Source organism: Erithacus rubecula (genome assembly GCF_903797595.1).
Source record: "Erithacus rubecula genome assembly, chromosome: 9".
Classification (NCBI taxonomy): domain Eukaryota; kingdom Metazoa; phylum Chordata; class Aves; order Passeriformes; family Muscicapidae; genus Erithacus; species Erithacus rubecula.
The window spans coordinates 7565860-8585064 of NC_136660.1; the positions used below are offsets into that span (position 1 = coordinate 7565860).

Consider the following 1019205-nt stretch of genomic DNA (forward strand, 5'->3'; position numbering starts at 1 on the left):
AACAGTGGCATATGCTGTGCTCACCATCAGGAAACTGCTGTAAGTCACACAAGTGGTTTGCTTTTGTTGTTACTTTGGAGTTTATTTATAGGATTTGTGGCTTGCTCTACAAGCAAGCTGTATTGTTTGAGCTACCAGTGGAGGAAATGAAGACCACTCAAAGGTGCACACTTAGTTCAAAAGGCTTTTTGCCACAGTGACCTTAAAAGTTGCATATGCCCTTCTTCAGTGTTGACAACATACAATTCAAGAGTTGGAAATGGAAACCTAACTGAAGATCTGTTCCTTTTGATATCTGTTCAGATTTCCACTGGTACCAAGTAAAACTGTATCTATCCTGTATTTAAAGCAGGGAGCACAGACTTACCAATAATTATACTTTTTATAAAGGGAGGCAAATTTCTGAAAAATTTGTGGGTTTTACCCCATTGTTTCTTTCTATATCTTTTGGCAAAGTGCACTTGATTCTTCATGAAACAAATTTTGCTTTCTTCATTAGTGCTCATGCTTGACTGGAAAAGCCATCACTGCCAGGTGTGTGATGATTAGCTGGAGGGTAATGAATCAGCTTGGGCTTTACATCAGTGGGATAAATCATGGGCTCCAGCTGAATGTAAATAGGGTAGTGTTGTTCTGTTTTATAGCATTCCACCAATACACTGTGCTTAGGAAAGAGATTTTAGTAGTCTCCAAAAAGCAGGGATGGATAAACTAAATGTTGCTTTGCTTTCAACAAAGTCTGAAAACTATTTTCACCAGGTAAGTTTTGTAAAACCCTTTCTTGGTTCATGATCTTTTTCACTTCTAAATATGAGTGCTATGTAAACCTTTTTTTTATATGGTGAGAAAGTATTTACTTTTTCTTCTAGGCTTCATAAGGGAATAGTGTAAAAACAAACCCAAGTCAAACCTTTATATTTTCATAAAAGCTAGATTAAATTAAAGCTTCAAAAGTTTCAAGTTCTGCTCAGAAATTATGATTTTTATTTGCATTGCCTCTTTGTCACCTTGGAAACACCACTCTATGCAGAACAGCACAGTGGAAATGTGGGTCCCAATTGCAGTTCTTAAATTTCTCCTTTGCACAGCATCTCTCAGAATCTGCAGATATAGAGGGAAACTTTACCTATGAGTGTTTCAGGTTTTTTCTTCAACTTTGGTGTTTTCATTTGTTAACATTTCTTGTTAACAAAAGGGAAAAAATGACCTTGAGATGGTCATGTATACATCTTGCTCCACACCTTCCTGCAATATAATAAAAACCTTTCCCCATAAGGCAACAAACTGCACTACATGAGCAATACAGGCTCTTGCTGCTGATGCTGAAGTATTAGGTCTTTCCCGAGACACTGATGTAAGAGAATAGAGAGAGAGACACATATTTCAGCAAAGCAATAATTCAGCCCAGAATTTTAATATAAAGAACACAAAGGCAGTATCCTGTTATCTGAATTTTAATGACTGTATCTTTTTTATCCTGTCAGTTGTAGCAAGGATGTGAGAGGTTTCATGAAACATTAATGGCTCTAACTACAGTCCTCTCCATTTCCTTTTTTCTCTCTTTTTTTGTTCTCCTGATGTGATGTAAAATTTGAATTTGTGCAGTGGAACTGCTTTCTGCACAGGGCTGTATTGCTTGCTTGATCTTTCAGCAGTGACTGTGGTTCCTATTTGGGCTGGGAGATTCCACACAGGCTGCCTAGGGAGAGGGAGAGGGCTGGAGGTTCGTGGAGAGGAAGATCTTGCTGGTGACAGATCATAAACAATTTTAAATACAGTCCATATTTTAGAGACTTTTAAATAAAGGGCCAGCTGGATGTTCTGCAGTAGCCTCAGTCTCATCTGTAGACTGATGGTTGCTGCTGGATGAACTGTTCAGAAGGCAAAAATCCACAGGGAATATCAGATCCTCTCTCCTCCTCAACCCCCAAGAAACAGGAGTGACAATGGGGTAGAGAGAGACTAAACCTGAGCAGATTTCAGGGCTCATCAGGTGCAAGGGCACAGCAAAGCCTGTGGACATTACTGTACATGCCATAGTGAATTCCTGCAACAGCCAGTCTCTCACACTTAAAACCCGTGCAAAGAGTTGCTGCCATCTGACTGAGTGCTCTCACACCACAACTTCCAGGGGAGTGTTGCAGGAAAATACACAGCTCCCAAGGCAAGTGAAGAAACCTAGAGGCAAACAAGCAAAGACAAACACACAGGCACAAAGGCCAAGTGTGCTTGGAATCCAGTATTTGAGGTGCTGCAAAAAACCAAATTCAGCACTCTGATCCACAAGATGCATAATACGAAATGTTCCTATTTATTCAGAGGAAGCCTGTTAAAAACACAAATATGCATTGTGTGGTGCCATAATATAGTGACTACAACGTGGCAATAGCAGGTGTAAGCCCTGATGTGTTTATTTTCATCCTAAGACAGCATGACACTGATGTGGTCAGTGAGAGGGTGTCACCACACCACTGTGACACGAGTGTGTCATGCTGTCTGCCATTCTCTGGGACTGGGATATTTGCTAGCAAGTGTTCTGCCTTCCATGAGCATCATCCTGAGAAACAAACCCACAGGCTTTGGGAGCAGGGAGACCAACAGAGGCTGTCAGTCTCTGTGCCTCCATTCTCTCCTTACCTCCCCATTCCTTAGGCAGCTCCATGAGTTGGGAATAGCCTGACCTCCAACAGTTTCTCTCTTGTTGTCTCTGGAAAATAGATGGCAAAAATATGGCTTACTCTTCCAGAAGCTGGAGAGCAGCTTTCCTCACTCTGTTGGAGTTTGTGTCTGTCTGGAGGCACTGGATGAATTGGGGATATCAGGGATATGTTGAATGTAGCTGAGGCCTTCTACTGTAAATATTAAAGCAAAGGTCTATGTGGAAAGGTGAACAGAGTAAGTATGAGCTGCTTTGTTTTGTGTTTCTATAAGCATTATTTCAGTTTTCTGTGATTGTCTGTTCTGGGAACTGTGAGGAAGGTTGGAAAGGTGCACTGGCTGCATCATGGTCTGTCTGCATCACGTGTATGATGACCTGTGAGAAGGAGCTTGGGATTCTGTACAGTAAATGAAGCAATATTTAGTAACAGCACTGAGTTTGGTTAGCATGGGTATGCTGAACAGCTGGAGAAACAAATGGTGTGGCAATGTAGAGTGTGCTGCTTGGCCATGGACCAGTGGAATCTGCTGCCATTCACAGAGGTGTTAACAGGTCTGGTGCAAATTTAGATTTCATCCATTAAAATCATCTATTTTGGAATAAGGTTGCAAATGAATAATCAAGTTACATTCTCTGTAGAAGAGACCTGGCTGCTAGTATACTGCAGAGCTTTGATAAAAAGAACTGCAGAAGAAGTAAGGCCCAAGGAGAGTCAATGAGAAATAAAATTCAGTTCACTGTGACTATGCTACTTAAGGGATCTTACACGTTTCACCATGATTAACTGAGACACAGTGGTAGAGCTCAATATATGTGGGAGTTCATTTAGTTGTCGTAGTTCTACCTTTTCATTTAATAAATGCTTCTTGATTTAAATGGAAATCTCTAATTGCAAAATGATCCCTGATGCAACATGTCACAACAAATACATGCATTCTGTTACAACAAGAAAACTTTACCTGTTTATATTATTTTCACTATTATCTCAGGCTTTCTTAATCTTCCACTTTCCTTCATTCAGCATAAAGTTCACAGTATGTCTGTCTGAAACAACAACAACAAAATGGGATGCCTATTATCAACGAATCAGTGGCATTTACAAGTGGGATTTAAACAAATCTGCTGCAATAATGGTGAATGGTTTGTTTGAAATCTGAGTTTCTTCCTGATAGAACTAGGAAAGGTTTTGATGGAAAACAAAAAAGGTGACATTTAGTGCTAGTTGACATCAATGTGTTTCCCTGGACTCTAGAGAGATTCTCCTTATTGCAGAACCAGGGCCAACATTAGGAGATTAAGGGTTTATATGACAGGCAATTAATAGAAGGATGTTTGTGGAAGGAATGTTTTTCTGTTTTTTCTAGGGGAAAAAAATGAGGGAGAATATGAAGGAAAGGAAGGATAAAACAGAAAAAGCCAGATAAAAGGGAAAAATCCCCAGAAATGGAGTAGGTCAGTCTGAGGATTCCCATGCCCTGCTGTTTTGAGGAGGAGACTGGGTTTGCATGCAGTGCAATGAACAGTAGAGGCATCCTGTGTCTAGCTTGGTCTGTCCCCATCAGTGCAGCAGCAGAAATCCCTGCCTTCAACATTAATCTGGATTCACTGAAAGCAGGGCACATAGGGGAAACACTTCTGCTGCTGTAATATCCTTTGGGAAAACAGGAAGCACTTGTAATGGAAAATGTGCAATATGAGTGATAAGCAGGGTCACCGAGGTTCAGACCTGCAAAAAAATGACCTTCATTTGTTTTTAAAGTATGAGGCAGAAGGGGGATAATATTTCCCCTGTGTCAAAGCTGATTGTTCTAGAAATAACATGGAAACCCTAAAGTTGGGGAAACACATTAAAAGGAAGCACATGGCAGCCAAAGAATAGAACATAGACTAAGACAATACTTCCTGTCCCATTTATTAAATGCTATTTATAGTTTCAGCTAAGAATATACAACCAGGACCTGATCATATATAGAAAATCACTGTACACTAAAAAAAAACAAACAAAAAAAAAAAAAACAAAAACAAAACCCAAAAAGTTTTCTGATTCTATATAGGACTTTATTAATAACTCTCAGCTTTTTCACAATATGCATTAATTACATACAGAACTACATTTGCATAACACCACAGCTGCCATTTAAAGCTAAAACACATTCAGATGTTTGGTAGACCTAAGCATTTTGTCTGGATTTCAGAAAATGTGCCTGTTAGAAGATTTAAACAGACCATGAAATAAGACAATTTCCCTGCTGTTTTTGCCCATGTAATTCATTCAGCACAGGTGATGAGGAGATACCAGGTACCAAAGGAGTTATATTCTTACTGCCCTGTGGTTGCTGGGCAGTCTGTTTTCTCCACTTGGCATTAAATTCACTGCAAAGGTACTACCCAATGCGGCATGTTCATAATGTTCAACCAATGCGGGGAATTTTGGGTTTCATTGGGGTTTTTTAAATTTTTTTTCCTTCTGCCAAATATCAAGTCCTCAAACAGGAAAATAATGACATATATATGCATATAAAATTCCTATTTCATAGTGATGAAAATTTCTTTGTCATTATTGCATAAACCTGTGAATTAATGTCCTGCCAGGTGTGTAATATTTCAAATAACAGCTGGCTGTGGAGTCAGGAGGTGTCATTTTCCTCAGGACAGAGAGACAGGGCAGAGCTCCAGGTCTGCCCACCATGAACCATTCCCAAACTCCTTTTAGATGCTGTGGGGTGCCACATCCTGCATCTGTCACACTGCTTGGCAGCTCTGCCAGTGAAGCCTGCCCATGAGGCAGGGCTTGCATCCTAGATCACTGTTATCACTTTGTGTCTGTGTGGTGGAGCTCCTACTTCTTCCTGAGTCAGTGTGCTGAAATGTTGACTTTTCAGAAATTCCTGGCATGTGAAAAAGTGTAAGAGTAGCAAGACAAAAAGCAAGTGTTGAATACATTCGTTGTTTCCAACTCATCTGCTGAGTATGCAATGCTGTTGTTTCTGACATACTGCTGTCTTGCATAAGACTTTTGGTTTTTTATTTTCTTTGCACTAAGTGCTTATGGAGTAACTGGAGCCTCATTCACCACTGCACAGAGCACTTGCCCCAGAGACTCTGAGCTGAGCATTAGGTTTCAGACAGGTTTTGAGTATGTTTGGGGATCTATCATCTTCATGCAGCTACTGTTCTCTGTAAGATTTTTGTGTTAAGTACTTGCCCTTAAGTGTTTCCACTGCTGGAGATACAGTTTCCAGAAAGTCATCAAGTTTTTTAGTCTCATATCCCTTGTTCAGTTTCCACTGAAAAACTAACTTTAGCTGAGTTGCTCCAGGTATAAATCAGTGTAATAGAAGACAAGATTTGTCCCTTTCCTTTTCAGCCAAATTGTATGCTTTCACTGTCTGGAAAATGACAATCTTCCCACTTTCTGACTTGTTTGATGCTTACCAGAATCCCCTGAAATCTACCACAGAGATTAAATAATCCACTTTACTTGCTGCCTAGGTGATGTAATACCACATCTTTAAATACTTGCACTGCTGTCCAGCTTGCTATTTCAACAATTTGCTGTTTAAATACTCCTGCAGGTGAAATATCTGTAAAACTGACACTTAAAAAACACATGTAGGGATAGGTACTCTCCTCAAAGACTGAACACCTTTGCTCCTGTTTGTCTCTTGCCTTTCATTTTTGCTTTCTAAGCAAGGTACTTTTCTGTCCAACCCTTGCACATTATTCATCCTTCTCACCTCATTTTCAAGACCTTCTCCTGAGCTTGGAAATCTCCCTTGGACCAGAACAGTCTGCCACCACTTTTTCCTCTAAGACAATCAGTATTTAGTGACTATGTTTCCACTGCTGATCAGGAATTCAAACTTTTTTGTGCAATTTGCCTATCTCATATTAACCCGAAAATCTAACTATTAAATGTCAGCTTCCTTTTGAGTCAGCTGGTAGAAACTGATTTAATAGGCTGGAACTGGGAAAGTATGGTGCCTGGTGGCCTGGGCACGTGCTTTGTATTCCTTTGTGCTAATCCAAATGAATATAGAGCTCCTGAAAGTGAGATATGATTTGGGTCCCAAGTAAAATGTGCTCCAGGTGTGTTCCACATCAGAATGTGGAATATTCCACACTCCACTCCCTGGGGCTGTCTGGCACTGTAAACAGGCAGCAGTTGTGTGTCTGATTTTATGCCAGAAGCAGGTTAACTGCAAGGAGAGATGAGATCAGTCCCAGCTAATCCCTGGCCCTGAAGCAGCAGCTCTTACTTTCTTAAAGTGAAAATTTGCTGTGCATAAGACACAATCTCTGTGCTAAAGATGGTATTTATGTTGAGTATAAGTGATGATAAGCCTTATGAATACATGCCAGGGTGACACCAGCCTGTTTTTGCTTTAGAATCAGGAGGGTTGGCAGAACATAGAGCAGGGCAGATATTTGCTCTTGTTGTGTGCACAAGAGCCACCCAATATTGTTCCACATATTCTCATTTATTAATGCCTTTCCTGCAGTGAATGGAAATGACTCTGCCTTTCTCACCAAGTAACCAGAATGCAAATGGGTCCCCAGACAAACCAAGCAAACAAAAATTAAAATCCTGATGGAATCGTGTAATGATGCAACATGGTCAATTAATGAAACCACATGGATTCTGGGGTTTGCCTAATACTCCCCCAACTTTCACAGATGTTTACAGCAGGAAAGTTACCTTGGGTTCAGATTAGGGTTTAGATTCATCCACCTTGTGAATTTTCTCATTTTAGAGAAAACTATTGGAGAAGATCAGGTATTTTTTAAATTCCTTTTTTACTAATGGTTTTGGGGTGCAGAAAAATAACCTGTAACCACTTCTGCCTACTTCTTTATTATTTCAGTCATTTAAGCAGCTATTCTTAGGTTCAAGCAAACAAAGCTTTCCTGTTTTCCATAGTTGCATAATTAATCTGTAAGAACTTTGACATTTCAAAGAATGCACTGTTCCTAGCCTTTGCTGCTATCTGCATATTTCTCTCTAGATTTCTGGCCTGATATTTACACTTAATGAATGAACATGAACTCAGGCTCTCGAGGTGTGATCAAGTTTTTTGTGACTGACTAAGCCACAGAAGACAAACTTTTAGGTATTGTTTCCTTTATTAATATCTAGTCTGCTCCAAATTGCAGTAGTGAAGAACTTGCTGGATCCCTTAGAAGCTGTGAACAGTAGTTCAGGATTTGGGCCTCTTGGCTGCAATAGCAGCAGGAAAATTTCCGTTCTGGTATTGTCTGCCATACTTCAAACTGGTGTAAATTGTGCTACAGCAAAAAACTTTGTAGCCTTGTGAGGACCATGGGTGAAAGAACAATGAGACAAAGCTGGGCATTTCTAGTCCCATACAATGAGTGAAACCACAGATAGACCACTAGCTGTTCATCTCACAATGTGTGGTTTATTGGCAGATGACTGAGAAATTGAGAAGTTTACTTTTGATGACCTCTCTTGTTTTTTTCAAGGTAGTGTGAAGACTGGTACTGCTAACCCAAGGCATGTGGTACAAAAATAATCACATTCCCCCAGTCTGTTGAAAGTGCATAGAAAAAAAAAATTAGTGTAGTATTTTCTTTCTTTCTCTCTCTCTCTCTTCCTTTCCCTTTTTTTTTTTTTTTTTTTTTTTTAATATTCTGGTATGCTAAAGGGAATTTTGCATATGTCTCTCTGAAGAGTAGTTGTTCAAGAACTCAAGAACACTGACCACTGGAAAACTGCAAAGAGTTGCCATGTGCCCCATGAAATTCAGTCCTCAGGTATCCACCAGTGAAGAAGATACTGTGTAAATCAGGGCAAGGATCCAATGAGACATCACCTGGGCTGCAAAACTTTGGGTAGTAATTTTATAAAATCCTGGGTATTAATAACATAAGATATTGGACTTCCTGGTTAAACTTGGGTTCAGTATGTGTAGCTGAAGAAGGTCAGATACCTCAGCATTTATTGATCTATTTATTTGGGCAGCACTGCTTCCCTCTTGGATCACCTCCTGGATCTCTGATATGGCTGTGTTTCACCTAGAATAGAAACAGCCTTGAGGCTGTTCCTGTAACTGTGGGTCTGCAAGCAACAGAGGCGATTGACATTAACTTCAGTGATATTTGGACCTAGCACAGGAAGAGCTGCAGGAAATCCCTGGAATGCCAGGCTTTAAAATGCTGGGTATTACTGGCTGATGATCAGCTAATGATGAGGTGCAGACTGTACTTGTTAAGGAAACATTTTTTTCATGGCAGAAAAATTCCCCTTGGACACTTTAGCAAATCATCCCCTTAGAGACTTCACTGCTACAAGTACCATCTCCTCCCATCTGGCCACCTGTGGGCTCTGCTCTGCCCTGCTGCATTCCTGAGGTTTTCTGTGGCACCACACCAGCTCAGCTGCTGGCATGAGCAGAAGGGAGCTGCTCAGCAGCAGCTGGCAAGGGCACCCAGCAGCCCAGATCTAACCTGCTACCAGACACAGAGCCCACTGATCCAGAAAGGGCTGCCATCTCAAGGTTAAGTGCACAATCTGGAGATGCTGTGTGGGAGGGCCATTCCTGTGTTCACAGACTGTGTGCCTGATATACTGCATGGATGGAGTGCTGAAAATGGTATTTATGGGTAAGAAACAGTGCATAAGTATTTGACAATAAGCCTCTGTGTGTGTGTAGATGCTGGTGTTGAATTATCAGTGAAAACAGTCCTTTAATAAATATGTGAGTGTATTTCATTGAGATCACTGTGATTTCATTGTGAAATTTCATTGAGATCATTGTGATTTCATACCCTGGTAGCTCCTCAAAAGGCAATGGGGTGGTGTCTGCTACTAGAATAAAACCAAAACATTAAACTTAATGTACTTATAAAATCAGGGAAAAAAATGCTTACTCGTTGTCTTTGGTCTCTGTCTGTCCTGTAAAGACATACACACAGACTCTTCCAAGGCAGAAAAACTGGAATTAAAAATGGGAAGAAACTATTGTTGAACACAAAACTGCCCATGTTGCATTTCTGAATATTTCTTAATCTTTGACTATCAGGGCAACTCTCAAGGGTGGTTCAGTTTTGGGTTTGTCAGTCTTCCGGGAAGAAATTGTCACCATCTGCAAAGGCAGCAAAAAGTCTTATAGAATATTTATAAGAGTATGTTTTTGTTTCACTGTATAACTCTGATAAAATCATGTTCTTATTAGCATACAACAGTTTTTGTAGGTAGGAGGTGACATCATAAAACCTTTTCATGAGAATTAGGTGAAGGTATTTGGTTGACTCAGTATTTCATTCTTAAATGCAAAAGAGAATTATTCACTTTTGATCATCCAACCAACAATCTGGTTTTCAGGGCTTTTTTTGAGTAAAGTAGATGAAATCTTACATCTGGATGTTTACAAAACATCATTAGATCTGCTTTTATTTTTTCCTTCTATCATAGAACACGCTTTAGGCCTAGCAGCACAGGCTAATCATGAACAAGATGCACACAAGAGATAAATTCAGTCAAAAAGGGTTATCAGCCGGTCACTGCTAAATTTGGATTGCACTAAAATGGAAATTCTTCAATTATATCATAATTTTGGAACAACTTCATAAAGCAGTGAAGTAGCAAAGTGTCCAGTGCAAAACCTTGCCTTACCCCTGCGCAACTGAGCTAAGAATTCTGAATAAAAACTCCTGTGCAGTTACACCAGCAACATTTTTCTCATGCTGAGGCAGAGCTCTAATACAATTATTATTAAACATGTCATAATATTTGCAACACAGACATTCATTTTTGTAGTCTTTTAGAGAGGTTATAAGAAGCACACTTAGAAAACTTCTTATTCTTTACTTTCTTTCTTAATCTATTTCAGGTAATGATTTTTCTCCCAACAATAGACTGTAATTTTGTTTTGGCTGCAGAAATTTCTGTATGAATGTGCTCACAGGAATAATTCTCTAATGGCATGATAGATCCATAATAGATTTAGTTAATCTTCTGTTGCATTGTCACTGAGCTGTGCTCATTAATTACAGTGAAACAGCACAGGATTATAGTCTTGCACTAAACTGCTGTTGCTGGGATCTGGCCTCATGTAGGGGCTGCCCCAGTGTCAGCTGAAGTCAAGCCACAGCTCCCATTAATGTCACTGCACAAAATCTGTGCTGAACAGCTGTTGATGTCATGGGGGCTTCAGAAGGTTGGGAAGGTTTGTGTTATGGCTTAGTGGGATAGAGGGGAATGATCCCTCAGGTCCCTGCCCCAAAGAACACACAGCATACAGAGCATGAGAAAATGGGGAGAAGCAGGATGGGAGGATCAGCATTGTGAGGGCAATTAGATTTCCTGACAAAAAATGCCAGTATTTCAGATTGTCCTTCAAATTTTAAAGGATTTCATTTGACTTAAAAGAAATTACTGAAAATTGCTAAGAAATGTGAAAAATTTTAATTTCTTAGCATTTTCAATGCAAAGAAACAATTTTAAAAATCTCAGTATCATAAATTAGGTTAGGCTGGGAATATGGTTTATGGAAATATTTCCAGTTCTCTTTGTTCAAAATCCCCCTGAGCATCAGCTCACTCTCAAGTATCAGCATTGCCATGTTTTAATACCCAATCTGCCTTTCTTGCTAAGATTTTTCAGACAACTTGCACATATAAATTCCAGTCAGCATTCTCTACAGGACTTTTAAAAAATACTACTGAGATCAATTTAAAACAACATTTCCAATGAAATGTTAAGCTTCCGACAATTATTTTCAAAAAGTACTTCTCATATACAATTATGTTATTAAATTGTTGTCCATATCACAAAAGGGAAGACAACAAAATTGCTGTTGAATGAAAATATAGAACAATTTTGCACTCATTTAAGAACAGGATTGCAGAAATGGGATCATGAAATGACACATCACTTTTAATTTCTACAGAAATGTACCTACTGTAAATTTTGGGTTGTGTGCTTCCTAAGCTTTGAAATTCTTCAGGCTGGCTTTGTGTCCAGAAATGCAGGAGTTAGGATCACTGAAATGGAAATGGGGAGAAGTGTGTGGGAAGCAGGTGGATGTAAAGAAGGGACACACCCTAACACCCCCCATCATAAATAGATCATTGGAAAGATTGATTACAAATTCCTTTGCTCCCCCTTTTTAGCTCCCTTTTTCTTATTTTGCTGCCATCCTCCATCGACCCCCCCAGCCCTCCAGCTGCCAGCCAGTTACACCAGAGATGAGGCTGGGGGTTTCTGAGCAGCTGACAGGAGCTTCCCAGAGGCAGAAAAGGATGGTGATGGGATTGCAGGGTTAATTAACCCCAGATAATGAGGTTAATTAACAGGGTAGCAGTTAGAAATAGAATATGACAGGATACTGATGGCTTACCACGATCTTGTATTGTGTCAGAGACAGCTCTGCATGTCAGGAGATGGGATTGCAAGCCAGTAACTCATTTAGGGTTCCCTCTCATCAGCAGGAAATAACTATTTGATTAGTTTGAGTGGTGAGGAATCATTTGGGTGACAGTGATCACAAGATGAGTAGGAAAGGAAGGAGTGAGAACAGCAGGATTAGAAGGAGTATACTAGTCGTATATTAAAATTGGCAAATCTAAACTAAACCAAGACAAGTCCTCACAAAAAAAAAAAAAAAAAAAAAGGAAAAAAAAAAAGAAAAAAATTAGGAAATGGTTAATAACTTGGATTTCTGAGGTCATTTTGGGTATTGAAGTGTACAAAATGCTAAACCAAACCAAACAAAAAGATCCCAGAAATTGTTCTGAGGGATTAGACTGGAGAAAAATCAGTGACTTCTCTGATGAAAAGGAGAGAAAAACTGAATAGTAAGAAGTACTATGAATCCATCAGGAGTTTAGAAAAAACTGAACAATCAAGCAAAAGAATAAACAAGGTAAAAATGAACCAAGTATAAATAAGACACTAGGTTAAGGATGATTGGCGTGGACATATTGAAAGAAAGCTGGAAAAGCTGAGCCCCAAAATTAATTACCAGAACATAAAAACCGAGTAGAGCGCTGGCACCCTCACAGAGGAGATCTCAGTGCAGGAACAGCAGCCAGCCCAGAGCAGGGAAGGACTGAGAAGAAGAACCTGTAGGATTGAAATGAGGATTTTCATCAGATTGAGGAAGGATTCCTTCTTGCCCCTTGCTGTAGTCAAATATTCCCACTGAAGAGAGCAAGCCCATGCCCTTGCTGGCCTGGAGATCCAGTCTGGCTCACTGGGTGCTACCAAGCAGGTCTGTGTGCAGTAGCCAAGTTCTCCCTGCCTTGGGCACTCTCCTCCAGCCAAACACCATTTTTCACAACAATGTGAAATGTTTGAGAGTTCTTTTTTTCAAAAACAATCTAAATTGTCTCCCAAGTTTAAAGGCTGTCTGCCAGCTGTTTTGCATAAGCATTATCTCTTTAGGATAAAAAAAAGAATTGGGAAAGTTATAGATCTTAGTTGTAAAAAAAAAAAAAAATACAAGAAAAGATAATGTAGTAAATTTCATAAATCCTCCACACCAGAAGAATGACTTGCTGAGAAGTCTGCACTAGTCTTCTATCTAATTGAAACACTACCTATATCAGCTATGATGTGTTTTCCAGATATCTTCACTTGAACTGTGGGAAAATCTGCAATAAACCCCAATTTGTGGTTTATTTTACCGAGAGACTCGTCCAGCAAAAAGTGATTTAAGTAAAAATGCAAATATGCAAACCAACCCTCAGGCTGAACAGGTTGCAGCACTTCCAGTGAAATCACCATGATTTCTAAAACCTGAAATTGCAATTCCTTGTTTGTGCCAAAGACATGGCTTTGTACAGTGTTCTCTGAGATCTTAGGAAGTCTCAAGTAGTGTTGTCCTGCTTGGCTGAGAGCATGAGGCCAGCACGTCTTCCTGGAGAGGTTTCAGCTTGGGGCTCGTGTTTTGTAGGGAGACAATTGTCACTTCTCAACTGCTGCTAATAGAAGTGTGTGATCTGAAAGAGACCCAGAGCTGCTAGTGCCCAGTAATATCATGCTTTTTTTCTCTGCTAGTAAAATCAGTTATTCACACAATAAGATGCAGTGCTTGCCAAAGGAATAAAAAATGGCAGTTTTTACCTTAATGGGAGCAATTTGAGAAACTGGAATCATTTTAGGAACACACTCCAACACGGCTGGAAATGCATTAAAGGTGTTGGTGTCTGACTTTGTTGAAAACGAGGGCTGGCAATAGCCAGAGCCAAGCTGAAAGGGAGTGCTGCACTTAAGGAGCTCCAGCACACCAGCACAACTTGAGCAGGGTCTGAACAGTTGCTACAGTGTGAGCAAGGAGACTTTAGGGCAGGGTTGCATTTGTCCTTTCTAAGCATTGATTTTTAATAAAAATGACTTCGCAGATTCGTTCATGTCGACTCATATGTGTGTCTTTGCCATTTCCTTCCAGCTCTGTCATTCCATGTTTAAGTAAATGTTGTTTGCAATGGTGCTTGTGTGACAGTCCTGGTGAGCCAATGGCAGCAAAGGCCTGGGACTGGGTTGATGTTTATCTGTGAATTACTGGAGTCATATCTGTCAGAAAATAACATTTTAGTGGTTGCAGAGAAGATGAGCTGGCGTCTTGGAGATATCACTGAGACTGCTGGGAATGCATTTATGGAGTATTAGTACACTTTCCCTACACAGAGAGTGTCTGGTACTGCACTAGGCTCAGCAACAGCACAAGGAGTGAATGGCACTTCTGGAAATGGTGGTTTCTTTGTCTCCAGCACAAGCACTTCCTAAGGAGTAGCTGAGAGTCCCTTTCCACTGTCCTTGTCAGGAAATGGAAACTGCCTTTTTCTGCCTTCTGCTCATTTGTTACCGTGCCAGGTGACACTCCCAATGTCTCTCCCTGTCCCACCCTTCCTGTGCCAGGATCAGCAGCACAGCCATGGCTATAGGGGGTGATCCTTACCTGTACAGATATGCTGAGCTCTATTCTGCTATTACAGAGTTATTATGAATAGTTAAGACAACGCATCATCTTTAAAGAACAAACCTGGTACATTTTAGAATCCATTAGCACTTTAAAAATAATTGGATATCTTCTCATCTTAGTTAATTTGCAGCCTTTGGTAATTCACACTAGGTGATCTAGTCATTAGTGCAAATTATATTTAAGAAGTAAAACTTAAATATATTCCATTCTAGAAAATCTTCCAAGTATGGTAGGAAAACAATTGTGCTGCCAGTTACTTGATTTGTGTGGTATTATATTAAAGAAACCCCAGTAGAATTTAATTAGGTGCTCTGGGTTTGTGGTGTATTACAGTCTATGTTATCATCAAAGAAGTAACATTTAATTATAACTGAAACACTAAAACAAATATTTTGGTTTTTAATATTGTATTAAAAACCCTATATATTTACTTATTTTCTTTTTCTCTTCCAATATCTTGTTAGAAAGAAGAAACCATTTCTCACTGATTTTTTCAGAGCGGAATAATAAACACAGACAGACTTGTTATTTAACAACACTATTGTTAAAGATTGTAGAATTATTGTCTCAAAGAGCTCCACAATTGCTACAGTAAAAAAAAATAATTCTTGCAGCTCTGGTGCCAGCATAATTCCTTTTTTGCCATACAAATAAACAGGATTTTAGCTACAGAGTACATGTAGTAAAGGTGTTGTCAGATCAGAAAAGAGGGGCTCTCATTAACTGATTCTGAAAATATAAGTTGATGTTTTCCAAATTGATGCAATCACAAGAATGCTTTTGCAGCTTTAAAAGTAAAAAGTGCTAATGGGGTGAAAGGATACAAGTTACAAAATAAGGTGAAGGAAAATAAGATATGAGAGAGTGTTCTTGTAGCTATAGGGCTGACATAAGGAAAAAAATGCATTCAGAGATCTTTACTTTTGTGCGTGGACCATTTAATACAGGATCTCAAACAAGGCTGGTGCAAATAAAAGTGTAAATTCATAATGTGTTTGTTCAAAGTAGCAGACTGAAAATGTCAGGAAAAACGCCAGCACTGTTTTTTCTAAATTTTTTGTCTGTTAATGTGTTTGAGTCTATAATCATGGGTCTCTCTGAATTCTTCAGAGGGAAATCAGAATGAAGGGATTGAATTAAAACCTTTGGATGGATTGAACTATGTTAAGCCACCCAGACATAAATGGGAGGTGTAAGTTCAAGATTTGGAATAAGTAAGAAAGTAAGTTTAGAATAAGCTTTAAGTGAGAAAAAGGTCTCAGATGCCAGAGTAGACATACAAATTCTGGTAAAGGTTGAAAAACACAGTCCTAGACACTAGTGTTTCCATGGACATTCCAGGAACATAGTTTCAGACATAATAAAACTATAGTAAGAATATTACTTCTATTTTTAAAATGGATTAAGATAGACCATATGTGTAGTTTATACATAACAGGCATGGAAAAAAACTAGAATTCTAAAAAGTTAAGAAGTAGTAGTCCAACTTTGTGTCTTACTTGATGGGAAGATTCCATATAAGAAAATGCATTGAGGAAGCTAGTTTGCAGAGAAAGAGGGAGAGATGCCTCCCTGATCACAATCACGGACACAACAGGCAGATCTTGGGGATAGTAATTGCATTTATCATCAACAAAATCAGAGCAGAATAACGGAAAGCAAAACTAATTCCAACAAGACTTCTATGCCCACACTAAGACCTGGCCACACAACCCAAATAAAAATGGGAATGGCTTCACAGTGACAGAGGGCAGGGTTAGATCGTGTGTTCGGGAGAAATCCTTCCCTGTGAGGGCACGGAGAACCATGGCACAGGATGCCCAGAGCAGCAGTGGCTGCCCCTGGATCCCTGGAATTGTCCAAGGCATGGCTGGACAGGCCTTGGAGCAACCTGGCATAGTGGAAGGGGTCTACTGCCCATGGCACTGGCTCATCCTTAAGGCCTCTTCCAGCCAATCCATTCCAAGATTCCGCAGATTTGTGGCTCTGAGGCAGAGTCATTTGGTGATGGCATCGCCCGAGCTCAGGTTTGCTGCAAGCTCTGAGACCAGCCAGGGCCACGGTGACACGAGCGTTGCTGCAGTGAGGTGAGAAGGACACTGTGACGTTGGCAGCACCACTGTGACGTTGGCAGCACGGCTGTGACACAGCGACTGCCACAGCTGCACCTCAGGGTGCGTCCCAGGCGACTGCAGCCAGTCTCACCTCGCCATGGACCTGGTGACACATGTGGTGCGTGCTCTGCTCCTGCTGGCCCTGCTGCTGGCAGTGCTCCCCTGCCCAGGAGTGGCCAAGGAGCTGTGCCCAGAGCCCTGCTACTGCCCACAGCATGGGCATCTGGACTGCCGGGACATGAGCCTGGCCACCGTGCCCCTGGCCAGCCACCACTGGCCCCTCACCATCCTGTGAGTCCCACCGCCCCACAGAGCCCTGCAGCTGCCCCTCCTTGGCTCCCTGCTGCTGCAAACCCCATGTGGAGCACCCAGGGGACTCCCTGGCCACAGACAGGGAGGGTTTGGGGGCCTGAGCTCAGCAGGAGGGTGAAGGCAGGCTGGGCATGCTGGGCCTTCTGCAGGCAAAGCTCGCTTCCAGCTCAGCAGCTGAGTGGCAGGGAAATGGGTTTTCCTGACAGGAGCTGGGGTCTTTGGTTTCTTTGCAGAGACTTCACTGGCAACTCCATTGCTGTGATCGGAAAACAAGCCTGGAAGGACTACCCGTGGACTGAGACCTTGTAAGTGCCCATTTCAAATGTCAGGTGTTTGGGTGTTTTCCCTCTTTTGCTCTGGGGTTGCAGCAGCAGCCTGGACACCAAAGTTTCCAGTGGAATTCAAAGCTCTGCTGCTCTGCAAGGGGGGTGTGAATCACCAGGGCTTCCCTGCATGGCAGGGAATGCCATGAGCTGTGTCTCTTGCAGCCCAGGGCTCTGCCCCTGTGTCTGTTTGCCCAGGGATCAAGCTGTGTCAGCTTCAGCCGGCCGGGAGCAAGTGCCTGCTCTGGCCAGGAGTGGGACCATGCCTGCAGTGACCCAAAGAGATGCTTCAACAAGCTGCTACAGGAGATTTTCCCATGACAATGCCATTTGCTGCTGGCCAGTGGCCGCTGTCACAATGTCCCTGTGTTCCCTTGCAGAGTGCTCAGGGACAATGAGCTGCAGGAAGTGAGGAGCCGTTCCCTGGAGGGGCTGTTCCTGCTGAAGAACCTGTAAGCACCGTGCCCTGCCCAGGGCCAGGGGCTCCTGCCTGCCCCTTCCTGGGTCCCTGATGCTCAGCCCAGCTGCAGCCTTGGGCTCGTGGCCTTTGTCCCTGCTGGGATCAAGGCTGCAGAGGCAAGTAAAAGCCACAGGGCAAGTGCAAGTGACATTTGGTGTTCTAACTGCAACAGGGATTTGTCCTGCAATTCGATCCTGTCCATTGAGGAACGGGCTTTTGATCCACTGCCTTTCCTGAAGTTTCTGTGAGTTCCTTTCTGGTGTTTTTAGTGCACTCTTTGTATTGGGCACAATTCCTGCGGTGGAAAACGCTGCAGTTCTTTTCTCACAGTCCCTAAATCTGCCCTGCTCAGAGCCCAGCTTAGCTGCAGAGGTCAGTGCTGATGGCTGGACAGCCATGCCAGGGGGACAGATCCCAGCGGGGTTATCCACACAGACAGCAGCCATCAGAGCAGCCACTTCTTGCAGCCTTGGCTGCATCCTGGGACAGAAATAGTGTCAGCAGCTGTGCCCTTTGCTTCCCCTCCTGGACAGGCTACAAACACTGAGAAAGCAGCAGTTTCCTCCCTCTTCCACCTTGGATTTGCACCTTTCCTACAAAGACATGGATGCTGCTCTCGCCCCTCTTCCCATAGGACACACCCGATTCCTTAGTGTGACCTCCTCTTTCCCCAGAAACCTCTCTGGGAATGGCCTCACACATATCCACAGCGGCACTTTCCAGGCCTGGCATGGGATGCAGTTTCTCCAGGAGCTGTAAGTGGCACCAGGGCTAAAGGCACGGCAGGGAGAGTCTCTGCAGGGTCTCTGCAGGGTCAGTAGGCAAGAGCAGCTTTGGCCTCTGCAAAGCCCTGATTGCACCTGTGGATGTCGGCCAGGGAGCAGCAGGAGCGTGCAGCTGGAGAGGCCCTTTCGCCTGCCCTGCTCATCTCTCCTGCAAGGCTTCCTTGAAAGCAGCCAGGCCATCCCCACATGCCCAGCACACCCAGCTCACATCCTTGCCAGCAGCCCTGACAGAGCTCTCTTGTTTCCCAGGATCCTCAGCCATAACCCACTGGCTGTCATTGCCGACGCTGCCTTCTTCAAGCTGCCCTCGGTGACCTCTCTGTAAGTATTGCCTCCTTTGGAGCACATCAACACAGCTCTGTGTCTCTCTTCAGTGCCCTGTTCTCAGGAAAGCAGCAGAGGTGCAGCAGCAAACCTTCCTCTTGCCCAGCCTGAGCCTGCTGGAGACACAGCTACCCCTGGCTCTGGCGTAGCAAGGCAAGGGCCAAGCATTGCTGGTGTGTCCCAAGATGCAAAGCAACCCAGGAACTGGGACACAAACTTTCAGGGAAGACAGCCCATCTAGGGCAGGGGACATGGAGTGCCTGCAGTGTTCTGGGAATAAACTGCACTCCTGCTGGAGCACTCGTGCCAGCAGCTCGAGGCTCCTGCCTCCTTCGGGGGCTGGAGCTGCCCTCAGTGGTAGGCAGCAGGAGGGTCAGGAGAGGGGCAAACCTTTCTGGTGGCATCTGCTGCCACGAGAGCTGCAGGATTGCCCTGCAGATTCTACGGGCCTGGTTCAGAGCAGGGCAAGGCAGAGAGAAGCTGGGTTTTGCAATGGCTTCCCTTTGATCAGACAGAAGTGGATGCCTCTGCCAACAGCCCCACAATCATCAGGGCCCTGGGCTTGCAGAGGTCTGGCAAGGTCCCTGGAGAATTTAACGAGGTCATTCCAATGCTTGCAGAGACCTGAGTGCCACCCTTGTGACACCGCAGACGCTGCTGCTGCTCCTGCAGACCACGTTGAGCTTGGAAACCCTGTGAGTGTGTGAGACAGAGCCCCAGCTGCCAGCAGGCCCCGAGTGCTGGGACAAGGGGCTGTGCTTGGGAAACAAATCCACATGCCACAAAGCCAGAACAAGCCCAGTAAGATCAGGAGTGGCCGCTTCCCTCTGGGAACCTGCAACAACTCAGCAGCTCAGAGGCGTAGTTTGACCTTTTGGGTGACTTGCTGCACATTTCTCAAAGGGGAGTTGGAACTGCAGGCGGGTGCATTTCTGTGTCACGAGGTGTTTTGGGAACAGTCCCACTTTGCAGGATACCATCCCCTGTTGAATGTTTTGCATTGGGAGTGAGGGGACTTTCCCATAGCTGTGGCACACAGTGAAGCACAGCCCCACGTCTGGTACATCCCTGTGTTCCCCGGGTTGGGCTCGGAGCCGTGGATCGCGTGGCCGGGTGTTCCTGCAGTAATGCCCTCTTGTCTCTAGCCAAGTGCCCAAGAAGGTGGCCTGCTGCCTGTGCCAGGAGAATCCCCTCCCCGAGAGCCCGTGCAGGAGCATCCAGTTCCTCTGCGAGAAGCTGTGCAGCGCCAGCGCCCCGCAGTGCGGTTGGTGTCCGGAGGGGCTGGGGGGAGCTCACATCTAACACTTCCCTTGAGCCTGGGGAGATGCTGCAGCACTGCCCTGTCCTGGGGGTCCTGATCTCCTCCTGGAGTAGAGGACTTGGACAAAACACCTTGGGTTGAAAAGTTCCTGCTGATTGTACTGATCCTGTGTGTCACACACTGTCTGGAGAAGGGAGAGCTCACTGGGATCTCCACCGGCCACGTGTAGCGAAAAGGGCAGGGCCCCGATGTGCTCTGCAGAGTGAACACCAAGCACCGTTAACCCCTCATTGGCCTGTGCAGGGAGAGCAAAGCACCATCCTACTCTAGCCAGGCACAGGGCAGAGAACATCAATCCACAGCAGGGCGAGGCTGCACTTCTGCAAACAGATACAGCCAGGTTTCCAAGATGCCCAGGAAGCTGGGTTCTCTCCCTGGCTCAGCCCCAGGTGTCCTGTAGCACATCCCAGAGCTCTGGTGCCCTTGAGGAAGTTTGTCATGGTGTAAAAGCTTGAGCAGCTGCTGCTGCTGGGAATAGCCCCGGAGCAAAGGAGTCCCTGGGCTTTTCTCCCCTGCAAGTCTGTGCCCCCACAGCAGTGCTGATCTTTCCTCTGGCATCTCTGGCTCCTCACTGGCTCCTGCAGAGCAACCCAAGCCTGGCTCATCTGGAGCTGTGGGAAACTCTGCGACAGCAATCCCTCTACCCAGGGATGTTACCATTCTACCCAAAGCCCCAGGAGACACCAGGAAAGAACCAGCTCTCTGCTCTGGCCCGCCCTGAGAGGATAATGGGATGAATTGAAGGGCTCTTCTCTCCACAACACATGCCCCACTCTGCTCTGGCACTGCCTGGCTTTGAGACGAGCTCCTGCTGCTCACGGTAGCCTCTGAGCCTGTGTTTGCACCAAGCCGCTGATCTGCTCTCTTGGTGTTCTCCAGATCACACAAGTCTGGAAGAGAAGTGGGGAGAAATAGTGGATATGGAACAATCCCCAGAAATGGACACCAGCCCAGTGTTGAACCTCAAGCCCAAGCATCCTTCCACGGGAGATCACGGAACTGCAATACTTGCGGTTGTCCTGACCCAGAGCCCTAAGGGTGATGTCAGCAGCCTGCACGATTCCAGAAGCAATTCATATCCCCCTCAGCATCACATGAGGCACAAAGGCAAAACAAGTGTGGATGACTTGATGACCAAGCTCAAGAAGATGCTGCTCAAGAAGAAGCAGCACAAGTCTAAAAGCACCAGGATTGCAAGAAGCGTTATCCCTTACCAGCCCCAGCTTGCCAGGCTGAAGCATGTGGTAGAAAAGGCACTCTCAAGCTGGGATCTAGAGGAGATGGAGTCACGTTCAAACTGGCACAGATTAAACCCCTCGGATCTAGCTGGTGGATTAAACAGTGCTTACCATGCCTCTAGCACTAGACAACATGGAGATGAGGAGGAAGATTCAGCTCCCAGGAAGAACTACATGAGGACACCCAAATGGCACAAGAAGGAGGGCAGTCACTATGGGGTTGGGCAATCCTCTCTAGGCAGGCACCCCCTGATCTTCCGTGACACCAGAGAGGAGGAAGACTCCACAATCCTCAACAAACCTTGGAGCCCCCGGAGTCCAGACCTTGCGCTGGTGCCAGGAGAACTCTTGGAAACCACCCTTGATGATCAGCTGCAGCTTCTGGAGCCAGACAAAGGCATGCAAAAGTTCACGGACCACGTGGAGCGGGCCCTGAGGATGGACTGCAACCTGCCTCAGCTGAAGGAGGCCTGTGCCAAGATGATTTCCAAAACCAGACAGCTTCTAAATGTGCTCAAGGAGATGCAAGAGAACCAGGGAGCCTCTGATAACAGGGACCACTGTCGTGTGCAGGAGAAAATGATCATTCAAATGGCCTTGGGGAAGGGCAAGAAATTCACAAGGAAGGTAGGAGAGCTGCTGGGCACTGCTGCCTGTGTCCTTCTGGGCAAAGGAGAATGGAAGGGTCAATCCTCTTACCACCGTGATCTTCCTTCCTTTCCTCACAACAGAAACTAGAGGTGGTGCTGTATGTGCTCACATCTGTGTTTTTGCTGGCTTTCTTCATCGTTGCTTTTCTGATACTGAAGTGTATCTCCCAGGTAAGCCAGTATCTTGTTTGACACACAGCTGTCTCTCGTAGCTGGAGTGCCCAGGTGATGAGCCCCAGCTGCCACTGCAGATGCCTGTGCGTGTGCCCAGTACCACAGGAAATGTTTTCCCAAGCCTGGAGCTTGTGGCAGCTTCCACAGTACTGGGCTCTGCAGGGTTCAGCCTGGCTGGGGGAAGCTGGTCCTGCCTTGTGTCCCCACTCTCCCCAGCTTTGCTTTGCTCTCCTGCCTTCAGCCACACAGCAATGAGAGCTTTCACCCTCTCCTCTTTGGCAGAAGAGTACAGCAAAATCAATGTTACAAATCTCCCATTTTCCATCCCCAGAAGCGCTCCCAGCCGTGTGACCCTGACTGCCAACCCTGCCACACCAGGATCATCTGCCTGGGAAGGTAACTGCTGGGTGCCCATGCCACTGCTGTGCCACCAAGCATCTTTGCTGAGCAGAGAAACTCCCCCTGGAGCCCTGCAGCCACACAGGTGCCGCTGCCCAGGGCTGCCCTGGCTGTGTTTCAAACACATCATGTTTGGGAGAGCCCTGGGAAAGGGGGTCCTGAGCTCCTGAGCCACGAGCTCCCAGCCAACCAGCCCTTCCCACGCCGGCGCTGGGATGGATGTCTTGGGCTCTTCTGCAGTCCCAAATTTATGTGCACGCAAGCAATATCTCTGTGTTCCCTGCATACTCTCATCTCCTGATGGCTCTGCCCTTTTTCTCCCCACTCCGTCCCCTCAGTGGTTAGTGAAGAACTCACTCCCACCCTCTCCAGTTACCTTTTGCATCCAGGCCTCATTGCCAGCTACTCCAGCCATTGCCATCCCTGCTGGTGCTCCCCATCTTCCTTAGGCTCTGCTGACACACCCCGCAAGCAGGGAGAGGTGCTGCCCCTGCTGCAGCCCTCCCTGGCCAAACCTCCCTGCTTACGGACCGGGAGCAGGTTCCCCTGTGGGTGTGATTCCCAGGAGCCTTTTTCTCCCCACTGACCTTGCACATTCCATTGGTCTGCAGCCCTGGAAATGCCACTTGCTGACCCCTGCAGCAGCTGCTTCCCAGACAGGGAAGAGCAGAGCACAGGCAGCCCTGGTGCCCACAGCCTCCATCACCAGCTGCCTTCTCTTTTAATCCCTATTTTCCCTTTCTGTGTTTTTTTTAGGTTCTGTGTAGGAGGGAGGAAAGATGAAAAGCAGCCACAGGATGTGGAGCAGAAATGGGCAGGAAGCTCTTCCCAGTGTTGCCGCTCTTCTGACACTGTTAATGGTCCCTGCCAGTGCTGTTCCCTGTTCAGAAAGTCTGAACTGCCAGGCATTCAACGCATCAGGACTGTCTATGAAGCTCCGAAATAAGCGTCCCAGGAAGAGACATAACGTGAAGGACTCAGGTGGAAGACTATCAAGAAGATGATAATGGGATGCCAAGATTTCTTCTCCTCCCAATTAATATAGGAATTGCTTAGGCTCTCACTGGATGCTGTTTCATTGGCTGTTGTCATTTCCTTAGATGCTTTTTGCTGGGCTGTAGTTTCCTTTCTGACTCTGCTGAGGGAAGGCCAAAGGGTGCTGCAGGCTTGAGGATGAGCTCAGGACATCCAGAGAAGTCATCATTACCTCAGCGTCTTCCTCATCCCTTGTGGCAATGTTTCTCCCTGCATGCATTCAATAAAAACCAAGATTGTCCTCGTTCCTCCTGGTGTTGCTCATGTATTTGTAGAAGCAGTTTCTCTTCTCCCTTATGGCATTGGACACATTCAGTTCCAGCTGGGCCTCTGCCTTTCTGCGTTTCTTCCTGCATGCCCCAAGCACATTGTTGCTGTCCTCCTGGAGTGCTGCCCTTCTTCCAAAGCTACAAATTCTGTTTTCCCTGAGTCTCAGCAAAAGCTTCCTGCTTAGGCACTCTACTTCCTCACCAGCTCGTCTTTGGGCACACAAGCGTGGCCTGTTCCTGCCTGCGCCTTCAGGGATTTCTCCTTGCAGAATGTCCAGCCTCCCTGGACTCCTCTGACCCCAGGACAGTGTCCCCAGGGAGCCTCTCAACCAGCGTGGCTGGACTGTCTCACCCTGGGCAGCCCCTCCATCCTGGATTGGCCTTTGGTCATTGTGCCAGCCCCAGAGGCACAGAGCCTCCACCGTGTTGTGTAGAGGGAGCTGGGAAGGTGAGATGAGCCAGGAGAGGATTCCCCTGGTGCCTCGAGCAGGGATCTCTTTCCATTTCTCTGTTACCTCTGCCAGCCCTGGTGCCACTGCCTGGCTCTGGCACTGCCAGCAGCTCAAGAACTGCACGAGCTCCCTCTGGTCACCATGTGCCATGTTCTGACTAGTGCTCACTGAAAAGTGGAAACCGCAGGTGGAGCCTTACTGGGGCAGCCGATAACGACAAAGCCAAAATCTCGGAGAAGGAACCTGTCTGCCCTCCTGCTTGATCCAGCTTGAAGATCTCTTCCTGCATCAATTCTTTGGGGTCTTCTCCAGATCCAGTAGTGCATTGCCACAGCTGTTTTTCCCCGTGGCATTGTCTGCCCCTTCTGTCTGCCTGTGCCCAGCAGCTGGCCTGGGCTGGTGCTGCAGGTACAACGAGAATCACCTCGCACCGTCAGTCACCTCCCTACTGCTCAGCGCTTGGGCTTCCCTTCCAGGCCCCTGCTTCACCAACGAGGCCTTCTTGGATATCTCTTTGGATATCAAAGTTAAGAGGCTTTGCAGTAGTTCTTCTAAAACCTCCCAAGGCCCCTGTAGCTTTCAAGGTCAAGGCTTTTGTGTTCCAAATGTCTGCTGCTGGCACAAGAGCCCTGGAGGGTTGGTGGGAAGGGGAATGACCAGTATACTCCTGCAGGGGCCATGGCACTGGTGTCCCCATGGTGCTGGCTTGGAGCTCCACAAGCAGCACTGTCCCCTCTGCACCCCTGAGCTTTCCACCTTGTTTAAAACAGGGCCAGGAGACAATTTCTTCTTTCTAAAGGCCTTTCTTAGACAGCCATGGGAGGGGAACTTGTGGGGCTGCGCACGCCGCCGCTGCTCCTGCCGGACACCGCCCAGGAGGAGATCCAAGGTGATCCTGCTGCTGGAGCTGCAGAGTCAGGGGTTCCGTCCTCCCGGGTGTTCCCAGAACTCGGTTTGGCTCGTGTGGTCTAGGGTGTCACTCGGCTGCAGTGCCCTTCACGTGACTGTGAGATGACCGTGGAAGGGTGGAGGTAGCCAAACGTTTTGCCAACTCATTGGTGTTTTTCCAGGATCTATATTCGGTAGCGACTTACAGCTTTTGGGTGCTCTTGTCATCGTCCACATTTCCGCCTCGGAACTGCGCATGATGGGAACTCGTTGATTTGCTTATTCTTGAGTGGAGTTAGCGGCTTGATGAGCAGGCGGGGAGCAGCAGCGGCCTTGCTGGGAGGCAAGGGGAAAGGGAAATGAGGATAGAGGGGTCGTGGGGAAGGGTTGAACGCATAACAACTAGAACTGGGAAGTACAACATTCAACTGGACCAACATCCAACTGGAGCCAACAGTAAGTAACCATACTTAACACTTTAACAATGCAGTTTAACAATGCAGTTCTTAACTGGGTAAGTGCCACAGATGGAGGTTTTTCCTAGGTTTATACATTTCACACCTGCTCCTCCTTCCCTTTGCCCTCCCTCACAGCTGCCTGGCTCCACTGCATGGAGTCCGATGCCTGCATTGCTGTACCTCCTGCTGACGGGCTGCTGTCATTGAGCAGAATCAGCTTCTCGAGGAGGTTTAGTGCACATGCATGAAACACACCTTTCTCTAATATGGTACAGCATAGCTTGGAAATAGCGTCAGGGTGTGGAAGACGAGAAACATCAGGGAGGAATTTCTTCATGGAAAGGGTGGTCAGGCCTTGGAAGGGGCTGCTGCCGGAGCTGGAGCTGCTCGTGCGACGGAGCGGCCGCGCTTCCCGCCTGGGCCCGGGCACCTCTCCGGGCGCTGCTGGTGGGACCGCGCCGCCTGGCCAGAGCTGCCTGCGGCCTCCTTCACAGCGGGGTCGCTGCCGGTGCCGCCGCGCTGAGGCAGAGCTGCCCCTCGCCCTCTGCCACGCTAATGTGGTGCCTCCAGAGCGCGGCTGCCGGAGCGCTTCGCCTCAGGGACTGGGCTGCAGCGGTGCTTCCCGTGGGCTCGTCCGGCCGCCGCTGCTCCCGGCGTGCTGAGGCGGAGATGAGACTCCTCAAGCTCCTGGCGCTTCCCGCCATCGGCACTGCGGCTCCCTCAGCCTCTCCTGGCGGACGTTCCCAGCTCGGCCCGGCTTTGGGAAGATCCCGTCGCTTTCCCAGCACCATGCACGGGTGTTTCGGTCCTTGCTGGGCACCCACCAACACCGCTGTAACCGCCAGTGCACAGCGCAAATACAGCGAAATGCTCATGAGGTTACAGAGAGGGAGGGAGAGATCCCTCCGTGATCACCGTCACGGACACAACAGGCAGAACTTGGGGATAATAATTGCATTTATTACCAACAAAATCAGAGCAGGATAACAGGAAGCAAAGCAAATTCCAACAAGACTTTTATGCCCATACTAAGACCTGGCTGAGGTAAATAAAAAGGTTCAGCAGTCATAAAATTAAGGGTTACAAATAGTTTTAAGAGCTGTCCCCTCTGTTAAAATGTTAAGCAAATTACTGTTCTTGATGTGCATGTTCTGTATCCCCAAGTTTGCCCTCTGTTTGTACTTTCCCAAACAATCCCAGTTCTAGTTCAATCACTTCCTACTTCCGTCCTGTCCCTCACTTCACTTCCGGCCGCCTGCTGCTGCTCTCTGTCAATCAAAAGACACCGCCCCATATGCAAAGTTTCCAGAACTCCCAAGAAACACCTCTTCAGTGGAAGTCCAAACTAACTAGCCGTGACCTAAGGGGCTGTTGAGAAGAGTGACACCCACAGACCAACGAGCCTCAACTGAGTTCATGACGTGTCCATGAGGCTGGAACTCCCATCCTTACCTTCAGTCGGGATTGCTGAAAACCTCCTCCCAGCTTCGCCTAGGCAAGCAGAAGCAGGTGTCGGCCCCTGATGACCCCCCCAATTTTTCAATAAAAGAGCTGCTATTTAATAAAGGCCTTGGCCCTGCTCCGTTTATTACAATTTGGGGGCTCATCCGGGATAGGCCACGCCCAGACAAGGACATTGGAGGGGAAGACGCCGCCCCAAAGAGACCCTCTGGGCCAGCTGGCTACCCCGGACTCGGAGCAGCGCGGGACCAGGACAACGTTGGGAGCGCCGGTAAGGAGAGCGGTGGTGGGCACGGGAGGCGAGCGAGTGTGGTGTGAATGAGACGGGGACTGGCAGCTCAGACCCTGAAGCGAGTGTGGACCCCTGACTACCGCGGTTCCGGACTCCCGCGAGGGGGCCGGCCGGGAAAAGGGGGAAGCGAGTGAGGTCTACTAAGGCTTAGAGTGTGAAGAGGCGCCTCCTTGGGGCCTAGGCCCAAAGCTGGGGAAGGGGGGAGACCCTCGCTAGGACTCAGCACTTTGTTGGGGAAGGGGGGGAGACCCTCGCTAGGACCCAGCACTCAGCTGGGGAAGGGGGGGGGGCCCTCGATAGGACTCGACATTGCGTAATTTTAAGAGGGGAGTTGCAGGAAGGGGCAGCCGGCGCCCCGCTGGGACTGAGCCCCCAGGGACAAGGGTTTAGGAAGGGGTATCCGGGCCCCGCTGGGACCTTACCCAACTCCCACTGACAACTGGGAAGAGTAGAGGGAGGGGGCGACCAGGGCCCGGCTAGAGACCGGCTCTATCCCAATTTAACCTTGTTAGGGAAGGGGACCACGATCCTCCCTAGGACCTAACTCACTCAGTTGGGGAACGGGACTGTGATCCTCACTAGGACCTAACTCATTCTATTCTGGTTGAGCGTGTGTGTAAATTCTCCATTTGTGTGAAAGTAAGCAAAGTGTGGGTGTACCAGTGTGTGTAAGTGAGCGAATTGTGTAGAGTGGGTGTAGCAGTCTTGTGTGTAAGCGAGCATACTGTTTTAGTAATCAATATGGGAGCTTGCATGAGCCGAAAGAGTAGAGCAAAAGAGAACAAAAATGTAAAGAACATCCCTCCTGACAGCCCTTTAGCGATAATGTTAAATTACTGGGATACTTGTGAAGCTACTAAAAAGTTAGATAAAATAAAAATGATCCACTATTGTGTTGAAGTATGGCCAAAGTTAAACCTACCAGAAACATGGCTGTGGTTCGGTACCCAAGATCCATGGATGTGTTCAACGCTAAATCAGTATTTAAAAACTTATGGGGAATCAAATGTGGAACAACTACAATACGCAGCTTGTTGGAGAGAAAATATAGCAGAAGAAAAACCAGTAAAGATATGTAAAGTAGCGGAGAAAAAGGGGCAAGGGAACAAAGAAGAGAAAAATGAAAGTAAATGGGACCCCCTTGATTATCTTCCCCCTCCACCCCCGCCTGTCAATGCCCTTGATCACCCGCTTCCTCCTCCTCCGGCTGTCAACCTCCTTCAACCCCTTCCTTCCCCTCCTCCTCCCACTACTTCCTTTGAACCCCCCCACCTACACCCCCAATTACCTTCCTTCTGCTCCATCTGTCACTTCCATTGAAACCCACCTCTCTCCTCCGTCCGCCAATGCCCAAGGTCCTCCTCTTCCCCCTCCGGCTGGCCACAACTCCCAACCCTCGTTTCTAAGTCCCACATCTCCTCAAGCATTTCCAGTTTCTTTTCCTCTTCAACCATCTAGCATAACTCTTTCGTCACCACCTTCCCTTAGTACCCCTATTCCAAACCAGTCTCTTTTACCTATGTCTCCACTTCCCGGCTTGCCTTCACCCCTGGTATCCCCACAAGCTCCAATTCCTTCTGCCTTGGTTCAGGCACCTCCACCAGTAGCCGTTCCTTCACCTCCCCCCAATTGGGAACTAAGTCTATCTCCATACAGCAGTAGTGCTTCCTCCAGTAATCTACAGAACCCTACACCAGCACAAGGTAGTAAGTTTACAGAGGAACCATATTATAATACGAGGTCAAGGGCAACAAAGGCAGAAAGGATGTTCCCACTCAGGGAAGTCCCTATGGGAAGAGAGAGGGCAGATTTGGATTTGTAGATGCACCATTAACGGCCTCAGAAGTGAAAGGATTTAAAAAGAGAAATCGGGAATTTAGTGGAAGATCCTGTAGGTATTGCAGAACAAGTAGATCAGTTCTTAGGACCTAGCATTTATACCTGGAGAGAAATGAATTCAGTTATAAATATATTATTTAACCCAGAAGAAGTTAGGATGATCAGGGAAGCCGGTCTACGCATATGGGAGAGGGAAAAAGGCAAGGACCACCAGGTGACCATAAACTACCTCTCGCAGACCCAGGATGGAATCCAAACCAAGAAGAGGGGAGGCAAAATATGACTGACTATCGAGCCCTAATAGTTAGGGGAATAAGAGAGTCTGTTCCTCGCCAAAGTAACACCAAATTGGCCTTTGGGGCAGTACAAGAGAAAGATGAGACTCCATCCGCGTGGTTGAATTGGTTAAGGAAAAATTTTCAGCTGTACTTTACTATAGATCCTGATAGTCCGGATGGCCAAGCAGTATTAAGAGTACATTTTGTCACCAAATCTTGGCCTGACATCCGAAGAAAATTAGAAAAGATGGAGGACTGGCAGGAGAAAGGAATAAATGATCTACTTAAAGAGGCTCTAAGAGTGTATTTGAGGAGAGAAGAGGAAAAAGCAAAGTTGAAAGCCCGAGTGATGGTAGCTGTGGCCAAAGAATGTATAAATGCAAGTAAAAATAAGCCAGGGAAGCCATGTGAATCAGGAGAAGAAGGGCCTAAGATTGCACCAGACGCAGGAGGTCCTGATGTCAACCCCTGGCAGAAGCCCGGGAAGTTTCAGGGCAGGTGTTATTACTGTGGTGAAATAGGTCATCTCAGGAGGTACTGCAAAAAGATTGCAATTGATGAAGCAATAGAAAGGGAACAAGAAAATTTGGAAAAAATTCTGAAAGGGGAAGATTAGGGGTGTCAGGGGCTCTATTCCTCAGGGGACGCAATGAAACATCTAGATGAGCCCTTGATAAACCTCAATATTGGTCCCCAGGATTTAAGTTTTGAATTCTTAGTTGACACTGGAGCTGATCGGTCCAGTTTGAAAGATCTTCCAATAGGAGTCCGTATTAGTAATCAAACATGTGAAGTAATAGGAGCCGAAGGGACGCCCTTTAAAGCACCAATAATTGAAGGAGTGGAATTGAAGGGAAACTTTAAACAGTGTGTGGCAGAAATGATTTATTTACCACATTTGGAAAAGAATTTGTTGGGGAGGGATTTGCAAGTTAAGTTAGGAATAGTAGTTATTCCAGAAAATGGGAAGATGGTTGTACGTATTATGAAATTGACTGAAGGAGATATGAGTGAAATCAATCTCCAAGTATGGGCAGAGGAAGGGAGAACTGGCTTTTTAAACATTACGCCAATAAAAGTACAAATGCAAGAAGGGACTACCCCAGTCAAGGTGAAGCAGTACCCAATATCAGAAAAAGGTAAAGAAGGACTAGCTCCAGTTATAGACCACCTTATCGCGGAAGGTATGCTAGAACCATGCATGTCCCCCCATAACACCCCAATTTTAGCAGTCAAAAAGGCAGAGGGAAAATATAGATTAGTCCAAGATCTAAGAGAAATTAATAAAAAGACCATCATTAGACACCCTGTAGTGTCTAACCCTTATACTCTGTTGAATAAAATTCCCAGGGAACATGCATGGTTCACCACCATAGACTTAAAAGATGCCTTTTGGGTGTGTCCACTAGTGAAGGAATGCCATGACTGGTTCGCATTCGAGTGGGAGTACCCAGAAGGGAAGAGAAAACAACAATTAAGATGGACCCGTCTACCTCAAGGATTTACAGAGTCCCCCAATCTTTTTGGACAGGCTCTAGAAGAACTATTAGACCAGTTCACCCCGAAAATGAGACACAAATCCTTCAATATGTAGACGATTTATTAATATCTGGGAAAGAACAACAGCCAGTCAGGACAACTAGTATCAAACTCCTTAACTTCCTGGGAGAAAAGGGCTGAAAATTATCCAGAAACAAATTGCAATTTGTTGAACCAGAAGTAACATACCTTGGTCATATAATTGGAAATGGATACAAGAAGTTATGCCCCGAAAGAATTTCAGGCATACTAGCCATTTGAACTCCAAAAACCAAACACGACATTCAGAAACTTTTAGGTCTGTTTGGGTACTGTAAATTATGGTTAGACAAGTATACTCAAAGTGTAAAATTTCTTCATGAAAAATTAGTAAACCCTGAACCTATAAATTGGACAGCACAAGACGAGAAACAATTAAAGGAATTAAAAGAGAAATTATGTTCAGCCCCAGTTCTGAATTTACCATATCTTAAAAAAGAGTTTGAACTATTTACCAACACCAAAGGGGGAGTAGTTTATGGTGTATTGACTCAAGAATGGGGGGGCTGTCGAAAGCCAATAGCATACCTCTCTAAATTATTAGCAAAAGGATAGCCACTATGTCTCCAGGCAATTGCTGCTGCAATTTTAATAGAAGACGCACAAAAACTAACATTGCAGGGAAAACTTAAAGTATATACACCACATGATATTAAAACTGTCCTCAGCCAAGGGGCCCAACAATGGCTAACAGAAGCCAGAATACTAAAATATGAAATCATATTAATGGATACAAGTAATTTAGAATTAGCCACCTCTAAAAGTATAAATCCAGCCCAATTCCTCTCAGGGAAACCCTTGCCAGAACTAGAACACAATTGCCTGGAGCTCATAGATTTCCAAACCAAAGTAAGAGAAGATCTAGAGAGTATACCACTGCCATATGGAGAGGTATTGTTTACTGACGGTTCATCTAGAGTAGTAGATGGAAAAAGAGCATCCGGGTATGCTGTAGTAAAAGGGGCAGAAGGAAAAGATCTAGAAGTAATAGAGAAAGGGAAGCTACCATCCAATTGGTCCGCACAATGTTGTGAAATCTATGAGTTAAAAAGAGGGCTAGACTCATTAGAAGGGAAGTCAGGAACCATTTACACTGATTCAAAATATGCATTTGGAATAGTCCACACATTTGGAAAAATCTGGGCGGAACGCGGGTATTTAAACTCAAAGGGGAAAGATTTGGTACATAAAACCTTAATAAAATCAGTATTAGAATCCTTGCTCCAACCAACAGAAATCGCAGTTGTGCACATAAGAGGGCACCAGAAGGGGAATACCTTAGAAGAAAGAGGAAATCGGTATGCTGACAAAATAGCAAAAGAAGTCTCATTAAGTTCTGAAGGGCCTATAAAATTCTTTAAATTAAATGAAACACCAGAGAAGTCAGAAATTACAAAGCCCACTTTTAGCAAAGAAGAGTTAAAAATGATAAAAAAGTTAGTAATACATCAAGGAGATCAAGGAGAGTGAGTAATGAAAGATGGGCGCAAATTTTTAAATAAAGCTCTAGCCAGAAAATTATTAGCAGAAATACATGAATTGACACACTGGGGTGTTCAAGGATTATGTGACCACTTCCTCAGAGAAAATTTTTGTATTGGGATATATAATCTAGCTAAATCAATAACTAAAGGGTGTCTAATTTGCCAAAAAGCTAATCAAAAAGTTATGCAAAAAATTGAATATGGAGGAAGAGAGTTAGCTTTAAGACCATTCCAAAGTGTTCAAATTGATTTTACAGAAATGCCCCCAGAGCAAAAATATAAACATCTATTAGTCATTGTGGACCATCTTACCCGTTGGGTAGAAGCCTTCCCCACCATTAAAGAAACCTCATAGGTAGTCATAAAAATAATCCTTAAACAAATTATCCCCAGATATGGATTACTTAACTGCATAGACTCCGATAGAGGCCCCCATTTTACGTCACAGATATTACATGGAGTCATCGGAGCACTAGGGATGAAATGGAGGTTGCACACTCCATGGCATCCTCAAAGCTCCGGCCGGGTAGAAAGAATGAATAAAACTTTAAAAAATGTATTAACAAAATTAATCAAAGAAACTCAAATGAATTGGCTCAAATGTCTACCTCTTGCCCTATTACGCATTAGGACCAGACCACACGCAGATATAGGGGTTTCACCCTATGAAATGATGTTTGGGCTTCCCTTTTTAATTACCCCCTATAGCTCTGCAAGTTATCTAGAAGGAGAAGCTGCCACCCAAGAGTAATTAACAGTTATTGGAAGAACAATAGAGCAACTAAAGAGAAAAGGATACCTTCCCCAAACTTCTCCGTTAGACTCAAACGCTCATCAAATCAACCCTGGGGACTGGGTTCTCATAAAATCCTTGAGTCGCACATCTCTATCTCCTAGGTACGAAGGCCCCTTCCAGGTCCTCCTAACTACACACACTGCTGTAAGAACAAAAGAAAGGGGTTGGACTCACATATCTCAAGTTAAAGGACCAATTCCACCTCCCTTTGGTGAATCAGACTCTACAGAATCTCAGCCAAAGGCACCTAAATGGACCATTACAAAAGGATCTACAGACCTCCGACTTACCTTTAAGCGAAAAGAAAAAGACAGCTAAAGGACTTGAACAGTTCCAGTTTAAAGATAAAGTGTCACTGTAATGCAGTTGATATCAATTCTAGTTGTTGTTATAACGTTGTTGTTACATAATTGTTGTAATTTGTTGAATTCCCACCAGTTCACTATAGTCCTTGTCGTTACAAAATTCAATTTTGTATCATACATCCTTCTCCAATTTTAAGTATCACGCAATTTTCCGTCTAAATCCTCAAATTAGAATTTGGCCGAAACATAAAAACTAATTTCCCTGCAGAACACTCTCCAAGGACACCTAAATTAATACATGAAAGGGATGAAAAAACTCTGGGAAAGTAAGATCTTACCTAAAAGAATACCCACTTCCAAGAGGCAAGCCCGGGTGAGACTGAAAGTAGTTCATACTGGACTCTTGAGAGGAGTGTTGCTGGCCTTGCTAACAAACAATCTAGTAAGCAGCGAAGAGGCTAAATGCAACAAGTGTTACCATCCGCTATATGATGGAGAAACCCAAAAGTCCCTAAAAAGAATTCACACTAATGTGAACCCCAGCTGTTTTGATCATTCCCAAATTTCCACCTGTCATGAAAGTGGAAAAAAATATTGGATTGCTAAAAATACTGCCACCTTTCGGCAGCGGTTACTTGGAGAGTGTCCTATAGGGGAAGCCTGGTTTTGCTTTGAACACGAAAATAATCATAATAGATTTGATCAAAGAAAAACAATTAGTGATAAATACCAAAAAAGAAAATAAATTGGAAGTACCTTTGGGAAAAAACTTATTCATAGATTTAGTTGAAAGAATTAGTAAAGAATTGAACATAACAAATTGCTGGGTATGCGGTAATACGCAAATGTCCAAAATTTAGCCATGGGAAGGAATCAGTTTAAGCCCCTTAGAAATTCTAAAATGGAACCAAACTAACCAAACATCTCCATTACCTGGGCAAAAGCGAAGAAAAGAACAATGGAACCTAAAATATAAAGTTATTGGAGAAGAATGTATCAAAAGAGTTGGGAGCCCATATAAAACATTTGTAGGAACTATGCCATGCAAAAGGTACTTAAACATAAAAAAAATCAATTATAAGGTGGATACCTAAAGAGCCAAACAAATATTGGACAATGCATAAAAAAGAAAAAGGATGTGTTTATCACGAAGGATATGATTTATATGAATGCGTTGAAAAGAAAATAAATCCCTTCTGGGAATTAAAAGAATTATCCAAATATTGGACATGTCCCACAGAAACTAACCAGACCTTTTGGACAGCACCTGACAATCTATTCTGGATATGCGGAGACACTGCATATACCAATCTTCCAGGAGATTGGGCTGGGAGCTGTACAATTGGGATTATAAAACCCGCATTTTTCTTACTTCCAAAGAATTTGGGTTCTAAATTAGGAATTCCCTTGTATGATGATTTGAAAAAAGCTAACCGAAAAAAAAAAAAAGGAGCATAATTAATCTAGGGAGTACCCAAAAGTGGAAAGAAGAAGTGTGGACCCCTGAACGCATCATACAAGTATATGGGCCAGCTACATAGGCACAAGATGGGTCATGGGGATACCGTACTCCCATTTATATGCTGAACTGAATCATCAGACTCCAAGCAGTATTAGAAATAATATCTAATCGAACAGCCCTCGCATTAGACCACATTACAGAACAGTTAACTCAAACCCGAGCAGTAGTCTATCAAATTCGGCTTGCAGTAGATTATTTATTGGCTGATGAAGGAGGAATTTGTGGAAAATTTAATACATCCGAGTGCTGCCTAGAAATTGACGATAAAAGCTAATTGATACGAAACATATCTAAAGAAATCCGAAAGGTAGCATACGTAGGAAACCAACAATGGACCCCTCTGATGGACACTAGCTGGTGGGATGACTTGTGGTCCCTAAAAACTAAATGGTGGAAAAAGGTAGCTTTTTTAGTTGCAAGTGCAGTCATAAGCTTCTTATTTTAACCATGCCTAATCCCATGTCTAATTAAAATTATAAATTCCACCATACAAACGAGCATAAAGAATATGACTAATCAAACAAAAGCCAAAATTTTGATGATAGAAACCCAAAACACAGAATATAATTCAGCTAAAGAAATCTTAAACCAATATCTAGAACTACAAAAGTTATACTCCCAAGAAGCCAAAAATTGTGACTTGATGAGGGTCAAAGACCCGATCAAAGAAAAATAGGAAGGATTGAGGTAAATAAAAAGGTTCAGCAGCCATAAAATTAAGGGTTACAAATAGTTTTAAGAGTTGTCCCCTCTGTTGAAATGTTAAGCAACTTACTGTTCTTGATGTGCGTGTTCTGTATCCCCAAGTTCCCACTTCCTACTTCCGCCCTGTCCCTCACTTCACTTCTGGCCGCCTGCTGCTGCTCCCTGTCAATCAAAAGACACCGCCCCATATGCAAAGTTTCCAGAACTCCCAAGAAACACCTCTTCAGTGGAAGTCCAAACTAACTACCGTGACCTAAGGGGCTGTTGAAAAGAGTGACACCCACAGACCAACGAGCCTCAACCGAGTTCATGACATGTCCACGAGGCTGGGACTCCCATCCTTACCTTCAGTCGGGATTGCTGAAAACCTCCTCCCAGCTTTGCCTAGGCAAGAAGCAGCAGGTGTCGGCCCCTGACGACCCCCCCAATTTTTCAATAAAAGAGCTGCTATTAAATAAAGGCCTTGGCCCTGCTCAGTTTATCACACTGGCCACACAACCCAAATAAAAATGGGAATGGCTTCACAGTGACAGAGGGCAGGATTAGATAATGTGTTCGGGAGAAATTCTTCCCTGTGAGGGCACAGAGAACCATGGCACAGGATGCCCAGAGCAGCAGTGGCTGCCCCTGGATCCCTGGAATTGTCCAAGGCATGGCTGGACAGGCCTTGGAGCAACCTGGCATAGTGGAAGGTGTCTACTGCCCATGGCACTGGCTCATCCTTAAGGCCCCTTCCAGCCAATCCATTCCAAGATTCCGCAGATTTGTGGCTCTGAGGCAGAGTCATTTGGTGATGGCATCGCCCGAGCTCCAGTTTGCTGCAAGCTCTGAGACCAGCCAGGGCCACAGTGACATGAGCGTTGCTGCAGTGAGGTGAGAAGGACACTGTGACATCGGCAGCACAACTGTGACGTTGGCAGCACGGCTGTGACACAGCAACTGCCACAGCTGCACCTCAGGGTGCGTCCCAGACGACTGCAGCCAGTCTCACCTCGCCATGGACCTGGTGGCACGTGTGGTGCGCGCTCTGCTCCTGCTGGCCCTGCTGCTGGCAGTGCTCCCCTGCCCAGGAGTGGCCAAGGAGCTGTGCCCAGAGCCCTGCTACTGCCCACAGCATGGGCATCTGGACTGCCGGGACATGAGCCTGGCCACCGTGCCCCTGGCCAGCCACCACTGGCCCCTCACCGTCCTGTGAGTCCCACCGCCCCACAGAGCCCTGCAGCTGCCCCTCCTTGGCTCCCTGCTGCTGCAAACCCCATGTGGAGCACCCAGGGGACTCCCTGGCCACAGACAGGGAGGGTTTGGGGGCCTGAGCTCAGCAGGAGGGTGAAGGCAGGCTGGGCATGCTGGGCCTTCTGCAGGCAAAGCTCGCTTCCAGCTCAGCAGCTGAGTGGCAGGGAAATGGGTTTTCCTGACAGGAGCTGGGGTCTTTGGTTTCTTTGCAGAGACTTCACTGGCAACTCCATTGCTGTGATTGGAAAACAAGCCTGGAAGGACTACCCGTGGACTGAGACCTTGTAAGTGCCCATTTCAAATGTCAGGTGTTTGGGTGTTTTCCCTCTTTTGCTGTGGAGTTGCAGCAGCGGCCTGGACACCAAAGTTTCCAGTGGAATTCAAAGCTCTGCTGCTCTGCAAGGGGGGTGTGAATCACCAGGGCTTCCCTGCATGGCAGGGAATGCCATGAGCTGTGTCTCTTGCAGCCCAGGGCTCTGCCCCTGTGTCTGTTTGCCCAGGGATCAAGCTGTGTCAGCTTCAGCTGGCCGGGAGCAAGTGCCTGCTCTGGCCAGGAGTGGGACCATGCCTGCAGTGACCCAAAGAGATGCTTCAGCAAGCTGCTGCAGGAGATTTTCCCATGACAATACCATTTGCTGCTGGCCAGTGGCCACTGTCACAATGTCCCTGTGTTCCCTTGCAGAGTGCTCAGGGACAATGAGCTGCAGGAAGTGAGGAGCCGTTCCCTGGAGGGGCTGTTCCTGCTGAAGAACCTGTAAGCACCGTGCCCTGCCCAGGGCCAGGGGCTCCTGCCTGCCCCTTCCTGGGTCCCTGATGCTCAGCCCAGCTGCAGCCTTGGGCTCGTGGCCTTTGTCCCTGCTGGGATCAAGGCTGCAGAGGCAAGTAAAAGCCACAGGGCAAGTGCAAGTGACATTTGGTGTTCTAACTGCAACAGGGATTTGTCCTGCAATTCGATCCTGTCCATTGAGGAACGGGCTTTTGATCCACTGCCTTTCCTGAAGTTTCTGTGAGTTCCTTTCTGGTGTTTTTAGTGCACTCTTTGTATTGGGCACAATTCCTGCGGTGGAAAACACTGCAGTTCTTTTCTCACAGTCCCTAAATCTGCCCTGCTCAGAGCCCAGCTTAGCTGCAGAGGTCAGTGCTGATGGCTGGACAGCCATGCCAGGGGGAAAGATCCCGGAGGGGTTATCCACACAGACAGCAGCCATCAGAGCAGCCACTTCTTGCAGCCTTGGCTGCATCCTGGGACAGAAATAGTGTCAGCACCTGTGCCCTTTGCTTCCCCTCCTGGACAGGCTACAAACACTGAGAAAGCAGCAGTTTCCTCCCTCTTCCACCTTGGATTTGCACCTTTCCTACAAAGACATGGATGCTGCTCTCGCCCCTCTTCCCATAGGACACACCCGATTCCTTAGTGTGACCTCCTCTTTCCCCAGAAACCTCTCTGGGAATGGCCTCACACATATCCGCAGCGGCACTTTCCAGGCCTGGCATGGGATGCAGTTTCTCCAGGAGCTGTAAGTGGCACCAGGGCTAAAGGCACTGCAGGGAGAGTCTCTGCAGGGTCTCTGCAGGGTCAGTAGGCAAGAGCAGCTTTGCCCTCTGCAAAGCCCTGATTGCGCCTGTGGATGTCAGCCAGGGAGCAGCAGGAGCGTGCAGCTGGAGAGGCCCTTTCGCCTGCCCTGCTCATCTCTCCTGCAAGGCTTCCTTGAAAGCAGCCAGGCCATCCCCACATGCCCAGCACACCCAGCTCACATCCTTGCCAGCAGCCCTGACAGAGCTCTCTTGTTTCCCAGGATCCTCAGCCATAACCCCCTGGCTGTCATTGCCGACGCCGCCTTCTTCAAGCTGCCCTCGGTGACCTCTCTGTAAGTATTGCCTCCTTTGGAGCACATCAACACAGCTCTGTGTCTCTCTTCAGTGCCCTGTTCTCAGGAAAGCAGCAGAGGTGCAGCAGCAAACCTTCCTCTTGCCCAGCCTGAGCCTGCTGGAGACACAGCTACCCCTGGCTCTGGCGTAGCAAGGCAAGGGCCAAGCATTGCTGGTGTGTCCCAAGATGCAAAGCAACCCAGGAACTGGGACACAAACTTTTAGGGATGACAGCCCATCTAGGGCAGGGGACATGGAGTGCCTGCAGTGTTCTGGGAATAAACTGCACTCCTGCTGGAGCACTCGTGCCAGCAGCTCGAGGCTCCTGCCTCCTTCAGGGGCTGGAGCTGCCCTCAGTGGTAGGCAGCAGGAGGGTCAGGAGAGGGGCAAACCTTTCTGGTGGCATCTGCTGCCACGAGAGCTGCAGGATTGCCCTGCAGATTCCACGGGCCTGGTTCAGAGCAGGGCAAGGCAGAGAGAAGCTGGGCACTGCAATGGCTTCCCTTTGATCAGACAGAAGTGGATGCCTCTGCCAACAGCCCCACAATCATCAGGGCCCTGGGCTTGCAGAGGTCTGGCAAGGTCCCTGGAGAATTTAACGAGGTCATCCCAATGCTTGCAGAGACCTGAGTGCCACCCTTGTGACACCGCAGACGCTGCTGCTGCTCCTGCAGACCACGTTGAGCTTGGAAACCCTGTGAGTGTGTGAGACAAAGCCCCAGCTGCCAGCAGGCCCCGAGTGCTGGGACAAGGGGCTGTGCTTGGGAAACAAATCCACATGCCACAAAGCCAGAACAAGCCCAGTAAGATCAGGAGTGGCCGCTTCCCTCTGGGAACCTGCAACAACTCAGCAGCTCAGAGGCGTAGTTTGACCTTTTGGGTGACTTGCTGCACGTTTCTCAAAGGGGAGTTGGAACTGCAGGCGGGTGCATTTCTGTGTCACGAGGTGTTTTGGGAACAGTCCCACTTTGCAGGATACCATCCCCTGTTGAATGTTTTGCATTGGGAGTGAGGGGACTTTCCCATAGCTGTGGCACACAGTGAAGCACAGCCCCACGTCTGGTACATCCCTGTGTTCCCTGGGTTGGGCTCGGAGCCGTGGATCGCGTGGCCGGGTGTTCCTGCAGTAATGCCCTCTTGTCTCTAGCCAAGTGCCCAAGAAGGTGGCCTGCTGCCTGTGCCAGGAGAATCCCCTCCCTGAGAGCCCGTGCAGGAGCATCCAGTTCCTCTGCGAGAAGCTGTGCAGCGCCAGCGCCCCGCAGTGCGGTTGGTGTCCGGAGGGGCTGGGGGGAGCTCACATCTAACACTTCCCTTGAGCCTGGGGAGATGCTGCAGCACTGCCCCGTCCTGGGGGTCCTGATCTCCTCCTGGAGTAGAGGACTTGGATAAAACACCTTGGGTTGAAAAGTTCCTGCTGATTGTACTGATCCTGTGTGTCACACACTGTCTGGAGAAGGGAGAGCTCACTGGGATCTCCACTGGCCACGTGTAGGGAAAAGGGCAGGGCCCCGATGTGCTCTGCAGAGTGAACACCAAGCACCGTTAACCCCTCATTGGCCTGTGCAGGGAGAGCAAAGCACCATCCTACTCTAGCCAGGCACAGGGCAGAGAACATCAATCCACAGCAGGGCGAGGCTGCACTTCTGCAAACAGATACAGCCAGGTTTCCAAGATGCCCAGGAAGCTGGGTTCTCTCCCTGGCTCAGCCCCAGGTGTCCTGTAGCACATCCCAGAGCTCTGGTGCCCTTGAGGAAATTTGTCATGGTGTAAAAGCTTGAGCAGCTGCTGCTGCTGGGAATAGCCCCGGAGCAAAGGAGTCCCTGGGCTTTTCTCCCCTGCAAGTCTGTGCCCCCACAGCAGTGCTGATCTTTCCTCTGGTGTCTCTGGCTCCTCACTGGCTCCTGCAGAGCAACCCAAGCCTGGCTCATCTGGAGCTGTGGGAAACTCTGCGACAGCAATCCCTCTACCCAGGGATGTTACCATTCTACCCAAAGCCCCAGGAGACACCAGGAAAGAACCATCTCTCTGCTCTGGCCCACCCTGAGAGGATAATGGGATGAATTGAAGGGCTCTTCTCTCCACAACACATGCCCCACTCTGCTCTGGCACTGCCTGGCTTTGAGACGAGCTCCTGCTGCTCACGGTAGCCTCTGAGCCTGTGTTTGCACCAAGCCGCTGATCTGCTCTCTTGGTGTTCTCCAGATCACACAAGTCTGGAACAGAAGTGGGGAGAAATAGTGGATATGGAACAATCCCCAGAAATGGACACCAGCCCAGTGTTGAACCTCAAGCCCAAGCATCCTTCCACGGGAGATCACGGAACTGCAATACTTGCAGGTTGTCCTGACCCAGAGCCCTAAGGGTGATGTCAGCAGCCTGCACGATTCCAGAAGCAATTCATATCCCCCTCAGCATCACATGAGGCACAAAGGCAAAACAAGTGTGGATGACTTGATGACCAAGCTCAAGAAGATGCTGCTCAAGAAGAAGCAGCACAAGTCTAAAAGCACCAGGATTGCAAGAAGCGTTATCCCTTACCAGCCCCAGCTTGCCAGGCTGAAGCATGTGGTAGAAAAGGCACTCTCAAGCTGGGATCTAGAGGAGATGGAGTCACGTTCAAACTGGCACAGATTAAACCCCTCGGATCTAGCTGGTGGATTAAACAGTGCTTACCATGCCTCTAGCACTAGACAACACGAAGATGAGGAGGAAGATTCAGCTCCCAGGAAGAACTACATGAGGACACCCAAATGGCACAAGAAGGAGGGCAGTCACTATGGGGTTGGGCAATCCTCTCTAGGTGGGCACCCCCTGATCTTCCGTGACACCAGAGAGGAGGAAGACTCCACAATCCTCAACAAACCTTGGAGCCCCCGGAGTCCAGACCTTGCGCTGGTGCCAGGAGAACTCTTGGAAACCACCCCTGATGATCAGCTGCAGCTTCTGGAGCCAGACAAAGGCATGCAAAAGTTCACGGACCACGTGGAGCGGGCCCTGAGGATGGACTGCAACCTGCCTCAGCTGAAGGAGGCCTGTGCCAAGATGATTTCCAAAACCAAACTGCTTCTAAGTGTGCTCAAGGAGATGCAAGAGAACCAGGGAGCCTCTGATAACAGGGACCACTGTCGTGTGCAGGAGAAAATGATCATTCAAATGGCCTTGGGGAAGGGCAAGAAATTCACAAGGAAGGTAGGAGAGCTGCTGGGCACTGCTGCCTGTGTCCTTCTGGGCAAAGGAGAATGGAAGGGTCAATCCTCTTACCACTGTGATCTTCCTTCCTTTCCTCACAACAGAAACTAGAGGTGGTGCTGTATGTGCTCACATCTGTGTTTTTGCTGGCTTTCTTCATCGTTGCTTTTCTGATACTGAAGTGTATCTCCCAGGTAAGCCAGTATCTTGTTTGACACACAGCTGTCTCTCGTAGCTGGAGTGCCCAGGTGATGAGCCCCAGCTGCCTCTGCAGATGCCTGTGCGTGTGCCCAGTACCACAGGAAATGTTTTCCCAAGCCTGGAGCTTGTGGCAGCTTCCACAGTACTGGGCTCTGCAGGGTTCAGCCTGGCTGGGGGAAGCTGGTCCTGCCTTGTGTCCCCACTCTCCCCAGCTTTGCTTTGCTCTCCTGCCTTCAGCCACACAGCAATGAGAGCTTTCGCCCTCTCCTCTTTGGCAGAAGAGTACAGCAAAACCAATGTTACAAATCTCCCATTTTCCATCCCCAGAAGCGCTCCCAGCCGTCTGACCCTGACTGCCAGCCCTGCCACACCAGGATCATCTGCCTGGGAAGGTAACTGCTGGGTGCCCATGCCACTGCTGTGCCACCAAGCATCTTTGCTGAGCAGAGAAACTCCCCCTGGAGCCCTGCAGCCGCACAGGTGCCGCTGCCCAGGGCTGCCCTGGCTGTGTTTCAAACACATCATGTTTGGGAGAGCCCTGGGAAAGGGGGTCCTGAGCTCCTGAGCCACGAGCTCCCAGCCCAACCAGCCCTTCCCACGCCGGCGCTGGGATGGATGTCTTGGGCTCTTCTGCAGTCCCAAATTTATGTGCACGCAAGCAATATCTCTGTGTTCCCTGAATACTCTCATCTCCTGATGGCTCTGCCCTTTTTCTCCCCACTCCGTCCCCTCAGTGGTTAGTGAAGAACTCACTCCCACCCTCTCCAGTTACCTTTTGCATCCAGGCCTCATTGCCAGCTACTCCAGCCATTGCCATCCCTGCTGGTGCTCCCCATCTTCCTTAGGCTCTGCTGACACACCCCCCAAGCAGGGAGAGGTGCTGCCCCTGCTGCAGCCCTCCCTGGCCAAACCTCCCTGCTTACGGACCGGGAGCAGGTTCCCCTGTGGGTGTGATTCCCAGAAGCCTTTTTCTCCCCACTGACCTTGCACATTCCATTGGTCTGCAGCCCTGGAAATGCCACTTGCTGACCCCTGCAGCAGCTGCTTCCCAGACAGGGAAGAGCAGAGCACAGGCAGCCCTGGTGCCCACAGCCTCCATCACCAGCTGCCTTCTCTTTTAATCCCTATTTTCCCTTTCTGTATTTTTTTAGGTTCTGTGTAGGAGGGAGGAAGGATAAAAAGCAGCCACAGGATGTGGAGCAGAAATGGGCAGGAAGCTCCTCCCAGTGTTGCCGCTCTTCTGACACTGTTAATGGTCCCTGCCAGTGCTGTTCCCTGTTCAGAAAGTCTGAACTGCCATGGATTGAACGCATGAAGAATGCCTATGAATCCCAGATATAAGCATCCCAGGAAGAAACATAAAGTGAAGAACTCAGGTGGAAGACTTGCAAGACGAAATTAATGGGATCCCAAGATTTCTTCTCCTCTCATTTAATAAAGGAATTGCTTAGGCTCTCACTGGATGCTGTTTCATTGGCTGTTGTCATTTGCTTAGATGCTTTTGCTGGGCTGTAGTTTCCTTTCTGACTCTGCTGAGGGAAGGCCAAAGGGTGCTGCAGGCTTGAGGATGAGCTCAGGACATCCAAAGAAGTCATCATTACCTCAGCGTCTTCCTCATCCCTTGTGGCAACGTTTCTCCCTGCATTCAACGAAAACCAAGATTGTCCTTGTTCCTCCTGGTGTTGCTCATGTATTTGTAGAAGCAGTTTCTCTTCTCCCTTATGGCATTGGAAACATTCAGTTCCAGCTGGGCCTCTGCCTTTCTGCGTTTCTTCCTGCATGCCCCAAGCACATTGTTGCTGTCCTCCTGGAGTGCTGCCCTTCTTCCAAAGCTGCAAATTCTGTTTTCCCTGAGTCTCAGCAAAAGCTTCCTGCTTAGGCGCTCTACTTCCTCACCAGCTCGTCTTTGGGCACACAAGCATGGCCTGTTCCTGCCTGCGCCTTCAGGGATTTCTCCTTGCAGAATGTCCAGCCTCCCTGGACTCCTCTGACCCCAGGACAGTGTCCCCAGGGAGCCTCTCAACCAGCGTGGCTGGACTGTCTCACCCTGGGCAGCCCCTCCATCCTGGATTGGCCTTTGGTCATTGTGCCAGCCCCAGAGGCGCAGAGCCTCCACCGTGTTGTGTAGAGGGAGCTGGGAAGGTGAGATGGGCCAGGAGAGGATTCCCCTGGTGCCTCGAGCAGGGATCTCTTTCCATTTCTCTGTTACCTCTGCCAGCCCTGGTGCCACTGCCTGGCTCTGGCACTGCCAGCAGCTCAAGAACTGCATGAGCTCTGTCGGGGTCACCCAGCCACCGTGCCCCAAGCCAGCCACCACTGGCCCCTTGATGTCCTATCAGTCCCATTGCCCCGCAGAGCTCTGCATCTGCCCCTCCTTGGCTCCCTGCTGCTGCAAACCCCATGTGGAGCACCCAGGGGACTCCCTGGCCACAGACAGGGGGGCTTTGGGGGCCTGAGCTCCGCAGGAGGGTGAAGGCAGGCTGGGCACACTGGGGAAATCTGTGCAGCAGATCCTCCATGCTTCCCCCCAGGCCAGGCGCCTCTCTGTGCCCTATGTGAGAGTCAGGGTGGGAAGGGAGACTAAAATTAAACCTGCAGCATTTAGGATGCAAATCTCAATTCTGTGTTCTGAATAATAATTATTTTTTTTTTTTTCCCCCACAACCTTTTTAAAATGTGGTATGGAGAATATAAGTCAGTTAAGACTTAGTCAGTTTTTTATTTCTGTATCATGGGTAAATAATTATTGATGTTGCTGGGTTTAATATTCAGCAGTGGTCCATATAGGTCACAGCATTTACTAGGTAAGGATGACACTCAGGACAGTAAATGTCACGTTTTTTTCACTTAGGATAAATGAAATAATTCACAAGGAGACCCATCACAAACTAACCGATGAATAGATGTATTTTGACCTCCTTTACCAGTTCTGAATTTGCCTCTCTGAGAGAGCAATATTTCCTCGGCTTACTTCAGTTTCTGCAGTGTAGAGTGTGAGGCTGCCCCTCACCACTGTTCCAAGAATTTACACAGCAAATGCTTTCTTTTCCTCTTAACTCAGCCTTCTGGTTAAGCAGGTATTGAGCCTTCTGAATCTGTGAAATGTCTTCCAGGATACTTCAGGGAATTTCACATAGTCACAGAATATCCTGAATTGGAAGGGGCCCACAAGAATCCATACAATCAGAGGAAGGTAACCCCTGTTTTTTTAATAGCAATAGTCAATTGGTAGATTAAATCTATAGCAGCTGTGGGAAGGAGGCTCTTATAAGGAGCATTTATAGCCCCGTTACCCTGTTCCAGAGGAAGCTCTGTGCTTACACAAGTGTGGTTGTTCTAATGGTATTACAAGTGTCTCTATAAAATAGGCAGGGATGTCAGTAAATAAGTGGGAACTATTGCAGGGACCATTTTGTGCTGGCCTCCCCTAAAGAGTTACCTTCAGAAAAGATTAAGTTTTGTCATATAGCCCAGAAAAAAAAAAAAAAAAATGGATGAATTTATCAAGTCAGAGACTGTCAGAGACAGAGAAACTCTGATATACTGGACAAAATAATACAGATTTATTCACACAGACATGGGGGAGCAAATCCCATGAGTTTATTTATCATCAGGTGGTATTTGACTATGTCTCTTAGCATATTTGTATTAGAAGGTTGTAGAGTTCAGCAGCTGATAGTTTGTACTAAATCTGCTTTTGCTAGCCATGGTAAGTCTGACATAATTTTGTCAGACAACAAGCTACCATTTTATGAGCATATGCTTAAGCCATTGCAATAAATTATGGCACAGCACATCCCCATTATTCTGAGTCTAACTCGTTGATTGAAAATAAAATAATAAAGTGTCTACTAAAATGGCAATGGGGGTCAGACCCTGACCCATATTTAATGTTGTCAAATTACCAAATGACATCAGTGGAGCGTGGGTTGTCATCTGCTGACATCTTGTTCAATAGTAAACTGAAAACAGGGTTGTCTGGGCTTCTAGAAGTGTATGTCAGAGTCAGTGGATCCTTGTAGACATGCAGAGTGATAGATAAGATTAAACAACAATACCCAGTGTGATTTAAGGGCCCAGAAGCTGCATCAGCCTCACAAAAATGAACCTGTGCATGTCTGTGCTGGGAAGCTGTGGCTGCACAGTTGTCAAAACATGTAGCCTAATCTAGCCACTTCTAAATGTGTGTGCCATCACTTAGGTGTGTGCTGGGGAGAATTAGGTGAGCTTCTTCCAATCCCAGCATGCAGGAGATACAATGAACCGGTGCCACAGAGTCAAAAACTCCAAGGGACTGCAATGAACAGGGTCTAGAACAGAAAAATACAGAACAGTCGAAATCAAAAAATAAAAAGGAAGTCATGATTTTTTCTCAGGGAGTCAATGCAGCCCCAGTCTGAAAGGGATGACTGTGTGGTCCTGTGACTGCACTCCTCTGGAAACAGCTCCATGTCACTCCAGAAGAACCATGCCCAGCTCCTATCAGGTGCATCCTCCCTCTGCCACGTCTTTTCATTACTGGGTGATGCTTAATCCTTACCTTTAGGGGATTTCTTTATTGTAATGGCTGTTTCAGCTCATAAGAAATGGCATTTTATTCCTCTTTCTGTGGAGTCTGCTTTGTGCAATGGAGAATCAAACATTGAATTTAATCATAATATATATTCTCTTGGAAACAGTGGCTAATCCATATATTGAATTATGGCACCGTTTCCTTTTCTGCTCCTCCATTCTCCCACAAAAAGGAAAGGAGATTCTCAGGCCTGTCATGGAGGTTGAATTGTCAGCTTGTGACCTCCTAAAGGTTACATTATTCTTTGGGTTAAATTCTTCTTCATAACCTCATACTTTGGAATAATATGTGTGTTGGTTTCACGTGGAAGGGGGAGTCCCCTGAGGGAAAGCACCAGGGGACCAGGGAGCAGGAGGGGCTGTCCCGTCTCTGGGCGCTTGCCCTGTGAGCTATGGGGACAATCAGAGAGCTGATTCACTAGTGGACAATTGAAAGTTATTTCACTTTAACAAGTCACATGGACACAGTTAACTAGCTCTTTTGGCTTCTGGCTCCGGGGAGGTGCGGTGGCCTCTGGCCAGGGCCCAGTCCCAGCTGCATGTCCCCGGCCCTGGCTTGGCTTGGCTTGGCTTGGCACTGTGGCTCAGCCTCAGCCCTGGCCCTGGTGGCTCCTGGCTCAGCTCAGCTTGGCTCCCCTCTCCACGTGGCATGGCCAAGCAAGGGAGGGATCAGAGAACCACCAAAGGCTCTCCCTTCCCTCCTCATGTCGCTTCTTCATGATCTGGATGCAATTTTAACTCTTTTTAATGCCTGGATAAGATTCTCGATCTCCTGAGCTCCCCTGAATGAGAAGAAATAAAGCATGGAATCTACAGAAATCAGCAGAATGAAGATAAAGTTCCTGATGGGAAGAGATTGTAAAGATGCAGCTGATGAGTAGCTGAGAACCATTTTTGTGGGCTAAGGGGATGGTGACTACACTAAAATTCCTTTAAGCTGTGAAATATACTTGGGGAGATTTGGGTGCTTGAGAAGAAGACTTTTTGCCTCAGGGAAATGGAGCTCTCTGTTTTGGGTCTGGAATATAGACAGAGACATTTGATAGAGAAGGAGATGAAGAGAATTTTGGTTTTTTTTCAGCAGCCTGCAATTAAAAGTAGCACCCCATGTGTGCATCATAACCCATAACACGGCTCTGGAAGGACTGAGGAAATGGGAGGAAATCATAGTTTGCAGGTCCAGGCAGATGCAAATTGTGAGAGTGGAAACATCCCCTAAGCCTAAAGCCAAATAAGGGACTTTTCTCTCTAGAGTGAACTGAAATTATTATTTAAGTAGATAACTGACTGAAGTGTTTTCTGTTGTTATTAAGAAATGTGAAATGAAGGGAGCAGGGAATAATCTAGAAATCTTATTCTGAATTCTTTTTGTATTATTAATAAATTTCTTCTTATACCCTTTTAAGTTTCAAGCCTGCCTTGTCTCTACTCCTGAATCCTATCTCTAAACTAAAATAAATATATTAAAATTGGCAAACCCAAGTCACACTGTGACAATATGCTATATAAAATTTGGGGACAAAATTGAACCTTTAGGATGCCGTGATCATTGGATATCAGATATTTCATTCCTTTCTCAAAGGCAAAGCCTTCAGCATATGCCTTGGGGCTTTTTGTTGTTTGTTTTGGGGCTAATTTTTTTGTTTGTTTGTTGGTTTGTTTTGGTTTTGTGTTTTTTGTTTTGTTTTGTTTTGTTTTTCCTGGGCAAATGTTAATTTTCAGTACCTGGAGATACAAAAAAGAGAAGGAAGGAAAGAAAGGAAATGGATGGGACAGATCCTAAGGCATACAAGCATGCAGCCCATGAGGTTAATGATGCACCATCATCCTGCCTAGCTGTGCTAGATCACTAACACTGTCTCGATGGTGCCATCTGAGAGTTCTGGGGCATCAGCTTCCTTTAAGAAATACCCCTACTCACCACTGACCTTATTTTTTGAACATAATATAGAGGATAACCTAGAGGATAGAAGGTAATGGATGAGAACCAATTTAATCTGAGCAGTTGTGAGTGTTGGGTGAAGCTGACTGCATGTTGACTTTCCAGGTAGTGTCAAGGTGCAAAGTTTTGTTCAGATTTCAAAACTGCCACCAGTTCAAATTGCTGTGACAACACATCGAGTCAAGTAAGGATGTTCCAAGCCTTTCCCTTAGCCATCCTGACACAGCTGCTATTTAGCATCTCCAAATGCTGGTGCTCATTTCTTGGTCAAATCAATCTGTGTTTCAGATGTGACAGAAATGCCATACAGGATACTAATATTTTTTGTTGCAGTTGGTTTTTCCTATTTCCCCTTCATATCATGACTTAGAAAATCTCTTTTAAAATGCAGCTGTATTCTACTTCATGCCATGCTGGTGTAGCTTCATTAATTTAATGTTGCTCATCCTTATTTCTGGGTTAGTATCAAAAGAATACAGCTAATTATTTTTGGAACACAGAAAAACAATTCTTAACAAGCCACACTTGCCTCTAGCATATACTCTCAAACTAAATATGTTTTGATATCTAAAAGAGTTATTAAGAAAAATCCCTTTGTTATATATCTCCATTTTATTGGTGTTTTAAAATGCTATCGGTGAAATATATCATAAAACAATAACTTAATTGTGCTTGGAGTCCAATGGAATATAAATAATGCAGGTTTTCTCTACAAAATTAAGTAGTTTATTAAAATATCAATGTATTAACCAGAGATCACTGAGTTGTTTAGTAGCTATTGTGAGAGAGAGCTGAGAGTTTATTGCTTAAATGATCAGCTTTTTCCTAGTGATGACTACTGCTCTTAGGAGGGAGAAGTAGCATTAGATAAAAATATATATTTTGTCTTTTATGTATAATTTTCCAATGTGTATAAATTGTTTTATAGCTCATAGTTATAAGTACTAGTGATTAAAAATAGTGGGCTATAAAGTCAGATTCTTTCAAAAGTAAGATACTTTTTGGGGTGGAAGCATATGTAAGCATATTTCAGAATATCTGAAAAAAGGTGAAAATTTGTGAAAATACAGATCTTAATTACTTGAATAATGTATTTTCATGTGCTTGTGATCTCTACTGCCAACTGCTTGACAAACCTCATGTCATATAGAAGATTCCATATGTAATATAATTGGTTTCAACTACAAACTGCCCACACAGTGAATGAAATGTGCTTGGTGCTCTTTTGGAAGAGGCCCCACATTACAGAGATGATGGTTTTGGTCCAACAATGCAATTTTTTCTCATGCCTTCAGCTCACGAGCAAACCCCTACTCACAGGTGTAACTTCATGTCAAATACTTGTTTTAGGTTTCTTGTCTTAGGACCTATTCCAAAAATACCTTCTAGCAACCACTAATTTGGGTCTCTCTCTTCAATCCAGTCCCCAGTTAATAAATCTCCAAGTAATTTTGGTTGCTTGCTTCTCTTTGAGACATGTCAAAATATTGTTAGGGAGAAAAGGTCCACACTGATAGGTTGTGTGGTCCTGTGAGCATCATTTCCCCAGAGCACTCCTGAGAGGTGCTTAGTGCTTCAATGTGTGACCATAGGTGACCACAGTGTTTCTCTGCCTCTCCTCCTCCTCAAAGATATTAAACTCTGCTTTTCTCTCTCCAGACTTTCAGTCCACATTTCTCTGGGTTCCTCTGCACTCTGTAAGGAGCAAAGTTGGCCAGGGACCTGGTGTTTTCCAAGCTGTCTTTCATCTGTTGCCAGATGGCATCCTATTGCTCACCTTCACTACAAAGTGACATTAGATGTCACCTCTTTGCTTATTACATGGTGACTAGGATGTGGAAATCACCCTCACACAGCATTTCAGGGAGTGAGAATTATGGAGAGCTTAATAGTCCTGATGTGGGATCCCATAAAGATAACACAAAAGAAAACAAAAAATTCCTGGGGCAATTTATGTAGTATGGTTTAGGGAATGGGAGAAGGCTCCAGGGCACAGAGGGGAAAACCATCAGGCTGGAAATAATGGGGTTACAAGAGTAAGAAAAGATGAGACTGATGTGACAGAGAAGATACGTCAGCTTTGACTGCTTGGACAAGCAGAAATTTGTAATAGCTTTTGGCTTTTGCCATTTGCAGGTTTTCAATGATGCACTCTGCATACAAGTGGTTAAACCAGCAATGCAATAAATACTTTTCAAGCTACAGATGAGAATCTTCACCTTTCCAGGACAGAGAGCCTCCTGCACTGAGTGGAACATGGGATCTAAAAATAACAAATGTTTTGTTCCCTGCTGTTCTTGGAGAGAGCCAACAAGGAAAAGCTCTTCTGCTTTGCCTAAAAATGGGTAGCAGGTCTCACAGTTGTCTAGGGAAAGGAGAAGGAAGAGAAAAAAAGATGGCATTTGCATTTTAACTGCAGACAGGGGAAACAGATGTTGGCAGAGTTGAGTACTCAGAAGTACAGGGGCTGTTCAGGCAAAGTTGTTGAGGTTTTCAGTCTTTTTTTTTTTTTTTTTTTTTTTTTTTCCCTTTCTTTCTTTTTCCAGAGAGGAAAGAAGGGCTCTTTGTTTTGTTTTTGTGTTTACTCAGGAGGGACAGCACTGGGGGGAGGGAGCGGGTGCGGGGAGAAGAGAGTGCTTTGAGATAGTACATGAAAAGGAACATGAAATGTGCCCTAGGCTTTGCTCTACCTCTTCACCAGCAAAAAATCATGCCTGGCTCAGGTTCTCCAGACTTTGTGTCTGAATACTTTCAGCAAGCTGAAAACAGCCTTGAGGGGTGTCAAGTGGGGCGGAGAGACTGTCACATAGAAACCACCATTTGATTAGTTTGGATACACAAGTGCCCTGAAACCTGCTGACTGTTAGCGAAGACATTAAAGTAAATTAAGATTTCTTCCCTGTTTAACTCTTGAAACCCGTAGCTTTCCCTTTCCACCCTTTAATTGGGAATAAACCATCACATCATTCTTTGAAATATCACTGCAATCAGCCCTCCTTTGTCCTCCTCTAGCCCTGTTTCTGGCTGGAATACAACCAGTGAAACTCCGTGGTACACCAAACAGCTGCCAGCTACATAGCAAATTACTTTCTTACAGACTTAGGGTAAACAGAAACATATTGTTTTATAAAAGTGAATAAAAGAGAAGGCAGAAGTAATGTAATGTACTGTACAAATTCCAAAGATTAAAGAAGTTCTTTTACAGTTAGGAAGCAGCAAAAAACTATTGGTGATAAAATTAGAAGAATGTTCATAGTACTACTTCTAATTAATGTGTGAAATATTCTGAAAAAAGCTTTTGAATTATGCATGATAGCTCATTGCTTAACTGGAGACAAAGAAACTTGGCTTTTTAATTCTGGCAAAGCCTTTATTATGCAGACTTTTGGTAAATCACTCCCTTTCACTTTACCCTTTAGTGTCAATGGGGAGCAGAGAAGACAAAATTCAGATGAAGCCCCAGTTCTTGGCAGGGAGGTTGGAATGAGCTGATCTTTCAGTTGCTTTTCAGCCCAAATGACCCAATTATGAGATGTGGCAGCACCCTGACACACATTTCTCTCCCAGGTAGCAAAATCACCTCCAAGTACCAGAGAGATGCTCAGGGCTGGCCCCTCACACTTCAAGCTTTCTCTGGCAGCAGAAGCTCCCAGGTACTCACTGGCCAGGAGCAGCTGAAAGCACAGTTAAGGAGTAAGGCTGGGGCAGCATTTTACCCATCCTGCAGACCTTGTGTTCCCTTCCCTGGCAGAACAGGCAGATCAGGGCATTCCCTGCTTGACTTTGCAGCAGATCTGTTGAGTCCTGCAGGCCTGCATCTGTCTGTTACCACATTTGTGCCACATACCAGACATGGCTAAAAAGATACCCTGTAAGGGAGGAAGCAGCCACTTGATACTCCAAAGTGTGTTCGTTTGTGTGAAGGGGCAGTGATCTGTTCTGTTCTTCTCATCTAAACATAAAAAATATACTTTGCTGATTTTGTCTGATGTTTTTTAAAAGGTGAAGGGTCACAAGACCCTGAGATACACATACACAGGCATTAATGAATAACATATTTCACAGTATTCCATCCAGGCAAAGTTTTCCCAGTGCTTTGGTTTTCTTTTCAGTCCTATTTTTATTTACACTACTTCTTAACTCCAGTGCTTCTGGGCTCCTGTTGGAACAGAAGGTGTGTTCATCACACTGGTGTTGGTCACCATAGTTACTGGCTGCTGCAGGGAGGAACTCTGCTCTGTCTCTGCAACTTTGAGGAAGTGAAATCAGACATTTTATAACCCGAAATAAATATACGAAAGTGAGACAATTGAGGTTATGTTGTGCTGGTTGGCAGTGGTGTGTCTTGAATTACAACCGTCTTGCGGGTGATTCATGCAGCGAACCATTACTTGAAAACAAGGTGTTGATGATTAACATTCATGGGCAGTAACAAAAGGCAGGGATGAGCGTGTGCTCGCTGGAACAGGATGAGCTCGATGCTCTGCAGCCCACACGGCACAGCCCCCGCAGCCAGCACAGGGACGATGTGCTCAGAGCAGGGATGATGTGCAGCACAGGGATGATGTGCAGCACAGGGATGATGTGCAGTGCAGGGATGATGTGCAGTGCAGGGATGATGTGCTCAGAGCAGGGATGATGTGCACCACAGGAATGATGTGCTCAAAGCAGGGATGATGTGCAGCACAGGGATGATGTGCAGCGCAGGGATGATGTGCAGTGCAGGGATGATGTGCAGCACAGGGATGATGTGCAGTGCAGGGATGATGTTCTCAGAGCAGGGATGATGTGCAGCACAGGGATGATGTGCTCAACTCACCCTGCTTAACTAGCCTGGGTTTAAAGGATTGTCATCCCATTAACCCAGTCTGCTGCTTTAGGGAGTGTTTTCCGTGCCACAGCAGGACAGGTGGGCAGAGGAGTGGGGCAGGCTGGGGAGAGGGAAGAGGGTACTGCTGTGGGCTGCCCAGAGGTGCTGACAAATGCAGGCAGCAATGCTGCCTCTCTTGACTAGAATGGAAATATTCACAAAACCTGATATTCAGTCTGTTTTGTTTTTTTTTCTCAGCATCATCTCCCTCCTCTGGAGCTGTGTGCTCTGAGCGAGGCTGGTGCCCAATCTCAGGGATCTACACAGAACTTTCATGTGCAAGTCACACACAGCACCAGCAAGGCCCTTTGCACTGCCTGCTGCTCTAATAACCCCTTCTTACTGCTCTGTGCTTTCCAGCCTAAACTCTGGCTGCTGCCTGCAGGGTTAATCATTGCCTGAGTTGTTCTACAGACAGGCAAGTGTGTGGCTGGCCAAGGTTCCCCAGCAGCCAGGCCATCACCAAGGGAATGACTTTGCCTTTGTGCAGCCTGTCGATGGCCACTGGCCAGGCATTGCCTCATATTCATTTGATCTTCCATGGGCAAGTCTCCTTGCTGATACCAGTGCTGAAGCAGAAGTGTATCTGCACTCCTTCTCTATTGATATTTTGATCTAACAATGCTGTCTTTCACTGTTTTAGGAGGGAAAATAATTTAACTTCTGCTCTTCTTACTCTGTCACTACACTTCTTCCAGCCTGGTAGCTGGTAGGCAGCTCAAGAGACATCTGAGCAGCCAGAGCCCACTTCAGTCTATGGAAAGGCAAGAGAAAGCCAACATGGCTTTCTGAAGTGGAACTTTTTAATAATTTGAACTTCATGTCTGAGTATCAGAAAAAAAAATTCTAAGTAGAATTAAAACTATGTCAGGATTGCCTATCTCCTGTGGATTTGGGAACACAGTGACTATGTTTTTCCCTGGTGAAGGAAATAATGACCACTTGCTTTAATTAACATCAGCTAAAAGATACTCTGACAGAGGATTTCTGTCTTTTGGAAGTAACAACCTTGAAGTCTTATCTGGTAAAATCTAGCAAAACTAGTTTGTTCTTGCTGCCTCTTTAGGGATAAAGGAATCTTTTTTGTGGTACAAATACTCAAGCTTGTATTAGAGCACAATAACAAGATGCTCCAGGGTATCAGACTCCTCTTTTGGTATTCCCCAGAGCATCTTATTGAGTCTGGGTCTGCCTCACTCCTATTGACAAACCACCTGCACTAAGCAACCAATTTCTCTCAGTACCTTGAGCAGAAATTTGAGAGGCTTTGCTGTACTGTACAACTGGAATGCTCTGTGTATATCACCAGATCTTTTTGGAATTAGTTTCAAATGAAATTACACACAAAATGATGAGCTCTTTTCTTCCCAAATTCAAACATTTTGAAAGCTAAGGTAAATAATTCTGGATAAAGAGAAGGATGATGAAACCTCCAGGGACACTGACACCAAGATTTATGGCTGAAAAAACAAGAAAAAAAGAAAATGCCTTGCTCCTGATGATGCAGAACATTGGGTTTTGCCTCAGTTGTCTTCATTATTGTGCTGACAGGAGGAGAAGTAACCAAAATTTCTTTTCTCTTACTTATTTTTTTTCACTAATAGAAAGGCTTTCTGAGGAAATAAAAATACATTTAGCAATATAATATTATCTAGAATTTTAAAAGGGTGATGTATTAGGTAATTCCCAAACTTGAAATCACATTTTGTCCTCTTTTCAGCTTCCAGCCTCTCCTTAGAAGTTTTGACTTTAGTCAAGTTCAAATACACATTAACCAAAAAGAAAGAATAAGCAGAATTTCAAACTTTAAAAGGTGAAATTATATTAAAAACCTAAGTATGAATAAAATAATTAATTCAAGAATGGATGCAACCTGTGCTGATTTTGCATTAATTTATTTTTTGGTAAGGAAGGGAAGGAATCAGTTATGGAAATAATTCCCTGTAAGGACCTTGACAGCTTCAGCTTCCTTTAGACTTGACAAAAACTAATCAGCAGCTGATTTTTAATATTGACACATTGTCACAGCAGTGAAAAAGTTAGACAAAAAACCCTGGGAATCCCTCTTTTGCTTCCAGCTTCTCAACAATAACTAGTCTGGCTGGGCCAGGTTCCTCCCCCAGTGGGGCTGAAATGCTGAATTTCACCAGAAACCTCCAGGCAAGGGGAGGGGAAGCCATTGGCCCATGGGTGCTGCCTCTGAGTTCTAGAGATCCTAGCCACCCCTCAGCACGGCCACCAAAATATTCCCCACCATAAACAGCTTCAGCCACCATCAGCAGGGAGGATATCACCATACCAACTCTTTCACTGCACACCTTCCATCCTCTCTTGAGTGAGAGAAAAGAACAGAGAAACAACATGGAGACATGGAGATTAGACAAGGAGAGTCAGGTCCCAGATGGGAGGGGATGCCCTAATTTGGACTGAAATTCTCCTGTAAGCTATGGTGATGGACTGTGATATATTGAATATCTCTATAAATCATGGAAAAAGCATGGGGTGGTTGAAGCATTCAAGTTGTAGAGATGAGCAAAATTTATGCTAAAATAAGTAGATGTTGAAGTAGTTGTAATCCCATGAGAAGCTTGAACAGAGAGAGAGAAGAGTGAAGACCCTTTGCCCCAGGGAAGAAAACCTCTGCTCCCAGAGATGAAGATGATCTCAGAGATAGATAAAGAGAACCTTTGCTTTTGAACAGCTCCTGCTTAAAAGTGTACTCCATCAGCTAAAGAGTGAGCCCTCAAAAACACTTGTGGGGGAAACTGTAAATCGAGGGGAGGGACTTCTACACAGTGATCAGATTGCCATTCTTGTGGGTGGCTTATTCGAAGCCATGAGAAAACTGTTTTCTTGGGGAGAAGGCTCCATAGGCTGATGAGAGAGACTCCTCTCCCGGAGTAAACTGGAGAGAAACTGTTCTAGAGGTGGTAAACTGACTGATTTGTTTCTGTGCCTTGTCAGTGTGAAATAAAAGAGGGTGTGGGGGAGAAGAAGTGTTCTGAAGGTTTTATTTTGATTTTTTTAAACTTATTTTAATAAAGTTTTCCTTTATACCCTTTAAATTTTGAGCCTGGTTTGCCTTCCTTTTAATCCTATCTCACAGCAGGAAATGAGTAAATAATTCTAGTGGGTGCACTGGCAACTTGGCCAGCACTAGACCCCCCCACACAACCTCTTGAGATTTTTTTGGAGAGCAGACTATAGTCTCAGTTGGGTCTCAAGGCAGTGCTGCACTGAGGTGGGGTGATGGAGGAACTGGTCCTATGATGCTGCTGAAGGCACTGGCAGCTGCTCTGCTCACAGAGAAGCCCAGAGCAGATGTGAGCAGACAGAGAGGTCACCCTTGGCATACAGTGTGAGACAAGCAAAGCAGCCTTAAATGCACTCCTTGCTGAAGCTGTGGCTCTGTAACTTCAGGAAAAGCTTCTGTGGGTTTGGCAGTGAAGATTATTTTCTGTACATGTATCTTTCTATTCTTTTTGGTTTTGGCATAAACTAGCAAAGAATGCTTGTTTTTTTTGCTGCTAAGCTATTGCAAATCATCTCCAAGAATTGGAAATTTACCAGAAACTTGTGTGCAGAACAGATTCTTGTTTCCCCCAAGACCTAAACAATTAAAGGCTCATCATTTTATTGCCAATTGTTCTAGAATCATTCCTGTGCACAGTTTTAAGACAGCTCTGAAACAATTTAAATAGTCATCATGTCCCCAGTGCAGAAAGCCACTGTGGCAGCTCCATCTTCAGCCTCAATGACTGGGACTCCTTCTACTGCTGCTACAGATCTGTCAAACATATCTCATCGATTTTTGTAGCTTAATGATATCAACTTGGTAGTGATTTATACTGTGCTTAATACTGCAGCACGGGATAAAACTGCAGGAAAACTTCAAACCCTTTAATTTCGGTAATGAAATTCCTAACCTGGAGCTGGGATTTTTTAAAATTCATATCTCTAATGTGTAGCAATGAACAGGAAAATTATACAGATGGCAAAAGATAGGCCAATGCAGCCATGCCTTTCAATGTAGAATTGATATCTGTCATTTTAATCAGTGTATGACATTGGTACAATAGAAATATCTGGAATATGAAATTTGTTCTTTTGCAGATTTTGTACATATTTTGGCAAGTGTCTTCTCTATCCCCAGTCCCTAGTGCAAGTGCTGCCTTGCAGGACCTTGTGCATTCAGTGCCTTCTGCTGCTCCTGCTTTCTCTTTCCTCTCCTCATTGTCTGACCACTTTAGTTTTCCACTTTGCTTATTCTTCCCCACCAGTAATTTGTACCTTCACCCAATCCAAATCAGTCTTGACAGTAGGAAAATAATGAAGCTGTTCCTATGACCCTGAGATGTCCTCCAGGACAGCTGTGTTCCCAGCCCTTTTGGGTGCTCTGCAGTGGCTTTTGGCTTGACTGTTTGGCTGTGAGCTCTTCAAAACTCACACCAGCTCTTATTCTGTGCTGCACAGTGATTTTTGCATAACAGAGCCCTAGACTCATCGTGTCCATGGGCATAACTGTAATGGATATAATAAACAAAATAACTTATCCACTATTCTTCCACTTGGCTAAGCTTTGTTTTTCACTGTCACTTCTGGATTCGTAATACATGAAGATAGGTCTGAGTGAAGAATGTGTTCTTTACTACCTTTAAATCCTTCTCTGTGGAAAAAAGAGCCAGATGGGATATTCCAAATGTACACAATAAACTGTGTTCAGAGGAGGCTTCACTGGGGCTGTTTCAAGCAGTATAATCCTCAATTCAGGGCTCTCCTTCTCTTCTCAGCACAAGTGATTGGAAGGGTAATTCTTTTTACCATGTCTCCAAATCCTAAACTTCTTATCCTTAATATGGCATCATTGCATCTCTCATGGATAAACATGTATCCTTTCAGTTCCTTAGTATGGGGAACACTGGGAATATGACCCCACTGTAGTATAAAACCAAGAACTGTGTCATAGAGGGATTCATCCTGCATTAGTGAGTCTAGTACAGCCCAGGGTCTAACTACATGCTGTAAGGAAGTAGCAGCCTTTGAAATTTATTGTCAGGGGGCCTGAAAATGGTCCCAGAGGCACTTTTCCTTTTTGATTTGTATGTCTTTCCTCCCTGTCAGCTGTGTTGGCCGCAGTTATTTACACATCTTTAGGGAGAAACAGATGTCAGCAATAAAGGCAATAATAGAGCTGATTCAGTTTTAGGTGTTAGCCAAGATCTGCAAACATATCTCTTGATGTTAGTCTGTATTTGCCATGATAAATGTGACAGCATTTAACCTGGAAAGCCTTCAAGACAATACAGCTATTTCCAGAGGGATTTAATGTAACTGGACCATAATCATCTTCACAATCATCTTGTTTTACCTCTGGCAAAGGTCCATCTTCACCTTTTGAACAATAAGTGGTATTGCCTAAGGACAGCCACATCCAGGAATCCTCCCTTGGAAATGTTGTCAGTGTGACTTCCAAGATTTTTTTCTCACTGTCTTAGAATTTTTACAAGGAGTGGAATTCCAGGGAGAAGAATTGGTTATACATACTCTGAATAATTAATTCTCATACAGGATACATACCAGTGCTGTATTGCATGGGTTAAACACCACAGGAGGTGGTGATCAGCACATGGAAATGTATTACTGGAAAGAAATTCAGCTTTAATACTCTGTTTATTCTCCTCTTGGGGCTCAAGTGCTCTGTGAAATGAAGTCTCTGAGCCAGCCCCAGCAGCCACCCAAAGCATTTACTGCTTGGGTTTCACAGTGAGTTAGGACAAGTGTGGGGCAGAGATGGGATGCAGAGCCAGGATGGGCACAGCTCTGCCAGCTGCCTGGGGAGGAGCTGGGGGAAATGCCCAGCCAAGCAGGAAAAGTCTAACTTCTCACCACTTCCATTGTTTTGGATATAAGAGGTGCTGCTGCTGATCCCTGCAAGGCAATAATCACATGCACTCCCAGCACAGAGCAAGGTAATCAACTAACAAAGTGAAATAATCTGAGAAACCATTAGCTTTCTAATGGCTCTTGGAAGTCTCATTAAAATTGGTCACTTACTGATTGTTCACATTGCTGGAAATTTGAGCAAAACATTTTGGGCTTTTTCCATGGCTGAAAAGTTAGGACAATTTTCTCTATTTTACAAACAAAATTAAAAATGAAGAATAATGCTTTTTTTCTCAAGAAGCTTTAAGAGCTCCATTTGTAACCACTTCCTGTATTATTATAAATCCCAGTACCAATATTAACTTTTCTCTCTCAGTTCCTCCATTCCAAAACATTTCCTCTTCAAATTCAATCATGTTTAAATGTAAAGTTTATTATCCATGCTTCTCTTGACCAAGGAACTTGACAGTTCCCTGAGTTTTCAATTCATGCTCCCTGACCAGAGTGTTTCCTGCTAATTACTTTTTCTGCCTAATCATCACTAGCCAGTTTTGCTGCCTGATATGAACTCTCTTAATGGATGGCAAATAATATGGGAAGTGAATAAGAGAGGGCTCATTCTTTTCAACAGGGCTCCATCAAGGAGAGAGAAAACCATTAGAGCAATACAGAGTTTACAAGTTTTGTGTTTTCCTCAGAACTTAGGCAATATCTACTACTATCTAACTACTATCTAATATCTACTAATATCTACTACTATCTACTGCTATCTATACTACTATCTAACTCCCTAATGGCTAGATTAGGATAAACTTTTTTGCAGACATTTTGGTCTCTCTATGCTCATGACTGCACCTCAAAACCTCTTTTCCCAGAGTGTAGGAGGAAGGTCCATGATATTACAAACTAGGGCAGTTTTAGCCCCACATGGAAGCTGAATGGTCCCAGAGGGAGTGACAGGGACCATCAGAAGAATCTACTTTGGTAGCTAGATAAACAAATTGACATATGTATTCCTAGGTAGCTGAAAAGACCTCTCAGTTTAATGCTTCAGTGCATTAACTGTCAATGCATCAATAATCATCTGAACAGGTGCATTTGTTATATTCTTAAAAATAATAGAGAGGTGCTTCTCAATTTTCACAATCATGTTTTTTATTTGCTTGATAATGGAGTGGAAAATTTTTGTGAGCCTGTAAAACTCACTGTAATTTGCTAGAAATACAGAAAATTACTTCTGTCCTTTAATACTGTGCAACACTGATGGATGGAGCAGTGGCATCCAGTGACTTCCCAGCTGTTAGATGAAATTTCACTTGCTCTGGCTTCTCTGTGTTGTCTGGCCTCAAGCAGTTCTGTGGTTTGTTTTTGATAGTGTCCATCAAACTGAATCCATACTCCCAGGCAGCAAATGAAGCTTGATTTGTGCCAAATTCATTGTACATTTACAGGTAGTGAGTGGCTGTCAATGCATGTTAATAACAGGGAATTGGTTGTTAGGGAGTAGGAATTTAATAATGCCTGGAAACTATCTGCTAGCAATAATGCTGGAAATAAATAACTACCTGAACTGCCTCTCCAGACAAGAACTGTCTGGCATGGTTTGCTAGAACTTTGCTACTGGGACTATAGAAATTGAAGTATGCTGTGTTTTGAGATGTATGCAGCCTGTCTGTGCATGTTATACCTGCTAGGGCCAGAGAACTACAATTCCTTCAATGTCTGTAGTACTGAAAATTGGTGTGTAACTATCTGCCCTCATGGATAAGTGCCACAGGATATGTGACTCAAAGCCCACTGCTGTGTGTCATCCACAGCCTGGCTCATCCACCATTCCCGTGACACACTCAGACTAACTCTGCTTTTTCTATTCACTCCAAGTTTGCTGAATTGTTCTTTGACAAACAGTGCTACTACAGCCTGTGCTGAGTGGTATTTCTTTGTCCACATGCTTCATTCCAGAAGGCTTATCTGAAGAGCAAAGCAGTGTAGTAAGTTTTGTTAATGCAACCTGAATCTTTAGACAGTCTGGAGGCTTTATATTAAAGCAGTCTTTTTTTACCACAGTAATGAAATGTAGTCACTGACTGTTTTATCTCTACATGTAGTGTCAAATTTAATAAAAATGCAATGATTTCAGACAGGCAGCTTCCCCAGAAATCTGATTCCATATTCAGATAATCATATCCTGTCGTGTTTCATTGTCAAGTGACAACTGAAATCCTTGGTCTGACTCCTAAACTACAAAAAGATACAGACTGGATTTGGGATTCCAGATAGCCAGGGAAGCACAGGTGTTGCCCTTGTTATGATGGACTAGCTGCTACTGTGCCCTCTTCAAAACAGCTACAAATAACTTTTGAGCATGTTTCTTGATAAGAGAGACTGGGAAAAACATGCACCAGGCAGGGAGTTAGAGAATCCTGTTTGGGGGTTTTGTTGTATTTCTGGAATAAGGATTCTTTCTAGCATTTTGTTTTGCTGTTCAAGGTACTCTGAGTGTTACATGAAAAAGAAATACAGACTTTCAGTGATAGAATGCAGCTGAATAATGTTTTCTTATACAGCTTGAGCTATCTCGGTCACTAAAAAACCACTGTGTGTAAGCATAGTTACCAAAGTGACTGGATATTTATTGATATTATTGATATTGATTTTATGGTGTAGCTTCCATTACCAGACTGAGAAAAAACTTCAGAAAATATTGTGGTATAAAGGTGGCCCTTGAATCTGAGCTCCTTAAGCAATTCAGAGCTTTGATCGATGGAGGATTTCCTTAAGCTGATAAGTTTAATGAAAGTTCAGACTAAGCTTCCTATGCTAAAACCCAGCCCTTTTAGTGCAAAAGAGAAATCCTACAGTAATTTCTACTGCTGGAGTTTGAGCAACGACTTTTCTTTCAAATGCATCAGTTTAGTAGCCCACTAACACTCTCCAATGTACTTTATCTGAATCCTATTACTTTTTCTTCTAAGAAAGGTCTTGTTCTAGTTGTTTTTGTTGGGGGTTTTGGTTTTTTTTCTTTTTGGTTGGTTGGTTGGGTTTTTTTGGGGTGTGTGTGTGTGTGTGTGTGTGTGTGTGTGTGTGGTTTTTTTGACTACATTTTGTGAAATTCTATTTGCTCAGTTTTCATTGATCCGAAGTATAAAAAAATCCTCTTTTTATTTCTTTTAAGAACTTTTTTCCCATTCTTTTAAAAAATCTTCAGGAGCTATGTATGCACCCAGATAACTCAGAAATAGTTTCTCTTAGAACTTCTGTCTTGCCATGAGCTTGCCCCTCAGTAGAGGAAAAGTGGCTTTGACTCAGCTGAAAAAAATGTCTCTCAGATGTTGCCAAGTCAGTGTTGAGCAGCTCATATTATGCGTGGGCAATAGATGATTTGCCACAAAAATAGGCTCCTGCAGTGTCCCTGCTGTGGAGGGAGTCCACCAGTGTGAGATAAAGAATTTTGGGGCCTTCTCTCTGAAGTACATGTAATCAACTCTAAGCCATAACTGAAACCTTTGGCCAAAATACAACAGAGTAATATCAGAATACTGGAGTTTGTTTTTCCTTTGGATGTGTATTGTGAATCTCAGATTCCCTTGGTACTTCTTATAACCCACTGCTGAAGGCAGGACCAAGACTTTCTTCTTCTGCAGCTGCTTGTTTCTATGTTGTGTGACTGTCTCTGCCTCTTTCTAAACTGCTGATCTAAAATGACAGTAATAAAATCATCTTACTGCAGAGTTTGTGGTAGATAGCATGTTCAAAATACACATAATAGGAACTGGAGAAAGGAGAAAAATAGAAAAGCATTGCCAGCTGGATTCTGAACTTCAAAGACAATTTAATTTAGGTGAGGACCCTAGTTGAAGGCTTTGGCATTATTTTGCCTTTTTGGAGTTGATATTTTGTCTCACTCTTGCATGCCTCACAATGCCATTTTACCTTTTAAGACATTTTAGAGGTATTCAGACATTTTCAGGTAGTAGAATATAGTACAGCCAGGAACAATACCAGTGTACATTCACTTTCAGAGTTCCATTTTTCCCTGGGATTTTAAGGCAATGTAGGATCTAAAAGTTGTTTGTTTATGTGCTGTGCAGACTATGGCCTTGACTTTCAAAAGCAGTTTTGAAAGCTTCTTTTCAGCAGCAGTTTTGAGGGCTGAGAGCATGTCAGTCAAACACACAAAGGCTGTACCTTGTCCTGATTGCTTCAGAGCACACCAGCCTTGCCTCTATGAGCCTGCAACTTGCCCTTCATGCATGAGCTTTTCATCAAAAAAGATGCATTTATCTGGAAGCTAATGCCAGATTTTATTTCAATATGTGTATGGTGGGGAGCTGAGGAGCTGTACCTTGATAGTGCCAGAGATTCAGAATAGAAACTACCTGAGGCTCTTTCATCTCCATCCCTGTGGACAGAGACCTTGGGGAGGGGAGCTGCAAGAGCAGCCACGATGACCATGGAGCCAGAGCCTGTGCCTCTGCCTGGGACTGTGTCTGCCCTGAGCTCTTGGCTCAGCCCTGGCTCTTCATTTTCCTGCATTTCAGACCTTTACTTTCCACTCAACACCTGGAAGTCGCTCAGCAACACTTCAAAGTGAAACTTCCCAATGGAACATATTATTAATTTAGTGCCCAATGCCAGAGTTGGTTGTCATTCCTCCAGCATCCTCCAACCATGAATCTTGCCATTGTACTTTTACAGAGTTGTTGTGGTTTGGCATTTCCACTCGTGTCCTGGTGGTACAGTATAGCAGAACAGAGATGAGATGTTTTCAAAAGCAAAGCCAGAGTTGTTAGCTGATAATGCTTTCCTTTGGCTTGATGGCATTGTAAAGAATTTGAGAGGAACTGGAGATTAATAATGAACAATATCTGTCCAACCTTGCCTTTTTTATGATGATGCTTCCAAATACAAGTGCATCCTTTCCAGTGGGCTCAACACAGCCATCATCTCAGTTCTGGCCTCTAGACAGATTACATTTCATAGAAAAATATTTTCTTTGATGCTCTTTATGTGTGTTCAGTCAATAAAAGTAGACATAAAATTGTATTATATTTCCTAGAATGTGAAGAATGGTAACAAGAATGAATGAATGTGGAAAATATACTAGACTGGTTTTAATATGAAATTAGCTTTTGCAACAACTAGGTAGCCCATAAAAACTGAAAGTGTGTGAGATTGCTGGGTAGAATAAATTCAGGTAGAGAAACACATATAAATTACTGGTTGTCAGGTAGAAACAGGCTGGGAATATCAGGATCAAAGGAATATTAACAATTTGATAAATTCCTAAGTTTTACCTGAGACCATCAAACAAAACAGTGGTGACAGACAACTAAAACTAATCAAAGATAATTTTAGAGGTGACTTTCAAATCAGTCTGTGCAGTCTGATGAACTGGGGAGTTTGACATGCTGACCCTAAAATGTGTTTCTGGCAAAATCTATTAACAGAAAGGTGACTTTTTAACAAGTGAAGAACATGAAAATGTGGGCCATGATGCATGTGAATGTTGGCACAAGGGTTGCCTCTCTATCCATTCAGGTCTCCTCTGTGCTTCCTAGGGATCCTTTCAACAGAGGTCTGATCAAGAAGTTGCAATAAGAAACATAAAAAGCCAGGACTTGGCTGATGAAAAGGAAATTCAGAGTTTATTATAGCAATTTTACCAAAAGAAATGAAAAGACAAAAAAATAAAATTAACAAGTTTTATACATTTTAAGGAACAGCAAATGCAGGATATTTCTTTTTTGATAAAATATCTGAAAAGAGATGAAGTTTATGAAGGAAATGGCAATTTCTCCCCCATATTATTTTATAGCCAGATTTGCAAAAGTTTATGCTTTTGATATAAGATGAAGTGTTATCAAATCACTGGATACTGAGAAAATTCCAAGTTTCTACAGTTGGTGAATAAGGCAAGATCACTGGCTTGACATTTTCTTCTGATCTGTTTACTTTGAACCACTTCAAGTTAAGAAGGAAAATTTACTGTTAGGTAAATGAAGAAATGTGGGAAATTAACTAAAAAATGTGCTATAAACTTTATATTAGTCAAATTCAGGAGGCAAGAAAGGACAGTGAAATGTGGCTAGCTGGGTCTCAGAACCCAAACATGTCTTTTGGGGGTGAAAGGAAGTGATAACTAGATATTATAAATCTATACATGTATGGAGGTGTGTGAACTTAAAATTCAGGAAGAATCTCCCTCCCCAAATTAAAATTGGACATGCTGGACAAGTTTGCAGTATTAAGGTATATGCAAAATATCAATAATATTGCTTCTAGGCCAACCTGCCTTCTCTTCTTGTGTCTAAAACATGGAGAGCTGTCAAGAAATGGTCAGAATCTTCATAAAGATTTTGTTTAATTTTAGTCCTGTAAATGAGTTCATTAACTGCAGTGTAGATTTCTATTGCTAGAGGTGAGGCATGTATTGATTAACCTAGTAAAGATATTATCCATTGTTCCATTTGTTATGAAGATATAGATCCAGAATGTGTAAAACTATGGATCTAGGCTTGTGAAAATGAAAGCCAAATATTTTCAAACCTTTTGACAGCTGCATTAGCATCAATCATTTAAGAAGCTTTACATGAGGAGCTAGCTAAAGAAGAACAATGCCACTGGAAAAAAATATATCCTAAGTAGGCAAAGTGGAGAAATAATTACTTGTATAGAAAAAAACCACAAAGACTGAATACTTTTTGAAGGATTGAATTAGTAGCAAACGTAAATACAGAAATATTTTTTAAAGTTGCTCAACAGGCTTAGGTGAAGTATGCTTTCCCAGGGAATTTTTACCATGGGGCCAGAAAAAAGAAGAAAAATTTCCTATGATAGAAGTAGTTTTTCTTTACATGCAAGGGGGCTCTTGTGAGTCTTCTGAGGTCAAAATTAGGAGGTATGGTAACTTCTTTTCTTTTGAGTCAGAAAGAAGATACGAGACAGTATATTGTAAGCATCATAATAGAGATATTAATAATAAATATGAAAAGCCAGCTTTGGCTTTTGACAAATCTTTTATCATCTGGCATGGGGGTTATTGTGAAACTTGGTGTGAAAAACTAATGTCCTTTCTCAAACCCAGACTTTCCCAGAAGTACTGAGAATATAAAAGCATTTATATTCTATTTATATATTTATAAATATTTTCTATATGTATATTGTTATATATTTTATATATTTATTATATTTATTTATAAATACATTTGACATTTATATTCTGATTTGTATTGCAAATGTGTTTGTTTCTTTAGTTTGACTGTGTTATTTTATGATTTTTCTCTTGTTATGTTTTCTCTTGTACAATTAAACTTCTCTCTGCCTTTTCTCCCTCTATACTTTCATTTTAATCTGTGGGTCTCACGGTGATTCTTTATTAATGTATCTTTATATGATCTTGAGTGGGTGAGCCATCCTGGTAGCCAATGGAGGGTTTTCTCCTTGAGGCAGATCTGCCTGGAGTTTTCAGAGCAGGTTCTTGGTCAGTTCTTTGACAGCATCTCTTGTAACCCGCTCCTCTCTGCGTGGCAGAAGTTGTCACACACAAAACCAGATTCTGTCCCCTTGCTGCTGCTCCAGGCTGAGGTGGCTGACTCTTCTCGGCTCCTCAACTGGCTTGGCTGCTCTCTGGTGCTGTGGATCTTGGAGCAGCAATGTTTCCTGCTTTGCTGCTCCGGGCTGGGACCCGGGGGCTCCAGCCTGGCGCAGGGACAGGAGGGTGATGGGCAGGTTTGGGTGTTCGAGACACAGCAGCTCGCCCCTGCTGCTGCCATTCTCCAGCCAAACCTAGAGGTGAGGTGAGGAGGGCAGACCTGTCGCAGCTGCTGAGCCCGGCACAGCGCAGTTTGCTGGGGCTCTGTTGAATTCCCGGGGGCACTGAAGCGCAGCCCTGGGGAATGGCGCTGATGCTGGCGCTGGGCTGCCCCGGGCCGGTCTCAGGGATCACACCGTATTTCAGCCATGAGGCACCGCAGTAAATTCCGCCGTGCCCAGGGCAGCCCGGGGAGGGTGCTCCGGGTCCCCAGCTTATCCCCGCAAGCAGCACGTTAATGCCATCAGCCAGCGAAAAGCAAATGTCGTGCTGGTGATTTACATGCTGTGAGAGGAGGTTTCCACAGGTTCCTTTTGCTTAGTCACCCGCAGGATGCTCATTTAAAAAGGAGCAAAGACGGAGCCCGATGATTACTGCAGGTAAAGCCTGTTCAGAAGGTGTTAGGTGCTAAAATCAAATGCACGTCTACAGAAGCCTCACACAGCACCAGCGGCCATCTTTTTACATGGATATATGAATCCCTTTTTTTTCCTGCATATAGAAAAATATTACATAAATTTGCTTCTCCTCTATTGGAGAACAACTAGGGATTTTTTAGTTCTTTTCAGCAAATAAAGCCACCATGATCACTCTCTTATTTGTACTATATCCAATTACAGTCCTGTGTCCATTTGCATACCAGAGATCTGTCTGTATTAAGTTTTTCAGCATTAACTCTCATATGTAAAGAGCTTGAGTGGCAAGTGTGGGAGTCAAAATGTATTAGAACATTTATAGTAAAGGCATCCCCTGTATTAAGGGAAAACCTTCAAACAATAAAGAAAACCTCAAAGCTTAACAAAGCCCCAAGAAACAACCTGGCAGGGATGGAGCAGCATGAGATCTGCCTGTTGAATACCTTGTCTGGAGGCAGAGGAGCAGCTGGTGACTGATTGCCCTGGGCTCCAGTCAGCCAGCAGCATTTGTAGGAAAATGGTCAGTGACAAAGAGATGTCCCTGGGAGGAACAAGAGTCACATATAACACACAAGTAACAAAGTCTCTGGTTTAGAAGATTATTTTATCTGCAGATTGGCCTCTTATAGATGGGAAACTCTTCAGCTGCTGAGGACTGATGGTGTGGTTACATTTATTCGATAGGACATAGAGCAATATTTGCCTTCATATTACCCCTTAATAACACAAAGGACAATAAAACCAGAGATGGGAAATGTGTGCAATGAAGACTGGCTGCATGCAAATTCATCCATATATTTCCACATCTCTCCTGGTTCTTTATTTCCTCACTTCTTTCTGGCCATGGAAAAACTCATTTGGGAAGGGCCTTGAAATTACTTAGCAAAATGGGATGGTCCCTTCAGTCATATTTACTGAATAAATGCTGCTTTCAGCCCTTAATGACATCAACTGTCCAAGTTCCCACCAACCAGCGTGAGTGCAGGCAGAGCTGGCAGAGGTATCCTGTCCCACTGAAGGATTAATGAGGGAATAAGGGCTGCTGTTGGAGCACTGGTGTGGAGCAGAAGGCTATTTCCACACCTGCATTAGAGCAGCAAGGATGGAGCTGCTCAACGCACACAACTGCTCTGCTCTCACACAAGAGGTGCAATTAATGCTTTTTAATGGAAATTAAATTCTATAGCAGCTGGTGATCCAAAATGTTGACCAAAAAAAATGGACCCTAATGAACTGTGCAATCCTCTTAATTCAGTTAGTTTACATAATTACATTTCTACCTCCTACTCAGCTCAGTAATTGCACCAATGTCCTATCTTGAAAACCCATCTTTTTGCCTTAATGGAAAGGTTTAAATTATGCTGACCCACTCTGCTAATAATAGTGATCAATAGCCCTGCTTCATCTCAGTTTGTTTTTAAAGAACTATCTATGTTGCTGTGTGGTTGTCACATTAATTGGGATTTGCAGTTACAATCAGCTCTTCCAGGTGTTGCAGAAGTGGGGAGGATTGTTTCTGTTCTGGCTGCTTGGGATAGTTAGAAGTTGGTTTTCTTCCTTTTTCCTTTTGCTTCCTCAATGTCTGAGAAACCAGTGAACAATCCACTGTTGTTCTGTAAACAGTTTATTGGGAGCAGCTTAAGTTTACAAAATAGAAGCTTGATACCAACCAGCTGGTGAGAGCAGCTCTTCTATGCCATGTGGTGACATGTGGAGTTAATGTCAGGTCACAGTTTAAACCAGCTGAGGGTCTGGCCTTACAAACCTCCTGATGCATCTGTGTGCCTGGGATTTCTCTCCTGATGTCAGGCTAACGACCAAAATCAGTGCACAGGAACAGACAATGGTTCTGAGAAGTGCAAGGTGACAAAGTTGTCCCTCCCATTCAAGAAAAAAAAATTTACTCCTGACCTTGAATATGTGTTTTTGTTGGGTTTTGGATTTTTTTCTTTTTTTCAGCCTGTTTCAAGATGAGTGATTAAAATATGGAATCTGAAAAGCATTTATGAACCTGCAGACCTAATGTGCTCTGCAGGAAGTGTTTATAATTGTGTGTCTTCTTGAGCCACTCTGCATATATTACTGTTCTTGCTGCCTTCACAAACACCACCAGCCCTTCTGCTCAAGCAGCACACACTCAGAAGTGGTGAGCTCATAGGCTGCAGCAGCTTTGTCTATTTATTTAATTTAAAAGTTAAACGGATTTTATTATTTATAATTTATATTTATTATTAATATTTCTTATTTTCAGTGTTGCAAGGCTTTGAAAAACTAGACAAACAATGGATGAGTTACCAAAAAAAAAAAAAAAACAACAAAAAAAGCTTTTGCTCTTAAACCCCAGAAGGTTTTTCCTTGGTGTCATTTTTCATTGTTATCCCTGGTCATCCTGCGCTTTTATTGGAGTTATCACTCTAAAGGAAGCCAGGGAAAATTCCTGCTAATGATAAATCAGTATGCCACAAATCCTGTCAAATCTCCTTCATATTAATGATACCTTTGCCACTGAAGCTTTGTTTTGCTGCTGGTGTTTGGCCACTGTCTCTGTCTTTCAGGGGTCATTTCAAGTCATTCCCTTTTGGCTTCTTTGCCATGCATGGTGAACCATGCAAAAGTATCTGCTAAAAATTCTATCAGCTTTCTTGTCAGATATATCTGCAGTTGTCTGTGCAGGCTTCAGACACAGTGGCTCAATCAGTTCACACTCCCTGTGTCTGAGATGTTTCAGGAGCACACAGAAATCTCATCAACCTAAAACATGGTTTTGTGGCACACAGTGAATACTCTGCAAAAATACTGCCACAGCAAACAGGTTGAGGTTTGGGTTTTGAGTTTCTCTTTCCTGGGACAAATCCAGAGGTCACTACTGGATTGCAGTGTAGTGATTCTGCAGTTCTTGTGTGGCCATGAGCTTCCATCAGTGGACACTTCACATGTTTTTGAATCATGGAGCTGGGCTATCAAACCCCACTGCAAATGGAACACTTCCAGTTTCAGGAGGAAAAACCTTTTCAGCAAGCTCTGGAACAGTCCAAGGTAGCTGCAGCAGGGGCAAATCACTTCTCTGGGAGAGGCAATCTACAATAGTATTTCAAGGCATGAGGAGCAGGCAGGGCTTCTAATTCAGAAAACAATTGCCTTGAGACATCCTCAGGAAAAACAACAGGTTTTTTTTTAGCATTTCAATGGATGGAGATGGGCATAAGTGAGTTTTCTGTGTCTTTGTTTGGTGTGAGCAGGCAGTGTGCAGGAGATGCTGACTTCTACATCAATGATAATTCCTTAGCTTTTGAGTATGAGCACCAGGAAGGCAGAATATCTCAGGGGCTCACTTTGTTGGTGTAAATGCCTAGAAACAGGCTTAGTAAAGGTTCTATGAACATGGCAAAACAAAGAAGCTCCAAAAGCAGCCCCACCTATGCCAGATCATCAGAAATATGCAAAGTATTTAATTTCAGGGGAAAAGAAAAAAACCTGTTATGTTCCCATTAGTAAGTGAAGCCCTGATGGTATGAAGAGGATTGTGTTGACTTTGTTTTATAGGAGGATTTAGTTTTGCAGTGTGTGTGCTTGGATGCTAAAAAAAGCAGCAGGTTTCTTCACAGAGTGCATAATTTTGCAAGTTTTATACTTACTTCAGGCTGATGATTTCCTGATTATACTGTGTCCTTTAGCTGCAGAAGCTGTTGATCTTTGCAGAAAAAAAAAAAAGAAAATAAGACAAGACTGAGATGTAGAAACTGTAGTGCTGTTATTTTGTGGTGACAGGAAAGATGCACCAGCATGCAGGTTTATTCTTATGTGACATATAATTGCTCAGAAACTATTTTTAAAACCAGGCTGAAAGAAATCACAGGGATGGCATAGATAAGCTGTCATTTGACAGACCTGCTTAGGTTGCATGCAGAGAAAATTTTGAGGGGTGTAGGGACCATGGCTGCAGCTACCAAGGAAGGAGGAGAGAGGGGAGCAGAGCATCCCTCTCCCTGCTCAGCTCATGTCAGTGACCACATCACCCAGCCTGTCATGTCCACTGCTTCCCCTCTGCAGCATGTGATGGGCTCTCCATCCCAGGGAAATTCTGCGTGAACAAAAGCTTTTTGGATGCTCTGCAGACCCATCTCATTTTTATCTAACTGCAGTTTGCTGGCACTATAAGCATTTATAAATCTCCATAATGCCAAACATTGCCTCCACTTACAAACCTTCCAGCATTAATGTTCTTAGACTGCAGCAACATTACCCCCACTGTATCTTTAGTTTTTGCAATGCTTTGTGCTAACAGGAAGTTTAGAATGCCCAACTCTCAGAAGAGCCAAGCATGCTTTCTTTTATGCTTAAGAAACACTTTTCAGCTTTTCATCTGAATCAAGCACCTGCTACACTGTGTTATTGTGTTCCCCATTTCCTGCAGAACCCTTGATGTGCAGCTCCAGGTATGCAGGATTCAAAGGCATTCTACATTATTTTTCAACCCCAACCCAGTCCCTCGTTCAGTGAGAATTGATAATATCTGAATAAGATTACTTCTGTGTCCTGTGTTCTGTGGGGATCTGGCATGACAGCCACTTTAGCCCTCAAGAGAGTGAAATATGTTCCCTCACCAAAAGAGGAACAAAGTTCAGCTGCAGCTGAATATTCAGGCTCGTGTCTGCTCAGGGTGAGAGTGAACAGCTCCAGCTCCAAGGGTTACCAGCCACACTGACAAGGATCTCCCCATGACAAAGCTCATTTTACTGAGTCTCTTGGTGCTGGCAAGAACAGAAGGATTTTGAATAAACTGTTGATATGGTATTTAAAAATAAAAGGTTTGGGGTTGCATTATGTCCAGCCTGGTACTCAAAGTCCCTTTAAGCAATCCTAGATTGTTTTAAACACTGAGAGTGCACCACTGCTTCTGTGCCATTCACAGAGTGACCCAGAGAGGCAAAAACCCAGCTTAGACTGAAAGCTGCAGGTCTTGAGCTGCAATATGAGACAAGAGACCTTTGCCAGAGATGTGACATTCCTGGGGGAAGGTCATTTCATGGGCCACCTAGGTAACCCTGCTGATTCCATAGACATAGCACAAACAGTGAGTCCTGTTTCAGAATGATAAGTACATAAAACACTGATTAGCCTTTATAAGAAGTAAAGATGCTGTCAGAAGGGCTGCCTTTTAGAGTATGTGCAGGCTGGCCATGCTCAGTCAGCCATGATAAACCATCCATCTTGGAGCTCATCTGGCAGCCAGCAAGCTGAACAAATATGTTTATACATAAGGCACAGAGCCTTGGTGATGTAACTAAGAAACTGAATTATTACTTCTGTCCCTGAAGGCTGACTGTTGTTTAAAATTCCAAGTTATTGGGTTTTATACACTTTGCAATGCAATTTATGCACTTATTCTCCTTGTAAATTTTCAAATACAAGTATCAGAACATGATCAAGGGTACTATGGAAACACACTGATTCAATTTAAAGAGCAAGCAACTAATCCTTATAGAGCTGTGCTTCTATAATTATGTACTTATAGTTTCAGAGAGTCACAAGTATACTTGAGGGAAATGTTCAGTTAATGTGAATTTATCATTAGCAGTAGTAGGACAATCCCTAGAAACTGTGAAGGATAGGTGGTAACTCAATGTGTCCTGCAGAAAATAGCAAGAGAATTCCCATCCAAAATATCTTCTCTTTACAGCCAGCACTAAAAGAAAAATGGATTAAAAACATTATCTACTTTCAAATATGCTACTGGGATGGAGAAATTGGCATGACTTGGCCAGAGACATTAAGAAAATCTGAGGAAGAAGTTTCTACTAAACCAAAGAAATCTTCTGAGAAATTTTCTATTGAAACTACCTTGTACTAGAAAATGTTGGGGGTTGTTGTTTGTATTTTTTACCCTTATAACAAGGGTTTCCTTTCCATATTATTTTTTTATGAATTAAAAATGGAAAAGCCTGGCATAATTAGTGTTCCAGCTAAAATAGTTCAGATGTCAGACACTCTTCTTGGGAAATTTACGGAAGAACTTATAAAAGCTTGTTTTATGTCATTGACATTCTCTAATAAATATTGTTTATTTTCAGTTAGCTCAGGTATTGAGGACCCAGCATTTCAGTAGTCACCAGGCTGTCTGTATGCTCCTTGAAAAGCAGCCACAATTGCTTCAACAACAGCATCCATCCAAAAGCAAGAATGACTCAAACTTAATTCCTGCCCCGTGTGTGTGATCTGTGAAAAAACAGAAAATGTTTGTGGAGTCCCTCCTGTGCAGTCTAAGAGAAATAACGAGCCTGAAGTTTATATAACTTTTTTTTTTTTTTAAATCTAGGTTGAACATCTGATTGTGGAATATGCAATCCACTAGGGAAGAGGAAAAAGAAAATCCTCCTTAACCTTATAATTAGCACAAATTACTACAGTGGCCTAGGGACAAAAACTCTGTTCCAAGGTCTTGTGCCAGTAAAGTTTCTGGCACAGGGACAGTTCCCCAAGAGAAGGCCACGTGAAAGAAAAATAACATTAAAGTATTTGTACCTCTTAGCCCAGTCCTTTCCTCATATAGCAGTTAGAATCCCTTGCAGAGTGCAGTTTTTTCCAGCATGCAGATGAGCTATTCCAAGTGCTGCTCCAGCCGAGCTGGGCATTCCCTGTGGCTCTGGACCACCAAGGACACAATGCTGGGCAGCTGTGCTGGCTCTGGGCTGCCCAGCACTTGACCCATTGCTGGAGGGATGCTGCAGGAGATGGGTCTCAGAGAAATGGGGCTGGACACAGCTGAGAACTGGGCCAACAGTGACCTGGAGCACATTCAGGCAGAAACTGTCGGGTCTTGTGCTTATATACAGCTGTTTCTTGTAGCTCTGGGAGCTAAAAAATGTACTCTGCTTTTGCTGTCAAAGACCCTAATTTAGAACTGTATTTTTTAGGAACTGGAGAAGATGAAAAAAAAAAAAAAAATCACCACCAAAAAAAACCCCAGACTAAGAGAAAGTAATTTGTGACCATGTGCATCTCTCATCAAGCTAATAATTCATTCTTGTAGTTCAAAAGGACATGGCATCTCAAAGATCATAGCAAATAAGGATTTAAATGGCTAGCTACAAGGGAGAGGGTTACACAGTGTAATGCAATAGTTCACATTTAATGGGCTCTAGAACATCTTTTTTTTCAGATTTGTAGGAATTTTCTGCATTCTTGAAGAGGCACAGGCAATGCCCCCATTTAAAAATAATGTAAAAGAAGAGAGGGTCTATGCTTTTTTAAAAAAATGCATTTTGCATGCACAAAATTATCAGTAAGTGATTTAGTTGTTTTAGTCAACTTATGCTCGCTGTAAGAATGCAGCCTGCCTTTGGGCTTGTCATCTAGGAATTTGTGACAGAATAAGATGCTAACACAAAAAGAGTCAGGAGGACAAAAACTCCAGCTTATATCAATTTCCATGCTGCTAACACACCAGAGGGTCAGCTCATTACTAGAAAAGGATAAGGGCTTGAGCAGAACAGAAACTTTTTTCTCAACCACCTCACTGGTGGGAGATGTGCTGCTTTTGTGCATTTTGAGGTAGCTTGGTAAAGAATTCTGTGTTTTTCTACTCCCAGCAGAATTGGGTCACTCTCCCATTTCTCTTCTCCAAGATGCATAACACAGGATTCTAGGGATTTTTTAAAAATATGTATTATTTTATTATTTACACCCTTGCTGCATGAAAACTTTCCAGTACCTGACTGATTGGATGGAATTATGAGACAAATCTGGAACCTCTTTTGACAGCACATAAAGTCCCATAAACAAAACTGGATGCTGGAGAGGAAACCTGTCCTCAGTGAGACTGCTGAGTTTGTTAATGCTCATTTAGCTTAAAATGATTGATGGCAAAACCAGTTTGGGCCAAAGAAGATGCTGATAAAGATTCACATACTTCATGTCTGAAGCTGGGTCTGGTGTTAAACCCTGCTAAGGCCACTCTGAGCTTAGAAAGTGAAGCTACATTTGGTGTCTCTGTTATTTCTATCAGCCACAAGCAAACAAAACCACCACTTTCCTTAAACATGAAATAACAGGAGACACAATTTTGATTCTTTAGCATGGCTTATCCAAGTCAGCTCTAAGTATCTTAAAAAGTGCTGCAACTTAGGTATTTGTGTTTTCACTGCTCACCTCAATTAACACAGGGATTGGCTGTAGAGAGCACCACAGCTGGCACAGCTTGAAGGAACATATGTTAAGGAAACATCAGTTTGACTGGAAGCTGGTTTTAATGGGCTAGTTTTGTGGCTGATAGCAAAGTGGGGAAATGAGTCAGAGCTATCCTTTTGGGGGGCTGTTTTTTGAATTGCAAAACAAGTTTCCTGTTTTATGCTTTATGAAAGGTGGATAGAAACCTGTGATAGTGGAGAGGAATATGCAATTTAACAAGATTACTTAATGTTCTCTGGTAAAGGAGAGCTTCTAGCAATTTTATTTTTGTCAGGGCTGTAAGGGAAGACTTAAGAGATGTGAGAGGAAAACCAAAAAGACCAGGCAACTATATAGGTAATCTATCTACCTACAAATAAAGAGAAGTGATCACTTATTCTCAGTGAAAGGGAAAGGGTGACAACTGAAGCCTTAGAGGTGATAGACTGAAGACACTCCAGCAAAATATTTGGAGAAAACATTGTTATTTAGAAGTGAAAAGACCTTCTGGCAATGTCATTTATCAGCAATTTGTGGAACAGGTGGATCATTTTTGTCTGCTGTAAGCTAACCCTTGCTGAGGTACTTTGTCTTTCTGAGAAAGTGTGGGTTGAATCTGTAGTGCCATGGAGTTAGAGGGAAGCACCAGCCCTTACTGAGAAATGTGTTTCTGGCTCAGAAATGTTTCAGAATTTGAGATTTTTTGGGTTAGTCTTTCTACTGCTTTTTTTTTTTTTTTTTTCTCTGTATCCTGCTTTTGAACATCCTAATGAAAATGTGCTTAGTCCTTCTCAAGTAGCTTTACCATTGCTGCCCCAAGATTGCTGCTGGGTAGGATAACAGGATAGCAAGGACAGGTCTCTCACTGTCTTCACTAGCCCACTCCCCTCTGCAGCTGTAAAACCTGCCATTCTGTTTAAAAGGACAAAAGATACTTCATCAATTACTAGCTAGCACCAAGTACTTGTGCAACAATGAGTGCCAGAATTAGGGAACTAGTTACAAAAATTCTGTCCTTTTAATTCCAGAGTTTGAGTCTAGTTTTTTAGCTAGACATTAAACCCTCTTTCAGCTTGGCAAATGATTGAAAAAGTACCTTCCTGAACAAAAGTGATTCAAGGATATGAAATGTTTCCAGATACGTTTAGGACATTTGGAGATTATCATTAAGTAAGAAAGCTGAGCAGAATGTGTGAATAGCCCTGGTTTGCAGTCACTTGTGCAGTGTGAGAGAGGGAATACTCTGTCCCTCTGCTTCATTTAGTTTCTAGAAGGATCCTGGGATCTCAGAAGTGTTTGCTGAGCCTACTGGCAGTGAAAACAGAAATAGGCAGTGACTGATTTAATTAAATGATTAAAATCTATCACCACCCTGTCAGAAAAACGTGCTGAGGGTAAAGAGCCTGCTGAGAAAGAGGCAGATGGACAGCTGTCATTTCTGCCCTTGACAGGGCCCCCTGGGCTCACCCTGGGGCTGAGGGAAGGAAACTCAGGGGGTGGCACCATGAAGGGGAGAGTGATTCATTCTTCTTGCTCTGAAGGATTTTTCTTGTGTGAAAACTGACCCTCACAGGGACAATGAATGGAGGGAGGTCACCAGCACTGAGCTGCAAGGACACTTCTTCATACCTCAGGGCTATGGCAGAGCTCTTACTTTCAGACAGGAAAGAGAAAAATAGTCCTGACAAACCTAGGGTAAGCCTAAGGTTGTTGGTAGGCAAAACAGAACACTGAAAGTACCTTGGTCCAGGGCTTCAGACAAGCAGGAGAGCAGGGGGATTCCCAAAGCTGAATGAAAAAGCCTCCACTGATCTATGAGGTGTCTCTAACCCTGGTACCAGATGAGGTGATGGAGACTGAGCTGCCCTGTTGCTGATGTGAGGACCTCATGCTCAGGCAGTGGGGTCCATTACCATGGTAATCACACAGAAAAAGAAAATAATAAAAAAAAAACTGGTAAAGCAGCAGGACTTTTCAATATCTCATGAAGGTAGTCAATTGCATGAACATATTTAATGATTGGAGTGAAAATTGCCACTTGCTGCAATCTAATATTATCCCTTTAAAATATTTTTGTGGAAGGGCAGTGTTGTAGTTAATTTTAGCTGTTTATTTTAACTTTTCCTCCTGAATGAATTTGACAGCGCACACTTTTATTTTTCCATTTTAGAAGTAGAATTTATTTATTTTCTTCCCCTGAAAAAAAGAAAAGAAATATGATTGCTGCAGTAAAATTTCATTATTGGGAAAGGTATGTCTTGACAGGAGACTTTTGAGTTTATCAGAAGGTCTTGAACAACTTAATCCCCTTCCATCCCACTGCTTTTAGAACTTCCATTTTAATATGAACTTAGATTGATTTGATATGCATATTATATATACATACATATGCATATACCTAGCCCAGAAACCTGGAGTATCTTTTGGAATTATTTTTCCAAAGGTGACACTCTCAGGGTGTTTGTGGGATTTTATTTTAGCTGCAAAACAGTTAAGAAAGGTTGGGCTGTGAAGAAATTAACAAGTAGAGTAAAGCAGTGTGAGATTTTACACCAGCTGAAGTGAAAGTTGACCCTTTGGGAGAATTTAGCAGAGCCAGAGAGTTCTCTTTTCACTGAGCCTGTGTGTGGAGAAACAGCAGTGATGAGCTCCAGCTGTCTCTCTCACTAGAGGCAATTACAGGTGTACTTCCCCACACTTGACATCTCATTTTCTGGATCTGTTCAGCTAGGATAGCACTTAGTTCATTAGCTCCCAGTGGTAGTGTATATATAATTTTTTAGGTTTTAATGAAAGCTAACCATAAAGCCATAATACATTTTGAGCTTCTCCAGTGCAAGGAAAGAGGAATTGCTTTTGACAGATCTCATGCATGTTAGATTTTAATATACTGGGGTAAACACTGCTGTAGCCTATATGAGCACTAAGAGGGGAAAAAAATGGTAGCTCTGTGGGAAAGTATAGGATAATTTGGCTTTATAAGTTTATGATAGTCATTCATGAAGGAAGCTGTCAGGATTGCTGTCTTGTTGTGTTAGACATGATATGCAAAGAATATCAAGAAGGAGGAATGTCTTGGTGAGAAGTGATCATCCTGCCTGGGTCACAGTGGCAAGAAGGAGGAGACAAAAAAGACAATTCCCTTGGTGCATCTATTCAGTCTTTCCATCCCAATTCCCCCCCCCCCCCCCCCCCACCTTTTATTAAGTCTCCTCCATCCTGTTAAACAGTGGTTTTCCCCAAAGAGTAACAAAAATATGACACACTCACTCATTCTCTTCCTGGAAAGGTTGCAATATTATCCACAATATATGGAAAAAAAATCTGAACAATGTTATTTTCTTATTTTCTTTAATATCCTCAATCTGTTTTGTTGTTGCTGTTGTTTTGTTTCTTGGGGTTTTGTTTTGTTTTGTTTGTTTCTTCTGCAAATTCAAAAAATTGATTAAAATCAAATCATAATTTAAGTATCCCTTTCTACAAGACTCACCTAGTCCTGGAAGAAGGCTTGGGAAAAGGGACATATAGGAACACAAGGTAGAAAAGTAGACTAAAACTCAGAATAAAGAAAAGCAACTTAAATACAGTTGGGACCTTCTTGGAACTTCTTTCAAACAGAATTTTTTCACTGGATTACAAAAAAGTTCAGTTCAGTTTGGTAAGGATTTTAAAGCTTCTTTTGTGAAAAGTGATTTGTGGATGTCAAGGTTTCTTCCCGGTCAGAGGAATTGCAAATATGTTAATAGCACCAATTTAATCTCACACAGTTCAAATTGCCTCCAAAATTAGTAGTTAATTTTCACATATGTTAAATAAGTCCTCTGTATCATGATGAACTTTTTATCAACCAGAAATGTTAAATTGTAAAAACGGTGGGAAATTAGAATACAATAACAGAGCTGAGACTAAGGAAACATGTTCTTCAATTAGTGTACTCATGCATGTCCTGCTTTTCTACTAAAATGCCATTGATTGAAAAATACTCTGCTCTGGAGGTTATTCTACACCTCAGTGAAGTTGTTCATGAGTCAGAGATTAAAACCTTAAAGGATGAGAGAGCAGCACAGCTCAAACACTGCTGATGGCTAGATCAGTCACTGGGAATGCAGTCTGGTCACTATCAATAACATCACTTTAAGTAATGTGAAAATTGCATGTTATCCCAGTAGGCACAGGTGAAACAAACAACTTCAATGAATGTATGACTGGGTTTCTTTGCTGAAAAACATGGAAGAGATTACACAGCAAAAAATGTAACATCCTCCTGCAATTCCAGCAGCACTGCCTGCTGGCTCTAGTTGTGCTGTACCAGGAGTGGGTTTAGTGCAGGCAGTAGATCAATACCATTGAATATTAGCATGGATGTCAGCAACCAGAGCTAGGATGTCTGTGCCTTGGTCACACAGGCCAGGCAAATGTTTGGTATGGACTGTGCTCTGCACAGAGCTGTTTGGCACTAAACAGCACACCAAGCCTGGAAATGGCACGTACCTTTCTTTAGATCTTCATGTCTTCTCAGTGCTTGGCACTCAATGTCCCATCCTGGCTTTATTCTCCAGCTGACATTTTGAGTTTTCACATCCCACACCCTCCACCCTGGCTTTGGTGCTGGCCAGGGACTTTGATCTGTGTGGGAGGTGTTTGTTCTGTGTCTCCTGAAGAAATCTAGTTCCTTCACTAGACAGTCATAACCCCTTCACAGGACATTTTCTCCCCGTAACTGAGAAAGGCATGTGTAATTTCTACAGTCATAGAAGTGCCCCAGACCCCCACATCCCAGAACTTCTCCAGATAGGTGAGGAAGAACAGTTTTCCAAACATTTAGAAAGTTCTTTTAGAAAGTGTGCAGATCTCACTGTGCTACGTGCCATGATACCTGACAAAGTTCACACAGCGACTGCCTGAACATTCCTAAAATTTTTATTTTATCTACAGCTGAGAACTCGCTTGTATTGATTTTTGGGTCTCATCTTCACAACCTGAAGGTCTGGATGTACCTGTTAAATTCAGAGAGCTGGGAGTGTGCTCTGTGGTGTGTGCCTGGCTGGCCAGCAGGTGGGAACCAGCAGCTGCTCTTCCCAGAGCAGACACCTTTGTCTCCAAGGGAGGAACTGTGAGCCACTGATAGTCACTGGGAAGCGGGAGCATGGAAATCAGTAATACTGAAAAGAAGATCTAGAAATAACCAGCAGTAAATTAGATCTGATTTTGTTAGATGGTATGTTAGGGGGGGAAAAGCCCAGCAGGATTTTAGGCTTCTCAACACACAGCTGTGACATACTTACTCCTCTTGCTCTGGCTCTAGGGGTGACACTATGATCCAAGAATGGAATATAAATACACCCCCAAAGGAAAAAAAAGAGTCCTAAAGAGATCATGGACAAGTGTATAGCTCAGATAATCTGCAAACAAAAGGCTAACAGAAGCCCATGAATTTGTAGTTGAATTATGTGTGGACAGCAAAAGGCTGAGAAATGAAAATGTAAAATTATGTCAGAAAGGTGTGAACAAGCCTAATAAGGAAAATGAGTTGAATAAAGTTGTTAGTCAAACTGATAAGATCTTCTCAAAGTGAGAAGTCAGCAGTCCCTAAGTGGAATTATTGGAAGTCTCCAACACATTAAGCCATTACAAAAATCTTTAGTGCAGAGAAATACAGAGATGGAAAAACTACCAGAAACTCAGGCAAAGGAGAGCTGAAGGTATGATGTCCAGTTCCTTTGTTTGCCTTTGTCTGGTAAAGCAGCAAGATGCAGCAATGCTTTGCTTTTCACACATATTCTGGGGATGTAATGTGATGATGCAGTGCAGTAGCTCAGACCTCCGTGCCCAAGTTCAGAAACAACTGTGCCTGACTCCTGAAATTGCCAAATAAGCTAATTTTCTCCTAAAACATCAAAATCTTTATAGCTGAGACTTAATAGTCCAGGAGCTACCAGTAAAAGAACTGTGAGATATTCTTGGGGTTTAATCATCCAAGTAATCATTGCAAAGATGGCATTGCCCTGTCTGTACACAGACATGGCTCTCTTCTTTTGTGAATGTTTAAATCACCAAGTTAAGGATGATGCCTGTTAAATGTCATCAAATGGAACTATTTAAAGGCAAACAGAATAATTGAATAATTTAGATTGAATAGGATTTCAGAAGAGTATCTTTCTATTTCCTTTCTTGAGCTATGGTCAATATTAAATTCAGATCATAACAAGTTGGTTTTTTTCCTACAAATGCTTAAGTATAAAGTATCCACATTACCAAGCACAAGTACTTTTGTAAACAATTAAGCAGCAAGTCTCTCTAAAACACACTGAGAAATCTGATCTTAATAAAAACATTCTCCTAAACTAGCAATTATTTTATTTTAAATAAAAAGAGAAAACATTTCTGGAAACTGTTAGCACTCACCTTCCCCTTCTGCTGAAAGTGCATTTTTTCCTAAACCAGCACTGTTGGATACTATGCCTAGGTAAGAGGTTCCTTCAGTATCCCCTGTGTGCAGACACATCCTTTTTCCTGAGATGGGCGAATTTTGGCCCCAGTTAAACACGGCAAGGACTGTCCCTGATCCCTCAGGAAGAGGGTACAAAACCACAGTTCAAGTTGTTCATACAGGAGTTTGCAAACCCCAGAGTTTGTAGAGACAGAATCCAGGGAGTTTGTGGTTTGCCTGGTGTCTCTGCAGCATTAACCTGCCCTTCAATGTGTTCCCCCTATAATGCTTTAGGATCTTCTCCTGTGTCCCCAGCTGCACTCTTTTTGGGTTTTGTATTGTTTGCCTTTTCTCTACCAGTTTTCTTCTTTCACTTTTCTTCTTGTCTTCTTACCCCTTTTGTCCCTCAAGGCACAGCGTTGCAGCCGCCAGCAGAGCCTGATTTAAGGCTACCATAGTACAGTGAACTGTTTAATTCTCCTAGACATTTCCCTATGGCAACTATCCATAAAAATTTGTTTTGCTGAGGGCAATTCATGTCATCTAATATAGAACCAAAACAGGAAATCTTATTTAAGGTAAGAAGGCTGTGCACTTCCCATATCATAAGCATGATGCTAAACTCATTTTGACTATCACAGATTTTCAGTTTTCCTCTGTGATTATTTCTCCTTCTTATTTGAACAGAAATAGCTTCTCGTATTCTCCCACCCATGAAGTGAGGCAGTCAGTTCAAAGGAACCTTTATTCCTCCTGAGTGATGCTCAACATTGATGTTCCTCTCCTCCTTGAACTGGACCCATCAGGAAAACAGCTTGGACAATATCCTCTGAGACAGCTGTCTCAGTAAGAGAGAGCAGAGCAAGGGCTTGCATTAATGTGGGAATGGATCTCAGAAATCTTCCAGAATAAGGAAATCTAGTGTTAATGAATTTGCAAGGCCAGTGAAATCAGGCTCCATTTACAACTGATCAAGCCACAGAAAAACCATTCCCAAATTTCCTGCATGTGAATTTTTGCTTTTGTTTGTTTTTTTTTTCCTCTTGGAATACCCAGTAATTCCCAGGGGTATTGTCTGCAAAAAGCAAGGGTCACTGTGCTATTTACTACCATAACTCCATGCACCTTCTGTGTACCTCACCTAGCCATCCAGACTTTTATTTATAGGTATTGAAAATCAACATTTCAAGGTATAATGTTGCCCCTTCTGTACAGAGAGCTTTATCTTTAGCTTTAGTTTTTAATCTGCTCTTAAGGGACACTCTTTGCTCAGGAGGTGTCATCTTATCTCAGAAGCACACACCCACCCACCCATACCAATGTCCCTGTGAATCCTGCCCTGTGCAACTTAAAGCTGGTAATTTCCTGCAGGCTTAGGCTAACAAAAAGCAGGCCATGAATTGTTTTTAAAATCTCACTTCTATTTCATTTCTTCAGTCACATGATGAGTGCCAGTGTGGTGTAATGCTGAATTTTATGCATTTCAGTGCCTCTCAGAGGTTTGTGAAGGACTGCTAGGTTTGTGCACTTAAAAAATCATTGCACTGGACAGGTGGCTCTTTTCAGTTTGTTTTTGTAAAAAATTAACCCACGAGTTGAGATACCTCAGGAATAAATGCTACAGTGTTCATTGCATAACAAATTCATCTTCTTTACAAGACAATATTCCTTTACAGATTACAGGCATTTTTCTTCAGCTGGGAAAGAGGAACAAAAATGCAAAGCAGTTTCTTTCCTTCTTGCAAGAGAATAATCTTGAAACAAATCTGATATCATAGGAAGTATGGTTGTCCCTCAAACACATTATAAAAACCTCATGGTCCTTTCTTAGGTTTTTTGGAGAATTGGACCAGAAAGTCAGGAATGAATGATTCTACCACTTCTAGTCTATACATAAAATATATCTCAGCTGGCACAGCTTCCCTTGCCTGCAGCCTAAGCTTTTGAAATCGGGTGGTTATTGTTAACTCTGTGTCTGTTTATTTTTATTTAAGAAACACCCCCTGATCCTTCATACATGTTACTCTAACTTTTGCAAGTTTAAAGAAAGGCTTGGAAATATAAACCAGGCAGAGTGGAAAGCAGCTGCCTGAGCTTGCAGATGACAGAAATGCAGGTTTGGAATATACAGCAAGCAAGACAACCAGGGCAGTAGTGCTTGGGAGTACAGCATGCTCAGAAGAAGTCCAGGACTATATCTTGAAATGTATGGCCCTACTGTCCTCAAGAAGTCCCTAAAATCAGACATTTTGTTCACCACAGCACACTCTGCTAGATTGCTGAGGCAACAGCTTCATGACCAGTGTGAAAATGTGGGAATTATTCAAACTGAGTACATTTTTCCAATAGATAATGGATTTGATTAATGTAGACTCTTCATCTTCAAATTGAATGTAATGTCCATCTGCAGATCACTGTCTGATTGAGTTAAGTTCTTGCATTACTACCTATCACACAGCACATATACACATCATTTTCTCAATACTAAAATTTACTTGGCAATTTCTGTTAATATATTTTTCCATTTCCTTTGGCCTCATTATGAAGGAGTCATTGACTATACACAGCTTGTCTAGCCATGAGGTCTATCAGAAGCTACTGAAGCTTTTTCAGAGAAGATTTATAACCAAACATAATAACACATTCTTAAAAAATGTCTTCTTTTTATTCCTATCCTCATGTATCTTGCAAAATACTGACCTGCATCTATATTGCAGCAATGTTAAGTTTATACATACATATTTAAATTGTCCTTGATTGATTAGGTTTTTGATTGCTTTAATGACATATTGTTCAAGAATTTAACACAAAGTTTAGTAAAAATATCCTTTTAAATTAAACTGGCATCAAGCAGTGTCAAATATACCATCACTTTCATTGCTCTGAAATAGCTGTAAACATTAAGCACTCCAACAATACTATGAATCTACCAGCACTCCAAAACACCTTTATCAGAGTGTTGCTGCGTTTGCCCAAGTGGATGGGTATTTAGAAAGGCACAAAGAAATAACCCAAATGGTGATATTAGGTGTTACAGAACTGTTATATGTAACACATCATCCTGCTCTGAAAAGCAAAGCTCTGTCTCTTTTTGTCATGCTTGATATTTCATTTACAACTGACTTTCTGAAAACGCTTCCATCAACAGTTTTGGAATTTTCTCTCTGCTGATAATCATGCAGTAGATAAATCAGGTGTGTTTCCTGCAGAGCCAGTGGGGATAGAGGGCACACATAGCAGAATATAATTATGCTACCCTGTGCAGAGGCATTCCCCAAGAGCTGGTCACCTGGCACAGAGAGCCTGGCAGTGTCTGCTCAGTTGTGTTCACTACAACAAACCTCCAATTTGTTTTTTGGTTGGTTAACAAACCTCTGTTATAATCTCCTGTATCTTAAGAGCTCCTTTCCAGGTGCCAACTCCTGTTTATGACCCCTTACCTATGTAATTTATGTATTTTAAGCAGAGAGCAGTGTGACTTCACTAACTTTTGCATGAGGCAGATGCATATATTCCATTAGATTTCCCATTAATCCATCTCTCCTGTGATTAGGCATGAAGTGACAACCTTATTTCTGTCCTAATATTTAAGATGTTTTGTGTCTCTCTGTGTCTCCCAGTGTTGACTGGAAGGTGAAGGGTGTTATCTGTGTGCTTTTCCTTTAATCTGGAAGGTAACATTAATAATCCCTTGTGCTCTGTGACATCCTTAGAGTTCTCCATTTGTACAAGGTGGGGGGCATGAATAACTTGGGATACAATGCAAATGGTTCCATTGTTTTTAATGGTCTCTTTCAAAAGGGAAATGATGGTCCCAATCAGATTCCCTTTAAATGCTAAAACTTCTCAGATTACAATTTCTTTCACAATGGTGTGCACTATTAATGCCTTGCACTTAATGATATATATAGGTAAATTAAAAAAAAAGTTTAAATTTAATCAATTTTTGGAAAATATTTAAGTATCAGAGAAAGTATCCACTTCTGAAGAAATACAGTTTACATAATGAGTCCTCAAAAAGGTTTGTTGGAACTTTTCCAGAGGGGCAAAAGTGCATTTTTAATGACACAATAAGAAAGTGAGCGAATATTGCATTAAAAAATTTAAATTCCCCTTTTCTTCTCTACCTTTCTTGACCTACAAGTCAGCAACTTGTCTTCTCAAGAAATATCTGAAAGCACTATGCAGTCAAAATAACACTCAATAAATAGGTCTTGATAGTCACTGTTCTCGCTTTGTTGAATATATAGCACAAATTCTTAGGAAATCTTGCATTAGTTAAACAAAGAAAAATTGTAAGTGATTTTATGCAATGCTACAGGACCATTAAAATGTTCATATATTGGCTCATATGCATGACACAGTAAATCCACTGGTGTTCCTCTTAATTCTTCTCCTTCCATCTCCCCTGCTTTTTGTCTAATTTAAATCTAAATGTAACAACATGGCGTTTACATATCTGTCCTTCAGGCAGAAGCTGCATAAACATTGTCCTTGCTCCTTTTCCAGGAAGGATTTCTCAGTCTCTGGGGTATGATTACACTCTGCAGCGTGTGTCAGTTGAATTTGTCAGATCTCCAGAACAATGCCAGCATCCCTGTCCGTGTCTCCTTGCAAATCCTGGGTGGAAATGAGCAGTTTCTGCAGCCTAGCTCGCAGGAATCAGCCACGTGCCCTGCCACTCTGAGGCTGTCCCAGTGAAATCATGAGTGATACCTTCAGCAGCTGTGACTGCACCCTTGCTGTGTGCTGGGGAGCTCTGTTGGCTGCAGGGCTGGAGCAGAGCACAGCCTCAAGCCTTGCTTTGGGCACTGAGGATGCACCAGGGGAAGGGAGCAGCCCCTCCCAAGAGCATCCCAGGGCCTGTGCTCCCAGCTCCAGCTCCTCTGGGTCATTTCCAAGCAGCTCCATCCCTGTGCTGGCAGCAGCTGGAGCCTGCAGTGCTCAGTGCCCCGAGCAGTGCCTCGCTCTACAGGCAGAGCAAACCCCTCTCACCCACCACTTGCTTCTCTCACAGCATATGCTGCTGGCTTTCCTCTCCCACAGCTGATGGAAACAGCTATCTGAAGGTTTCTTACTTAGATCACTACAGCAATGGCTTTAACCAACACTTTTTAAGTCCATCACTAACAAAGGGTTTACAAAGACCTCCATCTTTCCAAAAAACTTCCTGCCCCCAGGCTGCTAAACATGCTGTCATCTGCCAATAAATTCAGTTCTCTACATTTTCATTATTCTCTGCTGTTGTTTTGGAGACATTTAAAGACATTTAAAACACTCCTCCAGTGGGAGTGTTTCTTTGTATTTTTAGTTTTTTGTGTTTTGTTTTAGTTAAAAGGCCTGATAGCTTTAAGGCAGATGTCTTCTGTATTTTTCATTAAAAATGTGACTCCTACCTAGCTTGTGCTATTTTTTTCCCCTACTTGACTCAGTTACTGCAAAGATCACATACTGAACCTAAAGAAAGCTGCCCAAGATGTGTTACCTGTTAATTTTACCTGTTAACTAAATAGCCATAACAATCCTGAGACTTTACTATGGAAGTGTTTCTACTACAGAACCCAAACAGAATTTAGTTTGTCAGGGATCCAAACATACTTTTTTCCCCCTTGTTTTGTTTTAAACAGTTAATATTTTTCTTGTCCCCTATGGTCTTTAATTCAAACTGGGATTGGAAGCAGAACTGCTGTGATGCACAGAATGTCATATAAATCCTGGAGTTTCAGGTGGTCATATTTAACTCTTGGAGCCATCACCATGAGTGATGGTATTTTTGAACTGAGTCTCTTGGCCTGCAGAGCTCGTGACCTGCTGCAGTAGGTACCACAGGGAGTGAGCAGCCTCCCTCTGCCCCACTGAAAAAGCACCTGCAAACCAGCCAGTGCTACTCCCAATCCTCCTAGCTGGGCACAAATGATTAAGAAGAGCCAAATGTCTGCAGAAAATAATTTCTTTGTGTTATGTAAAAGAACTTCTGGAAAAGAAATAGAAGCAGAGGACAAACCCCTCAAAAACCTGTTCATTCAACCCCTGCCTTGTCTCTGTCATGCTGCTTTTTACAATTTTATTTAGTCAAAGTATGTTCAGACACTTGAAAGCTAATTTTTTTGGTGTCTGAGAGCTGAATGTGCATCTTTTCAGGCCTGAGCTAAGCAGCTCAGAAAATGTTCAGCATCCCAGCTCCTCATGTCTGAGGGATCTGAGGTCAGAAGGAAACAGCTTGGTGAGTTTTGTTCTTACAGAGTTCAGTAGTTCTGGGGTAGATGTTTTGGAATCTCTTTCTGGGTTGTGCATTGAAAGTCCTCAGCTGTTATTCATTTGTGTGTCAATGCTTCTTTTTGAATCCCTGAGCCACATCTGGGAACTCGGGCAGAAGCTGCACTGATTGGAATAAATACTTGGCAGTAAGTTAGCACTTTCTATGCAAGAATATTCTTGAGCTTTGCAAACATTAATTGCATTTTACAGACCCTCTGAGGGAAGATGGAAAGCTAACTCTGTTTCTGGAAGACATGCTGATTTTGTTGATTGACTGTATGCTGAAAGAAATGTAAAATCAACCTTTATGTTGCCCAAATATATAACCGATGTAAAGTTAAAAGAAAAAGCAGCAAGATTCCAAACCCTGCTGCTCCAGTGCCAGAGAGGAAGAAATGAAAATCAGTTTGGGACTAGAAAGGAGTACTTTGATAATTGGGGATATCACTTTACATATGCTACCTGATGGATCTCATATATATGACACTGTTGTGTCTAATTATCGCTGACATTTCTTTTGAGTTTTATTTTTGTTTTGTATATACATATAGAAGAAGAAAGGTCTGCCAGTCCCTGGGAATCATGTATAATTCAGAATAACTATTAGCCCTTTGATGGATAGAAAGCATATTTAAAACATAGGTACAGAGCAGCAAGCAAAGTAGGAAAGGGGGAAAAAAGAAAACCAATGAATGTGCTCAGCATGTCAAATACAGATCCATGTTCTCATGTTCAATAATTGTCTGAAAGCATTAAACACTGCACTGGGGTGTTGGCCAGCATGAAGGCAAAGAGGAACTCATAGGAATCCCTTCAGGGAAGTGTGAGATACCACAGCATCATGTCCAAACCCATTCTCACAGCCACCCTCCGTTCAGTTCATGGGGTGGGGGTGGTCAGGGGGCTCCTGAAACTCTTCCCTGCAAGCCTCAGCCTGGATCAGCTCATGCCCTGCGTGTTGTCATGGTCCCCCTTCCAGCCTGCCCCAGCCAGAGACACTTTGATCTTTGCTTTCCAAGCACAGCAGAGGAATTGGCAGATGTTATGAAGGCAGAATAGCTTTGAAATTACGCATCTGTTTAGTCGTTCTGTTACTACAGTCCCTTTTGTAACACATTGTTCTCTTATTATAGCTTAGACATTTCTTCTAATGATAATAGAATCCTTTTGGGCATTCAGCACCTGTGCAAAGGATGTGGCAACTAATTTGGAATAAGAGTCAAGCTGCTGGAAAACATCTCACTTGAGGTTAGATCCATGTTGTGTTTTAACAGGAAGAAACAGCCCTTGGTGCTTTTATGTTTTTTACTCACAGGAAAAAGATATTACAGAGCTAATGTACTATGATTTTACCCATTTAATTAGAGATGGAATAGTGCATTGGACCAACTAAAATGGATAAACTCCGAATTAGTGAAACAGGTACTTTGGATGGTACAAGCATTAGTGCAACACAATACATGATCAGTCTAAATGGGGAGCCTGCCAAACAACATCATATTTGAATTGGTTGTGGAATGAGAAGGTTTTAAGAGAAATGGTATTTTTGCTCAGTTTGTGGCCATATTTTTTGGTGCAAGGAAGGATGATTGAGTTTTGGTTGGGCCAATAATGTATGTGTGGCACAGGGCAGCAATATGTGGGGGCATTTTCTTTGTACTAGGGAAAATTACAGTGGCCATAACTGACAAATGTATTGATGTTGGCCTGATTCCTCACAATTCCTGCATAGCACTCAGAGAGACTTTGGCATTAACAGCCTTAGCAAGCACTAGCATCATAGCATTTGAAGCACTTGAAGTAATTCTTTGTGAAATGCAAGGGTGTATAATAATATATGATAAATTATTGCATCCTTGGGAATTTAAGAATTTCTAAGTTGTTAAATTGCAATGAGTTCCTGTGTTGCTGTGTTTGTAAGCACAGCCTGAATTTGTGAGTTCTTGGCCCTTCAGACTGGGCTTGTGATCTTCTCATCCCCTGCCAGCACTGTTGAGTTCCATGCAGGTTTTATTGTGCCTTTAGGTAGGTCCCAGAAGGAAGGGGAAACATCTTGACAAATTAAGGCTGAAGTAGTGAGTTGTTGCTGTTTTATAAGGAGCAGGCTGAGTTCATGCAGTGTCTGAACACGACTGTGCAGCCTTGGTGTTTTGCTGTGGGCTTAGCTGTCCTGTCACCAGCTTTGTGAATCCTCATCCCATGGCCTCCACTTGCACTGCTGCTCACAGGACCTAGAGTTCTTGATACCCTCTGAAGTAAGAGAACTCTGATTGCACCTGCTGGTGAGTTTGGAGTGTTTGTGAACCATGGAATGGAGTGGTTGGGAGGCTGAGAGTGCAAACCATGGGTTCTTCCAACTGTAATCTCTATTTTTGAAGCACATAACTCAGCCATGGTTCTCTCAAAGTCAAGGCAGGTGGGGGATAGCTGCATGTTCTACAGAACAGCAGTCTCTCCCAATTTATTTGCAAGGCTTGAGATGATAATTAATGAAGAGAGTAACACTGAATTTTAATTGGGCTGTAATTATTATACAGCAATTTATAAAGTGAGACTTTCAAGACTGTTCATCCCCTACAGCATTTTTTTCCTCAGCTAAATCAAACTATAAAAGTTAGAGGGAGATAAATAATTGGTCCTGAAATATACTTATCACAAGTGGGTCAAGTATATTTGTGTTCATGGGCACCATTTATTATGATTTACGTGGAGGAATCACCTCCATGGCAGATCTGATAGCCTGAAGACCAGCATTTGTTAACAACAGTCAGAGCTGGCACTGGAGCAGCACTGAATATATCAGAAATCAGGGGACTTCCAGCTGGATCCAGTCCATGCCCTGAGACTCAGGGAGAATCTCAAATATGACCCCCAGAATTGCCAAGAATATGAGTGGGATAGATGGAGGGATTTCCTTCCTCAGATTGTTACAAACTCTGACTAAAACTCAATCCAGGTTTAGTGCACCCAAACCTGGATTGGCCAAAGAGAAAACAATGAACCTGATGTAGTTCTACAGATAGTAAAACTTAATTGGGCTTTAGATGTCAAGGAACTGCAGATCAAATCTCTCCCCCTTATTTGGATTTTTGTGTTAGCAGCATGAGCAGTGGTGGCTTTTGCTGCTGCAAAAAGGTGTCAGAATTTATGAAAGGGAATAACTCAAGAAAAGTTCACTGCTGGGCTGGCTCAAGAGATATTTATTTCAAATACCCAACAATTTGAAGATCTTGATCTCAGCTTCTCCTGTGAGATCTCTAATTTTTTTTGCATCCAACTGGGCTAGAAATGTTAGAAGGGTGGATTTTCCTGTGGTGTGGAAGAAAGATGCAAGAATGGTGCTATTACTTGCCTCTGTCCTTATTTGTAAAATTCCACCTGCAAATGCTGCTTTTCCTCAAGTAAAGGCAGTCTCTAGGAGAAAAAGATGGAAAGATGGCCAGCTGGTCACAGTAGGGGTCAGCATTAAGGATTCCTGCAGGAGAAAGGTAAAAACAATTATTTGTGCTCAGCTAGGAAATATCCCAAGAAAAATAGTGATAGCAAAGTCCATAATCCAAGTTGAATTATGAAACAGGTCAGGTCTAGAAGGCTGTAAAGACCCCTGCCTTCAGCTAACTCATTAACAAGCCTCCCATCTCCCACAGGAAATTTCTCTTGTTTACTGAGTTTTCAACCCTGAGATTACAAATAATGGAGAAAAGTAAATACCTAAGCATGTTGGAGCAGACTTTCAAACCTGAGCTTGTAAAGGCAAGTTGAGGAGCTGGAATCTCACCACTGCAGATCCTCAGGAGAAGTTTTGAAAATGATCTGGAATGGAGTAGCAGATATCCCATGAGAGATACCTAAAGTAGCTAAATTACAAAGGACTTTGACAGACCTAGTTTTCTGTGATTTGTGGTTAACCAAAATTTTGCATTTCTTGGGCTATATTTTAAGATGTAAGCATAATTTTCCAGCAGCTGATAATGAAGGGATTTCCTACTGAGATTTTCTGGAAACCACTGTGGTCCAATTTTGGTGATTTCTCTAAAAGAGTAAGGAGAGAAAAGAGTTATCTACAAATGCCTCAAGTTGAATTAAAAAAATGTCATTTTAAATTGTTGTCCTAATAGAAATACAAGAGACCTTCATGAAAGACCTCCCTCTCTCTTTACTCACACATACACACACAAACTTTCACCACTAGTTCTGGGTTAGCATTTCTGTTGCACACAAGGAAATATCCCACTGGGAATCTTTGCATATACCAAAAGATAAAGCTCTGTATACACGGAAATATGGGTGATTATTGTAACTGTTATTTTGTATGGTTGCATTTTTTTTTTGTTATTCCCATAGAAATTAATCATTTCAGTATAATATGGAGTCAGAAGCATATTTTCTGTGCAGGAATTCAGAGTATCTGAAGTGACTGACATTTGGTGGAAGGAAAAAAGAACAGAATATAAATCTCTCAGAGCTGAAGCCTTCTACTCAATAAAGTAAACAGTTCTTAGGAAAGAAAAACATGTTTCTTTGGAGATGCCTGATTATGATTTCTTTTATTGTCAGCTGGCAGAGGGGGTTTGATGTGTATTGTTTCGTCTGAGAAGAAGTTCTGCCTCTTCTGTACCCCCAACAACAAAATTGAGAATTATCTCAATTTTCCATGGAGACCTTAATGAATTCAGACAGCACTAATGTGTCATTTCCAGCAAGGACTTGTGTTTATTTGCTTGGTTCATGGTGTCATGAAGCTGTGTCTGTTCTGGAAACTATCAAGGCTATTCAATTTGGCTGCTGATAGAAAAATTTCCTTCTGTTATGTTTTCTTTCTCTCATGTAGAATCATTTAAACTTATTGAAATTAGTAAAAATGCTTTGGTTTGTTTCTTCAGATGTGTCAGCAACAACTCAATTTGCAGCTGCCACTCATGTTTAACCAAGCAAGTGAGCCAAGAAAACAAAATTGTGTGTGCTGACTGGTTAAAATTTGTGTTCTTCGTACAGTTCCCATTCTTTCAGCTCCCACAGGAATTAATCGGGCATGGGCACTCTGACATCTAGATGGGTTTTCCACCAAGAGGAAAAGCTTAATTAGGCTGCAAGTAGCAGCAGAATGTATTCCACAGTGTTCCAGAGTGGGTGACACTGTGTCCTGAGTGACTCTGAGGCACTGGGTGAAAACTGGGACAAAGTTGAGCTGTCTTTTGGGGTAACTGTCAGTAATTAACAAGAGCACACTGAACACATCCAGGTTCTCACATCCTGCCTTACCGAGGCTTCCAGTGATGATGTCCAAGGATTGGACTAGGTTGGACAGTCTGGTCTCAGGCAGTGCAGGGGAAAGGATTAGCTCACTGAGACTCCCCAGGACAGGCTCTCTGCCTGTGTGCAGCCAGGCTCAGGGTGCTCTGTGAGTCTGCAGCCATGAAGACCAAAGCCTTGATTAGCATGGCACAACAAGATTACAGCACTGCCAGCAGATATTACTCAGAAATCCAAAAATACTGCTTGCAGGTGGTTCAAAAGCAAGCTTCAGAAAATGTTGGACTATGCTTAAATGACTGGTGAGGACAAAGACCCTTTGTAGGGAGGGAAAGCTAGGACAGGAAAGATTTGGAGTTGAAGAATAGATATCTGATATCAGACCACAGCTAATAGCCTTGGTCTTTCTGCTCTCCATATCTCCCTGCTCTTGATAACCTCTAGCATAAAAAGGCTAAAATGTTGCTCTATTAAAGTCTGCAGCACCTATAAACAAGGAGAAACCATTACTTGTAAGCAATAATAATTTTGGCTATTGCAGAATAATACAGAACACCTTCCAAAATGCATATACACATAAATCTGGCGTGCATATGCATATTTGAAACGGCTGCTAATCAGCTTTAATTGCTCAGGTCTGTGCTTTTAGGATGTTTCTTAATGTTGCTTCTTATTCTTTAAAATTCTACAACGATTTGTTGGGATATTATTGTCATCTTTGACTAGTTTAATGAACACAGCCCATATGGAGAATCGAAAATGCTGCACATTCATGCAGGAGATGAAAGCCAGCAGTAAAACCCAACACCATGGCAACTTTTTAGCAGCAGAATATCAGCAAGAATTTTCCTGGATTTTCTAGGACTCCAAAATGGTTAGTTAAGGAAAAATCTCCTCATGACAGAGATAATTTTTTCTGTTTGTTTCCCACAGATGTAATTTCTTTCTAAATTATTGTGGTTTTTTTCTGAAAGGATTTTTTTTTTTATTTGACAACAAGGCTATGAGAAAGTGATAACATACCTATTCTTACTAAAACAATATGGGATACTGGATTTATTCTAGCATGCGAACTAAAATAAAATGAAATTAATCTCTCGAGTTTTAGTTACAATATTTTAAATATCTTTCTTTTTTTTTTTTTTTTTTCTGTTATTTTCCCAGACTATATTGTAGTGCCAATTTATTTAGGGCTTTGACATCTTCAGGAGAAGTTCTTGTAAAAATGCAAGTAAGGAAGTTTTAGACATAGGAATTGGTTTATAACAGATTATATGTTAGCACAATGAAGCTATTCTATAACTAAAGGATTGCAATGGTCCTGTTAATTTAGAAATTTTAAAAGTTTCCTATTTTTTTTTAATTGTTCAGATTGCTACCATGAGGTTTTTGTGTTTGTGTTTGTTTTTATTTCATTTATTTTTTTTAGTTTCTCTTGGTTTTGTAATGAAGTGAGAGATTAATTACTTGACAGTAGTAATAAGTGCTGATATTGGTTTGCTACAGATGCAAAGGAAGGATTTGTGTTTCTAGAATTGGAAACCTTAATATGCAGATCACATACAAGCTTGGAAGTTCTTGAGAATGGAAATAATCATGTAAAACTGAAGTTAGAAAAGAAAAGATACAAAGACATGCACGAGAAAAACAAATTTTAAAGCTTTCCTCAGAGCAGTGTTTTTGTCAGAAGACTTCCTTGCTGTGCCAGGTCATGCTAAAAGTAAAGAAGAATTTGTGTCAAAACCGTGATGGAAAAATGCTTTGATAATAGAAGATTAGCTTTGTCTTGTTCTTTTGCTGAAGAAGGGCCAGAATGATTTGTAATAATTTGAAGGGCAGGTCAGAATCAAAGTTGGCAAAAGGATCAGGGGCCATGTGAGTCACAGTCTGTGAGGCTCTTGAGGATTCCAGGTCTGGCTGTGGGGCTCTGTGTCACTGGAACTTGGGGAGCTTAAGCCTCTTGGATGCTGCTGTTTCACTGGGCTGGCTGATACAGTCTGCAAATTAATTAAGGGTAAAACCGAATTGGCACTGAGTTTGCATCTTCACAGGAACACAGTCAGCTTCCAAACAGATTGCTTCTGCCCTCAGAAGCTTTGTTTCCAGGTACAGCCCAGAAATCAGCATATTTGCTTAGGAAATGTTTTTGTTTTTGAGAAGTTGTCACAAGGAGCTTGCTATAAAATTCCGCTGTGAGTTAATATTCTTGGAATTTAGTTTAAAACGCTGGTCTTGGCAGAAACTTGTTATGCAAATAATATCCTCCAGATGTGAAGTGTATTATGGAAAATACTAAAGAATGCATCTCTATAGTGCAGCAAGAATGTACAAAGTAATCTACGCAATGTCTTTTTATGACAAGAAACATAAAATAGAAATGCACATTGAAACCCATAGATGTACATTATATACGCCTAACAAAGCTTTGACCTTGCCCAAATTTTGAATGGGTATTTTTCCTGATACTTTTCCTGGAATCAGTTCCTTATAAAACAATGTAAATTGCTCAGGGATGCATTCACCTATAGAATCCATACTCTTACTGGGTGGGCACAAGAAATGAGGAAAGGCATACCTGGATATTAAAGAGCTCAGAATGTACACTTGGCTTGGTATTAGCCTATGGTGAGCCAGAGAGGTGGGAAAGTGTAGAAAATAGCAATGAGATCTTCTCTATTTCAAGATAATTTTTATATAATTTGGGAACTGAAAAATGAAACTCGGATTATTTATTTATACTGAAAGAGCAGTGGCAGGTTTTGTCTTGAAACAGAGCAGCAAGGACACTGAAAATATGTCCATCATAGAAATCAGCTTTGAAATCTTCAGAGCTCCTGTTGCAACATGTGAAGCTTTGATCACTTTTTGAGGCAATTATAACACTTTAGGAAAACAAAAAAGCAACAACAACAACAAAAAGTAGCTCTACACTGTAAGAGGGCTTAAGGCTCAATCATGCTTCAGAAATTTTGGTGATTTCCACCCTCTGCTGTGCCACAAAGCCCCATCCTTAGTCAGGATATAATTGTTAGGTAAGAGAGATGAATAAGGCAGCAGAAGTGCAATGAAGAGTTCAGTGAGGGATGCTCAGCCCCAGATCTCAGCTTTCTTAATCAACACCAGCTCTGCCATGCTCAGGGCTGCCCCAGCAGGGGGGGATCCTCCCCACCTCTGCAGCCTCAGCTTCAAAGGACATGCCTGAGAAATCTTTCTAAGAAGGCTGATGAGATGGTGTCAGAAATAGTCCAAACCCAAAATTTATCAGCAATATTTTGCAGTTTTCTCAGGTCCTTCAATGGATCTCTAAATTGGTCCAACAGTCAACCAAAAGAACTCATGATGCACTTTATACAAAATTCTGGATCCTGGCAAAACCTGCTCATAAGACACTACCTGGAATATTCCCTTGTCTTCTACCTTTAAGAGGCTTTTGTTCCTCTTCACATCACAATTGTAAGCATCTTAATTTGTTTCAGCCTGCTTTTTAATTTTATTTTATTTTTTATTTTAGCACAAAAAGGAAGGTAGTTGTAACTCAGTAAACACATTTTTATGTAAAGCTTTTTTATCTATCCTATAAAGCTCCTGTTTGTTTCTTTCTTCTGGAGGCATAAAAGCTTGTTTATTAAATATAATAATAATCATAAAGTAGAAATAAGCTCTTTCTTAGCTGGCATCACTTCGGATTCCAGTGTATTTTTCCCCAGCCTCATTATAGCTCTATTTCCTAGTGCATAACCAGCATGTGTCACACGGAATGAAGGCTGGCTCCAGAATAACATATCTGTAAGATGATTGCTCTTGGAAAACACAGTGACCTTACTCTATAATTAAATGCAAAACCTGTGTGGAAAAATTGATGTTAAAAGTCTTAACTTATGCTCACCAGAGACTGGTGGTGCAGAGACAAGTGCTGTCATATTAACCTCAGTTGTTTAGTTTTGGCACCAGAGGACTCCTGCCAGGGGGTGGATCCTGTGCAACAGAATATGTAATGGATAGAGCTTTATTAAAAAAAAAAATGTAATTTAATTTCCACAAAGGATATCAAACCCTCAGATTCCTAGAATGGCATTTTGAGATGAATTCATTGGGAGGAAGTTTTCTTGAGATAAAAAGGGAGGGGACTGTGCCAGGATTTCTGGGTGCCAGTGCACATCTGTAACTCTTTCATAATTAATTTCAAGCATGATAGAAGATACCTTAACAGAATCAGTACAATTTAAAGCTAAATGCAGAATATATTGCAATATTCCCCAGAAGTAAAATGTGTTTTAAGAAAGTTTGGAATTTTTCATAATTTCTTTATATTCACTTGAAAAAGTCTGAAATTAAGTAAATAATTTTAAATACTAGTTTCTAACACAACTTTTTCAGTCAGTACATCATGGACATTTAAATAAGTGAACTGGCTTTTCACATGGGGAACAGAATGAAATTATTTTTAAAACCATTAAAAATGTATCATGTTTTTCAATTTCCCTTCACTGTCTTCTGACCTTCTTAGCAGGAGTGTATAAAGTTTATATTAATCCTGTACAGCTTGTAGACTTCCAGAGCTGAAGTTTCTGCCTTTCTTACCCTATAATGATCTATTTTTTTTTCATGTAAGGTTACTTTCATCCCTACCAGCCCTTCCATTTGCTCAGTTCTCATCAGTCATAGCCACATCACCCTTCAGATGAGCCCATCATTTCAAGGCTGTGAGGAGCAAACTCCTGAGACATCTGAGAGGATCTGTTTGTCTGATGCCCTCTGTGTCCTCTCTGGAACTTCACACTTCCACTGTGGGAATTCTACCATATTTTAGCTCTGCCTCCCAAGACAAGACATTCACTTTTGATCTCATCTGTGTCTTCTTTCACACACAGCTTTGGGGTTTCAGGAAGGCCATCTCAGCCACTCTTTCCCTCTTGACCTACCTTTAGAGTTGTACAGTAAAATAGCAAGCAGCAAAAGGAGTCACCTCAGTGACCAACTCAGTCAAGAACAAGGCTCTCTGAGATGTTCAGTGGGAGTTGCTGGGTTTCTCTCCCTTTTAAGATCTTTAATTTCTGTTCTTAGACAGTTTTAAGTTGAGGAAGCCTAGTTTTGTAGCAGGTTCAGCTTGGAATGCTGTGTATTGCTGAAGCACTCGGTAGGAAGTGAATGGCTTTTGTCAACAGGTATTTTTGTGCTATGAAAATAACCATGAAAAAAGAAGTGTGAATCGTGGCTGAGCATCACTGCTATCAGAGTTCATTTTGGTTTTGACATCAAAATGCTCTAAATGACCAAGAAAATGATCTGAGAGTCACCAAGAGAATGCTATGAAATTTTCTGTGACCTTGCAATCTCCTTTCACTCCCTTCCCTCCCAACTCTGCAGAAATCTGAAGTTGTATCAACAGATGAACTCTGAGAGTCCTCTGGGGCAGGTTAGGTAAACCTTGAGGGTCAGATTTTGACTGGTCCTTAAACTGCCTCTCACCAGTAGCAAACACTCCATTGTTAGCCTTTTAAAACCCTAGCAAAGTTTGTAGTTGTTTTATGTTTTCCTGCCCTTCCAGCCATCAGCCAGGGTCTCCTTGCCCTCCCTGCAGGAGGCTGGCTGACCAGGGGAGGTCACCTGGAGGGAGGGCACTGCTGTCACCCTGCCTTGCTCTGTGATTCCTTTGAATCCTCAGGTGCTAAAACCACCTGGTGCAGACCATATTCCAGAAAGTTTTCACTGGGTTTGCAGTAAGGGCATGCAGCCCTGCCCTGGAAGTTGGCTGGCTGCTGCTGTGTGATCAAACCTCCCAGGAATGGGTTTCTCAGCTTGCAGGGAGAGCCAGACTTTGATAAACCACATGAAGTTTCCTTGGGGAAAAACTTTGCCTCTCCCTATCCAGCCAGCAGCCAGTAGAGAGCAATATTGCACACACATGAGAAATTAGTTCACTAAACTGTATTAGTCTAAGGGGAATTAGCCACTATAATTATTGTTTTCCTTCTCAGTACTGCTGTAATAACTAAGCTATACATAAAGGAGTTTAAGCTTTGCTAATTTTTTCATTCTTCTCAATACTTACTTTTTATCCTGTGTGTAGTCAATGGCTTGTCAAACCTGAAGCTGAACTTGTTTGGTATTACATATTTGAAATGATTTATTCACTAAGAACCCACTAATGGGATGTAACACATAAAAATTAGATTAAAGAAAAAATCCTTTAATCATCCAGTTGAATAAAGCTTTCTGCTTCTATGATGAATTTATATCCGCTCCCTATTTTGTATAAACTAATATTATTTTCAGAATTCAATTTGAATTAGATTACCACAAAGGATTGACAAAATTGCAATGTATGTACATATTATATTAGTACATTGGTATAAGATCTTCTTCAACTCGTATTTTGTCATCTCCTTTGTGAAATTCAGTCCAATTTTTTCCCTGACATAATATTTATTATATAAATATACGTATGTAATATATATATGCACATATAAAAAAAAAAATATATATATATAAATACCTATATAAAAATGCACAAGGTGACTCAACTTCTGAAATAAAATAAATTATACCTTAATACCTGTCCATAATCACAGTTTTTAATCTGGAGTCTTTCAAGTAAAGAATGGATGATCAAACTTTAATAATTTATCCAATATGTCCCAAAGTCTCTGAAGACAGTGAAGGAAAAAAAAAAGGATCTGGATGCACACTAAAGATATCTATATATTTTTATAACAGACCCTCTGTGTGAGTGATCCTTAATAAAAAATAAGAATTGCAGACCATAAACCACCAACGGCCTTTCACACTTTTATTCTGCAGCAGGAATGATTGTGAACCTGGAATGCCAGCATCTCTCCTAGTTTGGGTCCAGGCTGTGAGGATGCCCTCTGTCTCCCTGATAACTTTTTCAGTCTTGCTCTAGGGTGTGAGCATCTGCTCCCAGAACTGAAAACCCATCCCTTGCCTGACAGGAATATGCTTAATGAAATAAAAGAGCAGTAAGATCAGCTACATTACTCAAGATTATTACTTTCTGCCACATTGTGTATTCATGCTATAATTTACCACCACAGGAGATCCTAGGAACAAACTCAGGGTTCCACAAAGGCCTTTGTGGTGTTGTGGCTGAAATAGGAGGCAGCTACACCATAATGAGGGCAATCAAATCCCACACTCCAGCTCTCCTGGAGCCTGCAGAGGGGACTGGGGGGACTTCCCTCCTCTTCCCCACCCTCCCACCCAGGAGGCTGTGCACAGCTGGTTGGCAGTTACATGGATTTAGGATTTTTTATCACATGTCAAGGGTCAGGGGCTCCTGAAGGGTAAGGAAAAGATGAATGGGATAAATATCCATGAAATCCATGACAAAATGTCCTTTGCTTTGGATATTCCTCACAAATGGCTGAAGATCTATTGATTTAACTGATCATATACCAGAGAAAACATAGAAGTGGCCTTTGAAGCAGAGAGAGATACTGCAAAAGGGGAAAAGAAAATAGCAAGTATATGTCAACAGAAATAGACATTACCATGATTTTTGCTCTTCCTATGGAAATCTTTCACTGACTTCCAAGGCATGGTGTTTTTTATCTCCAGATTTCAGGTGATTCCTTTCACCTTGCACAAGTTGACTCTTATGCTGGTGCACAGAGCTGCCATCAGCTTTGGGATATCAGCATAAAGCTCACATATCCAAGAACATCTGGCTTGCTGGGAGTGGAGGAAGACATTTGTTTTCTATAGATTCAGTCCAGCTTTGCCAAAGACTTGCAGGGCCATAGATGTGCACAACTGGCTGAAAAGAGTGGGATGTCTTTGTGTGAATCCTCAGAGCTGGGCAGCAAAGCTCAGCTCACTGCAGTGACTTCCCCTGCTGCCCCACTGGGTAGCACATCTGGTGGCTGGCCTCTGTTCCTTCCATATGGTCAGCAATCTGAACCATATTCTATGATATTCCTGAATAAAGGCAGCCCAGTATTTCACTCTATTTGTTCTTTTATTCAGGGTTTTCTTTTTTAGGCACTGATCTTTATTAATTTTTAATCTTCCAAGACGTGATTGATACAATGACTGGAGAAAATAAAAGAAGGCTGCAGAGCTTCCTCCTTAGGTCAAAAAGCTGTGACAGGATGGCTTGGTAAAAGAAACAGAGCTAACAAATCTGACTCACTCATTTCTCCTTCACTCTGATGAAATTCTTTCAAAAGCTCATTAGCTAAGCCCAGATTCTTAGAGTCTTCTCTTAGAGACTTCTTCTAAGTCTTTAGAGACTTAGAGTCTAAGTAAAGGCCAGGAAGGACCCAGGAGGGCACGTTGGACCCCAGAATTTGAGTTTCAGGTCAGCTGGAATGAGACTCTGCCATCTGCTAACGTTTGTGGCAGCAGCATTTTCCAGGAGGATGTGGGAGCTGGGAGCTGTCTGTGCAGTGCCTACAAGGGGAAAAAAAGAAACCTGAAGTCTCTGCAGATTTTTATTCTCAAAGTGCACCTTTTTGTAATGAGGGGTCCTGGCTTCTGCCTCTTTCTCAACATTTCCTTCTATCAAAAAGAAAGAAATATAGCAGAGAAGTATTTTCAATATGTAGCAAGACAAATGTGAATAGGAAAAGGAATAAAGGGGCATCTGGCCAACTTCTCTCCTACTCCCACTGCAGAATTCTGGCTTTTCTCTCTTTTTAAAATGGTTTCACTATATTGTTCAGGAGAGGGATGATGAACCACTGAAAAGAATTTAGGATGACTTTCTAATAAATCAGATTTATGAAGAGATCTAAGAGTAGATTAGGATGAATTTTTCAGGGAAAATTAATCTTTAAAAAAACTATGGAAAAATGTACCTTTCAGAACTTTTTGAGATTTTCTTCCAGTGACAACCTTTTGCTTGTCCTAGGTTCCATGCAGACCATTAGTTAACTTTAAAAATAAGCATCTTAAAAAAGTCCTACAGCCAAACCTGATTTGATCTATTCATATGGAGATCCTTTTATTTCAGGAAAGGCCAGGTCCTGTGTGCTTTGACTCCCAGTTCAAACTTCTTTCAAAGGAAGTGAAGGGTTCTGAGAACTCAAAAATGCCACCAGCACTTTCAGGAACCTTCCTTCCATTTACCATCCCCTTGTGGTATTAGCATGGCCCCAGCTTGCAGCCTGGAGACTCCATTCACTACTGCACCCTGACTGTTTTCAAACAGCAGTTTGCTTTCAGTCTGAATTTGTTGGGGCTCCAGATGACACCCCTGTGGCTGAGAGTGTGATGCCCACGATGAATTCATTGAAGAGGAGATGGATGTTCCCATGGCAGGCCAGCATCAGCTCTGTTTTCCTGGCCTGCTTGGGATGCCTCCCATGTCGTGGATGTCTCCCAGCAAACCTTCCCACCCACTCTGTGCTGCTCAGGCACATTGTGATGGCTGTGTGCATCCATAAATGCACAGAATTAGCTCACAAGGCTCAATTCAAAATAAATTGCTGTGCAAAAAGTCAGTCAGGCTCTGACCAGAATCCAGGACCAGCTTTGACAAGGCAGCAAAGCAAGCAGCAGAAATACACTTGTTTCCTTCATGTTCTTGGGTTCTTTTTCCTTTGTATGGTTTTTGAATTGTGTTTAACAGTAGAACTGCATCATGATACAGCTTCTCCTTCTCTCTGAGGAAAGCTCCAGAGGTTTTATCTAGACAAAAGCAGAAGATTTGTACTATGTAGGTCTAGGGAGGGATTCAGAGGACTGAAGTTGACACTAAGCACCTACAGAGGTGAGAGAAACAAAGCTTGAGAGGCAGGAAACATCCTCAGCATAAAAAGAATGAGGAAAAAAGAGAGAGAGATTGTCCCCAGTAGGAATGATACAGGAATCTGCTGGGCCAGGTAAAAGGCAATTCTGAGCAAATTTCTCCTTTTAGCTCATGGTACTATAAAAGGTTTTTTGAATTGTTATTTCTGACTTAGGGTAGTTAATCTAACCAAATTGGTTGAAAAAACAGAACTGTGCTGCTGTCATCTACTGAACTAAAAATTCTTCCCCGTTTACTGTGGTGATCACCTCCATACTGGTGTGAGTAATAATCCCTCACAATTAAAACCATAAACCCTGTACCTAATCTGTGTTAACTGTCATTTATTTTTCTCGTGCTGCCCAGGCTGGGACAAGGCTGTGTGTCTGTGAGAGTCCCAGAGCACAGACTGGCAGGGCTGTGCCTGGCAGTGCAGCCCAGCTCTGTCCCTGTGCTCTCCCTGCTGTCAATGTGGGGCACTGGTTTCCCTGCCTCCTGCATTGTTATTCCCAGGCTGCCACAGTGATCCCATAATGTCAGCTCAGAGCCTTAATGCAATGAGAAGAGAAAGAAAAATAGATATTGCTGCTGTCTGAAAGTTCAGAACAGACACGTTATTTTAGCTTAGTAGCACTGTGATGTCAGAAGCCACTGGGATTGCCAAACAATCTATGGGCTGGTACTTCATGCACAGCCTTTATGCCTGGCACAGAGACATTATAAAATGACAAAATAGTTCGACACAGTGAATAGGCAAATGGTGTAGAGGAATTTCACATCGATTCAATTCCATTTACAGCTCATAAATTCACTTAACATTTCTGCACACTTCTGACTTTGCCAATGCAGGGCACCAATGTTCTGATTCTGGGGAGATACTCACACACTCTCCCCTCAGCCTGCATTTGTGGATGGGAATATGCAAAAGGTTTTGTTGCCTCCTTTTTGGTCAGCAGAGCACAGAGCTCAGGCAGGGAGCATCCCAGGGACAAAGCCACGGGATGGGTGCAGGCAGCATCCTGTGTCATCCCTGTGTCTGTGCAAACATGGGGCTGCAGTGATGTTCTCCTTCCCTGTGAACAGGCAGTGCCTCCTGCTGACATGTACCTGCCAGGGGTGGAGTGCAGCCTGGCCATGCCAGGAGAGCCCTGCCCTCCTGTGAGCCATCTGCTGCCCTGTGACACCCTGTGCTGGCCTGTGACACTCTGTGCTGTCCTTTGACACTGTGCTGTCCTGTGACACCCTGTGCTGTCCTGTGACACTCTGTGCTGGCCTGTGATACCCTGTGCTGGCCTGTGACACCCTGTGCTGTCCTTTGACACTCTGTGCTGTCCTGTGACACCCTGTGCTGCTCTGTGACACCCTGTGCTGCTCAGGGACACTCTGTGCTGCCCTGGGACACCCTGTGCTGCTCTGTGACACCCTGTGCTGTCCTTTGACACTCTGTGCTGTCCTGTGACACCCTGTGCTGCTTTGTGACACTCTATGCTGCCCTGGGACACTCTATGCTATCCTTTGACACTCTGTGCTGCCCTGGGACACTCTGAGCTGCCAGGTCCTGGTGAAGTGCTGTGCCTGCCAGCCCCCTTCCCCAGGAATGCCACAATCATTATCAGTGCTCTGGAACTGTGCATGTGTACAGCCAGCACAGGGGCAGACAAAGCAAAGGTTAATTGGATAAAGCTGTTAGTGGTGGCTGTGCCAGGCAGACAGGAATGTCAGATTGCTGTGTATGTGCATGTTCCCCTCAGCTGAGCAAAGGCTGCTCCTACCACTTCTGGCTAATAGCTCATCTGGTTTCTTGTAGGAAGCATAACCCTGCCTTCATTTAACAGCAAGGATGGAAGCTGCTAGAGAGAGAGAATAAAACAACATTATTTTGATGTTTTCTGTAGGAGCAAAGTATAATTGTGTGAACACACTAATTTATATAGAATTCTGTGTGCAAGGACAGTAGCAAAAATAAGATACATTTTCCTAAAACTCTGTTGATTTACTATGGAATAGCCCATAGAATAATCTGTGAAAACTATTTGTGTTTATTTCAAATGTCTCTTGCTTGGTATATAAAATAAAAATACATCCTATACCACAATGTGAATGATATATATATCAGTATATTTTAATTAGAAAGGTTTACTTTAGGAAAAAAATAGTTTGATGAAATAAACATATATGATGGTTTTACATTGCAAATATATTTTGCTGTTTTATTAGGCCTGTAAATTCATCTCAGCAGCGGCTAAAACAAACAACAGAGAAAAGTTACATGTTTATAGCTGCCAGAGAATTATTTAGAATAAGAAGGTTTTAAGCTCCTTATGTGGTTGTAGTGAAGGCCATGATATTTCAAGGTGATTTTGAGGGCAAACACTTTCATAAAGATCTTGAAATGCCTTGATAGGCTAATTGAGCTCATGGGTGTTGCACAGCAAAAATAATCCCTTTCCTTGGAGTTGTGTTCCTCCCACAGTTGACATCCTTGCTGCACCTTCCTGCTGGGTCACTTTTGCAAAGAACAGATGTGGAGATAAAACTTTTTCACCTTCCCAGCTGTCTCTTACAGGTCAAAGCTAAAAGATTTTAATGAAATGTTATAATGAAAAACATGTTAAAATGAAAAACTACATGCTATGTATATTCTTAGGTGTGGATAAGCAGAGGTTATCACCAGCTACTGCTGTGAATATGGCACCTTTTAAAGGAATACTTCTCTTTTAAAAGAAAAAGCAAGAAAAAGTTAATTCTGTCCTGTATATTGCACTGGGAGTGATATATGAGTCTTATTAGTATATCCAGATTTATGAGACCACACAGCCCCTGAGAAGAAAAATCTCTCAAATTATTGTGTTTTACCTCTCTAACCTTTGCTTTTATGGAAGGTTAGACTGCATATTTAAAATGCATACTTGTCACATGCTTTCTTTAAAGATTAAGACTGCTGAAGACTGGGCTGAATTTGCCACACTAAGTGCCCTCAACACTGAAAGCAGCATGAAGGGTTTGTCAGGTCATGATTCCAATTTGCCTGAGAGACAAGAAATGATTGCATTTTCTGGTACTCACATCCCCATTCAGGCAAGGAGAAAATTTTCCAGAGATGTTATTTAAAACAAGCAAACCTTTCTTAACCATTTAGTGCTTCTCTCTTGGTGAGACCAACTAACTATGCATAGAAGGAGCAAAGAAATTGCTAAATAGTTGTTTATTTATTTATTTTATTTATTGTTTATTACTGGTGGAAGAAGAAATTAAATGTAGAAAGGAGAAGAAAAAAAGAAAGAAAGAAAGAAAAAGAAAGAAAGAAAGAAAGAAAGAAAGAAAGAAAGAAAGAAAGAAAGAAAGACAGAAAGAAGAAAGAAAGAAAGAAAGAAAGAAAGAAAGAAAGAAGAAGAAAGAAAGAAAGAAAGAAAGAAAGAAAGAAAGAAAGAAAGAAAGAAAGAAAGAAAGAAAGAAAGAAAGAAAGAAGAAAGAGAAAGAAGAAGAAAGAAAGAAAGAAAGAAAGAAAGAAAGAAGAAAGAAAGAAGAAGAAAGAAAGAAAGAAAGAAAGAAAGAAAGAAAGAAAGAAAGAAAGAAAGAAAGAAAGAAAGAAAGAAAGAAAGAAAGAAAGAAAGAAAGAAAAGGAGACAGTGGAGGCAAAAGGGAAAGGTAGAAGGCAAGAGGAATGGAACTGAATTTATTATTTTCCTCTCAGTAATTTGTGTGTTGTAGTTGTCCATTTCAGCATAAAATTTTGCAGCATATTGAAAGTCATCAGCTGTGGGTGTGAGGAGATTCAATAAAACTAATTTCTTATTGGCAGATAAAAAAAACTTTCTGAATCTAGAAAGGTTGTTAGAGGTGTGTGTCAAAAGACAAAGTTTATCCAAAGCCTGATCATGAACAAATGTAGGCAACTGGAGGTTTAATGAACAGGACTGCTTTTAAAATTTAGCTTTTCGTAATAATTTTCATGAAGAAATGCCCAAGCATCCACCTCAGCAGTGAAATAAATGTTTCCCATCCAGTCACAGGAATACCAGCAGTGCTGCTGGCTCCTGAGCCAGGCTGTGCAGGGCTCACTGCCCACAGAAGATGTTTGGTAAGAAACCAAGCCCAGAGGAATTAGTGATTTAGCAGAGATGACTCCATGACAATTCTTAGGAAACAGAAACTCATTTTAAGGGGTTCAAATGAAGAAAGCTATTTTTTATAAGATTGGCTAGTGCTTCTCTTTAATGATCTGGATAATCAATTCATACTAGGGTTAGAACTAGATGGGAGGAAATTCAAGCTTAATCTCATTTTGACACAGAGTAATTAGGCATTTCCCAAGAGCAGATGGTTTTGTACTTTAATTATAGTGCCCCCAAATGATCACTAAAACAATACTCACAATTCCTCTGCGAAGTGTTTTGACAGATTCATAGATTGAAGAACTTTCCTAGGTCACTTACTTTCTCTGTATTTTTAAGTTTCATTTAGAAAATTCACTTGTGTGTGTGTGTTAATGATTTCTCCTGCTTGAATTCAGTTACTAGAAGTGCTCTGCAAGAGTAAAATCTTTGATTTGTCCTGTGTGCAGGCACCTGGGACCTGGTTTTGCACATGAGGTATGGAGGGGATTGTGCACAGGACAGAGTGAACTGGTTTCCAAGGAGATTTGCACATCATGCTTGGGGTGACAGACACCTTGGGAGAGTGACAGTGGGTGGAACAGCCTCTGGTTGTGTTTCCTTACTGGCTGGGAACACAAAGCCAGAGCCTGGTACCTTTCTGTGCCTGTGCCTGGCAGGCATGGACTGCTGTTCACATCCAAGATATTTCCATGGAAGAGACACGTGGGGCCCCTGTATTGATAGCCATGGAGGTGTTTGTCAGCAGGAGCACAGTGATTTGGGGCTGTTTCCCCTCTCTGCTGGCCCCTGTGGCTGGCCAGTGATGGGGCTGTGCTGGCAGGCACACGCTGCTCCTTGCTGCTGTGCCACCCCTGCTTCCAGGCTGGAATACTCTCCAACAGGACACAGCAGGGCTCAGACCACTGGGACAGGGCTGGCTGTGCCATCCAGAGTCACAAAACACCCCAGGGTGCACACCGCCTTTGGAGCAGCCACAGCTCGTGGGGAAAATCCCCTGGATCAGTGCTGGGAGTGGACTTAGAATTATCTCTCTGAAAATTAAATAGAAGTGCTGTCTAGACACCTTGTTCTGAAATAATCTTTTGTTCTGTGGACAATTTAAGTGGATTTTCTAGTCAAATTGCATTAAGCCTGCGTTTAACTGTGTGCCTGTGAACATACACATGAAATAAGGCGCCGGGCTGGAAAAATCGGTGTTTCAAATTGTATCCAGCAGAGATAAAGTGTAACAACCCAATGTCCTAATGGCTTCAGAGGCAAGCCCCACCAGGGCTTTGCGGAAGTTTTTTTATTCCTCCTCAAAAAGTGAAGTTATTTGTAGGTTATTTTGGCAGGTGCTCGGAATGGAGTGCACAAAACTGCAGTGATGTAGCTGACAGGTAATAGGAGGCAGATATGGACTATAAAAGCAATCACATTCCCATCACAAGGTAGGTTGTAAAATCTGGATTTTTCCTTACTCTGTGAATTCAAGCAGTAGCACCCTCTGGAGCAGATCAGATAGTAGCTGTAAAATACACATTCATTATCGGTGCTGCCTTTAATTCCTTTGATGTAGGATGTCTCTCAGCTTATCTATTCTTGTTGCCCTTCAGAATCCAGCTGAAGATAATGTGGATAGTCACATCGTTTTTTGCTATTATCTGTCGATAGCAATGTATTTATTAAATTACTTATAAGAAGCCAGAATGCATTGTTTTAGTAGAGAAGGTGAGCATAATAACTCAGTTTCTTATATGTGCCCAGGTGACAGTGCTGTGAATTCTCTTCTCTCTCAGCTTAATTCAGAGATAATTTTCACAGCTTGATTTAGTCTGTACCTTCTCCAGATGTGTTCTTTGAGGTAAGAGATGGGCAAAGAAAAACAAATCAATGCTCACATCATAGTACATGCTATATTTGGCTCAGGCTAAATTATGTGTAGTATTCTCAGTACATCTTTCTCACACTGAAGAAAAATAAGTGGGAAAGACAACCCTTTTGGGGTTCAATAATTGCATAGAGCATTTTCTGTAGGATTCTGCAGCTTCTTTTAAAGTTCCACAGAAAATGATGTAGAGGAAAATCTACACATAGAACAAGAGTGTGAAAGAGTGAGTGCAAGGGAATGAAAGACTTCTAAGAAAGCAAGACCTAATTAATCAGGGCTTATGGCTGAATTTTGGTGAGATGTGTTCAGATGGCCCTCAGTACACCAAGCACACCTGTCTGCAGCAGGGATGTCAGCAGGCAGCCCTACTGCAGTTTGTGGGCTGATGTTCTGCCAAGAACACCCAGCCCTATGGTGAATGTAGAGCCATTTCCAATGTAGAGAGCACCACTGAGCTGGGTAAATGTCCTTTCCAGACCCCATCAGAGCAATGCACGAGGGGAGGAGTGTGAGCAGGGCAGAGGTGAATGTCCTCATGGGCACAGAGAGGAGCAAAGGGAACCTTCTGAAGGAAGCACACCAGAGCAGGATTTTATTTCACAGAGCTCCTGCTCCTTTTGTAAACACAGAGACAGCTGAGCACAGTCTGAAACCCCATACCAGTTATTATTATGTGTTTTACAAACCTGCTGATTTGGAATGCATATGGTCATTTCAAAACCATGGCTTTGGCAGAGCACTGTGACCACAGGAGGATGATCATTATTACATTTATTGTTGTTACCATGCCAATGTGGGACTGTATGAGACAGAAATCCCAATGCAAGTCTTTCATAGCCATGGTTGAACAGTTAAATGAAAGGATTATTTGAACATACTGAACATTACTATTCCAAGGTATTCTGATGGAAAATGTCTTCTGACCACATGAAACATATCATGACTACAGGTTGAGTTTCTCAGAATTTCATAGAGAAAAAAGGTAAAATTCCTGTAAGCCTGCAAAGCAAACAACTTCAAATATAATTTAAAATGGGATAAAAATGAAATTTTTATAGCAGGGAGGGCAAGAGGGAATATCAGAAGGAAAAGCAAAATGGGATGATTGGAAGAGCTGCAAACATTCCCCCATCAGTGCCTTTGCTCCCTTCATTGGGAAACATCCTCATTTCTGACCTGATTTTAGAAGAGAATGAGATGTTACATCTTCTAGAAAAAAAACAAATGAAAAACAAACAAATAAAACCAAAAAAACCCCCACATTTTTACCTTCAACAAGATGATATTGCTTTCAGTGTTTTTGGAATTGATGTCACTAGTCTAATCTATGAAGATGGTTTATAGTGGTTTTATAACAGGATTACTAGCTGTGTTTGCTTCTAATCTCCTCCTCACAGGGTGAAGGTAAGCAATGAGGATCAGGTGATGGGCATTTGGCTCCAGCTGGGTATTTAACCTTCCAAGGTAGCTGTGCATGGAGAGTATGATTTCCTGGCAGCAAGGCTTTGAACCAGTATTGGATACCAGGATTGCAGGACCAGGTGTCCTGCAGTGCAAAACCTGGGAGGGTGGCAGGATCAGGGACAGTCCCCTGTCATCCCTTGAGCCAGGGCAGGACCAGGAGGGCACAGGGTACAGGGCACAGGCACAGGAAAAGGGCACAGGGCACAGGGCAGCCTTTCACAGAGAGCACTGTCTGTACTGCATCCCTGGGCTCTTAGAAACATCCCCCTTGTGTAGAGTTAATCAAGTTTTGGCCTAATTAAACCACAGTGCTGCTGTTATATCTTTCTTCCCATGGTGTTCAAGACAATAAGCTGCAATAGAGGGGGCCTGGCTGTGTGGTTTTATGCATCTCCTAGCAGGTCAAATAACTGTGGCATACAAGTGCTGATCCTGCAGAGAGACAAAAGGCTAAGATTTGTTAACTTCATCCCTCCTGCCAAGTTAAATTTGGTACATGTTTGACAGTGGTAATTAAACCATATTTCATTATTTTCCATTCCCCACTAGATAAATACTTACAAACCGAACTATTGAACAGCTGAATCCTATTTAAAATTACTTCTTTGTCATATATAAAATTTTATGATGTGTAAAATACTGTAAAGTCAAAAGAAATGTTTATCTTCTAAAGAGACTAGAATGTATTTGTGCTGTCAGTCTCTCTGAGATCTCTAATGATCACCTAAACACACTGAGCATCACTAAACTAGGATTTATTTGTAATTCTGGCTTTGTGGAGAAATTCAGCACTGTTCAACAACACATGTAAAATTTTCCCTCGACGCCTTTCATAGTACTGTAGAAATAATTGTACTAAGCTGTAAACAAGAACTATAACAACATGAAAACATTTAAGAAGGTGATGTAGTTTTGTACAAACACAGAACTCACAGACAGAAATAATTATTAAACAATACTTAATTCCTAGTTAATTGCTATTGAAATAAAACTCAGATCTTAATTTTTTTCTGTATTATGAGACAGTGAAAGGGTGTAATGTATATTTTTTTGTGAGTTTTCCATACCTGCTATTTTTGTAAGTTCAGCATTCATCCAGAACCCCAGTTTGGCTTTCTCTTTGGGTTTTTTGGTTTTTTTTATGGTGTTCTTGTTTTGTTTTATTTGTTTCTATTTTTTGTTTGTTAGGTTTTTGGGGGTTTGGGGTTTGTTTTGTTTTGTTTTTCCAGGCAAGTTTTTGGCTTGCTAAAGGAAAGAGCTTGTAAACCAATTCCAATAACTCAAAAGCTATTAAACTAAAGAATTAAAAGACTTTGAATTACAATCACTTTTTAGTACTGTGATCTCATGCTTTACATATAGTCTTGTTAATGAATTGTCACTATTTACATTTACCATTGTAACTTATTAATTGCAAGGCTAGAATTTTTTTTTTCCACTGGTGGCAGACAAACCCTCTGCCTGGAATACTTTTTCAGTTTTGCACCTAAAATCATCTTGGATAAAAATAGAAACACTTTTAAAAATTGACTAACTTATGGTCTTGTAATAAAGCAATTCAGGTACAATTAGTCTAAAAGCAAGAGAACTAAAATTTTATTAGTTCTTATGAGATTATAATGTGGCTCTTTGTTTTTATTCTGCCTGTGGTATGCATAGTAAGTAATTCCTTATTTCTGTAGTGTATTTTTTTAGTAACCACTGTTACCTCTATCAAACACCAGAATATCTGCTTACTAAAATCATTGTGATTTTATACATAAGCTGCTCTCCCCTTTCTTAGGAAAGAAATACAAAAAAAAAAACCCCAAAACAGAACTGAACAACCTAATTTATTTTATCTAAAGCTGATGAGAATTTATATTTGTTCTGATTAGTTGCTCAAGAAGCAGTGAGCCCCTTTAAATTCTCTTATTTCTGGAGCCAGAGAACAGAACCAGCTTCCATCACAGAGGGGCAGGAGATCTCTGGTTGCTTCCACTTTGGGCTACTGAGCACTGGAGGATCCTGAAGGCTTTGTCTTTCACAGCTGCTTAATTACTTTGAGTGCCTGAAACTACCTACAAAGAATCTGAAAATAGGTACCTTCTGAGAAATGGGAACCCCAAACTGAAGGCTACCTAAATCAAGAGTCCCTTTTCCACAGCTCAGAATCCATTCAGCTACTTTAAACCTTTTGCCCTGCCAAGTCCATCTTAATTTGTTCATAAATTTAGAAATGCTATGCTTATGTGAGAGTCTCTTGCAGGGTCGCCATAACTGAAAACTGATTTTCACTGATGACAACAGTGAAAACTCCTGATGGGAGGATTCAGATTGGCTCCTCCTGAGCAGTTTGGACACAGGGAATGTCTAGAATCTCTTTCTTAGTTCTACAGTATCCTCCTGAACTTGTGTTGTAAAAATGCTGCTCTCCATATCTCAATATTAACCTGCTCTGGAACGCAGGACCTGAAGCACAGCAAGTACCCAGATGAAGGAGGGCTGAAAAAGAGATGGAATTTTGTCAATAACCATATGGATTCCCATTAAAAAATCCCCTTTCATGTTTGTTGAAACTACTGGAAGAATATTGTTTTCTAATGAAAACGATTTGATTGATTAAACAGAGAATAGTTGGAATATTTTTTGGCCTTTTACTATCAATACTTTTACTATCAATACCCACAAAAACATGTGCCCAAACAATTTCCCAATTAATTTTACGCTCAAATAGAGGGAAGTGGAATATCAGTTCAACCCTGCTGGGAGAGTCCAGAGTATCAGCTCTTGAGAAACCTGTGGAAAGGTAGCCTGTGTAAATGCTGCTAATTGTGCTAAACCTGCCTTTTTCTTGTCCAGTTTGCTACCATTGATTAGCAGAAATGCATTCATCTCAGACTTGGGTGTTTTGATCAGAAAGGGGAAGGTTGCTGCATGGAAGGAAAATCTGAATCAACTGACCCCTCTGCTATTTGGGTTATGGCATCAAGAGGTTTCCAAGGCTCAGCACGTTTGCCACGCCAGCTGTAGGCACATTTTGATCAGATTGGTGGCTATCCTGACAAGTCATGCAAACCTTGAAATGACACAAGGGACAGGATATGTGTTGTCAGATGCTATTTTATGTTCTATTTCTCCCCTCTTACTCTGGTCCCTTCTCTCGCTTCCAGGATTTTACAACATCTGAAATGACAATGTCAGAAATTACACAAAACTACATCACACAGGATGCTGCCACCCCAGGAAAAGATGACTGAGGCAAGCTCAGGCTGTCTTAGCAGCTACAAGAGCACTGTCATGTCTCATTCATTCCCTGATCACAGCTGCAGGACCAACGATTTTTCCTAGCACTGTGCTTTATTTCTTGAGAGGAGGCTTATTTGAATGAAAATACTAATACAAGCAAATTAGTTTTTGACATGCTGAACTGAGGTAGAACCATTTGGCTTTCAGATTTATTTTCTGTTCAGTAATTCAGGAGATATATATGCATTCTGTTTCTGAGTGATTTTCCTTCTGATGGGACTCACAGAAGTGTGCATTTAGAGTGGGTAGGCTCCTGCAGCCCTGAAGCTCAGTTTATCTCACCAGGGTGCTGGTATACTGAAACCAGACACAATGAGGTTCCTCTGCTCCCTCCTTTCCTCTGCTGGGTCTCTGCTATGGGCCAGAGAGCCAGGAATCATCTTTCTGACCATGCAGGCTGACCTCAGGCATCCAACAAAGCTCCTGCCTTCCCACAGTAACTCATTCTTTCTCTCCCATAAGCTGTATTTGTTTCATTCTCTTTATTCTCTAACACATTTCCTCTCTGTTCTTTATCACCTGTTGTTTTGGCCTTTCATGGGCCACAGGAAAAAGAACATAATAGATGCCAAGAGAGATGTCATGGAGCTCCACACTTTTATTCACATTTTGAGCAAGAGGGGGGGAAAGGGTCCTGATCTCTATAGAAAATGCATATGGCAGGGAATATCACTGTAGCTGCCAAATTCAACAGCATTCACTCAGGGAACACTTATGAATCAAGAGAACCACTGCATGCAGTCTATAAGGATACACATCTCAGGGGTGAAAGGAAAACTGCAGTTAGGGTTATTGTGCTGGTTTCCTTATCAAGAAAAGAGGTAGCAAGTGTACAGTGTTGAAAGAGGCAGAGGAAGTCCAGTAAATGTGGAATAACAGTCTTGAAGTATTAAATCAAGTTAACCCACTGGACAAGTTCTATAGATTTGTTTCTTATTCTTTGAGTTTACTGCTTCTGAAAATAGTTCAAGTCCTGTATTACACAAAGCCATAGGCTGCTATCATCCTAAATAGCCTGAGGAAACGTGAGAATTACAAAAATAAATATTAAATTAGAAAAACCAAGTAAGACAAGCTTGCATTCAGATTGGGGGTCTTTGCTTCCCTCTTGCTCTGACTGAGGAGTAGCTCCAAGTGAAGCCATGATGTTGATAAAATTAAAGCAAGAAAAGGAGAACAAGTAATTTGATTTCATTTCCTAACTAAATCTGTCCTTGTTTGAAGATAAAATATGTTAGTGGCTAAAGGAACAACAGGAAAACTAGCCCTGGGGTTTTAGAAAGGTGTTGAAGACCATGCCCTGATCCCAGCCAGCCTGGACAGTGGGTGACAAGGTCAGCAGCCAGCTGTAGGAACTGGACATGGGAGCTCCTCCTGCTCCTCACTGCTCCCAAAGATGAAATCAGAGCCAGGTTCTGGCCCACATTTGTCTACCAGTGCTTCTCTCTCTTCCTCCTTTCAGCAGCCTTCATCTGGTGAAGTTTCCATGGTTTCATTGTTGAAGGCTGAGGGCTGCTATATGGCTGGCATAAATAATAAAAAAATGTGTTTACAGTGCTGCAGAAGTTTTGGTGGGTGCTTCTGCAGACAGGACTCCAGGAAAAATAAATTACATAACATCTAAAAATGGTTGTATAAAAAGACTTGGATAAAAAATTTTAAACAATGATCCTTAAAAGACATTCTATAATCTAGTGGCATATGGTTTCCTGTGCACTCATACCTGTTGTGCTTCTAATCCTAATTTGTGTTCTCTCCTTTCTTTTTTAGCTCATGTCCCCATCGGCTCCTGGAGGGATATTGTGAGATTTCCTGGCTTGTTCCCAACTCCTTCAGGATAAATCTACACTGAGTTGTAGATTACGATTACTTCCCTCCAGAAAATAAGTTGGTTTTTTTTTTTTATTTGACACAGTTGCTAACTAACGTTTTTAGGGACTATAGGGAAATTTAGGTATATATTTGAAAGTTACCTGTTGAATTTGAATTTGAAATTGCCCAGTTGTCAGAAATTGTTAGTGGATGGGCTGGAACAGACACACAGAGATCAACACTGCAAGTCCTGGTTTAGCTGGAAACCAGAATGCAAATGAGGCAAAAAAGATATCACTTCAAAGAAGGGTCATCTTGGGAACTGCTGGCTGTCTTTTCCCATGTGCTGCAAGTCAGGGTTTGCTTGTCCAAAACAGAGAGACAGGTTACTAAGGAGCTTGCTTTATCTTGCCCATCACATAGCTGCTGTGCTTAGGGGTTCAGATGAGATGTTTGAGGCACCAGGCAAGCAGGAAGCTCTGCAGGGGCTGCTCCCAGCAGATCCAGCCTGCTGGCAGCACAGGGGACAGATCTGAGATCCAGAGACTGTGCCAGAGGCTGCAGGACACACTGCTGCCTCCCAAAGGGCTGCAGAGACTGCTCAAGGTGTGCTCATGGCTGTGCTGTCCCTCTCCCTAAATAATAAATGTGATCACTGTTTTTCCTGGCCCACCTGGCTGGGAGTGCTGGGCTTTCATGTGAGTTGGGGTTTTGAGCAGGCTGAGCTGGGCTCAGTTGCAGTGAGAGATTTGTGATCACCTGCCATGCTTGTTCATGGGATCTGACATCATCCCAGGCCTGTCTTTTAAATAAAATCATGATACACATTTTATCCTTAATGAAAAAAATATATGCTTTCATGAATAACTTTTTAAAATCAAATTTATAATTTATTTCCTTTTTGTTGCCAATCATGTATAATTAGTTTAGAATGAATGTAATATGGTTATTCCAACTGTTCATTGAGTCACTTCCATGAATAATTCTTGGCTTAGGGCTTGTTTCTTTTGTGAAATTCAAACAGACCAGGTAACTGTCTGTTCTCTCTCCAGGTGAACTCTTTAGAATGATCCTCCTGGTATATCCAGGAAAAAGTTCAAATACCACTCTCTTTGAACTCATGATGAATTTAATTCACTAAGAAAAAATACACAAGTTCACACAGGAGAGCTAAACACACTCAGTAGAAATAAACTAAAATCTTAGTGCCATTGGCAACTATTAGGATATAAATGGTTAAAATAGTCAAATCAATGACTGGATGGTTTGGGGGAGATATTGCTGAGCTAAATATGAGGTACTGGGCTCTCCAGAAGATTAACTAGGCTAAATTAGGTCAGATCATTAGCTGATCTAGTGGAGTCTCTTTATTTAAAATCTCTTGATATAGCTGTGGCACAGGAATGATATACACCTGTATATCTGAGCTGTGTCTTGCACTTCCCAATGGTACTTTAGCATTAAGAGGAAAAAGCAGCTACATTTTAAAATTGTTTCTACTACTAGGAGTGGCAATATCTATGCAGACTTGCAGGATGTCTATGTAGTACCTGTACCTAGTATGTACAAAAATTCCTTATGTGTTGAAGGTAAGAGAATAATTTAATGGCCTGCCATGATAAGGAAAAAAACTGTAATTTGAAGATACTTCAAGATATGGAGCATCAGCTTTCGTCCTGGGAGAGAAGGATTGCAATAAGGCAATTAGAGATGCATACTAAATTAATTAATCCCACAGCTTTATCACACAGCTGATATTTTTGAGAAATAATTTGCAGGAAAATGCTTCCTCATGTTCATCCACATATGGGATTTTCTGTTCAGCAGTGGTCAATACCATGAGAGGTATGTATCAGAGATGGAAAGCCACATGAAAAGCAATGTATTCTACAATTCCATGCTATGTTTTGCTTAATGTCATGGATACAGTAGATCAAATTCTGGGGTAAAAAATTATCTATTTCTATACTTTAGCTTTTACTATATTTTGTAACTATAAATTACAAAAGTCAATTTTTTTTTTTTTTAATGGACTTAATACTTTCTTCTTTTAGCACAGAAAATAGACTTTAAAACTGACAGTTCTCTCTCTATAAAACTAGCATGTTTAGATATATTTGTGGGTTTTTGTTGTGGAGTTATACAAAACTTCAACTCAAATGACATTAGGCATTCAAATAGCAAGCATTTAATCCAGCCATGGGTAAGATGTGTAAATCACAGTTAGCTGCCTAGGAGGGAGGTGGGAATGGCCCCAACATTCCCTGTTTTCCACACAGGGAGATGAGCCCCTTCTGTAATATTTGTGGTCTTCACTGGCTTGGAGAGAAGCCTAGAGAAACTCCCTCAGGTACAAATCTGCCCTAGCTGAGGGAAAAGGAAAATTCACATTAAGGCTTCTAACTCCCTGCCACCAGAGAGACAAAGAAAAGCCCAGGATCATTTATGAGCCCTGTATATGTATATTTGCAGAGAGGCACACACATGCCTCTGATGTTTGCCAGCTCTGAACCAATTTGCAGTAATTGTACTTCACAGGGTGGAAGGGCTGGGCTGGTACTTGGTGTTGTGGCATGCTGGAATTTCTCCCAGCCTGTCAACACGTACAATTGAATCTTATTTTTCATTCCTGCTCCTGCTGTGAAAAATAAGCCTTTAAAGCATTTATTGAAGTGCAGAGTGATGCAGCAGTGTCCGCCCACATTTGCAGCCAGAGCCAGAGCCAGTGAGAGATGTGAGCTGGCCCTTCCATTTCCACACTCATTCTGGGGGTTGTATGGCAGCAATATAGGAGTCAGTATTAACTGCTACTTTGCAAAAGAGTGGGGAGGAATCCCATCAGGAAGATTTACACCTCTGTCTCTGAGTGGCCCTTCATTGCCATGCAGATGGAGCTGGGTAACAGCACATCTCCCTCTCCTGAAGTCATAAATAGCATCCCTGCATGCGGGTGCATATCCCACTCATCTTACACTTAATTTTTAGGCTACAAATAGATGTAAAGCCAAGGTTTCTGTTTAGTTACACTGTTAATGTTATTTTTGCACCTGTGTAGCATGGACAACGTTTTTACTACCTTTTGTGCTAGTTTTTCCTGTAGGAAAAAATCTATCTTTACTGTATTCTGAATTAAACTTTCATGCCTTTTCAGCCTGCATACATTTTTTTAGTCAAGGATGATACTGGAAATATTAAGGAGTTATTAAAAATTATGATTAATCAATTTTATTACAATAGCACTTAGAAGTCCCTGCTGAGACAGGAGACCTATTGCACTGAGCACTGTAGGGACACATAAAAGACTGAGTTTCTGCTTCAAAGAGCTGAAAATTGAACCAGAAAAGACATGTTTCTCTTGGCTTCAAGGGAAACTGAATAAGGGCCTTTGCAATATTCTTGAGCAAGCTGGAAGCCCCATGTTTCATTCAAGCCTTTTCTTTTTAATTCCTCTGTTTCATAAAAAATATATAATGAATGAAGCTGTATTGAATTTTCAGTTAAAAGAATCTCAGTCTATCTCTGCTCTGTCTCCCCACAGCCTGCTCCTTTTGCTCTCCTCATTCTTCCTGTGCTGGAGCTGTACAACAGCCCTGTGTTCACTGTGCAGCAAACCTTTTCAAACAGCTGCATTTGTGTCTTCTCATCACATCTCTAATATTGAATTTTCACATTTCAAAGGCCATTTTACTTCTCATTTTTGTTAGCTCTGTAGTTATGTGAAAACACTCAAAACTTTCAAAGTAGCGAAGAAAAGGAGCAAGAAGGGAATGGCCTCCCCTCTGTTGTTCTCTATCAGCTCTGTTGGCAGAGGAGTTATCAAAATGCTGCATGAGAACTGTAATGGTTAAAGACTGTGCTCTCTCTTACACTAACCTTGAGTCAGTTTTTCTTCATTGTGCAACAAGAGGAGAAGAAAGGAAGGGAGCAGAGCTGAGGGTTATTGCCTCTGTTGATGCAAAGGCAGAGAGAAATCTGCCCTGGGAGACAAAGTGGAATAGGAAGCTACCAAGTTCACAAAGTAAATCTTCCTTTGTGCTTGGGTTTAGCCTCATGCTTCTGAGGGTCCTGCTCTGCATCTGGTGAGTTGTTCTCCCTCCCACCAGTCCCAGCAGTTGGGAAGAAGCTGAAATGAGAAGGTAAGGAGAGACTGTATGTGGGGGACAGCCCCAGAGGGTGCCAGGCAAACTTTGAAGTGACTGATTAGTGCAGACAGTGACAGAGCAAGTTCCAGCCAAGCATGATTGCTGCTAAGAAGAAACAGCCTTGTTTTAACTTGACTATTGTTCCCTGATAATCTGTGAAACTGGAGTGGAATTCAAAGCAGCATTGGTCTGAGCATTAATCTGAGCACAGTGGTTCCTTACAACTTGCTCTGATATCCAATGCCTTTAATCTTGCAGTAAATTTTGATTTGATTTCTTGCTATGATATACCTCCCCATGGAGACAGACAAGGGAGAGCTGAGGGAAACTGCCCAGGCCAGTTAAGTATTGGAAAACCTGCTTGAAGCCATGGTGAAGAAAAAAAAACAGCTTCTCAGGCTCTGTAATATGTTTTCTCTTATGAATAATAGGCTGATGGTTTTAAATTGAGTAAAACAAGTGGCTAAATCACTGAACAGGAACACAATCTCTCCCATGAATTTCTGTAGACAACAACCAAGCTCCCTGCAGACCCTCTCTGACACAAAAACCTGTTATTTAGTTTTCTGTGGAGTCTGGTGCATTATATTAGCTGACTCAGAATCCAGCAGGATTCCTTCTGCTCCAAGGATCTGGCTGCCAGGCTGTGCCAGTTTTTCCCCCTCTCAGCATGAGGTGTCACAGTCCCAGACTCCTGATGCTCTCTCAGGCCAACCAGGGCTGGGTGGTCCAGACCCAGGCAGCAGCACTGGGAGCCAGCTCCTTCCCCACATTCCTTGCTGTCAACATTTTCTGCTTCTCCTGGGGGAGGAAAGCTGCAGCCTTCCACATGCAGCTGTGCCAGGCTCTGGCAGAACTTTGCTCTAGGAGGGGCTGCCCCAAATTCCCCTCTGGGAAATGCTGCCCAGTGGCAGAAATGGGGTTATGCCCCTCTTCCCTCTGATTTAGCACATGCTGTTAACAGCCTTGTCTTTTACTCAGTCTAGTGAAAACTTGGGTTCAATTGGGTTCTGCCACTTCAGTGCTTTCTTGGGAAATACCACCAGACAGCCTCTTGCCAGCTGCTCCACTATGGAGCCAAATGGAGCCTCTGAAAATATTTTAGACTGTGTACATTTCTTCCCCATCCACAAATACTAGGAAGGTAAAAAAAAAAAAAAAAATTAAAAACCTTAGTAAATTGAATTATGCTGCTGTGATAAATTCGTAAACTTCTCATTCTGTACAATTTCAAAACACTGAGCAATTCTTTAATGGAAAAATTAATTGGAGTCTTTCAACACTTTTAAAATGCTTTCACTGTTTTTCTTCCTCTTGTATCAGGAATTTTATTACAATTGATATTTCTCACTTGTGTTGGGTGAATTTACATCTCCTTTTCAAAAACAAAACCAAAAAAAAGAAGTGGGAATATTACTGATAATCATTCCTGGGGTGAACTTGTTACTATTATGCTTATAGATTATTTAGGATCTAGCACAGCAGGAAGGTGGACTGCTTTTAGCCATTTAGTCAAACTGGCAGCAGCTGAAGCTTCAGAGCAGCCCTTGGGTCCAGGGTCCTGGGCAGGGCTGGAGAGGCATTTCTGTGCCCTGAGCACCTGCTGCAGCTCTGCTCTCCTGTCCTGAGGCCTCACCAAGGCACTCCAGGCAGCTGAACTGCCAGTAGTGGTATATTCAGCAGCAGGTTTTAATAAACAGGCTAGCTCAAGGCACCTGGATTAAACCTGAAGCCAAGGTGAAAGCAGGAGGTGTCTTTCAGGCACAGGTGCAGAAGATTTAGAGAGGAAGAAAGGACATAAGCATAATAGGAGAAGTGGATTATTTTGTTCATTTCTGTGCTGCCTCAGAGTCTCTGTGTTCTGCAGTTTGCAGGTTCTTGGTGCTTGCCTCCAGTTAAATTTTCATGGTGCTCCTCTCCCTGCTTAGCCCCTGCTGTGTCACCGTGCCTTGTAGCACCAGGCAACAAAACTTAATAATGGAGCAAACACAGCAATCACTTTAAACTAATGCTGCCCCTCTTTCATTATTTAGTGAGTTACATCCTGGGCTGCTGACAAAGGTGATCTTGGAAGCAAATTAAAATGCATATTTACGTAAAATACACAGTCTGTGTGTGTATGTAAGTCAGTCATTTCAGTGTGTTTCTTCTGTGCACTCAGTTCTCCTCTTAGGACAAAAAGTTCTCATTCAGTGAGGACATGAATAAAAAGAAGACGGAACAGGCACAAACATGAATTCTTGAAGAAGAACTTTATATATATAGAATTACATCTTTAAACTCAGCTTCTTGCATTTTTGGAAGGTTTGCATCAGTCTTATGCTTAATATTGCCTTAATTTACAATGGCATTTTGTAATATCATCCTACCTTCAAAAACAAAGTATCTTGAGGCTGAGTTAAATCAAGGTATTATTGTTTGGTGACATATTTATAATTAGTTACTGTCATGACTTAAGAAAATAGCAAGACAATCCTAGTGGTTTTTTCTTTCTTCACACAAATGCTGGGAGAATGAGTGTGAATGGCAGAATTGGCAAAATATTGAGCTTTCAAATGAACACAGTAAGGAAATAAACAGGCAAGCTGATCACAGTATGAAGACATACTGATCACTCCCTTGGCATGTGTGGATTTAGTACTAATTATTTATGATACTTCATGCTGTGATAATGAATGTTCTTTGGTATGCTTTGGAAAGCTAATGAAGTTCCACTGCCAGACTCTGACACCTTTCTTTTTAATTATCTAGCAGTTGTCATATGCATGGCCTCCATGATTTAAGAAGGAGTACCATGTCTATCAACATGGAAAAAAGGAACAGACTTTGGCTGTTCAAAAACTTGGACAAATACATGACATGGGACAATCTGGTTCAAAGAAAGGGTTTGTACTGATGTTCTATGAAAGAAAGAAATAGATCTATTTTGATTCAAGAGAAGCCTTGCTGGAAGAGTTAATCAAAAAGAGCTCCAGCAGAGGACACAAAAGCATTTAGAGGAGGCACAATGAATTTTGACTGCCTTTGAATCTATTTATCAAAGCCATAGCTGTTTCCATTCCAATGCAGGTGGAACAATCATAAATATCCAACAAAGCAACTCCATCTGTATTCAGAGCATTTCAATACATGGAAAGTTAACTGCAAAAGGAAAGCAAGCTTGCAGTCAGACCTATTGACTCCTGCTACTTCTATTCCTTATTGAAAATGAGTGGTGAATGGCACACAAAGATCTGCAAGATATTTACATTATTGCCATTAACATATAACAAGAAGTGCATTCAGCAATGTGATTTTATTATTTAACAGAATCAATAATCTTCTACATCATAGGAAGCTAATTCAGCTGTAAACCTTGTCACTTTCTTTCATTTTAAGTGACTAACTTTACATGTCAAATTTCAGGCTCAGTAGGGCCATGTTATTTTCCTACCTGCCACTTATCCCTCTAGGAGGGACTTTCTTGCCATGAACCCTTTATGATTAGGAACTGCTTCTTCTGTGGAGAACAGGCAGCAGGAAGACTCCAATTTCAAGTGGAGAGTTCTGGATGACACAGGTACCATCCCCTGTGAGCCAGCAAGTGTGGCACCAGTGACTCTTTCTGGCAGTCCTGGCTCACAGTCTTTTCAAGATCACAGTGTCTGCACACCCTTCCTCCCTTGGATTTGTCTCCCATTGTCACTATAGTAGATACTCATAGAAAATCACTGGAGAGAATTCCACCTGCCTCAGGGAGGGCACAGCTGAGGATGATTCCTGGCAAACATTCAGCAGAGACTATCCCAAAGAGAGTCCCTGGGGTCTGCATAATCCCTGCTTCAGCCACAAAACCAAAGCAGGTCCTTGATGACATAAAGAGAAAATAAATGAACAAAACCTGGGTATATTGGGTCATTATAAAATGCAGTTAAACACCTAAAGGACATAATCAGATCACTGACAAAAATAACTAATGTTCAGCAGTTCACTGCTACTGCTGTCTGGACCAAAACCAAACCACAACTGCTCTCGCCCCACCCCTCAAAAACAAACAAACAAACAAAAAAAACAAAAACAAAAACAAACCAAAATGCACTTCCTCCCCCTGAAGACAACTTAATCCAAAATTGTACTGTAGATCTGGCCAGATCTAAAGTGCTCTGAGACCGATGGCAGAAATTGCATTGTCTTCAATGCCTCCTCTGGCTTTTGGGTCAAGTCAGCCAGTCTAAATGAGTCTTTTATCTCCATGATTAGTGCCTTGCAGCAGATGATAAAAAATTCAGTCTCTCTCTTTTGTCTTGAAATTTCCAAGGCTTTTGGGTTTTATCTGATTTCGCCTGAGTATTCAGCAAACAGCTTGGCACATCCCTGTTTGCTTTTGGTGATTTGATCTGTCCTTTGGGCAGCCATTCAGGTGTTTTTTTCATTTGAGATGTCCTCATTCACAGTACACTGCAGCACTTCCTCAAAGCTGGTTTAGACCCTGAGAGCAAAGCAAAGCAGTGGATTTTAATTTTGAGTTGCAGCTGTTGTTGTCAAAGTTCAGTGCATTAAGCATGGATTTCATTTTTACTGCTCTGTCACAACACCAGGAACTACATTAACCACAAAACACATGCACTCAAAGTGAGTAAAGTAATGGAGAAATATATTGTTCTCGTTATTTGAAATGTCGCACAAGATCTTGGGCTCACTTCAGCAGCACAGTGAAACCTGGCTGCAGTTCCCACAAAGGCATAGTTAGGGATGCTTAAAGTGAATAGATTAAATGTCCTTTTGTTTTCTTTTGCTGTTGCTTCACAGCAGCATAGCAAATTAGTAGTTATGAAGTTATGAAGCATTTTTCTCACTGCCTTTCATTTTGGGGAGTTCAGGTAAGAAGATTTGACGATCCCCTGCCTCTTTTGCAGCCATATCCCTTCTATTCAAATTGACCAGCTCTGTATCATCTTTCACTTATCTATTTTCTCAACTCAAAAGCCATTACACTGCAACTAACTACCATATTATACTGTAACTAAGTTCCCTAGAAAAAAATCAAAACATTACAGAATAGTAACATAACTAAAGCTCATCCTGTATATCTGATTGCTCTATTCCACAGACATACTCAGTACATCTTTCTGTGGCCATCTCTGCAATCAGAGTTGTAATACAAATCAAAAGTTGTTCAGCTCCACCCATCTCTAAGCATGATATTTAAGAATATTATGGAAACCATTTTCAAGTTTAAAGTGTCATCCTGAGCATTTCAGCCCTGGGATCTCATGTGATATACTTATCTAAATCTTGTCAGTTGTGGATTCCTATGTTGCGAAAAAAAAAAGCCACCCAAACCCAAACAAACACTATTTGAACTGCTGGCTACAAATGATGAATTGATATTACCACATTACCAAGCAGAGATATGTAATACAATGATTCTTTTTACAGCTTGCTAAAGAGGATTTTAAGGCATCAAAACAGTTCCCAATAAGCAGATGTTCACAATAAAAAGGAGAAAACATTTTTGTTCTTGTCACCCTTAGTCTCAGTCCAAAAGACAAGGGGTGAATACAGAAGGCAGAACCACACAAGTGGAACTGTGGCACTCACTAATTCCTCCCCCATTTCTGAAGTGTTTTCAGCCTTGGCTGCCTCTGCAAGAATTTTTCTGGGTTGTAGTGGAGGCTTCACCACTGTGCCCCGTGCAGCTCATGCTCAGGACTTAGGCACAGAGTGCAGCCAAACAGGAAACAAACAGGTGTGAATGGCCACTCACAAATCAAGTGGGTCATTGATAAATTAAATAAGATGTAAAGGTTGGCCAAATATGAAACAGTTCCCACTTAAAGAGACTTCTCATCTCCACTTATTGACCTGATTGCTGAAGTACAGAAAGCATCCTTCAGATTTCAGGGAACTGGAGAGAAGAGTTCCTTCCTTGTGGAAGATTTTGAAAACCCTTGCCACAGGCTTGAGCTCTTGACATTTTCATGGACATCTCTTTCAAATATGAAGGTTTATTCTCTCCTTAAGGGTTGGAAAGCTTTGTTTTATTTTGTTTTGAAAACCTCTGTTTTCATATCTTTGTTTAGCTTTTTATTTCTGAAGCTCTTCAGAAGAACCATAAACCAAAAAGCACTTGAAGGGCATAATTGCCTCCAAACTACAACCTCCCCTCAGCAGTGCATGGACTCCCCATGAGCTGACTGCAGGAGAGCTCTCAATGAGTAATATCACCACCCTTCACTAGCCTTTACATATTTTTCCAGAGATGGAATTCTGAATGCTATTCTTTTAATCTGTTCCTGTTATTTCCTTTAATTCTGTTTGTGTACACCCCGTGGGAGTCTGTCAGGGTGCAGAAGTTTTTCACTCTCCTGCCACCTATCACAGATAATTCCAACTGGAAACTCATTTAGGTGACTTGAAACTGCAGAGATGTGAGTAAAAACTGAGATTTGTCCCATATTTGCTGTGACCTGGTCTGGCTGAAATGCAGATGCAAGCAAATAGAAAAATAAATACAGGCTTAGCATCCTGCTTTGCTGAGTTACAGAGCACAGACAGACACATATGAAATATGAAGGATGTCTCTTTGCCAGCTTCTGAATAAATTATTAGTTTCTCATCTGAGTGATTGGTTTGATGCAGTTTTGGATTAGTGTCTCATGACATGTTAGGTCAAAACTGAAAATCTGATGCCCTGAAGTCCTGATGTTCAGGTTTTCAATACAGCCCAAGGCAGAACCTGAAATTTGGTACCTTGGGATCAGGAGTTTTATTTTATACAAGATAGACTCTGGAAGCCTGAATTCACAGATAATGAGATATGCAGAAAATGCCAGGGAATTAAACTATTCCAGAGTAAGTTTTCCATACAATTAATAGCAGAAAATCACATTTGTGGTATGATGCAATTGTCTCAACTAGAATCCCTCAGTGTGAGACAGATGATGCATGGAGAGAGTTGGGAACTGCATAATGCATGAGTTGAGAAAGAATAGTTTTTTGCTGAAATGTAAGGTTGAGAAAAACGACACAAAATTTAGGAGAGAATGAAACAAGCCAAAGCTGTTTTATAAGGCTTCACTTTTTAGATATTTCCTAACCAAATTAATACACAGACACAAATGAAGATGATGCAACATAAGCCACTGTGTATTATGAAGCCTGGCAAAAATGATGGCAATTTGTCACTTCATGCTTCATGGCATTTCCCAGCTCAGACTGACATTTCACATCACTGATAGAAACTGCTGTGCTCTCTGCCTGGAAAATCTAGAACACTGTCCTCATAGATGAGGAAGGACTTTTGCTTCAGCTGCACACATAACATGAACATGCAGAGTCAACTTGTGCCTACCAAGTGACATTTATATGTCATGGAAAGATAATCCAGGCCATGCAATGAAGTATAAGCATTGCTCTTTTTTTGATTTGTTTTTTCCCCTCACATTTAGGGTCATTGCCATATTACTGAATTTTTCTTTTTCACTGTGATAAATAATATCACTAGTAACAAGCTGAATGTGCAGCTGTTATCATAAATGGGTCACTATATTGCTACTAGGAAAACATGACAGACTTAAAAGCTGAGGGTGGGGAAATACAAAATAAAACCTCAGATGATTCCAAAGGCTTTTGCAATGTTGGCCACTCTTTCAAACACCATATGTTCAATATCATCTGTACCCACAAAAATTTCTGATATTTCAAAAGCTGTCTGCAAGCTTTGCAGCACAGATGCTGTACTTTCCCTTGGTATTGCCATGGAAATGGAAAAGTTTGCAGGCAGAGTAGCAGCTCAAAATCTCAGCAAACTTGGATAGCCTTTTCCCTTCCCCTTCTTTCTCTTTCCCAGTCAAGAACTGGAATTTGTTCTCCTGCTGCTGAACCTATAGCAAAGGAAACCTTAGATGGAGACCAGAAGGATGTGTCACCTTGACAAGGACAAAGATAGACCTGGTCATACTGCCCATAAAATCTCAAAAAACCTCATGAGTTAATCATATAACTGTCATGAAATATTTAACTTGCAGTCCACAGAGCTTATTCATTATCCCAGAAATAGTCAGACAAAGAGGTTACCATTCATGTGTTTGAATTTTGTGACAGTCCTGTGCTGTTATAATTTATTTTGACCTGGTAAGTCAGTGCTGCACAATGATGGCAAATAGGGAGTGGCAACTTTGTGGTAGCACAATTTATAGAAGCACATCTTCCAATAGTAATGGTGTGCATGCATGTATGCAGAAAGAAACTTTGGGGTGAAGGGAAGATGTCAGGGAGTTAATGAACACTTTTCCAATGCAAGTAAAAAGACAGTAATTCTAGACAAGGATGATAAACAGGTTTCCACAGCAATAAGTAAAGTTATCCCCCTCTTACTCTTTCATCACCTGAACTCTGCAAAACTGCAAGTGGCACAGGAGGTTTATATGGTAATATATGTGAAAAAAATCCTGACTGAGCAATCTGCCCTGAGTGGAGCCATAAATGTTCTGTTGCTGTGTAGTCTGCCATAATAATTCAACCTTTTTCTTCACAGTTATGACTGTTCCTTTAGCAATGCAATAATTTTTTATTCCATCATAAATGCAGTTTTGATAAGGCAGAATACTGAAAGTGTATTCGTATTTATTCTATGTTTCACAAGCTCTATTGGAATTCTTTTGGTTTTAGATTTGTCTCTTGCTCATGTGTCCCAGAGCTTTCTTTATAGCACCAAACTTAGAACAGAAAACAAAGACGAAATATTAACCCTGTGGTCACAGAGTGAATGACAGAGTTTGGAATAAAACTATAATTTTTCAAACCAGCAAAAAGACTTAATGAGTTCAGGGCAGTGCTGTGTAGACATAACCATTGTGCTGGAGCTGGCATGGGCACTTCTGGCAGGGCAGGTTTTCATCAGCACTAGATCTCCTCTCTAATGCACAATCTGTGTGTTTGACAACACTACATGAGCTACAAACATTGCTCATCTCCCATGCCTTGCCCACTTGTATGAATTTTACAAAAAATGCTTATACTGTGATTAATATTTGCAGAGCTGGTTACAGAATAGGCAAGCATTAAAATATGCTAGGTAAAACAGAGGGATAAATGTGGGGGTGAAAAGGAAAGAAAATTGAATGATTAGGAGAAAGTTATTCTTTAGAAAGAAATTTGGATGTTTTACTTACATTTGTTATTGTTAGACTGTTATTTATTGTGTCACAGCCAGTCTTGGCCAGCATAGATATCTATACATACTTCATGTCTAAAAATGAGAACAGCAGTGCCCCTCTCTGTGATGATTTAAGATCTGCCAATGTTTGCCTTCATGCATGAACTTTCTTATCAAAAATGGGCTGTCTGGAAGGGGATGTTTACTCTCTCTTGAGATACCTTTGGGAAAGTAGAAAAAAGAGTCACATCTGACAGGGACATGGAAGAAAATAATGGAGAATATCTTTATTCAGGACTTTCTCACAAAGGCATATATTAAAAACTAATGTAATAATAACAAAAAGAGAGAGGAGATTGGTCCAAAACAAGAGGGAGCAATAGAAGAGGAAATAGTGCAGTGCTTTGCACTTGAATCCTGCGATGGTCAGGACTCATAAGAAGTATATCCTTGGTCATTAACTTTTATGAAGTGCTGATTTCCCTTTTGGCTTTCCATCAGCCTTGCAGCCATTCTCACACAGCTGAGCCAGGCAATTGCTCCATGTGATCCTCCAGCACAGCATTTCCTCACACCAACCTCTCCCCACCCACCTAATGGCTGTGACACAGCCCTGCTGCTCTGACTGGATGGACACTAATGGCACAACTGCTCTTAGGAAGACATGGCAGGCTTTTGTGCCAAGACTTTAAATGCTGCTGTTGTGTTGAACACTCGTTGGGAATGCAGTGCAAAGCCAGCACAGAGCAGCACAAAGAGCCAAAGTGCTCTCCAAGACAGCTCCTTTCCCTTCCTTGTGTGTGCAGCTTCTTTACTTGCTATAAATCACCTGAGGCTGGTGTATACAGCACTCTGAAAAGTGCAAGTCAGGCACATTTAGAGCAGCTATTTTGTTGGTTTTCAGTAAACAAAACAGGTCTGGGATGAGAAAACTTTGACCATCCCATGTTAGGTGTTTTCTGCTTTTCACAGAAGAGCACAGGTCGGTCCGAAGCCTAAGTTGTAGCTGTATAAATCAAAATTTCCTTCATAGCCTCACAATTTTTCCACAATTCACACAATTTAAAGTATTAGACCGAAAGAGCTTCATACTGTGTGCTTTGTAAACATTCAGGGAAAGAAAAAGATATCCCTGTAAACTGTATTCTATACAAAAGGGGTTTTGACACTCCTCCTAAATGACTAAGGAACAGGGAAACAAAATTACATGTTAGTAGTAGTCAAGGGATTGTATTAAAATAAAACAAAACAAAACAAAACAAAACAAAACAAAACAAAAATCCCCAGAAAATGACAGCCATCTGATGAATGGTGGAGGGAATGTGGATCCATGTGTGGGACCTTGTTACCACAAACTGGTCATGCAAGGGAGCATCCAAGGAAAGCAGACATTCCTAGAAAGGAAGTCTGGATTTGTTCAAAGTACCTGCATATCCTTAAATGACTCTTAGACAGTCACCAGACCTTTTATTGTCTCTGCTTTTGTCACACCAGGAGGTTTAAAACCACACTTGCGTGGCATCCAGAACGATAATGGGTAGAAGCAGAATGGGAGCTGGAAATAAGGCAGCCATCCTTAATGGCCAGGGTGCACAGAAATGCTGCCAGTATCCAGCAACTGAAAATGGAACTTTGAACAATTTCCTCTCAGGAAAACAGTCAGTAGGTTTTCATCAAATGTAAAGAAACACAGATTAAAAAATAGGTTGAGCAAATAGATAGTTTTATATAAAGGAATTTTTACTTAAGTGTCTGCCCCTAGAATAAACTGGGAGAAACAAGAGGAGGATATATTTTCATACTACAGAAATCAAATTAAACCCATGGAATAGATCAGGTTTCTAAAGATTTAAATACATGTCATCTCTCATGCAGTTTTCTCTCAAAAAACCCAAAGAAAACACTTTAATTAGGTATTCTTTTTCAGATTCTCCTTCTTAAATAAGAAAGTCTCCCTTTTTTGACAGAACTATTTTTACATCTTAAGTGATAGATTGGCTTCTGTAGCCTGAATTCTAAATCTTGGAAAATCCAGATTTGTTTTGGGGTTTATGAATTCAAGAATGAAGTAATGAAAAAAGTAATGAAAAAAGTAGTGCATTAAGACTTGAATAAATGAAATGCTTTTCCCAGCAATACTTTACATGGAGCCATTTGCAATACTTAAGACATAATAAGAGCCAATTATACTCATTCTGCACCTTTTGAGTGTGTCATTTCTGGGTCACTTCATTGCTAGATGTCACTGTATATGACCATCACTTCATCCTCACTTTTCCCCTTTAACAGTGCTGTGCCTCTGTGTTTGTACACAGCAGCACAGTGTATGAAATGCAGCAGTAAATATGCCTTTCTTTCTAAGAATATATCTCTCCAGGCTGCACCAGAATGATTCTTAGAAAGGAAATAATTAATCTTGTGCTTCTGAAGACCTCAGTGGCCCCGTGTGGAAAAGGGGGTTCTTCTGACACCCACCTCATCAGGAAACTCAGCACCTCCATTTTTTCCTCTTTGCAGGACTGCTCTTACACAAAGGATAAACTTCCCAGACACTCACTGTCAAGGAGCAGCAACCACACAAGTCCTTCCCTGAGAAACTGGCAATAGATTGTTGGAACAGAGAAGGAAGTCAGTGATGCTGCTAATCCTCCTGCAGCAGGCAGAAGCTGATATTTTAATAAAAATTGCTTTTTAATACGAACCTTTTCCCTCTTATATTAAGAGAATTGTTTATATTCAATAAGGGAAAAAATTCCAATTCCCATGTCTCAAAAAAAAAAAAGAAAAATCCTTCTGTGGGTCATCAGAGCTGAAAATCAACCAAGCTGGTTGCCTCTGGGGATTTATTGAACTTCAAGTGTCCATGACTCATTCTGGGATTACAAAAAGGAGAATAACTTTCAAATCTGCTACATGAGAGATTGAAACAAGGTGCTCAATGCTGTTGCATGCTGGTGAGAGGAAAAATGGAAAGACCATATCAACTCTAGTACAAAATATGGCTCTGTTTTACATCCCTAGCTTGCAGTGCCCACTGGAACCAGTGGAAAAAGGCTTTTAAAAAACTATATCTGATTGAAAGAGGAGGACATTCCTACATGGAATGCAAATGGTGTCTTTGTAAGCTGGGGCTGTGCTTGGTTAGTGTTTGTCACAGCTCTTCATCCTTAGGGCCTACACAAATATCTCTTTTATTTGTTGCAGTCAGTAAAGTCTGGATCTCTGCTCCTGACTAAGGACTTGTTGTGACAAGAAAAACACATATTATAGGTTTGGCTTTTGCAAATGTTGAAGTGGATGCTATGTGCTGTGCATTATAATGTAATGTTAACTTCTGCACACATAGCTATAGCTGTGAAATACTAACTAATGCTTTTATTTATGTAGCTAACTGGCAATAATTAAAATAACTGATGTATTTGTAAAGTAGCTGATATTGATTTAGAGTACTTGTGGTTAACTTGCAATAAGTGAAATAACTAAACCATCAGATAAATTTGAGGAATGGGCATGATGAGGACCCCTGCTACTGACATTTGGGCAATCAACAGCTGTGACCTGCTGGCACCACAGAACAGGGTCCCTTGTGGAGTCTGACACACGACCCTCAAAACACAGCCAAGATTGCTGCACAGGCTCTGAGACACAGATCAGAGGAGGGACCATGCTAAACATGTAAACTGGTTCAAAAAAATGCTTGAATATGTATAGCTATTTATGAATATTTATTTGACCAGTGCAATAGAAAGGGTACATACAAAGGGTTGCTATAGTTTCCCTTATTGTTATAGTTTTACCTCTGGCTACAGCTGCTGTCTCTGTTGCTTTATTGATTTTACCCCCTATTGTCCTTTATTAAATATTTAAAAATTCAGCTGAGGAGTGGGCTTCATTTCTGACATCTGATGGTGGCCTTCAGCTGCTTGGAAGCTGCAGGTGAATTCTGTAAGTGCCTTCTAACTGTTCATAACTCTGCAAGCCATAGATGGAACACTACACCTCATTTACACCCCAGACCCTGGAAATTTGGGGTACATCTACAAGAGAGTGAGAGAGTGCTGCAGCTTGAAAATGGGGTGAATCAGGGAAGAAGAGCAATGTGTTTGTCTGTGGGGCAGCCCATACTCCTCAGCAGGGAGAGGTCTGATGGCCAAGACTTGCAGCTCCTCTTATGAATATATCTGTAGTTGCTTACACATGAGATGGTTCCTGCATAAATTTCAAAGTCTCAAAATCACTGCACTGGTAAAAGGATAATACAGTCTAAGGCTGCTTACTTCCAGTCCTTGTTCCACCAGTCTTATTTCATTCATTGCAGCAGGAGGCATGTTACTGAAAAAGCTGAGGGAGTTAAGTGGAAAAAATTTGCGAGAATCAGACTTGAAGAAAAAGAATAGCTGATATTTTATACACTTTTTATTCATTTTTATCTTTCTGGGAGAATCATGCAGACTGATTACTCAACAATCAGCTCTTAAGGGACTGAATAAGTAAGTAGTAGCACGATGCCCATCTGTTTCTGTGTTTGATGCCACAGTGCCAGCCTCTGCAGTGGTGCCCTACAATCCACAAGGGTGAATTTGGGGGTGCTGGCCCTGGAGAAGCAGAGTGGGTCAGTGGGGAAGGTGCTGATAATGTCCCTGGCCTGGTCAGGTGTGAGAGCTCGTGGGTGGCTGCAGCTCAGTAACTGGCTTAGGGAGCACAGGTGAATCTGGCTCCCTTTGAAAGAGGCTCAAGTGACTTCTGTAAAGTGATTTGGCTTCCCTGTGCAGCCCTGGGCTTGTTCAAAGAAAATAGAGAGGACAATGAAACATTTACAGAGTAGGACAAGAGGCTAGTGGTAATGGTCTGAGTTTCTTTTTCCTTTTGTTCTTGATTGCCAAACTGTTGTGCTTGATGGAGGGAGAGGCAGAATTTGCTTTCTGCTAGAAAGAATTTAGGGGAATGGAAAAGGAGTCAGGAGCAAATCTTGTGTCTAGTGAAAGTGGTAGTGTCCACAACTGTGGATATCATCTATCAAAGGCTGTCCAAAGAAGATGAAAAGGACTGAAATAAAAGGAAGAGATGTTAGAACTGAAGTGTCCTCTTTCTCACTTCAACTCACTGAATCCACAGAAAATCTGACTTTTAACTTTACCTTCTCTTCTGTGTCTTGATTTTGAAAACCTCACCTCTAACAGACGATGTGATAGTTTGCTGATGGTTGATCCAATGGGATTGCTCCTTCATGGAGTCAGATCTCACACATGCCACTGCACCGAACACAGCAACTCTGGGAAGAGCATTCCCCAAAAAGCAGCCTGGCTTTCATCTGGAGACATTAGGAGTTGTCTACTCATTCTCTGAGTAATCTCATTTCTAACCCAAGTAAGATCTGTAGAATTGGCTATGTGAGATACTGTGCATCTGGTGTTAGTAAGAAATCCCAGTTTCTGTACAATTTCAGAGTCAAATTCAAAGTACTGAATGTGAAAAGTAGACTGAAAAAAAATAATTAAATGAAATTAAGATTCAAGTCTAGCTTTTTCCACACTTATTTCAATGTCTGTTGTCATAGCTACTGTAGCATAAGGTTGACTTAGTTTGTTCACTTTTTCTTTAAAGACATGTTCACCTTTTTAAGAAAATTGAAGAAACTAAGCAAATACCTGGAGAGAAAAAATCAAAGTTGTCCTTTGCGCAACCATAATTTTATCATGATTTATTATTTGGATCAGGGGTATTCAGCCTTTATCAGCCAGGAGCCCTTTGTTCCTCAGGCCATAAAATCAGAAAATAGTTCAATGGATATTAAAGTACACTATAGTTGCAAACTTCAAAAGGGTAAAAATTCAGCATGGCACTGTCCCCTCAATCTCACTTGTTAACATAACTTATCAAATTATATTATTATGGCCTCAAACTTTTGGCTTCTAGGAACAAAATAACATTTCAATTTCTGGACTCAGGAGGCACCCAAGGTTTAGACATATCTGAAAACATTAACCTTTTAAATTTGGCTTAAGCTATGGCAGATACATGGTATTACTTAGCTCTTTATTTATATTGCTCATCTTATATCAATCTTTTATTCTAGAATTAGTTTTTACATCCCATTATTGGACAATTAAGATGAAGCATTTTGCTTAGGTAAAAATGTGATCTGTAGATTGGACTGGAAGTTGGAAGTTAATGATTATTTTATTGCAGGTCAAGTATAATTTATGTCACCTGCCTGAGTCAGCTTGTGAGCTGCTCTGTACCCTCTGCCTCTCTTGTGTCCTGCCCCTGTGCATGACTCATTTCTTGAGTGAGTTTACTTACAGCTCAGGGCACTTCAGCCCCCAGCTGAGCTGGATCCCAGTTCACCACATTTGGGGAATTCTCTCTGGCCAAGAATATATGCAATATGTCAAATAATAGAGGTCTTATGTATCATTGCTGTAATGATCTGACAGATGGGTGTCTTATCTCAAGAAAAGATGAAGAAAGGAATGTCTTGCTGTGCAGATAGGAAATATCTCCTAACCCTGTGTGTCAGCCACAACTTGATAGCACACCTTGTTTCTGCTTTGCCCTGTGGCAAGTAGTTTCTTCCTTGCCCAGTGTTTTTGAACTATCATGTGAATAATTTGAATCATAATTTACTCAGATTTTTAAATGTTCCTTAATCTATAATTTCGTATATGTTTCCTAAAGTCTGTAGTGCCAATTGCTGTTTTATTCCTTTTCAAGGAAACTTTTTTCTATAAAAGTGAGTGAGAAATTAGTAGGAATGAATTGGGGAGTTAATCAGCTTCAAGACAATTTTCTACAACTTTCAACTAGGCAATTTGCTGACAAGAGGCAAAGCAATGATTGTGCAAAATGCTTGAGCTTGCAGATAAGCCTGAACCTATGAGATATCATTTGTAAAAACTGAAGTCCATACCATATATAGCTTTCTGCTCTCTTTAAACATGTTTATTTTAACTTGTTTGCTGTCCATGGGCTCTCTTTCTGGCTTAGAGATATGTATATACTTCACTGGATCTGGACCTAATTAAGCAAATTCCATCTGGTTTTGCCCCTGGCTTTTCTGGCTGATAGTGATGCAGTAATTCATGGGGACTGTATTTTCCCAGCTTTTACTCAGTTCTAAAAAATGAGATCATTAACTGTGTTTTCTTGTGCACTCTTTCAAAGCATGCAGGGCAGCTCTTCATACAGTATACAGAGAAACAAATTAATGTTCAATGCAGTATTTTACATGTGGCAATAGTTATATGCTATATATGAAGTTACTGTCTACAAGTAAAAGTTCATTAATTTTCTTAATTATAATGTTCTGTTCTGGAACTTGGCTGTCCTTAGGCACAATCCTAGAAACAAACACATTGTTGGTTAACTGGCTAGGCTGTCCTCCTGATATTTTGGGTTTTTTTGTCCAGTATGAAGCTGAATATGGTCTGTTGCTCAATATTTTATGTTTAAAAAATAAATATTCCTGTGGCAATAACAATAAGCATGGGTGAGTTGGTGTGTTTTGGTGTAAGGGTTGGTTGCTGAATGCTTAGTTGTTAAGTTTTAAGAGAATTGTGTGCTGTGCTGTGGCTAGGAGGGGAAATATGCAGATGCAGGTAAGCAAGCATGCAATTACTCACTGATGTCAAAGTAAAATTTTGTAGAAAAATCAGAGTTTTTGTTGAACAATCACTTTTTAAAGAAACTAATTGAGCCATGCTTTGATATAAAACTAAAAATACTGAGTGTTCACCTGTTCTTTCTTCCTCCTAGACACTTTTTGTGCCTGGCATAGCACGGATGGATTGGTTTCCCTTACACCTGGCTGCTCAAGGCATGGGCAGGGAGATGGATTAGCAGCTCTATCCCCATCACCCCTTCACGTTATCCAACATCTCTTTAGTATTTAAAGAGCTGTTTCAGCTTTTCCTGAGCTCCCTTTGGCTGGTGGCAGGCTCTCAGTTGCAGTGTGACTGGGAGGACAAGCCAGAGGGCAGCTGGATGTAAACCACTTGTACAGCACAAAATGCTTTCACCTCCCCTGCACTGGGGGCTGTGGGACACTGGTGCAGGTGACACTGGGAACAAAGACAACTGTCCACCAGGGCCCCCAAGGCACAGCACAAGCCACCTTCTCTCTGCCAACAGGCAGGGCCAGGCCATAGTCAGCAAGAGTGGTGCATTACAAGGGTCTTAATTCAGCATGCCATGCCAACTTGCACTTCACAAAAACTGTGATTCCACTGAAAATGCTCTGGAGTCAACTGTAAGGAGAAATTTTGCTTCTCAGCTGTCTTTGTGCTACTATGATTATTAGTATAGCCACACTTCTAGGCAGCTGATAGATTTGAAAAGACAAATTTTGGATCTGTCTCCCTCTTCTTTTTCTAAGGAGTCAGTGTCCTCCATTGCTGCTCCAAAAAGGCTCCTAGAAACATCTCCTCCAGCAGATTGATCCATAAGATGGAGAAATCCCTCTTGAGAGTGGAGATCTTACTGGTGATATGACACCAGGATAGATTTCTCCTACCTTATCTTTTCCCTCTTCGACATAATGAGAAGACCAGAGAAAATTTGGGCTGCAGCACCATGGCCAATATTTTGCTCAAGCTGTCCTTTAGGCCAAATAGAATAGATGGAATAGCTTCTGTGTCCTGTCTGAGTTAGTAGAACTAAAACTGCTTGGTTTTATGAGAATAAATGAGCAATCTGGAGTAGATTTGGAAGCAGCAAGACAATGCTCTCTGGTAGTAAGAGAACTGGATGAAATATGCTGTATTTGAACTTTCAGGTGATTCCTGGAGTCCTGGCAACACCACTTCAGGCAGCTGAACTGTGTTGTTTCGGTCAGATCTGTAGATATTGAAAGCTTAATACTCCATATGCTCATTTAGCTTTAAAAATGAACATGACTTTTCTTTGGTAGCAAAAAAATCTAGCTGCATTCTCCTCACTTTGAAAGCTCAGTCATGGTCTACCATTTCTGAGGAAAATTCTTGGTTGGCCCTGTTAGGATGGGTGCTCTAAAAAAATATATAAAATACCAAGAAGGAAGAACAAGGAAATTTTAAACTAATTTTTTAATATTCAATTAAAAATAGAAAAATCATAAGTTCAGAGTCTTAAACTGAGATAATATTTCTGTTTTGGAACTTTTATTAAGGTGTTGAAAACAAAATATCTTCATGTGACTAGGTGTAACTGGTTTTTGTAAGCTGCTGTGCCCTCTTGGAGGGGGAAAATTGTGAGAAATTTAGTTAGACATATAAATATGATATATGCCTATAAATCATATGTATTATTCATATAGATAAATCTACCAGACATTTAATGGTATCAGTCATCATGAAGGTGGTAAATGATGAACTTTTACAAGATAAAACTCAAACTTTCTGGTTATTCGGTGAAAAACTCAGCTTTTATCTGAGGTGTTCTGAATCACCACTTGGCAATCATCCCTGAGAGCACAGAGTGCAGACTGGTAGTTTAGGTGCATAAGTTAAACAGCAACAGCTCTGCAAGTGCTCCTTGAGTTTTTGCAGCAATAAAATATTTGGATGGTTTTATGTTGGATATTTTTTAAATAAAGTGATTTGTTCTGTCACAGAAATATCCCAGTAGTTGCTCATCAATTTTAAGAGATATTTCTAACTTTATTAATATTTTGTGTGGTTGCTCCCTATAAATTCAAATTCTTTTTCTAAATGGCATGTCTCATCTTCTTCATTTTTAATCCTTTAATATTTTGTCAAGGCATTGTGTTTTGACCTTGTGCCCCCATTAAACACTGAGATCAATTATCACATGTGGGAATCCTCACCTCCTGTGATCCCTGAGCAGGGTAAAGCAGTTGTTCAGGATCATTGCTCATGTCTCTATTTCATTTGCATGTGTAAGTACACCTACTTTTTCTTTTTTAACTAGAGCAATAATGCTCCATCTGTAACTCAGCCAAGACCATCTCTCTGCATCCCCAAGCTGATTTCTCTTCAGCAGTTCCCACCTGGAGGTGCCCAAGGATGGGGACTGCAGGCAGTCCAATCAACCATCCCAATGACATAAATTCAATATCACATTACTCAGATGTGTGTCAGCCCCTGCACAGGTATTTTGCTTCTTTAACAGATTAAAAGTTTGCACAGCTTGGGCACTCTCTAGGTGGGCAGTGAGCAGTATAGATGACACAGAATTCTTTAAGAAGGTTTTAATGAGAGCTTAGATCATCTTATCCTCTGTTAATTTCTGGCACTGGCAGCTATCTGAATGCAAAGTGTGGTATGAGAAGGAAAAGGAGACTGTGGCATTCATGCAAATAAGGCAAAGAAGGGCAGGCTGTGGATGTTTGACCAAAAGCACTGCAGAGAACAGAGCTATGCAGTAGGTCCCATCCTGAGGCAGCTGGGCAGGCTCCTGAAGAAATCTGCTCAGTTTCTAAATTAATTGGAAAGAGGAAAAGGGTAGATACAGAACATGGGTACTTTGTGGCAGTCTCATGTGAACAGGAGAAATCCAGATAAGTTGTTGATTACTTGAGCTTATTTTTTCTTTCTAAAGAATAATAGCTTCACAAAAAATCAATTTTCCCAAGGAAGCAGCCAAGGGATATCCAAGGCAACAAATAAGTGTATAGCCATAAAAAATGTGTTTTGCAGGTAGAATTAGTACACCAGGGGATGGGATCTTAATGGGAAATTTAACATTAGAAAAAACCCATCAGAATAGCTGGAGAAAATATGTGAAGAAAGCAGCTATAAAGTAATTCTATAAAGAGTTTGGACATACATGGTAATCCCAAAGACCTGCAAATAGGAAACCAGCCAAACTCAGTGCACTCCACTGCTGCTGGGTGCCAGGAAAGCCAGGTGTGTTGTTCAGTAAGCTCAAAGAGATAAAAAATAAAAACAAACTTCTAACTGGTCTATAAGATCCTCAGCTAATGTCGAGGCAAAAGTAAACTGCATGGCAGAGGTGAAAGAGAGGGAAAATTCAGCCTGTAGCATAAATATCTGTTTGAGATATGGTAGAGAAGCTGTTTCCTCTTCACAGCAGGGAACAGCACTGACATGAACAAGAGAAAATGTTACCAGCTAGGGGATCTATGGCACATGCACTGCAAAAAAAAGACAGGGGGGGAAAAAAAGTGATTTTTCTAGATGTGTGCTTACATAGGGTAGTCTGCTTGCCCATTGCAAAAACTTCAAGCTGACTCTCATGAGGAGTAATACCAAAAGTGATGGACAGTAACAAAATGAAGGAATTTTTTGCAAGCTGATGTGTGGCAGTTTTAAGAAATGATAGATGTGACCGAGACATTAAAATTCTCAAAAGGAAGATGCAGAAATGAACAAACTTATAAAAAATTGGAAACACTTTTGTGGTGGCTTTGGATGGGATGGAGTTTTTCCTTCACTGTAGCCAGAACAAAACTGTGGTTCAGATTTATGCTGGAAACAGTGTTGATAAAATAAAACAATTTCATTAATCCTGGTTAGCATTTACAGCCAGGGTTTTTTTGCTCTTCTCCCCACCAGTGAGGGCTGGGGGTGCACAGGGAGCTGGGAGGGGACACATCCAGGACAGCTGACACCAAGTGACCCAAAGGATATCTTATATGCCCTGTGGCATCCTGCTCAGCACATGAAGTTGGAGGAATAAGAAGGAATGGGGGAGGGATATTTGGAGTGATGGGACTTGTCTTTTCCAGTGACCATTGTGCATGATGGAGCCCTGCTTTCCTGGGGATGGCTGAATCTCTACCTGCCCGTGGGAAGTGGGGAATGAATTCCTTGTTTTCCTTTGCTTGCATGAATGGCTTTTGCTTGCCCTGTTAAATTGTCTTTAACTCAACTCTTGTGTTTTCTCCCTCTTATCCTTTGGATTCCCTTCCCCATCCCATCCAGGATAAGTGAATGAGTGGCTGAGTCATGCTTAGTTTCTGGCTTGGATTAAAACATGACATTTGGACAAAACTGTAAAAATATGTTTATTCCAGACTTGGTTAGAAAACTGGGATTCTATTATTTCATTTGGTTCAGCTGGGCAAAAAATAAGAAAGATAATTTATTGCTTTCAAAACTCCATTTCAAGGACTGTCTGTTCAGCACGAGAGAGATTGCAGAGATGATACTATGTAGGTTTTGCAAATGGCAGGATCTGAGAGAAGCACAGGATAAAACTACTTCATACTCAAATGCTGAAAGTGATTAGAACAAGTGTTCTTTCTGCCTCTTCTTTCTGACCTTTGGAAATCAGGTTAGGAGTGATTAGACACCACTGCTGTCACTCTAGCTCAGTAGAAAACAAAGCACTTCTGTAACACATTAGGGACACATTGGGTGTATCTTTAAGGAGCAACTGAGACAGAGAAGATTTTCTGAAGATAACTAAGCTTAGAAAACAGAATGCTAAAAATCAGGTGGTACAGCTGGAGAAGTTATGGTTGCACAAAACCCCTCTGGTGGGATTTGGCTCCTGAGTGGAGAGGTGTGCTCTGGCATCCTCAGCTCCTGTCTCTGGGCAAAATAAACATATCAGGGTGCTGCAGGAGGAGTGTGCATTGTGGAGCTGTATGGTTCAAGTATATAGCAACACACAAAGAGGTGTTCTCAGCATAGCAGCAGCTTTTGCATTGCTGAGGTTGCTATGCTTGATCTTGAGCCCACAAAAGTGAAGCCTGAGGTGCAATCTTGTTCTGGAAAGAATTTCCGATGGCCAATCAGTTCCTGCACTGTTTCAGAGGAATTGAAATAAACCCAACAAGAACAAAAGATAAAATGTGGAAGGCTCAAAGGAACAAATGAATGAAATACAGTAACTGTTATTGTATAAAGTCATCAAAAATTAAAAACAAAAACAAAAATGGGGTGAGCGTTTATGTAACTGTCCTGAAAGCAGCAGTGCAGGCAAGATTTCCTGTAATGAATTCAGGGCAAGGTAATATCCACCTGATGCCATGCCATCTTCACTGTGATTAGTGGATCTGCATGTGGTCCTGAAAAATTTCAGTGGTTTTCAGTACATCTTTTATGGGCAGTCAGAAAAATAATTCCATGGCATTAAAAAATGTAAAGCAAGCGAGCAAGGCTGGAGGAGAGGCTCAAAACTTTTTGCAGAGCACTCAAATGTCACCTTTGTGGCCAGAGTTTCACCCATCCAATTTGACATCCTGAGCATAATGCTGTAGTCAATAACACCTCCAAGCATCTCTCCTGATCCCCAGCATTAGTAATCATGGCAAAAGGAAAGATGCTTGTATGGAGGAAGGCAGTAAAGATCCTGGTATAATAAAATGCCATAGGCTGGGAGTCTCTGAAAATAAACTTCATAGCAGGAATGGGAAGCTGATGTATCTGGAGTTCAGTAGCAAAGCAACTGAGTCCATGTGAATTTGGGGAATAAACACCTGTCTGAGTGACAGGTCAGACACCTGAGGGTTGCTCTTGCTAGTGCAGCCACACCTGATGATGAAAATACCAGCCTGAGGTGCTGAAGCAGCTGGTGAGGATCCTTGCTGGGATCCTGAGAAACCATTAACAAGCACCCAGGGCACAGAGAGGACACTGCAGGCACAGCTGCCACCACACTGTCCCTGGATGCTGCTCATGGCAGTGTGCTCCCTGCACAGACCTGAGTGAAAGCCTCATGATGCTCCCACACAAGATTAACACAGACCTTTGTAGTAATGTTAGTAATAACACCTCCTCCCTGCCTGTGTGTCTATACTGTACTTGTGCCCACAGTGCCCAAATTAATGTAATCAGCTCCTTGTCTTTCTGTCCCTGCTTTAGATCAGAGTACTGCATTCAGTACTCTGACACCAGCTCACTAACAATGCTTAAGGATCCTATGAGTTCCCACACAGCTATTAAAAATAAAAATAAAATAAAAACAAAATAAAAATATCAAAGTTAATCCTTACCTGCAGATGGCAACAGTTGTTTCCATGGGAGGAAGGCAATCTATGGCTCAGGCAATGATCAAAACATCTGCAGGACATTGCAAACAGGCTCTGTGCACTAAGTGTCCTTTCCAGTCATTTGTAAATTCCTGGATAGCATTTCTGCAATGCTTTCAACTCAGTCAAAATTTGCAGGGCATATTTGCTAAAATGGGAAGACAGTGGAAATAACAATGAAGAGAGCATAGCAATCTGAATAGTGAAAATGCTGCTATTGAAAAGAATAAGAAAATACAATTTTTTTTTTTAAAGTTGAAGAAATTTCATTCAAAAGGTGGTTGCATATACTAATGTTTGCTTGATATTTCACAGGACATGTAATTTATTTTTTCAGTAGTGATGGCCAGGAAAGCAAATGCTGTCATTAGGGATGGTTTAAACAAGTAAAGGGTGAAGAATTGATTAAAATATTGAATTAAGACAATTTAGAATTTTTGAAGATCTCAGGGATTAAGTTAATAGGTTCATGAATATTTTTTCATAATCTAATATATAAAATTAACACATAGCTGCTATGCTATGGGAAATATAAAGATTCTCCTCCTTCTTTCTTTCAGTTCACATTGATTACATGTCCTGATTACATGCATGGCTGATTATGCACCCCATAAATAAGCAAGTAAAGAACAGGGCTTTCCAATAAACAGGGGGGGTGGGGTGTTGGTAGAAGTACCTGTGTGCAAAGGGGAAAGGACACTTTGGAGACAAAAGCACCTTCTCCAAGCCTGAGTGCAGGGAGAGAGGACCTAAAAGTGCTCCTTCCCCCTTGCTCAGCCAGCTGCTGCTGAGAAGTTCCAAAACAAGGTTGAAAGGGGGTGGGAATGTCCAGAAGTCAGTGGGTAAGTGGCTTAGAGTGGCTGAGGGGTGCCAGCTGGACCCAGATGAGGGAGATCAGCCCCAGCTGTTTTGCCTGCAGATTTCGGGACTCTGTGCACTGTGGTCAATATTTCCCTCTGTTCCCAATGATCTGTCCTGCTGAGACATGTCAGGCTCACACTGTCCTTCTCCTTGCCTGCCTTTGAAGAGAGTCCCCATCACCTACTAAAATACCTCTAGACAGAGAAACCCCTATTTTCAAGCTAGTGCCTACAAAATTTTCCAGACTGTGTTCTCTGTAAACAGCAAGGTGATTTGGGGATGGAAATTAAGGAATCTCTATTACACACAGGAGTGGATTGCAGTTCTGACTTGGAGTGTTATAACTTGATTTTGTCTTTTCTCTGTACCTAAAGTAGTTGTTTCATACTCACATTTATTTCACCCTCTCAATTTTCCTGCTAGAACATAATTTATTGTCTCAGTTGCAGTTCTGTAATTCCTCAAAGCCAAGGAATTTTTCTTCCTTCAGTGCCTGCTTCTATCTAACCCATGTGCATCTGAGCTATTGAATTGCACAGAAGCTGAGATAACTGCTTTGTGTCACTTTATTTAAGCTCTAATACACAAACTGAGTATGATATTAGGAGCAATGAACCTGAAGATAATACCTGTAGTTTCACATAAGCACCTTGCTAAGAGTTTGTGGCAGAGTCCTGGTACTTGTGTTCTGAGACCAGGACAGGGGAGCCTTTGGGCAATAATAGTATTGTTAATAAATGATTGTCTTGGTTTCAATTCTGTCATTTCTCAGGGCTCAGTTGTCCTAGTTTTGTGGCTGGTTTCTTTGTTTTTTTTTTCTTTCTCTTTTTTTGTTTGTTTGGTTTTGGTTTGGTTTTCTTCCTAGCTAGTCTTTCCCAGTTCATCACCTGCCTCCCTTTCAAAACGTGAGATAGCAATGGCAGAACTCTCATCTGATGTTATAAGTACTTTCAACCATTTTTCCCCCTTAGCATCCACCATAGAATCCTTTTCATTGAGTCTCTGGGCTGGTGGTCTTGTTCACTACACAGGCTACTGCCATTTGCGCACATCTTTACTCTGAGCTTCATAAGTGACTTCTGAAATCTCTTTGTAAAGACATAAGATGGTTTTCTGAACTCTAAATCAATCATATGTTTCAAAACCCCCAAAATAATCAAACATTTACCCTTTTCCCCCCCAAGAAACAAACCACCCCCCACCTTGTCTCCTTTGCATACACAGTATGGTGGACAATGTGTTAGGTTCCTAAACACTCTAAGAAGACACATCCTTTAATGTACATGAAATTCATTTTCTCTGCCATGAAGTCTGCACTTCAGGCCTTGTTAGAGGACTTCAACCTTCTCTACTCATGGTTCATGGTCCTTATGATGAAAATATTGTCTTTTTTTTTTTTTTTTTTGGTGTTCCTTCCTCTCTTTTTTAGCCTTGAGGGAGTCAGGGGAGCTGGGAGCTTTTACACAGAGGAGCACCAGTTTTACTTGGAAACTCTGGAGCTGACAGATTCCATGGGAAGCCTCTGGGCCCTGCAGCAGTTAGTGGCCATACAGATTCACTTTTTTTGTGACTTGAAGCCATTTATCAGCTTAGCATTTCTTTGCAGCCTTTTCAGGCTGACAGTGATTTAGCTTGATAACTAAAATTAGCCACTGTCACTGTCACAAATGTCCTGATCCTTGCAGCCTAGCAGAATTCAAAAAGACACCTTTCCTCTCCTGTTAGGAAGGCCATATCCAAATGGACTCCTGAGTTTCTGAGAAGCAGGATCCCAGGCCTGAAGCCAAAGCAGCCAATTATATCTCAGGTGACCAGAACTACTTAGGTGCCTTCTCTAAAGGTGCCCTTGTCTTTTGATTTTGAGTACAAGTCTCAGACCTAGACCCAAAGTACTGAAAACAACTTGCTTTATGATGTAAAATTTAAAAAAAAATATATCAGTACCTTTAGCCAAAGGGCCAAGGATTGAATTACCATCAATATGATTTGCCTTCCAGAGAAGGGCTGAGGCACACTGGCAAGAGACTGTGCAGAGACCTGGCTTGCAGTCACAGCTTGGCTTGTGCAGTGCTGGAAGTATATGCCCACTCCACATTTAGCGTTCTCTCAGCTGCCAAATGCTGCTATTAGATTTTTTCTTCACTTTTTTTTTTTTTTTTCTTTTAAAGCTGTTATCAGTTTATATATTCCAATCTGCAGCCTGAACATTATTTGATCACACTACAAATTACCTCTTGTTGACAGTATCTATTGTACCTTTCCTAACTCACAACCTGGAAAGGGCTGGAACTAGCACCCTCAGGCCAACTGTTTGCAATAGAATTTTAACTGGACTCTTCTGACAAAAAGTGCTTTTATTACCACAAGGATCCCTTAGTTAGTGCTCAAAGTTTTATTCCGTCTCTTTGCATTTTTTGGTTTCACTTTGATGGAAGAAAAGGAAATGCATGTTTTCATTGTTGGGAAATGAGAAGTGACAAACATTAAAAAATTATGTTACTCTATAACATCTTAAAATATTTGATATTTAACAATGCTTACAGAGAATAATATTACCAACTACATATTTTTGAAGAGCATAATTACTTGTGCATGTTTGATAAAAAATCAAACAGCAATATATAGTTATTTCACCAAATAAGCATTCAAGCATATTTGGATTATATGCATATTGGATGCATATAGAATTAATAATAACATAGAAAATTATTTCCCCTAGGGAAAGCATGGAAAGCTGAGGCATTGCTTCCTCTTCTATTTTTACTTCCTGAAACACTAAATTCCTCCAGTTCTGCTTTGCAAGAGGACACATTACACTTGGAATATGCATACAGTCAGAGGGAAAACCCTGATGGGAGACAAGTACTTGCCATAAATTAGCAGCTTTATGAATATTTGAGTTGGTTGCACTCCCGGAGCATCCTAGTGGCTCAGCTCTGCTGTGGCTGCACAAATGTGCTTCTCTGTGGTGTGCAAGTGCTGTGAGAAATGGACCCAGGCTGGCTGGAGGCAGCTCTACACTGATTAACATCTGAGCATGGTGTAGGGGAAGATTAAAATGAGGATAAGGAGTATTTTCTGTTAAATTATAAAAGAAGAACATGCTATATAGATTGCTCTCCTGTAATTTTCACTGTGTATGTATGTAATGAGATAATGCATATTAATCCTCATGAATCAACCAGGAATATGTTAAAAAAAGTTTAACTAATTTCTTCCCCTTGTGGGTGGCATTTGTTGAGATTCCAAATACTCTGGACATACTCCTTCAAAGTAAGATTTGTAAGGGTAACAGCTGTGAACTCAACACTGTATTTCACCTTGGTAGCTCTGAGTAATTTACAAGCAGCCTATTCCTAAGGCATGAAAGTGTTACTACATCACCTAAAATTAAATGAGGAGCCAGCAAGGCACCCTGATCACTATCTAATATTTTGTTTTGTTTTGTTTCCTATTGTGTAGACAAATTTTTGAAATGAGAGAAATGACCTAAGAAAGCCAGTGTCAAGTTCTAGGGACAAAAGGGTAATCAACAGAAGATTAATTAAGTAACAATGGGCTAAAGTTCTGTGCAAAGGGCTCTGGAAGACACCGTGAACTTCAAATGCAGAACAGCAGAGGCTCTTTGATTTTTCTAGATTGCAAGAGCCCTGAAACACAATTTTCCTTTTTCTGAACATTGACTTTTACTAATAAGGTATTAAGAGTGTGTAGGCAGCCTATTGCTGTCTCCATTGTTGTGCTGTGCTGAAAATACAGCAAGTCTCAGGACTGATGTGAAAGGAACTGTTGTGAGAGAATTGTGTGTCTTTTGGTCCCACTTCTAACAAAATAGCTGCTACCTTTATAAGTCTTTTCAGTCTGGCAGATGTTTTTTACCCTTCCTCCTTAGAGTTACTTACATTGCATCCTCTTCATTATTTAGAGACATATATAATTCAAACGACTTAATTAGAAAATTGAATATAAACCCTTTGTGATAACAGTATTATGAATGCTGGGATTGTTATTGTAGCTACATGGAGCTGCATTCAGTCTGCTTTACAAGGTTACTGGTTGAAACAAGAGAAATGGGCTGCCTGACTTTTAAAAAATGGTAGGTCTGGGACTTCACATGGCATCAACCTGAGGGCAGCATTATAGCCTACTTCTGGCAGACCTTCCAGGCTACTTTCTAAGGAGGGAGGAAAAAAAGTCAAAATACATAGAATTGCTAATGTGATTTGTCTTAAAAGGAAGCATGTGTGTGCAAATTTATGAAGCACACAGGTATTTGCTTTGTGGAAGAGGTTTTCTTGTTAGACACTCTTCCCACCCTTTAAAGCTCTCAGAATAATCCTGATGCAAAATAGGACAACCTATTAATTATCAAAAAACCCCTTCACAGGATGGAAAACTCATTTTGCATAAATCCTTATTAGCTGTATCTTCTCAGTGTAGCAGAACTTTACTTTTCATGTCTCTTGACAGCTCCCAGTTTGACAAAGGAAGCTTAGCTTCACTAAGAAAAGCAAATCCATTTTTTTTGGGATTCCAATTAACACGTTGACATTGTCTTATAGAGCTGGAGGTGTATGAAATTATTCCCTAGGAGTTTGCCACCACTGGGAAAGGTGATTGATTCTGCTACCTGGAGAAAGTAATAGATAATGTATTAAGTAACACAGGGATGGTTTGTTTTGTTCCCCCTAAGCAAAAGACAAATTCCATCTTCATTTTAATTTTTACATGAGAGGCAGCACCACACAGAGGCACAGCTGCAAAGCTCAAACTTCTGCTGCTCCATATTGGGACCCCAGTGAAGCAGAACATTAATCTGTACAGCAAACAAATGACTATCATTTACATAATTACATTTAGTCACAATTTATAACATATTCATAAGTGCATGAGTGAGAATGATGCATTTGCTGTGCAAGGGATAGAAATTGTGGATCAGCCTGGGCTTTGCCAGGACAGGAGGAGTAACAAGAAGTGATTTTCCAGTGTGTTAGAAAATTTACACGTGTGATTTTGAGTCCAGCTGTCCTTACCTGTCCTTTCTGGCCTTTTTGTACTAATGGGTTTTATTTCTCTGAGTGACTGTGGGCTGAGGCTCTTTTGTGTAAACCTATAGCAATTCTTATAGTGATCCTTGAGAAAAAGGGCAAAAATGTGTCTTTCTCCAGAACTGTTTCCATTAACAACTCATGATTTGTTTGAAAATGAAAGAGTGTGTAGAAATCACAGGGATTTCCAATAAATATCTTTTATCTTTAACTGCGCCTCTTATGATTGCCAAAGTTGCACTACACAAGAGATTAAATAGCAGAGAGTAAAACTTTCATAACATTTAAGTAAGTCCTCTTTCCCCAGAAGAGTATCAAATAATAATCTTAGGCATCACTTTTATCCCTACCCATGTTTGCTTTCTCTGCTCTTACTTTTTTCTTATTTTTCTTGGTTTTACCTCTTTTTTAAAATATGCTTTACTGTTTTTTTTCCCCCTGTGATTTTTTACAATCAAAAGGGAAGTAATCGTATCACCAAATGATAGAACTGGTGGAAATCCTGTAACAGTTGTTTCTGTCTCAGTCTCCATATTTCACATGTTTTTTCTGTAATTCTGCCACTTTTTGAGCAATTGGACAGCTATTTCCGAGATTTTTTTGTTTTTAACTTCAATTATTTCTCTGAGCTTTAGAGTTCTCACATAAATATGTCACTCTGTAATTCTGAAGAACATGCAAGTACAACTCAGATTTTTGAGGAATCAGAAAATTAGATGACATAAAAAGCATCTCATCTGATACAACCAATTAAAACAAAAAGACAACATTCTACTAAAACCAGTCTTTTGCTTTCTCCTGTGAATTGAAGCCCTATCAGATAACTCTCTGCCCAGAAAAAATCAGTCTTCTAAAATCAGTATTTTCATGTGTTTGTGGTGGTGTTTTGTTTGGTTATTGGTTTGGTTTGGTTTGGTTATTGGTTTGGATTAGTTTGGTTTGGTTTGGTTTGGTTTGGTTATTGGTTTGGTTTGGATTAGTTTGGTTTGGTTTGGTTTGGTTTGGATTGGTTTGGTTTGGTTTGGTTTGGTTTGGTTTGGTTTGGTTTGGTTTGGTTTGGTTTGGTTTGGTTTGGTTTGGTTTGGTTTGGATTGGTTTGGTTTGGTTTGGATTAGTTTGGTTTGGTTTGGTTTGGTTTGGTTTGGTTTGGTTTGGTTTGGTTTGGTTTGGTTTGGTTTGGTTTTTTCCCACCCAGCAGCTTGCTGGGGGATTATCACCCACTCAGAGTGGGTCAATAGCACAGCCAGGAGTAGCAGGTTGGAGATTTTGCTCCCTTTTTCTGGCTTTGCCAGGACACTTGGCTGACAAGGTGCTCAGAGTTTGCATGTCCAGCTCTGGGGATCTGAAAGGTTCAGAGACAAAGAAAAGGATGAAGCCACAAAGAGGTAACCCTTTAGTGAGTGGAACTGCTTAGAAGGCTCTGGGATGAAGAAAAATGTCTTGTTTTAGGCTGTACATGGTTTCACTCCTCCACTTTGCCAGCCAGCAAAGAGCCCTAGATGCTAATCTATCCCCAGTGAGTAGTGCTGCACTTCAACAAGAGGTGAGCAAGAAGGCTGACAGTCTTCCTTTTGAATCAAAACCTTAGTCTAAATTCAGCTTTGGGAAGGTTGCCTGCCAGGAGTGCTAATATTCCTACAACCACGAGTTACTCATATCTTTTCAGACTGTTGTGCTCAGAAGAGACACAGCCAAAGAAATCCCAGAGATAGTTTTTAAATGCAATAACAATGTTCATTTCTAACTCCTACACATTTTATAAAAAATTAAATGTAATAGTTTCTAGAGTAATTCTCATGCAAATCTATTGCATTCTTCATAAAATCCTAATAGATGCATTCCAGCTGCACTTCACATGACCTCTCTGTTTTCAGAGATTTAAAATCCCAAAATCCCATAACTCGTCATGCATTCTGAAGCACTGGGTTTGGGTGGGGCTTTTTTTTTTTGTTGGGGAGGGGGTTGTTGATTTGTGGAGTTTTTTTCTTTTTCTTTTTTTTTTTTCTTTTTTTTTTTTTCTGGTAAAAAAAGGTACATTGTGAGAAGAAAAACTGCTCCAAAATATTTTTTAATTTTTTTTTTTTTTTTTTTTTTTTTTTTATCTTGGAAAGTAAACTTAGTACATTAAAAAGACACATAGTGGAAATGAACTAATGAATTTGCAGTTGGTGTACAATTCAGGCTACTGATACTGTGTGTCTCTTTCCTTCTAATCCAAGTAGTCAATCTGTGGGGGAGCATGAGAAAAGTTCTGTGACCTCTGGACTACTTCTGGCTTCAGCCCTATTGTTCAAATAAATGTTTTGCCTTTGTGCAACTCTTATTAACTCTCTGGTAGTTCCCATGATATAATGTCTCTTTATGCAAAGCAGGACATTATTTTTCCTTTCAGTGAGATATCTTGTATGGGTTTCTCTTGTGGTTAATCTCTGGCCAAAGACAGGGAAGGAGGTGGTTCCACATTGAGTTACTGCAGTGTGCTGCTCATGGGGTTCCATTGAAGGATTTGCTACTTGCCTCTGGACTTCTGTTAGGGTGCTCCTGATTTATCCTTTTGTTTCCTTCTGATCTTCGGAGCTGCAGGTATTCATTTTGACTGGCCACCTGGCTGTGTGATGGACCAGGACAGCTGAAATTTGAACTGTCAGAGAATAATGAAGGTCATGAAAATTCAGACCAAGATTTGAAGACATGTTTTCCTTAATTTAATTCTCAATGAGAAGTCAGATGACTCCTGGCTTTCCTTTTTTGAATATTGTCCCAAAAAACCTCAGGCAAACATTTCTAGAAGCCCAAACTTTGTTTAAACATATAAAGAAATGCATTGCAAAACATCTATTCTCTCTGGATGCAGTCCTTTTGGTCATATGTGACTCATATGATACTTGATACAAAGGAAATAAATATTACAGAGATATCGGGGGCACCAATGGAAAATGTCATAATTTAGAAAGCAACACTCAAAAAAGTGAAGAGGATGAAAATGAGGTATTGAAGGGTAAAAAAAGACAAAGAAGAAAGCTGAAGGAGTGGGGAAGACATAACATCAAAAATATATAAAAGGCTTCTCAATACAGAGAAAAAAATCTATGGAGAGAAGACTTATATTGTTGAAATTGTTGTCTGAAGGAAATGGTAGAAGTTTCATCACTGGAAATCCTTCCAGGGAGGGTTAGGTCAGTGTCGAGATTTTTATGGCTTTAAGTCTTCAAAGAGGCAAGAACAGTTGTTGGTTGCTGTAAAATTGCTATTGAAGAAGCACATCAATCTCAGAGACAAAGAGTCTCAAGCCTAAACTCTGAGCTAAAACCTTTCTGGCACAGAGTCCCAAATAGAAGCAGCTCCCTGGTATAAACTCCTGAGCAGAGGCAGGAACAGGAGCTCCCTGATACTTTTCTTCTTCTTCTTCTTTTTCTTCTTCTTTTTCTTCTTTTTCTTTTTCTTCTTCTTTTTTTTTTTTTTTTTTTTTTTTTTTTTCTTCTCCTTCTCCTTCTCCTTCTCCTTCTCCTTCTCCTTCTCCTTCTCCTTCTCCTTCTCCCTCTCCCTCTCCCTCTCCCTCTCCTTCTCCTTCTCCTTCTCCTTCTCCTTCTCCTTCTCCTTCTCCTTCTCCTTCTCCTTCTCCTTCTCCTTCTCCCTCTCCCTCTCCCTCTCCCTCTCCTTCTCCTTCTCCTTCTCCTTCTCCTTCTCCTTCTCCTTCTCCTTCTCCTTCTCCCTCTCCCTCTCCCTCTCCCTCTCCCTCTCCCTCTCCTCTCCTTCTCCTTCTCCTTCTCCTTCTCCTTCTCCTTCTCCTTCTCCTCTCCTTCTCCTTCTCCTTCTCCTTCTCCCTCTCCCTCTCCCTCTCCCTCTCCTTCTCCCTCTCCCTCTCCCTCTCCCTCTCCCTCTCCCTCTCCCTCTCCCTCTCCCTCTCCCTCTCCCTCTCCCTCTCCTTCTCCTTCTCCTTCTCCTTCTCCTTCTCCTTCTCCTTCTCCTTCTCCTTCTCCTTCTCCTTCTCCTTCTCCTTCTCCTTCTCCTTCTCCTCCTCCCATGTGGTGGAGGAAGAGAGAGGGAGAGCTCTCACCCCAATGCATGGATTTTTATTTGTTAATTGCCCAATGAGCTAAAAACACAAGCCTAAAACGTTTCTTCAAAACCTATTAGAATTCTAGTTGTACAGTACGAGAGTGGTGCTAATCCTTACACACAACTTGTGCATCTATCTCCGTGTATTCATGCAAATAGTTCTATTTGTTCTTTCTTTAAAATGTAAGCAATGTTCTTACTATGTTTTCATTGTGGAGCTACATTTCTGAAACTTTTACAGAGGCTTACACTTTGTACTAGATTCTAAGGCTTTTGCTCTTTTAAGGCACTGAAAACATATTTTTACTTACTTAAAAATTCTACTTCATATCGGTGTGACTTAATAATATTTCTACTCACTTAAAACTAAAGATTACACTTCTGTTTCATGTCTGTGGGGCTTAATATACTTTAATTTCTCCAAAGATTTCAATTCCATCCCTACATTCTGAGGGACTCAGAGAGAGCTCTGTTTTACACAGTCCAACAGGTCAGCAAGTAACCAGATTTTGAAGTGGCATTCCTACAGTTCGGTCTGTTATGGATCCCTTTACCCCTTGACAGCAATTTCTTTTCTTTTGTCCTTGAATCAGGTGCTGTATCTCTGTCTGAGCTGTGCTTGGTCTCAGAAGTGTGGTGCAAATAAGACACATCATTATGAATGGAAGAGAGATTATTTGTGGATTCCATAAGCAATGGGAACTGATCTAATGGGAATTATTAAAATTTGTTTGTCTAAAATACCATTAAAGTTCCCATCAGTACAGTCCTATTGTGAAATGTTTCTTTCAGAAAATCTTATAACCATACATTAAATAATTATATATAATTTTTGCTCTAAGTTTAAGTAAAATTCAAAAAATAGGTAAATAATTTTTTGGTGGGAGTAGTAGAAATTATATATAAGAGAGGCATATTCCAAATGATCAGTAACGTTATAGCTTAATACTGGGAAGTGAGTTGTTTTACTATGTGTAGTAATGTGTTATTGGAAAATAGAGATGCCTTTCAGCATATGCTTGTGTCAATGAAATTGTATCAAGAAGATCCCTAATGCCAATAAACCTAATCATTTAGTGCTAATAAAAAGCTATGTTCTCGTTTTTATTCACTCTGCAATTACTGAACTGTATTTCAATGGGAAGCTGACAAGCCCCTTGGAAGCAATAAAATAGACAGGTTCTTGGAGATCATGTTCCTACCCAGCCTTCTATGTCTCTACAACCTTTAACAGGTTTTGGAACCCATGGGAGTTCTAACTTATTCTTGTAAAAATGATCCACATTTGGCAGGATTAAATACCACTAAGGAAGAAACCTGTTCTCAATCCAAAAATGACCAGATCTGGAATGGTGATGATATCTGTCAAAGAAACAAGAGGAAAAAAATGTAATGAAAACTTCTTTTCTAGCCATTATGAAGGGGATTTCCATGCTGGAGAGACAGCATCTGTGCTGCACAAGAGAAATCCAGACACATAATTTCCTTGTGTATATCAGTATGCTCCAGCTCTGCCAAGAGCCCTGTTGTGGCACTTTGGGAGGATAAGAGTGAGAGCAGGAAGGAGAACGTAATTTTAAAGACTGCTTAAGAGGATTTAATCTTAATTTCCTGATGACAAGATAAATATTGTCTTGGGCAATTCCTAAAATCTAAAGTTTCTTAAAGTATCCCAGCACCCTGATGGCCAAATCACAGCTGTAACAAATACTGTGGGATGGCTTTTGGTTTTGTTTGTAGAATTTGGGACGTGGCAAAAATTAATTAAAACCCCCAAACATTAAAATGACCAGGAAAGGCTTACAGCTTCCTGTAAAGCTACTGTGGTAGGTGTAGGGGAGCAGAGAAAAAGAATGAATTTATAACACAGCAGAGTGATTAATAATATCATGAGTGAGTCATAATTTATGCAAGTGCTGTGGCAACTCCTTGCCTCTGAGATTTGTGAACCCAGCCCAAGTTCTGCAAGGGATGTGAGCTGCTCATCAGTCAAAGCAGTGAGTGTTAGCTTTATCAAATCTCTGGGAGCCACTTGGCAATTTTATAATCCAACCCAATGCATGATGGTATCCAAGAGGCATTCTAGGAGGTTGCCTAGGTCTCCCTTTCTTGTAACTTTGAGGAAGAATAATTTTGTTTTTCAGATTTCTCTCTGCAGAGTTGCAGTTTGTGGTTATGGTGCCCATCTCAAAATCCAGGGTTCTTTTTCTCCAATTTGCACAAGTGGTTCAGATCAAGCTTACTTTATATCAGCCCTTGCTGTTTCCTTACTCCTATTCCATAGTTATATTGCAGCAAATAGAGGGCTATGGAAAATGAGTAGAACTTCAAAATTTACCCTGATATTCAAGTGCTGTCTATCTGCCCTACAATGACTCATGAAGAGAATAGTGCCTGATGGCTGCTCATTTTAAAGTAACACAGCTCAGAGCACATCTGCTTCCCCTCAGAATGAAGTTACAATGTGATTATTGTGCTTGATAGCAATCTAAAATTCATCTATAAGAAATTCTAACTTGATGTGCTGTGCAGCTTCAGCTGAGCCCTGGCCTGGCAGAACTCAGGCCTCTGACCTGTTTCTGTTTGTCCACCCAGTCTGTGCCCACCTCAGATAAAAATAAACACAAAAAAAAAGAAAAAAAAAGAAAAAAAAATCACAAAAATAAACAGCCTCAGGATCAGTTTCCCTTTGTAGTCTTTTGACTTCAGACTCTGCCCATATCTTGCTCTCTATCTTGAAATATTTCCACTTCAGATCCTAGTACGGAGAAGGCACATGAATTATTCAAGGAACAGGAGTATGCAGTTGGAGTAATCACAAAACTCTTCAGAACTGGAATACCTTTTTTACTTCTTTGAGTTTCAGTAAAATCTAAAAAAGATCTTTTCTAACAAGCTGGCAAAAATGTGTGCATCATTGAAAGAAAGCAGTAATTCAGCAACAGTATGATAATACAAAATAGAAGTTATCTTTCATAGAGCATTATGAACTTTTGTAATTACAAATTTCATATTGAATTATGAACTTTAAAGGCCACATGACAGACTGATGGAAGATGATATAGTATATTAAGGAAATGTTTACTGCTCTGGAGGCCTGCATCTCTTCTCATCTCTGAGGCTTTCTTCAGCCCCAACACACAGTAATTACCATTTTCACAAAGTCCAGCTTATTAGAGTATCTGAATGTGTCAGGGCCATGGAGGGCACATTGCAGCTGAAAGATCAGTGAGAAAACAGCTTCCCAGGAAAAGTACCCTGTAATTGAAAAGAATGACTAGTTATAAATTAATAATTTGCCTTCCCTGGAAATTACTGGGTGTGATTACACTTCAGGCCTATAGTCATTCCACTTGCTGTTGGCTAACATTTAATGTTTGCACACCATGATCCCATTAAACCAGAAAAAACCTGACAGCAGACTCCTGTGATGCTACTTGCTGTGCTTTTCAGAAAGGGGATGGCCAGGTTCATATGGAAATCAGTTTTGAATGTTGGAAAAAAAATTGGTCTTTGCATGGCTCACTACCTTTTTTTTTGCACGTGGACAATAAATTAAATCAGTGAAAAACAAACCTGAGCCAGTTTGCACATCCAAGTGTCAGGATAAGCTGAGCACATTATAGTTTCTCTTGAGTTCCACAGAAGTGGTAAAGTGGGTAAATTTCCTTGGGACATTGCCTGGAGATTATCAGTGGAAGTTTTGCCAAGTCTCCACAGCACTGGGCAGTTTGAGGTGCTGTCTTTAAGGCACTCTTTGACTCTTTTGCATTCTGAGGCTTGATATCCATCTAGTTTTTGTTGCTGGAGGATTGGAGACAGACATGGTGCAGTAACTTTTCAGCCTTGAAGGTGTTAACCCAAGCCCTTCCCCCCATTCCCAGCCCCTCAGTGCCTTTTGTAAGACACCACTATGAGCTACAATAAAAATGCTCCACTGTTCAGCAGACTTGGGGAAAACTCAGCAGTGAAGGTGTGGTGTGCCTGTCCTTGAAGCAGGTGCTGCCTTTAGTATGGAAAGGATAGGGAAGCTTCAATTAGATATTTGCTTCCTTGCTTTTTCCATAGGGCACCAAACCCCTGCCAGCACAAGGGAGTTAGAAATAGAGAAGATGGATTAAAGACTTCTATACACATGCTGCAGGAACTTCTTCAGGACTTAGTCTGCACCAATGGAAATCCCAGAAGTCCAGTGACAGTCCAGTGTGGTTGCATACTTTAATGACATTAACAACTCTCAATAAAAGAGATTTTTATGACCAAGAACTGTAATCACATTTAAATTTGCTAAGGCACATTAGGTTGTAAACCCACTGTTTTAAACTTCAGGGCCTGCAAGCTGAAACAAAATTCAAAGTAGAAGCAATTTCAGCTGAAAGGGCATTTTTCTTGGGAGCCAATTCACCCAGGAGAAGGTAGCAATACTCCCTCCTAAAGGCTTCTGAACAAGAGAAAAAGGGATGCTTTGGCTGATTAGAGGCCATCCTGCTCTCTGTGGGAGGGAAGTGTGTGCCTCAGACTGATGTTTAGTTGCATGAGCAGTGTGACCCAGTCTAATCTCAAGTCTATACACTTTTATCTGTACAGGAACACTTGGTGCTGAATCATAGAAAAAGAGAATAGTTTGGGCAGGAAGGGAACCTAAAGATCATCTGATTCCTACCCTGGTTTCCTACCATGGGCAGGAAACCTTCCACAAGCTTCACTGCCAAGGGAGGAAAGGAATGCACAAAGAATTGACCAAGCAATGCAGAAGGTGTAGGGCCAGGGAACCCTCATTTGCCAAGTGAGCTTTCATTGACTAGCAGAGTCCAGATTCCCTCAAGGAATTTTGTCAACAGTGCTTGAAAACATGTCTCCAAATTCAGCCATGTGTTTCCTCCAGAGCTGAGTGCAGAGTCTTTGCCACTGTTCCTCTTCTGTGCTGGGAGCACGGCCAGCAAGACAGGGAGGCATTTAGTTTAAATATTTCTCTGCAAACTGGATTCATTAAAAATGCTTCTCAGAGCACCTTCCCTGACTGTCTTGCTGTAGCTGAAACTGTGAAACTGCTGCATCAAGCCTGTGTCACAGCCAAGACTCTCATTCTAAGCTCTGTTGGCCTGGCACAGAGCATGGCTTTCTATTGCTACCTACCCAGTGGTGCTGCTTTACATCCCACCTGTTCCCAGAAGGACTTTCAATGAACTCATCACCACCCTCCTGCAGGCAACAGCACAGAAACAGCCTCTGATTTTCCTCAGATTTATATTTTGGATGAATAAGAGGTGAATATTGCAATGTGGCTTGGGTACCAGGGCAGCCAACAGTGCTTCTCACCCCTGTGAAGTAGGGGAAGGTGTATACCCAGGTGGATGCTGCCTGTCTGCTCATCTGCTGCTGGAAATCTGGATAAAAACTCTTGGCTGTGACTTGGAGCACATCAGTAAGTCAGAGTGAGGTTTCCCTCGACAGCCTCACCCTTTGCACACTCAGCTGTACATGAAATTCATAGATATTTTAGCACTGTAACCAGCTGCTGTCCCCATCCCAAAGAAAGGCTTTTGTTTAAGGAACTTTCTGTTTCTCTTTCTTCCACTACAAGCAAGGCTCAAGGATATGCAGTAAGGGGAAATCTATCTGCAGTAATAGCAGGAACCTCTATTGAAGCTGGTCCTTTCCTTCATTACCTTCTGCTGAAGCTGTGATGAATAAGATTTAACTATCAAACTCTATCAAAGTTCTGTATTTTTTCCTTTTTCCCCCACTCCTCAGTTATCTATCACACAGTGAACTGGAGCTTTGCTGAAGGTTATTTTGGGGGAAAAGTGTTTAATATTTCTTAATTTGCACTAGATATATAGGGATTCAAAAGGTTGACAAAATAGTTTATTACTTTCGATTATTCCTGTTCCTAATGGTTTTCTTTTTGTTCCCAGCATCCCAAATTCTATTGCTTAAAAAGGTCTTTGACTAGATATCCAATTGTATTATGTTTTATAGTACATCAATTTCTCATTTTTAACCAGTAACTTGCTAATTAAGAAAATACATCTCATAAAAAGCATAGAAATGTGTCTGGTATAAAACTGGAAAACAGGCCTATTCTATTGGGCAGCACCCAATCCCTGTGTTCACTATCCTTTCTTGCAGACCTGGGCAAACTTTAAGGCTTTGAACCTGTACTGGGATGCAGACTTCTAGTATCTTTTTGTGCTTTTAAGATAATTCTTTCTTCTTGAAAGCCTTTCCCTACTTATCCATTGACTTTTTTTTTTTTTTTAATATTGTATATATTTAATTGCCAAGCCATATTTATACTTTCGCTCCTGTTTTCATTATTTACTACATTAGCAAATTCTTGGTTAAAATTTTCCCACACATCAAAGTGCAAGTCAAAATATTCAAGTGAAAATGCAGCTCAGATTTTTTTCTATTTATGTTATGAAGAATTAAGCCTTGAAGGCAGGAGGTAAATTATTTGAGTAGATTACTTAATCATTGCCTCTTAAATATAATTAACACACTGTAGTTAAATTCTATGGTCAATTTTCAGTGCTAGAAGATCAGTTTTAGCAAAACTGGAGATTTCTCTCTCAAAATCTCTTCCCAATTACTCTGTCACAACTCTGGTTGCATCATCCCACTGCTCTCATGCTCAAGAAATCAAGTTTGAGCCAGATCACCAGATAAAATAATACAGATTCCTAACTGGACACCTAAGAAAGATATAGTGGGTGATTACAAATATTTATTCCTGAAATTTCTCCTGACCTTCTGTTGATCACTCTCTCCAATCATTCCAACACAGATAAAATCTCTATTGTCCATGTGCTATTTGAGTGATAAATCAGACTCCCCTTGGCTGCAGGGCACACTGTGGATAAAATTTCTGGGATTTCTTTCTAATCACATTTTAGTTTTCTTTCACACCCTTAGCTTGCATTGTATTAAACTTTACTGAGAAATTCTTTAAAAAAACAAAATTGTTCTGCCTTTCTTTCACACACATACAAAAAATGTATATCTATATGCATATACATATTTTCACAGATGGTTTTTTCTCTCTTTTTGTGGGATCATGGGGCAGCAGCTTTGGGAGGAGAGTGCTCACATAGGAGACTTCAGTGCTTTCAGTCTCTGGGAGGGCTAAGGCAGGAAAATCACTCATTCTGTGTGGTTACACATTTTTATAGAGCATTATAGGTCTTCTGTTAATACAATTTAAAAGCTCAGTGGTTTGGTTTTTGAAATAAGCACTTTGGATAAACACTTCTCACCCTTGTAAGTTTTCCATTCCTTTGGCACATCAGAAACAATGAATAGGAGGGATTTTTTTTTCTGTGAGTGAAGGGAAAAAAATACATTTCATACAGTTTTTAAAATCAGCAGAAAGGAAATTGTCAAAACAATAGAACAATTTTTATTTTTTTCATGAAAAAAAAAAATGAAAAAAGCCCAAACCTCTATACTCTGCAGTTTTATATATAAACAAATCATTAATTCTGTGCAAAAATGACAATTTTTTCATACACTTGTCCCTTCAGTTATGGAGTTTGCCTTATGATTGCACAAAGTGATAGCCTTCTTCCCTGCATTTGCATCAATTTATTTTCACATGTTCTCAGGTATGTGAAACTTCTCTTATTTTTTTACTTAGTTAGCAAATAAAATGCTCTAGAATTAAAATAAGTAACACCTCTCCTCCAACAGCTTCCCAGTCCACTGCAGATACCCACCACTGCAAAAATGAGAGCACAAGGGGTTGGCTGGTTGTTTGCTTTTATGTAAATATTCACAGGATATATACAGAAAGCAAGAGTTCTATGTATATACCCTGTGTATAACCCTGCCAGTTAGAAACAACAACAACCTGGTTTGCATTTGCTATTTGTTTGCTTCCTCCAGAAAGTGGATAATGCTGAAATAGTGGCCTCTTGCCCCAGGTCAGGAAGGTGGATGCTGCATTTGAGGCTATAGGAGAGTGGCAAAAGGGATAATGCAACACAGTTCCTCCTGTAATGGAGGAGCAGAAACAGAGAGAGCTTTGTTTAAAGAAACACTGCACTTATATAGTGCAAAACAGAATAGGAAAGATTCATTGGTCCAAGAAGGCAACACCTCTTTGAAAACATGCTTTCTGCAAAGCATCACGAGACACTGACATGGCTCTGACCCACCCTGCAGGTATTTAATCATTGCTACAATTTCTTGTCCTTGCACAGCCTGAGAAACCCAAGGCTTCAAGGCTGCTTTTTCCCTGGTATCCAGCAGTATCCAATGACAGGTGGTGACCCTTTTCTGTGCCCTGTCATTGGAAAAAAGACATGTTTTTGCTTGCCACTTTGTTAACCTCAGAGCACATGGGATTTGGGCAGAAGGTTGGCATGTGTCACTTGTTCCTTCCTAAATGAAGTCTAAGAGGTGGCAAAGGTTTGAGTAAGGTGACACAGGAGTAAAATCCATATAAAAACAGGCCCCAGGTACCCACTGATTGGGGAGTAATGCAATTCCCCCACCAGAGTCAATGTTTGGGCACTGCAGCACACAAACACTTTTTGTGTGTTGTCTCTGAGTGACTCGTAAATTGAGAAGTTCTGTAAATGTTCAGTGGTCAGGGTTGAAAAGGAAAAAAGGGATTATGTATCTGCCACACTCCTGGAATGGAGCCTTGTGTCTGTTTCCCATAGTTTTTCTCTGGACTGCAATGGGACAGGGTGAGTGAAATCTGCACTGCTTTTGCTCATCTGGTTCAGGGGGGGCTGCAAAATACCAAAAGTGTGGGGTTAGGAGCTGCTCCCTCACTAAATTCACCTCTTTATTGTCCAGATATGCAACACCATTGAACAAGAGACAGCTGGAAGGTTGCTTTTTCCCCCATTTTGTACATAGAGGTATGTGGAGAGAGAGAGAGAAGAAAAAATTTCAAAGAAAAAAATGGATAGGGCACTGTTTCTCACCTTGGTGAAATTCACACATATACACACAGATCTGTACATGCACAAGACATTTCATACTTTCCACTTCTTTGTGGCACAACCCTGCATGACCTGAGCCCCTATAAAATATTTTTTATTACATTAAATTTGTTAAAGAGCTTTTTCATTCACTAGGGGAAATGAGGATCAAAACACTGAGGGCCATAGATCTCCTATAGAATTAAGACAATCCTGTTACCCTGTTTTCATGTACTTTGGTTTTAGCAGCAATTTCTTGGGCTTAAGGGGAGGTAGATGTTGACTTTTTTGTTTGGCACTTTTTTAAATCATAGAAAGGAGTTTAATTTTCAGAGTTTGAAATCAAGAGTTTAAACTCCATGCACATTTGCACTTTAAAGATCTATCTGCAGCTGTAAAACTAATTCTGCAATAAAAGGTGGGGTTTGGTGCATCTCTTATGTTATCCCTTTCTGAAATTTAATGTCTCAGTTTATGGAACCCTAAGGGAGGTGGAGGTGTGTAAGGCAGTGTGAGAGGATAGCTGGCCAGGGTGGAATTCATTCTGGGTTTATATCCTTTCTCCATCTATGTAGCCCCTTTGATTGCAGCAGTCATGGCAGCATGTGATTAGAGGAACATGTTTGTATAAATTGGATTATGTAAAGTAAGAATTCTGGGGCATTTGTATGGATTATTGCCAGAGTGAGATCAAGAACTCCCACTCTTGTACCTCCCTCTCTTCTTATAGAAAGTGCAATTTTGGCAGTATTGGATATATAGGATAACAGAAAATGCATATTTTTATAAAAGCGCTGTACATTCTTTCAGGTTCAGCCTGTTGTATGCCCTGGCAAATGGATTTGTTTCAGATTTGCTCTGGCAGGTCTGTTGCTGGGAGAGGGCTCAGCAGTGTGGTGTTGGCCCATTTGTCACAGCTCCTCAGGATAAGTGACTGCCAGCCTCTCATAGACACCTGCCTGTGCTCCTGGCCAAGGTCATTCCATGTGTCATTCCAAATGAACCTTTCCTGTGATACTGTCACAAGAGAGGGGATGGCACCTTGGACAGGCACTCACATCTGGGATGGAGCCCAGAATCTGTGGTTTAAATGCATTCACAGGACACTGGGTGACTCTGAACTGTGCTAAATTTCTATTCTATTTTGTTATCTATTCACAGCCTACATAAACTCATGGAAAAAATAGATTTTTTATTTAACAAAGTGGGAGGTTTGCTTTTTTCATTCCATACAGAAGTAGGCGTGGGCATATTTCAATCCGTGGGCAGTTTTCAAGAGTAATAGAGGCACAAGAACTGAACCAGGGAAGGCAAGGACACCACCAGCCCAGGCTCATCCAAATTGTGCCCATATCCTGGTGGCCAGAGCCCCTGGATTGGAGTAGAGGGCAGTGACCTCCTTGTTTCATCACACTGCTAATCATACCTTATAATTACTGTGCCAGCTTCAGAACCTGATGGATATCAAACTTCTCACTTACAACCATGTTAGATCACCCTGAATTATATTCTATCATAGCCCTGGGGAAAATTAATCACCATTTTATTACATTTGTCTGAAGAAGCTCAAATACATTACTGTAATTTTCAGCTGAATATTATGGAGCAACAATGAGATTGAACTAACATATACTTACTAATTAGCACTAATGGTAATTAGGGGGAGAGAAAAAAATTGCCAGTAATAGATTTTCCCATATGATTCTGAACAGGGCAGCATACAGCCATCTGAACTACCTTACTTTGAATACTTTCTAAAAATCATTGCTCAGCATTTCAGAAGTGCAAGTTCTTTCCTTGTGAAATACAGGTCAGATTGTATTAGACTGGGATCTAATTTAATGTAGCTCCTACTACTCCCTTAATTTCCCAAAGCACTTTACAAAGCAATAACAGGAACTAGTAGTGTGATACAGAAGAGGGTAAATCTATAACTTATTTGCAGTGGGCCAGTTCCAGGCTTGTTTTTAGCTTGTGTAGCTCCACTACCTGTGGTGTGAGACTGATTTACTAGTTAGGATTTGGTCCAAAGCCAAAGGTGTGTACATAAAATGGCAAAGCATATGAAATGCTATTTTAAAGAAAAATGAATGATCAGCCAGGAGAACCCATTTATTCCTATTACTTTTTAGAGCCTTGTGATCCAACACCCACAGAATTTAATAAGAGGTTTTGGCTCAAGTCCCATGTGAGCAATAAGATCCTAAATTTTTCTCTGAAGGACACAAGCAAAGGAGATTTCATTAAATGTCCCATCCACTACAAGCCACTTTTATAAGTGAAGGTGTGCTGCAGGTATAGAAAAGCCTGTGGAAGAACATGTGTCATTATGTGCTCTGAAGAGAAAGAGGAAAACAGAGTTTTGTTTCTAAAATGATTTATTGTTTGTCACTGGCACTTTACACTCTAAGGGAGAGGCAAATTTGAGGACAAGAAGTTGATCTACTTGCCTGAAGTACTTGCAGAGTACCTGTGGTCTCACTGTCTTTGCAGACTCTCCCTTGATAGAGATCAAGGAATGAGTGAGGAGTTGTTCTTGACACCCAATTTATTTTATTTTTTTGCCTCTCTCTTTTTCAAACATCTTTACCCACACAGGCAGCAGCTGCACATCTTTGCATCAGGTACCATGGATGGATAAAATCCCAGGGTTCCATTTTTTTTTTTTTTAAGATTCTCTTACCTTTTTCACTGAATGAAAGTCTCACAGATCACAACTCAGCCTTCTAACATTAAAGCAAATCCAGTGGCCACTGCAGGTACTCTGGAGTTAACAAATTACTTGTACATTCTTTTGCTCATTAGATATGTCAGGTCTGTTTGTTAGCACCTTCTGAAAATGTTGTCCTTTACCCCTGATGCTCTTGACACCTGAATCAAATGCCTTCCTTTTAATGCTTGCACATTTTATTTCCTGATGGGCCAGCATGGCTCTAAGTGTACCACAGGAAGGAATTGTGAGCCTTGTTTAGGGATTATGCATGAAGATTGTTTTGTCATGGATTTCTTCAGTATTATGGGTACATAACAATCTCCCTTTAACTGTACTTCAGTTTGAAATTTTTGGTTTGAATATAAGGTTGATGTTATTTCATTTTATACTTTATATTTTGCTTTTTCATGTTCTAAACTTCTTGGAAAGAGGAATTGCTCTTTCTGGTGTTTTTTTCCTGATAGTGTTCATTTTCTATACTAAAGCATTGATTAAAAAACATTTTTCTTTTTAGAAGAACTAATCTTTCCAATACTTTTCCCTTTCATATATGCAAAATCTGCTTAATAATACTTTGCCCATCTTTCCAAGAGTGTTCTCTTAGCACCTATCTTTAGCAAATTGGAAAAGCTAACTGACTCTTTCAGCATTTCAGCTGGAGGCTTTGGAGGCTTTGGAAATACTGATTATTTCAGCCTCAGCTTTATCAAAATGCCTATACATTCAGCCAAAAAATATGCAGCACTAGGATATACAGCACTGTTAGATCTCCAGAGAAATGGGAAGGGAAAGAATCTCCTGTGGGAATTCTTCATGAACAGACAACAGCAGCATATCAGCTATTTTAGCTACTTCTCTGCAGACTGTTTGACAATCTGTTGCAAGTTATACCCCAAAATGCAGTCTTCCTTCTCTGCTTTTCTTCAAGTGATGATGTCTCCAGGTATCTAGCTCCGAAAAATATTCCCCTTCGATCCACTTCAAATGACACTTTTTGTGTGATGAGCTTTCTGCAGATGCCCACTGATCAGCAGGATGGCTCCAAATCCTATTATAATCTGCCAGGTAGAAATAGATAAATCTATTAGTCCAGACTGGGCTTGTTTCATCATTGTGACAGCTTCCCATGAGCCTGCATTCATCAGATTCCCTCAAAACAGCCACTTCCACATCATCTGACAGTTACCTTTCCATGACTGGACTCTAAGTTCCTACATTTTTAATTTGCATTTAATTAGTTATTAATAATCCAGGTACTCATCCAACCCCGCCCCCCCTTTTTTTTTTTCTTCTTTTTTTTTTTTTTCCTTTATATATTCATTAGCGGATACCAAACTAATGGCTAAAATTGCTGCCATTAATTGTTTCATATGAACTTCCTGAAAATTTCGTCAGTTAAAATAAAACAAGTAGTTGAATATCTTTTGTTGCTTACCAAAAGATCCAGTTAAACATCAGGTTTCTGTTTAACAGAGGAGGCAGGAAGGTTGCCATGCTGCTGTACCTGCTGCCACAGCCATTCTGGAGATCACATCAAACACATGGATAAGCACTCTCCCTGCAGACTTACTGCAATTTTGTCTCTCTATGCCTCCTGTGTTAAAAGAAAGAAAAATAAAAAGTTCAAAAAATGAGGGGAAAAAATACTACTTATAACTGAATAACGACATGTTGTCAGAATTTTTCTTTGTGAAAGACACAAATTACATGTATCCAATGTGTTGTGTATGGGACATAAAACTTTTGATTCAGTCACGTGAGAGCACAAGTGACACAAATCAGGTTTCTGCATGGCACCCATGAGAGCTTTCCTGGCACCCAGCACTTGCAGCCTGTCCTGTGGATTCTGCTGAGATGTGTAGCAGCTTTAACCCAGGCCAATTCCTTATTAGTCCTTCAGAGCTTTCTGTCTCTACCCAAGGCAGAGTCATGAGCCATTTTCTACCTCCTCTTCTACATCCAGATCACTGGGATTCATTTTCTACCTTCAAATCACTTTGTTGAATAATTACAAAAGCTAAAATAAAAGGAATGCCTTTAGATCTTTACAGATGGAGAAATGAGAGGCACTGGTGACCAGAGCAATGCTGTGGGTCTTGTGTGTGCTCAGTAGAGAGGCTTTAATCCCACAGCCAACAATGCTCACAGTGGGTTTGGTTACAGCAAAACACCCACAGTTGTGTGTCAGCATTGCAGCTCTCTGTGGCTGCAAATCTGTTAATAATGGCAGGAGATGATTGCATCAGGCCAGCTTGAAAGTATATCAAGGCAAGAAATTTTACCTCCTACAAAAGAAAGAAGTAGATATCTGAGTCGTATTTCCAAGCTATGCTTTCCAAAACTCCTCTGAGTTGTAGCTTAAATCTTGAGATGTGCAAAGTGCCTGCGTGGAGAAGAATCTCTGTGGGATTTTTTTTCAGTATGTTAGTCCCAGAACTCACATAAACTTTTAGCATCTCCAGCATCCTGTGGTAATGAGCTCCACAGTTTTAATTGTGTTTTGTGTGAAGTTTTTTATATGCTTTCTAAAATCTGTGATCTGTTCATTTAACTCCCCTTAATCCTTGCATTAGAAGAAAAGTGAATAATTGTCTTCTGTGCACTTTTCCATTGCTCGATTAATTTTATAGATCTCTGTCATTTCCTCCTTACTTATCTGTACTCCAAATTGAAAAGTTTTAATCTGCTTAGCCCTTCCTCATTTAGGAGAGCTGTTCCTTACCCTGGTAAGATCACCATCTTAGCTAGTTATATAAAAATAGGCATTACAGTAAGTCCAAACCATTGAAAGTTGGTTTGTTTTTTGTTTTGTTTTGGTTTTTTTTTCTGTGCTGGCTGTAAAGTTATGCATGAGGTAACAGCTCAGTGTTGAATATTTGTCTTGAAAGATTTTTTAGTAATCAATGCCTCTTAAATTTTCTGCATGGTGAGGGGAAGTAGTGCTCCTAGTCTCCAGCTGTTGCATAAATATTTTTCAGCCCCAGGATCCTGAACTGATTGAAGGTATATACAGTGCCTGTTGCTCTCTATATTAATCCACACATCTCATCAGCTACCACAGTCCTCAGGCAGGAGACTCCCATGGAAGGCAGAGGATGTGGAAGAAGCATTGTAGATAATTAGCTAAATGACAAGAATATCAATTACTTCATTATTAAAGCCCACTGTTTCTTCATAGTTGCAGAGGGAACTGCCTCATGAGCAGCCAAATCTGATTCATGGTTGCTGTTGCTCACAGTGAGCCTCTGGCCCTTGCCTGTTTCTGGTCAATGTGCCATTTGTCCCATCTCAGAGCTTCCTCTGACCTTCTACCCTCCCAGTTGCAGATCCTCCAGCTGTGCTTGCTCTCCTCAGGGCAGCTTCTCAAGTGAAGTTCATCCCCTCCACAAGTCTCCAGAAATTAGTCTGTTCCTTTCAAGCCACACTGTTTCTAAATCAAGTCTACATACCTTCTAAAATGCACACTTGGCTCTTTCAGAGGTCTGTTCCAAAGGAGGGTGTGATACTAACACTTTCTTCAGCATTCCTCACACTTGTAGCCCACCATAAACATGGGGCAATAATTGTGGGGTTTGAACCCAGACTCACAGGCCCATGTGGGAGTCCATCTACTGTACCAGCTTTCTAGGCAGTCACCACACTGCAAAATTTTTGGAAATCTTCAATCAGATTCCACCTCAGGAAGGCACTGTGTGGAAGCAAGCACACCACCAAAACTATGGCTCTACAGGAAGGTGCCAAACAATCCTCTCCAGCATGGAGCTCCTGGGCTGGGCATCCTCTCAGCAACACTACTCCCAGGGACAGGAGTTTTCCCCATATATTCATGTATTTCCAAGTGTTGGACACACAGGCATCAATCTGTTAAAGCACAGGGTGCTCTCTGATTTGTATTTCTCGAGGAAACTGCCAGTGATCCACATTTCCTGTGTTTCCATCTGAGGACATTCTGGAGCAGAGAGGGGCAGGGATGAGCAGTGCGGCAGGGAAAGGGCACGTGCAGTAAGTCACACTCAGGGTGTAACATATGACAGCTTGCAAGTGCATCAACAGAAACTGATAAAAAAAAAACCAGTTAGCTTTTTCTATTGATCTGAGTTGCAGAAGGAGTCTCTCCAATATCTTCACAGGACATTTTTTTTCCTCTTAGTTTGAGGGATTGAGTTCTCATTAAAATAAAAGATAGCTGAAGAGAAAAAAAGCAAACCAATAAAAAACCCAAACACCAATCAAACAAGACAAACATGAAATTGTTTGTTTTGGACTTTGAAAAATTTAAAAAGAAAAAAAGAAAAGAGGAAGGATTCATATCCTAGCAGTGGAGGCAGAACTGTGGCTGTACCTTTGAGATATGCTGTCCATATTTGACAACCTTGCCTTCAACTTCTCCTTTGGGGCTCCCTAGGTGTCCACCAGAACACTCCAGGGCTGCTATGAAATGCCAAAGAAGACTGAGTCCTGAGTCCTCCCTTCCACTGATCATACTTTTGGTGAGGAGTACATTTAGTGATTAAAGTGTCTGCACTCATTTTCACTTGTGACTCAAGCTGGAATATTCAATTTAAATCTTTAAAATCTGGCAGTTAAAAGCTGTCAGTAATTGATTCAGTACTCAGAATGGTTTCCCTTTAATTTCCAAGCAAGAGTTCAGATTGATTTTTATTTTTAAATCCACATCACCGTGTCTACCAATATGAATTGCAAAGAACCTCCTTGTCTGGTTTCAATCCATTCTAATCTGTCACTTTTAGGAAGAGACTACAACTACACACACTTGAAATTAGGTTAATTTCTACTAAGGAGAAAAAAATTACTGTTTTATTGTTCATATCTGTGCCAGAACTTGGCTTTTTGAGTGCCACTGGGTGATGGAGTTACAACTCTCAAACCTCTGGGCCAACACTTGCCATCAGAGCCACAAATTTACTCCACCTCAGGTCATATCTGACTAACAGCAGGGTTGGATCAATGCATTGTACATTGTGGCTAATGACTGTGTCAATATTTGACCAGTTTTCATCTCCTGACCATGGCACAAGCAGCAGTGCAGCTGCCTGGGGTCTCTGTGGGATTGGGGTTTGTGCTCCCAGCCCTTCCCTGAGAACACTCACTGCCAGCCATCCCTGTCCCCTCATGGCTTATGTGGGGTGTGACCCTGAAAGTCCTTTCCTTTCCACACCCATGGTTTGTGGTGGGATGTATGGCTCTGCTCTGGACACCTAAATCACACAGTTTGTGCTCCTTCTTATGCTGCCTGCTAAATCTCTCAGTGTTAAATCTATGACTGCTCAATCAAGGGAACAAAGGAGAAAATGCTGACTGCATTGTAAAACTCTCTGGGCTGTGAGGCTCATAGATCAGCTTTATTTGAGCAGTAACACTTTTTGGAAAAGCTACTGGCAGTTTGTCCCTGGGATAGATGCGTGTTGAATGTGTAATTTCCTTTCTACCTCTTCCAAAAGGATGCAGATAGAATAGCAACCCAACACTGCTAATAAGCCCTTTCTTCTGTAAAGACAAGTTGTTCTCTTCCTCATGCTGGAGAGTGACTTTTTTATATTGGTGTCCCTTTCAGTTTCAAGAGGATTTCTGGGAGTGACAGGCACAAATATGTAGTACAACACAAATTATCATAGAGATGGCAAAGGTTATATACCTGGTCAGAGGCCAAATTAATTATCTTCATATTTCACATTTCACTAGCTTTTCTGCTCATCTTCACGTTAAGCCGGCATGGATGTTAAAAAAAAAAAAAAAAAAAAAAAAGAAAAAAAGAAAAAGAAAAGCAGAAAATAAGACTACAGCATGAAGTTGTGTGCAAACTCAATCATTTGCCTCTGTAGGAGATTCCCACACCTGCCTGATGACAGGCAGCGATCAGAAAGAAAATCAATATACCTGAATCTATTTTTTTCATATGACTGGACCTGTGCAATACAGGAAGGAAAGCTGAGCAGAAAGGTGGCAAACCAAACTAAATTATTTCTGGATGAAAAGCATTTTTTCTGTGAACAAATGAAAATAATCCCTTTATCACTTTCTCACTGGAAATGGTGGTCATTCAGGTTAAAGTACTGTTGTAAATTTGGGCTCCACTGAATTGTAAGGTAGTAGGAACTAAGAGCCACTGGACCAGTATACATAACCTTGAAAAAAATTGTTCTATCTACATAAGACTTTTGCTTCTATTAAACTTAATTCCAATACCAAAATGAAGTAGATTTCATATAGTGGGAGAAAGTCTTAGGAAAATTTTAATGGCGTCTGCTTATGTTTCACTCCTGTTAGACATTTCATAGCCATAAAAAACATTATGCAGTGTTCTTTCCATGTTCTAGGAGAAAAAAAAATCTCTGCTATCCGTTAGGTAGTTGTTTCTCTGCATGGCACATTTGAGAAATATGAGCTAATCATTAAGGAGCAAAAAGTTTTTACAAGCATTTTATTACTTTACTTTATTGCTGAATTTCACTGCTGCATCCAAGTAGCCCATTTAATAAATATTTACTGAACAGTAAAGTATTCAGAGTGAGTTCCAAATAAGGAACTGCATGGAAATCTGAAGGAGATGAACATGCTAAGGGTTGATCCAATCCTGCATCTGTATGAGAGTCCTTTGTTTAAGCACAGCAGAAGAGAATTTGCATCAGTGAAATGCAAAGTATAGAAATTAATCAGGAAACGTATTTTCTGAATAATGTTCCACCAGCTCAACTTATGATGGATTTGGTGTTGACAATAATGTAAGATTAGCATAGGCAACAATTCTACCTCCCTGTGACAGATCCATGAAGGGTTTGAGCAGGAGCATCTGGCAGGGAAGAGTCTGTAGCAAATCAGAAGGGTACAATTACTGGGAAGCTGTTTGAGTAGAGGTGGACTTCAAACATGCACATCAATCAGGGAACTCTGGGGATGAAAACAGTCTTGGGAAAAGCCTGAGTGAATCTCAGTCAACATATTGGATAAAGATGGATTCATAATTTCAGGGCTTTACATCTCCGTGAGTTTTATTTCTGTGATACTCACAGAACACAATGAAAAGTTTAACTCAAAATAGTTTTTTTTTTAACACACTGTTATCAAAAGATCCCTGCTACTCTTCTTTCCTGGACAACCCAATTTCTCTCTCCAGATATTTGGCCTTGTAACGCTTTCTTCTTGTTAGACAAAAGTGCCATGCTGAAAATAAACAAATAAACAGCTCTCATTGCTACCTGAAGGTTGAAACACTTTCTAATTATCATTCCTTTTAAATTGGTGACATCACTCCATATTTTACTACCTCCACCTGTGGATCAAATTCTGATTTTGACTTCCTTTGCCCAGCAATGCTGCAGCTCATGTCCTGCACTCTACTCTCACCAAGTGGAACATTTAGGGAAAGGGAAAAAAAAAAAAATCCATGAATCCATGATAATAAATTTCCAAAGAGAGCCCAGGAAAGTGTTCTGGCCAGAGAAAGTACAACAGAAGGATCAGAATGTGTATGAGCAAGGCTGAATTTTTCCACGGACATCTTGTGCTCTATTTTCCTTGCTGGTGTTGCACTTTGGCCATATTTGACCTGCTATATTTTAAAATTTTGAATATTAGTTATTTATTTTTCAGATAAGCACCAAAAATACCAGCTCAGGGTACTATTGCCAGGTTATACATGTGGTGGTCAGCAGTGGGGAAACGCATTGTCCATCTTTAGCTGTATGGACATCTAAGTCACCTCACCCAAAACAAGTGTTACCCTTCTCCTGAGCTATTCCTGTGGTCAGTGGCACAAGGGAGGTTCCCAGAAGGGAGTTTCATACCCCCAGGGAGTGTGTGTGACAGCAGGAACTTACTTCAAATAGACATTTATCTTTTCAATAGGTGAGATTAACCCTTCTTCAGCTATGCAAGGGCTGGCACACAGCCTAACAGGCTGTTCCAGAGTATTTTCATCCAATTGAGGGGAGACATAAGACCCTCAAATCCTACAGCAGAAAGAGCTCTTGTTAGAAAGCAGCACTAACAGCTGCTGTAATCTTTTCCTTGTGAAATTAATCCCCACAAAGAACTCCAACAAAGCTCTATCCACAACCTGTATTTTTCTCACATCCTCTCAACAGGATTGAGCAGCCATTGAGTGGTGCTCTCTCTAGCATCCTTGGCATGGAAATAATTTCATTAGTAAATTGAGGGATCTTGTGATTTCTTTAGAATCCATAGCACTAGGAGCACTGGAGAGCTGGGACTGCTAATCAGAAAGAATCTGTGATAAGGAAGGAGCTGTTAGTGGTCTGCAGGGTGAAGGCAGAATTTTTTCCTTCTTTCTTTCTCTTTGCCTTCCTGCTATATTTTTTCAGCTACTCTGATCTCCTACTGTCAGACCTCATACAAGAGAGGCAGTGGACATGATAGGGATAAATGAAGCCAATAATTCCAGAGAAAGGAAAACAACTCCACACACAACAGTCATATGTTCCAAAGCAGCAAAGAATTTACTGCAGTAAGACAAAGAGACAATCTAAGATTTATAAGTCATAAGTTATAAATAGAATGCAAACAGCCAGTTTAAAGATAAAAATATCTGGAGTGTGTTGATTGAGATGTGTGCATTTTTAGACTTTTTTGGGCAAAAAAAAATAAATACAATTCAGAATTCTATAAAATATAAAGTAGCCTTCCTACTTTGTCTTACAAAAGTCATTATTTCAACTCTCTGGTTCATAAATGGAGACAAAAATATGCACTAAAGATAAAGCAAGACAAAGTGAGCCTACAATCCATGATGTGCAGTTTCACCCATGACACCAAGGTGTCCAGATAAAAATATCATCACTTCCTCTGATGCTCCTGGATTTTCTTCAGCATTTCTGTGAATGCAGTGGATATTTCAGATGATGAGGTATTCTTCACATGATATAAGTTGAAGGCTGCAGTAAGATGACTTTCTAACCAAAATCATCTGACTGGAAGGTCAAAGCATAGGCTGCAAAACATTACTTGCTCAACTTGCTACCTAAAGGGCTAAAAAAAAAGGTCAGAGACAGTTCAGGTACATATAGAGAAGGTGCATGCCCCAGGCAGCAGCAGAATGTTCTATTTTTCATGAAAAAAGAATTACATTATATATATAATTTTTCCCATTTAACCAGTTGGGAGGGTGGGGGTGGGTTCTGTTTCTTTTTCTTTTCTATACCTTTAGAAAGTCAATTAAGCAATAAAATGCATTTAAAAGTACAAGTGACCCCCTAATAGCCAGACATTTTCTAATAAGAACCAAATTATCTCCTACTGGGTATCACACCAATACACCTGCTTTGCCTGGGAAAATTTACATTACTATGGATAATTTTATCTTGACTTGATGCAAAAAATGAAATAATATTTTCAACTACTGATAATTATCTTTTTCAAATTATAATAGGTAGGAAAGTGGAAGGTGTAGTTATAAATTCTTATCCAAAATGAAAAATAGATGAGACTGCACTGAAATTTGAAACACTGAAATCTACATGAAGAAAATTATCATAGACTATTGAAATCATAATAAAACTTGGATTTTAAGTGCAAATACTGGTCATTTCAATGCAGAAATATTAATATTTAATTCCCAACTGGTGTTAATATTGTCTAAAATGGAATATTCAGAGATTACACAAGCAGAATCTAAGGTATTTTTCCTCTCTCTAGGGACACTAGAGATTTAACTGAACAGAGACATGTTTTATTTGCAACAAAGTAATGAGGAGTGCCTTGGTTTTCATTTTATAACCCAGTTATTCTTTCTGTTCTTTCTCTTATAAAGCCACCCAAAATGTAATTCCGAATTCCTCAAAGGACATTCATAAAGGTTGCCCAGAGAAGCTGTGAATGCCCCATCCCTGGGGGGATTCAAGGACAGGCTGGGTGGGGATCTGAGCAGCCTGGGATAGTGGAAGGTGTCCCTGCCCATGGCAGGGGTTTGAACTAAAGGATCTTTAATGTCCCTTCCAACCCAAACATTTCTATAATTCTATGATATCACCATTGTCCCTTCATGTTCAATTGGAGTGCAATACATCCAGTCTTAAAAAGAAGGAACAACACAAAATTAAAATGGAGGGTGCAATTTTAAAAGGGTTGGTTTGTGGCTCGTGAAATTCATGGTACACAGAGTGTGTGTGCAGAGATTTTCAGCTGTGAGACACCTGTATCTCACCTCTGTGGGGTTTCTGGGACATCACTGAAGTTCTTCCTTCCCTTTTACTGTACTGCAAAAGTGGGCAGTGACAGTGACACAAACAAAATTCACACTTTTTACTTTACTAACCCTTGTGTAGTGACTGTCCTGCTGCAGTTCAGGGAAATCCTGGTTCTCTAATTACTGATGTTAGTCTTTTGTCAGAAAATTGTGGCTTTCCCTTTAAAAATTCATCAAGATACAGCATTGTAAAAATGTTGAAAAAGCATAGTTTTGAAAACAAGTGGCTATGGTGGTTTTTTACAGACTGTTCAATAGTTTATATAGCTCTAAACCATAAAAATAACATTATTTTATGTGAAGAACTGACTAACAATATGGCAACAGAAGTTCTGAAAGGGTCTGGGGAAGGGGGAGAGAAGAAATGTGTACTGAATGACAGGAAGCTGCATATTTTTAATGCTTCCTAACAGCTACCTTCTGTGGCTGTGCAGCACTCAAGTTAGAAGTTCAAAGATTGATTAATCATCCACTCAGATGCACCATAAAGTTTTAGAGTTTTTCCCTTGGTAGATGTCTGGAACAAGTGGGGAAAAAAAAGAAAAAAATAAAGAAGTAGGCAATTTACAAACAAGGACAAGGAAACCTGAATAGCTGTTATGATTTAAAACCAAGCATTTACTGATAAAAGCTGCCTACTCACTTTCAAGTACTTTGATCACAGAGAATTGAGGGAGTTGACTGCAGTATGTCCTGCCTTACTGAAGACTTTTCTAAACTGGGGCATGCCAGTTCTGTGAGCCATTAAGTGTTTCTTGGCATGATGTGCAATTTCAGAATGTGTTGGTTTAGTAAATGATGCACTTTCAAATTCAAGACTGCTTCTGAAAGGCTAAAAAAAATAAATTGAAAAAAAGGCACAAAAGGGAGGAATTAGATCTATGCTAATTCAGACTAAAGCAACACAGCTGAAAAGCTGCAGGAAAGTATTTTGAGGAAGTTATATCCTATTGTTGTGCTGTCAATAAGGACAATTTTCAGGTGTCAGTGAAGAACTGAAATAGATCTGTGCTCTTGAGTCCAAGACATCACTGCCCTGAAGGGCAGCACCTGGACATTGGTCATAATCATCCTTCTGCATCCCCTTGTTCACTGGGACTCTTGCATGGGAAATCTAATTTTAAGTGCATCCTTGACATTTTCTCCCTCCACAATAATTTGACATTTTCCACATCTTATTACCTACAAAACCTGACATCATGTCAGTCTTCTGGCATGAACCTTCTGCCACTGCAGTTCTCCTCCTACTTAATTACAGCCATGATTGAAGGAAAACAGTTAGCTTCTCTTGTACAACATGCACACTTATGGGTAGATGAAGACATTTCCAGATCATTCTTCTAAATTTATTTGCATATTAATACAATAATGAAAATATATGGATATATTTTTATGTATGTTTGGCTATGCATCCATGCACGTTTAGCTAAGTGTTTTGCAGCATATGCATCTTTGACAGTGAAAAACTGTTCTATTTTCTTTTCACCCTTGTTAAGGTAAACACTTCCAAGCCATGTACATCAGCACTTTGCAAATACCTCTGGTGTTCAGCTCCCACAGGTTACCTGTGGCTTGGTTACCCCCTTGCAGGCAAAGATTTACCCAACAGAAAACTCTGCCCTAAATAGAAGTGAAAGCAGTGTGCCTAATTTATGAGAGATCCTTTTAACTATTGTGCTTTGATACAGCACTATCAGAAAGACACAAAAACCTCTCTCTTGTGGCTGTATGATATCTAGAATTTCAGTCTTTGCACCTGCAGCTTTTGGTATGGCTTGTGGCTGTTTGGAAAGCATTAAGGAGTAATGAATTTAAAGACGTGTTTTCTGACTTGTTTTTACATGAAGCAGAACTTACATAAACGTTCTGATAGCAAGGCAGTGATAAGAGAAATGTATTAAGTGAAAGTTCCTAGTGCTTCTCTGTAGAAAAAGCCAGGAAATCTTTGGAGTTTCCAGGGAAAGATGTCTGTGGCCAGAGACACCCTGATGGGCCGTGGTGGCTGAGCCCCACTGAAGGCAGGGATAGCAAATCCTGTCCTCACTCTGCTGAGTCCTGGATGAGATCCCAGAGGCTTTGGGACACCTTGGCTGAGCTTCCAAGCATGGCTGGAAAAGCAGCAGTTGTGTCAGTCTCACTTTGTGCCCCTTTCCCTTGCTCCAAAGCTCCTGCTGCTTCCTCACAATGGTGTGAGCCCTCTGGCAGATCACAGGTAGCACATAACCCTGCATGTAGCTTATTCTCCTATTTTACTTTCCCAGAAAATCCAAACCTGGTGGGTTTACCTCCTAGAAGAGATATTTTATTCTGCTGACTGAGGAATTCTAAGTTTATCCATGCTCCATTTCAGGGAGTGACACATCCCCACTAGCCAGAGGTGAAACAATGCATGCTGCTCAAGCCTTTTGGGATGGGGAGCTGGCAAGGGAGTCCCAAACTTCAGGGACAGGCTGTTTGGCTGGCATGGCTGTGCTGTTACCCATCTGCTGAAGTGGCAGAGTGCCTGCTTAAAAATTACTCAGCACTGCAAAAGTGGGTTGTGCACAGTAGGTGAAAATGGCAACTCAAACATTCCTATTTGTCTTGTGACAAACAGGTGCTTTGCAGGAATTTTTGGCTGAATTCCTTTATCTGTATGTGATGTGTGAGTGTTGATATATATATTTATGCTACACTTATTATATGAGTGTGCATTTGTACACACAGAGATATATGTCTCTTGTTTCTTCTAAGGAGAGAATTTTCCCAACATTTATCTCCTTAAAATTTTAGATCCTTATTTCTCTGCCCTTCACATGTAGCTCAGTGCAGTGAGGACTGCTCCATTCCACAGGCTCCCACCTCAACTGGGAAAGACACCTCCCCCCTTTCCTTCTTTCTTCCAACTGGCTACTGAAATCTATACTGGACTGTTGCTGCAGTGAGAAAAACAAATTATTTGAAGCTGTTGAGCTCCAGAATCCTGCTTTCATATGGACATGGTAATTGAGAAGTTTGGGGTTTTCATGCTGGCTGTTCTGCTCTCTCTGGTGACTGAACAGAAGCAGCTGAGACTGATTTGTTTCCCTTACTACCATCACTCACTTTTCATCTAAAAATGTCAGCTAAGTTTCAGGGTGAAGTCTGGATTCATCTGGTCAAATTAACCTTCTCAATAGTCTTAAAGGGAGAGCTGACCTTTGCTGAGGTATAGCTTACATCAAATGCTTTAAGGAAATCTTTAAAGCTCACAGATGGTTCTGTGAGTGAGCTACTGTCTTGAAATTGGAACACTATTTGCTATAGACAGAAATTTTGTCAAAATAAAACACAAAAACCCTCTAGTATTTTTCTTTGCATCTGAAACAGAACCTTTAAATGGAACCTCAGCTTCCACTGTAACAAACATGTTGCACACATTTTTGTGTAATAAATAAACATTGTAACAAAAAAATTCAAACCTTGAACCTGTTTTTCGTCTTATAAGATTGATATATTATGCAGTAGATTTTAATTTGAAGCATATAATTTTAACATTTGTCTATTATGAATTTATCTTGAGTATGATCTTATTTCTTGACTCAGCATTTTGGGAGGAAAAGGAAAGCTGAGAGTAATCTTTGTGTGTCCCAGAACAAGGAAAGGACAAAATCTATTACTGACATTCATGGCTTTTGCAAGTTCACTGTTGGATTGTATTTTATATAGCAAAAGAAAATGGGGGAAAATACTGGTGGAAATGATAGAAAAGCTAAATTTGATAAAACTGTGTCAGGGTTTTAGATCTGGGGTGTTTTCCTAGTTGTTACAATACTCAGGACAGGATGCTATGTGTCCCAAGTCGCTACTTGTTAATGACAATTTGCTGCTCTGCTCTTTTTGGTTTGGAATCTAAATGTTGACTCTTGATTTACCTTGATCTTGATTTACCCTATATTATAGGGGGGTGTCAGGAAAACATACCCAGGGTCAGCTGCAAGAATTCATTCAGATTAAAACTTGCAGAGGACACTTTTGTTTTTTACAAGTATGAATTGCAGGAGTTGCAGATTCTCTGCTATTCACAAACATCTGTCCCACTTTTCCTCCCAGACTATAAGGAATTGCTTAGAAAGGTCCAGGAACACAGAAGTGTATCTCTGAGCTCAAAAGTATTCATGGCTTTTTCCTTTTACTGCAAATCTTGAATAGATGTTTATTCCATAAGTTAAAACCAGGGGTCTGATGCTGAAGTTTAACTGTCCCTACAAAAGTCTCAGCTGGGAGTAATGTCACAAAGCAGACATAGAAAACAATCTGAGAAAGCTAGAAGAATGTATTCCATGCACTAATCAAAGAAACTTTACTCCAAGTGCAAAACAGCCTTGGGAAGTGGATGGTGGCAAGAAGGAGTTATCGGTAGCAGGTTTTAGTATCAGCTTGAAATTTAGATTCCACAAAGATGGACTGAGAATCACAAAGAAATGAGCATCTGTTCAGCTTCCAGTGATGCTAAGCAATCTTATTCCTCTGGCACAGATTTAGTTGTATGGAGAGAAGCACTGAAACAAAATGTTGGCTTAGCCTCAATCTGGTTTTTATTTTTATTTTTTTTTCAATCCAGTGTCATGAAAACCATTTTGCTTTGCTGCAATTGAAAGTTATGTTTCCATTTTCATTTTTGGCATTGTGGAAAATTGTTCACGCCAGGTAAATATTGACAATTTTAAAAGGCTCACGTGGAAAGTGAATTGAAATTGTGTGGAAATTCAGGGGTTGTCCTTAATTTACAAACTTTTCCTGCCACTATCCTCTAGGAAAATAATGTGGAGCTACACTTGCATTTTCAAGTGCTTCTGTATGTGAACTCAAAAGCCCTAGGTATATTTCAAATGCATAGTTTTTGGTCAACTTAGAATTGAAAAGCAGCTGTGTTTCATATCAAATAAGACCCCCAAGGTAAAATACTTGGTTTAAAAGTAGGTGGTTTTGGATCTGCCTATAGCCCAAGGATTTCAACAGAAAGATTCAAAGATCTTAATGAAAATTTGATCATTATCTCTGGAGAGAGGAGGGTTTTGTGTGAGAATTCAGCCTGTCTGCTTGGGTTGGAACAACCCTTACAGCTGCATTTCAGCACCTAGCCAGAACAAAAATGAACACATAATTTACTTTTTCTGCAGCCTCATTAAAATTGAACTAATTTTTGAGAACATTATGCCGTAGTTCCATACTTCATAATAAACTGTTTATTTTTTTCCCATATAAATGAGTGTGAACCATTAAGCTTTCAACAACAGCACCTAAATAATGAGGAGGAACACATTTTTATAATGAGGATAATTGTAATTGCAGAACTTTCCAAGTGATGCAGTAAATTTTGTCTCAGCTGTAAGATTGGCCTTTCTGTAAAATAAATGCTTTAGTTTATCTTTAAGTTATTAAGCTCATTACAGAAGCAACTGTATAGAGTTTGCTGGCCTAAATTTTCTAGAACAAACTGACTAAAGTTTATCCTGTGCTTAAAATCTTTGAGTCTTTGAAAGTATCATTTACCTCATCACTGAAATCCAATACATTTTTGCCATTTTCATCACACAGATTTTTCTCTGTTAGCTGCCACATTATTGCTAATTAATATACATTAAGATTATTTATAATGATAAACAAAATCAACATTTTCTGCACAGGAAAACAGCCACTGGTGTCCAGGAAACACTAATCCACTCTCAATATCTGCTGTCCTCATCAGAGATTCCCTATTGCCAGACACAGCAAATGTTAAAACTCAGGTTTCTCTGGGGTTTAGGATAAAAGTCACATAACTGCAATTGAATCATTACTTGGAATCACATTTTCTTTCCTGCTTTTTTTACACAGTAGCCACAGGGTTAGAGGTAGCCAACGAGACAGGGTCTGCCCTGGTTCTTCATGGAGAGGGGAAGACAATTACTAAGAACACCTTCCTCCTGCCACACAGGCTGTCACATCCACTCCTTCCCTTAGGCTGAGAACAGCTCCAGTTCTCCTTCAGTTTCCCATTGTCCTGTAAGTTAATCAGCAAAGCTCCACACGTGCGAGAGAATATGTGAATATGTGGGTGGTTATCCTCAGAGGTGCAATGAAAGTGTCTTCTTTTATTTATTTCTAAGGATATATTTGATTTCCCTTTTGAGGTCAAGGCACATAAGTGGTCACACAGCATTTGGTTCTTCCAATTAGTAGCCTTTCTGGTCCAAAATCCAATATCAAAACCTAATGAATGGCCCTTCAGGGTTTAACTGAATTGCCAGAAAAAAAGAAACAAATCTTCCCACACTTTACGAGGCATTTATTTTCTGTCCTCTTCTTTTTTTTCTCAGCTTTCAGGAACACAGATGCATAGGGCTTAGCTGCTCAGAGTAGCAGACAGATTGATTTGTTCATGTGCCAACTTAACAAAACAAACAGAATGGACATCTAGAGAAGAAATATCAGAGGGAGCTGAAGAGATGATGAAAAACGCTAAGAGATGATGCACAAAATGATGTGATCATTTATGTGAGAGCTTCCAACCCCCACACCCACTGCAGTTCAAACAGGTTTTTCCTTTGAATCAGTTCATCTTATAAAATATGAATCAGGATCCAGCGAAACGTTTATTTAATTAACTGTCACCAGGCTGAGACAAAAGAAAAAGTCTATCCTATCAAAATATGCTAAAAATAAGGATGGCAGCACAACAAAGCAATGGTGTCAAGGATCTGAGCGTTTGTTCAGAGCTCTCCTGAACATTGGTTCTCTTTTTCTGTTTGTGCTGTGCTAGTGTTGAGCAGTGAGATGCAGCCCCATGGCCTGGGGCGAGGGATGTTCATTCTCAGCAGACACCCAGCCCAGCCCTGTGATTAGCACCTCAGACTGAGGATTTAGCAATTGGGACTGCTAACACCCTTTGGGGCTGCCACTTCTGATACGGGCATTGTCCCTTTAATGCCGTTTTTAAATGTTTAATAGTCTGATTGTGATAAATGGTCTGGATATTTATCTCCTTCCTCTCAGAGAGGGATCCCATTAGTGAATTCAATAATTTCAAGAGGGTCAGGCTTGCTTGCCAGAGGCTCAGGTTGAATTTAGCACAGGATTCATTTCTTTCCAATGCACTATGCTCCTACCAGAGGTATCATAAGGGTCCATTTTTCCACCATAAAACAGAGTGCAAGCTGCCAAATGTGGGTGTAAAAACCAGTCCTGCTGAAAGGATGCCCAGCAACCCTGAGGCCCTTCAGCCCAGCTAACCCTTTGTTTCCCTGGAACTCTGGATGTTTGAACATTCATTTACTAGTTCCTGGCTAGGAGACAAATGCACCTTTTCCTTCAGAAGGACACCTATTTCTGCTTGTCTCATGGAAGAGAAATTCCATTTATGTCAACATAGAGATTTCAAGTACACCAGAATACAGCTAGTAAACTTTTCTTGTAAGGTGACTATGGTAGTTTGTAAAGATTTCCTGAATTTTTTAAGACCTGGGCTTAAACTTTAAAGTTTAAGCCTGTTTTACTTTCCTCCTAATTCTATCTCCCAGCAAAAAATAAGTAAATAGTTCTAGTAAATATACTAACAATTTAGTCAATGCTATCCCATTATACAAATTATTAGCATTGGCTGAAAAATCTCAAATTAACAAACCAAAACCACTACAAGTACCACTGCAAAACCCAAAAAAAACCCCTTTGTTAGTTATGTAAATAATGTTAAATTACTGTTGTACTATGTGATTCTTTCTTCTTGCCATTCAACCATTTGTCCCAAAAATAAAATTTGGCACATGTTTAGATTACAATTAAATAGCTCTCAGTTATTTATTGCTCATGCCAAAGTAGTAGCTCTAGGTTTGAAAAAATTATCTGAAGTAGGCAAGTTTTGAAAGTCCCTCCTGAGACTGCCAGCACACACTTCACTGAATCACATTGATTTAGCCTTAAGAAATTCCCATTTGCAGGTGGTTTGGGGCACACTGGCCTCCTCCAAGTGCTGTTTTAATGAGTTACTTGGATTTGATAATGGTGACTCAGAGATCATTAAGAGGGTGAGAAATTGCCAGCCATGTCCTGGACCAAAACTAAGAGATCATGAGGACTCTGCATCCCAGGCTTGTTGTGAGGTCTGTCTGCTGCTGTCAGTTTTCTTGTAGTGCTGAATTAGCCTTGTGATACTGATCTGTCTTGCAGATTTTAGTCAGCTGATTTAAGTTTAATATCACTGACTTTTAACTAGGGGTTTTTTTTATTCTTTTGCACACAATTCATAAAGGGAATTCCTTCTGGAACACTGGTTCATGTCCTATAATTCCCCCTCTGCTGATTATAAGAAAGTATGAATGGTCCCCATAATTTTTCTTTTCATGGACAGGAATGGTATTAAAATGTAATGTACAAAATGATAGACAAAGCAGGAGTAATGGATGACAGTTTTTCTCTGCTCTGAGATTTACCATGTGGTTATAAACCCATCAATGTATCACAGACGAATCTTTTGTCCCATGTGCACACACGTTCACTTTATTTATTTATTTATTTAGCCTGGTGCCTGTCATGAGGAACAGCTGTAAAATTCCCAGGGAGAGAGAGACCCTGTGAGGAATGAAATCAGATGTTTAATGCAGTACCCTGGGCTTCTCTCCTAAATAGGAAAAGCCTTGCAGAAGATACTGAGCATGGTACCTAGTAAAGACAAAACTCACACAGAGGAAAAGCCAGTAGAAGAAGATAGGTTTCTTTGTGCCAATGAGTGTTTTCACAGGGCAGATGCCTCATTCACATTCATAGAAACACAAGGAAAAGCCCAGCCTTCCTAATTTGTAAGGTTAAAAACATGAACTTGGACAAAAAGAGCAAGGCAGATCTTTCCAGCTGCATCTCCAAACCACTTCCCTCTGGCAATCTGCTCAGTGCCTGAAAACCAGCACTGCTGATGCCTCTCTCCAGAAGCACATCATTGGTGCTCAGTGCCAGAGGCAGGGAACACTGAAAAAAATTGAGTTCTGCTGCCTCCTTCCCTGGGCAGAGTGGGCACCACCTTCCCTGCCCTGCCCTCCTGCCAGAGCTCCTGCCATGCACAGGGCACAAAGCACAGGCACAGGGCACAGGGCAGAGGGCACAGGGCACAGGCACAGGCACAGGGCACAGGGCACTGGGCACTGGGAACAGGGCACAGGCACAGGCACAGGCACAGGCACAGGGCACAGGCACAGGCACAGGGCACAGAGCACAGGGCACAGGCACAGGCACAGGGCACAGGGCACTGGGAACAGGGCACAGGGCACAGGGCACAGGCACAGGGCACAGGGCACTGGGCACAGGACACAGGCACAGGGTACAGGCACAGGGCACTGGGCACTGGGCACTGGGCACAGAGCACAGGGAACAGGGCACAGGCACAGGCACAGGGCACAGAGCACAGGGAACAGGGCACAGGCACAGGCACAGGCACAGGGCACAGGCACAGGCACAGGCACAGGGCACAGAGCACAGGGAACAGGGCACAGGCACAGGCACAGGCACAAGGCACAGGCACAGGCACAGGCACAGGGCACAGGCACAGGCACAGGGCACAGAGCACAGGGCACAGGCACAGGCACAGGGCACAGGGCAGAGTCCCTGCTGCAAACAGCAGAGCTGCTCACTTGGCTCCCTGCAGCCCCAGCCAGAGCCTGCCAGTGGGACTAGCATTTCAGAAACCACTCTTGGAGAGCACAGACAGCCAGGCAGGGAATCAAGATAGACAACATTAGACACAACTTAATTTCCCTAGGATATTCAGAGTACAAGTTGGATTTACAGAGGCTTTTTTTAGCTATAACCATCTTTCTATGCTGAAAGTTGCCTCGTTCTTTTTCCTTTCTTTATTTTTTTTTCTTTTTTCCTACCCTGCAGATAGACACAGGTTCAAAGACATTTGCAAAACACATCTGAACTATTGTAATGCTTATTATTATGGACAAGTACAGCCTTACATCTGGGAAGTGTTTAGCCCGAAGGACTTGCATTATCCCTCTGCTTTTCCTGAAACATAAACAGCAATGCAAGTGATCTTTCACCAGCGTGAAAATTCTGACTCCATTTCAGCTCAAAGTCTGAGAGCTGCTGAAAGCACTCAGTGAGCCCTGTTACTGGAATACATCGTGCCTATCTTGTAGCATTTGTTGAGTTGTCTGATAGCTTGGAATCTTCCTCTGGGTGGTGGGTCTTTGCTAGAAGAGTCACCTTAGTTTCTGTTCCCAGCTTTTCCTTCGCTCTTGTCATGGAACTGAATGATTAAGTGACTCATCTTAGAAGAAACCCAGGCCTTTTTGCATGTTTATTTTTAAATGGTGGATGGAGATTTGCACCATCTTGGAGTGTTTTGTTGTTTTCCTAGTTTGTGTGCTGCCAGCATCTGTGCTTCTATCTGATTTGAGTTTTTATGTGGCTGTGACCACCCTTGTTTTCTGCTTTCCTATCAGAAAATGACTGAGCCTTTAAGAAGCTTGTGCTAATCAGTCACTCCAAATGCTCTCAGTTGATCAGTTGTTTCCTGTTAGAAAATGTTAGCAACTCCTGCAGTGGAGTTTCTTTAAAAAAACAAAAAATAAACATTTAATGTTTTACTCAGCTCTAAGTTATCATCATCTTCAACACTACATGTCCCACATGTACCAAGAAAGTGATGGAGGTGCCTTATATAAAGAAAATATTTCAGAGGTGAAGGGATGATTTGATGTCAGGGAAGCATTTTCCAGTTCCAATTTTAGTTAAAATGGAATGAGCATCCTTTATAACCTATTGCTAACTGAAGCAGCTGCAGAATACCTTTTTTAGTTAAACCAACCTGTATTTTTTTCATGGGGAGGCAATATGGGGTGCAGATATGGATCTTGGTATCACTACACTCAAATTGTCCTGGTTTAGGGAAAAACCATTAAACAAAAATGAATTAACAGAAGAGCACAGGCAGGTTCAAGGGTGGGAAGAGGAGGTGAAGGGTCCCTCAAAAGCCCCTGCAGCTGTGCTGGGGTGCATCCCTTTGGAGAAGAAACAGTGGCAGGGAATGGGTGCAAATATTCTGTGTGTCAAATGATGATGGTTTGAGTCAAAAGCACATTTCGTTCATTAATCCACATTTTGTCTTTCTTAAACAAGTACAAGTGACACTGCCATTCATTTTTTAAACAAAAATATAGCCAGGTAATTCCTCAGAAATGGAAACATTTGTGTTAGATAGGTGTATTCATGAACACATAGGAAGTTACCATAAGCCCAGAGAAGTCATTGCCATTGCATGTCAATCTTATGTAGGTTTTATAAGTCTGTTTAACTCTCCTGTTTCCCCCAAATGACTGTTACCTTAGCAACTGCCAAGTTGCATACACACACTGGTCCCAGAAGCAGAGCTTAACAAAGTACAGTATCAGTGTTTAAGGAGTCACCAGGAACACAGTGTTTGTGGTGAGGCTTTTAACTCTCATATATACTCACCTATATAGAGGGTGCATTCTTTCATTTCAAGACTTTCTTTCAAAACTTGAAATAAAAAAAATTAAAAGAAAAAACCAAAACCACCTCCCAAACCTTTTATCACTTAATCAGCCATAGCATCAATTTTGTCTTTTCCTCCTCTTCCATCTCCCAAACTCTTTTCAAAAACTAATATTTCATTCATAATATTTCATTCATTCATATTTCATTCATAGGGTGATCAAGCCTGCAGGGTCAGTGATGTGTGTGAACTGGGTTAGGATTGAGCTGAATTGGATAAAACAAGGCAAGGCTTCGTGTGCCAGGTGATTCATATTGACTTCTTGTGTCCATCTGATGCATATTTTGATCCACAGACTATGACACTTAACACAGAGGAACATGTTTGGATAGATTCAAATTAATTTTGAACTTTTTACTAACCACTTTAATCTAGCTATTATTTTGTAGGATTTGGGAAAAAAAAAAAAAAGTTAGAAAACCATCTTTTGCTGTCTTATCCTCTGTACTGTTTAATTTAAATGTGCAGGAACTTCAGCCTTTAATGCAGTAAATGTTACAGGTGGTTTTACATCTGTCATGTTGGGTTATTCTTCCCCTTCCCCCCCAAGGTGCCCATTGGGCAATCCTCATCTGGAGAGGTACATGTCAGCTAGGGCTGTCACAGGAGCACATCTCAGTTTGTTCCAAGCTGCTTGTCAGGGGGGCCAGGCTTTCATGCTCCTTTTCCAGCTGATTTCCTGAGATGTGACCAGACAGGGGATTTATCTAAGGTTGTACACCAAGTCACTGGCTAAGATCCTAGGATGCTCCCCTATCACATACTTTTGTTTTCTTTACTTCTGCACAACACTCCACTACTGTGCTGAAGTCCCAAGGCAGTGATCTTACAATAGAATATTATTAATATCAAGGAAATTTTTTCTGCCCAGAGTCATCAGGGTTGTTTTTTGTTTGTTTGTTTATTTGGTTGGTTGTTTTACAGCAATTGTCTTCCTAGATTTGCTTTTAACTCAACACTTGACTGGAAAAAATCAATTTATTCAATTTAAATATCCTGCTGAATGCACAGTTTGGAAGGTATTTCTTACTTCATCCTGTTCTGAAATCACTAGAGGCCACTTCTGTGGGACATAATACCTGTAATACAAAGTATGAGCTACTAAGAAGAAATAGACATCAGGAAATTACACCAAGTGTAATGAGTTTAATTTGAAATCTATTTCAAATTGGTTTTCCTATACAATAATTGAAGAACATCAGTTCAAATCAGTTTTCTGGAGGAGTCACATAGCCACACCATTGGTATTCTCAGAGAACCTGTTCTTGGGACTATTGAGGCTTTATGTATAGAATTACATGTGTAAATAAAGAAGCAGGCAATGCTTTTAATTTTGTACAAGCCTTTTAATTCAGTATGTGCTTGAGTCACAGTCATCCAATTCTATGTTAGCCAAGGGAGGAGTGAAAAACCTGAAGGGAAAAGAAGAGCAAAACAAAAATTAAATTAAAATTCAAAGCTTCACTCCCTGTTACTTTCTCTTACAGATTGCCCTGTCATAGGCAAAAAGTCAAAATCAGCACTTTAATGAAGTGCATTAGAAAGAATTTGTTTCCCTTTCCTGCAGGTGAAACAGAATTGAATTCTCCATTTATCACAGCACCTCAGCATTCCAATATGGTGTTCAACCAAAGTTTTATTTTATTGAAACATAGTTTTAAAGTTAAGGCATTTTTTCTTTATGATGTTTACTTTCAGTCTTCTAGCTCTGGTCTTTTGCAAATATTTATATCAAAATATTTTGTATGGTTGAACATGTTAATCATGTTTCTTGGCCCTGTGTGCTTTTTTCTGAGCAGGTTGTTAAGGGAATGTAGGACCTCAGAGCTCAACATTGAAATGGATTAGGTGGAATACAGTCATTCTCTTTAACAAAAGAAAAAAAAGTTAAGAAAAATTAGATTTAAGTCTGATACCAGTGATGGTTTGTATTGTATTCAGCTGTCATAGGTCTGTTTGGGGTGTCAGGGGGTGAAGTACCTGTGCAAAGATGGCACAGAACTAAAGCCAGAGGAGAATATAACAGCAAAGAATTTTCTATTTCCATTAAATGTGAGGAAAGAAGTAAAAAAGGCCTCACTTGACAGCTTGCAACTGAAAATATCACCAGATAGTGAGCAGAGAGCAATGACCTGCAGCTGGAGTTGGTGTAAAACAAGATGTACAGCCATGTTGTTTCAAGGAAAATTTAATTGAAAAATGATGGGGGTTTTCCAGCTACCAAAACACGGCAGCATAAACCATTCTTTGGAAATTTTCTTTTGTTTCCCTCTTCCTTATTCCTGAAAAGACCATTAACATGACTAAATACATGAAACAACATTGTATATTCTTTTTCAGTCTCCCCCAATGGTCTCTAAAATGCAAGTTATAAAGGTGAGGTCAAAGGTGAAAGCTGTATATTAATATAAAAAAAAAATTAAAATCCCCAGGTAACTGAGTTGATTTCCTTGGGTGGATAAGAGCAGAGGCTTGGGTACTGCACTGATGCAATGATGAATCTCACTAATGAACTAATTAGCCAGCCTACGCACACTGTGTTGTTCCTCAGTGCTGTATCTGATAAAGACATTTGAAAATAAAATTATTGTCATGGGACAGAAGAGCACCAATCCTCTGTTGCTTGCCAAGCTCCAGTTTAGCAATAGTTTGCCTCACTTAGATTTTCCTTTCATTCTTTTATTCTGCCATACATAAACAACATTGGTTTGTAATTACTACCATCAGTTTTTCATCGCCTCTTGAAAGTCAAGAAAATATAATGGTTATCAGGAAGGACAATAAGCTAGAAAGTATCAGATATCTCAGTGAGAAACTTGTGAAGAAATTACTATATTTGGAATTTGCACTCTTCACAGGTATGATAACATTTTCCAGACTTGGAGTTGTGTAAGGGTTAAAACTTGCCAATCTTTTAAAAATACTTAAATACAGACTGTGCTGAAGCTGAAGAGTAATATTTTTATTGTTATTAATGTAAATAATGGATGGACTAACCACTGTGACAGTAGCTCTGTGTTAGCAAAATTTGAATACATATGAGTGGAATATATATTTACTTAAAGTACATTTAAATAGTAGCTGATAGCTTATGAGATGAGAGGTGCTAGTCATAAATTAATAATCTCAGCACTGAAAAACTTCTTTTAGCATACTTTTCTTCTGGAAGGAGTACACAGAAACTTAATGGTTTAATTCATAAAGAAGGGGCTACATTAGATTGAATCCAGAAAAGCTCAGTTCTCTCCTCTTCATATGTGCTTCACTGCTAAATCTATTAAAAATTCTGGCAAAATGTAGCAGCTATCATTTGGGATGGTTCTCCATGGAAAGGGACTTGCAGAAAGTGTCTTGGATTTCAAGCATCTATTTCAATGATTCTTCCTGAAGAAAGGAACTAGATCTTCTGAAGTGCCATAAGTGATCTTCCTGTCTCATGTCTTTGGGGTCATTATAGTTTATGTGGAAGAAAAGAGATGGAACTAGAACAAGATTTTAGCCCAAGCCCACAGCAAAGTTCAATTCAGATCCAGTTGTCATATATGAAGCTTTTTTTTTTGAGGTTGGGGTAAACCACACATTTCTTTGGTTCCACTGCCAAATCACTGAAGATTTGAGGTGTAAAAGAACTATCTTCAACCCAACTTCACTCCCATTGCCACCCCAACCTTCCCCATTTTTGTGCTCTGGGACACCAGTGCCCAAAGGTGTAGATTAACAGCTATCTGCCATTTCACAGAGTTGGTGCTACTTTTGAACTGCAATCCTTTGTGCAGCCAAAATGCAACAAAACAATCATCCCAAACAGTGAAAAGGCAGTGGGGAAATTTGGCTTTCTTTTTCTGAAGTGTCAAAAGAGCTGAAGGGTAATAGAGGTTCTTTGAAGAGCAAAGCATCTTTAAATTCATTGGTCCCTTTTCAGTCAAAGGCACACAAGCTGAGCAGAAACCACACTATCTCAGACAGGAGAAATCTGCCAATCAATCATTCAATAATACTGAGTTCAGTGCCAGCAGAACATTTTGTCAGATCAGTGCTAAACCAAGTAGAGATTAAAAAAAGGTAAAAGTAATATTGGGCTTGAGGGCTTTTTCCAGAGCCCACTGTTTCAAGGGAAAGACAGGTTTAAGCTGACTTCAGGATAGTGATGATTTCATACCTCATGTCAGATGTGACTTTGGTATCTGATTTTTTTATACTGTGCTTTTAAAAAGGTTGTTGGCTTGTTGTTTGGTTTTTTTTGTTTTGTTTTTTTGTTTTTTCACTTTCTGGTACCATACTGAAAGGGAAAAACCCAAGCAATATATAAGTAAGGAAGGGGAAAAGTAAGGAGTATGATTCAAAGCAAAGAGGGCTATGATGTCAAAATGGGATTCATTGACTGAGTCAGCTGATGGTGGTTTTCTCTTCCTTCTTAAAGCCTTGACTAAAGATATTAAGTAAAGACAACTCAAATGATCTTCCCAGCATTTTCCTGAGGAAGGTGCAAGATTTGAGGTATAAAGTTACAGAACAGTGTGAAACACGAGTCAATGAGACTTCCCCACAAAATGGGGCAGAACCAACAAGTTCTGCCTCTCCAGAGTTCCTGTGGTTCCCAAATCCCTCCCTCTGCTCTCCAACATCTTCTCTGGGCAGTGGAGAGATGGACTAAGCAGCTTCTGAGACAGAGCCAGAGCAGTGCAACAGCCAAATGGAGGTGATGTTGGCAATTCCGAGCATTTCCTTCATTGCTAAAAGCTGGAACAATGGGTTTCAAAAGGAAAGGGGGCAGAGAAAGGAACACAGTAATTATCCCCACCAATGACTACTGCAGGGATAGAAACAAGCAGAAATTAACACCTAAGCTGCCACTGTGTACCAATACGGACAAGAATACAGCATGTAAGGCTAAAACAAAGCTATGTAAAATGAGGGAAATCCATATGATGAGCTCCATGGGGAGGTCAGAAAATCCAGAAGAAATTTCTACTGTGCAAATGGCTGGAAAAACTTGTGGCAGTTGGGAGGAGTGAGGATTACTGCTGCTGCTTTACTTAGAAATCCTCTGTCTGCACCACATTTTAACAATGAAAAGTGAACAAGATCACTTCTTAGCCAAGGGTTTATTTTGTACATACACATCCATGCACTGCAATCTTCTAAACATCTCAGTTTTTGCTCCTCTTTCTAAATCTTCCAGGTTATAGTGTGGTTGTGATATGACAGGCAAGGTATGATTATTTCATTTTTCCTCTGTTGCCTTCTCTCAAAAACCCTCTGAAATGAAACATTACATAGATAAGGTATCTGCATGCTCGATGATTTCACTCTATAAATGGAAAAAGGAAAATAAAGCAGAGGAAGTTGTGATTCATGGAATGACTTTGTTCCACTGGTCTTCTCATTCCTTGAGTAGTTCTTCTCTCTGATCAAGGGAAAAATCACTCCTCATTCCTTTTCTTCAAGAATGCAGCTATTTCACTGTAGGAGTGAGACATCACTTGGAAGCTGGGGATTTCTCCAGCTCCCAAATCTAGTCTTGAGCACTGCTGTTAGTGTCTGAGCAATTCTCAAGAACTCCACCACCTCTCTTCACAATTATTTGAGGTTTTTTTTCCCTAATCTGCTTCTATTTGATCATCAGGGTTGTAGTGGAGAAGAGGAGCAGATGATGTGCCTGGAGGGAGGGGTTGGATTGGGTTGCCTGAAGCAGAATTGTGGAAATGGAGCAGCCATGGACCCAACCTCAAGTTTTTCTCTTTCCAAATGTTTTCCATGGTAAGTTTTCTGCCAGGTATATCCAAGAATTGCTACTAAGCTAAGAAACACTGCAGTAAACACCTTTTTTACAAAAACAATATTGATATTTATATTCTACCTTATAATGAAAACTTCTTTCAAAATTCATACTCTTTCCCTTTCTTTTTTTTTTTCCCTGTTGTTCTGGTAATTATTACTTATAATCAGTACTTGTATCTCTCTGAATTATGTTTCATTTCTGTTCAAGCATTTTATTATTGAGACACCTGAAGCTAGAAATCACCTACACCAAGCTTCTGTGGCAGGTGAGAGTGTGATGCCAGGCCTTTGCCCACTTGCAAATTTACATTTGTTGTCAAAGGCAAGATCCCACCCAGGTCAATGTGTGATAATCCAGCACTCAAGGGCTCACAATTTCTTCTCATGAGAACATTCTCTAAATACCATCCAAACATGAACCCATTTAGCAATAAATTTAAGTTAAGAGATGCAATAAAGTTAAGTAATGAGAGCCCTTTTTTCCTTTGAGGGTGAATCCTTTTGTCCTTTGAGCCTGAGAACTATCATTTCTGCTTTATTCTTAAGCAGAATGGGAAACCTTATTTCCTAGGAGCTGCTGGAAGTGTGGAGTGATGCTGTGGGTTTTTGTGTGGGGTTATTCTTACATCAATCACAGTTTCTCTAGACAAGGCAAGGCCAGTCCTGTCAAGTATTTCTGCCTGGAAAAGGCACTGTTCCCTCCTTAGGTTTGCTCAGCCTTTTGTTGAATTGAGTAACCAGCTCATTGCTCATAAGACTGAACAAAACTACTCCAGCATTTGCAATACAATAGGATTGAACAGTGGGTAATGGAAAGTCACCTCTATCTTTTCTTGCACTGTAAAATAGAATCTGCCTTACTTTTATTTTCTGCCTTTTCATCTGTTTAAATCTACATATCTCTAAACAGAGTTTATTCAGGTGTTTCATAAAACTATGTTTATTAAGTTTAGGGGAAAAACTCCCCAAGCATTTCTATAAACAGGTAGGATGCTGATAGATATCTGGAGTACCTGACAATTTATGGATGTTTAAGGGAACTCAATTACATCATACAGGGCAAAATGAACAGTACTCATAACCAAAATATTAATCATTAGAGCATTGAAATACTTCCTTGGTCTAGCAGATAATGGTGGGTGTTGCAATGACAAAGCATGACTGGTTCTGAGCATTTCAAAGTGGCAGACCAAGCAGCTGCAGTATTTCCTATTTTGGAGGATGATAAACAGAGCAGTGTTATGAACCCTTCTTCTTCTGATGGAAAAGAATTTGTTTCTACTAAGGCTGCTGCCTCTATCAACTGAGTAGGAAAAAAATAAAAATAAATGTTCTCAGTTAATCCAGTAGCCTTTCAAGATGAAAGTCAGCAAGATGAATGAGCACAGAAAAACCACCATAATATGTGGGCTTACTTTTTCCATACTCTGAAATGGAAATTAATCCCTGCCCTGAGTATTGGGAGATGACCATGTAAAGGGTGAAAGAGAGGTTAGAAATGTGGGATTTTTGAAAACTTTGTTTATATCTGAATTATTCAGATAACCTTTTTCATAACAGGAGACTGGTGGAAGAGTAACTGCAGGTTTTTGTTGAGAACTTGTTTTTTCTCAGATACATGTATTTTCCTGAAGAACAAATTCTGAACAAATTCAGCAACAAATTCTGAAATGCAGAGTCCCTCCCTATGACACCTCGTGTTTGCTTTATTGCCAGACCTTATAGATATCTCATAAGTATCATCTCTGGGAGTAGATCAGGTGGTTTAAAAAAACCCAAAAATGTTAGTATGAGGAAAAGATTACCATGAATAAGAGGAACAAGGAGAGACCCAAAAGGCTGCTGTGATATATAGCCCAAAACTCAGGGTGGAGGACACTTTGCCATTGAAATGAGACGACTAAAGAGGAAAGTTAGAAAGAGAAAGCTAACACCTGGAAAATACCAGAGGATGTTTGGGAAATTGTACTAATACATATGAAAAAAGAAGTGTGAAGAAACAATTGTCTGTATTATTGAGGTTTAATTTGGTCTTGAGCAAGGTTTCAAAGAAGGGAAAGGGATAAAAATGGGAGGTGAGAAGGCATCAGTCTTGGAGTACCTGGCTGTTGTTCTAGAAGTGGGAACAGTGGGAATACCATGAGCTGGAAGAATGGATCTCCTCTATCTAGTTGAGATAGTCTGGAAGCTTAACCTTCAGAAACTTGATATGGATCACAAATTGGTCTCTTTAGGACAAAATCACTGCTACAGATCTGCAGGGATATGTTCCATGGGTTAGGAGGAAAATGACAAGATATAAATCTCTTGAAGACAACCATTAGAGATAATTGAGAAATGGATGATACAAGGAATGATGAACTCACAAGCTAATACTGAATTCACATTCATCTGTTTCATCAAGATCTATAATTATACAAAATTACAAATTAAGTGTACTTTCATTAGGCTCACACGTAAAAGGAAATGGCTTTTCTAATGATACGAGTAAATCTGCACTGGGGGCCCCTCAGTGCCAGAGCCAAATCTTTTCTGGCAGCTTAGAAGGGCCCCATTACCTTTTTAAGGTGAACTGAAAGAGCTGAACCCCACACTAAATTTGGAAGTACATTAAGCATAACTAATGACACTGAAACCTCCCCTCAGCCTATCTCCTGTTTGTCTCTGCTGCAGGGGCTCTTGAGTCTCATTTATGAAGTAAATTAAGACCATTGTTCTGAGACCACTTGTTTCACCTCTTGAGTTCAGTCTTGTGTAAAAACACTGAAGACCAAAATTTAAATAAATAAATGGAATTGTTTTGTCTCTGTTTTTGCATAATAATATTGTAATTCCCTGTGAAACATTTATTCTCCTATACCCACAGTCTCATATTGCTTAGCCAAACAGTATAAAGTACATTTGGAGAAGAGAAAGGAGAGAAAGGCAAGTATTCCTCTGAGTTACCTGGATCCTTTGTGTGAAATAGGTGCAAGATCTTTGTCTTGTTGCAAACCCTGGGGCCAAATCTACCAATTAACATTTACCACACAGCTAATTGCAGTCAGTCTGAGTTCCTGTTCAGTAGCTGCAGTCAGTAGAAGCAGACACACTTAGTGGGAAATCCTTTGGAAATGAATCCCTTACCTGCTGTCTGAAAAGGCACCAGAGCTGAGCTTGGCTGGATTGGCACGGATGTGTTGGAATGGGTGGAGCTAGGTAGCCTTCAACTACTCTAAAAACAGTTTTCCTTTGATTTTGATGTAAATCTATGGCAACTTTAGGAAAACGTCCATGTTGCAGAATTTGAATCCAAAGAAGTGACCAAGTCAACCAAGGCAACATGAGCTTCATGGCCTTGGCAGGTGCCTTGTCAGAATCCTGGCCCTGTGTGTCCCCACAAACTGCAGTCACGGGGACCTGTCCAGCAGGACAAGCCCTTCATGGGGAGATATCCAGTGGGACAGCAAAATTCATCTTTCAGCTGTGTGCAGAGCAGGAGGAAAGCTGAGAAAAAATGCCCAAGCAAGTGCTGAGATTATTAAATTATTCCTGAGAGAGATGAGAAATCAAGGGATTCTAATTTTCTGTCTTCACCAGAGTCAAGATCTCAACCAAGATACCTAAGTCAATTTAAATACAACTGGAGTCTATAGTGAATTAAAATAATTATATTAAAACATAAATTATGCCAATGAAATTACTGTAGATTTAAAAGAAACATAAATTCTCATAAAATATATGAATCTTGTGTGTAAGAGAAAGTTCAGCACTTCCTTAGATATTGCAACTGTAGGCTGCAATGATGAGTAAAAAGAAAAAAAAAAACAGAAAGGGGATATTTATAAAGCCTTATGATCAGTATTTTCTGATTTCTTGACATCTTTTCACAGCTTTAAAATATCCTACTTTCCCATGGAATTTACCCTGAAATAAAACAAATGTCATAGCTGCAGCATCCTTTACAGCACAGAGTTATCATAGGCAGGCAAGGGTCTCTAAAAGGTTGCTGAAATCAAATATGTATCAGACATCTCTCTAATCCCATTAAAATAGAGCTTTAGAAAAGATGACTTTAAAATAATCCCTTTGCATCAATTTGCCAGTAAGTCCCTTTTTGCCACACCCTCCACAGGTTGCATTACACAGCTCATTTTCTTCCTGTAATCCTACCAGCCTCTTGTGCACTGCAGATCAAACAAAATGGAGAATTAGGAAAGCAAGGAGATAAAACTAAATAGACAATTTGCAAATGTGTACTAAATCAGGGATGGCATATTGCTTCAGCTTGCTTCTTAAATGGACAGAAGCATAGTGAAGAAAAGCAAAATTGAAGTAGGAAAGGATAAAGGGAGAATAAAGAATGTGTCCCCATTCAGAATATAAGAAATACTGTCAATACATAAGGAATACTGTCAATATTTAAACCTCCTTTTTCTTATTGCTAGGAATGGAGTGCTATCAGCAGCTGATCTGGAAATAAAGCAATTCATTTTGCAGTAAAAACACAAATTTTCCCTTTCCCAAGTGCCAGAGAAGGTCTGGGCAAATATGCTTTGCTCTCAGCAGGGCTGATGGGCAGCAGGCAGCTCCTTGTCTGTGTGTCCTGTGTCTCACAAGCCATCATTTATCAACAGCTCTGTAGACAGACTCACCTGGAGCCCCTGACTGCCCCCAAATGCCTTAAATCCAGATTTTCCAATGATGCCTACAATTAGAGAACCAAGTTTGGATTCTGGCCTTTTTCTAAGGATTCCTGTTTAGGGCTCACATTTTTGGAGCTTCTCCACAGCAGAATGAGTTTTCTTTTTTCCTCCAGAGGGAAAAAGATGTATTTTCTCCTGCCTGAGGAAAGATCAGGACATTTTATCAGCAGAGAGCACCTTCCTCTTCTCAGGGCTGGAGCAGCAGGGGGTGGATAAGGGTGCAGTGGTCACTTTTTTTTTTTGTGAGGGACTACCATTCTGCCTCTGCTGACAGAGATCAGAGATTCTGGGTGGTAGAAAGAAGAAAGCCCACCTTACTGCTTCTGTTGGAAATTAAGAGAGAGGTAAATTGTGGGAGAGCTTCTCCAGAATTATTTGAAGAATTTAGGGGTGTAGATTTCATCAGATGAAGTATATTCAAGGCCAAAACATTCTAAAATAATTTTAAATTTACATTCAAGTTCATAACATAGAGGAGGCTGATGAGTAATAGCTTTTATATAGTTAGAAAACCTAACAATAGGTTTCAACAGGCACATATGTTTTAATTGCTCACACTTCTGTCGGAAAAGAATGTTTAATAAATTTTCTTTTCACCTGTCTGCCAGTGGGTTTGCCCTACCTGGATATCAACAACAGATCAGTCTCAAAAGAATCTGACAACTTTTTCCTTTCCTTTTTTTCTATAACTGAACTATATACATTATAACCAGTGGTTTTAGTAATCTTTTTATCATGCCAGAAAAATGGTAACACAGTTTTATAACTACACATCTTTATTTAAAGGCTGGCAAAGGCTCTTTTCACATCTATATGATGTTGGAGTCACCACTTGTGTGACTGATCCTTCATTACCCAGTCTGCTTTTTGTTGCCTTGATATCATCACATTTATAAACAGAAATGGCACCCCCATATATGAAATATTATAGAAACGATTACAAAATTAATAAACTTTCCATACTTTAGTGTCTTCTATGTGTTCCCTTGAGTTTGGGTTTACTCACATCTAGATAGAACCGATTATTGAAAAGTGAATATGCAAAAGTTTGTTTTACATGAGCATTTTTTCTTTGAAATCAAGCTCAGACTTCCAGAAGGATTGAATTCTGCTGCCAATTAATTTTCAAATAGTCTATATTGAATAACACTAAAGGCAAAAAGAAGAACTAAGTCCTGGCCATCCTAAGTCAATGAGAAACTGATTTTTCAGTTCTTCTCTCCTGCTGATTCATCCAATAGCTATTGAGATTTATATGGTATTGGAGAGAGACAGGAGAGAGCATTGATCCACGTGTATGTGCATCAGACATTGCTGCCAACTGCAGCTAACTCCTTCACTCTGTTTTTAAAGCCTTAACCTCATTCATGGCAGTCCTCACATGGTTAAATGCACTCACTCTATGGATTTCAATCAAACTGAGCAGCAGGCAAAGTTCCAGTTGTATTCCTTCAGCCAACTAATATCACATTCCATTATCTCTTCTGGAACTGATGCTTCTCACTGATGATACTCTGCTCCCATAGTCCATTCTTACTACTGTCAGGAAGCAGTATCTCCTCTGTTATCCAAAATCTACATTGAACTCTGGGGTTTTATAATCCAGTGTATCACCAGCACTTGTGCATTGAACTTAACATTATACATCTGCAAAGCATGGTTGGGCTATCTCACATTTAATTTTTTCTTTTTGTCTTCATCTCCTTGTCATGCTTTTTTAGCTGTGCATTAAAATAAATCAATATCCTGTTTCACAGGAACCATCACAAAATGCAAATAAACTGCAGGGAAAGGATTCAGGAGGAGAATTAAGATGAGATAAACACTCAGGTTATAAGAACATCTTATTTTTATCACAGTTCCTATAAAAAAAATCATTAATGTTCCTGTGGCTGTGGGGAAACTTGCACTTGACTTGTCTGTGAGGATTTCACTGAGATTGTTCCTATCAGGCACATAAATTTCTACTGAGAAAGTTGTGTGGCTTCTGTCCTTTGTCACCAGCTTCTCAACCACCTCTTAATTTTCATATGATGCCTCAGTTGTTTTTAAAGCTATCCTTCCTGCTGGAAAAACTGGCTACTTTGCCCTGCCCAAAATAGAAGGACAAGGAACAATTCACATATGCTCCTCCTTTGTGTTGGCCAGTAAATGAAGTACTTGCTGGGCACAGAATTGTCTTGGGCAGAGTTTTTGTTTCTGGTTTTCTCTGATACTGGACTTCTGCTGTAAACTGAGAATATTGCAAAGGGATTACTCTGCTGGTAGAGCTGGCAGGGTTTAAATTCCTGAGTAACTCAGAGCAGTGGGCTTTGCTGAGGTGGGGTTCCTCAGCAGTTCCTCCAGCCAGCAGTGCCAGCTGCTCACACCCAGCTGTTTGCATGTTCCATAAACAGAGATGTGTTTGGTGGGTGTCCCCAGAGCTCAGTGCCATGCTGATAACAGCCTGTGAGCACAGGAGGGTGTTACACAGCTCCAATGTGCTCTCAGTCACACTATGGACTTTGGAGAGCAATGCTTCCACCTCCCCTAGGTTTTCCTCACCAAAAAAGAGTTGAATGAAGACACAAGAAACATGGTAAAATTCTTTCAGGTGAAGCCAAGCATGTGCTTTCTGTGCTTATGGCAATTGCAACTGTCTCTAGAAATATGAAAGGCAAAAGTATTTAAATTAATATTTATGAAGAAGTCTAAATTAAATTTTGGCTTTCCTTTTCAATGCTTTATTATTACATACAGCTAATGCGCAGTATATAAAGATACATTGAGAATTATTATCAAACTATGGATTCTTGAGAATCATTAAAATAATCTTTAGAGAAAATGTCAAGATACAGAAGCTGTATGGTGGCAGTTGGAAAACTAAGGAACTTTTAGACTGTGGTTAAAAGGAAATCCAAGAAATCAATCACAATTGTTAAAAGTTGTTGCAAGAAAGCACAGCATATGACAAAAGAAAGGGCACACTCAGAATGCATCAAAGGAAAAAAAAGCATGATCAAGACATCTTAGAGAGGATGTGATGTCCTCTAATTCTTACTCTACTGCAGAGCAGAAATAAAGAAATTACAAATAGGGAGCATTTAGTTCACCTCAAGAATGCACAAAACAATTTAAAAAGAGAAAATTAAAAAATTAAATATGATCCATATCACAATTAGAGCTGAACAAATGACAAAATAACGTTACACATCATAGTAGTAAAATGCTTTTTGTGACGGTGTGACCCTTAGGGATAAAATTGAAATGTTCTAGATATTTCACTGTTTTCTGACCTGCCAGTAATGATGAAGAAAATCACTCCCATGAGAAAAAATAAGGAAAAAATAAATGGGAAGGAGAAAATAGAAGGGAGAAATTAAATTTAATCTTTCTCATGAAAGGCTTTTTATGCTTAGATGTACGCCTTGGCCACACTTAAAATCTCCCCTTTGTAGTTCTGACTCCTTCTCTGCTAAATGGAGCTCTGTACTTCCCCAGCTGGATTTCTGCAGAGAAGAAATGACATCCAGTGACTTTCCATGTGTTTGATCTGTGTAGACAGCCCACCTGTTGCTGCTTTTCAGGAGCAGTCCCTTTTCTCACAGCTGAGTTTCCTCATCCCAGACAAATGTCATAAATACATTGATGTATCCCTGGCTTTGATACATCTGTCTCCTCTCCCTTCTGCAATAGTTTTGCTCCTTTTAATTCCTCCTGTTCAGATGCAAGCCATTGTCCACATGGCTTTTCAGGACTGTGTGCATTAACTATTCAATTTTACACTGGCTGTTTGGAATGACATAATTGCTGCCACGTGCTGCAAGGGTGACAGTGGCAGAGCCCTCCCCCAGACATACAAATTGATTTGCTTTATGCTAGGAACAATTCTGAGAATTCAAGGGGGATCTCACAGAGCTGAGGTGATTAGAGGAGATGATGCAGACGTCAATAAAAATGCAACAGGAACTGTAGAGAAATGAGTAATGTGAAGGAAGTCCTGTTACTGTGAGTGACTCAGCAAAGGTGTCAGCTCTGTGCACCGAGGGGAATGGAGCAGAACCATCATGATTATTGACAATACATGCTTGTCTGTTCCCGTGAAGGATGCTCCTGTGAACAAAACAAATTCAACTCTAATGTTCTCCCCACAGAAAACCATATGGCAGCAGAGCTAGAGAGCCTTGAGGAATGATTACTGGATTAGTACAGGTACTTGTAGAGACAAATTCATTGGACCTTGTCTCTAAAATGTCTCTGAACAAGTTCTGTTTGCTTTAGTGAGAGCTATGCATGTGAAGTGTTTTAAAAAACAGTTATATGGGTTGGTAAACATGGATTTATTCTTATTAAAAACATGATGCATATTTGGACAGTTGGGTGAGTGCTCTCATCTAAACTTCTTCATTTAATCTTACTGTCTTTATCAAGAAGACTTATGGTGGAAAAAAATTAATAGAAGCTGTCTCACAACCTACAAAGCAGAGGGTATTCAGGCATTTGATCTTTAAATAAAGATTACATATATTTCTTTCAACTTCAGGCAAATGACACTGAACTATAGAATTTCAGTCAGAAGTTTCTGTGTGTAAGTTGACTGTGACAGCTATGAAGTTTTCAGAAGTACATTTACAAGAGGTACTGACTAATAATAAGAAACTGAATTAATATAGATGCTGGAGCACACAGCTGTATATATGGGGTTTTTACCCTAGTGCAGAACTGATATGGGCATTAAAACAAATCAACAAATTAAACTTAACTCATCTTAATGCATTCTATTCCTTGCCTGGAGGCATTAATAAGGCAAGCAGTGAAGTTTTCTTAAAAATACTAGATATGTATCTGAATAAGAAAAAAGAGCAGTCTGGCTCTGTTGTGCTCAGATGATATTCTTTAAGTTTCTTAACTTTAAGAAAATTTCACAGCAACTTAATCATATCTCAAGGCAGTAATGAATGCCTTGATTCAAGTCAAGTTGAATTCAATGATAAAGTCAATTAAATCAGTTGAAGTCCAGTGAAAATTCAGTTAGGTCCAAAATTCTGGCAGGTAATTGCTCCTGTACAAACTGCTGGATTATGTCATGCTTATACTGATTTACTTCATCAGAATCAAGCCCCACATACTGAAATGCACCTAGAAGGCTGCAGTTTTAATTCAATCTAAACTACTTGGACTGAAAGGAGGGAAAGACTTTTCAAAACTCATGCTTCCCTTGACCACACTTAGTCACCAGAATAATCATCTCTCTCACAATCATATTGACTCAGTTATTTATAAACAATCTTCCTGTCTTTCTGAGTGGGGTATGCTCATGTGAAAACTAGCTAGCATGGAACAAAAACATTTTCAGAAGATTATTTGTACTTCATGAATTTTGACCAAAGATTTAGTGCTTCAGCCCATGTGAAAGATAACTCCATCAGGTAAGTAAGATTTCTTTCAGGGTGAAAGTGTTGCAGATTTACTTTTGGAATTTTGTTCCATTTATTTAAAGTAGCACATGCCTAAGAAATTAAATGACACAGTGTGTAGTGCATAGTTGAGAGCACTTCTTTGTGCAGCAGTGGGATACAAGAGAAGAACTCTCTGAGTATCTCTGAAAGCAAAACAAAGAAAATTTTAAAAGGAGGGAAGAAAGATTAGAATCATAACACTACACTTGTACAATTTCTTGTTCCTTCAAAATTAGCAGAAGCCAGAGTAAAAGATAAATTATCATGTTACAATTATATCTTTCAACTATTACAACTCACTAGGATAATGAATGAAAGCAGCTTAGCTGGGTAGATATTTCCACACTGGCTTTGTAGATTGAAAGTGGTTTTTTTGCTGTTGTTTGTGACATTACCAGGGACATAAGGGATTAAGTCAGAGTTTCAGTGGAGATTCTGAAGGAACCTAGAAGTTCACTGGAGAGTGGTTGCATCTATGCCAGCAGGAATTCAGTTTCAGAGGAGTTGGGTTGGGTGACCAAAACAACTCATGCAGAGTTGCTATCTGCTGATATTTTGCATTTCTTGGGGGTTACACCAGATGAGAGATAATTGGTCCTGGAGCATACTTGCCTAGGGTTTGTGGTTTGAAGCTTTGTGCAAGAGAGAAGCATTAGGGCTGTGCTGAGATAGCCTTGGTGAGCTGACAGGACTCCCTGGGCATGCTTGTGGCATGGAGCCACCACTCTTCCTTCTGGGAGGAATCTGGGAGCATCAGGGCACTCCAAGAACTGAACCATAGGCTTGTCAGGGGTTTCACTTGACAGCTGCCCCACTGGTTTTCAGCAAACCACTTGTTTGAATGCAGCCAGACATCCCCCTTCCATCTTGGGACGCCGTAATTTTCCATAAATAATGGCACAATAAGGCATTTCGATGAAAATTAGTTTTGAGCATCTCTGCAGAACAGTGATAAAAGGAAAAAAAGAACTAAACCAACTGATTGGGAAATAACAGGGAATCTGTCTAGAAATGGCACTAAGAGGTTTCACGTTATTAAATAGGACTGGAGTTACCAGTGAGATAACACAGAAAGAGCCAGCACTAAAATTCCCTGCATGTCACACCTCAAAGCAATGCAAACAGGAATGCTCACAGTAGCTCTGTGTTCCAGTTCCTTATTTTTATCTCATTTATCCCAATGGAACAGCATGGAGCTGAGTTGTAGGAATCCTTATTTCCACCAGCATTAGTAAGATCAAGACCTTGTTTGCAAATGAGGGAAATCTGACATTTGGAGTTCTGCAAAGAGCAGTCAGTTGGCTTGTGCTTTCTGTCAGCTTTTATATATGCACCTAATGAAGAGTAGAAAATGATTACAGTGGAGGCATAGAAGTGAGCATGGGTGCTATAGCAATAAATATGAGCTGATATAAATCAGTGGCATTTTATTGACTTCAGTTCTGCTGGTCTGATTTAAATCAAGAATGAATTTGGCCCTAGGGCCTTGCAGAGAAACTCTGGGACTGAATCCTGCTGTCTTGGCTCCGATAATTTTTTTCCTAAATTTCAGTGAGAGTCATGGTTGAACAAGGATCTCGGGATTCTGCTGTCACATAACACAAAAAACAGCTCTCATCAGCAGCTCATTTAGATTTGAAATGTATCTAAATGTTTTATGGAAATTATAAGCTTTAAAATCATTCCCATTGTGTTTTTAATGCTGAAGCATTTCCACTCTTCATATGTTCAGAAATATAAGTCACATTCTCCAGTTTAAAAAAATCAGAAGCATTTATAAAAAAATCCTCCAAACAAAATAAATTACTTTTTTGTATATGTATGTTATCTAAAATGTAGAAGTTGCATATTGAATAGAAAAAAGTAAAATACCAGTGGATTCATAAGCACACTGCACTGTAGGTGGGGAAGCCAAGTAATTTGAGGTTTCTTCATTTTCCTTTCTTGTTGCTTTTCTTTTGGTGTTTTCAATGAACACTCATCAACTTTACAGGAGTGTCAGACTCTGAACAGAACCACATGTTAAGATAATGACTAATTATGGAAAAGGAAAAAGGCATGAAAACAACATGAATTTTTTAAAATAGCTGGTCATCCCCAGGTTTTCTACTTCCCAAGGAAAGGTAATTGCATTGCTTTTGAAATCACAAACTAAGACTGAATGTAATTCCATATTGCTGTAAGTGCTAAAGCAGATCTACATTTTTATGACCTTCAGCCTCATTTTCAGGAGGCCACCCCTGTCTATGAGTAAGAGAAACTCAAAACTTGCTCTGAGAGGGGAACATCCATAACCCTGCATCCAGCATGGGAGCATCCCAGCTGTTCCCTGGGATGGCAGCAGCTGCCAGGGCTCAGAGCTGCCCTTGCACCTGGGCATTGTGAGCCTCAGTTAGGCATTGAGGGTGATGGGATTGGGCTGTTTTTGTCAAATAACAACATGGTTTAGGTTAAATAGGGATGAAATTTCTCTTTGTTTTATTTTTTTGGGGGGGTATAGAGAAACATGAGAACAACAACCACTGTAAGTAACTAGTCAGTTTAATATAATCCCCAAATAAGTGTTTCATTTTCTGTGGGGAGCAGGAGATTGTGTTGAAAAATAAACTTGTATGAATTCCATAACAAAAAATGTTACTTCCCTAAAACAAAAGGAGAAATTTTATTTTTAAGCTGTTGCCTTGATTGTTTTTGTTTCCTTGTTGTTTCCATCTGTTAAAATTGCTTGACCAGTTATTGTAAAGTCACATATTGGTTCAGGCAAATTCATGTGAGAGGTCTTTTTAATGCAAAGAAAGTAGTATTTTCCTATTTCTTCTTCAAATCATGCATAAAAAAATTTCAATTTGGTCTTTGACTGGATACAGGGCTCTGAAGAGGTCTGAGTGTCCAGTTTCCACTGATGCCATGCTCAGTATTCTGAGAGCATATAGCATTTCCCAGCATTTGTTACCAGCTCCTGCTGAAAGTCCTGTATGTGTATATGTATATATATGTCCTATAACTGCATGGCTCTGACATGTCTGTCCCACTCAAGAGTGTGCTGTTTCCATGTGTGTGAGCAAATTATCTGGTTTTATATTGCAGTATCTATAGGCAGTGCTTTTTTTCCCAGCAGCTAGCCTTGTAGCTGGGGTTAGGGTTGAGTAGCTCAAGTAAAATGGTGAAAATAGTTAAGCTTTATTTCTTAAAGATGCTGTGAAGGGGTATCTCTCAGTCAGAAATATGGCCTTTTGTGAGTGGTTATGTGCTGTCCTCACCCAAGCTTTTCCTGGGAAATCTTGTGTATCTTTTGAGATGTGACTATTCAGAATTTGCTAGAAAGAGAAAACTCTTGTTTAATGTACTTTAAATGTGATAGAAAACCATGAAGACTTATCCATGTTTCAGATGGTTTGCTGCTGTTGGTTGGTCGATGTGTTTAGAAAGACAAGTTGCATTATTTTTCTTTATAAGTTAAAAATAAGAAATAATTAATGGAGGATGGGAAGTGACTACTGAAGTCAAAGATAAATGTATGGTAATTGGTTTGTTTTCTTCAATTCCATTGGAACTTTTGTGTAATATCCTTGGAGTTTCAGAGTGCCCTTTATCTGCCAGATAAAACTCTCCTTGGCTATTAGCATTTGCTTAGCCCTCGAGTAAAAACATGTTGAAGAGATGAGCAAAAGTCAATGACATTTATCAGAGTGGAATGATTAATCCTGAGTTATGTGGCTTAGGCATGGATATACATGGTTAATGTTTCAGCTGAGTGAGAGAAGGGCCAGGCTAGTCTTACACTGCTCAGGAGAAGCAGTAGGCTGTACAGTGAGGGGATAGTTTGGCCAAGTTGGGTAAAGCAGCTTTGGGAACAAACATGAGAGCAGAAGAGGATTCTGCAAAACCAACTGGTAAAATAAAGAGCTTACACATGTAAAGAAATACCATGTGATGGTCTTCTCTATTTCTTTCAGCTTTGAAACAAACAGATTTGGTTCCTGCAGTGACTGGGTGAAGGTGGGGTGTTGTGCATATGATCTCAGCCCAGTTTTTGCTGATGAGGCAAGTGCATGTTTCCCTGTGTATGGATGATTGACTGAAAACTTTTTTTGTAGCAAACTTCAGACTCTGCTGGGGCTGATACATGTGCTAAGCCTGAGAGGCCCCAGGATGTCAATTCTGGTGACATTTCACTTCTGTAACAAATCTTTGGATTATACATTGCTCCTGATTTATAGCCACATACCTCTATTATCAGGCCATACAATATTCATCAATAATATCTCTAAAACCCCAACTGTAGAAGCTTCTAATGTCATTGTGGGTAGTTAGGAAAATGCTGAAAATCTGGGTATTTTAAGACTTAGTACACAACTGCATTTTGGTGTTCTTTGAACCACTCTTTCTGTATTCTCTAAGGGAAAACATGCAGTGATTTGTGGACAGCATATGAGTCTCTTGAAGAATATTTACATATTTTTAGTGACAGGAATAGTGAGGGACTGTTCTTGCTGAAAAATTTGTCCATGCTTTGAGGACAGAACCCTCCTGACACCCTGCAGCTCCCTGGGGTGGAGAGGTGGGGTAATGCCTTAGGGCACAGCAGGCTCCTGAGAAATGCTTGGCAGTCCCACACAAGGCAGAAGGATGTTCTGGATTGCAATGGGATGGGAAATACCTAATTGCAGACAAGCACAGAGGATACTGAGAAAATGTGGAGCATGAGACACCAGATCAATGTCCCAGGCCTGGGTTGATTAAATATCTTAAAGACAGGCTCTAACAGTAAAGTGATAGTGAGGAAGAAGACATCCGTCCCTTCGTAAGCAGAATTTAGTCCAAAGTCACAGCCATGTTCAGAGTGTGCTCCAAGCACAGGATCATGCCAGTTCTGGTGACAGCAGCCACCTGGCTGCAGCAAGGTGACACAGGGACACCAGCTTGACAATGCTTTTGATTTTATTGCCTTGATTCTTTTGGATAGGTCAGGTCTGCTTTTTGTAAGGGCCATAATCTTCTGTTAAGGTGGAAACACTTATTTACTATATTTTTTTCTGCAGTAGGACTGTTGCCAGATGTGTGTGGCACTTTACATTTAGATCTGTAAAGTTCTAGTGTCACAGGTTCGTTAATCTATGTGCACGTGGCATAACTGCATCTGAGCTTGGGGAAACTCCACTCAGCAACTGAACTGTATTATATTGTTCTGAAAGCTCACTGATGGGTTTGGAATGATTTTGTAATTATCAGTCTCAGCCATGATTTATTGCAAATACTTTGCTGTTAATGTCTGTTTTCTGGGATGTGCAGGTTCTGGAAAATGAAGAGTTAAAAAAGCTGCATTTATCACTTAGCGTTTTTGACAGTTCATAAAGCTCTGAAGTATCTAAAAATTGTTCTCAGTTTCAGTTCCAAGCAGCCCTAGAAGACCTCAGACAATAGGTTTTAAAGAAAACACTGAGAAATTTAGCAATCCCTCTGTTTTATGCTAAAACCACAAACACACAGAATATTTAAAATGTTCTTACTGTAGGTTTAGCTACCAATATGAGGAAGAAGATGAAGAAATGTCCCTGAAAGAGCAGTCTGAGTATTTTTCCTTTAGCAAGCCACAGTTTGAATGTTTTCCAGGCTGCCTCCAGCTGAAGTGTTCCACTGCTGTTGTACAGGGGATGAAATACAGAAGAAAAAAAAAAAAAATACCTACAAGAAATCCTGTGACTTACAACACTTACATATGCAGGGTTTTCATTCACTTTCTTTTCACCACAGTTGGTTTGTTAGTTTACAAATTGATGGGAGATTGCAAATTGTGTTAGTTTTGTCTTGTTGGACTAATGCTCCTTGTATTTTTTTAATTTCAGCTGAAAAAACTCAAAGCAAATTAAGACTTAAAGAAAATACCACTTAAAAATTGTATTTAGTGATTAGTATTAAGAAAGATAATTGTGGAAATAACAAGAAGATACTGATGCTAATGTCTGAGCCTTTGTTCAACATGCCTCAAGAGAATAAATTTTCTGCTTAAATTGATATCAGAAGAGATATAGTAATTAAATAACAGTATTTAGAAATTAGGCTGAGGATATTTCATGGATTTAGTTGGTTTAAAGTTAATGCTATTTGAATATGGTTATTATTAATTAAATGTAATTTCTGATGCTGAGTAAGCTAGAACATCTGAATACATCCTTTTGCATCACAGCTCTGTCTTTTAAACCCTCTACCTTATCCTACATAAGATTTAAACAGTGGGAGTTTAACATCCTGTATTTCTGCTTTTGCACCAGCTGAAAGGCACAGATCAGTGTTACAAAGCCTCATGGAAAATCCCATCAGTCCTCCCTACAGATTTTGTATTCTCTGCAGAGCCTCATGGTGTGAGAAGAGGTGAGGAATAATCATATCCAGCAGCTGGTGGGAGCTTCCCCTGAGCTGGGCAGGGACAGGTTCTCAAAGGTGATTGTTTCCACAGCAGGGTGCTGGGCTGCTGCCAGATTTAGCAGGTTAAGTGATGTCTGGGGTGGGTGTAGCATCTCTGTTATCCCTGGTGTCCAGCTGGCCCTCCAGAGCCAGGCAGGAGGCTGGGTTCTCCCTTGCCAGCTCCACAGTGTGCACCTGCCTTGCAGCTTCCTAGAGCACAGCCCAGGGGCCTTCACCCATCCTGTTCCTCACAGCACCCTCCATCCACCCCCACCTGCCCCTGTGCAGCAGAGAAATTCCCTGCCTTGTTCTCCTCAGGGATGTTCTCCCAGATGTGAGCAATCCCAAATGCAAGATGTGGCCCTTAATGTTACATCTTCCCTGCTTTTACTTCTTTGGATGTGCTGTTAAAATACTAGCCTATTCTGGGGACTTGTGAGAAGTGTCTAAAGGTAATTTTGGTAATTTAATTGATATTTTCACTGCCTCATGAGCTGGTTATGGTGAGAATGGAAGCACCTAAGATTGTTAGCACAGAGAGTGACTTCAGCTATTCCAGAGCTAAGTCAGCTCTTTCATGTAGCCAGTGGGAGGTTACATTTAAAACTCATGAAGATAACCCTGAAAAGACTAGATTAGTTTGGATGTGTTATTCCAGCCTTTACCCATTACACAAGCAGCAGATGGTTCATCATGTTATATTTTATTGACCTACAGGAAGTGAGAGAAGGGGTGTTTTTGTCACTCCTACTTGCTACAAAGCCTACAAAAGTTCCTTTTAGCTGTTAACCAGTGACTTCAAATTGGGAACCTGTCTTGTTTAATGAGGAGAGGAAAAGAGTAAAAAAAAAATAAAAAAATCAATGAAAGTAGGGTTTGTAAATATATTATCTGAATCCCCTGGGCTTATTAGGTAGGATAGTCTTATAGACAGCAAGATCCATATGGAAATCCTTGAGGTAATTTCATGCAGTGTTGTTCCAGACTTGTAATTCTTTGGCTGTGCAGATGATTTCCTATCTGACCAGACTAAGTAAGTTGGGTGAGTCACCCATTAAGAGGATTAAATGCTTCTGGCTGGAAGAAAGAAGAGACCAAGCTTTCATGTGTGGCGTGGAATTGAGCTGGTGTGATAAAAGGAATGCAAAAAACAATCTAATTTTCATTTCTGACATGCTTAGATAACAGAAGAATTTGTAGCTGCTCTATTTTAAATGGGAAACATAAATGGCTTACAAAGGACCATTCAGGGGTAAATCAAGTTCAGAATATAAACTAGATGGCTAAAAGCAACCTTTGTAACTTTTTTTTTGAGTTATTCTCCTGTAACAAATGACAGTCTGGAGCTGTCAGTCTCTTGAATGTTTTATAGCCTTAAAAAGTCATGTCAAAAATCTGTGCTTTGACAAAATTCTGACCTAAGGGCATAGGAACTCCACTTTTTTTAACTTGTACAGAGAAGTAATTCTGGACAAGCCAAATTTGGACAGATGGAGACTGGGAAATGTGGCTGCATTTCCTGAAAGTGTAGACAAAACCCATCAGATGGGTTTTCAAGTGTTCAGAAAAGTCTACAGATCATCCATGAAGCTGGAAGGAATCTATGGACATATTCATTTCAACCAGCAGGGCACAGGTGCAATTTACATGTCAAGAATTGAAGCCACAGGGATGAACAGACAGAAGAGTGGACTCTAACAAATGGTAACAATCCTGATTCATATCCAGCTTTGATCCAGCTTTGATGCCTGGAACCTTCAGTGGGAAGTTGCATATATTTAATTAAATAATTTCTGAGTGATGGAGACTCACGGAGTGGCTCTACTCTGCAGATTGCTTGAGAGGTTATATCCCCAAGGAAAATTTTGGAAAGTGAAGAGCTCTAAGGTATTGAATTTTGGGGTGGGTTTTGAGAGCCTGTCTTGAAGCAATGACTCTCCAGCTTCACTGTTCCTGGAGATGTACCTTGAATGGGCCACCTCTGTGTGCCTCCTGCCTCAAATCTCACAGTTTGCAGAGGATTGCCATCATTTCACACACAGAAAAAAGATAAGAGCACACTTCAACAACCCAGAAAAGACAGTTCATTTGAAAATCCTCTTGAATTATGGTTGGTACTTAGGGCAAAGTGCCTAAAAAGCAGGCAAGTGTAGTTTGAGGCCAAGGCAAACGTGGGCCTGTGCCTCAGTCCATCCTCTCCACTGGGAAAGGCAATGATGAAATAAACTTGCTCAGTGAGTTTTGGCTGGCACTCAGTGTGTTTTTCAGCTGGGAAGTTTCTTGTCAGCTCTGTAGCAGCTTTCCTTGACTAAGTCCAACCCAGTTAAAGACAATGAAGCAAAAAATAATTGACATAGAGTAATGCCCGTGTCTTGTGAAAGCCTGCTGTAATAAAGAGTAGAGCAAATCTGCTTAAATATTTTTCCTACTTAAGTGCATTTGGAGTTGTTGAAGAAATGTAAGCAAATAGCAATAAATCAGGAACTGAATGAAATGTGCATTTGAGACAATTTTCCTGTGCATTCCTGCAGCTTTACTAAAACAGTTTGGCAACTATCTCTTTCATCCAATAAAGATTTGCCTTCTATCTTAAAAAAACAAAAAAAAAAAAAAACCAATTAAATTAAATCACTCAACTTCAAGATTTTTCTTTAGCCAATCCAGTTGGTCTGTTAAAAAAGCATCTTGTTGTACATCCATGAAGCTTGATGCAGGCTTGGATGGGGAGCAGAATGAAGCCCTCCTCTGCTGTTGTGGCACCTTTGTGCTCCCCTTTGCCCAGAGAAACTGTGCAAGCCCCATCCCTGGAAGTGTTCAGGGCCAGGCTGGATGTGGTTTTCACAACCTGATCAAGTGAGTGGCAAATGACTGAACAAAATGACAAAATTTGGTGGCCAGAGACCAAATTGCAGTTTCTTGGGGAAGGCATTTATTCATGCGAGGAAATCCAGCCTGCTTGGGCTGTATTTCTTCTCAGGCACTGCAGCCACATCTTAGAGCCCTTGAAATGGATCCCCTTGCACCTAGCTCCTTTTCCATCTGCCTTGCCTGTAGGAATGGGATGGTGCCCAGTCCATTGGAGTCCAGGCTCTCATGTGTTGTGTGCTGTGAGTTATTCTCAGCCTCACTGGACTCAATATAGGAATGGAGAGATTCCCGCCCAGAAAGTGTCCATAAATGTGTTAGCTCTGTAGAATGCTTGGACACAAAATGCAATAGTGGGGAGAAAAATACCTATAATTTACTCACTGAAGGTCAGAAAGGGGGAGCAAATAGTGAAAATAGCAGAGTGGTGGCTATAGGACGTACTTTATCTGATATTCTTAGAGAAAAGCCCTGCAGAGCTGTGGGTATGTTGAGTTAAAGCCAGTAATTTTTTTTTTTTTTTTTCTAACTGTGAGGTTAACTGGAGAGCTGTGTGAAGTCACCCTGCACTCACAAGCAGTGGCTTGAGGCCTGAGAGCTCAGGGCCTGGCTGGCTGGTGCCAGGCTCCCTCCAAACTGTCCTGCTTCATTTTAATTTCTCAGCAGGCAGGTCTCTGCCACCTGATTCCCTGAATGGCAGCTTGGGACAAACCATGGTCATTTTCTATATGAGCATTTATTTAAGCAGCTTGTGGTTGCCCTGAAAAATGCCTGCATTTCCCAAGTATTTTTCCTAAATTGTAAGCATGCAGTCATATTGGGAGCATATTTCCTATTTGAAGTCTGGATATGCACAGGTGGTTTGGCAAAAGTGTTCTGAATAATTAACAAACAGTTGGATGACCCAGAGTACATTGGCCACACACACAGAGCACAGGTATAGTATGTGAGCTGTGTTATCTTTTACAGATATTTCAAGAGGATCTAATATACTTTTTTTTCTTGTCTTGAATGAGACCATGGAATATGTTCTATGGTGTATTTGTTTGATTTCTTCTCTCACTGAATGGGACTTACATTTGAAAGTTATCTGCTGCAGATAAGCTTCCTGAAGATGACCCATTCCCTTATGTCAACCTGCCATTATTTTTCTCTCTCTTTATGGTATCCTGCTTTTCCCCCCCAGCCTTCAGAGAGTAGAATAGTATTTCAAAATTCCCAAGCTACCACACATTACCCCAGGAGCATCTTGCAGCCAGAGCTCTTCAAGGTGAGGCATCCAGGGGAATCCCCACTGCTGTTGAAGCACAACAGTTAAAAAAGCTGCTGTGTTTATTTTAAACATCTGTGTTTTCTCTCTACTAAAGTTAATAGACATGTGCAGGACCAACTTCAGTGAAAAAGTGGTTTCTTCACTCTACTGTTGCTAAAAAGTGTTATTCTTTTCTCTTTTTAAATTAATGGCTTTAAATCCTTTTCCTCCCATGATATGATTGCCATGATAGTTGATAATCTGGGGATTTGCCAGGTGGTGCATGAAGCAGAGTGTGTGGGAATGCTGGAATGGATCCAGAGCTGAGCAGAGCTGTGCCCATTGCCTGTCCTGCCTTTGGAGGAGAAGGCAAACCAGCCACCCTGGCTTGGAAACAACAGAGCCACCCCGAGCTCCTTCCAGAGGGATAACACTTCTCTGCCCCCTCACCTTCCCCCAGGTGTTTGGGGCTGTTACCCCTGTGAGGTATTTGAATTAGATGATTCTTATGTTCATTCTTTTGGGTGCTTTCTCTCCCCCCCCCCCTTTGTTTTCGGTGAGGCTTTCTCAACATGATATTTGAAATTATATCTTGAGGTACTTCAATATTGAGTACTTTCCTTGCAGCAAACCTTGGCAAGGCATAGGCACAAATATACTCATTTTCTATTTTGATGTTGTGTGCAGTAAGTGATATCTATGCTTCCTCATTGCTTATTTTTATCTGCTTACCCATTTTCATCCTCTGTTGCTACATTGCAGCTTTCCTAGCCCTTCTCCCTTTCTGTAGAAAAATAAAAGACATTCAGATGAAGAGATCTTTTTCAGCTTTTGGAAAGTTTGCATTTTTTGGTTGCCTTTTCAAAAGTGAGATTACAAAAGGTAAAAAGTGAAAGAAAAAAGCATGAATGATTCTATTAAATGCAGTAAAAACTTTAAAGCGTGGGGGTTTTTTAAAGCTCTCTGCTCTGGGATTTTCTGGTGGGGGGAGTGGGAGGGGAGTGTATTAAAAAAAACATTGAAGAAATGAGCATTTGCTGTTGAAGGCATAACTGAGAATTCAGTGTTCCCCAGCACCAGCACTTGGCTGATTAGCAAGGAAACAGTTGGAGTATTCTTGTGAATATCATAAAGGTGATCAGGCAGAATTTGGCTTATAGCAGCTTCTGGAAGATATTAAATTCTACTCCTATTCCAGAGATTGCATGAGTGTACCTTGAGGTCAAAGGTTACCAGTAATCCAGAACAATCAGCAGACTGGGATTCTTGCTTTCCAGAGCTGTTTTTTACCTTGGGCAGGCATTAATTTATCATATTGTTAGACAGGAGACATTTAATTGTTTGGTGAATCATTCAGTAGCTGAAGGTCTGAGCCAAGTGTGCTCATCACCCATCAGCCACCAAGGAAAAGAGGATTCAGCTCTCCAAGAGCCCTGTGACTGTCTGGGGCAAGGAAGGCTTGTGTTCCTGGTGGAACTGGTGAAGTTTGGCTTTGGAGGAGCCAGTGAGGTTGCTGAGGAATGGTTTGCTCCTCCAAAGGCAGTGCAGTTTTGTGGGATGGAGTGAAGCTCATAACACTGTAGGATTTTTACATCCCAGCATACAGGTCTGTGCCTGTGTCTCTGTCTGCTCCCTTTTCCAGACTGAGCCAGCAATGTGAAACAATGCAGCATTTTCATTTCTTGCTGTCGGGCTTGAGAAATTCATGACCAGTTACTGATGCTTATTTATATTTGGATGTAAACACTATATCAAATGTGTTTTTATTACTATTTGCTCCAATAAAAAGGTAAAAATACATAATCTAAATGTAAATTTGTCAGTGAATAAAAGCAGGCCACAAAAAATAGCTAGAAAGTTATCAGTCTTGCTGAACATGAAATAATATGGAAAAATACCATAAATGCATACAGAAGGAGAAATGGAAGAAAATAAATTTATCTGGAAAAAAAATGCAAAGAAGGAGACAATTGTACTCCATTCTGTCAGAACATATAATAAGCCCTCTTGATTCTTCAGGGAAGCCTTTCAAGCTAGTTTTCTGTAGCTTTTAAAACAGTAAACAATAAAAAACTAAGAATGAAGCATGGATTGCTCCTCTCAGGAGCGTCTGCAGCTTTCGGCTTTCTCAAACCCCTTGTCAGCAGGATCTCTTGGTCATTATGTTAGGAACAAGAAACCTGTATTTGCCATTAAGATCATCTTCAGAAGAGCAAAGCAAGGCACTAAGTAGATACTTGAAATGACAGGTAGCTTTTCAGCAGCATAGAGCATTCTAGCGTGCTGCTTCTAAGAGTCTGCATGGCTGGAGTGCAGAGCAGATCTTAACAAAATGTAACTTCATCCAGAACTTCAAAAACAGCCCCACAACATCTTTGTGTTGAAGGTGTGTCCTTTGCTGTGCTTATACAGGCTGGATATGCTGCAGGGCAATGCACTTTCTGTTCCCCTCCATGTGCTGGAGACCCTGGGTAATTCCAGAGGAATGGGTCTCCCTGGTCCCACAGGGAACTCCTGAGCAAGCACAACTAATGAAATCACTTTCTTCTTGACTTGGGTCACTTGGGTCAATTCATTTTTAAACTCAGTTATAGATGGAGTGTTTTGCTGACTCTGCACACACCAAAATGATTTCTCTGCTTTTCCTTCTTGGTGCCTTTCCCCTTTTCCCACACTGAGTATTGGGCAGGATTCACCTGCAGAAAACAGCTGCAGCCCCCATCATCTGGGGTTTGTAAAGGGCCAGCCTTTGTTCTTTAACTCCCTGTTTCTGTAAAACTCCCAGGAAATTCCTGACCTTTGAGAGTCAGGAAAAACATGGGCATGGTTCATGTAGCATTGTTGTGTGGTTCCTGTAACAACAAAATCCTTACTTTTTTCGTGCTCCTGCATGGACAGCAAGTGAGCTCAGTAGTAAATTGAGGATTTGCAGTTTGTATCTGAGTGTCCTGTGTGCCAGGTGAACTGCTTCTCAGGAATAAACTCAGGGAACCTGTGCAGGGCCCTGGTACCTTGTCAGCCCCAGGCCAGCACTTTACAAAAGCACATGCCTTTGTCTCTTATGGACCTTAAACTATTTTTCAACTTTGAAATACTGTTTGAAATCATTAATAATTGAGAGTTACAGGATGCTTCAAGACCTGCTTTCTAGAAGCTTTCATGAATCTGGAAATACACCTTTATATTTAAGCCCTGTGTAAGGGGACAAACCAGGCTCAATTCAGGGTTTTTTACATGCAGTAGTATTAATTTTGGAGGCTGAAAGTCCTCACAATCTAATCTGAAGATGAAGAATTATTTATCCTATCTGATTGGATTTCAGAGTGGATTTGGGTTCTTTTCTTAGCACATGGTGTTAGTGGTGCTGCTCCAATGTAAGTTAGGACATTGTGCTCAGATGAAAAGGTTCTGAGCTGTTTGATGGTGCAGGTTAAAATAAAGACAAATTATTTTACCTAGAATGATACTGGAACAGTAGATCAGAGCAATATTTTAATACTAATTTGATTATAAAGTAATGACTTTTATTACTTGTAAAAATAATCAGAGGATGCACCAAAGATTTTAAAACAGAACAAATATCAAAGCAAAAAGGGAGTTCTAGCTAATAGAATTAGTGCTACATTTGAATAAAAATCCTTTGGTTTACACCACTTTTTCATATTCTTGGTCTTACATTGCAAGTCTTGTGTATGGATAGGGGCCTTTCCTTGAAGTTCATAAAACTTTTTTTTTTAGTTCTCCTTTTTCTGTCTGCAGAGCAAGGTGACTTAAGGTCCTGCCATGCCAGAGGCAGAGGTTTTAAGGATTTGCCACTGTGGACATGGCTGTTGCACTGCCAGGCCCTCTGCCTCTCTTCTGAAACACCAAACATTTGCTTGAATTGTGAGGGTGGCATTGAGACAATCAGAAGGGGTCAGACCAGGAATGCTGAACATTATTGTCCCTTTTCTGTTGGCTGCTCTCCCTTCTTTTTCTGGGAAGATACTTACAGTGTCTTTCCTTCAAGGAGAGCATTTAATTTTGATTTGTGTGGAACAGCATGGAAATGGGATTGAAGGGATCAGCTACTGAGTTGAGTGTCCTTTACCTTTTATTAGAGGTGTTAGTTCACATCTTGATGAAGGATGTATTATGTGATCACAGAAATAGAATAGATTTAACTCTTTTTAAATGCCTTTTATCAATTTCCTCTTGCCATAAAGTGTGAATTATTGACAAACCCCAGGCCCTCTGTCACACCTCCTCCTCCTCTGGTTTAACAGCCTCTCCTACATGCCCTTGTTGCTATGGTGCTCCATTTCACAGCTACACTGCCTTATATTATTGTAATAAGTGACATATGCTCAAGGCAGCCCAAAAAAGTCAGCACGCTGGCAATTGATAACTTTGAATTCTTTACTTAAACAAAAAAAATTTGAGGGTATAAGGCAACCCAAGGATTGACAGTACTGGCAAAAGTGCTCAGGAGATGATTATTCCTATGCTGCCTTTCTCTTGGAAATGCACTATGGGATGAGAGATTGGCCTAGAAATGAGTAAAAACACAGTTTTCTCAGATACAGATTATCATATTTTATTGATGTTTTTAGTTAAAAGGAAATAAACCTATTTCCTATGCTGGTTCCTTCTGTTTTCTAACTAAATATTGGCAGGAAGAGTAATGATGTCTTTAATGTGAGATTGAATGTTTTTGTGCAACAATTTGAATGAGAAAATCTGGAATTTTTCAAATAGGAAAAAACCCTAATAAACTTTCCATTGCCTCTTTTCTTACAATAACAACTTGTGTTCTGCACCTTATTTTGCATAGAACTCCCAGGATAATTTTAAAAAGAAGGGGGGAAAAAAGGAAAGCAAAACATCTGTCTTGGGAATTGGATCTTCAGTGTTCTGGGGAAGTTTTTGAGATGGCACTATTGTTTCAAAAGCACGGGCTGCTGTCCATTAGGACAGCTGTCCATCTAAAAAATGTCTTCAATTGCAGTTATAGGAACATGCGTATTCATTGTAGTGCTAATGAAAAATTTAGTAAAGCCACATTTATTCACTGAATACTAAAGTTGTTAATAACAAAGCATACATTATTAATGCAGAATAAAGTGAAATAATATAAACTTATAAAGTAGTATTTGACAGGAACTGCTAGAAGGTGTCAAAGAGAAATGAGTCCAGGTGTAAATCAATTCTTGCTATGTTAAAACACAGCTTTGAGGGGTCTTTCCAGATGAGTATTAATGCTAACACCACACTGAAGCAAATATATTGCCCAAATTTTTTTCTTTTTTTTCTTTTTTTTACTTCGAAATATGGACAATAAAATTGGGCAATAAGCATGATCTTCAAGATCCTGTTCTCACAAATTAAAGGAACTGAAGCACAGGCCAGCAGTTCTCCTGATGGGAGAACTGTGATGGGCTGCCCACCCTGCTGGCACCTGAATGGGAACATGGGGCCAAGGGCTGCCCAAGGCACACTTTAGAGAAAGTGTTGAATGTCCAGTCTTGGTGGACGTTGAATTTTCTGGCAGTGGTGACTCCCCTGGAGGGCATAACCCACTTAGGATATCCTCCAGAAAAAGGATATTTTGTCACAGTTGCTAAGTCACCTCATCACTGATTTTCAAGGATTAATTGGCCAGCCCTTTTCTGGCTGCCTGGTGCTTTGCTGAGCTGGTTCCCAGCTGTGCCAGCCCCACTGGCAGGCAGGTGTGCTGTGGCTGCACCTCTGGCTGGCAGGCAGGGCAGGCAGGTGGTGGCACCGTGACTCCCCAGGGTGACACTGCTGCTCCCACTGTCCCAGCCACGAGCCATCTCCTGCTGCCAGCACAGAAGGAAGCAGACATCCATGTCTCCTGTGCTTTTTCCCTTGTGTCAGCTTGTGATGTTTATCTGGTGAGCAGGAGTAACCTTAAAAATAACTCTCGGGAAGAATTCTAACTTGGGCTTTGTTCTGTCTTTAACCTCAGGCAGACTGTGTCAGCAAGAGACTTTGAAATGATTTTTTCTCTCATAGCAGCTTTTTTCTAACAGATAGCACTGTGCTGAGACCCAAAGACACAGACAGTATTCCCAGCTCTGATGTTTTTGGTAACTCTCTTTATCCCTTTCCAAACCTTCCACCGTGTTTCTGGCTTGTCATACACCACCCCTCTTGGGCATCAATTCTCTGCTCTTTGCTGCACCATTTTACACCACTTGCCAAGTCTCTACTGGGGTCTTCTGGTTGCATGCAAAAGGCAAATAACAAAACTAAAGGGAAATTGCTAACAGGACCAATCTTAATATTTTTTTTCAAAATATCATACCAAAAAGCCTTAATAAAAGGCAAGAGTCAAAGTGATGTGTGCATGCACAGCAGCTGCTAAGCAAAACTTAACTCCATGGAAATTTCTGATCTTTTGATCTTTTTAACCCAAAATGGACAAAAGCTGCAGTGTGAGAACCTTTGAACCGAAATGTTTCTAGTTTCTGATATGCCAGATCATTTTTCAGAGTACACAAGATAATTCCTTGCAGGGAAACAAAACAGAAATCTTTTTCAAATAGGGTCAAGGCTCTATGATACAAACATCAACTAACATCCATTATTAAGCAGGCTGTATAAATAACAATTGCTACTAAGTTCTCTCACTCATTAACTCATTGAATACTTTAGGTCAGAAGGGGCTGCTGGGAGGGTTGAACACTCAGCCTGCTGAGGGGCTCACACAGCCCTGCCCACCTTTGTGATGGAGACTCCACTGACATTTTGGACAACCTATGTAGTGCTTAACCTTTTCATGCTGTTCTGTTTGGCTTTTTTTCCCCTCTCACCTTATACCCAGCTGTGATTTATGAACATTTCTTCAATCTTTCACTGACCACTGCTGAGAAAGGTCAGGCTCCATCTTTTCTGGATCTCTCTCCAGGTGGTTGAAGGCTGTGGCACTTCCCCATTTCTCCTTGCTGAGAAAGCCCAGCTCTCCAGGTCCCTCCTGAGCTGTGTGCTCCATTCCCCCTCCATGGGAATATCAGTACCCCTCTCCTAGGGAGGGACAGGATTTTGGACACTGAACCTTCCTGATGCACACTGGTAGGAAATAATTAATTTCCAACCTGCTGGTTGCTCCCTTGCTAAAACTGCCCAGGATGATGGTGCAGGTCTTGAATTTGCCTCAAGCCTCCCCTGGGTTTTTTTTCCCAGCTGTTTGGCCCCTGTATTTTTTCCTCAGGATGCCACTGGTTTGAACCACTGCCCACCAAACACTTCAGCCCTGTTCAGGCTTGTACTCATACCTGAAGACAATCATTATGGTGATTATAAGAATTATTCTTTCTAATTTAATTAAAAGTGAAGGCAAACAGAATAGAAATGGGAACACTGGCATGTTTTGCAGAATTGAAATGGTGTTTCAGCATGCTTTAAGCCTGGTGTAATTTTTTTTATATAGTTATCTTTCCTGTCTCTGTTTTTCATTTAAAATTCAGAGATTGCTAGAATCAACTTCTGAATTATTGAATTTTTAAACAAAATTAAGCAGGCACTGTCTTTGTTGTTCTGAAAGTAATATTAAGACATAGGCATGATCCTTTGAATTTTTAAAGGAGAATTTCAATATACATATATATATTAATTCTTTTGTTAAAGGAAAAAGATATGGTTGCCAGCCTGGATCTGCAATTATGAACTCCAAGGAATGATAATACACTGTTGCTCAGTTTCCTGCTTTTTTTGGCTTGCTTGAGTGTTATGGGTGCTGTAGAGTACCAGTTCTGCTGAGAAGGAGTTTGACAGCAGCCAGACAGGTTCCCTCTGCAGAACCAGCACATCGGAGCTGCTGCTGCTCGGAATTCCACAGGGCAGTTCTCCAAAGCTGCTCCAAAGGTTGTGATGTCCAAGATTTATCTTGGTAATTTTAGTGCTGGCCCATTGGAAGTGTTTTTTAGCCTTCAGGCACGCTGCTGGTCAAAGCTTTCCAATGGGATGTGAGCCACAGACTTTCTCAGTCGTCATAGCTGAGTTATTTTGCTACTCAGCTATGCAGAAGCAGCAGGCCTTTAGGCTAATTAATAAATCATCAACGCATTTGTGGTGTGAAAAATGAAATATTTATGCTTGCCAGAGTAATGTTTCTGTCTTGCAGCCCCATGCTCTGTTGATGCCTGATGGAGGATGAAGTAAATACCAGCTGGTGTAGAATGAACAGAATATAATTACTTTCTACAAAGTTAACTGAATATTAAAAATAGAATTCACAGAAGCTGGCAAAAAGGGAAAAATATATAGATACATGCCTGTAAGGCAGGACATAGCCAATGCATGAAGGGAACACTTGCCTAACTGGTGGCGTGGGGCTGGGAAACCTGCAGGATCCATATTGTGTACAAATGTGTCACACAGAGCCCTTTTCAGAGAGCAGTTAGTGGCCAGCTGGAGTAGTTAGAGGGCCTGAAGGGAAGCCAAGGATGCTCTACTTTTCTGGTCAGTCATCGTTAGGGGACCAGTGAAGGACTTAAAGCATCAGCTGTTGTTACTTTTCAAAAATGTGTCTGCTAATAAAAAAAAAAAAAAAAAAAAAAAAAAAAAAAAGAAAATATTACTTCTAGGTTTTAAGGCAACCAGGAGCTAGTTTTGTTCTTTGTGTTCTGACACAATAGTAGATTTACTGGGGCTGTGCTGGGTGTCGTTTTTGCAATCACTGCCCCAGTCGTTCTCTACAGAATGAATGTCTGAGCACCAGGCCAATCAAACCCCTTGAAGAAAAACATTATCATGTAACAGAAGAGGATTTAACCCCTTATTTGAAGTGGAGCCTCTTTAAAATAATCAGCTAAAAGTGATTTGCACAAGTGGCTGATTTTACGTGCTGGCAGTTGCAATCAGAGGGATTGAAAGGGTGAGCCATAAAAAGGCTTTTCAGACAGGTGAAGGGGAGGCATTGTGCAGGTCAGGCATCAGCCTTCCCCCATCTCCCTGTTCTAATTTCAGGGGGGTTTTTTTGTTGGTTTTTTTTTTCCTAGGCAATTTAGTCTGACTTTGTCCCCTTTGTTTTATGTGAGGCTGCAATGAAATCCCAGTGTTCAAAATCCAGGAAGAACTTTCCATTCCTGTGATGGTTTTCATTTACTTTTACAGCCCTTTAGCATACTTTGTTCAGGGGTTCAAGTCAGGAGCTTCTGAGCCTGTCCAGGCCAAACTCAATGCCAAACCCTTCAGACTGGCAACACCACCTGTTGTATATGTTCGAGTCTGATGATTAGCTGAATAAATATGGAAGGATGGGCTTCTAATGGGGATTATTGGTCTAGTTAGTGAATCATTTATTTTAAAATAGAAAAGAAACATGCTTTTCCCTTTTGGTTATGACATTTCTGAAATCAGGCAATGGCCTGAGGTGGGCATACAAGACAGTGGAGAGCTCATCAAGCTGTTCCTCTTAAGGGGAGTGATTGGCATCAGCAGGAAGAAAAAAGGTTTGTAATTTGTGGGGTTTGGTCTGGTGCTTGGTTTTTTTTTTTTTTCCTGTTAAAGATTTGTGGTAGAAAATTCTTACAGCATTACTGCAGTTGTTTAACAGTTGCCTCTGATGTCTCCTAAGGCTGAGTTCTGATCAACTCCCATGGGATAAAACTTTACCAAGGTGCTGCTCCCTGCCCTCAAGCAGCTTGCTGGAGGAAGCTGGAGGTTTTGTCCCTTTTCTGCCCATCACTGAGAATGTGTGAGCACCATGGCAGAGAGGGAAAGTGACACACAGGAAGCTGGAAGTCCTATTCCTGTGTGGCAGCAACAAAGAAGATGCAGCCAGGTCCCCCCCATCACCACCAAAGTGCCTGCTAATTAGGATTTGAATGAGCCAGTGGTACAGGAACAGAGAGGGATGAATGGACCCTTTTGCACTTGTCTGACAGAATAAAATCAACTGCATTCAAGGAATTTGAGAAATAGATATAAATATTTCAGGAAGTGGTAAATTTAAGATCTTCAAATGCTGCTTTAAGAGGATGCTGGACCATTTGAGAATGCTCATTTTAAATAGAAGAATTACAGAAGCAGCAAATTATCTCTATTTGCAACAGGGATTAGAACTAAATGTCATATTTTAGGTCCGTGCTTCATGTTTGCTTCTACAAGAACAGACAATTTAAATGTCAGTTATTATAGCTTGTCAATAAATTTCAGAATCTAAGCAGATCTGGAAAACATGACTGACAGCTACAAATTAATTTATCTGTTAAATAACCAGCCAGCACTTCACTGCTATTGCTGACATGCATCCGAGTATAACACTACTAATTCAGAGTGTGAGCTGTTGTTTTGTCATGAAATACAAATTATGCAGATTCTACTCATCTCCTAGATAGAGAGAAATCTCTGAAGTTGTGATGCCCTTTAGGAGAAGTAATCAGTTATCCCAAAAGTTCTGTGGTTTTATACTCACAGAGCAGAGGTATAGTTTAAAACAAAGCAGGCTCTCATCAATGCATGAAATTATAACTACTAGTGTGGATGGTAAAAATTAGTATTTGCTGCTTAGAAAGAAAAGAAAGAGTGTGGGAATAAAGGCCTTCACAAAGTTAGAAGTGAGTTAAAAGCCAGCATGAGCTACTACTAGGTAATCAGAACTGCTGAATATGAAGCCATTAATTTAAGCACTTAAATAAAGACACAGCAGACTAAATACAGGGGTGTGTGTGTGAAACAACAGGTTCTATCCACACTGGGGTGTTGTACCTGAAAATAATACTAAGATTAATGCCAGTTGTTGGGGTTAGAATTGCTGGATGCTTTTGTTGCAGATAATACCATAAACAGTTTCCTTGACAGCAGTCTTATAAAAAAGAAGAGAAACTGTGTAGGAAGATGTTTTTTTTCAGAGCAGGTAGCCAAAAGGGGTGATCTAGAAATTCCCAAGTTGCTTCAGAGAGTCTTAGGATGGTTGGGGTTGGAAGGAACCTTAAAGACCATCTAGATCCACCCTCTGCCATGGGCAGGGACACCCTTCTCTGGACTGGGATGCTCAGAGCTCCATCCAGCCTGGCCTCGAGCACTTCCAGGGATGGAGAATCCATGACCTCTCTGTACTGGAGCACCTTCTGGTGAAGACTGAGGCAAAAAAGTCATTGAGTACATTGAGTACCTCAGCTCTCTCTATATGCCACTGTGTGTATGCTGCTCAAATTCTCTACAAATATTTGACTTCTTTGGTTTTCTTGAACATTTTTCCTATGTTTAGTTGAGTGGGCTTTTTCACAGTTTTTCACTGTTTAGCAAAATTTTATGAAGAAGGAAAATAAATTGGTTCTGTTTATCATAAGGCTACTTCTCCACCTGCAGAGGGATTCAGCCTGATGTGTCCTCCCCTTTAGAGAGTCTTAAGTCATCAATCTACACACATTACAAAAATGCTCAGTTATCTCAGCCAGCTCTTAATCCTGAGGTTTAATGATGATGGTGCAAATTTTTTGTAATTATTTCATAGAGATGTCTAGAAATGTTTCTGTGATTTGAAGCCTTTTAAGAGGCCAATCAACAAAAGTTAATTTTAGGGCTCTAAAGTTAGATTTTTGTACTACAGTAGAAAGCCTGAGGAAAGCAGAAAGGTGTGATTTGCAGAGCTCAGAGAAGAAATAAAGATATTCTAGAAGACTGGATAATTTTAATGGTCAATTTTATTTCAAAGATTCCACCACAGTATGACTGCTGTATTCTGTAACTTATTTGGACTTTGAGAGGTGTTGTGAGACCAGGTTTGAAAGCCCTCGAGCAATGTTCTGAGGGGAGAACATGGCAAAGTGGATACAGTTTGTCTCTGCTCTAGCAGCCACCATGTAATTTAGCAGTCATCTTGCAATTTAAAGTAACCCTTTCTCATTATTTGCCTTTTATCTGGCTCAGCATCCTTCAGTCTGATTACCATGGGGCTGTGGTGCCCTTTGGATCCACTTGGTGCTGAGCATTTTGAAACTGCAGCTGCTTCTTGAGGGCCCAAAACGAGCAGTGTCTTTGTTTTGATGAAGACTGCCAGGTGCCACTCCTAGGTGGCAGCCTAGGCTGTGACATCCTTGATGTCAGGCAGTGTTTTTAATGTTTCAGTGCTTGCTTAGGCCATTTTCCCTGGCTGCAGTCTTATGAACTGAAGTTTCTATTAATGTCAGTCTTTTCAAGCTACAAGCATCCCTGTGATGTCTTTGCTTTCCACCTCTGGAGCTTTACCTCCTAGTGCATTAAATGAATGTGTTATGAGAAATAATGCAATATTTAACACTGTTAACCTGTTGGGTTGGGAGGTTCAGAGCTTTGTCTCCTCTGTCCAAGAGTCACAGCTCATTTGATAATCACTGTAGTTAGCTGATCAAATTTGCATGCCATGAACATGTCAGATTTGGGTGGGGATTTTTTGGTTTGGCTTTTTTTGCTCTCCTGTCAGTCGATGGAGGGGGAAAAAAAGGTGATATAAATAGAACATGTAATGAAATCAGTCTGAGTAGGAAACTCATCAATCTAGAACTCACAGGTGCTGCAAGCCCAACAGGTAATAGATAAAAGGTCAGCCTATTTCATGGACATTGCTTTAGATAAAATACCTGTTGGAGTTAATAATTTTCACAATAAATCTTGCTAACATAAAGAGCTCAGTTATACAACTGTAGTTATTTTTACATCAATGAATGTAATATGAATTAATTAATATGATCTGTTCACTGTACCAGATCTTGCTCTATCAACTGAGCTTGGAGGTCCCCAAAATGACCACTAGGGAGTCTGTATTATTGCAATATTTAATTTGTACCTAGTACCTTAGTATCTAAGTGTTCCTTTAATATACAGTGAGCCATATCAGATGGATCAGCAACTAGGTTTAGCATCAAACACAACATTGGCAAGGAGCCATATAATGCACAATCACTTTGGAGTCACAGAATGGTTTGTACTTCACCTGACCTCAAAAAGAGGTTTTGGACATGAAACAGGACCTCTGTAGGTTTTTCTGTGCTTTTAGATGATATGAGTTGGCCTAACGAGAGCTACCACCTCCCACTATGAACCTGGCTTCTGTATATCATGCCCATACAAGTTAAATTCATTAGTTAAGCATAAAATTAGGCTTAGCACTTCTCTGGTTAACCCTTCATAGGGGTCATGTTTATTCTGCCTGTACTACTAGAGATTTTGGGTCAAATGTGGCCTTTTCTCTCTCTCAAGCCATATAGCCAGACCATGAGCAAGAGGGTAGCAAAGAGATGAGGTGGTCAATGCTTAGTTTGAATTTAAGTGGCTCTGGTACTCTGTTGTTTGTCAGCAAAATGTGGAAATACAGAATGCTATTCTGATTTATGGAAAGCTTGCTTTATTTCTACTCTGTCTTGTGAAAGAGCTGAAAGTTTTCTGCTTTTGTGGAGGAAGACTGAGAAGCACCCTGGGGGGCCAGGGTCTGAGTGCTGGTATTTTATCTTAGCCTGCCTCCAAAATGAGCTTGCTGGAACTAAACACTAATATAAAGCCTTTCTCCTGCAAAAATTATCCACCTCTTCTTTTCCTGAAAACAAAAACCGGGGAATTACAGGGAAGATTTCAGGTAATCTACTTGCTGTGACCTCATTCTGGTATTTCACTTGTGTTTTCTGTACAGAGACAAACCTCCCCTCTTTGGTCACCAGCCTCTGTCACAGCATCAGACACATCCTGCTCTGGGTGCCACAGCAGGTGCTTGTTCCAGGGCTGGCAAACAATTCTGCTGCTGTGTTTGTGAGACAGAGGCAGATTTGGAATTAGTTTTTGAGGCTCCAGGACTTAGATTAATTGGTCAAGAGGTCTGATTCAAACTGCTGGAATTGTGCAGCCAGCAAGTGCCCACTGCATGTGTTTATTCTTTCCTACTTTCAGCCAGAGGGCTGACATCAAGTTTCTCAATTAGTTTCTGAAAACAGGAAGAAAATGTTGGTCCATCACTTCCTACAGAAATGAGGCACATTGCATATGAAACAGGACAAAGGCACAAAAGTTGCCTATGATGTGGTGTTGGTCAGTAGGTGTGCTGTCAGCAATGGCTTATGTGTGTGTAAATCAAATTCTATTTCTCAAGAGGTAAATTAAGTTCTGTTTCTGAGACTCTATGACTCTATAATTTCTATGCTTTTGTTTTGTTTTGTTTTGTTTTGTTCCAAGACAATTTTTGCTTTCTGAGTAAAAAAGTAAGAAGGAAAAAGGATTACACTACATGACAGTAGGTTGCTTATGTGCAAAGTACCTAAGAAGACTTTGGAATGAAAAGCAAATGAAAAATAACTTAGAAACCATTCTTCACTAGCATATGAGATTTTGTGGTGTTTAGTTAAAGACAGAATTATGTAAATGGTTATGCTTTATTAAGTGACATTAGTAGAAAAGGAACTATGGGAAGTACGAGCAAAGAAGTTGTAAGAAGCTAATAGTTACTTTCAAATTTAACAAGGAACATTTCAAGTTTTCTGAAGTAGAGATAATCAGACCGTGCTAATCTATTTTGCAAATTCTCATCACGAAAGGGTGATTATATTAAAATTACTTCTTGGTATAAAATCAGGATTCACTACCCATACTAATATCACAGATCTCTCACACTGTTTTCTTCAATGAGTGTTCTTTTAGTATGGTTCAAGTCATTCCCAGAGCTGGCAGTGAACTGGTAAAGGTGCCTTTGAATACTTTAATCATGCATGGCCATCTTTACCCTCTTTAGACTGAGACTTATCTAGATTACATGATTGGTTAGCCTCTCAGAATAAGTTGACCCTTAAATTAAAATGTTGCCTCTTTGAAGATTACCAATCAAATTAAAACAACCAGTCACACTTTAAGCTCTAAAATAAATTGAGTTTTTTTAAGTGTTCTTTTTTAATGATCAGTTCCTATAAAATAATTTATAATTGTCAGTGCTTCACACTGCAGAAATTCAAGCTGATTTGAAGAGTAGGACTGCAATGGGCCCTTCATCAAGCACTTTCTCATCTTAGTTTTGGTAAGATCAGAGAAAAAATTAGAATAACACCACTCTCTATATTGGGTTCATGGTTGAGATGAACTAAATAGGATACCTGAAAACCAGTTCTCTTCTGACCACCATGGGAAGAATTCTGACTGCAGAGTCAAGAGCTCTTCCTCCAGCACATTTAGGGGAATTTCCTAGTCCAAAGCCTTTTCAAAAGTTTCTGCTTTTTCACCATGTCTCTGAAGCTGGCTTTGTCCCAGTGCTGGCAAGCTCCTCTCCTCCTTTTAGGTGTTTTTCAGGTTTTTTCCACCCACAATGGAGGAGGGTCCCCAAGCCCTGGTGTGTTCTGTGACTCCAGAGACCAATGTTTCTTCCTCCTGCTCTTTGCAAATTCATTAAGAGATAGCAGATAAAACAAAGAGAGTATACTTTCTTTTCTTTTATTTTAATTTTATCTTTCTATAAAATCCCTTAAAGTTTTTTGTGAAGTACTCTTACAGTACAGCTACAGTGAGCTAGAAACAGCTATTTTGTATTTTTTTAGTGTTTCACATGAACTTCTCAAAAATACTTAACTGTAAGAGAAGTTCATGTCTCTATTGACAAAACTGGTAATTAAGAGCTGATGTAAAATTCTTGCATAAAGCTTCCACATCACTCCTTCAGTGTTATGATAATAATGATTATTACTCATATTGATTTAAGCCTCACCATTGACAATCTGAGTTTGCATCCAAAAAATGTGATGTTTGATTTAAACCAGTGTTTTTCAAGTATGCCTGCAGAAGTTATTAACTTGGGGGATATGCTGGGTACTCCTATAAAACATCTAATTCAAGTTGTTGGGTTTTTTTTACAAAGCGAATAGTATCTTTAAAATAATGCAATATTTCAAAATAACTTTAAGCTGAAAATGTTTTTTTCACAATAAAATGTCTGTGTGTCATGATGCCATATGTGAGATGGGGGGTCTGCTGGATCTTCATTCTGGTTTCTTTTCTCTTTTTTTTCAGGAAGAAAACTGTCACTTTGTCATTCTCCCAGATATTTTATTGCATGCATTGTGCATATGACCTTATGCCTACTCTAGTCTGCATCATCTATATCATTCCATCAATGGTCACATAACTGGCATAATATTATATAATATATAAAGAACTATTTGAATCATTCCATCATACAGAGTCATAGATCCGATCGTGTTCCTGGGAATAGTAATTATTTTAACTCAGAGTGAGATTATGTCTTGGGATTGAGCACAATAAACAGAGACCTCATGAACAAGCCTTTGTGCAAAAGCTGAAAGCACAAGCATGCCCTGGTGGGTGTGGCTCTACTGAATTTCAAATAAACTTAGCTGAGGCTCTGTTTTAGATGTTTAGCAAAACCTAATCAATGTGTGTTCATCTGGGTGTATTTCTTCCTAGTGAAAGCAGGAGAAAACAGTACATGAGAGAACAGAGCATCAGTACATACAGAAACAAAAAAATAAATCAATAATTATAAATAATAGAAGGTACTGTAGCAATGAAATAGCCTCTAATGCCAGTTCTCTATCCATTTCTATAAACTGCTGAGAAGGTTTTTTAACTGCTGCTTTCTTTGCCATCTCCCACACCACATGTGGGGTTATACACAGGTTTTTATTAATGGGCCCAAAAAGCCAGTAATACAGTGTGCTGAGTACAGAAATGTAGTCAGAAAGGCTTTTCCTTCCCACTTGACAGAGATTCAGAGGCTCTGCTGTCTAGCCCAGTGTATTGATCTCTGCTTCTTACATGTTGAATAGGAAATTCTCTCCAGAGATTATTTGTACTGGCTTTTTGTTTCTCTGAGGTTTCAGTAAATAACAGTATTTCACCAAGGAGTTTTTTCTTTGTAAAAATATTCCTTTTGAAGAAACCAAATAAACAACTAACAGGTGAAAAGGTGTCTATTGCTTTGCAGTTGCATGTTTTCACAGATCTTCCCCCCTTTTTTTTTTCGTATTTTAGACTTGGAGCTCTGGAGGCAATTCAGAATAAGACTGAGTAGAAAGTTTATGTAAGTGAGCATGTATTTTCATCTCTTTTCTAGTGCATCTTTCCACAATATTCTTCCCCTTTCTCTCCCAGATCATCAAAAAAGTCACAATTATGTCGTTCTCTGAAGGTTCCCTTGTGATCTGTGATTTTGTGGACTCTGCAAGTTTTTGTGGTCTAAACTGAAATTGCTTTCAAAAGGTTTTAATTGGTTTGTCCTGACTTGGCATATGAATTGTATTTTTGCATGTTTTATTTGTTTGTTTGCCCAGTCTTCCCACAACTGTCTGGTTGGTCTAGGACACTTTAGATCAAGTATTGCACAAATGACATGGTACATTCTGTGCCTCTTTGTTTGAGTTAAAAATCTTCTGTCTGGAGTCCCCTGAGGATCACAATCCAGCCACTTCAAAAAGAAGATCTTGTGATTTAATCTCTGGATTCTGGTCTATAGGTAGATGTGTGTCTTCTCTGGCTCATGGCAAATAATTTACAGTACTTTGAGGAGAAAAATATAGGAATGTGCATACACACATACAAAAACCCCCAATAATATTACAGGTGCTTTGATTTTTCTACCATTTTTACTTGACTGTTTGGGTATACAAGCAGAATAAAAATTAAAATGCTGTTGCATTACAGTAGTGTTGACAACAAAGCAACTGCTTTCAGAGCATCATTCTTCTGGGCAATATTCATACATAATTATTTGCAAAATGGTTTGATTTTGTGATGACCTTTTCTCCTTTATTTGAGGCTTACCCAAATGTATATAATTAATTTTCTTTTTGTTCTTTATGCTGTAATGTGTTGAGGGAGTTCTTCAGAGACTTTTTTTTTTTTTTTTTTTTTTTAATGTAGCCTACAGCCTTTGCAGTATGGAACCTTTGAACAGGGGGCTTCAAATGTGCATTGAAATTATTTGACCTGGTCAGAAGAAAGTTTTGACTGACTGTACAGAAAATTTCTCATACAGATTCCTGTTCATAAGGATTATTGCTGTTGGTTCCAATGCACATGGAAACCTCACCTTCTTCAAAAAACAGCAATTTTAGGGACAAGCTTGAAGTGTTCTTTCCTGCTGGTAAACAGTCCAGCCATATGTTTGGGGAAAATGGGAATGCCACCTGGGAAGATCAATCCTTGGCACACAACCCTGAAAGCAGCCAAATATGGGAGAGATTATGACTGAAATTTGTCTTGATTCAAGTTTCTCTGAAGAGCAGAACTAACCTTGATAATGCATGGAGAACATAGGGGAGCTTTACAATCCAGTGGGTAATGCCTCTATCAGGAACAGCCTATCTGTTTGTGTTTATGCAGTTTTAATGCAATGGCCTGAAAAAAATAGTTTTAAAACACCCCCTCCCAAGCTATATCACAGCACAGTAAATGAGAAAATAGATTTCAAGTGTGTTTCTTGCATGATAAAAGGTGTTTTAGGAAAGCAGTTTCACAAACACGTTTCAAGGAATTAGACATCTTCTCCTATTCTTCATTAAAGTCACAGGCACTGCAGGGAATCTCAGAAATTATGTTTGGGGGGATTTTTTCACTTCATTCTGGAGAAGCCAACATTAGGAAGTAGTTAATTTTGTAGGCACTTCGGAAAAAATCTTCTAATTATGTGTAAATACCCTGTTGAGTATAAGGTTAAGAACATTTGCCATTATCCTTTAGGGAGAAGTTGTTAGAGCTGAGGTTCTAATCTCTTGCCTGGTTTCCCTCTATATCATGTTGAATTTTATTCACAACAGAAGCTGAAAAGTGACAAAGTATAATTTCTCCATCTACTGCAGAAAATTGCTCATAATTTTTTGATAGCCATTTACTCTTGATAAGGTCACATCTTCCAGCTAAGCTAGGCTTAGATGTATTTATTTCTTTGTATTTAAGGCTGGTAGCACACAATATTTAAACTTTAACAGGTATTTATAGCCCAGAGTCTGCACTGCATTTGCCACCAGGGCTGTGGCTGATGGCTGGAAGGTGTGAGCTCACCTGCAGTAAGGAATAGACTGCAGGATGATCCCTTTGCTGAGGGAATATGGGTCCATGTACTCAGATCAAAAACTGTTAGCAGCTACTCAGGTGTGCACTGAAGAGTTTGGTGGACTGTGTTTAATTGGTGGCTTGAGATATTGTATAAAATGGAATTGAAAACACAACCACCGCTGAGAAACACAAGCTCCAGTCAGTAATAGGTGATCTTTTACATTTGACATCTTTGAGGGGAAAAAAAGTACAGCACATTACAGAATTATTTTATTGAAGGGTGTAATAGATTTCACATTTCAAAAGCTTCCAAGTATGAGCAGAGAGCACCAGGCTGGTGCAGGAGGGGTGCAGCCCCAGCAGGCAGGGAAACCCAGCTTGGGACACATCTGGGGAGCCCCAGAGGGGCCTCCTGTGAGTCTGACAGCTTATGGCAAGGTGAGGAATAAGAACCAGCAGAGATGCTAGAGGTCTGTTTCCCTAGTCAAACAGACACAAATTAAGTGAAGGAGATTAGGACTGCCAACAACATTTTGACTATTGAAAGTTAGTGTGTTTAGCATATAAAATCAAATGTATGCAAGAATGTTAGATTAATGTAGGGCTTTGCCTCACTGTTGTTGTGACATTTGATCTGAAAGCCAATATTTCAAATGAGGGCACAAAAGCTTTCCTTCAGGCCTGCAGATAGCTCAAGTGACAGCTCTGTCTAAACTTCATACCAGAGGTTCAAAATTCTGTGCAGCCAATGTAACCTGGGGTGTTTTGCTTCACAAAAGCTAAGGGATCATGGTCCTAAATGTTATTAACCTACCTGATAGTAGTTATTTGAGAAATAATAAATAGGCACATTGAAATAATAAATATATATAAGTAGTTTATGTTAATGTAATACTTCTAAACTGACAGTGTTCATACCAAATCCATTTGTTGACTGCTAATTATTTGAGTCTGAGTGTATTTTTGTGTGTGTGGGTGTGGGGAGAAGTGACTTTAGCTGACATGTGCAGGTGCTCCTGTAATGGATGTGCACAGTGATGTCAGACAGAATGAAATCCTTCTGGTATTGTGGGCTTGTCTCAGTGTTCCTTTGAATTTAATTATTTAAATGACCTACTATTGTTCCTAAATTAAATATTTAGGCTTTCTAAATGGCTGCCATCCTGGTTTAGTTGTCAATGTAAAGTTGATTGGTGGTGACAGAAGAACTGAGTTGGATGCTGGTATTGGGGGAATCTCAGCTTCTCACTGTTTTCTTAGTGCTGCCACCTGCAAGTGCAGTGCTGCTGCAAGGCCAGCCCAGCACCCCAGTGCTGCACAGGCAAGGAATTTCCACAGAGATTTGTTTGCAGTGTGCTGTTTCTGGAGCTGGCTGCCACCTCTGGAAGTACCATAAAAATGAAAATGCTTCCTACTTTACCTGAGATTTCTCAGAACCTGTCTTTTGCTTCTCTAATGTTTAATGAGATAATGAAGGAAAGTCACTAGGGGAAGAGAGTCAACCTGGTAATGCATCCTTTCTTTGATTTGCATGGAACTAGGTGTGAATCTTATGCATCTATCTGTTCTCCTAATTATAAGGAGGGGTTGTGTAGGTAATTTCAAAGTCCTAAGGCACTAGGGTACTCTGCATACAAGAACTTAAATTTTAAATGAGGAACTAATAAAATTATGTAGCAGTTTAATGCTACCATGGTGCTGAACAGAAAGGGCTGGGAATGTCCAATTCATCTTTGTTGCAAGTCTTTAGCTTTTTAAAAGATAGGTGCTTAACTTCTAGATAATGTTTCTGATTTTGTTTTTTTGGTGTGTCTCTTGCATGCACCTTAAAACTTCTGAGAGCATGTAGAAAAAAATAATGATTTTTAAAGTAATTTATAAAAAATAAAGACCGAGGGACAGTCACATTTTCTTGATTATAACATGAGAGATTCTAATACGTTAAATTATTCAAAAAAGCCTAAATAATTAGTCACTGTAGTTTTCAAGAAGACAAAGAAGCAATATATACTGCATAACTAAGGTTAGAAACCTGCTTTAGGTGTTAAGTAGCATGAGCACATTTATTAAATGTTTTTTAAGAAGTCCACTTTGTGCTTTTAATAGCACAGACATCATGTATTTATTTTCAAATCTTGTATCATCAAGCACAGATTTCATGCTAGCAGACTTTATTAGTTAGAGCAACCTGAATATTTTTAAGCCCTTTCTTTTACTGACCAGGCTGCATTAGCCCATGTTCCTCATCAGACCTCCAGCAGACTCCTGAGCATGATCTTAGGAACAAGGCAAGGGCAGACTGATGTCCCCAGAATACTCTACCATCCATAAAGGATTTATGGCAGCTCATTTCTGAGCCACACATCCCATCTTTTGGCTTCTATGTCCTCCATGGTTTTTGGTTTTCTCCATGGCTGTGTCTTGTTTGCTTTTGATTCTCTGTAGCCTTTCAACTGCAGCCATTCAAAACCAGAGCTTTTTCTCAGTGCAAATTCACCACACCAAGAGAAGAAATACTTACTTTTGTTTGTTTTGAAACTAGCAACCATTTGCTTTTATCTTTCTGTTGTTCCTAATTACTTCTTGAGAGACAGTGATGGCTGATCCTGACACACACCCTTGCCCAAGGCCCAGATTTTATCATCCTTTTCCAAGTCCTGTTGAGCCACACTAGTGGTCTTGTTAGCTCAGTCCATCAAGGAGAAGCTGGTTGATATCTGATCATCCTTTGAACCATTTTTGTTTCTCTACACCTTTTTATGAGATGGTAAAGAAGGAGGAAAGCAGCACAGCAAGCAGCAATCTTGATGTAAGTGAAGCAGAGATTTATGTATTGCCTAATGATGGCTTGTCTTTGTGCTCTGTGCCCAGCATAGGGTTGCTCATATCAGTTTTCCTTTATTCTGTTTTGTTTGACTGTTAGCACTGTGCTGAAGCTGTCCTAAAGCTGGCTCAGAGGCATGGCTTTTCTTGGGCATTAGAGAGGTTATAGAGGCAGTCTTTTCATATGAAAAGCTGTCTAGGGCTGAGGGTAAAGGTTTTCTATGTTTATTTCAGTCACTGAATTTCCTCAGCCATTTAAAAAAAAATCTTAAAAATAATTGTCTTTTAATCACTTGGGAGTCACTAAGTCTGTGGTCCTTTTTGTGGTCCTGAATTTGTGCTCCTCACCTTTCAGAACAGCTTTTAATGTCATGAGCAGTTGTCAACCCCTGTTAAGCCCCTCAAGGATGTTTTTCAAGAACTTGCCTGGAGTTGTGTCTTGGTTTAAAAGGTAGATGTTTGTTAAGAAAGGCAGGATCTTCTCTTGACGTGGACAATGTAAACCCCCTCCCTCCAAATTATTATAATTTTGAAATTAAGGAGTTTTTAAGCAAAGATATGGGAATAGTCATAACAGTAATTTATTAGGAAAATTGAAATAGAAATACATTATTACAAAGAACAAACCCAAAACTCTGACAGAGTCAGAATACAGCCTGACACCCGTCAGTCAGTCAGGGTGTTGGCACAGTCCCATTCAATGGTGGCTGCATCCTCCTGCAGTGGCAGATGTGGTTCAGCTCGAGCAGTGCTCCTGTAGAAAGGTGCAGTTTTTCCCTGAAGGTCCAGGGATGATGTAGAAGGGTTTAGTTTTCTTCTGGAATCCAGTGGAAAAGGCTGCTCTGATGTTCCAAATATCATTTTTTATCTAGGTAGGAAAGGCTTGGATCCTCCCCCTGGCTGGAGCATCTCCCAGTGGGATGATGGAATTTTATCAGTCATGTGGCCCTTTAACAGAAAATATCTCCCTGAAGGAAAGATGGGTTGTGGAAAAGATAAAGCTGACTGCCCCACTTGCTTTTAACAGATGGCCCATTAGCAGAAGATTTCATCCCCAGAGATAAAGATCACTCACTGCCTTCCTTGGTTTCAACAGATGGTGATAGAATACATACTTTTGGTTGCATTCTGCGTTGCAAGCCAAGACAAACTGGTAAAAATTCATCCTGACACAGAGCTTGGCACTTTCCAGTTTCTATTTCCTGGGCAGTGTTGGAGCTGTGGATTGCACATGGCAGGCAGGTGTTCTGATACTCCCCTACTGTGGTGGGTGACACCCTGAGCCACCTGCCCTGCCTGTGTTGGTGCCTGGCACAGAGCAGGGTTTGGGGCAGGGGGCTGCCAGGCCCTTTCCTGCTGGGATTCTTGGGGCTGTGACTTGCTCTGAGCGATTGGAATTGCTCAGACTCCAATCTCACAATGCTTCTACTGCTCACAGCTGTGACACTGTCCTTGTCATTTCCCTAATCCCCACCCCAGGTAAGTGTTTCCAGCACAGGACCTCATTAACATTCTCTCACATCACCTGAGATACCAGGTAAGGATTTATTTTTCTGGTGGGAAGTCAAATATGCGCTAAAAAGAAATGAGAACCAACTGTGAGTATTTTAAATCAGCAACCTGCTAGAAATAGCATGGTAGTATCCTGTTGCCCACTTTTATGGGAATTAAATATGACTCCTGACTTGTAGATACTAGTAGAGTATTTTCCTCTGCAATATGCTTGGCAATGCAACCAGGACTGGAGCTCAAATACTTTTTCACAGGTAAAGATTTTAGGGGAATTTTCTCTGGGAAGAAAAAAATTGAGGCACTGGAGAGCAAAGCAGCCTATAAACCATGCAGAGACACAGCTCAAAAGTGACCAGTTTTGAAATAAAGGACTTGCTTATTTTCGTGAAACTCAATTGTATTTATTTGAAATCTGAGAACTGCAGACACATGTGTGACAAATGAATGGCTTAGCAGTTTTGAACAGGGAAATGGACAAGGTCTTATCTTTTTTGCATCAAAGTCCTAAAATCTGTAGAATTTAATCAAACTAGAAGTGCTCACCAAACTATATAATTGTGGCACAATAATGCCTTCTTTTTTCCTTAATAAACCTGACATCTATCAGCATTGTTAACACTTGGCCTTTGATTTATTCAAAATTATTTTAAATGTCACATACTCTCAGTACAGAAGGAATGATTTCTAGTAAGACAACAGGATTGAATCACTCTGTAATTATAATAATTGTATTTACAGAAGAGGCACAAGCTTCTCTCGTAGTGAGAATATTTTAATTTGTTCTGCTGTTTGTGACGTCTCCTTTTTTTTTGTTTTTTTTTTTTTTTTTTTTTTTCTCTTTTTTTGTTCTTAGTGAGTAGGTTAAAAAGTAAAAAGACAGAATTTTCCCCAGGAGACTGATTCTCCCCAGGCAGAATACATATTTTAAAATTACTACCATCAATGTGATGTAGTAATAGACCTTCATCCCTAATGCAAGCACTGGCAACAACTGAGGCATCTGAGGCATCATTTACTAGAATATATCTGAGGATGACTTTTTGTGGCTTTTTGTAGCAATCTGACTTCAATTCAAACCATAATCAGCTAATCACTGGCAATTTTCAGATATGAGTCAAGCTAATTTCAAGACAATCTGCCTTAGTTTCATTGAACAGCCCTGGAGATGATGTTTATGTTGATGTCCATTAGTATTCCAACTGATAGTAATGTAATCTCTGAAAAAAGAAGAAGAAAAAAAAAACCACAAAAAAGGTCTCTCTAAAATAAGCCATAACAAAAAGTCTGCCAGCCTGAATTTCAGAAAATAGAAGTTTATTTTTTGCCACCTGTGTTCCCCCAGCAGGTGACATGAATCTGGATGGAGCTGTGCAAAGAAGCAATGGGTCATTTAGAGTACTTACCCTGACTGGAAGGGGTACCTTACCTTCTCTTCAGCAGTGAATATCAAAACGTTTGCTGTGCCTAAAATCATTGAAACTAAGAGTGGGGTTTGAATCAGGCCTTAAAATGTGCCTGTGACTTTTGAAAGATCTCTTGTCTTCAAACCACAGGTAACTCCCCTGCTATGCAACACTGAGTCTATGAGTCTGGAACTTCCTTGATTGATTGATTGAGGGGTCTTTTTCCCTGTTTGTTGCCTCTAAACATTTCTTGATATTTTTTTCTCTCTTTGCAGCATATAGATTTAGATATACACAACACCCTATTTGAATTGAAATAACCCCCATAATGCGGAGGGATGACTCTTTGAGTCATGCAGCCAAAAGTGAGGTGCTGTGAGACTGGAGTGGGCAACTTAACCAAATGAGTGTTTTCTTTTATGAAAACACTCTGTAAGTCCATTAGTTTATGAACAGGATGGGTAAAACCTGTCCCTGGCACTGCTAAACATGGAGGAAAGGGGATTTGACATCTATTGCAGGGCAGGAAAACTTGGCACCTCACTGTAGCAAGGCATTTTCACCCAAACCCTGATGGAGAATCCACAGAGAGAGGGACAGGAATATCTTATTGAAGCTACTGGTATCTGATTAAGTTTGAAAACAGCATATCCCACAAAAACCCATGAAGTATGCAACACTAAAAAAAAAAAAATCTATTTCAAATCAATCACCACTTAAGTAGACTGAAATGAGCAGTAAAAAATACAACCCCAGTGTGTTGGGCAATCAGATATTCAGTGCTTCATCCTGAGCAACACCAGCCAGGAAACACTTCTGTGGCCATCTCCTGTTTGTATCTCAATCAACTGTGAACACTGAGGAAGTGGACCTGGAGTCATAAACAATTTTACTCAGTGTACAAGGGTGGTGGGATGGCAACCAGAGCAATAACATAGCTAGAAAGGGAATACAGATTAATAGAAAAAGTTCAGAATGTCATTTCAGAAATCAGTGGTCCTTCACCCTCAATAGTGTCTTCTGCTGGCTGCATTTAAAAATATGAAGAGCAGAAACAGGTCCACAGAAATAAAATTTGTTTTGTAGGGGAACTTTCATAAGGAGAGAATGTGAAATGATAGTACCTGCTTATCATGGATGAGAGAGATCAGACAGAACAAGCTCCTGCTAGACAAAGTAATTAACAGCATACTTGTTCTGAGAAAGGTCTTCTTTAACGAGGTCTTAAAAAATAAAACATGATTTAATTATGGTAATAACAGCAGTTGTGAAGCTTGCACTGATCATATATGATGAACATATTACAGGATGTGTGTTACAGGTCACATGCTACACACTATAACATAACTTACAGAATGTTACTTATCATAGATGTTATGTAACATATGGCATAAAATATTCTGGTGTATGGTATTGGACCACGTTTACTTATAGCAAAATTACATTGTGATACATTATAAATATATATACCCACATTACAGTACATTATGTATGATAAGTACAATGTATGCACATATGCTATAGGTACATCTATATATGAAACAAAATTGTAAATGTAATGGAATGCAGACTTAATATATTAACACCAGATTTCTTTGTGGTCACAAGTAACAAAGGTATAGGAGAGAAATAAAAGAAAGTAATTTGAGGTGAATGAGAAGAAACTCTGTAGGTATATTAGCTATAATTATGTCATCTCTATAAGATTTTAGATTATGTGACTGTATATTTTTATGGAGTGCAGATGCTGAATTATATGTCTAAAATGCATATTTAAAAATATATATACAAATAAAGCATGTATTAAGTATTTTTGCATTTATAAAATATACAAATCCTACCCACATACAGATTCTTATATATGTGATATATATAGAAGAGATGCCACCATGCTCTGCAGATACACAGATTGATATAAAAAACAATTTTTCCCACACAGGTCATTCCATAATTGCCCATTAGGAAGGAGGTTTCCTGAATAACAAGGACTGAGTAGCAGCAGGAAAATAATTAGTGTGGATTACTGAACATAACTTTTTCTGTGTGTCAATCTGAGCCACAGCTGAGATCATTTTACATTGCCACTGTCTGAAAGCAGTTACAGACAAAAGCTTCTAATGCCCTTCTTGAGGCAGCTGCCACCACACCCTGCTCCCCAGACATGCCTGATTGCAATGGTTCTGAATGTCATTCCTCTGTCATTGCATGGTGATGCTGTAGCCAGTGGAGTTGTTAAGAACACTTATGTGCATTTGACAGGAAACTTCTGCTGCCCAAGGAGGCTCCCAGCTCCCCAGTGAGCTGTGGTGTCCTCACAAGGCAGCTCATGCCCCTTTAGCCTGATGTAGTGCCAGTGAGACTGGCCCAGACAGTGATTTAAAATACCTGCCATGCAGATTTTGCACAGCAGCAGTGCCAGCTCCATAAATATTCATAGGAAGCAAATACAAGAGGAATTTGTGCAAAATGAATACATTTTAAAAGGGTTGCATAAAATTTTCAGAGGAAATATGTCCAGCATGAAGTAGAGGACCAAATCTGGGAGTTAGTGACACATTCCCTCAGCACTAAGCACCTGATTGCAGCTCCTGGGATTTCTGAGACTGGCCTAGGTCTTCAGCAGAACAAGTAACCATAGTTCAGTGCTTTGTGGATTACAGCCCTACCAGATTCCTTGGACCAGAGATATTCTGCTGGAAGCTCTTACAGTGCTCTCTGACTTTTGGTACTGCTGTAGGACAAAGTCAGATATTCAATGAGACAAATGAGGAACTCCCCCAATCAGGTAGAACAAATGGAAGAATATGAAGACAGTTTTGCTATTAAAATGAGAATTCTGTTCCACGTTTAAGTAATTTTTTGTTAAAAACACAACCCAAGTACTAGATTCAATGGTAAAAGAGAATGGTAATGTCATTTTTGGTTGCAGGAATGCTAAACTGTATTTATCTGGTTTCCTCTCAGAACTATCTTTTAGCAGGATTAAGATTTATTGACCCTTGTTTGTTTCAGATGAGCAATAGCTTCCTTTTCATAGCTTTTTGCTGGGGCGGAGGCATTCATTCCAAAGGTGAAGAAATGAATCAATATCCCTTCCATTGGATGTTGATTTATCTCCATTTTGAACTCTTCCTTCCTTGAAAAATGATGAAATATTTTCATCATTTGTGTGTGTGGAATACACCCAGTTAAGCCTCCAAGAGGATTCCCATTATTAGTGGGTTGCTTTGAGCCATGGCAGACACAGAGGTCACAGAGCTCACCTTGGTCTGGGTGCTGTGTGGAGTATCAGGGACAATACCTGGGCACTGCACCTGGAAGGCTCTGAGGATCAAAAAGCTTCAGCCCAGTACCCAGTGCAGGTGTGGGCACAGCCACCAAGAGACTGAAGTGGGAATCAAACAGCAGCAAGGGCCAGTGCAGGCAGAGCCAGCCCAGCAACAGGAGGGGACAGGGACAGAGGGTCCCAGCCTTTCCCATGCTGTGGCTTGCCAGGGTGCAATTCCAGCCAGCAGCCCAGTCTCATCACTGTGCATGGGCTGTGTGACCCAAACAGGATGAGGGCTGAGTGCAGGCAGACCTCCTTACCCCCAGTGACAATCCCAGATCCAAAGCCTACAGGTGCTCTGCATGATCAACTGCATCACAAAGCATCCTGGCAATGCATCTTCCTGAAAAACACAGGCTGGGAATTATCCCAATATTCATTAATTTATTAATGTGTCAGGTGGCCATGCAAACACCAGGGCTGAAACCAGGAAAAGTCTTGAGCAAACTTCAGTTGCCTCCAGGCTGAAGTCTCAACTTGGAGTGCTCCTGGGGTGTCTGGGAAGGGGGTACACAGAGACACAGTTGTCTCACATGTGCTCTTATTAGCACCCACTCCTCTACTGCCATATGGCACCTTATGTTGAGATATGCTGTAAACAAAATTGCAGAAGTCTAAATAATATTTAAGTACAAGCAGCACAGCCCCAAGTGTTTCATGGTACAGCTGAGAGTTGTAATCATTCCTTTTCATCACTACAACTAAGTCTGCTCAGCTGCCCTTACAGTCAGTTTCATCTCTGTCTAATTCCTTTCTGAAGTTAGAAGTGAAAGTTCATTTGATAATAATCAATGAATCACACTATTGGCACTGGGATGGCAGCTCAGGTGCCCTTCTATTGTAGTAAAGAGATTGAATTTTCAGTAAAACTGGCATCCTTGTAGGGCCCACAGTGAATTACAGCACCTGTGGGAACTCAGCCTTTCCTGGCAAGGAAAAATGAAGTGAAAAGCAATTTTCAGTTAAGAATTTACTTTCTTCAATACCTGATGAATTCTGGAGCAAGTCTTCAAGTTTCTGTGCTAGACACCCACAAACACAGGGCTGCACAGCTGCAACCCTTCCTGGAGAAACAGGTCAGCACAGCAGAGAGAGACAAGATGATGAAAGTAGCAGTGGTTACAAATATTATTCACAGTATCACAGGATATTCTGATTGCAAAGGACCCATAAGGACCTTCAAGTCCAGCTCTAAAGTGAGTGACCCATAGAGGGATTGAATCCACAACCTTGGCATTAATAGCACCAGGCTCCAACCAACTGAGCTAATCTCAGGGTCAATTCAAGCCACATTTCAAGGAGACTTTTTTTCCTTATTTAGAGACCTGTGAAACAGGACACATATGTAGCACTTCTAGACAAAAACTAGCCAGCTTCAGCATTTGTTTAACACTGGTAAATCACCAGCTCCTGTGGATTCCATCAGACACTTCTATTGATTCCTGTCATGCTCACACTAAACCTACCATTTTCCTGCCTCTTCCCATAGCTCTTTCCACTGGTAACATTAACCACAACAAAGGACTCCAGGGTAATCACTATAACTAAGTGTTACAGCTGTGTTTAACCTGAAAGAAGAAACAGTCTAGAAGAAAATAAAAGAAAATCTGGCTCTAGGTTGGGACATATCTTTTTCTAAAAAATGTTAATTAAACTGTGTGAAGTTAATTACCAATAATTTTTTTTCTCCTGCTTCATCCCTGTAAGGATGCTTTTCTACTTTTCCCTGCAATTGACCTAAGCATGCCATGTTTATGCAGTGTATGTGTCAATCAGCTGCACTGGCATACATTTACTCACAAGTAATTTTGTTTGGCCAGATAAAATTGTACAATTAAACTTAATTATCACCAGATGTGTTTCAATATAGCCTTTCAACCTCTGAATTACCCAATACACTCTCACTCACACTTTTACTTTACCTCATTAATTGAGTCAGTAAGTAATCCCAGACAACTGTCTGTACTGTAACCATAATGAGAGTGGTACTAAGATGCAGGACTGCAGGCTGGGCTGTGGCTTTGCCTGACAGCCTCAGGAGCCTGAAAGCCTGGCTTTTGAAAGGGCAGGCTTATGGTCCCCAGTTACTCCAGTGCCTCAGGTGTGACCTGCTCCCCCCCAGGCACAGCTGCATTGGAATGTGGAGGTGGATTTGTTTGCAACCCGTCCATGAGTCAGAGGAAGCTGGGGACAGGAGACAAGAGCTGAATACACTCCCATGCACCTGGGTAAAGAGAAGGCAGGGGAAGAGCTTTGCCTCACAGCTGGGCTTTTGATCCCCAGGGCAGTCCCAAGGACACCTGTCTTTGTGGAATCCATGGACCATTGCTGGTTCTGGGGATGCAAGGAGCAGGAAGATCCTTTGAAAAGAGAGCAGCCAGGCCACTGAGACCTTCCCTCTCTCAATGCAATTAAGTTCTAGCCTTTTTTTCCTGTATCTTCCAACCACTTCTTTTCTAAATTTGCACTTGTATCCCACTGGGGGGAAAAAACAGGGAAAACTTTTACTCTTTACCTTGGAATCTTTGCTGAATTGATTAAAGATATGGTGAAATACTTTACCCAAGGACCCATTGCCATGATTTATTTAATATGGCTGTATAAAAATAGATATTCCAACACCAAGTGCTATGCAGAAGAAATAATTCAGAAGGCATATATTTTGTATATTAAAAAGATAATAAAATGAAGGCAACAAATTTTCATAATTCAAAGTATACTAATGGTCAGATTCTATGATCAATAGTGAGTTCTCTCTTCATTTTGTATGCCAAAGAAATTATTCCTAGATAGGATTACTACAGTAAATTCATATAGGACACTTCTTTCATCTCCATACCAAGAACAATGTAAAAATGAAGTCATGAAAATTTCCTGCCTTAGAGAAAACCTAAAATTATGAAGGTAACACATTTTTGAAGAGTGTTGGCCCAAAAGGCCTGAGAGAACAAGGTTTAAACTGAAGAGGTGGAAGAATGGTTGGAGGAGGGGTGTGGAAAGATATTGTCAATTAAACCCTGGGTGAGGGAATGAAAAATGACATCACCTGCATATTTCTGACACCCACACCAACACACAGGGCTGATAAACACTGCAAACCCCAGCCTGGTGAAGTGGGACATTTAAGAGTAGATTTAAAGGGACAGTTTCTCAAACATGCTATTTTAGAGGGAGGGGGAAATCAACAATAAAACATCTTGTCTGTGTTGTATGTTTGATGCTCTTCCAGAATGATTTTACCTGGTTCCTGAGATTTTAAGCTGCTTGCCTTAGAGGTGATCATTCTCTCCATCATCTGCTTATTACTTTCTTTCCCTCCCACAATATGAAGTTCCTAGAAGAAAAAGTACAGCAAAATTCACCACTTTGAACGAGTTACCTCATCTTCAAGAGACTTTTATAAATGGAAGGATTAGAGGTACAAAGAGAAATTAAGGACAGGAAGGAGAGGAGGACAGGCGTTTATTTTATTCTGCATGTGCCATGTCACATAAACTGTCAGGTGAGCTCAAACTTGTGTTGTGCTCTGTGGTCACTGCCACTGAGGAGCAGCAGGGAGCAGGGAGGGCCAATGCAATGCACAGGCTCTTGAAAATCTCAGTCCTTAGTTTTAGAGAGAAGGAAAGACACCTAATAATTATTACAGATAAAATGTGGTTTGTTCAGGAGATGCTGGCTTCCAAAATTAGAACAGGTTCCTTCTACTCCAGCAAAAGCCCACTACAATAATAAAAATTTAAAATTCCCTGTCTCTGCTCAGAGCAGTGGTGAGTTTGTGCAAACTTCCCAAGCCCTGGCTCAGGGATCTGTCCTGCAGCCTGGCTGGGAGCAGCCAGGGACATCCCTCCCCTGAGTGCCTGCCCAAGGCTCACCATGTGCCCACCACCCCAGGGCTCACTGCTGCCCACTGTCCCCAGCCCCTTGTGATGACAGCTAACACAAAGGGCATTTTCAGCACATATCCATGATTGTAGCCAAAGAAAAGCAATTTTCCCCTCAGGAGGTGAGTCCTCTGAGCTCTTTTGCACAGCAACCTCATTGAGCAACTCCAGAAGCACAAGGTTACTGCACTTACTTAATATGCAACCCAGCACTGTGTATTTTCATACTTAATATGCAGATCTAATTGCTTGCCTGCATTTTGATTACCTTCTCTTCCTGGAATTTGCTCTTGTGTGGCTAATCCTAGTGAACTTCAAAGCATGAACTCGGTGGCTTTTATTTTTTTTATTTCTGTAGTTTGTGTCTGAGGCCAATGTCAAAACTCTTTGTAAGGACCATGACTTATTTTTTTTTAGGAAAAAAAAATAAAGTCTCTTGGAAGTCAGTTGTCCTCTTTTTTTAACCTCAGGACCTTTACTGCTACTGACCTGGAAGGTTACCCATTTGGTCTGGCCTTAATTAGCACTTCCACATAGTCTGTTACCAGCAGCATCCTCAGTCCTGCCTACCTAATACCAGCTTCAAGAATGGCTCATATGTAATTGCTTTTAAGAGAAAGGCTATTCTTCATTTCTGAGTGTAAATGCAAAGCAATTTGTCTAAGTACTTCTCTGTCTCAAACTGCTAAACCCAACCCACACAAATGTATTTCCCTGTAAGTGCCCCCACTTCCCACACTCTCCCTCACTTTTCACATCTTTTCCCATTATCCACCTCACCAGCAATAAAATGCAATAAATTTGTTTGCCTCTTTTGATGTGATGAGTGTCTACTTTAAATGCCACCTTGTTAAAAGATTTAAAAAAAAAAAAAAAGAAAGAAAAATAGCCACAGAACAAACTAATCTCCCTTTCCAAATATAAAATAAAAGCTGTCTTATTTTTAGGCTTTGCAGCAGCTCATGTGTCATTTTCTTCATTTCTTTCTCTCTCGATGACTGAGAAGCAGTGAGAGGAGGCGAGAAAAACTTTTTTATTTTGTTCCCACTGGAAAATACATATTCAGAGCTTTCCCTAACCTGATTTCCTTCTGTATTAAATCATCCATAGCCAAAGTTAAAATAAACCTCAATAACCTGACATATTTGTCAACATTTTGTAAAATGTGTATGGGTGATTAGACTAATATAGGAGCACCAGCAATGTGAATCATGGAAGCTGTAATTTTTACTGTTGTAAATCATTAGATTTGCAGCACATGGCAGCAAACTAAGGGAAGCAGGGTTTGCAGGGATGGTTGAGAGCAGGCTGTAAGGTAATTTGGACAGAAGTGAACCATCCCTTTGTCCCAAGAGCAAAGGGAAGCAGAGGTGCAGGAATCAGTTTTAGGCAATCCTGTGCCATTCATTATCTTGCATGAGTCACACAGGCCCTGACTCCTGCTCTGTGGGACCAACAAAGAGTTGTTCCAGCAATTCTAAGAAGATCCAGCCATTAACTTTTTCAATTGCTTGGATCCCTCATGAATTAAGTGATTTTTTTCCCCCTTTTGTTTTTTTTTTTTCCAATACCCTTCAACAGGGCAATACCAACACCAGAGGAGCTTTGAACTCCTGCTCTTGAGGCTTAATTTCTCCAGAATGACAACTAACACCCTTACAGATAGCAGCATTTCTGGCAGGTATCAGCTCAGTGACCACAAGTGGTAATTAATTCTGATGTCTGGGTGTCTCTTCACATGAGGTTTTGGTAGCCAGTGTGCTGTGCTGGTAGAAACATCTAGCTGGGCTGCACAATTACAAATACAATATTCTATGCCTTAAATCTTTGACTTTTAGCTTAAACTGCCAGGAAAAAGTGAATGCTTAGTTCATAGTACCACAGCTGCTTTGCATCAAAAAACCTTTCTGGTGTGTAAATACTGATTTTTTCTATATGTAGTGACTACCCTAGGAGCAGAAAGCAGGAATATGTCCCATAAATACCCTTGAAATCCATTCTTCTGTCCTCTCAGCTGTGGTGAAGGTGGTTTTTGGGGAATCTGCCAGCTGATGCACATTACAGTGGTGTTGTTTGTCTTTTGGGACCTTTGGCTGTTGAGCAGAAGTTCCAGGTGCAAGGAGTGAGGGCAGCTGCAGCAGGGCTGGCTGTGCTGTGCCCTGGGTTTGTCACTGAGCTCCTGGACAGCAGCTCAGGCTCTGGCACCACACACTGCTGTGAAAGGTGCTGCTGCTTTGCCCTGAGCTCTGTCATCTCCCCTTTCAGCCCTACCATCAAGCCTTTGCTTGCCATGGTAGTGAACCTGGCTATTTGCTACCTAATGCACAGCACCAACTCCTGCTTATGCCTCAATTTTACTCCCCAAAATGCAGTCTGAGCTGTCCCCAGGCTTCTTGCAGGAACCTTTGTCCCAGCTTGCCATCAGCCACACACAGCCCTGGTCCCTCTGTGCTGGTTAGGCACCACCTTCCATCACAATCCTTAAAACACTTAAAATAGAACCACTCCTTTCTCTCTCAAAGACTGCCAATGTCTCTAATGGAGAAGCTGGAATAAATACTTACTCTTTCAGCACAAACCTATCAATTAGAACTGGTGCTTCATTTAATGTTTCAAAGTCTGATAGATCTATTAATAGTAAAGAGTCAAGGCACCTAATTTCTGGGTACTCTAAAATTCAATTTCAAGTCTGACTGTCCCGGATTTCTCTGGAAAATTATCAGGAATAAGTTTCTGCTCAGCTGTGTTTCTTTATCCTGGTGTTATGAAGTTTGGTACTTATTTGTTCAATGGATAATGTGGATTGTGCAGCAGACTGTCCTCATGACTGATGCAAGATCCAGAAGGATTGAGGAAAATGTCACTTCACCAACATGAAACCACTGAACCCCACAACAATCTCTGGAGATTAAAAAAAAAAAAAAAAAAGAAATCCTGATGATCTTTTGCAGGACTCTAGCACTGATACTTAGGAGTCACAATTTTCCTTTAAGGACTCCAATTAGCCTCCAACCTTGTCTGCTGTTGTAAGGGTTTTACTCTGCCCTGGTCATCAGCCACAGCTGGCTGAAGTCCTGAAGAACAGGGCAGCACAGAATCTACATTTAGCTGGTTTTAACTCACAGCAAGAGCATTAGGAGAGGAATAGGTGCCCTACAGATCCTTTCTTCATATATTGAAGGAGGTAGTTTTTCTTTCATTTGAGAATGTGGCTGGATAAATGAGGATGTCTAATAACACACCCAGTTATAATAGGAGCCAGTCCCTTTAGGAGACTTCAGGGGCAACACAACATTGCCTCTCAGCTGTATTTCCCTTTAATATTCACTATTTACCCATCCTCCTACAGAAAGTCTCATCACAATTAGAAATTTCACTTCTCATTCATTAGTACTTAAAACAGCATAATGCTAATGGTAATTGGACACAGCAAACAGACATCCTGCTTTTAGAATGGTAATTCCTTCTGTGTGCATTGCCATTCTTCTCATAAGTACAATATGGATCATATGCATTGTATCTTGGAAAAAAAAAAAAAAGAGAAAAAATAGAGAAAATGCTGTTTCTGAAAGCTAGAATAAAGATTTAACACAATATCTTAAGAAATATAGCATTGAAAGTGAGAAATGCTGAGAGTGAACAAATTATTTTGTAAATTTTTGAATTCATGAGTGGTGGAATTCACTCAGTCAGCATAGACCAGATTTGTTCCTCTGTTTTGCACTGTTCTGGATATGGTGCTACAGAAACTGATAAAGATAAATGGTGATAAAGAAGCAGGAGCAAAGATAGAGAAACTATGAAAGATGAGGGTTTTATATCCAAAATAGGGACCTGACTTTTAAAGATAATGACACCAAGTATAGATCAATAAAGGAGTAAATTAGACTTGAATTGGGTCCTGCAATGAATCTGTGGGACTTTGGTCTTATTTAGCTAATCCCAGCCAGCCAGAGGAAGCCAGAACAGGGGTTTGTGTGCACAAGAATCTCCAATCACACAAGGGCACAGCTGCATGTTTGTTAGCCACAAAACCAGTGCACAGGAAAAATGTGCATTGGATCCTCTGGAAAAGAGAAATCCAGATGAACCACAGGGGCTGTGGGACCAGAACCAGCTGGAGGAGATGCTGAAATGTGGAATGATCTCCCCCAGGACAAGATCTCTGCAAGAAAACAGCCAGGGCTGTGTCAGGACTAAACCCAACTGCTTGTTCAAACACTATAGAAAAGTCCTTTGTTATAACTCTGAAAGTCCAAATTGCTCTATTTTAGTGTATAAACTCATTTTTTTTCTTTCAGATGTTACTCAGGAACTATACACCCCTGAAATGGATTAGGATATTTCATTCATCCTGAAACTTCTCCACACTCAGCTCTCCCTTGTAAATAATAGCTTGTTCCTCTGATCAAACACTGCCATTTGGAGCACATCCAGAACTGTGAATCCAAATCCACACCTCTTGAGCAGCAAATCCTGTCTTGGGAACTCTCCTACCCATGAAAAGAAACCATTCAGAAGCATAGCTGTCTAAACAAACAGCCTAAATAGATTTTTTTTTTTTTTGTGTAGTTTGCAGCTCATGTATTTAGTCATTTTTCAAGTAAAATCTCTCTTTTTCTCTACAATAAGTAAATATCAGTAATTCCAGGTGTATATGAGGAACAGTGGAAAGTTTGGTGTTTGATTTTGATTGAGGATTAATGTGACAAATATCATACATTTACTGTAGAGAGTTCAAAGAACAGCATGTATATTGGTGTCACATGGAAAGAAAAGTAAAAAGAGGGAAGATTAGGGAGAGGTAGATTTCTCAGCTTGTTCAAAGATAGAATTTTTAAATTGGATAATTTTAAAGCTTTTCTCTTTTCAAAGACAAAAATCCATTATATTAATACTCCCCATCTAAGGTGCTTGTTTAAATACTTTGTCTATATCACAATTTTCACAAACAACAACAACAACTAAAAAGAGTAACATAAAAGGCATTATTCTCCAGAATAAAACATTTCTATAAATTTTAGATATTTTCCACCCTGGACTTCTATTTCTCTCATGCAGTCCACATTCTCTTGATATGGAAAGATGGAAGGAAAAATAACATTTCTTAAAAATACTCTTTGTTACAGTTTCAAATCAAATTTGGTTTGGAGTTAGACAGGGCTTTCAACAAGAAGGTTCAAAAGCAGATATTAGTCACAAATACCCCAGAGGACTGCTGTATTTTTAGTATCTACAGAGGCATCTCCAGGGCAGGAGCTCTTCATTCTTTTTCTCTCAGTTTCCTGACCTCTTGATTGGGAGAGTAATTTCTACCCATCAGGATGTTTTTAATGAGAAACATTAAAAACATCATTACTGTGATAAAAATTGGGGTTTTTTTGAAAAACACACAGTGATATTGTATTTCAAAATAAGTCTTTAAAAAGACTCTGTTCTTCCAATTCATTAGACATCTCTATTCACAAGACCTAAAAAAATGATAATTACTCCTGACAAAAAATTTGAGTTGAAAATTGAAATATAAGCTTTTAATTAAGAATACGGTACAGGAAAGGTTCAGTAATAAACAGAAAGTTTATTAAATAAAAAAGTCTTTACAATAAAAGTTATAGAAGAAATTTTAAAAATTCACCAGAATTTTTAATAGCATTTTTTTACAAAGTTTTCTGTAAACAATCTGCACCAAATTTTATCTCCAAAGACCAGTAGTGTTAACCACTGATTGAGTCTTTATATCAATTATATCCAAATTTCCCAGGTTGCCATAAAAATATCAGTCATTAAACTTGATGTCAGCTAATCTAATTAAATCCACAGAAACAGAGTTTTCTATTTATTTCTTTTCCCTTTTTTATCTCCATTTTTATCCCTCTTAGCCAGCAGTTTGGGTCCAGAAAGGATAAGGACTCTCTCTGAAAACTGTACATGTAATTTCTCAGCTCTAAAGGGCAAGATATACTCACAGTACACATGACTGCATTTTTTCTCCCCTCTTTGGAGAGTTTGGACCCCATTTGAAACACTTTTTCTCCAAAACCTTCCTACCTTTTCCTCCTGGTAGACATTAACAAACAGACTGAGATGCCATTGTTCCACAGTGACTGAGTGTGCAGTTCATTGACCCAAGTCAGTTAATTGTTAATTTTTGAGGGCAAATTGCACACCAAGTCTCCTGGCGTTCCATGAGGGTGCAACTGTTTTATTGTTTTTTAACCTGCCAAAAATATTATTTCTATTTTTTAATGACTTTCAGCATAGTCTGTTTAACTTATTGAAGAGCAATGACAAAATTACTATACTGCTGCCCAGTATGTCTCATGCCAGAGCAGTTAAATTAACATTTTTGGAAGTATTAAATGCACCCATGGGTACAGTTGTACCCATTCATAAAAGTTATTAACATAAATAAGAAAGAAATTATTGTAACAGTTGAGCTGACCTATGATCAAATTATCTGCTGGCAAGTCCTACCATATATCAAATAACTTGCTTTTATTCTTTAGCAAAAGTGAGGCTTGACAGAGGAGCAGTGGCTAAAATATTGGAAGATAAGTAACCAAAAATTCTCTGGCTTTACAAAATGTAAAAATTGTGCTATTTCACAAAAATAGATTAAAAACTTATAGCCTGGGAGAAAAAAAAACAACCCAAAACCACTATGATCTTGATATATACCAGTTAAAATTCATCTGATTCCCCCCACTTTCCCTCATAAATCAAAACTGAATACACAGATCCCAGGGATGAGGAGCAGGTGGTAAAACAGCATAAAAATCTCTTTTCTATACTTTCAGAGAGAAGTAATTTCATGTTGGAAAGAATGGGTCATTTTTACTGCTAGTTTAGCCACATGGCTCCCAGGTACCAATTTGGTGAAGCATTATCCATTTTTACTGAGGGTCATTTGTTTCCTCTGCAGATCTCCTTGAGACTGACAGAACCGACACGCTGCATTTTTCCAGTTATGCTTTTGAGTGTATAATGATGATTGGGCAGGTTATCTTCCCTTTAATCTGCACAAGGCATGACAGAGAATGCAGGAATTTTATCCTCTCTAACATAAAATGCTTCTCCCAGCACCTGAAAGAGACACAGGCACGATACCCTGTAAATTGCCCATGTCCTACATTCCTCTAGGCCAGCTGTAGCTGCTCAAAACAAACCTACCAGGCACAGGGATCTCAGAAACAGATGCACACAGCTAGAGATTTGCTATAGAAAAGCTTGGATTCACTTGGGAATAAGAGCCTTGTGCTGGAACAGGAAGCCTCTTTCCCTTATTGACCTCCATACTTCTCCAGTTCTGCCCCAAGTACATAAAATCATCTGATTTTCTTAATGTTTTAGTATATGCTCTAAATCTTGAGGCACGTGTCCCAAGTCAAAACTTAATGATATTAAGACTAGCAAGTCATGTACCCCTGAGAGGCAAGAGATGGAACTTTGGTGTCACTGAGAGCCTGGATTAAGTAGCAGCACAAGAGCCCTTGTGCCACTGCCACAGAAGGGCCCTGGAGACAGTCCAAAACAGAGATCTCAGCTGCACTAAGACTCACAGGTCTTCTGCCTTTCTATTTATGTGTGTAGAGAGAGCATGGGATGGCTGCTGAGCTGTTTGCTGGGGCAGGGCTGTGCAGATCTGGGACCAAGGGCAAGTCTCAGAGTTAAATTCTTCTTGCTCAGGGAAGGTAATGTTCAACCCACAAACATAGGCAAGGGAAAAACACCACAACAAAACACCCCAAAAGAGAGAAAAGCAGTGCAAGGCTGAGCAAGCATTCTGTTTCCATGATCAGTGTGTTCAATCACACAGCACTGGAGAATTAAATGGTATTCAGAAGGCTGAGTGCACCAAATAGAAATTCATATCAAGTTCATTCTACAGTATCAGACATGGTTTGTCACCATGCAAGGAAATGTATTTGAGCTACATGAAGGCTGATGCCTTATGTTTTTTAATAAAGTTGAGGATAGATTACAAACCTTTGCCTTCAGCCCCAGCAGTGGATAGAAGCTATTTCCTTTGACATACTGAATAACTTGCCTTTTTTTGAATTTACAATAAGATAATGTAAAAAGCTTTGAATACCACATAATGTGAAGTGGTAAGGTGTTAAACTACAGCATCTGAAAGAAAATACTGTTGGGTGTAAAAGAAATAGGACAGTAAAGCAAAATAGACCAGCAAAATTAAATAAAAAATGACCCTGTAGTACCATGCTAAAGGGAAGAGTAGACTGATGTTTGCTCCTTTCTAGGATTTCTTGGGAAGTTCTAACATTTTAATACTGAGCTCCTGGTTCCTGTCTACATGCTAGGAAAAAATACAACAAAAAAGCAAACCCTTCCAGAGCTGCTAAACCAAGACTTGCTTTCTCCTGGCCATGTTCCTGAGCCACCAGGTCTCTTCCCTTCAGTGATGGCCCAGCCTAAGGCCAGGCTGGCCAAGGCACAGTGACACATCTCCCTCCTCTCTCAAGTGCAGCCAGCACTTGAGGGATGCTGCAGGGGCTCAGCTGCACATCCTGGGCAGCATCCTTCAGGAAATCCACTCTGGAGCACCCTCCCTCCAAGCAGAAGACATGGAAGACAAGTGAGGATAGGCATCAGGAACCCAGCTACTGGCCCAGTGAAGGGAGTGAAAGATTTTTGTCTCCAGGAAGTTCAGAAGCTCACATTGGTGTGGAGATAAAGGCAGGAAGGTTGTAGGTGTCACAGGAACTATATGACATAGTCACTGACATAAGTCTACTAATTCCTTGAGGCACCAAGTACTTTGAGACCTTTGGTATGAGTTATATCCTATGAATATGTCTAAAACTCACAAAGCTTAGAGGCACAGCTTCCTTATGGGGCATCAATTTTGTTTGGGGTTTTTCCTTTTTACTATTGCAAACACTTTAATTAAATTTCTTAATTTCAGCCAGTGTTGATCCTCTTTTAAGAGAGCTTTGGAATACTGCAAAGAAAGATTTTGCAGAGGCAGCTTTCAGAAAGCCATTTAAAGATCTTTATCTATCTCAGTGGCCCTGGCATCCTCCCACCACAAAGCTTTCCAAACACAACACGTGCATTTTTATGGTGTCTCAGAAGAGGCATGTCAGCCTTCAGGGCTGGTTCCTCATAGCACTGGGGAGGCTGTAGAGCAGATGTAGGGAACTAAATCAAGCCAGTTGATTCCTGTGCAGTGTCATAGCTGTAAAATCCTCCATGAGGAACAATGTGGAAAGCAGTTGTATTTGTGCATTCATCATGCATGCCATGACAAATGACAGTTTTATGGTTAAATGCACTTGAATGGAAGGTTAAGGTTCATCTCTCTCCTCTGCTCTGGACTTCATATATCACCTCAGGTAACACTAGGAGTCAAATAATACCTTAAACAGCAGATTTACTTTCCCCTGCCTTGTATTTCAAGCATGTGGTAGCAATTCTTCACAACCTTGTCTCTCCAGATTAGGGGCTTGGGGCTTGGAGCAAGGGGAAGCCTCAGCTCAGATGGAACCCTGGGACTGCAGTGAAAGCAAAGCCAAGAGTACATAAACAGGCAGCACCTGAGCTGGGGCCAGCTCCAGGGGAGACTGTTGTGTTGTCCCTTTCTGGTACTGGCACTTCCCTGGGTCAGCTCTCAGCTGCAGGGAGCTCCTGCAAGAAACCAGGCTCTCACTGCTTCAGAGCTGTATCACAGCTAAAATGAAATTAAGGCACTGACTGCTCCTGTGGCATTAGACAGATAACAGACAGATTTTATATTCTTGTTTAAATGTGTGAGTTTCAAAATACTTATAAATCTGTGAGAAGTGAGTACACATATTCTGGGCATGCAGTGAGGAATCCAATGGACAATAAATTTGTTAAAGCTGAATTAACTGGAACAGAAAAATCATTACGTCAAAATGTTTCTATCATTCTTGTAAACCCAAATGTAAGATCCTTTTATGAAACTTAATATGAACTTCTATGAAAACCAGAAATCAGTGGAAAAATGGGGATTTTTGCCAGCTGGCCATTGAGCATTTTGAGAAGCTGTGTCTCCTCTCCATTATCTTTGCATGTTATGAACAGATGTATTTCTTAGGTGCAGAGGTTCATCAGTTCCTTATCCAGTCATGTTTATATAGCCCTCAAAAAACTGAAGAACTGTGCATGTTAAGTACGTGAAGATTTCTAGGAAGAGTGACATTTCATGGAGCTGCTCATTCCTCTATGGATAAAAGAAATTCTGAATTTCTATTTTTTCCAGCATGGTGAAGATAAGGTGGTTGCTGAATAATGATTACACAGAGCTGGATTCCAATAGCACTGTGGGCCTGATGGAAGCTGTAGAATGAAGATAGTGCACTGATTTGTAGGTTGTGAAAAGAGAATTTTGTGGAGTTTTGTGCATTTTGCCCAGTGTACTAAAAGAAATTATTTATTTAATAGGCTGATGGGTATTCTTTAAATGGATAGCATTGTACCTTAAAAGTAGTATCTACTTAAACAAATTGAAACTGTTCTTCCTTTCTTGTAGCTCCCATCCCAGAGAGATTTTTTAGGGGTCTTGTGTTCATTCTGTATGCATGACTGTCAGGCAGATTTTGCTGCTTTACTTCCAACAGTGAACCAAAAGCCACATTTCTCCCCTAGTAATAGCAGCTACAGTTTGGCATATTGAATAGGAATCAGAGAGAGACAAAAATCACACTCTGGGAAAGCACAACATTGTCTTCAACTAACAGTACTGACCACAATAATAATAGAACATGTGTTAAATGGAGGTATAATTTAAGCAAAAGAAAAATGCATTGGTTAGAAAAGATTGTAAGAAACAATCTGGGCATTGATTATCTGTAGCACAAACAGCTTAGAGGAGGAAAGAGTCCTGAGTCAGTATTGCAGTATTTCCCATGTTTATCTCTCTGCTGAATTCCCTTAGAATGTAATAGAAAATTCCTGGGTGGCTCATACTCTTCCTCAGCACATGTTTTCATTTTTCCTTTTTTTTTTTTTTTTTTTGTTTGTTTTTTCTTTTTGGTTTTTTTGAGTTTGGTTATTATTTTATTTTGTTTTCTTTTGATTTGTGGTTTTCCCCCCTCTAATTTTTTTCTTTATTCTTTATATCTGTTTTTATCTTCTCTCCTTTTTCCTTTTGCCTTCATTCCTTTTTCTCCATCTCCTCTCTTGTACATTTATTTTTTTGTTGGCAGTTCTCTCACTTCCTTTCCTAATGTATTTATTTTTTAAGGTATTTTCCTCTCTCCTGTTTTTTTTTTTCAGAGGTGATGGAGATGTAGACAGTGCTGCTAAAGCTCTGGGCTGAGCTGCTCCTTGCTAGGAGCAGGTGAAAAAAGGCTGAAAAGAGCAGGGACAGCTGCCTGAATTCTGAGCCTCTCACCTGCTCCTTGTCAGCTTCTGCAAGAGATTGCCCTGGGGTGAGGAGGAGTGCCCAGACCCAAAAACTTTTCACAGACATAAATGATGAACTATCCAGGAGTGGTCTCCTGCTAGAAGGAGGCAGTTGTTGCCAGGTTTGGGAATTTGGTGCGTTTTGAGCATTCTTCCAGAAATGCTGCTCTTCAGGCTAATTATTTCACATTTTTCATCCAGAGATGAAGGTCATTTAATGCACTGAGATCTCAACCATGGGCCTGGGGACTTTGGAGTGACAATGGCCCATTATGAACATCAGCTGTGGTTCTTCCCAATTACTACAAGAGATGTCAAGCCCTAAGAGAGACCTAAAGAAACAAAACTCACCAGATTGTAGGGGATTGTATCATTCAGGAGCTCTGATGGTCACCAGCTGGATCAGCCATCATGCAGTGAATCTCCCAGGATCCAGGATTAATCAGCCAGAACTCAGCCCCTAGAAAACCCCTGCAAAGCAGAATGTGCCAACCAACACCCCCTTCTGCCCATCAATATCTCTGAGGCTTTAAGAGTTATCCTGCTTTAATAAAAGTGCAAAGCTATTAATAGAAATCTCCACATGGATATTCTTTGTGCTGATTCCATTTCCTAATCCAATAGCTGAGAAAAACAGGTATATCTTGATCAAAATCTTGCAGTTTTCAGAATGGAAAAAATGCAAAATGTAGCAAGATATTTGTCCATTAAGGCTAATAAAAGAGCCAAAAAAATTAGTATTTCATTGGCCTACAAGGCTTTTGGAAAAGCCATTCCTGTGGCCAGAGACAAGCAGTGTGAATGTTACTGTGTATTTACCCAGCTTCTGGTGTTAAAAAACACCAAAAGCTCAAGGTGGCCCTCAGAACAGAAAATCCCTCCGTCATCATCCACTGGCTGATGACAACTCTGTGGTGACAGACTGTTACAGCAATGGGGGAAGAAAAATATTCAGTACATGGTTTACTGTTCTGCAGTGAAATGGTTAATTTTTGTGAGTTTTACTGCACATTCATTACAAGGCAATATGACTGAAAATTTAATAGGATTATTTTTGACTGCTGAGGTTAATGGTATTACCTGTTTGGCTTTTATAAAATCTCCATAATTTAGCAATATTTATCTAAGTCACCATAAAAGTATAGAAATTGATAGTAAAATTACAGACAGCTGGGTACAGGAGGAAATGAAACAAATTAAACCAAACCCATGCTCTTAGGAAAACACAAATGCCAAATTAAGTATGTTAGGCTAACATTTAAATAATCCAATTTAACGCTAATAAAGGTACTTTAGACCCAAGTTCTGCTTGATTTTCTATATGAGTGTGCAGAGGAAAATATCAGTGGAGAGGCAGAGAGTCTGGGCCCAACAGGGATATTGAGGGAATGGGCAGCCTGGACACCTGCAACTTTCCATATTCATTCATATATTCCTAATAGTATTTTCACTAAAGTATAGAGGTTTTTCCTGGAGAATTGCTAAGGGACAGCATTTATAATGGGAAAGTATATACAACAAATGGTGTTGGTGTTTTTAAGGCTTTGTTTGATTATTATAATATTTTTTAATTGGTTTCTGGTTTATACATAGAGTTAGAGGCTATTTAACTCAGAGGTTTGCACCCCTTTCTCATGGCTGCATCTCTTTTTGAAAGTCATGATTCAGAACATTCTATTTCATTACAAAGTTGTTATTTAGATGGAGCCTCCAGCTAAAGTTTTTCCCTTTTATTTGTTCCTTCATTTTCTTCAGATATGGGCAAACCAATTGAATAGAATACTTACAGTTTTTACAAAGTGGCACTACTTGGTTTATTTTATTCAATGACTGTTCAGACAATGTGCAATGCATATAAATCTTCCATTCCCACAAGCAGAATTCAAAGAAAAGGAAATTTTTTTTCAAGGTTTGAGAGCTTTGTTTCACTGTACAGTGCACATGTACGGTATATGGCCAGGAAATAAAAGTCAAAATATAAGATAATACAAAATATAAAAGGGAATTTTTACATGGCGTACATCAAAAGATGTCAACAGCTGTTCCAAAAAGGAAAATGACTGAATCTGACTATCACTCAAAAGGATGATGATGCTGTAACTTTCATGTAAGATGCAATTCCCCAATATCCTAGACTCTTCTTGTTGCATGTAAATGTTTTCTGCCTTTTCCTGTATTTTCATGTAGCTATGACACTCTTCATCTCTTGCTGTTTACATCTCAAATGGGTACCTGAGATTTTATAAATGTAAAAGATGCATTTGGATCAGTGCTAGAAGAATGCCCTCACAGGAAGGCCTGCAAGAAAAGGAAGTTAAGAGAAAAGGTTCTTCATACAGACAATGACTGACAATTTGTGAAACCATTCCAATACTCCCCTTTGTACATAAAACTCCACAGACATCAGTAGAGCAGGTCACTAAAGCTGTGTTCATGGAGAAGCTTTTACTGTAAGCACCTTTGATTCAGAGCCTCCTGAGTCCAGGTCTCCTGAGGACTTCTGGCAGATTCACAACTGAGAAAAGTCATATGTGTTGGCTTGGTGGGGAAAAAAACCCAACAAACCCATAAGTGTTAATAAAAATATGTTCAATTCTAGAGCTATGACACTTGGAGAATTCCTAGAGTGCAACAGCACAAGTAAAAGAGTAGTGCTACTTAATTGTAGGGACATTTGTTATTTCCTATCACTGTACATCCAGGGCTCATTCTGGCCAACTCCTAGAGACAAAGATGAGCTTTCCCTTATTTAAGTTAAACTGAAAAAAAAGCATTTCAAAATCAGGCTAAATTTAAGATTAAGATTAAATTTATTCCTTATAACTGGGTTTTTTTCAAGTAATTCTGTAGCAAGAGATTTCATACACTTCATGATCTTGAAGAAGGAATAGCAATACAGTCCTGTGCCTAGATTGTGCCTGGGAAAATATTACCTATGTGCTGGCAAGTGCTCCAGAGCTGGGTCTGAGGGACTCTCCTGGCTAGTGCCAAGCTGGGAGAGCATCTTCTCCTCTTCTCTTCCTGCTGGAATTCAACCAGCCAGAAGAAGGAAGGGTAAGACAGGAAAATTAATGTCTGGAAGGGAGACACCCATTAAGTTCAAATGGCTCCTGGGAGATACAGAAAGTGTTCCTTGACCAGACAATGAGACAATGGAAAGTAAATGCAAAGCCAGGAAAGAGGAAGCCTGTGTTAATGTTCCAGGTCACTGCAAATCCCTGAGGTTTGGTTTCCAGCAGGGAGCAGGACACACAGACTGGGCCCCTTTCAGATGAAGTTAAACTGAAAGCTGTGCTCTGCTTGCTCCCCACAGGAGCAGCCTAGAAGCTGCCCAAAGCAAAATCTCCTAAAATGTGCACTGGGTGGATTTCAACCACCAGCTGCATGCCAGCTCCTGTCATCTCCAGACCTGCCCCTTTGGGCTGCACTCGTTTGCTAACATCAGCACAGTCCCAGACACCAGGACTTCTTGGGATACAGGAATGGGAGGATGCTCAAGGTCGACAACCTGGGACTTTGCTGACTAAGAAACTTGGAAGGGCAATGTCTGGTGAAGCATTAAAATAACAACACAAAAGTTTGATCCCTCTTCAGCCAGTGGAAAAGAATAAAATGTAGTAGAGGAACTGGAGTGAAAGGAAAGAGCTGATGACCTGGCACAAAGGTGAAGGGAGAGATGGTGGGGAAGGCTGAAACATAAAATAACTCAGACATTGTAGCTTGAAACTGTGCTTATGTTTTGCATCACAGTAAATGTTTTATCAAATATTTCCTTTGATGCCAAAGCAAAATATCATCTCTCTCCAAAAGCTCTTGCCCTATAATGGAGTCTGTTTAAAGTGTTTTTGAAATAATGCTGAAAATGCTTGAGGTTTCCCTGTGATCAAATTAAAGTGTAGGGAGTTAGATTCATGATCTATTAGAATTCTGGTTAGCATGCACATTTTATCTCAGATGTTTTAATAAAACATCTCTGTGTGATGTCATTACTAATGACAAGTCTAATGACTTGCTATTTCAATCATGATAGGTCCCATGCTCCTGAGAGTTAAACATAAAATAAATATTCCACTTCTTACCTGCTGCCCTTCCAATTTGAGTTGGAAGCAGTAAATAGTCTCATGGATGTACTTGATGATTTGATTTGCATTGCTGAGGAAGTAATCTTACAAGAGAGAAAACTAAGCAAAAAAGATGTGCTACTTTCTTTTCCTTCAGTCAATGTTATTCCATGTTGGATGAGAATATACTGTGCCATATCTTCAATTTTACTGCATTCCTTGGTTTCTCTACTCCCAGATATTTTCATCCAAGTTCCTAAAAGTGGTTACAAGTCTGCAATATAATGCCAGAATATTGCTTGACCGAGCTGCAGGATAACAGGGCACTTCCCCCACGTCTTGGAATGAGCAAGGAAACCAATTAGCTGTGGACATTAGCTCACAAACATCAGCTAAGAAAAAAAAGAGCAAGTTGGACAGCACCCAAGCAGAGATGCACAGGAGGAGGAGGTGCAGCACCAAGCACCTCAGGAGGACAGCAGTGCTTGAGATAAATCAAAGGTTTCAGGACACTGGATGGAGATAAACTGAGACTGATTCTTCTATGTTCAGCACCCAGTGATGCTGGAGAGCTGCTTTGGTCTTTGGTGACTCCAGGAGAGCCCTAACTCAGGCCATGGCCTCCTGACAAGGCAGAGCTCAGCCTGCTGGCCCCAGGGGGCTGTGGCTGAGCCCAGACAGCAGAGCTATGCTGCTGCTGGGTAACTGAGGGATTTGGCACACATCAGGACCCCAAGGAGTAACACCCCCATGGTTTACTGTCAGATGACAGCTCCATCCATCACATCCCATCAGACTGTTATTGCCTGGAGGTCTTGACTCAATAAAGGCAGTAAAGAAAAAAGCCACGGTTCCTTAGTCTCTGCACTACTGCTGGTAGTGGTGCAAATGGAAAGGATTTCTTTACATAATTAGTATATTTTCTGAAAAGTTCCCAAAAATTGAGAGCTCTGCATACAAGGGGAACTGAACTCACATATAGCTCCCATGGCCAATCTTTACAGACTCCCAGAGGGGCAGATTTCTAGCAAGGACTGGATAAGAATTTACATAGCCAGATTTCAAACATTTTTTTAAGTACTTTGACGCCAGCCATCAGGGACTGGTTTCCCTCTCCTTTCCCCACAGAAATATGGCTTTGCAGCTCCCAGTCCCAGCTGCTGTGCTCAAGACCTTGCACTCTGCCCAGTTCCTGCCTGGTGCCAGTTCAGGAATCAGAGGCACTGCTCTGCTGAGCTGCAGTGAGGAAAGCTCTGCTCCCAGGAGGATTCATGGTGGGATACCCTCACTCCAGGACATCTGAATATATCTGCACCCCTGCCAAAACCCAGGCTAAGTCACTGTTAGGTTGCAATACTGTAACTTGTGAAAAGAAATAACATATAAAATATTATACAAGCAAAACAAAGAAAAAGAGAAACTTACCAAAAATACGGAGGCAATATTTATGTGACTCATCATCCCAAAACTGGATGAATGTTGTGCCCACCAGAACCCTAGAAAAACCAAGAAAAATAATATAATTTGTGTTTGCTTACCAAACTGTTTAAATTTATCCAGTTACAGTGATTTTTTCCTTTTTCATAAAGAGCATATTAAGTAAAGGAGGAGCACACTCACAGTGTGCTGTTACAACATCCACCCTAATAGGGCAAAGGAAGCTACAGCAAATTGATTAGGGAATTCAGCATTCAGTGCTTCCCTCAAGTGTTGCATCCATCTTTTACTGATTAATAATGAAGCATTAATGAAAATGTTTCTGTGTCTCCATGCTCCCACCAATTAAATATGGTGCAGAGAAAACCATACAGCCTTTGGAAATTTTTATTTATCTCACTTGCCAGACAAGCAGTAGAGTAATTCTTTGCTGGGAATATTGGTAAAACAAGATTTGCATTTAGGGGTTTCAGACTGGTAAAGATGGATTCTTAAGCTGACATTTAAGAATCACTGACTCTCAAATACCACATTAGCAATCAAGAAATCAACAATGTTTAGAAGAAATGTAATTAGCTCAGCATGCTCTGCATGAAACCAACACTGTAGCTATCAGCTACACCAAGTACCAGGAGAAAAGAAATGGGAAATTTGTTTTCCATTGAAATACATTATATTTTACTTTATTAAGGCCATGAGAGCTTGAGACATTAATATTTCTGAGAAACTGCTGGAGCCAGCTTAGATCAGGGTGGATTTTTCTCCATTAACTGAGCAAATTCTGGGAATGCAATCTGTCTTTCTCTTGCTTGGTCTGTACTAAATGCATTGCCATGACACTGGGCGAGACAGCCAGGCAGGATGTATGCGAGGTTATTAATGTGTTTTCATTTCATTTATGTACAGAAGTTACTGAGATTGTGTTTGGGACATAATTGCATTAGGCTTTATCTAAATTGACCTTCTTATTCTAGACTTAAGTGGGTAGGATGTCAAGCAAACAGGCAATGAAAGCCAGTGCTTCTGACTACAGAAGGCAAAGCTTACAGGTAGGGAGAGAGGGGTAATTGGAATCAAAGTAGTAAATATTTACTCAAAGCCAGTCAGTACTGGTAGGGCTTTAATGTGACCACTGCTTCGAAATTTTTTTGAGTGTATGGTGGTCTCAGATCACTGCAGGATTGGAAGCTGCCACCCTTCCTGGATTTCTTAGCAAAGAAGGTGTGGAATAAATCCTAAATGTGTTTGGGAATTGAACTGGACACACAAAGCTGATTGCTCCAGTATATAATGTAGGATGCCCATTAGCTCCTGCTGCACCTCTTCTCCAAGTAAAAAGGGGCTTTAAGTTGCTCACTGTCTACCACTTTAGCAGTTCTCACAAGTATCTTTAGTGCATTTGGAATTGGAGAGAGCTGAGGCATGAAATCACACTTCCTTAACTTACTCAGTGCCAGCACCACACTTTTCTCAGTAGGGAATAAGAAGGAAGTAACACCCTTCATACCCTTGGACCTCCCCAGCACTAAAGGCTCTGTCCCTGCACAAACTACCCAGGGGAACAGGTCAGCTGTCACTTGCTGACAAAGCCCCAACAGGTACCAAGAGAGTGAGAAGGCTCTTGATAAAAATTTCATGTGACCAGAGACTGACAAAGAGTTTTCTAAAATAGGCAAGAAATATGAAGGCACTGGGTTGGAGAAGAGTGACAGAAACAGGAAATGTGCATTTTTAGGAGGAGGGCAGGGACAGAAGTTGAAGTGAGTGCTGTGGTGCTCAGACTGAGAGCCAGTGTTCCTAGGTGCCCTGGTCAGATAAATAGCAGTGCATTAGTTTTAAAACTCTGCTCTGAAATGTCACCTTCATCTCCATTGATCTCTATTACCAAACAGGTCCTTCACTGTCACTTGTGACAAAAGGCATTAGTCAATGAAAAGCTCTAAATAACTTGAGGAAGACAAGAAAGCTCTTGTCTCTTAGCCACACAAAATAACATTAGAAAAAAAGGCTAAGAAAGTAGGGCACTGAAAAAAAGCATCTTGTACTGAAACTAAAAATTGAAATATTCTATTCTAATCCTGTCACATTTATCAAAAATATTTGGCGGTAGGGTTATTTTTTTCTCCTCTGGAAAGGAAATTTCTGTCAATGAGGAAATAGCCTAGTGAAATGTTCTTAATATTTAATCCCCACACTACACCAACTGCTACACCAGCCAGGACAACTGGTACCACAAATCTACTGCAAGACTGAAAGTTATCCAGGATGTCCCAAGACTGAAGGTGCACTGGAACCACTGAACCACCTCCACTGAAGCACTGAGGAAGAGTTGGTGCCTGACAGACAGTGACAATCCAGGTGACTTCAGCAGTGCCTGCACACTGCATCCTCTGTCCCCTCTTCCTGAAACACAAGTACCACACTCCCTGGCATCTCTGCTGTGCAGGACAAGATATTCCCCCAGCATGTGACCAGCAGGATGTGCTGCTCCTCTGTGTGCCTATGAGCACACCCTTGATTTTAGGGTAAGCAGCTCTTTGGCTTGTGCCTCAAGCTGTATGTGCTTCCCCACCTCAAACCCAAGCATGCATGCACCATTCATGGAACAGACAAAAACTGTATTTTGGGTGAGACCAGGTGAAGGGTTTGCTCACAAATCACACCCTGGAGCTCTGAGCTTGAGAAATGTATCAGTGGTGTTAAAGCACAGCTGCTTACAGTGGCCAAGGGCACTGTTTAAATTTATCCAAATTGCAAAGTTAGTGCTCTGTTTTCCTGGCCTACTAGTCTGTTGCAATATTTGTTCTCTGAGCAACAGATTTGTGCTTGGTGTTCAGTCCAGCAAACACTGTCAGCAGAAGCAGGGTGAATCAGGTGTAATGTCCAAGCACTTCTGTCCATCTGCCTGCAGCCATCTCCCCCAGGCTCTGCTCCTCCAGCCACGTTAGCTGTGGACTGCCTGTCTGCCATTGAGCAGACCATGCCACCAGTTGGTTTTAGCAGAGCAGCTGTCCATGAGGACAGGGAGGTGGGTTTAGGCAATTATTTGGAAAGCTGGTTGCAGCAATTCCTGTGATAATTTTGGACAGGCACAGCTACATTGGGAAAAAACAAAACAAAAAACCCACAAAAAATAAAACAACAATCAAACAAAAAAACAACAACAACAACAAAAAAAATAACAAAAAAAACCCCCAAAATTAATACAATCAATTTAGAAGATATTTTTGTCATTGCTTTATGTTTGTGTGATAAGCTGAGAGCACATGCCCTGCTGTAACCACTAACATATCCAAGAACTGCCATCACATCCATCTGTCAGAGCTTGGTGTTTCAGAAGCTGTCACCAGAGAGGAGTTTCCAGGGAAATGATGTTGTTCTGTTCTTCCCTTAAATCTTAAACTGAAGGCAGACAAAGGTGGCTGTAAATCCCCCTGGTGCTGTCCTCTCAGAGGGACATCTCCACAGACTGAAGGCTGAGGCACAGTCCAAAGCAATCCTTTCTGGGACACAGCCCCGAGACTGATTTCTCTGCTGACACATCCTTCACAGCAAAGAGGAGAAATTAAAGCAAAAAGATGTTCAGAGGAAGGATGTGCATGTGCAGGCTCACATCACCCAGTGGGATGCAAAGGGAAGGTCTGGGCTCCCTGAGGCCTCCCCAGAGTCACCACTCTGCCCTACAGCTTTTCTTAGATCACTCCTGTGCCCTTATATACCAGCATAAGTGTTCAACTACAGCTTTTGTTCCTTGTTTTCCATAAATATTGCAGTAATTAGCTGAATTTAAATACAGTTATCATGAAATAACAAGCATTAATCAGATTCTAGTAGCAGCTGTATTTTGCTCTTTTGAAAGCAAGAAACTATTTTAAAACTATTACATTAAAAGCATAAAATGATTTTAAAATCAAAGCAAAAAGCATTCTATATATAGAGTGGCATTATTCCAGTGCACACATACACCTCAAAATAAGAATAAAAAGGCTATCTTGCTGGGATGAAGAACATCTTACAGGGACAAAATCTAAAGAAACATTTAGCTGGACAGTGCACTGGACCAAAAAGGGACACGGAGAGAATAACATAAAATGCAGCAGTTTTCTCATCTCTTCTATTTAGGCTGCTGGGATGTACTTTCTGTAGAGATGCCCATCTAATTACAGCATCATAAAGTTCTTTAAATGTCCATAAATTGTTCTAATTCACACATCAGCTCCTCCTTTGCATTGCAAGAAACATGTCAGTGCAATGTGGATCAAGCCCTTTATAGGCAAAAAGCAGTTTGCTTTTGAGATCCTCTGCTCATTAGCTTTCCATTTTCCCTCCTCCTCGTGTAACGTGGGATCCATCTGGGATCAGACATGAAAGGCAGAAGTGCTGTGGGAGGCTCCCACCTGCAGACCCCTGAGGAGGGTGGGCAGGACAAGGTGTCTCCAGGGGCTTTCAGGGAAGTGCTGCACATGATCACACTCAGCGTGGTTTGTTGCCTGTCTCCTGCACAGCTTTGGGGTTCCGCACCCGTGGGATTCTCCTGGGAGGTTTTTGTATGCATAAAATTACAGATGTGTGAATGAGTCCTGATTTGGGCTCAAAATTAAGATACTGCAAACTTCACAGTATGTGAAGCATCAGCTATTCATTGTTATTCACAAGAATTAGAATTTAGATCCCATTTTTGCCTTCTGAAACTGATTATCTCATCTTGAACAAGCACCCCTTCCAAGCTGAAGGTACCATTGTTATGACAGAGCTATTTCTACATCCCCACTGAGCACAGCAGCCCCCAGGATTTCTCTCTGCACTCACAGGACAGCCCACCCCTCTGCTTGTCCACAGGATTGCAGAAGCATTTTAACAACTCCCCACAAGCTGAAGTGTCCTATAAAATCTGTCAAGGCAGGGTTGCAGTGCTTTACAGACAGGCAGTCTGGGGCACAGGGCCAAGGGAAGTTATGGCTTTGCACAACTCTGGAGCTGTAAAACAGCTTACACAGATTGCTGTTTTAACACTGGTACTTCTGACTCTGTCCTGCCTTTGAAAGTAATCCTGCTGCTTTTTCCAGGGCTTCTCAGGAGAAACATCCCAAGTTGTAACATATTTCATAAGTGCAGATTTATTAAAATGTGAAGTATCAAGTCCCTTCTTATCCCAGGTGAAGAAACTTCCTGTGATTCTTCACTACAATGACACAGAAAGAGAAATACTTGTCATTAGTAGATGAATACCTTGAAGCAACATAAGCAATATAAACTCTTCTCCCCTTTCCAAGTTAGAAGTTAAAGTTTAAATCATACTTTAGGAGCTCATATAATATATTTATTCCTCCAGGCCACACACTTGCATTAATAGTTTTCCATCTCTAACTCCTGACAGACTGTGGAGAGCACTTTGCACTGGTTATTTCCTCCCTATGTTGATAAATGAGCCCACCCCGTAAAGATAAGTTTGAGACACGGTCCTGTTTTCCCAAAATCCAGTTATTAGCTTCTATATATATTTCTTAGAGACAACTAAATATCACAAATTCTTGCTGGGGACACAGGTGGCTTAGGCAAGTAACAGAAAGCACATGCAACAAAACCTACACAGATCTGGGGGTTGGGACTAGATGATCTTTAGGGCCCCTTCCACCCCAAGACATTCTGTGATTCCAGGATTCCATTCTGTGATTCCACAGGATGCCAGAGAACCTGCCTGCACTGAATCACATTTACATAGGGAAAGGAAAGGGGGCATTAAATATCTCTGTCTCCAAAGGCAAGAAGGAGAGGGTGCATTCACTCCCTTATATATACACACACATATACATGTATATATTCATATATATATATATCCATCCTATATACACACACCAACAGCCTCCTCCACACTGTGCTCCCCTCTCTGCCACAAACAGACCTCTGCTTTCCCTCACTTCCACCACAGAAAGCTTGATCCAGGGCCCAGCCCAAAGTCTTCAGAGCCTGAAAAGTTCACACAAGTGTAATGGTGAGGGCGAGATGCTAAAGGAGAACTACCCAAAAATACACCTGCCTTCTGATGCAAGTCCCACTGCCTCCTGTTTTTCTTGGATGACTCCCCATGCAAATTCGCACGAGCAAAGCCTTATTTAGCAATTAGATAAATCCCAATTGTCACTGCAGGAAAACAAAATGGTTGATTGAAGTAACTCCTCTGAATTAAAAAAAAAAAAATGTGCTTGGGACTTAGATTTTAAAATGTCCTGTGGTGGGTAAACAGAGAGATGGAATAGGTTCTTGGATGAATGAGTGCTGACAGCCTTCAAAAAAAAAAAAAAAAAGTCAAAATCAAGCTTTGGTTTTTGAGCCTGCTGTGCATCAGAACATTAACCTACTTTGAGCAAAGTTTGCTAAGCAAACAGCAGAGATAGCAAGCAGGGCAAGCTAAAGGGAGCTGCATGTAACTCCTTTCTCATTCCTTCAGAGCTACAAGGCCTGAACACAAGGAGGAAAACCCAGCTGAAAATCTGGCTGCCATGCAAAACTTTAAAGCCTTTGAAAGAACCCTGTGGTGAAAATGAAGGTACTTAACATTTTGGTATTTCCCCATCTGTTTGGAAAAAAGGAAAAGGCTGACTTTAATTACATTTAGTGGTCAAAAATTGAACATTTTATGTGTGTGTGAATTTTGGTATTGGTGACTGTAAAAATCTCCCCAGGGTTATTTGCAGGGACTTACATAGCAGTTTGTCTCTGTGATGAGGTATCAAAAATTACTACATATTCAAATGTGTAGTCACTGCTGAGAATGGCACTCCTGACATTTCCGTCTCCTTCTGAGTACTACTGACATTTCCTAACTATTGGAAGGGATAAATAAGTATGGACCACAAAAGATGCTGAGCATTTTTATCATGACAAAAGGAAAGCATTGGACTGTAAAGTGGGAAACCGTTTTTAAGACATAATTTTCCAGGAAAAATTGCTTTCTTTTATGGATTATTTTTTACAACTCTGTTATAAACGCTTCAAAAAAGTACTTTCCAATTGCATCTGAAAAAACCTTATATGCCCCTTTAGAACAACTCCAGTGACTTTTCATTTGTAGTTTTCCTCTTCATGCTAATTATCATGTGCCCTTTAATTATGGGAACAAATTCTTGCAGGGGATGCAATTAAAGATGTAAAAGATACTTCCACCTAGGTTTCCTTTTTTCCTCATGGAGTTTCTAAGTTCCTGGCATTTGATTTTTAAGAAAGCTTTTAAGTCTGGCTGTGTGGCATCATAATTTACAGAGCAGGAATCTCTCTATATCCCAAATAGCAGCTGATGAATTTCAAAGGCTTCCTTCTGAATAAACATCTAAAACTCTGGATAGTTACTGGGCTCACACAGCCTCCCTGTCTCTGGAAAGCAGAGAGCTGTGTGTGCAGACTCAAATTGTGTCACAATCTGTCCAGCAGCTGAATTTCAGGCTGCTGATTTTAGGTGAGAATTCATGTCAGGAATTTTGATATTTCTATTTCAGAAAACTTAGATGTGTGCAGGACCAGAGAACACAGAATACCTTTTGGCTTTTACCTAATAACTCTGAAGCTGCTGAAAGGCTTGTTTTTGGTTAGGAGCAGTAGACAGATATAGATGCTGATGCTTTTTATTTAGCCCACTCAACTGAAAGCAAGCCCAAATATTCTGCACTAAGCTTTGTCTCTGCTTGAAGCCTAGAAGATGACATTTCTATTTAGTGCATACACAATTTAAAGAAGTGCAGTGATGAAAAGGAACAAAGCAAAACTCAGAACTGCAGTGTTCTTTGTAAAAACTTTATCCTTATAATTTCAGACTAAGCTTTAAGAAGGAGTATATTAAGGGTTGAGGAGGAACAATAGACTATAAATTATTCTGAAGTTTGGGGGGAGGACATCAGTGTCATTGGCTGGGCAGAGGCTGAAATAAATGAAAAGGGAGATGCCTGGATTCATGTACAAAGCACAGTGCAGATGCTGAGTTCTGCATCCTGTCCCCAGCAGTCCCTGCTTGGCTGTGGGGGAATACACACACTGAGTTATCTCGCCATCTGCAAGAGAGGGATTTTCTTTTCCCTTTTTTGCTTCCCTCTGACATCTGTGGACATTAAATCTCAAACACCTTGGGCTTCTTTGGGAGCCAAAAAAATAAGTGCACATTGGATGTGCAGGATGCCGCTGCAGTGCGCAGTGCCCAACATTTGACACATTTGGTGGGAGGATGTGAGAAAAGGTGACTTGGTTCTTAGCTGTTACCTGGGGTTAAACCACAACAATAGTGGACTCTCATTTTTCTGTTTATAATGCAATTGACATACCAGAAGTGTTTTCAGATTATCTGCTGGAAAGGTGCTTTTTGGAGATGGATTTCCATCCTGCTTTGCATAGCACTCAGTAAAAAGTTCCCCAGCCCCTCACTGCAATGACTGGATGTTTGACAGGAAAAGGGGTTCTTAGAGAGAAAAAACCCAACATCCTAATGAATGTTGAATGAGCAACACTGTGGTGACTTTAGCAAAAAGCCATACAATCACTGTGAAAAACAATCCAGAATAATGGTGTTTGTGAAATCACTTGTCCCATAGAATGGGAAATTACTCAGAGTCAGACTTTCCCTTAGAAATAAGCTTAATTCCACTTAAAGTTTCCATCTTTAATTGCTACCTCTGGGGTAAAGGTTGTCCTGACCTGGGAGAGAAATGCAGGCACCAAAAGCAGATCTGAACAGAATTTTTTTTCTTTTTTCAGAATGGACCTCCCTTTTTGAATCTGAATATCTTTCTGGGAGTAAAGAAAATTAAAACATTAATTTGTGATGATTCTCAGACAATAATGTTTAACAAAAAAAAAATTAAAAATGAGGGGAGAAGATGGGAAGGCACTTGGAATGTTTAAGGAAGACCCTTTTTCAAACAAAACTGAATAGGAAGAGAAACAATAGGGAAAGATAAAGACAAAAGCCCTGGTCTGTACAATTTTTGTGCAAGGTTGTAATTATTCTGTTGTCTATGGAGAGAACAATGGGACATGGAGAAACCTCAGAGATAAGTCCTGGAACTTTCCTGTGAGCAGGGAGAAGCTGCTGCAGCCAGGCTGGGCTGCTGGGGAGCCCATTTGCAAGGGGGCACAAATTTCTCACCCCAGCCTTCCTAGAAGCCTGTCACCAAGGGACAAAGAAGAAATTGCTCCCTGCTGGAATGTCCCTAAGGAAGGGTGTTCAGGGCTTGCAGGGCAGGTCAGGAGAAGATGTGCTGCAGCACAGGTGCACTCCTCAGAGCTCAGGGGCCAAGGGTGCAGCTGGGCTCTAACCCATCACTCCCATTTTCAGCTGATCTCTAGCTGATATTCTAAAAGGAAATTACTTCTGGCCTTGCCAAGAGAGAATTCAAATTCAAATCACACAAAGGTCACCCATTAAGGGCATACAGATCTGAAATTTTTCCTTCCTTGGCCTTGAAAATTAATCTGACTTCTCTCTGCTCAGCCTCCTGAAAATACCTCACGCTCACCATGCTATGCACAGAGGCTTCATGCAAGATCAGGACTGAATCCAGCAATTTCTCTCTAAGCAGCACTCCACCAGGCTTTGCAAATCACCTCCAGAGGATGTTTTCCTGTCTGAATTCCAGGGCCCAGAGCAGCAGCAGCAATTAAGTTGCTGCTGTGCTCACCAAGGACTTGCTGTCCAGGGGACAGTGATCATCACCCTTGAGCTGCTGCTCAACACATTTTGGGTTTTTCATATGTGTGTCCATCCTTCCTGCTGAGCTAGGATGTGAAGGTCCAAACCACAGCTTGTATGGAGGTGCCAGGAATGGGATTCCTTCCCCAGGGCTTGGGGAAAGACTGAGCTGCAGTGCTGGCTCACTCACTGAGTTATCTGGGGAAGACAGGACACTCTTAATGAGGCAATCAAGGAAGTTACTTTTATTCTTTATGATCTTTATTTAATGATTTAACTTCAGAGTAATGGAAGATGGGTGGCTTGGGAAGGTAAATTGTGGCTCAGAAAGACACAGAAAAGGAAACAAATATACTGTAGGTAGCAAAAAATCCCTGAACTAATTAGACCAATAAAGGCATGGTACAAGCTAGTTTAGGCTTCATGAAATGGAAAACCAAAAGAAAAACCAATCAACCAAAAAAAAAAAAAAAAAAAAAATCAAAGTTTTCTTGAATTTAATTCATTCCTTCTCTTAGAATTTTTTTGGGGAAAAAAATTAATTGACAGAAAACCATTCAATTAGAAATAGATAGAAAATTACCATCTTGAGTGATTATGAAAAGGTTCGCAAGTTATGCAAATTTTGGTTAAGTCATTGCTTTAAAATACCTTTCTAAACTGCAAAAAATTATCTGGATTCTTTCCAGTGTAACCTTTACTGCTAGGGTTCATCTAGAAATACATGCTTTAGTATTTCCAGTTGAATGAAAACCTGTATGGGAGAAATCTGGGAGGTGAAGGAGGGGTTATTGCAGATAATTCTGGGGTAAAGACTGGCAGGTGTTACAGCTCTCCCATGTGGTTTATATGCTATTTTCTGGATCAGAAGCAACAGTCAAAAAAACCACCAGCACAGTATCTTTTAATTATAACAGAAAAAATATAATTCTTCTCCTTTTGTAAACAGCATATTGGGTTCCTTTCCACCATTTAATTTTATCTAAGAAGACTCAGAAAACAGAAGCACAGTATCTTCAGATGTCTACACGCATGTCAACATTTCAGAAGTTCTTTTGATTTCTGATAAAGTGGATAGATTTTATTTTCAAATATTACTGTTCCAATAACAATGCTTTTTTACAAAAACAGGCTCAATTGTGCTTTCACAGCGGGAGTGAACAGAAATGACCTTTAGAAGAAGAAGGGAATGGGTCAAGTTTCAGTCTGAGGATATAACCATCCTCATTTCTCCTCTCTCCCCTGAGACCAAGTCCCACCCTACAAAGCATGGTCAAGTGTGTTTAACCCTGGTAAAGAGAGGATACAGAAGACTAAAACACTAATAGGGGTGGGTTTATAGCTTCTGGAGTTCATGTCAGACTAATGACAGCCTGTGATTGATTTCTGGGGTCCTTTTACCACAGGGGACAGCAATTGTAACTCATGCCACACCTGTGCTCATGACAACAACTGGCAATGAATATTATTTATTTTACATACCCAAGCACCACCAGATAATGGCTGGCTCTTCGATTGCACAGCCACATTAAACAAATGCTTTAGCATGAATTACACAACAAAACCACCCACAGGTGATTTTGCAATGCAATACAGTGAACCTGGGAAATTCATACCTGTAGCTGTTTGAAAGCTGACATGGTTGAAATAGCACATTTTTAACTAGAAGGTTGAATCTACTTTCAGTTTGGGAAAGGGGGTATTTGTGGGTTTTTTTCCCAAAAAAAATTCTCAAAAGTAGGAAGCCACAAAATGACCAGTGAAGGTGTCAAGGCCTGTTGCAGCACATTTATTGATCACCCTGCTGCACACACTTTTTGTTTGGATTCTGTCCATGCACAGGGTTCACAGTGTTACTCATTTCCATACAAGTTTCTGTGGCTGTGGGGCTTTATGGGGCAAACTGACAGCTCCTGCTGATTCCAGTGCCACTGGCCCAGCCTCTCCAGGGTCCCCACAACCAGTGGAGTTCACAGCTCACCTTGAACACCTCTGGCAAAAATCCCAGTGCATTTCCCATCCTCGTCCACTCATCTCCACAGCAGCAACATCACAGCAGGAGTTGACTCTGTTACACAGCTTCTTGAGTTTCAGCAACAAATCATAAGCTGCTGTAGGTATTACTATAGTGCATGAATAGAATGGAAATATTAGATTTTGTCATTAATCACCCTGTTTATATGTTGATGTTGGGGAACAAAACAACATACTTATTGCTCAGTAACAAGCATCACTGAATCATAATGTTACTGATACCTAATGTTTAATTTGCTCCTTTCAAAGGCTGTTTGTTTAAAGTCTTTGTGCATCCACAACTGTTTATGCTTAAGGATATGAAAGTGACAAATTATGGCAGAATGAGTGCTAGAAATCCACTGGGATAATAATGAATGATCAATTACTATGTGGTTGTGAGGAATTTGTTGAACTCTTCTACTACTCCGAGGCATGCACCACTCAATTTACATTCACTTAAGTACAATGAATATTAAATTTTCCTGTACAGAATCTCCCTCTTCTTCCTTTTCAGGATGTAAATGAATGTGCACTCCTCTCTGAATAGAAGTTTTTACCTAAAATAGTTTTCACGGTAGTGACCAAGCTGAGCTACAAGTTAATGTACAACCTACTGTTCTGGAGCAATCCAGATCTTTCTCTGAATTTAAAACAAATTTTGCCTCATAAATTACATGAAAGATAGCATTTCTACAGGGTAACATAATGAAAGTAGACTTAATGTACTGTTCAAGAAAGTTACAGCAGTGGCTATACAGGCCTGAACATTGGAGCACAGGAGTTTCATGGGGCAGAGAATGCCCAACTCTAACAAGGTCTCCCTGGCTGTGATTTTTGCAGCTGGGAAGCTGGAAGAGTCACAAAACACCACAGAATAGGTTACATTGGAAGGAGCCTTCAAAGCTCAGCATCTGCTGATAGAATGCAGGTCAGGATCTGCTGAATCAGGATGTCAGAGGTTGCTGTGTCCTAACAGCAGGCAAATTTTTAAGATGGTCAAGGATGCATAATCAGAAGACATGAAATATCCATATTGTGCTAAATAAATGAATTGTGATGGAATTTATTACAGCAAACAGCAAATTATTTAATAATAGAGGTGCCTGAAATGCAGCAATGTGTTACTGAGCTGGAGAGCCTTTCACTGGAGGGAGCAGTTAATGGAAAAGCCATGTAATGGTAGAAAGAACTTAGTTACAGGCTACAGTCATGGCTGGTCTCTGATGATAATAAGATTAAGTGTCAGAATCCTACAACTAAGATTGATTTTTTTTTTCCCCCTACAACAGAAAGAAGGTGGAAAAATGCAGTTTCTCATCACTTTTCCAGGCTGGTCCATTACACCAAGAGGAAAGCAAGCTTGCATGTCAAGGGCAAGGGTCAGCTGGCAGGAGCAGCAGCAAGCAGCAGTGGCAGTGCTCTCACCACGCCTGACTCATGCAGCAATGAATGTGGTGTGTCACTTTTGGGGACTGCACAGTTGACAACCCTGCCTGCAGCTCTGGCTGCTCCTCAGAGCACAGCGAAGGTCACAGTCAGCGACTTCCCAATTCCAGGTCACTGTTGCACAGAAAGCTCCCCTCCAGCAGTATATGCATTTCACACCTAGCTGCTCCTTTTGTCAAGCTGTCATATTTAATTAAAATGCTGACAGCCTTTAAGGATCTCTACAATGTGCAAAAAATACATAAGATCAACACTTCACACTTCTACCAGCAACTATTCTTTTCCAACAGTAATTTAATTTGCTACCTCAAGAACTAGAGGTTTTTAAATTATTGTTTTCCTTTTGCTGTTCTTCATGAAAAGCTGAGGAAGAGCCTTCTAATCAGTGCCTTGAACTCCTTTGTACTGGTCTGCTCTCAGCCAGGACATTCTCCACCCAGAGAAACTCTCCTGCTGTGAAGAGCTTGGGGTGATGAGAATTCTCACTGTGCACTCTCTCTCCAGTTCCCTGATCTGAAAAAGATTCTTTTTTAAACCCACAAGTTCTTTACTTGGCATTAAATCCATAGGTGGTTAATCTATCTGACTCTTTATCTGACTCTCTTTGAGATCACCAAAAGCCTTAATCCACTTCTGTGATATTAATTCAAGTGCTTGGTTTCCTGATGTTGTTCTTTGGGCCAAGCCATGAGATGATGAATTCACCTCTGTGTGTAACCACAGACATATCCTTTCACATCTCTGTCCTCCAGGCACCACAGAACCTCAAACTTACAATCTCTTTTATATTACATTGCATAGCAAATAATTACCATCTCTCTTCCCCCTCCCCCCCCCCCCACACTTATATACAGCAATAAGAGGTGTGTGTAATTACAAATAATTTACAAGAGCTAGAATTTCTCTTTGCTTTCAAGGAGATCTGTGAGATATTAATCTCTACCTGTACAGGCCTATCAGCACTATAATCCTGTGTGTGTCCTGCCCCTGTATTACCTTGTGCTTTGTTTTGGACATTCATACATAGCTGTGGGGACTAATGACACCTTGTGATATTGGGTCCCAGTGGCACCAGATGCTCTACCTCAGTAATTTCTATTACAGTGCACCTCTGGTAAACTTATCCCCAAAAATATGACAGAAAGCCTCTAAACTAAAGACAATTCAGGCAGAAAGCACTGATAAATAGGAATATTCAGTCCCAGCATCCACCTCCCTGAGGAAATTAATAGGAAATCACTCCCTATGCCGTTTTTTCCACTTACAGGAGAATAAGTATTGTTACAGCAAAAGCCTTCCTCACACAATTTGGGAGCCCATTTGGAGTGGGTCAGTGCCCAGCTGTGGGATGGGATGGTGTCTTGGCTTGCAACACAGGATGTGACCAAAAATATGTGTTCTATCACCATCTGCTGAAACCAGGTGAGGCAGTGATCCTTATCTCCATGGGAGATATCCTCTGCTAATGGGCCGTCTTTAAAAACAGGTGGGGCAGTCATCTTTTCTACAATCCATCTTCCCTCCAGGAGGATATCATCTGCTGCTGGGCCATTCAGTCCCACTGTATGACTGATAAAATTACACCATCCTACTGGGAGATGCTCCAGCCAGGGGAGGAGCCAAACCTTTCCCACCTAGATAAAAACTGAGATTTTGGACACCAAGGGACCTTCTTTCCACTGGATTCCAGAGGAAAGCCAGACCTTTCCACATCATCCATGGACCTTCAGAGGAAAATTGCACTTTCTGCAGGAGCACTGCTCGAGCTGAACCACATCTGCCACTGCAGGAGGATGCAGCCACCATTGAATGGGACTGCTGCCAACACCCTGACTGACTGTGTCAGCTTGGATTCTGACTCTGTCAGTGCTTTTTGGGATTGTTCTTTGTAATACTGTATTTCTATTTTAATTTTCCTAGTAAAGGACTGTTATTCCTAATTCTCGTATCTTTGTCTGAGAGCCCCTTAATTTCAAAATTATAGTAATTTGGAGGGAGGGAGGTTACATTCTCCATTTCAAACAGAGGCTCCCACATCTCTTAGTAGACACCTGTCCTCCAAACCAGGACGGATGGGATGGGATGGGATGGGATGGGATGGGATGGGATGGGATGGGATGGGATGGGATGGGATGGGATGGGATGGGATGGGATGGGATGGGATGGGATGGGATGGGATGGGATGGCCCTCTCCTCCCACCTGATCACCTCCCATTCCTTCAATTCAGACAAGCAACACCTATCCCCAGGCCCAGCTCTTTTGATCCACTGCAAATCAAGTGCAAATAATTTCTAAAGCTGTTCAAGGGAGACATCTAAAAATGGCAAACATACTCAAAAATAGTATATTTCAGCAATTCATCTCTATAAAATATGCTCAAGGGAGCATTATGGTGGAAAATGGATTTTGCTTTGCAAATGTAATGATTCATATCATGATTATCTGTGCATTCATCCAGTCACAGCAGAAGAACAATGTCATATTACACATCTGACCAAACACAACTAATCAATATTGATTGAATAAAAATTGAGATACTCACAGAGGGGTTTTGTTGTTCTTTTCTTTTTTTTCTTCCAACTCAATCTGTAGAGTTACAGAAAAGAAGTATGAGACACTGACCTGGTAAAGAAAATTATAATTTTCTAATGAAGTTTAAAGTAGAAAATCTGTATAAATTACTCAGGTGTAAGAGCTACTTATTCTATAAATACATCTAATATCTATATAGATTTCTATAGACTAAGTCAGTAAAATAAAACTGGCTAAAAGGTCTAAAACTCAGGAGGATATACTTAAGAAATTATTTACATCTGCTAATTTAGAACATAAAGTGTTATTCCAAAATTCAAATTGAACTGAAATTCCTTAGTATACCTGAAGATTGTTTAAAGCTCCAATTGCTGATTTCAATGGCCAGTTTTTGTGAAGATACACATGGAAAACTGGGTGCAAATACATTCACATTCATGAAAGAGAAGTTATCAGGAGGCTATTTAAAAGGTCATTGCATGGGACCTGAATACAAAGGAATGTGCTTCAGCCCAGTCTGCCTGGAAATACCTCCCTATGGGGAATGTTTCAGGGGGCTCATGCCTGCACAGCTCTGACTCCTGACTGTTCCCACACACAGAGTACTGAGAATGTGGGGTGCTTCACCAGCAGCATGTCTGCTTAAAGCTGGCTGAGGGACACCCAAAGGAGGAGGTGCATCCTTGCAGCCTCTGGTCAGAAGCAGCAGAATACACTGCATTCCTTACTCACAAAATATTCAGCTCTGCAAAGGCCCAGATCCAGCTCTCACTAATGGCTTAAACTGATTGTGTCACTGCTGAAGTTCTACACATGTTGGGAATTGGAAACACGAGGCTGCCAAGCCCTTTGGTGGCTTGTCATGCTCCAGGGTGCTCAGTGCACAGGCACTGGAACAGGCAGGTGTTCCAGATGGCATCTGGGCACCCTCCTCATGGCTGCTCACTGGAGGGAGTCACACACAAAGGCTGCTCCCAGCTGGGGACCTGCAGATCCTGATCCTGCCACTTAGACAGAGGCTCAGTGAAGTGCTTCAGGTTTCCTAGGAAGGACATTTTTTCCCACACCTCCTGTTCTACATAGCTTCAGAGCTGGTGCCTGTTCCCTGCTGATTAGGGGTGGTGAGTCTGGCTGAACCTCTGGCCAGCTGCAGGCTGGAGGAGCCCAGAGTCCTGTGCTGTGCTTGTCACATCTGCTTCCCAATATACCCAGGAGTCGGCAGGTGATGAAGAGCAGGGTGTTCTCACTCCTCACAGATTTCTGGCTGACATCACAGGGCTTTGCTGCCTGGCAGAGCTCCTGGCATTGCTGTGGGAGTGAGCTGGTGAGTGACCCACAGTGTCCCTGCTCCAGGGGCTGCATTGTCACCCTCCCCACACCTGCCAGCGATGCCCCAGGCAGAGAGACCCAGCCCTTCCTGTTCCAAGCAGAAACCCGGGGCAGTGACAGCTCTGCCTGTAGCATCATTTCCTCAGCCTGGACTGCTCACAGGGATTACTGCTCCAGAAAATGCCCTTAAGCCTCACAGGAATGTCTTTGGCCTGTACTCCTGGATGGGGGCTTCTGGCCAAGGAATAATTAAGGATATTCAAGATCTTGAAAAGGGGAGGAAAAGAGACCTCTAAGTCATTTTATACACTGTCAGAAACTGGATTTCTGTATGGCTCCATTGTTTCCTCAGGTGTTTTTTTTCATTTGTTTTGGGTCTTTTTAATCATTAAAGAGTATCATAACATTGTCAAGGACCTCAAAACACAAAGAACTGTACTTTGGCATGATTCAAGCATGTGCTCTTAAGAATGATTACATAAAATACACATCAAAAAGAACAATTTTCATGAATATGCCTTTTCTTCCCCTTCATTTTCCATTTTTCCCTTGAATATACTGATGTCTGTTCTCAGAATTATTCAGTTATTGAGAATCCCAGTGATGTGACAGAAGGAATTGAAAGTGATTCCTACCTAGAATGTGTCAGGTCATTGTCAGCTACCTGGTCTTCAGCTGAGCACATGTTACTCCAATTTCTCTGTCAAGCCCTGTTTTTTTATCTGCACATCTCAGCAAAAGCTTCTCTTTCCCCTTCTCTCCCACACTGTAGTTCCATCATAAATTTCAGCATACAATGAAGTGTCACTGTGTTTATCCAGAACAAGGAAGGCAGGAATATATCACAGCATGCAGAACAGGCTCTTAACTCTTCACTTGTTTATTAAACTGCTTGAAATGCACAGGGAGAACACGTCAATACTGCTAAGGTTAATGACATTGATTCATTGCAAGAGGGAACCAGGGTTTACAGTCAAATGATCCTTAGTAATTGTTGTGATAAAGTCTGCAGATGAGTCTCAAGGCACAGGGGTATGTACAGTGTCTCTGTTCAGCTCAGCTCAGAGCAGGGACATCACCTGAGGTCCTCCTAGAGGAGTGGCAGGTGCTGGAGGGGGTAGAGATGTCCAGAATTGTTACCAGCCTAAGCCATCCTCTCTCCTGTGACACCAGGCAAGGGAAAGCCCAATACCCTTCCCAACAACTCTCTGATAAAGAGATTAGTTCTTGTGCCTCCCACACTACAAGAGATGAAGCTGAGGACCAGTGCTCCCTCGTCTGTGTGGTTTATAATAGAGATATATGGTGAGGCAAAGAAAAGCTGGTTCCACAGAAACAAGGAAAAGAAATTCTTTAGAACAGATTTGTGTCATCAAGCAGCATGTGGGAATTAAGAGCACTTGCTGTCACTGTTCGGATAATAATGCTGTCCCTTTCTGTAAAAGAATATTCTAGCTATGTAGTTTGTGTCAAAAGAATGAGATTTGCTGGAGAAATGATTTTTAACCTGCAGCTTCAAATGCAATGCAGACAAAATTATCACAATCCCCACCACTGAATGAATGACATCACAGGAGTTGTGTGAGGACAGGTCAGGTACAGGTGAAAGAAGCAGAAGCAGCTTCTCATCTGATGGTTTAAAGTCAACAGGAGGCTACATTCAACAGTGGAAATGTTTTAAAATAACAACACCTAAAAACCTGGGCTTTTGGTGTCCCTAGCTTTCCTCTGCAGAAATACTCACTGAATCACAAGCTGCTTCTGCCACAAACTAAACAAGCCAGGTGAACTCTTCCTGTCTCAAAGATCATTGCCTTATTTTAGCTGAAATAACAGCTCCGAGTCAGAGATGAGATTCAAATCTCTTTTGCAGATTCCTTTAAGCTCTGGACTATTAAGTGAAGGGAGAGCAGCTCGGGGCTGCTCTGTGTGATGAGAGCATGCTGTGCTGGCCTGCCCCAGAAAATGCCACCTTCACTGCTGAGACAGCTCTGCCACAGCACACAAGAGTGTAGCCCAGTACTCAGGCAATTGTGTGTGATGAAACAGAGATTGAGGCACTTGCTTTTCTGCCAGCAAACTTCCTAAGTGCCTTTAGAGCAGATGTGAGGCACGGGAGAGCACCACACTGCCAGCAAGTGCGTGCCAGCCTCAGTGAAGGGTTCATTGCAAACCAAGGGCAGAACTTTGTGACAGGGTGGGGACAAACTCTCAAACTCTGACTGCTCTTTGGATCCTGAAAGTTCTGTGGTTTGCTGGGGGTTGTTTTCGTGCTTTCCAATCCATCTCCAGATGAGAGAGACAGTGGTAATACAAGGCTGCAGTGCACCCTCTGTGTTGGCTACAGGCACGTGTTTAGGCAAGGTAACCATGGACTGGTTGACATTTCATTTAGTTGGTCTTACTAATTCAACACCAGTTATGCTGGAGTCACTTTATATAAATAAATTCCATCTTTTAGTGTTTTAAAGTTACATTTTTCAACAGTTTCCACACATAAACACATAGAAATGCATAGAAAATATCATAATTTTGCATAGGACACATGGTGACCTTCACTGACATCAAGTCAGAGGCACTGTTCTCAGAAATACAATCTCCCTCAGAATATGTATTTGGAAGAGATATCAGTGTCACCATGATCTGCTCAAAGCCCTAGAAGAAACTGTGCTAAAAGAAAGCCTTAATCCCATTTTAGGCTTTAAAGTGGGATTTTTTTTTACAGGCATCCTCTCTGCCTCTGAAAACATGAGGAACATCCTTCCTGTGCCTTCCTGAATGAGCCAGTCTGGTTGTGAAGAACAAGCAGAAATTGCTGTTAAATTTCAAGGACAGAAAAGGGAATGGGATTTGGACTTCATTTAACCTGCATCCACACACTGTGCTAAAAGAAGATTTGAGCTCTGGCTGAAAGGGAATAATTAGCAATAATTAATTTCTGCTGCAGATCATTAGCAATTTACAACTCCTACGAGCAAATGAAAGGAAAACCATGGTTCATCAAACTCCTAAAATTAGCCCTAACCAAGTCTCTAACACCAAGGATGGCAGCTCTTCCTGAAGGGCTGCAAGGCACAAGAGCCTGTCCAGCAGCTGCTGCAGCCCAGCACACCCATGACACTGGATCCCTGGCACTCAGCTGGGAGTCAGGGAGGCTCTGAGGCCTTCAGATACTCAGTTTTCAAACCTGTAACTTTAAACACCATCAATTGCATTCCTGGTGGTTCTCCTTTCTCTCATTAGCAATTTTTCAAAGTTAGAAACCAACTCACTACTCCAATGGATTATGTTAAAGCCCTCCAGATTTAGAGCTTTATTTGGGAAAATTAGCTGAAACAAGAGTTTCTGTTCAGCAGGTCTGTAGGAGATATGACCTCAGCTATTTTCTACCTGGTTTAAGGGACTTGAGAGTTTTCTTTCAGACTGCAGAAATGTGATAATTGATACAATTTATTTCCCTGCATATTCTAACTTCTCTTGGCAGATACCTCAATTGTAATAATAATTTCCTTCATATGTTACTTGGGGAAAACCCACAAGGAAAAAGATAACTACTTATAAGCATGAAATATGTTGTATTATTTTAAATTAGGTACTGCCAGGATGCTAGAAACTTCAGCAGAGGGCTTTACTGCAGCTCTCATTTTGCATGATGCCAAGATTCTCTTCAATTAGGAATTCATTAACTGAAACCTGGAGCAGGTCTTTAACAGCCTTGCCCTGCCAACAAAACAAACAGTCCACATTTGAAATCCCTTGAAGAAAATTTTTAAGCCAGAAGTTCACTTTCCTCTTCCCACAGAAACACGCACATCTCCACCTGAGTCATACCTGGAACTTATTACTCATACTGATTACACTGAAACTCTTACTGAGGATCTATTAAAATGGATGGGTATTGTTTAACCAGCTCAGCTCTAAGCAAGACACTGTACAAAACAGACTGAGATCCAAGTTTTCTACAGCACTGTACAACTGTACAACAACAACTACTACAAGTTTTCTTCACTAAAGGTGTTGCTCTGGTTAGGCTGAAACCCAGGCACTGGAATTAGGTAGGAAAAGTATTATTTGTCTTTAACTGAAATCCTCAGAGAAGCAGAGCTTCCCATCCCCATCCTGTGCAGGTTTCTGGCCCAGCAATGACCCAAGGGGTGCAGGGATGGCCAAAGCAGCCCAAAGCTGCTGGAAGCAGAGAACAGCCCCCTGGGACCCCCTCACTGCTGAACGGGGTGGAATGCTCAGGACAGAGACTCCCCTGCTTCCCTGCAGCCCCTCACCCAAGCAGGATGCATCCTGGAGCCAGGATCTCCAATTAATAAAAACAACAGCAGCATCTCAAAACAAAATTTTCCAGCTGTTACCCTTTCAAATGCATTCAGGATAGTCTGTGTACTGTGCATATCTCTTAAGAGTTTGAAAGACTGCTAAATTAAGAAATGTAATCTATTTCTGCAGGGCTCAGGTTTTAGCTTCAGGTAGGACATATTCATGAGTATAGCTCTCTACCCAGGAAAGATAACTTGAACTTTCAGCTTGCACTTTAATATTTGTGAAATGCCAGAAAGCACATTTTAGATTCTAGACTTGCAGATTAAAACACTGTAATCTCTTTACTCCAGCTACAGCATTGTTTTATTGCTACTTATGTATATATGCACAGATACTCAGTATCAATACCTGTGTGAACTGTTAAAATAACTGATTGTTTATGGATACAGTCTGCAATCTGAGGTATTTTTGGCTGAATTCCCAGTCTGCTGTATGGAATACTTCAAGAACCATGGAAAAAAAAATAATTATTCAATTTCAGGTTTCCCATCGGAAACAAGAGTGAGAAAACAATAGAGATAATGCCTCTTTAGACATTTTTTGTCTCACAGAATTATATATAATAAGAGTAACCTCTTTGAGAATAAAGCACTTTTTACAGTCTAAGTTTGTGCAGAACTAGCAGCCTTGGGGGATCAAGGATAATACTGCAATATAAATGATAATTAATTTATATTTTACTGGGAAATCTTTACTATAAATATATCCAGAACAGCAGTCAATGGGAGATCATGCTATGAATCCCCAAACCAGGTGCAGATCAGCTAATGTAAGAAGAAGTACATTTCTAAATACAAGAAAGCAGCAAATTTGCATTGCCCATAGTTTGGGTTAGCCAACACAGGCCTGCATCTCCAACACAGAGCTGTGTGTGCAGAGCCCCTGCTGGGCACTGGGGATGGGGCTGGTGTAGGACAGGGCTCCCCAGCTCTCAGGGATCCCCAGCCACCTGCAGCCCTGCCCCAGCTCTGCTGAACATGCCCTGGAATCACAAGTTCCACCTGCACAGGGCACAGCTTCCCAAAAGCTGTGTGAGAATCACAGCATCAGCTGAGCTGGAAGCAGCTCACCAGGATCATCCATTCCAGCTCCTGACCCCACACAGCCCCATCCCCAAGAGTCACACCACGTGCCCAAGGGCATTGTGCAAAATGTTCTTGCACTCAACCAGCCCTGGGGCTGTGACACTGCCCTAGGAGCTGTTCCAGTGCCCAAACACCCTCTGGGGAAAGAATCTTTTCCTGATATCCAACCTCAGCCTCCCCTGACACAACTTCAGGCCATTCCCCTGGGTCCTGTCCCTGTCACCACAGAGCAGAGATCAGTGCCTGCCCCTCCTCTCCCCCTCACCAGGGAGCTGTGACTGCACTGAGGTCTCTGCTCAGTCTCCTCCTCTCCAGCCTGAACAGACCAGGGACCTCAGTCACTCCTCATCTGGCTCCCCTCAAGGCCCTTCACCATCTTTGTTCCCTCTTTTGGACACTCTCTAACACCTTTATACCCTTCTCAAATTGTGGCAGCCAAAACTGCCCCCAGCTCTCGAGGTGGGGCTGCCCCAGTGCAGGACAATCCCTCCCTTGCCCAGATGGAAATGCTGTATCTGATGCACCCAGGACATATTGCACTAAAATTCTGCTTTAAAGTCCAATCCTTTGCAAGAGCAGTTCTGATCTGCCTCTTGTGTCAGCTGCACCTGGCATAGCATTCTCTCCTTTGGGGAGTTTTTCCTTTCTCCTTTTTGCCAGCTTTTCAGATGGTGTCCTCCCCATATCCTCCATAAGAGCTAGTGAAAGGAGCCTCAGCACTGTCCAAGGACTTTCCATGGGCTGTGAGAACACATGGACACATTTGTCACCACTCCTAAAGCCTTTGGAGCATGCTCCATGCTTTCAGTGGCAGATCTGCTTTATCATTTTTTCTTTCTCTTTCTTTCTAGGGGAAATAAATGAATAGGGAATCTTTAGAAGGACAGCAGCTCCAATGAGCTGCAAGGCAGGGAGCACAGACTTACTGACACTGTGCAAAATGCTTAGAAAACCAACATTAATGTGATTACTGTGGGCAAAGTCAGCAGTCCAAACACTTCTAATTGCTCCTGTGCTCAGAACCAGCCCTGGCACCTGCAGCACTTCAGGACCACAGTCAGGACACACACCTGACTACCAACAGCTTTTACACCTGGAGAGGTTTTTGTGAGGTGTTATCCACGTGTTCTACATAGTCTCAGGCATGGTAGTGCTCTCCTTTCAGCATGTTCCACAGAGACTTAATTTTTTTTACTTTCATTACTTATTACTTTTATGTTGGCTCCTAGAGCAATGAAAGTAATTTGGCAGAGTCTGTAGGCACTTACAAAACCCAAAAGCAACTATACCACAGTGAAAGAAAATGGTCTTTGTATCATGCCAAATTAATCACTGAAAAAAAAGCATTATATCATACCAACATTTTTTCTACTGTATTATTATTTTACTTCTCATATTTTAAAATATTACTAAAACAATTTTCTAATTTAAAGTCATATAAACTCTGTAAGTCAATACATTCTTTTAAATGCTGACACTAGGGTTTTGAATCTTTCAAAAATAGAAAAACAAAGTTACTGATGTCAGAAAGTACTAGCAAAACATTCTATTGTTGTCAAGGTTGCATATTTTGTGGAAAAGTTTCACGTACAAAGTTTCACCCAGCCCTCTACCTCCATGAATTTTCCCTTTACAGTGTTAGATGTATATCATCCTTCATGTTATCCTCCTACAAAGTGTCTGTTAATGGGTCACTGCCACAGCTGAGAAAGACAAAATTAGATCTGTCTCAAAATTAAATATTTCATTCTTTTTGTTTATCTCCATCAGCCCTATGCAAACATTTCTATTCTGCATCCACAAACTCTTCTGAATTCCTTTTCCTGATTTGTATCCATTTCACTCTCCTAGGGCAAGGATACTGTCTTTCCTCAAATATTACCTCTGCTAACACATCCTAAAGGAACTATTTGAACAGTGTCTAGGTTGTATAGAAATAAGAAATGATGAGCTAAGTCTCCAAGGAGTGCCTGGAGCTACAGAGCCCAAGGCAGAGTCTTTTGGGCAAAATTTCCTCTCAGAGGGGAATGGAAGCAAGGAAGCTCACTTGGATCACCACCCTCATTTTTGCTACATCCTTTCTTTAGCCTCATCAGTAGCTAAAGCACCACCTCTTGTGCTGAGCTCAGGCCATCAGAGGCTTGTTGGTGTTCTGAAGGCTGATGATGCAGTGGCCCACGTGACATTTGAAATCACATAATTTGTCTCAATTGCCTTACGAAACAACACGAGCCAAAACTGATTTTAGAATTTTGAAATCAGATTCTTCATAATAATTGTTTGATGAACAACATGAAGCAAAGTTGATTGTTCAGTGTCAGAGACTGATCTATCCATCAGTGCATAAGTCATCACCCAGTGCCTGCAGCCTGCAGTTAACTGGCACTTTTCAATGTCCTTTCCAAGCCCTTCTTGCATCCACTTGAATGTGATTACAAGTGCTACGTATAAATCAATTTGCTTAATTATGATCAAAGGTTTTGAAAGAAACCCTTATGAAGTGACTAAATCCATCTAAGTGAGAGGAGAAAGAGCAGCAGAAGAGTTAAAGTAGCAGCAAAAACGTTCCCATCAGCACAGATACTGCTCTGTAATAAATAGGGACAATCAAGGATTTCCTGTTGGAGTCTGACAAAGCAGATTTTTCTCCATTCATATCCCCTTTTGCACAACTTGCTTTTCAGAGCAGGACTCCTGGCCTGGAGACACAGGGAACATTTTGGATGTCCATCTGAGCCCCATGTCACTCATAGGTTTTCTTGCCATTAATTACAAAGGTTGTCAGCATGGAGCAGCTTCTTTGGTGCAACACACTGGAAATGCTACAACAGCATTTCTGTCCAAGCCAATGCAACTTCAGAGATATTCACCTTCATTATACCACGAAAGCATTAAAAAATTCATTTAAATATCTGTTACTCTGCTTTTTCATACTGTTTTAAATTAGGTGACTTTTATCAAGTTGTATCAGATTTGCAGCACGCTAATTATTAGTAATAAGAGTATTATCATAACGTTTTGGTAAGTCCTAAATAACCCCTTTGTTTTCCGCATATACTAATTTTAAAATTCTGATTTAAATATATAAATAACACCAGAAAGCAATCAAGATTTCTTCACTGCATGCTTCTCACAGGATAATTTCCTCATGCATATGCATTAAGACCAAAAGATGTGTTCTGCATACTGACAGTAGCTACACAGCTTGGTGTTCTGGGGTGCTGTGATAGGTCAACATTTTTCATACTGAAAAAATGAGCACTTTTTTTTAATATTAAAAAATACTACTTCCTATGGTAAGTTCACTTTCTTATCAAAATTAGAAACAGCAAAGTATCTCTACGTAAAAAAAAAAAAATCACCAAAACTTCACAGAAAATGAATGTGTTTCCCTCCTCTCTCTTCTTTATCTGCCATTAAATTACATTCACACTTCTAGCACCACACTCCCCTAAGCCCCATCACAAGAGAAAAATCATGATGCATTATTGAATATAGAATCTGAGGATGGCACAGACAAACACAAGGTACTTAAATCATCTCCCCAGAGGAAACACAGTGGTAATTCAGAATTAGAATATTTTTTTCATTTGCTGCTGGAATAGATCAGGTTCTGATTTGCAGCTGAAAACAGAATATATTTTCAGCTGAAGTTTTTACAGAAAGTTCCACAATTTCCAGTAGTCACTTCTATTGATGATATAAATACCAGCTGAGAAGTATTTGTAACAGCTGAAGGATATGCACAAACTTGCAGTATTTCTGGAAAAGAAACTTACATTCCAGAAGATGTTACTAAAAAACTGTATTATTACCCCATCCATGCTTCATGGTATGCAGACTACAGCCAGAGCCATGTAGGTAAGGGGAGAGGACAGTTCTGTTCACAGATGTGATTGTTAATAAGTAGTGGTTTGTATCAAACACTGAAAGAACTGGTCCCCTTGCACCACTGAAGTATTCTCAACAACTTACTGAGACTGACAATAAAAATGATCTTGTTATTTTTTCCAGTATCTTAAAGTTCACCTCAGGGCATTTCTTTCATGAAGTTGTGTTTTAAAAGCAAGTACTCCTTGTCAGCAATGACTTAGTGAGCTAGGCCTGATTTCCAGAAAGGACCAGGCATTCTTCAGTGAACTGGGACATTGTTTTGAAAAGCAATTTAGTAATACCAAATTTCACTGAACATTAGTGTTTGTGGGTGTGGAAATGTCCTACCCTGCATTTTCTGCCAGCAGATTAACTACTCACTGATGCACTCACCCAACACACATGACATGTGCTACCATCACACAAAATAGAGCAGCTGCAGCAGACAAATTTGGGCAGGTTTCAGCACACAATTTTTAGAGCTGGTCAGTAGGAGAGTTCACACAGGGGCAGCAGCCCAGATTGCCCCTGACAGAGGAGGGAGGGCTCTGCAAGGAGGTCTCTCACTGCACAGAGGTCCCTCATTCCATATAGGATCTGGCCCTGTGAACACAGCTTGGGATTTCTCAGAGCAGGAACTGAAGGAGAAGTAAGGACTTTTGTGGGGTTTGTAGGTCCTGATAGTCCTTAGGCTCCAGCTGCCCAGCCTATGGGGTTTTTGTAGGTGTACTCTGATGAAAAACTGTATATAATAAGGGAATTTTGCTAAGAGAACCACAACCAGCAGCACAATTAAAAGTAGTCCACAGTTCCTTTATGTCTTGGGCTCTGTCTCATAGAAAGCATTAGAGACAAGATATTTTCTCCCTGTGGATCTAATCTTTGCATTATTTAGAGAAGTGTTTTGCTGTCAATAAAGAGGCAAGAGGAGTGGAAAATAAAGGCTGAGGTTTGCTTGGAGGTAAACCTGTTTATGATATCTGCCCAGTATAGCAGCAGGAGATTCCAGGAAAACTCACTTACCCCATCCTTCATTCCCAGAGAGCAACAAATTACAAATAGTAATTTCCCTCAATCATTTATAAAAATTTTAAATATTCAGAGGAGCAAACAAAAAAAACCCACACAAAATGAACAAAATTAATGGGACAGCCACTTTGCTACTGCAACTAGTACCCTCATTACTTACCTTCAGAAGAGGTAGGCAGGGAAGGTAAGGAGGTGAAAATTAATAACCCTTCCAGCAGACAGCAAGGAGCTGTCATGAGTTATGCAACCTAGGAATTTTTATCCACTCCCTCCACCTTCCAGAAAGGCAAAATTAATTTACAGTCATTTTAACCTGCAAATGACACTTGTACAGTTGGAGGACTGACAATCAACTTCCCAGACTGGCAGAGGGGTGCAGAAGTCTGACTGTTGCAGCATTCCTGTGGATATATTGAAAAATATAATTGATGGGACCTCCTACCTTGTTAAGTGCAGTAGCTGTAACTCCACACAAGGCATGAGGGATACTCACATTTATTTGGCAGAGAGTTTTCAAAATTTTCAAAAGAATTTTTCTAAAGAAAATAAATTAAACAGTCCTTTAAAATACTGCCTTAAGGGAGATCAAACATAATACTTGCATCTCTGTGTTTTTACTCATAGGATGTGGTGGTGTGGACATACATAAACCAACTGCTGCATAATTTTATCTACTTCAGATTGCAGTAAAACTGGGACATGATGTACACAGTTTCTGCTAGAACCACTGTAAATTACAAAGGTTAATGATAGTTCTGTGAGGGTAAAAAAAAATACTAGGAACAGTAGATATGTGTATATATTTGTATAATAATTCAAGGAACCACAGGCGACAAGGTCTCCTTTGCTGAAAAATTGTTCGAATAAAATGAGCCCACTTTAACAAGATTGTAAATAGCAGACACCACTTTCAACACCTAGAATACCCAGAAAACAGCCCTAAACTTAGAAACCTCTCCATCTCTCGTCACAAGTGCACTCAGGGCTCTATGGACAACACTTATGAGTTGGAACTGCCAGTCTGAAGAGTGGGAGAGCCTTACAAAGGCTTAGGCTGATGCTATGGAGCCTGACATTTTTGGTAATCCTCCTGGGTTACTGAAAGTAGCATTTAAGCATTTTAATTGACAAATATCCTTAGTGTTTTTGTTAATGGAGGGCATATTCACCACAAGGTTTGTCTTCAATCAGAATGTTGTCAAGTAACCCCACATAATTACCAGGAATTTTGTGACACAATTCTGTGAATTCCTTACAGCTGCACATTTCCATCCCCTTACCCCACTCCTTTTTATCTCTTTTACAGCCTGGCCTTGCCTCCAGAATCCCAGGATGGTGAAAACCAGGCACTTGCACTTCAAGAGAACAGCCTCCAGGTCAGGTTTTGCACAATAGCAAATAAAAAGAGGCAGCTCCATTCAGCTCCTTAAGCAAAAGTACCCAAGCTGAAAAGATTCCTTTATTTACTGGGCAAGGAAGACATTTAGTACTTTGCAAAAGCACACGTGCAACCAGCCTTCTTTCTGCCAGTTCTGCCAAAGGGTCCCTTCCTCTTCACACCCTGTCCCACTTTTATGTAGGACTCAGCAGTACCATGGTGCTAGAGGAACAATATTCTCTTTATAAAAGCACCTGGTGCATGATTGTCCTCTCCATGTCAAAGGCAGAGCCTCTGCCTAAGAAATGTCTGGGAGTGGCAGCAGGAGAGCCACCCACCCTGCTCTAGTTTGGAGAATATGCACAGGAGATGTTTTTTTCATAAAAGGTTAGAGAAGCAAGCTTAGGCATGATAAATATCTGGTTTAAAGTTGTAGAGATATGAAATAAGTGGTAATCAATTTGTTACTTCCAAGCTCGGGTACTTAAAAAGTTTTCTTGGTTGTAAAATGTGAAGTTAGTCAGGAATTCATGTTATTCCTTGAGCAGCATAGTAAATATGAGCCTGCCTTCTGGGTGTGGGAGCTCTCCTCTTTTAGGGAGCAGCAGATGCCCTCAGGGCACTTGGTCATGTGGAACTGTACCACAGAGCTAAAAATAGGGAATTGTGTCAAACTAGATTTATAAGAGATCACTTTCTCTGTATGCAGACAGCTGGAATTTGGAATTATTTAGTTGCTTCAACTGCATAGAAGTGTTCCCTCCTGAACACCTTCAGAGGCCATAAAAAAAAGTCCAGTCTAATGCAACTGTAGTGATAGAACTGCCCCACTGCCACCCACTAGGACTAAGAAAGAAAACAAAAGAAGAAACCTCCTAACAAACAAAAAACCTAAAGGGAGAAGGAGGGTAGAACATGCAGCAAATGTCACAAGCACCACTTTCTGATCCAAAACTACATTTCAAAATGTCATAGCAATTCTATCAGGTCAAAAATGGAGCATGCTTTGGTCTTGGGGTTTTTTAATCAGCCCCTCTTCAGCTAATCACTTTTCTTTTAATCACAGCTGAATTTAGTCTCTATTTGAATTCTTCCCTTAGAGGCTCTACAAAGTATTTTCTGCTATGTTCCTGTTTATCTCTCCACTCCAAGAGCAGAAGACATGACAGTGTGGTATAAAAGTTTATTGGCCTGTATTTTGGCTGACCAAATTACTCATGAGCAGTGAACTCATGAATAAGTTATGAAAGTCATTACTACAAGTGCCAATAAAACCTTTTTTATATGGGATTGCTGTATATTCTACATATGCAACTTATTTTACAGGACAGGCAAAACTCTGTATAAGACACTTTTTAGAGAGTCTTAAAAAGTTTTATGGGGATCATTTCTTCTCTCCTTGCAACTGCAAACCAGGCTTTAATTAAAATAAGCCATGCTGTACTGTGCTCAGAGGTACAGAAAATTTAAAACCTCTCTCAAACTTACTGCTGTCAGCTTTTACTTTCTCAGAACTCACAACCTACCAGAATCTGAAGGAAGTGCTGTCACCCTGGAAAATCATAGTTTTCCTTTTCCTACAGGTGAAAAACTTCTGGATACAATTCTGGATGGTCATGTAGTTAGAAACTTTATGTTTATCAAAAATCAAGGATCAAATGTGGTATATTCTGAACATTAATCATTACAGTTTTCTAATGGAGGGGAAATTCCAAAAAGAAGGGTGTAAACATGTTAGGCTAAACTAGTTTTATCAGAAAAATTCCAACTTTCTGATAACACTTAAAAAGAAAATAATCATATCCTAAGATTAGTCAGGAGAGTGTTGAGGATATCTATCCTGCTCCATTTTTGTTTACCCCACAACTACAGTACAACAAGAGGGGAAGAAGGATGAGTGTGTACAGGTACTTTTTCCCCCAAGATTTACAAACCAGTCTATTTTTAGTCAACAAAGTTGTGATAGAAAAGATGCTTCTTGATACATGAACCTGCTCAGCATTCTTCTCAAAGTTAAATGTTTGCAAGCATTTTTTTCTTGCTGAAATGTCACACAAAGGCTCAAATCCCCAGGAGTTGGTAATTGGCATTGTTTTCAGGGAAGCTGCGGGCACACAGGGTGCAATTAAATATAAATATAGACAAATACAGGTTTTTCCACCTGAATGGGTCATCTACATTTTTTTGTCACTAAGGAATAAAACTAAGAATTTATCAGCACCCAAGATAGACCAGTCTGAAGTAAACAATTGGAGTTCTGAAAGTGCTTTCTTTCCCTCCACAGTGCTCCACCACCTTTTTGTCATTTGCAGGCAGACAGAGGTGAATCCAGCCCACAGACACTAATCCTGGCTCTCAACTTCTCCACCAGTTTGCACCACACACCACCATTTACACACATGTAAAATTAGGCATCAAAGGCCTCTTAAACTCAATAACATTATTTATTGAGATTCTGCCAGATCTGTGACTGCAGAGCACACATCAGCAGCTAATTTGTGTGTGATTTTCTTTCGTGCAAGATTGGCACTCATTTAGTGACAGGGCTTCTGCTGATGCAGGATCTGCAGTGTGGAGCACATTTTGACATATTTGCCAGTTATGTAAAGATATTTCCTGGTGACTTTTTTATCAGTTATCAGTTGCAGTACTGTAATACCCTTTGCTTGCCTATGTTGATTTCTGAAGTGATTTGCCACTTCTGTCAAAACACCAGCATATCAAAGAGCAAGAGTGTAGACATCAGCAATCCTTGATGATTGCTCATCCTGTGTCCCCAGTGTAATTCTTTCCCAAGAAGTTTACAGGCACAATTTACTTATGCTATTAGTACTCCTGTTTTGTCTTACTACCTTTCAAACTCTGAGATGTCAGCTGGACTCTTGTGCTCTTGCCCAGGGACTTTCAAGGTGCGATGTGAGCCACACAAAAAGCAAAGAAATGCCAGACATGGGCCATGCTCCTACTGTTCTCCTGCCTGCTGTATGGAGCAAAACCTCATTCCTCCTGCCAGAGATCCCAGGGTTCTACTGCAGAAAGGGCTCCTCATCAAGCAGGACAGGGAAGATGTGACAGGAATAAAGGAATGGCACAATGGATCCAACAGCTGAATGAATGGAAGCTCTGGCAAAGCACCCCCTGTGCCCAGGCAGCCAAGACAGCCCTAGAAAAATTGGGCTGCTGCCTCAAGAGCCAGCAGTGCCATCTTCCTCAAACTGATGGAAATGCTCAGTCCACAGCACGGGTCAGCAGAGACACCTGGGGAGGGGACATTTTACAGTGGGATTTACTCTGCTGTGAAGAGCTAATGGGGCTGAACTGTGCCTTACTGGCACAGACTGAAACCTGCTGGACAGTCATGCATACACTTTGATGGATCTAGACTGACCCTCATGTAAATTCAGTGTGTGTCCTTTATGTTTGCAATAGGAGGCAGTTTGGGATTCATGGGCCAGGGCAACACAGCATCCAAGCTGTGGGCACATGGAGCAATTGAGATTATTTTCATAATGGCTGTTCTCACCAGACTCCTCTGAAAATGTGATCTCCAGTCCTGATTTGTTTTTCTAACCTTCCATCTTCTAACCTGTGCTTTGCCTCTTGATCTTCATCATGTGTCAGTGGAGATGGCCTGACTTCACCCCACAAGCAAGCAGGTTGACTGCTTTAGGAATTTCCTTTTATTTCCAGTTAAAGTGAAATGACAGGGAACTGCACAACAAGGGAACAGAGCAGAGCATTGATGGTGCTGAACTGCAAAAGCTGGAAGCACTTGGGAAGAGGGCTCCTTCAAGCATCTGTCACAGCAAGCTCTTATCATCCACGACTTAGGTACTTACATCTAAACTTGGCAAAGCAGGGGAAGGAAAGCAACATGAAACATCTGAGTTACAGAGCTTTTGCAGAATTTAAAGGAGAAGGTAGAAAAACTGTTAGTGGGAAGGGAAGAACAGTAGGGAATTGGAGAACTGTAGAAAAGAGCATTAACGCTTGCTAAGAAACAAATCAAAAAGGCTTGTTTTCAAAATGCACCAAAAGTAAAAAAAAAAAAAAAAAAAAAAAAAAAAAAAAAAAAAAAAAAAAACCAAAACACCAAAAAAACCCAAAAAACAACTGCAAAAAGAACCCCAAAAGCACAAAACAAAGCACCCCTCAAAAAACAACAAAACAGCAAGCTATGCTTGAGAAAAGTAATATTTAGAATGAATGTGACTTATGCCACTTAGGACATCCTAAATATTAGGCATTTTCTCCAAAACCTAACTGATATTTGGGATGGTGTCTTGCTCTCTAAAGTCCTGAGCCCACTCTCTGCAACAACACAATAAAACAGATGTGCAAGACAGACAACTTTCTCCTTTTATGTACTTTGTTCTGCAGCCTCATCCATGCCTGCTGTTTGTTTTGTTCTGCTCAGGTGCAGTTGTACCTGCAGCAAAGTTTAGCCAAGCCCAGCCTGGCCCAGCAGATCCAGTGCAAAGCCAAGCAGTAATCCAGACACCAAAGCAAGAAGCTCAGCACCAATTAACTCACCCTGGGCCCAAAGTTCAAAGCCAAGCTACACAGTAACCTGTGCCCCACACATTGCCATTGTGTTTTGCAGTCCTAAAATGCTGTTTTCTGTTTTTTCCCTCTCAGTTTTACTCACACTGATCTGACATGGATCCATAAAGATGGGAAATGAGTTGGAGGATGCAGAAAGAATGTTAACGTTTTACTTATGCCGTTTTATTTATGTATGATGACCCAAAATAACTTCTGCATATAGATGTGGCTGTAAACATTTGCTATATTTAAGCCAATTATTCTGACTTGATTTTTTTTAAGGTAATTATTCATGAGTTTAACACTTCCCTGAACTTTTCTAAAATCCAAGAAAGTCTTGCCTGTCAACAGGGGCAGCCACTATTTTGCTTGAAAGGAAAAGATACTGAGGGACCAGGACTTAAGTTACAAAAGTGAAAGTTGTAACAGTAAAGGAGAATCAATATCAGACAGATAAACCTGATCCAGCTTGTGATCATAGTCTGTGGTCAGTCTTAAGCAATGCATTTTGGCAACAGTCCTTCAGAGATCTCAGCATTCTTTATTGAAACATAAGCACCTCAGGAAAACACCAATCATTCTCCCAGGAGACACCTGTGATCCACTCCCTATGTGGGACAGCACTTTTAGACTCCACAAAGGTTTTTTCCAGCCCCTGGGGCTGAGACAGGCATGGTAGAGGCAGCAGCTATTCCTGACGTTTCTTCAGAAAAGCAACCAGCCTCTGCTTGCTTCTGCTCTAAATCTGGGGCACTTTATTCATTCCTCCCAACTGAATGCAAATCCCTGCCCAGAAAACCAGCCATACATGAGCCACACTCAGCCATGGCCCTCAAGGCAGCTCATTTGTGACAGAGCACATACACATACACACAGCAGAAGCTAATCTCAGTTAAGTCGAGGGTTTGCCTCAAGTCTGGAAAGGCCAAGGAGTTGTTCCAGATAAGGCACGTTATCTGTGATAGCCTGTGGAAAGCAGACACAGGCCTGCTGATGCAAAGCTGCATCCATTGATCCCTCACCCCAGCTCTGCTGACCCCCAGCCCTGCTCAGGGCTGTGCTCCCGAGCTCAGCACCAGGCTGGCACCCAGAGCCCTGAATCCCAACCACCATCCCCTGATCCATATGTGCCCAAGCAGCATCCCAGACTGCACAACAGATGGCTGGGAACAGCTGCCCGTGAAACACTCTGAGAAACATGAACCAGCACCAGAAGGAGCACAGAGATTCCCAGGGAATGCTTCCTCAGCAAAGGGGTAAGGTACTGCTCCATCTTCCAAGAACCAGAAAGAGAGCAAGCTCTTCTGCTCTCCCACAGAAGCTCCTTGAAAAGCCATCAGTGTTACAAAGCTATAAAAGTAGTGAGCAGACAGTGCAAAGTGCATTCAAAAGAAAATGCAAACAGCAAAAAAAGGTAATTTAAAGCCACCACTTTTATTCCACTCAGAATATGATTTCAATTCAAAACTGGCTCATAGTCCAGTACAAGGTGACATAAACCTTGAAAGCCTGAAACATCACCCTGAAGAATATTTTCACTGACTTCCTCAGCAGAAATATCTTTTATCAAACATTGTATCAACAAAACTAGATACATTTACAAGATTAAACTCAAAGGAGAACTATTGATTTTGAATCACCTTCTCAAAAGACAAAAAGAAAGATGAAATGAGAAGAGAAACAGCTAAAATACGCCTGTGATAGAAACCCTGAACTTTTTTTAAGGGGGTTAGGTATGTTATGTATAACTGCACAGGGCTGTCACAGGGGACAGCTGAGGCAAGAACACTTTCACAAAGCTTCTGCAACTCTCAGGATCTCAGCAGAGGCAAATTCAGCTGGGGTGGGGTGGCAGAATTGCTGGCAATAGCAGCCTGCTTGGAGCAGGAGAGGAGCCTGCCCAGCAGTGGGGCTCTCCCAGCCTCAGGAGGTCAGACCTCTCTGCAAGGCCCTTAGGCAGGCACAGCTGGGGGAAGAACCCCAGGCCAAAAGCCCAGGCTGGTGTGGCTTGGGTGCATGAAATCTGCTCACCTAATATAGAATCATAAATGCTGGGAAATAATTCTCAGGTCTCTGGTCTAACTGTTAACCCTGGACAGACAAGTTGACCATTAAACCATGTCCCAGGTGCCACATCCATGAGTAGGGGATGTGATGTCACCACTTCCCTGAGCGACCTGTTTCAATGCTTGACCACCTTTGCACAGAATAAATTTTCCCTAATTTACAATCTAAACATCCCCTGGCACAACTTGAGGCCATTTCCTCCCCTCCTGTCACTTGTTACTGACACTGACCTCGACCTCTGGTAGTCCTAGAGAGCAGTAAGGTCCCACTAAGGTCTCCTCCAGGCAGGAGAAAAGGAGGCACAAAAGGAGCAAATGGAGGCATTTCCTGGATTTTAGTTCATTTCTTTCTTTGCCACTCTGCCTTTCTTCCTCTAACTCTTCAATTAATGAATGTGGAGTAAACAAGTCCTGTATGTTGCTATTTGTGGCCACTTGTAATTATGGCTAGTGCTAACTTGCAGTTGTGTTGTCTGTTTTCAACAGAAGTCCCTAGAAATGGAATCTCACTCATGTTACAGACAGTCAATTCCCAGCAAGTTGACAGACAATAAATGCTTTCTCATCTATTAAAAAATATACATTTAGCCAGCTAGCATACAAACCCAGCAGCCACTACATTGAGTACCTGGTGAGTGCACCTTACACCTGTGAAGAGATTTGCTGATAAATAGCAATGCACCAAGAGTTTCTGTGGTGTGCTTTTCAATACAATTTTAAGTGGCAGACTGGGATGTTTTGCTCCTAAACAAGGCTTGGATACCTCTCCAGCAGAAAGACCACAGAGAGCTGAGAAAGCAAAGGGTCAGGCTGTTTAGCTTTGAACAACCTCCTTGAAAGCTCTTGAAATTTCATTTGCTTTCAAGGAGAACATTCAGTGGGAAAGAGATTGACTTTTCTGACCAGCTCTGCCACAGACCCTGTTGTGAGACCTTCTGCAAGGCTTTGTTTCCCTGTGTCCTCTCTGACTCTTCACAAGTTTTTCTTATTTAGAAACAAATTCTTTAGGAGGCTTTTTCTCACCACACCTTTTTGCAAGTCTTGGCACAACTCATCCTGAATCTCCAGATGATGTCCAATAACACAGCTGTGACCCTGCATGAGAGCAGGACCCAGGCAAGGTGCATCTGCCAGAAACTCCCACCAGCAGCACCTCCACTGCTGGGGCTGGGCCAGGTCCCAGCACAGCCCTTCCCTGTGCCTGGAGAGCCCATGCTCTGCAGACACTGACCAAACACACTCCTGGGTGGTGTCAGCATTTAACCAAACTGCACAAGAGAGGATTGGCTGCCAGACAGTCTTCCAAGCTTCCAAGCAAAGCACCTCAGAGACAAGTCCTTCTCTTCAGCTTCCCATGGTTGCACTTGTTAATTATCCCATTTATTTCTGTGGAGGGTACACCAGTAACCTGTGCAATTACATGAATGTGGTTGGTTTTATACTAACAGCTCTTTTCCAGAAATTTGTACATGGCTGACAAAAAAAAATCCCAACAAACAACAAAAACAACAAAGTCAAAACTATTGATCTGAGTTACATCTAAAACTGGATGCAGAAAAGCACAGTGGACCTAATTTGGCTTCATTTAGTGCATGATCAGGCTGCCTTAATTCTGGCAGAAATTAGCCCAGTGCTGGGATTGCTGGAGCCTGTCACTGTGCATAAACATCCATGAGCAAGAGCCTGAGACCAACACTGCACTTCTGCACCTGACAAAGGCAGCAGGAACTCATGCTCTGCTTCCTCACAAAAGGCACACAAAAAGACATAGCTCTATTTAAAGGAAAATTAATGGCACCTTTTAACCCCACCACCAGTTCTGTGGTGACTTGAGAGCAGATGGCAGTGCTGCAGCAGCTCTGCTCCTAGCCAGGGCCTTTGGAAACATGTGGCAGGGAATGCCTGCAAGGGTAGGTAGACAGCTCTCCTTTAGTGCCATGGGATTCCTGCTCTCCTTTAGTGCCATGGGATTCCTGTTCTCCTTTGTCCTGCCCAGAGCAGCCCGTTCCCCACACACCTATTTGACAGAAAAGCAATGAGGTCTTATGCAAACACAGTTAAGCAACATTTTTACCCTTTTTTTTTTTTTTTTTACTTAATAAGACTTTTAGAAGAACCATTCATTCAGAAAAAGTGCTACTTCAGTAATAAGGACACATGAAAAATATTTCTTTAACCACCCTTATCTCTGCTAATAACGCTGGTGCAAGATTGCTGTGCCTTCAAATAGCCCTCCCTGAATCAGAAGGAAAGAAAACAAACTAATTTCCATTAGAAGTGCTTTCCATTTCAATTTTTTCTAAACTCAAAATGCAACCTAAATAGTTCATGCAGTTCTTCTGAGAAAGAAAACATGTTAGCAATGCCTTTCATGTTACAAAGGTGACTAAGGCAGGAAATGTTGGATAACTTACTTATAATCCAACAAGAAACACGTTATACTGCAAAAATAGCTTATTGCAGTCCTTGTAGATAGTCCTTGTATTCTCTTAGATCTAAAAATGCCAAAAGCAGCCTGTTCTACAACTCTCAGGTCCCTCTTTTCTTCATTCTCTGAGCAAAAGCTAGGAAATCTTCACCTGGACATTTTCTTTCCCCCCTCATAATTTATGTGACTCGGTGAGCATCTTCCAGAATTCATGGAATTAATATAAAGAAAGGTCTGACTAGACAAGTTCAAACTATTTGAACACGTGTCTCAGACAGAAATGTTTAAAATTTGCTCTTGCAGCATTTCTCTAGGCAATTCTTCCTTTGCCCTCAGTTGCACTCACTCATCTATCATCAAATATTTTCACTGTGTGATCAACAAGCTATGAATGAGGTGACTTGTTCTGCCTGCTTACCCCCCTGCTGTATTTTAACAAAAGCAGAGATTTTCAAAGGCAACCCACAGTGCTAAATGTCCTTACTTCTTTCAGCTTTCCATCTTGTAAAGGATCTAAGCCAGACATCATGGAAATGTATATTACCATCTATCCTATATGCATGTTCTGAGGTGTAGTTGATTGCCAAGATCACTGGGTTATTTGCCATCTTCTGATTGCTGCTTATCTGCTGTCTTTGACCACTCATTGTGAAGCCCTTCCAGGGATTTCTGCAAGGCTGCTTCATTAGTCCTTTCACAGGAATACTTTTTCTGCTGGATGCTTTCCTCTAAGTTCTTAATTATACACATTCCATATTCTGCTAATTTATGACTGAAATCCTGGAGGAAACACATACAATTTAACAGAGACCTAAGCCCCCTTGATTTTTAACTTTTGGGTGGTCCTTGACACCAACACCAACCAGCATCTCTGACATTGGCTGGGAACTCAGCATAGCCACTCTGGTAGTAAATGTTCTCTTACCACTACATTAAACTTACTGAAAGTAAACTCACTTACATCATAAGAAACAAATGAGCTTGGTCTCAGCTAGGGACCTAGCTGGTGATCTGCAAGATGAGCAAGCAGCATGGCAACCTCTTTTCCAATGTATTCCAAGTACAGAACACCTACAGGGTTGAAATGGCAATCTGAAGCCTTTGGTTTTTTTCCCATCACTGCAAATTTCCCCATGACTTCTTTTAAATACATTCCTTACTATAGCAACAATTATTTCTTATGCTTTTCACAATAACTGAGAAAATCACTGCCATTCATTCCCTTTGTGGGAGCTGCACAAGTGGGAAATATTGATTTCTTCACATATTGTTCTGCTTGGTATTACAGCTTGGCATGTTTCTGCTTTCATCTCTCATCCCCACTGTACTCTACATTTCTAGTAGTTGAGCACTACTGAGCATTGTCATAGCTACATAATCACATTTAGCTCCAAATAAACTTTTAGGGCATCTGGAAAGAGTGACTGCATTTAGTAATGAATGTGCTTACCACAACCCTGAGTTGGCTGAAAATATCAAATGTATAGGATTATAAACACCTTTTGCTGAGATTTGGAGAGAGAGAAAAAAAAATAAAAGAAGCTGAAATTGTCTAAAATTATTAACTTCTGACACATATACAACTCAGAGTAAGGTAGAGAAATAAACTACTAAAACTCTGACCAGCTGTCCTCCCACTTGCTTTGTCTTTTCAGGCAGATTCATTGCAGAGTTTTATTTGCTCAATAACATTCAGAATCACTAGGCACAATGCAGTGCACTTTGGACCCTAATAAAGCTCTGCTGTCACCTCTGAAGCCAATGTCCTGGCTGCCCTCTCCCCCTCACTGAAATTATCTCCAGTAAAAGTTTATCTATCCACCTCTGCACCATGTTCCTCACATCCTCATGGACTTCTCTCCCTCCCTGCAGGTGCAGAAGATTCCTGGATGCCTGTGGTGAGCAGGAGCCCCCCATGCCACAGATCACCCTGATGCGTGTGCAAGAGATGACAGCAGAAAGGTGCCAACAAAACTGTTTCAGCCTTGGTGAGGATGTACTTATCACAAGGAATAACATAGCCTCAGGCTCCTTGTCAAGAAAAAGGAAATACAGCCCACAATGAGCTTGAAAACCTTATAAAAATTAAATGCAACCAGGAAATAACAGTCTGTTCAAACTAGAAAGAAAGAAATCTCCCTTTGCACCTCTGCACAGGCCACCCTGCCTGTGCCTTGCCATCTGCACAGTAATGAGGAAGGGTTTGTTCCTCTGCTGCAGGTGCCCCACAGCATTGTGGTGTCTGAGAAACACTCATCTATTAGCCAAGACATGAGTAACATCCACAAGATGTAGCCTGAGAGGCTGAGAAGGTTTATTGTTGATATTACCTGTCAGTGTGAGGCCTTGCTTCCCAAAAATAGAATGGGGAAGATCAAAGCTCCTTCCAGTGCAGACAACATCTGGAGCCACTTGCACCTATTAATTTTGGAGCAGAGTCAGGAAGAAAGAACAGGTTTTTCAACTCTCAAGGCAAATATTTATTTACCTGGACTCTGAATGACTGGTAACTTCAACAACTCCCACCTCAGTCAAAGGTGGAAAAACTGGGTCACACCCAATGCAAGCAGCTGCCTGGGTCAACTGATGGATTTTCTACACCTCTCACAATCACAAAATTCTATCTAGCCTGGGATGAGACTCTTTAGTTGCCATTCTCAAGTATATATTCCTGCCTACCATTTAGATAGTTTTTAAGCTGTTGAGCCACACCTGTGCTGGATGCAGCCCATGCAGAAGGACTCTGCTTTGCCCTGGCACCTCTGCCCAGCCCTGAGCTACCATCCCTGCACAGGTCAGTGCCAGTGTGCAGGCTCATCAGGAGCTCTGCCATGGCACCAGAACAACTACTAATAGGCACTTTGACAAGTTCAGCAAATGTAATTGTCCTTGTTTTGCCTTGTACTTTACTGTACACTGATTTCCCTCCTTTATTTTAGCAGTTCCAGCTAAGCTTTGACTTCCCCAGATTTTTGCTTCCTTTGAACCACACTGCTCCAATTATTGCCAGAGTCAGTGATGCTTTTAGTGTTTATTTTGCATCCTTCTATGAGTATGTCTTGGGTATACAGTGCTCTTGATTATAAAAGACAGCATTTAATTTGAGAAATGTTTGTGGTTTAGCTTTTATCTTTAGATTGCTCTGGTTTTCTACATCTGTTAAAATAGCTGAAGAAATGTATTACTATTTCTATACTTTTATTTAGATTTGGGGCATTTCTATACAGATTGTGTAGCTGCTGTTGGGGTTTTTCCTTCATTTTTCCTTAACCCACCCTCCCAAAAACTTTCACTTGCAGTTCAAAACACTGTTTAAACATTTTCCTCATTTCCTTGGCCTTCTCCATAATTTTTAAGATCAGTGAAGGACTTACAACTCAAAACTCAAGCAGACTCCACAACAGCATCATAAAAGAAAGAAAGAAAAAAAAAAAGAACAGAGTCACAGAGATGGAAAAGTTCTCCCTGAGTGGGAGGCTCACTAAACCAATGTAATCTGCACTCTCTCCCCAGGCACTGCAATTCTTTGCTTCTCCCACTAACAAAGTTGAAATACAAATAAAAAACAAATAAATATCATTAATAACAAGAAATAACCACAACTTCACTCTACCTAACTTTGAAAGCAGGACCCTAGTATAAATGAGAGTGACCAATATCAGTCCACCATATCACACAGCAGCAGTGCTGAAGTGTAGCTCAGGTTTCTTCACTCTGCCAGAGTCAACATCCATTGCACAGTTCCAAAAGCAGGTAACAAATTTCCCATGCAGCCAGGGGAGGTACATGGGTACAGAGATTATTCAGGGAACCACAGTTCAATGATGACAAGATAAACCCACACATTTTATGATGCCATCTAAAGTTGTCATGTCAGTGTCTGCCCTCTAAAAAGCCCTCAAGAGAATGCTCTTCTGCTCTTCACTTACATGAGACATGTTACTGCAAAGCACTGGAATGTACCTCCTGCTTCTAGTGCAGCTGGCCCTGTCAGAAAACCATGGAAGTAAGATACTGTTCCTTATTAAAACAAAGAAGTTCCCAGATGTTAAGCCTGGTGTTAAAATTTCCCATGTATGGAATTCTCCCATGTTATTCCATGGCTGAGGAAATCCTTCTGTGCAATCCACCAGGTACCAAGACTGCTGGCCCTGGGTCAGAGATGGGAGGAAGAGGAAGATGTGCCTTGCCCAGCTCAGACCACAGCATGTGGACTTGGCAGCTTCTGTGTGCCTTCTGCAGGGCACCTTTCCCCTCAGTTTATTTCACACCTGCACCTGTGCCAAGGGGCTTTTTAAATTCTGCATTGGTCCTAAGTTCTGGTTCAACGACTGTCTAAGCTAAAATAATTTATTTATCCAGAGAGCAGCTCTTTCTGCCCTGTTGAAAACATCCAGTTCCTACCTGGCCTTATCCTGTGATAGGGAAGAAAGGACAATTTATCTCTTGATTCATTAGTCATAGATCTCTAATGAGACTCCCGCTGAAACAGCCAATCTACATGAGGTGAGAAAATCACTGCTGCCAGGAGAGGACCCTTGTGAGCCCAGGGGTTCATTTCACACAGTGCTCAGTGCTCAGCTTGTGGCTACAGCAGCACTAGAAGCTGAATTCACACTGAAGATGGTGGAAGTTAATTCAGCTCTGGGGGCTTCTAAAGAAGAAAGAGGAAAAAGCTGAAACCAAAAGAGCCTGAAATTAATTTTCTAAATATATCTGTGAGCTGTGCAGAGAATGATAATTCCCAGAGAGCTGGGGAAGTTCAGTATTTTGCTTTATTCTAGTTTGGAAATATTGGGAACCTTCAATGCTTTAGGACCCCAGATCACCAGACACCTTTTTCAGAGTTTTTGGATTTTTGTCTCCCCTTCAACACACTGATGGAGCAAAAAGACCCAGACAGACAGCTGACCTGGAAATCTTGGAGCTGCCACCTTCAAGGAGATCATAATTTTGAGGTCATACACAGCAAAGCCAACTGGTAAGGGGCCAGAGAGGACTCAGACAGTCTCTCAATAATCAAAATAGTCCCCAAGGACAATTATATCCCTAAGAATCTGCATGCACTGACAAACCTCTGCTGCACAGGGGGACATTGTACTGGGTCTAATGATGCTCAGGTATCAAAAGCACTGACCCACTGTCACCAACATCTGCAAAAGCTGCTACCTCCAGAGTGTTTCTTCAAAGAGAAAAACATCAAGGAAATATTTCCAGTCCCTGCATAGGCATACAGAAACCTTCCTTGCAGTGTCAATGCATCTGCTTGGTTTAGGTTTCACTATCAGGATCACTTTAAACAGAGAAACAAAACTTTGAACAGCAAGGAAAGCTCCTGAATCTTTCTCACTAACTATCCTCTGAGGTCAGAGTGGAAGGGCCCCTGGAGCACCTCAGCTGGAGTCTCATTTCCCCATGTCCAAACTGAGCCCTTTGGAGCTGCCTCCCTTGCTGCCATTCCATCCCATTCGAGAGACTCTGACCCTCAGTGCCACGAGCCCCTCTGGAACCCCTGGCTGCTCCTGACAGCATCACCAAATGTAACTGATGAAAGCTTTCCCAGTAAACACAGCCACCTGTCACTGCTCTCCCTCCTATCACCATCAGCCACAGCAGCAAGTATTTTGCTTTTGTTCTTCCCTTTCAAAGAGAAGTTGCGAGCAAAAGTAAAAAAAAAAAATCTTAACTGGGTTAATCAGGTCAAGAAAAGCAGAAACAACCATGACAGAGCAGAAATGGCAGGTTTGTTTGCTATGGCCAAAGGGTAAGAGCAAGGCTCAGTGACCCCCTAAGGCAGAAGGGGGACAGGGAAGGATGAGCTCAGACCGTGCTTTCAGTGCAGGGGAGGCACCTGGCTGAGCTTGGTCTGCTTTGCCTCTATGGTCTAAAACCTGACAGGCAGTGACTGTCTCTGGTGAGCACTTGGCTCCTGTGCACCCAGAGAGAAATACAGTCAGTGCCCACTTCCATGTAATTCACCATTGTCTGCTGTGCCCAGGAACTGGTTCTGAGAAGGGTCAGAGCAAGGCAGGTCAAACAGGGCCTAGAGCCCTTCTCTGGATTTACAGGGAAATCTCTCACACTCATGAAAACCTCTACAGAGTCACTCTTCAACATGGTTTTTCCTTCAGAAATTTCCTTTGTTCTTTTTCCCTCAGAAATTAGCATGCATCAAGTGACTAAGTCTATTAGAGAAAATTGACCTTGGAGTCATTTAGCTAAGGATTTGCCAAATCCCAAAGGTATTTATTATTCTTATAAGCAATGAGGCATATGGTTGACTTTTCCAAAGGCCATTTCAGAAAGAAAAGTAAATGACCATCCCTTGAAATGGAAACAAGAGATATTTAAGAACCTTGAGTCCAGATCTGGGCAGGAAGATTTCATCACAAGGCTATGCAAAAATGCATAAAATGTGGAAAATTAGCACTTGAGAGACCCCATGGTGTGGTTCTCAGAGGATGCTACCACTCCACTCATACTGCTAAAGTACTGGAAGGTCAGTGTCAACAGATGGGCAAGTGTCTGTCAAGTGGCTTTCATGCCTCCAAAAGTTAAATGGAGATGGTCCAGCAGAAATAGAGAAGGTTCCTTTTATTTAAGAGGGGCCCAAGGTCTAACACAAAAGCCTGGACAAATTTCAGTTTGAATGGAGTGAAGTCTGTAACTCAGATTTGAATCTGTAGGAGGTCAGATTAGATAATGGGTTCTGAATTTTCACTTTTTATTTTTCTTTACCAAAGATCAAATGCTGTCTGTAAAATGCTAAGACAGCGCCTTGGCAAAAGCACAAGCAAAAAAAAAAATATCATTGACAGAAATTTAGCTGAAGCCAAACATCATTTTTTACCAAATAGCAAAAGAGTGAGCAAGGAAGATAAAAGATTCCATACCCTCAGCCTCAAACTTGAGCAATATCTCTGTATTTGACAATCTTCTACTCTTAGTCAAGAATGTCAGAGCACAAGAAAAAGGTAACTAAGTATGTCAGGTTTAAAGGAAAAAAAGTAAAGAAAAAACTTGTTTTTTCAGCAGTACTTTGATTACTTTTCTCTGTTTCAGAAGTCAAGGAAGGCCAAACTTGCCTTAAAGAGAGAGAATAATAGACTTAAATAGTAAAATGCAACATCTGTGTTTGAAAATAAAATTCAGTATATTTAATGGACAAACTCATTTAACAATTTCATGAGCATGGGCATCAGTGAATTTTTTTTTATTAGTAGAATAAAAAAAAAATAGAATAAGTCATAAGTCTCCAAAAAATCCAGCACTAGATTTTTCCATAGACATAGAATAATAGATGTTCTTCAGATGTGCTACACTCAGCTGACTGTGGCAGGTTGGTGCTGCCAAATATAAAGGCAACTTTCCCAGAATTGAAACAGCCCTGGTTAAATAAAGTGGGGCAGTAATATCCAGACTAGAGAAGTGCACAGAAGAACAAAGCATAAAACAATGCAAAGAATCCCTCTGCTCAGGGGAAATCAGGGCCCCATTTCTCCACATAAAGATGTTCTGTGTACTGACACTGCGTATTTCGTGGGGACACCAAAAGCATATTTGTACTTTTTTTGCCTCATACAAAGACTTCTATAAACAGGTTTAGCAAGCTGCTTGGCCAACCAGTAGTCCTTAAAGCTCAGAGCCCAGCTGCTGATGTCTTTTCTAACAAGAATAAACTGTGCTGCTCTTGTGTTTCCAGTGCTACAGCCAGTCACCATCAGTCGCCAGATCAGCTTCACATCAACCCACCCTGGAAAGCAGAAAAACCTCCTGAGCTTCAAACTACAAAGAATTATGTTTTGTCATGCACTCAACAGGAAAGAATACTAAAATACAAGAAGAAAAACACAAGCATTGTGGTTCTACACAACAGAAACATTCACATGCCATGCAATATTCCAGGCATGACCGCTTCAACACACATTTTGCTTCACTGAAAGGATTAAAAATGCACTGGGATGCCAAAACAAAATGCACCAGTTCCTATGTAACATCATTTGCTGCTTTCACAGAGACATTTCTTCACCAGAAAATAACACACTGTTAAGGCTTAGCTACTTGTGGAAAGAGAGTCATTAACAGCAAGTTTTATTTGCTAGGTTTTTAAAAATATTTAAGTTGAAAGAGTGGAATATTATGACCCTGCTAAACAGAGCTTCTTTTGATGAAGGAGAACATATTAATTTTTTTCCCCCCTCAGAAGATAGGTTAAATTAGAGTTAAAGAAACTAGAAACTATGTGCTGGAAATGAATTTGATTTATGTATATGTTGGGCATCTTGAGCTCCTGAAAGTGTCCAAGACAGGCTGTTCATGCTAATCTGAGATCCAGAACTAAAACCTTCTCATTTAAAACATTGTTTTGCATTACAGATCCATTTCAGCAACCAGTTCTGTTGAAAACAGAACCAGGTCAATTTGTTGACCTGAGGAGCAATTCTCATGCACAAGATTCTGCATGGCAAACTAAACTCATTTCATCCTATTTCCTCTGGAGCAATCACGTGGGAATTTTAGGAGTCACTTCTCCTGCTCTGAGTTCATGATGCAGAGTCACTTGTGAGTAACTCAGGATTAACTTTCTTTGACTCAAGAAGCTCGTTAGGTGCTGGCACTACAGATTTCTTTGAGCTGCTAATCTAGTGATGCTAATTAAGGCTTCCAAAGACTGTTGCAATATTCTAATTACAGCAGCTACACGTCCTTTAAATCCATTTACTGTATTACAAAGTGGGGTGTAGGATCTGTGTTTCTTGGCACTAGGCTCACAGCAGTATGCTATCCCTTCCCCATGTCAGGATTATTTTAAAATTCCAACCATTAGACAGACTAAAGAGGATGAATTGAAGAGGGCAGTAGATACTGAATATCAGGATTATTTTAACTATCCCTGCTCCTGGAAAATGCATTCTTGCAGCTATGCATCAAGCCACTGTTCCCATTACAGGCACTCCTGAACCCCTGGTGCTCCTGGGATGACAGAATATGTTCCTCCCATCTACATCCTCCTGCTCTAGACCCAGCTCCAGAATTCCTCTTGGTCCCTGGGTTATTACTCATGGCAAGAATGAATTGGTCTTTCCTGGGTCTCTCCAGCAGTTCAAAGTCACATCTCCATCACAAAAATTTGCAATACAGAGTCAGTGCTCTGCCCCTGGTTTCATGTACATTTCCTAGGAGATACAGCTTTGAGGAACAAAGTGGTCTTTCTTTTCTGATATTTTATTAAAACATTTCATTTTGCAATTTCTAGTTAAACTTAATGCTCCCAATCTAATATATTCCAAAGCCTCTGGTTTTCTTGCCCACAGTGCTGAAAAGTGGCAGGTTCTTAGTTAATAGTATGTGATTTGGTTTCAGCTCATGGACTTTTAACCATCTCCTTCGTACATTTTGCAATAATTTCTAATCTGTCAGAATTCAGACTGTTTCATGTTCACTTTACCTATTTCTGCCAAATAGGCCTTGCTCTCAGCACTGAGCAGCAGAATGCAGTCAGGACAGGGAACTTCACTCCCCTATTTCCATCACTGTAAGCCTACATGACCCACTTCAGCTCACAGACCTACAGAACAATTCTGCAGTTTTTACCACTACCAACTGGGTTAAAAAAGAAATCTCTCAGAGAAGCCAACTGAAAATCTGAAGAAAAAACCCCACACATTCAGTACATTCAAAACAAATTGTTTTTATTTTAGCTTCCCAATCACAAATTCACTTTTATTTCAAACTGGAAAGCTCTCTTGAGGTCCAGAAGCTTCCTTTCCATATGTGCTAGAACTAAAATAAAATCCACTACAGTGTGAAAAGGAAAATGAAATGCAGTGCAAAGTGTATGATGGTGACACACCAAAGGGCTGGGAACCAGCATTTGAAAAGTTTTTTAGCAGTGCTGAAAAGGGGAGGCAAGGTAAGTTTGTGGAGCATCAAAACTTTTCACTCACTACCAAATAAAATTATTATCTGGCACACAGCTGTGAATAAAGGATCAGGTGAAGTTGTAGGAAGGTATTCCTTTAACAGAGCTATGAACTCATCTCATTAACTAATAGCAGGACAAAAGGTAAATTGTTTCTAATCCTCTGATGTAGTGCTGTCACAGGGGGAAAAAGGTGTAAAACTCAGTGTTGGTAATGAGGCCCCCCACACTCCTCAGCACAGAACAAGGGACTCACATGGAGCACTCCTGTATGTCAGAGCTATTAAAATACTATATAACCAACCTGGCTTTCTTCATGCTTAGTCAGGTGGCCACTTAATGAATCTAATGACACTTGTCTTTTAATATTTCTCTTACTTCTCTCATTTACAGTGTTTTCAGCCATGCTATTTGGAGAAAGATGAGAAAGAATAAAGAAAGGGGAAAACCATGCAAAACAAGAAAGTCCTCAGCACTATTTCTATCTCACAATTAATATTGATTGCTTTCTGATTTTCATAGGAATTTGTCAGATTCCTAGCAGTGCAAGATTGATTTCTGTACTTCTGGGAATGGTAGATTATCAATATAATTGCTACCATCAGTGCTTTTTCACAATCCTTCCTGACATTTCTGCTCCAGGACCAAATTAGTTCCATGTTGACTATTTCCTTACCTGAAACAGCTACCAATGCATTGGGATTTTATTTTTATTTCCCCCCCCACCCCCACCAACAATGAAGGTAACACCTACTCCAATCCCAAAGTACCATTTTTCTATTGTTACTGAGCACTAGAGAAGCATTAGGCAAAAGCCTAAAAACCCAAATATCTTCCTGCCACTTTTTTCTGCAGGTGGGTATTTTTCCAGATAGCAACTCAATATGCAGAAAATTTGCACCCTTGCAATTTTTGCACCTCTTTTGGGAGCACAGGGAATTTAGGGAATTTTAAAGCTTTATGCTGCATTACTGCCCTTCACAGGTAAATAACAAAGCAGCCAGTCAGACTGGCTGATGGTGCTGATGAGCCAAGCACGTGTTGCAATCAAACCCTGGAGGTGCTGAGCAGCTCCAGGCCAAAAGGAGATTTTAGATGCTCACCACCTTTCTGCATGAACCTACCAAAATGTGCTAAATGCCCTATCAGCTCACACTGTGAGCAGGGATCAGGAGATCCTCATCACTGCCCTTTCATACCCGTGGCACTCAGATTTTCATCATCCTCAGTGCATTGAGAGAGGAGAAGGCATTCTGCAGGAGCAAGAGCACTCATCCACACACGAGCCAAATCCAAAGCAGCTTCCTAAGGCCAAGCCAAGTTATTTATGACCCTTTCTCCAACTCCCCACCAAGAGCAAAGCACACCACAAGGGTTTTTTGAAGACACTGGGCTTTGGAGAAGACCTTTAACTCCAACCATCACAGCTTACACGTGGCTTCCAGAGAGCTGCCTTGGAAACATCACATCCCACAGCAGCAAAAGCCTCAGACTCTCACTTCAATTGAGCTTTGAGTCACCTCTCAAGTGTTAAAGGATTTAGGATCTCCATTGAGATGTAATAGCAGGAGTTTTACCTCTATGGTATCCAAGCCTTCGTAGTAGTACATCCTCTGAAATACAGCAGGTCAAAAACCTTCCACAAAAAAAACCCAAAAAGGAGTTACTGTTCTTTCACTTGTCAATCTGAGAATTTAATAAAGCAGAAGCTTTCTGTGAGAAAATATCAACTGGAGAACAAAGCATTACTCAGGCCTGAGTATTTTTCAGCATTCTAAATGGAGACCAGCATTTAAGCCCCCCTAAAAAAGTCAGGGCATACAGCTGACATTAAACCCCAGCCTGTTTGCCAAAAAGGCACCTGCCAGTCGTGTGGCATGTGTATCCTTGGGGTGCTCTAAACTCCAGCACTGTTTCTGGAGACCATCCTCAGAACTTTGAACATTCACTTTGAACATTCATTAAACTCAGTTACAGAGAATTTAAACAAATCAGCGGTGAAAAGTCTGTCTTTCTGTTGGTTCAGTGTGAGTTTGTTTTGAAGCCAAGTCTAGCTCTATAATTCTGACATTTCTCTGCTTTCCTCAGAGGCTTCCAGGCTCCTCCAGCAGCCCTGTCCATGTGCAGCTGCAGCCTGGGGAAGGTTGGGAATTCATGGGATGATAACAGGACTGGCAGCAGCAATGCCTTCACTGTGGTGAGCAGGAGATTACAAAGTCTCTGATGGAATCCTGATAATTCTGTGAGGCACAGGTTTGCTGCAAATCTCTGTAACAGGTACAGAAGTGGCTGAGCTGAGGCTGGACATAACACCAAGCCACCATCCCAAGGTGCACATCATCCCCAAAGCTTTTCTGTCAACATGCAACCACAGATAATTAATTCACCCTGAGTTAAGCACAGAGATGCTGTTTGCAAGGAGGAGGCTCATTTGGGTGTTAGCAGGGCTGGGGAGCAGCACTCCCAGCAGCATTTCAGCCCACAGAGACCTCTGCACCTGAGAACTGATTTGGCAGCAGCTGTGGCATTGCCTGGTCAGACACAAATTCTCTTTCACTGAACCCCTGGCCCATCAAACATATATTTACAATGGATAAATATGTGCAGTACAAACAAGTTGGAGGGATTTCCAGGATTAGCCACAGCCTCTTCTGCTGCTGCCAACATTTCAGGGAATCCCTCATATACAGCAAAGGCAGCACATCACAAATGCATGGTGCCTATAAAACACTCATCAGCCACTTGATGAACTGTTGTAATCCAATGAACCAATGCACTCAGTGTGAAATGTCAAAGATATATGTAAAAAAGGCTTTGATACCTGCTCCTTGCCAAAAAGAAAGTATTGGAAACAGTACATGCCTATGAGCAGCATCACAAGGTCAGGCACTGCCAGGTCCAGCTCCCTGCTGGAGATGACAAACCATTTCCAGCATGTGAATCTCTTTCAAGGGAAGCCTTGAACATGTTAAGTCATTCTTGTTGGTTCTCCAAAACACCAGAGGCCCATTCACTTTGGAAAGGCTTACAGAACCAGCTAGTTATTAAATGTAATTTCTGCTGTCTGGAGGACACTGAGGGGAGCCCTGTGTCACTGGCAGCTGATGTTCCACACCCCAAACCAGAGCATCCCTCTCTAAGATGGAGAGGAAAAACCAGAGGCTGCTACCAGCACTGGAGGTTAGCTTCAAAGCAGTTTTGGGGTTTTTTTTGGTTTGGGATTTTTGCCTTGGTTTTTGGGGGGTGGGAGGGGGTATTTTTGGTTTGAGGTTTTTTTGACTTTGAGAACTTGCCAAGTCTTGCTCCAGTCCATTACAATGTAAACATATAACTCAGGTAAGCATCTCACAGTATATGGGGTGACTTTGGGTATTTCTGTAACAATTGACTGTGATCAATAAGAAAGAGGCCCTGTTCCTAAAAACTAGAGGGGTTTATCTTCCATAAAATAAAATAAATGCTCTTCTATAATATATAGGCATGGACACACACATCCACACCCACCCACCATATATTTAACAAATAATGCCTCATTTATTAATACTCTACTGTAGTCAGGCTTGTCTAGTGAAGCATTAACATAGCATTTCTCAAACAAAGTTCTTGTTCTGCTTGATCTATTTGGGAAATGTTTGGTAATCTATCTTGATACACTCCTGTCTGTCAGGGGCTGATGCCTCATTCCTGCTTTTGCTAGACAAGGCAGGCAGCAGCACTGGGAGGTACCATCCTAGGACACAGTAGCCCTTCTTCCTTAATTCTACATGAGAACAGTTTCATTGATTTCAAAACTGATGTGAAATAGGAACAATTAGAACTAAACTGAAGCATTTATGGTCAGCATTTAACGGTATGTAAAGAAATAGTGATGCATATCATAACTAGAAATATAGCCAGTCTTGATTCCTAATCTAAGGATGAGTAGAAGGTTTTTACCAAAGATTTGATACTGTAAAATCACAGGATAACTTGCATGGAAACATATGGCTTAATTTTTGAAATTTATTTCTGCTGTAGGTACCTCTTGGGATCAAATTTTTGAGTATTTTCTTCTCCTAATAATTTTGGATTTTACAGTCTAGGTTAATTTTATATCTTCATCCATCTTACTAGAAATGAATAATAACTAATTTGATAGACATTTGATAATATGATTCACCAAGGATCCTTTCAAAGAAAAGATTTTATTAGATTCCCTCAGTGGGGTTCACTGTGCATTTTCCAACATGTTGGCTGTTAATTTTGTCCTCTTGAGAAAATGACAAGAAACTGTTGCCTTTTTTTTTTCTATGAAAACCACAAAAAGGCTCTAAATCAACAACCTCTACTTCACTATTGCAAGACTATAGCCAAAAGCAATTCACAAGGACTACCTGTGTAGTCACATACACAGAGGTCCTGACACAACACCCCATTCAAAACCAGCAGCTGACATAATATTAATGGTTTTTTGGGAAGCTTCTGAAGTAGATATTCCTTCTAATAAGTGGTTTCTAGTACACCAACTGTGCAACTGATGCCATCCACTCTGATATCAAAGGCCTTTGTTCCTAACCAGGCAAATCACTTTCAACTAAAGGAGCAATGCCCAAGGCAAAGCATAATAACTACAGAAAGATATCAGCACCTATGGTGGTAGATTTGGGCAGTGGTCAGGGCACAGACAACTCTCACAGTGTCCCTTGTCACTGAATGCTTGTCAACAACAGGCTAAAGCTCCTCAGAAGCACCCAAGTTCCTCTGAGCAGCCTTGAAATACAAATCCAGGCACTTCGACACACTGGAGTTTAGGGTGGATTAAAAAAGCAAGAGGCAGAAAGATAATTTATCTCACGTTTTTCATGCTGTAACTTCAACCAAGACCAAATATTAGAGAACAGGAACTACTGGGACTGGCTCTCTTGGACAAGCAGAGCTGTCCCTGCATAGGGAGGGTGGCAGGACAGGGCACAGCCATGAGCACCTCAGGCTGGCACAGGGAAGAACAGCTCCAGGCAGGACCACTGGGTGTTCCCCCAAATAGCATCTGCACACGGAGGGAGCACTGCTGAACAGCCATGAGAACCTGGGAAAGGTGAAACTGAGGTACCAGCAACACTGCAAAAGAAGGGGAGGATCTGGATGGGGAAATTACATTAGCTTTGACACCAATGCACAAGTGTCACACTTTCCCCAGCCTCAGTCCTCTCTCCAAAGGGCAAGGCACTGCTTAGCTACTACACCTGGACTTTGTATCTCCTAATACCCCACTGCCATCCCTGCTACTGGAATTTCAGTGTAAGAGTTCCTATATTGCCTCCAAGGGCTGCAAATGCTATCTTCTCCATGCAACTTATTAGCACAATCTCTTAAAAACCAAACTACACTTGATAACAAAGTTTGCATGTTTTGACAGCAAAGTGAAACTAAGATATGAAGCCAGGGCTTGTGGATTTAAGAGATAGGATTTGTGGTACACAAGAGCTAGGATTGTGCCTGGTATGCTGCTGAGCATGGCCTGCATGGAGCACATTCTCTGTTTGGTTTATTTCCCTGCCCAGATAGGGCACAGTCATTGAGTCCCTCCTTTTTGAGGAGAACAGTACAGTTTCTTTGGATTCTTAAACAGCTTGCCCTTCAGAGACACAAGTGCTCCTACACAAGAAAATAGGGATGATTTTTCAGAGGAGTTTTAGAGCTGTAGACAATTAGCCTCTCTTTCAGAGGAAAGACAAGTCTCCTGGCTGGAAGCCAAGGTCATTTCTAATCAAAAAATGTGACACAATGTTTGGAGAGGAGCCAATTTTCAGGGAGTCAACACCTCTTGGCATATGGAAATAAATAGGGACTTCCTCTGACATCCCCACCTTTTAGTGAGGAGAAAAAGGGACCCTTTCCCTGTAAGAGGCAATAGATGCCCAATACCTTCTTCCTCTGTGCAAGACAGTGCCAGGTGAGTTGTTTTGCTGCACAGGGATGCAGGTGGGGATGCATTCTGGAGATCACTGTTCCCCAGCACATTTCCACACAGGAAATGTAATTGCTGGTTAACCTCAGACCATGGGGGAAGCATCCCCCTGCCCAGCACTTACACCGTGTTCCCCCACATTTTAAATAAACTGAGTGTGTGCAGTCACATCACAGGGGAAAGACAGGCTCTGCTTGCTGGCTGCTTTAGGGAAAAGAGGTTCCCCATGAGCTCAATATAAAACTGTCCCATGTTTTCCATCCAGAGGCATCCACATAATATTAATAAGCACTGGAAAAGTAGAGCAGAAGAGGTGGATAGCCTTTAAGATTTTGGGAAAGCTTGAAGAGTAGGGTTCTTTGTCAGTGAAATAAGATCAGGGTTTGGAAGGGACAACTTCAGATCTCAAGCCTGGGCACCTTGAAACAAGAGCAGCGCTTCTCATTTCTGTTTAACCTTGAGATCATAATTGTTTCTGTTGGTAATTGGCAGCTGAAGATTAAGCCAGCATGAAGACTGAATTACTGCTCAAGTTTTATTATAAATTGGAAAAAACCAGCTAACTAGCCTATATTACTGTATAAGAACTAGAGGTTAAAAATGGCAACTTCTGCTCTTTGGGTTCATAAGTTACCTGATGCACTGAAAATAGGATCAGTGTTGACTTTAACATGATACAGCCTATAGCAAAGACAGAGAAGACTTTTCCCAGCTACCCTAATAAAGGAGCTCTGACTTTTTTTCCCTGTATTTTAAGCATTGCATAAAATATGCAGTGCATAGTGAAAGGGTGCTAGGAGATTTTGCATTGAGTTCCTTGCTAATTCTGCAATTTTCTAAGAAATATTTCACAGCAGTGGAAACAGAAGTTTTTGTAGTTATATAACTGCAGGAGTAGAAGGCCCAAGACAATGGGATATATTTTGTGAAATTGAAGAGTGCCTCAGACACTGTTTTCCTCTCTCATGGAGTTAAGCCAGCAGTCACCATTGTAAAACCAAGAAGGCTGCTTGAGCAAGGCTAAAAGGAGAACCAATGGACTTCATCAGCTCCCTACTCAAATGTGCTTGTAGTTGCAAGCTGTAATCTACCACAAATAGCCACACTTAGAGAATGCAATTACATGGAACAAAGCTGATGACTCTTTCAGTGCACAGAGATCATTAGAAAATGGTAACCAGTTGCAACCTATTATTTCTTTGCACCAGAGAAATAAATTGATTATGAGTCACCTGATTTTCTGTCACACATAAGTGGAGGTGTGCTTACAAAAACTACTCAAGCCTGCCAGCTCTAGCCCTGATGTTCACAGGGCAGGCATTCAGAGGGAAGATAAGTTGTTTTGAGGATGCCAAGGAACCCACAAGAACTCCATTTGCTACTGCAGACACAAATACCCAGCACAGGTGAATACAAATCACAGCATCACTGGAGCTGCACCAGCTTGCCCCAGAAAACAGATTACTGTCCAGAGTTAGAGCTGACAAATGTTTTAACATGTTATTTGTGTATCAAGGCCTAGTAAGACAGTTTATAAATGAGGCTAAGCTTTGTATACCTTCACTTTTTGTCATCCTTTTTCAGCAAAAATGACTATGGTTAACAGCAAAGGATCTTCTGGCCATTTTTTGGGCAGTTGGTGTCTCACTGCTAAGTGAGGTGGTCAGAGTTTACAACAAATGCTGTCCATCAGGTGGCTCTCCAGACCTTCTCCTTTTTAATAATTAACCTGAAATGTTCATTATGCATTCATCTCACCCGAGAGGGGAGAACCTAAAGAAGCTTGGACTGGCTTCAGAGTGCTTTCTGTGCAAAGGTTGGTGACATCACTGTGGGTTTCCAGGGTAACCAGAAAAAAGTTTAGGCTCCAAGTTTTACAGCATCCCAAAAGAGTGTGCTCAGGTGATTCCCAAACCATAAGCTGCAGTAACTAAATTCTGAGGTATTTGCTGCCATTGTTCAAGCATCTGTTCCATTTCCCAGGAAGCAGATATTGAATATATTGCAGCCAAAAATTACTCCACTGTCTTTTGTCACTTAGTTCAGCTGTCCTAAGTGATGAAGAGCTTTTGTCATTCAGAAGGAAGGTTCATTGAAAACAAAGATTTTGCTGCAGAAAATATTTCAGCAAAGTTTCTTTTATATCAGTTCTATTGTTAATTCTCAGTACAGGAATAAACTAAATTTCTTTGTAAAATTTTCCCAAATATTCCCAATGTTATTCCAAATAATTTTCATTCTAAAGAAACTAGATTTGCTCCCCATTTTAACTGGAGGTCAGGAGAGAAGTCTTCCAGAAGTGATAAAACTCACAACTTATCCCCAGACAAATTCCACAGAGGCACAATTTATTTTAAAAATAATTTAAAAATTTTTCACTGAACTTGTAAAATTTTAAATAGAAAAATTTTTCACCATGAATTGAAATATCAAGGTGCTCACGTAGAGCAGAAACAAACAAACCAGCGCAAGGAAATCAAATCACCCTCAGAATCTCACTTGAAAAATAAAATAAAAAAAAACCCCAAACTCACAGCAAAAAAAAAGAAGTCAAAATTTTGCTTTTAAAATAGAATAAATATTGTGTTATCTCACACAAAGCCACAGTGCTGGAGTGTCCTGATCCCCAGGAGGCTCCATCCCTGCCCCTGCTCCTCTGCCAGGATATCCTGGGCACTGCTCCCCCTGCCAGGCAGCTGCTGCTTGGCTCTGGTGCAGGGCTCTGCCCAGAGCCACGACCTCGAAAAGCAATTCTGCTGATCACTGTCTGTCAGGGGTCTATCTTAGATTAAGGGAGAGCACGTGCTGGTGGGGAGACTGCAGAAATCATGATGGGCATTTCAGAGACACCAAGGAAACCTCCTGCTAGCCTCACCCACCCCCAGAGAAGGGATTGTAACTTAGGAATCTGCAGATTATTCCATTCTTTCCTTTACCTTCTTACTTGCAATAAAGGGTTAAACACAGTCTCTTTTGGAGCAAACACTAAATTCCCCTTTGGATTCACAGAAAAACTTCTGGAAAGCAATTTCAAGCTTTTCAGACAAATGAGTTATAACCAGAGGAAATTTTGCAGCAAGTAAAACCTTGGGAAAAATAAAAAAAAGTGCTACTTTCTAAAAAAATATTTTAAATAAATACTTTATATAAAAAGCTCTCAAGGAACAAAAACAAATAAAAACACTAGAGAAATTTATTTTCCAGATATCATGGTGGCATGGTCACAGCTTCATTACTGTCAAAGAAACCTTAATTGCTATAGACTTTTCCCAGCTCCATCTATCTCTCACTTCCCATACAGACAGCAGTATTAAACATAAAATAGAATGGCTTCTCTTCAGGAAGTGTAATTAAATAAAATTGAGAATATAACTAAGGAAATGAGCCCTTTAAGATTCATTTAAGGAACAGCACACTGGTGCTGGGAACCTAGCAAGGACTGTAAATCCTGGCTGAAGAACAGGCACAGGGACTTCCAGAGATATGGTTGGGAGTCTTCCAGAGGCAATAATGATTGATAAATCATTATTGAAAATGTTACACCAGTGGAGACTCAAAAACAGAATTTGCTCAGGGAATATAAACCCAAAGATGGCAGGTGAACTCACACAGTGCCAGCAGTTGTTGGATGGCCAGAGAAGGGAGGCCTCACAAGTGGTGGCCCAGAGTCCCACCTAGTCACCAAAACATTAAGGAGACCTCCCAGAGTGACCATTCCCAGGACTCCCTGGCAGTCACACTCCCAAATCCAAGATTGTCACCCCTGGAGCTGAAGCTCCTTCATGTCAGGCAGCTCCAGTGACTGGGCAGGTCCATCCCACAGCCAGACCAGCTTTCCTCACCAGCTCAGCTTCAGCTTTTTTAATCCCAAATCACTCAAGCAATATCATAATAAGAGTATCTAAGAATATAGGTAGAGTATTAGGAATTAATTACTTTTTTCTCCAGGAAAAAATCTTGCAAAGTGATAGTGCCTTCCAGAAATACCAGGCTAAATTAGAGATGTTGATGCCAAAGCTTTCCCTACTCTTAAAAGGCCTCAGGTTCAATTGGCCATTGGCCTTACTACAGATAGAAGAATAAGGGAATCCATGCCATATGTGAACAGAAGGTGCCTCTGGTATATCCTCACTCTTTCACCTTCTGAACCAAGAGTCTGAACCTCTATTTGTGTAATTCTCCAGGCCATCTTTCCTCATTCTACACAGAAATTGTTGGGTGCTTTTTTCCACCACATTTAAGAGCCATGATAACACCTAATACTGTTTCTCTGTATGCTAGGAATGGCTGTATTTTCTTACCATTCCTGGCCTGTTGAAGTACCCTGACTGGGGCTCTGAATCCTATAAAAATTCAGATTTCATAGGCAGCATAGAAATCCTTTCAGCAAGATCACTCCGAAAATACATTTATATACATCTCTCTATTGAGAATCAGCTCCCACAGTGACTAAGCAGTGGCAGGAGGGTCACCTTTGCAGTACTTTAATTGTGACACCCATAATGATTATTGGGATTGCAAAAACCACAGTGACAGTGACTGACCTCTCATCTCAAACAGGGAAAGGGTTTCCTGCTTTGAGATGCATCCGAGTGGTTTGTACCAGACAGCCTCAGCTTTTAGAGGGCTGCCCTGGGAAATAGAAGGCAACAGCTGTAAACTGTTTCTAGCTGGAAGAAATCTGAGCCAAACCAAGTGACAGATGAGGCAATGATTCTTTATCCTGGCCAGAACAGGCAAATTACAGCAGTTAACAAGCTACAAAAATGGCATTTTGGTTTTTCATCCTGAGCAGTAGGTGGTCCCCAGGCCCAGCTCCTCCATAATTAACCTTTACAGCAGGATAGGCCTTTGCCTCAAAATAAAACATCTGGTGACTTTGGTAGGTAAGAAAGGAAATGCTGCAGAGGATAAACTGATATTCTAGAATGGATTTGTCATTACATTGGGCTAAAAATATTTAATCTTCCACCCATGAGGATCACTGTTTCTCACACAGGGAGTCTTCAGCAATAGGTGTCATTAAAGAGGCTTCAGTCCCCTAATTAGCTACTGGTAGAGATAAAAATATATTGAATAGGAACTGGAGAGTTTATCCTGGATACACAAATCTTAATATTTGAGTTTACCAAAGAAAGCATTGAAAGGATGTAGACATATAGTTGGTGACAATAGCTGAAAAGATAGCAAGGTGGGAAGGGGAAGAAGCTTGGAATCCAAGCAGACTAAAAGGGCAACAAAACCACTTTCTAGCTTGCTCAGATTTTTACCAGCATCTGGCACATAAACATTCCACAAGATGACCAGCAAGGGACGTATATAAGCTTCTTGCCATTTTCCCTGCCTCAGTACCCTTGGTCACTCTTGGCTCAGGAGCACAAAGGGAGCTGTGGGTCAGATTCCAGCTGGAAACACAAGATCATTACCCTGCACACTCCTGAGGGGAACCTCCACCTAGCAGCAAGGCAGCAAGTTCCTCACTGCTGCACCCCACTTCATTTTTGAAAGCACAGAGAGAACCATCAAGATAACTGGCACTGAAGTCAGGTGAAACAATCCAATTTCTCCCCAGCTGTACAGGCTGGGCATAGCTGAAAAAAAGCTTCCAGTCCTTGGACTTTAAATATGGGACTGGGGGGAGCACACAACTGGTGATCCCTTGGGCTCTATCCTTAGCACACATTATTGCCCTGGGCATGGGAGCTCCCAAATCTGCCTGTAGGGGTTTGAACTGTGCTGGCACTTCCCTGTGGGTGTTTGAAATAAAAACACCAACACCACCACAAACCCATATGATTCTGGCTGGACAAATAAGTTACTGCATGTCAGTGTTTGCTTAAAAGTTATATCATGAACTTTACTTTAAAAAAAATAATAGTCAGTGCATCACTCAAGAAGTGTGGTGAAATATCATTACTCTCTCCAACACACTGAGCAGCTCTGAGTGACAGGGAATTATTACATCCCTCCAGACAAGAATACAAAGACAGGCAGCTTCTTTATGAAAACTCACAGAGGCACTGGCTCAGCTCTGAGCCAAGAAGCATTTTGGACCAGAAATTTCCAAAGGAAACACTAACAAGGTCCAGAGGATGGGAACTCACCTGGGCAGAAGCTTCATGGGGTGGGAGATGTCTACAGCCAGGAAAAGCAGAAGTTAAAGGGATGTACAGCTGCATCAAGTAATGAGAATCCCATCCAGTACTGTTTGCTACACATTCACCCCTCACCAAAAAAATTCTGCATCAACTTCATGCCCACCACTTGTGTTCCACTGCCCCAGACAGCCCAGCACCACAGCAGAGGGGAACAGGAGCAGAGCCAGGAGCACCTGCACACCCTCAGCTCCACTGCAGGGAACCCACCAGGAGCAGGAAGCACTCAGCTCTGGCTCTTTTCCTGGTCCCATCCCCTGGAATTGCCAGCACAGCCCATGCAGCAAGGTCTGTGCAGGAACAAGTGTGCAAGGCAGGACAAAAACCCACACTGGCTTTCAGGAGGAAAAGCTGCACTTCTTACACCTCATGCCCTTTGGAAAGGGTCACAAAGGATGAGCCAGTTGACATAATAAAGGTGCATTTAAAAAAAAAAAAAATCTGAAGCTGTTTCTTGAAAGTGCTTCTTAGTGTAAAACTCAGTTGTTAAGAGATAGAAAAAGATCTTTTCTTGGAGGAGAAAGGATTATTCTTTCAGCAACTTATCTCTTTACAAGACTAAAAAATATAGGAATAAGGATAAACCAGTAGTCAATTTTCAAAGGCAGCACATTCCAAGAAAAATATTTCCTAGGTTTCTGGACAAAAATTGTCCTCATTCCAGCTTCATACTTCAAAAACATGAATATCAATTCTGAAGGTCTAAAGGAAAATAATAGCTTTACTTATATATAAAAAAGGCTCAAAGGTACATCTCAAATAGAGGTAAAATGTTAATCCATTTTTGGCAAAGGTAGGTATTTTTTAATATACCACAACATCTTTTTTTTTTTTTTCTTTATTATTTGGAAGGGAAAGAAGAAAGGCCTGTACTGCTGTATAAGAGTAAATATTTCAATTAAACTCCACTGGGATGTGTCAGAACAATTCCAAACACATCTATATTTTAATAACGTATCAGCGAGATATCAATTATTACGTACCAATAATCCAATTAAAAATGCACTCTGAATAAACAGCCTGGCCCAAATCCAAATCTCCAGACTATTTAAACAAGCTAATGGAAACATTAGGTGTCAGGCTGCATATTTTGTTTTCTAATTAAGGTAGCTTTTGGCTGACATAGAACCAATTTACATGTAAAAGCCAAACAATTAAAAAGGTCACACAGCTAAAACTTCGACATTTCACACATGCAAATGGAACGACCCAGCAGAAAACAAATCCACAGAGACAAACAGGGATGAGTTACACTGCACATGTAAGTTCAGAAAAGAGCCACAGAGACCTACACCCAGCCTGTGATTCCATCAATGTCTGCAATAGTCTGCGATAAAATCTAAAAGGAAAAAATTCTTCATGGTAGATGAAGATTCCAGCCAGCCTTCTCTGCCCAGAAGCTGATTGCCTGTCCTCTGGGTCAGGCTGACCCCTGGCACATTCACAGCTGGGATCACTCCTGGGTGCCCCACTCAGGTGAGAGCCCTTCAGGCCATGCTCTGGTACAGCAGCAGCTTTGTACAAAAACAGCCTCAAGGAGAAGCACAGGCCAGGCTGAGAAATCCTCTTGCTTACAATGATGATTATTTTAATGCAAAACTAATACATCATACTCACGGGACAAAGTTGCAAATCTTAACTGGCTAAGCAGAAATACCCATAGACACTGAAATTAAGATTTTGAAGTTATTTTGCTATTCATTTTCTTCTGAATTGCCCCACACACATCCCTCATCATTTTTCCACTCCATCAGCAGCATATCAGCCAGCAAGAAGATAGGCATTGCTAAATCCCCAAATTACTCTGTGAAAAAATAAGTGACTCCATAACAAGTGGAAGAAATATTGTTTATAGGAGCCATGTCACATATACAGCAGATCACTCCTACAGGAGGGAAAAGGATTTTCATGCAGGCAAATCCCAAAAAGAGCAGCTGGAAAGCACGAATAAACTCTCCTGGATAACCACAACTGGGATTGCTGAAGTACATGGGAAGGAGAAAACAAAAAGCCCAGTTAGAAATCTCATCTTCCTAGGCAACAAGGCAGATCTCCAGCTAACCTTGCTGGCAGATAAGCCATTGTCACCTGCAGCCCCAGTGAGGGGCCACACCTGATGTGCAGCACAGGACAGCAGCACTGGGAGGAGTGGGATGCTTCTCTTTCCCACTGCTTTGCTTTTCCTTCCATTATAACCAGACAAGGGCTTATTCTGGCTGGAACATCTGAGAAAATTGCCAACTGTGCCTGTGACAGTGCAGAGGGGTCAAGCCTGAAGGTGAAATAATTAGACACTGTGTGATAGATCACAATCCACAGAAAATTATCCTCATTTACACCAGGCATAGCAAGACATCAAAGCTTTTAGTTCTCTGGGAAGTTGACTAAGAACTGATTATGAGTGACTCACAGAGAAGACAGATCCTGCTAGACAGAAAATAATTCCCTGCCCTTAATGCTGAGACCTGGTGGCCATTTTCTTCACAAAAATAGGAACATTTATACAACCAACAAACAAATATTTCAACCTTATAATCCCCCAAAATTTTCACATGCCACATGTAGCGCAGCAATCTTAAAAATAAACACACAAAGGAAAGCCAGGGAAACACTGCACATCTTGTCTCTTCCATCCAAGATTTAAAAAAAAAAAAAAAAAAAAAAAAAAAAAAAAAAAAAAAAAAAAAAAAAATCAAACACTTGACAGGGAAATTTAAAAATCTACCTAAATAAGAAAATATTTTAATTTCAATGTTTTCCGAAAGGCAGAAGGACCCATTACTCAAAAGTGCTTTTGCTTTTTCAGCCAAACTGATTCACTTACACAAGACAATTCTTTGTGGTCTTAAAATTAGTGCACTTTGAACAATAGCTGCAATAAAGCAACACAGGTAAAAAATAAAAATTAAAAAAAAAATCCTTCCTTCTCCCTTTGAGAGAGGTAACATCACCTTTGTGTTTATATATACACTAATATTGAAAAAATCTATTCCATCAGAAGCTGCAGAAATTGAACTAAATTTACTAAAGAGGACTGAAATGTACAAACAACATTAGCATTAATAGAATATAAGCAATATTTGCTGCAGTTTGTTTAATGGCCTCTGCATTAATAGTCCTTGAAACTCACTTTCTCTATACACAGCATTAGGAGTGAAGTAATAGCTGTTTACAGTGCTGCAAGTCCTCTGCACTGCTTTTATTTTTGAACAGTTGGGTTTTTCCATGGAATTTAAGGTCTCTATGGCCCACAAGGGCAGACTATACAGGATATCTAATAGAAGACATAATCAAACATTAAGCATTTAAAGATCCAATCAATTTGAAATATTTGACATTATCAGAACTCACAAATGCACAATATTGTGTATTGCACCACAAAAGAGACCAAAGACCCCATGGTATGAGCTTGTACCCAGACAGAATAAAGCTGAAAGTACTTCAAGTGTTTTGGATATAATTGCAATTTAAAGCCCTCTTTTCTGCATTCTCTCCTTAAGGGTGGATGCAAAACTTATCTGAAGTTTTCCAGTTACTAAGATAAAAATGTATTCAAAATAATGGGACTTATGGAAGTATAAAAACAAAACGAAAAAACACCACCTTACACAGATATTAGTGTGGAGGTTTGAATCATTCATCCAAAATAGTGAAACAGCTTGCAAGTTTCAATCCATTTATCTGATGTGATAAGTGCAAGATAATGTTGAACTGACTTCTTTGATCAGGGACTATCAAAGGGGCTCTGTGGAGTTAAGCTTATAAGTCCCATTGAAATTTAATAGTTGGGAGATTTTAAATGTCTTTGACTCCATCATAACACTTTTACCTTTTTTTCTTGGCTGTCAGAAGACTGGAGCTATTTCTTTCTAGTGCTTTAAAAAAAAAAGGCAAGTGACATCTAAACATAATCAACATGTGCCAGCATTCAATCTCTCAATAACAACTTAATAAACCCATCATAACTGAAGTCAGGTGAGTAATTTAATGCTAATTATTTCCAATTAACTGGCTCTTTTAAAAACAAAAGCAATGTGAAACTTTAATATTTCTTTATCAACTACAAATACTTCTAATTTGCCACTCACAGAGTAATCATTTCAACTTTCACTGGTGTTTTTATAATATTGGCCAGCTAATTTAAAGACAAAAATCCTATACAATTCCCAACTAGATGAATTACAGAACCTCAGTTCCATTGTAACCTTTGAGCATATCTCAACTTTAGAGAAATTCAAACAATATACTCAAAAAAAAAAAAAAAAAAAAAAAAAAAAAAATCCAGAAGCACAGGAGCTGCAGAGGAGGAATTTCTTTTCCTGTTTTTTTAAATACATTGTTATCTTTTCATCAAATCCCACATATCCAAGAGCTTTTGTCTTTGAGAAAATAAGCACTTCATTGGTGAGGAAAATAATTCTCCCTCAAACTTTATGAATTATTTTTTAAAAATGTCTTAATGCTCATTTGAGTGAACTCATTGCCTGAGTGTCAGTGCTGAGCCTGTTCCTGCCAAAGGCACCAGTGCACCCTGACAGGCACTGCTGACTCAGAATGTCTGAGCAGAGCAAATTCCCATTTCCCACCCTCAGCAAAAATAAACCCCCAAGACCCCAGCCCATGGAATTCCAGCTGCTGGCACTGTGCCTCACACCTTGCTCCTCTCCGTGGAAAGGGAACTCCAGGCTCACTGCTGGCCAGGCTTGTCTGTTCCACCAGAGCTGTATCAGCCCTGCCTGTGTTACAGCATTCCCCAGTTCCCCTCCTTCCTTCTCCCCTGCAGGACCTCTGCAATTCTTCCCTGAAAAGCAGAGAAGGGTTTGCCTTTAACAATCCACACAGGTAAAGGGATTACCTGATAAAGAGTAATTAAATTGACAGTCTAATTTAACACTTTGCATTTTGTGTGCTTTCACTGGGTGCTGTTTGAGTTCTTAATAAGAGGTTTAATACACTTTTCATGGCACTTAATGCTGTGGAACTAAGCAGCTTTATAACTAGAGGTCTGGGACTTGCCCAACCATTTAATATCCAGGCTGACACTTTAGGATGCTTCTTTTGCAACCTCGTGGCTTTTCACGGCAAGAAATGCCCTGGTGGAAGCTTTGCTCTGGGGCCAAGCAAGCTGTTAACCTGTCCCACACTCTGGGACCAGCTCTCCCTGTTGTGAGATCTTTCTCCCATCCTGCCTTACACCACCATATCCTGGATGTGATTTTCCAGCCCTTAGAGGTACCTCAATGCCCAAATTTCACCAGGCAGGACACGGGAGCCCTCAGCTTCTGTGCTCTTACAGAATGTGGCCAGACACTCCCTCCAATCCAAACCCCTCTTTCTGTCCTCAGGCAGGTGGTTTCTCTCTGAAACTCTGGAAGTTGTTTAGGCATTGTCTCACAATATTGACTGCACCAGCCTTCAGAGCAGCCCAGGGATGATCAGCAGCTGCATTGAGCTGTCAGGAGCCAAAAGTGGCATGTCTGTGGATTAATGGTCTGGCCTGTCAGGATGGCATGTATTTGCTGTGTGCAGAAGATGAAACATCTACTTTCCAAAAAGCAGGATTTGCTTTACAATAGACCTCTACATTGCCCAGAGCAGTGATATTTTTCTGTCACTGAATGTCAACAAGCTACAGTCTGGAGTAAAATATGGTTTAGTAAGCCATTGAATTGATAGAGCTTCATATTCCTCTGTGGTAGATGTTACAAATATGCAGACAGACAGTCCTTATTGATCCAAATGGTCTGCACAAACTCCATTTGAAAGCATATGTTTGTCTGCTTGACATTTTGACATGAACGACAAGACAAAGCTAGGAATGCAAATGCACAAGAAGAAACTGTTCTTGTGTTGTAAGAGAACATTCCCCCTGCCAAAGAGCTGGTGAATGTTGCACAACTAATCACAGCCCAAAAGGACATGTGAGCTGACCTACAGACACAGAACAGGAGGGGAAATCTGACAGCAAAGACTCAAAACAGCTTGATAAGATCTGCACAGCCCAATGCAACCACACTTGTTCTCTCCCTGTGCCAGGACCAGTCTAACAGCAAGTCCCACCGTGTAGAATCACATGAATTTCAGGAAACCCTTATATAAACAATGACAGCAGCATCCAGCAACTCAAGTGTTCCCCAGTCCATAGGCCAGGGCACATTCATACTCCAAATAGAACATTTTCACCATTTCATTTTAATTTCATTTTATAGCCTTCTTCATGGGCTACACCCTCAGCCCTCCTCTCTGGACACCTGCAGCCCCCCAGCTCCTCCCCCTGCTCTCCAGGGTTGCCTCCAATTCCCTTTCCCCAGCAGCTCCCCATCCATGGTGTTCCCTGCCCTCCCTGCTCCCACAGCAGGAGGCAGGGGCTCTTTGGGAAGCTTGCAGCAAGCACTGCCTTTAAATGCCACCTCACTCCACTGTGAGTAGAGCTGGGGGCTCTACTACCACTTTAGTGTCTGCTAGACTGGAAGCTGAAAGCTTTCATGACCAAAGCACCCTCCCAAAACATTCTCACCATCATCCAAGCTGGCTTTAGAATCAAGCAAAGCATTGCAATATATTCATTCTCCTGGCCAGCCCTTAAATGGCAGCTGAAATGAAGGAACTATTAAATTTTAACAGCCTGTAAATGCTCTACCTACCCACACCCAGCACTTGTCAGGAGTTTCTCCTGTCTGCAGCAGCACCATTGCAAAGCAGCTTCTCATGCATGGGCAAAACCCACAGCACATGTGGGCACATCCTCAGCCCCAGCAGGACACCCCATCCCTGCTTCTGAGGACACTGGGCAGCAACCAGGACCAAGCCCACTGGAATCCCCAGTAATGCCCCAGATGAAAAAGGGTCAGCAGCCTGTAACCACAGCCACTACAGCAGACTGAACATTGAAACATCTCAGTGTCTGCTTAGATTTACTTGCAATTCTGCATTTCAGCACTTTGGTGGGCTGGCATATTTTGTTTCTGGTAAGTATTAAATTTAACAGAATTGCTTCGATACAAGTCATACAAAACCACATTAAATGAAAGTAAATTTCCTGTCTGCTGATACACAGAAAGAGCCATACAAATCTGGGATCTCCTTCACAATTGCCATGGGGTGTAGACTTGCAGCTCAGTGTAGACCTTGGTGCAGAAGAGCACTCAAGACTTAAGGTTAACTTAAACTGAATAGTCCCAGGGAGTTTATTGAGCTCACTCACCTGATTAAAATTAGGCACATATTTAATTTGAATCAGTTATTTTAACTCCATCATGAATCCCATTTATTCTTTTAGCTGCAATTGTCACCCAAAGTGTAGGATTCTATTGTGTTCTACTCTACTTTGGAGATAATGCTATCAGGAAACAAATACACACATTTTATGCAACGAAAAGAATTTTAGAAAAATACTGAAACACAGAAAAATTTCCAAGATGCTTCCTTTCATGACTGACTTTTCAGAATCAGTCTACAAGCAGACTAATCATTACCTACATCTGTAGGTAATAAACCCTCAGGTTCCATCCCCCCTCCCATACAATGTCCCTTATGGCACTGTAACAAAACAGTTAAAAACTTAAACAAAATTCTTCATCTTGAAAACAACATGGGGCAGAATGAGCTCACTTGGGGAATTTTGACCTAGAAATGTTTCAGATGGTGCCTACACTACAGTCACACGTAGCATTATTCAGAAAACAAAGTCTGTCCCAGACACTCATCCAAGCATTTGAAACTTCAGCAATATGAGCAGAGATTTTTCTTTTAAATTTTTTTGTTCAAACTCTTTCCTTACCTTTGTGTATTTCTGATTCTGAAGACTTCTCCTCCTCTTTACATGATATAGAGGCCAAACAGACCTCCTCAAAACTACAGAGCTTTATAACTGCAACAGCAGAATTAGTTACTAAAAGATATGACATCTTTCAAAGAAACCTATAAATTTAAAAAGGCAAACAACTCTCTCATAATTGTGCTGTACTACAACACAATGTGAAGATTCTGCCTACATCAATTGATTTCAAAGAAAGTTATAAATTTCATTAAGGACATAAGAAAATAATTTAGGGAGTTCACCTGAAATCACACAATTACAAAAAAATACCTACTATGACTGACAGCAAATTTAGAAGAAAACAAAACTCAGTTAAAAAACTAAAGTTTTATGCACCACTTGCTTCTCTTACTGGCTACTTTGCAAGCTCACAGAATCCACATTTCTGTTCTACTTCCCTCCAACACAGAAAAAAGCAGCATCCATCTCCAGGATCCAGAGACACGTGCAGCACAAAGCCCAAACTCTTCCCAGAGCCAGGGAAGTGAGAGCTTTATGGGGAGCTGATTGGAGCTGATTGAGGCTGATTTGTCCCAGCTGCAGACCTAAACAGCCCTTGGGAGTGTCTCCCAGCAAACAGCCCACAGCTGCTTTGGGTGAAATCACTCATCAAAACTGATTCTCCCCAGCTGAGCAACAATCAAGCCAAAAAACAGGCACCGCCACACAAATAATTTCAACTCTTAAATAATATAACAAGTGTTTCTGGTAGAACAAATGCTGTTTTTATTTGTTTTCCTAAAAATTGAGAAAAATAATAATTAGCTGAGGCAACTGCTTGTATGATGGAATTGAGGCTTCTCATACAAGTAATACAGCTTTACTAAATATGAGTTATAACCATCCTTTTCTCCCTCCCCCTTCACCATATGTCAGTTTTTACCTTTAAATTTACTTTTCTTCAGTTTTCTTCTGACTTTCTCCTTGCCTTTCCCAGGATGGTGCCAAAGGAGGTGGTTTCTCTGAGAAATTTCCAACAGGGCTCCCAAATGTGTTGTGTTTAGATTTAGGTCACTCTTTAGCTACTCACAATGTAAGTTCAAGTCAGTAAAGCAAAATAAAATAAATAATAAGGTCTGAACGCTGTGGTTGCTGTGCCATCCCACTAACATGACTTCCTCTGAATGCTTCCCTTGTCACCAAGCCAACAGCTTTAAACTTATCTCAGAAGAGAGCTATTCTGAAATTTAAACAGATTTTAGGAAGAATTTTCTTTCTTTAAAGCAATCTCAGCATAAAGTTTAAAACTGTAATCCATGTTACAAGCTCAAAATTTTAATAAAGTTCCTCTTTCAGGTTAATTTTTTAGACATTTTCCTTTCCAGAGCTACCTCTGAATACCAGTTTATGGAAAGCAGTGTTCTTGAGCCCAGTATTAAGAGCTAAACCTTCACCTGCTGAAATTCAGTATGCTTGGCCCATTTCCTGGAGGGAAGCTGATTTACACAGGTGAGAACCCAGGTTTAAGTGGTTTATTCTATCAGCAGACTAAGAAAAAGTGAGCTGCTTTGCTGAGACTTCACCTACAATGCAGCAATGGCTATCAAAGCAAGGCAGATATTGGGAATTTCACTTTGCAAGACAAGTATTGCACATATGTAGTTGTAACTCAGCATAAAAAACATTCTATCAAGTTTCAACTCTGAAATTAAAAAGCACAATTACTCTATTTTTTCCATTGCAATTGTAAAACATGACATACTAGGAAATAAGAGCAATGCATTCTTCAGATTGAAAGCAGATTGCCCGTGGCTTACAAGCAAATAGAATAAACTGAGTCACATTTTTGTAAGAAAATAATTTCTAAACTAATGGGTTGATAGAACAAGACAGGCTAGAAGTGCTGTGCCACAGATGTCACTTCTGTGAAAGCTCATCATCAAAAGACCACAATAAGAGGAAGGTACATTTCATGTACAACCACCTTTGCCATGTAAACATTCCAGAGGAGTTGGAATATTTGGGATCATACATTAATCCCTATTTTAAGTATGCTCGGGGAAGTTCCAGTTGAAAAACCAGAGCACAGTTTGATCTTCAAAGTTTTCAAAAACTTTTGCAGTTTTTCTATTTTAACTTTCCAGATATTAAAGATGAAGGGTCAAATCTGCAGGTGGTGTAAATAAGCATAGCTCTGTGAGAGCTTTCACCTTATGCTCGTTTACATCACATGGAAATTATATTTCTCACTTCTTCTGTGAGTAATTGCTAATGTATATATAAATATATGCATGTGTGTGATGAATACATATCATATAGAAGGTGAATGTTTTGATCTGTCAAAAGGAAGATACAAATATAAAACAGGAGACAGGATATGAAAATCATACATTCTGCATTTACTTTGAAAACTGAAAGTTATGGGGAAAGAAACATTATTTATGTTCAAGGAGAACCTGGTGATTTGCTTAAATAATCTAAAACCAAACCACTAGCACATGAAGGATTTAACAGCTTCCTGTCAGTGCTGACAGGCTCAAGCTATGCCTTGCTAACTTTTATATAAACAAATAATTACTAGACAGTGAGAGATCCATTGCAGATTCCTAGTTTTGCAGTGTAGACCCTGGTGCAGCAAAGCACTCAAAACTTAAGGTTAACTTAAAGCAGCTGAGTAGCCTCAGGGAGTTTGGCCAGCTCACTCACCTGCTTAAAATTAGGCACATATTTAATTTGAGATGTGCAGTTTTAACTCCACCATCAATCAGCAATGCACTTCACCTGTGCAGAATAGGGCTCATATATGCTAAGATACTCTTCTGAAAGAGGGCTGCATGGTTTGATTCTTCATGATCCTGCTTATCTTAGATGTAGTCCTGCAAAGCATTCACACAGGTGAGTCATATTCTGTGCATGAGAGTAAAGGAGCTCTAATATCACTATGAGTTAAACCACACTTCCAAACTTTACAGCACATAGCAAGAGTAAGCCAGGAGGAGGACACTGAATATGAAGAATGCTAAAGTTAATCCCCAAAATATTTTGTATTCACAATTTATTCCACAAATGCAGGTCAGTTAAAATTACAGTGTTGTAGTCTATAACAGGAAAAAGATCCAACGTGAAAGAAAAGATGTGTCAGTAAAAGAGGGTTCCAAGCCCCTGCTCTGGGCTTTGCTGCAGTGAGTCAGCAGCAGGTTTTGTGAGTTAACAGCAGGGCAGCAGCTCAGGAAACCTCCAGCAGGCTTGTGAGCCACAACAGATTGCACCCTAATAGCCACTCAAGCACCTCCTCGCACATCTTCTGCAGCACATTCCTCTGCTGCTGCCAGAATCTGCAATCGGTCATGAAACCAGGGATTTTTCCAATGCACATCCTCACACTCTTTCTCCAAAGCATCTTTACAGGTTCCTTTGTGTGCATAGTCTTTTAGTGCAGCTATTTCTGCCAGAACTAATTAGTGTATTTATGGATTATTTTTTTCCTGTGGCCATAGTTTTAAGACAACAAACAGAAAAAATATGATAAAAGAAGAAAAAAAAAATTCAAAGATTTTGTGGACCAAACCTCTAAATAGCATAAATCTAGTCAACTTTATTATTAATTTATAATTTGTGTGAAGCAAATAGTGCAATTTGTGCCAAGCTACAAAATTGCACCATCTTCATAAAGAACCAGATTGACAACAAACTAATTATCTCCAAGAGTACTCCTTCTCTAAGCCCACCATCAATATTTCTCATTTAAAAAGTGGTATCCTCTTCCATAAGGCAGGTTTTATATCACAGTTTGACTTTTCCTCCCTACTGCTTAAAGTAGAAATGTAAAAATGTGGGGACTTTAATCACCCCGTAAATATACATGTTGTGTAATTATGCAAATCAAATTAGTATCAGTGGATGGAATGTTTATTTACCCAGACACCTGACCCAGATTGCCTGCTGACTTTCCTGGGATGTGAATGCATTTTTACCTCTTTCAAACAGAATTTTTCACTGTAATGTAGACAATGATCTTGCTGCACCAGGATCTACAGCCTTTTCCAAATAGCAGTGTTCTAATAAAGTGAAGAAATCCAGCTACAAAGGGAAATTACAACCTAGTATTAGGGATACATTTGAGAAGACACTAAACTGTCCCAATTTTGAAAGAGAGTGATGGTCCATGAAGTGTAGGAGGGACAGGGATCCATTATGTTTGGCATTCAAAGTTCTTTTTGGGAAGGAAACAATGTCTTGGATTTTGGTTTGTTTTTTTCTTGCCATACGACATTGCACTGGTAATATTTGCATGACAAGACATCAAATAAGCTATTTGTGTTGCTTTATCTTTTTCCTCTGTGTTGCACAGACAAAAAAAAAAAAAAGAAAGTTTTGTACAGCCATTTCTAGCACAATTATAGACATGGCCATTAAAATGTCTCTCTTTACAAAATCAATGAAAAAAAAGCTGAGCTGTGCTTATACTCATCATTCAGGGACACGATTTCAACAGGGAGCATTGCATCCATTATGCAAGAAATTCAGTAAAATCTTAAAGAAAGAGATGGCACCAGGGGACACAGTCACTGCAGTGCCATTATCTCCTGCCTTTACTGTTCCTCCTTGCCTCACTCCATTGGTTCCTCCCCAGTTTCAGTCATGTATGCAAGAAATGAAAAAGGACTGAGCAGTTTTTCTTAAAAGCTTCCCCCAACCTAAAACCTGTTCATCAAAGCATTTATATATATAATATATATGTCATGATATATATAATATATATTATATATATAAGTAAAACAGAACACAGAAAGTCAAATAAAAAGAGCCACACAGCACAGCAGACACGTAAAAACACAATCCAATAATCCTGTGCTTAAATTTAGAAACTGTGTGGAAGTTTAAATTCTTTTTAGAAGGAAAATGTTCTCTGTTCATTGTTTGTTGGATTTGAGTTATAATTCACCTTTAAAGCATTTTTTACTGCTATGCTAATACCAGCTGCTAAGTTTTCTGAGTGAATTGTTGTCTTGGCTATAAAACAGGGCTCTGGGAAAAGGAGAGATCTGAGCATGGTGAATTTTCCAGCAAGAAACTGATAATTTTTTTGCTCTTAAAAAAAAAAAACATTTTCTGTAAGGGAAAAAGTGCTGAAACCCATGGGGAAAAAAAAAGAAAAGTATGGCCCTCAGTCCCAGTAACAGGTCTTCTTTGGCACTTGAGAACGACCACGAATAGTTTGCCTTTTTATTCATATAGAACAAAATTTACAAAGTCATTCATACATTTTTGTTTGTTTTTTGTTTTGTTTTTTACTTACTTCGAAAATTGGGAATATTCAAAATACACTTTTACCCCACTTCATTCTTTCATTATTTACAAGTATATACAAGAAAAATGTAAGAGTTCCTTTTCTTTTCCTTTTTTTTTTTTTTTCTTTTCTTTTAAATTTTGTATTAAAAATCTCTGCTGGTTGTTTGTACTGTTTGTTTTTGTCATATGGATGTTCCGTGCGAGGGCTCCATCGCTTCTGGAATGACTCCCCCCGGCACGGACTGGAATGACATTGGGATGGGGGTTTTGACGGGGCTCTGCCGGAATAGTCCTCCGTTGGGTGACCTGTGTTTGCACTGTATGGAGGGCATGGTGGCCGAGCTGCTCAGGGGCAGCGGCAGGGTGCTGCCCGAGGCAGCTGTCAGTGTCCTGCTGGCCCCATGGGTGCTCTGTTCTGGTAAAAAGGTGCTGACTGAAAGTTGAGTGTTCTGGTACTCGCGCACCGGCTCCAGGGTCTGGGCTGGCTGCATGCCGCCGATCTCCAGCGCCGAGATCTCGATGGACGCGGGGGAGATCTGCTTGTGGGCAATGTCTTCATCAATTAAACTGTTCATGCGTCTGTGGACCTGCTCCAGGTTCACTTCTTTGTCCTAGTGAGGAAGAAACCAGAACAATCAGTCCAAACACAGTCTCCAACCCCATCCGGACCCCCCTCCTCTCCTCCGTGTGACCCGAGTTGCTGATCACTCATTACATCACTTGAATTGCAACTGTGCCTGTGCAAAACCTCACGATCTGGCGACATCTCCAGATGAAAAACCTGCTGAAGAAAATGCTGAAGAAAACACCAGTTCAATCTCAGCCTGCTGGAGCTCCTGATGTGGTCAATCCCATCCTCCTGAGGTAAACTTGATGGCCGTGCTTCAACTAACAGGGGCTGACATCAGGGACCAGCACATCCCTCGTGCCCCTGGCTCACCTTGCACAAGCTCAGAAAACAGCCTATAGCATGCAAACAAATGACCTGGGTCTCCAAATTCCATTGGGCAGCTCAGCCCTCTGCCACCACATGACAGCTCACCACTGTCTCATCTATCTGCAGAGCATTTTCTAAAGAACAAATCAGTAAAAAACTCCTGACTTCAGGGTAGTTGCTTCATGTGTCAAAACCTAGTGCCCAGGGGTTGTGGTGATGAATTCTTGCCTTCCCATCAGGAAGCCCTGGGTCACCTGTGTGGCACAGAAGATAAACCTACAGGAACAGCATTGAGAGGGACCTGCTCTGGGAGCCCTGGGGAGGGGACCACACACTTGTGTTTGGAACAGCTGCACGACAGACCATAAGCTGTCTGTCACCTTGGCATGTCATCAGCAAAAGTCTGTCTGCGACCAGAGCTCAGGAAAACGGTGCTGGTCTTTAGAAAAATGCATCACCATCTTCTGAGAATGCATTTCCCAAGGTTCCTGGAGTGGTCTCTCCAACTGACTGTCAGAACCACTCACACAACACATTTAGCTTCCCCGAGGAAATACAACAAAAGGAGTTGTGTTTAAATCCTGAAGTAGCAAAGATCTACAGTGGGCTGTTTATCACCTCAGCACTGCATTCAAATGCTCAAATTGGGAAGCAACAAAACTGGCAGGGTGAAGTCAACCACCTGGGATGCTGTCTGACTGAATTTTAACAGCTTGCCTTGTACTGCCAATAAAAAGGTATTACATTATATAATTTCTCTACATTTCATAAAGCACTGCTATGATTGCAGTTGTAGTTATTTGATTCAAGTGTAACACACAGCACAATAGTAGCAAAGCATAACAGCCAACTCCCTGGAACTGGAGAAATTCTCTGATCCAACAGAAACCTGTAATTACTCAGACAGCAAGACTCCAACCTAGGGAGCAGGACTATCCAAAACTTTTGTGTTCCAGTAATCCCTGACTGCCCAAGGTCAAGCTGTGCTTAAATGTTGGTTTAACCCAACATCGGCAGCCTTACTGATTCATAGCAAGATCCAGGCTCAGGGAATGAAGAAGCACAAAGTGTCACAGTCACTCACTCCTCTTAATCTTTCACTAGCAGTGTTCAGGTGGAGGACAGAGAATTACAATCTTATTCCAGTGATATCCTCTGCTATGCAACTTTGCTTTCCCCTGTAAATTGACAAGCCAACTCCAAAGTCCTTGATTCCAGTCAATGTCAACTAGAGATTCAATTCTAACCTTGTGATTTAACACCCCTTCTACATTACTCAAGAACCGTTGAATTTGCTGATCCCTGCATGGGTTTGGAAATGAATTAGTGTTACATGATGTACAGTCCAAACCTGTGTCCTTAGCTTAGGCTAAATCCATATTGATTTCAACTGGAATACAATTGCTTCACAATTACAGGGCTGAGATGCATGTTGCAAATTCTTTGCTAATCAGTGGAAAATGAATTCCTATTTAATTTATGTAATAAATTCACCAAAATCCCAATGCAGCTCCCAGAAACCTGGGGGATATACTCTTCCTCACCAAAGAAACAAATAACTTTAAAAATCCTGCTTTTTCAGCCAAATCCTCTAATCAGATAATTCTGAGTTAGAGAAAAATCAATGGGCAATAAAATAAAAAATAAACTTTTTTGACATGAAGTGATCACACAACACTTGATTAGATAACTCCTGCAGCTATATTAAGTCCTTCCTGACAAAGAACACACCTGAGCTGTCAGGCCCTTCATCCAATACATTAGACAATGCCCTAAGCTGATGATAACTTAGAGGATCTTTCCTAAATTCTGTAGCTAGGAAACTTAAGGATTTATGGTGCACTGGCCAGAGGATTACATGGATTTAATTCATACTTTCCTCAGTTCCTTTTCTTGAAGTAAAATTGTAGACCAGGAGCAAACATGAGAAAAGTTCTTACATTATTCCCCAATGGGAGTAAGAGCTCGACCTCTCTGGGTGGGTTCTTTTGGAACAGATGTCCAACCACTCACTGCTGCATTTTCCTCACCTGTTTGCCAGCAAAAGTTTGTTGCAAAATCCTGCTTGTCCACAAACTTCAGCTAGCACCATGTGTGATGATATTGTGTCTAAGGAGCTAACTCCCAGAAGCCCATTGTGCAATGCCTCTTTAGGTAACCTGCACTATTTCTTTTCTAAACCATGCTGCCTGTTGGGATGTAGACTCCCAGCTGGCATTCTGGGTATCTGGGCCTCATATTCTTGTCAAGCCTCCACTACAAAATAAGAGAACAAAAGAGAACTCAGGTTAGAAGTGAGCAAATATTCCTAAATGAGGCTTTGGCGAAATGCTTATGACTCAATTACATTTTTCTGAGCTTTTGCCAAATACTAATGCCTTTCTTCAGGTAATTTCAAGGGGAAATATACATCAATGTTTTATTTATATTTTAATTTTTTTTTATTGCAAATATATCCTAAGTGTATTCGTCCTGCTTTGCAAGTGGAATAAGTAAAATGTGATTTGGATAAAGCCAAGCCAGAGGGGAAGCTAAGGTTTCAATAATTGCAACAAACAGTCATTAATTGTTTGCAGAGCAAAAATAAATTCATGAAAAAAAGCAGCATCTTCATTTGGAGCATCTGGGCACAGAAGGTCATAAAATTCAAAGCATGAATTAATCCTGGTTACATATTTAGCTGAGCCCTTTTAAGATGTAAACATGAGGAGCCACAGCTGGGATGTTCTTAATACACATCTCCGGGTCCAGACCATAGGGATTATTAAGGATTAATTATTATTGCATCTTTTGGAATATTCCTTTATCCTGGCCTAACAGGCCTTCTGCTATGCACAGTCCACCCTGGGACAGCATTCCCCAGGAAACAGTGGATTTGCAGTTGCTTATATTTCACAATACAAACTCATGTTTCACTGTGCTAAAATTTTCATTCTCAATAAAGATTAAAACCAGTTCCTGCACACAGACATCACATTCTATCTACATCAGAACACTTTATGAACTACATAGAGAAGTAGATGTTTGGGATCTCTTTAAGAAGCAGGGGTGATAACTTCTTTTGCCTACTTCTTTTTCTTCAGCATTAAGGACAACTTGTTTGCTTTATTAAGATCAGGGAAAACTTTCTAAAGGCTTTCAACAGACCAGGAATTCACAATATTCGTTCTTTTCACTGTCAAAATAAAATGTTTGCAAAGGTTGTGGGAAAAAACTTGTCTCTGAGGAATTCTAAAACCACATTTTTAAAGGTTCTTCCGTTTTTCTTTGTCTTATTAGACAAAGAGCAGCTAAATAACTAAATGTCAAGGTTTGTATGAGACTGTCTTAATGGTGAATGAATGATTCTTCAAATACTTTATGAAAAAAACCCCTAAGATAAAATTGAGAAACCTTGAAAATATTAGTTTGTCATTGTACACCATAAAACTGCTTTGAATCCCATGATTTCTAGAAGTGAAGGTTTTGGGATAGCTTTATGTGACAAGTCAACCCTTCAGAATGGGTAAATTCTGTGAACCTAATCTTTTTTTTTCTTTCTTTCTTTCATTGTTCTTCTGGGAAATCAGTAACATAGCATAGATATATGTTACTGAAAACTAACAAGCTAAATGGAGAAAGGTTTAAATGGCAATAAAGCCAGAAAAAGAAATCTTAAAAGTTATTATGTTTTGCTCCATTGTCAGCTCCATGCTCTCCTTTATTTTTAGTTCTATGTTTCTCATTAAATATCAAGTAATTTGTTAAAATTTCTTTTTTGCACTTCATATATAAAATTTAGTTAATATTATAAATATGTCACATCTCAGAATTTCATGCCAATTCAACTTCACTTCTCATTTATGGCTGTGTTGGACACAAGTATATGTTTGTGCTGCCAGAAGAAGATAAATATTTTTCCTTTGCTGGCTTCATAATTCTATTTTCAATATTAATGTTGTACTCCAAATAGATCAGTTGAAGAAATTAATCAGTGAAGGAAAGAAACATCTAAGGAAAATTGATTATACACCCAGGCTTATCCTCTGCAGGCTCAAGGAGAACAGCTAACCAAACATTGCTCCACGTCAGGGAATTCTCTTATTCATAAATACCAAGTGAGTCCCCCAGTGAGTTTGAGCTCTGGAGGGTGTTTGAAGGGCAGGTTTCTGATATGCAAGCACTTGACCATGAGCAACAGGTTCAATGGCCTATGACAGACAGCAGGAGCACACCCTGGCTTGGAGGGGATATGGAGGATGCTCACCAGAAATATCTGGGAATGACCACACCTGCAAAAACTATGACTCCCTTTCAGGACTAGCCAAGTCTGGCTTTCTCAGAGTAAAATTATGGAAAGATATAAAATGCAGGTAGCATGATTTACAGGGTAATTAATACTTTTTTTCTAGTTTATTTTCTGTGACTCTTGACAGTGGGTTGTAATAAAAGCCTGTGGGCAGTCATATTGAAAGAATATGCTAACTGGGAGGTTTGGAGGCAGTTAACATGATCAAATTCAAGTGTTGGAAAGGAGCTAGTGGCTGATGTTTTTAAGAAATTGCCTACATCACTCTAAACACAATTAATTAACAGGTAATACAGCTCAGCTGATTGGCTTGCAACACTTGGGATTTTCCAAGGCAAATTTTTTTTTTTTTGAGAAAAATATATTAATTAAAGACACCATTGTGGTGTCTGGTTTTTTACTTTGATTTCTGTGAGTTCAAGAAAAGCCACTTCAAGACATTAATATCCTACAAGATGAGGAAGCAGTTCCAGTAAGGCAAAAAAGGAAGACAAATGCCCAAACAGGAAAGTCTAATATCTGCAGAAATGTGATGCTAAAACTATGCCAAAGCTGTGATAAGTTGCATAGGCATCTAACACATGCAAATAAAAGCACACTAGACTGGAGAAGAAAAAGATTGATGGCCCTGACCCCAGAAAGACTAAAATTTCAGAAACATAGCCAATATGTGCAGACAGGCTCATACAGGGAGGGAATACCTTGCATATGTCAATACCTCCCAGTCAGGTGCTGGTAACTGTGCCAAGAATTAAAAGCCTGTTAAAGCAGTTAATAAGACTCAGGAGATAGGCAGAAAACAAATGCTTTTAAGGTAATATTATGGCCTTAATCATCAATCAGGGCACATTTCTGGTTTGGTTTTTTGTTTCCTGCCCTGGGTGACAATATGAAGGATTATATTTTGGTGAGAAAAAGAAACCAAGATATAAATGCTAATATTAAGTTTTCATTATGTGCAAGAACTATTTTTAAAAAAATTAAGTAATTTTGTGATTAGGACTGGGTTTCAAAATTTGACACAAACCCCAGTGTTAGACAGACACTTCCTCTTCTGCCCTTGACCAAGAAACATGCTGTTCTCTCTCCCACCCATATAAAAGTCCTCTTGACTCATACATGTGTGTTCATAATGACAGGTGTCAGAGGTAATGAGGCACAGGTGCTGGAAGGCACACCTCTACCCAGTTAGAAAGGAACACTCTGAAGCATTTCCAAGCACAGAAAGCCACATTGCAAAAACTGAAAAAGGAGGCAGAGAAAAAATAGCAAAGTTTCCATGCTCAGGTATCAACAAACTATTCTCTTCTTACTCAGCATCAAATTCCACAGCTCTACCCAGCAACCAGCTTCAGTCTGTGGAGTTTCAGACATCATGGGCTCAAACATTTAGCTTGTTAAAGAAACAGTAACTCTGCATATGTACAATTGTTTAGGATTATTTTGAAATCCTGTATTCAAGCAGGGTCATTATCATTACTTTCACTTATAGGTACTGTATATGCAAAGCTGTAATTTTAATTTATTCCAGTAGGCTCTGACAGACTGGCAAAACCAGGCATAATTGGCTCGCTCAAGAAGCAAAAGCAGTGATGATATATGTAATAGATGTGTTGCAGAACAATGACAACACAGAATGGAGTTACATTAATACAAATAAGCCCTTTTTGACACGACTCACTGTGTGCCTCTCATTACTCCGGAGATCCCGCGGCCGACAATGCGGTGAAATGCAGAGACGTGCAAGCAGATGCAGGAGATGTATGTCTGCTGGCATCAATTCAGCACAGGCAACTGACCCAGTCCAATTGCACTTAATGTTACATAAAATTTGCTGAGTGCTTTCTGAGTGTGCTCTGCTCAAAGCTGGTTTGACCATAATAGAACCTTATTAGAAATACCAGGGATGCACATCAAGAGCCTACTTGAAAAACCTGCTTTTAGAAATAGGCCAAATCCTGCAATCAGGCTTCTGCTCTCACAAGTGGAAGCTCCACCATGTATTTTAAATTAGCAATTAGCTAAATTATCATCCATAAACCAGCTGTTAGAAGAAGGCACTGAGACTGACATCAGGTGAGGTCCAGTTGGCTGTTACCTAATTGAAAGAATAAAATAAATGAAAGTTTTGCAGCATGTTAATTTCATTCAACGTGGAAGCATCTGCAAAGAAACAAAACTTCATAAAAATTATGTACAAGAGGCCATCTTATTCACTAGGTGATGCTCTCCTTCACCATAGAGCAGAAATTCCTTTATGAAGAGACAGAAACATTTTCCTTCTGAGTAAACCTGAAAAAAGGGAGATTTTACAGAATACTGCAGATTTTATGTTAATGCCATAGAAAATTGTTTCAAATACATTGCTAAAGTTTATTTCCAGCTACCCTCAGCCAGAAAATAGGTGTAAATAAATTCTTACCAAAAAGCCTAGACATCCAACAAGTAACAGTGATTTGCTACAGTGCTGGTGCAAGTAGCAAGAACCTTCATGAAGCAATTCACATCTTCCCACACTTCTCTTCACACCTTACCCAGGCTGGATCTATCTAACCTGAAATCACACCTAACCAGGGGTCTAATTCAGGTCCTGCCTGTGAGCCTTGCCAGGAATACCCCAGACAGTGATCTCTCCAGCAGGCCACTGAAGCTGACAATGCACACCACTTTAAACCAGCTAAACCTCTCTCTCTTTGCCTCATTAATCTCTTCAGCTGCATCCCTGTCTCTGTGAATAAATGCACAGGACACAGTCCTGATGGGGGAAGAGCAGGTTGCCCCACAGTATCTTGCAGTGATCTGCTCCCACATTCACCACCATCCATTCACTAAGTGCAATCCCAGAGAGCACAGTCTAGACCTCACAACTCCCAACAGACCCAAACCAGCCAGAGAAGAAGCTGTGACAGCATTTTCATTTGTTATTCAATATAAAAGGGGACATTCAGCCTCATGCTGAGATATTCAAGCTTTAAAATCCTTACCAACCTTGGCACACCAGCTGGTAACCCAACGACAAAGAGAATGAGTGAGTGGTTCACATGGTACAGATGTTTCCACAGTTTTCATGACATTAAAAATAAACAGGACAATAAGAAAATGCAAAGAAATATTTCTCAACACAAGCAGCAAAATGCAGTACAGAATGAGTGCTGGTTGATGAGCATGCCAATGTCTCTGCAAAGGAACTTGGGAGCAAGGAGAAACCTCTACTGTGCACACACCAGAGACCGCAGTTACAGGCATTTCCAACACCACGGGCAGGACCACGGAGAGCTCCGGGGGAAGGTAAAGGTGAGAGGGAAACAGACAGGGATTCGTCTGTGCAGGCATTTTCAACAAGAAACCAATCATCTCTAGGTTTATTATAAATTCTCACCATGCTCCTGAGGCCCAGCCTCACATCATTGGCCATCTCCAGATGGAAAGGGAAAGGAAGATGTGGGGAGAAAAAAAAAAAAAAAAAGGATCAAGATAGTGAGGCTAATAATGTAATTAATATTTCACTCTTTTCAGCAAACATATACTAATCATTTCTTATACTTCTGGTCTGAAAAAGCATTACAACAAGAGAGGATGGCCCTCAAGAGGGTGGTGTTTTCAGAATTTGACATCACCTAAAATTACACTGTGAGGTGACAGATTACTCTTTTATGAAGGAAAAATTAAATTCATGAAGGTTCTGTTCCAAAACTCACTAAAACTTAATGGTTTCTTTACACTGCTTTACACATTTTTTAAATCCTAAATTAAAATCTAGTCCATAAGGGATGCAGCTTCTTACTCTAGTGAGCCCAAATCAAAGCAATGTTATCTTTTAACATACTGAATTACTCTACTGGAGCATCAGGCGTAACAGATTGCTCCACACACTCCTTCTTCATCATTCCTGTCTAGTCACATCCAAATCTCAGAAGTTCCCATTTTTTCCTATTATGCCAGGAGTAGAACAGAGAGTTGGCACAGGAGACAAAGAATTGCTTCTACAACCTGTTTGATGCCCAGTGCTAGCTGACTTACAAAGACTCATCTCCACTCCAGCTACATGAAAGCCCTATGAAATCCTTACTCCTGACTATTAGCCACAATTTTTGCAATTAAAAACCGAATTTTGAAAAGGTTTCTGCGTCCCCATTCAGGGCTGCATTTTGGAAACTGCCCAAGCTCCTATTTTGACATAAGACAAGAAATAACCAGCCAAATCATTAAAATAGCTCGGCATAACAAAAATCTGGACACCAGTTTCCCAAAAGATAACTCTTGCATACTGAATAATTCTGAAGAAATATTTTATGTTGAGTGAGTTTGTGTGGCTGTTTTTTATATATGTGCCTATAAATATGAGTCTGGACTTAAGGAAAATCATAACCAAGCCATTGATTAATTAAAAAAAAATATTTTCCACAGTATTGGCATCTGTGATAGCTTAATACTTTAGTAATATTGACCACAGGTTGTTTCAGGTATGATTAAAATAATTTTAATTCAATTGATAAATAAGCTTATAAATTGCATGTTAATCTCATTGCATGGTAAGGTCAACCTTCACCAAAGAACTTCAATGCACATGTAATCCCAATTTCTGCTTCATACATGGTGGTTTGAAAGCAACTGAAGTTTGATCCTATGCGACTAAAAGGAATGGAAATGTTTTGGTCTCTGGGTGAAATTAGAATACAGCTCTTATTTAATTTTATGTACGTGCTTAAATTCTTAGTCAGATCAACACCTAAGGCATTTTACAAACCACAAAAATGCAAAAGAAATTTGAGAAAAAGTCACATTTTATGCTTTTTTTATTTTAAACTTTTACTGATTTTGTTATTTTACACCCCCTTCAAAAAGTCAACTTTAAAATACCGCCATAGGCTGAGATAAGACATACAAAAATTAGCTGTGTAAACATTGTGTGAAGAATCTAAAAGAATCTGACACATTAAGGCTCCAATTCAGTAAAATACATAAGCTCATGCCAAGCTCATGAGTAGCCACAGAAGTTCTCTGGGATAGGCAATGTAATGCAAATTAAGCAAGTACTTACACTCATCACCAAACTGAAACTTTAAACAGGTTATTTCTTTTTTATTTTCCTGCATGGCAACACTCATTTTTTAAGCTTATTTCTGTTGAATAATTTTCTTACCCCCTAAGGTTCATGCCAGGTAAATCCAGATAATATCCCTAAGGATCCCATTAGCAGGGTTTTCTTACATGACAGAGAAAAATTAAACCAAACACAAAAATCCCTTCCTTGCAGTTAGGGAAATATGCTGGTACAAAATTCAATTGCTTCACCACTGCTTTGGGTAGCAGAAGCCTGGGCCCAGTGCCATAAATCACGGATATGACATGTCACTGTTAAATCCATTACAGCCTTGACCAAAATCTATGGTGATCAGTAGCAGGAGTTGAGTGATTTCATTGGGTTCTGGATGTGCACCCTGCCTGGGACCAGGAATTACAGAGTATCTGCTTCTCTATAGGCACCTCTGAAGAGAAAATTTTGTTTCTTCACCCACATAAAAAGCCAGCATGGAGTTAGTTAAGATGCCTTTCCAGCTATTACTTGTTTCTGTACAAGATAATTTATATATTATATATTATATTTATTATATTGGCCTCTTTTTTTCCTTTTTTTCTTTTTCCTGGTTCTTCCAGCTTATACTTTATCATCAAACAACAGTGAACTTTGCATCCTGAGTTGACTGATCCCTAACACTGCTTTGCTGATTTAAAAATGCTAGTTAAATGAAGTTCCTCAGCTTATTACATTCAAAGCTGGTTTGAAACTGAATTTCTAGATGGCATTAAAATGCATTATTTTGCCAATGTTTGCATGATTTATTTTCCCCAAATAAGCCTTTATTTGTTCTTAGAAAAGTAGAATACAATACAGTAGTACAAACAAATGATAATTTATATGCAACTGAGCAAAAAATGTACAAAGATTTCAGACATGTCATTAAAATACAGAAAAAATAATTTAAAATAAAAACAAGATAAAATATAGAGAACATGCAATGAAGGGAAAATAAAATATCGGTTTGATGATCTTGTGTTTCCTTTCACTCTCAAAAGGAACCATCCTGGGGCAAATCAAATTATCACATAAAAAGATAACACCACAAAGGGGACAAGGTAAATGAAGTGACAAGGAAAAAGACAAGGAAAGTGAAAATAATGGTGAAAGCAAGAGACTTTAATAATCAAAACCAACACTGCTGACACCATGCTGAAGATACAGAAGCCTCAGTTGCCATGGAATAGTATCTGGCTGGAGAACTACAGAGAGATGAAAACAGTACAAATCACAGTTCTTAGTAGTGACAAATTTGGATCCATTGGACTCGTGTCTGCCAGCTCCTATTTTCATTGGAAAGGTACACTGGGATTCCTGCTCTTCTAATATCAGATGAGAGTCTTAGTGGGTAATTTTCATGACTGCTAAAGCTGGAAGAATGGATTTCTGAGGTAGGCTGGGATTTGCACATCAGTGGACATGGAAACAAGGGAGTTTAAGGCAGAGGCTGCCCTGGCCAGAGACACAGGGTTTTTTTTCCTTTCACCTTGTGTACTGCCAAAATACTTGTGACAATTTTTAAAATCATTTTGCTACCTCCCATTGTCTCATAGAGCTCACAGAGTCGAGACTTTTTGAGATTCAAGACATTATTAAGGTTGGAATAGCAGGAAATAAGAATTATAAGGTGCTGTTACTAGTACACAAGACCATTCCCACTCTGAACAGTACCTGAAATGCAGCCCTTTTTTCATAATTTAAAAATAAAAAGGACAGAAAAGTCAATAAAATGATTTTGCAGAAGCAAAGGAAAGGAAAGAAATCACAAACTAAGCTGTGAAGACTGTGGTTGTTAATGAATTATATATTTGACACAAGTTATGAGACAATGACTAGAAGCAACTCAGGAGGTGGAAAACTGTTCTATGCCTTAACTAATAAAACCCTCAAATCTTCTTGCACTACAGATTCCCAAACACACTGGGCCCAGTTTCTGACACACCCACATTGCTAAGAATAGCACAGCTGGTTTGGAAAAGTACATTTTTGATTAATCATATATATTATCTGTGCAAAGAATCAAAGCAATAATTCACTGGGGTCATTCTAACATTGTGTTTCAAGAGCTATATCAAATGTAAGTGATTCAGTATCACCTCTTATAAGAGATGCAATAAGTATCAGATCCCAGAAAACAAAAAATCATCCTGTACAAGTGACTAATTTTGTTTAACATGGGGTTGTCTGTTAATTTTTTTAGTGAATAATCTCATGCCCAGTGAAAAATACGAGAATTTAACTTTCTTTCCACGAATAGTAGGATATTTTATCTTTGCATATAAGTTTCCATAGTTTTGTAGTATATGAACTTGGAATGCTTTCTTCATAGTTCTGAGGAGATCTCAGAAGTAATGATCTTCAGAGGAGTAGCACATCACACAAAGACACAGCTAATAAAGCACAGAGGATGCTGGGGAGCCCATTGCAGGAAGCAGCCACACTGGATCACAGCGACAGCAAAGATGTGAAAAAGATGTGAAAACTGCCTTTCATTCCTTCAAGGGGATAAAAAATACCTACAATCTGATGATGTGGCAAAGCCCTTGGCTGTTAAATGATCCAAATTACATTATTGCTTACTGATACTGTGACATAAATGCATAGGAATTACAACAAAAAGTTAAATCCAGAAGCAATTGTCAAAAGTTCGACATTTATATAGTACCAGCTTTTAATAACTTTATCTGACTGCTCAGCCATTTAAAAGGGATATAAAGTGACTGAACAAAGACTCCAGAATAAATATTAATTTTTCACAACTCCCTAATTTTCTGAAGCTTATCAAAGTCAAAGATTAGGTATCAGTATTTCAGGCTGAGTAGCAGCTGTGTAAATTCAAGATTTTAACACAGAGAGATAGATGTATGAGCTGACTAAATTTCACTGTGGGTATTGGATGGCTGGGTACTAACAAGGAGGAGAGGGTGATTATAAATTCCAGAATATCTTTTTGGAAAAAGATGACCTAGTGCAAATTTTTCTGAAATAAGGCAATTTCAATGTTATCAGATATTTTCCAGCTTGAAAAGATTGCAAATTTGAGCCCTAATAGAAGAATGTGCAATGATGTTGCAGTAGTACATTTTTTTCCTGATGCTGGAGCTAATCTTTCTTTTGTTAATCTGATCTGATAGGATTAAATAGGGATAGCATTAAGATTCATACACCAGAACTCATTAGAAACACTTTTTAAAAAAATCTCCTTCAAGTAGAATAAAAACATCTTGTACTAACATCCTGAATAATATCAACCCAGCCTTTGCTCTTCCAGCAAGGAATTTCACTATTCCTTGAAAGATACTATTGTGAACCAATGGCAACATGGAAAAATAAAGGGAATTCATCTTTGCTGGAAATTTGTCTTCATGAATTGACTTAGTGCTTAGGAACAATACTATTTTTAAAAAAAAATTTGTGGGTTGAGTTTTTTCATATGGGAAAAATGTAAAAAAATATTCTAATTGGAAGCAGTGTCCTCTTGACATAACTCTTCCTATGAAGTCTACAAAAGTAGATCAGGTTAATATCAGCATCCAAGTTATGTTGTCAGGTTTCAAAAGACAGGCTTCTGTTCATCTCATAGTTAATGCTACATTCTTCACACTCAGTGTAATTAAGAGCTGTGATTTATACCCTGCAGACATCTGAGCCCTTGGACATCGGTGTATTGGCTCAGCCTAACTTCCACAAAAGCCTAAGGAATACAAAGTGGAAAAAGACAACAACTCTCTCTCCAGCAAGCTGCCCACCCCCCAACCCTGTGATAGATCTGCCACAATAGTTGTACATTCATTGTCCCAACATTTATTTTCCTTGAGTTGGCAATTGTTGAAATGATACAACCAACCAAGTGGGTCATGCTGAGTGAGAATGCTACACAAGGACTTCATGAGTCAGCACAACTCTTCATTCAATTCTGATTCTACTGTAATTTTTTCCAGAGGATTTCTAAAGCTCCTAACAGGGTAAGAGTCACAGAAGCCAACTGCTGCCACCTTCTCTTTGCCCCACAGGCAACACCAAAGTCTAATCTCAGACTTTGAGAAAATCTGCCTTTTCTGTGACCCTCCACAAGCTCTGTTACACAGAAGAAAGTGGCTGGGAGACATCCCAGTTCACACAATTTTTAGGTGATATCACAACACTTGTGTTTTGCCAAAGCATTCCCAAAAGCAGAAGAAAATCAGCAGCATGACTTGAGTTTGCAGCTCTTACTGAACTAATTACTTGGCTGGAGCACCAGATGCAGCTAAGAGGCAGATTTTAATGTTCTGTGTATGCTACTCATGCTGCAGCTCTGTCATTATAGCTCTTGTAGAGATGCTGGTTAACAGTGCTAGAAATGAGCTATCCTGAGCACACTCCTCCTGGAGATCAAACTCTCCTTGTGCTTTTGGTCCCCTATGCCAGGCTCAGCCACTGCTCCTGGCTCAAGCAGAGGAGCACCCAGGACTCCACACCCCCCTCAGCCCTGGATCCTGTCTTTACCATAGTTTTCAAACTTGGCTCTTCTAAAGAGAGAAGAAACCTTCAACCTATATTCACCGTCACTTTTGAGACTTAGTTTCCTACCTTAATTGCAGTAGGTATGAGGTGTCCCACTTCAATCCCTCCTCACTGGAGTACATAAATAAAATATATTCCACTAATCTGCCTGGAAGTATGCTACATTCATTTGCTAATTTAGTTGGGTGGATGTTGTGGCCAGTGTGACAAAAGCCTCCAGCCCCTGGTGTGCAGCAGGGCCAGAGCAATGTGGCCATGTGGCACATGTGGCCATTAGTCATTCTTTCCTGAGGATCCTGCCTGTCCCTGGCTCTGGGCAGCTGTCACCCTTCCCTCCAGCTGCTCTGATGGTCCCAAAGGTGCCTCTAGCCGCCTGCCTGTCATTGCACCCAGCTGTCCCTCTCATGGGACCCTCATTCCACCCCAGCCTGCCTGCCATACCCTCCCCACTCCCTCCTCCAGCCGGCTCAGCCCGGCGCTGTGCCCCTCCCTGGGAACGTGCACCTCCTCCTTCAGCCTTTACACCTGCACTGCCAGGGCTCACCCTGCTCCCCCTCTCCTGGCAGCAACCCCATCACTGATCTTTCTGGAACCTGCCCATGCTCTGTTTAAGTTTAATTTGCCTCTAACCCAGCCTAGCTGTGCTCCAAGGGCAGGCCAAGCCTCACAGACAGCGACCTCCCCAAGCACAGCTCTACCATGGGAGTAACTTCAGTTTACTTTAAAACACAGAGGGTTAAAAGTATCCTATGCTTGACAAAGGAACTGCCAAAGAGCACTACAGACCAACCTTGATCAAATACATACTGAAGGGAAAGGGGAGGACAAGGATGGGAAAGGGAGAAAAGATGGGAGGGGGTAGGCACAGATATGCAACAATCCTTCTTAGCGTTACTAGAAAAAGAAACAAGGGGATGAGTGAAAAAGAAAATATTTAGACTTGGGAAGACAGTTCCTTTTTCAACAATGGAAACTGAGTATTCAAAACTCCTTGCAATAAAAGAGCAAATTGTTTCACCTCAGCTATATGAAACTGCCTTAGGTCATATTCTCATCTCACCCTACAAAGATACACAACTGCAAGTCCCTGAGCGTAGAGGGGGGAACACACACATAGCATGGCCAGATAGGTGCTTGTGCACACAGCATGAGGACACCTTGGAAAGCATCCCTGCCTTGCCCTGCAGGATTTCACAGAGTGCAGGGGGACACCTGCTGCTGGGCTGTAGGCCTTCACAGCACTAGCCTGGGGGCACCTTTGGAGTTACAGCAGGAGCAACATCTATAAGGCAGCAGGGACAGGATATGGAACAGGGACAGGGTATGTTTGGGTTGGAAGGGACCTTAAAGATCCCCAATTCCAACCCCTCTGCCAAAGGCAGAGATGCCATTTATTAGACTAGGTTGCCAGTTTGCCAAAATTGCTTACAGGTGGCAGGTATGCCAATTAGTCTACAGCTCCTGCAGCTTGAGAAAGAGAGATTAGAATTGGTGGCCTATGTACTATTTTCCAGCTGTAGTGCAGTATAGCAGATAATAGCTCACTGCTATTATTTGCTTGAAACAAACATCTGTTCCAAGATAAAAGCACCTACAAATGCCTCAGTGTCTCCAGAATTGCAAGAGGTTAGTTTGTTAAACATTTAATCTATGTAAACAAATACAGCCTTCATACAAGACAGATCTGAGAATAGACTGATTATTCTACCTTAGCATTGCTAACTACTACAGGCTGCTGTGCATGGAAACTTCAAACCCAAGAACTTCTCAGATATAATTTCCTAGATAAAACATGTTATATGAAGGTCAGCTTCCTCAGAGGCTCCTACTTTTAGAAATAAAACTGACTTCAAAAGAAAGGATGCATTTAAACAGTGTCACGGCAGTATGGCTTATTCAATTATTAACTAGCTGATTCATTTTTAATTGCTCGTGTACCTCTTCAAACTCAGCCTAGGTCAGCCATGAAGGAGAGCAGCTACCAGACATCTGGCAGCTGCAGAGGCTGTGCAGGATGGACATGGATCTCCCAGGCAGTGGCTGGGGGCTGAGATCAGAGAAAGCATCACCGCAGATGGCACAGCCTGTGCCTGTGCCTGGCCTCCCCCACTCACAGCAGAGTGGCCGAGGCGTGTGTCTGAACCACTCTCTTACCCCTAAAGGTGGTCTCTCCAGGTCAGGACTGAGGCACATTGGTGGGGCAATGAGGGGAAGTTTGCACTGCTGCTGCCCATGCTGTATCTGCTCTACAAATAAATAGAGGACTTTAGTCTCCAGGGCTGTCAGTTTGGCACCTTCCACGTGCACAAAAGACACTTTTGTTTGTTTGTTTTTATTTTCTTAGAAACAACCACCCAAAAAGTTATATGCAAAGCTTAGTATGGCAAATCAAAATAAACCAAATTTATTGCATGAGAGCACCTAAAATCCCGAAATTTCCACTTGCTCTCTCTTTCTTTTGTGTTTTCTACTTTTAATTGTGATAAGAATAAAAGTTATGGACCTCTTTCGGTGTTTCTTGATGACAACGGTTGCTGTTCCACCACAACTCCAATGCTGCCACCAAGCAAGCAAGAAGAAGGCCTATTGCTAAAATGCAGAAAACTCCTGCAAAACTGTGCAGCTTGAGTGCCTTCCCATCTGTCTGTGCATTGGTATGGCTATTCAGGTCACAACGTCCCATCCGTGGCCACCACTTCTGTTTAAGAACATCCAAATCTCCACTTTCTTGCAACTCTAGGATCCTGCAGAAATTTCAAAAGACAAGTATTATTTGCAATGATACTTTTTCACAGTTTTTTTTCAATCTTTTCCTTACGCTGCACAGCTCTTAAATCTACCATCACACAATGCAAAACTCCACCCTCCCCCCACCAGAGTGTTGTATTCTTCATCTGAAACTCCCTTATACCAAGATTTCTTTCTACTCACAGCAGCAGGCAAACTCCACCGGGTAACTTTAGGAAAAAAAGAGACTGTCAAAAATTCCACTTCAATGCAAACAGCATTTCCAAGGGAAATCACCACTGTTAGTTATGCCTGGTCTGGCTACATTCAGCTGCAGCAGCTGGTCCCACTAGTGAAATGCTCAACCCACTCCACTGCTACTCTCCTACAGTAATTCCAAAAATATGTGAGGGTAAACATGCTACTGTCTGTGCACCACTTAGTACAAATCTGTTTAAGCATCGACCAACCCATTTACTTTAGCAGATGCAGTTTATTCAAAAAGATTTTACTTCAATGCTGTTACTTAATGCCTGAATTACTGTGTTAACAGTTGCTAATTAATCATTGTTTTGTCTCTTGTGAAGTGTCCCTTCTCTGCATGAATGATTCATTTTGGATTTGGTTTGATAAGTGTTTTAGCTGTTTACTAACAATCTTTTCTCTTGAGGCAGCTTTGTCTCTAGTTATGCAGCTGGAGTTTTTCTCCCTTTTATAAAGGAGGAGCAAGATGAGGCAATCCTGCTTCAGTTCCCTCCTGCCTGGAGCAGAGCACCCGCTCACCTTCTGCTAAGGCCACACATGCCTGCAAAACAGTGTGTCTTTGTCTCAGGGTACACATTTACACGGACAAGAGACGCCCAGATGATAGCTCAGAGATCATAGTTTATAGTCTCCTGGTCTGGTCAGACCCATGCAACTCCCTGCAATTCTTGTTTCCCTGCACCACTGTGAGTCTTTGACCTGTCCCTCCACCCTAAAGAGCAATGCAGGGTGCAGGAGCAACACACTGCTTCAGAGCCTGCAGAGTGAGGCATGGGCTCAAGACCTCTCTCCAATCTCTGCTGCACCTCACAGGAGCTCTGAGGACATCAGTCCTCTCTGCCAGAGGCAGTGCTGGCTGAAGGTGTGAGGCCACTGTCACCCTCGGTCCCTCCTCCCAAACCACATGCACATGGAGCAGAAGGAGCTGCAGCTTTGTTGGAGCCTGAACTCATAACCTCTCTGCTGTCATGTATTCATTGCTCTTTATTAATTAAATGCCAAAATTAATGTGAATGGTTCCTGGCTGCAGAGAGAGATCCTGTAAAGCAAGCTCTGCTTCAGTTTACCTCTGGGAGAAAAGATCTCTGTAGGGACTTCCATGCTGGAGTGCTATCCCATATCCTTTGCTGCTGATGCTGTTTCCAATGACTGTCACAGAGCATTCATCATCTGTCAGTGCAGCATATTCCACCACTGTCACATCCCACAGGAAAGCATAATTTCCTTTCTTTGCCTGTAAATGCAACACAAACACAACAGTCTAAACTAACCTCCATTTCTAGGTAGGACAAAACCTGAGCCAGGAAACAAATCCAGATCTTGTCACTATTCCTTGCTGGTATTTCATCAGGTCACAGTTTATATGCAAACCTTCAATATCTTAATACATTTCTAACAGCCTTCTCTTCTAGCAGGATCTCACCTACTTCAAACCTTGCCAAAATATCTTCCTTTTTTTTAGTATGCACATATATGCAGCCAACTATAACTGCAGGTGAGGCTTATGTAAGAGGTTATTAATTATAAATGAAAGCTATTGCTTTAGATGATGAAATATGATGCATGTTTTGTATCACATTTTGGAAGGTGACTGGTTCCATGCATTACATGACAAGACTGGCATAGTACGAGCATTAAGTGATGAGCATCATAGGCACCAAAATAGTAATTTTGCAGCTTTGCTCATACAAACATGTAAATAAACCAATTTCCCTTGCAAGTAAACACAGCTCTTCTGTGAGCTATGTTAGTTCCTGTAACAAAAGGCATGCATTGAGCTGAAAGAGTTCCCTCTTTTCTTCACAGGTAAGAAGATTCACAAGCATCTACTACTATCTCAATTTTGGTATGAATATTGTTTTATTTTAACACACATCCATGCAGATATCTTTAAATATGACTTTTAATTGGGACTGAAACTAAGGCCTGGACACAGTGTATACAATGAACATAAATCACCCTACTTAACACAAGATGTAAAAAACATATTTGGATAGGGATTCAGTAAAGTAAAATATCATTTTTTTGGTTAAGGTAACCATTGGTTGCCTAATATATTTAGGTAACTGAAGTCCTGAGTATATTTCTTTATGGGAGCTGATTCACAAAGCTCCCCTAGCAAATGGCTACAGCTCTGGTACAGAACTAGCTCATCCTTCTGCATAATTTCAATTCTTTTCTAAGCTCAGTTTTGAATTCATCTGCAAGTCTGTAAGACTCCATCAGTTATTTTATTACCCTGGATTCCTCAGTTGAGCAAATAAGATAATTTACTTCACCATAGTTTGACATAAACCATACTTTTCTGGAGTCCCTTACAGTTGCTTACACATGACAATAAATCAAATGGGTGAAGTATCTTCTAGGAGGCAGAATTCAGGGAAAGAAAGATTAAAATTATGTTGCCCAGACTTCTTGTAAGACACTTGCTGCAACCCACCTATTTTCCCTGATTCCCTTTTACTTGCATTGAGGCAATCAAAGATCCACAAACTCATTTGCTTCTAGGTTAAAAGAGAGTAGAAATGCTATATCCTTTCTCTTTGGTAAGATGTGAAAGAGTCTGTACATTGAAACTTTGGAAAATATTCTTTTTATTACTCAGCCACCTTGTGTTCCATGGTAAATAATAATACTCAGGATTTTGCTACCTATGATAGGAAACTGTCAGCATTAAAAATATGTTCTGAGTGGATAAAACCCAGCAGCACTTGTTACTGTATACAGAATTTATTCAAAATCCATTCTATTAGATAACAAAAGTCCTGCCTGATGAATATAGAGAAATCAGACACCCCAGAAAGATTTGGCCTAAGTCACTATGGTAAAATGGGTTTTGCATTTCTGTGGGTATTTTGGTTGGTTTGTTGGTTGAATTTTTGTCTTCTTTTTTTTATTGTTGTTTTGTTTGGTTTGGGTTGGTTTTGTTTTTGGTTTTTTTTTGGTTGGTTGGTTGGTTGGTTGGTTTGGGGTCTTTGGGGTTTTTTTTTTATGTTTTGTTCAGTTTAAAGAGCTGTATTTATCTTCCGTTCTTTCAGAATTGGTCAGAAAATCATCTTTTCAAATTTACAATTTAGAAAAGATCACTGACAACACAATACATTCCTTATCTATCTCTTAGTAATACTTGGGGAACACAATATTCCTCAAATATTTGGCTTCTATTACAATACACTGGCTAAAGAAAAAAACATTATTGATTCTACTTTTCAATCCTCAGATTTCTGTATGTTATCCTATATACAAGTCCCTTGCACACTGACTTTTAATGCTGGGCAGCAGATCTTATGTAAAGGTCTACTTCTCTTGTGTTTGTAGTGTTGCTATCCTAAATCACATCCTGCAACTGTAAATGGCCAATAAACCAAGTCAGCCAGGTCTCTTCACACCTATTTTACATATTTTTAATGACATAAATCAGTCTATCCAATGTCATCACATCTGCAGAGACAGCCTGATCATTTTAGCATAATCAGGAATCTGAATTTAAACTCTTGGTTGTGTGTATATCTCAACTCAGAAATCCTGGGCACAAGGCTGTGTCCCCTCCCTCTCTGACTGCCAAAACCAGAATCTCCAAAGATCCTTTTTTCCTAAGAGAAGACTTAGTTCTTTCCAAACTTCTTCCACTTGTGAAATTTTCCTCCTGGAAGAGTGAAGACCTCATACTATTAGTGTGTTCACTGTGTGGAAAGTTTTCTCATAACAAAATGTTTATTTCCTGTCTAAATTCGGCATCCTTCACTTCCCTGTTAATATCTGTTGTGACAGCTAAGCAGTATCATTTGTTCAATTTAAGGAAAAGCTGTCAAACTTTGAAAAACATATGTACAAGATATATAAGTGCACACATACATGTGTGTTTGAAGTAGGCTTTTTATATACCTTCACTAGGCAAGCAGTAAAAGCCAAATAAAATCAAACTGACATTTATTTTCAATGAAAAATCAACCTCAAATTTTAAATGTAGTTTAAACTTTTTCTTTTTTCTTTCTTTTCTTATTTTGTTATTAATGAAAGACTCCATGTGTGCACATGTGCCTGCCCCTTAATTTCCAGGCCATGAATATAGGAAGATTGGCAAAAAGGCTTGTGACAAATGCCAGCTGAGAATAGGTGAGATAGCTTGAATAAAAAATGACTGAAATAAACTGAGAATAATGAGCTCAAATTTACACTTCAGTCTTCTAATTGTACTTCATATTTTGCTCCTTTGCTATGGCCTTACTGTGACTCTCAGCATGCAAGCATGCTGCACAACAATATAAAAAGCTCTGCATGCTGCACAAATTTTCAAAAACCTCTTTATCAGAAAGTCAGCTAAAGCAGCACTCATTTATTCCACCCCAGCAGAACAAGTACTTTGGCTTATACCAAGGACACTAGATTTATCTTAGGTTTAAGAGATTTAAGAAAACAGATTTAAGAAAGAAGAACCCCCTGGGCAAAACTTACATTAAAAAATATTTCTTCTTCGCAAACCTAAAAAAATTAAAAGGCCAGAGAAGATTGCTTCCTAGACAAGACAAGGACCACAAAGAAAATAATACTCCAGGAAAGCAGTAAACAACCCCATAATGTCACTCTTCAGCATGGATGGAGATAGAGGAATGTTGTTCAAAGGGTCCTGGCTCACTGATGGTTAAACAATGTTGCTTCAAAGAAAGCATGATAAGAAATAATAATAACATGAAAAAAGATTGATTCTAGATTAATCACTGATATATCTGTGATTTATCTGGAACATATGAAGAAGCTACCATACTTAAGGCAGAAGTGCCAGAATAATGAAAAATTCATCATTAATTTACTGCCAGAACAAAGTGTCAGTGTAGCTGATCCCCTTTTATGGCTGGTACCACAGAAATATCAAAAGGTGACCTTTACATTGGCATTAGTGGAGTAGTTCAAAAACATGGTTGGATAACATTTATTATCTATAAAAAGTGCTTTAAGAGAAGCAACACAGTTCTAACAAAAAGAAAAACATGCCATTTAATCCTGTTGAAATGTTTTAAGCATTAAGATAATTAAGGAACCACTACAGAATGAAATATATTAAGGTTGAAGGAAGCATTTCCTATTGTTTCAAAGGCTGATGGACCAAGAAATGGAAGAATTTTTGAAGCTCTATGAGAGCAATAACAATTCACAATATAAAATTCATTGTGGACAAAGTTTTAAAAAAAATCTTATTAAATGAACTTTTAAATTACTTCTACTCTCAATATTAGAATGAAGAGAGAAGATCGCTGTGATTTAATGCTCAGTGATCATTAAGGAAGCAAAAAAGAGAAGGAATAAATTCTTACTGTGCCATTGCCTAAATCAATGATGCATTCTCATTTTGTGCTCTACTTGGTTTTGATCGCTTTTGTTTAAAAGTGATACACAGGAAGAAAAGAAACAATTCAGAGAAATTTTGGCACCAAATTGATTGGACAGGGGAACAAACAATCTCAACCAAAGCAAGGCATTATAAAATGCAATAATGACTTTAATTCTCCTATCTGTATATATAGCAGATGCAGGATTGCATGGGGATCATATAATTTCATTCTTTCAAAGCAAAAATGGGAGCTCCGAAAGAAAATAAAAAACATACATTATGTACGTTGGTGCAATCAATAATTACCCTGATTGCCAGTGCATGTAAAGCAAACAGTTCACTGAGATCTGGCTGCAGAAACTTTTCTGATACAGCATTAGTCAATCCTCATCTGTGATAGTCCCAGATAGCTCAAAGTGACAAAACAGCATTTTGTATGAACTGGTGGTTTCTGCTCCTGTGCAGTGCAGAGGTGCTGCTGAATAGGAGGAGGTTTTCCATCTTCAGTGACCACTTTCAACTACCTTGGAAATACAGCAAAGCAATCTTCCCTTCACCACCCTTGGCTCTCAGGAGTTCTCCTGTCACTTCTGTGACACTGAAGTGCATTCCTGGCTTTCTGTGGCTCTGCCAGTGCTGCAAAAGCTGTGTCTTGCCCATGGGAGATGGTCACTGTGGCTGCAGGGACCTGCTGTGTCTGAGACATCTCTGCTGTGGCAGCCAAATGCCATGAAAGCTCACATTACTTTTTTCCACTGCCATCCCTTTGTTTTCAGACAGTCAGAGGAAGAAGGAAAATCTCCGTGAAATGGAGAAAGATAAATGGAATAGGGACAAACACCTGAAATACCTGTCTGGGGCATAAATAACCAGCACTCCCTGTTTTGCACTGAAGTGGCATTGCTTTGTTTGTAACTGCAGCTGAACTGTGATACTGTCTGAAGAAAATGGAAAGGAGAAGGAGGAAAGAAAGAATAGTAGTGATTTTTTTTCTTTTTTTTTTGCATTGTGTCAGGCAAGTCCTCATTCAGAAAAAATGCTTTATGAATCTTTTTATGCTGGAGAGATTTAGAGTCCCCATTTCCTACGAAACACATTTGTAAGGCACATTTACATCTCTTTCATGCAGCAGTATGTGTTTATGGATGGAAACTCTCATTTCCTTGGCAGACATCTATTCTCCTTTAAAAAAAAATCCAGAATTTCTAGCCATAATACTTGACATAGATAAGTTGTCTGTTTATTCAGAGAGTTCAATGAGCTAGGAAGAGCAACACTTAAACGATGAACACAATGGTTTAGTTGACAATGTTATTAAATATTAATGCCAATTTTTGTAGGTGTCTAATCAAACATCTGCCTCGGTCATCTTTGGGGACTGAAGTAAAATTTAGCTGTTGTTGACATTAATTGAATGAGCTGATCTAGTTATAAAAAAATCACCCTACAACACTGAAATCAAACTTAGTATGAAAAGTTATTATCACATAGATAGGATGGAGCTGCCAGCTCCATACAGACAATATAATTGGTATTCTCAACTGCCTGCCAATCTACAGTTACATTTCTAGCTTAGCAAATGTAGCTATCATAAATGGCAGCATGCACTAGGCTTACAGAATAAAAGTATTTACAATTTCATGGATAAAGAGCATCCACTGCCATAAGAATGTTAGTAAAAAGAAAAGTAAAATACGATCTATTTTTCTAAGGTAAACTGTTTTATTATTGGCTTAAATGCTAGGGTGCATAGAAAAGTATTTAATGTCTCTATTTCTCCTCTAAATGCTACCAAAACATCTCAAAAGAGGCCTCATTTTCATAAAGTGCTGAGCAGATTAAGAAAAAAAAAAACAACTGCTGCAGACTTTGCTATTGCCAGAGCCCTACCTTGTCCCCAGGGAAGGGAGGATTATTGAGCTGAGGGCAGAGGACCTTGGGGAAACTCATCTGAGGGATGGGCAGGGTAAACCCAAACTTTTGACTGAATACTCTTATGCTAAGACATGAGAGTGTCCATATAAAGATTTTGTCCAAAAGTCAAGCAAAGAGCTGGGAATCTTTTGCTAAAGGAATTTGAATTGGGAAATGGGATGGCTTGCATTACTTGTATTCACCCTCTTCATGGCACTGTAAAAACAGAAGATTTTGGATACCATCCCTCTGACTGTTCAGAAAAGGTTTTGAAAATTCAAAATAGAAAAAGGAAATGCAAGCCAAAACCATTTGATTATGTCCCATGTACAAAAGCATAAAGAACTAGTAAACCAATGTTTCACTGACAAGAGTATCTCTGATCAAACATTCATTATGGTAATAAAAACTGTTAACTTGTTTTAGGGAAAAAATCAATTGAGAGATGAAGAGAACACTCTTCACTAAAGGAACAGCACATCAAGGCTTTCAGCATGTCTGCATCCCTTCATGTAATGTACTCCTGGACTTGTGTTTGATGTAAGGTACAGCCTGTTTTTGTTGAGATTCAAGATGGGGAGCAGAGGGGAGAGGCAGGCTATGAGAGAGAGGGTATTTGTAATGGCCAAAACTCTTTATTGCAGGATTCAGAACAAAGATGAAGCAACCTAAGCTGTTATACATCAGTCCTTGAATTCCACATTAATTCTCTGTTTCACAAAAAAAGGTGTAGTTTCATCTGAGAGAAATAACATTTTGGTAAAACACAGTGTCATGTGAATGCATTTTTCAAAATCTGGAATAAACAAAGAAAAATCCTGCATTAAATTTCTGTTTTAAGAGAAATGAGTATGTGTTCTGGGGATCCCTTAATTGTTACTCATGTTTCCAATCATGAACTCAGAAGAAGAAAACAAACTCACATGAGCAAAGGACAGGAGTCACTACTGGATAATGTAAAGAATTACATCCAAAAAGGCATTATCAAAGCTCCCATGAAACTGAGAAACCTTATGACCTGATCAAAGGACTTACATACTGAACACTTGGGCAGAGTTAAAGTGCTTACACTCAGAACAATGACACCAAAACACGATTCTTATCAGCTATTAAGGCACTAAAAGTAACTTTATATAGGAATTTAGGGGGGTTTTAAATGACTGTAATTTCCTCCCTGTGACTTAACATTAACTCCACAGAAACAACATTGATACAGAAATTAAATTAAAACCTCTGTGATCCAGTCTTACCTTTCTGATGCCTTCAGAAGGGTTTGATACGCAATTATCTGCCCCGTTATTCTTACTGATAGTTCTCCACAGTTCAGCAAATGTGTTATCCTGCTCCAAAGGGTTGGTCCCTTTTGCTTTAAAGTATTCATACACTGCTGAATCCCTGACTGTACCGTAAGATATATCCATTTGTTTGGACAGATCCTGAAATGTTCTGAAATTCAAGCGATATTGAGAAATTAGTATTATGCAGTATATTAGCAAGATTTCATTAATTAAATGGTTTCTTTCTATATCTGTCATTCATCAGGAAGCACTTACCCTCACCAAGTAACACTCCCATATTTCATTCCTCATCGTAAAGGAAAGCCAAGTAGTTACTTAATTGTACTGAGATCATATGATTTTAACTGCACCCAAGCTGTGTTTCACCCCAGTGTGAAGTTTTTGGGGTTTTTTTGACAGAAAACATTCATGTTAAATATGCCACCAAGATTACACAAGAATATAATGTGATAAAGACTTACCTGAACACAGGAAAAACTCAGATTATAAATATAAATTTCCAGCCCCATCAAGTTCACCAGAAATACCGCACAGAATTCAGTGGAATTAGTTTGCAGTTATACCAATGCTCCATCTGACTCCAAATCAATAGGACTGTTTTGAACAAACAAATAAAATCTTGCTTCCAATTTCCACTAAGTCTCTCTTGCTCTCTCTTTTCACAGCCTCTGGTAAAATAGGCATTTTTCATTCACACAGAAGCCTAACTTTCATTTACTCATCATATACCACTCTGGAAGTGTAAATGGGCCTCACCCTGAGTGGCTGTGAATGCACAATTTATTTTCACATTGTACAGAATGTAATTCACTCCTGTTTTACAGCCTGTTCTGCACTGGAAGGTGTAAATCACTGCCTGCATCAATGAAAACCAGCCCAAGCCTCCAAACATTTATGGTGGCATCACTGCCATCAGCAGCAGTGTCCTGGCTGTTTTCCCTCTCTCAGAGGCTCATTCCCATTCCTGTGCCTTCCTCCTTTGCCATCAAGTGCCACCATTTTTTCATCTGAGCATACAAATATACAACACACATTCGACCAGTGACAGCCACACACAGCAGCAGGGACCAAACTGAATCTCATAAATAATGGCTTCTTTTCATTAAAACACTTTATAAATGTGTGACTTCACATATTAACAACATGATTCTGATGCAACCAACTAACATTGCTTGACAACAGTTAAACTAAAGTAACCCTCCCTGCCTCACCCCATTTCTTTTTCCCAAAAACAATTTTTCAGAAAAAAAACTTCTTGATCAATAGTTCAAAAAAGGCCCATTCTTACCACCTCCCCCACACCTCCAGCTCCTGGAACCACAAAAGCAGAACATTTTGGCTTGCAGCTTGAGCAGATTTCTTCACAATGCTCCTGAGGAGCCTTCCCTTGGCCCATGAGTCAAAGCTGTTTTCCACAGCTGAAGACTTGTCATATACAATATTTTTCTGCCACCCCTTTCCCTGTTCCACTGGGGAGATGCCCTGCTGACACATCACATGCCTATAAGGTTTCCTGCTAGACTATTTCAAGCAAAGCAATCTGGGCATATACTCAATGCCACACAAAAATACATAGAAAGCTCTTCCCTCTTCTTCCTCACAGCACCCCCAGGCCTCCCAAGTTTAGAAGGTGCCCTTCTGTGGGACTCTGGTGTGGAGCCCTGTCCCCAGGCTGCAGCTACTCTCAGCACATCCCCCTGCCCCAAACTCTTTGAACTCACAAGCTGCTCCACACAGTCTAAGTGGTTTAAGTTCTTAAATTGTGTTAAGGACTTTTCATCATTTTAAGCTGTTAAGCAGCTTTAAGTAAGACTGTGTCAACAGTTTCTCTCTATATGCATTGCACACTTGTGGCTTTGGGCTAAGTCTAGGAGTTCCACCAAACCCCAAAACTCCTGTTATTTCCCAAGCTCTGTATATGGCAACTAATAAAGTACAAAACAAGCATCCTGGAGGTTGCTGGAAATTCAAAATGCTAATGAAAAATGGCAGAATTTGTTCAGATTTTCTTTCTTTCTTTAACCTTCCTGAAAGATCTATTCTGCTCCCCTAAATATTTCCTGCATATTCTATGGAACCATTTTTCATCCAGTCTTGATCTACATGATTATACGCTGCATTTAGTTCTGTCTTTAGTTTTTTCCCACAACTTTGCAAATGTCTACTGCTGATACCACTATTCTGTTTGAAAGTTTGAACATAGGGGTTTGGATAGTTAAAAAAATAATTAAACTTGCAATTTTAATATTATTAGTATTTTCTCTTTTCCTTTATTGCCATGGAAGCTTTTACGCAGAAATGTGCATTTTGTTTTAGCTAAATTGCACTTTATTGACGATCAGTACTTTTATTTTAGCTAAATTACATTTTATTGACAATCAGTACTGCACAAAAGCACAGTACATGTTGCTTTATGAGCAGCACAGTTTGTTCAGTTCTCTAAGCATCACAGGGCAGAGAGAGCAAATCTGGGCTTAAATCAAGGCTTGCAATAAACAGACAAGCACACAGGTGGCAGGGAGGGAAGCACAGCCTTAGCCTGGGTGTGGGAGTAAGAAGACCCCTTTAGCTGGCAGCATTTCCTTGCAATAGAAAATGTGGAGTATTGTGTGTCCTAAGGATTTCTTGCAGAGCACTTTCATATTTTGGGCTATTTAGCCAAAAACCTATCCCCAAAATAATCCTGACAGGGAGTGTGCTCAGCCACAGTTCTTACTCTGTATAAAAAATATCTCTGCTGCATTTCTGCACTGAAAGTGGAGGTGATGCTCAGCACCTCCATGGCTAGAGAGGTGGTCAAAGGATTTGGGCAGGGTGGGCATGGGCACATAAGTAAGTGATACTGGGGGGAGATGAATTATCTCCTACTTTTTGTGGGGTGAAGTAAGATAATCACAAGGGTAGGTTTTAAACACTGTTATTTCAACTCCCTCAAATTTGCCTTTGCCAGACAAAATCACTCACCACTACATTTCAGATAGTGGCTGTATCTTACAGTTGTGTCATTCACTAAAGGTGGCTGCTGTCACTGCTCTTAAGCTTTATTTGTGCAACCAGCTGCTAGCTGGACCCATCTCCTTTAGCCACTCAAATTCTTGTTTCACTTTCCTATAGCAAAGATTTCATGCATTTAATATTCAAAATTATTTGCAACAAAAATGTGCAGCACAACAAGATGCCCCATTAACCTTACCACTCCAGTTAGTGGATCTCACAAGCCATTAAAATCTCTTTGTAATTGTGATTAAAGATAAAGCGAGTAAAGCAGAAAAAGCCAATGGCCCTCAATTCCAGTTACAGGAGTGCAACTGCAATTTGTTAATACATCCATGGTGTGACTGCTGTAATTGACAAGCACATGTAAACCAATTGATTTAAGTAAATGTATCTGCAGTCAATCTAAAGAAAAATGTTGTCTTTTAAATCTACATTTCCAGCCAAAATATTTAATGCCCATATTTATGCCTGTTGGATGAACTCAACAACTGATACATATTCCAAGTGGAATTACAATTACTTCATGTAGAGTCAGCTGAAGACTGGGCTTTCTGCTTGTTTTCTTTGTCAGAAACTTATTGACATAAAACAAAGGCTGCAGAAGATACAGACAGGCTATAGCAGTATTAGCATTTATAATTAGAACACTAGAAGTAATTGCCAGATTAAAAATACTGGTTAAGGTACATTTTTTGGAGATGTTTTTTTACTTATAATAGCCTTGTGTAGCTGTAGATACACGGACTAAAAATATGCTGCCAGTATGGATTTATTTTACTCTGTTGCTGCTATATACCCAAGATTTCTGGATGAGTAATAAGTGACAGACTAAACTTGACACTAGGTGCTTTGAGGTAACTGCTGATCAATTAACTCAGCTGGAGGCACCTGGATCATCAGATGGGATCAAAGTGTTTTTCAAAAGAAAAACATGATCCTGTCATTAAAAAAAAAAAGTGGACTTTTTTTGGAGTAACCCTGAGATTTTTGCTCAATGTGTTAGAATATTCTAGGTGATGGATGCCAACAAGATGAAGTGTCCCAGAGATGATGAGACATTTAAGCTTCTCTGCCTAAATGAAGTCTTAAAAATGCATATATAAAATGTATAGTACAACTCCTAAATCTATCTTTAAATGCCTTGAGACTAATTTATTTTCTCTTAAACATTTTTTCCTCCAAAAGTTTGGAATTCATTACATCTACAGAATTAAATATAAGTGCAGTTCCTAACAAGAACTGTTTTCTCCACACAATTATGTGAGAGGGAAATATGTGTTTTATGCACTGGGAAAACAGTAAACCCAGTAAACTTCAAAGTAAAAATAGAAGTATCTGAACTGATTTGACAAGTATACCACCATTCAAAGCCTAAGAAACACCTATGAGCTGAAACCTAGAACATAAAAGCCTATTTGAAAGATTTGTTGGATAAAGTTATAGCCAGTGGAAAGCAATGAGTTGAAAGCGAATTCTGCCTACTGTGAACTGCAGAAAAGTGCAGAATTCTGAGACCTAAAATTGCTGAGAACTCTCCCCTCCAAGGAAGAATTTTCTGTGACAATGAGGACAAATAAGAAAATGGTATTAGTTGTTGTTGACCTCATCAATCCACCCACTGAGAGATGAACTTGGAAGCCAAGCAAGCATTGCCAGATCAGATTCTCATCTGTCCCTCAAGAGAAAAGTCTGTGAAGCTGAATCAAGGCTGAAGTGGTACAGACAGTGTCTACATGAGCAGATCTTACCATTCAGAACTTCAGTCCTGATCTGAGTCCTGATTAATTTTTATATCCATTTATGAATGTGCAAGGCAAAGGATTTAAGCCTTAGTCCACTGTTCACAAATGAACAATCTTTGAAATTCCAGTTTTAAGTAAAATGTATAAGTGGGTAGGGTAAAGCTTGTCTTCAGACATCCAAAACTGAGTTCAAACTTTCACAAAAAGACATTCTGTAGAGATGGTCTATCCAAGTTGAACAATTTAACTGGCTGAAGAGTTGAAAAAATATATAAAAATTCCCTCTGTTATGGATATAAAATACCACTAGGGGATGATAGTCTCATTGACTCATAGACTTACATGAAGAGTTTCACTGTGCTGCTAAATGCAAGTTTGAAAAGCAAAAGCCCACTTAAAAATGGAAGAGAATAGCAGTTAGTGTCTCTAAGCATTATTGCATTACTGATACTTCACGAGCCTTCAGCTGTACAAGAAAGGGGGATATATTGGCAGAACAATGAAGTAACATTAGAATTGACCTATCTTTAGCACCTACAAGTCTAAAAAGTAAGTATAGTTTTAAAAACCCCAAACATATGATGACATATTTTTGGTAGATTTGCAATGTTTGTTCCAGGTACATATAGGAATGTTATTAGTGTGTGTTAAACTGGACATACAAAAACTAAAAGATGGGCTACTTTAAAGGTTATTCTTAGTGGGGACAATAAAAGTGTGCAAGGTATTCTTAGAATGGCAGTACCTTTAATACAGAGAATTAAAATGAAAACAAGTTTATCTCAACTTCTTACAGCCTTAGGCTTCAGAAGAACTGGGTCCATGATTTTAATTTGGGCATCTCAGGTTTTCTTTGAAACTATGAATAATTTAACCAAGCTCTTAGATCAATCCTTAAATTGTCAACTTCTCTACAGTGGTGTGATCAAATTCTGCATTGTTCCATTTCACTGCAAGTCACTTTAAATGCTCTTAATTCTGTCTCAGTGCAGTGATATGCAGAGCAACAGGTTTCTTCATCAAATACTCTAAGCAAAATTTTAACTTTAGCAACAGAGGTAGTCCAGTAGAGATCTGCAGCAGTACTTGCATGCTTAGGATACACTCTTCTGGGTCAAGTCCTTCATCAGCAATCATGCACTGCTTTATAATTCATCTAAAATTCATTTTATCTGCTCTCCATGAAAAATGCCATCCACTTTAAACAAAAGCCTTAACAGAAAAAAACCTCATGGGAGTTTCTACAAGGGAAGCTGTAAGTATTGACAGATTAAACTATACAGAATCAGTGGAGCTGCAGCCTTTCACACCAGGACTGAAGCTTTCCAAATCACAGCAGAAGACAAACAGTGCAGACAGTCAGGGCTGTGTCTGCTCTTGTCCTCACCAGTGGGGCAGGAACAGCTGCTACACAGGATTTCAAAGAAGCAGGGACTTTCCTCCAGTGGCAAAACCAATCAATTGACATGTGTCACAGAACACGTTGCCATGCCAACCACCTACTCTTCCTATAGTTAAAACAAACAGTGATGGAACTCCTCAGCAGGTAATGGCACTGCAGCAGCTTTTTTCATTATTATAATGGTCACTGCTGCCAGTGTGGTGGCATCTCTGAGACTCTGATTGGACTGGGAGTCACTGCCCTAAGTAAAATGTAACATTCCATTCTAGGGAGAGGATGCTAAAGCCAGCTTCATTTCTGTCCCAGGATGAAGGGGTTTGCTACACATCCTGCATGCCATGTGGGATGGCAACAGTTCTGTCACCCACCCAGTGCAGCATCAGGACCCTCTCTTCTACTGCCCCCAAAGAAGCTTCTTTCACAGGTTACCTAGCAGACACAATAGGTAGAGCAGTACTGTTGAGATCAGTGAAACTAGTTATGCACACAAAAGCACATGCCCAAGGTTCTCAGGATTGGAGACAAAAATACAAACAGTAAGAAAAATTAAAAACAAAATAGCCAAATAATAGATATGCAAAGCACTAGAAGCACTAAACTTGTACGTCCTCCAAACTGATTTAATTTCTTTCAAAAAGCTTCCAGTAGCCTCTGTTGCTACACGTAAAGACAAGTAAACTAAACTGTTTTCTTAACTCCTGATGTAGCACTGGCTTCCCTGCAGACTGTTTTCACTGGGGCTCTGTGAAAAGAAGGCACTGTATACCTCCTGAAATCCAAAAGCAGTCAAGCCACTAATAAATCATGTTTATGATTTTAGTAGCAATTAATTGCTAACTACTCACACCGTATTGGCAAAACATTTGGAGGCTTTGTGTACTTTCTAAGAGTCTGAGATGCAGCAGAAATACATTCTATTAACAGCACTTGAAATTCCACTTTTGCTTTACCAGTCTCAGAACAATCTGCAGCACTTTTGCTGAACTCAAAGTGTGGAGGATGTAGGACAAAACCCCTACAAGTAGGTTGTGTCCCACTGCTCACAGAAGTTCTTAGTATCTTCCAGCAGTTTATTTAGGAAACATGCCCATTTTCAAAAAAAAGACTTCACATTATTTCTGGCTACAAGACTCAAATTTGGATCCAAAAATCAAACTGGATTCTCATCATAATCAGTAAAACAGGTTCTTCTGTAAACAAAATTAAACCTCTGGGTATTCCGATCCATTGCTATTTCTAAATTATGCCCTCTGGACCACCTCAGCAACTCCAATCATCTGCAATGATCTGTGTGAGTGTGACTTGACTTGTCACTGGATCCTAAAAGTTCATTTTGCCTAGAGCTGACATTGGCTCGACTCCACATAAATCTGTTAAACAGTTAGAAATAAGCTAAACAGCTCCTGATTGCCAGTCCAGTGTTTCTAACTATACTTCCAGCCCTTCTCCTCTGCAAACCTCCTCCAGGCAATAAAAATATAAATCACTTAGACTGCTGATTTTTAACTCATTAATTTATTTGTAATTTTTTTTTCCCTCAATGTCCCATGTTTTCTGAATTTAGAATTTGTAAAGAAACTGTGATGGTCCTTAGAGTAGAAGACATAATTGATTGTTTTTGCTTGAAATGTTTTCAAAAAATGAAAGACAGCAGAATAAACTACTCCATTAATAGTGATAGAAATGGAAACTAATTTCTGAGCATTTGCACCTCAAAGCTGTATCCACTGGGGCCACATAGTTGGTGATCCCTGGAAGAAGTTTCTCTCATGGCTAAGCACTTATGATTGCATATGAACTCATCTGATATCTAACTAAGGGAGTGAAGTCAGAGGGCAATCTTTCCTCTATATGTATTTACAAGGGCTGTTTACAGAACCCCTCTTTGCCACCCCATTTTTCCATATTTTTAAAAACTTAATAGCTGTGAGATATTACCCAGTTTGCCCAACATGCTTCCAATTTAACAATGAAAAGTATCTGACAAAGAGACATTCAGAGCATCTAACACATTAGAGTCTCTTTTAAGATGCAGGCCTAGGTTTTCAAAGTCTGGAGCTTTAATTTGTATGCTCAGATCCACATTTAAACTGCTACATGACTGGGCAGATTTTCAGAACAAATCAAGGAAAGATCTGGCACAATATCACATCTGTACAACATTGGCAGATTCAGTTAAAAGTCTGGACAGGGATTCAGAGCAACTATGAGTAGTTGCTGTTCACCCTGCAGAATAATCAATTCTGCTAAAAAAATCTGGGTAATCCTGGATCCTTTATCCATACTCCATATTCCATTCAAGAGTGAGAAGGAAATTAAAATGCAAAGAAAAGGTGAAAACATCTCAAGAACATGTTTGGAGGAAAAAATACTCCTGTTGGGACTTCCTTTGAGTATTTTCTTGCTTTATTTTTAAATCACTTTGCCATTGTGGCCTTCCTCTGAGTAGCTCAAAGGGTTAACGTGTTAATTAAAGCAAGGTATTCTACTCCTTAAATTATTAATTAAAATAAAAACTGCAGCTGGTGTTTTACAGCACCTTGGTCCCAACAGCAGATTTTAGTCACTTCACCTAAATCAAACATATCATAAAATTGGCATGAAAATCATATTGTCTGAATCAAACACATCTGGCAACTGACACATGCTTTTACCTATAATGAAAATAACAAACTGCCTATTGTATATGCAGATGCACTTTAAATTGTTTGCTATGCTGATGTCTTCTACCGCTCACATTCAGAAGCTGAAAATCCTAATGAAGATTAATGATTAAGATCAAGAGGGAAGAAATTGCTTTCTTCCTTTTCCACTGCTGTTCTAAGTACTGATAACACAGCCGTGCTGTTCTGCACTCAGATGACAAAGAGCAGCTTTTTATTAAATAGAGTGGGCAACAGATAAACTTGGTTTCTAAAGCCTTTACTCAAGGTTAGTGGTACTTTCTACAGTGACTGTTAGGGTATCATTAAAGTCCATGAAACCCCAGTGTGGAGTAAGGTCCTACACAACTCTTTATTAAGTTTTGATTTATCAGGAGCCCTGCCTGTCAGTAGTCTCATTGCTGGGGTAGAGGGGCTGGATGAATACAGATCTGTCAAATGTGCATTGTGGTGCTGGAAAACAGCTTCACACCCTTCCCTTACCACAGGGAGCAAAGCAGAATTACTGTTGACAGAAAGAAGAGAAGAAAGCAGAGGGGCTCTGAAGAGGCACCTTGATTGCTGGAGCATGTGCTGCATACTCCTGGGAAATCAAAGTATAGGGCTCTTCATTAATTCTGAAAGCACATATAGCATTCATCACTTATTATTGATGTCTAAAGTGCATGCATTACACATGCATATTTTAAAGTCTGGAGGCCCACATGCCTACTTCTCAGAGGACCCAGACTGAGCACACAGAGTATGGTGCACTTCCCATCTCATCCTGATGTGCAGGAAGGTAACCAGGAAGAGAGACCTTACCCTTTGTCCTCTCTTACTCCTCAGCCTGAACACAAGTCTCTGAATACTGAACCTCATACTAGAAAGCACCCAAAAAGCACATCAAAAACAACTGGCTGCTTGTTATATTGAGATTAATTAGTTTATTTGGTAGCCTCATTATATACCTTGAAATATGAGTTTGGAAATTGCATTATTGCCATATGTAAGAAACACAGTATTTAACATCCACCCCTTTCTGACTGATGGTTTTCTATTCTTTTGTAGATAGACATGACTATCCATAAATCAATTAAATTAAATCAGTGGCACATTCTCTCAGGCTGGTTTTAATGGTTTAGAAGGCAAACAACTTCAATGCTTATGATTACGTTTCTTGTAATGCAACAAACTTTGTCAGCTGTACCAAAACAGCTTTTCTGAGGCAATGCCATTCTCTCCCTCATCTCCAGATGAGTCTGGAAACATTCCTGCAGTATATCATAAAGGGGGCACACGTGCAGAAGAAGAGAACATTGCTCAGTAAGGCAGATGAGCCCAGTAAATGGAAGGAACACATGCAGTCCTTCTCTTCAGCATCACAGTACTATTTAATAAAAATTTTCTTTCTCTCCAGAAAATATTTTGCTGTGTAGGAACCGAGAGGATAGCACTCATGGTAATAAACAGTAGTATCTTAGTTCTCAAGGAAAATAAGTTCCTTTCTTCCCTAAACATCCATAACCTGCATTGATTAAAAATGTTTGCAGGGCTTTTTTTTCGGTTTGGTTTCGGGGTTTGTTTTTTTTTACATCAACAGGAACAGTTTCCAAACCTCTTTATAAAGATACTCAATTTTAAAAGCCTTTCTTTAAATGGCAAGTTTACAGATTTCTACTTCATGCCACAAGATGGTTGATAAATATTTTAGAATGTATTGGAACAACTTTTTTTTCAGCAGATGAAATATCATCCTATATATCAGTTAAGGTGTTAAGAGTGTCTGGTGTGAGAATGAATGCTCTTCAGTCATGGAGACATTTATGTGGGGAGTGGCTATTTTAGATCTGATAGATTTAAATGGAAATGTCAAAGAGAAAAATATCCAGATTAAAATTGTTCACAAGATCTTGGAGTTTAATATCCTGAGGCAGAAGAAAAACCCAAACAAGATTAACAACAACATAATAGTACATTTCAAAAGACCAGTCTCAACAAACACTAGAACTGGAGAAGAAAGTCTCCTGGGGTGTTGCTTTAAAGGATAAAAGATAGAGAAGGGCTGGCAATTCCTGAAAGATACCATATCAAAGACACAGATGCAAACTATCTTAACATGAGGAACTATTAAAAGAAATTACAAGAAGCTGCAAGAGCTTCTGCAAGAGCACTTTGAGGACCTAGAAAACCAAAATCCTTCTCTTTAAATTTTGAAGAGTAGTGCAGCTATTGGACTAGCTAACCGTGCATACTATAAATGTCTGGGAATTGTGCAAATGTACGAGGTAAAAAGAATCAAGAAGCAAACAAAAATCCTCCTCACAACACCAATAAACTTAGTTTGCATGATTTGTCACTGCAAAAAGTCATTTGTGTCATCCCATGATTGAGTGTCCAGGGCAGAAGATGGGAAAATTACCTTTGCTGTTAGGTGGGTGAGAAAACCTAATGCTGAACAATCATGGCACAGAAATGACAGAACCACTGCTCATGTGGGAATGTTGGTGAGAAAATGCACGAGGTGAAGAGAGTTTTCTTACATGAACAAATGAAGCAGCTCCTAAAGTATTTAAAGAGATTAGCAGAGTTGGAGGTCTATGTATGCCCTGTCTGAAGTGACAGTAAATAAAAAAACAGGTACAACTTCTTATAAGTGAGAACAGTGACTTTGAACTTCATCTCATGGTTTTGCAGGAATGAACTTACTGTGATTGAGTGTTTGCTAACTATTGGCAGTTTTGTGAATACAATTTACTTATTCTGGCTTCAGGAATGCTCTCAGAGAGACCCTCTGGCAATTTGGAAACCTATGCCATAATATTCACTATACTACCCTGTAACAGAACCTGCATGACTTTTACAATAGGGCCACTGTTACACTAATGGCTCTGACCAGTACAGATAAATGGTACAAAATACATGTTATTTTACAGGGGGTTTGGTTTGGTTTGGTTTGCAGGCAGCTGCTTTACTTCACAATGTCATTAAGATATATGCCTGAAAATGTGGGAAAAAAACCCCCAGTGGCCAACCTCTTTAATGGTTCAGACACAGAATTATTTCCAAAAAAGAATTCTCTATGGATTTTTATTTCTTCCTCCTGTTTTTTTTTGTTTTTAGAAATGATAGATTGAGCCGTTAGGAGATGTCTGAAGCTTTAAGGCCACTTCTGTTTGATTTGCTATAGTAATAGTTATTTTGCTTTTTTAATATCCTGCTATATTAGATAGTATTATCACTTCATAGAAGACATTAAATCAACTTCTTTAGAGAAAAAATACTAGAAATCTAAGTATCCTATTGAGCAAAAATCTTCTTTTACTTTGTTATGTACTGTTTATCCCTTAGGAGTCAAACAGAAAATCTAACCTGACAAAATAAGTCATAGGTGGTATCCATGTAATAAAAAGAAACCTCATCCTGCTACAAGGAAGGTGTAAGTCAGGGGCCAGTGGGATTTAATGCATGCAGAAAGCATACAGCTACTTTGTGGACAGCCAAGGAATACAACCTATATTAATATGAGACAACCTGACCCAAAAGGTGACTCTGTCTGTGCCAAGGAGAGTCTGCTTATCAAATATCACATTTAAACCAATCCTTGTACATTTGATGGGCTGTCCTGAGGGCTGCTACTCTTGCTAGATTTTTGTCCTTCCAAAGCAAAAGCAAAAAAAAAAAAAAAGATTTTATTATCTGCACAGATGGTAGATTTTGATAATGTTATATCCAAATCATTTTCTTCTCTAAACTGTGCATGCATCTGAATTTTAATGCCTCAACCCACCTCAGTCACAGAACTTCTCAGTAACCAGAACAAAGGAAGAGATGCTATGATACAGGTCTCTCAAAAGTCAAGCTGGAGAGGTGTGGAATCACAAATCTCTTGATTTGCCACTCCAATCTACGCCACATTTTTTAATGGCAACTGGAGAGATGGAATGCAAGCTCGATTTTCAACTGTGCATTCTCATTTTTCTCAGAAAAATGTCCCTGGGAAATATTTGCACTTAGATGCTTGCCTGCTTGTTCAATCAGAGGAGTAATTAGGATCCATTTTAAACAGTGCTTGAACAGCATATGCCAACATTCAGAAAGCTTTTCAAAAGGCTCCAGACTCTGTGGCTCTCCTGGCAGCACCCACTGGGCAGCACCATCAATAGGAGTGAAATGAAAAGACAAACAATGGGGAGCTGGAGCACTGGCAGCAGCCCAGTGCCTTGTCCTGAACAGAGCCTGAAGGCAAATGCTGGCAAGCTCTGCCCCTGAGCACTGAGCACTTCCCAGGAAACTTCAGCCCATGCTCCAGAGAGGGAATGTTCTGGAAAGGAAATAAAATTTTGAGTTGTTACATCTTTCTTGCACTCTTTTTTTAGCCTTTGTGTTTATGGAGGGACTTAATCTTGTTATTTAATGATTGAAGCTTTTGCTCACAGGCCTTTAATAATAATCACACTAATTTTTATTTATCATGTTCATTCATACATGCCTCCTGCCAACATGCCAGAGGTGCTGCAGAGACACTGCAAAACATAATACAAATTAAACATAACGAAAGAAAATCCAATGAAATATTTAAAAAGACACATCTGATATTAACAAGAGAAAGGCTGTTTTCAAACATGAGGAATTTCAAGACAAAATTGCTGTGAATACAGAGGGATTCCAGTGAGGTTCTTGCCACCAACCCTATCAAATCCACTTAACTACAGCAGATGAAATGTTTGTTCATTTCCCTCTGGCTGGCATCTTCCAAGTACTTTTTCATTTTATTTTAAAATATTTTGAGATTGCTTCTCTTTTGTATACAACCCAGAAAATCTATCTTTTTTTGATACCTGCAGTGCTACTATAATATGGTCATTTATGGCATGATCTTTAAAGCAGCTAAACTGACAATATGCCATATAAGAAAATATTTTTACTGTGTTATACAGAAAGAGAATGAAGACAGACAGGAGGCTAAGCTTGCCAAGATCAAACAAAAGCTTGTGGTAGAAAAAGAATTTGCACCCAAGTGCCAGCCTATCACCCCAACTAAGCTGCTCTGCATCTCCAGCTGTCACCAAAACACAAGAAACTGGGGGCTTAAAATACAAATAAGGAAATCTGAAATCATGAAACGACAGCTGATACATCATGCATTAAAGCAGATATATCATGCATTTGTATGCAGTCCATGAATGTATGTAATACAGATGCCTTTCAAGGCATCATAGCATGTACAAATGTTAAGGATCAATTTGATAAAATCTAAAATTTAAACTCTTTTGAATTTGCAAATTGAATACCTTTTTATGTCCTATATTTCTTGCATGATTCTTAACCTCTTGTCAGACGAGCTCTCCTAAACCTGAGTTTCAGAATATCTGTGCAACTATTGAACTGCATGTAGTCTGCTTGTTAACAAGAAATGAAGCTGGAATGTAAGCCACTGCTAATTAAACTCATAATTACAAATGGAAGGTTAGACAGCAGATCCAAGAGCCGTTTGAAAATGCAGTAAGACAAAAGAAGGAACAAGCTCACATCTAATAATTCTGCCTTACTTGGCAGACTGACCCATTAGGAGACTCCTCAGCTGCACACAGCACCAAAGGCATATATTACAATAGTAGATGAAAATCATTTGGGCTTAAATGAGTTTGTTGAAGATTAGCATAGGCTCTAAACACTACCTAGATTTCTTATTTAAAAAAAAAAAATATATATTGAGAATTGATTACTTACAAAGTTAGAACATGGATCACAGGTTCCTAACCTGAGCTCCAAAGTAGTTGCCACCAGTAGTTGCCTTCCCTTTTTCATACTGAATAATGCCCATAAAGGGCCAGGAAATGTTGAATTTGTCACTGCCCTGCCTGTGGCCTCCACAAACACAGAACTACTGAGATAACCATGACATTGCCTTTGTTCCCTGGCTGGGAAGTGGGGCACAGAGAAGATGAGAAGTGCAGGAGGTAATTTGGACAAAGGGATTTAGAAGCAGCATTAAAAGATCAGTGGGGAGCAGAGAATCAGCCACTAGCAACTGAAACACTAAGGGCAGCCAAGGAAGGCACACCATATTTCCTGTCAGCTTTGATTTCCTGAGGGGATAGAGGTTTCCATGTGAGTCTCAAACCCCAGGTTTGGACCCATCTCACCACCATGTGACACCAGGATGAATGATGGACACGCAGGACACATGAGGAGCAAGGAAGCATGAGCTGTCATGCCAGACCAGAAATCCAGTGCCTCTTCTTGTTGGCACACTTGAGATGAAGCCCTTGATGTTTTGGGAAAATCCAAGGATAATAACAGTTTTTCTTTCCAAGTTAAGCATGTTTCTTACTTGGGATCTAGGCGCCTGGACAAAAAAATTCTGTTTGGGATTTACAATGTATCTCTCAGGAAAGAAATACAGGTGTCAGATCAGAGCTGCTTTCTGCCATTCCTCCTACTCTGGGTATTCCACCTTTCTGTGAGCCACAGGAAGCCTCTGAAATTCCCAGCAGGGTGGAATAGCCTTGTGAGACTTGCCGATGGCAGATTTAAAAAGCTAAAAAAAACATTCCCTTATCAGCAGGCTTTCATCTGACACGATAATTCCAAAAATCTGCCTTCCAACAGTTCAACTTCAGTGAATGTCTCACCAAGCCCCTTCTAATAAACATCGTTTATGATTTCTATGACACACTTGTTTTGCAGTGAAATTGTGGAGGCAGTGATCACTGGGTTGATTGACACCTAGTTATTCAATCAAAAATACTTCTATTTCACTAGTCACAGACCACACATGCCAAATTTTATACTGAAACAACTTCTATTAGGCATTTTGGAGAGGGTTTGGAAAGAAAATCAGTCTTGTAATGAAAATCTTAACTATGCTGCAGCTACTGCAGCACATAATACTTATTTCTCTCCTGCTGGCAATTTGGAGGCAGCAGCACTGAACACCAGAGGACTTCTCAATGGAGGGAGAGATAACAGCAGACATTTACTGAAAGGATGGGGGTTGTTTTCTCTTAACAATGGAAGTGTACTAAGATGGATCTGGTAGTTCTCAGCTGGTGAGCAAATATTCAGCTCTAGTTCATTGTGGCTCTTTGGGTGGGAAAAATAGATTTCACACAAGTATTCCTTTCTGGGTTCATGAAAGACAGAATGCAGGCAAGCTGAGTGGCAGAGTTAGACAAAAACAGCTACTGCACATCATATTATATGAAGCCAGTTAGAACAGGGAGCAGAGGCACAAGGCCACGATTAATTCATGAAAGGCAGTAATTTACTTTCTCAGGAAAACAATACTTGTTCTAAATCTGACAAATCATTTTATAAGCTGTTTTGCCTAAAAACCGGGGACATGAAAATCATAGCTCAGAGATGGATAAAGGTTCAACAAGAGCTTCTAGAGAAACTATTTCTTTACCCCACCTCCTCTCTCCAAAGCACGTCAGGAGTGATTTGGGAGCCTAAGCCACAGCATCCAGGACCAACTTTGACATCTCAGGCAATATGAACAATCCACATTGTGGCTGACAACACCCACTAGAACCACTAGCCACTTACAGCCAAGTAAGGCAGTTTCATATAGACACTGAAACTTCTAGCCACTTAAATTTCTTTTGGCATTTATATTCTGACACCAGAATTACTCTCCTGATATTTTCTTACTTCTATATCCTCATCTTTTATAAGGGGATGTGATAAAGGAACCTGGGAAGTGGCTGCTACCATTAGGTATAGAGAGGCACCTAATTACTATTCTCCTGCTGCCACCTCTAGCAGCAGAAAGGTGCCTGAGTTCTGTATTGTGAAAAAATTCCGAGCAGTTCCTTTACTTAAATAACTTCTCTCCTCCTCAAGATTCTTAACAATGTTCTTTCATTTTAATAAGAAGGGGATTTAAAATCCCTTGTAAATGTTGTAACAGCTCAGACTCAAAGGCCTTCTCTAAAAATCCATAGTTCTGCTCTTAAGCCACTTTTTTGGAGATTACTCATGCAATTACACTCCAACTTTTGTCCTCCTCTGAACTTTGCTGAGTTTTGGAAAGAGCTGATTAGACCAAACAGAAAATTTCTTCTGCAGTGAAAGAAATAGAACCTTCAGAAATTTTTAAGAATATCATTAGTCAAGCTTTCTGGATAGCTATTTGTGTCTTGCTTTTCAAGAGCAATTTATTCACTGAGCTTAACCTTATTCCCAATACATCCTGGCATCACACACAGATAGTTTTATTCTACATAGTTTCTCATGTTGTTTCCAGAAATTACTTGGAGTACTTATTTCTGTTACTGTTAAGACAAAAACAGAAAGAGAATTTAAAACCAAAGCCTATTACGGTTTTGGCCTGGTTTGATGATGATGATGATGATGATGATGACGATGATATATCCACACAAAGCATTACATTATCTGCAAGTACACATTGGCAAGCTAAAAATTGGAAATTGTGTTGAACTCATGTTTAGAAGAAATGGATTTACGTCCTTCTGTGCAGAAACCACTGAGACAGCAGAAGCCGTTTTTTACATGCCAGCCTCACCTCAGCGACAATTCTTCTGTTTCAGGAAGTGAACACAAACATTCAGTGCCAGTCTACCCAATGCCATCCTAAATGAGAGCAGCAGCTTAACTGTTCACCCTCTAACACCCGAAATCCTTGGCTCAGCACTTTCTAGAAGAAGAACCTGTGCTGCACTGCTACTGCTCCACTCCATAACTACCACATCAAACATGAGATATCAGGCTCTGACAAGGCTCTAACCTTGAAATTTCAATGGCCCTCTCAGCAGTCCACACCAGTGTGAAGGTGGAAATTTTGTCCACATATTGTAAGAAAAAAAAAACCCAAAACCTTTAGCCTTTAAATTTGCAGAAAAAAAACCCCAAGTTATATACACATGCACAAACTGCAACCAAATAACCAGAAGGACATGAAAGACCTCTCTTCTGGAAAAAAAAAAGAATTAAAGTGCCATTGTCCCCTCCATCATAACTGCTTGAGATCTATTACACTGAAGGTGAAGAGGAGGAGAGGAGAGAAAAACAGCCACTGCAAATAAGCAGAGTATTTTATTAGAGAGTTATCTCTTTCTTGCAAGAATGAGTGCTCAAATGGATAATACCTTCCTGTGAAATCTAGGTTTCCAGCTTCGTGTTAAGAAGAGGCTCTTACCTTATGGGATTATCCATCCTTGATACTGTGAGAAATGCTGCTAAATTCGCTGTGTAGGAGGAACACACAATAAGGGTGAAGAGCCACCAGCTTCCCATCACAATGCGCATGGCCACGGAATTGACAGTGGATTCACCCCCTGCAAACAAACAGAGAAATGGAGGGTCTCTCAGCAGCTTCCATTTCATCACCCTCTGTGTGCCCTGGTATGTTAAACTTTGTTGGAGTTCCTCTCTGCTTCCCCTCCAGTCTGCCCTTTCACTGTGGGAAAAGCATTGCCTCTGTTAAGGCTGATAATTCACAAGTATTTTCTCCAGTCAACCTCTTGCCCTAGACAGTGCTCTAGAAAAACATCTTTCAAAATATTTCCCTTGAGAATTATTGAGGATCAAGTCTAAAGAACATGAAAAATGTTCCAAATAAAGTTGAATGGCGAAGTACAACTAATATGCAGGAATTAAATCATTACAGTGTTCAGAATATAATAATATTCTGTTTTCAATTACCCTTTCAGCATTGGGAAAAAAGCCCCACAGAACTGCCTAATGGTTTGTGTGCTGTATTTAAATCTGCAAAGACTGAAGCATTAGTGTCATTACTTGTTACCCTTTACAAGATTTCAAACCATGTGAAGATTTCTTTCCAGCACTCTTCAAGCACAGTTATGCTTGAGCATCATTGGAGACTAAACCTTACCATAGAGCTGGTTCCACTTACTTCAGCATATGTTTGTGCTGATTATACTTTACTGCACTTAAACCCATCAAGGCTGTCACCTTAATGAGATGAGGGACCAAGTTTCATGGCCATAGGATGGATTTTCTAGCTGAAGGTTTAGAAGCTTGCAATCACAATGAAAAAATGTAGAAAGAAGTTAACAACTTCACCCGTATGTCAGCATTCAATAAAACCTGCCTTCCAAGAATACAACTAACATTATAGATACAGCACAAAAACCGTGTGAGCAGATTTTGTAAACAATTAGTTACAAAAATAACTTTGGCAGCTGTTCCACTGAACTCAGTAGGATTAGTCCTGTGCCTAGAAATTCCTGAGTGTAAAGTTAGTTACATACTTGGTTCAAACAACCAAGAGATGAACCATCTCACATGAGCTCAAAAACATATATGTTTCTATTTCTATCTCTATATTAAACAATTAAAAAGGTGCTCGTTTCAGAGCTGGAGAAGTGTTGCAATTCTGCTCCAAGCAGCTCTATAGCATAAAAATTTTCCCAAAGAGGACAAGCCTGATAATGCTTTTTCTGGACTTAGCAAGAGACAGAAGAGACATAAAAAAAGACATAAAGCCCCAACCTTGCCTACCTTTCCCACTTTTGCTCAGCTTGGCTAATAAAACATAACACTTCCTGACGGCTGTGGCAATGAAGAGATGGGATCTTCATGCAGCCGTTTATTGATACAAAAAGTTTATATACTGTTTAAACTATTGCTGAAAATAGCACACCAATCATATTGGCGTTACCAAACTATATTGCTCACTCGTAACTAAATAACATTGCTCAGTCTATGCCTCGTTTAAGATCACCAGGTACATGTATTTCACATAAACCCCCCGTACCAAGCACTTTGCTATCTCTTCCATTCCTTCTTCACAATCCCGCTTACTCTTGCCCAGTTGTGGCCCGCTATGGCTAACACATGTCGGCTGTGACAAGCTGAGCAGCCCTGCTCTCCAGCTGCATTCCCAGTTTCCCTACAGGCATCTCTCCCACGCTAGCCGCCTTGGGCAGGGCAGGTGAGTACCTTGCTGGACGAAGGCTCCGTACACCACCCAGATGGCGCTGTGCAGCGTGGAGGAGACGGAGGCGCCAGGCTGCGCCGCGCCCTGCGCCCGCACCGCCTGCATGCGGCTCAGCACGAAGATCAGCACGCCCACGATGGGGATGGCGGCGGCGATGCACGCCCACACCGCCACGTCGAACGGAGCGAACAGAGAGAAGATGTTGATCTTCTCCTCGGGCTTCTTGATCAAGATCCCCACGGAATAGTCCATGTAGCGCTTGCTGAAGTCCACCACGCTCTCCCGCTCGGGGGGTGATCGTGATGGCTGAGATGGCCAGGTCCGCTCTCTGCAAGACAAACGCCGCGCATCGCACCGCACCGCTCCCTGCCACCGGCCAGAGTGAGCCTTAAGGAGAAGCTTTCCAAGAACCAAGGGACTCCGTGCCTTTCCTTCTATAACTTAGATATTTATAGCATTTATATAAACTCTCTAAAAATAAAATCAGAATCACTTTCACCTTTTAAACATTAGCTAATTGCACCGGTCTAAAGAAGAGTAATGAAAAATAATCTGTCAAGGTACTCTTGAACAGAGAGCACAACCCTGAGTTCCCTCTGGAAGAAGGGTGGCTTATCTAACCTTTATCCCTCACTTGTTCTCCAATGGAGGCCTAAACTCCAAACCATATTAACCCAGCGCACTGTAAGCAATAAAAAGAGAAACACCATTTATTTAGCTTGTGCATTTGATAGCAGGGTGGGAGAGCTAATGTTTGTTTTTCTCCCTGCAGAATTGCCAACTTTCCATATTCATGAAGAGATTTCATAGGACAACTGGGGAGAAGATTTTGTTTGTTTTTTAAAATGAATAAATTGATGGAAAAAGCTTGTAACAGGAAGAATGCACAAAGGCAACTTTGTTGCTGAAACTGCTTTGACTTCAATATTTAAAACAAGTGGGTTTTGCATGCAGATAATCCTTAAAGAGTATGCACACTTGATGAAGTGTAAGATAGGAGTTAATAAATAAGATTCCCAAAGCTTTTGAAGAGCTTCAATTAGATTTTCAATATTTTCTGTCTTAATAAAAAAGAGTTCTCTTCAAAAAACAGAATATACATTTGGTTTCCTATCTCTAATTGTGTTGGGAATGTAAAGCAAATATTTGATGAGGGAGGTTTGCTTTGAAACCCTTTGGAGTCTGTGAAACAAATGGTAGCAGAAATATAATTTAAAAAATACCATAATAGGTATTTTATTGCTTCAAAGAAAGCAATTTCCAAAGAAATTTAACAGGAGTTCTTGCCATATCCCTGAAATTCAAACAGTTTATGTCAATGCAAAATAAATTAAAAATTCTTTATGCTCCCTAGCATCTACCAAAAACATCCCATTATCACACATGTTTGCTATTGCTTTAATTGCTTCTATTTCTTCCTAAACATCTCCTTACAAATACTAGCCAACTATTTACAAGATAATAAGAAAGGTTTCACTTTCAGTAATAACCTCCACTGCAGAAGAGCAAACTTTTCTATAAAAAGCAGCAACATGGAATATAAATTCCTTTGATTCTTCTTCTTGATTAACACTTGTCCCATGTCAGGTTATACAAAATATACTCATTTCATTCTCTGGGAGATTCTAACCTACAAACTCCATAACTACAACAATTAATTGGCTCCTGGATTTACAATACTGGAATTAAGACATTTGGTCTTCTCAGTTTCAAATGAATGAATAATCATGAGATCAGTTTAAATTCTGATCCCGTATTACCGGGGCTACTTATCCTGTTTGGGACAGAAATAAAGTCCCATCTACAGACAACCTTCAAAGATAAAATGACAAAGAATAAAACACTAGTAGTTAATATTTTATGGGAAACACCTTATTTTTTCCCTATTTTCTGTAGTCATTCCCTCACACCCACAAACATGACCTTTATTCTTATAGCAATGTAAACACATAGATTTACACCGATATAATTTATGTTGAGAGCAGCTGGAAGTGAATAAAACAAGAGACTCTCTAGTTCTTATCCTGTATAGAGAGTCTTAAATTGCAGTTTATATCACACTCAAACCATCCATAGCTCAGAGGCATTCTGCACTGGTGCCTTCATCCTACCTAATTCATTCTCCTGTAATTTTTTAAAATGCAGGTTCTTCCCTGTGTACCTTGTTAATGAGTTCTCCAATCATGCCATTCCAGGAGCTGTTTTGGAGCTGGTGTCCATACTTGCCATCAGGAGCTTGATATATCTCATACTTGAAGCCCAGATTCTTGGCCAGTGCATCCAGGACATCAATGGAAAATCCTTTATATCGTTTTGGCTGCCCAAGGATGTTCTCAGCCACCATCACAAAAGGCTCTTCCTAGAAAACAAAACAGTTTCTTAACTGACACCTGAAATGAGACTTTTAGTTTGCTTCTCTGAGCAAAAGGGTGTTTTCTGAGTTAATTCTGGACAATTTGGCACAGATTTTGAGACACCTGTAACCTTCTGAGGCAAAAATTGTAGGTCACATGGGATACTGTGAAGTTTCCCAACTAGACACCACTACCTCAGCATTATACTATCCATAGTCTTGTTTTTTTCCATAGTTCTTCAAAAGAATTAGAAACTCCAGAAGAAATTCAACCCCAGATTTAGAAAGCCATCTTTTATATACAAGGCCTCATCTTTTATCCGGGACACACACTAAAACACGAGCTAAAAACACTACAATTTTGTGAGCATTTAAAATTTTGAAAATTTGAAGAATTGCTGGTTTCTGGAGTATTTTAATTTAAGAAGTCTATTTTGGGACCAAGGAAATGCAGCATTTTATGGTTTCCAGTTGGGGATGGGTGTCCTGCTCTCCTGCAGGGGAATCTCAGGGATGTTGGTGGCATGGCCACTGCAGCTGGCTGCCTTTGTAGCCTGGTACTGTCACAAAAGGGATCTCCTCACCTCTCACACCAGCTCCAGCATAAATTGAGGAAAGAAAATTGAGGGCCAGAGGGAAGGCCTCCATGTATATATGTACTTTTAGGTACTGCCTATTTGTACAATGATTCCAAAAACAAAAACCCCTCATCATATTCTGCAATCTGCAGACTACAGTATCTTAGCCAGGAATGAATGCAAGCCCTAATTTGCCCCTAATGTAGCACTTGGCTGACAGGAGCTCTTTACCACTCCAGACAGTAGTCCCAAAAGTGTAATGATTTTTTTGGAAAGATGACACCTTTCTAAAAGATATAGTTTATCTCAATGGGAATTTATAAGCTTGATACAGGAAACACTTGATTAAATTTTACAGCCTGCAGTGTACAAGAGCCAAGATTAGATTATCATAATTGGCCCATCTGATCTTAAAATCCATGAAATGCTGAAAACTGCCTATCCAAGCTGGAGGATGGTATCCGGAATGCACCCCTGTACACTCAGGCCCTGTGCTGCTTCTATGCCTGGTAGGAATTACAAAGCAGAAAAACAGCATCAGCAAACAAACGAATGCCCTGTATCACTGACATAAAATAATAAAAGGCCATCATCTCTCTTCCTTGCTTATATAACTGATCATCCAAAAATACTGAACTGAGAATGATAGGGGAAAACAATGCAGGAAGCGCCCAAAATGCTCCATTAGATGCTTTCAGTTTTTCAATTTCAATGCTGCATCCTGAGCTCAGGAAGGCCCATACCAAGACAGTCACCACTTTGAGGGTCACTCCCTGCAGGTCGTTGCCCAGGCGCCGCTCCTGCAGGCTCCCGTTCAGCCCCTTCTCCGAGTCCCACGTCGCCAGCTGCAACACAGAGCACCACAGGCTGAAGCACTGCCAGGCCATCCTGCAGCCTTCCCAAAGGGTCAACAGCAGCTTGACCAAACCCACAACTGGTGGAGAGAGGCTGGGAGCTGTGTGGCTTTTTTTAATGTAGAATCAGAATTAGGGTGATTCAGAGGACAGACATAAACAAGTACCTTGCCCGAATGTATGTTCACTGATGTGTGCAATATAAATGCTCTGTTCTCTGTAGAATTTTTATATAATTTTACTTAGTTCACACTGGCATTCCATTTTATCTATGTAAGTTTATATTGCCTGAGAGTCCCCACAATTACCTGTGGTTGCACTATCCCAGATTTCCTTCTCTGCTCAGACCCTATCTACAAATACCCTATGTTTATCAAAGACTGACCTCTTTTCCCACAGTGTTTTAACTCACCTACAGTCATAACTTCTTGACACAGGTTCTACAGTGTCAAATGCTCTCAACTTGCATTTTATTCGACTCCTATCTTAAGGCCTGTTTTCTCTGTTCTTGCCCTACTTCTACCTGATCTCTAAAACAATTACTGCCTCTTGAGCTCCCAGGCTCCTGATGAACAGTATCTCATATCTACCAGATGTAGCACCTGCATGTTTTCAGGATATCTCCCTGGAACATTACATCTAAATATTTTATTTTTCAATTAAATGTACCATTTTAAAAAAATCATTTTAATGCATTTTCTGAAGAGAATTACAGTCTAATTCAATAGAACAGGTTCAATAGAAAAGTCAATCTTAAGTGACCTTTGGATTATTCAAACTAAATATGCTCCTGAGCAGCAGTCAGACACTCCTTCTGCCTTCAAACAGAATCCACAGTGTCATTTTGTTAAGAATAGACATAAATAGTATCGAATAGAAACAGTTTTCTTCTTTTTTTCTTCAGCTGTATGCTTAAACACCAATACTATGCTCACATATTTGGAAGCAGTGTTGTTAGCTGAAGGCATGCCCTGTAGAAATTAAACACAGTCCAAGATCTGTGAAATATGGATTCCTCCTGCCAGAAGCTAATTTTCATGTAACAAGTCAAAATCTTCTTGGAAAGAACTTATTTCACTGAAAATGCCTATGGCTAGATGTCTTACATGATTTATTTCTACGACTTCAGTTTTATCCTAAAGCCTCACAAATAAAATGTGATGGAAGAGATCTGTATAGTTTTATTTCTGTTTTGTTGCATTCAACTGATAAACAGGGAACTAGAAAAGAACGAGACATTCCGTGAATATTCAGCAACTATCACAACTGATGAAAATTATTCCACAGTCACTAAACCTTGAAAGCTGAGACACAGGAGAGCAAAGACTTAAGGTACACCTCCCTTTATCCAGCTGACCTGGAGGATGGAGGAGGAGAATGTATGAATAATTTCCAGCTTTCTAATGACACTCCTGAAGGCTAAAATATCTCAGATTGAACACTCTCCTCCTGTGATGGCAGTTTGGAGTGACAGAGGAGTGTCTGCACATCAAGTGTCTGCAGCAACACAGGCAGATAAATACCTGTAGCCATGGTATCTTTTGAATTTGAATTTAGATGCTTGCACTAAAACATTTCCTGATGTTTCTCAACTCTTGTTACTGCCAAACCAAGTGGACATCTCTTTCCTTTGACATAAATCAACATGGTTCAACAGACTTCAAAGATCAATATAGGTGTGTATGACATCTATTGTGTCTCAAACATGTAAAGAAAGCTTACTGTTTAAACCTTCTCTTGTCCTAGGCTTATGATGAAGATTTTTGCCAAAATGGCTTGCAAAATCTACAGGTGATGATTAAATAGTCACAAAAATGGGAAATGTAACACATTCAAACAAGTAAACAAGTTATTACTTCATCATTGGTGCACTGACACATCAATTTTTTCTCCTACACATGCACCTTTCAAAATCTGATTTCATATAAGGGCTTTCTTGAGTACTTTAAATTTCATATTCTGCACTATTTAAAGTTACAAAAATTACCAGAGACAAGACAGCGTAAATCCATGAATTTATCCTTTTTTTTTTTCAAAAGAAGAAGACAAACATTCTTCTTCTGTGCAGCAGGGGTAAGTGCAAAAACAAGGAGTATATTTTGCTTCAGAACATTACTCCAGAGTAAAAACTTTTCAGCCTCTTAAAAGCAAACTATAGAGATAAAAATCGTAAATGGAACATAAGGAAAACCTGTGCATCCTTGTGCTTTGGAATACTTCATTTGTTAAGAACTGTGCCAATTTTATCTTCCACTTCTTGCAGACAGACTTTTGTTTATAGAAATGATACATTTACAGATATGCATATCAATTTCTGACAGCTGACCTGTCAAGATCAGTGCCTCAGAAACTAATTTCCAGCCCAGTTACATACCATGAGTACTTTTGTTAAGGCCATTAGTTTCATTCTTTGTAGAAATATTTACAAATTTCCTATCACAAGTCTGGAGCCAAAGGTTAAATCACAGCCATCAGCTGATAGGAGATAAAGGGCTTTTAGATCTGATTACAAGAAACAAGTGCTTGCAGAATCAGCACTTGCAGGATGTGTTTAAAAAAAAAAATAAAAAAAAAATCAATGGTCTCTAGAACATGTGTTTAATGGCAGTCTGGGTGGGACTTTTTGATTCTCAAGTTACCTGGTTATGTGAGTTCAAGTTTTGGAATCGGATACTTTATGAGAGATTTTCAACTAAAAGCTTCCTAGCTTCTCTTCCTGAAACAGCCTTTTTGCTGGGAATCCTCCAGTTCTAGCCATACAGCAGAAGCTAAACTATCCAGTAAAGACTATTCAGAGGAAACAAATGTGGAATTCAGACAAAATGGTAATTTTGGAAAATTCTGACTCAAAACATGCTTCCAATTTTAGTCAATATTTACTGCATTTTCAACTAGAACTGCAAGGAAAGGCTTGGAGAGAGAAAATGACAATTTTAACATTGTTTTCACCCTCCACAAGCAAGGCAGAATGAAACAAAGACACTTATTCAAAACACAAGCAAAACAAATGTCTGTTACAGGCCCAACCAAATGGAGATGTAGATTATCCCAAACTACTAGTAGATTCAGTTGAAAACAGACATTAGCAAATAAAGTGTTCAATGTTTCTATCACAGTACTGACTGTGATTATCAACACTACTTCAGTTTATGATGCAGTAATTACTGTACAAATAATGCATGTCACTGCTATCTAACACAATTTTAAGTATGACACCACCCTAAATGTGATAAACTTTTTAAGAAAAACATGATTCACATAAGAAATAAAATAGATAATTCTCAGCAGATGCATATTAATGTTTGAAATGGTTACAATCTATCTAGAGTATATATCTTCTATTTTACCAAAACCTAAAAACTTTGACTGGGTGACTTTGTTGGAGCTAAGGTTACCCTATCCAAAGAAAGTAAACTTGGGAAACATTTACTTGAAATCTGAAAAAGATCTAAGAGACAGGAAAGTGAAAAGAGTGCAAGGCAGTCAGTTCTCACACCATGAGACAGAGACACTCATATCAACCAGAGCACATTTTCTGTGAATACAAAAGTTGTTCTGTCCATGGAGTTAAATAAATTAATCTATGCCACTCACAGTCAAAAAATGCTTTCAGATTAAAGTTAGACTCAAACAGATTTAACTTCAATGAGAACTTGTTTCTTAACCTTGAAGCCAATAGAGTTTATGTCAAGTATGATGGCCTTGTACCATGTATGTGTAATTTTTCACATTGGTGTTTCATTCCCTTTGTAAGCCTTGCAATACAGCTAAAAGCAGATTTTAAGTGAACTAGACAATCAAAAAACATAAACAAGAGAAGTAATGTTTACAGGAGACAAATATGAAATAAGGGAGTAGGCCATTAAATAAACTGAGTATATTAGACACTTTTCTGTTACAGTTCTAAGGAATAAAAGGAATTTCATTTAAATCCTAAAACAAATTTAAGTCCACTGAAAATATTTAAGTCCACAATTCCTCTTCAAATTAAGTATAACAGTAATCTACAGAATTTTCTGTCATTCAAAACAAGGTAGTAGTAGGACTCACAGTTTGAATTAGTTATAGCAGTAGTAGTAGTTAAAACTTTCGTATTCATGTAACCCACAATAATATGAAACAGCATTCAGAAAATGAAAAGGTATCAAATCTTTTACTTCCAAGCAAATCCAAACACTTATACAATTTATTTCCATCGGAGCTACATAATTATTATGAATATTCTAGCATTTCTACTCTAAAACAAGCTTATAGTCAATACAGTGATAAGATACTGTGTAAGATCACCAGATGAACTAATTTAAGATACATTCTGTCATCCAGCATAACTCAACCCTGTTTGCAGAGAAATAACAACAAGTCATCCACATCAGGACATTCTGGTCTGGTATTATACATTTATTTGTATTAAAAAACATATCTTGCTTCCAAACATTTGCTGTGTGGCTGGAGTACCTGTGCACCCACAGCCACAGAGAGCTCCAGGACACATTTAAACTATGAAGCAGATGATTGAGAACCAAGTCCCAAACAGTACATAAACTCTCAGTATTTGGGTGAAAATGTTATGGCTGCTCAATGCCCAAGAGGCTCAGTTTGCCATCAAGGTGCACCATAAGGATTGCATCTGCTTGATAAAAGGTCAGAGAATGGCAGGGAGACCATGGAGAGCTGCATAACGTTAGAAAAAGGACACAGAGGGAAAGGCTGCCTCGCCTGGGGCTGCTTTGCTGCTGCTGCTTCTACAGGGAGACCCTGGTCTTGTGTCCAGGACAGCAAAGGACATACATGTGGCTGTTGGTGCTTTAATGGGCCTTTAAGAATTCAAGACTTTCAGGGAGAAGAATTCCATTTATTCCAATTTCAGTGCAGGATTTTTTTAGGAAATTTATGGAGCTATATCGATGATAATAAAATTTCTGCAGAGAATCACAGGAAAATGAGCATGAGGCAGTATGACCTAAAAATTACCAAGAAACTCTGGAAAAACTTGACTGCTTTTTCAATAGCACTGCAGAAATAATAGGTAGCTGAAATGAAGAGGACAATGTGCTTGCATATGAACCTTCACCTAGGGCAATTTATTTCCTAAAAAAAGACAATATCACATGATTTACAGATTAGCTTCTACAAAACAATGAAGAATGATGTATCAAGATGAGAAGAAAAGTTCTGAATAGGTCAGAGCAAGTCAATATTAAGATCTTGACTTAATAGCTGTTTTACTGTTTTGGAACAGGAAATAGGAAATTGCTAATATTAAAATATCTGAAATGCAAAGATATCCCAAAACTGGGGAGTGCTGAAAATATATCAGTCTAGTACAGTGAGAAAAATAAATAGGATTGGTAAGAACTCTGACAAAAAACAATAATATGCATTTTGCATAAGTAGAAGTGAACACTTGTGGAACAGAAAAATGGGAAATAGGCATACTTCAACTGAAGAAACAAACACAGAAATTAATGAAAAAGTTGTGCAGGGTGACAGTGAGATGCAAATAATGATGAGTTTGTAAAACAATACTGCTGCACAAGTACCAATGTGGTCCTGGACTCCACATCTCATGGCACAGGCTGAACAGAGAAGCCACAACACATCTGAGAAGAGTCTTAACACTGTGGTCAGCATCTGTCTGAACAAGAGTTAGACAGGCTGGAAGAATATCAAGGGAGAACAGGACAACTGCTACTGTGATGGAGGACTCAGTTCATACAAAAAGGATGAAAGATGCAATTGTGCATATTTAAGATAATGATAACTAAGAAATGGGAAAATTGGAAACAAAAATAGGTATAAGGCAACAGTACCACTGCTGCTAATTTTTTTGTAATCCACAGAGACCCTTGCAGAGGAAATAAAATTGTTTCTAGATTCATTCTCAGTGCAGACTGTTAAATGAGAAACAGATAAAAGGGCAGGGATTTTTTCAGTATTTCTAAGTGAAACAACATTTCATGGGTAAAGCTTGGCACATCCAGGACATGAGGAAGTACATAGATAAAGGATATCAAAGAACCCTCTAGTGGTTCTTGAATTCACCAGAGATACCAGATCCAAACAAGTGCTTCACATAATGCTGGATCCCAGCCAAAGGTGATTAGGATGGCTTTTTCTCATGTGAAACAATTTAATTAGAGTCTCAGAGTGCAAGGTTTAACCTTTGGTCTCCTCAGGTTGCCATTTCCCAGGTGATGGATTGATTGCCATCCTTAAGGCTGATATAGGGGCATACTACCCACAAAGTTAAAATATAGTTTTTATATAGGCATAGTTTTTTCAAAGAACATCATAATTCCAGAATACTTGAAAAACCTGCTTTCATCTCCAAAACAAAATATCACTCTCTACTGCTGAAACAAAACCATTCCTAGAACTCTGCCAGGGAGAAATTCTGTCAAAAGTGCACAGGAGCAATTTGAGGTTCCAGCCTACAACCATTAACTTTGCAAGCCTACGTTAACACCACTGAGTCCCGAGAGCCACACTTATATAAAGTTAATTGAGCATAGACCTAGAATAGAAAATAGAGAAAGTTCAAGAACACTGAAGGAGGGATTTGAGTAGGAAAGAGCAATTGACCTGAACTGACATATCTAAGGAAACAGATATACACCACTGCTTGCCTGAGCAGCCAGTGAGACAAATGGCAAATGTCTAGGACTGAGATGCCACATGAAGTCTGCCCTTGAAGCAGCACAATGCCCTTCAAAACTGTGAGGAATGGGCTCACAATTAACAAAGAAAAGCTGCACTAACACCATCACCACCACACAGATAGTCCCATGAAACTCTGATTCAGAATTTAAGAAAACGAATCTCCAACTGTGCCAACAAAATGTAATTTGTCAAGAAGTTGGATAGTAACAAGCAGAGAATTTACACAAATTGGAATAAATTTTTTTAATTAATTCAAACAGCTCAAAACTAAACCAAAACAGTAAAAATTATACTGCATTGAAACAAAGTGCAAATTAGCATCAGAAGTACATTTTTGCCAGGTAAGATCAATGACAGTACTTACCTGCCATTATCTAGAGAGTAACTAAGTAAGGATATGGAGTTTCTCTCTCCATGTCATTTACAATAATTCCTACATAATAAATAGGGAAGATCTAGATGGGAAAAGCTACATGAGTTAACCCAAAACTGTGGGGATAGTTTAGGACAGAGGACTACCAGCAGAGGCTTTGGTACAGGTATTTCAGCATTAATATTCTTATTCTCTAGAAACCTGTGTATTTCCTCAGGTCTTGCTCTTCAGATTCTGCCATTCACTGCAGCTAACAATTTTGACCCTATCTATCATAACTCAGCAGTACCTTGCTCCACTACTTTTATGGTCCTTCATTGTAGAGAATATCAAATATTTTGATGTGAGACAAAATGTTTTCCCTTACGCTTTTCATTAGCCAAAGAGCAATTCAATTAAATGCAATGACCATACTATTAAAAGCCAACTACTTTACATATAATAGAGCTCTACAACATAAATGAAGATTAGACACATTATGCCTTATACTATTAAGATTAGGGAAGCCAAGGTATTCTCATGCACTGCTTTCTACAGAATTGTGACCGAGGAGTTTCATGCAGAATTGAAGCAATAGTTTTCTTTAACCCCATAGGTTTTATTAACACAGTGTCAGACTTCTTATACCCTTTGGGAGTAGATCAGCACCATATACTTTATATTGCATATACATCACATTTAATATTGGGCTGAAGGACATAAACTGTGAAAATTATCTTTTTTGCTGAAATAAGATACTGCTCCATTATGGGGCAGAGTGTGACATTATTTTGCTAGCAGGTAATGAAGCAGCAGGGATACCAATTCAGGGTTGCTCCTCTTTCCATATTGGGATAGCTGGTGAATATCTCTGACCTCCTATGCAACACAAAAAACCACCTCTGTTCTACTGTGCTGAGCCTGGGCAATGTTTGTTTGGGGCAGTAAATCCACACTTGGCAGAAAAAGGAGCTGAAAGGACATGACAAGATAAATGTATTCTGTAATTCATTATATAAAAGTATAAATAGGCCATCTTCAGCTCTGCTAGAATAAATTGCTTCAATTAATACTAGTCTTTGAAGGAGCAGTGACTGCAACATGCTGATTTTATTAGTATAGCAACACAGGCACTGAGAAAGATGTAGTACTAAATGAAGCAATCATGAGAGTGATGAAAACAATATGAGCAAGAATCTTATCCTCTGATGGCTCCTTTATGAAGTGCAGGGAAGTATTGCACCATCCCAAAATTTTTGTATTTCATTTCCCTGACATAAAATCAAAATTTTATGGTGAAGAAGGTGTTGAAAATAAATTGGAGGTATTTTCTACTAGACTCTCACAGGCTTCTCTCTTGAAAAGCAGGCAAGAAACCTCCACCCCTGTCCTCCTGCATTTTTGCCACTTTTCAAGGCTCTAAGTCACAAATAATGTGCCAGAGTGTAGAAACACTGCTGTTGAATCAGATAGCAGCACTGTCATAGGAAAAGATCTGTGTGCAGCACTACAACTCTTCTAAGGGTCAAATAAATTAACTGTGAGTACCCAAGATACTGCTGAATCAGGCACTTCCCAGGGGCATTGTAAATTACCCTTTGATATGAGCAACCAGATCTCTAAGCATAAAATTAAAACTAATAAGTAACCATAATAGTTGAACCAATCCAGGTATAAAGTCCTCAACAGCTGTCACAAGTAGCTGGCTAAAAACACACTGCACTGGGTTACCTATTTGAAAGGCAAACAAGCCCCTCTTCTATTTCCTGCAGTTTAAAAGACAAAGTCGTTGTCCAGAGAAATCCAACATGTCCTGGACTCCAAGGACACTCTGAATGATATGGCCAATTACTGAAAATCAGGCAGCTCAGGAAAAGCTGCTTGTGGACAAAACTGAACCAATTCCCTTTACTACTACCCATTATGCGTAGGTAAAGTGGAAACAAATCCGTTTCACACAGAGAGCAGATTGTTTTCAAAGCTTCCAAATGCTTTTTGGTACCAAATTACTAGCTTTTGAGAGCAGAACTATCCTTGTTATTTATGCCACAGTGACCTCAGCAGACTGTTTGCAAACAAAAACCCCCATCATCAAAAAGTTGGATCTAACAAGTACAAATTTATGTTGATTTCCTATAGGTTTTTGTGCTGTACAGAGTGTAGTAACCAAATAACTCCCTGCTGTGCTGTTCTAAGAATTTTACTGGGGAGGGAGAGCAAGAGAGGCTTGTGCAGCTGTCAGGACCTATTCTTTCCAGTCCTTCTATGCAAGAGCTCTCTCTGCATGTAGGAATTAACAGGCCTGCTACAACAGGCTATGTCAAAACTGCTCTTTTTTTTTTTTTTGCAATTCCTTACTGGGTTTCTTGGATATTATCTGAGCTGAATGCTTTTGATGTCTCACATTCAAGAATTCCATCCATGTTTTTGCAGTTCTAACACCACAACTTTTCCTAGCCTGGTCCCTGAGGTACAGACCACTGTGTGATTTCACCAGCTGTGATTTTCACCTTCTGAAGGCTGGCCAGCAGGAATTCACCTTCTGATTAAGTTAAAGACACAGAGTCATCTCAGAATGAAAGCCAAGCTCAGCCCACACTCTGGTATCACCTATCAAGCCATTTCTCAATGCTGTATTGAAAACTGCTCTTCTCTCAAACTTCAGACACCTATGGAAAGCTCCACAACACCAAGTAATTTTTTGCAGAAACTTATTTAAAAATAAGTAATGGCATTATCTAATTACCTCATGATATTTTGATGTCTTGATATAACAAGGACAGTGTTTTAGAGAAAGATAGACACTTTGCATCTTAGTTCAAAAGGTATGGATTCATAAATGTAATTTATAAACCAAATTGAAAATTTAAACACAAAAAAGGTCAAAGTCTTGGATGAAATGTTGATACTTAAAAATGACAATTAATAAACTCCAATAATATTTTATCAGATTTGCTGTTTCACTTCCTCTTGATATCAGTAAAAACCCTAAGTGCCAAAGCTTCCTTGCTGAAGATTTTAAGTGAATTTTGACCAGCTGTGGTTATCAGCACTGCAATCTACATCCACATCCATGGAACGCTGAAAATTCTTGTAATAAATTTTAAAGTTCCATTTTTACTGAACTTTCCCTTATTTTGATCTTTACAATATGACTTCATCTTTATCCTCACTTCTCACAGAAAGTGACACAAAATGGCTTAAACATTTTGCAGTTTTTTTTTCCTCTACCACAAAAGCCAATGAGTGAAAAAAAACCCCATAACTTGGTGTTTGGTAATGGATAATTGCTTCTCCAAGAAACAGAAGAACAGTAGATAGTATTAAGGAAAACATTAATTTTCTTCTCTGTAATGATGGGCATTTAATGGTTTTAATTAACAAAAGCTATATTGAGACAGCTTTCAAAAATATATTTATCCCTTGGGCTTTGTTACATACATAGAACAGGTTTTGTAAGGCAAATAAAATCAGCTTGCTCACAAAGCCAATTAGCAGAGAATATATAAACACCAGATCCACAGATAATATAGTTTATATAAACTATGTACCAGTTGCTAAGTATTCACAGGGAACATAACAATACACTTAGCTAATCTTTGCATTGTCTTCATACAGAAACTGTGGTAAGCATGAAAAATACTTTTCCATGTTACTGTTTACAAACCTTGTGCTTACAGCCTATTGCCCTCCTTCGTTTTTCCTTGCTCCAAATCAACATTCAGGAGAATTCTTAGCTTTAAAAAAAAAAAAAATACTGGACAATGAGAACTTCTGAGCAATTTTGCACAGTGACAGACAGTGCACACAGGGTAGATAAGAAAGATTACAGTAATAAATACTTTCTCCCAGCTCCACAAACTGCCATATACCAGCAGAACTCCATCACTAGAAAGGATGGGGTAATTTCAGCAAAGTAGTCCAAGGTAAGAAATAAAAGCAGGTAAGAAATACAGCTTGTACTATGTGTAATGCTTAAAGGCTCTCCTTTCAGATTCTTTGCTGCAGACTTAAAAATAAACCCTGATCTCCAGGAAGCTTTATTAGAGTCCCCTACATCATTTGTTTAGGAGGATTCAATAATTTAGTAGGTTTATGCAATTACTACAGAGCTTATTTAATATTGCACCTGATGCGTTGCTGTTTTCCAAGTCTTAAGAAAAGCTTCTAGAAAGGTCAAAGCTGATCAAATTAGAAAACAAGACATGATTTATGCATGGTCCAAACTTCTCAGTGGAGGGAGAGAAACAATTTGGGCCCGTGGAGGGGCACAGAGAAGCAGCAGAACCTCTGCTGAGGGAAAGGCAGCAGCTCTCTGGGAATGACCCAGTGGTCACACCTCATTTGAAGATCACCCTACCTTAAAACATTACAAAACTTATTTCTACACTCTAAATGGCCCTTGGTCACTGCAGGGCAGGTGGTTTTTTAACAGTGAAGAGCAGAGCATTTGTACATGGAATTAGGGCTAAAATGGGCAATGCCCTCAGAGAAATCTGGATACAGAAATACGGCAAAGAATTACTACAAACATATCCGAGGAGGAAAAAACCATACACGTTACATTCATTAAATCCCTTTCTTACTGCCTTAACCTGATATTCATTCTGTTGCTATGGTGATTGTTATCCAGCCATTTATACATTTAAAGAAAAAATCAGTATTCCCTCTCATGAAATTCAAAGTGTGAGAAGTATCTCCTTAATGCAATATAAAGACTATTTCCTCAGTGGACCCATCAGGCATTCATTTTCTTAAGGTCTTCTAGTCCATTCAAACTTCTCTCTTCCACACATGGTGTGGCAATGAATTTCAAAATATAAGCAGGCAGTTTCTGAAAATGTACTTCCTCATATAGGTTGTAAGCTGCCTACCAGTTCATTTTATTAAGTATCATCTAGGTTTCCATTATGAGAAAAAATGAATTATTCCTCCCATTTCATCTTTTAATCTCTTTATTTCCTAAGCACCTAGATGCACTCCCTCCTTTTGTCTGCTTACTGAGCTGAAAAATTGTAGCCTGTATGTCTCTTCATATAGAAGCAATCTGATATCTCTAGTCATCCTTCTCCCTCTTACATGATTTCTAGTTCCTCCAAATATTTTTTGAAAGGGGAAAAGAAATAAAAATCACAAAAAACCCCATCTCAATCCAAATTATAGCTACTGGCCAAAAATCAGCCCACAGAAAACTGGGAAACTGACTTAAGAAAGCCAACTTTTGAGTGCATTATTAAGGCTATATTTTAAAATTGTCTTGGAAGACTTGCCTTTGAAATCTTCAATACTGCATTTCAGCATTAAAATGCAGAAACAGCTGAACAAGAAAAGTAGAAAGCAAATGTCACCAATAGAAATTCTATATATTTAGATAATATATACTTAGAAAATAGAAAATAAATTCTTACCTACTACATGAACAGTAAAATGCAGAATTATTTAATGTTTCTTGGGAGAAAAAAGCCCTTTCATTTATTAGAAAAAAATGCCAACACCCTTCATTGTATTTGTTGGGAACTTTTCCTAAATCCCTTCCCTTGCATAAGCAGAGGGTGGTACATACTAAGTAGAAAGCTACGAGCCTGCAGTAATCCCTCTCCTCTCACTAGGTCTACAGTAAAATAATTTGTTGGTAATTACTGCCCACAACTTTTCATAAAGTAAGGGGAATTTGCAGCAACTGAATTTCCTGTATTTGTTTTTCATAAAGTACATCAGGCCTCTACAAGTGGTCTAGCCACTGTGAAAATGCGAATTTTTTTTGTAACTCACAGAATTGCCTTATAGATCCCAGAATGTCTGAAGGCTACAGAATTTACTCACAAATCCAATTAATTAAAGGAAACAAAATTAACAGTGTGTTAATAATTATGTGAGTTTGTCCATACCTCCATGGCAAAATATTCCCAGCTGCTTTGGAGCAAGCTTGGGACAAGCCCTGATGGCTGAAAGGCCCCACAATCTGCTGGCTGCCCATCAACTCAGCAGCTTGTGATACTTGAGTGAAAACTTGGCCATTTCTGAACTCTCAGGGCCTGCATTAGAGACTGACAAGCAGCTTCACTGCAGACTTCAAACTGCAGCAGCTGCAGGGAGGGGTGAATGAATGGGTGACAAATACAATCATCACATCAGCCCAGGAGATGCTACTAAAATGTGCCTTATTAGCACTGCCAAGGTGACAGCTGAGAATCTGAGCTCTGATGGACCTACCAAATTGACACAGGGCAGGACTGGGAAGAAACTCCAATAGCTGAGGACCCTGCAGAGCTGGCAGCTCCAGCCATACAAAGCTCATTGCTCACATGCAGAAGAAGGCCTCCTACACTGAGGGCTGTCAGGCTGGTAGCAGCACAAGTATACAATAACTTTTAAGAATTCCAGGAAGGGAAAAAGATTTGACTGTTTCTCATCCAAAATATATTGAAAAGCCTGAAGGCCAGAAAGATGGGTACCCAGGCCACAGACCCTGAATTCCAAGAGAGACGAGATACAACTCTTCAGGAGGTCCCTAAAAAGGCAGATTAGAGACAGCTCCCCCAGTGGGTGGATTTTCCTTCACCTACTGAGTAACATAGGCTAAATCTAAGATCATAAATGAATTAGCTAAAATGTATTCCTGTAAAAATATACCCCTTCCCACATTCACCTAAAGCTGTCATAAAAATGACATTTCTTAGGAAACACACAGTTGTCATTAAATATATATATATATGATATACATGATATATGTAGACAGATATATATGTATATATGTATGCATAAAGAAGCCTGTGCAGTTATCTCTCATAAGAATCTGTCTGAGTTTAAATTGCCTTTCAGTACTAAATGTCACAGTCACTATAGAGAGCTACAATTTAAAAAAACTTATAGGATTGGAAATATTTTTCTCAATACTCCTAACTAGTTTTCTTAAGTTTTCTTAACCTAGTTACTTGTCCTTTTGGGATGCTTCCATCTCCTTATGCCAAATCTCCTGGTCTTGAATCGGTACTGCATCAGTTAGGAGAAAGAATATCAGATCTCTCCAAAGCAGGAGTTGGCTGTTAATGTGAATAAATTTCATGTTAATGACTTTCATCAAGACTTCAGTCTCTGTTAGTCTGGCAAAATTACAGAGGCTGCATGTGCACACAGAAAATCAAAGAGAACCAAGGTTTAATTGTATAATGGGTTGCATAGCAATATGTCAGAACCTTTTGGTTAAGGAGTCTCACAAGACTAAGAGACCAGCAATCCCATCAAACAATGACAGCCACCAGCACATCAGCCCTATCCCCCCACAGCCCACCATATCAACACAGATCTCTTTACAGGCACGTTAAAGGTCACCTCGTGGCTGCTGGACAAAGCTGACACTGCAGCTCACGCAAGATTTCACATTCAATATTCTTCAATGAAATAAACTGACACTCTTCCCATCTCTGGCAGATACGGCTTAGGATCTGATAATCATTTCAATGATGGTGAAAATTACCACAGCAGACTCTATTAACATGTTCCAGGCTATCACACTAAGCCAAATAGATGTAAAAAGACTTACGCCAGACTCATATTTTGACCATATTTTGATTTCTTATGTTAACAAAGCAGTTGCATAAGAAAGACATAAGGTAAAAAGGAAAAGAAAAAGGCATATTATACTGACTTTCTTGCTCTTCACAGCTTTTCTATTTTTAACTTTTTCCACTGAAGTGCAAAACTAAATTGAAGCTTGCTGTGAATACATTCAGGAGCTCCAACAGCTCTGTACTCATTTTGTTTGGGCTGACCTGTGCTCCTAACCCTTTTTGTTGCTTTATAATAAACACCTTATATGTTGTGACACAAACCAAAGGCATCTACCTCTCACTGCCACCATTTCTGTGTCTTAATTCATGATATCCATGCTCCAGATCTTGTTATCTTTCTCCCAGGATATTTGCCCTAACATAACATGAGCAGGAATCTTCTCAGGCTAACTGCACACCATGCCATTCCAGCTGTGGAACTGCCTCCCAAGGATGGGCACTCATTTCATTTGTTTATGTATGACTTAAACAACTTTTGTCATGAACAAAAAAAATTCTGGCTAACCATCTTAACATCACTAAATTTGGACTAGTTCTGTTAAGGCTGTGATCCAGGTAGCTCCCTCAGTTTAGGGAGCACCTTAGGCTCCAGCCTGCTACCAGGGTGGAACTGGAAACAGGAGCAGTGCTTAATTTTCTAGTTCAAGGGGCAATGATATTTCATAACCAGTCCAAATCCAACATGAAGATGGATGCATAAGTGAGGAGACTGAAACAGGGAACTAGGAGCCTTAGGTTTTCATGAGAAGATTATTATGAAATATCATCAGTGTATTATATATTGATGTGATATGTGCAGTTCCTGCAACTGAAATATCAGAACAAGACACAGTTGTTCTTCCACTACCATAAACATTTGATTTCTCCTGATTCCAACATGACAGTGATACTGAAATTGATTTGAGTGTATTAATGCCACTGGAAGTTATAAGGGCTTTTGGCAGAACCTATAAAATGGGAAGAGTTCATTTGTTTCATTATGCTGATGATGTTGAACAGCAAAGCGTGTCAGCTAGAACCCACCCCACACAACCCCAAACCTTTAATTAAGAAAGCCTGATATTAAATTGTACTCAATTACATCATCTGTAATTTGCCACTCTGCTCCCAGAGCTAGTCCATATGCTTGTGAGGCACCTTTTCAAACCCTCTTTTGGGCACACTACAACTATCATACAATGCACTTGTATTATAATTAAATTTAGTATAATTACTTTACAGAGTGATCAGTGACAGTCTATTGTTCAGGAAGAATTAATCCTTTGAGCCTTCCAACATCATTTTAGTTCCTGGCTCTAAATGAGATTTCAAAGAATGTAATTTATAGTAACCAAAATCCCCAATGTATACTTTCATATAGCCTTCCTTTGTTACAGCAGCTCACCAGTAAAATGCTTCTGAGTTCCTGGTGTACTGATTTACCTAGGCTGGATTTACAGCACCACTCAAATGGGGAGGAAAACAAGCAGGAATGCTTAACTGATCACCTTGACGCCTTCTCTTTTTTCCTCCTTCCCAAAATATGGGTGCTTTAGAACTCTTTCAGAGCCAATTCAATTATTAAAATAGAATCCTTCCCTAGGAGAATGCTTGCCTTTCCAGAAGCAGCCCAAGAAATCCTCCCATCTGAAACATGACACTAATTCACAAATATATTTAAAGGAGGTGTGATGGTTGGACTTGAGAAAAGCTAGAACTGCTACCATACAAGAAACCAGGAAGGTTGATTTCTTCCTGAAATGAGATGCTTTTCCACTGAGAGGAATCTAAGTTGGGCAATGCCAAAACATTTTGTTTAGACTTTTTTAATTCAAGTAAAATGTTTTGACAAGTGGAATCCTTGGAAAAATCCTTTGCAGATCTTATCCATTTCAGTATTGAAACCTATTTCCCTGTTTTGTATCCATTGCAATCAGAGTTCTCAGTTTCTCTGGTTCAGTTGCTAAGCATATTGCATACCCCACTGATTAAATTCCTTCAGTTGCACTCCAGTCCCTCAGGAGCACCATGCACAGGAAATATTTGAGAGAACCTGGCTCACAATACAAGGCAGAAGATATTAAAACAGGTCAGTATTGTGGTGGTTTTTTTAATTATCTTGTCAAAATTAAACCCTGCAGGCCAGTTAAAAAATTCTAAATTTCAATTTAATATCTTTTTACCAAAATAAAAGCTTTTTCTTGTGAAACTTTATCCACCAGAATATCTTTTCAATGAAAAATTGCCAACTGCCAACTGTAGCTATCACTACAGCTGAATTTCTTGATGTGATTTTTTCTAAATACCATGTTGAAAAGCCCTCTTTCATTCTACTTGACTAATTAATATTTCTCAGCTATTAAGGCTCAGTCCTTTTTACTGTCAGCAACGTTTGTTTGTGCAATCAAAGATGCTGGCCACAGATCTTCTGGAGATGACATTCCAGGAAAATGTCACTGTTAGGATGATCAGCACTCAATAATATGTGGGTATTGAAACTGCATCAAAAGACACAGCAGAACACATTTTGTGCAAAGTCTTGAGAAAATCTGCATATTTCACACTTCTGCCACCTAACAGATAAACAAAAATTTTCTCAGAAAGCATATAAATTCTTTTTTTTATTGGCTGAAGTAATTTAGCAAAATAGGAGAATCACTGGCAGTCTGCTCCTGCCTCATGCATGAGGTTAGCTGGTTTATGAGTTACTTTGTGAACCCCAACTGCAATGTCACTAGCAAGTGAGAGTAAAAGCTTTGGGGTCTCCAGATCCCAGAGTAATATGATTACAATGCCATCATATCTCTAATTTTAAAGAGATAAGTCAAAAATCCTTTAAAATTATCTTCCTATCTTTCTTTCTTTCTGCATGGAAATACGAATGGAAATGTTTGCTGGAAAACATAAGAGCTGTCAAATGGATTTTCTAGGAGAAACAGAAAGTTGTAGATACTGACACTTAAAACATGATTGTTCAGAGTTCAGCTTACCCTCTTCCCTATGGCATAGTATTCAATAATGAAGACAGAGGCATAAGCAAAGTTAGAGGAGGAAATAGAAGTGCCAGTGGTAGCTGACTGAGGTCCTACATAACCAGCTGCAGGTCCTATCTGATTGTTCCTGAGCCTAAACAGTAATATAATGAGATTTATCAGCTTTCCCTTTCATAAAGATCTGTCCACTGCTATCCATGCACCAAAAAAACTTCCAGCACACAAGAATAAATGCAGAAAATGAAAAAATGTGGAACCTTCAGCTGGAACAAAAGCCATCAACTCTGCAGGTTAAATTTCAGTTGCACATTATGTGCCTTCCTCCTGTATCTTCCCTGTCAACTCTCCATGATAATTTTAAAGTTTCATATTAAAATATTAATTTTGAATATTCTTCACAATTAAGTCATGCACTGTGTAAATTTTCAAATATATGTTCATCTATAAAATAGTATCAGAGGCATTCTTCTAAGATGGTGTAGCTCACTAGACTTGGATCTTCCCTGAAGTGGGGATCAAGCATTCTTCATCAAGAAAATTGAGATGTAAGACAAGTTTCCCAGGTGAGGAGTAAAATAAAGTAAACGAACATTAAAAAAAAAAACCAAACAAAACCCCAAACAAAAAAATAAACACACCACTTCCTTTGAAAAGTATACTGACAAACTTAATACAAATTTACTATAGAAACAACACTAAAAATGACACGGTTTTTAAAAGAAAAATAGCTAAAAAAGAAAAGGTGACAGAAGGTTTGTGGGGACCTGATACACCTGATGATACTATGTAGTGGATGGACATAAAAGAGAAAACATGAATGTTTGTATGGACACAGATTAAATCCCACAGAGCAGTGGCACAGAGGGTTGAGAAGAAGAGGGAATGGCCAGGAAAAACTAAGCAAGAAGGCAGGAGATGGAAGGAAGATGCACAGAGGGAGACAAAAGGAGAGGCACTAAGGGCTGACTAGACAGAATAGCACAGCACAGGAGGGATGGCAGGCAAGCAGGGACACGCAGCTCATTTTCCCTGATGGCAGTCAGCAGAGGCATCACTTACTGCTGCTGCACCTGACAGGCAGACCAGCTCAGTAACCAAATAGCATCCTTTAGAAAGAGAGGATTATTTGTTTGTTCCTCCCAGAGCACCCTCTGGATGTCATGGGAAAATATTATTAGTTGTGTCTCTGATTAGATTTCTAATACAGACATCTTCAAGGTTTTTCTTTCCAACTTTATGTCACAAACTTCAAATTACTTGGTAAAGATGCCATATTTTAACAATAAAATTTCTCAAAAGTAGAGAAAGCAGAACTCTAAAATATAAAATCTCAAGCATTAACATCTGACTTGTATTAGACAATATCAGTTTACTATTGCAGAATAAATATGCAAAGGAAAATGGACACAATTAGACACATTACAATTATACTGCTTCTGTTCATTTTCTCCCTTCTTTTCTTAGAAAATGGAGATGTTAGACAGTTTTGAAAATGTCTACCTTATGAACTATAACAGTTCATAATATCACTGACATTACAAGTTCAGCCATGGCACAATAAACAAGTTCAGTAACTTCTCCCACATTCATAAAACAATAGTATTATCTTTTGATATCAAGAAATGCTAATACATTGTGCAGAGAGCTTGCAAAGTAATTACATTGTAGATTGACACAATCATCACATTCACTCCAGATTTTCTCTGTGGGCTGGAATTTAGGCATTAGCAGCCATCTGCCCTAGGGGACAAACATGAGGCTCTCACTGGAGTCCCCAAGAACTGAGGATGTTAACAATGGGCCAAGTTTCAGTCCCAACTCAGAAAAGAAATTAAGCACTCCAACAGTCACTGAATCTTTAGGTTAGATTCAGGTTAAAGACCTTGCTGAATCAGGACGCCTTCCTTCAAGTGTTAAACATCATAAGAAATAAATATAATTATTAACATTTTTTATAAGCTGCCTAGGTAAGTCCTCTGGTGTTCAAAGAAATCTGACAAGAACAAAACCCACAAAACAAACCTTGGTTTGCATAGTCAGATTCTTATGAGCAATACAAAATCACCTGGATAAAAACATCTCAGCCCTCACTTTGAATTTGGTGTGCTACTGCTTTCTATCCTTACTGACTCAGCATGACTGAGGTGAAATGTGAACACAACAGGCCTAAAATAAAGCCAGATCAGAATTCTAGTCTTCAAACTCCCCACAGTCTTGAGTCCACCATAAGAGGTGTAAAACAGACAAATCCCACAGCTCCAGGTTTTTCAAAGGGAACATAATGTGCTTAAGACAATGAAATATTGTGATAGAATACTGATATTCTCCTACTTAACCCCCACTTATTAGCATAATGCCAAAAGGAACATAAAATTTCATTAACATGAGCAGTTAATATAGCAGTCCTGTTTACAATAACTACATTTTATCTACTGCATCCACATAAACTGTACTTGTTAGGTTTTTAGCAGGAACATAAGTGGATTTTGCAGTCTTTGTATTAATTTCATGTTGTTGTGGAAATATGACTACCAATGCCTGAGCTAATTTAAAGCTAGATTAGATATGGTTAGGTGAACTGTTATTACACAGCCTGCAGAGCGAATAGAAGCTGCAATTCTCCTGGGAAAACATTCCAGGCAAGATCCTTAATTGGCAAAATCTGATCAATATCCCTTGCCTTGACTGCTCTTCCATGACTGTACAAAAACTGAGGTTCCAGCTCACTCTTTACCAGTGATGTCTTTGCTAAGTGCTCCAAGTGAATTTCTGTATGTGTTAACAGGAACATTTCAGGAACTGGCCCTTAAATCATTGCTACAATATTTTGGACATCCATGTCATAGATTACATTACCAAAGTATCATAGTGAAATCTCTGTGAAACTGGTGTCTCAGAGATTATTTATCTTATTTACAGCTTTCTTTCTTTTGAAAGCATTTTATTGGCCTCATTTGGTCATTCTTAAATTACCACTAATACAAGTGAGCTGTAAACCAAACTCTCTACACCTTCTAAAGTACAGTAGGAGACCTAAATTGTTTTAATGTAATGAAAGTTGTCAACATGACATTCCATTTATAGGAAAAGGACAGTTTGGAACTATAGAAAAAAATAAAACTGCATTTAACTTTACAAATCTAGAGACTTTTCCAAAGATTTCTATATGAAAGGAAAAATAATTTTTACAAATATAGTCTTAAATGTAATGTTTACCCAGCTCTGTATATTGCTCAATACATACCACAGGCTCACAGGAAAATAATATCAGTGGTCTTTTTTATTTGTTATTTTATGTTGTTCTCCTCAATTCTGCTCTCAATTCATTAAAAAATGTTAAATATAGAAAAAGCATCCAAACACCTGACAGTGTTACCCACTACACCAGCAGAAATATGACAAGGTTAATCATCCAGTTTAAAGGAGTCTGACTTCCCCTTGCAGGAGATTGCTGCTATCAGTTTTCTTATGGAAGAACAGTCAATAATGTCTTCTAATCTCTAATAACAGACACGGGACAAACATTCCATTACAACCTAAATAAATAAGACAAACTTTAATTTTAGACCTGTCTATCAAAGGGCTATTTCAGTAATTATTACTGCTATGCTTGGCATCTTTTTTTTCTTTTCCAGGTTAATGATTTTTAGATACTGCTTCAATTAAATGTCATTATGGTTACAAACAATAAGATTAAATTATATTTTGGTTTAAAAATACAATTATTTGCCACTTATCCTCTCTTTTCTAACTTTAATTTTTTCCAACTCTGTTCTTCCTTTTTCATTTATGTATCTTCCCCCAAACTGCTCTCTACTTATTCCCCAAGTCAATTTATGGGGTCCTTGTTCTCACAAAAAAGGGGGGGGCTGGTGGGGAATGTGAAGCTCCAGGGCAGCCTTGGCTGGAGTGACCATGATGTGATGGAATGTTAAAGTGTTGGGATAGTGAGGAGGGTGCACAGCCAAATCACTGCCCCGGGCTTGAGGAAAGCAGACTTTGGCCCCTTCAGGGATCTGCTTGGTACATGGGATAAGGTCCTGGAGGGAAGAGGGTTCCAAGAAAAATGGTTTGTATTCAAGGATCACCTCCAGGCTCAGGAGTGGTGCATCCAAAAAGAGGAAGCCAGGCAAAGCACCAGCAGGCCTGCATGGAGGAGCAGCTGGACAAACTCAGACACTACAAGGAAGACACAGAGGGGTGGGAGGAAGGACAGGAAGCCTGTCCTGTATCCAGGGAGGGATACAGAGAAATTGTCTGAGCAGCCAGGACCAGGCTAGGAAAGCTGGAGCCCTGGCAGAATTCAGTCTCATCAGGGACATCAACTTCTGTTGTACTGCTGTAGTGAAATAAGTTGTTTCTGAATTTCTGAACAGTCACATATAAATGGAGTACCACCACCTCACTTTACATGTGTTACAAAATAAGAAATACAGGGCAGATAAAGATATCCAGACAGAAAAATAACTGTACCTCAAAATACATAAAACAATCAAAATTGTCAAAGAGGATATAAAACACCACCAAGGTAATGCACCAGCTTTTCACTTCCTGCATTTTGATATTAAATATACGTTCTGCAACATGAAATTAAGACACATAGATCAAGTCCAAGGGAAGAAGTCAACAAACCCATATTTTGTTTCCACTATTTATGTCCAGATATTAGGCACTGTCACTATTGTGCTTCAGACTTTTCTGTCACAATAAAAAGGAACAAAGTGAAATGAATAGATTCCAAAAATCAGAATTAAAAACAAAAATTTACAAATTTCTACTAAAAGAAAGCTCGAAGTATTTCTAGTCTCACACTAGGACAAAGAATACCTATTTTTGAAACAAAGTTTTCTATTTAGTAAGGAAAAAATATCAGAAAAATAAATACATTTGGATATTAAGGGGTATTTCCATGAACTTGTAGGTTTGAACCTGATTCTGAGATGAAAATCCCAAAGAAGCTAAAGTGGAGACAGCTGAAACCCAAAACATGGGGCTTTTTCCCCATAAGGGAGACCAGCCATGGAAGACAGCTCCATTACCAGATTTTAGAGATGTTAAACTTGATTTTAAGACCAGAAGAGGTCACTATAATGACTCCACTTTGGATTCCTCTACTACAAGGTTTGAAGATAAACACTTAGGCCTGTAGTCTCTATGAAAATAATACAATGTCTTTGAGACATCTAACTTTGACCTGATAAATGAACTCATGGAAATTTCTTGTCTGTAAATAGGTTACCCTACCATTAATTTTCCTCATGTAGAAAACTGGAAAGGAAATTTATGCCCTTTTCTCTGTATTACAAATAGGGAAAAAGACACAAATTTGAAAGTCCCACTGCTCTGCAATCTTTGTCCAATGTGAATTCTAGAATACAGAATAATTATTATGACTGTGGTGTTGATAACATTGATCAAACTACCCTGAGCATTAACAAAACACTGCATTTTCTGGTTATGAAACTGACCCCATGACATCTTTTCACTGCCATTGAAGTAAAAGGTGACAAGAGAACAGTGGTGAGAGAACACAGATCCTTTGCTTTTAACTACAAATCTCCCAACAGTACAAATGGCACCTATTGTTGTATAGTGAAAAAAGCTCTCTTATTAATAATTTCACTCTTTTCATCTTCAACCTACTAATTTTCATGTTTCCTAGAATTTATTTTGCCTTTATTACAGTTCTTGATTCAACTCAAAGTTAGTATCTTGTTTCAAAGATGCTGGTTCATTCTACCTCATACTGGCAGAAAGCTTTTAAACAATCATGAATTCAGTATTGCATCTACTGTGCTATTAGCATGGAAATATCTTACTGTTCAAGAATATTTCCTCTGGGTCATAATTATAATAAGAATAGATTCCTTAGGGCATAATCTAACAAAGTACTGAAGTTGAAAGATTGTTTAAAGCCTTATTGAGGTAGATGTCTACCATTTTCTTTCAAAAAACAACATCAGAGGTTTGTAACACATCTGAAAGTTTTAATGTTTTTATTTTTTCTTGTTTTGAAGAAAAAAGAACCACATGCAGTTGAGAATTTCATCAGTTGGCATAATCACTCTAGTATAGAAATTTTCACCCTAAAAGGCTCTTTATCCTTTTTTAGCATATGTATTCAGTAATTTTTGCAATGGAAAGTCACAATGTCAACATTTTGAGACGTGACAGGTAAATCATTTCAAAGTACACAATAGTTGGAGAAGGGGAAAGTCAAGGGAGTTTTCAGGAAGATGGGAACTAGCAGCTTACATTTATCTCAATACAAGTCAATTTGCATCACAAATTAACTAATAGAGCTAAGAATCTGCTTCAAACTCAGAGAAACAACACAACTGAGAATAAACTTCAAGAAGAAACTAGCTAGGCACAAATGGGCTAATTTGCACTGCAATACAAGCAAAAAAGTTAAACAAGAGATCATGGCCAGTATTATGCACCTAAAGGAAACACAAGCTAGGCTGGCAGAGGCACAGAGCCAGACTGTGATCAGATCCAAATCAATTTGCACTTCATTACAGGACTTTGGCCACCTTAAAGGCACCTAATTTTCACAAGAAGCCAGGCAGCTGCTCTTCCCAGATGTCCTTTCTCTGCACTCCATATTCTCCAGATAAATCCTTTAGAACATGTATAAAAAAACCAACCTACACTACTAATGTAGTTCGAAGTATTTTTGCAAATAATGTGGTTTCTCTATACTTGTATCCTGGTCCCCTATATTTAATTAATTATTTAGGTTATATAAGTGGGTCCCTTGCAACTCAAGATAGTCTGTGATTCAATATAAATCACTATCTTCCAAACACTTCTATTAAGAGAATTAGAAATCATCTAGCTGGGAGATGCCCAGGTAAAGCACATCATCTGTCTTTGCAAATAAACAGGTTTGGGTTCTTTTAAGCAGATTACTACAAAATAGTAACAGAAAATATTTATAAAAAGCTATTAAATGATACAGAGTGAAGCAATGCCACATTTGGAGCAAGAGGGAATTTAAAAATCCATTCAAAACCCATTTCCAAGACAGCCTCATTCTCTACTAAGGAAGAATAAAGATCTGCAGATGTACAAAGGTCTTCATATTAAGGTAACTTTAGGGAGACCATATTTCTCTGAATACAAAAGGCAGCAGTAGGAAGAAAGACATCAAAGTCCAGCCAGCTAGAATTCCAGCTAGCTAGAATTCAATATTTTAGTCTTTGCAAAAGAAAAATTTAAAGGAAAAAAAAGTTTGTGCATTTTTCTTCTAGATAATTAAAAGAAATGCCAAGTAAGAGTAAGTTTTAATAAAAAAGACTTCATAAATTGGAATCAGAGACACATTCATGAACAGAAAATACCTGGTTTTAATAAACTCTCAGCTGAGGCATCTATATAGATGCCTGGTAATGATGCACAGCCAATCAAAGGTGTCTGAAATGGCTGCAAAAAGAAACAACAGGCAGAGAAATAAAGGACTGCTGTATGTTTGGTGTGTTTATAACCTTACATGTGCTGCCTTTCTGAACAGAGAACCCCCATTTGCACTGGTTGTAGTCACTGCCTGCCAGTTACAGGGGAAAGAATTATTGTTTGCTTTTGGTGAAACTAGGGTAAAATTTAGTTAGATTTTTACATAACAGCCTGATATTTACATGAAAGAAGCTAAATATGTATATATACACATAGAAAAAATTGCCTATATGAAATTAGTTCCTGAAACTGGAAACCACATAGATAAATATGATGGCCAAAACATTTCATGGCTTTCTGAAAATGAAGAAAAAAGTTGATCTAGAAGATTTATTTTATATAGAACTATTTATCATGCCTATGAAAAAACCTATTTTTTTTTAAATGACATCTGATTTAAATAAATACTTGCACAGGCACTAGGCTAGCCTGCATTTTCTTTATATCCAAATTTACCCAATCTTTCATTCTAAACTATTACTAGACAACCTGTTGCCATTTTTTTGAGAATTGTCCAAAAATATCTATCAAATCCTCTTCAGCTGATAGGTGATACAGGAACATACCAATTTCCTGTACTGCAGGCAACTGAAGCATCCCAAATATCCCCAGCTTTGCAGTTTTCTGCACTCCCTGGGCAGTGACCAGCCCAGGAGTGCCCAGGGCTGTCACCCTGAGGTGAGCTCAGATCCTCTGCTGAGGGGAAGGGTGAGAGCTGAGCCCTGCCCATGCTCCAGCCAGGCAGCTGGGCCAGCCCAGAGAATGGTGAGAGACACTGCAGGACTGTCTGCAGAATACTGTGCAGAGATAATACTGAAAAACTCTTCCTCACAGCAATATTAAGTTCTCTAATATAATGTACAGTCTGGAAAGCAGCTGTATTTCTAGCTTGTAATCAGCTAAAGGAAGCACTGATATTGTCTGTCAGGTTTATTGATGACTAGTATCCAGAAATTCTTTCTGGTTTTCTCATATCCTTGCATTTCCACTGGGCATGTCTTGTTTCTCAACACTGAATTTTTGACAGCATTAGCGAACGTACAAAAGTAAAATAATGAATCCTACTGCTGTGCTTTTTCCATCCTAAAAATGTATCCATATAAAGCCTTTAAAATGCTCCCAGAATAATTGCTTTTTGTTGATTTGTAATTTTTTAAGCAACTGACATGAAAATCAGATTCTAATATGCCACAGAAAGATTAAGAGACAGTGAAATCTGTAGATGCAGTATACATCTGTAAGAGTTTGCATGCTTTACAGTCTTGCCCAAAATTTAAAGATTCAGAATGTTTATGCAAATGGTTAACAGCAACAAAAATAGGGAGACAATTTGGATTTACAATCAAGTACATTGTGACATAGAAAAGTCTGAGACAGCCAAGACCAGACATCCTTCAGTACAAATATATCAGGAAGGCAACAGAACGAGTTCCTGAAGTGGATTTCAGCAGAGATGCTGTCAGTCAAACAAGTATTTAAATTAACAGACTCTGTCAGTTTGCTTAAGTTGCAGGCCAGCTGGAGGTCCCTTCCCCACGAATCACTGCATCCCCAGGTTTCTGGGATGGCTCAAGTTAACAGCCTGTACTCCTGGTGCTCTGTGCAGCTGCCTGGCTGACCTCTGACAGTGACAGGAGCCGAGGGAATGGCCTGAAGTTGTGCTGGGGAAGGCTTAGGATGGTTACTAGGAAAAGGCTTTTCACCCAGAGGGTGGCTGGGCACTGAACAGGCTCCCTGGGGCAGTGGTCACAGCACCAAGAAGTGTTTGGGCAGCTCTCTCAGTCCATGGTGTGATCTTGGGGCTGGTCCTGTGCAGGGCCAGGAGTTGGACTTCATGATCCTTATAAATCCCTTCCAACTCAGCTCATTCTGTGATTCTGTAGTTTTGAGATGCCAGCAGAAAGGTAAAGAAATTCTGGAACTAAGATAGATCAACACCATTCCAATTTCTATGCTGTAAGACATTGTTAATGCCTTTTTTTTTGTGACAGGGAGCATGGGGAACAGGGAAGGATCTGAAGCAATGATAGGGCAGGATCATGGCTGTACACAAATGACTTTGGGTTTAAGGTGTGTTTACTTCTAATGGAAAAGGAGGAGAAAAAAATCCCTTCCTTTCCTCACTGATATGGAGCAGTATTAATCCATACACTGTTTTTCTGGACTGGACCATGAAATATCTACTGAAGAAAGTAAGAGCTACAGAAGGGAGATATTCTAGAGTGGTGTTTCATAATCAGAATTAAAACTGCTCACTTTAACTAGAAAGTCAGGCTCTACAGAGCCTTGCTGCTAGGCTGATCCTCAACTTTTAAGTCAGGAAATGCCCATAGTTATTATGAATTCAGAATAGACAGCACATCTGAAATAATTACATCCAGAGAGGTAGTAGGTACACTGATGTGACTATTTTATACCACCTACATCTAGAAAGTTAATTCAGCTACAGGAAAGGTTATTTAATCTTTGCTTTGGCCTGATTGCTGTGGAGCAATGGAGATTTTTAAGGTGGGCAGGCTGAGTTGGGAGACACAGGAGGAAGGAAGCTGAAGAGATCCTTGCTGCTCTAATTCTTCTCATCCTTCTAGGGGATCCTGCTAACTCTATTTCTTTGCCAAAAAAAGTGCAGCTTATCTTCAAAATCCAATATCAATACTCAAAAGACCTTCCAGAAATCCTCCTGTACCGACACAAGCAAAATGAGCACAGGTTCTTAAAGAATATTTTGCTCAAGTTCAGTGAGAATAGAGAAAGATAATCTGGCAGGTAGCAGGAGCAGCGGGCAGGTGAAGTTCCTCTCTGAAGTGCTGTATATTTTGAAGAACAGACTGTACTGTACCTGTTCTTGGCAACTGATGTATTTTAAGCAGGAACATTTTTTTTCTGATAATACTAGGATCCAGCTCTGGGGTCCCCAACTTAAAACAAGGATATGGATATGCTGCTGCAAGTCCAGAGGAGGCCAAGAGGATGACCAGAGGGCTGGAGCACCTCTCCTAGGAAGACAGGAGAGAGCTGAGGTTATCCAGCCTGGACTAGAGAAGACCTCAGGGAGATGTTATAGCACCTTCCACTGCCTAAAGGTGGCTACAAGAAAGCTGAAGGGGGTCTTTTTATCCTCATGGAGTGACAGGACAAAGAGGAACAATCCTTTCCAATCCAAACTATTCTGTGTTTTGCCTGCAGTGTGCTTGTTGAAACAGTCGCAACTCTCTCTTAGGAGCTTGAAAAATCATAATAAATGATACAAAAAACCCCTATTGCAATTGCAATAATTGTTCTAAAGGCAAAAACCACTTACTGCCTTAAAATTTTGATTAGTTCTGAAAAATGCCCTTCTAGTGTAATCTGAGCTCCTTTCCTTATCTGACCCTCAGTGAAAAAGAAAAGAATAAAATAACAAAAGGCCAAAAAGACCATTCAATCTGTATTTCCCATTTGGTCTTCTCTACTGGCTACAATAAATGACTGTTTCACACTGCAACTCAGGAGTGGAAGAAATAGAAAAGGACCATGGCATGTGGATAATTAAAAAGATTCAACAGGAGTCATCATGGATAAAGTGCTGTGATGGTGTTAAGTCCTGTCTGACATAGCAGAATTGATAATAAAGTCTTGTAGTAACACCCATAGGAAAAATATACAGAAGCACACTACATAAAGAATGAAAACATATTATGAAAGTTTCTCCCTTTCCTCTTCTGAGATTTATTACTAGACATTTTATGTTTTTCCTTACTTTTCTAATAAATCAAACCATAGTTAGCTAGAAAGCTTTGAACAATTTATCCATCATTCAAAATAGAAACAGGAAGGAAACATTTATAGATTTGGAGAATGGATGGAATCAGTTTAATCTCTCAGTTCAAGTATGACAATATGTTGAGTTCTGTTAAAAAGCTGTAGTTGGGCAGCAGAGGCACAGAGGCAGGTACCAGTCTTTCAGAGCCAGTCTGCACACAGAGTGACTGGATTTCTTGCCAAAATTCGGGGCATTGTGGCTTCTCTCATCAACAGAGAGCAGTTTATGGGGCACACAACACAATACAGAAGTGAGAACCATCAGCTGGGTCTGAAACTGGGGGATGCATGAGAGGAAGAGCAGCAAACCCAGAGAGCATGCCCTGACATAAGAGACCCTTCTTGAGATTCCAGCAAAACTAGACATTTTGTTTTAATTAAAAAAGGAACTGAAATATGCTGTAATAGGAGCCACACTAGAGTAGCAGAGTCTGTGGGCTGTACTCTAGATTCAGATTAGTTTTTTCATCATAAACCAGCTCAGCCAGTAAATCTGTGTTTTTCACTTCACTGGTTACTGTGTTCCTATTTGTGTTCAAAAAAAGAAGAAAGCCCTGAATGCTGAATGGTCTTTCAGTGAGTCCATCGAGGAACAGTCCTCTACTGAACACTCAGAAACCAATCTGAGTTAATGAAAAAAAACAACAAAATCTCAGTGCACTTCCCTCATGCTCATAAAGTAAATGCTTTGTGTTCTCTTTTGCTCTCTCTTGCCCTAGAAAGAAAACCCAAAATCCATGGAGTAATAACACTTGTTTCTCCAGTGCAATTACCTTGTAGTATTACTAAGAAAGTTTGGAAAGCCTACTATGAAATACTTCACTCTCTATTATTTTAAAATTTAGGAGAAAAGAAAGAAAAAAGCAGACACAGCTTCAGATTCTATTCCTGAAGGGAGCTGCTTTCTCTGCAAGTTTGAGCCATGAGCAGCACTGTTGGCTATACCTACCCTGATGCAGAGAATTATTCATCCCTGTCTTGGCAAATGCCCTGGAGAAGTCCCAATACTGAATGTTCCCCAAACTTAGATTATGACAGGATTTTCCTGTCAGAATGGCAAAACAGCAGAGGCAGATTTCTGAGCACACAACCACATGGTTTACATGTTACTCAATAATTATACATTAAATGACCTGGACATCTCTTGGTATAACAAAACCACAATCTCCAGGTGCTGCTGAAATGTAAATAGCTACAGTGGCCTTGTAGTTTGGTATTGAACAGCATCTTGAGAGCATGAGCTCAGTTCAGATTCAATACAGCTCAGACAGCAATCTTGCAATGCAAACTTGAGCCTTATTGTATTATTAATCTTATGGCAGAATAAATGGCACATAAGGCTTTAAGAAAATTAAAGAAGTGCCAGACTACCCAAACAGATATATTCTCATACAATTGAATATCACCCATGCTCCTAGTTACTAAATATTAGCTTTTTTTCTCCCATGTAAGCAACTGCTGATTGCTCTACTTGTCCAGGACTACTTTCTGGTGAGGTTGCAGGAACTAGTCACCTCCCTGGCCAACCACAGTGTTTGGAAAGCTTTAGATTGATTTGTAAAAGTGCACCTGGTTTTGAATTTTTCCAATCTCATGTATACTTAGCTAACAATCCTTACTTAGAAACAACCAAGACATGCCCAATAACTGGTATGAGCCAGATACCATCCCTAAATTTTGCTATTTCACCTACTTTAAAACATACCCACTTCTCTTGGTGCATTGTAACAAAATATTACCAATAAAACTTGAAAAATTTAAGGTTTTACAACGAAAAGTGCAGGGAGATATTGTGGGCAACCTACTGAAACCAGCAATTCCCTCAAGAGGCTGGTGCAACCACCAGTCTCTTAGCCACCTAATACAAAATGTCATTGCCACTTTTACCCCTGACCAGTATCCCAGCATGTAGGAGAATTTTACTCCCCATTTTTTCTTCTCAAAGTCCTGTGGTGGTGGGAGAAAGGGCAGGACCAGAAGACAGCACAAGAATTTTGGACACAGTGAGAACAAGTGCAAGTGTTGTCCCAAGTAAACCACATCCTTTTGGGATCTTTGGTGGTATTCCAATTGAGAGGAATTTACTGCCTCTCAATAGGCAAGCAAGCTCTCCTTCTCATTCTGCTCATATTCAGGGAAATTGATCTTGGCATGTAAAATAAAAGCAAATAACTGGTGTCAGATTAAACTATTTTTATGCTGTTTCTTTTCCTAAAAGAAAACCTGTATCTGGCTACCTGCTTTGGTCAATATTGAACACCAGGATATTTCCCTAACTGATTCACTATAACAGAGAATCCCTGGATTATTTTCCCTTTACTCCTCATTTCATCTGCTTTCCAACAAAGCCCAATATTCTCAAGTTCTTCAGGCCTCACCACTAAAGTCTGTGGGAGTCTGCAATTTAACTTTTCATAGGAAAGATACTGTTGTGAGTTAAGTAGATCTTTGTGCATCACACTCATTAACATATTAAAAGTACAGACATACTATGGCATGCTCAGAAAGAATATTCCATTGTAGTAGTTATGTAGGCCTGTCTTCATTCCAGTAAAATGATGGCTCAAAATTCAAAACAAGTTTTATTACATGTCATCTACATACTTTACCCAAATACATAAACTAAACTCATCTACTCCTACTGCAAGACACATTGTGGTACTGGACCAGGTATATTTTGGAATCCTTTCCTTGACACAGGCTCACACTGCTCATAGATTTTACCTATTTTAGGGTAAGACTCAGTGTTTCCTGTGTAGTTTGAAAACAGGAGGTCCTCAGTTTAAATGCAGTTCTGTGAGGAACTGGAACAGCAGCAGAAAACCTCTGCCAAGTACTGTAAATGCAGTGAATTAGCCAATAAAAACAAAGCAGTTTAATCAACACTCTCATCCCCTTTTGAAAGTATCTTTCCAAAAAGGTAAATTCAGGAATTAGGATTATTCTTTTTATAAGCATAATGAAATTCAGGAACCAAGTCAAAGCAAGCCAGATAGTTCTTGCCACTTGGTAACACAGAAGTTCCTACTGTCCCACATGTGGACTGATCACAAAGTAATCTTGTCATTAAACCTTTCTTTTGAAAACCATGTAAAAGTAGCTATTCAAACACAGAGATGTAATCTGGCATGAAATGGCAGAAATAAAAACATAAATAGAAGAGGAAATTTAGATAACTTCTATTTATGTTGTTTATTTTAATAAGACTAAAGAGAAACCATAAAGTTCTTTCATTTTTCTTAACTATGAGAAAGCATGACCAAATAGATTAACTACCTATATTTAAAGATCCACTTTTAGACATATTGAATATATCAGAGCAATACACACAGGCAGGCACCAGATTTTAATACCCTCGATTTTAATATTACTGCTGAAATAAATTACTTCATAAATTATGCTTGGCCTACATGTGTTTGCAGTTTATCAAATGATACAAGGCAGCAACCATTAGAAGAATTAAATACATTTTTCAAATACTGCAGAGAAGACACTGTGCATGGTCTCCCTCAATAGACAGTCCTTGTAACTGTCCCTGACACTGAGACCATGCTGTAAATGAAGAGATGTTACATCACCTTAGTTCATGTCCCTGTAAAAGCCAAGATGACATCTACTCCATCTGACAGTTAAGATAACAGTAGTTTGGCATTACTATTATAAATATTATTACTGTTTTCTTTGCTAAACAGAGATTATACTAAAAAACATTATTCTGATATTTAACAGAAAGTTCTGGAATAGGTATGAATTTTAAATAGCAATCATGGATCAAAGATAATTTAAGGCAGGAAATTAAAAAAGACAGACTGTTCCTTTTCCTGGAGTAGAGAGTTTGGTGCCTTTGTTCAAGATTGATACCATGAAAAAGAAAATTGCAAATAATTTCCATTTCTGGATTTCCAAAAAGCTAAAAAGAATTTGTGTAGTTTTTTTCCAAAGACTTCTCTTTTTTCCTTTGTTAAGCTAGTAAATGTTGACCTGTTGCTGTAAGAAAATATTTTTTTTTTTCATAGTGTCCACACTTAAGAACATATTCTTCATGAGCTGAGCTACAGAAAGAGGCTTTCCTTGACCTAGAATACCTAGGAGGGAATACCCTCCTAGGATTCATCAGTAAATTACAGGAGCTTTGGTGAAAACTAAAGAGGCAACTGTTTTTACAAGGATGATTTTAGCACTCCTATTATCCCAATTTTATGCACTACAACATGTGTGATAAAAGGACAATGTTATGAAATTAAACAGAATTAAACCTATGAAATTAAACAGAATTTCTAAACATACAGGTAGTGGCTCATATGGCTGTGGAAACTTCTGCAGCACCCTAACTGTCCTGGCTCCACTCTTACCTCAGATAAGGCTGCTTTGTAAAATCCACCCTCGAGCTTCACACTGTGGAAATGTCATATAAACAGTCTTCCAAAGAGGAAGAACAGCACAACCTTATGCTTGGAGAAATTCCAACTTAAATTTGCAAGACATCCCTTTTACTGGGTGTTGACACTGGCACAATTTGCAAATACAAGGAACAGTTTATACACAAGCATAGGTTCCATTAGCAATGCTTTCCAAAAACATAATTTAGAATTTTTTAAAAATTCAAACTTGCAAAGAACAATGTATCATATCTGCAACAGAAAATACATTTTTAAAATTGCTTACCCAATTCTTCAGTGAAATAATTCAACTAGAATTTTACAATGAATGCATGCACAACATTAAGTATACTTCAATTAAAAAAAAAAAAAAGACCAATTTGCAGAACTTGGGCAAGCAGTGACCCCACTTTATTTCAGGGTAAAAACAAACCAAAATGTGTTCAAGCTTATTATGTTTCTTCTATGATTTAAAAATTAATCATAACCATTTCCTATATGTTAAGCTGTATTTTTACCACGAATAATTCAACTTATGGAATATGCAAGGAATGCATTTACTTTTATTCCTCATATACATCATGCACAGAAAATCAGAAATAAAAATTCAAGGGGGTTTGTTATTTTGAGTAAAACAATTATTTTGAGGGTTTTTTTCAGTTTGATACAATGTGGTTATAGGATGAATCACAATGCTCTTTTTCCAAATTTTTCCACCACTCAATCAGCTCAAGCAGAAAGAGAAAGTTTAACCAAATGTAAATATGTGGAAACTGCATTCTATCAAGGGGGAGAGGACTGCTCACCCTTCCCTTTGCAATGTAACAGAGGGACCTTACTGATCAAAAGTTGACACAGGTTCAGTCTTAGATTTCTGCTGAAATCAAAATCTTGGCCAAACAGGTAAAAATGAAATACTAAACCCAAGTGCCTACTTGTGAAGTGCTAAAAAAGGAGGCAGGAATCTGTTTTACAGCTAAAGCCATGGCATTTAATTTATGCACTTTCCCATGTAAATAAAACTGATTCAATTATGGTAGAAAACACATAATTCTTTTGGAGTAAATATCACTTTCAGCAGCATATGATGGGATTAAAAAATACTCTTGGAGGTGAAAGTACTTGATACTGCAGATGTCTAAAAACACCATTCATTTTTGAAATTAATAAGAAGCATAGGATTTGTCTTTGTGATAATAATGAGATTTTTTTCTAAAAGTAAAAATCCCAACTAAACCATGGTATCAGAATTCAAAAATCTGGTTCCAACAACTGTGAAACATATCACAAAAACTACTTACAGTGATTTTTGCAGTCTGCCTCAGAAGTGCTGTACAAAACAACTATAACTGTTTACAAAACTGATGAATTTTCAAGAAAATCTAATTAAAAAAACCCAAAACATACCAACTGACAGAAATGAATAACCAATCACAGATATTATCATTTTGAACAGAATGCTTCTTATGAAATACAAAATGTGTGCAAACCATTAATTCTGCCTTCATTACAGCCAGCTTGGGAAAGAAATGCAGATTGCTTTACAAAAATATGTTCCCTGTCATAAAGTAAACTGAATACCCACATCATTTCACACTTAAAGAAGATCTTCCTGCCAGAGATGAAGATGAAGACTATCATAAAGCTCCTTAGAGGCACCATCTCACTTAGCCTAATCACATCCCTGCAAGGTGTGCTAGCTGTCACAGTGCTCTCTGCACACATGGTCAGACAAGAACAAAGAGGTTTGCACCTTGAGAGCTCACAATGACACGGTGACTTGCTGGGAAAGCCACCCTGGAGCTCCAACTCCCTTCATTTTGCCCTCACAGCTGGATCATCCAGCTCTTATGCTGTGTAGAATCCACCCAAGTGCAGGAATATAACAAATATAAAGCAGTCCAGATATTCTGAAAGTTCTGTCAAGGCTTTGATTAATATGAGCTAATATTATGAACAGTCACTAAGAAGTGAATTAATGTAGTCCTGCCTTCCTTTCCCCTTCCACAACCATTGGACTGTGAAAGTAGGACATCAGCTTTATTTTTGCTTTTTTCTTTTTGATCTATTCTGTTCCCTTATCATTTTACATCCAATTATTTTTCTTACTTTTTAAAATATACAGATACTCTGGTTGCTATTTCTGAAGGTGTTTGTAGACACTAGGAACATAAATCATAGTAGTAATCATCAAGCAGTAGACATTTAAGCCTTTTCAGTTTCTCTAGAAGTCTTTAACTTTCAAATGCTCCAATAAGCCACGACATAAATCTCTATTTTAAGCATGAATACATGATACTTTCTAAACTTTTACATGTACACAGTGAATAGAAGGCAATTACCAGAACCTTTTGTAAAACAAGGTGATACACCTTAGGGGACATACCCTGTTCTTTTATGTTTAAACCAAAGAAATTAGAGCATTTTCTGAAGTTTCACTAAAGCACACCTAAAGGAAAAACAAACAATAACACACAAAATACACAAAAGCCTCTGTGAGCCTTTACCAAAACCACATGGTGTTAGACTTGAGTAAGAAAGGAAAAGATAAAGTGACTTGTGGAATAAAGAAGCCTGAGCAATGAAATACATATATTTAGGTGCAATCATAACTAAATCACAGCTAGCAGAAGGAAAAATGGTCTGTGCAAAGACCAGATCTCAGGACAACTGGAGAGTCAAGATGCCTCTGCAAAACAGCTCTGAAAATTCCTGCAGATTTGAGTTACAACTTGGACAACCTCCCAGGTCCCCAAGAAACTTTGCAAGGGATGCTGAGTATTAGAAGTCAAATTAAAAGCTCTTGACTGGATTCCCTCTAAGGTTCAACATTCAACATAGTCTTTTGCCCTACCCTGTCACTGATCCTAAGTGCAGAGATTTCTTGTAGGGTCTGGAACAGAGATGAATAACTACAGATGCTCTCCATACATAAATAAAATCATGCAGAAGGAACTCAATGTTTTCTATCCAAAATATGTGCTTATGCAGCTAAACCTGACCAAAAGCTGAAATGGAAACAATTGACAATAAATTAGAAACTGGTCTCTCACTCAAGTAATGTAAATAAGACAAGCATGACTTTCTGAGCTTTTAAAAGTACTTCTAAGCTTTAACATATTTTTGCTGCAATAATAAAAAGTCAGGCTGCCTAAATAATTGAATTCCAATAGTTCCATGGTAATTTTGCTCTAAGTATCATCTTCAAGTTCTTCTCCAAACTTCTGTAGCATATTGCTGACTTTTTTACTCTCTCTATATATTTGACTGAAAGGATGATTTCCAGAACTTCATTTTAGCTTAGAGCAGTATTCCACAGCCATTAGCTTTTTACCCATTTAGAATTATACTCCCTTTCAATTTTTGGGAACTCTATAGTATTCTGTATTTAACACCCAAAGAGCCTTCATATATTAACCACCTAGCAGCACAACCTCAAAGTAGCACACTAGGGATCAAAAGTAATCAGTATTATACAGGTCAGCCATTTTAGTAATTTCCCATTCAGTCATTTTCTATTTCTTTGCCTTGTGGTTGCTTTTGAGTGATATTTCAGTTATCTTCACCTCACACCTTTGGATTATGTGTCAATTTGGTCAGTGGGCTGCACATACCAAAGTGAGAGCATTTGTATCTGTGGTGCCATATTTGAAAAGCACATTACAAAACACCTAATACTGTATACCCACACATCCCAGTTTGCCTGTAGGGCTCAAACCTGTGCTCTGTGGTGTTAATGCCAGTTTTACTGGAAGGTAAATATTGAAGCATCAAGCAATTATGTGACTTAAGAAAAGTCACTTGGGAATTCTGTAACAAAATGGGACCAAACTTAAATGCCCCATGGCATCCATGTGCTAGGGACAACACAGCACTGACAGGACACTCAGGCTTTTCTGGGCTGGCAGCTGGAAACAGTGGGGTAGTCCACAGCATCTCACATGGCATCAGATCCTTCTATTTTGCATACTTGTGCATAAAGTGAGGAGCATACTGCTGTCTGAGAAACAGGACTGATTCCTACACCTCCTAAACTAACCTTGTTTTATTTAACAGGCCATACTTTTTCCAAAATTAAGACAATAAAATGATCTTTTATAATTCATACATAGTGTTTGAAACTTAAGACTTCCTCATTTTCAATCTTCTAGAAATGAAAGTGGACTGAGAAATAGCCTTTTCTCATCACCACAACATAAGAGCCAAACTGAAGTGTTCAGAGGCATACTTTTGGCAACAGAAAATTTTCAATTATATCTCCTGGAACTCTGTGCATTTCAAATACTTGTCTCCCTTCTGTTGAATTTTTAATAGATATTGCACAACTTTGGCTCCATGTCCAGAATCCTCGTGCCAAATTAGACTCTGAAAGAATCTCATGTTTAGCTGATAAAGATGATTATGTAAACACAAGTTCTTTGCTTGTTTTTCCACTTACACTTCTGTATTCAGACAAATCAAAGCAAACCACAGAAACCAATGGTCAAATGAAAATAAGAATTCACATATATTTTAATTATTTGTGAAATCCTCTTTAGTCAGCTCTGTTTAATGTAGGACCCATTGATCATACCATGGTAATGTCAGTATTTCAATCATCTGAGCAGTTTAGAAACTATTTATAGCATGGGTTCCAATCAGAACCTCACTGTTCAACTGAGAGTTTCATGTATTTTTGGAGCATCCCCTCTGTCTGAGTGTGTTCAAGGTAGCCTTCATATAACAAGACAATTTATGTCAATAATCCATGGAACCATTTTAACTGCCTCCTAATCCTTGGCAGACCTTGTTCCACCAGCTACCACTGATAGCTCAGTCTTTACTTTTCATGACAGTGCATCTTTCACTTTGGAAGTTATCTTCTCTAGAATATTTTATTTATTTATCTCAAATTCTTGCAGCAGTTATACTTAAAACATCCTAGTGTGTTTATGTAATTTACATGCTCAGCTAGCTTCCTTAGTAAGACAAGTGCCAATTGTGTTGTAACTTCCATATTTATATTATAGCAATCCTATCTTAATTAACAATAAAACACATAAGCTAAATTGTGCAGTCTCCATTATTATATTCACAAGATGCTCATGGCATGGCATCGTTACTGCACACGAGAAATAACTTGCAGGATTCCTGCCTACCAATATAAAACTGGTTTTCAAGATTTAAGAGTGTAATAAATTAGAAAATATTTCTCATAGAGTAAATGTCTTCTGCAGCACAGTGTTCTTGAAGAATAACATTTTCTCCTGTGAGGTAGGATGTATATAATTCAGAGGAAAACAAAAGAGAGAAGGAAGCAGCATATCCTTACCCTCCGCACGTCTTTGCCGAATGTTTCGCTGTAGCTGGTGCCCAATATTTCAAATTGGACATAAGGGTTGGCTCCATCTTCTCTGAACTCCATAACACCAGTTAGCCCAGTTATATGACCCTAAGGAAGTAAGTTTGAGAAATTTCAGAAAAGAAAACATTCACCTTCATAAACACTCTTCTGCATAAAATGTGTGCCAAACATGCTTTAGTCATGTTTACAGTGAACTTACATGTAGCCATCACAAGTTCTTCAGCAGCTCAAACCCAGAACTAGACAAAATACTTAGGTTTTTAATTTTTTCAGAAAATTACTTTAGCATTAACACACAGTATTTAAGGCCATCAGGTCATCACTGTCCACAGAAACAGACCTCAAAGCAAAAAAGGGCCTTAGTGGACTCTGAGACAAAAGCGCTCCTGGTGTAACTGAGGGCAGTGGGCTTGGTTCTTAGGTTGAGTACCAAGGCATGAACTCCCAGCCAAAACAAAGGATATGAGAAGCATGAATGAAAGATAAAATTGCATCTCTGTGAAACTATGTCAGAGTTTGATTCTGGCTTTGTAGCAAAGAAGCTTGAAGTGACACCAAAGTTCTAATTAATTTAGCAACAAAGGATGGCATCATTAGGACTTGTCAGAATGCTCAAATTGCATCATTTTACTAGAGGAAAATTATTTCATCAATTTATATTTGGGAACAGGGGCTTTCTTCTGAAAAATTGCTAAAGTTAGTATAGCAAACTTATGGTTTTTTCTACTATTACTTGTGATCAAGTAACTTATATACAAGAAGTTGTTAGGTGTCTGCAAAGTCACAGTTCTGTCCATATTTGAATATTTCAGAATGGTGCAAGACAGTGTAACTGTTAGTGACAGCTTAGCCAAATCAGATCATTTTTGCTCTGCTGGGCTACAGCACACAAATAGATCCATACCGAAGCTGAGCTAACTTACAAAGCCATCTGAGCTGCAGAAAATGGAACCTGTCTTAAATCTCATCATTGATTCGCCCTCCTGTCCCCACAAGCTCCTTAAGTTATTCTCTTGCAAAAATGCATGAATCAATTCCCATGACTTCTCCTGATCCTACTTCCTCCACAGACGGCAGCTATGAGAACAGAAGTAGCAACACACCACTGGACCCCACTGCACTGTGTGCAACTTGTTTATCATGAATCATTTGCCTCTTTAATAGCTGTGGACTGTCCTTGGTCACTGTAGATCACTTGCTTGTAATACATCAAAGAAAAGTCAAATAGAAGTCAAAACCATCTTCAAATGGTTGAACAGATATGAAACAACTGTTTCAATTGCTCACACAATTGTGGTTTGTCTTTTCTCACCTTCTTGATAGTCTCTAGCATGGACCTTCCTCCATTCCAAGGTTTGGTGGACTTCCTCATGCAGTTCAGACTTGCCATGCTGTGCCATTTCCTGTCCTCCAGTTTTCTGTGGAAAGCATTGGCCAGCATGAGCACACTGTCATACAGGTACAGGTTGGAAACCTGCAAACAATAATAAGAATAAGCCTCTTTTTTTTTTGTGAGCACCTTCCAAAGAAACTATAAAAACCAGCAAAGAAAACAAAAGAAGGCATAAGTAAGAACTAAAAACTGGGTATGTTTGACATGTTCAACAGTCAAAGCATTTGAGACAAATGCCTGTGCTCCTGGATCCCTCTGTCCAAGGGATTCTAGCACACTGTCACTGCCTGAGCATTACTGCAATGCAGTGCTGTAAAGAGAGATCACACTCCACATAAAAACTCAAACTACAGAGGGAGTACAGCTATCTATCAATGATATACAAGGATTGCTACTTTGTCAGTCCTTTCACCAAGGAGGGAAAGATAAAATGGAATTAAGTTCTTGGGAGTTTTATTCATTTGAGCAACTGGTAATTTCTGGCACAGCAAAATCCAATTTACACACAACTCTTTAGAAGGAGGAAAAATGACAGTATTATTTTGGTCTCAGTATCTCTTTCCACCAAATATACATGAGACTGGTTATGAAGCACCTTTTTCTGGAGCTACTGAATTTAGCCTCCATATTCTTCAATTTACATGAGAGATACAGAAATAAACAATTGATAACAAAGACCCCAGTCAGAACACCACACTAGCAACGCTGAGCTATGTATTTAATTTTTCAAACCAAGACATCTCTAGCAGTACATTATTAGATCTTTGACATGCAGTGGTATCTACCTCAAATGGTAAAACTTTAGCAGTGGAAGTTGGCTGAGACAAGTGATTTAAAAAAATTATTAGACACTCTTCACCTGTTCACATGCACTCTTCATCAAATGTATGCACAGGGGTTTAGACTTACTAAACTCAAATATTCACTTTATATTATTGGCCAGATGCACCTTTTTCTATTAATACAACAACAATAATCATCATAATGATAAATAAGAATAAGAATGAATAAGAATAAGAATAAGAATAAGAATAAGAATAAGAATAAGAATAAGAATAAGAATAAGAATAAGAATAAGAATAAGAATAAGAATAAGAATAAGAATAAGAATAAGAATAAGAATAAGAATAAGAATCAGATTGATAGTAGCAATAACATTTCTTCTACCTGTAGGCTTTAATCATGGTCATCCCTGACTGCCTTTTATCTCCTGGATTTTTCTAGTTCACCTTAGAAAGTAATGCCTAGAGACCAGGAAATGGTTGTAGTTGGAAGCTAATTCAGCTGCATACTTCCCATAAATGTCATTCACTTGGTGTCCCAATAAAAGTGTCACTCTGTGAAAGCTTAAACATATATTACTGTTGAATCACTGGCTGCAAGTAAACTTCTGATGCCTGTAAGATGCTAATCTTCAGAAACAAAACATTTCATGTTCCATAATCTGGAGTTTGACATAAACTGAAAACTTAGGCACTTTGAAATATCTTCTAGCATAAGTACATCTGAACAAAAGATATATAAGCAAAAACTAATTTTGAAAGAATCAAAATACAAAAATAAATGTTGCAAATACACACTTATTTAAGTGACTAAGATAAAAAGGCATCTTAACATGAAAACAATGCAAAACCTATGAGATACTATCAGAGAGAATCTCTCTCATCTGACATTGCCATGTCTTACCCCTTCTTTTCTTTCCAGACTTGTCAAACAAGCTCTCTACATTTCCTGTATTTCCTATTTTATCCAGTTAAACCTTTTCTTTTTAGAATATTTTCTGAAGTAGCTATATGTCATACTTCCTCTGGTTTTAAGAAAAGTAGTTAAAGAGTTAATAAGAGTCCCAGTAACCAAGCTTCTCCTACTCAATTTCATTTGTTTCCCTCTTCTGCAGATATCTCCAAACAACTTTCAAATAAAGCAACCAAGCAGATCCTTATTATTCAATATTATTCAAGAGGGCACTTCTGGGTTAAACAACTCTTCAAAGAAAAAAATCAAAACAAACCTCAGATCCCAGAAGATACACCACCCCAAACCACATACCACAAAATCCACTTTCTTAGAAATAGGTTTTACATACATAAGGAAAAATGCCATTTCTTATAAGCCTTCATGATCCTCTTTGCTCCCAACTGAATTTTACACACTCACTTTTAACTGACAATAATTGTCTGTTGCCTTGGAACTCCCACAGATCAGAAATGCTTTGTGTTTTCTCCGTTTGGCACTGTTCTTTTGTAGTTCTGGGAAACTGCAGCCTCATTCCCAAAAACAGTGCTTGGCTTCCTAGCAGAGAGCTCTAAGGCAAAATATAACATGCACTTGGGTACAGTGTTTTCTGCTTTTCATGTGCTTGGAAAAGACACCATTCTGCACATGTGACTGACAGAGCTTGGGAGAATTGCACTGAGGATCTCAGCCTGCACCTCCTGCTGCAGAGCAAAACAGAACAATCCTGTGTTTACCAACCTAATCCTCATAGTTCAGCTAGACCTTCAATGGACTTTGCATCACTATTGTTCCATTAATTTCTTTTGAAAGAACGCTATAAACTGAGAGATAACAAGAGAGGGTCTGCACAAGAGGAGTCTCCACTGCATTTGTACTTATTCTACATCTGGAGATCTGTACCAAGGCAGAAGAAAATGTTTTAGAGAATACACCAAGGTACTTTTTGCCATGGAGAGAATATTCTGCATATTCTCTTGTACTATTCATTGGTATTTTGCCACTCTGGTTCTCTTCTGCTGAAAGCCTCATCCCAAACATGAGTAAATGGTGCTTTTAAATCAGCAAAATTCCTTCCTTCATAATTATACTCTATTTACACCAGTAAAAATGACATGCATGCATAACTACATTTTACTCATTACTCACTGAAGAGTGAATATCCTATGGAAGAGTAAATTGCATCTTACTCACACAATCAACACTTCTATTTTAGAACAGAAACATGCAAGCTGGGAAAAAACAGCATCAAAATTTCCACAACTAAGGCTGGATCTGTAATAAGAAGAAGAAGAAAAAAAAAAAAGACACACACATTCTGGGCTGGTCTCACAGTATATTCAGGGCTATAATAATTTTTTAAATTACATTTAAATGCAGCAAAATCTCTGCATATATCCTAAATAATATTTGCAACATGAGTTTGCTGTAATCTCCAGAATAGTGACACTGTGAAAAGAAAAAGGTTTCAGCAGACATGGCTTGTATGTCCTTGCTATTGCACCTGCACACATATTTTAATATTCAGTGACCTGTCAAATTCCCTATGAATATGGACATGACCACTGAAAGGGAACTTTTGAGATACCCAAGGATTCAGCTGTACTCTGATTCTGCCAGTACTGTCAGAGGCATGAGAAAATAATTAATTTAAAAAATTTATCTTCAGGTAGCATTCAGAATTGGTAGTAAAGTAAGAGAGAAGCAAAACAAGGCAACATACTTGGCTACTTTGAGTTTTCAAAGCTCTAAAGCATTTTTTAATTCCCCTATTTGGATATTCACAGGGAAACAGAGGAGGAAAGTACATATATCTGTATGAAGACATTCCCCTTAAAAGAATAAAGATACCTAGACTAGAAGAAAGTATTTCATTTTGGTCATATTTGGAGGAAGTGACAGTAATTTTTAGTTCTTTCTCTCCACTGTTGGCAGTGAAAGCTGGAGGAACTGAAATGGTTTTTGATCTGCTGTAAGAATGATGGTGACTGCTTCACTAATATGTTAAAGAATATATATACTCTTGTACATGAATAATTTTAGGCATGTTCTGGTTTATCTTCTGGAAATTATTCCAGACTTTATGAAACTCTTTTTTGCAATGAAGAAATAAATCCATCATAACTAGTTGAGCACAGCAGAAATTTTCAAGAATGGAAATCTATCACAGTATTAAATGTCATTTCACAGAAATTTCTATGTGAACTTCATGCGATTTTTCCAGAATGATTTTACTTTTAAAGTTATGTATGAAGAAAGCTCTTAGCTCCTTCAGAGGGACTAATCACAGACAAGTGCTCTTCTGAGAAGGCCAGCAAGCCACAAAGACTGACCCCAGCTCCTGAGTAGCCAGCAGAGCCAGGAGTCCAGCCAGAGAATGCTGAAGAGATCAGCTGGAACACAAGATGACACTGAGATGCCACCACTTCAAAAACTCATTCCCAAGCTGGGCATCTGTACCCTGCTGCTGCCAAAACTGCTCTGTGAGTGGCCACAGCAGTGAGTTCCAAGGATGAAGCAGATGGAAGAGGAGTTCAGAGCATCCTGCCAGAAACTCCTGCTGCCTGAGGGGTGAGAACACGGTGGCTGCTATTCACACCCCAGCATTCCCTAAACCTGGGAGTCAACTTTAGAGCTCAGGTACTGCCCAGTGCTGCTGCACATTTGTATCTCTAATAACAGAGTCTTAGCAGGAGCAGAAAAGATTGATGGTTTATTTATGCTATAATGTTGTGGTGACAAGGATATTGTTAGAGCAGAGGGACTGAAAATTTGACCTCTTCCATTTCCTTAAATATGTTGCAAAGAATGGCAGAATTTCTTGGGTTGGAAGGGACCTTTAAGATCATCTAATTCCAACCCCGCTGCTGTGGGCAGGAATGCCATTCACTAGACCAGGCTGCTCAAAGCCCTGTCCATCCTGGCCTTGGACACTGCCAGGGAGGGGGCATTCACAACTTGTGAATGGAGCACCTGCCAGTGAGGACTGAGGCAAACAAATCATTGAGCATCTCAGCCTTCTCCTTATCCTGAGTAACCAAGTCTCCTATTTCCACCAGAAAGGGTTCATATTTCCCTCATTTTCCTTTTATCACCAACAGTACATACAGAAGATTTTGGGTTTTCCCTTGACATTCATGGCCAGACTTAATTCTATCAGGGCTTTAGTTTTCCAAATCTGATCCCTGACTGCTCAGACAATTTCTCACCAGTTTCCTGTCCCAGATGCCAGTCTCTGTAGACTTTCTTTTAGTGTTTTGAGTTTGTCCAGGAACTACTTGTTCATCCATGCAGGCCTCGTGGCATTTTTGACTGACTTCCTTCTGGATCCTCCTCAGAGCCATTCTGTCTGTATCACTGCCACTGATCACATGGATCAACAGCAGCAGAAATGGTCAGGGGACTGTGTGAGGCCTGGCAGTCTCTCTGTCACATCCCTGTACACAATGCTGTATCAGAACCATGTGTCTCTGTGTTTCTCAGGAGAAGGTCACTGCTACTCTCACCTGCTGCCTTTTCCTAGTTGAGCCAATAGTTACACAGGGGCAGATGAGGCTGCCCTACTCAGCTGAGCCTCTCCCCTGATGTGATGAGTCTTCTCAGCCTGCAGAGTGGTAAAGTGGCTCTGCAGGGGCAATTCAGCCTCTGGGGAAAGTCTCTTCCTCCTGCAGGTCCTTGCTTTTGCAGGTTTTCACTCTCCTCATCACTGCTCCCCCTCCTTCCCTCCCTTCTGGGTGTGTCAGTGGGAGATTTTGGGTCTGTTTAGCTGAGGGTCCACTGCACACTGTGCTTGCAGCCAGATCTCCAGCTCCTTCCCAGCCTCCCTGATGTTCCTGCCCTTTCCATGGCTTCCTGCAGCTCAGCCAGGCGTGTCTGGAGGTTCTGTGTCTGGACACACCTTTCACTGCAGGCACCAGCACCAGGAGATGGGGTCTGAACATTCCTGGAGACTGAGCTCTGACACAAAGTGCCACAGCCCATCCCTGTGCTGGTCACCACTGTCCCCAAGGTGCCCCTGGAGCCTGGGCTGGCTCTGATTGTCCTGGTCCTGCCACACCCACCAGCCTCTCCCTTGGGCAGTGCACAGTGCCTGGCTTATTATAAATACACACTTGCTGCTCAGGGGCAGCAAAATCACAGCCAGCAGCCCAGGATTAATGAGAAACACAGTCAAAAAACAAACGTTCATTAAAGACTCAAATGTCAGCATCAAACTTCCAAAGGGCTTTTTATTTACTATCCCTAAGGCAAATTAAATAAAATTACTAAAATTCTCCTACAACCATTAAAAAACAGGCCTCAGCTGTATAGTTTTAAGCTTTCTGACAGTAAGGAATGCAACTACTGTATTATTTAGTGTTTTGCCAATTCTAGTTTAAGTACCTCAATGAGCTTTCCAAAGAGTTCTTTGTAAGACTGCGCTCTCAGAATCTTTTTAATTGATAAGCAGCTCTTCTTTCCTTTTTCATTTTATCCTGTTTTTACAAGTTACACATATCACAACACTCTTCCCTTCTTTCAGGTTCTATTCTCTGAATGCTCACTGTCCTTCAGCTATTCATTACAGGCATTTAATATCATTATGAGTATTTTCTTTGCCAGTATGTTTTGTAACAACATGTCAACAATAATACAAGGCCTGGATTACCCTGTAATGCTCAAGTTTGTTAGCTGGAGGCATTGGCTTCACCCACTAAACATCTCAGGAATTTGGCACAGCTAACACTAACTATGCAAAGGAAAGTCTAGTAGGAGTGCCTTGATAAAGAAAACTAAACACAACCAAGAGTCAAGCAGAAGGACAAGAGGTAAATGCTGGAATTATAAAACAGCATACAAAATTATCATTTTATCCTACCTCATTTATAAATAAATATGGGTACAAATTAGGTTTCAGAGGCAATAACAAATGAAAAATGGAAGTACTGATGTTTTCCTTAAGCCAATATTATCTGCTTCTTGATTGAGAGTGAACAAAAATTCAATGAAATAATTATGCAAATAGAGAAATCCAGCAGTCAAAAGAGGCAGAGAGGCAAAGCAGAGCCCACCTGGGGTTTTAGCCTCCAGGGTGATCACAAAATCCCCCATGGCCACAGGACACTCACAGTGCTTTGGGGTTTTTAATTAATTCTTCTGCTAACACACCTTGCAGAAAACACACATCACTGGGCTTCAGGGAGAGATTTGTGCTGTGCAATGGGCAGTAAAGTCAGTTAAAGGATACTTTACATTCTCATTGTACTCAGAAACGATTTCACTGTGACTGAACATCTGGCCAAAAATCCAAATTAAACTTTGCTAAAGAGACTAGAAAATACAGGTTTGCATTGAAAGAAAAGTAAAAATGTGGTTCATCAATCTTTCATGGGAGAAAGTGAATGCTTTAATAGTGTTTAATAAATATTTACTGCCCCTCAGTAGAACTCTACAGTTGTGCAATAACAGCAGTGTTAACAAGCCAAATGAGAATAAGGCCATTTAGTAGGACAAAATTTCAGGATCAGGACCTTAAGTTTAGGCACTCATATCCTAAAAAAATAACTTCACTTACAGTAGTTAAATTGCAGTGACTCCTGAACAGAAAATAGGTGGGAAATAAAAACCCAGCTTTGCAGAAACAACTGCTAAGAGATGCCCACAAAGCTATCTGATGGACACATCATTGAAAAATGGAATTTTTACTCAAGGACAACATCAGCTCTTTCAATGAATACCCTCCCACACTTCTCAACATCATCTCAAATATGTCCAAGCAATGTCTGGAATAGTTCTTCAGTGGAGAGGCTGGACTCTCAATCAGGAATAGCCTCATTAATTTTGTGACACAGTATGCTGGGGTTTTCTTTTTGCCTTTTCAATCCTGCTATGTATTTTGAGTCATGCTAAATGATTTCAGATACACTGTGTCCCTATAATATATTTTAATATCTTCAGAATCTTATGTGGATTGAACTCATCAACTACATAAATGGTAAGCAAGAAATAAACTAATGGGAATTACATTTCTAAAGAGAAACGTTTCTTTAAAAAACATTTTTAAAAAATCTTATTTTTAATTTATGAATGCATTGTGGCTAAACTGATGAAAGAAAAAAATACCTTCATTAAAAATTAAGTTTGTAGAATGCAGTCAAAAGTAATACATAATGGGAAATATTTTGGGAAAAAGCAATTATACAGCCTAAGTTTTTCAAATTGAGTCTGTAAGAAATAATCTAAAAAGTTTAATAGCAATTATATCAATATATGCTACCCAAATACCATGTGAGGATACATACCAGGTCTGGCTAGGACTAACTAGATTTAGCTATAAATCCTGAAGTAATTCAGTGCTTTCTCTCCAGATGAGGAAACACTGATGGCCCAAAACACAGGATAGCAACAGCCAATGGAAGAAAGCAAGTTCTAAACTGTCTTTTCCTTTTACCTAAAGTAAATGAGATGGACACAAAAAATCCTACCTCAAGAATAAGACAGAGAGAAATGCAGTCCTCTAAAGTCAAATAAAATGATCAAGACAGGAAACTTTATAAGGCTTTTTCTCCACTTGAAGCAGAAACCCAGCTGAGTACATAATACGTGCAAGAAATAAGGGCAGGAGCAAAATTTTGACAAGTGGGTTGATGGAATAAGATTGGATTTCCACAAAGCATTCAGAACAGATGAGTTTTTGGATGAGCTTGCAGAACAGCCTGATCTTTAAAAGGCTTGTCAGAATGCCAAACTGGGATGATCACCCACTGAAAAACAACCTTCCAGGATATGGTACTAAAGACACAGAGAACAAAATCGTTCCAAAGAGATTTTCATTAATTCAGCCAGAAGAAAGTTAATAATCCATGACGTAAATGTTTCTTTCTTCACTAGCTTGTTAAAAGTGCTAAATTCTCCCCTAGAAAAACACTACAGCTAGAGGTTGACAGAGATTAGCTTATTCTTCTTCAAAGTCATTAAATAAATAATTAACCAACAATAGCTGGTAAGTTACCTTGACAACAAACAATTATTAATATGAGACTGCCCAAGGGAGAATGAGGCAGGGATTTCCAAACTCTGGTGTTAATCAAAGTACTTCAAAGCAACACAAAGACTCGGGGCTGGCAGGCGCTCGCTGCCTCTGGTGGATTCATGTAGCCTGACATGGAGCTTGGAGCTCCTGCAGCCTCTGGCAACAGGGGTAATTCAGTGATGTGCTTCTGTACAGCAAAAGGTCACCACTATTTTTTTAAAGAAGGAAAAACGAAACAGAAAATTGCAAGTACCTGAATTACAGGACGATTAATAACATGTCGGTCACACTCAAATTAATATGAGCAGTATGTCCACAAGGTGTTACATAAGAGATTTTGGCAAAACCTATGAAAAGTAAATGCAGCTAGGGAACACTTCAGGTGTAACTGCACAGGATAAAAGCATCCAGTATTCAATCTATAGATACTTAAAAATTTACTGGGACAACTAATTTGGAGAGCTCTCACATCTCTGTGCCCTCTGTCTTTCATGCCAATGCAATTGTACACGAAAGTTGTGGAATCAGCTGCCAAAACCATTTTATCTCTGCACTTCTTTATCTCTCTTGTTTTTAAGTTCATAGAGAAGGAACATTATCACACCATTCTCTCAAAGACAGTTTCTAAGGTGGTAAAATATTTCTAGAAGATAGAAACTGAGAGTGTTTTGTTTCCCAAAGTCCGTATCTGGAAATCAACAGGAAGAGTGTCCTTATCTAAAGGTCCTTATCAATGAAATTTAGTAATAGAACATGAGTCTGCTGGTGCTAGCAAACCAGTTACCAGTAACCAGTTTGCAAATTTGCAAATTAGAATTTGCTGACAGGCCTGTTGGAGCCCTTCAGATGAGCCTCTGAATTAGATTATGCATAAAGCAGCATAAGCAGCAATACTCAAAATCCTGCTGTAATGGAAGATTATTCCCCAATGAGTGATTTGTTGGTGCAGCATAGATAATTTTTCATCATACTGGAAATTGCTTTGATCCTGTGAAATGAGCGGCCTTTGTTCTCATTACAGCATACCTCAGAGTTACTAACAAAGATCAAAAGTGTCTTTTCTTTCTGAGCCAAGGCAGAAAAACTTGCCCCTGTGCAAGTTATACAGCCACACTTAGAACTACAGGCGTTGTGTTTGGCTTTCCCCAAACTTTGCAATGGCTAGGACAGAATCTGAGCCTGCAGAGCTTCTCTTCAAGGAACTGCTCATATCTGTCCCTTAAAGGACATCAGTCTCTGCAGCTATTTTTAGTAGGGTGCAATTAAGTAAAATTAACACCCCTACCCCTATCTGAGAAATCTTATTCTACTTCCCTTCTTGATAACCTCCCTGCCTCTCCTGGTCTGAAACTCTTCCAAGCCTGGGCAGGAGCTCCACCTTGCAGGAGCTCTGAGCCCATCCCACCCTCCTGAGCAGGCTGCAGCAGCCCAGGCTGGTGACAGCCCCTCCCCAAGCCTCGCCAAGCCCCTTCTCATCACTCCACCACACACACACACACTGGACAGCCCACAGGCCCAAACACTGTGTTTAAGACTAAGCTTGCAATTAAATGGTTTTAAGCAATTTTATATTCTAAATCCCATTATAGTTTATATTTATATGCAACACCTTCAACTGTAATACAAATGGAATTTATAACTGTGTCTAAAGTAAACCAAAATACACAAGTCCCATTGGAAATCCAAGGCCTTTGTTTCTGAATTACTGCACTATCATTGGAAATAGCACATATTAAATTATATCTAAATTACTGCAAGAAAAATTCTGATATCTGGGACAAATTGCCAAGAAATGTCAAGATGTTGCTAACACCAGAGTCAAATGTGTTACCAAAACCTGAAACTTGAAGTAGCAGTGCATATTTTACACACTCAGATAATTATCAGCTGCAGGAGACTTCTGAGCTATTGAAAAGGGACAGACTGAATACATCAGCTTGATTCAGACCATTACCTAAATATAAAATGTTCTGCAACCCAATACCTGTCAGAGTTACCCATTTCAAAACAGGTGTCTAATAAGCATAAATACAATAAGCAAGCAGTAACACCACAGGACTATGATGGCACAACAACAATTTTCAAATATAAAATATTTTTAAGAGAATGAAATATGCAAAATCAGCTGATACCTCATGGACATAACATCACACCTAAAACACTCAGCACTGGGAAAAAAAAAAAATAAAGTCAAGAAAAGTTGACAAAAGGTTACATGCTCAGATTTATCTGTACTCATTTCCTTCCCTCTCTGAGTTAATACAGCCATGGCAAATTTCTAAGCTGGACATTTTGCTGCTGTGCACAGCTACTGACCTGCAGCATCTGAAGATATCCTTCCTGTGGATCACACAGCAGGGATGATATCCGGTGGTTGTTCCTCATGCACCTCTGGTTGTTGTCCCTTGACAGAGGGAAAATTTGCCGGATAACTGTCATCCTCCCCAGAGCACTATGCACCAGCTCTAGGATTTCATTGTCAGTGATCTCCTGTGAACAGGGAGACAGTCATTTAAAAACATGTATTTGTCCAGACATTTTATGTATCTCTTTCATTACTGGTTAAATGTTTTTTAAAAGACAGTAGAAGAAAAATTTTACAGATGCTTAGCCTAGGCCAATGTTATTTTGTGTTTAATGACAACTATGCTATTTTTTAATACATCATCTGAAACAAAAAAGAAAACAGCCTAATACAGTACCATCTATCTTGACTATGCTAAAATTTTGCAGATGTAGTTCCTCAAAGGAAAACACCAAAATGGTACCAATAGGTTTCTTTAAAAAAGCCTTGCAATGAAATTTATGTAGGAAGACCTTTTGTTTGACAGACTAGAACCTCACTATATCCTCAGGACAAAATAACAACTGAAAAACATAACAGTCTTCAGGAAATATGGCTCTTTCACCTGTGAACAACATTACAAGAAAGCACTTTTCCCATAAGTGCAGTAGATCATTTCTGCAGACTAATCTTGGTAATGACTCAAGTCTTTTGAGGTTATCTGTATTAGGAAATAAAAAATAGGAGAAACTTTATGGAGGGGTCTGACACATTTAGAGCATCAGTTTGTGCACACAGAATAATTTTGGAGAAGATATAAGGAGACCTCAAGGACAGGTTGCTTTTCTTTCCAGGCTTCACAACTTCTAAAGCTTCTCTGCAGACCATCACACACCCCAACCTCCTAATCCATCCTGGGACAGAGCCTCTGTCTACTGCTCTTATAGTGAGACTGAAGCCAGCTCAACTCCATGCTTTACACATTTTATGTTTAAAGAAAGACAGAAAACCAAAACCTCTTTTTTTTTTACCCCAGTTTGAAAATCACAGGCTAAGCATATCCTGAAATCATAATAAAAGTGCAGCTTGTGATGATTTCATCCTGGCAGGAGGCACTGCTGCCTGGACTCACCCCCCAGGCACCTGCTGTACATCCCAGCTCCTCACCAGGGCCACCAGCAGCATCTGCCAACCACATCAGCCCATCCCCAGCACAGCTGGACTGCCCTGGCTGCACAGCTGGGCCAGCCCAGTGCCCAGCCTGCACAGGAATCTCTCAGCCCCTTGCAGCTCAGGGGGCTGCAAATTACTCATGTTGCTGCAGGTACTTGGTCAACAGGGCCCACCTGCTGATGCATCATCAGCAGAAGTGAACTTGGCCCTGGATATTTAGCATTCAAGAAAAACATAATATTTTGTTTTGCTTGCCATTTCCTCTGTCAAGCTGTGAGTGAAATGACCATGGGGTTATAATAATTACTTGTTATGGTTGACTAGTACTGTACCTTTGCTCAATTTAGTTCTTCTTTGCCAATTTCCCTTTTTTTTTTTTTTTTAGGAACATGAATTTTTAACTTTGCAGAAGGTGAAATTCATTTCATTAATGACAGACCAACTAGTGTGGCATGAAAACAGTAAAATCAGAAAACAAACATATTCTTATAGAATACAAAGATTTTGAGGCTTAATAGAAAACACTGGGCAGCATTTTCTAACCTTGCAAGGAGAGTGTAGCAGACCCCCAAGCTCTACAGACCCTTCCAGATTCCCCCTCTGTGGTCCTGAGGGATGCTAAAACCACACACCCTGTCTAAGCTGAAGTCTGAGGGAGAGACAATTTTATGGCATAGCTTTAACTCATAAACTCCTTGGCTGCATCCCTTGGTAGGCACACTCTGACCAAATGGCTGAAAACCGAATAAAAAGAATCACAAATCATCCAAACCTTCACTTCAGCTCTCACCACACACATTTTGTGTCCCTTCTGAGTGATACACAGCCTTTCAAAGGTGTCTCAGAAACACAAATATTGGTCATTTGTGGAACTGGTTTATCTGTTTATTTGTCTGCACACACAGAGCCTCAGTTAGTTTGCAATAGCACGTCACATTGCTCAGGGGAATGCTTCAATCCGTGTTCCCTGTGCTCAACTATCATAACACAAATCACAAAATGACACAATTATGTTCCACATTGCAATCTCTATTTTCCTAGAGGTAATGACAGAAAATTATAAATTTTAATGGCATTAATAATTTACAGAACCAAAACATATTTCCAGAGAATATATCCCTGAGAAACCTGGAGGATTAGACAGAACAGCAGTGAGACTAAGGATACTCATGGATTCAAGCTAGAAATTTATTTGGATTATTTTCAGGAGTATCAATCCTGTTTGGTGGGTTATTCTAACTTCCCCAATGCACTATTTACATCTATAAATGAACACTCCTTGAAAATCCAGAAAATATCATTCAGTTAGCTGTTTTTCTACATGGTTCACCACAGTTTACCCTATAGATAGATTTATTCAATATTTACATATTGCTGGCTTCTCTGCATCCCACATGGCATGCACAGGTATACACACACACACATATGTAAATAAAAAAATTAATCCTTTAAAGAAGGGACACCACTTTTCTTACCCAGGAAATGTTCTAATACAAGTTCTAACTCCCATCCTCATGTCCTCCCACACATCCAGTACTACACCTCACTTTTTTCTACACAATGCTCCTAGAAGTCTCTACAGGGATGTGGTCATAATTAAATTTTATTAGCTCTATTTGTAGATATAAGGACTCTGCACTGGGTGTCCAGATGTCTTTCTCAGATCATAGTGAGTGCCTATACAGTAAAAGATCCTTTGATTTAACATAATATTATTCCATACTAAAAATTCTCTTGGAGGGTAGGGGAAGCACACAAAATGATAGTTAGTAAAAGCTGGACAAAACAAACAAAATCCCCACTATTCATATTACTGTGGATGAAATATTATTATTCACTGATAAAAAAACTCATCAAAGCTCATCTATGACCTGGCTCCTAGCTGACTGAGACTCTTCTTTTGTAATCCCACAGCATTAGAGTCAGGGCAGTTCTGAACCCTACAAATTTCTTTGGGCAGGATAACATAACCAGCTTCAAGTCTATGTATAACTTTCAAGCAGTTATCAGGAAAAGAAAATCCACAGATTTTTGTTAGAATAAATAAATAAATATAAATGCTGTGGTATTAAAGACTGCAGCCAAAAGGAGAGAAGTGAGATTTCCTTAGGCAAGTAATAAATATAGAGTACCTGGAATACAATTAGAATAAATTGTAATTGCAAATTGCTATATTTTGCATTGAAATGTGTCATTTCCTAAATCTTACCAAATTTCCACACCGTGTTTCTTGTATTTCTATTCAATTTTTAAACTTTTTCACTCTGTACTTTTTGTATAATTTGAGAATATCTCAGAATGCTTGCCCCACTTGCATTCATAAATGATCATTAAAAGGTCTGAATTTTTCCAATACAAAGTAAGATATAGAGAAGTGTTAAAGATTGCTAACTTCAGATTATGAAAGTAAACACAAATATCATATAAGAGATTGGTGCTTTAAAATGAAACAAACAAAGAAAATAATCTTAGGCACTTTCATATGAAGAGAAAAAGTGAGCAGAATCCCATTTACAAACAAAAATTAGGCTACAATAATTTGCACGGGGACTAACTGTTGATCACCCAAAAATGCATATAACACAGGCATTTCTGGAAAAATATTCTCCAAAAAAGTGAAGAATAACCACTGCATTCATAAGGTTTTATTTCTCCCAAAGAGAACTTTCCCAATATTGCTCTACAGGCATGTGCTAAGAAAACTCTGTTCATCATTCATTATCTTACACCTTCCTACATGCTGCCCTTGGCAAAAAAAAGTATCTTGCTGAGATAGAGACTTTATCTGATAATTACTGTTCCATTTTCTGCTCATTTTTCTCAACTTTCAAAAAATATTTCATAAAAGAAAATAATAAAGAAGTGCCAAGATGACAGCTGAGAAGCCATTTGATTCTCAAATCAAGAGCTCCAGTACCTACAGGTATACTGAGTACATCAGATGTGGTGAAAGGAATGAAAATAAATATTGGCAGAGGCAACGGAAGTGCAGGATGAAAATGGAAAATAAGATATACATCACACCAGGGGGTTCATGAGACACACTCTTGTCCCTCATATAGAAAACTGCCTCCTATAGACAGCAGTGGTGAAGAGAGACCTATGAAAACAGCAGAAAAAATAATTGAGCTTGAGTCCAGAGAAGGATTAGCAGAAAGATGCTTTGGGTGAATGTTCTGAGAGGGAAAAGGAAAAGCATCAATTGCCATTTTTCTGCACTGTGCTCTGACTGATCACCTGGGCTGAGCTTGGGAAAGTTTTATCTGTCCACTGAAGATCTATAAATTAATCTGCTGGCAGCACCACCAGCATCATTTGGAACGTGTCATCTGTCCAAAAAGGAAGAATAAGGTCAACTGCTGTCTAAAATTTTTGACTGGTATTCAAGTGATGAGGACAATGTCATCTCCACATGGCCAGAGTTCCCCAAGTCCCTTAGCACTCTAGCTTCCTGTCTAAGGCTTCTCTGATGAATTGTCTACTCTTGCTGTATTTCCAAAATTTTTTATTACTTTTCCTGCAAAAAAAATTCCAAGAATTTTTCTTCTCACTTCACTTTTCCCTTCTCTTTCTCAGCTAAGAAGGTTTTTCTGACAAATATCATCATAGTTGGGAAGAATTCAACCAAATACATTAGAGATACATTTGCTTTAGTACTTTCTCTGTGTTTATTGACTCAATTTTTTTTCAAGTCAGGATCTTTGAGGACAGAAAATATTAAAAAGCAACTTTTTTGGGGTGTTAATCAGTTTAATTTTATTTTTTAATTAAAGCTTGCAAGAATTTCAGGGTTTTTTTACTACTGAGTGCTTTGCTTTCCTATGGACTTTGAATATATCTAATACTCTATTTCTACATTTATTTGTTTCAGATTTTTTATTGAAAACACATTTCTACCAGTAACAGACTGGTCCCTGACTTTTTTTCATTTTAAGCATCTTTGTGCTTAGCACTGTAAAACTATTGATGATTTTTCAAAAGCCCCAGTTATTAAGCTCAGATTAGTACATGATGATCAACTCGTTTTCCACATTATATTAAAAAAAAGTAAAAAAAAAAGCTTATTTTTGTGGCAACTATTACAAATACATTACAAATACAACTTACCTTTCTGCTATCCACCCCACAATGTTGCATTGTAAGCTGCTTGATTTTTGTTTGCTTGCTTTTAAATGGGAGAAATAACAGCACAACTTTTTCTAAGAGATAAAGAAATGAGCCCTTTTCAACCTTAGATTCAAGTTACTCTGCATAGCATTAAACTGTATGTTGAAATACAGGAATACAGAAATTCAGTCACCCATTGATTAGTCCCTGCAAACACCTCCCACTTCTTAAACCATTGTGCCATGAGAAATACCCACAGGGGTTGGCACTTAACCTACAAGGACATTTTTACCCCATGGTGCATTCCTTTCTAGTAACTACCTGATCTTCTAGACAGTAAAACACTAAAACATTGAAATTTTTACCAGTTTACTCCACTATTGTTGTGGTTGCAGTTTGAGAATTTAGAAGTTAATATTGGATTTCAGCATTTGTTAGTCCATATGGCACAGAATGTGGTGATTCTAAAAAAGAAGTTATTTTGTGTTAATGACAAAAGCTCCTTTGTATCTGCTCTGATGTAGATTGATCCAAATCAATGAGAATCAATATAATGTAAAATAAATAAATGAAAATTGTAGTCAAGAGGGAGCTCTGATCTTTACCTTTCAAACTTATTTTTTACACCTTACAATTAAATCTATTTTTAAAACACTAAAAGTGCTAGTAATTCCCTACTAGGCATTCTTCTATCCAAACCAAACACAATTACAACATAATCCTCCATTACAAATGGCTGATATCAGGAAACACGGTGCTCAGTTCATCCCTGGCTAAGTTAAATCACTGAGGTGGCCCCAAGGGTGGATTTGGCTGACAGAATCTAATCAAACACAGTCATTCCAGCTTATTCACCAGACAGAGAAGGATGGCTGGCAATCAACCATGAGTCACAGATCCCATACATTCATGTTTACCACTGAAAATACTGGATAAATGGTTCAGTAACAGGTATATGCAGTGACTCTTTGCATAAACTGTCACTGCCATAACCATATTGAAAAAAGATATGTGGACACACCTAGAGCAGGAGATGCAGATCAAAAAATACAAAACACAGTTGTATCCATGCTGACACTGAACTTATTTAGCTGACTTACCTAATATGAGTAGGATGCTGAAAAATGAAGAATAAAAAACAAGAGCAGAACCAAGTGTGAAAAGAGACAGATAATGGGATGGAAGAAGGTAACCAAGGAAGTTGTTCCTATACACTCTTATACTTAGATCATAAACCATTTTCCAATACTAGATCTAATTTCCACTGCAGAAGATTAAATTGTATTTCCCTTATATTTCCAGATTGAAGATGTGATCATATTCTTCTTTTATTTGTTCTCAAGTTTTGCAGCCTTTACACATGGGTCATATATTACCAAGCTTTCATCACACTAAGTGCTTTCCTCTACATTTTCAACATTGTTCTGCATGTCTTGCTTAAAGTGTTTTGCCTAAAACTTGCAATACTGTTCCAACAAAGCCAAGCTGATGTCAAACAGAGTGAAATAATTGCCTCCCTTATCTTACAAAGGATTTTTCTGGTATCGTATCTGAGGACTACATTTGCTAACTCAGCAGGACCACAACAACACTGATTCTCATTCTGGTTTTTATCCACAAGGATTCTAAGCTCCTCCTGCAGATGCTCACCACCTATACCTCATTTTATAGCCACAAGCAAAACTACTTCTCTGTAAAACTGCTTCCTAGGGGAGTACTTCAAATTCATCTAAAACAACTGGAACTACAATATATTTTTAACAGTCTTATCATAATTAATAGTTTTTATAAAGTCAGAATCAGGGAACTGAGTAAAAGTATTAAACCTCCATTTTTCAAGTAATTACCTCTCAGTTTTCTTCATCTTCTGCTATATATAAATTTTCTCTTATTACTTTCCATGATCCCTGGTATGAGTCATTTTGCAACACAGCCTTATTTTATAATCCCTTACTTTGTTATACCTTTACACTCTTCCCCAGCCCTTTTCTTCAACCACTTTTCCTTTAGAATTCATCTCTGATTTCAGGTTCTGTGAAGATAACTCACTGTCACCATAAGGAGACTTTGTTATGCTTTCATCCTCAGAGAACCCCACAGTTTCTTTAGTCACCCTTTACTGACTGAGTTATCTTTCCAAAATCATTCCTAGTTTCCCAAAGCTGTGAAGCGGGACAATCTTTTGATGTCCATTACTCCATGGTCCTTTTCCCACCCCCTCTTCTCCAAAGAGTGCATGTTACCATGGCATGATCACTTTCACACCAACTATTTTCTGGCTTTCTTAGCCCATTCTACCTTGACCATAATGAAATCTGAACTGATGGCTGCCTTAACAGTTTAAATAAACATGGTCAGATAATGCAAATCAAAGGAAATTTATGAAGCTCTCTCTGCATCCCAGCCCTACTTTTTCCACTGCCAGGGAGATCTTCCTATATTTTAATTTCTTGTATTTGGGGCATTTCTGTAAAAAAAAAAAAAAAATGCACTTTCAAAAACAGTCTTCCTCAATGTCTCCTGCATATTTCCAGTCAAAGGTTAGCACCTCTCCTCAGCTTCAGAGCAGGGACAGATGGTTTTGTTTGACATGTAACACTACACTGCATTTTTTTCATCCCTACCTGCCCTTCACAAAAGGTGTTCTCCTTTATCAGTGAGTAGTCCTGTGCTTTGCCTGACCACATCTTACAGCTTTCAATTAAACTACTGAATAAAAAAAAAGTTAAGAAAGAAATTAAAGAAATTATGTCATAATAGTGCAACAACTAATTTGAAGTATCTGTCGAATTCTGTACCATTCCACTTCCAGGAAGAGTAGTTTATTGCTTTTTGTACTGATTTACATGAAAAAAGAGTGAATGCTTAGTAATTTGGAATTAGAATTAAATATATTGATATGAGGGAATAAAATACTGTGTTTGATTTGATTATATTTTTGTTCCATGTTCAAGTTTTTGAGAATAATTTATCTTTTCTTTACCTTTGGAATGGAGACAATTTTAAAACCATGAAATGGCCACAAAAAGGTAAATATGTTTTCTAATTCTTTTTATACTCACAGACCTACTGCTGCTGCTAATAAAGAAGGAGACACAGGTTCCTGGAGCACTGCTCCTGGTTACAACCACATCCAAATTCAGTTTCAAGTATTGCTCTTGTAGCTCTCCCACAGACACATGCCCTGGGCAAGGCACAGCATTTTCTCAGAAAAGGCAGGAAAAGAGAAAGGGAGAACAAAAAATGTCATGAGGAGCCAACAGAGATGCTTAATGCAGGTATGAAAGAGAAAGAAAAGTAAGAGAAAAAAAAATAATAAAGAAAACTAGGGGGAGAAAAAACAGGAAGATCCAAAAAACAAAAAAAACCCCTGTAACTGTGCCAGTGTTGCCAAAAGAAGCAGAAGGACACGTCAAAAAAAAAAAAAAAAATCAAAGCTGGTGGGTCACTTCAACCATCAAAGGTATAACAGCAAAGGTTGAAACAGAACACCAGATATGTGCTAACAGATCTCCCAAAACTGCAAACCATTGCCAGCTCCCCACACAGTCAATGATAATAGTTTTTTGGGCTATTTTGGAGACACTGCTAAGCACGTAGTAGTCATTATTTGGAAGAGTTTTCTTTTACACAGGTTTATACAGGAATCACAAGTGGTCTTGCTTTTAAAATGCCACCTGGCATGTTTAACCGGAATTTAGGTAGAATCGCTACCTAAATGAAAGCAAGGAATGATTTAGCATTTCTAGATGAATAAAAACAAAATGTGCAGATGATGAAATATAAATAAAAAAGGGAATGGGTAGTTAGAAATACATTCCTTTTTTCCCCTTCTAACCTCCACTACTTTTGACAGCTACAGTAATATTGAAACATAACCTGTTTGAAACTAGAAAAATGGACACACAAATACATGTATTTTTAAGCAGTAGGTTTTTAATGACTTTGGCTGCAAAGAGAATATATGAGGGCATGATACTGCCTGAAAAAACCCATCTCTCTTACCCTAGAAAACCTGCTGGGTAATGTTTCAGCCTTCCAACTCCACACAATAAATTTAACTCCCAATTAACCAGCCGCCTTCTAAAGAGGACCAAGTCCTTTCTCACCACCAGTGGCATCCAACTGAACATTTACTTTAGCACAGACCTGGGTTGTTGAAAACTAGCAAATGGATTTTGTCAGTGCAGCTGTTTGTTCATTTGCTGTGTAATTACCAGCCATATGGATTTATAGTTAACTCATCCAAAGCTTGGTGGTCTTGCTTACCTAACAAAATTTAAGTGATAAAATTTTTTCTGTCTCTAAAACTTAACTCTATTCCAACACATGGGAAGGCAACCCAGGGGAAAAAAATAACCTAACACAAAATTTTATTGGATTATCAGTGCAGAGAGAGTAAAGTAGATTTAATTAAAGTAAGAAGATAATAAACCCTCTTATTGAAACAATACCATGCTATGTAGCCATTCTTACTATAGCAAGGTAACTCCAAATTTCAGGTCCTCATTAGCTTGATGAGAGGTGGGAGACAGAGCACACTTAAGGTGCTCTGGGTTAGCAGATCTCAGGAACCCAAGCTGTCCAAAGCCCTTCATAGGCTCCCTGAAGTGCAAAAGGCCTGAAAAGCCTGTTTCCAACCCAGTGCTCCTCATATCAGGAACCTCCACGGAAAAAATTGTCCCTGTGTTCTCTTCCTGCTTCTGCCCATTCAGTCAGCCAGCCCTACATCTCTTTCCTTGCAATAGGATCATTAGGTCACAGGATGAACAGGGAAGTGTAGGGTCCTCAATCTGCCCTGGACAAAAAGTGGATTGGCTAAGGTTTTGGTCCATTTGCATAATGGACTTTTACTCTCACAGAAACACATCAAAAGAGCTGATTTGACTGCAGGGAATTAAAAGTTAATTCCATCCTGCAAATCACAGAAGAATCAGCATCATCTTTTCTATCAAATATTCATGCAGTTCCCACTACCACTAATTGGAAACATGTACATGGAAAGCTTAATCAGTCTATTCTCTTAGCATGGGGGGATGCACACTTAAGAAGCAAGCCCTAAGGAACCTCCACCTTTCTATAGATGCATCCATGGAGATGCTCAATGCACTTTCTCACAGTAGCTTTAAGCACATAGACAAATTCCAACACTTCTCTTAAAGAAAGGACAGCCAAGACATTTCCTCTTCCTTTTGCCTGCAAAGCCTTCTCCAAAGAGTTTTGAGTATGAAAAGCTTCTCTAATTGTCTGACTTAATAGGATTTTGAGATATTTATAAATTATGTGCACTGATATTTTTCACTAGAAATTTGTACTCTAAATTCACATGCTGCTCTCATAGCTTTCTTACCCAGTCTTTAGCCAAAAAGGAGAAAAAACAAAAGCTTCCAAAAGAGAAGCAGAACTGACACCCTGTATGATTTGTTTGTGTGTGTACCAGTGTGCACGCTAGTGCTGAAGGCTTTTATCACAATGTTACAGATTCAGGCTTCGTGAAGTGAATTTTAACATGTGAACAGTAACAGCAGCAGTAAAAAATTCACAAACACTCCCTCTCTATAAATGTTTAGGGAAATATGCACAGTATTATCTTTATGTGAATATAAACACTGACTCTCTGGGCATCTTGCTGATGTTTTGTAGTGGGTCATTACAGCAGCTGACAAGCCAGGAGGTACTTAAATGTAACAAGGACTAGAAAGAATTTATAAAGCCTGTACAAGCAGGGATTTCACTTGCTTTCCCTAACCCCTATTTAATTACAGAGCCTGTCTAGTGCCACACAATACAATTTATAGTTACTATTAAAAGTTGCCTATCCAAAATTATTAGCGAGGTGCAAAGAAAGGAGTGAGAAATTAAGAAAGAAATTGGCTATTAAATTAGAGGCTATGCATTTATAATATAAAAATAAGACAGTGAGCACTGTTCTTCTTAAATTAGGTATTTTGCTATCTTTAAATAAATCATTATTAAAACAAGGAATTTATAAAATACTGCCATTTATCAGTGATTTTTAAGTTACTATATATTGTACAACATTTTTTTTTTAAATAGAAATCTGAACAGATTCCCATTAGGGCATCCTGGCACTAAGGTAAAATGAATAATCATTTTAGCAGGACAGGATCCCATTTGCTGCAGAGAGGAAACATTACACTTTGAATTTAAGCTATTCTGGGTCTTGGCCAACACACCAATACAGTTCTGCACTAAAGAAAGCCTGTGGATGATGTAAATACATATTTGAATGGACTAAACTTGCCAGCACTCTTCCCTCTCTTGGCATCTGTGTGCAGCCTTTCACAGCAATGCAGGGTGAGCTTCTGCCAGAGATGCCTGTATTTGAGATTTCTTTTGATATATTCTCTTCTTCCTAAATAGCTAATGAAATAGTGTCAGCAGGATGGTAAAAATAAGTCTCCCAGCTGCTCTGAGGTACATTGGGAAGCTTTATCTTGACCTCTGGTGTGCAACCTCTGCCAATTCAACTAAGACAGACAAGCAATGACACCACAGAATTTGAACCTTGTGCCATTCAAAAAGCAAGAATGTTACATGTATGCTCTGTTTGGTATGTCAAAACATATGAAACAAAAGATGGTGATGCGTGAAGGTAGCAAGCTGTGTTTTCTCTTTTGACTTTCTTACCTCATTTACATAGACCCAGTGACTATCCTTTGATGCAAGGTTGGTTTCCACAGCCTACAAAAATAAAAAGAAACATAATAATAAAAATAAATAAAACATGGAAAATATATTCCAGAAAGAACTTATATAAAAATGTACTATTAAGCTCATTTTGACTGTTTTCATTGCTACTGATATTGTTTCAGTATAGTTCATCTTTTCTCTGCTGCTTCATGGAACAGTAACTAACTGGTGGGAGCCACCTTTGTCTGAGGTCAATTCTTAAATCAAAGTACCCTGACTGTGTCCATGTAACACAAAAGCACACTGGGGCAGGGTGGTACTTTAGCATAAGAGATCCTGTGATGGATAACTGCACAGAACATGCAGTTCAGAAGATCTAACTGCTCTATGATATGTCTAATGTGTCCTACTCAGCTGGGTTTCTTTTCAATATGCCTCCCAAAATATACTGTCTCTGGTCCATTACACCTCTGATAGTTTACCTGTTTACTAACCTAGTTAATTAAAAACATGGCAGTGAGATACTCAAGTGAAGTTCCCACATTTATATGAGAGTTCATCCTCTCTTCATATCTACATAAGGCTCAAGACAAAGTTATGATTTGCATGGTCACTTTTTTTGTCTTCCAGATATGAACTTGGATAATCACTGCATATTATAAAGAAACATCCTGTCTCAGCAATTTGCATATTTATCTATACATGTATAACCCACTGAGAAGCTAAAATTGGGGAAGATTGCACTACTAGTACTGAGAGAGAATCTCAGTTGCAGGATCTCACAATATACATAGAAGTTCCTAAGTTTCCCTTTGTTTGACATAGATAAGTTCACTTCAAGACATTTAATAGTCTAATAAAGTAATAGCAAGCATGGAGAGATGTACACTACTGATATTGTTAATGTCCTGCTTAATACATGGTTAAGCAATTACTAGAGTGTGTTCATCTCTCCTAATAAAACAGTGCACACAAGTATTTCAGGAGGCAGTTCATTACATGGTCTTGAATGTTCCTACCTTCAAACACTTCTTTTCTCTGTGCCAGTATGACCCCATTTATTGAACAGATATTCTTATCTCTCCGTTATAAATGGCCCTATGAATCACTGAAATGAACCCAGTTTAAAAAAAAAAAAACAAAAAAAAAGGAAACAAATGCAAATGAACAAAATACTTCCAGTTACTGATTTTTAACCTGGATAATTTCCACAGTATTTTAAAAATGAGTGCAATGGCACTGAGAGGCTCTGTAGACTACAGAGCACTGGGCTGAGCAGGAACATCATCAACCACCTTCCTCTTCAGAACACATTTGCATAATAAGCCTCTCAGATATTTAGTGTCAGATGGGATGAATCACCTTCTCTTATGACACTGACTACAGATGACTGGCTTAGAATAAACGCCCACGACTTCTAAGGCTGCAGTGGAATAACAACAGTTCCATCCTTAATATAGGCTAAGGGATATCTGATTCCTAAAAAAATACAAAGTAAACTTTCACTAATTAGCAACACCTCCATCTTTGACATTAATCTCAGTTTATGCTGTGTCCTTAAAAAAGGTATAAATTACTTACCTAAGTAACTGTGTTTTAAAATTTTGCTCATTTGGGTAGCCCACACAACCACAAGAAAAAATTGTGGGCAACACAAATACCTCCACCTATTTCTCACATCCACAACCTGAAATACTCCTTTAAAAAAACAAAAATCCCAAGAGAAACTGCCAACTCATCAAAAGAGGAGAATCAACACAGACAGAACACAGTGATTCTCTTCATCATGAAGAGCATTATAGGAAGTAACAAAACCTGGTGTCAAACCAGATGAGAACCACTAGAGAGAACACTTCTAGCAACATAATCCCCTCCTAAACATGTAGTAAAAAACTGTCCCCTTGGTAACTGCCCTCTTTGCAGTTCTTCTAAGCTGGGAGGAGCATTAAGCTGACCACCTGAGGAAGATCAGCTCTTAGGAAAGATAGCAGTGATGAACAGGAGGGCAAAAATGTGTGCATTTTCTCCCTTTTCACCTCTCAAATATATCCAGACAAAGCCAAAATAGCCAGGTGCTGTAATATACAGAGAAAGAGCAAAGTGCTGCTAGCATTAGCAGAGCAGAATTAAATAATGCTCAGGTGCAGAGTTATTGCACTGGCTATATTTAGTGATTCATCTGCAACAGTGAGCAATTTGTATGAATAAATGCTCAGTCTGGGGAGACGCAGGAGCCGAGGAATTTGAAATGAATTATCGTATCTCATTCTTCTGGGTTCACATATCTGGGCCAAAGTTTTGAAAATGAGGTGCCTAAATTTAGGCTGCTAGGAGTTTATCTTTAGTCATCAGAGTGCCAGACCATTCAGCACTCCTCCTACAGAGCCAGTGGCTCTGCATTCTAATAGCTTGAAATGTATTTAGAAACATCACTGTAGGTAGTCAAGTCTAAATGGCTCTAAATATCTTCTGTTCAGAACTGCACACATAGAATGAACCATTACTCAAAATGAAAACATGCTGGGAGGGAGCTGAAACTTCTTGCACTTTGTGCTTCAAATTTTGTACCATATATACAGATTTGCAATCCAAAAAAATATTTTTAAAAACTCCATTGAAAAACAGCTCTCAGTTTTCAACTTTCTGGTATCACCAGAGGCTCATGAAAGTTAAGCAGTGTGAAAAGCAAGGTCCTGGAGACCTCTGTTATCATAAGGAAGCTTATTATTGAGAATTCTCAAAGTAAGAAAGAATTTCATGTTTATAACTTAGTGAGGCTTTTTACTTTAAAGAGGAAAAAGATGCCAACACTTGGGAGATTATGGTCACCCATTTTTAATTATTCATGCTGTTCAGGATCTTGCCAATTGCTTGTGTCCATCCATTTAAAAAGAAAACAAATTGTCTATGAAACATCCTTGAAAGACCTATTCCATCCTACTTGATAAATGTACCCTCTATAAAGAAAGTAGGCTATGAATTTGTGAGATCACTGTGCCTGAGTAAAAGCATTGCCACCTACTGGGGAAGGATTTATAGGTTAAAATATGCTACAGTTTTCTATGGAAAAATTATTAATATAGGTGCAAAAACCACTGGAAATTAAAAAGCATCCATGTTTCATTAGTTTTATCTCAGAGTAGCAAACAAATTCCACTAATTTAAAAAAAAAAAAAAAATTGTTATTTGAGACTGAACCCTTCTTCCTCCCCAACTACTTTTCAAGAGCCAAATGTAAAATGCAGAACCCAAACAAGAGAATTGTAATTCACTCAGTGGACCACTACAAGTGCCAACATATAAATGATATAAATGATACTATCAGAATTGGACCAGAACTGGAAGATGAGAAGGGGAGCAGTAAATGCAGGAAACGGTTTAATTTCTCAGTAGAAAACATTTGCAATAGAAATGAAAAAGGAAGAAACAGAGAATCAAAATACAAGCATTAAGATTTCGGATCTCATAGCAACACTGATAAAAGAGTAAGAAGCTTCATGAAAAATAATCAAGGATAGTTTCACGTATACAGTTTTGTTTACTTTTAAATATATGACTTAAAATAATTTACTGCCAATAACCCATGACAACATTATTTTATTGGAATACAGTGGAAAGCAAATATTTACGTTGCCTTTATGAATAAGTAACTCGGTTCATTATTTTATCTAATGGCAGTTGGCAGGATTAAAAGAAATTACGAAAATAAGTAGTAAATACTGCTATGTTCAGAAATAATTCTGCAGAGGGGAAAAAAAAGAAATAGAAAAAAATACTTTCTCGACCTTCTCAGAAAATCTGAAACTGAAAACCTCTCCAAGCATATAATGGCTGGCCAGTAATAGGGAAGGTCTTTTCCACAATTCCTGGCTGCTTTGCCAGGGTGAGCACCTTGCTGTACAGCAAAAGGCAGGCTGCATAAGAAGGGATGCAGGGATGAGTGGCCAGACACAACTGAGAGGAGATGCTGTGGGTGCTCAAACAGACCTGGCAGGCTGTGTTCCAGTGACAGCAGGATGTGCTGAAGAGTTCAGAATTACATGCAGCAGTGTTATAGCTACAAACCTGTTGTTTCCTCCCTGTGCATCCAGGGGAACAGGCAGTAGGAATGTCTGCAAGCCCTGTAACCAACCCTGGAATCCTAAAAGAAAATGTCTTGCAGATGGCAAACACAGATGTTCCTGTTGTGTCTCAATTTTTGGAAACAAAGGTTGCCACCCTGAAATCCATGATATAAAAGGACCACCAGGGAGTGGTGTTTTGCTAGGAGGGATACCAAAGTAGCAAAAGTTATTACTTGTACATCCTTTAACTTAATGGTGAGGATAAAGAGCATCACAGCTTTCCAAGATGAAAAAACAAAGCAGAGGGAAAACTGGGGACTTCAAAGAAAACAATTTGAAAAGGATGTCCTAAGAGACACTGGAAGAGCTCAAAACCAAATCTCTTGTGCACTGCAATGGTTTAACCCCAGCCAGTAACTAAATACCATGCAGCAACTTGCTCACCTCCCTGACCTCTCCCAGTGGAACAGGGAGTAGAATCAGGAAAAAAAAATGGTAAAACCTGTGGGTTGAGACAAGAACAGTTTAATAACAACAACAACAGTAAAGTATTTGAAAAATAACTGTAAAGAAAAAGCACAGGATGAAAAGACAGAGAAAAATAAACCCAAGAATGACAATGATGCAGAATACACTATTTCCCACCTGCTGATCAATGACCCGCAGTGCAGAGCCCCCAGTACACACTGACACACCATGGCCATCCCAGGGCCCCTGTGTGCAGGAAATTCCCTGTCCCAGCACCCAGACCCCGTGTGTGGCTGTCACACTCACAGCCCCAGAGTGACAGAGGCCCCTCCACGCCTGCACTGCCCACACCCCTGAGCTTTATCCCCTCACAGGGTAAAGAAGGGCATATCTGGGGGTCATTAGCTTCTGCCACGTCCTCAGTGTCCCTCAGCTGGCCAGGCCATGTCCCTGGCCCCTTGTCATGCCAAGGGCTGTCACTTCAGTGCCTCAGTCTCAGGCTCCCTCCCAGATCCCCTGCACCAAGTGTCTCCCTCAGCAGAGAGCAAAGCCCAGGCACAGAACTGCTGGCCATGGAGCACCTGAGGAACCAGCCTGCAGAAGAGCCGAGTTCTTCCCAGAGAACAGTAAGACAGTGATAGATAAACCCATTCTTTACCTTTTAAAACTCTTTTTTACTTATTATTCATAAAGAAGGTGTGAAGGAGGGCTTGGGGAAGTAGTCATGTCTAAATGTCAGGTTTTTACAAATCTCCCTATTTTGTTTCCTGCTCTAGCAGCCCCCTTAAATACTTCTTGAGAGACCTGACCCTCCTTCCAAAGATCCTCTTTTTATTCCTAAGTTCCTCCAAAACCTCCTTGCCCATCCAGGCTGGAGGTTTGCCTCATTGACTCACCTTTCAGCACACAGGGACAGGCTGCTCCTGTGCCCTCAAGATCTCTGTTTTGAAGCACACTCACCTTTCCTGAACTCCTTTGTTTTTAAGGGCTGCTTCCCAAGGAACTCTCTGAATAAGTTTCCTAAATAGGCCAAAGTCTGCCCTCCAGAAGTCCAGTGTAGAAGTTCCCCCTCATATCACCAAATATCAAGAACTCCGTAATTTCATGATCACTGTGCCCCAAGCAACCTCCAACCACCACATCTCCCAAAACTTTTTTGAACCAGTTTGAAATCTATTACAGTAAAACTGCAGTAGGGAAAAAAAAAAATTAAAATCTTCTGTATAACATTTTGTAGTCTGAGTCAAACTTAGGTCCAGCTGACAGGTTTCATTGCAAGAGACAGATTTGGATTTTTAAAAATAACTTTGTTCTTGATTTAAATGTTCAGGAAGACATCCTAAGAATCAGGAAACTGGTTTTGATCCCAAAGAAGAGCTACAGACCAAGTTTCCACTGCAGTACAACTGACAGTAATTAATTGGACAATATCAAAGTGCACCTGTTTATCTGAGAAGCTTTGTATATGTCTTGGATACAAATAAGTTAAGATAGCAGATATGAAAAAGTCAATTTTGGTAGAACAGATGGGTTCATTTTATGTCCCCTAGATACCAAACTTATATTTAGAAATCTCTTCAATTATAATAGTGCAGTTCTTGTCCAGGTGTGAATTGCATAGGTAATAACATTTCACAAAAAAGCAGCTTCTCTGTACCAGTAACTGAGATTTTTTTACTTCCCTAGAACCTTCTTTCCTTTGTATTTTAAATAAATACCTCTTGACTCAGTATCTCCAGAGGAGCATTACTAGATTAAAAATAAAGTAAGCACTACTAGCTGCAATAAATAAATTATTTATATAAATATTATAATTCTTATAGCATACTAAAGAGTACTTTAAACTGATACCATTTCTAAAGTTTAATAGTTAATGGTACCATTAGAAGAGAAGCTAAAACAAAAATTTCCAGTACAGCATCCCAATTTTAGATAAAACTAATATAATTCAGATTAAGAATCTTGAAGATAAACACTCAGTTGCAGTAAACTAGATCAAGCCTGTAGGTTTATTCTTATTATTTAATAGAGGCTAACTAAAATGCCTAAATATAATTTCAAAGTGAAATATGAAATTTTTTCTTCTCTAAATGGTAAAATGGGAATTTTAAGTGTTTCCATGACATATTTTTGCAGATAGAAAATTCACTGAAACTGTCCCTTTCTAAGTGAACCTCATTTTCCAACAATTTGAACTTTTACTAAAAAAGTGTTGCCAGAAATTCCATATTCTTCCTTCTTTCTGGACCTATTCCCAGAACATGTTACATGTACATGCTTTTACAAAAGCACCTAGTGAGCTCACCTGTTTCCCTGATCACCACACCTCATGCCAATAATGGAATTCATTTTACTACACTTACACCAGAAGCTGTCCCTTCTGAATCCTGAAGCATCCATAGAAGTTTCCTACAAGCCATTAATAAACCACAAGCATAGGATGCCTTTAGCATCCACATTTTTTGGTATTTCTCTGTGTGCATGACTTCATTCTTGGCCTACACTCTATAAACACGTTACTGATGGCCCTCTCTCAGCAGGGACCTTTTTTCAAGTTATGCACTGTTACATTAAAATATAAAGCCTGATCCTTTCTGCAGAACTGTGCTGCTGAGAAAAGCTGTTCTTCCCTCTGTGGTCCTGATGAAGCACAAGTAATAACTGAAGGGCTATCACAAGGTCTGATGGCATTTTAACCATTCCAGGCTCCTCCATTAATACAAGCCCATAAACCTGGCATGTTCAGCCTGAATCCCCCCACAAAAGAGAGGCCAAATCAGTCATGGAGATCTCTGTACCCTCATTAGTCTGAGTCAGCTCTCCAGGGTTCTTGCTCCCCATAAACTCTGTAATATTTCATTTATGTTCTGTCCAAACAATATGTGATAGTCCTGTCTTGACCTCTATCTCAGTTCCTTCACAAGATAAACAACTCAGCCTAATGGGGTGGTGAAGAAGAATTAAGAAGGGTGGGAAGAAAGAAGAAGAAAAAAGGAAAAAAAAAAATACATCCCTGAGCAAATTCCCAAATACCACCCACAACTGAATCCCATTTTTGGTTGCTAACAAGAGATTTCACACAAAGAGGAGTAAATATGACAAAAACCTCCACTCACTTTTAGCACAGGCCCCTGGAACTGATGAATGATAGTTAGCAGGCGTACCTGAAATTTTGCATTTATCAATATCATTTGGTGACAGCTGAAACCACAATATACAATTTAATGTTTGTACTGCACTAGTTACCTGTTACTTAGGTCATAGTTCATCAGAAAAAAAATTCACCAAAGGCAAACTATATTAAAGGTAAATGTTAATCAAGAGAAATACTGCAGATGAAGAAAACTACAGGAAGATTGTGGGAGGACTGCTGAAACTTCCTCTAGCTATACAGCTGTATTGTTCCTGAGTAACTACTGTAATATATGTGGCACTGCCTATCGTTTTAACCTTAATCATGTTGATGTAATGCACTGGGATTTCTGTTTAATCTGATTCCCATTTCATACGTAATGCTTATTACAGTCAATCTCCGCTGCCATTCCATTTAGTGCTCGTTCCTGCACTGCACGATGCATGAAAATACCACACATGGAACTCTTCCAAAAGCATTCAGTAAGAGCCTACTCCTCAAATGTCACACAGTGTTTGTAAACATGGTAACTGCTGACCATTTAACTACATGGCACAGTACTGACACCGGGTAATTGCACAGCTGTCAGAAAGCAACATTTCCATAAAGACATGAATCTAATGTTAACTAAAGAACAAAACCTCCCAGAAATATGGTACTTAAAATTTTACCACAACCACATGCCAGGTTGAATTTGAAGACCCAATGAATCCTTTTAAAAGAATAACTAAATTTTGCTCACTTTGACACTGCTTTTTCTTTTTGAAAATAACAGGTTTGTATATTTATATTTGATTTAAAAGCCTCTGCTTTTTAGAGACATTTACAAAGAATTTTATAATGATTTTCTACCTGAGTCACATTTCAAAGAAATTCCAAACCAATATTCATCAGAATTCATCAGCATACAGAGGTTGGCTTTTTTGTTGCTGTCGTTTGTTTTATTTGATTCTCCACCTACCTTTCAATAAGAGAAGAAATTCCCATTGAAACAATATAGCAGTTTAAGGCTTCTGTTTGGAATTCCTACAGGGGATTGACTGGACATTGGTCTGAAGGTTGAAAATGCTTTTACAGGCACACACCCTGGGCAAAGAAACCTATTTCCAGCATGGAGGATTGCTCTCCATCCTTGCTATGAGCACCATTCCACAGGGTACAACAGTTTCAGTGCATACCATCAGTCCCATTCACTGTGCTTTCCTAGCTCTGCTCAGAGCAGCAGCTCAAACTCCAGCTCCAGCTTGCATTGCAAGTTCAACTATGTGGAGTTTGCACAGAGGTTTCCAGAGCTTGATCTTTTTGCAGGTATAAACAGCAGATGGTAACTGTTCCATTAAAGATGCAAATTTCTTACCTCTCTCACATGCACCCAGCACCAAACAGTGAAAGCACAACTTACACATCCCTAATTCCCCTCTTCAAAAGGCTCATACTTTGTCCAGATAGCATGAAAGCTGAAGCTCTGAGAGTCATGTACCACAAACTTGGAAATGAAAGAACCAGCTTTAGCATGAAGAGATCACTTTGATTTTCAGGAATTTATAGTTTAATACTGATTTACTGCCTCCAGCACAAAGCTGCCAATCACACTGCAAAGCTGTTATTTAATGCAGGTTCTAGGTTTTTAAACTCTGTGAACTTGAAAAGGTTTATCAATATCAAAGGTTACCCTGTCCAATATCCATATTTTCATCCATTCACATGCATTCTATCTCTTCTCTTAATTTTTTTTAAAATCATGTCTGGTTTTAAAGAAAGATAGCAATAGTCAGCCTGAAACATAATCCTTTTCAAAACAGTCCATTTCTGCCTACAGCCCTCTTCTGCTTTAAATTGCAAAATAAATACATAAATAAAGCAAAGTCCTTACAGGTCTGAGGACCTTCTTGTCAGTCACAGGATACTTTACATGCACAAACAGTGCCACAGGCTGTGTGAGTATTAAAGAACACCTTAAAGATCACCTTAACCAGCTCAAACCACAAGACTTTTGCTAACCAGCCCTGCCAGGAGAAATGAATATTTGCTGTTCTTTACACTGCCTGAGGATATAGGCCTGCTGTGCATTTGCCAAGTGAGCATCTCAGGATGCTGGAGGAGGAGGGAAACCCTTGGGGAGCAGCAATGGTGGTGTGGAAGGGCTCCTTCTCCCTCAGTATACCCACAGTCTCAAAGACTTTATGCAAAGCCTTATGAGCTTATGGAGGGCACACAAAGGCAGCAGTCACCCAGCATGGTGTGCATGTACAGCTCATGCCAACAGAAAACAGACACAAATAAATTCACTTTTTGCTCACAGATTTTTCTTTCAAGCAGATGTTCAAATATTCACCACTTGGGTCCAATCCCATGATGTGCTGTACCTACACTTTCTCAAAGCTTGCAGAGATACACTGGAAGCCCCACAGTGATCTAATTACTGCCAGTCTGTATCAGCTTTATCTTTGGCAGCAAGAATGGTATTAAAAATATACATTACAGTAATGGGGCATGAGCAGATTTCACTGGAAAACATAATTACTTTTCCTAAAGCCTTGCACACAGTTATTCAGAAGCGTATGGCAAAGTTACTAATTAAAAAAAAAAAAAATTTAAAAAATCCAAAACATATTTCATCCTTGGAAAAAACTTCTGCTTCTTCTAACTAACACAAGCTCACAGAGTGTTTGCAAAGTTACAGACAAATGGAGTTTTGAGATGGAACCCTTCCATACTGTCTGGAGCAACAGCTTATCTTCTGACTCAAGGGGCACCTGCATACATTACAGACTATACCTTGATTCTACTCTTAAAATAAAGTCATTTTTAGCATTTTAACTAGTATCGTTTTCCCCCCATTGTTTTTGAGGCAGAATTTAAAGAAAACACAATTATTTATTAAAATTTTCATGTACCTGAGTTTCCCTACAAATCCAGAGGGAAAAAAGAGAAACTAATAAGTTTCTAATTTTAAAATATGAGCTGGTTTGACTTGTGATATACTACCCTTAGCACTGATTTCTATAATTCCATCCATGCAGGTATGAAAGGATGCACCAAGGAAATTTCTATTATGTTTAATTAAAGCACCCTGCACCTCACTGACAAAAAAAATGGCCTCTATATGGTACATCATTTATGCAAGACAATTTATGTAGAAGACTAACAGTCTATGTTTTAAACCTTTGCTTAGAGAGAAGAAAACCAGTTCCCAAATATTATGGAATGCATAGAAGTTTAATTTAACAATTTTGTTTGTGGCAAGCTATGACTAGAAAACAAAAAATTGTTTCAGTGTATATCCCATTAAAATAGACTCAAATTTCAGGCTTATATATGGAAGTATCCATCAAGTGTTAATTTATTTTTCTGAAGATGAAGTGACAGCAACCTGTTGTGTAACAATACAACAAACAGTGCTGAACAAGAAATTTGGCATGAAATCTATCCTCCTTGAGGGAAAATCTGTAGGAGATGGAAACAAGAACCAAGCCTGTTAGTTGATGATAGCTCTATCCATAAGGTTTGTGCTGTGGACAAATTTCTGTGTTTGCAGAATCTACTTAGGCACACCAAACTTTTGAGTAAGGCCACACATTTGACCACATACTGCAGGTACCTTCAGCTGCAACTGATGCTCCTCTCTGCAAAGAGAAACAGAGATGCTGCAGGGAGCAAACAGACAAGCAAATAAAGAGACCAGAAAAACTCAGCAAACACAGAGAAATATAAAATCCAAGGACTGAGACCTATGAGTGGTGAGGACAACACACAGAAGATTAAAAAACATAAATGAAGAAGAGAGAAAAGAGGACAGGGGAGGTGGGAAGCAAGCACAAACCACATGAAGAAAAAATAAATTTGAGAAGATTGGAGATTCACACAATCCCAGGAACTGTTGAATTGCATGAGGGACAAAATGAGTGGCCTGCCATCAGAGAGCACAGAGGGAAGAGGTCAGCTGGTTAGGAAAGGAAATATGATCTTGAGACAGAAAAGAAATAATAAAGAAAGAGAAAAAATAGCCTTTCTTCACTTAGGTCAGGTGTCACTGTAAAGTTACTTCTGGATAAAGCAAGAGTTATATATGGGTGAGAAAGATGTGCAGTGCAAATTGAAGCAGGATGCAGCTAATGAAGAGGAACAGACAGATAAGACTTGTGATAGAAAGAAATGGTCAGCAAATGCAATCACTGGGAACTATTTTCATTAAGTGAACATTTCTTAGCTGATTCTTTTAGATAATACTTCAGTGTTGGGCTAGAGGGACTAAGTGTGAGACTAATAGAAGAAAATTAAATATTAAAAAGCATACAGGGCTTGCAGTCTCTAAAACTACTTTTAATTTGTAAGACTATAAAAAAAATTTAATGAGGATATACTAACAGCCATTTACAAAAAGGGCAGTGCAAGATATAAAAACAGCAATAAGAATACAATTGTGGTGACATTTTATTTAGAAAGACAATGATACTTACATAGTAAGATAACAGATCACAAAAAAATGAACAGGGATATCATTGAATCTATGTGAGGGAAGTAAAGAAAGATGTCTTGGGACAGCAGGCCTACAAAAAAAGCTGAACATAGAAGAATAATCCTTACTTATTAAAATGCAAGGATGGTGTGCATTTAATAAAACTTAAATTCTTGAAGTCAGAGCAAAATAATAACAATAATAACAATAATAGTAATAATAATAGCAATAATAAATAAATCTTGTAAGAAAGTGCAATCATTAGTTAAATGAAGCTAAGTACAGTCAAGGTTGCTAGCTTCACAACAGAGACCTTAAGAAATTCCAAATTTCCTCTGCCATCCTTAGATTTTGAAGTTTTCACCTATCCAATTTACTCAGCATGTAGTCCTTTGGAATCTGAGAGCTTTAGTTGCTTATTGAACATTATCAGCAATGAATCTGACAAATACTATCAAAGGAATTAACTACAATAGAAAACAGGAAGTATGGTAAATGCACAAATATTTAGAGAGCATTTAAAAAGTGATGATTTCTGAAGCCAGATAATGTAATTACACTGAAATTCACTACTACAAAAAATAAGGTCATGCACTCAGATAACAAAGAAAACTCTATTATTAGTAACTTCATCAGTTTGAGAAACACCAAGGGTGTTATTACAGGTTCATTATCTGTGGTCCAGCAATCTGTACACCCATGAACAACTAGACCTTAAAATAGATATAGCTGGATAGACACATGTAGATAGATATATATGTATGAGATGAAATGTCATCAATAGAGTAAAAGGATGCATACCAACAAAGAGAGATTCCTGCAGTCACTGGTAAGTTGAGAGTAGAGTTTAAGTTTGGACAGTTGAGTAACAGAATCATAACACAGTATGTTTCCTGTACTTTAAGTATTACCTTAAGGACTCCAAAAGTATAAAAAGAAAGCATCCCACCTGCAAAACTCACATGGTCATGCGAGCAGAAAGACATATGGACACGAGTATTATCATAGATATATTCTGGTCAAGAATAAAAAGGTTTCTCCTAAGTCTTATGTGGAAATTCTCTATTCACCTCATGGTGAATAGTAGAGAGGTGAAACAGCAGTGGCAGGCCAAAACACACAGCTTCATTTCAGGAGCATGACCAGATTATGGAAGTGATCATGGAATACATATTTATGTATTTATGGCCTCTCTTCTCAGGAGACAGAAGCATGCAAGCCAGAAGTTCACTTCTTATCTTGTACTGCTGAGACAGTACAGAAACCCAGCAGCAGCCTCTTGGTTTTGTGAGAAAGACACAAATATATGCACTTTATTTGTCATATACTACAGCAAAGAGTTAATACTGAGACCCTGTTTCTATTAGGAACTCAGGTATTCAAGGTTTAATATCTCAGATGTTGTAAATTGCATCTCTTGGAATTTGGCAAGCATCTTGTCAGCTTCAATGTAATTTGTTTTTCCAAACCCAAATTGTTTTTAAAAGATTAAGGTGTTCTAATTTTTTAAAGCATTAAGTACTAAAGCAGTAATCCTTTACCGTTGTGATAAGGATTGTCTACCATAATGTTTATTATTTACTAAAGCTTGACTGCCAAAGAAAAGGAACTCATTTTTCAAAGTCCATTTTTTTATGCAGCTGAATTGCTATATTCTGAATTTGGGGCTGAGAAAAGAAGACTGATTACTTCAGTTCTGAAGTACTTGCACAAAAATAAATACAATTCGAGAATTTATAAAATAATATGGAATGAATATTAGCTCTTTTCAAGTCAAAGGGGACAATATTTCATCCTCAGAAGTCTTTTGGCTCTCAAATATCACTTTCAATTGTAGAGAACTGATGGATTTAGAAGACTATTAAGACCCAGTTTACCCAGATGTTTTGATAAATAAATTGGCTAATAGGTCTTTATAAAATACTATCTATTACCAAAATGAAAAAAACCAAACCAAAACAAAACAAAAAATGGAAATAAAAAATTAAAAAAACACACCAAAGCTGAGTAAAGAAATCTGTGATTCTGTTTGCTTGATTAAAGTAGGTATGGCAGAGTTCTGGGGAGGGGGAAAACCCACCCATCACGATATTCAAATGAGGCTGATAACACTCCCTCTGGAGAAAATCAAGATGATGGAGTTTTCAATGGAAAAGAGTAGGAAAAAAACCATAAATACAGCATGATGAGACCTTTGCTTGCAGTTGGAAATTAGGGCAGAGAGATAAAGTGCATGATAAAGATCACCCACATGACAGTAAATGGAGCTCAAATCACTCATCCTTGTTCAAGACCTTCAACAGTATCCTTGCTTTAAAAATCTGGAATTTTTCTTGCCTTCAGTAGAAGAGTTTGTCATAGCAAAGGATGTGCTGAACCTGCTGCTTTCTTCCCCAGAAGAAGCAAAAGAGAGCACACTCCTGGAGATACACTGCCAGTGTCCCAGAGGCCCTGACCAGAAATACATCCTTGCTGTTGGCTCATTTGGTATCTCTGCTTGAAAAGAGCTTTAGAAATGTGTTCTCCTGGCAACTCACATTTATCTGTGCCTTTTACCACTTTCTCCATAGCAGCATTCAAACTGAAAACTAAAGCTTATAAGAATATCACTGCAAGTTTGTACTTGCAAATTCTACCCTTCTGCATCACTCCTGCAGCTGCTCCTCAGTCAGGGGCTAGATTGTTAATTGAACTCTGGAAGGTAGCAGAAGGATTGTTCCTTCCTGAATCTGAAGCTCATAGCCAGAACTGTCATTCCATAACCCCTATCTTCCCCTTCCCTGGGTAAATACACATTAGTGTATGTACACATTTCTGTGGCTATGCTCCCACAAATGCATATACTACCCACACATCTGTCTGAGGACAGGCATATAAAATAAAAAAGGAAAATGGAGGGAAGAAAATCAGGTCAGCAGTGACATCCAAAGCATAAAAGGGTATTTTAAAAAAGTCATGCTCTCACCACACTGAATGGAGACTCAAAAATTTGCTCTGGGATTTAATATACAATTCCTGGGAAAACATGAGCAAATTTTCTCAAGTTTGGTGTAATTTGATGATACACATATGAATTTTGATAGATACACATATACTCATGCATGAAATATTACAAATCTAGGACTGACACAGACAGGAAAACTACTGTTGCAACTTCTCAGGGATCATACAGAACAGCAGGATTGCATTAATAGGTGTGCTAATAAGTAAAAAATGTTTGCACATATCTTGGCCACTAATTTGAAGTTTGGCTATATCTAAGTAGGATTTATTGGTCAAAGTATGCACTTACCTGGAAATCCAATGTAAATTACTAGGGGAAACTGTTTCTGTTCTACGTATGTGTCATGCATTCATTCTCCTCTATGGCTTTAGGAAAAGGAAAACAGAGGAGGACAGTCCTTTTGAAATGGTTTGAATAAGTACATTTTTATGTTACCTTTTGTTGCCTTCTGGGAGAGAGATGCCTCTCCTATCCAGGGTAACACTCCTGGGACAAGTGGCAAGGAGCCATTTCCCCCTCTAGATTTCCTGGTGCCTTGCCTTGGAGAGCACATTTCAGCACTTCACTTGGCTGTGTCAGATGAGATAGCACATGGCTGAGCTCTGTGCAAATTGCCTCTCACAGCAGCCTCGTACCATGCTCAAACATCACCTCCCTCACCTCCCATTGTTCCCTGTTTCTTTTCATTAAGTCTATTCAGCAATTCTCCCTAAAATCTGTGTCTTGGCTGGCTGTCTGTCAGCTGATTCCTTCCTGTCCCTCTCAACAAGCACAAGACATTACTCACCTGTCTGTGCTGCACAGCTGAAACAGAAAAACTATCAGTCAAGTGAGAAGACTGCAGCACACTCCTATGCCATTATTTTGCTTTCTCTTAGCTACCCTGTACTCCTATTCCACAGGAAGATTTATTTCCCAAATTAATTAAAAGTACACAGCCTGTCTTCATTCTGAAACTCTCACCAGCTATTTACTCCATTCCAAACCCAGGGACAGATGGAGCTGTTTGCCCCCAGCTGTAGATAAATCTCTACAAATATAAAACTCTTCCTCTCCCTCTACAGCATCTCTGGCCCTATGTGTCCCCACACAGATTGAAGAGTCTACTGCAGCTGTGTGAAAACTCTAGACCATTGGTTCTCCTGCTCTTTGTAAAATGAAAGGCCACCTGGAATTTTGAGCCACATCTCTTGTTCTCTGGGTCTTCCCTAAACACAACATACTAGGCTCAGCAAGGTGTACTCAAAAAGTGAATTTGTAACATAAACTTTCATTTACTCAGTTTTGGTTACTTCAACACCTGCTCTCCTTCTACTCAAGCCTTCTTGCCCAGAGACTTCTGTCACTTTTCTTGAGATGGAGTCAAGACAGGATTCCCCACTCCTCACACTTTTATCCAGAGATGTGACCTCACACCACCTGAAATTGCACTGTGAGAAATGAACAAGCAGAACAAGTCTTCATCAGCTTCCAAAAACCAAACAAAATTATTTTCTACTCCACCTACGTTCCTAGTTAAAAAATGGGGAGGACATTTTTTTCCTTGGGTTCAGTAAACAGTAATTAATAGCCAGTGCAGTTTGCAATTCTCATTTAGCACAATTACAGATACTTAGACTCAGCTGAGGAAAAGCTATGTCAATATGGGTTCATACTCTGCCAAATACCCTGTGCAACAGGGTCCACCTTCCAGCCAAGCCAAGTGCCAGAAACTTGCCAGAAAAACCCTACTTGTTCAAAAAACAGTAAAAACAACCAAAACTACTCTATGGCACTGTTTCACAATTCTCATTTGAAATTTCACTGCTAAAACCAGTGGTAGACTAAGAGTGATTACAAAAAAAAAAAAAAAAAAAAACAGTCTTGGGATGGATTTTTGACTGGTATATTCCTGTAATTTAAAAACAACTATGGCATGTGACTTTTACAACCTTCACAAGGACCTGAATCCTTCTCTCCAACTACTGAGCATTATTAACAAAATTTGAACTTTCATTTATTAACTGACTATGAACTGCTCAATGTAGTGATGCTTCTCAAGTTCTGCTTTTGAACTCCATGGCTGTGTAGCTTGGGAAACCCCTACATGAAATCTTGAGCTTTCCTATTCCATCCTATTTGCCAAGGAAGAGTCAAAACCTGTCGCAGATGAATAATTGTAGTAATAACTGAAATAAACTGAAATGTCTTGTTTTTATCACTGCTTGAATTACTACCACAGAAAATGAGGAGCCTTGGGGAAAAAAATATGTTAGAAGGATCTGTCTGATGCAAAAATCAAAGTTCCTTCGACGTTTTAAGTAAAGTGACAGCAACTCAAAAATTGCTATAAATGTTCAGTGCCATACTTTTAAAATCAATAGGATTTAAAATGTGTGACTAATTGGGCTGATACAAATTCCCCTTTTGAATTTAAATATGTAAATGTTTGCAGAATTATCCAAGTAATTATGCCACCTTTAGCTACATGATATACATCATATACGGTCTGGATAAGATGGAAACATTGATAAATTAGTGATCAATCTTTACAACAAGCTTTTCTTTCCAAGTAATCCTATGACAAGCATGGGTACAAGGAGAAAATCAGAACACAGCACCACACTCCTTCCATCTGAGTGTGTCAAAGGCACAGAGTGAATAAATACCATGTGGTATTTTCAGAGCAAGGCAAGACCTGCCAGCTTTCCCTCAACCTCCGCTCTCTGACAGAGCTGACAATGTGTTGCCACCACCAAAGTGCTTTCAGAAGACCCATCATCTTCCCTCTCTCTCCCAGACAGGACTGCAACACTGAAAGCCTTTGTGCCACATACAACTCCAGGCTGAGGAGACAGACTTGATATCAGGAGCTGTGTTTGATGCAGAAAGAGCAATTAATTGAAATGTTCACCCTTGTTTAAACACAGAGCAGTGGGGATGGCTGAGAAGAGAGCAGCAGGAATTCCCTTCCCTGCCCTGTGTAAGGTTTCAGAGGAAATGCTGCAGGAATATTCCAACAGCTCTGGGGTCCTGCTAACTTGTTTGTCCCTCCCTGCAGCTGCTCTACCCTAAATTCAGCCTCTCTGACCATGTAGTTTTCAGGTTGCTCCTCACAGGGCAGTTTTACAGCCCTTTCTGAAACACCTGCACTCAGGATGCTTTTCAATCCATCTTTGTTCTTTCTATGCAGTATAAGGGGAGTTAGATACTACAAAAATTACTCCCCTCAGCTTTGTTGAGATATTAGTGCTTTCATCAGAGATCTACTGAAATTAATGAGTGTCTTTTCAGTTGTTTTCAACAAACATGGGGCCAGGCTTGGAAAAAAAGGATATGAAAAAAGTATGAGTTAGCTTTTTTCATTAGACCCCATCATAATCATCTTGGCAGAAGAAATAATCATTTACATGAGAGGACAAATTAATATCTAAATAATAAACTCTCCATGCTCTGGAGTCATTGCTTCACAACTGAGCCCTCTATGCATAATGTAAGACTGCTGAGTCGATGACTTTGAATAATCACAAGTGACCTGAAATAACAGCAAAGTAACACAGAGAACTGAATCTTTACAGTTGTCTCCCACAGGGACTAGAATCCATTGTTCCACGCTGTAAAATGTTGTTTGTGTAGATAATAATTTTATCTTGTCTAACTTTAAAGTTCACGTTCATAGGCTTTTTTTGATTAATCAAATGACTCTGACAGCCAGAAGCTTCTTTCCAATATTAGACAAAAAGTGGTGGGTTCCAATTTATGATTATTCAAACCACTAATCTCCTGTGTCTCTGGCTGCTATTATTCCCTTGCCTGTGACCCAACCACTTAATGAAGTGAAATTAATTTACAGTAATAGGAAATTCTCAGAACTACATGGAAGCACAAGCTTTAATATGAGAAGAACAAATGGCTATTTCATGCAAGGCTGACCACAAGCATTGTAAAGAAATTTGAAAGGACTTTATACCTTTTTAAATAGGTATGGTATTAGCTGGAACAATATACTGTAGTAAATATGATAAATCAAACGCCTCTTCAAATCAGAAAGCACCAACACAATTTTCTCCTTTTGTCACATAGCAGAATTTTCTCATTTGCATATAAATGTATGGCACACATATATTTTATAAAGGTAAAAGCAAGATCTTATCATCCTTCAAATCCCTTTTAACTCTTCTATCATAATACCAATGACAAACTCCCAACAGTAAAGCAGTAACAGGGATGTTGACATTTATTTGCTTACTCGTCCTTTACAAATATATGTATGGGTGTGCATTAGCACTGAAATAAATATGGGTTTATCTTAAATGGCAAAATAAAGCTCCCATTTTTGTCCAAAGATATTGTTTATCTACAAAATTCTACAAAAGAATGAAACTGTAACTCATATCTCTCACATTCTTTTATTTCCTTTCATGCAGGAAAGTATCACTTTCAGATTATTTGTTAACTAGGTCTAATATTTGTTTTGTTATCCTTCATATACTCTGCATTCTTACACTAATTTGTCAAGCTTTCTTAGGTCCCCTGGGGGAAGGAATGGTTTTCCATGCAGCAGTCAACACAGTGATCCTTCAGGGTGGCTGGAGGCACCCCTCCAGTGTTCCTGTATTCACATGCTCCCATTGCACACATATGGTGGGGAAGCAACACACTGAGAACATCCTTTGACATTTCTCATCACCCTCTTCCCCATACTGACTAAGACCATCTGATTCCTAGTATGTTGTCACAAGCTCCAGCTCCTCCCCTTTCTGTTTTGCTTTTCCCTCATCCCAGAGCTTGGGAGAACAGGATAAATATTTTCCCTTCAAAAAATCTCAAGTGGCAACAAGATGCTGTGGTGACACTTCTGCTTCAAGTGGCAGCTTTTTTATTTTGCCCGAAGTTTCAGATTATCTCCAGCTGAAATCAACCTATCACTGCACAAGTCTTGGCTTTACAATTACCAAGGTTGGCAGACAAGCTGTTTACCACTGTTAGCAAAAATCTGTGCCCTTTGCTAACCCTGGATAGATCTCTTTTTTCCCCAAGATACTGTTAATTTATAGATATTTCATGGGAACAAGGCTTATTCCTACCAGACCTGGAGGTCTTTATGGCAGCTACCCAAGGAGTTATCAGCTGATGTAACAGGTCCAAGCCTTCTGTATTTATCCTTACGAGCACACTTGTGTTCAGGGAAGTATCCAACCTACACTGATAAGTGAAGGGCAGTCATACTCCTGGGCAAACACAATGCAAACTCCAGCCTCTTCCAAGTCCTTAAACAAACTGACTCTGATTGACAGAAGCCACAGAGAGATACATGAAGAAAAGGCTTTACAAGACAGAAAATGATTCATATCTAATGATAATTCACAGATTTCTCTTTCTCCCCCTCTATTCATTTACTTGTTCAAATAAACTGAAAAGCTGCTCCATCTCCTTGATATTACAAATTCATCCTTTCAAAAACTGCTTTTCAAAACTGCTGTTTAATTTCTTTTCTGGCAGTGCATCTAAATCTTCTGTAACCCAAACACAGTATACACACATTACCTCACTAAAGCGGAATTGGATGTGTTAGTTTGGCTATGTGTTCAAAGCAATCCTTCCTCAGGAATCTTAGTAGATAAAAATGAAGAATCTTCAACTGTTAGACAATGGAAGCTCAGAAAATATATGCAATAAAATATATTTCAGTATTACAAATAAATTAAAAAATACAAAATGGAATCTTAAAGGAGTTAACTGACAGGCAGCTTAAACCAGTAATTTCAGTGTTTAATAAATCTGAAAAAGCCCAAAAAAGCCCGAAGTATTAACAGCTCTAAAACATGTAAATATAAAACAATTAAAGGATGTAGAGAATTATATACCATGGATCAAGATGTTCATGTCTGGTAAAAAAATAAGTTGTCAATGATTGGTCAACCAATAATTAGATATTTAAGAGTATCTATATAGAGGCACTTTTTTCCTTTAACAGAGTTACTGGTAAGATTCAGAAAAATAATTTACTGATACAAGTTCTTCAACTATATACAACATTTATTCTTTTAAGAGAGATTTTACATGGATTTAGGAGAACAAACAGTGGAAGGATTAGTGATTGATAAACTCCCCTTGCCCTACCACTGTGCTAATTCTGATTAAAAGTGTGAAATAATTTAGACACCCTGCAACAGCCATAAAGGCTAGATTATCTTTTTATACTCTTCAGTATTATATGTTGTGAAGTCATAAAATATTAAGACAAAGTCAGAGATAGCTAGAAATGCTTTAACCCAGACATTTGCCTGTCCAGCATAAAGGTGTAACTGGATTCACAGCAACTCCAGGAAATAATTACAGCAGCATTTACAAAGGTACTTTTTGCCACTTGCACTTAGAAAGAACATGTGGTTCGTTCAACAAACAATCCATGTTTCTGACACATGAAGACTACAGATTACAGGGAACAAATTCAGTTGAATTATTACACTTGAGAGGAAAAGCAAATTTTAGGCACATTCATAAATGTGCCTAAAAATGCTAATTGCAAATTGAAGCTCCATTCCAAAGAACAGTGCATTCAAGGAAAAAAATTAAATCTAAACTGGTAGTCTTCAATTTACCTTCTACATTCAGTGTATCAGAAAGCATCTTCCACAACAACAAACAACCAAAAAAAACCCAAAAAAACAAAAAAACAAAACCCCCCCCCCCAAAAAAAAATCCCAAAAAACCCACAAAAAAACCTGTAGAGGCAGTATATCTTGGAGTAGTTTTACTGCAATTTTTTGTCTATTTAAGAAAAATATAACCGTATAAAAAAATAAGTAACTGTCCTGAGATTAATACAGATTATTTTAAAACCCTTGACCTTCATAGATCTCATTTGGAACCCTGAAGAGGTGATTCAATATGCAAATACTTTGTTGGCTAGAGCAAAAGAACATAGAAATGCTTACTTAGATCATAAGGTGCTGTGTGAGTAAAATTTATTTTTTCTAAGGGGTCAGAACCTGTAAGTGCAAAATCTCAGAAAGTACACGAGGCATAGATGCGTTCTACAAAGTTCTCATTTCAAATGTAAATATAAAATCAAACTTAACATTAAAAAAAATAAATCTTCAGCTGTAGCAACTGATGCGGCCTGGAAATTTGTACACATAAAAGTTAAAAATATCTAAGTACTGTTATGATTTGCCTTATAAATTCCCCATATAATTGTATCTCAACATCTGAAGGTTGATCAGAAGAATCATGAGACATAGAAGACTGGAAAGCCTTGGAAAAGCCAAGGTCTTTTCTGAACAGCATGCAAAAAACAAGACTGGACTGAAGAAAAGATAATCCCAAATCATGAAAATACATGAAACTCAACTGCCTGTGCACACAGCTCCTCTGCAGGCTGTTGCACATGATTTCTAAAGTGTAATGTACTTAGAAACCCATCTGTAATTTGGGGGGTTAATGGTTTAAATCTTCCTGCAAAATTCAGGCACTGCCTGAATACCAGTGAGGCTGGACCTTAGTAATACCCTGAGACTGTGACTTGGCTGTGAGAGAAATGGTAACTCAGATCCTGCACCAGGAACAGCAGTGTCAGGGTGTGAACCTCCAAGCAGCAAGTCTAGGTAAGGTGTGCCCCTTAAGTCTGCTGCCTTGGACACACACAGGCTGGGTGTTAATACTTTTTTTTAAAATAACTTGCTTTTAACAAGTAACTAACTCAATCCATGACGTGCAACAATTAGTAAGAAGAGGAGAAAAACCTATTGGGGGATGGAATTATTATTTCTCTACCCTCTTCCTCCCTCTTTCCTCTCCTCAGCATTTACCCAGCTGCTTTAAAATGGTTGAAGTTGGAAAAGGCCTCTAAGATCATCGAGTCCAAATAATTAATTTTTAAAAGGGCTAAACTATGGAGCAGATGAACAATTTCTATGAGCTCCTTCAGCTACAAAGTTTGAATTCAGACATGAGTTTGCAGTCTCCTCTTCAGTGGGATTTGGGTGTTTTCTGCTCTGGGTGTTCCTATAGCAGCTCCCTCAAGGGCATTAATCTAAAGCTGTGTATGTGCAAAGAGATAATCAGAAGAATGTGCAATAAAGAATCTTTATGTGTATTCAGATTCACAGCTAAAATATTATTCTCATGAAAATGTTTCTCAGAAGGATTACTGAAAAGAAAGGCTTCAGAGAAAAATCAAGAGCACCTGAAAAATCATCTGGAAGCGGACTTTTACACATTTCAACACAATCCAAACAAGCCTTCCTTTGCCAAAAGGAATGCACAAATTCCCTGAGAATTTACTCATGGCAGGAAATGAAAACAGACCTTTTGTGTTCCCCTGCAGACTTGGCAGCAGAGACTCACAGCCAATTCACACTTGAATGACTCCAGAGCTGATCCAAAGCTTGCAGTCCCTCCAGCACTTCCAATGTGCTCTAAAGAAAAGCTGAGCATCCCATAATAAAGTAAATACACAAAGGTAATGTCTAATATCTAAAAGTGACAGGATGGGCAGGATCTGTAGATACAGGACATAATGGCAGAACTTATTAGGATCATTAACTGCTTAATTTCGGAAAATATGTAAAAAAAGAACCAACAACCTGCAAAATTTTTTTGTTTGGATGAATCATCTGGAAGTGCAAAAAACTATGTGACATTTTCTTGGATAAAGTAACCACTCAGACTTGTTAGTCTACAACTTTTGAATAGGTCTATGAATGTTGATACATTATGAGACAGTTAAGATTTACCACCTGTATGCTTTCCTACTCTGAAACTGATGCATTATAGCAATTGCAAGACCATGGTAAATTTAGAGTTTGATTAAAAGTGAATATAGAAATTACATATACATATTATTGATTTTTATATAAAAACACTCCTCTAAGCGTGAGTTTTTGCCTTTCTCCAAATTTCTGTATTTATCAACTAAAGAAATCATCTTTATGACTTCAATATTTTAACAAAACATGACTTCATTCCATAGAAAAACAGCATTGACCTCTACACATCTGACTGATCAAAATCAGTCTTAGTCAATACTGATCACTGACCACATGTCTAGCAATATTAAGATCTTTGCTGGCTAAAGTTATATCAAGTCATTTGCTGTGAATAAGTATCTACACTTTAAGACATTTTTAAATCACACAAGGAGAAACGACATAGAGTCTGGGTATGATGTTTTCTTGGTAGAACCTGCAGATTGTCTTACACACAACAATGAAATTAATTCAATAATCATCTTTGTACAGTATTTCTTGTGACCCCCTAGCACTGTATGTCAGTGCTCTGGCTCTTGGGACATTTACAACATAAATAGAGCTGGACCAAGCTCATTGATTCCAAAAGGCATGAGGTATATTTAAATTTCCTCAAACACATCCCAGTTATTCTACTCTGTTCCGTTGTTGCTGAGGCTGTAAAAGGCAATGTCCAAAACTGAGTAACCTTCTGGTTCCATTGCCATGGTGCTGCTGAATGCCATCTCCTATTAATGCCATCATATTTGGGAGCACCAACCTCTACTGTTATTGGCACAGGATTTTGGGAAGCAAATTGAAGTCTTTGAGAAAGGACAGGCATTTCTGCTACTGGGTAGCACAGATTCCAAAATCCTGTGCTATCCCTTTATGAGGTAATGCCAGCAGTTTCCTGGTAAACTCTATATACAGACTTTTGTGGGCATCCTGGAATGGTTCCACCCTTCCACAGTGTGTTGTGGAAATTCAAAGTAGAACAGTGGAGCAGGGCATGGGCAAAGACAGGAAGATGGAGTGTTTTCCAAGGTCAGGGATAGTCAGTGTTGGACGTATGAAGAATGATAGTTATATCTACTAATGGAGTGGTTTACATTTTCTGTTTGTTCTGGTTTTTTATGTTATTTCCTTTTCTTTATGGTTTCACCAGTCCATCCAAAAAGCCCTAAGAGTAGTTACATTTAAGTGCCGATTTCTGACCCATAAACGTTTGTTTAAAATAACAAATGACACTCAGTTTGAATGACACCATAAATGCCTTTTGGTCTTAACTGCCCACTTCTTTAGTTCACAGGAAAATAACGTCCTTTCACTTGAACAGAAAGGGGGAAGTTTTCAAAAGACTGCTCAGGAAAATATCAGTAATGACTCATAATATTAAACCTCTTTTAAAGCCAGGGATATTTCCTAGATGCGCAATTAGGTTTTTTTTATGTTTCATGCAGTCCTATTTAGTGTCTGAGATACTATGACTCCAATACTTTGCTTTTTGTAAGCAATTTTCATGAAATTATCATTACTGTAAGCCTGAATATCCCATGTCACTAGATGTCTAAGCCCCAGGTCCTTACAGAGATCAGTACAGCACCCAGCACCACCTAATGACATTTCATTCAGGTAAGAAAGCTAAATGGGGTAATGAGCAACATTTTACTGCCAGCAACAATTTTTCCCAGCATTAGAAATGTTAGTCTTTCCTTCTTGTGCAGTTCTAAGAGATTCATCTCAGCTAACTCCAGGTAAGTAAAATTAGGTTCCTTACCCAAGCAGCTCACTAAGTCAATAGGTCCAGACTGACTTATCCTATTAAAGACAGGCCCTAATGAATCATCCTTTGAAAGTGTCTATCTCTTGATTACAGAAGAAACTTTGCTGATAAGTTTAGAGAAGACCAGACTACTTTACATTTCCTTAGTTTGTCCATCCCTTGTGTTTTATAGCTCCAACAAAGACTGTCAAGGCACCACAGCATGGCCAGTAGAAGCAGTAAGTACAGCTCTCCCAAACTCTTCTCCATTATGGCTCTTCTCATTTTCCACTTTTAATGACAGGACCTCTGGCTCTGCTTTCCAGCCCCTAAGGTTCAGACCCAGTGAAGACCAAGGGAGCAGTGCTAACAGAAGGCAACAAGAAACCAACCACCAGAGATTTCCAGAGGAACTTGTAATGCAAGGGTCAAAAGGTCTCTCATAATTAGCATAAAATGTGAAGACCATTTAGAAGAGATATTTGCATATTTATGCAATGCACAGTAGAGAAATCTGTGAGCATTCTTCAAAGGTTGAGTTGTTTAGTGAAGTTTAGATACAATAAAAAAAGGAAAAAAATAAACTGAAGTAAAAAAAGCTGTCCAGTTTGTAATTTCACCAAGTGGACAGCTTTTCATTACACAATGTTTTCATGGGTGTGAATCACACTTTTAAGGAACAACTGTAGTATGAGTCATACAATAAAACTCTCACTGTAACTCATTTCTTGTGACCGCCTGCACTACGAAGGATACAGAAGAAATGTATTCCTGCCTGAACCACCCCAGAACTGCCAGCCATGCCCTTGATCCAGAAATTAACCATGTTTACTTCTGAGTTATCTCCCAGTCCTGTTTCTGAAGATATCTCTCTGTTTATATTCAGTTAAATGCACACTTTGGTACTTTCCTGAACAAGAATTCACTTTATAACTGAAATTCCTGGGTTTACATTTTTATATGTTAGTACAATAGAAAAATGCAAAAAATGCATATGATATGAAAACCTAAATCATAAACATTTTAAAACATAAATTCCATATTAAATACTCATTTAAATGTAAAAGTGCCATATTGTAAAATCCAAAGGCTCTATATTTGCTAACATAAAATACATCCACTTAAGAATGTAACATTATTAAAAATGCAACAGTCTCATGGAAAACAAATAAACCTATTGTTGTAAATCATGCAAAATATATACTAATCCAAACTAAGGAACAAAAGTTTTAGAGTTAAAATTCTAAAATTAAGGAGCCTTAAAAAAGGCTTCAGCATTAAAACTCCACTAAAAAGAGCAATACAAGAAGATTTATGAAGAAAGCTGTGAAACTTTATTTCTTTTTGTGTCCCTCAAGATATGTCCCTCTCTTACACTTTGTAAGCCTTTCTGCAGTTTCTCTCCTTTCCTTGACCATCTCTGTAAAGGCAGGAGGATTTCCAAACAGATGCCTTCACAAAGCTCTACTTGGATTAGAGTGCTATTTTATTAAATCCTATTACAGAACAAATAAAAGTGAATCATATACATAGATAATAGTGCTATTAACATTTAAAGTCTACCAGGTAATACAATGCCATGTAAGCCTCAGAAGAAAATATCATCTTGCAGAACTGGATTTGAGATGCTCTATGACAGTGCAATTTATCTAATACCATTAACAGCTTGTGCACTATCTCCTCCTGCCAGCAAGAAGGCAAATATTTGAGCATTTCATAACATCTATGCTATAATTTTGAGAGCAACTTGGACCATTTGAAAACTATGTATTTAATACAACAGTTTTCTCATGTAATAGGTCCACAAATAATTGGCTAATACACCAATTAAATATATTGATGTTTCCACTCCAGGAGACTTAGAGTAGAAATTTTAATGAGTAATGAATCACTCATATGAAAACTCAGGTTTTGTTTCTTTGTGTTCAAAATTTTTTATTACTCTTTTATTTCAAGAGTAATGGCAAAAGAAAGAAAAGCATCCCTATTTATGCCTAGTATCATTTAACAATAGGATTCTCCCTTCACAGCAATTAAAGAACACCTTTCAGAAAAGATATTGCTGAGGAAGAAAGAGGGGGGTTATGTTATATATGATTAGGACTTCAAATATTTTACTTATGTGACACTTGAAAATGTTTTGTTATTTCATGAAAAGGCACTTTTTGTGATTGATGCAAAATCTGTTTTTTATACTGATTATAAATAAACAGATATGCCTTATCAACAAGGAAAGTTGCACACTGCTGTAATTTCTATGTTTAAACACCTTTACTCAGAGCTCTGTTAATAATGGTGGGGGTTTTGTTTGGTTTGCTGGCAGACAATTTTAAAATGCATAAAACTGTTTCAACTTAATTGAAACGATATTTTCTTTAAAAAAGTTTTTCTGAAAAAACTTTTTAAAAATAATGAGAAATTCAATTGTAGGTCAACTGACAAAAGTCATTCAAACCAAGAGATTTGTTTGTGTCCTAAAATGTCCCTGCTTTTCTCCTTTTGACAGAAAGTTCTTTTGAAATGAGAGAGAAGTCAAAATACTGCATTTACAAAACATCAAAGCATTTTCTTTTCTCTGAAATACTCTTTTATTCTGAAATGACCAATAATGCCTGTATTTTATGCAGAGGGATTGACTGTAAAGTGGTTGGAGGTGGTGCTTCAGTACAGTTCTTACTTTTACTTAGCTACAAAAAATGCATAAATTAAAATAACAATAAAAGTCCACCAAGCAGCTCACAACAGGGCTTTGGAAAGTGAAATAAATCCCTTCTATTCCTTTCCCATCTCTGTTTGTGCAGAGCGGAGACATCAGAATAATTATCAGAGAATCATGGAATATCCTGAGTTGGAAGGGACCCACAGGACAGGTTTTGCCCTCCTGGCTGCCAGAATCCATCAGATACTGTGAGAAAAGCTTTTAAAAAGTACCCTGTACTGAGCTTTATCCATTGATGAATGCATGTCATGACAAATCAGCGAAAATTCTCTATAAGAAACTTTTAGACTTGATATGAGTTGCAAAATCAAATCAATATTAATTCAAAAGGCTGAAAGATAAAAATTTGGTAACTGAGGATATAACAACCACAAGGTAAGACTGAGCCAGGCCACAGCATTTTAAAGAGTGTCAGTAAAACCTCCATAGAAAACTTGAAATGGGTCAGTATTTCACACCCTTGTTCTTTTTGCAATGATATTCCAGTAATTCACTTTGGCACAAATTATTATTAATTTTCTTTCCTTTATGAAAAAAAATTACTAAAGGCTTCAAAAGAGTTTAGCAAAAATGTAGCTATTTAAAATGTCCTCTTTTTCATCTTCTCATTGTGCATTTGTTTATTTAGCATCTCTTGCCAGATTTGGATTTTCGCTGTTGATATCTCATTAGGCTGTAAGGATTTCAATGAGAAAAAAAAATTGCAGCATAAAAAAGTTATAGTTTTTTGACCCATATTTACAACTGAAAACTGCAATAACGTATCATCAATTCTAGAGAGAGGAAAGAGGTTTCACAACTGTTGACTCTGTAGTAAAAGTCAGTGTTTCTTTTGGGGAACTCCTCTGTATTACTCTATAGATCATTACTCCTATACAACTCCCTAATGAAACTACAACATAATGTACAGTTTTTAAACTCCTCATAAGGTGTTTTCACCTGCTGGGTTTCAATTAAGAGCCCTCAAGTAATTGATGATGGGAAAGTAAGTGCTTGCTCTGGACAGTTTTGCCTTATATTTTGTTAGTGCTTACATAATTTCCAGGGATAAAATTTCACCATGCAATACCACTTTGTAAACCAAGAACTTCAAGAAGCCCCACACTACAAAAAACAACCTCTTAATTTGTTTATTCAAATGAGGCTTTAAACTGCTGTGAAACATTTCCTTCCCAAGGACTAGCACAAATTCTGCCTCAAACATGTAGGAAACAAAACCAAACCTTTCAAAATGTAATTATTCTAAAGAGAAAATTTCACATTTTGCCTAGCAATAAACAAAATCCCTTGTCTGTCAGTGACAGGAAGAAATATTTTGTTGTATCTATTAGCATATACAGATTTAGAATTAATATTTAGCACTTTTATTGCACCTGCAATGTGAAGCTCAGAAAAATTTACACAGCCTCATGACTAAAGTTAAAGCTATGACTTTTTAATGTATGTTACAAAAATTATTTACTTTGATATCTTCCTTTCCTTCCTGTGATGTATTGGTGGCTTCATGCCAGCAACAAGGGAAACTCAAACATTACCAACACTGGAAGTTTTCCTTTCCTGCAGAGACATGGCTAATTCCAGAACAGGCTGATCACTAGTATTCAGTATTTCAGATGTCTTTGCTCAAAGATACAATAACCAAAACAAGAGCTGGGGAAAAGTAAGAGAAAGCAAGCAGAATAAAGGATACAACAAAAGAGAAAGGCAAAGATTCTTTCCACTTTATTGAGCTTTAGGATGCTCCCACACTTATAAAAATCAGGGGTATTTAAAAAGCATATCTTGTCCTATAGAGGTCACATAGAGCACCAGCAGAGATAGGAGAGGTGCTCTTTAGCTTCAAGCTAAGCTTTCCTACCTCTGCTGGAAGTTCAGATTTACTGCTTTTACTACTGAAGGGTCTCTATTAGTAGTCAAGCAAAGATTCCTACTGATATATAACTGCCAGCAAGATTTTACTACCCATATTTCCCACCAAATGCTCAAAAAGTTGTATTTATGTAAAATTATCCTTCACATAGTTGAATGATAGATCTTAATGCTTTACTACTTTACTGCAGTAAATATTAAATAAGTGAAGGAATTTAACATTATTCATTGAGTAATTTTTAAGAGGGCTGTTACTGTGCATACTACATAGGCTTGAATTTGTAGTTTCTTTCTGCTTAAGTACTGATCAGAAAATGACATTTGTTTTTTACTATAAAACAATAAATAAAACTTTTCTGTTTACAAAATACATATTCCAGACACTACTTTGAAATCACAAGGAATTGGCTCTTTTCCAAATCCATGAATGATATGTACAAATGAATAATAATGTTATTATGAGAGGGCTCCTGAAAGATTAAAATAATAAAGAGAAGTTAGAGATGCTGGGAGCAAAGCTTTTGTTGGGAGTACATTGTATTCCTACCCCATATAGCTTTAATTCACTTTCTTGGTGCTGTGCATATCCTAGAGTCTTGATTAAATTACTTTATTATCTCACATGAAAATTTAATTTCAACTTTACATTCCCTCCTTTCTAAAGTTTGTAAAAATAATATTTTTCTAAAAATGTAACAACTAATTTTAAATACAAGGCTTGATTTAGCAAATGTTAAAACAACTTGTTTGAGTGCTTTTCCAGCATGACATTCTAAAAAAAAAAAAAAAAAAAAAAAAAAAAGACCCTGACAAATATTTTAAGCTTTAATTTAATGACACAGCTTGATGAAAAAGTTAACATCAGAATATTGCTCTACATCTCTAGTGCTGCACAAAAAGCTGTTAATCCCTACTAGGTTGGTCTTGAAAGTTTTTAATGCCTTGAGATGTTTTGCTGAAAACCTCAGTGCAAGTGCCAAGTGCATTATCTTGAGTGCAGTGTGTGACAAACTCAGCAATCATGCAAACACAGACATTCAATGCAAGGCAGGGGTGCCCCTGCCCCCAGGACACACAGACCAAAAGAGTTCTGTCCCAAGGAGAGGATTCATTCAGAGCTCCAAGGCCTGATTTGTGATAAGGACAGACAGACACTCAGGTTGTCTGGTTTACCCCAAATCCTCTGCCAAGCACCTCTGAGTTCTCAGTAGCTAGAAGCCAATCCTCTGGTAAGAAAAAGTCTTAAGTACCAGAATTTGCATCTTACCACTTCTTCAGAAGACTTTTAACTCCAGCCATCCAAATGTTTGTCCAGTCACAATCTGAATTAGATAAGGCTTTGGGAACAAACTGATCACAAAAGTCATAACTACTAACTCCCACGAGAACAAAACAAATACCAAAAATAAAGTATATGTATTCTTACTAAGTCTGGAGAGATTAAAGCACTGCATTGTCAGTAGTGATAAAGGTTCTGATGAAGAGGCATTTCCTGTTCTGTCAGAGGAGCTTTCTTTTGTTGCTCATTACTGTGAAATACTACTACACATTCCCAAATAAAAAGTCAGATCATCTCCTGAGCTCAACCTTAACAACAGGTGCAGTTCATAGGAAGACAATTCTGATTTCTGAAAACAGAAAGAAAAAATTAAAGGCAGCTTTTTTTGAAAGGGGATTATTTAGTCTGCACATCACCTATATGTGTACCTGTAGTTTGGGATGTTTCTCATCACACACCTTCCTGGACTGCAAGGGGAGTGAGGCAACAATTAAAATTCCTCTCTGAGAATACATGTTTCCACTTGACTCTCAATATTTGAAATTGAGAAATCCACACTGTCAGGAGCAGCATCACACAAAAAACTGGCGTGAACTGGATGTCCAGAGAATAAAAACCAACACCACCACCTAGTAATTCTTTGCCTACCCCAACCCATACTAATTTGAGATTCTTCTAGGGTTATACAACAAATATGGCAAGGCAGGGATCTAGCAGTTTTAGGAGTAATTTGAAGAAGCTAGTTCCTGCTAAAATTGAAATAATTCTTCAACACTATTTGCTAATATTGCAGTTACAGATAAAAATGGATTATTAAAATGCTGCCTGGCTGATGCCCCTGCTAGCACAGCATCTGAAATTCGGACAAAACCAGTCAGCTGCATCCTCACAGCTACCACAGAAAAACACCCTAATATGGTAAGAACACATTCAGGAAAGAAAATGGCTACAAAGAGGATGCAAATATGTCCTTGGTAAATGGAAATGTAATGGACCTTTATTGTGCAGAGGGTAGACTGCTTTCTTTTTTTTTTTTTTTTTTTTTTCATTGAGTTTATTGAAATGAAATAGGACAGCCATTCACTCAAATTCTGCAAAATGTCTATTCTAGTGAAGAGCACAATCTTATAAATGTTTTCAAGTGCTTTTGGTAAGGAAATGTTAAATAACACCTACTGTACTTTGGAGACTTGTGACTCATACTCCAGCTCCAACAATCCTTGGTTTCTGTTATAATTAGGAAATACTATTTGTTTTCATGGTAGTGCCTAGAGACCCTATTGCCTGGCACAAGGCACCACAGGAATATGTAGGTGACCTTTTTAGTGCAAGCTCACCAAAAGTACTCTAAAAATAGAAACAGCAATATTTCTGTCTACCACTTTGCAGAGGGAACATAAGTAGCACAAGAGTCTCTGCACATATTAACGATTTTATAAAGATCCTCAGTGCTGAAGATGCTGAGCACTTCAGTGCAGGAAGACCTCCACAGCATATGGCAGTCTGTAAAAATCCTGTTTATAGTGACCACAAGTTCCTTTGTGCTGGGAGCAAATGCTGGTCTGGGATTGAAAAGGCAGCCTGAATCCATAAACTACAGCTGTGCTCTGCATGATTCATTTGGCCTGAGTCATTTGCTGTCTCTGTCCCCTACCTCCCCACTGAAGAGGCAGGAATCTGTCAGGCAGTGAATTCAGGACATTAAGAGTAATTTGGATCTCTCAGAGGAGGTGGGGTGTGAGAAGTGTGTGCACAGAATTATCTTAATGGGCAGATGATCTGAGCAGAGAACACAGAATTCTTTAACAGTTCTCCATGCTGTGCTCTTTGCTTCTAGGCCTTTTCCACTGTGCAAAATCTCCTGTTTTAAAGGGAAAAAAATAACAGTTTCTCTGTGCTTTTTAGGCAACTTTGATCCTTGCAAAAAACCAGTCCAGGACAGCTTTCAAGTCACCCATAGCAATGGGAAGTTAGATCTCACCAGGCAGCTGCCAGTCTCCCACAAGCAACAGAGGGGATGGCAGTGGATCAGGGTGATGGGAGAGCCATGGCAACAAGTGATCTTAGCTGGAACATGACCCCCCTGCCATTGCCAACCTTAATTACAACACAGACAGCACTTTAAAGAGAAAAATCTCTGACCTGATACATTTGTTTGTATCTCCTGCTTTAGAGTTTTCTGGGAAAAACTTCTAAACACTTTTATATTCTTACAAGTCAGATTCACAAAGGGGAAAAAGAGAAAGGGAAAAATAGAATACAGAATAAATATAGTTTTAAAAAGAAAAACAACCCAAACTAAAAAACCTAGAGAATAACACTCTGGCTCAGTAAAATATTCTTATTGTTGATTTCTAAGAAGCTGCAAGGTTTTGTTTAAGTGAACAAAAGCAGCATATCCCCATCACTACTATCTAAGTCTTTTATAACTCTATATTATGCCCAAAGCCTAAGCAGGTGATCATGTTATGTAAGTTTTACATCATTTTTCTCTCAACTCCTGACAACTGAGTTTTCTAAAAAAACAAGTAAAGGCTTTCTGAGATTTTGCATAAATAGTTCTTATCCACTGACTTTACAGCCATTATGCAGAACCATGGTTTCAAGTCAACCAAAAATTCAGAGAGCCAAATCTGCCCACCAGCCAAAACTGTCAGCACAAAACTGGAGTAAGAATATCCTCACACTAGCAGCCCAGTATAAAAATCATATGGCAGACAGAACTTAAAGTTTCTTATGGACAATGCTAAAAGACAAAGATCCAAATCATTAAGGGACAAAAAAAATTTGCACATTTTCACATGTTCATTAGCCAGAGAATTTCCCTTTTTCCATTTTTATCCTACAGAGTCAAAATAAAATGATGACTTGCAACCTTAGAAGCAATGGGAGGTATAAATATACTCAGAGCTCATATCAATTTTAATAAAAATAATTTTCTGTGGAAATTACATACTGAACAAATAAAGATAAGAATTAATGGGTTCTTTCTAATATTACAAGAACTATTTTCTGAACATTCTGTTTTCTCATAAAGTGTGTTAATAAAAGAGAACTAAAACTACACGTTGTGAACACTCCTGAAAGTGAAAACTTTTTAGATGTGAGAGTACAATATTTCACCTATGCAGATAATTTACAAATGTCTTGGACATATATTTAGGTTTATTTTAAACTGAATGCTTTCTCCATAAGATTTCATCTCCTCCTTCTACTTATCCCCTTGAAATTTGTGCTCCTACTATAATGGGATCTAGTAGCACAAGTGGGTTAAATTCTTATGAAATAAAATCCCATTTCATGGAAATTTTTCTGATAATTAAAGCAAGGACAAGGATAAATACAGAAAATGCATTGTTTGTAGCATGCAAAGAAAATTTGTCTGCCTGGAACATTATACAATCTCAACAGCTCTAATGTAATTCTGAGACTGAAGAATTGAGGGAAACAAGAGAATAAACAAGCCATAAATTCTCACAGCCTAATGCAAAAATAATAATGAAAAAGTAAATTTGATTCTTTGATTTCCACTGAATTTAAAAGAATGGTGACATTTAAAAGTCACACAGTGAGGAAATAAATGCAATTCTATGAACTACTGTTAGTTTAACTTGTATCTTGTTCTTGTATCTGGCCAAGAAAATGAATCATATTAGGCATGTTTATATTCTGTTTGGTTTTTCTCTAATGCTGTGCTGGATGGCAAAAAATTCAGGCATATTGATTTGTTTTAAAACAAACTGTTCCATTTAAAATTAAAAAAAAAAAAAAAAAAAGAGCACAAAACATTTCTATCCATGGTGGATTTTTTTTTCCCAAAAAGTTTGAGCCAACCATTGCATACACTTTCAGACACACATCTTGACACATTATTAGTTATTATGACTGTCTCCAGTTTTATTAGTCAAAAAGTACATCCTGCATTTACAGAAAACCCACTGCCTGGAGAATAACATCACATTCAATGGAAAAAAGCCTGCTTATTCTTCAGCACTACAGTGATGGCAGGTCCTATCCTACCTCTGTGTCATTAAAAATAAAACCTTCAAACAACTGGCAGCCTGCTTGACTGAATATTTTGTGTAAATGCTGCATAATCAAAATCTCTGGGCTTTGTCAATTTTGTGCTACACAGACTTAAATACTGAACAATCAACTGTCTCTGCAGTATTAGAAAAGTGCCAGCACATCACCATTCATGGCACAAATTAGGAGTGAAAAAGTCAACTGATTAAATATTAGACATGATACATGCAGAACAAAAATACCATAGGTAAAGCAATATAATTGTTTCTAGGTAAACAGCTAAGTTTCTAGGTAAAAAGCTAAAATAGGAACAATGCCAGAATGATGGACTTGGACACTATATTTTAGTCAAAGGAAAATATTGATATTCCTCCAAGGAAAACAAACCAAAGAGATCTAGAACAGCCAAACTTCAATATGTCTATTAGGTTCAACTTTTACATCCCCTTAAGTCCACTGCCATAAAATTATTGTTTATTTATTTATTTACTGTTTATTTATTGCATACTGAGAGGGAAATAATCTCTCCAGCATCAAACTTCAGGGCAAAATAGATGCAATGTCTGTCTCATCAGACATCAGAGAGATTCATTACCCCAGTACATATGGCAAAAAAAAATCCCCACACTAAAATCTCTGATGCTTCGTCGTTTGCATCTGTTGTTTTGCAGGGGACTTCTGTTCTATAAACTAACTTTCATTCTCTTAAAAAAAAAATTTTTGAAGTTAATTAATTCAAGAAACTCCCTTGTCCAAGTTTTCACCACTTAACTGACAGCAGAGGCAATTTATCAAAATAGGAGGAAAAGAAAAAGTAGGTTATATAAGCTCCCAAGTAGCATTTAGTCCAAGTGTTTCAAATACAGCTGGTCCTTTTGATACCAGGGTTCTGGCATTTTTATAAACCATTATTAACCATGTGCATTTAGTATCAGTAGAATTTCTGCTTCCAAATGAACACAAACAACAGCCATTCTGCATAGAAATCCTGTTTTACAAGACACTTAGGAGCTATGTGAGACCAGACCATAAAAATTATTAACCAGAAATCATGTTCAATTTAGTGTTTTTCCAATTAGCAATTTAGATTGTATTGCAGTTATTCATATTCAACATTGTAACAGAACTGTATTTGTTTTAACTGAGGAGCAGTAGCAAACTCAGTCCTCAGAGGATGAATCTTTTATCAGCATAGAAGCTGCACTTTGGACCCTGTGTCTCCTGTAGGAAATATGGGTCTAAGGACTTCTCCCACATGGGATGCTGTGAAAATCCAGCTTCTAAAAAACCAAAAGGTGATAATAAAGTTAATTCCTTCTACTCTGTTCTCAGCCCAGACAGGAAAGCACTTGACTTGGTATCTTACTGCCTTCAAAAAATTGTAAGGGGGCGGGGGGGGTGGGGGGGGGACACAAAAGGACACACCAAATCCAAAATACATGGTAGCAGACAAAGCAAGCTTGTCCCTCTGAAAGCTTCAAAGCCAGTTCTGCTGGAGAAACAAGGAATCAGCTTCTGCAGGGGTGATCAGCTCTAACTGAGCATGGCAAAAGACATTGAGCTATCCCATTGTAACAGAAAAGGAGCATAAAACCTCTTGGGTCTTTAGCTCAGGAAAGAAATTACAGCTGGGTTTCCCTTTCCTTCTTTATTACCAGAGGAAAATGCAGACAAGAGGAGCTCTGTGGCTACTATGCCTTAAAAGTTGTCAAAAAATTTTCTCCAAGTGAGATAGTAAAAACAGAGCAGAAATTAACCTACCTGAAGGTCGTTGTTGAGAAGAGTCATGAAATAGATCTGAAAGCATCTATAAGCTTAGATATATGACAACTGTGCTGCTGCTCTTCAGATTTAAAGTAATGGTGCTGAATTGTCCAAGTATTAAAATAAGAAGTGTACATTAAAGTTTAAAAATAGTAAACAAATCTAAAGTAGCTCATTGTGCACTGATGTTTATAAATGCAATTCAAAAACCACAGACTGTAAAACCATTATTCAAGCAAGAAAACATAACTTTCTTTTTAAACATCAAAATCGGGAAAAAAAAAAAAAAAAAAACAAAAAAAAAAAAACCAAACAAACCCAAAAGACAGCATATAACCAGTGGGCCAGTTCATGAGAAAGCTGATCCATCTTTCAAGTGCAGAGCTGGCTTCTAAGTCAAGCCTGTTCTGAGACTGGAATTGGACCAGAGTAGAACCACTAAAACAACAATTCTTTTCTCACCCATAATAGATAATTGATGTTTTAGTGGTCCTTTTCTGGTAGATTATAGAAAACATTAACTTTGCTTCATCCATAAGGAATTCACTATAAAATTGGTGCTATTTAGCTTCAATTTAAACTATTCTGCTTCAACCTGCAGCAAGAACTTCTGCTAAATGTCAGTAAGTGTTAGATGAATCTGCAGAAGGAAGGAGCAGGGCTGATAGAGTAGATATCCTCACAGTGAATGACTGTACATAAGACTTCCTTTTGAATTACTGTAATGGGACTGTCTTTGGATTTGGGGATTTCTTGTGGGAGAGAGATAGGGGAAAGCAGCAATTTAGGATTGTAGACCATTTATGCAGCCTTTTTGTTGGTAGAGTAAAATAATTTAAGTAATTTCAAATTCAACCTGCTACTTACTAAATTTCTAATGGCCAAAAATAGTTCCAGTATGATAACTTCTCAGTGAAGAAAGCTGAAAGAAGTCAGCTGTGTCAGTCAATTGACTCCTCCACATGAGAAGAGGCTAAATAGAATGTAGCTTTTCAGCTGGAAAATATATGAGTAAGGGGATGTAGAATAACTGCTCTAAAATTTTAAACAGCCTGGAAAAGGTTATAGGAAATTATTATTTACAATTCAAGAACCAGACAGAGCCAAAGAAAAAAACAACCAAAACATTTCTCCACAAAAGCACATTAGTAACTCACCTCCAAGGAATGAATAGAGATCAAAAGATTGCTGGCAAGTCTGGAGGAGGCACGTTCACAACAGTGCTACCTCCACCATCCAGACAGATTTTACCCAGCAGAGTCACCTGTTTGAGCCATGAGCAGCCAGTTTCTCCAGGAGAATGTTGCAGGAAACAGTCTCAATGACTGCAGATGTCCAGGCAGACAACATCTACAGCTTTTCCCTCATCAACAAAGCCCCAAGGAAGGAGGTCAGGTTGGCCAGGCTGGACCTGCCTCTGCTGGCTGGGCCCCATTCCCTAGCTGCCCTGCAGTGACTCTAAGGAAACCTGTCCTTCTGCTGCTTGAAATAAACCCATAATGAGGGTGAAGAGAGCAGCAGCATCCCGAGGCTGTGGATGAGAGTCCCTGTGTGCCAGTCCCCAGGTGCAGGGAACAGAGCGCGCAGCCGCAGCAGCTCCGCCAGCAGAACGGACCGCAGCCCTCGTCTGCACCTCGGCAAGATGCACGGCCACAGTCTTCCATGATAAACCATCAGAAAGATGCAACAAGCTCTCTAATTGGGAGAAGGGAAGGGGAAAAGAATGCCATGCTTGGCCTCCCTTTTCCTGACAGCCTGAATGACATGCTAATGATAGTTATTTAACAGGATGGTTACTTCCAGCATGTGGCTGCTGGTGGCTGGAAGCTGGGGAAGGATCCGAGAACACTCCCTGAATACAGAGCACCCCAGAGAGAGGAGAGACCCCAGTGCAGCCTGACTCTGGCCATGGGGCAGCCCACTCAGCAGCCACACTCCCCAGCCTTCGCACTTCTCCTCACCTTAAAATTTTGCATCTGCTCAGGACAATTTTGATGAACCATTCCTGCCCCGGCTAAATCCAGATCCTGGAACCAGTTTGGCTGCATGAAACTGCCAGACCCTGCTCAACAGAGCTCAAAAGGAATTTCCAGCCAGTGCCATGGCCATACTTGACTGTGTGTCAATGCCTGGTCACATCATTCCTCTCCTTTTCTCTTACACCTTTTCTCTGTGGGAGGCATTCAGGTGCTCAGAAGAACTTCAGCAGGAAAGATTCACCACACTCAGCAATGAAAGTCTGCCTCTAAGCCTCTCTCTAGGTGTGTGTTTCTAATTCTAGCCTAAATTCAAACTGCAGGCTTCATTTGAGTTTTTCTCCTGTTTTTAAACATATGCTTAAAGTACAAATGGAAATGTGATAAGAAAAGTTCTGAAAGTCTCTTAAGTATATCAGTCATGGGGATATATGAAGATGAGAAATCTTAAGTTTCAAGAATGAGAAGAATTTTTAATTACTTGTATTTGAAAAGCTCACTAGTAAAGATCTCAGGTATTGGCAAAGAGCATAAATCAATCTATATGCACAGGAAATACATTGTACAGAAAATGTATATAAAATGTAAAGACAATGTATATAAAAGACCTGTACAGACAATAAATATAAAAGACCTATGACATTATATACATCAGGCATCTTTTATTTATTATGTATGTGATATGACAGTTGATTCTAAAAAGTGTTAGAAACCTACTATTTTTGCAACTATCAATGATGTTGTGGTACTACTTCATGAATTTAGCAAAGTTTCCTTAGAAATTAGATTCCAAAGTCTCCTGATGGATGCAGAAATAAAGGACTAATACAATAGGTAGTGTAATTATCTTGTACTCAAGAGATTTAATTTCACTACTTCTAACTGATAAACACTTATTTTTAGAAAAATTTCCTTCATTTCCTTTTTGCCTTATTTTCCTCACTGTAAAATACACAGGACACATGTTAACTATGCATAAAACAAATAATTGCATAGTAAGTTCTTTAACCTGTCATCTTAACTCACCTGACATGGTAACAATGCTTAGATAATTTGCATGATGTTATATTCTAATTGTGTATTTCTGCCTTTTCCTAACTAACACCCACCCTGCATTTTAATACAGGCAAGTTTAGCATAATAAGTCTCATGCCCTTCATTATTGAGTAGTAAGAGATGCAATTGTCTTTTATTTTAATGCAAATAAAGCATACAAAAAATAGCATGTGCAAAGACACCATATCTGTGAAAAGTGTATGCCTACAAAATAGTTACAGATGAGATGAAAACTGCAGACATTTTCCTAGTCCAAATCTCACATAGTTCAACTTCTTAAGCAAGAAATATTTACTTTTATCCAGAATCCCAGTATATCTAGCACTTCTGGAGACTGTGGTTTGTGTTCTGGGTCACCAGCACCACTCCATATTTTCAGCTGCTGAAAGAAGCAAAGGCTACTAGATGAGTTTCCCCTCCTGATATTCTAATGCTGTCTTTGTCAGGGGAACTAAATGTTTATTGCAAAAGAGGATATAAACTGCCTACCCTCCCTGACATTTATTGAACCAATATTCAACATTAAATTTCCTCTCTGGCATCTTAGAGTAAGATAAATAGGGATTAAAATGGCAGCAGAGCAGCAGAGGAACAGTGGATTTTTATTTATGCATTCATTCTCCCAGAACTAAGAATAAAGATGTACCAGAAAACAACATGCACAATAAAAAGTTAACATTGCCATCAAACTACAGGATTTCTAAAAGAAAAGGGATAAATCAGGCTTGATAATCCCTAATACAAGTTGTCCAATACAGAGCTGCTAAGGGAGTTTTATACAACAAATGAACTTGAGCGTGTGGATTTCTTTTCTCCACAGAAACCAAGTGGCCTCAGGAGTTTCTACCTCTTATAAGAGAAATGCTCCCTAGATCTGTGTCTTCCTATAGTCCCAGACAACATTTCCCTTTTTTCTGCCATGCAATAATTAGATAGATTTTTTTCCCCTGTTGTGTAATGGAGTTATGTTGAACTTAGCTATTTCCAGAAAATTCAAAATGTTACCAAAGACTTGTTAAAATGGGTTTAAAGAGTAAGGAAAATCAATCAAGATGTGGAGGCAATATTCAATTAACAATAACACATACTGCACAATGGGGAAACATAGACATAACTAAAGCACTTGCTGGAATAGATTGCTTGTTCTGAATCATTTACAACAAGAACTAACTGAGCAACTAAAAAGATATTTCTTTCTGATGAGTACTTGAATTCAAGATATGAATATTTTTAATCTACCTGCCACATATACTGAAAGATTAGCTCTCTGGTTTTGCATCCCAAGGAAACAAGGATTTTATGATTGCTTTTTATTTATAACTTTGCCAAAAGATACTTCTCTTTAAGCTTCTGACACAAATATGTGATGATAGGTATGTTTCTCCAATCAGTAGGTTGACTGCTAGAAAATATGCAGTTGTAGGAAAAATAATGTGTTTTAAGAGTCACTGTTATCCTAAGAATCTTCATCAGAATTTATCATCTTATAGATTTTTTTCTTAGCCTTAAGTCTTTAGGAAAAGACAAAGATATGGGTGATTATTATATTTTCATCTAGAAACCCCATGAGATTTTGAAGTGCTGCAGTCAACTTCATCCTCAGCCTTCAGCTCCATCATTTCTGGATAAAGTGGCTCCACAGAGGACAACTCATAAGTCCACTGTCCACCTAGATAAAGAGAATCCTTCCAATGGAATTGGTGTGTAGGTGGGAATTACATCTACAAATGGTGTTATAAATGTGAGAGGATGCTGACACACCTCAAATGATTGTTTTCATTTGGGTTTTGTTTGTTCAGGTCACTGTCCCCCCGAACACAAGTACTGCAATCACAACTTTACTGACCTGGAAGCACATGAGGCCATGAAAGGAAAGATTCTCCTTTCCCCAACCATCTTTAAATCCAGTAAGTGAAGGCCATCACACTCCCATTGGGATTTCTGCCTCAGAGATCCCATTACTGACAGGATTCCCACTTTTCTTTGACTTCAACGTAACTGGTTCTGAACTTGCAGTTTTGTCATGTCCAGCCTAACATAGATCTGAAATCAGAACTGTGATTTCACTTACACATAACTGTACTAATTCCACTGCATGCTTACTTCAATCTTCATTGCTTCCAAATGTCATTGTCTAAGAAAATTTGAATTAAAAGGAAATAAAAGCACAAAATACCTTACTCTGTTTAAAAAGCATTACCCACCAGAATATGGTTAAATTCAAGTCAGACCTTCTAGAATAACTAAACATTTCTGAGTTGCTGATATATATTAAACTAATAGGGGTCCATGCTTACTTCAGCTGGTGACTGTATAATTTTTTCCTTCAAATAACTTGAAAGAATTGCTGACACACACAATAATTCTCATGCTCTGTACTCTTTTATAGATTATGCTCATTTAAAAAGTATTTCATAACATCATAAGCATTATACAGGTTCTTTTCTATGGATCCTGCCTTCCCCAGTGAAGAGCAGTGGTCAATAATCAACTCAGAACACTGCTACTGTAAATTCTTTTTGACTGTAAAAAATTCATCCCATACAAAGAAGTTGCTAAGTGCTCTTTTTAGTGAGCAAAGCTTTTAACTCTCTACTGGTGAATAATGGAGAAAAATAGAGGGCAAAAAAAATCACTGCAGAGATTTTGTTACTATTATTATTGTATTACCGGTCATTTAAAGATAAAATCTAATTTTAAAACTCCAGTTCTAAGCGTAGCCCTAAGTGGCCCATATATTAATAGCCATAAAGGGGCAGCTCTGCCTGCTGCAGGCTGGCATGAGCCACTGCCCTTTCCTGCCTTGCCCAGAGCCCCAGGACAAGGAAAGGCTCCTGGATCAGCCTCCCTCTGCAGAGCTGCTCCATTCCAGGCACAGCAGCACTGCTGCACTCTCAAAACACAATCAGGTCACAACCCAGCTCAGAATCTTGGTATAATGAGATATCTGTCTTAAGTTTCTGTATATTCTGCACCTGAACTAAACCTTGTTAAAGCCAGCAGAAAAGTCCATTCTGTTGCCATTAATGAGTTTGTATCATGTGCTTTGAAAAGTCTGCAGATACAGCCTACCACAAATAAAACCAGATGATAATGTTTCTCAAGTGAAACTGAATCTGGATGAAAATTAAAGAAATAGCAACATTTGTATAGATAAATGAGGATTGCTCAGATTTTGACACATTATATATTTTCATCATGCTGTACTAATCAATAGCAGCTAATTAGTAAAATGAAAAGAGCCAAGTCTACCTAAGGAGAAACAATTCTTGCGCTACCATTTATTTCAAAAGTCAGCCTGGAAAAAAACCAACTGCTTTGAGCTTTATAAATATTGAGATGGAATTGAAAAAGCACAGATATTATTTTTATTCCATATACGATAATGAATGAAGCTATCAGAGATGTTTTTGTCTAAATATAAGCAGCTAACCAATGGCAATTGAACTTATTACTCATAACACAAGCAAACAATTTCTATTTTCCACAACCCATAATAAACAGAATCCACATAACTTTTCTTTGTAATTATGGTTGTTACTTCTCCAAATGCCTTTTGCATTTGGAAAAATATTTCTGTGTGGAAAAAAAACCAACCAAACAAGTACCAGAAACAAAGCAAAACACTGTTCCTCAGCTAAGACTAGGTCTCCTAAAGAGCCTAAAAAATGGAAGTATTTTCATCAAAATGAAAAGGCAAAGACAAGTCTAACTAGTTTATTTCTGTGCCTGTAAATATTTTTCACCAGAAAGGGTTTGAAGTCAGAACAAATCTCATATGAAACAGAAAAACAAAACAAAACAAAACAAAAAAAAAAAAGAAAAAAGTAAAAAGAAGAGCTTCACACTTAGCAATATAGGATTAGATTCAAAATTAAAACATGAAAATAAGAGGCCTTACATGCCTCTCTCAGTCAGCAAGTTAATAGGATGGGTAGTTCTACATTGAGATCAATTTCATATATTTATAATCTCCATAATGAAATAATGTGAGCAGGTATAGAATGAAAAAGAAGCAACCTGTTAAAAAAATATGGTGCATGCAACAGGACTCTGTCAGCCAGTGCTTAAAGTGTGAGCAGATAGGGGAATCAGCCACATTTTCTGCAGTGTGTTAAAAATAACCAGGTAGAACATCAGATTTTTAATACACACTTTCTCATATGATGCATGTTCCTCAGCAGTCACTGCAAGCCACCCTACACTAGATATTTACAACAATGTTGATTTTCTCCAGGGCTTTTCTGTTATTAATAATCCTCACTCCCCAGAAGAAAACCAAAACCAAATGAAGGGTTACAAAATGAAGAGACAGGCAATCACAGCACTGCATTATGCTGCTCAGGCTCCCAGTGAAAAGTCCAGGAAATTTACTATGAAAACTGTTTTTCCAGACTTCCAATCATTTAAAAGCTTCATATATTACTCTGGAGTTACTTCCAAAATTATTTTTATAATTTCCTTTATTTCCTTACAGCATAACTCTTTGTTTATCTCTTGGTGTATAAATCCAACTTTATTTACATATGTATATACTGCATCTATTACTGGCTGCCATGCTGCAGGCATTACTGTGCTGCACTTTAAAATTCAATCAAGGCAATGCATTTAGGTACACAGCCATGTTCTCTGTAATTGGAATTAATCTATGGGAAAAGCTACTTCCCATAGATACATTGTGCTATCATGCATCAGCCAAATACCAGTAGACATTACCTTCAAACATAAACAATTTTTATGCATTTATTTTTAAGCCCTACTATTTCTGTGATATAAATCTTCAGGTGTGAGTCAAATTTTCCCGCATGTGAGACATTTTTGTAGATTTATAATAGAAACTATGTAAATATTGATCTCTTTAAAGTCTTTCCCAGTAAATTCCTTCTACTTTAGCTTCCCTCTAATGTATTTCTTCACCTTTCAGCTTATTTCTTCTCCAAGCTATTATGAATTCCTGCAGCAATTAAAATTATGAAAAGAAAAAAATACCAAATCATTGGCCACAAGATCTACATACATTTAGACACAGTCCAAGCATGCATAACTTTCCAAAATGCTTGCACATAAATTACATTTCTGAAGGTACAGTTTTATACATGGTAGTGGAATTTAAAAGGTGTCCTGCCTCTTTTAAGCCAAAATTGGCATTTTCCCACCGCTGCTGCAACTACACTGACCATTTAATAGTGTGCTAGTTTTTAAAATCTCCATCATTGAATGTACTTTCATTAAAATGCAGGCAATTGTAACAGTTTAGTGGAGAAAGCTATTGTATATCTCAGTGGGAAGCTGCTTATTTTTCACATTTGTTTATTCTGCAGAAATTAAAAACTCAGTGCTGGAATCAGAAGGTGACTTGGAGACCTAAACATGCCTTTAGCTACTGAGGTCTGATGTCTCATGAAACTGATGTCCACAAACCTCTGCCACCAAAAAGCTCAGGAGACCTTCCTTGATTACAGAAGATGGAAATTTAAGCCTCTAGAGAAACTTCCAGTTAAGCACCACACTATTTTCACATTATTAGCCTTATTTGCTATTACAGAAAAATAGCCTGCTTCCTGACCATACAGAAACTACAGCAATTTAACACTGCCAGCAGCAGAGCTGTTCAAAGACAGAATTGATACCCAACAATCGAAGAGGTTAAACAAGCAAGGGTGGCAGAAATGCCCTGAGTAGGATTCTCTCCATCAGGAAATAAACAGACCAGCAAGAAAAGAAGAAGGTCACCAGAAAAAGAAAAAGAACCCTAAAACTCAGCATTAATTATTTCAGCAGAGTCTCAGGTCATCAAAAACAAAGAAAATCCTATATGTTACTGAATTTATGCTGTAGGAGAGGCAGGACACAGAGCAGGATGCAGTCAGTACCTACAGTACCTCCCAATAAATAAAGTATTACTTGAGGAAATGTCACCCAGCTTGGCTCACAGGATCTTTTAAATGTCTTGATCCATGTTTAATAGCTGATAGCAAACAGTCACTGTCCTCTTTTTAACCAGTTGGTGATTGCAGATGGCACATTTTAAACTGCTGCTTTCAGAAGCTGGGGACAGATGCAATATTAGTTTTGCTGTCCAGATCTACAAATATTCTAATTTTTATCTACAGGATACTCATTCTCAAAAGTTATTGGTATGTGACAGGGCCTTATGTAACTGAATAAATAAGTCTGAAAGATTTCAACTTCCACAACTTTCACATCAACAACATTATTCATCAATGTGCTTTAAGAAGAATAGTGACAATAAACTACAAAGAAATCTCAACTTATCTCTTTGTTTCATGGTAGTTTTAACTTCTGTGGAACTACATAAGCATTTTAACAGAAGAAAAATCTTGCAATTTCAAAATATTCTGGACAAACGTTCTAGGTGTGATTGAGGTAAGGGCAATATTTAAAACATTTGTATCTGACAGCCTAATGTTCAAAGCCATCAATTTTGCATTATAACTGTAAGATTTAGAGCCCCTGATAGTGAAAAGATCAATATGAAATTACAAATACTCACTACTTGCATGTGTGCACACCCCCCTGCACGGAAACCACTAATCTGACAAGAGCAGCGTGGCCCTTTCACAAATCATTTCCCATTAAACACGAGGCTTGCCAGGCACAATTAGTTCAGCACAGCATTCAGGAAAGGAAATCATATTTTTAGACCTACTCTTTTCTACCTAAATGCATGTACCAAATTACATGTTATAATTAGTCACTAATTGATGAGGTAATTCACAGTATTATGCAGTGACATTTGAGAAAAAGTATCTACAACATATTGGTTTGGGGGAATGTTTTCCTGTGACAAGCACCTAAAAAGTAAACCAAACAAGGGCTGTACAATACAATTCAGGGCTTTGCTGCTGTGAGCCCAGAATCCCTCAGACAAAACTTGTGAAGAACATAAAGAATGAAAATTACTGCAGAATATTATGGCAAGATTTGAGCACACAAAAGTTGGTACAGTGGTAGCAAGAGCTCCTGGCCATTCACATGAAGCACAGACATTGTGGTTTCAGGAAAGACCAAATAACAATTCAGATACCAAAACACTGTTTTGTCTTTCCAACTGTGAAAACTGTCGGCATCAACATTCTCTGGAAACTTTTGACTGAACATATGGGTCTTGGGAATTTTTGCTTGCAAAAGCTACTGATCTTTTACAGTGAACTTCAAGTCCTCCTTTAAATTCTACTAGCTAATAAAAAGTGAAAATTTTCCAAAGCATATTTGGGGAAGGGAAAACTACATTGACCTGACAGACCATTCGTGGTTACATCCTCTTGAGAAGTTTTAACAAAGACATGCTAACATGCCAAAGGGAGCTTTCTTCAAACCTCTCCAGGTTTTGAAAAGCATTCCCAAATATGAGATTCAATCCTGCTTCACTGGACAACCAGGCTGCATTCAAATGCAATTTCCATGATATTAAGCAGAAAATTTTCCAGTATCATGGGAGATTTTCATTGCCATGTAGGATTTCAAATCCAGACTTCAGCCCTGATTTAATTTCTAATCCAGTAAATAAAATACTGGATTCTGAAAACGCCTACTTTTCCAATATGGAGTTGGATGTCTCAGAGAAAAATATTGCAAATTTATCCACCATCCATTCAGTTTTGATTCAACCAGCACCTCTACTAGTTGAAATCCCACTGATTTTTAATGGAGAAGCACTTTCAGGTTGCAAGTTTACTAAGTTATCCAAGTATCAGCAGAATAAAATTGTCTTGGGCTTTAGTACTATTTCTGGATTTGTAGTATCAGAACTTGACCCCATATCTCAATCAGATAAAACCAAGTGCAGCAAGTTCTGCACAAGAAAAGTCTATAGGGATCAAAAGAAAATATAAGTAGAGCAAATAGGCAAATGAGTCCATTCTTAGTAATTTTTAACTTAAGGCAAAATTTCATGGCTTTTGTACTAAAATAGCACCAGCACAAAAATATTCAAAATTAGGTTTCCATTAAAGACTGAAGCACAAGTTACCAGAGACCTTTCAGGACACTTATTTTAAAGCCCTTTAATCGAAATTATGTTTATATTACACATTCAGTTTGCCTCAAATGCCTTAACAGGATTTATATCACAATATCACAACACTTAGATTAAGGGTTTATATCACAATATCACAACACTTAGATTAAGGGAAATTCACAATTTCCACAACTGCTTCCTAAAGTTTTTTGTGCAAATTTAGCAACAAGGCTGTCAAATTCCTGCCGACAGCAATGACTTTTGATCACTGTTGCAGTGGCTCTGGAGACCTGCAACTGGGAGTTTCTGAGCAATCCAAATTTCTTCTTTTTCTTAAAAATCCCAAGCAAACAAAAAGCCAACACCTAAAACCACAGAAATAATTTGAGGAATTTTTAAACTCATGAAGAAAAAAAATCAATTACTGTGCTTCTTATTTTTGCCAGCAGATGAAACAAATATAGAAAATTCTTTTGGCCAAATATTTCTAGGGAATATCAACAAGCTGATGGCATAACTTGGAATTGTTAATGGAAATACTATAAAAATGTATTGTTCATTAAGATTGAGTCATTCCAGCTATCAAAAATGAACAGGTTTTCATACTTGGACATAAAAGTAGAGTTCAAGAAAAAGAACTGCAACAGGCAGCTTAATGGCACTGCAAAAGGTAAAAACCAAACAAGCATAAAATCCCCCAATAAACCCTGGCAGTCTATCAATACCAGGACTGTTTCAAGAATGCTTTCATTAACACACCACCACATGCTGCAAATGGAGTAGGCTACCATGACCCAAACTATTTCTTTCAAGCCAGCTATTGAGGGAGAACAGGAAAAGCAAGTCAGATATGCAGTGTCTAAATGGGTCAATTTTCAGATAGTGCTGATAACACGGGAAATCAGAAGTATATATACCACAGATGTGATTCATCTCACTACCCCAAAATCATTGAGTTTCAAGATTGAAAAGCTCTATATTCCCATTTCAACTGATGCTCTGCACTGCACGAGTTTTACTCTACAGACCATTTTCTAGTGTTTTGTCAATTCCAGTTATAAAAGTCTCAGGTGAATTGGTTTATAATATTTCCCTAAGATGACTCTCACATCCTAATGTATCTCTGCCATAAAGTGTTTTCTGCCACACAGTTAAATTTCTCCCTTGCTTGCTTTTGTCCTGTGGGAATAGTTCTCTGACCTGAACATAGCTCTGCACATGCTTACATTCAAACATGACATTAAGATGCTGGCAGAAAGCACCTTCATATATGCAACAAAATGAGGTAATGGAACAAAGCTGGCTGGGAGGGAGAATAAAAAAGATTGCATTATTAAAGAGCAATTCACCAGCACGATAAAGTTCAAGTATATAAGGAGAAAAATGCTGCTCTATTTAGCCTGGAACAGAGAAATCCATATTTTACACCTAAAGACAGCAATGAATTTACTTAATTCCACCAGTACAAGCAAATTCATATAAAACATCAGGAAAAATGATTTAACTTCTGCTTCGGTTTGCTTTGTAAAAGGGAGACAATGCTTCCTGAACCACAGATTGCTATCAGCTTAAGATTCAATGGCTATCCATGAGGATAAAAATTATACAAAGAAATAACATAACTCCATTTCTTTGAGGAGTTGCAGAGAATATTCTTATTCACACTTATTTATAAATTCATACAAAATACAAGACTGCAATTTTGCAATTCTGTTCCACGCTTATGCACAGATAAATAGTGTTCACATAAAACCATGCCATTAGCTATTTCATTATTCATTTAGTCATTTTTATTAAAAAATTGGTCTAGCTTTCAATTTTAATTATTTTTCATGCATTTTAGTAGGACTTGCTAAATAATTTGATTACAGCAAAGAGAGTGTTGCCATTTAATCAATATTGAAAGTTGAGCAGCAGATGTGAACGAAGAAAAGATGACATTAGAGGAAGCCATAACAGTAAAAAACTTCATTTCAGACTTTCATAAACACATTGCAGGGAGGGAATCTCTACAACACTCAAATTGCATTTGCTCATGTGCTTAGATACAACAGGCTGTTTAATTAACATTTTTAACATATTTTTAGATATGGATAATCATAAACAAGTTATTGCAAAAAAGTCTACAAAGCTTCTCTTTGGGTGTTTAGAACTTCTTTTCTGTTTCTGGAAAAACAGTACAAATATTTGTCTGAAAAGAAATTAGTCACAATTGTTCCAAAATTTGGACTGAATATTGGAGCTATGAGTAATGCTCTTGGTGCTTGACCAACCATTCTTAAGATAACATTAACTGAGATTTAAAAGCCAAATTTTTCAACTTCAGAACAAGTGATCAACTGTAGCTATTTTTCTCAGCATCAGCTTTGCTTTGTGGAATACACAGGAACGTTTTCTACTGGAGCAAAAACATGCAAAATGTCTTTAACACTTAAACAATTTCCTGGGTGCAGATAAGCTCTGGAGAAGGGCTCAGTGCCATCCCTGGTACACACAGACCTGGGCACGTGGAAACTACAAAATCTAAATTAACGTGCAGATATACTAATGTACAAACATACAGGGACAAGTGAAGTGGAAGGTTCATATTCAGGGAGCTGAGCACAGATCATAAAAACACAAGCCTGGAATCACTTATGCTGCATTATTGTGATTGATGATTTTGGCCCTTTGCTTCAGTATTGCAGCAACTCTGACAAAGATGCAATTACCTCTTTTGAAGAATGAAGTTGAAAAGACTTGCTCCTAAAGGGCAGTGTACACAGTCTGGTGCTTAATTAAGACTCTTAGTGAATGTTTTCATTACCTTTCTAAACACCATTCTTAGTCCCACTAATTTTCCAATATTTCCATTGTTACAGAGTAAATTGCAATTAATAAATTGACTAGCCCACATTAATTAAAGATTGTTTAATGACATGAAGTCTTTCAACCACCTCAAACCAACCCTCTGGATCTTCAAACATCCAAAACTTAAAAACATTAAAATTAGATAGGAAAGACTGGGGGGGTCTCTTAATTCTCCCTTTGACAGTCATTACAGTTTTTCCCATCGTCCCTGGCAGGACCATCATAATTTATTTTTAGCCTAACAGTCTTAACTCTTTATTCTACAGCCTCCTATCTCTCACTATTCAAAGGTTTCCCCTATACCTTTCCTTCTATCTACCAAACACAAATCTGCGGAAAGTCTCAGAGCAAAAAAAATTAAATTGTATTTCAAATTCAAAGTCTGTAGTTTACGTAAGTGAATACAAGTAATTCTAAAAGCCCAGTCTAGTAAGGAAAAAAGATGTCTTCTAAATCATCTCACATCTAAAATATTTACTAATTTAATAACCACTAGTGATCTATACAGACAATCCTGTTAACCATCAGCTTTTTATAGCTTAGCTATGTGCACCAAGAATTCATATAAGTAGTGTGTTAAATATTATGCATTTGCACCAATCAGACCCATAAGAAGGAAGGTTGGGTCAATTGTTATTTGTGAACAGCAGCACTGCATTCAGTCACTGCCTCAGTGCCTCTCAAGAAAGAGCAGGGTGGGTGAAGGCACAACAGCAGGTCTAGGAAAGCACTTGAGCTCAGTGTGGGAGAAGGCAGAGGAAAGCACTCAAAGCTGACAATATCACAGAATTTTCCTCCCTCTCTTTTTTTTTTTTCAGAACTATCTCCACAGGACACCAGACTTTTTGCATTCTGTGAGTGGCGTTAAATGTACATAATACACACCTGAATTTGTATTATTAACAAGCTAAATGATCTTTTCCTTCTTTTTTTTTTTTTTGTAAGACATAAGCATACATACAAATGTTTAAAAACAATAATATGCAAAAGGCTACTTAAAGTCAAAAGCATTTAGTAGCCATGTTAAAGGAAAACCCCCAAACCCAGCTAAAACCTTCTAATTTTACTGAACTTCTCAAAGTTAATCAAACCATTAGGCTCTTAATCAAACCTCTTGGAAAGCAATTTTCATCAGAAAAAAGCTTATGTCTTAAAACTTATTACAGCATTGGATTCCCAGACAGAATTTATACTGTATATCTTTTTGCTTCATTACCTAGCTTGTTTATAGATAAAATTTTCTTACAAATGTGCAGAAAATCCATTCAGTCACAATCACCAAAGCAGGTAAAAATTTTGCTTTTACTTCAGATGAAAAAAGAATAGAGAAGGGAAGAAGAGATGAATTTTCTTCCATTCTTGCCAGAATGATTTACACTAATATAATGGGAGAGTAAAAAACAAAGAGAATCCCCCAAATACTGAAACCCAGCAATTCCCAAGAGATTATAGAACAATGAGCAAGCCAGGCTGAAAGGCATCAGTGGAAGGGAGCATATCCCTAACTGCACAGTGCAGCTAACATCAGTTTCATGATACTACACAAGAGTGATGGAGTGGACACACTTTGGGGAATTTCGTGGCAGATCAGAAGTTGTATTTTCCCTCTGACACTGCTGAATTTGCATGTCCAATCTGGTGAGAGCTCATCAAGAGTTCAGAGAGAGAGGCAGCTACTTCAGCTATCCCAAAAAAACAGACATTGAGGTTGACAACTGGAAGACAATTCATCCCAAGAAAATTCCAGTGATTAAGTTAATTTGATTTACTCTAGTTCAGTCAAGCCTGTCCAATATTCTAGAAACCTTCTCCAAATGTTACCGAACTAGGAGAGACTGTTCAAAAACTGTATGCAAGACTTGAGTTCTGATTAATGAAATTCAATCCAAACAATATAATTTTGTTTCCTTAGCTCAGATTCCTCTCCTTCTGGAGAAGTAATGTAGATTTTTCTTCAACAATGCTTTCAACTGACAACATTTTATGATTGACAGAATATTTTGAAAAGATAGTTTAAAACATTTTAAAACCATGAAATTGTGCAATTCTTGAAATAAAACTTCAGTTTTATTTACTGTAGAAAGTATTAATTCACATAGGAAAATTTTAACATTCCATTGTGTTGGGTTATACAAGTGTTAAACTGGTCAGTCCTCACTAACAATCTTTTCCATGAGAAGACACTGTTGTAAAGGAAATGTTCAAATTTTAATGGTTAGTTAAAAGTTATTAGGTTCCCTTGCCCACAATTTCTCATATAAGTAAGACTATCTACCTAAAAAGGAAGAGATGTTTTTTGTATTCCACTTCATTTAAGTCAATGCACTTGGTCAAATTTAATGTCAAGTTTCACTCTCAAAACATGATTTTAGAAAAGTATAGTACTTTGAAATAAAATGGTAGAAGACTGGAAGGCAAAGAGTAATTCTGATGTGATTATCAGCTGCTGTAGCTAATATCAATACTTCAAAATTACTGACTTAACCTCTTCCTACTGGTTTAATAATCAAAAAAATGTCTTGAAATTCATCTCAACTGGCTGTAGATATGCTGTCACTGGAGCATTCAGATCAGGTGGATATCTGTTCTTAGCTTCAGCTTTAATGCACAGACCCACTGCTGGCCAAGGCTGAGCCCACTAGCAATGGTGGTGACACTACTGGAATAACTCATTTAGTAAGAAAAGAAAAACTGCACAATTGCAGTCCAAGACAGGACTGGGATTATGTGAGAAAACAACTGCAGACACCAGTGTTGGTGGAGAAGGAAGGGGAGAAGCAATCCATAAAGGACTAACAAATATTTGAAAAAGCAGTTGTGGAGAAAAAGATGTGCAGATGATATTGAATGATGCCATGAAGTGCTGTTTTAAAGAAGTCATAATTGGTTGCTCTGGACTTGGACATCTGTGTCGTGGGCAGCACTGGGCACCAGACACCCACAGTGGAATCCCACTGCCCTGAGAAATGAACCTTTCCTGGCAAAACCAGCATTGGACTGATCCTGGTCTCTGGGCAGGATTGCCTAATCCCATTTCCCAAGAAGGATGAACATTGCAAAGCAGCCAACAGTGGCTGGGGGCAGCAGGGGGCACTCTGCAATGTGAAAAATGCCCACAGCTCAGGCCAGTGGCTGCTCAGGAAGGACAGGCATTAGAGGAAACAGCCAATATAAGGAACCCTTTTATTAGGGCAAATTGACTGAATTGATTTCTTTGTAGCAGATGAAAATCACGGGCAAGTTTCTGTGACGTGTTTCAATACTGAGTGAACTGAGAGCCCTGCCTTGCAAACAGGGAATCCAGGGCCGTGCTGCAGTGGACAGCACAGCAGGGAGATCCAAGCTAATGCAGATGGAAACATAAACTCAGTAACATGTGAATAATTCCACATGGAAGACACAATTCCAGTGTCCCTTGGGACCATCTACAGTGCTTTCCACTCCACAGTAGGAACATGACACAGCTTGCTCCCAGGTCAAGCTGGAGAGACTGTATTATGTGCTCAAAATGACTCAAATATACTAGAGAAATTAATCTCCCAGCAATGTAGGTGTGTCAGTAGGAAAGAAAAGGTCCAGTCTGCACTGGGATTTAATCTGAAAACAAAACATTAGAACTGATGAGGTCCAATGTGATCCAAACCCACATCTGCTCTATCCACTCTCCCCAGAAATTTCACAGCCTGTGCTATATAAAGGCCATGGTCACTTTCTGAGAAGTGGGTATTCCCATTAGAAACACACTCATCCAGTAGAGCCCAAGAAGGTAACACAAGACAATACTGTCTCATAGCCTTAATTAATTTGGTTTTTGTCTATAGGTACCAGAATTCTTCTACCAATAGAAATTGTCATAAATTCTATGAGATTTTACCTGTTACCACCATAACTGGTTTTAGCTACATTAGGCTATGTCTGCTGAGGTCTTTTAAGAGCCAGATTTAAACAGTGGTTTAGGTATTATACAGTCTCAATTATTACTACAAAGTAATGCATGGCATTTTGTTTTTCACAGCTTGAATTAATGGAGAAAAATATAGTCCCTTAGCTTACTGTCTTGGTGTAATTTAGGTTTCCCATTTTTAATATACTCAATTTCTCTTTGAAATAGAATTTAGGAGCAAAAACAAGGTGGGTCTAAAACTTAAAATGGTATCAAGAAGAAATTTATTAATAACACAGAGAAAATAAGAAATTTTGAATAATATTTTCAGATCACTCCCTCCTCCCCCCCCACCTTCCATATTTCTTATTAACAACATACAGAGATACTTTAGTCAGTCATTCACTTAAATAATCATTTCAGTTCACTTTACAGCAAGAAGTTCCTTCTTGCTTTGGCTTTAGGGCTCTTTTCCAAGAGAAGAATTAAGTTCTCTTGTGTCTTCACTTTCACAATTTGCATCTGCCCAGGAAAAATCTGCAAATTGTGGAACTCCTCCCATCTTCACAGTCTTTCTAGAGCTGTGTTATGGGCCATGTCAAACTCATGGGGTGTTATCTTTAAGGGCAAGCTGTTCAAAGACAAAAGTTCTCTTAAAAAGTTTTCATTTTTACCGATGTGATTCATGGAGGTGAAGTAACTTTTTAATTGGTTTCCCAGGCTGTCAGTTATAACCCATGTGTGTCTGAACTCCTCCTCCTTGGTGACTTCCATGCAAAACCAGCACACTTACCCACAGTAACACCCTTTACCCAAGGCAATAAATATGGATTCCCTCTGATTCTGCATCCATTCCTTACTGCAGTCACACAATTAAAACCAAATCTCATGGTTTTTTAACATTGCATGTTGTTGATTTGTCTGACCAATATCTCCCCGACAAAGCTCTGAGGAGCTAATGAGCCACAGAGAACACCTTAGCTTAGGCTGTTTTCAAATTTCATTAAGTGAGATAGAGCACAGGAAGAGTACAGTGTGCTGAGCCTTCCAAAGTTCTGATAAGGCATTAATAAACTTTATCAAATACTGATTATGGTTGTCTCATTGTGGATATTGTTACACTTTCTACAGATAGCACCACTGGTAAATTAAATGCCAGAAGTTCAATGTTTGAGTCTGCTCACCTGAGCGAGCAATGATAAGTAACAAAAGGCAACAGGCACAATCTCCTTATTTTTCCAGTGTTCACTGGACCAAAGCAAATTTGTAGACGTTTAAGTTCTCTATTTGTTTCTAACAAGTACTTGTCACTTTTTAGGATGCAAAAGTGCACAAAATGCAGCATTTTATTATCTAAATTCTTCAAGCACTTCACCTGAAAGCCCAAGTGCCAGCTCTAATCATAAAACAGCATACACTAAGCAAATCCTTTTGCCAAAATCTCTTATATTCTTTATTATTACATCGTATTAGGAAACTGCTGATTCAACAGCAGCTATTTTCCTGCAGAATGGATAAATTCTTAAGTAGGCACAGATGTGTCATGCAGAAAATATTAGTAAAATACTTTACTATTATGATATACATGCAAAGATAGAAGGAAATGCATTCTTATTAAGTAGTCTTGTGCATCCTAGGGAGCAGAAGCTGTGTCAAACATTAGGTACCTGCCTGTACACAGACATTTTCATAGGCAGGCCAAGCCATGTGATTGCTTCCAGCGTTTTATTCTGCTGTTAATTTGGCTGTGTGACCCTGGGAAGTCAGCCTGTGTTCTCTGCACTGCTGTAATGACACTGAGAGACAGTGATGGGAACTGTTAAATGACTCTAGATCTACAGATTAAAGAGCTCCACACACACACCAAAAAAAAAAAAAAAAAAAAAGGTATTTTTAGCTCTTTCTGCACATGAGTGGAATGGCTGTTGACAGCAGTGTGGCAGAGCCAAGAGAAGTGGATCTTCACTGATGAGTGAGAAGTGGCATTGTAGTGACTGACAGAGGTATGTGGGACATACCAGAACTACCAGAGAAGTTAACACAGATATCTTGCAGAACAAATACAGTGGCCTGTAAAGCAGCAAGGAAGAAAACAATGAAAAATAAACTTAAGCAAACTTATCTGTGTTCCCAATAAAAAAAAACACTAAGGCTGCAGCAAAATGGGCTGGAGAGAAAATGCTAAAAAGAAAATATTGTATTTCTAACATCACATAAAAGAGAAAGTAGGAGAAACAGAGCCGAGACCTCATGGATCTATAAAAGGAACCTACCAGCCTGGATTTCTCCTTTGCCTAAAAGCTCATTAGCTTTCACAGAGTCATTAAAAAGATACAAAATGAACATGTATACATATATAAAATAGATTTTTTCTTTAAGTAGTAAGAAGTGTTTCATGAACCACTATGAAAAAAGATAAAAAAGCCATATTTTATTATAGCTGATGTCTCTCCCAAAAAACCCAAAACAAAACAAAAAAGGAACAACAAAAAACAAACAAAAAAACTCACTGGGTGCTCTTTTGCTTTCTTCCACAGCAATTTAGATTTATTTTTTTTTAGTGAGAGAGTTCTCAGGTATGTCCAGCTACTGCTGCCCCAATTTTAGCACCTCCAACACTTACTGGTAATACTTAGGTTTAATTAAATCATGAGGCTTAATGAATGTTTAGGGGAATGTAATACTTAAATAGTGTCATTCAAGGACAACTTTGTTTTCCAAGGTGGCAATCAGTCTTACTCCAATCAAAATAAAATCAATAAAGTGGAACTTAGCAAATCAGACACAGCATTAATAATTACAACAGTAGTCATCATGTGGTAATAATGAAAAAGAGCTAGCAATGGTCAACTATGTGAGTGAATCTGAATAAAACTTTTTATGCCATCCCTATATAGAAAATTATTGCTTGCTACACTTCTGGCACATAAGGAGCACGTTCACTTACCCTTTGTTCCAAAGAGTGCAAGAACACACCAACTCCCCACACTTTTATCTCTTCTTGATTTGCAATGACAATTCCCTGCAGAAGGGGACAGAGACCTGCCAATACTTCTTGGGGAGATGCCTGGGGGGGCTGTGAGCATTTTTTTTTCTTTTCATTATATCAGCAAACAGATATTACCTCATTCACTGGCCTGCTCCAGTTTGGTAGTACTCAAAGCTCTTGCCTCTGTAGGTGATGTGATGGCTGCAGAATGTGGCAGAGGAATCTGACCTGAATCCTAAGCAGGACAGGGCTGTTGCTAAAGCTGATGAGCAATGTGGGTGCTGAGCAGAATATCAGTAGCACATACACAGCTGTCCAGTAGACCACATACCCCATCCCCCCTTTTTTTATAAGACACTGATTTTTAATTGTTTTATTACTGCAGAAATATTGGGAGAATTACTCCACCTAAGCTTCCTACCACTGGCTTTCTATTCAACACACTTTCCTCCTCAACTTTATTCATGATGTTCTAGTTAAATCTCTGACATTTCTTGCACAAGCTTTTTTATTAAGGACTTATAACAATCATGAAAATCTGCTCTGGGCAGAAACTCAGCATATAAAGGCTCAGTGAGAGAATACTCACACCATTTAAAGTGAATTTAGTATTTATAAAGGCATAGTAAATGAAAGAATCCTCAATACCTTCAGTAATTTTACAGTTCAAATGATAACACTAATACAAAATGTCTCCTCTCACTTTTCCCTCTCCTCCTTCCCTTTTTACTTCCCTCTCAGTACTCTTGATAATTCAAAATAATGGGCAGTTCATCACTCAGGCTTTCTGCTTGTCTTGGGTTGCAATATAGGATGTGGCCAGAAATGTGTATTCTGTCACCATCTGTTGAAGCTGGGTGGGGTAGTGATTCCTTATCTCTGTGGTACATACTATCTGCTAATGGGCCCTCTTTAAACCAGCTGGGGCAATCATCTTTATTCTTCCCACAACCCATCCTCCCTCCTGGAGGATATCATCTACTGCTGGCCCATTCAGTCCTACTGTATGACTGATAAAATTACATCATCCCACTGGGAGATGCTCCAGCCAGGGGAGGAGCCAAGCATTTCAACCTAGATAAAAACTGAGATTTGGGCCAGCAAGTTATCCATCTTTCCCCTGGATTCCAGAGGAAAGCAGAACCTTTCCACATCATCCCTGGACCTTCAGAGGAAAACTGCACCTTCCACAGCAGCACTGCTCCAGCTGAACCACATCTGCCACTGCAGGAGGATGCAGCCACCATTGAATGGGACTGCTGCAAACACCCTGACTGACTGACGGGTGTCAGCTTAGATTCTGACTCTTGGCAGTGTTTTGGGATTGTTCATTGTAATACTGTATTTCTATTTTAATTTTCCTAGTAAAGAACTGTTATTCCTAATTCCCATATCTTTGCTTGAGAGCCCCTTAATTTCAAAATGATAATAATAATTTGGAGGAAGGGGGTTTACAGTCGCCATTTCAAAGAGAAGATTCTGCCTTTATTGGCAGACACCTGTCCTTCACACCAGGACACTGCTGAACCTATCATTGAGGAAGGATCCTTCTCCATCCAAAGAAGACTCAGCCATGGGGAGCAGAGGGAAGTGCATCAGCTCACCTGTGTGAAGCCTCTCAGAGGCTGTACCTACTGCTCTGATTTCACAAGCAATGGAGAGTCTTCTGATGCAAGAAGCAAAGTGACTGTGAAGAAAAAGGCCCAGTCAGGACCCTGAACAGGTCTCTGGGCTCCTCTTATATCCTGTAATCCTAATAATTACTGTTTACATGGTTTACCTCCTCTCTACATCCTGTCACAAGCCTTTCTCAACTGTTTTATCCTTAAAAAAAACCCCAGAAAACACAAAAACATTAAAAAATCCACACCCTGACAGTAATATCAAGCAAGAAGTAAAACATTCCTGAGTCATGAATCTCATGCAGGTCATTAGAACACTTTTTTCAAATTTCTGCCAAAAGTTTGATTAATCCATTTGTTCATTAAAAAAAAAAATAAAAAGGAGAAACCCTTAGAAGGATGGCACTCAGAATATATTTGGTATGTGTCCAACCAGAAACACAATTCCCAGGACTAAGAATTTCCAACCAAATTGTGAGCATACATGGGAAATGTATTGGATTATAAAGATTAGATTAATTTGACTGTTCTTTCAGAAGTCAAAGTCAGGACATTGTAATTAGACAAGCAAATGGTCCTCAGCACCTTCTACCAGGTTTGACTGCATGAAACAAACTGGAAAAAAATGCTTAAAAATCCAGTTTAGAAACCCTGATTGGGACTGAAGGACATGTTTTGCTGAGTATATAATTTTTAAAATTACCTTACACAAAGTATGTTTTAAAATTTCATCTTTTATAGGCTAAAAGAATTACTAGAAAATCAACCCTTTTTTTTTTCCATTTATTCAGCTCCAGTTAATGGCATTTAATAATAATTATATAAACTTACTATATCTAGCCACATGCCATCCAGAAGTGTGAGGAATAACTGATTTTAAAAGTCTTAGAGTGTGAATATTATTAATTGATCACTTAAAGATTATTAGTAGTGGTTCCTTTCTAAAGAGTCCAGTACTGATTAATGGGGAAAAATCTCTATTTTAATGCAGACTATTAAATAAACTAAGAATATTATGATTTCTATGGTTAAATGAAAAGTGAAGAAATACAAATATTTTGGCTGCCATAATTTATTGCATTATTTTAATCTATTATATTCATTGCAGTGCATGAAAAATGGTGACTTTGAAGAATTAAGCATTTTTGTTGTTCTGCATCCCAACTTTATTATCCTCTCTTAGCCCTAAAAGAAGATAACCAGGATCAGACAACAGATTATACATAAACAGAAGTAAACAACAAATGGGTATAAATCAGATTATTGGGATGCAAATCAAGGGAGTGATTCATAGCATAAACCTTAGAAATAAAGAACTATTTTATGCCTTCAAGGCATTCTACTTATTTCCATTATATTTTACAGAATATTTTATAAAGAAAAGCTTTGATATATCTCTGTCAGCAAAATTACTGTAGGGAGAGCAGGTCACATCCAGCATCACTCAGTTTTCATTATAATGCTAAAACACTTCATTCCTTTTGCTACACCCCATCAGACCCAGGGAGGGAACTGGTGACACCACCAGGAATGATTCCTATGGACTCTCCATGCCCACAAACATCTTCACACAATCCCAAACTTGTGTGGATGTGTTCAGAGCCCAACACCTCACCTGCTATTAACAATTCCTCCTGTTTGCTGTCAGCAACTGGTGAGCAGCTCATCCCTGTAAACCCCTGGTGTGCTCTAGGACAGCCTCTGTTGTGTCCTCAAGTGAGCCAGGACTCCCTGTTCCCTCTGCTCTTTGGGTATTGCTACTGCACCTGACTACCAAACAGCTGCCTCCAGATGTTCTTATTGGGGTCAATTTACTGCACAGGAAAATGGCAGAAACTGAGACAGAAAACTCTCCAATTCTGCCACAAAAAGCTGTCAAAGGAGGTACAAGCATGAAGCAAATGAAAAATGCAAAAGCCAGAGAGGGCCATGAAGACTTTATGTTGCTTTATATAGATGCAGCTCAGCTTCTTTGCAAGCACCTTTTTCCAGGCTGCAAAGCCCAACACAAGCAGTGGCTGCTGCAACAACTCCCCAGCCCAACCTGTGTCCCTGTGCAGTCTGCAGCTCCCCCTGCCAGTCATGCCAACCCTCTGAAAGCCCCAGCAGCCTGGAAACACACTGAAAAAGTTGGTAACATCTCAGCTCCTGACTTTATGTCCAGAAATCAGAAGGGCAAAGAGATACCATCATCACACCTCTCTGCTCCTGGAAAAGGTGTCCTTAATGACAGTGGGGGATATTCTGACTCCCTGCGCCAGAGAGATTCTCAAATTACCATTGTAAGCTACAAAAAGCACAAGACTCACAGTTTTCAGCTGACACCGACAAGCCCTTTCCTTGCATCCCTTGACAGACACCCTCTAGTCCATGACAAAGAGCAGTGCTGGCAGTGTGGACTGAGGCACACATTTATCCCAAAAGGTTTGAAAATGTATCACAGAAAGCTCCCAGGTCTCCAGGAGACAAATGAGATTCCATTAAAATCAGGAAGGGAGAAGGATCACTGTTGAGGACCATCTTTAGAGGATGTCTTTGTACAGAGAAAGATGCCATGTAGGGATGCTCAAGACAGCCAAGGAAAAGCAAGGTTTTCCTTAGAAGCACTAAGCACAGGCAGCTCCTGACACCTGAACCACAAACACACAGCACTGTGGATGTCCCAGCCAGAAGAGACTGCTGGGCCTGTCCACCACAGGGAAAAGTGCACGTGAGAGCAGCAGATGCCTTCAGGAGAAAAGATGGATGCTGTCAAAAGGACAGAGAGCATCACCTAATGTGGGATTGCAAGTGACTTTCTCTCATTTTTCTCCTGAAGGGTCCAACCCACAGCAGATGCCATTAGTACAATATTGTTATGCATTTCATGTTTGAGTACATGCACTTTTAAATCTTTGAAGATCTTCATTTTTCTTCCAAAAAAAAAGAGCAAACAATACCTTCTGATTAGCTGCTACAGAGAAAATAATGAAGTGCCCAGGTTTGCACTGCTGAATACTTTGTTGAGATAAATTTTTTGTCAGAGCTCAAGAAAGAAAGTACAATCAATTTAATCACAGGCTAATAGTGGGACTGGAGAAGGAAATACAAATGATGGGGAAAACCATTGTAAGAAGCAAAACAATAATCATAAATTAATGAATCAGGGGAGTATTTTGTACTGGCAGCTGTTTTCTACACATTTGTTGTAGAAATTGTACAAGATACAATTTTGCATTTGCAAAATACCGGTTAATAGAAGCAGTCTTATAGTTACAGAGGACTCCTCCCTCACCCTAACAATACTTTGTGAGATCTCCTGAAATAGAAGGAATACTTATAGTATGTTCCACAACTGACCAGAAAACTTCCAAGTCTTTTTTTAACCTGTTTCTCTGCAACTAAAAACCTATAAATGCGAGGCTGACAGTACTGGGGGGTTTTACAACACATACATAAATACATTTTTGTTTCTAAGAGGGTGGAAGAGACTTCCAAAGGCACAGAACTTTCTAATTGCCCATGAAGCTCATTAGCAGCCAGCAAAGAGTCAGAAAAGCACAATCAATAATAAACACTCCCAAGATTTAACACACAGGGGAAAACCACTTCTATGTAGCACCCACAGTGACAAGATGTGATGTTTAGACTGAAAGCAGTGTTCTGACACCAAGCATTTTATCTGGTGCTCCTGGGTTTAGCACCTACAGTGCTGAGCTCACGGATCTCACACCACACAGTGACATGGAAAGCTGGCACATACACCTGCAGGCTAAATGCTGACAGGTGCTGCTCTGCTGGGACACCTCCCTGTGTTTTGCATTTCCTCATATATTCACATAAACAGCACATTTTGAAGTTCAGCTCTGTTTTAAATCAGACTATTAAAGAGGTTCATCCCTCAGTTCTTATGTAATACTATTGTGATACATCAGAACAAAGTAAGAGTTGTAAATGAACTTTACTTGCAGAGAACACAAGAAAATAATAGAGAATTGAATTTTCTCACCATCTTTGAAGTCCAAATTATAGAATAATTTTTGCTGTCTCAGGCACAGCTAGCAAGTTTTTAAGTACATCATAAAGAGAATAAAAAGGAGGGTCACTATGATTCAGTGACTGAATTAGAAGCTCACTGAAAAGGCCAGTTGTGTAGTTTGGTGCCCAACGTGCTCAGTAATTAGATATCAAGTGTTTGAGGCCAAACAGAAAGAGGAAAAAAGTGCAGCTACCTCACCCACCTATGGTTTTTTCAGAGACACTGCTTAACACCGACCTTCTGGGCCAGTCTCTGCTGTGCTGCCCTGTGATGGATGTGCACAATTTACAAAAAGGCACAAGAGCAAGGGATCTTCTAGGGACAGGGACATGTGAGCCACGAGCAGCCAAATGCTCAAGGTGAACCCTGCAGGACAGAGGAAAATATGGAGGGAGGCATAAAACAAGATAACAGGGGAAACACAACAAAGAAACAGGAAACCACATGCTGCATCACAGAGCAGATCTGTCACACATCAGAGATCCAACACCACTGTCCCCTACAACAGCAGTCTGCCCTTTCCCTGACAGGGATGCCCCTCCAACATCCTGTAGAGAGAATGTTCAGACTGTTATGTGATCTCTGTTTCTCATTCTCCCTTTAATCACTGATTCTGCACTGATGCTTCACTTCCCACTGCTATCAGCCAACCCTCTCTCAAATTTCTTTAAACATCCCTCAGCAGGACCTACTGTGCCCCTTCCTCTCAATTGTACAGGATCCTATGTGAGCTTGTGGTTCTCCCTCCTTAACCATCTAATGATGCTGAACTCTTCCTTCAAGAGGTTTTTGCATGTGTGCACATCTTCCTTGTGCCACCCCTTCCCTTCCAAACCTTGTTGATGAGTGTGAGTCTCAGTGTGCTCTGGCAGCCAGGAGGGCCAGCCCTGCCCTGGGGGGCATCAGCATTGCCAGCTGGGCAAGGGAGGGATTGTCCTGCTCTGCTCTGCACTGGGGCAGCCCCACCTCGAGAGCTGGGGGCAGCTTGGGGCACCAAAATATAAAAGAGATACAAAGCTTTTAGAGAGTGTCCAAAGGAGGGCAAAGAAAATGATGAAGGATCTCGAGGGAAGACTACATGAGGAATGGCTGATGTCATCTGGCTTGTTCAGGCTGGAGAGGAGGAGACTGAGCAGAGACCTCAGTGCAGTCACAGCTCCCTGGTGAGGGGGAGAGGAGGGGCAGGCACTGATCTCTGCTCTGTGGTGACAGGGACAGGACCCAGGGGAATGGCCTGAAGTTGTGTCAGGGGAGGTTGAGGTTGCACATTAGAAAAAGTTCTTTATCCAGAGGGTGTTTGGGCACTGGAACAGGCTCCCAGGGCAGTGTCACAGCCCCAAGGATGACAGAGAGCAAAAAGTATTTGATAGTGCTCTCAGGTACATGGAGTGAGCCTTGGGGTGTTCCTGTGTGGGGTCAGGAGTTGGACTCAATGATCCTTGTGGATCCCTTCCAACACAGAATATTCTGTGATCACTTCTCTGCTTCCTTTCTCTTCCATGCACTCCCTTCCACACTTCAGTCACCCCTATGCACTATGGACCAGGCAGAAACTGTGCCCTTCACCCTGCTGCTCCATAAAGGGCTCCATCCCCCAGGGAGACCTGCACCAGGCATCTCCCCCAGTGGTACACCTGCACTGTACATTTGTTTCACTTCTGGCTTCCACTTATGGCATGAACTAAAGCAGAAGTAGTGAAAAACATTACTTCCTGCCACAAAAAAAAAAAAAAAAACAAAAACAAAAAAAATTAAAAAAAAAACCCTAACAAATGTCAGGATGTTCAAACTCTGCTATAAGGTGGGATACCTGTTTTCCCTGGGCTGATGTTGTGATGTTTTCCCAAAGCAAAATAAATACTCTGTCAGAGGTGCTAACATCTTCTGGTGTTAGAGAAGTGATCAGTGCAGCCTTCAAGGGCAGCACTTATAGACAGACAAATTAGGTCCTGCAGTAAGTTTTCAGACTAGGGGAGAAAGCTCACAGGTGAAGTGATAAAAGAAAATAATTAAGAGATGCAGAGAAGTGAGCTCTTACCTCCATACCCATAATACCAAGGCAAATGGATTTTAACCCTCAGCTTTTCTAAATGATGCTTTTCATAGGCGGAGGGAAATATAAGCCAGATGCCACAATCCTTACTAGAACTGAAGCTTTGCTGACAAGTTTGGGCACAAATATTGGAATTTAAAAAGTAATCTACTAAAATTATTGAGGCTGATCTAAATTTTACTAAAATCCTACCAAAGTCTATTGCTCCGATAAAGAGAAGGGTATTAAACAAATCATACCACAAACATTTGATAAACAAGACTTGCAAAACTTCAATAAAGTCCAAAAGGTAAACTATGTATACTGTCAGTGTAACGCTGGGCAGAAGTTTCAAAGTTTGGTCCCACATCGGGTAGAGAAGTCTTTAGAGGCTCCTGATTATTTGCTAAAAGTAGAAAAATAAAAATTATGCTAAATACTAGCATTCTCTAGTTTTCATCTCTGCTACAAATGTTCTCCTGAAGTTCATTCCTCAATTCAAGGTACACAAAACTACAACTCTCCTATTCATCCTCTGCAGTATCTTCCCACTCGCACAAAAGTTATTACCATTTATATTATGCAGAATTGATAAAGGCTCACCTCAATTAAAAAGTTCTTTTTCTGAAGAGCTGGCATTTCTTTTTTTCTTTAGTCTTCTATTATTTTGGGGTTGACATAATAACATTTCTAGTCAGCAATTAGCAAAGAAAGTCTTTGCCAAAGACCAGGCCTAAAACTTCCCCAGAGCTAAAGTTAAAATGTATATAATTACTCAGCTAATGGTTTGAGATATGATTGTCTATATATTAAATTGTTCTTACAAAAGGGATAGTCTGTTAGGAAGCAACATAATTAAAATATAAACAATAAACTAAACAGGTAATAAAGCATCAATTGGTTCTTCATTTAGGAGCACCTACTTTTTACCTGGTATGTTTTATATATTTTGTTCCAGTTATGTTTTTTAATAAAGGAAATTAATTCATTCCTTTAACAAGGCTTGAAAGAACATTATTTGCATTTTTATGGAGTACTGGTAGGGTAATTTTGTTGTGTTTTTTTTTAAACTAACACCACAAAAAATCTTTTCAAATCTTTTATAAAAGCAACCCTTTTTCCATTTATAAATACAGCAGTCACCACTTCAAGGTCAGCTTCAGTTTTCTAATACTTATGCAAAATGATCAGAGCTTACAAGGGAATTATCTGCACATAAGTTGAAACTCTATATTATAATGGAGAGGCAACAGGGGATAAAAGTTGGCTTTTCAAAGAAAAATATATTTTGTGGTTCTTCTTTAAATAAATCAATCAGCCATTCAACAGAGTAATAGAATTTCTTGTTACAGAGCTTGCTCCTGAATGAAAATGTACAGATAAAAAGATCTTGTAAAAGCACCTATCCATGATAAATATGAGTCTTCAGCTGGATGGATGAGTGCATGGAAAATTACTACAGAAGGCTAATGGGCTTCATGTGTCCACACATGACAAGAAACATGCCAGAATGAAGCAAAGGAGGAAACACTGCTTAGAGCCACCCATCCGGGCAGCACAGCAGGGGTGGCACAGCAGGGTCCCTGTTGGGACATGGGGCAGAGCCCGTGTCCCCAGGAGCCTGCAGCAGCCTGGCACAGCTGTCCCAGGCTGCAGGGAGCCTGGAGTGGCTGGGGCTGTGCCCCAATGGAGGACAGAGAACACTCTGGGATGGCAGGGACACAGCAAACGTGGCTGTGGCTCCATGGAGGGCAGAGAACACCCTGGGATGGCAGGGACACAGCAAACGTGGCTGTGGCTCCATGGAGGGCAGAGAACACTCTGGGATGGCAGGGACACAGCAAACGTGGCTGTGCCCCAGTCTGAGCCCAGCTTTGTGGGTCAGGGGCCTCCCCTCCTATTTCCTGGCAGTCTTGTGAGGCTTTTCTCTGTTTACCCTTAACACATACAAACACCCAACACAAAATACAGTCAGGCTTGGAATGAGACCTGCTCTGTGCTCTGATCCTCCTGCCTCTGTGCTGTTTGATACACAAAGCCTTGTTAGGGGTGAACATTTCTCCTGCACAAGGCCCAGCAGCACTGAACAATTTTACACCATTCTCATTGGCATCAGGGCCAAGGTGCTGAGATAGGTGACACAGCAAACAAAGCTCATTTCTTTTACATCCCCTGCACATCTGCCTCCGATCCCCAGCTTGGACTGGCCCCATGCTGTCAGCCATTCACACCAGCCCATGTTCTACCCTTTCCCCATTGCCTGCTCCTCACCCAAAGCTTGTAGGGATGAGAATGGCTCACAAATGAAAGCAAAATACAGATAAACATTAATTAAAATAAGAGAAGGAGCTCTTGAGAAAGAAAGAGCTGCTATACCAAGCAGGAGTTCTTAAAATAAATAATGAGTCAGGAGAAACAAAATATGTTCAGTTACCAAAATCATTTGTATATAGACTGCTGTAAAACTTCCCATATGGGATAAACAGATGTTAGCACATACTAGGCAACAACAGATACCCCTTGCCTGACATCTTGCACATTATTTTATTGGATTATATTTTTATCAGATAAAAATAGTGCTTGCTAATATAATGTGGAGGAGGAGGGTCTATACATTCAAGGAACCAGCTTCTTATATATTTGTAACTATTTAGAGCATACTACATTATCTTGGGTATTTCACATTTTTTGTGCTCACATGCATTTTTAGGCTCAGAATGGTCATTTTTCCCTCACACCTTTCTTGGTAAGCACAAAAAAAACCTTTTTTACAATTGCTTTTTTACACCAACTCACAAGTGCCTCTAACATCCAAAGCCTCCACTCCAAAGTGCCCTGTAACCCATTTAATCCTGTATTTCAATCATTTATTGCAATATTTAATACAATTTTTTAAATAAATACCCAGAGCTAAGTGTCAGATGCCTTTGCAACAAACTGATGTTAAAATCAGATAGAAAGTTTGAACTGACAGCTGCTCTTGCCCTCCTTAACCAACTGAAGAGTAAAGAGAAAGCTGAATGAAAATCTAATCAATATTCTCCATGAACACTTATTCCTAAGCTTCTCTGAACACATCAGAGGATGAAGAACATAACAGACTTCTTAATTTTTGAACAGAGCAATGATTAAATTTCACTGTTGACCAGTAGCTTCATGATTCCCTCCCGGGAATACACAAAGAAATTAGGCTCAATTATTTTACTCTACCATCATTAATTTCTTTCTTAAATTTTCAGGTCTTCATCACATTGTCAAAACACCAAATTAGGAAAGATGTGAAACAGGGATTGGTTTATGCCTTTTGACTGTGCTTGCCCTGGTGGGCCCTTGCTCCCTCATTGCTCCCTGCAGCATTAACCCACCACTTTGTGGGGAGCTCCCCCAGGAAGGTCATGTCAGACATTTCCCAAAACATTTCAACAGGAAAGCTTCACTTCAAAGAGGTGCAATGACAGCAGCTGTGATGGATTACAGTCAGACATACACTGTGCCTGAAATACTCGTGCCCCCACAGGAGAGGAGAGCAGAAGGAAAGTATGTAAAGATGTGTCAATCCTTTCCCCCCCTTATTCCCGAGTGACCCCAAATATTGGCTTCACTGGGAACTTCCCAGAGCCCCTGCAGGACTGTCTCCACTGACCTGAAGGCAGGCTCTCCAAAACATCACTTCAGTGACTGACTGAGGACACAGGAGAAAATGAAGGAGACCTTATTTTCTACATCACAGCAGGTGAAGTACTGCTTCATTGTACTGATAGAATACAAAGGAGTTTGTGGCAGTAATTGGAAAAAGTGTTTAAAAATCTGACTGACTGTCAGGCATTGTGGGAGAAACAATTAGCAACGTGGTTTTAAAATGCACCAGAGACTGTTTTGAGTGAACCTCAAAAGAAAAGAAATCCTTTTAAGTTTCAAAATATTTGGATCCCAAGTGAGTTCATCCCAACTTTTCTTCTTTTGCAACAGCTTCATCCCTTTCTTTGTTTGAAGTGGATTCTGTCCTCTTTCCCATCCTCATACTACTAGAGTTAATTACCAAAATAATTCAAAAAACTTTTGTTCTTTTTTCCCAATTATGATTCTCCCCTGACTCATTTTTTTTTACTCAATGATGACTGTCTGCACACCATAAAAAGAAGTTACACCTAGCATTATGTCTCATGACATCAGTAACTAAGAATAACCTAGCATCAGTATTATATTTAACAGGTAATAACACCCTATAAATACAACTGCATGCATCATTTTGCTCTAGGTGTTGTTTAATACTGCCACTTGATCTTAACAAATAAGCCTATGGAAAACTGGATACTTTGCTTCCAGAAATGGGTACCATATAATACAAAATATCTTCCATTATACTCTTATTTCTCAAAATTACATTTTTCTATTCTGCAAAATTTTGTAATCTTTGCAATCTCCAAAAGAATTGCTGCTGCACTTCTCTCTACAACTTCCATTTCTGTTGCACTTGTGTTGACATCTGCTACATCTGCTTCCTAAGACTCACTCCATTGACTTCTGAGGTTTGCTGAAAGTGAAAAATGGTGTATTTACCCTTTTTAATTCAAAAATATTTGGACCCACAGATCTAAATACTCATTTTTGAGTTTCACATTTTCTCCTTGAAAATTATGTCCACACACACAGAGTTGTTCTATTATTAGGCAAATCAGGGGAAAATGCAGCTGCTGTTTACAAGCAGAGAAGCAGCAGCATCCACAGTTAGGATCCCAACATGGGCAACCTTTGCTTCATTTGAAAGGAATTTGTTGGGATACCACAGCACATATCATACACTAAGAAGCTACAGCACACCAGTGTGAAAACCCAGCAAGCTCTTAGGAGCAGCAGCACCCTTCCACAACAAGTGCCAAAACAAGCATTCAAGGAAGCTGGACTGAGGAATGTGTCTCACACACAGGGACATGCACTGTGTACTTCATGAGTACATTAAAATAACCTTTTTCTATTTACATAATCACTTACATAAGAGGCAAATGTCAGGAAGTCACTTAAAACTCAAATATGTCTGTTCCTGAGCAGCTTAACTGACATGCTGTTGCTATTCCCAGAGTCTGAATTCCTGGAAACCAGGAGGTTGACACAAATGAACAATTTACATTTTTAAGCCAATGTAATTGGATTAATCCGAGATAAAGATTTTGATTAATTGTATTCATCTCTGCTTAGAGGAAGTGCATTAGGTCACCGTAGCCTCAGCCCTGGATTGATTCACTCTAAAAGGCAAATACTGTCTTTTTAAGCGATACATTTGTTCTGGCTTTAACTTTGGAAGTGAAGGACCAGGTCTAGAAACACTGCTGTGCCCTGTTCCCACCGAGAAAACATGTCTGAAAGCAGCAACTCTCATGTTTCTGCTTCTACCTCAAATCTGGCTAAAATAGGGGAACAAGTTCAATTTTCTAGACTGACACGTCCCACATGCTTTCATTACATAGTCATGCTTCCTTCTGATTGTTTACCATCTTAAAAATTGTGTCTGTGTTTGTGTGGGAAGGGAGGGGATACTGTTTAAAAGGACAAATAGAAGTGTGGAATTATGTTAGATGAAAACACTTTATTTTGGGCAAAACACAATAATTTATGTGGACTGGTTTTGTTTGTTTGTTTGTTTGTTTTTAAGGAAATTTTTAAAAGATTCTTTTATTCAGTTTGAAGTGATCCTGTATCTGACTTTCAGGCTACAGATCAGGAGATCCCCTGTCAGATAGTCAACACTGTATTGAATTTGAAATAAAGCTGTAAACAGCCGGGTTTTAGGTGAGGTTTGGCATTTTTTAAAAATCTACTCATGAGAATATTTTGTCAAGAATAAGAAAAAAGACGTAGTATGCTTTAGCTGTGTTATCCTCTTCAACAGTTATGAGCAGTCTTTTTAATGCTAGAAGGGTCTGAGTTCCTTCTCCATCAGTGTTTATTTCAATGTCATCCAGAGTTTTCACACCTGCCACCCTGGATATTCAGTTTGGCTGTCTACTTTAAGATGGGTGTTTTGGGTAAGGGAGAGCATAAGGGAAAGCCAGGAAGAGAAGCAAAGAAAAACAGCAATGAAGCAGTTGTCCTCCTCAATAGGTAACAGCTTTCTGACAAATAAGGTATCAACCCATACTCACACAGTTCATGTTGAGATTCATTTACCTGACAAATTACTCCCCCAAACTTCTAGCTTCATTATTTCCTTAGATAATTATGCCTGCATTTTTTATTTCTGGAGTGATTTGTGGTAGAAGTGAGCATCTGGCATTGTGTTATACACAATTTTCTCTCCAATTAATGTGAGGAAACAAATGTCATTTTAGGGATGTTTTGTTTTCCATAAAGGTTATGTCCTAGGTAAGCTTCAAGTATAAATATAACACACACACATACTTTTTCAAGCACTCAGATCCAGCCCAGTGAATGTAAAATCAGTTGCATAACAGAATATGTGTAACCTTTTCACCTCTCTATGACTATTACAAACATGGCACGAGCTCTTCAGAAAGAGCAGTAGGAAAACATTCTTCAGAGAGACTCCCTTTTGATAAAAGCCAACAGGCACTAAGCCCTGCACCTACCTCTACCTGAGCACCTCCCTGCATTCCAGGGCATTGCTCTGGAAGCATTTATTGCCTTTTCAATGCATCTCTCTTTTTGTCTTTTTTTCTCCTCACTAATTTCAGTCCTCTGGTAGAGATTTTATCCCATTCCTAGTTCCCAGTCTGAAGATGTAAAACATTAAAATGTCTATGGAGATATCTATTATATAGAGAGATAATTATGTCCCAGAAATAGCTGGGTGTGTGCTGAAGGGTATCAAATTCAGGTATATCCTCAGTGCAGATACTCTCTGCACCCAAGTAAAGGTATCTAAACTAACTGAGCCAGCTGAGGAAAAGAAGCAAGGATGTCTTTGAATCCTTCAAATCCTGTATTGAGATTCATATCTCTTGTTCATCATAGAACTACATGGACTAAGCAGGCAGTTTAGCCAAATTTCTCTTGACAGTTCACAGTTGCAATGAGCCCCTTCTTTGTCTCTTGGAACAGTATTTGACAGGTGGCTTCTCCTTCCTGTACATTTTGTCTCAGTTTAAGATGCATCCACCTTTCATTTACTTTTTGTTTTGTGGGGGTGGTGGGGTGTTTGTTTCAGCTCATTGTTCAGACTGTGTTCAAAATTGCTTCCTGCCACCACTCCTGTATTTCTACTGCTGTTTCCCAAGATAAAAATGTCATCTGTTTAGACCACATGCATTTTGTGACTTTATCAAAAACTTGTACACTAACTGTATCTCACAAGGAAAGAGAAAAACAATTCCAGACCATCAAGGAAATTAGTGTCTCTTTGGGGGTCTTACCTACTCCCTCACAGGTTTGTTCTACCACCCCCTGAATATCCACTGGATATCCATCCCCTGAGCTGGCTCAGCAACATAACCACTACCCGGAGCTGATTATTTTTCAAGCATCAACTTTGAAATTAACCCAAAAAATCCCAAAATTTTGAGGACACAGGAGCAAAGAGCTTTACCTTGGATGTGAATCTCTCTTTATGAACACATCAGCCCTTTTGGGCACCTCAGCTATGCCAGGCCACACAATATTGAGGCTACATCCCCTGCCCTTCTCTGGCACACACAAGGGCCAGCCCAGGTATAACTGGCGGCTGCAGCACCACAGGGCACTGTGACAGCCCCTCTTTGGGACAGGAGCATTCACAAAGATCAGATTGATAAATCATTCTTCTGACAGAGGAATTCATATTCTCTGGAGCTTTTGTATTCCAGGAGATCTTTACACATCTGAACAACTGCTGAAGAGAGAAGCCTGATAAAAACAAATTTTGAATTAACTCTGTAAAAGTGTTAGTTAACTCTGTGTTAGTGCTAAGGCTGAAGTGTCTCTGATCAAAATTAAGCTAATGTATCTAGGTCTGAACTCTTAACATTTGTAGGAAATGCCACCTAGGAAAGCTCATATCATCTACCAGACACACCAGTGCAGCAAGTCTCCTTTCAGTCCCAGTTGAATACATCTACCTGACAGTATCTGAGTTCTCCCTGGTGAAGTTCCATCCAAATAAATATCCAAATTCAGTGTGTAAGGGTTGTCTACAGACTAATTCCTCATTAAAGTACAACCTGAGCACTGGGGCCAGTCAGTTTCCACATCACTGCTTGTGACTGATGTAGCTGTGGCATCAAAATAATTTTACTGCATCACCACAACCCCAACTGAACATAACAGGAAGAAACTCATCTGTAAAGATGAAAGGTGCACTTTAAAGAAATATATAATTTAAAAGGTGAGGATAACAAATTGGTCACTGAAAAGAAGTATCTTGACCTAAAGTCTGCTGTAAACCAACCTTTGCAATGATGAGCACTGCACACACAAGCTTGCAAATAGCAATAAACTCAACTGAATCCCAGCTCAAAGAAACTACAGGGAGGTTTTAAGTAAACTCGACAGCTGTTCATCCAATGTCTTGTTCCTGACAGACTCAATCAGGTACTGTCTGAGCTCCTAAAGATGTCCAGATCTGAAGCTATCATGTTTATTCTCTATTTTCAGGTTTCCAAAATACAACTCATGAGTGCTGCAAGACAGGGCTGTCAATCTCTAAATATACCAGGGGATTCATACCCTGTTGTCCACTAGTTTCTGCTTTTCTGCTTACAAATCCATGATATAAATTAAATGCCATGAAACTGCTTATTATCTTTTTGTTTTCCATTCAGATCCTCTGGATGTGTTATTCACAGCTAATTTTATTTTCCCCAGTATTGTCTGAAAGGAGGGAGGCAATTACAGGTACATTAACTAAAACTAGGTATCCTTTTCAATTACACTCATCCTGAGCATTTAAAGTTGAAAGTTTGCTCTTTATTATAGGAAAATAATTTTTACAAGGATATATTTAAATGGAATGAGTATTTGGGGGAGAGGAGGGAGGGCTTTTGCTGCTTGTGGCTACCTCATTATGTGGCTGAAATTGCAACTATTTGTAATGCTGTCTTTGTACAACACACTGCACCAGTCTCAGCACTGCTCAACATGCTTCAACACAGATTTATTGCCCAGAAAACTTTAATAGTGGTAAATGTTTAATTTATAGCTTCATTTAAAAATATTAATCTAATAGCAAGGCAGATGGATGGAAACTAGTTTCTATTTCCTCTTGCAGGGCTTTATGTGATACTGTGAACATGGCTGTCTTCACTGGGAATACTGGTATACTCAGGTTAATACAAAATGCAAATCCACTTCAATGATAAAAACATCACTTCTTAAAATCTGTGATGTCCCCAAACCTTTCAAGACAGTTTATTAATGTCAGTTGATGAAGCCCCATAAAGCTGCTGCTTCTTGTAAAGAACAGACTAAACTAAGGTGGAAGAGTCAAGAGTTCACGGAAAGAAGAAAGAAATGCAAATATGTTCAGCTTTCTTGTGTGGTTGTTCTTATTAGACTAATGACCACATGCAGAAATACAACATGAAATTCAATAGAAACATAATGACCTTAAATGGGATTTTGTCCATCTTTTAACAACCAAATTTTTTCCACCCATGAAGAAGCATCAAGGGTCACAGCAGACACAGTTACTGCTGAACATCAAAGGCAATCTCTCAAAAGCTCAGTGTGCATCAAACAAATAATTGATGCAAAAAACGAGGACCGACTCATCATATTTTGTTGGAGGAAAGGGCATTCAACTGAATCCCTGGAGAAATTTTACACTGCAAAAACAGAACTATATTCATTATTCTCCCCATTTACTCAGTTCAGTCTTTCAACAAACTCCATGACAGCTTAAACCTTTCAATAAAGCCAAAGTGAACATAAACAACTGAGTGAGTTTCCATAGTGAGAACACCCACACATCCATTGCATGGTAAGACAGTGCCCTGTCACAGTCAAATATCACAGAAGTCCCTCTGCCTGTGCAGAGCCTGCAGGAAAGGATGGCATTAAACTACTTCAGTGCTCCTCTAGCACACAAACTTCAATCTTAAATGACCTGAAATGACTGAAGTATTTAACATTTTTTTAGGTTTCCATATCTGGAACTCCTGCATGCATGTTTTGTTTCCCTTGCAACAGGAAAATGTAGAATTGCATTGACAAGAGTGCCGTGGGAACCAGATAGTTTTTTAGAGGATGGTTATAACAGAGATGATTATTCAGTTGTCAGCATCAAAAACAGGACTTAAAAGAATAGACATTGGTGCCTGCAGAATACTATCTCAGTAGCAGCTTTCATGATCTGTCAGGAAAAGAAACATACCCACTGAAAGCCATGGAAACCACTTCTAGGAAAGAGTCAACAAATCCTTTCTGTAAAGTCCTTGAAGTCTACCAAGAGCTCTAATATAATTAGCAAAGGTTTCTTTGAGAAGGCAAGGCAATCTAGGAGTCACTGCTTTGGGCTGAGATGAAACAGTTGAGAGCTGATTCTGTGCCTGCCTCTGGTCCAGTGAACAATTCTGGGCAACGCCGTGTGCTCTCCATTAATTTCACTGGAATCAAGGGAATAAAGCCAATTGTGACAGTTTTGAGAAACATGGTGTGTCTGCCCATGAGTGTCTGTGGTTTTTGAACAGCATGTATCCTCACATCCTTGCAGACAAAGTTAAACTAACATTCTGGATCAGAAACACATCACAACACAAGGGAAAAAGCTTAGAAAACTAAAACATAGTCATTGTGAGGCTGTTGACATCAAACAGTCTTCCAAAAGAAGGCATAAGCAAGAAGGAAACATTGGTCATGATCACCTAAAATATCAGTATACAGATATGCATTATATATGCATTATATAGCTGTATTATTATTATTATATATATGTATTTCTGTCCATATACATGACCTTCTCTAATACTTTTATCCTCCTCACACCCCCAAAAAAAACAAACTTAACTGAGTATTTTGCAGGCCCAGTTAAAACCAATACCGTCAACTTGGCTATGAGCTGCACCCCATTTATAAGCAGCTGAACTGAACCCCAGCAGTGCTGTGTCAGTGCTACAAACCCAGATTTGAAATGCCTTTGTAAGACTCACAACCCAACAAGTACATTTTGTGTACTGCATTCTCCCCTATATCTGTGCAGAGCAGTTCACAGTTTTTCATGACACTTGGGATGCAACAAAAGCCCAAGTGGTTCTTTTTCACACTGTTCAGTGCAGAGCCTGCAACTGAAATACAGAAATACCAATAAGGAGGTTTACTGCCTGAAAAATAATGTGTCTTTTTGTTTCATTGTTGCTGTGGATGAACTCCTAAACAATGTTCCTTTATTGACAGAGAACCCCATTGTTGCGTCCCTACAATAAATTAACCCATCACAGTACTTCAGTGAATGGTCAGTCCCTTTACAACCACATTTATTCTGCAAAAAGCTAAAATAAGCAATATGCTTGTACATTTGGAAGGGCTCTAGACACTGGATACCATCCATGTGATATATTTTCAGCAGCATTTCTCACAGAATAACCAGGGGAACAGAGAAAAGCGCTTAACTCCATTTATCTGCTACAGGATATAATTGTACCTCTCTACCTCATCTTTACTACACCACAGCACTTAGAAGTAGCCCAAGAGAATAAATATTTTGTCCATTATTTAGACAGAGGATAGACATATTCAAGTTTTTCTTTCCCTTGCAGCCAGTCCTACTTTAGTTATGTAAAAACACTTTACAGTCCAAGGAGTTAAATACTGGCAGACAAGCAGCTATAGCTGAAACACAGCTGGGGCAGCCAGACCTCAATCTTTCAATGTATTTATCTGCAAAAAGTGAGAACGTTATCACCCACTGTCAGTTTCATTGTTCTAATTTCCTAATTTGGATGGAGAGAGCATGATATTATAAGCAAGCAGATTTGGAGGGGGAAAAAACCACATTTCTTAATTCTAGGCATTGGGTATGAGAAAAAATGGCAATTAGAACAAATTATCTAAATGCCTCACTAGTGTAGGGAGGTGCATTTTAATATAATCAAATTATTGCCCTAATTTCAAAAGATAAATTTATTCTTTATCACTTCACATTAATTTGGTCAAGTATTACTTCCAATTTAAAGCTGAATTTAAAACATTTGTGGTTTTCTTCTAAAATCTTCAAATGAACATCTGTTCTCCTCAAAGCCTGCTAACAGCAATTGAAGGAGTCTCCAGGTATATTCCCTTTGTTCTCCTTTTTTTCTTCACAAGGGTTTTGCTATCCCAATTAACTCAAATGCATCATACTATTTTACAAGAACGACAGGCTTCAAAAGCATCAGCACTTGAAAAACTATAACCACCAAGAGCTAAACTGCACAAAAGGACCACCATGAAAAGGTTAGGAAAGACAAATCAAAGAATGCCTTACAGTTTACTCATGGGAGGAGCTTGAGCTGTACAATAAGGATATTTACTTTTGCAATGTTACAAAAGAACTGCACACTGCAAATTCCTACATCCTAAGAACTGCCTTTAAAAAAAAAAAAAAAAAAGCAAAGCTGAATGAGAGCTAAGGGTAATTCTGGGAAATACACTTGTATTCTATAAATCAATGAAAAAGTTGTTTTGAGGTTGGCCAGGTAACCAATGATCAAGGTGGGACACTATTTTCTAAAAGAGTTTTGCTAATTGACTTGGATGGGGATAACAACCTGCAGCTTAATTAATCAAAGAAAAATTGGCATCTCAAAATCTTCCCACAGATACCAGAATCCCAAAAGCCTTTACCCATCAGCCTCTTTACCTTTCCTCAAGTTGAGTTAGCCACAAACTTTCAAAAATGGCAGCTGAGCACAAATGGACAGCAGCATGTGATGTAGTCTTCACAAAGCACGTGGCCAAATTTATTCCAAATTACAAACAAATTCATTTACATTTTTGCAGCTGAATATTGTTCAGTATTTGGCAGAAAACTGATGAAATCCATTCTGTGTCCACATCATTAACTTGTGCTGGGGTTCTATTCTTCACTTTCTGAATCCACTTATTCCCAAAACCAAGAAGATTTTGACTCTGCAGGCTGACACCAGCTTTAATATTTCTATTTTGTTTGTGTCCAGAAACACTGACTGAGGTCCTTCTGCTAGGTGTCATCTGGTCCATCAGGATCAGCTAAGGTCACACACCCATAAATTTTTAACTTATCTTTCCTTACCTTAGGGGCTTTACAATTTGGGTCACAAACTAGAATTTGTTACTAGGGGAGTTTGTGGAGGCAAACATTTCCAATGGGCTCAAATTAATAAATAAAAGGCTAAAATAAAATAAAAAAATAATAGAGAGAGAGAGAGAGAGAGAGAAAGAGTGAGGGTATTCTTGCCTTTTCTCTTTAATGTTCCCAATCCAACAGATGGATGCTGAGATATTGAGCAATAGAGGATGGTCAGGTTTGCCTATTGTCCCAGTTGCATTTTTTATTTAATTCAGTAAAAATATATGGGAGAATACACTTTATTTATGTACATGTACCCTACAGAATGTTTAATACATGCATAATGCTTATTTAATATGAAAATAATACCTCTAAGAATATAATGCATTTTAAAATATTCTTCCATGCATATACCACAGTTTATGCATATATCAAGAGATATCAAATATCTCCGTGAAATGATGAATGATATCCAAATGTATTAAGCACATTATTGCTTCAGATAAACAACCCTTAAATTATTCTGATTTATTTTTCAATTTTGCTAGAAAGCATATTTACAAAAATAAGATAGGGTTTTAAGACATGAAACTGGATATAAATCATCAACCAGACAGCTACACTTTTCTCACTCTGAAACTATTGAACTAGAAATATTAATGATGGCTTAGAAGTATAACTAATGGTGAATTTTGAAACTTACCATTACAAAGTGGCAAAAGAAATAGAGAAGTGTGGTATAGAAGCTCATTTATGCACTAAGATTTAATATTTGTACATTACTCTGGTATAACAGAAACCCTTATTGAAGCCTCCCCAAATATTGACAACTTTAGGCCATTTAGGGCACAACGTTGAAAACAGAGCACAAATAAATTCTATCTCTTGTACAGTGTTTTTTTTGTTCTTTTTATTATAGGTTTAAAACCACTTGAAAAAGAAGGTGATGATCCCTATTTGGCAGATGGGAACAGAAGAAACAGAAGTAAGATGAAATATTTTCCTGATGTTAGACCTTCTGCCACAGCCTGGGACAGAAAACTCTGTTTCTGTGCCAGTGATCAACCAGAAATTTCTGATGAATTGTATGGTCTCCTTTAAACAGAGGTGCAAAGAGCAGCCATTGCTTATGGCTGTCCACAGGAACAGGTTTGATCTTCTGTACATTTTAAGGAGCTGGTCAGCATCACTAGGTGAACTCTTACAAAGGGGAAGCTAAGGCACATGGCACAGGGATGGCCTGCCAGGCACCACTGGGTCAGCCAGCAAGTGAGCCTCAGGGCTGGGAGCTGAAAGCAAGGCAGTCAGTCCAGCACAGTGCCAAACAGCTCAGGAACACTTACCAAGGGCACACAGTGCTGAAATAAAATTCCAGATCGGTTATGTACGTCCTGCTCATATTTTGGGTTTTTTTAATAATGTAGTAATTTATTTTTCAAGTCTTTATATTTAAGAGACAGAAGTATTTCTTCTCACCCCCCTCAAAAATATACAAGAAGGGATCTCTATGTAACCAGATAGAGAATTCACAAAAAAGTCCTAAACTGCAAATAAATTATCAGTTTTAAGTATCTGAAATTCATGTACTATGGTTGTATTATCTATTACAGTGTAATATATTATTCATCTTAATTGCAAGTATCTAATTTCCAATGTAATGCCAATATTCCCATAAGCATGAAATATCCTTCCCTTGATTACAGATTTTAAAATATATATTTTATTTGGTTAACTGATGTCTACTCATCAATTACTCATTCAAATGTGCTGAATAACCTTGCTCTTCTACACTTCTGTTTAGGTCTAACTGGCAGATAATATGGAAAGGAAGATCAATGATGGACAGAAGTGAACTGTTCCATACCACAAGTAGCCCACGTCTTTAATCATCACTGTTGTCAAAGACAATGTAACTAAGAAAATCTTTAATCATTATTAGTAAACTTGATGAGTATAGAAAAAAACTAAACTGTAACAGGCAGAACTTGAATGATGGCAACTATCATTCATTAATGTTTCAAACTGAAAGGCATTTTCCATGTATCATATATTAAACCAAATTAAATACGTGTCAGCCAGTCAAATAAAGGACATTGATTCATTGATAGAAGCCCCAAAGACAAATAGTACATCTGAATGAGTCCATCAGTCTTTACAGAGTTATTTAAAGCACAGTCACAGTATTTAATGAAAGGTTGAATTTGTCTTTGGCTGGTTATGCATGCTGTTCCCAGTTCAAATCAGATGAGAGTTTAAGAAAGTTATCTGAGGTCATTTCTGCACTACACCACTTTCTGGTCATTTCCATCCAGTAATATTCTCTTGCATTGTTGCTCACTTTTCTTCATCACCTTATGGTTAGATATGTTGCAGACAAACTTTATCCTCTCTTTATTCAATTTCTTGGTATATTTGAAAAATAAATGTCTTTTCTAGAGCTCCCCAATGGAGCCAGTTTGCAGAACAACAAAGCCACAGTACTTCTACATTAAGTAAAAGAACTTGAACTCCAAATGAAAGAAATTCTCAAAAGTCAAGGAAAACTAGTAGAAAGAACTTAAATTGTGGAATCACATTCAGCAATATGATCAGTAAAAGGGGATGTAATAGAAATACTCTGAGCATCAAAGAATCTAGAGACAGCAGCCTTTCAACTTTTTTTTTGCCTCATAGAATAATAATAGAACATTTTTTTCACATGACATTAGGTAAACTAAACTTTTATTATAGAAATCATCAAGATCAAGAATTTCGTGAGATAGAAAAGAAAAATAACTAACTCTGACAAAATATATGCAGAATTAAAAAAATTAATTTTAGTAAGTATTTTGGGAGTGATTGCAAATCTAATGTTGCAGGTCCTCTCTCAAAGTGTATCCGTAACTTTAGAATGTGGGTTTACCTCCAAAGTGCTCCTGATTTCCTTTGGCCCATGTGGTGCTGGGCACCAGCAAAGCTTCATTTCATTTTGTTTCATTTCCCAGCTGGTACATCTCTGGGATCAGGTGTGGCCAGGCCATGGCCACAGTGCAAGAACTTCAGAGCACCAAGCATCAATTCACCCATCTCAGGTATCTGAGGCCATCAGGAAAGGAGAACTGAGATCACAATAACTCACATCCTGGGTTTTAGCAATTGCTTTATGCACTCCAGGGAATGCAGGGGTAATTTCAGATGTATGAGCAGCCTGCCACAATGACCATCTCTCAGGAGGTAATTACTTTTGGTCAAGGCCAACTTATTTGCTGCAGTCTGGTAAGTGTTTGCCTAAAAACAACACACTGACAAAAAGCAATGACCTTATTTGCCCATTGTTGGGGAAGGAACATTGTCCCCACTACAACACTGCTGGGAATTTGCTTTCTGGGGGTTCTGAGAGCACTAGCAAGGAAGCCTAGGGGCAGTCATGAGAAAAGAGTTAAGAGGATTTTCAAGGCCTCTAATTTGAACTCCATTTTTAGGACTGAAAACTTAGCCCTGGAAAATGAATGCAGCCTGGTCTAGCAAAAGGTACAGAGTCTCTCTCAGATTTAAGTTAATGCAGATGTCAGCATACTGACCTAAGACTGGAGGAGCAGAATTTCCTGTGGCCCTCCTAATTTTTTAAATGTCCAGGGTCTGAGGGACAAAGGGAATCCAACCCTGTGCTACAGTTGCAGTGAATTTTTATTCCTCCCACTTGCAACAAAAACCCCAATCTTTCAGTAGGTGACACAAGGGTAAGAAATGTTCCAGCACTTCCCTGAGCCTGCAGTCAGCACAGAAGAGTAAAGTGGCACTGGGAAATCCCCTGGGAAATTCATATTTCTGAATATGCATTTTTAGAACCTACAGCCCTGGATACACCAGTAGCAGCACAGGAAAAACTTGATCACAGAAATTAGGAGTGTTACCTAAGAACGACAGGTTCGGTTCTAGAACCAAGGGCTGGGAGTTCATCCATCAACACCCTCATAAACCATTACTTTTTTTCTACACATGACAAAAAAAGATCTTTGTGATGTAGCTCTGCTGTGTAAGGTCTTGGAGTCATCATCTCATCTGAATTTTCTCTCCTCTAAGATTACTTTAGGGTTTTCTTCCAATGGCATTTATCTCTGATTGACAAACTGAGTTGATTTTAAGTGTCAGGGAGTCAGATTTAACCAATTTTCCAATTGATATATGATCTAAGCTTTTGCTATAATGCTCTAAAAACCAAGTCCTCACAACAAAGTAAGCTGCAGCAATGGAATTATAGTGTTCTGCTTTATTAATAGAAGGCTCCATTTCACCTAAATTCTCTTACACAATAACCACATGGTTCAGCATCACAAAACAAACCCTTGCTAAGCTGGCTTAAGTCCAGTTTCTTGATTTCTTAGGATCACCAAACAAAAAAAAAACCAAAACAGTGCTAAGCCTGTGACATTCACTGACAAAGAGATAAAGCATCTGAATTGCACTTTATTGTTGAAAGAGCATGAAATAATGATAGCCCTAGTATAGATGAAGCAATGGAAAGGCCTGCAAGGATGTTCCAAACTGCACGTGTGAGACAGCTGCATCTGTAAATGATCCTGCATCCAGGCATTCCCTATTGATCTGCTTCTCCTGCCACCTGGCTGAGCTACTGTGGGCAGGCAGGACAACTAATGGGCCATGGAACAAGCTGAAATAACAACCCACAAGGTTAAATCAGAGATTAGTTCAGTTTAGTATAACCTAGATACCAACTTTCTCACTAGGACAATACACTCTGTGGTAAAACTGTGAAGTAAGAGAGTAAAATAAAAACTGCAATGACTTTGGTGCTCTGCACACATTCTGTAGGTACCCTGATACAGATATAACAAGATTTTGTTGGCTGCTTGGTTTCTTTGACATCTAAAGGCAGAAAGTGTGATCTGATCCTAAGTATGACTTAAATCATTCATAAATTAATATCAAAATCTTATTATCAATTTTCACTGAGAGAGGCATGCCATTAAGTAGAGCTCTCAGCATTTTCAATCATCTAATTTTCTCAAAAGGACCATTTTTATGGCTAAAACTGGCTCTGGTCCTATAAATAAGGATCATCCATCCAATTTTGAGATCCAGTCAGACAATGGAAATGAGGAAGTTCTGTTATACTTTGTTAATGAACTATTCCAAAGCAAGTATTGAGAACTGCAGAGTCAGGGAAACAAGGATGAACACTGGGATCTCTTCAGAGAGGGAATAATTGTAGACCAAACAAGGTAAAGCAGAACCCAAATTTCAGAGGAAAATAGAATCTCGCCCTTACTAAAACTCATAGATTTTATTGGACAGACACCTTACTGGCTGCATTTATTAATTTCTCTATCAAATCCCTAAATTAAAATATTTGCCTACAGTCTTTCTTATAGTCTATGCATATAACTTCATACTCATACTATTTAACTACAATCAAAGTCAAATGCATTAGTTTTATTATATCTAGGGATAGAAAATACACAAAACCAAAAGTTCAGCTCTACACAAACATGTTTAAAAAACTTGCTTGCCAATTTGAAGAAGCTCATTTGTAACCTTAGCAATATAGCTAATGAACCAGATTCCTATTGGTAGTATTTTTAATAGCTTATATCATACTTCATTTGCTAATCTTGAAGGGAATTTACTATTCACTGGCAGAACTAGCAGCTAACTCAAACCCTTCTCATTGAATTACATTTAAAATTCACTATTTGCTTATAAATATTTAAATTAAATACAAACAGGATTCTTGCAAGGCCAACCAAAAACCACTCCCAAAGAACAACTACAAATCTCTGCTTGCTCTCTCCAAATTTATCATTTGCTTTCCACCATAAGTTTGCCTTCCCAATGTTGCAGAGTTACAAAGCAGAAATCAAGATGAAATAGAAGAACAACAGTTCCAGCAATATTCAAATTATGAGAAGCAGAAGATTCAAATGTTTGCTGAATCCCTTCCCTCCATGACACACTTGCTCTTAGACATCAATGGATGCCTCCAAAATATTCATGTCACTCTATTAGTCTTAATGTCTTCTACACAAAACAAGTAGCCCTCAATTTTCAGTCTCTGCAGTTTCAGATTTCTATTGATCCCTGAGGGCTTAAGGGTGAAATTCATCCTTGTTTAGACAGCCTCCACTTAATCCCGCTGACCTACTCAAGAAATAAGATATAATGGTAATATTAACATTATGAATCTGCAGATGGCATTTCCCCTAATTCTATCAAAATTCTGTGACTCTGCAGCCCCTCTTGATGCTCTTTAGCCTGTTATGAACTTATTTTTAAGCACCATCAAGAGTCCTCAGCATCACAATCTGATATCTCCTCTTTATTCTATACTTTCTCTTTTGCTACTGTCCCATGGAGTCTGATTTTGTCTTTGATGCACAGTCAATTTTTTCCAAATATTTCCTCCCAAAATATTTAGAAGACTTTCAAGGGAACAAGAGAAAAAAATCAGCTCTTTTCTTTCTCTCAGAAAAAAAAATCTGCCCTTGTTTTGAAGAAAACTGCAATAAATACACAAGCAGAAGGCTGTTCACATAGATGTCTTAAGAGTCTCCTTTGACTAGACACTCCTAATTTGAGCAGGAAAAGACAGATGGTCCTCACCTGTGCCTACAGAGCTCTTGTTTTAGCATCAAATAAAAGGGCTGCCCTCACAGCAATGGAGAGCACTTCAAAAGCCCAGCACAGGGTGCAGAAGTGGCAATTTGCACTTTCCATGGATCCACTGAGAAATTTGCTGCCATTCTACACCTTGTTCAGCCTAACTGTGGTCCTTGACACCAGGAGCCCGGTGACATGCCCTGGTGGAGCTAAAGAGACTGAGCAGGGACACAGGGCAACAGGGAGCATCTGTTTCATCACAAGGTTTGGAGGCCTCTCAAACCAAGAACATTTTGAGTGTCAGAACAGAGAAGTTTTACATCAAACACCAAGAGGAAAGCAAGGTCAAACTCAAATGAGGGGACTGGCACCAAGACTCTGGCTACCTTTGGTGCCAGAATTCTGGATGAATTGCCTCTACTTTAACCTTTCCAGAAGCCATACTGCCAATAAACAGCAGCAGGAAATGCACAAACCAGCCATTCTGATACAGTTCCCTTGCATATTAGAGAACTTCATGTACTCTTGTCAAGAGCAACAAAGAGCTGGAGGGGTTTGCACAGCATAATTTTCTTCAACGACATTTTGACATCCTTTAGGAGATTCAGCTGATGAGTGGAAATTCCCTACTTGAATAAGGGCAAGACGTGCAGTACTCCACTACTCCATTCCATTTTCTCTTGTCTCACATGCTTATGATGCTAGTTTACCCAGATTTACAAAGAGAAACCCCATTCCCTTACCTTCATTTTTGTGCAGGACCAAGGGAAAACAGCATAAGAGGGACAACATGCACAACAAACATGCAGGCTCAGGGGAAGGGCAGGGCATCAGAATCACCAATTTTCATCCCAGCATTAACAAACTGTATGAAAACTGGTTATTCTAGATAAATTAAGAATTTGTTGATTAACAAAGAGGGATTTCAAAGTTTTCTCAAACCCATGACACTGACACAAACATCTGACTTGCCCAGTCACCTAAACTACCCCATCCACTTAGCTTGCCTTGTTCTCACTACTTTACTCTCTGATTTCTCAAGAATATCACTGGATTTTATCCTCACACTTTTCCTGTGATAGGAAGAAGTTATGCCTGAAATGTTCATATAATTATATATCTACTGCTAACAGATTCTCCAGATCCCAAGTCTTGTTCTAGATTCGCAATTGTTTTAGGACTTCTTATATTACTGAGTAGATAATGAGCATTAGCAAAAGCACACATGCTCTGATTTCCCATAATTCTTTGTCCTTAATAAAGGAATTGAAACATTGCTGTATTCTTATTCTTCAAATTTCATTTAGTCTTTTTTAAAACTCGAGTATCAAAGTACTTTTCCAGCTCACAATTTTTTGTTCTTTGTTTGATGGGTTTCTCTTTTCTTATTTCAAGTCTCCATTGCTCCTGATCCTTCCACAAGCAATTGACATTGACAAACAATGAAATCCAGAGCCCTTGCTGTTCTTGGCTAGAACATTTTCCAGAGTAGTGGTGATTCCAATAAACAAACAGGCATATTCATTTGCAAATCAATACCAGAGTGGGAAATTGAGAGATTCCATTATGCTCTAGAGCCATTTGTCTCTTGATTTAACTGTTTGCTGACAAGCATAGAGGGTGTTCTCAGCTCCAGTGCTGTGGTAAAACACAGTTCACAGTGTTCACTTTTAATTACAGCAGCATGAAAGCTTCAGTGGTTTAGTGAGGTCTTGTGGGTTTCTGTGGTTTTGGAGAGGTTTCCTTTTAATAAATTTTTGGTCAAAGTGACAAGAATTTACTTGGACTTTATACATAAGCAAAGCTCCTGGACACAGCATAACTGGGTCATTACCTCTTTGTAAAGATTTATATGTATTCTTAATTCAAACTTTAGATTATAAATTACAACAACGAAAACATATCTCATTAAATGCCTGTGTAAATAATTTTAACATCAGCAGCACTATTATTTACTGTAAGGATCTCTGAAACTCTTTTTTACCACAAGTAATGAGTTAAATCTATCACAAAGAGAAACTCTGGAAAGAGGAGTGAAATAAAAGGAACAACAGAAAGACATAAGTTCTCTGGCTAGCAAAGCTGAATTTCATTTTTCAAAGTAGCAAAAACCACACCAGAGATAAGGATTATGCACACTACGCTGTGTCCATGTCAGTGTCACTGCTATACCCCTGACATATGAGGCAGCTGCTATCTGCAACACAAGCACCAGTACAGCCAGGTTGATTTAAACACATTCATAGATTTTCTACTTAAAAGACTACAGAGCTCAACACTCCCTCTTACCTCCTCAGTAACTTCCAATTCCATGTAGCCAGCCAGGCTTTCCCCTGCAGGAGGGCCAGCCTTGAAATGCCAAAATTGACTATTCAGCCTCAGGTTACTCACAAATTTGTTGATGCTTTGACACTGCCACTGAGTCATTTCATTCAGGATTGCTTTCCTTATCATCTGGGACTGCAGCATTCCACAAATTTCATTTGGAAATCACAAACAGCAGTTTCTGCTCAAGTCACCATTGAAGTGGAGAGTTTTGGGACCAAAGCCTGGATGATGTTATCACTCACACTGAAGCATTCCTCATGTTCCTAGGAGACCTCTACGCTTTGCCAGGATACAGATTTTCCCTGCTCACTCACAGTAAGGGTTTGACCTTTTTTTTTATTTTACTTTTTGTGTCTTCATCACCCACAGGAAACTCAGGGCTGATGAGCCTCAGTGAGGTAGTTTTTCTACACTGTTCCTGTTCCATTTGGTCAGCATTGCAAATCCCCTGCATGAATAATGCTCAATCCCAAAAGGCTTTTAAAGAGACAGTTCCTCACCCAGTTTATGCTGAAAGGTGCCAACATTATTTGCAAATATCAGTAGAGCACATCAGAAATGTGAATGTTCTTAATGAACTGAAACAGAAAAACCCTGAAGAGCTTGCACTCTTTGGTTCATTTATGCTCCAGTATCTTTATTCTCCTTTTCAGGTGCACAGAACACAAATGTTTACTCTCTGTTCTTCTGTATTTCTAGACATACAAATTCCTTCTTAACTGACTGACCTGGGCATGGTATAATCTGCAAGTTGTGTATATGTGTATATATATGTGTGTATATATATATATGTGTGTATATATATATATAAAACATATACAGTACATGCATATTTTTATATTTATATATATTTATATTAAATAAACACATATATTTTACCCAAATACGCTTGGAAGTAAACACAATAGCTCTTAACTGGTTCTATTAAGTAATTAATCATTAATTAATTTTATGGAGTTTTAGGGCCCTCCTTTTATTACTATTTTGTCTTCTTGGTAATATTTTAGCACTTCTGCATGCCACAGATTTTTTCAAATTGGACAGTTCCAGTGCTTATTTGCCCTGGATGCTGCAACCACCTTATTTACACAGGGGCATTTCCAGTGCTAGGGTGCCTCCTGTTTATGGGAGCCATCAGGGATGAGTCTGACTTGAACTGCACACTGTTATTAAGAATCCATAACTGAATCCAGGCTGAAATGCTCTATTTGGTAGGTGGCTGTTACTCTCAATTGAGATGCATTCAGAACTGACATTGATTTTTAAAATACCTTGAATGCTAGTATAGCTCAGAAAATGAACACTGTGGTTTTGTTTGGAGGACTTTTTAATGTGTTGACGTACATCTCAAAAAAATCTCTATACTCTTTAATAAAATTATGGAAAAACTTATTAAGAAACTTGTAGCATTTTCAAGTCAATATACTTCTATTAAACACACAAAGTCATTGTCATAGGCCAAGGCTTAAGTTTTTTCCCTTTACAGTATTATCTAAAAATAATTTTAATGTGATTTTTCCTTTGGAAAGCTGGAAGCAAAATATGAATTATATATCAAGACCAATCACTCAAGGTGCTTTCCTAAAGAGTGTCCTTGGAACCCAGTTGCTATTTGCACACACATTAATAAAGTGCAAAGCTTTTAAATCTGATTGCTTCAACTTAAATGGATGGGTCAGTGCCAAACAAATTGATCTCATTCACAGTGCAGGGTCTATAGCAAACTATAACTCCATAATAATAAAAGGACTGAATTCAATAAATAAAATACAGCTTTTTAAAGTTACCTGAGCACCCCTTTAAATGCTCTGTATGACTGTATGAGCAAACTGTACTGTTTACCTGAAACTAAAGCCAACACACACTATTCAAAGAGAGTTTTAATATTTGACACAGCCTGTAGGGGTTAAAGGCTGCATGTCTGAAGAAAGGATCACTGGAGTGACAGGACAATCAGTTCTCTCAAATGAAACAACCAGGGGTCAGTGGTGGCAAAGACATACCTGGCAGTATCAAATGAAAAGATGACCTTTTGGGCAACTTCTTGGTTTGACATTTAGAACTTCAATTCCTGTTTCAGGAGAACTCAGTAAATTGCCTACTTTCTGTGTAACCCCATGCCCCAGCTGGTAAAAAAGGGACTACTGACCCTCTACCTCCATATTTAATGTTCTGTAACAATAATCATTAGGTACCTGTCTCAACAGAAAGGGATCAACCTTGGAAATTGATCTTGGAATAAAAGCTATGAAAACATATCTTGACAAAACCCTGAACAAGCAGCGAACAAAAAAAAAAAAAAAAAAAAAAAAAAGCAAATCACTGTCCAGAACCAGAAATCTGATTATACTTTCTTCACTGCAAATTTCAGCATGAAGAATTATTCAGTAAAAAGGTATTACTGAAAATGAAAACTATCAGAAATATCCTTAGGACACAAAGTCCTTCCCCACAGAGGATACTGTCAAAGCCACTTTTATTCTCTTAGCCCTTACACTGCAAAGGAAATGCTCCAAGACCTGAAAAACTTTCTTCTCTCCCTTGAGAAATTTTGCACATAGCAGAACAACCAGCAACAAAAACTTGTAATTTCTACTACAGCTTTGACTGGAGGACAGCAGCTGCACATCTGGTAAGAGCTGCAAAGACAAACAGAGCTCACTCCTAATTTGTCACCCTGCAGCTCACACAGTGCTCACCCAAAAAGGTGATGTAAATCCCAGCCCACACACAGTGCTCCCACCCAGCCTGTCCCTTCATTCCACATGTCCAATGCCCTCCAGCACTTGGAACCTTTTAACACATCTTCCAAACAGCTGCCATCACAAGAACTAGAACACCTCACCACACACCTTTAAAGTAGTTTCTTCTTACTCTGTTTCTCTTCCTAGAAAGTGTTTTAGACCTGTTCTTTCTTCTCTCATCAAGTCCCTATACCCATCACCCCATTCTTCTTCTCCCTTCCACCTGCTGACCCTTTAACACATGTTAAACTGTTCCTACTGACATTCGCATTTTCAGCCACAGTCTAAAATTGTTACTGTCTCCTGTAGGACTTTCCAAATGCTTTTAATAGAGATGATCACATTTTTTTCTGATAAACCTCCTCTTCCTAGCACCTCTCTACTGATTTTCCTCTTCAGACACTCCAGCTTAGTCTTTCCAGGGAATACTTTCTGTGAAATTCTCAATGTTCCCAAGGACGGTCCCACATCCATTCACTCTGTAATCTTCTTTCTTTAAATTAATTCCATCCAGCAAGCAAATTAGCAAAAAAAAATCTGTGTGCCATTCATATGCAGATGAGTCTGGATCAACTTCTCTGTGAGACATTTTTCACATTCTGGTCAGTCTAAACTGACTGCTTTCAGGATATCCCTACAAGCTTCATGTGGACAAGAAGATTTCTCCTTTCAAACAGCCTCCCTTCAAAAGGCAAAGAAAATCCTTTCTTTTTCAGTAAAAATGGACAGCCAGAATATCAGACCTGCCAATTTAGACTACAACATGTGACATCTTTGATTCTTACTTCTCATCCAGGATAAGCTCAAAATCTCAGAGATTCTTTAGACATAGTCTTTCTAATAATCAGGTTTTTTAACCCATCTGTAATGCAGAAATTCCTTTCCCAGCTCTGATGATATTACATATTGATTACTTCCAAGTTCATCTTTCTGACCTTAAGAATCACAAGCCCCTCTCATATCTCAGTGAAACTTCTGCTGCAAAGAGGATCTCTAACCCCTGTCTTTGATCATTTCACCCAACTCTTCATATTGCTTCAATAGCTCCCTTGTCACCTGTCACATCAAAGATATGCTAATCATCTTTACTTCCAACACCACACACTTTTTATTCCAGTCTTTCAGGTTATCTCTAACTCTAACTCATCCTGAAGATTCTGGCCTTAGTGTCAACATCCTTCACCTACCCCTATTCATAAAAACATTTCCACAAATATTTTACAATCCTTAGTCTAGTTTACTTAATTTCTTTTCTTTTCAAAAGGCTCATTTCTAAGACTGTGGAACAATGACATGTTTGTGCTGCATAACAACATTCATCATCAATCCCTTTCACTCCACAGATGTCTCTATCTGTCATTTCTTGCACACTGCAAATTCTTCAGAGACACAAATTCATACAGCACCCAGCACAAGCATAAGCACACCAGTTCCAATAGCACCAGGAAAAATAATTATTAGCACAGGCCTACACCCCTCTTCCAAGACAGCCCTTAAACCCTTGGCTAGCTTTGCAGTATTTGCCACCCTCCAAGGTACAAGGTAAATGAAGTGACACCTGGCACTTTGAGCTGACGACCCTCCACGTTATTCCTCTGACACAGAACACTCTCTGCCTCAGGAAAAGGCAAGCTCTTTGCACAGTTACCACACTGTCTCCAGTTATAAGCTTAATTTAATCAGACCTAACCACTTGTCCTTGATGAACAAGGCTCCCAAACATTTCTCCCTTTGCCTTTTGCAGAGTGCTCCCCTGACCCTGTGTTTTCAATTTTTTAGGAACTCTACCCTGTGAACTGTGAAGGAACAGATGTAGCACTCAGTGGTGTCTCCTACACAGGGGCTGAGCCCCAGTACATCTCACCCTCACACCTACCCTGGGTGCTCCCTGCCTGGCACACAACTGCAGGAGGAACACAGCTCTAGGATGCCTTCCTTGGGATTAATCTTAAACCCACATAAATCTCACCTGAGCTCTTCTCTCACACAGGCCACTAAACTGTGTGCTGCCAGCAATTAGTAAAGGCTTAAATAGATTTTTTAATTAGTTTGAAACTAAAAATAAGTCTTGGGTAAATATAATTTTATTTCACCGGCTAAACTTGCTAAAAACCTCCTGTGAAAAGATGCCAAGCAGGTGCAAATTATTATCACTAATTATTACTCATCCCTTCCAAGGATAATGGCCTTATGTGACTTTTGGGACAACACACAAAATGGATCAGTGATTTTCTCAATCCAGCACACAGGTCTAGAAGTGCATTTTAGGGAAGAGATGATTGTGCAGAACCCTGTACTCCCAAGTCAGTCCCTGTGCTTAAAAAGATGGAAAAAGTCAACCTGTACCTATGGTGTGTACACACTGGTGTTGTAAGTTCAAAAATTTCATATTGAATAATTACAGTATGTATTTTCTAATCCTCAAAGCCAAGCTTTCCCAGATCAGTCAACTAAACAATTTACTAAACATATATGAAAAAGTAAAACTGGAAGATGGCAAATAGCTTTTTTATAGCCATTACTACTTCTGATTTTTGTAAGGCAAACTTATTTTCTTATGTACCTGTGCTGCTTCTGCCAGTGCCTTACAATAGGCACACTGGTATAATGATGAAATGTAACTGCAGGAGCCTATTTTAAAATTAATCATCCATAATTAACTAGTAATATCTCCTTTCTGGTAAATTATACTTAAATTGCAGAAAATTATCCTTGCTGAGAATGATAAAGTCATCTACAGCTCTGCAGTATTTCAGAGAAACATTTTGCATATATTTATGTATTGTAATGACCACAGATATGTCAGAGTATTCAATTCTGCTTTGCACTATGCTAAAAATACAAATGCATAGGAACTTTATCTTTAAATTACACAGTATTCAGTGGGTCACCCAAACAACCTGAAGTGAAATAATTTGGAAAACACACCTATGAAGGGTAGGTGGAAAGGGAGTTTTTGATAGCCTTGGTTTTTTTGTGCCCACTAGAATTGTCCTTCTCAACTCTTGCAAAAGCCAGCACTGAGTGCTTTAAAGGCACTACTAAAGAAAGTGGATTGGCTGTGTCTAAGTACAACACATGTCTGTTTCCAAATTGTTAATAGATCCTGTTCCTTCAAAAAAACCCCAAACATAAATATAGCCTCTCCTGACAGTAAGAACCTTCCCTATCTTGGGGTAAAATCTCTTCAGAGTTCTAGATCAGCAAATGAAAAATAACAAAAAATGTTGAAAAGAATGGTTTGTTAAAAAAAATTAGTGAAGCTCACAACATGAATGTTAGCTCAAGATATTTTAACAATTTTTTCAGCTAGATTTTTGGCACAGTTTCCTTTGGACTTGACATCCTTATGTGTGGACAGCAGCAAATTTTGAAATCACTCACGTTCTAGCAGCTCAACACCTGCAATGAAACAAGGACCCAAGAGTGCACTGAGGATGAAGCATTTGGAGCAGGAGGAATGCCTGGTTCTTGTACATACAGATTTAATGACATTTAAAAATACATGATCCTCTGTGTATCTGCACCCAATCACCAGATTCAGAACATGAGCTGAGGAATCAGGTTCCTTCAGACCAGACATCACTGCTGACACTGAGACTTGGTAAAACTGCCAGTAAAGCAGTATTTAGACTCAGAAGGCTTTCTGTACCTCTGGCCAGTGTATCCAATTTCTGTATTTTTTTCTCAGTTGACCCAGAAAGCCTCACTGCTATCAGTAATTGTTAGACATATAAAACTGGGTGCAAGCCTCCTGTCTCTCATGATTTCAACATTTAGGTTCAAAATCTCATGCAACATTCGAGTATAGTAAGAAAAACAATTTAAAATTATTGCCACTTCTATCTGCAATAGTAAAAGGAATGTCATTTAAATGAAGCTAAATAAGAATTTCATAAAGTCATTTGTTCATTCCCCCCCCCCTCCCCTTCACAGTGTCTACAAATCCATGTAATTGAGTGTTCCAAACACATTTGATTTGGATCCCTGTGAGAATAACCCCATCCCTTGGATTAGCCATAGTGGAGCAAAATGTAGGAGGGGTTGTGTTTTGGGAGGTTTTTTGGCCCAGTGGAAAGTAACTTGCTTCAAAGCCAATTTATCCCAGAATGGGAGGGCTTTGTTTTCACTTAGGTTTTAGCAATTCAATGAGGTTTGTTTGGGCTTTAATTATAATTATTATTCTCTTTAAGCACAAAGACTCTTAACATATTGAAAATGTCAACAATAGCAGACAAGATTTTAGCTCTAAGGAAGAAATAGAATACCAGAGGAGGATTTAGAAGAAATAAGGCGGGTATAATTTAACTTGAACTATTGAAAGAAGAATGTATTATTTCTGTAGTTCTGTTACCAGCACTCACAAATCACTAGCAGCTCTTTAAACATAGAAATTGCCTTCTAAAACAGAAGAGGCATAATATTTTTTCCCAAAATTCTTCAACAATATTTCGAGATGTTTATATACTGCATATAAAACAGAGATATGGACTAATATGCTGAATGTTTGCAACATAAATTAAAAAAAAAAAAAAGAAAAGGAAAGGAAAAAAGAGAGAGAGAGATGAAGTGCTAAGTGCCAGAAAATTAATATTGAATTTTTTTCCTGTTAAATTCTGAGAAGTGAATGTCCCTGGAAAACCATTTCATACAATTGCTTTGTGGGTGCAAATTGTTCAAGATGCCATAAATAATTCATTCAGCTCCAGTCAAGTAATAGCATGCCACCAACTGCAGAAGAGAAAAGAGAAGGCTGGAGCACTGCTCCCTAACAAGTGCCAACTAAGAGTGCTCTGGGAGGAAGGAGATCAGCATCTTCAGTGACCAGGACTGAAGGAAGGCCACAAATCACTGTGAAATGATCCCTAAAGCCCAAACCAAAAGCAAGATATCTCTATTTATTTTAAAGACTCACTCAGAACATTTAGCAGGAACTAGAGTGAAAGAGAAACAGAAGAGTTTTGCTTTCCAATGAGGACACTGAGGTGATTATAGAAGCAGGCCAGAGATAAATTACAGCTGTTCTACAGAGTGTTATACTGGAAATTTTAGCTTCAACTCAAATTGGAATTGCTGTGATTCACATAACCCTGCCACATTGATACAGCAGTTTTGTATTAATTTTTAAAGGAATTAATCTGCTCTCTTTTATTATAGTCTTCTTTTTTTAAACTTGCTTACTACCCTGCATGCAAATAGTTCTGCTTTAGGCTGCTGTGCTGCAGGGATATGCATTTAACCTTCCTGCAGTCAGCTCACCAGTTTACAGGCAAGGCAGGCTCACAAAAACTACAGCACTTTAAGAGATCCACCTCAACAAAAAACATTTTTCACCTCAGTGAAGCTGCCAAAAATACAAGTAATGCTGAGTTAAAGGTTTTGTAAAGCTGATAATGCCTTCTTTTTTCAAGTCAGTAACTGCATGCAACTGGGTTACAGCCTCCATTTCACTGGTGTTCCAAAGCAAAGGCTGTATATAAATACTGCAAAGAAGGAAAAGTCTATGAAGCAATTGATATCCCCTACAATTATAAAGATAAGTCCTATTAAAATATGTATCCCAAATAAACTATGTGTTCTGTGAAGAATTAAGAAACCATGCCCTCCACAGAGGTCAGGAACTGCACATCTGCCACAGGAAACTGGAGAAGCACTGAACCACAAGATCTTTTCCTCCTCTTCAGATAGGTTGTATATAAAAAATACAAAGTCTAAACTTATTCACACAACAAGTGCTTCCTGGCAGGCCTTCAGAAGGGCCCCTGGGTCACCTGGAACATCCTGCACACCAGTTCAGGACAAACTGCTAGCCTGATTTACCATGTGTTTTAGCTAGTGAACTCCTGAACACCCTGCAGAATGGTGTCTCCCTGAACTCCCCTCCCAACACTCCCATTGTCCCACTGGCCTCCATTAGAAAACATTCCCTGCTCAGCTTTGGGTCATTACTTCCTGTTAGACAGCCCATGATCACCTCCAGTAATTCCTCCTCCTCTGCCCATGTTTCCTCTCCAGTACCTGTATAGAGCATGTTCCCAAAGCATCTGCTCAGAGGTCATGCTCTCCCATCATTTCATCACTTCTGTCACCTCTTTGAATATTTCCCTATTTATTAATTTCCCTGTACAGCCCTTAATGATTAAAGCAATCCATACAAATAATATCTCTACTTGCAATTGAAAAAACATATCCATTGCTAAGTGAAAGAGGCAGGTGAATCCTCACTGTCTCAGGGAGAGCATTTTGAATCTCAGATTGCTGTGTCTGGACCAAAGAAACTAACAGAAAACATAAAAGTGCTAAATCTTCCTGTTTCTAAATTACTTGTTTTTCCTACTGCCTTGCAAAAGGATCATATGGTTTTCAAAATATAAAATCGTTTTCCTGCCACACATACACCTCTTCTAATTGAGACAAACATATCTGGGATTTTGCAGATGGAGAAATGAATATTTTTCTCAACTGTTTAAGGAGGGACACTCTCTAGATTAGGTTTGCTTCAGTCCCTAAATACCCTTTTAATGCATGATCTAAGATATCTAATATTTTATAAATGCATTTACCATCCCTGTTCTGAATAAAGGCTGATTCCAGGTTTATAGCAATATCATCAAAAAGATTTTTTTCTTTCTCCTCTCCATTACAGTCAAAGCAGTTTTATAGCAAAATACTAAATCTTGAAAACTTACAAAAGGTCAATAATTTCTCCTGCAGTAACCTTGACACGTGACAGAACCAGGCACTGATAAATGTTAAGAGAGTTAAATGAACCATGCCTAAATAAAAATTAGAGAACAGGAATTATTCCACGATTCAAAAGTTTTTCACACATGAGATGACAGAGTCCCCTAACAAAATCAGGTGAGATCTCTCTGGCCCACCCAAGAGATGATGAGACTGAAACCCACATCTGTACTTTTAGGAAGAAAAATGTATCATTTGCAGCATCAAACTAGGCAAAATAGATCCTGTACCAGCTTCCAATGGCTGATATCTATGATTTGTGCTAAGGAAAATCTGCTAAATCTATTTCAGGTTTCATAATCCAAACACTGTTTTTATTTTTCTTCTGCATTTCACCAGAGGATTGGTGTTCAGCACCCAGTTTTCATGAAGACACGCTGCTAGGCAATACATTTTAACAAAAATCTGGTTGAAGTTTGTCAGACATTTTTCTCCTACTACAAAATATCAACCCAGCAAGACTGAAAATCTTAGTAAGGAGCCTTTTTTCACATGAAATTTTCCATTTCCAGAAACAGAGCTTTAAAATCTCTTTGTTCTTCAATTATTTTTTTTTTTCTAACTGGAGTTAAAGAAAAATGAAAAATATGTGCAAAATTTACAAATAAAATATTTACATTTTCTTCTAGTGTTGCTACTTAGATTTTTTCAGAGGGCTTTTTTACCCCAAAAACTGAAAAAAAAACCCCACCTCAAATGATTTCCATGATGCAGAGTGAGATTGGTAACAGCAGCAGTGAGTACAGAGCTAAATGGTACCTATAGTACAAAATACCAACTGTGGAATTGAGTAAACCCATCAAAGGCACTTACTGCCACACATTGAGAATGATGTGATTCAGTAAAACACATAAAAATGTGGATTCCATTTAAGCTGCAGGTTGTTGTTTTAAAGTCCCTGAAAATATGCTGTAGATAATTAGTTGCACTTATTGATTAAGATATTGAAGAACTGCAGCCATTGTAACTCTTCACACAATATAAGTCCAGCCTCTGTCTGGGAAAGATTCTCCCCTACACTCTGCACCTCATATCTCAAGCCTTTTGAGAATTCCTTTCTAAGATTTAAATTTTCTCTTATAAAGCTTTTCTGAATCAATCAAGATTCGATGCAGGAAGATTGCCAAATAAATTACTTTTCATTTCTGCCCACTGTTAAACTCCTGCAGGGAGCTGGAAATATATCAGGGTCATTAGTCTTAATGCCTATAATACACAGTGCTTTAAGGTGAAGTGAATAGTAAAAGAGTTTAATACAGATTAGTACTGGCCCTACCCTGGAGACACCTCAAGGTTCTGACAGAGCACTCACCTGACCCCCAAACAATCCCAGAGCCCTGAGCCCCCAAGGGGGCACAACTCCCACCCTGCTGGGGTCTGAACAAAACATTTCCTTTCTACCTGCTTTGGATTCTTTGTTAGAAAGCCAAGCAAAATGCATTTTTGCTGGAGGTCTCCTAAGAAAACAACTGACTGAGCTGTGGAGAGCTGCAAACACTTCTTGACTCCCTCCTTCTTCTACTGGAAATACCTTTGTGTGTGCACAAAGCTGAGGAGAATTTATCACCGTGCTTAATCTTTTCCAAACTACCTATCTGCCTCATTTATTTAGGATAAAATTTACCCTGTTATTTAAAAAATCACTGATGAGCACAACTGTGGATTATTTACTAAGGCTGTTATGATAAAAAGAAAACCCTGATGAGCTAATTTGAGTTCTTTTTTTTTTTTTTAATTTAACAGGGTTTGATGCAACAAAACTGATAACTGGAAACAGGTCCATCTACATTTTAGTTTCTTGGTTCAGTCATATCCCTGGTTAGTTAAAAAAAATTTCAAACCCCTACTTTATTGCCAAAATCTTCACTAATGAATACACAAACTTAAACTCAGGCTCAAACTCTCATTCTCAACTCTGACATATAAAGCACTGTAAAATAATTCATTATTTAATATTAAGAAATCTGGATAAAACTAATTAATGCCAAAAGTTAGCCCACAGCAAATTAATTAAAAGTTTGCCCAACAGCTACCTCCCTGTCCTAATTAGCATCACTGATTTCAAGAAACCACTAAGAAAAGAAGACAAACATAGAATTCCAACTATTTCATAAAAAATCTCTTTGATTCAGCTTCCAAACATCAATAATGTGTCCCTTTAATACAGAATTTGGAGACTTCCACAGCAAAGACAGCTCTCTCACGCACATTATGTTTCATTTCTAATAGATTATTGCAGATTTTCTGGTCACCTGTTAACAGTGGCTGAAATCCAGGAAAAAAAATAGCGATGCGGAAGACAACCAGACAAAAATAATTACCCCCCCACAAAGTTGTATATTAATTATACGTTATGTTATGTTATGTTATGTTATGTTATGTTATGTTATGTTATGTTATGTTATGTTATGTTATGTTAATCTGGCCCATGTTGCCCCATCTGCATTAGCCACAAAGCAAGCACTCCCCGGAGCACGTGATATTTCAATTACCTGGCACTGGGTTTGACATTAAACAACCAGCACTGTCAAAAGGGCAAAACATGGGTGACAACACGTGTTTCTGAATGCTGATGATAAAAACACCTGTGCACTGACCTCATTAATGAAAGTCTGGGCTCCCCGGGGGCTCAGCAGTAGGATTGCTCTTCGCAGGGTGTCCCGGTAGCGATTCAGCTCCTCCGTTTTCATGGTGGTGAAAAGGTTGGAAAATACTCTGCTGATGTTCCTGTCCACTTTTTGTAAGGATACATCAAGTCCCAGTCTGGAGGCCTGATCGAGAAATCCCTGCAGTCCACGTATATCTGTAACACAGGAGGAGGGGAAAATTTAAAAAAAAGAAAATAATAATAATAATAATTTTTAAAAATTTAAAAAATAAAATAAAAAGCCATTGTATCAATCTCCTCCAGCTAGGCAAGCAGCACTAATTAGGTAGAAAATACTTTTTTAACATATTTTCCTGCAGTGCTTTCTGAATGGGAGCATTCCACACAGCCATTTTCCATAGCTCCCTTCAATAGTGAGTGCCAACAGGGAAACTCCATCAATTGCCTTTCCCCGAGATCTGAGAAGAACCCTCAGGAAGAGCCACTTCATGCATTGGGTGGCTCTGCAAACCTCCCCAGAGGCTCAAGGATACAGGGTTTAACACCACACAAACAACAAAGCCCCACCCCAACAGCACCACAGTTCAAACATGAAAACAGGAGCAGATAAATAAGAAGAGGATAAATCACTCATGCCTAAACTTCTCATTCCTGTAACTTCACACACCTGCTTTTCCCAAGGAAAAAATACAATATTCAGAACATACAGTCTTGCTTTTGACTTATTCTTTTATCCCTGTCCTGGAAATAACCCACCTGACCCAAGGTCCACCATTTATCCATAAACTCATGAAAGAATACACAAAGCTCCAGTATAATTATAATATATTTAAGTGTCTAAAAAAAAAACTTTTAAAAAAATAAAAAGTGGTTCAAAGAAGAGAAATCATGCAAACAAGCCCCTTCAAAACATGCTCCTTTGAGCTCTGTGCCCCAACTTCCTGATGATTTGAAAAAGTATATTTCCTTTACCACATTTTTGGGCATTAACATGAAGGAATACATTTCATATGTTCATGGTGAAATCTGCTTGTTCAAAGTGTACTCTGTCTTCATGACTCTCAGCATTTGTCTGCAATAAATGTCTGAGGTTTTATTTTGTAGTGAAATTTAGAACAAGAAAAATGTCAAAGCTTATATTGAACCAGGTTGCTCTCAAAATTAGCAGTGACTCAATCACAGCTGTACCACGTCCTCAGAAACCCTTAATTTTATGGCAAAAATGTCTAACCTGTAATGAATAAGAAAGTATTGAAGTCTCTCACATTCATTTCTCACACTTTTGTCATTAAATTTCAGCTCATGGGTGAAGCCTAATGGTGAAGTCAGAGCACACTTTCTGATCCCATAGTGAAACCTCCTCTTCAGAAAATGTAACTGCAACTAGCAATCTCTACAAACTGCATTGCAACAGCTGGTGGATAGTTTGGGGGGTTTAAATCCAGTAGTAACCACCTTGTGACCCTGCTAAGGTCAGAGGACAGAACCCAGCACACCTGCAGCCAGGGGCACTCCCTGCTGCCACACCTGGGTGGGCTCTTAGACCATCCCTAAACACAGTGCTTCATGGCCACAGAATACACATGAAAAGTCATTTTTATCTCCCTTAAAAATGGCATGTGAAACCCGATATAAATTTAGGTCACGTACAAGTGCAATATATTAGGGTCAACTAGCAAATACCAGGTCCAAAAGACAAACAAGCTGCCTTGAGTAGCTTCACACCTCTATCCAAACATGAGAATTCTTGTTAATGTGATTGATTCAGCTTCAAAAGTCAGCTGAATTGCAGAAGGACATCAGAAATAGTACAAACTAAGCTTGGGTTGGGCCAACCACAGCAGACTCCTTAATTTTGGTTTAGCTGATGTGATCATCCAGCCAGCAGCCACACCACCAGGAAAGCTGCACTCACGAGGGCTGTGCTGATCTTTCCCTGCTCAGCTTAGGCAAGTCTACAGCAGCTTTGTGACACTGTCATAAAGGTTAGACCTGCTCACCATCCAAAATCCTCAGTCAGAGGGGGAAGGAAGGAGTTTATTGTTATGCAGGTATTTCTGGAAACAACAGAGGAATTCACCATGTGTTTAACTGCTAAATATTGCAGGTGTGCTGAAATAATGACAGTGACAAGCAACTATCATTTACAGGTCAAAGCATTTCACTAAATTTGCCAAAGCAAGTTTGGATTTTGTGAATTTAAATTCATTAGACAGCATTCATTACTGTACCCATGCAAACTATGGAAATACGTGACACAAAATACAAAGATTTTTTCTTTCAATGATGTTTAGTCCTTCAAAATTACTGCAGCATTTGACAAGCAGTAAGAAAATTCCCTTTCTCATGGTTCAGTAATGACTTCTCTTTTTGTGCAAGCCTCCAAAGGAAAGCTGTTTACAAAAGATTAACTGTGCTGATATTGCTCTGGGGGTTTTGTGCCTCACGTTTTCAACTGACCTGATGAACTACCAGCCACAAATATTCTTGTAGGCAAGTACAAAATACTCGATGCACTTGGTGAGACTATCTGGACTTGGAAGGACATTTTATATTCCCTTACAAACTTTTCCCCCATGGAAAACTCACTATTTTCCAGTTTGAGAAATAGAAAGGATTCTGAGTTTTTCCAGCTTGGTGAGAAAGCAAAATTTGAGATGGATGAGATTGTCCAAGCTCAACAGTGCAAGCACAGTCTGTGAGTTTTTCACAGATATAAGTGGATGTGAATTTATTCGGTGTTGGCAATTAGGAAGAACTGTGTGATGGTTTCTTCCTGAATGCTAACATGCCTGCTCCTGCTTGACACCAGGAAAAAGAAGGAGGCTTGGTGGGAACTCAAAGGTAGAAGTGGGAACTGAAGAGAATTGTTTGAAGAGGTGACTAACAGATTTAGGTACCTACACTATGGAATCTTTTTTTCACAAATAATTATTCACAACAATTACCAAGAGGGCAATCATTTCTTAAAATGTATCAGTACACAAATACATAAACACATGCCCATATGCAGGAGCATCTGTTTATAAGACATAATAAATTAGGCTCAGTCTTATTTTATCTGATATCACACAAGAAAGTGAGTGCCCTCATTTTTTTTTCCTCCATTTAGAACATCACAACTCCATGCAACATTAAAGAAAAATTGAGCTTTGCTCCACAGCAGCTAAACAGAAATATTCACAGGTACAGTTACAAATTTCTTTCCACTTCTCATAATCTAGGACAACTAATCCTTCATTTTTTTTTAACACTAAAAGGAGTCTGATAATATTCACATAAAATTTGATTAAAATATTCTATAAACAGTTTTGTCTGTTAAAATACAATTGTTTCCTGTCTCTTGTAGTCTTAACAGTGATTTTTATTGAAAAGGTTGAATTCTAACATTAGAGAGTTATCCTGGCCCATTACTAAGGAAATAATTCCTCATGCCCATTAATTTCACACTTTGAAGGCAAAGTAAAACAATCCAAATTCTCACTTCTGTCTAGAAGAACGGACAAACCAGTTTGTTGGAGGTACACAACCTACAGCTGCCTCTGCCTTCAGTCTTAAAATTTTTGGTTTTCTCAGGTTGAAGCCTACACTTGGCCTTAGAAATCACATAATCACATTTTAATTTTCTAATTGCCCCTCTGATTTGTGCATGTTCAACACAAGGACTTTCAGAGGCAATATTTGAACATTTCCTCTCAGAGAACATGGCCTCCTTGAAGAGGATGAAACATTTCAGAAGGAAAAACTGTGCCAGAGAAATTGCACCTCTCATAAAAGGGATCCATAACACCCTACAGTAATTGGGTATGTTTATAATACTCTAGTGTCAACCACAATCATGGAATCAGCAGGTTGGAACTTGAACTAGAAAAAGGCTAGAAGAAAAAAAGAAGGCAAATTTCTTATGAACTTTGTGCGTCTTCTGTTACATCTGGCCAGAGAGAATAGAATCTGTGTCTGAGAGCCTTCTTCCTAGTGCTGACAGATAAACCACATGTACAGGTCTGATGACAGAAGGACAGGACAATTTCAGGGATAACCATCACAAGGAGGGAAGGAAAGTCTTGATACACTGCTAAGATATGAATTCTGTCACTGTGACTACAAAACCAATGCTTGCCATAAATAAAAGGCTTTATTGTACTGTAAGGAATAATGGAATATGTAATTTCCTGCTGGAGGTTAGGTTGGGTATTGTGCTGGCTGATTGGAATACAAACATAAAAGAACAGTACTAAATGTGGCATTAGCTACCTGTAAAGCTTATTGTCACCTACAAAGCACTTCCTTTTTTATTACATTATTTATAATTTTTTTAATACAAAAAAGGTTCCTAGAGTTTAGTGTAGCATTCATCTTTCATGAATTTAAGAATCTGATTCTTGGACTTGACAAAAGAGCTTGAAGCTATTATTTCTGTGTGAAACAGCTGTGTGGCTGGGCACAGCTGGCCTTTTAGGATGGCTCACTGCAGAAAAGAATTTCCAGGAGGTAAAGAGCACTATATCATCTTTTCAACACCAGTTCCTAACCCCACTTGACAGAAACAGAGGCAGCACATGGCCAGGAAACATTTTACTTTGGGTGGAAAACAGCTGGAAGCGAACTGCAGCACCAAGCTGGAGCTGAAAGCAGGGCTAAAGAAGCACCAGGATATAATTTCACACCCTGTCATCCTCATCCAAGCAGATTCTGGGAGGACCAAGTGTCGTCACCAAGTTCTGTTTTCAGACAACCTACGCAAATCCTTTCACTGATACATCTGCAAAAGGGAAAAATAAGTGAGTGTGAAAAACAATGAGATCAGGCAGGAGATGGTGAAGTTCAGAGTTTTCTCATTTGCAGTTTGCAGGCTCTACACTTCACACCTTTTTTTTTCCCCAGTGTCAGTTTTATTTGAGCGTTATTTTGACAATATTTAAAGTGAGAAGACTATCAAGGAGCCTTGGATAGTTTCATTATTTTAGCATTTATATACTTATAAAACTAAGTTTACCTTTTTCAAGAATTGAGGAAGGGTATTAAAGGCATTGTTCTTTATAGGTAAACTCCAGGAGAAGAAAAAAAATACTGTTTATTCTTCCTCAGTGAAAGATATGCTTTTGTGTCATTTTGATTCTCTTCAAATTGGACAATTATTTCATTTCTTGGCACAGAATAAAACACACATTTCTAGTCTTCATTGATTTGAAAGATAACACATAAGCACTCAAACATGTTTCCTAAACCACTTGAGTTTCGTGAGTTTCATTCTTTTTATTTTACATTGGCTATTGTCCCTAATTCTCACAACTGCAAATTGTCTGCATTAGAAATAAGGGATAATATGCCTGGTGTTAGAAACAGAGACACATATCCTGATGATTAGACTCCTGCTGTATTGTCAGCTTTCTGAATAAATTATTCTGAATACCATCTTTGTGTCCTTGCTGCAGATAATAACCTACTTGAAGGATTTGAACATATTCTAGAATTTTAGAAAACTGGAAGTGGACACCCTTCTTCAGTCAATAAATAATAAAATTTTATTTCTCTGAACACTAGAAAGAAGACTACTATAAATGTTTCCAAAAGGGAATTATTTTGTCCAAATCATCTAGAAGAATCAGACTTTGAGCAAGCACGGAAACTTGCAATCTAAAATACTCAGAGAATTATCTAAAATCTTCAAATAGAGTGATGAGACCAGAAAGTACAATGACATAGTCTGTTACAACAGATATGGCTGCCTTAATATTAGAGCATAAATACTTATTGGAGCCAAGTACAGATGTAAAATGATATTAATACAATATATTTTCTACTTTTTTTTCTCTGCTTCTTACAATGTCTCTCCAAGCTTGTATTTCTCATTTCATCTACATCATTTCCCCAGGTGCTTTGCCTTCCATATTCCCACAACCAGTGCTAAGATAATTTTTTTCTACAAACATTAGAACTCACAGTTTCAAACTATGTCTAATTTAGTTACCTCACTCCTAATTAAGCTTCAGTTCAAGAACTTTCCACTAAAAAAAACCCCTTGGCTTCTTGCATGTTTTTAGATATGCCAGAGTTCACAGCACACCTCTGCAATTATAACCCAATTTCTTTGCTTTTTTTTTTAATAAAGAAATGAAGTCAGTAACTAAGCAGTCATTATTATAGCAAGTAGGTATAATATCAAGTACAATAAATCCATTAATTAAATTGGATACTTTTGATTACTCGGCTAAGCTAAGAACAGCTGGACCAAATGAGAATAGACAGGAAGTTCTGCTGAGCTCCATGACCTGTCTCTGACACACAGAGTGAAAACCAAGAGGAATTGTGGATACTTCCCTGGAATATCCTCCCAGCAATTCCATTTGCAGTGCAAGGAATGCCTAGACAGGTGTGGTTTCTCTGTATTTCTATGCACTAAAGGTCCATGTAACCCTCCATATCTTTCTCCTACACAGTTCAGCTCAGGTTCCTTTAAGCAAATGTAAACATTGAGCATCCAAACCAGCTGACAACCAGCAGAAAAACTTGGGAATGTTCAAAATCCCACTGGATCTGCCCTTTCCCGATTTCACCCTTTTCTCGTGGACAGGCCTACTGACAGGGATCAAACACAAAGCAACATGCCAGCACCTGCACTGCCTGACCAAACAGATCTAGAAACTGCATAATCCCTTCTCAAAGACATGAGAGGAAAGCAAGAAATGAGATATGTCAGGAAAAAAAATAAAGCAGGCTATCAGAAACTTAAACTTTGAAAAACACATAAACTATTGATTCACCATTTAAATTGAGATCACAGACTGACATTTGACCAGCCCTCCATAGAAACAGAAAGTCCTACCACGTGTGTTTCGATCCAAGCACCAGGATTAAGCAAATGCAAGCCTCTACTCTGAGCTCCTTGTAATATCAAAGGTTGAAGTTTCTATAATGGCTGCAGAAATTTTTGATACTGCCCACATCTATATTGTTTTCATACTTTCAAAGATAAAAACTACTTTGAATAGAGTCAAAATACAGGTTATTTTTGCTCCCAAACAGATGGAAAAGGGACAGAATGCACCACAAAGCCAGATGTGTTGCATGCATAAACAGATGCTTCCAGACTCATCATAAAAGGTTAAAAATATTTAAGTTACTCTGCACAACTGATGTTTCACACCTGAAACAGCTGATCCAATCTGAAGGTAACTGGAGCTTCTCAGGAGGCCCAGAAGGACAAAAGCCTTTTAAAGGCTACAACAGCCCTTTCACATTTAGCATGAAAGGTCAACTACAGGTCTCTCCTGCTGGATTTTAACACTTAGCATTCAAAAGCACAAGGGAAAGCACCTCAGGAAATTCATTACTCTTGGAAAAAATGTGAACATATGCTGCAATTGATGTAAAAATGGGAATTTGCTGAAGAACTAGCATTTCTATTCAAATCACCCATTTGATTCGTCCAAGTGCAATAATTGCCAACTGTTTGCCCAATGGTAAACCAGCTGAAATGAGCTGTAATAGCTTCTCACTCCACTACTGCTCTTTATACATTAAAATACCTTTCTAGACACTACATAGTGCAACTGCTGTATCTACTTGTAAGACAAAAATAGCTGTATTGGCAGAAAATATGCTTTTGCTGATGTATAGCCTCAGTTGAAATGAAACATTTTTTCACATAAACTAATTTTAATCATTGTATTAAATTGCTGAGTTTAATATTTGCTATGACTGAATACCAGGAATCTAAACATCGATCCACCAGAACCTTAAGAAAATATATATATTTTTTCACTTAAATGTACCTGTTACTGTATAGTAACTTTGGGTATTGTATTTTGACATTTGAAAACCACCATTCAGAAATAAGACCAGGAACCTTAAACTAGGGACAAGCAAATGCAAGTAAAAGCACCCCAAAAAAAGCACCTATCTGAAATACAAAGGTTCTCTTTTCTCATGCAGAGAAAATCAGAAGTCACCTGAAAATCTGAGAGATTTGTTTGGTGTGTGTATAGCTAAGTGTCCAGCAGAGGAGTCAGAAGCTCATCCCTTTGGATTTAATGGATTGCAGAGTGAGTCTCTCTTGTTTAAGTCAGCTTTAAACACCACATATTCTGATCTCAAGAGAGATGGCAATGAAATTACTGCAGATAAAGAAATTAAAACATCCCTTGAGGAAAGACTACTGGCAGGAAGACCTTATTCTTTCACATGTGACAATAATTATTGCTTGTGTTCTTACAACACCTTTCAGCCAAGGATCTCAGCATATTTTATAAACAACTGGACAGTATAAAAAGGTACAAATTCATATCACAGGAGCTAGTTGCTCTTGTCTACTTAACTACATGTCAGGAAATAATAAATTGGTACAGCCTCACTTTGAATATTGTCTGCAGTTTTGGGCACCAAAATACAAGATAAAGAGCTATCAGAGAGTGTCCAAAGGAGGCCATGAGGATGGTGAAGGGCCTTGAGGGGAGCCAGATGAGGAGTGACTGAGGTCCCTTGGTCTGTTCAGGCTGGAGAGGAGGAGACTGAGCAGAGACCTCAGTGCAGTCACAGCTCCCTGGTGAGGGGGAGAGGAGGGGCAGGCACTGATCTCTGCTCTGTGGTGACAGGGACAGGACCCAGGGGAATGGCCTGAAGTTGTGTCAGGGGAGGCTGAGGTTGGATATCAGGAAAAGATTCTTCACCCAGAGGGTGTTTGGGCACTGGAACAGGCTCCCCAGTGCACTGGCCACAGCCCCAAGACTGGCTGAGTTCACTAACCTTTTGGCCAATGCCCTTGGGCACATGGTGTGACTCTTGGGGATGGGGCTGTGTGGGGTCAGGAGTTGGACTCAGTGATCCTTGTGGGTCCCTTTCAACTCAGCTTATTCTATAATTCTGTGATTGGAGAAACTTTCTCTCATTTCTGTAGGTTCAAGTAAAATTCATGTGTCTGGGCACAGGCAGCAGAGAGGCCACCAGAGCTGACAGCTCTAATGCTGTTGGCACACTCCATCCCTCCAGAGATGGAGTCTTCACTAAGGAAACATTCTGTGTAAGGTTACTATTTCTGTGCCAGTCACAGATTTTTCATAACCAAGTCCTCAATGATGTTAATTTTGTACTATCTCCAACCTCCTGCACTGCCACTTGGGCAGGTGCCACAGCTTCTCTCCAATGCTCACTTTCCAGAGCACTCAGTACAAGGTGGTTCAGGGGCACTGAGCCCAGCCCTTGTCTGGAGCCTGGTGCCCAGGAGCCCTCCCTGGCTGGGTGGGCACCTGGCTGCAGTTATGACTAAGGCTCTGTGTCACCAACCACAGGCACCAGATGGACAGAGCTCACCAGGAGCTCACAGCCCTGCCAAGCCCATCCTGAACTTGGCCAACATTTGCTCACGTGCTGGCAAGGCAAGGACCACGGTGGGAATATTTTTAGCTCAGAAGCAGGGAAGAAGGACCCTCTGGACAGTCTTTATTTTATTTACATGATGTCCATCAGGCTGTAATGAGTATGGTAGTATTTAATTTCCTACCTTTTTCAAAAGTTCATTTTTTGCAATATAGTTTCCATAAAGCTCTGCAGAAAAATGCAAAAAGATAAAAAATCAATTGTAGACTCTTCTTTTTTCCAGCATTTTCTGACGAAAGCAAGATGAAAAGGATCCCTACTGAGATAACAAATCTCTTGGCAGCAGAAAGAAGGAGTTGAAAATAAAAACTAAGTTCATGTCACATATAATAGCAATTACTCCTTCTCATAGGAATCTGCCAGTAACAAAGAGAAAAAAATCAATTGCCAATGATTCATTTGCATTATGACAACTACTGTAGTACAATGGCAAATATAAGTACTCCATTCTCTAACAACAGAACTCTGAACCTGGCGGGGGGGGAGAACACATAATCAACATGCTAGAGAACAAAAACATAGATCATCTTGGTTTTCTTCATCAGCTAAAACCTCCTCAGGCATCCTTCTCTTAGCTCCATACTTTCAGCAATGATTAATGATTACTGAAAGGCCAACTGGTCACTCTGAGGTGGAACACTGCAGCAGGACTGTCAGAAGATTCTCCACTCATCATACTGCAAACAAAATAAGCATATTTTTACAAACTGAAAAATAAGATGTTGCAGGCCCTAGTCCCACAAATATTCAAGTCTGTATTTTGCTCAGTGTGAGGAAACTCAATGCCAAGTCTCCTTCCACATACAAGATCTCTCAACATAAGAATATAGTGCATAATTACTACACACAGCAATTTATTCCTTGGATGATGATGATAATCGGGAAAAAAATACTGAAAACACACAGGACATGCACCTTTCTGCATGTGCAGCCATTCTTTTCCAAAACAGCAGTAAAAAAGCAAAAAAAGCTTCTCAGCTTTTTAATCACTGGTCCTGTGCAACTCTTCTCTCCAAACTACAGTCCTGATAGCTCAACAGCTTAAGCTCATGATGGAATATCTGGCCTTTGTGAAGACACTGTAAACTTTGTTTTTTGCTTTGTTCGTACAGAGCAACAGTAAAGAAAAATATTTACAGGCTTAGAACAACAGTGTTTCCTCACTAAATACAAAGCTGCAGAAAAGGATAATGGCAAACAGACGCCAGAGGAGTCAGCTCTCCACATCCAAAAGCACGACATATTTGGGGTTCTCAGTCTACTTCACTGGCAGCATGGGAAGTCTATTTGCATGTTTATGAAATTAGGCCTTCCCATAGCATCTCCTTTATGGGTATTTATGAGTAAATGAATTGAGAGATCTATCTGCCTCAGTAAATTTAAATTTGATTGTAAGACTCAGAGATGAAGCAACTCCCCTAAAATCTGACAAGCTTTTATCCACTTATCACAGCCATCAATCTGAAGGCCATTTAGGAAGTTCAATACACCCTAAGGTTAATATTTCAAGAGGTCTTAGTTTTTTTCCTCTAATTAACTTGATTCTTTAGCTAATGTCTTCTAATTTATTGGAAAGGAGTCAGGCAACTCCAGAAGTCACCAGAGGAAATTTCATAAATAGAAAAGGATGTGAAGGACAATTCTGGCTGAGCAGCACCACACAGGTGCTGCTACCTTTGGAGGGTGCTGGCAAATCCACACATCTGAACACAGCTCCCAGGAGCAGACACTGTGCTAATTTCAGTTGCTTTAAATAAAGCAATGGCTTGGAAGAGGACAAGATGTCGTGCCAGAAAGGATAGGATAATATGTTACTGCCAGACATCTCAAATTCCATCAATCAGGTACAGACAAGACTAACGTAATTACTGACTTCTCTTTTTTTCTATTTTTGTGGAGAAGCAAGAAAGGGGAAAGCAGAAACCCCTCCTTAAGAAAATATTACAGCTGCTACAATGCAGTGAAAGGAAAACAAAAAATATTAAAACTATCGCTAATAAATTCACATTACTTTCACATATTCCATTTTCTGAGGGAAAAAAAAAAATCTAAATCTGCTGAGTTCACAGGAACAATTCAACTATGTGATGTTTTATGAAGACATGGAATGTCTATTTGAACTCTAGATGAACCATACAGCCTTTTTATTTTTATTTTTACCTTTTATTTTGCTCTTCGCTCCAGGCAGAATCAATCTCGGGTTTTTATTCTGGGGACACAACACATCAAGCTTTGCCTCTTCATAGCTTTAAGATAACTTCCACATACTTTAATTAATCATAAAAGAAGCAGATGAGAACTAACAGTTCTCATTCTGCTAACTCATCCATCAAGTATAGGTAGGTAAAGCCTCTTGCAGTTGTCTTAGGGTTTCAGTTTATTGATCATGCCAATCATAGTACTTTGTTCCTACATAATATATTCAAGCACTTCTGCATCTGATAAATATTTGGTTAATATAACTAATAACTTGGGGCTGGAAGAAGCAGGGTTAGAGGCTTCTTGTCAGGAGAATATGGCCCAGATCTCTGAAAAGCAATTTAAGAATGCCAGCTAAAAATCTTTGGAAGGCAAAATAACACTGAGTGTTTGGGGTTTTTTGCTTAGATTTCCTCATCAATTTCTCTTCATTCACTCATATAATATTTTTTCTCACTATCAAGAGGTTGCTCTTGGTACATGAACAGATTTCATCTGCACCATCTCACCCTAAACATCCCTGTATGGGCTGTTCACTTGAGATGCTTGTGGGTCCCTCCCAACTCCGAATACTCTGTGATTTATTTAGATGCATTTCCTGCCACAGCACTACACTGACTCGCACAGCAGCAGAGACAATACAGCTGTAAACTTCAGGGACTGAGACAGCCATGTAAACTGCTGGAAACACCCTGAATTCAAAACCTTCCAGCAAGAGGTTGCAGATACAGTTTCACACTTCATTTCTTCCGACATGTCCCCAGAAACACCGCTGTGCATATCCAGTGACAGGACCGGAAAACACACGCCCCAGCCACCTCCGAGCTTTATTGCACTAGCTACTGTTTCCACGAAAAAAAACATTTTTTTTTTCCCCTGGAAGCAAGTGCTCAGTGTTTGTTTGAACAGAGGTCTTTTGCTCAAGAGAGTGGAATGAATGATCAGCATAATGTGCTTTAACACCGGAAAAAGAGAGAGCTGGAAGTTGAGCTCTTGAGATTTATAAGGTCACTGATTGCATTCTTTAGACAGCAGGACTATTTTTTTTCCTTTCTTTATTTTTTTTAATGTAGAAAGAGTGTAATATTAAAAAGTCCGGTTATCAGTTTCTGGTTAAATGATGGCAAATCATAATTTTTCTGATTTATACTCCAATGATTGAAACATACAATTTTAATTGACCTTTAAAGAGTGAAATAGACCCCTATTCTCCTCTTACAGAGACCCCACTCATCTCTAGACAAAGTGATCAATGATCAATGCTGAGAGATTTACTCACATATACAGAATGTATGTAATATGTAAATATGTAGGTATATATACATACAGTGAATTTATAAATACACATACATTGAATGTGGGTGTGTATACATATTTTCAAGGAATCTTTCCCAGCCCCACAAGGATATGTTTGACCAAAACCATAAAAATCTGCTAAAATCTGTTAGCACAAGAGGCAGAAGGGGATAATAGGATTCCATTGCTATTGCAATAAATAGCAAGCAATAAAAACATTTCCCTTGAGCAGCCATGATACAGTTTAAGTGCAAAAGCTGAAAGAGGAATATTAGAATGAATATAAACTAGTTAATTGAGGATAAACATAGCAAGGAAAAAAAAGGGACTTCTTGAACTTTGCAGTATGCAGATGACAATTTGAAGAGACAGTGAGTAAAAAAACTACTTATAAAAGAAGGGAATGAATCATGTGAAATTTGCAGAGGATTTAGTCAAGTGTATAGTCCCATGGGCTAAAGAGATGTGAAGAGAGATAGCAAGGTTGACTGTGAAAATGAAAGAACTGGACACTGAAGTGTGCCATGGGAATATTGAGGCAAATTCTTCCAGCAACTACTAAAGAACAGAAAGGAAAGAACCAACACAAAGTGAAGTGTATCCTCAAGCCTGCTACTTCATTTCCATTTCTGACCTGGTTCTGAAGAAAGAAAACAAACAAATGAACAAACAAAATCCAAAACCACCCACAAACCAAAAAGGAGTTGAGAATAATCAAAACAAACTGTTCAAAAACTTTTTATTTTTTCTGATTTAATAATTCACTCCTGCAAATTATTTTTGGTGATGTTTATCTGACAGTGCCTTTGATGCTTTGTATCTTAATTTCTGTTCTTCCTTTTTTTATCCGACCTATCCCTTATTCCCATTGCAATAAATAGTCACTTTGATTTATAATTCCCTTCAGCCAACTGAGCAGTATTATCTATATATATACACACACATTAAAAAAAAAAAAAAAAAACAAAATGAAAGTTCATATTTCATAAGGTACCTTATTTAAGACAAGAGTTTGAACTTTTTTCAATTTCTAATTGTATTTACAATTTTAGCGTGACACTGTCAGTGGAAAGATTAAAATAAGCTTCAAATACAGCCTTTAAAGATACAAGCAGCTGTTTGTTGCATTTTCTACATAAATAATATGACTGAGAGTAAAAAGATTGGGGTATACTAAGGAGACTTAAAACTCAAGGTTGAATATAATTTTGTTTTCAGACAGATACTACTATCTTCTCCATATTAAAGACTTTCCAAAGGTCTGCAAACACACTCAGACTCATCAGATGTCTGATGTCTATTTTTGTTACAGCCTGCACTTCAACTAATTTGAATGTCTCATATTAGTGCTCTAATTATAGATTTCATATAATCTGATTACTGCTATAAACATAAGGGTCAAGCTCCTCTTAAAGTTGCCTGGTTTCTTTTCAGCTCTACTGAAAGTAGCTGAAAGTGATGTTACAATGAAAGTTATGGTATCCTGCAGGTTTATTAAATGGATCTGATACAATTTTTATGGATTACGTGGCATGGAAATAATTTTGTTTTCAATGAGCATATATAACTAATAACATATAACTAATGGTAACTTAGAGTTTTTCCTTTTTCTTCACAGATGCAGTTGTCAAATTTTAATGGGTTTATTTTTTGGTGCAGTTGTCTGGATTCAACTGCCCCCATCTACTCACATGTACCCCAGAGCATCCTCATTCTTGTTCTTCACTCACATTTCAGTCATTCCCTCCCATGAAATCGTTAATGGTCTACCACTTTCTCCCCTCCCCCCCAGAAAAGACTCTGCTCCACTCTGCAGTGTCTCTGAAACAGAGCATGGTCCCCTCGGGGTCAGTGGAACAGCAGGCAGAGCTGTCCCGAGCACTGCAAGCCAGCCAGGATGGCCATGACCTGTGAAGAACTTGGCCAGGCAGGGAGAGCCCCTAAAGCCCTTCCTAACTCCCAGGGTCTCACTCCTGCAGTCACCTTACCCCAAATGTGCCCCTGCTACAGGTGACTCTGGTATTCATAATCAGTGGTGCCAGATTCCCATCCTGTGTCCCTGAAGGTCTCTGCAGTTCCTCTCAACTGCACATGAGCTTTGCTTTTCCCACACCTCCCAGCACTGCTGCAGCAGGGGATGGCAGGGTGCAGGAGAAGGAGACAGGGCTGTGAGAGCAGGGAAGCAGAAGAAGCAGGGCAGTTCATTCTGCAAGGGCATTCCCTGGACTGGAGAACCATTGTCTCCTAGGATGGAACCTGGCTGTAACTTGGAACACAAACAATCAGCTCCTGAGGGTGCAGTGTTCCACTTCAGCAGCACCAAACTCATGCAAGGGGTTAATAACTCACCATAACCAGGCCAGGATTATTCCCTGCAAGAACAAATACATTCAGAAGAGGTGTTTTTCCAGGCTGCAGAATTAGGAAGGTAAGACTGCATAGCACACCTCCAAAGCCCCATCACTTTGGGTGGCATGGTACCCTGCCCTTCAGTGTACCCCCTCAGTCCCCTCAGGGACCCTTTGCAAGGCTCACTTTGCAAGATCTCAGCTCCACGTCCCCCTCAGCCACCTCTCCATTTGCCTGACAGAGGCTAAGATCAGAAAAGACAGCTTGGGCTGACGTTTCCAGATGGAGAAGGAAGCAGGCAAAGCCAGTCCATTTGAATAGAGGTGGGATGGCCAGCTCACAGAGAGAAAATGCCAGCTCTCCACACAGGAGCAGATGATTTTTTTTCATGGCTCCCTGCTGTCCTGATCCTGAATAATCTGTAGCTAACTGTGTTCATCAGCCTGTGCTTGTCAGGCTGACATGCCCTTCCCTGCAGGTGGCCATCCCAGAAAGCATCATCCAACTATTTTGCAAAGCAATAATATTAAGAAAGCAATGGCAAGGAACCTTTAGGTACTAGCACACTTTGATCATGATAATGCTTATTAAATCTGATGAACACACACTGTTTTATTATTCAGCTAAGGAATTGTATTAACATGCATATAAATAGTCACGTTCTGATAATAACCTTAAACAAGTTCCTGGGCCATGGTGAAAGAAATAAAAAAGACATAAGGAAAATGCTGTCAAGTGAATAGACCCATGATTTAAGTGATAAGAATACTCAGTCTTTTCATTACATACAGATAGGGAACAGTTGGAGAGAGTTGAGTATTCTGACCACCAGTAATAACCTGCCTGGAAATGCAAAAATTGAACTTGTGATTAAAATGTGATTTGTATCACTGACAGGGATAAGTCTTAATCAGTTTAAATAGCTGCAACATTACAAAGTTAAATTCTGTATGTTTATTACATGTGAATATTAATTAAAAAAAAAAAAAATCCTGAAAGGCGTGAGCCAGAAAACAAGAGGGAATACTTCCAGACTCCATTTTTGCTCTTAACAATGCCTAAATGATGCAAAGTAATAGCTGTAACTGTGATTTTAGATATGTAATTCTCAACTACTACTGGGAGAAAAACAAATATTTTCAATATTCTAGAATTTAGTTTTATATTGAAAAAAAATTATAATATCCACACAAATTTGTACAAATAACTTGCCAATGCTCTTCACGCATTGTTTTTTTTCATTATCAAGTTATCATGAATTTACTTCTTTGTGGCAGCCTAACTTGCATGTCATCCACCCAGTGATAGGTCTTGTCAGCAGTTCATGAGAGAAGATTCATTCTCAGAGGAATTGCATATCCAGACCAAAAGGAAAAATGAGAAAAGAAGAAAACTAGAAGTAAACCAGAGGAGATCTTAGAGCCTCCTACACTTAAGCTATTCATCTCTGGCTTCTGGCAAGTCTCACAGGATCATATTCATTGACATACTTAGAGGTCTGATGTTGTAAAGAGGTGACACTTGTGATAATTTCAGAACTTTCCAGTCTATTCCCCAATAAAACTGTTAACCTGCTGGATGCTTTTAATACTATTCTAAAACAAAAACCTAATTATTTCTGGATGTCTCTGCCTCCACTCCCCACCTAAATAATTTAAAGCATTATTTTACATGGTTATTGCAGGGACAAAATGCTTTAATGTGAGTAAATTATCCAGATTCTACATTAACAGCAGTAATATTCACTTAATTTAAATAGATCATTAAGAAACACATCCAAAGGCTAAGAAATCCCTTGCATTTTATCTTCATTAACATCCAAGCATCTGTGGACCTGGCAGAGTTTGGTTAATGGTCAAACTTGATGATCTTACAGGTCTTTTCCAACCTTAATGATTCCATTGAAAGCCAAAACCACATTAGAGGCAAGGCATTCACACATTAACAGTTTTGTCTTCTCTGCCTTGTCCACCCACTGTATCTCTGCATTACCCTGTTAAAAGCTGAATACAGCTTCTCCTTTTGTACTACAGTGCATTTTTCAATAATATTTCAGCAGCTAGTCCTGGAGCAGGGCAATGTGCTGCACTGTACTCAGATATTTTAAAAGTAAGTGAATTTACCTCAACTTGCCTATTTCAGATCTGCCCTGGAACATCTGCAAGTGTTGCTATAAGCTACCATAAAGCAGTGCATGGACTGAAGAAAGCTGACTGCATCCCAGACAGACTTCCACACAAGTCATCCACTGCATTTTGCTTTTGGCAACATTTGTTGCTATTCCACTCCCTGTTCTGCCTCAGAATAGCCCCAGAATTTAACCAAAGGAATGAATTTTCAACCCCACAATACTGAGAGACAATCAAAACAGCACCATCAACTACATTTTAAAATCAAATACTATCCTGGTTTCAGTTATTAAGACAGAATTAAGGAATATAAAAATCTTTAACATCCACAGACTGATAGATTAAAACCATTTATACCCTGTGACAAAATCTATTTCCTTACATTGTTTACTGCCAGAATGAAGGAACTTAGTCTTTAGAATGACTTATTAGAAATATTACCAGTGATTGCATTCAAAAATCAATTCTTGCTGAAAATATCAAAAAAACCCCACTAATTAAAAAGCTATATTGGCAAAATAAAGCTGGCCTAATAGGATCCTGGAAGAATCAATCACTATAATCATCTGCTGCCATAAACTCTATGGGAAGATTACAAATGTGATGCTTCAAAGGAGGGGAAAATTCTTTTAAAATATAATTTGAACTTTACTCCTGAAATACCATGACCATCATGATCCATCACCCACAGTCACTGCCCAGACCCACAATAAATCAAAGTTGTGATTCAATGGTTACAATCAATCTCTTGGGAGCAAACGCTGCTGCCGTGTCCAGTGCATGCATTTCAGGTTATTCATGATGAAGGTGTGTTAGCAAACAGCAAACAGAAAGCTGAGAGGGAACACACAGGACTAATAAAACCTTACACAACAACCAATTAAAGCAAACTGGAAAAGGCACAGAAGCAGCACAGAGATGCAGGTGAAGCAAAACTGCACAGCCAAAGGTGTGGGGAGAGTGTGATAGCTCAGACACTGGGAATTAAAAGCTTACTCAGAAGAGATGTTATATACCACTCCATCAGAGGAAGCAAATGACCTTGGAAGAAGTTCTAACTGTGAAAGAGTTATTCAGGTAGAAAAAATGACCAATTACCAGAATATAATTGGTGGCTGTTCCACAGGAACTCAAAAACTGAAGGTCCTGGGAATGGATTCTATACAGGAACCAAGTTATTTGCCCATTTTTCAGCTTGAGAAAGGTCCATTTCAGGCTACTCATACTTACAAACAAGAATTCAGTTTAAAAAATCAAACCCAGTTAGGCCTATAATACAGTTTAAGTCTAAAGTAAACCTATAGCAAAAGAAAATCTCACTATGTATGTAAAAAAAAACCCCACAAGTAACATCACATTAGATAATCAGCCAAGCTAATTCCAGAGACTTTTTAATCTGCATTTTTATATCTACAACCATGTGTCTTGCTCCTAGAAAGCATTTTCACAGTCTTAGTTGCTGTGTTAAAGAACTACCCTAGAAAAGGTGCTTTAAACAAATACCTGATGCAAAGACAAGATAGATGATTCTATACTTGCATTTTCAAAAAGTAAATCTAAATTCAATAATTGGAATAAATCTTCTTCAGGATGTGCTCATATAGTTCAAGCAATCTATTTGAAGTCTTTCACTTCCATGCAATAAATTGTGAGAGGCAAATCATGAAGCATCATTTCAAAGCAGTCTAACCTGCATTCACCACAGAGGCTGAACTTTCAATAGAGGAATTGCTATCATTTCCTGTGAGGAATTAGAATGGCTTTTCTCCAGTAAACTGTAGACATCTATTAAACAAAGTTATGGTGGGAAACAGAAGACGAACATATAAATTCGATGTCAAGAGTTTTCACTTCAATTAAAGCAATTTCCAGTTTAAAGGAAATGAATATCCAAGAAAGCATTTAAAATTAATCCTTCCCTTCAGAATTAGCACTAAAATTCAGTTAGGAGTGAAATATGATTATTTTACTTCAAAACTTGTAATCTAGAATAAAAAACATTCCATTGTGTATTTATTTGGCAATAGCTCACCAGAGTAAGGCATCAAAGTCCTTAACAGAGTTCTAAAATTCCAATTTTAGCTTTGCTGCTTTCCCTCATAAACTATAGATCAGTGAAATTATGGTGCCAACCTAGTTGTACATCTACTTTCTTCAAATTCCAAGTATAAATACCAATGAGGAGTACCACTATATTTTAAGGTGGGAAGAAACTGCAAACCCTCTGTCTGCATAAAGGTCATCTTACCTCTTCCTTTTCTAATTCAAAATGAGACATTTGAGAACAGACAAAATACACATTCCAAACATAATAAGAGGGCTAAATGCCATTTCAACTCTGTCTCCAATTACTGCACACAATAAGCATTAATATTAATAGGAGTTTAGGGAATCCAACCAAACAACAAGCTGAGTGTGAAGCTCTCATCATCTTTGGAAAGGCTGTCATGGAAAATTCTCCTTGTCATTTTGACTACAATAAGAGTGTAAGAGAATTTGCTACCAAAAGTGATACATGCTCATAAATTTAAGCAAATTGGCATGTTCTAATAAGACATTTTTCTATAGACAAGCCTTAACATTTCTGACCTGCACAAATGCTAACCTGTCTTCCAGTATCCTTCCCATGTGGTATTTCTTTCACCCCCTTCTCTCTGGCTGAACTGCAGAAGCAGTTTTTCTCTATTCTCTTTCCTGGAGACTTCAATGTTTGTACAGTGGGTCAGCCAAGAAGTAGCTGCTCCTTTCTTTGTGATATTTTTACTGACCCCTATCAACACTGTGATTTATTCTCCTGTTTTTTTGATGTTGGCTATGTTACTCTTTTGAGCTTTTCTAACAGCCACTCCACTTTTTCCAGTCCACACAAAAATACTGCTTATTTTTCTGCTAAACTCTATCACCCCTGTGAGAAAACTTTCAGCAGCACAAGTGATAGTCTGTTAGTTCAAGCTTGGAGCAGTGTCCTTCTTCATGCTGCTCCCTCTCAGTTTCCCACTCTACTCTTTTGCAGTGTTATCCTGACTGTGCTACACCAAAACCTTTCATCTGCCAGTGTGCAAGTTGCTGACATCTATCCACCTGTACATTTTGTTGCACTTTCAGGAACTTCTAAAATTAGAAATTTCTAAAACTAGAATTTTATCCTCTCAGACCACAACACTTTCTTTACACGAGTTTTGCTTACAGAAAAGCCAGAAATCTCTGAGAATTACCATCATTAGTTACATGCAGATGAAAAAAGAAAATTAATTCACTCCCATGTATTTAATTTATACACATCTCTACACACACAGGCACTCCCTCAACGTGTTTCTGTGTTACTTTAAAAAGTTCAAAAGAAAGTCTGGTAAGAATTATTTAATGTCTGGGAACTCAACAGTGACTTGAGATGAATAAAAGCTACTGCCACCCCCAATGCAGGATGAGTGAGATTTCAGCTGGTACCACTGCATGGCCCACCTGGAGCACTGAGCAGAAAGGCACCTGAACTGTCTGGGATATGCTCCAGTGTACACCCTTTAGCTTCTGCCACTCTTGCAGTGCAAAGTTCACAATAGTTTTGCACTGCAGTGTTTAGACCTGTCCTCAGCAAGGTGGAAACTCAGTAAAGATGCACCAGGAGAGCATCCAAAGCTACAGCTCAGAGAAGTTTGTAGAAAGGTAGCACAAAGCCTATTTGACTAATCAAATTGCATTAAATGCACCAAATAAAGGGGATTTTGTGAGATCCTAACTTTTCAAAAGTTATACCTATCCACTTTGAAAAATAACATAGCAATAAGAGCAATAAAGTCCTCATTTTGAAAACTACACTGTATAGAATCAAAAAGATCTCTCTGCTAAGGAGAAAACCTGTCAAGGCCTTTAATGTCCCTTCAATCATATATCATGACTCTTTCATTATTTTTTTTATTTTAGATGGAACAGGAAAAATAAAGGGTAAACTGGACCACTTGAAAGACCTATTATCTGCTTATTATCTTACTGACTTTGGCTCAGCGTGCAATTTCTAGTGGATTTTTTCCTGAAAATAGCCCTGCATTGACAAACTCCTGGAAGAAAATATTACCCTCAAGAGCAGCAGCAGTATTAGTGAGACATGACTAACACTGAGCTGCTCTGTTCCTTGCAGGCAGCCACAGCCCATCACAGCCTCAACCTCTCTGAGTAACAAACTCCCTTCCTTCAGGACCAGATATGAATCTATCAGCAATCCTGGCCCAGGAAAGTTGTTGCTGAGACACCCTGTTCCATGTTCCATTTATACATTTAATCATTTAAGAAAAAAATTATGAGTTAATACACAGAGCTCACCACTAACTTGAACCTTTTTAATAAGGCTCCTTAACAGTTGCTTTTTAGACTATTTCTCCTTTAAAGTTTTATTTATTTGGAAAAGCCTTGCACACTCCAGGAATTCTGCAACTAACAAATGATCTGAAATGAAACATTTATGCTATCCCTGTCACCATGGTACCCAACACATCCCAATCATCAATTTCATGATTCCTTCCTGTTTACCTATTTCAAGCATGCTGGTCCAGCATTCATGAAGCAAATTCTTTTTGCTGGCTTAAACCAATAATCCTGGAGATTTCAACACTAGCTCACAAACACCTACCTCTACAGTTTCCACTGATTTGTACATTTAAAAATGAAGGCAGAGTTTTGAAAATGTGAGGCTAATATCACTTTTCTGGCCACATCAACAGCCTCTGAGCATACAACCACTTTCCAGTAGTGCTAGAAAAACACCCTTTATAGTACATTCTCCTGAAGATAAATAGGGCCACACCAAATGATTCAGTAAACAAGTAACACAGATAAAATTAGATTAACCTCTCAGTGCAATATGTTGCATCGGCCTTCTAAACAAATTGTTTTACAGTCTCCATCCCCTCCCCCCCATCACTCCACCAACTCAGGCTTCAGATTCTTCAGCCTCTACCACCCCACAGGTGCAGACTAATGCTCCCTCAGCATATGGCAGACACACAGAGACTAAATCAATCTCCTTTTACTCCCTGTCTCTTTCCCCAAAATGAGGTCAGACTTAACAGAAAAATACCCATTTTTTATTACAGTACTGACCCATGCAGTGCCTCAGACAGGACAACATAATTTCAAGAGCAGGGAAGCAGGGCTGTGCAGTCACCTGTCCCAGCACATAACTGCTCACACCCACTCCTTTCTCCATGCACTCCATTCCCTGTGTGGGACTGCCATGCTCCCTATGTGCAGCATGCACAACAGCAGCTCAGGATTCCTTCATCTTTCATATTTTTATACCCTGTCATAGTAATCATGGAAGGCAGGAACTCAGGATAAAGTGAAAAAGGCAATACGTGCAACTTCTGCCAGATTTCTTTCTTTTCAGGCTGGTGGAGAATTAAAAAAAAAAAATTTTGAAAAGCATGATTCACTTCCTATTATTCACTGTGAGATCCATTCAATTACTGTCCAACAGTACATCAGAGCAAGGATAGCTCAGACACAGGGGAAGGTCAGTCTGACCTCTGCTTCTACAGTCTGCCTAACACTCGCTTCCAGATCATTCTCTTCCAAATGCAATGGCAGGAAATGCACACACAAATGCAGAATGCAGCTCTGCAGCTGAGGACCCACTCACTCCATGCAAGAGAGGAGCTGTGAATAAAAACAAAAGGAAATTACAGAGGATATTTGCATGATATTTCCTATTGGAAATAAACTTGATTTGAGGAGTTTGTCTCAATACAAAACAACCTTTACCATTTTCCTAGATTGCTTAAATGCAGTTTACTGTAGTCTCCAGTATCCAACTAATTATTTCTATGCTTAAGCATTAGCTCCAAGATAATCCAATGGGTCTTGCAGCACAAAGAACTCACAGAAAAAAAAAATAGTAAGATGTGCTGGGAAAGGGGAAAACCAAACCCCCAGCTGTATTTTCTAGTTCCCTGAGTCCTAGAAGGAACACACCTTGTGGTGGATCTTCTCAGGCTGGGAAGATGCCAGGGGGAGAATGTGTCTTGCCTTCCACATAGAACAGTTTAGGTCACAGACTTAGGGGTCAATTTCTGAACAAACTGGGACAGATAAAAATGTCAATGGAGAACTATAAGGATGACCTCTCCGAGGGAGTCAGAGAACAGATGCACCAAAGCACCAAAAAACATATTTGCAATTTTGCAGTTGTCTCATAAGTGCTCATATCTTCCTGTCTTGGGGCAGAGGGGTTGGCTACAAAAATAAGGGTTAAGTTTTTCCTTTTCAGTGGTGAACTAGCATAGAAATCTGAGGATAAAGACTGAACAATTGAGACAACCATTTCATCTTGTGGATTTCAGTTTCTGGAGCCTTCTCCAGCCCCCATCAGCATAGTTCCCTCTCTCTTTACTGAATCCCATTCTCACCATGCTTCCCTGTCCTTCCAAAGATTCCTGGCCTCCCAGTCTTGCCTCCTGGTCCTGCTCTATCTGTATCTTCACTTCCATTCAGGTCCCAAACCACCTCTGTCCCATGGCCCACTGAGACTCTCAAGCCAAAATACAGAACTAAAATTGGTACTGTTAACTCAGTGTAAGACAAACCTGCTTCTCAAGGGAAGAAACTTGCCGTGTTAGCATGATAGATCATATTCTTCAATTCTCTGACAGCGTTCAGATTTTGGGCAGGACAGATGCAAGAGCAATGCTGGCTTTAAACAGAAAAAGAAGACAAGCACATACCATTTGACAGCTACAAATGATAGACATAGTTTTGTAAGCTCTGCCCTGATCTGTTTTCATGCACATGTGCTAATTCTCCTTTTGGAGTTAGCAGGCAGCCCCCATAAGAAGAATAATAATACACTTGAGGCAATCAGAGAAGAGGCTCCTCTGTTTTGACAAGACTGTGTGTCTATGTTGTCTTTTGTAAAATGTCTTCACAGTTGGATTCAAATTGCATTGCCTATAAGGCACCACCTTCCCAAGCACACAAAGTATTTTTCAGTGTGCACCTGGATTAAAACAAAAATTGAAAAGTCATTTTTGCACTGCACGAAATGGGAGGCTCTGCTAGCAGGAGCAGCTCTCCAGCTCAGAGGCTGGCAGGCCATGATTGACCAGATGTCTATAAGGAAATGGCATTTGTCTGTCTACCCTGCCCACTCTGAAGGCTGCAGCACAATGCAGCCAAAACTCTCTCCTTCAAAGACAAAATCCATCAATTTCATTCCACAGCATCCTCCTCCAGCTCAAAAGACCAAAGTCACATTGAGTTTATCAAAATGCCTCTTCTGTTTGGCAGGTTGGTATACAAACCAGCACACATATATTAGAGACTAATGACAGTTCAAGGGAAACATAAATAACAATTTCACCTTAAAGGGTACTTAAGGGTTCTAGTATTCCCCAAGCATTTAACCATAGTTTGGCTCTTAAATTATTAATATTGCATAGGACATTTGTAAAACAATTGTATCTGATTTAGGAGGCAAGCTGCAATCTGCTGCTGCTGATTCCCTCCCCTGTAGTTACACTCCTGTATTTTGACACAGTCATTATTTTAGCTCTAACCAATGATACGACTAAGTGACATCTATGACTTCAGGTGAGGAATTTATAACAGCAACCACTCATTACAGCAGCAAAAACTTTGGAAAACAGTGAGAGGGATTTTTTCTCCCCACATTTCAACCTATTTTAATGCTTCAACCCACTTAGTCCTATCTTGATCCTGAATTTCACATTAACCCACAGTGTCAAAGTGCAACTGCTGCACTGTGCCAGGCTGCAGCACAAGATTAGAAGCAGCTACTGAGTTTCCAGTGACTGTTTTAAAAGTCATGACTTCGATCAGTGCTCCTCAAATCTCAGCTAGGAAAAACCAAAACGACTTTAATTCAAAGATTAAAGATTTCCACTTACGCCATGAAAAAATACAGCATAAAATGCTCTAGCACAAGCTGCTACTGTGCTGTTCTCCATGCCTCTGTTTTGATCCACAAGGATCCTTTTGCACAAAATTCATTTATTCAGCTCAGTTAAGGGTTCAACATATATTCAGTTCCAGATTAATTTCTACTAAGAGATTTTTTACTAAAAGCAAAACTCACAGAGATGATTAAATCTGTGTTCACATAATTCTAATATTTGTGTTTACCACCGCCTTGTAAGGACAAGAAGCTATCCAGTTGATAATAGAATGTTCAGTGCTGCAAATGAAAATTTAAAAGCATTCATACATCAAAGAGTTGTATCTTATTTCTAAAATAACAGAAGTACTTAGACCACATACGTGTATATTTGAAGAATATGTAATCTTCTAATTCACACCAGTTGTTTAAAGTAGTCAGAGTTAGCAGAGCCAGCAATCCACCTCAGTAGTAAAAACTGCTATAGAAATCTTTACAAGCTGTTACAAACCAGCCTAATTATCAGAAGATTCCTGTATACTAATTGGATGAATCAAAGATAGATAAATGTTTAACCCAAGGCTTTCATAGGGCAGTAAAGCACTATTTATCAACAAGTTGGATGTAAATGACTCCCAAAAAATCAGGAAAAGGAAGGAAAAAAATCCAAACACTTAGAAAAAGTGCAGGAAGAAACTCAAAGGCAACTGTATGTATTTACAGATTCTCAGGTCTTTTTAATATTAAAACCAAACAGAGATGAAAGTAAATTGAAAAGATCTTAACTTCTTAGACACTAGCAAAATATACTAAGACTTTATTGCATTACTTACACAGCACTGCCTCATGGAGCAGATCCCTACATGTCACTGTTTTTTCAGTTTAATAGCTTCAAAGCCAAACCAGTGGTGAGAATTTCAGTTTGGCTCTGAGGGCCAAACCCACAGCTGAACAAGCAGAGAACTGAAACAAAAGCAAATAAAATCACCTTCTGTGTCTGGAACTACCTCACAAAATGAAACAAGACTCTCCTTGGTAGATGCATACATTTCACATCAAATTAGATCTCTACACAGTCTGTCTGATTCCATGTTTTAGTATTTAGGATAGCAGTATATAAATATTTAGCACATTTGAAAAACATACGTCAAATTTTGTGAAATGTGTTTAGAGAGCTTAAACAAACAATACTGGTCATAAAGTTTGGTTTGCTTTATTCAAGCCAACGTGTTCCTCTCCACACCCTACCAATTATACATCATCCAGATTGCTTGTGTTTGCTCACACACATTTCTGCACATGTATATGCAAATGCCTAAATGGAAGTTTGTGCTATATTCAATGGGTTTGTGATTTTGTGACAACTGCTTCTAATCACAGTTATTACCATTATTTATTACTCAGTTCATACCCCAGGTGTGCATGGTGCCTTACAGGCAAACAAGACAGATGTCAGAGCTAGACAGCTGCCTGCACCAGCCTTCACAGTGCAGAGGAAACAGCAAGCACTGAGACACTGACAGGACTGACAGTGTGAGGAGCTCTGGAGTGAGCATAAAGATATGTACATAAAACTAAATGCAATTTTAACAAACTAACCTTGTTCCACAAGCCACTTTACCTGTCCAGTTACTACAGCGAATACTTGCAATGTTCTGAAGAGCAGGTGGTGGTGGCTCATTCAGGTAGGACTTTCACTTTCCACACCCCACCCTGTAACTCAGAATTCCAGTTTTTCAGTCACAGAAGTTCCTAGTGATGTAACTGTGATGGAGCCATGCAAATTGTGGTCAGACCAAAAAACCAGAGGAATACTCACTGGTTTGTTTGTCCTTTAGTGGTGTCAAAATTGGACATCTGGTTTAACAGGTGCAGTAAGATTTGTTAAATGTCTTTTACTAAGGAGAAGGCCTTGGCAGAAAGCACTGTCTTCATATGACACCTGACTTTGGAAGCATCCCTGGTGCCCTGTAAGAAGGATGTGTATCTTCTCCTCCTATCCATTCAGCCTCAAAGAGAGGGAACAGACTCCCACATTATCTGAAAACACCCCAGAACTCTGGAAAACAGTGGCTGTGGTTTGACTTATGGCTCTTCCCAGAGTCAAGCAGCCAAGAGCAAGAGCTTAGAGTGAAGACTGAGTTGCCCTGTAGAAAATGCACAACACACTCACTTGCCTCACTGTGGGCAGAGCAGCACCACGCCTTCCTCAGACACCTGCAGGGAACAGACATCTCCAAAGGCCTTTGCTTTCAGCATCTCTTCAGAAAATAAACAAAGAGCAAAGAGCAAAGTAGTTCATCTTGCCAAACAGGCAAGCATATGCCACTTTTCAATGCAATAATTTCTATTCTTGTCCACGTTATCACTAACGTAATGATGACAACACAAAGCTCTAACATAGTCTACTCTCACTATTAAATGACATACAGAATATTATCAACCATATATTTCTAAAAAAAACAAAACAATAGAGTACATCTCACCCTCCTTTTAATTTAACACGTGATCAAAAAAAACTGTGGGAATGGGGTTTTTTTTTGGTGTATTTTCTTTCTTTTGTTTTCTTCAGTGTGAATCTAGCAGTGTACTTTCTTACTTCCACAGGTTGTCCTTCTATTGTGGTTATTAGAAAACCAGTGTTTGGTAGGTTATCTCTTCTTCCTTTGTTTAATACCTTACAATGTTGTTTCCAATAAGAATTCAAAATAAAAATAAAATTTTATTGGACTGTAATATAAAAATCTTCCAATAAAGTGTCCTTGCCTGAGGCTAAGCATTTACCCTGGCTTTTATTCCCCTCCAGATTTTTACAAGAAACCTATTCAGCCTCTGTCAAAATCACACCAGTGAATGCACAACAGCTGATGGCCAAGACTAATTCCTTTGTTTCTAGTAGATGGACAACACTTGGATTTAAATGGGTTGTGGTGTGCAAGTGATCTATAAAATTACTTTGTAGCAGTATTATTAAGTTGGAAAAGTTTCAAATGTCAATGCCCTCTTCTGTATTCTTTCCTAGTTGGAACTGTTATTTCCAAACATATCTTTCCTTTTTGGAATGATGAGCAGGTCAGATTTGGAAGGATGCATTCTTTTTATTTCTTTCCCTGAGACTGAACAAGGTAGTAAGCCAGCCAGCATCCTTATGCATTGTGTCTTCTGAACAGAACACACACCAGTGCAAGGATGTAGCATCCCCCTGAAGAACAGGAGAGAAAGACAAAGGAAATAAAAAATCTAATGTTAGGTTTGTCATGTTTGCTGTTTTCTAACTTGAATGGCTATTATAAACCTCTTGCTATTTAACATTCTACAGCTGGAAATATTTGACACTTGTCCCTTATTGTTTGAAAGAATCCCCTTATATTCTGTTGTTTCTGTCTATGGTCCATGCAATTAAATTTCCAGTGGAAGTTACTTTGAGAACTGGAAGAATTTGCTTTTACTTATGGCCTTCAACTTCTCTGCATGTCCCAGTACAGTGGCCAGACCTACATGAACTCCATGCCCTTCCCTACCTACCCATGGTGTAGAGACTCATGAAAAGTTCTGTGGAGACAGACCAGCACCACATCATGCTGCCCAAGGTGAACACAGCAGTTCTATTGCACACAATGGCAGGACTGTTTATTTATTTCCACTTGCACAGCTTCAACAGAAGAGGCACAGAAAAACTCTTGGTTTGCACCTTTGAAACATTACTACCAATTTTATCAAGAGTGATGACAAAAAAAAAGCCTGGAGTTGCTCAGAGTCCAAAATTCAAGCCATTTTCTGAAGATACTTGGACATTCATTGAAATATGGGAAAATCCAGAGCACCTCAAAGAATTAAGAAATTATGCAGTCATATCTAAGAACTAAATAGTGTTATTACTTGGAAATTTTGCTTGTGGATCTCATTCAGCATTTTCTGTAGTCTCTAAAATTAATTTCCACACAAAAGAAAAATCAAAACAACAACAAAAAAAGTCAACAGAAAAATAAAAGCTAATTAACTATCCCCATCTGTTCCCCATCTTTAACTGAAGCTTTTGATTGCCAGACCCTTTAGAAGCAATTCAAACATCTGCAAATTGGTGTCTCACAACATTTGAGATATATACAGGGTCTGCAAGTGGCCCCTGCCTGTTTTGTGGTGACCTAATGGAAAATGGGGTAGGTGGCCACTGTAGACACTCCAGATATCTAAAACCAGCTATTTTTAAGTACAGAAGAACTATCTCCATATCTTCACAGGTTATACAAAACCAGTTCAACACAACCTCAGTTTACAGAGCCATAAATGACAAAACTCTACTCTATGTGTCACAGCTTGATTAAACAGTGGTATTAATCATGCACTCAAAGCACTCTCAAATTTAAGGGTCCATGGAAATCCAAATTAAGATGGTGATGGGAAAACATTCTGTCATTAATAATGTAAAGTAAGGGATAATTAGTGCAATCCAATTACTTTCAGAATAACATAATTTTTTCTATACTTAGAAAATTAATTATTGGGAATGTATGAATTTACTTGTTTTGGTCTCAAAACGAACTAACTTTATGCAAAATTTGTAAGTTACACAGAGTCAATCCCCACTTGCTGCCTCTCTGGGAAAAACAAATTTGTCAAATGTTCAAACTTTCAGGGTTTCATCAGATTCTGAAACAGAAAAATTCTCCTATCACAGAGGGATGTGCAGCAAAGTTGCCATTCTATGATTCATTGCTCTTTAACAGCAGAAAAAGTACTGGAAAATGAAGAAAAGTTGTAAAACAAGTCCAAGTACAGTAACTACCACATGGTTTCTACCTCTACAGATACATCTCTCCTCTCATTTTTTCCCTATATGATGCAGACCTAAAGAATATTTCTTTCTAAAGAAAGAATATGTTCAGTTCAGTGAAGAGGAAAGGAGGGAATTCTAGACTGGCTGATAGCCCAGCTAGCAGAAAGAAAACAAAATGCCAGATTGTCTTGAAGCCATGCATTCCTGAACACCCAGAGTCTGAACATTCAGGACCTATTCCATCACTATCTTCAGTTCTTTGCTAATCATTTCATTTCATTGAAAAAACCTCTTGGAACCAAAAATTAAGGGTTTTCTCTCCAACAGAGTCATTTTTCATTTGTATACTTTGATGACTACTTGCTTAATGAATCAAATCTGGCTTAAAAAGAACAACTGTTGTTCTGTTCACTTTTTTTCTGGTACCTCTGTAGCCCTCACTCCTGACAGAAAGGTAACTACAACCTCTTCATCTGTACATATGCACAACATTAGGGCAGAAATGTATAGCCCTGAGTCTGGAAGTTTAATCCTACTGGTCAGAGAGCAAAATAATCAAGCTTTTTGATAGTCTGAGCAGACACTTGAAAGTAATTCAAAATCACCAAGATTTTGGCATTATTCATGTTTTACTATTTTCAGCTGGGTCACTTTCATAATCTAATCAGCTAAACTTTGTCTTCTGAAATAGTTTTCAGAATAAGAGCTACATAATTCTGTATATTCATTCCACAAGACAAGCCATGTGTGAGCTCAGAGTATCTGTGGCTAACAGGGGATAAATTGCTGCCAGGCTGAAGGCAGAGCTGCCCTGTGTGGCAGTGTCAGAATGGTCTGAAGGACAGCACATGGAAGAGAGGCCCCCTCACAGCTGGGCTGGCTCATCTAAAGGGTCTTTCACAGCATAAAGGACTCTACAGTACTAATATTGCTAACATTCTCTAACTCTGACCTCAAAAACTCTGGCATGCCAGGCTCCTAATTCTCTTGGAGTGACTTTCATGCAAATTTGTGATGACTTTTAAGCCAGTTTGGGATAGATGAAAGATGTTTGATTGACAGTGATGTCAATGCTTTACAGCAGACCTGCAGGGGACACTGGCAGGGGAATTGTAGCTGGAGCAGCATGAAGACTGTCTCGTTTGTTCAGATAAGCTTATTTCTGGGACAAAAGATTAGTTCCCTCTAATGCCCCATACTGGTTTCTCTAAACCAGGATTTGGGAGGTATTAGCCACTATGTAAATAGCCCAGCAGATTTTAACTCAACATGTGAGTGGATGTAGAAGACACACTGCCCTACCTACACTGAAAAAGGCAAAGTGAGAGTAATTCACATTAACCTGTCTCTTCCAAATCCTAGACAAACTAATCCAGAGTTTTCATGATAATGGCTGGGCAGAGAGCTGTCCACCAGAAAGGTAACTTTCCATCCAGTCATCTTGCATTTTTACAGCAACAATTGCTACCACCACATTTCAGCATGAAAAAAATGAGTACATAAAGAAAAACCCTCCTCAGTTTGCAATTCAAAAAGTATATATTGTGAGTACATAAAAATGTATTAACACAGATCAAATCATGCAGACTAAAGCATTATTAATAATGGCAGCATATTTTCTGGTGATTTTTGTGGTTTAAAATTCACAACGCTGTTCAACCTGCTCATCTCCAAAGTCAATATAACTGAATTTTGTCTCCATATACTTCTTCCTTTCATTCCTTTCCTTCTTCCTTTCATTCTAATGAAAAAACCTGGTAGATGCCTTTCAAAAACTAGTAGATGTCCTTAAAAACTGTAGATGCCTTTCAGCAAATGCACTAATAGTAGAATATGCTTCTTAAAGCATGAGTTTCAGTTTAGTGGGGTTCTTTTACCACTGATTTTTATCCTTTAAAATGCATTGATTTCTTTTTTTTTGCTGACCTTTACAGTATAAATGTCACAGTCAGATAAAATAATTGAACCCAGTAATCTATGCACAGACTGGAAAAAACCTATTACTGATTTCAACATGATACATCACAGTCTAATAAGAATCCAGCTGTATTTCTTTGACAGACAGGTTCCTTTCCCTTAGTCTGATTCAGGTGGTATACAAAACACAAAGTTTATAGTGGGGAAATATTCTGAGAGTGACACTGGTTGCTAGTTGCCATGGAAATAATAAATTATGAACATGGCAGACAGTGCCCTCTCTTCAGTGCACAGGTAACTTCATGCAGCACACCATTCCCACCACAATACAGCACCAAGGGAAGGGACCAGCATCTGATTTTTCATGAGACAAACACTAAACAAACTGAAGCCCACATTGCCACCAGTCAGACAAACAAAAAGCTGTTATTACTTTCTGTAGGCATCTAAATTTAATGCCTGTGCAATTCCATTCCTCTAACCCACCTCATTAGCACATAACATGGATGAAGCCATGAGATCTCTCTCCTGCCATGCATTTACCTGGTAATGTCTTATTTCCCTCAATAGCTATCAGATCAGGCCTTTAAATAATTAGATTTTTGAGCACAAGCCCTAGTTTTGGTATGCTGTCTGCAAAGGGCTTAATGGAAATAATAAGTTTGTCTATTCACTGTACAGTCACTGAAACATCTACACATCTCAGCAGGGGTGAAAGCAATTTCTCAGCCTGCTTGCACCCTTGTCAAGCTTCATTTTTATTGCTTTGGGTCCATCCCCTCCCCATCCCCTCTGCCAAGGGTGCTCCACTGCAGTGAAAAGTAGGCAGGATACCTCGACCCAAAGAGAGAAAGCACAAACAGTCATTTCAACCCATCAGGAGGCAAAGCTCCAGTCTGAAAAAAGGGACAAGTGATTACAAGTACCAAGCCCGCAGTTTCCTCTTTGCCAGGGTGTGACAGCAGCCCCAGGCCTGCAGCCACAGGTGTGTGCCCTGATCCTTTGGGCAATGGGGAACAATCCAGTGCCCCAAGTCACAGCACTGGCTGGCACTGCCAGCAAGGCAGCAGTGAGGCTGTGCCTCTCAGAAAGCACAAGTTTGGGACCCCAAAACAAGCCTAAGCTGACGTGCCCAAATTCACAGTTCTGTGAAGAAAGGGACATTCTGGGCATGTGCTAGAAGGGAACATTTTGTGCCTGGGAAACTGGTGAAAACATTGAGAGTTTTCAGTGTGTATTCCTGATACAGCAGCTATTCTACCTGTGTTGACTCCATCCAGTCAAGAGATTCCTACTCAGGCTTTAAAAACATTCAAAAACCATTGGGGTTAAGGCTGTAACCTTATTTATCTGCTTCATTGGCTTGGTTATGAGCTTAACTGGAGCTTTATGAATGATGTCAGTCCTTCCTGGAGAAGGCAGAGAGGTTGTACAGGGTGTTCAGTTGGAGCAGCTGCTTTTTCAATCAAGAGATAGTTAATTAAGCAGAGACGAGAAATGAAGAATACATGATGTGCTGAAACAGGCTAGCTAAGGGTTTTAGCCAGGCATGGGGAAAATTAAAAAAAATGAGCTTGCAAGAAAAATACACCCACCTATCTTTTGTCTTAAGCTGGTTTCTAACAGAAACCTGTGAGTGCTGTGAAGCAAGCTAGAAGTACAACAATCAAGAAATAAGGAAAAACACTTCTGGGAAAAGCAGTCTAGTGCATTGTGATCAGGAATGTCTGCTCCATGAAATTTCAGGACAACAATTAATGTTTACTTCCACAAATATACAGCTCTTTAAAGCAAATGAAGCATGAAGGAAACCCAATTGCACTAAGCACAGGAATGATCTGAACATACAACAAAAGTCAGTGAACTTGCTGTGTGATAGTGTCATGCTCTGTACCTCCTACCAAATTATGAGTTTGTTTAAATCTATTATCAATTTTTAAACACCCTTTTCCACGTTTAATTCCATTGATACATGAGGAGAACTCTCCTCTCATTCTTAATGAATTCAGCAGTTTTACTGTTGCTGATGACATGTCTGCAGACTCCCAGAGCCCAGGCAGGCAAGAAATCAAATGATCACAGTAGGTGCAGCAGGCTCTCATCTGCCTCTGGGCATTCACAAGCCTCTTATCACTGGAAATGCCTGCTTGAGGTCGCACCAGAGTAAAGTTAAATCCTGCATTTTCATCACAAACTCACCTAATCTGGGCTCACACATGGCATGCAGTTCCTCCTCTGTCATGGTGGCTTAGGTGTGCTTTTGGGACATTAGCAGGGGCTGTGACATGTGAACTGAAAACACAGGTGGCGATTATGGCTCATCCCCACAAACTGCTCAGATTTGTTTATACGGATGGGGTGCTCAGCTTCATTTACATTTTAGTACCTGAGTCCCCTAAGCTAAAAAAAAAAAGCAACTCTAGCTACACTGTAACCTACATTGCAATCATTCCACAAAAAGAAATAGAGCAATTCCTGCAGCTTTAGTCTCCCATACAGGAAAACAGGCATAACCAAGAAAAGAGAACTTTCAAAAAGGGTGAACCTGTAAGTAAATTGACATAGGAAAATATTTAAAACTATACCACACCATTATTGCCATGACCTTTCTGTATCTTCAACGTAAAAGAACGTTTTAAAGTAGACTATCTGCTGCTTTACAGAGCTGACATAAAAAGCCTGTCGGTGGCTTTTAAAAATGTTTTATACATGATAGACTTAAACCATATTACCACTGTTTCCAGACAAATTAATATCTGGACTGCCTCTGCCTGCATAGCAATCATTCACTAATGCACAGTTGCTAAAATTTCTTTTTCTACTGTAAAAACGAGAGGAAAAAAATAAACCTCAAGGAGAATAGATACATTACTTGTTTCAATTCTTAATATCTGCTCCAAAATCACCAGCAAAGTAATCATGATCCTGACTGTTTTGACAACGTCAAAATCCCAAGTTTACCACCTCAAGATTGTCTACACACATTCAGCTCATATGCACCTCTCAAAACTGACTGCTCTTGAAGAATTTCAGGTATTTCTAAGTCTATTCCACATCTCACAGTCCTCTCATAGATGAGATTCTCTCAGTTTCAGTGCCAATCAATGGCTTTAATTGTTCAGACTATGAAGAGAACCATAAAATTAACATGAACAGCTGAGAAGCCATGGAACTGATAAAATCACTTTGCTGTAATGGTGAGTAACCATTGCTGAACCTCTCCACAGGAACTGGGCAGGGAGGGATGGGTTAATCACGCGTAATTCCACTGAGTATTACAGATGAAATACCTGTCAGCCTTAGCAAGCAGCAGCTTCCCGTGTAGTGAGTTCCTTGAAGGAATTGCAAAGGCATACAGAGGTCCCAGTGCTTTGCTGCCTCTCTCCCCCAGCCAGCATCTCAGAGCCCGTCTGGATGCTGCTGAAAGGAGCCTGGGCTCTAATGTGCCCTTCCCTAAGCAGGTATGAACACCTGCCTAGTGCAAGGTGCATCACTGGCTTTGCCTGCAGGTTACTGCCCACAGGCTGGGTCACCCTGAGCCATAAACAAAGGATGAGCACCAGAAACCCCAAGAAAACACAGGGAGGTTTGTACATTCATCAGAAAAGTAGGAGCTAATAGCAACAGGCTAAATGATGGGCTAAGTGAAGCCTAAGTGAGTTCTGCCATCTTTCCCCCACAGCTGTGAATGCATTTCTGATATGGCCTATACCACCACCTGTGTTTCAGAGCTTCTCAAAGGGACTGGCTGCAGAGATGCCCAATGGGTTTTACAGAACCAGAGGGGTACATTGGGTGCTGACAAGCAGAAAGGCTGCAATCAATATTCACTGTAAGGAACATTTCTCCAAGCATACACCTAATAAAAATACAGAGACCTACAGAAAGACTGCACAGCTATCTGAAATTTCCCTGGTTCTCTGGCATGGTCCTGCCTCACTGTTTTTAGCCATGGATGCAGCAAAAACCTACATCACACCACCCTCTGGTTACTCACTGGCAGGGGACATCCCCGAGGTATTTTTTCTTTCTGTGTTTCCTAATATCAGTATTTTCCTTCTTAGCTTTGTGACTTTGTGCACTCTGTATTTCTAGTCTCAGCCATCTAAGAATAAGGACTCCAAAATCCATAGTGCTTATTGGAAAAGCACATATAGTTGTGGGAGACATGCAAAATTATTTCTACTCTTAGCTTATCTCAAAGATAGATTTCCTAGCATTGAGGTTATTCACTTCCCTAAAAATCATATCTCACATGAGATATTCATGTTAGATAAACAAGCAAATAAGAGTTACAGCAATCACATTCTGCTATAACTCCTGGAGTTGGAATGGAAAGAGAAGGAACCAAATAGCACAATACCCTTGATGAATTCACAGAGCTTGACAATACACTGCTGACAAGACAGGAGACTTTGAAAAGACCAAAACAATTCCTCTGATGATAACAACCTGGATTTTACTGAATCCTCAACACTCCATCCCAAATGGTCGCTTTTAAAATGCATTAAAATTTATTGCAATAATGCCTTGCTGCCCATTCCTGTACTAATAAAGCACAGAGCAGTCATCTAAATCTCCCATGATAACATCTTCAAGACAGAAGCTTATCAGCAGTACAGAGAAGGAAAAATCCCGTGGGTTGGGATTACACTTCTGATTATAAATTTCCTGAGAGAAAAATGTCATCAATCTACATTCTTTATGAACTCTACCACATGAAAGTACTCTTTCATTCTAATAATAGCTATCAGGTTTTGTACAAGCAGCACCTGCAACTACTCTCCCACGTGGAAAAGAAAGAGTTTTTACATACAACCCCACAGAAGAAAATCAGTCAGCATTACTTTTTTGTCATGAAGCTGGTTTATTTTTATCTTTCCATTGTCATCAGCATACCAGCTGTTGCACATCCCTTTAAGGAAGATTAGAGATTAATAGCCCTGTTTTCAAAATATATTGGAGTACTTACTTCCTTACTCTCTAATATATATATCCTAACACAGGAAAAAGAGGAAGGCCTATTTCTAGACATCTCACAAAACAGGTGATGGAAAAAGTTCATCAGGATCTTCCCAGGCACTTTTGTTAGAAATATGTCAGTTCCACATTTTCCATCCTGGCTCCCATTCAGCTCTTCTGTAGAGAGCAAAGGTCACCATAAAAATGACAAGTGACTCAGAGCAGGAGAAAGCTCAGGAGCCCCTAGGAGGAGGCCAGCTGCCTGTTTCAGAGGCTGGGCAGGTGCTTCAGCCTGGTTTTTGAGGCAGGAATGGGTAGTGCACACAGTGAGGGCTGCTCAGATACCCACTAACTCCCAAAATTCTGCGTTATAAAAGCACATCCTGCTTCCCCTCATGATAAAGTCAGTAAAGAAAGTAAGACTGGTTCCAGAAAGACCCCTCAGCCCTCGGACCCATGCATTATCACTTTCAGCACAACAGGTTACCCCTTCCTCTCGAGCCACTGATGCCATTCCTGTATCAGCCCCCTTCAAAACCAACAATTTTCCACATGACATTGCACAGAAAACTCTGCCAAAACACAGACATGTAAGAACCACTGCATTTCTTGTAACAAAGCTATTAGTGGGCTTACCAAGGAAAGATCCCAAGCTAGTACACAATGCCTTCAGAAATGTGATTATAAATTTCTTTTTTTTTTAATATACATAAAAATGTGTGTAGAACCATTTAAATAAGTATGCTCCCTGCCTTCAAATTCTCTCTTTTTGATGTAGAATTATAAAGTCTGCCCTTCTCTGGATTACTATTTCCCTCTTTCCTCTGCCTCTCCACCACAAACATCTAAAGCAATTATTCATCCAGGTTAATGTGTGTGTGTACTGTTGCCTTAAAGAACACTCATACTTTGTCCATGGTAAAGTGCTTGAGCTGTTTAGTTCAGCAGCATTTCAGAATTACAGCCTTCACTTTCTCAGAATTACACCTTCAGTTATTATTATTATTATTATTTTTGCTTGCTGTCCAAGCTTCTTTCTTTGCCTAATTCCTTTGTAATATATTTACTATTGCCAGAAGAAATTCTGAAGTACTTTGATGGCCCAGTGCACATGTAAGTAATGTCACCATATGGTTGTGTCTACTGACTTCCAGTTTGGGTGGACCTCAGAGACCCAAACACCCTACCTGCTTGACCTTGATATGGCAAAGAAAAAGTGAGAAATATGAACAGACAGGAGAATGAGACCATGTCTTGTTTTAAACTAAGAAAATATGAAGATCAGAGAAAACTTTGGGAGGAGATTGGTGATTGTGTAAGCTCTGGGCTCAGGGCCAACCACCAGTTAAATCTGTGCCCTGGGCTTCAGCTGGCCAGGCCAGAAATAGTGATGCTATTCTTGGGAAGGTGCAGCTGGCTGCTCTTCTGTGACTCTGGTCACTAGCAGATTGCATGAGGGGACTCACACAATCAGCACAATAGGCTGGGCAAGGATGCTCAGCACAAGAATACCTCACTTTGTGCACTTGAACAGCAAACCTCAGGCTTCAGTTTCCTTCCAGTAATCTCCAGGTAGTGACACTCCCAGTGGTACTTCAAAAAAGTTTTGTGCTGAATCAACACAAGGTCAAAGCCAGTTTTCATTTCTTTCTTTGATACTTTGATTATATGCAATCATGTTTTAAAAGAGATTGAACTACAGGACTCTCTGCTGTCCTTCAGAAAAATTCAGTTACTTCTTTCTGTCAGGATCTTTGCAAAATGCTTTCAAAACAAATCTACACTTTCCATTAATGCTGCTTATTAAATTAGGCTATAAAGAAATATGTTATAGTAGATATTCTAGTATTTTACAAAATAACTCTTAACAAAAAGTATCAGAGGGGTTTTTAGTGTTCACTCAAAGTGTCACCTGACAAGTCAGATGATTCTCAAACATGAGGAAGATAAAACTCTCCCCTTCCTCCACCATGAGAATAAACTCAGTGCTTCTCCTGTAACTTCTACTGTATTTGCTTCTAAATGAATGTTTACTTAGTTTTTCTACTGCCTTGAGTTATGAAATCTGCATGAAATCACTCTGAAATAATTAATTAAACAATCATCAAGAAAGTTCTGTACCTGTATAAGTCTGTATTCAAAGCTACAGGTGAAAAACAGTAATCTAATCCATACTCACTCTTTTTAGAAGTTGAAGCACTTTCTGAAAAAGCAGTATCTGGACATGGCAGGGGAATGCTTAATATCCAACCGAACTATTCTTGACTCATGCTTTACTGTGTGCAGATATAAGTGATAAGATACTTGGGAAAAAAGTAATAGCCATTTATCCTTTCAAAAGCACAGTTCCTTCATTCTGTGCAGTTCAGTGCACAGCAACATAACTCACAAGTACAACACTTACCTTGATCTCAGCTAGATCAGTACATCAGCAGCCCAGGAGATCAACAGACAGTTATCAGGCATCTACATGATGATCATATTTCACAGAGGTGCTCACAAATTATCCCACACATTCTCAACTCCACTCATATTTTCGAGCATGTAGACAGAAATAGCATCATTTCTCTACCTGTACTGCTTTTAGCAAGCTAGCAAGACTTTCAAAGTTGAAATCAAATAATTTGAAGGAGGTCCTAGGACATAAAACACCATTTGCCAAATACTAGGAGCATTACTGCAACAAAGTGAAATGCTGTCACAGGAAAACTCTAACACAGCAGATCTGATGCAGCAATCAGCTGAGAGTCTACTGTAGCACTGCAGTGTGCATTTTACAGGTCTGTCTAAACCAAGACACCTTGAAAAAAATAATGTGTTTAGTGAAAAAGCAGCTTCTGGTATCCTGGACTGCAGTTTTGTTCTCAAGCAGCAATGCAGCAGCATTTTCTCAAAAGGTCACACACATACACCAGATCAGCCTTCCACACACAGTGCTTTGGAAGACCAGCAAGGGTGTATAGCAGGGGGAGAAGTGATACTGAGAGAAAGAAGCAATTTCTGTAAGAAGTCAGCTGTGGACCAGCTGGAGCAAGTCCTACACTACAACACTTGTGTATACAACTGTGGCTCCTGCAGCAATTCCTCAGCAGCTGCTGTATCTGACCTGATGCAGGAAAAGAGGAAAGTGAAATCAGGACAATTAAAACAAAACAAAACAAAACAAGCCAAAAAATAAACAGTAATAGAAAAATGACAATGTTAAAGAACATATAAAAAGGAACAGGAGAAATATCACACCAATTTTTTTCCCATGCAGTAAGTCTCTTAATTTTGGCATGATAGTGGCTACACTAACTCACAGTTTACATATACAAATTGCATATTTATACATTTTAGCCTTGGGTATTCTCCAGTGCACCTCTATTGGAAGTTTGCTGAATATTTACAAATAGTAATCCAACCACCCCACACCCTTTCCTGACACCTTGCTTTTGTTCCTATTTTTCCTCATAAGTACTTTTCTTCACTACAATGAAGGTATCAGTTAAGAGACTCTGCTAATAAATCTTTGTGCACAAGATCACTTCTCAGTATAGTTTGTGCAAACTGGGAAAGGACATTTCCATAGTTTCATAGAACTTATGTCATTGTAAAAAAGCCATGAAAGGAACACAAGACAACCACCTGAGCACAATGATTCATGACAGTGTACAAATTCCAAAGACCATGATGAAAACAACTCCATGGATTTTCAGCAATAATGTTGACAATAAGCTTAAGAAACAAAAATGCTCTTTTGTGACCTTTGCACGACTCATTTGCTTTTACACACAGTAAAAGAATCACAATTAGTGGCTCCTGTATAAGATTTCCACTTTTTTCTTTGAAGCCTCTCACATTAGGATGAGTTTTATGACAATGTTTCTGCCAATGTCTCTTTCATTTCATTAAAGCTACAAGATCCTGCCACAGTAGCCTGTTTCTCCTTGTGCCATGCTCCCAGATTCAAATGAAAACAGATGAACACAGAAACAATTCAATGAAAACACCATTTTTAACAATGCTTTCCAGGAATCTTTAAAAGGAGTGCAGCTGCCCTGCCTTGACCAACATGCAGACCCAAACATCAAAGAACAAGAGCAGACAGAAAGAAAAGGTCCAAAAAGCAGCAATGTCTATCAATTCCTCTTCCTTACTGGAACAAGGAAGATAAAAGATGCATTCAGTAAACATGAGAGTTGTGTAGAAGGGTTAACAGAAAAAGGCAGAGAGAAGGAATTAAACAGGTGAGAAACAAGACATCACTATTTTGGTTTCATTGCCTTTTTTCTTTTCAGGAGAGAACCAAGTGCAAAGCCTAAAAAGGTTAGACAAAAAAGCAAGAAAAGGAAGTGAGAATCTGACTGGTGACACCATGAGAACCATCTCCCTGAGGCAAATGGCAGCTTCTCCTTCATTTGAGACCCTTTGTTTAGGGTGAGTAACTCTCCAAGCAATCTGCTAGAACTCAGTCTGTTACCTAAGTGATATTCAAGATAGATCAAATCAAATAATCCTCTCTGGCCTTAAAATACATGAAGTTATAAAAGGTCCAGATAAGGAAGGAAGTGAGCAGAGGTTACAGAACAGGAAGGGTAAAACTTATAGAATGACATAATATATTGCAAAAAGGGTAAGAAATAAATTCTCACTCTTTTAAAGCTTCAAAACAAATGTGCAACCATTCCAGGAATTTTAAGTGCCTAATTCTTGTCTTCGTATATATCTGTACTCTCCAATATAATTCTCTTCCCAACACCTCAAATAAATGCCACTAGCTGTATTATTTTAGCTTAAAAAATCAAATCTAAAATGCAGCTTTCCATGACACTCTTCACCTCTTAAAGAAGATATAAAATAGTACCTGGAAGTTTTCAGAGTTTTCCAAATATTTCCTATTTACAATTAATCATTTCCTAAAGCTCAAGAATATTCCTCCATAGAGAGGACAAACAACTCTGAACAAACACAAGATCTCAGAAAACAGATTTAGGCCTTTGTATTTGCAAATTTAACAGGTATTTTTATGACAGTGGATTTTTCCAGTCCAAGTTTGCAATTACACAGCTATTTTGCCTGAGAATCCATTGCACACACGATTACAATTTTCATGACAGAAAATTTATATTTAATATAAAAAGACATAACCCAGTGGCAGAGACTTCAAGCACACAAAATAGCAATAAAGTAGCTATTACTAGAACTGAAAGTTGCCTCAGAACATTTCATGTTTCACAGTTAATGTGAGTTTAAATTTATGCTTGAATATTTATCTCTTGCAAAGTTACACTACAGCTACTGTATGAGTCAATGTTCATTTTTCTACCATCTTTTTACACTGTGTCTCCTTGTGTGATGTTTTGTCTAGCAAAGTAAAGCAACAAAACAATGCTGGAAAAAAGATGCACTGGTAGAAATACAAACACTGAATGTGCAACTGAGATTTGCAGAACTGCACATTTAGTTAGACATGCAGCAGCCTGTTACTCAAACATAAGACAAAGATCAAAACATTAGAATAAAGTAGTTGGCACACAATAATATTCTAATATTTTAGAAGCACAACTGCATCATTTGAGTTCACTTCAACTCAGAACTCCCAAGACAGCCATTGATGTTGCTATTCCATATGTTACCACTGCTACTTGTATTTGAAGTTCCTCAGCCCAATATTGGCACGTTGAAAATTAGGCACTAAGCAATGAAACAACATTCTAATGTTCAAATCACCTTATTCACAAAAACTACTTTTCTTTGTTAAGTATCACTGCCATAGTGTGATAGAAATTCTTTAAATGTATTACTTAAATTGTTGAAAGGCTTAGTAAAGAGTTTAAGGAAATATCACCTGGAGTCTAGGAAAGTATGTCCAATAAAGCAAAACCTCAATATAAATGCATTTCCTCTCAAAGTCATTATGTTAGCACAGAACAAATGATGGTGAAACAAGTAGTACCAAACTTAAATACAATAATTTTCTAAAGAATTTACCATAATGACAAGAGCACCATACAAGAAAAACACTAGCTCAGTAAATAATATATTTCAAATGACATGAAATATATTTAGAACCTGCCTCAGCAGCAGATTAAAGCCCCTTGCAGAAGCTTTACCCGAGTTCTTTTAGCACTGTTCTGTACCAGAGACCTTTTCTCAATCCCATCCCAAAGGTGAGAATTGCTGAGAAAGCAGCTTGTTTTCAAAAACTGTGCCACCTACTAGAATAGGAGGGCATTCAGACACTGAGCACTTGGAAGATGGGCCACTGCCTCAAGGCAGGCTGTATCCAGCCAACTTCTGCCACCTCCCAGATCTCAGCAGCTGCCCAAATTCTCTGACTGTCCACAGTTCCAAATACCAGCACTCACAGAGTAAGAAACCAGACTGCTGTAAGGGTTAGGTGGGAGCAGATTGCCAGAGAAAGCAGGGATGATGGAAACAACATTTAAGATTTTCTGCCTACCTTCTTGGGTTCCATCACAGAACACCTCAATTATTTCCTAGCTAACAATGCTCTCCCCACATTATTGAAAGCCTCATTATTGAGGAGACAGACTGTGAGAGTGCTCTGAATAAGGTCATGTCATTGGAGCAGCACCACGTGAGTTAAAACTAGAACTGAAATGTATTTGGTGAAAAGCTCACCAGATCAGCTCCCATCTGAGCATGCCAAAAAATCCCCATGTCAGATTTCACTGCAAATACTCACTGTGAGTTAAAAGCCTCAAATTTAAGGCACTTTGTATTCTATTTGGGGTAGCTCAGCTCTCTGTTGCATTGCCCAAACTGGAAAAAGTCATTAACTTAATTTGCATCATCAAACTAAATTACCAACAAATCCGATGGGGAATTTGATGCCAACATGTTATCTTTAAAAATCCCTCCTTGCAGTGTTCAGATGCAGCTACCTGAGCATCTTATTCTTTTGTCTCCTCTTTTCACTGCTAAGATACTCCTTTTAATCTATCAGTACCTAATATTCCTCTCATATTGCCAGAGAAAAATAATTTACTTGAAGACAGAAAAAAAAGGTTAAGCAAACATGCACAAATGAATTGTGGGGAATGGAGCAAAGTAGACTCATAAAAAATGAATGCTGATAAAATTATTAAAAGCCCAACAAGTACTACCAGTAAGATGGTAACTTCACCTTAAGAATTCAGTCTCAGCCCTTGAAGGAGCAGTGTTGCTTTCACACACAGAAAAAAAAGAGGCAGGAAAAAAATCCCAAGGAATATGGCTTTTCTAAGACTATTCAAAACCCAGCTCAAGGGCCAAGCAATAAACAGTGTACTATTTTAAAGGCCACCCAACACACATTGCAAATACTAAAGACATCACATGCAGTCAGCAAAATGTTGAGTGCCCTCTTCAAATTGCAAGATCAAGCTGAAAATATGAAAAGCTAACGTGATATGCTTAATACATGCAACAGCTTTAAGGGCACAGTGGAAGATACTGAAATTTGTGTATGCTGAAAATCATCTCCAATTTCCAGATTCACACTTTCTCTGCTGAGCTGAGCAAGGTTTGATATTGTTTTAGTTTATTGAAAAATGAACCCACAAGGACATATCTTTTGCTTAATATATCTGCACATATAAGAGCATATTTATACCTTAAGCACACATAATTGTTTTATCCTGAATTTAATAATGAGGGGGGTAGAGGTTACTGAAGCACTTCAGAAGTATTTTCATGTTTATGTAGAAAAAAGCCACACTTTGTTCAAACTGATATAGTTTCATACTACCATTATGAGTTATATGCTCTCTGAAATCTTATCTAAAGAAGTTATAAACATCTGAGAGAAGAATGATGCCTTAGAAAATGAACTCCTGCTTTATCTACACCACCTGATGATGGCAGTTTTGTGTGAACAAATACTGATTATATTTACTCAACCTCTTTCCTGACAATGGTAAAAATACCAGTGAGATTTAGAGGAAAGGCTGATTTTTTTGGTCTCCTTAGGTTTTGCTTTTGTTTAATTTACAAGTGATTCATCTGCAGTGCTACATTCATGAAGGAATTGTGCAATCTGGATCAGAATTCAGTCTTGCTGCAGCAACAGACTTTGTTGTAGTCAATCTCAATATAGGTGGCAAATTATCTGGATTTCAAGCTGTTACTGTCACTAAAGCCCAGGTATCTAAATCATGTGCATTCCAGTAAATTAAATTTTTTTTAAAAAAAGCTGTTATTTCCATGCTTAAGCAAAACACCCATATCGAAAGTCATAAATTCTTTCACAAGAAGGAAAACAGAAAAAGAAAGGTGGAAGCAGGACACTGAAGTATTTTATCTGCTTTCAAATTGTATATTCACTTTCTTTTAAAATAAACAACATGAAAGTAACAGAGATCTCAGACATTAAATGCAAATTAACCGATTACAAAAGATTTTCTATTTCTCAACGCTGACATAAAGCGCCTACTCAACAGACCCCAGAGCACCTGAAAGAAAAATAAAGTCCCAGTTTTCAGGCAAAAAAGTCAAGGCATGACAAGACAGAGAGAGGTTCACAACAGGCCAACAGAGGACCCAAGAATAAAATCCAAACCATTGCTTTATTAAATTACTTCCAGAAAAATATTTTTAACCTGGTGTCTTTTATCAACACAGTATTACAAAGCATTCATTCTACTTTCTTTTATAATCAAAGTGAAAAATATGTCTGACATGCAGGGTTTTTCTTAAATTGTAGTTAATCACAGTGGATGAGAAGAGGGGAAAAAGTCCCACAAATATTTTCAGCACTGTGTTTGCAAATCCATGCATGAAAGGACATTATATACACTTGTACATACCACCCTTCAAAGTTTGTGTTAAAGTGTCTTTTCTAATCAGTTATAAAAGAGGAGAAAAGTATTAAAAATGGTGAAGGAGGGACTTTCAGTGACAGCTCTGCCTGTGGAGGTGAGCGAGTGGCAGCAGCAGCAGCTTGTGCTCATTCCTGGATGCAGGAATGAACAGAGAATGAAGGTTTGCCATGACAGGCATTTTTGGCTTATGGTCCATGGTATTATCTACCCTACTCAAGTAATGAACACATGGGATTACAACAGATGATTTACAATTCCTTAAACACCTGTAGACCAAAAGACCCTGCTGCTGTGGAAAGCTCAGTGACTTGGGCTGATCCCTGCCCAGAATACTCCAGATTGCTTCTGCAGCTCCCCACTGCAGCCATCCCAACCCCAAAGGAATTGATGCAAACTCTTATATCAGAAGTAGAAAGGAATGGGATGGGTTTAACCTATTCTCTATTTCTACAGATAAAAAGTACTCTGCTTATTTTCAAAGAATCCTAATGTAAAAATATGAGAGAAGTTGGTCAAACATACAAAAAATTCCCTAGTTCCTAACTTCAATAAACACTAATTTCAATGTTAACACATTTCACAAATGTGCAAAATCCTTCAAATTATATTAGATTGTAATCTTATGTTGGTAATCACTGAGGCTGAAAAAAAATTACAGGCACTAAAAGAAGACTAAAACTCCTTGGCATTTCTCAGTGATTTTGCATGTCTGTAATATATCGTAATTGTATCACAGTTATGCCAATGACACTCAAGCCTGCTTTTCTATTTATGACAATATATCTTGCAAGACAGAATGCAAACTACCATTTTTTGGCTCCAAAGTTGCAATTGTCAAATAATTTTTTATACCTGACACTGACACCCTTGGAATATGCCTTCCTGCTCGAGTTACTTGAGTTTGTTTTCTGATTGTTTGAGCCACCATTATCCTCAGTTTGGAACAACAGTTAGATTTACCACTGGCTTTAAAAAAAAAAACAAAACAAAAACATAGAAATAATTAGTCCATGAACTCTCTTTTTATGCCATCAGAGAGTATGTCTTCTCCATCCACCCCATCATATATACTTGCAAAAAAAATAAAATATGGGTAATTAACCATTGCAAAAAGCAGAAAGCGAAAACTGGAATAATAACTGGTTTAGGTACAAAGACACTAGGGAAAAACTTGTCAAAAAAAGATAATTATTTGCTCTTTTCCATCACCTTAATCTCAGGGACAATAAATAGCAACCATCCATGTCCCTAAAAAAAAGCGTAAGATTTCAAACACTGAAACAGCATATTAAATTCAAAGTTCATTTCCAAGGTAAACACCCCGAACACCAAAGAAATAACTGGGTCATCTTCTGGTAAGATTGAAGTACTACTTCATTTAATGATAAAAATACAAGTTGTTTGTTTTTTTTTTTTTAAAGCATTTACATATAAGGAATATTTAAAGGTTAATCCCACTCCCATGAAAGTATGTATTTGCAAACTTCTCTACCATCCTCCTTTAGAATTTCCCAAGGTATGCACCAAAAAGGAACCAAAAGACTTATTCACTGCAGTCTTTTATTGACAAGACCTTTCTTTCTTTGCACTAAACCTCTGCCATGCTGCTTAATTTGTCTTCCAATAGCACTCCTTCATTTGGTCTTTTTACTTAAACTATAGCAAAAGAAAACATAATTTTTCATTTATTTTCAAATTTTACAGGGGTACAGACTCTCTTTCAGAGTGCTTTATGGGGTTTGGAAGACAGTAGTTCTATTCTCTCCTGAAGACCAGGTTACTAAACTAAAAATTTTTAAATCTAGATTAAGAATATCTTAATAAGATTTGAAAATAGAAACATATTGCTTTGTCTCTGTCAGTCAATGGAAGATACTTTCTTTGCATATGGGCTAAAAACTAGCAGAGCTAAACTTAAAAATATTTAAGATAAAAATTAAGCCCTTTGATACTATTACAAATAGTGAAAAAAATTTATCAAATCCTTTGTGGCAAAAACTCCTGTAGAGTAAAGAGTGCAAGATGCTGAGTTCACCAGTATGACATCATTTAAACAATTTATGGCAGAACATGAGGAGACCAGGTTATCACCAGCAATCAGGCTATAGGCTGCTACCTCTTGTTTCTAAAGCAAAGTAACAACAAAAGCTGAGACAAAGTCAGAAAAAAAACAGTGAAACAGTGCCATGGTGTTATAAAATATAGAAAAAAGAAGGAAAAAGAAGGAAAGGAGCACTGTGAGATACCAACCATTTGTGGTTGTTATGGTGTTCTGGGTTTGTAGCTTGTTTTTGTTTTAAATTAAGTCAGTAGGAGTTTTGCTTCCTAACAGCGGCAGAGTAGAATCAGTTTGTTAGCTTGCTGTATATCCTCTCACCAGGAGAGAACAGACCTGACTCTTTGCTGGAACTGTGCTCAGAAGAGAACATTGATAAGTTGTGGGAGAAAACAAAGCACAATGCAGGCGCCTGTCATGTCCAGAAAAATTTCTTGCTTTCACCATGGGATTCTTTGTACTCCCAATGAGTGAAGGTTTGCTTTGCCTGTAAGTCCAACACTGTTCCTTGTCAAACTATCACCTGTAGAAGGAGGATCAGAGATGGAAACCCCAGTAGAGTACCATTGCTGTATTCCCAACTAGAATTAAAAGCAGCAGAATATTGTAAAGTTTCTGAGTATCTGCTCTAGCACTCCTGGGAAGCAAAACAGTGAAAAAACTCACTTTGCTCTAAAAGTCACAGCACAAAAATATTTCTATCAACTTGCAGAATAGTATGAAGGAAGACACTGAAAAATTTCTCCATCACCTTTGGAATTAATTCTGTCCTGCTTCACTCAGCCTGCCCCTTTCTCTCAGTACACTTGGACCAAAACACTGTTTGTCTCCTCGTGGGCAGAAGCACAATGTCAATCTCAAGTCAGCTGTGTGAGTCTACCTGTGCAAGACATTTCCATTTTACAGCAATCTAATTAGGACTTGATCTTCTACCTGCAATTTCTTGAAAGTCTTTTTGTCAGAGACAGCCTAAAAACCTCTTGATATCTAAATCAGCTCCCTACAAATACAGAAAAGAATAAACCAAATCCAAATTACACCAACAAATAAAGAAAAGAAGAACATATGGGGAAAGAGAGAAGCCACTTTTAGAAGATTACAATCTACATCATACAAAACAAACCAAACTAAACAAACAAAAGAGAAAAGAAAATAAGCAACAGTTGAAACAACGTCTTCAATAAACAAAGATGGCTTAGCAACTGACTGTTCAGAACGATCTCTCTTAATTTCCACCTCATTACCCAGGAGAGGTAACAGAGAAGTTTGACACATATTAATGGTCCTCAGTACATTTGAACTCTCTTGCATTCAATTACAAAGCATCCTGCCTGAAGCTATTACATCGGCTCTTTGTCACAGACACCTAAAAGCCCTCCCACTCTACACGAATTCCAACATGCTACTGTAGGATAATTATCCATTCCGTGGGAAGTCAATGTTAATCTTCCCAAGGACACTTCAAGAACTACCTGTGACAACAACCGGCCACATAAGAAACACAAATAAAACAGAAAACTCGGTCTTTGCATCTTCTTCTTAAACTGGTGAACAGTTCCAGAGAGTTTTGCTGAAGACAATGAAATATCCAGGCTTTTGGGGTGGGGGATGTGTATCTATCCTAGTCATATTAAGGAGTCTTCACAGTTTTTAGTGTGTTTAATCAAAGTTATTTTTTCATGCAATGCACTGAAAGTTACTTCATCTAGTTTTCTCCACAGTTTGACTCTCTTACTGTGTTTTGATTACATTGCCAATGGCTCCAGAGGTTATCAATAATTAAAATCAGAATTGTTCTCATTGCACATTCTATATTTTTAAAGCAAAATAAAAATAGTCTTTCATAGAGAGAATGATATGGATTATCAAAGGATTGATCAGAAAGATTTCTTTTTTTTTTTTAATAACAGAAGCACTCTATAGCTAGAGAGATTGCAGGTCAGCAACATCCACACGGAAGTTACATTCCTGCATTCACCTGTGAAACATCTCCAGCTGGCTGAATACAGAAAGGTGCTCCCACTGCATGAACAGAGGGGACAAGGAAAATAATGTGTTTCATGGATATTTAGCTATCACATAGATTCATACAGCACATGAACCAAAACAGGCAGTGAGGGCAAGCTACATCTGAACATGTTTTGGAAAACAAAGAGGGAGAAATTCATGAGAAAATCAGAGGGAAATATGACATTCTAAGGTCCACTACTCCTCCAGTGGACTATAAGACTCTTCAGAGAGCTTCTAGAACTGCTGATTAGCATTCTGTCCAAGTTATCCCAACTGTAAAACCTGACACCTAACCTTTGAAGATGAAAATACAGATCTAAATGTCTGCAGATCAAAGTGTGCAATAAATGTAGCCAATAATCTTTTCCCTTAATGTGACAGTTAATATGAAAACATAGAACATAGCTGATGTAGAAATTCAGACTTTGCAACCTTCACAACTGAAGGTACACTGGGCTTGTGGGCATTGCAAGGCTTTGCTTAAGAGGACATGGCCAAATGTACATTTTATTCACCATTCTTCTGAAAAGTAAAACCAGAAAACATTACAGGACTTCTTCTTGCAAGTCTTCACCAGCCAGACATCTGTTGCAATAAAAGGGGCTCTCATTCCTGACTTGTGCAAGCAACCAAAAACAACACAAAACAATGAACCAACAGACTGATCCAGACTTTTAACCTTCTTCAAACCATTGTGACAGAGATTGGTCCAGGATCATCATCTTTTTTTTTTTTTCTCTGATAAGAATTGCTCCCATACTCTTCTGCCTCCAAAAATAACAATTCACACTTCTGCACATTCAAACATGAGGGAGCACCCAGACAGAAATGGAATGGACAACCAAGATTCAACAAAGAACCAAAGCCCAGACATATTTCAGACTTAAGCTGCTGAGCAAGGCATATTGTTGCTCTTCTGTTCTTTTGGTTTCTTACAGAGAGCTCAAGGAAAGGCAATACCTCTTCCTCCAGCTCAACAGAGGGAGAAAAGCTTAATCAATTTTTAAAAAAGGCACCAATGTCTGTTCCTGAGCATTAATTTCCACACTGGCAGAACACCATTCTTGGATCACAAACACTTTTCCTTTTAACATTTGATTCTTTGACTCCCTCTCCTTCTTTGTGAAAATATTTTTAGTGACATTAATGCACACAGTCCAGAGTCAAGAGCAGAGGTTCCAAGTCTGGACTGTGACTGTACTGGAGTATCTCTAACCCCTGTAGACACTGCAAGTTCATGACATTTCTCTCTTACTCACTCCAGTCACAGGATCTGTACGTTCTTGACTGTTTTGATAATGCCTGAAGCTTCCTGTAACACAAGCCATTATCCCCAACCAGCCAAATTTAGTAAACAAAATATTAAGAATTAACAATGAGAGCCCTAAAAAAGAGACAATTGTTCCATTCTATCCTGACACTTTTGCTGCTGTTGGGAATCAATTTAATCTATGAAAGCAGAATTTAATCAGTTGCATCACTTGTCCTAACTGATGGCCACTCAATACTGCCATACCCAACCTCAAACCAACTTCTAAAAATTACACGTATGTATCAATACATTATATTTTTTGGTTTTGCCTATAATTTCTTGAAGTGACCTAGGTAAAAAGCTGCTTTCCTCACATACAATAGGATTAAGTCTCACTAACACAAGTTAAATTCTGGTTCTGAACTGGGGGGAGAAGGGGGGAACAGGTTGAGAATTGAAATAAATGGCTTCTTTTACTCAACAATGCCAGCTGAAACAAAATTCATCTATCAAACATTAAGAAAAATTTACATATAAACTTCAGGAATAGTATTTCCCACTGAAACCTTTGAGGCTCCACTCAATTCTTAAATAATGGAGAGGTGAAGTTCATTCATTGAGATGATCTGCTCATCTATCTCTCCCCAAACTTGTCCAATTAGAGACTATCTTATGTAGCAGCTTTGAGATTTCAAGTGAAATTCTGAGAAATATCTCCTAGCATGAGAAACTTCTGTGCCTTGAACTTCGCTTCCACAAATAAATGATTATCCAAGCCATGCATGGGACCAACTTATCTCTTTTACATTTCAAGCACATTCTGGGTGTTGGTTGGAACTCCTAAAGTGAGTCAGTGAGAACACTTTGGGGAAACTTGTTTCTCACACAAGTAAAGCAAGTGACAGAGAACAATTCAAGGAGCTGGAAAGTGGTGAGAGCAAACCTGGCAGGTCAAATTTACCCCAGAGAAATGCTGTATAATAGCAGCTGGATCTGTAGTGATTGTGTTTAGTTTGCTTGTATTGCAGTTAAAGGAGTGGCTGTAGCTCTCAGCCATATGTGAACCAGCTTTCAAGTGAAAAACCCAAATACCCATTATGCTGTGACCAAGACAGACCAGCTGGAGAAAGCCATGCTAAAGAAGCAGGGCACACAGACCTCATAAAGCTTGTGCTGTTCTTGGTATCTGAGCTAATCACATAAAAAATGGGATGTGCCTTCAAAAGCTGCGGTACCAAAAATCCTACTCCAAAGAGCATTTCTAGAAATGTAGAGCATTTCCCAGCCATTCAAAAATCGTATTACAATTAACTTACCAAATCAAACAAGTTCATCTAGTGGGGCTTAAAATATATATAGAATCATTAGAACCACCTGAGCATTAACTGATTTTAATGCTGTCTCGTTTCTGAGAATGGAGGCAGAGGGGGAATTGTCAGGAGTAGCTCCTCACAGCAGGCTCTCCTCCTGCTGCCTTCCAGGCTGACAGTTCCTTGGCTCCTGGCTCCTTAACCCACAATTGTACCTGTTATTGTGTAAAAGTTTTCTCTATTTCTGGTGATTGCATGGGTGGATGACAACTTTTTCCTTCTGAGTCATTTATTTCTCCTTGGGCCTTTAAACTGCTCCTTTACAGTATAATCAGTCTCAGCAAATGACTAGTAATTACCATGCTAAAACACACTTTTCCTGATGAAATAATTCTTGAGTATAGGCTGTCCAAAAACTAACTTTGCATAAAACCCCAAGCTCCCTTCTGTACTCTGAGTGGAAAAAAGGGACAAACTTATTTTTATATTTTCTTTCACTATGTCTTTACCCTAATTAGAGGAGATTTCCCCCTTTCTACCCCTCACTCTGGGCTCTGGTCTGAAAGGCCAAGGTGCTTCAGTGACATCAAGCTCCCTCAGATTGGAAATAAGAAATTACATCCTTCCTGGAAGAAAATCAGTGAAAATATTCTTCAGGGGGAACTGGCTCCACTGGATGGGGTCCTGAGTGGAAGGTGTCCCTGCTCATGACAGGTGGCTGGAACCAGATATTCTTCAAAGTCCCTTCCCAAACCCAAACCATTCTGCAACTCCATATCTTCCCTCAAAACCTACTGATGTGTAGGCAAGAAATTAAAGGATGGTACTGCTGTCGTAGGATGGTGATCCTGTTGTATCACTTCAAAAATAATAGCACTTCAGCATTGTACCTCAGTATTCAGGTCCAGAGTCTTACTTGAAAATAAATATATTTATACACACAGAGACTGGGATCTTGGGATTTCCTGAGGCTTCTGTCAGATTGTGTGACTCACAAAGCACCTCACTACCTCAGTGGAGAAATCATAATACACATAGAGGCTCCACAGAATTATTAAAAGTATTTGTACTGTGCATTATTGCTAGAAATCTCAACACTGATTTGACTCATTTTTTACAGTACCAGCAAACTAGTTTTGACTGTGAATGTCAATACTCAGAAGCAGATAGGTAATATACACAAATTGTAAAAGACAACACAAGAAGTGGCAGAGCCAAAAACCAATACATTTACAAGGATTCTTCTAATATTATATTCTACAGACTAAGTTCTCTCTTTTGTGTTTTCTATTTTCATTTTTTTAATAAAGGCTTCCCTCAGCTAACTAGTAATTAGCAAAGAACTTACTTCCAAACAGTTTTAAGGAATTAAATTCTTTAAAGGGCACAGCCCTGTTGATATGGCAATAATAATTTCATCTCATAGTGCAGGCAACATCCACAAGCAGCACTTTGAGACAACCTTTTCAACAGATACTTACCTTTCTATTTTATGTTTACCATGTTTGGAGGGTTTGACTTTTTATGACTAAGGTGATCAAATTAAAGGGATTGGGCACTATTGCAGTTTAATATACCAATACTTGATCACCTTCACAGAGTTTTGAGGAGAAAGTTTACAATGTTTTCAAATCCAGCAGGTGAAAAACAACCACGAATATCTGGTCTGAGCTGATGTGGCACACCAGCTACAGGCATGAAACACAGAGGTTTCTAAAGGAAATGCAGAGCACTCTGGCCCCCTAGAGAGAGAAAACATTAGGTAATCTTTCATTCTCTGGCAATGCATTTTGTCTCTTTGCACAGTAATTTGAGAACTGTCAAGGAATCCACCACTGAATGATCTCATTGACAACAGGTTAACAGCAAAGACTGATGGGCAGGTGCTAAACAGCCTCAATAAAGTGTTCTGCCACAGGCAGAAGCACACGAGTCAACAGATTCAGTCTAAACTTTGGATTCTGTATTGAGAATAAACAATTATCTTCTAGCTCTTCAGAATACCTTTGAATCTGCTTCTATTCACAGTAATTATTGATTTCCAAAGACCAAACTTAACCCTTACCAAAAAATAAGGTACCACCCAAGCTTTTCCTAATAAAGATTTATAGTTTCTGAAAAACACAAAAGTATGAGAGAGTTTAACAAACACGTCAAATCATATCACTTATAAATACATTCATATGCATATGCAGGTTCACATACATAACCAAAAAATACCTCATACTTTTAGAAAATATCTATGTGGCTACCCAAATTCAACAGAATTTAAAATAACAAAAAATTGAAGATCAAATGAACTGGTTCTATAAGGGTATGGATAAACGGAAATATTTCTGAACAAAAGCAATTTTAAAGTGTTTTTTTAGAAATTGTAACACAAAAGGCATAAAATAAATAATCCTTTGTAGTCAATGTTTTCTGTTAACATTCAGTCAATATTAATTAGAGATTCAAATAATTTAAACCAGAATGTTCAAACTGAAAACAAAAACTTGATCTCAAACAGAGAAAACACATTTTCTTCTGGGTTTTTTTTTGTTTATTTTGGGTTTTTTAAAGTAGCAAATATTCCAAACTGGGTATAAACACATTGACAAGCCTGTAGAAAAGGAAGCATGCCAAGGTTTAATGCCATCTTTCATAGATACCTCACATTATACTCCTGTAAACCAATCTGAAGAGTAATTTTTTTCATTTAAAACAGAGTAAAAAAATGAGCTCCTGATGTACAAGCCTAGCTGAACCAAGAACCCAAACAGTGTTGCTTTTCTAAGGTTAAAGACTATTACCATTTTATTAGTAAAGATAATAAGGTCTTGATACGTGGAATGGGCTTTTATATAAATACAAGTGTTAATAGGAAACAAGGAAGGACAATTATGTCAAAATGCTGGTAAAGTGTGCACAAAGTGAGTATAAAGATCAGTGTGCTGACTGGAGCTGTGCAGGACTGAAACACAAAGTGCCTGCCTGTCAGCAAACAGAAAACTACTCAGAAATAGTTACAGAGATAAAAGTAAACACTTTCCATTTATGTTTCAATTTAACATTTCAAAAATACAAACTAGAGATAAAGCAAGATGTCTGCCTTCAAAATACCACTAACCACTACTGCTGTTCTGGGAAGGTCAACATCAAAAAAAAAAAAAAAAAGCATCTGCATATTAAATTTATTTTGCCTTTTTTCCCCCAAGTGTTTTCAGAAAGAGAGCATGCATCAGAAATAACGTTTACCTCTAAAGATGAAAACTGCATCTATTGAAACACTTTATTGCATACAGCAAATCAAATGACCCAAAATAAATCAAAAATTAAGTAAAATACAAGTATTGTTATATTTTGAACCCATGATCAAGGTATTCAATTCTTTTCTTTGTGGACCAAATAGGCCAAACTGCCCCAAGTATTTATCAGCAGCAGGTTGACATTGTCACAATAAAACCAGCATTTCTGGAGTGACATCTCCTTGTTAATGTCTGAAAATACCAGTGTCCCTCCATTTCTCATGGACAAAGTTACTATGAAGATCTATTTATCACTTTTGTGAATATTAACAATTTTCAAGACATTTTGCAGCATAGAAATTACCTAGATCTCAATAATTCTGCAATACATTGTAGCTGTTTTCTCACCAGCCCTAACTTGCAAGAAACATGACTGGATGGAGAGACCTGTCCTGCAGAAATCTCCCCAGCCACGGTTACCACTGGAGAGCAGAACACACCATTTGTGCTGGCCACTTGCATTGAATCCATGTAACTCCTAAAAATCCATGACAGAGGAGAGAAGAGCTATGGGAACGGGACCATTTGTAACCAAGATGCAAGGCCATTTTTCCATAACCTGGTCCCTGTTATTTGGGTCTCCCAACACTCCAAACCTGTCCCAGTGCCAAACCCCTTCCCCAGCACTGCAGTGTGATGCAGAGTGATGTCAGCAGTAGCATCCCAACTTTCATTCCCAAGGCACCACAGCATCCCTCACTGTCCAGGGATAATGCTGTTCAGAAAATCCTAATAAACAAACCATCCTCCCTAATGCTATGAAACAATTCCAATCCCCAATACACTCTTAAAATCAACACACACAAAAATAACAATCCTACTCTACTGCTGTCCCTTCTTCTCCCCTTTCAGTAAAAAAAATAAATCTTTAATCATGAGAAGAAAATGGGAAGATAAATTCAACACTTACTACCTATACATATCCCACTCCAAAAAGACAACTACCACTTTCATGCAAGAATCCTCTAGATATAAACATATTAAACTTTCAATCATCAGTATACAAGGACATTAGAGAAAAAGAGCATTACCTGCGGCAGAATTACCTTCCAGTCATAATGTTTGCCATATAAGCATCTGGGTACAATGAAACAGAGACCAATACAATGGGAACTCAAAATTAATATGGCATGATAGGACTGAGATCCTGCAATTACTACCATTTTAATACATACTGGAAAGCAGAAACAAGCTCTCAGTTATCAAAATGTCTCAGGGAGTGAGAAAGCCTGACTGCTGTATTACACTTACATCTCTTCAGGCCTGTATACCTTTTGTCCCTTGCCTTAATAGCAATATCAAACACTACATACGACAGAAATAAAATTGTGGAGGGCTTTATTATCAATCATTTTAAGCTTCCAACAGTAAACAAGAGTGTTTAAACAGGAAGGCCAGTGCAGCAAAGCAAATGTCTCTCCATGGTCTCCCGAGTGCTCATTCTTCTAACATATGGAGATTGAGGTTGAAGTCCTTCGAAATGTGATTAAATTCACATTAAAATATTTTATGCTCTCAATTTTGAACATCTTAACACCACATCTGATTTTTATATTTTAATTTAACTTAGGAGATATGTCAATCCTTAAAAAGAAGTAGAATTTGTCCTTGAGACAAGTCCTTCAGGTAATTTTACTTCGGTATCATGTAAGTTAGAACATATTTTACCTTGACTATCATCAGGATTTACAGCCAACCATCTCCAATATTTATCAGCTTGTCTGACTTTAATTATAATATGCATAGAGCTAATGGAGCTAACTTCCAACACCACATCTATCAGACTCAGTTCTCAGAAGCAAAGCCAAAGCACAAATGCTAACTCAGGCAACATGGATTTCCTTGCACTTCCCAATTTGCATCATCCACTAATAACAGAGTGTTGACTGAACAAGGAGATGGCAGGGACAAGACACTTCATATATCCAGCCTGTGGTGAAGGCAGCATTACCTCAGGAAGCCCCTGACAACAGACTGCCTGGCACACACTGTGGGATGTGATGGAAATCTTACACTCTCCATCTGATAAACCAGAGAAAGAGAAGGAGAAGCAAAAAGAGATTAAATACTAAGAGGTAGTCAGCTCAGAGCACTCAAACACATGAATTCCTCTGGGTTTGCCACATACTTGGTGTTACAAATCAACATCACATTAACTACACAACCTCACCTTGCCAAAACCACTCACTCTTCAGGACAGACCAAACACAACAAATTAAATCTGAAAAGCAAAATGGTAAACAAAGCTAACAGGGTTACCTGGAAACCAAAAAAACCTTTATAGCTCTAACAATGGCAGGCAGGACTCATTACCAGTGTTGGTTCTTTAACATGTGCACTTGCAAAGATGATACACACACCTCACATTTGTGCTGTGTGCACAGAAAAGAAGCAGCACAAGGAAGAGTGCAGTTTTGATGAAGGTATGTTCCTACAAAGACTGAGTGCTGTGTTCCTACCCTTCAACTTCATAAAACTCACTTGCCTGAGAGCCTGAAAAGCTAGATGTTGATTTGCAAAAAAATCTGAACAACACAAAACAAAGAAACAAAATAATCAAAACAAAGAAAAAAAAAATCCCAAGAATTTGTATGTTTTCTCCAGAAAAATAAACCAACCAAACCTTTTTCATTTGTCTAAATGGTACCAAACAAACTCCTATTTCCATAATTTCTTTTTTTTTTTTTTTTTTTTTTTTTTGCATTTATGCTACCTCTGTATTTAAAGCTCAATTTCTAATCATGGGTTCCAGGTAAGTGACATTCATGAAGACAAGCAAAAACTGTTTTTGCTCTTCATTTACACACAGATGTACATATTTGTACATATACATGCACACATGTAGAGCAATAAGTGACAACACTTGGTGTCAGCATGAGGACATGAATACAAACACAAAAAATGCCTCCCTGAAACAGTCTTTGCACGTATGTTCATGTGTGTTTCATGTGTTTTTCTCCCATCCTTTACACTGTCAATCAGACTCAGCAGCAATTGGGCAGCTGTGAGAACAGACACAAAAATCAACAGAGCTCTCCCAAAGAGCTGACTCTGCTGTATTAGTGCTTTATTAGCTGCTGTGCCACCATACAGCAGCTGTTTTTTGTGTCCCTAAGTGTGAAGACTGCAGGGAAGGAAGACAACCAGCTCCTGATTAGCTCCCAATTAATGTTGCCCACAGGACTCCACAGCTCTGCCCATCATAAGGGAAAGCTCACATGAGAAGGACAGAATAATAACCCAGTCCTCACAACTTGCATTCCAGTGCAGCCTCAGAAGCAGAGTGTGATCACAAAGGCTCTGACTTGCAGCCTCAGCAAGTAAAGTGAGATTTAAGCCTTAGTGCATAGTATGGCAGTAGTTATGGCTTTTTACCAATTACCTCTAATAGGGATGGTGCCATTTCCCCATTGCTGTGTGAAGCAGCAGACAGACAAAGCCTGTATCTTTAATAGAAACACTAACTGCAAAGTGCATGGCTGTCAGATGGACCACAAATGAACACAGAAGCCACTTTGGACTTACTAAGTACTGATCTAACTTCCTCACTGCAATACAAGGAGAACCAAACTGCCTGCAAGAGCAGTGAGGCTCCTCCTGAAACTTGCAGTTCAGAAAAAAATCCCCACTGGTTCAATAATCTCTTGCCTAATTAAGCCCTTTGGGTCAAGGTGTCAAAGAGAGGAGGAATTGCCTTCTCCAACAGGAATGCTAACAAATACAACCCCTATTATGAATCAATGATCAGAGTTTCTTTTCAGAACTGACAAAGTGGGGCACACCACCTTTTCTTGGAAAGGATTCACATGAAAGGTGTGAACGACTAGATTTTAGGTTGGCTTCTTTTACTGACATTTTTGTAAGAAACATTAGGGGCTGGACTTCAGCCACAGCCATTAACCTCCTTTGTGATAAATGCCTATCACTTTTAAGATAGCAAACAAATCTAAACCACACACACAGCCTGTCCCCTGGACATTTTGAACAGAAAAGCTGTGGAAAAGCCATAGGGATGTGAACACTGCTCGTGAACACCATGTGGTGACCAGAAGGTTATGGGCCACGAGTGCAAACCTGACAGATGAAGGCCAAGTGCAAGTTACTCTGATTGATAAGAACAAGATGCATTAAAGTCTGATCAACACATGGGATCAGGCTTATGATTGATGAGGACATGTACATTCAATTGTGCTTGGAAGGAGTATTTATAAATCCTTCTCCATGAGGGCCTGCAGTCTCTGGACAGGTTAAACTGATATATGGAAGATTCCCTTAAATTTCAGTAAAATTAAGTCTTGCCACGTTTTTCAAAAAGGTCTTGGTAAAAATGTACTCAGAAGGCAAAATAATCTGTAGACCAAGCTCTGAGATTGCTTTAAAAGCCAATGAAAATTGGTCATCTCCTGAAACTCCAACTACTTCCCCTTGGCAATTTAAGTTCAAAGCATAGAGATGAAGCACCTTGCTAGCTTCTGTGGTCTTCAAGCTGAATGACTTCAAACTGAGTATTTGGGCTTAATTTTATTTCATACATATGATATTTTTTCATCAGTAAGTCAAATTCTGTAAGAGACACCCCACCAAGAGACAGGCTGTGGGCAGAGTCTTGTGTCTGACAACATGGCTACATCCTACACAAGATTTTCTAATGAAACACTCGCTTGTGTTTGAAACATGAACATGTTTCAAATAAATAAACTAGGAATTAACATCACACATTACCCCTTCTATACAATTACACAGTAATTAACAGCAATAAACATTAAATGTTTAAAATACTTCTTTCAGATCACTATCAGAGTCTTTGGTTTTTCCTTTAAATAAAGAAAGATATTTTCCCCTAACACCACATCTCTTTAACACATAAAGAATTAGTTAAGTAGAAAGCAGCCATCCTCCCACCCAAGACATATGGGAAAACAAAGCTATTTGCATATATCCCCACAGGTCTCCTTTTGCTTGCCAATTTCCAGTCTTTAAAATCATTATTAAGGGAAAAAAGCATTAAGCTGCTTAGTTTGGTTAGTGTGTTCTGCTAAAGAGAATACTCAAATAATTTTATTTTTTTTAGATTGGTAATACAAAGTAGCATTCAGGAGCATGTTGATCTAAACATCTCCAAAATCACTCCACTTACATGCAAAAACCATAGGTATCCTTACCTCCTCATTTTCTAATCAATCCATGACAAAAAACATGTCTCTACAGATGTCTGCAGAAGCAATACTTGAAAAACAACAGTGACCACAACTTGGGGGAAATTCAACTAGGCTTTTTGTTTTCTAAACAATCATTCAGAATCCTCAAATGATTGTCTAACACTAACTTTCATAATTATTAAAAACCAAATATCTAATCAGCATTTGTTTTGCTAGACAGCAAGGGTAATCCTTCTTCATATATTAATATTAAAAACCTGATATGAAAATGCAGTTCTCTCCTGCAAAGGGTCAGAGCTCCTCAAGCACTCCCCCCTGCCTGAGGTGATTATTAGTTTTGTAAGGATGTTCCTTTCCCTCAGGTGGCACTGCCAGCCCCTCTGCAGCAGAAAGGTCTCAAATTTGTTTGGTTTTATTATAAAGTGATTAAAAAATTTCATTAAGTCCCAAGCAAAAGAAAAGTCAAGTTTCAGAGGAATTTAAAAATGTGAACAAGAGAAAGCTAGATCTTGCATTAACCACGATTAAATTCAATATTTTAGCAGATCCTAAACCAGCACAATAACTACTGTAGACTCAGGTTTTTGGAACTCTTGTAGAGGTGGCTTATTCCATTCCAATCCATAATACAATATAAAGATAACAAGGAATCTTCCTGACATCAAACGAGGAAGATGAAACACAGAAGGTTAATGTTCTGGTTTGAAGGACAAATATCTACCAATAAAGGGAGAAGCTTCTTTTTGAAATGGAGAATGTAAACCCCTTCCCATCCAAATTATTATAAATTTGAAATTAAGGGGCTTTCAGGCAAAGATACAGAAATTAGGAATTTCTCTGACTCCTAATTCGTTAACTTTCTATCCAAACCAGATCCAAAGGGACCTGGCTAAATAATAGGAATCCAAACAGGAAGATGATGATCTGAGGTTCCCCCCAAAGCAGTTCCAACTCTAGTGTCATCACTGCCATTACACCAATGTCACATCTCCCTGAAGCCAGTATCTGGTTACTGGGGGTTGCTGAACTTGCCAAACTCACTTGTCTCTGGGCTTGCAGGCACTTCTTCTATCATTTGGACTTATCTTTCTTTCCTATGATTTAATTAGGATTTGAGAGAAAGAAAACTTAAATACACCTGTCATAAGCACTCAGTCAAACCCACTAATTGGCCAACAATCCAGCATTTTAAATGTTCCTCTTTCCTTGCCTCCCACCCTTCCCACTTCAAGGCTGCCCTTGTTATTCCTATTTTAGTACCGTAATATATTGTTTCACTTAATTACAGCTTGTCCAGACTTATATGGCTGCACAAGATGGGAGAGAATAAAAGATATACAGCACCACAAAGGACTCCCACAGACACTTCTTTATACAGCAAAGCCACAGTATGTCACCAAATGCTCCTTGCTAAATAGGGATAGTGCACTTTGGGTGGTCCAAAATACTTTTAAATAATTTGATGAACTCATATATACTTCTATACATAAGATAATCATTACAAAGCATCCTTAATGCAGAGTAACAGGAAAAATCTTCACTGAAAATAAAAGCAGAGTGCTGTTCCTTCAGCCAAGATTTCTATTGCACCACAAGGGCCTGGTGGGGTGTCCAGTTAGGTGTTGGTGCTCAGACTGTGCTGACTCATGAATACAATGCCAGAATTTGACCTTTAATTATTCTTCCACAGCAGGAGGGATTATTATCCCTATGACAAAAATAAATGACAGTTCCTTCCTGTAAAGATTCCGTCATTTGAAGGAGAAAGGTGATTACAGAGAAATGTTGGTTCTAGTTAATGGGTTATTCCTTTTTTAACATAGCTCCCTTGACGTTATTATACGGCTTTTGGAAGATGAGATATGTCTTAATTCCTGTTAATGGCAATGTCAAATATTAATACAAGGGGGCCAAAGCAAAATGACTTTGAGAATTACTGAGGAACTGCATTAGGACAAGTGAGATCAGTGGGTTATGGCTTGTTATGCAAGGAAGGCATTTTATACTTCAGGCACTGGATATTGCTTGGTCTATTGGTATAAACATAACAACCATTCTTCTGTTGCACAGTTTCTTTATTTTCCTGACTCCCCATGCATGCTCTGCTAGAAGATACTTTGCTGTTGATATAAGCAAACAGTGGCTAGAAGCAGAGCAGCGGAAATCACTCCGACTTTGGAAATGAAATTCAAGCCAGCCATAACACACACCAGCACTGAATCACTCTCCTGAATTCCCTTTCTCATCTGCTATGCAACAGCTGAAGATTTATCCACCCAAAGGTTTGATTGCTGCTGATGGATGAGGCAGGGTGCTGGGAAGGTGCCAGGGAAGGCCATGGAGCAGGTGCCATGAGTGACAGTGTGCAGTGCTTACAGGACTCTGCAGCTGCGAGGAGCCTGGAGCACACAGGCTATGAGGAGAACCAGAGGGAGCTCAGGGAGACCTCCTCTCTCCCTACAGGTACCTGAAAGGAGGTTGTAGCCAGGTGGGGTCCATCTCTTCTACCAAGTGATAGCACAAGGGGAAGTGGCCTCAATCGAGTTGGATGAGGGGAGGTTTAGATTGGATATTGGGAAAAACCTCTTCACTGGAAGGGTCATCAAGCTCCAGAACAGGCTGCCCAGAGAAGCAGTGGAGCTGGTGGAGTCACCATCCCTGGAGGCATCTGAAATACCTGTAGACATGGCACTCAGGGACATGGTTAATATCTGGACTTTATGATTTTAAAGGTCTTTTCCAATCTAAATGATTCAAAGAAGTGGGGACTGACAATAGTTTCTGACCCCACAAGACATTCCAAATTGATGAACTCAACTTCTGTCTCCAAATAGTGTGACAGTAGCTATTGCCATTTAGTGCTCTCCCATCACAGGAAAAATCAATGAAATTATTGCAAGGGATGTCCCAGCTCTATTTTTGTCTCTTTCTTGAAGCCCTCTGCAATTCTCCTGTATGGCTTTTTAAGAAACAGTATATTTGACTCTTGGCTGCTAAACCAAGAGACACTAAAACAAAATATACAGTACTAAAAAAGGATCTCTATAGGACTCAATGTTCCCCAGTAGTGAGACTAATCCTATTTACTCAATATGAACACAAAAAATAATGCATTATTTCCACTTAAACAAATGCTATAAGATTACGAATATTAAATCACTCTCCAGTACAACTCAGACATTCAGATTACATTGGTAATGGGGTCTGACTCTGAAAAATCCAAACTTTGAAGCATTTTTTCCTCTGCTTTTTATTTAATTTTTACAGTCTAATGATGCATTTACTCCTAAAATGATTGAAATTGCTCTTAAAATAACTCCCAGAGCACCAGAACCAAACATTAAATACATGAGAAGGTAAATGCAGAAGGCATAGAAGGCCCACACAGCACAATTCAGTGAAGAGTGAAACTCTGCCCCCTCTGCACGTCTCTGGCTTGGAGGTGAAATTTATGCATCTGTGGACAGCTAGATAGACATTAAAATTTATTTGGACAGGGTACTGAAGAAAGCCAGCAAACCCACAAAAAGGTTTAGACACAAGAAAAATAAATAAATAAAACAAGGGATCTAAATACAAGAAATGTGAGAAGGAGAAGGAATGGGATTTCTGTCTCAATAAGGAAAACAGAAGTGGTGGGAAGCCACATCAACTCTTAACTGGTAAAACAAACCAGAAATAGTGTCCAAATAGGAAAGAACCTGAAGAAGACTTGCCCATAGTGGCATCAGAAAGATTATTGGGGGGACTGGGCAAAGGCACAAAAGGAGCAGAGGAAATAGGTTTCCTTGATTCTATATATGGACTCATATACACATTTACACTCAGGTGTACACACATACCTGTATATAAATACACACACTCCTTTACTATTTTTCTTGAAATTCATACATAAATATCTAATTATATATATATTTCTGTATCTATATCTATTTATATATGTGTGTGTGTGTGTGTACATTCACATAGATATATATATATATACACACACAGATGCTTTAATGAAAGCCAGTAGAGATTGGGAACTTATTCAAAGCTCATTGCAAATTGAGATCTCTGAATATATTTTCTCAAAATAATGTTCCTGACTGAAGCCCTCCACAGATCCTCCAGGACAAACTTCTACCTTTCTGTTCAATTTCCAGCTGTGCTTTTATCGAACAATTTCTAAGTGGACGTGTAAACATTCAGTCTCTAACAAATCTGAACTAAAGAGACTCCTCTGGAATGGGGTCCTCAGATTCCCTGCTCAAGTACACCAAATCATCCTTACACTTCTCCTTGTCCTTTTCACACACCTGAACAAACTGTTTAGCTTCATGCCACGGGTCTAAACTCAAGATCAGCAGTCAGGGAAATAAAGTCAAGAACTTCTACAGATGACATCTACACTTTTCAAAGACCTCTCTCTTCAAAATGAATTAATTTGCTTCCTCTGGTTCCATGCTGCTGAAGTCTGCCCTTTCTCTAGACAGTGTGTGCTGTATTATTCTGTTCCAGAATATAAAGGGGTGGAGGGAACAGAATCACCAGTAGCCCCCAGTTTCTACACTAAAATTAAACATAGTGTTGAAAAAGAGACAGTAAAGAATAAACAGTGAAAGCTTTCAAGACTAGATTAATAATCACTTTTGACCAGATGACTGAGCTGAAAAACTGATGGAAAACTGCTTCTAATAATGCTTTTCATTTCCCTTTATCATCAGCATCCACCTAGATAGAGACTTCTGAAGTCATTCAAGATATCAGGTGATTTTAAAAATATCTATTTTGAATACAGAGTGCAAACCTTCTGTCCTGAAAGTGTTAGTACAGGGAATTTTGAATTTTTCAAAAGATCTTGTATCATGTCTTTGCAAAACATCTTTCAAATTATTTAAAAGCTCAGAATTATTTCCTGAACTTGCCTTGAATTTATGAGTGAGACAACACACCTGAAACTGCTCAAACTCTTAGTCCAGAGATTGCTGGTTTTTGCTACCACTGAACTTTACAGGAGAATAAAGGCTGTACCATAACTTCAACATCACTTGAATACCACACCAGGCATTGCCCTGTAAGCATTTACTAGCCTTTATGGAAAATGCTGTTTCCGTGCTCATGCTCCCATACCTTGATAGGAATTATGGGGGGCTAGAGAGGGGGAAATCTTACTGCTGCTATTAGCACTCACACTCACATACCTTAAAAAACAAAATACTAAAAGTAATGTATAAGTAATAATTTGAAGTGAAATCGACTTTCTTTAATTACATTTGGTGTTATATATTGTGATGCATTACTACATAAAAAGAAATACCATCACAAATGACAAAAATCCACGCTTAATTTAAGCAGACCAATTACTTTAAGTGCTGCTACAGTCAGAAAAGTGATTCAAGGATAAGTATGGGAACACAGTGCCATTTCTTCAATAGCTTCCAGATCAAATTCAATGTAAAAGTCAAAAGGTCAATTTTTTTTTTCCACTCCACGGTATCACAAACTCCCCGTTGGACTTGGAGAACCTGGCTGATCTTTCTTTCCTGGCACTCTCTGCAGCTGCATGAACATCATACATTAAAAGACACAAGCTTTTTACAGGAAAGTCTTCATTTTTCCAGGTGGATTTTATATTAGCCTGGAAACTAGACATCCAGTATGCAGTTATGCCTGAATAACTAGGTAATGCAGAAATCGCATTACCTAGTAGAATAAACTAGTAGTAGAATAAACACTCAGATGATTCTGTTCCTTGTTGGGTGAAAAGGTGCTTAGCCCCAGTCCATCCCTCCTCTTTATCACCTCATACAGCAGCATCAATGCAGAGGTGTCTGAGGATTCCCTCCCTCAGTGATTGCTGCTGCAGGCTGAAGAGCATAAAGAAGTTACATTTCACTGCAGCAGGCTGCTTAAAATCTATGTATCTTACTATGAAAACAGCAATCTCAATTCAAGCTTCTCCACAACAGTTCCAGATGGGATGCACCAAGCAATTGGAAAAAAACCCAGGTATTTTTAATAACACATGCAAACTCTATCAACACAGCTCATGCAGGAAAAGTCAGACACTTCCTGGTAGTGTCAGATTTGCTGAACAGGCACCTCCCAGCACATGTGCAGTTGGCTCAACACCTCAGGTGTCAGATTGCCTGTATTTACATTAAGCAAGGCATGCTCACTGGAAATATGGCAGCCCCAGTGATGCAGAAGTGGTTGTCTGACAGCTGAAATCATGACACAGAAAGCAGAAGATAACTTATGTTATAAACAGACAAAGAAAACGTAAAGAAAGTGAGGTGAAAGCAGTTCATATATAAATGCTCTGCATTCCTTCTTTGTTGTGACAGTCAATGTTTCACATCACAAGTGATTTGCAGAGTTCCACATGGACTGTGCAAAAGCATGCATTTCTCAATTTTCATTACAATACTCCTCTGCAAATTAAATTAATGCAAGGGTAGCAGCCTGCACAAAGGGATCTTGACAAAAGACAGACCATTCCAGGACCAATATCTTGTAAAATTAGCACAATTCCTGTAATTTACAATCATGGCTGAGACCCTTGACAGGCAGGACTCAGAAATGAAACTGCCACATAATTGCTGTGGGAAACACAACTTCCCACAAAATCAGTCATATCGAAAATTAATTTCTTTCCATATGACAAGATTGATCAAGCAGCATTCAAAGTTAATGCAGCATCCATGTAAAAGAATAGACCTCTAATCGTGGGGGAAAAAAAATTTTAGAAATCAATAACTGTGCCCTTGGGGTTTTTACCCCTGCAGCAACCAAGCTTCATATATGAGTTTGGAAGATCAAATATTCTTCAAAGTTTCTTCTATAAAGCTTTTATACAAACTTTTCTTTGGCAGACAACACTCGCTTAGTGACACCAAAACTTAACAATATTACAGCTACTTTTCACAGGTCTAATACCATTTTTGTTGACAAAGTGGACTCATAAAACACCCCTATTTTATTTATTTTACCTCACATTTTGTAACATAGCCATGCAGACATGCATGAAGGAAAGCAGAGTCCTAATCTAACTACTGAGATAAAAAGTGCTTTTCAGTAGTAAGGTTAATCTAGTGAAAATACAACTATTACTCACATTTCTCTTCAGAAATATGACTTAATATTCCTCATTGTTTTGATTTTCATATCCAGCCTCCAAAATCCTCCTCAAATCTAACCACACATCTGTTTATTTGCTCACCCTAGAAGCAGTTTCAACTGTTTATTTCCCAACCTCATCTTCTGGTGGGTGGCACCCACTGCTTTTAACTGACAGTCATTTTACAGCTTGGTAAGATTCTTTATGAAATTTGCCCCACCACCAATTTTTCTGTCAGAAAATTTGATTACTGATGCTTCTTCATCCAGAAGGTCAGCAAAATAAAATATTCCCAGCAGGCCTGTGCACATTGTTGCAATAGATACAGAAGCACAAAAGATGGTCTTGTAATGGAAAATTCAAAACGCATCAGCACAGCTGAAGCCTCTTAGGATGATACAACAGATCAGAATTCTGTTGCAAGTTCTTTTAGAGCTGGGTAGACCTGGTTCCACAGAGCCCCATCAGAGAGCCATTGGCAAACTTAGGGGCAGCTGGTTTCTTTCATTAAAATATGAATGTCAGTCTCAGCAACAGCAACCTCCCAGCATGATCAATGGGGAGCAGGTTTCTGTGCATCTTCTGAAACCACACACAAACCATAAATGAGAGAAGTGGAAAAACAAGGGCTAAATCATGAAGATGCAATACCTGTATCAACACACATCTTTTCTTATATAAGTACAGGGGAACTGAATGGATAATTATCAACCAGCCTTCCCCCTGTTGGTGCAACTCAGTTGGAGTCTCTCGATTTCTTGTTGTAGACTTTAAGGTATTTTGCTGCAAAAGACCATATCTTTTCACTGAAGTCATGCATACATTTTTATCTGTCATTTCAGTGTAAAACAAGGCATATTTTATTGTAGCCACAAGAACATTAGGGGCTTGTTAGGCTGTTCAGAAACTACTCTGTGTTTCTAATAGCCAAGCTTGTTACACAGAAATTATAATTCAAAATGTGTGTCAGAGAAGGGACAAGTAACAACTTTAATAAATAATTTTTAGCTTCAATGCAACACAGCAATAACAATGCAACATAGCTATAAGCGTGGGACTTTTAGTGCAATGCTATTTTGTCTTCAGAAAATCTGACAGTTTCCACAAGGAGGACACCAAGGGCTTTTAGAGATCAGCAAATGAACAAATTAAAACACTACTCAGAGGAATGGTACAACTTTCAGAGACCATGTAGAGAAGGACCACTTACTATAAAAAACGACAAAAGCCCATGCTGGAAACTCTCTGTAGTCACAAATTCACCCCCTGCCTCATCATGGCCAGCAGTGAACTCCTGCCATTGGGCAGGCAGGTGCTGCTGGAGAAGCAGAGGTAGGGCTCTGTGGAAGCTCAGTGCTGAGGAAAGGGCCATGCCCTGGGAGCCAGCCATCTGTTTAGGAGATCAGCATGCAATATCCTGGGAATTGGGTTATTTATCCTCTATTCACCAATCCACACCCAGATCTAGCAAGGTTCAGTTGGCTTCTTTATGGAAACATCTCCCACCAAATTCTTATGAAAAAAAGTTATTCTAGTGGAATTAGCATAAGATGGATGTTGCATCCATGAGAAGAAGGAGAGGAAAGAGCACATGGGTAGCTGCAATGCACACCATACTACCCACTGGAAGGAGCAGAATGCTTCTGGCAATCTTCCATAACTTTAATGTCTTACTGATACAGACTATGTCAAATGGAAAAGATAAATTTGACCATAACTGAATTTAGAGGTGAATTAAGGGTTTCAGGATTTGCTACTGAGATGTTAAGTCTTTGCAAATTAAAAAAACAAAAAAACACCCAAAAAAAACCCCAAAATAAAAGTCAAAGAAACACAGATGTGTCACTGGAATAAGGGATACCATAGTTTAGTCAGCAGGCTGGCTAGTAGGAGAAATGGCAATCACAGTTTGCACATTGAACATCTAGGCTATTTCTAACACATTCTTGTAAAAAATAATCCAGATTATTTTTCCCCCCCTTCATTCTTGAAATAACTGTTAAAATAATTTTGACTCTTTAAATGCAATCCCCTGCTAATGAGCAACCTTCTCATCACTACCACAAGGCCACCAAAAGAACACCTACCATGTACCTTGTGACTTCTGCTTTCAAAGTATTCACTGTTTAAGTATTACAGAGGACAGTAATTACAGGACAGTTTATTTGCTGGGTTACTAAATTTTTGAGTCTACAGATTAGCTCTACAAGCATCATGGAACTCTTCTCATGCTTGAAACAATTCCATATCATTAAAAGGATGTTACAGTCTCAGTTGATTTCCTACTTAAAACCATCCTCATCATTGTAAATGTTCCTGTTAAAGAAACATCAAGCAACTATATAGCAATTGAGAAATCTGCCCCAAAGACTTTCAGAACTCTTTTAAATTCAGGATTGTTGTTTTTTCCTTTGTTCAGTTGTTGGATTTTGGGGATTTTTAAACCAGGACTGAACAAACTTCAAAATCAAAGATGCTATTTCCCTCTGAAAATCTGATAGTATTTAGGGAGAATGCAAATAAAGATTTACATTGCAATGGTAGAAGACACATAAAATCTAAACTGCATGCATAGACATACATAAGATTATTTTTCCTGCTGCGATTTAACCTTAAGGTTTCTTTTTATATTCTGTTCATGGTAAATCACCACATCAAAAGATTATGCATCACTTTTTAAAGCAGAAGTGTTAGCAGGGTTTTAAAACATACCATAGGAAATTTATTTTACCCATTACAGATCCTATATCCTACGACAGGAGTGTTGAATATACCACGAGTTAAACATAGGGACCAGTGTTCATATCAGTTGAGCAGGGGTGGGGGGATATAAAAAAGAAGTAAACACAGTTCACTTTTCCTCTGAGAGCCTGGTACAATGAGGGATTTGGGGTTTTCTTATTCTTTATGCCTATCATAAGGTACCTGGGCAGAGATTCCTTCTCCTCAAGTTTCAGCTCAAAGCAAGAATTTTGCTGAAGGAAATTCATGAGATTTAGTGAAAATGCTAACTCTACTTTTCAGCTTAATGCCAAGAATATCACTGTGAAATTTAGTCCAGATACAGAATAGTGTGAGGAAGCATGTGAAAAAGTAATAGTTATTGTGAAAATTACTTTTTAAAGAGAATGGAATTCAGCTTTGATATAAAGTGTTTTCTGGAGCAGGTAGAGACCATGCTGAACTTTCTTGCACACCTATGTGACCCCTATCGATCGATGTCAACCCCGGATTAATATTTTACTGAAAAAGTGTGAGATGATTCAAACTTTGTCTGGCTGAGTAGGTGTTGCTAAGCAACTTTTCTCCTTGTCTGAGAACTAGCCTTCATGGCAACCTTTCCTTCAAGACAAAGACCTGCATCCACTTGAAACACTTTCTTCCTCTGCCAGTGAAAAACTCAGCAAGTCATATTCCACCCTTCCCTCTACGTTTTGCTCCTCACCTCCCAGTGATGAACGTGTCATTAGGATGCTGCTGAGAGCCAAGAAAGCAGCCCTTTCCCAGGCTGCCCAAGGACAACAAATTGTAACAATGATTAAACACCTGCTGGAGACGTGATGCTTTGCAGAAAGCGTGTTTTCAAAGAGGTGTCGCCTTCTTGGACCAGTCTTGGACCTTCACGAGTCTTTCCTATTCTGTTTTGCACTATATAAGTACAGTGGTTCTTTAAACAAAGCTCTCTCTGTTTCTACTCCTCCATTACACCAGGAACTATGTTGCATTGCCCTTTTCTCCGCTCTCCTATAGCCTCAAATGCAACAGGAGCATAACAGAGAAATGAAGGTAACGAAGACGCCCTTCCTTACCGTAGTCGCTGTCGTAGAAGACGATGAACTTCTGCCAGCGCAGCTCGGTGACCAGCCTGAGCATGACGTCGTTGAGGCGCACGGGCGGGCGCGCGGCCAGCGTGTACTCCTCGTCCTCCAGGCTGGGGTTGAGCTGGCAGGCCGTGCGCGGGGAGCCGCCCGTGCTGCGCTGCACGAACAGGTGCGGGATGTGCATGGCGTCCGTCAGCGACTGCAGCGCGCTGGCCGAGGCGCAGCCCGTCGAGGTCACCAGCGCCAGGATCCCCAGCGTCATCAGGTCGCAGGCTGCGGGAGACAAGAGGAAAAGCAGAGTTGGAGCGAGCTCGGCGAGTCCTTCGGCAAACCCAGATGCTAAGAAGGGAACGAGGAAGGTTTTGCCCTTGCTGTCAACGCGGGGCTGCAATGATTTATATTACGCTATCAGCTGAAGCCTTTCGGAGGTGGGTCCTGTACCTTTACAGTAGGAGATGGTGTCTGCAATCTGTCCTGATATGCCAAAGATGAGGACAGATAACATAACTGCTGTCAGTCCTTGAGACAGCAGCTGATGTGGATGGAGATTATGGCCCTTGCTTCAGGTCAGTCCTAGTGCATGCAGGAATGAATTCCCATATTTTTAAACTCGCATCACTGTTTTAACCCCTTAATCCTTGTTGGGTACATTGGATGAAGATTTCAGACAATAAAGAGCAATTTCTATTCCAAGCATTTCCCTCATACAGCAGAGTTTTGAAGGATTTTTTTTAATTGATAAAAAACATTCACTGTGTGTCTCAGAGCAATGAAGAAACAACAAAGGTATTCTTTAGAACCAAGACAACTCATGAATGACTAAACAATTATTAGCAATGCTGTAGCTATCCTTAAAAAGATCTGGAAAAGCACGTATCATTTAAAAATGCAGCATATACATTTGACCCCATCCGTTTTTGAGAATGAAGCATTGTTCTCAAACTGAATTTGAAACAGAGACCATGCAGAGGCTTGGGCAGTGTGCTAGGCTGCTCAAGACACCCCACGTCATGTTATTCCCAGGATTTCTCCAGATAAGGCAATCTGATTGATCTTCAGCTGCAGTTAGAAAATATTTCCAGCCAGGGCCCTCAGCAGCTATTCAGTCGGCAGTGCTGAGAAGACTGTGTAAGACCATAAGGCAGCCACTGATACCAGTTTTTACTAACCCAGTGAAAATGTGGCAGCCAAGTTGGCCTGGGAGCTCAGCACAGGAGACCCACATGGGATAGGCTGGCACCAGCCCTGGGTTTCCCCCAGGGGCACTAGGAACTGCCTGCTCCACCTTCAAAGAGGGCTGGGGGCAGGCTCAGGGGTTCAGTAGCTAATTCAGACCCCAATAAGCACCTGCCCAAGCACAGCCTGCCCACAGGAAACCCCTGCTCTGCTCCCCCAGCACAGCAAAGCCAGACAGGAGGGGACAGCAGATGCTCCACAGCCCTGTGCAATCCACATGAGCTCCTCAACAGTGCACGAACCAAGAGCCTCTGGGGTGCAACTCAGAGCCCCCTGGGACACACAGAGAGCTGAGCAGGAAATTCAGCTTCCAGCTGGAGAGGGGAGGCTGCCTGTGATGGTGCTTCCCCCACAAGGACAGCACACAGGCAGGGGGACTGCCAGCTCCACATCAGGGCTAGTGGCAGCAGGTGACCTGCAGCCACACTGCCACTGACCTGCTGCCTCAGCTCCAGTGGAAAGGCAGAAAAGAGAACATAATCCATTAAAAGCATTTATTTATCCTTCTCCAAACACTTTTAAGTATATCACCACTATCGAGGCTAGAAAGTCAAAGGAAGTAGGTTACGAATAATTAATAGTAATTAACAGCTAAGTATCAATTAATGTTAATTACATAAAGCCTCCATAATTAAATACATAACTGTTTCTCACACAAGCAATGAACCACTCCACCAAAAATCTTCTTAGACCAGACAGAAAATAGATATATTTCACTTTGATATGGGATAACAGAAAGAAAATGTTTGATCTTCTCTGTGCACAGAATGTTCAACATGTATCCTGATGCAACAAAGATGAAGAGCTTTTAAAATTATTTCCTTGATGGTCTTTACAATAAACATATGTCTGCTGCATTATCTAAATTTACTCTGTGTTGATTATAGCTATATGAAATCGTTCTTTGTTTTTCTTGAGAGCTGACCTGATTTAGCAGCAGGGAGGCATTGTATTTGCCAAATGGAAGACCTAGGTTTGGGAACAGATTTGATTTCCCAGGCTTCTTGCCAGAGAAAACTGAACATGTCATACAGGTAATTTATTTAGTCACAGTAGGGGAGGGAACAGAGAAGTGAGAACAGAGGGAGAGAACAGCAGAGCTGAGCCATAAACCCCTGCAGAGATCACCAGCCAGCAAGCTTTGCTGTCACCAAGGGTGAGAGCAGGAAGCCACACGGGGCTGTGGCAGAACAATTTACTTGCAAACCAGACAGAAGGAGACAAAAAACAAAGCTCTTTCTGACAGGAGGCTGCATTCAGAGAGTCACTTATTTGTGCAATTCAGAGCTGATCACCAGTTGTATAACAAGAAAAATCTTCATTCAGTGACTGGCACTAATCAAAAGCTGCTGCTTATGAGCAGCAGAAAGACCAGAGAAGCGACAGATCACTGCAAATGGGTCCCCTTATCTCTCAGCACAGCCCACCAAACACAGCTGAAATAACTCAGCAAAGACCATTTCAGCTGAGGCATTCTCCCAGTGTTTTGTTGTTTGTGTCCATGGGTTAGATTGAAGAATTAGTCAATGTGATTCCACATTCTGATATTTTTGTCGATTGATTATGTTCTGCCTGAAAGCATATGCTACTTAGTAAGTGAGTGCTCTTCTTGCCTCTCTGCTTTGAGATAGCAGACAATAAAAACTGGAATGACTAAAGAAAAAAAAAAAAAATCATGTTTTCTGAATTGCTTTCTTTAGTCAAATTACAGAATGTGAAATAGAACATGTCATTTCTAATAGAAGACTTCCATTACACAAAAATACAATGGATTCCAAGAAGTTCAACCTCTCCACAATTATTGCACTGAAGGGTGAGAATAAGCTTTGAGCACATAAAGTAAAGTATTACTTTCTACATGAGTAACACAATAGAGAACAACAACATAACAGACTCCATTAAAAAACTCATTAGCTCTTAAGGCATCTCAAAATTCCTTAGCAAGGGAACGTTCAAGGATTATACAATCTTGGAAGAAAACTCTGGTGGACCACTTTTTTGGTTTTTTAGGATTCCCCCCACATTCCTACAATTTCTTGCACAGAAAACTAACATTAGAAAATAAAAGAATTTTCTGTTTAACTTCACAATTGCTATAGATTTGCAGCAACAACCAAATAACCTTGACTCCAGGACTGAGTAAATGGCTAATTCTGTCTATCAGTTGCAGTTCCACAAGCATTCAAAAGAGCGTGCAATTTTTACATAAAAAATTCATTGCCCCGATTTTGATTTTCTTATGAGCTGAATACATTAGATTTGAAATGCTTTGGTCCACATCAAACTACCAACAACATAAGGAAAGGGAATCAAAACACCTTGAGAACTTCAGTGAACTTCAGTTACTATAGTTATGGTAGCATACATTTAATATTCTTATAAATAAAATGTTTCCATATTCATTTATGTTGCAGATATCTTTATTTAGATTAGTTTTAAGAAATAAGGCTTTTAAAGTATTTGTTTCACAGATGAAAAGACACAAATGTTCTGGTAATCCTGTCCCAGATTGTACTACTATTTAAACAGAAACAGATACTAGTTTACTGTGCTGAGCATTACTTCATCACCATCCAACTTCATTTTAAGAAGATACCAACGTCATGCAAACCATACAGTATGAAATGTGCAGTCTAACATGATGAAAACATGAACACCATCATACCTAAAGAATAAATCCTCATTAATCTATTTGAGCCAATTAAACAATCTCATGGTACTTGTTCAGTGTTGGCCTCCACCAAGAGACCATCTCTCAACCTTATTCTTGGATTTCACAGACGTTTCCCAAATTATTGATTAACCCTGTTTGTAATTGTTCTGGTGAAGTATCTCTCCTAACCTATTCTTTTGAAGTCTGTTTTCAGAGACGCCCTTTTACACATCTGCTTGCTATTTTACATCTTGAACTGTCATTTCCACCAGTGTTTCACAAGACACTGCTTACTACTCCATCTATTGCCTCTAATTTTACTCTCACATCAGCAATATATACAAAACTTTCTGATTCTGTGACTCACATCTCTAACTCCAGACACATTCCATTAAGAGCACACTTAAGCCTGAAAAATAAGCAATTAATTTTCAGACTTTGCCTTATCCACATGATCCTCCTCATCAGTGGGACTCCTCATGGCACACGAGACAATGCAAGACTTCTACTTTTACTTCATCCTTCACATCTTGCATTTCTACCACTGCTTCCTGTACTTCCTCATTCTGAAGACAGGTGTAGATGGCACAATTCTGATTTGGCACCAGCCTCGTGGGGATATTTGCATTGAGGGCTTTATCTCAGATCTCTGTAATGAAATCCCTCTCTCTCCAAACCACTGGGGATTAAAATACTCCAAGAGAAACTGTTATCTTGCTCCTGGCAATGTGACAACATAAGTCTCTCTTTCAGTGATTTCCTATTATCAGAAAAGGGTAGAAACTTGTCCCTTTGTTTCTTCCATTATCTGTAGAGTAGCTGCCAGTGTAATTTCAGCTCTAACAATATATCCACCTACTGGCATTCACACTGCCTCTTCAGACTTCAATATCTTTCTGTCTCTCACTTCTGGGCATCACCATCCTGCCCACCCTTTCATATTTAATAAATCCTCTTCAAGTTTTTCGTTGAATTTTTTTCCTTCTCTTTTAGTTTGACTAACCCTAAGAAACTCCTTACTGCACTGCAAATAGAGAATCATCCAAATCACAAATAACTTGCATTTTTAAAAAATCACTGTCTGAAAATTGAGAGGCTGTTGCCTTTCTGCTTGGAAAGATTTTCAAAGGAAGGAAGATAACTTCAGACACGCTGTGTAACTCTGCAATGAAGTGATTAACTAAGTTGGCACTTAAGTGTCTGTGATTAGGTTTGAAAGCCACCTTCCTGCTGAGACAAGGGACTTCATGCTTGCCTCAGTACTACTTCCTCTGTCAATCTGGCAGAAAACTAATTTTTCACATTATTTATCTTTGAAAACCAGTAGGAAAAATGCTGTCACTAAAACAAAGTCTAGAGAGCACAGCAGATTCTGGGGAAAAAAACTCTGGTTTTGGGAGCCTAAATCCTAATATTCCATGAGATTATCAAGGCCTCTTATATCTACTGAAAGTGCATAGTTAGCAGATCTACCAACAGAACAAGCAAGCAGATGCAGAATGTCATGTGCTATATATAAATGAATTATTGTATTATTTATGGGTAGAAAATTTAATTAGCAGTTTAGTTCATTAGTCAATTTATAGATAAACAGAGACATGTAAAATTTTGGGTTGAAACACTAGAACAACCAAGAGTCCAGAGATAAAAATGTATCAGTTTGGAAAATTGTGCTTGAATCAAGATGTAAGGTCTGTGGGAAGCACACCCACAGAGGTATTCTCAAATTGAATTTAAAAAGCCCTTCTGGGAGGTTTGTTGGAGCACTGAAATGAGATAGAAAAGACAATGATGCAAGGAGAAAGACTGTATCCACCAAGCAATATTATAAACTCAAGAGGATGCTGATACAATTCTTCCAGGTAAAGCCAAAATAGCACAAACCACAGAAGTGTTTTCACACATGTCTAAGCAAAACCTGAACGTTCCTGCTGTAGTACATGAGAAACCTTCCATGAAGTTCAGGCACAGGCCCACAGATAATTCAGTCATCAGAAAAATGGCAAAAGACTATTAGCTATCTACATTTTACTCCTCTTTGGGCCTCAAAAGGCCTTTAATGCTTTTGTGCAAAACCAGGTGATTAGGTAGAAAAAATTATAAAATAATCTCATCTGTATAACTGAGAATGCTTCTATTAAAATACTGATTTATACAAAGATTCTCCTATTATTAGTGCATTAAGAACAACATTAAAATTAGTTATCTACGCACTCACTGAACCTCATACTTCACTAATTGGGGTTGCCTGAAGAGTAATTTATTTCTTGCTTCACATTTTATGACATTTCTTACTCTTCAGCTTCTTTCCATAACTGAGAAAGGCAATTCATAATGAGTTTGCATCATTTGCACTTAATGACATGCTATGCAGTTGTTCTCTTTGGATACTCAGCAATAAACATATTTTTCTTTGTTTCATTTCTGTAGGCTTTTATCAACCATTATGTTCTATACTTACACTATGCTTCTACAAATAACAAAGAATTTATTATTTTTATTATGAAATCTACACAAAGCTATAGTCGTCACATAATGACTAATACAAAGAAAAGATAAAGGTAGACAGCAAAAACCTTTTATGTAGCACTTTTATTGCTGTATCACTTTATATGTAGTGAAGATGGATATTTCCTACTCCATTAGCAAAACAAAAGACATCTTAGAACAAGAAAGAAAATTCACAATTTCACCTCTGTGGTTTTGATTTAAAAAAAAAAAAAAAAAAAAAAAAATCAAGTCAACCAAAGCCCCAAAATACCTCATCTGACAAAGCAGCATCTGAAAAACATCTCAAAAGCAAGAAAAGCATTAAGATTTAAAATGCTTATAAAAAAAAAAATTGGAAAGCTTGCTTCTAAAGTTCATCCCCAGATTTTTGGGCAGTGTTTCTATTGTTTTTCCATTATTGAAGGAGGAGGAGTAAGAGAAGAAGTTGCTGGGGTCAGCAGCTGGCTCCATCCCTCCAGGCTCAGGGGCTGACAGGGGCCTCGTCACTGCTCAGTGACACTGCTCAAGACAAGCAGCTCTTACATCTTCAGCTGCCTTTCAACTCTATGATTTACAGCCTGGTGTCTTGTGGGCCAATTCTCAGCATGTATAAACTCTCAGAGCTCCCCTGGCATTACCAGAAGTGTCCTTTACATCTAAATAATTGCCACTGTGCCTTGTTTGCTCCATTACCCCCTTGGCTCAGCATTTTCAGTACACTGTCATTGCTGGCTGGCACACACACACAGAGCTTTTGGTATGAAGGCTGCAAAATGCTTTCATTTTATAGGACTTATGGTGAACACCAAATCATAAATCATTTCCCTAACATCCACATTAACTGCAACAATTGGAGATTTAAAGCAATATCATTGGAAAGACAAACCAAAAAGCCAGTTTCTGTGCAGGACAACGTTCCTTGTGTCAGTGCTAAACCACTAACCACTATCCTTGAAAAATTAACCAGGAGCATCAAGAGGAGCAGTCTAGACCACTCTTCTGTTTGCATTTATGCAGACAAAGACATTATTCCAAAATGGTAAGTAATATACAACAGAGAATAAAAACTAGAATTGTGGCTTTCATTTAATTTATGGGAGTGTATTAATAACTCCCTTCACTCTTTGATGGTCAAAATAAAACACCAAGCACAAATAACACACTGCTCTACTGACAACTTTAGTTTCTGTACAACTGAGTGATGCCATCAAGTGGTCAACAAATGCACCAGTTGTTTTCCAAGTAAGGTTTTTGGGTTAATCTTCCCTGAACATGCTGCATTTTGCATGGAAAAGCTACAGCCATGAAATTGGCAAAAAGCACACTCTACTGATAAAAGTGCATTAATTGAGAGCACTAGTGACAGATAAGAGATGGCCTTGTTTTGCCAAAAGACAGCTCTGACACTGCTCTCTAGCTCCTCCTAAGAAGGTAAGAGTCTCTGAGAGCACAAACAGCCTTCAAATTGCTTTAGAGTTGATTTCTACTCTTGGTTTTGCAGTTGGATGGATCTAGAAGACTACACCAGGAAAGACTGCATAATGTAGGTATTAAAAGTATTTAAATTAAAAAAAAAAAGAGCATTGTGAGTGGTTAAGAATGTGCAACATCGCAGAATTTATACCTTTTCTAGTTTTCTCAATTAATAATAAAAAGGTCTTTAAATTAGCTAAATAGAAATTTGATGGTGCAGAAATTCTGCAGAATAACTGTACTTCTGTTTTCTCAACAAAATATAGCTCCATTAGTGAAGACTTTCTCTTGAAATTGTAGTTTGGCATGATTAAAAATGTGAATAAGCACTTCTGGTAATTTTGAATAGTGCATGGTTCTACAAAACTACACATTAATCACAATGGCATCAATACTATTTTAAGGGACTAGGTGGAACCGAATCAGCTTTGACTTTTTTTTTCTTTTTCCCCTTCAACACTAGTTCTGAGGTAGAATTAACTGCAAACCCTCTCAATTATTCACAGGACATAACTGCTTTTCTGAACATTGCATATTTGATCTCTGTTCTTTGCAAGTTCTTCAATAATTATGTTTTCTTTTGCCCTTCAACACAGAATGAGCTGCACTTTTTCACCCTCTGCTTTTTTCACCAGCCTTTCATGACAAGCCAATGACATAGGAGTATTTTTTACATCCTTGTTAGCATTCTGCAGGGATGCCTGACTTTGTTGCCTCCTTTGGGACTATTATACTTGTACATGCTGAGTATTATTTTAATGTCAGTGTAGCTCAGGCTCAGTTTGAGCATGCACAAAAGGAAAACACACTCCTGCCATCTACAAAAAGCAGTCAAACATGGAGATTCCAGATAAGCTGATCAAACCTCCCATTCTTTGGTACTGAGGAACACACTTGGATTTGGAGCAGGATTGACAACCAAGGAACACATTACCCTGCTTGCCTATCTAAAGATATCCATGCACAAATAGGGCCAACAGAAATTTCCATTTGGGAGGAGGCTTAAACTCTTCACCTTTGCATCACACCTTAAGCTGAAAGCAGGAGGCATGAGCATCAGCCTAAGCCTCCTCAACTCCCTCTGCACTACTTACAAAAGATTGCTGTTGTTTCCCCAGCACATTAGGAGCACGTGCCACTCTCTGCACATCCCACTCACACAGACATTTTAAGCAAACCAAAGCACTGATGCATGATCTTCCCAAACTGCCATTGTACTCACTAAAGTGCCTGTTTGAAGACAACCAAGTCAAATAACCCCAAACACCACTCCAAAGCAGCACCTTACATCCTCACACTTTAGGGAAGACTCTGGGGCACACGTAATGCTATTGAGGGTACTGCAATACCAGAAACAAAAAGATATGAGGCTCAAGGTAAGCTCCCAAAGGCTACCATTGTCTCATGCACAGACAGCAAGTTCCATACTCCAACAAGCAGCTCCAGAAATGCACACCCCTAAAACTTATCCTTATTGTCCTATCTATAACCTTCCCCCTCCCACAGCTGTTACTTCTAGCAGCAAAGAGGACAGTGGTATTACATAATGCAGAGGAGACACCAGAAATCATCACAGGGAAGCACAGCCGTGGTGAAGGAGCCCACTTATCCAAACAGCATTCATCTATTTATGCCAACTGCTGAAAGACTTGCAGTGTTTATGAATCTAGTTGTGACTCAGGATGTATTTATAGTGTATTTATCGACAAGCTTTAGGGGTTGATCTATTGAAAGATCTCTGCAATGTATCACACACTTACAACTGCATCCAAAGATTATGCAAATATCCCAAGCCTAGCAACAGTCTAAAGCTGCTATGTCATTTTCTAAAATCAACTTTAAAAGGAACACTTTCTCCTTTCCTCACTCACGAAAGACATAACAAATGCCAAAATTATTTTTGCTCATTACTAAGGAAAGGTTCCTGTCCTCACTCAGCACTGTATTCGTGATATAAAAACCACTTTGCTTGCAAATCTCAAATCCCCCATGGCCATCCAGTGCTATAAACTGGGTAGCATTAAAACACTGCAAATATGCATTCTCCAGTTTTCCTTTTAGCAGTTGCCACTAAATAACATCAGACACCACACAAAACTTTTTTAACACCTACTAAACAACTTTAAATTATTAAAGTATTATTCTGAATTTCTCTCTCTCCTTCCGCCCTGCATGAGACAAATCAGGGGAAAACACCAAATTCACAAATTGTCAAGAGTTCTCATCTTAATACAAGAAATTAGCCAGTTGTTCAAATGTGTTTAACACCTGGTAGCACCCACTGTGAACCTGAGGGCAGATTTTCAAAAAGTCTCAACATTTACACACTTCCTTACCAGAGGCTGCTGCAAGACCAGGCCTCTTGTTTTGATGTTTAAATGAGACCTGACCTCTTTAAAGTTTTTCCCATTTTCAAATAGACCCCTTTTTAAAAAAAAAGAAAACTATGTCAGCCTCTGTCTCTGAGGATAAACAGGCATTATACTGGGCATAACCAGGCTTGCCTCAAACCAACAGAAACACAGACTATTTCTTTAATATCAAATTATTAAAAATTGTTTGAAAATAAGCCTAATTACAACAAAGGTTTCTCTCCACATGGAAGCCACTCTATGGTAGACACCAATTCAGACTCATCTAGAAGAAGTCACATAGAAAAGACCTGCTTTTAAAAACACCTCACATTCCACAGGAAGATACTGCTTCCCTTAAAGGCTCTACTTTCAGGTGCTGTACAATTCCTTCAACTACATCTGATTTCAGCAAGTAGTAACTACATTGTATATATACACAACATATATATATTAGCAGAGTGGATAGATAATACAGAATAACTCAAGCCCTGGGATATGATCTATACAGAAATATCATATTACATTCTTATTAGGTCCTACTTCGGCTTCATTACTGAGAACACTTAACTGGATGTTATGTTTTATGTTTGCATTCATATAATCTCATAACATAACACCTTCAGGTAGCTTTCTTTCATCACACACTAAAACCAAAACAATTTTGCCCCTGCCCTCTTACTACTGCATTTGAATGTATTCTACACAAGAGCAAGAGAACCACTGTGGCACTGTGGTCCGAGGCACAGGCAGTTACTGAAACATTATCACCTGGGGACAAATAAGGAATTCAATATTGCTCCTCTCTGAATCTGTTTCTATAGGGCTTTGTAACATCAATAACCAGTGCTCGTGCAGAGAGTTAAACACAGATGGAAGGAAAATGCTTAAACTAACAAGATAAACCTCATAATGGAGAAGCCAGTGCCTAATTTCAAGCTGGGAAAACAGAGATTGGTTTAAGGAAAAGATGCACCTCAAATATAGAAGCAGAAAGAGCAGGTCAGAAAAGGTTCCTGCTTTCAAATATAATTTTTTTTTACTGGTTAAAAAATTATGTAACTTGTTAGAAGAAGGAATTTCTAATGAAAAGTACAAATGAGGAATTTTTGTTTGTTTGTTCATAGGTCACCAGCTTCTCACTCAAGACATTCATTATTGGATCATACAGATTTTCTGAAACTATCTATTATGGTTGTATGCTCAAGTCATAAACCATGTTAAAAAAAAAAAATCAAACATTAGAAAGCCACAACATCTAGAGCCTCCTGCAAGCCTCACATTGTCCCAAGCATCAGGAAATTTTACTGCAAGAGACACTCCATTTCTAGACTGATAAAAATCAAGTTACAGCAGGATGCCACAGCACAGTGGCAGCTTGAGAGCCTGGACATCCTGACAAGAGCCATGGTATTCCCTGCAGGCTGAGGTGGGCTTGCTTCAGTCATCATTGTATGATTGTTATACTCTGATTTATTTCCTTTTTACTGCACAACCACTGTCCCATCCAGAACATGTGCCATATACACCACCTAAATTGTCCCACTCTTCACAGCATCTATTCTTTTCTCATAATCACTGAATTGTTTTCTTAAAGCAATCTGACTGTAAGGTAAGGGGCTGCAGGGAATCACTGCCCAGGCCTGGCAGTACAGCACCCTCTGTCTGACAGATAACAACCTGCACAATTGACACTGTGGGCTTTTAAAGTTTCCCAAATCTCTCCAAAAGTGTGGTATTGCCTTCTGAGGTTAAATCCCTAGACACATCATGAAGGTACAGCCTCAGAGCTCTAACACTCAGGTTCATGGTTACTGTTAGCTCTCCAACCTTCCCAATTTACTTCAAACAACCATTTCCCAAGGATCCAATTTCATGAGCATTAGGCCAGAAGACATTTGTTCATTCAAGAATCTCTGTCTAAATACATGTAGAAAACACCTTGCCCCTCTCTCACATCACCTAAGGTGAGTTCCACACAGCTCTTGAGCATTTTCTATAGCATTAATTATACATGCAGTACTATGAACCACTTGTATTTTGGACCTGGGATTCATCCCAGTAACTAACTACTATGAAATCCAGTTAATTTATTTCCTCACAGGCTGAAACTATTTTGTGCAACCAGGAAAACCACTTCCTGGATAGACATGTCAGCTGATTTCTCAGTGGGGCTTTTGTCACAGAGGCTCTTCATTTTCACATGCTAAGAATATTTTGGCGTAGTCCAAATCCACATCTTGAGACTGTCTGTCAGACAATGACCTTGCACATTTACTAGTCTTGGAAACTCTATGGAGACCACTCTTATTTTATATATATATTTAGACTGACAACCATTTCTCAGTTCTACAAGAGAGAAGTGATTTCTTTTTTTTTTTTCTTTGGTTACTACAACAACAGGTTTCCTTAGCTGCAGAACCCAAGGCACAATATATTATCCCTAGCCACAGCACCAACAGAAGGTATTAATGAAGCCCAAGACTGAAGCAGAGGTAAAGTTTGGGGGAAGTCTGGCTCCTTGTTGTACACTTTACACAATTATATCTAGGTGTAACAAAGGCACATATCAGATGCTCTCTCCTAGTGCAGGGTGGCTGCACATACCAGACACAGGCTGGAAGCCTGGAGACCAAGGGCAGCATCCACTACAGGGACAAATTGCTTCCTCTGTTCCCTGAGCTACAAAAAAGCACAGCAAGGTGTTAAAGTGAGCTGCAGGATGGGACCCTGCTGAGCAGGGCAGTCATTGCTCTGAACATTTAGGGCTCCACCACACAGAACCTGGGCAGTCAGAGAAAAACACATTTTCTCACTTCTCTGCCAAGTCCCTTTCCAGTCTAAAAGACATTTCTGTGCAATGTAACAAAAGGGAACATCTCACTTAAGACTTTCCCAATTTCCTTGGTCCTCTGTGCATGCAGGAGACTGCACTGTACATTTGCTTCTGTTAGAAAAAGGGGGCTCTGAACAGCAAAAGTGCCTATCATATTTTCCCCAATTTAATGATTGATTTGATTAACTGCACTGAGCACAGCTAATCAGGTAACTCACAGGACTCCAGTGCCTTTGAACATCAAAACTGAATGAAAAGGTCATTGTGAGCAACAACCAAATACATCAGCTAAATTATCAGAAAGACTACAAAACAGAAAGATAGATAATGGTCAATTTATAGACTAATTGTAGAACACAGAAATGCATAATGAAAAGAAAGACAGTGTCTTCTATGCTCTCAATAGACTTTTCTGTTTTGCATTAACTGTAAGACAATTTTCATATTTTGTGAATATACCCTTCTACTATTCAGCACAAGACATTCAGAGTCCAATCAGCTGAACTGCACCAAGGCCCTGGAGCAGGCACAGACTCCTCATCAGGGACCTGGGTGCACACAGAGTCCCATGAGACAAGCAGCTGAAACATCCTTGTACCCCACAATGTGCCTGAAGCACTAGGAATCAAATGTGATCCAAAAAGGGCAGGTAATTTCAAGTGACAAATTAATAATTAAACCTTGACATTTCAATTCAGGTAATGACTTTTTGGAAAAAAAAATTAAAATTACAATCTAAATATTTTGGGGGGGAGGAGGGACGGGAGGGCTGGAAGAAATAAAAATGCATTTCCTTTAATACAAAAACTGAAACCCAGCTGAAGTTCAATGCACCAGCCACTCCTCTCCCCACCATCTCCCATTCCTGCCTCTCCACTTCCCTCACGACAGGACTCAGGTTGAGCCCTGAGGTTTTGATCCACACTTATCACCCTGAGCAGGAGATCCCAGGACTCAGCTGCAGTGAAATAGCCAATGCCCTCACCTGACACTTCTTAAGCACATGTGCAACTTCATCCCACATGACAGTCACATTTCCCAAGGGTCTGACAGCCAAAAATATTTGGCAACTGATTGGTCTCTATAAGCTCCACTTTGGGTGAGCATCAGCTGGAAACTTCTTGCTTCAGTTCTTTGCTATGAAAAGTCTGAGCTCTCAAGTGCAAGTCCTACAAAGCCTCCAGCATAAAGCTCTCCTGTACACCTTGGGTACATGCCAGCTGAGATGGAGACTGAATCTGTCGAACACAATCCCCAATTTCCATCACTCAGAAACCCTAACCAAGAGTGATAGGCTTCCTCCTTCACCAAGAATGCCAGTGCTTATTTATAGTGGAGTGACTGCCACAATAAGCGCAACACTTTATGCCACTTACACAAATTAGGAGACACTAAACTTTTATCTTCAGGTCAATTTGATTTAGCTGGGAAACTCAATTTCTGATCTCTGCACATTTGACAGCAGGCAAGGAGTCACATGGATGATTTATGCAGATAAATTAATGACAGCAAGGTCCAATTTAATTTGTGTGGTCATTTGCTTATTTCTTTTATTTGTGTTCTTCCTGAAGTACTTGCATGATGCATGCAATTGCATTCTGTTGGAGTGGTTAATACAGCATGAAGAGAAATACATACTTGTCATCTCATTTCAGGCCCTGCATAACAGAATCACATGTTAAATTATTTTTGGCTACTAAAAGTAAAACAGGGCAGATGCTATAAAAAGTAAATGACCAGAAATCTGAATTCCTATAAACTATTTTTAATGTAAATAACTGTCCATGTATTCCTTTACAGTCCAGGATCATCTCTCTTCTATTACAAAGTATGACTCAATATGGATTTGCAGCCATCTGTCACAGTTCCACTGAAAGGCTAGGGTGAAGGATTTTGAGACAAAATTTTGGGTTCATTTTTTTGAAGACTTGTTATCCCCTAACTGCTTCTTTATCAGAGGTCAACGTTGTACAATGTGTAAGCAACACCTTCGTTGAATTCACAATATTGAATCTACCATATTAGCTAGCTTGGCTTGTCTAGGCCAGTGTATTTTCCATATCTGTCACTGACACCACACCAATCTCTCTAAGGCTTTTAAAATCTTTTGCAGACATACACAAAACCAAATTCCTATAAGAGAATATTGTTCACAATATTGTCATATTCATTGGCTTTTGTGCTGAAGCATGAGGATTTAAATTCTTTATAATTTCTTAATCCTATCAAGTATACTTGTGCATTTTCTAATTATCTGTATAGAGTCTAATCCTTACCAAAAAAATGAGAAATAAAAAAATCCTACTAAGATTCTAAGCACTCAATACATTAACTCTGAGTTCACAAAGTTCTTGCTGATTTTAAGCCTTGAAACTGCCTCCTACAGAGCTGAAATAAAGTCCCACTTGCTCTCTCTTTGCATCACCATTTCCCCTCCACCAATTATGTTTTGGTTTTTTAATAGCTCCAAGTCTCTGCTCTTTTCCACATCTTTAATCAGCTTTTGCTTCCCTGTAAATACTTAAGCATATGTTACATGTATCTTCACAAAACAGTCACCAGAAAGGAAAAAGGAAAACTATGGCATTCCTAACACATTCCCACTGATCCATCTCCAGTGACATTTTGGCCCTCTCTTCCATAAGCCCTGATACAGCTGTGAAATTCCTTATTTTGCCATGAGCACACCTTTGCCAGTCTCAGCTGCCATTACAGCACCCACTGACCTACTCCTCTTGGAGTCACTGAGTTACTGCCTTCCCTAGCCTAGATGGGTGCCACCCACACATAATTGTTCTTCCCAAATCCAGATGAAGGATGAGAACATAAACACTATTTCTAGTACAGAACTTGCTCATTTTTCTTGTGCTAACCATTTGTGCTCACCTACTTTCATAGAGCCCTTGAGTTACAATAGCTTCTCACTTCCACTCTATCCAGAACTGCTTAGATATTCTGCTGGCTTCTGCAAGCATTTGTCACAGCATGATTTTTCCATATGGTAACCCATTGACCTACAATAGTTTTGTCTGAACATTATGGAAAAAAATTATACCTTAGAGCAAGTATTTCCATCTTTGATGAAGACCACATTGTCTTATGTTTAATGTTTACCCATGTCTACCATGCAAACTCTATGTTTAAGTGGGTATTGCTTTGAGAAATCATGCTGCAGCTTCAGCAAAAGCCACAAGCAGTCTCATAGGATCTGAAAGGTATCGTAATGTCCTATTTTAATGAAATTGCACTTGCAGTGCTGCAGCAAAACATCTCATACATCTCATTCCAGTCCCTTGAAGAGATAATAAAACCAAAGAACAGTGAGCTGTCATAAAGCTACCACTGCTTTTTTTTTTTAAGATTTACTAGTACCAAATCTTGCTGTCTCTGGAAAGACATGGAAAGCCAAACCAACATAATCTACAAATGGACATTTTGTCTACACTGTGCAGTTCACAGCTGCACAAGCTACTGGTACATGAGCTAGGTCATTTTGAAGTCACACAGAAGGTTTTTCTGTGCTACAGTGCACTGAGCAGTGCAGAGAAGCTCCTAAGTGGCACATCTCACAACTGCAAAGCAGGACAGAAGGTCTGGCATTGTGGGCACATGTTCCTGACACACTCAGTGCAATTGTTATACTACAGTGGTTTCCTTCATCAGAAATTCTTGCAAAATATGATTGAATTAATACTAAATTTTGAATATAAAAAAAATGAAAAAATTAAACAGGGAACCTACTTTAGAAGCCTACACCATTTCCTGAGGAAATGAGACCACAGAAAAGGAATGACTCAGTGTTGAATTGGATCTACTTCGAGGTTACTCTTGCTCTAGAATTCACAGGCTAAACACATGAGCTAAAAATTCCTCTAAAATATTTCAAAATCCTGTACAGAACTTTTCAACAAGGTTTTCACCCCATTATATGGCTGAGAAGACAGGCAATGTTATTGACTCCAGTACAAATTTCCTTTATGCAAATCACTCAGGATTTACTACTCAGAAGTGGAAATGAAGGTTCTTTCTCCTGTCTGAGGTGGAAGAAATTACCATGTGCTGCTTATTGTCAGCAGCAGAATTCTTATGACTCATTTCTTTGTCCTCATAAGACATTTAAATGGAAATAAAATTTCAGGATGTACGGATAACCCTTTTAACAGGGTGAATGATTTATTTCACCGCCATGAATATTTACAGTGCTGTCATTGGGTTTAGAGAAAGCTTTATCTTATATCTCACTTGGATCATGTACCAAACCATCACTGTATCAAATTTTTGATTTGGAATATTTGTTGTAGCTCAGTTAAACATGTGCAGACATATGCATGTCACATACCTTAGTATTCTACCTCAACACACTACCGAAGAACACTAATTCCCTAAACTGCCCTTTTAAGAATAAACTTCATGGAGATTAAAAATAAAAAAATCCCTTTTTCTTTTTTTCTGAACCAAAGAGCAGAAAGCAGAATCATGGTAAGAGTTTTCATTTACTGCTTCCACAAGCATCAATTAAAATCACTTAGTTCACATACACCATCAGATAAAATAACAAGCAAATAATGGATAGACAGCCTTGCTACAGCATCAAGTGTTCCTTTGAAGAGAAGCCTCAGAGTTTGCAGTGCTGATTCTGCTCTGTTTGATCTACCACATACTAGCTTGCACAAAAGTATTCGCTTACCCCTGACAAAACACTCTTCTGTTTGCATTACCTTTGCTGGACTATCATAATGCCCTCTCCACTTTGGAACCTCTGAGAGCACAGAGCACAAACTCAGACTCAGTTTATCTTACAGCACTGGAGACAGGTCTCAGATTCAGAGCTGGAATAAGAGATACCACACTGGAACAAAATCAGGATTTTGGATTAAAATATTTATATATGTATGTTTGCACGTGCATGTACATTTTCAAGTCAACTGACTTGCACAGTGCTCTTCTGTGGCCCCTAATAATTGGCTTTTTCTTTGTGGGCTGTGCACTCAGCCACAATCTGGCTATGAACACCCAAGAGAAACAATAGCACTGTCAACAATAACAAAAAAAGAAATCAAACTAATTCCAACAAACCCTGCTAATCCCTCTTGGACACAGAGGAAATATCATGGCTAAACTGTGCCACTTTTTTTTTTTTTTTTAATTAGAAAAATTATAACAGTAACTGCCTCTTAGGTCTTACACTATCAAATAGCCACAACCACTGATTACAGAAATGACTAGGCTAAAAGGGAGTAAGAAACCACCTATCCCAATATACCTTCCCTTAGTGAATTAACAACATGAAGCAGAGCATGTATTGTCTGACCCTCCTGCCTGTACACTGACTGTGGTTCCAACAGCTTAACAGAATTAACCTGAGTTAGAGTTGACTTCCAATCCCTTCTTTGGATTGGATGTAGCCTACAAAAAAAATTTTTGATGAAAATACCTGAATCTTAATTCCTGTATAATTTTTTGTCCTTCATACTCTGTGGTAGCAAGCTCTGCAATTTAATTGTGGTTTCCATGAAAAAGGACTTATTTTAAAACATCTGTTTTTGTTGGGCACCCCTTAGATCCCATATTACAACATGCAGATAATTCTCACTCTCTACCTTTACTTCTCTTCTATCCACATCTTTACATTCTACTGTTATACTATTATAATCTTTTCATGCAGCAATCCTAATCTATTGTGTTTCTCCTCCTGTACAGGCAGCTCCACACTTTTAACCATCCTTCTTGTCCTTCTTCTAGATTTTATCAGTTTTACTGTGACCTTTAAGAGACAGGATCATCAGATCTGCACACAGAAACTGAGATACAGAAGTACACTTAAAAAATGAGGTTGATTTGTTCTCCATTCCTTTTCTTAAAATCCCTAAGATTTATTTGTCATTTCTTACTGTCACCAAGCATTCAAGTAGTGGTTTTTGAGAAATATCCACAATAGACACAAGATCTCTTTCCTGAATGGTAATAACAGTTTTCAAATTTACTACTGTGTACGTGAACACATATATATTCTGTGTGGAAACACACACAACATATTGCAGCAGAAAATGCTTCTTGACAGCCTCACAATGCTAAGAAAACAAAATGCCCAGGAAAAAAACAAAAAACAATCTGTCATACCAGATCAAAATAATTACTGAACAATATGCATCTTCCCATCCCTATATCCACTTCCCCAAAAATTATTATTAGATAGAAAAACAGGCTGCCTGAAAAACAGGAGGACGCACATTTGGTATTTGGCCAGTGTCCAGACTGAAGTCAAGCACAGGTATGTCCCCACTAGCCCCACATACTCTTCCCACCACGTGTTGCAGGGAGTTGTCACACAGCCAGGAATGTGTCACTGCTCTCAGACTGCTCAAACAGAAACAGCCCCTGAGCTCAGGGGCACAGAGCTGCTCTGCTGGCTGATGAAGGCTGCCCAGCACAGGGGCTGCAGGAATACTGCCCAGCCTGATCCAGGGTACCCCAAGCCCCCTGGAAGTGGCAGCACAGCAGAGGAGATTCTGACCTTGAGGTCACTGCAGGGCAGTGTGGGGAGCAGCTGGGCGTGGGTGGCCACACAGACCTGCTGGCAGTGCCTACAGGGCAGTGTGGGGGTGTGCCCACAGCCACACTCTCACCTGTCTGCAGGATTCTCTTCTGCCAGCTTCACACGCACCTTTAATACACCCACCTGTACCAGGGAGAAAACTGCAGCACACAGGACAACAGGGATGAACACATCTAGTAACAACTAGACAGATACACCACAGAGAGCAGGTAGGAATACTGCATTTGTTAGGAAAGAAAAACATATATCCTGTAGAAACACAGAACAGTCAAATTCTCTCAATCGCTAGTAACTGCAAATAAATGTGACCGTGTTCTTCTGAGAAGTCTTTCTGCACTAAATGTAAATTCATATTTTTCAGAAAATATTGAAAACATTTTTACCTGCCTCAGTGAAATCAAATAGCATATTTTGAAGCACCAGAAGGTATTTTCTTACCAGCTTCTCTATTTGTGTTTTCTGATTGTCTGGGTGTTTTTTTCATTTGCACCCAACTGAGCACTGCTACATCACTAGATCCTTTGTTCTGGCTTGCTCATATGCTGCAATAACTTTTCTGTTTTCCAGGTGGTAATTCCATCTTCTAGCATATATCATCCTGCTTGGCTACTTTCTTCAATTTTATGAAGTTGCCACTGCAAATTATTTGCACGAATGGAGAGTTATTTCTATTTACATTAGGTCTCCCCTGCTCCAGACTTGCTCCAGCAGTGTATTTGGTCATGCTGGAGTAAATGGTGGAAAAGAATGGCACAACCACAAACCAGAACAACTGAACTCAAGTGCTCAAGGAGAATCACCCAGTGGCAAAAGCACATTCATTTTATCCAGCACAGAAAACCAAGATAGCTTATCTTAATTCTACTCATCTTGGAAAAATATTTCCTTAAACTATTTTATGATCTGTACATGCAGCATAAATCCTCCATTTTCCACAGTTAATTTAAACGAGAGGAAAGAATAGTGAGGCACTTCATGTTGTTTCAAATAAATGAAAAACTACACTGCAGTAGCAAATAACAACAGAGGCTGTTCTTAATATCACAAAGATGCACAATCCTAACAGGATCTGCAGAATGGGCTATATGTAATCTTCTTGTCTTCAATTTCTGCTCATCAAATGAAACACTCCTACTAAATGGCCTTTATATGCTCCCTAATTCAAAAAATGCCAAGAAGTTAATTTAATCCTCAAAGCAGATACTATCAGATGTGTGCCTGGTGCTGTAAACAGATAATAGGAAAAGCATCTTAAATTCACAAATTTCAGAGTTCCATAACATTAACTTCCTACACTTGCCTACATCTCTTTGGCACCTTACACACTTTCCAAGCACAAAAATTCATACTGTAGCATGTCTAGAAGCCCAGAAGATAAAAGGTATCCCCAGTCAATGTTTTAACCTTAACCACGTATCACCCTTGTCTGGAGGAGTTTAAAATACTTTGCTTATTGAAATAGTTCTTCATTTGTTTCAGAAGTCTGAATTGCTCCACATTAAAAATTTTAGGAAAGTTCAATTCTTCCTCTGAGCACCACAATCTGTATATATGCTTATTTTTCCCTATTGAAATAGCATCTCCAGAGCACTTGGCTCAACTCACTTGTTGCCCATCAGGGTCAGCCTGATTTGTATCACAAACTGATGATATCTCTGTACTTACTTCAATGCTCTTTCAAACAGGGTAGGATTACCAGAGAATGAAAACTCTTTCAGGGAGCTTCACTGGTCAGAGATATCTTACCAACAGCTGAGGCTTTATTGCTCTATTGCTCACAGGAGACACCTGTAACCAGAGGGTTACAACAGAAGGAATTACAGGAAAAAGCAGGACAGCAGGACCTGGAGGAGCAGCAGGTAATAGAGCCTGGCTGAAGGATGGCTCCTGTGCAGGGAAGGATGGAGACTGCATAGGTGATGCCCAAAGGACACAGGGGTCACACAGGCTCCAGATGCTGTGCAATAAAACACACAGCTGTGCAGGGCCTCACTCAAGAAAACACACAGCTACATTTTAACTGATTGTGCATCTTTGGACACATCTAGCAAACTGTCTCATACCAATATTTAGAAAATTTATTCACAAAACCATTCATTTTTGCATCCTGATGATGTTGATCCTAGTCAGTGGTTTCCCATCTTTTCAGGAAGGCCTTCCAGTGGAGGGATGGGAGACTGGAAATCCCACAGATGCAGCACAGCAAGGGTCACCACCTCCTTTCTCCCCCTCTCTAAAAGGCTGAGCAGTCCTTGAGGGCTCTGCAAGAGCCTGGGGGACAGTTAACTAAAAGTTAGTCATGAAAGATTTTTTTTTTCCTAATCCATGGAAATACTATGGAAGTGACAGCAACAATTAAAAGATGAATGCACTGTTAAGTGGTCTAGAGTGAACAGCAGTGGAATCATGGAATAAATTAGAACAGTATTACAAGAAACACTTTAAAAACCAGATTAAATTAGTTTGGCTTGGAAAACCTTTTCAGTATTTGAAAGTTTTTAATATCTGGAATAAGTCTTGCATGAATAATATTTAAAATATTTAATCATTTTTATGATTACACATAATGAACAATATTTGATAATGCTTACATATCACATACTTTAAATTAATATTTTAAAATAAATAAATAAATAAATAATAAAGTCGGGGGTGTTGAGTTTTTCCCCCACATAGAAAACCCATTATCCTTCTGCTACTGGGCACTTAAGATCAAAAAAAACTAAAATGGGAGTGTAATATATCTTGAGGAATCACTCTTCTTGATTCTCAGTCATTCCCATTGCAAGACTCCACTGCCTGCTGCAGAGGATCAAATTATTATTATTATTATGATCAAATCCATTAATGTATACCCGTGCAACTAAAAATTTACAGCAACATCTCCCAAAATGTGTAATTTTAGGTGTGCAATTAGATCTACCATATAAAGCAGGTGATATTCAGGCAGGAGGTAATCTGTATGTTTTTAAAAAGAGATTTTTGTACACAACCTCTGAAAGCAATAGTCTAAGAGGCAGGTGCACTAAAATGCTCTGGAGATATTCCCAGCTCACAAGTGTCCCCAGAGGGGACAGCAGCAGCTACCCCAGGGCACCATGTGCCATCCCAGGGTTAGACTGTCATCAGTGCAGAGCTGGCACAAGCACACCCACTTCCTGTGCTCTCCACAGAGATGGCACACTTCAGCCCACCATTTCCAACCAAAAATGCAAGCTTTAGCTGAGATAACAGGTTACATTTGAGTATATCTGGGAAAGGGCACATGCTATTGTTCTCAGCCTTTAAAAACACCTGATAGAATTTTTTTTTTTAATTACACTTGGGTGGGAGACATGAATCTCTGGCTGTGGTAGGCAGCTGGTCAGAGGAGATGGCCAGTGAGACACGGATGATATTATTACAAGACTGTGGTATGCCCTTCCAGACTTCACAACAGCAATTGTGAACTCAATAATATCTATATATGCCAAAATAAGCTCCATTAAATTTACCACCATGTCAATATGGCAGTTGTCACTGATCACTTGGAAAAATCTAATAGAGACAATAATAATATAAAAACAATGATAACAATACTTCACCCTCCAAACCTGATATCTTCATTTCACTAGCTTGAAATTACAACAATAAATATAAAGTTCCATATTTTTAAGGCCAGTAGATTTCATTATAGCCATTAAGTCTGAGGTTCTGTACCATATAGCTATGAAATCTTATCAAATGACACATCAAGTCTAGAGCTTCTTCAATTCACCACATGCTCAGCTTCAGTGATCCAGCATTTTATCACCATAACTGTTTCAGAATGTGTGGTTTGCTCCAGCCTCAGTTTTTCCCAACTTCAGTTTCTCTATTTTGCAAAGACTTTCTACATGAGCAACTTGCTACCAGAAATAATGTCTCAAAGTCATTACAGAAAAATTGCCAAACTTGCTTTTTCTGAACTAGGCAAACCTTTTTTAAGTTCTTAGAGCACTAGACACAGATGTCAGATCAGCCATGCAGCTCTCAGCAGTGACTTTCCCATATCCTCCATAAAGCCCACACAACTGAGAAAAGCTGTATTTTAAGACTGCTTACTGTAACAGTGATACTACTGCCATTAATCAATATTCTGCACTCATATCTGCCACAAATCCTTAAAAGCTTGTGTTTAAAGATAATGACTCATATTGTTTACCAAGTCAAAATATACCTCTGTGTTATGTAAGTATGACACACATACCCTTGCATTCTTAGAAACACGAGCTTACAGCACTTAATATGACTACAAGACAGAAATGCTCTTTGCAATAACTGTAAATAATTAAATACCAGCCCAAATTACAAGTCTTTAGTTGGCATAGCTGTAGACATTTCCCATGTAATTTACCTGAAAACTGACTTGGTTACTCCTTAATGATTCCTCCTCCTCCTCTTTAATGAGGTACTAAATGTTACTCATGTTCAAAGAAACTACAGTTGGTTGGTACCCTCAGATGACAAAAAGCTTAAGCAGAGTGTTAGGTTCAGATAGACATCTGAATTATTGAAAACATAAGTCACTATTTTCCCACTCTGTGCCAGAATTTGTGTATACCCAGCCTGCAAATACTGATTCCCTCCTCTTTACAGGAACAGCAGCATCCACCAGTTAGAGGGAAACCTGGGGAAAGAAACACGAAGCTCAATTTGGCCACAGTTCAGAAGGGATGTGAATAGAAATTCTAATCCACAGGATGATCAAAGACCTCCAAAACCTCAGAGGTGAGGTTACATGTTCTCCAAATCACTGCTCAGCAGGTCTGCCTACACTAATTAGGATACAACACCAGAAAAGGTCAACTTCATAAAATACCCAGAGAATTAATACACAGTGACCTTGCCATTTCCTTTAATGTGATTACATACACACTGCCAGAGGAAGGCTTCATGGGTTGCATTTTATTCGTACCCACTTTTGTCAAACAGCTCTTGTAAAAAAAGTTTTAATCTCAAGATGCATCTATTCAGACAAAAACTTGAAAATTAACTTGAGTTACTGACAACAGGGTTTTCTATTTTGTTTTATTAATAGTTTTCTTGCTTCTATTTTTTTTCCACTCACATGCTTCATAGTAACAATCTGGTTAAGGGGATTTAAAAAAGTAAGTTTTACAAATAGCATTTTAGTCTTTGAGGTCACTTTTATGGGTAGCATTATTTTCTTCCAAACAACAGTCTGCTAGGTGATAAATCCTGCAAGAACTCTTGAGCAGAGTCTTTGGAAGAGCCTAACTACACCTCTGTGGGTTTTTGTGCCTTTTTACTGAACAAAGAGAAGCCCAAAAGAAAAGTTCTTTCAACTGTCAATTAATCTGAGTTAACTAGAAAAGGAAAAATCTATTTCCTGAGGTTCACTGTTTTGTTCTGAATTTTGTTATGCATTATTCTTCCCTTCAGCCATGATTCAGATTGTGTTTTTCAACATTCCTCTTCCTATTTTTCATTCTCATTTCTAATAACTTTCAATAGTTTTTTATGTTATCTAAGTATTTTCCTCTATATTGGAGATATTCATGGTTCACTACCTCCACAGAATTTAGTTTATATACTTCATTTTCTGTGCTACTAACAAAGATATTAAACATTAGAACACATATAAGCATTATTCCCCAGGCTTTTTCAAAGGCTCCAGCTTCATCTATTTAAGATTATTCTTCATTTACACTTGCCCTGCCAACTCTTAGATCATATGGCAGTATCTCCATCACAGTAAATTTGAATCAATATTTTCAAGTAAGATTTCATGAAGCAGATTATCATGAAGCATTATTAATGCTTTACTTAAGTCCAAATCCATTACATTTCCTGAATTCCCTTCATTCACCAGATCTGTAACTCTATGAGAAAGGTAATCAAGTTTGATATGCCTTTCACATCATACTTTTAACTTTGCCATTTTCTAGCCAAAACATATTCATTACACTGTACTTGCAAAATACAGAATGGCCATACATGCAAAGCTGAAAAGAAATAATTTCGTGGGTTTAAACTTTGCCATGTGAACAGAGGCTGCATTTGTTAAAATTTCATCTCCCATGTAAGAAAACTGACCTCTCATTATGATTCAGCACAAACACAAATAAATCTAGGGCAATTAAGTTGCCTTTGAGATAATTTGTGCAATTGTATGTAGCTCCAAAATCCAAATCAGAGTTGTATGCAATCAGCATCAATACCCACTTGGCTCTGCATTCTGTTAATTCTAGACAACAAACATATCCTTAAATCAACAAACACACAGAATGTAGAGGTTTTTCCTTCCAAAGCCAAGCATAATGGCTGCTTCTGAGGTCAAGCTGTGAAAACTGTGGAAGCAAGACAAATTATGGATGGCTGTTCTCATCTGCTCACTTTCCTCATTCTTGGCTCTGAAATGCATGTTATAATGGCTAGGGAATCACCCTCACTCAGCTTGCACCTGGAGGCTCCTGCATCCATTCAAATACAGAAATATATAAAACTACTTTTCAGCATGTATTTTCCACTGTAAAAGCAACAGGCTGGCTGCTGCCATGCAGGACTTTCATCAATATACCACCCACTTCCCTTCTCAGTCACACCAGTAGGGACTGCCTTGTTTTAAAAAAATTGAAGAGTAGCTGCATAAAGAACACAAGGCAAATATAATTGTTTCCTGAAAGCAACCAGCCTTTCCATATAAGTAAGTGGGCTTCAAGTTCCACTAAGTGGATCCCTGGACAGGCAGATTACAAGGAACAAATTACTGGCTCATTGTGCCAATAAAAATTTAAAAGGAAAATTTTCTATGAGAATACAGTAGCCTTTGTCCAGAGCATCTGGGTTCTCTGCCCATTCTGCCCTAGCTGCTTTTTTTTGATCTTTATATTCAGATGCCCTTAGCAAGAGAACTATCTCAGATCCACCAGTAGGACATCACTCCCTTGTGAGAAGTTCACGCTCAGAGAAATGCAAAGCACATTGTGATGTCCCAGCTCCTTCCTGCAGCACAGTCAGATTTGCACAAAAATAAAAACAACATTCTCACTGACATTTGAAACAGATTTCTTCTAAACCAAGGACAACATGCCTTGCCCAACCACAACACAACCTGACCAAGATAATAACCTGCTATAGGATTTTCTTTTGCTTTTACTGCTGTGAATTCTTTGGAAATTTGTCCTGTCATGCATCCTGGTGGGAGTCACTCCACCCAACCAAGGCATCCTGGGCAGCACACTCCACTCACTGCCAACATCCCTGCACTCAGATCCCATCCCACTAGAGCAGAGGGGCCAGGATCCAAAGCAGGATGTTTGGCTTCCTTCATCTTCACCAGCAACAGGCTAAAATTTACATCACCACCAGCGTTTTTCTCTGACAACACATGAACTCTGCAACACTCATGCACCAAAGGTGCAGCACAAGGTTCCTGGCATTCAGAAGGGCCTTTCATTGGCTACTTCAAATTAAATATCCAAAGCTCTTTTCAAACTAGAAACACTCAGATCAGTCTCAAGGCTACAATTCCATTTCTCTGCTTTTAAAACACTCATCAACAATACCTTTTATGTTTTCAAAGTCCAGATGATTGAGGAAGGAAACAACAAAATGTATTTCATATACTTGGCATCGGCATGCAGATTGACATGCAGAGAGGTAGATCTAGCAGCAAAAAAGTCTTTGCAAACATACTGCCAGCCATGAAAATGAAAAGATTTTTAAATGATGCACTGGCTGTATTCAGCCAGATCAGTAATATTACAATTAAAGGACTTACTACTAATGCAGTTTAAGTAACAATAAGAACCCCTACCAAATGAATACTCAAAACAATTATTTTCAAAAGCTTTAGAATCAGCAGCTGCACTGGGCAATCCATGTCAGCTGGCTATCACCAGGCACTTCTGAAAGGTTCAGTACTCAACCAAGGACAAGCTGAATGTAGCTCGATTCAGAACCATCAGTGGCTACAGAGAGAAACAGGCTATATCAAAAATGAACTTGTCTAGCTAACTCATATACAAAAGTTGTATTTTAAAAACCAAAACAAGGAAAAGCAAGATTTATCCATTGAAAAGCTCTCATTTCCCACAGAGATACAGCACAGATAGTTAAAAAGACAAAAACCAACGGGATGCTGATCAATGCTGCGGTGCCCAGTGGAGCAGCAGCAAAGCACAAACCTCCATCATTTCAGTTTAATCACAGTTTGGTACAAGTTGGACTGAGCCAGCCTTACACCTCCTCACTGGCACGCGGCCACTTCTGTGAATGGAGCTGTTGATCTCATTACAGTTTCTAGTAAATTATAGTAGACACATCGATAGCTATCAGCACTACTGTGACATTCTGAAAAGAAGTTAAGGGTTGGGAAGCTCTGCCCCCAAGCAGCCCTTTTTCCCCCAGAAGAGATCCTCATCACATCAAAGTTGGTAAATACTGCTGGATGGGGTAACAGCAACAGGCGCTGACAGATTCAATTCTGTTTTGATGGCAATCCAAAATCTCTATCAGGAAATTAATTCATGCTAAAGAAAGAAATCTACTCTCTTTAAGAGGTCACTTTATAATTAATTATACTCCAGCTTTTAAAGCATTGCGCAGACTGCAGTTCTCTCTAACATAATTATCTCATGGGCTGCATTTTATGGCAAATCTGAATTGAGAAGTCTAGTCTGGAATGCCAGGAGTTAGATTACTTTAATATGAAGCTTCAGTAGGTGTTTATAACAAGTATTGGAAAAGCAGGTAATAAAATATTACACAGCCTTGAGACAAAAGTTAATGAGACAATAAACAGCAAGAAATTAGGAAGCTGGCATGTATTTTGTTCCAGAAGCAGAAATGACACAATCAGTTGTCTCTGAACACTACCTTTCATACTGACTGTAATGTTCCAGACCTTGTTCAGACATCAGAATTATCACACCTGGCTTCCCACAGCAGAGCTCCTCAGTGCCCATTCCATGGCCCTCTCCAGCCCAGGCACAGCCCAACAGCACTATGTCCTTGCATGGGCAGCTCCCTGCCCCCAGTGCAGCCCCTTGTGCCTCCAGCACCACCCCAACAACCCCAGGTGACACACCCACCACTGCCACTGTCTTCCAGGGAGGGCACTGCCCATCTCCTAGGAGGATACAGGGGCATTTCCCCTTGCAGAGAGCTCTGCACAGCTCACGCAGAGATTTATGCACACCTGAGCCCTACTCAGGACTGGGCATGGGAGCATGGGGGACTGGTAGCAGCTCACCTTGGAAGGGGGTTAAAAACCAAAAGCAAAAGGTCTTTCCACAGCACGCTGGGCAATCCTCCCATCAGAGACATTCTCACTCCTCTCCCTCATCCCTTCTTTTGTCATCACCTCTGCAACCTGGGTTTTTGGTAATCTTTTTTTCACCCACTCTCTCCTTCAGTATTTGCTCTCTAACTCATTCCTCTTGGCCAGATTCTCACTTTTTCCTCTCCTTAAAAAAGTGTTTTGCTCCACCTTCCCCTGGAATAATCTGAAATGTTCCTTTTTCTCAGAGGCGTGCAGCTCAAAGCAATTAGCAATCACTCAAAACTCAAAGAAGAGCTCGACTTAAATTTTTGAGAAATTCAAGACAGATTGTCTTTCACTGGAATTCCATTTCTCCTTCACATTATGTTAAAAGGTCCTCCCCTGTTTTGTAGGTACAAGTAAATTGGAAATAACAAGACCAAAAATATATTTTTCATTCTATATGAAATCCTGCCATTTCAAATCATTTCTCCTTAATCAGTACAAAAGACTAAAGGTCTAAGACTGCTAAATCATATTCATTTCACAGCATTACACAATGGTAGAGTAAAAGAGTAAATCAAAATCTCAAACATGAAATATTAGATACATTATTTCAAAAACATGCATGTCATAATAAAAAGAAGCATTACAGTGTAACAAATCATACTAATGTCATTATCAGAAACAAAACTGAAAGGTTTTTTTCATCACAATACAAACATTCTGATTACAGATTTTTAGTAAAACTGCATTTATCTTCCAGCCTAGTTTTAGAGGCCAAAAGCACTGCACAGTTTTGAAAAGCTTTGTGGGTCTATCCAGATTTCAGGGTACTCTAATGTACCCACAGCATTACAGTCACTACACACAGAAAATGAGTGTCCTCCACCCCAGCCAAATCAGATCTTTTCACCACAGACCTCACCCAGCAGGGCTCTGCATGTCCCAACACTGATTTTCTGGATTTGAATTCAACATCCATTGCAGATGTGAATGGGTTGCAAGCCATATTACAGATTTAATAAAAGATTAGAAGAAAGCTTTGTAAGTTATCTCTATAGACAATGGAAAATTCTTCAGTGATAGCAGTAGCCAGATAAACAAGAACATCTTGGCAGTGCCCAACCCACACTCAAACACCATTTTTTAATACAGAAATTACTAAGTCCCATTTGTTTGGTGTTAGTTCACACTGAACTACTGTCACCTGTATGGCACAATAAAGCAACAAGCACGAATCCTATAACCACACAGACCAATCTCTGGGATGGCATGCTGTCCTTGGCCAGGTCAGAGCTCTGATTCCAGCAGCCTGTCTTGCAGCAGTGATGCTTTTCCACTGGAGATACAGAGTCCATGTGCTGGCAGTGTACAGGATCAGACCACCCAGAACCTATTTCTGTGAGTAGTATTTAACCCACCCTTACCTAACCATTTAGATAAATATAGCAGCCAGGTTTTAAATGGTCAACCACAAGGCTACATCATTTTAAAAAGGCAATTTAGAACAACTTATATTATTATTAGAAATTCCAGTGATTCTGAAAAAAACCCAACAGCTGCAGTACAGAATCCATGGTTTCAAAATGCAATTTCAGAAAAATACTAACTACGATCCGAATCTAATTTTATTTCCTATATTCAAATTTGGATGAATAGATGCTATGAGTATTGTCTATTAAAAAGCCCATACAACAGTTTTCTATATATCTCATTTGCAATTCTTCTCTCATTGAAAATTTCTAGCACTGCAGCTGCAAAGGCTGCTATATCTGCCTGGCTTTCTGACCATTTCCAGTTACACACAAATATGTATGCTGCTCAATTCTTTCACTTACATTTCTGCTACATTACAGAAACTTGTGTTCCTGTACATTACAGAAACTTGTGTTCCTGTACATTACAGAAACTTGTGTTCCTGTACATTACAGAAACTTGTGTTCAGTCCCCCACTCCCTTTCTCACTGTTGGGGCATAAGGTCATGTCATAGTCTGTGACAGAACACAGTAATATGAAATATAACCAGACACAAAAGAAAAAAGAGATCTTATAAGTTTCTAGTGGTGCAAAGGATATTCTCTGGATGATGTTTGTTCTGTCATCATGTGTCCATGGGTTGCAATACATTTGATAAAAACACACAGAAATGTCTTAAAAGATGTTTCACTAACACAACTATAATCTCTTCTGCTCTGATTCTTTAATCCCTGAAGATCTTTTTTAATAAGCCACTCCACAGAAACTGATTAAAATCCACATCTTTCATATCTTCTGAATACAAGAAATAACTCAAAGAGTAGTTCATATCTAGTGTTAGCAATTATGCTGAAAGTGCACTTTAACAGACTGTTTCTTTTGATTTATTTATTTCTGGATATCCATGAATGAGCATAGTAGGCCATTAAATGACAATATTTCAGCATCAACAGGAAATCACAGGTATATAATGTACTGGATGACAATTCTAGTATGGGAAAGAAATAAGAAATCAGCTATATTGGTGTTATTAATTACAAAGGAAATTACTTTGGTACAATCTGAAATTCACTTAAAAGCATGAATATTTGCTGCTTACGGTAGGAACAGCCATAAATCCAATTTCAGGTCTTAAGACAAAAAAATTACAATTCCATAATAAATTTAACATGAATCATCTGCATTTAAGAGCAGAATAAACGTCTCCACGATGGGCCATCTTACCTTGCTGTTAAAGCACCTGCAAATTCTAACTTGGTTCTTTTGCCTGAAATCAGTCATTAGAAATTAGGTTTTAACTATATTCTTTGCAGTCCTTTCTTCAGTTAAGCAAACTCCCACAATGGGGCTGGCAGCAGAATGGGAACAGCAGAGGCAGCAGCACAGCCAGAGGGAGAAGAAAGGGGCTTCTCCTGTGCTCTGAGATTTGGAGGAGACTATCTATGAATTAAAATGACAAGGAATGAGCCCTTGAAACAAGGAGTGATAACAAAGAAAGACCCTGCCCTTTGCTACATCTATTACTTCCCAAGGCCACCTGAAATTACAATCTCCAAATAGGAGCTCCAGCTATAGGAAAAAGTTGCCAAAGCCCAGAGTTACAAATCCTCCTGAAGGGCAGAACCAGTGCCTTGCTCCGGAGGAAGATGAATATCCCAGCTGACACTTAGACCTGAACATCCGTGCTGCTGAAGCATCAGGGAGATGTGGCACACAGCAGTGAAAACATTCACTCAAAATGCATCATTTACTGCACAACTCCTCTGTATTTATTGCTATGGAAAAACTGTAAGGGAACAAGTTACCAGCAGCAGCTTTCCCTGCTCTGGAATTCCCCTTTGTTCTGTGAGCAGGCCAATTCAGCTTCTCCCAGCACTCCAGAGAAATGTCACCTTGAAGGGCATCTTTAGAAGACCTTATTTCTTGTCCAGCCAAACAAGCCTCATCAAACAGGTACAATTTAACATCAAACTGAAAAAGACTGAAAACTGAAAAATTTAAGTACATACAGAGTAAAATAAGATCATAATGCAATCTAGGGACTGTTCACTCACACTTCCTTGGTTAAACAGCTCAAAAGGATGAATCTCACAATGAATCCACTGCTAATCATCTGAAACCGAACAGAAGCTTAATATGGTCCAGGCTGCTCTAACTTCCACCATTCCATGTCTTGCTAGGATTGCATGGGCTCTAGCATAAATTGCTCTAATCCAAACACTTAGCAGAATGGGGACTTCCTTTCCCTTCTCTGGGCCCAAGGTAAGTCCTTCAACATCACTGGATGAGCAGAAGGGAGAAGTATTAACATAATTACACACACAATCTAGAGTTATCTGCAAAACCCCCAAACCTTAGCAAATCAATTAAAGTTTTAGATATCTGCAGGTAATCTTGAGAGAAGCCCATCACACAAACACTTCACCAATAGCTTCCCAATCTCTGACCCTCATCCCCAGCTCCCTCACCCCAAGAGTGAATCTGTTGTTTTCTCTCTGTGCAGCTTATTTGGTCACATCAAATAACCGACTCCTAAAGATGCTGAATTAATGCACATGAAAATCTCTCTTCTTTCCACGGTTTACAGCTCAATTTTTGATGGAAGAATAGGATTTTGAATAATTCTAACAACTCTAAATCTATACATGAATAACTCATGGATGGGACTGCCTGACCAGCCTGCCTGTCTCCAAAGAGGATCTTTGCAGTACCCTGCTGAAGTGATGGTAACCATATCTTACAGCACAACCAGCAAAAAGGGTTGGTGGCCTTGTCTGACAATTAACAGAAGGGTAAATTCCATTTGGTTTACTCCTGGTAAACCTTTGGAAGAAACATCACAAGACTAAACTTCAGGTGGCCTGAAATTGTAGGCATATGTAAATATAATGTTATTTTCATGCTTAATCAAGACTAACAAATTTTGGGTGAATTCACTTGCAAACAGCTGATTTCGAAATTATAAGTTTATGTCTTCATTCACAAAGTGAGATGATAAATATCTGTGCTTTCTTATGGATTGTTGACCTATTATACACAGTATTTCTTCATAGTCATCCATTTGATTGTTCCCATTTAATACTTGACTTCACTTCTGAGACTACCACTGAAGCTGTCAGGGTCACAAGGTTTTTACAGATGTCCTGTAAAGACTAACAAGCAGAATGAAACACCTACCACTTTTCTTACAAGCCACCTAACAGCTTTATAGTGTGGTTAAAATTTGCCTGATGTGATCAAATTGAAACCTCTGACCTAGTGCAGAGGAGGTTCTCATTCTTATTAACAGTCCCCAGGCAAACTCTTTACTACAAAAACAATTTGGTCAGTGCCCTGTTTCTCAAACAGCTTTGTCACTGAGTACGATATTTGCACCAATATTACATAATGCTGAAATAACTCAGTGAGGGAGAAACCCAGAAGAAAATAAAGCCAGACTCAATGGGCCCTGTAAAACAGGCTGCAACTTATAAATAAAATTATTCACTAACAAATTTCTAAGTCTCTATAAAAACCCAGTATTTGGCAAAAAGCACTCCATTTCCCATTTTTAAATCCTCTGGCATAAACTGTCATGCTTTAATTAAACACAGAATGCAAATCACATCCCCAGGAGATAATGCCTCTAGCCACTTCTCTTTAAATAAGTGTGGAAATCAACTATGGCAGTAAAGGACTGCAGAGAGCAGGGCAACTGTGCAGCGCCCCTGGGGCTGAGCTGCCCAAATGCCACTGCAAGGGGCAACTCCTGAAGAATTCCTGGAAACACTGCATCCAGAGAGGCTTCCTGCTGGCAAGCAGCAAGCTGTCCATCTCTGCTGCTGCCCTCCTGCCTGACAGGCTGCACTGCTGCCAAGCATGACACTCAGACAGGCTCATCTCATACATTCTGCTGCCTTCAGCTGCAAGCAGGAAAGTCTCCACTCCAAGGCCTTGTCCACACTGCAGCTCCCACTGAGAAAGCCCCTGCCAGTGCTGGAAAATTAGTAGAGCTATCTTACCCAGAGCAAAGAGCAGACACTTGGTGCACCTGCCATTTAAAACCACTCATTGGAGACAGCACCACGCCAGAATGGCACTCCTGCCAAAAACCCTTCTGGTCCAGTCACTGACTACCTGTTTATTGGGTAACTAAAAAAAAAATACACACACAACATGGAAACTGGAATCATACTGGCAGAGAAATACTGTGTTTCCAAGTATCATACCAGGACATTCCATATGTATTCATTTTCTCTCCCCCTCATATCTACCATCTCAGGAAAGTCAGACATGTTTTCATAATAAATGAAACTTGGGGATGGGAACAGAACCAAATTGTGTTTAGCTTATCACACATGGAACAAGCCACAGTTCTTCCAAGGCAGCTTTTAAAAATAAATGATAAATAAATACAGCTTCCACAGAGACAAGATTTGTTATGTACATGCTAGGGAACTATCTAACAACAGCTAATTCAAGTACCAGGGTGTAAGTATATAACATTATTCTCAATACTGGGAATCCACTGGCAAGGAGTCCTCAGAGTTCAAACATGATATAAAAGACTTAGGAACTCTCTACTATAGCAGGGAAACACTCGAGAGTCTTTCTAATGAAAAGAGTTTGTCCAAGCTGAGTGACTGAAGTGAAAAAAGTCCAGCTCATCCTACAGCCTACATCAGGGGAAAGAGCCAAACACGGGGTATGGATACATTTTAAAATACACAGAGCACTGCATTCTAGAATGCATTTACTATCTGAACAAAAAATGAAGCAAGGAAAATCCAGTCCACTCCCATGTCTTTCTAGACTGATTGATACTCAGAGTCAGCCTATCCTCTGCTATAGAGCTGCAACATGCCTAACTCCCTCATCATCATGATGAATTATTTTTAAACCTATATTCTGTAATTAGTGTCCCACATGAAGTACTTGAATGCACAAAACCTCAACCTTCTGCAATGTGCCTTTAGATCCCTCAGAGTGGCCAGAACCACGAGGTAATTTGGTGTCTAACTCCTGCAGCCATTCAGACCTAGTTAAAGCTGTTGGTTAACTTGGTCTTTGTACTGAAATATTTCACTAATGCTGTCAGCACCACCTTGGCTGAGACAGACATGCAGTACCACAGCAAGTAAATGGAGACTGAGGGAAAAACAAGCTCAGGAAGAAGCATCAATTTCACAGGAAAAATAAACTGATTCCTCTAACAGAGATAAAAAGATGTGAAATGTTAGATGTCTTTCATCCTGAATGGGAGAAATAAAGACATTTTCAATTAGTTGTTGCACAAGGTTCAAAAGTTGAGGAAATGTCACAAGTTCAATCTTTAATAAAAAAATCATGAACATTTATTATTGATGATCCGTAGTGGTAAATATCTTAATCTAAAATTCTTAACTGATAGGGACTTTTCAGAAATTTGTCACGGGCAGTAAGAGGAATTTCACTCGAGCATCTGTGGCTGTGTGTACCTTTCTCCTCACTAGGGAAAAGATTAAACAGTTAAAGTAAAATACAAAAACAAGACTCTATGTTTAGGCAGGCATGTCTGTGAATACTACACATGGGGATGCTCTGAAGCTGGTGAAGTTCTTGGAATTTCCACACTGGCCATACAGCAGAATATCAGCCCAATATTAATAAGTCAGAATAAGACTGGAGCACCCATGTGCCAGAGTTTTCTTTAATGACTCAGCTATAGAACTGTTCTTCAGGCCCAGATTATTTTCAGGCTAAGAATCAGCAAAACGTGAATTTCTAAAAGCATTAAGTTTTTTATTGTATTTGTGGTTTTTTTGGTGACCCAAATGACACACTATGATTGGTACATCCAGGATGTGAACTGCTGTGATTCTAAGCAAAATATTGCAGTTTAAATCACATTGCAGTTAGCAATACTGGAAAATACACAAATTTACCTTTCTGCATGTGATTTTGGGGGACGCTGAGCCTAAAAACTTGTTGAGGATTTCAGCAAAGTTCCAGATATTTTGCTCTTTGAGGCAGGGGGACAACAGGATAGGACACACAACAACCACCCCATCTAGAGACAATAAATTTCAGGTGCTCTCCACGAATCTTTGGCCTTGTATACTAACAATGGTGTATGTATTTCTTGGTTTTTGGTTTTTTTTTTTTCTTTCACCTTCATTAAGGTCTTTTTTCCCTGGAAAGCAAAAGAACCACCAATCACTGCAAACCAAAATATTTGCAAATGCTAACATTCAGTTACTCCACGAGAACAAACAAGGATGAATCTTCTCCAAGCACATCCAAAATCCCTTTTGGGTGATTAGCAACACAACTTTGCTGGAGTGAGTCATCAAAAGAGACCAATTTCATTTGCAAAACACAAATGCTGATCCCAAACTGCCACTGCTACACATGTAGCCAACTTTGGGCAAATAAATGCTATTGTAATATTTATTTTATTGTAAGATTATATGCTTCTTCTTACAAGTTTTGATCTACTTCAGAATTTTCCTAGCTAAAACAAAAGATATTTTGAACATGCGCATGCACTTTTTTCACAAATGCAATTTAAAAAAAATTTGTAATTACTATACTGTAATAAAATACCCAGACTTTTTCTCTTCAAGTATTTGACACAATTTGAAAGAAAACTAGAAAGTGAATTAGTGTTAAGTCAGGTTGTAGGACTCTGCTTTATGCAATCCCTAGCTAAAATGCAAAAGAAAAAGATGGCATGCTGTTTATTAAAGCCATTTACTCTTGAATCCATTTTCTCTTTATTTGCTCACGTTGTGCCATCACATTAGAGAGACCTTGCTAGACAATCACTTAAATTTATCTCAGAACAAAGTAAAAATAAAAATTCATAGTTTACTTTGTTTTTATTAATAGATACGTCCCAAAGCACTAAAAATATTAAAAATTGAAGAAATAGAAAGTATTTTCCCCTCTCAAATTTGGCTTTTTTTCCTACTTGCTTGCTATTGCAAAATACTTAGCTTCTAATCAAAATTAGAAGGGCTTCTGTGCTCAGAGGTTTTCATTTGAATAAGCAAAGCAATTTCCATTTCAAATATATGTTCTGCCATGCTTTCACAAAACAATAAAGTGTCATTTCTCATTTAATGCAGATGCCAGGTTATTGAGGTTCTTACACCCCTCCAGAAAAACATAAAACCATCTCAGTTTGCCCACTGCTCAGCACAGCAAGATTCTGCATCTAGTCTGACGTTTGCCTGCAAAGTTTAAATGTAAAGCCTACCCAAGTCCTGGTTTCTATTCTTAAGTCTGACTTGGCATAGGAATTTTCTAAAGTTGCTGCATCTCAGTTTCTCCTCTTATTTATTTCCTCACTCACTCAGGGGTATTTATGACCTCAGGTTGGACAGAGACTTTGATATACCCAGATAAAAGATGTCGAGTCCTGTTCTTACAGAATCAAGCTATGCACCAGCCAGCACTGTCAGTCATGCAAGGTCTTCTCCACCAGCTCATCTTGTTGGAAGAAATAATGCAGACATTAAAGTTAAGCTACAGATCAAAATTTCATGCTGAAGTTCATTTTAAGAAAAAATCTCCTAAGAAAATAACTTCTTTAAACAGCAGAAGCAACTTAGCAAAAAGTGATTGATAAGTCGCTTTGTTTCATAGTGTAAATCTTTAATTTCATTTGCTGCCCTTGTTACTCTGACCCTAGCAATAGTCCATAAATATTTAGGTAGCTTTCGACCAACATGCTTTCAGCTTTTGAATACTAATGCTAGCTGCAGTGAAGAAGAAAAGGAATTGCTATAATGGACCAGGGAACTAGCTGTGAATATCTAACCTGCTGTTTGTAAGGCACTCTGTTTGCTGGAATTAAAGCAGTCATTACCAGTACACAGGAGCCCATCACATTCTTAATGAATGGTGAGGCTGTCTTGGGAAAATAACAAATATCTTTACCTGAATAAGCATTAATGTTGTAACAACCAGAAAAAAAAAAAAATCAATATCTGTATAAAGCCCAAGGCTAAGAACAGAAAAACAAGACCAACATGCATACAGATAACCTTACCAGTGAAGAAATCAAAGAGATTCTGGTTTACTCTGCATCTCATCATGCTGCCTGACAGATTATCAACAACTTTAAAAGTACCCTTTGATATAAGTACAGTCAAGGCCCAGGGACATGACCTTCTACCAACCATATTCCCCCATTCCACAACACCCCAAGCTTATTAGACTTCAAAGAAAGGCTTTGGCAAGACCACTGTTGGCAAAGAGTGGAGAGCAATAATGAGGTGAGCCTTCCCCCTGCTCCAGCCAGAACTGCAAGAGTCACAGAAATCCCCCAGTCAGCAGATTCAGCACCCACCTTCAGTCTCTGAGGGGACAGCTCATTCAGTCCATCAGGAGGTACTTGCCTGCCAGCTGGCCAGGTCTCTCTCAGACACCAAATGCAGAAGCAATCATTTGCCATTCCCAGCAAAAAGGGGTGCTGAGCATAAGTAACCATTACTGCTGAAAGAGCAACCGTGGAAAAGTTGCCAAAATTCATCTCTACCTTCTCCCAGCTTCTGCCAGAAGCCTCTTCTAGGCTTTAATTCCTTCTTGTCTTGTACTGAAATTGCCTTAAAAATTACCTTGTTACACTGCTATGCTTTCAGAGCTGCAGAAGGGAATTGAGAACACTGCAGCACAGCTCTGCGTGCTCTGGAAAGCTCTTATCACTTCCTCATGAAAGTAAAAACTCCCCTCCTAAGTTTTAGATGCCATCCTTGTATCTTTTTCTGTGCCTGCAGACCTTGCTCCTTAAATTCTCCTTTCTTATGCTCTGCTTCTTTCCATAGGGACTATCCAGAATGAAGAATCAAGTACCAAGGACTTCCCAGTCTTTGACAGCCACTTGAATTCTGTGATAGTGAAATCTCACCTTTTCCTTTTTAATAATCCTAAAGCTAAATGGAGCCAAGAATTGGGCTCTGCCTTACACAATAGCTAAAGGGGAGCAGAGTCCAACATTTGCCTTTAAGAGTCACTGGAGCAAACTACATTAGTGCTCCCAAATCCTGCATATGCTTTTTCCCTGGACTGAAAACTCAAAGCTGGCTGCTAAAACTGCATGAGCAATGACAAAGCAACAAGTCTGACTCTAAATTAATGTGTAAAATGAAACTATTTTCTTCACATCACATTAGGAAGCATTTGCATATGTGGAAATTACTCAGCAAACAACATTAGTACTGAGATCATATCTGGCCTGTTTTAAAAGGCTCAAAAGTGACCTGGCTTGACAAACCCACATCCTACCACAGCTCCCCAGCACATTCCTTTTCTCAAAAAACAGATGTATTTGTTTGCAGCTTAAGAAAAGGCATGCAAATCTTCAAATACCCTTTACAATTCCTCCTCCAAATTGAGTTAGCAGGTTTCTGCAATATAGGAGATAGGACTGTAGTTACTAGCAAGATAATGATTCCCTAAACACTTAAGAATTACTACTTTTGCTCACTTCATACATCTGTTTCCTGATTAGGCTGCATTGTACACAACTCTCCCAAGCTCACTACCAGCTGCCCAGCATGCCATAGTGGGGCACCATTTCATCCTTTGAGTTCTGCTGCATGAAAGGGAGCAAAGGATTCAGTAGAGCTCACAATAAAGAAAAGTAGGTTATCTTTACCATAAATTTCAGACACCACTGAGATAACAAGGACACACTGAGAGGGGCAAAGAGCACATTAGTATGTTGGAAGTTTCATTTTCTTGTTCAAGTGTAGGAGCTCTGTTGTTACTGCAGCTGGTGTGCAAGTTCTCTTTTAGAGACAGTTTAATAGTAAAGGTGAACAGCTTTTATTTGCTAGAGTTGCTATTAAAAGGATTTTCATTAAAAGATTTCTTTCCTTGTAAAATGAAAAATCATTTAGGTACTATTTCTCAGAACACACTGATCCAGCACAGCACAGGTTCTAAATAGACCAGAGCTGCAGAATCCTAACATATCTTTTCAGAACATAAGCCTATAATATTTGAGCACAAAATCGCCTTTAGTGATACATCTTTCTTACAGTATTTACACCTGAAATCAGGGTCTCACACCCACTGTTGTCAGAAAAAAAATTCTTTCCAATATTAACACTGCCACAAGGCTCCAGGGTCTCTTTAAGGTGGAAATTATCAATGGAGAATGAGACTAACATGTAAATATATGCAACCTCTAAAGAAATTGATAAAGTAATCAATAATTACTGGCCACAAGCCAATTTCTTTAAATACCACCCATTTAACCAATTTTCAAGGAGATTTAGTGACACACTAGAAGAGTTAATAGTGAGAATTTTTTCGCCTTGAACTCCCTAAGAAGCCAGAAGACAATAACAGTGTCAAACCATTAATAATGTGATATTCAAAAGCACTCAGCCCAACTGTTTTCAATCCTTGCTTTCAGAAGTAACCAAGTCATTATCAGGCTCAGGCAAAGTTTCCAGCAAAGTATCTATAATATAATATAATATAAAACATATCTCCATCCAAAGCAGTGCAATGTTACTGACTCAGGTGCTTGAACCTACTCCACAAAGCAAATATCCAACAAGTGGGTACACATACACACACCCCCCACCCACATATGCCATTTTTAAAAGCCAAGTTTGGTCACTCAGTATTCAACCCTTTGTGTTCTGAGCACACATTTCTGTTTTACACTTGTGCCAAACCAACAATGTTTGAACCCCACCACTATGCTGTCATTTCTCTTATATAAAGATTTTGGTGGCTTGCTGTTGCTAATGCAGACTGAACATCCTTTCAGTGCCATATTCTGAGCACTGAGTTGGCAGAGTGAACTGTAAGCCAAGCCTGCAAGTACCATTATCTAAAAAACTGTACATGTGATACAGTTTATCAGAGGAAGACTGTCTTTCAAACCAGTTGCCTTTTACCCACAGTTCTTCAAGTTTAGGAACCCAGCAGCACCAGCAGTGTGGGTACAGAATGTATTAAGCACTTAATCAACAACATCAGCTCAGAGGAGTCAGAAGTCTGGATGAACTAGAAGGGAATCATGTGGAAATCCTCACAAAAACCTGCACTTAAAGTACTCCTGCTGGTGCACTACACAGCATGGGGAAGTTGCACAGCTTAGAAGTGCTGCCTTTCAGGTAAGTACTTATAAAGTCTCTTTTGCTTACCTCTAGAGACTTTTCAAGAGAAATTAAGGACTCTAGGACTCTTATAAATGTGTAGAGGGAGTTGATCATTATGTACTAGCCAACACAGGCTCTTTCAATAAAATGATACCATTAGCCACAGCTTTAGGTATTGCTAACCCTCTAATAGCTGCTGGGATTTGGCATGATCAGTGCAATGCTACTACTTAGCTTTTCATTTTGGACAGAGCTTTAGGACACTTTGGGGACCTCTTGGTTAGCACCTGTAAACTAGAAAGGGAAAATGCTGGCTGGTAGCTGTGATACCTGCACTGCTTACAGCCTCCCTGCCCTCCATGCTGCATTCCATGGGCAGTTCACTTTCCTCTGCTGACCAGCACACAGCTAACACTGGCACCTGTGCTGTTTACACCTAGAAGTAAACAAACTGACATTTTTTCAGAGACTTCTGAGCAAGTCCTGGGAACACGCCAGAACTTACTCATGGTTCATGGTAAGGAACAAATTAATGTACCAGGAAAGACACGGTCTTGTGTCACTTGCTCTGCCAGACTATCCTGGAGCTGGAGTTAAATAACTGATTCACCAAAAAATAATCTCAATCCACATACTTCTCACAAAAACAAGGTGTTTATGGAATTCACTCTTTTGATAAAAGCCTGATTAGATATTACATTCAGGGAGGCAATCTTCAAGGATGTTCTCTATGATAACTTGGAAAAGAAGTTCCTTTGCCAGCATGAACTTTTAATGAAAGTAAATCAAATTTCCCTCAGACCTCTAAGTATCTGAACTGCCAGTGATCGTCTCAAAATGTTCAGTTCCTCAACCAGCATTCTTAAAAAGAGGAAGCTATTTTCCTAGCTTATCATTGCTAACCTACACTCTACTGCCAAAACTGTCCTGGGAGAACTAGGTTTACTTTTTCTTTATACTCATCAGCTGCATTTCCAAGCTCTCTTTAGCTGCTCTGTTAGGTTTGCACAGCCACAGACAGCATCATCTTCTTTCTTCACCAACAGCCTGTGCTCCTTGCCTGCTTGGGGATTTGATCACTGGTCTGCAGCCAACTATGACTCTTAATAAGGCAAAGAGGGTTTAGATTCAGGCTGCTACATACCAGCAGTTGTGACCAGATTCTGTATACAATACCTCATTAAAAGCAAACAATAGAACAACACGCCCAGCAGATTTGTCCTGTGCTTAAATCAGGCCAGGCAAACTAACCCCAAGTGTGTAATCCCCCAAATGTGGGATTAGGGTCACTATCAATTCAGTAAACTACTGTCTTCTAAATTCAGAGACTTAAGTTTATTCTACCATACTATTTTTCCCCCAGAAGACCTGTAAAACCTTAGATGTCAAATACAGTTTTAGTATAAGTGCTGTAAAAGTCACTTGTGTCAGTAAAGTAACATTGCAATATAAAGTCAATTAAATACTTGCTAGTATGTTTATAAACTTCTCATCTTTTTTTTTGCCAGAAGCTCCCTGACTCCACACAGAAAACAACATGACAGTCAGATCAGACACATAACCAACATTCATAATAAAGGCACCTTCCAGCTGCTTTACATTGATACAATACTCCTGGAATGGTGTAGTAAGTGACCCTCTCAGTTACCTTTCAGATCTGATTTTGTACATGCAGCTGCTCTAGTCCCTCAAAGGTGTTTTTTCCACTGTGCTTGTCCTTTGTGGTTTTGCACAGCTGCATCACATGGAACAGATACTGTGATCTGCATCTGTGCTCTGCTAGATATGAGACAAGAGGCACTACAATTCTATTAAACTGATCTTTTATCTACAAGTTTCCAAACACATGGTGCTAGAAGATTGCATTTAAATTCAGCACTTAATTCCCTTAAGTCAGTGATTAAATTCTTCAAGGTGTGAATGAGGTGTTAACTCCATTGCTGAATTGTTCCATATGATAGAAATATATTTTTGGAATAACTGAATTTCATAATAGGCTAATTCTTGGGGACTAAGAATCCAGTTAACCTGAAATATGCTCGAATTACTAGATTTCAAAGCAGCTATACCTAAAAGCAAGCATGACACACAAAGTAAAAGAAAAGTATACTGTCAAGGTATTTTACTAAATAAAAGCTGTAAATTATAGATTAAGTAACTACCTTAAGACTCTACAGAAACAAGTATGCAACCAAAAAGTGAACCCATATCTTTAGGATACAGATTTGTTTTCAAGCTGAAAAATAATTAAAATTGAAGAATAATTATTTTCTTTGTTTCAAACCAGGCATAATTCAGGCTGACTTCAAAGCTTGAATTGTTTTGGTTTTTTTTTCCCGGATGATTATTCTTATTAATATTTCCCCATTGCTTTTGCTGAATTTGTTCTATACTGAATTCACCCCTGAAAAACAAATTTAATTATTTTGTGCTCACTTTAACCAAGTTGAGAAATCATTTTGTAAGTTTAATGTAATATATTCACACATGCCTTTATTGGGTGGCTGCATGCAGAAAAGTGCTCAGGTCTCAGGAGAAACTGCAGCAGGTAAGATGATGTAGCCACAGAGGCAGAGAGAAGGCTGTCACCTCAACACAAAAATTAGTAGCAGTCTCACAAGGGTAAAAAGAATTTCACTCGTGCTTTAAAACCCACTTCACATGACATAATGGTTAAACCTCCCAGTTCCAAGGGTTCATGCCTTACACTCATCTGTCTTTTACTAAAGTTAAGCTTGTACAAGATTTGGCACAAGTCTTGAAGGAAAGGCCGTCCTATGGCACATCTTGATGTTGAGCATAAAACTCTCCAGTTAAAATTTCTGAATATTAAAATGAAAAATGATAATTTACTTTCCACCTTCCTGGTGTTTATATTCAGCTACATGGCCTGGTTTTCACTGTCTTTATTTCTAACCTATCTGTACAAATACAGCTTTTTTGCAGTTCCTGCATAAGAATTTCTGAATAAAGAAAGAAGTTGACAGTGATGTTCTTAGATCATGAAAATATTCAAATTGACATCCAGCTACATTTTTCAAAACAGATCTGTAGCTGTACCAATGCAAATCACTTCTGAACCCAATTGGTCTATTATCATATTCATACAAGTTATTTGTTTTATAGACTTGAAATCCCTCTGTGGTGGAATTTTATTATTTGTTCATTCTTACATTAGCACTATTCTGCCCTTGGAAATACCCATGGCATTAGATGCTGAATCTTTTTCATGTTATCTATTTCAACAAGAAAACACATAGTTTTTCCTGTACCTCTTGAAAATAGCAATAATATATTACAGGAAAATGATTTATACATAACAAGGTGAAGGGGAGAAGGAAAAACTGAACATTCAGAATAAGAGGTTTGAATAAATGACTGAACTTCATGGTTTTAATAAGCATATAATGGAAGGCAGAATTCAGATTTAGATCTAGATTTAGAATGAGTTTCAACTAGCAACAAAGGGATGTTGTGTTCTGCCATGAAATTTACCTCTCCCATAATTTAAACCAAGATACATTTCAGTGGTTTTGTAGTGAATAGCTGATAGAGAACAGGCACATAGATCACCTTGATGGAGATACGTGATTTTGGTCCAGCAGTAAGTAACAAAACTTGAGACACGACAAATCCTATTATTTTCATGTAAATATGAGAAATTTTAGAATTTGCTACAAGCTCTCAAACAAAATATTATTCTTAAAAATTTAGAGCAGCTCCTTATGATAATAAAGGATGTTACAATAAAGGGCTGTTAAGCTGAAAGCATCATGTGAAGCTCCCTTAAGACAGTCAATGGTAAACCCATCTCCATTTTTAAAATTTAGTAAAGATCCTAATAATTATAGAGAAAAAAAGTTGTAGCTATTTTTCTACAATCCTCCCTTTAAGAAGCTACTAGAAATCTTCACATCACACAGACTGATTTAAACACTTCAGCAAGCATTTTCTAGAAACCTTAAACCATGCAAAAAGATTACTGAATTCAGCTAAATACATGGGTTTTGTTTTCATGTACAGTTTTATTTTTTAAGCATGATGAAGTCCAGCATTAAAGAAGTGATTCATTTCAGAGTTCCTTGGTACCTACTCTCAAGAACACAGACTCCTCTAAGGTTAATTTAAAGCACAGAAGCAGTCACCTCTATTAAATTCATGTTGTTAATCAAAAGACAGATTTGACCCCACAAAATTTCACGGCCATCCTAAACAGAAGGCAGATCAATTCACCTCTTAGAACTGTGAAAGAAAGATTATGGGCAAAATCCAATCCTCTCAAGTTATCCTTTAGGGCAAGTTCCAGCCAATTCCAGGGAGTGACACAGTGGCTGAGGCTGGAAGTCCACCCACACACAAACTCAAGAGGATCAGCAACTGCAGATTGCTCAGGACCATTAGAGTGGAAAATCTGAGAGAATCACTCTTCAGGAAAAAGGACCTCAAGTTTTTTAGGAAAAAAAAAAAAACACTTGTTTTTTTCTTTATTAAGATTTTTCAGAGGAAATTCTGTACTGTGTTGCTGCTTTCATTCCCACTAAATTCTTAGACTCCTCTTCTTAGATACTCTACAAAATAAACATAATATTTTTATTTAAAAGTACATTTCTCAGTAGCAGTCAGCTCACACAGATTGTTACACAAATAAAATCCAGAGAGATTTGGTTTTCTTAATCATTTAACAATCCCATTTTCAAAACACACCAGACCTGTTAATTCTTATGTACCTCATGTTTTACATGTGCAGAGGTCAGAGTCAGCTGAAACACTGTGCACTATTTTCCCTCTTGGTGGAACCATGGAAAGGATAGTGATGATACTGGAAACTCAAGTAAATGAAAATCTCTCTCAGTTATCACAGACAAGACTATATCCAACGATTTCATCCATGTTCCCAACTATCCAAATGATGCTATATAGAATCAAATGACCAATTAAACACACTAAAACAAAACATTTAAGATGAAATTGGAAAAAAATTGTAAAGCTGCTTACTGCTATTTGGTGACTACTAACATGCAGAACTCTGGTTGGGCAACATTTCGTTCTTGGAAATATAGCTCACTGTTTCCCAGTGGGCAATAGCAAATTGATTTATTTTAATAATCAGGTCTCTCAAATCAATTAAATTTAAAAATTGGAAATCCATTCACATTTTATAACAAAATCAACTAGAATATGCAAGTCAAATAAGGAATGAGAGACATGGAAAAAAAGTCAACTGCATAAATACAAGCTACAATTGAAGGTCCACATGCTTAGCTCAAAAAGGTCACGTGGCTATTTATTAGTCTAGAAGTGGCTTGAGAAGCAGCAAACCATATGTCAGGGGACATGAGTCAGTAGAAGAGTAATTGTCTGTTGAGAGTAAGAATGATGGAGACATTTTATCCATGACTTCTCCAATGTAGATTAAATGAGATAGATACTATGAACAAGAAATTGTACTTTCTGTAGCCTAAAATTCACATACATACTTTGCTGTTATACTGACCAAGACCATATTACCATGGTTTAATCTAACCTCGATCATAAATCTTCATCTTTGGCAGAATTTAAAACTGAAGATTAGACTTAATATGCATATCCTTAGCTAGGATACAAGGAGATTTTTTCAAGGGCATTTCCCAGAATGAATCATCATCAGAGAGGAGAAGCTCTTTTCACTTACTGCACTAGTAAAGATATTTGCAATTTAAACATACTGTCATTCAGAAGATAATTGTCAGATAACGTATTGAGATAGTGCTTATCACTGTTCTAAGTAACATGGGTTGAGCTAATCAAATCTGTGCATGTACATTTTACTGCTGAATCCAGTTTTAACTCATTTCATAGCATGTTGAGTGGCTCTACCTTCTTATTTGCAGAGATGTTCCACGTCCAGTTCAAGAACATATTTAAGTTTCTAGATTTCAGAGAAATGGTAGTGCTGAAAACTGCAAGTTTGATTCCTTGGGTAAGTCTGAATTTGTTTCAAAATGTTCATCTCATTGATTCAATTCAACATAGAAACTGTATACATGGCTCCTGTATGATATTCACAGAAACTGCTCTGAACTCTTTAGCATCTCCTAACCCAGACCACACATACATTTCAATAATTAGAGAGTATATTTAGAAGAATGCAACTTTAAATACATCTTTTATGGCAACAAATTAGTTTCACAGCACAGGTCCCAAGTTACTGCTGTTACACGTGATTTCAAAATATCACGACAGGCTCATCTGTTGCTCCAATTACTGTTTCCAGGGTAACCCACATTCTGCTCAAGGCCATACAGAGCATCTACTGTCATGAGAGACCTCATACCTGTACCTCAAACAGATGAACATTTAATGTACTAAAGACTAGCTCCAATTCACAGTTTTTGGGGATTTTGTTAAAAAAAAATCCCAAAACTTAAACACAATGAAAACCACCAGCTTCTACAACCTGTAGGATTCGTGTCAGAATTTCACAAGAAAAGTCAAGAATTATCTCTTTTGCCCTTACAATCTTTTTTCTTCTTCCCCCCTTCCTCAGCTTCTCACTCATTAAAAAAAAAAAAAAAAAAAAAAGTGCATGTTTACCTTGATCAAATATCTGGATGCTGCTTCTCACCAGGAGAGGAGGATGTGGGTTTCAACTCAAATAAATTAAGGCAAAAAATCAATTTATAAGCTTGCACTTATCTGTGCCTCACCTCAGTTAGGTGCTGTGAGCATAGACAACACATACATCAAGAAGTCTGGTTCTAAAGGGTTCATGGTCTGGTTAACACAAGCACCAGCTCTCATGGAAAAAATAAATAAATAAATAAAAGAGAAAAAAAAGAAAACAAACACCTTCAAGTCAGAGATCACTTAGTTGTCAGCTCTTTGAAACACCAAGCTGCATTAGCCACTACAGAAAACAAACCCATTTGATCTCCCAACAAACAAGATGAAACTGAGCTCAGCCAGAAGCACAAAGATTTCATACGTCATTATTCAACCCAAATGCACTGCTTTGCAAGACCATGTTCAAGGCATGGCCACATCAGTAGATCTTTCCAGATTGCTCAAGATGAGCATATTTTGGGAAGTAAGTTTATCTCACGGCTAGGAATAGCATGAAAAGCTAGCAAATTCCCCACAGAAAAAATAGGGTTAAAAAGAGAATATGCCAATGAAACAGCATTTCTAGGCAATAAAACAAAGGAAAAGCAGGCCACTTCCCCCCATAAGCAGCAACAGATTTTGTAAAATACTTCCGTGCTCTCCAAAATACTCCTGAAGCAAACATGAAGTCACTGTGCATGAGAAGAGTTCAGAGAAAACATCATCAGCAACTCAAAAAGTGAATGAAGATGTTGAAAGCTCCTAGTCTGCAGCTGGCTCCTCTGCTCATTGTTCACCCAAGTTACACAGCCAGCAGGGTAGCAAATCCTCCAAACCAAATTAGAACATTTGCTTTGCACAATACCACAGGGAAAATGAAAAAAAAATATAGATTAAATACAACACCACTGACCTACTGAGAGTAAGGCAATGCCCAACTGCTGCTGATGGAGTACAAGGAACAGCCAAGGCAGGGAGTTTTGCTCCATTTCAAATAGCTGCTTATTAAACACAAATCTAATGTCTTTCAAGAAATTGTTTTAGCTTTATAGAAAAAGCTTGGGTTTTTTTCTGAGGTCTGGTTTTCCATGATAGCTGTAGCACTAAGATAGCCTTTATTAAAACTGTTCTGCATTATTCTTTCATTTGCAAGAAAGCAGCAGCCATGAACACCTAGAAATCACAAATCACTTCTGCAAGAATTAGGATCCTATAAGGCGAGTTCTTTGGCTTATCATCCAAATGCAGTGTGCCAACACGTATGTATATATTCTTATATTTAAAACCATAGCCAAGGCTAGACATAGTTAGAAGACAAAAAAGAACAAATCTGCTGGTAATTATTTAGCAGAGGCTTAGTTACTATGGTGATGAGTTTTCTATAAGTACCACAGTCAGAGACAGCACCAAACATTTTTGACACCGTATTCTTATTTTTTCCATTATGTTTAGAAATATCTTTGTCCTATCCTAATGCTTTTATAACTGGCCAAAGTATAAAAGGCACTTTGAGAGACAGATTTGACAAGTGGGAAGTGCTCAGTGGAAAGAGGTAGTAAAGAAAAAAGATTTTTGATTATTCAAATGTTTTAACAAGGGAATATTAAGCAAATACACTACTGAATTAAGCATCAACACTGATCTATTTATTAGAAGAAAATATCAACTGAAATGAAACATGGGCAAGAGAGAGTAGATTTTAATATTGACTAAAATGAGAACTCATGCTCTTTACAATCATATGCATTAAATTTTATTACCAATACTTATTATGACATAGGCACAATTGTGGCTTTAAGCTCAAGTCCAATAGGCAGGCCTGCACTGAGGAAGAGTTTTAGACTAGATTAGTGCTCAAAATCTCTAAAGGTTAGGGAATTTTATTTGCAACTGGTGGTTTGAAAAACATACATGACACCATGGGGAGATATTTCCAGCTGGCCCAAAGGTGGCAGCATCAGCTCTGAACAGTTCTCCTGTCAGTCATACCCACTTTCCCATTTTAAAGTGATCTGAGCTGGGTTTTCCTGAAGTTTTGGGTGGGATAGAGATATCTGACTGCTAGTTATGCAGGCAAACTCCCTTCCTAAAAAATAAAGCAAGCTAGAGCCTGGAAGTAACACTTCTCACCTGCAAACCTATCCCCCAACATTTCAATGATGCTACTTGTGCAACTTCATCTTCAGAAGTCCCTGATCTTGGTATTCAAATTCAGACATGGCCAGGTAAGTTAAGTCTGGGGGCAGAATTTTCTTTGTTTTTTTAATGGTATTACCTTCATCACTTGCAAACTTTCTACATAGGATGATAATAGATAGGGCTGTCTTCAAGCTAGAAGTGCCTTTATTCAGATAAACAAAAGCTCAACACAGCACTTGTTCACTAGACCATATTGCAACTGTATTTTGTGAGAGGAGTAGCTGTTCTTTACTCATACTTCCTAGAGAAATAAATGAAATAATTAGAAGCAGGGCAAGCTGTTTGCAGAGAGCCCAGAGGTGCTGAGCAGGCTGAGCTGCAGCTGGCGTGGCGGGGCCAGCAGGATCCGGCCCCACGTTCTAATATTAGAATGGATTACACTCGCTGCACCGACACTCTGCTTCACTCATCTCATTGAGACAGACACTTGGCATCAGAAGCAGCATACTAGCTCAAGCATGTGCACATCACCATAACAAACTGGCATATGGCTATTTGCAGAAAATCTGCATTTGGCACACGAGGTGAATAATGTTTCTGGATTCTAGCATGTGACCTTTCTGACACTGGAACAAGGGAACTTTGTCCTAGCCCTCCTACTGGGAACTGACTATAACCACCTGGAACAGTTAAAGGTTGAAAATACTGTAACAAATGAGGCCCATTCTCTCCCACTCCCTCAGCATCTTGCTAAATTCAAAAGCAATGTGTAAAAAATACATGGTCCTGTTCTTGCTGCCTGCAATGAGCATCTCCATGCATCCTCCTTAGAACAGCGAGGAACCCTTGCATACATATTTTTCTAAATAAAGATGAATAATTATTTACTGCTTTGAATTGTTCACATGTGTACATTTTTATATCCTTTTAATATGAGATTATTCTGTTATAATGTGAAAGGTAAAACTACACATAAAGAAAACAAAAAAAGCAGTGGACACAGCAACTGTTTTTGCATTCTGTTGTTATCTCCCAGCTGTGGGAGTGGAAGGCACTAAATGCAACTGACCCATTTAACATCACCTACTTACAACCTCTGTCCTCTGAACCTCACTTACCTAAATCCTCAATGACAAGATGGTGTTACTGTTACTGACCAATATCACTGCAGTTTTACTAAAGATTCTCAAATGTCAGACTGCTGATATGTTACTAATTAATGCTCTTTGCAGATCATTTTAGAAAAGCCAAGCACTCAGCTGATCCAGCTTAGCTCCTATTACAGCTGGCTTTTCCAGGCAAGCTTGACATCGCCTGGTACTGGAACCTTTAAACCATTTCTGGCTGCTTGGTACATGGGGAACTGTATTTGCCAGGACTCATTTCACTGTTAATTAGAGAGCATGATATCTTTTTCTGCATATTGATGTAACTCAGAGCAGGAATGGAAGATTTTGAATCCAAGCTATGAAAATATCCAACATGACCAAGGCACTGGGAGCATTGCACTTCTTCTTTCCCCAAACCACAGTGACTCTGGGTTTGATTCTAGCAAAGGATCAATTTTAGCTGGAATTTACTCTTCTCTCAAGCTCAGAAGGAAAAACAGATCCTTTCTCTGAAGGGAGGCTTCTCAGGTTCACAGCCAGCTCAGTAAGATGTGCCAGTGAGCACTGGAATTGGGAGCATCCAGACATGAACCTGAAGTGAGGGAGAGGAGAACAGCTCATCTTTTTCTCATCTAATTAAGAACAGAAAGCATAGCCCCAAGGAGAAGGGCCAGCAATAACAAGGAGCACAGCTTGGTGAAAGCATTATTGAGCTGCCAACTCAGGAAATGGCTATGGTTTGGAAGCCAGTCTTACTCATCTGGACCAAACTGCCTCCACAACACAGACCAACATGTATTCCTGTCAAAGACATGCACGAGCTAGTTTAACATCAAGACATAATTTTTCTTGATCATCAATTATCATAATTTTTCATTTTGTAATAAGCAACACATTTTTCCAGATACTTTATGTCCAGGTTATTTGGCCTGTCCCATGCTTTGCATTTCAAATCAATTCTCAACACTATACTTGTTACTGGTCACAGAAAAGATACCATCCCTTCTAAAACCATATAGGCAGTGTGCACTGGCATTTGTAAAACTAATTTCCTTACTTATCAAATGCCTCTCTACCAACTCTTCTAAAGTATTTCCTATCACTGGTTGTCATTTGTCATTCCTACAACACAAAAATGACACCCTCATATAAAACAGTCTTTTGCCTGTCTCAGAAATATGAAAGAACTTTGCCCAAGATTTATCCTTTTATTTGATGCACTGTAACAAAATTATTTCAAGGGTTGTTTTTCAGTTGAAAGGTTATTTTGCAGAAGTTAAATCAGATCATGTAATTGCAATCTAATTACATTGCTCTTATCAGTCTTAAAGAAAATTCTACTGATTCAACTTTATCAAAAAACACAAGAAAAAAAACACCAAAAAAGCACGGATTTTTTTCAGCTTACATAGAAGTATCTTTCAGTTCTTAAAAAAACAAAACAAAAAAAATAAAAGGAAAACATTCCACTGTCACCAGCCAGTTCTTGGCTGCTACAAACATAGCCAGGCAATGGTGACACCAGGGCTTGGGAACAGCTTTGGCTCTGCCATTGTTTCTTGGCTGCACAATCATCACAGACCAATTTCAGGGATCTCTAGCACTCTAAATTCCAGAAGAGTGCTAATTATTAGCAGTAGGTGAAGGACAGAAAGGCACAGATAAGGAAAGAAATCCAGAAGATAAACGAGAGAACTATGGAAAGCACCCCCACAGGAAAGGCGTGGCTGGCAAAGTTAAAACATAGAGGGTATGAGAATGAACAAATGTCTGGCCCAGCTTTTTGAAACAGAATTAAAATTGCAAAAGGTGCTATGTTCGCCCCTGGAAAACATCTCTGCTTCCCTAGTGCTCATGAAACCTCCACTATTTAATCTGCTTATCACATCCATTTAATACAAAATGGTATGAGCACAATATTGGTTCCCACAGGACCCAAGAGAAAAAGTTGTTCTAATTTTTGTACAATTGTCATTTTATCTTTAATTTTCCATTTATATTCTTTATTGGTGTTGCCAAGGAGTAATGAGAATTGAGAAAAAGACAACTGAAAGTGCTAACCTGATTAATTTTAAATCACTGAAACAGCTGTCACAAAATACTGAAATATCTTTCTTTTCTTTCACTCGGTCTACAACTTACATAATGCAAAAGGAGGACTACACAGGACAACCAGTGGAGTTTAAAACAGTAGCATAGGTGATACTCAAGATTTTACAATCTGGTTTTGAGTGGTATTGTTAATTACATTAGACTTTGTGCAGGCTTTAAAAAGACTTCTTCCATTTACAACTCTTATACTGTATTCACTTCACTTCCTGCACTGTCTTAATATTGAAATGGAAAACTTGAACTAGCTTTCAAAGTGATTTATTGTGAAGAAACAAACACATGCTAAGCAACCATAAGATTAACTATGTGAATACAAGACAAATTCAGCTTCTCTCTCTCTTCACATTTTACTTAGAAGAACTGTCATTAAAACAATGTGAAAGAGGCAAGTAGTATAGCTTAAGTATTCAACAAAACCTGAAGAGATGACAGATCTTCATCAACACGTAAGGGCAATATTGAATCTCCTGATGAACTTAATTAAATAACCTCCTAAGTGCACAACTGACATCCAAATATTTTTAACCCTGCGTTCTGCATTTCTAAGTGTTTTCTAAACAATCTACATTGCAATCAACAATAAAACCACAGCAAGTACAGCAGCTGCCTCCTGTGCAAAGCAGATGCCTGGCACACACAAATCACTATTGCTACCATGTAAAATAAATGCATGTTTTATTTCACATATATAATTCAGCTGAGTAAGCTGCAGCAGGACACTGGAACCCACTCAGCTTTGTCTTTCCTTTTCACCCCCAGCAGGCCATCAGTGCTCCAAACACCAAGTACCACAGAAAGAATTAATAATTCTGGCCAGTCCTGAAGAATAACTTCATCTCACAGCCACGTCCCCCTCAGTGCTCACCCCAGCAAACAGCAGCTGGCAGGGAGGGAGCCACACACAGCTGCAGGAGAAGGGCTGAGCATGGGGCAGGAGGTTCCCATCACAGATTACATTCCTCCTGAGTGCAGTAGCTGGGTTTCTTGTCCATGCCCTCCATCCACACAGAACGTATAAATTCCCATATCCCATGCACACATGTAGGCAAGTCTGTTTTCCTGTCAAATCATTTTTTAAATTGTGCACTCGCTAAGCAAACCTGTGTAAACAATCAAATCCCTAAGTGCCAGAAGAGGAAACACCACCCATGTACCAAATGGAGGGGAACTGGGATCCTGCCTGGAATAAGCCCAAACCTCCTTCTTCCTTTTCTATATTTATACCGGGTGCTATGTGTAAGAAAAGGAATTAACAATCTGTCAGCTTGCTTCTACGCCTTTTGATGCTCAAAGAACTTCACACAAAACTCAAGTAACCACTGCCCATGGAGTGCATCAACCCTTTAATTTTCTTGCTTTTCCCCACCATGAATGAGATGGTCATGTACCAACTCTTAATTATGCTAGAGAAAACCACAAAGTCAGCATGAGGAACTTTCCTGGCGTAGCTGCTCTCATATTAGCTAGCTGCCAGCTATAGAAAAAAAGTAAATTGACAGGGAACTGCTAAGCCACATTCACTGGTAACTCCATCATGTGAGTCAGGAGGAACCACTGTCAGGTTCTGCATGTCAAACTGTCCTGGAATGCTCCTGTCTTCCAGCTTTACAACGTATGGGATGCAGGTCTTGTGACTGCCCAAAATACAATTCAGCAAAACATGGCAGAGAAAGCTGGCCATGATCAGCCCATGCAATTCACTGACACTGTCCCTCCACTCATTTTAAATAGTTTAGACCATGTTGCATACTGCCCCAGTTAGGCTCAGTAATATCACACATGATGTTTCAAAATCTGTCAAACGACAACTAGAACAAAACCAGCAAATATCAGACAAGTATAACTACTGACATGGACAAAGATGGTAACAGACTAAAATTTCAACTAGCAAGCTCATAAACTTGTCTTTGTAAGCAGTTTAATTCACAAGAGAAAGTCAGCCTTTAACTATCTCACCAAAACCAGAAAATGCATTCAAGACAGTCACCAACAATATGTCTATGCTAGACTGAAATCCATTTTCTTTTGATTTACTGTATGAAGAACCAAACAGACACACACACCCAAAAACACATGCACACCTAGCCACAAAGTGTATTTTTTAATATATATGTGTATACATACATATAAAGTAAATATCTGGAGATGTATTTTATGCACACAAAAACCAAGTTCACTCAAACCAACTGGTTCTTCTGGAGAGACAGTGGCAGCCTGCATAAGCTTTTTATTCTGTCTCTTGTCCTCTCTGAGCATTTGGTGCTCCAGAAAACTTCCTATAGACTAGCAAATGAGTTTTTATTGCTTTTTGTATCTATTCAAATTGTAAACAATATACAGTGTATAATCAAAGACAAGAAGTTTAGGACAAACAAAAAGGCCATCCTCAAGCAGGTCACTTCTGATTCTAGTATTTGCTTCAGTTTAAAATACTGAAATGTTAATTTACCCATTATTTTGAAATCTCTGACATGGTGATAATTTGAACCTGTGTGTAGTCACAAAGGGCAAAAGTTACTCTCTTCATTTTAGTGCAGTCAAAATACACAGAGGTCTTTAGAGCAAACAACCAAGGTTGTACAATTTTCTAGGCTGATTTTCACTTTTCTATTATAAATCCAGTTATTTAGGTTCTGCTACAGTGTCCTTCATCAGTTCGGAAAAAACTACTTCATGCATATCCCTTAAATGCCTCATATTCCACAATTGAAAAGTTTGTTCAGCCTGAATTGTGCTTTACATTTTATCACTTTTCATCAAAAACCTTTCCCAAAAGAGAAAAGACTCCTTCCTCCCACAGAATAATTATGAGGCAGTAGCTGAAAACCTGGTTGTAATGGTCTAAAGAGAAATAAATCCACTTTACCTGTTTTCTTTTTTGTTGTTTTAGAAATTACATGGTCTAGCTTAGCCATGCATGGCAAGTCTGTATTTGCATAGTTCCTAATCCCACAGATAATGTTATGGTCTCTGGGGTGTCTCTGGTTTAATGCAAGTCATTGGAGAATGGCATGAATTATCTCTGCAGTGATTTCACACTAAATTTGCAGTGGTATGTAGCAAGCAGAAAAAAAGAAAATGGACAGACACACACAATATTTTATCTTCCTTCCAGAAAACAAATGGCAATTAGATTTGAAATATGCTCACAGACAGAACCCCAAGCTTAAAAGAGAAGTCTTACAACAAAGTACCTAAGATGGAAAATAGTATAGCTTGTACTGAAATCAAAATGAGCATTTTGTCCCAGACAGCCAAAAAAAAAGCCAACAAAAAAACCCACAAATGCTATTGGTTGCATAAAGTTACAATGAAATCTGAAAATTATATTCTTTAGTAACTAAGTATATGTACCTTAGCCATAAAAACAACCAACATCAAGTTCTTTGTATATGATGATTCTGTGCAGATACAAAATACTATTGTGTTTAGCTAATATAGGAAAGAGAATGATAGTCAGTGTTTTAGAAACTTGTTTGTGTCTCATTTATAATCAATTTTTCTCTGAAAAGAGAAATATGAGTCTTTTTTTATGCTTCCTCTCCTGTTCTTGTTTCACTCCTCCTTCCATTTATACTTTTTTATTTAATCTTTTGTTTGGGATGTTTGCTTTATGAGGCAGAAGAGATGGCAAGGGAAAAAGACACATACAATGCAATGAGCTGTTCCATTGTTTTCATTATTTCATGTGCAATAGAGTCAGTGCTCTCGAAAATTATTTGCAAAATAAACTAGTTTTGGCAACAACCTAATCTGAGGGAGGGGAAAACAAAGAAAATTGTGTAATACATTTTTTAAAATTAATTAAGTTAGCCTAGGAACACAACATAGTAATACCATCAACAAAAACCTACCACAGAATTCCAGGGGTTCTGACTGAGAATTAACTGAGTACACATTCACTTTTCTAAGTGAGCATCTTTGGAGCACCTTGGACATCTTTAGAGCATAGCCTTATCCATTCTGCTTTTGGTCATTTTCCACTTACACTGCTTCACTTAAACTCTAGTAACCCAAAACCAGGCCACAATTCTACCTGAATTGTGGTATTTTTATCTGGGTATGACAGAAATACAAGTTAGTTGGTATATCATGCTACCATGTGCATAGCAACTCAGACAAGAATTTCTAAGGACTTAGTAACAGTTTGTCCTTATTGCCTGACATTAACACAAATTAAGATTACAGCCTAGTAAATGATGCAAAACTGTTAGCAACCCTCTTTAGACATTCTTCTCCACAGCATGAAGTCATACATGCCTCAGAAATTACAGATGCCCAAAAGAATCTGTACTTGGAGATTGCTGGAGTTGTCAAGATAACCAACTCCAAAGATCATGTTCTCCTAAAATATTAGTGTTTCAACATTTCACATCAGCTTCCAACAAAGAAATGATATTTTGCAAATCAACAAGTGGAGCTTACAGAAAAAAAAAAAAAAATTACTTAATCCATCAAGTATTTCTCAGAAATTCACTGAAAAGTCACTGATAGCAGCTTTGAATCACTTCTCAGGTTAAAGCTGTGAGACAATTTCATTAATTCACACAAGAGACAGGTCTCTATGGGAATGCACTATCCAAATCTACTGTCTGGAAAGGCCCTTGCTCCACACAGTAGTTAAGTTCTGATGATGCTTTTCACCCATCAAAATTGGGCTACAGGATGAACAAGACAGCTGGCTGCAGGAGGAAAAGAGAGGTGATGACATGAAGCAAGAGAGGAGGAGTATGTTCTCCTTGAGCTTTCCCAACTCCAGAAAGCAGGAGTACCACAACATTCTCCAGATCTAAAACAGAGGATCTCTGTTAGAAGTATTACAGAAAATCTGAACATAAAAAACATGGACACTTGGAGTATTCTGAGAAATAAGCATCCCACTATATCATTTAACTGTGATTTGAAACACCAGCAAAGGCCCCTGCTGATGCCAATAATGAGCTTTAGGCAGAGCAGAGCCCAGCAATTCACTTCCCTGTGCATGAGTGTATATCTTACTTTAGTGTTGCTTATGTAAAATTTTGGCAAATCCTAGTATTTCTACGAAGAGTTGACTTTAATAATTTAGAAAACATTTTTAAATCTTCTAATTTATGATTTTAATGTTTATCTGGTATATCTAAGCTAAATTACCTAAGATGTTATAAGCAGCTCATATAGAAATGACCTCTCAACTTCCAATTCATCAAGTTTGTAATATGTTTACTTTTTACTATGTATCTGTAAAGCACAGAAGAAATTTAGGATCTGAAGAAAAGTCAACTTCTATTACCAGCCTATACTAAAAGAAACCTCCATATTAAAATGAAGATTTCTCTCCATTAGACTTATTTGATTATTACTTCAGTCAGACAAGTTTTTGGGAAGAGAAATCTAGTTTTTCTGATGAAGCAATAAAGCTGAGATGATCTGAGAAGTGACAAATCTGTAATGTTCAAATTCAGATTATGCCATTTTTTAAAATCACAAATTTGGAAAACAGCTACTATCACAGAACCAGCACAAACTAACATCGCTTTGTGGTTTTGTTGGGTATTTCTTTTCTCTAATTAAATTAAATTTGGACTGCTGACTACGGAAGCAAGTCAAGACAAACATCCACACAAACCTTCCTTTCAGCTAGGAAGAGGAATAAAAATCCTCAGGAGCCAAAAACTTCCTTGTTAATGAAGTACACACATGCAATTCACTGAAGTGCACAGTGACAATAAAAATACATGTATAACCTGTAATATTGCTTGGGAAAATTACAAATTAATTTCTTTTTAACACACACACTCCCACCTGCAGCACAAAATATCACAGGGAAAAAAGGTGAAAAAAGAAGCAAAAAAGTGTTATTAAAAAGGCTTATTGTTATTAAAAAGACTCTGAGGCCTTTCCTGATGGTTACATAAGTACTGTAAAAGCAAGATGTTCTTGGCAATCAGCAGAGCTTCACTGTGCTTGCTACACTGGTTTCATTAACTATTACATCACACTTAATTTCCATAATTGGCTTCAACTTCACTTTATAAGCTAGTCTAATTTAGTTTTTATGCATATTTTAATTTAATACAGTTTGTTCTTGACTGTAAACCCTTCATGGGCCACATATTCATCCTGTACTACCTCATTTAGAGCTTTCCCTAAGAGCAAAACTAAAAGGACAAAGACCACAGTGTCTAGGAAGTGACCTCTGACAGTTGGAACTCTCATCCAGGCTCCCATCACACAGATATTTGACTAGCAAAACCTTCTCATTTTTTGCACTCAAGACAAAAAGACATGCTCCCCCCAGAAAAAAAAAATAACAAAAAAACAAAAAAAACCCCCAAAACAATTACTAGGAGTTGTATTACTCTTATCTATTCTTCCACAAATCTAGGTCTCTGTATTAATTCTCTTTTCCATGAGACAGTTTGGCTTTTTAGCCTTAACCTTCTTGACTTCCCTGTATATCTCAGTACATTTTCACTCTTTCATCCAGATCCATAGTTAAATATGATCAAATATTCAGGGACTTGGGCTTTGGCACATCAGACTCCACAGAGCACCCGCTTCTCCCATAAAAAACCCTCCACTGCTTGTCCTCAGTTTCACTCTTCAGCTACCCTCAAGATACCCATCTGCTCTGCTCTCCTGATTCACATCTCCTCCAGATCTGCTTTCATGCTGACAGCTGTAATGATGAGCTAACAAAGGTCATTCATTCTTTTATGCACTTCTCTTTCTACGTGCTCCACTTTTACTGAGTAAATTCAGAATGTTTACTGATCTAATACATCCAGTTCTCACCTTCTTTCCCCATCTCCACTTCTGTTATACCCTGTTTCAAATCTCTAAAATTAGAGTGATATCTCCTGAGGGAAGAGCACACACTTTGTTAGCTGAAGCCTGACAACTTTGGTAGCACAGCTTTTGCAGATCCAACATCATCCACCATGCTCTAACATATAGAATGAGTGAAAACGTGACACTAACATAATACAGAGCCCAACAGATCTCACAGCCACTGACTCCCAAAACCCAAGTGCACACTGAGGAAAGCACTGACCTAGAAAAGGAGGAATTATTTGGATGGCTTTGTTATCTATCCACTAGGTATCAAACCTTATTCACCTAAGAGACACAGATGCAATCTGTGCTGGGGAAATGGTTACTTTACTAACATGATTAAGCTCAGTAGTTACTCAGATGTAAGTTCTTTGCATAACTAGGCCTCCAGCTGTTACTTGCATTAATATTATGGGTATTTGCCCCCTTCTCCAGTGACCTAATGAAAGCACAGTGGAAGAAATTGCCACGTTAAGAAGCAATTCCTATGCACCTCTCTCCATTTGAGTGATGCACAATCTGATAATGCTCACCAGATCGGGAACAAAAGTTTTGGTCTTTAATAGGAATTAGATTTTCATGAACCTTTGGACCTTTGAATTGGAGGCTGAAATATTCAGTAGCTTATTGGCTTCTACAAAGAAGCCAAATATTAAAAAATATACAAAAAAGAGAAGGTTGTGATGACTAAGAATAAAATTACATTATGTATCAACTTTCAGGAAAAAAAAAATCTTTATTCTTGGACTGAATGTGATCCAGCCACAACAATTTAATATTTCCCAGTAATCCTCTAAATCTTAGATTTGTACATCACGCAACCCACAGCACTTCCCAAATCGTTCTGAAAATAAATAGGTCAGCAGTCATATTTATCTGTTAATATAATATTATAGGGCTCAGATTATGACAGGGACACTGGGAAACTGGCCACAGAGTCACTCTGCCATAAGCCAATAACCCATCAGCAGTGACACACGCAGCTGACTGAGCTGGTTTTGGGAGCAGAGTTGTGGCAGGTCTCTGAGCACTCAGAGACCATCCTGGTCTGTCAGCAGAACCTCATAATGATGGAAGATTCAGGGATGTTCTACACACTGTCCCACTGTCCAACTATTTTTTGGAACTAAGAGGGAAAATTATTATACAGTTTGATAACTGAGATCCCACATAAGATTTCTACTTTACCAATTTTAGTTCTGATAAAACATGTTTTAAAGGGGTAATTTTGAGCAGGTATGAGCCACACAGTATGGGTCCAGATCTGGAAAAAAACCTTTACTTGCATAAACTCTATCTATACCCTCCTGGAATAATTACAGTAAATTTACTCACTAGCTTTAGTGGCTTTAGGATTAGGCGCCTGATTTACAAGTGGTCAAGAACACAGAGTTACTGAGCTTTTATAGCAGTCCTAAATTATTTCCCATTACAAGATAATTTCTTCTTCCCTGTCTCCTCCCCTCCCTCAAGTACTTATTAGCCAAAGGTTTGAAGCTGAAGATAAGCCATCAAGTAATAGAACCTTAAAGCAGTTCTTTTTTTATCTCACTTTTTCTCACTACATTTTCACAATGCCTAAAGCCCTTCACAAGTCAGTATTATTCTGTTGCATTTGTCTCAGATGTAAGGGTCCCTAGAGGGAATGGCAGACAACTCTGGAGCAAGAAATACATTAAATCACAACAAAAATCATCAAAATACCTTAGACAGACTTGCAGGCTATTTCTATAGCATCATAGAAGCACATCCTATTCCCAGCACCAAAGCCCACATCAAAAGGGGTTTTCCCCCTCAAAAATTTAAAAGCCTTTAAGTGATTTATGGGTACAAAGACTTTTGCCTGGATCCAGTTCAGCAGAGCAGCAATTCCTCAATCTGAGTTAAGTGGGCTCCTTTCTCATCACCAGCAGCAGACTCTGCTCACTGTGGCTTCTGCACAGCAGTAGCTTCCTGTCCTAGATCTTGGCAGAGGGAGCTGCATTCTGGCAGGACTGATGCCACTTCTGCAGGACTTGACTTTCAGCCATTGCAGCACTTCAGATACCAAACAGAGCCCTTAGACAAGAAACTTAGAAGCTCCAAGAAGCTTTTGTGCCAGAGTCAGGTACTTCATTCTAGTGCATGCTTTAGTTTCTTTCTAAATCACAACTATCCTCTGGGCAATACAGGACACTTTATCCACCATCAGTTTTTCAGTGCTTCTAAAAACAGAGATACACTTTATGAGCCAGTTATTTCTTGGGCACAGTACATAAGTGGTTAGAGCATACAGCACCCTGGGAGACCAGCAGCTGTGGGATTTTGTGATTTGCAGAAGGAGACAGTCAGGTGCCAGCCTTCCAAACCTGAGGCAGCCAAACAGGACCGAGCTGTGAAGTAGGCTAAGGCACAACCTGAAAACAATTCCACTGTCACACAGTGAAACCAAGCACAAGCACCTAATGGGGAAAGGCTGCTGTGCACACTTACACAGCTGCCAAGGGCCTATCAACCCTCAGACTTTTTTATCAAAGGCAAGAGTAGATTCTCCACAACTTTTAAGTCTCAGAACAGCTTTTTTTTATCTCCTCCCCCCACAGTAGCTGCCTACTTCAAGAGGACACAAAGTTGAGGCTGGGCTAGATCTTCCAGTTCAGGCCGTCCTTTTAATTCACAAAATGAAAAGAATGTAGGAGCAACAGCAGGATTTCGTAATATGGTGATAAATGAAGTTTTTAAGATTTGCCTTTGTAACATCAAACTATCTGCACTTTTTTAAGGCAGAGTATTGCTGACGCTTCTAGCAAAACATTTCAATTTTTAAGTCGTTTTCAGTCCTTTACATTGATTTTTTTACCCTTTTATTGATTTGAAGCCCTACATTTCACTTATTTTAAAACAATAAAAGTCCCAGTTACAATGTATTACATCTCTTGACATAGGTTTAATACATTAATATCATGAAACCATTACTTAGGCTAAGCAAATGTTTCACTCAACCCTAAAGAATTTTTCTCCTGTTTAAAATCATTAAAGAAATATTTCATGTTTTGTCAATGCATGTTTTCTTCTTCCATTTTAAGAATTGCTAAAGTAAGCTAATAATAAATTTAAAAGAAGTGCAACAGTAGTATATTCTGTATACTAATATGCTTTTGAAAAAGATTGACTTCTGCATAAACTTTCCAGCCTTCTAAAGCAATGTGTGGTTAGAGATTTTTGTTCCTATATAAATATCTCCCAGTCTAACTGTGCTTGAGGGAAACCAGAATTATAGATGACAAAGCAAGGTGGTGAGTGGATTCATTTACATACTAGGATATCCCTACAGGTCTGTTAGCACCCTATCCTTCTTTTTATCATCAATGACTTCAAGAAATTAAAATTTAACTTCTAAAACAAAGCATTTTGAGCTTAACACTTTATAAAATAATATACAATTTTAAAAATATGCAATTGTAAGTATTATATATCTTACATAATTTAATATTATATATTGAAATATGTGCATTAAGTTAATTGTACAAATATATTATAGAAAACTATAAAATACAGCACTCAAACCACTTTACCTAGAAATTACAGGAAAGCTCTTGCAAAGATCATGGCCTAAAACAGCAGAAGACCACTTGGTAACTATTTGGATTTACTGCCTTGGGAGTTATGGCTATGAGTCAAGAACTGAGGGAATTTCTCCATGTAGAAGCTTACCTTGTGTCACTAAATGCCCTTTGGAAAAAATGTGGAATTGACTCCTATTTATTGAACAATATTCACTTATAAAATCACCATATGGTTTAATTAATGTTTATAAGCTATCCACTATTTTTGCTTTCCACACATCTTCACAGACACCCCTGCAAAGAAAAGTTACTTACACAGCACAGATTGCCTAACCAGGCTTGGTTCAGTGTTTGCATTGTTACATAATCAGTAATTCTCTGATCCCACTTCCCCCCCACAAGCCTTCCCTTGCCATCCAAGTCACTGAGGAGAAAGAGAACTCACTAAGCAGACTGAATAAAAAGAAAAATATTTTCTACTACTTCTTTTCCACTTTTACCTTCCAAAACAGATGTTTACCAGGATTTTTCTTTGCTGTTGGGTTTTTTTAGTATTCGGATGCTTAATAAAATTGTCACTCATTGCATCAGTTCTGCACACAGAATGGTGAGCATACAAACATACAAAACATTGGAAAAAACATTCAAAAGCAGTCAAATCAGCCCAGATTACCTGTATGTACAATACTCAGTTTAATATATGTAATACTCAGTATTATATATATACATATATACATATATTACTAGGCTATGGCATAGCCTAGCTCAGCTCCCAACCATATTTCTCACATCTGTTGATCACGATCATCAGTTTTGCAAAGCAAATAAGGCATCATGACAAGTCAGATGAAATCACCAACTTGTAGAAAGTTTGGCTTAGAGAATTTTCTTAACATTTCACTGTAGTTTTCCTACAAATACACTAAAAGGGCTTCACAGTTTTGTCTTTTTTAAACTTCAATACAAATCGTTCAAATTCAAGGGCTCCCCAGAGATTTATGTCATTCAGTGTTCAGGGTTGAGTTTTTCTAGTTTGCTTTTTTGAGGAGATTTTTCTGTTAGTTTTCTGGTTGCCATTTTTTTAAGATTTTTCTCTTTCTGGGCTTTTCCCCTCTTTGGAGGGGAAGAGTTGGTTTTGCTGTTTTTTCTTTTCTCCATTCTGAAGAAGCTAAGAGCTCTTTTAAGCTTTGAAAGAGCAACAAAATTGAGATCTCTTATCTTGGATCTAAGTCAAGAAGCTTGTAGATACCAGAAGAGTGATATCGTCCGAGGTTATCATCCAGAGCAATCATGCCTTGGCAGCCAATACAGAGCTTGCCCTGAATCCATGGAATCCAGCTCCTACCTGATTATTACATATTAGAGCAACTCATTTTGGCTGCTGGCACAAGAAGGTCACCAGAAGGTGACTCCAGCTCTGGTGCTCTCCCACTCCACAGATCCACAAGCCACCTTCAGCATGCTGGCACATCCAAGGAGCTGCCAGCACACAGCTGATGCTCTTTTCAATAAGCAGTCCGAATCTCCCTTCAACACATTCCCCTTCACACATGCCTCACAGAAGGAGATAAAGATACACAGACAGAAGCCAATTACTTCAGATCAAAACCAGAAATTAACAAAAGAACAAACGGCAGTTAAGATGCTCAAAGGCAGTGAGAACTGGGCACCTGATTCCCATTTGGCACCTCCCTGTCACAGCTCAATCACTTGCCAAAAGTTTTCTTTCAGAAAAAAAATCTGTATTCTGATACTCACATTCTACAGTTTCAACTTAGAAAAAGAGGGAAAAAAAAGTTATGAGACAAACGTTGTTATAGAAGAATTTTTCACCCAAAAAATCTTCCTGAACAAGCCTTTCTCCAAAGGAGGAAATTACTTTCCATCTGAGAGAACAAACTAACTGTAAAAATCCATTTTTTACTGGGTTGTATTTAATGTTTGTTTCTGAAATTTAAACCAAACACTTTAGATACGCCCAACGACTTTCATAACCGGCTCCACTTCGAACTCATTCACTGGCATTAGTTCAAATGTGCTTAATACTATAGACACACATTCTTAAGTGATTACACTTTATGGTGCTTTAGTCTTTGAGGATTGCTAATGGGATACAAACTTTTCCACTTCATTTGAGTAATTATAAACCACTTTCCCCTATGTCCAGGCTAAGGCAATGGTCAAATCCTATCTGCTTCCTGGCAAATAACAAATGAACTGTACAGGATAAAAGGACCACGCAAAATAAATGGGATTTATCTTTCCTTTAAAGAGGGGGAAGCATGCAGTAAGGTCACTTCCCACAGAGAAATTGAAAATCATCACCCTTTCAGTTGATACTATTTTTTCTTGACAAGTAAGTAAGTTTTAAATGTTTTCAAATTGACACTGTATATTTTTTTAAAAGCTAGCATGGAACTGCAGCTGCACATTACAGTTTCTTGGTTTTTTGAGCATCAGTTTTCTTCTTGCTTCAGAAAAATTCCATTACCTACCATCAACATCTTCATCTCATTAAAAGCCATACATAATTAGTCCCCATGGGTTATTCAAAGCACTCATATAAGCTTGCTTTCTGTTTACTCTGCTCCTTCCATGCCCCCACCCTCTATCCATGGCTCTGGCCACCAACATATTTGGCCATAAGAAAAGGGGCACTTGTCATCTGCAGAAGAAACAGCCCAGGTTCATGAAGCCTTGCCAAAGTAGGCTCTCTCAGAAACACCTGTAAGGAAAAAATCTTGCTTTCCTAAGTCACTGCAGGGCCTGACTGAGAAAAAAACCTCATGGTTTTCTAGTCTTTAAAAAAAAAAAAAAAAACAAAAAAAGTCCTTCAGGAAGACATTCCTTTTCATTTACACCAACTCATTAGCTGCCAAAATTGACCTCTGTTTTAAAACCACATATCTCCCTTCCAAATGGCATTTTCATTAAGATGAAATGCCTCTTCAAGCCTTTGGAGAATTTGCATTTGGTAGACACAGCACACCGTCATCAAATTGTACACAATTAACCTGAAATTAGAATGAACTACAGAAAAGCAATTAAAGTAAGCTATCAAAGAAATGGGGGGGGAAAAATGGTAACTATTCAGTGAACATTTTTTTGGAACAGAGATGGGCTTGCAACAGGTCTATTCAAGAAAGGTCCAAGACACACCATAGAGCACAGTGTAAATCTGTCATTCAAAAACATGCCAAGTAAGTATGTCCTGCCACATCAGATTTTGATCAAGTTTTTCTCTGATGTTCTCTTCAGCATCTATCATCAACACTTGAACTGGATGTAACTGCATTCTTCTTGCCTATGGACCCTCACTGCCTAATGTAAGAATGGACATAACCAGACAATGCATTCTCTGGGGTTTGGTTGGCAAGGTGGTTTTTGTTGTCGTTTTGGTTTTTAAAGAAAGCAGAAAGCAACTAAGTAGCCAAGTCAGAACAAGTCACCATGCAGTTCTGGGGGAGGAGTGTCAGTAACAAAGCTTACAGGCTCCTCAGCTCAGCAGCTTGATGAAAAGTCCTGACAAGCCAGTGGGGTCTTGGCATTTACCTCACTGTGTTTTGGATTAACTCCTACAGAGCAGCAGAATTCAAAGACCAGACTCATATCATTACACACTTCATGGAAACCTATTTTCCATTCCAGACCTACGAAGCACCCGATGATGTTCTCAGTGAGTCACAGCCCTAAAGCAGCAAACAATTGTTCTCTATACCAAACAAGAAACACTCAAGGTCTTCTTCAGGCAAACTTCCTTCCTGGAGCTGATCTCAAAATTGCCATGAGTAAAGGCACTGGCGTCAGACTGGTTGTTAAAGAGCGTGACAAAGGCAAGAGACAAGATGATGCCGTGACTTTTCCTTCTCTCAGGATTACTCTTCCGTTTCTGCATCTTGTTTGCATGAGCCAAACAAGCTCCCACTTAACCGTGCTGAGTCCCATTTCAATACCAAGTCCCTTTTCCACATTCTAACAGCCTTCCCTATTGCCACAGCAGCACTTCACCTTAGTTCTTGAGCCTGAAGCAATAGCCCTGGCCATAATGGATCAGCACTGGGGATGGAGGGAAGCAATAGAAAAGCTCCCTCTCAGAACAATTGGATTGCTGCTGCATTCTGAGGACAGCAAGCACAAAAGAAACCAAGACCTGTTGCTTTGCAAGAGTAGTTCAGTCCTAAGTTCCACACACCTCAGGGTACGGAGCAAACTGAGCACGACGATGATCTCTATGGTAACCAAATTGCTTTTATTCTTTTTTTTACCCAGGAGACTCCTTTTAAAATATAGATGCTTAAAGCACATTTCACAGTCTGGTTTTGAAAATGCGGATGGAAATAGAAGAGCTTTACTTAGCACTATTTAAATAACAACAAAAAAATCCTTACAGCATAAGCATGACGACGTGTCCCTTGCCCACTCTCCAAAAATAGCACAACAATCAAATGTCAACAAGTCACAACAATCTGAAAAACTAACCAAGAGTCATGTATTTTACAGCAATCCTGGGGGCATATTATGCCTGGAAGGCAACTCTCCTGACTAATTCTGTAGCTTTTATAAATAATCCTAAAAATTCATACCTCAAAAAAAACACTGACTACCCTTCTTGAGCTTCCCATTAACAGGGAATAAATTGGTTTCTTCTCTCTCACCTTTAGGTTAACTTCAGAGAACACAGCTGAAATGCTAACAGAAATTTTAAGAGTGGCAGGTTTTTTCAGGCTGCCATTACCACAAACAAATGCAAGTTTCATAGTTAGAGGAAATATGTAGTTCACTGAAGGTTGTCACCACACCACTTTCCTGCAGGTCATCTCTACACTGCAGCTGTACCCCTTGGAAAATGATAAGCTTCAACCATTTTTAAGGGAACATTGTTCCATGTCCTGCCCGACTACAATAATCTCACCAATCCATCAACATTTCTTGAGAGATTTGGAAAGCACAGCCCATAATATTTCTACTCTGGCCTCTCCTAATTTTACCTGAATCCAAAAGTTTTGAGATATTTTGTGGGATTTGCACATTTTCTCCACTTGAATGATAATGTATCTACCACCTTGCTGTGCTTAAGCAATACCATGGATGTTTTTGAATTCTTTAATGTAGCACCTGATCACATATATATGTCAGCATTGCTGTCTTGTACTACATAATGCTATAAAGCAAGCAGAAGCTCAGTTAAAATAAGCTACAAATGCCACCTTTTTTTTTTTTTAATGCCTCTGCAAAAATTTCTAACTAAACCTGTGGGGTTTTTTAAATGGTTTGGATTATCTCATTTCTGCTTTGTATGTTAGAAACTCCAAGCCCACGCATTTTAATCCAGACCCCAAACTGAAAAAAAAAGAGCAAAAACACCAGAACAATTTTCACAAGGCACTCTTTAATTTATTTGCACCTCATATTCAGAATGACTGGGGAACACCTACAACACATGGATTCTAATTTCAAATCATTCTCGTCCAAACAGTTGGAAAAATTCACCTCCTCACACCACCTGCTCAACACAAGTCTCTTTTTCTATCCCAGAGTTGTATTCTGCTTCGAGGCCACACAGCTACTGCAGGTGCTGCATTCTGGACTCACGAGCAGGATCCTGAGATTTCTAACTGTTGACCTTCCAGTGTTTTCTTAAAAGCCTCCAAAATAATAACCACAGTAACAGATGCTGGGCAGAATATGCAATGTCCAAAAGGTTCGTTGTGCCATTTACAACCCAGAATGACAACCACAGTGCAGCATTTCTATTGGATTTTTCTTTTTAGGTACTTTTAGGTAGCAGTTTCCAAATCAAAAGATTCAACCTGTTCTGACACCAACTAGTTCACATGACCCTCCACTGCCAGATGGAGCTAAATTACATCCAAGTCAAACCTGAGGGGGTTGGCTTGTGGTTTAGAGTAGGGGAGAAAGAGGGAAGGTGTCAGGGGGGTGTTTTGGCTTTTTAAATTATACACGGGTCTATTTTTTCTGCACCTGTAGGCAAAGCATTCGGCTGGTCTCAGTTACATTTTTGTTGCAGGTATAGTGGAGCATAGCAACAGTAATGGAAAAACATCACGTGAGCTCTACAGATCACTGCAGGCTGATCCCAGTTTTCAAAGGGACAGTCTGTTCATACTTTATGATCCAGGCAATCAGCACACAGTTATTTCACCATCCTGCCTCCTGGAGCAAAGACCCAAAGACCACCTCACAGCTAAACAAGGATGCTGCACCTGGAAATTAAAAGGAGGGAGGAATGATTGTGTTGTGTTTGAGAGGTTTGAGCCACTACATTCTCCTGTTCCCATGGCCAACAAAAGCAAAAGGTATAGATTCAAACAATAAATGAGGCATCAAAAATATCCACTTCTTTCTACTCAAAATATCATGTTTTGTAAGGACTTGGTATACTGCTTCAACACTGTCTCCCATAATACTTTCATTTAATTCTGGTTGGCTTACCCAGTCACTTGGTAACCTAATACTACTATTTATGTTGTATCATCTAATTGATTTTTTTACTATCTATGCCTGTAATTTGGTATTAATTGTTATATTTTGATTATAAATTTGTGATAGAAGGAGCAGAATTGACGACTGCAATTCACAGACCAGTAATAAACCAGTAAATTAACCCATGTAAACACTGAATTTCTGCCAACAGCTCTCAACCTCTCAAATTATTAAGTGTGAATTACAATAACAAATAGATGAGGCAGGAAGGAAATAATTTTAATAATTAGTGAATTATGCATATTAAGATAAGACTTAGAATCTTAATTAAACCCTAGTCTTTGCTTTAGCACTTTATAGGCAACTAAACAAAAGCATTAGTCACCACAGACAAAATAAAATGGGTGAGTATTGATAACTGTAGGCAGTTCCTAAGCAGACTTCTTCCCTGGACTATGCATAAAATTTAAAAAAAAAACTAATTGAAATGTTCTATGTGAAAGATAGAAATAGTAAAAATATTGCTAATACTTTGATGCAGTAAGAACAACATAATATATTTTCAATGTTTCCATGCATCTTGTAATTATGCCATAATGCTTGTTTATATGCAGAACCCTGCTTGGCAGGGCATACAAATACAACAAGGAACAATTTTTCTTTCCCAGTTTGCTATCCCTACTTCTTCCTCAGTACAAGGACCATGTGAGGCACAGAATTTATTTACAAAGCAGTTTCTATGCCGCAGTTGTTCTGCATGCAGTGCCACAGGTGCCCTTGGTGTTTTGCAGGCAGAGCAGCAAGTCTATAGAATGCAGACACTGGGAAGTACCTGCTGCCTTGTTCCTGAAGTCTGGAAACACACCTGCAAGTCTGGTTTCTATGATGTACAGCAAATGAAAACTGCACGATTTACTCATGCCCACAAACCAGCAGTGTTTATCCCCAACACCGGCACACGACCCCGGAAAAAATTTACACGTGGGAAAACACATGGATGCCAGGTCCTAAGGGATCAGAGACAAAATGCCTTCTTACAGTGTACTGCTGGGACCGCTGATAATCAGGAGAAGCCTTCTCTGCTCCTGATTCCCCCAAGTGAGGATACAAACTGCTGCTGTGTCTACCCAGGATTGAAGGAAACACCCAGCCACACCTATCACCTCAATGCTGTTGATCCACTGAGACTTTTCCTAAGTTTAGTGCTTATGAATCTTGTAAGACAATCCTTTTGACATAAGATTAATTCTATTCATTCATTCTCTATTTCAAATACACCTTTGAAAAATAGTTCTATTTTACATTGCTGGTTATAAAGATTTAATGTTCTGGAGTTGGTCACAAAAACCCACAGACAAAACCACATAAAATAAAAATAGGCAACTGACCAGATCAAATCTCATGGTCACCAGTATAAATCAGATAGCACAGCATCAGCCAGACTTCATGTGCATTTGCAAAAACATTTAGGGGTTTTCATTTTATTCATTACTCACTGGCATGAAGCCACAGGTAAACTGCCTCTGACAGCAAAACAACCAAACAAAAAAAAAAAAGGGGTAGGTGGTAAGAGATGAACACAGAAGGGAGAAAGAGGGAATAGGTGATGGAAACAGGTACAGAAAATATTTATCCCTTCTTTTATAGGCTACTTCTTATATAAAGCAACAGCTACCACACAGTTTCAACTTCCTGAGCTAGGAGGACTTGCCTAATAGAGAGATCAGAGTTACAGGACAGACCTGGGTGCAATAGATAAATAAATAAAGCCACATCCCAAATATACTACAGGCTGGCCCAGTAACTGAGTAGAACTCTTTGAAACATTACACCTTTGCCAAAGGTATGCTTGTTCAGACTTGCTGCCCAAAAAAAAAAGGAAGATGAGACAGGACAGCATTTGAACTTTTTTCTACTTCCACATATATTTCTGTGCAAACACTACAAGAAAAAAAAAAATAGTATTTGTGTATGTACTGCATCCTGCTTGCAGGAATTTTATTACACATCCCCACTGGCACCCTAAGTCCACCTGAACAGTAAATGAGGATGTTTCACACTCTCACATGATGCTCATACAGTGCATTTTTTTTCTGCTTCTTACCAGAACAAGAGAGACTAAAAAACTCTGGAATTTTTATTTGTAAACAGACCTGATCTTCAGCCTCTCACCTACAGTTCCCACATTACAGCATACATGATACAAACAATATACAAGAATTAGACTCTGTTCTAGTAAATTCTATCACCCAAGATGGGGTTCTGAACTACTTGGGGCTGGGCTGATTTTAGAGGGCATTGAAGGGCTGCTAAAACTCAAGGGGATTGGCAGTTAAAGCAAGAATTCTTATATTATTACAATTCTGTTCCAGCATCATTCAGAGGTATTTTCATCATCATGACTAGATCTTACTTCAAAAAGTAAAAGAGTTTGCTTGAAAGAAGTTATCTTGTTTATGAAATAAAGATAAAATTGTGTAAGCTGTGTGTACACATTGAAAAATAGGACACTTAGAGTACAATTCCTACCATGAAAACATCTTTCAAATCATTAAGAAGCCAGCTACTTGACAGGGTACTGGTAGCCCTAAAGTAGATGCACAGCTGGACAAGCATAAATCCCCTGTTTTAAATTGGGCTTATCCCTTTGCTTGTCAGACAATAGTTTCAATTTTGCAATTCCACTGCCCAGGCACTACGTGAGTTGCAAATCCTCTCTCACAAAGAGCTGAATTCTCTTCCTCAAGTATTGTTATGAAATAAACATATTGATCTCTGAGACCTTTTAAAGACGAGAACCAACTCCAGGAAAGGAAACTCAAAGCTATGCTGGCATGCAATACATTATTCACCTAATTTTTCCATCAAATGTGCAAGCAGAGAGGAGACTGTATCATAGGAAGTTTGAGAATGCACACCTACATCCATCTGAGCTGCCTTTGTTCAAATGAGAACACTCTATGACTGGGGAACCAACTCTACCAGAGTAAAGCAACCAGCTGAACCTGATGCCTGTAAAGACTGACCTGGAACAGAGACTAGGCAGAACAAAAGGAATAAAATGGGTATTTATTGACAGGATACACCTTGGGCAGTGCAAGAGCCTGGACAGGGCTACACCCAAGTCCAATCCAAGATGGATCCCAGTCATGAGTTTTTACAATTTTATAAGTTTTGGTTCATCCACATATTGGGGTCAGTTGTCCAACCACAGCCCCAGGCTATGAGGTCTCAGCCCCCTGGCTTGCCCCTTTCCCTCGCTGTTGTTTGTGCTTTTTGGGTAATGGGTGTCCTTGATTCTCTAGCTGGGAAGGGATTGCTCTGTCTAACTACCCTGTGGAGGGAACTTACTAACACCTAATATGAAGTTTCAGAGTTACTAAGCAGCAGAGAATCTGAAAACTATAAAAGCTAAAACCCAAGGCATCAAACCTGAAGATAAAGAATTATTCAGAGTGTAGATTTTTACATGTAGCTTTCATGGGATGGAAATTCTTATAGACTGATTGTAAATCATAAACCAAAAAGCAAGATGGAAAGATGCCTGTTGATAAGTCCTCCCACTGTTTTCAACATCTCTCCCCTTACTTTTAATACATGAAAGATGAAAACAGGCTGTTGTTTCACAGAATCACAGAAGCAATTATGTTGGAACTCTGACAGTGAGTCCATCCTATGACCAAACACCATCACGTCAACTAGACCACAGCCCTAAGTACCACATCCAGTTTTCCCTTAAACAGGTCCAGGGATTGTGGCACCACCATCTCTAGGCAGCCCATTCCATTTGTTTCTAATTTTTATATTAAAAAAAAAAAAAAAAAAAAAACAAAAAAAAAAAAAACCAACAACAACAACGAAAAAAAAACCCAACAAAACAAAACAAAAAAACCCTTAAATCCTATTTATAACTGTTAGCTACGGTTTCCCTGTCACCTGTAATACCACACAGGGCAGAGTATGTCTTTATGGGGGAAAATAAGTACAAAAAGCATATGGAAATGCTTAATGGAAGAAAAAGCAAGAAGAAAGGTGAGGGAATGGAACTTTAAACTAAGAAAACACATTGCAAATATTTGAAATAGCAGGATATTTGTTCCATAACATATGGAACAATTTTTGTAGTAAGAACCTCAACATTGGTAAATATGAATGTTGGTGCATGTTCTATGTCTTGGACTCTTCAAAGAAAGTATTTATGATGAGCACTTATGTGTACATATGATGAGAGCTGGTTTAGTTAAAATAAGCAAGATCCATCCTGCGTTAGCAGGTTAGAGAGAGAGAGAATGTGTGTGTGTTCAATGCATCATTATAACCCCAGTTTTCAGCCAGGATGATTTAGAGGAAGAAAGCACATGATGTCAGCAGATCATCCAAATCTGGAACAGACTGCCTGCTAAATAAAATCTGTTGGGGCTGCTGAACGAAACTAAGTTAATTTGGCAGGTGGACTCCTAACCCAAGTTGCTCTTAATTCACAGACGCTTTTTGCCAGACAAGGGAGTCTTGCTTACAAGGCATTTGCAGGGTAGTAGGATGGAATGCAAATTCAAATATGTTTCATTGTTCCTCAGGAAAATTCCCCAAAGAGTGCACTGCACTGGAAAATGACAGAGCATCATGCCATCTGGAAGTTCATAGTAGCATAGATGCAAATAATTAGAGTTCAGAGTTGCAAAAAGAATCCTTCCCCTTTCTCCCACCAGATCACCAGAATTTTGTTTCTTCTAATTCAGCCAGGCACCAGAAAACTTGTGAGCAAATGCAACAAGCAAGGTCATCCACACCAACAGTCCAAGACTTTTGGGACATTTTTGCCCCTAGACCTTCCAGCTCAGCCACCCTATTAGAAGCACACAGCTCCTCTTTGTAGAGCTCACTACACTGAACTGACTTCTTATCTGCTCAGCACGAACAGAAGGTACAGAAAACCAAATTCACCATCAAAAGCAGCCATGTACCTTGCTGAACTCTCCCAGATGCAGATGTACTTGGTCAGTGTTGTTGGAAGTGTGCAGTACATACAAACACGGCAAGCATGTCTTCAGCAGGAGTATTGCATTGCCTCCTTACTGCAAAGGAGTAAAAAAGTGCCACTGCAGGGTTTCACATCAATCTTTATATCAAGGATTTTCCAACTCCATTAAAGTTGAATTTGAAAAAAAAAAAAAGCAGCCTCATTATGACTTCAGTGCTCAGTTTAAGACCGTCAGCATACAGAGATGTTAGTGATTAGCATCATCCCAAGGGCACACGTGTCTCTGAGCAGCCTGTTTGGTTCACAGTTCCTTAATGACAATGCCTGTGTCTCTGCTGTAGCAGTTATGCAATCATTCCTTTAGCCTGTGACCCCATGACAAGCTAAGATGATGTGAATGAATGTGACAGAGTCCATCCACTCTTTTCTTAATTCTTCTGAGATTACTGAGTACAGGCTGGCTGATTTCAAAGTAGTAGAACGTAGCAATTCAATCCTGGTTTTTCAGATTAAAAATCTTAGTGTGTGGTAGGGAAGACAGAGAGGAGTGATGGGTCAACAGAGCTGGGTTAGAAGCAGTTCTTATGAAAAACCAAACAATTATATTGAATCCTACTTTCAACCATTTGAAATGCCCAGAAAAATAATGTTGGCGTCATTACACTGAAAAATGTGTAAATCATGTTTCTAGTGTGCATGACTCTATATTTAATTAAAACTGGATACAACAGTTACTGTGTGTTAAACAGCAATCTAAAAAGCACTTAAGTTGAAGAACATAACAATAAATAAGTACTGACTTCTGCATGCTAACTCATGCACAATTGTAGCAGGCTGAAAAAGAAAATGTGTCCATTTTCAGCCTCAGAAGCCTTTAATAAACTATCATTCCTCTTTTATTCATTTGCAAGACCTGAAGTAGCTCCTATTCTTCACTCGTTTGACTAGAAGTCTTCTTTACAAGCAAGGCTGATGATACCACAAATCACATTACTGCTCCTGCCACTCCCTCTTCCTACTTTGTACAGAAATCTTTCACCACTCCCCACCACCTTCACTACATCTGTTCTAAATCCTGTCCAGTAAAGACCAACCCTGTACTTTAACAATCAAAGGCCTGCAGTAAAAAAAAAAAAAAAAGGTATGAGAAGTCTCACTTTTCAAATCTTAACTTCTACTGCAGAACGAGAATGAGTTAAAAAATTCAGGTTTCTTCATAGCTATGAATCAAATTTAAGTCCAGGAAAATTATCTGGCTGGAATGGGAAAATAATCAAAAAAGTGCTAACAATTGCAGTCTCTCTTTTTTTATAAAACAACGATTGAAAGGCCCATTAAACTGCAACTTGAAGTGGAGGGAAACAGTACCTCCTTGTATGAGAAATTCAAACAAATCTTGTAACAGCTAAAAACAGTATTAATAACCCTGTGCTGAAGAGGAAGACACTTAACAATGACAAGTAAACTGGACATTTCATGCTTCAAAAAGTGAAAAAAGCAGAGACAAAGCTGAAGAAATTTTCCAAGTCCATGACCAGCATTCTACTTGCTAAACTACCCAACCATTTCTCATTACTACAATATTGTAACTCTGATAAATGGTATTTATTAGTGGAAAGTCTCAACAGATTAAACTTTCAGAGTGCAACAACAAAGAACAAACATATATGAAGGTTTTTTTCCAGGCCTCTTGTTGCATGATATTCTGGATGAATGACATGAATGAATGCCTTCCAAAAGAGAGGCAAGAAGCAAAGGCAGGCAAAAACATATTTGGAAATAATTCCACAATTTTGCAGGTCATTTCTTGAAAATAAATATCCTTTTAGACTACACATATCTCACAACCACCTTTCCAAAGTCCCTAATCTACCATCATGCTGCTTATTTGAGTACTACTGACTGTGCTCAATACAGTTATTTTATGACCATGTCTTTCCTCCAGGATAAGCATGACAAAACCTACACAGCACCCCCTCATCTCATGAGGTGAGTAGCCATACAGTAATGTTCCTCAGTTTTGGAGATATAGCCTTCCACCTTACCCAAAGAAGAGTAAGCCAGGTTTTCCTGGAACTTACATGTTAGCAATTCAGCATTCCCTCACCTGAAATCACTTCTGCCCTGTACAAAAGTAAACAACACAATGTAAATTGTCAGATTTAGAAACAGGTCCATAAATCCAGGGAAGCTTCACTAGAAGCATTCAGAGCTTCCCAAAACATCCATTTTCACCACCAGAACTTCATCATATTGGTTGACCAAAAACACTTTCTCTGACTGACCAGTTAGCTGGGGATTTCCCTTTAATGAATGTAAAATAAACTGTGAGTTACATTGAGATGACTGCTTAGAATTCCCATTAAGGACAATGTAGCTGCATCAAAACCACATTTTACTCCTTTCCTTCTCTTCCTTTTTTCCTTTTCAACACCACACCACTAGCACAGCACTGTGAAGTATTGTTACAACTATGCTTTTTAGGACATGGATGTGTCCTAAAGGGCCTATCATTAATTGCCCCGAATAAGACTTCTTTATTGGAAAGGAAAAGATGTAACAGGAGTAAAGAGGTCTGCTCTCAAAGAAAAAAAAAAAAAAAAAAAAAAGAAAAGAAAAAATATTAAATCTTAAAATATTTTAAAATCTCATTATTTTATTGAGAAGATCAGAGACATCCCTTTCCATGAACTGACGTCCTCCTGCAAAGTACTTTGCCTTTATTTGCCAGACACCATTTCTAATAATTGAACTCCCTGGACTTCTCATTCTACATTCTGCATGGTGACTTCATGCTGACACGGTTTTGACATAAATTTTCTGATGTATTACTGATTCTTTGCCAGCTAAGAAACAACTTTTTGACAGTGAAACTGAATACTGAGGAATACTAACACCATTCTGCAGCACAGAATTTGTTTAAAAAGGACAAAAAATTGAAAAAATATTAAAGCTTTTCTTACATTAGTTTTAATCAGTTATTTTTGTTTCTGGTGTAGCAGACATAGAAAAACAAGGTAATTGTGACTGCAGATGTCAGGAAGAACTGTTGTTAGACAATTTCATTCTCTGCACAGGTAGTCAAAGTATTTTCAGATGACAGAAAATGCCATAGAGGGCAATAAGAATAAGAAAAAAAAACATACAAAACATGTCTTACTTTATAGATTTCAGGGCACCACAGGAGAAACTCACACTGATTTATCCTATTTTCATGGAGCTATGAAGATAAATACTGAAAGAGCAAGCAGAGCTCCATCACCTGTTCTGTACAGCTAGGGACAGTCAGAACTTGCAGTGACAAAACCACTGTGATGCAAATCATTTAACAGCAGAGAAGGCGAGAAGCACAGACAATGTACTCAGGGAGGTGACTCGGCTCCCTGGGGTTGGGGCTCTGTTTGAAAGCCTTCCTTCTGAATACAACTTGCAGGGAATGAAATGACTCTATTTTGAAGACAGGTAGAGACCATGGTTCTCTTGAAGCATAACCCGTAATCTTCCTGGTGGAAGAACTTCCATGCTAAGTTCACTACAAGTTTTAGCTTTAAACAAACCCTCAAAAAGTCTTCTGAGAGCAAAATGGTTTTCTGTAGTTTTTGGTATTCTTCCTCACTATAGAACTCTTCACACCTTTGTTAAGAACAGCCAGACATAACCACAGCCATTCTTTTAGGAAGAAACAAAAGTAAGGAAGATTAATTGGCCACCTTCAGGCACTGAAAGAGATGAGCATTTGAAATAAACATAAGGGTAAGAAAATGAGAAGTAATTAACCTTTCTGGCTCATCTGTCTCCCTGTGCTTGCAACCTGGCATGAAGTTTTGTCACATCAATGAGAAAATATCTGATATAGGTACTGGTACTTTCATCAGCCCAGCACTCTTCAGTGTTCCCTATGAGATGAAAATAAAGCATATTCTTCCTTTTGAACCATCACCAGCATGGAGGTGAGAATAGAGACTCTATTTCCAAAGGACAAAAAACATTTAAAAATTAATTCTTCATTAAAGGAAAAGCTTTTTTTTTTGTCATATTTAAGTAACTGGTACAGTTGTGTATCATTGAAAAGTGTTCTGCAATAACCATTTTTGAACCAATATCCTCTATATGAGGTAACAGCATATTTGGCAATGGGAACTCAGCTTTTTATACCACCAATGGCCTGATTTTTGAACTCTAAATCAGTCATAACTGGCTGGTTCGCTGCAGGAGTAGATTAGATCACCAAAAGAGAATTTTGGGTGGAAATGTCATGAAGAATTATTCAGGAAGAGGCTTACAATGAAAACTAAGTTTTCACTGTTGTTTAAATTATAGAAGAAGGAGGAAACACAAAACAAAACAAACACAAGAAAATTCTGCATTTTTCTGAGCATAATATGAAGATGCAGTCCGTTGTACAATCCTCTGCTTTACTAACCTTGCATTTTGTTTCTCCATGATGTCAACAGGAGACTCATTCCAACAGAAACTACTTACACATGGCCATTGCTTGTTCTAACTAAAAATACAAGAAAGAAAAAAAGTAACAATGCCACATGGCTGTGTTGAGTGTACAATCCACTGCACAATCCCTGTTCCATACAAACAGCCAAAGAATTTCTCAGCCTGTTACTGTTATTTCCAGTACATGGGCTGGGGAGGCACAACCACAGCTGGGCAAGTATCCTCCTGGACATTCAGCCAAAGGAATAGGACAGCAGAGTTGGTTGGATTAATTAGCAGTTGTAGGTTAAGATCAAGAAATCCCTAGCACAGAAGCAGTTTTCTTGGAAAAGAAAGTCAGAGACACCTGTGAATAGCCCTCCAGGCCCCTAACAAGCAAGGACAAAAATTTTTCTAACAACTGAACTGAAACTCACTTGTCTAAATTATTTTAAACTCTACTCCTATTGTACTGCGAGGGAAGTAGAACCTCCTATGGGTGTTCTCAGAGTTCACAACAGAGAAGAATTCTTTTTCTTTAGTATCCTTTTTATCTTGGATAACAATGATATTGTGAAGTGCATATAGTGATGAAGACCATAGAATTTCACATGCATCCAGACTCCTTCCTCTTTTACTCCCTCCCACTTCCCTCACCACACCCCAGAGTGACAGTCTTTTTCAATTTGTCATATGAAAGCCTGTCAGAAGAAAATTTATTCTCCATCACCATATAATCTCCACTGATGAATGATTAGGATCTCTACCAATTTACACAGATAAAGACTTCAGAAAAATACAAGAGCTTTTCAAACTAACAAAGACTTGACTGATTTGAGTCTCACATAATCTCTCAAGCTTTAGTTTTCCTGTACAAAACGAGACAGTGATGCTCTCCTGGAGAGCACAGCCACTCATCTTGTTCCCTTCCTGCATCACACACACACAAGGGGAAGATCAGTGCTGTGCCTGCAGTGCAAAAACAACTACTGACAGCAAGACTGCCAAGCTTAAAGAGAACCTTGGCAGTACAAATTCTACTAAAAAAGACACTTTCTTTTTGTTTGCTTTTGCTATGGGTCAGTAGTTTGAATTCTGTCCAAGTCTACACCACACAAAGGTTGTTATCTGATGCCTGATCTTGAGGTGCTAAATGATCTCAACTCTGACAGCAGAATCTCCCCAGCTTCACTCTCTGGGGTATACTCTGACATGTCTGGAAGGGGTGATTGCATTTAGCTGCTCTGAGCACAAGCCCATAGAAAAACACCCTCATTAGAACTGTCACCTTTACACCCAGCTCTCCACAAAGTTAAAGACTCCAGCAAGCAAGTGACCTCATCTCTCCTGCAGCAATTCCCCAAGGACTGAGGCAGCTCATGGACAAAGCTTGGGAGATTACAACCTGTATCTGGATTCACAGGTTACAATTTTCCCTATGGTTAATCAAGACCTTTTTGCTTAGGGCAATAAAAGCTAACAAAGCAAAAAATTAACAAGTCACACTTTCTAAGTAAAAGGAAATAGGGCAAGTGGACCTGATAATTGTGAAGAACACATCAAATTTTGTTGTTGCAAAATGATAACAGGAGCTTCTATTAAACCAACACAAGTATGGCAAAGGCAAGAATCCCAAGTGTGATGAAGTTGAAACATTTAATCTTCTATACTGCTAATATTTTTGAATATACGACATCCAATAGAGGCTATATTCACCCTAACATCTCTAACAAACCTAACCCCTGAAATGACTCAGATTTTTACAAGGTTTATCACAATGTTTCATTCTAGTCCACTGCTCCAACCCCGGATTTTAAAAAACATAAATACTATTCTCAGCTCCAAGAAAAAAGAAAAAAACAAACCAACAGACCATATTCAGTATTATTCCATTTACAGGTTGCAGCCTTAGCATCCTAAACCCCCATGCAATTAGAGATGGGAACTGCCCAATAAGCAGCAATGCTTACATCTCACTCTGGAAGATCCCCAGATAGATGATTTACAATCTGTAACATTTTTATAGATCATAAGGCTGGTTTACATCTCTTTTATGAGATGTTTTAAAATTTATAAGTTTTCATTTCCCCCTCCCTTGGAGTCCAGTTATTAGTGAAGAGAGGCTTTATAGGTAGCAAGGAAGAAGGAAATGATCACATTTAAAAACAAACAGAAAAAAAATCCATAGAATATTTCAACTCCTTCATTCTACAAAAGAATGAGGAATAAACTACTTTGGTAGGACAGTGCTTAATCTTTTAAGATACATTTGGACACTTCTGAATCCATTTATAGCCTACGTTAGAATATGACGTCAACATTACAATTTATTCTAAGTATATAGTTCAAAAAAGAACACTTACAAACATTTTATTTTAAAAATAGGTTTTAATTGGTAATCAAAAATTTATGGAGAATTAGAAATTTCATAAAAACTCAAACCTAGAGCATTATAAATTTTAATGCCATAAATTACTACTCTCTTCTGCTATCATGCAGAAGAAAATTTTGACTTAGCAATAAAAAACCCACACACAAACCCAGAATACCTTTGTTCCAATATTTATAATGGGTTCTCTCCATTTCTCCTCTTTCTTTTGTATTTAAAATACTTAAACTAAGCAGCTAAGGTTATTTACAGGGAAGAGAGGACAAATACCAATGAAGAACTTCAAATAAATATACTTTATACGGATTCATGAGAATAAAGTGCAACTACAAAAATTCAACACTGAGCAAACCAGCTCTAAAATACACACATAGATTAGGATCTATAACTTAATCATACATTTTCCTCAGAGGGCTTTAGAATTTTTTAAATAAATATTTTACTATTAATAACATGTAGTCTCCAGAACATTTTAAGATACTTATCTTGAAGAATGAATCTTTGTAGTTGAAAATTATGCTTTTATCATATTAACTGCCTTGTTTTTTTTAAATCTTATCTACATTTTTTTACCAAGGTATTCAATTCTGTTTTGTACAACATTCATCTCTATCTTTTAAAAGACCAGCTGAACAAGCGTAAGGAAACTAAAAATATCTTGTTTTTAAAAGGTGAAAAAGCACTTAATGTATTTCAAATTAAATTGAATAGCTTAAGCCATGTCATACAACCCTATTCAAGCACAGTAGTTTTAAAGAATACATTTTCCCCAATAATTTTATATATATATAATTATATATATAAATATTCAGCATTTGCAAAAAAAAAAAACCTACACTACATATAAACGTCATCACATTCTTTATTTCAAAGATAAGCCATTAATTTTCACATAAATGGAGTTTTGTGACAAATGCAAGAGCAGAAAACTGAAGTAACTTTCTCATACAAATGCATTGCTACAAGAGTAGTCACTTCCTGTAACACAAGATTTTGAAGAAAATGTTTCCAATTTAGAGTGATATTTTTAAGTTAAAAAAACATCAGCAGAACAGAAGCCAAATGTCTGATAAATATATAAATATATGTAATAACTACTGCTTAAAAAAAGGGGAGAAAGATAGAATTTATGAATTGAGTTTGGGGCAAAATTTCCATTCTGGCTCAGAAAATGTCAGTTTCTGAGGCTCAGAAAGCTTCACAAGGATTCTTACACAAAGAGACAAACATTGAGCTCAGAGATGTGGCTCCTCTTGATTTCACACACAGTCATGACCTGCATTCCTGCTCAGCATCTGAACAAATACCACATGGACTATCCTGGAAGGTATTGTGCATGAGGATTTCAACCTACCAATACAAGTCTTATTCATTTTAAATAAGCAAAGTATGTTTTAAGCACATAAAACTGTAAAACCAATACCAAAAGGCCCAATTTCCATTGTTTACATTCCTTGACCAAAGATGACAACCACATTTCACAGGTTATTCACTGCTTTATCAAAAGACATTATTATGATTGCAATAATCACACAGTCAGATATCAGCATGTTCTGTTTGAAATATTTTTAAAAATTTCCAGAACTTTAGTCTAAGTGCCTAACTTTTGCAAAGCCAGGGTCTTCCACAGCAAATGCTGAGAGATGACATAAATTTAAACATAATTCTGGTGGTACTCAAAAACTTTGGACCAGATCAACCAGCAAACTTTAGTATTGTGTTGGCTCCCTTGCAGAATTCCTGTCAGAGAACTGCCATAGCTGAAAATCTGTAAATTCCAGTTGCTCAGTATTGGGTCCCCAAGAGCACAGGAGTTATGCAGTGCACTATAACTTAGCTCCCAATACTCTATCCAAGACTGAAAGTTGCACATAAAGCACCAACTCTAAGTACAGTGGAAAGCACTTGGAACACATCAGGTCACAGCATGAAACAGCTGGGTGTTTTATATTCAGCTCTGTTCAACTCATGAGTACTTTATCAAACTCATCCAAGATGCTAGCACTCCAAAACATTGGTAATCTGCCTCATGTATTGTTCTGTGAAACAATAAAGAGCTCAATATCTCTCCCACTGCTTTATGAGGTTAGCCATTCTCTCCCTTGAATAATACATCACTACTACTGAATTGTGTATTGCTCGAGTTGCTTCCCAAAATGTTAAAAACCTTCTTCTCTTCAAGCCCAGTCCACTACAAAATATGTAGTGAATCATCTTTACTATAAATGCAGACTATTTTTCTAGCTACAGTTCCCTTCCAAAGAACAAAATTGTTTTGCTCATGGTTTAACTAATATCACAGAATTCCACCCCTTCCTAAGCAGCTGTTCCAGTGCTCTGTCACCCTTAACATAAAGTTCTTCCCCATGTCCTTCAACATCAAAAGCCACAAAATTATTCTCCCCCTCCACTAGTTCCATGCAAACTCACACACAGTTTAAACAGAGAAGAGTTGTAAAAAGCTGGTACCAACAACACCAAACTTTGAAGTAACCTAGAAAAAACTTATGAAGTAGAGGTTTTATTTCTTCAAGTAATATTGCTCAGTTGTTCTGAAATCAGTTTAGCAAGATGAACAAATAAAAACCTTAATTAACTCAATTTATTCTCTCTATATGAATCAGATTATGTGATCCACCTAGAACTTTAACAAAATACACTTCCTAATTTCTTTTCTGGAAGCAAGAGTAGATCTTCACTATTCTGTGGTTTCAAGAGGCAAGGTAAGGGGGAATAAATGAGAGTGGAGTACAGCAAGTAGTTCTGTAAGTAGGAAAACTAGTTAGTCATTTACAATGGATTTGTGTCCTAACAGGAGCCAATTCTGGAATGTGAAGCATAAACTATTTCAGGAACTACAAGGGCTTCCATGGCCAAGAAGCAAACAAGACTGTTCACCTGCTGTTGAAATTCTGTTGTAGTAAAAAACAGGGAAGCACCTGCTCCAAGCACAGGGCCTCCTCCACAGGAGGGAATCCTAACAGGATCTCCCCAAAACAGCCCCCTCTTCTTCGATTTTGCTCTCCTGTCAAGTTCAGCTGAAATTAAACCAGACAACAAGAGAAGAGGAAATACACATGTAGAGCACAAACAAATTTCCCTTGGAAAGCAAGATAGAATTGGAAAAGTAATATGAAATTTTTTGTTAGCTAGTATTAGTATAAATCACAGTACGTGTATCTGTTTCATAATTGTTCTATATTGTATATGCTGCAAGTTCTCAAAGTTGTCTTAAACTTCGCATTTTTATAAATAACTGTGTGAGTATGCTTAAATATAAAGATCCCTGATTATATGCACATATAAAAACCAGAATGAATTATACTATTCCTCCTTTTTGGCTAGTCTACATTATTTAACCTCTGAAAAAAATTAAGTCTGAAAACACTCTGAGTTATCCAGTTGTCTCATGAAAGAAAATGTTTCCATTTAAAAAAAATAAAATCCAGAAATTACCCTTTTAAAGAAAGTAATCTAGATTGAGTAAAAGTGCCCATGAAGCACTACTCTTTGGTTTACTTCTTTAATAATTGGTAGCTTCCTGTGTTATGAGACAAAAAAAAATATTATTTTTACATACAAAGAGCATAATTTGTGACAAGGCTTTATTGTAACATCAGGTGAGAAAACACAGTTTTGTATTTCAATTGAATTACTTTCATTTAGTGCTCCTTTCCCAGTTTTCATGATATTTTAAGATACAAAAGATCTACAAAAACTGCTAATATCATGGGTATATGTAATTTTTCCTGTGTGCTGGATTCCTGTTTCCCTTACAGCAAAAGGTATAGCCCAGCCCCAAAGCAAAAGGACACCAGGCATGTCAAATCCTAAAAAGCTTTGGCATGCTCTCAAACTCCAAACAGCACACAAGCATCAAATTCATCTTTTTGAATAAATAGTGGCAGGAAAGGAGAAATGGCACACTATCCCCCACAGTCACAATGGCACGACAAGCTCTCAGGGAAAAAAATATATCACCCAGGAGACAGATTAAAAAGAATCCATAAAATGTGATGAAGAGTAAAATTGGAACAGTAGAACGGAAGATGAAAGCAATACATTCACTTAAACTTAATTACTGAGTTTGGGGCTTGCCTCACCCTCCCCCCACCCCACATCTGCATTTCCTTAATCTTGTGAAATTCAAACTATCACTTTCTTTAAACATTCTTTTAAACATACTCCTAGAAGTGGCACTCAGATTAATCATCATTATTAAGAACATCAGGTACAATGCAAATTGCTAAAGCTGCCCCATTTTGCACCAGAAGTCTGGAGTACAGACTGAGATCTGGGGGCTGATTATCACTTACACAGCTGGCATTTACCTTGTTCCTGAAAGAGTGGAAGGATGTTTAAGTTTTATCAAATAAGAGATTAAAAGATGTTTCTTCCATCTCAGGGAAGTGCCTTATGTGTTTCACTGACTACTGTCTGATGGAGTAGTGCTGTCATAATCATCCCATCCTTTGTAAATAGTGAAAAGGCAAGATTTTCATCTATCCTTATTAAAATAATAAAAATCCAAGTATTAATAGTTTTAATTCAAATTAGAAGCATTTATAATCCTTTAAATTTATCTCAATAGATACTTCACACTTATCCTCCATCCCACAGCTTCAGTGAAAAAACACCCTCCTTTAAAAAAAAAAAAAAAAAAAAAAAAAAAAAGATTAATTAATTCCCATGCTTTATCTTTAACTTAAGACAGTGTGAGGAAATTTTGCACTCTGAACAGTGAGGCAGCTGGTACTGATCACCAAGTGTTCCCAGAATAGGATTACAGGGTTTTACTTGGGACTAGCACTGATCCAGTGCTGTGGGCTAACTTCCCCTTATCAGCTTTGGGAGTGCTCCTGGAGAGCACCTTCCTGTTGAATTTAATTTGAAAAAGCCTGGTTTGTGAAGTCTGAAATTGCTTCATGACACAAGCCAGAAGGTGCTAACTGGAGCAGAGACTGATTTCCAAATTAACCTAGTGATTTAAACTCACATCTACACACTCACATACCTAAGTCCCTCTTGTGATATAATTTTTTTTCCTGAAGGTCCCCCAAGAAAATGTGCAAAGTATCTTCACCTGCATTAGTACAAGAAATAAAACAATCTCACAGCTTTCACCTGTGCTGAGAAGTAAAAAAGAGGCTGGTCCAAAGGCAGTTTCAACACAGGTGCTGCTTTCACAGCCCCTAACACACCACACCTGGCTCTCCATCATCTGTTTCTCACCTTCCAAAGCATAAAATCAGTCCAAGATGAACTTGAAAAAAGCTATTATGTCAAGAGCTCGAATTCTTTGGAGGTATATTGCTATCAGTCTTTGTATCATAAATTTCAGCTTCCACGTAGGCCTCAGCTTCTAAGACCTCTACACAAAGTCATAACCAATCTCAACTTGATTTGAGAAAAAAAGCCTATTTTTTTGCTAAAAGGCTAAAACAATAAGCTTACATTTTCAGCTTAATACTAAAACTACAAAATACACTCAGTTGCAAAAGTAGTGTTATGGATAAACCTTAAAAATTTTAGCAAGAGCTTCTCTATTAACATAGATTTATGGCTAAATCATTAGGTTTAAGAAGAAAATTTTTAAAGTAATTTCCTCAGACTAAGATTTAACTTTGAATTTTAATTTAAAAATATTAATTTTAAAATTACTTGGCTCAGCATGTAGGAAAAAAAAAATACTTGTTTATTCAAACATGTTATTCCTCAACTTCTGGACAAGGCACAGCTTCTGGTAGCTCAAACCTCTTGTACTGAAGTACACCCAAAAATCCATTGTTAATATACTGCCCTATACTGTGGAATGCCTGGGTGATACCTGATGCCTGAAATTTTACATATATCCACCAGGGAAGATGTTAAATCATGGAAATCAAAAGTGGAGAAGTGAAGAGAGCAAGCAGAAATCTCTATCACACCTTATGATGTTTGAATAACTGCGTTCTCCCCACATCTTTACTTCAGGGCAGTGAGAATAAATCCGTGGCTCAGACTGGATTTCGACTACCTGAGTTTGTTTCTCCCTATTTTAGGGCTAGAGGAAATACCTCAATTTCTGCTGTGGGTGGGAAGTAGAAGCTCTGGGTCTTTTATTGGTAGCTGATGGCTTGGCTAGAGTTCCCAAGGGTAGTCTGCATACTGCTCACCATTGATTAAATTATTATCCTTTTTCCCTTCCCACAGCTACTTAATGTTTGATTTCAATGGCAGTAAACTTGTCTTATAGAAAAAAAAAAAACCTTCCCAATAGGCAGCCACAGTAACCCCCTGATAATTGCACACATCACTCCTTCCACCCTTCAGGAGAGATGTGTTTTTGGGAGGTAAAGCAAGCCATTCTGCCAGAGATAGGTAACAGCAATATAAACTCTCTCATTACAAGTGGCACTCCAGGTGAGAGCTTTCAGAGATGACATTGATGAAAATTCATGGTTGATAAATCAATACCAGATATGAATAGTATGAAATAAAGTAATCAATGGATTACAATTCTGTATGTACCTCATCAAGACAGATATCAGTCATTCAAAGTGGAAGCTAAAACAAAAACCTCTCTCTAGATGAGCTAGTGGGATCAACAGTAATCCTTCACAGCTGGAAATGTGCACCCTACAGCACTTCACAGAGCTCAAAAATACAATCTAAGAGTTCATTTACACACTGGTAGTTAAGAAACACTGAGCTGCCTTTCAGCTGATAGATATCTCACAGTTTTTGCAGCCTCTGAAATAAATCCTTGTAATTCAAAGTGTGCCATTAGCATTCAGGTGAAATAGTCCCCCCAAACAAAAGCAAACTAAACCCCTGAACAGTTATTCAGAAGCCTCTTCAATAAGCTAATGCAAAGAAATGTCTGTTTACTAACAGCTAGCAATTAAAGCTCCAGAGCCTACACCTTGTTTCATTTCAAACCCTTGTAATTTGTATGAAAAAAATCTCTACAAGAGGCAGAATAAAAATGAAGTATCTGTTAAAATGTGAGAGAGCCATACCTAATTATAAACCACAATAAGATTCAGCTGGTGCTTAAAAAAAAAATTTGGTCTTGGTTTCCTAATAGTAGAGCTTAGCAGTTGCCCAGCCAAGCTTTTCCAACCAACCAACCTAACTATATACTTTGTAGTTTTCCAAAGAGAATATTGTTACACAAAGAGAACCATGGCTATCAATGCACTGTCTTCCAATTTGTATTTGTTTGTTACATTCATATACAATTAAGAGTTAGATTTTGCTTCCTACCTCCTATACACAATTTTCACAGGTGCAAAGGGTTTCATTAAACAAGCAGGAGAGAATGAATCCCTAGAGTACTAAGTGTAATATCTGCCCCCCAGCATAGCAACAAATCAATCCAAAGTAATTTCTAGTATGCATCATTCAACATCTGTCTCATCCACTAGTATTCCATAAAACACACAAAAAAATCTTGATCTCAGTCTACTTTACCAACACCCAATGCAAAAGCCAAGCTGCATTAAATCAATCAACATGAAATCTTGTGGATTTTACTTTAAAATATTACATGCAATTATTGAACATGCAATAGAATTGCCTTCTTGGAGGCACAAAAGTTACCTATCCATGGTTTCCAGACAGCGAGCCAACACAACTAAATACCAGGTAATTAACAATCCTCTACCCAAAAGTGTCTAGGTCTGAAACACGGATAAGTTTTTGTCAGCCTTCTAACTTAGGCTTAACTCTTTCCAGCCCAGATACTTACTACATATCGATCTTCTCACTCTGAGAGAGTCCTGGGAAGGATTTATGCCCTACCTAGCTCACAAACACAAACCAAGTCTCCTAATATATATAAAAATGCACATCACAATAAGCAAAAGAGACCTAAAATAGAGCAAATAAGTAAGCCTTATTTGTTACCTTCAGCCTCTATGGAGCACCCTGAGTGCTGTGCTGCAGCAAGGCCACCCCTTCCCCAGGTTTTGCCAGTTCCTTCCCCAGGCTCGCTCACAGCTGCCTCTGGCTGCTGCTTGCTGAGCCCACACCTGCTCTGCATGCAGAGCTCTCTGCCAGCCCCCACATGCCCTCCCTTCCAGGCCTAACTATGGCACAGGTAAACTGCCAGAAATCCTGTAACAAAACACTGCTGGATTCCACATATGGCATAAAGGATTTAACCCTGGGCCTGACCCGGCTGCTGTTGCAGGCAGTGGTAACTCTCCCAGTTCATTCCAGTGCAACAAGGTCAACTTTCCTGCTGGGGAGCTGCAATGTTCCACAGTGCTCACAAAGGAGAGTGTCAGGAGAAAATAGGCAGGGTTCTGTGCTATGGTGATGGGAGCAATCAGTCTTTACACTACCAGACAGACAGTTATACCAGAACTGCTGTCAATGCAAAAATCTCTCAACAGAAGAAAAGATCTTTCTTTAGCCCAAAGAGCTGAGTATCCACATCTTTAAGAGAGGCAGAACTGCAGAAGTTTTGCTACTCACCTTGCTAAAGCTTGATCAAAGCTGTTTTTTCCTTTAAGAAGTCACATTCTCCTTAGTCACTGAATCAAAATAATGTACAGAAACACAACAACCACTCATTTACTTTATAGCATTCCTATAAAATTCTTGTAAAATATGTCTAGTGGTTTTCCTAAACATGACTTTTTCCTCAATACTACTTTTAAAGATTTAAGATAATGGAACTTTCAGAAAGGGATGGAATCTCAACCTTTAAGTAACTGCACAAGATGAAAATCTTGATAAATCGATGATGCCAAACAAATTTTTGCCTTCCATATCTGAAAGCTCAGATTCTCAAGTTTGTCTGATTCAATAAACACTATCCATTAGATGATGGAGGAAATTAATATTACTACATCAAGTAATATAAAAAATTCATTTGAGATGCTGGATTTCATCTCAAAAACATGGTCTTTTTCCAGGAGGAAGTACTAAAAAGTAACACTATTTGCTTTAGCATAATAGATACTTCATCTGGATATGCTGTTTGAGGTGTGTAGCTAAACTTTGTTCTCACTCAGAAAATCAAAACCTGTACTGCTCTGTCTTCTTATCTGCACAAATTAGCATACCCATAAGCATACATAATTTAGTAATTGTGTCAAGAGATTCTGAAAATAATAAGAAAAAATAATAAATGTTTTATTTAATAAATAATAAATATATGGGTAACAGTTTACTTCAAGCAGAGGGAGCCTGAGAAAGAAATTATGCAGCAGCTGCATCCATCAACAGTCTAGGGAGACATTAGAAGTTCCAGGTATGAAGGGAGTGTAATTTCTTCTTCACTGTGTAGATATGTAAGTAAAGTCACAGTTCTCTGGCTCAAGAAGTTCCACATCTTTGAACCAGACAACAATATTAAACCTCTCGAGAGTTATATAAGCACTGCTTTCCCCATTTCATAGAAGGAAAACTGTAATAAGACTAGGAAAAAAAATTAAAACATAAACATGGCTTCAAAGGGACCTAACTCCAAAAAATGGGCTAAAAAGGAGCAAAGAGGGGTAGAGTGAGGAAAGGTTAGTCAGGGCAATGAAGAATGAAACCTGGTTCCCAGCTGTCACCCCACCATAAGTGACTGACTCCTTTAGAAGCTTCTGTTGGGGGTTCCTTATCTGTAGTAAAACTATCTGCTCTCTGAAAGTCAATTTATTTACATTTGTTAAATGCGCTGGGGCATTTATATTGCAGTGCCACAAAATAAGAAGCTTTACAAGAAACTTTGATGCACTGATGACAATTATGCTGTTTTATTAGTACTATACAACATTTATTCAAAGTAAGGTATGACTCCGTTGTGGTATAATTTAAAAACTCTCTCTGACCCTACAAGCTCACAGTCTAAAACCTTGATCCAACACACATTTTGAACATGCATTCTAGGGCCTGCACCAATATCCACAAAAAGAGAATGGAAATATCTCACTTTCCTCCTTTCAGTGACCTTTCTATTTTCTTCACCTGAACTTCAGCAGAATCAATATCTTATAAAATCAGAGCCAGTTCTCATAACCACAGACAGCAATAACATCTTAACATAAATCATTCTAAATGTTCACCATAAGAAATACTTAAAATGAATTCTTCACAGACACTGTTAGTTTTTAAGAACAATTTAAGCAAATCATACCCAATGGCAAAAAATAATATATTTAAGACTCGATATCATAGTTTGCATATCAGACATCTGGACCCTAGCAACTGGAATACTGCCTACTCTGCCTGATATTCATCAGTGTCTGTGCTCCACAGAGATCCAAGTCAGCCAATACACTCCCTAGATTTGAGGCAGTAAGACGAAGGAGGAAGGTAGAAAGAAGAGGAAAACTACACTTGAAATTGTAAGGTCATATTGCTGCATCAAATGCCCTTTACCTTTCCCACGCTGTTCCTTTCTATGCCTGAACAACCTCCTCCTCCTCTCCAAGGAGTACACAGGAACACTCCTCAGCTCCTGTCATCATCATCTCCAGGTGACATGGAGAGTACCCATCATTATCCACCTGAAACACTTTATACAAGTAGTTTATTTAACACACCTGGAATCAAACATCCTTAATAGCAAAGTTTGTATTTTAGAGATTGTTTTCTAATAAGCAGGAGAACCTTAGGTAATTCAAGTTTACTCTGGCACTCACTACATGATGGTGTAGAGCCCTTAGGGGTCTGAGGACTAAGAGTGCAAGATTAAACACAAGCTGTAAGAGCTTGGTTACCATGAATGCCATCAAAACCTCTAAATTTGCAGACTGTTTTAAAATGCACCCTCCTTTCTGGCTGCAAATAGCAAAGTCCTGATGTGGTTGCCAAGAAACCAGTACTTGCAATTCACAGAGTTCACATTTGAGAGATATTTGCACTCACAAACATTTATAAAAGCAAAGCTGAAGCAAACCAGAAAATGTGGCATAAATTCCTCTTATGATTTCTCAATATCACCCTAAAACAAAGCACACATCCCAACCCTCCTCCCCTCTTCAGATTCCTGTTGTTCCCTGAAACATGGGATTGCCTCTCCATGGCTCTGCCACAGCCAGCCCTGATGGGTCTTGCTGACGTCTCCTCATCAATTATAGCGCGGTCGCTGGGGCCCTCACCAACATCAGCCTCTTCTAACTCATTGTCCCACTTTGTGGATTACTGCACTAGTTCAGTGATTAAATCCAGAGTTAATCATGATTATTGTGCTGTAAAGCACCTAGGGAGACATGACATGAAAAGTACTAAAAAATGCAGTTGAATTTGATTACGTTGTATCTTCTCAAAGCCATTTATATGTTAAAGACTGTCTTTCATTACATTCACTATTATGCTTCATACAGACTCCAGTCTCAATCCAATTTTCCTGTGCCATTTTTAATTATTAATATTGCTGTTTGCAACCAGAGACTTGACAGGGTTAGGCCCTGTTTGTGCTGGGCCCTGTACAGACATAAAACAAATGGCACTTCCCAGTAAAGATAATTCATAAGGTGTAACAGCCAATAAAACACAAGAAAGACAAGATGAAACAACTGCTTGAGGCAGACAAACAGGAAGCCAGAAGGAAACCTACAATGACCAACTATCCATGTAACTATTTTAAACAAAATTGTTCACTGCTTTTTAAATTCCCCACAATACACATTATCACCAACTTCAGTTGTGCACTGCTGGTTTATTGTACGTATTAATTAATTTTATGGGATTAAGAATAAACAAAATATGTAGTCAGTAAAGTTACAGGTAGTACTGAAAATCCAAACCTATAGGTTTAAGATTTCTGCAATCCACCAGTGATGCCTTGGGTTTTAGCTTTTAGATTTGAGCATAGCCCTGGCTGGGTTCTTGCACTGCCCAAGGTGTATCCTTTCAATAAATACTCATTTTATCTCTTTTGCTCCGTCTAGTTTCTGCTCCAGGTCAGCCTTTCCAGGCATCACCATGACACTGCTATGTTTACAGTAGGGCAATGAGTAGAATCTCATTGCAACAGAATACATCTTATACCCTGTGATAGTTTTCAGTTTCTGGGATTCCATATATAAATTCTTCACAAAAGGATATCCTAAAGATGCTTCTCAACAGTTCAACTGTTGTGAAGGTACTGTGTAGTTTACTAGGTGATCCTTTGCTGTACTTACTCAAACAGAAGTTTCCTCACTTCACCTTTTCTTTGATATATTTTTTCTATTTTTTCATTTCTTTTCAATTTTGTCCAGTAGTGGTGTCATTGTAGAGATAAGAAAATTAAGAAAGCAGTTATAAAGCCAGCAAGGTAAATACCTGTGAAACACAAATTGCAAAACTGTGAAAATCTTTTCAGGAATTAACAGCAATTCAGAAAGGCTACAAGGCTTCAGAAATGGTATGATATACCAAAGCTTTCCAAAGCTGCTTTTCAACACAGCCTCAAAAGGATGAGATCAGTTGATCTTCTTCCCTATGAACAAAAAGCTTCTCCAAGAGGAGCAGATACCAATAAAGACTGCTGCATATCCAACAGTAGATGATGAAACTTCCTTTCCAAATACCCATTTGCAAATAAAGGAAGATTAAAACTTGGTATAACAAACCAAGAAATCTAGCCAGACATTTAGAAACATATACAAGTATAAATTGACATTTTGCCTTTAGGAAATATTACTTTGTTTAACAGAGGAGAAAAGCAGGTCCAGGAAAAAAGTCAGGCTCATGGCACAACTTTGGCCTATTTCAATTGCATTGACTTTATCAGCTCCTGTATACCAAATCCATGCATAACAAACAATTCTTATCTAATAAAACCTTATTTTTAATTAAAAACTAGTCCTCGTTTCATTTGCATTTGTTTGTCAACAGTAGCACATTTTCTTTACAAACAAAAAAAACATCTAAGTAAAACCACATTAAGTTGAAAGCAGCAGAATAGTAAGTGGTAATTTTAAAGGCATAAAAATCCATTCTTTCTTATCTGATTAGACCTGCCCATCTTCCTGTAATAAGGTTGTATACTCACAGCATTATCCTATTTCTAATCTTCAAACATACAGGGCTTTAAGACCAGCCTCTCTAGATACCAGTGACAGGCAAGATTCTACCCTGCTAAAGGAGGATTATTGTCTTCCTGTTTCAGAAAGCAAGTGGAGGGGAATCATGAAATAAATTAACATTCTCTGTCTCTACAAGTCACTGTGACTCCTCTTGTTTTAATTTCTGTTGTTATTAAGGCTTTCATCTAAAGTATTATCAGCAGAAACAGCAGAATAGAAATATAAACTGCTACTGGAACAGGCTGATGCCAGTGATGACTGATGACTTGGATTCATCACCTTTTAGTGTCACTAGACAAAGAAAGGAGGAGGAATGGGAAGAAATGGTACTGTAGTAATTAGGGATCCAGGTTTATTAGTAAAGGCTGTTTTTATGCAATCTAAAAGAGCACTCTATACCACAAATCAAGAAAATATGCAAACATGCAAATCAAGCAAGAATATTTTCCATAACTTTTTATGTAACATATATAAAGTACAGTAATAAAGCAAGGAGAGATAATTGTATTACTGATTTAACTACTCAGTAGCTATGTCAAGAATGAAGTCAGTTTATTAAGTAACTTCTCACACTGGAGTAGCATCCCAATTTCTTTTGTATCATAGAATGCATTATTTTAAATGTTCAGGGTCACTCTTTAAACAGACTTTTTCTCCCTTTAATTGTGCCTGTATTAGACTTTAAAGAATATTAAGGGAAATGTGATTTTATTCAGGAGTTCCTTAAATACTGTCAAATTTGTCACTGTTCACTGTAAACCAGACATTTGTCAAAGTGAATCAGCAACTGGCCATTGCTGGCTAAAGAAAGCTGAGTCACTGCTTCTGATCTAAGAGCAGTGTCCTACATCACATTCAGAATACACATCAGTGTGTTGTTTACCAACCTAAAAAGAAAATAAGTTATTGCCATGAGTCACAGAGGGAAGGGAAAAACCACAGAAATTAAGATGAATGTCTGGAGCCCAGAACAACCGGAAACGATAAACAAAACCCTGACACACAGAGAAGGCAGGAATTGAGTGCCAGGAAAAGACAAATACTGCTATAGATTCAGATGTCTTTCTCTGATAACAACCACAAAGATTAGTGTTTGCTGCCAGCTAAATCACAAAGAAAAATCTTCTACTGTCCTGTACTTCAGCCTGGATTATTAGATTGTATTGAACTGTGTAATTAGGCTACCACCAAATTAAGTACAGCAAAAGTTCAACTGCACTTCATTACAAATACAAATATGCTAAATTAAAGTGTTTTCTCACTAAAAATCAATAGTGATATAATCATGCATTTTTTTGATCATTGAAGATGACATGTTTCCTTTCCATTAAAAAACTGCAGATTTGCCATGATTAAAGAATCAAATGAAAAAATATGAACATTTCAGATCCAGGGAAGAAGGAGCAGCTCAGCTCTGGTTCTAGCAGACAGAAACTCATCACCCAAGAAAATGAACTGAGGAAGGAGGTGTTTCCAGCATACCAACTAAAAAATATAATCAGGAAGAGGATTAAAAGCATGCTTGCTCTGAATGATTCATGAAACATAATTTCTGCTCTTGCCCGGGTAATTAGAAGGCTTTCAACTCCAGTTCAGAGATCTGGTGTGGGGCATTTTTTATTCTCAAAACTACTCAGCTAAAAGAGTTTTTCTTCCTTTCAAACACTGACATCAAGGCAAGAGATGTAAACATGCAAAATATGCTTTTTATCAATTAATAGGAGTCCAAGATTTTAAGTTCCCCAATACCAGTCAAGGGACAAGAAAAACCTAGATCACTTCAGGGTGAGTTTCTTGAGGAAGCATCCTAAACTACAGATCTATGATACTCTCAGTTGGGAAGGAAACATATGAAAAAGGCAAACAATATATAATTTTAAAGAGCAGCTATAGGGCAAAGCATATCACATTCACCCACAAGCTTTTTTTTTTTTTTTTTTTTTTTAGTCTGACTTTATTTATTAAAAAAGAAAAAAGCAAACAAAGCATGATCAAAACTTTACTGCTGACTCTGCTTAATTACACAACTTGGAAATTAACTACTTGGAAATTCATGGCAACTCTCAGCACAGAAGTCTGATCTGAGTGCCTATGCTGGCAGACTTGACAAACATTAGGCTTAGGAGACAGATTTGTTATTTTTGTGGTCTGTGATTGGCTGATTTATTAATTTGCATGTTGCATTATGTGTTAATGAATGTCTTACAAACGATAATGCACAAAAAATTCTAATATAAGATGAGGAGCTTTCAGATGTAACATTGTCACTGGAGCTCAGAAAAACAGAAAGCTGATAACAAAATGAATGTCACAGATCTGTTGATGAAGCATGAAAAAGCTTCCTGAATGAACTAACTCAGTCTCTTGGGACAGCAAGAAAATACAGATTCATACAACATCAGAAGGTCTGTCTTATTTTCAACTCTTCTGCAAGTTCTTTATTTTATTAAGTCTTTGTTGCTACAGACTGTGCAAGGCTTTTGTTCATAAGATATTCACTAGTGATTCCTTTCCAATTTCAGACTAATATTTTTTAATTACACAAGTCTGGCTTTAAGAAGTTTCCTCATTCATGTTACAGTAAGTATTTATATTGCTAAATAGCTCTAAAGCATAAGTAAACTTTTCACAAAGGTTTTATGTTTTGTAAAACATGCACTGCTTTATTTTGCACAGGCTGCAGAGCAACAGTCACATCTTAACCCTCTTACATGGTCTGGATTAAAAAATGACAGGAACATGAAATATCCTATATTATCATCAGTCATTTCAGCCATACAGTCACAGATCATTCTTCCATCAGTTCTATAGGGTTTTGGACTCCAGAAAGATTATCCATAACATCTAAGTGGAAGAAAATTTGTCCATTCCCTAATCTTTTAAAATAATTGTTTACTCTGTTTTAAAACAAGGCAGTCTGCACATCCAGTTTCCTGGAGCCTTTAGCAAACTGAGGTAACGAGAGAAGGGTTCAAAATAAATTCCAATTTTAAATTATTTCAAGTCAGAGAGGCATCAAATGTCACATAACTTTAATTCCTGGCTCCAGAACACCCCTTTGTTAACACTCTGCTCCTTGGAATTTGTGTATCTGTTTGTGTGTATGTGTGTCTGAGCACACAAAGAGCCTTCTGGCCAGCCTATATTCAGGGGGGTTACATGAAGATTATTAATTTCACTCTCTCAAAACTTTTATGGTTTCTGTTATGGGGCGAAGAAACAGATAATTTTAAGTAACAAAGTATAACAATGAAGATTTAATGAAAGGTGGAAGACTCATCAATGCATTTACTTGACAACACTATTTTTGACCTCAGCAAAATTACATCAGTGACAGGCATTATGCACACTTTCCCTAGAAATCAGTAATCAAAATTGTTTTTAAAGTAATAATAAACTCATTTTTCTGTTTCAAAACAATAAACAGAAGAAGTATCAAGCTTTCATCCTTCCCTGCTCTCTCCCAGAGCTGCATTTCTAGATATCACAGGATGTTGCCACTGCACAATATTCATTCCCTATTTAATAGCAATAAAGCAGTCAGAGCTGTTTCAAGGCTGCAAAGCCTTAATGGTCTAAGGTACTTAGAGGTGTATTTTTATGACTGTCTTCTCCCTGGCTCTGGGCATTGAACAGACATGAATTGTGGTGCTGTCCAGGGCAAGGAAACATTACCTTCATTTTACAGCAGGAGAACTGCAGGGCCCAGAGAGTAAGTATCCTGACCAATGTTACCCATCCAGGTATCTGTGGCAGAACTGGGAGATTCATGAACTTAATAAACTAAGGAGACAGAATGCAAAAGCATGTTTTCTGACTCCATAAAATGTGGTTGGTTTACACACTAGGGAATGCTTATACAAAACACAGTGCAGTGAGTAACCCTAAAACTGCCCTTACATTAGTTTGACTGGGAATATGAAAACAAATTCCCATAAAGCTCAGTACTCTTGGATATAACCTAGAGAGATAAGAGGCAGAGCAGTCTGGACTGCACTGATATTCATTCTGCCATAGAAATTGCACTCAGTGTCTCAGACAATTTGTTTAAACCCAACCAAGCAGGTTCTACTGCAATCTCAAATAAACTTGGGGGTAGCCTTTCAACCCCCCCCCGGAAAATATGTTGGTACTTTCTGCTCTGCATCACACATCTTCCTGCACCTTAGGAAAGCCACAGTCTACCTTGTGTTTCAGTTCCCCAGCTTTCAAATAAGGATACTTTTTTTGCTAAGGATAGGACTTTTCTGCCTCAGAGGCAAATTGAAATGCATCATAAAAATTCAGGGAGCATTGTGAGCATCCTAGAGAAATACTACTTTGTTTTTTCCACAAATTTCTCCAACTCATTATCCTCAGTGGAAGACAACTTACCACTGCACATTAAATCTTTACATTTACTGTTATTAGTCTTTTGCATTCCAAATGTAAATATATTCAATTAAACTTACATTGGATCTCTCTTTGCGAGTAATCTCTCATTTATTTTTCATATAAACAAACTTGAAATTCTTCTTTCCCTCAAGTTACTTATTTGTAGGTTACATTGGCATATGATAATAGTTCCTAGTTACAAATAAGGTTAGCTATGCTGACAAAATTGCCAGCAACATTCTGTGTAAAACATATCCCAAAAAGCAAACCAAAAGAAACTATAGTATGTTTCAGAGAAAGAAAAAAAGGTTAGAACAACTGTCCTATAAGAGTATAACAATTCTAATTTGTAGTTGCACTGAAGTGATACCCTTGACAAATAACTAGAGATCCCTCAGCCTGTGACCTTCCTCAAGTAAGGTCTTGACACTTACTTGCCCTTTCTGATGTGACAGAGCACTGATTAGCTCTCTTTGCCTCCTATGAACCACAGGGGAAGGTGCCACCCTTCTTTTCCAAAGACTTCCTTTGAATTACTCTCTGGAGACTCATTTCTCTCCCCCAGTACTAGCAGGAATGTCTACACTATTCCTCACTGCTCAAAAAATTATAACCTCCACTGATGTGCCTTTTCCAGTGCCACTGCATTCAGCACATCTCCAGATTTCAAGGATTCAGATCCAGACAACTTCTGGAAAACAGACTGTCCCTTCTAGCCCTTATAATAATAAAGCCATCAAGGAGGACAAAGAGATAGATATTGGAAAACAAATCCTGAAAGGCACCTCTGTTATCACAGCCAGTGAAATATATATATAGGGCACAATTAATAAATCAATCAATAAATGAACAAGTAAATAAAGAGTAACTCAGAAACTCAATATGGCAGACAAGAACCAAAGAATGTCCTTTTCAAGTACCCCGTGGACCTTAACAGGTTCCAGGGAGATAAAAGCCTTAATATTTATAAATATTCATAAAGCCTTTATGAAAAATCCCTAGAAATGCTCTTCATTTAAGCATTAAATGATAAAAAAGACACAAGCAGGAAGAATTTGGTTCTAGTATATTTAAATGAGTCCACAATTAATGACTGTATAAAAACTGTGAGAAGATTCTGCCATATTTAATTATTTAATTTCATGTATTCTTTCATTCCTTATTATTGCATTGAGGTGAATATTTCCCTTTCTTCAGCAAATCCTTACCCTTGAGATTACATATTTGCACAATAAATATAGGATTATCTTCACCTACAGGAAATGAGGAGATAATCTTTGTGCTGCATACTCCATAAATGACATTTTATTCTTAATGCAGATTTTTTTTCCCACTAAGGCATGGAGAAAACAACAGCAATTCCTGTCCTTTCTGAATTATTTTTCCTAGTTATGGTCAATTTTTTGAAAAAAACAAATTAAGTTGCAGCCTAACCTGGTGGAAAGATCTTTGCAGCCAGAATACCTCTGTAACAGCTCTCAGGCTTGTAGTGAGAGAGCTTCAAATTCCTGGAAGGAATTATTTTTGAGGTTGATGAGCACAGCAGCCATATAACCTGATCAAGTTTGCCTGGCTGAGTCAGTCCACATGCACTGACTATTAGTGGTTGCATTATATTGAACCTACATAGCACCTTTGGGGGGATTCCTCATCCTCTGAGAAGGCAAGTAAGTAGGACCATTGAACAATGGCAAGACAATACTGATTTAACCAATGAACATCTGCAATTTGAACTCTGTTTTCATAGTGACAGGTTGTATTATTTATTAAGTTGGGCAAAACTTAACCAAAGCAAAAATAGAATGCACTCCTGTCCTGAAGAAGGCAAATATAAAGAGTGATTCAAACTCTGTGATTCAAATCTCTCCTCTCTCTGATCTATACTGAGAAATGAGCACCTCAGCCTCTAAAACTCACATGGATTGTGAAATCTGCAGCCTTTAGAATACTCAAAATTTAATTTGACAAGGTCTTGAGCAACCTTATCTTCATTGGCCCTGCTCTAAGGAGATTGACAACAGAATCTCCAGAAATTCCTTCAAGACTAAATTATCTTCTGATTCCTTCTACATCTCTCAGAATTAACTCTTCACTAGGTTGTCTCAACCAAAGCATTTCTCTTTAAGTTACCACTTGAAAATGCAACCACAGGCCTTATTATTCAAGGTTTCTTTTTTTACATCTCTATTTCCATTTCTTTTAAAATAACAAAGTGACCAGGGCTGAAGTGTTTCAAATTACCACTACTCACTAATACCAAGAGAAAGCAATTTCTTAGGGCTAATTTAATGCACTTCTGAATCCTGTAATTTATTTTGATTCTGTGTTCTCTCTTCCTTTCCAGGCTCTCTGCCAAGCAAGTTAAAGAGGGTCTTTCTGGCTAGATTTCCAGTATTCTTCACAGTTTTTTTGTTTTGTTTGGGGTTTTTTTGGGGGGTGGGGGAGGGTTGAAGAAACATAGGTGAATTCCTGGCACAGGGCCAAGCTGCAGTCACTAGTGAAGATTAAGCCATGTGAAGCTGGCATTAGAGTAGAGAAAGCAGAGAAAACAAACACCTCTTACTGTGGCAAAGTATACTTTGAGAACAAGGATGTAGACATCTTCTAGGGCAGCTACAGCTACAGAGAGCAATGTTTCCTAAGAAAGAAATATTTGTTTCTTCAAGAGTGGTCTTGTAGAGAGAGATCTTCAAAGGTTGAAAAGGACAAACAGAGTTACCTTCATGACCTTCATGCAGCCTTGCACTAGACAAGGTGCAAGATACAAATTTTAGGCCATTTATTAAAGAATGGTCAGAATGGGATCTCAGCCCAAAAATAGGGGTGTTAGGAATTAACTTCCTTATCATTGTCATCATCTGTAGAGCAATGAACACTGCAGCCTGGTCCCCAGAGCACTATTGAGAGCTTGTGGGCTCTGGAGCCAAGGCTGCCTGTCCCCAGAGGGTCCCTGCCAAAGCATTATGGGCTGGGCATCAGCCTGTCCACTCTCTTCAGTGCCAAGCAGGCACAGACAGACACACAGACAGAGCAAGGGCATCACTCAAACCTCATTTTCTATGCCTAAGGTTGTCCTGGAGCACACGTCAGCCAAGCAATGATCCATAGAGGGAGGGCAAGACCAACACTGCAGCTACATCCTGATGGCCTCTGTAGATGTGCCAGCTAGGGAGGACGTCAACCTCCAGACAAAAAGACAAATGCTTTCATTCTGAGAATCAAGATGACATCTGATATTCTATGTCTGTTTGCTGGCCAGAGAAACTCTTCAGAGACAGTCACTGTCTATCACAGAAAGTATATTAACCTACAAAATTCAATTACATGCCACTGGCCCACAGAAAATTTACAGGTATTCCATTCAACCTCCACAGGAGGAGCTACAGAAACAGTGTGATCAGCATTTTTTAAATGGGGTTCAAATCTTGTTTTCCTAATACTAGATTAAAGAAGGGAGTTTTTCAGTTAAAAAAAAAAAAAGTATAGAAAAAAAAAAGACACAAAACGACAGAGAATTTCAATATTAACTATCTGACCTCACTTCTCCAAGTATCAGATGCTGGGATACTAAACTCTCTGAAAACACTGATTCTCAGTAACGTGCTTGAAAGGACAAAGTGAGCCATCACGAATCCTCATCTTTGTGTACTGAAAGTAAGAGACCAAATTTACAATTATAACTAAGTCTAAGAGGATGGATTGTCACCTGTCTAAATCTCCTGATCTAACCAAGGCTACTCCTATTATCACCTTGCTGCTGGAAACAGAAGAGATAAATGGGAAGGACAGATCTCTTGAGCTCACATTTAGCTCAGAATATATTAAAAAGTAATGAAGGTGGTTACTTTTATGTTATTGTTTCTAGAGATGGAGATTCCTACTGCTTCTAGGCCCGAGTGAGCAGTAAATGCTCTTCATAGGGTAAAACACTATCTTAGGCAGAAAATACTCCTGATGATATCTGCACTCCTTTGAAGTTGTCCTGACCATCCAAAGTAAATTGTTTTAATAATAATGCATTCTCTATATCCCATGTACTAATGAATATAAGCAGAGAAAAAGCTTGGCACAGAAAGGAAACTGTATCATAAAGAAAAAGGCTTGTTAGAATAAGGGAACTTACGACTGCTCTCTTAATGAACAGATTACATGATGAAATTTTTCCTTTTGCTCTGTCTATCCTGAAAAGATGATGTAACACCTTCTTTATATTTTGAGGCAGAGTAAAAGACAGTAAAAAATGGTTCAATGACATCTCCTTTTCAAGGGGATAAGTAGTAATACAGTGGTCTGTAAGATTTAAACATCTAAAAAAATTGTAATACTTAATTATGAGCTGCTGTTAAAAAAAGGCATGATCACTTTAAAAAGAGAACTCTCAGTAGCACCCTTTATTTGTCAAACACTGTTCTTGCAGTCCTTGATATTGATTAGTATTCCACTTGAAGGAGGAGATAATGAAGTAGATTATTTTTTCTGCAGTGCACCTGACACAATCAGAAAAGCTGACACAGAGTATTTTCCTGTTTTCCAATTTGTCTGCCACACCTATTTTCTTTTCTTTGAAGGCCACTGAGGAGAACGAATGGAAATTAAATTAAGACATTCCAGAAAATAACTGAGAATGAGGTGCATTTAAATTCTACACAAGACACAGGAGGAAGGAATAGTATAAAGCAAAATTCAGATGTCATACCCTTTGCTAACTATGAAAATACAGAGTTAAAGTTATTTAAATGCTTTTCTCAGGTTTGCTAATCAGTGTAAATGCTAATATAGTAATGCAGATGTTCCACCAAAATAACATCTTTCTCACTTTAGAGTATTTTTTTTCTGACTACAGAGGCACACACAAAATCTCAGCCTGCTCATGTGTCAAAGACGCCAGAATAAGTATGTAAGTAACTGTGATTGTTAATTTATTCACAGAGCAAAAAGCAGATAACAACCATACTCACTTTCTCAGCTGGAAAGCACCTGGGGCTGGATGACAAGAACCCTTGGTGAGCTGCAGGACCACACAGCCTGAAGAGGCTCAGCCTATCAATCCTTCTTTTATGTTCCTATTTATGTAGCTGCTGTCCAGCCAAGTGCTATTACATGGCTATGCACTCCTGGCTTCCCAAAACACTTGTTTTGGCCAGCTGCAGATTAAATAACCAGCTTTGGCACCTGTAACAAGAGCCCACCATATTCCCAGCCCATTCTCCCTTGCAGCAAGGCAACAGGAGTGAGATGAGCACAGCAGGACCCTTGTGGGGCACAGGTGCACTCATGAAACAAACAAAAGAACACACTGGTATGGAGAGCATAAACCAGGAATGTGGCAGACAGAAAATGCAAAGGATTAAAATGCACTGTAGTCAGCAAAACAGTCAGGGGAACATTTCACTTCTTTGTATCTTTAAGCCTTTCTAATGAGCTGAACTCTGGGCTTTGTTGACCTCAGCCCTGTAGCAGAGGAGAAATTTGTTAGTGATTGTAGCTGCTTGACTGCCAAACACAAATGGGAAAGGGAGCAGAATCCCTGCTCCCCAGAACACATTTAAAGGAACACAAACCAGAAATACAGAAATATATTTGCATTTATTTCTTGAGCAGTTTACAGGTCTCTTGATGACCTTGCAGAGCCACTATCATTCTGTGTTGGCTCTGGAACCCAGCGTTTTTGATCTGTCTGAATAACAAATCACTATATACTAATTAGCTGGTCATAGGCTTTGCATCAGCCATGGTGAGAACAACCCTCCCACCACAAGCCTTGCTTGGCTATATTAGCACAAGTACCTGCTGTGTGCTCTCCATTTTTAAATTTGCTACCATTTGTGCAGTTCTAGGGATTACCCAATATTCTCCCACACTTGGGATGTTTGAGTTTCAAATAGGGAAGATAACCTTTTCTTAGAATTCCCTTGAGCATTTAAAAGCACTCTCCTGGCACTATTACATGGTAAGTCTTATTTAAGTGTATTTTTAGGTTGCCAGAGGTACAAAAGACACCTTTACTTTGTAGGTGCTCTGCTTCTAAACACTTTTTGATGTGTACTGTGACAGACCAGCTTTTCAAACCTGCATGTGACACTAGTGTTTACCAGTACTTGAAGAAGCAATCCATGAGAACAAAAGCCTGCCCTGAGAGTAGCTGCTTTCTGGGACCGGGAAGAATATCTGGAACTGAGAAGAACATTTGCGTGTCAAGGTTTAGGATAAAAACAGTTCTCAAGCCTGAAGTAAAGTGAACAATGTTATTCCCATGCTAGTGTGGTGCTCAGCCCTGATTCTTCCCACAGCAGTCACTCACAGAGTCCACTAAATCAGAAATGCTGCAAGGAGCTGGGCAGCTCCTTCCAGGCAAGGCTCGCAGGGCTTGAGAAATATCAGGAGCATTTTCCCTTCCACAGGTCTCTCCAAGTCTCACCCAAGTTTCACATGATACATAACGACTATGAGATAAAAGAATATCCAATCTGAACAGAGTATCCATGTCCAAGAACCATCCAGGATTCCTCTCCCCAACTTCTACTCACAACTCAGCTTTTCTCCTGGGCTGCTCTGATCTTTGTCCCTTTCAGGGAAGCTAAATTTCACAAGAATTTTTCTAGGTTTGGGAATTTTTAAGTGAACTTTGATATTGTTGAGACTTGATATAATAACCCCCTTTACCAAAGACTGACCAATCAACAATAGCTAACAAGATATTGTATTCTGAAGATAGATTCCTTCTTCCTTCTGTATAAAAATCACTTAACTTTTTACAAAATAGTTGTCAAAATCATGTGCTAAATCCCAAGGACAGGGTAAAAGCATAAATGGGTTTCTATTTACCTGACATTCCAAATAAATCTCAACATACTGGAGCTGCTTAGCTATAAATAACCAACTCCCACAAATCCTTTTTTTTTTCTTTTGTTATCTTCAAACAATGCCCAAATTGTCTTTTCCAAACTAAAGAAATTTACCATCCTTTTTTTCCAGTTTTGTCATCAATTCCTTCTCCACCTCTGTCCACAATACCCAAGTAGTCTGCAAGTTACCAACCATTGAGCAGCCAGTGTTTGCTCCAGAGTAAATCAAACTACATCCCTTTCACATCATTTTACTTGTCAATTATCTCACAAAATTGCACTTGCATTTTTATTCCTTCTAAAAAGCATTCACATTGTGAAGTACTACATTAATTACACATCAGGCTGTGTTGAATTACTCATGTGACTGGAACCACATTTGTGTTGTGTTATAATGTTTCAAAAGTGATCATGCTGTGTTAAGCTGTACTCCAAGAAGGTGACATTTCTGAGAAATGTGAAATAATTTTTAATAAAAAGTATTTTCTTAGAAATCTGACTATGGTCAATATTAACTTTCAGGTACATTAGAAAGCATATAGGAAAAACATGGAAAATAAAAGAAATGAAATTAAAATATTCCCTTTTTTACAAAATTCATTCTGTAAGCTAAAAGAATATTTCACAGAATTCACACTTTGTATTTTAAATACCTACTAAAACATTCCATTATGGATATAGTGTTGCTTCTACAAGACATAGCCTTTAAAATAAATTGCTAAGATAGCTAATTGCTAAGATAAGCTGCAAGAAAGAGAAGAAAAAAGGAGGGGTTTAAATTCTTCTAAATTGACAGTCATGACAAATAGGCCAAGCAAAAATCTTTTTCCTGTTCCCCTTATTATGACTGTGCCTTTGGAGTGTCACTGATGGGTCCAAAAGTGAGAGATGTCAGATGATCATGAATACACAGCCATAGGCCTTTAGCTTTTCACCCATTAATAAAGTAGGATAAGAGACCTGTACCCTACATCCCAGGCACTTCTGGAGTATTGTTCTTGAGGAGGGAAGCCTTCACCAACTACAAGTCAGAGTGGCATGGAGAGATCAGCCCCTGCTGACCACAGGACTCCAATCCTAACTACATATTAGCTTTATTTTGAGCAGTTTAGAATACCAGGGTCTCCTACCCCAGCAAGTGCCCTGTCCAAAGGACAGTTAAAAGTGCAACCTAAAATAGCCTGTCTTCAAATCCCATGTTCAGTAAAACAGCAAAGCAATCCTAAGTGCCATTGATGGTTAGACAGAACTAGCAGGCTAAATACCAGAATCAGTTTCCTCCTAGAGAAATTCTGTTATGGGCCTGGGTATCTGTTTCTGATGGTACCATTTCAACAAATTGGCTTTTTCAGATCAAAAGGAATTCTTTTACTCATGTTTTTAAGGGGCTACAGGAACACTTGAGCTGCTTGAACAGAAAACATACATTTCCCTGCTTTGTAGGAAACCACCTCTTCCACTTTTTCAGAAAAAAATATGAGCAACAAGAATTTCTTAAAAAGGAACCAAGCCTCTTTGGAAACAGGAACATAAGTTAGTACCTAACAGTATGTGACAGTTAAGAAAACAGAAGGTCAAATCCACCTCTTTGTACTGAAGCATCAGTGCTAAGGGCCGGGAATGATCTGTTTTCAGAGTACTGAATACTCAATATCTGAGCTCATCCAGACAGTATTTTTTTCCCTAATTTGGCTTGGGTCAATACCACTCTTCAATAAAGACACAAAAACTGACATGAAGGATGCTGAGCATTGTTACCATTATTACTAAAAACCTACTAATCTATTAAACTCAATCTATTAAAAGCAGAACTCAGTCCCACTAGCTTAAGGCAGCAGTCTGTCCAACAGATCACATCCCAGAATTGCAATTGCACCTTATGTCCCACATGACAAATTCTGTATTCCTTCACTTTTGGCAGAAGTTGGTTTCACAACATTCCTATTTCTCTTGAGGTATATTGGGAGCTTGAAAGGAAAGCCAGAAATAGTGGTGTTCCTCCTTGGCAGTTAGCCTCATCCAAAAAAAAGTAGTAAACTATATTTAAATCAGCAAGACATTTATGACATATCACAGTATACAGTTTTAAAATCAGATATCCTGTTGTACCAAGGGTGAACAAAGCCTTCCTACCAGAATGGAGAAATCCTACCCCAGGGGCACAGCCAGAGTGTCAAACTTGTCCCTTCACCAACCCAGAGACCCATGATCAACACCCAGACTCCTCAGGCTGGGCAAGAGGAGCTCCAGTACCCACAAATAGAAATCACAAGAGCCATGAGGCTTCTAGAGAGTCCCAGTACAAACTGAGTCTACAAAGCATCTCAACTGGGTCACACAGAAAAGAAGAAAGGGGGCCAAAAATGTTCCCTTGTAACTGATCACAACAGGCCTCAGGACATAAGAACCCAGAATTCAGCAGTCTGAACCACAGCAGGCAGAGGAACTAGCATTTGATCAGGTTTCCCATCATCTCAGTGTCTTGTGCATGAATAGTGGCAGAAATCTGGACTGAGAGGAACTTTGTACACAAAAACTTCACCCCTCCATGGAGTTAGACACTATTTCAGTAGAGGTCATGAGAATCTCCTTGTTACCTAAAAATATTTAACTCACTTCTTGTGCTTGGTACTCAGAATGTTGGCAAAGGAGTTTTCCTCAACCTTAAATCAAGGTTTTAGGTACAGTCTTTATGTTCTGTGAACACCTTTACCAACCTCTAGACTGCTGCATTTGAATAACCTTCATAATAACCTGAATAATTCGTCTTGAGCACCAGGCACAATCATCTTCAATTTTAATCTCTGATTGACATTAATTTTAACATTGCTAAAAGAAAGAGGAAACTTACTAATGGACTTGATAATATTTAATTTGCAAAGAATGAACTTGATTCATCTTGAGAAATATTGCACACTCAGGTTTTTGTGCTAGGTATTGCTGGGTTTTTCCTCTTTTGGGGTGAGGGAGGAAGGGGAAAGCTACAAGAATAGAAAGAATCTTCATGATCACAAGTATGCCAAGAATGTCCCTAGAAATAACATCTGGGGAGTTCCAGCTGGAAAATAATTGTGGTATTTGTTCATTGAGGATACAATAGCTAAGTTTAAGAATTAAATATGGCAAGGAATTATGTTATACTGTTTCCAAAAAAAAAAAAAAAAAAAAACAAAAAACAAAATAATAGTAACAAAAAATTGCCAAGGAAAAGAAAATTGTTTTACTTTTCAGAGAAAAAGGATGATATGTAAATTCACTAATTGGAGAATTCATTTCACATGGTTTAGCTCTACAGGACATTCCTGTCTGAAATAACAAATGTTCAAGCACCTAATTACAAATGTTGCTATAAATAAAGTACTTTGGGCAACTATTTTAGTCATTATGCTAAATAACTACAGTAATCATTATACTTAGAACATGCTGAAATGTAGCAAGTGTTTGGATTTGGTACTCTTGCATTCTTATTCTGCATGTGGCATAAAGTGCTAACAAATATTTAACTTAGTGAATCACATTCAGTTATAATTTTTTTCTTCCACTGACATATTCAATTCCCAATTCATTTCAAGTCATACTTATTCCACATCGAGCTTCCAACAATAATATCATTATACTGACAGCTCCTATCAATTATTTCCTTTTAGAGATGTTAATTTTTGTGCTGTAAACATCATCAATAATCACATAGGGAAAAAAAATTACGAAAACCCTGATAACCATTATCTCTCCATTCTGTTTTCTTCTTTCCATCACAATTGCTACACAGACAATAAATTCAGCATAAAGTACAAGCAATGTTTGAAGTGAAGCCCTGCTGCCTCTGCAATTGATATTAAATGTCTGTAGTTGCTTCATCCTTCCCCACCCACAGGATTTCTCATTTCTGTGCTGAATCCCACTTTGACTTCTAGATAAGGTTAGCAACTAAACTGTAACAAAAATACCAAAAGCACGTGTCCTGTCACTTGTAAAAGCATTAATCAGGAAATCCATGACTGACTGACAGCTGCATTTCATACAGCTCCTTGGCCCTGCTGATGGAGGCAAAGCTGCTCTGGGGCCATGAACTTCCCTGGGCCCTGCTGTACCATTTCTGCACACATTCCATGCCTTGGAATAGAATTTGAGTTTCTGTGCAGAAACACAAAGGATTAGAGATGTTGAAAATAGGGAGGTGTGGCTTTCTCTCCAAAAAACCACAGGGGAGGGGACCAAGTGCTGCAGCAGCAAGTGGAACTACACACACAGCAGAGCAAGGGCCATGGCAGAACATTGCCCCAAAGCTGAGCCTGAACAGCACTGTGTCAGGGGCAGGCAAGAGCTGCACATTCTGCTCTTGCAGAATATCTTGCAACAGGTATCTGCATGAAAACAAAGAAAGAAAGGTACCAGGTCTGTTGGAACAAGTACACCAAGAGGATGGCAGAACATGGGAAGATAGCTGTAGGAGACTGGTTGCTCCATAACTGCAGCAAAATTAGAGTGCCACATCCTGTGACCATCTGATGTAATACATTAATTTAAAATCAGCACTCTTGGGGAAAAATAATGGAAAAGCTGTTTGGGGTGTTTTCAGAATAGCCAAGACAGAGGAAGCATGATGGTTTCAGAAAAATATACTGAATTGTGAAGCCGATTCTTGGATCAGTCTGCTACACACTCAGGGTTCCCCTGGGCATTGCTGTTTCATCCAAATCAAGTCACAGAATAACACCTTTTTTATCTTCTTGACTTTCAGTAAGTCACTTCCCACTGGGGTCTTATGGGACTCTGGAGCACAAGAAGGAGCCCACTTGAGATTCAGATAAAACCAAATACTCCTTGAAAATGTGGTCTCAGAATAGGAAAAAATATCCCTCAATACTGTTTCTTCTAGATAAGAATTACTCTGGCACTGGTTCATTTCTGTAGCTGTGTTAGGCTACCAAAGTCACACTGATTTCATATAAATACCTATATACCACACTCTTAAAAGATCCTAGAAGCTCTGCAGTTCCATATTCCACATCCTTCTTATCTACAAGAGCCTGTCTGTCAAACAGCTACTATTAAAACAAAAAGCACTGATTTTACACAATTTAATGTTATCCAGATGATTTGCTGTTGTTACATTGTCTCGCCTTATTTGGTTTTGCATGCATTTAAAGGAATCCATAACAAGTTTTGTTTCACTTAGCTTGTTTTGCTCACTGTTAAAAGAAGTTAGAGAGATTCATCTAAGCAATAATGATCTCAGATGACAAAAACAAGGGAAAATAAAAATAATCACCTCCAGATACTTATTTTGCTGCCCAAGGGGCCTATCTGCTGTGTAGTCTTTGATGAGTCTACTACCACAGTCAATACCAGGCAGCTCTGTAACATGGTGTTTGTATGTCAGAGACTACTTAGAACATGGAAAAGCAGGGATGGTTCCAGCTTGTTTCTTTTTGGTTTGCTATGCAGCACGCAGTCTCCACTGACTAAGGTGATAAAACTATAAAACATCGTGACAAATTGACTGAATTTTACAAGCTTTCCCAAAGTGCTTTTTCATATTGTTTAAAGCTTTCCAGGGAAAACATGTTGGCAGTATTAGCTGGGCAAGGTACTGACATGCACAGCATTAAAAGGGAGATAATACAGTGCTCTCTGTGCTAAAAACAGCATTATTCTCCCAGCCTGTAAGCAATCTGCTTCTCTGTGTGTCTTGGATGGCTCGAACGGAGGAGAGTAGCTGCAAGCAGCTCTAAATAGGAGCAAGCATAAGCATGTGTGATAAACAGCTACTCCTCAAAGCTTTCTTCCCCCTGGTATTTCAATTCTTTCACAACCTCACAAGGGACGAGCACTTTGACAGAGTACTATTCAGGGCACGTTTGGTTTATATTCCTTCTTCAGGCTCTGCACTGCACCTTGTAGTGTTTGACTACCTTCTGCACCAACAAGTGAATTTCTTGCAGCAAAGCCTTTCTTCATTCTATCTTGAGCATGACAGAGCCCTCCAGATGTCTCTTGAGATTGCTGAAGTTACAAAGGGAAGGACAACTTTAAAAAAAAAAAAAGTGAAAGAGATAATACATTTCTGCAAATCTGGTGGCAACATAAGAAGCAGCTGTAGGGGTACCAGGCTCAGGACATCATTCCAAGAGGCTGCAGTGCTACAGCTGAGTGAAACACAACTATAAATTGTCTGCTTGTATTCGTGCTCTCCTTCACATTGAGACAGAACTTGAAACCAAGATCTAAAATAAAAATAGACAGAACCATGTTCTTTACTGCACTTTTTCTAAACATTGCTATATATTTCAGCTGTTGAAATATACGCTTGGAAGTCCAAATGATGAGCCAAATATACATCCTCCCTCATAGACCAACACTCAACCCATTCTAAAGCTCTTTCTGAACCACTCAGATGTTCACCATTTCACCAACACCACTAAACCAAAATCCTCCTCCAGTCTGGCAATACTTTGGCCTATACAGTTTAGAACAACACTTGATTTGTGGCATTTTTCAGCTAATTTAACCTACCTTTGTTTTTTCCCACTACAAGTTATAGAGGGTATAGAGAACAAAGCATTAAGTAACTGCTTGGCAAAAGCATGCTTTGTATCTTGGATGGATAAAAATGTGAGTATATTATTCCCAGCATCTGCAAAACTTAAAAAAAAAACTTAAGAGATTACAAGTTACAGGCAACTGATATTTTTTTCTTTTGACTTCACTATTATCTGAGAAATATTTTAAATTCTTGACCTGCTAAAGTTTATAAATATCTTCCAAATCATGTGGGCAATAAATCTGGGGTTTTTTATCACCAGTTTGTTCTTGAACAAGCTGATCATTCTTCCAGGTAGAAATTATTTTCTGCTACCCATACTCTTACTATCTCACCTGCTTCTCTCCACACCAGGGGTCACAAAAGGATTCCTGCAGAAGAGAGTAAGGGTGAACTTGTTTCCTGATTCAACCTAATGCTCTCAGCTCAGGAAGCCAACAGTTTTCAGTCTAGGAGCTGGATATGGTTTCTGTGCTTTTAATTACTCTCAGTACTTTTCTTTCTCATTAATTTTTCAAGACATCCCTGTATCAATGTAAAATTTTACCTCTGCAGCAATCTGGAGCAACAACAGCCCCATTCTCTCATGTGTTTCAAATTCATCACCAACTACTTTGGTCTGGTGAATATGCCTGCATTAGAAGAAACAGTGAGTAGAAAATCCCTCTCCATCTCAGTCAAGGTTTTAGAGACTTCTATCATATTCTTCTGCAACTGTCTCTTTTCTGAAAAAACTCCTTCAAATTATTTGTAATTTGATTCGAGAAGTGCTGGTGCCATAGAGAGAAGACAGCATGTCAGTTTATTTCACCATTCAAAAAAACAACACTTATAAAAAAGTTAAATGTTGCTAGATAATATAAGCATAAGTGTCCACTAGATAAATTGGCACAATGAGGTATGAAAATTAATTTTGTTAACTTCATGATTAGAACCAGGTATGTATGAGGCAAAAAAACCATCAGTGATGTCATCTTAATAACCTGTCTGATAATAACCTGCCTTTTTCCAGTGAGCCGTATGGTGGTCACTTTGGCTAGAAGATTCTCAAAGAGGACTCCCAAATACCAGAGAACAAATAAAGCTCTCAGCCAGTGATCAGGCAACAATGAGCAGAGAGAAAATTTGGCTAGGCTAACATTGTGATATGGAACACCTGGAAATTTCTTGAAAGACAAGCCTAGGTCAGCTCTTAAGACTTGATGTATGCTTTCCTTCTTTATGCACCCTAATATAAATAAGGTATAGATGTGTGCATCTATATGGCTATGCAAAAACAAATATGTCTTTCTGCAGAAAGGAATTATTGATGAAAGACTGTTCTAAGTGTCTCATTTCTGTTTTGAATTAGCTATTTACATATTTAAACTGACTTTACCATAGGGCTAGAGGTTCTTTGCTTCCTTCCCCCATCACCAGAACAGAAAAATATCTGCAAGAAATCAAGAATGTAAGCGCCTTTAGAAAACATAAATACACTGTAAGTGGAATAATCTGCTAGCATGGAAATTGCATGTCTGAGAGGAAAAACAAGCACCTAATGCAAAACATAATAAATGTTTGTCTAGAAAAAGCATAAGCTTGAATCTATTTCTTTTTAAATTATCTCAATACACTATTTACTTAGGCACACTAAAATTTCTCTGAGATCCTTTTCCAAGCCCCCATTAGCCCTCCTCACAGTAAAACTTTCTGGAGAAAGAGATCTGTCATCTCCTTTGATGGCCCTGTCCACTGCAGGGAGGTTGGGCTAGATGAGTTCAGAGGTCCCTCCCAATCCAAACTGGTTTCTGATTCTGTGACTGTTGAATGCAGTGTTGTCAATGGCACTGAAGTAGAAGGATTTATGCAATCAAAATGAAAATCTCCAGACAAATGTTCCAGACATTTGTTCTCCACAATGTTCCAGACAAAGCTAACCTGGCCTGTGTGCCTATACTCTTACATTTTCCATTCCCTAATTATTTTTATTTTCTAGCAATACTCATTGAAGTATAACATAGAAGACATGTTGAAAAGCCTATCATAGGTATGCTGGGTAGTTAAGAAATACACTGCTCTTACAGGAAATTTGTCTTTTAAAGTTGTTCCTTCCCAACACCAAATATTTACTAATAAAGCCTTTGGAAAGCATGTGTCGTCATTTTAAATAATGAAAATACATGTTCCCAAAGCTCAGAAGGAATGACCAAATTAAGGAAACAACTAGTTAAGCATCTCTCATCTCCATCAAAAACTGTATGCTGCAAATTAGCATCTGCAGAAAGAGGATGTCCCCTTCTTTCCCACTACCTAATTCCTACTGCAGGATCTGCAGGGCTTAAATTACTGTGTCACCATGAACTTCTCAGCGTCTTTAAATATGATAATAAAAATAAAAAGATGCCTCTGTACTCTGTGAATATAACTGAAGAAATTATGAACATTTTTCTTCAAATAGGACCTTAGGGTGCGAATTTTACTCAGCTTAAGTGCATTTAAGTGTATGGAATAATTCCAAGAATAAATTTGTCCCACTATCCAGAAGGGTGCTTGCTTTATTGAATTAGGAGAATTGAGTGCACTCATCCTGTCCACAGATCCATTAGTCAGTAGTTATGACAGGCCATAAGCAAAATCTATTATTAGCACATTTACTGAAAATGCAGTTTTTCACTTGCAGAATCAGTAGCCATGATCTTAAAACTGCTAAAAGAACACTGAAGCCTACTGAAAAAAATAAGACCCAGTTTTAATTTCCATTTCAAAAAGGTGATATATATGCAGGGTTAAAGAGGGGGATCTCAGAACACACTAAAATTTAAGAAAATCTCACTAAAACAGTTTATTTCATCAAAGCCAATTCCATATTTCAGAATAATAAAAAGGAGAAGCTTTCCTGCTGGATCTATGTAAAATTCTCTGTGCCACAGTGCCAAATGGTGGCCAGGCACTAAAGCAGAATTAACCAATTAGCAAAATGCTCCATCTGGTACAGCCTGGACTTGCTGTGTCTCCACACCTCATGTTACCATGACAGAAACTTCTAAAGGGACATCTTTAGCAAGAAAGCATCTCACTCTCTGAAATATCTTTCTTTTAATCTTTTCTGCACACAAAACCAAACATGGTCACTTTACAGGAAGCTAGAGCATTCAGAATTGGCCCATTCTCACCATGAAAGAGCTTTTTTATATAGGCTTTGCTATAAGTCAATTCAAATATTCTTCAGCTCTGAGAAGTAGAATACACACATACATACCTTTGAGAAATACAGTGGATCAAGACAAATGATTTTAAAGTATTGAAGAAAATAGAAACCAAGACACTTTAACATAAAAACATCCAATTTCCCATACTCCTGATTTCACTAATTGTTTATTGCAAGAAACCAACAGAAGATTCCAGCCTAACAGTTCTGGATAACAAACTCTTGTCCTGAAAAGGCAGCAGAAACTCCCTGCAGTGCCAGCTTTGCACTGCTGTCAGCTTAGAAAGATATCCTTACTTTTGAGAAAGCAGATTTCATATTGACACTTTGTCATGGCTGAAATTGCTAAGCTGCCTATTAATTAATAGAGACAAGCCAGTAACATGGATAAAAACCCAGGGGAGACTGGACTGCTGGCCAAACAAGTTTTCACAACTGCTCTGACTCATGCAGAACCTGAAATGGAAACCTGGAGATTAAAAACTTCAATGCCTCATCTCTTAAACCACCTATCTCCCTCCCAATTTGCATAATGCGAAACAGAACTCCAAATTAAGCATTCCTGTCTCTTCTGCAAGAACAACAAGCCTATAAATCAAAATCTCTTCACTGTGTCTGCAATTTGCAACATCTCAGTAGTCTCATCCCCAGCAAGGATGTGATCCTGAGGCCCTGCCCAGAGCTTGTGCTGTGGATGCTGACAGCATCACTGCAGTGTGGCTCTGGGGAGGACTGGGAACGTGCTCAGGCCAAAGGAGCCCTGCAGGAACGAAGGCACCTCCCTCCTTGCACTGAACTGGCACTCTGGCAAACTGGGACAGGCAATTCCCCATTCCTAAGATCAGAAACACAGACCAGGCTGACCTGTCAAACTTGTGTCTGTTTCTTTCCTATCATCATCCTCATCCAATCTGCTTTTTCAAAACTAAATTAGCATGGACTCAGCAGAGCAAAGCTTCTGCTACTGTGGTTTAGGTAAATTAGCACTAAAAATCAAATGCCAATGAAATTCCTAAGACCAACTCAATAATGAATTATTTTCATCACTGTATATTAAAATATATAGAAAAATTTTATTTATTAGCATAAAAATTAACTTAAAATATAAGATTCTCAAGCATAAACTGATTCAGCATTGAATTAAGCAAATAGAAACAGAGGCACAGTGTTTTCTTTTTTGACACAGCAGCATTTCTACCATGTTAATTTTGTACATCTTGCTCATAAAATTTAGTAACAAATATAACAGTGACAAAGCTTTCCCGACTCAAAATCAGAAATACTAAGAAATAACATGCTTGCAATGTTATGGATATAAATTATTCACCAAAAACTCATTTTCTGAAACTACAGTTTTGTATATGCACATGTCTGTGAATGACAGACATTAAATTTAGAATGTTGGAAGAGCTGTTTCCCGTGGGTTTGTTGGAATAACCTTCTGGGAGGAAAAAAAACTATAAACAAACAAACAAAAAAAAGAAATTGGGAAACTCATCTAATACCTTTGTCTTGAAAAATATTTTGGTGATTGAGATGGTTTTTGAGATGCCTAGAAACAGATGTTTTTTGTCCTAACGATTAGAGCACTTTGCTAGGTCATAGAAAGCTCTACAACCTCCTCCATTTTCTTAGGGCACACTCACACACATCAAATCCACCTTTTGATCTGAGTCCCATTTCCAAGGGTAGTGTCTCATTACTGACAGCCAGCATGGTCAGGGGTGAGCTTGTCTCTTAAAAACTTCACTGAGGAGAAAGAAATAACAGTTTGGACAATTACCTTGAAAGGGGAAAGGGGAACATGAAATTTTCTGCAGAATCTTGTATTTCCTCTAAAAATATTTTTAATCTTATAACATTCTAGACAAAAGCAAGGATATCATTTTAGAGGATGAATCCAAGACATTAACAGTGTAACTGTACTTACTCTTATTAAATGTGCTCTTTCTTAAAGTTTTATTATTTTCTGACATTTTCTATCAATTTTAGTTCTTTTGTTGTTGTTTTTTCTTTGCCAATATTTCTGCAGAAGCAAGGGAAGTAAAAACTTATAATAACTGCAAATAAAGCTTAGATTTCAGTGCAAATTACCAGATTCAGTAAAACACAGATGCAATCCAAAGAAAGATAAAGAGTTGGGATTACATCTGCTGTGATTTGCCAGATGAATTTATAGTAACTACTGATAAAGAAAAAGAGCTGTTGGGGAAAGGAATAGATTTAAATCAAAGCCAAAAAGTAGGTCAGATACTACTTTAGGTATGAAAGTATGCAAAATGACAGGAGATCCAGCCTTGTGCTCCCAGAGCAGGCTCTCTCCATGGGATCTGGGGCTCTCTGGAGGGGCAGGCTGGTCACTGGCCCCAGGGAGATCCTGGTGCTGGGCTGAGCAGAACGGCAGCACCACAACTGCACTCAGAGCTCACCTGTGCCAGAACTGCACACAGAGCCTTGTCTGCTCCAATCAGGAGAAGAAATATGTACCAAAGCACCTTAAAACCCATCCTTTATTGGAGATACAACATTTACCTCTTCTTTATTAAGGGGGAAAAAAAAGACAAAAAAGGCAATGTTCACGGAATGGAATGAGGAACAGATGAAGAGTAACAACCCATGAAACTGCTGCTCACTGGCAAACAGAAAGGAGACCTTCACTGCTATGTACAAAATGTCTTTTTTAGGAGGATTTCACCATTCAATGAGCAAGTCTGATTTTTTGCCATAAGCATAAGAATACTGAACCCCTGAGCAATCCTGAAGAAATGGGGAATTGTCACTACTTGAAAAAATCTATTGTTATTTTGGGTTTTTAAAGCATTGTGACTATTTGCATTTTTCTAGTGTGCATACAATGCTTCATTTTATAAGATACCAACAATGCACTTGAGAGAAAGGGAAAAATGTCATGGTATTATAATGAACCAATAAAATGTGCTTTAAAAAAAACACATAGACAAAAAACAAGTAACAATACCACATGCACAAGAATATTTCCTATCAAGGTTCACTAAACCCTTTTCAAGGTCTGTAAAAATGATATCTAAATATTTTTGTTCCTGTTCAAACAGCATGAATGTACTATCTACTTACTGAAGGCAAATTATTTGTTAGATACATTTGATAAATTTAAAGAGCTGAACATAACTCAAATAATATTTAGAAGTACTTTAATGACCTTACTTGAGTTGCATATTGCTCTACAAATAGTGCCTTTGACAAGTTAGGCTGTGCTTCCATCACACAGACATTTATCCTTTACCTGAAGATGCATGGAAAAAAGCATAGGTAAAAAAATGTCATATGGAGGGCAGACATATGACCATCTGGAGGTAAATTGGGGCTACCTGGTCATAATCCTTATAACAAAAATATATCCACTAAGACACTGTCAAAACAGTAACACTTCATAAACATACAGAGACTGCAGCAACACAAATTGTATTTGGCAGGGTTGCCCCAAGGTTTGTTCACCAACACTGCTGTGCTTCTGAACCAGCCTTGACAGAACCCTGAAGTTTCAGACACAGTAAGGAGCATTCAAATGAAAAACAAAAGCATAAGTCAATTGTGAAAAGCTGCTCTGGACACATGTCTGCCTGATACACTGGTGCTCAGAAATCAAACCAGGCAAACAAAAGGAGGAGGAGATGAAAGTGACCAAAAGTGAAATTGTTTTTGCTGAGAAGTTAATTTGACTGAATCAGAATCTTTTACAGGAAAACAGCAGTGCCACCAAAACTCAGTGGAAGAGCAGTGCCCACCTATCTTACTGGGCAGGGTGCTGGTGCATACAAACCACCTGTGCAAAATCTGACAGCATTCACCAAAACCTTGACATCTCAGAAAATTCTTCCCTAAATCAATAAATACCCCATTTCCTGCCCCTTGTATGCCCCTGATTCAATTTTGCAGAGAAAAGGAGTTCAACAAGGAAGAAGGAGCAGAACTTAATCCCTGTTTAGCTTCAAATCTGGGCTTCCAAAAACTCACAAAATTATTTTTGCATTAAGACAGGTTTTCTGACTCAGCTTCTAAATAATGAATAAAATTATTACTAATTAGAATTATTACTAAATAATTAGAATTATTATTATTATTATTTGTGACTGTATAAACTTACTAGTTTTAGAAAAAGCCCTGAAAGATCACTGAATACTTGCTCCATTCTTCCATAATTCTGTAATTTCTGCAATATCCAATAAGGCCTTATTAAAACCAAGTCCTTAATGAAATAAAAAATAATAACTACAAAAGAAATTAACGCATTTTGGTTATACTAAAGGAGATATTCATGTATACACCCACACTTCCTAGGAGAATATAATTCAAATTCTTATTAGGAAGCAGAACATGAATACAATAAACAGCTGAGCATAATAAGCTTAAGAAATAAGCAAACAATTTGAATCATCTGAATCCAGGAATTGAGTCTATTTCTACAGCCACATTTCATTAAACTTACACGTAACAAAAATTGTGACTTGTACCAACTTTTTTGGGTAAGAAGGAAGGCTCAATTGTTTTGGCTTTTTGGGAGGATGTTCACTTTCCCTCATTACACTAACTTGATTTTGTTCATAGGTATTTTTACATTACTGAAGTTCCTTGGCAAAACCATTTGAAATACAGTGTCTTTCCATCAACCTCAATACTGTTTGGAATAATCTGTTTGCAAGAACTATAATAGCATACAAATATTCCATGGAGAACCAGAGGTAACCTTGTTGTGCTTTATATTCAGCACAAAGCATACATTTATTAAATATCTGTGACCATGATAGATTTCAACCCCAGCATCCTGCCTTTGCCTCATGAATGAATCTCCATCTAAAGTCCCTGAAGTCTGCAGTCACCTTAACAGCTCCAGCTGGCAAAACTTACTTTAAAGATTTCAAAAGAAAATTCTTCTGTTGCTCTTTGAGCCAAGATATTTTACATATCCAAACTTTACTTCATGGCTGGATATGCCCATGACTACAAGCAACCCTAAATTATCACATCAGTGCTTGCCTTCACAAATCGAGTAAGCAACAAGAGCATTTCTAACAGTAGAGATTTAAACATGAAAAAGTATCTTTTGATAAGATCCAAGATGAAAATGCACATGCAAATAAAAAATGTAATTCCTGAATTTTAAAACTCATGATGCATTGTCTATAAAAGTTCAAAGCTCACCTAAAACTCAATTTCTCAACATCCTCACACATAAACCTTGATACATAAGTCTGGTTTGAAAACCTGAGCCCTCTACTAGAATGACCACCAAGAAAGGAATTACTAACAGTGTTAGATTCATGAAATTGCACTTTTAAGATCTGTTTTAGGTGTTGCTATGTCAGATAGTTGTCCCCACTAACAGGGAAGGGAAGAAGAGAAAGGTCACATTCCTGTCTTCAAATTTATTAGCACTATACAAATAAATATTTGAAAAGAGCATGAATATTAGATTGCCTAAGCAACACTAGTGCCTTGGGCTTTTTACTACTGAATATATTAAGTCTGAACTTTCAAAATCATTTGAAGAAAGGAGGTGAAATCACAAATGTCTTGGGAATATACAAAGGCAGAGGAGAGAAAATTAGACAGCAAGAGACCTTAAAGCATAAGAAAATCCTTCATTTTTGGCAGTTGATGTGTATTGCACACATTAATATGCAACAGTCCCCAGAAACACTAGCTGATGTTACAGTCACCTCATTTTAAGTACTGTTTATAGTAGGGAACAGTCCTAGCTCAGACAACTTAGTGTCTGAATAGGCAAAACAAATTATCTCCATTTATAGAACTGCATGTCACCCAGAGTCAGAAATAGCACTGCATTAGCACCGAGCTCACAAAAGCAAGGGAGAGTCACAGCTTGTGTTAACCACATGGTGTATATATTAAATGGCTTACAATAATTAGTGGTTAGGATTTCTTTTAAATAAATAAAATAAAAATGCACCATACAATGTGAATAAATTTCAATAAATCAAACACACCAGAGAATGTGGTCAGCTCTACAGAGTTTACTGCATGCTAATCTGGTGTCTGTATATTGGCACATGGCTTTTCAGAACAGCACGTCAGTATTGTTCAGAATGCAGCAGAACAGGTGGATCCATGCACAGAACATAGACTGGTATCTCCCCCAGGCTGCAGAGGAGTATCTTTACTTTCTATTGGATGTGAACTCAGTTGTCCACTTCCAAATAAAATGGTTTCTTTAGTTCAGAGAAGGTGACACGAAGAAGAGAAAGACAGAAAAGAAGATTAAGTCATTTTAGAACAGGAACTGGCCTTCTCAAGCCCTCAGTGTGTGTGTCTTATCTGTATTCTGTACTACATTTTATGACCTGAATCATGAACCGTTAGTATTCATTTGCACACAGCATTTATTGCAAACTAAAGTATTTCTTTAGAACAAGATAATTAAAATTAGTTGTGGTGGGCATGAAATGCCTAAGAAATCTTACTAAAAATGTTCCCAGAGCTTGCCCTTGGATACAAACTCCCGACTCCACTAAAGCACCCTGACTACGCAAAGAATTAAAACACTTTTGTAATTTTGTGACAGATGAGGCTATTGAATTAAAGTGACTCATTATTAGCATTTACCCTTTTGAAGTTATTTCTAATTTGTTCTGAGTATTCCAAGGGAAAGTATGTTCGACTAGCCAGAGGTGAAGCTTTCAATAAACTAGATGGCCTCTAAATCAGACTAGCAGAGCTTGGTAACAACTAGTAACAACTGCATGGACTCATTCAGTATCTCAGTTGGTGCAGTGAGATGCTGAGAGATTTTCATTCCCTGGGGAACAAATCCAGCCTCTGAAACGACTGAATGGCCTTTCACAATCCCATGGCCTGATGTGACACCACTCACAGTTTCTGCTATAGCCTTGGTCTCATGCAGAATAGCTGCCAGCACTGTACACAAGCCTGAGACATGTGAGCAAAACTTGGAGGAGATTACACAGAGCATCATCCGAAATGTGCCCAGCAACTGAGCCAATCTGATGATTCCTCAGCCAAAAAATGCAATGATGGATTTTTGAAGAAAAGCAAGTGGTTTCCAGACTACTCAACAGTTAGAAGGTCATAACCTTTTCTTCAGGGATGCATCCTTAATGAAGGTGTATAACAAGAAGCACAGCAGGGCAGAATTACAGCCATAACCTTGGGGGTTTTCAGAAATCACAGAACAAGATTTATAACCCCAACACAAAAAAAAAAACCAAAAAAAAAAAAACCAAAACCATATATATATACACCGTGGTCTCTTTCAGTAACTGTCATTACCAATGGCTCAAGTGGTCCACTTTGAACCAGGGGGAATTTGGACAGTCTAGCATTACGAAAAGTAAGCTCAGACATTGACTTCTTTTGAAACCACTGAATCATTTTCCTGTGGTACTGAATTCCTGACATAAAGGAAAATATACTGTTCCACTGTAATTGGTTAAGGATGATCAGCAGCAAAGCAAAGTTATTGGGAGAAAGACCTTTGCTTTCAAATACCAAAGTCAGCAACACAATGTTTAGAGATAATATTTTGATCATGTAATGTCTCATTTTAAAAAGCTATTTATACAGCTTACCTCTGAACAAATTTTCTTACATAAAGAACAACAGGCCAGAGCCCACTGCCTTAGAACTAGCACTACAGGACAAAGTTTAATTTCAAACCCTCTGAAGTTCTTGAAGCACACAGCACCAATTACACGTATTTCTTCTCTGTAAAACTCTGATTAGGCAAACACTGTAGTGTACACTGGATGACAAACAGTCCATTTCAGGTCTCATGACATGGAGGGAGTGGGGAAGAGCATATAGTCTACATCCTTATATCAGTGCTCCCCAAAACATTCCATGGATATCTCTGGTAATCATAAACACAAATAGATCTGAGCAAGAGCAGTGATGCATATGCCTGTGGAATTTGAGACCACAAAGCTCCCCATCAGTGCCTAGCACCACAATTAGGAATTCTTCCTTGTTGACAGAAAAAAAAAAAAAAAATTGAGCAGCTCAAGCATGAACCCAAATATTCATGAGGTCCTAAAAATACCCAAATACTCCTGAATTGTCAATAATATTTCAGACTGCTAACAGGCTTAAATAATCACTACAGACACCCGACACTAGTCCATTAACCAGAAAGAATCAGTCACAACATGAGAACAAAAACAGCATTTCACAGAGGGAGGCCTTAGCCAGTCTGAAAAGGGTAAAGGAATTCTGAGGACTCCAGGGAACATCAGGTGAGAACTGCCTTAGAGTAGTCAAAAAACTCAGCAGTGAACATTTTTGATAGGGAAGCATATGTTTAGGGTAACAAGAGCTGATTTTTGAGCTTTCACGTATTACTCACGTGAAGGTAGATTTCACTTTGTTTTCCTGGGAGATTCTTGTCATCAATAAGAACTGATGCACTCTCCTCCAAAGCATTGAACAACACAATAGTGCAATACCCCAACATCCAATACTCCAGAATGTGCAAATATATAACCCCACACTCTCCAGAACTCAGCAACAGAGACTTTCATTTATTAAATTAGTTGAGATATTCCAAAAATAAACATGGTATGTGCAAATCTAAAATGCAAAAAAGTGAGAAAGAAAAGTTTCATGGCTAGTATTTGGGATAATGTTTACAATTATTACAAATATTGAATTATAAAAATCATAAGCTATAAAATAATTTAGTAAAATATTCTGCATACTCATTTTTCATTCCTTAAGTTCATCAGAAGTTAATAATACTAAATTATGTGAAAATTCACAGTAAATATCTACTCATATAATTTTATAACCTTCCACATTCCTGATATAATGAAAAAGTGACAATTTAACTTGATGACAAACAGTATGGCAATTGTCATTGATTAACAGCTTCTAAGAACTTCTCTGAAAGTATTAGTGCTTATAAATTGAATGGATATACATTATGGGATTTACAGAATGTAGAAAAAGAAGTTCATTATTTTGGAACTCCTGCTAGTATTCCAAGTAATGACAAAAACATTATATAAATTTTAAAAGCAGGAAAAACGTTGAGTAAATGTTCAGAGTATGTAATAAAGGTAATCTGTATTGTCATTATAGTTAAAAAAAACAGAGCAAGTACTGATGAAAAGTTTCAGCTGAGATTAAAATGAGACTGAAATTGGCTAGCAGTTGGGTCATAAAGTAGGATCATGCAATATCTAATACATGCTAGGATAAAAAGAACATAAAGCATATGCATAATTTGACAGCAATAACTCAATAAATTCTCTCCTAGAGTTTTGCTTTTCAGTAAAAGATCTTGTTCAAGAAGAATCCTGACTCTGATCTTAGTTACACATTTACATAAATACCTTCTTAGCAAGGGGAACTTTTCTTACTTCTGCTAAAAATTAATGAAAGACGTTGATGAAAAAAAAAATTCAAATTATGCCAAGAAATAAGCAGTGGGGAGAAAAGCACTGGTATAATAAAAGAACTTGCTTTAGATCCTGTCACTTAAGATTTGATATGACTGGATAAAAAAAGCTTAGAGTCTAAGGATCACTGGGAAGAAACAAAGCAGTTCTGAGCTTGACAAGCACTATGATAGTAAAAAATGTCAATGGAATTTGGAATAAGCCGTCCATCTGGGAATAGTTTTGGGTTGGTGACTTCATCAAGTGGCTGTTCCCTACTGGAGAATGATGGGAGTTGGTGCTGTTCAGATTTTGAGCTGTGAGCCCTGAATTAATACTGAGGGAAGAGCTGCAATGTCATTTGGCAGTCCAGAAGAAGGCAGGAATTTCCACCTGGAGCCATCCTCCTCCCCATTTAAGAGCAGGAGGCCCATTTAAATTACATTAGCACCTCTTGGGCACCCAAGGTCTGTACAAGAGACTTGTGCCTTAGCTGAATAGCTCCTGCCTATTTTCAGTAGGTGCTTCAAATACAGATTTGACCAAGCAGATACTGAAAAACTGAGACTTCTTTCAGGACAGCATTGCAAAGACAGTGTATTTGAACTACAAAACTAAACACATTTTATGCTGATTTCCACTTTAAAAACCTCTCAAGATGGGAAAAAAGGTTCTTTGATTCTTGTACAGCATTGTTAAAGTATTTTTTGAACAAGCTCAGTTTTCTGTCAATGTGAGAAAGGTCTTTGGCAAGACTTTCTTCCCTCCACATCCTAGATTTTCTTCCCTGATAATGTCAAGGACTGTTCCCTCGTATGAATAAGTGCCATTGCACTGGCTGATGGGTCTTACAGTGTGCAAGCTTTGAAACTGGAGACAGAGATTGTGCTTGAACAGAGATTGTGCTCTCTTGTGAAGAGAGGAGGCAATAAAATCCTTTACTAAGAAAGACAACTGGAAATTCAGCTCAGTGCAATTTGATTGGAAGGAGAAGCACTTTATCTTTCTGTACAAATTACTGGCTTAGCTGAACTGTGTTTAGTTCAGATGTTAAGAGCATTGTATTAATCCTCTGAACAATTTAGAAGCCCTAAACCCTTCAGAACTGACTTCTAAGAAAGCTACCAACAATACTGATAAATAACAAGATATACACGTGAAGGACACTGGCTGTATTTTTTACTTAAAATTTTATCTCAGAGCTGGTTGATATTTTTTAATCTCAGCCTTATGCATATAAAACATCATTTTCCTTTCCTTCCAACGAGTAAGGTTTGATTTCTTTAGGACAGGAATGAAACACAACCTCCAGGTCCTTGAGCCCTGTAGCACATCCAGTGGGATTCATTCCAGCAATCATTATTTTACACAGCTTGCCAGGCAATTTTTCTGACTATGCCTGATCTGGGGAACTGTGCTGGGACAGGGAGAGATTGGCAGGGAATACTTGGCCTCAAGATCAGGTTCTAGGTGACATGTCTAGATATGTAACATGCTGCAATGTCATTTTCCCATCAGTACAATCCCCTCCCAAAAAAATAGGAAAAAATATTCCTTCAATATGTAAGTAATTAAAGAGACACTCTCAATAAATGTTAAGTCACCATTACCTATTCAGTCTGAAAAGCAAACATTTTCTCTGTTAGGTGCTGGTCCTGAGAAAGATGCATTCTCTTTCTCTTCTTGTCCAAATACTGAAATTAGTTTTCCCCTAAACTAGTTTGTCCCTAAACGATAGTTACTATTTTAAAACATCCAATCACTATCTAAAAATAAAACAAAAAACAACCCAAAAACAAAGCACCACTTTCTTTTATAAATAAAATTATTTATCATCCAAACTCTTCAGAGACTCAAAAAAAAAAAAAAAAAAGACAAAGAAACTTACTAAGAATAAATTAAAGCAGAAACAAACAACTCCATCAAATTGGCAGCGTGTCCAAACTCACAGCGTGTTATTAAATTAAATCAGTGACATTTAAATGAGTGCACCTGTATGCATACAAAAATAATTTCCTAGTTAATTATCTCTGCAGCTATGGATGCCCTAATAGGTCAAAAGTACATTAATTATACCTAAATGAAAAAGAATAATTTACAGGTGCCCACAAACCAGTAAATACATCTTAACATTTCAGATTCTTGCTCTAGGAGATAAGGTCATATATTCACTTATCATATTTTCCAGGTGTAGAAAATATCATTGGAGGCAAGATATCATATTATTACTGAGTGTAATTATCCAGATGGCACAGGACAGACACCTGAGACAGGACTGTCCTGGACAGAGGGAGTAGCACACTTGAGGAAGTAGGTACAGCCACGTGCTTTGGAGTGCAGCACACTGAGAAAGGCAGAGAGGGGTCAGAAAAGAGCCCAGAGCTGGAAAAGGATGGAAGAGGGCAGCAGTGGATCTGAGAAGGAATTTGAGAGTTTAATAAACACAAAGAGCTGCAGACATGGTGATAAAACCCTCAATTACTGCAACAAAAACACAAACCCACACTTAGCAGAAATGTTAATCAAGCATCTGTACAGCCTTGCACTTGCATTCTGTCAGAGAATCTCTGCAGAGCATGAGCATCTATTTGACCAAACTATATTATCTGAATTCTATATTTAGAAAGTAGAATAACATGTTAAAAACTATTGGATGTTCCAAATTTGATCAAGACTGAAATTCCATTTTTATTTGAATTTAAAGGAGGGAATTCATTTTCAAACAAAACATCTATTCAATCATTCTACAAAACAAACCTCATTTTTCAACTTTTATTAACTGAAGAAGCAATAAACTGGGATAGGAACTTTCCCTGAAAATCCCTATGAAAAGTCCTGTGTATTATTTCTATATTGTTTTAGTTTCATAAAGAGATGGTGACAACAAAAATACGTGGACTCAGAGCATTCATGCACCAAAATGAGGAGCTGGTAGTGAAAGCCCCTGATATCCTGACCACCTCTGTACTTCCAGGAGGCTTACAACAAAAACAACCTGTAGCCAGGATTGCTCATTCTTAAGTAGGAATACAGCTTAGAAAAGAGTTAGGCTTGTGTTGCTCAGTTTTTTTGTAACTACCAAAAACTGTTTCATCTCTCTACTGCAACAGATGACCTACATGAAACTGCAGAAATGGCCCACTTCATCTTCAGGAGGAAAGCTAAAAAGGATGAATAGCAGAACAGCTGAAGAGCTGGGGAGTATTTCTCAATGGCAATAACTGTGCAACAACAAAGAAAACTAAGAAAAATTATTTTTGCACTAATATTTTTATTAGGTTTTTTGGTAGATAAAGTACATGCACTTTTTTATTTAAAATCAGCTGTGTTATTGAGTCAGCACTAGGACCATCCAACTACTGCAAGCAGTGTTCTTCAGTATCTTGAAATCAAGGAATTTGTTCAGAATTTGATGTTCTGGTAGTTCCTTTCACACTGCAAACTCATCTGCTTCTATTGCTTTACTAAGATTTTTCTCTCTGGGACTTCATTGTATCAGCCCTATCAAGGAGGGTCAAGTGTGACAAAAGCAAACAGATGAATGTTCCAAAAAATTAGTTTGTTTGGGATGAACATAGATTGCATCTTAGATTTCCTTGTCTCAAGGCTGACTGCATGGTTTCTTCATTCAGAAGAATAAATAAATCAAAATTAGAACAAAGGAATTCCAAACTCTCACCATCTAACCACGTATTAATCAGACCAAATAAAGAAATTTAATTGATCAACCTAAAAACAGTGATTTGAAGGAAATGCATGGAACTGGAGTTTCTGGAAACTATTTGGCTTTCTACTGAAAAATAGCACTAGTCAAAAGATGAAGAAATAGTCAAACTAACAGCATATTAATGAAAAACTTGCATAACACATTGTTAACAATCCAATTTCTACGAGCTTTTTTTAAAAAGTGGGAAATAGCCACTAAAACCATTAGATTTTAATGAAGATTGTTAGCCTTGACAGAACAATCATTTTATTCTACTCTTTTCCTTTCTCTGTGCATTTTTAGCAAGAAGTAACACTGAAATACAATCACCTGCATATGAACTGATGTTGCAAAATAACTGAGCAGTAGCTTTGTGACCTTCAAAACTCTTGTCTCTCAGACCAGTGGGGAAATTATAACTCAGAGTATTAAACAGGTTCAGTTTTGTTTGCTGAATATAAGGTCCTGCTTTAGAGCAGAAGAATTAGGCAGTGTCTACACTTAACTGTGGCCAGCCCAAGGTCACTGGCACCTCAAAGTGCTGTCACACACTGACATATAAAGACTGGCAAGCACATCCCCACTCTGATTTTCAGCCAGTTCTGAGATGAAGATAAGCTATTTAATTACTGCAATTTTAGGACAGGAAATGAGGACACCTATCATAACCATTAAAAAAAACCCCTCAGATAATTGTATTCTAACTCACTCCTTATAATGAAAATACTGAAAAACGATGGAATTGCCTTGCAAATGGGAAAACTGCACTAAAAGTAAGTGGCAACCACTGGAGCTCTCACTATGTGTTATGAGATTTTTAATACTGTAAAGTAACTGTGGTAACTATTTTCTTTACTACCCATAAAAGAGCACCTCCAGAAAGAGGCTGAAGAACTGGAAGAACACAAGTCCAAGTAATGATGCACAAGCATTAGACTTCTCTCCAGCAGAGAGGTTGTTCCTTAAGGGCTCCCACCCCAGAGCAGAACTGGCCCAGCACAGCAGCACTGGGCAGAGCTACTGTGCAAGACAGAGAGCAAGACAGCCAGAAACTATAAGCTGGATACCAATGGTCTGTCAAGGCCACATCACCTGCTACATTTGCCTGAGCATTTCTTGATTTGCTGGAAACGAAACATCTCATTTTTTTGAAAAATGGTGATTCTGCAGTTGAGGCAGATAACACACAACACAATTCTATCAAAACCAGCTTCTAGTAATGCATCCCTCATGAGTGAGAGACAAAAGCAGTCCTGCCTGTCTTCACAACTGTCATCCCCACATCATTATTTTCCAGGTTACAGAAGTACACAATACTTCAAAGAGCAATCAGTCAACATAAAAATTTTCATGTCACGCCATGGAGAGCTTTCACATTAACTGCAAAGACAGGCAGTATATCATGGCACAACACGTCTTTGTTACATTTTTCCAATGGCACAGTTCAAATATTTAGGCTACTCAACATGGCAGGAGAGGTATAGAGAGAGAAAAGTGAAAGTATATTTCACATTTTTTTTTACAGGACTCTCATGTTCTCTTCAAATACAGCTTTAAGTACAGTGTTAAACTAATCCCTGTAATTTAAGCCAAAGGCCAGCAGCTAAGAAGGGGGAAAGAGGTAGACTATCCTTGCTACTGTTTAGCTCTTCAAGTATTTTATTTAAAAAATATTGTTATTCTTTTTGTGGACAATTACTGCCAAGCATGATTTCAAGTGCACAAGGAAATAAAAAGAATAAATCTTGTGGCTCCACTACAAATGCTTCTCAAATTAGTAGTTATATACTTTGAGGACTTCTGACCACAAATAAACTTAACAGAAGATGGAAGGAGTCATCACCTTCTGAAAAGAAGTCTTCTCTAAAAGACCATAAAGTAAACTACCACACAACCCCTGCATCTGTCATAAATATTAAATTACTTTTCAGGGCATAAATATATTCTTTGACTTCACCAAAATCAGCACACCAGAATGCAACTTACCCAGTTGTAATGCAGCAGTACCACTGAAATGTCCTTCTAATCAATAAAGCAGCAAACAGGCCTTTTGGCTGATGTCTGTGGCTGTAAATTCACCTCCCACATTTTATTTCTACCCACTGGAGCTGCAACCCAGAGATCAACATCATTTGGTTGCCATTCACTTGGCTTTATCAGCAAATAAAATTTTATAAAATATATTTCCCTCACTACATTTCCTCTCTTCATCTGCTAAAAAAAAAAAAATAAACCCAAAAAAAATGACAGAGAGGCACCTCTTACCAAAATGCAGATTCCTGTTGCTGTTTTGTGGCTATCTGGCTGTGAGAGGCCACTCAGTGTCACAAGAAGCCAGCACATTCAGCAGCACTGTATCCTTGCTGGTCTTGTTATAATTCCACTATCACCTACAAGCTTACAGATGTTTTAGCACTGTATCATTGGAACTCTCCCTACAGTATATAAAAAGGTGCATTTTGCTGGAAAAGCCTTAAAATATTTGGGTTTGTGTCAAACCTCCCAACTTTCTGGATGATTATATGGTTTTAGAGCACAAATGCTATGATTTTGTCACTGTCACACAGCTGTTCCAACAAAGAGCAGAGCTGTTGTGGATGCTGGCACTTCAGCATAGCAGTGGCTCAGAACTTACTGCCCACACAGGATGAGACAGGAGGCAATGACTGCACTGAGCCACCATGACTCTGAGGCAATACAAAGGAGAGGTGCAAAGAGAAGTGTTCACCTTTTTCTAAAATCTGGGAGACAGCTTGTTACCTTATATTTCACCAGGAATTTAATGGCAAGGAGACCCCTAAACCCATGTAAGCACATGTGATGGTCTGCTATAGAACTGACTTGTGTATTGCCAATGTTGTATTTTAGTTTAGTGCAAGACTCCTCAGTAAAACAGAGAATGACTCCTATCCTCTGCACTCCTGTGTAGAAATAAGGAGGCTCATTGCAGTGCTTTACAGAGGGGTTTGTCCTTCCCTTGACACCTGCACATAATTCTCATTAATGGAAGTGTGATTTTAGTGTGCACAAAGGGGAAACCAGCCCCATGTAGACCTCATCTTGTAGCTGCCTAAGGGATTAAGCACCAATTGCTACCTTTGAGTAACATCCACTCCCTTCCTAGTAATTTTTGTCCCCTTGTAAATCTCCAAAGGAAAGCACTGGTAAATGAAGCTATGCTCAGAGTACCAGGAGCATTCTGACCTGCTCAGGAATACCCAGTCTCACCTGGATTACCTTCCCTGGCTGTCTTAGGCAGCTCTAGAGCACCTTGTTACATTAATTTGGAATTAATTACTGCAGAACAAAACCACACAGAACATTACGATGCTGGCCCAGATCACATATTTTCCAAACGGTCTCTGAACAAGTTCAAAAAAACCTCAAACTTAGTAAATCCTAGTGCTGAAGGTGAAGGATCATCTCATCTGAAAGATGCTACAGACACTTGAGATATGGCAAAATACAGTTCAGGCACGCAGTATAAATTGAAAAATACATTTTTATGTTGTTTTAAATGCAAATACATGAACTCAGATTTTGAGGTCATACCCAAGAGAATTATTCACCTGATTTTCAGATTGATCAATAAATAAATAAAAACTGCTAAATCTGAAAGATTTCTTCCACATGCATAAAAAATGACAAAACTAACATCAAAACTAGAAAAATAAATAATTTCAAACATTTCATTACAAAAAAACCTCATAACATTTGATTACCAAATTCCTGAATAAAAAGAAAATAAGCACACAAAAAAAAAAGCAAAAAAAACCTAAACTAATCAAAAAAACTCAACAACTAAGCACACATCAGCCAGTGCATTAACAAAAATTTTATTTTCTACACTGCAAATCTAACTTGGAAATAAAACAACCTTCAGCCTTTGCAAAGCATAGAAATCAACACATTCTCTGGATGGCCACGTCATCAAAAGATGCTGCCAAGAAAAAATTGTATGTCATATGCAAACAGTGATCTTGTCCCAGAAAACTATCCCAGTACAAGGACAAATGCAATGACTTCCAACAGATTTCCCAGAAATACCCAGTCAACAACAATAAAATGCAGGTAGACAAGTCATGGAGCAAAAATAGGATCCTTGGTGCAGAGAGTATAATGAAGGAGAAAGTGATACAACCAAACTCTGTATAAAAGAGTACAAAACAAGGGAAATTTACTTCTCTCAGACTGTCAAAGATCATAACTTATTAAAGAAAGTGAAAATAAAAAAGAAAGAGCAGGAACAGAAGCCCACTTTACAGGAACCTGTTACAACCTGTTCCACATCAAAAGTCCAACAATCTTTATCCCCTGTAGGACAGGCTTCTCTCTTCCCTGCTTTGGCACTTTTGCTATGAATGAATACAGCAACACAGCCTCAAGGAAGGGGCAAAGACAACTGCAGTTTATGCTCTGCACATTCACCAGTCATTTTTCATCTGAAAATGCTGAGCTCTTAAAGTCTGAAGTCTTTATGAAAGAGCCAAATTCTGCTGTCTAAATGGGAAGGCTAATTTTAGTAATTTTACTGATAGTTTATTATACACATTTTAAAGTGACAACAAAGAATATTTGTTATTATATTACACTTTTCTTAAAGAATATTAATACTTTTTCTTTTCAAGATTAATCTTAATTAATTTAAACTCCTAGAATTTAAAAAATATTAGGTGTTCTCTTTGTGTTTTTTTTTAATTAGCTCTATTTATCTGTATTTTTGATGTTCAGACACCATGGCAACAAATGTACATGGAAAAAAAATGGACATAAAACTGTCGTAAGAGAAATTGCCTAAAGGAAAGAAGTGCAAGAATAGAGAAAGAATTTGAAGTGACAGGAGAAAGGCCTAATAATAATGAATGTAAGAAAAGAAGGAATGGTTTGTCACATTTCAACACATGAGTAGTAGATATCATATTTACACACAACTTGTTTCACTAAATTATTTCATGACCTTGGGCAAAGACTGTTTTAATCCTCTGTGGCGTATTTATTCCAGCATCTCTAAAACAGATGTCATTCCTCTGCCTCTGTAAATACTGCTCTCACCTATCTACAAAAAGGAATTACCTAAGATTCTGGCAAGAGCTAAGCCAGATTTGAGTCAGCTTTAGTCACTGTGCCTTATACCATTCCTGGCTACAGGTCTTCTGCTACTGTTTTACTATCAAACTTAAATACTATAATATACTATACAATACTGTATTATAGTATATCAGCAATATACTATAGTGTATAGCAATATACTATAAAACATGCTGGACTCTGTCTTTCTCTCCAAAGAATTTAAAAGTTCCATGTCTTAAACACATTCTTTCTGTTGACAGTACTAGTTCAACATACACAAGTTTCTGATTCTGAGACAATGAAAACATTCACTCCTGTAAAACAGAAAAATATCCAGGGAATAAGAAAAACTGACAGCCAACAGTTTGAGAAATCAAAGACAGAAAAGCAAAGCCAACCCTATGCTAAGTTAATAAAAGCCTCTTTGTGTAGTTTTTTCATGTCAAGAGCTCCGTCTTTTAAAAGAACATAAAAACCTTTCTGTTGGTGAAATGAAACTAAAAAACAAGGCACTTGATTTTCCTTTAGCCATATCTCAAACTTTACATTTTAGTCTAAAGAAACATGCCTTGTTTTATCAATTTTTAAATACGAACTGGCATGAAATCACCATTTTTTCAGTTAGACAAAGATAGAAGAAACAGCTTAACAACAACCTGCCAAATGGATAATGGGAAGTTAAATATTAAATGCTTGTTGCATCTCTTACACTACAGTACTCACAATGAAAATTACTTTCTCACCCCCTTAGAATAACCATTTTTGGGCCCATAAAACAGAAAAAAAGAGGGCTAATGCATATGGTGAAAACTAAGGTAATGTGATAAACCAGCAAGCCAGAAGCTATCTGCCCTTGACAGATGAATAGAAAGAACCTTTTATCTTCAGCCTAATGTAAAGCACAGCAATTATTATTAGTGTTACTATAACACATGAACAGGTATGTAGCTTCCTCAGTGATGTGACAAATGTGGTGGCCTGAAATTACAAATGTAATCATGAACTCAATTACACTTCCAACAGTAGTATGACTACTAGACAATATTGTCACTAGCCCATTTTATTGGCTGGTGATCCCAAACACAGAAAAACTATGTGCACTATATAATTTTGCAAATCTGCTAAGATCTATTTGTTTTCATGAAAGAACACAAAGAAAAAAAATAGGAAAAGTATATAGATTCCTTGTAGCTGGATGATGACAGAAGGAAAATCAGAGAGGAATTAAAACACACAGCTGACAGTGGTTAGAGAAAAAAAATTATATGTTGATGTTGCAGGGGTAATAGGAAGCAGGAAAAATACACCAAATATCCAAATTCTGCAAAGCTGGTGATGATGGAGGGGACAAGACCACATGTCCTCCAGGAATATTGTACATTGCAACACAGGCCCTAAGCAGTCCCAGGTGGGTCAATATGCAGGGCCCATCCCCGGGACACAGAACAGCCATGGGCACCCAGCAGCAACCAGGCTCTGCTCTGCTCACCTCCTGCTCTCCTTGGGATGAAGATCTCCCCAACCTCCTCCACATGCTCCCATTTTCTTCCTTAAGGTAACTGAAGGCTTCACCTCTCCACTTCTGCTCAGCTCCCAGGTTGCCATCTGGAGAAGCAATTTCTCCTGACATCAGTCATCACTGAATTCCCATGCTCCTAAGTACTTCCTTTCCTAACCTGGGCTCTACCTACAAACAAGCCTCTGTCTTCAAGTGGCCACACAGTGGGAGATGCTCCCACCTCTCCCTGAGGGCTGTGTTCTCACAATTTGGAGCAATGTAAGGCAATCCCTTCCCACTGCAGCCCACCAGCACAGCATATGGGCTGTTCCTCAGGGTCCTGAGGCTGTCTCTGCTGCTCTCAGAGTGCCCTGCTCACCTGCCACTGCCTCTGCCTCTGCCAGGGAATTAGTGGGAAGCACAAGTGAGCACAAGGCAGCAGGGGCCCATGCTGACCTGGAGGTGTCAGAGAAGAAGCAGCTGACACATGTCCTGCTCTACCTGTCACACAGCAGGGTCACAGTGCCCACGTAGCTGTGCCTCAACCTGACAGAGCAGCTGACAGAGCACACTGGGCTGCCAGCCTCCCCTGAGCTCCTGAGCTAACAGGGACAGGGAATGTTACCTATTAGTGCAATAAGATAAAGCAAATTAGCTTCTGTCAGAGGCCTCTTACCTCTCAAATAGAAAAATTCTGAGATCCCATTGATCTAACAAATACAGCCTTATTGGTTAGTCTCCCCCCTTCTTTCCCTTTTTTATCCCCCACCATATTTTCAGTTGCACATCCTCTAAGAAGGTAATTCCCCCAACTGGTAATACTGCTCCAACCTGGGAAGTCACTATGTTTGATTTAATGGAAAGGCCAACACAAAACTGCAAATGTGTAATTCACACATTCAATAATCAGCAGTCAGAGTTTTCACAAGGAGACAACATTTAACAGGCGTTTGCAAAAGTGCTTTTTGTGCCCTAACCATGTATCTGGAGTGAAAAACAAGGCCACAGAGTGGAAAAAGCAGAAATACTGTATGAGAAAAAAGGCTAAAAACATCTATTGCATAAATAATGAATGCTAACCAGTTACAGTGGAGAGCTGCAGTAATGAAGAGGAAGAAAGGAAGTGCAGCTTAAGTAGTTCAATTAGTTATCCTTCAGGATTTAAGAGTATGTTAATGATAGTATGTTAATGACAGATAAATATTAAACACATTAAACAGCTAAAAAACATTTAGTCCTCATGCAATGGGTAATATATATCTGGACTATATTTGTTTTGTAATGGATTTATTTTGCAAGTTACTGTGAAAGTCATATTAAATACCTAGTACTACACATTTATACAGTAAAGTTTAGTGGTGTTTACTCCAGGTATTGTCAGTATTAGGAAGTTAACTAGCAAAATTAGCAGTTATGTTTAAAACATTTGTACTTGATTTATCAGTTTTTTAAAACATAATTAATTAAGGTCAAATGCTGGTGTCAACCAACCTTCCACATATCCCATACAAAAGGGAATATGGGTTCTATGGAAAAATTAGGGTACAACCATGAAATTTAAAAATTTTACGAAATTACTTGGCACAACCATCTAAATGCATGACAACAAACCATAAATCTGGCAGTGTTTTAGTTCCAACTGCTGAATTTTACAGCAATTACCATTAAAAAAATCTACCAAAACAGGTTTTATTCTGGAAAATTCCTTCCTCTATTTCCCAGACAGGATCTCTGACCTGGGCTTTCTCTAGTCTACAGCACCAGTCAACAGGCATTTGCCACCAATTGCAGCTGTTACACCCACTTTGACCATCAAAAATTCACTTGTGCCCTTTCTCATTTGCACATCAATCACAGCCATAATATAACTTTGCACTTATTTCACAGAGAAGTAGTTCTTAAGGGTTTCAAGATCATTTCTCTATATTTTCACAGGAAATGGAAAGCAAAAACTAAACAAAAACATTATTAATCAATCAGCCACAAGTATTTCACCCTATCAAGTTCTCAGCTGTCATCAGATTTTGCAAGACCCATTTTGAGACCTCTATTTCTTGCTGTTTTACTCTTGCTAACTTCTCAATGTAAAACAATGACCTTTACTTCAGAGTCAGCAGTCCTTTTGATTCTATCAAACCAATGATTTCTTCTGACTGCTAGAAGAAAACTAACCTCTATTTTAAGGACTCTGTGCTACAGTGTTAAAAAAAAACAACCAAACAAAATAAACAGAAACTCCCAAAACCTCACAGACCCACAGTCAGTATATTTTACCTCTTTAATCGAGCTGAAGTATTCCTTAAAGCTGCTGACAATTTTTTTTTTTACCAGTCCTACATTATATGGCAAACAAGGACATAAACAGAACAAAAGGCTTTCTGGGTCTTCTTTGTAAATAGGGTTTTCTCTTGTTTGGTTGTTGCCAACTATTTCCAGCAATACACCAAAAGATAAAGACAGAACTTTGACAGATGCAAAAGGAATAAGTTTATCTGAAGATACAAAAGACAAGGTTTCCTATCAAGTTGCACATTTTTGAGGAGTGGCACCACTCCTCAAAAAAATGAAAGTACAGTACCATGGTATTTCAATTACTTACAATCTAAGATATATCCCAACAGGCTGTCCTTCCCCTGTGAAGTCAGTACCTCAAATTTACTTTTTACTTTTGTGCTTCAAAAATGTATGTAGGAATTGAATGGCCCAGATTAATAAATTGTTCTCCTTGTCCTCCATGGCCTCTTTGAAAGATGAAGAAGCCTGAGTCTTCTTTCAGCATTACCCACCCTCCACAGGCTTCTACAGGACAGCTACTCCTGGCCCTGAGGTTCATTCAAAGAGGTTTTAAACACTGTATCTTGAACAGGGGCTGATCTGAAAACATTTTTAACAATCAAAGTGCTAAATTCAAAGTTCTTTCCCAAGCTGGAACTTATCATGTCCTTTTATTGTTAGCAGTGATTTTGTTCTTATTTATATTTGATCTCTTTCAAAAGACCTTAAGAATAATGGCCTTCTTAACACCATCTCCTGAGAAATATCTTTTCTATTGATACAGAAGTCCAAAGCTTTTCCTTTTGCTGCTTATATGATTACAGAAATAGTTCTTGTCATACTTAATGTTTCTTGCTAAACACATCTAATTTTGAGCTTCGGTTTTCTAAGTACCTCTCTATAAATCTGTGTTACTTTTTTATAGCTGTTCTTAGTAAACTAACTAATTTTCTTTTCTACATAAAACCAGTGGGGAGTTCATGGTTCAGTCAAGTTAGTCTTTAATAATCTTCCTCTGCTATCCTTCTTCCACACATGGATAACTTTGAATTATGCTGTTAATGTCATCTGTTTTAAAGCAGGTCACCTTACTTTCTGCTTTCTTTAAACTGTCCCCCAGGAGATTTTGAAGCTTTGTATGTCTGCCTTCTTAAAATCCCTTGTTCCTCTGTTCCTCTAACAGTTTTCACCCAACCTAACTTCCTCAGCACAGGATTTTTCTGGATCAGATTGAAGGCTGTTTGATTTCCATTTCCCCACTGTCCCTATCAATAAACAATTACTTGTCAGTTAATGAACCTAATAAATTCTAAGACTTTCCTGAGCATTTGCTAATTTTTGCCCCCTCCCATAACACCTCCTTATTTAAACTTCACAATCTACCTAACCTCAAATTCTGCATCAATATAAACCCATTTTAAAAAATCCTCTTACCAGACTCCTGATTTCATGATCTTCTGTAAATTATCAAAACACAAAAATGTTCTCCTTGTGGTTTTCTCATTACGATTTTTGACATTTATACAGTTGTTCAGGTTATAGGCATTTTGCTCATGTTCTCCCTTAACCTCTATTTAAAGCTTTCACCCTAAGCTAGTCAGCATATATTAAAAACTGAAACCTCTTTAATCAAATGCTCCAGATCATGTGCCAATGTTTCTCACCCATAGACCTACCCAGCCTATTTGGCCAGTAATTTTATGTGCATCAGAAAAAAAAAAAAGGAACTTGTTTAAACATACCCAAGTTTCATTGTATATTATCCACAAAATGCAGTCTACTAGAATACCATATGAAAGGAAGCAATTAGTTGGGATCTTAATAAATTAAAACATCAAACCCACTAGAAATGTTATGTCATTAGCAGAAATCACTTTTTCAAGTGAAAATAATCATGACAGAACCATTTAAGAATAAAGACAGGAAACAACATTCACCAGGAAGTTTACTTGATTATTCAAATAATTAACAAGTTTGAGGATGCTGTATCTGAATTTACTACCTGTATCTGAATATACTACCTAGAATCAGAAAAAGTGAGTGAAATTAATCCCATAGATGGTCCTAAAGGATGTCCTCCCTCGATGTGGATATTTACATACATGCAGAACTACTCCAATGCACTCCGAGAAGTTTAAAGATTAAGGATATGAAAGCTGTTCTCATTATCACTGATCTATGTGGCCAACAATGAGTCTTTTTTACAATTCTGAATATTGTCATCAGGGCCTACTTGTTGCATATGCAAAAGAGACAACAGAGCTGAAAGCATCCCAAACACCCTGAGCAGCACCACAAATGAGCAGCTTCCCAAGTGAAAGGGGCAATCAGTAGGAGATGGCAAAGCCCAGAAATGATAGGACAAGAGTTGTTACACTTTCCCTCCTAACACGTTCCAAACTTTTGAGTTGTGTGGTTCAACAGATACTGGAATGGAATTACTCAACCTTCTTTTGTAAGTGATCAACTTTCTTATGCCATTGTTTTCCCTTAGGGGGGTGGAAGGCTCTCCTGGCTAAGGTCTAGTTTCTCTTCTTAAAACTACAATTCACAGATTATTAAGTATCTACACTCTTATCTTTCTTTTTAAACTGAAATACCATACTTGCAATTTAAAGTCTATATTGTAATCAAGGACAGCAAACAAGAAACCTCAAGATCAATATTTCATCATAGTATCATGTTAAAAAAAGTAAAAAGAACAGAAAGAAAGAAAATCCCACTATATCACACTATGAAAAATAAACACAGGCTCTATAATGAAGATCACATCACAAAGGTAGAACTTAAGGTTATTTTAGTAGTAAATCAATTGGTTTTAGTAAACATATTGCATATAGAATGGATTTATGAAAAAATAACTCTGAAACAATGCTGGTTTTCAAAACTATTTCTGAATCTAAGAATCAAAATAGTTGTTTATACACATTTCTGAGTCTAAACAGTACTCTCTCTGCATAAAGACAACAGCAAGTGAAAGGGAAAGTCAGGAGGGAAAGTCAGCTGGGTGCTTTTAGAAATACTGCTTTCTTAAGAAAGCCTTCTGGCATCACAGTAGCTCCCAAAAATATATATATACATTGCATGATAAAGTAATGCCATCAGGAACTAGCTCCAGCCATTGCTTGGGGCCAAGCAGAGAACAGCTTTGCACAACAGACCTGAGATGAGGATCTTCATAAAGCAGTAAAAGCAAACAATAATGGGGGAAACACCCAAGGGGAAAAAAAGAGGCAACTGTTTTTTTTATCTATTTTTACTCCAGCTTTGTGCCCTACTGCAATGACAGACTCTGCTAAAGTATTTCAACCAAAATCACTCCTCCTGAGGTACAGTCTACAGAGTGTGGAACTTTGCTCAAGATCCCTTTTCAGTCTGAAATAACTCGTTCTGGTTCATTGCATTCTCTAGTATAATTGAACTATGAAGTGAAGGGCTACTATTCCATGTGAAATTAATAAAGGTAAAAGAAGGAAAATGACTGCTCCAGATGGCCTACCAGAGCTGCAGACAAAATACATGGTGATGCTTATAAAATTAAATTAAGAACGAACTGACTGCATGTACAATAACAGTAAAACAACTTTGCCTATTCCAGCACAGGAACTTCACAACAAGAGGCTTCAATACACAAATCGAAACTCAAGAGCCAGGTGTGTGTTTATGAGCTCTGGGCCCTTGAAATATGATAAATTCACCAGGGGAAATAAAGAAAACTAGCTTTGGAGAAAGTTTGCTTTTATCTTCCAGCACTCATATGTCATCAGTACCAAACCTTCCCTTCTCCCTCTCTCCTCCTCTCACTTCCCCTGGCAATTCATGAGCCTTTATGGACCATTTCAATGCTTTAAAAAGTTGGGTCTTGAGTCATAGTAAAGTGAAGTCTCCACAAACCAGATCTGCAGGAGCACCTGTTCCAGCAAACATCACAGTGATGGGCAAATTTGTGAGGATTTTTCAGCAGATAACAAGTACCAATGAAAATATTTTTCCTCTTCCCTCAGTAAAAGAAGGATGGGCTCCCACACCATTTATGACACAAATAAAGGTTTGGGGAAAATGAAGTGTCTAGGATCCTTTGTTACTATGGTGACCATCCCCTTTGGAAGGGCAACTGACTTCAGTTTGTTGACAGAATGATTTGTAACTTAGTTTCAGAGAAATGTGGTATTCATCATATTTTGACTGAAACAACTCATTCTTAGTTTTGCCTTTTACCCTGTCTTTGGCTTACAGAACAACATGGCTAAAACACGAGAAAATCTGTTGATGTTATTTACTGTTCTGAAGCTCCTGACACTAGCAAACAAAGAGGAATGCTGTTCAGCACCAAAGATGTCTTCATTGGTTAGCATGAAATGCCTTATCACTTGGCCCCACAGGACCAAGGGGAAGACAGTTTTAGATGCATTGTGCATCACTGTCTGTCTGCAGTGAAAGATTCTGCACCTTAGCTTCAAATGCTCAGTCAGAATGGAGAGTGCACAAGTTCATCTACAGATAATCATTGGAAGCTATGTGCTCAGGACATTATCCTGTGCAGGAGAAAAAACAAGAAAGTCTAAAAATCATTTTTATTCAACTAAGCAGCGTTTGAAATTTACAGCTGCTTCCCTAACAGAGTCACACCTGGTGCACAGGGACAGCACACTGCAGCATGTCTGACTGGGTACTGTGTGCTGCAGAGAAGGGCTCACCAGCTGGGGCAGTACCAAGCCTGGTACTTAAAGGACTCCAGGAGCAGCAGGAGTTTAAATATTTCAGGGCAGCAAAAGCAATTGCTGTTACCAAGAGAAGACTTGTTTTCTAGTCCCAAACATTCCACCTTGCCCATGACACTGAGCTTTTACGCCAGCATGGCTTTTTGTGTGGCTGCAGTTTCATCTGAATCCCAAGGCTGAAACAGAGTCTAAAGCAAAAAGGCTCATCATGTGACTATAGAGGTAAGAAAAGGAGGAGGGATGAAAAAGGAGGGGCTAAAAAGAGCTTTGGTTTGGTGCCAGTGCTAAGCAAAAGCCCTCTTCCCTCCCCCAAATGTGTGTCCAGGTTTGAAGTCATAATTTGATATTTAATATGTGAGCTTCTATGGCATTTGAATGCTAAAAGAAATTGCTACCAGGACTTCCAAATATTTTGTGCCATATTAATTACTTTTTCTTAGTTTTCTATTTATGCCACAGTATCATAACTCTGTTTTCTTTGACATTTATTAATGGGAACATTATATTAAAGCAATGCAGTCATCAAGAACTCTGAAGTTTGTGAAGTGCTACTGCTGATCCCTCAAGCTGGTCATCTGTTTCTCCTTCAGATATTGCAGTCAACATTCTGGAAAGTATTACAGTGCCAAATAGAGAAGATTCACTCTGGTGCAGCATTGCATAGCAGGAGATCTTACCTGAAAGACTCAACAGGTGCTTGGTTACCACCAACCAGCTGTAGCTAAAATACCTTGTTAAAACTATAAAGTAGCAAGCAAACTCTGCATATTAGCATGCAGATTTCTGAGATTTATTATTTTAGGTGTTGATTTGTTTTGGTTGGAAGCCAGACTTCTCAGAAGAATTTACAAGGTTCAGTGAGTCTCACTGGAAAAGAACTTTTGGGTTCAGAAGCAAGACTAGGAAATGTGTACAGCAAAGCACAGTTATTAGCCCAGTGTCTCTGGAACTCAGGGCGATATGGGAAGACAACGCTAATGTTTCTGTTCTGTCACTCCAAAACTGGAAGTGACTGCCTTCATTTTTTTTTACAGATTATAGCATTTTTCTCAATTTTTTGCAAGCAAAAGTCCCACAAAATTCATTATAGCATAATATGGAAGTTTTCAAAATCAGAATTTTTTGCCAAGAACAGTAACAAATTGAGAGGAAATTCTAATTATACTGGAGTGAACACCATCAAAACCACACTGCTATCCAGACAAGAGAGCACAATATATCCATCACAACTATTTCACATAGTATAGTACAATCTTAAAGTGAACAGAGTATAATTGAAGAGGATTCTCAAATATAAAAGTAAATTCAGATTAAATACTTTGAAATCTCCACACAACCTCATTTGCAAGAAGAAAAGCCAGCATTCAGTATACCAAATTAACATTCAGAAATGCAAAGCAAGACTCCTCCTAAGAAGCCCTAAGGTTTTTTAAAACCAGGCAGCAGATGAGAATGAAGCAGATAGATGTAGGGTGTCCAGAGAAGGGCACTAAAATCCATCATTTAAAATAAGATCTGCTTCCACATACTCCTGAGCATGCCAATGCTCCAGCTTCATTGTACTTGAAAGCAAACCCTCCAGAAGAGGCAATTAGAACAGTAGCTTGATATTTATCATGGAGATGCCATTTCCCAGCATGTGAGTTGCGTTTACTCTACACTAATACTGAGCATAAATTTCATCTTTTATTGATTTATAAATATTTCATACTATGTAAAATATTGTCAGATTATAATTCTCTCTCCATAAAATGGCAAGCAAACGTCCAGCCATCTGTTTGGCTAATGAGAACAATCACCCGGGCTACTTTTCAAGCATAACACATCCCAGTTTGAAACTGCTTTCAGTGTAAGCACCTGTTCATACATATCAATTAAAATGATAATTACTCCGTTAGTGAATATAATCAAAACAAAATAGTTACAGCTCTATTGTTTACCAATTAAGACTGCAGAGTTCACTGGTGATATATTTCTGAGCTCTTTTTTTTTTTCTTCCTTACCCATTCTAAGATGGGATCAATTTCACACCAATTTAAAGCATTATATGTTTCAATATTTGAGAACTTATATTTATAAAGTAGCAAAACTACACATGTTCTCCTGGAAGATGTCTCTCTTCATGATAGATCATGCTGACACACCTTCTCCAGAAAAAGAGAGGACATTTGTGCCTTGAAAGAGATGGCCATTCTTCCCAAGTTGAACGAGTGAATGGTGAAAATTAACAAGAATGGGAATTCTGCTCTTTGGAGTTCTTACTACAGATTGATTGTCAGACTCTTTTTTTTAATATTAATAATTATTAGCATTTAACAACGAACTCATTATACAAATTGGATTATGATGGCTTTTTATAGTAGACATGTTAAAGTGCACTTAACTTCAGGACAGAAAGTAACTCTTAGAAAGCTTTTGTAGCCTTCCCACAAAATGCAATGCTGCTGTTCACGTGTTTATCACTTACTCAGTTTTGCTCAAAATTCCTCTCAAAGTAAAAAAAAATCTTCATCTGTGTATTGTTTGCTACTTCTCAAAATCTTTCTGGAGTATGACTGTAGGTGGATGTGGGCCTGTGCTCCTGTGTGGTGACCAGATGTATTTTGGAGCATCTCACTGGTACAGCTCCCTCACTCCTTCACCACAGTGAATGCTGTTCTCTGTGTTTTATGGGATGCTGGAGATTTGCTGTGCCATTCCCAGCTCTGGTAGCTACTGAATTTCAAAGACTCCTGTTTGTTGAAAACCAAACAGTTTATCCTTCAACAGCCACAACAACCTGACACATTCTTTCCACCACTGCTGCATGGACATCCCTATAAAGTCACTGGGTATGAATGCAGTAAAAGCTTTTCACAGTAAAAACACATCCTTACTGACTTAATACCCCTTTAATTGTCTTCTGTATTGAAATCAAATCACACCTTCCAAATGCAACATCCTTCTCTAATACATATTTCCTAATGTGGGTTTCAGGTACTGCTGGAAATGTATTTCTTCCCCAGCTAAACCTACTTTAGTGTTGATAAAGGTAATTGATGTTGAGAATGTAATTGCTGTGAATATGAATTCCAACTTCTAGATGAGTTTAATTCATTTTAATGTACACAAAAAATGGCCCTCTTCAAAACAATACACTATATATGATAATAGAAATAAGTTTCTTCCTTGCTAGCATGTAACAGGTTTAGCCTATTGACATAAGCAAGAATTGCATAAACAAACAAATCTAAATCCAGGTATTACACCCATAATGACAGTGATGCATGAGCTCCCAGAGCAATGCTTGTGCATGTGTAAGACATTCCAGTGTTGAAACTGCTTTTCATGCACACTGGAAATGAAATCTGTAACAAGCTGAGAAGTAACTTTGTGTTTCCATGAAATAGACCTCTGATTCTCATTGTGTCTTGTAAACTTCCTCAGAGCCCATGTTCTTCCTCCCTTCTTAGGCTCTAACCCCATCAGCATACAAGTCAGTACTGGAACAGAATTCAGAGGGCCTCATTCCACAAAGGTTAAACGAATTAACACTGAGGTGACTTCTCTGACAACTGTGGCTACAGCAAATTTATGCTGGAATATGTGTGGATCAGGAAAGTCTGCTACTCACATCTGCTTTTGTCTTTGTTACCAAATGCAACTTGGTACATCTATCAAGAAAACTATTTTCTAGTTTATGGCTATACAGTTATCCTTTCCTCCAGGGAAATTCACCTCAGAATTACGATGCAAAAAAGAACATTTATATTTCATACACAGTGCTGTAATGAGCAACACTGTAAAAGATAACACACTTTGCCCATAGATACTTTTCCATAGTTCATTGAAATGTGGATGTTTGGTACAATGGACACTAAATATTTTTCATCCTCCTTTTACTCACAATCGATCAAAAGTCAACATCAATAAACATGACTATGTTAACCAACTGCAACACTTTCCAAGATAGGAGAGGCACCTGGAAACTGACAGTGATTTTAATATTAGCTTTGACTGAGATAAATTCTGACATGGCTTCCACCATATATATAATTCTCTAAAGACCCTGATAGACAGAACCCATTTTATGTCCTCAGAGTACGAAGTGCATCCTGTCATGTTGAAAGATTTGTCAGCCTGAAGTCACCCTGAGCCATTATGACAAAAAAAACAATTGTCTAGAGTACAAGAAACCTGGAATGAAAGAAAATTGATTTTTTAAATGGATCATATGTACTTAGTGACTTTACCTTCAAGAATAAAAAACATTTCCTAGTTTGCTCCCACACAAATAATTACTCTCTGACAAAATAACCACTGGAATAAACTGTCCTTTTTGCACAAAGTTGTCATTAAAAGGCAACAGGTAACTGTGGTCATGTAGCGGACAAAGAAAATACTCTCTTACTCTAGACTTAACATTTAAATTGTCACTTTTTTGTGCAAGTCTTGCAGAAATAATAATATTTTCTTGTAAAAGTATTCATACCTACTTCAAATTCACAAAGGAGCATGAAAAATTTCCATGTGGTTTCACTGATTTTTCTGCCCATTCCTCCTATTTCAACTTGCAGTTCCATTTTCCTGGTTGTCCATAGATTTGGTAATCATGAACTATGTACTTGACATTCCCTTTTTATTGGCTCATGGTCTTTCTACAGCTATCTCATGATATTTCATTTCTGTCAAATTTCAGATCAGCTTCCATTGAAAGGCAGCACAGGTAACATCAAATAGCATCGATGACATTAATTAACTATTTCTGAAACTCACTCAAAGGAAACATATATGTCAGGGTCCTAGCAGTCAGTGAGCATATTGAAAACTCCATCATCAGCTTCCAAGTACTTTGGATTTTGTCCTAGATAGTATCAACACCATTTTGAGCTTGACATGACAAATATTTTTTGTGGCCATCTGAGAAAGCATCATCATGATAAGAGTTTGTTTAAAAAGCCTTGGTTTACTATACAATAAAAAATATTACATGGAAAATTCAGCTTTATTACTAAGAAGTATAAAAGAAGAACTTTATTAACATTATTTGGGAGTTCATAATGGAACTGACAACACAGGTTGAAAAATATTTTTTTGTATTTCCCACTTGTAGACAAGGGCTGAGATGCATTGCCCTAAAACAGACTATATGGATACATTAAATGACTGGCAGTGATGGATAACACCAAATCACCCAGAATTTACCTTCTGATAGTGTTTCTACCACTGAGTTAAGCATTCCTAACCAGAACACATCCCTGGTGTTTAAATGGCCCCATTTTACTGCTCCTTCCAGAGCCCTTCCACCTGCACTGTGGCTGCCAGGATACAGTGAGTATCCTAGCTAGGATACAGTGAGTACCAGGAAGACAGGGGAAGAGAAGAATACAGGAGAAAGGAACCAGCCTTGGTGCTTTCCTCCTTCCTCAGACTTGCAGCTTTGGAAGTAAAAGAACAGGAAACATTACCTGTAATCTTGTAGTCAACAAAATCCTTCCTTGGGACTTTCCAAGACCACAGTTCCTTGGGATAGCTCCTACTGTGAGAGAGAAGCAGAAGGTCCACACTGCATCCTCTTGGGGAGCCCAGGGTTCAGCAAGAATGACAGCAGAGTGTTTTAGAATGGCCTTAAGGCTTTTCCCCTACTCTGCTACATCTCCAAGTCTGCTTGGTTCTTGTGGCTCTTGGCCATACTGTGAGATCTTCATGCAGCTGCATTCAAGAAGAAGTACAACTTGCTGCAACCTCATCCTTCCTTCTAGTCTTCCGGAGGGTCTTGCTTGCTTCCTTTCCAAGAATTCACTGAGGCCATGATGTTGCCCTTCTTCCTGCTTTTTTCCAAGATTTACCTTCAACTCCTTTCCAACTAGAACTTCACCATGTTCACTTTACTGTTTGTCGATCAACAGCCCATTTAGATTTATGTAATGTGTATCAACAGTGTAGCCTGGTGCCCACCTACTCATCACTGAGAGTAAACAACATAACTTTATATTGTTGCCTACACTGGGATGAGTAAAGTCTTTTGCAAGGAAACAATACGGAGACTCTTCTGGGAAACAGTCTATCACCACATAGAGTACAGAAAGGAACAGCTGGCAAGAGGAAATCCCAAATGTCCCTTCTACTCCTCATTCCTTTGCTTCCCAGAGAACCCAGATAGACCCAACTAACTCAACTGCTTAGGCTCAGGATTGCTGCACATTCACTGCAGAGATGAAACATCACAAATAATAAATTGCTGTCTTGCCACTTTAGCTTTCCTGTCATATTCCTGCTCCATGTTTTCAGATGGAGGTAAGGAAATCAATTCCAGGTCCCATGCATATAATGGACAAGTTCAGAGGTATTCCAAAGCAGATGGAATTCTATTCAGTGGCAGATCCCTTAAAAAGTAGAAAACTAGGAGCCATATCAAATACTTGGGGGTTGCTCAGAAAATATGTCCTTAAAACATCAATGGACAGAAGTCCTTTCAACAAATCTTGTTTCAGAGAAAACAAAAACATGCTGAAGACAAAAAATAACTGAAACACCAAGTACCATTTTGTGTGTTTTTATGAATAATAAATAAAGCAATTAATTTCTCAGAAAATAAAACTCTACTGCAACCCTTATGCATATGTTCTAGCAGTGTGTTTTATTGAACTCCACAGATGTAATTAAGTGTGTCATTCATTTGTTCTCCATTATGGTATTTCAGTCAAACATAAACAGCTTTCAGACTTCATTTGCAAGAAATATACTTTGAGCCAAGTAATTTGCTAACTTCAGAGCAATAGCTTGAGAGGTCTTCATAGGCATTTAATATTCTTCCCTGTATTTACAAAGCTCTACACATGCACACATGTAGGTAAGCACAAATTTACCATGACACTAACATAGAATAAGTTGAAAGATGCTTTCCCTGCACACACTGTGATATATGATGCCTTCATGGCATGTTACTCCTATTCCTGGTAGTTTGTAATATATTTAATCATACCTCTGATTCAGCTGTGCTTAGTGGTTTCCATTTCATTTGTACAGCTGGAAAACGTGTGCTGCTGGCAGTCATGCAACAGAGTCTGCTACAGTGAATGACTGAAATGGAGAGAATGGGAAGGGCATAAAGAACTTGTGAGTGGAACTGGAGTACAGCATTTTAATTCTTATGTTTTAATAAACAAGTCCAGAAATCCAGCCTATCGAGGAAAGTCCCTTTCATGTTACAAGTGATGTGGCTCGACTGTGGTAGAATTCAACTCAGCCATCATCTGCCTGAAAAAGCCCATTTATAAATCGGGTGGTGATTGCAAAATGAATCCCTGGAAGCATTTTTTCACAGTGGAGGCTATTGACAAGGCTGTATTGCAAAAAGAATGGACTGTGAACAGAATAATCTGTCACAAGATAACTCACTGCAAGGTCAAATTTTGACCTTGCACCAATGAGGCAAAAGAGGCTCTCAGTAGGCAATAGAAGAGAAGTTGTTTGAAGGTGGCACTGGGCCAGATCAGCTTCCTTTAGAAGACTGCAAGCAACTGTTGCTGCTTGCTGTAAGGATTAGCTACCAACCCAGGACAGTTAGAACCGTTCAGGGATCTCACCCTGATGTACCAAAAGTCAGGATCTTCCCATCTCTTGCCTATGCACTCTGCTCAAGACCTCAGGAAAGCCCATTCTATTTTTTTTCTATTAGATAAAAGTCTGCATCTCATACCAAGAATAAACCACTTAGAACAATTTAAATATGAGTCACTAGAATAATCAAGGGATCACGCTTTCAGTATTCAGAGGATGCCCAAGATGAATTAGAAATGCTATCTCATTCTTCTTCACAGGCTGCTAAACCAGAATTTCCAGAGCTCCTTTCCCAAATTTACTTCAAGTCCTGCACCATGACCTGAAGCAATGTATATTCTGGATTCTCCATAGAGGGGTGAAATGTTTTGCACTGTGGCCTCCTGAAGGAGAAGGTTACTACACAAGTGCTCAGCTGCTCCACAAGTACTTCAGTAGTCCATATGATGCCTGGGAGTCTAATTTCAGGGAGACATTCAGCTTCAGCACAAACTCGGTGACTCACTCAGTTCTGTCCTTCACCTTCTTGAGAGGGGAACCACACCGTGCCCAGAAACAAAGAATTATATTCACAAATCTCTGTCAAGCTGCTACATATCTCTCTATCTATCTGCTATTCCATCTTTAGCAGCACTAGAAAAATTTTAACCTGTAAGCAGGCCCTCAGTTATAAAATTAATAATGCATTTGCAACATTAAAAATCAACTTCTACAATTAGTCTGTGCCTTTGGTTACAGCCTTCTTCCATCTGGATAACAAAAGTAGTGATTTCTGGGTTTTAAGTGAAGTTTGGGGTTGTTGATTATATATTTACTACTGCTAAAGCCCTACTTCTTAAAATGTAGACGATTTTAAGATACAAAAGAGCTCCTTTAATCTGTATCTATTTCTGTACTTCTCACACAGTGTGCCGCTTTTTAATTCTCTGGTTTAACCTAATTGCACATCATAAGTGAAATGCTTAGAAAAAACATTGCATAACTATTGTCCAGGGAAAAAGCCTAAAATTGACTGAATCTGAGAAAGCAAAATGTGATCTGAGAAAGAAACTGAATGAGATTTTTTTTTTTTTATGTTCAAAGAAAAGAAGTGAATACTATTGAAACAAGACTTGTCTGATTAGTAACAATTCAACTGGTTTAATTCAATTACTCCTGTTGGGGGAGGGGGATTGTATTTCAATATAAATTCATTTTTAGATTAATTTGGTATGGTCTTCCTTTATATCTTCCCCCACTAAATTTAACATGGATGTCATTACACATCATAAGTGTAATTACAGGTTTCGGTGGAAAGATGACATAATTAGGTATAATTATGCTCATTATGTAAACGTAACACTATAAATTACATGTACAGAAAACCAACAAAGAAAAAATAAAATCACAAGGGGAAAAAGAAATTTAACAAATCCATGAGGTAATAAGCTCAAAAAGATACAAGGAAAATGAAAAAGTAAAAAACTCTGTCCCCTAATGTAAATGACTCTTTTTACCCCTTTTGTAATTTCATTTTATTTAGTGTAAGTTTTTATTTTACTTCTTAAAATGCCTGTAAGAATAGGACCAGATCAAACATCTTATTAGCCCTTAGATGAAAAGCACTTAGAATACAAGTCCCTCTCCTTTCCCAAATGGAACCACTTTTGTTAACCAGGCAGCAAAAGTCCCTGGACTTGTTCATCACTGGTATCTGAAGAACAACACATTCTCCTCTAGCCATTACAGTTTATCCTCTTTTACTGCACTGCAGTTTGTACACCCAGTCTCCTATATTTGCTATAGTCATTCAAGTTCTGGCTGACTGTGGAAGCAAATGTAGTTGTCTGGCTTCACATAACAGACATCAAGAGCCTAAAGCTACTCCCTCTGGCAATAATGCTTCTGAGGGAAATCATACAGAAAACTCTGTCAAAATTAGGGGGCATTAGGAGACACTCCACTGTACACAGATGAGAGATTGGTCAGGCTCAGAGAATCTGGTCTAGAATCCACAGGAACATGCTGGCTCTGCACTGGATCATTTAGCACTTTACCACTGTGATCAGAGGCTTGCAAAAGAAATTTGAGTTCACTCTTCAATGTCTCTTCTTGACAGTGACTGGAAAGCATGAACAGGTTCTGTCTTTCATTGCTGACATGGCCAGTCCTATCGACAGGGTGAGGTACAAAACCCAGTACTTAATCAAACAAGCAAAGGGAGGATAGATTCTCAAGCGTTACTTGTTTAAAATTTGGGTAACTCTCAGTTCCTAAACCTACAGCTCTATTTTGTTCCTAACCAAAAGGTCTTAAAAGCTGCAAGAACTTTTAAAAGCTTAGCCATTCACATTTTATGGGGGCTTAGCTAACTGTGAAAGTACCATTTGATTTAATGGTTGAACTTTTGCAAGGTGAGGTGAAGGATTTTTTCCTGTCTGTGTCTAGAGGAGATGCCAAACAGTCTCCAGCCCTCAGGTATTACAGGTGGTCAGATGCTCAGTCTTCATGCAGTAGCTTCAGTAGCAGCAGGGGTTGCTCACTATATTCCTTCAGGTAACTGATACTGCAGTCTTTCCTGGAAGATTCAGTCTGTAACACTTTTGAATTCTCAGCTGTTAGCATTGGTAGAAGTTTCAGACACCTGGATATTATTGCATTCCATATTTTTTAAAATAAACAAAAGCTGTATCCCATAAAAAAATTAATTACACAAACATTTTATAACTGTTCTTGGGGACTCTGAGGCAGAAGCCAAGGCCTATAGGTAAAATTTGCTTCCAAGACCAAAATGTGCAAGTTATGATTCTGTGGCAGCATATGGGAGGCTGTTGATAAAGTAGCAGATGCATGTTAAAAATCCACTATGAGCTGGAAGAAAACATTTGCTATTTCCCATAGAATAATTCATCATATGCTTATAGACAGAATAGCCACAGGACTCTGCCCACCAAGGAAACGGGAACCATTTTCTACTGCAGACCCATACCACACACATCATAGAAGGCAGAACCTGGAATAGCTGTTGTTCAAGTGTATCATGGTGTCTTTGACAGAATTTTTGACTTTTAGGACAAAATAAAAGTAATCAGTCATGCCTTTTGTTCTTATTATGCTACACAAAAGAAGCAGCTTTACCAGCTCTTTGTGTTTCAAACACATTTCATCAAGTACTCTTTGGCACAGTATAATGCTGAACCTGGATCTCTGAAAACTGTATATACTAAAGAGACGATATACTCGCCTCAATTAAGACTTTGCTATTCCTTATACCCATGCACAAAGTCTGAACAAATAAAAAATAAAAGCTTTTTTCAGAAAAAAAAATTCAGAAGATAAAAGCCTAACCACACATTCTAAAAGTCTAACTACACATTCTAGAAGCAAGCTGATATTTAAGACTTGTCTGAACTCATATTTAATAGCAATAAGCACTGTTGACCTCTTAATCATACCCATAAAAAGCATGTATGAATACTCTTAATTCTAATTAAGCCATACATAATAATTAATGCTCAAACCCACCCAAACCCATACACATTTTATATTTTAAAAAGGCTTGGGGAATAAACTTAGGGTGCTTGATCAGTTAAGCAAAAACCACCAGGATCACTGTGATTCTGTTCTGCCTGAGCTGAAAGAGCTTTTAGGTTGCTGAGTAAATAGTTCCCCTGTTCCTCCTACCTGCACCCTTGTTTCCTGTACTTATTCTCAGCTTTATTTCTTCTTTCGTGCCAGCACCCACACTTGAATCAGCCCACCCACTTTTCATCTGCCAAGCAATCAGCCGTCGCTTCTTACATCTTACAGCTCTTTGGCACAGACTGCCAGCACTGTTCTCCGAGGACACACTCATCCTTCCCTCTTCAAACACTGAGCCAGTGTCACGGATCTATTTACACATGCTGTAGTAGAAAGCTCAGAGCAGCAGCTCCAAATGGAATAAAACCATGTCCATGCAAAAGTGAAAAATGCATGGGAACATGCATTGTTGCCTAAAGAGTGCCATCATTTTTTCTACCCATATTCCTCCTCACAGAGCCAACTCTAGCTGGGGATTTATCATGTGCGTAATATGGAACAAGAAAGACAGGTGAACAAAATTACATTTGAAAAAGGAAAATTATTTGGAAGCCAGGACAGATGAATTGTGCACCTGATGCTACACCTAACATTGCTATCTGTCTTTGGTGGAAAGTATCAATTTAGCTAACATCACCTTCTTAGGATACATTCATTTCATCAAAAGATATTGAAGAAGAAAGAGGAAAATCCCCAGACTGAATCCTCAGAATTTTTAATCAAGACTCAAAAGCAGGAAGAAGGAAAAGTTGAGAGTGAGTACCAGACAGAAAACAGCTCAGCAGTGGCAGGAACTTCTGCTACTATGATTTCTGAGAACAGGAAAATGTGAGGTTCCATATATTCTGAAGGGTGCTGGAATCATTCTGCAAAGTCAAAAAAACTCTTGGTCTCCAGTTAAGTAGATAATATACCAGATGTCCTTTACAAAAAGTGAAGGTGAACATTTGCAATAAGGCTTCAATTACAACAATCACGCACCTCATCTTGTGTGCTAATGTAAAGTCTCAGAGGCCTGCTAGAAATTTTAAAGAAACACCACACACCAATAGCACTATCTAAGCAAGAGTTCAGCCACAAAAGAGTTTGATAGGTACCAGAGCCATTAATTGAGTTATTGAGGGTTAGCAATTAATAAATCTCTTGTTAACAAGACTACCATACCAATCATGCTATTTTCACTAAAATTTGCCTTGCACAGGCCATCTAGTGAACTCAATTAGCACAATCATAGACAACTCCAAATACTGCAATTGGTTTCTACAGGTGTTCCTTTTTACAAATGTTCATTTTTGAAGAGGCTTTTGTTTTCCGAGTCTCTCAAGTAAGAGTCTTGCTCTCTTACTCTGCAACTGACTTTCTGAGAAAGCCACAGAGAGAAACTGAGAAGATGCCACATATGCAATTAAAACTGACAATATTTCCATAAATTCTGACAAAATAGATGGTATTCTCCATCAAAGCAAACCAGGAACTAGCTCATGGCATGTCCCATTCCCACTGTACAAGACACTCAGGGCTTTTCTCTCCCCATCACATCATTCAGTTTAAGTTAATGATTTAAAAGTAATTAAATCCAATAAACCATGACAGATTAAATAAAAACTAATCAAAGTAAATAAATTACTATTTTCACACATGGCTTTTGTTTGGGCAACAGAACAGAAGGAAGTAGATGATGGCAGTGAACAAAAGTGAATAAATAAGAGAAAAGAAAACATTAGCGTTTGAGACACATTATAACTCATTAACTTTTATGTCTGTTCTGCTGTAAAAAATACTCTGTATCAGCTAACAAGAAAATCTAATGAGACCTATCAGGGGACTGTTATAACAAGATTAGGAGAGGGACCAGTGGCAAGGCTGTTTCTGCACAATGGAGAAAAGGATTTGTATTTAATTAACAGCATTTATCTCAACAGTCCATTCCTAAGGAATAGTCTGATAAAGGCAATCAGTCTCTTGAACCAATTGGTAGTTAAAACTCAGACTTAGTTTTAAATAAATCTGGGATAACTCTTTGTTGATTACTGTTGATTACTATTTTTTGAAGATATTGGTTGGAACTAGCATTTGGTTGACACTGACATCAAAGTATATTGGATTTAGCCTTTTCCATTCTGCTCCCATATAATCCTTACCAAAACACATGCACACAGACACAGGCACGTGTATAGCTCAAGTCATAAGCACAATGGACCAATGATTTTAGGATTTTTCCAGAATTCCAGAAGCCCCAGCAATCACAGCATGTTCTTGATTGAGTGAAGAAAACTAACACCCTCCATGTTGAATGGCTCCAATGAGGCACAAGGATTAACTGCTAAAACCTAAGGATTGCTGCCTGATTGTAAGCAATAGAAATAATTCTTGTCTTAATAAAATTAGGAAAATCCTCAGAGAAGCAAATGCCATAGAAGGATTAGTTTTAGTACTGAGATTAAATGTCACAAGTTTCTGCCTCCCAGACCTGCATTTGAATGATACTTCTTATAATTCTTCACTCTTATTTTTATTATTGCTCCCTGCAAAGACACTAGCAAGTTCTTTAAAAATATATTCACATCAAAGTACAAAATGAAAAATGTTGAAATATTTACAGAACAAGCACCTACACAGTTCTGAAGAGTTCCTGAACTTCAACAATTTAAAATATGCAGCATTCTGTACAGATGACTGATCTAAAAGTAAGAGAGACTATTGTACTCATCTCTAGCTACAACAGCAATAAAAATACAGTGAAGATAATTCTTTTATTCATATTTTTCAGAACAATTGAACTGACAAGTTCCAATGTGAACCTCAGGCTCTTTATGAACCAGAGCTGTCATCATCCAGGCAAAAAAATATCTTGTTCCTCCTTCCAACATACCTTGGGAAAAAAAAAATATAACCTGCCAGTTACTGCAACACCAAAAAACTCCACAAATACAAAATCTTCCTTCTGTTTACCTCTGCTGGAACTTTCAGGTGTACCAGCACTTCCATTGTCATCTTATTTCTTAATTTACTTATAATCAATATAACTGAACAGCTAATTGGCATTAAAACTTTGTGATGATACTGAAGCCTCTAAGCATTTTTTTCATGTAGACAGTAAAAAACTAACTCTTGTTGTCTATAACTTTCACTATTAACATTACTGTCTCTAATTTTAGACTTCTGTATGGCTGACGAACTTGGTGCAAGACACTTGGCTATGACAGTTTTTTTTAACTGAACTATTTTAACATGAACTTTCTAAAAGATCATTCCCTTAGTTTACTCCATGACCCTTTCAAGAGCTCTGATTCCTTTCACAAACTGGGAAATCCTTTCACAATTCTCACTGCAAGGGACTGCTCAGTTGCAGCAGCATTTTGCATAAGCAGTTTAATAATCAGATTCTACTTCACTGTCTGAAAAAACAGGAGAAAATCTTGAGCTGCAAAATTCACATACTTCCCTATGGCACACAGACTATAAAGCTTCAGATAGTTGTTGTTTTTTTTTTTTAGCAAATTGTACCTGAAAGATTTTACAAATTAAATGTGAAACTACAGAAGTCCTGGTAAAAGCCTTGGTTCCTTGGGCCAGCAGCAATTGCTGACCACTCCAGGCAATTGCCCCTTACATCTGGCTGAGACCATACAGATAATATTCTCTATGTCTCATTTAGACAAAGGCATTCCCCACTTGGAAAAGGGCCTTATTGAAATCCTGAACTCGAAGCCAGCAGTGCATTTCTCATCAGCACCTCTGTGCCATGCCTGCTCACTAGCAGCAGTCAGGAGAGGCTCAGCCAGCCCTCTTAGCTCAGTGGCCCCGGGCTGCATGGGGCACATGAGGACACAGGAGCAGCTCCCCAGCTGCTGGTGGCTGTTTCCAGTGGGCTGCTCGCCATTAGCATTCCAAACAGATCCCTCCCCAGCACTGCTAACGCGCTTATTGATCGTGCATGCCGTACTCACTGGAGACCTGATTTCACTGCCTTTCATTAATGACATTCTCTTAGCTCCAGCTAAGTGCCTTGACACCTTTTTATTACATAAAGACAATATTTTGCAGGCCTAATCTTATATAGTTTTGATCATTAACAACATGCTGTTCCAAAGAACTCTGAGTTCATTCAGAGGGACTCACTCAACCCCCATGTCAGTGAACACTGGCAATCTTACCAGAATTTTTTTCTTGTTTTCAGCCTCTCCAAAGCATAAAGAAAGTTTTTAGTCTTGAATAAACTGCACATTTCATTTAATGGAATCCTGCCTTACAGAGTACAGATTCTGAGAGTTTATTTCATCTATCATAAAAGCAACTTTCAATGCATATGTTCTACAAGACTTGGGACTGTACTACTGCAGACATAAAAGCCATTATTGTAACTGAACAATCAGATGTCAGTAAAATACTGCCTGCTTTTCCTTAGAGCACCTAATGTTGTCACAGGCAGCCCTTTGCACTTTTCATAACAGTGCTTGATAATTCTTCTGTAATCCAGATACCCTTCAGAAGAAAATGGACAATACTGATGAAAACCTATTAGCTTAGCAGAAATTAAAGCTGGATCAGTAACTTAAATGTACTTACTAATGTTTCAGTATCTGTAAAACCTAAAATAAGTCCTGCAATTATTTAATTTTAGATTATTTTAAAAAATAAAAAGTTGGAAAAGAAAGGGAAATTAATAAATGCTTCAAACTTCCACAGTAAACATGAAGTCAGCAAAAATAAATATTTTGCACATATGCAATGCTATCACATTGCACAATGCAGCAAATTCTCAATGAAAAGATGGTACTTGGCAGTGTTGAACTTCTACTGCAGTCAAAGCTGACATGATGCATGTTCTACATATTCAATTCACACGTGTGGATACACGTAAAAAACAAACACTGACAATTTCATGTTTTATTATCACTAGATGTGTGAATACATTTAGAGGCTTGGCATCTGATTGAAATAAAACAAGAAAGAAACTCAAACATTGCAATTCTGAGCAATTAGAACATACTGCACCTGTCACACTCGTTAGCCAAAGAGTACAAAAATCCTGTTACATGTTTCATGAACATACCACACTTCTTGGATTCTTCCAGCGTACTGTGGATCTTGGAGGGTGACCAAACCAATTCCTCAGTTTCATGCTTTCATCATCTGAATAAATTACACTTTAAATCTTATCTGTTGTATTCTATTTGATTTATGATAAACAGAGTCATTTCTCTAATATAATCTTTCAGATCTTAATGAAAGATCTTAATTCCCACTGAAGTTTGCCCATGGACAGGTTAGAACCTTCCTAACCTTGTGTGTCAACAGAGTGCAGCCAGAAATTGGCATTTAAATTTCCAGGTAAATTTAGAAGAAAATCTCCAGATAAGATAGATATCATTTATTTTGCAAGAAAAGCTTGTTTTCTTTAAATTGCTCAAGACACTTCAGCAAAGTCAGTAGTTTTGACCATGCAGTAGAATTTATGGCTTTCCACTGATACTGTGACGCACATTGTGTACCTTTCTGAAGGTAAATAGATCTTCAATAACTTTTTTTAAAAGCCCTTGTGTCATTAAAACTGTGTAGAAATGTTAATTTGAATTTTACAGGAATTTGGTTTTATTTTGTTACATACTCTGTATTTAAAATTATGAACGAGTCATTCATTTCCAGCATAAACTTGCAAGATATTAATTCTGATTTTAATTTCATACTATCTATCTTTAAAATTTATTCTAAGAGCATCTTCCTAATTTTTTTTCATAGAACTTGAGAAAAGTGACTATCGTGTTTTTTAAAGTAAAAGAGGTGTATAAGCACAATAAAAATACTGCTATGCAATGCATAAGGACACATCACCAGTGAAAGTGGAACACCCATCTCACATCATTATCTTCTTACATCATCAACCCCTATTTAATTACACACAGAAAGAATTCTATTTCACAAGTTGATTTTGCCCTGATTTTTAATGCACTTTTCAATGTTTACTCCAATTCAGAGGTCACACAGCATTAGCAATTGTTTTTTAAAAGGGAAATCTGTTCTCATTAATAAATACTGCACAGGCAAGAAGACACTAGGTTTTTCACATCCAAGGCCTGAGTAATTCACTGGTGCATAGTGTTTGTAAGTCCTCAGTGTTTATGGGATGTAATCACCCTCCGAAAATCTGAATTCCTCTCACTGCTGCAAGGGCACCTGCTGCTGCCTTACTCAGTGCTCTGTTGGGCAGGATATGGGTTTGCAAAATGACTGGGGAAGAGAGATGAAAATAAACCTGGGACCCAACTCTCTGTGACCTTGCTTAGACAGCTATCTAAGGTGCAGCTATCCTTTCAACTTCACGATGAAGAAATACAGAATTTGCATTATGAAAATTTTGAAAATGTCATTCTGAATAGCAAGATTCACACCAAGAGAAAAGGAATCAATTATTCATTTTGACTAAAGTACGTGGCAGAAGCTGAAGTAATTGCTCCTTAAATAAAGTACACCATTCCCCCCACAAGATTTAATCTTTTAGACTGAACAGAGATTGCAAGTCTTGGCATGTCCCACACATGTTTATTGTACTGCTGCAGAAAGGAGGGTTAGTATTTCATTTGGTCTAGACAAACCAGTCACAAAATAGTTTCAGATTTTTTGTCTGGACCCTGCTGACCAGGTGAATCTGCACAGCCAACAAGAGAACACAGTTCCGGAGTACAGATATACTTTACCAACTCTCTCAGTTATCCTCCAATTTGTTAATAGTTGTTTATTTTGACAATTTCCTGTAATTTAAAAATTGATCACAGTTCTCTCTAAACTAATATAAAAATCAATAGGAAAAAATACATGTAGATGAAACTAGTTTTATGCTGCATACAGTTTCTTAAACAGAATTAATTTAAGAAATCTTAAATAGTAGTAATGTTAAGTATTCTTACTGTGACCTGTTCCTTCCTTTTTTTAATTCAGTCATGCAGTACTAGTTTAACTTTCCAGTGAAAGTGCAAGTTTCCAATGCTGGAAAAAATAAACATTTCTCAGAACATCATGATTTTGAGATGTTTCCCAAAATATTCATTTGTGGTTTCTGTCTACTGTTTCATTAATCAATCTCTAATACAGATCCAATTCAGCAAATATAGATGTGCAAGTTTACAGCAAATGCCAATCATAAAGTAAAAGTTATTTACATATCTAACCTACAGGATGGTACCCCACAGGCAAGGAAAATATGCAAATGGAGCATTCAGGGAAGTGCTTTACCACTGCACATGCCAATACACTTAAACACAATTGATAATACTAAACTGTCACAAGACAGTGTGTCACAAACACATCACTTGAGCTCAGCAGCTGACCTGTAGTTAAAAGATTATTCAAGCAATTTCACTTCCAGCAACATAAGCTGCAAGGTGCTGTGTCATGCACCTTTCTTCTCCCTTTCTCTAGAACAGTTATGATTCTAGATTTCAGGCTCTTCTGGCTGACAGGAACAAGTGAATGACATGTTAGATCCTGCCTGGATCTTTGCTCTAACACCTTCAAAAAACCCCAGCTTTGTGGAACTCAGCAAAGCACTCAGCCACAGGCTCTTTTACACCTTGGTATTGCCAGGACCACCTTGCAGGGTTACCTTTGTGTAGCCCATCAGCAGCAGGAGTGCTCCAGCTGAGTGAAGGACAAAGGGGCATTCCCTCCCCCTCAGCTTCAGACAACTGCAGGACACAGTGTGAGGGTACAGCCAAGGGCTCCGGATATAAGATATAAGCAGGGCATGAACTCTACACCAACTGCAACATGATTAATGCTCAGTTTCATCCAATTTTGCCTGCATTCTCTTTTCTCCTGAAAAACAGCATTTACTGTCCTATATGTGCCCATGCTATAGCAATCAAACCAAGCAGCTAGCAATTAACATGAAAACAGAATTAAAAGAGCAAGGTATTAACAGACTCCGGGAATGCAGAATTGCCTACTGTCTAATGTTTAAAATTTGCAACAGCAGTAAGAAACTCAGAAAGGGACTAATTAATCCTGCAAGTTGCCCGGCAGTATGAGCAGCCTTTAGCAGGAGGGAGTCACTGAAGTGGTCTTTGCATGGGTAGGAGCACATGCTGTGTTACTGAGCCACTGCAAATGAAGCTTTGCTAAATGACATGACTACTGGGGAAAGGCATAAGGGGTTAATTGTAGTCAAGTGCACATGTAATATTTTGCTCTCCATGATTTTTAACCTGAAACTAATAGTGCAAGTAAAACTGTCACCTTCTTGTTAATGGCACGTTACAATATCATTTATATTAGTTTTTCCCTTGGGAAATAATAAGCTTTCTACTATATGGGGGCTGTTAACAAGGGAATTCAGCAGAACTTAGAGGCTTATAATTCCTCTTTTATATAATAATCACAGTAGAACTACAGCCATAAAGCCTTTCATTACATTCATGCAAGATCTTCCAGGAGGCTTACTCCTATGAACAGTATGAAAGAACAAAGGTTAAACACTTTTCAGATATTGCATTCTGCAGAGTGATCTGGACATATCTAAACAGTGCCAGACAAAACAGTTTGGTCTATGACAAGAGTAATACCACAGACCTCCAAGAATCTGAACAGCGCCAGCAACTCTCACTTTCACTCCTTATCTGGCTGCTTCCTTCAGGTTGTGACAGAACTCTTCACCAATGCAAGTAATTCAAGGAAGATGTCAAATATTTCACACAAAGAATGCAAAATGAGAAAGATCCCAGAATGCTGTTTCCCATTTTAAAAATCCCTACACCCATATAATTCTGGTGGGAAAAAAAAAAAAAAAGAAACCACTTTGAATACCATCTAGGTTCAACAAGAAAATGAAAAGTTTGAATACAGCACATATGGTCCCACTGTAGAGGAACCTGTTTGTGAAATGACACCTGTGGGCTTGCACACACTTACAAAAACACTAAACACAGGTTTCCTGTCAATGGTCTTATAACAGACAAACAACCCTTAACCTAAAGTAGAAAGCAGGTTATTAATGAATCTTATCACAAAATCCACAGTGTATCTTGCAGTAGTACCCTAGATCAGATAAAAAAAACTCATATCCTAGAATAAGAAAATCTATATCAAGTCCATCACCATAAATAAAATCCATTACCTCACCACCAGTGTTAAGTATTAGGATATACATGGCCTTGAGGACCAGATTAGACATTTCAAGACCTCTGTAGATTTCATTGGCACACTTCATGTTCAAGTTAGTGACAGCTACACAATGTGCATCAGTGAACCAGCAAGGCTACAAAGACTCAGTTTTCCTCCAACATTAAGTATAATGAAATGTTAAAATTACAACCTCCTATCATATTTTAAAATTTGGTTGAAAGCCAGCACATATTGAATTTCATCTGTTCTCTCACTGAAAATCAGCCTCCAAGTGACAAAGTAACACGGTTTCATGCACCATGCTGAAGCACAACCCAAATAGACATATATTTTTTCTGCTTTTTTTCTGCCATGAAGCAATTCTGTTTTCTTACAGCAATACATCTGCAAGCTGTTCTTTCAACTGGTCCTATATTTTTGCTGCCCAGTAAGACCATGGTATGCCAAGTAGCTTTTTCTGCATCAGTCATGGATGCAACTGAATTACAGAGTGGGAACAGTTGGGATTAAATTATATCCTACAGACAGTATGTGCTATTGGAGCAAAATCTACATTTCTTCCATATTAGCATACTATAAAGTACTTGCCTCCATAATAGTTGCATAGAATAATATACAGAACAAGACAAGACCACCAAAAAATTGTATTGCCATGGTAGAAGTGAATTTTGACCTTTGTCTCTTTCTCCTTTTTAATGCTGACCTGCCACAGTAAAAATAGTGACAGAGACACAGGCTCAGAACCACAAACCTGCATGTAGAAAACACTCCTCCAAAATATCACTGTAGATGGAAAACACATCCAAGACTGAGTTCCCCTTTTTAGTTCCCAATTGTCTATCAACATTTAATGAAATTGCATTCCATTAAGGATTACCTCATAAAACAAGATGGTAAATAATACCCACACTTTTTGAACAAAAACATTTTAATGTCTATCAGAAGGCTGGAGAAATTTATCTGTTTGGTATTTCAATATCATGCCTACTCTGAGCAACAGATGTACAATGTTTTTGTACAAAGAATTAGGACTGCAACTTTACTAAAAAACCTTGTATAAGAACATGGAAAAGCTCAAGGATTAATCACTAAACTGCATTTTAATATCCATTTTATGCTACTGAAGCCAAGAGTTAATAGATAATTTAAAAGGCTCTGAGTGATATATATTCAAGTTTGGTCATATTCACATCTTCAATTTTATAAAAATCAACTATTATCTAATGTCGGCATAATTTCATTCCATTAAGCAATCTGCTGAAAGTAATTCTGGGATTATAAATCTAATGAGAACAAAATAGGTCTTATCCTATCTGAGCTAAAAGGTGCAGTGGAATGACTGAATCTTCAATGCAAAGACAATCTCCTACTAAGACACTGCGATCTCTCTTGTAAAAAATGGAAAATTTAAGTCAAAGTTTTTATTTTTGGTTTATTTAACTTCACACAAGCATTAGGCACTCTGAATATATGGGTTAAATATATGGATTTTTTTTTTCATAAGAAATGCTGTTTCCAATGCTGACTTTTAAATCACAAAGAGTAACTATTTAGAAGTAAGGCCAATTTTAAGTTGGGTTCAGGTCAAAGACAAAGAGGGTGCATTCATGACGAAGACCATTTGCTCCTTGCTTGTTTACAAAATGTAGCTGGAAGACTGGACCAAGCTTTAATGTATTGCATATTTAGATAGATATTAAAAGAATTAATGCATTGTTTTTTCAGGTATAAGAAAAAAAAAAAGCATAAAAATTTAAAATAAGAGCAACAAAAAATTTATTATAAAAAAATGTAAAATGTCAAAGACTGTTCCATTCTGTATCACTGAAGTCCAGACAGAGTAAGTCACATACAAATGAAGGTTGAAGCCTAGGTCTTACATTATAAAGTGAGAATTGCAGCATTCTCTTAAGGTCCTATCATCTTCCCTCCTAATTAGAAAGCAACCTGAATGAGACAGTGTTTTCTTCCTACCTACAGTAGCCCTCAATTAAATGGTAACTTCTTTGTTTATCTAAACCAATGTGCCTGCCAGTTTTAGGCTTATATTAGTAACTGAGTTCCACTATTACTGCATAAATTACAAAACAACCGTATCATACAGTTCTGCTCTATCCCTTCCCTTTATATAAATAAATACCAACAAAACCCAAAACTTATAAACAACACAGACCATCAGGTTTTAGAATGTATTTCCAACAAAAAGATGTTGATGTGGAATATATGATTAAAAACAGTACAAGAAAGGTAACATGGTAAAATTAATAAAACAAGCTTTGACCCTTGTGTTCTTGACACATCAGAGAAGAATAGAATTAAGAATACGAGCAGTAATCACTGTTTGTATTTAAACAGTAAATGTTTAAAACACATCAATGTGTCAACGATGGAATGTCTGATGTTTGTTCAGAGTAAGGTTGCAAGAGGTTCACAGGGGTAAGAAGCAAAAGAGCCTAAATTGTATTTTATCCAACTGCAATATAAGTATCAAAATTTGGAAAATACAGTAGACAAGTAAGGGGGCACAGGCAAATTTTTTGTCTCCTGATGAGATGCTGCAACATTCAAGCCACTCACACCATTTATACTGGAGACATCAGTCACTGCAGAACAGGGAAGCCCTCTCTACTACTACTACTACTACTACTGAGAGGAATTTGGAGAACAAAGACACCAAATACCCATTCAGAAAGGGATAAAATAATGAAATATTCCAAAATGAGAGCAAAACAACTACTCTTCAGGAGTAGCTTTAAAATATGACAACTTTCAACATGGCTAATTCCTTATTGAGACACTGTTTGATAATAACTGGAAATAGACAAAGGTTGAGAAAATACTGAAATTTCCCAAGCAAAGCTGCATATGAACAGTAATTATGGCTAATCCATCTGGTGCATTTCTTTGAGTTGGGTCAACAGAACTGATCTTGTGATAGTTATTGAAGAGCTATAAAAAAACTCACGAGTTTCTAGTTCTTAAAACAGATAAAGAGGATTCCACCCCAGAATATACCAAAACAGTCAGCCTTGAGCAGATTGATGTGTAATGTGAGCTCCTGTATGATTCATGGGAAAACAAACTTTGTGAAGAGATTCTTCTCACTTGTCCTGTTACACTCCCTGTTTTGTGTTCACTGGGGCATTTGCCAATAGCACATTGCTTTTCTGCCCTCATTTTGTTCACAAGGTTTGCAGCAAAGGGTATGATATAAAAATACAGAGATGAAGGAAAATCTCACAACAGTACCTGCATTGTATCTGTGTGCAGTCCTGGAAGCTGCCTAACATCACTGAGTTCAGAATGACCAAAGGCAGCCTCCACTCCATAAATGCACTCAACTCTCAGCGGCAGTGAAATAAAAGAGCTTCTTACTTCTCCTTGGCCCTCCCACTGTAATTAATCTGGACTACCAGAGCTCCAGTGAAGCTAATTAATAGTTATTAAGGAACATGGTTAATGACACTATGTGCATGCATCAACACAGACATCCCATTTGTAGCTTTGCCAGAAATAAAGCATTTTTATGACAGATAATTTGCAGACTCAATTTCTCACAACGTATTCCCTCCCTGAAGGGAATGTCAGAATGCCAAGTTGTTTGCACATACAGAAATATGCAGAGATATTTCATTTACCTGTGATTATTTACCAGTCACAGCTCCTAGAATTATAGCTGGAGCTGGGCATAGCAGGAAAAAAAAAAAAAAAAAAAATCCACTACAGGAGCAAAATACTGGGGAGAAAAATGAAAGTTTTTTTCAAAGAATTTTTTTCTTAAATACCAAACATTTAATGCAAATGTCAAATTATATTTGACATTTTTATTTTTTTAACAATATTTCCTTTTTGTTTAGTGAATTCTTTGAGCCAAAAACTGAGATAGAATAGTTGGTTATAGCTGGAGATATGGGAAAGCTGGCAAAGGTCTAAAAACTTCTCAACAGTTTTACACAGACAACTGTTAGGGTTCCTCCCTCAATTAAAACATTTCCAAAAGAAAAAAGTCAAAATATTTTATGTGAAGACACTATCAGAAGTGTAGCAATACATTTTTAATTCCATTTCTTTCTGTGAAAAAATTCTTGCATTTCACTCCAAATTTATCTATTTTCTCCTCCCACCCCAAAACCCCAGCTTTTGACAAGTGTAAAATCTGTCAGTATCTAACTAAGAGTTCACGTCAATAGCACAAGATGCTTTTTGATATCCCTGTACATTACGTGAAATTTGTATCCATTTCCATATTTCTAATTATAACAATGGAAGAAAATTAAATTTCGTAGACAAGTTCAAGACTTTGGATCTTCTATATACCCTAGAAAACAAAACCAGTGAAAGCACATGTAAGGCCCATATTTCTAACAGTTACAATGCCAGAAGCTGTCACTGTGTTTTGGTTTCCAAAACCCAAATCTTGGCCCTCTGATGGAAACCTAGAGGAGGTACTCATGAGAATAGCCTGGATTAAGTGAGACGCCTACTTGATTTTCCTTCTTGCTGCTACTGTCATGAAGATTTTTTTCATATTTTGAAAATCCTACATTTCAATTAAATTATAAAAAAGTATAGAGATCAGTGCCTAATAAAAGTATTTGAAAACACACTTTCATTATATCCGTGTCTCTGTGTTCATAAAAAAGTGTAAGTTTTTTTTTTTTTTTTTTTTAATAGAAAAACTAGAAATAGAAGACACTAAAAGTTTATAAAACGAACCCGAACAAGTCAAACAAAGAAGGACACTCAGGGACAGTGTGATACAGATCAAAATGCTCCCAACACTGACTGTCACATCAAACTTGCACTGCTTAGCAGCAGGAATCATTATAGACCCATGGCAATGTGCTACACACTTTTCCTTCATAGATAGAAAACTAGGGAGAATCAAACCAGAGGAAGAAGGAAAAAATGCTTTCCCAGTAACTTTAATTTCCCATAGATATTTTATAGCTACTGGATTCTATAAGCTGTTCCCTGCAGAAACAACACAAATCTTCAGAAAACTGGAAGACACAAACTAAATTTCACATAATGCAGCTACATGACAATGGCTGCATGGATGTTGTTATTTTTCAGGCCTTGCAAACAACCCTCATTTAATGGTGACAAACTCACTCCAGAGCCTCAACTAAGATAAAAAATTAGTCTGTAGATGCACAATGCCTTCAAATACGTATTTTGACTAACAGAGACTCCTGAGCAGCTGTCTTGAAACCACTGGAATACATAAAACTTGACACTTAGCACACACATGCAGAGAACCAAAGCATTTGGGTCAGGTAAGTTGAACCATAGCCTACTGTGAATGTTCAAATTGCTGAGTTAATTCATCAACAAACAACTACCAAGGACATAATTAAGAACAGAACATTTACTACTTTGCCTACTTTGGCTTCCCACCTAAGGAAACTCATCCTACTTAACAAAACAATCACAGAGAAAGGTAGCAAACAAAAAGTAAACCAAAGCCATCTTCCTTTCCCTGCAACAGAAATTCCTTTCACTTAACTGATGAATGTACTGAAAATGTGCATTAAAACCCCACCCTCATTAAGAGAAGGAACCTCAAATCAGGAAGAACCAAAAGTGCATCTTTCAAGTGCCACGTTCATGACCAAACTGGAGACTGACACTCTGCTCGTTTGATACTCACCACTGTAGACCCAAGGTAAAAACTAACACTCATTCTTTCTGATTCAACATAGAGTCCTGTCACCTTGATCCAGGAGAAAAATTGAGCATTTCATGGTTATCTATGAAATTCACATAACCTAGTTAATACAAAACACTTTCCTGCTGCCTGGGCACTGCCCTTCCTTACTTCTCTAAAACAAAGTTCATTTGAAACACCACAGAAGAACAGATCCCAAAGTAGTCACCACTCTGAATAGCCTGCAGAAAGGGTGATTATTATTGCATACGTTTCTGAAGAGCTTATCTCTCCATTGTGTCCATAGATAAGATATGTTGTTTAAAGAGGAACAGTGGAAATGAAAGGGATGCCCACTGAGAGGCAAGAGCCAAGCTAGAGCCCATGCCAGAAGTGTTTTTATGACTGTAGTGCTTGTTGCTGCAAACAGTGTAAGAATTCAGCACTCGTTTGAAGTGTATCCTTCAGAGATACAGCTGTGCTAATGCAGAGATGGGGAAAAAATATCTTAAAGATGAGATGCATCAGTTCTTTAAATAGGAAATACAGCCTAGATGGAGAGAGAGAAAATGTGGCTACCAGGTATATTAAATTTGAACACATGATTGCTGCAATAAAGATGTACATGCAGTGATTTTGAGATCTGGGTGGTCCAAGACAGTTTATATGGCTCCTGCTTTGACTTGCCAATAAGCACATTTATGTGCATCCAGTCTGAGAGGAAAGTGGATACAAAGAAAACACAAAGGTGTGGGGGTTGTGTCTTCCTCCTGGTGAAGTCCTCAGATTTCTTCTGAGTGAGGAACACAAGGATTTTTTTCTGGTGCAATAATCCCATGCACACTGACTCCCCTCATTAATAAGCAATGTGAGGATTTGTGTTCTTTTCCTTTCCACATAAGCTTTCTAAAAGTAATAAGGCAACAGACATCCTATATCACAAACATCTGATGACTGATTGCTGTCCTAGGAGAAATAGAAGAGATTGGAGGTTCAAAAGTAAAGGCAGACAAGAAAAAGAGAAAGGGACAGATGAGAACAAACATCAGTAAAGTCTGTAGTGGTAGGAAGGGAAATAGATGAGCCCAAAGAAAGCACTTCATGATGCAGGAATATGTGATGGCAAGACTGAGAGGGTCCAAAGACACTTCAATGCAGTCAAAACAGGAATTTGTTTGTGCTGCAATGATTTACAGAACACGAAGCAAGTGTTCTGGAAAACTGCTGTTACTCACATGTTCAGAAATGAACAAAAATAGAAGAGATTGTGTTTGTAAAGGAGCAAAAAAACAGTAACATGATGAAGAAATATATATACTTGCTTCCTAGGGCAATAAAGCTGCAGAACATAATGAGATCTGAAAGGAGATAAACTCAACCTTCGAGGAAGCTGGAAATGCATTCTGGCAGCTATCAAAGATATGTAGCAAATGAAGATCAGTCTAAAAGGTAAACAGAAATGGTGAAGTTATTTATTTTCCTTTAGAAAATTACAGACAGATACCAAGGCCAAACCCTACTTTGGCATAGTTCTCTGAGGACAAATGTAAACCAAAGGGACAAGAGTAAGGACTGGGAAAGGTCACAGCAAAGAACTGAAAGGCTTGATGGACTTGGCCAGCAGAGTTTAATTTTCATCAAGTTACAGGATACTGCCACTCTCAAGACATACAAAATAACAGCCTTTTATCAGTATCATATCAATTCCTTCCATGCAAGAACCTGCCACCTAGGTCATTTTGTATGTTTACCAAAGAAAGGCCTGTAGCTGACCCCTGGCAACTGAAGAAATGTTAGAAAAAAAATAATGGTAACACCAAGGATGATTACTAGGAAATCCAAGAGTTATTTTAAACAAAGGTGATTTTTTTTTTGTTTTTTTCTTTTGTTTTTTTCTTTTTTTGGTGATTAACCAACTAATTAAGCCTTACTGGTTGCTCTGCAGAAAACTGCAGACAAAGATGAAAATATTCTCAAAACAGGTATCACTATGCAACCAGGTGGTTGCAGTTTTGACAGGACCTTGCCAGTTTTCTCACAAATCATGCTATTAACTTCTCTTTCAGCTTTCAAGTCTGAGTAGAGAAGGGACAGCTATGCTCAGAAAACTTTTGGTGCAAAGCCATCAAAAGGCAACAAAAGCAGCAACTTCAGGGGCTCACAAGAGATGCGGCAGCCAACCCTCACCCCACCATCTGAACAAATATCCCTCCTGTCACACACTGCAACTCTGTTTCCTGACCTTCTATCCTAATACATATGGGGGAAAGAAAAGCATTTCAAGGCAAGATCTCTTGGAATAAAATGCTTAAGAGGGTGCTGAATATTCTAATTGGGACTTGTTTATTAATTCTCACAATGCTTGTTACAAGTAGGTAGAGCAGAAAGATTGTATTATGATAGAGCAACTATATCAGAATCTATACAGTGGTAGGCAATAAAATTGCCTAGAATGGATAAAATATTTCTGTTTAAGAAAACACAGATTTACTGGAAAGTGACTAAATTTTTTTCAGATAAAAACTGAGACTTTTAAACTTCAAGCTACAAGTCCAAAACTTAGAAACATCCTGAAGAACCATTTACATGTACATATCTGCCTTTTTGAAAGATTTAAGCTATAAGAAATTTTGACATTGCTAAAACGACAAAGACTACATGTGAAACCAGTCAGTACTGGTATCACCTTGTCTTTCAGTGTTCATGTAAATCCCTCTTGATGAAAGCCATTTTAGAGTCCTTCACAGTGACACATAGCTATTATATAAAACATAAAGAAGGTTTATATAAAGCTAAAAACTTTATCTAACCCAAGTCCTCTCTATTGCTGTGATAGGCTATAGTTGGGTTTTTTTTACTGATTTCAGTCATTAGAAGGTATATGAAAAAAAGAAAAATCCTCTACTGTACAAAGCTTTTCCTTTTTATGAGATCTTATGGCCCTGTGCAAGCAGTAGTCTCCTTTTCTTTTCAAGTATCTTTATGGAGACTCCAGGGAAGATTTCCTCTGGATAAGAAGACTTTGAGGGGCTGTAAGTCAGACACATGCTTTTGAGCCCTTCATGTCACCAGGGATCTGGGGAAGGAAAATTATCTCTCAAGACACTTTCAAAAGGGAAATGCACAGTGCTGTCTCTAGAGCAGTTAACAGCTCAATCTCTGAGGCCTCCCATTAGAGGCAAGAATGAAAGCTTCTCTCTTTCATACGTTTTAGAAGTGTTCCCTAATCAAACACACAGGGCAGGTATACAGCAACCTCCCTAGAGATTCTTACCATATTTGACACCTCCTTGTTTTACCCTAAGCCTCCAGCTAATTAGTAATTTCTGAACAGAAACTGTTCTGTATCAAAAAACTCAGGCTTGCAGAGGTAAACCCAACCATCAGAGCTATTTCTGAAGCATTTGGCTGAACAAATGAAAAGGACAAAAGTACTTTCAATGGAAATATGCCTTTTTCCTGTTGCAGCAAATCATCAGGAGCTTTACAGCAAGTTTACAGCAAGTTAGCAGACATACATTATTAGGCATCACAGAACTTCTTACTGGCATTCAAGTAGTGTTAAAGTGTAGGGTAAAAGGGGACATTAGGTGGAGGGTTCAATGCTCTCTGGGAAATGAGGACACCCAGACAGTCATGTAGGTACCTGACTGAAGAGTTCCAGTGAAAATGCAAACACAAGATTAAGTGCAACAAGAGCTGCAGGGACCTTGTGCCTCAGCAGCTGCTGGCTGGGTCAGCTCAGAAAAAAACAGCTGTCAGAGGCTGGGCCTGCAGGGGAGATACCTGAGTACCCAAGAAACTACTGTTCAAGGTCCTGGGGGAGCAATCAGCCTAACTGCAAGGATTTCACTCCTATAATGACTGAGTTTGGCATAAAACAAGGTGTATCTTTTAGGAAATATGTACATTATCCTCCTAATGGTGAGCAGTTATTTTAGAAATATATATATATATATATATATATATATATATATATATATATATGTGAAAAGTGAGAAAAGTACGGGCCAACTGATTGGTTCAAATTCCAGATTTTGGGACTCACCTCAGTTTGTAGCTTTCTCACTGAAGTTAAAACAAAAGAAATTACAGAAGGTAAGAAAAGGCAGTGGTTCTGTGTGTCTACTGACACTGTCCAAGACTAATTAGCTTCCTAGTTTTCAGATGAAAAATATTCCTCACCACAAGAAGAATCGGTACTGACAGCAAGGGCTTCCTTGGATTTTGCTTAAGAGAATAAGCAGAGGTAACAGAAAACATCACTGTCACCAAAAATTATACATACAGAGGTAAGAATAATTTTTTTTAATAAGAAGTCTGTAACAGAAAAGCTGCACTATATTCAGCTTTCAAGATACCAAAGATGAAATAAAGGAGTTTTCCAACCACTCTTTCACAAACCTCATTGAATGAATTTTTTATAAACAGTTAGGGAGGTTAATTTTGTTTGCATTTTCTGTTTTACATTTTTCTCAGAAGTAAAGGAGCAAAGTTGCTTACATGCCTTTTCAAAGAATTTTTGCTACATTTTGCGCTGAAAGTGCTCAAAAGATAATGATGGATCTCTAATCCACTATGGAATATGTTCTGTACTACATGTAACAGTTTCTGTGTATTAAAAAAAGTAGGCTCAAAACTCTCCTGTATGACTTGCACTATCCAGTAACAGCAGCTCCAGCTCTGCCATATCTCTTGACATATTTGTTTCCAGATTCATTTCCTGAAGCTACAGTAAATTATTAAATGCAGTGTGGCAATTTGAGGTAAGTAGAGCCCTTCTCTTTTTACAGTTTAAAGATATTTTTAAGATGGGATATTAAGCTTCATCATGACATTAGGGCCTGGGAGACCCCTGTAGGTAATTTCCTGTTTTCCTTCTCCCATTGTCCACACTTGGCTAGCTCTTCCTCATTTCTTAGCAATAGATGACTATGAGCTCAGAAAATTATCTGATATCAAATCTTCAGACTCTCCTTGAAAGACCTAGATACTGTCACCTCCAAATCTCTGAACTCTACAGATCTGACCCTTAAAAGCCTCCTTTTAGAAATTATTTGTCAATGACTAGTAAAACAGGCAATAAATTTTTAAAGCTATGTTATCTATAACTTTTACAGTCAGACTTAATACCTACTTCAGTTACCATAAAAAGTGTTGTAACAGATGTTTTGGGGTTTAATGAAGACAGTCAAGCGGATTTATTGCCTATTTCTTGCAAAGGTGACTGAGCAATTTGCAACAACTAACTTCCCCCCCATAGTCTTTATTTTGTGCCTATATTGAACAGCACATAGACTGCAGTTCTTTCTGTTAGAACAAACCACTTCAAGTCTTTACAGACCAGTCAAGCCTGCTGAGGCTCATGGAAGCAGTTAGTCCAGTGACAAAGCCCTGGCTGTCTTCAGCCAGCACAGCAGGGCACACTGCCACCTGTGAGATGACCACTTCTGTCTGAGTTAAAGGGGGGTAACTTTGAGAACACTTAGAATTGTTTCAACTTCGTTCGTGGTGCAGCTCTGTCTTTGGAATTCTTTTCCCATTATGTGCACCTTTCAGAACTGTAGATGCAATTCCCACACAGCCAAAGTTTGAGCAGAATTGAATTTTGGTGCCATAAGAATTCTGGTCAAGGCCATCTGTTTCTGCCACAGGAAATAAATACAAAGGGACAAACCCCAGGTGAAGTCCCAGTAGTGAACTCAAGTGAGCAAATGCTATTATTCCTGATGTCAGTTGGGAGAAAATGGAAAATATGAGGGATGCCCCTACCCTGCCCCCAGCTACAGCTGCCTTTCTCAAATCCCACCCCTCTTATGGGTGGCAAGCCTCACAAAGCAGTGAAATTCATTGCTAGAACTAAAACTGATGCTACACTTGCAGTCCTTTGTCCCAGATCTGTCTCTGCCATTGCCTTGGGCCATGCTGCCTTTAATTCCAAACATGTTACAATATGCAGGATCTGCCTGTGGAAGGATCGAGTGTAGTACTTCAGAAATACCTGCAAAAGACTTCGAGTGACTGCAATAAGCATGAGCAACAAATCAATTGAGTTGTTCTCTTGATAAGACACACACTCACTGAGGCTGAGGAGACAAGCTAACCTGAAAAGAAAGAAGAAATGAATCCCTAAGGAGATTCCCATGACTGAGTCAAGCTCTGCTACAGACGGTAGTAGTAACCCTGGAACTGGTTGTGGTCCTGCTCACTGTGCTCACACTGTCTTGGTCACAGATCAGGTGTAACACATGGGCCTGGAAAGCCCTTTTGTACACAGACCCTGAGCCTGCTTTTAAAAGGTAACAAGCATTTGCACTATTTAGAAACCAAGAGTTGCTATGAGGCTATGTGTGGTCTAAAGCCTAAGCTCTAACTTGCCAGGTGAAAGATCACATGATTATTGATGGCTATAAAGTTATGCTTCCAAATCTCTGTCAACCAAAAAAAGTAAGTTGTGGTTCTCAGACTAAATTTCTATGAACTGAAGAAAGCTGAAGAAGGATCTAATAAATTTAATAAATTAGAGCAGTAAAATATTATCAAATACAGTGATTTATTTACACTTTTGAAAACAGTTAAGTCCATCAAAATACTCACAGAACGAATTCTTTCTATTTTCTATTTTAAGAAAATGGTCTGAGTTTTTACAAAAGCATCAAACAACTACTGTTTGCTATCAATGGCAACAAATATAATCAACTATAAATGTTCACATGCAAGATACGAAGGGAATTTGCTGCAATAGGTTCGAATGAGGCAGATGGGGAAGAACACACAGCTCCTATGATTCAGTGAGTCAGTGACAATAGAGACTGTGGTATTAGAAGTGCTCAGCAACATTGTTGTACAAGAAAAGTCACATTGTAGCACACTGCATTAACAGCAGCAAACCCTTGAGAGTTTTCCAGGCCTTGTCAGCCCAGACTACTTTGATGAATGATATAAACAGAAGATGAAATAATAATTCACTAGTTTACGAGCACTGAAATGCAGCTATTAAAGAATTCTAGTCTGCATTATGACACTGGAACAGTCATGCTTGGCAAACAGGCCAATATCTGAGCTTATAGTTGTCATACATCCTGGATTCTGATCTTCATTTTACATTTCTCAGGCTTATACCTTCAAAGACAGAGGGTTCTCCTCCTTTGCATTGTATTTCCCTGCAGAAAACAAGACTGGCAATTTTGAAGGGATTGTTCCTCTGCTTGGCAGCTCCTAGATAAAGGCTTATTGTTCAAGAATGCCAGTCAATTTTTCTAGTCCTTGTAGTCAGCTAATGATAAGAGAAACCAACAGTACCACAAAAAAAAAAAAAAAAAAAAATTAACAGATCATTTTAAGGAAAATAAACATAAGCATGGAATTAATGACAGTGAGCAGACTGCCATTTTATGGTTGGACTCAATAATTTTAAAGGTCTTTTACAACCTAAATCCTTCTACAATTATGTACTGTATGTTCCATGCCAGTGGGAGAAAGCTGGAAAGATCATTGGGGTCATTGACTGCAATTCTCTGCAATCACAGGAAAATACAATAAATGAGTCAGTAACACACGGGTCCTGTGAACATCAAGGATTATTTCCTAAATCTTCTACAACTGTTTTCAACCTGTGGGTCACAAACAAATCTAGGCAATTAAAAAAAAAAAAGAACAACTAAAAAACAACACCACCACCAAGTTTCAGTAGATTTAAATGATCAATATACTCAGAAACTTTTCCAGAGGTACAGAAATGAAAAAAGCTTAAAAACAACTGGCCTACAGCCAGGCCAAAGTATACAGAAAGAGGCCAAAAGCCAGAACCACAACACAACTCAAGAGCACAGCAAATGAAACTCGAGCTGTTGCACTGACCTCCAACAATATCAAGAAACATTCAATGCCAAATAGTTCTGAAAACCCTGAGAAATGGATCACAACCAACAGAGCAGAGAGAGTGAATATTAAGTAAGTAGCAGTTCCCCACTTATCTCACCAAGGAGAAAAATTTCTTCCCAAGTCCACATCTTGTTTAACCCATCTCCAACTTAAGCAAGTGCTGCAGAATGATAACAGAATTAAGCAAGAGATGCACCAGGCCAATCTACCAAATATCTCATCACTTCCTCTGGTACCTGCGTGATCAAAGGATGCCAGCAGTGAGAAGGCAGGGAAAGAAGAAAAGGAACAAAGCTAAAGACTACCAAGCACCTTAAGCTATCTTTCAAGAGGAAGATCCCTGTTTTTGGGCCCCTCTTGTGTCAGGAGCAGGCATGAACATTCAACTACGTTGATGGGCCACACTTTTTCCATATGAACCATTATTTACAAATATGGATACAAAGGTAATTATTAATCTTTTGGAAAGTTCACAGGAATACTTCATATTAACAACTCTCATGAAGAAACTCACAGAACTTTGTAAAATCAGAATTTATGAGACCAAGATTGAACTACATCTTCATTTGTCTCTCACTATGGTTTCATAAAGAAAATTATTTTGCAACACCTCTTAGAAAGCTTTTTGACCAAAAGCTAAAAGAATTTTTTTTTTTAACCATATGTAACATTACCAGAAATATTTTTTAGTTGCCAAGTTTACATATATACTGACCTTTTCTGAAGAGCAATTTCATTTTGCCTCACACATGTCTGTTTGAGCTTTAGCCTGGCTTCCTCAGACAGTTTCCATCTTATCAACACTATCATGAGTTCTTCTTCAGTTGTCAAGCTACTTATTAACATTGTAATAACACGTTAAATCTTAAAAATACCTCTTAAAATTCTCAGTTTCAAAGTACATTTGCCAAAGGCCCTAGGATATATGACTATTTCCCAGTTAATATGATAATCTGACAAGATATTTGCAAATTATACATTCAAAGTAGCCCTGAAAAGATGGAGATATGACAGATCTTTCTAAATCTATATATTTATTTGTATTTCCTAAGTCTGGTTCATTTCACCAACAAAGTAGGTGGGGACAGATTTAAATGGCAAACAGATGACAGCCTTCTATTTATCTTAAGGCACTTCTCAGGGGCACTGGAACCAGCAGAGCCTTTCCCACTGTTGCTGTGCTGCTCTGCACTCAGAGAAACTCATTCCATTTCTTCTTCAACCTCAGACAGAGCAATTTTACCTTATTAGTACCCCTAATTGTCCCAGAAAGTGAACTGAGCAATCCAGGCTCATATCTTTTTCTGCCTATCCCTTGATCCTCTCATGACTGAGTTTAAGTTGAATTTTGCCAGGTAAAGTGTTGTGTGTATGTAAGATACATATTTTTCTCCAGGGCCTTGTTCAGTAGTTCTCTGGGCTCCTGTGCTGCATTTCACAGTGTATGAATTTTACAGTTAACTTACACTCCATGCACAGGTTTTGTACAGAGGTAAACTATACCCCTGGGCAATTTAACAATGCTATTTCTGGAAGAAAAAAAAAAAAAAAAAAAAAAAAAAAAAAAAAAAAAAAAAAAAAAAGAAAAGAAACCCAACTTTCTACACTGTAAGTCTGTCACAAGTTACAGATTGTAATCTTTTCTCCCCCACAAGCCCATAAGAATGCATCATTTTAAAGCACAGTTTCTCTTTTTATAAACACAAGAGAGCTAAGAGAATTTGCTTCCCTATTAATTACTCCATGTCACAGCTTCTTCATTTGTTCTTCTGAGAAAATACACTTCAGAACCAAAACATGACATACATCCTGCCTCAAGCTCTCCTCTTACAGCATCCTTTAGATGTGCCACCTCCACTGACTCAGCGTAACCACCCACAACTTCTCAAGGCAAGAGACAAGACTCCAGACTACAAATAGTCTCCCTGCAAGCCAGTAACAACAAAGACCAGTCATCAGCATTACCAAAATCTGGTTTAGAGCCCAAGTGCCACCATGAATGCAGGACATGAACTCCCATCTTTGATCAACAAGCTATTTCTTGCATATCCACCAAGTACTTTTCTTCATGTTGAGATGCCCAAAGTGCAACACATCTTTGAACATAATTAACACAAGAAAGAAAACACAAACACCCTGAAATTATGACAGTGCATAATCTGACTCAAGTTCACAGAAGTTTTAGGAACAGTTTTTAGACCAAACTACCATTTTAGTCTGAATACATTTAGCTACTAGCATTGCCAGAATACCCTATAGTAAATAAAACTGATTTAAATTCTTTTTTTATATTTCTGGTATTTTGCTATTCTCCAGAGCTACAGACATGCCCTGAAGAAGAAGCTCTGGCTTCTTGTCCCTGTGTGTTCTCCATTTCCTTATAATAAGTGATAGTTAACTTTAAAGGTTAAAATCTAAAATAAAAATATATTTTAAACACAGGAATGTTACCCTTCATATCAGTGAAAGCAGGATGAGAGACTTAACTCTGTAATGCAAGGCTCACTGCAGCAGGTAACACAGAGGAAGGTATATTAAACATAAAGGTTTCACCTGTTGGTCACTGAAAGGCAGTAAGTCTTCCAGAGACACTTTTCATTTCCATAATGCAACTCCACTTCTCGTAATGTAAATGAAAAAGACAAAACCTTAGTTTTGTCATACAGATATAGTAAGCATTTACAAACCTTAGAGCATACTCTGACAAAGCATCTGTGTACTGCTGCCAACAGATGTCATCATGATGATTAAAATGCAATGGAAATAAAATAATCCAGTAAATCATTAAAAGAGTGTTCATAAAATGTATTGCATTGAGCAGTAGCAGGAAAGAGAGAAGAATGGGGGGAACACCATGCTGCCAAACAAGAGAATACAGGTAAAAAAGACATCAGAATTTGAAGAGAAAATCTGCATTTACAAACCTCACCAGGAGGTAGAATGATGGACCTGCTGTTCATACAAAACGGGGCATAGCTACAAGTGATGATGTGGCTCTGGAAAGTGCAACCACAGACAGGAAAGTCTCCTCAGCTAGATGCTTTTGAGAAACTGCAGTTTTAGTTCAGGCATAAAGATAACAATACAACTCTGCAATCCCTGACTTGGCAATAAGACACGAAGAACAAACCAAATGGATAACAGAGAGAAACACTTCCTGAGAAGAATATTGGGTTACTGAAAAAAAGTCAACAAAGAGTAAAATGTCTTTGGAGAACCAGGCTTGCAGATTTGATTCTAAAAAGAATAAGATATCACTAATTACAATGCCCAGGCGACTCTCACTTTTATCTGACATTACCCCATATTTCAAAACAGAAGTGTAAAAGCAAAGAGGAGACACCATGGTCACAAAAATGTTAACTGTCCTCAACACATAACAAAGCATTAAGCCTTTAGAAAGAGGGTTTTTTTTTGGGGGGGGGGAAACCCCAAAAAAACAAAACCTAGGAGCTAGGTAGTGCTGAAATATTAGATTACTTTTCATGTGGACTGCACAATGCTTTAACCCAGATATGGGCACACTCACATCAAGCTGTCCTGAGCAAGTGGCTTTCTACAAGCTGAGGTTTGTCAACCTCAACTTCTGCTACACTACATCTTTCCTCATCTTATCTGTGAGCAAAAAATTCCTTTTCTCTTCTTGGAAAGTGAAATGACTTGCACAGGCTGATTACCTGGAAAACCATTACTGGCCTGAATTGTGGCACCCCTGCCCTTCTCCAGCCTCTTTAAAAAACAGACTCATTCTGTACAAACACTTCACTCAGACCAGAGGAGGAACAAACTTTTCTATTTCTGTTTGGGTCACTAAGTCCTACCTATATCAAAAACACTGTTACTTCCATAGTAACTGAAGAACTTCAGGAGAAAAGCAAGCTGAAAGGAAAGAAAAAATAGTTTCAGAAAAAAAAAAAAAAAAAAAACTTAAGCAGATAATTGGGTTGCTCCCTTTTATTTTTTGTGCACTTCAACATCCTAGCTCTCTGGTTTGACCCTTGCAGATATCACATCCTAAGTTCCTTTCCTCTAAACTTCTCAGATAACTTATCTCATTCCAAAAATATTTTCAAGTAGGATATAAAACAGGCAAATCATCGGTCAATTAAATCATCATTTAATTTTCAATTAAAATGCAGCTAATATTTCACATAAAACAAAGCTCAATTTACACTAGGGTTTATTTTGAAGTTCTGAAGCATTTTTTAAATCAATGTAAAATTAAGCTAAAATAAACTGTTTTAAAATAAAGGATATGCAAATGCACAATGACACTAAGAGGCTCTGTCTCCTATATGCCAACTCTTCCTTCCACCATCCCAAGTTTTACCTTTATTTTAGAGCAGAGAGGTTAAGAAGACAAAGAGCTATGGAAATGCTCTAGACCATTACACAGTTTCTCTACTGAAAGTATTATCAAGTAGGAAATAATTGGTGTTTCCTAATATCACGTAATAGTATAACTTAGGGTCATTTACCCACGGACAAAGACAACTCTCATTAACTTTACAAACATTCAGTTCTATGGAAAATCCTTTCATTCAATTTCTAAATAAGAACAAACCAGATTGTCAATGAGATTTTGAGGACATTGAAAGCATTCCATCAGCAACGTTACTAGTTAAAATCTCTAAGACTCAGATAAGTAAATTAAAAACCAGAGGATTAAATTACTGGACTGAGGAATAGGATACTTAATGAGTCCCTGGCCCCACTGGGAGTTTTTGGTTTAAGATTCATGTGTTTATATGAGAGAAATTAATTTCTTACATATGATTCTGTTGACTATATGGGGGAGAAATTTTTCTTACTGTCCTTTTACTCTCTCTATGAAAGGTTGCTAAGGGAATAGTTCTCAGTAAGGTCAAGCAGCAGAAACCCTGCTGTGTGTTTTAATGCAGCCAAACAACACTTGAAATTAATGCCTCTTGGTTCTTTCTACCTTTAAGGACTGGCTGTTAATGCTTTCCAGTATTCTTACTGCATAACTGAATATGTAACAGGCAGAAGGGAGAAAATGGACATGCACAACATGGTCAGAATGAAGGAACTTCACAAAAACTTTGTTAGTGCAGACAGCCTCTTCCTGATAACATAAACCCTTTCAGGCTACAAAAAGCACTCCAAACCCACAGTGAACCCTTTTTCAAACACAGTAATCAAGTCTCCAAATTATAATTAAATGCAAGCTATTAGGAAAAACATAAAAGAAAGCCTTTCAACATAGTTTTCATTTGAAATATTTATTGCCTTAAAGTTATGTAAACGAAAGAAAATCTGGCATATTAGCATATCATTATTATCTGCCTTTGAAATTATTACAGATCTACATATGATATAAAATGAGTATCTCAAAATGTTGTATACTACTTAATCTCAGTTCCATTTTCTTGACAAGATTCCTAATGTTAAAAGAGCTCCACTAAGTATCAGCATCAGTTGCTCCCTTTCCTCAGTGAAGAGTGAAATGGAAAGGATTCTCATGATGACACCGAGGATTTTGACCTCAGAGCCAACACAGGTCTGTGTAAGGAAGTCTGCAGGACCTCTATGTGCCCTGCACATAAAATGTGTCATTCCTCAGTCTGAAACCTGACCACTTGCAACAGGTTTCCAAATGGAAAGGACCCACAGCATTTCTGTGTGTAAGAAAAACTGTGAGTACTGTGAGTATTTTGATTACATGAAAATAAAAGAAGTATAAAAATGTGAAATTGAACATGCAAATAATTTTCAAAATCATCAACTCCAATAACTGAAAATTATGGAAAAATCTCTTGCCAAGGAAAAAAAAAGAGCTCTGTGGATCAATTTCATTCTAGCAGGGTGCTTTCAGAAAAACACAGACATTTGCAGGTTAAAAAAAAAAAAAAGTTACATTTCCTACAATTACAAGACCCACACAGCAGCATGATTCCAACAATCTAAGTAATTATTTTTTTTCTGAGGAGAAAGTTGAAAAAACACCTCTAAGCATAAGATGACAGAGACAAATAAAGACACAGCAGGAATTCCCCTCAGAGGAAATTTATTATGAATAAAAGTACGAGAAACATTTTGATTTTTGCTTAAAAAAATAACTGCTCTGAAATGCAAAAAGTTAAATCTGAAGTAACTGTTCCAACTACAGTCTTGGTATTCTGTAGTCTTACAGTCAGGCTCTATTACAGCTGTGTAACTTGGCTTTGAGGCTTTGTTTTATTTTCCTTCCAGTAAGCAACTGTGGTAAGCCACAGCTTTTATAAACATGATGACATCCCCTCTGTTCAAAGAACGTGCAGCTTTAACTACTTTCACTGTATGGATGAACCTCAGCATGATAAATCACATCAAAATATTAAATTCACCTCATTCAGCAAATATAAAGATGTAATTTAAAATGTAATACTTAGATAGTCAATCCCCTAATCATCTGTAGCTGGAAGATTCTAAACACAGAAAGGCTTAAGGCATATTCCCTCCTGGACATATTACAGTAAGTCTAGCAATTAAATTATTTGTACAGGGTATATGGGCATGCATGTATGTGCATATATCCAGACTGTATTTCACAGTTCAAGATCCTGTTCTTCAGTCATTATTTTAACTAGATCAGGCTGAGGAGGTTTTGTGTACTCATTTCACTTTTACAGATCCTCCCCCATATTAATGACTGAGAACAGCTGCCACAGACAAATTGCACAAAAAATAATTTTGTTTAAAAAATAATAAATAAGAAAAACACAAAGAAAATCTTTAACCCTGAAACATGTTCCCTGACATTTCTATGAACACTGCTTATTTCTGATTTTTTGGGATAATTTCTAGCATACCAGTTAATGATGTAGCATATTTTCCATTACAAAATCCCAGAATAAGAAACCAAACTGCTCATTGGTAAATGAGCAGGATCAACAGCAGGATCAGTGGGAAAGACCATTACATACTGAAAAAGAACTGTAGCCTAACCTGCAGCTAATTTTCTGTATGACACTCTTAAAATAGACAAGTCACCCACACCTAAGATGAAAATAAAAGTAGTAGCAAGTCTGCAATCAGAAGAAAGAAGAAATGCACTTAACCTGCTATGCAGATGGAGGAAGTTAAAATAAAAAAAAAAATTAAAAAAAAAAAATCCTCTTTCGAACTAACTGCAAAACATGAAAACAATAAGGTATACCCTGTCATCCTGTTCATCGTCTCGTGGCCTCCTGTCCACCCCCAGACTCCACCAAGCTGGGGCAGGACCAAATGCTTCGATCTAGTGCCATGCACACTGCTGGTGATTCCACAGAAAGCCTCTTGCTCCCTTGGGATGCTAAGCAGTGCCACATCCTTGTTCCCCTGAGTGCCTGCAGTACCTGATGTGTGACACTGTGTCACACCAAGCTCTGGGCAGCCCAGCCCAGCCTGAACTGATGGGAGCCTCTGCAAAGGCAGAGCGTGTGGCTGGGGTGGAACTAACCCCAGTACTGTAAAAACACCTGTACCAGGGATGTGCTGGAGTGGGACTGCCTCCCAGAAGTACCAAATATTCTGCAGCTAAACTGTGACCAGAACAGAACAATTGTTGGCTACCAAGTGACAAACAGCAAGAGGGATGAATCAACAAAACAAAAGGGGATACAGATATTGGCCCATAATCTGTAGCCTGCCTTCATCCTCGGCACCAAAGGGACTCCTTCACAGGCAATCAACTCCTTTCTGTCCTACTGCACGTGCCTGCTTTCAATATTAACAAAAACACAAGAATATGAGGAGATGGACATTCTAATTTGCTATTTGCTTTTAGCTCTGCAAACACTTGTTTATAACACACCAAGACATACAACTGTAGAGCATAAAAACATAAGGGCAATGAGATGAGTGTCACAGATGTCTGCACTATGGCAGTCCTTAACAAGTCGTGGTCTGATCTCAGAGGGCCCAAGGAGGTAAAACTGTTAAACCCATTCACCCTACTGAGCAACAGTTTTTAAATACAAAGAACCAGTAGAAAAAAACATATAGTTGCACAGCAAGGCCTCTCTGACCACAGGTGGGAACTCCTACCTACACTTGCTGACTGGCTTTTAAAAACTGCTGAAAGTTGGTATTAAACTTAGGGAAAAAAGTATGTAACAGTATGTGCTTTCCAGAGAGTTAAGAGTGCACCTGTCAAAACTTCCAAACAAGACCTTGCACCCCAATGAAAACAGTGTGAAATCTGTGTTCAAGCACAGAAGAAGAGCAGGTAAAGGTAAAGTTACCAAACAGTGAAAGACACAGGAGCAAACACTTGAGAAAAACTGACAGTAGATCAATATAAACCAATCCTTTGCAATGCTGGCAGATGAGATTTTTTTTTTTAATGCTTTACTTTAAAAATCCAGGTATAGCCTACAGGTTCTACCTATGTATCCAGTTCTCCAATCCATGCAGTCAAATTAATAAAGCCTTGTTTCTGGGGGTTATTTTTTTTAACAAAGAAATAAACAAACAAAAAACCCAAAACCACAAAACCCTAGTAATTTGTACATGCAGTATTTAATGAACAAATGTAAATAGCAATGGACCTGCTGAGCCTGGTTCTCCAGGTTTGCATTTCATCATGTTTGATCAGCTTACACCTTCTCACCTTCTCAACAAATAAAACTGCAGAAAGCCGCTGTGATTGTAACATTAAATATATGAGCTGAGACAAGAGAGATTAAGAGCCATGTGCTGATCTATTCTCCCTGAGATCCAGTGACATGATGCATGGGAATGGTTCAAAGCTGTGCCACAGGAGGTTTAGACTGGACACAGGGAAGCATTTCCTTACTGCAAGGGTGGTCAGCCCTTCTAGAGAGGTGCTTGAAGCCACAAGTCTGTCAGTGACTGAGGCATTTGGACATTGATCTTAACAACATGCTTGAACTTTTGGTCAGCCCTGAATTATTCAGGCAGCTGGACTAGATATTGTTGTAGGTCACTTCCAACTGAAATAATCTATTCTGTCTATTCTATTTTATGTCAAGTACATATCATTACCAAGTGCCACAGACTATGATAACAGACCACATTCACTCAATGGTATACAGCACAGATACCCAAAGACTCAGCAGCTCTGAGCTGCTCTGCAACCACAGCAGTGTGTATGGGACTGACAACAAACTCATTTATGGAACACCATTCTTGCTCTCAAATCACATTCCGATTTTCCAAATTTGTTCTGGTTTCCAGAACTGACAGCATTTTAACATCAACAAGCACACATACAAGGCCTCCCAAATTAGAAACAATTCATATGAAATTGCTATGCAGAGAGAACAGCAAGTTTCAGCTCCAGGAAAGCTCCACAGACACATAAGCATCATCCACTGAGAAAAAGGGTTTTAAGTTTTGCAGTTTCTGAGTAACAGGCTCCTTTGGATCCCTTCTCTAAGGCTGCTACAAACAGTAAGTATTTGCTTTCTCATGTCCCAGTTTTGACCTACAGCTAACTATGTCCCCTTTGAAAGCAACATTTTAAAAATTTACAGGTCAGTCTTGTTTGGGTTTTTTAGTCTAATGCCATCACATTTTCAAGCCCATCCGTAAACCTGTTTGCCACCTGTACATCATGCACACAGTCCCTTCTGAACATCAATCACAGGCTCAGAAATCTCAATTTGAACTGAAAGCTTAAAAGTTTCTCATAGCTTTGAGCTTATTTGAATCCTTGAATCCTAGAAAGGTTACTACAGTACTAGCTTAAATACACACCATACACAAACAAGCTCACACTGCAATCACTTAACTGAAACTGAGCACACAGCTCTTTTGGAAGCAAGAACCTAGTTTAGCTTCACATTTGTGGTTTGAGCTTATTTCTCTAAATCATATGAAAAGAACAATGATTCCCCATGTATATTTCCTCCCATAACAGTCAGTGAGAAAACCATTTTTCCCTCAAGTAATTGCCATATACATAAAAGCAATATTCTACAAAATGCAATGACTGCTTGCAAGGGCAGAAAAAACATGCCTATTTTATGCATACACCAGTGTCTGTTCATTCTTTACTGTTTCATCCCTTGCCACTGGAGTTCCCTTGCACCCATTTGCCACACTTTGATATAGAATAAGTTTGATGGAACCGAAACAATCTCGTTACTTATCAGCACAACAAATCTTGTTTATGCAATATACATTGAAATGAAATACAAAGAAAGAAACAATGAGTGTCCACCAAGTCTTTGAAGAAAAAGTATCTCTGAATTTTATTGACCCATTTCAGTCACCAGAGACTATCAGTATAGTTCTCTTATCTCAGTATAGAAAACAGTTTTCTTATTTTTCCCCAAAATCTAGCAATACTTCTCAGCACATCCCAACACTGAAAACTACTGTATATGAAAAGCAAGGTATCTTCTGTTTAGCCTTTAGTTCTGTGAATGCATTGCTCCTCCAAGAAAATCCTGCTGGTACTACTCTTCTGTGCTTCCTACTCATGCAGACGTTCTCTAACTGCACAGTAAATGCCAGGACAAACCACATGTTAGAACTATCTCTATGAGTAATTAAAGTTTCATTGTTGTGTAATAGACATTGTTATGTGCAACGATGACTTTCTGTAATTCTACCAGCACAATATTGTTTAAATGAAGGTCCCTCTGAAGTTCTCTTAATGATTTAAGGATAATTTACAATGCCATCCTACAAGACTGTGCAGAACATACTTCAAATAAAAACAGTATTTGTGATTGATTTGCTTGCGTGAATTATTGTGGTGGTGATATCACAATGCACTATTTTTATTCCAAATTGGTTTTTACTTGTAAAAGAAGACCCATCCCTGTGAAGCTAAGGCTTGCAACATTGATTTCCATGGCACTGCTTGGAAAGATGCTGCAGAAGAATAATGTGCATGCCAGGGCATTTTATGTAGCAGCAGCAAGATTCTGTGAGCAGTGTGGGCAGTGGATTTGCTCTGGGTTGTTCTGACTATTACATGCAGTATTTTACCAAAATGAGCAGGACATCCATAGAGTGAGATACAATGATAAAACCAAGTAACACTGGGCAATTAGACACTGCTCAGTAAGAACAGATCAGCAACTTGTACACCCCATGGATTATTCTGCCTCATGGGTGACAGTTTCAAAGGTAGGAAATTAAATCTTAATTTTAAAAGAAGACCTGACCTGAACCAACAAAGCAAGCCAGGAAATTGAGCAAAGTCAGGCACTCTTTTCTTAGGCCTCCCATTGTGGCAAGCTTTTACTTGCAGAAAGGATCATCCTGCAGTTGTCCAAAAAGAAGACACCTTGATGTGCCTTAATGAAGCAGCGATAAAGAACAAGTACTTTATGGAATTGTGAAGAATCATCAACCACTTCCTTAATTCTCCAGCATGGTATCAGTTCATCAAAGAGCAGTTGAACTGCAATGAGCCCTGAAAGAGCATCTTGGAAGGGACAGCAGAAAACATCTTTATTTATATATATTCAGATAGCATAAAGTTCCTGTATCATAGTGGTTGAAAATCTGACCAGGCTCTTCTCTGTGGATGGAGCATAGAATTTCAATGGAGAGAATTTGTTTTCAGAGTAGTCTTTATAAATGCAACCCCAATCTTTGAGGTTAGCAAATAACTCAATTTTTAAAAAAGTATTACAGGACCAAGAAGAATCCTCCACTAGGTCATGCTTTCCTGCTTTTAACAAAACTGAGAAGGGACCCCATCCACCAGACTGCCAGCTCAGATCGTTGGGCATTCAAAATGGTTTCATACAGTTTTACTTCTGAGAAGAGACATTGTTGAAAGCCATTGTTCAGCTAGCCAACTACTGTCACTTCCATGAATATGAATAAGCTCCAATATAGGACACTGAGTTTTTGTAAATGGAAGAAGATCCAATTGTTCAGTCATTCTTTGCCAATAAATCAACCCACCATTATTTAGAGATTTTTGTTTCCCTCTGGTGTATGAATATGTGGGTGGAATTTTGTTTTCAAGTCCCCTTCTTCCCATTTTCATAAAGATTTTTTTTCTTATCACCTTGCTAAGTTTTCAGAGCAGCTGAAGGAATCCTACTGTCAATGGGATGAGGCCCTTGAAAAGATATTTTATTGCTGTTTCTCCTGATATTATTAACTAGCACATACTCTGAGGAAAAGAGAGCAGAAGAAATTGTTCAGAGTTCATGAAAAATTAACATTTGGTATAATTTTGTAGCCATAATTTGCATGTACACAACTTAGACATAAATACATATGGATAAATGCAAATTTTCATTCCAGGAAAGATTTGCTGTGCTCTGTAAAACTAACGGTAAGGCTGGTGATGAATCATTTTTTTTAAATATTCTAGTCTGGATATATAAATAGCTCTCTGTTTCTAGAATAATTACTACTGAAAAACGCAGCTTCTTAAATAACCTAGGCCATAATTAACCTTCGCTTCATTAAATCACAAATAATATCTTTTTAAAGTCTTATTTGTAAAGGCAAGCTGATTAATTTAAACGTTTCCCTTTTGCAAAAAGGAATCTAATTGGAATGATTTACCAACGTAGCTACTTTTCAGATGTTGCAAATTCTGGCAAGGCTTTCAGCCGGCTCCCTCGGCCCCTGCCCGGCCCCCCGAGGGAGCTCCACGCTCACGCTGCCGCCCCGGCGCTGCCTCCCTGGACGCTCGGGGAGAGCTGGCGGCTTGTGCCCGCACCTTGGCGGCCGCTCCGCCGGAGCCGAGCGCCTGTCCGGCCCCTGGTGCCGCATCACCGCCTCCCTGCGGCCGGGACCCTTCGCGTGTCCCGTCCCGCCGCGTCCCCCTGCGGCTGGCACGGGGGCAGCGGTGCGACCGCGGCCCGGCCTGCCCTCCGCCCTGGCGGAGCCAGGAGCGCTGCGGAGCCCCCATGACCTGCGCTGCCCTGCCCGGCCGCCCCTCCGCGCACGGCCGGGCACAGCAGGGCTGGGCACCGCTGGGCTGGGCTGGGCACGGCGCCGCCACCGCCGCACCGCACCGTCCCTCCCCTTTCCTTGTAAGACAGCGCCAACCCCCGACCGAAGCTAAGTTTCCAGCCGAGAGCCAGGACAGGTCTGGGCTATCACCGGCGCCCCCTCCCCGCCGATGGGATGGGACGATCCTCCCTCACCCCCGCCCCCCGCGCCGCGGGTGCCGTCCGAGGCACTCACCTTCCTGCACCGCATGGAAGGGGTTGTTGGCCTCTATGAGCTTGATGGAGTAAGTGATTTTCTCGCTTTGGAGGATGTCGTCATTGAGGTTCAGATCCGATACCGCCTGCTTGAACACCTCGTCGTCCTTGGCAGCATTGCCTTCGAAAATGGCACCTGAGGGGAGGAAGGCGGCAGAGGGTCAGGAGGGCTCAGCCCGCCCGCCCGCCGCCCCCGGACCCCCGCTCTGCTCTGGGCCGTGCCGGGCTCAAGCCGGCTCACACGGCATCGGGTGGGGCAGCTCCGGGGGCACCGGCCGCCTGTGGGGCCGGGACACACACGTGGGCGGCCTCGTCCCGGGCACGGGGAAGCGCAGCATTCCTCCCGGCCACTTCTGCTCCACCGGCTTTTACGGAGCCCTGAACCAGAGCCACGGCGGGGTGATGGACTTGTTTCGCCAGTGACGGGAAAGGGACAGGCTTGGAAACTCCACCAACTTTTTGCTCGTTGCTCGCCTCTCCCTGGGATGCTGCCTTTCGGGCCGCGGTTTTACTGAGGCTTACAAGCACACACGAACGTGAAGCCGGGATTTGTGTCCAGTAACCTGGAAGCTTTAATTTCACTGTCCTGTTTATGCAGTTAACGTGAAAACATCTGGCGATGTGTGTTACATAAAATCCCTCTCCACGGAGCGTGTGTGTGCCCACGCCAGGCTTACTGCCCTGCTCTGCGCGGCGCTGAGAGATCTTTAGAGCTGGCAACAAAACAAGCAAAAAACCATTATTCCCCAGCCTGGAAAAGTCCTGCTGATTCACACCGTGCGTGTCTGTGCCTTGAGCCTCTGTACACTGCTCGTGTGCATCACAGCTCTGCACACAGCAGCTCCTCGCTCCTGCCCAGCGGACCGCTCTTTCTGCCAGCACTTAGCAAACAGCACTCGGGCTGAAGTTCGTGCGGGGAGAACCCGAGGTGACACGGTCCATGTGCAAGAGAAGCGGGGCCGAGAGCGAGACCCGCGGAGGCTCCTTCACCCACTCTGCTACCCCAGCCCTTCCCCAAGGCAGCACCGCCGCCTCCCTTTCCCCCCGCGGGGCTGCCCCCGGTGCCGCGGGGATCTGCCCTGCCCTGAGGACTGCCCCTGGGCCGGAGTCCCCGCTGCGGTCAGGGCTGACCCCATCTCCTTAATGGCTCCGCAATGCTGTCTGCCTTGGCTGCGCCCCTAGGATCCGGAGACGAGCGACGACGACCGGAGCCGCCTTCCCCACCGGCCTCGGAGCCGTCCGTGCCGGGAAACTTGTTACAGGGCTAGTCCCCCTTCTCCACTTCCCTGCCTCGGGCCGACACGAGACTTTCTTCCCGTTTCCGTGGAGCCTCCCCACGCCAGGATGGCTCCTGCCCCGGCCCCCTCCTTTTTCTGATCTTCCATTCTCCCCGAAAGCCTGGTGAAAATTACGGCTTTTCATTTCCCGGACATAGTCCCGTTTCTTTCTCTATCACCCTCCACAAGTGATTCTCTCCCCCCTCTCCGCCCCTAAACATCCTCAATTTCGTTCCTGCTGGTACCTTTCAACACCAGCCAAAAGGTGACTGCAGAGCCTCGCTTTTGCTTGCCAGGCTTCCCGCGGACATCACCGTGCCTTGCTCCCAGAAGCCATAAAAGTTCACATCAGCCTTTCCTTTGCCTCTTATTCATCCCTCTCTTTCTCCCACTGATCCAGCCTTCTTGCTGCCCAAGGGTTTTAATGAGATCTTATTCAAACCACAACAGTTGCGCGCATAGACAGACACACACACACGCACACGGCCGCTGCAAAGCTCGCCTTTCTAACCCTTTCCCAGCCAAGTTCCCCCTCCACCCCCCGCATTCTGCCTTGGCTGACACCAAGGGGAAGGAAAACAGGGTATTATCTCTCCGAAAGTTTTCCCTGAGAGCACGTTCAGATTATGCCTCTCCTGCTCGGGTGATGGGGGCGGTTGTTTGTTTTCAGTGGCGAGGAGGCGGGAGGTGGGGGGGAAGAAAGCCTTTCCACGCAAACAGGTCCAAGCACAGACTCCCCAGCCACATGGGAGACCGCAGCGGCGGCCCCGGCGGGTCCCCTGCCCGCTCCTGGCCCGGCGCACAGGCGGCATTTCGCCCCTAACTTTACAGTCGTGGGCGGAATACAGCTGCCTTCCTCCCATCCGTCCTCCTGTCTCTCCGCGGAGTTGGGTTCCACCGCTGCCCGTGACATTACCGCGCCTAACAAGACGCTTCCTTTATATATTTATTTACCTACCGCGTCCCTCTCCAACCCCCCCTCCGCTCCCTCTCTTACCAATGTGGATGATGGAGTCCGCCCGCACCGAAACGCACTGAAATATCCAGGGAAAAAGCCAGAGCATCAACACTTCCATTTCCAGCCTCTCGCACAGCACATCAGCCCGGGTTTGGTGGAGAGACAGGGGGAAAGAAGAAAAAAGGCGCAAGGGCAGGTGGAGCAAGGCAGCGGGCGCGGGGGGGAGATGCCCAGACACCCCCCTCTCAGAAAAAAATCCCAAAATCCCCCAGCGCCCCAAGAATTTTCCAAGACTGAAGAAAACGGGCGATGGGAAGGGGAAAAAAAAAATTAAAAAAGCCAAAAAAAAAAAAAGAAAAAAGCAAAAAAAAAAAAAAACCGGGGCTAGAAAATCACGGAGGTAGATCCCGGGGTGGCAGGCGGCGCGGCGGAGCCTCCAGCGCTCGGTGTGTGCCGGGGCGCCGGCAGACCGCGAACTGCGGAGCGGCCCCCCCGCCGCCGCCGCCCGCCCCCCGCGCCACGTGACTGCGGAGCCTCGGCGCTCGGTGCCGCCGGGGCACGGCGCGGCGGGCGGGCAGCGGGGCGCACGGGCCGCGCGGGGCGAGCGCGCAGCGCTGCGGGCAGCGCCAGCCGGGCCCGCGGCAGGGCAGCTGGCCGCCGCGAACAGACTTAGATACAGCCACAATTATACACATATATATATATATATGCATATCTAATGCATGTCTCCCCAAGGAAAGGGGTAGGGGACGGACGCTTCAAGCGCAGGGATGTGCGGCGGGTGGGCAGCTCCCGGTCGCCGGGCTCAGGCTGTTCCGCGGGGCCGCAGCCCCCGCCCGGCCCGGCACCGCGGGACGCCCCCGCAGGTAAGGGCGCGGGGCTGCGCCCGCTGCCACTCCTCCAACTTCAGCGACGGGGGGCGGCGCGGGGGCACCGCGCTGAAGCGGGAGGTGGAGGGAATGCCCCTTCCTCCTTCCACGCGCTCGAGCCCGGGACATGATCCGTGTTTGAGGAGCGAAATGGAAATGCGAGGCTTTTATCCCCCCACTGGGGACGAGGTTGTGAGGAAGAAAAGTGGTACAGCAGAACCTTTTCTTGTTTTGTTTTGTTCTAGCTTTCAATGAAATCTAATTCATAAATTGGACATGCTCAGGCTCAGAAGACTAATTCATCCCCTAAAACAAACGCATCAGTGATTGCAGGCACCCAAACGTGACAAGCGTCTCAATATACCGAGGATCCAGAGAAAACAAATTCATTCAGGAGCCCGAACGCAATTAAAACTACTGCCAAGAAAATGAGTTGAGAGCAGGATGTTACCAAGATTATTAAGTTGCTGCGGGGCTGAGGCACGGACCGCTACAGTGATACATACAGATAGATAATGTCAGTCTTTGGATAACGGGAGGAAGAGCGATTCCTGGAGGTCCCCGTCTCGCAAGCGCAAGCCTGGTAACAGCGCGCCGTGGCCGCATCCTGCTCCCGAGATGGCAGCGGCGAGCCCGGGAGCTCGGCGGGGAGGCAGCGGGCCCCCGCCGCCTGCTCAGCCCCGGCAGAGTGCCCGCAAAGGGGCCGGCGGGCCCGTACCCCCGCCACTGCCCGCAGCATCCCTGCCATGAGTATTCAGCACACTTCTACAACCATCACCTGTACGTGCGCTAGGAAATGCTCCTGATGCTGAGCAGTGCTCCCTTGCAGGAGCGATCGTTGCAATGTATTTATTCAATGTAGAAAGCATTTTTTTTAATGCAGAGCACGGTATGGCAAGAATTACTCAACGCTAAGGAGTGGGCAATATAGATAAGGGGACTGGAGAGGCAGACGGAACACACAGTATAGATGAAGCAGAGTGAAAGGGAAGGAAGCTAAAATGGAAATGATATGAACAAGAATCCCTGTTGATCCACATGCATCAACAACCTCCTATTCAGCGGTAGTTACAAGCAGAGCATTCGAACACGGAAGAGCAGGGGGTAAATAAAACAAGATATGCTTTTTAAAAATAAATCACCTGTTAACTACTCTTACTTACAGTCTTTGTCTTAAATATGCAATTTCACACTGATCAATGCAGAATGATATATACTATACTCTGCATTTCATGTAATAAAAACACTTAATCCAGATAATTGGCTTCTGGGACAGAGATCAATAGAAATGTTCCTTATTTGACTACGTTAGCAAGTCAAAATTAATTCTAATTTACATTTGCTTCAAATCAATATGCACTTAGTGACTTACACAGGCTCTTTAAAAAGTTAAGCACCTATATTGACCAGAGTCATATATATGTCAGTAACAAGTACATGTGTGGGAATTAGAGAGGGGGAAAGTGTTACTGCAGAACCAAGTCTCTGACTTTCATAGAGCAAAGGAGGCTAAATTTATTTGTGCTTGAGAACTGCTTTGGCATCCTAGCCTAAAACCTGTAGAAATATGCTGCTATTAATCCCACGATTTATGCAGGCACCCAGTCAGTTGCACTGCAAGCACTTGGGAGCAGGCTTGCCTCCTACTTTAGTTTGCACAGTGAGGCCTTGACCTCAGATGGTGTGCCTCTGGATGCTATTTTAGTAATAGAAAAATAGTAATATAAAATATTAAAACTCTAAACTGGGTGAATTGGACAAATTACAAAATTTCCTGTGAAATCCAAGAGCAAACGGTCTGAATGCAGAAAAGGATCCAGTCCCAGCCAAGGGAGGTAGAGGGGAAAACACAAGAGACCAGAATATAGTAAAATAGACCAACTGAAATAGGCCCCAAAAACAGATGGAAGGCTACAGTAAGACAAAAACAAACCAGAAAAATGCACAGAGGAAACCTCAAATACTATAAAATCAGACATGCAACGTGTAAAGTACAATGAGACCTAAATGGATCCATCACAGCAAAGAGGATTGCAGCTTCAGTAGCATCTCTGCAAGACAAAAAGTTGCCACATCAAAACTTCACTGTGTCTGGTTTGAATTCAGGTTGCATTACCTTTTCTTTCATATTATTTGCATTTTCTTTCCTTTTTCTTCTCCTTCCACTTTTTTTTTTTTTTTTTTTTTTTTTGCCTAAACAAAAAAAAAATCCCAACATCTTTGGCTTGGATTATGTTTTTCATAACAATTACTTCCTTCCAAACAAGCTATCAATGCCCAGTACAAATGAGAGCACTCCTTTTGACCCTGCCATTCCTCATTTGCAATCGGGGGAGCACCGACACTTTGCAGTGGGTGTACATTGTTTAGGTGCAGCAATCAGCACTAGAAGGCCAACCCCTTTGCCAACATTTGGCATATTAAAAATGTTCCAAGCTGCTGTGATGTTCCACCATTATCATGTAGGGGACATCTCATGACACATTATTCCACCAGGGACCACTGGATTTCCAGTGCCCATGGAAGAATGACATCTCAACATAGCAAAGATAAGATACCTCACATTGAAATATGGGAGCTGCAATCCCAACTCAAGCGACAGCCACACAGTCACGTTCTATTCTGTGGCAACAGATGCAGTTCTGTGCACTTCTCAGACAGCTCTTACCACCTTTGCAAACCACTGTGTTGATTTTGAGCTGACCTATCACAAGTTATTGCTGTGCTCATTTCTATTGTCTTAATGAACATAGTATCAAATGGGTTTTGCCATGATGAGAGAATGGCTCCAAAAACTGCATTGCAATTAGAAACATAAAACATCCTAGAAAAATGAACTGAAAGACTTGTGCAGTGCCACACTCAGAGAGCCTTGTGCCCAGGGCTCTGTCCCTCTGTGCTGCCATAACAAGAATGAAGCACATTTTGAAAGACATCGTTAGAACTATGGCTGCAGGATATGCCTGGATCTGGAAAGCACCTCACATTTAGGAAACTGCCTCATAAGCAGGAGCTCTGCAAGACCATAACATTGAGACTTTTATCATAACCTGCATCCAGAATAAATGGAGGGCTTTAAGGTTCAGTGTTTCTTGTGTTTTCTCTCAAGTTTCACCCATTTACTACAGCTAAACTGTGGCTTCCCCAAATAAAATCATGTATATATCTATATGTGCACATGTAGCAATGATTTATTTCTTCTGAAAGCAAACAGAATTCCTCCTTTGTATCAGTTAAACAGGTATAAAGATGCGGCTAATAACTCCAGTTAACTGCTCAGTCAATGGAGTTGGAAGAATGAAAACAAAAAATCCCTAAAATATCCTAGTACACATGGTAACAATCTCCCTTTCTTTCCCAATAGCCAAGTTCTCTACTGTTAACATACCCACAAAAAAGCAAAATTTCTTATTCTAAAATGCCATGAAATTCAACAGCTGTGCTTTTCTTCACAAACAGTAATACAAAACCCCAAGCTTAACTTAATTCCAAAGTTTGTGGATGCTTATGTTTAAAAATTAATTTTGTCATTCTCCTGTGGTGACAGCCTGGGATTTCAGTTGCTTTATTGAAGGTTCCTTTAGCTTATTGAAACCTCTTTTTCTCTTTTCATGGTTGACAGCATAGTAGGATAATCTTGCAGAGTAAATGGACTAGAGTCTGCAAGAAGAGGCTGCTGAATTATAGAGTTCTTTGCAGGACAGTTGACATTCCTGATTAATTTGTTGTGTGCCTACTAACAAGCCGAAACTTTGTTGCAGTCAACACTTTATTTGGATTGACATGCCTTTTAAGATGCCATAAAGAAGGCAAAGTGCTGTTATTTCCTTATTTTTTACCTGATTTAATTCAGCAGATTTTTTGCCTGATTTAATCCACAGCTTGTATATGATTTAATTTGTACTCCTGTTTGGTTAATTTCATCACTTCAATATCTGTTGCATCTTGATAAAATTCATATATAAGTCACTACTCTATTTCAACTGTGACTTTTCATACCCTATTTTTCTTTACAATAGACAAGGGTCTCGACAGGCCTTTCCAGCCTCACACATTTTTACAGTCGCATAAATGCAGTCTTAATGCAGTGCAAGGCAAATTGTATCAGTGTTGGTAAATGTAATCTCTATCTTGGCATTTGTATTTAATTAACACTTTGATAGAAAAGAGGAATCTCTTTAATCACAACATTTTAATATACCAATATGTGTTTTATTGAGAACTATTAACACACAGTGACTAAAGAATACTTTGTAATTACTTATAAGGGATGGGAGTGTAATCCATAGTTAAAAGAAAACACCTTTCTCTTTCATTTCTAAGCAAGCAAGCAAGCCCATTGTCATTATATCCACTGCACACTAACTGGAAAAAGCTAAACTCTAGAAGTTCGTTTTTCCTGAGGGGAAAAAAAAAAAGAAAGCAAAGTAGGTATGGTTGCCATCTTTGTTACAGTACAGTTGCATAAGAATGCAGGCTCTCCAAGTCAAAGTGTTTTTCAATTGCTCCTGATTTAATAGTAGCCATATCAAGATAATCTCTGAACTAACTTCACTGGCATCCATCTGAGGGGAAATAACAATTTATAAGATTCTGCAATATAAAACTATCTCCAGGGGAACTCCATTCAAAAACATCTTGCATGCCTCACTGATCCATCCCCATAGTACACACAGTCCAGTCTCATGAGCTGTTCAATGAGCTGCCTGTTACAGATAATGAGACACTGCTAGGACAGCTGTCCTCTGCCATCAGAGCAACCCTAAGAGACAGACACATTCCAAAAGGAAAATCACAACAGGAAAAGCCCCCTATGTCATTCCTTCTTCCATAAATACATACTGACCAATCTCACAGGTAGTCATAGGCCAAGAATGACACCTATGTTTTACAGATACTTCACTGTGAATACATATCCCAGTATTTCCACTATAATAAAAATTCCCAACACCTGACCATAAAAATACATCCTTGCTTTGTTAGAGCAAATTGAAGCTGCAGGATGGTTATGTCAGACAAAGAAAAAAGAAAGCTACTAGAATTTAATCTGCAGTTCACCTCAGCTGGTGAAGACTGTGGATAAGTCACATTCCTGCTACTTCTCACTTTACTCATCTAGACAGTAACAAAACCAGTAAAGTAGATGCTGCTGCATGGTGAAGCAGAGAAACAGAAAACTCTGAAAACGTACATTTAAAACGTTCTGCCCTCCAGCCAAGACCCAGTAACTGATCTCATGTTTGTTCCTGCTTCACTGCAAACTCCACTGAGAAGTGATGTAAGCAAGAAGTATTTTGCTACAAGCCAGAAACTTGAATGCTGCCCTTTCTGCATCTCAGGCAAAGAATAGGGACCTTTTCAACTGCACTAATTCAATCCTTTGCCGTCACTAAATAGTGATGCAGTTTGTGCGTGCAGAGTCCTCTGAAAGCCTCACAATGGAAAGTACTCTAAGGGAAAAGTAATTTTACACTTAAAAAAAACCCTGATCTTTCTCAGCAGTCCATTCTAAACCATATTATGTTTAGTGATTGTTTCACAATGGGCCATTTCTACCAATAGGTAAGGTCTCTCTTTTGTCTGGCAATGCTGTGTCATGGAGTTGGTGGCTTGGGTTTTTTTTTGTTTGGGGTGGGGTTTGTTTGTTTCCCAGTGTGTTTCTGCAACCATTAGTATAAAAAAAGGTACAGAATTGGCCTTCTTAGTGACCCCATTAGCATTAATGGCAGTCACACACAGAATATATTCTCCCAGGGATCTGTGTGCTCTTTGGGCAAAGATTCCTTGTAATGGAGTTCATAATTCATACTCATGTTTTAAGGAAGGGCTGAAATGAAGACTTTTTTTAGCAGAAACACCAGCTTCTCATTGTATGCCTGACTTAAAAAATTATTCTACCAAAGCCTATGCTTGTTGTACTTTTTGTACCTTACAAAAAAGAAAAAAAAAATCAAGCCAAACAGTAGGATAAAGTGTCATGGTATATCTTAAATTTCCTACTCAAAGAAGGAGATACTTTTTTAAAGGCAGTATACTCCAGCCATTGGAGCACAGGGGCCATGATTGCTGGGCTCCATTCCCACCACAGTCACCAATTCATTTCATGACTAATTGAGTGGACTGTTGCATGAACATTGTATTCAGTCCTTAATTTAAGGGGAACAAGAACATCAAGTTCCTTTCCTCAGTTCCTGCACTCAGTCAGCTGTCCTACTTCTCCAGGAAGTATAGGGGAAACACAGTAGGTTTATTTTTGGCAGGTCAAACAAGTAATTTTAAGTTATTTCAAGTTTGTACATCTTACAGAGATTAAGGAAAAAGTTGTCTTATTTTAAGTAATTTTAAAGAGAAAATTCTCTTCATGGTATTTAAGACCAACCCATTCCACTTACCTGAGTCTGGATGCAAACTCTCAGTACCCAAGCCCCATTGCTGACCTGAGTGACAGGACTTCAGATGTCTAATGATTTCTTTCAATTTTCTAACTATGGTGGGAGGGGTTATGTGAAATAGGGGACAACACCTTATGTTGACATGGATAAGAAAAGCTCTAGAGACAAACCCACCCAGAGCTACATGCTGGTTATACTCCCCTCTAAGTTACATTCAAGTAATCTCTTCTATTCTGCTAGAGTAAGCACCTGAACTAGGTCTCCCACATGAGAAAGGGGTGTCCTGATGACTAGGTGTGGGAAAAGGAGCAGGGGAAGAATATACACCTCTTTTGAGAAAGAAAAAAAAAAGTAAAAACCACTGTGAAATATTTCCATATGGCCTAGTGAGAAAGAAAGAAGAAAAAAAGAAAAGCACACTGCTTCCTTTCTACTTTTGGCTGTAGGTGTTTGTGTGCAAGAACAGCTTTCTAAGCCAGGTTTCCCCATGTCAGGGAGTTTGTTTATGTCAGGTTGATTTTCTGTTGACATTTTATGCTGCTCCCTGAAAAGAAACTATTTCTATGAGCACACCCAGGCATTCACAACCCTTCCAATGGTTTGAGTCACATAAGCCACATCCTAGTGGTGCCTCATTCCTTCAACACTTCTCCCTTGCCATTCACACAACCTCAGCTGAAAACATAAGTGTATCATAGATCCGTTTGCAATAGTTTATAGTGTGGCCAGTGGAAATAGGAAACCCAGGACCATCTGACTTTGCAGCATTCCACATAGCATCATTGGGATGTTATTACCACAGTGTAGAATTAAGCTACAGAAAAAGTACAAATTAGTTCAAGAGCTCCAAAATACTTTGGTTCCTGGCACACAACACCTGACAACAATGAAAACAATGACCTCTATTTACTGATTCTTATTCAAAGTGAACTTAAAGCTATTACTCCATATACTTGACTCAGTTCTGAGAAAAAGTATAAAAAAGCCCAAATGTTTTTACCAGTCTTCTGAAAACTTGGAGATATTGCAGTAATGGGTTTATGAAAAGGGCAGGGAGGATAAAAAACAGGCGCCACTTTAAGCATCCAGCACTCCATGAGTCACAGTCCCTGTCACTGCACCCTCGTGAAGCTTCACTGACCAACAGTTTCTAAAGTTTCCACATTCTCCAATGTCTTCCCAATCTCACTAAATATATTTTTCCCTTGCTCCCAGTAGTATGTTTTACTACATCTACATGCTATCCAGCTGAATGCAAGTCTGCAGTGGAAATAGCTTTGTTTGCTGCAGTGCTGTATTGTCACACATGACTAGACCAGGCAACATTGATTCTTAAGCAATGGCATTGATTACAAATCTTATTTTTAAAATGCTGGCAAGATACAGCCCTTAGATAAGCACTTTAAGATCAAATTTGAATTGCATTTCCCAGCAGCTCTCCTTTTTTTACAGAGACTATATAATAGAATTACAAATAATGCTACTGACTTCTACACGTACTGAGGATTTACACCAGGATGGTTTCAGTAGTAGAAGCTTCTAGTATTACACACTTACACAATTATAATATGCTTTAGATTATTACTTTCAAAATGCAAAATCTATTTTTTTCCCTTCAGTAGCTAAAAAAAGATGTTTGTTTTCCAGAGAGATAAACTTATTAAATTGAATTTGACCTTTCAGAGCATAGTAAGGTAGGGATTTCTGTTCCCTGGAAACATAGGAAGATTCTTCATGTACTGCTCTGAGTCATGCAAGAGTCCACAAGCAAGTAAGCAAAGCACTCTTGGAAGAACATTTTACATTAAAAAAATTATGCAGGGTGAGGGGGCAAGGAAAAAAAAAACAACAACTCCAAACCCAAAATATATCCTCACACCTACATTTTAAATTACATACTTGAGAATATGCAATCATTACAGTTTTCACGCTCTCAAGCAGCCCTCCAGATTTATCAACAACATATCATTGCTTGACCAGTTTCCATGGGGTAGTTCCTGCTCTATTCCAAATATAACCTTTAAATACAACTCCAAGATTTCTTTGCAGATTGTGCTTTTATTTTCCTAAGATAGTAAAAATCTCCTAGCTATCTTACTGCTTTACCAGCTTAATCACAGTTTGCAAAGTGGGTAATTTGTAACAATGCACAAGGACCATATTTTCCACTTCTGGCTTTCTCCTGCAGGAATACAAGGAAGCACATTGATACCATCACCTGTGCTGGTCTACCTGTAGATCCACAAAAGCTGTTGCCCAAGTAGCTAAACATCTTTTTCCTCACATAGTACATGGGGAAAACACAAGAGTAACCTGTCTTTCCCCCTTATACTACAAGATCCTTGTTTCATTCCAGGCTTAGAAGCACCAAAATAGAAAAAACACAGGTACAGAGTGATCTTTGTGTCATGCATTACAACAAAGCAAGATTCTGTTTCTGAGCCTTGTTTCAAACACTATCTCTTAATTCTTTGTCTTTTAAGCTTTTGATGGACTTACTATTATGGATAAATTATATTTTACCCTTCTCCCTGTTTTGATCAGAGATCTTTGGCCTCACCACCTCCTTGGGCTTATTAAGACACTAGGATCCCTCTCAAACAGCAGATTTACAGTCAGGATCTAAAGAAATCCAGTAGAAACACTAAATGAAGATGCATCCATTATTCAACAATTCCACATAATTCTCATCATTCACAAAGTAAAATGCCTTTGGAGAAACAGGTGGCATAGCAGGACTTGCCATCCTACTGTTTACTCCAAGCCTCTCCTTCCAGCCTGCATTCATGGATGTCCTTTAATTGAGTGCAAATCAGTTAAAATAAATTAATAAAAGCCACAACTGCTTTACCACCTTCTTCTGGATCAACTGAATTAATTTGACTTAGAGAAAAAAGCTCAGGAGAATCAGTAGCATGAACCCCAAAACCCTTTGCATTTAATTTAGGACAGTCTACACAACAGAATTAACTTCTCCCTACTCCCAAGGCCCCCCCCCCCCCTCCCCCCCAGCATTGGGCAAAATCAAACCTTGCATGCAACAATAGAAGTAAACCAGAGTGGCCTGGCATCACCACAGTGAAACTGTCACTTCTGCATAGGGGAAGTTTTTACTGTTTCACTGCCAGTGGTCCTTACCCCACCCAGCAGAATGGAGATTTCTCAGCACTGCTACACCACGTAGAGCAGCTCGACAGTTTTGCTTCAGTGACTCCTCTACTACTGCCACTCTTGGGACCTACTTGGATTTCTTCTGAAAGCTCAGGCTAGCTGCAAACTGGCTACTGATCACCTTTGCCTTACACACATAAAAGAAGCCTCTTAATAAATACATTACAGAAACCTCTTAGTGAACTTTACCTCCCTCTAATTCCACTCTGAAGAACTATAAAAGAAAGGAACAGTTATATCAAGACACATCCCTGCAAAACCCTGCTTCTTTGTGTACTTTATCCATTCACAGTTACCCAACCTCTCCTCAATTTAGGAGTACAAACCTCGTAACTATTTTCCTAACCTGACAAGCATATGTAGTTGCTAGATGCAATACTTGACTCAAGAGACACTTTTTCCTACTCATATTTTTCTTTTCAGTCCAGCATGCCCAAGAAACTCAATTTAACAAAATTTTGGAAATGCCTGATATATGTTAATAATGTAGAATTTTCCTTTTCTCTGTTCAAAGTGAAAGTGGATATGGATGCATGGATTTTGTGTCATAATCTGACATGAATTTTGCACTATAATCTCAGCTCAGTGTTGTTTTTCAGAAGAAGCATTTCTGCCCCAGAAGCCAAAGCCCTCCACCAGCAACACCATTCCTTTTCTATTTGCCCACCCATCCACATCATTGCCTGACTACAAAACCACAGAAGCAGTGATGTCAGGTCCTTCAGATTCACAGATAATCTGCCAAGCATGCACTCATATTTGTCTAGATCATTACTAACAAAAACCACAAGTTCAGAAGTTTCTGTTATGTGGCTCCAGACCCTGGCTCTATAGGCCAGCCACAGGGCCACTGCCACTAGATGGAGAGCAATCCCTGGATTTGTCTAATGGTGTTAAGTAGACAGAAATTGCAACCCACCCCACTCCCTAATGATCCTCACAGAGTGGTTCCTGCATGCCACCTGCCAACCAGGTACACAGGCACAGACTGGCAGCACCTCTGTCCCATGGTGGCAGCAGCCTGTTCAATTCCATCAGGCATGGGCTCCATATCCAACTGTGCTTTAACTAATATGGCCTCAGAGGGTGCATTTTAAAAGCAGAGTGAATGATTTCTTCTATTTAGACTTCTAAATGCTGGAGCGGAAGTTCTCACTCTCTGCACTTAGGAGTGAATCGTGAATTTGTGTGCACAGGATGAAAACACCCTTCTGTTGATGAAGGTGGCACCACAACAGCTCAAACGATTTTCCATTAGCACACAATCAGACTTTATATTGCTTATAGAAGAGAAACAAATTCAGAATACTGACGGAGTCTAAAAGAGACTCTTGAACACTGGTGGCAAAACAAAAACAAGAGGCAAGCAAATTTCTCATTTGTTGGTTTCTGTAACCTTGAGCTCATCTTACTGCAATATAGTGGAATAAATCTGAACTGTGCAATTACAGATTTGATGTCAAGGCTGAACAAGAAAATAACATGTAAATAACTAGCTGTTCTAAGCTGATTCACTTACAGTTCTACTAAACTAAAGATGGAATAATGCAATGAAAAAAAATGAGTGAACAGTTACAATTAAACCAATAGGTTCAAATTAATACAGCTACTGATAACCACATCAGCTCACAAGAAGAATAAGCTTTCTAGCTCAGAGGAAAAAGAATTAATTGCTTTGGATTAATGCTAAAGAGAGAGGGTTTAAAGGGAGAGTGAACTCCCTTTCAGCACAAGGCCACAGCCAGCACTAGCTTCTCTGTAGTTCACAAACCATCCTGGCAAGCAGCACAGGCAGCAGCTCAGGATGCTGTTTCAAATTTCAAGAGACAATAAAGTGGAGAAACAAAGCCAAATGGCCAAGAATGGGTCTAACCTCAATCTAAGTAGCTTTCTGTATTTCCTTGCTCTAAAATGACAATAGGAATATAAAAATCAATCCTTAGTTTATGATTTAATGGTCACACTCATAGACAAAGCAGCAAACTGGTTGACTGCACAAGAAATGAGTGTGTGGGCTCATCCCAGGGACAGCCCAGGTTTTGGGCTCCTCTTCCAACCCACACCCCTGGTTGGATCAGCACAGCACAGCCTCTGGCTCGAAGGAGGGACCTGGAGGAGCCAATCAGCTCTCAGGGCAGGAAAGCATTTTGGATCAAAATAACTGTAATATAAGCTCAAGTTCCACCCATAAAAAGCCATTCATGGCCACAGGTCCAAATCACAGCTCTGTGATCCTCCTTTGTGCATTTTGACTAACAGACGAATAGTCTGTTAATTAATGAAACTATTATCAGGCTACTGGTCTCACTCCTCATTAAGACAAAAAGGCAGTTTTATTTCTTTCATGACATTATCTGCTGACAAAAACTGCATAACAATTAATTTTTTAAAAAAGCTTCCCTTTTTATGCTTGCAAGAAATTTTCCTCACAAAAACATGTATTTTCTAGAACAAAATAAAGAAATATTCAAAGTAAGTATTACTATGTGTACAAATCAACCCCAGAATGCTACAAACATAAATAAAATAAATGCTGGTAAGAACCATGTCCCTTCTTGAGAGCTGAGGAAGTCTCAGATGACTTGTAATCTGGGGAGAAATTAACCTTTGCCAATCACTAGGAACTGCTGATGCAAAACCAAAACCTCTTCATGGATGTAGCACAAACAGAGCCTTAAATAAGCTGACAGGGCTCTGAATGTGCAAGGAAAGGAGATGTATGAAATAATGAGGGTTCTTTTCTGTGTAATACCTTCTCTGCTCCAAAGCACACTTTTGATTTGCTGATCAATTTTCTTTTAACAAGATGGTTTAGTGCATTACTTCTTACATGACTAAAAGCAGCACATTGCTTTCCTTCTACAGAAGATAGTAAATAACATTAAGGGAGTTATATGAGAGAAGGCAGAGCAACTTTACAACAGAAAGAACCTCATAATCATAGGATACAGGATAATAGTCTTAAGGAACCATCATGATAAAAGGCACAGTTTTTATGTAACACCCTTTTAGATTGATTTTTCTACATTCCAAATGCTCCCATAACCATCTTCTGACATTTCTCCTGCACAGCTGGTTACACCATCCATAAGCAATCTCTGTTTACCTGGCATTATTATTATTTTAAAAGCAATTTCTTTCACTTCCTTTCAACTAAGACTTACGCTATACCTAATTGCCAGTTACCACTCTCCCTTCTAGCAAAAGAAAATCTGGTTTCTAATAATTTGAAATCCATCCTTAATGAAAATTACAATATAATCATAATACCAGTATATGCACATTACAGGAACATGAATAGCAGAAGACAAAAAAAAAGTGGGTGCTACTTGTGCTCTCTCTGTCCCACTATGAATGTTAACTCATAGATGAGCACAATCTTATGATAATGACCAGATATATTACATACAGAACTATCAGCAAGAGGCAAAAGAGGTATTAGTTGCTTGCTTATGATTAATAAAGTAGTTAAAAGAGAAGGAATATTATTCTTGCTGGGTGCTCATTATGCATTTGATAATCTCTATTTATAGGACAATGAAGCATGAGGCTTATAAAATGCCATCTGTTGGTTTCTTTTTAATGTATAGGATTTCTGACTTCAGGAGCTGCAGTTCAGCAATGTTGATAGTGCTACAACATGTAATACTAATGCCTCTGGTTATGAGAATTTGAGCCATTAAACATCAAGAAGCAGGTTGGGTACACATCCTGAATAGTGTAACTCCCATCTTCTTACTCTAATCTACTTAAAAAGCAATTTATACTTTCATGTAATTGATTTCGATCAGTCATTTAAATAGCACAACACACACAAAATTATATATTGCAATGATCCACAAATGTGACAGAAGTGATTTTGTTCTTTGATCTCCATGAGAGAAGGCGTCTCATGAGAGAAGCTCCAAGAGATCTATAACAACTTCAGGAAAAATAGCAACTACTTTTTTATCTAAAAATTTAAACAAAACCACAGGCAAAAAGAAAAAAAGTCTTTCTTAAAACAGAGAGAGTTAGAATGAGACATATCTGCATTAAATTTATCAGTACCTAAAGGAGGATTTTTTCTTGCATATTAACCATGAAAATAAAGCATTCATCATCAAGGTCAATATTACAGTGTATCAGCTCTAGTAAGTTTGACTGTCATTGACTTCTTCTCCTAATTAAGTCACCAAATGGCCCAATATCCAGACCTTATCTTCTGGTTTTAATGCAATTAATGAAATAGTGATTGATTTTTTTTTTTAAGTGGACCACTACATATTCATATCAGCATAAAGTTAGATGAGTTTATATCACTGGTTTAATTAGGACTTCTGCCTCCAACAGAACCCATAAACACTCAGCTGCTCACAGGGCAAGCAAACACAGGAAGAAATAGCTAAGCATTCTCAGGGACAATTTATACTTTGGCAGTTTCTTAGGGAGATCAACCTCCAATTTCTGTTCCCACTTTCAAATGCTTTCACCTCTGCAGTCCCTGCTGTAGCCTCAGCCTTCACCCCTGCCTTGCCACAGCTCCTCACTGTGTTTCTCTGTCAGAGTTTGTCAGATAACTGGAAGCAACAGCTACCCAGGACAGCAACTGTCATCTTTGTATTTCTCTACAGCACTTTGACAAAGCAGTTTGATGTCTGGACCAACAGGATTATAATGCCTTCCATCCCAGAAAACAGGATTTGCTTCTCCCTTAGAGGCCAGAGAAATGGTAGAAATCCCTGTCTTGCTACCAAAAACAAGGTCACTGTGTTAAGATATGTTGATGTAAATATTGGAAGAAAATTGAAAAATGTTGAGAAAATCTTTGCATGTGATTTTTTTCATACATCAAGAGCAACATGTGCTGTTTGTAGCCCAGAGTCATCTAGGCTAAGAAAGGCAATCAAGAACAGCAACAAAACAAACTAACAAAAATTAGAAACAACAAAAAAAGCTGTTTCATGAAAAGGCACTTTCAGTACCTTCACTTCAGCACCCAAAAAGCAAACTTTTTCCTTTTTCTCAGAGACATAGCATATAGTAAGTACTGGAATTTGGCCAGAAGATCAGGACTAAATGCAAATGAACTGTGAGTTTTGGGCTAGGCATGGCATGGAGAAGTTCCTATTTGTGTCATATAAAGGAAACATGCAATTTTTCTAGTCAATCTGCTGTCAGTGAAGAACTCTTTTAAAAGTCCAAGAGTTTGAAACTAATGGCAGACAAGTTTAGCAGGAGATCATGGCAATTCAGTAAACCATATGTCATCACAAATCACAGCAACCTCACTTAGTTAACAAAATGTAATTCAGTAACAAGACGAGGAATAATGAATAATATCAAGAACAGCTGAGATGAGGAACTAAGATGGCACAAATAGTTCTAAAATGAAAATTTAAAAATATTCTCTGCAATTAACTTAAAGGGCACTACTCAAACTTTGTTCACACTCATATAAATTAATGGTGGTTATCTCAAGTTGCAGCAAATAAATAACCAATGTACCTATATGCTGAAATCTCAAGTAGAACACAAATAGATATTGTTTTCACCACTTTGGGGAATATATAGTCATGATTCATCTTATGCTTGCTAATAATATCCCTTTTCCCCCCCTCCTCTCATTTGTTAGGTTAAAGGCTGCTTGTATATCATTTACCACAGAATATTTTAGTAGTAACTACTGGTAAGGTTGTTAGGGCAATGTTACAGGTTATGCAAAATTTTTTAATCTCTACATTTTACTTTATTCTTTTGCAGTAGCCTGGAATCTCTATTTTGCTTTGTCTTTAAAAAGTCACAGGATTCACCCTACAAGGAGCCCTAGAGGATGACAATATCCACTGTGAGCCTGGAGTGACGAGTCTCCAGAGGGATTTTGCATAGCTTTAATTAGATTGTTCTAAAGGTCACCAAGGTGCACACAAGATATCAATTAGTCAGTACTGAGTGGTTGCCATAGAACTGGAAGTTCTAATCAACTTTCAGAAGCCTTAACATTAAACAGTTAAGAAAGCTAGATTTTTTTTTAAATTGATCTTAAGAGAAAGGCAAACAGGAGTGGTACTTTTCTAGAAAGAAAGAGGATCCACATTAGCACCATACAGTGTCCAACTCAAGAGTAGTATGCTCCAAAGATGAAAAGTAAAGTACCAGGGAGTTTATTTACAGGGTGTACCTTGAGCCTTGTTGAGTTGAACCAGCGAGGCGAAGAGCACACACAGAGCTCCCTTTGGCTGAAAACCCTGCTCAGGCAGAAACTTGCTGCCTTGATCTCCCCCTCACTCTCTTCAAGGGCTCCCAAAAACAGCAAAGTGGAGCCATCTGGTTAACACACTTCCTTCCCACACATCCTTTTCCCTCAGCCCCTGCACATTACACTTTCGAACCTGCCATCCCTTAGACCTCTCGTCTCAAAAAACGTGACTTTGCTGTCAATTCTGCCTTTGATCACTTGCTCTTAAGAGAAAGGATGCAGGGATCCAACAGCCCAAGCAGTGCTGATAGCCACTATTGTTTGGCATCTTTAATCATTCCCAAAGAAATTTCCATTATGGGTGTCTAAAACTCAATGACCTTTAATATACAACTCAAGTCCTTATTTTCAAGCAAACAATATTAATTGCTGATCAGACCCTCTCAGGTGCATGGAAAGATAATTGAAGCACTTATTTCCAATCCTAACAAGTGAAAAATGCTTATTTTATTTTCAAATTATGAGTGATCATAGTAAAGTGGCTTAAAGAAAGTCCTTATTTATTTGAAAGTAGCACGAGTTTTACAAAAAAAAGCCACATGTAAACCAGTCCTAATGTGACCATCACTCACACTTTGTTTTCACAAGTTTGAATCAAGCTGCATTGGGAGACATTTGCTTCTGCTGATACCTTCAGATAGCATGGGAGCCCAGGTCACCAAGTGGGAGAGGGAAACAGGATCACCAGTTCCTTAAAACAGATCTTTTCTTTGCAATACACAGTTTAACAACCAAAATACATCATGCTATTAGTTACTGTGGGCACCAACACAAATTGTTTAACAGGTTATGAAGCACAATTTCCATAAAAGTGGTCATACAGATCCTAAAAAACAGAGAGAACCTTGTATATGGGTCTTGGATCTCAACACCATAAGTAGGCTTAAATGCCACACCAGTCTTCACTGAGAAACAGCTCACAAAGCACATCAGAGAATTTCTAAATTAATTTCACAATTATACAGCTGGTGCAAAAAAATTTCAGAAGAAAATGCAAAAAAACTCTTAATTAAAAAACAAAAGGGCAACTGAGTTTCCCAGTAGTAAGATAAAAGTATATTATATTCTTAAATTGCTAGTCATAAAGCATATCCAAAAATGGCTCAGTTCCTTATGCACTTAGTTCCAGCACATTTTCTTTTGCCTTTTTTAAACTCTTTGGCAAGTTTAACAGAGTTTAAACTCTGTTACTCAATGAACATAATTTTTTTAAAAATTCTTCATCCTCCTGGCATGTGTGGCAAACACATGATTTAAAAAAAAGGCATGACTTCACCCACGTGTGCCATGTGCTGGACTACCTTCTAGGCAGAGAGCTAGAATGGACTTGCCCAGGGAAGCCCAGCAGCAAAGCCTTGCACTCCCCAGGGAAACATTAATTCTGTACTAGGAAATCTGTGGAGTCCTAGACTAACTATAAAAATATTTCACAGCCACAGAATCTTCCAAGAAATTATTCCTTATTTTGTTTTCCTGCATATAAATACTGTGTAATTTAATGGAATTTACCTTCAGAGGAAGAAAAAATATTACTATTTCAGGCTTGTAGTTTAAATGCAACATTTAGAGGCAACACTAACACAAGGATGTTTGGAAGGAAAATTCTGAGTATTTATCCATAAATCCACAACCTAATCTTGCTGATATGAGTACTTCCTCTATAAAGGAATAAATAAGATGGAGTTAATTTTTCAACAGTGACTTTATGAGGTTTATGTCCAAAATCTCTATCCAAATAAAGCTTTGACAGATTTTACACCTAGAAATCCCAACTATTCTATATAATCAGATATGTCTCCATGTAGAGACACACATATCTAAGTTTCAACAGTTTGGAACCAACTTTAGATGTTAAACACCTGGAATCCAGCAGCATTTGCCTCCAGAGTTCTGGTTCATCTCTAGTGGTAGCAGATATACAATCAGGATATTTCATAGCTGCCTTTCAAAATCTTATCAGAACCCCATAGTTCAATAGTTTTAATATAAATAGTGCATCATGAACTAAGTACTGAAAAAAGCATTTCACCACTACACATCATCAGCCTCACTTTCAGTGCAGGGAAGGTCATTAACATTTTGACTCAGCCGAATTTCAGCAGCATTTAATGCATAAGTGCCACATATCCTAAATTAGATCCACATGGAGCTTCCTCATCATGAATGACAGGCAGAACCTCGCTGGAGACACTTGGGGCTCAGACAGGATGTTCCAGAGAGATGTCAGTGCTGTCAGGTGAAAGAAAAAAGGGAGGTGCAGGAGAAACACCACGGCTGTGCCCCTTGGCCTGTTCCTAACACAGAACACTTGGAGTTTTGCGTGACATTCCATAGGATGCTTCTTAACACATAGGGTGAGTTTGAAGTCCTAGATGGAGTTAATAATTTTTTAAGTGATAAAGTTTAGTTCTTCTTTAACTCCTAGGTAATATTGTGTGCTAATATTTTTAGGAGGCCTGGCTTTGACAGTAATGCAGTAGTGAGTTAACTTGAAGTCTTTCAGCATCTCTGCATTCTTTCCCCCTTTCTGAAATAGAAATTATACCTCTAGTTCTAATCCTGTTAATAGCTATAAAAAAGTGCCTGGCATTAGAAATGCAGGTAACTACTTTTCCTCTAAATTCTTTCACTTTACTCCTATATTACTTCATTGTTATTTGGTCTACAATATAATTTCAATGCTTTGTCCAGGCTAGCTTTACCTGTTTCAAGTTAAATCATCTTCATTGGTGACCATCCATTTACCTCAAGGGAAATAATTTTCCAATAGTGTTTCTATCTTTAAAGGTCTGTTTTCTTTATTCCCCATTCCCAGGAAGAAGTAATTACCCTCAGATGCACACTGCATGATCAGGTGAAGTTCAAAGGCAGAAAATCCACTTTGTTCCAAAATATTTTTTGTGGAACTTTCCTCAAAGCTGGGAGTCTTTAGTGCACATCTGTTCATGCTATTACCAGACAAACACATGATGAACATGACCATGGTGGCTCTGCATGGCCAGCAGGTAGATGAGAAATCTGGCACAGCACCCTGGCTGCTCTGCTGGCCCTGAGCTTGTTCCAGGTACTTACTGACTCACTAAAATTCAGGGACTCCTAGGGGGGAAAAACAAACATTTAGCACCTTTTCCTTTGAATCTTTCTAAAGGAGTCCTATCAAATTCCTGGCCAAATAGAAGTACAACACAGGAACAGCAAAATAACCAACCAACATTTCATCTCCTCTCTCAAGGCAGATGGTGAAACTGCTCTTACCATATATATGCCTTCCCTGCACCTGACCCTTGTTTTCTAGGTATGGATTTAGAATAATCCAAGGGACATCTTAGCTAATTATCTCTTTCTAGTGATGGATGAGAATCAGCTGTCTTGTAATAATGCTGCTATTATTAGCTTGATTGGCTGCCTTTGATACTCTCACAAAAGCATATAGGTTATCTCTAATCTGATTTATCTTGTCCAGAAAATAAATTGACTTCCTCAGAGTAGGAAGGCCTCAGAGTTGAGTCACCTACACACCTCATCAGGCAGCAATAGGGCCTGTCCTTCAACTGAGAAATCAAGCTCCAATAAAGCATCTCACATTCTCAGTTCTTCCCACAGCTGGTAAGAAGGTTGAGGAGAGATGGGTACAAGCTAAGAATGTTTTCTGTTGTCCAAAACTAAGCATAGTAAACATACTATATTTACTTTTGAAACCAAATGTCATGCTGAAACTTTCTTTTAATGCCATGCCAGTGAAATGGTCTGACCAGATTTATCTGTATCTTTTCCCTCTCCCTTCCCAAAAATACTCCATGATGTCTCATCACACAGATTCAGTTAAGTCAGTCATACATTTTCAGGGTGAGAATTTAAAAAAAAAAATTAAAACAGAGTGAAAGATAAAGATTTTGATGCAGTTTAACTTTTCAGAGGTTTCATATTTTCACTTCAGATGGTGTTCCTGCCAACTGTCATGGACCTGGCCCATTTTTTTTTTCCGCTAGAGATTTCACACCACCAGTCTGAAGTGGTTGGTCAGTGACAGGGGGCCTAGGGAGAAAACACAGATGCCAGTGTTTCTTGTGTACTGACACATATCAGCTTTACAGCTATACCTCATCCAAATTGCATGGTTTATCTTCAGACTACAGCCCAGGCCTTGCTGGAAAAGATGCAGGTGAACAGAAGACAGGCACTTTTCAGGTAAAATTAAGGGAGTCACAGAGCACTGCTAGAAAAGAGAGGTGGCTGTGCTCCTCTAAAATAAGTTGTTGAGTTAATTTCAGCAACAGCCTGCTCAGCTTTTCCTACCATCTGTATGTTGAACGCAGACTTTGCCGTTGTTACCTACACTTTCATCACCTCGAGACTGAGGTTGTTACCAACACATCCCAGATGGGACTCCATCTGAGGATCATGGCAGGACTGAAGCAGGGTTGCATACCTCACTGCCATGTGCTGATGTCAGTGCTCAAGTAACAGCTCTGACTGAATTCATCTAGCAGCTGAAGGTGCTGATCAAGATCTGCACTGCCTTACATGGCAAAAGCCCATCCCTCCAAAGAAATTATTTTAGTCCATCTGCCACGTTTCTACAACTGTGGTGAGCCAAGACAAGCAAGCTGAATGCTGCTTCCACAACCACCACAAGTGTTTGCCCATGCAGACCAGGCATCCTTCAGAACTGGCCTCTTGCCCTAAGGAATTTCTGGATGAATTTCAGGAAATGACAATGCATTAAGGCTTCTGACAAACGAAGCTTGCACTTTCCAAAATAAAATAAAGGTAGAAAGGAGTTTGAGTGATTGCTGGTTTAATTTTAAATCTAAAATAAGTAAGAATGCCTTAAACTGCATGCACTGCTAACATCCAATTTAGATATATGTTAACACATTCTTCTGGGGGTTTTATCAACACAAACTTCTCAGAAACCCAAATCTGTTCTTCTATACAGAAACGTTTGAAGAAAATCTTGCAGAAATGCATCTGGTTTATCTGCTCCCTTACTGGTAAATACCAAGCCCTTTTTATAAATAGAGACATTTTGGATGGAAGGCTGAGAAGCCACAGTGCAACAGTGCCATCCCCTGTCTGCAAAAGTCATTGTCTCTCTCTGGGAAAAGCCAAGGACAGAAAGGCTCCAGCTGTGCCTGCTGTACCGACATGGAAGGGAACCGGAGAGCAGCAACACAAGTGCCACGTGTTTCATGGGAATTCCTCTCTACAAACTCGGTTCTGAAAGAAGCTTCTTTCTAGCTAGTGCCATCGACTTTGTGTCAAAATAAATTGCAAAGCATTCTATAAATTATACGTTGAAACTCAGTGTTCATGTTATCCAGCATGCAATCTGGGGGAGGGAAAGCATTTTGCATCTTTTCGTAGTAAGCAGAAAGAAGGAAATTCCCACATACTTCTAGACATCCCTGAAGAAAATCTGTTCATCTGTTCCACTGCTTTGCACGTCCACTTCTGTTTCTACTGGAAGCAAGAAGCACTTCTTACTAAATGTCTACCCAAGCACTGCACCAGCTATTACACCCCACAGCTCAACATTCAGAGCTTAAAACCCGAATTAGAATGAAATATTGCAACACAAAGAAGGGGTCCAAATAAGTTTGGGAGGAAGTAGGCAGAGGTATGCCCAAAGATATTTCTCCACAGAATATTGGATGCTATTGTGTATCAAATTAGCATTTTTCCTTTACAGGACTGCTGTAAGGGTTTGCATGGACTAAGAGCATGTTCAAGACACATTTACTCTGAAGCCTTCTTTTTTTGTCTCTTCTAGATGCTAACTTTCATCCTGTCTATGATATCAGAACAAGAAGAAACTAAAATTAAGCAACAATCTGACCATGTCAATAGTTGCTCCCAGTTACCAGTTCACTGCATTTAGCTGGAAAAATTCAAGCTAATCATCCTTTGCTAGCATTAAGAACAAGTTAAGTGCTGTCTACAAGTGCCATCTTCTCTGAAGGCTTAAAAAATTAATTCCCGGCAAAAAAAAATCCCCAAAAATCCCCTTGCCACACAACTAATGTATTGTACCATTAGTGTCAATTTCTTAAACACCTCTCAGTTAAGAGCAAGTAAAGCCAGAGCCATTTGTACAATCTCCTCCCATCTTCTCGTCTTACAGAACAGAACTAAATCAGTCGAGCAGACCAAAAGCAGGCCTCCCTTCTAACCTGGGGGAAATCTTTATCTCTCACCTGCTATCGATCCTCTCCTACAGGCTATAAGATTACTTTAAAGGAAAGTTAAATCACAAATGTCAGAGGTTCCCCTGATTACTCTGTTTCAATCACAGCTCAAACCCATCTTTAAAGCAGCTGCAAACTGATTTGTGGTGTTTTCTCATATCAACTTTATTATGGTGACTTTGACTGAATAGGTCCAGGGAATTAGAGCTTTTTAAATCATTAAAGTCCAAAGTATTGCCTCTCACAATTGGTCTCTTGGGCAACTGCTAGTGCAACCAAACTGCAGATTTTGCAGTTCTTATGCAGCTGCCCTGTGATCCCCTTGCTTCATTAGGAATAAATAAACTGCCAGCTACCTTGTTTTTTCTACACCCACATTATGCCTCCTTCTGGGGACCAGTGATGGGACTTCACTGGGACCTGGTCATCCCTGCCAAGCCAGGTCACACATGGATTTTTCAAGGCAACAGAAGAAAAGTCTACAAGGAAAAGCAGAAAATAAGTCTTACTCTATTCACTGCTGTCCCTTGAATACTTGCAAGAACCCTCAGCTTTCTTCTTGGTGGTTATGGGTCCTTGTATTAAAATGATCTTTTAGATAATCACCCTGCATGACAGGTTCAGCTTACTATTAATGTTCCAGTTCCAATCTGCGCCTGGTATTAGCTCAAAGCTCATAAAGTGACTCCATGGGTGATATGATAAAAATGACAGATGCATTGCCTGAAATATTCTATTTCTTATTTTCATAAGACTGAAATATTTTATTAAAATCCTATCTATATTAGAAGCAGAGTCTGATAGCTACCTAATATCTGAGCTTCCACTAAGCAAGTCAGCTTCCACTTTGTTGTGAAGAGGTTATTATGGTCAAAACTAACTTGTTAGAGCCTTTTCACAAAATAAATCAGGTGCACAGGACATGACACAAAACAAAATAAAATCTAACCTCTGCAATCAACAGATTGTCAGTTAGTGCATAGTAGTTAACTTCCTCTTAGACATATCTGGACATCTGTATGTTTTTTGAAGACTGATGTAATCTCTTTCTCCTCAAATATTTTGCAATTACCTTGATTTAACTATGTGTGGCTAACAACTGGTTTAAAATGTTTGACAAGTTCACAGCAGCAAGCGGCTTAGTAGAAAATTACAGACAGCAAGATGAGATCAACCTACCCAAATAAAGAAAAATCAATGACCAGTATCACATAAGCAAAAAAACCCAGCTAAAGACAAATTGATATGACAGAATTAGCTATGCAACCTATCCCAAAGAGACAAGTTCATCAGTTACAATTTAATGAGGAAATATTGCAGTGGGAGTCACCAGGTGGTGCTGTTAAAAATGCACATTTTACTAGAGAAATTATGTCTATTCTTTCAAGATATACTGTGCTATTGAGCTCTCTCTCTGTCTAGGTATAATCTTGGAGCAGAATTATGCTAGGAAGAAATACCCAGTATTTGACTATTTGACCAAATCTCTCAAGAGGCACTTCCTCATGCCATGCTCCTGAGATCCCTTGCTCCAACACTGAATTTATAGAAAGCCTTGCTTAATTTATACAGAGAAAATGCATAGATTTTGCCACTAACATAGGGAGAATTGACTTATGCAGCCTCAGCTCCAGGATAAAACTGAAAACCTAAATTAAACCCAAAATATATCCTGGATCTAAGAGACAGAAAAATATTTCCACCAGAAACAGAACAGAATTGCCTGGCTTTACTCTTTGTGTGGTGTTCCTGTATAGAATATGCCTATAGAATATGGTGATTATTAAACAGATGAGAGACCATTAAACTTGAGATATGGGATATAAAATTTTACACCTTACAATAGGTCTTTTTGAGTTCTGACCACAAGCATCCTAAGCACCATCCTCACTGAAGACAACATAAAACTAAGGCCTGCATGGAGATGCAACTTTTCTTAATTCATATTGTGAGTATTGTCTGCCTAAAACAATTATCCTGGAAAAGGAATAAAGGATTTTATTGATTTCCAGTTAACATACTCAGAAACAACTCTTTCCAAAGCACTTATTTTCTTTCTACTTCCCAGGAATATAACCCCATACAACAGTGGAGTGGTACAAAAGTGACATTTGGAACCAGGATTATGAAAATTCTTCTTTGGTGTCTTCCGTGGTAAAATTAATACACATGACACCACTAAAAAATATTCTAAAGAAGAATATTCTAAAGAACGAGAAGTGTTTCAGAAGAGAAAGTAAAATGCAGAACACCTTCTTGCAGAGAAAGTGAAATGCAGAACATCTTCCAGCAGATTCCTTGCTGTATATTTATTGCTGCTATTTGAAAAGTGAAGAAAAGTATTTCCTAAGGAACCATTCATATAAATTTTATATGGGCAATTCATTTTCACACTCTCTTGATTCTGGGTAGGATACTGTTATTTTAGCACTGGGTAGAACAAGGTCTACTTCAAGCCACTTCTCAGAGAGTGGGATTTCCTCCAAAGCTAAAGCAATCTTGCAGGCAGAGAGCTTCACCTCCAAAAGATAGCAAGATAAAGCCAGCATGATGGAAGAGAAAAAAATTTTTAATTAAAAAAAAAATCCTACCAGGAATTTTTCAGATTATTTAAAACTGCATCCCAGAGTAAGTCAATTTAGATTCAACTACTAAACACCAACCCCCTCACAGCAGTCGTATTATTCCCTTGTAAAGTACCACAGGATCTTTCAAGGCTTTATATGAAAGGTCAAGAATTTAAATGCACATTTTCTAGACATAAAAGTGTAGTATAACAAAGATAGAAAAAAATACACAATCCTCCCCAACTGGCATCCAAAGCCTTGTTTTAATCTTTAATGTCACAAGGTTTCAAGTTCTGTATCTGTCAGTACCAACTGAAAATATTTATAGAGCCTGAGAATGATCAAGTTTGCAAGAAATTTCTTTTTGTATCATTAAAGAGATTAGCACAGAGTTACAGCTGTGCTTACACTGTCTCAGCCAGGACTCCAAGCATGTCCCCTCTGCCACGGCCAGTGGCACCATCATTCTCCATCTTATGCCTCTGGGACTGCTTCAGATTTAGGAAATTCTAGATGAGCATAAAAGCTCTCTGGGTTGGAAGAGATATTTTAATTTGTTTTAATATTTTTTTTTATTTTAAATTTTATTATAACAAGACAAAGGAAAAGTATTTAAAAGAAAAAGAAAAAAAGCCAGTAATTTGTTTATTATAGTCTTATTTAAATTTTCTTTAAAATGCCATACAGCTCCTTGTCTTTTTAAACATAGGCTCCCTACTTGCTCACTACTAGCATTTAATTAATGTACTTCACAGTTTGCTGCTTGAACTTCCCAGCAAGTCAGTGTTTTACTTTCAACTTCTCTGAAGACTACCGTTCATGCCAACAACAGTTCCCTTCTTTCCAGTTAACCTCATTTAGACCAATTTAAACGTAGCTCCATGTTCAGACATTAGGTCAGCCTGCTAAGCAGATCCAAACAACAGGGGACATTAAAACCACACCTGGATTAAAGACTCCAGCAGAAACTGCATCAGAAAAGAGCAGGTCATCTTCATCTTTGTACTATGCCAAAGCAAAACTTCCATCCACTACTTAAGAGATTTTTAGAAGAGAAAATATCTATAGCCAACATACACAACACTGGGTCATAAAAATTAATTTTCAAGTGTCCATTGAGAAGTTAGAGCAACAGTTTTCATACAGGAAAGAGCTTGGGAACATATTCCCCTAAGGAATCTTCTCCAGCAGGTCAATTTTAAGAAAAAAAAGTCTAGCGAGAACGTTCTGCAAGAATGTTGTCCTAACTCCTACCTGACAATAAATAACTTGTGATGGTAGTAAAAGAGCCTAAGGGTCCAATACTGACGATCCCAGATCCTAAAAAAAAAAAAAATGGGGGGGGGGGCGTAAAAAAACAACAGAAAAAAAACCACCCCAACATTTTAAAAGGAGTAAAGGACATTGTTTTCTTCTCCCTTCTTGGCTGGAAGATCCAAGCCACAAACAAAACACAATAACCTAGCCCTCAACCAGGGGCTGGCTATAATTGGGGAACTATAATTCTTTTTCAGTGGTTACATTCTTCAAGGAAACAAGAACAGCCCTTTATGGCAAAGTACTGAAGCAGCACATTGTTCTCCTTTTACTGTTTACACTCCCAGTACTCTGCCAAATCACTTTTTCAGGAGTGCAAACAGCCTGGCTTCTAACTGCACTGGAATACCTGGGTAGTTAAATACTTGATATTATCCCATACTTTCAGACCACTCCATGGTTCACAGAATAAAGTCAAACTCACTAAACTTTACAAGAGATGTGATGGGGAAATATTGATCAAGTGGCAACTTTCTAGTGTATATCCAGACTTTAGAAGTTACAACTGTAAGAAATCCTACATTCACATGATGTTAAACATGATGTAAACATGTTTCTTAAGCCCAGATACATTTAATTGCTAATGAAAATCCCCACAGATGGGGGAAAAAAAAGAATCTAAGCACCAGTCAAACCACAGAAGCTCCCATCCCTCTATGTCCTGAAGTAAAACATTTCCCATAAGCTCTGTAACCTAAAATGCTGATTTTAATATTACTCTGGAGGATAACAAATAGCATAAAGCACTTAAATACTCTTTGCAGCCTTCATTTGTACCACTTACCATAAAGTGTAGTACACAGTGTTGTATCGATACTGTTTTCCTTTCATTTTAAACAAAATTAATCCCCAAGCTTCTCTTAGAAGGCTCTCAGTGCACTTATCAATCACGCTCACATGCACATCAGTTTCAAAGCTGTCATTCCATGTGCCAATTTCAAGTATTGATCTAACACTTCATGCAGCCTACTCTGGCATTTACCTCAACTTTCAGTCCTTGCAATAACTCCTGGAAACCGAGTGAAAAATAACTCTGCTATGGCTTTAGAGCACAGAGCCTAAGATCCAATATTTAAATTCACATGGCAATAAGATCAAAAGCTGTGGTAAGCTTTCTTCATATTGGTAGAGCCACCTTCAGATGCTGATGTTCTTGAGCACTACTTGACAGTGGCAACTGCAGCCGTTATTTTTCTCTCAAACCACACTATGAACAAAGAAAGTCATTCCGTGTTCCCTGTCTAGTTCTCCAAAACACATTAGTATGCAGTTTAAGTATTGATCCTGCAAGGTTTGTGAAATTCATGTTACTTCAGTCAACATAGGGGTGGAAGGCAATGCAGAAAACAAGGCAACTATTACTATTTCCTTCTTACTCCCTTCAAAACCAAACTAAATCATCAGAATTAAGAATCACTAAGAAATTTCATTCACACCAAAAATTGCCACAAAAATCTTCCTGCCAAGCTGTGAATAACTGCACATAATACACTTCTCAAAGAAGTCTGTAGTAAAGTGATGGCAATCTGTACTTTCAGAGGTGGTTTCCTACTCCACAAGAAAAAAAAGAAGTTGAAATGGCACATTAATGCTGGCATATATACAATACGTTAATTTCCATGAAACGTATTTTATATCTCAATAGCAATACAAACACATTGGAAAAGTTTCACCCCTGCTGAAAACACTGTTAAGCACTCCTTGTATATCTGCAGTATTTATCCTGCCAGTAAAGAAACTGCCTTTGCTAAAGAGTTTTAGATCTATGTACAAGTCATGATAATCAAATTACTGGAATTGAAAACTCTTTTCTAGCAGTAAATGCAAAAAGACAATTGAGTTTCCAAGCAACGATTCTGCTGCTGAGACTCACAGATGCTAAGGAGGAAGGCTGGGAAATTGCAAGAATCAACGTATGGTAACAGAAAGCCCTGCTTAAGGAACCATAAACTGTTTTGCTTCTGCAAAGATAAAGAAGAGTTGGGGCTTTATTTTATACACCACACAATAATTTGTTTGGAGTTGGTTTGGTGCTATCTTTCAGAGGTGTGCTTAAGTGCACTGCAGTGCCAGACTGACATGCTCCCAAATCAATGTCCTTTCCTGTTTGTGGGACAGCCTTCCTCTGGACACAAGCAACACTTAGCTCCCTGACACGGTCTACCTTGCCAAAGGATCACAGTTAAAAGGGATGGGGGACTCCAGCATCGAAACCTAGTCTCCTTATGGAATGTATCATGTCTCTGAATTGCAGCTTTCTGAGGTCTTTCAAACTCTTCTTTTCTACTTGACTGGACAACAATGCATGACCTGACTCCCCAGCTCAGTCCCATCACCTCAGCTGCTCTGTCCAACTGCTTCTGTGAGGCTGCAGGCTGTCTCCTGCAGAAGCAGCTATTCTCCACAGCTCTTGTGTGAAACATCCCACCTGTTGCAATCCTCCTGTATGGTCAGTGCTCTGCCCAGGTACTGTGCACAACTGCTCCTCCTTAGACAACTTGAGAGCATCTCATAACATACACTCTCTTTCTAGAGACTAGATTCTACAAAAATGGGGAAAAAAATGCAAAAAACCAAACAAATCAGTCATAAATGTTCCATTCACTTATTTCAAATGAGAGTTATAAAAGATATACCTTTATCTCTTAAAAAAAGCATCAAAACTAAACACCAAAAAAAACCCCAAAAAACAAACAAGCAAAACTCAAACTAAATCCAGCTCCTTCTCCCCTCTCATTTAACACTTTCTTTACCCCTTTTTAATTAATCTAGATTGGAAGTTGTAACAGAACAGAAAGGCAATCCAAAAGACAGACATTAAGCCAGATCTCCCAAGAGGAACTGTGCAGGCACATATACACAGTCTTTACTTCTGAGGATTACATCTCCACACCTCAGTTTTGTCCCACACAAACTCTTCCACAAAAATCAATAGGAGAACACAATGCAGGAACTAAGACAATAAGCCTACAAAATATTCACTGGAAGTAAGGTGGGACTAGGGTTAATTTTTGCTTAGTTTTTTTCCCCCATACTCCCACCTTTTCCTATTTTAGAGAGGAAAAACATCTTGACAGGATAAAATAATTGCAACCCCCTTCAAGGTTCAGGTTTTCTCTCTGTTTTGAAATAAAAGAAGCAGTATTAGTCTAAGACCAGATTAAAAGACAGAGGGAAAGCAAATAAATAACGTAACTTTGCTCACAACACAGCAAACCGAATTTGAATTCTCCGCCTTTGAAACCATGAAGTAGCTATAAATCCCACTAGGAGAAGGCCATTTGCTGACAGAGATTGTAGACAGCAGGTGCTAAATTACTTACTGTCCATTGCCATGAATACAAATGTATTGAGAATTACATTCCAAAAAATAATAAACCAATAAAAGAACAGTTCAAACTGACTCCCTGGGAAATGATGTGAAGTAGCCAAGATAACGCTTCACAGATCAGAGCTGTTTCCAGACTGCCTAGGGGATGTTTGCCCAGCATGTCTTTCACATTACATTAACCTACAGCTAATATGAGACTCATTTTTACAAACACCATATTTAGATAAGTAGAAAAAAAAATAAAGAAAACCCAAACTACAAACACACAGAGGATCCTCTGCAAATAGGCAGGTAATAACTGTTAATTATTCATGGTGTGCAATTACAGAGGAAATGGAATCCCAAATCTGTTCTTATGCACATACACAAAAACCCTAAAAGTCAATCCTCTTCTATACACTGAGGGTAGAGACAGCATATCAAATATGTCCACAATTTGCTTACCACCATATGAGAATTATGTTTTTCCCAAATGGTTACCACTGTGATAATCCACCTTCAGGTTGCTATTCATTCCAATAACACAGTCCCCAGCACCACCCTAATCAAAGCAACACATTCAAGTGCCTAAACCAGATAATTGTATGGATAAGCTTCCATTGCCTCTGGTGGAAAGAAGTGCTGCAGCTGGGTGGGTATCAATTGTGATGCACAGGTGTAACCCCTCACAAAGCAAGCTACATGTGAAGAATGACAGTAACAGGACATCCATCAAGGGCAGGGTTGTTTTATTTCTGAAAGGAGTAGAAGAGAAGGCATTTAGGGAAAGCATTCGATTTTATAAACACACAGGTTATTTCTGCAATGTCCTTCAGTAAGAGATCACCAACAAGAACCTCTTCTCTGTGAAGGTGGCAGTGCCTGATGTCTGCCTGGTTACACTGCCTCTCATTAATCTTTCAGTACGTATTTTAATGTGCTGAAACTTAACTTTCTGCCCCTACAGAGATACAGAAATCTTTACAGAAACTGGCCACATATTTCTGCAATATCATTTTTTAATCTTGCACACAATAAATATTTGTTTTTGTTAGTGCTGCTAGCCGAGTGGCATTTGATAAACAATGAATACTGCAGCAGAGTTTTCTCATCAATCAAGCTATATAAAAGGCAAATCCAGCAATTTAATCTCCTGTTGCTGCAAGCTGTCTAAACACAGTGCTTTTTAACAAGACAGTTTTGTTCCAAGAGTACACACTCCATCCAAGTCTTGTCATTAATTTGAAAAATTACATGCATGATTCCAAACCCCTGGGAAACACAAAGCTATCTTACAACTATCCTTTAGAACTGAACTTCTAAACAGAGTTGAAACTATCCCTAACCCAACAGTTGTCAAAGCAGAAAAATAAAATATTAGAATAAAATATTTTAGAATAATCTATTTTTAGAATAATATAATTTCTTAAAACGCTCTTGATTTCTTAAAGGTTTTCTTTGTTGGGTGATTTTGTTCTGAGAAATGTCCAGACTCTAATTTCAAATTTAAAAAGAAGTCAACTCAAAACTAATTCATAAACCACATCTATTACAAAGGCTTGATATTTTCGAAACAAAACAAAAAACATGCAATTTTTTCCTCTGCTTTTCTAAAGCAGAAGGGAACTCCAAGTACTTGAGCCACTTACAGATTATATTTTATCACAGAGGGTCAAGATTCTGTTGAATTTCTTAGAGTGGCAACAGCATTTGCCACTGACACTGGATTGCTCTATTCACACAGTGTGCAAACTGTTGAGATGTATCCCAAGTCTGCCCTGCAGGACAGAGATGCTCCTGGGGCTTCAGCAAGGAAGTCAGCCCAGAGCAGATGGGAAAGAAGGCCATTAGAAAAATGTGATGCAGCCTTCCAAGGAGTAAACAGGCTAAAGACCCAGCCTAATTTGACCTAAAATAGTCTCAATTTATTGCAAGGATTGTATTCCACAGCTGCTGAAATTCAGTAGCCCCTTCAATCCAAAAAGATATTTCTCTCCCCAGATAATATCCCCACTATATCTATAAACTCACTAGGCCTTCAGATGAAGAATTTTCATAAACTGATCAGTTTTTTTCAATTTGTCTCAAGCTCAAGCTGATGTTTACTGCAGTGTCATCATCCTCTTGGTAAAGAGAGCTGGTGATGACCAAACAAGCACCAAGCAGCTGCTCAGTATTGACAGGTTCTGCTAGATTCAAACTTATGATCTAAGGTGGAAGTAAAAGTCTCTCTACTATTTTATTAATCCTGCAAGCATCCTCATGTGCCTATTCCTTTATCTCCTCTCCCTGCAGTAAAGAGAATTTAGGAAAGGACACTTTGAAGTTATACATCATTCTTGAATTATGTAGAAATCCCTTTTATTTTCGTTTGTAAAAGTTAAAATCTCTCCTGACCTGAAAATGGGAACCCAAGACTTTCTGAATTTTTCATCATGGAAATACACTGTAACAAATTAACTTTTTAATCCATTTCCCTTTTCAAACAAACTTTAAAATGTCAAGTATTTCACACTAAATGTACTGCCATGCAGACCATTTCTATCCAAGAATGACAATGTCTTTCAGAATGGTTCAAAACAAACAATCCATTAGTGAGAATGGCATAATTTCCTACAGTGTTAATTAATTGGAGAGTGAGTGCAAAGGCTTAATTTCCACGTAGCAAAACAGAAAATTTTAATTTCAAACTTCAAATTTATTTGCCCCTTTCCGAAGAGGCAGAAAGAAATTTAGGTGGAATGAAAAGTCCCATGTATATGCAGGAATTTTTTCAAGCACTTTGTTCATAACAGCAGAAGATCAAGTGGCTATTGTGACTTAATTTTCAGGGTATGGATGCAGAAATAGTTTAATAACATAGTGAGAGGGGGAAAAAAAGCCCATAACAAACTGAAAAAAAGCCCTATTGACCCACATCCCCACCTCATTTGCAAATCAAAAAGGGAAGAACGAAAGCAAAAGAGAAGGTCTAGAAGCAGCCAGGTAAAGCAGGATTGTTCTGGCTACCTGGGACAACATTGCTTATCTATCATCTGGAAATATTCCCCATGGTGACAGGCCAGTCACAGGTAATCCCATTTAGGGTCCACATAAACACTTAGTTCTCCCAACTGTCTTTTATTTTTTGCACTGAAACATCCCAGAACAGACATCCTAGGTAGAAGAAGACATAGGAATTACTGTCCAAGTAGATAAAACATCAAAATCTAGTGCCATCCCAGAACCCATGTGCACATTCTCAATGGGACAGAACTTACCATCATTAGTCAGTGCTGCAGTAATCACTTCTCTAAGAAAGCCCCAACACAGGAATGAACACCAGCCTGAGAACTTTGAATTCTGCTTGTAATCCAGGTCTCTTTTCCTTACTGTACTCAGGTAACATTTCAACCAGCTCACAATGAGACAATGCATCTTGAAAGTTATTTTGATCTGGTCAGGCTATCACTATCTGAAATAGTGATTATTTTGTATTCTTAAATTTGCTAGAACAGTCATACACACTGCCAAGAGCTACACAGGGTTTGTGTAACTCGAGAGAATGTAGCATCTGACTACCTCAAAGCAGTATTTTCAAGGTGTGTCTTCCCTTCCCCCTTGATTAAATAAAGGTTACAATCATAAGCCTCTATGAACCTTATTTCATAGTGAATGCAAAAAACTAGGTTAAGGCATTATTGAGCTTGCACAGATAGGTTCACAAATACCCCATGAAAAAGAGAGCTCAACATGAAGAAAGTCCATTCGTTTTCATTGTCTGGTCTGATGACCCACTCTCTCCATAAAAGCACAATTCTTTTAAATAAGCAAACAAAAAGTTATTTAATAAAACATAATTATGAACCTGAGGACTATTCCAAAGAACATTCAAAAGGGCAGAACTGAACAATGCATTTGCCCTTTAGTGCCTTGTAATCCATGCAGCACAAAGCTCATTTCACATCAGTATAACATAGTGCTTTTTTAATAGAGGAGACATAAAGAACAGAATGAGAGAGGCCCCAATATTCCCAATATGGATTGGCCTGCTATTACCTCAAAAAAACCTTTGCCAATGTAAACAAGCTTTTTAAGAATTTAATTATATAGCTTCTGGATGTATGGGGTCCTGTTCAAGGATGAGATTTTCCCCAAAACACTAAAGAAATTTTCAGCCCTGGGTAGCAATACCAACTGTCCCATCCTTACAGACTGAGGATGATTAACAAAAGTCTGCAACTGAAACCCGTATGAAGTTAATGCTGGACTTTCTTTACAAGGTAAAATGTTTCTCTAAGTAAGATTCAGCTCCCTCTGTGCTAGAGGCTGGCATAGCTTTAGGGCAAACACTAAATAAGCCTCTGTAACTCCAGGCTTAGCAAACTATTTCTTTTCACAAGGGAACGGGTCAGAAGTCCCTTTCCCCTCTAAAAGCAGCAACAAACCGAAAGTAGACTGCCTACCAATTCCTGGAGCCAGCCCTCTTCACACTGCTCTATTTGCCAGAAAAGAGCAGAAGCTGCTCACAGTGAAGACAAAACTGAGATGTTTCAAAGGAACACTCAAGTCTTTGGGTGTACCCAGCAAGGGGCTCAATTACAGCAATTCTGCTCTAAAGGGCCCACGTGCAGCTTACCCTGGCACCAGAATACCCAAGAATGGCAAAGCAAGTCCAGGATACAGCCTGTGCTTAATGGCACAACTGTCCTCGACAGAAAGTTGGCATTTTATTAAAATGGAGGACATGGCTTTAATGCTCTACTCTCCCTTAGCTTTTTTCATACAACCAGCAGGTCAGAAAAGAAATCCTGCTTCAGGGACATGCTGTAGAGATGCAACAAATAGAATTGGAATGCAACATGGGGATGCAGTTTATTATCTTACTAATCAGCATCTTACCAACAACTCACATTCCTGAAGTGATAGCTGTAAATGCGATTAACATTCTTTCCCTTCCCTCATGAGAAATATCTCTGCCTTTTCAATTTCACAGAGAAATTTTTAATCTCTGGATATGCATCATATAATTTATCCACCTGATACTTCCTTGGCCAAGAAATAATGCTCTTCATGATAAATAGCTTCATAATGCAAAATCTAGTAGACATGGTGCAATTCTGAAGTCTTCTTTGCTGGAATTACTCACTGCAGGTTCCCAAAGGAGTGGCATCCTTACCAGGAGACAGCTGTGATCTCTATTCCCTGCCACTGGGCAGGATGTTTACTGGCAGTAAATATTTGAGGGGACTTTGCCAGCTAAATAGATTTTGAACTCCCAGTGCATTTGCGAGGGATTCACATCTACTCTTATCATTTTTCCTCAGAGCAAATGGCACCAAAACACAAACAGGAACAGGATTAAGTAGCAGCTAAGCACAAATTTTGCAGTTGAGGGAAATGAGGAGACCTATTAACCAAATGTGAAACTACAAACTGAGTTGCACAGGAATGATTTTGCACTTGACATAATTAACTCTGTGGAGAGCACAAACACAAGTACCTGGACAAGCTAAACCAATGCATACTGGTAAGCAGAAAAAAGACCTAATATCATAGCTAGAACTGCCAGAGTGCCTCAGATCTGACTGTCATTATTATATATTCTCTAGGACAAAATAAATTATGAACAAAAACTGAGGGCAAAAGGATAGGCCAATATTATTAGAAAGCAAAGTAACTTGCATTCAAATGCTCATATTTTAACACCTGTGACCTGCTGTGCAAAGGAAGCAGCTGGAAGAGTGAAATACAAGCCCTTCATACAATATCATTTAGAATTCTTGCCTACCCTGGTCAAATTCTCTGCAGTTATATCTCTCAAGTAAAAATATCCAAGATAATCTAAGATAGAAATGAAAAATAGTGTTAGCTCTTGTGTTGCTTGAACAGTTAGGAAATGTAAATAATTGTGACAAATTCTTTGGGAGATTACTAGCCCAAAGTTCTGTATAAGTCAGAACTATTAAGTAGTTTAATTATCAGTACAGAGAGTTTTGTTTCCCCCTTTGTTGCAATCTCTCATCTTGAATTGTTACTACCCAGCACTCATCTCTCCATCACAATCTGCAGCAGCCAAGTGATAAAGTTCCTTTCTTACCTTCAAGAATACCAATTGTTCGTCTATCAGTGCTCAGGTTTTATCACTGGTTCAGTGGCAGTGAAATTGAGTTCTGGAAAGAGGGAGCCTGCATTATGTGAGAACAGTTAGATGCAAGGAGAGCAGTATTTTTGTGATTGAGAAGTCAGCTGTGAAGCCAGCACTTACTATCCATTGGAGTCAGCTGTGAGCATAGAGGAGATCCTGATGACATGATGATGGACAGTCTGGCTGCATATTTCCTGGGCACACAGAGATGTGAATATGATCAGTGATTCTCAGATTCTGCCTGTATCCCACACATGTTCTGCAGAGTAGAAACAGTAAAATACACCTTACTGTTCAAGCCATATTGATCTCTGCAGGAAAGGAAGCAGTTGAAGACTTCTCATAGGCTCTCAATAGGTATGTTGGTTTGTTTGCTTAAATATATTTGAAACCAGAAATTTTCATCTGTAACTTATTTGAAGTAGGGAGTTAATTTAGTGAGTAGTTTCACCACTGGAGGGGTAAATGCACTCAGACAGACAAAGGTGTGACTATAAGGCAATGTTATGAAATTAAAGCTGCTGCGGGTATAGAATAAAAAGATAACACAAATAAATTTAAAAGTCCATAATTCCAGGAAAAGAAAAGACACCAATATTCAAAAGAGAATGATTCTCAGATGGATAATTTAATCATACTTTTTGCAGATGACCTGTGTAAAGCACAGAGAGAAAAAAACCTAAAAAACAGAAAACAGGAAGACATATTTCCTGAAATGCAAAGTGAAAATACTGAATACTCAAAAAACCCCTCCCTAGTTTTTCAAATGCTTGAATAAAATTGGAAAGCAAGAATAAACAAAATTAAAATCATTACAATCAAATGCAGTAGTTCCATAAACTCTAAGGGACTTCAGCCCTAAGATTATTCTATTTTCTTTCTCCTTATTAAGGAATAAAATAAAGTTATGATACAACTTTTCTTGCCCCCAATACCCAAGTAATTTAATCTGTTCTAGAAAGACAGTAATTCTTAACTTCAAGCTTATGATATTCCTGTTGCTACAGTTAAACACAGAACACCATCCTGTGTCAGTGTAACAGTAGGGATGAAAGCATCAGAACTGAGGAGCTTGTACTACAGGTGGGATCACTAAATCAATGGCATCCACCAACACATGCTCCTGCATAAAAAAAAACAAAACAAAACAAAAAGAAAGCTGAGTCCTCACAGTGAAATAACTTAGGGGGACTGTGCAATGAGGATCACTGATCCTGTTTGCTGAAGCATTTATTACCCTTGCACTTCTCACACCTTACAGGTGGGTTTATTCTACTCATCCTGCAGAGAGAAAACTGAGACACCAAGCAGAGTAAATCAGTCCCTGAAGTGGACAGAGATGCCTGGTGGCTTGAGTTGGGATCCAGGTTAATCCCCTAACCTGCAAAGGCTTCCAGCTGCTCTGTCTGTGTACCCAAGCCCACAGTAAGGAGCCCACTCGAGAATCCTGATGGAGAACAATGTCCATTCAAAATGCACATGCAGCAATTCAGTTTTTAGCAACACCAATATATCAATGTCTATTACATTAATTGGTGTCATGGCTGGAGACAGACCATGACCCTCTGAGATTCATACAACAAAAAAGATTCTTTATTCTCCTCAACCCTTCTTAAATAGAGGGTTTTAATTTCCTGGCTCCTGACATCTGATTGGTTGGGAGTTCAGACTGCCCAGGTCTCTGATCAGTGAGGTGTCTGCAGCAATGGGACATCACTGGGTGAAATCCCTGCTTGGACTTGAATGTAACCTATCATTGCCCACCCAGGGGCTGGCCCGTGGGACTGGACCAGGTGTCTATTTAATAATAAAATTAATAGTCTAGTACAAGCCAGCTTGTGCTGCTACAAATGTCAGTGATATGATGAGAACAGTGGGACAACACCTGCAACACTTGGTCCTCATTTAAAGAGCAGTTGTATCAGAATGCAAGCAAATCCTTCTTAGCATTTCCATATATTATACCCTGATAACTGGAAATTAATACTCTTAAAGATGGACTCAGTAGGCTGTAATTAGTTACAGAACTATTGTCACACTAATTCTTAAAATATGTCAGACAGGATATTTGCTAATTGGGCAGAGAAGGTGCTGAGCTAAATGGGGCCTCAGAGCAGGGCTTCCATGGCTCCCCCTGAAATCATTAAGAACAGGGGAGAGTCTTGCCAGGAAAACATGTTCTGTTCAAACAAACTGTAATGTGTGCAAAAACAGCACTTCCTCTGAAACATGACTGACTCAGCAGAGCCTCTGCAGAAAGCTTTGCCAGCATCTTAAACCCAAAACTGAAGCCTTTGTTTGATTTCCTTGTAATTAAAGCTTTCACATCTGCTATCATTTGGCCTTCCCTCTTTTCTGCATGATATCAAGGTAAACACATAAGTAATTATTACAGCTGTTCCCACAGACATCTAAAGCATGTTTACCTCAGGTAACAGATTTTGTTAAAATTATTGGAGTTGTAATCTGTTATTATATTGCAAAAAAAACCCTATGTCTCCCTTATATGCAACATATAATAAAAGCTCAGTAAAAGTCTGCACTACTAAAACAAATCTTTCTTTTCTACAAGTTCATAATCTGGCTGTCAAATTAACAGAGTCCAAGAGAGCACCTGACATGCTATGCAAAACTTGAGCTGTTCTCAGCTCAGAAACAATTTTGTCTCTTTGCTGAGACTTGTAGGTTTGGGTTTTAATTGCATTATTATGGTAGCTAATATGAAACTTATATAATTACTTGGCATTTCTTCTCTTGCTGCTGCTTATTCTCCTCACCTGAAACCACGTTCTTGTGCCATACCCACCTCAGTGGTTCTGAAGAAAGAGGAGCTTCTGAATTCTGAAATATTTAATATCATCCCCATGCAGATCTATTTGACAATTGAAAAAACAAAGTGAGGGAAGGAAAAATAACATAACAGTGTCTGGAGAATTGCAGGTCAACAATATACTTTTCAAAGTTCAGTCACTCATCAGTCACTCTATCATGAAGTTCTGTCTGTGTTCGTGTCTGAGATACTGAAAGGGATTTCCTCACAGGTAATGTTCAAGAAGCCTTAGATGAAGGTACATCAAACAGACCATAACTAAAATTCAGACTGGATAAATTCATTAGCATAGGTTTAACTAAGGAACATAGTGAAAGTTTTTCAATTTAAACAATATTTTCCTCTAATAGAGTGTAATCTCCCTCTTCAACTTAACAACAGCAAGAAGAGCCTGTATGAATGCAGGCTTCATTTGATATTGCAGTAAAAATGTGTGAACTGTTTCAAGAGCTGTAGAGTATATCCATTTTCTTTCTTGTATCCATTTTTCTTTTTGTGCCTTTTCTTTTCGTGAGCATAAATAACATCCTTTTTCCAGCAGAAATGGAAGAAAAAAGTGTATCATCACAATTTCCACCAGAGTAAAACTTCTCAACTGGACTAGAGAGAGGGATTAACTGACAGCAGAGCTGCAGATAAATATCTCCTGAACTGCACATAGTGCCAAGAAAGTATGAGAGGAATATTATACTCTGAGATAGGGAAGAAAAAACTCCACCAAAGGCATTATAGCTATTGCAACGATTCAAAAATATTTGATGTGTGCAGTTCAATTATCCCACTGCCAGAGTGTGACTAATTTTACTCTCACAACACCTAAGTAATCCAATTGTAAAATTGAGGTAACTTTAAAATTAATCAAAAAATCCAAATGATTTAGTGTGAATCTCCACCTGATGAAACAATAAAGCTTCTTTTGTTTGCTGTAGTGACTATTTGGACTTGATCACTGCCTTTCACACCAGCTTACCAAGTTTTGGCATATGGTCCACACTCATTGCCAATAAAGACTCCCTTCCACTGCTCCTCCTCCCTCATTAATTAAAATCCAGAGCTGAGGAATAAATGGGATATGAGAACCTTCAGAACTGAGTGCAGTTCAGTGGCTCCCAAGACCAAGTCACTGAACCACAGCATCTTTACCATCAGCCAGCTGCAAGGGCTGCAGAAGGCTGGCCACCTGCAGCTCTGTCATGGCAGGGGGTGCACAAACACGGGAAGACACCAGCCTGCATCTGCACCTTGGAAGGGACTTGTAGATGGTGCTGTAAGCCCGAGAACAGCTCTGGGAAAATAAACAGTTCACTTCATGTAAGGGGATGTAATTAATTACTTTACTTCCAAGGAGGAGTTTCAGAAGCAAGGATGCACTTTCTTTAATGTGCACCTTCCACTGCACAAATTCTGGAAGACCAGATGATAAAACTTTAGAGTGTAATTCAAATACAAAGGTAATTGTATAGACCTTCCTCAAGGCAAAGGATGATAAATGACCCAACAAAACATTTCATTGTTGCAGAATACTACACACACTCCAACACAAAAAAAAAATCTATGGAGATTAAAATTCTGAAAGAAACATGGGGCTCAGGAAAATGAAGCTTAATGAGCTACCTCACTACAGGCAGTCTTTGCATCTAAAATTAATTTGATGTTTCCTCTCACATTTATTTTAGAAAGACAAGAAATGACTGTAACTAATTTTCTAAAAGGTGAACATCAAAGCTTTTAAGATGCTATCTCAGAGACAAAATTTCTAACACTGTGTATATGTGCATGGGTGATCAACTAGCAACATGCTTTATAATAAGACTGATATTTTTAAAAATAGTCAGCAATTCAGCGTCTTGATTTTTGAACAGCCAATTCAAAATCCTCACCAGGATCTGCTTTCTGAGGGCTGGGGCTTTCTTTCCAGGTTTATGGATCCTGGCAGCAATTCAAACTGAAACTCAGAGTGAAGTTCAACTTCCAGAAACCTCAACAAAAGTACAGGGAAAAGCAATAGTCCCAGTTTCAGGGCTTCTCTTCTGTATTGTCCTATGCTACACTGAGCTTGTAAAGCAACAAGTAGTGAGCAAAATTATATTCTCAGCTGCATTTCATCTGCCTTTGCAGAGACATCATCTCCTACAATAAAAAATGGTGAAGCAGGCCCAAGGATCTGGCAGGCAAGTGAAGGATGAATTACTTTTATTGTGATGAACTGAATCTCTTGTGATAATAAAAACATCAGCTCAGTTAAAAATGTGGTGTGTAGTGCAAGCTCACTCTGGTGATGCTAGTTAGACATTGATGCAGTTGTGATGTCCTGGGTTTCAGAGCTTAGACCCTCAATGTGCACTGCATTACACAAACACAGCAGCTTAAATCCAGCAGTTTATGGATCCTGGTGCTCTTACCATTGTGTCTTTAGTATGGATGGGAGGCACAGCAGCTGCAAAAGCCTGGAGTAAGGGGAGCAGGAAGGAAATTCTGACCCAGACACAACCAGAGACATTAGTAGGACATGGCTGTGTTTCCAACTCTGCTGTTGGTTGATACATCCCACAGACAAGAAAAGAGGACAGAGAACTTGACAAAAGTCTTCACTGAAACATGATCTGTAACAAATACAAAGTAACCTGGTTCTCCAAGTCTCTTCCCTGCATTGTCTGGTTTACTAGAACTCTTCATCTATTATTTAGTTAGTTGATGGAGATTGCAACAGCACCAGAATTTTTTAATCTTCTTCTCTTCTTCTCCTTCAGACTTCCTATGTCATCCAATAGAACATTCCTCTCCAGACTGAATTACTAGAATGGAATCTGAAATTCAACATTTTGCTGTGAGAATTTAAGCTTGTCTCAAGTGAACATATCTGAAAAGCACTTAATGCCTACAGCTATCTGGAACATTCACAGTTCCTTTCAAATGGCCTTTCTTAGCAACAAGGAGAGTTCCCTTTTACCAGTGTACAGCATCAGTGCACAACCACCCACAACCCACCTCTAAAGAGAAGCAGCATTATGCCCCCAGAGCTCCAGGGATGATGTTATTAGAGGTCTGACTCCCACAGCTAGTACACTGCAACCTTAATAAACCATGTATTTGCATCAAGGGATTACGTCCGTGAGTGCAGGGGAGTGGACTCATTTAATAGTCTTTCTCTACTACTGACTGCTCTGATCCCTACAGCAATTCTGCTCTGCAAAAAAAAAAAAAAAAAAAAAAAAAAACAGCTACAGAATAACAAATTGATGCTTTCCTTCCTTCTAAAACAAGTCACTTCTGATTTTATGGTTACACCAGATGCATTTTCCTCACTTAGATTTAAGGAGGACAAGCTGGTTATATTTCTCTCTATTTTTGCCAGAAGCTTTGTATTTTGTGCTGGATGCCTCAGGACAGGGCTGATCTAATTCTACAAACTATGGCTGATCTGTTTTCTTTTGCTGAGCAATAGCTCACAAAAATAATCTCTATGATCCTGACTGCAGCAATTGAGCAGGATTAGACAGTCAAAGGTCTGACATACACAGGCACGTACCTTTGTCTAATTCTGTGTGCCTCCATTATCAAATGGTAATGCAGATAATTCTCCATTTGAATTTTAGATAAATCACTCCTTGCCCCTTTTTTTTCTTTGCATAACTAATGTAGTTTTACTCCTCTGCATAAATGAAAATACATTGAGAGCTACTACTGTGAAAATAAAGCAGACCCCTTATGTTGGCTGTAGGGTGCCTGGTCTGAAGAGCCTCTCTGGACTATCAGCTGGCATTAGCTGGCAACATTCTGCCAGCCTCAGATGCTGCCAGTGGCAGAGGGACCTGGGAATTCTCAGTTCTCAGGCCTCCAGAGAGGCTCTCATTTCCTACAGTCATGCAATGCCTGTATGTATACACTGGTGTATGAAGGCAGGGTACTCTGTACTGGTAACACCTCTGCTGTCTCTACCACACACATAACCTGCTCCTTTCAGGGTATAGAGCCACCAAATTATTTGTCCAGAACACATTTTTAAGCCTTTTCCTCTCACAAATTCAAAGGTCTCCATCTCTTCAGTGAAAAGCTATATTCTAAATATGTCCTACAACGTAGTTAGGCAGCCACACATAGAATTTTGCTCTGTAACCATATCTGTCCCCAGCAATGTAAAAACCAGTGATTTCCCTTGGTCTATTTGCTTGTGGTAAGTGTCTCAGTACAGGAAAATGGGATCTTACAGACTTGTACCTGTGCAGGTCCTAAAGAAACTTTTTACTTGCATAGTGAATATTCAGACAAAATGAAGATTGTGGAGCACATACAGAGGCACTCCTGTGACACTCAAGTGGCTCAGTCTTGTGGCTTTAATCACTAACCAGCTCTCATTTTTCCCAAAATGCCAATTCCATCTATTCTGACTTAGCACAGAAACCACTATATTCTTCCCTCTAGTCACAAGGGAAGCTTGTAGACCTTCAAAACAGATGCTATCATTTCCCAACTGACTATTTCTGTTCCTTTTTTCCCTCACTTTCTAAAAGTTCTTGCAAATCTCTCAAACACCATAACCTCCCTCTGGTCCTTCACGCCCTCAGAGTGAAATTAGCCCTTGAGCTAGAGACTGAAACATCTTTCTGCAGCCCTGCTTGTCTCTCATTCAAACCATTCTTTTCTCAGCTCTAGCCCTCACATATGCAAAGTGATACATTTACATCTTTGCTTTTTTTCTTCATTCTTCTTGTTGCCTGCAATTCCTACAGACCTTCTGTAAACTCCTGGCCTCAGAACATCACAGCTCCATGCTGATATAACAACTTGTCCTCAAGAACTTCATGGCTTTATTGTAATTCCCCTGTTTTAACAGTTAAAAGTGCCCTTCCCTTTCCCTTTCATAGTTTCTTTTCCTCAAAGATTTCATTTCTTTCAATTATTACTGGATTCTGACAGCAGCTATCATAATTTATTTTATATTTTACAGCCAGGTATCCTGTCTTAAAATTCAAAAGAGATGGTGAATAGCTTTCTCAACAGTAAAGGCTTAGGAATGTACCAAGCTAACCCTGTTCTCTGGTTTTCTTCTCTTACATCCTTATCCATTAGAAACCTTGACCTTTATTTAAAATTAAAATAAACACCTTGTATTTGAGATAAAATTTAAACATTCAAAGCAATTTCATTGCACATGTTCAGAAAGCACAGAAAGAGAAGCTAAGATACATATATAAATCTTGGATTTTCTTCAGAGCTTTCCTGGATACAAACAATAAAACTAGATGTTTTATTTTAAAAATTATCCAAGAATATACACATATAGTTCCCTTGGTTTAGCCAACTGAGCTGTGGAAGAACTCCCAGCACTGTGATAACGATATAAAAGGAGGGATGACCATCAGCATCTGAACTGTGTGATGAGCACACCAGTTCTCCATCACTGAGCACAACGACAGAAACAGAACCTTGACAGAAAGGACTTCTGAAGCAGAGCTGGTGCAACTGTCTTCTGACTATAGGGCACCATCTTCCACTCTTGGATTTAAGGTACAGATGTATCAGACTGCAAATTATCTGAGTGAGGCTCTCTTGACAGACTGCAGGCAAGAGCCAGCCCCTGCAAGCATCACCTTCCCAAGTTAGAGATTGATGTGGCTGTGCTGCATGTAACAGTGTTACAGTCTGCAAATGAAAGGCAGCAGCGACTGAGAACACAGAGGATGTGGGATAACGGAGAATTACATACTCCAGCCAGCTGAAAATCTATTTCCCTAGAACTTCAGGAGCAAAATTTGAACCCCTGAAGTCACAGCACTTACACTTAACTTAGGTTCAATCTAAATTTAGGCATTAGCTAGGATAAGTATGCTTAAAAAAAAAAAAAAAAAAATAAACAAGTAACAAAAATATATATGGTAAAATATATTGTAAAATTAACTTTGGAGTACTTTTTCTTTTCTTGAATAATCTGTAGTTTTTTCAGATTGTTTTGCCTGTTGTCATCCATGTATTTCCTGGACTTATTTTCTTTCTTTGGGAGTGAATACACTGATTTTCTCTGTATTTATTCATTTATGAGAAGTTTTTCCAAAATGGCTAAAGGATTTAACCATACTGATATTTTTGACTCTCAACACAATTTGTTTCCCAAAATTCTCTAGAGTCTTTTCAAAACTCTAAACCCCTAGACCTACAATAAGTCTGCTTTGTGCACTACTGTGTTTTTATTTCACAGTTGTTCTACTGAGCTGGCTTACAGGCATGCATATCTGCTGATCAGCACATTTTAAGGAATCCTGGAGAATACACATAAAATTCTCTGTAAGGTAATCATAAGGACCAACACCACAATGTTTATGTGTCTTATGCTGCCTAGCTCAGATGTTAGTAAGGACAGAAGAATTCAGGAAACTGACTCTGAAAGATCAGCAGAAGTCAAGAGCAAGTGGGAGAAATGTTTTATTGGGTAATTTTAAATCTCCACACATAAATCAGAGGGAACTGTGAACTGTCTGGAATAGAATATTAGCCATTTTCAATGTATTCCCTATCACTCAGCAGGGCAGCATTATGGATCAAATTCACTCTGCTGAACATACTGAATTCCTCAGCTCTGCTGAGCATTTCAGATTAATAATACAGAGGAGGCAGGTGAGGTGATCATAAGGGATCACAGGAGGCCAGACCATTGCTCCTTGCAGGTTCCCCACATGACAGAGCCCACCAAGAACAGCTGTGGTGTCAGTGCACAGGGTGAAACGGTAGCCAGGTGGGGCAGGTCTGGAAACCTGGAAGATCTCACATGAGATCATCCACACAGCATGCCCAGTGTAGAACATAAAGATGCCTTTCATTCCTTTGTGTCTCAGTTTTAAAAACTGATTAGCAGAGCTCAGCCCAGACTCACTCAACTGAATCTGCCATATCCAGGTTCATGATTAGGTCTATAAAGATTAAAACTTTTCCCCTGCTGAGACATAGCTATGTTTTTCTCCAAAAGTAACACCTTGTAGCAATCTGCACATGTGTGAATATTTGGAAGTCCCTCATTAGAAAAACATGGAATGAACTGTTGAAATCACAAATTTAACTCAACAGGGTTAAAATCTTAAAAAGTGTGCTACAGAAACAGATCTGTCGAAGAAACAGACATTTGAACCTAGAAAATCATGACTAAGAAATCGGCACAGCAATTGCAAATGACTCCCATTGACCCTTGCCCATAATGTTTAAGGCAATAGAACAATATGCAAACCTAAGAAAGCTGGTTTTCAAGAGATTTTAAAAAGGTTTTTGTACAAGAATTATACCCTGTGTCAGTTAAAGTTGTGTACAGAGTAGGCGAAAGAAGCAAAGGTGAGAAAAGGTTGCAGACAAAAAAAATTATTCCAGCCTAAGGAGGTTATAATTACAAAGTGAATCACCACAAATACACATTGGATACTTTCATCATTACCTGCCTTCTGGAATGAATGACTGGGTGATCAGATTAGTAACTTTCTCTTAAAATCCAGATTTTCTGTAGGCTAAATAGAACTCAGCATCTCTGAATAGTCTGGGAAAAAAATTGTCTAGCAGCATCAAAAATAATACAAGGTCTGAAATAGCAACTGGTGCTGGTAAGGGTATTTTAGGGTCACAGTTTCTATCTTACATCCTACATCTTACATGAGATCAACTTGGATTTTCTTTTTTTCCATCTCTTTTCCAAATTACTGGTAAAAAATCGGACATTAAACTCTGCTTCTGATCTCCCAACTTAAAATATTGAATGGAAACCAGGAACAATGAATCTAAGGAAATTATTATCAAGCAAAACAAACAAATAGATGACTGCAGTGAACTGCCCCCCTGGCCCTGGCCAGCTAGTCATGATCTAACAGAGAATATATTGATTGTAAGGTCACCGAAAGACAAGACAAACACAACTGATATTGATGTAAGGGGAAACAAGCTAAGAGAAGTCTAATTGTTAGTCCAGTCAGTTCAATGAAGAGCTATTCAAGTGGGACAGGGCCCACTGCATGCCCTCAGTCTCCTGTAAGGCACAGAGGTCCCCCATTATCAGGGGCCATGCCTGATTAATCACCTACTCAGCCATTCATCTGCAAATGACCTGAGCTCTGTCACTGACCCCAATGGGACCACCAGGGCTCCCCTACTTGTGAGCAATTATTCAATGGTCTGCTGTGGCATTCAGCTGTCACCCACACACCAAAGCAAACCATTTCACACTACAAAATGCTTTGTGATACTTCCTTTAAAATGTATTCATGTGAAGACACATTTTGTGAAGCAATATCCTTAAAAATAACCACAATAGAGAAGCAATTGGAGTGAATTAATTCTACCTGATTCAACTGGCAGCCATTATAATTACAAAACCAGCTCAGCTTGCTATAGAATTCTCTGTTGATGCACTTTTATCTTGAAAAGGGGTAAAGAAAGAAAAGCATTTATAGGCACCTTATTATCTTCCTGATGGCAGCTGAGGGCAGGAGCTGAGCCTTGCTCTCACTATATGCTATCTTCAGTGAGTAGGGTATCAATAAAGGAGAAAAATGTAACAGAACTTGCAGAGCTCCTTATTCCATAGAAAATGGCTTAGAAGCTAGTTTCACCATTATAGGCAAAAAAGTATATAAAAAACCAGCAAAATACTCAAATTGGGGTAGATTCAGGAATTCAACCTAGAGGTTAATTTATCTACAGCTCACTCAAACTTTGTAGGAGTTTGACATCATAGCTGACATCTCGGCTTTGAACTTGAGCATTACAGCCCACTTTGATTTAAATGCTATCCCCAATACCACTCTCAAGAGAGTTATCTCATGGAAATGAAGGTTTGTGTCACATTACTTATTACACTGCAATAAAAATATACACAATGATTCTGTCTTCCAAAGCACAATTGCAAATTTAACTGCTCTTCTGAAATTATCCTGAATTAAATACTTGCAAGTCCTAATCTTGTATGTTCTAAAGACTTTGAGGTAGCAAAATAAGATTTATCACAGTTTCATGAAGACTGCAATGGAAAAATATGATAAATATCTGGCAGTAAAAGGATAATTACGCCAATATAGAGCGGCCTAAGGATTGAAACTGGCCAGGGAATAAAGAGCAACAGACTGGTTCATATTTTCCCTGCCTCTTGTGGCATTAAATCTTTCTTGAGAGAGAAATAGTATCTACCCACTTTCCTAAAAGAAGAATGGATTACTGGAAGTGATAGGTCAAAAGCAATTTATCTTCATAACTGTCTAAGGGCGTCACATCTTTTCAACCCATTCTCTTAATGATGCAACATGATAGATACAGTTATTTTGAAGGGTATTATTCCTTTTTGCCCATATGCCAAGAGCAGCTTTTGCCAAAAACACAAAAAGAAATACAAAGTTGCTATGAGAGATTTAAAAACAAGTTAATTACTCATCTATGTGAGAAAGGAAACATCTGCCTTAAGAAAACCACTAACCAACCTTCTCATTTTGAAAATGGTCAGACAGTATTTAAGCCCAAAACATAAGCAAACATACAGGTAGGCATCAGATTCAATGTGGATTTTCAAAACACTTCTGTTTTTATAGCAGGACCTAGCAATAAAAAGTGCTGTGCTCACAGACAGACTGCAACTCATCATACTGCTTAGAGCTTCCCATTTGTTTATTTTTTGATAACTGAAAATTAATTTGAATTTGGCTACAGAATAAAAAAGTTTTCCCAGATATGAAACATCATTTTTACTATATAATAAGTCTATGTTTCAAAATAATAGAACATTACCCAAATAAATAATAATTTTAAAAAACTATATATACTTTTATTTCAGAAAACAGAAATCAGTATGAAAAATTTCAGACCAAATGTTTTATCTGGGCTATAAACTACTAAAGAGATGCTCTTGCAACAGGAATTGGTGGAACTAATACTGAGTAGTAGCAGCCCAACCCATACTGGGAAAAAGGGATCCAGCCTGTGAGGATGCTGAGGCAGAGCTGAGTCATTCCCTGTCCCTGTAACTGCCCAGCACAGACTCAGTGAGCACAACACAAACAGGAATGTGCAAGTGGCTGCCTGAAATCTTTTGGCCAAGGAAAGAGCAAACTATGGTCGGCCTCAAGACCCGGGGCAATCAAGAGAAAAAGTCTCCTCTTGATTTTAAGGGCCTTGTGTTCAGCTCTGCAATGTTTGTTTTTTTCATGCAGCCCAAGATATTCAGCAAGTTTCCAGCCTGGCCAAACTTCCAAGCATGAATTACAATGCAAACTGGAAAGCATTCAAATGTTATTGGCTCTTCAGAAGTGGAGCCAAATTCACACTAAAAAGCACTGTTTAACAGATAGGAATCTGTTGATTTTCCAAAAACTGTGTAGTATCAAATGGCAATGTTAAAAAAAACCAAAACAGAATTCTGTTTTCAGGCCAGGAAAAAGAGTGGAACAGCAATCTGAGCATGTTCCAACATCACAAAATGCAGACTACTTTTGGGCTTGCAACACATCCACCAATAGCAAAGTAGAAGGGATCACTGTGCAGTTTTGTTGTTATTTAAAGGCTCTTTTAATCAGTAAGTTACTTAGATGTGCAATTTTCCAGCTTAGTCATAGAAAAGTAGCAGTGTATTGTTCAGCAGAGTATTGCTTCTTAACATATTTCAGCTTTCTTCCTTAGAGTATGCAAACTGCTGTTACATAATGTTTAATAAAACAGATTTCAAGCTGGTGTTTTACTTCTGAGACCCTGTAGAGGGCATTAGGAAACACAAACGCTGCCTCTTCCCAAGGCCTACATTTCTGGAACTGTAATGGGAGCAGAGCTAATGAGGATGGAGTGAAATCCAGCAGATACACCCACTTCTTAACACTTCTGTGCACACATAAAGTAAAAGAACACCATCTTTCTGCTGCCAGTAAACCTGCCAGATATAGCAGGATCTGGGATCCTTTTCCTTGGCCTGAAATAATTTCTTTTCCCTTGCTTGCAAATGTGGAGTTTGTGTATGAGTATGCTGCACTTAAGTTGTGCAAGCTGAAATTAGGTTCTGCAATTAGGTTCTGATTTTCAGTGCAGTAATACTGAAGCAACATTTCCCCTCCCAGTCTCATTATTTTTCTCTTACTCTTTACCATTTTCTCCTGTTACTCTAACTCAGAGTGTGTTTCAAAGGTGCTTGTTTCACTCATTATTCTCCTTCCCAGTCCACTGAGTGGCACCATAGTTTTTTCTTAACCCTTAGCTTTTCTGTTTTATTGCAGAAAAGTAAGACTGCAAGAGTGGTGTTCATCCTGAAAACTGGTAACAACATATCTGTACCTGAGAAGAGATCTCCATGAATATCCACCTGCCTTAAAATGGGTCTGAGGAAGAGGACAGGCCTGGACAAAGTGTTGCTGGGGTGTTTCAGTTATGGAAAAGGATCTTTCCCTCACCAAAGCAGTGGATGGTTTGTTCTTATGAAAACCTGAAACCCAGCAAGAATCATCAACTACAGTGACAACTTCTTTTTCATCTCTGATAAACCTTCTATTCCCTGGATGGTCTGTTAATTGAATAAGCAAAACACACCAAGCTGTCACATCCTCTCCCTATCTTCCTGGATTTTTGGAACAGTTGAAACTTGCAACAGTCTCAAGCTCATTTTCATTCAAGAGCATGTGGAAATACAAGGCACGATGGGAGGGGCTGTCTTTACAATAGATTCACACTGAATTAATCCAAGTGGAAAGCTGCATGCCTCTTGTGGTTTTTTGGTTTTTTTGTTTTTTTGGTTTTTTAGAGTGCCTAATAGGATTAATTTCAAAGCTGTGGATGTGAGTTACCATGTTTTCTTCCAAGCAAGGCAGAAAAGGTCATAGTGCTGGACATTATGGGGCTCCCTGCCAGTCAGTTCTGCTTCATGCTTCTTTGCCAATTAATCTTGCAAAGTCTGCCCCAAACAAACAGGTTACCAATGATAAAAGAACAGCTAAATGCTCATTTAGCATATCTGTATCCCCTTTTCACTTGTTTTTATGCTCTGGAGCTGGCAATTCCGACACAAGAGGTGAAAGGTAGGAGAGAGACACACAAAAATCTGCACCAACTCCATTCTTATTCCAAAAGATCTCCTTAGGGAGCATCTACCTGAATTCCCCAGAAGCAGGTGTTTACAAGGAAGGGAAGAAGCAAAATGAGTCAAGAGAAGCTGTCCAAAGGCAACTACCACTGGTCTGTACCTGCAGACCACACAATATTTAATGCTAAAGAAAATGTGAGTTTGCAGCTACTTCTCAACAATCTCGCTCTGAAGGATATTGAAATTTATATTAACCATAAAAGCTGGATATTGCCCTTTGGGTTGAGAGGTCTGCAGAGAGGAGGAACTGAGGAATGAGTTGTTCATTTCAACAGAACAACTGCACTGAGAGGTGCAGTCAATGGTCATGTACCATGTTCCCCAACTAAGCTTTGATAAAGATCTCAGCCTAGTATAGATAAAAATCGTGTGCTGGAGATTCACAGGGAGTTAGCAAAGGAGGAAAGAGTCTGTTGTTGAACCTAATAGTAATAGAGGTTTGCAATTTAGAGAATCACATAACAAAGTATAGCTTTTGGAGATTTTGAGCTAAGCAGAAAGGAATCAGTCTGTGCTCCCTACTCCAGCATTCTCTGTAGCAAAACATCAGTCTCAGTCATTGAAGTGAAAATTCTTTGAGTTACCTTTTTTGCCAACCAACACCTATGCATGGTGACATTTCAGTTATGAAGACACAGGTCTGAAAGGCTCCAAAGCTCTCCACAGCAACCAGATATACCCATCTTCTATTGGCTGAATTTCCATGTCTGCTATTTCTCATTTCAGAGTCTATGGTTATCACAGAAAAATCTCTGGTTCCTCTTTCTGCTCTGTACCACTTAAAGATACTTAAAGCCTTTCTGGGCAAATATTTACCTCTTTCCATTCCTACTATTCCCAATGAATCTCTTTGTGCACTGCTATAAGCCTGATAAAGTGTTTGTTTCATGTATTGTTATGTACCACATCATATTTTCAGGAAGTACTGTAATACAGATCTCAAAACCTTGTCATTAGTATAATCTGTCTTAGAGGCCTTTTTAATTTTTTGCAGGATCTCTGTAGCCAAGTAAGAAAGAAACTAAAAAACTGTACTGCCTCTGTCACAGGGTCCAACATAGGGTCAACTCAGCTGGGAGGAGGTGATCCTTGAATACAATCCATTTTTTTGGAACCCTTGTCCCTCCAGGACCTTATCCCATGACTCTGTACCAAGCAGATCCCTGAAGGGGCCAAAGTCTGCTTTCCTCAAGCCCGGGGCAGTGATTTGGCTGTGCACCCTCCTCACTATCCCAACCCTTTAACATTCCATCACATCATGGTCACTCCAGCCAAGGCTGCCCTGGAGCTTCACATTCCCCACCAGCCCCCCCTTTTCTGTGAGAACAAGGTCCAGCATGGCACCTCTCCTTGTTGGCTTCCATCACTTGGAGAAAGAAGTTACCATCAGTGCATTCCAGGAACCTCTTGGATTACCTACACTCTGCTGTGGTGTCCCTCCAGCAGATATTGGGGTGGTTGGTAGAATACATGAAGACCAGGGCTGCCTCTTCCACTCATCTTCCTGGTTGGCACCAGAATGCCACTATCTCTGTGACCCATAAGCTCTCAGCCAGCTCCTCATGCATCCCCAGGCAGAGTCCCTGCACTGCAGATGGACACTAATATAGATGGTAACAGCTCTTCCTTGTCTCCCTTTCTTGTCCTTCCTGAAGTACCTGAATCCTTTCATTCCAGTACTCCGGTCATAGGATCCATCCTATGCCCATGATTCCACAGCCCTGCAGATCTGTACACCTTTCTAACTCCTCTGAATTATCCCCAATGCTACATGCATTTGCATTGCCCCCAGTGAAGCTTTAGACTGGCTGCATTTGCCTTGTGCTGCTCTTCAGGGGCTCTCCTGTTGACATGTGACCCCTCTGCAGGCTCTGGGCATCTTCTGCTGGCCCTGGCATTCAACTGGTACGAGTGGGATGGGCTGAAGGTCCCCTCCCACAGAAAACTTCAAAGCCCTGCCTGCCAGCTTGGCAAGCCTGCGACTCATGATGCTCTTCCCCTTCTCTGACAGATGGAGCCCATCTGCCCCCAGCAGACCAGGTTTCCAAACAGAATCTCATGTTCTAGGTAGCTGAACTAGGCCTTGTCCTTGCTGGTGCAAGCTTTTATTCTCCTGCATCACTGGCCCCTCTTCCTCCCTCTCTTCCTCCTTCCCGTGTGTGCCAGCAGGAAAGTTTGGGTCTGTCTGTCTGTGGGTTCACTGTGCATGGAACCAGCTCTCCAATTCCTTCCCTGACATGACTTGCCCATCTCACCACCTCCTGCAGGTCAGCCAACTGTTGCAAATATGCAAATTGTAATTAGAAGGAAGTGTTAGACCAGCCACATTAGCACTGATGTTGCACACACACTGCAGCTTGATTTACACAACATTTTGACAGCACAATGATGTCAGTTAAAAACAGGGGAAATAGCACAGCTACAGCATCTTCACTATGACACAGCTGACGAAATCACTCCTTCTTGGGTTCACACTGAATCTAACACATTTTCTTCTGAAGCTGTACAGGGACTGCTCAGCTGGAAAACGAGCTGTGAAGGTGAGAAAGTACAGCCAGGGAGCAATGACGAGCCACTGGAAGCAGTACAATTAGTACACTTGGATCCACAAGAGGATGACCTCCTCCTTTAAACCTTTGTAATTTTCACTGGAAGAGAAGCTCTTACTGAATTCAGTAGGCTATTGAAGGGTCTATCTAAAGTTCACACAACAGCTGGGATGAATCCATGACTGCAACAATTGAATTGCTACTATTAAGAACCTGGCACAGCTGCAACTGAATATCCCAAATGCAGCCTACTCACAATCTTTCCTATGCTTGAAAGTGCAAATAAAAAGTTAGTAACAAAGTGTTTTATTATCTAGAAATATACAGGATAAAAAAGAAGTGATTCAGCAGAAATTAAACCTCTGATTTAAATTATTGCTATTGTGCTACCACAGTCCTTTGAGACATCAGGCTTTGCATGAATATTTTGTATTGTGAAATCAATGAAGACACCAAGTTCTTTTTCCAAGATGAAGAGAACAAATCCCTATTTTAAATAGAGAAAAAAAGCATTGACATTTCAAGAACAAGTACAGTTTGTACTTCTAAGATGAGATGTGAGCAATATGAATTATGATTCTGATATTAAATAGTTCTGGTCCATCTACTACTCTCCCCTCAAGAGCAACACCAATTTCCATCTCCACTGAAGTTAAAAAGAAGACTGAATTAGAAGCATGTTTCTTCTGCAATTCAGCTCTGTTTAAAACAGAACAGGGGAGTTGAAAATGTCTTGGACAGAGGGCAAGGAACTATGTATAACTATAGCAAAGTCAGCAGTATTGTAGCACAAAAAAACAAACACTTGGGATTTAAAATAGAAACTGCATGCCTGGATTTTAGCAGGGAGCCCTTTTCTTTCCTTGTGTAATGGACGAGGACAGGAATAAAAACCCCACAAAGCAAGGTGTGCATTCCATTTAAGCTGTTGCCTAACCACAGAAATTAGAAAGAGCTTTCAGCAGTGAAACACCTGAAGAGTCAAAAACCTCCTAAGCTTCCAAAACCAAGGAAAGAGAACAGTTATAAGAGTGATCTCTTTCTATAAGTTTGCATATTTCCACTAGTCTTATAACTGCAATGCAAATGCATTTTGACAAACAATCAAAACAGAAACAGTCTGAGCCCCATTTTCCCTGTGCATGCATCCCAGCAGTCACTTCTGTTACACAGCCTGTTTGCTTCTCAGGTAGTGTCTTCTGTCTCCTACTTCTTAATTATTAATTGCTTAAGCTCCAGCCACCACCCTCTCCTTAGCTCCTGCTATGTTAAATTAGGCCATTTTCTGTTTAACACAAAGATCTTAAATGATGTAAGCATGTTGATCACTATTCAGCTAACTGGGGTTTTTATGAGCACCTCATCAATTCATTTGCAGGTGAGCAATGAAGAATCTTTTTAGAGGCCCAAACATTTACATTCCAACCTTCATTTCTTTTTGTTTCCTTTTCATCGAGGTGAAAAGTGTTGCCTCCCTCAGCCCTGGTGCACCCCTGGGGCCCAGGGTCTACATCATGTTTAGTTTGCAGTTTGATGTTTATGTCCCTTCACATGAAATTCACACTTACTGGAACAATGTTTGATATTGAAGTAGCTGCAGCTGAATGGACCATGTAATTAGGCACAGATTCCCTTGCTGGCAAGCTCCCAAGGAATGTGTGACACCAAGGAACTTTCCTAGCTGTCTACTATGGGTATCCAACAATGCCCAAAACAATCTCTTTTAATCTCTACAGAAATACAGAGGGCCACAGCCCTACTCTGGGGCAGAGGCAACACACCACCTTCAGAGAGTGAATGTTAACATGCAGAAATGTGTTTTATTCATTTTGTCTGGTATCCTAAGGAAAAACAAGAATGTAAATTTCCAAACAGAAGAGTGAAATAAACATATTTCTGTAAATATTAGTGGAACTGGATAATTCAACTATATACAAATGATTCTTTTTTCCTTCACATCGGGAAATCCAGAATTCACAACTATTTTTCCACAGTTTCAGCTCTAACAGATCACTGTTTTTTTCACTGAGGGAAATTTTCCACAGGAAATTCACAAGTAGGTGCATCTAGTATGCCCCAAACACTGCCCAAGAGAGCAGCAAACGAGCGGATAGCTCACAGCCAGCTGACAAAGAAAATGTCGTCTTTACCTGCAGAGTTTCACCATGACTTCTGACCTTTAAGGAGTGCAGTGCCTCATTTCTGCAATTCAGAAATGAGAATTTCAGCATGTCACCTCCTGGTGGTTATCAAAAGCAAATATAAGCAGCAGAAAAATGGGCCGGGATTCAGCCATTTGGGGTCCCAGGGTGAGCTTAGCTCCCTCAGGGGCACATGTAGGGCCTGGGCTGACACCTGTCCCCAAAAACCAGGGGAAAAACACTGGCCAAGACCTGCAAGCACCACAGTGTGGCGACAGCCCAGCCTGGTCACCTGCCTGAGGAACCTTCTGGAAGCCCCCAGCCCTCGCTGACCCGCCTGTGGAACGTTCTGCAAGCGCCCAGCTCCTGAGGGCTGCGGGCGGCACCGGGCGCTGGGCCGGCTCCTGCCTGCCCGGGCCGGGGCGCTGGCACTCCCCTCAGGGCACTCCGCAGCCCCACGCCCCTGCTCGGGGCCTGGAATCCCTGAAAAACTCCGAGGGGAGCCATGCAGGACGGATTTCGTGAGCAGGGGAGGCATCACCAGGTGAGGGCCCCCAAGGCTCGGGCGGCAGCTCAGGCTATGGGGTAACACCCCCCGCTAACTCCCAGAGGGGAGAGGCAGGCACAAACCAACCTAAACTGTAAATTTGACACGTTTCCTTCCATCTCTCCCCGATCGGGGAGTGGGCTCCATCCCTCTCGGAGGAGCTGCTCTCGGTGTGAGGGAGGGAGGGGCGAGGGCGGGTTCCTCCGCAGCGGCCGGGGAGGTGCAGGGTGCCCGCGGGGGCCGGGGGCGCTGCCCTGGCGAACCCGGCCCGAATAAACCACCCGAGCCCCTCACCCGCTGGGATGGGCGGGAGAATCAAAGTAAAACTCCAGCCTGAGATCAGAACAGAGCTGAGATAATAGTCGAGAAGAAGGTAAAATACAGAAATGACAGGAAATTAACTATCATTTGAATTGTGATAATAAAATGGAAACAAGTGATGCAGAATTCAATTGCTCACCACCCACTGACCAATGCCAGACTCTTCCTTCCCAAACCCAGATTGGCCCCACTTCTGGGTAACTCCCCCAGGATATAGCAGGCATGATGTTCTGTGGCCAGTTCAGGTCATCTATCCCAGCTAAGCTCCCTCCCAGTTTCTTTTGTGTGCCCTCTCACTGGTAGAGCTTGACATAAAAGAAAAAAGGGGAAAAAAAGTAAAAATTAAGACTTAGCAAAACCCAAAACATCGGTGTGTTATCAACACCATTCTCATTCCAAATCCAAAACACAGCATGTAACAGCTGGAAAGAAGACATTAACTCCATCCTGGCTGAAAGCAGGGCTCAGACCCACTGTGAGCTCTCACCTCACGCAGGGATCTGGCCATTGCCATAGGGAAACATGCGTGTCCTCGTTTTCCAGCCTGGCCTGGAAGCAGGATTGCAGAGATGTTTAAGCTCAGAGCTCAAACACAGCGAGCTTTTGGGGATTGGGGTCAGGGAGAGCTGGTAAACGCTTGACCCAATCCCATTTGTGAATTAAACTAAAGCATGGGCTTAGCAGCCGTGCTGCAGGTTTAATGAAGCTTCAGCTTGTGCAGCCTGCCTTTCATTAACTTGGACAGACCTTCTGGAGTGCCCCAGGGTGGGGAATGTGAAAGGACACTTGGTCCAAGTCGCTTGAGAGGCCTCTGGCCAAGAACAAACCACCATGTTCTGCCTGCCAAGCTGTGCCTTGGCCCCTCCTGGCTGGAGGCACACCAGGACTACTGCTTCCCACCCCTGGATACAGAGGAGGAGTACAGCTGTAGCTGCTGAGAGATTCCAGCCTCACAGTGCTTCCAGTGAAAACCAGGCATAGCTTCTGAAAAGAGACAAAGTGTTATTTAAAAAAAAAAAAAAAAAAAATCTGTCTGAAACTTGGGCTATTTCAACAAATAATTTGTTTTTATAAAAACAAAGCATGTTCTCTACATTGTATTAATTTTTAAAAGCTTGTCACTTGGTATTTGTGTGAGTGGCATTTCCACTGCCAAGAAAATTTTACTCTCATAGGACAGAGATAACCAAATCTAAAAAAGCACACAGAGCAAAGACTTTGAGAAGATTTACCCAGTTATTTGACAGGCAGAGGAATTGCCTCATTTTGCCTTCTATTTTAATAATGAGCACTCTTCTCACTTGCCTGGATTGAACAGGCTGATCTCACCAGCAAGCTATTTTTCCACTCAAGCATCTGCCCAGACAGCTTGGAGCAGGACTGAAACGCCAGGCTGGGTTCTTTTATTGTAGGAGTAGTAATTAGGATCCCAGATGTTGCTGCTCAACACCTGTACCCTCTTTTTGTCAGGCACTGCTGCAACGGGAGCTGGAATGTGACACATCAGAATTCCAGCAGCACTTGGTGCATCCTGCTGATGAGACAGTGGCCTGCTGGTGGCCTGTAGCCCTGTGTCAGGTGCTGCCACTGCTGGGGACAGCCCAAGTGCTTTGCTCTGAGGCCTGAGCACCGAGTCATGCTCTGCCTGCTTTGGCAGAACGTTTGCTGACCTACCTGCAAGTGTTCTTTTAACTTGGCTTAGCTGTAACAGCAGTTTTTCTTCTGAACACATGGTCACGGATGATTTGGTTTTACTTTTGCTTATTCTTGTATGGTACCACTGTAGGTGTCATGTCCACAGGCAAGACTGACAGGTCATTGTTGTGTGCAGAAGAAGATACAACCAATATAAATGATGTCATGTGGAAAAAACACAGACCTGGAGTGGTAGCAAAGGCCTTGAGAGGGGGAGGCACAGGATGCAGTGAGGAGAAATACAGGAATAAGATAACAAAAGATGAGGCACAGGCTTGCCCATTGGAAACCCCACAGCTGCAAAGAAACCAACCATCATTTTTCATTAAAAACACAGACCTAGAGTTAGACAAAACCACCTTTTCATGCATAACAGAACAAAGAGCAAGTTTCCACCATATGCAAGATACATCAGCAAATCTGGATATCATGCAGGTTGCAAACCAGTGATGAAGCAAAGTGTGAAGGTTTACTGATAAACATAAGAGAGAGCCCAAGTGGATCGTGGAGTGAGAAGGATGCACCCATCATCATGTCCCTCCCAGCCAAAAGACCTCATGTGCTGGTGACCAACCTTAGCACCCCTACCACTACACTGAAGGCAGAACATGAGGACCCTGAGAAGTGGCAGGGTGAGTGCAACTCCAGGAAAGGGGCAAGAAGATGGAATTGTGAGTATAAGAGACTAAGCATTATTACTATTATTACTATTATTACTAATACAATTCTTTCTGTATAGAAGCATTTTTTCTGTAATAATTAGTTCTGGAGGAATAATGATTCTTAAACTTTAGATTTCTGCCATACTTACAAGAAATTCTTGGCTTTGTGTATACATATACATATACTATCTTTTCTTCTTGATTAACAAGACTTTGAGGGTAACAAGCTTTAAAACTACTCTGTGTTGTCACAGTAGTACTCAAAGTGCACTCAGTTACTGATGCAAGATTTAAGGTCCTTCTGAGTGGAGGAGATCCCATACTACAGGTCACTTTAGAAAGTACAGCAAGAAAAAAAAATTGAAGTAGTAAGAACAGAATTTAGCAAAATTTAAAAGTTGTTATGGCAATGTACTCTTTCATGTAAATCAGTATGTGAACTTCGGTAAATTATACTAAGAGCTGCCACTGCTTAAGGATTTTTCTCTTTTGTAGGAAAGATTGCAAGCATTGCAATTATTTTTTCAATTTGTTTTTAAAAGTTTATATTTCTTGTTGGCAGAATAGCAGATTATTTGTTGAATTTAGACATTCATATATTTCTTTGAAAGAATCTCCATCTTGTTGAAAACCAACTCTTCCTGCCTTCTAAGGATTTATATTTATATTTATATTTATATTTATATTTATATTTATATTTATATTTATATTTATATTTATATTTATATTTATATTTAGTCTGTCTGCCCATGGCATTTGTCTAGTATTTTTGGAAACGCAATCTGAGTGTAGCACATTATTAAGAGGGGTCTTGGATTATTTTTGAAAAGAATACAGATTATTTATACAAGGGGTGATAGGCATGTGGAGGCTGGGAGAAAGCAGAGAGATGAAGGGAAATTAGAGCTAGAAAAGAAGCAGGAAAGGGATAAACAGGCATGTGGTGAGCTCTAGAAAATTCATGCCAAAAATATGGAAGAAATGGGAAAAGACCCATGCTACCACTCAAACAGTGGGATGGAAACCCTCTCCCTGCCCCATGGAGGGAGCCAGGGCCTGGCCAGTCTAAGTCTCCAGGATTGTCAGCCAGGGACATGACTCTTTAAGCCCAGCTAATCCTGAAGCAGTGTCTGGGGCACTGCTGGGTAATTGAAGAATTGGGCTGCAATAAAGCTGCTTGTGCTGCATGTGCACGCTGCAGAGCACTCATGGAGCTGCCACCAAGCAACGGCACAGCCAGGAGGCCCTGGGGCAAAATTGGAGAGAGGAGCTCTTGCAGAAAGCAGAGAGAGCTGACGCTGCTCCCTCATGCATTGCTGTGCACCTGAGCTGCCTGGCATGCAAAGGCTGCTGTTCAGCAGCAAAACATTCTGAGCCAACTATTCCCAGGATTGTGGGGCAGCAAGCTGCACAGTTTAATTCTGTACTGTGTTAACATGTACTTCCTTTTGCTTATTTCAAATTCTGTTACCTGATAAGTGCACTGGGCTCCTTGTTACAAGAACAAAGAGCACTGGGAGAAGCAGTTATTTTCTATTCATGTTTTCCACATCTTAGTTGATTTTTTTTTGTTTTGTTTTGTTACTGTTGCCAGTCATGTATCTCCAGTCATTATTTCTTCTTCAAACTGAAGAACTCTGGGCTATTAAACCTCTTCAAACTATTCAACATAGCTGATGAAACAGGGTATAAAGCAGAAAAACAGAAGATAAAGTATCTGCCACTTGATATTTCCTAAAATCCATGCTGAGTTCTGAAGAACATCAGGGATGAATCCTGTGATACAAAGACGGTTCTTGTTTTCATCTTCTATTTGTTTCCTAACTACACCTAATGTTACAATTGTCGTTCTGCCCTCCGTTGAATAGTTAGTCACCCCCGCAGGCAACAGTTAATGTGCAGTTTAACCTACTGTAGTACAAAGCTATTTTTCCTCCCGTGCATTACTTACCAGTGACAAATTCTTCATTGCCTACCGCCTGTGCAGCTCTGGGTACTCAGATTTGTATCAGACCACAGCCACCCAAAACCGCGGAGTGCCGAGCGCCTGCACACCCGCCGCTCCCAGCCCCCCTCCTCTTGTCAGGGCAGGCATGAACCCAACCGGCAGCACATCACTCTGCCCACAGCCCGTGCTAACTCAGCACTCCTTTCCTGCAGGGATGAAACCGCTATTCCTGCTCAGCTCTTCTCTTTTAAACCCTTGGGAGTGAAGGTTATCAGTCCCATAGGCCTTTCTCTCTCTCTCCACAGCTTAGAGGCTCAAGGAAGCTATAGTGAAAACTCTGGTTCTTTTGCTTGGTTGGGGTTTTTGTTTGTGGTTTTCTGTTTTGTTTCATTTCTCTTTTTTAAAGTTGACAAGTAAAAGCTTACTTTTGTTTTTGTCTAGGAGAGAAGCATAGCCCTGGTGTGGATTACCAAGAGGCTGTGAAATCTCCATTAATGATGTTCTTAAGACTTGGTGAAACAAAGTCAGGGCTGACCTGAACTAGCTTCGAGCACAGGTGTGAACTAGATGATCTCTCAAGCTTCTCCCAACAAACATTTGCATAGTTTTATATTAACTATGTCACACCTGCCTGCTTACTTATATAAGCTTCTCTGGAGTTTTAAGAGCAATCCTTAGTCTCTCTTGTTCCCCCCAATATTCGGCCAACTACCTCACCAGCTGCCTATGTTTTATTACAGTGTGTAACTTGTAGCAATTTCTTTTGAAAGGAGGTTAAACTTGCTAGCCTGTGGGTAGTAGGTTTGTCTCTGAAGCTCTTTCAAAAGTCCCAGTCTTTCCTCTAGTTCCAATTGCAAGTAACATGTTATAAACCACAGTCACTTGCTGAGTTTCTTCAGGGCTCTTGGTCACACACACCGGTTGGCCCTGATAGTGATGAACAGCTCTTTTCATACCTACACAGTTCTTGCTTTGACAGGACACCTCCTCAACACTTCTCCCTCCACTAAGTTTCCAAGAAGTCCATTTTTAATGTGTGTTCTGTCTTGAGATCCTCTGCAAATAGTGACAAACAGTAAGAGCAGGGCACTGTCTGGCAGACACTGGTGCTGATGTCTCCTTAGTAAATCCTGCATTTAAGCAGAAGTGCTGAAAGGAAGCACTACACATACCCCACATTCATGCACCATCTCTTATATAAAATCACCTGTTTACTCCAGCAGGTGTGCTGGCTTGTCTCATGTTTGATAATCCATTTAACCCTGTGCAGGACACAATTTAACATCTTATCACTTACCTTTCATACAGCCTCATTCCCATCCCAAATCCCACATTACTACCATTATTCCATATGTTCAGAAGATCTTTGAATGTTCCTGCAGTCTGACCAGATTGGTACCTGGTATGCAGTAACACAAGCAATTCCCACCAGTGTGACCAGGGCAGCATAAACCAGCATCACAGCTTCAGAGCAGCAGGAACTCTGCTCTGCCTGTGCTGCATCCCCCTTGAAAGGCTCCGGGTGCATTTACAGAGCTCCTTGCATCAACAAAGCACTCTGGAGCCCAGCACAGAGACACACTCACCTCTCTTGCCCACACAGACACAGCAGGCAGAGCTCAGCTCTCCCCCACTGCCATGGGCAGGGCATCAGAGACAGGACTCTGGAATAACCCTTCAAGTGATTTGAAAGCTACAGAAACTCCACAAGATAATTCCTGGGAGCTATTGCCAGCTGCAGAGTGACCAGAGGAGACAGGGGCACAACATGCCTCCAGCAGCTACTGTGTTTCTACAAAGATTAAAGAATCAGCATGAAACCTGCTAATGGAATACTTGTTGATCTTGAGCTTGTTTCAGCAAGACAGATTTGAAGCTGTTAACGTTTGCATACCTCCTAGCTCTCTCCTCTTGAAAGTAAAAAGAGCAAAATACCTGTAATCTTCCTTTTGTTCCTTGCAGTTTGATGCTTATGATGGTTGTTCTGAAACACTGACATCAAAAGACTATGAATTTCACATCTTTCACAGCATATCAGAGTTCTACTCCAGTATCTGTTCTTACAACTGGACATCATGACTGATGAGTTCACTCCTGAGTAAATCTCCTATTTTCTACTACCACTGCAAGTGCAATAGTCTCTGCTGGTTATCACTGTGATGTGAAAATTCAGGATTCCAAACTTCACGTGTACTCAGTGTTTCTGTGAACTGGCGCTGCAAGGTTGGGCAATAAACCAAGTGCCACAATGCAGCCTGGACCCCAGACTGACGGAAGCAGACCTCAGCATTCTGAAACAGTAGTAATTTAGGAGTCTTTTTAGACCAGGATGGTTCACATGTCCTTCTCTTCCTTCACCAGCTCCCAGAGTAGAAGAGTTCTAGGAATCAGTTTCTTCCTGGTGCTAAAAAACAACTGTCAGGAACTCCTGCAAAGAATTTCTCTCTTATCTTATTTCAGTAGTGTTATTGAAATGAGAAAGGGGAAGATGAATAGAGAATGATGTAAAGAAATTTCATAGGTGTGTACCACAATTTTCAATTGCATTCAATGAAGAAAGCAAAGCAGCTTCCAAGGAAGGCATCTGGCAGCTGAATGCCAGTGTTGTTCTGGGCAACAGTTTTACAAGAGATAAAGTTTGCCAATGTGACACTGTGCACTGCCAAACCTTGAGCAGAACACTGACCTCAGCTTATCCAGCCAAGTTCTCAATGTTGCAAGAAGTTGCTTCTGGTTCAGCATTGCATGGAATCTCCAAGGCACCTGCTTGTAGGTGATATGCTCTGCAACCTAATCCTAGACAGCATGCAGTACTCCTGGAATATCATCTGGGAAGCAAGATGCTCATGGGCTAATTGCTCACCCATTTGGAGATCCTCAGAGGTTTCAGCAGCACCTGGCTCTTCCAAGAAATACTTGATGCTTCAGAACAGGGAGTGCAGTGCAACCACACACCAGGCCCTGTTGTTGATGCAGCTTCTGATAACATAAGTTGCATAATGGTTCTTCTATATCCCATCAGATCTCTTTGCCTTTGACTTCATCTCCAGGGAAAGTCTGTTAACCAAGAGTATTTATTTTCCTTCCCCTCTGTTGGTCACAGGTGGATGACAACTTTTTAGCATGCTATTACTGAAACATAATTTTCTTTTACAAATCTGAATTTTTAAAATTCCTTATTTATCTTCAGAACATGAAAAATTCCATATGCTCCTGAAATGATGACTTATTTACCACTGATGTTGTGGAAACTGCATCAATTAAAACAGCAACTACAATGTACTGAAGAGTTCTGATCTTTCAGATGTCTTTGTCTTGTACGTGGCTAAAATTCTGTTTGAAAGGACCTCTATGTCTTGAAGAGATTTGGGAAGTCAAACCACACACTGACAAAAAGTTCAAGCAGAATCTCACATATGACAGTAGTTAGCAGGCTTGGAATTGAGCATTTTGAAAACAGTCACCAGGTAAAACCCACAGAGAAGGGTGGGATTGTGTAGACATCTGTGGTTCAAGAGCTGCTTCACTTGGTCACAGGTAGCAAAGATCAGCACCAAAACACAATAAATCCTACAGGATTTTCAGATTTAAAAAAAAGCTGTATGTATGGTAATCAAAGAGCACAAACCAGTTCACCTGAGAACTTGTGATGGCTAATCACAAGTATTACATAGAATTAACACATGGTTCATCTTTGCATAAACCTCTTAACATTGTGTAACAACACCTGGATAGATTGTCTCTTCTTATGAGGAGCATCAAAATTGAGTTGTCAACAGAATTATTTTAGGTTTTAGGGTTTGTTTTCACACTCCTAGACTGGATGTATAATAGACTAACAAATCATTCTAGAGTATTGGTCTGCCCCAGTAATTTCAATTTATTTTCTACAGGGATACATAAATGACTTGAAGTCCTATATGTTTGCTTTTGTCTCACATTTGAAATTATCCTTGAATAACCATTATAACCTACATTAAATAGGGGGGACTTGTATGATTATCTGGGCTAAAATAGCTACAAATTTATTCTCACAAAAACCTCACTAAGGGTCTCACCATAATCTAAGATATCACAAAAAAACATTGTTTTGCAACATAAAGCTCCATTCTGAAACAGGATGTTCGAGATGCATGAATATACCCAGCACACAAATTTCAATCAGATTTTCCACTAAAAAGGTGAATTCATTTCTTATTAAAAAATTATAGCCAGATTTTTAAAATACTTGAGGCAAAAGAGACTACAAACAATATTTAATATTAATTAATATTCTTAATTCTTATTCTATTTAATATTATTTAATATTCTATTTAATTTACAATGTTCTATTTCTACTGCTAAAGTATAATTTTATTATAGCACTTCAACCTAGGTATTTTTGATTTGGGCAAGAGAGCTTTGCTTTAAAATTCCTTGTCAAAAGAAGACAAAAATTTAAAATATGAGCCAGCAAAATGACACCAGATGTTACACAGCAGTTTATATAACACATTAATGAACTGCTTTTTAAGGCTCAGTAACCTGAATATTAAGCTTTTGAACCCCTTTCATGCCTCTGCATAGAGCTGTGACACAAATCTTACCCCAAGTGTTCCTTTTGGTTTGTACTTCAATTCAGACTACAAATTTAACATTAGATCAGAAAACAACTCTGCCTGGATATTTTAGAAGTTTTTGCCCCAGAAATGCTTTCAAGAGACATATGTTTGGGGTAAGAGGCCAACAATACATCCATGAATAAAACCCCACAGTTACACAACTTTGGCATCATTCCCAGAGGTAAGGTGTGTGCAAGGCTCCTGAATGGAATCATTTGACAAAATCAACTCCTTCCTTCCCTTTCTCACTTCAAAGATCTGCAGTAAAGCCTTTCACCTGGGTTTTCATGCCTTATGTACCAGAAACAGTGAGAAATAATTGTCATTTTAGAACATAATCACAGGGTCAGCTTTACAGGTGAAATGACATTTCATCCACTTCACACTCCAGATTAGCAGTCTCCCTCCCCAGTTTCAAAAAACTAAATGCAGAGACACAACCAAATCTGTTAAAATACAGGAAATTTCAAGGATTCCTACACTAAGCAGTGTATCTAATAAAATTCCTGTTATTCTTTCTTTCACTCTAAGCAGAGTCCCCTTTTATATATCACCTGATTTTATTCTGCAAAAGTTGAATGAACCTTCCTTTAAGTAACTGTGGTCCATCTAGGACAGACCAGAATTCTGGAAAGAGGTTCTACTGCCTGCACAACTCTTCATTATTTACCAGTTTGGCTTTCCACACATGGAAAGTCTTTGGCCTTTACTTCTCCCAAGTGAGAGAAATGGAAGTTCAAGTTGTGGGTCAGGAGATGTGGAGATAAGAGTCTAAAGACAGTAGGTGACAGATGTGACACATGTGCCTCCCAAATGTCAAGCTCTTTCCAGAGCAGCTCCCTTTCCTCCCAACAAGGCTGCTGTTCCCAGGGCTCCTTGCAGCCCCCTCTGCATCACCAGAGTGCTGCTGTCCCACACAGATGTATCACACCAAGTGTGGCAACCTGGGGCACAACCTGCAGCTGCAAATTCAGTTCAGTTTGCACAGCTGGAATAAGGAGCCTGTGGCATTAGTAAACCAACCTACCCTTGGCTAAGGACTTCTAGCAGTTGCATTATTTATAATGGTTTCATTTTTATTTGCAGCATGACTATCTGAACCTACTGATGCTGCAAACATCTTAATAAATTACAATCCCTTAGATAGGGGACCTTTAGGGCAAGTAAAAAAAATGATGTATGAAAGGCTTCTGTTCCACACAGCCAAAAGAACCCAGTAGCATTCTTTATCCAAAGACAAATTCACATACTATACAGAGCAAGAGAAGCAGCAGCATCAAAAAATACAGTGGCCTGGTTTTGAAAACACTTGGCTAGGAGAATTCAGGGCAAATTCCAATCTCATTATCTTCACAAATCTAATTAACAGGCCATCATATAAGGGCAGGCTTGATGCAGAAGAATGGCAGTTACCTAAGTCCTCTTTATCTTTTGAGCTCAAATTCATATTTTTGGTTTTCCATGCATTCTAAACAAGAAAATACCAGATTCATGAAAAGAAACTTCACTGGAAAAGCCATGTGGGCTTGCCTGGTTTTAGCCCCAGCTAACCAAGTATTCTCTGGCTTCTGCTTAGTTATGTCCAGAAAAGAAACATGAAATAAATCAATGCCATATGCATCAGGCCACATCACTTCCTCCTATGCAAATCAAGCATTTCTAAACAGATTGAAAGGGAAATAACTTATGAGAAAGGTTGTGACTCCCAAATCTTCGGTAGAAGCGTCACAATTATTCAGTTAATCTGAAAATGTTGATGTCACCCCTGAGCATTCACACACAATGCTTCCATTACATAACTACCAACAAAGTAAGGAAATACCCTTATTGGATTTTTTAAAACGTTTGCTTACATAAAGCTGCATTTGCCTCTTACAGTACCACACACTAATAACACAGTGTTCCATGTTTCAAACTCCAGTACTGATTTCCCTTACAGCACAGAAAAGGTTACATTATGCTGCTGCTTGTTCAAAGTGGCAATGAGATGACACATCCCATTCAACTCGTTACAGTTCACAAATTATTGCATATTGTACCCATAGCTAGTTGTACCAATTAAGGAAAAATCCATGGGGAAAAATCCATCCTGGAATTAAAGCATAATTCATGTTAATCAAGAAACAGAACATTCATGGCATTTCCTCCCTTTTCACTTAAGAAAGCCATTAACACCCCATGATGTGAAAAGTGTCACCACAAGAACTGTGCCATTTTCCCTGTGCTCTATCACGTTTATGTTATTCTAACTACAGCTCTCCACAGTTGTTACTGAAAGATCAACATGTGTAAAGAACTCCAGAATGCATCAAGAGTCACAATACATCATCTCCAGAAAATTTCCAGCCTTGGCTGGTTTGACTGACCACAGCCTCAGGTCCAGGCACTGAATTTTGCTGTCCCAACACAGAGGTGAAAAGCAAAGCACTACACTGAGGATGCTCCTTAATAACTTTTTCACCTTTTCTTTTTTCCATTTTTTCTTTTAGCAATTTACCTGACACTGCCTTCTTTCTGCAATCACTCAGAGGAGTGTTTTATTGCATGTTAAAAGACAAGATATGTATTGAAAGTAGCAATTTTATTTGAGTTAAAATTATTTACAAAAACCCAAAGACATACTTCATGAAACTGGTACAAACTATTTTTCCTGCCGTTGGCTTTTGCTCCAAAGATCACAGCTGAGAAATACTGTATAAAATAAAAATAGGATTGGATTCAGAAAAGTACTCTACTGTTCTAATTTCCAATTGAGAGTATTTACACAAATATTTACAATGGAAAAAATGTTACTTTAAAACTTTAATTTGCAAGTTGACCTCAAGTACCCTTTAATGCAGAGTTATTTGAGGGTCTAACACACAAAAATGCACTGCAGTTCACAGGGTGATTTCTCCCCCCACCCTCAAAAAAAAAATCTGCATTTGTCAGTGCTTGACAATTAGTTACATTTAAAAAAAAAAACTGTTAAACACTGAGGTAAATCAATTCCCAAACCATTACCAGTGTAACAAAGAAAGGTAGTTGTCCCTGCTTTCCCCCATCATCACATTCACATCTTCTTTTCTCTTGCCGTCTCTCCACAGAAAAACACATAATCAATTTGAAATCTCATTATATATGTGAAAATCTCTAAAATCTGAAAACTAGATGGGCCAAATATTTGGTAATTTCCTCCTGATGCAGATAATTTACATACAACTTTTCCCTCTCTCTCAATACTGTTTTGGTTTTTTTTTAAAGAAGGGGAACACAACCTCAAAAACTTTTCTAAGTTACACTGATACACTAAGTTTTAGAAGGTGATGAGAGAAAATGCAAAAAAAAAATGACCAACATAAGATTTTTTCCGTTAATCAGTTACTTCCTTACAGAATTCCCAACAATCTGCATTATCAAAAATAGGAAGACATAGAAGGCAGCCACTGTATGTAAAAAATTTACAGCTGGCACTGATACAAAAGCACAAGTTCTTAACTTTATACACGGAGATAACACAAGATCTAAAAGCAGGTTAGATTTCCTGTTATTTCCCCCTCATTATACATAGAACTAATATTTTTATGGCTTCAAGTTTTACAAATTCAATGGAGTAACTTGATGTAACTACCTATACAGGTATTTAAAAATGTCAACGAAGCAGATCGCAGAACAGTCTGCAAATATTCAAGACCACCTTAATAAAAATAATTAATAATCAATTCTGTTGGTCTGAATAGTGAGTGCAAGAAAAAAATTGTTAAAAAAGTGATGTATTTTCTGGGATTCTCTGTTTCACTTAAGTCCTCAAACACAATGCTTTGCTGTGAACTAGACCTCAGACTGAACAAAATCTTAGCTATATCAGCAATTTAAGGCTTTGTGTTGTATGCATTTCAACTCTGTCATACTACAGAAGGATGAAATAGAAAGATTATGTCAGCTGGAAACATTAATCCCCATTGGTGTTTTAGCTTCTTTAAAATTCTTCCCCCTAAAGCATCCGGATTCATTGTATTCAACATTATAAAACACACCTCGAGTTCTTCCTTGAAACAAATTAGAACAGCATTTCAAAGTTTTTGCTTATCAGAAGTGTAAACTACCCTGGGATTGAGTTTTCTTTAAATTTTTTTTTCTTTATTTTATTTGCATTTTTAAAAGGGCACAACTTTTCACAGTCACTATTCCTTTTGTGGATAACATACCCTCAATGGCTTTGTGTGTTTATGGGTCTGCATGCTCTTGGAACTACAAAGCGTTATGGTCTAGCAAGTTACAGTACATGGGCCACGGGAGTTTTAGAACTGAGAAATAGTTCAATGACCTAATTTCAATCAAAACAGTATAAAAAATAAACTATCCAATCCTCGCCTCTTTGGATTCCAACAAATTTTAAATATAGACAGTAGTTAAAATCACAAAAGTATTTAAAAATTTATATTTTATGATTTTGGAATAATCTAGTAATAAAAAAGCAGGAGCAAATTAAACTCAAATAGGAGCGGTGCTGCTGTCCAGAACTTCTTTATTAGAACATTTGTTTGATACCTCAGTAGCTAAGCTGCCTTTGCACCTGGCTGGCATGAAACAGTGGCTCAACAGTAAACAGCAGTTGCACTATCAGCAGCAAGTTTTTCCCCTTGAAACTTGTCACGAACAAAGCAAGAAAAAAAGATAGGGAGAGTAAACCCTGCCAAAAATATTTAAATACTGCACTGCATCATAAACAGCAAGGTTTCTTTATTTACTTTCCTCAAAACCTTTTTCCCCTCATTTTTGATAGTTGCAGATTGATGTAGTAACTGTCTTTTAGAAAATGCTGAATGCATGGTTAAGAGACCAGGTAGCCTTAAAAATCCGAACACGAATGACACAGATGAATGCTCTCGGTATATCCTTCAAGGACTTCTTTCATGACTTCTTCTTTTGTCTAAGGGTAGCTCCAGCATTAGAGTGCCTGCAGCGGAAGTTAAGTATCTAGCAGTGTTCCAAGTATTCAATCACCCTAGAGATAGATTTCTGGCCTGTTGTTCCAACAGCACACTGGAAATGCAATAGAAAACACAAGTAACAAACAAGCATTTGTAGCACTTCCTTCAAATATCTATTGAAGATATTCTATATACAATAGCTATTCTATTTTCAGAATTTTAGTATTTACAATTATGCATCAGTAAAAACAACTAGGTTCAGGCAGTCAATTCAGAAGTATTTTCCTGGCCAATCATAATATAATGACAGACAAAATCATGGCAGTCAAATGGCCTTTTAGAATTAAAAACCAGATTATCGTCCTGTGCTCTTATGAAGCCACAAACTGAAAAATTTTAATACTTTAAAAAATGCAAGAAATACTATCAGAAAACAAAATTACAAAAATATTTACATATATCAATTTGAAACATGCATTACTTACAGTAAGGTTCATAAAACTGAGAAATTTTTTGAGCATTTCAGTCATTATCGAGAAGTCCCCTTCAGGTAAGTACTCCCTCACAGTAGTCACATTGATCTAAGAAATAAAACAATCTTGTCTTATTTGGGAAACATTTTTCTGACACAGAACTATAATACTCTGCATGTGAGAGGCACTAAAACAAGTATATTTATAGCATAAAGATTAGCTTTTGCTGCCATCTTTATGATTTAAGTCTCTTTTAAGCAATACACATATCTCTACTGTGTTTATGTTTCTGGAAAATAATTGCAAAAATAATTTTTTATTGTTGGTTTGTTGCAATTTTTTTCTTAAAAACCAAAAATACTATCAGACATCCCCAGGACCTTCAAGATTACCAAGAACTAAAACCCCCACCAGATCACTCCCCTGACAGGGAGAGGTTCCCCCTTTACAACTGTGAAGGGTTGAGAATTACTGATTTCATTGTCAGTCTCACTTTGAATACTGAAACTGTTAGGGACACTGATCAGTCCAAAGGCAAAGAACAGCACCTTAAAAGGCCATTTTTACACCATACTAAATTCAGACAAGCCTGAAAGCAGGTCTGAACTCATTTTCATGTGAATACATTTTTGATAGGAGACTTTATTCAGTTCTCAGCCATTGGAGTTCCATATTTTTAGTTTCAGGTTTCTATTACATATTTCCAAGCTGAGACTATTTGGAACTAATAGGGACACACACAAGTTCATCTGATTTCAATGGAAGAAAAAACTAAGGCAGCCCAATAAAGAATAAATAAGTCTGATGGTAACTTGCTTACTAAAACTACTGAGAAGTAACAGGCTTAGCCAATTTTCCTCTGCCTTTCCAAAGTTAATTCTTTTGCAGGCTACAAGTAAGGGGAGAGAGGTAAAAGAGGTTAAATATTCAATTCCAACTGTTTTAATAAACATAGTGATATTCAGAAAATTTGTTTTGGCTGGAATAACTGTGGCAACTCTTGCCAAAGCTGTATACATCAGTGTAGCTTCACCAATGTATTGCTTACACCAAAGCCAAATTTATTAAACTCTTTTCAGTACATAAATTATCACTTCATTAAGCATTATACTGGACTTAAGATCAACTTATTCCCTTACTGGACTCTCCTGGCAGAGACAGCCTAGAAGCAATGCTGTGTATGAGGCCACAATGCAGTCTTCCATGTGCTTCCCAGCATGCTGAAGAGCTGTAAAAGAGACAACAGTCAATTGTATTCTCTAAGCAGCTGGGATCTTTTACTGCTGCAAATACAATCCTTCATTATAACTTTCCAGAACGCTTTTTCCTCAAACAAAACGAGCTTTTGGACAGAGATTTCAGTGATCAGGAAACGCCACACTTACTGACACAGCAGCACATTCTTGACAAGAAAAATGGTCTTCATTCACTTTCAACTCATTCTGCTGCACAGTATTTTGTCATTTGCCATTTCAATGTGCAAACTGTATGCTGAACACCCCAAACTACCAATACAAATGTTTAATGTCATACTACATGCCTCTAAGACTTCCCACAAAGTAGTTTATTGTGTTAAGGATAACAGGCACAGCATTTTTTGCTGATGACTCAGCATTTTGGGAAAAACTACAAATAACTGCAGACACCAGCTGATGGGGCCACAAAAAGGAGGAAGGATATAAAGCAAGGCTGGAGAAAGTAATATACCTACTAACACAAGATGAAAACACTACTAAAAGTCATACACTGCATCTATTAGAAGATTAAACAAGAAGGAATGATGTTTCAGACTCATTTTCCAGACACAAACTATGTAACAGGTCAGACATACTCGAATTCCTGGAACAAACTGCCAAAGATGCAGCACATTAAAGCAGAACAGAGATACAACCAATGAAGGGAAAAGACAGACACAAAGTAGATGGGGACAGAAGAGGCAGACAGGGAGATGAGGGGAAAAAACCCAGCCCTTAACTAGAAACAAGCCCTTAACTAGCCCTTAGCTAGAAACAAGAACCCTGGAAAACAGAATTAAGGCAGGTAACTTTCAAGGACCATTCCAGAAGAAAGAGGTAACAGCCTAAAAGCCATCCTTTCCAAAATATTTTGTACATGGAGTGTCCCAAAAAGGTCTGGGGTTTTTGTGTGTGGCTTTTTTGTTTCTTTCTTTTGTTGTTTTTTGGGTTTTTTTCCACTCATTTTAAGAAACAGAGCACAACAACTTCTACTTCTCATGCTTCAGATCTCAATGGCTCCTATTTCTGCAGCAGTTTCACCTGGGATACACCACAGAAATCTCAGCCCTGGAGACAGGATGCAGATAAGAAGCAGAGGACAAGATAGGATTTTATGCAATCACACTGTTCTTTGCCTTTTCTGAGCTTATCCCAGCCAGACAACGTACCTTTATTAAGATCAAGTTCTTCATCATCTTCCTCCTTCTTCTCCTTCTCCTCAGTACTATCTGACTTCTCTGTGGAGACCCACTGGATCTCCCCACTTGTCTCCTGCCATTCCCCACTCTTATCATGCTGAGCAGTGGGAGCTTCTTTAATCAGCTCGTCTGTCTGGCTCTCTGCCAGCTGCGCTGCTCGCTCACACTCCAGGAACAGCTAACAGGGGAAGTCCAGGAGAATTTCTGTTAGAAACTCAACCCTAAACACATTGACTTAATACTTTAAACTTTATTTATTACCCCTTAATACAATCAGCCTTTAATACTTTTCTTAACAATAAGCTTTTCTTCTTAAAAAGGAAAATATAATCTGGCCCCATGCCAGTGCTGTGCTCCACAGCAAGACCTCCCTGCCTGGTGCTGAACCACTTGCCAGGCTCCTCTTGGGCATTGTAAAAGTTTAATCACTTTCCTTGAGACACAGCTTGAAAACTAAAAGCTGCCATAATTTCCTGTCCATTTTTGTTCTCTACCAATTTTCATCTTCTTCTCATGCTAACTATTCTCACTTAGCTTTCTTAGAGCAAAGATATGAAAGAGTAATTTAAAATGACTTAGCAAAGAATGTGAATGAATGAAGAATCTCATATTAGGCACTTATTTTCCATGAATTATTTCCCAAACCATATGACCACCAGGTATAAGTACTGCTTTGCCAAGCTAAGATATTTTTATTATTTTTACTGGGTTTTTTTGTCTGAAACTGGACAGTTATTTCACAAGTTAAATACAAGTGCTAAAAGCATAATTAAAATTAAATCTACTGAAAAAAGGCATCTGTAATTTCCTTTCAATTTTTTCATTTTAGTTTGCATGGTGAAACTCATTTACCAAAATTATTGGTAGATTTCTTTCTTTTAAAGCAATTTATTTTTTTCACTTCTTCATTTTATCTGTGGTTTTTTTTTTTTTTTACAGTCAATTTACATATGCTGTTTCACATCTGTAATCATTACATCTGCATTCTATTGCTTTTTATAAAGGATGATCCTATTTTTTAATTTAAAGTTGCAAAGTCCAAAAAACATAGTACTTTAAAAAAATTACAGAAGCAAAGTATGTAAGAGCTTACATACATGTAGCTTACAGCTGGTTTAATATAACAGTCAAAGTAAATAATCAAGGAACAACAAAAATAAATTGTATGGGAACAAAAGAGTTTTACTGGTGTCTGTAAACCACTGTCTTTTACCAGGGAAGCTGTTTCTGTAACTGACAGCACTGCAGAAACCAGGGTTGTGAGCAGCAATCTTCCCCTTACCTCGCTCCACTCCTCAAAATGTTAAACAGAACAAATGACACACTTTCAATGCTGACTTCTCCATTCCTCCCAACAGTCTGATAATGAGAAATGGGAACTACTGCAGGACAAACACTTCTCACCTGCACTAAAGCCTGAACAGCATCAATCTGTCCAGTTATCTTGAGGCTTTCGTCTCCTTCGCCCGTACACAAGGAGTCAAAGGAACACGATGTTTCCATGTTGACAAGGCAGTGCCTGTTCCGGGCACTGTACTCTACAAGATTGATCAACAGACCCAATCCCTGCAAGATTGGAGTCAAAAAGGATTACACACGTTGGAAAAAAGATAATTTAGCAAAAAAAAAAAAAAAAATAAATCTATTTAGGCAAACATCTTTGGCCTTATCTTTCTGAGAATACACAACTTATGAAAGTCTGACAGACGGGGGGATCAGGGTTTAAAGAAATAAAAGATAAAACAGAGATGCCGGTACAGGAGAACTTGATTTGTAGGAATCTCTGTTTTCCCAATTCTGAACATGAAAACATTTTTGGAGCTGAGGATTCCTGTACAGAGGTTAGGAATTCAGGTGTCCAACCCTCAGCTTATGTTTGCAAGAGATCCTTCACATGCACACTTTTCACTGCTGCTATTAGGTCACTCTAACTCATTTTATATAAACTGAAGTAAATCTGACAAAGCTTTTAACTCAATAATATCAACTGTATTTCCAAAATTGAAAAGATGTTTGAAAAGTATTAACTGATATACTTAGTCAGCTAAATAGCTTTGTTAATTAAGAAATGCACTTCTTCCCCACCAACCACAGGGAAAAAACCTTCAAACCCACCAAATCCTTACAGAAACCTTTAATAACTCACTTTAGGTATATATATGGTCACTGAAAATTGTAGGGGAAACTATTCCTTAATGGGGAACTAGAGCAGCTCAATGCACAAGAAGGAGGCAAATAATTTTCTGTTGATGTAAGAAGCACAAGAACTTACCAGCACCCGAATATCAAATCTCTGTTCTTGAGGTAGGAACTTCGGAACCTGAAGCACACAATTCATCGCTGTGCCTATCAGACCATCTTGTTCACCTGTTTTTGTACTACCCCATTCTGCAAACAGAGTTCAGAGGCTCAGTATTGAAAACACTCACATTTATAATGGCAAGCAGTCTAATAAAAATCTTTTGGCTCTCATGACAAAGCAGCTCCTCTCAGCCCAAGCCCTCCATTTGAACGTGTCATGCAATTCCTAACCCAGCTTGCAAAGAAAAATTACTGAGGGTTGTAAGCAAACATCTACCACGGAAAACTGTTTTACAGCACTGAACTTGAAAAACCATAATCAATTAAAAAAAAAATTACTAATGGCTTATCTGATACTTCACAGAATATGCAAAAAATTTCTTGTCTTACCATTATCATTTGTCAGGTTGAGCAAGACCCCAATGATGGCCCTCATACAGTCTTCCACAGCTTTACCCACATGGTTAGTTACATTCTGGTGAGGCAGTGACTTATTGTCTGGTAAACAGATACTGTCTTCAGCACGATTATATCTCTGGATTAACTCCTCACAATGCTGCAGTGCTCTGCAGAGAGAAGGTGCAGAACAAAATTACCTTCACAACCTACAAAGCATTCCACCTTTATACTTCTTTCACAAGGAAAAAAAACAGAAAAAGAGCTTTATGCAGACTTTTTCTGATATCCAGCCTGTAGGGACAGATAATAAACTTATCACCTATATAACCTTTTATAAGCTCAACTGAAAATTGTGTAAAACAAAAAACAGGAAATCTTAAGGCTTTATCAGTTTGATATTTCAAGAACAAGTTAATTTTCCTTTCCAGATCATCATATGGTCTTACTACTTATTAAAACATATCTCCTCTTCCTACAAACCCAGTCTCTCATATCCTCTGACCATCAAGGTACAACATGATTCTGACAGCGTTACCAGAATGTTCTCTTGTTCTCAGAACTATTTTCATTCAGTAAGGAATGACATATGACTTCCCAGCAGTAAATAATCTTGTATCAGTAAGGGACCACAGACACAATTTTACTGCATACAACATGGGTTTCATGTTAAACTATCACAGTGATTTCAGTTACAAACAAAACCAGAAATGTCAAGAATACATACTAGCTTAAATAACATATTAAACTGTGGTTTGCTTTTATTTTAAATAAATACTCCAAATACCTAATTTATAACCATGAAATCATGTTTCCAATGAGGTCTGCAGAGTCAAACTTTCAGCTTCATTTGTTCTTTTATGAAGAGCAAGACAAGGGGCAGACAGGCTCTGACAGCCAACTGAGACATCACCCAGATTGATAAATGGGTTAGGGGTGTTTGAATAAGAATCTCTGCCAGGGAGAAACGCCAAGAACAGAATTTCACTATTTTAATCCTTCGTTACACTGTCAATTCTGCTATGCTCCATTCCAGTAAACATTTAAGCATAATGAAAGCACACTAAATAAATGTCACTTCACCCTCTTCTATGTTCCATTTTTTTTTATCCTATCATATGAGAGATTTTGCAAAACTGGGGTTTTGGGGGATTTTTTCTACAACTTACTTAGCTGAGGAGACTATGAGCTGTGAGTCTTTGTATGCTATCAGATAGCTCTGATTCTCTGGATTATGCACAGTTACCTAAAGAGAGAAGGAGAAAGTAATATTAAAAATAATATTTTCCCTGAAAGAGAAGCATTCCCTTTTAGTACTACTATACTTTATTCAGTTCCACATTTCTTGGCTATTATCCAGTGTAAGCTTTCACTTCTTATTTTTCAGTATTTCCTTGGAGTTTTCATGTCTAAATAACTGTGGCACTGAAGGTAGAACCATCTTCCCTGATAAAGTACAGAAACCATGCAGCAGAATGTTTTGCCATAGAGAACCCTGAATCCACATTCTGAGACTACACTATCCCAAGTGTGTATACAGAACACAATTATATATGTGGTATTTTAAGGGCTTGACATAAAATCTTCTGAGTGCCTATTATGCATCCAACCATAACACAGAACTTTCCTTGATTCCCTTGACTGAAATTTGGAATCAATTTCCAGAAACAATACAAATTCTTCTTGCACTTCCATGATTTGGCATATTTTTAATTCTGTCATCTCTCCCAAGTTTCTAAGGATCTCGCTACATCACAAGCACCCCTAAGTCCTAATTTGAATATTCTAACACTAGACAAGTCTCTTCTATCTTGCTTGGCAATTCTATCTATTGAATATAAAAGCAGAAAATTACTCTGATTTTTTTTTTCTCACTGCTGAATAGAAAGGTAAAGAGAATTTTTAAGACACCCTTCAACAACTGTTCATCTTTCTCAGTTTCTTCAGCTTGCATTTATACTGTATTTAAGTCTGTCCTATTTTAGTGAGGAAAACAAGTGGCCACTGTAGCTATTTGCCCTCTAATTTAGGTTTAAGGTGTTAAGCAAGATTCATTGACCTGTACTCTGATCCCAAATGTTTTCTGATTTGCAAAGATGTGTTGTTAGAATATAACAAGGCTCTTCTGCTTTCTTAGGGCATCACAACAGAAACAGAGCACACCAGCAACACCAAATTCAGTGAAACAAGGCATTGCAGAGAAACACACACACGCACACACCATTCCTGTCACGTAAACTCTACACAAGTACCATGTATTTTGATATTCTTCCAAGTTCTCAAAGAAATATTTACCATCTGCATTTACACACTCAGCTGATGACAGGGCATTTGCTCTTTCAGCACTTCCCCAGCTGATGGTTCAAAATAGCAATTCTTAACACTGATTTACTGCTTCTAAGAAAATCTCACTTCCATAATGATCAGTTATTACCAGACACACATTGGAGAGTCAAACTCATGCCTTGAAAATAACATCCATAAACAACAGCTTTTTGTAGGAACTTACAAAAAAGCATCATGTCATATTTAGTTATTTTTTACCAAAAATAATCTTGGAATGTGGCAGACACAGAATAGTAAATTAAATTTTCAAACATTACAGAAACACTGGTAAGTATCAGGAAGTTAATACAGTCTATAAAAAATAAAATAAAATCAACCTTATAGAGCTATAATGTGACTATGTATTGAAAGAATGTAAACCAGAAGTGCTTAAGCAGCAGCTTTCAGAAATGCAAAGGATCTGCTCATACTCACACTTTCTAAGACCCGTAAACATCTCTCTGCACCCCATAACGAAGCAACCAACTTCTCTTCATTTTCATCACTGCTTAGGTGATCCACACATTCTTTAACTAAACACAAAAAAAAGTCGTTGTCCTCCATCAGTAAGAGGTCTTCAAAAGCCAGGTGTACAAACTAACCAGCTACTCAAGAGTTATCAACCTCGTTTTACACTTTGCACACCTCTAATGGCAGGAAACAAACATGAAGACATGATCAGCACTCCAAAGTTTTCATTTCTTCAAGTAAATGAAAAAACACCAAACCTTAAAAGTTTGAGATTGTTATTGGCAAGAGAAAATTAAAATATATGGTTAGGTAATCTGTAACAACAATGTCCAGCACATGACTATGTTCCATAACTCTTAAGGAGTCTTAGAAGAGGAGAAAGATAGGACAAGCACATACTTCCCAGACTTTACAAGTCTGAAACTGTTCAAATTGAATACTTTCATCTCACCAATCTTTTCTTTGTTCTCCCACTGCTTACTTAAGACCAAGCTTAATTCAGGTAAACAATTAATTTAGATATGTCCCTTTTCATTCCTAGGAGATTTTGATCAAAAACACACTAACTGAGACATGTCTTTGAAAAAATAATAGATCAACTCTCCCCCTTCCCCCTCGCTTCTTCTTGAAGGGTTTACATTCCTTGGGTATATTTAGTTAAAAAATCTCTGGTCTGAAAATATTTCTAGAAGACTATAAAGGAGATTCTACTCTAGAATAAATGTGCTGTACAGAGATATGCAACAGCATTCTGTCCAAGCTTAAGCCATTTTTAGTCTCATACATTGTACACATTCTGTTTAACATGAAAACTACTTTCAATCCCACCTGCAACAGATTAAAATCACTAATATTTTTCAGTTATTTGATACTGAATTATTTTATTTCTAACACTGCTAAGAAAAATACATAATATTTCTATTTTTAACCACAAGAAATGAACATTACAAAAAGCAAACATTACAATTCATTATCTTTTCATGCTGTCAGAGCAGTATCTCCACTATACCTTTATCTACAATATGATCCAGACCACCCAGAAGTCGCAGTTCTTCTTTAAACCAGTCCCCAGCTCGCTTTGAGGTGAGAGACAGTAATGTCTCCATTGCCAAATGCCCAGTCTGAAAGAGTGAGGTTTTGGAATTAGTGAAATCATCATATGCAGCTGTAGCCAATATACCAAGTCATACAAATATACATCATATGAAGACCATAAAAATGAAAGTATAGATTCTGAGAAGAACCACCACCAGAGGGAGCAAGAACAGACTGCAAAATGTACATATCTTTAAAAAAAAATGACCATACTGATAAGAAAAGGTACTTTGCATTTTCAAATTTTCTTTATTTTATTAATAGCTTAGAAAACCCTGTCAACTGTTTGTCTTGTTATCAAAATAAGTGGAGGACGTAAATGGACAAATCAGCCAGGCAGTAAAAAAAAAAAAAAAAAAAAAAAAAAAAAAAAAAAAAAAAAAAAAAAAAAAAAAAAAAAAAATTAAAAAAAAAATCAAGAAGATCCCCAGTGAACACAGATTCTCAGTCTCTCACATACTTTGGCTTTGCTGCTCATAGATCACACTTGCTTCCAATGTATCCTGTGCTTTTAATTTTAAACCTACAGAATAAAGCAATTAAACTGAATAACTGCAGGAAATCTTCTTATTTACTGATGTGGCTTTTTTTGGACAAAAGGAGGAACACATATATGAATTCAACAGCAATAAAGGTAACTTCACTCCCTGAAAGTGGAAGCAGAACAGGACTTGCCAGGCTTGAGCAAATGGTCCACTGCCTTAGCATGAGCCCTCCCTCCACCCCATCTGCTTTCTTTGCTTTTAAAATACTTGATTTCCAAGCAGGAAAAGAAAGTTGAAGATGAGATGAAGTAGAGTTACCACCCAAAGTTGTTTCTGGGTTGTAGGAGCAAGCCCTGCAGCACACTATCACTATGAGTATAACAGTATTAGAATTTCTCCAGGACAAATGGAAGCACCCTTGGTCAGCAAAGTTTTGTGTGGTCAAGAGAACACAAGCAGCAGCAAATCTACAATAGGTCAGTTAATTTCCTAAATACCTTCATCACAAAAGCTCAAAGGCCACACAGTATTTAAAACATGTTGATTAGTTTTCTGCTAGAGGGCAATAAGTCTTCAAATAACTCTAGAAGAATATAATCTGATATTTATATACATAATATTTGTACATGCTAAAGCAATGAAACCATATAACCCTTTTGCTTTTGAGTAGTCTGTTACATTCAATTTTTGTCAATTACTACAAAATTTTTACACCAAAGGGTCAAAATATGGTTGCCTTAACATTTCAGCCTTATGCTGAGAGTGAAAACCAGAATAACCCCTTTCTGAAACCACCTGAAAACACTTAGTCACTGCTGAAGGTTTTTGTCATGATGCAACAGTGAGGAGACAGCTGCAAAAGCAGGATCCCCAGAGGACTGTGCTCACTGACAGGTGAGGGGCATTTGCTGAGGTGAAGGCCACGTTATTCAGGTTTGTCTTCTTCTCACCCAGCACAACGAGCCTGGAACAAGTTCAGCCTGTACACACCTCCTTCTTGGTTTCTGGCTTTATGTTTTTAATGTGAATAGCAATCAAGAAAACCTTTGAATATTCAAAAATAAGTCCAGCCTAACTTCTAGGCAGACACACAAACAATATTGTATATGGAAAGAGGGAGGCAAATTTGATCACCTTTGCCTGATCCGTGTAAGATTCAAAAAAGTGAAGTTGTGACTGGTTAGGCACAAATTGGAGGTATGAAAACATCTGCTGCAATCCTCCTGTTTTGCACTGGGTATGTCTGAGTCTGAAAAAGCACAGAGCTTTTCTTTACCCCCAGAAGATTTGCATTTTTGCTTGCATTTTCTGCCTGTCATTTAGTACAAAATAGATTACTTATTGTATCTCATGACAGGGATCTAAATGAAAGCAGCTTGATCTTCAACATATGAAGTTCATTATTGTCTCAACTTACCATTGCTACTATTTTAAATTGGAAGAGAACCTAATCATCTCATTTGGCTTGTAAATATTCTCTAAATACTACACAGTCTCTGCTTCTAGATGGTGCAGCTGGGAGGAAACCAGTTTCCATCTGTGAGGTACTACAATATTCAATGCATTTACAGCAACAGCTCAAAATAAATTTAAGAAATAGAGCTGCCTCAGGGAAAAACCCTTAAACAGAGCAGCTGAAACTGATGGCCTAGGATATTAATGCTCTTTACTCACGAACAACTTCCTCACAAGACAGAGGCCCTTTTGATATATCCTCTCATTTTAAAACCCATGTCTAAGAAAACACAAGAAAAGAATTACAGTTCATAAAAAAGCAACAGTCTAGATCAGATTATGAATATGAGAAAAGCTCAAGCAGGAGACAGTGGTCTTTGTGGCTGGATGCTTTAGCAATGAGGAACCTGCACCAGCTGTTCCATGCTTAATAAAGGGAGCTGTCTTACATTTTATAGTGCAAGAGATACCCTGGCACTGACAAACTGCTATGTGAGCTGTCTTCAGTGCCAAAACAGCAGTGAAAGAAGCACTGATTACACCAAATCCTAGCTGATCACCACCTAGAGAACAAATTTCATTCTATGGTGGCATTTTCAGAGTGTAAACTGAAAGTGCAGAATATAATCTCATGTTCCTTCTTTCTTTGCAGATTTCCAAGGCCAGAAAAGTTAATTCAAACTCCCTAGTGGCACTTTCCATATGTTTGTATGAAACAAGCCTAAAATTGAAATTTGTAATCCATTGTCACCACAATCTGATTACCAGAGTTAACAGTGATGTCATGGATATGATCTTCACACTCACCCAAAATTCAGCTCTTGCTAAAGCTACAGAACAGTGACTCTTCATACCAATTCAGCTCTCTGTTCCATAGCAAGAATTTGGAGGGAAAACACCCCAACAAAACTCTTCCTAAAATGATACAAAAGTCACAAAAGCTACAGAAGAAAGTGCCAGCTCAAAAAGGCACATCATCTTTTAGTCCAACTGAATATGGAACACAATCCTGACCGTGGATTACTGCCAGGAGTTGGAATATTACTTGCACAGACAAAGCTCTGAAAAGCTCACTTCATAGGCAATAAATCAGAAGCTTCTCCCGTTGGGTACAAGCATTACAGAAAAAATGGCAAAAACCCTAATAAGAATTTTGAAAACAATGCATTACAGAACGTGAAAAAATTAAGATCATACTAGCATCCACTATACAAAAATATGGCAAAAGCAAAGATCCATTACTTCTTTTTGTCATTTATGGCCACTCATCTAATTAATCTGTCAATCAATTCTTTAAATACACTCTTCTAAAAAGCCTTGCAACTTCTAAGCTAGCTTGATGCTAGCATCAAACCATGGCCAAATTTAATTTTAAACAGAACCAGCTCACTCTGCTGCAGATAAAGGTATTTTCAGAAAGAGCAAGTATGTTTAAAAAAGGAAGGAAAGAATCTCATACACATTCATGGTAAGCAACAGAACAACAACCACACTTTGGGTAGGGAAAAATGAGTTTCTGCAGGATAGAGGTTTTTTTTTTTAATGTCAAAACTTGTATGACAGTTTTAATTTAGCACACAATACTCTTAATACCATGCACAAGCCCCTGTATGTGAAAATACTTATAAAACTTAGATTATTTGACTCCATTTCTTTGCCTAAATGTGGGCTTCACACACACAGTTTAGCATTGTTTGCAACTGCTCCCTGTAACTAGCTACCCTTAGCAGGGGCAAACAGAGACTCAGACAGCTGAAGAACATCCTTACTTTATCCTACTAACAAACTTTGAAAGAGGAAATTTCAAATTTGAAGAAAACACTTGCAGGGCAGCCAGGTATACATGAAAGGTAGATGAAACACCAGGAATCCTTTGCTGGGGATATGAAATGAAGAATGATGCTTGCAAGTTCAATTTTATTAAGCATTCCACAACTGCCAAGGCTTTCCAATAAAAGCATGTTACCCACCGTGATGTTTTCGAGATCAAGATGTTTGTTGTGAACAGTTTCACAGAGTCTCCGAATTTTTTCCTTAATTTTATTCATGTCTTTCTCATTCAGCAGCTTGGCAGAGGAAGCATCTTGTTCCAATTCCAGAAGCCGTATCATCAGATCTAGACTAGCTCTGTCTAAATCCATGTTCAAGCGATCTCTACTCAGGATGTACATCAGAGCTGCTGTACAAAGGGACAAATTCTTGGGTTGGGAGAGAAAGAAAAAAAAAAAACAGTTAGCTTTTAAATCATTTTAGGCAGACCTTTTATTATTTTTAATAAACAAGCTAAAGATTCATAAAAGAAAATGCCTGACAGGCCCCAGTCTTAGCACTTGCATGAGCACTCACTGTTGAATGGAGATTCCTTCTAGCCAGTTACTAATGTTTTCTGACAAATGAAACTGAGACACGAAGCACTCAATGTATTTGCAAAGTCCTAATAGAAAAGCAGGGATTTCTACTTTTCAGGGACTGAGTGCCACAGACAGAGTAAGAAATAGTAACTCCAGTAACACAGTATTAGAGAAGAGACAGATGGTAGGGGAATCAAGTAAAACAGCTCAGGGTACATGGCAAGGCAGGTGAACATTCTGAGGGGATGAACTGGCGACAACCCCAGAAAATCCAGAGATCATGGGGACAGCGTCTGCAGGGAGGGAGTGCCTGGGGACATAAATTCTGATTATGCCAAATGGACCTGTCAGTTAATAGTTTATCCAAATTTTTCCAGAATAAACACATTTTATTTCCAGGGAAATTTTTGGAAATATACATCAGCTTCCACCCGTGCCTCATTCCCATCAGCCCTTAACACGTGAATGCTATTAACCTGGCCACCTGTATCTAACAGAACTGGTGTAGAGTCACACCTGACTGGCTAAAGAACAATTGATTCTTCTTGAAGTAGGAATTAAATTCTACCTTCATGAGGCTCCAGAAAAGCCAAGGCAGAAGATGACTGTCAGGAAGGGACAGACAGCAGTGAAGCAAAGCCATCCACCCCAGTGTCTAAGAACCACACTGGCACTGAGAGCGCTGAGCTCCAAGTTACAGGGGAGAGGAGAAATGTTCACTAGGAAGAGGTGTACTGGGCACAGAACTGTCAAAAACCTCTGTCAATAAATGGAGGAGTTGAGAGCTGGGGGGTGTGTGGGGAGTGTGTATGTCCTACTGAGTTCAACCCTCAGGATTCAACATGTTACAAACACCCATTACAATCGTTTCTGTATAACAAATTAAACATGGAAACAAACTAATTCTGGAATATAAATGTTGTATAGCTCAACAGGAAAGAGCAGAATTCTGTGTCATAGTAGATTAACATCTTGTTTAGAGTTGAACCAGCCACCAAAGCAATCATTATCTGCTCTGTTTATTTTAGAAGTTATAATCATACCTGGTCACACTAAGCATATGATACACATGATAAGTATCAGCACTTCCAAAACAGGATCAGGCAGCTGACAGTCTATCAAAAGCTATGTCAAAACTCCTTCCTGTCTGAGTTAAGGAATTCCTCAGATGAATAAAGACTTTAATCTGACCAACAATCAAAGATGCATTTGAACTACTGAAGCAAGGAAGCAACGGTTTGCAAATGTACATCTTTCATGAATACATGAAGACAGGGTTGTTACAAAAATCCACAACAGACTCTTAGCTGTGAGCCTTGCTACCCCAGCCTTTTATCATGGCTCCAGCCTTGCCAGATATAAGGCACAGAGCATCTATGTGACCTGTCTGCAGAGGCTAAACATTGTTTACTCTTGATTTTCATCAACTTTCTCCAAGTCTTGCAATTTTACCATTTTAATTACAGAAATTGTTTACTCTTCATTTACTTGCAGCTGGCTTAAACTGTACAAGTCAGGTTCCTTGAAGAACTGGGCTGCTCCAGAATGGCAGATTAAAACAGGACACAGGAGTACACACATTCCAGAGGAACCAAAGGTTAGCTAATCATTGTTCAGCCAATGTGGGACTTCAGCATCTATAAAGAACTATATTTTAATGACCAGCATTATCTAGGTGAGTTTTCTGGTTTAAAAAAAAAAGTCAATGTCCCACAGGAGTTTCTATCAACCAGAGAGTATGCAGCAGTTAACAACAGGAAAGTGCTGAATTTATTATCTGGGTTGCCCCTATTTTTAAGCATTTCAAAAAGTCAGAGACTGTTCTTAGATCACTACTCAGAAATGCTTTACAGACACTCCAAAGTCTGGTAAAGGCAATCACATTCGTCTGTAAGCCTCTGTACCAAACCCTTATCTGCTTCAGGTTCCCTTCTTTTCAACCCAAACAGCTTTCCCTTATGAAGGGAGCAATGGTTCTTTGTTCCTCTGCATCAACTCTGCCAAGATTTCCCCTCAGACCCGCCACCCAGGTTTCAAGACATTTAAATGTGAGCAGATCACCAAGACACGATTCGGGAGGTTTCAGGCTGCAGGTGGGCTGCTGGAAAAGCAAAAAGGATGGACTGGCTCTAACAAAACCCAGGCTCCTGCCACAGCACCTACACAGAGGGATTCAGCCCAATAACCCTCCCAATGCTGATGTGACAGGAAAACAGAGATGGTATGAAAGTAACAACCTCCCATGTGAGCCTGCTCCATGCTCCATTTTGTAAAGCTGGTTTCTCTTAATCATTATAGGCTTCATCTTCAATAAAACAATTCTACATTTTGCTCTGATCTTTTCCAAGTCTTTAATTAACCACACTGCCTGAAAGCTATCTCATGCCCTACCATATATATAATTCTGAGCTTGGAATGAGGGGAAAATTGTTGGTACAACTAATTTTTGATTTGTATTCTAAGAGAACAAAAAACCCAACCAAAGAATCAAATGCCACCCTTACAGATTGCAGTAGAGGACTGATTTTTTTTTTTTTTTGAGTGAGCTTCCCCCATCCCATTCTATTCCTCAAGATGTGTAAAACACATCCTGCTTCCAAATAAATGAAGAGAAAAAAGTAAAACAGAATTTGCTCTAGACACAAATTTCATGGTGTATCTAATTATGGATTTGCACTCCCTACTTCTACAGAATTCAGGAAAACATCCTGGTTTGAAAATACACTCCCAAAATGGCAGACCATTTACACCCACTCTCATCCTTGTCTTCTCTTGCTTGTTCTATTTATACTCCAGCTTGTGGGAACAGATGGCTATTTTCTAGGGTTCAGCAGTACATATAATGCACTTTTATCTTTTAAAAAGTTATTCTCATGCTGAAGACATTATAAAACCACATTTCTGTGCGTAACTACTGACAGCTAGAATGGAAATACAGTTTTTATTTTAAAAATTAATAATGCTTCAAAACCTTTAAAGAGCACCACTGAAGAGACAAAGTCAATTAAAAACTTAAGCTTAAATGCAAGTCTATAAGAAAAATTTGGTGGAACAAGTAATTTTCATGTGGTTATTTTTGGGCATAGTTCTGTGAGATAGCTGGTATTTTATTTTCCCTGCTGGTTCAAAAAATTCCAACTGCCAGTATGCAACTGCTACTTTATACTCCTTATGGAAATGTTAAGAGTCCCCTACACAGTCTATTCTATTCCATCAGAAAAATGAATATAGTATAAGTTCATATTTGTGTCCATTAACAACGTCATTGTGGCAGCTTTCCCATCTTCAAAATACTTTAAGAAAATATTCACCAAATCGTGCATTTTTAGTTCAGTCTTTATTTATCTTACAGGGATTTGGGCCATGCATGCAAAGCCAAGTGCAATTTACTATTCTTCAGTTACTTTGAACTGATATTTAGTGGTGAAATTTCTATTCATTTGGTAAAATAACCAAAACAGTGAAATAATTAGTGAATGAAAGGGTAGTATAGACTCATCCAAAGATGACTGTGTTGAAGCACACTGTCAGTAGTTAGGGCATATCCATTAGCATTTATCAAGGGTAGCTTGATAAATCAATAATTTCACAATACTGTAAAGCCTGTACCAAGAAAGCACTGCAACAATATTCAAACATTAACTATCAATTTTTTTTCTTTGACAAAAAGGGAGCATTTCATCAAATATACTGGAAATAGTGAATATAATCAATGCTTTTTGTTACTGTAGACTAATAATAGCATGCAATTTCTTTTTGAACTGTGTGTGCTAGTTCTTTTGAAAATGAAGGAATAATGGTAACTGTTAAAAGATGGCCAAAAATACACCCAGCAAGCTTGTACATTTTCCAGGGAACTGTAGCTGTCCTCTGCTGATCTCCCACAACTCAGCAGTGGCAACTGTCCTGAATAGAGTGACTGTACTTCATTTATTTCTAGTATCACTTGGCACTATTTTGACAGCTCACAAAATAATGAACTCATTGAACTTGGTGCCTATGTTTTACAGTTAGCCACTGCTAATTTTTGAGGGAGATGGAAAATAAGCTATTATTCTAAATCAGTTACTTAAAACTACTGCTTTTTTCCCCCCATCCACAGTAAGATGTCAAATACCATCTCTGAAATGTCTGTTTCTGTGGGTGCAAAGCTGCATTCTGCATTGTATATCATTCTTCTAAAGGTATTACAGAAAATTATAAACCTGACTGATATATACATCTACTACCCATTTCAAGTAAAATCTCATCTTTTCAGCTTTTGTAAAAATATTTCAAGGGATACCCCACAAAGGTAACATCAACAAGAAGGAAAACAAAACTGCTTCAGTTTAACTCTCAGGTCATGTTACCATAAATAGATGAAATTACCTTTCCTAAAATCCAACAGAACATTATATACACTCAGGGCATCCTAAAACTGCAATTACAGCAGTGCTCAAGGAGACAAACACAAGACATGAAAAAATCCCAACAACAGCTACAGAAGAGGTGGCAATTCCTATACAAGCAAGTCTAGAGACAAGCACTTAGAGCCACCTCTAAATGTAAGGAGGAAAGATTCCTTTCAAGTGTATTTGAAAGAATTCAAAGGCATAAGAGAATGAATAAATAAAATAGCAAAAGCCCCTAATTTTTTTAAAAATCATTTCCAAACCCAGAAGCACATGAACAGTGGAATAGGAATTTGTCACACAGGTGCTCTAATTTTTTATGCCACTAACGAATGCTTCCTAAAATGGAGCTACTGATCCCAGAGGCACCATTAGATAGATTATATATATAAAGAGATAAACATACACACACATGAGTACAGACTATACTGTCTGCCTGACCTTGACCAAAACCCCTGCCCAGCAGGGATCCCACTGTCAAACATCAGTGAAACACACAATGTATCCATACCTGGTGGTGCTGGGAATCATCCAGCGTTTTGAAAACCATGGCCACCATGCCGTGCGCTCTCAGGTGCATTCGGAAGCTGGGCATGGCGCACTTGGTCGCCAAGCTGATTACACTGCAGAAAATGAACCCTGGGTTACAACGACTGAAATGAGCACACTTAACAACAACAGAGATAAACAACTCTTCAACACAACACCGACCACGTGCCTCAGACCCTGGCAAACTGGTGGAATGATTCTGCTGATATTTGTGTAAGGCAGGTTTGCAATTGGTGAACAGTGTTTTATTCAAGATGCTTAGCAGCACCAAACTATGTCAGCTTTAGTTTAAGCTTAGGTAAAACCGGGATTTTAAAGAGGAGCTTGAATTTGCTTCTTAAAAAAATAAAAATCTGAAAATTTCCAGTAGTTAAATTGAAAGTAAGGTGCCATGGATTAAGCATGAAGCTCTGACTTAGGGACATGGGAGAGCTTATGGACCAAGGCATTATGAGAAAGTGTAAATGTGAGCTTCCATTGCTATCTAAAGGCTATCTAATTAACTGACTCACTTATGCTAACATTACTTATACACAAAACTTTTTCTTTATATTTATTGCTGCATTCATGATTGATGGAAACACTATAGATTTCAGAAAAGATCTGACAAATGTATCAATTATTCAGTGACCAGCTAAGAGTTTATTTTAAAAATGGCAGCTTTCCCCCAGCTTTCTCAGTAAGCTGTCTGCCATTTCTAGCACAGTGCAACATAACAACTGCTAAAAATACATTGCTTTTAAATGTGCACTAATGTGGGAGTGATTCTGTAATCAAGTCTTCCATCACTGCTGAGGAATCTGTCTGTAAGAAATTCACACAGTAAGATGTTTAAAAGAACAAGTGGTCTTTCTGTCTCCAATCACAACAGCACCAGTTGGAGCTTACCTGAGTCTTTTACATCTACTCCTATCCTTACATGCTGATTTCCTTTGGAAAAACACTTTGCTTTTAATTTGTTAACTGAATTTTTTTTTCTGCTTATGTAAGTTACATTCCATTACATAAATTTGTGAAGAATTAGTTTAAAATCTGACATTGCCACATGAGCAAATAAGAAGCACTCATATGAAAAATACTCCTAAACTATCATTATAGTAGTAATTTACTCTTATAATGGTGTATAAACAAACTGGGTGATAGAGTTCTTGTACTTATACTCCAGTAACAATATTCATTGCTAACTTCTGAGGAACAAATAAATTTTAAAGTGCCTGTCTTAGAGGCATAGAAAGCTTTTTCTCAGCCACAGACAAATCACAAATAAAGCACTGACATCACCTCTCTCTGTGGATTCAATTTTTTCTTTCTCTACTAATTTTGTTTTACTGAACAGAAAGGAAAATTTAGGTATATAAAAATATCATTGCATGGTTATTTTATTTAACGTTATTACAATTAACTTTCATGTCCAAGCAATTGACACTAGTATCAAGTCAAACTTTTTCAAAGCAAGGTTAATATTTTTGATGCCAACTTCACAATAATGTGTAACTTGCATATTAAGAGTAATCCAAGACAAGTTAAGGAACTTCCCAACTAATATTGAGGCCTCAGTCCTTCTAGTGGTTGCCAGTTATGTTATTTCTCAAAAGAAGATAAAGAACAGGCAGTTGAAGTTAAACAACATCTCACTATTACCTCAGTTCTAGACTTTCAACAGACTCTGCAGTCTTATGGATTTTATTTTAGAACTGATTTTACATTAAAAACAGAACAGACATCACACATAAGATGTACCAAACAAACAAGGTATCAGAAGGTATTTTTTAAATTTACAGCAAGGATAACAAGTGTGTCAAAGGTGTCTTTTACTGCACAATTTACTATTTCATCTTCATTGCCATACTGCTTATGATTATTCAAAATATACCATCTTAATTATTATTTTCAATTTTCTTTCTTCATGGCAGAAGTGCCAGGTAAATGTCAATGACATTTAAAGCATGGTAACTCCTGTGATACATATTTAATTCAGTACCTCTCAAATACAGGTTCCACATTTTGTATTAAGATGTCTTACCTAAGGCAACGTGTGTTTAGGGGCTGATTGCTCTTCAATCCACTTAGCAAGTACTCAATATCATCTGTGAACTCTTGATTTTCACCAAATTCCACTACATCATTGAAGTGTTTTACATGCTGAACAACAGTGTATAACTGGAAAAGACAAATATTTTGACTTAAGTAAGTTGCTCTTGGGATTGATAACAATCTTAACAAGTACAGTTTGAAAATCTATCCAGTTTAAAGTGCAAGGAAACATTAAGATGTTAATAAAGGCCATTCAACTATTTAGATAAAAGTATTATTTTTTTAATAGGAAAGCCGAATTGTGTTTTGACACTGTTCCTTCAGTAGTTAGGATTACTAGTAATTCTTTATCTTAAAAATTTGTTAAGAATACTTACTTCTTTGTCTTCTTTCCTACATTTCAATGCAGTTACTATCTCTTGATAGGGCTGAGTAGGTATTGTCACAGTTTTTATCACTTTGGGAGGTGGTGCAGGAGCCTTAAAAACTCCATCATCTTTATGAATTGCCTCCTTTGAAGATAGCCTTACCTATTAATAAGAAAGTGCTAAAATGGGCAGATGTTTTGAGCATGAAAACATATACTAAATACATCAGGAAACAGTACAGGTGTGCAATTGTCAAACTCACATTTTTGGACTATTTAGTCCTTGCCTTGCACTACCAAGATGTACCTAAGCTGTGTGACAATGTGTCTACTCCTTAAAAACAAAAAAAACCCCAAAACATTTCCAAGTATCAGGAAAGCTCCAGTAGAATTCTGAAACTAAAACCAGCAGAAGAATAAAATGCCCTTTATATCGGTTCCTTAAGCTTTAGGGTAAGTAAACCAAACCAATTCAGTGCTGACAGCCAGTTTTTGTTCCCCCTCTGCACTGGAGCTCCCAGGAATGCCCAGGCTGTTGGGCTGTGCAGCCCTCGGGCAGCGCCCGGCTCTGGATGCGAGCACAGCCCTGGGCCAGCCGTGCCTCAGCCCAGGCACGGCAGAGCTCTGTGCCAGCTGCCCTGCCAGAGCACACTGCACTCCTGCCCAGCCCTCCGCCTCACTCCACACTCTACCTGACCTGGAGGCAGAGACCACCAGGACACACAGCACAGCAAAGCCACACAGAGCAATGGGAGGCACAGAGAAGCCTCTCCAGCTAGAGCACACTCCTAGTACTCTCTTATTTGTGCTCTTAAATATTTTAGGAGCATATTACCATAGCACAAAATACAGCAAAACCTGTTCTACAGGGAGTAGAGAACTTGATGTTACATCTAGAATAACTACTGACAGGTTTCCAGACAACTCAGGCAAGTATTACAGGTTTCTCTTCAACTTCACCATATTAGTTTGAGGCTACTACAAGTTGAAGTGCAGCTTATCTTCAGATTACTTCTTTGGCACAAAATCTGATATGAAGACAAACTACAGCAAACATGGCATATGGAAAAAGGTCTCCAAATGCCAAATTTTAAATGTACAAGTGCCAATGCCAATGGGCATTTACTCACCCTCAATCTCTTAGTAAGATCATGTACTTAGCTTCCTTATATAGAAAAATTAGAATATTTTAGAAGTGTGACTGAAAAAAATAGAACTAATATGCAGACATAGAAGATGCATGGCCTGTTACTCCAGGGGATAGCTGGAAAGAAAGCCTTCTTGTGCACTGTCCACTGACAGACAAAATTAAAATAAAAGCCAAAAGAAGCTGCTATATATCTGAAGTATTCTTTATATTCCACCTCTATCACTGCTCCATTTCAGTATTCACCCACTTAAGCACCAGTGGCATAATGGTGATAAAACACCCTGAAAAACCAGTTTAAAGCACACACTGGAGGATTGATCTTATCAGTCTGTGAACACAGGAGAGCCACTGAAGGATCTCATCCAAGTCTTGGTTAATGCCTGCCCCTTCAAAGCAAACTCCAAGGGCACTTGGAGAGGCCCTAAGAGAGTACTTGGCATAAGCAGTTTGCATGCTGTGAATTTCTCACCATAAACCTGAGACAGATTTCCCTCAACCTTCAGGTGACAAATTTCTACAGAAATTAAAGAGGCAGGATCATATGTGCAGGAACTAACATTTGGATCAAGGCTCATTTACCTTGTAACTTTGAAGTATTACACACATGTAAATCAAGCTTAAAAACCGCATCTGAAGCAACTTCAGATGCACATCATAACATGAACTGCAGACACAAACTCCCTTCAGTGGTTTGTTCAGCCAAAGCTCTACCACATTCCTGAATTAATATTCTGATGGTTCCAGATACAAAGTGGAAGTCTGACAGAAAACAAAAGTGACTGACTGAATGAATGGAACAGACATTTCCCAAACTTAAAAAAGCCATATCAAAGTCTGTCTGAAAAGACTCTTACAAAATCTGCCCTTAAGTCAGCTATCATAGTACTTCACAAAAATTATAACTAAGAAATTCAGTAAGCAACAAAACCTTCACTTCAAAGGAACATAATTTAAATTGAGAAAGGTATTTAGGAAAAACCCAAGGCTGAAATTTCTGCTCTCTCCTCAGACTCTAGTGGAAATTGCTGCTTTTAAATCAGTTATCTGCATTTTCCAGGCAGTGCAGTTAACATCCAAAGAAGGCTGGTCAAAATACTGTGAGGAGGTAACCAAAAAAAACCACAAGTCAAAGAGGAAGAAGTATCAGAATACCACACACAGGGGTAGAACTAAAAAAAAAAAAAAGGAAAGAAACAAAAAATAAACTACAAACTGATGACAAAAAGCTGGAGACTTATCACTGCAAACATATCTACTTTCTGATTTTCTGTTCTCAGGCCACTACTATCAGCAAGGCACCAAATTAAATTATATTTATTGACAATGTACAATGCTCTTAGCACAATCTGTAGCAACTTGTACAAACATAAGCCAAAAACCCTAGATTCTCAAGAGCCTGAAAAAGTTAAAAAAAACAATTGTTTTGAGTCTCAAAAACACCAGACTTTTGGACAAACAACTTCAAGAACTGTTTTCACTTCTGGTCTGCTTTTTGGCATCCAAAGTGTTGGTATTAGCATTTCTGACTGTACAGAAAATGGGATTTATTTCATAGTATCTAAAGACTCAAGTCAGCAATTAGTACTAGTCCACTAGAAAGGAAAAATAAATGAAAAAGCTCTTCTCAAGTTCTTCCTTTTCCATTAGCAATTTGCTGACTTCTGTGTTCATTAGTAAGCTAATCCTGGGAGTTCTCTCAGAAAATGAAACAGAGTCCATTGGTAGAAAGCTTAACTTCAGGAGATTGGGGAACATAATTTGAAGCATTTTTTTGTAACTATATTGAAGCTATATGGAAGACCCTATTCTACAATATTTCAACAAAATTTTTTTTCTATCAAATTTCAATGTCTTACATCAGAAAGTGGACTTCATTCTGAATTACTGTGACATTACCAGATAGCAAAACTTGTGGGTTTTTTTGTTTTGTTTATTTTTTGCTTTTTTTTTTTTTTTTTTGTTTGTTTGTTTTTTTTAATAAAGATCACTGAATCTTGGAAGGAGATATAGTAAACTTGAGAAAAAACCAACAGTCTACTTACTGGGACACTGGGAGTTTTCAAAGCTGGTGGTGCTGGCAGAGCCTCTGATTCTGGCTGGTTCCAGTGTCTAGCATTATACACTGCTTTTGTGGGAGACTAAAAGACAAAAATAAAAGTTATTTCTTCAGTAAATTACCAGTACTCACTATACACTTCAAAAATTACTGTAGCAATACTGTAGCCGAACAAGGAAAACAAGCCTCATTTTCCCTGCTGAATTCCCAACAACACAAGTTCTCAATATCACATGTACTGGAAAAATCAGACTTTGAAGCAACTGATGGTTTTAAAGACATACAGACCCACTCAAATGGCAAAAGACATGATATGTATGTATTTAAAGAATTTTTCAGTTGTCCCATCTCTTAAATTTATTCAAAGGCAAAAGGTTTGCAATCTTTCTATAGACACAAACTGACAGCTCGGGGGGAAAAAAACATGTTAGCAAACACCATGTCAGTAGAAATATGACTGGTTTAGAATCAAAATGCAGAACTCATATAGACTTTGATGCTAGGAGGAATAAAAACACTCAAACAAAATGCCTTAATCCATATTAATAAATTAAGAAGTCTTTTTTATAGTCTTGCTCAAAAATGTGTCAAGGCAAATCAAAACGCATCAAAATTTACTGTCCTTGAATTTTTGGGAAACAGAACATACTCCTTAGAGGAAGCAAAGACAGAATTCTATTTCTAGCATTCCACATTTACCAAGCTACTTGCATAATATTGTTTCTAGACTAATACAGCATTTCAATTTTCACAATTTCCCACCGTGCCATGCATCAAGTAAACTCTGTCAGTATCTGCTTTTATACAGCACATTTGAAATATGAATAAATAATTTCAAATACATTATATTTTGAGAGAATGTTTATCAATTATTTAACCCAAATACAGCTCAAGCCCACAGAGAGGCTACATGTGGCAAGCTTTAGGACCAGCCAGGGCAACAAGGTTCTGCCATGTCAGAAGCTAAAGAGCCAATTCTCTAAGCCAAGTGTTTCTGTATTATTGCAGAGTAAAACTCTGTGCTGCATCCTTCTGTTCTTCACAAGGGAAAGCCCAACTGAATAAAATTTCAAGGAATATTCGCAGAATGAAAGCCTCAGCTAAGAGTTTTCAGAACCCAAAGCACTAAACCATTCCAGTCTCCAGACAAGACAAAAGCCTCTTTCCCCCCTAGAGTGTGCTTTGATGTGATCAAGAGAAACTTGGATTGTTAAATTATGTTCCTAAAGCAGTGCTCATGTACCATCCATCAACATGTATACAGTAGTTATTATCACTTCATCAGTTTTGCAATGAAGCTCTTTTAACAATATTTGTTCAGATCAAGAAGTTTTCCTGAGGAACCAGTTTCATGATCAGGATATTGCAGTTATAAGAAGACATCAGGGTCCACAAATAGAAGAAAGTATCATATGGATCCCTATTTGAAAAAAGGTAAGAAAATGGTTCAGATGTTAACTCTCTTCTTTCCTATACCTTTCTGAGCAGAAAATACTTACCTGGATTCTGACTTAGGGTCTGCAATGAACAAAGGAAGGACAATTTACAAGCAAATCTTTTTTTTTTTTTTTTTTAATTAAGAAAGATACAATTTCCTAGATATCTGCAATGGAAAAGAACCACTGAGTGCTTCTGTTTCTTGAATTGCTCACACTTCATCTCAGTGCATATTTAAGATTAGGAAGAGAAGATACAAGTTTCTGAGTGCACTATCCTGGTATATAGATCATTCAAGGAAGTAACACACTCTGTCAAGTAACCTGCACGGTACAGCATTTTATAGAACCAGATCAGTTTGGGGTGAAATTCCCTGCCTGTGCCCCACCTGTGCAATCCTTTTCCTTCAGGCTTTGTGCTTCACCAGGAGCCAAACACAGCCCCTGGCAGGCACAGGGGCAGCAGAGGCAGGCTGGGTTTGAGTCTGTCCAGTGAGGCAGCACCTGGGCCACTCCCTTGCTGACCACACCATGGAAGCACCTGCAGTGTCCTTGGCTATTCCAAATCCATCACCTCTGCCGTGCACACACACAGGGCAAGGAAGCCCAGCCCACAGGAAGCACATTCAGTGCTGGGGAGGGAGTTCCAACAAAGCACACCAACAGCTGTGCCAGTGCAACCAAAAAGGCTGCACAGCATTACTGTGTTCCCCTCAGCAGAGAGCAACAGCTGATGCGTAGGAAAGAGTTCAACAGGGCAAAAAGATAAAAGCAAATTCCTTCTAAATACTCAGGGCTCACTGGCTTCCAAAGATGGCATGCTTTTTGTTTAACAGTCAAAAATGGGCCTTTCTTCCCTGATTTCCCTTAATCCCTTACTAAATCAAAAGCCAGAGCATCCCAAAGTGTTTTGTGACATGGCATTTTACAACTTAACCATTACTAGTGCAATCGAGAATAAAGGTTACATTTTACATAAGAAAACAAGTAATGCCACCAATAAATGCCTGCTCTGAGAAACGAGGACATCTGCATTTAATAGCACTCTTGTAACAGAGCCTGAAGTGTAGCTGGAAGTAGTAATCCTTAAAATCCCAAATACCTATGGAAGGTTAGTTTTAGCACCATTCCTAGTAGTATCTTCTAGTTCAAATCCAAAAAGATCTAAACAAGTGATTGGCCTATGATTCCATACCTTCCCAGCAGTATTTCCTTAGACACCTTACCACTTGCTATCTGGTCAGTCTCACACTGGCTGCACACACAGCTGGTCCACTAAAACACATCTGCAAAAATCCAACATCACTTTCCGAAGAAATATGTTCTAATCAGTTCTAACACATGAATACAGAGACTTTGGAGCCTCTCTTACAATTCCTGTGGACTTCAATACAGCAAACACATCCCTCCTTTGCAACCACCTCTTAAAGCAACCTTCCCATTTTCCCGTGGAGCAGCACAGAGTCAGGATGAATTTCCAGAAGAAGTATGAAGAAACTGTGCCAATACCGACCAACCAGTGAGCACTGTGTGGACTTGCTTTGGATTACTGTGTGATAGAACTGAAGCCAGGAAAAGTATCAAAGATTAGATGAATGCTAGTGAAGAAAGACTTTTCAGAAGGGCTTGATCACAAGCTAAGAGGTTGGTTTGGTTGGTTTAGGGGTGTTTAAGGCAACTCAAATGCTTGGGATAACAAGCCTCCCTGAACAAGCAAAGAAATTCTCTTGAAGACAAGAAAACCTTGCAACTCTTCAAATAGGGCAGACTTTTCTTTAATAATTCCTTCTCTCAAGACTAACTTGGAATAGATGGAAGTATATCATTCCCTTGAATTCTGTGTTCTTAAGGCAAATAAGTTCTGCAATATTAATCAGCTGTAAGAGCTTCTGCTGAATAGCAGAGAAGTTTCCTTTTCCATACATCTAGAAGTGACAGCTGTTTACACAGAAATACATGTCTGAAAGAATGCAAATATTCCAGGGTGGGTATAAGGCATATGGTACTGTGGGACTCAGCATGTGGTTCTGGGAGGGTGACTGCAGATACAAAACCAGAACTAATGTCAGGGATTTTACAAAATGCACAGAGCTGTCTCTTTTATAAGATCATCTCCAAATGGCATGAACTATGGGTCATGCTTTACTTCCCATCCCTAAAAGCCTCAAATCTGAAATTTTCAAGAGCTGGCACTCTGCACATACTGAGGCAGTACTGCCCACCATTCACAGATGTAAGAACAGCAGAAAATAAGAGTCAGGGACATGAGTCACACAGAAAATACTAACAAAACAAGAAAGAACATCTATTGGGAGGCAAGAATGCTTTCCAAGATAGAAGACAATGGCAAAAGAAATCTGTTAAAAATGTTCTGGAGTTATCCTGATAAATGAATCATTTATACCTGAAATGCATTCAGCAATACCATATGCCAGATGCTTATGAAAACAAGTTCCAAAAAAACCCCAATAAACAAAATATGAGTTACCATTCTGTATTCATCATCATTAAGAGTACTATTCTGTCCTGTATGTCTCACTTTGAACAGGAGAAAGATAACAAGCAAGTTATGCAGCACAGAAATATTCACAGTGGACTGTTTCTTTTGAAAAAGGAAAGGAACAAACATCACTCAGAGCAATGAAAAAGAAATCACACTTCAAAACAGGGAGTATCAATTCAGCATAGGCTGAGCCACATTATAGAACAGAAACAGAAGTTAATTTGGACTCCAGATAAGACAGCAGTTTTCAACAGCAGTTTAAAATCAGCACCAAGTATTTTTTGCAGCATTCAAAATATGAGCTGCATCTCTGTTATTTGGATCAAAGTAGCAGATTAGTGCAAATCAACCACTGCATGGATCACTTAATTGTGAGGTGCTACTCCATTTAAACACAAAACACATTATGCACACACTTAGCCAGACAATTAGAAGCTGTTAGTCAGACAAGCTTTGAGTATCAGACAACACAACGAGCAGGGGAAGAAAATGTCACTGAAGATTTTCTTGCATCAAATTTCTAAAGAACTGCAAAATACTTTTTCTTTCTTAAAGCTCAAAAGGAGGTCCACAGGGCATATCAAGATGATAGGTCTAACATCCAAGTGAAACATGAAAACAGAACTTAAGAAACAGGACAAACTGATAAATGAGATTGATTATCAGAAACAGCCAATGACGTTCTGTATGCTGTTTATGCTGAGTGTAAAGGTCAGCTCATAAGCAGAAGCCATATGGTTATGGTCACTAATTTGGCCTGAAACCTTTATTAAATCTAATTAAAAGGGACAGGGTACAATAGTTGAGACATATCACCACAATATTGGAAACATAATGCTTTGCTCACGAGAAGAGAAAAACCTGCACTTCAAGGAACACCCTGGCATAAGCACTTCCCAGCACAATTCTCACAAAAATTTCCTGCTCTCTTAGTTGCAAAAGGCAGAGGAAAGCAGGCAAACACGGACACATTCTCCCTCCCCTCCTTCTGTTAATCCTAATCTACCCAAAGTGTATCAATCTACTAACAGCAAAGCCTTACAAAATCCTAACTGCAATGAAATTCCAGAGGTTGTATGGCTGGGGTGTGCATACACCCACAGAAACATTTCCATTTGGGTCAGTAAGAAACAGTGTTCAAATAAATCTCCCAGATATTCTCAGTCACAGCTCTGGGGTCTGCATCACTGAGTCTGAGGATGCTGACCTGACCACTTCCCAATTTAACCAAACTTCAGCAGGTCAAAATAAAGCTAATTCCAAGAAAAAACTTTGAAATATGTCTGACAAGGACACTGGCCCTCAACACCACCAACTTCCCACTCAGGACATCCTCACGTCTCATGGCACAGTTATCGAATGCCCATCAAGTCACAGATGGAATTGAGTGAAGCAGCCATGCTCATACAGTCCATAGGAGCTGTGAAGACAATTTTGCATATTCATCTGCATATGAATTAAGCTCCCACTGACAAATGAAACTGGTATACTTTTATCCCTTTGAGCCCTTTTTCCCATTTTAGGACTTCCTACAGGACTGAGACCTTGTGCAATGTAACATTTATCCTACACAGCTACCCAGCATTGCCAAATTACTAAAACATTAAGTTAATTACTGGAACTACAGAACTGGTGTGTGTGTGTGTGTTTTTTTTTCAGGGAATGTGAGGATGAGAGATAGAATCTAGTTTCAAAAATACTTTAGTCAATCCTTGCTTCTTGCCATAGAGCTAATACAAGTAGGAACTGGAAGTATAAAATGCCATTTTTTCAACATTAAACATTTTTCATTTAGCTTGATTTTTCTACTCCCTGAAAAGCCTAGTATGCACAGGGGGAGAAGGATTTCCATGCTTATTTTTCATTTGTTCCTCTTGCCTCTATGAGGACATAGCCTGTTACATTCACTTTGCATCTCTACTCTCCTCAGACAATGCTGCCAACATCTCTGTTGACCCAACCAACAGGCATTTCCAAGAATGCTGCTACCACAGCTCTACCCAACAGCTTCATATGAAGGACACTTGAGGAAGGAGTTTTACCAGATGCAATGATCTCAGCTTGGCATCTTCCAGAACACCCTCTTCACCACAGTTTAACATGAAGGAACAAGAAGAAAATAATTTTGATCAGCATTAAATGATTATCTTAAAGTAAGGAGACCAAATAGTGGCATTTGCTTTCACTCCAAGATGGCTTTGAGATGCTAAATCCCAACTCAATTCAGTAAAATTACAGCAGCTACCACACTCTTCAATTTAGGTGACTAATCTAAAAACCTGCCAGTCCTGACTAGTGTTCTGCCTACTAGCTTACACATTAAGAATTGGTATTGGTCTATTCACATGAATAATAACTTTAGAAGTCCCTAAATGGTAAGCACTTGGAAGCACTTGGATTAAATAAAGATGGTTATAGAAGAAATTGGTTTTGCACATGTTAGGTGATATAATAGTGTCAATATGAGGCTTTGGTTTCTAACAATCAGCTATTGAACAGATTTATTCTCACCTTTTATCATATTTTATCTTTTTTTAAAAAGTATTTTATTCCAGCAATATCAAAATATACAAGTTAATTATAACTGGCTGGCACTTATAACAGCTCATCTCTTGTTTATCATTCAAACAAAACATATTTGGACAAAAAACTCCCCATAAAAAGCAGCTCAGGACTGGGCAGCCAATCTGCGAGAAGCACCAACCAGCAAATGAAAGGAATGCACTGTGGAAGCAGCAGGAGACAGCCACAGTTATCAGCTCTGCCCTGTGTTTGTCAGACTGCTGACAGACAGATGGGGCTTAGTGCTCAACTGAGAGGTCAAAAAATATTTCAATTGCTCAAATTCAGCTTGACTCCTCCACTGAGTAAAAACAGATTATGCCAACAATCTTTCCTCTCAAAACCAAGCAATTTTGACTCTAAATTAGGATGCAAAGAGCAGCTCAATGTGCATAGTTATCTGCAGTTTATTATCACTGAAAAAAAAAGCTTTATTACAAGTGTTCATCCTTAAAGTAGGACACATATTACCTAAAGGTTATGCAAGATGAGGACAAGCAGTCCTTTTTAAAATAAGCCCTGGCCAGCCTACTCTGGTCCTACCATTAAATGTATAGAAAGGGCTGATAACAAAACTTTTGAATTATGATTCCTCTGCTGCTTTTTCAGGACTATTTACTTGAAATAAGTTGTGCACTTAAGATAGACTAATGTTCACATACTCTTAAACTTAAAGCAGAAAGAAAACTCTTTAAAAACCTGATTTGGGGAAACGCTGATTTGTTTGCAGGCCAGCAAAAAGAAACGTTACTCGCAGGATGACTTCGATAAAGATCTACTGCAAAGTGTAACACAAGCAAAGTGGAAAACTACAGACCACAGTGCAGCCTAGTTTCTGTCCCCTCCCACGCACACGTCATTGTCACATTAGCCCTGAGATTACTCAGCCAGCCCAGAGCAGGCACGGGTTCGTACTTCTCCAATTTCAAAATACTTTCAAAGACAAGGTATAAGCTTTTCACATTGAACTTCTAGTTTACTAAGAACCAGCATTTCTTTCAAACTGGTATTTATAGCTCTTTCCAGTGATAATGGAGAAAGCTTCCATCAAACTGTAAAGAGCTCTTATATCCTTAAAACATGTATTATGACAAATGCTATTAGAAACAAAGGCTCACAAGCAAGGGTTTTTTTCCAGATATTGACAGTTTCTGACCTTATAAAAGGAGTATGTCATTTTCCATGATGAAATTGACCTCCTCATGGAAAAAAAGCCTGCCTATAGGACAAAATAGATGCATTTAAATAATGAACTAAGGACTAGTTGCAGATCAGACTGAAACCACACAGAAGAAAAAAAGCCAACTTATTCCTGGTTCAGCACTTGGTAATTGGAAATAAGTGCTCTTCACACAACATTGAGTTAACATGCCTTTCCAACTTACCAGTCCAAAGACCGCACTTGGAAACTTTGCACACATTTCTGTACTTTGTTGCATAGAGAAGTTATTCTTAAACTTGACTAAAACATGTAAAGCAATAGTTACAGGGTTATGACAGGATCAAGTTTTCTCTTGGATACAAAGTTCAGCAGCAGTCTGTGGGCTCAGCCATGTCTGAATTCAGCAATGCTTTCATTCACATATTGGACACCACTGTCATGACTAACCCTACTACTGTCACTTGATCAAAGTGCTGCACATAATCCTGCTAACGCTGCTGTGTTTAGTGAGCATTTCTCAGTTGCAATGTTGACTTAACCAGGTTAAGATGACTTAATCTCTCTTCTTGGGTCCCCTCAACTGAGTAGATACAATAGTTTAGAGTTTCCCAGTGAACTGGACTAAGATTAATGTTAAATGTTTCCCTTTCAGTGAGTTATTGTTATAGCAATACACAAGGTTGGGAAACTGAAGGCACAAGGAAACAGAAGGGAGCTGGTTGAGAGGAAAAACACAAACAGCATAAGCATGTGCTTCTGTTAGTATTTTTTGCCTGTTTCAGATAAAACCAGTCCTTACAGTAGATGGGGCATTGCTGGGTTTGGGACTGGGTTTGTTAGGTTATTGTTTTTTGCTGCATAATCCAACATCACAGCTTTTCCTGGCAAATGCAGCTCACACTAGTGGAGGAACTTTCAAGCAATGCTACTTTAGTGTATTAAAGTGTACTAAATTGTGACAGTACTTTAAAAGTAGTTACCAAAATGTTCCCAGGCACAGCAAGCAGTGAAAGCCAAATGCCATGCCACACAGTAAAGCAAGGGGGCCTCACTGCAGGCAGACACCCGTCAATTAACAGCTAAAATGCACTAACAGTTATCAGTTTGATCTAGCACATCCCAGTCAAATCTGTCACTACCTCAAACCCATTCAGCCTCATGTCAGCTGCCAAAAAGGACTGCTGTGATTTAACCCCAGCTGGCAACTGAGGCCCACCCAGCTCCTTGCTTACTCACCCCCAGTGGGATGGGGGAGAATCCAAAGGGTGGAAGTGAGAAAACACAAAGAGATAAAGGCATGAGTTACAGAGGGAAAGCAAAAGCCATGAATGCAAGCAAACAGAAGAAGGAATTCATTCACCACTTCATATGGGTATGCAGTTGTTCCAGGAAACCAAGGCTCCATCTGGTGTAACAGCTACTTGGGAAGACAAAGGCCATCACTCCAAAGGTGTGTCCCCCCCCCTTCTTTCCTCTCCAGATTTTTACATTACTGAGCACAATGCCATATGGTATGGAATATCCCTTAGGTCATTGTAAACCAGCTGTCCCCTCCAAACCTCTCTGCACACCCCCAGTCTCCTGGCTGGAAGGGTGGGATAAGGTGCAGAAAAGGCCTTGGTTCTTTTGTGTAAGTGCTGCTCAGCAATAACAAAAAACATCCTAGCACTACCAATAGTGTTCTCAGCACAAACCCAGAACAGCCCATAAGAGCTCCTCTAAAGAAAATTAACTCTATTCCAGCCAAAACCAGCACACACAGGAAGCTCTGTGGTCCAGTATTTGAATGGGCCAAAGGAAACACTACGAATATCAAGTTAGTGGCAAAGAGATTTTTCCAGCTTTTCCTGTACAAACCAACGTGTGCACAACAAGAGGGGAAAAAAAAAGCCCACTGATGTATCCCCATTGACCAATTATACATTGTCACAAGCCAGGCAGGTTTTCCATTGCTAAGATTTCAACAAGTGAATTTAAAGACATTTCTCCAAGCGTAGCAATGTAAGAGTAAGAAAAAAATTTAAGCTAGCTTCAAGTAATTTAAAAACAGTAAATATTCATGCAAAAGTGAAAATTTAATTGAAATACACCCATTTTAACTGGAGTCAGAAGTCATTAAGCAATGAATTAGCCTTCAGGCTTGTTTCCAGTTTGATCAGTAGTCCATGAATCACCAATGTAGACTGACTATACAGTAAGCACTTTCTTTCTCATCTTACCAATCATAAAAAACACATTAGAAACTCCCAAGAAAAAGGCAGTATTTTATAGGTGCTAAAATTGCATTCTATAGTAGCATGGAAGCTTTATGAAATATACTCAGTGCAAAAGATACCAGCATGTAAGAAACTAATTCCAAGAGACTTGTTTCTAAAATTCACCTCCTCTAAGGCATAGGAAAAAAAACTCCTGATAAAGTCCTCATCTAATTGAAATTTCACGCTACTTTGAGAAAATGTTAAGACTGAGTGTGCTTCCAGTTGTGCCAACTTAGGAGTCAGTGCTTTTTTTCTGTTATATCTCCTCTGTCTCCTTCATGCAGCTCCCTAAGTCTTCCCACATGCCTCAGCAGCCCTGAAGAGCAGTAACAGAAAGATGAGAGTTTCTGCTCCCCTCCCAGGCTCCTCAAGCTGAAAGGTTCCCATAGCTTTCAAGTATGATTTGCAACTCTATCTAAATCCTTACCTTGAAATATTCAAAGGTAATCAGTATTCACTATGTCTAGGTTGGCTTCCTATGGCCACAGGCAGAACTAGCATCAGCACAGAGCTGCAGATCATTCATTATATTTTTTGAGTTTAAGAGCAGAGGGGCTATTCCAGAAAATATGCTGTTCAGAGGATTTGGTGGCCCCTAATGATACACTAGACAACACAAACACTGAAGTGACATAAAACACTAAATAAAATAATTAATTTTTAGGCCTGATGGATCAAAAGGTTATGTTTAGGGATCGATTAGTCCTCCTCATCTTACAGTTTAATCTGGCTTTTTCCAGGTTCCTATTTAGAGACACATTTTGCACAAGAACCACAGGAAACTGTTCCAGAGTATTCCTGTAAAAACTGTTTCTCTTCATTTGCTGACTCTAGCTAAAATCTGTTGTAAAAGCTGCAGGAGTAAGAAATCTAATGAAACCATTTTTATACATCCTATTTTCAAATCTTCAGTCTCAGTAGATTTGGACCATAGCAACAAAAAATTTCTTTTTTTTTTTGAGTTTGCCTGCTGATGGAGAAGTAGTTTCACCTGTAGAAGGGGAACTAAGCTCAAAGGGGCCAGCAGGTGGGCGTATCCAGGGTTCCCACACCGACATGCTACAGCATGAGTTACCCAACCAGTTGAATTACAATTGTAAACAGTTGCAAACAAACTTCTGCAGATGTTACTCATGTATGCTTCACACCCATAATTTGCAACTCAAGTAATGCCAATATTTATGTACTGTAAGTACTTAATTATGCAGCTATGGAATGTAACACTCCTCCTATAACTCAGGCTCAGGATAAAGAGGTTTAATTCACTTAAAAGCACAGCTCTGGTTGAGACTTTACTCACCTACTGTAATGTCTGTGGCTACAGCAACCAGGCAGTGATTTCAGTCCTTACAGTAAAAGCAGTGTTTAGAAACACTGTTATTCACTAAGTCAACAAAGTCAGTAATATTTTATTGTGCATACACTCAAGGTTTCAAGAACTGGACTTCAGCATTAGGAGACAATGGTCAAGTTTTCAAAATTACAACAGTAAGAGAGAGATATGCTGAATACAGACTGGAAAAAATACTTGAGCTTTCTGGATCTGCTGAAATTTAATGACAGCACCTGCTGCTTCCTGAGTAACAGAGCTCTTTTCTTGGCAGCTCAGTCTAATGCAGTGTCACAGCTCTGGACATCACCAACTAACACAAAATATTTACCACTGTATCTGCTAGCTCCTACAAGAAAAAACAAACAGTGCTGAGACAGTGAAGAAATTTCAGAGATTTTTTTTAAAAGATCATTTAGCTATTATCATCAGATTAATACTTTTAGTTCTCTTTTTTTTTTTCCCTCCAGAATGAAAATTCCCTTAAGATACAACTAAGATTAAGAGTCTATATATTTTAAGAAGATAATTACAGCATCTCTAATTACCATCAGAACAAGCTTTACAAGCTTTTTTAGTAACTCCATGTAACAGCCATATGATTAGAGAACATTAAAGTTTAAAATCTGAATCTCAATTACAGCAACATCTACTTCTAGGTCCATCATATCACTACAGGGTCAAAACAGCTGTTTCATTCTCAACTCTCCCACTTGAATTAAGTTTCTCCCCAGGTGAGAATTTTCTAGAATTGAAACCATTCTCCCTTATATAGTATAATATTGCTGTAAGGCTTTTCCCTTCCCCCTGTAATTCCATGACATATAAATTCAAAATTAATTAGAATCATTTTCACACAAAATTTCAGGGATTTAAAGAATAAAAATTGAACAAGAAACACGTGAAATGCAATTACAGAGTATTTTTGCAGTATATAAATATTTTATATTTAAAAAAAAAATCAGTATTTGGCAGAAGACCCACAGCTGTTTTATGCTGTTAAAATGTACAACTGAAAAAGTTAGTCAAATTTGTACTTCCTGTACTTCTGTTTCTCAGTGTAGTGTAACATGTTCAATGATAAGCTGAATTTGAAAAAATGATTATTTAATCAGCAAAGGCTGAGGAACTTCCATCTTCAAGAAATACTTTTCAGTTGTGAAAAAAACCTTCTCACTTATCTGACTTCAAACTCTGGAGGAAGAAACTTCTCATTCTGTCCAAAGTCAAAGCAACAAGTGATGCTTCCTTTTCAAAGGGCATCACAACTGACACACAAAAACATTCCTCTGCACATTTTGAGAGCTAAACCAAATTTGTCATTCTTGCTCCACCCTCAAATCCTTTTCTTTTTAAATGAAAAATTTTTATATATCAACACAAGTGGGGAGATAATAAATCTTCTGGTTCTGGAAGACCAAAGAAAAAAGGCACCTTGAAAAATTACTTGAAGTGAAACGATCATATAACACAAGTAATTAGTTACCTTCATGAGGAATTATTTGAATTACTTAGGAAAAAAAAAATTTAAAAAACTTCTTTGAACCGTTGGACTGATGAGCACACTCAACACATGTAAAAGACAGATTTTATAATACCATGCAACTTCCAGGTCTTGCAAAGCCTATGGAACTCAAAGGGGAAGGAGAAATACAAGCTCATTTCCCCTCTTTCTCCTACTAGAGCAGTTGTGGGTTACAATGATGGTGAGACAGGGCCTGTTGTCACCAGGTAACATGAACAAGTTATGCAAAAAGCTCATGAAAAGGCCTTAAGATTTGGAAATGCTGTCCTGAACATTCAGGTCATAAAAGCTTCATTTAATGGAGATTACATGGATCCCTCTATTGCAAACTTTTACCTGGTGGCTAAACTCAATTTCTGCTGTATGCACATTTTTAGAAGCCTCAAAATACTGAGTACCCTATATTAACTGATAAACCACATTTCTCTAAGATCAAGAAAATGAGTAAGATCTTTTAATGCTATGAAAGGGCAAATTCATATAGAATATTACACAGCTGGAGAAGACTGGGGTGGGATTGGCAGTTAGGTTTTTTTCCAACTAAAAGAAAATCTCACCATGCCAAATGCTACAAAGGCACTTATCCTTATAAAGACTATATCAATGCTTAATTTGAACTTTATTAAAAGTTCAATCCTATAACATGATAGATATTTCTTGGGACAGCAAATGAAAGACTAAAAAGAATCTTCCCCCAAACACTAACAAACCACAAAGTAAAACACAGAATTTATTGACACTTTGCTTTAAAAATCATCTCCAGGGAATGCATCTACATTACAAGACTGCTTCTCCATAGCAGTAATGTGAACCTGAAAAATGAAACTTCCAGTAATAAATACAAAAATTTTGCACTTTAATATTTTATTTTTCCAGAAATAATATTAAGGGCCAACATATGATCTCAAGTGCAGATATAAACTGGGACAGAAGCCCTGTTGCATATATAAGAAGAAACATCAATACTGAGCAGTTCAGTAAAATAAGAACTTTGTATTGGTCTCAGCATCACTCACCCGCTTTGGCCCACTAAAAATCTTCCTGGTGTTTTCCTTAGATTTATCACCTTGTTTATTTGTGGATTTCTTATTGCCTTCAAGCACACCAGATGCATCTTCTGAAAATTCCAGATCTGTTAAGGGTAAATATAGACATGAAACAACCATTTTAAAAGCTGTTGAACTGCTCAAGCATTTCTGGCATCTGATAATTCCATATGTATAGCTCCTGACATTACATAAATGAACAATCAATCTTCATCAGAAAAATCAGCTTTAATGCCTAGCACAGTCTTGGATGCAGCTCATGCTGGCTTGGATTGCAGTAATACTCAGAAGCATGACAAGGTGCAGTCACAACCATTACAGCACTTCTTGCCCACTAGGTAAGCTTCAGGATACTGCTTCCCATCCCTCCTGTAAATCCCAGGGTACCTTTTACATGAGCTTACTAATGGCTGGTTTACTGCTACAACCCTGAGCAGCAGATGAATAAAGCAGTTGATTGGGTTCCTCAAAAGTGTGAGATTAAGAGATTTAGAAAAATACACTACAATTACAAAACAGAAGAATTGATCTTGCTTCACCTCTCATGAAGGCAGCCTGTTTATGTTTGTTCTGCTGTAAACAGGAAAAAAAATACAGTGACCAGCTCAGGAGAGAGTCAGCTAGAAGGAACTGCTGGCATTGCCCTTCAATGGATTCCATACTTGCCTTATACATACTGAATCTAGTACCCCATCCTGGACTGTAAGTCTGCAATTCACTCATCAAATTAAATGCTTGTCCTTAGTTTTTTTTTGTTTTTTCTGTTTGGTTTGTTTTTATTTTGGTGGTTTTTTAAAATTTGTGATGTTTTATTTGAAGCATTAGCCCTTGGAGACAAGGGAAAGAGTTTACTTGGCACAAACCAGAAGTTACCACAGATTTCAAGATGGAAATAAAGACAGGCACAGAGAAGCAGTGTTTCATCAGACAAACTGCTTAGAAAACAAATCTATTCCTGAGAAGTTTTACTGCTATTTGCAAAGTGCATTGCAGAAACACAAGCAGGTAGGATGGGTTACTCTAATCCCATGTACATAGGATCAGCCAAGCTGGGTAAGAAGGCAAGCAAAGGCAAAACAGGCAACCACCTTTCCAATGGCATTTCAAGGACACAACACTTGTCTAAGGAGCACAAGTATTACTAAAAGAAAGCTCCAAAGTTTCCCAAATTGCAGTGAAGTCCAACATGCTTGGCAGCACCAGGACTGGCAGGATGCCCACTGCAGGGCACCTCCTGGAACCTGCCTCTCACATCCTATACCACTGGTTCTCAATGTAGCTGTGCCATGTGAGCACAAGAGCCTAAGAACACAGCATCAACAGTCTCTCCAAAAACAACTGACTTTCAAAGATGGTTGAAAAAATTAGTGTAACTGAGGAAAAATACTAATAAATAAAGCAAAACTACTTCCAAATCTATACAAAAGACAACTTAGTCCTTGCTGAAAACAATTCAAGGAATAAAATCAAATTGCTTTGATACACATCCTTTTAAATCCTGACGTATTTCTGAAGAAGTCAGGCCCTGACTGACTGGACTCTCCCATTGTAGATTAAAAGCTAAAAAGTATTTTACTTGACACCACAGCCATTAAAAATATGCAAGTCACTCTAGGAACACAAAATGTTTGTGTTTCTCACCAAATGAGAACAGTAACTTGTGCCCTGTGCTAAGACTTGGACTGGAATTGCCTTCAATAATGACTAACAATGCTCTGGATCAACTAAGCCACAGTTTTAACATCATCTTAACTTTCATTGTTTGATTTCTACTTCTATGTGATTCTGAACGATTCCACTTAAATTACATGATTTTAAATTCAAAGGAATTTCTTGATGAAAAACATTTCAACTCCTACTTACAATAGGATAATTCTGCATTTTCTGATGTTGCTAGCACATCAAACACTTACTAGCTCTGTAAGATCACCTGGAATGCTTCTATTTGAGCAGTGCTTTTTGAGGCCTTCTAGGTACCCTAAAAACACTCTACATACATTATCTTAGCAGACTTTTACATCTAAACTAAATAAGGGCAGGAGAAGAAGCTTTTTGTTAACATTAACTGGGTGAGACAAACACACAAGTAGTTTGGTAAAGCAGTGACCCTACTGAAGGGTGCTTTACACTGACTCTTTTCCAGTATGGCTTTTTGGGGCAGTTTTTGCCCCTTACAGAGAAATTGGTCATATTGACTTTTTCCTTAGTATGGGAGCACCTAAGGCCTTTTCTCCTCTGTCCAACAATTTTCAAGGCATTTATAATCTTTAAGATAATTTGTCTCTCTTTGCTGGAATTGGAAAGATATTCAAAGACCAACTAAGGCAACAACCATAGAAAATTTCCTGTGGAACAACATTTTGCTTTATTGTCCAAGGGTAATTCTGCAAAAGGTTTTGAAGTCCAAACAGGACTCTGCCTTTGAGGATTTTGATGTAGTTTTAACTAGCTTAAAGTATTTATCCAATGAAGGTGACTCAGTTTTTGAGAAGATGCAAAGGATTTAAAAAAAAACAAACCAAAAACAGAGCAGGTTGGCTCACCAGAACTGAGCTGAGTGCTGGATGCTGATATTCAAAAGCTACATTACCTAAAAAGATTACTCATCTTGATCACTGAAAGGAAAAATGAATCGGTGACACAAAGGTTAAGTTGTATATGACAAATGATTTACAAAGCAAAAGACTAAGCTGCAATACAGATTTCTCTTGGATACAACTCCCCATTGATTATTACTAAATCAGTCACTTTTTTCCAGCATTAAAAGCTCCTCACTGAAGGCATCCTGTACTCTGGCTACTGAAATGACAAAAGTAGTGCTTCAAATGTAGGGAAGTCTCACCAGTACTTTAGCCCCTGACATTCTGGGAGGCTCACAAGCCAAACGGGCTTTTGCTTCACTGGGCTGCTACAGAGGAATGAGAGAATTTTAGACTGAAATGGCAAAATAAAAAGTTAATTTTAACCAGAACTCAACACTTCAGCAAAAATCTAAGGGTAATAAAGTCACAAAGTATTTTCTTTAAAAAGTGAAGTGACAGCATCTAGGAATTTAAAAGGTGGAGCTTTTTTTCAGAGTTGGGAGTTTTACTTGATTGGCTTTAGAGGTTTTTTTGTGGTTTTTAACCACTTCAGCAGAAAAGACTATGAAGTGAGCAACAGAAGATGCTTTTCAATGAAAGACACTCTAACCAATATTGAATTTATCTGTTTTGCAATTTTTCCTGCACTAATATCGTTCATGTAGTCTTTTCACTTTCTTAAATTTCATTTGTAAAAACATTTAAATAGTATTGTTAAACTTACTTTCCCTTTGCCAACTGCTAGACTAGAAGGAAACCTTTATAATGTTCCATTATAAAATCTTTGTCAGATGTTTTAAAGTTTTAAAAATATGTTTCATAAAAATACACCTAGATTATGTCAAGTAACCAAATCAGTAACACAGCAAAGTAAGGCTGTGACAGCAGCAAAAACATCAAGTTTCTTGAAAAACTGATTATGCCACGTAACATTCCCTATGCACAGAACACCAAAATCAGTCTTGGGATTTTCCAGGGCTGAAATTCAGAGAGGGAATCCAGCATTTCACCTGTCAACCTGGAATAGGAAAACTAGAATTTTACCAGGGGATTTATTCATTAGTACAAAAAAGGAACAGCACATACAGACCTCACGTAGCATTAGCACCTCTCAGTACTGCTCATCATTTCAGGACAGAGTTTTATTGTGCAAGATGTTCTGAAAGCTTTCTTCTCAAGCTTGGAGTCAAAGCTGGCATTTTTCATGGATGCAGAAACTACAATTTTCCAGTAGGCAAAAACAATACCTCAGAGCAATGCCACATTTTACTGCATCTTCAGGCTTAGATCCAGAAGTTCTTGAGAAATTCTCAGGTTCAGTATCACTATATTTAAGGACTCTTATCATGGGTGTTCTGAGTGATCATGATGCTCAAAATTTGCAAAGGTCTGAGAGAAAATAGTGTGAACTTGAGCAAGGAGCCCCACAAATTTCAGGGCCACATCAGGCTCCCTATTTTCATAACCTGTACTACAGGACATCACCCTTTCAAATTTCAGAAAAAAAAACTGCAAGTCAAATCTCACCTGCCAACAGCAGCACACAACAAGAATCAAATGAGCAAAGGAGATGCAAAATAAAGGGGAAGCATCTCCCAGCAGAAAGACTGAGAGGTAGCACTTTACCTGAAGTGGAGAAGCACATTAAGAACTAACAAAACATAAATTTACATTTCCCTCTGCCATGGAAATCTCCTAGGAAAATATTTCAGAGAAATCATCTGTGATACCTGGGAGTATAAAGGCCTGCTTGGTGAACACAGTGCCAAATGCAAAGTGCAGATATTTTCAGACTTCTGATAATCCTTTCAGCTGCTGTCCTCAGATGGGTCAGCATCTCGGCTGCATTAACTGTACAAGCAAATTTTCCCCTTGGAATAAATGGCTGAACAAAGACTCATTAGGGACAGGGACTAAGAGTATTTCTTAAGCAGCCCTGTAAGATAAACCCATTTTCCAAATAGGCTGGAACCCAAGTGTCTCATCATAAATTTTATGAAAACAAATTATGGGGTTTTTTTGTGTCTGAAGACATAGTCTTCTTATACAACATCAGTATTCATTTGCTCCTTTCAAATCCACAAAAAAACCCTAGCAGTGACAATTTACTTTTGATTAAAAGGCTTACAGAAAATTCTGGTTTTAGAAACAGCTATAATTAGAATAGAGAAATGAACATTTTTTTCCTCTGAAATTTTATTTCTGGATTACATTAGCAGAAGCTATTTGTAGGAAAAGAACCCCAGCTTCTCTAACATTTGCAAGGCTACATTGAAAACCTCTCCCCCTATCACAATGAAATACATCTGGCCCAAGTCTTAAAGTGAGAACTTCAGTGAGTTGATAAAACTTCTCAAGATTCATGATCCAAAATGGAGGACCAAAATGTTCCATAGAACAGTGGCAATGTTGAAATATTTATTCCAACACATGTGACTCGTTGGCATTAGACTTTAAAAAAAAAAAAAAAAAAAAAGAGCTAAAAGCAACCTTCCACTGATGTTACTCATTTCATTCTTCACCAACACACAGGACCAAATCAACCACCAAGCAAGTCTAATTTTGAAAAGGATTTACCCACCAGAACTTGCTCAGCAGCTGCCATGTGCAGAGTTTTGCTCATATATATGTGTTTGAGTACACACAAACACCCCACTCCACAACCTGTACAGAAGACGGAGATATCTAAAAACTGAAAACAAGAACAGAAACAAATATACAGAGGCTCTCCCAAAGCCAGTTATCTAACTGGCATTCTGTGGGTCCTGACAGCCTCTCTCTCAAGTCATGCATCCTCAGATAAGATGGAGCTTGAGAAAGGTCCAAAGTACCCACAAACACATTCAAAAGCAGAAAAAGATATTGCCTATTTCTTAAGAGGTACTTAAATGTGTGCACTCAGCTCTGTAATTGTGGCCTGATCTGGAGGCCTGCCTTCCAGGCATAGATACTTATGCTCAACACACCAAAAAGGTACAAATCTTCTTTTGGAAAAGAGAAAAACCCCTCTACCTCTGGCAAGCGATCAAGGGGTATAAAGCATACTTCAAGAGAGATATGAAACATGAGACAGGACCACAGGAGAAGGGAGTTTAACTGTTAGATTTCCAAAACAGTGGTATAGTTCAGCAAATGCCTAGATACACTGCAAAAAGGACAAAATATTGAAGTCAATTAAAATTAAATGCCACTCATATATTCCAAAAGAGTTCTACTGACCTGCATTAGTGCTGAGCTGGCTATCCTGGGAACAGTTTTCATTGCCATCAGAGGTTGACTGTAGTGAAGCAGATGGTACAGTTCTACTTCGCTTTTTGTTTGCCTTCCTTTCTGCTACCTGCCACTCTTCATCTTCGTCCTCGCTTTCACTTAAGTCATCAAACCCAAAGTACTTGATTTTGTAATTGGAACTCCCACAACTTCTAGAGGCACCTTCATCTCCCCCTCCCTCGTCTTGATCATCAAACCCAAAAAATTCTAATTTGACATCCTTCTTGGATTTGGTATTGCTTGGTCGGAACCTGGTTGTAGTTTTAGTGGTGGCAATGTCTGCTTTTTTCCTCAAGCGCCCAGCTTCGCCCAGGTCAGTGGGGGCTGTGGTGGTGAACTCATCCATGCGCTCCATGGTGTCCTGGATGGTCACATTGCAAACTGACAAGCAAGATGGGTGCAGAACAGTGTAGTCTCTAGTCCGTCCAACCGTCCCTCGAAAACTGGTCCCACTACTTAAAGAGACTTTTTTTCCTGCGTTCAGACTGTCATTATTTGACTCATTGTTTGCTTTGGATAAAGACTGACTGGTGCCATCCATCAGCTTGTCAAAATTTGTTGCCCCCTGCAGTTTTGCTTTGTTGGATCGACAATATGTCCTACAGTTGCTTGGCCTAGGAATAGGTTGCACAAGTTCTTCACTAATGGCTTCCTTTGGATTTTCACTATCTTCTTTATCACACTCCTCATCCTTGCTCTTTGCCTCTGAGAGATGTTCATTGTCAAAAGCTAACATATACTCTCCAGTTCTGGTGTCTTCATTATCATCCTCCCATTCATACAAGTGAGTTCTTAGTGGCCCCTTGGTCTGAGATGTTTCTGATGTAGAATCTGCTGTTTTTCCCATGCGGGAGTCCCAAGAATCAGGCAAGTCCTTGGCTTCAGTGTTGCATCCAGAAGTGTCTGTGGTCTCAGCATTGGTTTTATTACTGTCTCCAGCATTGTCATAGATGAAATGACTGTTCCCATTATCTTCTTTCAAGTTCTGGATTTTATCTACAAGAAAAGATATATTTATTACTAAAATGAAGCAACAAAAAACTTTGGTAAGTTACAATAACAAAAAATATTCAGTGATCACTGAGAAAAAACAGACGTCTTTATCCACCTGGTTCATAATTTTTAAGCACTTCAGTTTAAAGGTTTTGTTATAATAAGGTCTTCTTGTAATTACTAAAACAAATCAACTTGAAGTGACGCTCTGAAAATATGGGCATCATGCAAAAGACAGTGGTAAACCCTAAATACAACCACTTATTTACCAAGGCAACTTACACAAAAAAGGAGAAACTGTGCTGGAATTTTCAGAAAAGATAATTACTAAAGTTTCACACACAAGTGACTTACAGTGAATAACTAAAGAACAACTACAAATTCTTACTATGTAAGAAAATAATTTCCTTCTTGTACCCTGAATAAAACAGCAAACAACTTCAACTGTCACTTCATTTTGCTGCTTCGAATGAAAATATTTGGACTTACAAAAGAAATACAGAAAATGCAATTCTCATCACAAACAGAAATTCTGAAATTCAGTTTTATGCAATCTTTGAAGAACAGCTGCTGCCAAAAAGTTATTTGTGTGAATCTCCAACCTATAGCCACACTCACATCTCAGACTGTCCCAGAGAACAAGTTCCACTATAGTCAGTCAGTTGTTGTAAGGTTTGTTTCCAGCCAACCAGCACCTACACAATAGTAATGTTAGCAAGTAATGCAAGGATTAAATCTTCCACCTGCTGTCTGTCCTCTAAACTGGGAATAGCAGGGAAACCATGCCCTTTGTTTTCCCTGAATACCAACAACAGCTTGGTGCATTTAGTACCAGAGTTTAATGCAACCCTCCGTTCCTGACATCACACACACACAGACACACAGCAATATAAGAGCGTTACTTCCAGGAAACAAGAGTTTCTTGGAAATTTCTGAGAGTATCACCAAGCACAGGAACCCAGGTGCTTGCCGTTACTGCTGGCACTAAAATGGCTGCCTGGGCCAGGAGAAGCTAGATAAGAAGTCTGACAATGCAGAAGACCTTGGTGCACAGAAGAGTAGCACTGGATGGGATAAAGTGGAGACATAGAAGCAACTGGGACAGGGCCAAGTGACAACAGAAATGCTGGAAGAGAAGGTGCTTAGAAGACACGTGCAGAACACTACAGTGATAAAAGGGGCTCCACTGGCAGAACGCAACCCCAAAGGTTCAAATTTTTAGGCAGCAAAGGTTTCCTAAAGTCATCAGTAAAATGAAGGCTAAAGCATCTCTTCAGCACTAGTCTGACCACATGAAATTTCATCAGCTTCCATTTATCTAAGTGGCACAGAAGCTTCACAGCACTGATGAGAAGATTACAAATTCCTGATGAGGGAAATAAGCTTCAGCACTATTCCAGGGACTTTGGCTAACTTGTTTTCAAATTAAAATGGCATCATCTGAATGCCATCCTTGCACATATGTTTTATATAAAAATTTTAAGGCACTGAAAATTCTAGTAAAAGAAATGGTTACCAAATCCAGTTTCGAAGGAAATTGATTTAATCCTTGCTAAAATTCCTCAGGGAACCGGGACAAGTAATATCTGACAAACTGTATCTAAGTTTTCTGGAATCCAGCTGAGGTCTGTCACAGAAGTTATACATACTTAGCTAGAAATAAAACAAGCTTTACACAGAATATATGAAATGCACAATTCAAAACTAACTTCCTCATAGAACAAGGAACCCTAACCCTGCCATCTCCATGATAGAATCTTGGTTATTACTTTTCAGTATCAATATGTTGTACAAGCAATATTGTTATTCCCATCTCAATCTCATGTTTGCCATAATCCAAGAGGCACAACTAAAATTAATCTTTCTGTAATCAAGAAGGGAATTTGACAGTGTACAGAATGTTCCTTTCTCCCATATGTTTAATATTATTGTGATGCTAAAGACTACCAGAAGATGTAGGCATGAAAAACAGCAAATTAAACTTAAAACATTTTCAGACTTCCTTGTTAAAATACACTGTTTTGCAGCCTTACCATTACTGTTCTACATCTAAGGCAACTTCTTGTTTCTCTTCTTGTGTAAATATGATCAAAATCACTTTCTGTAGTCAGTTCAGCTGACTAATAAGTAACAAATCCACCCTAGACCAGTCAAATGGCTTTACTTATTGATGCTTGGTTTACTACACTCCCAAGGAATGTTACAAGACAAAGAGCACTAAAGCTCTTTATGTTGACAGCAGGACTTGTGTTGCCTTGTGCAACCCGTGCACCAGCAGCTTTGAACCCTGAATTGCTTGAGAAGATCCCGTAAGTATCAACAAAGTGTTGCATCTCAATTTTACCATTCAGTTATTAATTTAATACAGCACACCAAGGTACACCTAAACAGCAAAACAGTGGCAGTTAACCTCCTCCTTGATTCTGGGGCACCAAAATTTTAAAAACCCACAGTACTTCAAAAGTCTTAGTAACTGCACCAGAGAGGTTTTTCCATCTCCAATAATAAGCAAGGCTGATGGAAAATGGAACTACTGAACTCTTTTTAGTGTACACCAGGTAGAAAGTTCAGCTTTAAAACTGCATCATCACAATGCATTACTGGGAAACTAAGCAGTGACTTTTAGAGGAATACTTCCTCTAAGAATCCTTCCTCAAGCCCCTGTTCTCATCTCATCAGTGGGTCAATAGCTGTCAGCCTGAGCCTTCAATACCAGAAAGTACTGCTAATCACTTCCTAATTGCCCAAAGGTGTACAGATACTGAGATTCCAATAACCCTGATTTTAAAAATTACAGTATTTATTGGCAGCAACTACTACAGCAGAAGCTAGCACCACTGTAGGAAAAAAATATGATAAAAGAAACTAATAGTGAATTACTAGATATTCTGTAGTCCAAGAAAGGCACAGAACTTCTCCCATTTTTAACTGCAACAAGGCTCTTTTGGGGCTCAAATCCCAGAATAACTCTCCCAAGTAATTTAAAATCAGCAACAGCATGTAACTCCTCTCCTCAAGTACAAACACTGTATACCTAGGAACCATAACAATGTTCTGGGGTAATCATGATTTATTTACTGTTTAAATCGCTAAAAGTTGCTTTATTTCATGCTCTAGTTTATGTAACTTAACAAGACAGATGTCTTCAGCATTGCTGATGAATTTAAATAAAACAAAGCCAAAGCAAAACTTCCACTTCCCCACAAAACGTGATATTTTTACACACAACGGATGCACATCACTCAATCTGTAAAATTATATTTAAGTGATGATCATTATTGTTCCAAGTAACCTTAGTAAAGTTAGCACTACAGAGAAAATTTCAAGTTCAGACAATGCAAGATAGTAAATTTAAATAAGGCAATAAAGTTTGTACTCTTCTATAACAGACAGAGATACATGCAAACACTTAAACAGCAGGAATGTAACAGACTTGTCAAAAGCCCACTGCTTTTCAGTAAGAAACCTTAAAATGTGTAACAAATATGTATCTATACTTGCATGGATTAGAGTATTAGATTATAGATCTATATGGAAATAAAGATAACATTCTGTTCCTATCTTATTTTTAAAAAACACTTACTATAAGCCCTTGTTAGATGCTACATGTATGAAATAATCCATACATTCAACAATAGCAGTAAATGCCTCATGACTACCACAGATAACCAGTGGTACTACCTCCTCCTTTTTCATTTTTAAGGTCACGGACAAAATGAAAAATGCAATTCTAGAATTAAAAAAAAAAAAAAAAAAAAAAAGCACTTTATTTTTTTTTTTTAAAAAGAGAAATTTTTTTTTTTAGAGATAAGAAGTCTACATCTTTCAGCTCAACATCTGACAATTCTGACATTAAAATGTCTCACATTTCAACTTGATTTTTTCTTTAAGTACTTGTAACCATGAAAGTTTGACAGAGGAAACACTGAAATTTGGAGAAAAGAGAAAAAACTCTTTCCACCAAATACTGAAGCCATAACAGTTAATAATGCATACCCTGATCCTTCATATATGGTACAGCATATACCAAAATGGAATCCAAAACAAAGTAAAGTAATCCTTTAGAAAATCAAATACTCTTCTGGGGGAGAAAACCAAGCAACCATAGTTCATCTATCCTCCAGCTTAGTCCCTATTTCACTTTTCTTTCATTTCCATTTAACTTATCAAACTAAGTCACTAGGTTCCATGCAAACATTTTCAGCTCTGTAAAAACCAAATCATCATTAACAGTTTAACACTAATTGCCTACAGTCAAACATTACATGTTTTAGTTACTATTCTGTGGTGGAGATGCAGAACCTTATTTGCCATTTTAGCATTACTCGAAGCACTGAGCAGAATCTTGGGCTGTGAGAGTGAGGTCTCCTACTGTAAATTTCTACCCTGAACAGATTCAGGGCTCACAGGGCAAAGCTGCCCCACAACTCCAGCATCCCCTGAAGGCTCCTCAGCCTGTGGCTGGGCAGGGGACAGCACCCGCTGTGGATCACGGATCACGCACCGTGACATGTGCCAGCTCCACGTGCCAGCTGCTGCCTTCCCAGGGATTAGGGATCCAGTAAAACCTCCTCTGCCTTTCCACCCTGCAGGCAGCAGGGAGGCACAGATGACACCTGAAACAGCACTGTGTCCTCGAGATCTCTTTACCACTTTATCATGAGTTGAATCAAAACCAGTTGAACAGCACAAAGGTTAGGAGAAAACTGAAGAACACCAAAGGACAATCAATATTAGGCTTGGTATGCTAAAACAACCACACCACAATGTCAAAATACTATCACATATGCAAAACAAATGCTTACTTTTCACTATGTACTCATGGACGAGTTGCCAGTGTCACATTTAGCCCTACTAACCTGAGCTTTGGTTTAGTTTTCTCTCAAAGCCAAGCAAAGTACCCTCCAAGCTAGAAAGAAAAGGCATAGGGCCTTCTAAATCCTTTGCAGCATGAAATCTTATGTTCTTTCATTGCTGTGTAAGTAGCTGCCTTTAATACTTCAAAACTGAGCGAAACATGATTACTACTCACAGGAAACAAATCGACAAACTGTGTTTCTTTCAGTATTCACCACAATTCACTGCAAACATTAAAGGTAGTCAGAAGCAATGAACACTTGAGATCAGGCAGGTGGCACCATGCCAGTTTTACACTCTTCCCGATTTCTCTTCCAGTAGACACCAAGATGTGGTGCCAAGAAAATGAAACATCAAGAACTGTATGCAGGGTGTTCAGAACCCTCCAGCTACTGAGGGCACATACAATTCACAGCTACAGCTCAGGAAGGGATCACTGACACAGGATGGAGGGAACATCTGGTTAAGCCACTGCTCTGCCTGATGTCCCTGAGCACTTAGAAACATTTACTAATTCACTGGTGTAATGGCTCCACTACACCATCACCAATGTTTTCAAGCATAAAGCTACATCAGTTCACTCTGCAGCTTGCAGTTGACCAGCTGAACTGAGACACACAGAGTGTCATCTTTGGTTTGGTCAGAAAACCAGGAACTGCAGAGAAGTCATGCTTTTTTCCAAATTAGAGAACAAATTTCATTACGTGTTGGAAATGAAATGTTTTTATTGGTAAGGAGAAAAGGTTGCAGACTAAACTCCTTTGATCCATTTTCTGTCTATGATTGAAGAACTGGAAAACTCGGGGGAAAAAAAGCCCATGGACACAAAACACACAATTTGTGAAATGGGCAAAATTTATTTGAATTAAGTATCCATTAATGCCTTGAAAGAAGTGCTTGTTAGCAGGTATGAACAAAAGACAGGAAGATTTGACTCCCAAGAGCAGTTTCACGGTTGAAAATTATTACAAATTCTTAAGCAATTGAATTCCCAACAAGGCTGCGTGCACGTGGGACAGACATTGCTTGACTCTTTGCATATGTTTTAAGTGGCACCTTTTTTTGCAGAAATAAATTCACAGAAAACCTTAAAGTGATGGGAATCAATTTACTACCATTTACTACAGCACTATTTTCCTTAAGAATCATTTGTCTTGTTTCCTTTTCCAGCACCCTGAATATCCAAATTCTAAAGCAATTTATATGCAAAAAAAAATTAATTTGTTTCTTACACAGTCTTAATTAAGTTCTCAATGACACTGTCTTTATTTCAGTTAGCTCTTCTAAACAGTAGACAGAAGACAGCTCAGACACTTTTTCTGCTCTCAAATCACCTGGATACATCTGTCAGTCTGGTAACAAACTGTTCAGCATCTCCAATAGATCATTCTTTTTATTCCCTGAGCCTAACAAGATTTTTGTGTTTTCAAAACGTGCTGCTGGCACAACATCCCCCAGTGCCTCAGCGCCAGCCCGGGAAAGGCTGAACCCTACCCACGGAATTATTGCATCTAAGCTTGCACCACTTTCAGCCACACAAGTAATGCCTCATACATTTCTTTCCACTTCAAAGGTGTACTACCAGGAGGCATTCTGAGAAGCTGTGTTATGCTGGTACACTTTGCAGCCAGTGTACAAATCTCTAAAAAGTCCCTGTATTTAAATGGAAGTGGAAGCCTTTCGAAGAGGTTCAGTCTGACACGGCCACCTTTCCTCTTGTGCAGAAAATATTCCCTGAATTAATCCCTTGCCTTTATCTCAGGCAATGTTCTTAATAGTATGACAAGATGGCTCTTGAAGTAACAATATAACTGTCTTACCCCTTCTTCTAATTCTTTGGCTAGCAATCACTAGATATTCTGCTATCTCTCATCTTTCTTTGCACCTTACGCCCCTGCATCTCTCAGCACCACCTCCAAATCAATCTGTACACATGTACCTGGCCAAATCAGACACAGTGTGCTCAGCCCAACTGCCTCCCCAGCAAACCTTTAGGGGGAAAAACAATGGGCAGAAGAGCTGCTGCACTTTGTAGTAGAAGAGTTGTCAGAGCCTGACGTGCACACCTCTCATGGGAAGTCCAACAAAAGAGACACATTCCTGCTCACTCCAAGCTTAGAAGGGCATCTGCTGCTCAGAGCAGCAAGAGAAAGCCAGGAATAAACAGCTACAAGTGTCATGGCAAGCATGAGGGACTCACACATGCCAGAAATACCTGTTTTCACCCATTTTTTTTAGGGTGAGCCACTATGGAAAAAAATTAAAGCATAATATAGTATATATACAGAAACGTTACCAATTGTCAAAACAAATGTGTACTTAGGCTAAATCAGTCTGAATTGAGACAGTACTCATGAATATGTTGAAAATCCTCAATAAATACAGCAGTTTCTTAAATTAAAATAGGAACTAAGTTTGAACTTAAAGAACATTTTCCATTCAATTAGTAAGAGCTCAGCAGTTTGAGTCTGAAATGGCTTCCCTACCCACTGCTTTCTGCTTGCCTGTATGTTTTGGCCCACTTGAGAGGTATGCACCTTGACAGGGTTTTTTTACTTCCACAAGCACTAACCAACCGTTTTCAATACAAAGTTATTTCAACTTTTCAACTAAGAAAACTAAGAAGCAGTCAAAAGTAAGGTGTTTTTAAAACTGTTTATTGTCCAAGGCCATGAAGAAAGAATGGACTGCAAAATTCAGTGTTGTATCAGAAAGGGGAATTACAGACTAAGGGGAAAAAAGTTCCATGTACTCTGTACATGGACATACATAGTATGAACTGCCCTGTCGTTAGGAAAAATAGGCTGCAGAAATCAGATTCTTTCCTAAACATGGGAGTAGTTTTCTGTATTGTCATTTTAGCAAACAAGCACAAACACGAAGATTTGAACAGAATCTCAATCATTTCAGACTTCTGAAAAAACACCCCAAGAAAAAACCAACAAGCCACCACTATGGAAGTAGCAGATGAAAAAAAAAAAAAAAAGGAGAACAATAATCACACCAGTTTGAACATGGGCTAATGATACAGCAAGAAAACTGTGTATAATAGGAAAGGGGATATCTTCAAAAGGGGAAAACTTACCAAAAAGCAACTAAAGAAGAGAGGATCTGTGAGTATCACCTATCTACATACCCATCATAACTACTACCATCCAAACAAACCTCATAACACTGAAATTCTGTGCACATGTTTTCTGGCAGACCTTTCCCCTTCTGTGCTATCAGTTTCTTAATGCTTCGACCCAGCCAGAGCACAGCTGCAGTTCTTTATAATCATGGCTGCTGCCAGCTGTCTCCTAAGACTGCCAAATGCTCAGGCCTCATTCAGGTTCCCCCAGCTCTGTTTCATTTTTGGACAGAAAATGACAATTGAATTTCTCACAAAGTAAACAACTTACTCTTAAAAACCATGCAGAGGAAGTAAGATATTACTCTGGCCCAACTATTATATTCCATGTCCATGTCAGCGTTAAACACAAAAACAATTCCAAAGGAATACCCTGACCAACCTGGTGGTCAAATGCAATTATGTAACAAACCTGCACTTGGGATGTTGAAACTTAGCTCTAAAGATAGGGCTCCCCACCCACATAAGCAGGATGCAGAGGCTTTGCACACAGTCACCAAAGTACTATCAGGATAGTATGTCAGGAACAGACTTGATGACTTAAACAATCTCCTTCCTCAAGGGCATCCATTTTCTGCAATTTACTCTCTGCACTCTCTGTGCTTTTCCAGCTACCAACCACAACTAAATTCTGCAGCCTGGGCCAAGAAGTTGCAAAGCACAGCCATGTCCCTTTGCTCCTGCACTGCATAAGCACAAGTTTTTAAGAACTACATTTGCCATTTTAATTTGCTACCTAGAAGTGCACTGGCCCAAAGTGAAAAAATGAGGGCACTAAGAACTACTTAGAAAAACAAAGAATCAAATAGTAGTCAACAGACAAATGCTCCTTTATAACACCAAGAGCTAAACTATTGCCAGAACAGAACCTGTCTGAATATCAGTACATAGTAACAAATGTCAAAATGAGAACTAGCTGTTTTCATTATTGTTCTAAATGTTAGGGGGGGAAAAATTAATTTGTTCTTCTAATCTTAAAGAGCCACCTCAAAGGTCACTGCCAACACAATAACCACAAAATCTGTGCCTAACATTACAACACGGCAGAAAGGGATACAATTCCTATGCTGTGCTGTAGCCTGGAAAGAAATTTTAAGCAATTCTATTTCTCCACAGCAAGCAAAACACATTTTCAAGAAATAAATTCATAGACTCTAAAACAAACTAGACTTAATTCATTCCTAATTAAAATACTTCTTCATTAATGCATGATTAAATACCAATTTTTTCCACTTAGAATTAATGCAGAAAAGCAATACTCTCCCATAGTCCACAGCCCAGAACATGAAGTATGCAGGGATGAGAAACATCTCTCAACTCAAACACCTTCACTGATGAAGAGTATCAACCCCATGACCAGACTCTCTGAAGGCCTGAGTTACAGAGCTCAGCACTGTGCACAAAAGCAAAAGCCAGCAAATCATCACAGCATCCAGAGTCAAAATGCTAACTCACACTACAATGCCAGAAGTATTTCCATAAACTGAAATACCCAGAGCAGGCAAACTAGCTGCCCAAAGTGAAACATGCTGATAAACTCATGTAACTATGAAATACCATACCAACTCCTAAAATTCATCCAACTTTGACATTAATTTTCATCTGAAAAACTGTACTACATTAATTCAACCTACAAGCTAATAAATATTCTAAAACAGCAAACTTACAAAATTTGCTCTGCAATGCCATGTTTTTACACCAAAGCTTACGTGCAGATGAATACAGCGTGAAATACTATTTGGGTTTATGCCTTACAGAGTAAATTTAACAGTTAAAAAAAAAATCCCACCAGACTATTCCAAAAATTAAAATATTGCTCTGAATGTTTTCACCTTACCCTACAGTAAGAGTCTCTAAAAAACCTCATTTTCTAAGTAGCTGCATTTTTGTTTTATATGAATTATCAGTGTGGTATTTTTCTAATGACACATCTTACTTTCTGGCCACCAAGTTCTCCCCACCTTCATGAAGATGAACAGTCTTTCATTGTTTAAAATTTACCTAAACCCCTATCTGCAAATCACCTGCTAGATACAGGATTACTCATAGACACTCTTCAGACAGTATTAAATCTTGATCGAACATTAGGGTAAGATTATGAGAAGCTTTCCACATTAAGAGCTTCTCAAAGCCTTTAAAATGAGATTGTTACAAGCACTAGCTGAAGGCTATTAAAAAACAACCAAAAAAAGATCAGCAAATTCTACCATTTTAAATAAAAGATACAGATCCTTACCTGTGTTAAATGGCTGCACAACTACTAAAACAAACCCCCAAACCAACTGCTTCTTAATACCAAACATTCACCAAAATTAACTGACATTGCATCACCTTCATTTTAATGCCCAAAGAAATACCCACTGAAGCAGGGTAATACAACTGGAGCAGAAATAACTGTGCCTCTCAGTTTGTGCATAGCCATGTAAGTCACATTTTTCAACTCAACCTAATTCTTAACATTATCTTCACCTGTGTTAAGGATTAAGATACAATCATGGCTCATGCTCTCTGGGAGTCCTGAGACTTTATTCATGCACTGTTCAGGCAGTATGAGGACAAGGACTAGCAAATTCCACTTTAAAACAAATTAACAAGCACTTTTTTCAACATCAGTACCAACACAGCCTAGTTTCCCACACCCAGAGACAAAGTGCTGTATGTGGGTTAAGGTTGAGCTCACATTGCAGTCTTCCTTATACTGGGAATATTAATGTTCTTCTACCTGCCTGCTTCCCCCCCCAGCCCTTTCTTTCCTCCCTTAGCAGGAACAGTCTTGCTGTCTCAAGGATCTATAAGCCCTTTGGACAAATCTGGTTGAACCTGGTGGAGTTCAAGAGTCACCAGGAAGGGGAAAATCATTATGGGGAGGGCAAGGACATGTAAGCAGTTGACATACATGCACTGTTACACTCCTCCCAAGTCCTTTCCTCCTCCAGAACCCGACCCCAAATCAATCAAATTAATTCTCTGTTTTGAAAGAGCGTCCCCATTAAACTTTACAACAAAGAAGCCTTTGAAGTACCTACATTTACACTGGCTGACTATACACCACTATCTCTAATTGCTCAGTGTGCCGAGCAACGTCCTCAGAGACAACTTTTATTTATTTTGGATCAGTTTACACACAAGCATAACAGCAGCTTAAACCATCCGAGTTTTATTTACACTAACTGATGAAAAGAAACACTGTCACCAAGACTGCAGTCTTTAAATAAGGGTAAGGAAACCAAAGACGCTCCTAGGATGCTCTGCAAAGATTCATTCTCAGCTGAATTTAATTTCTGAAGAAAGATATGAAAAAGGTTTTTATCTTTGACTGGGTGTCAACAGAATGTAGTAGACTCTGAAAGAACAGAATCATCAGATCAAGATATGCCTTGTCCTTCACTGCTTTTGGCTGAACTGCCAAGTCAGTAACAAACACTTCAGAGAATATTGCAGAACAGAACTCCTTCAGCAAACTGTTGTTTAAGATCTATATTCAGATCACCACCACACTAAAAGGCTGGATGGACTTATCCACCAAGATTCACCAGCTTCCTTCTGTTCAAAGCTGTGTTTTCATCATATACACAGCATTGTCTAGCAAGGAGTTTGAGAATTCAAATAAGCATCAAATTAGCAAGTTTTTCTGTGCTATATATTGTATTTTATTATTTTCCACAGGACTGGAATCAGGAAGCACCAATGAAACTGATGAAGTCCATTCCTCTTGGCTTTTCACACATTATGAATTTTCAGAGCTCTATCACATTTTCCCCACAGCTCTCTCACTTTCTTTCCCAACCTGAAAAATACTGTTCTGACAAAGGCTGTCTACAAGGAAACCATTTCACTGTAAAACCTGTTCTACTACAATCTCTCGTTAGCAACCAAGAAAACTCACTACTATTTTTTCCCCTTAGAAATACTGGGGGATGAACTTACTCCAGCTCCTAGGAAAACCATATTCAAACTTTAAAATCCCATAAATTTTATTTCCAGACTGAATAGTTAAAGACAGCTGCTGAAATCATATTAAATTATTTTAAATGATGCTACCAATGATTTTAAATGATCCTACCAATGTGTCTGTTAAACTACAGCTCAAATCAGGCATTTTCTGGGTTTCTTTAATTAGATTCCTAACATATATATATTAAAAATAACTGAACTGTGACTATCTGCTACTATTCAGTATCTTCTTGTTTACTGCATTAACAACCTAACAAGTCTGTCCAAATTTCTAATCCCTAGGTTAACTATATTTGAGAAATGAAAGTTATGTAAGTTCTATTCATTAAAAATGATTTTAATAACCCAGAGCAAGTCAGCAGGTGCCATATTTATCTAGGTTCATCTAATGTGGTCTTCTACCCAATTATAGAAGCTGTGCTTTAATCAGCCCATTATACAAAAACCTCTCATGAGATACAAAATCTGATCTTTTCCAAGAATGACTTGAAAAAAATTAATGTTCACCTCCAGAGGCCCTGTGAACTCCCCTCTGAAAAGTATTAAGCTATCTTACAAACATTCCAGAGCCCAAAAATACTCCAGAAGGAAGACTGACAGAATGCAGTTTCACAGGTCAGAAGTTTTTTTTTATGTACACACTGATACAGTTATGCTAATTACAAACAGAAAATGTTTGTGCAGTTGAAGTTCATAAAACTACTGTTTCCACCCAGATAATGAAACAAAGCATGGCCTAAGCTGTTTCTGCATCTTCATGGCTGTAAACACATACCCACACTAAATTCTACTACCATCAACTCGTCACTATTCAAAGTACATGTTTAAAAACCACAACTGCACTCAGGAATTTCAGAAGAGGAAGATTATTATTCCATTTTATGGAATAACTGGACTAAGTGGACTAAAATACTGCACTGAAGCTAAAGCACTGTACCTTGATGTGCAGAAACACAGATTACAGAGCCAAGCACCTCAGAGCAGTGTGTAAAGTGCAGAATGCTTCAGTGTGCTCTTAGCTAAACAGAGGATCCTCTACAATTGTTTACAATTAAGAATTGCCCCAGTTTTATCAGAACATTTAACCACCCCTTGAAAACACAAAGTCTAAAGGGAGATAAGCAAAAATCAGAGGAAAACAGAAGTATATGGACAGTTGAGCAAACACACCTGCAGTTAAAAGTTTAGCACTGCTGCCCTTGCATTCTCCATCTTCCACACTTTTGCTTGTGCTCTTTTCTTTCACGAGAGGAACAGTATTGTCAAAAGGTATGCACTTGCTGGAGGCAACATTTTCTCCACTGTCTGGCTGATTAATTCTGCTGTTTGCTTCAAGTAGAGGAGTGAAGTCCTCAGATTGAGCAGCTTCACCAGATTCCAGCTGAGAGGAGCTTTTAGCCTGTGACACATTCTTTGAAGACACAGGAAGAGATTCTTCATCACTGTCAAATCCAAATGGATCCTCTGTTACCTCATCTTCAACTTTGGGTTTCTTAGGAACTTCAGAAATATCTGGTTTGACACCGGGCCTCTTCTGTCCTAATTTGGCCATGAAGGTGGTTTCTCCCCATTTTGTACTAAGGGTGGTCCGTTTGTTGGAAAACACTTCATCAAACTTGGAACTGCCATTTCCCCCTTTCCGGCTGTAGGTCTTTCCAAATCGGGATGTCATTTTGGCTCCTGTTTCATATTCTCTGTTGCAAAAGAAAGAAGAATTATCAATTCACCAACCTGCTAGTACAAATGATTGTTACTTCCACCCTTTACTGGGCCTATGAGCACCAGGCATGTACATTGCACACAAGCATCATCTGCTTCTTTCTAGACTCATTCATTCACATGTGTCTGTCATTATGGCAAAAGGTTCTGCACTAAGCGTTCACTAAAATAAATTGAAACTCAGTTGCTTGCACATTTATAAATCCATGGCATAATGAATCCTTGAGAAAAATTTTCTAAGAATGGTATTGCTTTGCTCTAATTTTATATTTCCAAGTATAGAAGGCACTATCATAAAACATCATGAAACAACTCAGCTGCATTTTCATCAAATCTGAACATGCAGCCCCCTCCTAGAGTCCAACAGCACAGTGTGGCATAAAAAAAACCCTCTTGCCAGTTAAATACAAAAACTGCCAGAATATTTCTTGTTGCTGCAGATGTATTTTAAGTACTAATTAATCACAATGATGACAACTCCATTCAATGTTCTTTTCTCACACTCACTTAGCAAGTGTTTTACTTGGCAACACGATGTGGGTTTTTGATCCTGGTCAGGACTGGTGCACAGCAATCCCCCACGGGTAAATCTGACTCATCAAGGGACAGAACACAGACACTGCTCCATCCACTTCTGAGAACATGGAGGGTACCTTAAGCAGGCCAGTGGAAACCCTTACTGTTCACTGGCTCTTGCAAGCACAACCACTTCACAGCTTGCTCAGAACAACAGAAGTGTAAAATTAACAGATTAAACAGGAACACATTTAAGAACCCCTTGCATGTGTTCTTTTTCTACTTTTAACTCAAGAAGGAAGACAGACCACCTGGGAGATTCTTACCAAAAAACAAATAGTTCAACTACTAGAAAAATGAAAACATAAACTCCAAACCCTCAAATCTGTTTTGTGAACCACTGTTTCTCTCCTTTTTGGCCCAAACATCGATAGGAGATTGCAATTCTTTATAGTTAGCCTGAATCTAATCAAGTCCATCTTTCCCTCTGAAACTCCTGTCCATACTAGAAAAAAGCCTGTTAAAAAAAGACAGTTATTTAAGCTACAGAAGCAAAGAAATCAAACTTTTAAAGTGTTAACTAACTTCATATAAAGTACATGAAAAATAGCAGTTAAAATAATTTTTATTGAACTTATAATGACTTATTTGTTCAATACAACTGTTTTTATTATTATTCCCTGAATATGTGATATACTGTCATTCCTATTTTGGCTTCATCTCAACACTCAGCTTCTCAACCTGAAGTGTCAAGTCTTGCTTCTGCCAAAATCGCCAGACTGCTTTCCAGAAATGTCCCTCTACCACTTCATTCTAGCAAGACTGTCTCACTAATAACAGTCTCCCTCTATTAGACCAGGCCAACTTGCACTCATCATGAAGAAGCCAAGCAACTCATGTGGAGAAAATTTTAAGTGAATTAAAACGATAAAATTTGAAGTTCAGAAGTTTAGCAGGTAGATGGTGATGCAGAAGAGCTACAGGAACACTCACTTTAAGAAAGGCTCTTCCTCCCAATGGTGCAGCCAAGGGAAGGGAAAAGCAGGTGAGCAGAACTCTGCTGCAAAAGCCCACTCTGCAGAGGGTTCCTGGCTGCTCCTAGGAGACAGCACTCCTTAACCCCATCTCCACTTTTCCCCACACACATCCCTGCCAAACTGCTTTTCTTCCTCCCCCCCCAGACAGAAAATTGAAGCTATCTACACACGTTTTAGAAAGCAAAGAGCAAACTAATCTAAATGACCACTTTTATTTTGCTGATGTTTGTAAATGTTAGTAACAGGAACAAAAGTATTTTAGACCAGAAAGGTCAGTCTTTTGAGCTATACAAACTAAAACAAAATATTTATTAATATCTCAGTTTCTAACAACTTACAGGAAAGAAAAAATTACTTCATTCACCACTAGCACATTTTTCTCTCCTAAACCCTCAAGACTCAAATATTTCTTATAATATGCATAATAAGAAGTACTCAGATAAGTACTTTTGACACTACATTTCCAGCCCATGCAAAGATAATGACAGATTTAAATTATGGTTTGTGGGTTGCAGCTCCAAAGAGAATATTCCTGTAGTGGAGTTCATTTTCAGAAAGAAGAACCATATTTTCATATTTAGAAATTTTAAAATAAAGATCATCTCACAAGAAGTTTTAAATCAAAAATATCAAACCCCAAATTAATACTCAATATGATGTGCATGGCTTAAAAGATGAGCATTAGGGAAGTATAAATGCGCTACGCTATAAACTCGTATCTTAGATTTAAACACACGAAGAGGTGCCTCCTTACACGACAGCATCAACAGAACAGGATTTTTACTCGTTACTTACAATTTTCTCTTGATTTTTCACTCAGAGGGAAATAAAACACTTGGTCAAAACACTTGGTCAACACTTTCCACTCCCTGCCTCCCTCGCCTGCATTGTGCTGCACCATTTGGAGCAGAGTAAACGTAAATACATGTAAAAATCCGAAACAGTTCTCCCGCATTTCCCAGCGCTAACTCGGCGGACCAGCTGGAGACAAAAAACCCTGTAATTCCCCAGGAAGCCCATCAGCCACCCCTCTTCATCGCTCCTCTCTACACCGCTCCTCTTACATAATCAAAGGAAAGAAAAATAGGTTAAATGCACGGAGGCAGAAGGAGCTGATGAAATCCCACGGTGACAGTTTCTTTTTTCCTCCCTCCCCCTGCGGCGGGGGGGTGCGAGCGGAACCGGGTCACCCCACCGCTCCCTGATGTCATTTCCCTTCCCGCCCGGCCGCCTCCCCCGCCCCGCCGCACCACCGGCCCACATTACACAAGTGCCCCGGGCGGCCGCGGCGCCGCACCCCCCCCGCCCCGGCGCGCACTTCACCCCCGAGCCAACTCCCGCCCCACAACTTCGCGCCGGGCCGGGGGCGGCGGCCCCACACGCTCCTCCAGGCGGGGCAGCGCCGGCGGCTCCTGCCCGCGGGGCGCGGGGCCCGCTCCGCAGCCCGCACGGCCCCCGCCGCCCCCTTACCCGGCACCCACCTCGGCGTCAGCGGTGGCGGCGGGTGCCGGGCGCGGGCCCGGCCGATGTGGCTCCGGCCGCGGGTTCGGGCCGCCGAAGCGCCGCCTGCGAAAGGCGCTCAGCCTGCGGGACGCCTCCGCCCCTCCGGCAGCGGGACCTTCTCGGGGTGTCGCGGGCGTCAGGGCCCCCGGCGCCGCCTCCTCCGGCGCCGCTTCCTCCGCGCCGGGATTATCGCCGCGCTCGGGACGGGCCCTGGGACCATCTCTCCGCCATTTGCCCCCACTCCTTCCTGCCGTCACCGCGCGCGCCCCGCCCCCCCGCCGCCGCGGCCAATCGCTGCGCGCCTCGCTCGGCCGCCCGCGCCGCCTCCGCGCCTGCGCCCGTCCGCGCGGTGCCCGGCGGGAATTGTAGTTTGCGGGGCCGCCCGGGCCCCGCCGGGCCCAGGCACGGCCCCCGGAGCCGGCGGGCGGGTCCCCGCGGCGGGACGGCCCGACCGGACGGAACGGGGTGGTCTGGCCTGGCGGGAGCTGCCTCTTCCCCGCGGCCGCCTCCGCCCGAGCCCGCGCGGAGGCTCTGAAGGCGGGGCCAGCGGCCCCCGCCGCGGGCAGCCCCGAGCGGCCCCACCCCGACAGCGCTCGGGCCCAGGTGCGTCCCGGCGCACGTCGAGGGGACTCGGAGGAGGCCGGCCCGGCTGGAGCCGCGGGAGGTCGGAACCCTGCCCGGGAGCTGCCGAAGGCAGCAGGCGCTGAGGCGGCCCTGCGTGCACTGTTAAAAGTTAGCGGCGCCTCGTCCGGGCGGCCTGGCTGGTACTCACAGTGGGTGCACAGTGCCCGGCCTCCACATCCGCTCCAGGGAGGAAACATGCTCTGCCGAGAGGGCCGCGGAGCCAACACGGTGCGGGCCCTGAAAATGTGGCTTCACATGCTCCCGCTTCCACAAGCTGTTACATCCACCCACACGCGTTAGATTTATGCACACCTTTGAGGCTTTAATTAATGATACACACTGTGCAGAGAGAAAAAAACGCTCCGCAAGGATTGTGTCGTGCAGCAAATACATATGGCCATCAGACAGTCACCAAATCCAACCTTTTATATTCTGTAGGCAGTATTTCATAAAATCTTGGTGGGATAGAAAACTAAGGATGCGTGACCAGAAAAACGTTTGTAAAAATACCATCACACAGATGTAGTTTGGTCATTTTTCAGAGAAGTGAGGAACTCAGAAAAGTCAAATTCTAAAACCTTGGAGTCTAAAATTGTTTCACAACACATGCTCATACTCCAACCATCATTTAAGGCTTTACAGTACAAGTCCCAAATGCAGGACTAATTAAAAGGCTGATTTCATTGCCCAGAAGAGGTTAGAGTTGTCTCAATACCTCTAGTTTTTTTTCTTAATTTTGTGTTTACCCAATGCAAAATCCCTGCCTCACAATAAGATGCAAGACTATGGTTTTGTTTAGTGATCCTTTGAGTAAATCTGGTCTTTGCCTCATCCCTATCGATGTGTTGGAGCTTTCAGGCGTTACTTCTGAAGCACAAACATGCTGTGAATGTGCTCTCTAAAACCAGAATACAACTGGTGCTGCTGGACAAAGTGGAAATAAAACTGACAGGACCTTGCAATGAGACATACAAGCTCCATTTGGAACGTGGTTGAGGTTTGTGTTGTATTTTAGACAAGGCTTACAAGCTCATCTCTATCTGACCACCTGACTCAGTTATTGAGAAGCCACTGAAAAACAGGATACAAACTTTAAAATCTGTAATTTGACTACAAAAAGTGAGAAGATTGTTCTCCTGAGAGTATTCTTGATCAGAGCTACTAAATACCTCATTTAAACTCTAAGGATAAAATAAATAGCTAAACCTGTTTGAGTTTGCATAGTCTTATTTGGTGACTGATCTGTTGGCCAAAGAGGAAAAAACTACTGTGAGAGCTCGAAACACTGAGGCTCTGATAGTTCTTTACAACATAAAAGTTTGCCCTAAGAACCAGAAAATGTGAATAATATGGCAAGAGTAAGGAAGTAACGCCAAGAAACTATTAGAAAATAATTTATGTTTTGATATGAACATAGAAGAGTTGAAATTAAATTAGAGCTGTTTCCAATGTAAAGTCTGGGCTACCTAAGTCACTTACAAAGTAATGCAGAGAATTTTGCAGTCTAATGATAGTAATTGGATGTCATTTGAAAGCTCTTACACACCTTATACCCCTGGGCTAGCTTCATATTTCCAGTTGTATTTCTAGTTTTTGTAGAAGCCCCACACAGAGAAATCCAAACCACTGCAGATTCATGGTCATGAGGGAATTTCCCATGACTAACAAAGGATAAATTAAACTCATTTATGTGCTGCCTATCCTATCCTGGGTACCAGCAGAAGTCTGTAAGTGAAGCCTTTTACTGGGATGATGACAGAAGAATAAACCTTGTTGTGTTCCAGAACAGCAGAGATGTGCTAGTTTTACTGGCCCAACATACTTTAGATGCTTTTAAAATTTGACACCCTGTATCTTAATAAGCTTGGCAGTTAACACATTAAGCTTTGCTATTTCCATTTGCATCTGGCTCACATCAAATATGCAAGTACCATGGCAGATCAAATAAAAGGCAAATCCCATCTATGTTTGGCAGTAGGTATGTCTCATTCTCAGAGGGTGGAATTTAACAGGCATTTTATGCTTTTTGTGAAATTATATTACTGATACTGTCCATCTCACTTCACACAAAAAAAAAATCCCTAAAACACCAATTACACAAATGCTTTCACAAAAAAAGCATTATATACTCCAGTTTGGCATTTGTCCCCATGAGAACAGCAGTGGGAGATAAGCAGCTATCTTCAAACTGTGGTTTTTCTACCTTAAAATTTTTTTGGGGAAATTCAAAGTAAACCCTATAGCTTCCCATTACTGCTCGTCCACCAACCCCCTGAGAGAAACCGTCATCTTTGCTGTTTATAATAAAGTCAGAAAGCCCTGGAAAACACAGCTCAAATACATCAAAGGTGGATATAAAAGAGATAAAAGCATAGTAGCAGAAGGAACACATAAGAGGGACAGAATAGTTATTTGGATACATTGCATCTTAACACACTCTAGACCCCTCTCAATTCACTTTTTGAGGCTCTGTGCCAGGACCAATGTGGGGCAAAACAATACAGAATTTTCCAAATGAGCTGTAGCCTAGTACAGAGCCTTTCAAAAACATTAAAACATTTTGAATTGTTTCATTTTCTTCCAGAAGAAAATGAAAATGCAGTAGGAAAGCAGGTTTCCCATGTAGCAGATACTCTTGGGGCACACTAGTGAGCCTAATCACTATTTGCCTTCCAAGTTCTCAACTTCTTGTGGTACTTCCTTCCTTGCCTGTTGTCCAGGTGGGAAGGGATGGGGGTGAAGAGGATGTCCTGCTGCACTCACAGCTTCTGCAGTGCTTTCATGTTCCAGTTAGCACCACTTACAGTGCTAAACATTTTGGTGCTTTTTGCTTTTTCTTTGCCAGAAGTCACTGTGTTCCTGTTGCTGCCCTTCAAATGTCACAGGAGCACATGGGTGAGAGCACACAGGTCCTTGCCATTTAGATTCACTGGGGTAAGAACGTCCCCCTTGCTATTTGCACACAAAGGTGAAGGGAGGGTAAAGAGACACATGAGGTTACTAATTATCATATTTTAGTCCACTTCTCCTAAAACAGTGACTTAGACTTTAGTATGGCCATGCTGGAGGAAGGGCAGCAGCCCCAGCCCCAGCAGCAGCACAGGACTGGGCAAGAACAGCAGGGTTGTGCTGAGAGCTGCAGTGACTGCACGGGGCAGACGTGGTGGGTTAACCCAGGCTGGATGCAGGTGTCCACTAAAGCTGCTCTGTCACTGCCCTCCTCAGCTAGGCAGGGGAGAGAAAATATAACAAAAGGCTCATGGGTCAAGAAGAGGGCAGGGAGAGATCACTCAATTACTGTCACGGGAAAAACTGAATTGACTTGGGAAGATTAGTTAAATTTATTGCCAACCAAGTCAGAATAGGATAATGAGAAAAAAACCCTAAAATCTTGGAACACCTTCCTCACATTCTTCCTCTTCCCAGGCTTAACTTTGCTCCCAGTTTTCTCTACCTCCTCCCTCCTCTCACATAGTCCTCTCTCCAGCTGCAGTTGGGCAGTTTTTTTGTTCCCTTTCTCATATCTGTTGTCCAAGAGGTGCTACCACTGTCACTGTTTGGGTTGGCCTTGGCCAGTGTGGGTCCATCTTGGAGCCCACTGGCATTGGCTGTATTGGACACAAGGGAAGCTTCTGGCAGCATCTCACACAAACCACTCCTGCTACTAGAATCTTGCCATGCAAACCATGAAGTAGAAAGTACAGGGGCAGGGAAAGAGATGAGATCTGCAACCCAGAGTACAACAAAGTATAATTTCTGTCTAGAATATGGCTTTTCTTAATGAGGTATTTCCAATGAATAATGTACTGCTAATTTCTGACACTGAATCCTGAGAAGAAGGACTGAAAGCACTGAAAACAGAGGATCTTTATACAGCTTTGGACCATAATTTTCAGTAGCTACCTCCTCATATGTGAAAGTCAAGCCAAGGCATTAAGTTTAGTAACCAAAACGTTAAAACAAATGCTGCTGGACAGGCCAAAGGAATGCTTATTCTGAGTGCAGCAAAGGGCCAGCTCTCCATGATTTAAAAAATAGAAGTTCTCTGTATCATGGCATTACTGAATCAGGCCCAGAGAGCAGAAAAAGTTGTGCTCCACCTTTTCTCTGGCCTGCACACCCATCTGTTGCAATCATGTGAGAGGCAGCATCATCCCTGCAATGTCAGAGCCTCTGGAAAGACTTGTTTTACTCGATGAACCAACAGTAGTTATTCACCTGTGGCTAAATTCTCAGTGGTTTTCTGTGCAGCTTTTTTCCCTAGGTGAACAGCCTGTAAGTCTACTGGAAAAACCTGTGGTGAAACACTAGTGGGAAAGCACAAAGTAGCTTTCACCTTGTTATAATCATCAAGGTCAGACTTTTATTCTGCTATGCAGTATATTCCCAGCAAACTCTGCTGAGAAAATAACCACCTGTGCTGTTTCCCACTGAAGATTTTATGATGTGCCAACATGTTTCAGGAGAAAAAAAACAACAAAACAAAACAAAGGCATTTGTAGTAAGGATGCAACCTCACTTTAAAATCCACAAAGAAACTCTAGGTTCCTCTATCCTTTGAACAAAGCAAGTCCCATTGTTGTATAAGGAATAAAAGGGTTTCTCTCAAATACTCACATCTCTCACAGCCCTGTAGGATGACCAGATTGAATACCAACCTTTCCTTCTTCCTGATTTTTTTTTATCCCTTTTAAGGTCTCTCTGTTTCATATTATTATTGAATTTCTTTCTGTCTTTATAACAGCCCTTAAGGAAAGCTATCAAAGTGTGTCAACATAGTACTTGTTAGGGAAAGAAAAACATAGAAACCCATCAAGAAATTGGTTCTTATAGCAAGCTCATTGGTGCAATTTTCATTGTCCTACTCTATTCCTTCTCCAGCAACAGGGGAGCAGCCATTTCTGTTGCTTATTTTGCTATTTTGCTTCCTTCATCTTTTAAAAAGGGAAGGTATGTGACCAACATACTTATCTTCCTTTGTCCTCTTAGTTTTGATTATTGGGTTTGCATGTGGCTGTCATATGCAGATTCTGTACCCTGTAACATTACCTTTTGAGTTTTAATTTACAAGAGTTTTGTTTTTACCTTTGTATTTCCCAAGTACTTGCTTCTACTTTTTAGAAAGAGGCCATTAATTAAGCACTTCTATAGTAGTTGCAAACCATCATAGCCCAACAATATCAGGTCAACAGATTTGTTGGTGCACTGGAACCACAGGATGTGTGGCCATTGAAGATTGTGAGCAATGCTACAAAGGACAGCAGTTGGAGAGGAAAATCCCCAGAGAATTAAAACTTGTGTAACTAATGAGGTCTGGATGGACGTGTCCCCGAACGTCATGACAGAATTAATGTACTAGCTAGCAAATTAAGCTGATAAAATGAAAATTGAAAAAAAAATTAAGATTTTTCTCACGGGAATGTAGGAGGCAACAAAACATCAGTTAGTGACTTCATTAGCTTCCTGCCAGAATATAGCCCCAAACAAATTACTTTCACCTTTACTCAGACTACAGTGCAGCACCATAAAGAAAGCTGCAATGTCTGTTGCATAAGACCCTGGTATGTGTCCAGTTTTGCAAACCTGTTCACACTTAAGGTTCCCTGCATACAATGCAACCATGTCTCATGAAATGACCAAAGAACACACCACAGCACGAAATAGAGGGCCTGTTAATGAGTGGTGGCACAGTACACTCAGAAAAGTAGCTAATGATAAGAAGAGGCTGAAAACATCTGTGCATTGCCTGGTTCTTTAGACATGGAAATGACTCATTACTGGATCAACCACATGTATGGGCAACAGAGCAGGCAGTGCATTTACTGTCCAAAACCACATTATTATTCTAATAATATACTGGCCTGCAGGCAGCCTCCTTATGCTAGTCTTCTCTGCTGGATCTGTGACCTTGAAATTCTGAGATAAATGTTTGTTGGGTGGCACAGTCTTTTTTTTTTGGTAAACATTTGAAAGAAATTGGAGGAATTATTGATGCAAGAGTTTAGGCTCAAACTAAGATGCTTTGACTAAATCAAAATGTCTCCCCAGTGGTTTTTATAAAGACTAAATCTTGTACCATGGCTGGGGGAAAACAAAACCTTTTAGTGATGATACCAAGTGGCTTGAACAGCCTGCTAGTGTCTACTTGGTGCTTTTTTCTGCCTTTCAGACAATAGATACTTAAGTATACTTGAGAGCTCATCTCAATCAAAGTACCTTTGCTGATCAGCTGTCAAGCAAACATACAGCAGACAAGAACTACAGTTTGTTCAGAAGGAAAAAAATCATTCCATGCTCTACTTCTGCTCAATTCCAAGCAGTCTTCATCAGCACAGTGCTGCATCCTCTAATGTAAAGTGTAAGAAATTTTGCTTCTTAAATGCTTTCTCTCAGTCTCGCAGAGAGCTGTTTTGTGGCTGACAGGTCCTTCCCATCCCAATCATTTCCCCAATTCTAATTTTCAACACAGATCCCAAAAAAGAGAGAGGGAAAAAAAAGTATTTAGGTCTTTTGGCTTAATTTTCCATTTTCTCCCCACAACTAAATGCAAGATTGGGTAAGGGCTGAGCAATCACACAGGCACTGCTAAGTGATTTTGTCTTTGTATAAAATAGTCACTTTGGTCATTATCAGCTTGGGCCAGATTCAGTCATGCTGCAGAGGAAAAGAAATCAGAATCTTTCTCAAATCATTGAATTATTCACCAACAGTTATGAGTTGTTAAGGCAGGAAAAAACAGTTGAAAGAGCCTTAATCACAGTTCTTCATTTTTATTGTATGTAGGTCATCTATACAAATATTGACTGTTCCTCTAGGAAATAAAGGTTCGATTAAGCAGAAAAGATGTTTTAAAGCAGTAATAGCTCTCTGTTGGACTCCAGTGACACCTACTGGTAAAGAAAGTAGTTATCAAACATTTATTGAAAATGCAGCAGCATTAATTTATGCACCTGCCCTTAGGATCGCTAATAATTATTTTGGCAGCTCAGGCTATGAACCATGCTACAATAAGGTGTTAGAGTTAATGAAACAGTATATTTATTTTTCAAAACTGGATTTTGACTTCATCTGATTATTAACTACTTGAAACTGCATTTTTATCATCCTGAAGGTAATGTCAAGTTAAACATTTTGCTACTGGCAGCTGGAGATTAAGGTAGGCCAGTGGATTTTTGGCTTGCTGGAGTACACTGGAATCTATTTCTAATTTTACTTTTAGTGATTTCATTAATATAATTATAGTCAAAAAGTAAATTATTTAATACATCCCCACTTGGTTTCAAGTGCATTCCTTTTAGCACTGATTCTAAGAATGAAGAGCTCATGAGTAGAGCAACTGACCGAGCTCATGGCTTTGCTTCTGACACCTCCTTGCTGTTTGTGGTGCTGAACTGGTTTATCACAGCTGTGTTAGTCTGGCAGGTCATACAGATATTCCTGAATGTCATTTCAGCTAGCATTTGTAAGAGAATAAATACCAATAAACTCCCTAGGTGACAGCTGTGGGACCAGAATTTCAACAGAACCTCACATGATGCAAGGCTTTACCCACAGAAAATGGATGCAGTGTGCATGGTGTGCACTCAGAGCCACCTCAGCTGCCAGTTGGGACAAACAGAAGCAGCACAGCAAAGAAAAGCAGTACTGCAGTTCTGGGCACCAAACTCGTTTCCCTTTCTACATTTGGCTCCATTGTGTAAACTTGTTCAGTGTATGGACAAGAACATTTCTATTTGAGGCAATTTGTGACTGAGGAATTCCTTCTGTGATTGACAGGGCAATAACATGCAAGGTTTTCAAACCACAGTCTTGCCAAACAACTGGCCATAAATATCACTGATAGAGCTCTAGCCATCCCTATTGCATTAGGAAAATTTGCCCTTACTTCCTCTGGCAGGCTCAGAATTGTCTTAGTTTCATCTCTAACACTGAGGTCCTTTCAGATACAGCTGAACAAAGCAATGAAGTTTTACCTCTTTGTCCTGCAAATCCTTCCTTTGAGGAACTGAAGCTTCCTGTCCAAAAGTCTTTTTTGGTTAAGTCTGACAGTCTCCAGTGCAAACTGTCCCAGGACAACAAAAATGCTCTATTATGGAGTGGTGAGGCCACCTGGCAATGAACACCCACCACCTCAAAGTATCAAACCAGGCATCTCAGAACAAAGAATGCACAGAAATCTTCCTTCTTTTTTTTTTTTTTTTTTTTTTTTTGGGTATCAAAGTTTAAGTTGAAAAATCCCTTCTGACAGAGCACAACAGCCAGATTTGCACAGCTAGGAATATCGCTATAGGTTACTGGAAAGCAGGCAGACAGAACAAGGCACTTTGGTTATATGGTAGAATAATTGCCAAAAAATGCTGTTACCAGTAACAGCAATAACAAAACTTCTAAGCTGGACTATAAAGACAACAATTTCTAAAGGAACTGCAGAAACATTTTTAGAAGTCAGGCTATAAAACTGCTAAGCAATAGTTGAATATTGATTTTGCACATCTATAATAATGACTCTACAAACCTATGTACGTAAGTGGAATAGGAAGATATTAGAGAAATTGCAGTATGTTGCAACCTCAAGATCTGCTCAAAGAATTTTTTTTTAATACATGATGTATTAAACTTTATCAGAGCAGAACTATGCACGATCCCATGGAAATCAGATGCTCAGATATTAGTCCCTGGCACTCTGTATTTGGCCCCAGGCTTAACTGTAACTTCTGTCAAGCGCACAGTGTTGACAAACTGATAGGAAGCTACCATAGTGATGAGCAAATGCATATAAAGGGATGCATATAGAAAGAACCATCCCATAAAAATCAGACTCTGTACCTTGACTAAACAGATGTTCACATAATATAATTATTATACCAGGATTGAAGCTTCTCATAAATTAGATGTTAATTTCTCCACAGTGGAACAAAAATATTTAAATTAAATTGAAGAAAATCCATCCAGTTCTTTGTCAAAGATAAGTGGAAAGCTTTCCTTGGCAAATGAGGGAAGCCAAGTAACCTGTTTCCAAGTTTCCATTCAAACCCAGTAGTTTAAATTTCACATTATTTAAAAAAAGACAAGCTCAAAGCTGTCTTTTATGTGAACAGATGCTGCGCTGTCTTCTTGAAGCTGCAGGATTAGAGGCAGATTTTTCATGCAGCTGCAGAATGAAGTCAACAAGCCCACTCTGTTCCAGGGTTGCTATTCAGAACCTTTTGGGCAGCAATGAAAGAAGATCACATCAATTTCATGCTGGTTTTGCTGCTCTACAAAGATATGAGTGGCAGACAGAGACACGAATCATGCCTAGATCACAGGGGAAAATGTGTCAAACTCCTCAGGAAAACAAGGTATGGAAGATTTAATCAAGTATAACTTTTACAAACACCTCTTTTACTTCAGGGTACTTTTGGTAGCACAGCACTGTTTCTGTAACAGCCTCTGCTCTGGCTGAGTTACAGACATTCAGCTCCATGTGCTATTAAGAACCATGAGTAGGGCCCCTGGATCCCGACTAGAACAGATTTGACAGACATTGCCCTCTGTCCCCATCAGCAGCATTTCCCTTGTGGCCCATGTAGGTTCTCAGCATTGTGCTCTGCATCTGATATTACTCCTGAACTACAATCCAACACACTTGTTTTAAAATATTAATTCAACTGCAATAACAAGAGAAAATCCAGCTGCAGGTACAGAAAAACCTTTTCAGGCAGGGAAACAAAGTGCCCAGAGAGACTGTGCAGTTCCCATTCTTGAAGGTTTCCAAACCTACCTAGATAAAGCCCTGAACAATCTGATCTGACCTTAGAGCTGACCCTGATTTGAGCAGGAGGCTAGATGAGAGACCTCCTGAGGTCCCTTCTCAGCAGGACTATTTTATAATTCTGTGATAAACTCCATATGCTAGTAAGTGCCAAGTGATTCATATGCTTTTCAGAAATGACATTAAATATACACACACATACAAATAGCTATACACTGAAATACTTTAACTTCAGCTTTCTAATATTAGGAGCCTAAACTAAAGCCCACAAAGTACCTTATTCTGTGTAGTACTGATGCTGTAGGTTAGGATGACTGCAGTGCATGGCTAGAACATACAAGTTTCAGCAATCACTGGGTTGTTCGGATCAATACAATAAGAGTAGACATTGTTTTTGCAGAATTCCAGGGGAGAGGATAAAGGGAATTATAAGCAATTTGGAGGTGCCTGAATTGCCTTTGTTTTGCTACTAGTTAAACAGCAAGTCCCAGCGTTTAAGGGTTAAGAGTCTTGGAAGTAAAGGTTTGTTAAAAGCTGTTCACTGACTAGACATCAATGACCATAATCAGAGTTAACTATGCTGAGACATAAACTTATAAAATTAGGTAAAAGTAGAGGCATAACAGAGCTAGAAAGAAAGATGTTGCAGTGGAGTCTGTCAAAACCCACTTACTGATCTTTGCCATATCCTTGTCATTAAGGACACTCAGCAACCTCAAACAAGTGTATTCTTATTACACTAAACTTATATCCTGTTTATTTCTACTGATTTCCCATCTTTCATGCTGAACTCCAGGAATGTAATCTGTATTTTTTTTTCCCAGCTCAAGGAAGTTAGTGTTAAGCATGCCTGCTACCAGCATTGATTCATCCAAAGTGTCCTTAGATTGGTCACTTGGATATTAAAAAAACAGAACTTCAGAATTTATCTGGATGAAGTGCTGAAGGGTAAGCTCTGATCTGCTCCAGGCCATACATGTGCGTTTCCTTGATGACAGCTGAAGTTTGGTCTGTTTCTAACTGGAAAGTCCTTCACCTCACCAAAGTAGCAGGCTCTACTAACTCACTTGGGGTCACACCTGTACTGCAGGTGTTTGTTGTCTGAGCCTACACACTCAAGCTATCACTTCATCAGGTAGAAGACTGGAAAAGGCAGAACTGCCAGAATGTCCCTCCTGCTGGTACCCAGTATGGGCAGATGGGAGCAAACTGGTGTAGCTTCAGCAAACCTGGTCTCATATCCTTTTGCAGGAGACACTTGAGAAGGTGCAAGACAAGCAGAGATCTCCTTCCTCTCCACTCATGTTTCATTGTACTTACACATTACAAACAACATTCACCATTCTGCTTGCTGGCAACTTGCGGCTCAGGAGATTTCAGCGCATTCCTTCCTAGAGAACAGGGATTACTATCAGATCTTTTTACTGACAAGATAAGCAGCCAATCTCCCAGGAAACATCTACTCCACAAGATGTTGAAGAGGGCAGCTTTGTACTTCTGTTACCAGCTACTTGCTTATTAAATACTTGGTTACATGGTTATGCTGACAATTAACATGCCCTGCTGATCTGGACCCCAATTCATCTTTCTCATTAGACCCTGACACAACTCAGCATTACAAACTTGTCCCACAGTGGCTGTGGCTGCCAATGGGCCTTCTCTGCTCTTCCTGCACAGATCCTGTGGGATTAGTGAGACCACTTTCTAAGCTGCCTTGCTGTCATCCTCAACTTCTTGGTCACCTATGTTGCAGAACAACCTATTATTACTGCAAGCTGACAGCAATCTCTCTTTTGAACAAAACAGGAAGCTCAAATTTAGCCTAAAATAAAGCCAAACACCAATTCATAAATAAATAAGGTGAAATGGAAAAGTCCTTGATGAAGGCAGTTCCCTATCCAGGTCCTTCTCCAAGCTCTACTAAGAAAGCATAAAATACAAACTCTCACGTATCTTAGGTACAGATGATCTCAGGCAACTGGCCCATAAAAGCAAGACTTCAGAAAACATAAGATCAAACTTCTCTGCAGCTTTCTTTACACATTTCCTGGCTGGAAACTTGCTGCATGCCCCTAGCACCTTATACAATGAGTCAGATTCAGTAATCAGTAGGAAACAAAATTAGCAGTGAAGGCAAATATATTCATGCAGTGCAATTTACAACAAGGCATCTGTCTGTGCATGAATTAGTATTTTCCTTAATTATCTGTAATAGGAAATCCCAAGATTCTCAGCTGGTCCTGTCAGTCAATATTAACTACAGAGTTGGAAAATGATACAAAAATAGAAAGGAAATTGAATCCTGCAGAGGCTGCAGTAGCACTTTACAAGGAATGCAAATAGAACTTCACTGGGAACAGTTTCACTGTTGGCATGGTCTGTCCCACTCCACTGCAGAGTTTGCCAACACATCACACAACACAATACAATGTGACATTTAGTTAACTTGCAGCTCTCACATAGTGCAGAGACTCCCAGAGATAGAAACGCCCGTGAAAGCAGCAAATTCAGAGCAATGAGTGATGATTATTCATCTATGCTCACCCTTCAATGTTCAATGGTTTCCCTTTTCAAAATTCTGACAATTTGACCATAAAGGTGATGCAATCCTGCAAAGAACTGTGTAAGGCATACTCCTGATTTTGCGTGGTTGAGGAAGTTGTGCAGCTGCTGTACTTTAACAACAGATCTATTGTTCCTTCACAGACCTGGCTGTCTAATAGCCAGTCAGCTGCTACAAAAAATGTAACCTGCACCTAGTAAGCAGGGACTTCACAGACTTGGTGTGGGCTAGGATTGTCACCCAGATATTAGGCGGTCTCACTTGAGGCTTCAGAGTACTGCAGGCACAGACATTCCTCAGACTGCATGGCAAAGTCCATCTGCAGTTGCATAGGTTCAAGAGCACAGGTTATCAAATACAGCAACTACAGACATGGTCTGCAGACTTCCAGGTCAGCCAAGCATACTTATCTTGGCCAGGTAGCAGCTGTAGAAAAAAGGACACAGAGCATCTTGCCAAGTGTCAGTGCTTCTGCACAGTCATAGCTGTAACCATCCAGGAGACAGGGGGTGAAAGCTGGCAAACCACACACTTCTCCATTAGTCTTACACAAAAAGAAAGCATGCAATCTTTCCTTTTCACCATTCTTCATTCAGTCTGCTTCATCTGCTCACTGTGCCTCTGGCATTCCACATCCATCTCTCCTTACCACATTTATTCCCTTCCTTTCCTAATTATCCTGTATTTCCCCCCTTGGCTTCTCTGGCATGCTTAAGAGCAGAATGGATGGCATGAAAAGGCACTCATGCTGTGTCTCTATCAATGCACTTAGCTTTGATCCACCTAGATACAACGGTGCTCTTTGGCTAAACCAGCAGAAAGTTTAGGTTTTTCTAAGCCACTGGCATTCAGTTCCTTTAAAGGGAAGCAAGCACAAACATGAATGAATAAATAAACTAGACTAAAGGCTTTGTTGATCCTCACATGCAAATCCCCAGCAGCAAAAGACTGGCCCAATGCACAGTACCACACACCCCACACCTTCAAATTTCTTAGCTTCATACACGCCAGTAGTAAGTAAATCAAGCTTTCACTTTCTCAGTAGCCAAGAATCCCCAGGGATGCATCACCAGATAACTGCAACTTACTCAAACATTACTTTATACTTAACAAAAAAAACAAAAACAAAAAAAAAAAAACCAAAAAAAAAAAAAAAAAAAAAAAAAACAAAAAACCAAAAAACAAAAAACATTTTATAACAGTACATTACTATGTAAATCCAAAAAAAGGGGTATTTTTCACCTGCAGAAGACTCCCACAAATACTTGATTTCTCTTTCAGGAGAGGAGTTCACTCAAATAATTATGTTCCAAAAGAGAGCACAGTTAATCTTCTTGTAGAGTACTGCATTTACAGTCAATTACTTATTAACAGTGCATTGTGTCATACTGACTTTGAATACCTAAATCCACTGCTTGCTCCCAACCTCTTCTGTTATATAATTTGTGGCTTGGAAAATGTCCACGTAGTTCTGTCATAAAGCCATAACAGCTTCAAATATCAGTGAGAATTATTTCTATTGAGTAGGTTTGAATGGTTCTGCTTGTTGTACAAGTGTTCCTAAGAGATACTCTGTAAACAGGCCTTGATGTGCCAGAGTATTATCCCTTCCACTGTTTGCAGGTGTCTGTCCATATAAAAAAGCCTATGTATATTTAATATTTACTCAATAGCTTACAATGCATCAGTAATTAGGGAGCATTTAAGATAGACATGAATCTAAAGGGTTTTCTACACACAAAAAACTTCTTAATTCAGATTAAAATAGCTATGAAAACAAGAGACTTGCTTTTAGTTTCAGTTTCCCTAAACACTTTAAAAAAGAAAAAAGCTCTTAGCCAAAGTTAATACTCAACATATCATTCCTTCCCAGGTATTTTATTGTTTATCTTTTATATTCCTTGGGTAAAAACTTTAACCCAGTAACCCAAAGTTCTACCAGATGAAGAAGCTGCACCTCTCCTGCGTATGATCTTTTTCCCTAAGAGAGCAGGACTGTTCATTCTGTTGGTGCTGCACCAGAGGCCACAAAAGTAAAATTTAAAGCTTTCTGAGAGCAGGTGAAGAGATCATTCACAGACTGTGGCCCAAGGGAAACACCATGGCCTTTAAAGGGTTGAAGAAAGGCTCTAAGGAAGGTAGAGAACAGCATGAAGGCTGAGTGCAAAAGCAGTATCCTTTGAGATACACTAGCCTGACATACTGGAAAAAATGGTGATTTAGGTTGAACATTAATTCCTACATCTATGGCTCCATGATAGATTACACATCATATATAAAAGCATACAGAACATTGTTTTTTTAAAAATATCAGTGTCTTGTGGGGCAAAAGTGATTTAACAGCAAGTTGCAGACAACTTGTAAGAAGGAGGTTGTAAAAACTGCAGAACTAAGGGGGGGAAAAAGGAAAGTAATTTTCCTGCTGTAGGGCGGGGTTCTCCTCTATACTGATGGAAAAGAAACATACTTGATACACTAGTCCTACACTGAAAAGAGATTCTTATGTCTCACTAAGAGAATATAATTTTCCTTCCTTGCCTTTTCTAGTGTAACTGGTAGTCAGACAGGGTTGACCAAATCACTTTAAATATTGGCTATAACAATATCTATGATGATCATCATTAGTATCTCTGATTGCTAAAAAATATGTTCCCTATGCTTTAAACATCTGGTCTGTTTTGCATAATCATGCTGCTGAGACAGCTTCTGCTGCCATAGTCCCCACCTGACCAGGCTATATCTGTGCAGCATCAGAGCCCTCCAGGCCACCAGGCAGGTGTAACCAAGAGCTGTAGTTCTACCTCCAGCTGGGTCATCCCTCAGCAAACTCCCACCCCCAAACACACAATTTACTAGGAGCCATAAGGGAGAAATAATTTCCTTCTTTCATTTCAGAATAACAGTTTCTGTGCAAGCAAGATAGCAGACCACAAAGCTGGGTTTCAGGCAGCCTCTATTTTTGGTATGGACTTTCTGAATAGCTTTACATGACTCTTAATTAATGTCCAACTTCTGAGTTACAAGGAAGAGATACTACTTCCTTCCCACCTTTTTTTTCTTTCTTCTGTGTGGTTCTAGAAGGGAGAAATCCCCATTTCTTGACACTCTTAGAATGGAAACATCTTGCCCCTTGCAGTCTTTTACAGCTTCCCACTAAAAAGAGCTCATTCTGTGGTGAGAAATGTGGCACTGGGGAAAAGGGAATGTTATTGCTTCTCTTTTCTCAGTAGCCTGCTTTATGAGAAGAGCATTTGGCATGGCAGGCCTTCCTCATAAAGTGCAGTAGGACTTGACTGATACATTTGGAGTGGTCACATTTGAGTTGCAGTTTGTCCCATGATGCACCATAACAAAACTTTATCTTCTCACACTTTTAAGATAAGACAAAGTCAAAATGCTCACAGAATAATCCAGTGCCACATAGGTTATCCTGTCATTATTATACTCCTGGAATTCAACAACAGGGGCTACATCAAACACCAAATAAAGCAGAAATCCTCACTAAAACAATTGCTTTATATTTGCTTTCTGGAACAGTAAAAGCAGCCAAAACTCCTCTGACTGCAAAACAGCTAGGAAGAAAACTACAAGTAATTTAATGAGCATATCTCAAGAAGCCAAAAGAGAGCATTATCACCACTTGGCCTCCATCAGCTTCCTACACTCACTTTTGCAGTGCTTCATTTTCAGTTCTCTAAACTTACTCATTGCACAGAAAGGAAGAACCACACCTTTAAGATACAATATGATAACAGATTACATGAATGACAAACTGTAGGGACAGACTAAAGGGCAGTAGATGAAAAGAAACAGAAAAAATTTCTGCAAGCTGTAAAGCACTACGAAAAAGCACTAAGAAAAAAAAGACTGTATCACATAGAAATGAAGTCACCAAAGCTACACATGCTCAGACCTGAGTTTAAGTAGCACTCCTGGGCCAATAGACAGAGTGTGTGGGTGGGACTCTCAGAGGTCAATTAGGGTCATTAAAGCCTTGTCTCTCAGGGCTGACACATTGTCATTCATGTTAAGCAGGAAAAAAATGCAACACAATTCTTCAGAGAATTCACAGCTAAGTAAACACTGTATTTGTACAGACCTAGGATATATTTGAGGAATTATACTGTCTCAAACAGATATCACAGGCCCCATTGCTCTTACAGTTTAATTTACAAGTGATTATTGGCACAGCTGGCTCTGCACATGACTTGTGCCTACACAGCATGTGATCACATTCCTCACAGCCTTGTGACAGCTCAAAACATTCTTCTCTGCCTATGCTCACTTGCATCAATTTGGTTTAGTGTTCTGAAAATGGCAGGAGCCCCACACTATCAGCTTTGAATCAACGTGGCTAGTTCTCTTTCCCTCCCACTGCTATTAAATAATATCCCAAAATGCCTTGCAGAACACACTGCATGTGTACCTTCCCAATAGCAGGGATCTTTGTGCACCTAGCATCAGGACATCCCAGAGTACAAGATGGTGCAGAGTCTTGATTATTATCCCTGTATATTTTCCTTTATTATTATTTTTAGTGTTCTACACCATATGCTATTTTGTCATGCAGAGAAGCTAAAAGTAGTAAAAGAAGGCATGGAAGGAAGTGCAGCACTACAATTAGAATGGTTAACATTACTAAAAAGTACCGTTCAACAGCAGTTGCTGGGAAGAAGTGTTGTAGTGACATCTTCATTCTGCTTCCACAACCCAAACTATCACCTCTGCATGGTTCTTATTGTATGGTGTTGACATATCCTCTGTTCTCTTCTTAACTCAGAGCATTCATTTACTCTGTTGATAAAATGAAGGGGAAGCATGAACAGCCTCATATCTAACTGATCTGACTGTTTGTTAAAGTCCAAATTATAGAGAGCAAAACAGAGGCTGAAAATCACTTGAGTATAATTCACATCAGGAACTTAAAGAGAAACCATAATGAATTTAAATGCAACATGAAAAATACTTGGGGATGCAATTTAAGCTTGTGTGATCACACTGTAATCTTGAAAGAGATGCCTTCTTTTTAACTTTTTACCTTGGTGAGTATGGCAAGAAAAGGTAAAAGAAGAGCTATAAATGTTAGCAAACCAGCTGTTTGTGGGGGAGCAAGTGTGTTTTCAAACTCTCAAAACCTGGTGTGAACAAACAGGCCCTAATTGCCCTGACCAGCCTCACCTGTGCCTCCACCCACCCCTCCTGATGAGGAGCTCTATTTAGCTCAGCCCTGGTTCCTCCCTTTCTTTTTCTCTGCAGGAATGCTGCTGGGCTGTGGCTCTAGTCCTGCTGTCTCTGGGTCTTTTCAGTCTTTGGTTCTGGCTTTTCAACTTGATTGTAGGACTTGTTCCTTGAGATGTCTTGCCCTCATTATCCTGGGCAAGTCATACCCTAAAGTAATTCCCCAATGTTGTCTTTGGGAGTATGTCTAAGGGTTTAGACTCTCAGCTGCTCTCTCCTGACTGGCAGCTTCTCAGCTGAAGTGGGGCTGGACCGTGGCTGGTGGAAGTCTCTCTTCTCCTGGTTGTGCTGCTATGTCTGGTTTCCAGTGCTGGCCCCCAGTATTTTCTGATGCAGTGCTCTTTGCACCAGCTTTACTTGCTGAAAAATCATACTTTGAGTATTTCTTCTGTTCTTTTACACTTGTAAATGAGTGGTACTAAATTAATAAGGCATTTATTAATGGATTTAATTCAATTACACTTCTACTGGTGATCCCTGTCTAAAAACATATTATGTGAAAAGACCTTCATCCTGTGATCCTTCCTCTTAGAGAACTTTGAGAATGACTTCAGACTATTGTAGTCAGCTTCTTTTAGACATACTAAGTCAATTTTAATTTAAAGCCTCATATTCAATTCTTTTAATAATATATTAGCAGAGTATTCTTCTATTTATATATGTGCTACTCTCATTCATGTTAGAAATCACTGTTGTAAACTGCAGTGATTTTTATATGCAACACAAATTGGTTTAATCGGTTTTCTAGAGATAAAATGCTTTGTAATAGCCTAAAGCAAGGGTTATTTGTTATTAAGTGATAAGTAAACAATTTCATTCCTCCTGGTATGCACCAAACCAAAATTCTCAGCATTCTCTGTTGTCCTTCAACTTCCCAAGACTGAGAAGAGTCAGCTTTCACTGAGTTAGTCAACTACTCTCAACTTCAGGGTTAAGATGAAGGTAGTAGGACTCATAAAGTGTGCAGAAGTCTTCTCAATTGATAATTCTAAGTAACAACCACCAAGTGGGATCCCCTGATATATGTCATACTGTATTGATTTATTACATGTAAAAATTACTTCTGACAAATGCAACTGAGAATTATTTCTACTGTTTAAGCTAAAGTCACCCATGCAACAAAGCCCTGTTTAGGAAAGGCTATTCATGTTCAAACTTAATTTTTCATTAATTGATCTTTCTTGTATTGCTCTAATCTTGTGGCAGTGCCCTAAGACCCTTGACAGACCAACTGCTGCTGTCTTTGCTAATTAAAATTTGCATATTAAATTGGACAATATTATAGTATGTTATGAGCAGGAATTTGATCTCTGCTGTGGTTTATAGCAGTGGTTCTCAGTCTTTTTCTGATGCCCCAGACTGTTCACTTCTGCAGCTCCCAACTGAGGAACTTCCTTACCAAGTGAGTTCCTCATGGGTAATCATGTTTCATATATTTTATGTTTCAGTTCTCATGATATTCCTGATATTCTTTTCTCCAATAATTAATAAGCTGTTTTGCTGATGTGTTTTCTTCTTGTTATAATCAAATTGATAAGCTGGCTGGAAAAATCACACTATACTTTTTCATAATACCTGAACAATTTCCAGCCACACTAGACCATGTGGCTTGAAGTAACAGAAAGAGTAAGTGCTTCTCATAAAATTGAATGTACTAGAGATCTATTTAGTGATTAATCAGAATATAATAGATAATATAATCTAATCATATTCACTAACAGTAAACAAGTCAAAGTTTAACTTGCTTTTCAAGCACTGAGTATTGCCTGGACCAAGTGGTAGTAGAGGAATAAAGTGGTGCACAACTGAGACTACATCAAACATTACTACCAAAGCAGAAACAAGGGAGAGGAGTTTGAGAAATATGGACCTCCACAGTCTCTGTGAAGGTAAAAGACATTCAACCAGAGAAGATTATTTTTCTCTATTTACAGAAGGCTTTTTTATGTGTTTTATCACAACTGATAACCAAGAGAGAGATCCTTTTAAAGGCTTGAGCTCTTTTTTAAAGCACACTTTGCTCTATTATATCAGAAAGCCTTTCTTGGAGCTATTATTTCACTTAAAAAAAAGTGTTTCCTATAACAAGTATACATTGGGTATTCTGCTGGAGAAGAGATGGAAAAAAGGCCCTTTAGTTTTGTCATGTGATAAAATAGGTTGTAAGTAAAGGTATTGCGCCTTGTCAATGCATTCATACTAAAAATCAATAGCTATTCATATGAAATTGTACTCAAAGAAATAAAACCCCTCTTCCTTCTTGCAGAGCAAGCTATTGCCCATCCCTTCTGTGTAAGATAATGCTTACTTAGACACAGTTAATTGCTTGTGAAGCAGATATGGAACTTTAACAGCTGCCTCTGGCTGGGGCCTGTGTCTTATCTCAGAAGGTAGTTGATCTTTCTGTGATTGCATTTGCTGGAACAATGTAATCAAATGAAGGAACAAAACCTAGTTGCATTGTTTAGGGTTCAATAGACTGCATTAGATTGTAAAACATTCTAAAGTAGTTCACCAAGCTCACCTTAATGCTATTGTTTTAAAGAAAATACTGCCACCCTCCTTGTCTAGATTCTAAAATCAGAATTATGCTGCTGTTGGACTAATTTACAAACAATCAGGTCAACATCTCTTTCACAGCACAAACCAGCTATATCTGTAAAATAGTTTCTCTGTAATGATATTCTAATAGTACAGGTCATGGGCTTCTTTTAAACTGTTGATTATTTTTTAGAATAATCATAGGCTTTTCCAAATTATATTAATTCAACTAGTGAATTATATGCAGCAACATGCAGTAGTGTGCCTTTCCTCTGGGGTGGGGGGGAGGCATATTTTCATGTTTTCATCTTATCATTAAGTGATGTCATTCTCCTCAAAGGAGACTTCCTTCATTACCTGCAAAAAATGCCTCTAAGTCTTCCCCAAATATTTGAGTGAAAGCTTTCTAAAGGTCTTGTTAAAAAGTCTGTGTATTTGTTAGCCTTCTGGGTGTGCAAAGAGCTTTTGGACACAGAATTAGAGTGGGACTAGCTGATGTGAAACTCAGAATTGTAAGAGATAACAAACAAACATTAGTTTGCTGTAGGTATGGCTCCCTGTTAAGTAAAATACCTTACTTTTGTGCTTTTCCACTTAAAAAACTAAATATTCTTCCTCGAAGACTGAAAGATGGTCAAATGAAAAAAGGCTAAGTAAAAGGATTAAATGGCTGAGAGATACAATTTGGGAAAATGGAAAGGAATGAAGAATGAGAGGAAAAAGTAAAGATTGGGATGAGAAGAACAGAGTAGGGTGAAAAAGGTGACAAAAGAAATACTTCATCACTAAGGCAATATTTATAGTGGAGCAAGAGCAACATAAGCCAGGTAAATGAACTATTGCTTGAACTATCAAGCTTCCCCAGAACACCATTTGAATAGAAATGGCTGTAATTTTAGGAGGCCATCTTTCTGTTAGTTGCTTCCAGTTTCACTCAATTTCTTTCCATCAGGACTCCAACCCCTAGGATGACATTGTCTGCACTGGTAGGTCGGTGTGTACAATGCTACATAAAGTTATTCATCTCTTCCTTCTACAAACTCCTGAGAGAACCAAGCCCTCTAATGTCTACCATTATGAGATTTACCACGTGTTCAGGGCTGACTGAGGATTCACCTCAGAGTTTTGCTTTTACCAGAGTGTGCCTTATTCTAACACAGTGGGCTCTGGTCAGACCTGTAGGGATTGAATGCTCTTATTTTTTCACTTGTTTAGCAAGCTTATATATATTCATTAGTGAAGTGAGCGTATTAATATTTACTTTCCTGGCCAACAAAAGGGCTGTTAAAACTAGTTATGCCTTAATCTACCATATACATAAACAAAATTAAAATCAACATGACTTAGCATATGCTTTTGCTTTAGTTATCATAACATTATTAGGTTTGATAGAGGTTAGGTGATCCCAGTTATATTGTCACACTGGTTCTTACAAACCTTCTGCAATCTTATTTTATACCTTTTCATGTATATCTGGAAACTTGCCAATTTTAGAAAATAGTTTCATTAACAGACTTAGCATTAGCTGTGATTTTACCTAATTTGCCATTTCCAGATAGTTTAATTTTTAACTTGACTTTTAAGGCACAAAAAGAAAGAACCAAAGGGATAAAACAAAGGGAAGAAAACTAGTAAAGGAAAGAACACTGAGGCCTGAAGTTAATCTTTAGAATGAGGAGGGAAGTAACGTTGATCATTTGCATTAAATTTTGGAAGTCTCAAATGTTTGCTGGTTGCTTTAAAGAATATTTGACAGAGAATTTCAGAATTCAATTTATACAGAAAACCATCTTTGGTTTTCCTCCTTTGTGAGTGGTGGCAGTGAGAAAGACACCTCATTCTTTTCTCTTTGTGTGCTGTTCATTATTAAGAACACCAGTCTTTTAGTGAGCAAAACCTGCAAGGGACATTTTCTATCTGTTTGGACATTCAAAGGCCATTCCTGTCTGAGTACAGCTGCCCTTCAGATGAGTCCCTTTTTTAAGAGATTATTCTTGTGACAGACTCGCTGTACGAATTTATAATCCTCTCACATGTGTCAGAACCATTGGTAAGATCAAAATATTTCATGTCAATAAGTATTCCTTATATATGATACATTTGATTTGACTTACTAGACTCATAACAGCCCTTGCAGCTCTTTGCTTTCTACCTAAATAATAAGAAAACCTCTGCAACAAAACCTTCCTGTAATGGAACAGCCTTTTCTTCTAGATAAAAGTATTTTGCTTTTCACATAGCTAAAGGGAAAGATAGCAACACAGCAAAGTCACTGTATTTCATTACTTCCCATATTAACTTCTGGTGCTAGTGCTTTACTAAAAAGTTCCTTCATTGTTATCCCTTAGCAAAAGACAGTTCAGCTAGTTAGTTTTTACTGATGTAACCCAAAAAACCCCTGAATATCCTCTCATAACCTTTCTGAAACAAAGATATTTTTAGTTTAGAAGCTCCAGGCAAAAAAGATATTGAAAGGGACCTATCAAGAGACTTATTTTGATAGTCCTTTTCTCAGGGAAAAAAAAATAAAAATCAGAATTTGCTTTTCATATCACTTGAAGATATAATATTGGGTTTTGCACAGGCAAGATTGCCCACTCTCTGGCTGGAGCTAATGTCAATATTCATGCAGGTTGTCAGCTTTTAGTAAGTAAGCTTCCCACACCACTAATGACTTTTCAGTTCCATTAGTCTGCTATGTATTATTGATTTCAGGCATTATTGATAAATGCTGTAAGTAGATTTATTTCTGTTCCTAGAAAGTAAAGGATTGGCACCTCTGTTAGATGAATGGTATCTTACTGCTTGCTTTGGTCAGTTCTCTGCTGACTTCTTTCCTCTCCTCTGCTCTTGTTTGTTCCCTTTTTTGTTTCTTTCTAATACTTAGTTAAATGTTAGGTGCTTTCCATCTACCTTTTCTGTAAGATAAATTTGACTAAACTTTGTAAAGTATAAAGGAATACAGAAATGGCAAGCTCGTGCATGTGGGGCAGTGCTTCTCCCGAAGTTACCCGGGTGATGTTCCATGTGCGCCGCTCCTTCCAGAGCCCGACTCGGCCCGCGGCAGCTCCTGCTCCCGGGATCCGGGGCTGCCGCTGCCACTGTGCAGCTCTTCAGCCACGGAAGCAGCTCCTGATCCTGCCGCTTCCAGGTTCCAGACTCTCGGTAGTGCCCAGGTATACGGGATAGCTTGGTGCTGGATTTCTCACCTTTCATCCAGGGCAATACAGTGCACCTGGGGCTTGTGACCAAGCCCCATAAACCAGATCCAGCTCTCCAATCCCCTGAATTCAAAGACTATGAACTTTGGCTCCTTTTATCTTTTTAACTAGTAACTTATTGCACTGTGTGTGTTCTAGCTATCATTTAGTCTGCACTTTTGAATTGCTTTATAGGTTGAACACCTAAACTTCAGTCATTAGCACATCTGCTCAGTACAAGTTATATATCCTTTGTTGTTTTTTGTTTTCTGCATACTGTTCTACAGCTGTCTGATGGCTTATGTCCCTGGAGACTACAGACATTTTACTCTTTAATAGACGATATGGCTCATCACCTGCACTTTAAAGTCTCTATTTCTGTTGCACAGATATAATAATTTGACTTTGTATTTTGCCATCAGCACTGATTATCTGCATCATATTTCAAAGTCAGGGGTTTTTAAGTACTTAAATGGTACTTTGGAGAATCTTACTCAATACCAGGTTATCAAATGTCTGTGAGGTTGTCAGTCAAGTTAATTCTCATTTTTTAGAATTTAGAACCACCTCCATCAGCTGTGGGACAGAAATACAAACATCACAAGCCTGTGTAAATTAAGACTTAGGACTTTCATATAAAAGTTAGTGCAGGTGATTGTAAAAGAAGAGTTACAGAAGTTTTAAATGCATCTGGTTTCACATGTCTGGGTGGTGTTTTTATGTTAAACCTGACACCTAATAGCCATTATTTTTCTCCAAAGAGACAGAGGGAAGCACTCTGTATTAAGTGAAGCAGAGGACAGGGTGGTTAAAAAAGTTTTCTTTCCTGTGAAGGAAAAGGATTTAAATTAATTTAAATAAACTGAGTAATTTATATCTTTTGGTAAATAAGTAAGTTGTATCCTGAATTTAAACAGTGCCAACCTTCTGCCTCATCTAATTCTAAGAAAATAAATTGCAAATTATTCCTTAGTTTAGTTAAGTAAATATCCTGCCCAAAAGATCACCATCATCTTTGACTGCTACATACATATTTTCAGGAAAGTAGCTCAAATGACCTCACCATAAATACATAGGTCAAGTTCCAGAACCAGGTTCCAAAATGCATGTGCACAGATGATCATTAAAAGGCTAAAATACTCATCTCCCTATGAATGGATATTTCTCATATATCCATAACTCTACTGGCTACCAAAAATTAAGAGCCTAGTCCCAGTGGAATAGTTGGGAAATGAAAAACAGTCTTTCTAAAGTCTCCCCTGCATTATTTTTCTCTGGTCAATGAATCATGGCGAATCTTTTACCGCTGTAATGTCAATAAGCAAAGGTAAGAAATTCAGAGACCATAAAAGTACAAGACAAGGCTGAGAAACAGGAGTGATTAGAAAGTATTCCCAGTGTAGTGACTGTTTATGTTGCATTACTGTATTAGATTTTTAGTTATATTCAGCCTTTCCATTCTTAGGCATAATTCTTATACAAAAAAACATGTTCAGGTATATACAAAAATCTTCAGGTAGTCTGGGTGCTTCAGCTGCAGGCACTTCTTTGGAATGTGAATCTCAGCTCTGATCATCAAACCTTGAAAAGCTGAGCTTTTAATAAGACTATCTAGGGTATTAAAAAAAAACCCTAAATGTTTCATTAAAATTGGTGAAGCAAGAACTCATTTTAAGAGGAATAATTTCTCTTCCAATAATTAAGAGAAAGTAAGGAGAGGGAGCTTGGGTCTCAGCTGGTTCATTCTGGCAACTCTTTTTAAAGGCACTTGCATATCATGAAGAGAGTTGCTAAGCTGAGCTGAAAACTGGTTTTGTAGCATGACTATGTTTTAAATTATACAAAGCTTTCCAAGAGAGGCTGTGTTAGCTTTCAGTTTTCTGTGCTTGTGCTCAACCTAAAGAGCAATTTAGCTTGGACCAAAATAACATGGTTCAGACTGCAGCCTTTCTTTTCCCAGACTTTGACAACTTGAAACTACATTCCTGAATCCTTTTACAAACCCACAAAAGCCCCATCAATGTTTGAGTTAGATCACTGAAATATGGTTGAGAAGCACAGATTTGCTGAGCTGCATGCTGTTTGAGGCTGAAAGAGTATTTTAGGGAAATCTCTCCATATTCTCACACTCTTTCCTGGCATGCTGCTTTCAGTCACTGGATGTGGGGTTTTGACACACCTTTGGACTGACTCCGAATGGCCATTATCATAATTTTTATGCTCAGAAAATAGGTCTGAATTCCTTTGGTATTGATCTTAAGAATACTGCCATGAGTTCATGGAGTAACCAACCATTATCACTGTTGCCTTGCTGTTTCCAGTATCCCAGAGCAGACTGAGATCTCTTCAGTGTCTAATGATGGTAACAAGTTCCAATAGGTGCCCAAGAATGTTTCTCTCTGAACTGTGATATAAACAGCCCTGCTCTCACTCTAAAAGAAATCCAAGAAAATAACTGTGCCACAAGTTAATGAATTTGAAAACAAAGAGATTTTGTGGGCTTCTGTGTATGTCCATGATCAGGAATATAATAGCAGAAGTTTGTCCTGATGTTTTGAGCTTCATTTAGATTTGTGAAGACAGAAGTGACTGTATTTCTGTTTACCTCTTCTCCCTGACTATTACTTACTATAAATGAAAACTAAAAAAAGTAGCATTTCACTTCTTAAGTAAACAGCAGCAGCAATGCATTTGTTAGTAAAATGTATGTGTATTAAGGGCAAAGGCTTAACATTTGGCTGGATAGAATTTTGTTTTGGTGGGGCAAACAAGAGAGGATAAGAATAATTATTAAATTACATTTTTCTTTAGTCTCATTACTGAAGCTCTGCTTAGAAAAGAGCACTGTAATTTTTATCCCTAGGAAAAGAAGTAGCTGAGTCATTAATTCACTTGGAAGTCAGATAAGGCCTGTCTAAATCTGATGTTCCTTATCATGAATCCACTTTCTCATTACACAGGGAGAGGTCAGTCACTCCCTACTGGTGACATCCTTAACGTTCAGTTTGTACAAGAAGGAAACTGTATGGTGGTGTGCAAAATTGCTCAAGTATCCTGGTGACTCAAGCCCATATTCAAGGCTGTATGTAGTTAATGTGTTTTCTTATTTCAAGCACATTTGTAGCTGTCTGAAAGAGCAGAAAGAATGCAGTGCCCAGCTTTCCCAATCACATATATGAATTTCAAGACATTATTTCAGTGAAAATTTCTTACAGTAAGTGGAGACAATATGTTTGTCTATGTTTGTCTGCTGTGCAGCAAAATTATCACCCAATTATGTTTTTGTGGTTTGCAATATCATCTGCAAGTCATGAGCAGGAATGCCATTTTTAGAGGGAGTAGGCAGAATCATAAAACTAAAGTAAGAAACTATAGTTTCACTCTCTGAATATTGGTGCCAGTGTTTATCACTTCATACATGTTTGCTTTTGAGATGTGTGTTTATTCAGAAGGCTTATTCTTTTTCTTTTGAAACTCTGAAAATCCTTTTCAGCTATCCATATTTTTATTAAAACAGAACACTAACATTTTCTTGTAGTCATACTGAACTATTCACAAGTTCACAAAAAAATTAGTTGTTAAGCGAATTCATGGCATTACCAGAAAATGGAAGTCCTACTCATTTGCATTGCTCTAATACTTAAAAATGTTAGGCAAGTCAAAACATGATCCCAGCATAGAATAAAAAGTCTCTGCTCCAAAGAGCTTGTTATCAAAGTACAAGAAGACAAGAAATGGAGATGTACTGGCAGGAGAGGGCAGAGAATATGTCTGACACTATAGGTCAGTGGTCTCAAAGTGGCCAACAGGTTGTGTGTGCCTGCAGCCCAACAATTGTCAGTCTCTTGCTGCCACTGCCACCAGCACGCAGAACTGCATGGAGACAAGGAAATCATGCATGGTGGAAACTGTGTTCAGAGCATGATGGAAATGGGCATCACTGGCTGACAGGATGAGAGAGCTGGCAAGCCAGAGCTATCTGAAAGATGATAGCTAAACTGGAGACAGAGAATCTATCAAGGCTTGTAAAAGTGAAAACCAGAATATTTATCTGGTTTGAGAGAAAACAAGGGTGGAGTGTTGTCAAAGAAGGGGATGCAGGACAGTAACAATTAAAGAAAGGTGCTGGGAGAGGATAGGATCAAAATGAAAAGGGCTTAGACTAAGCTGAACACAGTATAACTTGCACACTTGCATCCTATCTGCAAATTTGTGATAACTACTGTCCTGTAATTTCCATTAATTAAGGTTGGAATAAAAGGATATCATAGCAATTGAACCAGAAGTCACTGAGGATCCAGAGAAGGCATTTAGCAGAGTAGGTATTAATAAAGGCCACACTACAGAGCTAAACAAAGAGGAATGTGTTCATTTAGAGGCCTCATGTGGACACTTAGGAAATCAGAGTCCACAGTGATAATAGGCTGGATGACAGCACAGGAAGAAGAGTTTATAAAAAAAACAGACATATGGCTTTGCAGTTCTGTACACTGAAAAGCTCTGAGTACATCTGCTCTGAATTCTACTCTAACTTAAGCATTATGTCTGATTTAAGACTTTGTGTGAAGAGTTTCAAGTTGCAGCAGGGATAAACTCCTCATAATGTCTCTATTCTCAGTGGTCATTACAGAATCCTGCTCAAACCTTGAACACTGTTGCAGCTGAAGCAGAATTTGCAGAGGCTACTACTGGCCCTTTTGTCTTGTGTGGGACACTGAAATTTCTTACAGACTCAGCTAAAATATTTTCTGGCAATTTTAGTTTTTCACTTGCTCATCAGGCTCTTTTCAGAAACAATTCAAATAAAAGATTTTGCAAATTCAAAAATTGGAGTGGTCTGTTTCTTCCTTCTCATCCTGCTCCAATTTCTGAAGACACTGGGCACAGCACAGTCCAGAACAGCAAAACAGGGCATCTGTAATGCCTGGGAGTTGCTGAGACTTGAGATGCCTGCTTATTAATGTTCCAACAGAATTTTCTTCCACTAGTGGCTTGACAATTGTGGTTTGCTTTTTTTCACCTATAGAACTGCTGATGGTATTTCTTGAAATGGTAAGATTTCTTTCACAGAGATGTTGTAAGACAAGATGTGTGTGGCAGAAAAAAAAGTAATTTTATAGCCATCAGGGCAGCAAACGTATTCTCTGCAGATAATGTTTGGACAATCATGCTATTATCTAAGGACAAAGATGATAATTCCTTAATACCAAGTGACACCACACTTTGTTTACCCTCTGGTTATCATATTGCCCAAATATCAGGGTTTACATTTTGATTTCTGTGTGTGGGTAACAACTGCTTCATACTGTTTGTCTTTCCTTAGTCTATTCATCAGATACCTGTCTCTTTCCATTACTGTCCATCTTACCTGGCAAGATATTTCTGCAGCCCCTCCCACAAGAAGCTCAAGTCACTGAGTTCTGTGTATTTCAGAAGTACCTACCACATAAGCAGATCAGGTGAGAGTAAAATACCAACAATCAAAAACCAAACCAGTAGTGCTTCCTGTAAGCAGTACAAGCTCCCTGCCAGTGCTTACCAAATCCTGGCACTGCTGCCACCAGCCACTGTGTGCACCTCAAGTGTCAGCCAGAATTTCAGTAGGGGAAAAATGCTTGATACAATTTCTCTTCAATTTTATTTCTCACCCCTTCTCTGTCAATAATCCTCCTCTTATTGGCATACTATAGTAGCTGGGAAACACACAATTCTGCTGTATCTCTGCATGAGCAAATCTTCCCCCAATGCCTGCTTTCAGCAAAATTTACAAAGCAGCTTCAAGACCACCCTGTGTTGATCCCACATTTCAGCCCACCGTAGAGTGACTTGTCTGTGAAAGAGACTTGGTTTCTTAAGGGGAAGAGAGTAACAAGGGAAGTTTTCTATAAGTTTTGTATCTAATTATTGCCAAAAAGATGGGTCATTTTTTCTGCAATGATACAGCAACATTTCAATTGTTTTTTAAATTATTTCTCCCTGCCAACAGGAGGCACTAAGCTGCACCAGCACAATTGGCTTTAGTTCATGCAGGTGAGAAGGTGAGAGCTCCTATTTGGGAACTAGAAGTAGGGAAGCTTCCAGCTGAAACTGTTTGAAAAGAGTTTGTCTAACCAGAGTTCCTTGGAGAAGAGTAGACTTTGCAAAGGGGTTATTAAGCCATAGGAGACAGGGAGGGATGAATCTGAGAGCTCACTCCACAAATCAGGATTAAGAGGCTTTTTTTGGAGGCACTGAAAATCAAACATGGCTGGTCTTGAGAGCTCTTTGTGCAACTAATTTGTGTTCAGATTCTGTGAGGAAGAACAAGAGGGACAGAGGTGGCCTGATCTTTTCAAGCTAGCTGGCCTTGGAGACATAAACCCCCAGAGTAAGCTGGAAACACAAGTGGGGGAACTCAGGCAGAGAAGCTGCTGGATTGTGCCTTGCCATAGACTTGCAGCCTAATGCCATTTACACAGCTACATTCAGACTGTTGGAGAGATCACTGAGAGAATCTTTTCATCTCAGTGGAAAATATTTTGCTTTTACTAAGTATTAGGAAAATATCTTGTGCTTGAAGGGACTTTTCTAAACCATCCTTTCTGGTCTGGCCCTTCTGTACTTGGCTCAGCCCTGGGATTCTCCCTCTCCTGCTGCAGGGCTAAACAGCCCAGTGTTAGGGCTTGCTAGCTGCACCCTACAGTTTGTGCCTTTGCTGTTCACCATAGATCTTGGCTATCCTACAAAATTAGAACGACCCATGAGGTGAATTATTCACTTCTACAGCACAATAGAAACCATGTTGATTTGATTTACTGTTTTCTGTTTTGTCTATTGATTTTTGCAGAGTCTCGAGAGCATGCTCCCATGAAAGGCCATATAGAACTTTGTATTCAGTTTAACAATTTTATTTACACAGGGTCTTCTTGCCTCCTGTCCCCTTGCCAAGTTGCTGCAGGCATGAAGAACTAAATTTAATTTTTATGATTAATAGAGCACACAGAAGATATATATTACACAACTTTTTCTGTCTGCCTTATTTGAGGTGCCAAAATTGCAGTGCACTCTCTGAGAACAGCTAAGAAGTGGGAGAGCTCCCCTCTGACAGATTTTAGCTGTAAAAAGGCAAAAAAGAACACAGATGGTTGAAACCAGAGTTTTGTGTGAAATGAGCAACCAGTTTCACCTGCATATCTAAGCAAATACATTTATTACAGGTACCAGTACAAAATTTGGCCCCCAAAAAACTGCTTCTGAGGGAAACATGTTTTCAGATGTTGCAACCAGTTAGAAGCAATACCAAACCAGATACTCAGGGCTCACAGGGCTGTGTGATGATGGCTGCTGTGGACTCAGATTTTATAGTGTGATTTTGCCTTTTGAAAGATAGATACTGCAAATGAATGGACACTCAAATGAAAAATCAATTGTTCTTCCCTTTATCCCATCACTTACAGGATTACCTAGCATGTCTAGAGGGCAAACAAGCACTGAAAATTGTTTGAAATATTGAATTGCTATTATTATCATCATTCTTTGAAAAATTGAAATATTCAATTGTTTTCCCCAAGATGTTTTCAGGAATTGTCACTATCATTCCCCACATCACAATAGGGGAAAAAATAAAATCACCCAACTTAGTAACAATACCAAACAACTTTTTTTGTGTATGCCTCCTTTGTGGTAACTCAAATCCCAGACCTGGGTCTGCATTCAAAGAAAAGTGGGACTTTACCTTTCCCATTTCTGAGTAGTTTGTTCCTCTTTCCTTATGCTGGCCTTGGAAACCTAGGTGATCTTTCAGAAAGTTTAAAGAAGCCCTGGTGAGCCTTTGTAAAGGTCTCTCAGTCATCAATGCCTAGCTGACCATGCCCCTGGTCTTTTAACTCCCCCAGCATTTCCCAAAAGCAGTCTATGTATCTTGTAGGCAGCAGATTATCTGTTCTTGCAGTGCACTCTGTATTCCTGTAGATGAGCTAACACCTAATTCCACCCACAGCTCCCAGCCAAAGAACAGGACAATGAGTTCTTTTCCCATCATTGTGAAAGAAATTTTATAGTCATTTGGACTTTAATAAAATTTTCTTCAGGTATTATCTTTCCCTTTTTTCTGCTAGACAATTTCCTCAGTTTCCTGGAAGGGTCCCAGAGTCTGCTATTTTTGCCTGTAATTTATAAAAAGCTGTGAACAGAAGTAAATTATCAGCATCAAGAGGTTGCCTTGGGTCTGGCTGAGCTGGAGCTCCTTTCCACATGGCAGCCCTCTCTGAGCTGTGCAGTGTTGGTACCTGGAAAGGTGCTGCTCACACCCTGGTGTTTTGCTCAGACTGAGCAGTGCTGGCACTGCAGCAACACTGTCTCTCCAACATTCCCCCCTTGCCTCTGGCCTGGGGATGGGCAAGATCTTGGCAGGACAGCAGATCCAGCTGACCAAAGGGATATCCCATGTCATGCTCAGCAATAAAAGACAAGAAGGTTGGGGGGGCATTTGTTATTGCAATGTTTGTCTTCTGTGATAACTGCTGCACCTACTGAAGCTCTGCTTCCCAGGAACTGGCTGGCCAAATTGGCTGGCCAAATCCTGCTGATGGGAAGTAGATAAGTATTTTCTTTTCCTCTGCTTCCACACATAGCCTTTGCTTTTGTTTTATTAAAATGCCATTATCTTGAGCCACAGGATTTTTCCATCTTATTTTCTCCTTCCCTCCTCATTCTGCAGAAGAGGGGGAGGGATAGAGTAGCTTGGTAGGCAGCTGGCATCCAGCCAAAGGCAGGACTCTCAAGGTGGGAAGGCTGTTCTCACCATAGTTCAATGTGACAGAATTCTGAGAGATTAATGCTAGGCAGGTTTTCCTTTCTCTAGAAGTTACTGGAGGGCAATTCAGACTGGGCCATAAGCCAGGTGAACTTTCTGCATGTTTTACACCCAGAACTTGAGGCAAAAATGTTTGAAAGCTTTAGAATGAGCTGATGCCTTTGGAAAGTACTTGGGGTCATAAACTGATATGTTTTCTCCATTCCTGGCTTCCCAGGAATACAACAGAGGCAAGATTTTGGTAGACAATAAACAAGGGAAAGAGAGGACAAATTTGCCTCCTTATCCACAAGTCTCATGTACTCATAACTTCAAGTGAAATAGCCTTGACTATAAAGAAAAGCAGTCATTGCTTAACAGAATACTTAGAACTGTTCTCTCTGGTTTAACACTGCATATAAAGCAAAGAAAACCTGAGAGAAAAATGTTTTCTGAGTGATTTGCTTCATGTCTTTGTCAGACTCCCCAAGCCCTAGGGACAGAGAATGAGATGTCTCGTACTTCGATTCCAGGATGATTCCTCCCCATCCATGGAAGCTGAGTCATCTCACATAAAACAGGGAAGCTCTAGCAATTTGCCATAGCAAAGGATCACACAGCTACCATCATACAAGACCCTCTCCACAGGCCATGAATCTGAGTGTTAGGGTCCAGTTTTCAGAAACAGTTTCCCTAGCTTGCAAATGTCTACCATTCACAGAGACAGAGTCCTAAGGCTAAGGAAGGATACCAAATGAGTAGCCCTCTTTGGACTAGCATCTGGGAATTTCCCAATTGGAAAACTTCCTTTCTGTCCTTTATACTGCATATTCTTTCATCATATGGTCTCAGGAGCTGCTGAACTAATGAAAGTTATCTCTCTGCAAAGGTGTGTGCATCAACACCAAATCAAATGAAGCAGGGAGGCAGCTTCTATAATGTCTAATTTACTTTAAAAATATATATGTACTTATTCTATTATTTGATTACCCTGCAAAACCTATTACAGGCTCCCCCAAAAATGCAAAAACAAGTTGATGCTTCCAGGCTAACTGGAAATCAAATATTTTCAGTGCATTGACTTGTTGTTAAGATGAGGGGAAATAAGAAGGAAGAAAAATGTCATCTGTGACCCAGGGAAAAGAAGAACTTTATGTACAAATTGTATTTGAACAGATTGAGTGTTGGCATTGTCCAAAATTAAGACATAAAGCAGAAAACTAAGAGGATCTAAGCAAAGAAAATAAGAATGTCAAGTCAAAGATCACATCTGATCTAGTATTTATGCTTGTCTTGAAGATTCTATGTCTCAAACTTTATGTCTTATCATTTTGACAAGATCAGGATGTAACTGTGTGCAACTCCTTTGAGTACAGAGTTCACATATGGAAGACCTCCCATTGTCTCATTTCTCTGCATGTCAATCATTTCAGTACTTTCTGTTCTACTCCTCAATAAGCTTCATTTGAAGATAGTATGAGCCTTTGCCAGTTTCACATTGTGGCTTTCTGAAATGACATCTCCTGACTATTCCATAGTAAAATGCAAAAATACTTTCAAAAAAGGTCCTGTCCCCCAAAATGTCCAACACTACTGTTTGCTGCATCATCCTTACAGTGCAAGCACTGTGTATGCACAGAGGGGTGGATTTGGAGTTCACATCAATGTCTTTTGAAGTTCATACATTAATGTCACATCCACCGTTGCCCTGTTATTCCTGTGTCTGATGTCATACAGAGAAAAGAAGGGAAGACCACACTCTACAAAGTGACCATAGAATCTCAGACATTGGCAAAGGTGCAACTTGTCCCCCTCTGGGTGCAGTTCTGCCACAGCTGGTTTAAATCTGGCTTGGTTGCATCTACCAACACTGCAGAGCAGGGACACTCAACAAAATCCCTCTGCTTTTCATAATGGGCCTGCTAATAATTACTCAGGCTGTCACAGTTTGAGAGCCTGTAGAAGCATCTCTGCTGGTTAATGTTTGGTGGCCTGGTGCAAACAATGATCACTTCCTTTCTTAAATGACTATCAAGGGAAACTGCAACCCTATAGGTGAGTGCTTTTCATTAGAGGCACAGCTCCCATTCACACAAAGAAATGCAATCCTTCAGTTTATGGCTGAATACTGCAGGTGTTCATTTAAGGAAAGATAGACCAGAGCTAGGGGAATGTAGTTCCCACCATTACTAACACAGCCTTCTCACAAAGGCTTTCCAGTAACAGTTCACACAACCTATTTTTAATACCAACTGCAATGAAGCTAATAGCTTGCATCAGGTTAATTTGGACAGTTGGTAGAAGGCCTAAACTCTGTGATACTCAGGATGCAGTATCTGCTAGAAGAGCCTTTTCACACACTGTGCCTAATTCTCTGTTACAATTAAACTTCACTTTACAACGGTAATGGGCCTTCAACTGAGAATACAGCAATTCATCTCTTGGCAAAGTGGAATGTAAAGCTAGATTTGTGTACATGTGTTCATGTGTACTTACTAAACACAGCTGAAAAGAAAGCAGGCAACTCTTGAAACAGATGGATATTTGCTGGGTTTTTTTGCTTAAGGTATTTGTGTGGTGTTTTTTGTTTTGGTTTGGTTTTTTACTAAAAAGCAGAAAAGGATGATGTCAGGTCTTATCCCTATGTTTTGTTTATTTTTAGAAGTAGACCAACAAACAACCATGACCTAAATTCTACAAGACAGAAATGCACACAAGCACATTGTTAAATATCAGAATATATTTGAGTTCTGACACTTTCAGCAGAACTGTACACATGCATCTCCTTTAAAAGCAGACTACAAAAGCTAACTCACCAATATAGTGAAAAAGAACAGTATATTTAAAAGTGAATTCCACCTTTGAACTTCTTTTCCTCATACAGAGGTAGTGCGGGAATAGCATTAAAATTCAAACATCAATTGGTCAAAGGCAAAAACAGATACCAGCACTTTTAAGTGAGCATCAGTTTTATACTGTCATTAAAGTGAAGCTGGAATCAGGATGGAACTAGCTGCAAACTGGGCATGTGCAGATTCTGCCCTCTCCTGTATTTAAATGGAAGCCGCTGCTGCTGCCCTTGCTAAGCTGATGATGGACTAAAGCAATCTGAAGCTCCAGTGAGAAATTCTGCACTGGATCTCACACCATTCCAAAGAATCTAACAACCTGCTTCACATACACAAAGGTAAAGTGCCTGACTTAAATTCAGAGGACAGCTCTTATTTCTTGGTTTTTGCTTAGATTTTGTTCACCTGAATAATCAGCCCATTCAGAAGGGGATCTTTTGTCCCTCCGAGGAAACCAAGAGCACCAAAACTGTGGAGTCCTTCAATGCATGGAATGACTCAGAAGCCTGTGCCTACACACTGATGGATCTGCCTCTTAGAGCCCCAACAGTAAGTGTTTTCTGTCACTTAAAGCTGTAGCTTGTTGATCTCTGTCAAGGCTGGCATTTATAGGACTGTAAATCAACAGTTAAGGAGCATGTACACCTTTAATGCTGTAATGCAATACTGAACTACACAACAAAAACTTTTAAATCTTCTTTTTTATTCCTTTAACTATCTATTTAATGCAGAAAGGGCTGTAGAAGAAGTGTTTTTCAGCAGAGTTACATGGCAACTCATAGCTGAAGACAGACAGGAATGTCTAATGGCAAAGTGCATCAAATATGTTGCAAACTACCAAAACAAGATGTTCTTGTACGGTAAACTGCTGTTTAGCAGTTCAACACAATGCTCGCTTGTGTTGTTATTCAGGGCGGAAATCCCCATAATTTCTGTAATAATCTGTAAGTGCAGTGGAGTGCTTATGTAAATGGTAAAAGAGTTGCTATGTGCAGTTACCCAAGAAAGTTGTCTGGAAGGTTTTCTCAGGTAAGTCCTATCAAAGATCTTTCTGAGTTTTTATATACTTAAGAGAAAGACATTTTCCTTGGAAGTGTTAAAGTGAGAATCTGTTGTGATGACACTTCAGGTTGGAATTTTTTGGGTTTGCTAAAAATTTTCTCCATTCCACCCCACATGCCTGAACCAAAGGAGTTCAGATGTCCTCTTCTTGGCTTTGTCTCTCAGAATAGTATTAGGTCTACAAGTTTTGTTCATGTGCTGTTTTTACAAAAGTCTGTTTAAAAATTTATAAAGAAAACACATACCAACTAATTTTTAAAGGTTTTAAAATCTATTTTTTTAATAAAACCTGGATATCTGCAGTATATTACAGAAAAATAAACAAAGAAGTGTCCTGAGCCAAGGCACTTACAAGACTAAATTAGAAGGATAAAATGTGAAAAAGGATAGCAGAACATAGGAGGGAAAGAGAAAATGGACTGGAGAGTGCATGGCAAAATGGAAAAGGATTCTGGGGACACAGTGATTTACACTGGAAAATTAAAAATTGATCTTTTCTGTATTCTGCTGGAAGATCTAATTAGCTGTCCCCTTCCTCTCCCTGGGTCAAATCTCTGTATCACCAAAATTTTGTGTTTTAACTTGACACAAACACTGGCTTAAGAGAGCTTCAGGAGTGAAAGCAGCGTGTGCTGCCTGTGGCTGAGATTAAATCTGGAAGATAGAATAGAAAATCTGCTATCCAAATTGCTCAACAGGACAAGCATCATCTATGGAAAGCCCTGCTGTCTACTGGAAAGAGGGCTTAGCAGTGAGCGTCACCCTGCTGAAACCGTAATTGAGGGGGGATTACACTCCTCTCTGTGCTGCCTGTCATCACAGAGCAAGTGCCCACAGAGGCAAGCTCAGAAATCAGAGCAAGGACCTGTAAAGGAAAATAAGTGCTATCACTTGTTTGAGGCCTCCTGTTGGTACAAACAAAACACAAGGAACCCCAGGAAATTACCGTGTTTCTGGTCAGATAATTTTTCTAAACTATGTAATTTATTGTAATGTAAAAGGCCTAACACTGTCATTGGTTGCAAAAGTCCTACTGTGTAAATTAGTGGCTTCTTTACTTGCATTGTAGGAAAATTAAGAACAAAAAAACTTTTTATATTGCCAAAGTTCACATTGGACTGCCAAAATTTGCAATGTTTTGGAAGTGGGCTCTATTCTATTCTATTCTATTCTATTCTATTCTATTCTATTCTATTCTATTCTATTCTATTCTATTCTATTCTATTCTATTCTATTCTATTCTATTCTATTCTATTCTATTCTATTCTAAACATTCTTCCTGCAAAACTAGTGCCTACAGTTTGAAGTTAGATGAATTCATAAAAGCAACCACATAGCACTCTCTATTTTCTTTTTCCTTTTGTTGTCTTGTTTTACACCAAATTTGGTACAATACTTCTGCCATGTTCAGGCAGAAGTAGCTGAAAAAATGTTTCTGACACAGTTTTTTCTGCTCCTGCCTTTGGGATTGATGTCATACAAAAATCGATCAGCACTGAAATATGTTCAAATGTCCAAATCACCTTATGTAGTTATAAATAAACCTGATCTTACACTCTTTCCATTGTGAGACTGTGAGGAGTGGGCTCTATCAGATATGACTTATATTTACCATGAATATTTGTTTGCATGACCTTGCATCATCACTGTTAGCTTCAGTAGGACATCAGAAATAAACATCTCCAAGTGAAGGGTAATTAAGTGATATGATTTTATTTCCCCATTCTGAAAAAGAACACATGTTTTTTTCTCAGCAATAGTTGAATTCTGTTCTTGGAATGTAGTCTTCTTATCACTTAAATACTTTTCTCATGCTATGGGGATATGTGTTGGACTTTGAAAAATGGTATATCTTCAACTAGAAGTTATTCAGAGGTTAGCTGGTTTGGTTCATTTGGGTTTTTCAATGTAATCAATTATGAAGAAACTACTTAGAAAACATTCTCTTTAGGAAATTATATGATAAATGGCTTCCCAAGACAAAATAGACCCAAGCATCAAATATTCCTGGATTGAATATCTGATCTAGACTTCCTTGTTATCTGGACAAATCACCTAGGAATCAGGATTTTGGTTTGGATTACAAAGGAGTTCCTTTATCCTTTCAACTGTCCTCAGATTAGTGTCTTGGAGGGTCTTGACAAACTTTATGGTGAAATACAAGTTCTGCCCTATGTGCCTTAATGAATCTGCCCTGTGTCTGATTTATTTTTACTCTATTCTCTGCTTGCACCAAGCCTTAGTCTGTCTCTTCCTAAAGAAGCAAGCTGGTTGCTCAGATTGTCCCTCAAGGAAGTTCTGTCTGCCTCCCTTGCAAGCAGCTGTGGCAGCAGGTAGTAAATATAGAGTAATGAGGCTCCATATTGTGCTTCAGCAAGGATTTAGACATATTTATCTATAAAACATTTGCTTTTCTCCAAACTCCCAGAAAGCATCTCAAGTTTGTAAGTCTCAGGAAAGTTTACTGCAAGACAACTGAAAACACAGGTTCTGTTTTAGCTGTTTTGTTGTAGGCAGTAGACAAGTATTCCTTTAGGGAAGACACTGAAGCATTTTAAGAAGGCAAACTTCCATAAACCTAGCTACTTCCCTCTACTCTAGTGCTTTAACAAGGACACAATCAAACCTGCTTGAAAGAAACACTGACACAGAGCAACCCTGGAACTTTTTGACTCTGCATCTATGGAGGCAAATGACAGAATAGGATTTAGCAAAGGATTACACCTATACATGAAAGATTAAAATTTATGGAGGACTAAGATTTTTCTTTCCAATGGATAATAATGCTCTTTTAGGGTACAAACCAATCACTAAGACTCTTCTTAAAATTAAACTCCCACATCACTGTTCATTATGCATATTTGGTATGTTTATGAAATGCCCAGTCCTGGCTAAAGGCAGGCTGGTGTTTTGTCAGGTATGCTCGTGTGTGGCACTTCTCAAAGTGATTCTGCAAAACTATAGTGTAAATAAATATTAAATTATATGCCTTTCAAAGATAAAAAAAAAAAATTCTTACACAGCTTTAGCAAAAGACCTGTTTCTATACACACCCAAAGTCATAACAGCTGCTTTTAATCTTGACTAAAGTTTGAGAGAGTTGGGTTTTTTTAGCCTGGGGAAGAGATAGCTTTGAGAAGACTTTAGAACAGCCTTCCAGTACCTAAAGGGACTACAAGAAAATTAGAAGGGGAAATTTTACAAGGACATAGTGGTAGGACAAGGGGTAATGTGTTCAAACTGAAAGAGGGTAGATTTAGATTAGCTATTAGGAAGAAATTACTTACTGTAAGGATGCGAGGCTCTGGAACACATTGCCCTGAGAAGCTGTGGATGCCCCACCCCAGGGAGGGCTCTGAGTAAACTGGGATAGGGGAAGGTGTCCCTGCCCATGGGGGAGATGTTGGAACTAGAGGATCTTTAAGGTCCCTTCTAATCAAAACCATTCTATGATCCTATGAACACCCCCAAGACGCCCTCTCCCCGTCATTTTTTTCACTCAGCCTGTATTTGTGCTTGGGATTGTGCTGACCCACACAGAGGACCTTGCATGTGGCCTTGTTGAACTTGGTGACATCTGCATGGTCCCACCTCTCAGGCCTGTCCAGGCCTCTCTCCAGGATGGAATCTCTTCCCTCCAGCGTGTCAGCACCACACAGCTGGGTGTCATCAGCAAAGCTGCTGAGAGTGCCCTCAATCCCACTACACATATTGCCAACAAAATGTTAAATAGTGCCAGTCCCAGTCCAAATATCTTCATTACAAGGTGTTTATAGAAGATTGAACAGAAAACATGCAAGGCAACACTGCTGTGTATTATCATTGCAATTAAAATAGCTGGTCAGAGTATTCTCAAAGGAAAAGTGCTACAATATGGATTGCAACAGGGGGCTTTTTATTCTCCCCCGCCAACCAAGTGTTTGTACTGTGGGATGACAGTAGAAGACAGAATAAACAGGGCTAATGCACTGGAGAAACTAAATAGAGAAAGGCTTTGGGAATTATCTGATTTCTTGATTATCCTCCTGACCTGATTTTCTCAAGCCCTGTCTTTTTCTCCATGTCCTTTCTTTTGATTCCCACAGAAGACACAGGGCTGAACTTGACACAGGCACATATTTTTGTCTTCTACTAAGGAAGCTGTGTGTATGTATGCAACTTAGTGATGGATTTGAAGTGCTTAGGCCTGATCTAATGCCCTCCCGATCAACTAGTACCTTTCTTTGACATGAAGAATAATAACTGTTTCCAATGCAAATAGTGAAACTACTTTTTTAATAATTGATTTTTATCTCTTAGAGAACAGCTGAGTTGTATCCTCTGGTAAAAATCCAAGGCCTACAGGAAGTCCACACTAAAATGCTAATTTATTCCTTTTGCCACACACCTCTTCCTGATTAGATATATGTAGTTTTATAATTTATGCCCTAGCACTGCCCCAGTATAAATGCTATTCCTTTATTTTTTTAATATGAATTTGTTTCATTAATGAATAAGTAATTTTACTGTTTTATTTTCTATTAACTAACCTTGCCTCTTTTGTGATTTCTCTGTGTATTTATATTTATCTTTCAAATTTTTCTTTGTCCTTAGTGTGCTTTACAAATTTCATTCAAATTAAAGTCACTTTCATCTCTTCTTCATAGCCAAAACAAGCTCCTTTAGTTGGTTCATTTCTATTACATTGATTCAGTTCTGATTAAATGGATAGCTACAGGGAAAAACCATCAGAAATCTCCATTCCAGTAGTAATCACAATTAACTCTCTGCAGAACAGCTGTTAAAAAATGTTATAACCACAAGACTAAGGAGAAATAAAACCAATCCAAACCAAATTTCACCTGATCTCATTTACCTGAAAGAGTTTTATCTAAGACTCTCCCTATCCATTTACTACTAGTATGGGATTATTTTTGTTAGTTCACTGGCAGTGTGTGGAGTACAGCAATTTCTATCTGGGCAAGATGCCCATTGATGCTGATGATGTTATGCCAACTTCCACTTTACTGCAGGAACCTGAACCATAAAATCATAAATGCCATGATACTGTCATTCAGTTAGTGTATCAAACTTAACATTTTGCTCCAATTACAGTAACACCAGAATTACATTTTCTTTCTGTAAGATCAGAGTATTTGTCCAGCATTTCATTGCTGTTAATGTAGGAACCCAGGGAGTGCACTCTGGTGGTTGAGGATTGCTGTGGGCAGGTCTTCAGCACACAAAGCAATCTCATACAGAATTCCAGGCACTCCTGGCATTCACCTCTTACTACTAGCACACTGGTTTAAAATGCACACTGCCTGTAATAACCTCAGGCTAACCTCACAGATGTATTTGGAAGTAATGTCTGCCTCCATGGTCAAAAAATACCCATTTCCAATGGTGCAATCTTCAGACTTGGCTACTGAATTTTGCTGTGAGTTATTAACTGATTAAGACACAAATGCTTCAATCAAGTTGTTTATGAAATACTTCACAAAGAGCAAAATATCTTGATTCAGGCAGACCAAAACCAGAACTGATGTGGAAACCAGGCATAAGGTATAAAGGATTTGTGGTTTTGTTTTTCTGATCCTCAGTATAGTTTCCAAAAGACTCTTGTTCAAGCTACCAGGCTTTTGGTAATCAGCTCTTGAGGACAGCTCAAAACTCAGTCTTTTACAGTGGGAAAAATGAATAATTAAGTGGCTATTTTACCAAAGGAGTAAATGCCTATTTATCCATAGAACATTTCTACTTAGAGAATTATCCCATGATGTCAGAGGACAACTGAAATTGTACTTCACAGGTACAGAAACTTTCCTGAAATGAAATCCATAAGAAGCTTACTTGCTGTTAAATACTGCATTACCTGACATCAGATGCAATGAAACAAGTCTCTTTCTGTCTCTTTTTCTCCTCTATATTCTTATTTTTCTTTGGGAGAGAATACCTTGCTTTTCTTCACTAAAATTCTAAATCTACAATAAGCAAAGAAACCATCCTTTGCCCTTTGCACTGCTGATGGCACATTTATCCCCCAAAAATGATCAACAGTAAATGGAATTTGAATTTATTCCGACATTTTTTGCTTGTTGTCTTTTTGCATTCTTGACCATTTTCCCTTCTAGAGAAGCACATGCCAGGTTATTCAGAAAAGTGTGGCAATATATCTGTGACCTGTTATTTGCTCCACAGAAGATGACAGTGCAAGATGTTCCTCGTGCCTTTCCCACAGTGGATGTCCCAGATCATGCCCATTATACAATTGGAGTTGTCATTCTTATAGTGGGGATTACAGGAACTCTGGGTAATTTCATGGTCTTCTATGTTTTCTGCAGGTACCTTTCTTTTGAATGTCTTTTTAAATATTGAAATGTATGAACTTGAACTGTATCCTGTGCACTCAAACACAGTCCAGGAATACTATCAGACTACTTTACTGGCAGAGTAAATGCACCAAGAGACACTGCTGTAGGAAAAGAGTGGCAACCTGCCATTTCCCTCTGACTTCTGCCCATTAACCACAGCCATAGCAAAACTGTTAGCAAGTTGTAAAGAATCACACAGATATTCCAAGCAATAGAAATGCAGCCAAAGCAGAAATGTTACAGTGAATTTTCTTCTGCTGGCTAACTGTGTCTTCATTGAGCTGATGGGATGGTTTGCACCCCTGTACCTCACAAATCTGCTCTGTTTTAGATGTTTCCTTCCTCCCACTTCTTGCAAGCCAGTTTCTTTCTTCCCCCTGTTCATTAGTGGCCATATCTTATTTTTTTCACAGTTTCCAACACTTGGCTTATTTCCTTTTAGCTAAAGCTACGTTCCAACTTTTATATCTGAGGGAAACTGGATCTCTGACAACAATGTCATATGCTCACCATTCCTGTTCACTCCTCATTCTGTGTCTGATTTGTCACACTGGGGCAGAGTACTGAGATGATGTTCAAGACAGTGAACTTCTGCTGTGTGATTGGTCTTTAGGCACTAATGTAATAAACCAAAATAACAGCAACAAATTGTAGGATAATTTGGCTGTGTCAACTTAGATCATTGGGGTGCAAATGAAAGTTGTCTTGGTCTCAAGTCTGTATTTATGGGCAGTAGGTTTCAGCACATTCATTCAGAGTAGATACCAACACTTAAGTGAGAATGACAGTGGCCTTAAGAAGAGAAAAGGTGTTGGCATGCAGATCAGATACGCGAGGGAGAAGTAAATGAGCCAATTTAGCTCTTTGGCTGGTCCCATACAGGAAATCTAGTTATGGTGATGCCTGTAAACACTGACCTGGAACAGAGACTAGACAGAGTAAAAGGAATAAAACAGGTATTTATTGAAAGGATACACCTTGGGCAGTGCAAGAGCTTGCCTCTATACCCAAGTCCAATCCAAGATGGATCCCAGTCATGAGTTTTTACACTTTTATAAGTTTTGGTTCATCTACACATTGGGGTCAGTTGTCCAACCACAGCCCCAGGCTATGAGGTCTCAGCCCCCTGGCTTGCCCCTTTCCCTCGCTGTTGTTTATGATTTTTGGATAATGGGTGTCCTTGATTTTCTAGCTAGGAAGGGATTGTTTTGTCTAACTACTCTGTAAAGAGAACTCAACAACACCCAACATGAAGTTTCAGAGTTACACACTAAGCAGCAGAGAATTTGAAAAATATAAAAGCTAAAACCCAAGGCATCAATGGCACTTCTACTGGAGGACACAGCTTGTCCTCATTTGAAGGTGATATGAAGACAGAAAGAGATATTGATACCTAAGTAACAAGTACATCAGAAATTCAGAAAACAGTTTAAATGCTTACAAAGCAGTCTCAAGTAATGACAAACTATAAGAGAGCCAGCTGCCTAAAACAGAAATGTGTTCAGTGACTACAAATACACACAACTCATAAGCACCTACTAATAACACCTCCTTGCTCCTAAATTGACAGAAGAGGGATGGTGGTCCTAGTGATTAATTCCAGACCAACTAAAAAAACCACCCCATGGTTTAATCACCTATTTTTCAAATATGTCTAAGACTGAAATTGAGAAAGGAGCTAAGTAGTTACATTGAGCCCCAAAGTGAAGAATTCTCAGTTGAGTTTTGTACCCTTTAAAACACGGTACTGTAATATTATGAATAACAAAAACAGGCAGAATGCATTGAAGGGTGCTAATTGCTCTTTTAAAGACAGAGTCTGGGCCAGTGAAATAAGAGTCACAGTGAAGAACTGATGTAAAACAAAGTGTTTGATGTGGTTCATAGTGAATTTGCTTAATCCCTGCATTAGGAAGTCACTGTTGATGGAAAATGCATGCCCCTTCTCCTGCTTACCACAGCCCAGATCAAGACATCCATAGTGTACATCAACTTTAACTTCTTGTTAATCATGGACATGCAGTGCACTGGTTAGAATATTTGAAGAACAGTGTGATTTATCCCCATCACTGAGCTGGTTATCAGAACAATCCTGTAAAGTCCACAGGAGTATAAGGGTATAAAACTGAGCCTTTCTTGTGTTCCCTCTTGAGGGAAATGAGAAGCACTCTGCTTCAGTTTACCATGTAGTGTTCCTTGTGAGCTCACAGGAACGAGTAACAGCATAATTAATAGTGCAGAAGTGTTTAGCAACATTTCTTCTGATCTCTGTAGGAGCAGGAGCCTTCAGACTCCAGCCAACATACTCATCATCAATCTAGCTATTAGTGACTTCCTGATGTCTATTACACAGTCTCCAGTTTTTTTCACCAGCAGCCTCTACAAACACTGGATTTTTGGTGAGAAAGGTTTGTATATATTCTTCCTAAGATTTCACTATGTATGTTCTTCCCTTTGTGACAGTTAATCTATCTGTCCTCAGGTACTCTTGTAATATCGAGAACATTTCTCAACATTGTTTCAGTGTTGACAAATATTTCTTTGAATATTTGTGTCTGTATGCAATAAATACACTGCCATCATGAGAGGAAAATTACATTAATGAGACAAACTGGCAACATGAGGCATAGCACTAATCTTGCCAGTGTTCTTCCCCAATCACCTCATGACAGTTACTGTTGGAGTCATCTGACAAAGAAGCACTCCCCCTCAGCACACCAGCTTAAAGGCCCCTCTAAATAACCTGCTCTGGGACTTGCACCTGGCATAGTGAAGTAAGACAGACTGGAGAACCTGATTTTTTTCACAACAGAAATGTTAACACTTCCTGTGTAGTAAGAAAATGTGGAATGAAGGTGCTTTCATTCTTCCAATATAATTGTTATAAGAGAAAGACTAGTCTTGGCCTCTTGAACATGTACTGACAACAAGGAAACTCAGAGAAGTAAAATTGCTATTTTGATCTCTGATGACCAAAAGCATATTTTATTTTACTTCCTTTAAGTGTTCATTTCCATACATGTTAAAACTAATCCAAACCACTGCTTTTAATCATTAGGTTGTTTGAACAATTAAAATCACTCATTAATGTATTCATAGTCTGAATATTTACTTTGGCTAAACTATTCATTAATATATTCATATTTACTTCAGTTTCATTGCCCTTGAGATATGAACAGTATCAAAGTAACTGTATCCCATTGTTAAGCAAAACAGCTGCTTCTATGGGACCTGCAGTACAACTGGAGTTAAATGAGATATTAATGGACTGCTGAAATGATCCCACTAGAAACATCAGAAATCAATGAGTAAAAATATGTTAAGTATTACTGTCTCCAGCAATTGAAGCAAACAAAATCTTTGAAGTTTATCTCCATGGAAAATGTAATTAGCAAGACAGCAGCTTTGAAGCAGCATTATAACTGCAGGACAACTCAAGTTTCATTCTTTTGCAAATTCCAGAAAGTTCCACTAGTTCATAAGAAACACAGACTTGAACTCTCCTAGAAATAATCAGCATGGGTAGACTAATTTCACTGCTCCTTCTGTCATCTTCATTGCAAGGCTGTGAGCTGTATGCCTTCTGCGGAGCTCTTTTTGGCATTACATCTATGATCACTTTGATGGTGATTGCCTTGGACAGATATTTTGTCATCACTAAACCTCTGGCTTCTGTTGGAGTGACGTCAAAGAAGAAGGCCCTAATAATCCTGGTAGGAGTCTGGCTGTACTCTTTGGCTTGGAGTCTCCCACCCTTCTTTGGATGGAGTAAGTGAACTGGAATAAAACTTTTTTGCCCTCATAGCATTGGATTAAAGACCAGTTAAAGGTACAGAAGAGGGTTGAATTAATAGCTCACATACAAAGCTCAAATAGACCAATTTGAAAAAAAAAGAGATGAAATACATGTTGAAACTGAAGGTCTCTGATCAAAAGAAAAGAATGCAGTGGGCATTACAGTGTATTATATGACAGTGGCACTTTTCTGAAGCACACTAGCTGCATAAAGAACAGTAGATAAATTAATGAATGTGCCTCCTCATTATCCCATGTCTACACCCATTGAATAAAATTCAACAATATATGTTAAATAAATGTATTTGTGTTATTTCTGATGAATTTTCATCCCCAAAGGTGCTGTCTAAGACATCAGTGTCAATCTAATTCTTTTTATTCACATAAAAGAGGAATACAGTCTGAGCATTTGTGCCAGGAGATCTTCAGTATTCTGGATGGACAAATTGCACTTGGTGTTGTCCACATTCTCCATTCAGTCATTGCTATTGTCATTGGCTTCCAATATGCATGGCATTCAGTAGTAACTAAAATGCTTTAGTAAATTTGAATTTTACACATGGAAATTGGAACATTCATACAGCACCTTGGTCATTGCAATTTGTGGCGAGTTTCTGTTATTCCTCCTCACTGGAAGCTACCTCACTACCACTAAGTTTATTTCCCAAGAGTCACCAGTTGCAGCCACTAGGTTAGAATGAACTCATCATTCAAAACCCCAGCCCACCATTATGCTCCCTAATTCCAGAAAAGAATGTGTCTGCCAACTGAGGTGCGAACATAGACATGTTCTAGTAAAGGATAGTAAAGACTAGTAAAGACTAGTAAAGGATGCAACAACCCACTCGGGTACTGAGTAGAACTTAGCAGAGTTGTGTTATTGTCATATTATTGCCATTCTAGTCCCCCTAAACATGAAGCATGCTTAAAGCAGGCAAACTGCAATACTGACAGAAGCAGTCTTTGGTTGAGTGAGAAGTTGTTAAAAAAACAAAATGACAATATAGCCTTAGATTATAGATTTTCAGTTGAAGAAGGTGGAATAATTGCTTGAAGGGTGTTATTATCTCGTAATTAGATTGTAATAGTGCCCACAGTATGAACTCTCACACTGTAATTAGATGCATTTGAGAACATCTGGTGCAATATTTTTGAGAGCAGAACAGAAAAGATCAGCGTAAACAGTTAAAATTCCAAAGTAAAAAGATGTTGCTACTGCCAGTTTATTTACCTAACAGTTCAAAACAGTTCCTTTAAAGAGAATACATTTTATTTCAGGCAGAGCATTAGGTATGTACAATTTTATTTTATTATGTTTTTTTTTACTTCTACTCAGCTTTACTTCATGACAAAATAATTTGGTCAACACAATAAAATTTTCTCATCTGCCCAGTAAATTTTTCTTATCTGCACACACTTAGAAAGTGGTACCTAGAGCAATTAGTTTGATTCCAAAAAGAAAGGAAGAAAGCAATTTGATAGGAAATGGAGATATTTAAAAACAATACAGGCCTGGGCCAAGACCCAAATAAGTATTTGGAGAGATTCTCTTTGACTATGATGAGTTTTAAACAATATTCAAGACTGAAGTTCCATTTTCTGAAGTCTTAGACTGCTAAACATAAATGCAATAGGAAAACAAAATAAAAGAAAATACAGAAATGCTTCACATGAAGAATTGTTTAAACATCCTTTTAAACCCTTTTTTCCCTTTTAGAGAATAGGACTAAATCCCACGTTATTCTGAGTATCTTCTCGAAATTCTGCACTCAGAATAACAATCACTTCATGGTTTATGCCTTCTACTGTCTTCCCTTCTAGGTGCCTATGTTCCTGAGGGTTTGCTGACTTCCTGTTCCTGGGACTACATGAGTTTCACACCATCAGTCCGTGCCTACACAATGCTGCTTTTCTGCTTTGTCTTTTTCATTCCTTTGATTGCTATCATATACAGCTATGTCTCTATCTTTGAGGCTATCAAGAAGGCCAACAAGTAAGTAGCCAACAGTCTTAGATTTTTATCCTTGTGTTTAAGTGACTGTTCATTTTCTTAAAAACAGAGAAAGAAATAATAGAAGAAAACTGGGACATTTCTTATGTTTATTTTGTAAGCACAACTGAAACAGAAAACCAAATGAGAATTCTGTCACTACTCAACATAGTAAAAAGTATGATTCTTAGAAGGGCCGTTCCTGAATTTAGGTCTGAGCTTATCAGTATATTATCTAATGACATGGAAAAGAGCACAGAAATTAACCAACCAAAATAAAAACAAAAGGGACCTCAGAAACACCTACTGACTGTGTATCAATAACTATTTCACAGAAAAATAGATGGAATTGAATTATAAACTAAAAAAAAAAAAAAAAAGAAAAGGGTGAATAGGAGATTAAAAATTTAATAGCAGGACTCTGAAACAAAAATCTGCTGCTCTAAAAGTAAAGGGCAGCCTGCCCTTTACTTTACCTTTATCTACAGATGTGCCATCTGTAGATACCAGTCCCATAGATCCCAGAGGATCTGGTCACTTAGCTCAGAAGTACAAAGTGACAGCAAGGGAGCAAAACAGGACCCAGGGAAGCAAAGACTCCTCTAACTGGTTTTAACTCAGCATTATTCAATTGGCTTGAATAACAGCTTTATCTGGAAAACCTTTTGGTACAGGGCTATTTTTTTCATTGAAGTACGTGTGGGTTTTGCCATTGATTAGTGCAACAGAAGTCCATCAGATTGTGAAGGATGGGTTATGTACTTGCATTAGCATGCAATAAAAGTGCCTGAGTTTTAGCCTTAAGTAGCAGAAGAACAATTGTTGCCTCACTTCATGAAGCTATTTGCTCCCTTCTTTACTTTTGTTTTTTGCTGTTGTACATTTATTTTCCCTAGGTCTATTCAGACATTTGGAGGCAAACGTGGAAATAAAGAGTTCCAAAAACAGTATCAGAGGATGAAAAATGAATGGAAGATGGCCAAAATTGCACTGATCGTCATCTTATTTTTTGTCATTTCCTGGTCACCATACTCTGTTGTTGCTCTGATAGCTTTTGCTGGGTAATTATAAATGTATCAGCAAAGGAATATTCAGTGAAAGCAAAAGATGTGAAATTGTAAATGACAGATGAAAGTCAAAGCTATTTGTCATGTTTGATGTCTGAAGCGTGTCCAAAACATTCACATATTTAGGAGTGATATTTAACAAATGGGGCATATGCTGACTGATTTTTTTTCTTAGTTTGACTTTAAGAGAATTTTAGAAATAAAAAAAATTTAAAAAAAAGAGAGAGAGAGAAAGACAACAAGCAAGAGTATTATTACTGGCCACATAAACTGCCACGCTGAAGATTTCTGAATGCATTCTCTATGCTAAGATACTTGAACTATCTGAATTTTATTTAGCACCAAAATGCTAAATAAAGCACACTAAAAAGATCCTCCCAGGGGTTGATTCTCTTTTCTTTCTTGTTTAATCTACAGAAGTATATTAATTTTTTTGTGTTACATCAAACTGCTGAAATTCCTTACATGTATAAGGAAGTTCAAAATTAGTACATACATTCATTGGGAGCTTTTTTGATGCTGGATATAAAAGATCATAAATATAAATCATCAAATCATGTTCTTCAGCTATTTAATTGTCAGCATTTTATACAGCAATTTCAATGGAAGCATGACAGTGTTAAAACACGTAGCTTGACACAACAGTTGATACAATCCAGGCACAAGTAATGGATGGGGAATCCAGATATCTTGGCTCTATGTGATTATTTCTCCCACCTTGAGATGTGAATTTTCCTGTGCTTCAGTTTAGTCTCCCAAAAATATGTGTGACTATGTGTTGTAGGAAGACTTGTCACCCGTAAAACCTCACCTGGATGGTTCCTATGACAGTAAAAACACTTCTCTTTGTATTTTTCAAGTCAGAGATAAAAAGTATGTGTTCCTAAAATTGACACACAGCTCAAATTTACTCATGATGGAGCATTTTGGGAGACAAGGGTGATTTTTGTTACACACCCAAGGAAGAGGCTACTGCAGTGCCTTATCTCAAACCCTTAGAAAGGCAGTTTCCTAAACACAGCACTTGTAAAATCTTAGGTTTAAGAAAAGATTCTGAGGGAAGTGGATTCTCTCCCTTTGTATGTAGACAGTGGGTAATTCCCAGCTGCAAGGAACATTTTTTCCATGAAGGCAAACATGTTCCTCACTCAGAAACATAAATCCTTTGCATGTGTCCTAGTGTTCTGTTTCCTATCAAAGGGGAACTCGGGTACTGGACATCCTCCACTGTGACATGAGACCAATTAGACATAGAGGAGAAGCAAGGAGACACAGAATGAAGCACAGCTACCTTGCAGTACTGTAAGAGATCCAAAAGAAAATCAATTAGGGGATGCTTTAAGCTGACCACTAAGTAGAACAGTTGCGCTGTCATGTATGATTCATTATCTGCCTTAGGAGGATCAAGTACCTGCTGAACTTGACTTCTGCTCCATGTCTCACACTCACAAAAATCTGAACAAAGGAACAATTTTATAATTCTGCAGTATGTTAGAAATTAACATTTTCAGATTTTGCTTATAAAGATATCTGGGGAGCAACATAGCTACATTCAGATTTTTTCCATTTCTTGACTATGTCTTTTAGGCAATCCTAGTGGGATTTTTCAGAGATTAATAGACAAAGTCTGGATATCTCCTGTGGTATTTTATTGCAAGGGACTCAGATAAAATCTTGCTGCATGCTACATATGGGAGGCAGACATGGAGTCTGCAGCTCCATGCAGCTATAGTCTTGGACTAAAGACAGAGAAACAACATATGAAAAAGGCAGAACCTTAATTCCTTTAGAAAATATTTTGAATCGGGAATAGTGAGCTACCACACTAATAATAGTGAGCCATGCTCACTAATATTTTTGGTCTACAGGTTACATTTTCTGGGAATTCTTAGTTTAAACACAGGAATAATTAGCCTAAACACAAGGCTTTGCCATTGTTTGTTTCTGTTAGCCAAACTCTCTGCCAGCCTTACCAAAGTACTGTCTCAGCTCAGGGTCAAAAACTCCATTCCAGCAAGATCACACTGTGTGTTATCCAGAATCTGTGAAGATTTATACCTCTAATCAATGTTTTTAAAATATGATCAGGGAAACCTGATTTAAAATTGCACATGGAGAACATCCTTATCAGAGAAAAGCCTTAAGAGGTGAAATGGCATCTCAACATTCAGGCAGCTGACAAAATGGTTCCTATATTGCAATTGGCAAACCGTTTCCACATCATCACAGAGTGCATATATGATGAAAAAACTTCCTCACCAAGCCTTCTTAAAGGCTGTCATTGTCCCTAGGTCAAACAACATGGGAATTACCACAATCTTGAGTCATAGTAGTGAAGTACTGCCAGAGAAGCCCAAAGAAAATCATATTTCTCAGAAATGTAATTAGACTGATGTTGATCTTTACAGGCAGAGGATGTAGAATTTGTTCTCTCACTGACTTGGTACAGAACTCTCCTTTTACTCTCTCTAGAGCCTTAAAACACTGTCTTTCCACAGACAATGCAGAACTCAATAGTAAATGTATGATGTGTTTGCATTACTTTAGGTATTCCCATGTCCTAACACCTTTCATGAACTCCATACCAGCTGTGATTGCCAAAGCTTCTGTCATCCATAACCCCATCATTTATGCCATCACTCACCCCAAATACAGGTAAGTTCACTCTTACAATCTATGTTTAATTTAGCAAAGAATATCTCAGAGTAAATTTGTCACTTTTAGGACTTAGTGCCTGACCTCTCCTTCACCTGCTCATTTTAACTCTGTTGTACAGCCTTGCCGTCCCCAGGAACACTCCTCAATGCCATAGAAATGTCAGTGGAATTTGTACTTGGAACAAACTACTGAGCAATTAGTAGTTATAGATGTTTATGGATACTGATATGTATTTACCTGTTGCACAATAAAAGATGAAAACTTTTCCACCTCGAAGGAAAGTGCCATAAATTTTGAACTGTCTTCATGAGGGGCAGACATTGGGCCATGTTGCAAATAGCATTTTGCTACATTAATCAGGCCAGTGAGAGAAGTAATACAGTGAGCCAAACCACCTCATCCCTATTTTGTGCATCATCCTCATGTTTCCATATTTCAGGTAGTATTTCCTCTGACACACAGCATGAGAGGTCATTACCACTCCAAGTTCAGATGCAGGCAGTTAGATTTGACAGATGGCAGCAAAGCCACATATAGGTTGTTGTTTCACCACTTACAAAGACCTACTGAGGAACTGAATAGAGAAGGAGGAGCATCTACGTGGGGAAGGCTGGCAGGAAGAGGAAAGCTAGGCCAGAGTTTCCTAATGCTGCACATGAGCAAAGTAATACAGTAATATAAATGCACATTCTGTACAACTCTACAGATAGCCAGCAAACAGATGCATAAGAGGAGCTAGAATAGCTGCTTAGGGGAAGATTAAAATAATTCATTATGTAGTACTTCTGTGAGGTTCAGTTTAAAGGGACAGAATTTTATTTTTGCCCTGATTAAGCTGAAAGCAGATAAAATATCGTTTTAATAGCTCCCTTCAGTTCCAAGTTATATTTTAATGCCCTTATCCCTGCCAGGCAATAAATTTGAGTTCTGCAGAACACTGTGAATAAGTGATCTTGCAGGGTGATTGTATATGAGATATCTGATATCTGGAAAACTCTTTTTGTACCCATTATTTTTCCAGCAGCATTAGTTCATCTCTCTGAATAAATGTATTGTTTATGATGACTGAATTTTTGTGCTAACAGAAAAAAATCTGACTGGTTCTACCTCTTATCCATTAGAAGAGCCATTGCAACATATGTTCCTTGCCTTGGACCCCTACTGAGAGTTTCTCCTAAAGACTCCCGGTCCTTCAGCAGTTACCACTCCTCCAGACAAACGACCGTAACCAGCCAGTCTTCTGAGACAAGTGGGCTGCAGAAAGGAAAAAGGAGACTATCTTCTCTCTCTGACAGTGAATCAGTAAGGGAGACACTTGCCATACACCCATTTTTAATTGCAAAGCAATTCATTTTCATATAGATTCCTTCCAAATGGTAGATTCTTTAGATGAAATGCATTATGGTTCTTGTTATAAAAGCTCCAGAGAAAGTAGAGGGACAAAGTGAAATTAAAGACAGAAGGCTGAAGTGTATAAAAGCAGAATGTAGATTATTTTCTTCTTGATGGTTGGTGACACTGAAAGAGGAGTGGAAAGATGGAACAACAGGAATTTTAGAAAGTAAAGTTTACCAATAACAGTAAAGTTGTACTTACTTAACACTAAAGGAAGAGTGCAGTAGTCAGAGCTCAGTTGAAAGTCTGACCATACTTCTAGGTTGTGCTTGTCTGACCACAGATTTGCAGTCTGGACAGAAAAAGAAACTGCTAGTCACAAAATAGTTCTCTAGTGAAAGCAAGGTTGTAATAAAATAGATAATGCTTTCTGAAAGTGGAATGTATTTGGTAATATATTGATAATCAGATTTAGACAAATCAGTAAACCCATTACAGAATCTTTCTCACAGAAGACCTCAACAGCTTGCTGCTGCCAGTCTAAAGGAAAACAAATGTTTTACACAGCAGCTGAAAACAGGGCAAGGATCCAGATTCCCTCCTGTAACTCAGTTATACTACTAACTAAATAAGCATATTAGTTAGTTCATTGCAATAATTTCCAGCTAAATTTCCAAATAACTGAAAAGACGAAAATTCTTGGCAATTCTTTTTCACAGTTAGGATAAGAATCGTATCTAATCCAGCCAAGTGCTGAATTCTGACAGTTGTTTTTAACAGTGACATTTCAACTTCTTTGCCCTCTCTGTTCTTTTGACTTCTCCATCCAATCAAAATGAAATTCTTCTGGCTTGTAGCCTCCAGTCAGGTGGAAGGTTTTAGAACTGGCTAATAGAAAAGGAACATCTTTATATTGCATCTCTTACACTGTGAATCTTGGTTCTTAAAAAATAACAGATTCCCTCAGTAACTTGGTTTTGTTTTCCCATTAATTGGAACAAAGTTTATAAACCCAGGACTCCTTCCTGAAACAAAGATTTCTAAAGCACTGATTCTGCAGTCCTGAGACATTTTCTTCTATTTATTTCTGCTTTCATCCAAGTCACTTTGGAAACTTTGGCCCTAATTTCTCCAAAAACCTGTGCTTCCTAAGTGGGTAGTACTGTGGAAACACTGTCTCCTTGGACCTACAAGAGAAATCAGAGAAGTTTCAACAATAGATTGTAACAAAACACTATTTTCTTTCAAATTTTGCAGTGCATCCTGTGGAGGAAAAAAAAAAGTAAGCTGAATTTTAGATGCAACAGACCTGATAGTTTTATTCATACATCTTATAAGCAAACATTTTATGAAATTATATATGTCAGAACTTTTGTGAAGTGTATTTTATACAATGCCTATCTCTTTTATGATTTCTGTCTAGGTAAAACTAGAGCAAATTGGATGAAAGTCTAAGGGACCTAGAGTGAATGCTTTTGCTGTATTCATTTTAGGGCTGTACTGAAACAGAACCTGATACTCCCAGTATGTTCTCCAGACTTGCCAGAAGACAAATTTCCTATGAAACGGATAAAGACACAACTCAGACTTGTGACATGAGAGCCAAACTGACAAGCCAGGATTCTGGGAATTGTGGGAAGGTAATAGACTGTGTAATACCTAAATTCTCTGACAACTGACAAGCTAAAAAATCTGCACATTGTGCCATAATTAATAATGAAGGTTCCTGCCAAGAAGAAGCAGATAACCTATAAGTTAACACAATGAGTAATGACTTAGAGGCTGTAAAAGGTCGTCAGCTTTTTATTCCCACTCTGGTTCATTATTCAGCTGTCTTCATTGCATTTCTGCTGGTGTTTTAGAGAACTTAGCATCTGAATGGAGAGTTGTCTCATGTTTGGTTTTAAGTGTGTATTTAGTAATATTTGTCTTTCACTGTCCAAATTAATTGGTCTTAATTAACCGATCTTTCTGTTGTCTCACCATTTGCTACCAAATGAACATATATGGTAAGATGCAAAAAGTAAGGGTATCTTCAACATATCACTACTTTTCAGTCAGTCCTCTGCTGTCCTCCTTTTTTTTCCTATGCATATTGCATATGTCAGATATTGTGACATACCTTTATGCCATTTATATCTGTCTTATCTGTGTTCATTTTTCAGACAGCTGTAGATGCTGATGACATATTGATGGTGGAATTGAATATCACAGAGTACATGGCTACACCTACTGTAAGAATTATTATTTTAATATTTGGCAACAAAAACTAATGACAATCCCAGTCCCTGAGCATAAATTGTTTTTGAGATGCAAAAATTACACAATATTCCCAGCACAATGCAGAAAACATGATCACAAAGGGTAAACCATTCTGAAACTACGCAGAAGGAGAACATACAAACTGCAGAATTTTTCTGAAGTTCAACTTCTTCAAGGAACCTGAATAATTTCTTGAATTTAGTAAGTCCTCTGATGAGGTCTGTGATTTCCTTAGTGGAGCACAGAAACATTAACTTTGTGCCATCTCTATATTAATGATGTATGTTAAGCTGAGACAGCCATTCTGGTGGCTGTACCTCTGAGACAGCCTTAGTCCAGTGGCAAGTACTGTTATACAAAGTGATTATGTTAGCTATTTAATGTTCTCTGTTTTGGGTTGCAGCAAACATCTAAAACATGCAGCTTGGAGGAACTCAAGGTCAGTTTTTGAAACATGCCATGTTGCCTATTCAGTAAGATGTATGTTGTATTAATGTCTGTTTCTTCTTCATCTAACACAGCTACAGCACATGGGTAAAAATATCTGACATCCCTCACAACTGAGTCAACTTGCCTTAATTCTCAGCAGACATGGAAATAAGAGTTAACAGATGAAAACAAGGAAGTTTTATTTTTGCAGCACTAACCCCAGTGTAATACAATCACCTTAAATTGTCTATTGTTAACAATGATCCTTATAAGCTATTGTGAGCCTCATCCTACCTGATTTTTTGGAACTGTGCAAGTGACAGCTAACATCTCATACTATCAAAAAAATGCTAATTAATCTTTCCCTTGATTTTTACCTCATTATGTCCCTCTTCGAATTCCATGCTGTTAACACTATGTTTTACATTACCTCTTGCCCAATGACCCCAAAAGTCCCTCTTTATGGAGAAACTCTTTATCTGATTGAATTCATAGACTGTCTGAGCATGTTCACAATATTTCTGTTTATAGTTGAATGTGCTGTCATTCACTTGGTCTTTCTTCAAAGTAGACCAGCACTTAAGTAGCAAATGCATAGTCTTTAATGCTTTAGTAAATTAGCTTGTTTAACAGGTGGGGTTTTTTTTGTTTCATAAGTTATTCACGAAATATTTTAAAAATGTTCAGATCTACTTTTCCCTCCATCATTTAAATTTGCTTTTCAGTCAGCCATGGAGAGTAGCAAAGTGCTAAATATATGTAATTTTTTATAGATGATTCAATGGGATCTCCTTGTAGATGTTTGTGTTGTCCATTTCTTGTAAATCTTTGCATCCTTTAGAGAAGTGAGAGCCTGAACAGTATTGGACAAAGAAAAGGAGAGTCTCACCAGGGATCATCTTCAGCCCAGATACCCAGTATTACAGTAACATACAGCAGTGTCCAAGGAGTGGAGCTGCCTTCTACATACAACTCTGGTTTCCTGTACCCTAAATCCAGAAGTCACAAGCAAAACAAGAAGTCCAGCAGTTGAGTGGTGCAAGCCAGAATATCACCTCAGCCAACAGCTCTGGAACAGCTGAATCTGGCTGAATCCAGAGAACTTTCCTAGACTGATCTGAAATACTCCTACAAAGACACAGCACAAGACAAGCAAGGATGAAAACATGAGGAATGATTTTTTCAGCATCAGAACTTTCTCCAGGGGATCACCTCTTGATCTGAGTCACACTGTAATTTTAGTATTTCTTCTTTATGCAGCTCATGAAAAAAATTATTTCATTTGGATTTTACTCTGTTCACGTACATTCCCATCACTGTACGGACCTTACCTAGAAGTCTGGGATTTACCTGAGAGGGAAGTATGATATTCAAAACTGGCTTTGTTCACTTAGTGTATTAACTTCAAAGCTACTACAAAGCTAAAGCTGAGAAATTTGGGGGTAGATGTACATTACTTCCTGAAGATGCTTTCTTCATTATTGTGAAGTTTCTCAACCAAATGTAAACTTAATTGCAGTCAGTGCTCCCCTCTATTATTAACAACACATTTCCCCCATTTTCTTCTACAATCTAAAGGCAATGCACTTTAGCAGTAATTTGAAGTCTCATATCTTTATTTTAATTCCTGAGACAGGCCAAGAGAAAAGAGTAACACTTGAGGAAAAGGTTATGGTCTTTTCCATACTTCGCTTCTTTTCCAACAGTGGCTTAAGAGATGATTTTAACCCATTTTCAGCTAACTTCCCCAGACCTATAGGAGATTATTATGAAACTCCTCCTGACTTTCCTTTAGCAGGAAAGAATGCATAATACAAATCAATGTTTGTACTGAAATGTCCTATAGGTAAGTCAATACATGTGCTTCCTGATACTTCAAAGTTGTTTACCCTTTGATCTGATTTTCTAAAGTAAATATTGGTAGGAGAAGGTTTCATTCCCCAAAAGTAATTGTTCTAGAGATGTATGGAATCCACATCATCCTCACTTCGGTATTTTAATTTTCCCCATCTTTAAACAGCAGCATTTGTATAGTTAAGGGTTTTCTTCTACAGTGACTAAATCCATGTGATTGTACTTCTTTCCCCCAAAAGGAAAGGGAAAGAGTTCTATCAATAGTGACTTTCAGCTATTCTCTGGTGTCTCTTCTAGTGTATAAGAAGAAGTTAACAAAATTAATTTCCAATTCATAGGAGTCATTCCGAAGTGGGGCTGAGTCCAACAGAACAGGGCACAAAGCACTATTGAAACAGTTCTTCCCCATAGGCCCTCCAGCAGTTCTCCCTTTGGTTGCAATAATGCAAGGAACCCAGAATGGCATTTTGTCCTACATAAATCAATTCTTCCGTATGTCACATCATAAAATCAATAAAAATGTAATAAGCTTATTATTTTGAGGGGAAAATCAGTGGGTTCCAGAAGGTCTGGGGCATTGTTTTGAAGTAAACTACTGGAAACTTAAGTCAAACTGAGGTTTGTTAAAAGGAAAGTTATTAAAACTAAAAATGAAGGTGATAATTATTTCTGCTGCAGACAAGTGTTAGATCATGAAAAAAGTGAGGCATTCAGGCTGATTATAAACTGTCAAAAGAAACACACTGTTCAAAATCCACAGTGTTTTTCTGTAAATTAAATCACAGGCATCAGAGATGGAAAGGAGCTGTTACAGTCTCTCCCTTCACATACCACGACAGGATATTGTCTCCCAGGAGAGGACAATATTAAACTGATAAAATATACAGCTAGCAGTAGGAGAAAGAAGAGAGAAAACACCTTCAAACAGGAAGTGTGTTCAGAGATATTCCTCAAGTCTAAGGAGTTATATTATGACTTATTGCTGAGGCTTTAAAAAATATTTTAAAAAATGAAACTTAATTTTTTTCTTTGTCATGAAGGCCATTCACACTACTAAAAGATGGTAAAAAACATTAGCAAAAGCTGCCTGTTTCATGTGGGTCACAAAAGACAGAACCTGTCAAGAAAACAGGTCTAACTCACACATGCTGATTGATGTGTTAACAAGGAGAGTATGATATGTGTCACTAATAGCTAGATCCTTTGCTCCAGTCATGATTTAGTTCCAAGCAGTATTCTTCAGGACTGCACTCTGCACTCTTCTGCATTCCCTTCCACTTTTAGAGGGTATTAAAAGAATACTTCCATGACAAGAAGAGCTTTACAAAACCACAGCATGTTGTTCTCTGTATCCTTCAACTCCAACATGTATTAGAGATTAGTTTGTATCTATAAAAAGAACTACAGCTGTTCATGCTCATCTACTTACAAGAGACTTGCAAAGCATATATTAATTAGGGAGAATTTGTTTGTGAGCACTTCAAAACCCTTGTGTGTATTCTCTGTGTAGCTAACTGCTTTGCCTTCCTTCACCTCTTCTGTGTCTATAAAAATCGTAAAAGGGAAAGCCTACAAAATTCATCTCATCTGAATATCTCTACAAGTGGTTCCACACTGTAACCCCTGCGGCATTTGGAATAAATCATTATTAGTTCATATTTCATCTCATCCTAGCAGATTTATTTGTGTCCTGTATCCTCCACTTGGCAGCCATTCTCTTGGTTTTGCTGTCTCTTTACACCCTGAAACACAGATGACTGATTGGATTAAAATAATTTAGGACTGAGATGATTCACGTTTCACTTAAAGTCAACTGTACAGGCTGTTCTGCAGAGACTGCCTGTAGTTTACCATGCACTTGGACATGTTCCAGTGACTTGGAGTGTGACAGGACTAGAGCAAATCTGAGACACCTCCCTTTGGCCTTTTGTACCCCAGCAGCTGTTCACAGAGCAGGCTGCTGGCAAAGGCAATGGCAAGCAGTGCTGGGAGTTAACACACAAGCTCTGCCCCTTCACGGGGGCACAAACTCAGGCTTGGGTCACCAGTGAAACTGTTTGGTCTGATCATTCAAGCAGTTCTGCAAAACTGCTGAGCAATTGGTCACTACTGCTGGACCTGCAATGGATGTGCCAAGAGCCATTGTAATGAATGGCTGATGCAATCCAAGACTGAAGGACTGAATAAGGCAGCAGCCACATGCTGCCAATCTAACCAATTTTCAAATACAACGAGGGTCTTACTCCCTGTGTTTTCCAGGTTACAGTCACATCCCATACTTTTGGAAACTTGTTTACACCCACCACTGAACTAAAAAGTGCCATCATGGAATACGACATTGAGTACTGACATTTCACACATTCTCAAGAATAGCAAACAGTATTTTCCTTGAAGTTATGTGCAAAACCCACAGCAAGCATGACATTCAGAAGTAAACAAAGACACCTCCAATGCTTTTTTGGGTGTTTCTAGAGTTTGAGAGTATAACATGGTTAAGTCACCATTCCCATGTGTACCCATTTCCCTTAGGGTGCTTGGTGCCATTTTTTCCTCAGGCCATCCCAAGAAGTGCTGCCATGTTCCCTCATCCTCTGATCCCTCTGTGAAAGGTGCTGCCATCTCAGTAACTCTGACAGGGCACCTGTCTGTCTCTGCTGCTGAAACCACTTCTGAGAGGGCCCTTATCTGCAATGCAGTGTTACTATCAGACAATGGTATTTCAGTGGCTGGTAACAAGTATCTCTGTTCAAACACTTGTGTTTGTAGTCTTGGAGTTGCTAATATCATATAAATGTTATAAATAGGTTTATATACAAGCAGTCTTAAGTAAATAAATTCTTATTAGTGTCATTCCAAGCAACTTTAGACATGAGCCATGATCCTGTACACTCAATGATTACTTACCCCATTGAATTTATAACCTAAATGCTCATTTTCAAACTTATGCAAACTTCACAGTTGACAAGATTTACAAGCTGCCCTAGTTACTTCCCTTCTAAGGAGAACAGACTGAGCAGATCATCAGCATAAGCTTAATAAAGGCAGAAAAGTTTCCTCACAGCAAATCCAGCTTAATAGTCTGACACAAACCAATTATAAAAATTTTGTTTGTGTTTTATAGGCAAACACTTATTTTGTTTACAGCAGTTCTGGCAGCACCAGGGCTCTGCTGGAGACACAGCACAGGAATTCAACATATCCAGCTTGCAGAGCAAAGAAAATGCTGAAAGAGTCACATTAGTGTAAGAAAATGCTCACTCACTGAATACAGAGAGGTCAGAATCACATGATACTAGACTACAAAGACTCATGGTGGTTAGTTTGGATATTACCCTACAAACTCTTTTGGCAATGAAAGTCACTCTCAAAATTAAGATTCACTTGAAACTGGGGGTAAATAGTAGGACTATCCCAGTGGCTGTGGAAAAAACAGGAGGGAATTTACCCCTCTTCAGAGTGAACTTTTCTTCCCTACACTTCTGGTTACGCTTCTTTTTTTTTGTTTGTTTGTTTTTGTTTTTGTTTTTGTTGTTGTTTGTTTTGTTTGTTTGTTTTTGTTTTTGAGGTCTTTTGGTGGGGTTTTTTTGGCAGGGGGAGAGAGTTGGGTTGGTTTGTTGAGGGTTTTTGGTTGGTTGGTTGGTTTTGGTGGGGGTTTTTTGTTGTTGTTTCTGGCTTTGCTTTTTGCTTTTTAAAATTACACAGACACCTATATTTATGCAGATTCAGTATCAAAGAGATTTTCAATCACTTTCAGGAAAATCTTAACCAACCCTTGCCAAGGAGACTTTACACAGGAGAAACTTTATAAGACCCCCTTTTATTTGGCTTACTGCAATCCATACTCAGACACAATCCACCAGATGTATGACTCAGAAGCACAGCAAAAATGGCCTAAGTAGATCTTCTGATATAGCTTGGAGGATAGGTAGAATGTGTAACTTCATCAGGTTTGAGTCAAACCTTAGGTATGGTGTAGAGCAGAGAGAGCTGCAGCTCTGGTTTAACTGTGCCAGTGCACAGACACAACCTGAGAGGAAAGCTCATCATGCACATAAAAAAAAATAAGCATGACATCTATGTAAATAACTTGCTAAGGGGAATTTCTGTGGGACATGTTTTATCCACAATGTAAAAGCAAAGTCATTGCTCATTTCCCTCAACATTTACACTTCACTGTGACTTCCACAAGTCCTGAGACTACATCATTGTATAGCACATGGTCTCCAATGAAAAGTTCAACAGAACATTTCCTGAATAGGATATGGGACACTTATGGGCATACTTAGAATTGCTACGATATTTTCCACTGACTGGAAACTAAAAAGGAAAATCTATACCCTTCCACACAAGAACCATGCCTGAAAGGTTACAAAGTGACTGTACCTCTCATGTAACAGCATTTCCTTCAAAAGCCTCAGTACTTCAAAGATGTATTAAACACACCCAGATGCACCCTTTGCTGTAAAACTGGTAAAACTGCTTTCTTATTTTTTCAGATGCCTAAAGTTAATCATATGCATAAATACTTACACAACCCCTCAGGACACACAAGTGAAATGAGGGAGTTAAGGGCATGTTAGGTCAGTACTAAAAGTTAGTGGATTTTTAAAATATTTTTCCAGACTAGTATTTGCTGCAAATGCCAGGAACTTTACATTAATATTTTTTTCTAAGTTTCAGGTTTTTTTAAAGCCAAGGTTAATACTGATAGGTGAGGTGAGTTGCAAATTTGATTTGATGTAGAAGGCAGCAAACACTTCAGTATAGCAAACCCTTACCAAGAGGAGGACTGACATCCTGAAAAAAATGAATAGTTTGAAGATTCAAGAAGCTTCAAGATTCTATTTGTTCTTTTTTCCATGTTTTCTGTGTGACCTTGGGAAAAATTACCTAATCTTCTCATATCTAAGTATTTCTGCCTGTAAAATAGAGATATGTTCTTCATCATCATGTGGCTACTCTCAGCTTTTATAGTTTGTTCCAAGATTCACAACTGGAAATAGAATTATTTTTTTTCCATTCATTTTATTCACATTTTCTTCCTTTACTGTACAGTTATCAAAGCATTTAAACTACACTATCACCTATGAAAGACAGAGATTGTTGGTGAAGGGGATAAGGGATGCATAGGCATTCTTTTTCTCAACAGAGATTATTTACTGATGTCCACCTTACAGATATCAGTTGTTTACAGGTAACATGAGTTAAATAGAATCAGGCATTTTATTGGTAAGCTGTAACTAAGAAAAATACGTTGCATGCAATGGTATAGATATTTTTGATCAAAAGCCCTATGTGATATGAGCAAAGTCAAACAGGTGATAAAATAATTTTGGGGGTTTTCTGCTCTGTTAATGGGGCAGAAATTGTTCACAGAAGAAGGGAATCCTTGACCAGCAGTGTCATGCAGGATACAAAGGTAACATAAACTGGGTGAAGAACTACAAAATCAAATCAATGACATTACTACAAACTTCCCTGAATGTTGCCTAGAATGAAAAGTGGAGAACACTGCATTGTTTAGCCTGCTCTGAATATCAGACAGTTGTTTCTGCCCTGTCCAGACATGAGTTACACTTTCAGGACCAACTTCTACTTTCATGCACAAAAGAGCTCCATTAATATAAAAGGATTTAAAATAGGGCAATTCATCAAAGCTTGAACTCCAAAAACTGTTAATAAAGTGAGGCTCACCATGAGAGAAAGGAAAGAAGGTGAGAATAAGACTATACTATATATATATAGTATATATATATATATACTATATATATATAGTTTATAGAAGCATTTCTAGTGCTTGGAGCATGTGGCTATTATCACAGAACACCAGAATCTCTAAGGTAACTGTCCAGTGCTGACCTGTGACTTCAAGGAAATCAGTTCTCATCAGAGTCCCAGCAGTATACACTAGTATACACTAGACTGGTCATGGTTGCAAACAGATAACCCTAGAATAGAACATATGACAATGTTTTCAGTAATACCTCTTCTATTTGTCTATATTAGATATGCTATGCAACTTCACCTTTAAAGAGAAAAGAAAACAAGGAAGAGAGGTTTAAAAACCAAAGAAAAATTTGTTTTCTTTTTGACAAAAAGTTTCAGATCTAATCTTACAAGTTCCTTCTTAGTGTGACTGGTCACTTTTATTGTCTTGTGCAGACTATAGAAATTTTGCTTAGCTCAGTCCACATCTCAGACATTCTTCTCATTTTCCCTACCTCCAACAATGAGGGAACAATCAACTCTTCTCTAGTTAACCCACAGGACCAGAGGGAAGGCCCTTGCTTGCCCTTTCCATGAAGCTGCCATGAAATAGTTGTTGGTCCCCTCACTTCTCTTTCAAACCCTGACCTCTTGATCAGGACTCAGCTCCCTTCTACCTGCAAGTCCTGCAGTCGACATTCCTTGACACTCATCCTATGGACAGTCCTGCTTTCAAGCCCTCCCAGCAGTATCACCATCCTCTTCTAATTTTCAGTGGTTCACACTTCTAGTATCCCCCTTCCAAGCAGCCCCAAAGCCCTCAGGTGGCAAAACCAGCATTAATTAAACACAGCTGCCTCCTGGCTTTTAAAGGAACTATTTATGCTTCCACCTTAACATGTAAACAGATGGAGTCTAGGCTTATAATAACCCTCCAACTGTGATTTTAAAATATGAATCCTTTTGATGCTGCTGTCCTCAGCTGAAGCCTCTGAGTAACAGAAGCATGTCAGAACCCTTAATGTGTATTGATAGATCTTATTCAAAGTGCTATTTTCCAGATGCACTTGTTAAAACTCACTTGCTGCTGCTCAGTGAGGTAAGAAGAGAACTTAATCTGATGAAGGACAGAGTTGGGGTAGTAGCATCAGGCAGATTGGTGGTTCATCACATTCACTGCATGGATTCCTTTTGAAAATCATTCCTCTGAAAAAGAAAAACCACACCAGGCTTTCAGGTTCAGGATCATTATGTTCAGTTAGATGAGAAATAAGTCTCACACAAAAAGAGCTGCTCTCTTTAGGCACTGTAGATACCAGTTTTTTCACTTGAGGAATTAAAAGCATGTCAATTCCATGAAACATGATGTGAAACTCCATTTCAGGACAGGGCTAAGGAGGCCACAACACGTGTTACAGAGCTGCACCTTGCAGCTTCCTTTCATTCTGCTGTTTCCTGAAATAGAAAGAGTTCCATCACAGCTCAACCTGCTCCATTTTCACGGGTCACAGTACAAAGACAATTGTTTCTCAGAGCAGTTCATGAACATGGCAACAGTGTGAGCTGCCTGAATTCCAGCTTTTAAAAATAAAATTACTGCAGCAGTTTTCAAAATAACTCAGCTGACTGTCCAGCATCACTGGAAGCCATTTCTGAGAAACCCAGGATTTGGGGTTAAGGATCAGGGCATTTCTTAAGCCAAAACACGGTCAAGGCCAGATATCCTACCAGAACAGCCATACAAGTAGGAATGGCATGATACCAGTAAAGACTTGCAGCAAAAGGATTCAGTGAATCCAGCTATGCAAGGTGAATTGTAACCTGATGGGAACTGGGTTTCTCATCTACTACTTAAGGGGAATACTCTGAACAGAAAATCATGGTAATTAAACAACTTCATGGGGATCATAAATCAGTTCTGAATTTTTCAGCTAAAAACCAAAAAGTCCAGTAGCATAAAGCAACATCCTCTACTTTGTGTCTTTGTGACTACTTACTTAAGATTTTCACAATACTAGTATTTATTCTCCAGTTTTGTAGCTCAGGACTGGAGACAGAGAAAGGATTTGAAAAAGGATTCTGGTGGTCCAAAGGACATTCAATTTAACTTCAACAACTGAAAACCTTTGGAAGTCCAAAATGTAACACTCACAGCTGTTACATATACAGTGCAAGTTACACCAAATTACACTCAAAATGTTGGTTGATTTGACAAGTCAAGAGGATCTCTTCATGTTTCTGTTTCAACATGTGACTAACTTGCAGGCACTTGTCTTTCTCTGCTTCCTCCTTCCACAAGCTAGTGGCTTGGTTCCAGCAGAATTGTTTGACTTCAGTAAAATTTGACTGTTACTAGTTTACTTGTTCTAAGCTTGAAAGAGCTCATAAGAAGAAAAAAGCTCCTCACTGAAACTTTTATTCTGTTCTCTCTGCAACTTATATCCAGCAAGTAAAGGAAAGGGCTGAAGAACAAAATAATTAAAACTGAATAAAGAATAAGACATTCCTGTTGACTTGTCTGAGAGCTCTGTTCTTGTTAACTCAGGCACTGTTTCAAGTAGGGGGGGAATTGAAACTATTTACCTATACAACAGGATCTTGATTTTGTATCCCACTTGTCTTCCCCTAGTCCACTGAAACTCAATTGGAAAGCTTAGCTGACCCTAAACAAACTTTGAATTACTGAAGCTTCCAATAAAGCTACAAAATAAATTTATTTTACTTATTGTGGTTGTACAGATATGGTCTTGAACATTTTTTTCACATAGAGTGCCTTTCTTTATTAGTCCTTTGCTCTGCTTGATGCATGAAAACACCGTGCAAGGGCAGAGCTGATTGCTCAGTTACTGTCTAGTCTATTTAGCACTTGACCATCAAGATATTCTTGATCTTTCTTCAAGGCTGGGCACCGAGATGCTACCCTTTGAAGAAAAACATATACTCAGGCTCCAGCAGCAGCTAAGCTAAACCTAGCTCACAGTTTCCTCAGCAAAGTTTATCCCAGTTTTTAGATGTCTCAATGAAAACTGCTTCAATAAACCAATGGGCTCTACTGAAAAAATCATCAACTCAAGGCATCAAATAATCAATTCAATTAAATTCAGTGCAGCACCCAAGATTATCTGTAAAAGGTCATATAATTTACTCTTGGACTACTTCAAGGCAAATTCAGGAAGGTCTTGCATACTCAAACCAAAGATTAATAGTGCCCATTGTAAGAAAGATGCAATGATGGATTAATCAATCTTCAACAGAGATGCAGAGAAACACCAAAGGAAACAAGTGGGAAGAGATTCCCCTTTCCCTTTATACAAAGAGCCTGCATTTACAGCTTAGTGTTTACTGTTAAACAGTGAGTTAGAATTAAGAGGACAATATTTATTTAGCCAAACTAATTGAAAATAATATTTTTAAAAGAATTCCAGATTTTCTTCTGTCTAAAATCAGTGCACAAGACATTTGTGCTGGCATTTTGGGGCCAGATTAGCCCAAATTTAGCATGAATGTGATGAGAGTTATAAGTCTAGTAGCATTTCTAGGGTTTTTCCTTCTTGAATTACCTAGTCCCTCTTGAATTATCTACTGCCATAACTCTGTTTTCATCCTATACCAGGAATGTTATGTTAATAATGTAGCCCAGGAAAATGACAGGAACAATCCAAGGGGGTTATAATGTGGACAGGTTTATTTTTCATGTTTGAGCAATGCTCTAGAATTGAATTCACAATGTTCTATTGAACTGCATGTAACAGCTTCTCATTTTGATAATTTTGTTTGCATATTTGTTTTGCTCTTTATATGTCAGCAACACTAGGAAGCCTGTAAAATTATTAAAATAAGACTGAAAATGGGAATGATGAATCTCTATCTTACAAGGATAAAATTACTAAAGTAGAACCACTAAAAATAGGATCCTCATCTGAGCTGTGCTTGCTCCATGTTCCTAAGAGTTTCTGTAAAATTTCTACAAAACAAAATAATTGTAGAGATCCAAAGTATTAGATTCCTTTGGCAGCTTTTTAACCAAAGCCAGAATACAATGTCACATGAAGCAGACTGTTAACTGGACAGTCCTAATTTCAAAGAAATTCCTCCTAGTCTTTTGTCAGAAGGGAAGTGAAAATTGTGAGTTGCTTTGTAAATTGCTCATTTACTTGCCAGTGACAAGGAAAAAACCACTGACTCTCCTACCCCCTTACACGAACAGGGAAAATCAGAACTGCTAAGCAATCACAAATGGAACAGCCTCATTTACTGGAGCTGTCACAGTTTGGGTAAACGACAGTGCAAATGCAGGCCTGATCTGCACTCCTCTGAATGTTGGCACTTCTGTCTAACAGTCACATCAGTGGTGCTACTGAGAAATAACACCTACACAGCCCATCCAAACCAAAGGCAGTACCTTCTTCCCAGTTACTTGTTCCTCAGCAGGGACTCTCAGAAAGAAACACCCATCACTAGGTTATTTCTGAACTCAGAACCCCTTCAGCTGGGCAAGAGGGGAGATGAGATGTCAAAAGAACTATCCCAGGAGAAGGCATATCCATACTGTGTGCTGCAATGTCTGTACTTCACTTGATAATTTTCCTAATATCATCACTGGTGAGGAGCCCCTCATTACTTGAGGAGGCCAGCCTTGTTGGGTAGCAGTCATGCTTTTAAGTTTCCATTCCTGGTGGTTGCACCTCCAGTTTAAAATTACTGCAAATAAGCTGCAGACAGCTTACTAAAATACCTGACAAACCTAACAAAACCATACTGCACAAATGTATGAAAAATGAGGAGCATATTTATAAGGAAAACAATGTTTCTGAGACTGTTCTGAGGCTGAACAGATAATGTTTGGGAGATCAGATCGTGATTAGAAGAAAAGATAAAAGACCAGGGGAAAGACTTGCAGAAAATTAGCCCTTGACAGAACTATCTGAATTTTCGAGTAAAGGAAATTGCCCAGGCTGGAATGAAACTCATGGGCCAAAGGCAAATCACACTGAGTGAATCACTGAGGAAAATGGACAGCTAAATCTATCAGTAAGCTACTTTGCAGAAAGCAAATAGGATTGTTTGCACAAGATGGCCTAGTCAGTGCAGTCTCAGTGCTCAGCTTTTCCTACTAAGTGGTGACCATGAAGGTATTTCAGGCAACTATTCCAAGACTATTGGTAGGTAAGCAACATATTTCTGAAATATAATTAAAAATATAAGTTTAATATTGTCACTAGTGCTTTCTATAAAAATGGGATGGAGGATTTTGTCCCTCCAAATGAAAGGCACGAGTTTCTGGGAACTAGGCTGTAGGCTCTATTAGAGAGTGCTGAGCAGCTAGAGCTCCCATACTTTCAAATTCCCCAGCCTTGAGTGACCTATGGAGAAACATACAAGCTAGTGTATTTCATCCTGTTTCAAACAAAAACAAAGTCTGAAGCAAACTGTTCCACCACTCATCAGAATAGGATTATTGGCCAATTCCCAGTCATTCTTGCTGATCCTTTTATGAGGGATCAGAAAATCAGGTTATTGAAAGCCTTGGAAAGACTATGGTATGAGTCCTTAAATTGAAATACGACTTTTTCTATCACACATAGAATGGGATAATCTAACAGAACATCATGAAATAAACATAATTTCCCACCAACTGGATCATGCTTTCCAACCTAACATGCTACTTTATGAGGTTGCTCACCTCATCACAAAATGTTTCCCTTGGGGATATAAGCCAACTTGTCAGTGGAATATTTTTGCAGCCGCCATTAAGTCACAATCCATATGAATATGAGTTCTGGCCAAGTATAAATACAGAAATAATTTAGATACATTTTTCCTGGCCTTGTCTGTGCATCCTGTATATTGGACCAAAAGAGGTGTCAGTACTTTAAAGTGTAAAGAGACTGGAGGTTCCATAAGACAAGAAACCCTAAACCTGAATTGCGACCCTTTCAAGTAGTCTGGAGCTGAGGAACTCCTCAAAAGGGCTGTGTGTTGGAGCGATTCCGCCGCTGTTTTTCCCGGTTCTCGCCGCGGGGGTTCCCCCGGGCCCGCCGCCCTGTCCCTGGTGCTGACCGGGCGCGGCCCCTCGGCACAGCCTGCCCGGGACCTTCCCAGCCGGGAATCCCCGCTGCCGGGCAGATCCAGGGGGCTCCGATGCCACGGGGCACCGCACGCCTTTACAGCAAACCAAACAGAACTGCTGAATAGGGAGATGTATGGAGTGGGCTGCCTGGTCCTTGACAGCACTCAGCAGGACCATGTGAAGGCACAACAAGGCTCGATCTCTTAACTCATCTCAGCATCAGTATCCTGGTGAGCCATTAAATTGATCGTTCTGCATTTTCTGTCTTCTCTTTGTCTCCTTTTGGGACGTCGTTTTAACTTTCCCACTTTACTAAAATGACCATTGCTTATCAACACCAGTGAATCAGTGGGGGGAAACAACCTCGCTTCCACTTTTCCTAGGGGTCAGTGAAAGGAGCCACCGTTCTCACTCGTGCTCCGGCGGCGAGCAAAGGGGCGGAAGGCAGCGGGCGGCGAGAGAAGGGGCCGAAGGCTGCGGGCTCCAAGCCCGCAAAGCATTAACGCACAAGGCTCAAGAGCTTTTGCTGAACTTGGGCAGGACAGCAGCCCCTCCCGGCCGCCCTCGCCGCCTTCCAGAGCGTTCCTGGTCCCATCCGCGGGCGCAGCCCCCCCGCTCCCGCCGCCATTTCATCCCTCGCATCCTTCCCTGAGGGCTCAGACGCGGAACGCCCGCCCCCCGGGATACCTGCTGCCCCGGCGCTCGGCCGAACCGCTCCCCACAGCTCTGTGTCACCTTCCTGCTCTGCCACCACGGCCCCGAGGTGATCTCGGCCCAAACTCGGATATTTACACGCCGCCGGCAGCGGCTTCTTGCGGATCGGTCCCTGCGCCACCGCCTGAGGCAAATCCCCTCCCGCGCCGCCTCGCCCACCCAGCGCCCCCTCGCGGCGGGACGGGGAGCGGCCGCCTCCCTCAGCGCGGCGCTCCCGGCGGCCCGGGCGCTCTAAAGGCTCCACCTGCGGGGCAGCAGCTCTTCCCTCGCTGCGGGGGCAGGGGGATTCTCAGCGCTTCCCTCGGCCCCGGCCCCGGTCGCGGCCGCCCTCTGGCTGCGGGGCCGATGTCCGTGGGCGCGGCAGCCGCGGCTCCCGCGGGGGCGGGACCCACCCCGGCGGGACCCGCCCGGCCGGAGGTAGCGGCGGCGACCGCTCGGCCCGGAGGTGCCGGTGAGCGAGGCGCTGCGAGCGGGCAAGGTGGGTCGCGCCGCGACTACAGCGTGTCTGTAGTGGAAAATTAAACCCCGGAGAGCCCTTACTGGAAAGGCAGAAGTGAGTAGGCGAGGCTGAAAGTGTAACTTTCGGGAGGCTGCTTAGTTATCTTTCATCCTTGTGAGCACAGGCGCGCCGCTACATCAGCGTGCTGTGGTGATCCCTGAGGAATGTGCGGTGGCCAGATGACACTGGCGGCGCAGGATCCTTCTCGCTGAGCGCTCCCCGCGCTGTGCCGGACCTCGGGCTGCCAGGAGGCAAAGCCTGCGCTCTCGGAGCTCCTGGGACCTCTGTGTCGGGGCTCAGCCCCTGCTCTGTGTGGAGCTGACGGTGATGCCTTTGGTTTTGTTTGGATTTTCTTCGTTCACTCTTTTCTCTTTCCTGAGGCCAGGTAGTTAATTAAGTTTCCCTGCAGCAAGGCGCAAATTACACTAGTCACAGGATTGCTGTAAACTTTCCTGTTTCAGCCCAGAGCTGCAGAACAGTGAAAACTGAGCAGCAACACATTTTGCAGACTATTTTTTCTGCCTCAAGTACACGTATTATAAACTGAGCCCTGCGTTTTAATCCAGTTAGCAGCTGTTGACTCATTTTCTCACTGAAAGCTGGTAATCTAAGTGCTGTGGTTATGTTTATAAACAGGACATGTTTAAAACAAGTATTTAGGTGTTCTTTATCTTAAAATAAGAAATTTTCGTATCATGGGAAGGTAAGTGCCATAGAAGTCTGAAGTATTAAATTATGTAGCGAGTGTCTTTAAAAACAACATCTGTAAAGCTGGTAACATGAGAAATAATATACACTTAAGTCGTAACAAACAGTCTGGAGTGGTATCTTTCCCTTCCCTTTCATGGTGAATCTGTCTCTCCACAAGTTTCCAGTTTAACACAGTTACAAAATAACTTCATATCTTTTAAAGTTTAATTTTGACTGAACTGTGTTGTATACCAAATCTTTTATGGTAGTGAAAAGAGATTGTTGCAAGGAAAAAAAAGGCCATGAAGTAAAGGAAAAAATGTGAAATACAGGAGATTTTTTTCATAAAGGTGAAAATGGTCATGGTGAAGGAGGGCTAAATATCAAAGTCAGTTAATTGGTAGAGATACTGTTGCAGCAAACAGCCAAACAGGAAACATTTGAGCTGCATTTCTGAAGGCATTATATTGTAGAGAAGAAAGATAATATTTTAGCATTATATTGCTTTTTCTGGAACCCACAAAGCACAGTCTTAGTAAGGTATTGACAAAGCAGAATATGGTGAAGCTAAGTGTGATAGAAAATTTAGTGTCTTGAGAAAGATCAAGACTTAGGATGACTTGATAAAGGGGCTAAAAGGAGCTCAGAAATCCTAATGTCCCTGAGAATTGAAGGATTTTAAATAAATAGGTGAAACAAAGCTGTACATGGAAGTACAAGTAGGGTTAGCTCAACTTAGTTCAGAGTTCAGCAGTGAAGGAAAGGATAGCCCAATGAGCTCTTTTGCAGAATAGTCTTGCTTTGAAAGCAATATGAAACTTGTAGAGAAAAATATCTTTGCTCTTGGTAATTAATTTGATATTCAGTTTGCCACTGGCAAGGTAGGAATTCAGAGCTAATTGGGTTTTTTTTTTCCATCTCTAATGTGTCAATTTCAAATTCCTTAGCACTGTTTAGCTAATACATAGTTAATGTGTGCTATTTCATCCTGTGAATGACAATGAAGACCAAATACAGCTGTTGCTTTCATGTGAAATGTGCTTAACATTGGGTTGATTCAAAACTTTGGAAAACTCTAGGATTGCATCTATTGGACTGCTGGTTCAAAGCTTGGGGTTTCTTCATGCATATGTCTAGTTTCTTCAAAGGGCTCCATTCACCTTACTTTCCCACTCTTCTGGAGGATTGTAGATAATTATTCTGGGGACATTGCAGGAATCCATGGGACAAACGGGGTGTGTTTGTTATAAAGCTGAATGCTGCCTTCTTGTACCACTTCTCCCTCAGATGAGGGAGACTGGAAGAAAGGCAATCTTTTTGCCTGTTTTTGTTTGTCTTTTTGTTTGTTTGGTTTTTTCCCTAAAGAAAAGTCTATCCAGCTTGTTGAACATCTTCCTGTTAAAGTGGAGATGATAGTTTATTCATGTGCAGCACAAATCTTGCCTAAACATAAAACATTGAAACCATGACCTTGTATGCATCATTTTATTTGCTGGAGTTTCATAGTCTATTGCAGCTCAGAAGTCAAACTCTGGAGCAATACACTTCTGAAATCCTTAATGATCCAAATGGCACAGCCTCGTTGCTGCAGTAACAGTAATTCAAGTCTCCCCTGTGCGTACATCTACCACGGCAGCTAAAATATAACCCCTGACTAATGTGTCCAGCTTTGTGAAGCAGTAGCAACTTGAACAATTGGAATTTCCATTACTTGTTTCCTTCCACCTTAATTTAGCACTGACACTGGTGGTTTATTTCATTCACTGAATCCCCAGCACGCAGTTGTGGCTCTCCCAAAGCCAGTTCACTGTAACACGCACAGCATGGTCTCCTAGCACGTGTGAATTGTTTCCGCTGGTGTAACATCTCTGCTGGGCTTGTGGAAGGACAGCTCTGCTCGGGCTCAGAGGCATTTGCTGGAGGTGGTGGCACTCTCTTGTGCCTGGTACCCATCCAGCTTCCTCACAGCTGTTCCCATCAGTCAGCTGGGAATAGCTTGGGGCAGGAGGGGTGGTGCCTGAGGAGGTCTGGACAATCCTCTGATTTGATATGCATAGAGAAAATGTCACCCTGCTCCTGGCATATTTTTTTTGTTTAAATGTCACATCAGTGACCTCCTCTGATTCAGCACTCAGCATAGCTTCTCTCTGAAGGGAGCAAGCTTTAAGCAGGTCATAGATTTTGACATAGCCAGAGAATGTAGGAAAGAAGGCCCATCATGAGAAACAAAACATTATTGTCTGGGCAAACAAAAATTATTTTTGAAACAGATTAGCAGGCAATTATGTAAAACAACTTAAAACCTAATCTAAACTTCCCAAGCCTCTGAAAAAGAAAATTGCTGGTTCTGTACACACAGTTTATTTCAGCCTCTGGTTTCCCAGAAGATTTTGATGAGGTTTGTGCTGATAGCTGTGATGGCACTGTATCTGCTGCACTGTCTCACCTTTGAAAACAGGGCAGGGCTGAAACAGCCATCTGGGTGGATCACCAATTTTCCTATTTAGAGGCTGATTGTACTGAAAGTCTGTAGAAGGTAAGACCTATGCTAAGTGTGTCCCTAACAAATGGAGCTGTGACTACAGCATGAGCTTCTGTTGCATTTTAACGTCATAATTAGAAATAATAATCAGCTATATTTGAAATATATATGGATATAGTGAAATTTCTTCAGGCAGGCAGAGGGGATTCAGGCACAGGAAAGAGGCTTGGAGAGAGAAAACTGTGGAATATTCTTTCTCCAAATTGCATGTGGTAGGGATAGTGCAGACACATGAAAGAGCTGTGGTGCTGATGTGTTGAAGGGAAATGTTGGCCAGGATGCTGGCATGTCCTCTACACTTTCCTTTTAAAAATGCCAAGCTATGCTGAACATTCATGCAGACATGGACAGAAACCAAGGGAGTAGGAACAAGTGACCTCAGTTTAACATTTCATTCAAATGACAGAGCCCCAAATGTGATGCCCACTCTGATTTCTCAGCTCACCACTCAACTTGAAGGATTTCTCAGATCCTTTCAGATGTTCTGATAAGCAAATGGCATGTTATAGATGTGAAAGTAGGACAGAAGAACATAGTGTTTGATTAAACAACATATCTGTTTCTTAGTACTTAGCTCTGTTTAGTTTGTTGTATTTTGCTTCCCCCCCTTTTATTTACATGAATGACTGAAGATTTAGGTATGGCTAGGTAACATGCACAGAATTCACAGTCCATAAAACTATGGCCTCTTTTCTAATACTTATTTGTGTGACACTGTCTTTAGTAGTGAAGCAATGACCTGTTATGTTTATCTTACTTCTGGTTTTGTTCTGTTGTCCTGAACTCTAGAAATGGAGCCAACAAAGGACACTAGAAACAGCAGTGAATTCCTACAAAAATAGAAGGAAAAGTACAATGAGAATATATCTTTTGTGTGTGTATGTGACTTTGTAAAATAAAAAATCAGTACTAGGTAAACTGGCAGGCCAGGAAACTCTGCCATTTTAAGTCCAACAAGTCAGTTTTGCCTCTCCTCAAAAGTAATCATCCAAACATCAGTGGTTCTGGACTCACAGAGGACAGGTTATAAATACTCCTATTGTAAATGTACCTTCAAGGTATTTGTGAGACATCAAACCCCAGCTTTTTTCTCAAGCTGTATCTTGTTATTTGCTTTCATTTTCACTGGGGCCAGTTCCACTGGCTTAGTGTAACTTTTATTTAAATCTGTGTGAATTGCTGTGGTTTAATGTGGATCCCTGGCTAAAACAGAAGGTTATATGGTTTAGTCTAGTGCCTATGTGGATATTAATTATTCCCTTGTACAAATGGCTTTCTGGCACTCTGAATGCTAGACAGAAACTTCTATTGCTTCATTGTTTTGAAAAATTATTGACCATTTCCTTAGACAAAGACTGAGTTCCTGGTAGTGTTTGCTCTCAGCTGTTTTATCATCAGATATTTAT

The 1019205-nt window shown here is 39.4% G+C and overlaps 7 protein-coding genes and 3 long non-coding RNA genes across 13 annotated transcripts; 6 read left to right on the forward strand and 4 right to left on the reverse strand.

The window, feature by feature from the left end:
- The first annotated feature begins 669 nt into the window (after positions 1 to 669).
- On the forward strand, positions 670 to 9392 carry LOC306805349. Its single transcript, XR_013775187.1, has 2 exons — positions 670 to 763; positions 8643 to 9392. It is a non-coding gene; the product is annotated as an uncharacterized lncRNA (long non-coding RNA).
- Positions 9393 to 16818: 7426 nt separating this feature from the next.
- Positions 16819 to 20344, forward strand: LOC306805064 (leucine-rich repeat-containing protein 37A3-like; the record flags this gene model as incomplete). Its single annotated transcript, XM_079312379.1, has 8 exons — positions 16819 to 17012; positions 17267 to 17338; positions 17701 to 17808; positions 17989 to 18060; positions 18491 to 18571; positions 18851 to 18922; positions 19546 to 19620; positions 20071 to 20344. 8 exons carry the CDS (start codon positions 16819 to 16821, stop codon positions 20225 to 20227), a joined length of 831 nt encoding a protein of 276 aa, XP_079168505.1. The 3' UTR covers positions 20228 to 20344.
- Positions 20345 to 21182: 838 nt separating this feature from the next.
- LOC306805208 (uncharacterized protein) lies at positions 21183 to 23977 on the forward strand. Its single transcript, XM_079312699.1, has 4 exons — positions 21183 to 22111; positions 22216 to 22305; positions 22640 to 22704; positions 23464 to 23977. The coding sequence occupies exons 1-4, from the start codon at positions 21185 to 21187 to the stop codon at positions 23651 to 23653; spliced, it is 1272 nt and encodes a 423-aa protein (XP_079168825.1). The 5' UTR covers positions 21183 to 21184; the 3' UTR covers positions 23654 to 23977.
- A 13070-nt stretch (positions 23978 to 37047) lies between these two features.
- LOC306805386 (leucine-rich repeat-containing protein 37A3-like) lies at positions 37048 to 40884 on the forward strand. The gene is made up of 8 exons (XM_079313108.1): positions 37048 to 37260; positions 37515 to 37586; positions 37985 to 38056; positions 38237 to 38308; positions 38739 to 38819; positions 39099 to 39170; positions 39794 to 39868; positions 40319 to 40884. The coding sequence occupies exons 1-8, from the start codon at positions 37067 to 37069 to the stop codon at positions 40473 to 40475; spliced, it is 795 nt and encodes a 264-aa protein (XP_079169234.1). The 5' UTR covers positions 37048 to 37066; the 3' UTR covers positions 40476 to 40884.
- Positions 40885 to 41515: 631 nt separating this feature from the next.
- Positions 41516 to 44052, forward strand: LOC306805415 (uncharacterized protein). The gene is made up of 4 exons (XM_079313154.1): positions 41516 to 42360; positions 42465 to 42554; positions 42889 to 42953; positions 43713 to 44052. Exons 1-4 carry the CDS (start codon positions 41590 to 41592, stop codon positions 43900 to 43902), a joined length of 1116 nt encoding a protein of 371 aa, XP_079169280.1. The 5' UTR covers positions 41516 to 41589; the 3' UTR covers positions 43903 to 44052.
- A 290935-nt stretch (positions 44053 to 334987) lies between these two features.
- Positions 334988 to 811338, reverse strand: GRID1 (glutamate ionotropic receptor delta type subunit 1). Its single transcript, XM_079312339.1, is given in 17 exon segments — positions 334988 to 335682; positions 352386 to 352626; positions 353941 to 354107; positions 361367 to 361562; positions 379364 to 379502; positions 381130 to 381418; positions 381420 to 381455; positions 383289 to 383486; positions 384802 to 384903; positions 423417 to 423536; positions 424762 to 424923; positions 435905 to 436078; positions 447804 to 447857; positions 547656 to 547861; positions 619345 to 619629; positions 808793 to 808948; positions 811087 to 811338. Coding segments are annotated over 17 exon segments (3033 nt in total). The 5' UTR covers positions 811166 to 811338; the 3' UTR covers positions 334988 to 335253.
- Positions 811339 to 828755: 17417 nt separating this feature from the next.
- Positions 828756 to 847484, reverse strand: LOC306805056. 2 transcript variants are annotated; one of them, XR_013775101.1, is made up of 4 exons: positions 847347 to 847484; positions 847179 to 847266; positions 840218 to 840332; positions 828756 to 829946 (listed from the first exon to the last, which is right to left on the reverse strand). It is a non-coding gene; the product is annotated as an uncharacterized lncRNA (long non-coding RNA). The 2 variants fall into 2 exon arrangements; XR_013775100.1 differs by lacking the exon at positions 840218 to 840332.
- A 31677-nt stretch (positions 847485 to 879161) lies between these two features.
- Positions 879162 to 943347, reverse strand: WAPL (WAPL cohesin release factor). Of its 3 annotated transcripts, none has more exons than XM_079312336.1 (19): positions 943210 to 943347; positions 939627 to 940150; positions 925472 to 926518; positions 919641 to 919756; positions 905835 to 905930; positions 902653 to 902805; positions 902265 to 902401; positions 900204 to 900315; positions 894918 to 895145; positions 890922 to 891033; positions 889877 to 889974; positions 888286 to 888362; positions 887111 to 887286; positions 886692 to 886807; positions 885824 to 885985; positions 884390 to 884597; positions 883125 to 883213; positions 881998 to 882093; positions 879162 to 881624 (listed from the first exon to the last, which is right to left on the reverse strand). In XM_079312336.1, exons 2-19 carry the CDS (start codon positions 940126 to 940128, stop codon positions 881559 to 881561), a joined length of 3591 nt encoding a protein of 1196 aa, XP_079168462.1. In that variant the 5' UTR covers positions 940129 to 940150; positions 943210 to 943347; the 3' UTR covers positions 879162 to 881558. The 3 variants fall into 3 exon arrangements, with proteins under 3 accessions (XP_079168462.1, XP_079168463.1, XP_079168464.1); XM_079312337.1 differs by lacking the exon at positions 943210 to 943347 and adding an exon at positions 942524 to 942875; XM_079312338.1 differs by lacking the exon at positions 902653 to 902805.
- A 6595-nt stretch (positions 943348 to 949942) lies between these two features.
- On the reverse strand, positions 949943 to 960015 carry LOC306805058. Its single transcript, XR_013775103.1, has 4 exons — positions 959841 to 960015; positions 959575 to 959744; positions 956154 to 957027; positions 949943 to 953058 (listed from the first exon to the last, which is right to left on the reverse strand). It is a non-coding gene; the product is annotated as an uncharacterized lncRNA (long non-coding RNA).
- A 19259-nt stretch (positions 960016 to 979274) lies between these two features.
- OPN4 (opsin 4) lies at positions 979275 to 1001050 on the forward strand. Its single transcript, XM_079313253.1, has 12 exons — positions 979275 to 979322; positions 986016 to 986158; positions 988463 to 988596; positions 989753 to 989956; positions 991805 to 991976; positions 992870 to 993034; positions 995588 to 995695; positions 996820 to 997000; positions 998527 to 998673; positions 999199 to 999267; positions 999699 to 999734; positions 1000566 to 1001050. The coding sequence occupies exons 1-12, from the start codon at positions 979296 to 979298 to the stop codon at positions 1000755 to 1000757; spliced, it is 1578 nt and encodes a 525-aa protein (XP_079169379.1). The 5' UTR covers positions 979275 to 979295; the 3' UTR covers positions 1000758 to 1001050.
- The last annotated feature ends 18155 nt before the right edge of the window (positions 1001051 to 1019205 follow it).

What these genes read in the sequence shown, in the direction of transcription:
- LOC306805415 (XM_079313154.1), top strand. Translation starts at nt 41,590, where the DNA reads ATGAGGCACAAAGGCAAAACAAGTGTGGATGACTTGATGACCAAGCTC. An exon ending in GCAAGAAATTCACAAGGAAG is followed by an intron (nt 42,361 to 42,464) that starts GTAGGAGAGCTG and finishes TCCTCACAACAG; the next exon opens with AAACTAGAGGTGGTGCTGTA. An exon ending in TACTGAAGTGTATCTCCCAG is followed by an intron (nt 42,555 to 42,888) that starts GTAAGCCAGTAT and finishes TTCCATCCCCAG; the next exon opens with AAGCGCTCCCAGCCGTCTGA.
- LOC306805386 (XM_079313108.1), top strand. Translation starts at nt 37,067, where the DNA reads ATGGACCTGGTGGCACGTGTGGTGCGCGCTCTGCTCCTGCTGGCCCTG. An exon ending in CACTGGCCCCTCACCGTCCT is followed by an intron (nt 37,261 to 37,514) that starts GTGAGTCCCACC and finishes GTTTCTTTGCAG; the next exon opens with AGACTTCACTGGCAACTCCA. An exon ending in CTGCCTTTCCTGAAGTTTCT is followed by an intron (nt 38,309 to 38,738) that starts GTGAGTTCCTTT and finishes CTCTTTCCCCAG; the next exon opens with AAACCTCTCTGGGAATGGCC.
- OPN4 (XM_079313253.1), top strand. Translation starts at nt 979,296, where the DNA reads ATGGATCTGCCTCTTAGAGCCCCAACA. An exon ending in GCTATCAAGAAGGCCAACAA is followed by an intron (nt 991,977 to 992,869) that starts GTAAGTAGCCAA and finishes TATTTTCCCTAG; the next exon opens with GTCTATTCAGACATTTGGAG. An exon ending in AGTACATGGCTACACCTACT is followed by an intron (nt 999,268 to 999,698) that starts GTAAGAATTATT and finishes TTTGGGTTGCAG; the next exon opens with CAAACATCTAAAACATGCAG.
- WAPL (XM_079312336.1), bottom strand. Translation starts at nt 940,128, where the DNA reads ATGACATCCCGATTTGGAAAGACCTACAGCCGGAAAGGGGGAAATGGC. An exon ending in CAACCTGACAAATGATAATG is followed by an intron (nt 886,808 to 887,110) that starts GTAAGACAAGAA and finishes CTCTGTTTGCAG; the next exon opens with AATGGGGTAGTACAAAAACA. An exon ending in CTGTTCAGGCTTTAGTGCAG is followed by an intron (nt 884,598 to 885,823) that starts GTGAGAAGTGTT and finishes TTCCCCTGTTAG; the next exon opens with CTGTTCCTGGAGTGTGAGCG.
- LOC306805208 (XM_079312699.1), top strand. Translation starts at nt 21,185, where the DNA reads ATGGACACCAGCCCAGTGTTGAACCTCAAGCCCAAGCATCCTTCCACG. An exon ending in GCAAGAAATTCACAAGGAAG is followed by an intron (nt 22,112 to 22,215) that starts GTAGGAGAGCTG and finishes TCCTCACAACAG; the next exon opens with AAACTAGAGGTGGTGCTGTA. An exon ending in TACTGAAGTGTATCTCCCAG is followed by an intron (nt 22,306 to 22,639) that starts GTAAGCCAGTAT and finishes TTCCATCCCCAG; the next exon opens with AAGCGCTCCCAGCCGTGTGA.